Source organism: Crocodylus siamensis, chromosome 5 (assembly GCF_052110815.1).
Source record: "Crocodylus siamensis isolate JL-2025a chromosome 5, ASM5211081v1, whole genome shotgun sequence".
Classification (NCBI taxonomy): domain Eukaryota; kingdom Metazoa; phylum Chordata; order Crocodylia; family Crocodylidae; genus Crocodylus; species Crocodylus siamensis.
The window spans coordinates 12,157,707-13,309,597 of record NC_143399.1 but is presented as its reverse complement, the minus strand read 5'-3'; the positions used below and the strand labels follow the sequence as shown (position 1 = coordinate 13,309,597).

The 1,151,891-nt window shown below is 43.8% G+C and overlaps 6 protein-coding genes, 2 long non-coding RNA genes and 2 pseudogenes across 28 annotated transcripts; 8 read left to right on the top strand and 2 right to left on the bottom strand.

The window, feature by feature from the left end:
• The first annotated feature begins 6,825 nt into the window (after positions 1–6,825).
• Positions 6,826–10,180, top strand: TACSTD2 (tumor associated calcium signal transducer 2). Its single transcript, XM_090048215.1, has one exon. The coding sequence runs from the start codon at positions 6,896–6,898 to the stop codon at positions 7,817–7,819; it is 924 nt and encodes a 307-aa protein (XP_089904341.1). The 5' UTR covers positions 6,826–6,895; the 3' UTR covers positions 7,820–10,180.
• A 10,826-nt stretch (positions 10,181–21,006) lies between these two features.
• On the top strand, positions 21,007–57,012 carry OMA1 (OMA1 zinc metallopeptidase). Of its 3 annotated transcripts, none has more exons than XR_016442504.1 (10): positions 21,007–21,106; positions 21,267–21,710; positions 23,209–23,437; positions 25,495–25,668; positions 25,762–25,869; positions 28,479–28,607; positions 30,169–30,243; positions 37,872–38,021; positions 48,280–53,438; positions 54,472–57,012. XR_016442504.1 is itself a non-coding variant. In XM_090048427.1 (9 exons), the coding sequence occupies exons 2-9, from the start codon at positions 21,271–21,273 to the stop codon at positions 48,496–48,498; spliced, it is 1,524 nt and encodes a 507-aa protein (XP_089904553.1). In that variant the 5' UTR covers positions 21,007–21,106; positions 21,267–21,270; the 3' UTR covers positions 48,499–57,012. The 3 variants fall into 3 exon arrangements, 1 of the variants encoding a protein (XP_089904553.1); XR_016442505.1 differs by having other exon boundaries at positions 48,280–54,631; positions 56,731–57,012; XM_090048427.1 differs by having other exon boundaries at positions 48,280–57,012.
• Positions 57,013–164,986: 107,974 nt separating this feature from the next.
• LOC149863513 (uncharacterized) lies at positions 164,987–207,208 on the top strand. Of its 2 annotated transcripts, none has more exons than XR_016442661.1 (3): positions 164,987–165,096; positions 204,015–204,126; positions 205,977–207,208. It is a non-coding gene; the product is annotated as an uncharacterized LOC149863513 (long non-coding RNA). The 2 variants fall into 2 exon arrangements; XR_016442660.1 differs by lacking the exon at positions 164,987–165,096 and adding an exon at positions 165,288–165,366.
• An 8,345-nt stretch (positions 207,209–215,553) lies between these two features.
• DAB1 (DAB adaptor protein 1) lies at positions 215,554–990,010 on the top strand. 18 transcript variants are annotated; one of them, XM_090048698.1, is made up of 17 exons: positions 215,554–215,809; positions 568,170–568,241; positions 773,559–773,758; positions 868,631–868,770; positions 876,652–876,750; positions 920,332–920,463; positions 921,065–921,184; positions 921,790–921,828; positions 923,791–923,856; positions 929,736–929,795; positions 959,633–959,689; positions 964,354–964,416; positions 967,079–967,187; positions 972,067–972,615; positions 974,654–974,781; positions 975,778–975,849; positions 986,728–990,010. In XM_090048698.1, the coding sequence occupies exons 3-17, from the start codon at positions 773,692–773,694 to the stop codon at positions 986,770–986,772; spliced, it is 1,746 nt and encodes a 581-aa protein (XP_089904824.1). In that variant the 5' UTR covers positions 215,554–215,809; positions 568,170–568,241; positions 773,559–773,691; the 3' UTR covers positions 986,773–990,010. The 18 variants fall into 18 exon arrangements, with proteins under 18 accessions (XP_089904824.1, XP_089904826.1, XP_089904821.1 ...); XM_090048700.1 differs by lacking the exons at positions 215,554–215,809; positions 568,170–568,241 and adding exons at positions 684,242–684,621; positions 720,705–720,816 and having other exon boundaries at positions 929,736–929,789; XM_090048695.1 differs by lacking the exons at positions 215,554–215,809; positions 568,170–568,241 and adding exons at positions 684,242–684,621; positions 720,705–720,816.
• Positions 278,252–278,370, bottom strand: LOC149863512 (5S ribosomal RNA; annotated as a pseudogene).
• A 14,893-nt stretch (positions 990,011–1,004,903) lies between the features above and the next one.
• C8B (complement C8 beta chain) lies at positions 1,004,904–1,036,920 on the top strand. Its single transcript, XM_090048850.1, has 12 exons — positions 1,004,904–1,005,085; positions 1,006,733–1,006,886; positions 1,007,879–1,008,020; positions 1,008,974–1,009,115; positions 1,012,027–1,012,159; positions 1,014,187–1,014,384; positions 1,017,314–1,017,554; positions 1,024,995–1,025,123; positions 1,025,720–1,025,883; positions 1,030,821–1,030,974; positions 1,032,050–1,032,118; positions 1,036,461–1,036,920. Exons 1-12 carry the CDS (start codon positions 1,004,946–1,004,948, stop codon positions 1,036,610–1,036,612), a joined length of 1,818 nt encoding a protein of 605 aa, XP_089904976.1. The 5' UTR covers positions 1,004,904–1,004,945; the 3' UTR covers positions 1,036,613–1,036,920.
• An 8,862-nt stretch (positions 1,036,921–1,045,782) lies between these two features.
• On the top strand, positions 1,045,783–1,046,616 carry LOC149863509 (uncharacterized; annotated as a pseudogene).
• A 5,877-nt stretch (positions 1,046,617–1,052,493) lies between these two features.
• On the bottom strand, positions 1,052,494–1,092,092 carry C8A (complement C8 alpha chain). Its single transcript, XM_090048978.1, has 11 exons — positions 1,091,857–1,092,092; positions 1,088,409–1,088,505; positions 1,083,061–1,083,205; positions 1,078,683–1,078,827; positions 1,076,979–1,077,168; positions 1,072,748–1,072,948; positions 1,070,996–1,071,236; positions 1,063,774–1,063,902; positions 1,061,478–1,061,635; positions 1,056,501–1,056,723; positions 1,052,494–1,055,159 (listed from the first exon to the last, which is right to left on the bottom strand). Exons 1-11 carry the CDS (start codon positions 1,091,967–1,091,969, stop codon positions 1,055,008–1,055,010), a joined length of 1,794 nt encoding a protein of 597 aa, XP_089905104.1. The 5' UTR covers positions 1,091,970–1,092,092; the 3' UTR covers positions 1,052,494–1,055,007.
• On the top strand, positions 1,058,895–1,077,436 carry LOC149863508 (uncharacterized). Its single transcript, XR_016442580.1, has 3 exons — positions 1,058,895–1,059,208; positions 1,059,327–1,059,547; positions 1,077,274–1,077,436. It is a non-coding gene; the product is annotated as an uncharacterized LOC149863508 (long non-coding RNA).
• A 12,757-nt stretch (positions 1,092,093–1,104,849) lies between the features above and the next one.
• FYB2 (FYN binding protein 2) lies at positions 1,104,850–1,150,505 on the top strand. Its single transcript, XM_090048638.1, has 20 exons — positions 1,104,850–1,104,976; positions 1,112,322–1,113,129; positions 1,114,661–1,114,861; positions 1,116,122–1,116,155; positions 1,125,624–1,125,712; positions 1,126,483–1,126,514; positions 1,129,095–1,129,126; positions 1,130,713–1,130,791; positions 1,131,169–1,131,328; positions 1,134,324–1,134,444; positions 1,135,283–1,135,326; positions 1,137,473–1,137,542; positions 1,139,053–1,139,136; positions 1,141,029–1,141,057; positions 1,142,882–1,142,939; positions 1,143,545–1,143,637; positions 1,146,139–1,146,235; positions 1,148,312–1,148,468; positions 1,148,632–1,148,665; positions 1,149,314–1,150,505. The coding sequence occupies exons 1-20, from the start codon at positions 1,104,968–1,104,970 to the stop codon at positions 1,149,321–1,149,323; spliced, it is 2,241 nt and encodes a 746-aa protein (XP_089904764.1). The 5' UTR covers positions 1,104,850–1,104,967; the 3' UTR covers positions 1,149,324–1,150,505.
• The last annotated feature ends 1,386 nt before the right edge of the window (positions 1,150,506–1,151,891 follow it).

Genomic DNA, 1,151,891 nt, shown 5'->3' with positions numbered 1-1,151,891 from the left:
AATAATGCCTTGTGCATTTCCTACAAGATTCCTTTTAAAGCCTGCTGTTCGAAATTATTAACTCTTTTAGTGTCAATGGCTTATCTTACTGTGGTCCAAGCAAGGAAACTGCTGTTTTATGGTGTAGAGAAGGTATGAGACACTGATTTTGTTTTTAAGAAATAGTCTGTCTGGTTCTTCTGCCCTTGCAAAGAACCAGACAGACTATTGTAGAGCAAAGCTGACAATGAATTTTGTGCACCAAACCAATAATTGTACAGCATGGCAAAATTGGAGATTTAGAACCAAAATTCTTCCCTTTCCTAAAAGTCTTGAAGAGTTTGGCTTATGTGAGTCTTTGACTAAGCAAAGTATTTCTGTACTTGTGACCACTAAGAATCTTCTCCCAGGAAGGGGATTATACTGGGATTTTGGTTACCCATGGCTTGGCTTTTCTATTTTGTCTTGGGCAAACAACTGAACTTCTGTGTGCCTTCTTGTCTACAAATGAGGACACTATCTTCTCACCTAGCATAGGAATGAGAAGAAGACCATATGTGTACATATTTATAAAGCACCTTGAGATCTTTGGATGACATGCAGAGTATAATTAAAAATAACACTGTGCTGCGTACGTTTATATGGCACTTGCCAAATGCAAACACTGATCCTCAGCATATATAATTTGCTGTAGCTCCCTCAATGTTGGTGAAAAGCAATAATAGCAGCCCTTACGGATCTGTCCCAGGATGGAGATTTGACAGGAAGAGGGCTGGGCTGGGGGGGTATATTCCCAGTTCCTCGGTGTTTTGTACAATGGACAAGACAAAGCAAAGGTGAGATGTAACTTGGGAAAGGGAGGGTGAGGAGAAGGGGCTGATGATGATACATGGGAAAGAAACGCATGGAGAATAAGTGATTTCAGAGGAGGCGGGGAGTGTTCGACTGATAGATAAATAGAGGCTCTTCCAGCGATAATGCAAGAGTCAAAGGTGAGAGGTCTGGGTGGAGTACAGAGAACAGCCAGAACAATATGAGGAAATGGGAGCAGAGATGCAGGCAGGGATGAGATTATAGAGTGGAGCTGAAGCTGAAGATGTGAAGTCTGATTGTGATGCAGTGAGAGAGACGAAGCTAATGAATGGATTTGAGGAGGGCGTGTGGCATAGTTGAAGGTGACAGATGACTTAATGGACAGCATTTGAACAAACTGGAGGTGGGGAAAATGAAAGGCTGTGAGAGATGTCAGAAACTGTCCTGGCCAAAGCATAGGCGGTGGTTATAGCACTGGGGAGTACGAAATAGGGCAATGCTAAAGGAGCAGTAACACAACTTAGCAAGGGGCTGCATATGGTGTGAGAAGGATTTGAACTGACCGCAGTTTGTAGGATCAAATGAAAATAGAGAGTAGGGCCAGAAAATGTAGCACTTGCATAGTAATTTCACTTGTGGATCTCAAGGCTCTTTAGAAAGGTGAGTAAGTATAATTATTTGTCTGGGGGGCACCAAGCCCAGGAAAGGTACAGGTGCAGTGACTTGTTCATTGCCAGAAGAGGAGTCTGTACAGGCATAAACCGAGGCAGACGAGGTTCTTTGGGTAAATGTGATATCTTTTATTAGACCAACTAAATAGTTGGAAAAATTGTTCTTTGCAAGCTTTTGAGCACAAATACCTTTGTTCAGACATAGGGATAGTCTGCTGGCATTTTGTGCTCTTCATGCATGGTGGAATAGAAGCCAATATGCAAAACGCAGGTCTGTGAAAATGCAACTGCGTGGTAGCGAGGATGGGAGACAATAGGTGAGACGGGCAGGTTGGGGGAAAGCAGGGAGTGTTGACCTGGTGATGGAACGTAGGTGCTAAAATGTAGAGACGTGACCTGGGGTTATCAGGCGGCAGGCAGGTTATAATGTGCCGTAACTAATACACCAAGTGTATTTCCTTGCTAGTGAAGGAATTTTTTTTTTATTGTCCGTTTCCTAGTTTTTCAGTGGTCCAGTTCTAAATATAAATGCGGCCCAGTAAAAAGGCCGGCTCCAGATCTGAACCTGAACAAAAGGCACAAGGTGGGGTGTGGGAGGAGTAGTATTTGGATATGGAGATTTGGTTCAAACTCATTTGGTTGTAAATATTCATTACCAATCCATGCAGCCTCTTATAATTTATGTAACTTTGTCACTACTTCAAATCAGCCATGTCCTATATTAAATACAGGGAAGGCCCTGAAATACTCCAGTAGAGGCAAAGCTTGACTACTACCTGAAAGAAACTGCGAGCACCAGGCTGTTCGTAACTTGTCTGTACAGGGAGGAATGGGTTTAAAAGCATCTGTCATCTCCACAAAGAAAAATGGGGGTTGCTCTGGATCTCAAAAATGGATCTCAGAGTCCTTCAGAAGCAGCTAAATATCATTATTTTCATCCTGGAGGGGGAAAAAAACAGACCCAGAGAAGGAACAGATGTAACAAGTTCCTTAACGTCATGTGGCTTTTTCATGTTCCCTATCTATAGGGACCTGCTGAATTTGTGATTGCACAATTTTCACAGTCAATGCAAAATTTGGTGTGCTCTGTGGAAAACTGGGCTCTGCAAAAACAACCCCCCCTCCCCCACCAAAGTAGCAGACCTTGCAATTTTCGTGGGCTTGTCAGAAAAAAGAAACCCTTTACTGGCAAGTAGAGAAAAGGGAGGGGAGCCCTGCAGTCTTGGAGCAGGGCGGGGAGAGGAGCGGGGGCAGGGCGGCGGGGTGTGACTGCCCGTTGCAGGAGGTGGGGAGGCTTTAGGCAGGTGCCCCCGGTTCCCGGGGCCGGCTGTGGGAGGCAGCCAGGAGGCTGCACCAGGGTCTGCAGAGCCCTGGCCTGGCTTGTTGCGTGCATGCAACTGTCAACAGCAACGAGCCGGGCCAGGGCTCCACAGACCTCGGTGCAGCCTCCTGGGTGCCTGCCACAGCCGGTTGGAGAGGCGGTTGCAGCCTCCCCACTTGGGGATGGTCTGGAACCTCAGCTTAATTACCCTGATTAAGCCAGGGGAAGCCATTAATCCATGCTTAATAACACATAGACTAATGGCCTTTCAGGCTTAATCAGGGTAATTAAGCTGCAGTTTCAGGCCATCTGGCACAATGCAGGGAGGAGTGGGACTGCTGGGGCCCTTTGGCCAGTCAGAGGCATGCGGGGGCCCTGCCACACTCAGCCCACGAAAATGGAGACCAGCCCCAGTTTCAGTCCATAAAATTTGCTGGCTGCCTCCAAATTCACTAGTCCCCTACCGATCTGTTATGACGTGGCTGCAGGTGCTGAGCAGACTATACAGATGGGTCAATAGTTATGCCGTGAGGTTGCGGCTGTGAAGGTGCAGGAAACGTGAGAGGCAAAGATTTTCGTGGATGGTATCTTTATTGGACCAATTGCATGGTTGGAATAGACGTGGACAGGCTTTTGAATGTGAGTGTATTGAATTTGAAGGCTTGTTTCAATCTAATCCTAACCATGAAGCTGGTTCAGTGAAGGATACCACCCACAGAAATCCTTGCCTAGATCAATGGACATTTTCTGGTAGTGATGGACGGGAGGGGCCATCACCAAGGAGGACTGTACCTCCATTGCTTGAGACTGTAGGGGGGTGGTCAGGAAGGACAAGGTAGAGATGGGACTGAGACTAGCTACCTGGATCAAGGACAACAAGAAGTCCTTTTTTTAAATGCATAGCGGGTAAAAAGAAGGTACTGGGTAATATAGGGCCTCTGCAGGACACGTTAGGAAATCTGGTGGTCACACCAGACAACAAAGCTAACCTCTTTAACAATTTATTTGCCTTTATCTTTTTGAGCAGGGACCAGGTATCCCCCACACCAGGATCCCCGATGGACCCAGGGCAGGTGCTGCCAGGCCCAGGGTCAGTGAGGACCTAGTCAGGGAACTTCTGGAGGGACTGGATGTGTTCAAATCAGCAGGTCCTGATGATCTCCACCCCCGAGTGCTGAGAGAATCGGCAGAGGTCATTGCGGGACCCCTGGCATGGCTGTATGAGCATTCGTGGTGCTCTGGTGAGGTGCCAGAGGACTGGAAGAGGGCCAACGTGGTCCCCATTTTCAAAAAAGGGAGGAAGGAGGACCCAGGAAACAATAGGCCAGTCAGTCTTACCTCGGTCCTGGGTAAGCTCTTTGAGAAAATTATCCAGCAGCACATCTGCGAGGGACCAGCAGGGGGGATTATGCTTAGGGGCAATCAACACGGGTTCATTCAAGGCAGGTCCTGTCAGACCAACCTGGTTTCCTTCTACGACCAGGTCACACAATCCTTGGACACAGGTGTTGCAGTGGATGTAGCCTTCTTGGACTTTAGGAAGGCCTTCAACACTGTCTCTCACCCCATTGTCATTAAAAAAAAAATGAGGCAACTGTGGTGTCGATGCCTAAACAGTCAGCTGGGTGGCAAATTGAAGGGCCGCACCCAGAGAGTGGTGGTGGATGGGTCATTTTCGACCTGGAGGGACATGGGCAGTGGGGTCCCCCAGGGCTCGGTCCTCAGGCCCGCACTGTTCAACATCTTCATCAGTGACTTGGACGAGGGGGTGAAAACCACCTTGTTCAAATTTGCGGATGATGCTAAGATGGGGGAAGAAATGGACTCACTGGAGGAGAGGGACAGGCTGCAACTAGATCTGGACAGGTTACAGGGGTGGGCAGATGAGAACAGGATGGGTTTCAACACGGACAAGTGCAAGGTGCTGCACCTGAGAAGGAACAACTAGCACCATACCTCCAGGCTGGGGAACTCCCTTCTCGTCAGGGCAGAGGCAGAAAAGGATCTTGATGCCAAGATGAACATGGGCCGGCAGTGTGGGGATGCAGTCAGGAAGGCCAACCACACCTTGTCGTGCATCCACAGATGCATCTCGAGCAGGTCCAAGGAGGTGATCCTCCCCCTCTATGCAGCGCTGGTCAGGCCGCAGCTGGAGTACTGCGTCCAGTTCTGGGCGCCGCACTTCAGGAGGGATGTGGACAACATGGAGAGGGTCCAGGAGGCCACTCGCATGATCTGGGGGCAGCAGGGCAGGCCCTACGCGGAGAGGCGACGAGACCTGAACCTGTTCAGCCTCCACAAGAGAAGGCTGAGGGGGGATCTTGTGGCCTGTTACAAACTAGTCAGAGGGGACCAGCAGGCACTGGGGAAGTCCCTGTTCCCCCAAGCACTACGGAGAGTAATGAGGATTAATGGCCATAAGTTGACCAAGAGTAGATACAGGCTAGATATCAGGAGATACTACTTCACGGTCAGGGCGGCTAGGATCTGGAACCAACTTCCAAGGGAAGTGGTGCTGGTTCCTACCCTGGGGGTCTTCAAAAGGAGGCTGGATGAACACCTTGCTGGACTTGTTTGACCCCAGCATCTTTTCCTGCCATGGCAGGGGGTCGGACTTGATGATCTGCTCAGGTCCCTTCTGACCCGACCAACTATGATAGGATAAATATAGAAACGGTGACTCATTTTCTGGCTTGTGTAGAAACTTGTCAGCTGCTGAAATGTTGCCTTATTAGTCAAATTTCTGATTGTGAAGTATCTTAGAAACTGTCATGACAATGTCAACTATTCTGAAAAGGCACCATCGCAGGAGTGAAAGTTAGTGTATATGTTTTTAGCTTGGGCTAAAGTGTACATAAGTAAGGAAGAGGGAGATGTAGAAACAATCCATGCTAGGAGAAGGCAGGCAAGGTTCTTCGGGTGAATCTGGTATCTTTCATTAGACCAGGTGAAATAGTTGGAAAAAAAATGTTAAGCAAGCTTTTGGGTTTAAAAACTCCTTGTCAGGCTGAAGAAGTTTCTACAGTTGGTGTGAGCTCTTCCTGGATGGGGATTCACCAGATGTTTTATAAATGGTAGTGTTATCTGTCAAAGAAACAGTCAACCTATCATTGACTGGAAGTGGCAGATTGGAAGTGGAGCAGAGTGAAAGACAGCATTTCATATACAAAAGAAGAGCTCCTTGCGTAATAAGAGAGCACACAGAACAGCACGGGGATTGAAGGACAGAGGGTCTAAGACAATTTGGCTGCATTAATTTGTGCTTCCTTCAGAGGAGGAGCAGATTGTCCGATCACGGAGGAGGCCGGGACCATTTGGAGAGAGGCAAAAGCCTATGGACCCTTCGGTTCCAAGAAAAACAGCAGCATTTGCCACCTGGCGTAGCTGACCTATTTGTAGCTTTTCTGGGCTGTCTGCGCCCTTGGTAGCACAGATCCTTTTACAGAAGTACTGCCACTGATTCCGGTGTCTGTTCTTGGCCAGAAACTCCCCTCGCCAAAATGCGTGCAAGGATGGGACTTAAAATGATTAAGTGCTGCAGGATCCAAATAGTGTCCGCCAGGTGCTGAGAGGAGCTTGGCAAGGAGAGGGAGTGCTGCTCTGTACGCTCTTCGGTGGAAATGCCTCCATCACCCACCTTGCCCTGTGAAGCTCCTTCCTTATAATGTGAGGGTAAAGGGACTTCTATAAACTAAGCTGCTGCTTCCCTGCTTGTCCTGCTCTTTATCTGCTGGTTTTTGGCCCTCTAGGCACCTGCGTTAGAATGATCTCAAATAACACAGTATTTGCATGCACGCGCAAGGCTGATCCAGTGGCACTTGTGTGTACATGAGGCTTTGTGCTTTATGTTGGCCTTGGTTTTTCCTGCCTGTTGTTTCCTCATTCGGTAAGAGGGAAGGCAGGCAGTGGGGGAGTTTGCTGCCACTCCCTGACTTGTGAGTGTTTCTGTATTATGTGAGACCAGTTGTTTGCAAGCAGAACCTGTCTGGCAGGTCTGATTTGGGTTTTGAAAGAGGGAGTGGCATGCAGAAACCAGGAGACCAATGGGCTTAGTCTTCAGGTAATACTTGTCCTGTCTTCTTAGAGGCTTCTTCCACTCTGTCCTGCAACCATGGAGTCTAGGCTTGGGATTGTGCTGGTTTTGATGCTGGCAGCTGTATCATCAGCACAGGACTGTACCTGTGCAACCAATAAACGGACAACATGTGCTCTGGACCGGTCTGGGATCTGCGTCTGTAGGTTGATCGGTTCAGCTTGGGTAGCAAACTGTTCAACATTGACTTCGAAATGCCTGCTGATGAAAACAGAAATGACCCCGGCAAAGCCCAGGCGTGTCCCCTCTCATGGCTTTTTGGACAACGATGGCATTTATGATCCAGATTGTGCGGCCAGCGGTGCTTTCAAGGCCAAGCAGTGCAATGGGACTGATACCTGCTGGTGTGTGAACAGTGCTGGAGTAAGAAGAACGGATAAGGGTGAACGGACAAAGTTAAATTGCAGCGAGCTAGTTAGGACAAACCACATCTTCATCGAGCTCAAACACAAGAAAAGGTCTGATCCCTTCGTTAATTCTGAAGTAGCAAATGCTTTGAGGTACACCATTCAAAACCGATACAAACTGCATCCTAATTACATCAGAGACATTGAGTATGAGTATCCCTTTATCTCTATTAACCTAAAACAAAATGCTTCCCAGAAATTGAACAGTGATGTTGATATAGCTGATGTGGCTTATTACTTTGAAAAAGATGTCAAACGTGACTCCATATTTCATTCCAATAATTCATTCTCTCTGTCTGTCGGGGGAGAGCCTCTGGATGTTGAAGAAATGCTAATCTACTACGTTGATGAAAAGCCACCAGAGTTTTCTATGAAACAGCTGACTCCTGGTGTTATTGCAGTGGTGGTATTTGTGATATTGGCTCTTTTCATTGGGATTACTGTGCTGGTTATTACCAGGAGGAGGCGGATAGGGAAGTATAAGAAAGTTGAAATTAAGGAGATGGGTGAAATGAGAAGAGGACAGAACGTATAGTTGCTGTAAACTGAAGATGGAAATAAGACTTTGAAAAGAACTGAATGAAAACAGCAGGATTTATAGTGTGTTTGTGTGGGTGGGTCTGAGGGCATATTTTTCTAAATCCTGAAGCTTAGAAAGCCATTGTAATAAGACCCAAATGACTTTAGATACTTAAGAATGGTAATAATTATTCTCTCACATATACATTTGTCTAGGAGTTGTTTAAAACCTGTTTCAGAGAAAAGATGGGGAGGCATCTTGTTGCTAAATTTTCCAGGCATATAGTTATATTTTCAAAGGACAATAAAGTTGTTACAATTTGTAGTGTATGTATTTGGCATAGGTCATAATACCTTCATTCATATGATCAGAGCTCTTGTTAAACTTCCTTATGTACATTTTATGGCGCTCCTTTTTTGTCACACCCCATTACTGATGCTTGAGTTATGTGCTGGTTCACCTGACAAGTAAGGCTGGCTTTCTGTTTTAAAAAGATTTTTTAAGATAGGCTCTTTGATAAAGTTGCCAGAATTTTTTTTCACCAATTTTGAATTTAATAAATTCCTTTAAATAACAACAACAAAGCAAAACATTTGTAACAGTCTTCTTGGCTTACAACATTACAGCCTTTCACATATTCACCCATTTGTCTACAACCGTTTTCCAGGTGCAAAAATATTCAGGAATCCAAAGTTGTAGTCACACAGCTTCTTGCTCTGATCCCATGTGTACTATCCAACAAGGGTCTGGCCACTGATACCTACAAAGTGTCCCTTGATATTAATATAAGAGTAAGGGAGTTAACTTTGGTGTCCTGCCCAAATTCCAGTGCTGGTAATTGCTTTTTGTCTGCTTAAATTTCCCTTGCAATTTCAATAAGACAAGGTATTTTTCACTGTATTACAGCCTACAGCACTTCTACAGTGTTTGAGGACAAGTTGTGAAGAGCGCTCTATTTCATTAGAGCTGCAAGGAGTAAGCAGAATGTAATTATCCATGCTGGAATTCAGCCAAGGCACCTACACATCTACAAACTAGTTTATGATGTAGGTCATCTTCACCATGAAGGACTTTTTTTAATTAATAAAGAAAAAACGGGGGAAATTGTGGTTACTCTTAGATTTTAGAGTAGTGGCAGAACTGTTGCATATATTTGGGACTGCATGTGGGGGTCTAAAATAATACTAGGTAATTTGATAACTTGCAGAACATGGCTCTTGGAGTAGGCATTACAACAGGTCAGCTGTCCAGTTCACTTTAGCAGCCTTAATTTATTTGGTTTGGTCTGTTCAGTATTGTGCGACTCCTATGGCTAGTTGCTTACTAACCAAAGATCAAAAGTATTCTGTTTCATCTAGGAAAAAATGATGGGGGTTGCTGGGAGTCAGGAAGCCTGAATTGTATTCCCAACTTTCTCTCTGCCCCATGGTGCCAACTAAAACAAAGTCCTCAGTTTCCACATCTGAAATATGTGGGTAATGGTACTTTCCCTCCTTTAAGATGGATGACTGAAAGACATTATGTATGAGCCAAATCTAGCTGTTGTTCTCTTATCTGTAGGATCTAATTAAATTTTACTACTGATTATATTCTTCGTAGTGTATGACACTTGAAGACGAGTGTAGATTACCTATTGCATGTTACTTACCCAATATAGATTTTGCACCTTCCTTCCAGGGACGCATCAAAACGTTATGAACTTTGGAACATGCATTATATCTTTTTATAGCACCACGCACAATAGAACCAACTTTGTGTTTAGACACTGCTCAAGTACAAAGGTTAATGAGGAAGGGACCTGAACCAAATCTCCACATCTGAATTCCCCCACCCCATTGGGAAGTTCCGAGTCTGACCCCACCTCCCTCCATAAGCCAGCTTTGTGTTGCATCTTGTCCTCTATAATTGGCTGACTTAAAAATGGACAATCTGTAGCTGAACATCTCAGCTTTGGAGAATTGCAGCCCAGAATCAAAATCCATGCCTCAGGATCATCACAGACAGCTTTTGTTTCTTGTGTGGATGCAGAACTAGAGCATGCCATCTGCGTGGTATCCCTTGGAGTCTTCCCTTCCTCAACAACAGTGTTGCATGCTGGGCAGTTTCCTGACATCGCCCTACCGTGGTGTGCCTGCCCATGGGATTATCCCCAAGGCATGCTGTACTTTGACTTCTTTCTGACCCTTCCAGGTTCCCGGTGATAGTACTTTCTAATGATGTCAAGACCATGTCACTGCAAATTCTTCCAATCCCTAAATGCATTTCAAACACAGGAGCAAGAATAGCTACCAGATGGTAACCACAGCAGTCATCACTGACCTGGGAAAGTAAAGATAAAAGACTATATTGTATTACCAGATACTGAATATATATATATATATTATGACATCAGTTGTTACTATAAAATTGTCTGGGTTTTCATATGATGAATAATTCCTCACCCATCCCTGCTACACAAACAGATTTGCTAATACAGGAATAGGAAGTGCCATAGGCAGCAGCCTGGCGGTGGGTATGTGTACACGTGTGCTTAACTGTGGAGTTGACTAATGAGTTCTCCAGTAAAGCATTGCAGTCTACATGTGCATCCATGTTAGGGCGCAGTAAATTAATTAACTCTGCTGTAGAATAGTACTGTTTGGGACCAGTACTATCCTACAGTAGAGTACTTCATGCTCTCAAACACATGTATAGACTGACCAGGGGTGGTATAGACAGTACTACAATGCAGGGGCTGCCCAGCCTTGCACCATAGCGTCCTTGTACCCTAGGCAGCCCCTCTGTTGTCTGACGCCATCACCCAGAGCCTGGGGCTCACTCCCTGGGATCCCTGCCGGCCCGGCTCTGCTCAAGTCTGGCTTGAATTGCTGCGGTCCTGAGTGCAAATGAAGACACTGTCCTGGGAAGCAGCTGACTCCAGCATAAAATGCACCACACTTTATTCAGGCACATTAATAACACATGCGAACGTGCCCAGTGTAGACACAGCTAAAGAACAGGAGTTACCACCTTACTGCTTCTTTAGCAGAGGACGTGTGGCTAGCGGATGTGATTGTGGACCCTCTGGCTACACCCCAGCACGGTGTAGACACAGCCATACCTGCCTTTTGCAGAGCTCATCTTTGTTTTATACAACGGTTGTAGGGTCTTCTCGTACATCTACTCTGTTGCTCGCCATTGCATAAAGGAAATGTTGTGGTAGTGCTCCATGGGGAGAGGGGCCCATAAGCAGCTGGGCAAGCTCATAGTGGCTGAATTTAGTGATATTATTTACATGGTGCTGCAGTCTAGTGGACTCCATCTGTTGTTTCCTGGGGGATGCTGTATACCTGCCTATGAAGCTCAGCCAGAATAGACCATCGGCTACTTTAAAAGAAGCTTACTGCAGAGAGTGCATCCCATTTGAAACCCACCAGTCTGGACTGGATGTTGAGATTTTTCAGCTCTGAATTTTCCCTTGCTGGAAGTGGAGCTGCATTTCTTCAAAGGGATCTACACAAAGGCACTTTCTCAAGTTTCTTTGAGTGTTGGTTCATGCCATGCCAGTGATAAATTGTTGTTCAGTAGATTCCCTGTGTTTGCCACTCATTTTGGCTTATTCCAAAGGAAACCAAAAGAAAGGTGATGATTAAAACACATGCACTAGTTCTGCTGTATTCTGGGCCGCAGTTATACACTGTTTGCTGCAACGAGGCAGCATGGATGTTAAGGCAAAATTTCTAGGTTTCACTAATACACAGGACAGGAAACATTTGGAGATTTAGCTTGCATTTCTGCCCCACCAACAGGCTGAAGTGTAACGACTGCAAATCTACACTGGGGATTATGCTTTACCATCTTTGTAAAACAATTTGATTTTTTTCCAAGATGAAGTTAGGAAAAATGCAGGCAATTACGTTGTATCCAAGGCAAAATCTTGGCAGATAAGAGAGTCTAAGTATTTGTACTGGTCCATGGGGGTGATTTTTTATTTTTTATTTTTTTAGGAGTTAGGGCTGACAGAAGATATTGTTATAGTATCCTTCATGCTATCATAAATCATGACAAGACCACCATCTGAAACAGATGGGGTGTGGTCAGCTATTTCCTTGCAAGTCACCATGATCCAATGGTCTGTGCATGCTGCTCTGGGACAGGGAAAACACAAAGGTCATTAAGTGGGGGTGATACGGTATATGTCAGCAATTAATCACAAGAACAGGAAGATTAATTGCAGTATGGAACAGAGAGAACATCTCTGTGAATTATGTCATTCCATTTGGAATAAAGCCATGTAAAGCTACCGGAGGATCAGGACTTCAACAGACTCAACATCCTTTTCTAATGCCCCTGCTAAGTATTTATTCCTCTCCTGCTGCTCCAATCACATCATCTTTCGGGTTGTATATTGCCCCATGTTCCACATATGGCAGAACACGTATTTCACAGCAACGGATCATGAGGTGCTACTTGTTTGACCTCCTGTCCACTGCTCATGTTCTTATAGAAATCTTTCCAAGTATAATATAAACTTTTGATTATGTTTCAGGTCTTCCAGAATAAAGATCCCAGGTGAATAACGGCATGCATATGTTCATTAGCAGGGGAGGTATAAATGTAATGGGATTAATATTTTCATCAATTTGGGCCTCTTTCTGTTTCCTCTCAGCACTTGTCTATGTGATTCCCTCACTTGGTCCAGATGGTGTCTGCCTTTGCCTTCTGCATCAAGGTCAAGTTGTACTCCATTGTACCACCATTTCCACCTCCATGCACACTACATCCTGCCTCCCATTGCTTTTCATGTTCTTTATCTTAAGACTGTCAGCTGGGAGTAATTTCCAGCTTCCTGTGCACTGGCCACATTTTCTCCCTTTTCCTGCCCACTTTCTTTAAGTTACTTCCCCAAGTACTCCTTTTTTTTGACCACATCTTGCTTTGAAACTGGTATTGTATTTGTCTTTATTGCGTTTGTCAGGTTATACCTGGGTCAGATCTTTGGGTACTGCTGAAGTATGCAGTATCAGGGGTGACTGGTGCCTCCTGAGTCTAGGGGTACAAAATTTGTGGATGGGCCCGGGGGTGGGCCAAAAGCCCCATATCCACTCCTAAACTGTGCTGTGACTTAGTGCTCCCCACAGCATGTCACCGGCCCATATGGCAAAAAACCTTCCCTGTCCTGAGTGGTGCCAAGTCAAGGGCCAATCTTGGGAGGGCACATGCCCCCCCCTAGCAGTCGCCTGTGTGCAGTGTGTATGGTTGGGATTTGTATGCACAGCTTTCCTTGATGCTGCCCTCACTCTTCTGCTGTTTTGTCCTACCTTTATTCCACATAGTTTCTTATAGTGGACCAGGTTATCCAAGCAGCATTAAGTAACATAACTAACATGTTGCATTTGTTCTTTCATTGTCATCCTAGTAGAAAAATGTGAACAGCGCAGTCTCTTGTTTTGGAAGTTTTTAAAGTCTATTCAGTATGTCTGAGAATGCATGTGTGCGCACACATGGTGTGTGTTTACGTTGGAGAAGATAGGGGAAAGAAAAATGCAGCTTGCATTTAGTGTGGAAGGAGGTAATATTTATAGCAGTTTTTAGTTCCTGTGGGAGTTCCTTCCACAATCTTTCATGAGCTCCAGAATAAGCCCTTCCAGGGTTATTGATCTTGCTGTGTGTTCAGACATCCTGAAGTTTGCTCTGACTTATAGTAGGCTGCAATGACTGCAAAAAGCCAAAACAGTATTGTCCAGTAATGCTCAACTTTTTGGCTTGCAGGCCAAATGAGTAGTGTGAGGCTGGTCCATGGGCTGGATTGACCCAATGCACCAGAATTAGGCCCACATGCCAGGATTTAGACTTTGCCAGCTCTGCCTAGCTCCACATGCAGGACCCTGTGCAACTTCAGCTGGTCTCTGCATGTTGGAAGCAGGGCCCTGTTGCTTCCGCCCAGCCCACGTGCAGGGATTGAGCTCCCAGGCTTATGCTGCTTTTGCCAGGCTCTGTGCACTGGCATCAGGCCCTGTGCCGCCTCTGCCTAACCCTGTGTTCCAGGATCAGGCTTTGGGCTGTTACACCTCCTTAGTAGGGCCCCATGTACCAGAATCAGGCCCTACACTGCCCTGTGCACCAGATGTAGCATGCAAGGCCATGGCCTGGGGGACTCCCTATGGACCTGTGGGGAGCTTCATGGGGCAAATGACATAGCACTGGGGGCCGGATCTGGCTCACAGGCCAGGGACTGAGCACACTTGGTATTGCTTGGTTTGGATGGCATGGGGGCATCCTCCTGGTCTCATGTTACGTTCCAGGAGATGACTGCCCCTGGCCTATTTAATCTGACAATGTGATGCACAGCAGCCACACCACTTTGGAAGATCTTCTTACATGTGTACTAGGAAACTAGTATGCTGCTGGAGCTATATAATAATAACAATAACAACAATGATTATTATTATTGTTATTATTATTACTATTACAGTGCAATAATCATACCTAGATATGTGCCCTCAAGAATTCCCCTTAAAAAATTTAATACTTTGTATTTTATCAGGGTAGATTCCTAAGTCACTTAGATACTTAAACCACTTCTTCAGAGGAGGAACTAAATATTGGTTCTTACTTCTTTCCTCCTTAACTAGACTGATTAATATTATTAAAGCTATGGACTGTCTCATACAGGTATAATTGCCCTTTTCAAAGCATTTCCATTGATTTCCCTCAGGGTTTTATACGCATCTCATGCTGCAATTACCTAATTTTCATGCTAAAATTAATCTTGAGTCATTACAATTGCCTATTGGAGCAAGAAAACTCAGTTTCTCCAACTTTTACAATTATTTTCCAGCAGCCAAAGCAAAAATCCTGGTACAATGGTTTATGTAGTTAAAATTTTGCACACGCAGGATAGCCTGATAGTAACCACATGTCTTTTCCATGAAGGTCCTCACTGCCTCGGGGATAGCATTCGTCCAGTCTTACTCCAGCACACTTCAGTACTACAGAGACGATTTTGGAGTGACATAGGTAATAGCAAGTGAGAGATTGAATATGTTTATAGTCTCCCATACAGATTTTAGATATAAGCCATACAGAATTGGTGACATTTGCACCCATTATTTTTCAACCAGGTATTATTTGAAATAAATGTCTGTGTTTGCTAGACTAAAACAAGAAATGTCAGCATTCTTGCTGATCTACTTGCATCCAGAAGAGTAATGTAGACAGATGAAAGGTAACTGGATCAATGCTCATAAGAGACTTATTTGACTGAAAACTCCAGTGCATCAAAGGTTTGAAGTGACTCAACTCTCGCTTCTTTTAATATGCTATTCATTTTACGAGCCTTACTGTAAGGATCCTAACATGGTTGTTATTTCCATCAAGCCATTTTTAGCAACTCAGTTGCTTTGAAATTGGTTTGTGAACTACCTGAAAGGATTAGAATGTGGGAAACCATAAATGCCAGGGCCTCAGCTCATGTAAATCAGCATAGAGCCATTGAGATCTGTGCAACTCTGCCACTTGACAACAGTTAAGGATCTGGGCCTTGAAGTACCTTGGTCATTAGTCCTGAAGAGTCAGCTGTCTGAGGATGGGTGGAAATTTGCTTATAAGCAATCAATATACAATGCTGAACCTCATCTTGTTTACCATGTTTGCATGCAGCTCCTCAATGATTAGTATCATCCACAAAATACCCGTCATCTCTATGTCACTGCAGAAATTTAACTTAACAAAACAAGTGGTATATATATAAGATTTGGAGTGAAATCCTGATCCTACATTCTCCTGAACCTTGAGTATGTTGTATATTATTTATATTAGTCTGGACATAAGTAAAGACTGCTAATACATACAGCATTGTGTTTGTCTAAGTCAGTGTAGCATCAGGCACCTCTGAATCCAACAGAAGTCAGTGGAAATTTGGGATTTTTACCAGCTTCTTTGATGTACGAGCACATTATGAGATGAGGTCCAGAATCAATGGGACTGATGAACTGGATATCTGAGGTGCTTCAGTTCTGTATGTGAGTGGATATACCTTTTAGCTATTCTAAAGACTAGATGGACTTTCTGATTTCACCTGGGATTCTTTCACTAAAACAACCTGTAAATGATAGGGCACTCAAATATCACACCACGAATAGTTTAGAAACTGAAGTACCGTATTAAAACTTGTAAAACCTTTCACAAGGAAGACTGGACCTATCATTTTTGGTGGGTGGATGTTTCTGACTAGGACATCATTCTCATGCTAATTTCAGAGATTTTGATTTTACGTTTACAGTATGCAAGACTAAGATAATAATTAACAATAAATATACTGAATGCCTAATAATACGCTTTGAAGTGCAATCAGCTTTGTGGTGGAGGAAAACAGCCGGAGTAGCAGCTGGTACAAAACACTGAGCTACTGTATCAGAAGAGGATTTCTGATCAAGGACACATGGAGAAATCTTTGCTTCTATGGAAAAAGTCATAAAATCTTTAATGCCTACATGAAACCCCTGAGAATTCAACTTCTACAGTCTTGGCCAAATGAATGTAAATGGCATAAAGCTCAATTTAGTCTCTTGAAAAGGACAAGGGCTGCAATGATCTGCTGGGATTTTAAGTCTGATGCTTGTGAATAGGAGAGTTATACCGATGCTTCAGTTATGAAATTGCCCCAATGGGTTTATATTTGTTACTTTTATGATACTGAGAGAGACATCAAATGCTCTGTATAACTGCTAAGTACTTTAATGATTAGGGTAAAAATATATAAAATGTGTGATGCTAAGTGATTCACATGAAGCTGAGCATTGCACATTATAGCTGACAGCTGTTTGTGGTGGAAAAAATATAGGAAAGGGGAGAGTTTTGATGCACACATTGACACTCCCCTAGAAATGCAAAATATTATTTTTAAAGTATGTTTGCATGTTTGGTGGATTATGATTATTTTTCTTGGATTTGCTATTTTGCAGGTGGGATTGAAAAGAAAATAAATTGTACAATAAAGGGCTTTTGAAGAAAAATAATAAGAAACTGTAAGAAAAATAAACTGTTGCTGCTCTTTCTTCTTTCCTACACCAAATCTTCCTTCCACTCAAAAAAGGTAACAAAAAGGCTTAATGTGTCAAACATATCCTACAAACATTTGAGCATGAGTAACCAATGAATCCAGTGGAGCTAATCACATGTACAGAATTACTCATGTCAAAAAGCTTGTCTGCCTAGGAAAATGTTACCGGTGGAACCAGTATAATCAGCTTCTTCCAAAGTGATGCAAGCTAGTTCAACAGAACGAGGCACTCATTACAGGACAGGTGTGTCCACAGGGCAAGTTTGTACTGGTATTACTATACTGGTTTAACTTCAGACCTTATGTCAACTGGTGTAACTTCCTGTGCAGAAAAGCCTCGGTGCTTGCAGATCTCGGTCCCAGGATTAAGTTTGTCAGTGCCAATAAGACCCAGTACAAAAAGGCTTGTCCATTAAGCATCAAAGTAACAATCACTTGTATTTGCACAAAGGAGATTTTGTGAATGAAAGTGTTTTCCTCTGTCTACATGTGAGGCTCCTTTGTGTGTAGACCATAAATGGCACAAGGGTTCCAGGCTTTCTAGTATTTTAAGCTGATGACTAGGAATAAGCAGTGGTAGTCACAACTTTCACAGTTTACGAGTGAACTGCTATGAACTATTCACTGCCCTGCTCTGTCTGGATGTGATTCTGTGATTCCACTGAATAATAGGTGGATTTGGAAGAGTAGTAGAGGAAGCATATAGGTCATAAAGCCCTGCTCCAAAGGGACTCCTTCTACAACAACCTGAAGCAATAATTTGGGGATAAGTAAGGGGTTCTAGAGGCCATTTCTATATTCAAGATTTGGACATACTTCAGAATATATTTCATCCCTCTGCAAGAAATGGTAGATGTGAAGGGGCTCTGTAGGACACACGGGACTCTCCATACAGCTCAGTTGGTCAGACAAGATGAAATTCATTGCAGTGCTGAAGATCAACAGAAATGTTAGCCTCGTTTATGAACCCGAAATTAGAATGAGAAGGGACATAAGGGATGTGTATATTTTGTGCTGGTCTTGTTCAGAGAGGAATTGTACTTGCAGTGCTGAGGCCGTGATTTACACATTAACATCAATCTCCCTATCAGAAAGATGGAGACTATAACTTGCCCAACTTTCTGAAGCTCTTTGATGTCTTCAGATAAAAGGTATTGTGCATTCACATTCATTAAAATTCAAGAGCAGCCACCGTGTAAATGACTAGTTATAATGTCATTTGATCTAGCTATCTATTTGGAGAAAAACAGCACTGCATAAATATCCAATTGTTTAACTATTTGCCAGATTTTCATGTAGAGAAACATTTAGTGTTGGTATCTGATAGAGAGAACCTGTAATTATTTGAGCTATATTTGTGATTTGTCTGCTTTGAAATTTGAATGAGGAGAATGCCATTCATGGCCATTTTTAGAAGTACAGAATGTATAGTATAATTTTAGGGCCCAATCCTATATTCCTTGCATGCTCCAAATACCTTCTGACTTCAATGGAGATTTTAGGTAAGCCAAGAATGCAGAATCAGTCCCTATAGCTTGTATGCCAGACAGTTCGGTAATACAATCAGAGAGATTAATAATAGCAGATGAAGAGAGAACTACATATGAAAAGGAGAAAAAATAGATGAGATTTGAAATAAGATGGTGACTCAGTGAGGTGGCAGGAGAAAATCTGCGTGGGAAATCTCACCAGAGATTTCATACTGGTGTTTAAGGATAAAGCAGGCCTGTGCTAACTGAGGAGAGCAAAAGGAAAGTCCAGAGAAAACAGAGCTGTAACAGAAGATACACTTGCATGTGAAGCTCGAGTCTTGACCAGCTGGGCGCACTAAGCTCTTAGCTGCACGTGGTCTGGTGTTATTGTGCACAACTCCTTGGGTGGATTCAGGGATTAACATCACAGAAAGCCAAAACAAAAATTCCCCACCCTTCTGGCTGAGTTACAATTTGATCTTGCCTGCTCCTTACAGTAGAGGAGACAGGACTTGGTTATAATAAATACAGTTCTTAACTAAGATTGCCGGACGCAGACAAGACTTTAGTCCTTCTGGCTTTTTTAGCTCTGAGGTGCGCTAGGGTCTCTGTCCCATCCTGGATTCCACAGGCCCTGTTGGCTATAACCATTAACCGGCTCTGGATGGAGGTTCAACAAGGAGCATCTTGACGCTGGTACCAAGGAAGGGAGGAGGGTACCCAGGGAATCAAGAGGGGTCAGTAAGCGCGAGAAAGATAAAAATCCAGAAAGCATTTATTTTGTGTAGCAAGTAGTGAGCAGCGTGTTTACAAAGTGTCTGTAGCTGTCTTGAAGAGAGGCAGACAGACCAGGAGCTGGGCTGCTTCAGCTTCCCCAGGGAGGCACCCTTTGTTCTACTCGGCAAAGCCCTGGAGCCTCCTATCATTGCCACGCACCTTCCAGACGCGCCCACCTGACAAACATGCAACTTGCAGCACCCGTCTTTCAAGTCACTTTCCCAATTCGTTCCCAAAAGAGTTTCTGTTGTCAGTGGTATCTCCATGTCAAAACCTGCAATCTGGGTGGCAAGGAAGTGCACGCTGGGCTACAAGATGCCTACCCATTCCTCTGAAAAACATCCTCGGTGGAGCAGGCCTGATGGCAAAGGACACTTGTTGTGTGACCTGACAAATTACGCTTTTACTCTTGGGGGACGGTCTGCAATGGTGGCAGTCAAAGGAGCTGCCACCGCAGCCACCACCCGAGTTGTTTAGAAAGGCCTGGGGCAGGCCCGGGGCTCTCGTCTCTTATGGGGGGTGTCTCGTATGGGGGGGTCTCATCCCCCCCATATATCAAACCCTGGACTTGACCCTTCACTGAGGAGCGATCTCTCGGAAAGGAAGAGCAATGGGCAGCCTTGGGGGTATAGAGGTGTCTTAGCCGAGAGCAGCGATTCCCGAACTCTGGCAGATCGCACACCACCAATTTAGGAGGATACAACCTTCCGTACCACCAGCAATTTTTTGTCATATAAATTATAATGCATTTGTTCACGCATACCACTGGCGGGTCGTGTGCGTACCGCTGGTGGTACGCGTGCCTCTGACTGGGAATCGCTGCCGTAGAGGGTAGGAGGCTGAAGGACGGGGAATCCGAGGGGAAGGAGCGGCCGTGTATGGACCTGGGGGATGCAGCAGCCAGATGTGTAAAGCCCAGCCCCAAGGTGCCCATGACATCCCCAGGCCCCTGACAAGGGCTGCCACCGCACACCAGACCCCCGAGACGCTGCCCCGCCAGCCCCGAAGCAGCGAGGTCTGGCCGCCCCTGCGCTGCGCTGAGGACACGGGGCTGTGAGCAGCGTGGCCAGGTCTTACGTCTGAAATGATGGTCTTCAAGATGAAATCATTGCATTGGAAGCTCAAAATTCTTGTATTGGCTGGAAAACAAGCTATTGTTCACTGGGAAACGAGGCAAATCAGCATGCAAATAAGCACGCACAGATGCCGTCATCTTGTTTACTTTACATTAACTTTTTATTTCCTTGATATGGCTCACGACCAGCGGCCAGTGAGCGAGCGAGTGAAAGCCCTGTCAGCCAAGCGGAAACGTTTTCTCCTCTGGAGGCAAGGAGTCACTGGAAAGTGCTGCCAGCAAACCCCGAAGTCGGGTGGGACTCTGAGAGTCGTGGGCTGTTTAGCACGGAGGAGCCGCCTCCAAAATGATTGAGCTTTATTACTAATTTTTGAAAAAATAATAATTATGAACTTTTATTTCTACCCAGAACTTTTACAGTCTTTTCTCCAGTGATGAAGGGTGTTTGTGTCCAAACGCTTGCCATTAGCAATTTTTGTTTTGTTTTGTTTTTTTGCAAATCTTGTTTTTGCTGTTTTTTTGTGCAAAAATCTTGTTTTTGTTTGTTTGGGGGTTTTTTTGCAAAAGTCTTGTTTTTGTTGTTGGTGGGTTTTTTTGTTGTTGCAAAAATCGTCTCGACCAGGGAGTACTAATGGTCAGAAATAATTGTGCACGCTTGGATGAGGATGCTTGTACGCTGCAGCAGTGTCAACAAACACCGCCCCCCCAGGGGCGGGGCCAGCGCCATACGTCATAGGAGTGTCAACAGACCGCCCCCCCCAGCCTAGGGGCGGGGCCAGCACTACCCGCCTTCCCGCAGGCTAACGCTCCACGTAGTGGGCGTGGCCTCCTCGCCAGGGCGGGGCGCCGTTCTCGGCGCTGTCCCATTCAGATGGCGTCATCAGTCTGCGCTGCTGGCCTCGTGTCACCCTTCCGCGTCCCGCTGGCGCTGGACGGTGGGTGCCCCCCCCGCGCGCTCGCCACGCCCTGCCCCCACCCTGGCGCTCCGGGGCTGAGGCGCGTTGGCTCCCTGAGGGGCGCCCCAAAGGCGGGGGGCAGCTGGGGGCAAGCAGCAGCAGCTTCCGGGGGTCTCACAAACCTTCCTTCACATTTCAGAGCCATGAGCACCTGGGCCGGCCTGCGGCGTGCGGGCAGCGCCTGCCCCTTGTCTCGCCTCGTCTCCTTGGCCAAGCCCACAGGAGGATACCGCCACCTCTGTTGCCTAAAGTCCCCAGATGCAAGCCGCCTCGCGGCAGGAAGCATCCATGTCTCTAGGAACGCACCGGAGAAAAGCCAAGGAAGGTTGTGGCAGGTAGAAGTGGGCAAGAAGGTGGCCAATAGCGGTAGAGGACCCCAAGTCCTGCCCCCACCGCGCTGGCTCGGTGAGGGTGTGCTGCGTGCAGTTGTTACTCCAGGCCCTCGCACCAGTTGCCCGGGTGCAGGGGACGTTTGGGCTGCCCGTTTCATCCACACATCGTCGTCCTTGCGAGCTGCTCCAGTTCCCGCCTTGTGGATCCTCCTGAAACCAGCTCAGAAACTATTTGCTATCATTCTGGGCAGGTAAAACGCCGCCTGTCTTCAGAGAATGACTGTTCGGCTTGGTGTGGCCAGCGGCAAGTTGTGTTTGTGGCCGGCCTTTTGCGGCGCTTAGGGTTGAACGCTTGCATCAATGTAAATTTTGGTGGGCTTGTAAATTAGCTCTTATTTGTCATCTGAAAACGTGGTCTGTACCTGTATCAGACTAGCATTGAACACCAGTGGCCAAAACAATCTGGCCCTACACGCAGCATTGATCCACGGGGCTGGATCCTGTGCTGGGCTCAGTCTGTGGGGCCAGGCCCCCCATGCACAGGGTCAGTCTGTCGGGCCATAGACTGAGCACCACAGTTTTTGGCTGCTAGCAGGCACAGATCCAGGGGGTGTGCGGTGGTGTGGTTGCATCTCCCTTTCCTGCCATGAGCACTCTGGTCTTAGCTGCCAGGCATGTTTAGTGAGTTTGCTGTTCATGTGCAGTAAGCTCTCCAGCGTTACTGCACCTCTTCTCACCTTCCTGGATGCTGCTGGCTATTAGTAACTCTTCTGTGGCTTGGAGCAATAAAAATCATGCACTTGTGGTTTAAAAACCACAGGGCCTACAAACACTGGCTTTTGGTTTTTCAAGGGTGATGCACATCCGTAACTGAGAACTCAGGCTACAATGGACAGTGACATAGTTTAAAAAGTTGCACCGATGTTTAAGGAATATATATAATTTAGATGTCTGTTTTTGTAGGTTACCAGACACACTTCATGCTTGCCAAAGATGTGGTTGTAGGCAAAAGCAGAAAGCAAGAACCTGGGATTCTCTCTTCCCCATGCAAGACAAAAGAGCAGCCACTGCTGCTGACCTAATTGCCACATCAACTTCAGGCCACGTTGAGAGAAAGTGATGGTGGTTTTTTTTCTGGCCACAGCATGTGCTGCACTTACACAGCATAGCCATGCAGTTCAGACAGAGGTTGATTGTGTGGCTGGCTTTTGCAAGGAAATGGAATATCATTCTCTTTACTTTCTAGTGAATTTTTTAATATTTTTTTTGTTTATTATTTTTGGTAGGCAAAATCCTTGGCACATTTTTCTAAGGGAAGTCAGGGTGAAAAACCCAGTTCTTTCAGATATTTTAGACTAGAACACAAACAATAAGTCCTTTAGCCTCTACTTCCCATTAGAAGCACAGGGAACATAGCTAGTTGCTAAGCAGTAAATATTGAGAAGGCTGCCTGTTTTCTAAAACTTACACTAGGTCGTCATTGTAAATGTTTTAAAAATAAAATTAAAACTCTGATTTTTTTTTCTAACCAGATGAGAAAGCTAAATGCTTGCCTTAAAAAAAGAGCTTTTATCTTGTGACACTTCTGTTCTTTAAACAAAGTATATACTGTTCCATAAATCCACTGAATCTTGCATCACAGAATTTTTACCATTTTGTAAACGTTAGCATCTAAAGTTTGCCCTCATACTTGTAGGGCTGGTAAGCATTATTGTGCTCATTGACTAATGTGAAATATTTGTTTTCCAGGAGCATAAGAAAATGGTGGAAGGCCCTTCCCCCCAACAAAAAAGAACTCTTTAAAGAAAGTGTAAGAAAAAATAAATGGAAACTTCTTCTAGGTGCCTGTAGTTTAGGAACTTTATACATCATATTTTATTTTACTCACCTGGAAGAGACTCCAATCACTGGTCGTACTAGACTACTGGTGTTTGGGAAAGAACAGTTTCAGCAGTTGTCACAGCTGGAATATAATATGGTAAGTGTTGTAAGGAAACAAAGTCCTATTAGTGATGCATTCCACAGGCCCACTAGATATCCTCCTTTCTGGATGTTTGGTAATTTGGACTTGTGTATTTGTCTCTTGTAACTGGATAGGCTCCCAGCTCATGCTTCTCTTTGGCCACTCTGTATGCTTTGAGGGTACATACTGTATATCACCCCTTCACAGAAATAGTACTTTGCAGTCGTTGCACCCCAGCCCACAACCCACTCAAACTCACTGTTTTCCCGAGTTTCTGCCTGGTGAGCTGTCTTCGTGGACATAATGAAGCAAATAGTACACAGGCTGTGCAGAGGTTTCTAATGCAGTTATTCTGGTTTAGGCAGCACAAAAGCTATAACCATCAGGGGAAAAGAGCATTCATGCATTTAACTCTGTGTATCAGTTTCTTGAGCATTCTTTGGGACTTGATCAGAATCCTCTGAAGTGTCCAGATTCTGTCTTGTCCAAATGCTTAGTTATTGGGCCACTGAAGGGAGAACTCACTTTCTTTGCATGATCACTTTCTGTAGTATATACGTTGTACTGCTCAGCCTATTCTAGTGTTAGTGAGTCTTGATAATCTGCTCACCCAACTGTGTCAAGAAGATGCCACTTTGATGTCACTTAGTTCAGGGAGGGAGGTAAGAACACAGTAAAAGACAGTCTTATGAATGATACAGGGATAGAGGCAGGTCATAAAAGCAAACTGGGATGCATAGACAGATTTTCCAGACTGATGTACCATACTTGAGCTGCATCCCTTAGGAAATGTCCAGGTCTGGAAAAGGCACTGATACATAATACAATACAACTACATATTTTGCAATAATTGTCAGCCATGCTGAGTTCTTTAATTAAATAAATAAACAAATGGTGGGTTTTTTTAATGCGAAATAGCAGTATCTGTGTTAAGTGTTGAGTAACTACCCGTTTCAACTTGTGATATGAACATTCCTGAGGTACCAATAAGCCAGGCTATTTTGTACTAAATCTAATACACTGTCATTTGGTGTAAACTGAAATTCTGCTTGGCAGCAAATATTGGTATGTGGTAGGCACAGGCATAGGATTCAGTGTACAGCAGGGAGAAGAGACAGAGGATAAGAAGTAGGATTATTGAGTGGTAGCCAGGGGGACATAGCTGTTGACTGGTAGAAGACAGGAATATAGCAGTGGAACGGGGGAACACTGATTTAGACCTTAATATGTAGGAAAAACAAATTAGCCTTTTGTGCAATCTTTTAATGATGGTTCCGAATTCTGTCATCCCTTCTCCTGTTTTTGAATTAAACATTTTTATCTCAGTGCTAGACTTGTTTCTAAGAATTTTGCTTTTCATAAGACACTTTGGCTGGAAAACAAAATGTACTACAGACATGCCTTTTAATCTGAAATCTCTACTTGAAATATGAAGCATCACAATAACACACAATATGGTGTTGCTAGTTTGACTAAAATGTTTTAGGCATTATGAAGAGTAAGCTAAAAACATGAGATAAAAATGCTTCACTTCAGTTTTTCAAACGAATTTTCATAAGCACATCAGTCTTCTTGGAACACTTTTTAGAATGGAATTTATGTATTCTTGACATTTTTGCCCCAAATTGTTATCTAAAGAGCTTACAATCTTTGGGAAAAGATCATTTGAAGTAAGCAAACAATATTTGAAGGAAGGAGGAAGGATAACTCTTACAGTGTTGTGTTACTCAATTTTGATACAGGTGTAGTTTGAGATGAGTATGAATGTGCTGACTTAAAGCAGTTAATAACTTGTGAAACTGTGGATTCATTTGGATCAAAAGTATGTGAATACAATTCAATGGAGTCTGCATCTCCATTTGAAATATCCAGAAGGGTCTGCACCTCCCTTTCAAAATGTTTAGGTTTCTGCAGATGAAAACTTAAAAATCACTGGTCTGGAATAGTATTATTTACTATCTTGTTACACTTCTATTGTGCTACATGTGTATATTGTATCATTGTATCACTTAGTCTCTGTACTGCATCCTTCATCCTGTGTGAAAGAAACTCAACAAGTTATCTCTTTTCAGTGGATGGACAAGTTTGAAAATGAAATGTTACCTGAGAGAGACCCTCGCTATCAAGTTGTGAAAAAAGTAGTTCATCATCTCTCTGAAAGCAACCAGGACATCCCAGAGTTCTCAGAGTTTAAGTGGGTTATCCATGTAGTGGAGGAACCAGGCATAAATGCTTTTGTGCTTCCAGTAAGTAAAAGCAAAAGTTAGCAGTATTACTGCAGCAAAAACTTAGTGTTTGTACACAGGGCCTAATCTGCTTTTTTCCCTTTTTGCTTCTAGAATGGACAAGTGTTTGTTTTCACTGGGTTACTAAATGCAGTGTCAGATGTTCATCAGCTCTCTTTCATTTTGGGACATGAGATAGCTCACGCTGTGTTGGGACATGCGGTAAGTACTTACAAGTAAAAAGGCAAAAAGTGTCTTATTGTAGTCACTTTTGGGTGACGTGTTTTTAAAGCGGGGTTTCTTCATTAGGGTAAATCGTCATCCTTTTATGCTGCCCCAGATTGAATGAGGGCCTTGAAAAGGGATTGTCCTGCATATGCTTATTATTATAAATAGTATTTACTACCATGAGTAATCCCCTGATAGTAAGTGTTAACACTACATCTGCTAGTAGGTATTGCAGAGCAGACCTGGTGTGGTTTACATTTCATTACATTAAGGGTTGCAGGTAGTCAGTGCCTTACCTTCTTAAACTTGGTGACAACGAAGGTAAATATTTCTTAGCTTCTAAAACACGTTGCCAGGACTTTAGCAACTTTTTCAAAAGTTATAGATAGGGAACCTGAAATCTGCTGCTTTGTTTGCATGCCCAGTCAGTTACTTGCAAAAGTGAGCATGAGCCCCAGCTGTAATGTGCTCATGTTAAAACTTTTCAGCATTGCAGGTGTAGCTTTGGAAAAACAAACTAGGAAATTAAATTGGGCACTAAATGTGATCAGCTTTATACTGGTATATAAAACCAGTAGCTGACAGAAGACACAGATCTCTAAAATGGGGTAAATTTGCCTAATTCAGTGGAGACCGAACGGGTAAAGCGTGACTGATTGAGGTTATATCAGTTCAGGCCTTATCTATCCACACCTATCCAGGCAGCACCATGCTGCTTGTATATCCATATCCCTGCCATTAGCTGAAGGTAAGCAGGTTACCTCTATCTTGATTTCTAGTTGCAAGACGATGTAATAGTAACCTGCTGTGTTGGCCAGCCTGGAGTGCTGTCCATTCCTGATTCAAGTCATGTATATCAGCAGATAGGACTGGTGTAAATTATACCAGGTTGGTGTTCATCTAATCATATCCTTGTTCAGTTTTATTATTTTTAATCCAGTGGTGTTCAACCTTTTGGTCCCACGGGTCAGATGAGTGGCCTGGACCAGCATAACAAAATCAGTCCCTCAGGCATAACACTGCCACCACCTTTATGCTAGGACTAGGCTCTGGTGGGCCTGGCGCCACACCCTTTCTTTGGAAATTGGGTCTAGGTGCCCTCCTGGCCCTGCACACTGGAATTGGGCCCCAGCACCACCCCCTCATACCCTCACATGCCAGGATTGGGCCCCAGAGCCCTGGTGCTGCCATCTTCCTTCCTCTCCACATACTGGGATTGGACCTCAATGCTACCTCCTCCAGACCCTGTTCATGGGGATCAGATGCCCAGTCCTCCATTCAGGACCCAGGGCTCTTCATGGGAAATTTGGCAGTAGGGGTGCAGTGCCACTGCTCTCTTGCTGCCAGATTTCCAGAACCATGGGGAGCTCTGCAGGCTGGATATGGCCCAGAGGTGGGGGGCATTGAATACCCCTGTTCTAACTCATTTAAGGGAAAGCACTATTGGAAGTGCTTAGTTTACTTCGGTTCTGTTTATAGAATACTTGTATGACCTTGGGCAGGTTACTTCTTTTCTCTGTACTTCACCTTCCTCTAAACGTGTGGATAATAGCTCCCTTCCTTGAAGGCTGTATTTCCTCACATACAACTTACATCTTTCTGCCAAAAAAGCTGCTGCTGGACGTTGCAGTGTGCATTATGTACAAGAAATATGGTGAGAGCAGTTTCTTTCTTACAGAACAAAAGTGAAAGTAAAACTTGCACGCGACTCATGGAGCAGAACAGCAAACAGGCTTGGCTCCTCATCCTTAATCAAAAATATCTGTACTTCTAACACCAAAGCAGCTCCACAAAAATCAAAACAGACAAGCTGGGTCTGGCTGCCTGGCTGCTAATACCTCTTCCTCATAAGGGCAGTAGGTTTCTACAGTCAGCCTTATTTATATCCTTTCCCTTGACTTGGGGTCCCCTGCTGGAGTGCGGTTTACTAGCCTTTTCTCCTCTGGATCAAACATCACCTTGTCTTAGGTCTCAAACCCTTCACCTGGGAGCAGCTAATTTAATCACATTGGACATGTTTACATATGCCTGTTAACGTGCATCAGTAAGCTCTGGAGCTTAAATCCCTGGAGCATGTTGCTGCCGGGCACGTGTCTGCATGTGTGTCTGGGATTGCAGTGGAACAGCCCTGGCTGGCAGGGGGCCCTGAGGTCAGGCTATCAGCCCAAGGCTGCTGCCCCCAGCTCAGCGTGCTGCAGAGGGGCTGGCTGGGGCACAAGGTTGCTTCAGTGTGCCCCAGCCAGCCCCTCCAGCATGTACACATGTGCAGCTGCAGTATTTTATTCTACAGCAGGATAATACTGGTATTTACAAGTACTGTCCTGCTGCAGAGTAAGATAGGTTCCTCCAGCCTAACCAGAGCACATATGTAGATGCCAAGATGTTTACTGGACACCTAATTAGTCTACTGCGCAATAAATGTCTTGTGTAGATGTGCCCACTTAGGAAAAGTCTACCTCCTTTAAAAGAGCCATTTTCACCCTATGACAGGAGCATCTGGATGTCTAAGATAGACCATTCTTTTCTATCTTAAATATGGAAAAACACCAAGCAATCAGCATATGAGAGGAAATGATTGAAAACAGCACTGTTTTTGTTTTCAGGCAGAAAAGGCCAGTCTGGTACACTTCGTGGATTTTCTGTCACTCATCTTTCTCACTATGATTTGGGCCATTTGTCCTAGAGATAGCTTGGCAATTATTGGCCAGTGGATCCAGAGCAAGATGCAGGAGGTAAGACAGTATCTATGGGACTGCCGTACTAGCTAGTTACAATGTCTGGTTCAGTAACTGGTATCACAGAATGGAAGTATGCCTTTAAAGCAGGATGCATGCTTGGTTTATGCATGAATGTCTACTTCAGTCTCTCCTTCAGTGATAAAAGGTCTTCTGCCACTGCATAAGGTGGCTTACTGCAGTGATTCCAAACAGGCAGATCTTGGCTTAGGTAAAATCTACTTTAGTGTGGAATATTGAGAGAAAACCAGGGGACATAGAGGCAGATTGCAAGACTTCATATCATAGTCTTGGGATAGTTCATAGCTCTTTCATAGCTCTTTCAGTAGGCAGAAAATCTTTGAAATTCTTTAAAAACAGTGTTGTTATCTGCCATGTCTTTACTACCTTGTTCTTACTTGGCGTACAGGTGCTGTACTTACCTGCCTCTGATCCCAACCTTGTTGTCCACAGAAAAGCCCCTTACTATTCCTTTGGTGAATTATTTTGGTTACCTTCCAGAATACATTTATAGAAAAGCTAGTGACTGCAGATTTCTTTATGTACAAATTGCCAGACCTGCTTGCTTAGTGATTACTTTTCATAGTTCTTTTTCCTGACATATGAAGGAAGGAAACATTTCATATTCCAAATACTTTCCATCTGTGAGTCAGCTACAGGAAGAGCTGGCAGAAAGCGTTTCTTTAATACACGTGTAGTAGACTCCTTCTGTCTGGTTGTATTTCCCAATTGATGGCCAGCCCAGAGAGTCATACTATTATGCTGCCTCAGTAGAGCAAGCCATTTCAACAATCCATAATTTTCCTTCATCAATTCAAAAAGGATGTGGAGAAGCTTGAAAGAGTCCAGAAGAGAGCCACGCGCATGATCAGAGGTCAGGAAAACAGACCTTACGATGACAGGCTGAGAGCCATGGGGCTCTTTAGCCTGGAAAAGCGCAGGCTCAGAGGTGATCTGGTGGCCGCCTATAAGTTGATCAGGGGTGACCACCAGGATCTGGGGAACGTTTGTTTACCAGGGCGCCTCAAGGGATGACGAGGTCGAATGGTCATAAACTCCTGCAAGACCGTTTCTGGCTGGACATAAGGAAGAATTTCTTTACTGTCCGAGCCCCCAAGGTCTGGAACAGCCTGACATCGGAGGTGGTTCAAGCACCTACATTGAACACCTTCAAGAGTAAATTGGATCTTGCTGGGATCCTATGACCCCAGCTGACTTCCTGCCCTTTGGGCGGGGGGCTGGACTCAATGATCTTCCGAGGTCCCTTTAAGACCAAAGCCTGACATTGATGCAAAGGGAAAGATTAGAGAGAAAGTCTTTTACTTTGTTTGTGATCAGCTTGTTTCACTCAGCAGTGATTAGCATCTTTACTTTTAACTCCTCTTTTTAAAACTGACTGGAGTTAAATAGAGTTGCAGAATGCTCTGAGATTCACTGAAGGAAGCACTTTCGCTCTTAGTCCTTAGCAGTGTTTATGTAAGTTTTCAAGTTATGATCACTTCATAAATAGGTGAAAGCAAGGGTTCTGAACTGAGGATCTGAAATATTTCTCTCACAGTTTATGTTTGATAGACCCTACAGCAGAACGCTGGAAGCTGAAGCTGACAGAGTGGGACTTCAGCTGGCTGCAAAGGTAAGAATTATGACTGCTTCTTGTTTTTAACAGTGAAATATCAATTTTTTTTCTCTTTCTGTCTGTTTCCATTGTTATTTGAATAAGTTCTTTACAAATGATGCTTTATGCACAAGTACATTTTGGTTTTGCAGTCTTAGGATTCCTAACATTTTTGCCAGGTGGGGTTTTCTTGAAATCAAGGGGAGAATAAAACAGTCTTCTGGGAAATCCATAGCCATTTTACTAATAATATGTCATAACTGGAATTTGTAAAATTGTGCCTTGTTAACTACAAAGAACACTTTCCACAGGTTTTAGTCCTAATAAGAGGAAAAGCTACTTGTTCTTAAACAAGTGAAAGCTAACTAGTGAATTGTCATGAATAAAATACATATAAATATATTTGCATGATATATATTTTAAAACTCCTGAGTCCTTTAATTTCTGATTATTCAACTAGCTTCCAACTTTTCTAAATGGTGTCAGTAAATTTATGAATTACTTTTGATATGCAAGTTGCTTCATATGTGCAACAGATGAGTGGCACCAAATGATGTGATTCTTCCTAACGTGACTTTCACCCTTGTTTGTATGCTATTTGTAGCTGTTTATTGTGTAATTATTGCACCAGTTCATCCTTTTATCCTTGAAAGATGTCATGACCAAATATAAATAAGAATTTAGGTGTGTTGGTGCTGAATATTGGAATACCTAAAGGTCAAAGTGGAGTTTATAAACCCAATTTGGGAACTTAAGTCCCATGTACTTTAAAATGGATGAGCTTGGTGCCTGGACTTGGAAATTACAACACTCAGGTAGCTGATGGGGGACGGGGATGGGGGGCAGGGGAGGAAGGAATGCCTAAACTAGCCCATAGGAAAGGCAAAGTGAGGGGTGTGCCAGAAATCACACTTCTTTCTGACTTTTGATTTGCAAAAATGTGGGTGCTCAGCAGTCCTGGGTGCCTAACCAAGTTCTTTGGATTGCTCTCTTAGATCTAGGTGTCTAATTTCTACCTAAATTTAATTTCAGATATCCAAATACCTTTTGTTTCTAGTCTTTACTTCTTGCATTAAACAAACTAAGCAGGACCTCTTAGCTCTACCCAAGTATAGTGTTTGGCAGTTTTAGATAACTATGAGAACAGCACCACCTAGAGTTACTACTTCAGAATAAGGAAAATAAATTGGAATTATCATTGCTAGTATATATTTTGAAAACCTCTAAGGTTTAAGCACAAGTGGATAATCTAGGGTTGAAATAATTGCTTTTGATGGTTATTGTAAATCAGAAGCAAAGATCAAGGTGCCTTGTTGGTGTATTGGAAAAATGTCATGGGTAACTAACTTACCAGGGCAAAGCCCTGCTGCTTTCCAAGATCTGTTGTGACACTCCCAGATGCCAACACAAATGCTGATCCATGCTGTCTGCAGCAGCTGGAGGTATTAAAACTTTACAAATATTTTCCAAGATTAGCGTTAAGCTCAGAGGAAAAGAGATCGTCATGGTAAATGTAATGCAACTTTGTCATCAAACCTGGGTGCTTGTTTATAAGTATGTAATTATTGGAGCTCAAAACAGGAGTTGGATTAGGCACTGGTTATGTCTAGAAACAGTCTCTCGTTTGCTGTATGTACTATTTAGGGCAAGTTACTTCAATGTCTGTGTATCTGTTTCCCCGCCACTAAAAGAGGGTGGTAGGATTTTTTCCTTATTAACATTTCAAAAGGCATTTGCACTTCTATAGTGATTTTCTTCCAGAGATATCAAAGTACTGTATAAACCAGACATATGACTGTGGTCTCCATGAAATGATTTTTTTACTTAAGTAGCTTATCTTTTTACCTCAGCTCTTCCACTTGTGTTGCAACCTCTTACTCATCTGTATCAAGAATATTTTATGGTCTTAATCTCTGCGTAGTTGATTTCAGTTATTTATTTTCAAAAGAAATATACAGGAAAAAAAACTACACAACACTGCTTTCTTTCACACGAATGCAAAGTACATAGCAGAAAATATGCAGGTATATGGAGTCCGGAACAGGGGTTGGCAACCTATGGCTCATGGGCTGGATTTAGCCTGCCAAGTCATCTTTCTGCCCTGTGATACTGGCAGCGTTCTAGTAATGGGAGAAGTAGTGACAGCAGTGGCTGGGTCTGTAGCATTGGTTCGCTGCTCCAGAAAGGTTTCTGACTTCTGATTGAGAACTTACATATTCAGTCTTATATAAATGTGTGTTTTGATTTGCAATATCACATGGCCTGCTATGCTTTAATTCCTATTGATATCAAGGGATAAGGGTACTTGCTTTCCAGCTGTATAAAGGATCAATTTTTGCCCTCGGCAAGTTGCAAGTGATCATACCTTCTTAAACATGTAGCATTGTGTCTTACAGGAAAGCCATTGTGGATAATTTTTAGATGCGTGTAATATATTTTAATACTAGTTTCTGGCTTTACAGTGACTCCTGAAAATGCTCTATGTAATGTGGAAGGGTGAGGGAAGTGGGGCAGTTACATATGAGCCAGCAAAGTAGTCAAGGGTAAAAAACCCCACTGAAACAGTGTTTGCAAAATCTGTGCCATAAGCAAAACAAATGTTTGGTGTCAAGGATTTAAGAGTCCCTTTTGAAACTTGCCCATGGCTTCCACATTCCTGGGAAATTTGGTCTTTTCATACTTGTGTCAATACGACCTCTGGGCTGAACTCCCTCATACTTTGCATACTGTGCTATATATATAGATATATGCCCCCCTTCCTTCCCATATATTTTGCTTGTTATCTGCTGGATGCATTTTCTTTACTTTCCCTCCATCACTTACATAACACCAGTATAAAGGGACTGCTTGGCTTTATTCTTTACCCTTTCCTGCTCAGTATGTCTAGTCTGACTTGGTCTCCCTTGGTACCTCTGCTCATGTGACCAGGGCATCTTGTTGCTCTTATCCTTGTGCTGCCCAATGGATGGTGACAGCCCTCTGCAAACTGTTCGGTGTGTGGTGTGCTTGGCTTCCTGTAGTGATGCTTTCTGGAAGCAGAGAATGTTGTCCATGGAGAAGGGAGAAAGCAGTAAGAAGTTCAGAGTCCAGCCAGCTTTTTTAAGCAACGCTTTCAGAAGTCTCATGTACCTTGAAGAGCTTTGCCAGCTCCCTTCCATCACCAGTTTCCTGCATTGATTGCAATCCATGATCCTTTGGTTTTCCTGAGGGTTCTGAATGTAGGAAGTGAGAACCTTTTAAACTAAAATAAGTGTATACAGCAGTGTTTTCCAACCAGTGTGCCGTGGAATTTTGCCAGGACAATGAGCTACAATAGGTATGAAGATCGGGGATGCCTTAACAGGTGTGCTGCAGAAAAGTTTTATTAATGTTAAGTATGCCTTGTGTTGGAAAAGGTTGAAAAACACTGGTATCCAGCATTCCTTTGTAGTACTTCGTATTGATGCTGGGACATACCCTTAACACTGCAGATAGAATTTAACTACAAATATTTTGCTAGTTAAGATGGATAATACTTTTGACTGAGGATCATCATTGCCATAAATGATTTTCATATCTCTGAGTGATCATCGCACTGCAGGCCACTTAACACTTTTTTTAGAAACTTTTTAACATTGCATGTAAAGCCAGTATTCCCAACAGGGTTTTTTTTTAAATTTTGATTGGGTGTGGTGGAGAACCAGTGGGGTGCTTGTCACCCTGGGGCTGTTAGAAGCTCCGTGGGAGCATGCTTGCAGAGAAGCAGGGAAAAGCCTTTTCCAGGAACCATTTTAAAGGGAGAAAGTGGGTGGCAGAACACATTGGGTGTCTGCCACTTTAAGAGCTGGCAGCACGTGTTGCCCCAGCTCTGATGAGCTGCCATTTTAGATCCAGGCCAGCAGAGCTGGAGGCAGCAGGTGCTTGATGCCATGTAAAGAACATCCCCCGGAGCTACTGCTCCCACAACAACTAGGAGGTAAGGGCAAGAGCTTATGGGGATGGCTTGGAGGCTCCTGGTCCTGGGCATGACTTGAAACTGCACCCTGGTGGGGAAGGGTGACCTGGTGGGGGTCGTAGTGGCATAGGAACCCCCAGGAAATGCCAGGCCAGTTACCTCCCTGGTGAAAGGCGAGGAGGGATGCCTTAACCCCAGCCCCCACCTTTGGGTGGGCTATTTAACACCAGAGGCAGCAGAGGGCCAGGAACGCCCTGAGCCCATGTGGCACCTGAGCCTATGTGGGGTCCAAGACCCCAGAGAGTGGATAGTGGGGCCAAGCATGGCTGCGACCACCTGAGCCTGGGTGGGGTATAAGACCCTGAACAGCAAGAATGGTGAGCCAGGCATGCCCTAATGTGGCACCTGAGCCTGTGTGAAGTGCAAAACCCTGGAAAGTGGATAGTGGGGCTAGGCATGGCTGTAGCCACCTGAGCCCAGGTAGAGTACAGGACCCTGGAGAGCAAGAATGGTGAGTCAGGCATGCCGATGAGTGGCACCTTAGCCTGCAGCGGGGTGTTTGACCCCAGATCCCAGCATAGGGAACGGAGTATGTACCTCAGTGGAGGTGGGGTGCAGCGGGGCACCTGATGGGTTGCACCAGAGGAGCAGTTGGGAGGCCATGGAGAGAGGGGCAAGTCAACAGGGGCAGTAGTGTGGCCCTGAGAACACAGGGGCCTGAGATGAGGCCCTGTGAGGAAGAGACATGAAGTGGGCCTGGGGTGAGCAGGAGGCTTGAGGGTAGGTCCTGCTAACATGGGGGGCTGAGTTAAGTCCAGGTAAGCTTTCAGGTGCCTGAGGCCACAGGTGAGCTGGAGGCTGATTGGGTGGGCTGGCAAGTAAATAATGGGGCGAGTCAGAAGCCCGTGATTGCGAGCAGCTGAGTGAGTGACCTGGTGAGAGACCAAAGGCAGAGTCAGACCAGTGTTTTGTGAACCACCCAGTTGCTTGCTCGGATGAAGGCAAAGGGAGATGCCCAAGTTGTTGCACGCTTGCTGGCTGGGGAGTGTAGGGAAAGAAGCCTGAGGACCCTCCGGGTGAGGGCAGGGCGAGTGTGGCTCCGGGGAAAAGGCGAGGCAGTACGAGTGTGGCCCCGCAAGGGGCAGTATGAGAGAGACCGTGTGAGAGGCAGTGGAGCGGGAGGCTTCAGAGAGAGGAAGGTGGTATGAGTGTGGCCCATAATAAGGTAGAATGTGAGAGGCCTAACACTGGTGAGTTGGGCCCAGCCTCGGGCTGGGGCACAGAACAGCTGTTAGAAACATCTGTGAGGCTTGGGATGCAGTACAGGGGTGGTTGGAGCTGCATACATGGGCCTAAGAGAACAGGGCATTGAAAGGGCAGCCTCCTGTCTAATTAAGACGCTAATCATTTAACAACAAGGCATGACAGGTGAGAGAGGTGGGCAGCATGCCCAGAGGCAGCTGGGGGAGTAGTATTGTGGCTTGTCGGGGAGTTCCCATGTTGCCACATTGGGTGTTTTTACAATTTTAAAAATTTTGACTTTTTTTGGTCATGTTTCTTCATAGAGCAAGTCTCAGAATCCTGCTTTCATCCTTTCTGTGTTTTTTTTCTTGTTATCACAGTGCTGTGTAAAGTAGAATTGGGTAGTAAATGATTTCTTTTAGATTCTGTGAAAATATCTAAACAATATCTCACATTCTACCTTATCTCAGTGCGTAGGGCTAGGTGGGGGTGACATACAGCACCAGGACTCAATTCTAGTATATGGAATGTGATCCTGACACACAGGGGCAGTGGTGCCTGCCACTCAAAGGGCGTGTGCAGGCAGCTGGCAGGTGGCTTCACTCCCCAGTTAGGAGTCACATGGCTAACAGGAGACTGCCTGATTGGGAAAGAGGGCTGAGCTACTGACCGTAAGATCAGGCTAGAGCAGTAAAGCCAAGCAGCAGTTGCTGTAGGCAGCCGGAGGCAGAACATCGCCCAGTTGGAGCTGCTCAGGAACATCCGGAGGACAGGTGTGGCAACTATGGGAATGGCAGGAGGTTTATAGTCCTGAGCATGACCTAAAACTACACCCCGCTGGGGTTAGATGGTGTGGTGGTGCTCCTTGTGGCAGGACAGCTTCTGGGAAATGCCACACCTGTGCCTTCCTAGTGAAGGGCGAATATGGGGTGTCAGAAAGCCTTAGCCCTCTCTGCCTTGCAGGTTACCTCATGGAGGGGAAGGGCTAGGGGAGGACACCCTGAGAGAAAAGCACAACCACCCAGACCCCCTCTGGGATGTCTGTGGCAGAGGCCTAGGCCCACCATGAGGGGCCTGAGCCAGGGTTCAGTTAAGTCGACAAGCACCTGAAGCCCAAGGGATGTAATGCCCCAAAGGTCCAGGTATGTCAACAGATGTTTGAGGCCTGCACAGCCATAGGCTGAGGTAGGGGGGCCCAGGTAAGTTATCAGACACCTGAGGCCCAGAGACCTCAACAAGGGGGCACAGTAGAGTTATAGGGGCCTGATGTCAGTGAAGAGTAGGGCATGAAGACGGCCTGAAGTGCTTCACATAAGCTGTCTGGAGTAATGGCCGCCAGCAGCAGTGTAGAGTAGGGCCTAAGACAGTGTGAAGGGCTGCACAAGATGCTGTCTAGGCTGGCCATGCCCAGCAATGCTGTAGAGTAGGGTCTGAAGACGGTCTAAAGGTCTGCACAGAAGCTGACCAATATAGTTAGAATAGGGGGCCTCAGTGAAGGGCTGAGGAGTTAAAGGCCCAGGTGTGTCCAAAGAGGCTTGAGGCCTAGTTTGGACCACTCTGGCCTAACAAAGGGGCCAGGGTAGTAGTGGAAAATTTGCATGCCATCTGTGAGGCATGGGACATGGTACAAGGGGAAGTTCGGAGCTGCGTAATATGTCCTTGGCATTGGGCTTTAAAATGGGCAGCCTTCTGCTTTAAAAACAAACAACTTATTGTTTACATCAAGGCATGGCAGGAAAGTGTAGGTGGGAGGTGTGTTGGCTTGGTGCCTGGCCCTGCTAGTTACCCTTTTATGAATGAGTGTAGTTATGCTGAATATGGCAGGTCATCCAGACTCCAGAGTTGCTCCTATGCCACAGATGCTAGAATAGCAGTAGATCCTAAACTGCATGCCAAAAAATTGGATATTATATCCTGTCTTTGTTTTTCCTCCCTTCCAAAAATTCTTTTCAGTCTTTTCCAGTGCAGGTTCTGGTGGTTGGGAGTAGGGAGACTGGGTTTAATTTGTTCGTCTTGGGTTCTACGCATAGTTGTTGTTAATAAATCACATCTTTCAGCTGCTTATGGTAGTCTGAAACTAAAGAATTATTCAATTACCTTTTGATTAACCATTTGTGTGCCTAGTTAAGTATCAAGCCTTTTCTTTAATTCAGGTGTAATTTTATTGAAGTCAGCGCAGATACAGGGAGGGATATGAGGAGTATCAGGCCCAGAAGTGAATGAGTGACTTTATCTTAGCTGCAACACCCATTTCCTGTAGCTGCATCAGGGCTAAATCTGGCACTGCATACGACCTGTCATTCCTGTTGGTGCGTCTTCTTTGCATTACTTTATTAAGGTAATATACAATTTATAAAGAGTTTAACAAGTGTCTTTTGTTTGACAGAAGCCTTGAAGAAGTTTAAATTAAAAATTTAGGCTGTGGTTCTGACATGCATCACTGTTTCTCTTTCCTGTCTTACTTTTTAAGGCTTGTGTGGACGTAAGAGCAAGCAGTGTATTTTGGCAGCAGATGGAATTAGCAGAAAGCATTCAAGGGCAGCCTAAATTACCAGAATGGCTCTCCACGCACCCTTCTCATGAAAACAGAGCTGAACACTTAGACCGGCTTATTCCAGAGGTAAGCAGAGATTGCAACTTTTTTCTACAGAAGGCTGCTATAGTTTAGTGTTGATTCATGAGCTAATTTTTAGTATTGCATTTATCTTGCTCTCTATCTTAGCAAAAAACTTTCCTTTTTAAAATACCAACCTGCTCAGAGCCTCTATTAGGTGAAGAGAAATTAAACCAGTATTGGTAAATTGTAATTATTCTCTGGACTTCCTAGCTTTTGATTAAGATATAAGATTTTTAATTTGTTAATTGCATTCTTTTTAATCAATACTGGCTTGATAAAGTAACACTGATCTTCTGTGACCATTACCCCTGTTCTGCAAACCAGAATTGGCATTGGGACCCTAAATTATTTTCTCTTTGCTTCCTGGCCCACTTGCCTTAGGTTATCATGCCTTGCCTTCTTGCTTTCTCTTACTGATGTGGTACTGAACGTATCTTGAAGAGCTTTCCTTCAGAAGGATCTCAGATTCCCCAGTAGAAAGTTTCTTAATAGTCCTAGTAATTATGGGCCTCTGTAGATTTTGTAGGCTGCTTTTATCTTTTCATTTCTCTGGCTGTTCCATTGCACGAGAGAGCAAATTCTACCTGACTAATGAAAGGGAGCTAATTCACACAACTGCCTGTCCATCTGCAGCCTTGTCTTTTGTTCTTTCTTTCAAATGCCCACTTAAGAATACCAAATGAGTAACTGGGAATCTTTAATTTGCTCAGTTCCCTATTGGTAGCCGAAGCAAAAATCAAACACTATACAAGAAGTGGCTTTATACTTGAAAACAGTTCTGATTTCATTGGTGTTGGTTTGTATACCTTTCTTAAACGTGATACTTCAGCTATGGAAATGTATCATGGATGATCATATAGGTCAGACTTTCTTTTTATAAAAGAAATAAATGCTGTGGCTGTCTGTTGTGACCCTTATGTGCAGCAGCACATCTATTCTTTTTTTCGAACGCAGTAAGCTTCATTTTGAAACATCCCTCTTCATTCCAAAACATGTGGCTGCCACCTGTATTTTTTTTTAATCCTTGTCAACTACCATGTATGGCCTTTGCTGATTCCATGCTGGAATGATTGATTGGGTGGGGATTTACTGGCATGGGAAATATGAAAAATATAGAGATTCCGTATTACTTCCTGTGACAGAAAAGACTCTCAAGGATCCTCTGATTGGAGGGAGTGTAGTAAATCCTTTAAATGTTGGCGTAAGTCAAAAGAGAGATTGAAGTAGACTGAAGAATGTCTAGACTCTTTCTTTTCAAAATACCTCACTCCTAAAACCATCCACTTCAAATAGATCCTTCTGTGATTTTTTTTTTAAAGCTGTGAATGTTATGAATGTTGAAAAAAATCCATTAGCGTACCTGAAATGGAACATGGTGATTGTTTTAGAGCCATCCTTGTAGTTGGATCTAACCTACAGGTGAAGAATCAGACTTATGAGGAGAGGTTGAGGGAACTGGGCTTATTTAGACTGAGGGGGGTATTAATGGCAGCCTTCAGCTACCTGAAGGGTGTTTGCAAAGAGGATGGAGCTGGACCTTTCTCAGTGGTGGCAGATGAGACCATTGTTCCTTGTTCTGTCAGGTTGCAACAAGGGAAGTTTAGGTTGGATATTAGGAAAATCCTCTTTCGCTAGGAGGATAGTAAAGCACTGGAATGGGCTACCCAGAAAGGTTGTGGAATCCCCATCCTTGGAGGTTTTTAAGACCTGGCTAGACAAAGTCTTGGCTGGGATGATTTAATTAGGGATGGTCCTGCTTTGAACATGGGGCTGGATTAGATAACCTTCTGAGGTCCCTTCCAACCCTAATTTTCTGTGATTCTGATTTCTATTCTTCTGATTCTTGACCCCCTTTTTTTTTTGTACAGGGTTTCTAGGGTAATAGTATTGCTTTATCTGAGGTAGGATGCAGAATCTAAGAGCAAAAAGGAGTGACCTTATGCCTTAAAACAGTGTGGACATTTACCCTGTTAGCCATGCTAGATCTCTTGTACCTTACCAAGTTGAGCAACCCTTTTTTTTTCTACACTCCAGTCCTTTGCAAGAGCAGTCGTTAGGCAGGTGGAGTGGGAAAGGCCTTGCAGTCTTCTTCCCCATGATATTTGAAGAAGAGGAACAAAGGCTTTATTTTATTTTCCCTTTCAAATGTCTTTGGAGTAGGGTACAAGCTGCATTCTCCCCAAAGTGAGTTCGGTGGAGAAGTGCAACTGATACCTCCACAGGTACAGAGAGTTATGGGAAGAGACACGGGAGAGGACTGATGGGGTATGTCTGCATGGCATAATGCAGTACTGTGTACCTCTGAACAAGCTAGCTCTAGTCTTGGAAGTAGTTTATCTTTATAGCCAAGGCAGTATCCTGCTTTTCAGCTGGAGAGATTAGCCCAAATGCAACATCTTGCTAACACAGGTACAGGTTTACCTTGCTTTTTGCTGTACATGTGTTCCTGGAAAACAGTGCATAACTCAAATTTGCATAAAGGGAACCCACTTTACAATGTAACAAATAGGGATACGTTCCAAGACCTCTACTGTACTGACCCCTGAGACCCATTTCTACCACTTTTCCAAGACAATTTTTGTACTCACCAACAGGTCATACAAGCACAGGGCACTATCATAATGGGGATGGCAACTACAGAAACATATGTCACAGACAATGAGTGAGGAGCACAGATCCACACAGGAAACTATATTTTGGTGTGCATCACTCCCACAATGCACCGCACAAAGCAGCTGACTCTGGGCTTCCACCACACCGATTGCACAAGAGTAAATTTACTTCGCATATACCACATTTTTGGAATAAAAAGGGTCATCATGTAAGAGTGAATTTGCACATACTGAACCTGCATAAAGCGAGGGAAACCTGTATTCTGTTTCTAATATACATAGACTAGCTTGGTCAGGCCTAGCTTGGACATCTCTACATGGCAGCGTGTGGTGATGAGTGGTGACATGCTGCCACAGATCTGTGTTTTCTCTGTGTTGGCCAGTTATCAAGGCTGGAAGTCCTATAGCACCATTGTCACTTAACAGCAACAGCTTGTTTTAGCATCTTTATGTTATGGTTTCCTCAGGAGAGCACATTCATCAAACGTTAGGGTTCATCTGTTATACAGGGAGGGAGTAAGCAATAAAAGGTTTTTTTGAAAGTTCCCTGGAATATGTCGTTTGTTTTTTTTTTGAACAAGCACACCCAAGTAGCCATGCTTTGCAATGCAGTTTCCTCTTGGGACCTCTCTGACACAGCTCTGAATGAGTCAGCTTGAGCACCAAGCGGTATAGCTGCATTAGTGTGGTGTTCGGCCTAGGCTGATTAGTCCTGCTGTGAGGCTAATTAGGGGTGCACCGATAAAGATTTTCTTGGCTGATTAACTATAGCTGATTATTAACCAGCCATATTGGCTGATGCTGATCCTATAGCTGATTTTACAGAAATTCAGCCTGGCAGCTTGGAGCGCAGCACCCGGCCAGTAAGTTTGTGGTGGGGAAGGGGCATGGAAGGGGCCAGCTTGAGGTCCCCATGGTGAGGGAGGGAGTGGGTCAGGGACAGGTGCTGCCCAGCCAGGACAGTGAATGTGAGCCTGGGAGTGGGCCAGACCCATGGGCGGCTCGTCTGGGGGTTGTGGGGAAGGGGGGTGTGTACCACTTGGGAAGGCATGCACCCCCAGATTTGTGTACTAGGTGAGGGTGGGCTTCTTACTGTGGGCTCAGGGCCAGGGGCTATATCAGCCTCTTTTTAGTGGGGGAGGGGGGGAAGGAGATGGGCCAGGGCAGGCGGCACTGGGGGGGCTTTGGGGGCTATAGCCACCCCTCCGAGCCCAGCCCCAACCCAGCCCCTCCTTCCGAGAAGAGGCTGGTGCAGCCCCTGGCCACGAGCCCACAGAGGGCAGCCCACTCTTGCCTTGCGCACAGATCTGGGGACAAATGCCACCATGCCTCCCACAGGGGTACATACAGCAGCAGGGAGCCACCCCGGAGGAGCTGCCTGTGGATCCGTCCAACTCCCAGGGTTGCATTCACCTGCTCCACTCCCTCCCTCACCGTGGGGACCTTGATCTGCTGCTTCCCCCCACAGAGTTACTAGCAGGAGCCTGCTCCCCACGCTGCAGGGCTGCATTCTGGGCCACGTGTGTGAGCGTGGCTGCATGCATCGTGGTATAATTATCAGTGACATTATGAGCTACACTGGCCAAAAAATGCCAATTGCCGATAATTTTAATGTTCCTTTTATTGGTGCCGATCCAGTATGCCATTGATATATCAGTGCACCTGTACTAATTATCTCAGGTAGAGTACCATGCTCATGTGATAGTACTGCTTCTGGTACTGAAGTAGCTTGGGCATCTCAGTGTACTCAGTATATTTTGTGGTGTTGGTATATTCTTGAAGGAGTTTCTCTCTCTCAAGACTGGAGAATCTGTGCTGTTTGCAACTAGCTCAAATGATTTTGTGATTTTTGTGACATAATTAAATAACTGTTATTGCAAACCAGCTTCATACAGATTGACAGGAGAAGCCATTAGAAATACATTTTTCTGTTTGTTCTTGTTTTTAAATCCCTGGATAACTTCATGATAAAACTTGTCTATTTCTAATTAAATAAAAATAAGTTACTGGCAGTATGTAACCTAGACATTAATATAAATTGTTCTGGTAACTAGAATGCTCATGTGGAAAATTGGAGAATATAGACATACATCAACCTTTTTCTATTTAAAGATGTAACCATTTCAAAATACCCCTATATGATGCCATGATACAGCTATTTTAATGCAAATGTATTTTAATTTGCCTTTGAGCAAAACAAGATGAATTTATTATAGCTGTTTAATACTATGGTGAGTGGGGAGTCAAGAGCAGCAGAGAACTAGTACTGTAACCCACCTGGAGAATTGCACATCATGTGTAAAACTGATGCTGAAATATTCAGCCATCTACAAATTACAACATGTATTTTGTTTGCTATTTAGTTTGAGTTCTCCACCGAACAAAACTGAAAGGTTAATTTCTGCAATATAAGTTTGTGCCCTGTGCTTCAGTGACAGTCTTTCCTAAACACATTATACTTCTCATTTACTGTTTGGTAAAATGCTTTGCCTTACTGCACACAGCCCTTGAATATAGAGCAGTCTCCTTGAAAGATGTATAATTCTGTGCAAGTTCTCTCCTCCCTCTTTCCTCAGTCTTGTGAGTGGTTAGACTGCAAAAGTGTGAACCACTCTTTTAAATTTGTAATTTTACAGCATTCTCATTTATAGCAAACAGATCAGTTGGACATGACGGTAAACCTCAGGTACTGCACTAGAAAATAGATACAGGATCTGTGTTTATGCTGTGCAAACACTACTTATTCTCCAGAATTTCACTTTGTCTGAGACATGAAGAAAAAGCGAATATTTTACTAGGTGGTATAATTGAATTGGCCTCTGAGTTGCATGAAGGTAACAATCTTGACAGTAACATTTTCTAAAGCAGAGAAAAAAAGATAAGTACTTAGTCCTGGCACATATATATATGATGAGTGTCTACTTCAGGTCCAGAACAAATGGGTTGTTACAAAAGTGCTATTTTGGGAGAAATGAGTTTTAGAAAACATGTTAGAGAAAAGGTGATTTTTTCCCCTCTTTGAAATGTTGTATTATCTGATTGCTGGTCAAAAGCTTTCAATCTATCATGATAATGTTAGAGCAGCTCTGACATGTCTTTTACTGCAGCTTTCCTTTTAAAGGTGGCTTTAATGTTCACAGCGCTATGTAATCTAAGTGTATTGATATGTAACCTAGTTATTGAGAGAGATGACCTACATGAGAGTAGTGGACTGACTATTATATGTCTATAAGCATTCAAGCAGGACTGTCACCAAGAAGACCACGGTCCCAGACAAGCCGCATATCCCTTGCGCCCCACCAGCTTTGAGGAGTTTACAGTTTTTTCCCAGCAAATTACAAGCCTTGTTCTGCCAAGGGCAGGAACTAAGAAGTTAAAGGGCTGTAAACAATTAAAACGACTGCATTCAGGAATGAGTTGGGAGTGATTAAAAGGATTAAGCATGTTTTAAAGGATTTTTCCCCCCTCAGGGTGGGAGAGAGACATGGTTTGTGAGCAAAGGGAACAGACTATGCCAGGTGGACTATAGGGATTTTGGGATGCAGAGGTTTGAGAATCTGGAGTCTACCTTGATGCATTTGAAGAAGATAGATATATAGTAATCTAAACATCCAGGACATTTTTTATTATTTTAAGATTAGTCTTTCTTGTCATTTTCTTGTTTTGGTGTAAGGTATGTTTTTTAATAAGTGGTACCACTGACATCACTGTGGAGGAAATGGAATCGTAGAAACACTGGACTGGGAGGAACCCGAAGAAATCATCTAATTCTTCCCCCTGCACAGAGATAGGATAAGTAAGGCTAGAACAGTTCTAACAATGGCATCTTTAGCTTATTTTTTAAAAGCCTTCAATGAAGGAGATTCCCCAACATTATTGGGTAGGTCTGTGTTAGTGTTTAACTGCCTCGTAGTTAGCGAATATTTTCTGGTAACTTGCAAAAGAAGATTTAGGTTGGATATTTATCCTTTCCTTAGTAGACATGGAAGACAATTGATCAGTGTCATTTTTATAGTAGTTTCCCCCCCTTCCAAATGTAAAGACTATTATCATGTGCCCCCAAGTCTTCTCTTTTATACACAAAACCCAGGTCCTTCAGCCTGTCATCACAGGTCTGGTTTCTGACCTCTTATTTTTGTTGCTGTCTCCTGACCTCTTACCAGTTTGCAGACTGGATGTGTTAGGCAAACTTTCACCAGCCTCCACCAGAGCGGAACAGTTGCATGTTTTACATGTTGCTCTGTGTTAAGATGTCCCAGAATGATAATTGTGGTTTTTTTGCCAGAACATCACATTATTGACTCAGAATCAGTTTGCCGTCTGATGTAACCCACAAATTCTTTTCTGCAGTACTGTAGCTCAACCAGTTATTCCCACTTCTGTGTCAGTGCATTTGACTTATTTTTCCTTAGCGCTATACTTTACATCATCTTTGACTTTCTGATTGTTCATTTTTTGACCATTTCTTTAATTTATCCAGATAAAAACTCTTCCCCAATGCTAGCAATCCCCTTTCACCTAGTGTTATCCACAGATGTTGTGTCCTCTTTACTCCATCATTCAAGTCTTTAGTAAAAATATTGAATAAATCCAAGCCTCTGATGGAACCTGCTTGAAATGCTGTCCTCTTAACAGTGAACTATTGAGAAAGATCTCTTTGAGAGTACTTGCCAACCAGTTGTGATTTCATCCAGATCACATTTTCTGAGTTTGCTTATAAGAATGTGAGATGATGTCAAAAGCCTGACTAAGGTCAAGATACCATATCTATTGCTTCCCCATATCCACTAGGCCAGTTAGCTTGTCAGAAAAGAAAATTGGATTGGTTTGACATGATTTATTCTTGTCAGGTCCGTGTTGTGTTTTTATCACCGTATTATCCTCTCAGTGCTTATAAATTGATTGTTTAATAACTGTTTCTCCTACTTTTCTGGGTATCAGAGTCAAGCAGACTGGTTTTTAATTCCCTGGCTTCTCCTTTTTAAAAATAGGTACCACATTTCCCCTTCTCTAGTCCTCTGAGATTTCTCCCATCATCTTTGAGGTCTTGCAGATACTTTCTTATGGTTCAGAGATGGCTGTGGCTTTTTTCTTAAGTGTTCTGGGTGAATTTCATTGGGTTTTGCTGATTTCCAAGTGGCTCACTTAGCTAATCTGCTCCTTCCCTATACTGACCAGTGTTTTTGTCCCTTGTTAAAATTGTGTTGGGGATTTAGTCACAATTTACCTTTTTTTTCCTGAGCGCGCAAGCAAAGAAGGAGCTGAATACTTCAGTCTCCTGTGTTGTCCATTGTATTTGCTTTCCTTCCTCTTTAAGTAATGGGTCTGTACTTTCCCTGGTCTTGGAACTGTTTCTGCCAATTAGCCTTTCTGATTTTTATCCTTAAGGTCATGCTTTTCCTTTTTTATCTTCAGAGTTTTGGGGTTGGGACATGTCAAACTGCTGAGGTACTCACATTTGGTACAGAGGACTGCAATCCATGACCTGGTCTGAGAACAGTAGAATCATGCAATCCTGTCCCGAAGGCAGTGTTGGCTTGGGGTCTGGAAGTGGTGAACTTGAAATGACCAGGAAGGATCAGAGGTGGAATTACATATGGCTAAAAATTATGCTGTGACCAGGGCCTGCACGCACCCCTCTGCCACAGTGACCATCTATAACTGACTGAGAGGAGGAGGGTGAGGTGCCAAGCAGCTGCACAGACAGTTGTGCTCCAGCCAGCGCTGCTGTATGCGACTAAGGTTGAACCGATTTACAAGCCAGATTCGTAGATCTCGCATTAGTCAGCAAGTACAGTTAAGTCTATGCCTATGGCAATACGAAATACCAACTGATCTTCATTTTGAATGGCTTCTCTTTTGAAGTGCAGTGCAGTACTCTTGTCTTAATATTAGCCTCTGAAAGGTGGTAGCAATATGCCTGCAATGCCCAGGCACATTCACGTATTCCGATAAGTCTGTAACCTGGTTCTTTCTGGGGTCTTTGGCTTTAGTAATTGCTTCTCAGTCATTTATTCTGGCTAAGATCATTCTTTCCAGTCTGTGAAACATATTTTTTATGTGATACTGGTAAGCTGTATGAATTTCATTGGGAACAGCTATATGTTGTCCTCTCGTGTAAACTGATGTGGTTGGTTGTTGGAGACTTGAGTTTTCTAAGTAGCCCTGAGTTGCTGGATTTGTACCTTCAGTATCGCACTCAACTTCAGGTTGGGGGGAATGACTGCATCAGGATGCTATATCTACAGTAACTTATATTCTTTCTGGAAGGCTTTTTAAACAGGTGTGACTGGCACAAAACACCTGTGCCAAGGTGGGGACTGGGAGAAGTGCCAGGGGCACAGGTGTAGGCAAAACCACGCTGTTCTTCAGGTCAGATTCAGTGACTTCATGGGCTGGATCTGGCCTGTGGGTCATATGTTGCTGACTCCTGTTCTCTGTATAGTAAGGAAGTAGAGGTCTTCACCTCCACTTGGTGAAAACATTATCCCTGAGATACTGCATGGACTTCTAATGTTGTGAACTCCAGTATTTCAGATAGACAAGCCCAGGAAAGTAAGATAGGCATTGTGTAGCTAGAAGACTGGAGATTTAAATTGTTATATTAGTTTAAAGGGTTATATTGTCCTTTCCAAGTTATAACCTAAATTTTTATATATATTTTTCTTGCCATGAATAACACTGACTGACATTGATGCAGGCTTGCAGCAGCTTATGTTCTGCAGGGGAACAAGAGAATGCCCTTGGGTCTGTCATTACAAATGTCAGTTTAGAAATTAAATGGTTACTGAAGCAGTGGGATATGTACAGTGAAATTTGGTGAATATTTGGATTATCATCTTGCAAAACAACCAATATCAAACGGCTGTTTTTATTCATAATTTGACTTGACTTGACTTTTTTTCTAACCAAGAGAAATATATGCGTCCTGAACCCAGAACTCTGCTTGTGGTGAATCGGATTGTGTCAATGAGAAAACACTTCTCATGTCACTGGAGCTTGTCTGTTTCCAAAGGCCTGCAGCTGCCATTAAATCCTGTTTGGTTTTTTAGGTTTAGAGAACTTGCGTTCCTTTACTGAAATGAAAGGATTTTTGGTAAGGGGGAAAAATGGTTGCAGAATCTCTTTGTAGAGAAAAATATTAAACTATACTCCTCTTCCTTTTTTGAAAACTGGAGTAGTGCTCTGTTCATGGTAGTTTTTTTGAAGGATCTGAATTTTTTTTTTAAAGCAGTAAACCCTTCCCTGCAGATGCTTGGGAAACTCCTAATTCATCCCTCACTTACTTATAGTAGGGCCTGCATACCTACTGATTTAGGAAGATGGTGGAGGAGCACAAACTGTTATAGCAATGTGCAGTCCACAGTGCAGTCTTGGTCTGTTGCATAGATCAACTATAAGTGAGTGTTTCTTCCCTTCCCTTCCCTTCCCTTTCTAAAGAGCAGCACTGAATTCCTTGATGAAGCACATCTCTAAAGCCATCCTGCACTGCTGGTATGAACCACTTTTGTCTGTCATTTCTCCCTAATGCAGCACTTAATGGTTAGAGTTACAGCCGTAAGTCAGGACAGTTCTGAGAATTACCAAATTTTCTTTGCCTACAATGCTACTTGAGTTTGATTTGATTTTTTTTTTTTCTGTTTTCACAGGCTCTTAAACTGAGAGAGAGCTGCAAATGCCCCACTCTTTCTGGACCAGATCCTCGCCTCATTTTTAGACTTAACATGCAGCATCTTTTGGAAGCATCTAAAGAGCAAAAAAGCCAAAATGCTACCAAGCAAGATCTAACAAAGGTGAAAGTGGAGTTTCCTCCCACTCAGAAGCTGGAAAATATTCCAGTAGGTTTTGCAGTTAAACCCACAGATTGAAAGGAAAACTATTCATCTGAGAAACTTGTAAAATTTGCCATCCCAGCTTTTCCTGTAAGACTTTGGGATAATAAAATAGTCAGGACAGCTACAAATCAAATTTGTGCCTATGTGGTGTCAAAACTCCTATGAGGCAAATTGTCTCTGAGTCGCAAAGAAGACCTGCTGGCCAGTATTCTTTGTCTCCAGCCTTCGGGGGATCTCCTGCTCCGTGCAGTGAGAAACTTTGGCCACACAGGGAGAGCCATGTATTGAAGTAGAGAGACGTCTATTCGTCATGGGATGCTAAAAATAAATAATTTCACTGAGGAAAAACAATCTCCGTACAATCGAGTCACACAGTATAATTTTCAGCTTTGTCAGGCTCACCTTGATCAGAGGACAGATAAACCAGAAGGCTCTCTAAAGGAGAGTAAGTAATACAGTCTTCATCACTTAAGTTGCTTGTTTTAGCATGCTGTAATTTGGCTTAGATCCTCCTGGCTTCATTTAAAAAATAATATGAGAACTCACTGCCTGTTCCATATATAAAATGTTTTTTAAAATACTAAGCTGAGAAGCTGGACACAGCCACATAATTGGATGGTTTTCTGCAGGATGTCTCCTTTTTCAGTGCATTTTAGAATATGAGTTGATTCAGCATTCAAAGCAAACTTGTGCAGGCTTGTCTTTAAAAGTGAAATGAAGAAATATATGAAGGAATCTTAAAAAATCTGTGTTTAAAAACTGGGACTTGTGGGACTGGGATAGTTTTTGCAACCACACTGTGCAACCACAGTGCCTTTTTAAAACATCAAGATGCCTCTCAAGTCAGATTTGCTTCTGTATCTGCTGGTTTAGACATACCAGCACCTGACTATTCTGCAATGCATTACCACTTCATAATGCATTAGGTAGTCAATGGATACAAGAAGACTACCATGCTATAGAGCTGCAGATGCTGCACCTAATGGTAACAGGTAATTTTTTTTTTCCCCACTGTGGGGCCTTAGTTGGAGTCCATCAAGTAGAGAAGGAATTTTAAGGAGATATTTTCAAAATGGAGCTTGGAAAGATGCATGAAACTATGCCCTTTTCCCATTGTTCGGTCTGCTTGTCTGATTGAAGGGTTTAGTGTGACCACTCCATTGGCACAACTGGTTAGTGATTGCTAGTGCTAAGTTTGACCGAGGAGCTGCTTAATGAAACTTCTCTGGGAAAAATACGCTCCCAGTGCTGCCACGCCTGTATCCTGCCCTTCTGGCCGCACCAGCTGGCAAGCGGCAGCAGGGCAGAGCCCCACTCCCAGTGCTGATGTGGGTGTGGCAGTGCTGGGACGGGCTATACCATGCTGCCACCTGGAGCGAGCTGTGCCTGCATTGCACTCCCCGCCTCCCTCCCCCCCCACCCGCACTGGTTGGGCAAGCAGCAGCAAGGCAGAGCCCCCGCAGCTCCCCCACCTGGCACAAAGGCAGGCACAGCCAGAGGAGCTGCGGGAGAAGCCCCCATGGCTGCCCTGCCTGACCCCGGCCCCATCCCCCTTCCCATCCTGGCCCCACCCTCCTGGCACTTAAAAAAAAAAAAAAAAAAAAGGTCTGCACTCACCAGATCTGGCATCTGCGATTTGGTTCTCTGAAGGCTTGTGGCAGAGCCCCCTCCTCCCATGCAGCAGGGGGCAATGGGGATCGCTCCCCCTTCCCCCGCTTGGCACCCACATGGCAGCTGCCCCATGGCACGGGTGCTGCACACACTGGCCGGGGACCGTGCGCTGTCTGGGAGCTGGGGCAGCTCCAGCAGTCAGCCGGAGCCTGGCAGTGCTCAGCTCCAGCTGCTAGACAGTGTGCAGCACCCTGCCGAGCCGGGCTGTACCTGAGCCATGGGGCAGCTGCTGCAAAGGTGCCAAGCGTGGGGCGATCCCTGCTGGCTTGCGCTGCATGGGGGTGCTCTGCCATGAGTGCCCAGAGGCTCCAATCGCTGCTCTTGCAGCCGGTGAATGCTGGGCTTAAAAAAAAGAAAGAAAGAAAATGCCAGGACTAGGCTGGCACTGGGCAGGGGGTGGGGTCAGGCAGGGCAGCCATGGGAGCTTCTCCTGTGGCTCCCCCTGCCCGGGGAGAGGCAGACACAGCTGGAGGAGCTGCTCGGCTGTGCCTAGCTCTCCCTGTCCAATCCAAATTGCCAAATCTGTTTGAATCAGCACCGGATCTTCCAATGCTGATTTGGCCGAATCGATTCAGAACAGTGATCTGAATCGAATCACTGTCCTGTGAATCAGCCAGATCCGAATCCATATTGAATACTTCCCTATTCGCACAGGCCTACAAAGTATCCCCTGCCCAAGAGCCAACCTTCCTTTCCTTTAGGCAGACTTGTGCTGCTGCACAGAAAGGATACGTTGCCTATTTTCAGCTGGCTGCTGAGGGCTCACTTTCCAGTTTATGAAAATATTGCTTGCTGGTCTTATAGGAGGGGGAAAATCATACAGTGAAGAAAAGAGGAAGACATGTTAAAATATGTTGTCTAAGTATTGGAATTAAGTTTTTCTTAAACTGAAGCCTTGCACTTTAGAAGAGAATCAGCGCCATTGATATATGGCATGAAGGGGTGTTAGCACTTACAGCTGCACGTTAGATCACGAGGCAGATGGAATCGGAAGCATCTTTTATCATATTTTGGAGAACTGAGATTTTAAGATGTGCCGTATTGTTTAAATTTAAGATTTAATTTGAAGATAAGCTTTTTAGGAAAGACAGCATTCATCAGTGGCAGTGAGCCAAGAGGTTGATTTAAAAAAATAACTTGAAAATTGACTTCAGCCAACGACCCTGTGTCCTTTAAGAAACACTAGCAGAAATCGAATGTGTCTGTATTTGGGAGCTGAGGGGTTCTGTTTACAAGATTGCCTCTGCTGATGATTTCCAGGCCAGATTATATATGTTTACATTGTCCACATGTTCCTGGCAAGCTATTTTAAAATTTATATGCGAGAGACCACTGGCAAATGGCAGAAGGTCCAGCCTGACTATCCATCCATTCATTATTTTTATTCTTAGTGACAGGAGTTTTTGTAACAGCCATTCAGCAATGTGTTAAAGCATTTGGACATTGTCACCTGAAGGTAAACAGAAAAATACGCCATTTCAATTTCCCTGTGGGTTTTATAGCTTGCACTGGATAGTTAGGACCCCAGTGCATCTCCTTTCCCTACACAGCGGTGTCAGCACTTGTTTTGTTATCCAGTCCTCTTGGTTGACATTCAACATGTTTTTATGTCACTGAAGACTAGAGATAACCCAGAGAACTTTTTATAGTGTTTAAGTATTCTAAAAAACAAATTAAAGCAAATAAATGAGACAGATCTCACACTTGGACTTTGTAAGTCTGTTCTAGATGGCCTGTGTGTTACAATGCAATATTTGAGGTATCTTAAGAGTTCATCGAGAAAGATGCTCTCAATTTTCAATATGAAGTCTTTGCTTATTATGGAGCAGTGAGTCTGAATGAAAGCTCCAGACTTGTGAAACCTCTAAATTCAGGGTGTTCAAAATCCTAGCTCTTTATTTGGTACTTGGAATCATTCTCATTTTGTCACAAGCTTTTAAAAGATTTCTCCTTTCATCTCTGGATGAAGTATTAAGCTGTCCAACGCATAACACAGTCTAGTCTTGAGCCTACCTCTTGTCTAAGTGTTTCTAAATATGTGCACCACCTTTGCTTCACCCCTTCTATTTTTTGTTTAAATATTTAAAAATGCTTTCTTGTCTGTATGAAAAATGGATTAAATTAAAATGCTGTTACTTTCTGAAGGTCAAAGCTTTTAGCAAGAGCTATACTTTTTATTATATGTTAAAGAAACCAATAATCTCTCTCAACCTATATGAAATTGATTTTAAAATACCTCCACTATTAAAATATTTCAGTCATAAACTTTTTACCACCTATAAAAATCTTGCACTGCATTGGCTAGCTTAGTGTATTGCAGGGAAAGAAAGAAGCAAAAACCTGAGTGGAATGACTGAAGTACTTGAAAGATGCATATCGTTACACGATGGAGAATAGCAGGTAAAATTAAGATAGATTGGTAAAAATGTTTTTTTCCTTCCCCTGCTAGTGCTACATGCTGTGCTGCACAGCTTCTTTTAGAAAGATTAAGTCCACAGCGCGAGCAGCAGTGTATCTATTATGTGTTTACCATACTGGGAGTGTCGAGGAGTTTGACAAGCAGGGAACATGAACACAAAGCAGTCTAATAAATAAAATGGCTTGTTGGAACTTTTATTTTGTCATGTTTGGCATTGTCTTGTTTTAAAATAGTACCCTTTGGGAGATTCTGTCGTGAAATATTTGTATGCCGAAAAACCAAAGCGAAGCTCTATTCAAACTGTATTTTGTTTTTAAAACCTATGTTTTTTCAGTCATTAAATAGAAATGCACTTGTAAGCTCAGGTCTTTATTTGTTTTTTATTCTCTCTCTTCCTGCAGCTTTTAATTTCGTGGTGCTGTAAGTATAATACTTCTGGGTCACAAAGCACTAAGTGTAGCCCTGTTTTAGGACAGGTAGCAGTTACCGAGATGCTTCATGTGCTAAATTCCCTCCTGGTTGCTCTCAGATCCTGGAGTGACTTTGGTGGTTGGAGAAAAAGAGAGTGAATATAATTCTCTTGAGGTAGTTTTCTAATCAGTGTTAAAAAATAAATAACTATTGTTGGCAATCTAGTGCATAATGTATTTTACTTATATTTCATATGCGGCACAGGTGTAGCTGCTCTCTGCAAGGACTAGTAATAATGGTTTGTATTTCTAGATCAGCAGTTCCCAATCTCGGGTTGTGACCCAAATGAGGGTTGCGGAGGCCGTGTTAGCAGCGCCACACACAAACGACAAGCTGCGCCGCGTGCCAGGAGCTCCCTCACCCTGGGCTGCCGCTGCCGCTGCACTCCGCTCCCAGCAGGTCGCAGAAAAAGGTTGGGAACTACTGTTGTAGATGAAAGCATTTCTGAAATATTAATATGTGCGTTAGGTGAAGCTGACCTGTTGGATAAACCGAGGCACATTGAGAAAGTGACCTTACAAAGGCTACACGCTAAGTCAGTGGGAATCCTGGGAATAGAATCCAGAAGGTCTCACTCAGTCCATCCCATTAGTTTGCCTGATGTCTCTATTTCAAATGTCACATTTTCTTTAATGAATATTTGAAATGCCATTTACCAGTATGCCCATCTGCAGAGGTTAGAAAATGGATCTGTGTGTAGGATTCAGATGCAGATGTTATCTGCACAAGCCTTGAATATTTCATAACTGTTCTACCTCATGGGCACCCTGACTGCTCTCTAGAGGTCTCAATTTATTTGCTCTCTGCCTAAATCCACTAAAGAGGCCAATCCTTAGATCTGTTGCCACTGTGTTTGAGACTCTCTAAACCAGTTGAAATCTGGAAAATAAAAATCATGACCGCTATACCACACCTGTGTTGGCTGTATGTTACAAATTTGAAGGTACAAAAGTGATCTTCATAAGAGTAATGCAGAGTTTTGTATAGCTGGAACATACAGTTCTTTAGTATGCATACTCTGTGGCCAAGTTACAGCTGCTGTGATAAAAGTGACTTAAATTTCTCCTGTATGCAAAATCTGTATTGTTGTGCAAAACTACATTAATGCATTTTTAATAGGCAAGGTAGATAACACTGCATGATTTGGAAGAAAGTGTTAGATGGATTCTTAGCAACAGCAAATCAGTGCACGGAAGAGTTGGCATTATATGAGCTTGCATTTTCTTTTAGCATTTCAGAATCTTTCATCCTTCCTTCCTTTCTTTTTTAAAGTCAGCTCGCGGTAAAAAAAAATAGTCCCTAAAAATATCTGAAATGCATTGAATGCCTCAGTCACAATCTGACACAGGCAAGGCCACACCCCAGAAACTGTCTGCAACCAAAATCCTGTGCGGATTGTTGATAGACATGACATGAATAATTTGGCCTCCTTCCCACCATCTCAGCATGTAAAAGTGTCTTCTGTAGAAGAGTGGGGCACGTTTGTGTGGCAAGGAACCATGTGCTGCTCATGCTGGACCGCTTCTGATCCCAAAGGCAGGAGTCACTAAGCACTGCTGAGCTGTCATCTGGATGAACCCTACATTTGCCAAGAGGAAGTTCCAGGTAACTGTGACAAACCTGAGATCTGCCACAGACTTCTGTGTCCCTGAGCAAGCCATATAGACCCAAATATCTATTTTGGATGTCTCTGTTCTTGGGAACCCGGTTTGAAACGCACAGCCTGACTGGTCAAAGCCTCTTGGCATTCAGAATACCTATCAGAGTCTGAGACTGCTGAATGTGCTTAAGGTCCAGCTCTAGCTGTCAAACTAGGGACCCAGCAAGTCAGGTGCACCAAATCAGAAGCTGCTACAAAAATTAGTGATATTCTTCTATTTCCCCATCTGAAAAACAGAGATATGCCCTTCCTTTCGTAATAGTGTTACATTGTTTTAATTAAATGTTTGAAAAGCCCCTTGATACAAAGCACTGTAGCTATGCAATACATTGGGTATTTTTAAATGGAGATGTTAAATATCTGGAAGTTAGCAGTGTATAACCATGTTGATCCATGCTTTGGGAGAGTCTACCTACTAATTATGTTGTGCAGCATGGTAAACGAGGTTTCCTGCTCTTTCTCTGTTTCTAAATCATACTGGAAGGGATATCCTAAAACATGGCTAGAAGGGACATCCATAGGTCATCTAGTCCAGCCTTAGGCAGGATCATCCTGGTCCATACAGTTTTATACAATACTTAATTTTAAATTCTTCGTAAAATTACCATGAACACTGATGCAACATAAGATGCAATGCCCTAGCCTGCCACAGGTAAATCAGGGGAACCAGAGGACCACGGACAGAGCAGGGTGGGTATCGCGGCTCTGTCCCACCATCCCAGTCAGCTCCCGCATGCTGCTCCTGCATGCCACTCCCCACCTGCCCACAGACCCATCCCATCTGCCCAGCTGAGTGCATCCTCCCTGCAGGGGTCCCACTCGGTCTCTGTGGAGACCCTGCCCACCTGCTCTGTCTGGCACCTCCAGCAGTGGGTGCAGGGCAGATATGCTGGGGTGCCTGAGCAGCAGGGCTAGGTCTAGCAGTGACAGAGACACCAGCAGTGGAAAGAGATGCTGCCAGGGCTGCCGGGAAGTGGAGTTCAGACCTCTGCACCACCCCTGCCCCACCATGCACCCAGGGACCATGGGACCAGTGGCACGTGATATGGCCCAGGCTGTCCCCCACACCTGGGTCAGGCAGAACAGAGGGTCCTATTGCAGGCTGGATAAAAATTGCTTGGCGGGCTGGATCTGGCCCATGGGCTGCATTTTGCCCATCTCTGCTCCAGGAAGCGGACTCTACCCTTTGTTAGATGAAGGTAAAGGACCCCTAGTCCTTGCCAGCTAATCTGAAGGAGAATTTCTTCCTACCCCAAATATCTGGTACTTGTTTTAACCCTGAGTATATGAGAAAAAGGTTTCTTAATTCCAGTAAGAGCACAAGAGCCCCCCAGCTAGTCACCCACACCAAGCCATGGTCACATAGACTGGTTGAAGGGAGAATTCTTGCAGTGTACCTACAGTATGTGTATGCATCTCATGTGAGCAAAAACAAGACTGACAAGCTCTCAAATGCCCATCTTTGGTTGGTAGAGTGCTCTTTTCTCCCCCTATTCCCTATCTAGAATTAAATATTTACCAACTGTCTGAGTAATATTTAATGACTAGAGTGCTACAAGTTTTCAGCTCAAACTACAGTGTGTTTGAATGGTAGAGTCATGTTAATCATCTCAGTTTATTAGCCTGGTCAGTAAAAAAAAAACAACAACAAAAAAAAACAAAAAAGCATGTTAGTGATCTTTGAGAAGTTCATCTGCCCCTAATCTCTGCTGGGAAGGCACCTAGTAAATGTCATGTAGAAAATAAATATCCCCATGTAAGTAGTGAATGTATTTAAAACTTAAATTAGAATTCTGACCTGCATTATGGTTTTCTTCACCCAAGCCAGCCCTACTTGACAAGCACTTCCTTTCTGCTAAGCTGCTGTCACAGCACAAGATGGGGAGTCTCAACTACAGTTGATGGAAGAGTAAAGGGCATTCTTTGTACAGAAGTTGGGTGTTTTGCTTTCATTCACATTTTAGAAACAAGCGTTTATATCATGGAGGTGTGGTTGGGTTTGACAAGAATTTCTACTGATTGCTATGTCTGTGTTTTGCTTTAGGGAAGTGGGATGAAACCATCGTAGAGAAATAGTAAGTAATGACTAATAATGAAAGTGCCTGCTTGAAACTTTCATGGAAATTGTTTTAGTCCTGGAACTGACCTCCCTACTCTTCATATCTATGGTCTAAAGGTAGTGGTTAACAAAGTCTTTGCTTTGTTTCTTTTCTGTATTAAACAATCCTACCTTTGTGACCGACATGTATAGGGATTTTATGGAAATATATATTCTTCTTTAAAACTTGATGAGTTTAAGATATAAATAAAAGATTTTTTAAAATGATGATTTCCTTTGTGTCTTTTTTTTTTCTTCTTCTTTGCATTGTTTGGAGTTTTTCCTTGTATTTTTTTAGGTAAAATATTCCTCTACTAGTTATTCTTTTTCCATTTGGTAAGTTTACGTTTCCTCTTGCCCTTTCTACTGACAAAAATGCTGAAGTTATCCTGTTTTTATGGTGATTCATGCATCTGTATACTTAAAGGTAAGCTGCCAGTGTAATATGGGACTAAAGATTCACATATGAATTGCTTGCAATTTTCAGTTTAGAAAATAAAATGTAAATTCTGGGAGATGGGCTTGTCAAAAAATTGTAAGAAAACCCAAACCCCCAAAATAATATTTAACATTTTTCAACCAGCTGTACAAACACCCAGAGTAGCTCAGCTGAAATTATTTAACATTTATGGATTGATCATCAATATAACTTCTGCTCTTTCATGCAAAGACTGGTTCCATCTTATTTCACATTAATTGGAAGAGAAAAATATGCATAATAGAAAATGTGCCTGCAAAGCAGCAGGCTAATAAAGTTATAGTGCTGTGCATTTACATAGTGATTTCAGACCGTGCAGAGTATATGACAACTCAGGAAGGCTAAATCTCAACTTTTGTGCTTCCCAGCCTAAGACGTTAAATCAGTTCAAGACCAGCAGGTTTATGGACATCCTAACCATAATATTTTTGCTCCAAACATGTCTCGCACCTGCAGCTGAATGTAGGAGAAGTGACTGTACTGCAGTTGAGAATGTGGAACTTTCTAAACGGTTAAGTAGGATCGGGGAACTCTGATTTGGAGAGATGAAAGCCAACATTATTAATAATGACCTTTCACCTTCACACTTGCACTGTGCCTCACGTATGGAATCACGGAAAATTAGGGGGCGACCTCAGGAGGTCATCTAGTCCAACCCCCTGTTCAAAGCAGGACTGTCCCCAACTAGATCATCCCACCCGTGGCTCTGTCTAGCTGGGTTTTAAGAACCTTTGAGGATGAAGATGCCACCACCTCTCTGGGTAACCTATTTCAGTGCTTTACTACCCTCCTGTTGAGAAAGTTCTTCCTAATATCTAACCTAAACTTCTCTTGCTGCAACTTGAGACCATTGCTCCTTGTTCTGCCATCTGCCACCACTGAGAACACCGAGGTACCGGCTCTTGAGACAGCTTGACCCCACGGTCAGTGATGCAGAAAGCGTATACCATGAAACCAAGCCTAAAGGGACTGCAGGGCATATCCTGCAAATTAGGCCTGACTTGTCACAAACTAGGGAAGAGGGAGACTTCTAATGGCTTTTTCAAGAAGATCACTTCTTTTGTGCTGTACGGCTGGACCATATGTTCGTTTCCCCATTTTCCCTAACTTCCCTTGAGTTTTGAAGAGAAATCATGTAATAGGAGTGCAAGTGGCCAGATCAGGCAGATCTACCATCTGTCAGAGATCTGTTTCTTGAACTGATTTTTCTTGGATGCTGAGAGTTTTAAGAGGTGCCTTTTTAAAACACGTGGTCAAAAATGGGTAACAATACCAGTGGGAAGTGGTCGGTGTGTCTTTAAGTTGTATGTTGTTTGTTTTTCTTACATCTTTAGTTTCATTCCTCACCTGATGCTTGCCTTTTTTTCTAGCAGGTTTGTGGGTCATCACGCTTGTACAGTTGCCACTCTCCTCATGTCAAAGAGGATTTGAACCGGGTCTTCCTGAAGATAAATGTCATCCTGATTCAATGTGATGGTTTTTCAAACATATTTCAGAAGTATTTTAATCTTTGAGTAACATCATGCCTTAAAGGGCTTTTACCCTCCATTTTTTCATCTAGTCTGGACACACTCAGCAGTAAAATGCTTTGTGGCTGTTTAAAGTCTTAAATGCAATGCTTGGGAAAAGTACTGGAATGCTACCACTCGAGTCTTCTGGCCCTTAAGGAGCTATAACATTGCCCCCAGCAATACAAGATCCTCTGTGCTTTTCTGTCGATGTGCCTCGGGTCCAAGCTGGAGGGACTGCCTGGGAGAATGGACTGGTTGGTTTAGTGTCAGGCATTAGCTTCTGCTAAACTTGACAGCAGGTGAAGGGTGTACAAATGGGTGCATGTTGAATACTTGAACAGCAAAAACTGCATTGGGCTGCTACCTCATATTAAATACATTTCTGAATAGCCATGATAAGGTATTGATTTTCAACCATGTGTAGCATGCTGGCTGCATGAGTGAGCAAGTAGAAAGTGCTGTTCAGTCATTGAAAAAAGTTGTAAGTGTCATGCTAAGGAGTATCTTATGTAAAGCCTTAGCTGCTGGAATGAAATGTTTCCCTGAAAGCTCAACTTTTTTATTTCTCTCCATTGCAGAGAGAACCTGGAAGCCTTGAAAGAAGAGCACATAAAGGACTCAGAAACTGAAAGGGGGAAAAAAGTCTGGAGAACTCATTTTCAAAATTGCTAATGTTTTTTAGGTCATTTGCTTTGCATAGATAACACTGCTCTCAGTGACTGCTTCACAGACCAATCTGCTAGAGCTGTTCCTCTTAAGTGGCAAGCATAATATAAAAAGGGGGCCCAACTGCCCAAGATAAAACGTTGAATCGGGAGCTATTTCCACCACTTGGAAGAATCTTCCTTTCGCAGAACACTCCTCCTACACGTTTCCTCCAGGTTATTGAGTTGACTCTAACTCCCTTTCAGCCTGGATCCCACAATCCCTTCTCTCATCCTTTCTTGTTGTATTCTCTCTTTCCCTCCTCCCACACCAACTGTCCTTTTGCTCTCTTTCCTTTAAAGCAGCAGTCAGATATGTGATGGGTAGCCATCTCTGAGCTGACATTAATCTAGCTAGCTTGGTACCAATAAAAATGCCACACCAGTACAGATTAGCATCTGGGATGCTCACCTGTGCTTAAATCTGTACAATTGTTGTTGCAGTGCTCCTGGTTCCCATGCTAGCTAGACTAAAGCTAGCTTTGGGTATGTCTTCTTAATTTGGTGTGGATATAGGCTCCATTCCTAGCCCACCACTTCTCCCTTGCATGCAAAAAAAGAATAAGTTGGATCAGATGCTGATAGCATTGCTTTCTGTGCAGGTTGAAGGAAGGGAAAGCAGACCGGGGGTGCTGTCTGATGATGGTCCTTCATGCTTTCTTAGTCAAGAATATAAATCTGTCTGGGGAGGGGAAAAAAAAAGCCCCAGAAAACTTTAGCACTTAAGTGTGAGTCTCTGCTGTCCCCTGGTGCCCTCTGGATATATTACAAGGAGCACCTAAATCCACTTGTTCAATGCATGTGGGCTTCAGGGTCTGTGGCAAGCACAGGCCTGGCATGATATTCCAGGCACTGGCCTGATGGGTAGAGACTGATGTCCTTCTGCAGAAGGCTTAGGTTCCAGTCTTGACTCCTGGGCGGCTATATACTGCCATATATGAATCCATTAGAACTAGCGAGCTGAGCTGAAAATGAACCTGTGACCTAGAGGTGCAAAGGTTTCATAGTTCTTTATTAGTCCTCTGAGATGTTCAGTCCCTGCTAATTTCATGTTTCAGATGTAATCTTCTCCACAGGTATTATGACTTAATTAGCACTTGTCACGTGATGTTTCTTCAAACCACAGCACCCATGCACAGTATTAGTCCATTAGAGAGCAGACTCAGGAGAGACCAATTATATTACAATACTTGGAGTATACAAGTCTACAGCTCCTGATTTAAACTCCAACCTTTCTGGCTAGATGGTCTTGCCTGTCTACTCAGAGTCAGACCAATTGCTGTATTTGGGATCAGGAAGGAATTGTACCCATGGTTCAACTGGGCCAGACTGTTGGTGTTTTTTACCTTCCTCCGTAGCAGGGGGCATAGCCCCTTTCCTTGGATCGCTCAGACATTTTTAACAACCTTCACAGCAGCAGGAACTTGGCTGCTGGGGTCTCCCTGCTTTACCTGTGGCAGGTTTGTGCCTTGTGGTTGTGTCAGGGTTGCCCATGCATATGTTGGGCAATAGATTTGAACAGGATGGTCTGGATAGGGATGATTCTGCCTCTGGTGGGGGGTTGGACAAAAGGTCCTTTCCAGTCCTGCTTTTCTAGGAGTCTATGAATATATGGTACTCTTTTAAACACAGGGTGCAATTCTGAAGTCTAAGGATAAATAGGTCTCTCAGTCTCTCAAAATCCATTCCCATATCTTTTCTTTCAGATGGCTAAAGTTTATCAGATTATAAATACCAAGGCTATTAATTAGACATAAAAAAAATAAGGTCTTTTGCCTGGATAATTGTAAATACAACCTCCTTATATGCAGTATAATTACTTGTATTATTCTCTTTGATGTGATCCTTGTTGGGGGGTGATCAGGATTCCCTAAAGAAATGTGAAGGTATGACATGTTTCTAATACAAGTTAGAAATATTAAAGAGTTATGTTCCCATTTCATATCATCTCCTTCAACTCATCTTAATAGCAATAATTACGAATGACATCATATTTCAGCAGTAGATCACCAGACATGTGCCACCCTGAAACTCCTTCACCTAGGGTTTATTTGAAGTACATTTTGGTATAAAGTGGTACTGTAACAGGATCACCCTCCCCCACCCCGCCCACCACCCCAGGGGCAGCCATGATGCCTTCTGGTGGCCATACACCTCCTGCCTCATGCTGGCTCCCTGGGTACCCTTCCTTTTCTCTGTCCTGCCATGCCTTGATGTAGTTACCTGATTTGTAAAAAAAGAAGCTGCACTTAGGTCCCAGAGCAAGCCCTTGTCTGCCTTTTGTCCAACAGGTCCCTCTCTGATCCCTACTGGTCCCAATCTGGACTCTCAAGCATTAAGTGTGCCCTCCTGGCCTGTCCATGCCCCAGGGCATCTGTTGCCTTAAGGACTGTTCATGGTCTCCTTCCACCTATTCCTCACAGTTGTTATTGAGTGATTAAACACTCATGTCAGGCCTTCTTAGGCTCCTTTGCCCTTGTTGGGGCTTTTGCTTTCCTAGCTTCCACTCTTCCTAGAGCTCTGCTCCTTTGCCTAGGCCCACTTCACCAAGCCCTAGTTCTGACCTTTTGGGCCCTAGCTTCAGCCCTCTTGCACTTTAACTTTCCTGGCTTTGACCTGCCTGTGTTTTGAGCCCAACCTTGATGGGGCCCAAAATACTCTCATTTCCCACGGGCACCACTGTAGCTTGAGTCCCTGCCCCTGGAAGGGTCAAGTCCTCGTATGCTCTCTGGTACCTTACTGCATTGCCCCTCATAGCCACTCCCAGTCTGCCAGTGGGACAGTGCAATCAGTTCAACAAGATTGTAAGCCTACTGACTGTAACTAAAGCTATCCCCATGCTACATCTGAATATAAACAGCAGGTCATTAGCTGTACAACAAAATTCCTCCACACCCCCCATATTGGGTCATATGTCCCTGCAAACTATAAGCTCCCTACTTGCAGTTCCTAAGACAGCTTAAGTCACTCTCCTGCAGCTATCCTACCCAAGAGCCCTTCCTGCTGCCTGTAGGGCCAGACTGACCACTTGGTGTCAGGCACTGGTTTTATGTGCATCTTAAGCCCTGCCCCTTCCTGTTAGGTGACGCTCTAGTCACCCATAAAGGTTTCCATTTAAGGCCTTACTACCAGTCTGCTCCCTGCTATAGCTTAGCTCAGCTGCCTGTAGCCCTTTGCTTCTGGGCTGTCTAGATGCCTGCTCTAGCATAGCTTACTGCCCTGATACGATCCCCTGAGATAGAGATGATCTCTGGGGGAAATGACTGTCTGTGGGGCTCCTAGTCTGTTTTGGTAGCTAGGTCATTTGCAGATAATCTGCTCCCAAGTTGCCAGATTCCCTTGCAGCTGGCACAGCCTTCCTTTAAATAGCTGGAGCCGTCTGGCTCGGTGTTACAGGTACCCATTTCCTAGCACACAACAGGACAGAAAATGAAGACTGCCATGTCCCATTACACCTAGAAAGGAAAGCTCAGCAAGGCAAAAATGCACTAACACCTTTGGTCAAATCACTGGCACTTGTGGGTGAAAAGCACCATAGATTTTTAATGGAGTACGAGTACTCAGTAGCTGCGCTCATCTTATCAAAAAGGTTTCTAGTTAGTACATGTGGATGTTTTGATTACAAATCACTGGGTTTTTTTGTTATTTGTTTCCTCTTCAGCTTCTACTGAACAGGGCTGGACACAGGCATAGGCGAATTGGGCAGCTGCCTGGGGCCAGGACAGAAAGGGGACCCAAAAATGGTAATTTTAAAATTATTATTATCATCGTTATCTCTGGTGAAGCGGGGCCCGATACTAAAAGTTTGCCTAGGGCCACCTGGAGCCTAGATTCATAGATTGTTAGGGGCTGAAAGGGACCTTGCAGATCATCGGGTCTAGCCCCTGTCTAAGTACGGCACTGCTGCTGAAGTTGAGGTTTTCACCAGAAATATAGCATTTAAAGGCATGAATATGTTAGAAAAATTTGACCGTTTATTTTGCTTGTTTTTAACAAAAGAGTGCAAAGCCCATTTTCCATAAAGCACGCAGTGAATTCAACCACCGAGGTGAAAGGTTTCTTATCCTGCTTACCGAATGGCTTGGGTGTTCACCTAACCCTGTGATTAGGGCAGTCTTAATTCTGTCAGGTTCTCGTCACTTTGACTTTCTCTTATACAATCACGTGCAGAGAAGTCATCAGATATCAAAGAAACAGGGCAAGTAAGGCAACCTTTCAACATCCTCAAGTCAGAGTGAAGGGGAGGGCACCAGCAGCATATGGCAGCAGCCAAAGTTACTGGCAGCTGCTAAATGTAATAAGCACCTGACAAGCTTGGAAGTCTTCCAGCAGGCTCCAAAATCCTTGCATATGTTTCAGGGAAGATACCTTATCATTACAAACAAATCAGCTGTCCCTCCTTTCAGTTTCTTTATAACGGCTAGAGAGGTGAACCCAAGGGACCATGAAGGATGCAGATAGCTGTCACAGAAATGGAAACTGTCAGTGCCTTTGCTGTCTAATTTCCAGGAGAGGTATATCGGCCAGGATTTAGCAACATTTTCCCTTCTGCATTTCTTAAGACTGTGCCTGTTCCTGTAGAAGCCTGTTTCCCTTTTATTAGAAAGGCTCCTTCAGAATAAAACTAGCATTTAGATGACCTCTGCCTTAGCCCAGACACTTCCTGCCTGCCTACTCTCTATGCAAGCTAAGGCCGGAGGTAATTAAATTTCTTTCTTTTTTTCCTCCCTCTAGCAACATTGATCTATATTGGATATTCAGGCTCCAGAGAATCAAAGCTCTTTATTCCTGCCTGGAATATGTTGCCTTGGACTTCGTCCATATGTGTACAGAATAAATGACAAAGGAATGATGTAGCAGAGGTGCAGTAGCGTGATTTGTTACCCGCAAGATGGTAGTTTAGCTACCTTGGCTGATCTTGTAATTGATTCATTGCAACACCTTCTCATTTTTAGTCTGGCTGCAGTAAATTGTCCAGAGGATTTTCCTTTCCAGTGTTAAATGAATTTAAAGGAGAGACTGTCCTCAGAGTAACTTGAAATGTGCTGTGACTTCTACCTGGCTCTGTCTTGAAAGAGGCAGCAATTAACTCTTCCACATGTTGACACCAGGCATCTTTGAAAGTTGCTGGTCTTCTAGTCTGATGTTTCCCACAGAAGAAACATTCATACAGGAGCTACTTACCATGAAAAATCATCTGTGCAAGAAGTTAAGCATGCACTACCTGCATCTGTAGTAGCCCCTGGGGCACATCTAGTCCAGTTGTTATCCTCTAATAAAATGAAAATGCAGGAGGAAGGGATTTTGTTTCTTACTTCAGTACCTCCAGCATGCCAGTCCCATTGCAATATATAAGGTTTGGATTGCTGTAATTGCAATGGGTTTAGAGCAGGATTGCCCTGAGCAGGGGGGCTGGACTCGATGATCCTCCGGGGTCCCTTCCAGCCCGAATGTCTATGAAATCTAAGGAGAAAAAACCCAATTGTCAATAGGTCTCAGGGCCAAATGTCGGGAGTAGCTGGGTTGGCCGGGCTCAGCCCTGCATGATTTATTTTCATTCCTGGTTTATTGTACCTACTACTGATTAAACTTAAGGAAACAACACTGAGTATAACTAGAGACCCTTCAATCACTGAGCTGAGCTGCCAGCTGGCAGAGGGGCAGTCTGCAACTGCATGAGAACAGTTAAATGTTTTACACCTTTCTTGTACACTGAATAACTATAGAAATCGATCAGATTTAATAATTGTATAAGAAAGCCAATTGCAAGTTACTACACAGATACCCATGCAGGTGTTCCCCCTCACTACATTGACCTATGTACTAATTAGTTGTCCCCTTATTGTTAAACTTTCCTTTAAACCTCCTTATCTTCTTGGAGCGTGTTTCTCTTATCATCTTCCAGGTGCAATCTGTAAGGGCCTTGAAACTCCCAGCTCCTTATATTTTTGGCAGCCCAGCTGGGCCTGTTACTATTTTTCAGGAAGAGGGAAGGAAGGGGGGACTTGGTCAGAAGAGACTTCATTAAACTAAGGAGAAGGGGGAGGGAAGCCAGCTGGAAGCTGAAGCCTTGCTGAGCCAAAGTTTTGCTGAAGCCGTAAGAAGACAGTGCTAGGGGCACAGGGCCTCTAGTCTAACACTGAGCAGCTCCCAATATTCTCAAGGGGGCTTAGTGAATGCTTACCCTTTTGGAAAGTCTGATCACTTCATTTGTACGTTCAGAGGGGAGCCATGTATTTCTTTTGATGATGGAGCTAGCATGGGAATCTGGCAACTAGGGAGCAGATTATCTGCAAATGACCTAGCTGCCAAAAAGCAAACAGGCTAGGAGCCCCACAGACAGTCGTTTCCCCCAGGGTCATCTCTGTCTCAGGGGATTATATCAGGGCAGTAAGCTGTGCTGGAACAGGCATCTAGACCTCATAGGCCACGGGTTCTTAACCATTTTAGACTCAGAAAATGTCAGCTTTTGGCTTTCTCTTATTTTTGGCAACAAAAAACCACCAAACAAAACAGTTCTGTTGTAAAGAACTCCACGAGACCACAGCAGGTCAGACCGTTCTTGGACACGATGGATTCCTATGTGAAATCTCTGGGTTTATCTTGTGAATCGCGTGTAGGTCTTTGCACATCTAACTGTGCTAATCTTTAAAAGGATCTCGTGGTATCCCAGGGTGCCCCAGCACCTTGGCTGAGAATCAGTGTCATAGACTTTCTCTTTCAAATATACTACACAAATGCAACATTTAGCCTGTTTATGTGTTACAGGAAACGCGTTGCCTCCTGGTGGGTGTACTAATTGAGAGCTTACAAGACCTGGGTTCAACTTGCTGTTCTGTTACACTGTTCCTGTAGGGTGCTGAGAAAAGCATTTAATCTTTCTATGCCTTCATCCCCTTTCTGTAAAAGGGGGGTAACAGAACTTCTTTACATCCCAGGACCCTTGTAAAGATGAACACATGAGAGGTTTGCAAGGCTCTTAGGTCTTCTGGGGATTAAGGCTGAAGTTGATCTGTACATTTATCTTCTTCAGCCGATGCATCACTGAAGTGGGAAGAAAATGAATGCAACAGGCAGCTTTTTTCAAGGGTGCTTTTATTTCCCAGATTCGTTGTACAAGAGAAAACAGGTGGCTTGGGGAAGGAAATCCCTTCAGATGGCTCACCCTTCTTGTGCAAGATTAAATGAAATGATGTCACTCTGTTTAAGTTTCATATTGTTTGTGTTCACTGTCCAGGGGCATAGTTGTGTGGTTCTGTATCCTGGGTGGCAGCAGGGCACAGTGGGGGCAGCTAAAGATGGGCTGTCAGTGCCAGCAGCCAGGCCAGTAGCATGGGGGCTGTGCGTTCAGCACCCCTGCCCTTACCTTGATGCCTGGAGCTAATGCTCTGGTCGCACCTCCTTTGCTTCCCCCCATCTTCCCCCCATAGTTAGGCTACTGTCAGTGTCTGCTGCTTTTGTAATTTCATTTGCTGCATTTCATGAACTAAGTAAGGCAAGGGATGTCGGGAATAAGTAGATGGTTAATGTTTGGAGTGGACTGGCAGATGTCAGCTACAATAAAGGAGCACATACTCCTTAAAGCAAACCAGACCTTAGATACATAACTAGGCCTCCTTGCTGCCTTCTTCAGTGGCCTCAGCAGGTAAATCAGCCTATCCGAGCTTCAACCAGACAAGGCTCCATTGGTCTATGCGCCACCTCCAGCCGAGGAGATACAGCTCAACACAACCCTCCAGAGGCAGCAGGGGCTAATTTTCACTGTCAAAAGTGAGGCCTCTATTGTGTTCCCATTGAATTTACTGGCAAAACTCCCAGCAGTTAGATCTTTCTTTTCTTCATTCTAAAAACAGTATTCTTCTTCCTTTTGTGCTTTTCCTCTGCTTGTCACCATCAGCTGATTATGATCCCTTGCATAGAAGACATTTAGCATTAGTAAGCAGGAAGGAGGCATGAATTAAGGTTTTGGGAGAACCCCTCCCCCCCCATCCCCATCTCAAACATGAATAATTATCCACTGGGGAAGGAAAACATCCAAAAAGATATGTAAAGGACATAGACTTATTTTGACTAAGCAGGGAAGTTCCTCCATACGTTAATTATGAGGCTGCAGTGACAAGGAAGCCAACTTCCTCTCATACGCCACTTGTTATTTTCTATCTCAAATGCGGTATCTTCAGTTCCTATATTGCTGTACTCTTCTGCACCCGGATCACTGCGATCTAATCCTCCAGGCTTGTCCAACCTCAGAGTGGCTAGGGGTTGTGGGCCACACCAGTCCTGGGCTACACACTGCAAACTGCATGCCCCAAAGCTCCCTGGGACCACACTGCATGCAGCCTCCACCACTACCAGTGTGGGGATTAACCTCCCCTGCTGCCACCACTACACAGCTGAGCTCCTGTTCCTGCCACTGCTGGTGCTGCCAGTAGGCTCACTGGGCCTCTCACCTTGCTATGCAGCCCCAGAGACTCTGTCCATTGCTACAGTGGCAGGAGCAATGGGGGAGTGATGGCTGAGTGGGTGCCCATGGACCACATTTTAACCCTTTGTGGGCTTGATGTGGCCCACAGGGTGTCTGAGGCATTTCATGAGACTAAAACAGTCTACGCTCAGCTGAGGAGGTGCAGGATGATGCAGTTGAATAACAAGCTAAACTCAGATCAGAGTTTGCATTAGTCTGAGGAAAGCTTTAGGACTCTTATTATTCTCACTGGCTGTGATTGTCACAGTTTTGGCCAACACAGTGGGAATGGACTGGGGCAACTACATGTAAACGGGTGAGCTGTGCTAGAGCTGTCTACTTGGGGGTCATGAGTGAGCACAAGATGAATATGAGCCAGCAATGCAATGCTGCAGCCGGCAAAGCAAATAAAACTCTGGCTTGCATCTACCGATGCATCTCAAGCAAGACTCACAAAGTAATTCTCCCACTTTACTAGGCCTTGATGAGGCCACAGCTGGAGTACTGCATCCAATTTTGGGCCGTGGAGAAGCTTGAGAGAGTCCAGAGGAGAGCCAAGTGCATGATTAGAGGTCAAGAGAGATGGCCTTATGAGAAGAGGCTAAGGCATGGGACTTTTCAGCTTAGAGAAGCAAAAAAGGCTCAGGTGTGACTTGGTAACATCCTGTAGGTATATCAGGGGTGTGCATCAGGATCTGTAGGAATTCCTGTTCACCAGGGCACCACAAGGGAAGACAAGGTGTAGTGGCTATAAACTGCTGGAAGACCATTTTAGACTGGACATAAGGAAGAGCTTCTTTACCGTCCAAGTCTCCAGAGTCGGGAAAAGACTCCCCCCAGGAGTGGTGCAAGCATCTACTTTGGATACCTTTAAGAAATGCTTAGATGCTTAATTTGCTGGGACTATCTGCCCCCAGCTGACTTCTGCCCCTTATCCAGGAGGCTGAACCTGATGATCTCATGAGGTCCCTCTATCCTTGGGAAAACTCTGGAAAAAGTCATTAAGGATCACCTGTGTGGGGAAATAATGCTGAAAGGAAATCAGCACAAGTTCATTGCAGGTAGATCCTGCCTGACTAACCTTGTTTCTTTTTATGACCAGGTCACAAAATGCTTAGATGCAGGAGTCGAAGTAGATGTCATCTACCTAGATTTTAAGAAAGCCTTCGATATGGTATCTCATTCTGTTCTCATAAATAAACTGAGAGGCTGTGATGTAGATGATTACATGGTCAGGTGGGTGGCAAATTGGCTTAGGGGCCACACCCACAGAGGGGTAGTGGACGGGTCAATATTGATCTGGAAAGACGTGGGCAGTGCAGTCCTGCAAGGTTCGGTTCTTGGACCAGTGCTGTTCAATGTCTTCATCAGTGACTTGGACGAGGGCGTGGAGAGCACCCTGTCCAAGTCTGCAGATGATACCAAATTATGGGGCAAAGCTAGCACACCAGAGGGTAGGGAATGGATTCAGGTGGATCTGGACAGGGTGGAAAAATGAGCAGAACGAGATAGGTTGCAGTTCAGCAAAGTCAAGTGCAAAGTGCTGCACCTGGGCAAAAAGAACCACCCCCACATTTGCAGGCTAGGGGAGATGACCTTCTCAGCAGCACAGCAGCAGAAAGGGATCTTGGAGTCATAGTTGACTCCAAGATAAACATGAGTCGTCAATGTGACGAAGTGATCAACAAGGCTAACCGCACTTTATTATGCATTAGCAGATGCATGACGAACAGGTCCAGGGAGGTGATGCTTCTCCTCTACGTGGCACTTGTCAGGCCGCAGTTGCAGTACTGTATCCAGTTTTGGGTACCGCACTTCAAGAGGGATGCAGACCATCTTGAGAAGGTTCAGATGAGGCCACTCGTATGGTCAGAGGCCTGCAGGGAAGGCCCTACGAGGACAGATTAAGGGCCCTAGATCTCTTCAGCTTTTGCAAGAGAAGGCTGAGAGGTGATCTTGTGGCTGCCTATGAATTCATCAGGGGAGGGCAGTAGGGAATAGGAGATGCTCTATGTACCAGGGCACTCCCTGGAGTAACTAGGAACAATATCCACAAATTGACGGAGAGCAGATTTAGATTGGACGTCAGAAAGAACTTCACAGTAAGGGTGGCCATAATCTGGAATGGGCTCCCGAGGGAGGTGGTGCTCTCCCCTACCCTGGGGGTCTTCAAGAAGAGACTGGACAAGCACCTGGCTGGAGTCATCTGACCCCAGTGCTCTTTCCTGCCCTAGGCAAGGGGGTCTGACTCAATGATCAACTGAGGTCCTTTCCAACCCTAACATCTATGAATCTATGAGGTCCCTTCCAGTCCTAATGTCTATGAAACCTGGGGTGGTAAGGGACTTCTATTTTCTGCGGATCATACATAGAAGGAAGACATTCTATACACGTTACAATGTTGATTTTCCTGTCCAAGCTTTTTTAAGGCAATTATGCCACATTCCTCACCGTTGTACCCTTGTGCTCTACAGATTACTGGTACTTCATATTCTGTCCCCTGACTTATTTTTGGTACACCTGCTGCTTCTGCCCCTTTCTTCTACCTTCCTTCTTTCCTTTGTCATTGTTACAAGAGCGCTAGGCTACAGAAATAGATTTGACACCTCATACAAAAGCAGCTGAGACCTTTGGCAATCCTGAGCTCCTCTGGAGGCAGGTTGCATACACCATCATTTGCTTTCAGTCTTGACCATAGAGGTTTATTATTTCTGAGGAACACAGGTGTCAAGGGAGATCACTGTTATAAGGGGAGAGTTTTCATAATTTTCTCAGCTAAGTGCTGGGTAGGGACCCTGGATTTCACTGGTACTCTATGGGCAGCTAATGAAGGAATAAGAAAGCAGCAAACAGGGTTGCTCCATCCAGCAGGACCAGTTCAGCAGTATATTCACTGCCTGGCAGTATTTCCTCTGTGTTACAAAGCAGTGAATTTGAGACCTCCTGGGTTAGTTTCCCACTTGGAACAAAAATTGGTGATGAGGGTTTAAGCCTCTATATAGGTTTCTGCTGGCTGTAACTACTAGAAGGATCCCCTAACATAGCTATAGTAATACCATAGCATTGTGTTTCTACAGGTATAACTTGTTTTTATCCCTGCGGTTGGTTTTACTGAAGCCGTACAAAGCAGAATTTTTGCCAATCTGACTGTGTCCATTGTAGGAGTCCTTTGGAAGCATACTGCAGTGGTGTACCATGCTTCAAGTGTGGACATGGTTTTTAATGCAGTTGTTTGCAGCACGTACATACATTTTCTTTTCTGTAGTCAGGTTGTAATCTTGGTGAAATGTCAGGTGAGGCAAATCTGACCTGGCTCTAGAAGCAGCTTTCTTCTGCCCCTGTCTTCCTGCAGAGCTTCATTGCAAATGCAAATGCTATTCCTCTTTTCCTCTCTCAGCCCTGCATTTTTCACCTGGGGAACAATCAGTGCTGCCCCACAGACCACACTGGTAGAAAAGATAAGACTGGCTAGCTGCCCTCCTTTTGTGCAGCTGCTTTCCAGTCCAAAACCAGCGTAAAGTGCCCAGGCAAAGCGGAGTACTTGAACCATTCAATACTCCTTAATGATTCTCTAACTTCAGGTATTGCTCAACATCTTGAACGCTTCCTATGGAGGATTTAACCCTGGGTGCTTATATATCAATGACTGCTAGTATAGAAGTTATTAGCATCTTTCATCATAACAGTCTAATGAGTGGTAGTAATCCAGCCTGGAGGCTACTGGTGAAGCTGCTTATTCCAGGTTGAACTTCATGCAGTATCTCCAGAGAGTCAGGAAACCTGTCTGCAAACAGAAGAGAGAGAGTTATTTGTATGGCTAAGGATCACCACTTGTGGGGTGGGCCAGATTCTGGCAGAGAATAAGGCCAAAGTCAGACCTAAATCCAGGCAGTCCAGCCACATCTAGTTCATATTAGGTTTCAGGGACTGAAGGAATGTAGCTAGAAGGGAAACAAATCTGCCGATTTGTAGATGGAAAATGGCTCAGATAAAAAGGCAGTTGCATCCAAACCACTCTCGGTCCCAACTTCAGCCTTGCCAAGGCCCAAAGGGGAGAGGTGAAGAGCTAAAATAAGAGGAACAAAAATATTAATTCAGGAAACTTGAAATGCCATGAGATTTATCCCTGCAACACCAATATCTCTTTCTGTAGCCCTAATTCCATTTATTTTTAAATGTTGACCATTTTAACAATAGAAATGGAGGGGTGTCCCAGAGGATAAGGCACACAGGAGAGGTGTGGCCCTAGTTTTGCAGTCCCGGTGCCAAATATCTCTTGGATGAGAGCGCTGTACCCCCCACTTTGCTCATTTCATAAATGCCAAATGGCTGGGTTTGTTCCCTCTTCTCTCTTTGATTTACACTGCCTCCCAGTCAAATCAAAGCCTTTCCTTTATTTATTGCAGCAAGCAAGAGTGCGCTATGGACTTAATTCAGGATATGAACTAAAATCCTCCCCTGGAGCAGACTATAGCACTTTGTCATTCGCCAGCACTTGAAAGCACGGCTCGTCAGAGTCCCAGTAAACAAGAATAAATTTAGAGAACCCCCTTGAATTGCATATGTATTCTGAATGGATGCGTTTGAATCGGAGGGGCACGCGGTAAGATGAATCTATCCATCATACGCATTTAGTGTAAAACCTATATTTGCTTTTCTTCCTATCCACATAGATTCGATCACCATAGCTGTTTTGTCATTTACTAAATACATAGGCTTTGCTCTCCAGGACACCAGCTCATCAGTTACCAAGCGAGCAGCCTGTCATATGGGCCGTGCAGATCATTTATAACTGTCAGGCACCTAGAGATCAGAATCATCTCTGAGAGTCCGATCCTTTGATGGCTTGGAAATAGGCTAGCTAACGCAGCTCACAGGCCTGGCCAAGTACAAAGGAAAATACTCGGGCAGATAACGAGACACTGAATGCGTCTTGGTGACAGTTTAAGGGAGAGCTGAACTCTATGGGGTCCTTTAAAATGAAGCATTATACCCCTGAGGATATAGCGTTGGCCTGGGGCTCAAGGAAGGTTGTATTCCAAGCTCTGCCGCTGCTCTGTGTGACCCAAGTTCTTCACCTGTCTGCGTGCCTGATTACCTACCCTTTGTCGCTTCTAGTTAGGCTATAAACTCTTGGGGGCACAGGCCATTTCTACTTATGAGCTAAGGGATGATCAGTGTTTCTTGAAAAGAAAGTGGCATTGAGTTATTCTGTAGAATTTTATGGTGCAGGATGGGGAGGCAGTCTTGGTAAGCCTTAAACATAACTGACCAATGCTATCCAGGAAGGAGCTGAATTTTTATTGCATAACCGTGCTATTATAACAAAACAAAAGCAAGCCCTAGCTCTCAGACACCTAACAGACCAGACTCCAACCCTGATAATCTCAAGATGTCTGACTCGCTGTATCCCCCGCTATTTAGGCTAGAAGTAGACATTGCCAAAGAAAGTGGATCAACTGTGCCAGGATGTGTCCTAGCACAGCTGATCTGCCGCATTGGACAAAACATGCTTTGCCCATTGTCCCACAAGATAAACAGGTGGGACAATGGGTGACGTGTTCTGCTGGGGTTTGAGGGGCCCAGTCCCACACATCTTGGGAATTCCCATGCAGGATTTAGCCCCTCGAGCCCTGGAAACTCTGCCTGGCTCTCCTCTCTTACAGAGATGCCCCCAAGGGTAAGCAGGAGAAGGTGGCTCTGGTGTGGTCCTGGGGCTGAGACTGCCAACCAGCTGACTCCCACCAGCCCTAGGACTGTGCTGGACCATTGAACTCCCTTTGGTGCAGTGCTGTGATGGCCAGTCCTGGGACTGCACCACAGGAAGTTCAGCAATCCAGCAAAGCCCCAGGGCTGCCAGTCAGCCAATTGGTGGTCCCAGCCTCGGGGCTGTAGCAGAGTTGATGGGTGCCTGGGGAACCCGGGCAGGTGCAGCCAGGGCTTCAGGGGCCTGAACCTGTGTCCTAGGAGTTCCTGGGGCATGCAGGACTGGGTGTGCCTGCCCAGGCCATCTGGAGACCATGGGCAGCTCTGGGTAGCCTATAGTCTTGTGCCATAAATCTAACAGAGGTCTGCTGCAGTAAAGCGGCACAAATTGATACCACCTTTGTTGTGTACAAGGGGTTTGGGTATCTGTTTGCATAGCCTTTGTGCCTCCATAAAAAACAAAAATTATGGTGACATAAAGGCAATGCCTGTTTCCACCCTCAGATAGAATTCAACCTTTTTCCCTAAGAGTCTCCATCTCTCTTAATACGTGGTTACCATTTCTTTCAATTCCTGCACCCCTTTTCCCTACCCCACCTCTCCGCCCCCATGCTTACCTTATTGTATCAGGCTCTTTAAATATGGCCAGGACAAGCTGTACGCATAAAATGAATTATTTGAACCTTAAAAGGGAAGATGTGAGCTGGTATTTTTAACCCCCACTACGTTTTCCTATGTTTTCCTTTTCACTCATCTATGAGGAGACAAGCAGCCTGACAGGGAGGATGCTGCGCAGCAAATGCGCAGTTTGAGATGCTCTTTTGTGCCCTCTATCTTAAACTGCTTTAAATTGTATTTCACACTGTACGTGTTATTAGGCCTTTGATCCCTAATCTGGACTAATTGCTTTCAGGCTTTTTTAAAAGAGAATGGCTGGCATATTTAACTTCAAAATGCTGCTGCTAAGTGGGGGGCTCTTAGTGATTCCAAGCAAAATTTCCTGGGGATTTTGCAATAAGGATGGTTACCTCAGATTAAATTCTTTTTAGGAATGTGTTGATGTACACTTTGGATTAAAGACTCTCTAAGTAACTGTTGATGGCAAAATGATCTTTGACCATAAAGATTCCTTTAGAGCCACTGCTTTGATGCATGGTGCTGTCATTAAAAGTGGGACACCAATTCCTGCAGCCCCAGTGTGAATTCAATGACAGTATCTCTTCCTTCCCTGGCTAATATACATGGATCTGAAATTTTGGGATCTACTACTGGTTCTATTAGTTACTTAGGAAACCTTTAGCAAGTCGCTGAATTTGCCTATATCTCATTTTCCCGAGTATCGGAATGAGGATACACTTTGTATTATCTTGTAGGCATGATGTGAGGATTTCTTCAGCAGAGTGTGTAGAAGTCCTTGGGATCTTTGGACATAAGGTTGTTTTACTAAATGTATGGACAAGCATAGCTTTAAATGGCCTGACAATAGGTTTCTCCCCTGTTTCCAAGGGAAAGGCTACAATTCCTACTGGTGCAAAATTGTTCCTGAATTTTAGCCTAAACATTGTTTCCTCTCAATTTCATGCCATCTCTCCTAATTTAAAATCTTGACCCATCCTAAACTAGTGAATTCCCTTTCCATCCTCCAAATACTTGAAAACAATTTTCATATTTTCCTCTTCCGCTTGTTAACTTGTGATTGCAGAGCCATAGGCCATCATCTTTGAAAACTCATGGTGATCAGGAGAGGTCCTGGGTGACTGGAAAAGGGCAAACATAGTACCCTTATTTAAGAAAGGGGAAAAGAGGACTACAGACCAGTGGAGAGGACTACAGACCAGTGAGCCTCACCTCAGTCCCTGGAAAAATCATGGGGCAGGTCCTCAAGGAATCTATTTCTAAGCACTTGGAGGAGAAAAGGGTGATTAGGAATAGTTAGCATGGATTCACCAAGGGCAAGTCATGCCTGACCAACCTGACTACCTTCTGTGATGAGGCGACTGGCTCTGTGGATGCAGGGAGACCAGTGGATGTGGTGTACCTTGATTTTAGCAAAGCTTTTAATATGGTCTCCCACAGGATTCTTACGGGCAAGCTAAGGAAGTCTGGCCTGGATGAACGGACTGTAAGGTAGATAGAAAACTGGCTGGAGAATTGGGCTCAGAGAGTCGTAATCAATGGCTTGATGTCTAGTTGACAGCTGGTATCAAGTAGAGTGCTCCAGGTGTCAATCCTGGGGCCAGTTTTGTTCAATATCTTCATCAACAACCTGGAAGATGGCATAGAGGTACCCTCAGCAAGTCTGCAGATGACACCAAGCTAGGAGGAGTAGTAGATAAGTTGGAGGGTAGGGCTAGGATTCAGAGTGACCTATACAAATTGGAGGATTGAGCCAAAAGCAATCTCATGAGGTTCAACAAGGACAAGGGCAAAGTCCTGCACTTAGGACAGAACAATCCCATGCACCAGTACAGGCTGACTGCCTGGGCAGCAGCTCTGCAGAAAAGGACACAGTGAACAATAAGGTGAGTATGAGCCAGCAGTGTGATCTTGTTGCCAAGAAGACTAGTGGCATACTGGGCTGCATTGGTAGGAGTGTTGCCAGTAGGTCAAGGGAAGTGATTATTCCCCTCTATTCAGCATTGGTGAGGCCACATCTGGAGTACTGTGTTCAGTTTTGGGCACCCCACTACAGAAAGGATGTGGAAAAATTGGAGAGAGTCCAGCGAAGGGTGACAAAAATGGTGAGGGGCCTGGGGGACATGACTTATGAGGAAAGACTGAGGGAACTGGGCTTATTTAGTCTGGAGAAGAGGAGACAGAGCAGACTTAATAGCAGTCTTCAGCTACCTGAAGGGAGGTTCAAAAGAGGATGGAGCTGGACTCTTCTCAGTGGTGACAGATAACAGAGCAAGGAGCAACCATCTCAAGTTGCAGCCAGGGAAGTTTACGTTGGATATGAGGAAGAATTTTCTCACTAGAAGGGTGGTAAAACATTGGAACAGGTTCCCCAGGGAGGTGGTGAAAGCTCCATCCTACGAGGTTTTCAACACCTGGAGAGACAGAGCTTTGGCTGGGATGATCTAGTTGGGGCTGGTCCTGCTCTGAGCAAGGGGTTGGACTAAATGTGACCTCCTGAGGTCCTTTCCAACCCTAACTTTCTATGATACTATAAACTAACTCGTCTTTCCTCAACCCCGCCTCCAGCTCTTAAATCTTTTTCCCTCTTGTTTGTTTTTTTGCTTTTCATTGAGTTCCAATCAGCTTGTGAACATCTTTCTGGGACTGGGCCAGAGTATTTAGGAGTGTATGATCTTACATCATGCAGCTGTTCAGGTAGGGCTGGAGTGCCAGGCTTAACTTTCAATGACCTTGTTTTGGTCAGTTGAGTCAAACCTGATTCAATTGACTTGTGCATGTTAATGTTAGTTAATAGCTATTTGGTAAAACAATGCATCTAACTCAAGATGTATGGGACAAATTAAGCTCAATCCCCAAACAAATTCAGTGACAGACCTTGGCCTTAATGGGCTATTTAAGTCCAGAGCAAGATCCATTTACATTGTTTTATTTCCTGTTCCTGCCTAACATGCTCCCTGTGGGATTCCCCTGACATCGTTTCATTTCCATGTTGCACCAGCTTTACCATAGTCTTGCATTTAAATAGTCTCATTTCATTTTGACACCATGACATCAGCTCAACAGAGACTCATCCAGACTGCCTGGAGAAGTCAGTCAAGTGCAGATAAAGTGGTGTAGTCCTGAGCTAGCCAGTTGGATAGGCAGATTGCTGTGCAATGACAGGGGCTCAGCTTCAATGTCTCATCCTAATCTTTTTTTGTCCTGGCCTAATGCACGGCATTTCTTTACCTATGGTGCCAGGCTGGTTCACTGCTCCTTACTGACCAGAAGCAGATTCATAATTTTGCAAAGTGGGATGCTGAAGGAGCAGCAGAGGTGGCTTCACCTGCCACACTGGGGTCGGCAAACGCACCACAGGAGAAGCAGGTGGTACAGATTTTTTTTAAGTCCCCAAAGCAGGTAAGGATCCCCACCCCCTCCTTGCTGCTGAGAGGAACATCTCCCCTCTCCTCCCTTCCCTTCCCCAGTTTGCTGCTGTCTTCACTGTCTCAGGAGCTAGGGGAGCTCCAGAGCTGTTCCTGCTGGGCTGCACAGGGGTAGGGCTCCAGCTGAGACAGCGGCAGTGGTGGCAGCCAGGCAGGTTCCTCCTCCCTGTGCCTGTTCCCAGATAGTGGAAACACCTGTGGGAACCAGGCAAGGAGGGGGAGCCCCCTCACCACCACTCCTGCTACCAATGTCCTGGGCTGACTGTGCAGTCTTGCTGGAGCAGGACAGGAGCTCCCCTTTTTCCTGGGATGGCAGGGACCGTGGCAGCAGCAGGCAGGAGGGAGGGGAGGAAATGTTCCTCTGAGTATGGAGGGGAAGAAAAGGGAGGAATTATTACCTTCCTTGAGGACTTCAGAAAGTCTCTGCTGATGCTCCTGCCATGTGGTCAGAAAGGGGGGCAAGGGGGTGTGCAGTCACTCTACTGCACCTCCTCTGGATCAGCTCCAGTTCCTGGCAGAAAGTCTATAATGTTATCAGAACAGTGTTTACAGACAAGCCAAGTCTTCAATTTCCCAGTGGGGTGGGCAATGCTGGTTGGGAAGAGGACGCAGGCAGGTCATCTAATTTAGCATATCCCAAAACTGTATCCAACAGCAAGCCTCCTATGCAGCCTCCAGCTATGATTATAGCTGCTTGCTGGGAAGTCCCAAAGGAAGAAAATTGAGGGCGAATCAGTTCCAGGGGTGCTGTGGAATATGAATGACTCAAACCTGCCATTGCAGCTGCTTTGAAACCACAAACACCCAGACATTAATGAGGAGGTTCCAGCAGAGTCCTCTGACAAGCATGTGTACACACAGCTACTGCAGTGTCCTAAAGTACCTTTAATACCATGGTAACGCTAAGTATTTCCAAGCGGTAAATGTCAGCATCCTAACGGCAATCCCTGTACATCTGTCTGCTGTTTGCATTTCACAAACAATTTGTAAGTTGTTTCCAGACGCACAATAGCTTATGCTACACTTCCCTCATAGGGCTCAACCATAAGCCACTTTGGGAAAGGGAGCTGAGCATCAAATGCAATTGCTGGGTGTCCAGTAAGCCCATTCTGCATCTCCTGCTTCACTGGGTTTTCGGATGCATGAGGATTGCAGAGCTGGCCCTTCAGTTTCCAGAGTTTCTTGTTGATTTAATTGGTTATTAAATCATCCTAACCCAGTCATATAATATTTACGGTAAAATTAAGCACATGACTTTGCAAGGCAAATGAAAATATTCTTGTTTCTCATTGGAACATGCATCTACGAGGAAAACCCTCACTTTGAAGTCTGGGCATAATTTTCCCACACTGGTAAAGAATTTCCAGGGACAAACTCAATCAGGCAGTTTGACTAGAAAGGTGAAATCTTCTTGGCTGTTACCTTTTTTCTTTTAACCATTAGAAATTCAAGCTCTGCAGTGTTTCAGTGTGATTTATTTTAATTTTTTTTATCCTTTTCCTCGACAGAAGCAACGATGCTACCCAGTGCAAATGTTCAAAAGCAGCAGCATGCAGAGCTGGTTTTAGGCATTTCTAGGTAGATACAAGAACAGAGCCATTTGTTAAAGCTACCTCTGGGAACCAGTGTCTATATACATTTGTCAAAGGACACAATATTGAATCCTACATTTGCCAACCACTACTCCAAGATAAATTCAATCTAGATGCTGAACCTTCTTCATATAAATCATTGGCATATCAGTAATGAAACTCCAGACAGCTACCCCCCCAAAATTTTTAAGTAAATATGTTCAAATACTAGCGGGAAATGGTAGATTAAGTCTCATGAACTAAAGCAATGGCTTTTGTCTGTGGGCCTGCTTTTCAATCTAGTCAATAGCCTAAAGGGAAAGTAAGTGAAAAAAGACCCTGACTGAAGTGGCTTTGGAAGGTGTTTAGGAACAGATCATCACGATTGATAAAACAAAGATGCCATTCAGAATTCATGTGCGTTTTGTAAGGTCAGAGACGCGGAGACAAGTGCTGATGTAAATCACAGGCAGTGCTTTGGAGCAAACTGATGTTGAATGAGTGTGGGCAGGAGGAAGGAGGAGGGTATATGGAACTGTATTTATCGTACTAAACTATGGCTTCCCAGGGACCTGAGGTCAAATCTTCTCCCAAGTCCTTACTAACATTTACTTTGGTGGTTTTGCCATTTCCATTTATCAGGTCAGGGACAAGTGTGGCCCTGAAATCTTTGTTGGTTACCACTGACATTTCATATTGATTTTAAAGTGTTTTTGTTGCCTTGGACGGCCCTCGATATTGCTCTTCTAGACTATCTTTCAAGGTTTGCTTTTTGCTTATACTCTCTGAGGAGACTGTGCAAATGTACTGCTCTATCCTCATCTGACACAATCTGGAAACACTGAGAGCTTGAGCTTTATGTCCAATGGCGGTGGAATCCTTTTCCTCCTTATAGTCAGGAAGCCAAAGCAGTGTATTTTGCCAACCTTGCTGTTGCGGCTGGGAGTTTCCTAGGATTTTAACCCCCATGTTAGGTACAGACAGCCCTAAGTTCCTTACCTATCCAGGCCTCAGACACTGAGGGCACCTACACGCTTGCCAGGCGCCTGCTCTGATGCACACTAATTTGCACACATTGGAGCAGACTCAATTTATCCAGTCTGTTGGGGTGCATTAATTAGCACACTCAACCAGTTTCTGTGTCATGTGTATTCAGTGTCCCTGTGCTTCAAAATGTTGTCAGAGGCACTTTACCTAAAGCTTGTTTGGGGCACTTTAATTAGAGCAGCTCTCAGAGCCATTTTAATTAAACCCTCCCCCTGCCTCACTCCAACCTGGAGCATGCATAGAGACACCCTGAGGGTCTCACCCTAATTGACCTGTTAGATGCCAGGAAGAGCACATATCCTACCACTTTACTGAGAAAAAATAAAATGCGTGAGGGAAGAGAAGAGGAGGCTCAAAGGGGAGAAGGCAGCAGAGGAGATATTGGGATGATGGTGTTGGCCCATGTGGTTTTACTGTACCTGGCAGGAGGTCTCCTCCTTTCCCTGGGCATGAATAACTTGGTGTAGTTGACCCGTCCATTGCACTGTGGGCAGGCACCCCTACAAGAGTCTGCTATAGCTTCCCAATGGGAGGATCTTGGCTACGCCATTTATGGTGATTGGGGATTGCTCTCAGGCTCTACCTTTAGCTTGCTCCTATGGCCTTTTGGTTAGGGGCAAGTGAGACTAGGGGGCCCCAAGGACTCTGGGTCTGGGGCTTGCATGTAGGATGCCTGCCATGGCTTTGGGAGTATCTGAAGCCCGAGGCTGAAGAGTCTAGGAGGTAGGATATTGGACGGCGGTAGCGCCATACAGATGTGGACAATTGAGTCAATAGAATTTGGAACTGATTTACCCAATTTGGCCTGAGACATGAAATTATAAAAAAAATAAATAAATAACGGGAGAAGGCAGGGGATAAAAGAAAAGAGGATAATTCAGAATGGCACAGGAAGTGGGAATAGAAAGCTGCCAGCCATAGGAACAAAAAATAATATCAAGATGCCCCAGGAACACGAGGGATGGAGGGGAAATGGATATTTGTCTTCTATGAAGGACACCAGTTGAGAGCTGGGCCTCTCCCTCCTGAATCCAAAGACAGGAAGGACAGCTCAGTGGCTCACTTGAAACAAGCAGGTTCAGTTCTTTGCTCTGTCATGGATATCCTGCGTGGCACTGGGCAAATAGCTTACCAAACACAGTTGTGCTTCAATTTGCCATCTATGAAATGTGTACAGCAGCTCCCCTACCTCAAAGGATGTTCTGAGGCTACATGCATTAAAGGCTGGGAATTCTCCACTGGTATGATTTTCTACAACACTGAAATTTTGGAAAAATTCAGATTTTACAAAAATTTCTTAACTTTCTATTGTGAAAACAGGAGCAAAACATGTTATTTGGGGCCATTTTCACTTGATTTCAAATATTTCAGATGGTTGAAATGATCCAAGAAGTCATGAGGACGTCACAGTGTTTCATTCTGAATAAAAATGCCTAAATGAGCTGCTTCACCATACACAAATCACTGGTTTTTGGCACTTTTTGTTCGGAAACTAAATGATACCACAACTTTTCATTACAGCTTCTTCACTAAAAAGTAATGTCAGGTATGGCTAACCAGCCTGAGAAAGGAAGGGGAGGCTTCTAAGCATTGTGTAGGTGCTGTCCTGGAAGCCAAACTGATATTTAGTAGTATTTGACTTTAAGAGTAATCCAGTTGGCTTAATTTGGAATACTTGTGAAACATATTGGACACTAAACCATGGTGTGCTCAGTGTGACCTACTTTCACACCAGAACACATATGGAGCAAACTAACAGAATACCAATATATCAGTATCTATATTAATGTAAGTCATGCCTTGGAAAGTTGGACGTGACTATACGTGGGTGTAAGTTGCCCCTGTGTGTCTCATATACGCAGCTCTAGACAGTTTTACCCTGTATTTGTTTAATGCAAACAGCTATTACTGGCTTCTCCTCCATTAGTAGTGAGCCTCTAGTAATTTCCTCTGCCAGCAGATACCTCTGGGGAGCTGTTCACCTGTCTGCTCTACACACCACTATCCCTTACATAGAGGTACAAGCCAATGTAAGTTGCATGGTATATCGTGTATCTTCTGGTGGCAGACCTGTGCTGCTTACCTAGTGCATCCACAGGTGGTGGATAGTAGAACAGCTTTCAGGGAAGTTTAGCTGTGAAATAAGCAGGGGTAGCTCTGATGAATAAGCAAGTATGAACCAAGCAGTGGTAGCACTATCAGGATGTGGTGGAGACAGCAGACGGTAATGCTCTTCCCTCCTAAAAAGGGACATATATTCTCTGACAGTGCTGTGATATTGCGAGTACAGGTCACCGCTATAATAAGCCTGTTCAGTCTCTAGTCATGGGTCTACAAGTCCTCAGTGGTGAAGCAGCAGGTGGAAGAAGCTGTTAGAATCTCAATGGCAAGGTGGATGAAAGTGAAGGTGGATGAAAGCTGCAGCAGAATGAAATCTCTAATTGTCTTGGCCTCCTTGTCATTGGATCAAGGCCCCATTCTATCAACTACTAGGTAGATGCTGATATGCAGCAGCTTCTCTATGATACAAGAAATTGTGCCTAAGCATTTTCCATGAAAATGGCTTTAACAATTTTTTCAAGCCTTTGGTGACCAGCTTGTGATGACAAAAGCAGTATACTGCGAGGCTGGGATCTCCTAGTCATAAACTGGTACAAAGGTGGCAGTTCCATAAAAAGGATGTCTAGCATTTGGGTGAGGCAGAAGTGTGATTTGGCAACTGTAACTGCGAATGAGTAGCCCTCTTTGGAATGTTTTCTGCTCACCCCGCATAGCGAGGGGGCTAGAAAAGTGCCCTAAACATAGTTTGCTTAACTTTTCCCTGACTGAATAAGTATGTCCAGTGGGATCACCTTTACTGCAGTCAAGATTAATGAAGATGCACAATCAATTTTGGGACCTGGAAAATTAGGACCCTTATGTGTTGGCACTGGATTTATGACTCAGATACCTTGTTCTGGGTGGACCCAAACCCTCAGGCCAACCACAACCTCTGTGTTTGATAATAGGTAAATTTTATTGATACACAGTGATAGTAGATAAGAACAATGTAAACAATTCTATATCTACCAGTCCTAGAGCTGTCACAGAGTCAAGGTATGTCTGGCCAGTACACAAGCTTTAACCTGCGGTTCTCTCTTGAATGTCAGATACTAGCAGCCTGACGGTTGAAGGCTGAGGCCCACCGCTCCCCAGTGGGGTAGGATGGGTTGGTGGTATGCCCTCTGTTTATGCTGGCCTTGGGTTCCCCTCTTAGGGACCCTTTGCTGCTCTGAAATCCCTTCTTTTGTATTCTTTTTCTCCTCTGATGACTCTTCATCTCTGGGCACCATTGACTGGTTTCTTTGTGGTTATCATACTGTCCATGTTCCTTTTTTCCTACAAATCCTTCACATACACACATCTTAATTTGGTTGTCTACCAGGCCTCCTAATTTGGTCTGTTCACTAAAACTGGTAATCCCAAGGGCTCTGCAATTGGGCACTGTGACCTGACACCAAAGCTGCAGAATCCCTTATGGAACAGTGTGAAACATGTCTTTAATTTCCCAGCCTGTGTGTCTGCTGACTTTAAACACAGTGACCCTTGAAGGAAACTGGCACAAACAGGCTTTTAGAAATCAATTAACTCTTGCCATTGCCATGGACCATTGTTCTAATGCTGATCTACCTACAAGCTAGTTGCTAAAAGCAAACCTCTAAATACCATTTCATAGCCGTCATCATGGACAATCCTAATAGTGAATGCTCAGAGAGCCACACTGCAATTGTAGCTCAAGAACTCAGGCAGCACAACATTGACATCACTGCATTGAGCGAGATGCGGAAGGAGATGGGCAGCTCAAACAACAAGGAGGTGGCTCTGTCATCTGCAGGAAGGGTAAACAGGAAGAAGAACACTGACATATTTGGAGTTGACTTTGCCATGAAGAATGAACTCATAAACCAACTCAATGAGTTCCCTATTGGAATTGGTGAGTACCTCATGACTCTGTCACACATTAGCAGCCACTGCATATACACTGATTCTTGGCACCACTGGTGAAATCAAGGCAGAATTCTATGCTAACCTTGAACAAGTCCTTTCTGATGTTCCAGAAGGAGACACGCTTATTCTGCTCAGATTTGGAAGGGGCTCAAACCTCTGGAATAGAACCATCAGCAAGGAAAGAGTGGAAAAGGTGAACTCCAATGGCATCCTCCTTGTCAGCACAGAAGCAGAAAAGGATCTTGGAGTCACTATTGATTCCAAGATGAACATGGGCCGCCAATGTGGGGACATGGTCAGGAAGGCCAACCACACCTTGTCATGTATCCATAGATACATTACGAGCAGGTCCAAGGAGGTGATCCTCCCCCTCTATGTGACATTGGTCAGGCTGCAGTTCCTTCCCCTTGCTGAGGAGCTCTGCCTGGAATCTCAGTGGGGGCTTAGGGCATCAAGGGACACAACTGACACGATCTTCACTGCTCACCAACTGCAGGTAAAATGCTGGGAACAACGTAACCTTTATATATGGCCTTTGTTGACCTCATGAAAGCCTTCAAGTCAGTCAACGAAGAAGCAATGGGGAGGATCCTTCTGAGGTATGGATGCTCACTAAAATCCATCACCATTCCTCACCTGCTCCATGATGGCATGTGAGTGGTGGTTCTCAGTAATGGATCTATCACAGATCCCTTTCAGGTTAAAACTGGAGTTAAGCAAGGCTGTGTCATTCCTCCAACACTCTTCTTGATATTCCTTACAATGATGCTACATTTGGCCACCAACAGTTGGAGTGGAGCTTAGCTGCCACATGAATGGTAAACTGTTTAATCTCAGCTGACTCTGAGCCAAAACAAAGACTACCCTGACCTCAGTCACTGAGTTCCAGTATGCTGATGATGCTACAGTGTGTGGTCATTTGGATGGAGATCATCAGACAATTGTTGCCGTCTTCACCAAGGCATACAAGAAAATGGGACTGATGCTTAACATTCAGAAGACTAAGGTCTTAATGAGAATCCCTCAGCTCTGGTAATTCAGATTTATAGTGAGACTCTGGAGAATGCTGAGTATTTTCTGTACCTGAGAAGCCCTCTCTCGCAGAAGGCTGACAATGACAAGGCAATCCAACATCACCTCAAATGTGCAAGTGCAGCCTTAGACACATGGGGAAAAGGGTGTTCAAAGATCGCACCATTGGACTCAAAACCAAGCTCAGGATTTATCAAGCAATCATGATCCCTACCTTACTGTATGGACCTGGGATGTGGACAATGTACAAGAAACACCTCAAGTCACTGGAGAAATACCATCAATGCTACTTGTGGAAGATCCTTTGAATCCAGTGGGAAGAGAGATGCACCAACATTAGCAATCTCATGCAAGCAAACACCATGAGTATCAAGGCAACTATCATTGGTGGGCTGGCCATGTCATTTGGATGTATGACTCCAGACTCCGGAAGCAAGTTTTATTCTCCCAGCTTAGTCAAGACATATGCTTGACAGGAGGGCAGAGAAAGCACGTCAAGGATGTTCCCAAGGCCATCTTGAAAAAATGCAGCATCAACGTCAACTCACAAGAGACTATTGCCCAGGACTGCCCCAAATGGAGGAAGAGTCTGCTGTAGGGATTTCAGTACTTTGAAACCTCATGACAACAACAGGAAACAGAAAAGCGGTAGCAGCAGAAACAGTGTGTTGTGGACTGAAGCAAAAATCCAGAACCATCCACCCTGCATGGAAACACATGCCTGAGTTGCAACAGAACCTGTTGAGCCAGGATTGGCCTTGTCATCCATCTCCAGACCCACAATAAGGCAATTATGGAGGACGGTTATCCTTGACTGTGAGGAATTGCAGATGATGATGATGTGTATCTTCACCCTAAGTCTGGAAGTATCAAAACCTAGCCCTGGCTTTGGTTAAACCTCTGGATGCTCATATAAATCTTAAGAGAATCTGAATGAAGAAGTAGACATCAAAATAATCTAATCTATAATATATTCAAAACTCCTCCAGCACCCTCTAATTCCTGGGGTCCCGCCTTTCCTGTATCCCTGATAGTTTCATAGTTTCTAGGGTCGGAAGGGACCTGAGCAGATCATCGAGTCCGATCCCCTGCCATGGCAGGAAAGAGTAATGAGGTCAAATGACCCCAGCAAGGTGTTCATCTAACCTCTTCTTAAAGACCCCCAGGGTAGGAGCCAGCACCACTTCTCTTGGAAGTTGGTTCCAGACCCTAGCCACCCTGATTGTGAAGTAGCACCTCCTGATATCTAACCTAAACCTACCCTTTGCCAGCTTGTGACCATTATTCCTGGTCACTCCTGGCGGTGCTCAGGGCAACAGGGACTCCCCCAGTGCCTGCTGATCCCCCCTGACTAGTTTATGACAGGCCACAAGATCCCCCCTCAGCCTTCTCTTTTGGAGGCTGAACAGGTTCAGGTCCCGTAGCCTCTCCTCGCAGGGTCTGCCCTGCTGCCCCCGGATCATGTGAGTGGCCTCCTCTGGACCCTCTCCGTGCTGTCCACATCCCTCTTGAAGTGCGGCGCCCAGAACTGGACGCAATACTCCAGCTGCGGCCTGACCAGCGCCGCATAGAGGAGGAGGATCACCTCCCTGGACCTGCTCGAGATGCATCTGTGGATGCATGACAAGGTGCGGTTGGCCTTCCTAACTGCCTCCCCACACTGCCGGTATTTGGAGAATGAAAAAATAGCGGGAACTGTGGTTTTACCATGTGGTTTAATAGTGCTTTCAGCTGCATTTTTATATAAAAGTGCCCTGTGGTCTTCTGTGAAAAGGGCACTATTACTGATGGTGTGAATCAGGACCATGGAATATTAAGAAAGCCTATCTGTCTGCTTGCCTACCTTGAGGCTGCGTTGAATTAATGCTACGAGTCCTTGCTTTTCATCACTTACAACTGTTTATTGTGGTTGGTGATTAAAAATACTCTGCACAGAAAGATGCTGAGACATTTCACGAAGTAAATGCTGTGGCTGACACTGCAGGAACGCCTGTCCTACTATAAGCACTGGAGGAAGGCTTTCTCCACCTCGCTTGTACAAATATTTATGAATCAGAACCACTGATTCATAAAAGCACTGTTTCCTTGTGGGTTAATTTTTTTCCCCCCGGAAGCCTCTGTTGTATAAATAGAATTAATGGTAATTCTTAGACAGACTCCACTTTATTATGGGGAAGAAAGGTATCCACAAGGCTTTGGGGGTTTGGAGTGTAATATCAAAAGGGAGTAAGAGAGGAATTCTGGAGGCAGAATCATCAACAAAACTGGCATCACAAATACCTGCTGACACCCTAATGTCCAAGTTGCATATTTCATCATCTCTTCCATAAAAGAAGTGTTACTAGCAGGGTTTGCACCTTGGAAAAACCCTTCCAGAGGTAGGGTAGCTTACCTGCTCTGGGGATTCAAAAACCCTGGCAGGTGCTGCTATGGCCTGGTCTGCCTACCCTGGTTGCTGCTGCTGTAGCAGCATGGTGTGTTGCACCTGGGTGCTGCAGGTCCTGTTACCACAGTACTGACTCCCCAGGGGTTGCTATTCACATACCCCGACTAAACTGGCACCTTGGGCTAACAGCCCCCCATGTTATTGCTGATTTGTTCAAGTTTTTATGATTGCATCATGTCTTAGTAAGAGCTCATGCAAATAAGCATACAGTACACATTCTTCCTCTTCTGAAAAGTGTCTCATTTACTTTGTAAGTGCATCAGTCAGTACTCCTGGGACAAGAGATAAGAGGCAAGAAAATCTACTGTTTTGTAAAGACTGTTTCAAATAACATGCACCAAATGGAAGTGTTTTGTTAGCCACGATGTTGTTTTTGAAAAATAGGGTTAGGAGAGAACATGCTATGCTTGCCCTAGTCATCTCCAAACAGCTTGGCGTGGTGAGCAGAATTTCTGACCTTTTGTTCAATAATTTGAGGCCTCTACTAAGTGTGTAGAAGAAATACATGTACCAGTGCAAGGAGTAAGCGATCAGACTGGATAAGAGAGAAATGATTTTGTCCTTCACAAGCCCCGTGCTCTGTTCAAAACTTAGATTACAATCCCAAAAGTGTTTAATATTTTTGCCTAAAATAACCATCAGTGGAATTATCCTCAGTGAAATAGGTAACATTGTTAACACAGAGTATTCACAGACAAAATAAAATCCAAATGATGGGGTTTTTTGCTGGTCTTGTAGCAAAGCCTGTGACCTCCATATCTTCGGACACTGGCCTGTTATGTCTCATCATTAGTCTTCAGTGCTAATGTCACATTAAGATGATTGGGACAGATCATACCCATCTCTGTACTGTTTAAATCAATAAGACAGTGTGTCATTGGGTTATTTTTAAAAGGTTTTTCTTTGCAGCCATAAAGAGTAGAGTAGCTGGCTTTTTCCTCTTATTAAATAAAATTAAATTAGGTAGAAACTGAGGGTGCCAGCAAAGAAGCATTGTTACGACGTATTAGCTTGTACTTGATCACTTCCACTCTTTCCGTCAGCAGGGGAGATTGACAAACAAGCCTGAAGTACGGGGTAGCGATGCTTGTGATTTAAATATGCGTATGGGTGACATCCACTAATCAGATTTGTTAGTTCACGTTAAGGGCCAACTGTAGCTTTAGCATGTGCAGTCGACCTTGGTCATAAAGCAAGATCTAATAACCTTGTCAGGGGAGATTAAAGCCAGAATGTTCATTACCTAAAGCATAGCCCCCAGCACTTGAACCAAAAGAGTAATGCGGCTGGCTGGGAAGTGGCGAGCTGCTGTCCGTTCGGTGGCCAGCCGCTAGGGGGAAACACGACCCCACACACTTAGGTAGCATACTAAGCACACACAGCCCATTCTTACAGACTTTCTTCCTTCTTTGTGCATTAGACATTTTGTTTGTCAAAATCTTGACATTTTGAAGATTTAAATGTATTATTCAAAATATATGTAATAATCATCTCTCTTGCTGTGGTTTTTAATGTGCCTGACCCTGTCAGCAGCATTGACTCAGACGCTACTAACTTACTATATGTGTTGTGCATCTGTTTGACGTACTAAATCTAGTACAATTCTCATAATGTATAATCCTGCTCCACTGAAGTTGGTAGCAAAGCTACATTTGACTTCAGTTAAAATACCTCAGACTTAAAAGCCATGCTTCCACAAATACTTAAACCCTTGCTTGACTTTCAGCCTGTGACTAATTTAATACAGCTAAAGTTAAGTCTGTACTATTTAGGTGCTTTATCAAATCAGAACCTAAATTAGCACCTATTAAGTTAGGGCCATACTCAGCGCCAACTTTCCTTCCTCCTGGATTAATTTTCTTCTAGCCAGTTGCTCTATTTTTAAAAGGAGGATTTTTCTTCTTTCCTGACATTTGTATGTTGCTGCTCATCAATGGTTATGCTGGAAAGCAGTTTTGAAATACAATATTTTTCTCCTATTTTTGATGATAAACTATTTATTCTTTTAGTTTTAGTTTTTTCCACAATTTTATTTTCAAGGGATTCACAGTAGAGAAAGGAATAGCAAGTGGTCACTACTTGTGAATAATGACTTAGGGTTAGGATGGGTGTCAGATTATAAAGTCAAATTCAAGGGCTTTGGGGCTGTATTCTGCTCTTCTTATAATCAGTGTAAATGCAAAGGGATTATACTGGAAAGCAGGATTTTGGCCTTAGTTGTTTTAATAGCTCATTAGGGATAAACAGGCTTTTAGCTAACAATAATGCAGCATTTCTGTTAACAGCTTCATAATGATATATACCAAGTGGTGTGCTGCCTTTATAATTGGAAAATTTACTTTTTTTTTTCTTTGGGGAAAACATGGACAATGTAGTAGTTGTTCTACATAACATTTAGATACCCAGAGAATTCTTATAGCATGTAGAAACATGGATACAGCAGCTCTAAATGACAAAGCCCCTCTCAAAACTGCCCTCAAGTATAATTGAAACTATACGGTAGCTCGGTTCCCAGGGGACAGGTATGCGTGTAGACCTGTATAATTTCTCAAAAATCAGCACCAAGCAGGATTTTTTAGCAGTCTCAAAAATGTGAATAGGCACTAAAGACTGTACTGAAATGACTGGAGGTGTTAACTAGAGCTCTTTGGAAAATTTCCAATAAAACATATTTTCTTTGGGTAAATAAAGGACTTGGGCCTTCAAGGTGGACTAGACACTAGGGCTGTGCGAAGATTCAATTTGGAGGAGATTCAGCCTGATTCAGCGGCCAAATCTCTAAATCTGAATCAAATTCGGAGACCAATTAAAAAGTCCGAATCCAATGAGAAGCCTCTGAATCAATTTCACTGATAAGTGCAAGGTGTTGCACATGGGGAGGAAGAACCGGCACCACACTTACAGGTTGGGGAACTCCCCTCTTGCCAGCACGGAGACGGAAAAGGATCTTGGAGTCGTCATTGACTCCACGATGAACATGGGCCGGCAGTGTGGGGAGGCAGTCAAGAAGGCCAACCGTACCCTGTCATGCATCCACAGATGCATCTCGAGCAGGTCCAGGGAGGTGATCCTCCCCCTCTATGCGGCACTGGTCAGGCCGCAGCTGGAGTACTGCGTCCAGTTCTGGGCGCCACACTTCAAGAGGGACGTGGACGATATGGAAAGAGTCCAGAGGAGGGCCACTCGTATGATCAGGGGTCAGCAGGGCAGGCCTTATGAGGAGAGGCTACGGGACCTGAACCTGTTTAGCCTCCACAAGAGAAGGTTAAGGGGGGACCTTGTGGCCTGCTACAAACTGGTCAGGGGGGATCAGCAGGTATTGGGGGAGTCCCTGTTCCCCCGTGCGCTGCCAGGAGTGACCAGGAATAACGGTCACAAGCTGGCGGAGGGTAAGTTTAGATTAGATATTAGGAGGCGCTACTTCACAGTCAGGGTGGCTAGGGCCTGGAACCAGCTTCCAGGGGAAGTGGTGCAGGCTCCTAGCCTGGGGATTTTTAAAAGGAAGTTAGATGAGCACCTTGCCGGGGTCATCTGACCCCGGTGCTCTTTCCTGCCAAGGCAGGGGGTCGGACTAGATGATCTACCTAGGTCCCTTCCGACTCTAGCTACTATGAAACTATGAAACTATGAATTTCGAAAAGATTTGGCGCTACTTCAGAGATTTGGCCATATACTAAAGAGGCAGCAGTCCTCCAGCTGGTAAGTCTGTTGTCATGGGGGGAAGGAAGGGGTTTTGGGGGCAGACCAATGCCCCCAGAGCGAGGGAGGGATTGGGGCTGGGGCTGAGGCCGGGAGAAGCTGCCTGGCCGGGGTGGAGGGAGTGTGGGACTCGGTGGAAAGGAGGGGGCGGGGAGGCATGGGCAAGTGGCAGCAGAGCATAGTCCCCGCTTCCGGGGCCCACATCCTGGGCCCCCCATCCCTGGCTGGGGCTTGAGGTGCAGCTGCGCTGGGAGAGGGGCGCTATTCCCTGCTGCCACTTGCCCCCTTCCTCCTAGAGTGAGCTGCACTGCGCCCTCCCCTGCCCTGACTGGGCAAGCGACAGCAGGGCATAGCCCCCCTCCCAGCTCTGCCCCCCCCACCCCTTCCCTGCCCCCTTCACCCAGCAAAACAGACTTACCAGCTGGAGGCATCTGTGTCCAGCGTGGTGAGGACTGCTGCCTGTTTAGTCTATGGCTGAATCTCCAAAGCAACGCCAAATCTTTGGATCCAATTTGGCTGAATCAAATCAAGACAGTGATTCAAATCTCCAAATCAAATCACTGTCCTTCCAAATCAGCTGAATCCGAATCCAGATCTGAAGTGAATACTTGCCGCTTCACACATGCCTACACACTCCTTTCTGCCATTGCATTTTTATGTAATGAGGCCTGCATGATGCTAATGATAAAAGAGACCTTATGAAAGTTAGGATAATGTGGATAATGAATTGGTTTATATGGAGATGATGAAAAGGGTCAGCCTAAGGCTCAGGAATGACTCAACAGAGTGAGTCAATAAGGTCTGTTCTCCAAGGGTTTGTGATATAGCAGTAGTGAGAACGAAACAGAAAAACTTCCTGGCTTGGGGCCCAGATTAGTCTGACGACCCTCTGGAGCCTCGCCTCCCTACATGATCTCTCCCTTCCACTCTCCCCTTCATGTTTGCTATTCAGCTACACTTAATCCTTCTACAGAGTACGTTGTTGCAAGACAAGGGGAAGCTGAGTTAGGGTTATTCATTATTCCCTGGAGGTCTGGTAGCTCCAAGCTAGGGACAGATGTTACACATAAACTGGTTTAAGTGTTCAGAAACTGGTTTAAACCTGTAACAGAACATAATTTCAGTGCACATAAACCAGTTTTGAAGTGGCCAAAACTGGTTTGAGATAAACCTGGTTGAATGTAGTATCAGAATTAACTGATTGAGCTCAGGCTGGTTTATGCAACTTGTGGCCCAGACCCTTTCCTGGCTTAACTTAAATCAAAGTCCCCCAGCATCTTGGCATACTCTCTGGGCTGGGCTCTGTGCTCCAGCCCAGCAGGGCTGGCCCTGTCCCTCTGCTCCCCAGATGGAGCAGGGACAGGCAGAGGCATAGGCAGGGGCAGAGGCCTGGCTAGACGGTGGCACCAGAATGGGGTAGGGAAAAGGTTTATTTCTCCCCTCTCTCCCCTGTCCCACTGATGGGTACCTGCATTTCTCCTCTGGTTACTCCAGTGGCAGGCGTGTGGGCAGCCCCAGCACAAGCTTGGAGTGAACTGGCCAGGGAAAGTAGTTAATTCCCCCCCTCCTTGTCCCACTGGCATGGACCTGAGCCGGGAAGTTTCATGCTCCCCTTTGCTGCTGCAGCAGTGGCCAAATGCTAGCTGGCATGGCCCCTAAGGCAGAGGGGGCAGGGAGGTGGGTTATTTCCCACTCTATCCCTGCTGCCACCAAGAGACCATAGCTGTGGATTGCCCGCCTTGACTGCTGCTGCCGCTGGCTGCCTGTGCAGGGCCAGCAGCGAGGTAAGCCTCCTCCTGCCCCTCCACCAGATGCCGGAAGGAGGGGGAATAACTCCTCTCCCTGCCCCCCATGTAAGGAGCCCTGCTAGCCGGCATTGTACAGCCTCTGTCCTGCTGCTGGAGTGGCGAGGGGCAGGGCCCTGTCCGGGCAGCAGCAGTGTTCAGGGAGTTCAAGGCTCATCCCAGCAGGGGGGACCATGAGTGGGGGTCAGAGCTGCCATGGACTGTGGTTAGTGGCATATGTCCCATATCACCAGGGATCAGAGGGAGCCATAGCCCCCCCAGTCCTCTCTAGCACCACTGCTACCACTCATCTGTGGCAGCTTTCTCAACCCCACCCCATCCCCTCCCCTGCCCACAGCACGCCCCCACCCCCCCGTACCGGGAAGATGCTTGCACTCTGGGACACCACGACAGGGTCTGCAGTCCCCATCACGGGCACTCCCCCCCTCACTACTCCAGGGGTGGGGTGGGGCCAGAGGATGGCCAGCAGGGCACCTTAGCTGGGGTGGGGAGCAGGAAAGGGGCTGATCCCTAGAGGGGGGCTTATTTCCCCCTCCCTCTGGCATCTGGCAGAGAGGGCAGGAGGGGCTGATCCCACCACTTGCTCCATGCAGGGAGTGAGCAGCAGTGGCTGTTGGGATGAGCAGACTCTGGCTGCAGTCCCCTGGGAGCAGTGGGGGTAGAGGGGAGAATAACTCCCCTCCCTGCCCCCTCTGCCTCCTGCCATGCCACTTGGCATTTGGCCATGTGGCCCTGCTTCTGCAGCAGTGGTGGGGGAGAGCCCAGCGGACCCTGGCCTGGGTCCAGGCTGGTGGGATGGGGGGGCAGGGTGGGTTAATCCCCTTCCCTGGCCAGTTCACTCCAAGCTACTAAGGGAGCTGGCAACACCTCCCCTCCCCCCCCGCTGTCCCCCCTTCCCCCCGCACAGCTTCCCTGCAGCGGAGGGCTGCTCTGGAGTCCCCTGGCACCCGACCTGAGCCACTGCAGGCATGTGCCTGCATTTCCCAAATGTCTGTTCCCTTGCAAATTGGTTCAATCTAGGCAGGTTAGACTATTCTGCCAAGTCTGAATCAATTCAAGGCTTTGGCTTTTTGAATGTCTGTCCCTAGCTTACGTGTCCTGAAACAAGCAAGACCTTCCTTCTGCGTTAAATGCAAAAGTGAAATACAAAATTATAGGACATATGCTTTAGAGTAGTGGTGTCACAGCCCAGGTAGAGCTGTTTTTTCCTGGACATTTGCCTGGCTGCTATGTTGGGTCCCAGCCAACATAGGGAGCAATACCTGAGCCAAGGGGTGCTGCAACATGACTTCTTCTCTTATCTTCTCTGGCACATTTCCTGGGCCCAGGCTCTGTGTCTGTCAGATATTTGTATTCATGTAGCCCAAGTCCTAGCTGCCCTTTGTTCTTGAGACATGTGCTGATTCCACAGACTCCTAAAGGGCTTTAAAATGCCCCTTTCCAGAGTTCAAGGGTTGCCAGCTCTTGTGATCTAAGGATTTATGGAGCCAATCTCATGATCCTTGACATTTTGAAAGGAATCCGAATAGTGGTTTTTGATTGAAGTACTGGTACAAGAATTCACAATTTCGCTCTTTAGGGACATATCGGGCATGGCATATATCTCTTCCAGCCTCTCAGAGGATTCTAAAACAAGTTACATTTTTCTGCTGGCACAGGAAACATGCTGATCCAGGCAAAAATTATAAAACCTGCACCCATTTCTCTGCCTCAGTTTTCTTTACAACTCTGCAGCATTGGAATCTGTCTTTCTGGTATAGATCAGTTGCTTTGACCTTAGCTGGTCCATGGTGAAGTAGTCCCTGCTCATGTGAAAACACAGTTTTCTCTTTCTGCTCCAAAAACTTTCTGTAAAGTTTTTTTCTGTGCTCGGGAGTTTTCCTAGTCTCCTGCCCCCAGCAAAAACTTTCCTTATTTTAGCCAACTCATCATCCCAAGATGTGTTTCATTGAACACACAGTCACTGAGTTTTAATAACCCCACTGTTGTACCTTGTCTGAGGAGAGATGCGTAACAGCCCTTGCCAGCAAACAGCAGACTCCACCTACCCTGGGACCTTCCAACAGATTCCTAATAACTTTGCCCAGAATTTGTAAGTTGTCAGTGGACAGATTTCCAAAATCGCCGAAGTAAATAGAACACGTGGCTGACAGTTATGTCATGTAGGTCTTCTTTGTGCTGAGAGCGGATCATTTTCCTTAATCAAAGCTTCCATTTCCCCTTTCTCTTATTTCTTTTCATGAAGGATCCCTTACAATGGGATCTACATCTCAGCTGGGGATTCATAGGTTCATAGATGTTAGGGTCAGAAGTGACTTCAATAGGTCACCGAGTTTGACCCCCTGCCCTGGGCAGGAAAGAGATACTACCATTATTTCCCCCCTCTCTCCCCTGTCCCACTGATGGGTACCTGCATTTCTCCTCTGGTTATTCCAGTGGCAGAAATTTGGCAATTTCAAGTAGCAATTTCAGCGTCTTCTGGAGAAATGTTAAAGGGTATGTTTCTAAGGAGAGAAAGAAGTTTTTTCTTGTGTTTTGACTCGTTGACCAATTCAGTTACTTTGTTCTGCTGTATGAATACTTTTAAGGTGTGGGTCATGATAAGGCATGGGCAGATCTAGAATTTTGAAAATGGGGGCACACGTGGTGATGTGCATCATCACATATAAAACAACACACATTTTTCTCCAGTTAAAAATAAATTAGAAACATTACTAATATACTAGGGGCCTAGGGCTGTATTACTCAGTTTAAGATTGAAGCAAAAACAAATATAACTTCATTGGAATGAGTTTAAGACAATCAGCTGGACTGTGAAATATGAGCTTCATTACCAGGAACAGCTAATAGACTGCAGGGTTGCAGAACAGAGGATAGCTTGATTGGTGGATCATCAAGGTCATTAAAAAGGCCTTGATGGCCTTCATCTGGCTCTTCATTCCATAGATGAAACTCTTCATCTATGGAATGAAGAGTTTCGAAGGGATCATGTAGATTATAATGAGCCATGAAGTCCACTGACTCCCTCAGCACAGCTTGACTAGCAATGCTGCTGCCCCTGCCAAGCAGTTGGTTTTAAACTTTGGGCGGAGCAGGAATCAAAGGGAAGTGCAGCACCTCCCTCCTGTTTCCTTCCCTTCCCTCACCCCCACTCCCAGATCTGTCCTGGTGATCAGATGATTACACATTTAAGTAACTGGGCCATATCTTCTAGTATTGAAGCCATAGCTTCATTTAGATGCAAAATGGGTGACTGAAAAGGAGCACAACGTGTGAAAAACTACACATGGATAATTGACACATCACAGCTGAATCTGAAAAAAACTACGATGTGGGGCAGTCCATGGTAGAAAAATTCCTAGAGCTACTTGAAACATCTACTGGTGGTTTGGTGTTTAATTCAACACTTCAGAGCAAGTGTGTGTACGTGAGAGTAATTTTGCACTAGAATGCAATGTGTAGCCAAACATTAAAATTTCGAGTGTGGTAGAAAAATTAGTATTAACGTCTTAAAACCTTGAAAATAATACAGTTTACACATGTTGAGCAGGTTTTCTGTTCTTGCCTTTGTATTTTTCCGCTTCCTTTGTTGCTGTTTTATTAGGTAAGGAGGCAGATGGCTGGAAAAGAGTGGTAGTTCTGTTATCCATTTCCCAAAATCTGCTTATTAGTTTTAAGTCAAACTCTACCGCTTTCTGCTACACATATTTACAAAAGCAAAAGTAATAAATGTTGACAACACTAAACAGTCTCTGGGAAGGAATAGTTCAGGATTTGCTATGCAAACATTCTGCTTTAAAAATCACCTACAGATAATACTGCATATTAAAATAATAATCCAAATGAGAGCACTTGTTTCAATCCTAGTTGTGTTTCCTCTCTATACATAGAGGTATAATGATGGATCTCTTGCTAGTTCTGAATAAAACTATCATTTGGGGAGTAGATTTGCATAACAAAATGAATAGTGCATGGAATGCTTTTGACATTACCTCCTGCTTTCTCTTTGCATATCACAAAAGTTGTATTTAAAAAGACAGATGATTTAGGAAAACAAATCCTCTAGGCTGGCTTGTAAAAGATCTTTCCATATCACAGCTGGTCTACCTAATAAAACGCTTAGGTTCCTCCTTTTGCCTTGGATAAATGAAAACCATAAGCACTGGGAGTGACTTACGTGCCAAAATTTCCTAGTTCGCCCATTTTTCATTTTTGCTAACCAGCTCTCACTTGCTGCTCCTGGCTATGTAAAGATGCCCTCTTCAGTTATGCTCTCTGGGATGCACAGATCAAACAAAGGAGATGGAATAAGCCATCTGTTACCAGGTCCAATGAGCAATTTAATTTACTTGCGCTCACAAAGGGCAGATTGCATAGGTACATAAATTGTAGTCAGACCTGGTTAATCAGTGCTTGATTATTCAAGGCTGGCCCTCCAGCTCTTTGGAGATGGAGTAGGAGAGTACCGATTACCAATGTTTAACAAGTGGTCTAGCAGGTGGTGCTTCTTTTCATCTCATCCATGTGAAGATGTCACTCCTTCCCAGAGTGAAGCTATTCTGGGAAGGATGGTCCAGTGGTTAGGACATTATTGCAGGACTTGAGACCAAGTTTAAATCTCTGCTCTGTCACAGCCTTCCTGTGTCACCTTGGGCAGATTACTTAGGGCTACCTCCTGAAAGGTACTTTACCTGCTTCTTTCAGTGTTACAAGGCCTGTTGTCCTGTTTCCTCCCTGAGCTTCACGCCTAGGCTCCCCATGCAATGGACTGGGAGACTTTGGGCAGCTAAGAAAGGGTGGTTTTTTTTCCAGAAGCCATGCTGCTGAGTAGGGCTGTGCGAAATTTCGCCGGCTGTTTCGTTTCAGTGCTGTTTTGACTCATTTCAAGCTTGAAACAGTGAAATCGAAATGAAACCAAGGGCTTCGAAACAGCCTCAAAATGAAACAAGGACAGTCGAAATGTTTTGAAAGTTTCAAAATGTTTCGAGTTTTGAAACTGTCATGGGCAGGAACAGAGGGGAAGACCCCAAAGAGCCAGGGGAACCCCCGGGGTCAGGGATTCTCAGAAATAAACAAAAGCAAAAGAAAATAAAAACTTCTTACCAGCAGCAGGATCCGCGGCAAAGCCGGAGATGGAGGTGGGACCCGCGCAGCTCGTTAGATGTGTCTTTATACAGCTGTGGCCGGCTGATAATGCTAGCTGCAGGAGCCGGCCGGCGGGGATAAAAGGAGCCGCTGGCAAGGAAGTGGGGGAGAGACCCACAGGACTGCCAGCAGGGAAGCTTTTCCCGGAGCCCCTACAGGGGGAAAAAGTATGGGAAGCTGCCTCTCCCAGCACGGGAGGACATGGAGAAGATGCTGCCAGCAGCAGCGCAGAGAGTGAGGGATCAGAGGCTCCTCATCCAGGCTGGGGACCCGGATTAAAAGACCAAGAAGAGCAGGAGGAGCTGGAGGCCAGGGGCTACCGCTGAGGAGCCGGTGGGGCCAGCAGATACCCAGACGCCAGACCAGGTGGAACCGTTGTGGGCTCCGGAGGGCCCAAGGAGGTGCCCCAGGTGGGGACAAAGGGCATACGCAGTGTGAGGGGCTGTGGAAGATGGGCCCCAGTGGCATAGACCCACCCCAACAGGGGATGTGGGATGTGGGACGTGGGGGAAGCATATGGATAGGACCCACTGTGCGTCCAGTGAGCCCACAGGCCGGGAGAAGAGTGAAGAGGAGGACGCGGTAGCCAGCAGTCTAGCTCAGACCCAGTTTAGGGTCAAATAGGGACCTTGGGTACCTGAGGCCTGGCGGTGGTGGGTTGGCCAAAGAAGCAGGTTATAAGGGGGGCAGAGGGCCTCTCTTAGTATCTTTGTATTTCTTTATTGTTTGTATTTTATGTTTCCCACTTCTGGAGGGGTTGCTGTGCAAGGCATATGGAGCCCAAGTGTGGTTTAAACCTGTCAGGAGTTTACAGCCTCAGGGGAGGCTAGGAAGCTGTGAGGCGTGGTGGGTAGATTTAGGATTAGGCCGGTCAGGCCAATATGACCGTCTCTGCAAGCGTACGTGGAGCCCCAACTATTGGGGAACTCGCCGAAGCACATCCGGAACCTGTCAAGGCAGGGTGGAAGGGCGAGTTGGAGGGGAGGTGGAGCCTTGCAGAAGATCACCAGACAGACATCCTGTAGCTGAGAGACCCCGGTAGTTGGACATCTGCCACCGGAACAAGAGCTGAAGTAGTGGCAGGCAAGCTTGGGGGAAAGGCTACACTGGAGGGAGACACCCGCTCGGCGGAACATCAGGGACGGACAGATGAAAACCACATCTGGGCTCAAGCAGCATGTGACTGGATGTTTGAGCCCAGATGGGCACAGAAATTCAAGATGAGCTTGCCTGCAGGGAAACAGAAAGTTAGGAGAGGGAGGGGGAAGAGGGGGGAAGGAGTGCTCTTATTATGCACTGTGTAGCTAGCCAGTGACTGTGATCCTTCCCCGAAGCCCCTTCCAATCCCAGTGCTCTGGGGAAGGATTGGAAAAACAGCATAAAAGGCAGCATTGTTTGAACTGCCCTGCTTTTTGTCACCCTTGTCATGAGTTTTGCTTTTCAGCAGCCTGAAGTGCAGTTTCCCAGAACCCCCTACACCTATCTCCTTGAAATGTGGCAGGCTTTGTGGCCTCAGCAGGGGCTACCACCCCTGCAGTTTTCACCCTGTGCTGTGCCTTCACACACACATGTGACACGAGTTTTGCTTTCAAGATCTTAAGGTACAGTTTCCCAGAAACTCCTGCACCTCTCTCCTTAAAACTTGGAAGGCTCAGAAGGGGCTACCATCCCTGTAAGGTTCATCCAAATCAGGCAAAAACTGACAAAGTTATAGGCGGTTTCATGGTTCCCCATTATAGCCTATGGGCAAAATGTCAAAACAGCATTGAAACAGTGAAGCTGTTTTGACAAAACGGAGTGGAACAGCAGTTTAGAAACCAAAAGAAACTTGAAATGAAACACTGTCCTGTCAAAATGAAATGGTGCTGTTTCGCACAGCCCTACTGCCGAGCACTAAACCACTTAAGCCAGGCAGGACTAAAATGCTAAGGAGAGGGTCAGGGACCCTAAACAGCTGACCTGGCATATTTGTCTGGTAGGCTAGAAGTAGGCATATCTCCTTAACTGAGGACCCTTAGCCACAAATCCTCCACTGAAGCCAGCCTTTTAGGCGGTCCAATGCCCTAGCAGCCAAAACCATCTCTTCATGTCTCCTGCTCAAGCTTTATTCTGGCAATATCGTAGCTAATTGCAAACTTTTCCCAATACCTTTCCACACACCCTCCAGGACTGTGCCCTGGCTGTTTCCGTGCATGCGCTCTGTTGACTTTGTTGGTTAATCTCCAGATGTGGTGTCTAGTCTGAGCACGCTGAAAACCTTCTCTTGTCTAGTTTACGAATCCTGATCTGTGGCATCTGGGGCTGGAGTATGAAGTGAGGCTTTGAACAACTTGTTGGCTTTGGGGCAGTGTCAGGGCTTGGGCAGCTTTGGAGATGCACGCTGGTGGAAGCGTAGGTGTTTGGGAGACTTCTATTCAGAATTTCAGCTTTGCAGATGGAAAAACTGAAATCCACGGCATTTCTGTCAAAGAAAGTCCATTCCTGGAAAGCAGAACACATAGATCACAGGCTCTCCTTTCACCATAGGCCATAGGGGAGCTTTCTGGTTGGCTTGCGTTGTTCACATGCACGTTGATAATAAGCACCTAGTTAATGCTCAATTCTGACTGTTTTATGATTTTTATGTATAAATTCCATTTCATAACAACAATAATACTCTCCAGGCAGCTCATTTCAGGGTGATTACTGTACTTCATAGGTAGTAAAACCCACTTGGCCTTATTACACAACTCCAAGGCATGCAATGCTGACAATTGCCTATAAACATACTGCCTGGTGAGTGTTAATGCTTAATTATATTTCCTGTTTTATTTTCATGGCTTCAGGTAGCCTGGCAAATCTTTTCCTTGGGAATGTGGTTTGGAAAAACTTTCCCTTTTTCTTGGCAAGTCCTTTCTAGATTGATAGTTAACATGGCTTAGACCTTTTATAAACAGATCTATGGGAATATTTCTGTCTTCACATATTGGCTAAAGGGTTTTTATTCCACAAAAAATAACAGATTCATTGTCTGGCGGAGTGTGGGTTTCTCAGGAGGACCCTCGGTCTTACTGAAATACAGCTGTATGTGCCAGTAAGGCAAACTATTTTAATGGAGGTGTTTATATGAAGGTACTTAAATCTGCATTTAGTTTCCCAAGGTCCACATTCAGACTAGCACCTACACACAGGTTTACATACTTTCCTGAAAAGAGATGCTTTCCTGAATCACAGCCTAAGAGAACTGAATTTCAAAGTCATTTAGCAAGACTTTTACAAGAGCTACAGCTACTTATCACTTAGAAAAACAGACCAGTCCTTCAGCTACCTAGATGTTATTGTAGGGTCCCACTTTTAGCCATAGAGAATATTGTGACCATAGTGTTTTCAGTGCTCTCTAGTGACAGCTGTAGTTACAGAAATCATTAATACAGGGAATACAGTTAGGCCTCTTCCCCGGTGACCCCAAATCCTTATCCACACTCTGGGCATGTCTGTATTTGAGCTGTGTTTCCTGCAGCCGGGTAGCCATTCTGAGCTACACAACAAATTGATGTGCTGTCAGTATGTGTGTCTGTGGTGGGGAGTCATTTATTGCCCCATAAATTGGATTTTACAACCTTGCCCCTTTGCTGCCCTAATGACATCTCTAAGAGGAGGTGGACCCACTCAGCTGGATGGTGGCATGCATGTTTTGGGGTTAAATCCCAGTGGCGACTGAAGGACATCTATACGTGTATGTTAAGGCTACTCCGACATGCTGTAATTACAATGTGTCGGAGCAGACTCAATTAATTGAATCTGCTGGAGTGTAGTAATTACTGCATTGCAGCAAATGGCAGTGTCATGTGTATCAGCATCCCCATGCTGAAAAATGGTGGCAGGTGTGCTTTTAACTAAAACTCATTCAATGAGCTTTAGTTAAAGCATCCCCGTTGCCATTTTTCAGCACAGGGGTCACTGATGCACCTGACAGCCCGGGCACTTTAATTAGAGAGGCTCTCAATTAAAGCGGCTTTAATTAGAGTGGCACTTTAATTACAGCAGCCCGCCTAAGTCCTAAACAGGTCTAAACGGAAGAGTCCTAAACAGAAGAGTTTGAGCTGAGGTCATTGGGCATAGCTGAGCTGTGTTAGGATGATGGAGGACTACATTGCTCACCAGCCAAGGTAACTCTGTAGATATAACAGCTGCCTTGATTAGGAGCTTATACAGAGCTGTACATAAAGAAGATGAACAAAGTAAATAAACTGGAAGCCGCTGGGAGTATAATGCCTAATAGGCTTTAATTCAGGGTCAATACAGTTTCACTGCTGGTCAAAGCTTGAAATAACCTTCAGATGCTGTTCTGTGATCTTGGAGGAAAAAATTCCTTCCAGATCTCTGATTCTGAAGGTGGGGAGACTACACATTCCTCCTCCGCCGCCCATTCCTACTATACCCCCACAGTGGGTACGGTATTTTTTTCACTGGAAAAATCCACTTGCTGGGCCTGTTGAAACAGATGGATTTTATACAGAAAGATTTGCTGGAAAAAACTGAGAAAAAGACAGGCAGATGTGTACAGCTCAGAACCTCAGGTAGACTATTTTATTCCTTTTAGTATCCATAGCTCAGTATGTCTCCACCAGCCGTGGATGGGGAGTCCTTCTTAGTGCTTGCTCTTAGTGCCTATTAAGCTTAATGGTGAAAAGGATGCCATGCAGTTAGGAGGTATAGACCTCAAAGTTTAAAGCCTTCTGCAAAGGAGACGATTAACTTGATTTTAAAAGGCAACCTGACCCGCTTATGTTAAAGGTTGCCAGAGGGTTTGTACAATCATAATGCACAGGGGTTTTCATTTTGTATATTCATTGATTAGCTGTGAAATATGGAAATATTCCTCCTCTCTCGCAAAGCCTGGTCAGGATGATTTCTTCTATCCAGGGTACATATACTGTCACCCAGGGTATTGTGTTTCATTTGTGTGAGACCTGGAGTATAAATTTCCTGGGCCAGGAAATTGATAGCTCACCAAACATTGTGTCAGCACTCAACAAAAATCAGTAATAATATTCCTAATAATGCTAAATGAACTAGTTTTAAGATGGAGCTTGATAAAATTAAGAACAGGATTATGTCATGGTTGCCCGAGGGAGCAGAGGAGTGGGCTTAGTGACCCCAGAGGCCCTTTCCAGTCATACATCCCAAAGGAACACAGGAGTCAGAAAAACAGTCAGACAGATCAGCTGTTTTATGACTCCTCTTCCTTTGAAACGTAGACCTGGAAAGGGTCGCGTGGGTCACTGAAGCTACTCCCCAGCTATGCTAAGGTTTGCCAGGACATCTGTTCCTCCGTGGGTTAGAAACTTTCTTCTGATTTCTAGCCTAAGTATATTTGTACCATTGATTCTTGTAGAGACATTGTCCTTTAGCTTAAATTTCCCCTTTCCTTGATACAGCAACTCTATCCCCTCCCGCCCTTGGCTTTGTTGGGCTAAAGAAGCCATGCTGTCTTGTCTCTTCTCCTAAGACATACTCACCATCTATTTAATAGCCTGCACCTGCTCCCCCCAAGAAGGTAGATCCTTCTTGGGAGGAAGATCATATAAGCTTAACCTCCTATGGCCACTTTCTACTGTTGCCTTTTAATTGAAAAGTCAATACCTTACCATTTAAAACCCATTCTGCTTAATATACTGAAGTGGCGTGCTGGCAGATTGCGAATGTCACACTAATAATGAGCAAAAGATTTAGATAATTGTTAGCTTCTAATTAAGAAATTCATCTAAAATTATACATCTAGGTAAGGAACACTGGTGCAGTGGGATGACATATTCCAGGGCTTACTAAGAGCAGTGCTGGATTGAACTGGGTACTCTACAAACATGAACATGGCTCCCCCTGCACACTGGACTCTGGCTTCCTTCCATGACCCAATGCCACCTTAGGAATAGGAGTGGTAGCAGCATGAGCCCTCCTTTCCCCTGGGGAGCAGTGCTTAATCCAGCAGTTGGGATGTATCTGCTTGGGGTAGACTCGCTCCATTTATTCTTCTCATGTTACACACCCAGCTCTCTGCTCAGGTAGCGCTGGTGGAGTTCAAAGAGCAATGGGTTGATGCGGCAGATGCATCAAGCAATTTACACTCCAAAATATTGTAGTCGGCTGTCTGCAGTTTCTGACAGACACCACTATTTCAGTTTCGCTCACTGTTCTCCTTTTCAAGTTTTTCTTCAGGATCATAATAGGTTTTTGGGTGTCTTTGGGGGGTTTTTTTCTTTGAAAACTCAGATACTTAGGTAATCCCCTGACTTTCTCACCCTAGGCACAGAGCCGGCCCAGTTTTGGGGGGGCTCCATGCAACAAATAGTTTTGGAGCCCCTGCCCCAAAGAAGATGGCAGCAGTGGTGTTGGCAGCCAGACATGAAGCTGGTGGTGGTGGTGGCAAGGAGAGGGGGGTGGGAGCGGCTGGACGCAGGGGGCCGCTTAGCTGTGGGGCTCTCTGTTTCGCAGTATAGGACAGGCTGGCCCTGCTTGTAGCTCTGTAGGGCCCTGTGTCCTAACCTGGCCTGGCCTGTGAGATGATAATATATTCAGTGCACAACTCATCACCATTTCAAGTGCATTGCATCTTCAAAGAGCTCTGCTAACATTGGTTAATTAATAATCTAATGCTCTTGATGTCTCTAAGCATAAATTCTTGCCACAGGACTTATTTTGCACAAAGTACAGTTTATGATGAATAAGATCTTCTGTGAGACTGAGTTTTAGGTCTTAAATGTTCCCCAGCTGATGGGGAAGCTGACGTTATGGTTTCCTGCTACGCAGGAGATCCTTAGCTCCGAATCTTCTCAGTGTCTCTCTCATCCAAAAGACTTTGCGAATGTTTTTTCCTTGTGATGCTTTTTGCTGCCAGAAAGGATTTTTTTTTCCTAGGAAACACTTTTTCTACTAGAAGATACCCATCTGTGACCAATACTCAGAAAGGTATGATCCGCCAGAGGACTTGGGGGCTTTGCTTCTTGATAGAATCCCAACCTTGAGCTAGGCATCTAGGCTAACTCCCCAGTACAAACATAGTGTTAGACACTTAAAATTGCCTATGCTCACTGGGGAGAAACGATGACAAGAGGGATCTATACTCTACTCTCATCAGGGAACAAGTGCCTAACTTCAGATTCTGGTTAGCTGCCTTCCTCTGCGCTTGTCTGGGACAGGACACCCAGGTTCAAATCCCTGCCTTGCCAGGCCATGGGCACCCAGGTCTGGGGGTCACCCATGATCAGAAGAAGCAACCTAGATCTGAGGGGAGTGTGCAACTGTTGTATTTAAAGACTAATTGGACTGGAACAGGGCCCCATGTCTTCTGTGTGCACTACTTGGGCAGGGGTGGCTCAAGAGGGGATGCAGTGGCATGAGTGCACCCTGCTTCTGGATCATGGTGATTATTTTTAGGTTGCATGAGTAGCAGCCGGGGACTTGAAGTCCCAGAAGCAAGTAAAAACTCCTCCCCTGCTCTCGGCCCCCCTTCTTTTGCTCTCCATGTGTAGAGGCCCCTCTTTCTGTCCCTTCCTCCACCACTTCCACCTGCTGCTGTTGCTTTCTCTGGCCGACTGGTGGGCAGGTAGGAGCTCCAGAACTTCTGTTGCTCCGCTCCAGCCGAGCTGCATGAAGTGGGTCTTAGCAGGGACAGTGGCGGTGGCAACAGCAGGTGGATCCCTCCTCCCTGCCCATTCCCCACTTTTGGTGCTCCCTGGCAACCCAGGGGCAAGGGCAGGGAGAGGGAATAACTCCCTGCATGGCCCCTACCGGCAGCCTCAGCTAGAGCTGGACTGGAGTGGCTGGGACAGGGGTGGCAGCAGCTGGCAGATCTCCCCAACCCAGCCCTGAGTTCAGAGGAGTAAGTGGAGAGAGTGGGGGGCAGGGGGGCAATGGCAGAGGATAAGACATGCTGTGAGCAGAGAGGGGAAGAAAGGGGTGCTAAGAGGGTGGGGATTGGAGGTGATTCTTACTTTACTGAGGACTTAAAGTCCCTACCCGCAGCTCCTGCTGCATGATCTCAGTCCTTGTGTAGATCTACCACTAAACTGCAGTACGTGTAATATTCTGCCTTCTACAAGGGCTAAAAAGAGAGGATTTAGGAGCCTCTTTCCAGAGAATGGGGCCTCTTACAGAAATTATCTCTAAGATCAAAACCCTGGGAGATTCAGCTGTTTTTTGGTTGGGCACTGCTAGATCCATACAGCATAGTGCCCTAGCAATGAAGTTTGGCACCTGGGGCAAAGCCTGCAGTGGCAGCTTGCACTTGCCCTGCACACAGATCTGGGGGGGCACATGCCCCCATGTTTGCCTGGGAGTGCACACAGCAGTGGGACCCACCATTTCCCATCCCTGCACCCCCTAAAATGAGCCACTCATGGCTCTGTCCCCTGCTCCACCTCAGCTGGGAACCACCTGTTGGCGCCCCTTTACTTTGGTGCCGGGGCAGTTGCCCCACTCATCCCTCCCTTGCTAAAGTACTGAGACAGCAGTTGGAGATGACACAGGGTGACAAAAGGATGACTTCAGCTCAAAACCAAAGTTGATTAAAATAATTTGTTCAAGTCATACTTTTCCAGTCACAGTCCTGACTTCATCACTCAGCAGGGCTAGTCCTGATCGATGTGTAGATGAGATCTCTCATGCAATCTTAGACATTGCAGAAATCTGTCCTGCTCATTCAGCATCTCCAATCTTCTCTCCAAGTCAACCTAAAATTATGAAATCTGCCATGTCCCAGCCCAATTCTAATGTGAATTACCTTGTGCTTCCTTAAAACTTGTATTAATTGTACGCTGTGGAGATCAGACGCATCCTTACTCTGATTGTAGGCACCTTTTACATATAGCATTGAGTTAATTCTCACAAAGACCTAACTGTGAGTTAATTTAATATAACTTTGTTTTTCTAAATTTTTGTTTTACAGATGAGAGGAAACTGAGGGTTTCCCAGGCTTACACGCGAAGTCTGTGGCAAAGCCAGGGATATAGCACAGATTGGGAGATGCCAGTTCTTTTCTTTAGTAACTTTTCTCATAACAGCAGCATGCATATTGTATATCAGACAGTGGATCCATTTGCCAGATATTTATAAGAAAAACCTCGAAGTAGCAGGTAAATCTTCCTAATTTCACAGTGTTTGCAAACACTTAGGATTATCAGGAACTAAACAGAAAACCTCTAGAAAACTGGTAGGAAATAGCTTGTGTACTTGGCTTTGTAAGTGCAGAGGAAATGTCATTCTTGCAGGCGCATCCTTTTTCATCTGATTATCGCTAACACAAATTGCTGGAGGGGCATGCATAAATCTGTGCTGCATCTTTTTGAAATTGGTGCAAACAGTACTTTTTTTTACAAATGCATCTTTCTAATCCAACCCCAAACGTACTGTATTATGTTCTCTCTGACAAGCTTTGCATGCATTGGACTGCCAAATATTAAAAGGCAGATTTCGTTCTTCCTTAAATTTTGTGCAACATCTTTCATTTCACAGGAGTTGTATCAGGTACGAAAGACCAGAATTTAACCCCTTGGATTGTTTAGGATGACAAGAGGTTGTTTTTGGGGGGAGAAAAAGTTATGGTTTCTTGAAAATCTTATTTTCATTTGGTGTAGATAAAAACAAAGGACTCTGTACATCAGCAAAGAACATTTAACACTGGATCATTTCGCTCTTCTGTAGCAAGAGACAATTATAAAAGAACATAATACAGGGGAAGGGTGAAAAAATACTATGGAATTATTGAGCCGAACAACAATATCCTCTTCTGCATTTCACAGGAAGGATCGGAGAGAATTTGACATTTTAATATTTTCTAAATTACTCTGCAACATGTTTTTTGATGAATCTAATCTGGCATCTCTTCCAAATTGATATTTCATCCAAGAGTGTTTGGGCAAATATGTTATTAAGCTTGTAATTTAGGCTTAGCACGTTATATTTTTCAGTACATTAAAAGAAAAGACAGCCTAATTCCCAGAGTTGAAGGGATAGGGCTCATTATTTTCTATGCATATTATTGTTAGATTGGTTTACTAGCAAAAAACTGTTTCCAGGTTGATTTGCATCTTGAAGTCTCTTTTAAGCATGGGTTCTGCTCAACTTAATGCCACTAATTGATTGGATGGCTTGAATGGATGGGCACTATAGGTACTTTTTGAACTCTTGACAGTGAATTCTTGGCCCCACTGAAATCACTGCCAAGCTTGGCAGGGGCTGAAAACTGTAACTCTCTGGTTGTCATTTGGTTTTCTGGGTGAGGGAGCTTGCGGGTGCTGGCCCACCTCCCAGTAAGAAGCTATGCACTTCACAAGAAAAGAAATGCAGTTGACCCATTTTGGGGCACTCTTAGCAGAGAAGGTAAGGATAGATCGGATCAGTGAGGGGAAGCTACCTTCAGGTCCTACCAGTTCAGGGTGGAAGCATACTGGGGGGAAAGCAGGCAGAGCTGGTGTCACCTACGTGGCCCATGCTGTGTGTGTAAATGGAGGACTCTCTGGAGGGGTCTGTTTGGCACTGTTGGTGTGTACTGATGTCAGATGCTGGTGGGCCAGCCCCCAGATGCAGACAAGACTGCTGACCAACATCTCATCTAAACAAGCCACAATGTGCTCTGCATGGCACTCTCTCACTGACTTCCCTCTTGCAGGAACCCAGTGAGGGTTTGAAATACAGCAGCTGAAGAGGAGGAGAAGATTAAAACAAAATCTTAAAAGACTAGGTGCTCTAAAACCAGTCTACCCTGCTCCAGCTTAGAAAATGTGTCCTTGTGCAATGAACACAGAATACAAGAAAGGGATTAATGTATTCACATGCTGGATGCTGTGGACACCCATTTAATGTGTCCTTGTTGGATGAGTGACCCAGGATTGTACTAAGTGTAGACGGCAAGAGTGTGTCAGGCCCATACACTGACTGATGTTGGTATTGATCTGAATTGGAAGAGTTAGGTGCTCATTCCCATGCAGCACCTAGTCCTGCATGTGGGCAAGGTCGCCCCAAACCAGGCACACTGGCCAAGCTACGGTAGTTACTTCACTATTGGAAAGAAGGAGCAGAAGCTCTCTACCCATATGCACAGTAAGTTAACCTTTCCTCCGTCTGTTTGCGCTTTTGTCTTTGAGCCAGACACACTGTATGTCTTTTTGTCTAGCTCATATCTTTTATTTATACTGTAGCCTTAACACTGTTAATCTGTTCAATAATTTATAAGACAGCTGACCTTAACATTAGGTGAGCTATTGAACAAACATCAGGGAGTGTTAAATTCAGTTTAGGTACCGTCGTCTCGAAACCCCCTTAGAGTTCACACACTCCACTAAGCGCACAAATGAAATATAGGGGTTGGCACACCTGTGCTGCTGAAAATCCTTGTTTTCTAAGATTATCTGAATGATAAATATTTAAATCACAGACCCACGCAGAGAAGCCACTCTTTTTTTGTCCCACTGTCTCCTCTTTCAGTTCGATGGCTAGAAGGATAATCCTCACACACACAGCCCTGTTTAAGTACTCGGTTACTAAGGAAACACACTTGTCAAGCAAGAACCATGTGGGAATAATGGTGATTTATTTAGAAAAGGAAAGGTTTGTCATTTTAAGCTTACTACTACAAAATTGCTTTTTGATTACCTTCAAGCTTATTGCATTGTCTTGTCACAATAAACTATGGAAACAAGTGGAAAGGTTAATAATTGTGGGTTTTGTTCTTGTCAAGTTCCTTTGCAGAAGTTCACACAGTAGCCTTTGTGCATCTGGCTCAGTCTGGAGAAATTGCGGCCGGGTAGGAAGAGAAAACAGGATTTTTAGGGGATTCATTATTAATTATTTTGCTAGGATGTCTCTGAAGCTGGGAAGGCTCTGACAGGCAGACTTGCTGGCATGCTGCTTGATGGACCTAGTAAGATATTGCCAAAGGGAGCTGAGCTTACTGAGAAAGGTAAAGAGCCTTGGCACTTGGTAAGCTGGAGGACTCTCTTTTTCTCTTCAGACTTGAGGGACAGAGAAGGCCCTGAAGAGCGCAGGAAGTCTGAGAGAGCTTCATGTTCTCAATATTCAAACTACCGGGCTTATCAATGCTGGACCACTTGAGAGCATCCATTAGTCTTACACAGTAGTTCTGTCCAACAGTATTGTCAATCCACTGGAGTCAGTGGACAAAGTCTGCTGACTTCACTGGGCTTTGGATCACACTCGGGTCATGGGCTTTTTTGTTATTCTTCAGTCACGGGTAGAAAGTGGTCTGTTGTTTGTCCTGGCGTGTAACTCCCCAGAAGTACTTGCACATCCAGAGTCTTGAGTGGTTTAAAATACTTGAAAGCTCTGTTGTAGAGTAAACTTTCTGTCCTTAGGGGCGTAGGTCGTAGCCGTGTTGATTTAAGGACATTGGCAGACAAGGTTCTTTGGGTGAATCTGATATCTTTTATTGGACCAACTTAAATAGTTGGGAAAAAAAGGAAGTTTCAGCAGTTGGTGTGTGCTCTTCCTGGATGGAATAAAAAGTAAAGAAACCAGAGGCTGGGCTGGTCTGCATACAAGATAGCCACTATTCATCCCCCTTCTTTCCTCACCACCCCCGCCTGTTTCTCATCCACTGACGCAATCTACATTTTCCCTGACTGCCTGTCTTGTATGCCTACCAGCCCAGCCTCTGGCTTCTTTACTTTTCAGTCCATCCAGGAAGAGCACACACCAACTACTGAAACTTCCTGAGCCTGGCGGAGGGTTTTTGAACCCAAAAGCTTGCTTAAATTTTTTTCCCTAATTATTTAAGTTAGTCTAATAAAAGATACTATATTCACCCAAAGAACCTTGTCTGCTTACTGTTTTAAGCGCATTATGCTTCTCAAGGCAGGATTCTCCTTAAACCAGCAGCAGTGTTGCTGCTTCCGTGTGCCACTTGAAGAAAGCTAATTAGCCATACCAAGTGCCAGTGTCAGTTAGTTAGGCTATTTACCAGCTAATTAGCTTGGCTCTGTGGCCATTCATGTAGATTCATAGATGCTAGGGTTGGAAGGGACCTCAACAGATCATTGAGTCTGACCTGCTGCCTAGGCAAGAAAGAGTGCTGGGGTCAGATAACCCTGGCCAGATGCCTATGTGTGGCTTTTTTGTTTTTTTAATTCCTTTATGCTCAGCAGTGCCTCCCCTTCTACTCATTATCAGGCAAACAGTGGCAGCAGACAGGTTTTTCTTCCCTGCCTGGTCCCTGCAGTTGTTCCCCTTCAGCTTGGGAGCAGGCACAGGGAGGGGGAATCTGTCCACTGCCACCGCTGTCCCCAGCTGAGCCCAGCTCCCCATGCAACTTCCTCCTGTGGCTCGAGCAGGGCAGGAGGGGCTGGGAGAGCAGCAGTGGTGGGTGGGTCTCTGCATCCCGAGCCCAGAAACAAAAGTAGGGAGGGGGAAGAGGGAAATGGGAAAGGAAGTGAAATGCTGCTGAGTATGGAGGGGAAGGAAAGGGATGCTGGGGGAAACTCCTACCTGATTCAGGGACATAAAAACTTCCCTAGGTCCTGCTCCTTTGGTGTGGTTTACCTATCCTGGTGCGGGTGGAGGCCGGGAGTAGGGGATTATGGCCTTACCTGTAGCGCCACGCACAGCTCTTACACTTCTTTTAAAAAACCTGGATCCGCCTATGCATAGAGACATGGAGAAAGAGTATAAAACAAAGAGATTAAAACTGTTACTTAATCTCTGGGGGTAAAGGCTGCTGGGTCTGAGTAGAGTTGGCTCAAGTGTTGTACTTTGTGCCTTTTAAATGCCAGTTTGTTGAAACAGGAACTTTTTACAGGAAAGGGTAGGTTTCAGTGAACTTCCTATTTCAAACATTTTCAATGCTGTCAATATTTCCCACGTTGATTTTTTTTTTCTGTCGATGAAAAGTTGTATCATTTGGTTTTGCAATAACTTTTCATCCCAACCTTTTAATTTATAGTAAAGTTTAAAGGAAAAAGGTTGAAATTTAGATGCAGCGGTTCAGTTGACTCAGGCTGAGATTATTTTCTCAATTTTTTTTGGTTTGGGAAAATTTGAGATTTTCACTTTTTATCCCAATTTGTGCTGTGGAAGAATGTCAAAGGTTTCCTGGGACAGGAAAATAATTTTCCATCCAGCTCTCACTGAGCACTTCCAACTGGCTGGTGATTAGCAAGAGTTTTCTTTACCGCCTTCCAGAGAGGTCTAGAGGGTGGAAGGGAAAGGAAAACTATTCCTTGCTGTATCTATTCTTAATCTCTTCCTGAGGGGTTACTTGTTTTATGTTTCCCTGGAAAATGAATAGTTAGGAGTAAAGGACACTGCATAAACTATTCATGACAAATTAAAAACTCATCCATAGGACAATTTAGATTATAGGAACATGGGCTACACCTGCTATGCTTTGCAATGGTGTGGACATCTGAGGAATTATTTATCAGCATAAGTAATTTCCACTAAATATAAATATGTATAGAGAATAAATTAATCACAACACAAGAAGCATTTTGCATTGTAATTATGCCCAATTTAGTACTATTTGATGAATTAAAATCATGTTGGTTAGCACTTATGACTAATGAATGCATTCACCCCATTGTATTGCTGTATGCATATTGGTGCGTTGCTATTAAAGATGTATAATTGGAAGCATTGCTGCATGGCCAATGGTTTTCGTACTTTAGTTAAATCAGTGCTTAATAGCAGTAATTAAAGCGTAGAGAATTATGTAAAGGTGTTCTGGAAAGTTCTATTATCTGGCTTTTTGTGGCACTTCCCTAGCGCTATTATGGGGTTCAATTTAAAAAGGACTGTAAAAGAATAAGAATTTAGGTTAAATCTTCTATACTTGGATGCCTTAAATGCCTTGAACTTCTAGTATAACTGGGCAGTTCTGTGCCTGATGGCAAAGATGCATGGGGCAGCAGCTGCAGCCAGGCCATCAATGGTTGCAGCCCCTACTGCTGCTCTCTCTGCTGCTGCGCTATTTTTGCATCCCCAGTCTCCATCAATTGCTTCCCAGGTCTCGTGGCTTGGTTTCCTGCATCCCTGTTGGTTTTGTCACTGCCTAAAATTAAGCATCTAAACCCAGATTTAAGCATCTAAATAATGAACATGATGTGAATTCAGTGGGGGCTACAGATCTTCGCCACTGATTCTGTGCAAATAATTGATTTTTCAGTTTCATAACTGAATGGGATGATGAGGAGGTGGAGGAGGGGGAGAATTGGGTTGATAAAACATTTGATTTGACCCACAATGGCTGTGTCTACACGTGCCCTTTACTGAGTATTAGGTTAATCTAATGCTCTGTAAAGTGTGACTGTCTAAAAGTGCTCGGCAATTACTGTGCATTAGATTAATTTTAAGTGCCATTTGCAAGTACTGACAGATACAGGTACTAGCTAATGGTGCTTTTCACTAATGCACCTAAGTGCACATGTAGACACTGATTTCAGGCACAGTTCACAGCTGGTCAGCTGCACCAACAGGAGGCCAGCCTCCTGGTTGGGGCTGAGCCATGTGGCTGGCTGCTTCTCCAGCTCTTCAACAGCCTGACTGCTAAGGGCATGTGCTAGGTACTGCAGCCACTCAGACCCTGGCTCTGACCCCTGGGACTCTGGCCGGGCAGAGCCTGCCCCTTGGGTACTGTGCCCCATACCAGTGGGCACATGCAACCCAATGCCATCACACGGAGCTCAGACCTCCCCTCCCCGCCACCCCCCAAAGCCCCTGGCAGCTGCTGCCATGTTGGGTTCTCCACCAGCAGAGACCCAGGCCTGGGGGCCCAAGTAGACCCAAGAGGATATGGTGGACTTCATCTCCATCTGGGGGGATATTGAGGTCCAGTGCCAGTTCAGCTGGGAGATGATGGCCAAAGTCTATATCTATACAGCCATGGCCAGCAAATGTAGGAGCATAGACATCAGTGCTCTGGCCAGCAGTACTGCATGAAGGTCAAGGCCCTGTGTGCACAGTGTCTATGGGAGGGACCACAATAGGTGGGCCAGGGCTGTGCACTGGACTATGCTGGTTTTGCATGAGCTGGATAGCATCTTGGTCCCCTTGGTGAGGCCTGCCATGTGTTTAGCAGCACAGGCAGGCTGCTGGAGCCTCGGCCAGGGCCCAGAGAGCAGGAGGACTCAGTGGGGGAGGGCCCCTCGGGGCTCTAGTACCAGGTTCCCATGCTCGGCCTCGCCCAGCGGCTTGGGCAGCCTGGGCCACCACCTGCCCTGGCAACTCTGGCAGCAGGCCACTGATGAGGAGGAGAAAGTGGGGATGACCCCTGTACACACCAGCTCCAGGTCCTTGCTGGAGGTGGCTGCTGCCCAGGCGGCCAGGCACCACGCCTTGAGATGCCCCACGTCTCCGCAGCTGGGGTCAGACTGCAGAGAGAGAGAGAGCAAGAGACAGAGGGAGAGTGTGCTTGACTAGTGGCAGCAAAAGATCCAGGTCTGTAAGGCTGGAGGCAGCAGCACCATGAGACCAGGAGAGGGAGCTCACGTGAGCGGGGGAACGAGGACTGCACCATGGTGCCAAGAGAACGGCGTGAAGCCGGCAGCACCTTCTCTGGGGAGAGACCGCAGAGCTGTGAGTTGCCCTGTATGGACCGTGTTTATGAGTGTGCTTTGAGGACTGCTTTAAAGGGTGCCTGGGAGTAAACAGATGGTGCAAGAAAGGCACCGATCATATGTGGGAGTGAAGAGGAAGTCAAAATATATACAATGTAGTGGCTCCCCATGACTTAAAAAAGGAGCAGGGCCGAGGGGGACTGCGCTCAATGGGCACTACTACGTATCTTATTCAGATGATCTGCACTAAAGTATCCTCGTGATAAGGTCTAGTCGGCATGCTTAGCGTTGGCTTAATCAGCTTCATAGTTGGTTTCCATTATTGCGCACATGCTGCTTTTGACAGCAGCTTAACGATAGCCTACATTGTTAATGAGGTTTCTTTTGTATGTAGCTACGAGGAGGGGCCAGGGTTCCCAGGCTGACGGGGGGGAGGGGGAACCTCATCTTGTATTTAACTACATATAGTATATACGAACAGCCTTGATTACCCCCATACTTCATTTTTCAGCTGAGTACAAACACTTGAGCCAACTGAGATAAACCATTACTCTAAGACTATTCTCCCAACTTTATTTTTCTTTCATTCCTTTCAAAGAGAACTGATGGAAGCCCTATTTACAGGAGCATTCGACTGAAAGCACAAACGGTGTCGCTATGTCTAAAGGTATCATACAGAGAAACTTCATCAGGCAACATACAAACAAGTAACAAACTCAGCCTCTTCCTTACACAGTCTAGGTCTAGCCTACCAAATCCTGTGTATTCAGGTGATAAAATACCCTGATAACACATCCAACAGTGGAAGAATCCTTGACCCCTCCAAGGTGATAATTTTATGCCCTAACATGACCTGCTTTAGTCTTCTCATTCTTTCAGCTCTCATAGCTACAAATATTAAAAGATTATGAAATCACTTAGCTCCTTTTACAATCCAGCCATGGTTCTCTCCTCCACTCTCCCTTTCAAAAAGCAAGTCAGGTGCAAAAAACTCAGTAATTTGTGCTTAATAATCAGCCGTGGAAGGCAGTCTGCTACTTAGCAGCAGATGGTTGAGGTGAAAACAATGTCAACATAAGGAAAAACAATGTATATTGAATTTAAAATGCTGAAAATCACTCCAGAAAAGTCCATTTTCCATTCTGGAAGATGCTTAATATGGAGCAGTACTGGCAGGAGCCCTGCTCCTCCTTTCCCGTGTGCAGTTGAAGAGGGGAGCTGAACATCGCTCACACTCTGTGATTATCACTGCTCTGCTTCATAAATGGCTTCTTCAAACATTTCCACCACTAGTCTAGCATTATGAGGAAAGACAGCAGAGCCAACAAGGGGATGAGAAAACAGCTTGGATGCTTTGTAACAGGAGCTCCTGCCATTTTCTGGGGATACATTTGAAAACTAATGAAGTTCTTATGTCTGGGAATGATGTCTGACCATAGCAACATTGCAGCAATCAAAGCTCTTCCAAGGGCTCCAGCTCTTGCTTCCTTTTAGTCCACTTTCTTTCCCAGCATTGTGTTCTTACTCTGCTGCTACAGCCTTTCTTTTTTTCTTCTCTTTTCTTTTTTTTGCAATGTGCAAAGGGGAAAAATTCAATTTCTTCCCCAGGGGGGTGGCTAAAATGATATTGCTGGTGCTGATAAAATGATGCTGTTGCAGCAAGCCTTCCACATGGTGTTTTTCCTTTATTTCTTTTGATAATATCTTTTTAGTTTGGTTTCCTTTCTCTGCGGATTTACATCTGACTCTCGTCTGAGCTGTTGCTAGACAATGAAATCACAGCGCTTACAAGTAAAAGGAGGGATGGGGAGAAAGGCTAGGTTGGGCTCACTCCTATTCTGCAAAACACAAATAGTTTCAGAAACTTTATTGCCACCTGTCTGGAAGAAATGCAAAGGGCCTGAACCAGCTGCTGCTGCAGTCCATAAAAAGACTCCTCTTGGTTTCAAAGAGCACTGAATGACCTGCAGTCAGAAAGCACAGCTTTGGCATGTACCTTTGATGGATAGTCCTTCAACTGCTCCTTCATCCCCCAGCTACAAAGCAAACAGGCCATTCAGTACTTTGCACACTGATCATCCCTAACCAGCTAAGACAAAGTCCACTCCTTCCCTGTTCTGTTTAAGATATTGTTAAAAGTTTTTTGTGTGCATTTTATTGCTATAGGTACACTGCAACGAGCAACACAATGTTAAAAGTGCCCAAGCCTAGGCATTTTCTTCGTGCATGTGGTACTTCCCGTCAGGAAGGAGGTCTAGAAACTTAAACCTTTCCCAAAGTATATATCCGCTTCTCACCCCCGCTTTGTTCTTTCTCCTGGACACTCACCAGCAGCTATCACATCCAGTCCATGGAGTCTCCAACCTGTGTCAGTCCTCTGCCGTTCTGCAGACCCTGCCACTCATCATTGCAACTGTGGTGGACTTGACTGCAAAGTGGATCTCTGCATACATGGGATGACTAGTTCATTGGACACAGACCAGAAAAAAAAAAGTTGGAGTGAAATTTTGTTGCTGATTCTTATCTAGCAGGGACCGGACTGCAGTTGTGCCAATTGGATAATATATTTTGTAAATGGTGCAAATTTTGTGCCGTTTGAAAGCCACTGACAGAGATGATATGGGTATAACAAGATTTCACTCTTGTGATCACGGGTCACACTTTAAGGGCTTACAGCCTCTCCTTGCTACTGTGGCTGACTACCAGTCCTCCTGCCCTTGACTCTGCTGAATCAATACCACTTCTAAATCGTTCTTCCCAAGAGATGGACACAAGTTGCTGCTTCTGTTCGCTGCTGGGAACGTAAACCACCCCAGGTGAGTCATGGCAGCAGAGGAAGGGTGAAGGTCAGTTGGAATAAAATAAAAAAGGGTCACACAAGTCATTCAGGTAGTGGGTCTCAAACCCTCTGCTAGTGTGGACCACTTTGCTGTCAAAAACAATCTCACAGAGCCTGCTAATTTCATACCTTCCTCCATCAGGTATCGTGGCTGCATGAAAAAGCCAGAGCACGATGCATACAAAAGAGAGTAATGTTAGAAAATAAGTTCACCTAAATGTGAGTGCCCCTCTATTTGGAATCGATGCTGTTGATTTCTTCACCCTGTGGTATAGGACTGGTTACTCTTGAATCTCTCTTTATTGCCTGCAGCTCCCACTGCTCTAATCTCTCCAGGTTGCTTTGCAGCTTGATTAAGTCCTGCTGTGTGTGTTATACCTCTTCAACAGAGTTGTCACCTGTGCATTTGATCACAGTTGAATTCCAACCATAAGAGACACCCGACAAAGCCATGCCATGCCGGGAATAGAGATGTTTGGGTTTCTGTTGCTATAGCAACGAGGTCTTTAAAAAAAAAAAAGCCTTTGGAAACCCTGGTCAGGGCTTCACCTAGCAGGATGTGACATTGCTTGACAGATACTTCATCGGTAATGACAAAAGCAGATCTGTGAACCACAAGTGATCCCCGTAGTCCATTAGCCCTGGTTGGAGAGCCATGGCTCTAGGGGACAAGTTCCCACATCTGTATATCCTTTACATTTCCTTTTCATTGAGCATTGGATACGTTACACACTAAACAACACGGCAGCACCCAAGGATTATGATACCATATGCGAACACCCTTTCTGATCCATCTTCAGTGCCTTTTTTTTTTACACGGGCTTGGGGCCAGCCTCGTTTCAGTATTCACTGCTGTTCATTTACCTCTTAAAGATCAACATCAGCCATCAGCCATCCCTCCACCATGTGGATCATGGGGCGTGGCCAAAAAGTAAGGTGCTCATTTGGGCAGAAAGGCACCAGGCAGATTACTTTTTGCTCTCTTCTCCGGCAGGACTACAGCTATTCTTCCCTCCTGTCAGCTTGGTGCAGTGACAAGCAATTCAGTTGCCACACAGTTTTTTTCTCCTCCATAATAGCAAATTAAAGGCAATTTGAATTCAGGACCGTTTGCGTAATGCAGCGTTGTGCTTGAACTCATTAGACAGGTGCTGCATGTACCCTTGAAAAACTGATGCAACATTAGGAGTGGAAAAAGCAAACTGAGATTCTGATTCAGGAAACTCTCTGCACTCCCTCTTTTGCACATTTTGAGCGAGGGGTGGGCAATTACTTCGGCCAGAGGGCCACTTACCGAGTTTTGGCAAGCCAACGAGGGCCGCATGACAGGCAGCCAGGGGCAGATGAGTATTAATTTTCTAAAATTTTTAGGGCCCCTGCAGGCTGGATAGAATGGCCTGGTGGGCCGCATCTGGCCTGAGGGCCACATTTTGTCCACCCCTGTTTTAAGTCGATGAGAAATAAGCATGTGTTTGAAGTTTAGCTCTGTGCATTTATGAGCTGTCCCATATGGGGTCTTTAAGACTGTAGCCTTTCTGGCAGTGTCTCTGCTTACCCTTACAAGAAGTTCCCTTTTGAGGAAGAAGAGGAAATATGCAACATTGTAGAGCAGGACTCATCAGCCTATGGCCCACCGGTCGAATCCGGCCCACAAAGGCACTGACCCGTGAACATCTGAGTCAGCCCTCATCTTACTAAGGGCATGTGTTCTGCTAATGGTGTTTTGATTGCCTCTGGTCCTCCAACCAGCTGCTACAGCCCACATGGAGGGTTGCTCTTCCTCACTCCAGTCTCTGCTCAGGGTCTCTGGAGCAGCTGGAGAGGAATGATGGACTATGGCACTGGCCCGGTTGCAGCCTGTGGCCCTTGTTTGCAAAAGGCTGCTGCCCCGTGTTCTAGAGCATGCTCCAAGCTCTTCTGAGATTCAACTTGCTATCTGAAGACTGGAAATGATTTACTCAAAACTAAAAAAGATGCTTCCCTGAAGTAAGCTTCTGTAAATATTTTCTATGTAATTTAATAAAGGTAGATGGCATCTTTTCATTTTCTCTCTGGTAGCATGGCAGTAGGCCCAGCATACTGAATAATAGGTGAGGGATATGATGTCTTACACACAAATCCAATTAAATTTATATACAGGGATTCATGGCATATTATATACTCAGACATAGACCAAGCTCCAAATAATCAACACTTTGGCTTGCGGTATTATATTCTGCAACACTCAACAAGCTGTCATCTGGGAAATATGGTGTACTAAATGTTATGTGGTGATCCATTTTGTTTTCCCTCCCAAGCCAAGTTTCATTAAATGGAAAAAAGTTAGATGTCACTAAAAGAAATTCTACCAGGATTGCTCGCTCTACAAATCAGCAGTGTGACTGCTATTCAGGATATATCAGAGAATTTCAGAATAAGAAACCATTAAATTTGTGGCAGGAAACTACCATCGTATTAGATTGTCCAATAGCTCAGCTGTCTAAGCATTTAAAAATGGGGTAATCATCACCGTTGGGCTCAGTGCAAGTTCTGTTCTTTCCATGATAAAGATATCTTTGAAAACACCATTAGTTTGGATAATTCTTCTTCCATCTTACTCCTTTTGCTTACAGAAAAGCTCTTGGGGTCCAAGCTCAAATCTAGTTTAGATCAGAACTTGAACAAGGCCTTCATAGTTTCATAGTTTCATAGTAGCTAGAGTCGGAAGGGACCTAGGTAGATCATCTAGTCCGACCCCCTGCCTTAGCAGGAAAGAGCACCGGGGTCAGATGACCCCGGCAAGGTGCTCATCTAACTTCCTTTTAAAAATCCCCAGGCTAGGAGCCTGCACCACTTCCCCTGGAAGCTGGTTCCAGGCCCTAGCCGCCCTGACTGTGAAGTAGCGCCTCCTAATATCTAATCTAAACTTACCCTCCGCCAGTTTGTGACCGTTATTCCTGGTCACTCCTGGCAGCGCACGGGGGAACAGGGACTCCCCCAATACCTGCTGATCCCCCCTGACCAGTTTGTAGCAGGCCACAAGGTCCCCCCTTAACCTTCTCTTGTGGAGGCTAAACAGGTTCAGGTCCCGTAGCCTATCCTCATAAGGCCTGCCCTGCTGACCCCTGATCATACGAGTGGCCCTCCTCTGAACTCTTTCCATATTGTCCACGTCCCTCTTGAAGTGTGGCGCCCAGAACTGGACGCAGTACTCCAGCTGCGGCCTGACCAGTGCCGCATAGAGGGGGAGGATCACCTCCCTGGACCTGCTCGAGATGCATCTGTGGATGCATGACAGGGTACGATTGGCCTTCTTGACTGCCTCCCCACACTGCCGGCCCATGTTCATCGTGGAGTCAATGACGACTCCAAGATCCTTTTCCGTCTCCGTGCTGGCAAGAGGGGAGTTCCCCAACCTGTAAGTGTGGTGCCGGTTCTTCCTCCCCATGTGCAACACCTTGCACTTATCAGTGTTAAACCCCATCCTATTCTCATCCGCCCACCGTTGCAACCTGTCAAGGTCAGCTTGTAGCCTATTGCACCCTTCTAGTGCACCCACATCCCCCCACATCTTAGTGTCATCAGCAAACTTGAACAGGGTGCTTTCTACCCCCTCATCCAAGTCACTGATGAAGATGTTGAACAGTGCGGGCCCGAGGACCGAGCCCTGCGGAACCCCACTGCCCACGTCCTTCCAGGTCGAGAAGAACCCATCCACTACCACCCTCTGGGTGCGGCCCTCCAACCAGTTGGCGCCCCATTTGACCGTGTGGGCATCGACACCACAGTCTCCCAGCTTTTTGATGAGGACAGGGTGAGAGACAGTGTCGAAAGCCTTCCGGAAGTCCAAAAAGACTACATCCACAGCAACCCCTGCGTCTAATGATTTGGTGACCTGATCGTAAAAGGCCACCAGGTTGGTCTGACAAGACCTGCCACTGATAAACCCATGTTGGTTGCCCCTGAGCATGCATTCCCCCGCAAGGCCCTCCTGGATGTGTGCCAGGATAATTTTTTCAAAGAGCTTACCCGGGATTGAGGTCAGACTAACTGGCCTGTAATTTCCCGGGTCCTCTTTTTTTCCCTTTTTGAAGATAGGGACCACATTGGCCCTCTTCCAGTCCTCCGGCACCTCGCCAGAGCACCATGAGTGCTCATAGAGCCGTGCCAGGGGTCCCGCAATGACCTCAGCCAGTTCCTGTAGAACCCTAGGGTGAAGATCGTCCGGACCAGCGGACTTGAACACGTCCAGCCTCTCCAGAAGTACCCTAACTAACTCCTCGCTAACCCTTGGCCCAGGCGTGTCTCTCTCGGGGCCCGAGGGGGGCCCAGCAGGGAGGTGGCTGAACTGGTCCCTACTTAGGAAGACAGAGGCAAAGAAATCGTTAAATATGTTAGCTTTGTCATCTGGCGTGATGACTAAGTTGCCCATCGTGTCCTGCAGGGGCCCCACATTACCCGGGACCCTCTTTTTACCCCCTATGTATTTGAAGAAGGACTTCTTATTGTCCTTAATCCGGGAAGCTAGTCCTATCTCCAACTCTGCCTTGGCCCTCCTGACTGCCCCCCTGCATCCACGGGCGACTATAACATAGTCCTTCTTGGCGATGACCCCATCTCTCCATTGGGTATATGCCACCCTTTTAGCAAGGAGACATTCCCGGATGCTCTTAGTGAGCCATGGGGGTTTATGTGCCCTCCTGCTCCCTTTGACCCTTGTTGGGATTACCTCCCTTTGGGCATGGAGGATCGTCTCCTTAAGGAGCAACCACTCACCTTCGACATCTGATTCCCTTCCCCTCTGGGTCCTCAGCGCTTCCCCAACTATCCTCCTTAGCTTGTTGAAGTCAGCCCTCCTAAAGTCTAGGGCTGTTGCCTTGCTGCAGCCCTTTGCCACCTTACGCTGGATGGTGAATTCCAGCAAGCGATGATCACTGTCTCCCAGGTGGCCCATCACCCGCAGCCCCCTCACCAGGTCATCACCCGTGGCCAGCACTAGGTCCAACAAGGCGTCTCCCCTGGTGGGACTGTGCACCTCCTGGGTTAGATGGAGGTCCTGCACTCTGGCTAAGAACCGACGTGAGCGATCAGACTTGGCTGACTACTCCTCCCAGCAGATGTCTGGGAAGTTCAGGTCCCCCATGATGACCACATCCTTAGCCCTCACTGCCTCTGTAAGCTGACCTAAGAATTCCAGGTCGAGCTCTTCTCCCTGGTTGGGAGGTCTATAGTAGACTCCCACCGTTAAGTCTCTCTCCCCTGGACTGCCTTTTACTCTAACCCAGAGCACCTCAGAGTGCCCCCCCTCTACCCCCATGCTAATTAACAAGGAAGTATATTCCTCCTTGATGTAGAGTGCTACTCCTCCACCTTTCCTTCCTATCCTGTCCTTCCTGTATAGCCTATAGCCCTTGACACTCACCGCCCAGTCATGCGATGAGTCCCACCACGTTTCTGTGATCCCTTGAAATCTGTCCTTTCTTGATTTTTTTTTTTTGGAACTGTGGTGAGGGCTTGGGTTGGAAAATGAAGGAACTTGGATTTCTCAGCCCTCAATCACTTGCGGTCATTTATATTTAGGTCTTATCCCAGTCCTGAAAGATTTTAGTTTTCATGATAAATTTTGATGAGCCATACTGCTGACCGTTCTCATAGAATTACACGGTCTTCACAGGATTTGTATCACGTTGGGCAAACATTTCACAAGAAATGCTCCTGATATTTTAATTCCATTTAATCTGAACCGTAGTCCTCATTCAGAGGCACTTTCTAGTCTGTTTTTCTTTGCACAGAATGGTATCAACCTCCTTCTTACATTAACTGGGTATGTCTACTTGCGATGCTTCACTGTGCATTAGACTAATCTGTAGCGCAGTAAAGCATCACTGTCTACACATGCACAGCAATACCTGCACAGTAGATTAGACTAAATGCACCATTTTCTAGTACCTTTAAGTACAGGTACTAGAAATCAGGACATTAAACTAATGCATCAAAATGCATGTGTAGAAAGTGGTAGACATGTGTAGACCCCTCTGTGGTTCAGATTTTAATAGAATTAAAGTCTCAGGAGAAAATTGCTTCTGGTCAGCCTAGGGAGCCCAAAGCCATAGGGATGGGAAGAGCTGTACCCAGCTCGGTGGGTGACTGCCTCCCAGCCATGTGGAGATTGAGATCCGTCCTGGCAGCCAGGACAGCTCTCCCCTGCCCTGCAGAGGTCAAAGCCAGCCTCCATGCCCCCTGCCAGGGGCTGGCACTCAATGGAGCATGGAGTTTTCCCTGGCTGCTGCAGAGGGACAGAGCAGGGCAGAAACAGCCCTGGACTGAACTGTTCCCACTGGGAGAGAACTTGTATATTCAGATACATGCGGGGATGCCCAGAAAATTCAGGCGCATTAATGGCACACATAGATGCACCCGCTGAAGTGATGCCATTCTCACTGAAGAGCGCACCAGGATTTTCATTCGAATGTGTGTTTCTACTAGGGGTCTCTGAAGTCATCTCACTGCCTCTCCTCTTTCACCTTTTAAAAGTCTTTAAACAATTTGTTACAAGGCCCCAAACATGATCCGTGTCAGAAGTGCATGCAGGCAAATGGAATGATCTTATCTGTGTGCTGTATCTGCATCCAGCAATGGCTGACAGAGGTAGCATTGGATAGTTGAACCTATTTTATTAAGCAAGCACAGCTGGGTAGGATGCCAGGCTTGCTCCTTGAGCTGTTTGAAAAGTGCCAGGACCTCCAATTTCTAGCTGGAAACACCACCAGAGACTATCAGGAGGAACCTTCATTTAAAAACCTCATTTGAAGGTCAGTACCTCTTCTGGTAGAGCAGCGTTACACTGCAGTATCAGCACTGGCTATGAGCCTAGAGTCAAATGTAGGGCTGGAAACCATGACCTCCTAAACCGGAGGCAAGAGTGCAACAATGGAGCCAAGCTGAGGCTAATTAAGCCCTCATTAAAAATGAAGGCTTTTTTTTTTCCCCCCAGCTAGAAATGTGCTTTCCTGTGCAAGACTTTATCATGCATATTTCATAACAAATTTTAGCATGTGGACTTTAGTCTCCATTCTGATCTTTTGGATCACTGTACACGGCATATGTTCCATGCAGATGGGAGACAGAAAAGAGGGGAGAAAATATACATATTCATCCCTTCCAGTTTGTAAGTTATGCAGCTATGTCATGACATCCAGGAGTGGTTTAAAGGAGTGAAGTTCACTGTTTATCATACATACTGCTATAGGGGAATGCTCCAGATGGTGTTAATGGTGAAGACATGCATAAACTCTGTATGATTAACTTATTTTGTCTTCCAGTCCCTAAAAATACCCAGAGCATGAGGTTAAAGTGGTGAAGAAACCAGGGGGAGATCATATGCCCTCCTGACCTATCTTCATCGCCTCTTTTGTAAAGTGTATTTATGCACGTGCTCAAATGATACACATCACCCCTTGAGTGTTGCCACAAACACTTCACATTATACTAACAAGCAGGAAGGGAAGCCAAGAGAGGCAGTTCAACCCTAACAGTAGTGTGATTTCCAATGGTCTCTAACCAATTTATCAATCTTACTGAAGCTCTTGTCACTCGAGTGCCACAGGGAGCGGCTGTTGTCTAGTTGTTTGAGCAAACCCTGGAGCCTGGCCTCCTGGGACTGAGTCTGAGCCTTGCCACTCATTCCTTGTCTGTAGGTAGGAAGTTTGACCCCTCTCTGGTTCAGTTTCTCTCTTGGTAAATGGAAAAAAAATCCTGTAGCAACTCTTATAGACTCCTTATAGACCACAGCTATCAGTGCGATTATACAGAATAGCTATCCAGGATTACAATGTTATCAGCAGAGCACCTGCTGTAACTGTGCAGAATGTTATCATTTGAGCTACAGAAATTTTCCTTTAGATATTAGCAGTATAGTACCTACAGGTCTTGTTACATGGTAGTTTTGGGTGGCCCCTGGAGCTCTTAACCCGTGGGTTGTTCACACACGAACACTAGTTTTAAATACTCATTATGCCTCTTAAAGCTGTGCTACTCCAGGGCAGGATTTTCCTGGCTCATGGCTACACCTCACCTGTTCCCCCTCCCCCACCGGCCCAGATCTGGTCCCCTGTATCTCCCACCATCTCCAGCATGCCAGGTCCCTGCTCACTGCCCCTCTGCTCCCTTCCCCTCCACTTACTTGTAGCTTCCTGCATTGTCTGTCCTGGGGAGCAGGTAGGGGGAAGGGTTAAGCTGCCTGCCCAGCCACCGCCACTTCTGTTCTCTGGGCCTGGCTCAGAGCAGAGAAAAGCAGAAGCCAGGCAGTGGAAGCAGCAGCCAGGCAGGCAGGTTAACCCTTCCCTACCTGCTCCCCCAGGATAGGCAGTGCAGGCAGCCACAAGGAGGTGGGGAAAGTGGGGCAGGGGAAAATGCTCAGGGGTGGGGGTAGCTTTGGGGAGGAGAACCAGAGGGCAGGGGGAAGCCCAGCTTGGGGTGGGCAGGGGTGGATTTTACCTTTTGGTCCTCCAGGCCCCTGCTGGCCTGACTGCGTGAGTGACCTCTGGCGAAACTTTTCCAAAACTTCTGGTGCTCTAGAGAGGTTCCTGAAGACTAGAAGAGGGCCAATGTTGTGCCCATCTTCAAGAAAAGGAGGAGGGAGGACCTGGGTAACTATAGGCCAGTCAGCCTGACTTCTATCTCAGGGAAAATCCTGGAAAAAAATCATCAAGCAGTCTATAAGTGAGAGACTTGCAGAAGGTAGGATTTTGAATGACAGCCAGCGTAGCTTTGTCTTGGGCTGGTCTTGTCTTACCAACTTCATCTCCTTTTATGATCAGGTAATTCGCCACCTGAATAAGGGAGGGGAGGTTGATGTTGTACACCTTGACTTCCAAAAAGCCTTTGATCTAGTATCCCACGATGTTGTCGAGAGAAAATTGGAGGGCTGTGGGCTCAACTGTGACAGTTAGGTGGGTAGGGAGCTGGTTGTGGGGTAGGACCCAGAGAGGTCTCATGAACGTATCTGTGTCGTCTTGGTGAGAAGTGGCCAGTGGTGTCCCTCAGGGGTTGGTGCTTGGTCCAGTGCTTTTCAACATCTTTATCAATGATTTGGATGTGGGGATAAAGAGCTCGCTGGCCAAGTTCGTGGACAACACCAAGCTATGGGGAAGCGTGGTCATGCTGTCTTCAAGACAGGCTGCAGATACAGGCAGACCTAGGCAGGCTGGCAAGTTGGGCAAATTAGACTCAGATGAAGTTCAACGTTGAGAAATGTAAAGTGCTCCATTGTGGGACAAAAATGCCCCAACACACCTACAGGCTGGCAACGCCAAACTGACCAGCGTCATGAATGAAAGGGACCTGGGGGTAATAGTAGATCAGAGTATGAATGTGAGTTGGCAGTGTGATGCTGTAGCCAACAGGGCATCAACTGATGCATCTCCAGCAAAACTAGTGAAGTGATTCTTCCACTCTACTCAGCATTGGTGAGACCACAGCTGGAGTACTACGTCCAGTACTGGGTGCCACGCTTCAACAAGGACGTGGTAAAGCTTGAGAGAGTCCAGAGAAGAGCCACCCGTATGACCAGAGACTTGCATGGCAAGCCATAGGAGGAAAGGCTGAAGGACCTGGGACTCTTCAGCCTGAAAAAGAGAAGGCTGAGAGGGGACTTGGTAGCAGCTTACCCCTACATCGAGGCGTATATCAAGGGCTCGGGGAAGAACTGTTCACCAGGGCACCCTTGGGGAAAACCAGGAGTAATGGCCACAAACTCCTGGAAGACCATTTCAGGTTCAACATTAGGAAAATCTTCTTCAGCTTGGATGTCCAGACTGTAGAATAGGCTCCCTCCAGAGGTGATGCAATCGCCTACCCTAGAAATCTTCAAGAAGAGACTGGACAGTCACCTCGCTGGGGTCACCTGACTCCCAGTTGTCTTTTTTTGCCTGGTGCAGGGGGCTGGACCCGACAATCTCCTGAGGTCCCTTCCAGCTTCACAATCTGTGAATCCAAACTGGAGCTAGCACTAACACTGATCAACATTTGTGCCTGCAAGGTGTAAGAAGACCCTTACAATAGTTCCTACCAGCCACCTCTTCCTTTCTTTCAAGAAGACAAGAGTCCTCCCTCAGGCTTTGTTGACTGTCCAAGGGAAGAAAGGAAGATGCTTTCTGTTCCCAGCTCTGCAGGGATCCCTAATACCAAGACACACTTCACTGGGAGATCAATATAAATAAAAAGCAATTAAATGTCTTTGTTGTAAAGCAACCTCTTCACATGGCTCATGAGCCCATGCAAAGGGCACTTCCTAGTCACCAGCTTAACTGAGCGAGTAGCAACACCATCGATTCACCATCTTCACAACCTTTCCTGAACATTAATTTGGCTTCATCCCCCCCTCCACATTTTCCCTTTTGGTTGATTGATTAATCTTCAGTGTTACTCACTGAAAGCAGCTACAATTAAACAGACACTAGACAACTTACCCTCACATCTACAAACATGGAGTTCAATCAGATACCTTAGACTTTGCCTTCCATGTGCAATTAAAACAGTTTCCACATACAATAATAGTCTGTTGATTTGCTATAATATACATTTTTACCTGAGAGGGTAAAAAATACAAAGAGAAATGACATCAGTTCCAGGGCCTGAATCTTAGCAGTCTTTCGTTTATTGTAGAACCTCTTATCGTGCATCGTGCAGTCTTCCATACAACAATAACCGTATTCAATAGTAGAATCACAATACGGATTACAGATCTCTTACAGAAGTTACATCCATGAATCATGCTTTCAGTGCACACGTCAGTCTGAGCACATTTTAGCATCAGAGAGGGTATTGCCTACACAGTAGTGACTGCAGCTCATGTGGACATATCTGACCTCATTTGGGATCCGGTAGTAGTGTAGCCACAGCAGCGTGGAATCCAGTGTGGGCTGCAAACCCTCCTGAGAAGCTGGCTAAATATTTGGTCAGTTGTTGTTGTGAAGTGAAATGAGCTGTGCCAGTAGCAGTGCCTCAGATTAAAGCCAGTGTGGGCTTTTATGTATTAATTTCGTAGTTATATATGCTGCACTTCCCAGAAAGGCTCAGGGCCATATACAATTAAACAGAGACACACAGACACTTGTCCTCTGACAGATTTTGGGGGCTTCCAGGTTTTTTGCTCATTCCTTTCAAAGTTTCATAGTGCTTAGGGTTGGAAGGGACCTAAATAGATCATCAGGTCTAACCCCTTGCCCCAGGCAGGAACTAGTGCCAGGGTCATAACACCCCAGCCAAATATCTGTCCAGCCTCCTCTTGAAGATGCCCAAGGTAAGGGAGAGCACCACCTCCCTTGGGAGCCCGTTCTAGAGCCTGGCAGCCCTGGATGTAAAGTAATGCCTCCGGATGTCCACCCTGAACCTTTTCTCTAACAACTTGTGGCTGTTATTCCTAGTAACCCTGGGTAGTGCTTGGGGGAAGAGAGCCTCTGCCAATTCCCGCTGTTCCCCTCTGGTGAGTTTGTAAATGGCCACCAGGTCCCCTCTCACCTGTCTCCTGTGGAGGCTGAACAGGTTCAGGTCCCATAGCCTCTCCTCGTAGGGCCTGCCCTGCTGCCCCCTGATCATGCGAGTGGCCTCCTCTGGCCCCTCTCCGTGCTGTCCACATCCCTCTTGAAGTGCGGCGCCCAGAACTGGACGCAGTACTCCAGCTGTGGCCTGACCAGTGCCGCACAGAGGGGAAGGATCACCTTCTTGGACCTGCTCGTGATGCATCTGTAGATGCGTGACAAGGTGTGGTTAGCCTTCCTGACCGCTTCCTTGCATTGGCAGTTCGTGTTCAACAATGACTCCAAGATCCCTTTCTGCCACTGTTTTGACAGGAGGAGTGTTCCCCAACCTATAGGTGTGTTGCTGGTTTCTTCTCCCTAGTTGCAGCACCTTGCACTTGTCGGTGTTGAATTCCATCCTAGTCTTATCCGCCCACCCCTGTAACCTGTCTAGGTCTAGCTGGATTCTGTCCCTCCCCTCCAGCATGCCCACCTCATCCCACATCTTGGTGTCATCAGTGAATTTGGACAGCGTGCTTTCCACATCCACATCCAGATCACTGATAAAGATATTGAACAGTACAGGCCCCCAGCCTGAACCCTGGGGGACTCCACTGCCCACATCCCTCCCGGCTGAAAACGACCTGTCCACGTCCACTCTCTGGGTGCGACCATCTAGTTAATTTGCCACCCATCCGGCTGTGTAGGCATCAATGCCACAGTCACCTAGTTTTTTTAAGAGAATGTGGTGGGAAACCGTGTCAAAGGCCTTCTTAAAGTCCAGGAAGACAACATCCCCCTCAATGCCCTCATCCAGGGACTTTGTGACCTCATCATAAAGGGAAAACAAGTTAATCAGGTAGGATCTGCCCCCAGTGAACCCATGTTGGTTGCCCCTGAGCATTACCTCCCCTGCTGGGCCCTTGCAGATGTACTCCTTGATAATTTTCTCAAAGGTCTTCCCAAGGACCAAGGTAAGGATTGGCCTATAATTACCGGGGTCCTCCTTTCTCCTCTTCTTGTAAATGGGGACCACACTGGCCCTTTTCCAATCCTCTGGTACCTGGCCAGAGCCCCATGAGCACTCATACAGCTGTGCTAGGGGCTCCGCTATGATCCCTGCCAATTCCCTCAGCACCCTCGGGTGAAGAGTATCTGGACCTACTGATTTAAACACATCCAGCCCCTCCAAAAGTTCCCAAATTATCCCTGACCCTAGGCATCCCCTGTCCATTCCATCCATCCCCAATACATTTCTGCAGAGATGGGTTGTCCCAACGTGACTTTGGTCCTGCTTTTTATGTTGCAAGACTTTTCGTTTTCTTTTATGGAAGTATTGAATGAACACACACACACACACACACACACTAAAGTATTCAATTTAGATGAAACAAAAACACATCCCCCAAAACCCTACTCAGTCCTGCTCCTTTTCCTGTGACTAAGGAGAGCATTTCACCCCTCTCAACCCAACTGCATTCAATTCTGCCAGAAAAGAAAATGAGAAGTCTTGTAGTGTAAAAGACAGGACCAAAGTCACACTGGATCAACCCATCTCTGCAGAAATGTACTGTGGAAGGATGGAAAATCCAGAAGCCCAAATATCTATCAGAGGATGATAATAAGCACAAGGTACCAACCCCACTGTCTCTAGTGAAGAGGAGCTGCATGCAGCCACCGTCTTATGTTGTAGCATTAACTTGTAGGAGTTTCCCATCCATCTCTGTTTTCTGGCTTCCCTGCTGTTGTAGAGTTGCATTTTGTGGCTTTCCTGAGTCTGTTCACCATACTTCTGGAGCACAGGGGATGGTTTGGTTAAAAGACTTTTTTGCACTCTCTTTCCTGCAGTATCCCAGCTGAATGGGATGGCCCAGCTTCTGCAGAAAGCATATGTACGCACCAGCTCAGTGGAAGTGTGCAGTAAACCCACACCCCAGTCCATGGAAAGGAGTCCTGCCCTACACTGGCAAGCAATCAGACGTGTAACAAATATACAACGCACTTCATGGGGCATATACATCAGAGCAAAGTGGGTATAAATATTTTCCCCTGGCCTCACTAAGCAGGGTAGTAGTATTTTACATCCACTTTGCATAGGTATAAAGTGGACTCATGTAGATGTGAGGAGAGGGAAAGTAGCTTAGTTTTGTCCTTGTGAGCCCATTTTGTCTTCTGAGTATGTTTGAATCCTTCCTGTGCTTCTCCATGACATTGCAATAACATGACTCACAGTATTAAAATGCAAAATAATAAATCCATTGCAGATATTGAAACTGTGACTATTTCACTGAGGGGAGAGTTGGATTTATTTATTACAGTCTCATAGTCCAGTGAAATTGGAGGTGAAAAACATGAGTTCAGAGGAACATAAAATATTTATAGATGCAGAATAGAAGCAAATTCTCCTTATAATCAGAACCTGAGGAAATAATTTTTTTCTTGTGTAAGAACATCATCTGAAGACTCTGTGTTTTTATGAATTTCCTGCTTGGCAAGTTTTCCATCCACAAATTTCCTAGCAAGGTTGAAGTCCCAGAGCATATATTTAGCTCCAGCCGACAGGTCCCTAATTATGGCATGATTAATCACAGCAGTGATTGCACCTGTCTGTGCAAAACATGTTCATCTTAAGTTTTTGGCCTGAGCAATATCTGGAAACACATATAAGAATAGCTATGAAAAGTATGCAGACTTGTCCTCTCCCATACTGCGAGTATCTGCTTTCTGGGCTGGTTTCAAGCATTTGATTATCTACTCTGATGATTTTTGGGAGGAACCAGAAAATTGTCCCCCGAGTTAAAAGTGTTTAAAGTATGATTCTATGGAAGTTCCTTTATGTTTGTGTCATTTCTTCAATGTCTGTGAAAAGGCTGCAATCCTGAAGCCTCACAGTGAAATCCCAGCTCAGCTGAAGTTGAAGGTAGAACTCCTTTTTTACTTCATTGAGACCACGTTTTCATTCTGTAAATGTGGGTAGATCCTGGCATCTGAATGGAGCCCACTCAACCCAGTGAGCTTCCGGTAGGCTCAGGAGTCTGCCTGCATATAGGACTTGCAGGATCGAAGCCTACATTGTGTTGCCTTCTAGAGCAAATATTGGAACTTGTGTTTGTACCTGCAGGATAAAGACATACAGAATTTACAATTTTGTCTTTAAAGGGAGATGGGGCTCAAGTGTACCATATTTAGGTCCTTTTTCCAGGTCAAGCGAATGATTCCAGGGGCCATTGGAGGGGAGCATGTGACTCGGAGCCAGACCTGCTGGGAGATATAAAGGGCAACTTGGCTTCATCTGGCAGTACTCAAGGAACAGGTCAAAGGAGAATTTGGGGAGGGTAGGTCTCTGTATTGAGACTCTTAGTTCACAGGCTAGAAAAGGTTGGGAGATTCAGAAAGATTGTAGGGGGTCTAGAGAAAACTGGGGAAGAAGTCTTCAGTACCAGCTGGTAGGAGAAGGCTTTCAGTAAGAGACAGGTGCAAAAAGCCCTTAGGAGAGGGAAGGTCTGCCTAGAGCTGCCAGCAGTGAGGAACAGGAGCAGAAGCCCTGGAGCAGGGTATAACGGATGCAGATCAGGCTGTGCGAGCAGCTGACTCTTGGGTTTGGCTGAGCCATGAAACTAGAGGGTACAGGAAATTGGCTTGGATGAAACCAAGATAAATCTTGTTTATTGTCATGCTGAAATGAAAACCCAGAAACCTTCATCATCTTTAAAAAATGTCTTCTATTTGACCTGACAATGACATATTTTGTTTTCTCAGGCTCTCATCAGACAAAAAACCCAACAGGGCAATGAAATGTTAGGTTCACAAAACAGGAAGAAGTAATACTGGAGGAGGAGGGGCTGCTGATGGCACACCCTTCTTTAACCAAACGGCACTTGCTCAGGATGTGGGAGGCCTGGGATTCATTTCCTTCCCTGGCTGAAGGGTGTCTAACCCACAGCCCTTCCTGTATAAATCAATAGTCACTGGTTCCAGGAATAAGGCTGAAGTGTCCTAAGTGTCTGGCTAGAGAGTCTTTTTCTCCCTTGCTTGGTTGCTCAGAAAATGTTAAGCATTTACAAAGAACACCACCTCCAGCAGGAAAGAACAAGGGAGACCCATACCATGAAGCTTCTAGTTATAAAATGGTCAATATTATGTTAAGAAACCAATCCTCTGAAAGGAAAAATAATTGCCAAGCATCAGTTACAATGGCTTTATTTGCAGTGACCGTGGAAACGGGAAACTGTATTGGATCTCTGTTCCAGAAGTGTAGATTTATAAGCCAGAAGTGTATATACTGTCTGCATTTTTGCCTGCCTCATTGGACTAAATAATGATTTTAAAATGGGCAGGCTCCGCAGAAGAGACCTGCCCTATACATATTAGATGTGAAGTGCCTGAAGAGAGGGAGCACAAGAGAGAAACACAAAATATGAGAAAATAGATTTTGGTTTCTAAAAGTTCTGTAAATGTGACAGGCTCTTGAACATCCTCAAACCAATTTAATAAGAACATTTTTGGACTTAGTTTAGGCTGACTCACCTACCTTGTTCTACTCCAAAGAAACAAAGAAAAAAACACCCTGAGAAAAAAATTCTTTAGCAGGCACTATAGTTCAATGAGAGGGGATGTTTCATCCTTTCTTGCCTGGCTTAGGGCCAGGCTGGGCTCTATGTTTTGTCCTTAAGACCACAAACATTGCATGACAACTCAATGACACACATGTTTTAAGGGCAACTTAAAAAGCGTACAACCCACCGTGTATATACACACATAGCACCTGGAGCTGCAGCTACACAGCTACAGAATTCTTGTATCAGGTCACCTTCATTTTACAAAATTCTTCCAATTTAATGTAACCTGAGGCATTTCATTGCTTGCAAAACAACATGTTGGAATTTCAGCTCTTCAGAAAGGGATTTCTGTAGATGGCAAACGGTCCCACATAGCACAGTGTGTCTTTAAAAAAAACATATTTTTATGTGGCTACCCTTTCTTGGATGGATAAAGGCACACTGTTGTTTAGAATGGATGAATTGTGAAGGGACAATGTCCTTAGTATAGTATACGCAAAAATGTCAAGATCATCCCTGCTGGGTGACTGAAGGAATGGAGAGGATTATAATAAGATTAGGAGGAGGCACTATTGTGTTTTTAGGCAAGAACTAGAAGCTTAAACTTGTTACAGTAGAAGTCAATGTTTATAAACTGAGCAACAAGTACTGACTGAAGGGCAAAGATGGACCATAGAGGCCAGACAGGAGGAGGTTGTAGTAACTGAACAGGGTGACGGCAAATGTGAAGCCAAATGTTTGATTTACTAAGACAGGCATGGCCAGAAACTGTGGACAAAAGAGCCCATTAAATCTTGTTGTTCTGAGGGGCGAGGCCAACTCTCAGGATCTCAAAATTGTGCTGTTAGATGGGAGGGCGTGACACAATTGCACATACACACAGTCAAAAATCAATTAGGTTCATATACACACACACTCTAGGTGCATACACCCCCACCAGGCACGCGCGCACACGCGCGCGCACACACACACACTACCAACTCAGGCACATACACATCCAAAATTACCAGCCTAGGCATATGCAGACCTATCACCAATTCAAGCACCTACACGCACTATACAGACCAAAAGAAATTAGAGCAGAATAAATTTCCAATATCTGCACACCCAATGCACATACACAGATGACTAATTCGTATATCATGCACACAGTGACGTACATGTACATCAATTCACATACATACCACTCACCTACACATACACACAGGTGAGTTCTTAACTTGGGTGTTGTGGTGTGTATGTATGTGCTTGGGATACCTGGAGGAACGTTAAGGTAAGAGAGAGAGTGAAAGTGTAGGGGGTGAAAGTTGTTGGGACCAGGATTGGAACTCGTAGATGAGAGAGAGAGAGAGAGCTGGGCTGAGGAACTGAGGCTTGGGGTTACTTTAGGTTCCTGCTGGTGGAGACTGAGACAAAAGTTGCTGGTGCCAGGATTAGAACTGGCACACTGGAGGGGAGTTGGGATAGCTTAAGGTTAATTGGTGTTAATTGAAACCAGAAAGCTGGCAGAGTGAAGAATTGATGCCTGGGAGAAGTCCGGAGGCTGGAGCCGGAGCAAGGAGGCTCTGGGGAAGCCTAGAAGTACGTGGGGAGAGGAAAATTGGCAGTGGGGCTGCAGGGGGAAGCTGGAGAACACAGAGAGAGACAGAGGTGGGAAGAGAAGGCAGAGAGAGATAGGGATTGGGGAGAGGCAGGGGGAGTGGGACCGAACACAGCAGAGAGCAATGGGGCTGAGGGGCTGCAGAAGGGGAACAGAGAAGGGACAGAGAGGAGCTGAGAGGTGGCAGAAAAGAGGAGACAGAATTGAGAGATCAGGAAAATTGGGGGAGGGGGGGAGGCTGGAGCCAAGAGAGAGAGACAAAGACTGGGATTTAAGATAGGGAAGGGACTGGGGATTAGTAAAACCCAACTCGGGGTTACAAATGATGGTGGTTTTATTGAACAGGGGAGACACAATATCTTATTGATTCCTTTGTATGTGCATGCACGCGTGCGCGCACACACACACACACACACACACATACACACACAATGGCAGCAGGGGTTAAGAGGCTTGGTGCAGGGGCTGAAGTCTGGGAGGAGAGAGATAGAGTCCAAACTGGAGGAGGAAATGTGCAGGTGATATCTACCTATCCCAGGCTGAAAGTTGGTCCTCGATGGCCAGTTGGGGTCTCCTTCAGCTCGGTGTTGTCCAGAAGGGGTTACCAGCACGGCTTCTGGGGTGGATAGGTGACATGATGTGGAGCTGGTCTGGTCCATATGGAAATAGCGTTCCCAAGGAGTCAGTCTTCACTACCTCTTTTTATGGGGTAGACTACCTCTGATCTCCTATGGGGAGGGCCTGTCCAGACAATGTCAGTCCTGTTCCAGAGGGCTCCAAATGTTCTTACTGAGCATGTGCAGCTTGGCACAATGGTGGGTTGCCTCATTTTTTGTTTCTTGAATGCTGAGGGTGGTTCTAAGGGCTGGGCCATTGGTCCAGGTATTGGTTTTGATGGTGTGTTTAATCGAAGGGAGCTATTTTTAGACCTACTGCCATTGTCTCTCAAGCACCTTCATTCATCCCCATTCATTCAGGAACCAAGTTACATAGAAGGTTACACAACAGGGCCTGGGGAACAAGATGGAGGCTTAACAAACAAAATGGAAACTTGACATGACTTATGCTAACTTACATATGTAGGCCTAAAACAGTAATCACACAATATAAAAGCAGTAAAAAATCAATACAAACATAATAATTATCACTTATAAAACAGTGGATATCTATATAAAAATAGCAGGGCACTTATTTGCAATGAGGGGAGAGAAAAAATAAAACTTACTACCTAAAATAAAATGTTAAAGCTTATCCTATATCTTAGCTTACTTATAATTATCTATAGGGAATAGAGAGGGAGAGGAAAAGTCAGAAATAGTTGGGGAAGGGAATGCATCTGTCTCTATATATAAAAAGAAAGCAAGAAAAAAAACAAACAACTGGGGGTTGGGTTACATTGTCAGCCTGTATGCGGGGAGGAGGTAAGGGAGGAACCAAAGATGATGCTGAGGGCAAGGGAGGGAGAAGCAGGTGAGGTTGTCACTAATGATGGGAAACATGAGAGAGAGGAAGGGGGTAAGATGTGAAAAAGAAATAAAGAGCTCAATCTTGTCCCTGTTGCGGAGAGATTTAAGTATGTGGACAATGGTGGAGGAGCAGTTTTGTGAGCTGTTGGCATAGTGATGATAGTGGAAAGGGTGAGATATTGCTGCTGAGGAAAAGCAGGATAAGAAAGGGAGTGGGTCAAGACAAGAACCCGGGGAGATTTCCACAGCCATGAAAAGATATGCTGAAAGCCTGAGAGGTAGGGAGCAAAGAGGAAAAAGCCAAGAAGGACAAGTCAAGCCAAGGGGACAAAGCCAAGGGGAGAGTGACCACAAAATCCAAGGTGGATATTGGGCATAATAATTTACCATGAGGGCAGTGTGCGCTGCTCAAAACCAGAGCCTGGCTGGCTTCATTGTGCAAGAAGCAGGACCTTGGAGACAGTAAGGAAATCAGCAAAAAACCCACAAGTGATCGAGAGAAGCAGGGGTCAGGGTCTTAGGCTCAGAGCAAAAAGACATGTAAATAAGTGAAATGCATAGGTAATTCCATGCTAATGAAATAAACAGTAAACAGAGACGGAGCTTAAGATGGGAAGAAATAAGGGTGGAACAAAGGAGGGACAAAGGTGGGGTAAATGTTAATGAGCATAAACCAAGGTGTAAAAATATAGAAAGAACTAATGTTCATAGCGGCTCCCCAGTTTGCTGGAGCTAGCCCAAAGCTGTCTCCATTTTGAATAAAGCTGTTGACGAGTGATGCGTGCATCGATCCGTTGTCATTAGGCGTCTCCCCAGTCATTAGGCATCACACGAAGTTGGGGTCTAACAGCCCCCAGGACCCCAGGTAAGGCTGCTGGGGCCACCAGCCTCCCCTCCCCTACCCGGGGTTACCTGTCCCCAGGGACAAGTAGTGGTGGCAAGAGGTGTCTGGTTGCTGGTTGTCCCTGGGGAGCCATACGTCCACGCTCGTGTCGATACTACCACTGTGTTTTTATATGCAACTCTCTGGTGACAAAAGTCACTGCCATTGTTACTGACTCATATGGTCAACTTTTCTTTTTTGAAACTTTATTTATGAATGAACCCAACCCATAAAATAACAGATTTCACATTCAAAACACATCAAATCCCCCAAAATATACGCAAAGACAGACATTAATCTTCTCTCAACAGCGCTACCACAGCCCAAATCAATGTCTACACAAGCCTTGTGTTCCCTTCCTCTTCTCCCCCTGATCTCCAACAGTTCCTCAATGTTTCTCTGTTGATGCTACACTTCTAACAGATTTTCAAACACCCTCAGTACCCAGACCTCTCCCCTTCTAACATGCATGTCCAGCTTGTTTTACTGGATTGTGGAGAATTTGGCCCAAAAGACCTGCTTTTTTGGAGTGCTGAGCCTTATACTGAACTCCATTGAGTTCAGCTGGAATAATAGCTGTTTAGCATGTCTGAAAATCACTGCTTTCAATAGGAGTCGGGCACCGAAGCCCTTCTGAAAATCCCATTCGGTATCCACTTCTTCAGGTACCTAAATACCTTAAAAATCTGCCCCGTAGGCCATTTGGGTTACAGCCACGTCTGAGACAGATGTCATAGCTAGATAATTTGGTTTCAGCTAATAGAGAGATAACGTGTTTTCAGATAATGTGGTTTTTAGCTAACATTGTAACTAGTTGTAGCTGTTTTTATTTGACTTTTATTTTGAAGCTTCTTGTTTTAGGCTGTTATTTTAAACCTCTCTCAGCTGGTAGCTCTGATTGCTTTTCAAACCCTTCTATTTTATAACCTTTGTACTCTCATGCATAAATCTAGGGCAAGTTATCGCCTTCTGTTCACTTTCCAGTGTCTTTGAACTCTGTAGTAAGCAAAATGTAATTTGGGTCTGTTGGGGCTGGGCTACTTGGGAGACATCATTGTTTTTTTTTTTAATTGGCTTGTACATTTTTGGATGAGTCACAATCCATATAAATTGTTTCCCACCACTATATCCTGTTTAACCAAGCACAGTTAAAATAATATATATATATATATATATATTTACCTGTTTTAAGGCAGGGCTTGTTCTTGAGTGCCAGAGGAACAAGAATGAAGAAGAAATTTGGAAGGGGACAACTAACAAAGCTCTCCTGTGATCACAATTAGAGCGAGCTCCAGAAGAATTCTCCTGCAATGAAAATCTAATTGATGCACAGATTTCTTGACTGTGCCCTCGCCTCTCCCTTTCTGTGACTCTAATAAATGCACACTGAGTTCACTCCCATGTATACAGGAAAGACCCATGTGACTAGATAAGGAGACCTTTAAGAAAAGACCAATATTTGCATATCTATTATAACTATACTCAGTGTTATACTTGTTTCATTAAAATTTCTATTTGGATAATATGTAAGGTCAATAATGTCACTGTTCTGGAAAATTCATTTATTTTTAAATTAAAGCTAAATGCAGAGGGTCTGATTCTAATCAAACACCCACGTCACTCCACTGAGGCCAACACAGCGATGCTACTGCAGGTGAAATCAGAATCAGGCCCCGTGTAGTTACAGATGGCTGTGCACACGGGTCGCACAAATTCTAATTTCCTAGGTAAAACTTCGGTAACAAGTGTTGTGGGTTCCCAATTCATTTACATCCAAGGGCTGATTGCCCTTTCATTTGAGTACCTACTGATGTGGCTTAACTATTTGCAGTGGTTAAGACTGTCATTTGAAGGGATTAAAAACACTTAGGCTTACTTCACAGCACAGTGCTTCGCTGGGGTTACTAGCATTCACTCTCCAGTTGTTGCATTGACATTTGGGTCCCTGGGTTGTAATGCCAAATGTTAATATCTGCAGTTTAATTTGATCTAAGAACTGTAGCACCTGCAAAACCGGCCCGTTTCAAATCAGGATGCTTGAGCAAAGACTGTATGTTAAGTGTTGTCATCACAGCACAGCGGAGAGGCACAGGCCCATTCAGAATCAACAACCTCCATGTTTTCTATTCCATGTTTTTGGTGGCTTGTACTTGACAGTGAGCTTAGATATTGCGTCTGCCCCAGGTTCCCTAAGTCACGGCCTGCCTTTCCAGAGTTTGTGGTCATTTGCGTTGTCTCGACTGATTTATGAATGGCATTTAACAGCCCTTGAATGGCATTTGCTTGGATTCTCAGAAATCAGGAAAAGGGAAGACATGATCTAGGGCACCAGAGATGTAAGTCACCTTTGAAGTCTCCCAACAATATATTAAAAAGGGAAAAGCTATTTTCAACATGTATCAAGGGAAAATACCTATTAACATGGGTCTGTTCAGTGTTTGGTGAAATATCACTCGGTTTTCAGGATGCAGGACACTTGTGTTTGGGGTTTCTGCTCTCAGCATTAGAGAAACTGCAAATTGCTTTGTTGAATCTGAACAACCTAACTGTATACGCTGGCTTTCACCTTTCAGGTGCCTGGTTTAAATGCAGTCAAAAGGTGCCAGTTTACTATTTTATGACATTGATCCCATTTCATTTACAACACAATGGTTTATATCCAGGATTCAGAGGACAGGAATACATATATCTCCCCTACTATTGCAAATAACGTTCTAGTTGGGAATCTCAATGGGGCAGAAGCAACTGAATTGACCAAGTTGAATGAATGACCTACTTTCTTTTACTGACAGTTCTTCCATGGCTGTGATTCTCAGTCGGGGTGCCTTAAGACCCTTTTGAGGGTGTTGCAGGGCACTGCACAGTGTTGGCTCTTACAAACATGATTCCCAAGATAAACCCAGTGATTTCAAATAGAAATCCATAGTTTTGGTGTTGCTGAGTTCTTTGCAACAGAAAAAAAGTAGAGCGGGGGTTATTTTTTTCTTGTTGCAAAGAACTCGGCAACACCAAAAGTATGGATTTCTATGCATACTTTCTATGCATTTTTGGGTTTTATGGGCTTTTTTACCACTGAAAGAGTGAAAACTAAGAGCTGGCATTATCTGAGGGGTGCCTTGAGTCTATCCAAGGATGCCTTGAGTTTAAAAAGGTTGAGAACCACTGGTGGGGAAATTTAAACCGGTGTTTTAAGTGTTGCCCCCTTCCTTCAGCCATGCTGATCTTCAGTAGGGATTACTATCTTCCACATTATCTCTTAACATTATATTGTCATATAACCATCAGTGACTAACCCAATCACAACTAAATGGAAGTACTTGATACAAGTAGTTCTAAAATTCATTAAACCTCCAATCTCTAACACAAAATTTAATTTCACTGCATGTCACTTAAATGCAGTAGACTGTAATAATTAATGTCAAAGTGTTAGCTACAAGTCAGTATTTGTTCATTATTGGTATGAATCTTGCAGGGGAAGACGCATGGGGGAACACACCTGGAATGAAGTAGTTAAGTTTTAGGAACTGAATCTGTTTGCTGTAGATCTTCCTGTCTGCTAGATGGAGAGAAAAAAATCAAATGTTGTAAAAGAAACAGCCTTCTCTGAACTGCTATTAGATTCCCTTAGTGCTCTTATGAAGCTATCTATCTATGGCACTCATATGGCCCTTATTACTGTACTGTCTGAGCAACTCACAGGCTTTAATGCATTTATCTTCATGGCACCCTGAGAGGAGGGCACTGCTATTATCCCCATCTTACAAAAAGGGAAGTAGAGACATAAGGACTAAATGCCTTACCTGAGGTTGCACAAAAAAGCCTGTGATGCAATAGGGACTTGAACCCAAATCTCACAAGATCAGGGATTCAGCCACTGGACCATGCTTCCTCTCTGAGGAAAGAGCCCTTTGCCTTTAGAGCAGATTTCAGCCCACCATGCCATTTTGTCAGCAGGACAAGGTCATATAAAGACCTCCTTGCCTACTGCCAGACTAGGATTGCAACCCAGTACTCAAGAGTGCTAGGGTCAGTAACCTCCTGCTACTGCTTTGATTTATATGTCCAAGGATCCATGGACAGTCTGAAAACAGCCAAAAAACCAAAAAGAGCCGTGAAGCGTGCCCTATTGCATGTTTCTATTGGCCCTTCTGGATATGCAGAAGCAGGATGGCTTATACTTCATTATATGAAACCATGTTTGAGATGCATCTGAAAACCCTGAATTTAGGAAGTCTTCATATCCAGGGTCCGCATGTCATAGCTTGAATCCAGAATTAAGATGTTGGGGTACAAGACCAGATATTATTGATAAATCTTTAATTATTGATTAGTAGTTGAATTGCTAAGCAGTGAGAGCATCATTTATAAACATTATTTTATGGAGGAAAAGCTCTCAAAATTTGCTGCTGAACTTGAATCAGACCAAATTTATATCAACAAATAGGGAAACACTCACTTTCCCCTTAAAGATTTCATGTTAGTTGTATCAGCAAAAAATATATATATATATTTTATCAGATTTCAAGAGATTTTTTTTTTTATTAGTCTTATGGAAAAAAAATGGATTTCACATCTGTCTGTAGTAGATATATGTATTTATCATCTAGTTAGAAGTGATCAAAGTGTTTTCTGTTTAACTAGGTAAGTGCAAAGGTTTGAAAGAGGCCTGAGTTATGGTGAAATGATATAATCTTTTTAACATCAGTAAACAGCAGTTGTTAAAATGATCATTTATTTTCAATATTTCACCCACGAGTTGAGAAATTCAATCTCATCCTTGTTGTTACCAGTATTAGCTCAGGGGAATAGAAAGTCACATCTGGAGGCAGAAAATCCATGGCATTGACCTGGAGAGGTCAGATTGTGATACTGGATGGGGTGGGGGTTGGGGAATGAGGTTAAAGGCCACCTTTGAATCCTGATAGATTAAATGAACCTCATAGAGGGTCCTTTTAAATGGAATGAGGGACTTCTAACTCTCTGCAAACTACAGAGTCTCTTTAAGCATTCAGCTGGAGCTTTCTCGTTCTTCTAGGCTAGAAGACAGAGGCTTCTCTGATTAGCATGCAAATGCAACAGCGATGTAAAAAGTTCCAGATGAATTTATGACTAAGCCTTGCTGCAGGGGAAAACATGTTTGACAACATGCGTTAGAAATGGAGAAATGAATGAAATTGGGTATCAGTCTGAAACCAGCAGGATCAGAAGGTGTGTAAGAGAGGTGTGCATATACAGGACGAGGCAAAGAGACGCCTGGAAACAAAATCAGCATGCGAGGAGGAGAGCTGCAAATGTAAAGTGCCCAAGTATTTTTCCCCCTTCCTTTTTCCTTTAAAGAAATTCAAATTTGTGGTATAATAAATTCAACTCTCTGCTTAGCACTAAAGAGGCCAATGAGTAAGAATAGCAGAGTTTTTATGGTATTTCCTGAGATATTTCTTTAAACTAAACATTGCCACACAATATTTCCTGGAACCAATATTTACTTTACATTTTTTTTTTTGTTCTAATCTCTTGAGTAGCTCAGGATGTGAGGTATGTGTACAGTGGACTTTGCATATATCAATGTAAACTCATAATGTTTCTCCAAGACCGGTATTTTTTCCATTCCTGATAGAGAAACCAAGACAGAAATATTTAGGTGAAGATGTTCAAAAATCACCTTTATTTTTAAGTGCCTTCAGTTTCCCGTGTCCAACCTGCGGTGACTTTACTTTTGTTTGGTCTTCAGAAGAAGTTGGTGCTGGTTGGCACCCTTGGAAATTGAGGCCAAGATGGATGAGATTAGATACCCAGAAATCTGAGAGGCTACTTTTGTAAGCTTAAGCCTCAGCGATTTGAACTCGCCCATCTGCAGGCAGTCTGCTACCCTATCAGTAGGCCTCTCCTGAAACAGGTTTCCTCAAGCCCAGGTCCTAAAGACCACCCATGTGCAACTGCAGGGGAGACCATGGTTCACAAATAACTTAAGAACTCTACCGAAAATCTCAGAGACAACTAGATCCAGTATCTAGTTTATAGTTTAATGCCACTTTTGGAAGGAAAAGGGCTACAAGCTTAATTTCAATGATATCCTTGACGCTTCAGCGTTGCCTCCCAAACTCTACCTCTTAATATACAAGTCACAAAGCCCCACTCCAGTTCTAAATTCTGTAAGGCAGCCACCAGGGGGCAACCCGTTCATACACGCGTGAGCAAGAACAGCATTCTTGCATGGGCCATGGGACACGCATACGTCAACTGTGCATTATGTTCATGAGCTACTTGCAATGAGAGCTCAGCCCACAGTATGAAGGTTGAGCCATGTCAAGTAACTACTAGATGGGTTTCATCAAACAGCAACTTGGATTACTTTGACAAGTCATGAGATGCAGAGGATTACACATGTGTTCAAATGTAGGTGCCTAACCAGGTCTAATCTGTTAAATTCTCAGGGCTTGACCTTCAGACATCCTGGATGTCCTTGTTTCCAGTGCTTTTCACACGTGAAATGCAGCTAGTCTTATTTAGTTTCCTAATTAGGGAACTGGGGGCCTAGACTGAAGCACACTTATTTGAGAACGTGTAGCTTTCGGTTTAATGCTTAAATGGAGCTCCACTATAAGTTTCTTGAGACAGGGACTTCCTTTTTCTGAGTGTGTGCATAACATATCTCAGTGAATACTTGGCAAAGCCCATTACTGAAAGCTCCCCTTAGCTTGCAAAGAAAAGGGAAGGGATCCCACATCTCCAACCTGACCATTCCCTGGTTGGACGCAACATCTTCCTGTTGAGTCCTTCTTGGCCTCCTCTGAGCTGCTTATCAAGTGCCATTTGGTTGAGTTCATCATTTATATCAAGGTACCGTGGCATTAACATCTCCACCATGGAATAATTGTTGTTCTAGGCAAATGCCATGGCCTTGTAAATTATAGAAAGACTACTCTTCCTCACTTCTTCACCTTCCTATGTCCACAGCCAGCATTTCATTGACCTTCTGATCTCTTCATCTGTAAACACGCTGCACCAGTCAAGCTGAATGACTTTTGATTCACAAGTTCATTGTTCTGGATGCAGGACATAGATCACATCCTTGTGCTGAATGGACTCAGTTTTTGTCTTAGCTGATCCCACTCATACTGTGGATTAACTTTTTTCCTTGCCATAAAATATACATTATTGATTGCTCAAGGTCCTTGTCACAATGATAGTACATGACCTTTGAATTCAGTCAAGTGGCTAGATGAGTAAATACAATTATTTAATGTGTAATTAATTAGGGGAGAATTTTTTTGTTCTGTTAAAAACAGATGGTGTCTTTTAAAATCAGATTCAAAGTGAGCACTTGTTCTGAGAAACTCAGGTCAGCCAGGGAAGGTACGCTTGCTTTTCAAAGAGACAAATCGGAGATACACCTAAGAACACGTAGAGACTAGGTGAAAGACAAGGTAAGAGCGAAGCAGAGGCATCAGCTGTCTCCAAGGCAGTCACCCTGTGGAAAGTAGTAGATCGACACAGCAGGTAGTGAGCAGCCTGTTTCAGAGCTTGGAAGTGACTGGTGTGTAGGCAGGCATGAAAAAAAAGCTCCTGCATTACTTTTATTGTCAGTCTGCCTGTCAAACTGCCTTTTGGATAGGGAGAGCAGGTTGGTAAATAAACCAGCACTCACTTCTGCATGTGTGATCACTTCTTTGGGAGTTTTATTCTTAATGCAAGCGCTGAACTTTAAGTACACAGAGTTATGGAGTATATGTAGAAGTGTAGATGGCTGCCTCTGGGCAAAAAATAAAAGAAATGGTGTTTTACACAGCTAGCATGCTATCTCCCTCCCATATTGACTAGCAGCATTGCTAGCTAACCATGACACACCTATTGTGTTCACTTAATTTTCTGATTAGCACAAGCCCACCCATCTGAAGCTGTTAGCAGGTATGGGGTTCCTTTCACTGCTCAAGCCTAGTCCCCCCCAGCTTGTTGGCATTCAGCAGCTGGGTTGTTTGAAACAAGGTGGAGTATAACAGGTGGCATCAGAGAGCTAGTTAAATGCTGAGTGTGCCCTTTCTGGTTACTCTCAAGTTGAGAGAAAAAGCACCCAGAAATAGTACAAAATCTTTTTGCCTTTACTAATCGTTAGAGGTACTGAAAGTCTATCCTTAGTGTTCCTTCTGACCAGGATGAGGTGAGTTAAGGCAGCAATAGAGTAAGAAATGTTCATGTTGATATGGTTTCTGATGGGAACTGCTTGGGTTTATGGAGGGAAGAAGGTTTGCTAATGTTGTGTGGTCAGATGCTTAGCTGGCCTGTGTGGCATTGCTTTTAAACTGTGAGGTTGCTGAGAAGCACTTCCTCATTAGGTTGTGCGCAACTCCTGAATTACAGTGTCCAAGGGAAGGTTAGGGCAAAACCCACAAATGTTTGTATTATTGCATTGCTTTGTCTATATAGCAAATATTTTCTCTGAGATGCTATAAAACTGTTGGCAGAGTATTAATGGTTCCAAATACTAACTTGTCTTAAGTGGAGATTAAGCTATTATGACACTAGGTTTTTTGGGCTCCTGTGCTCTTAACTTGGTAGATGGCGAATGCATCCTTGCAAATACTTTGCCTCTCAAGCTGAGCTGCAAACCACAGGAAAAATGCGGTTCCTTTTTGCATTTCTTGTTTATGATGGATAAATGGCAACTGGGAGGTTTTATTTAAAAAAAAAAAAAAAAGGGTTTATCTTTTTTTCTGCTTGTCTTGGAACGGTAGAAATCACAAGCTTCTCTGTTTTGTTTTGCTGGATGAGTGTATTAGCAGGGTTATGATAGATTCAAGTCAGAGTAGGGAAGAGGTGAGGGGCACACTTCAGTCAGCTGTTCAGAAGTTGCTTTTACTTAACCTGTTTATCTACCTCTGAATTTCTATGGCATCCGTTACTATAGTTCCTGAATACATCATTACCCTCCCTAACTGAAACTCCTCACAGGAAAAAGGGAGATATTATAGAGCCGGTTTGCAGAAGCGTCCAAGCATTTTGATCTCCAGGTGTAGATGTTCAGCACCTCAAAATATGCTGCTTGTTCAAGGTCACACAGTGAGGTTGTGGCTTAGCCACCACTTTAAGTCTGCTATGTCACCTGAGTCCCAGTCCAGCACCTCCAAACACACCTTCCCTGGGAAGCCATTGCCATAGAAAGCTTTCTTTTGAAAAGATGCAGCTTCTTGCTAGAATGTTTTTACCCTAGGTCTGTAGCAGATCCACCAGTCAAGTCAGAAACAAGACCACGGATGAAGCACCTCTTCTCTCCTACATCTGGAAAAATGCTAAGAGCCTGTCTCCCTGCAATGTCTCTCTTGCATAGGATCCTGAGCAAAATATTTTTCCCCACTTTTGCATTTCAGCCACGGCAGCTGTTCTGCCAGCAGACTTTTCTGCTATTGTTTTAAGAGATGTGAACACCATTTAAAAAAAAAAAAAAAATCACCAGGTTAAAATGGACCATAAATATATTCTAGAGTTTGTATGCAGGGAATGGGCTACCCACTGTACATGGGCTCAGCTGGGAGCCTTTGTCACAGGTACTGGTTTTATATGTGGTTACTCAGCATGGTGTGGAATTTGAATTCTTCTCTTAACACAGCAGTGGACAATCTCGCTCTCATTTTTACTTCAGGCTGTTTTTCACAGGCGGAATGGCACTGCTGGAAACTAATCAACGTAATGTTTTACACTTCACAGAGGTCTATTAGTAATCATTGCTACAATCTCTAGCACCAAATAGGGACCGTGTATTCCAAAACTCCATCCTACGTTGGATTGCATTTTTTAGCCATAGGAAAACATAATTATCTCGGCCTCTCTGTGCAATGTCCATTTTGTTGTTTGTTTGTTCTTTCCCGGATGCTGTTGCTGGCAGTCGGACGTGAAAATGCCGTGGTGGGTATTAAAAAGTACCAGTGGCAGTAGTAAAATACAAGTCGCTAACTCCAATATGGCTCCTGTTATCCTAGCATCTGAGCTCTGAAAAGTCTTTTCACAGTACCCTGGTGTAGTAAGAAAGTACAAATACCCTGGGTTTTTTTCCTGCAAGGCACCGAGATGTTTTAGGCTCTGTTTTCACAGCTACAAAGGATTTTTACTCCAGAATAACTGATGCGTGCTAACTAATTTGCTGTAAAATCCTAGTGGAGAAAAGGCACTGTAATTGCACTGTGAGGTCAGTCGTGGCAGGGGGTATAATACAGAGCTTGCCTAGCTACCTACTGGAAAAAACTTGTTTCTATAGAAATTTGTAGGAGAATAACTATTATGCATTAGTACTCCTGCAGAAGCAATGAAAATACAGCCGCAGTGATTTTTTTTTTTCCTGAGCTTCTACAGGAAGTGGGAGGAAGAACTTTAAATCTAGTTGCCCTAAATCCTAAACTAGTGTGCTACTAGTCACTGGCCTATCCTTTCCACTCTTCTTTTAAAAAAAAAAAAAAAAAAAAAAAAAGAAAAAAAAAAAAAAGGGGGGGGGGTCTATTTACAGTCCTTATACTTACTAAAGGCCTATGGTAAGCACCACCCCTGCTTGGACAAAATATCAAGGGTTAAAAGTGTGTGTTTTTGTGAGACAGAGTAAGCACATTTGGGATGGGAGATGAAATTCTTTGTTGAACAGAAGAAGATATCAGGTGATGCCCTCCATCCAGGGTATGACGATGCTAAGATGTGCCAATTACCCCCCCCCCAACCCGACTTGCCCCATAGCTTTCACTCGGCTGCTTGTCCTGCATGCCATGGGTGTGTACAGATGTTCAGAGAGGTGGGCCAAGGCTGAAGTTGGTTCCTTTTTCAAAGCTAATCTTTAAACAACTAAAGGGTATTAGCAATTAATTGGATGTGCTAAAGAGTTGCAACTTCATCAGAAATATATTTATTCATAAAAATGTAAAATAATATCGTGTATCAATACATAGCCCTGAATGAGGAGCAGTGATTAGGTTGGGATTATGGGTCAAAATCCTCTTCAAGTCTCCCAGTGGCAGAGATGTGTAGTTTGGGGTGACTCTCCTCAAGAAGTTTGGGCAGGGCAGTGCCTAACCAAAACCTGGTTTTTGGTGCTAACTAATAGCCCTGCAGGCCTGTATGTTGCTATGAATAAGGAGCTAAATTTGAGATGGGATTATCAGGCAAAACCCTCTATGGGTCACCCCAAACCTGCCCCGCTGCCTCATCCCTGCTACGAGGAGACTCTCCTGAAGAAATCTTGGCAGGGTGTTGCCCAGCCTAAAGCTCAGTTTTGTGCGCCAGCCTGCCAACTCGTAGCCCCTCAGGGCTGTGTGCTATTTACATAGCACTGAATAAGGAGCAGAGTTTGGGCTGGGATTATGAAGCAAAATCCTTTACCCCAAAAAACATGTCTCCACTACCTGTGGACTCTCCCAAAAAAGACTGGGCAGGCTCCTGCCCAATCTGAAGCCTGGCATTTGCATGCCTGCCTGCCAACTCATGCCCCCACAGACCTGCATGCTAAATGCATTGTTTTTGAAAAATTAGTTGATTTTTTTTTTTTTGGGGGGGGGGGGGGCTGGGATTATGGATGGAAAAGTCTTTTTGGATCACCTGAAATGACACATCACCACCCTGGTCTGATCTGAAGTTTGGCTTTCATACACCAGCCTGCCATCTGACACCCCTCCACCCAAGCCCATGCTCTGTGCATAGCCCCAAAAAGGAGCTGAGTTTGGCCCTGGATTATCAGGCAAAATCCTTTCCCGATCACCCCAAACTGCACGAATCCACCCCCAGAGGTTTCTTGAAGAATTCAAGGCAGGGCAGCGTCTGACTCAAAGCTCAGTTTTCATGTACTAGCCCAGCTACTATGCAGTGCTGCCTGCTCCCAATAAGAAGCTAAATTTGGGTCACCCCAAAACGCACATCCCCCTGACTGGGAGAGTCTTCTGAAGAAGTCTGGAAGGCCCCTGGCTGACTCGAAGCTCCCTTCCTGTGTTCCAGCCCCAAAGCTTCTGCTGAATTTGGGCTGGGATTATGCATCATTGCCTCTTGAAGTCTGGGTTGGTCCCTGCCCGACCCAGAACTCGGTTTTTGAGTAGCAGCTACCCACTGTGTGCTAAGTATATTGCCCTGTATAAGGATCTGGGTATTTTGGATGGGATTATAAAGCAAAATCCTTTTCAGATCAGACTGCTCCAAACCATGTATCTGTGTCACCAGGAGACCCCCCCCCGCCCCCAAAGATGTCTGGGCAGATCCCTCTCAGATCTGAAGCATGGTTTTCATAAACCAGCCTACCAACTCCTGGCCCTACAGGCCTGCGTGACAAATACATTGCCACAAATAAGGAGCTGAGTTTGAACTTTGAGTCACCCCAAACCACATGTCTCCACCATCAGGGGACTCTCCTGGAGAAGTCTGGGTGGAGTTTTTGCTAAAAACCCACAGCGCAGTTTTTGTGTGCCATGCTACCAACTAACCCCTCTCCCCCCAGGCCTGTGTGCTAGCTACATAGCTCAGAATAAGGAACTGAGTTTAGGCCCAAATTTTTGGCCAAAATGCTGTTTGATTCACCCCAAAATTCATGTCTTTGCCACCAATGGACTGATGTGGAGAAATCTGGGCAGACCCCTGACTGACCCAAAGTTTGGGTTTCAAGTGCTAGGCTGCCTACTAAAACTATTCCCTAAACCTGTGTGCTAAACGTTGCCCCAAATAAAGAGCTGCGTTTGGGCTGGAATTATAAAGAAAACTCCCTTCTGGGTCACCCCAGACCACGCCATCACTTGTACTGGGGGACTTTCCTGAAGAAATCTGAGCACAGCGATGCCTGACCCAAAGTTTGGCTTTTGAATACCAGCCTGCCAACCAACAGCCCCCGAGATCTGTGTGCTAAACATTGCAGTGATCACGGAGCTGCCTTTGGGCTGGGATTATATGGCAAAATCCACCAAACACATCTCTGACATCAGAGCACTCTCCCTAAAAAGCCTGGGGAGTCCTGCCCAACCCGAAGCTCAGTTTTTGAGAGCTAACCTGACAACTGACCACCCCTTGGGCCTGTGTAACAAATACATTACCCCAAATAAGGAGCCGGGTTTCGGATGGGATCACCAGGCAGCAATCCTTTTTGGCTTGCTCCAGAACGCATGTCATCACCTCCAGCAGATCCTTGTGAAGAAGACTGGGCACAGTATTTCTTGACCCAAAGCTTGCTTTTCATGTGCCAGCCTGCCAAGTGACAGCCCCCAGACCTGTGTGCTATTTACATTGCTGCAAAGATGGAGCTGCTCTTAGGATGGGATTGTGGGGCAAAACCCATTTTGGATCCCCCCAAAACATGTCTCCACCACCGACAGTCTCCTGAAGAAGACGGGGCAGGTCCCTGCTTGACCTGAAGCTTGGTGTTTGAGTTCCAGCCTGCCGGTTGACACCCGCCTTTGCTGGTGGGCTAGGTCCTAAGCGGCAGTAAGAATATAGGGCTTTTACACCACCTTGAGCCCCCACCCAGAAACTTGGTCAAGTAAGTTTGAACAGGATATTTTAATGTAAGCAAACCTGAAGAAACCCTAGGCAAATTGTTAACTATTAACCTTTAACTATAGCTCAAAACTAATCACAGTCACTGTCACAGCGGACCACCCTAGGGAGCTACCACGCAGCCCAGTCACTTAGGAAGAGAGTCTCACCCAGGGCTGCCATTCGGGGGCTCTGCTACCTGTACCATTTTAGTAATAAGTGCTGGGTAGGGAGACCCACCTTGGAGGCCCTGTTGCTCCCCACTGCCCTTCTCCTAGGGCTCTACCACCTATGCCAGGAAAAGTAGCAAGGGCTGGATAGGGAAGCCGGCACAGATGTTGGTGTTGGGTGTTATTCTGATGCTGGGAAGCGGTGCTAGAGACCACCTCCAGGGGTCTCAGTCACTCTGCTGGGGGGCTCCATCATGCCCCCACATGGCCGGGGGTCTCCATCGCTCCACTGTGGGTCTCTGCTGCTCTTCCAGGCTGCCTCACTATGAGCAGGGAACCTCCTTGAATGGCTTGGGACATCATTGCAGTATTGACTTGGTTGTGTCACGAAACACGTTAAAAATTACAGTATGGCTTTTTGTCTTTGGTTTTTCTTATTGAACATGCAACAGTGTTCTCGGACAGAAATATAGGTCAATATGAGGATTTCTGGATGAGCACCTACCATGTCTTTTCACTATGAACGTGTGAAGTTATTTGTTTAGAATTCTTTTTGTGTATACTTCCTTATTTAATTGTTCTTTATTAGGGTGAAATAAAGCACATTTATTTAAATTGCTTTCTGACAGGAAATATTGCATTAAAAATTTCTTTTCCTTTTTTTTCCTCATGGAAACGTATGGTTTGTGTATAAACCCACACTGATTTTTTTTCCAAATGTAATTCATTACCATGTTTCCTTAGATCCAAGCTGAGTCTTTTTTTCCCCTCATTCAATCTGAGGAAAACATGTCTCCTCTTGGATCTGAGTACCAGCACTCTGTCTTCAGCTAGATCCAGAATCAGGTAGTCGTACAGGTCAGGGGTCAGGTGGAAGATGGAGCAGCAGCTTGCATGCCCCTCTGACTCCCCCACCACTGCAGCCTGCTTTCCCCCAGTACCCCCAGCCTCCCTCTCTAGTCCCTCCCCATCCTGACTTGCCTTAAATCAGGAGGCTATTTTTGAACATGCTCTAACTCCCCCCTACCCTCCCCAAATGTCTGTATGGAGCCCATGGGTGCATCCCCACAAGCAAGAATGCATATTTTCCAGGGACACTTAGCACTGCTAGTTGTCCCCAGGGCAGCAATTGCTAGCTATATGCATGCTCTGGCATGCAGCAAGTTGCTCGGATGGGGTAGGGGAGGCTGGGGCCGGCACCTGGACTGGCCCCAGCCATCTTACCTGGGGTCCGGGAGGCGTCCTAGGGCTCTAGTGGTGGCAAACTGGGCTCATGGAGCCGGGCTGCAGTGTGGCTCTGGCAGGCTAGGCTCTGGTTTCAGGCAGCTCGTGCTGTCACCATGTGTGCCCCTGCTCTCTTCTGGCACAGGGTTTTGACATCAGGAGCTCATTGCTGCAAATTAGCAGCACAGCAAATGCCTCATGTGATGCCACAAACCACATGTGCACACTCATCCGGATACACCCCATGCATCCTTGGAGCACAAGCAGGACAGGTCACATTAGTAATCACATTTACCTATCCCCAGTCAGGTGGGGGCCTGTGGCTGCAGGGTTAGCAGCATTGTCTGAGGAGGCCCATTATATATATATATACACACTACTAAATGTAAAGACCAGGGTTTGTTTCCTGCTACAAACAGCTTCTTCCACATGGAGAAAGGGATATTTAATCTGTGTTTTCGCTTGTGTTGAACTTTGAATTAAATAACATTGACAGGCAGATGGGCAACATTAAGGGGCTTCCAAGTAAGATTGCTGAAAAATAAGAGGACTTTGTTCCATTGCTATATTTTAGTGAAAAGGAAAAAGGAAGAATTCATAGGTTGGAAGGGTTTTTTTTCTTTTTTTTCCCCCTGGCGCTTCTCTCTGCAGTAATGAGCAGGAATCTCTGAAGGGGGTTTGAAGCCTAGACGCTTTGCTGACAGGGTCATTAAAGTGTCACTAACTACTGCTTTGCCAAAAAAAAAAAAACCTAAGTCAGTAATTGCCCAATATGGACACGATTCTAAAAAAAAAAAAAAAAAAAAAAAAAAAAAAAAATTACTGATGAGATTTTTTGCAAGCTGGCTTGAAGATCCATTGCATATTGTCTACTGCCATCCATGGCAGTTGTACCTCTAACCGTCCTACGCAGGTCTGCAAATCCTAGTCAGGAGTGCTTTGAGGAATGAAAACAACCCGCAGTCTCCCTCTTTTAATCTGTCTGCAGCACTTCAAAGTACTGTTCTGGTACAAGTGCAGAAGCTTTGGGAACATGGGGTAGAGAGATGGAGCGTGGGGTGGATGGGGGAAGGAAGAGGGGATGGGGATTGGGGAAAAAAGAGTGAAGGTAACTTTAGCGGGGCTAAACCTCTCCTTGCTCCATTGATCTTCTTGGCAGCTGTGTTGTGACGTGGGTCAGCAGTTTGGCCTTGGCAGCCCTCTCTGAATGGGCAGATAGATGTGTTGGTCATGGAGGACTCCTTTCTCTTATGCTGCTAAGTATCACTAAAGAAATGGGAGGACTGGTGCCTTCCCTTGAAGGAGAGCAGGTCTCGGTTTCCATCCCCTGCTTTGGGTATGAAGGGGCTGCAGGGAGCTTCCTCTCAGATGTTCCAGCCTTGACTCCAAGCAAGCCTCTAAACTTACCCGCAAGCTTTGCATTAAAAAAAAAAATTAGGAAATGTTCATATTTAATAACAGTGCATCTTGATTCTTATGAAGGCAGAAGGTTGCTGCAAAACCGAGGGTGACTGACATTTAAAAATGCCAAAGATCTTATTAATTCTTCAGTGCAAGGAATATTGCGAGAGGCCTCGCGTGTGGATTGCCCCTTGGAAGGCCAGAAGCCTAAAACAGCTGGATGCTCGCAGAACCAAGCCTTGTGCACAGTGCGGGGTAGGGACTTGTCAGTCTCTCATTTTAAAATCATGTATTTGCCACTTCCTCAAAAGACAAATGCTAATGTGCTTGTGAAGGTTAAGGGACTGGTGTCACTGGGACTTGCAGATTTGCCTCCTCCCACTGTAGTCAAGATGTGGCAATCCAGCTCTTTCCTGCCGTCTGTCCCATTACTGACACCTCTCTTGATTTGAGTAGAGCTCCTTCTGCAGGCATTAAAGGTTGTTCAGCCTCCTTGCTAGCTCAGCGCTGTGCCGTCGTTGTTCATCCGACACAGAACGTACTAAGGCATACTTCCACCAAAATGCATGGCACGTATTCCGGGATTGCAAGCTCAATGTCTGCTGAAGTCTGCAGAGTTTAAGGGCTTTCCCTTTCCTCCCCCCAAAGGATTGAAGGGCCAAGCACATTAACACATCTGTTTCCCCTTCTCACTTCCCATTTGCTTGTCTGTGATAACTGGTGCTTGATAAAAAGCCATAACACTTGTCTGAAGAGATTGGCTTCAGCTAAGTGTCTGCCAAAAAAATAAATGTAATCCTGGTTGGTTATGTGTTGAGTCAGGACTGTGTCCTCGGTGCCCTGCGCAACACTGGGTAGGCCCAGGTTCTTGTCTGCAAGAGTTTATACCCCAGGGGCTAAGGTTTGCTTTTGGATGTGAATGTCCTGCTCCTGTTGACTTTCTTGTGAGCTGCGTGGGCAGAGCGTGGTGCCAGGGCGGATGGCTAATCCAGTTCCAGATGGATGTTGTGTCCCCTGCTAATGGCATTCACGATGACACCTTTCTGCTGCTGGTGGTGCTGGCAAAGTTACCAGTTCATCTTGAGCATCTGAGCTTTGGGCTGTACTTGGTGGTTCAACCCCTGTAGATTTTTTCCACATCAGTGAGAGGTGATGGGCGCATTGCATATATTTATGGCATTATAAAACACAGTAGCAGGTTTATCATGAAGTCTTTGTTTTTATGTTGGAAAAACATAGCATATACCATCCTGTTGGAAATAAGGCTATGCACACCCACACAACGAAACTAATGTGACTAGTGGTGAATCTCCTGTGGTGGCTGTTATCTTCTTCCCCAGGTCGTGAACCACTCTCTGATTCTACCAGCACTGGATGCAAGGATATGCTGGTTTTCAAGCAGGGCATTATTGGAGCAGGGTTGGCAGTGTGAGGGGATGCTTTGATATGGTTATTATGGTTTGTGTTAACTATTGTGCTTTATTATGATTTTCAAAGAAGAAAGCAGAAGTCTTCTGCTTCTGCTGCTCACCAGAAGCCGGTTGTACTGAAAAAGGGAAAGGGTGAGATCATTACTGTGCAAGAGACTGCAGGTGGATTAATTTGGGTGATAGCAAGCCAACTGCAAAGAACCTGTTTAAAGACCCAGTGAATATATAGGCCACATATGGTGTATTGAGACCTCTGATGGCCTCCTTTATGAAGGGTTGAAGAGATTCAGGGCAGAGGGTCAGCGCAAAGCCTGTGCATCACTTGGGGTTTGCTTTGACTGCTTGTGTTCCTGGATTTTAGCTTATATTAGTCTCTGCAGGGGGATAATTTCTCTTTTGGCTTAATTTTGGCCCTCGTCCCTTAGAATGAATCCCATTTCATTTTAAACCAATGTAGGGGAATGATATCACTCTTTCTAGTAATGCCAACTGTGACAAGCTTCATTCTGTGGAAAAAAATAAAAGCAGTCTACAAAAGTAAATTCTCGATGCACGGAAAAGCATTTTGAAAACGGTCCTGAATTCACCTCTTTAAATTGTTGGTAGTGGTTTCTAGGAGTCACTCATCACCCTTTAATAATGATTTCCCATCTCTTACTGAGATCTACCGGTTCTCTCGCAGATATTAATTTATAATATTTAACAATTACAGTGTGCGCAACATGCTGTATATGAACTGAATGGTTCACTGAACTAAGCACATGCAGATGAGATTGGACCAAAAAGATATAGTGAAAAGACTGAACTCTAATAAAATAAGGGTATCACAGGTCAAGTGTTGCTTGTATGCTGACACTGCAGTAAATATATTGGTGTAAGTTAGCCAGACACAATAGACTTTTCTTCTTGGGCAGATATCAGAAAACATGCACTCAGTGAACCAGAAAACTGCAAAATTGTTTAATAAAATTAATGCTAAACTATGAATAGCAAAAATGCCAGACTTATTTTGCATCTAGTTTTTCACACCAGCAAATATCAATTTATCATTAAATTCTGTTGTCATCATAGGAGCACTTGCTGGGTTGGACTGAATATAGTTTTATATCAGTACATGTTTTGTTAATAAATGTCAAATTAGCATAAAGGAATCAGCCCATTTTAAAACCAGGCTTAAAAACACAATTACATGAAAATTATGCTTGGATATCTTTTTCAAGTGTATATCATATCTTTCACTGAGTATTTGAATTGCCACCCATAAATATACTGGTGTGATCTGGCAGGCCCTAGCTCATGCAGGTGTTCCCTTGGACTCCATTTGAGCTACTTGTGTACATGGGGATTTTTTTTTGCATAATAAGAATTACCCATGGGAATAAGCTCCATAATATTCACCAACCATTAAGTTAGAGGTCTACTTCTATGTCCAGAGAGGTCTGGACATAGAGAGACCTCTATGTTAGAGGTCTACTTCTATGTCCACAGGGGATATGAATCACTTGCAGGTTTTGGCTTGAGCTCCAGCTGTTAAGATGTATGCTTTCAGCTTTGAAGATCCCTAGACGTTGGTCCAAACAGTGGCCATCGCAAAGCACATGTGACTTTGGGATTTGAGTTGTTGCTGTCCTCATAATGCCTGGGCTTAGCTGCTTCTGTCCAAAGGGTGGGTGCAACCCTCCCAAGCAGTATGCATGACTTGTCTCCTCTAGGACCACTTCAGGGGGGAGGTGAATCAGTCACAACTCTGGTCATTTGGCTCAGGCTGTGGAGAGTCCCGTTTTCAGTTTTAGAGGATCCTTATTCATTGCTGGAGAAGATGAAACTTCAGAACTTCCAAGATTCATCTAGACTTTAAATTATAGTTATAATAGGAATTTTTCTCACAAATCAGTGCTGTTTATTGTCCTGAATCACCCCTGATGTTTTCTCTTGTCCTCTAGTTCTCCTAAAACTGTGGCATCTTGCACTCTGTGGAAGGTGGGATACCCTGCTACTTTGGCTAGTAGAACTAATTATCAGTCGGACTTTAACTAGCGTCAATCCTTGTCAATATTAGTGGTGTATCCAATGGCATATCCTAGCTGAGTCTGAGTGGGTTCCTCCTGTTAAGCATTGGCTTCTTTTTCGGTCCTTGGGGTACAGGGTGGTGGATGGATACTTTTGCATTTTATGTTGCTGAGAATTGTTAAGTACTGCGATGGCGGCCTTTTGAAAATCAGTTGCTGGTCACTTGACTTATAGTAGTAACTAGGGTCAGGAGGGAACTGATCAGATCATCTAGCCTGACTCCCTGCCACAGGCAGAAATGAATGCTGGGTTCACAGACCCCAGACAGGTGATCATCTAACCTCCTCTTGAATTTGCCCAAGGTAGGGGCAAGGACCACTTCCCTGGGAAGTTGGTTCCAGATTCTGGCCACCCTAACTGTAAAATATTGCCTCCTGATCTCTAATCTAAACCTATTCTCCATCAGCTTATTACCATTGTTCCTCATCACCCCAGGTGGTACTGGGGAGAATAGGGCTCTTCCTATTTGTTAATTATCTCCCCTGATGAGTTTGTAGGCAGCTACCAGGTCCCCCCTCAGCCTCCTCTTGCCAAGGCTGAACAGGTTCAGGTCCCTCAGTGCCCTCTCACCAAGCGGGTGGCCCTCCTCTGAACCCTCTCCAGGCTGGCCACATCCTTTTCAAAGTGTGGCGCCAGTACTGGATGCAGAACTCCAACCAGTGTTGCATAGAGGGGAAGTATCACCTCTCTGGACTGGCATGAGATGTATCTTTGGATACATGAAAAGGTATGGCTGGCCTTGCTGGCTGTGGTCTGGCATTGGCGGCTCATGTTCATCTGGGAGTCAATAATGACTCCAAGATCCCTTTCTGCCTCCGTGCTTTCAAGAGGGGAACTCCCCAGCCTGTGTGTATGCTGTGGATTCCTTCTCCCCGGGTGCAGCACCTTGCATTTGTCTACGTTGAATCCCATCCTATTCTCATCTGCCCACTTTTTAGTCTGTCGAAATCTAGTTGCAGCCTCTCTCTCCCTTCAAGTGTGTCTACCTCGCCCCACATCTTAGTGTCATCAGCAAACTTGCACAATGTGCTTTCAACCCCCTCGTCCAAGTTGCTGATGAAGATGTTGAACAGTGCGAGCCCGAGGACCAAGCTCTGGGGGACCCCACTGCTCACATCTCTCCAGGTTGAGTACAACCCATCCACCACTACTCTCTGGGTGCACTCCATCAGCCAATTTTTTACCCATCCAACTGTGTAGGCATCAATGCCACAGTCACCTAATTTATTGATGAGAATGGGGTGAGAGACGGTGTCAAAGGCCTTCTTAAAGTCTAGAAAGACTATGTCCACAGCAACACCATCATCCAAAGATTTAGTTACTAGGACATAAGGCAATCAGGTTGGTCAGGCAGGACCTGCCTTTGATGAACCCATGCTGATGCCCCTGAGTGTGATCTCCTCTGCCGGCCCCCCACAGATGTGCTTCTTGATGATTCCCTCCAAGACTTTCCTGAGCACCGAGGTGAGGCTTACAGGTCTATAGTTACTTGGGTCCTCCTTTCTCATTTTCTTAAAAATTGGGACCACATTAGCCAGTTTCCAATCCTTTGGTACGTGGCCAGATGACCACGAATGCTCATACAGCTGGGCCAAGGGCTCCGCAATGACCCCTGCCAGCTCCCTCAACACCCTTGAGTGGAGGGCAACTGGACCTGCAAATTTAAAAATGTCTAGCCCTTCCAGAAGATACCTAATTATGTCTGCACTGACCGAAGACCTGACGGAGCTATCTCTGTGATTTGTCCCTACCTCTGCTAGGAGAGATGTTCTGGTCCCTGTTCAAGAAAACGGAGGCAAAGAAACTGTTAAAAATATTGGCTTTTTCATCTGGCGTAGCCACAAGATTACCATTTGAATCTTGCAGGAGCCTTGTTGCTCCCAATGTACTTGAAAAAGGACTTTTTGTTGTTCTTAATCCTGGCCACCAGCCTGAGCTTCATCTCTGCCTTGGCCTTCCTAATAGCCCTCCTACACTCCTGGGTCGAGGAGGAGTACTCCTCCTTGGTGATAACTCCTCCCTTCCACTGGTTGTATGCCCCCCTTTTAGTCCTTAGGCATTCCTGAATGCCATTGCTGAGCCAAGGGGGTTTCTGAGCACTCTTACCCCCCCTTGCTTCTCTCAGGGACTGTTACCCTTTGGGCCTGGAGGATTGTCCCCTTAGGGTACGACCATCCCTCATGGACTCCCATCTCCTCTACCTTCTGGGCCCTCAGTGCCTCCCCCACTAGTCTCTGAAGCTCATTGAAGTTGGCCCTTCTGAGGTCAAGGGCTTTAGTCTGCCTGCGCTGGATAGTGAATTCCAGCAGGTGATGATCGCTATTGCCTAGGTGGTCAAGGACCTGCAGTCCCCTTACCAGGTCATCCCCCGTGGCCAGGACCAGGTCTGGCAAGGCATTGCCCCTAGTGGGGCTGTGTACCTCCTGGATAAGGTGAAGGTCCTGTAATACAGCCAGGAACCTACGCAAGCAGTCAGACCTGGCTGCCTGCTCCTCCCAGAAAATGTCTGGGTAGTTTAGGTCACCCATGACAATAACTTCCCTTGACCTAACCGCCTCCATAAGCTGACCGTAGAAGTCCCCATCCAGCTTTCCCCCTGGTTGGGTGGTCTGTAGTAGACACCCACTGTAAGGTCCCTTTTGCCATGCCCCCTTTGTAGTTTGACCTATAGTGTCTGCCCTGACCCTCCTCTACTCTGAAGCTAATCCTTGGTGATGTGAGGTGCTCTTTGACATAGGGCGCAACCCTCCCACCTTTCCTCTCTGTCCTGTTTCTTCTATATAGGATGTATCCCCGAATACCTGCCGCCCAGTCATGGGTGGGGTCCCACCAGGTTTCTGTGAGCCCTACTAAGTCTGGGTTCTTACTTGCAATCAGGAGGCACAGTTCCTCCTTCCTGTTCCTGATACCACGAGCATTAGTGCAGAGGCACGTGAGGCCTCCTGAGGGTGCACATGCCTCCCCCCCACTCACAGCACAGTTGTGGCCTCCTACTCCTGGGACATTGTTGCTTACCTGGACATCCCTTTCTCTTGTCACCCTGCATGCTGGTGTGAAGCATCCTCTCCACTCGGAGCAGCCCCTTCCCCCAGCGAAAATAGTTTAAAGCCCACTGAATGAGATCAGCCAACCTAGAAGAAAAAACTTGACTTGATTTGGGATATTTCACTTGGCTTTGAATCCAGGAGCATCCAGTATTAGTGCTTGTATTCTCTGCTATGGGCTCCATTATTACATGGGTGAGATCGTGGTTCTTCTGCAGACAATGGCAAAGCTCCTATATTTCACCCTATATTAATAGGATGGGAACAATGTAATTTCCCTCCCTTCCAAAGGATGGTGTGAATCTTTTTTCCAAGCAGTGTGAAATCCTTCAGTGGAGGATGCTATAGAGGTACAAAAGTGCTGTTAGACCACACTTCTTGATTTTGATTTCCATCTGTCAGTTGTAGCATCAATAACTGTAAAGGGCGTAATGTTTGAAATTAAATCCTCTTGTCAACTGCATCATGTTGCAAGTTAAGGGAAAAGTTGATTGTTGTACTCTGCTTTTACTTGGTAGGTTTGGTCTGGAGGGGTAATTGAGTCTTTGTGCTCAATTTTATTTCAAGCAAGTTGCACATCATTCTATATAAAATGAACACAGTGTGCACCTGGTACAGGCGATGCAGTGATATTTAAAACATGACTGACTATTTGAGCGAAGTGAAGTTCTCTCCTAAATATAAGCTGTAAACCCTTATTCAACATTAAATCAAATCAATGTTAATTTGGGAACTAATTAGCATTTCAAGCTTTTTTTCAGCAGTGTGGTGATTTTGTATATAATGCTATGTGATTGTACAGAAGCGCATAATTATGGAGCTGAATACATTGTCTCCTGCTGACATGTTGCAAAAGGAGATTCCTTTTAGCAAGGGATGCTCAGCATATCTGAATTAAAATACAAAACGCATGTCTGAATACCACACCCCTGACCCGTATCAGATTTAAATTGAAATTATGTCTGAGTCTGGGGGACTTATTCAATGGATGGGCTGCATATACATGATATGAATTTACTGGTTCCAGTTTCTATGTTATTTTATTGTTGAGACAGACTGCGAGAGATTTCTAGGTGAGAAAGTTGCTACAAGGAAAACCAAATAGTTTTAAGAGGTTATTTTAAGAGGTGATTTGTTGAACTGTCAACACTGGCTCATGACAGCTCTTGACATAGCACAAAGTCCCATTTTGACAGAGGGCAGCAATGGATATTTCAGCAGCCCCACTGTGCAAAACTGTAGAGTAACCTGTGAACCTGGACAGACGTATCCCAAATTCAGAAGTCTGCCTCCTGTGACATCTTCAAAGAGTCCCCAGTGGGTGCTCCCAAGTATGCCAGAGACTGAGGTGTGGAGAGTGGCTACAGATGGACAACTGGAGTGAATTGCTGGAAATATGCCAGTACAGTAGTCGTGGCTCGGTGGGACATGCTTAGGGATGTTGTAGCTAAAATGTGGCTCCGCGATATCTACCAGTGATTTGCAACCATTTTAGACTCAATGCACCTTTGAAACTTGAAATCTTTGGCATTATCTCTTGAATCATGTGTGGGTGTTCACAGACCTAACTGCACTATAAAAGCAGAAAGTTTTATGTGCTTGTTAAGTAATCTGGCTAGCTTACAACCTGTCTTTATACCATGGTGATGAATGCACCATACATATGTAGAAAAACGTGCGCATTTACTTTGAACATGTTGGATAACAACACGATCCCACCATTCATGCACAAGAAGCAACTTATTTATATAGTCTCTGTCCTTCAGAAGGGAGCCAAAGTATATACCTAATTCTGATCGTAGTATTGTGTATCTATAAATATGTAGGACCACTTTATACTGGGGGAATTTTGAAGAAAAGAGAGGTGGTGTTTTTTTCCATTCTTGGCTCACGGAAGTCTGCCAAATAAGAAACTGTTTCGTATTTATTGTTCAGGTGTTTGAAATATGATGGCATGTATCAGAGATCTGCTGGGCTTCTTCTGTTAGCTCCTCTTTTAATGGGGCTTGAATATGGTGGAGGGTTTTGCAAGGCTCGCTGGGCATGGCTCTTTCTCTTGTCTATGGCACTGTAATCACACTTTACTCATAGTGTGGTTGTGCTGAGGTGATGTAGCTATGATGTTCCAGGAAATGTGCAAGAGGCAGAGATTTCTGCAAGTGGTATCTTTTATTGGACTAATGGCGTGGCTTGGTGTGCTTGGGATGGTGGCTGGCTTCATGCATGTAAGTATGGTGATCTATGAGGGTTTTATTTTTGTATGTAGTGGTTTGTACAGTGCCTTTCCAGATGTGGATCCTGGCATCTAGGAAGCTCATGTCAGTATAGGAGCATTCCAGTTGGTCTAATAAAAGATATCGCCCACAGAAATCCTCAAATACTATTTTGCCTCTAAGCTGCTTCAGTGCAATTCTTTTCCACTCTGATAAATCATTAATGCAAATTGCTGGGTACATCCTACTCCTCCTCCTTGCTGTTTTCCGTGACTTAGTTTTAGGCTGTGAGGAAGGCACATTAGAAAATCTGATATGGCAAGACTTTTTCAGGGAATTGGGTAGGGTAGGCTAGGACCCATTTATGTGCCCAGCAGAGAGACAGGATTTGGGCCTACCTTTATTAAAGGTGAACACTGAGGGCACCTCTACACATGCTAGATGTGTGCTAATTAGCACACGTTGGAGCAGATTCAATTAATTGCTAATTAGCATGCTCCAGGAGCCTCTGCTTCATGTGTATCCAGTGTCTCCACTCTTCAAAATGGTAGCGGGGGTGCTTTAACTTGTCGAATGAGCTTCAGTTAAAGCATCCCCACTGCCATTTTGAAATGAGGGACACTAAATACATGTGACACTCAAGGTGCTTTAATTTCATAGACTTCATAGACATTAGGGCTGGAAGGGACCTCAAAAGATCATCTAGTCCAGCCCCCTGCCCCAGGGGCAGGAAGTCAGCTGGGGTCATAGGATCCCAGCAAGATAAGCATCCAATTTCCTCCTGAAGGTGTTCGATGTAGGTGCTTGAACCACCTCTGATGGCAGGCTCTTCCAGACCTTGGGGGCTTGGACAGTAAAGAAATTCTTCCTTATGTCCAGGCTGAAATGGTTTTGTAGTAGTTTATGACCCTTCAACCTCATCATCCCTTGGGGTGCTCTGGTGAACAAACGTTCCCCCAGATCCTGGTGGTCACCTCCGATAAACTTATAGGTGGCCACCAGATCACCCCTGAGCCTGCGCTTTTCCAGGCTAAAGAGTCCCATGGCTCTCAGCCTGTCGTCGTAAGATCTGTTTTCCTGACCTCTGATCATGTGCGTGCCTCTCCTCTGGACTCTCTCAAGCTTCTCCACACCCTTTTTGAATTGTGGGGCCCAAAGCTGGACGCAGTACTCCAGCTGCGGCCTCACCAAGGCCGAGTACAGCGGGAGAATGACGTCCCGGGATTAGAGCAGGTCTGGAAGCCACTCTAATTAAAGCACCCGCCCCTCCACCCTGGAGCACATGTAAAGATGCCCTGAGATTCAAGCCTCTTCAGAGAAGTGTTGTTACAGGCCTGCCGAGTTCAGCTTGCTCCGTGCTTTGACTTTTTATCCATCGCTGAAATTCAGTCAAAATGGAAGTGAACATTGCAGCCACCCTACACAACGCTACAACACAATTTTCCTTCCTTGCCACCCCCTCTGGCAAGGGACATAGCTTCACATAATAAAGTTTGTTGGTGAAACGTAGTAACATTGATGTGAGATCTTTGTATGCCCTATAGCAATAGGAACTCTCGCTCCTAAAGCCCCACAAATACCTCCCCTTTCAATATCATTAAATTGTTGATTTTGACTTGGGGATAAAGGACACTTAAGGCTGACCCCGTCCTAGCAATCTCACCCATTGTGTATCACAGTGAAGCTAATATGTAACACTTGCACTGAATTTAACACCCTAAATATGTGATACAAAATGGGATGAGAAAAGACTAAGTCTAGATTTTCAGCTTTTACCATGACACTTACATTTTTAGGTTTAAGGCACTTAAAAGGTTTAATATTTCTCCCAGTTACATTTTTATGGTTGATTGTACACTGTGCTACTTTTTGTACAAACACCATGATATGCCAGCGCTCTCAAGGCAAACAGCTGAAAGTTGAACTATTTAGAAAAAAGATAATTCAGCCAGAGAAGCATGCTAATTATATCCTTGGTTATTTTCACACACAGAAATATTTCAATCTACACTCTGTGTTTATATGCTAAAAGATGTTTTTTCTTGTCTGCGCTAGAAATGTACCTCGGGGAGCTTTATTTTTGGTTACACATTTAATGCAGAACATTATTTGCATCAGAGGAAGATCACATCTTTCCCTTGCCTGATTCATCTTTCTCCCACTAAACTTTAGGCTTTTCCTATTATTTGCAAAATTGCTTTTGTATCCAGTTGGGATCAGATTAGCAATGGTAAGATCTAAGCATATTATAGTTTATAGCGATGGGAGAATTATGCTCCGAGAATGGAGTGCGTTGTGTTAAGCATGGGGAGGGGGAAAGAGACACAGAGGACAAAAGACGTGATTTTAGAGTAGCACAGTGAGACTATTAAATCCCTATTAGCCTATGAAATTACAGCATAGCAGGACAGAAAGAGGAAGTGTAAGAGGAGGACGGGAGAACTGTATTCTTAAATTGTGTAAGTGAGGATTTCCTACCCACTTCAAAATTTAGGAAGAGGTGAGTGAGCTGCCCCTTTTGGGGCAGAAGGTAGCATTAGTTAATTAATCAGGACCCTCGGGAGTTATCTCGGGAGGAGAGGTGTGCGGTAAATGCTCATTTTCAGAAATTCATGGAGAAATTAATAGGGCGTTCCAGTTTTTCAAGGCTAGCAATGATCTGCTTAACCATTTAACTGCTGTTTCCCTGCATGCAACACAACACATTTACTATGATTTGGATTATGGTGTTTTATCACCCTCCTTTTGAAATCCCAGAACAGCAGCTCGACAGGACTGTCAACTCCAGAGATACGCGCTGCCCTACTTTTAAGCAGCAGCTGCAGCATCAGAAGGGTTAAGCTCAGTAATCAAGGGTTCATCTCCTCACTTCCTGAGATCGGTTTTATAAAGCTGAGCAGATGAATTTGGAACATTTTTAGACAGAAAATGAAAGTGGTGAAAAAGTTAAAACTTTTCTCCTTGTATGTGCTAACCAAGCTGGGCTTGAAATTCACTTGGATTCCTCGGTAGATTTGTTTTTGAGGAGCAGAAAAGTGCAGCCTTCATATGCTAGGCCAGCTTGCAACATCAAAATACACCAATGACCATTTAGTCCTGAGTTAGATATATCTTCATCTCTGATCACTGCTGAATACTGAAGAGGAAGATGGACAACGTTGCTAATGAGTATACTTTATGATAAGGGTGTGGGTTGTGGCTGTGTTGGTCTAAGGACACCGGCAGACAAAGTTCTCTGTGTGAAGCTGATCTCTTTCATTAGACCAACTGAAACAGTTGGAAAAAAAACGATTTATACCTTATAATACACAGCAGAGGTAGAATTTCTCCCTGCTTCCACCTTTTACTCTGTTTGAGCTCAGAACTGGAACGACTGATAGGATTTGTAATGTTGTTCTGGCTAGTATAACTGCAGATGAATCTTTCTAGCGTTTCTTCCCTCAAAGTTTTGCAATTGCAAGTTTCACAGGTTTTATAAACTGGGTTTTAAAATGTTGTTCTTTTTACTAATTTTAGATTTGGTTTGGTTTTAAGTATCCCCAGGAACTTGTGTGAGTGCCTGACTCCGAAACAGTCCTAGGCAGAGCTAGAAGGTCGTGGGCAGACAGGTACTGGTCTTGTAACTGATAGGGAACAGATGCCAATTTGCCAGGTACTCTTCTGGCTCCATCACATGAAGAAACACTCGAGTATCAGTCTGCTAAGTTTGCACTTTCAAGTTCTCAACAGAACGATTCACATTCCCTTTCCTGATCAGCTCACCCTGCCAAAAACCTGAGATAGCGAAGACAGTCCTAAGATCTTCAGAAGTCCCCAGCTCCAGTCTGAGGTCAGGCAGATGAGCTCTGACATTTATAGTGTTTGGTAGAGTCATACAGACTCAAACTAGACATCTTCGGTAGAAAAATCAATTTTTTTGATCGGTTATAGCTTTTTGATAAAAGTCTAAATTTCTACCAAAAAGAAAAGAGATGTAAATGAAGGGAGAACCTCAGTTTCCTCAAGTTTTTATAGGGAAGATGGAAAAATTTCCAACTAGGTCTTTAACTTAAGGCTGTCCTGAGGGGCACTGTGTATGCTTAATGTTGGCCCATACAGAAAACTTGGGGTATGCTTTTTTATTTTCTCCCTCTCAGTGTTTTTTTTTGGTGTTAAGTGCATGTGCACTGCTAACCACCTTGCTATGAGTCCCAGGCAGCATTCTTCCTCTAAAAGAGACAGAACTGCAAAATTCAAAGCTAAACCAAATGTACTGTGCTCCTATTTGAGGTTGGTACTTGCTCACTATAAGTATGATTTCTTTAGTTAAATATTTGTCTTTCTCCGGTTAGCTGCCATATTTATTGAGAGGAAGGGCGCTTATTAGTTGTTATTTGTATTGCAGTAGCACTCAGGCAATCTAGGCTCACTGAGCTGGGCTTGAAGTGAACAGAAATGGTCCTTGCTCCATTTAGTGGGGAATCTTAAATGAATTACATATACATACACATACATAATATAAATTTTTTTGGCAGGGGAGGAGGGAGGATTTGTGCAGTTCAGTTTTGTTACTGAAAAATTGTAATACGTTGAATGTGCTCTCCTCTCTTGGGCTCGTATGTTAGATAGAAATGAAAGTATCATTTGGAACAGAAATAAGATTGACATGTTCGTGAAGTCAAGAGGGTTTAAGCAGTGTAGGGGATTAAGGAAGCTAGGTTTTGATTATATGCAGAGATGACTGAAAGGTAATTTATTTGGTTTTTTTGGTGTTTTTTAATTGCTTATTGCTGTATATCAGTTCATACTGAAAAATATCTTGTGCCACTAAATGTTTTTATATGTGCATATTATTTGCCTGACAAACAGGTTACAAGAGAGCTTGATTCTCCTGCTGGTAGTTCGAGTGCAGAGTCTTTTTCCTTTTTATGTAGCTGATTATTGCATTTGTGGTGGGTTTTTTTTTTTACAGAATTTTTTAGGAAGTCAAGTTTACAGGCAGCTTTGGATAGCACATCTGCATAATACTGTCACCATAGACTCCTAGAGTCATGGTTGGAGGGGCCTCAGGAGTTATCCAGTCCAACGTGTTGGTAAGGTTGAAGGCAATTATTAGTGCAACCTTTTCTGTTCCGCTTGGCAAGCCAGTACTCAACTCACTGCAGTAGGTGTCAGATAACATTAAGCTTGCTGGGCAGCCTTGTGATAGCCAGCAAATATGGAGCAATAGGATGCAGTGCTTTGGGGTGAATTCTGAATAGCTAGAGATGCCCTGGGACTGGAATCGGGTTTGGATGGAAAAGGCAGGGAGAGTGGGTGGTACAGAGTTCAGGACCATGGGGTTAAAAGCCAGTTTAAGAGCAATGAATTTGGGCTGGCTCAGCTGTCCTGGTCCGAGGGGATAATGTGCTCAGTTCCAGCTTCTGATTTGAAGTCTACCAGAGCAAATCCAGAGTGTGGACACATGTAATCTTTGAATCAAGTGTAATGGGCTTGGAAATGTTCAAAAACAGGTAGCCTCTATTGTACCCCTGACGAAAGTACCCTCCCATCAGGGAGCACTACAAGGGGCTGCAGAGACTTGTGGCCCCTCTTCCCTTTTTCCCCTCAGGGGGAGACAGAAACCGGAGATAAAATCCTGCCGGTTCTCTCTCATATCCAGATTGAGCCACTGAGCAGCCCCGGGGCATGCTTGTGGGCCAGGTTTGCAGTTTTGAGAAACTCTCTTGCTCTGTTGCTGCAGGTCTGTAGCAGGCATTGGCCAGTCACATAGGCTCTCTGTCTTAAAAGTGTGAAATAGGGGTAAGTCTAGTTTTTTGCCATTCATTCTCTGCTTTACTATATGGATTATAGACATTTAGACAAGGTGTCGGGGCGGTCCCCTGCACGGGGACGTGGATCTTGTGTAAGGCTGCCAGGTACTACTGCAATACCTGCTGACAACGATAACCTGATTCATAACCAGTGGCTATAGTAAAACGAGTGATCAAATTTCCTGAGCCACACATGTCGCTGGGAAGATGAGCACTGGAGATGATTGCATGGGGTTTGGGAGGAGGACTGAGTCCCACTTGCGCTTTTTGGATGCGATTGAGCGTGAAACTGTGAACAGACCCTTGCCAATCCCTTGGGAGGGTGGAGACTTGTAGACCCAACAAAGATTTCTCTTCAGTGCAAAACTTAACAGCCAAATCCAGAGTAAGATTTTCTCTGAACTAACTTTGTGGTTACTATGCCCTTGGCCAAATTGCCCTGCTCCAGAGATCTTGTATGCTGTTAGACTTTTTCGGGAAATTCAAAGGACTTAACTCTGAAAAGCACAACGGTGTTCTGGGGGTCCCACAGCTGAAATAGTGAATAACACATGAGGAGCAGCAAATAATGAAGCCCTGGATTTAACTGGTCCCCTCCTTTTTAATGCATCCTGTCTGGGCTCGGAGATAAAAATACTCAGGGCTTGTCTGCAAAAGGAAAAAGTGATGGTGCCCTTTTGTTTCCTGACGTTGTATAAAGGAAGCTGAGGAAGTTCTTCCCTCCTCTTTTTTTTTACATGAGAGATTCATGTAGTCTCTGCCCTTTGCTTCTGGATGGAGAATTATTAGGGAAAATACAAAGAGAAGCCTCAGAAATTGCAAGGGGGGCAATTGTTAGGTCAGCTTAAGACTTATTTTTATTTACTCTTTTGTGACTTGAATACCTAAAAGCAGCTAGGAGAAAAGGTTTCTGCCCAGTGTTCAATACTGTCACTTCTTCATCTGAGCAGCGAGGACAGCACCATTCAAGTTCTTTGCTACTCTTAAAGTTAACCCGAGGAAAACACCAAAGGCAAAATAATATTTGTAAGATAAGTCTTTAGAATCACAGAAAATTGGAGCTGGAAGGACCCTCAGGAGGTCACATGTAGTCCAACCCCTTGCTCAAAGCAGGACCAGCCCCAACTAGATCATCCCAGCCAAGGCTTTGTCTAGCCGGGTCTTAATAAACCTCCAAGGAAGGAGCTTCCTCACCTCTATGGGGAACCTGTTCTAGTGCTTCACCACCCTCCTAGTAAGAAAATTCTTCCTAATCTCTAACCTAAACTTCCCTTGCTGCAACTTGAGCCCATTGTTCCTTGTTCTGCCATCTGCCACCACTGAGAACAGTCCAGCTCCATCCTCTTCTGAACCTCCCTTCAGGTAGTTGAAGGCTGCTATCAAATCCCCTCTCAGCTGCCTCCTCTCCAGGCTAAGTAAGACCAATTCCCTCAGTCTTTCCTCATAAGTCATGTCCCCCAGGCCCCTCACCATTTTAATTGCCCTCCACTGAACTTTCTCCAATTTGTCCACATCGTTTCTGTAGTGGGGGGCCCAAAACTGAACACAGGACTCCAGATGTGGCCTCACCAGTGCTGAATAGAGGGGAATAATCACTTTCCTTGATCCTCTGGCAACACTCCTACATCAATGCAGCCCAGTATGCAACAAGAGCACATTACTGGCTCATATTTGGCTCATTGTCTACTGTGACCCCAAGTCCTTTTCTGCAGAGCTGCTGCCCGGGCAGTCAGCCTGTACTGGTGCATGGGCTTGTTCTGTCCTAAGTGCAGGACTTTGCCCTTGTCCTTGTTGAACCTCATGAGATTGCTTTTGGCCCAATCCTCCAATTTTTGTAGGTCACTCTGAATCCTAGCTCTACCCTCCAACTTATCTACTACTCCTCCTAGCTTGGTGTCATCTGCAGACTTGCTGAGGGTACCTCTATGCCATCTTCCAGGTGGCTGATAAAGACATTGAACAAAACTGGCCCCAGGATTGACATCTGGAGTACTCCACTTGATACCAGCTGTCAACTAGACATCAAGCCATTGATTACTACTCTCTGAGCCCAGTGCTCCAGCCAGTTTTCTACCTACCTTACAGTCCATTCATCCAGGCCAGACTTTCCTAGCTTGCCTGTAAGAATCCTGTGGGAGACCATATTAAAAACTTTGCTAAAATCAAGGTACACCACATCCACTGGTCTCTCTGCATCCACAGAGCCAGTCACCTCTATTAGACCCCAACTCCATGCGGTGCCCAATGACTTGGGAGACAATAATCCAATTGCTCATGGATCGTGTTACTCGTTAGCCAGAGCAAGCAGGAAGCAAACACCAGCACAAATTGCTCGCAGTAGCTGTATTCAAAATGGAGACAGCTTTGGGTGAGCTCCCTCACAGACACCCAGCCTGTGAACATGGGGAGGGGCAATGAACAATAGTTCTTTCCACATTTATACACTTTGGTTCATGCTTAATAACATTCACTCCACCCTCACTCCTCTTTTTGTTCCACCCATTTCTTATCCTATCTCAGGCTCTGACTCTCTGTTTACTGTTTGCTTCATTAGCATGGAATTACCTATGCATTTCATTCATTTACATGCCTTTTTGCTATAAGCACCTTGACTTATAAGGACCTTGACTTCTGCTTTTCTTGGTCACTTGGCCTTCGACCAAAGCCTGGAAGCTTCTGGAGGCTTCTTCACCAATCACCATTCACCTTTTGCATATGTTTATTTTGGTTTGTTACCAGTTATGTTACCAGTGTTGTCTTGTGCATTGCAGTCTGTTTTTCTGTCCCAAATTGGACCATCTTCCACATTCCTAAAGCTTCACCTCATTCTCAGCACATAGACTCACTTGCTGCTTTTTCAGAAAAATGGTTAACACAATTAAGATGATTACTTAGCATAAGCAAATGGCTGGCTTGGCATAAGTATTCATAAGCAAAATCTGCTTGCCTAAGTGTCTTGCAATATACTTTAAATATATTATTCTGCCTTGTGGTCAGCAGCTCTGCTAGGCCACAAATTACAGCCTTGTATTCAGCTGCAAATCCAGTGCCCCCCAAGATCCAAATATAGTCACCCTAACAACCCCATCATAGAAGGTAATCAGGTTGGTCAGGCATGACTTGCCCTTGGTGACTCTATACTGACTGTTCCTAATCACCTTTTCCTCCAAGTGTTTAGAAATGGATTCCTTGAGGATCTGCTCCATGATATTTCCAGGGACTGAGGTGAGGCTGACTGGTTTGTAATTCCCTGGATCCTTCTTCTTCCTCTTCTTAAATATGGACACTGTTTGCCCTTTTCTAATCATCTGGCACCTCTCCTGATTGCCATGAGTTTTCAAAGATGATGGGCATTGGCTCTGTAATCATATAAGCCAACTCCCTTGGCACCCTTGGGTGCATCCTAGCCATCTGGCTCCATAGACTTGTACATGTTCTAAGTAGCCCCTAACTGTTCCTTCACCACTGAGGGCTGCTCACCTTGTCCCCAAACGGTGCTGTCTGGAGCTGACCTTGCCTGTGAAGACTGAGGCAAAAAGGGCATTGAGCACTTCACTGTTTTCTGTATCCTCTGTCACAAGGTTGCCTCCCCCATTCAGTGAGGGACCTATGCTTCCCTTGATCCTTCTCTTGCTACCATCATACATGCAGAAACCTGTTACCCTTCGCATCCCTTGTTAGCTTTGGCCTTCCTGACTTCATCCTTGCATGCCTGAGCAATGTGTTTATGCTCCTCCCTATTTATTTGTCCAAGTTTCCATTTATAAGCTTCCTTTTTGTGACTTAGTTTACTGAAGAGTTCCCTGCTAAGCCAAGTTGGTCTTCTGCCATACTTGCTAGTCATCCTGTGCATCGGGATGATTTGTTCCTGCACTCTCAGTCCTTCTTTATGGTGCATAAAGGTACATTTATATACATGTTTTCCTCTGCTAGTTTCCTTTGAGTTGTTGATGTGTAGATTTTCTGACTCATTTCCTTTTTTGTCTTTTCATAAGAGTATAAAAGAAGTGTCAGAGTTCTCTCATTCCTTACAAACTGCCTGTATCTCATATTTTATGGAAAAAAATCAGAATAAAGGTGTTGGGAATGCTTAAACAAAATATGAAGAAAAGTAGGTGTGATTTTTTTACTACCACACTTATTTTGTCAGACCCAAGATAACCCTTTGTTTTCTTCTTTCTTTTTCATTTCCTTTCCCCACTTCTTTATTTCATTGATATGCAATTTGGGGAAAAGTCTGGTCTTATCCCAGATATTTGCATTCAGATTTACTAACCCTTCTAATGCATTTCTTGAAGCAGTTGGGTCAGTAAAAGGAGGTTCTTTATAGATTTCATAGACATTAGGGCTGGAAGGGACCTCAGAAGATCATCGAATCCAGCCCCCCTGCCCCAGGGGCAGGAAGTCAGCTGGAGTCACAGGATCCCAGCAAGATAAACATCCAACTTTCTCTTGGATCTTTGGAGAGAAGCTGATTGTTCATGAATTTTCTGCTTTCTTGACTTCAAATCTTATGCTATAAATGACACAATACATGGTCAAATGTTTTTGTGAATCCCTGTCTCGGTTATGTAAAAGAAAAAAAAAAAGTCACCAGGTAGCATTGTTTAATACACATGTCCATCTTTCCTGCAGATTTGACACATTTTGGTACAGTAGAGAGAATTGGCTGAAGCTTTCCACATAGAGCATACTTAACAAAAGACAGTGTATTACAGCACTGGCTATTCTGTCCTTTTTTGGACCCAAGGCCCACTCCTGACCTGCAGGCCCCTGACCCTGAGGGTGCCCCTCACTCTTGACCCACAGAAGGAGGGCATGCTCCAGCTGCCACTTCTCCCTTTAGGCCACTTGCACTGCCTCCCACCCCATCTCCCCTTTGCTGATGGAAGGAGGCGAGGGCAGGCCAGCGCAGCTCTTCTCCCCCCCCGCCAGTCTATTACTTCTCCCACTGCTGGCAGCGTGGCTGGCACAGGGGTCCTGACAGTGGCAACAAGTCTCACCACCCCGCTCTGCCCTCCTGTTCCAGGTCCCGTTGGCCAGTCTGGCCAGGCTGCAGCCCCGTGCCTGCTGTGGGCACAGAAATTATGAAGGGGAAACATGCCCCCCGCCAACTTCACCTGTGGGGAGCTGCAGGAATCACCAACAAATCACCTATGCCTCCCTCCCAACTTATCTGTGGGGAACTGCTTTTCACCACTCCCTGGCTGCCACGTGTATGTGTGCATGCACATGGCACCTCCGGTGTATCGGCCTCCTTCTGTTCCCTTCAGCTCTGTGCAGGCTGGAAGGATGCCAGTCTGCAAGGGGAAATTCACAGGTTCCCATGTTTTTTTCTCCTTTAAAGGAGAAAATCTGCATTTTTCACTGAAACTGGCAGCATCTGCAGGCTCAGCCCAGGAGTGAGCTGCCCTAGCTTACCTCAGAGGTCATGATCACGCCAGATCTGTAGCCCCTGCAGATCCTCTGAAACCTGTTTATGGCCACCCTGGAGGCTGCAGACCCCTGGATGAGAAGCATTGTAATAGAGGACCTACCGTCTGCTCCGTGTTAATGATGTCCAATTGTCTTACATAGTTGGGAATATGTTGTAACAAACTTTGTTTCAGGGACACATTCATAAAATTGTGCATTAAAACCTCAGTTTCAAGCCAAAACTGCTTCTGAGGCTAATGGCACATTGGGCTAGTGTGGTGAGAGCACATTATAGCCAAGGGCACCCAAGGGCATGATGTGGCCAGCATCACGCTTGGCTGCCTTTGACTTCCCAGCCCAAATAGCCAGGTTCCTGTATAGAGCTGGGCAACTAAATTTGCTTTTTGCACGAGTCCAAATCAACGCCTGAACTCTAGAGCTGTAGCAAGATGTTCTGCCACTAAGCCCACACATTACAACCAGGTATTATCATTAGTACTAGTATTAATTAACTAGCTTTGTCAATGCAGCACAGTTTAAGAAAATAATTGCCCCAACAGTGCTAGATACTGACAGAGTAACTAGAGTTACAGTGGTGGGGGAGGGACGGAGAGGCCTCTCTATCAATGTGCACCATGTCTTGGATCCAGGTAAAGGCTTATCTTAATTTAATAATGGCCTAAAGTTTATTTGCTGGAAAGAGTACAGCTCTCCAAATGAGATTAGCTCTGGTAGGGGCCATGCCTTCTGTTTCTTTTTCCTGTATTTGCTTTTTAGCTGTGTACATGAATTTGTAGGCTTGCTTAAATTCCTTCTTCTTGCTGCCTTTTTTTTAATGCAAATGATTTTTGAATTCATCTAATCAAATTCAGCCTGTAGCCTTCATAAAAGAACCATGAGAAAGGTGTGGAACACCTGCATCGCTTGTTGTTTGCTGACGGGAACCTTGAGGTTTTCATAATGAATGTCACCGTTGTTTACTGCCACGCTTTCTGAAACCGTCCTTACAGACAGAAAAGTGGTCCAAGCTGTACGTTCTGAATTAGCAAGCTAATCCAGTGTCTTGCTAAAAATAAGGGCCAGCAATTAATGTGAACGTGACAGCTTATTTTCATTTAGGGAACGCATTCACCTTCATAAAAATGTTTGCTTTTTTTCCAGGGGAGCCCCAAATTTGGGGACCAAAGACAGCAACGTGAATTAGAAAGAGAGAGGAACAGTAACTGGCCGAAGTGATCCAAGTTGCTTTTTGTCATGAGTTCTCGAGCTGACGTTTTTCACAAGCAATCTGGGGCATTTACAAGCAGTCTGTTTTACCAGTCCTGGCTGTTCTGTGTTGATTTTTGCTCTCAGGGACAGGGTGGCACCTTTTGCACACATGAGATATGTGGAGACACCGTGCAGAAGGTGCCACTAACTGATGACCTCAAGTCATCAAGGGGAGTACTCCAGGGGTCAGTCCTGGTGCTGGTTTGGTTCAATGTTTTCATCAATGACCTGGAAGATGGAATGAAGTGCACGCTTAGCAAGTCTGCAGAGGACACCGAAGCTGGGGGAGAAGTAGATGCACTGGAGGGCTAGGATTTGGAGACCTCTCAACAAATTGGAGGATTAGACCAAAAGAAATCTCTTGGGGCACTTATACGTGTGTTCCAGGAGTGGGAGGACTGCTTTTAATTAGATTGGCTCCAAGAGCCACTTTAATTAAAGTGCCTGGAGTGTTTCCTGTATCGGCATCCCTGAAGTTCAAACGGTGGCAGAGATGCTTTATCTAAAGATCATCAAATGAACTTCAGATAAAGCACCCCCACTGCCATTCGAAGCAGGGGGACCCTGATACACGAGATGCAGGAGGCTTCTGGAGTATGGTAACTGCCATACTCTAGAAGACTCAATTAATCCAGCACATCGGAGCAGCCTCCCTGCTCGTGTATAGGCACTCATAAGGAGAAGTTTAAAGTCCTGCACTTAGGAGGGAATAATCCCATACACCAGTACAGGTTGGGGAGTGACTGGCTGGGCAGCAGATCAGCAGAAAAGGACCTGGGGTTTACAGTGGATAATAAACTGAATATGAGCTAGCAGTGTGCCCTTGTTGCCCAGAAGGTGAACGGCATACTGGGCTGCATTGGTAGGAGTGTTGCCAGCAGATCGAGGGAAGTGATTCTTCCCCTCTATTCAGCACTGGTGAGGCAACATCTGGAGTACTGTGTCCAGTTTTGGGCCTTTCGCTAAGGAAAGGATGTGGACAAATTTGAGAGAGTCCAGTGAAAGGGAATTAAAATGCTTAGGGTGCTGGTGTACACAACTTATGAGGAGAAGCTGAGGGAGCTGGGGTTATTTAGTTTGGAGAAAAGAAGACTGAAAGGGGATTTAATAGCAGCCTTCAATTACCTGAAGGGTGGCTCCAAAGTGGATGGAGCTGGACTGTTCTCAGTGGCGGCAGATGGCAGAACAAGGAGCAATGGGCTCCAGTTGCAGGAAGGGTAGTTCAGGTTAGATACTAGGAAGAACTTTCTCAAGAGGAGGGTGGTGAAGCACTGGAACAGGTTACCCAGAGGGCATGTGGAATCTCCATTTTTGGAGGCTTTTAATACCCAAATAGACAAAGCCTTGGCTGGGATGATATACTTGGGGATGGTCCTGCTTTGAATAGGGAACCTCCTGAGGTCCCTTCCAACCCTGATTTTTTTTTTTTTTTTCCTATGGTTCCATGACATCAGATTTCGTGATGTATCACCAACGCTAAAATGGCTGACAGTAGGCCAACCACATGATGTCAACCGATGGGTTTGTGTTGGCTAACACCACACAGTAGAATTAAGGTTACATTTCTGGTCAGGCTTGGCCTGATCAGACACCACATCCTTTCACAGACTGGGTTTGTGTTGGGGGGTTTTTAACATCTCACACATTTACGCACCTAGAACTGTTGTAAATGTTGGGATGGCACAATGTAAGTTTTAAGGGTGATGGAAAATGAGGCTGTTTTATCTTACGCTGTGCTGCTTTTCCTGTTGCATGGCTCGCTTTTTCCTGCTAGGTAAGTTATACTGTTTCACCTGTTCATTTAACACAGGATCAGTGTATTATATTTTTCTGCTAGGTGAGGCAGGTGATGTTGTTGCTATGATCTTTACAGGTGGGGTGATGAGCAACCCCACCTGGTGGGGTGATGTTGCCATGATGATCCAGAACAGGGGTAGGCAGCATTTTTTGGCCGGAGTGCTGAAGAAACCACAATGTCTACCTTGGAAGATGCCAGAGTGCTGGCATGCCAGAAAAAAAAAGTGTGTGGGGGGGCAGGACACAGTGCATATTAGTATATTTAATAATCATAAATGTTGCCTTTGTTGTATATTCCTTTTTTGTTGAGCATGTTGCAATGGGGCGGGAGGGGGGAGAACCAGATGCGCATGCACACGGAGACCCACGTGCCCAAACACGGAGAACCAGAACACGCTCAAAACAGACACATGCGCACACACATCCGGAACCAGACGTGTGCGCACACAGACGCACAGAACCAGATGCATGGGTGCCGGGCTCCAGGGCCACCAGACAAAGTCTGACCTAACAATGCCCTGGTCCTGTCAGAGCCCCTGTGCTTCCCTGGGGAGCCAGCCTGCCCATCAGCTCAACCACCTAACCACCCAGCACAGCTAAGCCTGCAAGGGGCAGCGCCAGCCTCATCCTGGTGCAAGCAGCCCAGGCTCCATGGTTGGCAGCAGCTACCACAGCCTGGGCCGGCTGCAGCCAGGAGGCTGCAAACGGCCACTCCGGGCTCCAGCATTAGCTCCATACCAGTAGGTGCATGCACTCCTTCGAGCAGACAGTGGGGATAGGGCCTGAGGCAACATAGCCCTCCCACTGTCCACTCGGAGGTGCACGTACAGTCACAGCCAGCATGGAGCTGATGCCAGGGCTGTGGAGCCCAGTGCAGCGATTTGCAGCCTGCCTGCTGCAGATGCCCCAGGTTGGCTACAAACATCTACACTGGGCTCCAGAGCCCAGTCATCAGCAATGTAATGGCAGCATGGAAGAGGCCCTCCCATACCATCCACTCCAAGGCATGTGCAGCTGCTGGTATAGAGCTGATGCCGGAGTCTGGAGCAGATGTTTGCAGCCTCCTGGCTGCAACTGGCCCAGGCTGAGAGTAGCTGCTGCCATCCATGGAGCTCAGTCTGCTTGTAGTAGGGCTTGCAGCTTCCTAGCTACCTGCTGGGAGCAGCCCAGGCTTTGTGGCTGGCAGTAGCTGCCTAGAGCCCAGCCTGGCAGTGGTGTGCTGAGCAAAATGGCCTTGCATGCCATGCTTGGCGCAAGTGTGGGGGTTGCTGACCAGAAGATATGCAAGATTGGACTATGCAGTTGGTGCAATAAAAGGTATCAGTCACAAGAATTCTTGCTGCTTACACTCTTCTCTTATTTATACCCATCTTGAAGTTTACCTAACTTTTCTATACCTTTCAGGCACCAAATATCAGTTTCTCCAATCTACTAAGCCTGTCTCTTAACATGCAAACCATGGGTCTCGTAAAAACAGCATTCTTGAAAGGGTGCAGTGATCTGGACTTTTGTCAAATGCTAGGAGTCAACATTGGGCTTTAGTTGTATAGTTTGATTGCAGTCTAAACTTTTCCAGTATATGGGAAAGGCTGGTTTTGTATCTAATTATTATTTATGATCAAGCATACCAAGTTATGCACAGGAATACATTTTCAAAGTTGGATGTAGTGTGCGGGGGAGGGAGGAGAATGGGTTTTATGACTCCCAGCAGTGTTAATGACCTATCTCTAGGAATCAGTTTTGCAATGGACAGTTCTTCGAAAACATGCCTGTGGGCAGTGGGAATCCAGTTTCTACTAGTCCCGATTGCCTTGCCAAAGTGAATTTGTGATTGTGGTTAACTGAGAAATAAGAAAGCAGCATGATAGACGGTCAATGGAAAATTCATGGTGGAGGTATGCAAGATAAAGAAGCAATGAGCTAAAAGGGGAATATTATGCCTGCTAATGAAAACAGGAATAATATTGTGGGAGTGTGATAGGGGATTATCGCTGAAGCATGCACTCTTCTTCACAGAGCTCTGCTTTTTTTTATATTTTAGAATATTTGGTAACATGCCTCCTGCTGGACTTACTCTTTTCCCTGGGTGTGGAACTGGCAAGCCAGGTTTTTCAGCCAGCAGTTTCTTCAGCTCCCTTTCTGTATGTCTGTACTCAACTTCTTGTTTGGAAACAGGTGCCGTGAGGCATCTGTTGCCGTTCTCCTTCCATTCAACTGCATGTCTTTTGAGGCTGGGAAAAGATACCTTGGACAGATTGCAGTTCACAGTTGGTAATGAGGAGGGGTTACTGCCATTGTGCTATTCTTGCATCTCTGGCATGTTTTGCAAAATGTGAGAGGACTATTACTGTGACACTCTGCTTCATGATTCATTGCCAAGACTGAATTATGCTTTTAAACTGGACAGTAGCCTAAAAACTTGCAGTTATTAAGATGGGAATGAGAATTGTTATTAATCAAGTTTACTAAGGTTATTGGCTAATGGCCAGAACAAAGTATAGGGCTCCATTGTGCCAGGCAGTGTGCAAATGCTGAGTGGTAGGGAAGTTCTGCCTTGATGAGTTTACAATCTGACTAGCCCAGAAAGAGACAGTATGGAAGAAGGGCTAGCACACACAGGTACTGTCAATAGTGTGAACTCCGGGGTGGTCATGAGTAAAATTTCCTTTTTCTGGTCAGTAGGAGTAACTTCCTATTTGCTAGAGAGCGTCTGAACTGGAACCAGTCCATTCCTTAATGACATGGCTGGTGATATGGCTGTCCTTTAGAAGGTGCCTAAAACTACTGGGTTTCAATTTGTTTTAAGCATGTTAATTTGATTTAAGGGAATAACGAGCATATAGACCTGTGCGATTAGTATATACTAGCATGTTGGGGGATTGTTGTAGATATTCCTTGCTGTTTCTCTCCAGTGCTTACATTGTTGCCAGTGCTGAATGTGTGAGATCTCTCTATCTAGCTATCTATCCATAGAGATGTATCTCTATCTAGCTATCTAGAGATATATTAGATAAGAGTATACAATCTTATTATATTTTATTATATTTTATATAATCTGCCTTTGTCTGGTCATGTCACATTGCAGTAACGCATTGTAAGAGGAACTACCACCTTAGTATACGCTCTTATTATTCATTGTTTCTGCTTCTCCTCCTTTTCCCTTCAAAATCTCTGACCTCAAATACTTATATGAGGTCAGACTTCACTACAGGCCTAGGCTGCTCGTACGCATATGTGAAATAGATTTTATTCGCTATTTAATGAAGTCCTTATATTGTAAATTCAAAAGAAGCATCTGTAGAGAACTAACAAAACAAGATTAGATCTTGGGGCTTACACCTTCCATACAAATGAGCCAGCGCTACGGTACTAATTATGGTCACCTTTCATATCCCTGTCTGCAACAGCAAGAGGGGGCAGGGAACCCACTGAAATCCAAGCAGGTGCAATACAGTTTCCTAAATAAAAACATTTAAAAGTTTCTGATGTGAATTTGAGGCTGAGATGCTGCCTCGCAAGTAATAAACATCCATGTAAAACAAATACTTGACCTATTTGACAGAGCCATGAATGCTTCCATTAACATAGTGTAATGCTAATGTATTTAGCGTGAACATTTAATGCTAAATGCATTAGCACTTTGTGTCAGGAACTCTGGACCCACTAGAGTCAAGGGGTTAACACAGATTAGGAACTGCAAGAGAGACTTGTCATTCATTATATAGCTTTGTGTTAAAAGTCCTAATTTTCATTATTTAACTTTACTCGGTGAGGACAGAGTATTATTTTGTATTAGTCTTTTTTATTATTATTATTTTGAACATTTGAGACCAATTATTTGACTAGTACTTTCTACCATAACACCTGCTGAGAGATTGCACTGGCATGTCACATATAAGCTAATGTAAGGCAATATAATCGGAAGGATGTGTTACATAACAACACTTGGCTAATCTATTTAAATAACTGGCTGGCAGTACAAAACCAACTCTTTAATTGGCAATTATAATTACAGGCCAGTGAACATGTGTGATTCCATCTCACTTTTGCTACCTCTCCTAAAAATGATAAATGTGTATTGCCGCCAAACCCCAAAATGAAGTAGGCAGCCACGAAGTGTGGAAATGGAGAGCTAACCAAATTGTTCAGTATAGAGTGCTACAAATCTTGAAAAGGGGAGCCATGCATACCTCGGGCTATAATCCGGCAAGAATATGGGATTACTTTTCTGCCATATGTGAAGATTCATTGACGACAATGGCACTCCAAACAGTGTGTAAAATGGAGCATGTGCATAAATCTTCGCAGGATCCAGGCCTGGAGCTGCCGTGCTGATCAGCCTGGTTATTTTTATTTTTCCTTGTTTTAAGTAACCCTCAAAGCTTTTCAAAAATATTTTAATTTAAAGAATGTATTTGGATTAATGGAGGTGTGGTGAGCAGCTCAACAGCCTTGTTACTCCACTTCTGCCCTTCAAGGAGTTTTAAATACGTTATGTTGTTGCATCAGTTCAGCAAGGGAGCGCTTAATGAATCTGCACAACGTCCCGGGAAAGGATGAGTTGGTTCTCTCCATTTCTGAGATAGGGAAGCTGGGGCATAGAGCAGTACCGTGGGTTGCTTAAGGCTTAGAGGAGAAGATGGCTGTCGGAGGTCTGAGCCTCCTTCCGGAGCGCCTGGTTTCATTCCTAGCTCTGACCATGCTTGATAGTGAAGTTCTCTCTTTGAAATATTTAAAATACTATATTTTTCTTGCAAACAACATGCCCTGGAATATATGTGCGCACCTTGTTTTTCAAAGGGAGAATAAAGAAAAAGAAGATCTTTTCTTGCAGTCGGTGAGTAGCAGCAGCTGGGGAGCTGACTGCTCATGGTTCTGCTCCCTGAGAGTTGTATGCAGTTTTGACTTTTGCTTTTGCAGTAACCAGCAGAAAATCTTAGTACCACCTTTCTTGCATGTATGCCACAATTTTCAGCAGCTGGCTTTTGGGGAAAGTGCATATTGTATGCAAGTAAATAAGGTAAGAAAATGTAAGAGGGTTACAACCATCTTTCGGGGACTTGGGGAACGAGAGAACTTGACTTGCTTTATACGGTCACAAGAACATCTCACTGTTATGCTGGCCTTGTGATTCTGAAACTGTTCCAGAGAATACACAATTATAGAGTATGTTTCCAGCCCAGGTTTCAGAGGATTACTCTGTGTTTCTAGCTGAGAGGATAATAGGGATATCTCTCTTCCATTTTAAGTCATGATGTGACTTTAAAAAAACAAAACATTTTAACACATTTTTAACATCTGCTCTTTCAAATAAGCAGCTTAATGCCTGCTTTTGAAGAATGCTGTATTCTAAATGTCCCAATATATTCCTAATACTAGACTGTGAATAACCTGCCATATCTTCAGAAGACTGTGTTATCAAATGAGATTTTCTGAAACAGCATAAAATAGAAAAAAATCCATTAAACTAGACAGCTAATCAGCTACATACTACGAGCTACACCAATAATGTTTTAACCCACAGTGTTGTATTCAAATGCCTATGGGCTGACCCATATCAGAAACAGAGCACAAGTAGGCTGCAGGCAGTGTGTGATCTTTGATCATTCTTCTAGTTAACTTAAATTGGTTTCAAGATGCTATTTTAACGAGAGGAGGGAAAAAAATCAGTAGAAAGGTATCCTTCCAGGGCTAAATCAGCAGAAAATACCCATTTTAAAAGGTGCATTGACTCTCACTTGTGTTTTAAATTAATGCTTGGGGAATAAGTGGATAAGAAATAGGAACTGTATATAGTAAAGGTGGATGTATCTTGCATGTTATCTGTTTGATAATCCAGAAGAGAGTTAATAGGTTTCCTTGTGTCATTCATGTTGCGCATTATAGTGTATATTGAGACTTGATGAATATTAGGGATCTTAAACTATTTCCAGGAGTGTGATATTTGCTTCTGGAAATGGACCTTTGGAAAGGTTTGGTGAGTAGACTTTCATGTATTCATCGCTGAAAATGAGAATAGTCACCAAGGCAATACGTTCCTGCATTCTAGTAAAGGGAGTCAATCGCTTTGAGGCTAACAAAGGTATGTGTTAAGATAGTATGTGCAAAGAGCTGGTAGGAGGGAAAGTCAGCAGACTAACTGGCAAGGAAGTAAAGGCTTTGGACAGAAAGATGGGCATGAACAGGGAAAAGCTTTAAAAAAGAATAATGAGTGGAAGAACAAAGACCAGTTGAGTTGTTGGGTGGGAGTTTGGAAGAAGGGCAGCCAAATGTGGGAAGGAGAGGAAAAGGTCCAGGAAGAGCTGATCAACCAAAAGGACATGTAGACAAGAAATAGTTAGAAACCTATTTAGGGAGGACTAGTAGGAGAGAAACGGATTCTGTATTGGCAGGAGGCAGAAATAAGTTGGCCATAGATATTACCTGCAGCAGGGGGCTGAACTAGATGACCTCATGAGGTCCAGCCCTCATTTCTTACGATCTGCCCATTGTAATTTCTGTGGCTTCTTGATCATGAACACTAACCTGGCCTGTCATCTCTAGACATGGCCTTTGTACATATTAGGGTAGGCAGGCGAGTTTTTTCAGGGGTCATTGTGCCTGCACAGCCACCCAAGTAGAGTGGGTGCCTTCCTCTGTTACTGGGCATGATACAGTGATGTGGTTAAAGAGGCCTGTGCCTGATGTGGGGAATGGATGTCACAACTGTGCACCTCAATAACCGTTGCCTGTCTGTTTTTAGTATCCATCTAGCTGTAATCCCTAATAATAGTACTGCACCCGCCACAGTGGGTTTGAGACTTAGAATCCACTTTAATCAACCTGTTTTTGTAAATAATATATTAAAATTGCATCCAATATCAGTATGGTATGGACTGTGTAGGATTGGACCCTTTATAAATATTCTTTCATATTTCAAATTTCAGTTAATGTAGACCAGGACTGTCCAACATGTGCCCCTCCCCCACCATCGCAGGCACTCACCCAGCTAGCTATGACTGCCCTTATTATTCAGGCTGCAGCAGCTACTGGGGGGATCAGGGTTCCCCTCCATCCTCTGTCCTCCGCTACATGCCCCCTGACCAGAGGGTTGGGCAGTGCAGCAGGGGAACCTGTGACTATGCAGCTAAAGGTGAGGTGGGGCACCTGCCTGCACATGCAATGCAGCATGGAGTGCTTATCTGTCTGTATGGGGTGGAGGTGCATAAGCTCCCTGGGGGCTGGGCATGAACCCTGGGGGCTCATGGCATGCTGTCTCCTATGGGGCATGTAGACCTTGGCCACTTAAAAGATGGACAGACCTGACATAGATATATCAACACAACTCATACCCAACCTTCTGGTCGCGTGGGCTGCATGAATGGCATGTGGGGTTGGTCTGTGGGCTGGTTCCTGTGTGGGGTTGGCATCTGGATTTAGCTGCGCACTAGCCTTACCCCACATGACTGGATCGATCTATGCATTGGCATGAGCTGGTGCATAGGGTCATGTTATCTGGCCTGTAGGGCTTCCCATGGGTCCATATATTTGTCAGTAGGGGAGCAGCAATGAATGCTGCCACCACTCTTTCAATGCCAGATTTCTAGACCCTTAGGGAACCCTGCAGGCTGGATGACATACCCACCGCTAATCAACACCGAATATTACAATTAGAAAATCTAGTTTCCAGCACAATAGGGAATAGTTTCCTCAGGAAAATGTTGTGTGTATTTGTGGACTGTGAATGTGTGTAATGGATGGCATTCGGTAGCACCACTACAATTATGGGTCACTTTCTTTGCCTATTATAACTACTTGTCTCTTTAAATAGGTTTATAAATGCTCGTCACATTCATATTTTTGGATGAAATCTGGCCTCAGCCCAGATGCACATTTTGAAGACGAAATTTCATCAAATATTTTCACACTCTTTAGAGTTGATGACAAAGATGAATGATTATTTTGGGCTATTTTGGATGTTCTTATTTTTCACTTTTGCAACTGAAAACTTGCTTAATTATTCAGTCATGTCAGTGTTACAGTCATCATGCATTAAAAATATATGTAGATCAAATAACTGCGCTTTCTATAAAAGCACATTCCGCTTTTATAGTTGCATCACATATCCTAAAAATTACTGCTTCTGTATTTCAGAAGTTTACTATTTATCAAATTACTAAGAAAGGCTAAACTTTCTGGGATTTCACCAATGGTTGCTTGAACTGTCTGCTTCATCAATGGGGAATATGACTATTAAGAGTGGCCTAATGATTGCGGTGTGGGGGGTTGCAGGGGTGGGGAAGGAGAGGGCTAAGTTCTCAATGTTTTGCTACTGCAGAGCTATTGACTTCAATGGAGGTACTTGCAGCTGGTAAGGTTAAACGTATGCACAAATTATTGTAGGATCTGGGCCTCAGTTGCTGTTCATGGGCGTGGACAGATGTGACAATTTTCCCGTGATCTGGCCCCAGAAATTGGTCTACAGCCATGGCCAAACAGAAGTGCATGGCTGCAAGGTGCTTTAAAGGAGCCTGATTCCACGAAAATCTGAACCCTCTTTGCACGAGGGTTCGGATGAACGTGCTCCAAAACGGAGCGTTTTCTGTAACTTGTGTTCGTGGAGCTCCCAGCCTGCTGTGATTTGCAACATGGGAAGGGGGGAAAGGGCGGAGGGAATTGGGTCTGAGGTTTTTTCAACCACCGCTGGAGGTTGAGGGAGGTGGACTGGAGCCCCATTGAAGTTGGGGGTCCAATCCACCCACCCCACCTGCCAGTGCTGGGAGGCTTTGCAATCCTCATTTGAAAGGCTGCAGAGGAACATTAGCAGCAGGGCTATTAACAACAAGAATGAAACAATGCAACTTGAAATTTTTTAGCCAGCTAAAGAAAAAGATCAAGGTGAGCGTGAGGAGTATTTTAAAAAGACGACAAACTCAGTTGTGTACCTTCTCTCTGGGAGCAGAGTGCGAGAACACAGCTGTCATCAAAGCAGCGTGGCAAGCTTGTTTCCTGACTTCAGAAGGAAACACTTTGATCACATCTGTCGCTGAAGCAGTAGAGACTCTAAAAACAGAAAAAAATGTGAAGTTTATGAAAAAAGAGCGTGGAAACTTTGTTACGCATGTCAGCTCTTTTCATTTTCCCCCCCCCCAATTTAAAAAAAATGTTAAATGAATCTAGTCCACCCTCCCCTTTGAAGGAGTGTGTTTTGTTTCCACAAATTGAGTTCTTCTGAGCCATAACTTTGCCCTAAGCACATTTCTTTGCAGAAGATTGGTATTATTTAATCAGATACAAAAATGGAATATTTAATTTGTGAATCGGGGATAGCACGTGAGAGCTGGAACTCAGACCAGAAAGCAAGTTCCTTTTCCTTCATAACATCAGGAGTCCAGAGAATATTAAAATCCCATATGAAAATAGGGAGGCCAGTGACTTATACAATAAGTTTATTAAAAAGTATAAACATTTATTATGAAATGGAAGATCATGGCATTCCTGTCTCCCATAACGGAGGAAGCCTAAATCCTTGTTAGAAAACGGCATTTCCCAGAGGAGAAGTCTGTGACGGAGAACATCTTCTGCTCTTTCATTTAAAATTTGTGATTGTTCAGTTTCCAGCAACACGGACTAACTACAGTTAGAGGGAAGTGTCGACCAGTGGCTGTGATTAAATGCACAGAAACAGGCCTAGATCATGCTGCTATTGCTGCATCCTAAATAAGATGTGGCATGTTTGATGGGGAGAACCCAAAAGTAGGGGTGGGCAGCCCATGGTTCATGGGCTGGATCCTGGTCATGGAGTGATTTTTATCCGGCCTGCAAAGCCCAGATATTGGTGGAAACTTGGCAGTAAGGGGTTTCTGCGCTGATGGGGCGATTTGCAAGTGCAGTGGTGCCTGGGAGAATAGGCGATGGACAGGTGAGACATGCTAGCCTGCCGCAGAGCAAGTGATGACATTTTGGCCGGCTGCTCCTAAGGGCTGTCAGCCACTGCCCTAAAGGATTTTAAAAACATTTTAGAAACCTGAGAGCTTTCTTCTTTTTTAACCTCAGTTAAATACATAGAAACATTGAACCAAACAGCTTTCATTGGAGTGCAACAGGTGGTTTTCTTTTTAAACCAGTCTCTTCTCTTTTGAACACATCCCCTGAAGTTGAAGATGGTCAGTTCCCATGCTCCATGTGAAATGCGTAGCATATGTCTTTCACTCTAATTATGGCACCAGAAGGATATGGCTTGTCTCTACCGCACCCATTAGCTCAAGTTATTCTATTTAGCTAGTTCAAGTGACAGGGACTATACTGTGAAACAACACAGAGTGATTTGATTAGCAGCACAGGGTGATTAGATTAGTACCTGTTGAGTTGTTGTATCTTGAGCTGCTGCTTTCCCACTATGTTACTAGGTTCAATGTCAGCAGCACTCGGGTTGCCACCCATACGCCCGGATGGCTTCACTAATTTTGATCTGGAAATATCCCTGAGCTGGAGGTAGAGATGCCTTGTGTGTGGATGGAGGCTGAGTTAAGAGCAAAACTAGGGTTGTAGCGCATTGTTACAATGCAGTAGCAACAACAAGCCTCTAATGCAGTGGTTCCCAAATAATTCCTCAGCATGACCCCATTTTCACAGCATGGCCCATCACTCCCAACCTGCAGCCCCTCAACCCCTCCCAGCAGCACCAGAGCCCTGGCTGCCACCAGCTGCTGCATCCAGAGCAGAGCACAGAGCCTGGCTCCCCCACCCAGCCCCGGTTCCCACCCTCAGGGGTGGCACAGCTGGAGCAGAGCCCAGCATGGGGAGAAGATGAAGGCTACAGGCTGCCCACTGTGGGCTCAGGGCTCCCTGTCCTGCTACCCACCCCCTAGGTGCTCCATGGCCTAGAGAGCAGGACTTGGCATAGGATGAAATGCTGCACTGCTATGGCCACCGAGCTGAGGCATCCTCTGCCTGCCCAACAACAGCAGGGGCAAAACTCTGAAAAGCTGCTGTTGCCGTGCATGCGTGTGGTGCCCCCTGCCTCCAGTAACTCTCCCCCAGCCCCACCAGCATCCCCTTGCAAGCTTGAACTGCCAGCCCATGGGGAAACCCATGTTTTCCTTCATTTTTGTCCTTTAAAGGAAAAACCTGCATTTTTTTCCCTACATTTTCCTGCAGCAAAAAGAAAACCAAGAACCCTGTTTATCGTGACCCCATCTGCTGATGTTGCAACCCCCTTTGTGATTGCAACCCACAGGTTTGGGAACCACTGCTCTAATGCGATGTGTCAGCAGCCAAGATTTGTTGCTGAGACTTATTTGGCTTGTATTTGGATTTGATCTTTGTTTCAAAGGAGGAAGTGGTGGCTGCTATCATCATCCTACCTGTCCCAGTAGGAACTGCATGCTTCTGACCACAGGGAGGTTGTGGAGGCAATGCGACGTGAACAGAGTAGCCAGGGTAAGAGAGATGAGTAGCCAATGAGAGAGCTGGTGGTGGATACTTTACAATGGGTTTTATGGTGTTTTAAGCAATGGCATGTATAAGGATTTGGGTATTTTTACTGATATGGTGGCTGTAATGAGTCTCTTGGGACTCCTTGGCCATATCTAGGCAAACTAAACCATTTCCCAGTGGTGGCCCCCCTGGCCCCTGGTTGGAGGCATGTTGGCAAGGGGAAGGCTAGGTGAGAACATAAGCTTGCATTGCTCCTGTTTATGTTGTACAACCTCTCTTCCTAGGTCTAACTACATGTTTTGGGCTCTGTCTTTCAATCTAGCATGCTGTTGAGTCTCTGAATGGGCCTGTTACGGGATGTGAAATGGGGATGAGCAAAGAAGCTGCTATTTTGTTGTGGGGCATATGGGGGAACCTCTCCTCCTCCCCTCTAACCCTGCAAACCCCATCCTTGGAGGCTTGGGTTAGTCCTTTTATTTATGTATTTTCTTTAGGTTTTTTGGTCTTAATTGGTGAGTCTTGCCAAGGCACATCCTTGTGAAGGAGCAGTATCAGAGTGAACTGTTTGCCATGCTGATAGGTGGAATGTATCCAACCAGACGTGGACTGTCTTGTAATACAGTAGCTGGCGTGACCTCGATTTTTATATATCTGTGTGGTCTTCACACCTGTAATCTGCTGCGGAAATACGGAACACCCTAAGCAGATGGATTTCCAAATTGGAAGAGAAGACTAGGAGTGCCGTGATGAAAGGGCATGTAGAAATAGAGAAGCCATTACCAAAGCTCTCAGTGCTTTTAAGGAAGTCTCCAAGCTGAGCCGAGGGGAAATGGTGTGAAATCATAGCAGTTTGCACTTGTACTTAGAAAAATGAAGTGCTTGTTTTCCTGTTGGATGGGGTATGTATATGTTTGATTTTGAACGGACGCGTCAAACATTCCCAACTCTTTCTTTCTCTTGAATATTGAACTGACTCAGGACAGCCAGAGTATTCACAGTCAAGATTTCTTTGCTCCCCTTGTGAATATGCGTTAAGCCTACAATACATGAACCCTGGGTCATGCTGTGCATTTGGCTTTAGGATTTTAATTTCCATTTGCTTTTGCTTGCTGCCAACTAGCTTTTAGTTTGACTCTGTGAGGGAGGAGGGTGGAGGTTAACAATGGCTGTGTGAGCTTGATTTTTATGGAGCTGTTTTGTTTCTTTGTTATAACGGGGGTAGTCGGCTCCCATCTCCAGACTTCTGGACTTGCGCCGGTAAATTTGTGTCTCCTTTTTTTTTTTTTTCTGTTGCTTTGTTGAGGATTTTCAAAAGTAAATGGTATGGACTCTGTGGGCTGGGCACTTTGTGAATCTGTTGTGGTTTCTTTCTAGGAGCCTTTGACCCAGATTTAAACTTTTTAAACTGCTATGGTTGCTGCTCAAATGCCCAGTGGGATGCAATAGTTAAGTTTAATGGATTTGTACTTGAATAGCTGATATCACACTGTAGTGAGCTGCTAAACACTTTTTCTGTAAGGTAGCATTATTGCTGACCTTTATGAATGTGCCGGGATTCTTCAAAGTATCAAAATAACACGAGTAGCTGCCGGTTAAAATATCAAGTGCTATCTGCCAAAAATTGTCACGGGGGTCAAAGGTTAGATATGCGATGCAAGATAAGCATTGGAGGTCTGCTGGACAGCTACTACATGCCGTTGCGATGTGCTCTTTTGAAGCCTGTTACAGGCCAGCTGTCTGCAAAATCAACAGCCTTCCATTTCGAACATTGCTGCTTCTGTTTTTGTCCACGGCTTTTACACATTTTTCTCAGGAGTCTTTATTTATAGGTTTCTGTGAGCAGCCCCAAGGTTTGGTGAATCAATTTTCTTTCCCAAGGGGCTGTGAAGTGACTCAGCCTGTTTGACCTTCTGTGATTCCAGCATTTGTATTTACGAGGGAAGGGATGCGTCTGATCCAACATTTTTGTTTCTTTATTTTATATACCCTGCTTCACTCGGTGCATTTCCCATTCAGCCCCTTTTGCAAATGCACCATCAATGTAGATTCTCCTCTGTTTCGTTCCCTCTGATTTTCAGTTTCCCCTGCTTTTTTGCCCTTGCTGATGAGGCTGCTCAATGAAGAGTTGTTGGCTTTGTGTTCACCTCTAGGCTAGATGACACTTTATCATTCCATCAGCAACTCTCAATTTCCAAGTTGCCGGGCTTAATAATAGTAGTTCTGAGACTTTGCTTTGCCAGCTTTGACTATTCCCTTGACCTCCTTATTTTGCTGGGGAGGTTGTCAGGGGTTGATGTATAATGGAAGCATGTGTTAAGAGAAGTGCTATTGTTTGAGAACCCCATGTCACTTTTAACTTAACAGTGATTACCTTTGCTATAAGCCACTGTTTGTGAATGCTGCTTAATGGAAATATAGTTTATGGCAGCAATTGTAAAATGTGCTCTCAGTTAGCATAGGGCACACATGCAAAATGTATGCCCATATTACATGATGGTAGAGTAACTTAGTCATTCAGTACCAATAAGCAAAATCACAAGAATTTTAACTGCCTGCATTCTTTCGTTATTTATTGTGTAACCTGGGTGGCAGCCCAAGAGTTGCCACCCCTGCCCAATATCGGGGTGGTGGGGTGAGTGGGGCAGGGCTTCCAGCCAGCCCCTGCTCCCCACAGAGCAGCCCGTGGTCCCAAGAAGGTTTAACACTTAACTGATTTTTTTTTTTTTTTTTTAACCTATTTACACTTTATTTACAAAACAAGAACAACAGGAAAGGTTACTTGCAAGGGAACTGAAACGGCATAACCAGAACCACAAAACAAACCTGAATGCATTAGTCAACCCTTGACTCGAGACCCACAGGTCGGGTAACTGCCAGCTTTCAGCCACTGCTGAGATGCTACTGCAAGGAGGCAAGGTGGTCACTCCCTGCAGCTCCAGCTGGCTTCCCAATAAGTGACAGACTGCAACTAGTTAAGCTCTTCTGGTCTGCAGCAATCAAATTGTACCAAACCCCAAAGAGGCTGAAGGGTGACCCTTCGTGGCAACGAAAAAGGCAAACAGCAGAGTAGGCTCCTGCAGCAATCAGCATGACCCAAGCACAAAGCTCAGGGACTCCACTGGATGACAATCAGCTGCAGAATAAGGGACAGGACTGAGTCCCTCTGAGGCAGTCAGTGGCAGAGGGTCAGCAGCACAGGCAGCTCCCAGGGGACGTTGCTTTAAACCCTTGCTTCAGATGACTGCCTGGACACCCCTTGCGGCTCATCAATCCCACTCCAAGTGCCGGCCTGCACCCCAAGCTCCCAGGGACTCTTGTCCTGGTGCTCTGCCGCTCCTCAGGATCCCAGCGCCTTGCCTGCTGCTGTCCCGCTTCCCCAGGGAAGGTGAGGGGTTTCCTCCACTCACCGGCCCCGCTTCCTGCTCCAGATAAGGATGCCGCCTGCGCTCCTGGCCTCTGTCTCTTCTCCGAGGTGGAGTGGGGGGCTGACTGCCACCCCTAGCCTCCGGGACATCCAGCACACTGCAATGGGGCCTTGGGGCACCAGCTCTCTGCCCCGAGCCCTGGCCGCAGCGCTCTCTCTGCTGCAAGGCTGGAGACACGGCCGACTGCTGCTGCCTTCTTCTCCCAGGTCCTTTGGGGCTCTTCAGAGGGGTCTCTGCTCCCTCCGCTGGGTCAGCTCACCCCAGCTCTTCTTAGGCCTCCTGCGTCGTTCCCTGGAGTCACAATCAGCATCCCCCCCATGCCAGTTCAGCTGCTGCTTTTATCCTCTCTGGCATCCCCTCCCTGGCTTGCAAACCAGCCAACCAGGGCTCAGGGTGGCAGGTCCCCAACCCCAGCCATCCTCCTTCCCTGCGAAAGTGGGGATTGAAAACCCCTTCTTTCCACTGGCTTCTCCTTCTCCACAGGGCAGGGCTCCCCTGCTCCACCCTTGGGGCTGCTCAGAGTTCACTGGCACTGTTTCTAGCCCAGGGGAAGTATCTCAAGCCAATCTGGTGAGCCCACATTGGCAGCCTGTTTCAATTACATAGTGGATTTAGTAAAAAAAATGAGGGTTAAGGAAATTCCTGCCGCACATTGTCCTTTCTCTAGCTTAGACCTTCCTGCCAATCTCTGAATGATCTCTGCACGGCCCTGCTGAACGGATCATTCTTTTTAAATGTACCTGGCTCCAGTGGCTTTGCCTTCTTGACTTATGTCGACGTGCCTTTTACCCTGCTGCCCTGCCGTCTCCTGGGTTGTGTGTTCTGCACTGATTTCAAGTCATGATCTCTGCACAACTAGCTGTTTTGAAGGAGCCATAACTTTTGATGGGCAACTGTTGTCTCTCTGGATTTCTCATATGCCTTATTTTGTTGCAGATGTCAGGAAGGTCAAGATTACTCAGTATCCGTCTGATCTTGCTGGCGTGTACTGTCATATGGCATTCCAGTCATCTTTCAGATCTTGAGACCACCTCCTGGTGGTGCCTAATAACACTCTGTATCCACTATGACTGTTCTGACTAAGCCATCACAATTTTTGCTTCCATTAATTAGGGTAATCATAGTATTTTGAAGGAAATCTGGGACAGGGAAAGGAAATTTGGGACGGCGTGTGCATTGTGCATGTGTGCGTGCGCACGTGCACACACACACACACACACACTTCTTGTGGCTCCCAAGAGCCCTGAGGGTGGGACAGTGAGAAGGTCTGCAGCCAGGCTCCATCCTCTGTCTCCAGAGGCTGGTCCTGGCTGGGTGCCCTCTGGGAACAAGGCAGCCAGCGGCGTGCAGCCATCCTGGCTTGCCCTGTGCAGGTGCCGGAAGCCCGGCCTGGACCCCCTCCCTCGGCCGCTCCCCACCCCAGGCTGGAGGACTAGTGATCACCCCAGCCCGCCCTCTGCCTCCAACTGCTGCTCAGGAGGATGGGATGGTGCCACCAATCTAGGATTTTCGCTTCAATTTTAGCCAACAGCTCGGGATACAGGGACAGTCAACGAAATCGAGGCCTGTCTCAGCCAAACCAGGATGTATGGTCACCCTACTCATAATGCATTATCCTTCTTCCTACCTACAGAATCTGGTTTAATGAAGACGTGCTATTGACTGCTGCTGCCCAGATAGTTTAGCCATTAGTCATGATTATTTTTATTGACTAGATTTTTGTATAGGTTCTGCAGTAGGTGTCACTGGTAATTGTGGTGTTTCTCTAATGGCAGTTCCTGGAGGACCCAGGGATCAGGACTCAGATGTGTTAGGTTTCATGTTTTTCTTTAAAGGCAATCAGGACTTGTAGTAGAGGTGATATATTTGATTAGACCAACAAGATTTTTGCAAAAAAAAATTCTTTAATTGCAAGCTTTCGGGCACAAACACCCTTCATCAGGCATCGGAGAAAATTGTAGTTCTGTGTAGAAATGAAAGTTCATATTTCATAGGATTTCACAGAGGAGTCAATAGATGGAAAACTCCTCTGGGCAGTCAGTTCATAGCTGATATAAAGCCTCTCACCTCCTGTGAGGACCTGTGATGATGCACATCTTTTACAATCTTTTTCCAATGCCTGATGAAGAGTGTTTATGCCCAAAAGCTTGCAATTAAATACATTTTTTTGCAAAAATCTTGTTGGTCTAATAAAAGATACCTTCCCTACTATAAGTCTGGATTGCCTTTTCCTCTAGACCAATATGGCTACAACCTGGGTACCTGACACATGTTTTTCTTTAAATGTACATCTCTGATCTAGTTGGTCTATAAAGTACAAATCTACCTTGCCTTCTGCCAAGCTAACGTGGTTAACTGAGTCTAATCTATCATTAGCTTGCTATGCTGAGCCTTATATAAGGCGTATGAATGTTTCTTCCAGTCATTAGTGTGTTCTCCATATTTTAAAGGGTTTTCAAAACCTGAGTCAGACGATTCTCACAGAACTGTATCTGAGTCTTTAAAATGAGGTCTTTAATGTCATACAAACAAGTAGTTTTGTTCTTTTTTCTCTGGTAAGTTCCATGTCACAGTTGGCTGCCATTCGGTGACAGTAAAATGATTGATTTGTCAAACTCATCCATTTCATAGAGAATATTTTTTCACCAGTCGCTTTTATTTTAATCAGAGTATGCTCTGACCTAGCTTACAGCTTGCACATGACAAACAATGAACACACCGGTCCTTTAATCCTATTATTTCTCAAACAGAAAATATAGTTGTTATGCCCAAGTCTACTTTTTATCGGGTTCCACTGTATGTACAGGACCAAACTGTATTTTCTGATTGTGCAGGGCTCTGAGGGAAGTTTGTATGTATTATGTGTGAAGCAGCACAGGCAAAATCTAGTCCATTCTGGGTGAAGTCTCTAGGGAGGGAAGAACTTTGTATGTGCAAAAATATTATTTTTCTTCAAAGTGGTGTTAAACTATTTCCACCTCCAGGGACGAAGGACCTGGGATTGCGCGTGGGACTGACCCCATCATTTACTGACCACCTTGGCGCCATTGCCATACTGACACATCATTATCTCTGAACAGTGTTGTGCCACATTCGCACCTGAATGGAGGTTGAATTGCTTCCCCCTGCCTTTGCAACACCCTGCATTGTTGCAGCTCTCTGGAGAGCTTCCAGTAGAGACTATTTATTGCTAACAGATGATTCAAAAAATTTCCCTCTCAGGATTTTTATCCCAACCTTTGCATAATTTACTTGTACCTGGGTACATTGTGCAGGCTTCCAGTTATGCAGTATATCCAAGGGAGGTTGCTGACTTTGCACCTTGTGATGGCTTTCTGATGCTGTAGGCTAATGCAGTCATCTTTCACCGGTGAAAATACATATGGGTTTAAAACTAGCTTAGGGTCACAAGTAAACTGGGCTTGGTGGTCCTGAACTAAACTCTAGTGGGTATATGTCTACAGTATAAACCAGCTACACATCTTGGCAGAGTCTATCATGATTTCTTTGTATCTGGACACGGATACAAACATGCATCCTAATGGGACTTTAGGTAAGCACAAGACAGATACCAACCCACCAACTGTTAGTGCTTCCATAGTAAAGGAGCACTTGGAGGGGCTGGATGTATTTAAGTCAACAGTCCCTGATGATCTTCATCCTAGGGGACTTAGGGAATTAGCTGGAGCCATAGCAGAACCACTGGAGTGACTGTTTGAGCACTCGCGATGCTCGGGACAAGTCCCTGAGAATTGGGAAAGGGCCAATGTGGTGCCTGTTTTCAAGAAGGGGAGGAAGGAGGAACTATAGGCTGGTTAGCCTCACCTCTATGTTTGGCAAGACCTTTGAGAAAATAGTTAAGGATCACTTCTGTGGGGGGATCAGCAGGTAAAATAATGCTAAGGGACAACCAGCATGGGTTCATAGCAGGCAGATCCTGCCTGACTGACCTGGTTTCTTTTTACGATCCGGTCACAAAATGCTTGGCTGAAGGAATAGAAGTTGATGTTATTTACTTCAATTTTAAAAAGGCCTTCGACACAGTGTTGCACCCAATTCTTATAAATAAACTAAACCGTTGCAATGTAGATTTATTACCCAGTCTGGTGGGTGGAAAATTGGCTTATGGGATGCATCCAGAGAGGGGCCGGGTTCTACCTGGAGAAATGTGGGCAGTGGAGTCCCCCAGGGCTCTGTCCTGGGAACGGTACTGTTTAATATCTTCATTAGTGACTTGGATGAGGGAGTAGAAAGCACCCTGTCCAAGTTTGCAGACAACACCAAACTATGGGGGGAGGTACACAAACTAGACAGCAGGGAACGAAGCAGGCAGATTTGGACGGGCTGGGGAAGTGGGCGAAACCGAATAGATGCAGTTTAACAAAGATAATTGCCACGCGTTGCACTTGGGGAGGAAGAATCATCGGCACTCCTACAGCCCGGGAGGTAGCACAGCTGCGGAAAGGGATCTCGGAGTTGACTACAACTCCAAAATGAACATGAGTTGCCAATGGGATGAAGTAATAAAGCTAACTGCGCTCTTCCTTGCATAAGTAGGTGCAGCAGGTCCAAGGAGGTGATCCTCCCGCTCTATGCCGCGCTGGTCAGGCCGCAGCTGGAGTACTGCGTCCAGTTCTGGGCGCCGCACTTCAAGGGGGATGTAGATAACCTGGAAAGGGTTCAGAGGGGAGCCACCCATCTGGTTAAAGGCCTGCAGGAAAAACCCTACGAGGACCAATTGAGGGACCTGAATCTCTTCAGCCTCTTCAAGAGAAGGCTGAGAGGTGATCCTGTGGCCATCTACAAACTCATCAGGGGGAACAGCAGGAAATCAGGAATATGATGTTTACCAGGGTGCCCATAGGGGTAACTAGACACAATGGCCACAGACTGAAGGAGAGCAAATTCAGATTGGACATCAGGAAAAAAATCTTTACAGCGAGGGTTGCCAAAATATGGAATATGCTTCCAAGGGAGATGGTGCTGTCCCTTTCCTTGGAGGTCTTTAACAGGAGATGGGACAGACACCTGGCTGGAGGCATCTGACCCCATCACTCATTCCTGCCCAGGGCAGGGGGTCGGACTCGATGATCTAGTAGGTCCCTTCTGACCCTCCAGTCGAGGAATCTCTGACTGGCAGGCTCTGTGCTGGAGAGGTGCAAGGTATCAGGGTACCAAGGTCAGAGCTGCGGGGAGGTGGCAGAGATGTGAGGGAGGGTTACTGGGCACAACCCAGCCTTCTTATCGGGTAAGAGACAAGAAGCAATTTCTCTGCAAGCAAATGATCTCCTAAGTGCTCTAAGTTGCTGGCCTCTCTCGTCAGCTGAAGGACTAATGTCAGGCCGGTCTTTCACCCCACTCTCCAAGGATTTGGGTACCTCAGACAAAAACTTCAGGAAGTAGCCCAAAACCAAGCAGGGCGTAGAAACCTTTCTCTTTATGCCTTTCTGCTGCAGCTTTGATCACCGAGGGGGAAGCTTGCACAAGGTGTTTGCTCATCTATGCCTGGCTCCGGCTAGAGCTCTAGAAGGACATCTCGGCCCACGTGCAAGAGCTGCCAATTTGTGTGAGAGAGAAGCAAAATATTGGAACGGTTTTTGGCCAAGGCATTTTTGAACGTGTCACAGCATATATTTACTGAACTGACGGCATCCATCGATCTCTACCACTGTGCAGTCTACTGTTGCTTTGCTGCTATTTATACACGTGTAACAGGGCACCGAGGCAGCTCCTGGTCCCTGGGCAATAATCTACCCAGACAACTGCACTGACCAGGGAATCGGGGTAGTTTTACATCTTGGAGGCATCTGACCAGGAGCCAGGCTTGGTCAGCCCTCAAAGTTTTCCTCTCTCTGAGCCTGACTCCCCTCCTCTATACAACTCCTGGAGGCCAGGCCTTCACTGCAAGCATGGGGTGCGGGGGCAACTCAGCTCAGCAACTCTTTAACCCCCTTCCTTGCCAGGGGCTAGCCAATCCACGCCATCACAACAGGGTACAGGATTGATTCAAGCTCAGGAGTTTAAGTTTCTATCTCTAAACAGTCCTCAACCTCCAGACTCTTTGGTTTGGCAGCTTACGACCAGCAATGGTAGTTTCCAAAGTCTGGGTGCGGTAGAGGTTTTTGTCTTCCGCAGATTATGTACAGTTTACATTTGTGTACTATGTGACTCCTACCCCAGACCAGCGTTCCCTCTAAGCTGCGCAGCCACGCAGGCCCGCCTGGCAGCGTGGCGTGAGCACGCCGCACAGATTAGAGGGAACGCTGCCCCAAACCCTATGATTTTAATGTGACTACATGGTAACATTGCTATAAGTGTAGCACTGTCTTCATTGGCTTCAGCTGGGGGCAGACCTGGCCCTGCCAGAAAGGTTGCCGTTTCAAACATTGTGGGTTCATTTCTGCTTTCGTGCCTATTTTTGCCATCTCCACGAGCAGAGTATTGGATCCAAAACAGTCTCTGACCCAATATCGTACACATTACTAAAGTCACAATTGAATGCCCTTTTGACCAATGACGTTCTTAGTAGAGGGACTTCCTTCTGGAACTGCTGGCATGTAATGATATATTGTTTTCATCAAGGTTGAATTAAAAGCAGGTGTAAAAATGTTAATAGCAGACTTACTAATGTATTGTTTTTAGACTTTCAAAACCTGGGATTCAGGCATAACCCAACCTTCTCACCAGTTGTTGATAAGAAGCAACTTCTCTGCAGGCAAATTATTTCATAAGTGCTCTAAGTTGCCAGCCTGTCTCCTTAGCTGAGGAAGGGCTAATATATAACTTGGTTAAATCGAACAAAAATTTCAGGAAGTAACACAAAACAAAGCTGTTCTCCAGAACAGCCACCTGGCAACCTTTCACTCTGTGCTTCTCAGCTGCAAGACGGCTGGAAGGAACGCTCCCCTTTTGTGCCCAGCCAGTGCTAAACTCTCCGAGCATTACTTGGCCCCTTTTTCTAGCCGAGTCAGTCAAGCCGAGCTGGCTGGCAAGATCCTGGACTAGATGGCCTCCTGGTCTAACCAAAGGGGCCAGTTTAATGCTGTCTTTTTAATTGAATCACTAGAACAAAAGAATGGAAACAGACAAAAACATTGGGAGCGGCATGCCCAGGCAAAGATTCATTTAGTCGCACCGTCCCCAGTGATTTTAATGACTGTAAATGCGTTCGTTTTTAATAGGAGCCCATAGTAATGTTCTAAATGTCAGTAACTCTACTGAGGGCTGTCCTAACATTTGAGAGTGCCTATGAAAAATGGTTGTGTGACTCAGAAAGAGCAGTCAATGAGACTGCGTGGGTGTATGGGAATAGGTGCTTGTGTCTGATGCCAGGAATTGGACCACAGAGGGGACTTTGCACCATTAACTGGAGCAATCTGTTCTTGCAAATGATGGAAAACCTATACAGTAAAGTGAGTTGGAAAAGTATCTTTTGAAAAATATCACTTACTCGCCTGTCAGTGATGAATCCCATAGTCTATGAGAGACGATGTGAGTATGTATGTGAGTATTTTCATTCCTTTCATTGCTAACATAGTTGGTGTATAGCTCATCTGCAAGTAGGCATTACATTTCCAAGACCTTTATAGTATGCGGCCATGTCTGAAATCATTAAAAAAGATAATAAATACATTACATTCTAAACTAATTATATGAATCATTTAAATTATTTACAAGGGCTGTTTCAAGTCTTTGTTCTATAAGATCTTTATAGACTGCACATCATTCAGTATTAATACAGCTGAGACTGAAGGGACTTTTAAATGCTGCTTTTCATCCATTTTTTCAGTGTTTTCTGAAATTAAAGAAGTACCACTAATTGACACGTTAATAGTCCTATAACTGTTGATTCTTTACCTTGTTCTAGAGTATGTTATGGGTGGAGAGCAATTCGGCAAATTTCTATAAGCAGCAGTTTTTGTAGCTGCCATAGCAACAAGTGTAAAATGTAAAACATCCTTTTTGCTAAATCATTCCAAACCAAGGCCCTGACCTATGAGTGCTTACAAGTGTGAGTAGGCTTATGCAAGCAGTGCCATTAAAGGCCTGAATATGGAGGACTGGTTCCCAGGAAAGCACCTGGTTTAATACAAAGTTTACTTTGAAAATAAGAAGAAGCAGTTTCCATAGTAATGTTCCTGTTTAAAGAATAGCGGACAACTTGTTAGATTAAACTGAAATAAAAAAATGTGTTTTAATATAATTTGCATGGGGCCTTGTTCATAAAATCACCCCTCATCCAGCTGCTTTAGACTCTCATATCGCTGGGGTGCCTGTAGGTGTGCGGGGACGCTGCTTCAAAGTGCTGTAATAATTGCAGTGGGTCGGAGCAGACTCAATCAAGTCTGCTGGAAGGCGCTAATTGGCACGCTCCCGGAGTCTGTCATGTGTATTCAGTGTCTCTGTGCTTCAAAATGGCAGTGGGGTTGATTTTAATTAAAGCTCATCAAATGATCTTTCGTTAAAGTGCCCCTACTGCCATTTTGAAGTGCTGGACACTGAATACACAAGGCACTGCAGATGCTTTAATTAGAGCAGGTCTGGGAACCAGTGTAATTAAAGCGTCCCCCTCCTAACCCCTGGAGCATGTGTAAAGAAGCCCTCTAATACTAGCCAACACATTTCTAGATGATTGTAATCCCCTTTTTGTGTTGTTTGATCTGGATGAGGAGATGCGGGCTCTTCCCTCAGCAGCACGCCTATGCATCTCATTGTCATTGCAGTGTTCGTGCAGCAGGTAAGGAAAGAGACCGAGTAGTCTCAAGACAAAAAAAAAAAAGGTTTATTGCTTGACTGTAGAGTTGTCAGCCGCCACCCTTATCTTAACACTCTTCAACTGGCTGGTGCGTTTTGAACTCCAAACCCAGATCTGAATTTTATAGCTGCCCTACTTGTTCAATAAGTAAGAGCTATTTTTCTAGAGCAATAGAGAAATGGTGTCTGAATTTCTTCCAAGAAGTTTAATTTTGGTGATAAATCGGGGGGGAGGGGGTGAAAGGTATCAGTTATTGGGAGTGCTTTCAAGTTGTATCAGAACCTGTCAGCAATGAATCCCATAGTGTACGTGACGCAATGACAAATTGCCTCCCGTACATTATGGGATACAAAGCAAACAACATGGACATCTGAATAACTGGTATGTAGAGTAGCATACATATGCATATTCCAGCTTAGACAACTTTATTGGGAAGAAACTTTGAGGATTAATGCTGAAAGCCAGAATGACTGAGCAAGGACCCTTAGGTCAGGTGGCAAAGAGCTGCAAGTTGTGTGTAGAAGACACTCCGTGCATACTTTTCAAAATGAATTGAGACTGAGCTGAATGTCATGAATGTGTGCTTTAAAAAGTGTGCAGCATTATACAGAACTTCAAAGCAAAAGTGGGGTGATTTTACAGCAAAGAACAGGAGAATGAGATTTACACATTAGACAGGGTTACAGGACTGTCGCTGCCTGATTTTTGGCAGCACAGAATGTGGTGAAAACCAGAGACAGCTGATTTTCCTTAGTGAAATAGGCACCACAGATACATGTACAGAACCACTGATGACAGATCACGGGAAAGCTTGCAATGGCGAGGGAGGGAGGAAGATGTCCCAAGTGGAAATAAATAAGGTTCTGCCAGGGTGTGTTAATGATGGTGCTGAGAGTGAAATACTACTCCAAAGCTACTGTGCTCAAGCAGGGAACATCTTATTGATGAGCGATCAGTAGCTGGTGCATCAAAAATGCAAGAGATCTAAAGGTCTCGGAGTAGGAAACTTACAGAAGATGATAAGAAAGTTAGCACGTTTGCTGCAAACAAATTGGGAAGCTCCTGAGAGAGATTTTAGTTCTCTTCAATGGAGTGTCGTTGACTGTTGTTGCGGAGCTCAGGTAGAATAAACTGACTTCACACAGTGCCAAGGCTTTACATGGTGTATCGGTATCGCACATTCAGAAACTTTCTCGAATGCAGAAGATGATCTAAGTGGTTACTTTGATCAAGACTTTTTAAATGGTGAAAGAAAACACAAAAGAGAAGGGCCAAGGGATCAGTCAAAGAGTAGAATAATTAATTAAATTAGTAAGAAGCCAAAAGAGAGAAAGAAGATAAACCTAGTGTCTTGGAGGCACAGAATTGCACTCTACCCGTGGTGCTCAAACTTCCAGCCTCATGTGCCAGACAAGGGAGGCAGAGCTGGTCCATGGGCCATCTCCTGTGGGCAGGGTTAGTTTGCAGGCTGGATCCAGCGTGGGGTTAGCACGTAGGGTCAGTCCATGGGTGTGATCCAGTGCACTAGCCTGGATCCCCACACACTGGATCCAGTTGTGGAGCAATCCTGGACTCTGGCAAGATCTGATGCATGGGGCCATGGCATCTGGCCTGCAGGGCTCCCCATGGGTAGAGAAATGTGGCAGTGTAGGACTGATGGCAGCATTAATTCCTGTGGCTCTGGCAGGTATGTCAATGAATGCTGTCAATGTTTCCCCAATGGCAAATTTCCTGACCTGTTGGGAGCCCCGCAGGATGGATGGCATGGACCTAAGGGCCTGATTTGTCCTGTAAACTAGAAGTTGAGCACCACTGTGCTGTATTAAAGGAGAGCCAGCATAATCCTCTTACCAGACTTTGACTTTCAGGTTGTTTCTCTCACCTCTGCAGGCATCAAATGTCAGGCCTCATTGGGCTTTTCAATATTCTAATAAGCATTTTTGACATTAAAGGATGAGAGATGTGCCAGAAGGCACATAAAGAATTAATACTGCAGGTCTTACTACATGCAGACACGGTGTTACTCGTTGGGTCATCTTTGGACTACAACTAATAAAGCAACTACCTCTGATGTAACTGCACGAGTCTCTCAGTTCCTGCCCACAAGATCCACATGTGATTTGCTACTGGTAGGGACATCACTTTAGATTAAAGGAAATCAATCTATTGTAGTGTCTTTGCCATATTTTGTATCATAACATGTGAGTGGTTTTGCTCTTCTTTTCACCCCTTGCCACTTCCTTCCCCCCTCCAAAAGATCAAATAGAACCTGGCTAGGAAGTTTGTCTTAGGTGTGAGAGGTATGTTTATATTTACCCGTTTTATTTTTCATGTCTACCTGGACTTTTGGCCTGGCTATGAATGGGAAGTGCCAGGTGTTCCATGAGAGGTGATGGCTTAAGGCTTCTGGCCCAAGATATTTATACAAACATCATACTCTTGGATACTTATTAGGACTGTGAGAAATTTCGATTTTGGTTTTGACACTGTTTCGACACATTTTGAGGTCAAAACAGCAAAACTGAAATGAAACAAAGGCCATCAAAATAGCCTCAAAACAAAACGAGGCTAGTCGAAACATTTTGACCGCAGCTCTGGGGATGGAAAGTCAGCATGGCTGAGCTGACTTCCCATCCCTGGTGCAAGATCTGGCAGGGGAGGTGAGAAGTCAGCCCAGCTGGGCTGCTTCCTTGCTCCCACATGATCTAGCATGGGGGATGGAGAGGCAGCCCAGCTGGGCTGCTTTCCCACCCCCGGTGCTATCCTTTACCCAGCCCCATAGTCCAGCAAAACGGTTGAAACAGGGTCAAAACAGCCTCACTATTTTGACTTGAAATTATATTCGATACAAAACACTGTTCCATCTAGACCTCAGAAGTGAAGTCAGAACAGAACAGTGCCATTTTGCATGGCCCTAATGCGTATCCAAAATGAACTGTTTGCTTCTCAACCTCAATCTTGTTTGCTATTGACACAGATTCCTGCCTGTACTAACCTTTTAGAGACCTGCTACATGGGTGTTTTTTCAGATTTCTGCAATGTGGAATGATCTTTGAAGACCAGAACAGGGAACTTCAGGTGTAGGATGTAGTGCTGACATTCAGGAAGCCTGAGCTTAAGTAGAAACTTTAGCTTCTGCAGTGCTCTAAGGCTCAAAGACCAGCTGCTGTTTTCTGCCTCTTGAGTTAGGGGACAGGGTAGCAAATAGGTAACTTGTTTGCAAGCATTTCTTCTCTTTCAACTCTCTGAGCAATTTATGTGTCATTTCTTTTCACAGATGATGCCGTAGCAGTCTTGCCAGCCAGAGTTGAGAGATAAAATAAAACGGATGAAGGAGAAAAAAAGAAAGCCTGCATTTTTTCAGGTCTGGAATAACGATATAAAAGTGGGTAAGGAACTAAAATATTGAATCACAATTCTTCAGGCATCTCTTTATTTAAATTATAGCCTTGTCAAGCCTGTGTTTGATATACTTTAATTAATGCTTTCCTTACTTTGTGTTTGATTTTGATGTGTGTGTGAGAGGTTCATAAAACCTGAAGTGATCAAAAATAGGCATTTGTCAGTGTCAGAAGCTGTGTTAAGTTCAGTCAGCTCAGCGTACACCCTAGATGAGGAAGGTGGGAAACAAGTTATTAGAGGAACGTGAATCATTTATGAAGAAATCACCTACAGTAAGTGAAGCTAATATTGTTTTCATTATGCTGCATGCCAAAGTAGTATCACCTGATCAGCTGAGTTTGGGATATTAAGTCAAACTGAATATGACATTCCCCATAATGTGCACAGTGGGGCTGTTTGAATGTAGCCTGTAGACTTGTATTCGTTTAGTAAGATTTGTTCATTCTTCCGGTGCAAAATGTTCACTTCCAGCAACCACCCGCCATCTGAAAATACTCAGTTCTTTGCAAGGCAATTAATATTTACAAAAAATTTATTAGATGAGACAATAAAGAAGAGAGGGAAGGAGACAGTGCATATAATTGCTCCGGGGGGACGTTCAACAGAGTATGCTGTCAGCAGAAAGAGTTAGGAACCAGTGGCAAAAAAATACTCCACCTGGGAGAGCTGGCAGTAATCATAATTATATAAACCTGGATCAGCTTTTACCAGTGATTTTCCTCCTCTTCTTCCCCCTCTCCCATGTTAGCTATAACTAGTTGAGTCGCATAGGACATGGGGTAGCATGTTACAGTGGCACAGTCTGATTCTGTTTGCTGTGAGGTTTTATGCATCCTTCGTGTTCATTTAATGTCTGAGTGTTAATATGAAGAATATGTGGTATATCTATAAGACTTTATATGGTAAAGTGCTTTGATGAACCATTAATTAATTAGATTGCATCCTTCATTAAATTTGTTGACCTCCTGCAGCTATTGAGGGAATCTCACTCATACTGGGCCTAATCCTCAGCTCCATTGACTTAATTGATTTATGCTCTGATTTATGCTGACTGATGATCTAGCCCACTATTTTTTTTTTTTTTTTTTTTTAACGCACAAGCCAATCAAGATGATTGATTCATCAGGAAAATTGATGTCACCATTCATTCTCTTTTACCACATTGGAATAGTTCCTAAGACTATGCTCATCTTGGTAAAATTTGCTGGTTTGTGTGGCTGAATCTCTGGTGGGGCATCCAACAACAGCAGCAACAACAAAAACCTGGGCACATTATTGATGACACTAAGTTGATACACATCACTTTAATAATTTAGGCATAATTCATAAGTTACTTGAGATTGTGCTGCATACTTGAATGAATATTGCAAACCATTAATGTGTGAATATCCATGCAAGAGCATCAGTAAAAATCCCTATCATTGCCCAGCCCTGGATTAAATTTTTCAGTCCTAGTTGTGTCATTCTGTGCCCTGGGAGAAAAGTGTTGTCCTCTCTGGGCTTCTGTGCATTTAATTTAGCTGGCCTTCCAGCTTGTCAATATTAAATTCTGCAACAAATTGAAATGAATGGCAAGCATCTGCAAGCAGAAGGATATTTTTATTGTATTGCATTTTTTTCTATTGCATTCCATCATGGGTATTATTTGTGCTAATATCTAATTCAGTAGCAATGCTGTTCTCCCACACTTGCTGGGATACGTTATAAAAAGTTCAGTTTGGCCTGGAACAAAGTAACTGGGCAGTTACTGGTTTTGTAAAATCCAGGTCCAACAGGCCACAAAATGCACCAGTCCTGATTTGAACTGTGTCTGAGTGTATTTCTTTGTGCTTGGTAGGAGTGAAGACTCTGGAGGCGAGACATGCCAGCCTACTTTTGGAAGATCAAAGTGATGTGGAGTTGTATACTAGGCCATTTCATCTAAGAATATCTTGCAGTCTTGAAATCTGTATACCTGCTATTAGCACAAGGGGCGGGGAATAGTGAGATCTATGCTCATGAAAAGAGACAGTAGCTTGCTCAATGTATACAATGAATGTTAAATAAACCATAGCGTTTACATATGTACATGGCAGGTGAAAGATGGAGCAAAATGGCAAAGTAATTTACCACAAGCACTTAAGAAAGACTCAGTATGTGATTAAATAATGAATAAAATATTATTGCAAATGATAATGTTATATTGTAAATAATTCTATGTGTTTACTCTGCTCTGGCATTGAAGTTTGCCTCCCTTAGAGATTTCTTTGACTTTTGATGCTGTTTTGCTTTGCATATACTTGATTTTCTGTTAACCACGCAGCATTTTATGAAGGTTCAGTAATTGACAATTGAAGCTGAGCGAATAATTCGCAATGAATATTTTCCTAGATGAATTTAGCCTCTTTACCTTATAGAATAGTCATGAGCAGATTGTGTTTTTCTTGCATTAATTTGGTGTTCAGATTAATTTGACGCATGATATTCCCCCCCCCACTCCAATTTTGTGACCGTGAATGGAAATCAGATGTCTGTAGATGACCAGTGTTGGCTTCCTTATGATTGATAAGGTAAGGGTCTTGTTGCACAATAATTTTGGGCAGCTCCTGGAGCTCTTAACTCCTGGATTTGTCTGCACATTAATAACTGAAACTAGTCTTAAGCACTTATTATGCAGGTTAAAATTATATCAGTACAGGGCAGGATTATCTGTGATTTGTATTACCCAGCGCATGTTACACTTGTACGCAACCACTCTAGGTTACACCCTAGTGTAAACACCCTACTTGCCCTCGCTGCTGGCCCACTGCCCCTTTTCCACATCCTCCCCACAGCACCCCAGATCCCTGCCAGGCCCCTCTGCTCCCCCTACTTGCTTCTGGCTGGCTACGCTGTCTGTCCTAGTGGAGCAAGCAGGGAAGGCGTAATTGCCGCCACCACCACTGTCTCTGGGCCAGAGCAGCAGGAGCAGGTTAAACATGTGAAAAGTCAAAATAAAAAGGTACAGGTATTCAAAGGAAATATTTTGTATTCTTCCCAAAGGGTTACATATGCTGACCATCTGGAGAACTGTGATTTAACGGGAGGATAATGCAGATTATATTATAGGTGGTACTTACAATAGAAGGTGCTAATACTTGGAGGAAAGAACTCTGCAACTACACTAAATTATTCTCCCAATATATGAAGTTTCATATGAAGTATATCCATTTTTTATGTGAATTATGTACTGAAAAACTGGTGTTTAAACTGGAAACTAGAGAATATTATTGAAGGCATTGATATGATAATATGTTACATTCAAAGGGTGCGTTTCATTGAGAAATGCACCATATTTTATATACTATATCTATCAAAAAAATATTAAATCATTTCAATCATTTGTGGTTGAATCCAATGTACGTGTGTTTAAGGAGGGTACAAAAGAATAATTTCTGGGGAAGTGACTGGCTGGGATGAATGGCGCTCAGAGACCTTCACTCAGATTGCTGCGAGGAATGAGATGGCATTATCCAAGTAACATCTCATGAAGGTCTGGGTACGGGATCCACATTTTTTGGTAGAATTTCAAATCCTACAGTATGACCACAAATGATGGCGATGAAAGAGAAACCTGTGTGACAGACCCCCTGCCATCCCTCATAGAATAAAAATTCAGTATAGTTTATAACTGTTTGTCATACTCAGAAGTTTTTCTGAGACTAGATGGTCCATCTACTAGTGTGGTTAACATACAGCACCTTTTGTAGTCGGCAGCACACCAAGGGAGTGATGTTGTCCGCATCATATCCGGACACTAGTGCTGCTTGAGCTTGAATGATTGGGAATCCATTAACAGATGGGTTGATGGGGTGGCCTTTAGCATGCCTTTAGAGTGAGGGTCAAACTCACGCCACTGGATCAATAGCTAGAAACCTTATCCATTCCCCCACCATGCCCTGCTACACATAGATAACCTTTATATGCAGCAAAATGTAATGCTGCTAAGTTCTGGTCCTGGCACTGTTGTGGGGTGAAGTACAAGTCACTTCACAGCTTCATGCCTTAGCTCCATGGGAGATGGTGATATTTTCTTTGTGAAGCTGTATGCATCTGCAGATGGGAAGTGCTAAATTATGACTGGTTTAATTAGAGTTTAAATAGACCTAATCTGTGCATATGAGGCTTGTGTTCTTTTAGGCATGTGCTTGTGATTTATTTGTGTTTTGGTCATACTTTAGTAGTCCAATCAAAGTTTAGAGCTTGTTATCTTGGGAGATAAAACAGAGATGGGTTGAAGCAGGGGTGGGCAAAATATGGCTCGTAGGCTGGATCCGGCCCACCAAACACTTTCATCTGGCCTGCGGTACCCACCAACTAATTTTACCTGCCAAGCACTTATGCCCACAAGGCTGGGAGCGAGGCGCTCACATGTATACGCCACCCCAACATACTCTATTGCGTCTTGCTCCCACCCTTGTGGGCAGAAGGACCTGGCCCAGCCAGCATGCAGCTTCTGGTCAGGGCTGCTGCTGCCAGAGACTTGCTTGGCTTCTCCAGCATCTCACCTGCTCCCAGCACCAGGTAGGGAAGTGGTAGGGGCAGACGAGCGGGTAGGGGGGTGGTGGCAGCATGGAGATCGGGCTGGTAGGATGTGGGTGTGAGGGGGGGGCGGTGTAGGGAGCCCCTGACACTCCCCTCCATTGCACACAGCTCTGGCAGGCAGTGGTGGTAGGAGCAGCAGGTGGGGTGCTCAGAGCACTCGTGCCTGGTTCAGGAGCTGGTGCCTGGCATTGCATGGCTCCAGCCAGCACGCCACATAGCAGTGAGGAGCACAGCCCCGCTGGGCTGCCTCTGTCTCCAGTGCTCCCCGTCATGCACGCCCAGCCCCTGCACTCATGCACCACTGGAGGGAAGCTCCATGTGCTGGAACTGGCTGACTTTGCTGCTCTCTGCTGCACAGGTCCTGGGACTCTACCAGAAGTGGAGGGAGCCCTGGCCCCTGCTTCCCCGTGGAGTCCAGGGACCTGTGCAGCAGGGAACGGTGAAGGCAGCCAGCTCCAGCATGTGGAACTTCCTTCAGGTGACATGCGAGTGCAAGGGCTGCGTGTGAACAGCCGGGAGTGCTAGCAATAGAGGCAGCTCGGCAGGGCTATGTTCTTTGCTGAGATGTGCAGCACAGGCTGGAGCCATGAGTGCCCCGCGCACCCCACCTCCTGCTGCAACTGCACCCCATCCACAGCCCTCCACGCATGCAGACATGCACACACGTACAATATACAAGACTAAGAATTTGTTTTTGAGTTATTATGCAATCACTCTATATACAGTATGCGAACTCTCTCTATATACTCTATATACAGTATGCAAACACAAAACACAAATCACGACATATTTTTTGTAACAGAATTAAGATATGTTATAGTAGGTGTTTGACTTTTAGTGTATGAGTTGGGGTTTTTTTTCTGGTTCTAAGATGACAACCCAGAATAATTGCCCACCCCTGGGTTGGAGGGTGCTGGAAAAGTTGAGTGGAAAAAGTAAATAAATAAATAAAGTCCTGCTCAGCTTTTGAATGGGAGATGAAGATTACCAGAGAGTTGTACACAGCAGTCACGAAAAGTTGGTGATTGTAGAGTCGCAGCAGGGAGTGCCAGAACTGAAGTACTGCAAGTCTGCACCCAGCAGAAAGAAGAAGACAAAGCAAGTGCAGCTGACACGAGCACTTTGCAGCTATGAGAAGAAGCCGTGAGATTAACCTGCCATTGATACCGGAGGACGTTCGCAGTTCCAGACCTGGTTTCCTCTGCAAAACGTCCCAGGCAAAATTCTGATTCCAAGTGTGCAGGATGGAACTTAGATCTGAGAATCTGCTTCCCTTGTGCATGAAGGTGAATTCATAGTTTCATAGTTTCTAGGGTTGGAAGGGACCTGAACAGATCGTCAAGTCCAACCCCCTGCCCTGGGCAGGAATGAGTGCTGGGATCATAATACCCCAGCCAGATATCTATCCAACCTCCTCTTGAATGTCTCTAAATGGTGGGTATCAAGGAGAGATCCGAGAGAAGGAGCATGATCTTTTTAAAAAAAAATGGCTTATTATTTTAGGGGACTTTTGTTAAAGTAACAATTTGAATGAACCTCCAAGATGACCCAAACAATAGCGAAATGAAATAAACCTTGTGCTGTGTGGCTCCTGCTTCCCTGTTGTCTAGAGCACCATGGGCTGTGGCTGCTGGGTAATATTCAGACGAATCCTCTCCTCATTTCCATTTCAAACTCCATCTACTTTGTGATGAGTATAATCAGTTCCTCACTGCGGCTGTGCACTGTAGCATCTCTGCTCCCGCTGGCTCTCCTGAGGTTTGCCCCTTTGCATGCCCAGCTGTTTGTGGCACCGTGCAGCTCCCAGCTGACTTCCTGAGGCACAGTAAGCAATGGACTCCGGCTAAGGCCGTGTGAAGGTTTCTAATGTGTGCTGCTGCTCTGGAAACATTCAAGTGCTGCATTGTAAGGGGATGCTGTCAATGGCACTTCTGTGGTTTTTTGCTTAGGATGTCTAAGTTTCCGAAGGAATTCGCGTGCTATTACTTTACCTACCAATTTCATTTGTCTTTAGAAACATTAATTAACCCATTTGTTTTGGGGCAGGTAGGTAAATACGATCATGGCTATGGTATATACAGGCTGTCTTCCCCAAGGTGCCAGGTCGTCAGACTTGCAGCTGGCATCCGAATGCAAGTGGTCAAGGGCTCGGATGCTAAAATGTGACGGTTTCAGTGCTGTAGTTTTGCTAAAAGGGGTGTCTCAAACTTGACTGCAGGGGTCCCAGACCCCCTGGGTTTCTCTCCTGTGCTATTTGCCCCAAAGGACAGATCAAGGTTTTAATTTTCATAGAGTTGATAGACATTTGGGCTGGAGGGGACCCTGGAGGATCATCAAGTCTAGCCTCCTGTCCCAAGGGGAGGAAGTCAGCAGGGATCATAGGATCCCAGCAAGATAAACATCCAAATGTGTCTTGAAGGTTGCTCTAGGATAGCTCCTACCCCAGCAAGCTTCAGCTCCTCTGCCCTTACACTGGAGGCTGCGGCTGCAGTGAGGGAATCTGCCCGCCCTAGGTGGCCGCCCTGTCGAGTTTTGGAAGAATTTTTAGGTCTCTCTTTCCATGGAGAGGGCTTGCCTGGAGTGCTGCCTATTTAGAAATCATTCCTTCTGCTTATTAGTAAGGAGCCAAACAACAAAAAGATGTATTACGTAGGCGAAAAAGGTGAACATAAGCAAAACTGATGACAAAAAAGGAGAACAAGATAAGTTCCTTACTCTCTTACCTACCGACACTAGCATCTGAGCTTAAGTGATCAGGATTCAGATGTTAGGTCTACAATGACTGTTTCAATTCCATAGTTTTACTAATAAGGGTATGTGTCATTTTGTCCCCTTTTTCTTTTTCAGATTCATCTCTTGGCTCCTACCCTCCCGTCTGTAGGAGAAAAGTAAAACAATAACATCGTCCAAATGTCACATGGTAACAAAAGAGATCGGCTTAATGAAAGGAAGAGAATTGATCTCAGACTTGCACAGTACAAGCATTTGAGTTAGTTCAAATCCTTCACCTGTCGCATGCTGGCTCAACAAGTTATGGGGTCCACTGGGACCAGACTGAAGAGAAGCTTATCACTTGACATATCAGAGCCTTGGCCATACTGTGTCAAGAGTTCAATAAAAATTGAGATGCTTTCATGAACTTTTTCAGTTGCTGCACCACAGTTTCCAGGAAAAAACAGAAAATCCCCAACCACCTCTACTATTTGACTGAAGTCAGGAGGCCTTGGAAGAGGCAAGGAGGAGATCCACAGAGCCAGTCTATAGTAAAGTCAGGTTGAAATTTAAATGTTGAGAGAGACGTGAAGAATTCAAAAGACCTAACATATCCTAAATTTTTATTTATAATATCCTGTTGCTTGCTGGAAATACAAATGTTTCCTGAGACCAACAGACCAGCATCAATTTTTTTTTTTTTTTTTTTTTTTTTTTTTTTACACCCTGATATAATAATATTTTGGAAAGAGGCATCTATCCATTTACTTCTGCGATCTCTGTGCTATATTCTGCATCTCTACTGTTTGTAAAAGTTTGCACTTACACTCCCCTGAGGTAAGAAATCATCATTACACCCACTTTACAGAAATGAAGTAAAGAGAGAGTGAGTGTAATTTCTACCCCTACCCCTAGAAGAGGGGAGAAGCGACTTGCCCAAGATCGTGTCACATGTGGGAGGAGGCTGTCCGGGCTGGGATCTAATATCTTGAGTCCCACAAGACCATGGTTTTGGTTTAATCCATCATATAATCATCTAATAATTTTCTTACCAGGAAGCTAATTTGAGTAGCCCAAGCCTTCAAAAAGCCAAAACAAATTAACAAACCCCTCACCTCCTTTTGGACCTTCAAGTTTGGGTTCATCCTGTTCCTTACCTTTCCTATGCATTATAACTTGAGCAAGGAGGAATATCTGATTCCTTCTAGGGCGGTACCTCTGTAATTGCATTCTTCAGAAAGAGGTGGTAGGACTCAGAAAAGACCCAGCCTTCATCTTGTGAGAGAACATTTATTTCCATGAAATATCTCTTACCTTCCTTCCGCCCGAACCGAAAACACCAAAAAGAAATCAGATGGCATAAACACAATGTAAGAAGGGCAATCAAGGTATATTTCAATCACATAATCAATAAGACATTCGACAGCTTTATTTGTCCTTTATCACCCAGCAGTTAAGGGTAACAAAACCTCTGAGGCATCTGTTGTCAGCTGGTGCAAGGTATGCATCAAATGAAACCTATTAAGCAGGAAGAGCTATTACTCCTGTAATAAATGTGAGACAGGAGTACTGGTGAGAGATTGCACCTTTTTTCCTGACCTCAGTCACATGTGTTGGGTCCTGGTTATAAAAGGTTAACGCTGTGTCACATGAGATGCACCAGCATCTACTGAATTCAGCAACTATTAACACTTCCAAGAAGGTTAATGTTCACTTTTCTTTTTAAGGGGTACAGCAATCGCATGTGCTTTCAGGATCCTGCTTACAAAGAAATATGTAAAGCAGTGTAACTAAGATAATCTTTATATATTACAAGCGTAACATTTCTGAATAAGCAGAAACCTCCGATCTTCACTGTCTTGGTTGTGCCACTTTTTCAAACTCATCACTTACCCATAGATTGATTTTGTTCGCTAGTGGAGACGAGTTTTACCGTGCGTTACTCTGCATAGAAAGACTGTTTGGGGTGAATGGGGAAAAAATAGAAAATAATTCTATTTACGCAGTAAATTCCCTTTTCTGGTCTTTCTCACCCAACTGTTTGACCTACCTGCAGATGGAGGTGGATAGATTCATTGCAGGTCAGAGTTACCAAATGCAGTGCTTAGTATCAGCCTGTGGACAAGGAGGCAGCTCTGTGCCATTGCCACAAATAGTAACTCAGAGGTATATTGATTGCATCCTTTGTTTCCTGGAATGGATTTGCCCAAAAGTAAGAGCAGGAAGCTCTGATTTCTCTCCTGGTAAGCCACAGAGGCAGCAGAAATCCCACATAGATGTACTGTAAATAGAAAAGAACCCATCCAGTAAAAATAGTGTAACACCATATATTTAGTGGGTCTTTGATCATAAAGAGTAAATCTGAATCTGGGATTTCTGCATCTTAAGGCATAAGCCTGTAGTACTGGAGCAGGAAGTCCCAGCTGTGTTAGCTGAGACTAGAACAATGCTCCTTGGACTCTATCCATGGTCCAGATGCTATGAAAGGGGAGCAGCACCACTCTGTGTGGGCTTGGGTTACAAAGGACTCCTCATTCTTTGCAGCCAGCTATTGGTGCAGAATGTCCTAACATAAAGACCTGAATGATGCCCATGTTGCCACCATCAGGATGAAAGGTGATGCCTATCATTTCCCCTCAGTAACATCTAAAGTATGTACAGATGATCAAAAAGCCTGAGGCTGAATCGATTCAGTCTTTGCAGGTTAATGTAAGCTGCATAGATTGAACTGATAAGCAGGTGAACAGACATTCACTTTGGACTCCAAAACTGCAGCCACATGCCTGGCTAGAAGCCAAGGGGCACTAGAGCACAACTCCCTGCTCGGTTGGAGCAGACAGCTTGGGCCAAGGGTAGCCTGCCCACCCTGTGAAGGGGTGGGGAGGGGGTTGCAGGGGAGGTGCTAGGCATTCTGGGATGCTGGGAGACTATGAGTTAACTTGAATCTGGAGGGGACCTGGGACAGAAGTTCAATAAAGTGATTTAACCTAAATCAGTTATGTCTGATACTACATCCACCCAGGTTCATCTTAAGCCAGTTTTGGCAATTTTATGTGCTCTGAACTTCTGTTGTGTCACAGGTTTGAACCCGTTTCTGATCGCTTGTACTGGATTATGTGTAATTTCTGCCCCTACCCCTGCAAGAGGGGAGAAGTGGATTAGGTTAATGGATGATGCAGGGGAAAAGAACAAAAAAGATTCTTTTAATGCTTGCTTGAAGTTAAGGAGGAGAGAAGGGAAAAAAAGACATGAGAGAAATTGTTGTTCCATTTTCCTGGCTCTTGGTGTATACAGGTATCACAGTGATGAGCCCTAGATGGACAGGGCATTGCCATTATATGCCTGAAGGCAAGACCATGTGACAGAAGTGACTCATCTTTTCTCCCTCTGTGCTGGTTAAAATTTCCTTTTGTTGTAAAATCTGCAAAATGGCCCAAAATGCAAGAATAGAAATAATAATATGTTCCTTTTATACAGCTGTGGCTGTAAAAAATGGGAGAGGAGCAAGCGGTATGAAGCAGCTCGCCATGGGGTGCCCTGGATGTGTGGTGCTATCCTTGATAGTCTCTGGACCTATTAAAGTCCAAATTCTCCATCCAGGAAAAGCACACACCAACTGCAGACGTTTCCTCAGTCTGATGAAGGGTATTGACACCCGAAAGCTTGCTAAGAAGAATTTTTCCAACTATTTGAGTTGATCTAATAAAAGATATCAGACTTGCCCAAAGAATGCTTGTCCCCCCATGTATTTGCATTCAAGTACCACTGCAGGTGGGGGGGGGGGGGGGCAGTGGTTGTGAGTGCAGAACTTGTCTCTAAGTGATGAACTGATTTCCCCCGGTTCCCTTGGGTGATCTCTGATATTTTTAGGTAACTGGTTCTAATGGAGGGTGTAAATGCACTGTCCAGGGAGCTGCATGTTTGTTTGTCGCTCCTGCTGAGACGCAAATGGTCTGCTGATGAGACGGAGACCAAGGGAATGATTTAGAACATGCACAGACATTTATAACTGAGCAGCAAAGCAAAGTACACAGTTCATACACTAGGTGGGGAAATGCTGCAGGGGACCAGTATTAGGAGGAATGTGGTAGTGATGTATAAGGTATGAACGATGTGGCCTGCAGAGTACCAGCACTGCCTCTGCTGCTGTTGCTTCTGCTGCTGCTGCTGTGATTGAGGTGCTCTCACTGAACTGAAACTGCTGAGGATTTTCTCACTAGGATACTCATTTCCAAGTCTTCTTTTTGAGGGATCTACTGCTCACTGGCAGACATACCCAGACCCCCCTGAAACCAGAACTGACAATATACCGTGGGAACAAAAGGGGGGGGACAAGCATTTTTCTGCAACAAGAGGATGAGTGGGGGGCTGGTGAGGGAGCAGCACTGGCTCAAGGTAGGAGAAGGTATTTCATTTGATTGCAGTAACGAAGGGATGGGGGCTAGGGGGAGGAGGTCTAGGAAGGATCCTGTGTCTCGTCATTGCTTAATTTCTCATGGTGTCTTTTTCCCCCATGCTTTCCCTGTCTGCATTTTATGTCTGGCCCCTGTACCGTTTTAGCATCCTCTGGCATGAGACCTGTTCTTGGGGAGATCCTGTTGGGATGGATCTGCTCATACACTGCAAAGGACCGGTTGTTATTTTTTAATTCTAAAATTGGTGGGGGAATACAGCAGAGCCTTGATCAGAAAGGTTTTGCTGGAAGCAATGTGCATAATGTAGCATCTCATTAGTGCATTTGCCAATTACACTTGTGTGCCGGATTCCTGTTAACTTGGATTTGGGGAGGGGGAATAATGTCTAGATAGTCCTGGACTTTTAACTCAAAGTTTTCGTTTTTCACTCGATCTGTCAAAACGGGAGTGATCGTCACAGAGCTGTTTGTGATCAGTGCAAGTTCTATTCAGAGAGGATGATTACAGGGAGGAAGCAAGGGTCTGAATGCCTGGCATCTCTTCCCTGCCTTTTCCAGCAGGGCTAAGGCGCAAGGAAATGTACATTTTATTACGCAAACGTGGAAATGCAGAATCTGTGTCTGCTGGAAGGACCCTCTGTGTTGTCATGTTCAAAATAATTTAACTCTTCCATAGCCGGACAGCAGGAACTTACTTAGGATTGCAATGGTTGTTCTCAGGATCGTAGTGGGAAGAATTACTGGAGATGTTGATTTCCTGATTTTGAGACGACTCTAACGTGGTTTTTTTCTGACCAACCTGTGCCTGCACGTTCCATAAGGAGCAACCAAAGCCAGCTGTCTCCGAACGGTTTAATGCTTGCACCTAAATAAATATTTTGCTGCCCTTCAGACTGCTTCTTGATGCCTCCTGAAAATTTCGATGATTAATCAATTAGGCTAGTGGCCAATTAGCCATAACCTTGTAGGAAAATAATTATGCACAGATTTATGGGATTTGACTAGTGATGTGATACAGCATACACCTAGATTTTAATAGCTCTTTCCTAATGGGTGCAGATACAGAGTGCTTTCCTTAATTTTAGAGCAAAAAATCAAAGTGAGATGACAAGGGACAATTCTTTTTTTTTTTTTTTTTTTTTTGGCAGTGAAATAATTCATATACTGTGTTGCTGTGTATGCATGTGCACAGACAATATACAGTAATTTTATAGCAAAAGGGAAGAAAATGAGCAGGAAGCTATTTTCTTGTCTGTCATGAAACATTTTCCTCCCTTTAAATATTCTCTTTTTAATGTCCCGGCTTGCTTTTGATTATCTAGTTTGGACAAATGAATTTTATTTCAGTGCCCTAGGAGTCTCATAAGAGGAGGTTACAGTGTTATGCCTTTGAGGACAGTCATTTTAACTGATCTTATTAAACAACTCCATTATTAAATGAGTACAAATTGAAGCAAATGTGTTTTTCAGTGCTCACAAGTTCTGCTTCTGAGCTAAATTTTCCTTTTATGACTAGAGAGGTTTTTGCACTGCAGTATTACAATACAGCCATATTAAAAAGGTCCTTGGAGCAAATAACCCTCCAACACTGCAGCTTCATCTTCAGTGGACTTAAGTGAATCTGGGGGGGGAATAATAACATTGGATTTAGACAATCTAGGCTGAATGTGTTTTTAATTTTATTCTTAAGCTCCTCATAGCTCTTTATGCTGGGGAAAATCTAAAAACCAGAGCTAACAAGTTAAGGAAAAATATTGTAATTCATATTAGTCTTTTTGGCAACAGGTCTTTTACCTTTTTTTTTTAAAAAAAAAAAAAAAAGAAGATCGGCAGTAAAGTTCTGTGCTTGAATATAATTCCTTAGCTAAGTGGAGTGTAGCTTCTGCTCCGCTAATGAGCAGTCACATATGATACCATCATTTTCTTCTTTGTACTGTTTACTGTCTAATGTCTTGTGTTTCTGTGATGTAATAAGGCATTTAAAAAAAAAAAAAAAGGAAACTGCAGATAAAAGATTACCAATGTGGTATTGTACTAGCAATTTCCGACCTATTAAATGTTATTCTGAGGTATCCTACATCGTGTATGGTGCTTTCACTGAGATGTAATGCTGGAATCAGTTATGATGGGCAAGTGCGTGTTTGACAGCAGTCTCTCACTAAATCCAGGGCTCACAATTTAGAGGTGCGAGGAACAGATACAGAACTAAGCTGATTGTCACTCGGTGCCAATATGTGATGCTATATAATGTTATGTTTTGGGGACGGGGAAGGCAGTTGCTTGCTTTTCTGTATTTGCAGCTCTCCTTTAATGTTTAATTAACAAATGCCTGCTTTTATTTTAATAAAAGGTATACGTTGCAGAGGGGAGGGCAGGAAGGGAGTGAGATCTGGTTGGTCTAAACAAGAAACAGAAGTCTCATCCAGCTTACTGCCTGGAGTACAGCTTTGGTCTGATCAGTCAAGCGCTTATGAAACGAGCATTGCTGCCCATCCAGCCTCTGAGTCCAGCACCTCTCATTGACTGGAGAATGGCATTGCTTAGCGGGACTCATAGGGCAATACCTCTTTGACTGAGGAAGGTTTATTGAGGAGTAGTACAAAGTGCTCTGTCATTTTGTCTATGTAACGATCACTTGTAGCAAAACTAGGTGAGAATTAAAATACTGCCTTTGTAAAATCAAGGGGGCATATATTTGTTGGGGGGGGGGAACCCTTCTATTTTTAGATGGCTGATCTGAGACTCCATTGATGCCAGTAAAGCAACATTTCTTGTAACTTGTTTGCCAGATTGCTCTTGGAGTATAGAGTAATTCTAGCATCTACATTCCCGATAAAGTAGTTAAAAAAAATTAAATGGGGAAGGGAAGAAGACTAAAAGGTGTATATCTTTGTCATATCTTCTTCAGGCTACTGATGAAATGGAACGGTTAAAGAAATAATGCAGATTTTGGAAATGCTTGTTCCTTGACCAAACTTTGTATCAGTTTATTGTGCCTGTATGTACTGCTGTTTGAAAATCACTTTTTGGTAAAGGAAGAACTGACATCTTCATGTGTTGCAACTACCTTGCACTTCACTGGTGGACCAGAATTGCCATGTACCAGATCCTTCCTTCAGCCGGAGGAGCGGATACAGGCCATCCTGATTCCACGCTGTTAAGACTGATGGCAGCCAACCAAGATGAGAGCAGCTTGATGGAGGCTTTAACTAGTGTTAGTCCAGCCAGGCCAAGAAGAAAGAACAAAAACTTGGCTTGGGCAGCCCATTACCAATACCTAAAGATTACTTTTGGGTCTTCAAGTTTCTTCACAGATCTTTTGCCTGGATTTCCTACCACTCTCCTCTGCCACTATCACCCTTTCTTTGACAGTCTTGTATTCCCACCCTCATCCCAGGCTTCGACTAATTAATTGCAGCAGTAGAGAAGTCTGTATGTACCAATGACACAGTATGGTATGACAGATATTGTGTCATCTGCTTCCTATGATTTCTCAAAAGAACATATCCTGGAGATGGCTAATGGTGACCTTTTCAGGAGAACCTCTTTATATTGAATTAATTTCTGAGGATGGGGAAAAATATATTCGAAAAGGCAAAATGGTATATGGTGAAAAATGATGGTTGCTATGTTAATTGTAGTGTTTCCATACCAGCCACATCTCAACTCTTTTTTGGGTGTTTCTTCAGGATTTTGTCCTCAGGGTTTTCTCTAGGACCCTAGGGGTGCAAATGCAGTGGACAACATACTTACTGGTCTTGCCCTCACACATGGTGCCAAAACAGACTGGAGAGAAATCGACTATCCTGAAACGTCCAAAAGACCCATTTCTAATTGTTGTCCAGATGTTTTTAAAGAGACCATAGAAGGGCTATATCCTTGAAGGCAGCCTGGCTAACAGTGGGGAAATAGCTCTTCAAACAACATCAGCTTTGTTTCAAAACAGTGGAGACAGAAATCAGCATGGCCTTGCTGGTGTTGGGGTCATTCAGCAGGCTTTTTCAGTTTCCTTGGCAGGCTAGAATTCCCCATCTTTTCCTATTTCTTCTGGTGGCTACTGCCCCTTGCTGACCACAGTCCTTTGGGCCAGAGCATTTCATTCTATTTGTCTATAAAGTGTCTTACATGTTTAGTGTCAGTCTTATAATAAAACATTAGAAAATTTATTTCTGGTTTAGAGCCATTAGTTTAATTGAAGTGAGCAAAGTTCAAGCAGATCTAGGCTCCTCATGAAAACAGCATGAAGATTTTGCAAGATGGTGCGATTCAAGGTGCGCTCTTTCCGATATCCGTATCTCGCATTTTGGGGCCTTGTCTAAGTGCGCATTATGTGTAGCATCTTTGACATCTGCTGCACCCAGACAGGAGAAGATAGATTAATGAGACATTGGCCAGGTGGCATAAATCAGTGAAGTCAATGCAGATGCATCCATATACTCCAGCTATGGATGTGGCCCATCTTTTTTTATTCATCTGAGACGAAGCAGAAATTCCAACTCTTGACCTCCAGTACTTCCCAAGAAGTCTCATTTCAATCAGTGGTTTTCTCACTGGAAAGTATAGTACTCCTCCATATGAAGTTAGGGTATCAGAATCTGACCCTCTGTGCATTTGCTTCAGGAGATAGATAGGTAGATAGATAGACATATATATGCAGGGATTGCCCATAATTGAAATTCATGCACCTTTGGAGCAGAGCACGGCAGTCATTCTGGGCTAGCAACGTTGTACAGGAGCAGTTTGGGGAAGAGAAATGAAGAAAAACTAATCCAGTGAAGTCATAGGGAGAGTTTTAGGAAGCAGAATGTAATTACCCAAGTTGAATATTGGCCAGGACATGTTAGTTAACATTTTCACTCTTGGAAAAATTGCTGTGGGGTTTTTAATGATGACGAATGGTCAGGACTCCGTTTTACATCTCATCTGAAAGCCTGAGCTAATGGTGGAGTGAATGCTTTGCTCCCCTCAGAACATGTTGCTTTGATCGATGTGCACTCCACCTTAAGGGCCCAAGACACTCCCGATATACATGACATACATCACTGAGTATCCAGGAGCTTTCTTCATCCTGCTCTGCTCGTCTAAAAGGAAATCTAAACTCTTATCTTGATTGGATGATGATTTATTTTCTTAATTTCCTTTTTTAAATGGTTATGTAAAAGGCCCCTTTCCAACTTCTAGTTGCATCATGTTGCACATGTAAAGACTCATGTTTAGCAGTAGTTGCGTGTAATACTGAATTGTTTCAGTCTCAGTTATCATTGTTGAGTATCATGCAGTGACTCGGGACACCTTTGTAATTCCCAAATAGTCTTTGCAGTTCATTGTGTCAGTGAATAAACATCATTGCATTTGTGCATTTCAGTGACTAATGTGGCCCTTTTTTGCAAAAACAGATGTTGTGGCTAAAGTCCAATTTGGACAACTACATCATTCCTACTTAAATCCCCCCTTGATTTTTAGCTGGATGAGGTATACTTCTGTTGTCTTCCCTAAACTCTGGTGTAGTGGTTCTGTGCAGTCAGAGTTTCTCATTTATACCACGGTCCATTGATGCATTTCATTGGCCAGTGAAATTATGGTCTATTTATTGTCAAGTATCTTTTGAGGCCAAAAGCCCTCTTTAAGCGGTGTTAGTAAACAAAATCGGGAGTGAATATATTTTAAATAAGGCTTTTCTTTCTCTGCAGTAACAAACCTTTTAAACCTATTTTAACTTACTCCCTTGCCTTCCACCTTGAACGTAGAAAATTCCATTTAACATAATGGTATAAATTATACATAAACTTCCTACATCTTTAATTTTCTACAAAAGCAGGCGTTCTTACCCACACGAGTTGACCTTAGAATTTACTGATGTTCACGGTAGAAAATAGGCACGCTCTTCTTGGCCTGGGTTTATTCCCAGGGAGTGAGAGAGAGGACACTAATTGTGTGATGGTATGAGGATTGTATGAAGGTTTGAGTATGCTGCACTGTTTATAATTCATTCAGAAGTACTGGTTGAAAAATTTAGCGTAACCCCACCTTTCAGTCCATTTTCTAAACCCTTTTTTGAAAATTTATGAAACAAGGATAAACAGCGAGAGAAGGAAATAGACCTGCATCCTGTTTTAATACATAACTTTTTATTAGCAATGGAATAACTGGCTTCATTTCCTTTTTATTAGAGGAAAATCGTTTCCAGGGACCAGGTGTCCCCTAGGAAACTATTGCAGCTAATTTTGAAAAGGAGAAGCTTTAATGCAAATATTCCAATTCTAATACACCTTTCTCATTTATAGGTAGGTGCTACGTATGGTGCAGCTATAGCAATTTAATAGTGGTGCAGCTATAGCAATTTAATAGTGGTGCAGCTGATAGATATAGCAATTTAACAGTGGTGCAACTGTTACAAGAAGATGCAGCATAACTGCTACTACCTGTTCACTCCTATACCTGCATAAATGAGCTAAACTGCTGTAACTTTAAACATCTTTTATTCAGATTAGAGGAAAGCAACCCATAACAGTTGAATTGGAAAAGACGAGGAACACTTCTGCATGGCAAGTCCCCTCCCTACTTTTAAGATGGTTTGAAGTTGCATCTGTCCCCTGCCGTAGAGGATTTAAAAGATGACCCTAACATTTCTCCCCAAGGATTAATATTCTTCCCCACTACACGTTTTTTTATCTTTCTGCTACTGGCTTGGTTGTAACCCAAGTGATAACATTGGTGCCACTAAATTAAAACACTGTTTCAAAGCCAACAGCATGTTTATAAAGTGAATGGTATTGCTGAATTTTTAACTGTGTCTTCATTACATTATTGAGCGCTTATGTTTTGGGGGGCTATGTGGGTTGTTTTAGATCTTGTTCTTTCTCCTTGCAGTCCTCATGACTTGAGCCTCATTAGCCCAACAGGAAAGAACGTGATGGACTACTCAAATCTGTTACAACCAACCTCCAGTTCCTTCTCCAGGAGAGGTTGGGAGTGGAGAGGGGGAAGAATATTAGTATACGTGGAAGAGACCCCTTCAATCTAAGGAGCTGGAAATGTTGGCGCTCTGAAGGACAGACTAACAGCCAAATATAACAACCTGTGATCATATGGGTGACAGAAAACTGCTTTTTCTACGCGTGTTTAAGGCCAGTTTTTTATCTGTCATTAAATAAAGTGGATGGGCTTAGAGACTTCACGTGTAACTAAAGTGCCCGTTCCATCTGTTTCTCTGTGGCTTGACCCACAGAACAACAACAACAAATGCTTCTGCTGCTTGGGAGAAGTTGATGTATATATTATATTGGCCAGGTGTGATCGGTGACATTTTCTGCCTCGTCTGGGCATTATGCTGTCATGCAGCTCAGCAGGCCAGGGATCATTTTGCATTAATAGAGTCTTTGGGAATAAAGCAAGGGAAGAGTATGGATGGAAGCTGTTGTTAAGCCGAGTAATTTATAGAGCAGCCCATCCAATATAAGAAGGATTGTGAGGGATATGGCTTCAAACATTGTTTTTCAGTATTTTTGCTATTTCAAATGTGATCTAGTTTAATAATGTTCTATCCTTTTTTTAATACTTCTGTATTCATTACGTTTTCTTCAAACTCGAGTAGTTGACTGCAAACCAAATAGAAATTAGGATGAAGGCCACATACTTCTTGTGGTGAACTGAACCTACAAACTTGTTCTTATGATGGGTTTCCAACAGGCAATTTGACTACTCTGGAGCAGTGTTTCTCAACCTTTTAAGTAATAAGTACCCCCTAACTTATTAAAATTTTCAAAAGTAACCCAACACTCAATTTTCCAGGGGATTTTATATTTACAGACTAACGTGTGCCATATGTTGGAAGGGCTGTGTATATAAGGTCGTGATATGACAGATGTGTGATCTGGTGTGGGTCGGGTTGCCACTTTTTACACCGGGGTGCACAACTCAAGTATGTACCTGAGCTAGAGGTGATGTTGGCCAAAGCTAGGAGGGCTGAAACCAGGGCCGTGCAAAACGTGACACACCAAATTATTACTGGGGAATTTAAAGTGCCATGTGATGTATGACAAAATTTTTTGCCATGGTTTTGAGAGGAGGAAGGGGCAAGAGAGAGGAAAAGAGGTTGAGAGAGAGAAAGAGGGTTGGGTTACCTGCGTACCCCTGCCTGTGTCTCTCATCCCCCCAGGGGTACCCATACCACAGGTTGAGAAACTGTGCTCTGGAGGATGAAGTGTTGATGCTTGAAACCCAATCAGATTTGTGTTAAATTCTTTATAAAAGAGTGCCTTCTCCTTTCATCTAGTCATAGACCTTAGCCTGGTTCAGCTGTCCTATGTGCCAAACTGTAGATGTATTGCTTAAGTGATATAGTTAAATTGGTGCAAACCCTTATATGGGAACTTACTACACCTGAAGAGTGTACTAATTACATGGATTAAATATGAATCTGTTCTCCATTAATATAAGCTGAACTAGAAAAGACCACGTCGGTCTTGAAAGAAGTTTGTCTGCGCTGGGCTTTGCACCACTTTAAGTGGGTTTTAACTCCTAGGTTAGAAGGGTTTATTTTTTCTGTGTAGAAAAGACAGCTGTGGCCCCGGCTGTGGGAAAGGATGGGACCAGAAGTCAGGAAACGTGCTTTTTTTCCTTTCCTGATGCAGCCTGTGTAATCCCCAGATAAACGACATGCATGTGTATTGTAATTATCAGTACAGGTGACCAGTTCAATATGTATTAGGCAGTTAGGAAGCCCGGTAAATACGTGTACTAGTCATCAAAACATCTACTTTTTCTTTATATAATAAAGAAATTAATGATAATATATATAAAACATCTTTGCACAGTATGCCTGTTGCCCAGCTTCAGGCCTGTGAGAGAGCATATATATCACTGGAGGAACAAGCCATGAGGCATATAAAACGTCAGTGTTTACTGACTGTGCAGTCTGAGAACAGAATGCATTTTATGATGATTCCCCTACCTCAGTTTTTTTTTCTTTTTCCTTTCCTTGTCAGCATTATCAGTATTTTCTTTACACTGGGCAATTGATGTGTACGCTGCAGATGTGCAGCAGATGTGATATTAGTGAACTGAAATAATATTTATGGAAAGGGTCAGAGTTCTTTACTTAAGAAGATGTTTTGGGTGGCTTTCTTTATTGATCTTATTAGGCTAATGAAGTGTTAAAAGTCAAATGAGAGCTGTAGAAAGGGTAAAGGAGAAATGTTCCAAAATGTTTACATTGGAAACACTGTCCAGACTGAGGGATTTCTAACTTTCTAGCTGGATAATCTTAGTTTCATCTAGTTGGTGGCTCATGATGATGTAGTGGACTGAAAGCTGTTACTTATTTAGAGCTCGGAGAAACTCCACTTGGAACTAACTCAGTTGGGCTTAATTTTAATTCTGGGTTGCATATTCTGAATACTAGATGCAGGACAGCTCTGATGGATGGAGACTTAGTATTGGGCAGGGAGGAAAAATCAGATAGGAATGTAAGAACTGTCACATTGAATCAGACCTGCTGTCCAGCTGATCCAATAACTAGTTTCTGGGAGTGACCAGCAGCAGATGCTTTGGAGAAAGCAAAGAAGTTGATATAGCAGCCAACCAACGTCAGATAATCAGTGTCCTCCCCACCTGGCCTCGTTCCTATCTTCCACTTTTAGAGATTATCTTCAGACAAAAGCAAGGAAGATAGTTTGCTTTAAAAAATGGCGACTCTGGGAAAACAGTTGTCAGACTTGGACAAAAAAACGGGATTTCTGTTGGCACAGTTTAATTAGTGAGGAGGGTAAAGGTAGAGAATAAATGCCAACTTACTCTGTGGCACAGAAGAACAGTAATTTCTTTTTGTTATAGTTATGGTTGCAAACAGTTTTGTTGAAACACATATTCCAACACTGACTACGCATACAAGGTTTGCCTATGAATTATAGAAGTCCTTGGGGGTATGGGAATCTTGATTTTGATCTGAGGCTCTCTGTAGTAGTGATCATTGAAGTACTGTTGCGTCCTACTGGGTGTCAATAAGATATGTGCTGCTTTTTTTTTCCATTAGGAACATGACCATGCCCACAGAGGAGACCATTTACCTAACTCCAAGACTTTTTGAAATTCTAACTAAAACTGTTCTTGATGTATTCATTTAACTGACCTCCGTATGATAAGTGCAAAATTATCTTGGGAGGAAAATTGGTTTTAGATGGAAAAGAGCTGTTGAATTATTTGAAAAACTCAAGATATGGTTTGTGTACCCTTTAGATGACACAAGCTCTGCCTCTCCTGTTTGGCTTATAGCTGTGATAGTTTGCTTGTTCGACTGAAAGAATTGTTTGTTCTTTATTGCATGTTTCTGAGTCTGTTATAGATTAGAAAATTGCACGATGACACAGCAGAGATTTATTTGAAACATATATTTATTTATGTATTTTAAAAAAGTAAAAAAAAAGTAAATGACATCTTGGAACCAAAATTATGATGAAGGCCAAGTATTCTTTGTGGTGAACTGAACCTACAGACTTGTTCTTATGTGTTTCCAACACACAATTTGATTCCTCTGGAGGATGAAATCTTGATGCCTGAAACCCAATCACATTTGTGCTACATTCTTTATAGACGAATGCCTTCTCCTTTCACCTACTCATAGGCCTTAGACTGGTTCAGCTGTCCCATGTGCTGAACTGTAGATGTATTCCTTAAGTGAGAGAGTAAAATTGGTACAAACCCTTATATGGAAACTTCTACACTTGAAGAATGTAATAATCGCAAGGATTAAATATTAACCTGTTCTCCATTAACATACGCTGAACTGAGAAAAGACCACTTTGGTCTTGAAAGAAGTTTGTCTGTGCTGGGCTTTGCACCAATTTAAATGGGTTTTAACTCAAAGGTTAGAACAGTTCATTTTTTTCTGTGTAGAAAATACAGCTGTGGCCTTAACTATGGGAAAGGATGGTTAGGGAGACGGGAAACTTCTGCTTTATTCCTTTGCTGCTCTCTCAGGATAGAGCGTAAGAGGCAGAACAAGATTCTGAATGAGGCATACTAAAGTGACTCAGTGCAACCTTGGAGGGGCCTATTTCTGGGCCTGTATCTTTCTGATCCTGTATTTAGTGATGATGTAGGGTTTTAATGCCAGTTATGTGATGATAGATGATGATATGTCCTGGGCAAAGCCCACCCACTTTCAGTCCAGCAAGTCAAAACTCATGACTCAGTCCTCAGATATACACAATTAGTATAAAAATCATGGGATGGTAAAGATAATAAAGGTGGGCTTCTTTTATTTCCTTTTCGGTTTATGACACTTTGGTGTTCTTGGGTCATGTCTTCAAGCTTTTCTTTAACATCTATGAAGGATATAAAGAAGTTTATATAATATAAACTATGTGTGCATGTATATATAGTTAATGAAAGTTGAGAGTCTCTGGTAGTCACTTGAATCCAGGAGTCGGGGCTTGAGACTACCCGATATTATGGAGGCTTGTGATAAAATCGTAAGAGCTGGCAACATTGCTTAAGCCATTGAATAGCTGTAAGTGATCAAATTCAGTTTGATCAATATCAGCTTGGAAACAGGTTTGAATAGGTTCCCTTGCCATAAAAATCACATGCACCCTGATCAATCTCCTGAGCTAATCCTTCAGTTCAATGGTATCTTGATGGCAGGGATACAGGGTAACAAGGTATTTTCTCTCCTTTATGGTTTGATGCACATAGTCAGGTCATCTGGTGTCTCGGTGTACGGGACCAGATGCAACAAGCTAGGCTAGAAGTCATTCATACTCTTAAAGCTTATCGTTCTGCCAGTTTATCCTGACTCGGAAGTCCAAGGAAAGAATTTGTTTAATTCTAGGGCTAAGTATATATTTTTATGCATCTTTATGTTTAATTGAATTTGCTCTATTACTCTAAATTGTCATATTACAACCTATCAAAATATTTCATATCCTCTTGGTAGCATGAAAGTCGCCTCTTTCAGGGATCCATGATATAACTGATATCCATCAGCTGGATGCAGTAAAACAAGAATTTAGTGGTAATGCATTTGTTACAGACCGTACCACTTTCAGAATGTGATTTCAAGTTCAAACATTGGATTTAATTTACTCATTACAACATTTAAAAAGCAGCAAAGATCAAATATTGTAATTCTGTAACTGGATTCATTTAAAATGATCTAATAAAAGAAAGAGAAATATGTACTTTCCTTTTATTTTAGTCACCATTAATCTACCTTACACTTGGCTGGAGATGTTTGGCTGACATTTTATTTTATTACATAGTATAACAAATCTGTAACCACCTAGGAGTTTTAACCACCTTTGTACTTGGCTGTCATTATGCTGTATGATGTGGCCACTAGGAACTTCACAATGACATTGATGATACCGCTCCGAGCTTTCTTTCTGAAAATCACAAGGGACGTGTATGAAGATGTCTGTTATCCATCAGTAGCACAGAGCCGATGATATGCTGATTCTCTCCAGTAGAGGGAGGGGATTGAGCACATCCATGCAAATTTTAATTCATTATAGTGTGTTTTATATATTTCCTACCTTTGAAAGAAACAGCATATCTGTTTGCATCCTACGATTCACTCCCCCCATGAAGGAAATTCTGAAGGTGTAGAATTATTAGCCTTTTTTGTGATGACATTTGTGGTGCATCTCCTCCCACTCCGTCTACAAGTCATAAATACATACGTTACATTATGTAGCATACCTAGAGCTTACGTTTCCTCCTATCCTTTTCACCTTTGCTTCCCTTGCAACTCCCTGCATGTTTGAGCTGTCTCTTAGCTCAGTAGTTGCCTTGCTAACTTTCACTTTCTGCCTCATTTACTCCCAGATGGCTGCTGAATGACGTTCTCTGAATTTGGTAGCAACAGAACTTTTCACTAGCGATTAAGGATGCTATGGGAGCTATGTGGTTGGTGACCTTTTTTGTAAAGATATCGGGGTACATGATCCTTTATACTGTGCAGGCCTAAATCTCATTACCATAAGAGGAAGATATGAACAGAAGCTAAGGAGAGAATATGCTGCTATTACAGTAAAGGTTAGCAATGTGGCTCCACAGAATCGCAGAAAATGAGGGCTGGAAGGGAGCTCAGGAAGTCATCTAGCCCAACCCCCTGCTCAAAGCAGGGCCGTCCCTGACTATATCATTCCACCCAGGCTTTGTCTAGCTGGGTCTTAAAAACCTCCAAGGTATAACTGGTACTAAAACCCTATGTGATTACTGAAAACAGGATCCTCTCTGGGTAACCTGTACCAGTGTTTTACTACCCCCTTAGTGAGAGAAGTCTTCCTCGTATCTAACCATCTGACCTCAACTTCTGCAACCCTGCTGCAATTTGAGATCATTGCTTTTTGTTCTGTTATGTGCCACCACTGAGAACAGTCCGGCTCCATCCTCTTTGTAACTACCTTTCAGGTAGTTGAAGATTGCTATTAAATCCCACTTTGGTCTTCTCTTTTCCAGGCTAAATAAACCCAGTTCTCTCAGCCTCTCCACAGAAGTCATCTTCCCCAGGCCCCTCCTCATGTTCGTTGCCCTCCACTGGACTCAAATTTGTCTCTGTTCTTTCTGTACTGGAATGAATGCCAAAACTGTATAATTGTCAATCTCCTAATTGTTCACTTTACTGAATTTAAGCCCTAAATTCATTACCTATCACATTTCTTACCATTTATAGTTTAAAGGTTTGTCAGACTGAGCTTCAGAAACCCTGATAGATAGTATGATACATTTTACAACATATCCTATAGTGTTCTGTGCACTGGCTATCTCTAATATACAAAAATTTGGGCAACATTATATAATATTATATGTTAAAAGCATCCTCCTGTGTCTCTAAACTAGAAACTAAGGGAAGGAGAGAGAAAGTTGAGAGCTGAGCTCAGTTGTTCCTCCCTTCTCCATCAGCCGTGACATTTATCACCTGACAACTGCTGGATAATGGTGGAATCTCCTCAAGAGTGCATCTACATAATACATACCTGTGTCCCATAAACTTGTATCCTGCCCTACAAGGGAAAGAAAAGTGTTGGCTAACTGGCTGATGCAAGATGAAAATACTTCCTCAACTTTTCACAGCATGCATAGACTTGGTGAATTCTTGAGGGCCGGATGAGAATTAGCGGTAGTCCATGTTGGGTCTATAATGCCAATCAGTCACGACTCCGTGCAAGAATTTATGGTGACTCTGTATTACGAGTCACACTGCATTTGTGCAGGGGGTTAGACCAGGTAATCCCTGAAGTCTTTCCTAACTCTGTGATTCTATAAGTGAGTGACACATCTGCTTCATTCTCAGGAGATCTTCCAAAAGCTCATTCAGGAGGAATTCACATATAGCTGAATTTATGCTGCATGAATATTTCTAAGGGGAAGCTAAAGAGACCCTGAGGCTGAGACCCGTCTGCTGTCCCTGTACATTAACTACACAACAGGAAGTCTCCTCTGATGTTCTACTTCTGCAGAGCCTCTTTGTAGCTGGGTAGTTCTGCTGGGGTTTATTTCTAAAGGTGTGTGAAACTTTCGTTATGAGATGAGCCAAACTTGAGTGGCTTTGTTTTGGTGCAAACCAGGGTTGCTAAGCCAAGATTTTTGTTTTGTTTTGTTTTTTTAAACTGAAGTTTGCAAGCTTTACTGGGAAACTTATTTTTTTTTTTTTACTGATGCACATTTTTTACTGTCAGTTTAAAAAAAAAAAAGTAATCTTTGGTTGGCAGCCCTGTGTGATCTTAGCAATGGTTTTACAACCTGCTACCACCACCACAGGAGTTTTCTACTCACCCCGCAGCCTGTATCATGCTGCCTGTATCCCTGCTAACTCCCCAGCCTTACTCCTGCCAGCCTTGCTGCCATCATCTGGGCAAGGATCTCTACCTGTTGCCTCTCCCCCTCCCCCACAGCCCTGTAGCTCTATTCCAGCTGCAAGGTAATAAAGAGGCTGTGGTGAGTCAGAAAGCCCTGACAGACAGTTCACTGCACAGCTCCAAGCAGCACTTCAGCTTAGACATCGGGGCTAAGTACAGACAGTCATAGAGCCCGAGGCTGATTGATTCAATCTTTTCAGTTTAGTCTAAGCTGTGTAGATTGAACTGATAAACAAGTGAACAGACATTCACTTTTGATTCTGGAAATGCAGCCACGTGCTCACTGGCCCACCCTGCATCCTGGGAGTCTGAGGGACTATGAGTTAACTTGAATCTGGAGGGGATCTGACACAAAAATTCAATAAACTGTTTTAAGCTAAATCAGTTAAGAATGGGCGTCTGTATACACAACACCATTACCATGTACACATGATGAAAGTATCATGTTGTGTGGCTTAATGGCATCATGCTGTACACATGCAAGAGTTTGAGGGGTTTTAAATGAGTTTGCTTCATTGCAAACTAAGCTACATCCCAATTTACTTTGAAATGTTGCAAATTGCAACAATGCAGCTGTCAGCTCACCCCCCTAGCCGTGGGAAAGGCACGTAGGCAGGCTCCTTAGAAAAAAATAGGATCAGGCCTCTTGCCGCTTCTGCTTTCAGCAGGCTCCCAGGAATGGGTTGGCTTGCCCCTGAGGCAGCGTGGGAAGGTGGAAGAATTGCGGCTGAGTTTGCTGGTGGCAGGAAAAGGCAGTGGGAATGGTGCACAGGAAGCTGGAAGCCTGGGCAGGTTGTTAGCTGGCCAGGTGCTGCCCCAGCTCTAGAGATGCTCGATCCAATGCTTCCCCAAGCCTGCGGGGGCTTCCAGAGCCCTGTGCACCATCCCTGCCACCTTCTCTAGCCACCAGCACACCCAGCTGCCCTCCTGCCATTTTTCTGTGCTGCCCCAGGGGAAAGCCAGCCCATCCTTGGGCAGTCCCAGGCATCCTGCTGGCTGCAGGAGCCTGAAGAAGGCAGAGCACTGAGGGGCCTGATTTTGTTTTTTTTGTTTTTTTGTTTTTTTTGGTGAAGCCTGCTTGCCTTTTGCACAGCCAGGGGGCAAGCTCTGTGGTGGTGGTCCTTCCAGTCCACCCTCTCTGGCAGTGGTACCCCTCAGATCCAGGGAGCAGGCTGATAGCAGGCTCGGTGCTGCTCCAGCTCAGAGGCAGCACCTGGCCTGATCCAACTCTTCCCCAAGCCTTCCCGTTGGGCGCTGCTCCTTCAGAAGGCTTGGGGAACACCTGGATCAGGTTTTTGCCAGGTTTTTGCCTCTGAGCTGAGGCAACACCTGGCCGACCAGTAGCCTGCTGGGGTGGCCCCAAGGAGCACCACCACCATGGAGAGAAGGCGGTGACCCCCACAGCTCAGGGGCCACTGAACCCATTGGCAGCTCGCCTTCTGGCCATGGGGAGGCTCTTGTTCTGACACAAGAACAACAAAACAGGATTCCTTGCAGTAACGTTTTGGAAAGATTGAAATGGTGGGTTTCAATTAAAAACACATTTCAATTTAGGGGGCACAGAATAAAACCCTGAGGACTAAACCGCCATCGCGTGTTCAAGTGCCCTCTGATACTACATCCATCCAGGTTTATCTTAAACTAGTTTTGGCCATTTTGAAAGTGGTTTATGTGCACTGAACTGCTGTTGTGTGACAGATTTGAACTGATTTCTGATCACTTATACCAGTTTGTGTCCCTAGCCTAGTGGCTTGGCTTTGCTCTTTCTCTCCAGTATCAGTGCTCGAATGTAGTTTAATTCAGGCTATGAGTCTTGAAACGAGGTCAGGACTTCTTATTTTTATGTAGGCAAGTTATTTTTACAGAATTTATGGATAGATGACTTGTAAAAGTTTTTTTTTTGTCTTTTTTACAGGCTGACCATAAATTTACAGACAGTTGGCAATCCTGGTACAAACTTGGCACAGAGCCTAAGCCTAGTAAAAGCTTGCCAAGTTTTTTTGCATTTTTTCTAAGTTGAGGCCTCGTTTTTGAGTGGGACTGGGTCATGTTGAGTTTTACTGAAACCAGGTGAAAATCTTTTTGTATTAATTTTTTTTTCCTCGTAAGGTTGTGGGGTTTGAACCTGACAGTCAAAATAAAGTTCAATGAAGCTAGGAGAGATGATAACGGGTAGGCAGTTTGCTGCCACTGACCACAAGTGGATCATTCGCCATGCAGCATCGTGGTTGCAATCTTTCACTGGCTCAGGAATAAGAGATCTCAGTCTGCTTCTGGACCCTGGCCTGCAACATGATTGACTTGGTATTCATCTGGTGAACCCTAATGGGAAGTAGGGCTAATACTTATAGATATTGTTTTGATCACATGCTCGCCTCTGTGCCTTCTTCAATATATTCCCCTATGAATGTTATGCTCTCAAATCCCCGTTTCTCCAGTTAAAAGCCTCTCTCAAAAACCCTGGGTAAAATCTTGGCCACACTGAAGCTAACAAGTATCTTGCTATTAACTTCAATGGGCCAGGATTTCATCTCCACATCTGTTCTGTTTATAATTAGCCAGGTTGTCTTGTATAGACAATTGTCCATAATTCGCCTATTGTTCCTTTCCCCCTCCACCTAAAGACTGCCCCTGGGAGCTCCTCCCTTTCTGGAAAGTGGCCAGCATGCTGCCGAATATAAATAGCTATGCTTGTATCTGAGAAATAAACTGTGGGGTGAGTTTAAGAAATTTTCTCTTAATTACCTTGGTAAGTGGGCAGATTTGTCCAGGAAGGTGAGGTCCGCAGTGCAATGATAAGATGCTGCCCCGTGTTTCAGGGGCATTTGATCTGGGGTTTTGATATGAGCCCATGCCTGAAGGGAAGGGGAGAAAGCCTTTATGTAGAAATTTAATTGCAGAGCTGTGTTTTGAAGTCGGATTGCTTCTTCACATGTTTATTTCTTCAGGAGAAAAGAGATGAGAGAATTAGACAGAGTGACCTTGTTCTGCTTTTGGATGAGGTTGAATCTGAGACTAGCTTGGCATGGCTCCATGGCAGGGAAACTTGCAGTGATGCTGCGGTTTTGTTGGTGCCGCTGCAGCCACAAAGTCTAAAACAAATCAAAAGGAATTGAGAGGAGCAGATTGGGCTAGTGGGAAGGTTGGGAAATAATTCAAAGCATTAGACATTGAACCATTTCAATTTTTCAAAGACCAGCGGGTGCTGTGGCACAACACTGTTCTTTTTGGGCCCCCAGCACACGTGAGACGGTTTTGGAATAAAGCCTGTGTCAGGTGTTCAGTGTTCAAATTTACTGCCTCGGGGAGAGTGCTTGCAGTTGGCAGGGCTGACTGCAGAAAAACCGAAAGCAAGTTTGTTGAACAGAAATAAATCTTTTAAAGTGTTTTGCCGCCCATTCAAGCATAATATGTATGCTGCAGGATGCAAAATGAGGGGAAATGCTAGGAGTGGGGGAGACTTTCCTGCGGAGATACAACTGAAACAAATATCTTCAGCTCCCGACTCCTAAACGTTTCTCCTTTCTCACACTGGAAACAAAACTCCCAGAACAAAAAGGTGTGCTTGGGGGCAGGGGCATCAAAACATTTTTATTCCCTTTTTTGCCCTGAAACTGCTCTTCTCTGCTTCAGTTTTTCTTTGTGCTTTGCCTGTGTGCTACTAAATGCTGGGATATGTGTGGTGAAATGGAAAGGTTAGGCTGGGATTTTCAAAGAGGCCTAAGGAAATTATGAGCCAGATGGGCACCCAACTCCCTTAGGTTCTCTAGAAAATCCTGTCTTTTAATTAACTTTTTGTGTTTAATGGGTATAATTCTCCTGTAACATCTTGTATTTACAACCTCAGAGAGCAAAGGTTGCTCACTTTATCAGGCAGAGCATAAGCAGTGATAATCCAGGTTTCTTCATGTGTACACATGGCACAAAACTAGAAGCTACCAGGAGATGCAAGGTGATACTTCTGTATTTTATACCCACTGCTGAGTCTGCCAGCAAAGCTGTTTGCACCAACAGCCGCGTAGTTATATGGACACTTACCTGATAGGACCTGGGCTGAGACAGTAGAAGAGGTATGATAGGAAATGGAGATACCATTCATTTAAAGGATGGCAGTGCTAATGTATGGTCTACTTTTCACCCATGGACACCATTCAGACTAAGTACAGGCATTTGAAAAGCTCGAGCCTGAATTGATTCAATCTTTGCAGATTTGTCTAACCTGCGTAGATTGAATTGACAAGCAACTGGATAGACATTCACTTTTGAATCCGGAGATGCAGGCACATGCCTGCAGTGGCTCAGGCTAGAAGTTGGGGGTGCTAGAGCGAACCCTCTGTTCCCTTCAGGTTGGAGGGAAGCTGAGCTGAGGGCGGGGAGGGGGGATATAGCCAGGCCCCGGCAGGCTGAGTATGACTAGGGAGGGGTTTAAACCCCCACGCAGGCCTGCAGGGACCCCAGCTGGGGTCTGCCTGGCTTCTCCCTCCTGCTTATGGCACAGCATAGTCCAGGACCCCCAGGGCCCCACTCCGAGCCAGGGATTGATTCCACTGTGCTTCCCAGTCACTGGAGCCGGGGTTGCACTTGGGCCAGCCCAGGAACAAAAGCCAGTTTGGAAAGGGGGAGGGAGGGGAGTGAAACAGCCCCAAGCCCAGGTGGGAACATGCGTAGAGAGATTGCAGCAGCAGCTTCATCCTGGACATGTGCCCCACTTAGCAGAGGAACCCAGGTTGGGGAGAGGTTTGGGGAAGGGACTTGCGTGTGTCCGTGCTAACCCAACGCAGAGCTGAGCTAAGCCAAGCATGCAGCAGAGGGAGCAGCTCTGGCCCAGTGGCCCCTTCCATGGACTGGAGAGCGGTGCCCAGGCCAGCCCTGGCCCCCGCAGTGGAGTGCATGGTTTAGGCTCGACCCCTCAGCCCCAAGCACTATTACTTACATCCCCTGGGCCACTGGGTGCACCCAGTATTTCCCTACCCGGAAGCAGTGGCGCAGCATGGCTCTGTGTACCAGGCACAAGAGGCTACCCCTATGGGTTCCCTGCCCCTGCTATCTGTCTTGCCTGGTGGCCAACCACAGTTCAATGGCATGGGCAGAACCTGCCAGTATGGCCAGGGCAGGCCCCCCAGATGGCGTGAAAGCTGTAGGGGTAATGCCGTATGCCTGGCACCTAGGACATGGGGCTATGCTGCACTGCTGCCGCTGGGTAGGGGAACACCGAGCAGGGCATGCCCAGCTGGGCGCCCGACGGCCTGAGGGACACAGGTAATAGCACTCAGGGCTGAGGGAGCAAGCCCGTGCCATGAGTACCATTGTGGGGGCCCTGGGCACTGCTCTGCAGGGGGTAGAAGTGGCCAGCAGGCAGGAGCAGCTCCCCCAGCTGCATGCTCAACTCGGTTTGGCTCTGTCCTGGGCTAGAGTGGAAACCTCCAGCCTGGGTCCCTCTGTCAAGCGAGGCTCACATCCAGGATGGAGCTGCCACTGTGCATATCCCCACCTGGCCTTGGGGCTGTTTCACTCCCCTCTGTCCCCCTGATCTGGCTTTTGTGCAGGGGGAGGATGCTGTGGGGGGGGAGGTTTCTGTGGGGTGTGTGATTGTGTGTGGGGGAGGGTGTGGTTGGTGAAGGGGGGAGATTTGTGGGTGTGGTGGGGTGTGCATGGGAGCCTCCTGTGCAGCCCCCACTGAGCTGGTCAGCACCCACTACCACCCCCGCCCCACAGTAGCCTGGAGCCCACGAGCCCTGAGGAGCTTCCCTGTCACCGCCAGCAGTGTGCAGCCCCTTCCCCATGCCATACTGCCCCACTGGAGCAGATCAGCAGGAACTTGGGCCTGGCTATGGCACATCCTGCTGCCCTCTGGGCATGCAGTAGGGCTGGGGTGGCTCTGCAGTGGGACTGACTTTCTAGTCATCCCAGGTGGCGGTGGCTCCTTCTGGCTGCTGCCCCTGCTGGCCCCAGCCCCATGGTACCACCTTGATCCTGCATGCCCGTGCCTGCTCTGGGCTTTCCTGCCTAGGCTCAGCAGTGGCAGCACAGGACAGCTGTTGCTCAGCATGGTGGGGAAGGTGGCCCTGACCCCTTGCCACTGCTGGGTAGTTCTCACTGCAGCTGCCAGGAGCCCCTGCTGTGCCAGACTGTCCTTTGTCTGCTCGGTGCTGCGACCACTGCCCCGCTGGGCAGCCTGGAGGTAGCGGTTATGGCGGTGGAGACTCAGGGCAGCCCAGTGCGGCTCGGGCTCCAGGTGGCTGCAGCGAGAAATGCCCGGTGGTGGCAGTGGGGAGGAGCCACTTCTTCCCCACACCGAGCAACAGTTTCTGTCTCCTGCTGCTGCTGCTGAACCTGGGCAGGTGATTGTAGAGAAGGCGCAGGGTGTGTGGGGTTCGGGCTGTGCAGTGCAGGTCTCCACTGATACCTCAGGGCTAGGGCCAGTGGTGGCAGCAGGCAGAAGGAGCTGCTGCCACCTGGGATGCCTAGAAGGCAATCTCACCACAGAGCTGCCCCAGCCTCACTGCATGCCCAGGAGGCAGTAGGATGTGCCATATGTGCCTGGGTCAGGTAGGACCGACCTGCCGCGAACAAGATCCAGCCTCCTGGCTGTATTTTGCCCACCCCTGGTCTAAATTCTTTACATGTTAGAAGAACCATTAGGTCCAAGTGTATTCTGAGGGTCAGGAGATCTGTATTCTGTTCTGTCCATGGCCTCTATCACTATTGTATCTGGGCCTCTCGTACACAGTAGTGGACTAATCCTTTCAACGTTCTCTGAGATAGGGATGCACTGTCTCCATGTTGCTGAGATGGACTCATATATATATTTAACTCCTTGGATAGGATGGGGAAGCACAGTAAAAGGGCCAAAGTTGAGCAGAAGTTTCCACAGGAAATTTGAGCTGGAAATTTTATCTAGGCTCTTTTGCATTAAGGCCCAGTGGTCTGACTATAGGACCTCGCCCTATTCTTGCCTCTGCCGCTGACTTAAGCTAATCTGGACAAGTCACTTTCTGCCCCCTGATTATGCTGTCTTTGTGATAAGGATAATAATGCTTAGCCCTCTTTGACTGTGTATAAAAATGTATATAACTAAGGTTATTTATTGTTCTATTTTTACAGTGTAAGTACCTCATTATAAAACTTTGCTTTTGGAGACCTATAGTTTGGTCATGTTTGTCCTTTGCCATTATTAATTATTGAAACTTAAGGTCTAAACTGAAGGGGAACATTTTTATATAAACTTTAAAGAGAAAACAAAGGTATACTGCTATAAAAGCATAAGAATGGAAAACAGAGCAGGGAAAAGGACAATATTTTTAGACTTCTCTCACCTTCTTATGATTAAGATATGACTTCCATTTGATACTGATCATGCAGAACCCTTTTTTTCCCCAATCGTCCTACTCCCAGCGAAGGCAGTGCCAGGACTTGACTCCTTGTTTCCAGGAAGCCCTCCTTTCTAATCAAGTCTCTTGTGAGACTCCTGTTGACTTCACTGACAGCACAAGTAAGTGCTAGAATTTTTCTTGCAACTTTTGGAAAATAAATCCCAGGATTGAGATATTGGCCAGTGAATGTGTTCATAGCAGAGGGTGGCTTTAATTTAAAAATAAATGTAGAGTGCAGATAGCATTTGGCCATTTTGTGTGCATATTTTTCTTCCAAGTACAATTTCAAGCCAGGGCGGATTTATCTACAGAACCCCCGTTAGTTTTAGTAGGAGCCATGTGGCTAAATCCACATGCTGTAGACTAAAAATATATCCTTGCTTTAATCTCATATGCTTGTTTTCTGGAAAATTAGATTCTGCAATGCAAAGCTCCAGAAATGTACAAATTACTGCTTGACGGGAGAGGAGGAGGCATGGCTTCCCTGCTACTTCTCATCCGCCATCGCAATGAGTCCTTCCTGCCCATCAATAACTGAGCTGAAGGCGAGAGGCGGAAACCTCATTCCCAATTTCTGCTTCCCCCCTTCCCTTATGTTCCTCGTTCTTCCAGCTGTGGAAAGTCGACTCCATTGAGACTAAGTCAGCTGCAGAAAGGAAAATAAAATCCCAAGTACAGATCTCTTCACATACATATACTTTTATTTTCAAAATTATAAATTCCACACCAGAACAAATCGGCTCGAGCTAACCTCCTACTTGGTTATGGTAACCTCCTTTCCACTACCTTCCCTTTTATAAACCCAGGTCTGATGTCTGATTGCCAGGACCCTAGTAACCCCTTGCATGCTGGAGTACTTTTACATGCGTCAGAGCTGTCCTTTTTGTTCTGCAGAGATCTGATGGATGTGCTGGATTCACTAGAACAACCCACTGCCACTGGCTCTTTTTTTCCCTTTGGTTATTAATCTTGAATGAGAAAGGAAGGTACCAAAGTGGGCAGTATCAAATAAGCTTGGAGGTCAGTCTTGCATCTTGTTCTTTGATTACCTGTACACAATGTATAGCTTTCTACTCGCAGAGGAATCTCTCAAGCATATTATAATGTAAGTGGAGACGCAATGAGCTGAAACCTCTTGTGTCCACTGGAGCTATAGCAAGTTGTTGCTGCTCAGTCAGGATACTTCCAATTGTAAGAATGCAGCCACAGATTTTACTGCCACCCCTGAGGTATTTCCAGTTGCCTGCTATGATTTGGACTTTGTTAGAAGCAAATTCAACCAGTGTAAAGTATTCCATTTATAATACCATGCTGCATAGTGCAGTTCTTGCACAGCTGTCTAAATTAATGGCTGAAACATGGAGTAAGTAGGGTACCAAACAGCTGCTTTAGCCTAGTCACCAAAGGAGTTTTTCCTAATGCTCTAGCCAGAGATAGCTCCAGCCTGTGTCAGGGATGTGAAAATAGCATTAGTATTTTAAAACAAATCCCCATGCTGCTATACAATAAACAAATGACGGTTAGGACACATTGACACAATACAGCATACAGGTTTTCTGGTAGAGCAGCTCATTTGTTTGCCTTACCCACACAACATGGGTGGTGTTTGGTTTTAATGTATTAGTATATCACTTAAAGCAGAAATTTGAGGAACGATTTTCTGCATCATAAATAATTGTTTCATTTTTGTGCCTGCTGCAGAAGGCAGCTCTGGGAATAATGTTCCAGCATAGCTGTTTGACATGTGCCTAGGAATGTGGATAGTGGACAATATGTGACATATATTTAACAAAGCATCTTGCCATTATGGATATCATAACTGTTGTGCCTTGTATAGATGATCTTTGGATGCTGATAAAAAATAATTTAAAAATCAACCAAATAAAACATTTAATAATGCTGTTCTGTTTTTTAAGTAGAATACTTTTTTATAAATGTGCAAGAATGAGCAAACTAAATTTATCTAGCATTTATATTTACCCAATTTGGACCCATAAATTATGTGTGTGTGAGTATGAGAGAGGGAGAGAGAATTTAGGAGCCTCTCAAAATAAACTGTTCTGTTAGACATGCATATAATTCATATATGTATCATTATCCATATAGGACATTGTATTTGCAATAGCTTCTTCACAGGAGATGCTTTTGGAAGGAGAAGTATGTTGTGTGAATATGGTATTTCAAGTTGTAGAATGATTCCATGAAAAAATATAGGATTAGTTGCAAATAATCTCTTCAAAGGCCCTATTATAATTCTGAACTCTCAGATGGATTGACTAGTCTTTGCTACTGCTTCATAGGTACCTAGAATGTTAAAACCATTTACATGTATTGTCACACACAATAATTTGATCTTGCCTGACAAGATGCTTCATAACATGATGGAAATTTCAGAAAGATGTTGTTTTCTCCAACCTGCTGCTCAATACATTTTTAAAAAACAAAACAAAAACCTATTTCTTTAATACCTACTTTCTCTATCTCTTTTTCTTTGTGTTGGTCCAATTGCAAAATAATGGTAAAATAAAAATATTCAGTACTAGGTTTTGTTTTTGTTTTTTACAGGTAATTAGTTGAGCAGATTTACTTGTGGGGGAACCCCCCCCCACAAAATATATACAGAAAGAATATATGCTTGAAAAGAAGTGGAACAAAGATATTTTAGATTCATAATGTTCATAGCTCTGTTTTAATAATACATTTTGCCTGTACTAGATTTCTGAGACTGCGTACAGACACTCAGGGAGTTTAGAGTGAGTTAAAAACGGCCACCTGATCTAAGGTAAGGCAGGATAGGAGGGCCTGGGGTATGGCATTGTGGGGGGGCATGGAGGGGTCGGGGGCAGATGTGGTTCATGGAGGGGGATAAGGGAACTGAGGGACAGGTGGGCTTCATGGAAAAGATCAGGGGGATGGGGACAGGCAGTGTGGGGGTGGGGCTGGGAGGGCTAGACATATCCCGGTGCCAGGGAAGAGGTAGGAAAAGCACAGCCGCAGGGCTGGGGCCAGTGGCTGGGCTTTCCCAGCCCTGGGGCCATGCTGGGAACTGTACAGAAGTTCAGGGCAGTTTGATCAGTTTAAAAATGGTCACCCTGATCTAAGTTGATTGTGGGGTAGGGTTAATTTACATTGGGTTGGCCATGTTTAGACCAGTCTAACTGTCCTGAACTTCTGTAAAGTTTGCATTTAAATTCTCCTAACTAGTGTAAGGTCTGCATCTGGGCAAATTAAGTGAGATTGGATAGCCACTTTTAACCCAATCTAACCTCCCCATAACCTTCCCGAATGTCTCTGCAGCCTAAGAGACTGGGCTGCTTGTGGCCAAACATTCTTGCATCCTTCTGAGAAGGTTACACGAAAAATTGATGGTTCATAGTTGGGTTTTTTCCCCAACTGCCAAGTGTTTTAATTAAAGGTAATCCTTCCTGATCTTGCAGGTATGAGCTCTGGTGAGCAGAGCTTATCAGTTCCTCTCTTCCTGACCCACAGGCAAAGCTAGTCTATTCTACTGCCTACCAAAATGGCCTGGCTCCCTAACTGAAGCTGCATGGGCATAACTTTTCCAGGGAGCCAGTTTACTGCCTGCTGTTGGCCAAACGGGCGTGCTTCACGTGAAGTGGGGGGCTTATCTAAGACCTAAACTACTGTAAGCATCAGACTCCTATGATAAACTTAGATTAACATGGGAATTCTGGAAGCCTCTGGTTATCATGGGTCCTGCATGCCCGACGTGCCTGAGCCACCCAAATGTAACCATTTTCTTTTGGGCCTGACACTTAGCTGAAACTGTAGAGATTTGTGCTTTCAGCTCTGGAGACATGTGATTTCATCTGGGGTGTGCCCAGCACAATAATGGGTGGCTTTGTGTGGTGGTGGGGCTGTTGCACTTTGACACAGGTGTCTCCAATCTGGCCTTTCCTCCAGCCTGAGCGTAAGGCCAGATCGAGCATAGAGGGGTGGTGTGGCTAGTGCTGCCAGACTAGATCCAGTGTGCTCATCTTGTGTGTGGGATGTAGCAGAGCTAAAGAGGGGCGACAAAGGGCACTGGCCCTAGGCACAGAGTTGAGGAGCAAGCTGTGGCTGGGGTTTGCCCAGCTCCAATCCACCTGCCCCTCCTCCAGTTTAGGCTGAGCGAACCCCAGTGGCAGCTTACACCCTCACGCCCCCTCCCTTCCTGAAGACAACCCTGGGAGCAGGGTGGCATCGTACAACAGATTACGCCTAGGGAACACAAATTCCCTAAAGCGCTCCAAAATGGAGCGCCTTCATCTGATCTCTCATTGGAGGAGGGTTAATTCGTTGCACGAGCGGCCGTTTTAGAAGTGCTTTGCTGCGGTGCACGCATGTCATGGCACAGCTGTATAGCGCTTTCAGGGGGGCCGAGCGCACGACAAAACTTCTGCCTGCACTCCTGGCACTCACCAGGCGATGATGCAGTTTCTGTTACAGCTATCGCTTCTCTTCAGTGCTACCGATCGCAAGATGGCATTAACTCGGCAGCAGACTGCATTTACAGTGAATAATGATGCTCTTCACACGTGTGTGTCTGTCTGTGAATGTGTGCACATGCACAAGCATGCGCACCTCCCTCCATGCACAGAGAGAGAAAGAAATGAAGCAGGTATGCAGAATAAACTGAATCGTAACTTAATTAAAAAGCCCCCTTTTTAAAGAGAGGATTTTTTTAGTTTCTTTTCTTCTGTTGAATGATCCTCCTTTGCGGAGAGGAAGGAGTTAGTTTTGCTGTTCAGGTCTTAGTTGTGAATGACAGCCAGTTTTCCTGCCTTTGATGAAACGGATGCTAACAGGCACAAAAAGAGGAAAGAAAGAGAGGATAGTAAAGGTGGAAGAAATGTCTTTCTTATTGATTAGAGTCAAGATTTGAAGTGTTTGGTCAGGTGTGGACAGATGCTCCAGGTACTCTGGAATCTGGCTCACTTTCCCATCTGGGACATAATCTTGGGAGGTCAAGTAAGATCCTTCCTATGCTCCAGTCATTATTACACTGAGCAGAGCTTGGTGGGCATACTTAATCTGGTCCTACTGGTGCTGTGCAGTATTATTGGTCTCAAGTGAAAAGATGAAGAGAAAAAGAGAACGGGAAGATGATGTGGTGGGGGATGGACAGAAAGCAACCTGCGAGAGAGAGGGACGCAGAATAGAGTCTCAAGTTTCTTAACTTGGGGTCTGTGCTTCTGTGGGACCTCGATTACTGTGTGCAAGTCGGGGGTTGGAACGATGTACTAACCTTTGAAGTATGTGAATGCAGGACAAAAACACTGGAGAGAAACAGAAGCCTTAATGGCCTTTCTCTGTCTTCTGGGAATCCCTTAGCCATTCAATCCTAAACAAATCCCCTTTTTCCTAAGGATCCCAATAGAGTAATGGGGCCAGGGGTAGAACAGCCTATCCTTTCATTGTGCCATTAACCCGTTAGAACTAACCTATGTTGTGCCCATTCTTGTCCGTTGGTTTCTGGTACTTCTTGCATTTCATAGACGTGATCTTGACTCGGTCTGTAGACTATACCAGTAGACTTTTGTGTTTGGACCAATTCACTTTTCTCTCTCCCCTTTGCATCTTTCCCATCAACGTTTATTGCTAGAGATGATGTTTTATTATCCTTTGCTTACCTTCCCACAGTTAAACTCCAAATTGATGCAGGCCTGCTGGGCCCCAGTTATTGCAGCATTCCTTGCGCGGGGTGTTGTACCATTATTCTTCTTTCCTAAAGTTGCTGTCATGCGGCGTTCAACATCTGGAGTTCAGCACCTAGGGATGATGCTGGATTTCCAGCTGCTCTCAGGCAAGCGCATAACAGCAGTTTCAAGGCAGGATTTTTTTTCTCCATTTACATCTGACTGATTGCTCGAGACCAAATCTCTTGGCTTTGAGCCTCAAAACTGTGATTCATAACTCTTGTTTGTTCAAGATTCAGGGTCCTCTGACTGCTATGTGCACTATACTGAGCTACGCTATAAATTAATCCCCAAACAAGAAGCTGGTACAGCATGCAATGACCTGTTCAGTGAGTACATGTCCTCATCAGGAGAGTGCTCTACCACTGCTCTCTGCACTGAGTTAAGAGCTGGTATTTCTGGGCAGCTTGTATTTTATTGGGTGAATCTGTCACTTGTCAGTTATTTTCCAATGTGAAGGTGAAAAGGGACCTGTTCTCTTGATCTTATCTTTAGTGTATTTCTAATTTATGGAAAGATGCCCATATGACGGACTAGACGCTGCTTAATGGGTCCATTTATAAATTGAAATAACAGATATTTTTATAACTATTTAACCTGCCCACAGTCCCAAGATTGTTCCAGTGAGAACAGGTTTCATACAGGATTCATGTTAGTATCTATTCAGTAGAAATGATTGCAGGATGTATAGCAGCCACGTAGAGGTTATCATTGTCAGGGATGATTGAGCAGTACCCAGACAGGATGTAACTGCAAAAGAAGTAGAGACATCACCATGACCCTCCTATCTTCATTTTTTTTTTGGTGGTAATGTGACAAGGTCCTCCTAAAGCACCCCTCATACTCATTAGTGAACCTGGTGTCTGTTTGAGACTGGCAACCTCTACATACCTTCCAAACTAATGATTTTCTAGATCCTGCCAAGTGCGCGTAGTGTTTGATGTTAACTTACTCCTTGTTGAGTTCCCCTCGTTGCTACCTTTTGTATTTCATTGTCTTGGAATCAAGTCCATAGGAGGCAGCACAGGAAGAAACAGATGTGACAGTTTCCCTGCCAGTGGGTACCACGTGGTTTCCCTAGCAACAAGATCCATCTGAAAGCTCTCAAGATGACTTCTGACCCTCCGTCAGGTGGTTCTTTCAATTCTGGGGTCCAGCTATTTGGCTGCATGGAGAGTGTGTAGCAATTGTCTGGTTCAGCATTAACTGGAGGAAGCTGAAAAGTGAAAATGCCAGCTATGTTACAAACAGCTGGAGCGGCATGTTCACATCTGTCTTAATTACTAGCCAAGTGTTTCTTGGGTCTCAGGTACGTGGTGCCTGCTGTGCTCAAAGCTGAATGCAACTGAGCTGCCGCTACCCAAGTCTCCTTTGGAGACCTTGGCCTGCTTCCAAGTCACGGGATCTATACTTTGGATTGATAAATTCTGTAAATATAGAAATCAATTCCCGGATGTCATAGATTTGAAACTGCCTTTGTCTACTACTTATAAATGATTTTTAAGTCCCTCATTGCTGATTCAGTCCTTTAAGCTGGCCTGACAATTCAGCTGCTAAAATGATGTGAAAAAAGGGAAGGAGCATTGGAAACCTAAGAGGCTGGAAAAAAACCTGTTCTTTTTCCCGTGATACTTTCATGGTCCTTTTTGGAAAGGCTAGGCTATACGGAGCAAAGTATAACACAGCACACCCGCCAAGCCAGGAGCCAAATCTCTGGTGTAGGGCTGGCAATGGCTCCATTGTCTTTTCCTGCTTGGTATTCAGACGTTACAGCTCAGAGAGAGGGTGCTGGGCATGTGGGTCAGGTAGAATAGCTATGAAACAGCAGTGCTCTCCGAACCGCCCATCTCTCAGGTACAGGCAGTTTCTCAGGTGCCCCCTTGCATGGCTATAAATATGTGTTGCACCTTTCACGCAGGGAGACTACTTCAGGCTAGGAGACAAAGAGAGTCAAGGGAGTTATACACAAAGCTTTCTACACGGGCTCTTCCGTTCCCTTTACATTTCTCAAAATTGTCATGGTCCTGAGATTTTTCCCAGGTTGGGAATTCAAACTCTCTTTCATTACTGCAAGGGAAAATGCACAATTTTCTCCTCACTTTGCAGTTTTGTCTGGGCAGGGATAATATGTTACCCTGCTATTTTTTTCCCCTTTAATTCACAAAAATTGTCACTGTAATTAAGTGTGATAAAAGCAGATTTGGATGCTTTTTTCCTGCTAAGCAATATTGCAGCTGACACTGCATAGTCACTTTCTAAACCGATCATAGCTGTAGCTAGAATTACCCATGAACCAAGACCACAGCGTGCATCGCCCAGCAGAAAACAATGGAAGACGTGAGCTTTTGCCTTTTACATCTCAAGAAGCCTTCAGCTGAGCTGTGCGAGATCCAGTTTCCGGAGACCTCCTATTTCAATGTAGCTTTCACAATCGGTAGTGGGAGTGGGGCACCAGCCCTGGGCTACAATTTAGAGGGGGCACCTGTGCCACTGAAGAAGTGGCCTGCGTTCGGGAAGCTTGCACTGCAGCAGCAGCAGCTTGCCCATGGCAGCAGTCCCTTTGCAAGGACATGAACACTTGGCACCTGCCCAGTGCATCAACGTTTCTAGTTATGCCTCTGTTCACAATATGAGCAGACAACTGAGAATCAGGACTCTTATGTAATCTTTGGAAAGTTGCCTGAGTCCCCTGCCCCACCCTCCTCACTGCCACCACATCTGGGCCCTGCTCCCTGCTACGATCGTCTCTGCAAAGAATTTAAATACCCAACCTCCCCTGAAACCAGAAGTTAGTTCCTGAAATACCTGTGGCGATTTTACCCTGAAAGTATGTCAGTAAAGTGGTGGCAGCCTGTCCTGGCCAGGATGTCCCTTGACCAGGTCCTGGCCACCCACTTCTGCATGCATATTCCAAATCTGGAAAGATGCCAGTGAAGGCATCTCTAACTCCTGTCTTCAGGCTCACTGGAGACTGAGGTTTCAAGAGTGGTCACACTGGGAGAGCCTTCTCCTTGACTTCTTTTTGGGTTTGGTGTCTGCCTCCGCTCAGGACGGGCTCAGGACCACGCTGACGAAAGCATGCTGTTGCTATAGTGTGGACATGCCTTGGGTGTCTTGTCTATTGGATCATGCCTCTTGGAATTCTTTTTCTCACGCTTCCATGAAACTAAGCATGTCTTTTTGAATCATGCTACATCTTATTAGGCTGGAGAAATTGAGAGACCAGGTCTCAAGGGCAGGATGGTCCATTGTTTTTTAGGGCACCATCCCAGGACCTGTAAGATCCAGGGTTAATCCTCTACTCTGCTTTGGGCTTTTGGTGTGACTTTGGTCAAGCCACTAAGCATCACATTTCCATATCAGAAGAGAGATTAATACATCCCAACCTCACAGCAATCCCTGCCCTGTGTAAGGATGAGGGTAACTGTGTTAAGAGACCAGGTGGGTTGCAATCACTGGGGTAAGGGGGGTGGTATATAAATTCCTAGAATAGACAGGTTACTCCAGAGCCTTTATTTCCCAAGTGGCAAAAGTACATTAAATTTCCGCCAAATCCCCAGTGCTACTCCAGTTTTTTTTTCCTGCCCCAGTAACTGGTTTTGAAATCTCGGAAAAGCAGCTGAGTTGAAATCGGTACCATAGGCTGCCTGCCTCGTATTAGATTGTGTTGATAAGCCCATTTTACATGCCACGCACTTGTGGTATCTACTTCCTCTGTTTAATTAAGAATTCTGCTTAAAAAAAGAAAGAGATATGTATCGGAGTGAGCCTTGAGTAGCGGGAAATTAGAAATGATTGAGATTAAAGATTCTGTCACCATTTCATTTCTGTCTTCCCCATTCTGTTTCCCTCCTTTTTCAAGCTGACAATAGAGCAAACCTCTTTGCAAGGTGTAGTTCACACTGTCCAGAAACTGGGCTGATATGAAGTTAAATGAATTTAAAGTGGCATATATTGAGTCTGGTCCCTGCCTTGCACGCTAACATTCTCTGACTTGAAATAAAATGTATTTTTAATTTTGCAAAGCTTGAGAAACAATGGGGAATTCCTTGTGTGTGTGTGTGTGTGCGCGCGCGCGCATGCATGTGGGCTTTTTTTTTCTTTCTAAATTAACCAGCTTATTTAGAAAGGAGATGCAGCTTTTTGTTTGGGAGATTAAAAAGTTATTAAAGTGGTACCCAGTGGAGCTGCAGATATAGTTAAAGCTCTGTCAGTGTTTCCATTATTGGACTGAGGATTGGAATGCAAATTGTCAGCTTTATGGCTAATCAGATGCTTTTCTAGGGTGAAAAAAAATGGGACATTTTGATCGGGCCGTGGGGCCCTGTTTGTCATTGCAACATGACATTGCAAATCAAGAGAATGGGAGTATCTCTGGCCTTTTCCTTGGGAGAGCTAGCTTCCGAGTCATGATTAGTGGGTGATGCTGCTGAGAGGAAGACAAGGTCTTGCCACCTCCTGCTTGCTAGCTATTTGCTGGCGCTGAGAGATGCCAGAAGAGGAATATAAACCTCTTTTGAATTTGGGGTATACATAATCTTAGAAACTAGGGGCACTTGTAGACGTGACAAAAATAGGCTGTTTTTACGGTTTAATTGCATCACACTGTACACGTGTGGGCGGGGGAGGGGGTATAAATAAGTTTTCTACATTGCAAAGTAAACCACATCTGCATATGGGTGGGTACTGCCCCGGCTCAGGGAACAGATGGATTGGCCCGGGTGCTGCCTGGGAGCTGGGGCAGCACCCACCCACGTGGGTGGCCTTGGGGGTCACTGCTGCCATAGAGGGAAGGTCCAGGGCCCACTAGCAGCTTGCTGGAGGAGAGGCAGGCAGGCTCCATGGGGGGAAAAAAAAGATCAGGCTCCTTGCTTCTTCCCATCCCCCCCTTAACGGAGCCTGCCTGCACGAGCTGCTGCTGGGCCATGCAGCCCCTGAGCTGCAGGGGGGCCTGGTCCTTCCCTCCACGGTGGTGGTGACCCCTAGGGCTGCCTGGGCAGGGTGCTAGGTGTGTGGGTGCTACCTGGGCTCGCAGGCAATACCCGCTGGATCCAACCCTTCCCTGAGCCTGTGCGCTGGAAGCCCACTGGGCGCTGCTCCCTGCGTGGGCTTCTAGCAAGTGAGCTCAGGGAAGAGTTGGATCCAGCGCCTCGCTGTAACAGTGATGGAAGCCCCTAAATTGAAATGCTGGGTTTTTAATCCTTGTAATTGAAAACCCACCATTTCAATTTAGGGGAGTAAACCACTGTCGCGTGTACAAGCGGCCGAGAGCATCAACCTGCCAATGAGACCATTTTTGTGCCTATGAATTTAAAAAGGGTGGTTTTGCATTGTGATTTTATTGTATTTTCATGTTTGCACGAAGTTTTACTGTTGTGCAAGTGACTTTGTAAAGACAGCATGGTGCTCATTAATGTCGCTTTTAAAATAACAGCGTATTTACCACTCCAGCTTATTTTATGTGACACGGTTATGGTTTTTCTTCATACTTATGAAAAAAATCAGGTGTCACCTCTTGAGACAAATCGGCACATGGGATTTCCTAACTCAGATACAGACTTCTCTACTATGCCAAGTAATATCCAGAGCTACATATTCAAACAAGACAGATCCTTTAATCTGAATTTAAATGGAATGGGATAGTAGGAAAAGGAAGTGGCAGTAATATTACCTGGTATGGTGTGAAAAAGAAATAGCATAGTAAAAGTAGTGCAACATAGCTAAGAAGAGCTTTGTTCTCTAAACAGTTGTTTAACTATGCATGTATTTTTTTTCTGCCTGTTATTACTGCTGTACGGTCTCATTGAAACAAATGGAGTGTTTGCACTTGAGGATTCATTTACTCTTGTAAACTGAAAGCCTCCATGCAGTAAAACGGTATAGAAGTGCACGTGGCTAAATCTCACCTTGCTCTGCACGGGAGAAGCATTTGAGAGCATGTTCTCCTTCCCTAGCACACCATCATAAGGGCACGGGGAACTTGCAGACGTTCACACTTGTGTCCCTCATCCCCAAGAACATAGGCTGAACACATCTGGGGATTAAATGCAAGTGGCTGCTACTCCTTTCTGGAGCAGCCATAAAAGACACTTCCCTCTGCCTGAGATTGCAATAGGCATTATTTAAAATGGAGCCAAGTCCATGGTTTTGAGGGACATTTTTCAAATTTAGATTTGGCACAATTTGGAAACTATGTGAAATTTGTCCAGAATTTCCTGTGAGCTGGGAATCTGAAGTCCTATGAGCTCGGAGCCCCTCCTTGCTGCAGAGCTGGCAGCCTGAACTCTGACAGACCCGAGCTGGGCTCAGGATGAACAACCTTGGTTATATCCAGGGCTTGGGCTTCACGGCCAATTGCCTGAAAGCCCTGGGATCTCTGGTCTGTGGACTCCCCACAGCCATGAAACGTGGCAGCTCATCTCCCCAGCAGCATACTGGTGACACTTGACTGGCTTCCATCCAAAGATACTGAACCTGATATATTTCCACAAACCTTTTTAGGTTTATCCATTTTCTGATGAAACGGTGAATTGTCTGAAGAGTCTGAGCAGTTTTAACTAAAACATTACCATATACCAATGAAGACTGAAGAATTGTATGCGAAGTGTTGCATTCTTCCTTATGCTTGCAGCAGGAGACTACCGCAGTATTTAAAATATGTCTATACTGCTGCCTAAGTCCACTCCCAAGCCAGCTCCGTAGAACAAGCCTATTAAACATCCATGTTCAAAACGCCTTTGCTTGCTTTCTCCATAGCCTCTGTTTTCTCTCCTTGTTGCCCAAAATTAGAATCAACCCCAGTAAGTAACAAAGGGGTACGACGGGCACTGGCTCTGGGCACTGACCCTGGGAAGGGTGCAAAAACAGCAGCAGTTGCTGCCCAGGGTACTCAAGCGCTCAGTTATGCCTCTGTCAAGAATAGGAAGAAAGAATGAAGATGAGCGTGATTCCTACCTAGAGAGACTCAGTTTGCATTCCCTGTGCCTGTTCTTGTCCTACTCTCTTTCACAATTCTCATGTGATATGGACATGGACAGAAGGCGCATGATGGGGCTCAGCCTGGTTGAAGGGTATGCCTTTAACTTATCCTCAGATAGACATGTCTTAAGTTACTAATGCAAATCCTGATATTTTAATATCAGCTTCCCTACTATTTCTCTCTTCTCTGATTCCTGTATGTAGAGAAGGAGGGAGAAAACTCTTCAGTGACCCAGCACTGTTTCCCAGAGTGTCTTCAAATAGAAAGGCTGGATTTACCCTGGAGTAGGAGCAGCAGTATGACAATTGTTAGTAATGATGTGAAATCCAAGAAATGATAAACCCACGTAAAGTTGATGCACCCTCAGGTGCTCTGGGTACATTAACTCAGAAGATCGTAGTGTAGTCTAGCAATACCCAATTTAGCTTTCAATGAGTCCAGCTCTGCCATAGTTTCATAGTTGGTAGGGTCAGAAGGGACCCGAGCAGATCATCAAGTCCAACCCCCTGCCATGCTGGGGTCAAACGACCCTGGTTAGGTGATTGTCTAGTGTCCTTCTGAAGACCCCCAGGGTAGGAGCGAGCACCACTTTCCTTGGAAGTTGGTTTCAGATCCTAAGCACCCTGACAGTGAAGTAGCGCCTCTGGATGTCCAGCCTAAACCTACTGTCAGTCAACTTGTGGCTGTTGTTCCTTGTTATCTCTGGTAGTGCTCGGGGGAACAGAGCCTCTCCCGTTCCCTGCTGATCCCGCTAGTGAGTTTATAGATGGGCACCAGATCCTCCCTCAGCCTTCTCTTCTGGAGGTTGAACAGGTTCAGGTCCCGTAGCCTCTCCTCGTAGGGCCTGCCCTGCTGCCCCCGACCATGCGAGTGGCCTCCTCTGGACCCTCTCCATGTTGTCCACATCCCTCCTGAAATGCGGCGCCCAGAACTGGACGCAGTACTCCAGCTGTGGTCTGACCAGTGCCGCATAGAGGGGGGGGATCACCTCTTTCACCCTGCTCGTGATGCATCTGTGGATGCACAACAAGATGCGGTTGGCCTTCCTGACCGCTTCTTCGCATTGGCAGCCCATGTTCATTTTGGAATCAATAATGACTCCAAGATCCTTTTCTGCCTCTGCACTGACAAGAAGGTGTAGGCATGCTATACCCAGCCTATAGGTATGCTGCTGGTTCTTCCTCCCTAGGTGCCGTATCCTGCACTTGTCAGTATTGAATCCCATCCTGTTCTCATCCGCCCACCCCTGTAACCTTTCCAGATCTAGTTGTAGCCTGTCCCTCTCTTCTAGCATGCCTACCTCTCCCCACATCTTAGTGTCATCCACAAATTTGAACAGGTGCTTTTCACCCCCTCGCCCAAGTCACTGATGAAGATGTTGAACAGTGCGGGCCTGAGGACCGAGCCCTGGGGGACCCCACTGCCCACATCCCTCCAGGTTGAAAATGACCCATCCACCACCACGCTCTGGGTGCGGCCCTCCAGCCAATTTACGACCCATCTGACTGTGCAGGCATCAATGCCACAGTCGCCTAATTTCTTAATGAGAATGGGGTGAGGGACCGTGTCACAGGCCTTCCTAAAGTCCAGAAAGACTACGTCCACTGCAACACCTGTCAGCATGGAGCTCTCTATAATTTACCTTGCTGAACAGGATGCGTTAGCCTGTATGGAACCTCAGGCTGCATGGCTAGACTGCTTCAATATCCCAGCCAGCTTGGGTATTTCTACACTTACGCTGCAGCCTGCAGCATGGGCACAAACTAAGGGCCAAACCCAATTCTATCTCTAGATGGGTAAGTGGTACTCGGTGGCTGACGTGAGTTGCTGCATTTTAGGGCACTTATGTGGACTTCAGATTCTACTTCCCCCGAGCAGGTGTGTAACTCATAGAAAAATGGAGGAAGCGCCAGAGGCCCTGCCCTGCCGTTTAGCCCAGCACCTGCTTCCTGCCAGAGGAAACAAGGAGTGTGCACTTGTCCCTGCTTAGCCTGTAGTCTGTTGGTTAAAGCAGTTTGCTGGAAGGGGCAAGCGAGCTGTAAAGCCTGGGTCTCCCAGTTTCTGAAAAACTGCCCTAACCATTATTCTATTGGGCTAAAAAGTAGAAGAAACTTCTGCTGCTTCTTCTCCCTCCAAACTTTAAAAAAAAAGACTCGTGACTACTCATCATTTTGGAGGATTGCACCAAGCTACTCACCTTCCTGGGTGGAATAGGATGGCAGGAAAGTAGATGTAGCCTGCTTGGTGCTTAGAGGGGCAAGGTGAATTTTGGACGGGGAAGGAGGAGCTAAAATCTGTATAATGCCTTTTTCATGGTTAAAGTTAGCCACATAAATGTTAACTACCCACCTGAAGAGGAGTACAACTTGGGCCCCAGTGTCAAGTATACAGCAACCAACACTGTTGCATTTGTAGTTTAAAAGGTACTGTATTGCAATGCAGTTGTGTTTGGGGACCACCTGATTTGATTAATTTGCAAGCGTTGGGAGAGACGGACTGATGAGTAAACAAAGAAAAATGCATCACAATTTAAATAGATACTTTTCAGCTGCTCGCTGAAGCAAACAGATGCACAGTATTAATTAACATGTACCTTAGGGCATGTTATACACTTAAATAAAGGAAGGAAAAGATGAAAACATCATGTTACCGTGAATGAGAAGAAGGAGCTACGTAGTGACCGCCCAAGGATAATCATACGGGACCTTTTGCTTTTAAGGGTTAAAGAAACACAAACCGACAGCTATCAACATCCAAAGCATTGGAAGTTTTCATTTAAAAAATTTAAATAAGGCACTCTTTTTTTCCCTCTTGATTTACTGAATTTTAATGGACTTGTGGTAAAATTTTTAAGGGGCATCTTCCCCTTAAAAATCAGTGTTTGCTGACAGTCACATCTGAGACGTTAATTTTTACTACATGTTATGTGAGAGTATCTTTTAATTTAACTATGTTGTTTTCAGTAAAATGGGTTATAAAACAGTGGGGGATGGAAGGCACCTCGATAGCTCCTATAGCCTGTCCCCCTGCTCTGAGAGAGGTTCATACACGCACAGATCTAGACAGCTCTTTGTCTACTCCGCTGCCCTCGGGCTGGAGATCCCCAGTAAGCTTGTTCCTGTGCTTATCTATCCTTCTGGTTGGCAAGTTTTTCTGTGATGTCTAAACTAAATCTTCCTCGCTGCAAATAAATCAGTGTACCGCTTGTCTTCCCCGGAGTGAACGTTTGAGAGCAACAATTGATCACCGTGCCCTTTTACTTTGTTGAAAACTGTTATCCCACCCCACCACCTTCTCTTTCTCTTTTTAGCTAACAACCCCAATTCTTCAGTCTTTCGTCGGAGGCTAGGTTTCCTAGATCTTAACGCTCCTTTTGATCTCCTGTCTTTCAAATTTGTCTCTCTCTTTCTTAAAGTGTAGCACCCATGACTGGACACATTCATCCAACTGATGGCTTGCCAAGTGCTGAGAAGAGTGGGAAAACTCCCTCCCTTGTGGAACATCTGGCACTTCACTACAGGCCAGAATGATGATTGCCATTTTCAGAAGAGCATCCTTTTGTTGATTTGTATTCAGTTTTATAGTCCACTGTAATTCCCAGGTCCTTTTCTGAAGTGCTGCGCTCTAACCAGTGATTCCTCATTTTGTATCTGTGCATATGATTTTTTCCTTCCTGAGCATAATACTTTGCACTTACCTTTATTGAATTCCATTTTTATTGATTTTTCTTCTTTTTTTTGTGGACCTTCTCTCCAGTTTCTTAAGACGATTTGAATTCTAATCTTGTCTATCGAAGGGTCTGCAACCCCTCTCAGCGTGGGGTCTCTGCAGTTTGTTAAAGCGTACTCTCTCTTCCATAATCCAATAATAATGAAGGCATTTCTGATATTGCTGCACGGCAGCTGCTGGTTGGGAACACTTTGTATGTCTTTTGAGAAACAGTGACGTTAGAAATAGGTCATGGCTTCAGATTCTGAGCTATTGACTTCAACACTGAGCTGGTGGTGAACATCTCTCCCAAAGAGGTAAAGGTTAGAAGGCAAGTCTTGTTAGTCCCAATTTCCACTTCTTTTGTGATTTTTTTAAGCCCCTTATCATTGGGTTTCATGTTTATTTGATTGCTTGAATACTACTAATCCACATTTCAGAAGAATCTTAAGAAACTCTTCACACACCATAAAAAGGGAGCCAAGGCTTGATATTGTTATAATATTTTTTGTTGTCCATCTCCATTTCTCTGTTGTCTGTATAGTGATGCTCACGTTGGCACTTATTCACACTACATTGGGTCTAGAGAAATTCCCAGTAATAAATTCTCCAGTAAGAATAGGAAAATGAAAATGCTGCTAAAGGGCAGCTCGCTCTCCTGTCGAACAAAGTTATCGTATCCTTCTCTGAATAGCTGCCTTAAGAATACGCTGGCCATCTTTACAATGAAAATGCGATGCAATGCGACTTAGTGTGGTTTTGAAGGGCCATCAGACTCTTCATTTTTACAATACTATTGGCACTTACAGCTTTGAAATGCAAAGTAGCACTAATGCATCCATGCTGAAATATTATGACATGGAGAGTTTAATTTCTGAGCAAGGTTTCACCAGATAATCATTGCTTTAGATTTCAGGGGAGAACATGGAGAATATGGGGTTTTTTGTCAAATTCTTTCAGAAGAATTATTTGAAAACTAACTAAAAACATATGGCTCCCAAAATATAGCTGAGCTTCCATACGGACTTGTTTTATTTGAGAGGAAACTATTATGGAAAAAAATTAAACCCATTTTTATAGTGAAATACATTTGTTTCCATCTTGTAAGAGCAGGATAATGATTCTTTCCTCACAGGGGTGTTGTGAAGATTAATGTTTATGCGCCACTTTGAACATGTGCAGCAGGTGCTAAGTACTGTAAAGTATTACTGTTGGTTATTATTATATCTTGTGGAAAGAAAACTCTGCGCGAGTGCTTTATTTTAGGACTGACTTTACAGCCTTTACCCTCCTGACTGATGGATCAGTGCTCTTTCCAATGCTGTGGCTTGCTTCCTCGTTCCTCTTCCTCCTCCTCCTCCACCTTATTTTGCTGTGTCAGGATTGATTTTTTTTTTTTATTCTGAATCTATATCTCTCTTTCTAACCCTGACTTCTTTTGCTTTTAGAACTGCTCCTGTGCTGATTCTGCTTTCCGATTTCACCTTTCTCTACCATCATGCCTCTTATCTTATGTATCAGCACCCCTTCTCATTCTTCTTTCCTTTTCCCTCAGTGCCCCATTTTTCTTTCTTCTGAGTATTGCCTAGACTCTGAGCTATATTCCTCTTCTTTATCACTTACCTTGTTATACCAGCTCTGCCAGCCTATTTCCTCTCTTAAAGGTATTCTCACCCTTCGCACCCCATTACTCATTGAGCGACATTTCTCAACCATGGCACACCCCAAAGAGCAGCCTCTTTCTCCTTCTCCCACACTTCATCTAACATTGCTCAGCTTGCTTGCTCCATCTGATTACCTGGCTTGAGGGCGCAAATGAAATATCAGTCTAGTTCTTTCTTCCCTCTGGCCTTAAAGGGACATTAGGAAATGGAATTTGAACACCAGAAAAAGACACTTTTGCTAGCAAATGTTCAGGCTGCAATTTCCAAATGGGTTTTGGAAATTCATAAGTGCTCTGGTACTCACGCTAATGGAAATAACTCTTTCTTTAAAATATGTCCTAATCAGCTTCAGAGTAGTCTAAAGGGCTGGACATGAAAATAGTTTCTGTAAGTGAACTGATAACATGAATGTTGGTCTCCTTTGTTCCCACATCTTGAATCAATTTGCTATTTATCATATATTAGGACATTTGCTAGTAGTTGCGCTTTTTTTCTATAAGGCATGACACCAGGCATGATAACCGTGATAATGAAGCATTAACAATATATGTGCTTTACATCTTTGTTCTGCAGTTAATGTTTCATTTTTTATTTCTTTTTGACTGTAGTTTTTTTCATGAGGAGACAGTAAGTTGTAATTAGGCTTCTTAGAGCTGTTGGTGGTTAAAGAAGTTATGGCTATATAGACACCGGCCAGTAGGCGTATCTGACCGACTGACCAGGAAAATAAGACAAGTGGTACAGTGCAATGGGATCTGTGCTACAAATCAGTGCCATAATGACAGGCACAACCCGTCTCACAGATGGACAGCATGCATTGTCTTTGTCTTGGACACAGGAAAAGGTACTGTTAGGAAGGAGAAACAATTCAGCAGCATTTGGGGCCTGTGGTTTAATTTTTCTTAATGTGAATTTTGCTAATGGAAAGTGACGCATTGCACTGGATTGAACGAGGAGCTAGCTGGCCAATGAAGTTTTCACACTCACCTCTGCCAAATCCACTTCATTCCTGGCCTGCCAAACACCCATGTCGTGCCACTAACTGGTCTTTTCCAGAGTTGGGGCTAGGAGTTGTGATCTACTGTGTCAATTCGTGTGGTGGTGATTTGACAGCCAATCATGAGGGGAAAGAGGGCTTGATCCTTGACTTGGACTCGAGTAGTTCCATTGAATTGGCTTCTGATGCACGTAGAGGTAATCATGTGCTTAAGTGCTTTGCTGGGTGAAGGCCAAAATACCCAGCACCTTGCTGAATCAATCCAGAAGGTGAAGCAAATAAGTTTGTGGTTTTGAGCTAAACTAAACTTGAACTGTGTAGTCACTAGGGACAAAATGCCAAAGCATCAGCTTACTGCATCACTGAGCTCCCACTCCCAATCTGAACCTCTTCCTCACTACTATCAAGTGTTCAGTGACATTTCACATTGAGATAAAGATCGTCACGTGTTTGTTTTTAAAGAAAATGAAGAGTTCAAAATGAAAAGAAGCTTTTTTGTGGGGGTGGGGAAGGAGGGAAAGGGGGATGGTATTATGTATAGCAAAAGAAAATCTTGTCACAATGGCTATGGCAAAAGAATGAAGTCCTTAGGAGAACTTGAAGTGGTACATACTCCATCTTAGAGTAAAGCAACAATCAACAATTTGCATTTATTACAAAATTATGCTATAATGTCCTGTTAAGTGTCAGCCTTAATAAACCGTGGTCAACGCTGTGTCAATGTGTGCATGTGTGTCTGTATGTATAAAAGCACTACGTATTTATATTGCATTTAATCTATCCATGCAACTCGCTCTACTAATGGTGGGGCAGAATAAATAAATAAGTTGGATAAGTTGAATTGATTTTGACTATACAGAAAACCTGCATTGGCGGGCTAATGTTAGAGACCCCCTTTTTCAGTTTTATGAAGAGCTTCCAATAGTTTATAGCACTTGACCAAGTAGGATCACAGAGAAGAACAGTAATAAAGCTATTTTAATGAGTGAGATTGATTTTTTTCATTGGAAAATTCCATGGAAATACCTTTATGGAAATCTGAACTATTTTCCATTTTTGAATTTTGGGTTGCAACTGAATCTTGTTACTGAAATTCTGCTCTTCAGTTTTTAGTGAAAATGCAGTTTCTCCTTGATCAAAAAGCGTTTTATTATGGGAAAAAGTTCAGATGAAAATTTTCCCTGGCAAAACTAATGCCCTTAATATTTTTCTGGGGGATGATGATAAGGTCAATTGTGCCAATTCTTTACATGTTCTGTTCAGACAAGGGTGTGGACTATAGTGGCCTTTTTCATAGGGATCTTTTTTTAAACTTGGAATTGAGCTGTGATTCTCTTCATGTATGCACATCACTGAACATGTTTTAGTTGGTGCTAATTTTGGAAGCTGACTTAGTTTGGGTGTGAATCAGTAATTTTGAGGTTAATGGTGGCAGGATATGGAGCCTACTGTTTGAGGCTTCAAATCCTTCCACACGTTCAGCTTAGTCCCAGATTTTGATCACTCTAGCACTCCTGTTTTGGGCATTTCTTGTACAAATACTACTGGCCAGTGCTGTACCAATGAATTTTGGTGCCCAGGGCAAAGCCTGCGGCCACAGCCCACCCTCGCCCCCTGGACAGATCCAGGAGCGCACGCCCCCATGCTTGCCTGGGAGTGCACGCAGTATCAGGAGCCACTGTTTCCCCCATCCCTTTCTTCCTTCCTTTCTACAAATGAGCTGCTCACCGCCCTGTCTCGTGCCTTACGTTGGCTGGGCACCACCTGTTGGCATCCGTCACCCCGCTTGCCCTGCACTTGCTACGGCACTGCTACTGGCCATGCCCAAGTGTGTGTTGGTTTCAAGAAATGAGCAAGGATTCAGTAGAGGTTCGTTTAAAAATGTGAGCTGAAAAGAAGTTGAACCCAGGGTCCAAAGTGCTAGTGTTTTTCATTTTCCGACATGTCTCAGCTTCCAAAGTCAGATAATTATGGAACAAGAAGTGAATAACATGCCCGGCTCATTTTCACATTTTCTTTTTGTTCATCTCCCTACATATTGAGGAGGTGATCATTCGGCTTCTGACATGCAATCTCTCCCAAAAAATCTGAATTTAGTTGGCATAGAGCAAGTGCATGTGGTTTTAGTAAGCAGCTTGCATATAACAACAAAGGACAACTTTGACTTGTTTTTAAATGTCAGTGCACAAAGTAACTCCATTGAGAGAAAGTATGCCATTTGTAACATCATCTCAACCGTCAGTTCACCTCAACACCTATTGTATATATCTACTGGCTTCCTTGGACATGATGTCTAACCATTCAGAATGAGCATCTAATCGTATTAAAGGGTCGCACCTTGTGATAGACTAGAATAAAAATCTATTGAAGGAGCATTTTGATAATCAACTAATGGAGCTTTCATATAGAATCACAATACTGACCCAGCAACTTCGGCACTAGCCCTCAGGGCCAGCTGATAATCACAGTGTGGTGGGAAGAAGGATGGTGTGTGGGAATTGGAAGAAGACAGGCGTTGCATGTCAGAGCGCAGGGCACCAGCTTGTGGTGATGTATGTCACTGGTTTCACTAGTGTCCGTGACTGTGCAATGGGACTTCTGGATGGCATAAGTAGCATCCTGATTCCTCATGCAGGGGACATACTTTTGTGATTATTGCAGTTCTGGCCTTTTGCTATTTCAGTCCTTCTGCTTAGCTCCTGTTGTGTGAGAGACTGAGTCATTATCATTATAGAGCGATGATAATGACCAATGATTGGACTGGTGATAACTGCATGGCATTTTCATCAACTGCAAAATCCTGTAGCTTATTTATTTGCTCTACTGTAGTGCCTATACATCTTAGTTATCACTGGGTGCATCCACACATGCAATTAATGAGACTGAATAAACTTCAGTGCAATTTGAACTGGAGTAAACTAATCTTGATGTCGCCATATACACGTGCACTTAAGTGCAGTAATTTACTTTGCTGTCAGATACTACCTGTGTCAGATGGGACTACCCAGCAACGTTGTAAATTGGTCTATACCGGCTCAATTATTGCACATATGTAAAGACTGATGATTTACTTCACAGTAAATTAGTCTACTGTGCAGTAAAGCATGCCCACTGTGAACACCATTTATACTGTGCATTGTACAAACCCAGAAAGCAGATTGGGTCCCTGCCCCAGAGAGCTTACAATACCAATGGAGGCAACAACAAATGAATATAGATAGATGGCTAGCACCAGGGCATAGGGGGACTGTATTTGTTAGCCTGATAGCAGTAGTCATAGCACACCAGCAATATAATGTTTGTTCATATTTTGAGTAGGTGTGATGACAAAGGAGACTTTTTAAGAAGGGGTTTGAGGGAGGATAATGAAGTAGCCTGGTGGATATATCTGGGGAGATCCTCTTAAAAGCTTGGGAAAAAGCATGAAGATACTTGATAACAGATTTAGCATGTGGATAGTAGAGGCTAGCACTCTGCTGATTAGTAGTGGCTAATCAGATACTGAATGAGAAATGCCAGGTATGGTGAAGGGCTATGAAAGTGCAGGTGAGCGAAGCAGGTAGAGAAGAGGGAGCCATGGGAGGAAGGCAGGAGTGCTCATGATTGCTCAGGATGAGATATAACATGTGGTCCTGCAACTTCTCTCTGATTTAGATTTCCTGATCACTCGTCTTAGATTTTACCAATTAACACATGAACCAGAAGGAAGTCTTGGCATCTTTCTCCTAGAAGGGCTGAGTATCTTTGTAGTTTTCTGAAAGCAGCAGTTGCTCTTCTGGCAAGTGCAATGGACTGCTGACCACTTGCATGTCTTTTTTTTGTCTACTGTTGGTTACCTTGGTGGACTCCACTGGTTTGATACTGTTTGCTCTGCCGTTTCTGAAGCCCTAAGGGTCTGGCTATAGAGTCTCCTCGTTAAGCTTGCTACTGCCTCCAAGAAGCATGGCCCTACCCTCTTGTGCTGGCTCTGCCTGCAAATTACAGGGTATAGATGGCTTGGAGGTGGGATGTATGCCCAGCTGTGCATGCTGTACTCTCAACTGTCTATACTGCCAACTTCACGGGCTTCCTTGCATGCAGAGTGGGCAGGAGTACGTGTAACTGTACTTGTCACTGGGAGTCCTAGGATTGACAGGGCAGCGCTATAGATGTTGCCTCACTTTTTGGCCTTGGTTGCATGATGTGTAGGCACAAGTAGGTGGGGACTTGTGCCTGGGGGAATCCTAGCAGGGAGATGATGTGGATAAACCTTAATTCACCATCTACTTGTTGATTCTGTGTCGACAGAGGATGTGGACACACTGACAGACCTGCAGTGTATTGTGGTTCTGTTATTTTCCCATGAAATGCTTCCTCATCCTCTGTTAACAACTGTTTTATCTCAGCGACTCTTGTCTATCGGCTGGTTGTGCATCACCTTCCGTTGTTGCCAGCCACTCCAGATGGAAGCTGAATTGCATGCCCGTAGTGCCACCAATCGCATCTAGATGCAGGAGTGAGTGCCAGCTGGCTCTTAGGGTATCAGTTTGTGTGCCTTCAAGTTGCCATCGGTGTGGAGGATAACTTTGCATGTTGATTTTGATCAGGAAAATAATCTGAGCATCTGTGGGAAGCCATCTGCCGATTCCTGATTTCTTCATGCCTTGTGGGCTGGAGGGGCTTCGCCCAACATTTTCTGACACTTTTCTACCATAACAACTGTGACTACGCCTGTTTGCTTTGCATTTGCATTCAGGGTTGGCTGCTATGGTGTTGATAAATAGCTAAGTCTCTGTGTGCATAACAGGGAGGATGTCCAGTTGTCTTTCCAATGGTGTGTATTTGCATTTGCTTTTTCAGTATCCACTGGCAGATGTGGGATCCCCCGTAGTATACCACTTTGCTGCTGTAATGACCTGCAATCTGGCATGGACTCTTCCTCAGTAGTTTCCTACTGTTCCCAGGGAGTGGCCATGAGCTTCGCTGAGACTTCTGGAGTATGTGAAGCCTCTTAATTTTCCAAAAACTTGTGTTCCCATTCTTGCATGGCTAGAAAACTGCTAGATTATCTGATACCACATTTTCCCTGGTTTATGGCATTGTTGCAAAGCAAGTACTGGCTGCTGCCTTGCTTGAAAATACATTGCGGCACATCTTTTTTTTTTCCTCCTGGTCCATGCTGTGCTACTTTCTGGGAAGCAAGCCAGGACTTATCCTTAATTTTTCAATATGCAACAATCAGTTGGAAAATGTGAAATCAATTAATCCTGGCCAAGCCTAAAATGCCAGTAGTTTCTAGCTTGTGCAGCTTTAATGCCAATGTCTAATTGAACACTGAACAAAACCAGAATTTGGAAAATATGAAAGCACTAGGTTATTACATTTTTTTTTCTTCTCGGTAGAAATGAGTAACTGCATTTCCAGTCATGAAGCTTGCCATGTTATTTGCTGACACATGGTAAATACTGATTTCAATTTCTCCTTAGCTCACTTTACAAAATGGAATTGGAAATAATGAAATATTTTTCATTTGCTGCGGCACAAAAACGTCCTGAAACTTCTAAATAGGGGTTCAGATTTCTCAAATGTAATGCTCAGTGCTTCCCTCTCTAAGCAATTTTTTATTCATCTGCATTGTTAAGACACTCTGCATTTGAACAGGTGAAGAAGGTATTATTCATATCACTATTGTTTCCAGGTTATTGGGAAAAGCAGATGTAGCTAGAATCACCTGCCTCTGTTAGTTAACAATGGGGATTAAAAGAAATATATGTCGGAACAATGCTTATAAATCACAAATATACTTGGAAGAGTCTTGAGTGAATGATACTGATGCATCCTTAAATCTGTGGCCATCAAGTCATGCAGTGCCTTTGATACCATTAATGAGCAAATAATGTTTTGACGTACTTTTCTTAGTAAAATCTGACACTTCTTATTGTCTTCCAGCTAACAAAATACCACTGTCATTTGCAATAACATGCTGTTTAAAAATCTGCCTGGGTTGTGTGGATCTCGGCTCTTTCAAGTTAAGAAAGGACAAGCATGTCTTGCCGGTGCTTTCATTTTCTTTGCTTTAGTGGTTGCAGGTCCCATTAGCTAAGCCCCTAGCCATGCTTGGAAGGCTCAATGACTGTCATTTGGGTCAATAAGGCTTGAACTGAGCCTCCTGATCTAAGCCGTGATGCATTTTGCTCCAGCTTAGCATAATGATGAATAGCTAGAAGAACCATCCCCCCACCCTTTGTGCCCCTTCCCTTCCCAATGTGACTGCTGCTTTTCCCTTTTAAGGGAGAGCACCCTCTTTTCCCATTGCACCAAAGACAGGCGCAGTTTGAGAGATCCAAGTTTCACGATTTGTCTTGTCAGGCTGCAAGATAGAGGTTTTCTTTTATACTGTCCAGTCAAGACTGAATGTGTCATTTTTCAGAGCGGTGCACGTGGGTGGTTATGCACAGAGACCCCCAACTCTTTTTGATGGGATCTGTGTGTTTGCCTCCCACGGAGCAATTTGAAAATGCACCATTGAACTTCAAGGTTTCCCTCATGTTTCCTCTTCTAACCTACTGCCAGTCTTTTGTCAAAGAGGACTTGAATGTGACTCCAGCTGTTAGAGACCCTTCTTGATAACTAACCAGAAGGAGCTTTCCACGGTTGATGAAAATGAAATGGCTCTGCGCTCCACCCTCATTACTTCTCAGGGATTTATCGTGCTGCCTTTGGGTTGGGCTGTCGCTGCCATTCGGCAGCTGTCTCCAATCCACTGCAGATTCTTAGACTCTCTGCAATTTTATCCCCTGCAGGAATACTTGCTTCAGTCAGCTCTGCCAGGCCAGGGAGCAAGGAGGCTGGATGAACACCTTGCTGGGGCGTTTGACCCCAGTACTCTTTCCTGCCATGGCAGGGGGTCGGACTCGATGATCTGCTCAGGTCCCTTCCGACCCTAGAAACTATGAAACTATGAAAGGACTGACGGGAGTAAAAGTGACCACAGTGCACATACGTTTCTGGAGGGAGTTGAGGGGAAATGAACGCTTGCTTAGCAAGGAGGGACTAATCTGCTTTAATCGGAAAGAGAAGGATAGTTTCATAGACTTCATAGACATTAGGGCTAGAAGGGACCTCGGGAGATGATCGAGTCCAGCCCCCTGCCCAAAGGGCAGGAAGTCAGCTGGGGTCATAGGATCCCAGCAAGATAAGCATCCAATTTACTCTTGAAGGTGTTCAATGTAGGTGCTTGAACCACCTCCGCTGGCAGACTGTTCCAGACCTTGGGGGCTCGGACAGTAAAGAAATTCTTCCTTACGTCCAGCCTGAAACGGTTTTGCAGGAGTTTGTGACCGTTCAACCTCGTCATCCCTTGGGGCGCTCTGGTGAACAGATGTTCCCCCAGATCCTGGTGGTCACCCCTGATAAACTTATAGGTGGCCATCAGATCACCCCTGAGCCTGCGCTTTTCCAGGCTAAAGAGTCCCGTGGCTCTCAGCCTGTCATCGTAAGATCTGTTTTCCTGACCTCTGATCATGCGCATGGCTCTCCTCTGGACTCTCTCAAGCTTCTCCACATCCTTTTTGAATTGTGGAGCCCAAAACTGGATGCAGTACTCCAGCTGCGGCCTCACCAAGGCCGAGTACAAGGGGAGAATGACGTCCCGGGATTTGCTCGAGAAGCATCTATGGATGCACGCCAGCATTTTGGTCACTTTACTAGCCGCAGCATCGCATTGGAGGCTCATGTTCATCTTGTGGTCAATGATGACCCCCAAGTCTCTTTCTTCTGTAGTGCTAACCAACGTAGCACTGCCGAGCCTATAAGGGTGCTGCAGGTTTTTCCTCCCAAGTTGGAGAACCTTGCATTTTTCGGTGTTAAACACCATCAGGTTCTCATCTGCCCATTTGCTGAGCTTGTCCAGGTCAGCCTGGATCACCCGCCTATCTTCTGGCATGGATGCTTTGCCCCAAAGTTTGGTGTCATCGGCGAACTTGGCCAGTCCACTCCTAACTCCAATGTCCACATCATTAATGAAGATGTTAAACAGTATGGGTCCCAGGACAGAGCCTTGAGGGACCCCACTGGTCACAGGGCACCACGATGAGTGACTGCCATCAATCACAACCCTCTGGGTCCAACCACGGAGCCAATTTCCCAGCCAGCGGATCGTGGTGGAGCCAAGGCCACAACTGAGCAGTTTGGCCAAGAGGTGATCGTGGGATACCAGATCAAAGGCTTTTTTGAAGTCAAGATATATGACATCAATCTCTTCTCCCTTGTCCAGGTGATGGGTCACCTGGTCATAGAAGGAAATGAGATTGGTCAAACAAGACCTACCCGCAACAAACCCATGCTGGCTATCCCTTAGGATGTTAGCCTGGGCCAGTCCCTCAAGGATGGCCTCCTTAACAAACTTTTCTAAGATCTTCCCCAGGATAGAAGTCAGGCTAATGGGCCTGTAGTTAGCCGGATCCACTCTCCTCCCTTTCTTGAAGATCGGCACCGCATTGGCCTTCTTCCAGTCTTCGGGCACTACACCAGAGCGCCAGGAGTTTTCAAAGACCCGTGCCAGGGGCTGGGCTATGACGCTCGCCAGCTCCTTGAGTACCCTGGGGTGCAGGTTGTCAGGGCCAGCTGACTTGAAGGTATCCAGCTTCTCAAGGTGTTCCTTCACGAGGTCAGCATTGATGGAGGGTAGGGGATCCCCCTCACCCAGATTTCCCTGTCCCACAGCAGGCATGGGCATCCCATGTGACTGATGAAAGACTGACTCAAAGTACCTATTTAATAGGTTGGCTTTTTCCTGGGCGTCAGTTGTCAGTTGCCCCATCTGGTTTAGCAGGGCTCCAACATTGCCCTTGCTTTTCCTCTGGCTCCCCTCATATCTGAAAAAGGACTTTTTGTTGTCCTTGATGCCTGAAGCTAGTTGGAGTTCAGTTGCAGCCTTGGCTTTCCTGGTTTGCTCCCTGCAGGACCGGACCAGCGCGGAGTAATCCTCCTTGGAGGTGAATCCCGTCCTCCATGCTTTGTAGGCTTTCCTTTTTAGCCACAGTAGGTCCGCTAGGTCTCTGGAGAGCCAGGGGGGCTGCCGTGCCTTCTTGCTGCCTTTCCTCCGTGTTGGAATAGATTTAGCTTGTGCACTGAGGATCGCTTCCTTGAGAAGCAACCACTCTTCTTGAACTCCCAACTCCCTGGGGTCATGGTCCCTGAGGGCCTGACCGACTAGCCTCTTGAGCTTGTCAAAGTCGGCTTTTCTGAAGTCAAGGACTTCTGTGTTGCTGACTGACTTGCCAGCTTTACGGCAGATGGTGAAGGTGATCAGCTCGTCGTCGCTGTCACCCAACTTCCCATCAATCACTAGGTCGCCGATTAGGTCGTCCCCCATAGCCAGTACCAGGTCAAGCAGCGCTTTGCCTCTCGTTGGCCCATAGACCTCTTGGGTCAGGTAGAGGTCATCCACGCATGAGAGAAAGCTTTGCGTGCGCTCAGATTTAGCTGAGTGATCTTCCCACGAGATGTCCGGGTAATTGAAGTCACCCATGACAACCAAGGTCCTGGAGCAAGCAGCCTCAGTCTGTTCCTGGGCGAACTCCTGGTCAAGCTCGGGACTTTGAGTGGGAGGTCTGTAGTTAATCACGTTCGTCAGAAGTCAGGCAGAAAGCAAGGGCAGGTGACACCAAGAGTCTGGAGTTCAGAGACATGAGCTTTTGTAGGTGACGCGAAGTAGGTTGTCACCTATGAAAGCTTATATTTTTCTGACCCAAGTAGATGCTGCTTTACCCTGCCTTCTACTTCAATCAGGAAGAAAAACCTATCATGCTCTCATTTGGCCAGCATTAAAGGTGGTAGACGCTCCATTTCACTGCCTTGGTGAGGCAGATTCTGAATCCTATAGTTGTAGGTTTGGGGAATTTGGCACGCAGCATCCCATAAACCATCTCTGAGCTCCGATGACATCATTAGCCCCAGTTCCTGCAAATGCTTAGCACCTGGGTTTGGAGTCATCACCGGTAATGTTTGTTGCAATTTGCTTTTGAAACTGCAGGGGGAATACTTTAAATATCAGGGGACACCCTGGAGCATTTTGTTAGAGGTAATCAAATTAATATTAATAGCATTAATTACTTGGACAAATATATGTTAAAGAACATTTAACTTCTGTAAAGGTATTTGTGTACTTGAATGGCACTGCAAAGCCTAGCAAAGCCTCATGACCCTCACTGTGAAGGGAGGTAGTGCTAGTCCTGTTTTACAGATGAGGTATCTGAGACAGAACGGTGCATCTGCGCCAGTGTTTCCCAAATGGTACATACCTGGGGCACACTTTTTTTCCCTGGATTCACTCTTCTGCCTGAAAAGAGGAATGGCAGTGGTGTGAACGCAGCTTGTAGATGTCCAGTCCTGGTACTGCTGCTGCTTCTCCCAGCCTCCCCTCTTCCCAGATGCAGCATGTTGCAGCTTCGAGCTGCTGGGGTGCTGTGCCCTGACCAAACATCTGTAAACCACCCAAGCGCTCCCCTGCCTGCACCCCAAGGACTCCCAGCCTTTGGGGATCACTGACCTATGCTGTGTTCTGGAGAGGCTGCTCCTGTTTGCACACTCCATCCCTGGTGATGTGCCCGTGAAACTGCTTTGTAGGTGTCCCCATGGTCACTCTTCAGGCATGCTTCAGAGAAGTCCTAGGGGGACACTTGGGCTAGGGACAGACACTACATATAAACTGGTTTAAACTTGCAGGAGAACAGATGTTCAGTGCACATAAACCAGTTTGAAAATGGCTGAAACCAGTTTGAGATAAACCTGATTAAATGTAGTGTTAGACTTAACTGATTTGGCTCAAACTGGTTTATGAAATGTCTGTCCCAGACCCTACAGAGCATCTTCATGAGCACATTTCCAGGGGTGGAATGGGAGACTAGAGCATGCCCAGGAGAGTCCTTGCCAGGGTACCCTGGCATACAGTGGAGAGGAACCCAGAAAGGCAAAGTAACCTGTCTAGTGCCACACAGCAAGTCAGGGTTGGGTTTTAAAAATTTGGCACTTCTTAGTTGAAGACCCGGCCTGCCCCCCTCTCTCCCAGCATGTACACTAGCAAGATTTTTCTTAGGATATTTTGTATGGAGATGACTTGCAGTCTTGGTATTGCTTTTCCTGCTTCAGTAACTAGCTGTTTTCTGACTGTTGCATATATTAGATCTGATGCCAAAAAGGACCATTATAGGTTTTATTGCAGCACATTGAAGAAGAGAAATACATTAACCTGTGTTATTCTTTGCCATTAAGAACAACAGCCAAAATCAAGTGGTTCAAAGGAAGTGGAGAGAAAGAGAAAAAGGAAGGAACTTTGCATTATAGCGAGAGCGTACCGTGCATGCTGGCAATTGCCATTTTCTTTGCGCTGTACTCAGCATGGATTCCTATAGCACAATGTAAACAAAATTATAATCTTATCAAGCAGCCTTGCTCCTACAGTGATGACAGCCACTTAGATTGCCAGAAGCAGGGCCGGAAAAGCAAAGACCATATTAAAGCAGATGACAATCTTTTTTTTTACTTGTGCGGGCTGAAAGAAAATTATAATAAAGATTTCATTCTGTATTATTGAGACAGGGCAATAAAATAAGTCTCCAGCAGACCTAGAAGCCATTTCTCAAATATATCGCTAGCCCATGGTGGCAGGTTAGGATTGGGATGATGTGATGAGAACATTGTGGGCCTAATTCTTCAGAGGCTTGCACCATTTTGACATCACGGCATTGTGTCTGTTGCAAAGAGGAGAGTTGGGAGATATTTTCAATAGTTTTGTTTAAATATATAAAAAAAATTGTTTTTATATTGTTTAGATTATATATAAAACAATTTCTATTGTATATAATAGAAATATAATAATATAATTTATATGTAATATAAATACACATATATACATGTATGTACATATATAAGCACATATATACAATAAAAGTTCTGTTAACTGGCATCTTATAAGTTGGCATGCTCAATTAACTGGCATATTTTGTTATCTGGCATCCCCCATTCCTGGGGGATGCTGGATAACAGAGCTTTTACTGTATATACATATGTATGTATGTATGTATATGTGTAATATGTATGCATGCATGTATGCATGTGTGTGTGTATAACTGGTCCCAAACTTCTTTTGAAGAATTAGGATTTGGGGGTTCAGATTCTCTGCACTGATCCAATCTGTATTCAAGGGCAGATTTTACATTTTCCTATTTTAAAAATCTCATGGGAATACCAGGCTTCTAGCCCAGGAGGCCTCTCTGACATGCATGCAGTTCCCAAAATGTAAAATACATTAATAAAATGCTTTAAAAACAGGATAGCACTGGGTGTTGTACATCACCTTTCCAATTCATAGATAGTTCAAAACCTTCAAGACACCAGGTGAAATCCTGACCCCAGTGATGTCAATGAAATTATTAATATTGATTTCAGCAGAGCTAGTGTTTCATATACTCTACTTAAAACTGGGTTTGCAACTATAATATCCTTTTTTGTTCCTTTGCAGGATCACATTAGACATTTGTTGCATGTTTTTCCTTATAAATAGTAAAAACAATGATGCATTGTTATTAATGAAATGTGCCACACATGATTCTTTCAGGTTATTTTAAATGTATTGGGACAGAGAGAAAGAATCAAAACTGTTTGGCAGAATATAATAGTTGTGAAAAACTCTTGTCTTCAACATGCAGCATTTCCATCCTTTGACACTTTCTGTAAAAATAGCACAAACATATATAATATCTGTAGCATGGTGAAATCATGATGCTTTTGAATTCAGTGTAGATTGCACAAGTTCCTTATGTCTCTTAACAGACATCTGCATATTCAGTACATTAAACGTCAAGATCTTGCCTTGTATACATATGCATCTCCCATTTTCTTTAGCAGGAGGGCATTATGCATGGATATGAGGACAGAATTGAGACCCCACACTAAAGCTGCCGTTTCTTGAGGAGCCTTGCACATGTTTGTACTGTCAACCAAGTGTCAGTAAAATGCTGAGAGGCATTATGACGGCTGTTTCTTGCTTGTGGTTTTATTTGTGGTGGTGTGTTTGGCTGTTCGTCTGAGGGTGGAAACTGAATAAGGACAGGTGGGTTGTGACTTCAAAAGCTGGCTATGAGATTTGAGTCTCATATTCACCAGTAGCTTTAAAGGGAACCGAATGCCTAAACTCCATGGTCCACTGAGGACTCCACAGTCTAACTGTAGGGCTGCGTAAAGCTTTGGTCCCTGATTTGTTCTGGTGGAGATTTGGCCAGATTTGGCGGCTGAATCGCCGAAGCCGAATCGAATCAATGGACCCTTTAATCTCTCTGAATTGAATTGGAACCCTCTGAATCAATTCAGAGAGATTTGGAAAGGGTTGGCAATTCGGACATAGACACAGCTTTAAATGTTTTTTTCTACATACCTCTAGGTACCCGGCCACTCATGAATGATGCAATGCTGGGGTACATGGAGCATCCCACAGGAGCACGGGGGCCTCCCCAGTACACTTGGCAGCAGACCCAGAAGTGGAGCAGAAGCACCTTTGGTCCACTTCTTGGTCCATTGGGGAGCACATGGGGGACGCCCCCCATGCCCCGGTGGCTCAGCAACTGGTGCCTCCTGGGTCTGCAAGGGCACCTGGGGTCCCCCTGTGCCAGGGGATGTGGGAGGGGGCCCCCTGCGTGCTCCCTGGCAGGCCCAGAACTGGACTGGAAGTACTTTTGGTCCACTTCCAGGTCCACCGCTGAGCATGTGGAGGGCCCCCCGCACTCCTGTGGGATGCTCCATGTGCCCCAGCATCACAGTGATCATAAGCCATGCTGGTACCTCGATGTGTAGAAAAAACATTTAAAGCTGTGTCTGTGTCCGAATAGCCGATTCTCCAAATCAGTATCGAGTCTTCAGATTCGGATTCGGCCGAATCGAATCAGGGACAGTGATCTGAATCAATGAATTGAATCACTGTCCCTGATTCAGGCCGAATCCGAGTCTGAATCAAATAGGGCCCGCTTCGCATGCCCCTATCCAACTGTGCTGTGGTAGATTTCTCTGTACAGGATGGCTGCAATCCTGATCCTCAAATCTCCTTTCTGAGCTCAGCGTGGCAAAGGCTGTCACATGTGGAGCATGTCTATGTGGTGATTTATTACAACTGAGTTACATTTTAAGTGATGCTATGACCCTTTTCTGTGGAAATAATGTGGTATTGTATTTACGTAATGGATCCTCTATTTCTAGACCAGACACTTGGGAAGGCATCTGACATAGATGGCGGGGTGGCGAATGGTGGGAGGGATGAGCGGCTAGATGGCGAGTGGGGCGGGGGTGAGGCGGAGGGGACCTTTCAAAGTACCCCCAGGGGCATGCATACCCCTGGTTGATAACCCTTGCTCTAGCAAGAAAAAATATTTCAGGACATCTAACTGACATAAAAAAGTGGTGAATGGATGGGAGAAGAATGATGGGAATAAATACAGGCGGACAATTGGTTATATTATAAATTTTTTGGAATTAAACACCCCCCAAATGTTACATAAAAGTAGGAGGAATGGTCTGAAACAGGTTTCAGGGAGGTAAAAGTTCCTTGTCATAGGACTCAGTGCATAAAGGAGAAGAAACTTTGCTGATCTTAAGACTTCTTTCCAAAAACTAGATGCTATTCATTTGCCAGAGAATGATTTCCTTGCCGCAGAGCAGTACTTACAGTGGTGCCTAGTCCCTTTATCAGGGAATTTGAAAGTGAACAAGTATTTTTTTTTTTTAAAGAGTCAAGGCATTAACAGCTGATATATGGAGCAGCACTTACTCATTTAACGAGTTTCTGTTAATCTACAGGACTTGATTAGTTTCCGAGATACTACATTTTTCAATTTTTCTGGTTCACTTTAGTTTTCTACCAGAGGGTGAATTCATTGCCTTTGAGGGAAAGAATCGTTCCAGTAGACAGCGGTCCCGTGGGGGTATTGCTGCTTTTTTTTTCTCTACCAATTTCACTGTTGTAACCCACCACCAAGTTGTAGCTTTGAAATATTGAATCACAAAAAGAATATTTTGTGGGAGGAAAAAGAAAAAAAAGAAGATTCCCAGCTACAATTTGGGGAATGCTAATTTTTGGCCTCTTCTTTTTCTTGCTTCTGGTTTTTGGTGAGAGAGAGTGGGTATGTGTGGATTTGCTGTGTGTCTCAATCCTAAAGAGCACGGGGAACATGCTAAAGAAAATAAATCTGCAAATTAATCTTGTGTTTTGCCACTTGCAAAAATCCCTTTTCCACCCGTAGCATGAGGAACCTTCCCTTCTAGCGTAGTTAGCCTGTCCCTGTGGTGCCAGAAAAATCCACAACGGATGGCTGATTTAGCACCTCCATAAGGAAAATCGTTTTGCTTCCTATTATTGCTGTATATTGGTTGACGTTAATCCCATAATTGAAGCTTCCGGTTTTAGGATTAACCTGATACATATCAGTAAAAGCCTGCTAAAAAAGAGTAGATTTTTTTTTTTTTGTGGTAAACAGAGATTTAGACTGACGATTTATATTCCCCACCAGCTCGCATCGACACCTTTCAGTATGTCCTGCCTCTCCTGATCTCTGTAAGCTCCCTAACCCAAGCTGTGTCCTACGGCGGTTTTGAGCTACTCCAGTCTGTTCCATACGGTGGAACTGTGTTAGTTTAAACAGCCATGGTTTAAGAAGCAAAGAGAAAGTAGGCCCTGAAATTTATAATCAAATAAATGCCACCAACCAGAAATTGAATTTGTGCCGTATGGTAAATCCATTTTAGGAACCTTCTGTCGAGGAGGACCAAATCTTTTACCTTCTGAAAAATATGCAGTGTTGTATAAAGGCAGTATTGTATAAAGGTCCTGTGACTTGAGCTTGTTCTGATGATGCCAATGCACCAGAAAAGCAGTAGGTAAATGATTGATTCAGGTGCAGATTCAATTTGCTAATAAGACCAGCTGGTACTAGGAGGTTCAGTAACACCACCTGCCCAGCATCTGGGCAGCCGCTGCTTTTATAATTGAGTCAAACCTAAATGGGGTGGGGACATTTTGTTTCATGTCTTTGAACTCTGTGTTGAGTAAAAACGTGGGAAGGGGAACTGCTTAGCGTTGAAAGTCCCTTTTATGCTGGTTCTGCCTCAGTATAGACACTTTCAGTCTGTAATTCAGCATGTATTAAATATTGTTTCTGGCCACGGTAAGTCTTGTTTCACCCCAGCATCAGCTTTTTTCTGGATAGTTTCTCCAGCGCTCTCCTTGTTCAGATGTAGCAGCCTTTTCTGATTCTTCAAAATATTTTTAGGGCTTCAGAATCAAACTAATGTCTTAGTCTTATAAAGTCTTAATAGAAACCAAATATTAGGTGCTTTAGAACAGCTGGAAGTCTGCTTGTTTCATGCTTTACAGGGCATTATGTTGAGGGAGTAAAGGAAGATGGGAGCTTTTAAGAAACTTAAATTAGTGAATCCCTGTAGAAGTTATTCCTTTTCTTTTTTTTCCTTTTTTTTTTTTCTAGGAAAGCAGCTTTTCATAAGGTTCTTGATACTTTTACATTTCTAATCAAAACATTAGTGTTATTTTGGGGCTTTATCTTTTCATGCCTTTATGCAATTTTTAGACCTTTATCCTTTGAGGAATGCCATCTATTTAAAAATTACACTTCTCGGTTGTTTTTTTTCTTAGGCATAACTGACAACAGTAGGTTAAAGTTATTGTATTTGAAAAAGTTACAGGGCGGAAAATCTGTGTTTTTTAGTTTATTAAGTGCATTGGACATCGTTTTTGGTACAGTCTTTTTCACAGTTTGCAAGGTAGTCAATCATTGTCTCCTGTTGTCTATGTGATTTCACACATCAACGGGAGGTAGAAAAAACAGCTTTAAAATTAAGTGAATATGATTGTAAAATGAGAAAAAATTAAAATATCATGGGTTCTTGACAGCTGGTGTACTATCTGAAACTATTCTAAACTGTCTTTTTGGTAACAGATTAGTTTCCATTAGATGGAAACAATATGCTATGCACTTCGATTTTTATCCTGTGACACTTTTCTTCTTTTAGCCTGCCTTCTAATTTTGGGGTCAAACATGTACTGAATTGATACCCTTGCTTTGATCCTCATTTCCGCTTCCTGCTTCCAGGTGCCTCTGGGATTTGCAGACCACAGTTGCAGCCTGCAGTAAGTTTGAGTAGGGGAAGGGGTGTTTAATTCCCGCCGCTGGCCCCAGACCCCAGCTGTGGTTTGCCTGAGGGGGACACTCCCCCCCCATCACCGCCGGCAGACTGGGCTGCACCCCCAGGCAGGATTTCTCCCCCACCCCCTTGTCAGCCAGCCCTCACTGCTCCAGCCAAAGAGCAGGGGGCAGGGGCAGCCCTGCTCTCTGGAGCAGATAGCCCAGCCCAGGGATGGAAGGCATGCTGGGATACTGGGGGACAGTGATTTAACTCAAACCAGGAACCAGGAAGGGGTCTGGGACTTTCATACACTCAGGACTTTCATACGCTTGAGGCCCTGAGAGGCAATGATTTCACAGGAAGGGGAGTTCATGATGAGCAGTTGCTGCTTAAGGAAGCGATCCTAGAAGCACAAGGGGAGTCTATCCCATCCCATAGGAAAGGTGGTAAAATAGCTGAACAATCCCCTTGGCTCAACAGGGAACTCATGGACCTTCTACATCTAAAAAGAGAGGCTTATAAAGTATGGAAAACAGGAAACACGACTAAGGAGGAGTATTCTGCACTGGTCCACACTTGCAGGGAGTGAACTAGGAAAGCCAAGGCTACAACTGAACTCCAACTGGCTACACAAATCAAGGACAATAAAAAGTCCTTCTTCAGATATCTGGGGAGTCAGAAGACAAACAAGGGCAACACTGGACCCCTACTAAACCAGTTGGGGCAGCAGACTACTAACACCCAGGAAAAAGCCAGTCTGCTTAATGATTACTTTGCATTGGCTTTTCACTAGCCCAAAGGGACCACCCTGCCTAACATGATATGGGATGACCAGGGTGAGGATGAATATATGCCCATCATTGGCATGGATCTTGTGAGGGAGCATCTAGAGAGGCTGGACCCCCACAAATCAGCTGGTCCACATACAGTGCACCCAAGAGTGTGAAAGGAACTGGCAGACATCATAGTGCAGCCACTGGCAAAGATATTTGAGACCTCGTGGCAAAATACCTGAAGATTGGGAGAGGGCCAAGGTGGTACCTATCTTCAAAAAAGGGAGAAAAGAAGACCTGGGAAACTATAGGCCAATCAGTTTGACCTCATTCCCTGGGAAGCTCTTGGAAAAATTTATCAAAGAACTCATTCTTGACAGGCTAACAGAAGACAATATCATAAGGGCTAGCCAGCATAGATTTGTTGTGGGTAGGTCTTGCCTGACCAATCTCATTTCCCTCTATGACCAAGTGATGCATCACCTAGACAAAAGGGAAGAGGTTGATTAAAATATATTTGGATTTTAAAAATGCCCTTGAACTGGTGTCCCATGATGTCCTCGTGGTGAAATTGGGCAACTGTGGGCTCGACTAACCTACAGTCTGATGGCTGGGGAACTGGCTCCGAGGTCGGACCCAGGAAGCGGTAGTTGACGGAACTGAATCAACATGGCTCCGTTCTCCGACCTGCACCCTTTAATGTCTTCATAAACAATCTGGACTCTGGTATCAAAAGTGGAATGGTTAAGTTCACTGACAACAACAAACTTTGGGGAAAAGTATCCACACTTGAGGATAAGTCGGTGATCTAGGCTGACCCCAATAGGGTTGCAAGGTGGGCGGATGAAAACTGATGGAATTCAATATGGAGAAATACAAGGTGTAACCTGTACCACACTTCTAGGCTCAGCAATGCTCGCTAGCACCGTGACTGAAAGAGATTTGAGGGTCATGATTGAGCACAAGATGAACATAGGTCACCAATACAATACTGCAGCTGTCAATGTGAATAAAACTCTGTGCATTTTGAGCAAGACCCAGGATGTCTTCCTCCTGCTGTACACGGCCTTGGTGAGGCCGTAGCTGGAGTAGTGCATCCAATTCTGGGCTCCACAATTCAGGAAGGACATGGAGAAGCTTGACTGTGTCCAAAGGAGAGCCACGCACATGATCAGAGGGCAAGAGAACAGGCCTTATGAAAAGAGGCTGTGAGCGATGGGACTCTTCAGCCTAGAGAAGCGCAGGCTATGGGGTGACTTGGTGGCAGCCTATAAGTACATAGGGGTGTGCATCAGGATCTGGGGGAACGCCTGTTCACCAGAGCGCCCCAAGGGATGACAAGGTCCAATGGTCACAAATTCCTCCAAGACTGTTTTAGGCTGGACATAAGGAAAAACTTCTTTACTCGCCAAGCTCCCAAGGCCTGGAATAGACTGCTTCCAGAGGTGGTGCAAGCACCTACTCTGGATACTTTCAAAAAACACTTGGATGCCTATCTTGTTGGGATCATTTGACCCCTGCTGACTTCCTGCCCCTTGGGCAGGGGGCTGGACCTGATGATTTCCCAAGGTCCCTTCCAGCCCCAATATCTATGAAATCTATGAGAAGTTTCATAAACTGGTTTGACCCAAATCAGTTCAGTCTGATACAGCATTCAACCAGGTTTATTTTCAACCAGTTTCAGCCATTTTGAACCTGGTTTATGTGCACTGAGCTTCTGTTCTGTTACAGGTTTAACCCAGTTTCTGATCACTTAAACCGGTTTATGTGTAACTTCTGTCCCTAACCTAGAAATCTCTCTATTTCTTCTTACTGTGAAGGAAACATTGATGGGGGAATACTGTAGTAGTTACAGCTGCGTCAGACTGCTGCACTGGAGCACAGAGGCATTGTGTAACCTGTTGTCAGTCTCTTGGTCGGAGGTAGATTAAATTCCAGGTAATTTAAATCCCAGGTAAATTTCTGGAGCAAATTACTTGATCACTTGAGCTTTGCGCATTTCAGGCAAAAAAGTTAAGTCAATGTGGAATGAAGAACCGTAATGATAAAAGCAAGCTGACAAATGGCTCCTAAAATGAATTTTTGAACTGCTGGAATAAGAATATACAAAATGTATGTCAGAGAAGATGGTCAGTTGCAAAAATTTGCTCTCAGTTATCAAAACTGGGAGCGATTGCCAAGGAGCTGAGTTATAGCTTTAAAAAACAGATAGAATTGTAATAGCCATTCCCTCTGCACTCTGCCCAGCTCTTCTTACTCCTTTCTATGGCTTCAAAACCCTAACAAAATGGGATCTTGACATCAGAGGCGATGCCCTGGAGGTAAAAATTATATTACTACCCCAGTATAAAACAATTATTGACGGTTTTGGAATGGAGGCCTGCTGCTTTGCCAAATCATCTTTGAAAGCGGTCATGGCAGCAGGAGCTCCCACAATAGAACGGAATGGCCTGTTTTTACTCTTCTGCCAGCATCCGAGCTTCAATAAATCGCTCGTCAACGATCTGTCCTTGTCCTGTATTGTGAGCACCAGGCATGTTACAGAATCTAAAACTGCCAATAGGATTGTTTTTGTTCTCATTGTTGATGCCCAGAAATGAAACAAGACAGCAGGAGAAGATAACACTGCTTGATCCTTCGCTCTCCTAATTACACAGGACGTCATCAAGAGCTAAAGAGCAGGTGCTCTGGGTAATTCTCATCTCATGCTTCATATTTAAAACAAATGTCTCGTATAGTTTCTTCCTCAAGGAGGAGGGCGAGAGAGCCAGGAGCCCCCATTGGTTTATTCTGCTTCCCAGGAACAAATGAGAATAAAGGTTTGTGAAAGAAAATAATCTGTCTTCTAGACCAGCAGTTCTCAAGCTTTTTTTGTACCAGGACCCATTTGTAAACATCAGTGGCCAGTCCCGACCCAGTGTCCCCCACTCCTGAACGGCAGCTCCCCACCTCCAGTGTGTGGGTCAGGGGGTGGGTGTGTGTGGGGCACGGCGGGGACGCAGGCAGCCCCTCGCAGGCTGGAACCCTGCCAGCCTGCAAGGGAAAAGCCACATTTTTCTCCTTTAAAAGAGAATCTATTTTTAAAGTTTGTGCGTAACCCTTTCATATAGTCTTGAGACCCACTTTTGGGTTATAGTTTCATAGTTTCTAGGGTCAAAAGGGACCTGAGTAGATCATCTAGTCTGACCCCCAAAGGGGTGCGTGGCCTACGGTACCCGGGATTCCCAGGCAGTCTCCCATCCAGGTACTAGCTGGGCCCGGGACTGTTTAGCTTCCGAGATCGGACGGGATCAGGTGCAATTAGTCCAGTCTGGCTGTAGGCGGAGTCTGGTCTGGCTGTAGGCCAGACAAGTCAAGACCCCCAGGATGAGAAATGCTGTTCTAGCTTTCTATGCTGCATATTATATGCCTTTCAAGAGTCAGCACCTGTGTTCTTGGCTCTTCATGGAAGATAACCAACACTTTGGAATTAGGGTGGAATTAATTAGGCAGAATGACTTCTTGACTTGAAGTGCCCGTTTCTCTCCTTTTGTCTGACCTTTGCTTAGATAGAAAACATTTTTTGCAGTTGGTCAGATAAATGCAGAAGCCAAGTTTTTTAAGACCAAGAATAATGTGTTGCTTCTGTGTTAATGAAGAGCTTTTCAGATGGGGTTAAATAGCAGGGATCAGGTGAAAGGCAATAAGGCCTATGGAAGGGAAGCATTTCCAGTGAAGGGGTGTCCCAAAGGACTGGGATTTCTTGTCCAATGGACTGGGAATATTTGAACAACTCACTACATCAACTTCTCCGAGCATCAGCCTCCTTCTAGCATCAGCATGTGAGCTGACTATAGGGAACTTGTCTGTTATTAAAGCATTGTAGGGTTTCTTATGTATTTCAGACATAATATATCATAGCCAGCATTATATTTTATTAGGATTTAATTCATAGCATCATATTTTGATATATAGTTGATATACTTGCCAGGGAGGGTTGGTTACATTCTCCAAAAATGGGATCCCAATGTTTTGATATGCTTAGCAAAGAAGTTTAACATATTAAATTCCCGTATGTCATAGACCTATACTTAACACATTATTTTCTTACAATCTGCTGACTTTAAAATGGGAATGTGTCTCCTGTGCATAAAAATGATTTTAATCTCTCTGCTGGATCTTTGCTTCCCTGCCATTATCTGAACGGTCCTGCATCGAGCCACTCTTTCTGGCTGGGCCAGAAGATGACAAGTCCCATTTCATGACAACATTGAAAGATTTAAAATTTGCTTTTCACCCTGCTTTGAAATGGAAACCAAACTGAATATTTTTTGTAAAAAAAAAAAAAAAAAAAAGGAATTATTATTTCTGGTTTAGAGCGAGTGTTCACCTTTGAGAGTGGCTCAGCTCCCCAGGTGAATGCTTCCATCACCAGGCTACGGAGCATGACTGAATTTTCTTGTCTAGCCAAGTTGAGGTAGGAAGAGGAGAGGGAAATTGTTTTATAAAGAAAAAAATCCTGAAGGGTTTCAGTCTTTTTTGGTTTCATGGCTGCTTTGTGCTACTGAAACGCTACAGGAGTCATGAGGTCCCAGATTTTAAAGCCAGAAGGGACGATTATTATCACCTAAGCTAACCTCCTGTACAATGAAGCCTAGAGAATTTCTCCTGGTAATTCCTTCACTGAACCCAAAACTTTTCATTGAACCAGAGCAAATCTTTTAGAAAGGCTCTGCTCCCTATTTAAAACCTCTAGTGAGGGAGAACCCATTCAACCCCACTTTTGAGAGGCTGTTTTTTCCTCCAGGTAAGACATTATTTTAAAAAGTTGCTTTGCAGTCCTCAAAGAATTAAACGGAGATTAATTCCAAAATACACAGAGCCGTGTGGTGTGAGAACTGTTGGTAGACCATAGTAACTTACTGTACGATTAGCAAAATGTTGAGTATCCTGGTCTTCCCAAGGTCTTTTTAATTTCTCTGTCCTCCGTATACCCTGCTTTCTTCATGTCCTTTTAAAGCATCTGATGAAGTGAGCTTCAGGTCACAAAAGTTTGTGCTTTCTGTTTATCTGCTTTGGTTAGTCTATAAGGTGCAAATCTACCCTGCCTTCTGCTTTCCAAGGGAATCGCGTGACTTATTACCAGGGGGAGGGGACTTGCCTGATGTGCCAAGGTCTTACCCTTTGAGGTCAGGGGTGTTCATGGAGCAAGCAAATCCCTATCAGCATGTGAACTTAGGGGAGAGGATACCTGCCAGGGGGAGCTTCAGTGCATCTCTGAGGGTGTTGTCAATGTGATGGGATTTTTTTAAAACTAAAAATGACCCCCTAGATACTACCCACCCCCCCAACTCTGTCACCTGCTCTTCTCCTCTCTACCATTACCCCCTAATTGTATAGAGACAGCTAAGTCTATCATGCTTCACAGTGCTGCCGCTCCTTTTTCTCGACACCTTCATTGTTTGGACACCTCCATGTCTCGGAAAGGTAATGGGTCCCCTTGCATTCATGGCCCCCTTGCAAGCTTTTCTGTCTCTGCCATCTGTGTGGGCCCCTGAAGCCTGGATATAAAGACAGAATGAAGTGTCGTGGTCATTAATGATGCTCCCATCATGGTCATTAATGACCCTCTGCAGCAGGGTCATGGTCATTAATGATGCTCTGATTGCTCCTGCAGGCATAATGAGAAGGGTTACAACACCTGAGTCTCTTGGCGGCGGTTTATGCAGAAAGACTTCCCTGCTCATCCTCAGCACTATCTCTAAGATCTCTTTCCATGAAGCAGAGTCAATGATCTGGCCATTCACATTGTATGAGACAGCATGAATTAATTCAGGCCAGATCAAAATTGGACTTGGCACTTTTTTTGGAGAGCTGTTCCAAAATGATATCCTTGCCTGAAAACTCATGAAAGCAGCCTTTTTTTTGGTAAGCTTTTTACCGCATTTGAACCAGGACTGAACTGTAGCCCCGCTGTCTGCATCTGGATTTAGCCCAGAACCAAAATCAAAGGATCGTGTTCCTATTCTGGGATTGAAAACTGAACTTTAAAATCATTGCTGGAGATTTGGCTTTATGCCGTTCTTTATTATCAATAAAGGAACAAGGGAAAGCTGTGGTATATATGAACTAGATGCAGAAATGATTTTAAACAGCATGTGTATTCCAATGACTTGTGTGAATATTTAGTGGTTCTTTAATGATGTTAGCCCATGCTGTTTCCATAGCAGCACAAACAGGTTTTTTCTCCCACTTATTAAAATAAGATAATTTAGTACGACATTTTCAACTAAACTCTGCCATAAATGCTCCCTTCCCAAACAGGATGTTATAATTATAATAATATGTAATTTACATAGTTACAGAAAAGGGGAAAATCTTTTAAGAAGAAAATTGAGAGTGAGAGAGACTGTGGGAGAGAGTAGCTGATTTGTAATAATTTTAAATGCTTTGGCAAATAATGTTGTTTTGGGATATAAAATGATGGGAAAATGATATGTGGTAATTTGTGCTCTTGTTCTAAATAAATGCATACTGACCCCTAAACACACATTCAGGGCTGATTGAAAAACAACCTTTTTTTAATCCACTGGGAAATGCTGATGGTTCAAATGTTCATTTGATCCCAAATTGGGACCAGGAGTTGAAACTTTCTATAAAATGGAAATGAAACATTGATTCAGAAGCCTCAAAATATTTCATATTTTAGGCTGACCGTGATCTCTGAATCCAGCTTGTCTCTTCATGGTGTTTCATGGGAAGTATGGCCACTAAACTCTAATCCTAGTTACAGTGAAGGACTCATGGCGGAGCAGTACCGGAAAATCAGGGACCCACAGCTGCTATTCCCACGAGGCACTGCAGTGGTTCTCACAGACCCAGGTTAATAATTATGTGGCTACAAAATGTTTTGTGTTAGTTGCATTTTGATTTTTCCAGTGGAAAAATGCTCCCAGAATTGATCTCTGCCTCCAGAAAATGTCACTGAAATCCCATGTGTAATGGGAAATGGTCAAATGTTGTGCTTGTCCCTGCAGTACTCTTCTATAGTTTTTAACTGATCACAGTGTCTCTTTTACAAAGGGACTTGGTTGCTTTGATGCATAGAATAAATTATGTCAGGTGGGTCTATTGAATTCCCTGAGGATCTCCATATGGCCCTCTTCCAGTAATGAGACATGTCTAAGGTAACTCAAAGCATCACATTTTTATGGGAAAATATCAGACCTCAGCTTTGTGCAGTGGATTTAATGTTTGGATGTCCTGAGCATAGAGAATTGGTAATGGAGAGTAAATGTAGCATAACTTGCGAATAGTTCAGAAGCAGTGTCCAGTTTTATCAGATCTATTTATTCAGAATTGCTGGCTAAAAAGTTACTGCTAGTAATTCTTGATCTCGTGATTGCTCCTGTGCAGGCTGTGGCAAATGACTGATACCCTAACTTTAAGTTTATGCAGTGTTGTATAAAGCGATCACAAAAAGGGGCACGAGCACACTCGGAGTGAGTGCCTGTGGTTGGGCAGTGTAAATCCAGGAAAGGCAGAAGCTGTTACGTGGAGCAGAAGGAAAATTTTGGCAGAGCTTGCCAGGAACAGACATGGCCAATGACTGAGGTCAAACAGCTGCTATTTGTCAGAGTAATGTAGAGCCTTGACTCATGAACACACACTAATGCACTACGGAGGAGAGAGTGCCTTTTACTATGTCCAGCTGGTCAGGTGAATTGTGTCTTCTCTTTCCAGTTAGTGCCCTGTTAACATCCACATTTTCATCTCTCCGCTGAGCTAGTTATCTTCAACACCCTCTGACTTGGGATGAAGGATGACACCATTCAGCAGTTACAGTTCAAGTAACGTGCTGCAGCCAGGCTCTGGAGCTAATCGTCCTGGTGCTCTGCGCTCCCCCCGGATTCCCCAGTCATTCTGCAACCAAGCTCAGAGTCCAGGTTTTAATTTGCAAATGTAGTTAGGAACTGGCTATCCGATATTGCCTAAGAGACTGATGTTTCCAGCTCTTGGACTCAAGATCTCTTGTGAAGGAGCCTGCCTTGCAAGGATAATAGATTGAATCCTAAGTACCACTTCTTTCTAGATTCTTTTCTGAGAATTTGTCAGGGTCGGTGTGTAATGGAAACTGATGAAGGAAGAAGAGAGTAGGGAGAAAGATGTGGAAGAAAGATGATAACAAAGAAGAAAACAACACAAAGAAAGACACCACAGATCAAATAAGAATCCCTGCATGGTACAAATTTGGTTTTGGTGGCACTTGAATAGAGTGCAGAAAGGCACGTCAGAAGTGCCTAAAACATACGAGACTGAAAAGACAGTTTACAAAATGTTACCACCTCTGTTAAGTGCGGTGTGAAGGGCACAAGCCAACTTGTTGGTGGTGCGTTGTGGTACTTTTCCAGCTTGGGAAAGACGAGGGGTAGTGCAGTCGAACAGACGAAGAAAGAAGGGCTGGGCCTAAAACGAGACAGCTGCGTGAATTCGCAAACAAAACTTGGAACAGCATGTTGAGAGTTAAAGCTACACGGTGTACCTCTTTCTCTTGCACATTTTACATTTCAGATAGGCTAAGGTCCTACTGATTTTTTGGCTGCATTTCAAGGAAATCTTTAGATAAAGATGAACTGTTCTTGAACCACATCTCCAAAGGATCTGGCACAAACATACTTTCTTGCAATGTGAAATGTGTGTTCTTGTTCCAACATTTATGTTTAAGCAGACATCTATACCAAAGCAGGGGGAAAATACTACCCTTTTGCTCTTTTTTTTTTGATCATTTGAAGTTTCCCTTATGCCTACCTCTGTGGTTCCCAAACTCTGACAGACTGCACACCACCATTGTGAAACGATACAGCCTTTTCAGTAGCACTAGCAAATTTTTTCCATTCAACCTTCAGTACCACCAGCAATTTTTTTGCCATATAAAGAAATTATAATTAATCCGTTAGCGGATTCCACTGACAGGTTGTCTGCGTACCACTGGTGGCATCTGTACTACACATTGGGAACCGCTGGTCTGTCTCATGCTTTCATGGGGCACTAGCCTACTGTAATGCAGGATCTTGTCTGCTAGCCGCATCACTTTTTTTTAATGTAATAGTGACAATGGGTATGTATACACCACAATCCCTGAGAGATGCTGTGCCCACCTGCTCCTGCTGACACAAACCCGGCCCCGAGCTGTGACAATGAGGCAGCTGCAGAGATGCTGTCTACAGTTTCTTTCATGATATTCATCTTCAGCATGCTGCAAATTGGTTATGGGAGCACAGGAAGACACATAGACCAGGAGCTCCAGTCCTTGGTGCCTGAGAATGATACCAAGCTGGAGGAAAAATTAGTCCTCGATGTATTTCTTTCCCAATTCATTGCCATTTTTAAGGATCCCAACATCAGTGTGGAATGGCAGTTGCTTTGCAGGCCTCATTAGAGGGAGCTGAGGGAACATTAATAGCGGACTATATTCAGTGCAAGGTTTCCCACCTACTATAAGAGACCAACCAGTTCCCATGTGTGCTGATGAAAGCTGCTTCTTTTGTCACTGAATAGTTGTTCACTCAGTGTTAAGATAATTGCTGCTCATAGACTACTTTCAAATGCATGGCCTGCTAAGCCCTCCAAATGCTGCTGTGCAGTCATGTTCTTTAGATATTTGGAGATCTGAATGCTGTATGCAGTTACCATGCCTGTCCTGATTTTTTTTTTCAGGAATTAAATCGAATGAGCAAGGTAGTCTGGATAATTGCCCTCCTGCATGAAATTTCCCCCCTTCTCTTTGCTGTACAGTATTGAAGATTGGGATAAAGAGTAAAAAAATGTAGCTGGTGGGTAGTGCATGATATAAATAGATATGGAGTTTAAAACTGTTTAAAATCACACCGATGCTGAATTTTGCCTGAAATCTAGAAGCATGTCACTAAATCAGTTGACATCAGAGGGAAATGTAAATGCCTGTGATTTTTAACTTTGCCAAGTTAGTAGGTGTGCTGCTCTGTTACATTCTTTAAGGGCATTTTTATATACATTACTTGTCAAGTTGTCAGTCCCTGTAACAGATTAGCCCTTCAGAAAAGGTATGCACTGAGTTTCCCATAGACTTTTCCCATTGCATTGAGTGATGATTCTGCATTAATAAAAAAATTGTGCTCAATTTTATTTTGCATCACTTTTGAAGCACAGATATATTTTTCCTTATATACATACATACTATAATTCATATTCAAAATTCTAGTTGGATCTGAAATGACCTGTAGCAGCTATGACACAGTCAGCAGAAAGGATCAGCTATATTAAGCTATGTATTTATTCTTCTAGGATAACGTCCTTAGCTCAGTACGATTTTATGAATGTACATAGTATTTGCATTGTGTAAAGGGCTTGGCACATTTCTGGGCATGCTTGTTAAAATGCTAGGATTCTGGGTACTAGTAAATGCACACATCTTTCTGTTTTGTCTCTTAAGACAACACAGTTGAAATGAATCAGCGTAGCTGTATATCCTAGCTTTCCTTTCACTGATAACATTTTAATTCATGGAGATGAGAATATATTTTGGTATACAGCTAACTAGAGCCTATCCTTGTTGCGATTATATTGTTAAAGTGTATTTCAATCACGGCTCTGTCAGATAGGACACTCAAGATATCTATCTGAGGACAGCTGAGTCTTTCACTTGTGGAATTTCATTATGCAGTTGCTACAGTGTCAGGCAGCCAGTCTTGTAAAACTCTTGTTTTTTGTTGACAGTTGGGGTTATACATCACAAAAAAGTGCTTCTGAATCTCTTTTACAGATCCCTAAAGGGATTTAGGTATTTATTTATGCCTGAAAGGGAAAGCAGAAAACTTGCAATGAGTGGATAATATCTATCTGGTTATTTTTTTCAATTTAGGTTTGCATCGATAAATCCTATCTTATAAAAAACGAGAAGGAAAAAAAAATCACCGTTTATAACTAGTAATAAGGGACTCGGTACTAACAGTAATACAGTGCAGAAAAAGGTCAATCACATCAAAACCAATGATTTCCTTAATTTTTCTCTGGGCATGCGAAGAGCAAGCTAGGTTGTAGCACAATAGTGAAAAGAAGTCTTTCACTGGCTTTGTGAAGCAGGGCAGAAAGCTTGCAACAACCAATAAAAGTGATAAATATCTTACTTTCCTTCACCTGCATTTTGCATGGACACCTAACGATGGATGTGGCCAGGAGAACTTAGACGTCAGCACGTTCCAGGATAAACTGAATTAGTGAGCTACTCTGTTATGAAACAACACGGTAACACACATCTTGGGGTATGTTCCAGTGTTGTTCTAATATATTAAAAATTTGAGAGGGAATTTTAAAGCCTCTCCCCCCCCCCCCCCAAAAAAAAAAAAAAAAAAAGAAGAACGATGTCATCTTTAGGATAATTCAGCTTGACAGCTCCAGAAGGAAACGTCTCAGTAGGAAGAGTCTCTGACCTGCTCATCAGAAACCTACCGCCTGGTAAACAGCAATTGACACGGGACCTTCCTCGTCATGCCTTATGTCCTATGGCCATCCTTTATTGCGTTTTTGAATGGCAGAATCTCTTGCAAACCCAGTCACAGTTAAATAAAGAGTCACCTCGGTGCTTCATGGAGAGCTTTGGAAAAAGGTTTTGCTTCACGATAATTCTGCTCACTTGGCTCTTTCTCCGGCAAGCCTTCCTGCAGTGTAGACGGGGGTTAGACCTGCTCATCTCCACAAGGAGAGAGGCCCCCCCTGTGTCTTTAGCTCTTTCTCCACTTTGTACCAACCCTGACTGTTGAAAAGATGGGCTTAAAAATCACAAGTAGTTCAATGAATTATGGGTCCCTGTTTGCCTTCAGTTATTTAGGCCATTAAGGGGCTCGTAGTTTCAAGCCTTCCTTCCCAGCATATCAAGTAGAACCTTTTATTTTAAATCAAAGCCGAAATTTGCATGTAGTCACATGACTCTCAGACTTGGGGCTTCAAGTCAAGCATCAAATATTGTGGGTCTGGAGATTAAAACAAAAGACTGCCTTGCTGCTTGCTGATCTGTCGCCACGCTAATCACTGGCCAAGATCGCCGCCTGCACCGCAGACTTGTTTTCAGGCTGTCTCTGATTTTCCTCCTACTCTTCCCCCTTCTTTGATCAGATCTCACTTCTAAATTGAATGCCATTCAGAGTGGTTGTGCAACTTTTAAGGTCGGATCAAGTGAGGGATTATTGTTGAAAGTTTGTCCGCTTTCACTTTTACTAGCTTTCACCAGAAAGTGGTGTCTGCTTGTTTATTATTAAATATTCATGTTAGTCATGCCTAAAGTCCTGCGATGAGGCTCAGGAGCCTACTGTGTAATGTGCTGTATACAGAGTAAGCCACAGTCCCGTCACGGCTCAGCCCTCAAAAACTTCCAAAGTAAATAGAGAAGAAGGACAAAGGGCGTGCAAAAGCAGGCAGAGTGATGGGGGTAATGGTTGGCAAATGCCATCATACTTTGATATTGAGGTTGTATTTCTTTGATTTGTATTGGGTTTTGTTGTTTTCATATGTATGATGGGGTAGACAGGATGAGGGTGAAGTGTAGCAGAAGAGAAGAGTTTATAGGAGCTGAAGAGTAAGACAGGGAAGAGGGACACTGAGAAGGCAAGAGGGGTAGGAGAATGGAGATTGAGGGCACCAATTAACAGAAGTGCAGCAGAGTTGGATGACACCTTATTTCACAGCATTTGACCTTGGATCAGCTCCCCTGTTTTCTGCCAAATGTAAAGGAGTGCTGCTTTGTCCCTGAGAGCTGCCCCTTTTTCTAGTCTTCGGGGCTTGCCTGAATAACGGATGTGCTGTCTGCCCCAGTTGGACACATGGTTCCCCTGATACGTAGGGGGTGAATAATTTAACTAGAACTATTGAGAAAAAATATTTGTTAATTATTTACAATATTTGCATTTAAATTTCCTGTGAGCCAGACAGCCTTGGGGAAAAGCTGGTCTGTGGGCACTGTGGGCAACTCCTAGAACTCCATTAAACTCATAAATCTCCATCAGCATCTCAGCAGAAAGTAGCTCAGCCATACTTAAGACCAAACCCTGGCTTTCGATAAGAGCACAGAGCTCTGTTTCCTTCAATGAACGCTACCTTGGCTAATGTTGTGTTCACGGTGCTAAAGCTGAGGGGTTACGTTCCAAAGTTGTCTTCACTTCTGGGGCAGTCTCGGCACAAGCAGTGCAGTGTTACAGAGTTGTTTGAATTTCCAGGCACCGACTCCAAACTGAACAGAAAAAGAATAAATCAAGTTGCATGTTTGAGCCTGGTTGCTGATTTTTGGCAGTGAAAAGGGCTAACGTTTGTTTTGGGTGTTTTGTTTTTGGTGGGGCACTTGCTAAAATAAAGGTCAGTGTTTGCCTCGGCAAAAAGTGCCTTTCAACAGAGTGGAAAATTCATACAGGCTGGAGATGGAACAGACGAGCGACTCATCCTTTGCTCCAGGGTCAAGATGTGTTCTTTTCTTTCTGCTGGTTTTACAAACAGGGGAGTGTTTACTACACATCACTACCATGCTGCCCGGCTGCTGTGCTGCTTCGTCATCACTGCTCATGTTATCTATGCTAGTTAGATTAAAGCTAGCTTAGAGAGGCCTAGCTACACTAGTTGCACCATCAAATTGATGGTGCATCTTCTGTGGCCTAGGGACAGAAGTTGCACCTAAACCAGTTTAAGTGATCAGAAACTGATTTAAACCTGTAACAGAGCAGAAACTCAGTTTTAAATGGCTGAAACTGGTTTTAGATAAACCTGGTTGCATGTAGTAGCAGATTTTAACTGATTTGGATTAAATCGGTTTATGAAACTTCTGTCCCAGACCCCTTCCTGGTTCAAATTAAATCACAGTTCCCCAGCATCCCAGCATGCTTTGCAGCCCTGGACTGGTCTGTGTTGTCTCCTCCAGAGCAGTGAGGGCTAGCTGACAAAGGGTGGGTGGTGGGGGGACAAGCCTGGCTGGGGGTGCATCCCAATATGTGTGTGGGGGAGACTGCCCCCCACAAGCAAATCCTGACTGGGGTCTGGGGCTAGGGAGTGGGGTTAAACTCCCCTTCCCCCATGCAGACTTACTGCTGGCTGCAACTGTGGACTGCAAATCCCAGAGGCACCTGGAAGCAGGAAGAGGAAGTGATGAGCAACGCTGCAGAGTTCTACTGCTGTGAGTCTGGACTGCAAATCCCAGAGACCTTGGGGGGCAGCAGGAAGACAGCCAGAGAGACACAGCCCATTATGGCTTTGTGCCAGACAGCCATGCTCTGGTGCCCCCCACAGCTTCTGGCTCGAGCCACTGCAGGCATGTGGCTGCGTTTCCTGAATCACAAGCGAATGTCTGTTCACTTCTGTTTCAATTTAATCTTTGCAGTTTAGGCTAACCTGCAAAGACTGAATTAATTCAGCCTTTGGCTTTTGACTGCCTATATTTAGCACTAGTTGATGTGAAAGGTGCCAGGGTAGCAGCTGAGGACAATCACAAAGTGCAAGTCTTCAGCTTGCCACATGTATACCTTATTCAGTGTGTCTGTTGTGCAGCCAGCACTAAAGGGGGAGTGAGGTGGAAGCACAGTGAAGAGTCACATGGAGTTAAAACTTTTCTTTTGGCAAAGCAGCCTCTCTAGCAGCTTCTCGTAGCCAAATCTATGGCTCCTCCCAGCAACTCGAGTGATATTTCCTGAGTGTTACATAGTGCCAAATGTTTTGGTAGCTTTAGCCTTGTCATGGCCTCTTCTGGACTGATCTAGGCAGAAGGGAATCAGTTCAGTTGCAGGCTGAGAATAAGAGTTATAAAGGGAGGCTGAGGTTGGAACTTCTGTTGTGGAAGAAAATGCAGGGATGTCTTTAACAGCCATTACATATGCAGGGAGATATGGATCGAGAGTTCCCTTGTTTATTTTTCTGGTTGTGGAATGATTAAGCTTCATGGATGCACTGACGTGAAGGGAGACAATTGCATCACTTTGAAATCCCTGCAGACCTGTACCATTACTTTGAGAATATGCCTAAGTAGAGATTTTAGCAGGGTAGTTTAGAGTGTGGTTATGCTAAGAAAAGTGACTCTAAATATTACATCTTAGTGTCTCATATTTATGCTCTCTCCATCAATAACTTCCACATCAAATGGAATCTGTTTTATGAGTCAGAACAAGATTTCCCTTACTGCCAGCTTTGCAACTGCAACCTGGTATCCGAGAAATCAAGCTGTGTGCTTTCTGCTCCATCTATCATTGCCAGCCATCACCAACAGGAAAGATTCAGAATGGGAACTTAACTGGCAATTAGGCTGAAGACACATAAGACAGGATAGAATACATCTTGCTCTGGCTGCAGGTACATTGACTCAGTGATGCTGACGGTAGGAAAAAATTATGTGTGTCAGTAAGTTAAGCAGATGTCTCTGTAACTTGGACACATGGGGCTTGATTGTATTCTTTCTTGGACAGAAGTATATAACTTGAAAAATATTGCTTGCCGTAAGGGTTGCAGGACTTGCTTTGTTATATAGCTTTTTAGCATCTAGCCCACAAACTTTTGTCCCAACTCTGGCTGCAATGGGAGACCTTCCTATGGTGGCAGCCAAGAGCCTGGGCAAGACCCATGGCATTGGAGCTCAAGCAATGAGCTTTCAAGCACCCAGGCTCTGTGCTGATGCCCCAGAAGCACTGTGGGAACAAGCCTGGCCCTGCAGCTTGTTCCTGCAGAGGTAGCCAAGTATCCATGATGCCAGCTTCCTATGGTGCTGCTGGGGTCCAGTGCTGCGGCTCTGATCTGGGCACGTGGCTACTGCTGTGGGAAGAAGCTGCAATGCTTCTGGGGCTCCAGCATTACTGCTTTTGCTGGATTGACTGCCAAGCACCTGGGGGAAAGCATCAGCACTGGAGCCCCAGTAGCACTGCAGGAAGAAGCGCTGCAGGGTTGCTTGTTCTCACAACTGTAACCAAGTACCTGGGATGCCAGGCCTTTTCCCACCAGGTCCCAGACCAGCCAGAGCAGGCACTGTGCATGTTGGATTTGTCATTGTTGGGGAAGAAGAGGCTCTGTGAGCCCAATCCATGCTGCATCATTCATCCATCATTCATCCATCTGGCCCATGGGGGTCAATAATGAAAAGATCATTGATGCAGCAGCTTGCATCTTTGTTTAACACTGAGCTATCAAATGAGTCTCTCTGGCTCAAACTATACTCAATGCCACCTTTGATGAATCTTCCGTAGAGACACTGAGTTGGCCAACTCGCTGCTAGCACTCAAAGTGTAGGTAGAAGTTTCAAAGGTTTCATAGACATTAGGGCTGGAAGAGACCTCACAAGATCATTGGGTCCAGCTCCCTGCCCAAGGGACAGGAAGTCAGCTGGGGTCAGAGGATCCCAGCAAGATAGGTATCCAAGTGTTTTTTAAAAGTGTCCAGAGTAGGTGCTTGCACCACTTCTGTGGGGAGTTTATTCCAGGCTCTGGGGATTTGGACAGTAAATCCCAGAGACCAAAAACGGTTCAGCCAAAATGGTCTTCCCAGAGTTTGTGACCGTTAGACCTTGTCTTCTCTTGTGGCACGCTGGTGAACAGATGTTCTGCCAGTTCCTGATGCATGCCCCAATATACTTATAGGAAGTTACCAAGTCCCCCCCTGAGTTTTTGGTTTTCCAGGCTGAAGAGCCCCATGGCTCTCAGTCTCTCCTCGTAAGGCCTGTTTTCTTGTCCTCTAATCATGTGTGTGGCTCTCCTCTGGACTCTCAAGCTTTTCCACATCCCTTCCAAAGTGCAGAGCCCAGAACTGGATGCAGTATTCCAGCTGTGGCCTCACCAAGGCTAAGGAAAGTGAGAGGATGGCTTCCTGGGTCTTGCTTGAGATGCATTAGTAGATGCAAGCCAGGGTTTTGTTGCTTTTCCAGCTGCAGCATTGCATTGGTGGCTAATGTTCATGTTGAGGTCAATCATGACCCCCAAGCCTCTTTCAGTCAAGGTGCTAGTGAATGTAGCACTGCCGAGCCTGTGTGTATGACATGGATTTTTTTGCCCCGAGGTGGAGCAGCTTGCATTTCTCCAAGTTGAATCCCGTCAGGTTGTGATCCACCCATCTTGTAAGCCACCTAGGTTGGCCTGAATCACTAGGCTATCCTCTAGTGTGACCACACTTCCCCATAATTTGGTGTCATCAGCGCATTTAGCCAGTCTATTTCTGATACCTGACTACAGATAGCTTATAAATATATTAATGAGTACTGGTCCAAATACAGAGCCCTAAGGGGCACCGCTGGTCACCATGCACCATGCTGACTTGGTTCCATTGACTATTACTCTGTGGGTCCAACCACAGAGCCAGTTCCCCAGCCATCAAGAGCGTAAGGTTGCAGTTCCCCAGTTTAACCATGAGGACTACATGGGAGACTAAGTCAAAAGCTTATTTGAAGTCCAAATAAATTATATTGACCGCTTCTCCTTTGTCCAGGTGATGCGTCACCTGGTCATAGAAGGACATCAGGTGGGTCAGTGAAGCCATGTTGACTATCTTTCAGAATGTGGCATTGTGTTAGCCTGTTGTTAGTGGTTTCTTTGATGATTTTTTCCCTATAACGTACCTGGGATTGAGGTCAGACTGATTAGCCTGTAGTTCCCTGGATCTTCCTTCCTCCCTTTCTTGAAGATAGGCATCACCTCTTCCAAACTTCAGGAACCTCTCAAATATCCTCGCGATTGGCCATGCTATGATGTCAGCCAGTTCCTTCAGCACTCTTGGGTGTGTTTCATCCAGGTCAGCTGATTTATGGGGGTTCAGCCCCTTAAGGTATTCCCCCACGAGATCTTCACCAGTGTGGGCATGTGTTTGTTCATACCCTGGCAATCCTGCATCTTGTTTAGCAGGGTGATTCCCTTGGGATGGTGGAAGACCAACGCAAAGTAATTGTTAAGGAAGTTGGGGAAGCACAGGGAGACCTGGCTGAAAGGTGCCCAGAAATTCTAGGCATGCAGCTGTTTTTTTAAGTAGTAAATGAAAGCCAACGTAAAGAGTGAACATTCATCAAATCAACAGATTCCCACTTTGTGCAGATTTATGGGTGCAATCAAACCCGCAGAGTGCAGAGCTCTGCAATAATTATACAACATTATTTTTCTCATCATAAGTCATACTGTGAATGGTATTTTGGCCAGTACAGAATAATGGAAAAACACCAAGTACATGCTACCCCTCTAGAATAAAAAAATTGCTCATCCAGAGTTAATGTGGTAATATCTTCTTAACACTGAATACATTTTCAATACTCATCACTGATATATTTTTTAATAATGCCATTGCCAAGTAGGTTTCAGTAATGCTGCATATAATTTGGGAATCCAATTATTGACAAAACTGGAAATAAACTACCATTTAAGAAATCAACAGTGGTTAATACAATTCCTCAGAAGGAGTCCTCATTTCACAGCAGGTAAAATATAATAAGCATGAAGGTAGTCTTAAAGAATGAGGATTAAGCACAACAAAGAAGAAAAAAAAATAGCTCATCCAGAAAGTGGAGGGTTATTTTGTGCATAAGGCTCTGCTGCCCTGGCTCAGATATAGATGGTAATCCCTTTGCTAATATATGGTAGCTCTATTTAGTTGTCTGTTTCTTGAGCCTTTCTTTTACCATCTCCTTTCTTTTTTAAATCTCTCTCCTTTGGCAGACTTTTTCGAATATTTATGAAAATCTTTTCTGCCGTCGTGGCTGAGCCTTCTTGAGTTCTGTTTATCTTTCCTCTAGTAGCAAAGTCTATTTAGTGAGTTTATTAATTACCATGATAGGTTCATTGAAGTGAGCACCTCATTTACGCGAACCTCCTGGGGATTCTAGCAAATATACACATACTCATTAGACAGAATGTTTTCCACTCATATATCAGCATTTTGATAACAAACACTTTATGATGTCGTGGTGGAGGGTGCAAATTAAAAGCCAGAATTGAGCTGAGGCCAGGATTTTCTGTGGGAGTCAATATGACAATATGACTGTTATGGGTCATCAAACATCCATGAAAATAATTCACCATATTGCATCTTTGTCCCATTTAAAGAAATCCTCCTCCTCTCTTTGCAGAATTCACACTGCTTGTTAATATCATGTATCTCATTTGTCTGGTGCAAGTCAAAATGTATGGCATGCAGTACAGAATATGGCTCTCCATTTCTTCACTCAGCGGTAAGGGAATGATAATAGTAGCTGAATTGGCTTAACACTGATTGCTCTGCATTTAACCCAATATATTGCAGAAGATTCAAAATTCAAACAAAACTAATTAATAGTATGGTCTAAGGCTAGTTTTAAAGTTTTAATTAACTTGGTATGTAGTGTTTGTCTAGTCTATTATATATTTAAACAAAGTTGGATGTAGTGGGGAAAAATTTTGCAGAAGAAAAGACTAATTCTGATCCAAGGATGAATAATGAGTTACAGCCAAGAATTTCAAAGCACCTAGCAAGCATTAGATTGAAAAGCCTCTGCATACCTCTGTTATGTCCATTTTAGAGATCATCTGCGATGCAGATAGTTAAGTGGTTTGCTCTACAATACACCACAAATTCTCAGGAGTGCCAGGAGTAGAATCTGGAGGTTAGACTTTTCTTTTGCTATTGGCAAGTATGCTATTGGCAATAGTATGTAATACTATTAGAAAATTGCTGAACAGTGTCGTTAGTCCTTACCTTCAAAGAGAACAATCTCAGAAGAGGTAGGGATTTTTTTGGGCAGAGATAGGGTTCCATTGGTCAAGTTATCAGGGTCATTGGTATTGGTATTGTTAACAGACAAGGTAGCATCATGAATTAATTCCTCACTCAACCGTTAGTAGATAGAAAACAAGAAAATCTCCTAAAACAGTTCAGTAATTGGAGACTGTCAAAATATATCCTCTCTTATTTTAAATGGAGACAGGAAACCCGCACTGACTAACTAACTTTGAAGGCACTTAAACCTACATTTATTTATTCTGAAATATGCTTCCTGCTTAGTTAGTCTGTCTAATTTATTTGGGCCCATACTTCCCATTTGGTCTCTAACTTGAGTATGATTCCAGCGACTACATATCATTCCAGTTCATATTTTTCTGTACATGCATATAGGAAGAAACCCATCCCTTTCCTTGAAGAACTTCCAGTCTGAGGCGTTCTTTCTTGCAACACTTGCACAAATTGAAGATTTTCTGCACAGGAATAGTCACTTGAGGGAAACATCATTGCATTGACAGAAAATACATAGGGAGGGATGGAAGGGGAAGCAGTATAACATGCAGGCGATGGATCTCAATGGCTGTTTGGCTCAGGTTACCATTATGATCCCAGAACTAGATCCGTAAGATAGTAAGACTTCTAATTCCCATTGAAATCTGATTTTTTTTTAATCTGGTCCTAAGGCCTGATTTTATTCTACTTTCTGCGGGGATAAGTGGATTTAGGTACCTATGTGATTCGATTCCACTGTGCTTGCGTCCCTGAAAAACAATTAGTGCAAAAAGTATATGTGTATGTGTATGTGTTGAGGCAGGGGGTACTCCTCTTCTATGGTGTGTTTTTTGTGACTCATCCTGAAGGGTAAGGTGATGGTGTATTACATAGATACATTGATATATTTTCAGGATATGAAGAGAGGGGAATAGCATTATCCTTTGGTACTTTGAGTCCATTTAGATGCCTAATACAGTATAACCTCATAAATCCAGCATCCTTGGGACCTAGCACCTGCCGGCAACTTGAAAATTCTGGAGTTTTGAAACATGAGGAAAGTGCATAGCCTGGCGCTGCCCAGCCGTTCGTCCACCACCCTGCGTCGGTACTTGGCTGCTGCTACTCCCCTCTACCCCTCCCTACTCCGCGACCAGCCACCGGGGGTACGCTGGTCAAGAAAGGTTGAAAACCCCTAATGTAGTGTGTTTTACAGAAGTGCTGGATTTTCAAGAATTCTGGAATTTTGAAAATCGAATTTATGAGGCTGTACCGTATGTACATGTAGTCCGTATGTGGACTAGAATCTGGCCACTGTTGACTAGGGGTGCTGACTGGCATGTAGCAGTTGCCTCGTGTGTTTTTAATGGCTGTATATACTTTCCTTAATCCCTCCTGCTAGCCATTGTTAGTCCCTGTGAGCACTGACTAGTTAATGCTCATAAATCCTGCAAAACTAATCGTTGGTTTAATCCTAGCATTTTACCTGTGTTAGATATCACCATTTGTTCATCATTTTAGGTTGCCTGTTCTTTTTTTGTTCTAGGCTCCAATGTAATAAGGTGCTTTAGCATGCATCTAGGAGACCTTGTGATGGCAAAGCAAGCCTTCTCCAATTTTACCTGGCTGAAAACTAGGACAGAATTGCATGCTACTCTGCATAAGCTTCCCATTTGTCTGAAAACAGAGCTAATGTAATCAGGATAGCATAACAATGCACCGTTTTATGTAAATATATGTATGCATGTATGTATATATGTAAATCCCAGTCTAACTATTCCTTTTATTTGTGCAGGGTAATTTCAATTTCATAAAAGGTTTATTGCTATGAAATGAGAATTCTGCTCTCATTCATCTCTACAATTAAGATTCTTGTTGTGCCAGCAATGGGGGGTTTTTTCTTTTAACTGTTTTTTAGGATGGTGGCCAGGATTTAAATAATTTGTACTTTATTTTTAATGTGGTCAAGTAGTTGTGGAGGGAACTGTTCTGTATCATTTTATTTTCTGTGTTTTTCTTCTTTTACGCCCTTTTCTCATCTATTTTTAACTTGAAAGTAAGACTGTATTTTTAAAGACGAATTTTTATATTGGGAAAGAGTGCAAATTTACAAGATCTAAACATATGTGCATTTATATTTCGCACATTTTTTATAAAGTAGAGGATCATAGATCATCCTTCAACCCTCTCGTGCTGTCCTAATGCTCAATTTGTTGGATCATAACAAATTTAATTCTAAATCGATCACAGGTTGTGACTTCATTGTAAGATGAACCAAGAGAAAAATGGCCTGTGGGCGCATCTATATGTGAAATTAATGTGCTGCAGTAAACTCTGGCACATCACGCTGGTGTTCCTTGCTCCTGGGCATCTCATTTACACCTGCATCCAGGACCACAGCACACTGAGCCAGGTTGGAACAGCCCTGGCTGGCAGGAGGTCTCGGACGGGGTGGGGGGTCAACCTGCCAGCCTGGGGCTGCTTCGACCTGGCACAACGTCCTGTGGAGGGGCTGGCTGGGACACAAGGGTGCTGCAGTGATGGGTGAGCCAGCAAGCAGCCCCCACACTGAAGCACCCGCGTGCCCCAGCCAGCCCATGTCAGCATCTACATGTGCACTGTTGCACACTAAAGAATGCCATCATAGGATAGTACTTGTGTCTACAAGTACTAAGCTATGGTGGAGTTGATTAGTTTACTGCGGCCTAATAGGGCTGAATGCATAGACGGTCAGGCTTTACTGCAGAACTAACTAGGCAACTCCACAGTAAACGTTTTGTGTAGATGTGACCTGTGAAAGCAAAAGGCCCCTATTGATCATCATGGCTAAGACAACACTGCAAAATACAGTGTCTGCATAATCAAACCTTAGAAGAGGAGATGATAGACCCAGTGGATAGAGGACTGTACAGGGGTTAAGAGACCTGGGTTCTGTTTGCAGTTCAATCACTAACCACCTTTGTGACCTTGGACAACAGTTTTCCATCCTGTCTCTGGGGGCATGCAAAAGTTACACTTAGATTGACCCAACCCTAGTTAAGTTGATCTAAGTGCCAATCTGTACAGATGTTTGGGGAGCTTAGATTGGGCAAAATCTCAGTAAGTGGACTAGGTTAGATCAGGAATGGGTTAGCCCTAAATACTAAATGTGTGTACACGTTAGGAGTGCAACCCTGGGGCTGCGAAAGCCCAGACTTTCACCCTAGCTCTGGGCTACACTTTTCCGATCGCCCCCCCAACCAACCTATTTTTAGTCCCACGATCCCTCCCCCACCACACCACTCCCCCACAGACCTGATGATCCTCCCTGAAGACCTGCAAGCCCGCACCATGGACCCACTAGTTTCCTGCATCCTGCCCACCCTTCTCCTCCATCCCATCTTCCATAGATCGTGTTCCCAGTGTGGCTCCCATCTTCGGCAAGTGTATATGCATGCCAAGCCCAATTTATGCTTATGTGGCTTAAAGTAAGTTGCCTGATTGTAGACTGGGTACGGCAAATATGCATATACCCTCTGTCACAGCTTCCTGATCTGTGAAATCGGGACTGTATTACTTTACTTCTTTATAAAGTATTTTGAGAGCTAGTGTTGAAATTGTTAGATATAAGATGGGTGATATTATTAGTATTATTGTTACAATTGCTGATCCACTCGCATCCTTTATATTATGACTAGATCTGAGTTATGGCATCTTGGTGGGTTGTCATAGAATTTATGCACAAATTGAGGAATATTACCTGAGAGATGATCCCTGATTTAGTTTGCTTGCAATTTTCTTTCAAAGTCAGGCATTAAGTATATCAAAGCAGGGTTTTCTGAAAAAGCTTATATGACTGACTGCAATTCCATCACACAGATGCATTTTACTGGGGCCATTCTTATTCTATGCCAGTATGTATGAGTTCAGAAGTCTTTTCAAATTTTTCCATAGCTATGTCTCCCCTAAAAGTCTGTACTTGCATATTTTGTGTGTGCAACTGCCATTGACTTGGGTACTCTCTTGGGTTTCAGAGTAGCGGACCAGACAGTTGGCATACTGTGGCAGCTATGTTGTAGCACGAAGCCACCCTAGATCTGGCTTACACAGCATAATTAAGACTGTCCTATGGAGTAGCGTACCCTGGGATATATTGAGCTACTGTTGTGGCTCTCTACATCATCTGTTCCTAGCTGCTGAGCAAAATGGTCTGTCTGGGGAATAAAGGAAAATGGGTGGGGCTCCCTACACTCTGTCATAACTTTTCTAAGGGCACAGGAAACTGTTGTTCAGAGAAGCTTCTGGACCATTCAACAGGTAGTGACCAATGGTTTGAGGGTAGTTGGCAGCTGGTATCAAGTGGAGTGCCCCAGGGATCAGTCCTAGGGCTGGTTTTGTTCAATATTTTGATTAATGATCTGGAAGATGGGACGGAGTGCACCCTCAGCAAGTCTGTGGATGACACCAAGCTGTGTGCAGTAGTAGATACACTGGAGAGTAGGGCTAGGACTCAGAGTGACCTAGACAAATTGGAGGATTGGGCCAAAAGAAATTGCATGAGGTTCAATAAGGACAAGTGAAAAAAGTCCTGCATGTAGGACAGAAGAATCCCATGCAACACTAAAGGCTTGGAACCAACTGGCTAAGCACCAGCTCTTCAGCAAAGGACCTGGGAGTTACAGTGGTCAATAAGCTGGATACGAGTCAGCAGTGTGCCCTTGTTGCTGAGAAGGCTAATGGCATACTGGGCTGCATTAGTAGGAGCGTTACCAGCAGATGGAGAAAAGTAATTATTCCCCTCTATTCAGCACTGGTGAGGCCATATCTGGAGTACTGTGTCCAGTTTTGGGGCCCCCACTACAGAAGGGATGTGGGCAAGTTGGAAAGAGTCCAGCAGATGAAAATGAAAATGGTGAGGGGGCTGGCACACATAACTTCTGTGTGAAGACAGGCTGAGGGAACTCTGCTTATTTAGTTTGCAGAAGAGAAGACTGAGGGGGGATTTAGTAGCAGCATTTGATTATGTGAAGGTGGATCCAAACAGGATGGAGCTGGATTGTTCTCAGTGGGGGCAGATGACAGAACAAGAAGCAGTGGTCTTAAGTTGCCACGAAGGAAGTTTAGGTTGGGTATTAGGAAAAAAACCTTCTCAGGAGAGTGGTGAAGCACTGGAACAGGTTACCTGGGCTCTCCATTCTAGGAAGTTCTTAAGGTCCAGTTTGACAAAGCCCTGGCTGGGATGATCTAGATTTCATAGATTTCATAGACATCAGGGCTGGAAGAGACCTCGGGAGATCATCGAGTCCAGCCCCCTGCCCAAAGGGCAGGAAGTCAGCTGGGGTCATAGGATCCCAGCAAGATAAGCATCCAATTTGCTCTTGAAGGTGTTCAATGTAGGTGCTTGAACCACCTCCAATGGCAGACTGTTCCAGACCTTGGGGGTTCGGACAGTAAAGAAATTCTTCTTTATGTCCAGCCTGAAACGGTCTTGCAGGAGTTTGTGACCGTTCGACCTCGTCATCCCTTGGGGCACTCTGGTGAACAGACGTTCCCCCAGATCCTGGTGGTCACCCCTGATAAACTTATAGGTGGCCATCAGATCACCCCTGAGCCTGCGCTTTTCCAGGCTAAAGAGTCCTATGGCTGTCAGCCTGTCATCGTAAGATCTGTTTTCCTGACCTCTGATCATGCGCGTGGCTCTCCTCTGGACTCTCAGAAGCTTCTCCACATCCTTTTTGAATTGTGGAGCCCAAAACTGGACGCAGTACTCCAGCTGCGGCCTCACCAAGGCCGAGTACAAGGGGAGAATGACGTCCCGGGATTTGCTCGAGAAGCATCTATGGATGCACGCCAGCATTTTGGTCGCTTTACTAGCCGCAGCATCGCATTGCAGGCTCATGTTCATCTTGTGGTCAATGATGACCCCCAAGTCTCTTTCTTCTGTAGTGCTATCCAACGTAGCACTGCCGAGCCTATAAGGGTGCTGCAGGTTTTTCCTCCCAAGGTGGAGAACCTTGCATTTATCGGTGTTAAGCACCATGAGGTTCTCGTCTGCCCATTTGCTGAGCTTGTCCAGGTCAGCCTGGATCACCCGCCTATCTTCTGGCGTGGATGCTTTGCCCCAAAGTTTGGTGTCATCGGCGAACTTAGCCAGTCCATTCCTGACTCCAATGTCCACATCGTTAATGAAGATGTTGAACAGGATGGGACCCCACTGGTTACAGGGCACCATGATGAGTGACTGCCATCAATCACAACCCTCTGGGTCTGACCACAAAGCCAATTTCCCAGCCAGCGGATCGTGGTGGAGCCAAGGCCACAACTGGCCAGTTTGGCCAAGAGGTGATCATGGAATACCAGATCAAAAGCTTTTTTGAAGTCAAGATATATGACATCAATCTCTTCTCCCTTGTCCAGGTGATAGGTCACCTGGTCATAGAAGGAAATGAGATTGGTCAAACAAGACCTACCCGCAACAAACCCGTGCTGGCTGTCCCTTAGGATGTTAGCCTGGGCCAGTCCCTCAAGGATGGCCTCCTTAATAAACTTTTCTAAGATCTTCCCCAGGATAGAAGTCAGGCTAATGGGCCTATAGTTAGCCGGATCCACTCTCCTCCCTTTCTTGAAGATCGGCACCACGTTGGCCTTCTTCCAGTCTTCGGGCACTACACCAGAGCACCAGGAGTTTTCAAAGACCCATGCCAGGGGCTGGGCTATGACGCTCGCCAGCTCCTTGAGTACCCTGGGGTGCAGGTTGTCAGGACCAGCTGACTTGAAGGTATCCAGCTTCTCAAGGTGTTCCTTCACGAGGTCAGCATTTATGGAGGGTAGGGGATCCCCATCACCTGGATCTCCCTGTCCCACAGCAGGCATGGGCGTCCCATGGGACTGATGAAAGACTGACGCAAAGTACCTATTTAATAGGTTGGCTTTTTCCTGGACGTCAGTTGTCAGTTGCCCCGTCTGGTTTAGCAGGGGTCCAACGTTGGAGATGGGCATGCTTTGAGCAGGGAGTTGGATTCAATGACCCTTCCAGCCCTAATTTTTTGTGATTCTGTACTCTACTTGGGAGCTGGCTGACACTAAAACCTTTTTTTATTATTCCTTGGCTCAGTTTCTGCCTCCCTGCCTCCTGGACTTCAACAGGACTTAGGGATGAACAAAGAGTGACGGGTTTGGAGCCTCAGATTTTTCTTTTTATGTCAACTCTGGACAAAATGGGAAGATTTTAGTTGCAAGAAGACTAGGCTGATTTTAATGAAGTAAAATCTAAAAACTTAAAAATTCAGTGGTCACGATAAGGCTTTAATTGGGTGTTTTGAACCAGAAGTGTGATTTTTGGAATCATGGACTAACTAGCGCACATCCACGGTACCCTGATTTCCAACAGCTGTCTAATGAGAGCCTTCTGTAAGATTCTTTATTAAGACTAGGCCATAATGAGTTTGATGATACTCCCTCAACCTTGAAAACTACCCCCTTCTCATGTTTTATTTAAAATTGTTCCTAATATTTCTGTAAGCATAACTGGCTTTAGAAAACAACATTTCTTTCTACTGAAAACGAATTTCTTCATTTAAAAAATGTCTCTTATCTTTGGAGTTTTTTGGCCCTATTTTCAAACAAGAAGGCTTAAAAACATAATCATTTGCTTCATATTGGCTGATAAAACTATCTTTCATATATTTATTTTTTAGTATCTTTGGTCAGTTATTTATCAATAGAATATAATCTATATTTTAACAGTGTTTTCCAAAATGACTGACACATACTTGCCAATCATTTTCTTTTGTTTGATTGGTGATTATGAAGTAATATAGCTTGCTTGATTATTATGAAATAAAAAATGGTTGGGACCAGAGATGTTGATCTTATCAGATGTGGTTTTATTTCAGAGATGCTTCTTGGAAACTTTTACAATGAGCTTTGGGTCTTGTAAAATAGTTCTACTCCAAGATTTTTCAGATAAAAGCAGAGTTAGTGGGATGTTCATTGTACAGAGAGAAATATCTGGTTTTCTGAAAGCTAATTGGATCCTGAGACCATTTTTGCTGGCCCAACTGGTGTGTAATGGGGTGGGCTGCTCTTTTAAAGGCCAAGTGTTCGGGTGCTGGACTGAGCACTTCAACGATCAGACCTACCACGTTGGGGCAGGGAGCACTGGTTGCTGTAAACCAGCTGGGGGAGAAGCTGTTGGGGAGAAATTGCTGCAAGACTTTCTATAGCTATCTAAGAGGTATGAAGGGAAGACCATACTGCTTTTTTCCCCTCCTGACCAAAACCTTGTTGTGTTACCAAGTTTTGTGTTTCATGGTTTTAGATGTTTCCTAGGGTGGAAAGGAAGTCCGCCACCTGTAACCAGTAACTGGCCAAGAAAGTGCCACGTGGGTCCTGCATCCCTAAAATTAGCTTGCTCAGGCTAACTACTCTGCCAGTTTTAAACTTTAGGGGTGCCTTGCAGTTTTCTTTCCTTTCCTGTCTGCAGTTATCTCCTCTAAAAATTAAATCCCCATTTCCTCCAAAAGTCTTTTTTATTTCTAGCTTGAATTTTGAGTGCTGTTAGCCTTTTTTTGTGTGCGTTTGTTTTTAAACTCCAAGGTGGCCCACCTTTCTTTGGAAATGGGATCCATTTCTCCTGAAGTAAAGACCAGCAATGATTTCTCAGCTGAAAACATGGCAGGTCTTGCTCAATGGTACAGAAGAAGTGGTTGCCATTTGACTGAACTACTACAGACCAACCAAAGGGTAGAGCCTCAAAGGACTCTCATCTTCTTAAAGCAATCAGGACTCGTGCTAGAGGTGATTTCTTTTATAAAACCAACTAGATTTTTGCACAAAAAAAAATGTAACTGCAAGCTTTCAAGCACAAACATCCTTCATCAGGCATCGCAGCAAAGATTGTAAGAGTTCTGCTGGGTAGAAATGAAAAACCATATTTCACAGGAGGGTTGAAGGTGTGGTGAAATCTCCTGTTTGAAATGCAGTTCCACCTATGTACTCCTCTGTGAAACATGAAACACCATAACCAGAAGGAAATTTGAACACATCCTGCTGACCACCTAACAACTTAGAGGTAAACTTTTCTCTGAGCCCCATCTGCATATAAAATGAACTTTTCCGAACGGGAGATTTTACCACACCTTCAACCCTCCTATGAAATACGAACTTTCATGTCTACCCAGGAGAACTCGTACAATCTTTTCTCTGATGCCTGATGAAGGGTGTTTGTGCCTGAAAGCTTGCAGTTTGAAGTGATCTATTTTGCAAAAAACTAGTTGGTCTAATAAAAGATAGCACCTCTACCGCAAGTCCTGGTTGCTTTTTCCTCTTGACCAGTACGGCTACAACCCGGATACTGGATTCTTGTCTTCCCACACATCCCTGTCCATCCCTCTCTTCCCTTTTCCACCCCTTCAACCACAAACACCTGGAAGAGTCAAGATGCAGATTTAAAAAACATGTATGCATCGATGTAAGGCAACATGAGCATTAAAATGTCTCCTTTCATTCATCTGAAGCCTTTTCCCTTTTGGGAGCAAGCTCTTAGTTTATTTTTTCCCCCAGCATCAGGTAGATAGAGGGATGAATGCTGAAGAGGAGGTTAGGTTTGTCAGAAGCAGCGTGTGTCATGTCATACTGGGGCATATTCAGCAAATATGCTGGAAAAGCAAGTGAACAAATGGCACAAGCACGTGTTACAGCTGCCCCGGTCAGCATCATGCTTACGTAGGAGCCTTTTGCAAAGCGTCTTCAGCGATTTCCTTCTTGGTAGAAAAGTGCATGCTTCTTTACAGCAGGATGCTTTCCCTGCTGATGCCCCATCATTTTGGCTTTGGCACTCCCTAGGAGGGTCATACATGGAGTTTCAACAGTTGTAATGAAAAGCAAGCAAGAGAAGGAGAAATGCTCAGGCAATATTAGTCTTGCCTCTGCTAGCCAGTGGCGTTACAAAGCAGATTAATGAGGAAATGCCCATCAGCAGTATAGCAGTTCAGGTTTTTTTTTTTCTTTTACACTTACACTTCCAACACCTGCTGAGCCATTTACACTTGCTGCTCCAGCGCTGTTAGCTGAGAGAATGAGCAAGAGAGAAAGGGTAAGGAGAAAAGAAGAGGGAAGATAAGCACATGGTAAGGTTGGGGGGTTGCCTTCTCTACTTACAGGCAGGAAAGCAAAGCCTGACTGCACAGATTAAAGGAGGGAAGATGGCTTAAAGAAAAAAAAAATAGTGCCTGAGCCGTTACACTGTCAGGGAGGAGAGGAGAAAATTAAATGGGCAAAGGTGGGTTAGTTTTGATAACTGCTAAGGCTGACTTCAGTGTCTGTTCCCGAACCACCTGTGGAAACAAATTTATTAATAACTGGTAGGTGTTGTGGCCCATTTCCTGTGGGCTAAACTGGACTTGATGAAAGATGATCAGAAAGAATACAATTACTGCCAAGTCTCTGCTGTTTGTTTTTTTTTTGTCCAGATATTCCTAGCAAACATGTGAATCTGCTTATTTCATGCATAGTTACAGCCCTGCAACAAAGGTGCCATCCTGTACTACCTATCCATTTGGTCTTTATTTCTATATCTTTTTACTTACTGCCTAGTAATTTAATTCCCTAAGAAGGTGCCTACCTTAATTTGGGTACTTCAGTGTTATGCAAGAGGCAAGGATTTTCATGGGTGATGTCTTTTTTTGGACTAGCTCTATAGTTGGGATAGACTTAGATAAGTTTTCAAATGCAACGTAATCTTCTTCAGGTCACCTAAGTCCTGCAGTTGGTCCTATAGAAGATATCAGCCACAAAAATCCTTGTTTTGCATATTTCCTGAACCATCATGGTTACAACATCACTCCACTGTGTTACATCACTTTGTCCGTTTTCCAACGGCAACATTTCTTGCATTTAAGAAAGACCTGCTGAACTCATTGGCCAGTGGGTAGGCATGTGCCCATATAAACAAATTCTTCTAACTTACCAACTCTTGCATTTTCCAGTGCAGAATCAGGCGCACAGTTTGTTTCATTAGCCAATTGCAGGCAGTTATAAGAAATAATAAACCTGTGTCAACCCAAAACCCAGTGTTAAATGCTAATCACTGCTGTTTCTGTCCCAGCATTCAAGAGGCTTGAGGGCTGTTTTCTTGCTAATGTAGCCCCCCTCCCACCTGAAACCTGCTTGGTTTCCTTCAGTTGCACTTGTATCGCAGACTGTAATTCTCATTCATTTTGCTCTTCCTTGCAAATCAGTCACAGTCATACTAGACAACCAAGGTGTGATTTTCTTTCTCCCTCTCTTTCATACTGCATCTGATTCTTCTGCTCCAGTGGATGATGCAAATATTGATATTGATGTAAATGGGAGTTACTTACACCCTGGATAGGAAAAATGCATGTTCTCCACTCGGGGGGGAAAAAAAATGGAGACTAGTAAACTCAGAATTAACTTTACTGAATTGCTACTTAATGATGTCTTGGCTTGCCATTTATTAGTCATTTCCTGAAGAAGGGGATATATATTCAGAATGCAGTGATGCTCACAACTTCCCCAGTTTCTCTGTTGAAATGGTAGTAATAAAATATTTAAATGTCACGCACAGCAACTAAGATGACAATCCACTGGTGGGTACTGCAGTGAGTTGAACTGGTGAACTCTTGTTAAAATTAATTGATTTTTTTTCTTTAATGTTATTGGAAGTTGACATGTTTTAGTATTCAGGAAACTGTGGCAATGACAGCATTAACTAGCTCTGTGCGGGTCCTTTCACAGCATCTGATGACGTGAACTTGGACTCACAAAAGCTTATGCTATGCCTCTGTCTAATTTAGTTAGTCTATAAGGTGCAGATCTACCCTGCCTTTGGCATTAACTAGAGGCTGATTGCCTGTAGACGGGCATAACATAAGCTACCTGATCTGGCAACTCTGCTGAGATAACTCGGTCCTGGTCTGCAGTAGTCTGACAGAGAAGGTGCAAAACCTCTGAAAAAAGGAGTCACTCATGCATTTTACTTCAATATTTGATGAAGATAGAGCCACTAATAATACACCCAATAGTTCTATGTGGAATAATGTTTCTCTCACGGACTGGGCCTATCTACAGAACTTGCCTGTGCGAAACTGTAACATGAGGTTTGGGGCACATCATACTGGAATATGCTAAACCTGTGTTGTGATTTGTGAAGCTGTGCACAAAAATACCCACTGAGGACTAAATGAAAACTACTGTCCTATCTGTGTTTCAGCTCAGGAAAACAATTGTACCAGGAACAAACTAAGTTACTGTGACATCGAGCCATTTGCATTACAGAAGTGTTGGCAAGTGAAGGTGTTCGTTGCTTAGGACCAGTTTTTGAAGCTTTCCAAATGTTTAGGAACCTACTTGGATTTTCAAAAGCATTCAGAACTGGTAAGGTACCCAACTTCCAGTGAAATCCATTTTAAGCTCTTAATTTACCTGGATTCTTTTAAAAATGCCAAGAGGTACCTAAATGCCTTTGCGAATGTGGCCCTCCCTGTTTTGTTGGTATACTTACAAAAACCCAGTGTTCTCACTTGGCTCCTGAAATAACACAGATTTTTACTTCATTTATTTTTTTTTATGTCTGCCTTAGGGTTTTATGTTGCTATGCGTCACCATGGTCTCTGACATCAATTACATTAATTTAGTTTAATATTACTATTATTATTATTTATGTGTAGGAACCCTAATCATGGATCAGTATCCGTTTGTTATGCTGTGCAAACGCAGAACAAATGCTACCTACCATATTTATTCAAATACAAGACAAGGCTTTCCCCCCCAGTTAGCAAGGGGGCAAACCCCCTCGTCTTGAAATCGCATACAAAAAAAAATCTCACTAAACACACTATTATTACACTGCTGCCAAAAGCAGGGTGTGCGTAGCAGTGGAAACCAGATATGAAGTTGATTGAATGCAGCCAACACGGCATGACTATAAAACACATGGCCCACATTGGGCAAACATACCGATGGGAACCTAAAGCATTTTTTTTGTGTGTGGCCCTTAAATAAAACAAAAACCGAGCAGTTGCTCCCCAACAAGGGAACGAGCACCAGTCCTGGAGGTACTGCAATACCAGGGTTGCTCCTGGAGAGGCCTGAGCAAGCACTAATACCCCTCCACCCCCGCCCCATGCTAGAAATGCTGATGGGAACCTTTTTTTTAACCCCTTTTAAAAAGAAAACCAAAAACGGGAGGGTGTTTCTTCCACAGGGAACTGGCACTGGGCTTGGAAATACTGCAATGCCGGGCTGGCACCAGGAGGGCCAGAGCCACTTTTCTTGGTGCCAAAAAGGCTTCATCTTAGCCAAAAATCTGAGGTTTTTATTTTATATATTTCATTATCCAGGTCAAATTAGCCAAATCAGTTCCAAATCATATTCATTGAACAGAACTCAGTTGTTCCAAAAACCATATTGATTAAGAAGGTAGGACTCGATTATTCTAAACGGCATGTACAGTGCTACAGCTGGCGAGCATCCTCCTAGACCTATCACCCTGGGACTTCAGATACTCCCAGATCCATTAGCAGGCATCCTATGTGTAGACCCGAGCCCAGAAGTTGGGGTTTGGATGCCCCCAGATACTACAGGCAAACATCCTCCATCCCAGATTCCTTAGTCCAGGACTGCAGATACTCCCTACACTTAATCTTAGCCCACTTTTTTTTTTTGTAAAAACATTATATATATATATATATAATCTCACCAATCTTTCTTCACACACCTTCACCAATATTCGAAAACCCACACACCCATTACACTAAAATGCACCCTCGGACCCATGCTTCCGCACACCCACCCGCAGGACTTTCCCTAAGCCGATTACACTATCCTTTAGTTCTGACTCTGATTGTGGGGTTTAAATATCAGTTTATTCACTGTTGCTGTTGGATCCACTGCTGCTGTCATTGCTGCTGCTGTCACCATCTCTGTCTCCAGGTCTGGGCGCCTCGTCGTCCTATTCACGTCACTATCCATTCTGCCTCGGGGGGGGTCTTTTAAGAGCCTTTGCCAAGTGTTCCTGTTCCAAGTGGAGTTGGCTGCATCCTCATCTTCCTCTGCTACCGATTTCCAGTAGCAGGTCTGGAGTTCGCTTAGAGCCATTTTAATGGTCTACCGCCTTGAGGTTTGTGTGCCTGTATATCAGGAGGTACCTGGATTTCTACAAGGTGCTCCTGATGCAGGACATGAGCTGATCAAAGTGGACCGATGGGCTCCCCTGGTGTTAAGTTAGGTGCCTGTACAGTGCTGCTTCTCTGGTCAGCTTCCTGATCCCTGTCACCACTTTGCAGAGCTGCTCTACCTATCTGCCTTGGCAGATAGCCCTTGGACAGTTTGGGCTACTTGGCTGCTCTCTCTGCGCCTCCATGCCCTCACTGGAAGGGCTAGGTAGGCTACCAGCCAGTTCAGGTCTTTGTGGTCTTCCCACACAATTTGGCAACCATTGTCCAGAAGCAGATCCATGGGTGACAGTATGTCCCTGGATCTCACTGCCTCCTCTATCTTTCTGTGGTTAGCCATTGTTGCAAGGCCCACGTTCTGCAGGCCGTCCCCACTGTGTAACTCATTTAGGATCTTGTAGAACTACAGTGGGTCCATGAGCCATGGTCTTCCTTTGGCTGGTGAGAACACGACCCACAGTCTCAGGAGGTGTCCTGCAAAATATCTTATGAGACAGGTTCGTTTCAGACTCTGTGTCCATTTCCAGCTTACAGATCTGGCTCGTACCTTAACCCATGTGCTGATAGAAACCAAAACAAGGACAGGTCAATGCAGTCCATCCTAATTAGACATATCATAGTGGCAATTAAATACAGTCCCCCTCGGCACCAGGTCTTTTAAAATCCTGGTGATCCACAGCATTATACAGGTACTGATTAAATGTGCTGTAATTATGGCATATTAATGCATGTGTAGATGTCCCCAGTTTGTACTACATAGAAGTAGGTGCTAAAGTGCTGCTCAAAAGTGTGTTTGTGGGATACCTGTGCTAAAACATGCAGGAGTTTAAAAAAAAAGAAAAAGGTAACATACATCAATTCTGTATGAACTAAGTGTATGGGTAGTATATGCAAATTATTACAGCCATGTTTAATTTCAAGATTATTGCTTCCAATTTTGCTCTTTATTTCTTTGTGCTCAGGGTGAGCAGTTGCTCTGATAGTAAGTAGAGGGGGAAAAGGGGTCCGAGGGGAAAAGTTGGAGGGATGCAGAGAGCAAAAGGGTTACCTACACACTACACTTCCCCCCTCCCAATTTACTTTCCCTGCTGTAGCAGTGGGAGGGGGACAAATTGAAAAAAAAAACCCCTCTAATAATTAGATTCTATACCTGGAAAATTCTAACAAATTTATACATTAATCATATATAGAATCTAATTATTGGGGGGTCATCTTATAATCAAGGTCTTCTATTTAAGTAAATACGGTAATTTTTTCTGCTAAAAATCAAGGCTGGGATGAAGGCTTTTGGCCACATTGAAAATTCCATTACAAGAGATGAAAAGTCTGGCAGTTACCACTCCCTGTATAAAACAAGATTGGACCTACTTGTCTCATTCTTTTAAAGACAATGTGAAATAACAGTATAAAAGAGAGAAAATAACTCCCAGAAAAACAAGGACATAGACAAAAGTATATGCCATGTTTCATTCATTACATAGATGGGTACCAATGGTGCTTGTGAGGATTTCTCTAATATTGTAGCCCTGACAGTTTTTTGTATGCTTGTAGCTATTCAGTGCCATGTGAGGCATGGTTCATAAGTCATTAATATAATTATTAAACCTGGGCCACTGAGTAAGCCCCAGCTCCCAGCCAGTGTGCGGTGCCCTGCTGAGCTGTGCTGCACCCGTGCAGCTACCACACGGGTACCAGGTGGTGGGGGGGAGGCAATCCCTGCTGCCCCCACTGCCCTGCGCTGCATGTGGGGGCTTTGTCACAAGTGCCCAGAGGCCACAATTGCCACTTCTGTTGCCAGTGAGTGCGGGGCTTTTTTTTTTTTTTTAAGTGCTGGGATTAGGCTGGGGCCAGGTGGGTGATGAGGCTGGGCAGGGCAGCAAAGAGGGCTCCTCCTGCAGCTCTCCCCACCCAGGGAGAGGCAGGCGTAGCCAGAGGAACCTCGGAAGAACCTGCAGCTGCCCACCTGTGCCTGCTTCTCCTTGGCTGATCCGAATCTCTCTGAATCAGTGCTGAATCTTTCAAAGTCAATTTGGCCTTATTAATTCAGGACAGTGATCCAAATAGAATCACTGCCCTTTGAATTGGCTGAATCCAAATCCAAATTGAATACTTTCTTATTCGCGCAGTATCTGAGCACCAAAAGGATCTAAACTGAAGATCAACCATGAAGTCTTCATTTTGGCAGAATTTCTAAAGTTTTTTGTCTCCTTGAGAAAGGACAGTGGGATCAGGCTGTCATATTAGAGCAACAATTTCTCAAACCTCTCAGCTGAATTGAGGGAGGATTTTCATTCACTCTTGTGGTGTGAAGGATCCAGAGCTGCCAAAACCCCACAAATCTTGTATAAAAAAAATTATGTGATCTTTGAAAAATAATGAATATGGTGATTGTTGGGGGGTTCCTTTTTGTTTCTGAGCCTTTAAGACCTGTGGTTTCAAGAAAATTTCTGAATGTGGCAAGATACCGTTTTTTTTTTTTATTGCATATGGCATACACCTTTCCCCCCAAAATCAGCCCAAAATTGGAGTGTGTTTGTTAAATGAAGAAGTTGATTTTCTTCCTGGGGCTGGTTTGATTCCTGGCCTACAGTGCAATAGCTGTGGCATTACTGCTCAGGTTGCTGACAGAGCCAGACTTAAGGGTTCATTGTTCTGCACTCTACAGGTATTAATGACCTTTTAATCGAGCTAATCATTCTTAGGACAGTTTTGCTGTTTGTTAGCTGCTCCTGGTCTCTCCTTTTCAGGCTCCTCAGCCTTCTTAGCTGTTTAGCATAGATGCCTTCACTCTTTTAAAAATCATAGATCCACCCATGGAGACCAGTATTCAGCAGCCGCAAGGGACGGGAGGGTGAGTCAGTTGAAGATCAGGCTTCATCCCTGCATCCATGCATCTGTAACTAGAAAAATGTTTTTTCCTGCATGCTGCCTTTCAAAACCCAAGTGTGCATTATAGTTGGGGGCATTTAATATGCAAGAATATGGTACGTTAAAACTCATGAGATTTGGGGATAAGAAATATCTCTTCACCTTTTAGATCGGAAGCCCTGGCTTTTTTGCTTTTTTTTTTTGGTCACGTGTTCATTTAGAAGGAGGGTTTATGAACCCTGTAAGGAAAGTAAATCCATGGAACTAAATCTAGAGAATTATTTATGTGTATAAAATATCTGGTGGACCTAGGAGCCTAGATGAAGTGGGTTATCATTAAAATGGACCATCAGTTTTTACCTTTGTATCCAATTTCCTGAACTCTCCCAGGGTTGTTGTGTAGAAATTCTTTGTCTCCTTACAGTGTGTGGACATAGGCATATAGCATCCAATAATACAGTTCTGTTGTTACATTTCTGGGATATTTTTCAGCCTTGTTTACCAGGGACCATGACATTTTCTCCTGTTATCCTTACTTTAAAATATAAACCTTTAATAGTAAAGACAGATTACTAGAGACGTTTGAGGTAATTTAGAGCACAAAATTTACAGTGGAGCTTGAAAGCATTTTTCTGAGCTGGCTTTTTTAAAATGATATGATTTCCGTCTTTACCAAAGTGAAGTTTTGGCTCTTTCTAGCTCAAGCTATAAATAAAGATAAAAGGACTGCCATAAAAAAACTGCATTGAATTATTTATTTCTTAGGGAAATTGGTTTAAATGAAAAAACCCTTTTGACCTGTGTGGGAATTTGCCGAGCATACTTTTAATTCACAAACCACCGTTTCTTTGAGGCACAGGTAGTTTAAGTGACTGGCTGCACACCCTGAAGCCAGTGGAAGTTGGGCTTCAATCAGGCCAATATATTCAAAAGTAATTTGTGATCTTGGTTGCGTCCGTTTTTGGGGGGTGTAACTCAAGGTACCTTAAAAGAGTATGATTTTTCAAGAAGTGGGGAGCATCTAGTTTTTAAAAATGAAACCGCTTTAAGGTGCTGTAAATTGATTAACTTGAACATCGAAGCACAGAAAAGGCACAAATGTCTTTGAAACCCTTGGCTCAAGTGTCCTGATCCAAGAATGTGGTGAACTAATATGACGGCCAGGGACAAAAGCCAAGGACCGAATCCCAGTCCCCTGTTCTGACCCCTCCCTCCCCTCCACGCGCCCTTTAGCTTCTGCAGAGTTAAGAAAATCAAGATATGGAGGAAGAAGATAAACTATTACCATTAGATTTCTTATGAGACCCATATATCCCAGTTTAGTCGATGGTGTTGGAAAGTCAATTGTACATCTGTTTATTTTCCAGAATTAAAATTTAGCAGCCTTAGTTGATTTGCCGTGTATTTGAGTACACAGCAAGGCTTGAGCAGGGCCTTGTACAAAATGACCTGTTGGTGAGAAATCATTATCTTGGCTTTCCCAATGGCAGTACTTACATATTTTATCAGGGCTGGTGTTGTTCCAGTATCAAGCTTCATGCAAGATATGTCAATTATGAAATGAAAACAGTATTTTCAGATGGTATTTGGATAACAAACTCTGCTTGATCCTATTGATAATTCTTTTAGAGCAATCCATTAATAGCATCTCAACAATAACCCCCAAACATTTTTCTTCAGATCACTAAACAGAAGATACTCGTTTTGCCTTGACAGGAGTGCTGGCAATTCATTACCCAGGATATAGATTCTTTCCTCTCTATTCCTTGTGTCATGCCGAGGCAATCCAATTGGCAGCAATACAGTCCGGTTTAACACCTGCATTGGTGAAGGCCTTTGTCTCCTATTTATAATAGAGAAAAGAGGATTTGAGCTTTTATAAAATAAATACAAATGACAGGACAAAGAGACACTGTAAACAGATGAACTGTGCAGCACGCTCTTCCCTATTACATAAAACTTAAGCAATTTTCACTAACAGCTTCAGAGGCTTCCTTCCAGATCTCGTTTCATTTCCTTTATGTATTTGTCATCCTTGCTAAGTGAATTGGAGCATTTGCAAAGAGCTTGGTACCAAAACTGCTGAGCCCCAAATGGCAACAAACTGATTTTGGAGAAAAATCAAAGGCTTTGGAGAGAGGTCTGTCTCCCTTTCCTGTATCCCGTTGTCCAGGTCGTATTACAGGAGGCCCAGTTACTTTCGGCCTGCCATAAAGTTCTTTGCTCTTGCACAAAATATTTCTCATGGTTATTTCTGCTTTCCTATGGAAAAATAGTATTGTTCAATACTGTTAGAAGTCACTGCGTTTCTCTCCAGCTGTTGTTAATTTTCATGTTAATTTAGGGAATGGCTTATTGGGCTTTTTTTTGTTAAACCAGTGTCACGGATTATGTGCCTAAAACAGGGCTTAGTACATATAGTTAAAAAAAAGGATACATCACCAATGATACTTGTCTAAGTTTGGGTACAGGTTCAGTATTGGTAATGCAATATATTAAAGTCACAAGTCAAACCTCGAAAAGACAAATCATGAATTTTGCGTTAAAATCATAAACTGTTCTAGAATAAACATGTTGTGTTTTTACTTTCCTTCTGCGTTTTGAAGCACGAGAGGGAAACGGGCTGGCAAAACACATGTCCAAATGACCTCAAAAACCCACGCAAAATGTTTATTTCCTCCTGGCTTCAAGGAGGTGACTTCCACCCCCCTCACCAACCCACCAGGATGGAGAAGAGGCTGTTCCCACCATCCTCATCTCTTACCCAACGACTGTTGTGTTCACATGTTCCCTCTCCCCTGCTCCCGTTGTCCTCTGTCTGCAACTCCTAAATCAACTTCTATTCCCTGCCGTTCTCCATGTGCAGTTTTCCCACGATCTCTGCTACTACTCACAATGTCTCAGTGTCCTCACAGCAGTCTTGCTGGCTCTTTGAACAGCCATCTTGCCTAGGGGTATGGCTCATTGAGAACAATAGTAGGGGATAGCCCCGTTTGCGGGTATCCTCATTTCCCCATGTTTGCAGGCTAACTTGCTAACCCCAGAATCGATGACAGCAGTATTAGGTACATTTGAATAGTAGAAAATTCAAAAGCTTGGCTGCTTCTCATCCTGTTTTTGTGAGACGCTTGAAAAGAAAACAATTCTGTAATAAAACTGGGATTTGTCTACGCTGAATGACTTGGCAATAATCTTACAGTTAAAGCAATAAATTTCCAATGTAGGAAGTGTGGATTCAGTTTCCAGGTCTACAGACTTTGGGCACATTATCCAATCTCTCATAGTATATTTATAGTGCCTAATTAAAAGGCTAGGCAGTGCTATAGTGAGGCATGCTGTTATTGCCCTGCTGTGTGCTCAAGCTAGAAATATAAGAGCCGCTGCAGATGTTGAGCTGATCAGTGTGTGCATGTTGCTGCACTAAAGAAGATTACCTTACCACTGGTTTGGGCAATAGCACACATGGAGGAAGTGTGATATGTCTCAGTATCACTGGTATGGTACTGTACCTGAGCAGTATAGACATATTCTCTATATCTCAATTTTGTACTCTAAATATGTCCAGATAGTATAGTGATGCCATATGACATCTTGAGAGACAGAGACAGTTCAAGTGAAAAATAACAATTTCTACTCCACATGGCTTTGTGAGGATAAATTCATTACTGTAGAGAAGAAGCTGAGCTGCTGAATGAGACTCCAGGTAGTTGAGGTGAACATCATTAAAAATTTCCATGTTAGGAAAATGCAGATGTTTCAATGTAAGTTTCAATTCAAAATTAGGGTGAAAAGTTAAATTTAAGTTCTTTCACAGAATGGACATTAAACATGTTAAACTTCAAATAGTTTCATTCTGATATTTTTGATTGATACTATCTGCACATATCTTGTGGTTGTGTCAAGGATGACTGTGTAGTTTTGCTAACAGATTTGCATAGGGTGGTTTGGATAGGGGCAATTCTGCCTCAGGTGGGAGTTGGATTGGATGGCCTCTTGAAGTCCCTTCCAGCTCTACATTTCTATGATTCTATGAGATTTCATAGATATCATAGACATCAGGGGCTGGAAGGGACCTTGGGAGATCATCGAGTCCAGCCCCCTGCCCAAAGGCAGCAAGCCAGCTAGGGTCAAAGGCTCCCAACAAGATAAGCGTCCAAATGCTTGTTAAAGGAGTCCAGAGTAAGTGCTTGCACCACCTCTGGAGGCAGTCTATTCCAGGCCTTGGGAGCTCGGACAGTAAAGAAGTTTTTCCTTATGTCCAGTCTAAAACAGTCTTGGAGGAGTTTGTGACCATTGCACCTTGTCATCCCTTGGGGCGCTCTGGTGAACCGGCGTTCCCCCAGATCCTGATGCACACCCCTGTGTACTTATAGGTAGCCACCAGGTCAGCCCTGAGCCTGCACTTTTCCAGTCTGAAGAGTCCCATGGCTCTCAGCCTCTCACCATAAGGCCTATTCTCCTGCCCTCTGATCATGTGCGTGGCTCTCCTCTGGACTCTCTCAAGCCTCTCCAAATCCTTCTTGAATTGCAGAGCCCAGAATTGGACGCAGTACTCCAGCTGCGGCCACACCAAGGCCGAGTACAGTGGGAGGATGACGTCCTGAGATTTACTTGAGAGGCATCTATCGATGCGAACCAGAGTTCGTTTTGCTTTATCAGCTGCGACATCGCATTGGTGGCTCATGTTCATCTTGTGGTCAGTCATGACCCCCAAATCTCTTACGTATATGGTGGTAGCAAGTGTAGCACTGCCGATCCTATAAGTGTGCTGAGGGCTTTTTTCCCCCAAGGTGGAGTACCTTACGTTTGTTGGTATTGAATGTCATCAGGTTTGTATCTGCCCACTTTTTCAGCCTATCCAAGTCAGCCTGGATCACCAGCCTATCCTCAGGTGTGGACGCTCTACCCCCAAATTTGGTGTCATTGGCAAACTTGGCCAGCCCACTGCTGACACCAGTATCATTGATAAAGATGTGAAAGAGAACAGGTCCAAGGATGGAGCCTTGGGGAACACCACTGGTTATGGAGCACTATGATGGTCAGATATTTTGACATCCTAATTAAAAACATTCTGATATTTGCCATTTTTGACCACAATGGATTTTATATTCTCAAACTCCTCCACAAACCAGTTTTCATTCTCTGCACAGGTCTGGTTTTAAGTCAGTTCAAACAAAATATTATAAATTGAGTTGAAATGACTCAAACACAATTTTTGTTTAGATTTTCCCAGTGAAATATTGACAACTTCTGGCAAAATCCAAATTTTCCCAGAGGAATTTCTATCAGCTCTCCTGCATAAATGTTTAGATGTATTTAATTTTTGCCCAATTTGAAGAGCTTCTAGCATGAACACTATTTGCTTTGCTTTTCAGAGCTGTGTGAAAACCTGAGAATGGGACAAGGGAAAAAAGAGAAGTAAAATGATCAAACCTAGATAAAATACAATACTGTATCAGGATTCAACAACCAGTTTCACATAGTATTATCTTTGTTGTGATCTCCTATAGATAATGCCTTTCTTTTTCTACACGATCAAGGAGAATTTGAAAAATATGCTGTTAAATACAAGTTTGTCCTACAGTCTACCACCATCTGTTATGCCTTTATAGTAACATCGTCATCAGCCTACAGATACTTGTATGGGTAGATATGTATATCATGGTTAAATACCCCTGTTTTGTAGTTCTTGTTGATAGACATCATTCCCAGCAGCATTCATAATCCACATTTCCAGGGGCCGTTGTGTGGCGCAGATCTGACTCACAAATATTTGTATAGCTCATGAATTCCTTCAACAGCTTGTTTGCTCTGAGTTCACCTGGGATGGAATGATTGTCCTAAGTAAAATAATAAGTCAGCTCATAAATTATATGTAAGGTGCTGGGAAGAGCTCCTTTTGATCTTGTTACAGGACCTTGTAGCCGGTCCGTTGTGCTTTTGTTGGATCCTTGCGGCTGTTCCACATTCTATTGCAATGCACAGAAAATTCAGCTTTGTTTTTTTTGTTTTTTTGTTTTCCTGCCAGTTTAGACTTTCTTTAAACACTTTCTTTGTTTATGCATGAGTAGCAGTCGGAGTTTAGAGGGAAACAGCTTCTGGTTCTGGGATGCATTTGTATGTTGTTCTTTTAAATTTCACTGACCTCTGGGTCAGGTCTTTACCTTTTGAGCCTAGGGACAGAAGTTACACACAAACAGGTTTAAATGATGGGAAATGGTTTAAATTTGTAACAGAACAGAAGCTCAGTGCACATAAGCTGGTTTCAAAATGGCCAAACCTCATTCAAGATAAACCTGGCTGGTTGGTAGTATCCAATTGAACTGATTTAGGTTAAACTGATTTATGGAACTTCTGTCCCAGATCCCCTCCCAACTTAAATTACTTCACAGTCCCTCCAGCATCCCAGGATGCTTTGCAGCCCTGGGCTGTGCTGTCTGGTTCAGCAGAGCAGGGTTGGCCCTGCCGCCAGCTGTCGCAGTAAAACCTCTGCGCCCTAACCTACTTCCTGTCTGTGCCTGTCAGCCGGGTGGCACAGGGAGCACGGACCCCCAGTCCTCCCTAGTCCAAGTCTGCACAGGAGGATGGGAGGGAAAGCCCCACAGTAGGGGCTTGTCATCCCCCCTGCAGCCTGGTGAGCTGGGTTGGGATTGCCCCAGCCCTATCCCCTCCCTATGCCTGCCTCTGAGAGGTGGGGAACAGGACAGAGGTAAAGAACTGCCCCAGCCCTGCACTACCTCCCTTCCCCTCCCCCCCCAAGCTAGGGTCTGTATAGTGCAGGGGGTGGGGTCTTTCTGCCGGGGGGAGTGGTGTCAAGCGTTCCTCCCCTGCCTCTGAGAGGTGGGTGGCTAGGGAGGGGACATTGCTTGGGCAATCACAGTCCAGCTCACTGGCCTGTGAGGGGATGAAAACCCCTCACCATAGGGGCATCCCCCGACTCCCGACCCATGCTGTGCAGACCGTGGCTGGGGGGGCTGGTGCCAGGCTGGGCTGGGGTGGTCAGCTGGTAAGAGATTGTCTGTTGATCTCCCCTCCCTAAGGCTGACATCAGTGGGTTGGGGCATGTGTTCGGCAGCCAATTTGCACGGGCTGCTGCTGCGCTCGGTTCAGCAGTCTTAGTTGTTGTGAGGGGTGGTGCATGTGAGCACCCCCCCCCGACTTGTGGCCTGGGCCAGTGCAGGCTTCTGCCTGCCTTGGCTACACAAACTCTGAACATCAGTTCTGTTTCCTATCAGTTCAGTCTACACAGCTTAGAAAAGCCTGTAAAGATTGAATTGATTCAGCCTCAGGCTCTTTGCCCCTCTATACTTAGCCTGAGTGAGAAGTGAAACAGTGCCACAGGGCTGGTGGCAACCAATCAATCCTGTTTAATGTGCACAACCTGGAGATGGACGAAGAAGCCACAAATGCTGACCTGTTTAGAAAGCCAACGCTGAAGAGCCTGCCTAAGGTGCACTTTATAAGAATCGCATCTTCATAGTTCCAGTGGTTCTCAGTGTTACCATGTAGATTTTTCCACTTATTTGGGAGTTGAGTCCCCAAGGCAGGAAACATTTTCTTCCAATTCCTGTTTCCTACAGCTGTCCTATGTACTGATGTACAGCACACGTTTATGCCTGAGCTAGTCATGTCTAGGAAACGTGTATGGTAGTCATTTAGACATTTTGCAAGCACAATGGTTGACCTGACATGCGGATTGATCCCCATGGAATATATCATTCCTTTTGTTATTACTGTTCCAAAAATGTCTGTGTTAAGTATTACAAACTCAGGGCTTTTTTCCAAACATTGGGCACTTTGCAAACTGTCATTAGCTGGTAATGGCCACAGTTACTGGACACCGTCTTGCTATTGCAGCCTGTTTTCTTCTCTCTTGCTGACTTTCCTAACTATGTCTATAAAATTTTCTAATACTGTTCCCTTTTCCCCTGGCAATTCCTTTTTACTGGTCTTGTGACAATTTGTAATAAGAGTTTGTTTTTCTTTGTGGGTTTTTCTTTTATTGTGTTGCTGTTTAGTAGCCAACAAACCACTTTTGGTTTTGTTACTCACCTGGTAGTAATTTAGAATTGGAGGCAACCCAAAACCCCAGGTCCCAATGCTCCTAAACACTGTTGGGTCTGAATCTGGTTCAGAACTTTGCAGTTGATTCCCTTCCCCGTAATGGCTGGATTAGGAAAGCACAGGACTGATCTTTGGAAAATTTTCAGATCCCTATCCAAAGTCCTTAAGTGTTACATCTCAAATCATAGCAGCAGCTGGTTTTTAATCAGTAGCAAGCACATGTATTTTGGCAACATAGCTTTAATGTTACTCCAGAATAACTAAGGCAAGTTCCTGTGCAATACTAGTACCTCCAAATACAGCACTGAGCTCTTTTTGGTGATATAGATTGCTGGCCTAATTTTAATCTCATTTGGGTGTTTAAACAAGAGGAGCTACTAAAGTCAATGGTTCCTTTGTCTAAACCTAGGATTGAGAGATGAGAATCAAAGCCAGAATGCCCACCTTAGTAGAGGCATTGTCTCCTGTAGTTGAGTCATTGCCACAGTATATTAAAACAGCATGTGGCTTCATGAATGACAGATTAGCTGTGTATATTGCATGTTTATTTGCACCTGGATATGAAAGGGAAGGCCTTTTAGACCAGGGGACCTATTTGTCCAGAGGACTTAAACAGCCATACATTCATGTCATTTTGAGAGTAACTAGTGCCCTATCTTTTTCAGTCCATGATTAATTGCACAGAGCAATAGGTGACAAGCAGCCATTTTTCATACCTAACACAATTCTGGATGGCAAGTTGCATGGCACTCAGTTTCCCGCGAGTTCCTAACAAAGCAACAATGAAAACCAGGCCTTCTTGCTGGCAGGTTTCCTGAACCTACTTGCCTCATGCAGCTAATCTCCATCACCTTCCCACCGTGGGACCAGATGTCCCAATGCCTACTGTAATATTACAATGAGAAAAAAATTAGGTGAGAAGCTATGAACACTAATCTACCCTTTTGTCTAACAGTTGGACAGCTTCTGGCCACAATATCACAAAATTGACAGTTTTACCCCAACTTGCTGTTTTGAACATTCCCTTTGGCAGTAGAAAAACCTCACAAGCATTCAAGCTCTGCTTTGCCTGTTGGGCTCTGGAGGGAATTAAAATAATTTTAAAAAAGGAATCTTTTGTGTTTTATCTGCTCATCTACGGTGGGCCATTTTCCCACAGCCTATTTTTCCTCATGTTTTGCATTGCTGGCTGCACTTGGGTACTGCCCCGCTTTGCTCTGTGGCGGTTTCTAGTGAGGTGGAAGGTAGTCATTTTCTTGCAACTCAGTGCAAGGCTTTGCTATGTCCCTCATTAATGTTAATGGACTAGTAGTTGGGAATTCAGTCTCTGTACATTGAACTGATTATTTATCTCAGGCTGTTACACCTGCAGCAGTTTAGACCCTGCAGACACAAAGCGCATGTGTATCTAACATGTATCTCCCACAAGGTAGCCACAAAGCGTGCGTTTCCTAGGTACTCCATGCATTATTTATGTAACTGAAAATGCATTCTCTTAAAAAATTATTGTGGATTATGCATTCCTTGGCTAACACAGTAGGAAACATAAGGGAATGTTGTAATGAGAATCACTGACTCTTGGAAGGTCTGATATAGCTAGATACCTTCACAGGCTTGATGAGCCTGGTGCATTGACTCATACCCTACACAACCTGTTGCATTTCACTGGCTTCAGTGAAACTCTGGTTTAACTGTGTTAAACTTCTTTGCTGGGATCTGTTATACAACGAAAGATAATAAACAGAAAACAAGCTTCCAAGAGTACTTGTACAGCATCTCATCAGTCAGAGAAAAAATTATTCCGTTAGCACAAAGTATGGGAAATTTTTGCAAATTAGGTGCAAATAATTTGAATACTGGAGACGCATGCATCTTTTGCACCACGGAATAAGTAATTCAGTATACAGTTAGTAGGGATGTGTGAAGCAGGCCCTATTAGATTTGGATTTGGATTCGGCCAGAATCAGGGACAATGATATGATTCGTTGATTCGGAGCACTGTTCCTGATTTGATTCGGCCAAATCCGAATCTGAAGATTCGATGCTGATTCAGAGAATCAGCAGTTTAGCCATAGATACAGCTTTAAATGTTTTTTCTACATAACTCAAAGTACCAGTGCGACTCATGAACACTGCGATGGTGGGGCAGACGAAGCGTCCCACAGGAGTGCAGAGGGGCCCTCCACGTGCTCAGCAGTGAACCCGGAAGTGTCCACCGGGGAGCATGCTGGGGAATCCCCCGTGCCACCCCGGCTTCATGAACAGCTGTGGGGGGGACCCTGGGTGCCCTCTAGACCCAGGAGGCACTAGTCCCAAGTCGGGAGGGCACGGGGGGGCCTCCAGTGTGTGTCCCAGTAGACACAGAAGTGGACCAGGTCAGCTGCTGAGTGCACTGGGGAGCCCCCCGCGCTTCTGTCGGACGCTCCATGCACCCCAGCATCGCATGAGCCCCTGCTACCTAGAGGCATGTAGAAAAACATTTAAAGTGGTCTCTATGTCCGAATCATCAAATCTTTCTGAATTGATTTGGAGGGTTCTGATTCGATCTGGAGAGATTCAAGGGTCCTCTAATTCAATTCGGATTTGGAGATTCGGCTACTGAATCTCCGCCGACTTCCTGCTGAATCAAATCGGGGACCGAATCTTCAATAGTCCATCTATGCTTGATGTTTTGCTCCTATACATATTCATTTAAATGCATTCATTAATTGTATGTGAGTTTTTTTCCCCCTTCAGATGTAAATCTGCTCATAATTTTATATCGGGGAATGGGGTATCAAACATATACCCAATGGGCTGGATCTGACCGGTGGAACCGTTTCAATCAGCCCACAAATCTCCCAGAAAGGCTGGGAATTCAGGGGTGGGATAGGCAGTTTTGGGCCTGCTGCTGAACTCCCAGCTATGGAGCCCCACTGGAAATGTTTGTCAGCGGTGATGGAGTGAACAATGGCTGCATTAACCCCTGCCTCTGCCATTTGCCCTGCCACTGCTTGGTCTGGATCTGCCTCTGGCCTGCAAAGCTGCTTGGAGTCCAGATCCAGCCCAGGGGGGAAGATGAATTTGACACCCCTGGATATCACATTAAATGTGAAGCGAGGTCTTCTGAACTTTTATGTGTTTGGGTTTCAGTGTACATATTTAGCGCTGTGCTGCAGAGTGCCCCACTGAGGCATGCTGTATCAGCTATCTCCTGAAATGCAAGTCAGGCAACCGCCCTAGCGCAGCACTGAGGTGAGCCATTGGTGAGGTGAAGGCATGCCCTCTGGTATGACCTCAAATGTTTTTACAATATTTACTCTTTGCTCCCCCTCATTTGTACACTTCAGAAAGGCAAATAAAGGAAAATATCATATTTGATAAAATGTTGCCTACCCAAGCAGTCTGGTTCCTGTTATTACATACAACCACATGCATGGGTGATCAACAATGTCACATTCAACTTGCTCAACCAGGTGGAGTTAGGTGAATTAAGATGCCTTTTGAGATTCTCTGTGCTGAGCAAATATGAATGTCTTGAATCAACTGTCTTCTTGATTAGTCTGGAAATGTTAAGAGTCAAGGAAAGAGAGCTGTTGGAATGTGGAATAGCTTACCGTATGACAAAGAGAGAGCATAAATGAGTTTAAGGCAAAGGCAGATTTATAGTTGTAACTTAGAGCCTGATCCAAAGCCTGTTGAAGTCAGTGGAGGATGTCTACTGACTTCCTTGAGCATTAGATCAAGTCCACAGTTGGATATAGTTGCTGAATAGCAAGATGCATCCCCTGCAAAGGAGGAGAATGAGTTAGATGGACCACCGATTCTCACCAGCCAGCAATTCCATATAGATTTATAAGTACTTTCATACACAATAGCACCTTTAAGGATATATAAATATACCACATGTAGTCTGTACTTACCAGATGTATGTACATGGAACGTGTAGTAGAGAGCACATCATACGTACATGTGTATACTCAATATTTGACTTTTTTACAAGCAAGTAAGAGGGCTGTGACAATGCTTTGGAGACATTAAAAAAAGAACTCCCTTTATAAGGCTTCCTTGAAGGACTTGCAGAGCCTGTAGTACCCTAAAAGATGGCAGTGTTTTGTTCTTGTAGGAAGGCTGGGCCAAGAAGAGTGGGGAGAGAAGAGGAAGGAAAATGTGTTGGTGAATATTTTTTCTAATATATTTGGCAGGGATAATCCCAGAATTAAATTAATGTATTATACTAATACATATAATACAGAGCTAAGTGAATTAGCTGGCTAACAACGGTTCCTGTGTTGCTGGTGATGAGGGTAACAACATCGATGTTTCTGCATGGAGAAGGCCTAAGCTTGTGTGCCCTGCTTTGCAGCCAGCTGTCTGACACAGGTAGGACTACGGCTGACAGTTTTGCAGAGGTTACTTCTGTGTATGGGTGTTGTGTTCACACCAGTGCTCTGCCATATGCTGCCCACATTTTTCACAACTGTTCATTTGTCTTTTCAGTGAATTGGCTTTTTAACTGTTTGCATCCTCTTGGGATTTAGTTTTCTTAAACATTCCAAATCACGAGTGTACCAAATCTTCAGAAACACAGATATTGGAAAACATTACGAAGTAAATTTCAAATTGGTAATGGGAAGTATTTTCCCTTGTACAGTAAAATCCCTGTTTTCTGGCAATCAACTAACCAGCATACTCTATTAACCGGCACCATGCTGCTGCCGCTGTGCCACCACCACCCACCACCCTGCACTGCTGCTGTGGGTAAGCCATGTGCAACCATCCACCACCCTGCACTGCTGTCGCTGTGTGCAAACCCCCCTGCCTCCCGCTCTGGTATTTTTAGATAACCGGTATTTTTAAATTACTGGCACCCGGCATTCAGCCCTTATGTACTTATATGTGGCAACCTATAAGTACATCAGGGGTGTGCATCAGGATCTGGGGGAACGCCTGTTCACCAGAGCGCCCCAAGGGATGACAAGGTCTAATTGTCACAAACTCCTGCAAGACTGTTTTAGACTGAACATAAGGAAAAACTTCTTTACTGTCTGAGCCCCCAAGGCCTGGACTAGATTCCCCCAGAGGTGGTGCAAGCACCGACTCTGGACACTTTTAAGAAACATTTGAACGCTTATCTTGCTGGGATCCTTTGACCCTAGCCAACTTCCTGCCCTTTGGGCAGGGGGCTGGACCCACTGACTTTACAAGGTCTCTTCCAGCCCTAATGTCTGTGAAATCTGTTCCCCACTCATGCTAGATAACAGAGATTTGACTGTAGTTTGTGACAGGGTGCTTGGTGCTCCTGTCATTTTAAGAGGAAAGGCGAATGGAGAAGAAGCCTGCAGGTGTGCCAGGGGCAACTGGAGATTTACCTGACCAGAAGGGAGCTGGGCCTGAGCCATCTAAGCCCAAAGCCTGAGCTGCTCAGGCAGTCTGGCCCTGAGCATCCCAAGGAGAGGAACTCCTGGCAGCAGGGCTGCAACAGGGCTCCTGAGATACCCCAGCACAGGGGTTAAGATGCTCTGAGCCTGGGAAGAGCACAGGCCTTGGAAGGGATAGGTCTGGGAACAGGGGTGGGTGAGCTCGTAGCTTGGAGTGGGGCAGCGGAGAGGAAGGTCAGGGTGCCCGAAGTCCAGCAAGGGAATAGAGGGCCTGGGGCCCAGAGGTCTGGAGCGCAGAGAGGATCTGGGGCCAGAGGGCCTGAGCCCAGAAAGAAAGCAGTGTGGCAGCAGGGCCAGAGAGCGCCGAGGTCTGGAGCCCAGGAGGGGCAAGCATCAGCAGGGCCAGGGAGTCCAAAGGTCTCACTGGCCTAGGGCCAGGCTCTAGGCAGACTGAAGGTCAGGGATCACCGCCGGGACTGCTGGGTTCAGGGAGCCCGGACATCTCAACGGGCCTAGGGGTGGGCCAGGGTCTGGAGAGACTGAAGGTCAGGGACCACAGCCAGAGACCGAGGGGGCCAAGGAGCCCATTGCCCAAAGGGGCAAGGACTGGGGCTGGGAGCCTGAAGCCTAGGAGGGGCATGTGACATCAGGACAGAGTAATACCTGCAAGGCATGGGAGTAGATACTGGGGAGAGAGAGCCCAGGTTTAGGATCGCTTTAGGACCCTTAGGCAGCCTCTCTCCCAATAAAACAATAGCATCAGAGGCGCGGAGGGTGAGTAAGGCAAGCCAAGACAGAAACTGTATGGCCACCAAGAGCATCGTGGCTGCCCGTGGAACAAACCTCTACATATTCAAACTCGTCTTTTCCAGCCAGAGAAGAGAAATTTACTATGTGACATCTATCCAAATCAATCAGCTCAGGAACCTAATCCAGCCAGGTGCTGGCAAATGTGCCACGGACCAGGAAATGTTCACATGTTCAAATAATGTTCCATATCTCTTGCATGCAAGAAAATCACAAGCCATTCACAGACGATTTGTAAAGAGAGACAAAGCAGCAATTTTTCATATATTCCTTACCTACCACTCAGCTGTACAGGCTACATCTGCAGAGCAGTCTCCAGGGTAGCATCCCGTTTTGTTCTTTGCAAGGTCTGAACTGCGACATGCACCTTTTTGTCAGTTCTTGTCTCCTCTGAGAGTGGAGTGGTGTGTTGTGCCATGCTTTTTTTTGGAGAGCAGTTGCATAGTCAGAGATTTTAGGCCCCTGAGACCTGCTAGCGCTTGGCTACCCTTCGCAGCTCACCTGACTCTTTGTGCTCAGAGTCTAATGGTACAGTTGGTTTCAGGACATCTGCTCCTTCTGTGAGAAGGCGGCAGCAGGTAGCACCAGGAGACCTGCTAATGAGTCGAAGTATGTTCAGGAAATCTGCCAGTCTGAGAGTCCTCCTTCTCTTTTGACTTGTCAGAAATTTATAGGGTACAGATTATTTTTAGTGGAGAGACTCTTTCCACTCAGCACAATGGCGTGTTAATTATGGAAAGCAGTTGCCTGACTACCATTCACTCTGCTGCGCAGAGTACGACTTGAGATGCCTATTTTTACCCTGAAAAGATGTGCAAAACTTATTTTAAGCTACTGTCTCTCATGCCCATAGTTTATCTTATCATTGCATTGCCACGAGAATGCCTCATTGGAATTATTTATTCTATATAACAGAGAATTTTTGCAGGTTGTAGAAAATATACACCATTTTATGGCCATTTTTCACCCTCATTAGGCACATCCTCTCTCTACTGCATCAAATTTTCCAATAATATAAAGGAGTTTGTGTCAAAATGTCCATTAAGCAAACAATAGGTTTTATAAGTAGCTACAAATGCCAATGGCTAGAAGCTACACATCTCTGTGATGTGCTTAGCATTTTGTAATATACAGCAGGACAATTGATGGTATTTCAGAAATAAGGCCAACATTTATGGCTTATCTGCCAAGATACATTAAAAATATGCAAATCCATAAAAAAGGAGAATTCAGGAAGTTAATAAATCAAGCCCCATGGATAAATTGTCATGGTAGGATTGGATCTGAATATGTAGAGTAAAGAGTGTATCCAACTCAGGGCTTTTGTATTGCATATTATAAGCTTGGGCATTTTGGCATGATCTTTTTCTAGGTGAAAATTTAAATTCAATAAAAGTATTGCAAATATGAATCCTTTTTTAAAGGAGAAGGGATGGGAGGGGAAGAGAATGGAATTTGCCCGATAGTTTAAGAGGTATAGGAGTTAATCTCCTGTACATTCTTTGATCATTTTACCCCGTATGTGCTTTTAAGTAAAAAAAAAAAAAAATCTCTAAAAAATTGCCAAGCTAATGTCCAAACAACCAACAAAAAATCAAATCAAATCAAAACAAAAAATATCCGAGTAGGTTTTTCCTCCAAAATGGAGGTAATCGAGAATCTTATTAAAGACTCCTTAGAGTCTTAGAGTTCCTTAGAGACTTTGCTGTTGTTCTTGGTTTTATGGGGACAGTACTCGCATATAATACTGATAGGTAGCACTATAATATTCTAAAACACATTTAGTATTTAAATAGTTTTGTAATATGTGGAGGAAATACTTTTTAAAATGTTAGTTCTAAAAGCACATCTTCATGTTGAGTCGATTAGCTTACTTTTCTGAATTGGTGGAGATGGAATATATTGCAAGTATTTTATTCTCTATGAATAGGCACAAAGAAAGGCTGGCTATCAGTGGTAACCACTGTCAATATTAAAAGTCTGTCCTTGATTTTAAAAAAAAAGTATAGGAAAACCTCTTTGTCACATATTTCAGAATTCACAGAGTTTTCTCTCTCCTCAGCAACAATTTAAAAGCAGATGGATGTGGTCAGCCCTTATATTACTGAGGCTTCATAACTTGCTAAATATGCTGTAGACTGTGTGTAGTAGAATAATAATAGCACTTCCTGTTTCTGTGGATCTTTGAACATTTTACATATATTTACAAATTTAGTTTTTTAATATCTCTGCAAGATGGGGTTTATTCTCCCTTCTCTTCCTTTTTCCCCCCCCAGACAGTAAATTGAGCTTTTCAGAATATTTTCTAACACGGGCCTTTTGAGGTGGTGTAGTCCAAGTCCCTGCTCAAGATTATCTCTGTCTAAACCATCCCAGACAAATAATATCTGATCTGCACTTAAAAACTTGCAACGATAGAGATTTTACCTGTCTGCATAATCTGCTTCAGTGCTTAGCCAACTGCATAAATAGCAATTGCTTTTTACTATCTAGTCTAAATATCCTTAGGTGCATCTGCACGTGCAATTAATGTGAAACAATGAAACCTGGAGCTTATTGCTATGGAGTTTATTGCTCCCAGGCATGCTGCTTTGTGCATCAAGCCCTGCTGCACGTGCCCCTCGGGCCTCCGGCCCTTCTGTCCCCCACCAGCTGACCTGCTGGGCTTGGGGGGTTGGTGCACACACACTCAGCCCCCACAGCCCAGGATCGACTTCAAGAGACTCCAGAAGCCATCAGTTGATCCCGAATGACCCGTTGGTGACCGCTGCTGTAGAAAACGTTGTGCATCTTGTTGCCTCATCACTTTCATGCTGGGTAGCTGTTTGTTCAATGCAAACTAGCTTGCCTGCCAGCTAGTGCCCTGGAGCTATAATACTGGGGGCTACTGGGGGCAGTACAGATGTGCAAAGTGGGCCGTATTTGGTTCGGATTCAGATTCAGCCCCATTTGGGGGACAATGATTTGATTTGCTGATTCATAGTTTCATAGTTGGTAGGGTCGGAAGGGACCTGAGCAGATTATCAAGTCCAACCCCCTGCCATGGGCAGGAAAGAGTACTGGGGTCAAACAACCCCAGCAAGGTGATTGTCTAGCCTTGTCTTAAAGACCCCCAGGGCAGGAGCCAGCACCACTTCGCTTGGAAATTGGTTCCAGATCCTAGCCGCCCTGACCGTGAAGTAGCGCTTCCTGATGTCTAGTCTGAATCTACCCTCTGCCAACTTGTGACCGTTATTTCTAGTCACTCCTGGTAGTGCTCGGGGGAACAGGGACTTCCCCAATGCCTGACTGGTTTGTAACAGGCCACTAGATCCCCCCTCAGCCTTCTCTTGAACAGGTTCAGGTCCCGTAGCCTCTCCTCGCAGGGTCTGCCCTGCTGCCCCCTGATCATGCGAGTGGCCTCCTCTGGCCCCTCTCCATGCTGTCCACATCCCTCCTGAAGTGCGGCGCCCAGAACTGGACGCAGGACTCCAACTGTGGCCTGACCAGTGCCGCATAGAGGGGGAGGATCACCTCCTTGGACCTGCTCGAGATGCATCTGTGGATGCACGACAAGGTGCGGTTGGCCTTCCTGACTGTATCCCCACACTGCTAGCCCATGTGCATCATGGCATCAGTGATGACTCCAAGATCCTTTTCTGCCTCTGCACTGATGAGAAGGGAGTTCCCCAGCCTGTAGGTATGGTGCTGGTTCTTCCTTCCCAGGTACAGCACCTTGCACTTGTCAGTGTGAAAACCCATCCTATTCTCATCCATCCACCCCTGTAACCTGTCTAGGTCCAATTGCAGCCTGTTCCTCCTATCTAGCGTGCCCACATCCCCCCACATCTTGGTATCATCAGCAAATTTGAACAGGGTGCTTTTTACCCCCTTGTCCAAGTCATTGATGAAGATGTTGAACAGTGCAGGCCCAAGGACTGAGCCCTGGCGGAACCCACTGTCCACATCCCTCCAGGTCAAAAATGACCCATTCATCACCACTCTGGGTGCGGCCCTCCAGCCAGTTAGCAACCCATTTGACTGTGTAGGTGTTGACACCACAGTCCTCCAGTTTTTTAATGAGAACGGGGTGAGGGACAGTGTTGAAGGCCTTCCTAAAGTCCAGAAAGACTACGTCCACTGCTACCCCTGCATCTAAGGATTTGGTGACTTGGTCATAGAAGGCCACCAGGTTGGTCTGACAGGACCTGCTTCTAATGAACCCCTGTTGGTTGCCCCTAAGCATAATCTCCCTCGCTGGCCCCTTGTGGACATGTCACAGGATAATACTCTCAAAAAGCTTACCGAGGACCAAGGTAAGACTAACTGGCCTATAGCTTCCTGGGTCCTCCTTCCTTCCTTTTTTGACGATGAGAACCACGTTGGCCCTCTTCCAGTCCTCTGACACCACACCAGAGCACCACGAGTGCTCGTAAAGCTGTGCCAAGGTCCTGCAATGACCTCTGCCAATTCCCTCAGCACTCTGGGGTGGAGATCATCCGGACCAGCTGATTTAAATACGTCCAGTCCCTCCAGAAGTTCCCTGACTAGAACCTCACTGAACCTTGGCCTAAGTGCACCCTCCTGACTGATCGCTGTCCTGATTCAGTTAGGCCGAATCCAAATCTGAAGATTCGATTCTGAATCAGCGATTTGGCCATAGACACAGCTTCATGTTTTTTCTACATACCGCAAGGTACCAGGTGGGGCTTGTGAATGCTGAAATGGTGGGGCAGATGAAGCATCCCACAGGAGTGCAGGGGGCCCCCCTGCATGCTCAGCGATGAACCCAGAAGTGGACTGTAACTACTTCCAGTTTGCTTCTGGGTCTGCCACTGAGTGCACAAGGGACCCCTCACATATCCCCTCAGGTAGGCAATAGGCCACAGGAGGACCCCGGGTGTCCACCCTGACCCAGGAGGCACCAGTCTCCAAGCTGGGAGGTGTCAGGGTTTCCCCTCATGCTCCACAGCAGACCCGAAAGTGGACACCCCCGCGCTCCCCTGGGACACTTCATCCTCCCCGCCATCTCAGCATTCACAAGCTGTGCACGGTACCTTGAGGTACGTAGAAAAAACATATAAAGCTGTGTCTATGGCCAAATCATCAAATCTCTCCAAATCAATTGGGATGCTTCCAGTTCGATTCAGAGACATTAACGGGTCTCCTGATTCGATTTGGAGTCAGAGATTTGACCGCCAAATTGGGCCAAATCTCCTCTGAATTGAATCAGTGACCAAAGCTTTGCACAGCCCTAGTGGGCAGCCACTATAACCGTACACTCCCTACTACTGAGTTAATTTATTATGGGGTATATTACTCCACAGTAATTCATCGCACCCTTACTGGGAGCTTCCTGAGATGCACCTTGAGTGAGTGCTGTGTAGGCTATTCTAAATATCAGTGACAGAGCTATATCTAGAAAGCGCTCGGCTAATGGCTGAGCTGAGAAAGGATGGCTTCTTGAGTTTTCACTCATTTTAACATAGCACTGTCATGACAGGGAGGAAGACCCTCACTGACTTTTTTCTTCTGATATTCTTCTTCAGGAACTGTTGGCCTTTTCAGAAGCAGAGAAAAAATGAAATATGCTGAGATATATTATCTGGAGAATGCCAAATGCTTGATTGTTGTTTGCATCTGCTGACTGCCCATTTTGAGGTGGAGATGGGTAATCCCCCCAATGCAGAAAGGAACTTGACAGTCAGAAAAATCTTGTTGTGTGGGAATATGCTTCTGTAGATCACATGGCTTGTAAAGCAAAGAAAATAGTAAGATATTCTTTCTGTAGACAGCTATCCATGGAAGATTGAAAGAGCTGGTAGGAAATAGAAGGTCACACAAACTCAGTAAGGACAGAAAAATATTACAAACAGATCAAGACGGGTTAGTAATGCCAGCAGCAAGATATTACTGAATGAAATCACCTTGACACACAATGGCAGGATAAAATTCCTGGAGAAACATCACCTGAAAATTCAAGGGGAGGTAATGTCTGTAAAGTATCAGGGAGAACTTGAAGTGAAGAGAACTAGGAATGATAGTGAACAACATAGAGGAGGTAACCATCAATTCCATGTAGGTATTTTTAACACAGATTATCAGGATATCCAGACCTTTTCTGCTACATAGAATAGAGAGTTCTGTCCTAAGCAATTCAACAACAGAAAGAATTTAACAAACTGGAAGAAATAAAAAAACGAGGAAAAAATGATGAATGGTGGTAAACGATTGCTTATAAGTGAGTATTGAAGGTAATATTGATATATTTCACCCTTGTTAAAGGACAGCAGGCAAGAGAGGAATGTCACAACAATAGAAATGTTCAAAAGGTATTTGAAATATATAGTGTGCTTTTTATAAAAGCCTTTTAACTAGCAACAGGGACTTTGGACTGCATCCTACAAAGCTGGGTCCTACAATTGGTCTGACACTGTTGACGATGGCATTATGGATGGGAACTGTAGATGCATAGAGATGCATGGGGGTGCTATGCTGGTAGTATTCTGTCCCACAGAGATTGTTCAGAAGACCGAAATTATAAACCACTCACTAGAATCTAAAAAAAATCATCTTTGTGACCTTTTTTGTTCACTTTAAATAGCCATAAAGTCCCGTGACATTTCATAAATCTAGGCCCAACATTTCTGCTCATATTCTCTTTTTAGCTAGCATCACTTTTGAAATAGTAACTCCTGCCAAGTTCATTTAACAGCCATTCCCCTTGCGATATTTCTTCTGTTCTCTCCTACATCCTTGGCGAGAAAACACTTTCCCCTTTTTCCCACAATGCTCTTCTCAGTCAGGAAAAGGCAGGGTGAAATCCAGATTCCACTGAAGAAGGTGGGAGGTTTGCCATTAACTTCCTGGAGCCTGAATTCCACCCGTTGCATCTGCGTTTGGAAAGACAGACAAATTAGGCTTTAGCAGAGTAGATTGTGTTAAGTGTTGTACACGCACATAGATGCAGGCACAATAATAATTTCAGTGCCATTGAAGATGCATATACAAAATTACTAGGTGAAAATGAACAAAATGATGATAAAACTGATATTATTTTCAAGTTCTTATGCTTAAGAAACGGTTTTACAGATGATTGAGAGAAGTAAGAATTAGAAGTTGGACTGTTGAAAACCCCTTTTTGACATTTTCTCTTTAATTAGAAAGAATGAGACTAACCAAGAGGTATATTGACATTGATTTTTATAATAAGCTTTTAAAGCAAGCGTACCTGGTGTCACCCTACTGTTTTATAACATAGTGATAACCATTTATTCTGTTGTATAACAGTTCAGTAGTAGCCACATTTTATCATTTTTCTGTGTAATAACGAAGAGATGAAATCAATATCTATTATACGACATACCTTCAAGGTTAAAAAGTACTAAATCTTGATGCTAACATCTTTCCATATGTGCATTAACTTAAGAGCAATATAAATTCAATACAAATATAGTTGGTACCTAAATGATCAGAACGGAATCCTAAATATAATAAAGAATTTAGCCATTCTGAAATCAGTATGCAGAATAGTGACAGTGACAAGTGTATATTAATAGATGATTAAAATTTGCCGGAAACCTAACTGTGAAAAACTTTAAAACTGGTTCATGAACCAATTATGTTTGGAGTATAAGGTGCAACAGTCTTGCAGCTCTGGGTACAGCTTTCAATCCAATAGAAACTAATCTGGCCTGAAGGCCCCCTGCCAATTAGATGGCGTTATAAGGTCAAAATAAAAGTTTAGAGTCATTGTCCTTGCCTCTGTCACTCATAGTCATTTAACAAAAATTACAGAGTAGAGTTGTTTTAATAATGAAAAGCATCAAAACTGGGAAAGTGAAAATGGAAGTGTCAGAGCCATCACAAGACTCATCTGTAACTAGGTTATGGCTGAATTATTTGAATGCCTGAGTAGGAAGCAGTATAACAATGTTGCAGCCTATTACTGTATGCATTGCCAGTGCTTCAAGACAACTAGGAACATAAAAAACCCCCAACCCATCACTCCTTATTATGATTATATCCCAATGTAACATGATTGCCATGATATTAAATGAAAAAAGAGGTCTCTTTCTGCCTCGCTTTTATTAAAGAAATTAAGCTTTTAGATTTCTGATGTAATACTACATGGCAGACGTAAAGCCAAGTGATGGTTGGTGCTGATGTAACACACAACATGAGTGTGCTTAATATGTATTTCACACAGTACTAAAATGATAATGATTTCTCTTCGTTACTGCTGTTTCACTGTACAGCAGTTAATTGTGTGTCGAGGTACTTATGAATATGCAATTATTCCTTCCTGACTGCGAACTGCCTGCCTATGAGAAACTGTTGCATCGAGTTAACTAAGCAGTAGCTGGAAACTCACCATGTTTAGCATACATTTTTAACATACAAAATACAGCTAGTGTTGCTAACGCTGGTGAAATTGCTTGTGTTTACTCGACAAAATTCTGCCCTTGGGTTATACTCATGGGAGCCAAGGGTTTTGCAACACTAGGAAAGAATTTGTGTTCGGCTCTTCATAGTGAATGTCAACATTGCATTTTCCTTCCCAGGAAGCATCGGCCTAAATATTTTGGATGGTCTGTATGCATGCACTTTGGGTAGAAAAAACATAGTCTAGTATGTATTGTATTCAGGGTATCATTTTATCCTTAACTTTTATTGCTGGAGATTAACAAGTAAACAGGGACCAGATACCACTGGCTGTTGGCACAGAGAGGGCTCTCAGCACGAATCCTGAAATGCTATCAAACCTTCCTTTGCATTTAGCTTCGTAATGGGTCACAACAGCTTAGGGTTCCACCTGGAACCTGCAAATGTTGCCCTCTCTTACTTAAGTTAAATAAATCTGTTAAATAGATTTATTTGTATATTCTGCCGATACCACTTAAGTATGGTCCATCCTTCACTTGAAGAATTCCCCGGATACATTGAGTGTTTGTGAAAATGTTTTGGAACAACAATAGACCTTCCAAGAAGCCTGGCTTGAGTTTTGTGAATATAAACTTGCTGATGTTAAAAAAACAAAACAAAACAAAAATGTTTAAAAATTGTTTAGAGAACATTTGAAAAAAAAATCTTTTCCTTGGCTATGCTGTTATCTTGAGGGATCTCCAGACCAGGCCATCAGAAAGCTTTGTAGATCTCTGGGACTCTGGGTAAGGTGGCAAATTTCTTTTGTCAGGAAGTTTTGAATAGACTCCTTTATTAGTTATTGGTTGAAGGCTGACAGCCACTGTTTGGCAACATAAAATCTAAATTACAAAAATGATTTATTCCTGTTGTTTGGATGCTGTTGCAGATATTGCAGTTTTGCGTAGCCCTACTCTAACCCAAGCGTGAGCTTGACAAAATTCAAGTAAAAATAGCACAGGGTGCAAGCGCTAGTGTAATTTAAAACAAATGGTTCAATTTAAAAAAAATGACTTGATGAGGAAATAAGTATTTATCTCCTAGATGAGTCTTGTGTGCCAAGCGTCAATCTGGAGAGACCTTGTAGAGGCAAATTACAAGGCCCCGGAAGTAGAGGAGTATAAGGAAGTGCTCATGCAGCCTTAGCAGTGTTGCAGATGGTACAATGGAAAAAAGGTCTCATTGCAGTGATCTAAAGCCACTGTGCTTTGTTTATGGCAAACATTGTTTTTATGCCCTACAGATAAATCCCATTATAAAGCTTTGATCAAGGCAAATACGCTCACTTGAGGCTTTGGGCACATGTAAATTGCTTTGTTATATGTACGTATTTGCATATATTTGCAAGGAGACTGTCGTCATGTAACGGTGCCTCTTGTTTTTGGTGGCATGTTGAAATTAAAATAATTCTAATAATTTTCTGCTAATGAGGAAGAAAATCCATACCACAAATAAAATTCAGTTATTAAGGAAGCTGTGCATTGGGTCTACTTTGGAAGCTGAACACCTGAATATTTTCATTTGCTCTTAGTATAATTAATGAAACAGTTGCTGGATAGGACTGGCTTCACTGTTCAGAAACTCTGACATTGTTATGCATACAGTATGTAAAATGCATAGCTTGCCAAATTATTGGATGCCTGTCTTTTGTTGCATTTGTCCAATTTTGTTTTCTTATATATCTCTACGCTTAGTTTCATGAATTAAATTGGATTAACTTCCCCTCTCTCCCAATTAATGCTGTTAACAATAATAATAAGCATAATGTGTGAACATCTGGCATTTAGCAGACAGTAGGCTTTTTGGAAATACCAGATATGAATCTATCAAAATCTGTCTCTATAGTGATTTCTTTTCCAGTGTTTCATATATTTGATAGCAAATTCTTTTCTTTCCTTTCTTGTTTCCCTTCGTTTTCAAGGATTATTAATTCTTTAGATGCCTGGGTTAGACAATTAAATACCCCTTTGTAATTAGCGTGGTGCCTGTGGGTTTAAGACCTCTAGCTCATTAGGCAGTCTGCTGTCCTTCAAAGGTGTTTGAGGAAAATACGTTCATACCCATGAAAGATCTCTATGGCAAATTAAGGTCACTGCTGTCACTTTGACTAGCTGGCAGCGTAAAGGTTTTTTATTAGTTACCACAAGAGTAGCTAATTTCAGAAACAGCTTTTTGCATCCACGTTTTATGCAACCTATTGTTTAAAACTTTCTATGTACTTTAAAAACCAAATATGTTACCTTTGAGGACTATTTGTACATGCTGTCACTGTAGTGAAGAGTGACATTTTACTAGGTTATCCTCATTCTTGTTCGGGTCTAATTGTTGTTCAAGCATCTTCTCTATGAGTGAAAGCAGGGCTAACATTCACAATCCTTCTAACACGTTCCCTGAAAACTTCAGTGGGCAGCATTTGACCAGCTCCCTCAACTGCGTCACGCAGCAAGAGCAAGTAGTATGTCAAGCTCCCAATGATTCTATCTTCCCTCAAAAGAGAGAGCTAGTTGTTCAGCTCTAGGTGAATAACATGTACCCTGGCATGACACCCTTATCTAGCTAATAATCATTTCCAGACACTTGTTCATCCCTCATCTGTCTATTTAGGAGTTCGTTGTGCCTCAGTATGTTTCTTCAATGGAGGGAGATTGTTTTTATTGCTGAGGCGTTGGCTGGCAATGTGCGTACCAGTTCAGTTCCTTCAGCCGTGCCACAGGCTTCCTTTTGTCATTTAGAGCAAATTACTAAATCTCTGTGGCTAACTACAGACAGTCAAAAGACCCAAGGCTGAATCGATTCAGTGTTTGCAGGTTAGTCCAAACTGCACAGATTAAATTGAAACAGAAGTGAACAGACATTTACCTTTGATTCAGGAAATGCAGCCGCATGCCTGCACTGGTTCAGGCCAGAAGTCGGAGGGCACTAGAGTACAACTCTCTGGCTGTGTTTTCACTTCCTCTTCCTGCTGCTCCCAAGGTCTCTGGAATTTGCAGTCCAGAATTACAGCAGCAGGACTCTGCAGGGTTGCTCATCACTTCCTCTTCCTGCTTCCAGGTGCCCCTGGGATTTGTAGCCCACAGTTGCAGCCCATGAAAAATTTGAGCAGGGGAAGGGGTGTTTAATGCCCCCCTTTCTGGCCCCAGACCCCAGCCAGGGTCTGCCTGGGGTGAGGGGAGGGGAGTTGCAGTTCCCCCCTCTAGACTGGGCTGCATCCCTAGCCGGGTTTGACCCCCCCCCCAAGCTCCCTGACCCCCTTGTCAGCCAGCCTTCACAGCTGCAGCTAGGGGGCAATCCCTGCTTTCTGGAGCAGACACCACAGCCCAGCCCAGTCCAGGGCTGCAAAGCATGAACCAGAAAGGTGCTTGGGACAGAAATTTTATAAACTGGTTTGATCCAAATCAGTTGAGTCTGATAGTACATTCAGCCAGGTTTATCTTAAACCAGTTTCAGCCATTTGGTGTGCCCTGAGCTTCTGTTCTGTTACAGGTTTAAACCAGTTTCTGATCGCTTAAACCAGTTTATCCAACTTCTGTCCAGTGGTGATGCATCGGGGGGCACGTGCACCCCTGAGAACGTCGGTTCACCCCCTGTTCAGCTGCTCTTGGCACTTAGGTGATGGGCAGGCAGGAGCACCAGTGCCCTCCCCCCGACACAAGCGCTGGCCGATCGCTACAGCCACTCTCAGAAGCGGCTGCAGCCATCAGCCACTGAGATAAACCATCACATCACAGGATTGGCTGTGGGGGTCCCCCCCCCCCAGTTGGCGAGGCTAGTCACAGGTCACATGGCCCCCTGACTAAGGTGACACCAGTAGCCCGTGCTGCTGTCCCTAGCCTGTATACTTTTCTGTAAAATGGAAATAATACTTCACTTCCTCACCAGAGGTTGAGTCACGTGTCGGTATTGCAGTGGGTGAGTGTCCTGGAAAAGTTTGTTTTATATTGTGCCAATGAATTCTAACATGGAAATCCTCAAATTTAATACAACTAAATCTGCTTATGTGTGAAAGAGGCAATCTAGTGTCAGTTTTAGGAATATCTTACATTCATGGCACAATTAGTCTGCAGTGACTAATTGTTATACACATATCCAAGCTAGCTTTGAACTAGCTAGTTTAAGTCCTGTTAGCACAGCAGCCTCAGTAGTATGAAGTTCAGTCTAGGCTAAACACTACCTGAATATTTTGCTGCCTGCACTGAGCTCTGGGCTATTGTTCACAGCACTCGAGCTAGCGCTTTTTAAAAAAAAAAAAAAGCTTAGGTATGTCTGCATGTGCTACTGTAATTTCAGAGATGTATCCTTAGTTGAAGGCCTAGTTTCTCTCTTAGTTACAGCATAGGTTGCTAGGAAATAGCAAAAGTAATGCAAACGGGTTGCCCTAATAGTGGAAGAACTACAGGTAGAAAGTAAGATTTGAAAATTGACTTAATCAGCAGCGAAGTGGGCAAGGGCAGCAGGCATGTTAGGTATGTCAAAATGATCAATCCCTCCTGCCCCTCTTTCATAAATCTGTCCATTGAGCATAGTGGGAAGAATTAAGATGTTAAATTAGATGGAAAGCAAATCCAGGACATCTAAAGCAAAGCCAAGTTCAGACATGTTTTAAAAAGGTATAGAAGGGCAATTAATTTACATGCAAGGCAGATGCCAGCTCCTGAGAAGTAGAATACTTCAGGAGAATATCTACTCTCCAAGAAGTGATCTTCAAGAGATTTTCTTCCCCATGAAGTGATAACAGGCAATACCCAACTGCTATTCTGTTGGCTAGGCACTAATTTTAAAAGTTTCAAGTTACAAAACCTTACCATCATGTGGTGTGGAAGAAGGGTGTCAACATGGATCTGCCAAGTGGAGCATGCTACAGGGCAGATTGCTGAGCAGACAAGACAACGAGCTTGAAAACCCAAGTAGACTGATAAGTGCACCATCTCCCCCAGGAAAATCAGAGCAGCAAAGAGCATATATAACTATAATCAACTGGTTTATCAAGGGGGAGGGTGGGGCAGGAAATGTCTGAACTATTTTGCTGCATTAGTATGTAATTTCATGAGATGAAGACCTGTACTGAAACTCCAGGTCAAATATTTATAACATTGCGTCCAGCTGAATGTTGAACTCCCTTTAGAGAAGTAAAATGGCAAAACTCCCATTGACTTAAATGGATCCTGGGTTCCACTCATTCTGTTACAATGGGTAAGGGTTAGCAAAACACTATGGAGCTATTAAAAAGAATAGAGTTCCCTGCCAGCCTCCAAGGACCCCCTGCCAGCCAGGACTGCTCTGACCACAGCTCAACATGCTGGGGTCCTGGGTGGATGTTCAAATGGTGCACCCAGGAGCAATAAACTCTGGAGCAAGAAGTTCTGGAAGTCATAGCGCTGTGGTAATTGCATGTTTAGATGCGCCCCTTGATGATTTTCCTCTAGGGCTTACCTTGCCAGTAATTTTCCACTTTGCCAGCTGAATGAATGCCTATGGGCAGAATGTTCCTGGCAGTTGAAAGGTTAATGGTTGAAAAATGTAGACATTTATGTAATTTTATGCAGTGAAGCTCAGTGGTCTTCATTGCTAGCTCTTTTATACAAAACAAATCCAACAAAACATGAGTGCATGCTGCTCGTGAACAGCTAAGCAGGAAGGCAGGAGAGTACAGTAAAGAGGTCTAATTTGCTCCATTTCCAGAATTCCAAATATCTGAAGATATCAAACAACTTTCACTTATAATGAAGTGAGTCTAAAGAATCCTTATCAGATTAAACATCACTAGGTTACAAATAAATAACTGTGTCAGGGGCCAAGTCAGCAGACTAACCAAATTGCCCCAAGCTGGTCCTACTTACCTGTGTTGGCCTGGTTGTCCGTAGCTTAACTCCCCACACCTGGCCCTGGTTGCCTGCTGAGTGTTGTTGACCCCTCTAAAGAAATTAAAAGCTTGTTAACATTTGAGAGAACTGAAAATGAATTTATTTAAGTCCTAACGTCTCCAAAAGCCTCTAATGGGTAGCAAGCCTGTTAGGAAAAAGGACTTTCCATTGAGGCTTCAAATTCAGTTTTAAAAGAATGCTTATCTTAGTTTATCTGCAGATGGGCTGTTCAGCAGGAATTGTATTTCAAGGCTGAAGGGCAAAGATTATGAGATGAATCCAAAATGTTACACTCTATTGCCTGGCTCATTATTAAAAAATTAACTAAATAAGGTACAAAAAAATGTAAAGGAGTTTGTTACTTTAATTAATGTTCATATGCTTTTTTAAATTCCATACCTGAGCTATATTTTGTCTAAAACTAGCCTGGTCTAGCATCTAGACAACTTTTCGCCAATTTTTTTTTCCATTTCACTTTTCTTGAATTTTCAAAGATGGCTCACCCAGCATTACTAAAGCAGGCCTTGTGATGTCCTGATCATTTCTTGTGCCTCTTCTTTTCTTACCCAAACAAGTGAATGTAAGCAAATGCTATACTGTATTACCATTAAGCATCTGAGGGCCTACTACTATGGTCTACAGTGTGGCTGCCTGCTTTTAAGAAGCAGCCCTTACAGTGCCCAGCGGGCTACTCAACAAGACAGATGCCTCCTTTTTAGCCCTGGGCTTTTCACTCCCTGTTTCTGGTTTCCTGAGTCCTGCTTTCCAGCTGCACTCTGGTTCCTTCTCACTTGTTACTGTTTTAGACTCGAATCTGGACCCTTTTGCTTCCAGACTGACTTGCTGGGTCCTTGACCCCTTGTGCTTTTGGACATCTGTCATTTGGCAGTCAGCTCCTGGCTTGTGGCTTAGCTAGGTGATTGCCTAAGTCCTGGTCTTGTACAGCTAAAGAGACTAGTCTGGATCCCTCCCCACACTGTTACTAACCCCACCTCACCCCATGGTTCTAACCAGGGCGACCATCTATGTCCCAGTTCCTTATAGACCTTGGCCTTCGAAATCCCGGCTCTAGTCTGGACCCTTGGTGCTTTCCTGACTTTGCCTGTTCCTGTTCCTCTGGAATCCTTTTGGATCAAGCCCCAAACACCTGCATCTCAGTTGTGCCCTGATTATTGAAACACAGGAAGATGAAGTTACTATTCAAGTTTGGGCAAAAAGTCTTAAGGCAAAGCTGGGAGTATACTTCAGGTGTCCTGATGTCCAATTTCAGGGTCTAACCACAAGATATTTTTCCTTTTTTTTTGTTTTTTAAGCTCATCATTTTATAAACCAGGGGCTGTCTTCATCTTTGCACACTGTATTGTCAGCACTAAACAGATAAATAATAATCTTCTGACAGATTGATAGTTGCACAGCACAAAAAAATTATTTTAGGAAAAATTGTGCCGCAGAAAAATACAGGTTCCATGTCGGCATGCCAATTATGGGATAACTACCTTTGAAGAGGAAAGAAAAGCCCATTGTTCTAGGAGATTTTCAGAAAATTATACACTGAAAGAGGGCAACTTCCATTCCAGATGGGCAACTCTCATTATTTTAAAGAACACAGAAAGGATCCTATCATTGTCTAAATTGCAAAAGGAATTGGTTTCTCCCATCTCTCTTTACCCACCTGAGCTGCTATAGGTTTTTCTGAAGTTATTGATGGTATTTGAGTTCTTTAAATATAAAAGTAGATTTCAATTTGGAGAAGCCATTTCAGCGTAATTTATTATTTATATAGCATTGCTATTATTGTGCATTGTACATTACAGACATTCAGAACAATAAGGCCCTTGGGCCTGATGGAGCTTTCTATCTAAACTGGCCAGAAAACGGGTAACAGCTGGTGGTGGGGAGAGGGACTGAAGGATGAAAAGACAACAACCAACAATAGAGTGAGGATTTAAGTACTGAGAAAGGGACTGCACCCATTCAAGCAAATGAAAGATGAGGTGGGACATTTTTGTGGAGAAAAATCTATCATAAATATCTTGTAAAAAATAAGCTTTTAATGAAGAATTGTCAACAATAGGGACTATTTCCATTGTTTTGTACAATTTGTCTGACATTCTTTGTCAATAACTATTAGCAGGCTTGACAGCATTATTAAAAAGTCAGTTTTCCAATAAGAAAATGGGCATTTTTGGTCAAAATCTTCATGAGAAATAGGAAAAGATCTATTTTAAACACACAACAACTAAAACTACTTTGAAGTATTAAAAAATGCAATTATTTTTCTATTTATGACTGACTGCAACAGGGATTTTGGCTTGTCTACAATGGTAAGATTTCTAAAAGTAATTCAGACTTGCGTCTCTTTATATGCAGTTTGTATCAGTTTGACAATATTGGTTAAGGATATGATATTTCCCATTGAAAGGCAATTAGATTTGAGTTCTTAAGTCACTTAGATGCTTTTAGAGATGTTAGTAATGCTGGGTGCTGCATGCAAGCTATCTTGACAAGCTAGTTGAACAAAGTGATTCTCGAGGGGGTGTCTAGAAGAAGATAACAAGGCCACTTGGGATGACACGAGAAAATGAAAATTGTCTCGGGCACAGAGAAATGGTGTGAAAAGAGGCATGAAAATGAAGGTGCACGGAGGATAGGACTCAAAGGAATGAGAGAAGTGGGAGGACCCAGGAGGCAGCAAGAGTTGGCAGTCAGGCAGGGGTAGCTGTCACAGACTAAAGGCCTTGCAATGACCCCTGCAAAGAAACACATTACAGAGATGTACCCTTTGTTTCTGACTGTGCTATGAGTTATACATGAAACCATTTTCAAATATGAAGTTTTAATGAGTTGGTTATTCGCCTTTGCCACTTCCAGAGGCTGTTCTATAGCTTTCATTAGAAGTTGTGCTGTCAGTGCTAAGAGGTGTTGGACATCTCCAGCTACTATAGTAGGTTTTTTTAATGGAAAAAGTCTGCAATGCAAATAGAAATGGACTTTACAACAACCAAGGGGGAAGCTGGTAGCTGAAAATTGAATCAAAATGTACTGAATCAAAGTTACTTGTGGACATTAGCTTGAAAAACTGGCAGGAATATTTCACACTGGCACTAATCAAGCTGCATGTTCCACAGCGTCTATCTCTGGCTGCTATTTCTTTCAAAATTAAGACATGTTTGCCATGTGCAGAGTGAGTGGGATGAGGAAAAAGACAATATGGATATGCCACCAATATCTCGTTCATATAAATCAGTGAAAATGGCATGTTATGATCCTATGATTGTATTAAAATTGCCTCTCTTAAATGAAGGTTTTTCTCTTTTATGTGAATAGCGTTTACCCACCTGTTTTACACTTGCATTTAAAAAATAAAATTATGGGCTTTAAACTGTATCATGTCTGATGAAAGATTTTAAGGCTATGTAGCATTTCATGGTCAAAATGGAAACAAGTGAAGAAAGCATGGCAATATATAGAAGAAACCAAACAACAACTGCGCACCAGAATGAAAACACACCGAAAATCCATCAGAGACAAAAAAATATCCAATTACCTGCGGGTGCCCACTTCTCACAAGACAAGCACCCCGTCTCCGATTTCTCAGTTCTAATCCTCAAAGGGAATTTACAAAACACCTTTTGTAGACAAGCCTACGAACTTCACTTCACAAATCTACTGGATATGGATACAAAAATAAATCATGGACTTACTAGAGACATTAGATTTATGACGCATTACAACCTGCCTGACATCTGATACCCCAGGTAACTTGCCCCCAGCTGACCACTTGCATTCCTTCCCACTTTTCCCCCTCCCCCTCCTCTCTGTATCCATTGTATTCCTAACTTCCACTCAGTTGCATTTTCACAGACATGCTTGTTCTAAATTAGCTTCTTGGAGAACACACACAACACCAGCTGCAGCACTAGGCACATTGAAAAGTGCCAGGTGCTGCGACACTTGCAGTTGTATGACATGCTTTTGAGCTAAAACACATGGTGCTTTAGTTCAAAAGTGCACCGCTGCCATTTTCTGCATGCTGGCGCGCTTTTTTGCACTTATACAACTGCACGTGGTGCAGCGCAGTTTGCATCAGCTCATGTGACTAATCGGGTCTGCTCCAAAGTGGCAGCACTCCGGCGTGTTGTGGGACAAAAAAGTATGTGTATAAATGCCCCGTATGCCTGACGAAGGATGTTTGTGCCTGAAAACTTAGAAAGAGCTGTTTTCCAATTATTTAGTTGGTCTAATAAAATTTATCGCATCTACCCAAAAAACATTGCTTACCTTTATGTGTCCAAATATTTAGTTGCTAAAGAATTCCAGGACTGTAAGAATTAATGTCTTTATACTTTGGGAGTCATTCTTTGGTACCTTCTAGTAGGATCTCTTGTGTTGCTCAATTACCAAGACTTAGCACCAAATGTCTTTTAGCTCACTAGCACTGGAGTTGTATTGTAGCCATGATGGTCTAGGAAAAATATGACAGGCAAGAATTTCGTAGGGTGATATCTTTTCTTAGGCCAGGTGTAGAATTGGGAGGGACATAGCCAAGCTTTCTGCAGACCTGAGTTTTGCACAGGCCTTTGTTCCATCTGCTGTTTAGCTCCGCTGTGTCTGTCTGTTTTTTTTTTCTCAGAGACCTGAAGAAGGGTACATGGCGCCTGAAACCTTGTCTGTCCTTTTGTTCCAAAAAAAGATATCACCCATGAACATCTTGGCCTCTCTTAGATTATTGGAGATTTACGAAATCAGGTAGTCATGACTATTGTCACTATATGGGGAGGCTGAGGCACAGAAAGGTTAAGTGACTTGCTTAAGATTGTGCTGAGTTCTTAGCAGAATAGTGAGTAGATTCATAACTCAGGTGTGCAACTGTTTTCAGTGGTCTGAGAGGTTGTGCTATCATTTGGTAGAAATTCACTTTTCTGCATTTTTGGTAGGCTGATGCAGGTCGAGAACATATTATTTGGGAGAGACATCTTAGGAGATGGAAGTGTTAAAAATGGTGTGTGGACCGAGTAACGTGCGGATGTTACTTGAATGTCAAATTAAAATGCTCTGATCCGTTTTGTAAAACCATGCTGCTGATATATATTTATTTATTTATTTATTTTTATATATATTTATTTATAAAAATAATATTTTCATTAAAAAACACTTAAAAGTCAATTTTGACACTGGTTGCATGTGCATCTCACCCGCTTACTTTTGTGGGAGTTGTACACGTGCCCCCAAGGACAGGATTTAGCTCTAATTCTAAGGCTGGAGTTCCTGTATTGAAGCTGACTTGGTAGAACTGTTTGATACTGGCTGGTGAACATTGTGCAGTGGGTAGAAATTGTAGCATTCTGTACTAGTGCCATGGACTAGAGTCTCGCTTCCCCCAAGTCTCAGTTATGTAACTTCATTGACTTCTGCCACATGTAAGTGAAGGGGGAATTTGTTCCTAAGTGGTGGGGTTGCTAGAATAACAAAGAACACTTGCACTCTATCAACGAACATATAAGAGAATTGAGCTACTCAGAATCCATCTATTTAACTGCAGTGGTGATTTTCAATAGAGATGGGATTGTTGTGTCCATCTAGACAGGAGGAGAGAAGAGAGAAATAATGGCTTTACTTCTAAACAAATTACTTATACATTCTGCTGCCTCTGAGAAATACAGTTATCGTACCAAGTCTTGGAACTGGCTCCAAGATTCCTTGCAGGAGTTGAAAGGCCTACCTTTCTTAATGCACTTCCAGCTGCAAGGCTGAAAAGGATCTAGAGCTCATTGTTTGCTCAGGTTTTTTTTTCCAGGCCACAATAAAATAGCACATCAATGTTCTCTGGGCCCTAGGAAGTTTTGATTAAATTGATTAGAATTTGTTCGGAGTTAAGACACTTGCAGGGCAGAGCTTTGTGAATAAACTGGAGTTTGCCAAATATATACTTAGCTTTTACTCTAGTGAAAATGCTACATGGATTTAATAGCTTGCAATTTACAGGAATACTTTATCCAGAATTAGAGACCTATTTGGAATAGGATTTTCTCAATGGATCTTTTCTTTTAAAAAGCATTTCACGTAGGACATAAATCTGAGACTCTAGCCAACTGTGCCCATTAATGCTTTCATGGCACTTTTGGCTAAAAATGGGTTGTTGGACCTCATACCCTGGCTAATACTTGAGTTTGCACTGGCCATGTTCCAGTTTGAGTAATTATGTTCTGCATGCCTAAATTCTCCCAGCAATTTCAATTAGATGTGGTATTGTTCTTCACCACTAGTACTTATTAACCAGTTGTGTGGTGTTGCGCTGCTATTAAACAGCTACTGCACTTCCCCCTGTGGGTAGGTGGAAGATCTTGGCTTCACAATTAGTAAAGCATTTTCTTTCGAATGAAGAACTACATAAATATAAGTGTTATCATTCTTTCTCTAGGAAATATTAATGGCAAGGTGGTAGGTTTTTATTGAATGGGGTGAAGAACAAAGATCCCAGAGTTGAACTGGATGCTTAAAAATATTAAACAAAATCCAGGCCACCTTTCTTCATGGAACTTGTATAATGCACGCATTTCACATCTAAGTCATGGTGTCAATAGCCTTGTCAGTATTGTATGTGGGACCGAGAACAAATGCTCTCCCTGTGTCTAAAGGGGAAATTGTACCCACATCTGGATGGAGTCCAAAATATGATCAGAGTTTAGATGAAATGTATGAGATGCTATGTTTGTGCTTAGTGCACCAGGAAGCAGCCATCCTTATTCAGGCTGATCACGTGTTCACGTTTGAGATTTACCACATCCTTGATCTTTTGAGATGGGGTAGGAGCTGATTCCATGTGAGTGTACTCTGAACTTAAGTCTGCATTGCAGAAGATAAGACCTGCTGCAGAACACACAATGCTTTCCACCCACTGTTCAGTTGGCCCCAAGACATCACACTTAAATTAGGTTAAAAAGGCTCAGCTTTGACTAAGACACATAAGAAATGTTACAGGAGGCACCAGTGGTCCGCTGGGTCACTGAACAAGGGCAAACCATACAGTACATGTTCCCAAGCTGGGACTTATCCCTTGGGAATCGTGAGTAGGTGCAAGTTACCTTCAAGTGCTATCTCATATCAGCCGTGTTGGCATGTTGCCTTGTAGGCCTACAACCCCTATCAGTTCCTGATAGTGATGAATGTTATTATGGAAAAAACTGTTTCCAAAACAGATGCCATTCACTCTACCTCAAACAACTTCAGTAAGTCAAGGGACAATCAAGAGGCACATATGAATACGTTAAAATGCCACAGAAATGCTCTTAGTACACAACAGCCGAACACAAAAAAAGTGGAAAGAGTTGACTCTCTGGTCAGATGAAATGAAGGCAGCCTTCAGAGTCTGTTTAGAGTAGTCAGGTTCATTCATGGACATAAATCTGGGGAAAGATCTCAGTGCAGCCACTTCACTGCTCTTTTTTTGAAGAACAGGGTATTTTTCTTTAAACAATTAAGACTCCAGCACAAGTCCTTATTGAGAACATGAGAACTGCCATTTACTGGGCCAGACCATAGGTGCCTCTTGCTCAGGATCCCATGTCAAACAGTGGCAGAGCGAATGCTGAAAGAGAGAGTGAACAGGGTGTGACCAGGGTTTTCCCTCTGTTCCTCTCCCACATGCAGCCTCCAGCATATAAGCTAAGTACAAAAATTATGCATAAGCCAGTATAAGTGATAAGAAACCAGTCCAAACCTATAACAGAACAGAAGTTCAGCGCACGCAGACTGGTTTAAAAATGGAGGAACCTGGTTTAAGATAGCAGGTTGGATGCAGTATCCTATTTAATCAGTTTAGGCTAGACTGGTATATCGAACTTCTGTTCAAGATCCCCTCCCAACTTGAGTTAGGTCGCAGTTCCCAGGCATCCCAGGTGGCATTGCAGCCCCAGCTTAACCGTTCCTTGCAGGGTAGGCGGGCCTAGTCTCAGCCTGCACTCTTTACTGTGGCCAAGCCGGGCCGGCCCTCCCCTAAGCTGTCACAGCATTAAAGCAACAAAGTCTCTGCTTCCCAGCCTTGCACCCTTCCTGTACTTGTCATCTGGGTTGGGCAGTGGTGGGGGAAGGGAGGTGGGGAATGGAGACTTGTGCCCTGCCCCTGCCTTCAGTTAGGGTTTGCACAGCTGGGGAGTCCGATGTAGTGCAGGCTTTGCCCCTGCTGCCCCCGCCTGGTTGGTCTTGCCAGCTGGGGTGGGGTCCACAGCCCTGCCCCCCTGTGAGTCGCAATGGTGAAGACTTGTCATTTGATGAAGGCTTAATGCAAAATTTGATCTTTTCTAATGTAAAACACAGCAGTCAAACTTCAGTTTTTAAATGTGATCTACACAGAGCTCAGGCTCTGTTATGCCATTTGGTAAGCAGTGTGCAAAATACTGCTTATAAATGAAGTGTTTGCAACTTAGAAGTCTGTGCAGCCATCAGACAAAGCAAGGATTAATAAAAACTGTAAGACGCAGGGCAAGGTATGTGCCTTCGGTTGTAACAAAGAGAGTTGAGCATGCTTGTCATTTTACAGGATCAGGCCCATAATTAAAGGTGTAATAAAGAGGATATTTTGGGCTGTAGAGAAAGTACAATTTTATTTTACATTCTCAGAATCAGAAAATGAGTTCTTTCTATTTATAACTGTATTTATTTGCCTGTGTCGTACCATCTGTTGGATTTCCAAGTTTAACATACTTAGATTAACTACAAGTTGGCCTTTGAAACAAAATAAGTTTTCAACTCTGGCATGAAAATATATGAAGAAAGCTGAAATCACCATTCTCTCCTGGCATCAAATTCCACAGTTTTCAAATATGAATTGTTAGACTATTGGCTTTAAAAAAATGTACCTTGAAAAGTAAATTGAGACAATAATGGTGCACATAAATTAATTTCTATATGCTGCAGCTATGAATTGTCAGAGGAACAAGAAGTTAAAGCAAGATGCCATCAGTAGGACAAATCTTAAGTTACTTTTTTCATAATTTGCATAAGAATGAAAGACAATTATACCCCTTAGACTTTTTTTTGAAAGCCCATATGATTCACCTTCAAAATATTGTATAATGCATATAGAGCAGGGGCCAGTAATTATTTCAGTTCGTGGGCTGCTTAACAAGGTTTGGTGAGCTGTTGAGGGCCACAAAGTAGTCCTGCCCCTTGACAGGTGCCCTGCCCCCGGCCACTGTCTTGGGACCAGAAGTTACACCCCTGACCTTTGCCACTGAAAGTCCCTTCCCTTGCTCCCCAGAAATACTCCTTTTGGGGGTTGAGGGGTTGCCATCTTAGAACCAGAAAACAAAACAAATCATACACTAAAAGTCAAACACCTACTATAACATATTTTAATTTATTACAAAAAATATCCTCATTACGATTTGTGTTTATGTATTGTATATAGATGTAATTACATAATAACTCAAGAATTCATTCTTAGACTTTTACATTGTGTGGGGGGTGTGGTTGGGGTGTATGTGTATGGTGGGGGTATGTGGGAGAGGTGTGGGGGGCATGGGGGTGTGAGTGTGGTGAGGTATGGCAGGTTGTGAGGGTGTGGCTGTGCATGTGGGGCATAGGGTATGTTGTGGGAGTTGTGTGGTGTTTGTGGTGTGTAGGAGCATGGCTCTGGAACACACTGGTCTCTGGGACACATTGTCCTCTCTTGTCCAATCAATGCAGTCAATGCTGGGGGGATGGGGTGTGTGTATCTGTGCATGTGGCATTTGTGGGGTGTGAGGAAGGGAGGAAGGGGTGTGGGGACCCCCCCATGCTCCCCCCATGGTGCAGAAGCAGGCAGGGGCACTGGTTCCTGGCTCTGGCCAGCATTGCATGTTGCAGTGAGGAGTTTAGTTGCTACTGGGTAGTCTCTATTGCCAATGCTCCCCTCACTCATAGGGCCCAGGAGGGAAACCCCAGGTGCTGAAGCCAGCTGCTTTCCCCACTGCAGCCAACTCCTGTGCTTGAGGCTTCCCTCCCAGGCCCCATGAGTGCAGGGAGTCCTGGTGATACAAACAGCCCAGGACGGACAGTGCTCCTCACAATGCTGGCTGGAGCCAGGCACCAGCACCCAGCAGTATGCACCTCCAACCTCCAGCTGCTGCTGCTGCCACCCCTGCTGCCTACCAGAGATGCACAGCATGGTGGTGGGGAGAGGTCGACACATCCCTACCCTCCTTTACTTTATGCCCAGACAAGCTCCCCCCCCCAGCAGGTGCTGGGTCCATGCTCTGTGCTCCTGCCCAGCTGTAGCCCTGCCTCTTCCCTCTGCTTCCCTACCTGCTTCCCAGAGGGAGCTGGACACCAGGGAATCCTGCAGCAGCAGCCCTGTCCGGTGCTAGAGGGGCCAGGCCCTTCCACCCACAAAGGTGGGAGCAAAACATAATAGGACATGCTGGGGGCACGTGTAGGCACCTCACTCCCACCCTTGTGGGCGGAAAGGCTGGGAGGGGCACAATTCATTGGTGGGTGCCATGGACCAGATGAAAGTGCCTGGTGGGCCAGATATGGTCCGTGGGCTGTATTTTGCCTGTCCCTGAGCCAGATCCTGCTAATTCTTATACTTGGAGTCCTCAAATTCCATTAGTTTAAAAACACAGGTGTGCGCTATTTATGTACATGGGTTGTCTGGATTGTCTTGTTAGCACGTACTACATTATTACAATATTTATAAGTAATGACAATGTTACGTGTCATTATGTTTAATATAAATATCCTGAGAGTCTGAGATTTTTTAATAGTATTTTTACATACTTGGCTTTCATAACTGTAATGTCAAGTTTTACTCTAAGTTTTGAAGCTCTAAAAAAGATCTAGCTTTTTTTTTTCTTTTACATGCTAACAGTATCTTCTAAATGTCAACTTTTATGAAAGAAATTATTTCTCATAAACAGGGCCTTAAACAACTTAAGCATGCTGAATCCTGTATGGCCCAGGCTTAGTGTTCTATTTAATTGGGACTTCTTTACCTTGGTTTCCTACCTCTTCCTGAAACTATCATCAAAGATACTGAGAAGGGGGAAAGCCTTATCCTAGACTCACTACTACCAAGTAGTGTCCTTTACCTTATTGTCTACAGTATAGGAAAAACTCCAATTGTTTCATTATGTGGACTCCATCTCTCCCCCTTACTCTCACTGCCAGGCATGAAAAACATATAATGCAGCTAGCAATGGTTTTAGCTGGGAAACACATCACCACCTCACCTTTTCTAGTGCAAGAACTATATGGGAAATGCCAATTACAGTTAGATTTATTCCTCTACATGTGTTGGGCACTTATGGCTGTAAAACTTCTTAAGATACAATACATTTTATGTCAAATTTAAATAGATACAGAGTTATGTAAAGAATTGATTAAATAGGTCATGGTATACATGTATGAACAAGACAATGTAGGTAATTTATTTCAGATTTATCTTATCACAATTTTTAGGCAGTATTTGAACACTGATGCAGATCCAGGGGGAGCTGGGCAGGGTCAGTTTGCCCCAAGTGGTACAACTTGTCCCATACCAAAGTGCATGTTCAGGCACGTGCACTGAGACAAAAATCTCCGCCACAAATTTGTGCTGCTCTTATCCGAGCTGCTGCAAGCACACGTGTGGATGCCCCCATGGTTTCTATCCTGTCATGTCTCAGCTCATGGGCAGCCCTCCTCCCCATTTAACTGGAGGAGGAACAAGAAAATATTTATGATATCGAGATAGAGGTTTAGTGCTACAAAGACATACTCTTCAGGATTCAAACGATACTAATGTTTTCCTCCAAGAATGAACTGTGTATCTACCACAAGATACTGAAAGATAAACCCAATAAAACACATCGGTTTTACAGATATAAAACGTGAATTCTCCTGGCCCACATAAACGGTTTTCTCTCTGGCACATAAGTGCTTGTTATGGTTCCAGTGACTTGTTCATAAATAAGAATGGATGAAGCTGGTCAGGTTATTCAATGGCTAAATTTTAGCCACTGTAGCTAATTTCTCCAATTATTACAAGTTTGCTTTACATGATCAGATTTTTTTAAACACAAACTCAAGTGTTTGGGCTGCTTACCAGGAGCTTTTTAAACAGAGATCCTCTTCACAGGTCCAGATATGTACACATGCAATTATTTTCAAGAACAGGCACTACCTAATCATGAAGAGAGGTGACAGAGATGAACAGAGGAAACTTAAATTCAAACTTTTCAACTCTGAGTTGCTGGGTGGCAATAGAGTTCAAATGATAGAACCCGGTATAGGAGAAGGAGGGCGCGTGTCTTGTGTTCACAAAATAGTTTGAGAAAGCAATGTAATTGCTTCTCCTGCAAGATAACTGAGCAAAGAGAGCTATTTAAAATTCCCAGTTGGTTCTTTCTGCACTGTGTAGGCCATATGCACCTCCACCCCCAACCACCCCATCCTACCCCAGCACGCATACTATAGTAGCGCAGAAATCAAGCTCTCCAAACTCACGCTCCCTGCTCTCACAAGGTTTGCCCCAGGCACCAGCTCTGCTTGTTATGCCACTGTCTGTTGTATGGACAGGACCTGAGCAATATTTAATAGGGTTAAAACCTTGGGAATTATTCCACAAGTTGCTGTGGGAGGGGACCTCTGAGCAGTAAAGTCTCTGTAGATTAATTGGAAGGGGGGAAGAAAGAAATACTATACTGAAGACCAATGTTCCTATTGAGGCATAGACAATTTAAAGGCACTGGGGGGGAGGTGAGGAAGAAAAAGGGTCCTTAAGTGACTTCAATTACATCTAGATTTATACAGATCTGTTATGTAAAACTAACTCTTTTTTATCATGCTACCACCAGTTCTGTTATGTTCAAGAAACTTAAAGATCTACTGCTGTTGCACAGACAGAATGATCCAATTTTATCCCTGTTAAATTTGAATGAAGTCAATACAGTTTCACCCAAGTGTTTGGCTCTGTGTTTTGATACAGCATTGGAAGAGGGAAGAGAGGCATTTTGTACCAAAGCCTGACAGGAGAAGTGGGATAAGGGAATAGATAGTGAAGGCTTTTTTCAGAGTTAACGCAAAGCCAGTTAGATAAAACCAGTAGAGGCAGGGAGCAATATGTTAGCTTGTCTTAAGGCAAGCTGGAACTAAAATACAGAGAATATTTAAAGGTAAGGCAAAGTAACTGGATATGGAATCCAAAAGAAATCAGAAGTACTGTAAGCTTTCACAAGAGACTAAGTGAAGTACGCTCAAGAATGACTTAGGTAAGATGGCACAAGGAATACCAAACAGCATCCACGGCAGGGCCACAGCCAAGAGGATTCCAGTTGCTATGGTAAAGTCCCACTGAAGATAAAAAGGAAATTCAAACTCAGTTGGTTAGAGCTGACTGTCACCACTTTCCTGCACAGCACGTCACGTGGGTAAGCAGAACTGCCACTTGTCCAAGTGCCCAGAGCCAGGAGAAAGGACAGGTTGCTACTTCTAGACAGGGATTCCTTGCCTAAGCGTAATACTGAAAAAGTCCTTTGTTGGAGTATTTAGGGCTGGAATCACAATGAGACCTGCAAACTAGGGGTGTGTGAAATGGGCGATATTTGATTCGGATTTAGATTTGGCCCGAACTGGGGACAGTGATTCAGTTGGTTGATTCGGATCACTGGCCCTGATTCAATTCAGCTGAATCCGAATCTGAAGTTTCGATGCTGACTCGGACACAGACACAGCTTTAAATGTTTTTTCTACGTACTTCGAGGTACCAGGCACGGCTCATGAGCACTGTGATCCTGGGGCGGATGGAGCATCCCAGAGCAGCAGGGGGGACCCCCCCGTGTGCTCAGCAGCTAACTTGGAAGTGGACCAGAAGTATTTCCAGTCCACTTATGGGTCTGCCAGGGGGTGTCCCACCCCCTGACCCCCGTGACCTCCTGGCTCAGCGATTGGCTGTGGTGGGACCCCGGGTGCCCCTTCAGACCCAGGAGGCACTAGTCGCTGAGCTGAGGGGGCACGGAGTGGGCCTCCGCGTGCTCCCTGGCAGACTCAGAAGTGGACCAGAAGTGCTTCTGGTCTACTTCCAGGTCTGCTGCCGAGCATACTGGGGAGCCCCCCACGCTCCTGTGGGATGGTCTATCCACCCCACCATTGCAGCATTCATGAGCTGCCTGGTACCTTGAGGTACATAGAAAAAACATTTAAAGCTGTGTCTGCATCCAAATCACTGAATCTCTCTGGTTCTGATTCGATTCAGAGAGATTAAAGGGTCTCCCGATTCGATTCAGATTGGGCTGAATCTCCACTGAATCAAATCAGGGACCAAAGCTTCGCACAGCCCTGTTGCAAACCTCATGCCACTTTAGAAAACCACCAAGAATGTTAAAACCCCTCTCTTATGGCTTTAGGCAGCTGCATTTCTACCAATGGGCACATTCATAGGCATCTAAGTCCCAGCACCACTGAGGTTCTCATCATTTAGCTTATGCCTGAATCCTGGTGTGGTTTTTAAAATAAAGGAAACATTCACCAGTGACCCCAGTGAAGTAAGGACAGGGTACCTGGTGATTTATCAATCACCAGTCTCCCAAGAGTGCCACTACAATGGACTGAGTAGGGGCAAGCATTGCCACATTTAACACGTCAACTTCAATCAGTCATATGTACACAAAGGCTAAGTTACTGAAGGTGCTTTCCCATTTGATCTGAAGTCTTAATTGATTTAAATAATTTCCCGTAAGTGTTTTAACAGCAATCACAACAGAGCAATTGCCATGAGAAGCCAGCATTTGTTAGTTGCCACAGTAGCTTCCAATTAAGCCACGAGGGCATGCTTTAAAAAACAGCCCCATGTAATTTAGTGACAGGGTATTAACTTAGCGTAACTTAGTGATGGGGTATGAATGAAAACTTACTTTTGTCTGCAGAGCAAATATAGACAGTCCTAAAGTCACAAATGTTGTTGCACCAATGGCCCACATCACTGCATCTGCATCGAATAGGCTAAAACTCAAAATATCAGTGAACTACAATTAAGGTAGTACTATCAATTCAAATACTAGTCAAAGACTTGCGCTGAAGTTGATCCAAGCATTAGACCTTTGAGGACTGTCTATAAATGAAGCAGAAATAATAAGTTGCAAGTAGCAAAAATGTTTGGCAGACATCACCAGCCCTGGGATGAGAATGAGTTCCTCCAACCAGGGGATGAGGAAGTTCACAACTTTGCTGAAAGTTTATGTAGATCTGCAAAGCAAAATGGTCACAATGGCATCAGATGACACGTGCTTCCAATTAAAACAGGGCTCTTTGGTGTCTGCAGATGAGACGGGCACATCCAGTTCAGATGGCCTCAGGGCTGTAAAATACAGAAAGGCAGAACTGCATTTGAAGTGTCACTGCTCTGTCTGTGTCTGTCGCTCTACCTCTGTCTGCAGTTTGTCTGGACGCAAAGCAACTTCTAAGAAAATACGGCAAAATTAATTGTGCTTTTACAATGCTTGCGCATGGCCCCACTTTCAGATAAACACGGGGCGTACAACACCACCTCTCTCCGACATTGTGGCTTGTCTATTTAGAGTAGAAGCTCTTCAAGGCCGGGACTGACTATGGAGACCATCATACCTAGTGTAAGGGGCCCCTAATCACCTACTGCAATAGAAATAACACGCGTTAGTACAAATGGAGCAGCCATAGACAATAAGAGAGCTGCATTCATTCTAGCAAAGGACTTACAAATATTGCCAATAAAATGAAATTCAGTGGAAATTTTCTGTGGGCATTATCACAGCAGCTAAGGACAACTGCCAAAATAAAGATCGCTGGACTAAAAGGTGGAAAGAACTTGTGTCAAACAGTTTAAATGTGACATTTAAACTTACATTCACAATGGGACATTTATGTAGTGCACGTCAGTGTAAGACAGAGATGATATATAAAGAACAATCTCTCTTAACAGCCAAATGCCATGTACTCACAACAGAGGGCAGGAAAACCAGGAATCCATCAACACCCATTCTTTAAGTCTCCTCCTAATCCAAGACAAAAGGGAAACAGAGTTTGAGACAACGTCCTGGGTGACTAGATTTTCTAGGCCTGTCATTAATAAAGCTGTCTCCCTGACCTTGTTTCACAATTTGGATTGGGGGGCATTTACAAATGAAAAGAAACCTGAAAATGAGATGTGATACAAAAGGGAAACTTTGCTTTTCATTGTACCTAAAAATAGTTGAGAAGCCTGCTGCAGCCTCAGCTTTAAACCAGAGGCCTCCCGCACCACCAGCAGGAATCCCTCCCGCTTGAAGTAGGAGATTAATTCCCTCTCTCCCGTTCACCCCTCCAGAGCTGTAGGCATGGACCAGAAACACACAACTTAGGGCTGGCAGTACTACCAACCAGGCTGGTAAACTCCTGCCATTGTCAGACATCAGTTGCTTTATTCAAAAACAGACAAACAAAAAAACCCCCTTTGCTAAATTAGTGTTCAAGCTATGCAGGTGTTGACCTCGGGACTTTTTACTTCAGCCAAAACATTTCAGGGTCTCTGGCTACCAGTTCTTTGAAAGGTTCAGGCATCCTCATGCTGTAGGGCAGGGATTTGAAATTTGGCACGAGGTGGCCTTCGCTTCAAGGATCGGCCTTCTGCCGTCCTCATGGAATTACTTGCCCAAATTTGCACGGTGTAACACTGAAAAAATACGCCATTCAGGTATGTTCAATAAAGACATGCTAGGACTTAGGGGGCTGTGATTCTCTGCTGGGGTGCTACAAGATGCCTCACAGGCACCATGCCTGCCACTGCCACAGCCCGGGAGAAATCCCTGAAATGTAGGGCTGCGGCACACATGCGCTCCTCCTGTAGTAGACTTTGCTCATAAGGAGAGCTCTCGTGTGCTCTCGCTCTTCCCAGCTCCCCCTCAAGAAGAGCGTGCACACATGCAGCAGGCACATGGGACAGTTGTACCTGGCAACAGTACCTGGTATAGAAACACTAAGGCAAATTGAGCACAACAGTTGTTCACAACTGGAATAGCTGCCACATTAAAAAAAAAGTGATGGAGGGTGCCCTGACTCTGAAAAGGTTGGGAACCACCGACTTAAGTAACTCTCCATGCTCACTGAGCATCCCTTATCCCGTCACATTTCCTACATATGACAGGAATTTGCACATTCTCTCCGGCCTGGAGAGTTGGGCTTTCCCTGCCATAGCTGTTCTCGGCTGGGTAGCGCTGGACAGTGGAGCTAGGACTGTCTCTTGTGTTTTAATGATGCTTCCCAGCTGCTCAGTGGAGGAGACGACTGTGTAATTTGAACTCACGTGTAACAAAAGAACCGCATGGACGGTAAGAGAGAGGAGAAGATTTGCAAAAGAAGTCCGGAAAGACTGAGACTAGAGGCAAGAAGGGAAGGAATGAGAAATGTTGCTTGGGAAAAGCTGGGTAAGGAATTTGTAAGGAGGGCAGAAGACGGATCAGTGCAGAGAAAAGAATCAAATTGGTGAAAAGTAGTCTGAAAAGGGAGACTAACTGGACAAGGAGAAGGGCTCTTGGCAGAATTTATTAGCCAATTCTAACGTATCCGTGATTGCTTTGAACTGAATCACAGTTGTGACTGTTGATACATTAATGAGTACATTCCCCGCCCCCCCCAACATGCACACAAAAGCACTGCAAAACACTTACCAGTAAATAAAAAACGTGCAGATTATAACAGCAGTTACAGCCAACTGAACAGTCAAGATGAGATGCACTTTCCTGACAAAAGCTACAAAATAATGCAGATACTGTTTCAATGTAGATGGCTTCAGTAAATTTGTGCTTAACCTCATCCTATTTTAAACTAGCATGGATGAAATAATTTAGAAGATATCTATAGCATTAAAACATACACATACACACAGCTTACTAATGGAGTGATACATGAGAGGGAGGGAGAAATGCGAATGAACTAGAGATGGCATTTACTAGCCCGCAAGAAGAATGTATTGATGCATACTTCGAGCGACAGGTAGTCCCTTGGAAGCCAAAAGTCTGATTTTTTTGGTGTGAAGTTTTTCGTATTTTTCAACAAGGCGTTAGGTGTTGTGGTGTCAGATGCGCCACTTTTGCCAGCAGGCAGTTGCTGAAGAAGGTATAGATATGGTTGTGTCAGCCCCATTTTTCAGTTGGCAGAGCAACACCAGCTCCCACGGAAAGCTGCTGGGCAATGGTGAAAAACCTACAGAAGCTGCAGGTAAGCATAGCCATGTCTACTACCAATTGCCATAGCCTTTTAACAGCAATGCCTTCTCATACTGCAAGGAGGAGCCAACCTTAGGCATGGGTACCACAAGTGGCAGAGATGGTCTCTGTGTGGCATGCAGCAGAATAGGGAGGGGACAGACTGCTGCAGCAGACAGGCCAGGAAGGAGAAGGTAGAAGAGGAAATCAGGCAGGAAACACAAGGTCACACTGGCCAAAAATGCCATAGGGCCTTCCACAGTTGGCCGGCACAGCTGTAGAGTAGAGCTACATGGATCTGTATGGTTCGACTGAGCTGTGAGCGTGCTCTGGCAGTTTTCTTGTAGCGGCTTGTGGCTGTCAGCAGAACCTCTGGTGGTAGATGCAGCCTAATATAGGCAAGGCCTTAAAAGAAATAAGACCTGGCTCCAAAGTTGAATCTGGGTGCTATGTTCATGGGATGTCCTCAGTCATGAGGAAGGGCTGGAACCCGAATCAGTTCATGCTGTGTGTAAATGCAACTAAATGCAAATATTAAATGTCAGCAAGCATGAAATAGCTATCCGAATTCCACCATCTACTAGGAAATACTACCGTGTTTCCCCGAAAATAAGACACTGTCTTATATTTATTTTTCCTCAAGAAGACACACTATGGCTTATTTTCAGGGGATGTCTTATTTTTATTAAGTATAGTACAACAATCTACATTTATTCAAATACAATTAAGTCGTCTTCTTCTGGAACGTAGGTAGGTAGGTGCCGCCTGTGGCAAGGGAGCGCGGGCGGGGCCGGGGCCGGGGGCGGGGCCTCGGCCGGGCGGTCCAGCTCCACGGACAGGCGCCGCACGTGCTCCCACAGCATGGCTGCGCGGGGGCGGGGGCGGGGGCGGCCGCGGTCAAAGTCGGGACGCGGACCTCGCACCGGGCCGGCTGTCACGATGGGGCAAATGAGAAGGGCTGCCCGTCTTATTTACCGCTTCGCGCCGGTACGCTTTGCCACGCCTATCACTATGTCTTATTTTCAGGGTATGGCTTATATTGCGCAAATACGTAGAAATCCTGCTACGACTTATTTTATGGGTATGTCTTATTTTCGGGGAAACACGGTAAGTCCTCTGGGAACAAAACACATCTTTATATCTAAAGCAAGCTATGTAAATGGCAAGTGGGGAACTGCACCACAGATCACTTGGAATATACCCCTGAGAAGATGCTTGGATTTTCTAGAGGGCTGCAAAGCTCAGAAGCATCCAAGATCACAACTCATAATGGGATTATGCGTAATATTTTGCAGCATTATTTGTTGTATATTAAGAGTTTAGTGGTGCTAAAAAAAATCCATGATGGCTTTGCCAAAATAGCTCTCGCAATCAATTCACACTGATAATGTTAACTTTACCTCAAGCCCATACGTACCAATAGTCTATACCATGAACCCCTTAACTGGGCTCCAGGATAGTCCAGCTTGCCTCTGGAAACTTTGCTGAATTTCTGAACTGGAGGTTGATCCTACAGTCACTCACTTCCTAGTCCATTTCTAGCTGCAGTGTGTTTGCCTCTTGAAGTCTGCACGTCTCTTCCTAACTGCTGACCCTTCTACAGCTTTCTCTCCCCCCTGTTCAGGAAATGGAGACAAGTAGCCTGCAAATCTGTTCCTAGAAGGGCTCCCCAAGAGTATTTGGGATACATGTTAATGGCATGCTCAAAAATTACAATGTGGACAAGATAGACATAGGCAACTCGTGGTTTGAGCTGGTTGAGGGCAACCCTTAAAGCTGACCCTCGTTATTATATAGACAGAATACAGGGACCTGGTTTGGGGTTTGCTGAGTCTTTCAGCATATAGACAGCACTGGGATTTGAAATAGTAAATGGCTCCAAAATCAAGATTTTAAAACATCATATACTCTATCAATCAAGTGGCCATCTTGTGCTACGGAGCCTGAACACCCACAACTCCCAATGCTGTCTAAACTTATCAGAAAACCCCCAAAGTGTATTATTTAATGAAACAGATGCTCTGCAGTACTTTGGACACATACAGTGGTTTCCAATAGAGAAAGCCATAACTCACAAAAAGTAATTTATTGTGAAAATGAGAGGGAACCCTGGTCAACTTTTAATTTATGTTATCTTGCACCAGCAAGTATGCTGCACTGTTTACTGAGGACTTGTGAGATTCCACTATGGTACCAGCTGCATAGAAGATACTTTAGCAAGATCATGGGCTAGTTTTTAGAGCTGCCTATGTTTAATGTCTCCAATAAGAACAGTTACATCAAGCGTGTCTTAAAAAGTAAGTACCCTTTGGATCAGTTCCCTCCTGTGCATAGTTGCTTCTCAGAATGGAGCCCAGGTCAGGAATTCACCCTCTTTTTACCTTGGCGGATAGCCCTGTTGGAGAATTGGCTGGACTCTTCCATAGGACTCTGATATGCAGGGGGCTTGTCATGGACTGCAGCCAGACAAGCATTTGTCATTCCTTCTCCAGTTGCTTGATGCTGGGATGCAGAACACAGCACATCAAGATTCTCCACATTCAAAAACATAAAGCGGAGGGGCTGCCGGTAGACTCTAGACCCAATGTTGGACTTGTGGAACCCCTTGCCCTGATACTGGCTCTTATTGTATGGGAGCTCTCCTCCAGCTCCAGGATAATTTGCCGATTTGTTTCTCTCCATCTTCAGATAACACTTTTTTTTCTGTCAGACTAACTGAAACAAGGTAAGTTAGTAGCATTGTATCTACAGACGGGATATTTTAACCTGAATCAGTGACACCCGCTCTTCCCCAAAATACACACACATACCATTCTTCCATTAACTTAAGAGGACCATGCATCAAAACACATCACCTTTGAAAATAAAGGAATTATGTATGTTTTCCATTAATAGAAAAAATACATGTTCCTAGCCATATGGGCAATTAGACAGCTATTAACATTGTCAAATTAAGCCTATTATTAACTTTCTGTTATTTCTTCTCCAGAGTAGAGACCACTGAGGCTTTCTTTTTATGAGAGGACAAGCAAGACTGAGCTACTGTCAGATGTAAGATACTGTATACCAAACTATTGATCATTTTTTGTCACACATCACTTCTTTGTCAGAGTTAAGAAGTTATTGACTTGGCAGGAAGTAAAGCTAGATAAAGAAGAAGAGCTTCTGTCCCCTTTGGCTAGGGACAGACATTACACATAAACCAGTTTAAGTGATCAGAAACTGGCTTACACCTGTAACAGAACAGAAGTTCAGTGCACCTAAACCAGTTTCAAAATGGCTGAAACTGATTTAAGATAAACTTGGTTGAACGTAGTATCACACTGAACTGATTTGCGTCAAATCAATTTATGCAATGTCTGTCCCAGACCTTTTCCTGGTTCAAGTGAAACCAGAGTCCTCCAGCATCCCAGATGCTTTGCGGCTGGGCTGGGCTGTGCTCTCTGCTCCAGAGAACAGGCTGGCCCCGCCTCTCTCTTCCCTAGCCAGAGCTCTGGAGGAGACTGAAGGCACAGCAGGGTCTGCCTAGCTTCTCTCGCTGCTGCTCGCTGTCACCTCCCACAGCACAAACCCTAGCTCCATGGACCCTAGACATGTGGTATGCTAGATAATGCTGAGAAGTGTCTCGCAGGCAGGACAGTGTCCTCGTAGGACTTTTTGGAGCTAATGAACAGGGCAGCTGGTAATGTCCCTCCATTCCTTCCTGTTTAAGAAGAGCTTGAACTAATCAGCGAGACTTTGTTTTGCTGATGGGCTGATAACACAGTGGTTTGCTGATGATTTGAAGGCCTGTCAGGTTTGCAGACAGAGAGGGAGATTGAAAAGCTCCGTATCATCAACAGGTGCATACACTGCACATCTGTCTTTTGTCTCAGAGTGCTAGCCTGGGGCTGGGGTATGGCAGCACTCCCGCCCCTTGAGCAGCAAGCAGGGGATGGTGAAGTCTCAGATCCTGGGAGAGTACTGTAATTGCCAAACTACTGGATCAAATCGGGAGGATACCCTGCAGCACAGCCTCCTTTGTTCTGTGCAGAGTTGTATTTGGCAGGTGTATTCCGAGAACACCACCAAGATCAGTACCTGAAACTGAGACAGGCAAAAGAAACTGTTGATCTTGTTGATGTACAGGTGTAAGACAGGTGCCAACCCACTCAGCACTATCCAGACTAAGGTGCTTTTGAGCATGCCCAGGAATGGAAAATTTAGCACCATAATAAGTACCTCTTAATTTACAGGTGCCATTGGTATGCCTATGGGCCTCTGGGAAAAAATAGGTTGATTGTCCTTGTTTGGCTCTTGGCACAAAGTCTACATCACAAAAATGAACATCACCTTTTACATTATATTATCAACCCACTTCCTCCCGCTCTGTAGATGGTCTAAACAGGAAAGACAGTGACTGAATATGCATGAGAGAAAACCAGCCTGCCAGATTAGGAATGAGACGTACTGAAGTGTAGCAGTTTCTACTGCCTGTAGATCTCTTCTATAAATGAATAGTATTTCACCCCCCCAGAACAGAATCAGAGGCTGATACTGCAACCTGTACAAAATTCACGTGATATGTTTTTATCACAACATCATACCAGTGTGAGATTCACAGTCCATTGTTCCCTTGTGGAAATGGTAGTTAATGTTTCACTACATTAATGTACAGTACAAGTACATGAGCTGTCCCTCTGGAGTTGTACTTTGATCTGTCAGCTAAAATTCTTCCTACTTAGCAATAAAGCTGCTTTATCTTTTAACATAACAAAATTACAGTTCAATAACATTAATCAAAATTAATTTAAGCTGTAAAATGTAAATAAGAATACTTTTTGGGATATACTTCTTACTAAAACTCACAAGGAGTAATTACAACAGAATTTTTTCCAGAAACAAGAAGCAGATCTGGTTAAGCTTCTATACGTCTTTAAGACAGAGAAATGCTGCCTATGTGACCGGAGAGGAAATGGCTTTGCGGCAGGGTTTGGAGACACTGCAAGATGAAGAGGTTAGACGTGAATGGAGAAGACGCAGAGAAAATTATGACGATGATGGTTAAGAAATTACCAAAAATACATGAGCATTAAACCCCCTGCTACAGTAGCTTGATTTCTTATAAGCGCTATTTCACCTTGTGATGTTCACAGAATCAAAGTCTTAACGGGCTATATTAATTACCTAAGAAATGGTTGCCCTTCCCCACTCGTTTCTATGATGACAGGATGATGCAGAGAAAAGCAACAAGCATAAAAATCATAGACTCATAGGGTATGGAGGGTCACCCATTACAGCCTCCTGCTGAAACAGAGATGCTACACCTAAATCATCCATGTCCAGTGCTTATTCAACCTCTTCTTGAGAACTTCTATAAAGGAGATTTCATAACTTTCCTGCCTGGGCAGCACTTCCAGCATCTCACTGTCCTAACAGTAAGGAAATTCTTCTTGCTATCTAATTAAATCTACTTCGCTGCGATTTGAAGCTATTGCTTTGAGTTCTGTCCTGTGCAGCAGGGGCTAGCAGTTGTTCTCCCTCTTCCTTATGGCAGCCTTTCAGATAGTTGAAGACTTTTATCATGTCCCCTCTTTTCTTCAAGCTAAGCAAGTCTAGTTCTTTCAACCTTCCCTTGTGCTATGACTTGCCTTTCAAGCCCTTTATCAAGATACAGGTGTTTCATTTTGCCAGGTTAAGAGGGCCTTTAATGACAGGAGACGATTTCTAGCTTCCTCACGACTGAAAATGGTGGCAGCCATGGATGATGATTCATGGCAGGTCAGCACAGCAGGGTGATATCAACCATGCAAATCCTAAAGTTTTCAGTTTTTGGTGCAGGTGAAGCCAAGAGCAGGGACCCTTGCATTTCTTCTGAATAGCAATACGTGTTTCCTAAAAGTACATGGGAGAATGGGTACAGATGCCTATGAAATACAGAGATATTAACAGGATGCTGAGGAGTTGCAGATGAGTTGTTGAAAGGTTATACGTTAAGCCAAAGTGGCAAAATGAGGAGCATTGACTAGACTAGCATCTGAATGGCGTCCGTCATTGAGCTCCATTCCGGATTAAACCATGGGTATGACCCCTCTCCCATCTTACTTCTGTGTTTCTGACTTGGAAATGGGTTTCCTCTGCTGCAGTATGGTCACTAGATGATGCTTACCTGATCTTCCCATCTTAATACGTGTGATTACTTGCAAGTAACCACTTGTCACAGCAACAGGACTTTCTAACTTCCTGAAGTACAAGGGAATGAATAATTCTGGCAGTGGTCCAGGGTGACCACAGGCCCCACTAACATAAAGATTAGACTCTGTTTCCCAAATATCTCTTCTTCTAAAATCCCTCTGCCTGGCCTCAGCTGGCAGACTTGGACTTCAGGTTGGTCACCTTAGTAGATGCTGCTGCCAACCTGTGTAGATTGTGTTGCTTACTGCGTTTCATCAATCCTGGGTCTGAACTCTGGGTCTGGTTTTTCATATGAAATTAAGCAGAAATGTTGCAGGGTCTGATGAGGCCCAGTAGTTCTCTCACAGGGCGGCGTGTATTATTTGTGTTTCATTCAGGTCACACCTGTCTATCTTCCAGCTTTCTGTCCCAGTTCGCTTGCTGGGTTACCTGGCCTTCCTGTTGAGGAAGATGGGCAAAGAAAGTTGCTGAGACTCCATTCCCTGCCAATAAGTTCACTCCATTCCCACTTCAGAGAGAGAATCCAATGTCAGGTCATCGGAAGAAGTAGGGCTTGAGCAGCCAGTTGGGGAAAGCTTAAGTCTCAGCTACTGATGAGAGTCATTAGAAACTGCTCCTCATACCTTGGCCCTCCCTGCCTCCTGCTTGGAGAAAGGATGTGGAAATTACTGCTCCTGGGCTTAGGAGGAGAGAAGCTCATAGATTCATAGATGCTTGGGTCGGAAGGGACCTCAACAGATCATCGAGTCCGACCCCTGCCTAGGCAGGAAGGAGTGCTGGGGTCAGATGACCCCAGTCAGATGCCTCTCCAGCCTTCACTTCAAGACCCCCAGGGTAGGGGAGAGCACCACCTCCCTTGGGAGCCCATTCCAAATTTTGGCCACCCTTACTGTGAAGAAGTTTTTCCTGGTATCCAGTCTAAATCTTCTCTCTGTCAACTTGTGACCATTGTTCCTTGTTACCCCAAGAGGCGCCTTGGTGAACAGAGCATCTCCGATCCCTTGCTGTGTCCCCTAATGCATTTGTAGGAGGCCACAAGATCACCTCTCGGCCTTCTCTTGCGGATGCTGAAGCGGTCCAGGTCCCCCAGTCTGTCCTCATAGGGTTTGTCCTGCAAGCCCCTAACCAAATGAGTGGCCTCCTCTGAACCCTCTCGAGTCTATCAACATCCTTCTTGAAGTGCAGCAACCAAAACTGGACACAGTACTCCAGCTGCGGTCTGACCAATGCCGCATAGAGGGGAAGTATCACCTCCTTGGATCTATCTGTCGTGCATCTGCTGATGCATGATAAAGTGAGGTTAGTTTTGCTGATGATTTCATTACACTGACGACTCCTGTTCATCTTGGAGTCCACTATAACTCCTAGATCCCTCTGGTTATGGGAACCTGATGGGCCAGGAGAAAATAGGAGGGCTTACAGGGAGCAGGAGCAAAATCAAAGAGCTATTGTATGTTTGCCACTGACTGGATTTGGAGGGAATTTCGTGGTGGGGATAAAACTTTGCAGTCACCTATAAATTTCATGCAGAATCTTTCTTGAACTTTTGGTGATACTTGTAAGTGGGTCTGGCCCTGGGTTACATTCACTCTCTCAGTTCCTTCATGCTAACAGAGTACTCTGTCATCTTTCCCTCTTTCACCCGTGACTGTCAGTGCCTTTATTGTTCACGTGCAATATCTGTAGCCATGGCATTGTTACTGCACCGTCATTTAGTACTTGCATACCAAAGTACTAAATAACTGTGCAGTGACTGGCATTAATGTGCAGTAGCATCCCTGCGCGGCTTCCTGGTGACGCAGACTGCGCGGTAGCTTATTAGTACTGTGCAGTCGCATCGCGGTTCATGCTACGCAATGTTACTGCGAAGCAGTAATGAGCTTGTGCACAGTAAGCATCTCGTGCAGACGCAACCTGTGTTTCTCTCCAGCTGTTTGCTTGATGCTCTTTCAGTTCCTGCCAACCGCATCCTGAAAGAACAGGCTCCCTGGGCACACGTATATTCTGACTCCCTCCAGCTTGGGTCCTTCTCCATCTGAGAGTTCAGGCGAAGGGACACTTTAGGTAGCCAACTTTTGAAAATGTTACCTTTCCCTTCCTTCTGCCTCAGTTTTTGCCTCTGCACATTGGATATAGCATTATGTCTCTCACAGATATGCAGGAGGCTTTGAGCTCTTTAGGTAAAAGTTGCCAAGTTTTCATATTTATCTTTAAAAGTGTGCGTTATTTCTGGAGAAGACTGTGAAAAATAAGTCAACACAAGCGTTCTGCCGTATTTGAAATTACAGCACAGATCAAAAGGATTTCTGCTGTATAAATTACATATTTTCAAGCTAAATCTTTATAACAAATTCTGCCATAGAGGGGAAAACAACTAGATTAAGGACTCTGTGTTGTATCCCAGATCAATGGGAGCCTGGACTTAATACACTAAGACTCAGTATTAATTTAAAGCGCTGCCAGCTTTATTGAATAGACTCAAACAGACTGAAATCAGTAACGCACTCCCAAATATCCTGTCCCAGCATGCTCGGGGTGTCATGCTCAGGGGTCTTCTTCCAAAGTTCAGGTTACAAGGATGAAGAGGGTCTCTTCAGGACATTTTCTGTTGCTGTCATTCAAAGTCTATTGATTTCTCGGTTCTTAGGATGGTGGACCAGCGACTCTAAATCTCGCAGTCACTGCCCAAATGATCCTTGGTCACTAGCAGCTACTGTGCTGCAATTGCTAGGAAACTGGGTTAATTCAGGTTTTTGCCTGAAGTGACTCCTGGGTTCTCTTCCAAACTGCACTATTAACTTACTGGACAATCATTTAACGTTTTTCTGCCTCCTTTTCTTCTCCGTAAAATGGGGATACAAATACTTTTCTGCCTCGCTGGGAACTGGGAAGTGCAAACCAGAAAAGTTCTTCAGTGCTGTGCAGGAGAAGTATATTCACATAGAAGAGATGCTTTTTACAGCAGCCTTCTTGGTGTGCTGCCCCAAACTGCTGTCACCAAGTCTCACCACATATTGTGAAGTTATAGCCCCATGCTCCCCGCTATCACAGTCCCCCACACAAGAGTAAGCCGTTCCTAGGGACTATCATAAGAATCCTCCTAGGATAATGATCTAGGAGCACAGACAATTGCATTGGCAGCACAGTAACCCCGTATAGTTTTTACTGACATTTAAGCTTGTGCTTATCCATGTTACCTCATCTTGCCCTCGGCATCAAGAAGGCGGTCCTGCCACAGGAAACAGCCACAGAGGCAAAAGCAAGAACTACTTGAACATCACAAGTTCATAAGCCAATGGTAAGCTTCTTGCAGATTCAGCAAGAAGGGAGAAGCAAAATGTCCAGGGCAGAGAGACGATGTGGCCAAAGGAACTTGGCACTGACGGGGCATCAGGAGCCAAGAATTTTATTCCTGGCTTTTGTCACTGATTTTCTGAGTTCGTGGACAAGTTCTGTGTCTCCGTTTCCCCACGAGTAAAAAGGAATACGGTTTCTCACCCTTGTAAAGAGCTTTGAGATCTATTGATTGTAAGTGCTAATGATTACTATAATAATTTACTGTTTCATTCCAATTGCTCGAGGTAATAGATAACCTTGTAAGAATTCAAGACTGTCAATAGTTTTTGCTCATAAAAACCATGAATTTTTCGTTGGTGCCAATTATGACCAACTGTTTAAAAAAAGGATTGTTTCCTGTTCTTTTGGCCTTCTGTGGCAGCTGCAGTCTACCGCCTTGATCGCTGCCTGAGACAGGGGTTTTAGGCCTGTGAGAAGCAGCTAGTATTCATTTTGGATTTGGATTCGGACAATTTGGGGGACAGCGATTCAATTCAGTGATTCGAATCACTGTCCCAATTCTATCCTGCTGGATCTGATTTGGAGATTCAGCTGCTGCCAAATCTCCGAATCAGCCAAGCCAGACCCATCGCCCACCTGCTCTCCCAACCCCGCAATGGCTGCCCTGCTTGCCCCAGCTCCTGGCACTTGTTAAAAAAAAAAAAGCCCCAGTTCACCGGGTGCTGCCAAGTGGGGTGTGGGGGAGGGGGCGATCCCCACTGCCCCACGCTGCATGGGGGGCTCTGGACGAGCCCCCTGACCCCTCTTCTCGCTCCCCAGCCCTGCCATGGGTGCCCTGCTGGGACCAGCTCTGGTCCTTGAAGAAAAAAAATTTGGAAAAAACCCCAGACTCACCGGTCCTGCTGGCGGGGGGTGATCCCTGCTGCCCCCCACTGGCCCATGCCATGGGGGGGCTCTGCATGCCATATAGGGTTGAGGGGGCTGGCAGGGTCCCCTCTCCCAGCCCTGCTCCTGTAACTAATTTGCTCAAATGTTTTGTACGTCCTAGTCATTGGCTCGGCACTGCAAATAGATATTGGTTTGCATTTCTCAATATTTAGTTTTATTTCCCATGTTTCACTCCCCTCGGACAGAGGATCTGAATTGCCTTTGAAGTTTCCTAGCTACTCTTTTCTTGTATTGACTAACCCTCCTATGGTTCACAGCTGGTTCCTCTTAGTCACTGCACATAAGAAGATGAAGAAGGCATACTGCCACCCTATTGAATGTTTCTACTCCCCCTCCCCCTCGGCCACAGCCCAGACCCTCACAGTTTCTCTTGTAAAGATTCTTTCTTTTCGGTTTATCTGTTAATCAATCAGTTTCCGTTAGTTTGCCCCTGACAGAGATTGCTAAAATAGGCTTGCTGCCAGCACTCTTTATGATTAGCAGTGCTGTACATAGCGCTCTGAAACAGCTCTGAACACTGAAAGGCCCATCACTTAGGGTTAGGTGGGTATTTTTTCCCTTCACTTGACAACTCCAGTGAGAGAGATGCCATGTCCTGTCTTCATCACTAGGCTGTGATGCTAATTGTGGGATCGTGGAATCAGCTACCCTTTGAATAATGCTTTGGTAGAGAGAGGATGTATTTGGTAGCCGTGTTGGTCTGAGACAAAAAGAAACGTAAAACTCTAGAACTCTTGGTTCAGAGATGATACCTTTTATTAGACCAACTAAGAAATAGTGAAAAAATTACCTTTTCCTGCAAGTTTTCAGGCTCACACACCCTTCCTCGGGCTCAGGGAAAATTAAAGATGGTAAAAAGTCCCCATAGAAGTATAGAAGGGGTACTGGAAGAGGAGGGACTGCCACAGGACATGTAGACAATTCATTTTATTTTAATGCTCATTGCCCTGTGAAATCTTTACCTTCCAAATGATTGTTTGGGCTGCATTGATTTTTGGCTCTACTTTGTATTTAAAAAAAGACAAGAAAGGTATTTGTTGTTTTAAAGGTGCCAACTGCTAAGATCAGGATTAGGGGGGGCAATGGGCAAGCTGTAGCTGCACCCCAAAAGGGTCACTACCAGTCTGGGGGAGAGGGCACCCATTCATTCTTTGGTTACTTTGCTGAGAATGCCCACGAGGTTACTAGTCATCTGGTTGCTCTGTTTGGCCAACATTAGGAACTGGAAAGCGATTCCCCGGATTCATTTCATGCAGAGCATCATGCAGCTAGCAGCTAGAAACAGACTCACTTCTTGCCACACCTGGATTTGCACTGAGACTTAAATGTCAAAGGTTCCTTCTTGCCAGTCGCCTAAACCCAGTGGTGCTTCCCATTATTTAGTGACTTTGCCTTTTTAATACTGTGATTATACAGTGCCTAGACTTCCATAATGCCTGTTTCTGTGGTAGCTAGACATTTTAATTACAGAGATTAAAACACAAAACAAGGACAATACAGAGTAGTTATAATGATAATTACCAAATTTGAATATTTGTAGAAAACTGGCCACTTCAGCCCCTGAGGTTAATATAGAAATGCTCAAAACCTCATTTCATCTTGAATCCTGCATTCAAGTGGTTGATTAGGTTACAAGCGAATGTGAGTGTCATAGTCCCACAAGAGCTACCATCACCTTACTAAAGCTCTAGTGTTGTCCAAATGATTGATGTGTCAATTTTGCTGAGCTAACAAATGCAATATTATTTTAGGTCTCTAAAAGGGACATTTTTTTCAAATTTTCAAACAAAATGATTATCTTAAGGTAGAGCAATTTGTAGTTCGCAAAATGAAATGTCATTTGGAAGTGAAAAATAAAAAAAAAACAAAGAAACAAAACATTTGGCTTTCAGATTTTTTTCTTCACCTGAAACCCTTAGATAAGGGCCAACGTGGTTCCCATCTTCAAAAAAGGCAGGAAGGAGGACCCGTGAAACTATAGGCCAGTTAGTCTTACCTTGATCCTAGGCAAGCTGTTCGAGAAAATTATGCTGGCACACATCCAGGAGGGGCCAGCACGGGACTGCATGCTTAGGGGCAACCAACATGGGTTCATCAGTGGCAGGTCCTGTCAGACCAACCTGGTGGCCTTTTACGATCAGATCACCAGATCATTAGATGCAGGGGTAGCAGTGGATATAGTTTTCCTGGACTTCCGGAAGGCTTTTGACACTGTCTCTCATCCCGTTCTCATTAAGAAACTGGGGGGCTGTGGTGTAGACACCCACACAGTCAAATGGGTCGCCAACTGGCTGGAGGGCCGCACCCAGAGGGTGGTAGTGGATGGGTCCTTCTCAACCTGGAAGGACGTGGGGTCCCCCGGGCTCGGTCCTCAGGCCTGCACTGTTCAACATCTTCATCAGTGACTTGGATGAGGGGGTAAAAAGCACCTGTTCAAATTTGCTGATGACACTAAGATGTGGGGGGATGTGGGCACGCTAGAAGGAAGCAACAGGCTACAATCAGACCTAGACAGGTTACAAGGGTGGACGAACGAGAATAGGATGGGTTTCAACACAGACAAGTGCAAGGTGATGCACCTTGGGAGGAACAACCGGCACCATACCTACAGGTTGGGGAACTCCCCTCTTGTCAGCACGGAGGCGGAAAGGGATCTGGGAGTCATCATTGACTCCAAGATGAACATGGGCCGGCAGTGTGGGGAGGCAGTCAGGAAGGCCAACCGCACCTTGGCATGCATCCACAGATGCATCTCGAGCAGGTCCAGGGAGGTGATCCTCCTCCTCTATGCGGCACTGGTCAGGCCGCATCTGAGTACTGCGTCCAATTCTGGGCGCCGCACTTCAAGAGGGATGTCGACAGCATGGAGAGGGTCCAGAGGAGGCCACTCGTATGATCAGGGGGCAGCAGGGCAGACCCTATGAGGAGAGGCTACGGGACCTGAACCTGTTCAGCCTCTACAAGAGAAGGCTGAGGGGGGATCTTGTGGCCTGTTATAAACTAGTCAGGGGGGATCAGCAGGCATTGGGGAAGTCCCTGTTCCCCCGAGCATGACTAGGAGTGACCAGGAATAATGGTCACAAGCTGGCAGAGGGACGGTTTAGGTTAGATATCAGGAGACGCTACTTCACAGTCGGGGTGGCTAGGGTCTGGAACCAGCTTCCAAGAGAAGTGGTGCAGGCTCCTACCCTGGGGATCTTTAAGAGGAGGTTAGATGAACATCTTGGTGGGGTCATTTGATCCTAGTATTCTTTCCTGCCATGGCAGGGGGTCGGACTAGATGATCTGCTCAGGTCCCTTCCGACCCTAGAAACTATGAAACTATAAATCTAGGATGAATGCATGAATTGTATTGCTGTTTGGCAAACAAAATGCATGAAAAATGTCACCTAGTTCCAAGTGCATCATAAGATTTCATTTTTAATAACAAAGGGCTAGAACTAAAACCACAGATCCAGCCCGAAAAGCTTTCACAACTCTGCATGTCAGCCGCTACTCCCTACCTCTTGCTGCCTTTCCATATGTGATTCATGTTGAAAAATATCATGGAACTGTTTTTTGGTCTCTGCCCAGGGCTCACCCAGTCCCATGCTCAGGCTTGGGCACGCTCTTGAGAGCAGGTCTGGACATAGCCAGTGCTGCTGTGAGAGTAGTGCTGCCTTTGGTGGAGCAAAAGTTGGGTTCAGAAGATGGGGAGAGGGGGCAGGCTCCACAGCACTGCTCCCTTGCAGTGTCTGGTGCAGTGTAGGCATGCCCTTAGGCATAGACTGCCAACACTGCTTGACACATGAGACTTGTCAGCTGTACTGTGGCAGAGAAATACTCCTGATGGTGGTTAGCCTCTTCTTGAAATGCTACCTTTTTCTCCTCTGGCTAGGAGAATAAGCCTCCCATCTAGCACAGAAAACTTGACATATATACCAAACCAAAGCAATGCATTAAGAGGGGATACTTCCCCATTTATTTCCATAGACAGCCGCAGTGCTGCGTTCCTAGCATGAGGCTGTGTTAGGGTACGAAAAGCACTACTCTGTAGTAGGCCTGGGAGAAGCAGCTAGTATTTGCTTCGGATTCGGATTCACTCAATTCGGAGGACAGTGATTTGAATCAGTGATCAGATTCAGAGATTCGGCTGCTGCTCAATCAGCTGAATCTTTGAATCACACAGGCCCCATCCCCCGCTCGCTCTCAAAGGCTGCCCCACCCACCCCAGCTCTTTGGGGAAAAAAGTCCCCACTCAGTGGCTCCTCCCCAGCAGGGGCGGTGATCCCTGCTGCCCCCCACTGAAACGCACTTCATGGGGTGCTCCTACACAAGCTCCCCGAGGCCGCTGCAGGAGCTGTTGAGTCTGGGGGGGGGCGTTGTTTTTTTAAAGGGCACAATGGGTCAGGTGGGGCAGCCATGGGGGGGCTGGGAGAGCAGGGACTGCCCGCAGGGATGGCCTGAATTGCAGTCTGAATAGATCTGGAGAGCTTTGAATCAATTCAAACCTTTTAATTGGTCCCCTGATTTGATTCCGATTTGGAGATTTGACCACTGAATCGAGCCGAATCTGTTCTGAATTGAATCACCACCCAAAGCTTTGCACAGCCCTACTCTGAAGCCTTCTCTTTTTCCCTATCCTCACATGAGGTGCACTAGGGGCTTGTCTCATGGTACACTTAGCCCATCTTTTAGTTAGATCTTAGTAAGCATTACTGTGCCTGGGCTGGAGTCGGCTACTCAAGGACCCCTTTTTCCCAGGTACTGACCCAGCACCAGGTGCTGTAGCTCACACGTCCACACATGAGGATATAGTGCTCCCGCAGTAGGAGCCCACACCATCTCTGCTGTGTGCCCAGCACTGCCTGCCCCTGGCATACCAGAGTGACCTGGGGTTCAGCTCTTAATGGTAAGCAGAGAGAAGCCAAGCCTGAGGGAGGGCGCCACTTGTTCTGTACCTGCATACCTGGTACTGGATCCAAGAGGGAGCTGGGTCTCTTCCACTAGCAGTCTCAAACTAACTCCAATACAATGCCAAGGCTGGGACTGACAACTCATTACTGATCCCAGCCCCTGCACCAAACTGGAGTCTTGAACTTCTGTTACCTCTGTGGATCAATCTGACGATAGCTCAGCATATGTTACTTAATATGATCTGGAGATACTCTTCCTATGGAAAGTCCTAACTTTGCACTTAGCACGTTTTACTGTTTGAAAGCACAGACGCTCACATTTTAAGTGTAGGTGACATGTCCTAAACGTAATGTGTGACGGGGCCCTAGTATTTTCCACCAACTGCTCTCCTGATTCCATAGAAAACTCAAATGAACCAAAGTGTATTCCCCAGACATAAGAATGCTCCATGTACAAAGACAAGAAGAAGGAAGAAACTGTCAGAGGCTAAGGGGAAAAAGACATGTTTTCAGATGAAGTTTGATTAGAAATGGCATCCTTAAGCCTGACAGATAAAAGGGGAGCAGCCCACACAATGAACTGAGAAGGAGGCTCTTACAACACCAGTAAAGGTGAAGTTAAACATTACATTTTACATCATTCTAAAGGCACCTAAAACATAAGCATCTGCTTGTTAAAGCTCATTAACTTGCTAAGTGCCCTCTGAGCATAAGTGTCTGCTTGTTATAGCTCGTTAACTTGCTAAGTGCCCTCTGAGCATCTGAAAGCTGTGCCACTTCAGGCAAGGGTTAACTCTGTGTTGTGCTACCTAGCTTGCGTTAGGGTAACTTCAGTCTGCTCCACAGAAATAAAAAAAAATAAATTTCCAGTCCTTCAGCATCCCAGGATGCATTGCTTCCAGGCCCCCAGTCCTCCCCCCAGCGAGAGCAGAGATTGAGTGCAGATGCCCTGGCTTCTTGCCACCCCTCTAGTGGCAAATCAGAGCCATGCAAGCAAGAAACAGTATTAACTCTTAACGTGACTCATCACAGCATGGTCTAACTTGCACACTGCTTAACGTTCTACATACAGATTTAGTGGGGTCTAAGCCTAACATGTAACTGGACCCCAACAGAACTGGGAAGCAACAGAAAGATAAAGCAGGTAGGCAATGACAGGGAGAAGGCAGTGACAGAGAGAGAGAGAGAGAGAGAAAACACTTAAGAGTTTTCAAAGGTGATTAAACCATTTAACCACTCAGCTCTCATCGGTTTCCTGCGATGGGTAGGATGTCAGCTTTTCAAACTGCAACCAAAGTCCAGGAGGGAATGAGCTTTTTCAGGAATCGGGGAAAGTAGATTTGAACTGGACCCTAAAAAGAATGGGAAACCCAATGGCAGTTGTTTGGAGCATGAGATAATGCTGGGCTTCTTAGTGTGTGGCAGGAATACAGGAGAGAGGGGACCTGGAGAGGACTTTTAAAGTAGATGCAACAATCAAATCAAGATAAGGCAAAGGTGCTGAAGAGAAGTCCAGCAGAAATGCAAACAAAGCAATTGCATTTAGGGCTTTGCAGGTGACTGGCATAACAGTGATTTTTCTTTGGTTTTATGGTTTCTTATGGCAGCTTGTCCTTACTGAATCCAGTTATCTGCTGGGATCCCAGAGTTCCTGACTCTTTTGTGCTTATGAAGTACACTGTATTTTCCATTTGATAAGTACTGTATGTATTACCTGACAGTAAAACACAATGTGGATAATCCACAAGAAAGAAATTCTCTTAAGAAGATCAGGTAATCTAAAGAATTATCTTCAGTATCTCACATCACTAAACACAAAGTGAGCATTTAACCAATCAATGCACCGTAATAGAAATCATGATAAACCTGTTTGATCCCATTAAGATCCTTGGGAGTGCTACCATAGGTTTAATTGATGTCAGGTTTCTACCCATATTGTTAAAACAACACACAAAGACATATGAATTAGGATAACAAATCTAACAATTACATATGCGTTAGTGTCTCAAAAATATGAGGACTTGTAACTGTTTTGTATATAATGGGTAGCTATCTTATTCTACATCGTGTACTATATCTAATAGATAACGTTGTTAAAAATCAGTTATACCTATTTGTCACACGGCATTAGGCAGCTAAATTTTAAAGCATTACCAGTTGATTTTTTTTTACTAAGAACCTTGTTAATATTGGAAGCTTTAAAAATAGGCTATAGGAAAGCAACAGTCATTTATTTAAAATGTTTTCTGTATTTTCTTGCTTGGTGGCTTAGGTATGAGACGCCAACCTGTTGATAAGTCTTCTCGCTGTCTAAAATGGAAACCTCACCCTGCAATGTATTTCTTATTCTTCCCTAAAAAAAAAAAATAGGAAAGAAATCTGAGGCACCCATTTAGCAAGGATACATCCTTGGCCCGTATTCCTCTTAGGTCACATGATACATAAAATTAAGTAAATCTGAACTTTAATGGTCTCTAAGACATTTGGCTTTGAGAAACTGCAGTCTGGACTGACATTTACTAGTATGATTTGAATCCAGAAAATCAATGCTACTGCTATTAGAATGGAGTACACACATTCTCTATGCTCAGGGAGAAACTAAGCCAACCTTTTAGCCCAGATGTACATCCTGATTTTAGTGGGCATTGGCCATTGAACAGACATGACGTGCATCTATTTCATTCAGCGCTCCTCCGGCCTTTAACAGTGGCAAGTCCTAATTTCACAGAAAGTGTGTCATTTCTTCAGTGTTTTGGGGGTTTGAATCTAGGACAAGAGTATCAGCAGAATGCAGCAGGTACAAATGTACAGACTGTATATCTTATCAGATATTCAAGAAGGCAGTAAGAAATGTCACGGGGAGCTTTCCACGAAATATTTAATTAACAGCAACAGCTACAGAAATGAAAAACAACATCCAGGCAATTACAGTGTTCAATAAAGCAGCTCTCTGAGGATGGAGTAGTAACGGATTAGTGACTGACTGGCATTTAAATATGTTATCAACCAGTTAGGGAGACCAGGGTAAATTTGCTCCCCTGGGGACCAAGCTAGTGGAAGTATTATAGCTATATTATTGTTTTTCAGGGCCATAAATTGAATTATATGGTAAGTTGGTGGAAGCAGCCAGTTCCATGATCTGTTTTTTCACTGGACAGGCAGAAGAGATATGCCAGGCTGTATACTTCTGATTTGTGGTTTTTTAAATCTGTGGCTATATAAATTCTAGCACTGGGTTTTAAAAATAGGAAGTACTGGAAACTGTATAATTTATAAAGGTGGAAAATATGCTAATTTTTAGACATTTAAACAGAACGCAGTAAAGAATTCATGCTATCTTTACCTTAAGGGCCAAATGTATGTTGAGAAGGCATAATTAGAATCTAGCACTGTGATACTTTCGTATCTATGATCTGACAAAAATGTAGACAGAATTTCACTGACTGGTGATTTTTGCTATTATAGATTTTACATAAAAAAACTAGAATAAATAACTGTGCTTTCAGCATGATGAACGAGATAAAATGATGTGAACTGCAGCCAGTTACCCAGTAATTCAGCACAAAATGGGATGCATTGTTTCTTTGCATGTCTGCACGCACATACACATTGATAAAACTGAGCGTATACACTCAGTTGTATTTTGAAACATGCCTGCTTTAATTTTGTATTTGCTCAACAATCAGCAGCTTCTTGAGAGAGCCCCGCAGCTCTGTGGGGTTGGGGACATGCGGACTGTGCGGTAAAGGTTGATGGTGTTGGCTTTACAGTGTGTACTGATTGAGTTAGTAGGTAAATCGATATAATCCAATCTCCCAAACAGCAAATAACTGTTACGAAGAATACAACTGATCAGAATGTGACACGCCAAGATGAGTCATCAGCAAAGTAACATTTCCTTAATACTTTTCAATATTCTTCTGAATTGAAGCTGGTGAGTTTCTGCGGCAATTCTCTTATTAGTGGGTAATAGACTCTTTGGCTTCATAAGAATTGAAAAGCAGCAGAGGAATCCGTGATATTTTTATGTTTGTACTGCGGATGGTTGAAGCTCTTTTCCACCATTATTCTTCTTTTCTACAATGGGCACCAGTGGCAAGAGGAGCCCGTGCAACAAGAACAAGGAAGCTGGAAGTGCACCAGAGATGATGGCCTTCTTTCTGGGTTTGACACTGCGGGAGGCCTGGCAGCCAGTGGCAGCTTCTGGAGAGGGATCAGAATGGCAGGTTCCTTCTCCACCTCTGGCAGCAAAGTTTAGAGGATGTTTCAATTCCAAGGCAGATCATCTGCAAAGATTGAAACTTTCTCATCCAATGCATTTGACCATGCCAGAGTGCTTGGTCCTGGCCCTGTGTGACTCTATAGCTGTTGCCCCTTTTCACTTGAGTTGTTTTATGTCTGGTAAAGGTTAATGGGATTAGGTAACAACGGCATGGCTTGTTTAAGCCTTGTGCTGGGTCATGTTTCCCCATAAGGAGGTTTTCTTGCCCCATTTCTTCAGCAGGAATTGGGGGGTGTTGTGTCCAGGCCTGTCCCTGGCGGGGTGCGAATTGGGGCGACTGCCCTGGGCCTTGCGCTTTGGGGGGGCTCCGTGGAGCCAATCCAGCTTTGCATTGTCCCCCCACCACCCTGCCACATCCAGGCCTCACAGGCTTATTTGCCCCGGGTCTCGCACCCTGCTATGGTCATCTCTGGTTGTGTCCAGTGATTTGTTCCTTCCAGGCAGCCTAAAGCTACTGCCTTTGTTTCTCTTCCCTCCCTTCTCCTCTCCCTCAAGAATGGGAAGTTTGGTTCTTGTCCTGGATGAGGCCCTCCCAGATTTCCCCAAGAGATCTCACCAGAGCCATGGAAGCTTCTGATTAAAAAGGTGGATGAACTTCTTAAAATACCACCCATAGTAGAACAAGGCATCGAATCCTGCTAAGCCAGGGACCTGGAGCTGCATGCAGCATTGTTAGAATATATTTATATTTAGTTTAATGCCTATCCAAGCTCTAGCACATTCTGTTCTTCAGTGAACCGCAACCTACGGAATGATGTTCCATAATAGTCCGACTTCCTAGCACACCAGTTTTGCATATTATGTCCATACAGCCCAGCAAGAAGTACAGGCCATGTAATGTATTTGGTTTGGGAGTTTTTTTTCATCCTAATGCAGTGCTGAGTTTCATACCTGAAAGTCTTGGACAGTCAAAAGAGGAGACTTGACCTTGTTGGGAAGGAGGAACCAAACCGGGCAGGTTCATTGATAGTGGCATTGCCTGATAAAGAAAAGAAGGGCTGCCCATTTGTCCTGCTCTGGTTGAACCAAAGTACAAAGATCTATTTTCTTGTCTGTACAGCACACGGTCTAATGAAGAAATCTTTCCCTCTTCTCCTTGTGGATGGTGGCAAATGGACTATATGTCCTATTTTCTGTGTAATAAAAATGGGACAGTCTACCCTAGAACGTTGCTGCTAGAATGAAATTCTGGGTGAAATTATGGACAGTCTCAAGAAAATGTAGTTTGCATCTCCGTTCCCATTGCACTAACTGCTGAGACATTTTGAAAGCTCCCATGTACCCTATGGCAAAATCTGTTAATTCCACATCAGAGCAAGGCAGGGGAGCAATAGTAAAGGTGAAGAACCTGTAGGAAAGCTGCTTGTCTGCTGCTCAGTGGGCAGATTATTTTTTTAGGTGCATGTATCTGCTCTGATATCTTGGGAAAAGACCTCAAGGTAAATTTGTCAAAGCAAGACTGCTTCTCACTCTGAAAATTATAAACATGCTCCCTGCAAAGTAGAATATTCAGCATCAAATTGCTCCAAGCTTATATGTTTGTTCCTTGTTACCCTCTAATGCAGAGAATGGGGAAGGCGGGATAAGAAAAAAAGACAAGACTTTCCAAATATCAGACCAGGACGTTAATTAAAGTTTTGGAAGTGGTTTGAAGATGAAAAACACTATATAGCTCCTAAATGTTATTAATAGGGTAGTAACCTTACCATTAATTACAAACAATACTAATGCTACACAACATCCTTTATAATGAAATGCTTTGCAAATGTGGGTCACTGACTTGTTCTATCAATGGGGAATCTGAGGAGTAAAGAGGTTTGGAAACTTGTTCAAGCACGTCTTAAAGCATGGGGTTTTTTTGGCATCTAGGACGTGATTCTAACGAAGGTAGTGCCTCTCTAAGAAGTGGGCATCTTCAGGGTTTGCCTGAGTAACATGGGAACTTCCACGTGCCAGAAACTATGCCCAGTGAACGCGGTGGAGATTCAACCATTTGGTTTCTGTTTCATCGTGCTTGGAACCTCAAGATATTCAACAGCAGTAGTAAGCAACCATGGATCCTCTGGACCCTGGTGTGTGCAAGGGAGGCCTAGTCAGGACTTATCGTCCCTTCCTTAGACCATTAGGGTGGAATCCAAAGGCTAGACTGAGTCCAGATGTTCAGGGCCTCAATGGCTGTAGCTTCTGCTACAGAGCAGCAGATAAGAACTGCTACTGGCTGCCTAATGCCTCAGCAAGAGTGCATTTTTGTCAGGGTGATGTCCCTTAGCCTTTCTCCAGCCAAGGAGTACCCACAAGGCAGTGGGGGCTAGCATTTTGAGACACCTTGTACTTGCCGTAGTCCTGGAGGTTGCAACATGGTGGTATTTTATAGGAGCTACCCTGCCACGAGCATCCCCATGACGTTGCCTCCAGTCAGATGCAGTTCGTGGTCTTACCCAGGAAAAGAAGTAGCATAAACTGAATACAGCAAACCAGGCGAACAGTAAGTCCAGCTACTTCCAAGAGCCATCCCTAAAATCCCGGCTCAGTGTTCATAAAAGCATACCTAAAATTGATGGTATTACATCTTCTTGATGCCTCTTTCTTTCTGCCATGGAGCAATATGTCACCAACATCTCACATTCAGGTTTAGTAACTCAGGATCTGCAAGTTATTCCCAGAGTTCTCAAAAAACTAAGCCTGCAGAATAAAGCAATTCAATCAGCAGTGAGCGAGCAGTGACTGAATTTCAATCAGTGATGGTAATCATACCCCAAGAAGCTCTCAGCATTAGAGAATGGGAATTCACAAGTAAAATAAAAAGAACCAGCTTATGTTGTAAAAAGAGCATCTCATGTATTCTTTATTTCTCTCTTTCTTTCTGTGGCTAATAGCCATATACTGGCACATTACTTTGGCTCTGGTTCTCATCAATCCCCTTCTAAATGAGGATTTTTAGTTCTCAAACTAATCTTTTCCTGTGAATCAGGGTTCATTTGTATGTAGTTATTGTCATCAACAGCATAATCTTCCATCTTAATGTTTGTGAGTCTATTTTGTGCTTCCTTAGGGTACCAGCGAAGCACTTTTCTACTAACCCAGGAGTAGTTACTTTTTCACATCTTACCCAAGACTGTTCTGTGTTGTGATCATCTGCTAATAGTGGATATTAGCTGATTCACAGCAGTCTTCCAAGCAAGAGATGAGTGCTTTTATTTTCAGTGGACTGATAAAGGGCTTGTCATTTTATATTGGAAATAATCGTGCTGTGTCATTTTGTTGTTGTTGCTGTTTTAGTATTAAGATTTTTAACTTCATAATCTTAAAGCCAGACCTTGTTTCATCTTCAGAACCGTGTGTAGCATATGCAATTGGTTTACGGACAATTGGTCCGTCTTCCTCTGGTAGACCTCTCATTGAAGTCAATCTGCTGGCACAACTGGGATCACAGTTGTCAAAGGTACGCGACCTTTTAAGCAGTGGTTTCTTGTGCTCCCAGCCAAATAAATAGCAGCTGGGCAATCAGAATTATTAACGCCCAGTTCAGCAAAATGTTGACAGAATACAAAGTGTAAAACACCTTGCATCAAAACTCCAGACCCAATTAAATGGGCTAATTCACCTACTGCTTAGTTGGCTGGAAGCCATATGAGTAATTATGCTGCTGACATCTTCCAAAATTATATTCTTAATTGTTACATTTATTTGCATCACAATGAAATAGCTACATTTCTGTTCGGCAGAGCTCAGCCCCTCTTGTAGCAACTGGGGTGAAGCAAGAACCCGTTTTACATTTCACGAGATTTGCCTTCACAAAAATGTCGGTTGGTGAGTCCTTCTCACAAAACAAGGCCTCCATGGAAGAGGAGGAGAAAAATGTAAAGTTGGAGGTTTTTTTAACATAGGTAATCACTGATCAAGCATTGCCAAGAGAGTGGTTGCTAGCACTGTGGTTGCAACTGACTGCAAATAACTTGATTCTTTTGTGTTTCTGTCATTCACTAAAATTTATACAAATTTACCAGGGCTGAATTGGTTGTGTTGCAAAGTGCACTATCATATAACACTCTAGAGATACAGCATACCTATTTGTTATCATAAATTTATGTTCTTTTTATTTAAAGGGAAAAAAGCCGCTTTTTTAATACAAATAATGTCATTCCAAGGAAAATGTATGCGGAACCACATTACAGAACCTTTAAAAACGCAGTTTGGTCTTGCTGAGTATATCTACTCTCTAATTGCTTTGAATTTACTTTATTGCAAGGCTGGGGATTGCTTTGAAGTGCTTATGAGAGAATAAGCAGGCTTCTGCACGGGGAATTTAGAAAAAAAAAAGGCTTTTATGAAATCCTATTCTGAAGTTCCGGTTGTAGAAGATCCACAGTTACTAAAAATGTAACACCAGTGCATTTACGTCCTCCCCCTCTGATGATCTGCTCTTCATTAGCAGTTCTTATGCTGAAATGAAAAATGCTGCTTAAGCTCTTTTTTCCGTTGTATCATTCTGTTGCATGAGCCCCAATACTGTTTGATTTCTTGTCATCCTTAGAATTTTTTTGTATGTGTGTGTGTGCATGTTCCCACTCTTCCCCCTCCCTCCTCACAGCACCATCTCTGCCCCCTGAAATCCTACCCAGCATGATAGGTTCCTCGGCTGCAAGGTATTTAGACTGAAACAGCCTTTGAAGTATGCAAACAAGTCACAAAGTCTGCCAAACTGATGGAAGGATTTACCCATGAACACACAACATGGACATAACCAGGTTAATGGCACTTTTAAAAAATAGTAATAGAGAACAACACAAAATAAGAATCAGACAGGTTTGGGCACAAGTCCCAGTTTATCCTCCTGCATTGGGTAGATATTAATAAAAGCCTCTAGGCTTGATCAAATTCTGTGCGGTCAAAATAGGGAGAGTTTAAGTTTTCCAAACATTTTCAAGTGGGGGCTTCTCATGGATTCTCTGCACCTTATTCAGAGGAGACTTGGGGCTTCCTGAAAAGTCTTGTCCAGTCTCCCTCCTTTAAGGCCTCCTTCAGCCTTAGTGAGGCTTCTAGAGGAGCAGCCCTGTAGCTTTGGGACCCCAGCTTTTCTCAGAGGGGACTGTCAAAATTCCAGTGCCTCAAATAGCACAACAGACAGTTCTGCTTCAAACCAAAGAGTCCTTATTGTATCACTGCAGTTTCTCACCAGTAGACCAGCCTCCAAGCACTCTAACATCAGCTCAGCTGTTCTCTTGTGTTTCCCCTGTCTCCCCTGGTATACCTACTTTTTCTCTTTTACTCCAGCTTTACACATGCGTTTAGCATGTAGCAATAAACTCTGGCCCTGTTCGGACTGGAGTTTATTTCTCCCAGGTGTCCCGGGGAGCTAGGACGGGACTTACTGGCGATGGCTGAGAAACCCGTGTGGCACTTCTGCCGCTTGTTGATACCGACGCGGCCGGAAGATGACGTCATCGCGAGCAAGCAGCCAGTGGGGATAAAAGTGGCTGCGGGAGAAAGGCAGGCGGAGGCGGAGGAACCGGGACCGGGTCCCTCAGCAAGAGGGTCAGAAAGCCCCAGAGCGGGACAGGCAGCAGATTCCCCAATAGGAGGGGCAGAGAGCTCCAGAGCAGAGCAGACGGCAGCTTCCCCAGTGAGAGGGGCAGAGAGCCCCAGAGAGGAGCCACAACCCACTCAGCTGGAGGAGAGAATAGCAGCAACCACCAGCTGCAGAGCGTCGAGTAAGCAGAAGCAGGCAAGGAGGCCGGAGACGGACCACGAGGACAGAGAAGCCAGCGAGGTGGGATTTCCAGATTATGGACCCGAAGCCTGCGAGACTCACAGGTCGAGTGCTTGGGCGGTGGTGCAGGGACACAACCCTGCCAGAGGGGGCCAGGACCCGGAAGAGCCCTGAGAGGGCGCCGTTGGGCAGAGGTCGCCACCAGCTGGCTGTGGTCAGAAACCTATAGGGGTACTGGAGAGATTGAGCGACAGATATTGCCCAAGGGGACCCAGGGAGATCCAAATAGGAGGCCCCAGCTGGTAAGTGGCTGTGGGGCCAAGCTTTAAGTTGTTTGCAAGTTTTGTTTCCCAGTTAAAAGGGGTACCCCAGCAGGAATAGCTGAGGGGGCACATTTGGGGAGATAGAGTCAAAGATATTTTAGGGGAGCCCTACCTGTGCTGGGACCCAGTGTCGGGTCAAACAGGATAAGGGGAAGTAGAGGACGAGGCAGGCCGGCACACGAGTAATCATATAAGGGCAGGTCAGGCCAAGGGGAGTTGCTGGCCCATCAGCAGGAGGTCGGCCCTACAAAAGAGGGGAGAGCACTAGAGGTAGCGTGAGGCCGGGGTACAGGGGTGGTGGAGCCCCGCAACGTGACCGCCGAGGGATCCCAGGCTGCGGAGCACCCACGAACCGTCCTTAACTGAACCTAACAGCAAATCGTGGCGGGTGAGAACTAAGGTGGGGACTGGACGTTAAGGGACCTACTCCAAACCCGTAGCGATCCGGTGTGATTGGCGGTGTTTCCCCTACCCAAAGGCGAACCACCTATGGGGAGGGCCCCAGTCCGGCGGTCACACCAGGCATAGCATTTACATGTGCACTCAGGACTACAGCATGTTGAGCCAGGGTGTGCCCTAGCCAGCCCTGGTCACTGTCTACACATGCTTTTTGGCATATGTAACTGCTCTGCTGCAAGATAGTACTTGGCCTGGACAGTACTATCCTACAGCAGAGTTAATTAATTTACTGCACCTTAATACCTGTGCATGTGTACATGGACAACTGGTGCCTCCTGAGTTTGGGGGGGCATCAGTGGGGCATGACCAGGGCAGGGAGTAGTCAGCTGGAGACCTGGCGGGGGGGGGGGGGGCAGCGGCTGGTCGCCGAGCTCACTAGCAGCATGGAGGCAGCAGAAATGCTGGCACTTCTTCATGCAGCACAGTGGCAGTGGGAGTGCACCGGCAGAGCCAATTTTAGGGGGGGTACAAGTGCTCTCTGTGCCCCCTTACCAGTTTAAGCACTCACTGTCACAGGGGGCACCAGAGTTCTCGGGGGGGCATGTGCCCCGCTGTCCTCTCCCCGTCGCCTATCCATGTGTAGGTGGTAGGGGTGTGTGAAACGGGCCATATTTGATTCAGATGCAGCCCAAATCAGGGACAGTGATTCGATTCGTTGACTCGGATCACTGTCCCCGATTTGATTTGGCTAAATCCAAATCTGAAGATTCAGTGCTGATTCAGAGAGTCAGCGATTCAGCCATAGATGCAACTTTAAATGTTTTTTTTTATATACCTCAAGGTACCAGGGGCAGCCCATGAACACTGTGATGCCGGGGTAGATGGAGCATCCCACAGGAGTGCAGGAGCGGAGCCCCCTGCATGCTTGGCAGCCGGTGAACCAGGAAGTGGACTGGAATTATTTCTGGTCTACTTCCACGTCTGTCACCAAGCATGCAGTCCTCCTGCTGGACTCCCCCAGCTTGGTGATCTGCCATGGGGGGCAGCCCCGGGTGCCCTTCTAGAGCAGGAGGCACCTGTCACTGAGCTGGAGGGGTAGAGGTGGGGGCCCATGTGCTCCCCGATGCACCCAGAAGTGCACTAAAAGTACTTCCAGTTCACTTCTGGGTCTGCTGCTGAGAACACTGGGGAGTCCCCCATGCTCCTGTGGGACCAGGATCCACCCCAGCATCTCAGCGTTCATGAGCGGCCTGGTACCTAGAGGTATGTAGAAAAAACATTTAAAGCAGCATCTATGTCTGAATCAAATCAGGGACTGAAGCTTTGCACAACCCGAGTAGACAGAGATGCTTTACTGTGGAGCCAATTAATCAGGTTCACAGAAAAGCAGGTGTAGGTGCAGCCAGTATTACCAGGAACCAGACAGCAGTCTCTGAGGACTGGTGTTAGGCCTGCACTGTTCCTTCCCTTTAGTTTAAAAGGGCATCTGGATGTCCAACTATGAAACTACCTGTATCATAAGGTGTTCACTAGGGCTGTGTGAAATTTTGCCGAGTGTTTCATTTTGAAGCTGTTTCAATACATTTCGAGCTTGAAACAGTGAAATCGAAATTAAATAAAACCCAAAAAGTATCGAAACAGCTTTGAAATGAAATGAGGTCACTCAAAACATTTCAGAAGTTTCAAAAGGTTTTGCATTTCAAAGCAGCCCAGTGGTGGGAGGCGAGGGAGAGCCAGGGCTGTGCTCTGAGCAGCTCTGCAGCTCCATGTAGTTCAGCCCAACAGGGAGTGCAGCCCGGCTCTCTCCACCTCCTGCTTCTGGGCTGAGCTCAGCCCAGTGGTGGGAGGTGGACAGAGCTGGAGCTGCACTCCACTTCCCGCTTCTGGTATAAGCTCCAGGGAGCCGCACTGGGTGTGGGCTGTGTCCAGCATTGGTCCCAGGTTGCAGCAGCAGCCTCCTGTCATCTGGTGCAGATCTGGGGACCTGCACCCCCAGGAGAGATGTGGGGCTGTGCTGGACTCCTCACAGAGGTGTGGGCCCCGGATCTGCATCTGGATGACAGGAGGCTGCTGCTGCTGCTGCCTAGGACCAGTGGCAGCATCTGTCTTCCTTGGTGCTGGGTGCAGGCTGCACCCAGCGCTGGTCCCAAGTGGCAGCAGTAGCCTCCTGTCATCCGGATGCAGATCCAGGGACCCACACCCCTGGGAGGAGTCCGGCACAGCCCTGCAGCCCTCCTGGGGGTTTGAGCCCCTGGTTCTGCATGCTGGATGACAGGAGGGTGCCACTGCTAGGAAATTTTGCTTTCAAGACTTTGAGGTGCAGTTTCTGAGAAACCTCTACAGCTAGCTCCTTGAAACTTGGTAGGCTTCATGCCCATCAGAGGGGGCTACCATCCCTGCAGTTTGCATACAGATCAGGCAAGAAATGATAATGTTTTAGACATTTTCATGATTCCCCATTATAGCCTACAGGCAAACACCCAAATGAGTCAAATGAGTGAAACAAAACGGGACAGTGCTTGTTTCGATGAAACAAAATGGGACAGTGCTTCAAAATTAAATGAAATGGTGAAACAAAACACTGCCCTTTCAAAACAGTGAAACAAACATTGAAACAAAATGATGGTGTTTTGCACAACTCTGGTGTTCGCAATGAGACCTCTAAAGTCTTCCCTGTATAATGTCTAGGCCAGAATCAATCTATTGTGCGTGTTTTTGATCACAGGGCTTAGTTATTAAAAAGTATAAATTAAAGACAGTTTGGGCCCAGTTGCAATTTTATCTGCAACTTCAGGGTGAGAAAAAGGGAGCAGAATGCAGAGCAATATTTCTTCATTAGGTCTACCTCTAATGAACACCATGAGTCCCAGAAATTGCCGTTGTATACAACCGTCTATGTCATTTGTGGACTGTTCATTCAACACCCTGTGAGAACTCCTATTCTGTGCATGCAGCATGAGAACTAGTTGGCTTTCTGGCACAGAGCTAATAAAGCTACTCCAAATTAAATATTAATAATATTGAATGCATGTCTTTTTCAGGTTTTTATACTATGCCCAATGCAGTAGTAAGAGAATGCCTTGTAGAACATGAATTCCACTAATTGTGTCATTTTTGCAGACATAGATTTAGTTGCTTTGCGGTGAAGCAGATGTACTTGACCCAACGCCCCAACTACAAGTTCTTATGCCTTCAAATGCAATGGTTTTGTGCATACAAGCAGATAGAGAGTGGGTACTGTGGATAGGGTGTGAACTGGGAGAAAGATGATCTCAGCTCTAATCCAGGCTTCGGCACTTACCTACTGCATGACTAAATTACTTTGCATCTCTCTACTTTTATTTTCCCTCACATGTTTCATTGGCTTTATCTATTTAGGGTGTGTCCATACTTCAGTCAAGCTCACAACTGCAACGTATATAGGCAGAGCCCAGCTGGCTTCAGTCTAGTTAGTTGGGTACTGACAGCAGTGAAGTCACAGCAGCAGTGTTGCCAGCTGTCATGATTTTTGGTGTTGTTCTTAAAGTTTATTTGTTCTGGAATGTGAAAAACTTAGGTCTTTCTTTTATATATATTTATACACTGTGAAAAACATAGGACTTTCTATTTAGATATGTGTGCATGTGCGTGTATGTATACATGCATATATATGTATGTATATTTATTTATATATATAAAGAAAGAGCTACGTTTTTCACATTCCAGAAATGTAGACTTTAAGGACAATGACAAAAATCATGAGAGTTAGAAATACTCTAGTAGTGTAACCGTTGTCACAGACGATACAAATCCATTCATGACCCGAGTGCCCAGCGGATGGTTAGTCCATGCTGCCATACTCCAGTGTTGTTAGTATGTGAACAAATTAGATTAACTGTGTCTACATGTACAACAATCACATATCCTGAATGCAGATTAGACATACTCTAAAGCTGTATGCTTTTCATGGCAAGTGTACGTGACACCTAGGAGTGCGTACTTGCATATTAACTTTTTGACAGTTAAGCTGACAACTTTTTAAAGTCAAATTAACTGCCTGAGCATACACACTTACATGGAGCAGAAGTGACTTAAATGAAATGCAAGGTAATATACCCCCTGAGGTGTATGTTCTTGAGTCGCATTAGTTAAATTGGTCACAAGATGGCTGCTACCATGTCAAGGATCTGTATGTTTGTATGCTCTGATGTGGCTTAAGTCAAATTAGATCAATCACCTTAGTTAAGTCACATTATTTTATTGACTTAATACGTGTGTACACCCCCATAGCACTCTAGGTTTGACTTTTCACTTGGTTGCTAGATGTTACTGCAATAGAAAAAATACCAGTTGGCTTCATATTTATTTTCTTTTTATATGAAAATACTGTTTTAAGGCTGGTTGGATAAAAGCTTCCTCACTATGTGCAGGTAAAGCCCCATCTACACGTGCAGGAACAAGCCCCCTCGACACATGCAGGTAAAGGCACACTGGGATCTGATGTATGATTCTCACAATCATGCCTGGCAGGAAGTGTGATTCACACCACTGAGTGCATGGCTGAAGGTGTGATTGTAGGATTGTGCATTAGATCCCATCGCACTTTACTGGGGCCCCCTACACCAGCAAGAAGCAAGTCCTAAGCACCCCCAGGGTGAGGGGATTGTAATTTCCATGCTCTGAGGATGTGTGACACCCCTAGGGCCAGAGGATTGCCACAGGGGCCTTCACCCCAGGGACAGGTGAAACGCCTGGGGCCAGAGGATTACTCACTGGAGGGTGATCTCCCTGCCCCAGGGGTGCAGGAAACCTCCAGGGCTGTAGGATCATTACAGGGGTCCCTTCCTCTGCTGGGGCTGAGACTCCTTAGCAGCTGCAGCACTCACAGCCCAGCTGGGCAAGGTGCTCCCTTACAACTGGGAGTCCCATCAGCTGACACGACCCTAAGCCACCGGGGATATCCTGCTACATGTGCAAATTAAAGCTCAATGGCGACCAGCTATGAAGTTAGTACACATTTTTGAGGTCTAACTTTATGGCTCCCTGGAGCTTTTTACTGTGTGATAAATATTTTGCACATGTAGTTGGTCTCAAGATAATTGCACAATTAATCAGTTAATTGCACAATACCTGTAATGTGTAGTGGGGACCAAAGTGTATCATATTAAGAGCTAAAATATGGCATGACAAGCACAAAAAGAAAATTGCTAAGCTCAGTTACAATTCCAGTGTCAGGCATAAGTAGAACAAAGAATCTGATCTCCAAAGGAGAGACATTTTTTCCAGTACAATAAATCAAATGTAAAGCTAACAGGAAAGTCGTAAAAGGGTGAAGTTTGTTCATATGGCCACGGCAAGGTTTGCATGGTTTGCTGCATACCCCTCATACCCAATCTTTTCATGGGGCTAACTTTCAGATGTGCTATCTGACATGCTTCAAATGCCTTTGAAGCACTACAAGCAGCAAGGGTGCGGACATTCATGGGACGTCTCTGAAGTGCTTCATTTTGCACTTTTAACAGCGTGCAGCAGGGAGTGGCTTGGTTTTCCATAGTACTCTGTTCCGCACTCCAGGGGGGGATAGGAAGGAGAGTGGGGCAGATATCCCGTGAGTGTTCACCTGTGTGCTTGGCTGTTCCCAGGAACCCCTGGAGAGTAGAGGTCGGCTTCCTACCACTGAATGCCTTCAGGCCCATTTGGAAGTGCTCTGTGCTCTGCGGAGGAGGTGGTGAGGAGCTCCATGTCTGCATGACACTGAAACATTTCAAATTGGAGCAGGATGTTTGTTCCTACCCTCCCTTTTTATCAGGACTTCTCTAGTACCAAGAAGAAATTCTTTTGCCCCCCCCTATTTTCTGCCCATTCATCTGTCATTTTGAACTCCACATGAGTCGAGCAGCTACTCTTACCTATAAACATCCCTGACTTAACACACACTGGTTCAAAGAACTGAGTTTTACTCACTTTTTTTGCAGTGGCTACAGACCTAACAATTAATATCCTTTAAATATAAATTTTTAAAGATGATGGGTTAAATGCCTACACTGTAGCTTGCTTGGGAAATGTGCTTCTCAACATTACAGACTTAGCATAAATCATATAAAAGCTTTTTCAATGGGCTACTCTCCCTCTCATGTGGATCACAGAAGGCAGGGTTGAGCAAGAGAGGAGCAGGGTGTAAGCATCTTTTGCGCACTTGTGTGTTTGGCTGGCTTTACCAATCTGCAAACTGCCCCAGAGAAACTAATGTAGACTTTAGCACCAGATCTTCCTTTCTCCTCCAACTGAAAATGTTAGGGTTTTATGTCTCTCCATATTACCAGCAAGATATCTTGCTGCAGTGAAAAACATGGAGTGGAGAATTCCAGTATCATGTAACCTGATAGGAAATTTAAATGTGTATTCAGAAATCATCCTTACAGGCCCTTTACCCAGAATACTGTCTGACGCTGTTCACAACATCTGTGTCGGATCAGCTCTGGAGTCGAGGAGAGACGTGACACTTGGAATCTGTTTGTAAGGCATCTCTGGGTTCGTTTCCTGTTGATTGGTCATTTTGAAGGCTCTGACAATAGCTTTTTATTGTTTTACAATCCGTGACTCAGACAGCAGTGGCAAAAAGTATTAGATTCAACTGAAATGTTTAGGATGATACATTTCTACCCTCTCTACTTTCAGATCTCTCCCAATACTCACCTCCTTTTCAAAGTCTGCAGATGGTATATTGAGAGAGTGCTCTTCCCCAAATGATTGCAGCAAGAAGAAATCAGAACTTTCCTTTGGTTCCCTCAGCGAAGCCTGTGTATTTTTATTGCAATCCCCTTTGCCTATGACAGTGACTTCTGTGTCTTGTACAGCACTTTAAATAATTTATAAGGTCCCACCCCAGATCTGGGCCAGGTTTGAAGAGACTTTATGTTATCAATTAATGATAGGATTTGCATTTAGGCGGTGACTTTCCTCCAGGAAAATTCTTCCATACCATGCAAAGTGTATTATGCAGATAAAAACACGACACCCCCTACTGAAATGCAGCCGTTGCTGAATTAGACGTAGCAACTCTTTAATAGTTCTCATCTATACTAGGGCAGGAACTGAGGCAACATAGGAAAACGTATTAGCCATAGCCACATAAAACCGTAGCGAGCCGACTTTAAGAAGATAAAAAGTGATTACCTAAATTGGAACGTAAGTGGCACAGCAGGTCTTCAGCACTCTTGTGAAAAGAGCCATGGGTTCTTAAATGATCTATATGGGTAGGATTTCTGTTTTACTTCTCATCTAAAAGATTTACTAACAGCCACATGGTTCCTTTCTGGGAAATGAATTGGTGGTTTAATTCCAATGCCTAGTAGACAGGTATTGAGATAACAAATGAACTGTCATCCTTATTTGGCAATCTCAGCACAGATGGAGGGGTTGACTTGACATTGTGGTTCACTCTAGGACACGGTCGCAGGTTAACCACAACCAGCAGAGAGAGCATTAAGTACAACAGTCCTTGTCTCCCCCGTTTAACGTCACGTTCTACCGTGCTGTAATTTCCCGGTGTAGACTAGGACTCTGTATTTCCGGCTTCTCAGGAGAGGGGAGCCCAATGTTCAGCTTTCTCCCAAGTTCATGGTGCTGGATCTTTATTCGTGGCTTTCATGTGTTTCAAGTCCTTCACTCAGAGGGAGACGACTCTGGAGGAATGAAAAAGGTCCTGCCACATGCATCCTGCACATTAGCTGTGACGTACGCAAGAGTGTCTGGTCGGCACCTTTACTGTTTGTTTTCTGAAAGATCAGGCCTATACAGAAAGGAGAAGGAAAACTCCAAATTCAAATCCCTACTGCCGTCTGAGCAAAATCATTGAATTAAAGGCTAAGCCCATTGCTCAGAACTGTGGCTGGTGTCAGGAGGGGCATGGAGCCAGAAGAAATATTGCTCCGAATCTAAACGGATCTCTGATAAATGAAGTGATCTGCATGGCTAACCCTACAGTAGAGTGGGACTAAAAGCCAAAATGAGAGCTTTCTAAACCAGAAACACAAAGATCCAGGACTGGTGTCAAGACCAGAGGCAGTAAGGCATACATTTCTATGTGAGATAAAGAGGCACAAATCCTTACTACTTCTTTGAAAAACTGGAGCTGTTCTGCATTTACATGGGCATGACTTGGATCAGAATAGGTGTTTTTGGTTCCTTGCTTTATGATGGTGATGAATGCTATATGCTTATTGCTTTTTCAAATATTTATATGATAGTAGCTTTGATAGGCACTGATCAGATTCAGGGACACATTGTGCCGGGCACAGTACACACAGATAGGAAGGGATGGTTCAGGGAGACAATATGACATCCTCCAGCTGCACCAGGCTCAGGAAAAAAATGCAGTTTTGAAAGTTGGCGAGATAAATTATGATATTTTGTTGTTATTTTTGATCAGCATTTATAAATAGGTTGGCTCCAAAAGCACACAGAAAGAACTCTGAAACTCTGAAAATTAATATGTTACTGAGGGACTTGCTTGAACAAACACAATAAAAATGTGCTCCATGTCACTGCAAGCCGAAAAAGCAGATGGCAGTGGGAAGCTGAGCAGCATACAGCAGTTTGAAATTTTAAATTAAATCAATTTGAAGCTTTGTTTGTGCCTTAGGCAAGCTTTCCCCTCAAATGAAGGAGACTGGCTATCTGAACTCTTTGCACATGGGCTCTGTTTTTTGAAAAGGCTGCGAAAGGATTCTATATCCTTTAAGACTTGTACCACCATTTGATTATGAGTTAAAAGTAGAGTGGGAATTTTTAAATTCAGGTTACCCTAAACCCACGACACAGTTCCAGAAATACAAATTAATGTACTGAGGTGGCTATGAAAGGAGGGTCTCTGCTGTTGGATGGTTTGCAGTGACTCTTCAGATTGTGTCCTGAATTCTCTGTGCTTTGCAAGGGTTTGGAGATGTCCGAGTATGCAGCATGATACCGTAAGTCACCTTCTGTCCTGATGTAAGCCCATGTAGCCCACATGCAATAGCATAGGCTGGGAAACTGGGCAGAATTTTGTCCTGTGAATTTGCACTCTTATGAATAAGTCCTTATGGTCCTGATCCTGAAGTCCTTCATCCTCACTTAGGCAACTCTGGCACTGATTTTAATGAGAGCTTTACAGCCATGGTATTTTGCTGTGCCAAACCTGTTGCCTTGTTTCACCAAATTTCAAGCCTCTGCTATGTCCTAGTACTTTGGTTAATTGTAACAGTTCCCAAGCCAACTTCCGTTTTGTCAATAAATCCCTCTTTGTGTTCTCTGGGTTGTGATTCTCATCCATTGATTGCTGCATTAGCTCAGTGGTGAAAGGTTGCTTTATCTCTCCCTTTTAGTTTTTTCCACTCTCCTTTCCCTTTTGGAAATAATCGCTTCAAAGTGCAGCTCTACTCATCTGTTGCCTTGAGCTCTGGAAACTTGCTGCTGATTGCTCTTGTAATTCCTGCCCGGATCAGCAGTACTAGCATCAAACCCTGGTCCTTGAGAATGTGTTAGTGCCTTGGGATGCTGTGCTGTCAGAGCCCCTCGCCGAGAGACTGTGTAGCAGGTTTTGAGCAGAGTGTAACATGTATCAGACTTGGGGACCTTTGGTTCAGAAAAGCCACAAGTCAAGGGATACTGAGGAAAAATGCTTAATGTGCTTTTATTTTTCAGAATATATTTTTTAAGAGTTTCGATAGTGTGATATACATCAGTGAGACTTAAGCATCTGCTTCAAGGTAGCCACATGCTTATGAACTAGGGGTGTGCGAAGCGGGCCCTATTCGATTCAGATTTGACCCGAGTCAGGGACAGCGATTTGATTTGTTGATTCGGTTCACTGTCTCTGATTCAGTTCGGCCGAATCTGAAGATTTGATGCTGATTTGAAGAATCAGCAATTCGGACATAGACACAGCTGTAAAAGTTTTTTCTACATACCTCGAGGTACCAGCGTGGCTTGTGCATGCTGCAATGCTGGGGCAGATGGAGCATCGCACAGGAGTGCGTTGTGGGGATGGGGCACCATGTGGTTGGTGGCGAACCCAGAACTGGACTGGAAGTACTTCTAGTCCACTTTTGGGTCCACTGGGGAGTGTGCAGGGCTCCCCCCCTCCCCCCCGCACTCTCCTGGCTCGGTGATTGGCTGCAGGGGGACCCCAGGTGCCCCCCCCAGGAAGGCACCAGTCACTGAGTGGGGGGGGGCAAGGAGGGCCCCCCAGCACTCTCTCCAGTGGACCCAGAAGTGGACCAGAAGTGCTTCTGGTCCACTTCTGGGTCTGCTGCCATGTGCTCTAGGGAGCCCCCCGTGCTTCTGTGGGACGCTCCATGAGCCCCAGCATTGCAGCACTCATGAGTCACCTGCTACCTAGAGGTATGTAGAAAAAATATTTAAAGCTGTGTCTAACCACCAAATTTTCTAAATCTCTCTGAATCAATTCAGAGGGTTCTGATTCGATTCAGAGAGATTAAAGGGTCCTCCCATTCAATTCAGCTTCAGAGATTCGGCCACCAAATCGGGCTGAATCTCTGCCAAATCGAATCGGGAACCGAAGCTTTGCACAGCCCTATTATGAACTTCCTTCCAAAGGGAGAGATTTTGCTCATTCGTGGAATGTTTATCCAAGATTAGAGCCTCCTCTGGATTGCTGCGGGGGCAAAAATGTGCAATTTGGGGCCACATTCATATTAAACTCCACTGCTCCATTGTGTTTTCCTTCTGGACTGTGAGGATGCATACAGCAGTTCACCACACTAGTCTACATTCATGTGGCTTATTTTAAGCTCTGTGAACATAGACTGGGACCAGCATGTACAGCTGTTTTTCAGTGCTGGGAGCTGCATGGGGAACCCAGTATAAGTAATGCTGGGTAGGGGAAGGTGCAGGCAGGATCAGGGGAAGCTAGAAGGTCCGCAGTGGGGTTGGGGCAGACTGGTGGCTTTGAAAGGGGGGATGCCCATCCAGGGGTGGTGAGCAGCACCATACCTAGATTCCTGGTGGCCCTGGGCAAACTTTTAGTACTGGTCCCCCCTTCGCCAGAGAAGATGATAATAATAATTGGACAACAGAGGAAAAATGATCATTTTCAGGCCTCTCTTCTGTCCATCTGCCCAGTTCACCCATGCCTGTGTCCAGGTCTGGTGGTGAGGTTGGGGGCTAAATAATAGCCAGGTCAGGGTCGGGAGGGGATAGGAAGAGCACAGCGCTGGGGCTGTGGGGAGCAGCTAGGCTTTCCTAGCTCTGAGGCTGTGCTCCAAATGTGTACAGGCATTCGGCAGAACAGATTTAGCCATTCCCAGTCTGAGTTCATTCACCACCTTATATCATGCCTGCCATTTTTTGCTGACTTAGCCCCTCTCGCTGATTTAACACCTGCACAGATGGGCATTTAGATTGGCCTAACCCTAATTAGGTTGAACTAAATGGTAATGGCAACATGTATCCTGAGGCAGAGAAGGGGTGCAAAGTGAAGGAGGCTGAGATAAAGGGTGAGTAGATGTGAAGGGCACTGGGTATCCAGCTCAGCAGATCCTAATTAGGAAGTGAGGCTGATGGACCCTCTGGGTGAGGAATGTGCTTATTGTAACTCTTTTAGCACTTTCCTCTCCTGCTAGACTGCATATATAGATGCTTGGCAGAGATGGAAGAGATGTCCAAATAGCATGGGCGGAGGTGGGGGTGGAATATCTGGAGCAGTTGGGCCCCATGGCTCTTTCTGTGGCCTTGCATCGAGTACATGAATGGGCCTGAGTGACTTGCCTTGTGGTAGGGCCATTGCATGAAGAATTCCTGAATCACAAATGGACTCGACAGCCTTAAAGGCTTCAATTTTTAATGAAGAATGTTGCTTTTGGGCAATCTGAAGCTGAAGCCTGTTTGTGACCTTTCCGTCTGCTTGAAGCATGTGTTCCCTGGCAGTCAGACATAGCTGACCTCTTCAGTAGTGTCTTTGGCGGTGCATTGATCTGTACAGAAGTGTTTGCTGCAGATGATAGGTCACTGTTGTTATTAATGTTCCTCTAATGTCCAACCATTCACTCTGTTCTCTGGTGTCCAGGGCCTTTCATATTCTGAACCTTTCAAGAGCACAATATAAAAAGCACTGGAAGCATTTCTGAGCGGCACTGGCATATGCACTACATATTTCTCTGACTAGTGATCATTATTCATATTATGCTGGTGCCCAGGGCCCCCCTGTAGTGATGTACTTGGCAGAGAAAGGGAGCTGAAAAAAGAAGAGAAACTGCAATGGAAAGGGACAGCAGACTTGATCACACATTTTTTCATCACAGGGTATAAATCTCAGGGTAGGTACTTGCTGTCAGGTGACAAAGGACTTTGAAGGCTGTTTCTTACACTGAGACCACTGTGGTTTATTGCTTATATTCACAATAGAGATCTGGGCCCAGGTTTAGTTCTGGAGTGCTTCATGAATGGATCCTCATAATCCAAACAGAAACTAGTCTTTCCTTTTACAGTGAAATTTCAGTGGCTGAGTTTGGCTGTTTGTGCTCAAGCAATTTTTTTTATAGGAGCTACTACCGGAATGGCTCAATTAAAAATGGATAGAAAAAAATTGTTCCTTGGTTAGTATCATTTTCATCTCTTGAAAGCAGCTTCACAGTCTGAAGTAGATGCGTGTAACAGAGTCAATACAGCAGCCCTGTTTTCGGGACAATCAGGAAGTCCAAAAGCGCGCAGACTGAGCTCTCTGTGTCCTGCGGTCCTGATGGATGAATGGCGATGCCACCGTTTTACTAATTTCTTCAGCAGTTCTCTGCGTTTAGCCCATTTTGGCATATTTCTGTATCTGCAGCTCCAGATGTTTTGTTTGTTTTTCATCATTCTGATTCGGGACACTTTTTGAATAGGGAGCTAGGCGGGGGAAGACGGAGGGTGGAGGGGGATGCCAGTAGTAGAGCTTAGCCCAACTGAGCACATTTTAGGGCATCTGGGTTTGCTGGTTTTGTCTGATTCCTGGAAAACACAGGCAAAATGGAGGTGCAGATTTGAACATCTGGGAAAAAAAATGTCGATGGGCATTTGAAACTGGCACTTTTCGTGCTAGTCCCTGTCCAGCCTGTATGGTGTTGATTTTTTTTCCCATCCATTGGCCTACTAGAAGCACATTTTACCCTGGTTTTCCCTGCAAAGAATAATTTTCTATGTAAACTCTGCGTTTTGTTTTCTGCTCTAACCCCTCTTCGAAACTTCTAGTATAGAGGCTCCTATCGGCAGATACTTCCCAGTACAGCACTGTTAGGGTCTCCTTTGAATGTGTATAGACGCCATCAATGGTATGGACTAAAATCAGAGCTAGAATAGGTGGCAGAGGCTCAGCTGCTGTTAATTGTCCATGAATTTCAGTACAGCTATAATCATTTTCACCAGCTGACAATTTGGGACCCCTGACCAACAGATTTCAGCTCTGGCTCTCACTTCTTCAAAGGAAAAGGGAGTCCCAGTCTCGGGTTTGGATTTGGATCCGTCTCAGATAGAAGAATCATAAAATTAGCTCTGTCATTCAGTTGGATATTGCAGTGCCTCTGTTAGTGGGCATCTCAGTGATGAATTAGCCTAATGTAGCCTCAGAAGCAGTCCCTTGTGCAATACTCTAATGCGCTCTGCATGTCAGAACTGAAATATATGGAGTAGCTTTATTATTTAAATTTTAATACACACTTGCAGCAGGATGCCTCACATCTTTAAATAAATAAAAAAGATGCCTGTAACATCTCAACATGAATAAAAATAATGGGGAATTAATAAGTCTTAAGCTGAAATGCGCCTTTTGTGTCTTGACAAGTACACATGCTGCTTTGGTCAGGTATGTGCCAAAACCCCTCTACATAGCCATGTAATATTTATCATGTTTCTCTTACAACAGCTCCCCTGCCCTGTCTACCAAAACTGGTAGCTATTTCTTCTTTCTTTTGTATGTCAGGGATATGTGATTTTGCTGTCAGCATGGTTTGTGTAATGAAAGGCAAATGGTGTCCAATGTGTCTTGAAGAAAACGTGCAAACAACAGCAAAATTATATGTTGTTAGAAAAGAAGATATGTGACTTGTTTTCTGTCAATACTGCTCTTAATGACCGAGTACAAGGAAACTGTGCCTAACATTCGTCGCATGTATACAGTGATGAGCATGCGTTGCAATGTGTGTAATGAGAACTATAGCTGTACATGTATACCGGGAAGATATGGGTAACATTTCTTAGTGTTAAGGGTGTGTGCTGACTCTGTGAAATCGGGGCCAGATGCTGTAAATGATGTATGAAATGAAAAATCCCAGTACAGCTACTGCACAGAGAGAGCACAGACAGCTCTGAAATTACAGCTCTGCCATTTGCTGTAATTTTAAGTTCAGACACAGACAGATAAGCCCTAAACCACAAGCCTCAACAAGAAAAAAATCAAAGCAAAGCCAGAGCACACAACAATATATCTCTTAAGTATTCGGAGTGGGGCATTTTCTCCTTTATTTCTTTCTTACCCGACCCTTTCAGGAGTATGATGATGGTTTAAGGCAAATAACAGTTTAAGAGCAGAGCCTTCTTACATAGTTAGGAACGGTTTCCAAACAGACATTGATTTGGCAGAGTCATGACTTTCAGTAGGTCCAAGATTTCAGCCGAGGCACCTGTATACTTCTTTACTCCCAAACTCACAAAACGTGAACTCTCAGAGCTTGAATGCCTATTTGCATTCACGTTGGTTGGATGAACATTGGTCAGGGATGATTTAGGAGCAGCATTCCTGCTTGCGCAGGGAGTTGGACCAGACGACCCTCGAGGCCTCCTCCAACCCTAATTCAACGCACAAGTGTCCGTGAGACATGCTTTTTCCATTAAGGTTTCTCCGCATAGGAATTCACTTGTGGAGTATGACTGTTTGTCAAAAGTTTATAGAAACAGGGGGAATAAATACTTTCAAAGTGAATTACTGATGTTTTTTGAATGAATGACCCGAAATCTTGTTGGTAGGTTTGCCCTGATCTGGTTGGTAGGCTCTGAGAACCAGCTTTTACAGGTATTTCTTGTAAATGTGCCTTTTCCCACCATTTCCCCCAGTTTGTTTGGCAAGCACAGCTGCTCTCTTTCCTACTCTCACTATTAAAACCCAGAGGATCTCCTCAGGAATCATTTTTAATAAAGTTTATGACTTGTTTGCCCAGCACATAGCCCCGTGTATACCCCCGGATATAAGCTGACATGGCTAATTTTTGCTTTAATACCAAAAATGCTCTGTTATTGTCTGCATATTTTCAGGCTCCTTATGTGATGGATTTTAATTCTTTTGGGCAGGAAAGGATAGAAACTATTTCCCTGATGATTCTTCCCTTCCCTCCTACTTCCTGACAACCTCACAGTCCGCCTGAGTTTTTTACAAACACCTTCCCTGGGGAGTGCCTCCGCACCCGGTTTAGATGGGTGGTCCAACCTAGGTAGATCCAATTTAGGAACTTTTCCTAACTCACTTTAATTAGCTGTAATAAATATAAAAACAACGACAACCCCCCCCCCCAAACCATTTCTTATATCCTGGAGACTAATATAATCTGTACCAAATGGTTTTAAATAGGCCCAAACCTGGCAGCCTTTAAAGAATTCAGTAGGAAACTATGGGATGTGGTCCTCAAATCTGTGCATTAAAGTTGTTCCTAATAATGGTACTGAAATCCTTTATATGGAAGTCAGTTTTCATTTTCAGGCGCAAACGTTCAATCTGCTAAAGACATACGGCCTGACTACTCTCACTGCTGGCCTTACATGCTTGCAACTCCAGTGGTTTCAATGGCTGTAGTCCTGATTTATACCAGTGTCAGGGAAACTTGATCCAGGTCAAAATGTGGAAATTGGAAGGAGGGACTGTAAGTCTTTAACTGGAACCAAAGATTTAAACAGGATACAGCAACAATGAGCAGACACTGCCGTTCCTGTGGGTGAGGAAGCGATCTTATTTAGCTGTCCACGTTAATACACTGCTTAGTAAAGTCTGCAGAATGCTAAATGTAACATTACATAGGTTGGAAAAATAAGAAATGATTATTTTCTCAAGTGTAGTTTAAGGAGTTTTTTTTCTGTAGCTGCAAGACAATAGGGAGGTGGGATAACTGGGGTGTGTTTTCAGCTGAAATGTGGCGGGTATTAGTCTCACAGCTCTCACTGATGCTAATAGGAGTTGCACACCTAACTGTGCATAGCCTTTAATTTGTAAGCGACAAGGGAATTTGAATCTAGAATATACAGCACGATTGTCTCATGCAGCAAAGACTTGTTGCTACGCAATCCTTGCTGGAGAGGCTGGGCTTTTCGGCATGCAAGAAACATATTGCATATATTTTTAAAGCCATTTTTGCTCTTCAAACTTTTCTGGTCAAGAATGGCAATACCCAAAAAACTGTGGAGCCTTAAACACAGGCGACATTTTCCAGTGTATCAATGTTTTCTATGCATATAGACAGGTGCAACGTAGAAATGTAAAAAAACCCAAACCTAAAACAAAACCCCCCAAGCAACAACTGCAAAAACATAATTCAGAATCTCTTTGTGTTCATTTTTGAGTAATTAAAATGTCTGTCCCAAGCCTTTTTGCTTCCCAGTGCAACAGTTATGACCATATATTTTCCATTGTAGATTGCTCAGAAACCTTAATCTATGATATTTAAAGAAAAGGCTTTAAAAGTTAAATGAAAATAATCTATAGGAAAAGGCCATGTTAATTGTGCCTTCTTCCCCTACAGTTTTTAGCTCTTTTTTTCCTTTAGGCATTCCTTGCATGAAAATATCCATTCACCACCTGTTCCTTCTTTCATTGCCGTACCTTGGTTCTCATTTTAAGACACCAGTGAATATTTGTACTTCAGCTTCACAGACTTTGAGGTTTTCTTGGGCTGTTAAAGGTAAAAGTTTTAGGATATACCAAAGAGAAACAGAGATGCTTTTTAAAGGGAACAAGGTGTTACTAGGATTAAACTATGATGCAGGTGTCTCTCTGAATAACTAGGACACTGAGAGTTTGTTCAACATGCTCAAATCCTTCACGGGGGAAGTTTCTTTTTTTTAAAAAAGCTATTGCTTTATCTCTAATAAAATACCATAGAACAGAACAGTCCATTCATGAAATTATATCATAAGGGAATTTTTTTTTTCCTCCAGCGATCAATCACTTTTGATAGGAAAAGGAACATTATACTTTGGGCCACCCACATCCCCAGCTGGGGAATCCAGTGGAGCTGTGCCAGGTCACACCAGTTGAAGACTTGACTCTTTTTCTCATTTACATCTCTCACGTTAATGGTAAATAAGAGGACAAATGGACGGTGTGTCCAATGTTCTGGTTTCATTTCTGGGCTCTTGCCAGTGACTTTGGACACAACCTTTAACTCCTCTGGGTTTTAGTTGCCGTTATGCCAGGTAGAAGGAATAATAGTCACAGAGCCAGATCTTTAGAGAAGGTGACTTGGTTCTACTTCCTTCCAGTCAGTGGAGCTGCACCAATTTGTACCAGCAAACAATATAGCCCCCAGATCCTGCTTCACAGGAGAGATGGGGAGTTATTGTTTAAAATGACACTTGAGATGCTTGAGGGGAAGGTAGTGCAGTACACCCATTCTTGTTACAAGCAGAACATTTATTTTAGATGACCCGTATGACTTCATATACTTCTGCTGAGATACTAGACTCCTTGTGGTATCGCTATGCAATGTACCAAATCCTGTATAGAGCATGTATTATCAGTGGTGGCCTTAGGGTCATTGGGGCCCTGGGCAAACGAGTCATTTGGGGCCTCCTAGAGGCATCATTTTGATGGCCTTTAAGTAAGTTGGACATTGGTTGCAAAATGTTGGGGGCCCCTAATGTGTGGGGGGGCCCAGACGGTTGCCCAGTTTGCCCTCCCCAAAGGCCACCACCAGTAGGATAAAGCAGAGCAGAAGCCATTCAGGTGCAGGTAGTGGTTTTGACACTGTGGCTAGGTGCAGATGTTACACTTATACTGGTATAGGTGATTGAAAACTGGTTTGTACCTGTAGTGGTACAGGAGGTCAGTGCATGTAGACTAGTTTAAAAATGGTGGAACCTGGTCTCAGATAGACCTGAATCAACACGCACTCGCACTTAATCGATTTAGGTTAGATCAGTGCATTGAACTTCTTATGAGTTCCCCTATCAATCCACGTTAGGTTGCTACCTGCTGGCATTCCAGGAGCCTTTAGCACTTGGCCCGCACTCAGCTGCTCCAGCTAAGCATCCAACGGGTCCCCCTCCCAGGCTCTCACAGAGCCAAGCCAGCACTGACCCTCCCCAGTCCTGCTTCTTCCCTGTGGCCAGCTGTCATTCACAGTCCAGCAGCGGGGCGGGGGGTTGGGGAAGAGGAATAGGGGCTTCTGCTGCATGGACCCAGTCCTGGCTCTCCCAGACCTGAGCCAGTGCAGACTGTCCCCAGTACTGCCGGCGGGGGACACTTTTGCTGCACGGACCTGGCATCTAATCAGGGGTGTCTCGGCCCCACTCAGCTGTGCTCAGCAACTTCTGGCAGCCTGGGGAGCCCGAAGGGCCTGCTGGCAGGCATGCAGGAGCATCCCCAACCTGTCGGCCTCAGCCAGTGCAAGCAGCCTGTCCCCGCCCAATCTCCACCAAAGGGTGAATGTGTGTTCTGTTTGCTCCGAAATTAACCTATGCCACTTACAGAAACCCACATAGGTTTGATTGATTCTACCTCAGGCTTTTTGAATATCTGTACCTAGCTTGTAAGGATACAGCTTGGAATGCTTTTTGCTAGGAGAGCAATATTACTGTCTGGGTGCTTCACTCTGGTGTATTCCCTTGATTACGAATAGATCTAAAAACCAGACCACTGGTTATTCAAATCTGGACTCCAGTTTGACATAGGTCACATCATTTAATCCAGTTATTGAGCCCAATGTCTTGGGTTTCACTTACAAGCATTAAGTAGAAAGGCACACAGTCTTCATTTGAAGATCTTGAGAGAAGATTCTGCCACTTGCATTGGTCGTGTTTCAGTGGTTTTTTTACCCTTACTGCTTTAAATATGTGCCTTATTTCTCATTTGAATTTGTCCACCTGTAACTTTCAGCCGTCGGTTCTTGTTGTTAGATCTTGACCCTGCCCAGTGCAGAGCATGCACCCCTCCCTAGGCAGCTCTCCGGAGGTGCTCAGCACCTGGTAGAATCAGGGCTTCAGGGATCTATAGGCACTCACATGTCATCCATTGTATCTATAAAGGGTGGCCAGGACGTTGATGCTTGAGGCAATATGAGAGTACAGGAACGGGAAGATCATCTGTGACAAAATGGAGGAGGGAGACCTTTTTAAAAAGGCATGTTGAATTTTCAGTCTAAAAGAAACTTAATGTTTCTGGCAGATGAAAAATCCTACCCTGTGCCCCATTATTTATATCCTGTTTTTCTTATAGCTATTTACATTATTTTCCCTTTGGAAATAGAGTAGCAGATTGAAAACTCGAGCAATATCTATAACCATTAAAATAGATGTTCAGCCTATAACAATGAACTCATGCCAGTATCTAGTAAATTATGCACAAACACACCAATTCTTCTAAGACTGTCGACAAGTGTAATAAATATTTCCTCTTATCAGCCAGGGGGTTTGTTGTGCAGATTATTTTTTCATTTTCTGTGCTGGGGGACATGATGGCTCTCCCCACCAAGGTAGTTTAGATAAACAAGGAACATGGAGAGGAAGCTGCTTAATTTATTTATTTTGCTCACTATTTTTCTTGAAGAGATACCGAAAAAGTTGTCAAAGTGAAATATGCCATATACAAAGCCATTTTTCCTTAGGAACTAGGTGATTGTCCCATCCAAGGCCTATCGGGGAGTTTGAGTGTTCCAGCAGGAAAAGAAAAAAGCCGTACTCGAACAGAGAAGGATGCACAAATAGACTGTGGCTCAACTGCCCACTTCCTCCTCCATTTTGTCTTGCACTCTCCTTTTCCTCCAGCCCACCACCACTGTTCCTTCTGTCAGCTGCTAGTAGCCGTCTTCGTCTCCTAATGACATAGGCATAGGAATTGCCATATTAAATCTGACCTGAAGCCCATTGATTCCTGAATCTTAGCTCTGACAACATAAGTATTTTCCCAAGGAAGGTGGAAGAATGCTGCAAGACATTGATACAGAACAATTCGTCTTCTCCTTCCCCCCAAGGTCCCAATAGTTAGCTTCAGTACTAAGCTCCAGATTTAACATCCCTTCCTGATTGGTTTTTGGTTTTGTTTTTAATTGAGATTGACTAAGGAAAATGCCTGTTGTTTCTGCTGATATTCAGCTGTTCTCGCATACTCTTGAGACTGGCGATTTTGCGTCTTTTTGGTTTGAGGTACCAGAGCCCAGAAGGCAAGATATATAGCTTATCAGTGCATCAAAGGATACTGTTAATTGCCTAAAAAAAACATTTTTTATAGCTATTTATGCCACTTGCTAATAACCGTTCTTGGTCTGGGTCACAGCATCTCAAAGGTAAAGTCAAGCAGAAGACCCTGGATTGCAAAGAACTGAACTCTTGACGTCTATGTTTTGTTCTGTGTCTTGTCTCTCTGGAGTAATTAGGGAAATCTGTTGACATTGGCCAGTCTGTCAAAATAGAGGGTTACATGTTAATATAAAATGTGTGCTAAGTGGCAAACTCAGGCTGCCTAGAATAATATAGAAAATCTTACCAGAATGATACTCAAGACATTGCAATAGAGCAGTGGTTCCCAGACTACGGGTCATGACCCCAAATGGGGTTGTGGGGAGTTCTGGGTTGGGAGTGAGGGGCCATGCTGAGGAAGTGGGGTCATTCTGAGGAAAAGTATGGGAGGCACTGCAATTGAGGTTATATAGTATTTATTCTATTATTGTTGCTGTTATTTTTCAGTCTGGTACTTGTTCCAATACATTAAGTATTTCCCTTTGTGTTTTGCCACTTCAGTTTCGAAGACACTTGGTCTCTAGAGTATAATTACCCGTTCATTAGCATTTGTTCTTTCCTATATATGGAACTACTCCTGCCTTGTTTTTTTCTGCTTTCCCTTGATACGTTCAATGCAACATTTAATTCTCTAAATTCTTGTGATGTCTGACCCTTGCAATGCACCACAAGTGCCATGCAAGTAAAGATGCAGATGCATTTTGTTCAGAAAGAGCTGAAAAAGGCATTATTTGCTTTGGCAGTTGTTTCGTACTTTACTCCCAAAAATGTTTAAGGATTTCAAACCTAAAATATAACAGATCTTGGTAGAGACAAGGATATAAAATTTCAAACTTTATTTTTATCCTGATACTGAAAGCAAATACATTTTCAGTCTGAAGATCAGAAAAATCTTGGGTGACTCCTTCTGCAGACAGCTTATTTTTTCAGATTTGTTGTATTGTATACAATTTAAAATGCAATTATATTTTAATGCAATTGTATTCTAACGCACAAGGCGTATCAAGAGTTTCTCTTCTATCATTTAGAATGTATTTGGAGAAGAATGATGAAAAACACAGAATGGTAGATTTTCAAAGGCAGAAATTAGATGTTGATACCCAACCCCTACTGACTTTCATTTTCAATTAGGTATCAGGCCTTCCTTCAGAATAACAGCACATACCTAAACTAGCAGTTGGCGATGTTTTTGGGTGGTGGGCCAGTATGACTTAGCTTGGGTGTGAGGCAGGCTAGCACTAGGATCCGGCTGTTGTCACCACTGTCACGTCTCTTTGTTGCCTGCAGGAGTCACTTCCCTGTTGCTGCTGAGTGTTGTCAAGGGCCCTATTGCTGAGTGCCACCCAGGCCACCATGGGCCAGGTCTGGCTTGAGGGCCATAGGTTGCTAAAACTTGAATTAAAGAGGTACACCCCCAGCAAAATGTCAGGTGTGTCCCTAATATCCTACAAACTCCATGATGCCAGCTGCTCTTCCAAATACTGCCTATTTCCCCTATATAGCCTTCCAGCCTTGGAAGGGTTATGGTGTTTCGCTGATCACTTCTATTTCCAACTTGGTAATTAGTTGTTATGGTTTATAAAAAAAAATCTGCAGTTTGATTTAAGATTATGAGTGTAATTGTAATGCCTTAGATGGGTGCATGTTTACTGGAAGTGGAAGGGCTTGCTACACAGGGGAGACCATGGACAAATATGCAGTAGTAATGCAGCTTTTTGAAGCATTATAAAAATGTAGTGCTGCAAGGTATAGACAGATGTGCAGAGCCTCCTGGTAGGAGCACTACAAGTCACTGGGAAGGCATTCAGGGGTGTGCTCTCCAGCCAGATGATAGAGGGTTTCTCAGCCTTTTGACTGTGTTCCTCCCACCCCTTCAACTGGGTGATGTAGGGAGCAGAGCTGCATCCCATCTCCACCTCTCCCCACTCCTGTACTGAAGCAGAAGCACGTTCAATGACAGCCACTAGACAAGGGGAGAACAGATCTCAGAGACCAGAGAGCTGCATTTCTGCTCATACCCCTTGCCCTTGCAGGGGGTGGTGGGTGTTGGCAGTCGATTTATGACCCAGATACCTTGTTCCAGGTGGACCCAAACCCTCAGATTGGCCACATCCTTTGCCTTCAATAATAGGAGAATTGTATTGGTACACAGTAATAGCAGATAAGAATAATGCAAACAATTCTATATCCTCTGATTTCACTGGTACTGGCTACTGGGGATGACCTAATCAATGACCTAGTGATTGATGGGAAGCTGGATGACAGCAACCATGAGCTGATCATCTTCACCATTCACCATAAAGCTGGAAAGTCAGTCAGCAACACTGAAGTCCTTGACTTCAGGAAAGCCAACTTTGACAAACTCAGGAGGCTTGTCAGTGCAGCCATAAGGGACCATGACTCCAGGGGGAGGGGAGTCCAGGAAGTGTGGTTGCTTCTCAAGGGAGTGATCCTCAATGCACAAGCTAAGTCTGTTCCATCTCAGAGGACAGGCAGCAAGAGGGCACAGCAGACCTCCTGAGGCTAAAAAGAAAGGCCTACAAAGCATGGAGGATGAGATTCACCTCCGAGGAGGAATATTCTGCACTGGTCCAGTCCTGCAGGGAACAAACCAGGAAAGCCAAGGTTACAACTGAACTCCAACTAGCTTCAGGCATCAAGGACAATAAAAAGCCCTTTTTCAGATATGTGGGGAGCCGGAGGAAAAGCAAGGGCAACATTGGACCCCTGCTGAACCAGATGGGGCAACTGATAACTGACGCCCAGGAAAAGCCAACTTATTAAATGGGTATTTTGCATCGGTCTTTCATCAGTCCCATGGGATGCCCATGCCCGCTATGGGACACGGAGGTCCGGGTGAGAGAGATTCCCTGCCCTCCATTAATGCTGACCTTGAAAACGAACACCTTGAGAGGCTGGATTCCTTCAAGTCAGCCGGCCCTGGCAATCTGCACCCCAGGGTACTCAAGGAGCTGGGGAGCGTCATAGCCCAGCCCCTGGCACGGATCTTTGAAAACTCCTGGCGCTCCAGTGTAGCGCCCAAAGACTGGAAGAAGGCCAATGTGGTGCCGATCTTCAAGAAAGAGAGGAAAGTGGATCCGGCTAACTATAGGCCCATTAGCCTGACTTCTATCCTGGGAGGGTCTTGGAAAAGTTTATTAAAGAGGCCATCCTTAATGGACTGGCCAATGCCAAAATCCTGAGGGATAGCCAGCATGAGTTTGTTATGGGTAGGTCTTGCTTGACCAATCTCATTTCCTTTTATGACCAAGTGACCTATCACCTGGACAAGGGAGAAGAGATTGATGTCATATATCTTGATTTCAAAAAAGCCTTTAATCTGTTATCCCATGATCACCTCTTGGCGAAACTGGCCATTTGGGGTCTTGGGTCCACCACGATCCGCTGGCTGGAAAATTGTCTCCATGGTCAGACCCAGAGGGTAGTAATTGATGGAAGTCAATCATCATGGTGCCCTGCGACCCATGGGGTCCCCCAAGGCTCTATCCTTAGACCCATATTGTTCAACAGCTTCATTAATGATGTGGACATTGGAGTCAGAAGCAGACTGGCCAAGTTCGCTGATGACACCAAACTCTGGGGCAAAGCATCCACACCCAAAGACAGGAGGGCGATCCAGGCAGACCTGGACAGGCTCAGCAAATGGGCAGACGAGAACCTGATGGTGTTAACACTGAAATATGCAAGGTCCTCCACCTTGGGAGGAAAAACCTGCAGCACCCTTATAGGCTCGGCAGTGCTACGTTGGCTAACACTACGGAAGAAAGAGACTTGGAGCGTCATCATTGACCACAAAATGAACATGAGCCTGCAGTGCGATGCTGCGGCTAGTAAAGTGACCAAACGCTGGCTTGGATCCATACATACTTCTCGAGCAAATCCCGGGATGTCATTCTCCCCTTGTACTTGGCCGTGGTGAGGCCGCAGCTGGAGTACTGCATCCAGTTTTGGGCCCCACAATTCAAAAAGGATGTGGAGAAGCTTGAGAGAGTCCAGAGGAGAGCCACACACATGATCAGAGGTCAGGAAAGCAGACTTTACGACAACAGGATGAGAGCCATGAGGCTCTTTAGCTTGGAAAAGCGCAGGCTCAGGGGTGATCTGATGGCCACCTATAAGTTTATCAGGGGTGACCACCAGGATCTGGGGGAACGTTTGTTCACCAGAGCGCCCCAAGGAATGATGAGGTCGAATGGTCATAAACTATTGCAAGACTGTTTCAGGCTGGACATAAGGAAGAATTTCTTTACTGTCCGAGCCCTCAAGGTCTGGAACAGCCTGCCATCGGAAGTGTTTCAAGCACCCACATTGAACACCTTTAAAGAGCAAATTGGATGCTTATCTTGCTGGGATCCTATGACCCCAGCTGACTTCCTGCCCTTTGGGCAGGGGGCTGGACTCGATGATCTCCCGAGGTCCCTTCCAGCCCTGATGTCTATGAAATCTATGAAATCTATGAAACTTAGCAAATGCTTTTTGAGATATGAATTGAATAGAAAGAAGAGCTAATCATCAGTCCTATATCACTAAACTGAACTCCCTAATTTGATCATTAGAGTTATACTTTTAGATCATCATTTTCTAAAGCTTTACTTGATAAAAAGTTTTCTCAATATGAGTGGGCTTCAACCCCTCTGGCAGTGCAAGTTGAGCTATTTCAGACTGTGACATCCAGAGCGTTTCTTTTAAACAGACAACCTGGTATGGAAATTATATATATTCCCAGCAGGTGTTCAACTTAGTGGATGTGCTGCCTGTGGAGTACATTACAGTTGAATGCATACACTGAATATGAATAAACACTGAAGAATACTGTGAATAAGATCTAATGATAGATGACAGCTTACACAGGACACGATACCCACCTCTCCTATGGGACTGAACATGGGACTTCCAATACTAGAAACTCTCACATTAAGTAAAGGAATCCTCTCTATGTTGTTACTAAGATCTTCTGGCAGATCATGTGAGCTACCCAGGAGAGACAGGATCACACACGCTCAATGCTGTTTTGTAGGCAATACTGAGTTCTAGTTAACTGGCTTTATGATAATGAAGGCCTTTTCTGCATTATCATCTGAGTACAGATATCAGCCTAAAGTTATTTTATATTAGGGTAATTATCCTCATACATGTAAGAAAATAAACTATACTGGTATGAGTCAGCTTTATATCAATCTAAGAGCATCGTAGGAACTCTTGCCAGGATTACTACTTTGGAAAAATTGCATCACTGACCAATAAAATTTTCAGTTGTAGACTAGACCTGAGCCACTTTATGTTTTTACAAATGAAAGCTGTGGCAGGGCACTGGGTAATAGTGCTTCGATCCCTGATTCAATTCTGAATCAAATCAGAGGACCCTTTAATCTCCGAATCCATTTGAAACCCTCTCGATTCAGAAAGATTTGGCGATTCAGACATAGACACAGCTTTAAAAGTTTTTTTCTATCCCTAAGTAGCAGGCGGCTCATGAATGCTGCAATGCTGGGGCTCATGGAGTGTCCCACAGAGGTATGGGGGGGGAGTCCCCAACACGCTTGGCAGCAGACCCAAAAATAGGACCCGCTTCGCACACCCCTACTGGGTAACTATATCTTTCCTGCAGAATTATTGCATCAAATTAACAAATTGTATTAACTGATAATTTCTCTTTTAATTCCATAACTGTTCTTTTTCATTCCAAAATGGACATTCATCTTTAACACCTATCTTGTCACATTAGTGAAGATAAAACAATGACAGTAGGCACCACTGCTAATGCAGTGTGAGTCTGTCAATTGACAGATGCTACTGCATTAAGATTTTATCGTTATATTAATGATAGTATGGTGAGCTTGCCATCATGAGGGCATAGTTTACCTTCCTACTTCTACATGCAAAGTCTATCATTAAGTTCCATGAATAATGCAAATCAGACCCCCCAAAAAGTCTGTTAGATTATTTTATCCATTGCCCTGCCAGTACAGGATTTTTTCTACTGCTGTCATTTTTCTGTGGACAAAATGTCTGTGTTAACATTCCTGCTGGAAACTACATACTGAATCTGGTCCAAATGACATTAAAACTAACGGCAAGACTTCCTCTGATTTCACTGATATGTGGATCAGGCCCATAGGATCTAACTTTGGCCAAATCTTGGTTGCATGCCTTCTCTCATGCCGGGTTTTAGTTTATAAATCCACAGGAGTCATGCAGAATCTTTCCAGCCTTGTAAATCAGCTGTAAAGCATCTGTGTGAATGTTGGTTCATGGTAGATTTTAAAAACTGCAAAACCAGCCTTTTTAATGAAGACAAAATTGCTACCTTCACATTTCATATGGTCATTGTATTGCTCTTTTACATGCAGAGAGTGGTTTTCAGGACTTGTTACTGAAACAAAATGGGTTCTTACTTTATCCTTACAGTTATGTTTAACATCTATTATTTTTCTGGTTAGCTATCAAACTGAGAGAGACAAAGATGGAACAAAAACTGAAACATAGACTATCTAGTCTGTTAGTTCTGTCTTCAGTAGTACTCAGTGTCTAAAAAGTCTGGGGACTGTGTTGGAATTTCGGCGATATGAAATAGCTTGCCCAGTGGCATATGTCCCATCGCTTGCTAACTTGATTGTGGTCTAAATGGACTGTGGTTTTCAAACTAGGGTACACACAGAGCTTCTGATCAGTTAGTTTATGATGAGTAATGCCATGGCTGCATGTTGACATTGGTGAATATGCAGAGATGTGTAGGGGGTCCACACAGCAATATTTTTCAGGTAGAGGGGTACCTGGCCAAAAAGGTTTGAAAGTCACTAGTCTAGAGCATTAGGATTAATAACTCTTATATACTTGTGTCATGTCCAATGTAATTGTGTGTATTGTTGTTACGTGTCAAGTCTCTGTCTTTGAATCCTACTAAACTTTTGAATGCAATATTACAGTCCATTTCTGTCACCAGGGTAGTGCAAAGAAGTCATAATGATGCCGAGTTGGGCAACTAGTTTCCCTTAGTGTATGGGAATCTCTGGAAGGTGGGTGCCAAGTGCAGTTGGTTCCATCCTGCTTTCCTCCTGGCCTAGTTCTGCTATGGGTGGGATACAATGCCCAGTTCAGGATACAATGCCCAGCTCATATCATTGTCCCCAGGGGTCCATAGCTGGTGGTACAAATAACCCTAAGTCTCCTCTAACTTGTGCTGGGGCACCAATGAACCCCAGCAGCCCCAGTAACTGACTTGGGAAAGAGAACCACAAAGGTGGTGTACAGCCATTTTGCCTGCCCTCTTTACCAATCCTTGCATCGATCAGCACTCAGACAGACATGGGCCTTAATGTCCAAGGCTTTTCCTCCTGATAACTGAACTTGCATAATAATTTTTTTAGCTTAACCTGAAAATGCATAAAATGTGTTTATTGCTGTTTGTATGGGGTTTTTTGCATCATCTACACTTTAGCACTTCACTGTTCACCACACCTGGTTTTTTTATTAGCCAGGTATGTGTGAATCTGCGAGTGCCCTTTTCCAACGATTTCTAGAAAGCTTTAGAAGAAGTATTACCTTCTGAAGAAAAGATTTGAGAGGAGAAATCTTGTAGGTAGCATAATTCTACTGATGTTTCACATTCCTAGATTACATGACACTGTGCACTTGCTAGCTCAGGACAGTGTGTAATGGCAGAGAAAGCTGCAACTGTCTGATAACTTAATGAATGTAAGAATGAATAAGAATATTTTACACCAGAGAAAATGTTAGACTGCTAGCGACAACACTGGGCTGTCCAACCTTCACATGAAAAGTAACCTATGAATAATAAAGTATGCAAAGAGCAGCTGCAGATATCTGTGGTCTGGAGCCTTGAATAACTTATATTTGCCAATCGCTCTACTATTTGTACCAGGATTATGTACTTTCTTGGTTAACAATGTTTTGTAAAGTGGTGAATGTTGAGAAAGTCAGCTAACCCTGAGCTAAACTAAAATTCCTGACACTGGGGATGGTGTATGGTTTCTTTTGTTAGCCATTCATTTATTTAGGATTGAGCTCATTTTCAAGATTTCTCCAAGTCTTACTGGCATAGTAGCCTGACTACAAATAATCCAAGTTCAAGAAAGCGTCCAGTGTGCTTTTCATTTTTTTCCACGTAGTAGACAGACCTGTTTCTGGCTTCATTGTCCCTGGTGACATTTTTGCCTGTACAGTCCAGGCTGTGGGGAGGGGTGTGTAGTTCTGCAGGTACCCTAGCATCATGGTAAGGCCAAAGCTGAGTGCCTATGATAAATCCCATCCACAATGGAGTTCACACATAAGGGCATTGTATGCAGACAAGAAGCTAGCATTTTTAGCTCAGCACTCACAGTGGGGACAAATTGAGTATTGAGCTCAAATTTCATAAGAGCTCAATATATTGGGTGTCCAGTGAGGGCCACAGGGGTCTTTTGAAAGGTTTATTTATGTGCCCAACTGTTTTTTTTTTGAGCCCCCGTATGAGGGATTTGGATAGTTTGTTAAGATAACATGGTGCTATGGGGCTCACAGTCAAATTAGTTTGAAATTTACTATTTTTTGTAAAAAGCTGCTCTCCTCTCTTTGTAATGTGCTGACAATGTATGATAACTTCTTATTGTCACCAATGCTTTAAAATGTGAGGCTACTTAAAACCAAGGGCTACCTGTTATGCTTCTTTCCAAGCAATTTTTAAGGCCATAGTCATTAGGGCTGTGGAAAGCTTCGGTCCCTGATTCGAGTCGGTGGAGATTTGGCCCAATTCGGTGGCCGAATCTTTGAATCCAAATTGTATCAGAGGACCCTTTCAACTCTCCAAATTGAATCAGAACCCTCCAAATTGATTTGGAGAGATTTGGAAAGATTTGGAGATTTGGACATAGACACAGCTTTAAATGTTTTTTCTACATACCTCTAGGTAGTAGGCGGCTCATGAAGGCTGCAATGCTGGGGCGCGTGGAGCATCCCACAGAGGCATGGGAGGCTCCCCAGCATGCTCATCAGCAGTCATGGAAATGGACCAGAAACACTTCAAGTCCACTTCTGGGTCCACCAGGGAGCCTGTGGGGGCTCCCCCATGCTCCCCCCCTCCCCCCGGCTCAGTGACTAGTATCTCCTGGGTCTGGGGGGTGCACCCATGGTCCCCTGTAGCTGATCGCTGAGCTGGGGGGGTAAACTTTAACTTTAGTTCCATAGTAAAGGAAAACCATTGCAAAATCACGGCAGTCTGGTTAGTGTGTCAAGGGGGAAAAAAAGAAGTTATTAGAATATCTAAATGTTCTATTTTTATATCATCAGAATAAGATCATATCTTTTTATTTTTATCATATTAAATACACATACAATTTTAAATAAATTCCCAATCAATCTGAAGCACATTGATAGATCCAAATGAATTTTCTTTAAGATTTTCATTTGTGGAAAATATCAGTAATTTTTTATTTTTGTTTCCTATCAGAATGAAGACAGATTTCAAAATCTCAATATCCTTCATAAAACAGAGAGTGCATCCTTGCACAGTTCCAGCTGTGAGCTACGAGAAATTGGAGGCTTATAAATTGAATGGGTATCTTGTTAGTCAAGCGGGGATCAAGCCAAAATTGAATTCTAATCGAATGGAAAACCTTTTGAGCAGAAGTAAGAGCAATGTATGTACAAAGGAAATTATATCTGAATTGTTAAGGCGATCTGTATCCGAGAAACATCAGAACACCTTTACTTCACAGGGCAGTTGAGGCTGAATTTATTTTAGTGGTGTTCCCTGTGTCTAAGTAATTATAAAAACAAGTAGTCAGAAATGGAAATGTCCTACTACCATCCTTAAGTGTGCTCTTCTCCAACGCCTTGTCTCCAGCCATTGCTTTACCCATATCTTGTATAAGGGGTCTTCCACTAAGCAGGGCTTGCCAAGTTTCCCCATTGTACATCTAGTCTTTCTGGACCTCTTTCTCTTGCACAATGGCAGCATAAATGTGGAAGGTCTTGCATTGGTCCTCTGTGATGGAATGAACAACAACACCAACCATTTCTTCCTAAATCAAAGCAAGCAATGTCTGAGTTCACAATACCTGTGAATCTGGCTTCTTGCTCTTTTACATATTTTGTTCATGCCTTTTTTGGCTGACCCGGTTTATTCCCACGCTCCCATTAGCCTCTCCATTGTTCACTTTAACCAGCTGCATGCACTAAATAATAGAAACATTTTAATGTTTTGCTGCTTGAGTGATCCCTAACAACGGTTTGGAAGGATATTGTTGCAATGGATTCTAAGAGAAGGATGGTGGTTGACAATCCTCCTTTTCCTTGCAGCCATTTTCAGAGCTGGCACTGTGCTCCAGCTCCAGAGAGGTAGTGCTGGGGAGAGAAGAACACGTGCTATTTTCAGAACAGTGTTAGAACAAACAGGAGGACTTTTTGTGTGTTTACACTTTATGCAAATTAGGATGTTCCTATAGCAGCACCAGATTCCTTTGTTGCTGTTTGAGGAGATTTCAGAATGCGTTTTTGTATGCTGCTAAATTTAAACTTCAATATTTTACTGTGGCACAGAATGTGTTCTCTCTCTCTGTGCTCCAAAGGACCTTCCTTTACAATACTATCTATCGGCTGCAGCAAACCCAACTAGTGGAAGTGGAGCAGCAAATTCCTTCTGTGTTCCCCCATGAACTTAGTGAGGTTATCCCTCTTCCTTGGATCTTTGAGCATACTTTGACAAAACTTGCAGTGGCGGTGCATTGGCCACTGTTGTCCTCCTGCTTTACCTGTGGCAGATTAGGGTAGTGGCTGCGTGACAGGGTTGCCTGTGTAGTTTTAGTAATAGGTTAACCAAGGATTTGCGTGGGATAGTTTGGTCATGCAGGGTTTGGAGTAGATGACCTCCAGAGGCCCCTTTCAGCCCTACTTTTCTACGATTCGATGTTTCAAGGCCACACCTGGATTCCACTATCAGTGGGTGCATATATACATACTAAGTTGACTTAAAATAAGGTGACTTAAGAGATGATTTAACTAAGTCAACTTAAGTCAAGCCACATTGGAGCATATACACATATAGCTATCTTCTGAGCTAAGTCACTTTAACTAATACGACCTAATATTATCTTGAGCTGCATTTAAGTCAACTCTGATCCATATATGTGTGCATGCTGTGACAATTAATTGTGCATGCTGTGACAATTAAAAAGTTAAGTCAATTTAACTGTCAGAAAATTTGTAGGTGTGTATGCCCCACTATGTGTACAAGAAGAATTTATCTGGTTGTCATCAAGAAGGACCAGGCTTTTTGCACAAAATCCCTTTAGGAGTAGCACTGGAAGGTGTGGGGAAAGTATGTTGCACAAAATCCCTTTAGGAGTAGCACTGGAAGGTGTGGGGAAAGTATGTAGAAAGGGAGCACTAAGTGTGATCTTACTGTTTCCCAAGCATGTAGAGAGATTAGGACCACTGGAGCTTGAATAGCCCTGGGCTAGTTCTTTGCTCTGACTTAGATATGCAGAAAAGCTCACGAAATTCCATGGTCAGGCATCAAATAAGCTGAAGTCTTTCAAAGAGCACTTGGTCATATAAAAAGGGTCTTTTAAGAATAGTTTCTCTGCAGTCACGTGACACCCAGGGTGCATCATGTGGCATGTAATCTGGTGAAGGACTGCAAGCCACAAAGCAGAATGGAGGTATGAAGCACCTGAATTACCACGCCCATGAAGTGGTATGGACAAAAGAAGTCTTATATGTGAGATTTTGATTCACTTCAACAAACTGAGCTGTTTTAGTTGGGTCAAACCAACTCAGCACTGAATTTTTTATTTTGATTATCCTGACAGAAAATTAGAAAATTCCAGCTGCATTTTTGGGGGGGGAGATCATTTTGATAGAAAATTCTTGACCCAGTTCTATTAGAAACCATTGGCAATATCTAGCTCTGAACTTCATGATGTGAAGTTCTGAAAGGCAGCTAGTGGCAAAACAAATTGGTCAAAAAATGGTGTTACTAATCTTGTAGCCCCAGTTTCTATTTCTGCCCCTCTGCCCTCACTGGGTGCCTGGTCTAAAGGACAGAGGCTTCTGTTGAGGAAGAATGCCTTTTCCCAAACTACTCAAAGAGGAATTTATTATTTTTGTTACATGGAGAGCCCTTGGAACATGTCATGGCTGGCAAATATGTCTCTACTGGAACCTGTCTTTCTACAGATATATACAACAATTGCACCTTTCCAGAATCCTCAGATTTTCCAAAAAGACAGTCTCTGCTATATATCAAATTGGTCCATGCATTTTTAATGCAGTGCTATTGACTGGGTCCTGGAGATACAAAGATATAACAAATTGCTGTCCTATAAAGGAAAAGGCCATTTGGCCCAGCACATCTGCTCCCTCTTGATTTATTTCAACAACATTATTCTATTTTGTCACTCTGTCCCCTCCCCCTTAAAAAAAAATTCCTTGTCTCTTAATATCATCTTGCTATTTGCATCTGTAGCCTGTTTGTCATCCTCTCGGAGGTGCTCATTCCTTTGATAGATATAAAAATAATGGTCCAAAGTTGAAGTGCTAGCACTTGTAATCCTGATAGCATCCTTCATCTTCTGGGCTCCCAAAACCTCTGAGTTGTGCAGTTGGTACCAAATATGTAGTAGAGAATCTTAATATTCTGAATAAAGGATATGAGTCATATCTATGAATGACAGTTGGGAAAATAAAGCTGTTTGCTTTTCAGACTGTTGACCTAGGCTTTTCAAATTGCCCCCATTAGACATAGGGCATGTATGAAAATCCTCATTTAAAAATTAAGACAATAACACATCAAAATACTATACATGTTTCAAGCCCAGGTTGACCTCCAGATCCTCAGACCGGGTAATGAACTGCAGCCTGAGAATTTTGTGTTAAAACCATAAATTGGGGGATTACTATCTGAAGTAATTCTGGTAATATTTGTTCAAAAGCCAAAGAGTAGGTGGAGACTGAATATTGCAAGATCATACATAAGAATATGGAATTGCCTTACTACTATGAGTCAGTGTTTTGTCTAACACAACAGTGTCCTAGGTCTGACACTTTAGAGGAAGGTTTAAAAGGCGTCTCCTGAGGCTTTGCCCATTTAGGCAGACAGGTATGAAGAAGCCACCTATAACTGAACATGCTTTTGAGGCATGAAGTTTATCTTGTGATCTTAGCTACCAACATTGAAGTTGAATCAATTTTATTCAGTAAAAAAAAGCGTTCTTCCTGGGCAAGTTTTGAGGTGCATTTGCTAGCTTTTACCATTTTTTGTGTGCAATGCATAGCTCATTCTGACATAGAAATAAGAGAGACTGCTAACTCCAATGTAAGATATGGCAGCAGGAAATGAACATATTTAGAGTAATCAGAGCAGCTTCTGAAGGAGTTTATCTGCTGAAACTTTGATTATCATTTTGAAATTTGTATTAATTCTATTATCAGTCCACAATATTATATATGTTACAGTTTTCAGGGTTGCTCTTATAGACTGCAGGGGATGCTAGAAATCACACAAACATTTGGAACATCAGTTGTTCCCTTGTAATGTTGAATTAGAAATAACCAGGAAATCGGTTATCTCTGCTGAGTGCATTGCAGTCATTTGTAAGCTGTCAGTCCAGCTTAGATTGCTCATGGACATGAGAAGCTACAGCTGAAACAGCCCTGCAGAAACCTAGGGAGCAGGTTCAGAAGCAGCTTGATTTATTTTATGTTGACTTCAGGAGACCTCTGTGCTCCAACCTAGCCAAAGTCTGGATTCTTTTTCTTTCCTTGCCTTTAAACATGCTGCACTTTCTTTTTCTTAAAGCATCTGTCCAATGATACTTGTCTTGTTGACTTCCTGTGGTAGGGAAAAAAGTATGAGATGCACAAAACCCAGGATGGGTATTTGTGCATGACCAATTAGATGTGCAAGTGGCTACATTTATGTACAGATGCCCAGGATCCCTAGGGCTAGGGACAGACATTACACATAATGCAGTATAAGTGATCAGAAACAGGTTTAAACCTGTAACAGAACAGATATTCAGTGCACATACACCACTTTGAAGCCAGCTGAAACCAGTTTGAGATAAACCTGGTTGAATGTAGTATCAGACTTAACTGATTTGGGTCAAACTGGTTTATGGAATATCTATCCCAGACCCCTTCCTGGTTTAAATTAAATCAGAGTCCTCCAGAATCCCAGATGCTTTGCAACCCTGGGTAGGGCTCTGCTCTCTGCTCCATCCCAGCAGGGCTGGCCGCTCCCCTCTGCTCTCTGGCTGCAGCTCTGGCAGAGACTGCAGGTACAGCAGTGTCTGCCTGGGCTTCCTCCTGCTTTTCTTCTCCCCAACACCACTCCCTGCTCAACCAGGGATTCCCCCATCCCCTCTGCCTTACACAGACACCTTTCAACATTAGGTAGCAGACCACAGGCTGGCTATGGTCCATGCTGTGGGAAATCGGACTAAGGCAGACAGGACAGGGGTTTTTGGAGCTAATCAACAGGTAGCTGGTAATTTTCCTTCATTCCTGCTTTGGAAAAAGTTGTTTAAGAAGAGTGTGAACTAATGAGAGAAACTGCTGTTTTGTTTGAAGGGCTGATAAATGCTAACAACTCCCTGTGTAACTCCCTGCTGTGCAACTCAAAGCTCCATTATAAACAGCTCAGAGGGGAACCCCTTCCTAATCAGAGCATTCTGGCCATGCCCCCCTCAGCTCAGCACTATGGAAGGAAAGGGAGGGCCACTCTAGTGCCCCCCAGCTTCTACCCTGAACCACTGCAGGCATGTGCCTGTATTTCCTCAGTCCAGAGTGGATGTCTGTATTGTTACAAACTGGTTCAGCCTAGCCAGGTTAAACTAACCTGCAAAGATTGAATCAATTCAGGCACAGGCTTTCTGAATGTTTGTCCCTGGCCCATATGTGTATGTGCAACTTTAGTTGTTTTCAGCCTCCTGAAATGTTGGGTACATGGAGCCATGTACTTTACAAACATAGCAGTAGACTGTTCCTACTTCAAAGAGCTTCTATTCAGGGTAGGCAAGGCAGAAAGAGGGAGAGGGGAAGGGGAAAGAGATGTGCAGGGACAGGGGAGTGGAGGTGACTTGTCCAAGGTGTCACAGCACGTGAGCAGTAGAGCCAGGAATAGAATCCAACTCTCTCAAGTCCATGGACTGTGTTCTCTCATCATGTGCCTAACTTACAAAATCCATATAATGCATATGTGAGGTCCACACACAAGTACATGTGTGTGCATAATTATATTCTGCCACATTGTGCTGCTGAGAGGAGTCTGCAAGCCTCGTGTTCCATTTGCAACTAGAAACAATTACAACTAGTAGTACCGTAAGCAGTGGTTTATAAAGTCAGACCTTGCTACACTATAAGCTGTTTTTTTCGTTTTAACTCAGCCAACAGTACGGTTATGACTGCACAAATTATTTGTGCTTTTTAGTCTAGCAGAGATTGTTTATGCTTGCCTTCAGGAGCAAATGTCAACACTGTGGATTTGGAAAATAGGCTCTCCACACCAGGAGCATGATGCCAACTTGACTATTGGTATTTGAATTTCAAACACTGTCTTTCGAAGCAAGTAGCTCAGCAGGCAAGAGCATTGGTTTAAGGATTTGAATGGACTAACCTAAAATTCTCTTTAGAGACAGTGTATCATTATGCTGTTGCAGTTTACAGCCATTTAATATCACACAGCTGAATGGCTTGTAAAGAAATAGAAATTTAAATCTTTCTGCATGTGGGTGCTTTCTTTCTAATGCAGTACCTGAACAGAATTCACTGTAGGCTTTCCTTTGTCTCACGTGACGTATTAGCCACTCTGAGTTAAATGACGGATACATAATTTGTGGACATATCCTTAAGCAAATATATTGTATCTGTCTGCAGCCAAAAGAAAGATGGAGTTTTGCAGAATCTTGTGACCACGAACTTCAGGGGATAACATTCTTTAAAATATTTATTTTAATAAGTTAAAGTGGAAAAAATTGAAAGCCATCATTCATGCTTTGATCTCCTGAAGTATGAAATCTCAGGAGTTTGCTAGTGCCTAAATTCTCAGTCCTTTAACTGTGGCAAGAAGCAAGATTTAGGAAAATTGTGAGATCAAATAAAATAAGGTCAGATGTGGTGCAGTAGCTGTGCAGTCCATTGGCATGCAGGATATCTGGGTTCAAGCTTTGAGTGCAAGATTTCACCATCAAGGGGAAGGTGTTTTCAGTCCCCAAGGGGACCATGTGTCAAGAGAGTCTACTGTTTAGTGTCCTAGTCTAGGACGTGGCAGTCCTAGCTTCAAGTTCCTACTTGCCAATAGGCTCCTAGTTAGGTCCAGGTCCTAGTTAGGTGTTCAGTACTCAGTGCTTTTTATGATCTAGGCCTTAGCTGCTTTGTGACTCAGTTCATCACCTGCACAATCAGTATAATAGCCTTCCCTGACTCACAGAGGTGGTGTGGCACTCCCGGTGTGCCTAGAAGGCATTCTGAGAATGTCCCTACCTTGCTGGCTTGGAGGAATTTTTTGTAGATAATATTGACTAGTAAAGGTTGATAAATGGACTGCAAAGGACTTCCACCTTGCGTCACAGGATAGATTTAAAGATCCACCTTCCGCTGGAACATTGGTTAAACCCCTACCGGGCTTTATTGGTATTCTCTGTACTAATGTCCAGGGAAGAAATCACTTGAAGGTGCCCTCCCTGTGGATCTGATTCACTGATGATAACCTTAATATTTGAACGCATGAAGTTGCTTCAGCTTGATGTACAAGATCCCTAGCTTGACCTTTGAGTGCTCCTGACCTCTGATATCTTAGTGCTAAGCTTGCTATTTGCAGTCTGCTTTAGTGCTTATTAAAAAATGGTGCACCTTTTAGAGTGCCAGAGTACCTGGCTAGGTGAGCAGTGTTGGGCTGGTGGCAGATACACAGCTGAATGACAGCACTCCGCAGTGGAGTATTTGCAGAGTGTGCAGTATTTGCAATAATTCTTTTCAAGTCCTCTTTAGCCGTCGTTTTCAACCTGTGGTCTGCAGGCCCCTGAGGGTCCACAGACTATGTCTCAAGGGTCAATGAAAGACAATTATGATCAATCAAAGTATGTGAATGCTCGTAATTATGAGTCAAAGGGGTCTGCACTTCCATTAAAAATTTTTAGGGGCCTGCAAATTTATAAAAGGTTGAATATCACTGTTCATTAGCACCCAGAACTAAATAATGCCAAGAGTAGAGTTTGTGATGTGGAACTGAGTGATTTATTTAATAGATTTCATAGACATTAGGGCTGGAAGGGACCTCGGAAGATCATCAAGTCCAGCCCCCTGCCCCAGGGGCAGGAAGTCAGCTGGGGTCATAGGATCTCAGCAAGATAAGCATCCAATTTACTCTTGAAGGTGTTCAATGTAGGTGCTTGACCCACCTCCGCTGGCAGACTGTTCCAGACCTTGGGGGCTCGGACAGTAAAGAAATTCTTCCTTATGTCCAGCCTGAAACGGTCTTGCAGGAGTTTGTGACCGTTCGACCTCGTCATCCCTTGGGGCGCTCTGGTGAACAAACGTTCCCCCATATCATGTATCATAATGTACTATCTTGGCTGATCCCACTTGTGCTGGTGGATGTTCACCCACCATGGGCTGCAAGGCTGGGCTGCAGTGGCCCTAAGTCCTGCTGACTCCCACTGGGAAGCCAGCATTTTATTTTTAATAAGGTTTTTTTTTTTTTTTTTTTTTTGATTTTGCAGATTTTACAGACAATGCCTGATTTCATAGTTCCTTCAAAATCCACAACATCGTGAATTAAGTAGGTCCCTATAGATGCCCCATATGTGACTTAACTTCACATCACACAGGAAGTTGACAGCAGGGAACTGAATTTAGGCTTCCAGAAGGGGTCTCCAGCAGACCTTCTTCCCCTTGGCTTGACATATGCCCACTTTACAGACAAAGAAAGAGGCACATAGAAGAGACGTGACTGCCCCAAGCTCGCATGCAGTCTTTGTAGAGCTCTTCTGAGTCCTAGTCTGATGTAGTAGCCCCAATGCCATCCTGCTTCAAAGTCTGTGGAACACAGAGTATTAACATTTCCATTTTTCCTTATGGTTATAACTGTTGTCCACTGGGTACAGAGATAACTGGATATCTTTTGTTTTGAGTAAGTAATTGATGTTTGGAACGTAATCTTCTGTTTGTAGAGCGTTGCACTGAGAATGCTCTCCGAGTACTTGAAATGTTTAGTTTACAACCCAAACTTTAAAAACCCATATGTTGGCTTGGAGGTGCTGTAATCAGCCATCAATATATGGTGACTCCTTCCAGACTCCAAGGAGAATTCCAGATCCTTCTGGTCTTGCAAAAAATTACCTGAAGGCCACAGTCAGAGGAATGATTGCAGCTAATGTGTGCCATTTAATCTCATATGCTTAGGAAGTCTTGTTAACCAGGCAGGCTATCAAGAACCAGTTTTAATTAGCATTTGTTTTTTTTAGATAATGTGCACAGTTTATTTTGGCAAGAGTTCATTAAATGTGAAAACCCCATAATTAAGATGCTAAACCTGCAATATTTTGTTTGCTGCAGTATTTTTTTGCTAAATGGCATAAATTCTGCGGTATTTATTGCTCCAGAGATAATTGCAATAGGAAACGGAAATTTCTTTCTCTGTGTTTTATTTCTGCTGTTGTTAACCTGTTGCCTTCAGCATACTGATAGCCTTTGAGTGTATCTGAGTAATCACAAAATCAAAGATGAAGTAGTGGAAATAACGCATACAATTATGAACCTCCATGTTCTACCTAGGTGTGCCACAGTCCCTCACCCTCCTATCAGTATGAAAAATATATTTTGTTTCTGTTGTGCTCATCACTTGGAAATATTAAGCCCATCCCAGAATCATTTAAAACAATGAGTGGTTCCATATAAACCTGATATTTCTCTTCTATTGTGCTGTAAGACCAGCCAATTATTTTTGAGGACATTGCAGTTTAGTTTAAGTTACTTCTGAGGTGCCGTAGTTAACAGTGTTGTTCATTTTAGTGTGCTAAGTATCTGCCATCTACTGTGAGCAGAACCAGCAGAAAGGGCTGTCACAGCAGGACTTGGAAGTAGATGGTGGGTCAGAAGAATCCCTGAACATCATTTCCTTTTTCCCTGCTGTGCCCACTAGACTTTAACTAACAGCAACTGCAAAATTAACTGGCTGAGGGTGTGTGTGCGCGTTCTAAATTATTCTATTAAGGGCTCTAAATGTTGGGATTGGAAGACCCAGAGTCAGGATGCTAAAGTGAGCCATAAAACAGCATGGGAGCTCATCCTCTGGCCCTTTAAACTTCTACCAGGGCTCCCATAAGAGCCTGGATTGTAAGGCACTGTAAAACTAAATGCATAAAGCAGTCCCTGTTTTCTTTTGTTTTTATCATGTGGGTAGTTAGGAAGGAAGATTTAAAAAAAAAAAGTTCAACGCGTTTGCTAGTGAAGATTAAAATTCTGCAAAACTCTTGACACCAGTGGCGGCCGAGGAAGGAACGTGGAGATGCTGGGACACCGTAGACTTTATTTTTTTGTGGGTCCTATAAACATCCTTTGGTGTTTATAGGAACTGAAGAATGGGATGACTTGCTCAATTCCAGCTCAGTGAGACACTGCATAATGCACATGGCCCATCTCTAAATAGGGCATTACCGGATTACTTCAGTTAGTCAAAGTTAGTCAAAGTTTAGTGCATCAAGCCTCCTCTCCTTGTTCACATGCGGCTATATCACCCTCTCTCTATGCCTGAAGAAGGGTGTTTGTGTCCAAAAGCTTGTAAAAAACAAGTTTTCCAACTATTTAGTTGGTTTAATAAAAGATACCACATTTACCCAAAGAACCTTGTCTGCCTGTGGCTATATCGGGTATTGCTTCCACAAACTGGGGAGAGTATTTTTCCTAAATGTGGAATATTTGCTGGAACTGATGGAGTAGCTGCTCACTTACCCTTATATATTTTGGGAGATTACTTTATTCCACACTCTTGTATGAAAATAGTTCTAATGCTTGTATTCACTGCACTAGCTGAGGCTAGATTGTGACAGAGCTGCTGGCTTTGGGGCCACCATGTAGCTCCGTTGCTTTAGGGAGATCAGGTTGCACCAGTCTTGAGGCATGCAGAGGGAACAGTCATGATTGCTCTCCCAAGAATAGGTATTCTGATTGTCCCTGATGCTTGTGACGGGACCAGTGGGAAGCTTCCTTTCCACCCCCTTCCACTGGGCTTCAAGCACATGGAGCTTCCTGGTGTCACCCTCCAAATCATCACAGCTACAGCACGTATTCCAATCTGCCGGCAATTGCGGGTTGTTGCATATTGCACCCAGGCAATCTGGCCTTTTCCAAGACCGAGATCTCGTATTTAGCAGTGAGCAAAGTGAACAAGGAAGAGAATCTTGTTTAGTTCAATATTAACTGCTAGATTAAAGTTGAGAGAACTTTGCCCACTGCAGACAGGCTCAAGGGCCTATGTGTAGAAAACAAATTGGATGAGCATCCGGGTGGGAAGCTGACTCCTATCTACCATTCAGTGCAGTAGAACTCTTCATGAGTAGATAGGAGAGCAAACTCTCTGATAAGAAAGGGCCTTTACTAAGCTGAGCAGTTGGCTGGAGAAACAGTAAATTGATTCTAGTGTTACTTCTCTGATGGTGTACATGCTAATTAGCATCTGCAATTGCTGGAGGGGAGGCCAGTGCCTATCAGGACTCCATGGGGGTATAACTTGCCCTTCCTAAGCAATAAATCTATATTCGTTAAACTGTGCATGTCTGAGTGTTTGTGGAGTCAAAAAATGTGTCTGCAAATTCATGTGACATTAATAAGGCTCCATTAATGCATCATCATAAGGCCAGCTGCCCCTGCTCAAGCAGGCATCATTATAAATATTCAAAAAATGTAGAGAAACTAGGACGGTGTCCTTTGAGCAGCGAGGGGAGGAAGTAGAGAAAGGACCTCGCTGATGTGTACAAAACCCTGAAGGAAATGGAACTGATGCTACAAGACTACTTGAACTCGTACCAAATATTTGAACAAGGGGCCACGGACTTGCGCTTGAAAAGGTCACCAAAATAATGTAGGCATTGTTTCTTTACTAGCAGAGAGAAATAACTAAAATTGCAGTTGGCCAGAGAGTAGTAGCAATTTTTAAATGAACAACATGTATTATCCCCAGAAAATAGTATAATCTATTTGTATCTTCCTTTTTTCCTTAAGTATATTTTAGTGTTTAAACCAGATGGTGGAAATAGCCAAGCTTTCATCTTAAAGTCCCTTCTTCACTGCTTTTTTTTCACTGTACACTAGAGATGGTCCAAGACAATAAACTCCTGTATTCTAAATAGAGCAGCTGCTAACAAGGTATTGGGGCTGAGAAAAAAAGAAGTTTTTGTATGCACTACCTAGGGAAACTGCCCAAAAGAATCATCTACTGCGGTCATCCATGGTCAACATAATGGTTCTTATCATAGCATCCTAGCATCTTCATGCCCTTATATTTATATATTCATTTGTTTCCACTGTAGAATCAATTAACTTGTCTGCAAAGCACCATAGGCTTTTCCAGCATTGCATAAATAATAAATATTAAATATGCTATATACTCCATCCCATTTATCTGTCTAAATAGGGGAGGAGTAGGGAGACAAAGGCTCAATGAAATGACAAGGTGGAACCCTGAAGCAAGTGATAGCAGAGGAGCCACTTACAAGATAATGGGTTAATAACTATGACAGAATGTGCCATATCTGTATCAAGTTCAGTGCCTTTGTAGATATAGCTGGGAAAATTGTACAAGATGCGGTTTGCTCAATCATGAGAAAAGAAGGGAATGAAAATGAGAGATAAAAGCAGCATGAATTCAGCATAGGAAGGAATGGGCTCAAACATGTAACAGTATGAAGAGTGTTAGATTGCAGGAAAAGCCACATTTTAGAGAATTTAGCCATGAAGGGGCCAGGATAAAAAAAGAAATGAGGAACAGTCCCTCTTAAGGCGGGATTGTTCAGACACCTGGCATTAAGAGAATATATTAATAATACACAAACTAATGTAACAAGAATATAGAGTCAGGTCAGGCTGCAAGGGAAAAAAGGGGTGGGGGTGGCAGAAAATTAACATAAGTGAAAAGGGGAAAGAAATTTTTAGAAATCCAGACTATCAGTTGTATAGGATGTGACTAATGTTGAGACAAATGACTTGTGTACTAAAATCCTTTTAAAACATTTCTATAGCAAGGTAAGGGATTGAACCAGTCAGTCCGTGGCAACATTCACATTGACATCACTGAGGCCAGAATTTCATCCCGGAGGACTGAACAATTAGAATGTATTATTAATAGTACTTTTTAGAGGTGCACTGATATATAGGTCCATATTGTACTGGCACCAATAAAAGGAAAATTGACATTATCAGCCAGGGATGCACTTGAGGCAGATGGTGGTGATGCTGGGGGGAGGGGGGGGCTATGAGGTAGGCTACAGCCACCCCATGATTTGCCATATCCCCCCCTCCCAGTGCAGGTGCCACCCATTCCTCCCCTGCTCGCCCCAAGCACAGCCAGAGCCCAGCCTCCCCTACCAGGAAGAGGCAGATGCAGCCCCTGGCTCCAGCTTACAGCTGGCAGCCTGCTCTTGCCCCAAGCACAAATCCAGGGGCATATGCCCCCATGCCTCCCCCAGGGGTGTGCCCAGTGGTGAGCACTGCCCTGCCCTGCCCACACATATGAACCGCCCACAGCTCCGTCCCACACCCCAACCCACCCTAGCTGGGCAGCACCTGCCCCTGCCCCTGCCCTAGCTCCAAACTGCCGGCCTGCATATTGGCAATTGGATTGGTATCAACTGATATGGCTGGTTAAGAATCATCCATCAGTATCAGCACCCCTAGTAGTTTTGCCATCTTCAGATCCCAAAAGTATGCTAGGCAGACCAGGTACAAAAAACTGTTAATTTTTTATTAAAGAGCAGGTAGGGGCAAGGTTGAACCTTTGCAAATCAATCAGTCTGGGTAATGTAATGTAATAGGGGTAATGTGCCTGGGCAATAGGGCACAAGAAGTAAAATCTACAACTCCGTGGTGAGTCACCAACACAAGAGGTAAAGGCCTCATCTATACTTGGATTTTCAGGTGTGATGTTAGAGTAGGGGTCAGCAACATTTTTGGACAGTGTCAAAAAACCCCTCAACCTTGACTTGTAAGATGTTGGCGTGCCAGGGGTGGATGGCACGGCCTCGTGATGGCCTGATCCTTGTTGTGGCAGTGCAGCCCCAGCCCCTTCCCTGCTTTCTGCTCTGAGGGGACATCCATTCACCGCTAGCAGTTAGCCCAGCCGGGCTCCACGGATCCCGGTGCAGCTGCTTGCGGCCTCCCTGTTGCCTGCTGCAAGCAGCCTGGGCTCCAGTGCCAGAGCCTAGAGCCTGTGCTGGCTGTGGCATGCCAAGCAAAGTGGCTTCACATGCCACACACTGCCACGTGTGCTGGGGGTTGTCGACCTCTGTGTTACATTGACTTAACTTGCACAATCTAATTAATGTAATCTAAAACTGTAGCTAAGAAAGAGCAACTGTACTTTTCATGTCTCAGCTGATCACAGTAAAACCTTAGGAAGGATGAAGCATGTTAAACTACGTCTATATTGGCATTAAGTAGGGTTCATAACTAAGTTAAGTGAGATTGATTGAGCTAACTTGATTGAAAAAGAGGCCCTTTCTTCCGTGTCTGGACAAAGATAGGGAATTTTGCCTTTAGGGACTTAGTTTACATAGATATTGTCTCTCATACACAAAAAAGGAGAAAACCACTAAAGAGTGGAGACTACAGAAAAATAAATTTACTGTCAGTCAAATCAAATCAAATGGAGTAAAGTAAAATAAAGGCTAAGCAGAGTGATTCTAGTAGTTGTTTTGAAAAAGAACCTCTATCTGAATAAAATAACGGAGATTAAATCACTGAAGATACGGAACTAATGAAACCACGTGCTACAATCAGCATAGGTTTAAAGACTAACTCTTGCTAAGAAAATGTGTTGCTTTTTAAACTAATATGTTTTGGCAGAAGATAACAAAATTATTGGCATGCATTTAGATTTTAGGAAAGCACTTTATATTGTCTTTCATGAAATCTACTTGATAAATTAGTTTAGCGAGGCTTGTGATGTGAGATCTGCCCAAAAGGCTACAAACAAAAGCAGAATGATAGATAGCAAGGGACTGCATTCAGGCAAGATATCTAATGGGGCTTACAAGGAGGGATATTAGGTCCAGTCTTATTTAACCTCTTCATTAATGAGCTGGGAAAAGAAGTAAGCTGGAAGCTAATGACATGTTCAGACTGAGAAGATTTGCAGATAGGCAAGTTCAGAGAAAGCAAGGAGCATGGGCAAAAATAACACAACGAGACTGCGCTTGAAAGCATGCAAGCTGATGCGCCTTAGGAAAATTAATGAGAAATACCCATTCAAGGCTGAAATAATAGACCTACGTGTGTAAATTGTTTGCAGTGATGTATACCAGTGAGAAAAATAAATACAAATTGGGCCCGTATAGGAGTAACATATACTGGGAGGAGGATCTTGAGAACTCCATCACTTCGGGACATTTAATTGATAGACCAAAGAACATCTTATATTAGATACTGGGAAATATCCTCCTAAATTGCAGGTGGACGGACAAGACGACATGACTGGTCTCTAAGGTCTGTGTTTCTCTGAAGCAGCTAGACAAATAGTTTGGCCTGGATTTGTTATGCCATAAAGCTCAACAAAAATGTAAACCAGAAGATGAATCATCCAGATCACTGATTAATGACAAAAGGAATGAAAGGAGGAGGAAGAAAAGCCAAGCTTCGCACATGCAAGTTGCCAGTTCTCCTGACTGACTTTTTCACAGAGGGCTTTTTCATTTGTGATCTGTGCTGTCTGTTGTGCTTCTGAACTGACAAGCATTGTAATGTGACATCTGAAGGATTTGGGAAGCTGCAGAACAACATGGGGGGGAAAATGCACTGAACTTGGGATGAAAAATAGAGACTGAAACAGCATAACAATATTTTGGGGCATTTCATTAGGGATGAATTTGAAGGACTGTAGGATTTTCTGCAAAACAGGTGCATCATTAAATTAGACTTATTTTAGAGAAGGCTTGAATGATATCTACATTTTTGGTGTGAGAGAGGAATTAAGGATAAAATGAAATAATAGTTCAGAGCGATTGTTGGTTCAGGCTGAACATCAAAGAACTCAAAGAAATTATTTTTAGTTGCAGATGGTTGGAGAGAGAATCAAGATCCTCTTTTTCTCTGCTGAGGAGCCTCATGTGCTAATGAACATGCTGGTTTCATAGATCCAAGAGACAACAGCTAGTGCTTCGTCCACTTTGTACTTCCACAACCCCTTTCATCAGAGGATTGCAAAGTGTTTATTCAGATAGGACTAGTCTGCAGAGTAACAGAAAGAGCTTCTGCTTCAGGTACACTCCTATTAATATGAACAAACTAAAATATTACCATAGACTGATGAACCACAGGTATTCATGAGCACAAGTTTAACCACTTTTTACCCCAGATTTTCCCAGAAAGGAAATAACTTTTATTTTGGGAATATCCGTCTAATTTACAGCTGCTCATACTATTCCTTAAGAAAAATGATCTGAATAAATAATATAATCTCTTTTTCATTTGGCGAGTTTTTAGGGACTGGTTTTTGTTTTTGCAAATATGCCAATGATTTGCATGTATTTGGCACATGGTCTAGGCAAGTGCAATTCAACCTATAAGGAGTCTGTGAACTGTTCATTTTTTGTTACTAATAAGGTGGGATTGATTGCTTAAGGTATATGATATTGCTTTCATTCTCTGGAGAACTTAGAATTATTGATGTAGTATTTAAATTGGGGTAGTTCCCACAGTGTTATACCCAAAGGAGAGGAAGACACAGTCCCTGCCTTAAAGAATGTAAATCCTAAAAGAAGAGTAACTAATTGCTTTTTAGAAATAGTGAATATAGGACAGGGACGATTGGTCTTTGCGCATGAAACTTGTATATTGATATAGGAATTTGAATAAAGAAAGCAGATTTCTCAAACTTCTATGTGGCTTTGAACCTGCATGGGCTACAAACACATGCTACCCTAACAAATAAAGGTTAGTGGACACTGTTTTCGCAGGATAAGATTAGTTTAATATATTTTCTGTACCTACCACTACCTTCCTTTCTTGTGTTGAGCACCAGTGCCCATGGGGTATGTTCTCTCCATCCCGTTGTTACAGATCTGCATCCTTGCATCCTGCGTCCTGCTGCTCACCTGGGCTGAGGACTTGGGTTCTTAGAAATGGTGACTCTGTTTTCTAATAAAATACTACAGACATGTATATACCATATATTTAGGTAGGATTTTATACATACCGTGTAGATTTAGGTGGGATTTTAAACTGGCTGAAATATTCCATTCCTTTGCACTAAATCTACCTTCACAATTTTCTTATTTTTATCCTTTTATCATAATTCGGGAACAATCATTTTCAAAGTAGAAAAGACAGAACAGGAAGAATAACATTTCTGAGTGTTTTGTAGCGGGATGAAAATGTTACGTCTTGTGAGAATATACAATGTTTTCTTTGGTTTCATAGCTGCTATGGGAAAATGTAATAAACATTTGTAAAACATGTGCTATTTTCCAGTATGTGACGACTACATATCTGTTAGGCATGTGAATATAGCGAGGTGCCTTTCCTCTGTCTTATATTTGATGTTAACTTCTTGTATTCAGGTACCATCTGTATATAGACACCAGTTTGCTTCTTCAGTTTATATGAATGCCAACCTTTCATTGGTTCATGTAGAATCACCGCAGTACTAACCCCTACACAGTGCACCATAATTTTGTTCATATATAGATTGTGCAGTAAACCTGGTGTAACTAAGTAATCCATCAGGGACCTCTGTTGTATGTGCTGAATGTTGCAGTTCATTTACTCGAGCAATTGATACTAAAAGCAAAATACTTTTCTTTCAACAAATATTTGATAGAGCAATCTTTTAAATAGAGTACTGCATTTTGCAAATGTGTATTACTAAACAGAAAGCAGGTTTATTAGCAAATGTACATGCGCAATAAGGACATTGAAAGCGAAACAGAATTTTAAAAAGCAGATTGTAAATTCTTTTGCTGCAATTTAAAAAGTAGCATCTAATAGATGGGAAATGGGAAGCAACTTCCCTTTCCAACGTAGTTGTCAACCGTGCACATCCTCTGAAGCATCTGGGGTCTTGACCCGTGTCCAAGACGGTCTGCTGAACTGGATGGACTGCTGGTCTGATGTGATTTGGCAATTCCTATGTCTTAGTTTCTAAAAGTATCAATACATACTAGCTTATCTACTTAATAAAGGTCATGAAGTGTTGATATTTTGAATCTCATTGTCTATTCCATTTGCCTTTCAGCTGAGTACCTACTGAATGCCCTCGTCTGTTCAAACCAGTGTCAAACTGACAAGCCTGAGTTGTCCTGCTGCTGAATTATGCAGACATCTACATTTTGATTTGCTTATCCGTGATAGGAAATCATAGGTGCTCTGGCCAAGGGAGTCTTGATGCTTTTGCAATTGGATACACTTTATATTGCTAAACTGAAGACTGTGTGAAATCAATTGGGAGGAAAAAAAATCAATGCGAGGGGTTTTTTTTCAGGATGAAAAGGCAAGATAGCCACACAATTAAGCACTGGAACACATTTTCCACACTCTTCCTGTCATGTTCTCCTGATTCTGTGCCTTGGCTGTTCATCAGAAATAATTAAACTCTCTCCCATGGGCAACAATTACTTGCTTAAAATATTATGAGTAAAAGGAATGCATTTATAATTACCTACCCTTTTTGAAGGTGAAAATAGAAATTACCCTTTGATAAAATAGAAGAGGGAGTTCCTGACTATACCAGAACATTGCACCATATGACATTATGAATTATATTTCATGTCAAAAACGTGATGATAACACCTAACATTCTCAGCCAGCCCTCTGGTTTATATTGACTTTGAAGAACCACTTGGAAGGTTTCAATTTGAGAGTGGTTACCAAGGTTGAACTCCAGCTCATTCAATAAGAGATGTGTATTTAGTCAAATCTGCATATGGCATGACATTTTTAAGTAGTCAGAATTATGTAGAGAGCAAGCACAATTTGTATGTATCAAATAAGCCTCTTTGTCAGAAATCCTACTCCTTCCCTTTTTATGCTAAGAGTTTTCTTTGTTCCTTTTGACCATTGCTCACTAGGGAATTTGAGCCTGGAAGTGTTTTATGTTTCAGAAGAGTATTTTTTCCCCCAGATTTGCTTACTGATCCATCCTTGGTAAGACCTTATAGTGAATGTGATAGGAAGGTTATGAAAAATAAAATATTCATCAGGAAATCAGCCTCAAAAATGGGTACTGGTTAAAATTCTAATTTCTTCAACCTTGACATAATTTTGCCTTTCATTTAATAACGCCATATACACATTTGTGAGCCGATTTACTTCGTAAACTTGCACGTATTCCAATTATTCATGCTGCTTGGTCTTGCCTGCCTTATAGCATCAAATAACCTGACAGCGGTAAAAATGACAAGCTTAGGATTGCAACAGATTGACTGAATTTAAGTCTTTTACTCAGAAAAGGTCTAAGAATTGCAATTAATTACTTTCAAAACAATGACTTATTTACCTTATGGTGTGTCTCTGAATTTGAGCTTGATTTTCATCTTACGTTGGTATATTAAGACTGCACAGTATCCAGTATTTTGAAAAAAATTGCATGGGGCAATTCTACAACACCCCCCCCCCAACAAACCCAGGGCTGATGGGGGTATATGAGCTGTGAGTTACTATGATGGTAGTGAGAAAGAGTACCTGGAAGGGGTTTGGGAAAGGTAAGAATGTGTGGGCTGAGTTAAATAGAAACAGGTATAGAGATCAAAGGGTTGCCAGGAAAGGAGTGTGAAAGCCTGCTGAAGTTAATGCAAGGCTTCCTATTGACTTCAACAGACCAAGGAGTAGGTCTTTCACCTTTTACCCAGGGAGAAAGCGTCAAGGGGAAGGTTTGGTGCAGCATGGCTAAGCTAGATTGCCCTCGACCATTTTTTTTCACCTCCGGGAAGAGAATTAGAGCCTCGTTTTTTTGCCTACCTTCCACTTAAACAGCTAATGGGGCCTGAGATTGGACCAGACTAGCTGTTAATACTCCTGAAGAGGGGAGCCCTTTAAAACGCAATATGTAGGTATTTAAACATTGTAATCAAGTTACCTGTCAGATATCATTTTGAACAGATTGAGATTTTAAGGCTTTAAGGCTAAATGCAGACATTGAGGGAGGTTAGACTGTGTTACAAATGGCCACCCAATCTATCCTAGTTTGCCCCAGTGCGGACCTTACACTTAGACTTGGTTTGGGTGATCAGAAAACAGTTTAAACCCATAACAGTACAGAAGTTCAGAGCACATAGATCAGTCTAAAAATGGCAGAATCTGGTCTAAGATTGAGCTGGATTTATGTATGCTCAAATTTAATTGATCTAGGTTAGACTGGTGCGTTGAACTTCTGTACAGCTACCTGTGCAGCCCCAGGGCTGGGAAAGTCCAACCACTGGCCCCAGTGCTAGGGCTATGCTTTTCCTACCTGGCACTCAGATGTTTTTAGCACCCTGGACCCTGGCCTCCCACTACGGACCCGCCAGCCACCACCCTGAACCCCAGATCCTGCAAACCACTCCAGATGCTACTGGTTTTATCGGTGTTCACCACTGCTGGAAACCCTGTGGAGGGGCAGGAGTGATGTGGGTGTAGGTTCACCAGCAGGAGGCTAAAAATAGCCCCTGGTCCTCTGCGAACTCCCCCCTCCCGACCCCACATGCTTCCCTATTCCCATCAAACCCTCCCAGACCCCAGCAACCCCTTGTGGATCATGTCTATCATTCAATCCCTCCTGCAGATCACAACTGCCCCACATCCCCCCATGGATCACACCTGCCCCCCATCCACCCAGTCACTTCCACAGATCCTGCTTGCCCCCCTGCTCCTCCTGTGGATCCCCAGGTCCTGCCAGCCTGCTCTCCCCCTTCTCCCAACCCCTCCCCCATTAGTCCTCACCATCCCACCTTACCTTAAATTAGGTGGCCATTTTTAATGCTATTTAACCTCCCTCTAACTCCCTTGAATGTCTGTACTTAGCCAAAAACTAAGGCATTTTCTCTACTCTTCAAATAATTTTGCAGCTCTCCCCACTCTCCACCTTTCAACCTCTCCATCTTTCAATATTTTTTTTAATGTTGGACCCTAGTACTATATGAAACACTCCTGTGTTGAGGTCACAGATAACATGAGAGATGCAACTACCTCCCAGTTCCAGCTCACTTACTCCACTTTTGAGTATTCAAGAATTGCATTATCCATTTTGGTTATAGCATTGTTCTGAGAGCTTATGCTATTTGTCCAGTATAAGGCCTAAATCCTTTTCAGAGTCACTCCTTTCCAGTGTCGGCCACCTATTTTATAGGTGTAGCCTGGGTTCCTCGTAGCTAAAAGTATAACTTTGCATTTAGCTGTTTTGGGACGTATTTTGTTGAATGGGCTCAGCTCATTGAGGATTCCAGGTCTGTTTCTATGACTGTGCTGTCATCTTCATCTCTGCTTTCTTCCGTCGTCTTCATTGTTTAGCACTCTGCCACTGTCATGTTTTTCATAAGCCATACGGCTGCTGTGATGAAAATTGTGCTTTTCAAGATAAATTTAGAGTGCCGTTCCATTCTGAAGCGTTGTTCTCAAACTAGTGTTGGGGAATTGTACACATAATGATTCTTAGTCATTCCAGAACAAATGTGCTCAGTTAACAACTGCCAGACTTGCAAACTTATACTGCACTCTGAAAGTCAAACTGAGTTCTTTTGAGTCCGTAGTGCTGGTCCAATTGAATGGTATTTCAGGTTAGAAAATGTACAGGTCTCAGAGTAGCTATCACATGATACTAGCATATGTGATTATATTGCACCCATAGTATTGGAGTGCAGGTTGATTCTTAGCGAACAATTCAATCAAGCATTTGCATGATAGGATGGAAAATCCTTTTATAGCCTGGAGGGCTTTACAGTGCTAACAGGAATAGAAATTAATGTATCCTTATTTTTCTTAGCAACATAAATGAATGCCATAATTCAGCATACACACAGGAACATGTACTGGAGATGGCAATGCTCTAATCACTGCTGAATATAGGCACATTCCAGGTTAGGTTCCACCTTTAGGCACAGCCAGAGCAGAATGCTATATCAATCGCATCAGCTAGGTGATGTTGTACCTTAAAGGCTGCAAACAGAAGCACATTTATCCTGGGAAAAGTGTGAGTGTACAGACCTCTATATCCATTGCTCCAGCATAAATCCTAAGAAAGTTTCTGGGTTAAAATGTAATAACAATTTATCCTGGGGTATTGCAAAGTATGTCTTTACAGTTTCCCCACACTTGCATCATTGAATCAATGGCAGAAAAGCACGTCAGTTACTCACTAAACCCTGATTATACGGGCAATATGTGTACAAGCTAAGGCCTGAATATTTTTGTTTTGGGAAAAAACATAGGCATAATTTATCTAGGAACAAGTGCAGTGTCTGCTCCTAGCTAAAGAAACTGTTATGAACCACAATTTCCTGGTTCCTTTCACTGTGTTGTGGGTTGAGAAGTGTGTAGTAATATTGTCTAGAGTACCTCAATAGTAAATTATAACAACCCCCTCTCCAAACACACACACACACCCTCTCTACACAGGTGCACCCCCCCACATGTGTGCACACACACATGCATATCCCTCTCTCACGCACATGTGCACACACACATGCATACATACACACTCCTCTATGCACACAAATACATAAATATACCCCTCTCTAAGGATGTAAAAACACACACACCCTCTATTAGTGCGTGCACATATACACCCGCATACGCACCCCTGTATGCATATGTGCACGGACACACACTCTTCCTCTCTACACACGCACACACCACCTCCGGTCTACACATGTACATACACACACTGCCCCAGGGATATAAAGCTGGGTTTGACTCCAGCATGAAGAAGCAGCCATAAATAATCTAGCATCATACGTCTGCAAGATGTACTTTTCAAATTCTGCAGTTCAGTACTTTGTCCAATAACTTCGGCTTCAAGTGATATAACTGCAGTGGTTATACTCATTTTATTCAGGAAAAAAAAATGATGCTGAAAACTTTTGGGTACTTCAGCTTGCTCATCAATGGCTGCAGCCAAGAGAAGCTTGTCAGGTTGGTAGTGTGTGCCGTAATCATAAAAGTCAAGGATAAGCTGCATCACAAAACTACCAGCAATTCAGCATGTCTTCAAAGACTCTACACTGCTTACACACTAAATAAAAGAACCTCAGACTTCTTGGCACGGCACATTTCCCTGCGTGGAGCTTTGTGGCTAGACAAGAGGTTCCTGAATTAGCTTGAGTGTCTACACCAGATAGATGTTGTGTGGGGCAGCATTGTCAAGTGACACCTGCCACTAGAACTCATTCATTGTTCATTAGTTAACATATTTATGGAAATCAATACTATAGTTGAACTAGAGGCAACATCTCTGTCAGAATCCTTATTTCCAGTTACTGATAACATTTGAAATTCTATTTTGAAAGCATATCAGGCATTTTTGTATATTAAGGTTCTTATAACTGCCATAGGATGAGATTTTCAAAGGGGGTTGTTTTCATTGCCCCTCTGAAATTTTGTACATGCATACAAACGCAGTGTTTGTTAAATGGCAGTGTGCATATCATATCGTATGCTTGGAAAAACCTGCAAATGGGTTACATAGACCAGTTGTTTATCCCCAGTTAGAGAGTGCATTCAGACTAGATTCTTAAAGTATGGAAAAGGACATTATAGGAATTATATGCATACGTGGATTTAGGAGAGTACGAGAGGTGCAAAATGCATGGGCTTGAAGAAAAAGATAGAACACGCTTTCGAGTCCGCATGTGCAGAAAGGCTAGACAGCTCCTTTGTAGTCTCCATCTGCCTCCTATGTAGGATTTTGGTGGCCAATGGTTCCTTGTAGGTGTGGTCCCATTGACAGTAATTATCGGTGCCTAGCTGCTTACTTGTGGAGGTTGGACCGTGACTATTTTACCACTCACATAGCTATCCTTTGCCTCTGGGTGTGGAGAGGAAAACAGCTACCATTAAATGCAGAAGCTTTAAGGGCATGGTCTCCTTTTGGTCTGTGCATTTAATTCTGGGTAGGAAAACTCTGTGTATCTACTGAATGGAGAATGGACCCTGTAAGGTGGAGAGGCAGAGGAGATGGACAGATAAGAAGTTGGGGTATGCCTAGTTCGGCATTTCATATTCACTCGTGGTGGGTGCTGGGATGTTTGGTGCCCATGCCAATAAAAGGAGCACAGCGAGAGACACGAGATGGACACAGGAGTGTTCTTTGTTCGGTTCCAAGTCTCAGCTAATGCAGAATATCATCACTTCTGAGAGGCCCCACCTACCATACATCAGAATTCGCTGGAGCTTTGTCTATTCCATGCATGTCAGTCAGGCTTCTTAAGGGGCTATTATTAGAGAGGTTACCTGCAGGCAGCCAAGGAATAAGAAAATAATTATATTTTTTTATTGCATGCGGTTTCACCGTGGCTCCATTTGATTTCATTCAAATCTCCCAATTGAATAACTGAAGGGATATCAAAGGGCAGTTTTTGAAATATATGCACGCAATTGTAAAGCCATCTTTCTTAGTTGGAAATCATTATTATCCTTTAGACGGGAGATTTATTTTCTTTCTTGACCGTGTTGTCTTTCACAACAGGAGACAGTGATTGCCAAGTCTGCATAAAATCTTGCTCACAGTCAGTAGAGACAGCATTCTTTTAAGTGCCGCTGCTAGCAAAAGAAAAATCTTGCTGGTTCATGAAGACTTACTTGAAAGTGTAATAGTAAAACTACGGCTTGGGGTAAAATGTCTCTTTTGATAAATCTGCCCCCAAAAAGGCCCAAACTAATGACTTCCCAGATGGAAAGCATGCTGGGAAATACAATGGTTTGTTTGCTACTAGTTTGTGTATCAATCTGATGAAAAAACATAAATAGTTTTCTTTGCAGACAGGGCCTTGGGAATGGAAATTGGGAAATAATTTACTAGTTGTGGTGTATGTGTGAATGTGCATTTATGGCTGATGGCACATGTTAAATCAGCCTTGGAATCAGTCACCCGCCATAAACTTTCCCCATCCTAATACACAAAGAAATGTGTGCATATCCCAGCAGAAAGGAGATTTTGAATTAGCTTTAACCATGCAGCGTCTCAGTTTCGCTCATGATAATGGCAAAGGGGATGAATATACAGACAATGTATAATATGCTGCTTGATGCACAATAAGTGATTGAAATGTAGCGCAAGTGAAGTATTTCATTTTCTTGCCCTTTTATATGTAACAAAAACATGCGGAGAGCAAAGAGTGTCACCTGCTCATTTTTTCCGAGGGAGCATTGCTTGGGCATCAGCTTTGCTATATCCACTTGTAAAATATAGGTTCTTTCATTACCCAGGTTTTTTCATTATAATCTCAACCGAGTGTCTTTCTCTCTTAAGTTCATTGCTTTTGAACTGCCTTAAGTTACAACTGAATAGTATGATAAAGACAATGTATTAACCAATCAACCATGATTTTACTAATCTATCCATATTATTATTTATATAGCATTTTTTGCAAGCATCAAGGCTGGTTTACACCCAATGGGGCAGACACTTCCTTAATCACATAAGAAATCCCTATTTAAGCGAGCCGTCTCATTGAATTCAGTGAGACGGCTCACAAGAGTAAAATTTGTGATGCCAAGCCATTGGAAAGCATACATTTGGGAAATGTTGCATTGCAACAGGAGCGCAGCCACCTTTTGGGTGAAAAACAGCAACTGCTTTTTGCAGCCGGAAAAGGTTCAATCTGCTTCTCAAACCAAAGTGTGAACGATCCCATTTCACTAGCTCAGGTTGTAAAGTGCCTGCAGCCTCCACTCAATTCCATAATGCATTGATTCCTCAAAATCAATTGAGTGTTTATGAATTAGTCATTTGGTTGCCCACTACATCTGTGCAAATTACATACTTCCTCCTCAGTGGTGATATTTAATGCTTGGTCTGCAAAGCAAATGTCTATGATTGGTTGATAGTAAGCCCAGGGCATTTAGAATTGGCTTAGATAGAAAAGAGGAGGTTATTTTCTGTGGGGGTAAGGAATTTCTTTGGTCATATGTGGGCATCACCAGGAATGCATGTGAGAAATGGACTTAAGTGCATTTTAATAATAATATTGTGAGAAGATGTTCAAAATCATAGATCATTGTTGTCAGTTTCTTAATAAAAGGTGTGTTAGCATTAACAATGTTTTGAGCGTGGTGCTGGAAAAAGCATGGATACAGAAAATCTCCAGAGAGTTAGGGTGGGGATCTCAAAACCACCTAAATGACCCCAGGGTACAAGTCCTATTGATTTTTCAATTTGACTCTTGCTCCCAAGGGCAAGTCTATGCCATGTCTAGCTGCCATGTCTTAACTATCAAGTGGTTAGTCTGACTGTTGAGGGGATAAGCCCTGTTCATTCACTCCATGTGTATCAACTTCAGAAATGAAGTATTGAGGACTTTGTGGGTGCAGACAGAAGTGACAATTTTTGTCCAATCTGGCCCCAGAAAGCACTCTACAGCCATGACTTAACATGGCTGCAGAGTGCTTTAAAAGGGCCTGATCCCATAACAGGCCTCCATCAGAAGTTGGACTGCTTTAATTCATTTGTGTCTGCATATGCCAGGAGGAGGGGGCAGGGAGAGGAGAGGGAGCTTGTTCTGGGGGTTGTCCAGCCAGTGCAGGAGCATGGGTAACGTGGATTGAAACCTCCCAGTCTACCCACTCACCCACTCCAGCACAGGAAGGGTAAACCCTAGAATGGACCTTCCTCCTCTGGCTTCTCTCCCTCCCAGCCTGAGATATCACTGGGGGCCAACACAGGGGAGGAGGCTGCAGAGACACAGCCTCTCTCCCTGGATCAACTCCAAATTGGAGTTCAATCCTCCACCCTCCCAACCCAAAAGCTAATGTCTCTCGGATCAGGAGAAATGATCTAACTCGTGGCACTTTCTGTGAAGCGCCACAAGTTAGATCAGGGAGCTGCACTTCTGTCTGAACCCTGTGGGTGCATCCCTGGTACTACACTTAAGATGTGGATGTATCTTGGGGCTCCCACCAGTGCATCCTCTATGCCTCTGTTTGAGAATTGATGTGCACAGCATGGGAGTGAGAGCAAGCAAGTAGGGATTGTTTTCTTGATGGTGCAACTAAGCCCACTGTCCTAGTGGTGTAGGCATGCCTGGAGTCACTTTAGCACTTTTGAAAATACCTTCTAGCCTGAAAGGGAAAGGTTCAGAAAAAAAAAAAAACAGATTTGCTGGGAAACATGTGTTGTGCATTAGTCATTGGCTGAAACCCCATTATCAAAAGTGTTGTAAATAGAAGAAAAAGGTAGTTGTTGCTCCAAAGAATTTTTACAGTTCAAGGCGAAGAGAGTGGAGGGTGATACCTTAGTATTGACACTGTTGTCGCAGTAAGCTTATAGTGTTAGCTTGTTATTGATGAAGAGAAATAGTTAGCCACATTAGTCTGAAGTCAGGCAGAAGGTGGGATGGATTTGCACCTAAGTGACCCTTCCCCTCTTCTGCCCTCTGCACCTGCATGGTAATGGAAAGTATAAAAGCAGCATCCTATCACCAGTATGCTGGAATGGTGGGATCTCCCATACTGGTTCAGATTTTTCAGCTCTGAGAAATGGTATAATCTAGTTGATGTGGAATGGGACCATGGGCTAGGAACCCTGAATTCAATCCCATCTACCCATTGTCTGACTGTAGATGTCAGTCTGCTACATTCCCCCCAGCTGTAAAACAGGATGATGATGACTCCTGTGTGCTCAGAGGATTCCTTAGTTAATACGTGAATAGCACTTTGAAGTCATAAATTGCTATACAAGCACTAAATATTATTCATGAAGGCCAGAATCCTGCTGTGGCCAATCCCTGGTGTTCTGGAAAAAGACACATCTCCAGCCACAATTCATCTAACCATATACAGGACAGCCTGGGGAAAGTCTTCCTGGCTCCTGTCGCTTTGTGCCCTGCAGCATGAAATGTAATTACCAGTACTTTATTCCACTCTCATCTCCCATGGGTGCTTTGTCTCCTATCCCCTGCCCTTGGCAGATATTGTTGATCAAAAAAAATCCAGCATTTTTATAAAATCCAGTCCCATCTTATGACTTGATGGCCTCCTGTGATAAGAGATTCTTTAGGCTGGCTGTATGATGTGTAAAGAAGAACTTACTTCTATTTGTTCCATATTTACCAGCTATTATCAACCAACTCCCTTGCACTTGTGTTATGCGGCATTGTGAAAAGGGAGGGATTGGTCAATTTTCACTAAACTACCCTGCACTGAGTACACGATATTTAATTTTCCTGTTTTATCAGAGAGAGAAAGATCTTTCTTTCGTTATGTATCTAATCAATTCCTAAGCTTTCCAGGACTATTCACGTTACTGAACTTTACTGGATTGCAAAGAAGAAGGTAAAAAAGCCTAGAGTAGTTCCTGAAATAAGACTTTAAAGAAGAAGAAAGAAATCTAGGGCTGCTCATTTGGATATGTTGCTTCGTGCCTAAATAAATTAGAATCAAAATTGTCCAGTTAAGGAAGTGCAGGCTTCCACTGTCTTTGCTGCATAAGATCTTCAGGCTATGTTTATGGAGTTTGAAAATAATGTTTCTGGTAATAAATGGCAGAAATATTCTGTTTTCTGCATCAGCAGATATGAGGATTAAAGGATTTGACCATATTAAACAATTTTGCACAGCTTTGGCTCCCAGGGCTTGCAGTCTGCATTATCAGAGTTCATCTTGTGGCTTTTCCAGACCTGATTTAAGAAGGGAATATGTTCCTGCTTTGCAAGTTGTCATTTGCTAATTTAGGTCATCTCTGACAGAATTAAAAAAAGATGAAGTGGTTGTTCGTCCTTGTTTGAAACCTGGATGCCTTCCTGAGATTTCTGCTCTAATCAGCCATTGGAAGTGCTGCAGAGAATAGGATGATATTGTCTCCCCATGCCCCTCACCCCCTGCTTCACTTGTGTCAGACCATAGCAGCTGTGGGAAAACTTGAGCGTGGTAATAGTTGATCGCTGTCTTTGAAAGCAAGAGTCTGTAAGCCTTTGTCTTAACAACCGAGCTGGTCATTCAAAGTATAACACATGCCCTACAGCCTCCCTGAGTTGCACCCTTCAGTCTCTCTCTGTCTTTTCTCTCTCTTTATTCTGGTACTTTTCCCAGACATGCTTCTTTGCAGACATCCCATCTCACACATTTGCCAGCTTGCTGCATCAGGACAGTATTTCCATGAGGGTGTAGGGGGTTTTTTCACACTCAGATTTTCCTCAGATTTTGTCATTATGTCAACTATCCAGTATAAAGGAACAGCACAAAGGCTGTCAGAAACCAGAATAAAGTTTGGTCCAAATAAAGGCCTTGTTAGACCTTACGCTATAAGCCGAACAAATGTTAATCGGCTTAGTGTTGTTCAGCTTAGTGGAGCAGTCGCGTGGTAAGGCAAAGAACCTGCTCCAACTGCCTTACACCTGCACAGCTGTGGCTTGCTATGAGAGGCTTGGTGAGAAGGGGCAGGACCAGGAGCAGGCCCCATTCGCTCCTCAAGGGATCGCTGTAAATGCATTTGCCCACCACCGTGTTGGTCATAGCAAGACCTAAGAGACCCGGGAAATCAGCTTCCATAGCGCTCGCTGGTCTTGCTGCAACTCACTGAGTGGCTCCATACTGAGAGTGGGGTTGCTGGGATTAAGCCCTGGCAGCCCTGCTCTCAGCTCAGAGCTGCTGCAGCTCTGCCATACCATGATGCTTCCCTGGGGCTCTCGGGTCTTGTTGAGCTGCAGCAGCTCCATGCTGAGAGCACGGTAATGTCAGGGCTTAAGTTTGGCCCACTGTCACTACAGATCCACTGTGTGAGTGTCAGTGAGACCAGAAAGAACTGGGGAAGCAGTTTCCTTGAGGCTCTCTGCTCTTACTGAACCTGACTCAGCAGCTGTGCACTGAGAGCAGGGCTTTCAGGCCTTAAGTTCAGGGGCCCCAATCTCAGTTCAGAGTTGCTGTGTCCATTTCCACAAGACCACAGAGCCCCAGGGCTTTCCGCTTTCTGGAGCCCACACCCCACTGGTCTGGCCAGGCACCACTCAAGGGGCCCAATCCTTTTTCTCTAGAGTTTAGGGGGTGCCCGTTCCCCATACCCCCGCCAGTGGGAGCCAAGCCAGCCCAGGCAGTTGCGAAAGGCATTGTAATGGCCGGGTGGTCTGGGGCTGCAGCACTCGCTCTGCCTGCCATCTCTTGGGGGGTGGGGGAGAGAGAGGGAAAGAAACCATGCCCAGCCCTGCTGTGACCCAACAGCCCCACTTACCCCGAGTCAGGAGGGGGTGCTGCATTCTGGGATACTGGAGTACTTCAACTTGGGCAGAACAGCTGTCGGAAGGGGCCACATGGTAATGGAACATGAACAAAATTAGGCAGATTGGAGATAATCCTGCCCTGGAGTGGCATAACTTTAAGATGAATAATGAGTGATTTAAACCACTTAAAAGATCTTAACTTGCAACCAGTCCAGGGGTTAAGAACTCCAGAAACCGCCTAAACTCACCGTGTAACAAGCCCTTAGCTTTTAACCTGGGGATGGTATCACGGTGCGAGATGCCTGTGAGCTGTTGCATCTTCCAGTAGAATTAAAGTTTTTTTGCCTTATGAACTGTTTCTGAGTATGTCCGTTCTACCAAGAAGAAAAAAAGACATAACTTGCCTCAGCCATGCCTAGTAAATTATTTTTACTTAAAATAGCAGTTAAAAACAAGACTGTTTGGATTTTAACTTTGATTAGCAGCTCAAACTAGAACCTACATGGTAGCCCAGAGTTGACTTTGAGCTTAAAACCCAGGGGCATTTATACACATACTTTTTCACATTGCGATGTGCCGGACATCCGGTGCATCGGAGCAGACTCGGCTAATGAGTCTGCCCCGCAAGCGAGCTGGTGGGCACTCATGCAGTTGTATAAGCAGTGAAATGTGCATCAGCGTAGAGAAGATGGTGGCAGTGCACTTTTGAACTGAAACACCTTTGATGTGTTTTAGTTCAAAAGCAGACTGCTGCCATTTTCTGTGCACTGATGTGCATTTCAGCACTTATACTATCGTATGCGTTGCAGCTCTGGGCGCTTTGCAAAGCGTCCGGCACTGCAGCTCTTGCATGTGTAAAAAAAATACCCCAAGTGACCGTGTCTTCCCTGCTATTTCAACCTGAGTTAAAAACACATTTATTCTTGCATCATGAATTAGTTGCTACTTTAACACCCTTTATAGAAATAATTGGGTCTTATTCACCTTTTTTTGCCAGGCTGCTTCTACCATCCACAAGCCAACTTCTAACTCACTGCCGTTTTGTCCCACTGCTTCCAAATTATGGATGTATAGGGCTAAATCTTGCCTTCACTGGGAAAACAGACTGCTAACTCCTATTGAGTCAATGTTCACTCAACCCAACCTGTTGCTTTGTCTGACCTAGATATTTTTCTTTCCTCAAATTTAACACATCCATGGAAAGGATGGCTAAATTTGCCAAAATCGGGCAAGTCATAAGTTCTTGTTTCTTGTTCCAAAGCAGGACAAACAGACTTTGGAATGGCGCTGGCTCCTTTTTCAGTTTCCAGCAAAGTATCCAGTGTGTTGCAGTATTAATATTCTCCCTCAGGGCTGGGTATCACAAGGCATATTTTATAAAGCTTCTTTACCTTTATCAAAGAAAACTCTTAGAACTTTCAAAGCCCTGAATGCAGATATCTGTGCACATGGCCTCTTGCTGTATGCAAGGGATTAATCAAGGCTGTCTCACATCTGGCTATAAAACCTTTAATATTTTTAAGAGGTTTGAGGCTAGTCTATTTATCACATGCATCAAGGAGAACAAACCATTTTAACTACTGCAAAATAAGGCAGAGATGAGCTCAAAATGTCAGCTACCCACAAAAAACTATATTAGACCAAGATGCCATTCTTTGGATCATTAATTAATTATCCTATCACTTACAGTTGTGTACAGTTACGGTTGACTTCAATGGGAGTTTCACAGGAAGACTAGAGGAAAGATCAGTAGCTTCCCCCAGAACAAGACAATAAAACAGAGGCCTGCATGCTTAGCTTACTTGAACTCCACCATAGAAAGGCAAATTTCTGAGGGAATCCCAATTTTTCCTGCGATAGGGTGGCACAAATGAAATTTCCCATGCAGCTGCGGATATGCCTGTTGATATGCAATATTGTGTGATTTCATTTATGCTGTCTTTTGCATAATGCTAAAATGCATGTTATAATTAACTTTGCATTTTTACTTTTAAATACTGTACTTATATTGAAAATCTCCTCTTTTATAAGTGGACACAAAATTGCCCCTACACTGAAAAGCCTCAGTACTATTCTAACGGGTACAAACATAAGAAATGGAAAAACCTACCCAGCATCCTGCAGATGTTCATCACCAAAAGGGTTTGACTCGTACTGAGATCTAATCCAAAATTCAGGAGTCTGCAAAACTGGATTGGAAATGCCATAAGAAGAGAGACTTTCTTACTTTAATTCTGTTTTTATCTTTAGCTGGATGTTGGCACAAATGAGAAATAATGAGGAAAAAAATTGAATTTACAATTTGAAAATGCTGCTGAAGTTGAGGGAAGTTTGGATCAGTTTGTTCATCCTAATTAAAAGCACTTTGCATAATTAGTGTGAAGTAAGGTACAGTATGCTGGACAGAACACTGGACACTAGTATACTTAGGCTTTGTCAGGGACAGTTAAACTGGAAATCAATCTAGCATAATGATACTGGTATCCTTCCCATCCTCCCAGTGTGAATACTCTTACTGCAGTTAATACAGGAATGGTTTAGCTTAGGTTGCTTGGAAAAAGACACAGACTAAAAATTATAATAATAGTAAAATGGCTAAATGCTAAACAGAGATGAGACTGTACTGTGTAACTGGTACAATTTTCCCATTAGATAAATCCTTCATTTGTTTATACTACGTTCTCCCCAACAACTGAATGTACTGAAATTGCTCTGTCCTGAAGGAAGAAATATTGAAATTTATGCTGAGTTATAAAGTAGTCAATCCTGCTAAATGCTCCTGAGATATTCTGAAGTATCCTTTCTTTCCCAGTGGCTTTAGCTGCAGAATAAGGACTTTGAAAAGTAAAGACCTGTAAAACTATTCAAGGTTGAGAGACTTTTTATTTCTCAGTTCTTTCCTGCTTTTTTCTTATAATCAAAGCACTGTGATGGCTACATTTTCAAAAGGTGCCCAAGTAATGATGGTAATTACATGATTAATAAGGCATGCAATGGCAGTTGCTTTTAAATTTTCAACAGGTGGTGCTTAATAGCAAAGAAACTATTGTGCACCCACATCAAAACCCAGAAGTGATCAGGTGGATTTGAGGGTGTGTAAGCCCATTTAAGTATGCATTTGCAGAGTCAGTACAATTAGTTGCCTAATTGTGTGCCCAAACTTGGTCGATGCACTTAGTGTGCATGTATACATGTATAATTAATCATGATGTGTTGAAAAGCACTCTCTCTGCAGATGCTTCCCAGTTCCTAGAAGTCAAATTACTGAGGGACAGCATAGAGTTTTATATAAACACAGAATTCCCTTCCCTTGGAGTGTGACCAAGTTAGAACAAATAAGCAGAGATATTTAAACCTGTCAGGGGAAAATAAGAATATTCTGAGACAGAACAAAAAAAGAAATGCAAGGAAAAGAAATGCTCCCCTCACAATATGACACTTCAGAATCATATAAATAATGGACCTAATACATAGCAATAATCTCATACCCTAGCCCGGGGTGGCCAACCTGTGGCACAAGTGACATGAGGCGCACGAGAGGCCTTGGGGTGGGGAGAGGACAGCACGACAGCAGGTAGAGCAGGAAGCAGAAAACAGAGCCAAAGATTGGGCAGGGATCACAGTGTAGGAAACAGAAACCACAGCAGCAGATCGGGTAGAAGAAGAGAATCAGTGTAGCACTTAGTGCGGGAGGGCACTGGGCTATTTTGTGGTACGCCTGCAAAAAAGATTAGCCCCTACTGCTCTAGCCAGGTCCAGTCTACTAGCAATGATAGGACAGATGTTTTTCTCCATCTACATAGGGATAGAGGAGAAAAAGTAGGAGGATACTCCAAGAAGAAGGAAAAGAAGGTCTGGTCAGGATACCCATGTGTCCTTCCAACCTTTTGATGATGTCTTTGGCCAACTGTAGCCTTTGTAGGTTGTGTAAATTAAAGCAGGCAATCCCTGGTTGGAGTCAGTAGAAAAAAAACAAGCCTAGGGAAGAAGGTGAGGTGCATGGCTGTTATTGTTTTATGAGCAACTAATAAAGCTAAGTTCCTGAAAGGGTGACAGTCACTTTGCTTGAAGGTGATTCAGAGTTAGTGTCTAACAATTTGCCTTACTGGAAAGCCTTCTGTAAAGGCTTCATGTTAAACTGATGACGTGTTTGTTTCCTGAAACTCTTGAAGATGTTGTTTCTCCTTCCCCTGAGACAATTGTACGGTTGAATTGTCCTGTTTCAGTGGGATCTCCCCATTTTCCACATGGAGCTTGAATATCTCCTAGACTGGTCAGAATCATCGAGTGGTAATTGTATGACAACATTTGATGTCCTGTGTCCTTTTGCTGAAATGGGCATCCCTCATCGTTTTCTGGGGCTCAAGCCTTGGTGGGGGCTGGACCAATCAAAAGATGGAGTAAAACTCAGTAAAATCCTTCAGCTTTCCTAATAGTTTTTGCCCTATTATCTGTTTCATTTCTATTTTTATCCCCTTTTTTTTTTCATCTTTCTACTTGCTATTTTCAAGCTTTGCTTTTCTGCTTTGCTTTTCTTGATGGGCTCGACACTGCTTTCCCTGATCTTCTGTTCATCTTTGTTTTCATTGACACACACAGATTCTGTATTCATTCTGGCATTCAGCTCTCTCTTCATTTCCTTTCTTTCTTTACACAATCTTCTCTCATCATTTCAGATATGACTTCCAAGCAGCCTGGTTTTTTTCCTAGCCCTGCCTATTAGTACAGCAAAAATAACATACTGTATGAAGTGGGTTCAGTGAGGGAAAAATAGACTTATGTATGACATAATTGTTCCTCAGTTCTGTACATGGTGGTTAAAATGTGGATTGGCTTCACGGCTTGAAAATGCACATAATAATAAAACAACCACTTTGATCAGTTGTATAAACACTTTTCTACCCTATAGATTAAAATCAAATAATATATTGCATATGGTATCACCATCATTAGGTTTGCTACTTTTAACTACATTTGGACTAACGTTTCTTTCTATGTCATTTCTTTATTAATATTGATAAGATATGCCTAGCTAAAGAAGAACTTAGAACGCATCAAAAATTAATTGAGATTCCTGTCAATCATCTAGACCCTAGTCTTACGAGGTATGAGGTGGAAATGGATCTACGTAAAGCCCCAATAAATTCATTGTGGCTTCACAGATGCTAGGGATTCATAGATTTGTAGATGCTAGGGTTGGAAGGGACCTCAACAGATCATTGAGTCTGACCCCCTGCCATTTTTTCAAAGACTTTTCCATGGATACAGGGGGGACTAACTGGCCTATAATTACTTTCTTCCTCCTCTTCTTGAAAATAGGGACTACTTTGGCCCTTTTCCAGTCCTCCGGGACAACCCAGGCACCACGAGCACTCAAACAGCCATGCCACTAGTTCTGCTTTGACACCAGCCAATTCCTTCAGTACCCTCAGATGCAGCTCATCCAGGCCTGCTGACTTAAACACGTCCAGTCCATCCAAGTGACTCTGCACCAAGTTAGTGTCAACAGTTGGTAGGCTGGTGCTCCTCCAATGCCCATATAAAAACCCATTAGGAGACCTGTCTTGATCCTTGTTCAGGAACACTGAAGCAAAGAAGTCATTGAAGAGCTCAGCCTTGTCCCCCCTGTCTGTCACTACTTGCTCCTCCTTGTTCAGTAGGGGTCCTATGCTGCCCTGCATCTTCCTTTTACTCTCTACATACCTAAAAAAGGACTTTTTGTTGTCTGTAATTTCTGTTGCCAGCCTCAGCTCTGTAGTTGCTTTGGCCTTTCTAACTGCCTCTCTGCAAGTGTGGGCCAAGTAGGTATACTCCTCCTTGGTAGCTTCCCCTTGCTTCCACTGCCTATATGCCTCTTTTTTTGCCTTTAAGATTCCCTGGATTTCTCTGTTTAGCCAAGGATTTTTTTTGCCCCTTTTCCCCCTTTCCCTCACAACGGGATCATCTCCCTCTGCACCCAAAGGATCACTCCTTTAGGAACAACCACCCTTCCTGGACACCCATCTTACCAATACTCCTATTCCTGCAGTGTGTTATTGACTCATCTCCTGAGCACACTGAAGTTAGCCTTCCTAAAGTCAAGCACTTCCACCCTACTAGTTGTCTTTCCCACACTATGCCACATGGTGAATTCGATTGATTGATGGTCACTGTCCCCAGTGTGACCACGTATCTGCAGCTCCACCTACCAGGTCATCCCCATAGCCAACATCAAGTCCGGTAAGGCATTCTCCCTAGTGGGACTGTATACCTCCCGTGTTAGGTGAAGGTCCTGTATGCAGGTTAAGACCCTGTGACCGGTTGGATTTGGCTGACTCGTCCTCGCAGCAGTCAGCCAAATCCAACCATTGTTCCCTCCTATGTTCATGTGGGAACATAGTAAGATTTCATATTTACTCATGACAAGAATCCAAATCAGTTGAAACTTTTCATTAATAAAAAATCAATTAATTCCTCTGCAACACAAGAGCTGTACCTATTGCTTATTCTTTGTCTTATTTTCTGCCTGTATTTGTGCACTCATGGCATTGGGATCGTCGGCAGATTTTAGTAATGCTAAGGCAGTATGTTGTCTAGTTAGAGAAAGAAATTAAAGTAATGCCAAACAGATCAGTAATAATGCTTAGAGCTGCTTAGTGCTTTATATCTTCAAAGCACTTTACAGACATTAACTAATTAATCCTTACAGCAGCTCTATTATGTAGATAAGTGTTGTTGTCTTCATTATACAGATGGAGAAAGTGAGGCAGCAAGGTTAAGTCACTTATTCAAGGCCACAGAAGAATCTACATCAGAGCAAGGATTAGAGTTCAGGAATTCTTGGCCAAATATGTGGGAAGCTAAGATTTCACTTACCGTGGTGTTTGTCTCCAGAGAAAATGCTGATGCCGAATAAATACCATCTCATTTTTTCCTCTTTTCATCTTCTGATAGGTCTTTTTTTTTAAAAAAATGAACGGCAAACTTGTTCAAAATGCATATGTGCAGTAACTTATGGGGGAATATAAAGGTCAAGTCTTGTACGTTGGAAAATAGTACTTTTTTTGAATTTCTCAGTCTGATGAGTCATTCATTGCTATGACACATCATGTCTGGTTATGTTAGTCATGTCATGTTCGATTCAGTGAGATAGAATGATCCTGCCTATTCCATGCTAGTTGATTTCATGAGAAAAACTTAAATTGAGAATGACACTAAAGTGCAAAAGAGTAATCTTAGAATGCAGTTAGTTTGCTTCAGATCTTATTTCTGTACATTGAAATGACATGAATGTTTTTCTTTGTAACCTTCAGTCTACCACCAGCTGTGTTCTCTATGATTTTGCACTCCACAAAAGTGACTTTTTTTTTATTGAATTAAGTGAAGAATTTGTCACTGCTGAAACTCCCTGTTAGTAGTTTATTGCAAATTACACGATTATTTCACAATGCAGGTCAAGTGAGCCAGATGAAATACATTGCACTAATTCTGAATTTTAGGGCAATCAATGTTCAGAAATGTTTGCTAGATTAAAATATGATTTATTAAGGTGAGCCATTTTGCTAAGCGTTTCTGAGACTGTAAATATCACAATATCCAGCTTCTACTTTAACATGAAAAAACCACGTTTTGCCATTAGTACTTCAGTTACTATGTTGTTATTCCTCTAAGACTGAATTCATGGAGTGCATATTCTGTTCAGTTTTAGTCTTTGTAGGTTCTTCTCTTACTCTCATCACTATAGTATCTGAGTGTGATGTAACAGTGCATTAAGTGCTATAAGTATTATCAGCCATGTGTGATTTTTCTCTTCTTCTTTCACCAGGAGGATATTGTGTGTGCAGTGTAGGGCTTTATTTTTGTCTTAAATGTACGCGGTGCTACAAGTGGGGTAAAAGGCAGGCTGAAAAATTGTAGTGGGGTAGAAGGCAGGTTGAAGGCAAGTTGAAGAATTGTATTTGGAGTAGAAGGTGGTGATGTTTGTGATGGCGTTTAGTTCCTGTGGGAGTTTGTTCCACAATTTCAGACCAACCCCTGGGAAAACTGTCTCCTTTCACAGATGAGCACTGCTATCATAATGAGGACTACAGGGATAATGATGGTGATAAGTAGTGGTAGTAACCCTTGTCCTCATGCCAGAGCTTCAGGTGATATTTTAGATAGGCCCAGGTAGACGAGCACCTTCAAGATCAAGAGCCTTGAACTTGGCTTCACATTCTACACGAAGCCGGTCTAGAGAGGGGACAGCAGACTTGAAGTGCTTACTCTAGTTTGTGTAATTCAGGAGATTTGCTACAATGTTTTGTATTTGGGTATGAACACAGAAATGTGTTTACTTCAGAGTCATTTATCCTTGATTTTATTCTGCAGTAAATTTATTCTGTGTTAAGTAAAGGATGCCTGATGAGCTCTTCCGCATGAGCTGCAGCTATTGCAACACATGGCCATTAGGGGGTGGGGAGCCAGTCTGCATTGAGTTAATGTCAATCTCAGGGTGAAAGCTGACACTTGTGGTAGACACATGACTGCTCACTGGGCTAACTTTCCCTGAGGTTAATTTACTTCTGACTTCCTCGTATAGCATAGTACTTCCTCTTGAATAAGTGCTGTGCATCATGTGTCTGCTTTCCTTTGCTTCCTGAATAAAACAAAAAGAGTATAAAGTCACTGAAAACAATACATGTGTCTGCACCCACATTAGGTTGAGACTGGTGATTTCATATCCAATTCTATTATACTGCTGTAGTTCTAATGAGAAGTAGTGGAGCAAATGCATATAGTGAAGGATGACATGAACACAATTCTTCTTAAAGATAGGTGTTAAGGCAATGCATCACAGGTTGATGTTTTCTAATGGCAGGCCAAAATGACCCAGCTGTAGTCCAAGACAGGCCAGCAGTAGGACCTGGCTTCTTTCCACTGCCCAGCCATTGCATGGCTTGGGTGAAGTTCCCTGCCACCTGTCTGCCTGGTCATCCAGCCACCCAGCAGTAGCACAGTATGGTGGGGACAAGGCCTCCCATCACCAGAGTCCCCTGAACACCAATGAAGCCCCCACTCTACAGGCTGGATCCAGTGGCTCCAGAGGCCAGATTTGGCCTGTGGGATATATAATTAAGTAATGATATGGCCCCCGCATTACGTAATTAAAAAGTAGTTATCTTCTTAACTAGAAATGGAGAAAACAGCTTTCCTACCCCAAGTGAAGACAGACAGCAGAAGTCTTGATGACGTTCAGAAAACAAAATTGCATAGTATGTGGCTTGGATTCAAACATTTCATTTTGATCATTAAAAAACCCCCTCTATAATTATCTTAAATGGCTAAACAAAACTTGATTTTGAACTAGAAAACCAGACATTTTTGTTTTAAAAAATGTTTAAATGGCTCATTTGTCTACTTTTAATATTTTTCCCCCCAAAAAAAAATATTTGAACCAGTACATTAATTGAAACCAGTCCTTTTTCCGACAGGGAAAAACTTTAAAAAACCTGAAAACGAGATATGTTCCAACAACAAATCAAAGTTGTTAAAAAATTCTCAGGCTTAAAAATAATCTTAATTTTTTTCCAAGTGTTTTTAAAATTCTGTTCATTTATTGGTCCTGATTATTTGGGTTCAGTATACCCCTAATTTGTCTTAAGAGGAAAACAAATGATGACCAATGGCTTTTTTTTTTCTAGGTATAAAATCTTGGCAGGCTTCCTACTGGAGGACGGTGAAATAGTCTAAAGTGAAATGAACACATTCAGTTATAAGGCCTACTTCTAAGTATCTGACTCAATACGAATCTTGAAGAAAAAGACTACATTTCCAAAGAGCAGATCTCTTCTTTAACCAATGGTCCAGGGACACACCAAATAGTCAGGGGAAAAAAGCCCTGAACATCCTCCTTGATTTTTTTCAGCGAAGTTAGTAGAGCTCTTCCAGCCCTAAATTTCTGTGGATCTGTGAACTCGGGGGGAGAGCTCCTGTGTGCTGCAGTCACTGTGCTGCTGTTCGTGGTACCTTGACAATGTAGCCTCCTGGCACTATGGATATCAAGGCCGGTAAAAGTTCAGTCACCTGGTCATTGTGCAGTTGCATCACAAGCGTGGCCCTTGAAAATATACCTACAGAAGAAGAATTATTATTAGACTGAAGACCCCAAAGCACATGAATGGGATAGCATATGTGCCTTTGAAAACAAAAGCATAGATGCTCAGCAGCTATAGTCTGAGAAAGCAGAGTCAGATTAATCCAAATGTCCTCATACATACCGTCTATTTGGGTTAAGTACAGACAGTCAGAAAGCCTGACACTGAATCAGTTCAAGCTAGGCAGTGTCCTCTAAGCTGCATAGGTTGAACTGATAACCAACTAAACTGACATTCAGTTTTTAATTGGGAAAGGCAGAGGGAGGTCTTCATTGACCCAGGCCAGTAGGCGAGGGCTGCTAAAACACACCTCCCAGGCTGGCCATTGCCAGCCCAGCCAAGTGTCCCCAAATTCCTGCTATCCACCATGGGAAGTGCAGGAGCCCCCTGTCTGGGTGCTGGCCCACCCCGGGGGAGCCTCCCCTTAGGAAGTTTCCCCCAGTCTGGGTTCCCTAGTCCAGGAGCCCTGGGGGGCTGGGGAAATTCCCCTCCCCTCCTTTTCCAGCTACTGACTGCTTCAGCTGCTGCCACAGGAGAGAGGGAGAAGGAGTCCTCCCAGCCAGGTGCCTGCCCCTGCAGCCCAGCATGGGGGCACTGGCGAGCCCCTGCCTTGGGGGGCTCCCTCAACCTCCAGCCCAGGTACCCCAGCCCTGGGCAGCCCCAGAAAATTGGAAATGCTTTGTTTCCAAACAGCTGTTTTGTTACATTCGTTTACCACTTGCCTTATAATCTTCTGAGTCTGGGTCATCCATCTACCACCTTGGCAAATTATACTTAGGCCTTTGGCCTTGATTCTCACTTAAGCCAAGCTTTTCCATACTGCAAGTACCTGGGTTCAGAGATTTTTTTTTTTTACTGCAGGTACAGCTACTATCTAAATTCTTACCTATAAAGTCCAGGAATCTCTAGGATACACTGTATGTCTGTATCTCAGTTTCTGCAGTTGAAAAAATCGTGTCAAATCAGTCTAAACCTCTCCAACTAATTCTTCCTTTGCAGAGAAATGTGACCTCAGAGAATTCTGACAGCCATGATTTTTTTTTAAAGTTTAGAACTACAGCAGGTCAACATCGTGCTTTACAGAGCAACTCTTTCTCTTTGGATTCTCTCTGAAGGGTAAAATGCTGAAGAAGTAGAGCCCTGCAGACATCTCTACAGAACTTCGAAGGTGCTTATAAGCTCTCTGGTCTTCCCGAGCCTATAAATTTTGCTTGTGTCCAAGTGCAGAATTTGTAACTTTCTGAACCAGATCATGGATCTTACAACAGTGACCTCATTTGTGATGCCTGTAATTTACTTACAAGACATCATGAAACCTACAAATGGGACTATGTGCCGTCTATGTTCACTGCATTGTATCTTGGTAACTATAGCGAATCCACCTTGCCGGCAGATAAATATTAATTTATAAGAAACAGAAATATAATCGTATGTAGTGAAAGTAGCTAGGCTGTTAAAGTAGAAAAACCTTCTCCAAAATGACCCACCGTTGATAACAGAAGGTCTCCCCCACCCCTCCATCCCCACCCCATTCTCCCTTTTTTAATATAAGTACTAGGAGAAAAATACTTGGTTTTGTAGAGAAAAAACAGTGGAGAGGCACTTCAATTCTGGTTTTATCAAGTAGCAAAGAATTACTTTACAAAGAATGCAACTTGCCCTTTTCCTTTGCCATCTGAACTGTGAGTTTCTGTCATGTGTGTATATGTGGTGAACAGAAGAAAGTATGTGTGTGTCCTTTTGGTGTATTTTTTGGAGGATGCAGGAAGTCCAGTTACTTAGTTGATACATAAATAGTTTTCTTTAGAAGTCCACTTACTGAAACATAGCCTCTATAAGCTTTTTTAAAATTATTGTCAACAAGTGGGTCCAAGATGTAAATTTTCCCCCTAGACTATGGCTTTGAAGACCTCAAAGTTTTGGCATGTTTGGGTCAAGTGTGTTGGTCTGACCCATAATAAAAGATGGGGCAATCATTTATAAAAATCTAAGTCAGATTTAGGTGAGATTTTTTTCCTTAATTAACTCTGCTGATTTCAGTAAAATTGTGCCAGCAGAGAATCAGGGCCTTGGATTTTGCTGTGAGCCTCTTAAGTGAAAATGAAAGTAAAGGATGAAAGTCTCCCCGCCCTGCCTGCTGTTTCTATTAGATGTTGTTGCATGTATGCTGTTATTCCATCCGCTTCTTGAGGGCAAAGATAGATGTAGATTCCAGATGCAGTGGGCACTTCTTCTCTTGGCATATGGATTTTTTTTTTTGATGTCCAGCAAAATGGTAATTTTAGCATTGTTACCATACTGAATGTTACAGATTGCATTTACAATTCCCCGTTCAGCATTTGTAAGGACTCCTGCAAAGCTTCTGGACACTTGATTCCAATTATTTTTCAGGACTATTAATCATGTTCTAGAACATTAATGCATCCATTCAAGCTAATTGAAAGAGTTGGGCTTCATTAAAAAGGAATATTGGCAGAGTCTATAGCTCATATAATAAGTCAGTCCTATGGAATCTGAGTTTGATGCAAAAACAAGCAACAAAAATAGCTGCTACCACTTTGATCTTGCTTTGCTTGGACAATCTGTAGTTTTATAGCAAATAACAAGGGTTGTCTTCAATAGTTTCATTTTTCCCCTCATTTAAAGCATAAGTTTTATGAACATAAAGTTACATAATACCAGTATCTGTAGGGCATGTTCCTAACAGTTTCAAGTTATTTGCTTTCAATTTGTACAATTTGTGTGTGCATCTTCAACATGCCTAGATAGTTGCACTGACTGCATTAATGAGACATAACATCCACATAACAGTGGGACTAGGTCCCCATCTCCCACGGAAAACTAATGAATGGCTGATGTTTAACTCTCTTATGTCTCTTGGAAAATTATAACCTGGAGCTACACATCTCGCACCCATCTCCACCTCTATTTCACATTGCTCTAATCCATACTGGCATATCACATCTCTGATAAGACACAGAATGCATCTTTCAATTTGCTAATCTTATTGTGTTCCTCTATCCCACTTAGGATAGGTCCATTGTCTTACTCTTTGTTTCTTGTTCTTTTGTTCTTATTGTTCATTAGACAGCCCCACCGCATTTCAGCAGCACCTGAGCTGAGGTCAGATCTCTTCTTTGTGACCATTGCCCATGTCTCAGTTTCTTAGAAATTTGGGGTTAGGTAGAGTTCTTAGGACATATTCCCACCTGCAGGGTTGTGGGCTTGCAGTGGCAAAAAAAAAGTAGAGGCACAAATGTGTGCCGCTACTTTTTGCTGCTATGCACACCCCTGCACATGCGCTTGGGTGCAGGGCAAAATGTTCTGCTTTGGAGAATCTGCCATTTCCCTGCTACTCCCCCAGTCCTGGAATGCAGGAGGAGCTGGGGTGGAACTAGAGGAGGGGAGATGCTTTGGCCACTCTGGCTAGTAAGCATCTCTCAGGAGGACTTTACCTCTGTGTCTGCCAGTTCACGCTCTTGTGCAATGTCCTGTGCTCTTTTTTTTCACAGTGTATTTTTTTGCTACCAGTATTTCTTGGTAGCAAATTTTGCCCCCAGACTGCAAATTTGCATCGCAGGACACATTTTAATGTGCCAGGCATGTGGTTTGTGGCATCACAAAATGCATGTGCCTGCACATTTGGATCCACCCTTGCAGCATGAGTGGAACCCTTTTTTGACACCCTCCACCCAAGATTCATAGATGCTAGGGTCGGAAGGGACCTCAACAGATTGAGTCCGACCCCCTGCCTAGGCAGGAAAGAGTGCTGGGGTAGGGCGACCCCAGCCAGATGCCTATCCAGCCTTCTCTTGAAGACCCCCAGGGTAGGGGAGAGCACCACTTCCCTTGGGAGCCCATTCCAAATTTTGGCCACCCGTACCATGAAGAAGTTTTTCCTGATATCTAACCTAAATCTGCTCTCTGCCAGCTTGTGACCATTGTTCCTTATTACCCCAAGAGGCGCCCTGGTGAACAGAGCATCTCCGATCCCTTGTTGCATCCCCCTAATGAATTTGTAGGCGGCCACAAGATCACCTCTTAGCCTTCTCTTGCTGAGGCTGAAGCGGTCCAGGTCCCCATCTCTCCTCATGGGGCTTGTCCTGTAAGCCCCTAACCGTATGAGTGGCCTTCCCTGGACCCTCTCGAGTTTATCAACATCCTTCTTGAAGTACGGCACCCAAAACTGGATGCAGTACTCCAACTGCGGTCCAAGCAATGCTGCATGGAGGGGAAGTATCACCTCTTTGGATCTATTTGTCATGCATCTGCTGCTGCATAATAAAGTGCAGTTAGCTTTGCTGATGATTTTGTCACACTGACGACTCCTGTTCATCTTGGAGTCCACTATGACTCCGAGATCCCTTTCCACTTCTGTGCTGCTGAGAAGGTCACTTCCCAGCCAGTAGGTGTGCTGGGTATTTTTGTGCCCTAGGTGTACAGGATGTACACCATGGAGCATGAGGGTGTTCTGTTCGTGTTTGGGAGCGTGGCGGAAACGTCTCCTCTCACTCCCTGCATTCTCCTGTCAAGACCTTGAGCAGATCCTGAAAAAAGCCAATGCCTGCAATGTTATAAAGCACCACAGGGTCCAAACAAAACAAGCCCTCTCTGCAAACTGTGTCCCATATATAAAAGGAATGTCTTCATCTTAGTTTATTGAAGCCAGCATAATTTTATTTGAATTTTTCCCATTTATGCTCGTTTCTGTTTGTCTTTCAATCTGATTACATAGTTCAATGAGTTTCATGTCCTGGTTCTCATATACTAACATGATGCTGTAGTGTGTTTGGGTTTCCAGCCCTGCAGGGGAATGTCACATTCAGAATCAACTATGGTTTCATTGCATTTCATTTAATGAAAACACCTCTCTATGCTATATTTTCTTATCTGTTCTTTTCCCTTTTAATGCTCCCTTACAAAACTTACATTTTCATGCCTTTAACCAAATGACTTGGTGCCGTTCCTTTCATGTCACGAAATGACTTGGTGCCGTTCTTTTAAAAAAAAAAGCCCCATGCTTTGTTAAAGTTACTCCAAAATTCCAGTGTCAGCGTCTGTCTGAATAACCTGCCATACAAATGTGGGTGGCCATAAAATATACTCGTTTCAAAGCAGCTTTGACTTGCACACTCAACATTTTCAAAGTGTTGCATTCATAAATCAGTATACCCTTTTTTGTCTATTCAGGATAGACTTTTTTCCCCCCACATTCTCTCTTCCATCCTGTGGACTGGCATATGCACCTGCCTTCCCATCTGTAGTAGGGCTGTGTAGCATGTAGTTCACGTTGAGGGCTTTCATGCAATGTACAAAGCATTGTCCATTGCATGATTTTCCTAAAATTAATTCACACACAACTAAAAGCTGCCCCAAAAGACCCCATTGTTAATCATTTGTGTAAGCAGTTGCTTTGTCTTTCTGTAGCCACCAGTCAGTGCTTTAGAAATGACGGAGATATTGAAGAGGGTGACTGTGTGTTTTCATGTGCTGCAGGATATACTACATTAAATTGTGCACACTTGACTTCCCATAAGCAAAATTATTGGGTTACAGCTCATCTCTCCCTTCCTGAGAGATTGATACAAGTGACCAACTTCCATGAAGAGGACACACATGAGTTCTTGTTTTAAATTCCACATTTACTTCAGAGAAATCAGACTTGGTTTCAGGAGCTGATAACCTGCATTCTTCCCTTTCCAAAATGTCGTATAAGGAATGGGTAGGTTATATGTTGTATTTCTTAGCAAATGCATCTTACGTGTTAGGGGTGAGCAATAAGACAGTTTCTGCACAAGCATTGCTATTGCCAGGTCCATTTAAATCTCACTACATTAACTAACTCATTATGGGCTTGGAGTTCAGTTTTCCCCTATTACATATGTGATATCTCCATTTGAAAGTAGTGGTTAATAGATCTCAGATTCTTCTAGATTAACCTTTTGAGTATAATAGTGTTCAAGAAGTGAAAGGGATTTTCTCTCTTTCAAAGCTCTTGGTTTCCCAAAGGCAATCTCATGAAATGTTATCCATATTTTTGCTGGTGTGAACCAGAGGTAATAACTAAGTGGGATTATTATGTTTTGGACCGGTACACAAACAAGTGAAATCCAAATCTAACCAGGTATTTAAGGTGGAGACTTTAGGTTAATGTGTCAGGCCTACACCTGATGATCAAGTCAAAGAATGTGCTTTGGCAACTGTCCTCTCACACTCTACTCCACCCAGCACGTGAAGAGGGCAGTCTAGCAATGGTTTCTAAAGATCCCAAACAGGGTGATAAGAAGACTTGGTGGCCTTTCTCTGCCTGCTACAGAGTATTTTTCTAACTATGCTACAGAACAGAACTGGGCAAATTGGTGGCTCCGGTTAGCAGCCGGACTCCATTTCCCAGCAGCCCCTGCCCACGTTGCTGCAGCCAGTTTCCGTGGAGACCACAGTAGTGGCAGTGCCGTGACAGTCCAGAGCTAGGATTTCCATGGAGACCGGTGCACAAGGGCAGGGAGCTGCTCCAAGGCAGGGGCTGGGATCTTGCAGTGGTGACAGCATGGTCCAGAGCCAGGGCGGTGCCACAATCTGCTGCCTGCATCCCTCTGCCTGGGGCATGTGGGCAGCCAATCACCGCTCTGCCCTGGCTCTGGACCAGGCTATCACTGCGAGGTCCCAGCCCTGGAGTAGCTCCCTGGCCCAGCTGTACCACCTGCCAGTGCTGCCGGGGCCAGTCTCCATGGAAACCCTGGCCCTGTGCTTCAAGGCCCTGCCACTTTTGGCGTCTCCCTGGAAATGGGCCGCAGTGACGGTGGCAGAGGCTGCTGGGAAGTGGCGTCCACTACAGGCTCAATCTGGCCCGTGGGCCAGATTTTGCCCACCCCTATTACAGAAAGTGTGAACCTGAACAAAAGGGCTTGCATTTAGGTTTGAAGTCAGCAAAATCACTTTTGGGCACTATGGATCCATAGCTGTTTACTGTTTAATTACTACATTGATAAGTGCAATAGAAGAGCCTGAAGACAAAAGAAAGTATTATGAGATTTCAGGAAAAAACGTGGGTATAACACATTGTCACCAGGCTGGGCTGGGTCTGTATCCATATCAGGGATTAGCCCCTCTGTGGACATTGGGTCCTTTTAAAAGACCCCACATATTAGGGTTCAGTTTGTATCTAAAGTTTTGAATCTGAGCCTTGCTCTCCACATTTAAAAGAGCTGGGAGATAAATGGTGAGCTTTGGGAGCTGTTTGGTATTTGATTCCAAGCCACAAATTTAATTCTCTTCAACATGGAGACGGGGAAATATATCATTAAGTGTAAAAATGATGAAGTAGATGATTTTTTAATAAGTGAAATTTATTTTAGCAGTAAGTATGGATTGTGTATAATGCATAGTTAAACCTTTACAGTTTGGAATTCCCTCAGCAGCTGACAAGGTGCATAATTAAAAAGAGAGTTGGTTAGTCAGTAGAGCTAACTGTTGCCCCATGTACTTGTGCAAGGATAATTGTGTTAAGGGAGGTTGCTCTAATCTTGATTGATTAGAACAGCATAACTAAATGCACAATTTACCAGAACACTTCAGAGGAAGCTTATGGACGAATCAGAAGGATGAAGGTAGAGAAGGAAAAGAGCATGAACAGCCATTATAGACAGTGGATTGCAGAAAAGCAGACTTCAAACTCGGGGGACTGGTGGGCAGGTTCCCCTTGGAGGTAAGGAGTCCAGGCTTTATTTTAAGGAGGCCACTTTAAGAGTATAGGAGCAAGCTATCCTGGAGCAGAAGAATGGGTAGTGCAAGAGGAGATCATCCTGGCTAAACAGCAATCTTTTCAATAAGCTGAAACCCAAAAAAGGATTCTTACAAAAAGTGTAAAATTGGTTATATTACTAGGGAAGAATCTGAGAGAGCAAGCAGAAATTAGGAAGGCTGCGATAGGATTTGAGATGCACCTGTCAAGGGCCATAAAAGAGTCTACAAGTATGACAAGAGTATGAGGAAGACCAAAGGAGCCATAGATTCCTTACAGACTACAGAAGGCAATCTAATTACAGATGATGCAGAGGAAGCTAAAGTATTTACTGTCCTTTTTACCTCCATCTTCACCAGTAGGGGCAGCTACCAGACGATGAGCACAAAGATAGGGAAGGAGTCAAACAGCCTAGAGTAGTGGCAGAACAGTTAGGGATTACTTAGAGAAGCTAGATGCTTTGAAGGCCAGATGAAATGCACCCTAGGGTACTGCAGGAATTGGCTGAGGCAATTTCATATCCTCTTTGAGAAGTTGTGGAGGGTAGTGCAGTACCAGAGGACTGGAAAAAGGCAAATGTGGTGCCCCTCTTTAAAAAAGGGAGGAAGGAAGAGCTGGGGAACTGCAGACCAATTGTCTGACCTTGTTACTGGGAAGGGTTACGGAGCAGGGCCTCAAGGAATCTATTGGGAAGAACCTTAGAGGAAGGAATAGGCACCATAGATTCACCAAGGATCAAGTCATGCCTGACCAACCTGATTTCCTTCTGTGATGAAGTGATAGTCTCTGTGGATGGGGGAAGAGCTGTGGATGTGATATACCTGGAATTTAGCAAGGCTTTTGACATGGTCTCCCATGGCATTCTCATTATACAGCTAAGGAAATACAAACTAGACAAAAGTACCATAAGGCGGATACATAACTGGTTCACTCACTGTCCTCAATGAGTAGTCATCAGTCGCTCAATGCCCAGTTGGAAGGATGTATCCAGTGGAATTCTCTAGGGGTTTGTCCTGGGCCCAGTTTTTTTTAATATCTTCATTAATAATTTGGAAAATTAGATGTAGTGCACAATTAGCAAATCTGCATATGACACCAAGTTGGGTGGAATTGCAGACACCCTGCAACATAGGGCTAGGAATGACCTAGATAGACTGTTAGGGGGTGTTTGTGGGCGGGGGGGGGTTGCAGATTGCTCCACTCCTATACTGATTAGTGTCTGGAGCACAGCAGGGAAAACGATGCAGAAGGCCAAATGCATACACCACCTGGATGACTTTTGAGCAATTTTGCATCTCAGGGCAACAGAAGTTTCAGCCTATTCTTCCCTTGGCCAAGCAGCGCAGTGAACATTTCTGTCACTCAGCTTTAGCTCTGTAGGGAGCTTGCAGCAATCTTTAATAAGGAATAGAATGGTAAAGTGGCTTACCTGACGATTTTCAAGAGGATTATAGATTTAGGTAAAATAATCTGGTAGACTGGCTTGGTAGGAAAACTCCATTGAAAACCATTGGAGCAGAACAAATATATAACTTAGTAGTCATTGTTCTGCCCTTCTTTTAACACTTGCTGCTGTGGGTTTAGTTCTTTAAGTTTGGGGGATGAGGAGGTTATGTGGCTGTGACTGGAGTACTGAAAGGCACATAAACTAAAATAAGCATCCTTTCTGTGCTCAACAAGGCTGCAGTGGATTCAACATTAAAAAGTCTGTTTCTTTTTTTTTCTTCAAACTGGACTGTGTCCAGAAGAACCTGCTAGCTACACATGACCCCCAGAGCACGGTGTTTGCCATTTTTCAAGTTCAGCGGGTGGAATATGCTGCAGCTCCAACAAGTCTTTTGATCTTTCTTCTGAAATAAACCTTAACCTTAGATTGATGTAGAAGCATTTGAGGTTTTGGCGGGTTTTTTGCTAGTTGCAGGGCAGCAGAATCCGCATGGTCTTCCCCCAGCTCCAACCTTAGACAATGCTGTTAGGCTTCTGCTGTTTGAAATACAAATGATAGAAGTAAGCGTGCATGTAGGAGGCTGGAAGATCTAATTGTACCTTGACTGAAGTATTCTTGATGGATGACTTCCACTGCACAAGGTGAGATGACATCTCTTATTTATGGAGAGAAGAACCTAGGCACTTGACGGATTTGACAAGAGCAGTGGCAAACAAAATAACACTAAAACAGAATGATAATGTATTTTCTAATGGCCTCTTTCACAGCTGTATACACTGATTTAATCTTTCCAAAGCACTCCATTGTTTATGAGGCCTGTGGGTATAATTTTATGCCTGACTGAAGAGGTTGCTAATAGCTGCCATATTTGTGTTTAAGGACCTGCAAAGGATTAAAACTAAGTATTTTAGAGCAATGAGCCATAATAAACTAATAATATATTGAGGATAATAAATGACTTTTTATCTAATAATTGACTGCAAAACTAGTGAACTTTAAATGACAAAAATACTAATTATAAATGCAGTTACTAATTATATATTCATTAGAGAATGCAAATTAAAAATGTGGTTATAAAGACTCTAAATGTCCCAAATGCAACAAGTTACAGCGGCAGTGGTACCACACTAGCTATAGTGTCCTACAAAAAATGGCATAGCAAAGTGGAAGTATAATCTTAAAAATGCGAAGTCCACTGAGGGCTGTTATAGCAATGCCTGAAGCTCACGCTGCATGGACAAGGCATAAGCTGCCATTCATTTTTATTGGGAGTGCAGCGTCCTTTCTTTGCACGTTTGGAGTTAAATGTTGGGTGCTTTAAATGCCTGGGTACTTTTTGTAGTTATTGTAAACTTTGACGGTCTGCATTTTTCTGTTTACTTTTGATGTAACTATGCCCTGTGACTGACTGCACTCATCTTTCCTTGCTTCTCCAAATTCAGAAGCATTTATTTAGTTTCTGCCCCGGAAAGTTTTGGGTCTTAAAGGCACTTCATTGTTTTTCTTTGATTTTCATTAGCCCGTTTAGTAGAGCAGATGTGGGTATGGGCGACCCTCAGATGTTATGGAGATAAGGCCCCATGATAGATAAAAGCTCTGCTGGAGCAAGCTTGGGGAGGTGGACTGCAGTTTGCCGGAGCCTGGTACAGCTATACCCCCACTACATTTCTTCCTTACACTGAGTTGTAGAATAGCATAGCTGTTAATGAGATCCTCTGCATAGGAAGACACTATATGAAATCAATGTATAGACTTGCAGTTTCACAATATGAAAATAAGCCTGTGTGATCAAAGCAAGAAGAGTTTCACACGGTTATAATGAGATGGTAGAGGCACAGGGGCTAACGTTATATCACAGGCTGTCGCAGCAAAGAACCTGTGGACAGTTGTGCTGTGGAAGGGTGTCTCTGCTTCTAAACCTGAGATGAGCAAGTTATGAGCTGCCTGCAGCTTTGCTCATCTAACGAGTACTGCAGATGAGTCCGTTGGCAGAATAAACTCCTACCAAAACTGCATGTGCACAACACCTCTGAAAATCAACATAGTTTCCCATCCCATCAGCATTCATTTTTTGTCTGTGCGATGGTTGGAAGCTGCAAGCATTTCAATAGCAGCCTTGTCTCTAGAGTGTGTGGGGAAGTAAACCGTGCATAGATCTGTTTGAGACCGCTACATTTCTCCTATGGCCAGAAATACAGATCCATCAAAAATGGATGGTGAGAAGAAGTTGATACCATCTGATTGCAATTCAGGGTCCTGAGTGAAACGAGTTTGTTGATTCTAACCCAGTTTCAAGCAGACGGGCATGCACATGACACATGGGTGCATACACCCACACAGCGCTCTAATTAATGCTAGCTGGCATGCTGGTAGGCCTTCTCACCACAGCAACCACTGAATTGTTCTTCAGTAATTTTTCATATGTTGATTTGTCCTCTCCAAGTCTGGGTTGAGAAACTGGCATTGCATTCCCGGGGCACAGGCTTCCCTTGTTGCGTCTCTTCTTGGACATATATAGATTATTAGTTTCCAGGTTCTGGACTTTTTTATCTACAAAAGTGGGTTTAAAACTCAGATCACCATCTGTTGGCCACACCGTTGAAAAGGATTGCCACCCATTTCCCTTAATATTTTGTTAAATGTATTTAACACTTTAGATCTGCTGTATCATAGTGCATTAGGCAGAGGTGTTTAACCCCTGGCCCATGGGCCACATCTGGCCCAAGGAACTGTGAGAACCAGCCTTCAGGGCCCCCCAAGGGTCTGGAAATTTGGCAGGGAGGAGAAGTGACAATTAATGCTGCCACTCCTTCCCAACTGCCAAATGTCCAAGCCCTATGGCATACAGGGACTAGGGGCAGAGGTGGTAGGGTCAGATCAACCGTATGGAGCCAGGACCTGAGGCAGTGGGCCCAATCCTCATGCATGGGGCTGGGGTGGTGGAGCTTGATCTGACATGTGGTAGGCTGGAGCTGGGGCAGTGGGGCTTAATCCAGCACGCATGGGGCTGGGGCTGTGGACCCAATTTGGCACATGCGGGACTGGGGCAGTGGGCCCAATCCAGTGTGGGGCTAGGTCTGGGGCTATGGCCATGAGATGGCATACAGGGCCAGGGCCCAATCCCATCTTCACTGGATGGAGCCCAGGGACTAGATCCAACCCACAAACCCGGCCCTTACCATTCATCTGGCCCACAGGGCCTAAGGGTTGGGCACCACTGCATTACATCATAAATCATCTGGCTCTAGTTTGGATTGTCCATGATGCTAAATAGCACCGTGTTGGACCTGGGTGAAGCTGTCCATGTACAAACGCTTCTAGATGGTTATGACGATCAATATTTATAATGAGATGTTATTACTGGAGGTTAGCACCATGTTCCTAAGTGGGATTAAATCATATCCAAGAGGAATTTGAGCAAAATTAGCTTCCGTCCCCTCTCTTCCCCCTTTGTGTTAGCAAGCTGTGCTGGCTGATTGTGCCTGAATTCCATGCCAGATTCTCTGTGGGATTTATGCAGTTGGTACCGTTGAGAGAATAAGTATTTGACAGGTTGAAAAATGCGAAGGCACACCTGGAGTTGAGGAGTCTCAGCAAGTAAAATGCTGTCTTCTGGTTCTCAGAGCAGCAATTTACATGCCTGTGTTTCAGAATACTTTCCAACACTTTTTTTCTTTTTGATATAAAAATTATTAAATTGCTTTTAGAAACAGACAGGACTCCAGTCTTATCATATTTGCCTGTGTACCCTAAGGTACACATAGTGAGCTTGTGTAGAAACAACAATTTAATAGCCTCAGGGAGAATCAATTTATACACACAATTCATGCCCTCCAGAAAAAACATTTGTAGGTGCAATAACAGCCCAAGTATTGTGGTAGGTTGCTGAAGCAGTGCAGATGGTTAACTTGTCAGCTGGTTTGAAGCTCTGCCCCAATCAACCGGGCGCTTGGAGGCCAGCCCATAATGTAACATGCATGCGGGAGGGGATTTAAGAGCTACCAAGCAACTTTCTTTCACAGGAACTGTGAGTGCTTGGCACCTTTTAAAACCAAGCCATTTATTTCTGTGCCCAACTATGCGTTTCAGTACTTAACCTTGGAGTTGCAAGTCAGAAATTGTTAACTCCAGATTCTTCAGTGGGACAAGCATCTGGACATAGGGGATGGATTGAAGCATCCTTTTTTTTCAGAAAGGGTTGTTACCGATATTGAAAAAAATTATATCACTTGGCTTCCTAGGGGTCTGATATTGATTTTTTTTCCATCTGTGTGGCAGTTCTCCAGCTGCCAGGCAAAACCAGAATGTAAAAACACCACTCTTTTACCTGTTGGAGCAATCAACAATTGGAAACAAGTTATGTACTTGTTGGGGGGGGGGGGGGCGCACGCGGGCATTGAATATATGTACCTTAAAATGAAGTTTCTTGTTTTTATCTTTTAAATAAATACTCTAGAAATATGTATGCATGCACTTAGCTGTCCAGCACTGATGCAACTTTATTGTATGAGCTTCTATAGCTGGTGTTATGCAGATCAGACTATCATGTCTTAATGGCCCTATCGTGTTTGAAATTAATGAATCTACTAGTGCCTTTTGCTGTTCTTCGCTCAGGTACTAATTCCCACCTAAATAATGAAGGGGGAAAATCCCTATTATACTTATTGTACATCTTTTTTCATGGTTTCTTCACTGTTCTTCAGTTCTGACAATAAGGATAAATTAGTTTGATTTACGTTCAGGGACAATTTCTTTTTTTGGCTATCTTGGATTAGTACACTGCTGCTGGGTTGGCAACAGCTCAAAGTATTTTTTTTTTTTTTGTTTGGACTTCTTTGGTTTTAAATTTACTAAGATTTTTCTATATAGATGATGAGGTAATGGTTGTGTATTACCAAAACAAAAAGGTGGCCCAACTAGTTAAATTTGTTCTGAAAAGTGTCTTCTTCAGAAGCACCATTATATCCAACTGGAAGTATAGAAGCAATTTTGTTTGCTTCTTGACAGTGACCAAGACAATACTATTTTATTGCTATTAAAGCTGGATGACTAATTAAGCAAAATCTTTTTTGAATTAATTGTGTCTGTATTCACAACAAGTTCCTGGAATATCTATAGGATCAGCAAGTTGTAGGCAAACAATGGAAAAGGTTTTGCTGTGTCTATATTAGAAACCTGACTCAGAGGACATCAGAGCCCAAAAACAAATGCATGTGACCTGTTTGGTTAATTGTTACTAACCAACACAGCTTGACTGCAATGAACTACTTGAAAAGAATTCACAATCTAATAATTGGTTTGAAAAATTAGATGGTGAATAACAATGAATAATTAGTACATTGGAGAAAATTCTAACCTGCCCGCAGACAATTTACAAGCAATAGAAGAGGTTAAAATCATTGCAGAAATATTTTCATGCCTTGTTATGCACTCAGACCTACTAAACACCTAGGGAAAATAGGGCTGGATTGCTCAAAGACCTTCAAGAGATAAGGACGTCATGAATCACCTCTGACTACCTCCTGCAGCACATATCGCCCATATTTATTGCACCGAAGGCCCTAGGGGTTAGAGTAGGCCATAAACTGAGGTGATTAGGCATGATCCTGTCTTAAGCAAGGGTGGGACAAATGAACTCATTCCAGCCATACTTTCCTGTGATCTCTCTACTACCATGCCAGACCACTGAACTAACATCACCTCAGTATATTTGAGCAGGTTTCTTGGAAATAGTGACCTACCCCCCCTTGTAAGACATGACAGGATCATCACAAAGTAGCTTAAATGTATCACGTTTTGGTAGCTGTATGTTAGCCCATGGTTTCCCATAAGTCACAAACGGATTTCAGGCTGTTATGATCACCTTTCGTTTCTTCATGATTAGCTCTGCGGGAGACCAAGCTTTCTTGGGAACTGGTCTATTACTGGAATTAATTCCCCCAGTCTAAGACCCATCTCAAACCTAACCACTTCCACCTTGAAGTGCAAAATGCACTTCTGCAATTTGACTTCTCCCCTATATAAGCACAAAACAGCCAGCAGCGGCAGCAATCTCTCAATATATAGGGGAGTCATTAGTGGGTCTGGATATAGTTGAGGAACCCAATCTGAGATCTGCACAGTTGACATGGCAAATAGTTGTGGGAGGGAGTGGGTCCTGGTAATGTCAGGTCACAGTTCCCTTCGTCTCTCTCATCTATCCTCCACTAAACTGGGTGCACCTACAGGGGATGCTTTACTGAGCGGTAGAGCTAATTACTGTGCAGTAAACATCCACATCTTCACCTGCAAATGCTTATTGCGCAGTAATTGGCTCTAATCATGAGTAAATTTGCTACCTGCAGATGCAAGTAGCACACATGTAGATGTCTGCAAAAGTGCTCCTGGGCACCAGGGGGTGGGAGATCGCACCCTGACCCCTGGAGCTGCTGGCTGCAAGCAAGGACTCTGCCACTGAAGCCCGGGTGTGGACAATGTCCCCCTGGCCCAGCAGCAGGGAGCTCCCAGCCCCCACTCTGCAATTGTGGGGCTGGAGCTGGGAGATCCTTATCTCCTTGTACCAGCTCCACAGTCACAGGACCGGCACTGGTAGATCCTTATTTCCAAACCCGAGCCCCGTGACCATGGAGCTGGCCCTGGGAGAGAAGGATTTCCTAGTGCTGGCCCTGTGATTGTGGAGCAGGGACTGGGAGCTCCTTGCTGCCAGGACAGGGGGGCATTGTCTCTGCCTGGGCTCCCGTGGCAGAGCCTGCCCTGGCAGCAAGCAGCTCTCAGGGGCAGGGAGCTATGTCCCAGCCCCTGCCAGAAGACAGCTGTCTCCTAGAGCTCTCCCTAGGTAATGTAGGGGCCTGTTGCAGGGCCACAGGAAGTGGAAGCAAATTTGCTCCTGAGCTGGAGACACGTACCTGGGAGAGTTTACTCTTTCTCCCACCTTTACAGTGGTGACTATCAGTGAGCTGGGAGTATTCAGGAGCCGGTTTTCCAGCATCCTGATGACGTGTCCTTGCCAACTGAGCTAGTGCCATGCAAACATAGTTTCAAATGCTGGTAGCATTTACTTGAGTCAAAACGTTGGCGTTTTTTTTTCTGTCCTCTTAACCGATATAGAGGATTTTCCAAAGACCTTGCCAATGGTAACATTCCAGAGGTTTGGGGTATTTCCAATATGTCATCCAAGTTTCAAACCCATACAGAAGAGTAGAAATGACAACAGCCTGTTAGAAAAGGAGTTTGATTTGTGTTCTGATGTCATGAGCATCCAAGACATGATTTTGGAGACATCCAAAGGCAGCACTGGCAGAGTTTATCTGTTGCTAAATATCACCAATCTATATTTACTTTTTGAGAAAGGTGGTTACCCAGGTAGGGAAAATGCTCAACATTCTCCAAAGATTGTGTGGAGACACAACTGCTTGGGTTGAGGTGGGCTGGTAAAACATCTTGGGTTTTGTATATTTGACAGTAAATCCAAATGTTTTATACACTTCAGAGAAGCAATTGAGAGTCATCTTTAGCTCTTCGATTGAGTGGGTGCACATGACACAGTTCTGAACAGAGTGAGGTTTAGTAATGGAGGTGTTGGTTATCTTGGATATGGAATATAGCCGGTTGATGTTAAAGGGATTCCTGTCCATGCTGGCTGGATGTTGACTCCTGATGGAAGGCTGTCAGCAATGAGATAGCTACTGAATGGGCCATTGAGACTCGGGCAGAATTTCCTCAAAGAGGAAGATGAGTCTATTGAGGATCATGTGGGTTAGAGTCTACCCAGTTACGGACCGGTGTGCTATACCAAGATACTTGTTGCAATCTGTTTTATATCGTTTCTGAAATATGGTAACAATTTCAGTGTCTCTCAGGTCACTGGAAATCTGTTTGTTCCAGATTTTCAGAATAATGGTGTATAGTTGGTGAAAGCATTTCTTTCTACCTTGCTTATATATTTCAACTGGTGTTCCAACAGGACCATGTGCTATATTGTTTTTCATCTGCTTAAAGGCTTGATAAATGGATGGATCTGTAAGGCAGTTTTAATATGGTGTTGTGGAATGGCTTTGGCATTGTTTTCCACATTACGATCTTAGTTCAGGGGCTCTTGAATAGGCTCCTTCCATGTGTGCATTGATAGTGGAGCTGTCTTTAAAGAGTGTTATTCTATTTTTGGATCTCAGAGGGATGGTTGCTTGTGTACGTGGCCCATAGGGCATCTATACATGTGCCCCAGGGAGGAGGGGGCATTTTAATTAGAGAGGCTCAGAACTGCTCTAATTAAAGTGACCAGAGTGTCTCATGTATCAGCATCCCTGTGCCTCAAAATGGTGGCAGGGGCCCTTTATCTAAAGCTTAGTCAACAAAGAATGGGGATGGTGATACATGAGACACGGAGGTGGGCTGGAGCACAGTAATTACCACAGTCCAGCAGGCTCAATTAACTTAGTCTGGTGCAACGCACTTTCATTACAGTGCACCGGAGCAGCCTCTGTGCTTGTATATAGGCACCCATGAATATCACTGGTTGCACTGAAGGAACTATCTATGTGGCAGCTGTTGGCAAACTTCTGAATCTCTTTTTCTTTGCCCCACCACTTGTTCTTTCACTTTCAAATCCTCCTCTGGGTCTCGGCTTTAATACTTCTGTTTGGAGTTGTCTTTCCACCAAGCTTTGAAAGCTCACTGAACCAGTCTTGTTACTTTTTTGTGTAGGAGCTTGGGAATTCTTCATGCGTTTCATGGATGACTTGGGCTTCTCACAGTGATCAATGGAGTCAAGATCATCAGGGATGTTGGAGACTGTCTCACTGAGGCACTTCTGGAGATTACCTCTTTTAGCAGGATCTTTCAAGCACTTAATATTGAAACTCTTGCTTGATAGCTTCTTCTGTTTATGTTGTTTTGGGGTGATGCAAATGGACATGATGGACCATAGCAGATGATGATCCATTCAGCAGTCATCTGCTCTTGCCATAGCTCTGACGATATGGACATTGCAGCAGTCCCAGGAATGCACTATGATATAATCCATCAGGTGCCAGTGTTTTGAATGGGAGTGCATAGAATAATAGAAAATTAGGGATTGAAAGGACCTCAGGAGGTCATCTAGTTCACACCCTCTGCCCAAAGCAGGCCCATCCCAAACTATATCATCTCAGCCAAGGCTCTGCCCAGCTGGTTCTTAAAAGCCTCCAAGGATGGAGATCCTACAGCCACTCTGGATGACTTGTTCCAGTGCTTCACTACCCTCCTAGTGAGAAAGTTCTTAATATCTAACCTAAACTTCCCTTACCACAACTTGAGACCATTGCTCCTTGTTCTGACATATCCCACCACTGAGAACAGTCCAGCTCCATCCTCTTTGTAATCCCCCTTCGGGTAGTTGAAAGCTGCTATTAAATCCCCTCTCAGTCTCCTTTTCTCCTGACTAAATAAGCCCAGTTCCCTCAGCCTTCCCTCATAAGCCATGTGTCTCGGGCCCCAAACCATTTTTGTTGCCTTCTGCTGGACTCTGACCAATTTGTCCACATCCTTTCTGTAGTGGGGCCCCAAAACTGGGCACAGTACTCCAGATGTGGCCTCACCAGCGCTGAATGGAGAGGAATAATCATTTCCCTTGATCTGCTGGCAATGCTTCTACCAATGCAGCCCAGTATGCCATTAGCCTTGTTCACAACAAGGGCACACTGTTAGCTCATATTCAGCTTATTGTCCACTGTAACACCCAGGTTCTTTTCTGCAGAGCTGCTGCTTAGCCAGTCAAGCCCCCAGCCTGAAGCAGTGCATGGGATTGTTCTGCCTTAAATTCTGGACTTTGCACTTTTCCTTACTGAACCTCATGAACTGGCATCCATGATGGCTGCCAGTTGCTTTGGTATAAAAGTGAGTTTATGATGAGATTATGTTCCAGGTGCTCAGGAGAAGGATTATGCTCAGGAGAAGAATTCCTTTGACTTGACTTCCCCTACCCTTTCCTTTCCAAGTGTTTCGTTTCATAGTCAAACTTCCGTACCCATGCTAGCATTAAAATTGGATTTATCTTATCTTATTTAGGGACAAATGAAAGGACTTGGTAATGTTTAGAATAGATTTCTTCTTTTATTTTGTCATCTGCATCGTGAATTGGAGGATATGCACTGAAGGCTGTTGCATGCTGCCATTTTGGCCATTTGGAGAAAAGTGCCATTGAAGCCAACTGCATGCTTGGGTATCTGAATAATAATCTTAGTCTTAGTATCAAAACCAATGCTGGGGATATGGGTTTTTTTCCTCTCTTTTTTTCCACAAAAAAAGGTGTAGCCAACACTAAGCTCTGTGAGCTGCCCCTCTTCTGCATGTCAGGCCTCACTAAGCGGAGCAATATTGAAAGTTCATTTGCTCCTGTTGGTCACTGCTAGGGTTGTCCATCAGGGTGCAGGCACTCCAAGTAGCAAACTTCATTACTGGATTTGGCCTGGAGGCAGAATGGTTCCACTGGATAGGGTTTTCCAGTTAGGTACAATGAGACAGACTGTGTTTAGTGTGCCTTATCTAGGTAGGGTGAGCAGAGTGGATCCTAAATAGGCCTGCTCGGTCATGACAGCAGTTGCCTAATTGTATGCTTGTCTCAGTACAATACTCCCACCATGTAATCTCTCCCTCCATGTAGGTATGACTAGGGACTTCCAGTAATCACTAATACCTACCCAACTGTCACCACTTGCCTTTTGTTGTAGGACTAGCTATTGAAAGCAGTTGCCTTCAAGTATGTTCTTTTGATGTGGGGATGGTGTTGTGCATCAGTTGTGCATCCCACAATACTTTGTGGGAAGGAAAGCTTAATCCAATGGCAAGGAAAGCCTAGGCAGTGAGCGGTTTCTGTTTCATTGCAGTCTTCTTCTGTTGTTATAGCCATTGTGACATATTTTTTCTTCATCTGCCTGCCCCACTGTTGAGGACTTTAAAGTCTGGACTACTGTTAGTCTGGAAACCTTGTTCTCAGCCTTGCGTTCATGGCTGACCCAACCGGGAGTACCAAAATCTAGATGGCAATGCTGCAAAAGTCCACATGCAGAGCAGCACATGCATATAAAATCCCCTGCACTATACACAGTTCTTTCCCTGGGGACAGGAATGATAGCCATGTACTCAGCACTCTACCAGAAGCTACTTGGAGGCTTCAGTGAAGAGAACAGAATAAATGGTATAGAATAATGGTAGCACAGTAGGGAGTATTCTGGGATCTTTTCTTTATTGTAATGTTGCTGGTATAGAAAGGATGAGAATTAGTATGTTAACCATTTCTTCAGGACGTATTTCAGACTATTAAATGGAAGCAGTGAGTCACCTCCTCTGTATATAGCTCCTTAAGGCATTTAAGGTCTACAGGGTCAGAAACTACAGGTTCTGAGTAATAGTGACAACTCTTTTCCCTTACCAGTTTGGGATCTAGGCACTGTCCTGTCATCATGCAATATGAAACAATTGCAGTTCAACTACTTTGACATCTGCAGAACAAAGAGGTACTTAAAGACGGAAACCCCACCCTCTTTGTAAGGGGCAAAACACAGCAGGGTTGCTGTTTCCTTTCCTAACCCAAGCCTGCGCGTGCGCTCGCTCTCTCGCTCTCTTTCTCTCACATATAACCTCCATATTCATGACAAATCTTAGCCATGCCCCTTTACTCTCATAAATCAGTCTGGAGTGGAGAAGATCTTCAGAAACCTTTGTTTTCATCAGGGACACGGCCCTGCCTTTTGGGTTGGGAGACTACTATTATTTCAGATCCCTGGTTTCCCATAAAGGAGCTTAATGATTTCTTATAGCTATCTTAAATGAAAGGTAGATGTTATTGTCTGGTTTCAGCAAGGATGTAATCCAAGCTATAATAATGTCCCAGAGGTTTAGTTTACAAGTCAAAAAAGAAGAGAAAAACATTGTTTTTATTAACTTTAATCCCTGGAAGCTGAAGGTAGGATCTGAAAGTCAAGGCAGATTCTTTCTGGCCTCTGCATGATTTCAAATATAATAAAGGTTGCATAGGCCAAACTTTACTCACAGTTGCACCTGTGAAGTGTTATGCTGTCAGTGAGGGGACACAGGTGTGACCAAGGACATAATTTAAAGACCAAGGGATTTCCCAGGTGGGCCTATCCTTGAACCTTAGTAACAACCCCCTTGAAGATGCATGAGCCAGAAGGGAATCCAGCTGACTGGGAAATATTTGGGCACTATAGAGCTGCCAGAAAATGTGTCTTTCTGTGACTAAATGAAGTGACTTTGAATACTAAGTAGGTTTAGATCTACTATATAAGAAGGCAGGGTTTTGGGGTTTTTTTTTTTGTTTTGTTTTGTTTTTACAGATGCTTTTTGCAAATAAAAATCACACTCTGAAAACCTTATCTCTGGGAAACAAAAAAACAAAGCTAAGTGCATAGTTCTGCTAATCTAAGTAAATTGCAGAAATATTTACAGTGCAATAGGACAGCATAAATCACCTACGGACAGCAAGAGTCTTTGTGGTTATTCTGCCAATGTACGTGACAGCCAGCAGTATTATTTCCATCACTGAAATACTGGCTAATTATTTTCGTCCCTGAGACTCTGGAGTCGTGACTTTGTTCTTTTGTGGGCTGTGCTAAACTGAGGAACGCAGGCTCCATGCACACACAGCCAGCTGCAATCTGTGTGTTAATGTTTAGATTAGAAACTAACGGCCAGGAATCTCAGGGCCTTCTTACACTGCCATTTTGGGCAAACTCTGGAGCTCTTAACCCTCAGATAGTCTGCACATTAACACCTGAAACTAATTTTAAGCACTTGCTGTGCAGTTCAAAGTCATGCCAGTCCAGGGCAGGAGTATCTCTGGTCCATGGTACGCAGTTTAAATTGCACTGAAGTGTGGCCACTCTAGGCTACATCTTAGTGTAAACACCCCACTCACCCATCCTCCCTCACTGGCCCCAATCAGGCCCACTACCCCTCCCCAGAGCCCACCCTCCCCAGCACCCCAGACCCCCCTTACTCATGGCTGCTCGTACTCTTTCCCAGGGAGCAAGCAGGTGGTGGTTAACCTGCCAGCCCTCTATAGCTGCTGCTGTCTGGGCTGGGCTCCGGAGACAGCAGTGGCCAGGCAGATCGGCTAACCCTTCCCTGCCTGTTCCCCTGGGACAAACAGTGCAGGCAGCCACAAGTAAGCGGGGGATAGGGGAAAGTCTAAATTGGAGGGTGGGGGATTCTTACTTTTCAGTCCTCCAGGTCCCTGCTGGCCTTAACATGATTGCTCCAAACTCAAGATAGCACTAATACCAATTGACATTTGTGCAGCTCACAGTGTAAGATGTAACAAGGCCTTCAGGTTCATGTCTTAAAAAGTGAACAGTTTTCTTTTTTTGTAGGTAGATAAATTGAGGGTTTTCTAGCTTTCTATGTGCAGGTCTCTGTGGATAAGCTGTTTTTGAAAACCAGACTGTCACCCATGCTTTGTGTAATTTAAAGGTCCCATTGCATCTTTCCCTGGGAGAATGAGTTAATATGACCGTCTTTACCCCAAATGTTTCCACCCTGCCACAGATTTATACTTACATAGTAACTTGTGTATGTCAGTTTGTCTTACAACTTGGATCAATCGCTACTCTTACTTTTCCAATACTGTTTCCTTTCCAGTATTTATTTAAAGGAATTGGCTTTAGCAGCCAGTCATCTCTCCCAAAGGAACATTTTTAATGATCCACTAAGGCACAGGTAAAGACTGTAAGACAGCTTTGTACTGCAATAAATAAATGAATAAATAAATAAAAAAGATTTGATGATAATTTTTTTAATGAAAACCTCAGTCACGTCCAACATGAGCCTTAGTTTTAGATGGCAATGGGATACAAAGAGCCAGGAAGTGCAATGCAGTGAGAATGTCAAGAAGGAATCATCAATGATCATAAACTGGCAAGGTGGCATCTGTATTTATAAGTAAAACAAGCTTTGGGCATTGAAAATCTACATTTTTAAAGACCAACTCACTTACCAGCAACTCAAATGTTATTTCCATCTTAACATATGGATGTGAAAGCTGGAAATCCATCAAAGGTACAGACAGACGTCTAAATGCCATCAAAAACAAATGCTTTAGAATACACTGTGTGTTACATAGAATGAGTTTATTCCAAAAGCTGAGATTCATCAGGGAGATTGATAACCCTTTATTCTGACGTTATCCCAAGAAAAGAAGATGAGGAATATGTGGGACACGTGTTCAGAATGAAGCCACGGTATCTCCCATCCACAGCAGATGTGCCACTAGGCAGCTGAGAGGTAGGCACCAAAAGGAGGGCCCCTCTGCTGAACACAGTTCTGAGAAGGACATTTATGAGTACTACTAATATATAGACAGCATGCAAAGAATGGCCCAGCACAGACACGGATGACAAATTTTCTTGGTGCCTGAAGCAATGTCCAGTTGGGTGGGAAGGATTTGGATTCCAATTCTTTCACTTTGTATTGAATCATATACACCCTGTGCTAATCCCAAACTGGACAGGAAAAAATAAAAGAAGGGCTGGGCACTGCCACACCATCTGTAAAAGCTGCCAGGATAATTTATGCTGTATTAAAATTTTCTCCCCGGAGCAATGCTTTAATAAGATTCCTGCTCAGAAGTCAAACTCTGCCTAGTAATTCACTCTAAACCTTCGTAATGCATTTATTAGCATGGAAGCTGCAGAAGCAGAGTGACCAAACTGGAGGCACATACTTGAAATTAGCAAAAATTTAATGTCATTTCAAGTTATAAATGAAAGAAAATGAGGGCTGTAACATGGACTGAGCGACAACTTTTGCATTAGCAGGAGGCTAAATGAGTATTGTTTGAAATAACGTTTTATTAGGTTTCCTTAAAGTGCATATTCAATAAGATAGATTATGTTTTATCTCAGATAACGTTATTGAAATGAGGAATGTTCCATTATAAAGGAACTTCTTGAGAGACAAGGATATACTTCATCACATTACAGCTATAGTGGTATATTAAATGCTGCTTATGTGTTTTATTGAAATTCAGACCTCTTGCTTTGCGCTCCTTTTTCTTAACACTACAAAAGCTTATGATTCACAACCTTTTACATAATAGATATATTAATGAGTTCCTGCATATGTTATTGCTTTGTATTAGTCTAAAAGCCATTAATCCATTTTCCTTGATTGTCAGTTATGGCAAAGATATAATAATCTTTCTCTGAATGTAATTGCTGGCAAGTGAGTGAAAGACTTAACCAAACTCATTTCCCCAGCTACCTGTTGCGCCCATTAAACTTCGTTCCTTTTTTTTGTTTGTTTCCTTTCTTTTTCAAAATGTAGACCCAGAGACCCAGCATATTTTTTCCTCTAAATATAGGCCCTGAGACGCTAGCCTGTGTTCTTATTGAAGTAGATGAGACTTCTGCAAGTGCATCTGAGGCCCTAATTACATTGCTAAAAATAGAAATCTACTAATATAAATACATGACTCATTGAAATGATTCTTGCTCTTTTAGGCTATGGATAGATGATATGGTTTCTTCTTATTCCTTAACCTCTTATTGGCTGATTGGTCCAGGGGATGAGCTGTCAGGATGCTCGGAGGTGAGGTTCTGTGCTCCACTTCCTAATGGTGCAGAATGGACCCCAGGAGCTGGGCTGCTGAGGACTTTCAGCCACTTTGCATCATTTTTGGCTTATCTTGGAGCTGGAGAGGCCCCTACTGTAATTGTCACAGCACCGGGGGCTTGTCCACACTACAGTGGCCTCTCTCCGCTGCCCTGTGGTCTGCAGTGCAGCCTGGGATCTCCCTTATGCCTCCTGCTTAAACTTTGCCCATGCCATGCCCCTCAGCCTGTCTTCTGCACCAGGTCTGGCAAGGGGGGACCTTCTGAGGACAGTTTGTCTGATTGTCTTCCATAGTGGCTGTCTAGGGAAGCCTACCTGGCAAGTGACTGGGCTTTTAGAGCCCCTTTATGCTGCTTTGGTTTTTTGTCTTCTGTGAAGAGAAGGGGTATCTCACCTTGATCTCTTTTCACTTCTGCTACTAATTTAACTTGCCTAAGGGTACATAGCACTTAACTACCCTGGGCCAGTTTCTGCCACTCTTCTCCACATTGAGTAGTTCAAGTGTGATGTTTCCTTCTGTAATTTTGCAGGAAAATGTATTTCTAAAATAAGAATAATAGGTACAAGAGCTGGTTTACTATTGATAATGAATCCTACACATCACAAGTTAAACCCCTTACCTGGTAGATAATTTCTGAACAGACTTGGATTCTTTTCAAATCCATGTGCAGAGGATCATCACCTAATGCAGAGTTTGCGAACACCTTTCAAACAATAGCTTGTACATAAACTGTTCCTTTTTGGCCAAATGTCATTGGTCATGTAGGACCTGATCCAGAGCCTGTGAAAATCAGTGGAAAAAGTCCCATTGACTGGTGTGATTTGAATCAGGCTGGTAATGTATACGGTAATCTCTTTTGCTTCCTTATGGCTTCAATGTAACATTTTTATATAGGAGAATAAAGAATATAGTGAACTAAAACAAAGCTCAGTCGTTCACTCTTTATGTCAGAGAGAGTAACCCGCCCACCACAATGCAGACAGCAAGCTTGTGGCTCATTCACCATATAAGTCCCAAATGACTGTTTTTAATTAGGGTTTAGCTGGTGCCCAGGCTTTGGGTTGGCTCCATTCAGAGAGATTCCCGGGTTGAATTTTAGCTGTAGCTTTCAACCTTTGTGAGTTCAAATGGAAATGTTCCTGGACAGCAACACACACACATCAGAGCAGAACTAGTTCTCATTTTGTATTGCAGACTATTAGTTCGTATGACTGTAAGTGGTATGAAACTTTTTAATTTTTTAGTTAAGCAACAAGTTGTTTCCATAGCAACTTCATTGTTGTGTAACATTTGTATCCACATCCTCATCCCAAAATAAAACCCAGTAGGTTTTGGAACTCATTTAAAAATGATTAAGTTAATGCATTTTTAAAGATAGGTACACTATGCCTTCATGTCCACTTTCCTGAAAGAAACAAACCATGAAACACTGTTCGAGGAGAACGGCAGATGATTCTCTTGCCTCTTCTGCTAGCTGTTCCTGCTATTCACATCTCTGGTTGTCTCCAAAAATAAATCAAAAAGCTGGACCCTTTGCCTGTTCCCCATTCTCTGTGGGCAAAACTCTGTGGTACATCAACACTGCCCCCAATTAAATGGTATTTGTAAAATCTGGAGCATGCTCTCTTACTGTAAGTGAAGTCAACAGCATAGCTTAATAATTCAAGATCTGTTGTCTCTGTGACCTGCCAAGATAAGACTGATGCAATAGTTTCCTCTTCTGCTCTATTCAGTGTCACTTCCGTAGTCTCCAGCCCTGCTGAAAGTCCTGCAGTTTGGAAAACTGCCCTAGTGACCTGAAAAATCTCCCCAAAGACTGAGGTTAGGCAGGCAGGCTTATTCTGAATGCCCCTGTAGTCTCTATTAACCCCTTGCTGCTGTTTCTGCTACTTCAGCTGCATTTTCTGATTGTGCTGTACCTCTTACAGCATCAACCTGTTCTGCTCTGACTGATAATGAAGCGCTTTCTCTCAATACACTATTTCTGTTTTGTCCCTGGTTTGTAAACCATTGCTGGGGAAAGGGATTAATTACAGTGACACAGGGCTAGGATCCAATGGAGATTGGTGGCACAATGCCTCAAAGACTCCCCCACCCCTACAAGTGATTTTGTATGCGTGAACATTTATGTGTAAGATACCAATTAACAAAGAAGCACAGCCTCGTTGCTACACAGCATACGACTAGTAACGCTGAGCCTGTGTTACTTGAGATACTTGATATTTAAAAAGAAAGAAGATGTAAATTCCCTGCCTATATCAGAGACAGTGATGGGAATAGCTCATCATATGGATTCTCGAGGGTCTTTCCATCTGTCATTTATTATGTGGACCAGGATCACCTCCTGTTCTGCTATGGGGTGACTTGGCACGATCCCCTACCCACATGGCTGTAGAGAGCTGGCCTGTAGCAGCTCCTGCACAGTTTCGAGCTGACAAACCTAGAGGTGGCCCATGGGTCTGTCTGATGTGCATGGGTAGACTCACTCTTCCCTTGGGTCACCAGAATCAGAGGTACAACCCCTTGGTGTGAGATATATAGCAAGGGGTGGGAAGCATCACCTTCAGTTGTCCTTCAGCACTGGTGGGTAACAGAACTGGATTGCCATTGGATTGCCTAATGAAAACACAGGTGGAGCTACATTGCCCCCTCCCCCCCCCCCCCCCCCATGTTGTTCAATGTTCATTGAGCTCTTTTTGACCATTTGGAAACTGCCCTCTCCAAATTCAGATAAGGGAAGACACTGTGTAGTAAGACAGTGATAGGGCCATAAAACAATTGTTAAGTGATGTGCTGCTCTCTTCCACCCCATCCCTGTTTCCAAGTGAGCACCTGGGCTACCACTGCCAGAACAAAACTCTTACCGAAGGAGAGTCCCCATCCACTTTCATGGGGGAGCACAGCTTTCACAGGTGATTAGGCCTTGCATGCATCCAAACTGTGTGACACCACCGTCCTCCTGCTACCCCCAGGTCCAGGTCTGTGAATTCTGTGTTACTACATGCTCAGCTGGCTGGCATTTAGCAATAGAAATTTGCATTCTTCTAAACCTTTTTGCCAAAAACTGAGAGTGCCTATGCTCACTTCTATATCGATGGGTAGCTAATAATTATTTACTAATGAGGATCAACAGATGTTTAACCTTCTCTTTTCCTGGCCAGATTTTAACATAATTAAAAGGCTCTTCACTGAAAAGCAAGTTTGGTTTATCTGTGCTTGACCCAGCAAACCACATCCTTTTAATTTCATGCATCAGTGGGATGATACGTCATGCTTTTTACAGTGCGACAGCTTGCTACATTGCATAACCCAACATGCTGATGCAACTGGGCATGCAAAATTAACCTGATAGTCAAACTCAAGAAATTCATAACAACATACAGCTTTCTCTGCAGTTTGCATTGTTCAAAAAACATTGCTCTTGTTGTCCCTTAAAATCCAATTATAATTCAGCTTTTGGAAAGTTATCTTTGTGTTTTGGATAATTTGGGTCTGGAGTTGGACTCTGAGGCCACAGTGTTATATCTGGGGCAGTTTGGAGCTGCACTGTCTCATGAAGGGCTGGTGCTTGCCTCATTGCACTAAGGAAGAGATAATTGACTACATCTGTTCATCCATGGTGCTGCTCTCTTCCTGCTATCTAGGACTTAAGAGTCCCTGGCTCCACCTACCTCCTTTAATACAATTTGAGGGAGGAACTGAGGGGGAATCTGAGTAGCTCCCCACTTTCTTGCACTTCACCATTAGGGCTAGGTACAGACATTACTCATAAACCAGTTTAAGTGATCAGAAACTGGTTTAAACCTGTAACAAAACAGATGGTCAGTGCACATAAACCAGTTTGAAAATGGCTGAAACTGGTTTGTGACAAACCTGCTTGAATGTAGTATCAGACTTAACTGATTTGGGTCAAACCAGTTTATGCAATGTCTGTCCCAGGCCCCTTCCTGGTTTAAGTTAAACCAGAGTCCCCCAGCATCTCAGCATGCTTTGCAACACTGGGCAGGGCTGTCTGCTGGAGCTCCGGCAGAGACTACAGGCAGAGCAGCGTCTACCTGGCTTTCCCTTGCTCCAGCCCCTTACTCCCCCACCACTCTCTGCTCAAGCAGAGATTCCCCCCTCCCCCCTCCCAGAGCATGGACTGTGTAGCCAGCATGTAGTATGCTAGCTAATGCTGAGAGGTATCTATGTAAGGCAAACAGGACAGTGTCTGATTAGGGCTTTTTGGAGCTAATCAGTAGGTAGCTGGTAATGTCACTTCTTTCCTTAGAAAAAGCTGTTTAAGAAGAGTTTGAACTAATGAGAGAGGCTTTTGTTTTTTAAATGGACTGATAAATGCTCTGTTATCAACTCCCTGTGTAACTCCCTGCTGTGTAACTAACTGCTAGCTCCTTCACTGGCCAGGAGCAGCAAGTTTGGTGCGCCGGAGGAACCCCTTCCTAATCATAGTGTCCTGCTGAGGCATGGTCATGCACCCCTCAGCTCAGCACTCTGGAAGGAAAGGGAGGGCTGCTGTAGTGCTCCCCAGCTTCTAGCCTGAGCCACTGCAGGCATGTGTTGACATTTCTTCAGTCCAAAAGGGATGTCTCCTTTGTTATAAACTGGTTTGGCCTAGCCAGGTTAGGCTAACCTGCAAAGATTGAATCAATTCAGGCTCAGGCTTTTTGAATGTCTGTCCCTAGCCTACAGGGCCTGATGGTCTTTTACATAGATTGTACCTACAAATCATGGAGGCTTCTTCCTGCTGCTTCTACTGTATCATGTTAGCCCCATGTTAAGGCAATTTCCATCCTGAGCAGCATGTGCTGGGTTTTTACTGATGGTGTTTTGTGTTACCTAGTGAGGCGGGAATGTTTATGTGATGCTCAATGTTAATCTCATTTCTTTCCTACCCCTAGTTCAGGGAATAAGAAGATCATTCAGAGAACTCAGTGCTCTTTTGGTTAACACCATTGCTGTTCAAAACTAAAGTGATGTAGCAGTGCATATTTGTGCGTTGGATTGTACTCTGAACACAGTATGAATACGAGGTGCCAGGAGTAAAAGACTGAACAGGGGAGTAAATCTCCTTTTTGCCAAAAGTTGTTGTGAACCATAGGCGAGGGTGCATGTTCTACCCTTTGCATCTGGCAACACTTTCACAGTATCTGACATCTGTCAGTTGCTTCTTGTACATTCCAGGGCAAGACGCAATACAAATTCCACGTGGGGAGTTTTCATGAAGTTGCTGTAAAGAAAAGGCCTGACCACTCCCTTTTTCTGACCATACTTTGCAGTGTGGAACATGGGAAAGATTGTATGTGTAACCCAGCCTGCCTAATCTATTGTTGTGTTCATTACATACTACCTGAGAAACTCAGGAAAGAGATCCACCAATGTTAGTCCCAGCACTGGTCCCAGTCATAGAAAACTAATGGTGAAAAATCTCAAGCGATCATAAAATGTGACACTTAGTGTCCCAGAGATCTGGTTAAGAATCAGACTTTATACTGGGTTTATTAAAATGTTGGAGGTGGAGTTTTAGTAACAGCAGTTGTAATACATTTTGTTTAGTTTTGATATTGAAGCAGGAAGCATGCATTGATGGACATTGGATGGTTGAATCAGAGATTTGAAATTTGGAAGGTAACTCTCGGGCTGTCATTGATTATCTGTTTGCATAGCACCAAAGATGACTTTGTTATGTCCTTTAACTACTGGTGCAACATAAATGTTTAATAACGGCGAAAAAATGAAGTACCTTCAACCAAATGCTAACATTGTTCCTCCTCAATCTCTACATCCAGCAGCTTGGATCCTGTAAATTAAAAAGTATTGCTATCTCCCCAGTGGTTTTGAGAGGGCCCTGTCAGTGTGCAGTCTTTAGACATTGTTCTTGCATCAGTTGGCTTGCTTTTTCTCAAAGTGTACAGTGCCCTCTGGCACAATATACATATCCACTGCATCACTAAATGCTGAAACTTCACGTCTTAATTCTCTGTGAGCGGTTTTCTCTTGAGGCTATGGTGTGTCTGTGGAGAGGAAGCCTGATAGTAGCATTGAGGAGGTTACACATTTAGGCTGATAAATTTTGATGGTGCCTTTAAAAATATCTTTGCTTGTGTCTTTTTATTTTTGTTTTTGCTCCCACAATCAAATATGAAGTGCATCCACTTGAGGTTCAGCAAGGAAAAGCCTATCTATTTGAAGCCAAGGGAAATACTTAACTGAAGGATAACTAGGATACAGACACTTGGATAATTTACCCCACTTGTATTTTCTTTTCTTCTTTTTTTTTTTTTTTCCTTTTTCTAATCTGGAATGTACATATGGCATCCAGCAATATTATCATCACTTTGCACTTTCCTTAGGATGTAACTTAATATTCTATAATCCTCTTTTCTAAAGAATGGGGGCTAAACTAAGATGGAATTATATTTTTAATATTTTAATGTAATTCCTTGTGAAACAAAAGGGGAATGTGTTCGGTAGCTGGCTAGAGGTATGGGAAATGGGAGCTAGGCAAGCTGTGTAACTTCGTGACCAGTTTCTATGGCAACAAAAATGTCAGCTATCCTTTTGGCTGATTCTATTCATCTGTAGTAGACGCAGTGATACTGACACATTCCGAATTTATTTAAACAAGGAGGTGAAACGATAACCCCACTGTAGCTTAAAAACGAGGGGAAAGTTAAGACGCTAACATAATGCTATCTGACGCCTATAGTTTCATAGTTTCTAGGGTCGGAAGGGACCTGAGCACATCATCGAGTCCGACCCCCTGCCAGGGGCAGGAAAGAGTACTGGGGTCAAACGACCCCAGCAAGGTGTTCATCTATAGGACAGCAGACAAATAAGACATTTCCAATCCAGCCTTCCTAAATGTTATCAGAAAAGTGATTAAGCTATGTGCCGGAAGGACTTCTCCTGAACTGTCCTTAAGTACTTTCTGACAAAATTCCACAGGACCGTCCAGGAATCGAAATGCAAAGGTCTTTTTACCCCTCGCTTGTTTGATAGACATAAGAAAAAATCCTTCTTGCTGTTAATGCCTTTGAGCTGTTCACCATATAGCATTCAATCCACAGTGCTATCTGAATTAAAGGCATGATGGAAATTTTAGTATCGCTTTTTTTTTTTTTCCCCCATTTGGACCAACTTATTTCTCGTTTTTGTTTGTGAACAAAGTTAAAGCATGGCACCTGAAGGATGTCAGGTGAGTAGTTGTTAAAGTCCAGGGCTTAACTGGCCTGGCTTCACTGGACATGGCAGGTGCAAGCGTACAAGCCAGATTCTAAATTCCATGTATGTGGGTCAGGTATTTTCCTAGGGATACTGAAAAATGATTATGCAGTGCTATTTCCCCGGTGGGGCTATATCCTTTATTCTCTGATTATTTAAATAGCCAAATATTTTCCTACTTGTCAATGTTCCATGACAATACAAACTGTACACTGCTGTTGGAGCACAAAATAAATATGGATGCAGATACTTGTCATTATGATAAAACAACATCTTTTCATCTTTATCGTGGAATTACAGGCTCCTCGGGAAGATGACAGCTCTTGTTCTGGGAAATGAATTTGCAGTAGTAGAAAGATATCTCTCAACTTAGTCTTGAGTTGTTCCTGTTTGCCAGAGGCATGTAGGAAAATTAGTTTCTTTCTCAATTCCTTTGCTAGTTTTATTTAAATTCATTGTACAAAAATCAAGTAAAATAAAAAATGTTTGATGTGTAACTGAAAAACACAAAAGCTAGACTGTGCAGAGCTGAAACTATTACAATGTCATTAACTCATTTCTGTCTTGGTACTTTAAAAAAAATGAAAGTGTGAGTGTGTTGTGATTTGGTCATTATCTGCAAACATGTTTTGGCATTTCTGACAGAATTGGGTTGGCCAGTTTTCATCATTTTTGTTGTTTTCTATTAAGTTAATCAATTTCCAATAGGAAAATGTCCATTCAATGACAGCTATTTGGAAGGCACTTTGCCTCAAACAAAAGAGGCATGAAACTTTTTTGAGTCTGAAAAAAGAAAAGTTCCATTGTGAGCAAGCATGGAGGCAGGCTCAATTGCATGCATGCTTTTGACACTGGTATACTATACTGTTTGACATTGGACATGTAATTGCATCTGTGCCAGAATATCTCTGTCTGTAAAATGGGAAGAACTGTATTTGTATGCCATAGCAAAATGTTTTGAGGCCTGACTATATGATACTTGGAGAACAGTAAGTGGGAATGTATGTTGAAGGCCAGTTAGAGGGAGAGGGTGAGAACAGAAATTTGGAGCTTGATGTTTCCATCCTTGTGCACAATCTGTTAGACCAGGAGTTGGCAACCTATGGCTCATGGGATTGATCCAGGTAAGCTGGACCAGCTTGCCAGGTGATTGAATCTCACCTGAAAACCCGGGACATCAGCAGCCCTGTGGTAGGTCAAGGGAAGTAGTAGTGGCCAGATTGGAAGTGACGGTCTGACTTCAGACCTAGTTTCATTAGAGCAGGCTGCCACTCCTAAAGGGTTGCCAAAATGTGCTGTAGACCAAGAAGCCTAAAGAGGGAAGGTAGGAAGGGTATGACAATCTACCCTGCTTTTTCTCCTAAAAAAAAAAAAAAAATACAAAACAGTATAAAGTTGTGCAGTGTTTTTTGTGTGGTGTGTAACAAAGCTTGTTTTATTTCTTTTATGTAAAACATCAGTTTCCATAGCTTTCTATCTTTAATAGTGCATCCGGCTGTGAAAGGGCCGTAACCACCAGTCATGCCTCCTCCTCAGTTTGTATAAAACCTTCTTCGTTTCCAGAGTTAGCAAAATGTGCAACAAATGACTTTACAAAACAAATTACATTTTTTAAAGCTTTTTTTCCAATCTCTAGCCATAACCTTTCAAACAAGTCACTACTAAGTGAATAAGATCTGCTTGTAGCAATATCATCTACTGGACAACAAAGATATTTTGGTACTGGGGATAGTGCATGAGGCCCTATTAAAGTGACCTCTGCTAATTCCTAAACCTATAGAATAAGCAACATCTGATTAGACATGAGGCTGTATCCCCTCTTTAGTATGTGCTGATATTCTCCCTTCCATCACTGGGTAGACAGATTTTTTTTCCAGTCTTTCTTATGTGATAGTAGAGAGAAATAAGAAAATTCAAAATAACATTGTTGCCGTCCTTTAAAAGAGGTGTCAAACATTTATTTTACAAATATTTAGTTTAAAACTATTGTCCCTACTGGGGTTGAATAGATGCCAATCGATATATGTGACTTCAGGACGAAATATGTTAAGTCTAATGTTTTGAAAGTTTGAGATAGCTAGAAAATTTTGCACAAAGATTGTTTATGTTGGTAAATGTTTATACATCAGCAAAACTAAGATCAAGAAAAGTTTTTTTTCCTTCATGTCTAGGATGGGGTTTCTAGTCTAAATGAGGAAGAGGGAAGACCCTCCCCAGACTAGCCAGGGCACTCACTTGGGATATGGGGAGAGCCAGCTTTAAGTCCCCGTTCTGCCTGATGGTTTTCATTCTCACCCAGCTATTAGCTAGTTTGGGGTGGAGTTTTCTCATTCCTTCCAGTTGAAGCTGCTCTCCTTTGTATAAAATAAGTAAATAGTAACTTAATTTTGCTGTTACCACCTGCCAGGGAGGTTCAGCTAATCACCAAGCTATTGGCTATTCTGTGTCAAAGTATCTCTCTCAGACATGCACCTGTTTAGCAACAGTTTCAGAACAAGGTTTCATCTTTGTGTAGGAACACATTTTTGAAATCTTTAAGGTTTTTGCAGAAAAAGAAACTTCAGAGAAAATGCAACATGCCCAGTGCCCAGGAAGGTGCTGCACACACGGGCAGTGGCGACTTCTGGTTGCAGCCACCGCCGATACAGTTGTGAAGCTGCAGCAGCCTCCAGTTTTTCCACCTCCCCCCAAAGGTGGTGCCTGGGGCAACTGCCCTGTTTACCCCACACAACTTGTCACCCTAGGACAGGGGTGGGCAGTTATTTTGGGTGGAGGGCCACTTACTGAGCTTTGGCAATCCATTGAGGGTCACATGACAGGCAGCTAGGGACAGATTAATTTTTATTTTCTAAATTTTTTAGGGGCCCCATGGGCTGGATAGAATAGCCTGGCAGGCTGCATCTGGCCTGCAGACTGCATTTTGCCCACCCCTGCCCTAGAAAAACCACTTCCTGCTTAGATCTAAATACAATTTAAAAAGACATTTTTTTTCCCCCAAGATTTTCTAAAACTATCAGCTGTGTGGGACTGAAATATTTTTTTTTTCCCCTCAATCAGAACCCGGCATCCAATGTGCAGCCAACATTAGTAATGATAAGTGATCTTGGTCACCTTGAGACCGAGACAGGGATGATTCTGACAGGAGTGTAGTTTCTCTTTCTGCAAGGGAGACGTTGAATGTGGAAGCTTACAAAAAGAAGGCTGACCTTTTGATAAATCATGGACATTAACTTTTAAGTACAGTACTGTATTTTAATTTCATTGAGCATCTAACCCAAGGGCAGTCTCTGCCTTGGTGTACTTTGAAGTCAAGTTCCCTTTTGGTTCCATCATGATCAAAATGCCTCTTTGAATGATAGAAATTAAAAACGAGAAATACTTCTGTAGCTCACCTACCCCAGGAGACAAGGTTAGCTATTTTCTTTATTGCTTTAATTTTTTTCCATGATTGATTTACAAAAAGGTATTTTTAAATATGAATTCCAGTTTTTTTGTTTTAACTTTCTTACATTCAACAGGCCATATTTGGCTCTGGTATAAATGAGTTGTTCCACTTATGTCAATGGAGCACTGTTTCCCAACCTCGGGGCGTGACCCATTGGGGTCGCAGTGGGTCCTCGGTAGCATTGCAAAGAGCCCACGCATGCACACACATGCATGGCCTGGGAATGGCAGGTGGGTGGCGGGAGCGGGGGGAGGCCGCCATGCACAAAGCGGGCAATGGCAGCTCCTCCACCCCCACCCCTGGGCCACCACCGCTGCTGCACTCCACTCCCATCAGCCCCCGCGGTGCCGAGTTGGGAGGTCCTGTTGGTGGCCAATTTAGGGTCAGAGCAAAAAAAGGTTGGGAACCACTGCAATGGAGTCATGTGTTGACCCAGAGCTAAGCAAGGACTGTGTTGATGTCCATTGTACTAGGATCTTGTTCTTTACCTTTCCTCTTCTATTGTCTAAAGAAACCCTTCATATTTCTAGGGACTGATATTTTTTTATATCCAGGTGTTTTAAAAGTGCAGTAGAAGTTAGCCGTAGCTTGTCAGATCTATAGCCAATGGGCTGATATTGCTAGAAGGACAATTCAACTAGCCTGCCAAGCTCACAGAAAATCATCTGCTTCTTTTTGGCAGGCTCAATCTACAAGCCCAAGGCAACACCTCCTGTCAGTCAGCGGGAGAAAGTTTCGGCACTCTGGGTGTGTGTCAAACAGGGAGGGCCTCTGGGCAGAAGGCTGTAAGCATCAAAGGGTACAGCCGAGAGATATCTGCATCTCAGCTCATTAGGGAACATCCCCCACCCCCCCAGAATTAAGTAGTGTTTTGAGTATTACAAATGCATGTCAGTCAGTAGTAGGGATCCCTTACTCCAAACAGATTAATCAAAATGGAGGATCCTCGTAAGTTCTGGTAAGGGTGGGTTTTGTTTGGTTTTTTTGGATATAATCAGAACCACGCAATTGTGTGCCAGAGGTCATCTACTGCTATTGACTAATGGGGATTCTCCTTTTGCTCATCTGGATGAGGCCTGTTTCTCCTTAGAACGCCATGCCAGGAATGGGGAGCTGTTGGGAGTAGCACAGCAACAGCCAGTAAGCCCTGTGCGGTTGCACGTTTTCTCGGGTATAGTTACATGCATTGCAGGCGTGTACTGTTTGTCCTGGGGTTCCTTCCTGGCAAAGCAAAGTCAGACTCTCTCACTGTATCAGCATCGTATCACTGAAAGGAAACTGATGATTCACTGGTGCCCTGGGGGGAAAAAAAGGTAGCCTATTAAGTGATTGTGAAAGCCTTGCTCAGTTACTTTGTACTGAGCTGGCCCTTGACAATGTCAGCAAATTACATTGGTGGTTTGGATTACAAAAGCTGTCCTATGCCCTGTGCTATGGATAAAAGACCAAAGGACCTGATTCATCTTGGCCTGTGTCAGAAGGGGAAAAGAGATTCACCTTGATTGATACATGAACTGAAGCCTGACCTTCATGCAATATTTAAGCAAGGAAATAGTAAAGCATTCTGCCAGGGGTGGAATGTCACCTTTAATTAGATTTTTGGATCCTGGATGTGTAATGTGGACCCACTTTAAAAGTGTATTTATCTTGCTAACTCAGCCTGGGCCAAATCCTCACCTGTTGTAAATTGATGGAGCATCATTATAGTAAACAGAGCTAACCTCGGCTGAAGTTTCAGCCCGCACTATGCAGCGTTAGAGCCGAGTCTTGTTAAGAGACTAAAATGTACAAAATGACAGAAACCTATGGTACATGGCAAAAGCAGCAATTGGCTAACATTGTTAACCTTAAAAAATGTTAACATTGACAGCAGCTTTTCAGATTCAGTACAAGATGGTAAGTAATGAGATATTGGAATAATGTCTGCTTGAAACACCCATAGCCATATGGAAACGTGGGAGTGTAGGGTAAAACAGAGATAATTCACAAATGCTTTCTTTGAAGCATGGATGAAAAGGCAAGTTTTGTGCTGGAGTTTTGTCACACGTTATATCGGGTATTATAAACAATGTTGTTTTTATTCGTTTTTGTGTTTAAGGAACTTCTAAATTTCAAGTGCTCAGTCAAGTGAAATCCGTAATAGGTCCCCATCCCCGCCCCCCCCGCCCGGCCCTTCACGATTTTCTTTTCATATGCATGCAAACCAAGAGAACAAAATTCTATGGTCATTATTCGAGCAATACTGCCATATGTATAGGTACATAAAGTACATGTCATTGGGCACATCTACACGAGACATTTTACCACGCTGTTGACTATAAGACTGTGCAGTAAAATGTCATTGTCTACACATGCAGATGCTTACTGCACAGTCAATTAGTCAACTGCATGGTTAATTTGCTACCTACAAATGCAGGTGGTAAATTAATCGGCTGTAGTTACTGAGCAGTAGCCCACATGTAGAAGGCTGACCGGGGCAAATTTGCAGAGCTGGGGCTGGGAGCTACCTGGTGTTCAGGCAGGGGGCATTGTCCCAGCCTGGAGCCCACTCTGGCAGCAGGCAGCCATGCCCCGCTCTAATCAGGGAACTGGGGCTAGGAGTTCCCTGTGCAAGGAGAGTTGTCTGCCCAACCCAGAGCTGGCTGGGACCTGTCCCAAAACAGGATAGGTCCCAGCCAGTCCTGGGCTGCACCAGGAAGCCCCCCTGGGCACAGGACTTGTCCCCACGTGCATGGGGTGGGAGAACTCTGCAGCAGCAGCTCTTCCACCCCAGGCACATCAGGACCCCTCCTGACATGTATGGGACCAGAAGACAGCTGTGCTCCCTGCCAGGCCCTGGGCTAGTACCTGGGGGAGCTTGGAGCTCCCCCTGGCTGCAGCAGCGGGGCAGAGCAGGGTGAGAGCAAATCTGCTCCCAAGACGGAACTCGTGCAAATGTGCTCCCCGATAGGCTTACTGTGCAGTAAAATTACTGCACAGTAAGCCTATTTTGAAATAATAGCACATGTAGACGTGCCCAGTATGTACAGTTTTCAGTATGACTCAGTGGGGTATGTTGGTGGAATAGTGAAAATTTTACTCAGGATGTTCTTCAAACACCCACAGCTGCCTTGGCAAATAGTTATAAAGGTTTCAAGACAGCATCCTAGCAGTAAACGTGAGCGCCTAGAGAGTCTAATTTTCAAATGGCTAAGTGCTCAACTTCCCTTACAGATAGATCTGCAGAAAGTGAAGCCATTCTAAAAACTGAGCCACAAATGTTAGTACCGTATGTGTTTTTGAAAAGATTGACCTGTGAACAAAGCCTCTCTACAGATAAAAACCCATGAAGGGGAAAATATATAGTTGCTAACCTGTTTCTGTACAGTTGTATCCTGAGTTCAGCTAGTGTGATTATTATATTTTCAGCCATCTCTGATTTTGTTGCTCTTCTCCCTACCTAGTTTGTTCATGTACCTCAGCTGTGAAATCTTGAATTAAAATCTCAGTCTGTTCCTTTGTCTGATTTTTGGATTTCAGAGACTTGCACACAGGGAACCCTCTAGTGCACTGATGGTGGGGTAGTGTCTTTACAACAGATTGGCAAGGAGCCACACAGATTGGGATACTATTAATAAAGAAAATGTTTTGCTTAAACAAAGAAGCCCTTTTCCTGACCACATGCCTTGCATATTTAAAATAAGTCCATGGTTTAACTAATTAGGGCCATGATCCTGCCTAGCAAGATGAAGGTGAAGGGAGGAATTTATTGCATCTGTATGCTCTAGGAACTCCCTAAGGGAAGATGTTATTGATTGTCGGACAACTAAGGAATAGTCGGTGCTTTTTAAAAAATTGACTCCGTGAATCAGGGAGCAAAGGTATCGTCTAAGTTCTCCACTGCTTCTCCACATTTTTAACTACTGAGGGGTCACAGGCCTAAATGCAAAAATAAATTGCCAGAATTTAATTTGATAACATATATTATAGTTCTCTTGCATTGTAGAAATGCAAAAAACAGATTTTTCAAAGCTTTCATTACATTGTCTGGGTTTTTTTTATGGATGGCTAGTTTTATTGTAATTGAATTGGGTGCTACATTAACATGATCTTGAGCAAAAGCCTGGTCAGTGTTGATGACAAATGACAGAGATGCAGTTCAGAATCTACATTCATGCAGGTAGAAATTGCATCTTGCACAAATACATCATTTCAGATTTGGGATACAGGAAAAATGGACTAGTTGTATTAGTGCTACTATTAGGAAAATGTGTTTCTATATCTGCTTTTGAATGCATGTAAAATAGACATGGCTTATATGTTTATTCTAAAATATACAAAAACTATGCATGTAAAACCCCATGTATATTGTGTATATACACCTGAATCTATATAATATAAATATATAATATTAAAACAATTTTTAAAATTTTAGTAAAGTTCTTCAGTTGACATTAGAATAGAGCAGCCTTTTCTGTGATCTTTTTTAGCAGTCATACCATTAACACTCAGTTCAATACCTAAGTACTCATTTGAGCATACAGTTATTTACACTGGTGACGATGAAGCTGAAACCACGTCTTTGATGACCGTGATATCAGAACCCAAACCAAGCTTCTTGTTTAACAGGCTGTCGTCATCCCTGCCCTATTGTATGGGTATGAAACTTGTATGACATGCTGGAAACACCCAAAAGCTCTGTTACATCATCACGTAAAAACATTTTAGGTTGAAAAGCAAAAAATGATTTTGTAGAGTTTTGTATGCTTTGAACTTCTAGGACAGGACTTTAGGAAAATGTGCTCACACCTGTGGTGGGATAGGTGTCCATAATTACTGTGGTTATGCACATAATCAGTGTAAATCATTAGCAGTCCCCTGATAAGAGGTTGACAAACTTCCAGTTAGTGGGGAAGGCATTGGTGAGTCTGTAGATGAGTTAGGAGGCCGATCCGAGATCCACATCTTCAGCTGCTGATGTGGCAAATAGTTGAAGGATGACAGAGTAGATCCTGGTGAAATCTCTCTCACCTATCAGCCTCTAGAATGGGGCGAGTTTGCTCAAAATGATCACTGCCTCACCATGCATCACAGAGCTACCAGGGGCAATTCAGTGATCGAGTCTCGCAGGTATTATTGCATTTCGTTAGATTGGCTTTCAAAGTGTCAGACTGGCTTTTGCTCATCTGTAGAGTGTGACCATAGGTGAACTGGGAGGATAGGACCTGTTTCAGGAGCCAGTTATCAGATATCCTTATGATGTATCCTGTCTAATGGAGCTGGTGCTGTACAAATATGGCTTCAGTGCTGGTGGTATTTGCTTGAGCCAGAAAATATTGGCATTCATTCTTCTACCTCTCCAGTTGACGTGGAAGATTATCTGAAGAAATCGCTAGTGATAACGTAAAAAAGCTTTTAAGTGTTTCCAAAATGTCATACAAGTTTCATACCCCTACAACAGGGCAGGGATGACAACAGCCTGTTGAACAAGGAGTTTGGTTTGGGTTCTGATATCACGATCATCAAAGACGCGGTTTCAGCTTCATCGTCACCAGCGTAAATAACTATGTGCTCAAAGGAGTGCTTAGGTATTGAAATGAGTGTTAGCTGTGTGACTGCTAAAAATGATCACAGAAAAGGCTGCTCTATTCTAACATCAACTGGAGAGCTTTACTAAAATTAAAAAAAATAGTTTTACCTAATGGCAATTTATTTCTCTTTCACTGTGGCACTTCCACTTGGACCCTTTTTCTTATTCCATTTCATATTTAGCTTCTTCATACTGCTTTAAAGGCACAGTACAAATATCCTCGCCGTTATTTCTGCATGCAGTTCCTACGGTTGTCAGTTTACATACGGTATTTGCAAATGCTAAGTAGTTGTGGGAATGCTGTCATGCTTTTCTTTCAAAAATCAGACTGTATTGGACATCAGACACTGCTGCACTTGAAGTCAGTGAAAGCTATATATGAGCTAACAAATCTGTTTGGAGTATCTTGCTTAGCATACTTTAAAAAAATATTTCAGTTGAAGAAATCTCTTTAGTGTAGATGGGCAGTTTTCAGCATAAAAGTAATCTAAATGCCATAGTTAAAATATTCATTGGCTCACTTGTAGTCTTGCATTTCTAAATGGATCACTTTATATTGCTTAGTCTGGACTATGATGGAGTGCTGATTAAAAGTAGATATCAATCCACATGCTTTTATTAGCTGTTTCTGTCTGAAATGCAAACTTGTTTTCTATGCATCACATGTAAAACAAGTGTTGAATCCTATTCATGATCTTTCCTCTCTGTGACTTTCAGACTACACTTTCTCATTTCCTTACCTGTAAGCTTTGTGTTTTTTCATAAGTTCAATATCTTCCCATCTCTAAAGGAATTTTTTGATTCCTTCTTGGTCTACTGAACTGCATCAGCAGTTTGGGACTTCTGTTCCTATAGGACTGAGCTCCTTCATTGCTTATAGAAAAATGAAAAAAAAAAAGCAAACCCAGCTGTTTTAAATATTTTTCAGTTTCTCTATGATTTTTGCATCACCCTAAATCTTAATGTATATGACCAGCTCTTCCACTGGGGAAAATGACTTCAACTAACTTCAATTCCCTTGATTTCAGGGGAGGTGTAGCCATTTATACCAGTGGGAATCTGGAAGCTTATTTCTAAATTTTAGTTTAAGGTTATGTTTATGGCCACTAAACCCATGACCAGTAGGAATATAATAGGGAACCATTGGTGCTTTGCAGAGCAGTGTTCGTGGCCCTATGGGTTTTGCACACATTCACCTTTTCATTCTTCTTGTCTTGCACTATTTTGTCCTTAGATCAGCCACTCTCCACATCTGACTGATGAACATATAATTGTTTGTGCTGGGCTTCGTGTGGCCTACAGTCAGCTAGAAATGTGAATGCAAATGCGTGTTGCTTTCTCAGTGATAATTTGTGCCTACTTTTGGGGACTCGCTGCAGTTGGCCTTAAACCCTGTTGGTAGGCTTGGAGATAATTACCTGTACATTGAAAAATGGAAGGTTCAAACTGCTAAAAGCACTCTTAGTGGCTTGGTTATGAGGCACAATACAATTTTTGTATGCATGAGTAGTATATAATGGTTATAGAAACACTTTCCCTAATCAATCATAATTCACTGCCTGAATGGGATAGAAATTCTCCTCCAAGAACCCCCGTATTTTCCCTAGTCTTTCTGTCCTGGTGCATTTAAATCCTTAGATGAATTTCAAGTGGTAACAGAATGCGTTTCTTTTCCCTTTGTCCTGTTTTCCATTTCTGATGCATTGTGCCATGCCTAGTAGGAAATTTGTGTATGCCACAAATGCCCAGCCACCCAGCTGCTTTTGGAGTTCACCTGTTAAACATGCAAATCTAAGATGTGCTTTTCAATTGATAATTTTGTCACAAACCAATCCCCCTTTGAAATGTCCCCGACTTTAGATGCTGAGGAGGACCTAGGCTTTGTTACACAGGCCCGGCTCTGGTTGCAAATCAAATGGAAGTACATGGAAGTGGGTTTAAAGCTAATTCTGGCACAGAATCTTTCTGTTGCTCAAAGGGTTGAATGTACTCCTGCTCTCTTGGCAGCTGCAAAGCCCAGATGCCGACATGAACAATGATTTTTGTTTTCTGGTGGCTGGGTCGTTCACTTGATTTTTATATGGTCTTTTGGATGACTCTCCTAATAGTGCTTCTGGTAGCTGTGGAGCTTCCTCTGAAGCTTGTCCAAGGTCAGGCCTCTGTTAGCTTCTTCTGTCCAACTGTGTTTGCTCATTTTTTGATCCTATTAAGCATTCGATTCCTATTAAACATTTCCAGATAAGCCTGTAATATAGGGAAAGATTCAAGGGGTTTCAAGTGGTTTAAAAGGTTGCTTCTTGGGTGGAAATAGAAAAGCATATTTGGCCTTTGTGGTGTATAATGTAACCAGGAGCACTGGGTTTATGTGGGAGGAGGGCAGGCAGGCAGGGGGTGCCATGTGCATGTATGCTATACACATTACTGGGGGGGGGAGGGGGGGTTGTGCCCCTCGCTGCTGCTGGGTGGGCAGGAGGCGCCTCACCATGGCGGAGTGGGAGCCCAAGCTTCCCCACCCCTTTCTGCCCTGCCCACTGGGTCTTGTCTGCTGGGACAAGGAGGCCCCATGGGGAGGGCAGCAGAGCGGGGAGCCCGAGCCTGCAGCGGGAAGCCCATTGGGGTGGGGGAAACAGCTGGCTGTGGATCAGGAATGAGGGCCACTGGCAGGGCTGGTGGGGGTGGGGGGTTGTGGCTGGGGTATGAGGGGCACCGGCAGGGCTAGGGGGCTGTGGCTTGTGAATGAGGGGCAATGGCATGGGCAGGGCACCAGTATATCAGGGCTGCTCAGCATCACAAAGCAGTGGCAGGGGAGAGCTGCAAGCTGGACTTGTGTCCTGGTGAGCGGAGGGGGTAAAGGGAGCTCTGATTTTGCATGATAAAAGCCCCCAAATCAAATGCCAAAATGTATAGGTATTTAGAATTAATTGTATTATAGTGATCGAGGCACTATTAGGCTTCGAAACTGCTTTAATATTGTAAATAACTCAATAAAACATTGTGTTCAGGTGATAAGTGTGTGTGGGGGGGCTGCATTTTAATCACAGAAAAACACAAATTTTAGAGTGGTTAATCAGGGAATTTGCGGTTTGGTATAAATCGGGACCCCTGCTTATGTGTAAGCACTGGCTGTGGATGGGTTGTGTAGTCACTACATATGAAATGTTTCAAATTGTTTGCTCTGTCCCTTTTCCCCTATGCATCAAAGAGGGCTAAAATAGAGCTTCAAACTGAAACCCTACACATTTGCTTTGTAGAAAGATGCAGTGCTGCTCTAGATATCACACAGAGCGATTAAACCGAGAGAAGTACCATGGCTGTCCCTCACTCAAATACAAAGAAATGACCGGAGATCCCATTTTCTTCCTAAGAAACAGATACGGAGCCATGGGCCAACTCCCCCGTCAAATACATACCTTGCCGGAAAGCCAATAGCAACACTACAGGTTTATAATCTGTTATAATCAAAGACCCAAGGAAGAATATCTTGCTTTCAAAAGCTCGCATACCTTTATACCAACTACATAGTTGGTCCAATAAAACATTAGCACCCGAGACATCCTTGTCTGTCTTAAAAATAGCTGTTATAGAAGTGCTCCATTTCAATGTTAGGGCCAACTTCTGCCATCATTTACACAAGAACCCATGCAGGAACTTCTTCCGGGGTAAGAGCAATGAAAGTGAAGGGACAATTCGGCTCTGAATTATGAAGTGCTTCAAAAACGTGCAGTAGACTGACAGTCATATTTTATCATCATCCGACAGCCACATTCCTCTGCTTGATGCTTGAATTCCTATAGTAAGGTAGGATTGAAAATAAAATCTATCATAACCACACAGGCCCCTGAAAAGAAATCCAGTCTTGCGATACAGGTTTAAAGTGATCACGCTAAAAGAGATTGTAAACCAGCGATGAAATACAGTTTATGGGAAGCCTTATAAAAACAGCTATTCATTTATTAGAGATCACCCCTTCTTGAGGAAAAAAAACAGCATCCAGCTACCAAGAGACACTTAGCTTAATCAACAGTATTTATTTAAGCTAGTCAGTATGAATACAGACCTGTAAAATACGCTGATTTATTCTGCTAGTTACTGCTGGATTATCTATTAAGATAATTATCCACTGTACTTATATTATTGAAAAGGGTTTAATTTTTCCTCTATATATTTTGGGAGGTAAAATCTTAAGAGAATTATGAAGTCCTATAGAATTTAATGTGAGCGTCTGATTTAGAATGATAATTAATTTAATTTGTTGAGTCTGTATTATGCCTCTAGGACTAGATCTTCAAACGGATTTAGGCATGGCAACATTCAGCATCATCTTGCCTCATTTTCAGGACCTATAATAGGAATCCACAAGCCCTATAATCCATGAAATAGCCACCTAGGTTTCCCGAACAGTGGCTGGGCGAAAAGCCAGAGCTGAGGAACAGGTTTCACAAGTGCTAAAACACTGAATGGGGGGATGGTTAACTAGAGAAGAGGAAATGCTGAAGAGAAGGTGGCGTCTGAAATCTTAACTCTCTTTGGATTCTAGGCACCTCCCTGCAAATCTTGTGTTTATGTACAATTGGGATTCATAGTCCCAAGCCATCTTGTGCATGCAGGCACCTAACCAAGTTCTCCCTCTTGCTACAGATGACTGACTTGCTTTCTTTTGAAAAAAGCAAAAAGCCTTTATTAAGATTTTATATAATATCCTAGTGGTGAGAGCACTTGCCCCAGGCATAGAGTTTCAATGACCTCCATGGCCTGTGGGGATTCAATAAATTCCCCCCATCCTGGGAGGAAGACGACCTCCAGGCTACAGGCAAGACTCTGGTGGGGCACTCTCCAGTCTTCCTATTGAACCTGTGCCATTTTTCAGAAAGGAACATAAGATTCATGGGGCTGGAGACAGACAGCACAAGAGGGAGAATCGCTCAGTGAAAGCGCAAGTGCCTTCTGCACGGAGACATAGGTGGAAGATGGATGTCAAGATGCTTAGACCTGCCAGGATGGCAGGAGTACTGGGTATACACAGAAGCAGCACTCCTAGCAAATTTTATTGGCAAGGACTTGGATTTCTTCGACAATGTCTGGCATGATTCCTGTGAATTATACTCTTGGATTTAGATGCCTAAATTCCATCAAAGTCATACTCCGTACATCTAATCCCTTTGGTTACTGGGGCTGTAGTGCTTTCAGGAGAGGCAGATTTTTGCACTGACTTTAGAAGATAAAGCTTGTAATTTTGCATGTTTCCCTTTTGTAGGGCAGAAAGGGGTGGGGAAGCTTGGGCTCACGGCAGTGGCTCCCACTCCACCATGGAGAGGTGCCTCCTGCCCACCTGGCAGCAGCGAGGGGCACAACTTATAGTTTCCTAGTCGGTCAGGTCAGAAGGACCTGAGCAGATCATCAAGTCTGACCCCCTGCCATGGCAGGAGAGAGTACTGGGTCAAATGACCCCGGCAAGGTGTTTATCTATCCTTCTTTTAAACACCCCCGGGGCAGGAGCCAGCACCACTTCCCTTGGAAGTTGGTTCCAGACCCTAGCCGCCCTGACCGTGAAGTCGCGCCTCCTGATGTCTAGCCTGAATCTGCCCTCTGCCAGCTTGTGACCGTTATTCCTGGTCACTCCTGGCGGTGCTCGGGGGAACAGGGACTCCCCCAGTGCCTGCTGATCCCCCCTGACTAGTTTATAACAGGCCACTAGATCCCCCTCGGCCTTCTCTTGTGGAGGCTGAACAGGTTCAGGTCTCGTAGCCTCTCCTCGTAGGGCCTGCCCTGCTGCCCCCTCATCATGCGGGTGGCCTCCTCTGGACCCTCTCCATGCTGACCACACCCCTCCTGCAGTGCGGCGCCCAGAACTGGACGCAGTCCTCCAGCTGCGGCCTGACCAGTGCCGCACAGAGGGGGAGGATCACCTCCTTGGACCTGCTCGAGATGCATCTGTGGATGCATGACAGGGTACGGTTGGCCTTCCTGACTGCACCCCCACACTGCCGGCCCATGTTCATTGTGGCATCAGTGACGACTCCTAGGTCCTTTTCTGCCTCGGCACTGACAAGTACTCCACACCACCGCCCCCGTAATGTGTACAGCGTATGTATATTGTACATGGCACCCCTGCCTGCCTGCCCTCCTCCCACTCCCCCCAGCCCCTTGCAGCTCTGTCAGCCTGCAAGAAGAAACCCACCATTTCTCACATTTTTTCATCTTTAAAGGAGGATATCCAGGTGTTTTCCCTTAAAGAGAGAAAAAAATCCAAGTTTTTCTCCATAAAATGAGGAAATCCGGGTTTTGCCCCATTTTTCCATGCTGAATGGAAAACCCAGATCCCTGCACATGACCTATCAGAACAGGGATGAATTTCACATAGTAGGATCAAAACCCCCCATTCCAGCAGCTCAAATGCACATGGGACATTTAGAGAGACATCACTGCAAGTATCCTAATAAGGTGTTGTGATGAAGAGAAGAAGTAATGGTGCTCTCAGGGAATTACGTTTTCAGAGTATGGGGCACACAATACATACTCCTGCGTAGAGACGCAATGATGGAGATCAGTCATTGTCATTTCTACCATTAATCTTGCATCTAGTCAGCAAACCGATGAGAGGAACTGACCCTCACTTAGAGGGAGTAAATGCTCTTAATGAAGGGTTTCTTTCCAATAAAATATCTGGAAAACTCTACACTGACTGGATTTGATATAAAAAAATCCCTCATCATATGCTTTACATAAACTATGTAAAATTTGCCAGAAGAACCCCTGCCCCTAAGCGCACACACTTTCTGTTAATATATTTGTGCGTGTGTAAACATAGAAAAATATAAAAGAAGAAGGGCCCCTGATCTGGGTTAACGTGGTGTAAATGCTTCCACTAAAGATCTTCCAGACTGAAGTTGTTCATAACACAGATCGGAGGTTTGCTCTTATTTCTTATGTCGAAATAGAAATAGTAAAGCGATTAAAGCAGCTCTCCCCTTTAGTAGCTTGCCATGTTTTACATGCTTATTCAAACCAAAGTAATTCGAGCTAGTGATGAAAGAGTTAATCCTCCTGATGGACATGTGGAAATCAGGAACCATTTTAAATCTCAGTACCACATGCTGCCTTAGGGATCACACTGTGCTAAAACCCAAGATAAAAAGGCCTGACAAAGATTATTGACGGTTTACCTTTTAATGAGCAGCTAGGATTGATTTTAGTTTCCTCTGGGGCTGCTTGCTTTGCCCTGTTTCCACCCATGATGTCATGATTAACAAAAAAAAAACCCCCAAAAAACCCAGGAAAAAAATTAAGGCTTCATATTTGAATAATTGCAAAGAAATGAAAACTAGCCAAGGCATTAAAAACAAACCTGTGCCAGAGGCTGTTGACCTTAATAGGAAGAGTCAACCCACTTATGTCAATGGCTTGACATGTCTCGTTTTGAAGGAAAGGGGGCTTCTCGTAAAAGGAGAGCAGAATGCTGCATTTTTATGATATTTTTAAAAACCCCAAAAACATTTTATCCACCTGGAGAGAAACGTCACAGGAAGCTCAAAGGAGGGGAAAACACTTTTAAAGATACTTTCCTGTGCCCCTGTTCCCATATCTCAGCAGCTCCTTGTTCATTATTGTCTTTTGTGGGAGAGGAGGGTGAAAACAGAAGATAGTCTTTGTTCCAAAAGTGCTTTCCAAGGTCTCTGTTGAAACACGGAGTAATTTCTGTTCCCACCCCCAATCCCGAAAAAGGGAACAACAAGCGAGCAGTTGCTGGCTACATTCCCCTCATTTTGCTTAAATCCTGATGCTCAAATCTACTACCTAGCAGAGAGCTCGGGAGCTCTAATACAACCTATTGTATTCAGCCAGAAGGCAGGATAGAGATGCACCTTGCAGACTAACTGAATCAGAGATGCACAAGCTTTCGTCAGCGAAGAGTCATTTAATGGGATCATAGCACCTGACAATGTAAGATCTTGCTTATGCATCTCTGATTCAGTTAGTCTATCAGTTAGTCCTCCCTTCTGCCTAACTTAAGACTAACACAGCTACCTGCCTCTGCTGTTGTGTCCGGGTTCTGTCACATAGAGCTGTTCAGAAAACGGAAATCCATTTCTGCAAGAGATCAAGTTTTTGGAAATGTTTCTATTCCAAATCAGACTGAAACATCAGTGGTTTGTGTTTGTTTGTTTTTTCTCCCTAAAGGAAGGGCTTTCATATGGGCGGAACCAAATGACTTTCATACGGGCAACACCAGAAAATTCATACGGGCAGAGCCAAAATAGATCAGAGCCTGCCAGGATGGCAGTCGCATAGCCTGTTTCAAACTGGCTTTGCAGAACTGAAATTTTCCCATGGAAATTCTTGATTCTATGGAATGAGCACACACTGCCAGAGGGAAAACAGAAACATCCTAAATGCTATTACTGCTGTGGTACCAGGCTGCCCCGTCCAGCAGGGTCAACTTGGGCACCTTATCAGTTACTGAGTAGACTACTTGCTGGAACCAGCCAGGAGGTCAGTCCTGGTTACTGGATCAGGATCCCATTATACTTGGAATGGTACAAACCTAAAGAAAAATCGCCCGGTGTGGACTACTGTCACCAGATTAAAGTGCTAAACAAAAATCACGCGACTGAGGATCCAGCCCTAGACAGGCTTGCTGGCAGTGCCTGGAGCCAGCTGCTGGAACTTCTGCAAGGTCTTGCACAAGTTGGAGCTGTGTGACGTGACCGTCAAGAGTATTTAGCCTGTTACGGAAAGTGTGACTGGTGATGAAATTCAGGGTGGAGAGACAGGAGGAGGGAGGCACTACAGAGGACAACATTACCAGGAAGATGAGATCGGTTTAGGGCAGGTCTAGAGTGGAGATGGGTACTAGAGCTAGCAGAGGAGTCCTGGAGTGGGAATGAAATGAGAGAGACTTCCAGGACTGGGGGAAGAAAGAGGAAGAGGAGTGGAACTATTTTTATGCCATAATAGAATTTTTAGCCATGAGAGGGAAGGGGCTTAAAGAGTGAATAATTACTTTTTTTAATGAGTGGGAGAGGAGAACCTGATCAAGATGGTACTGAACACTGCAAAGTGTCTAACCGACTGGGGACAACAAGGTTATAACTACAGTGTAACATACCCCAGATGCTGTTTGATGGTAATCTTGCTCTGTAGCAAGGCACAGACACAGCCAACAGTCTCTCAAGACGGTTGCCCTCAGTAAACACTATTACAGAGCCCAGCCCCTAGGATCTGTAATAACTAGTTTGCATTACATGAAGGGCTGACGAAACTGGACAGGGAAGACACTTGACAGGAATATCGGGGCGTAACTGGCCTAAGCATGGACAGGTCCAGGGTTTGTAAAGGGGGCTTCAGGATCAGTGACCAGTGCTTCAGGAGTAGCTGCACCCTGCTCTCAGCTACCCCTTCCCCAACCGGGATGGGCAGACTATGCCATGGGAGCAGCAGCCAGGGACCTCCGCAGCTCTTGGCTTCTCCTCTGTGCACAGCAGCACCTCCTCACCCCTTCTCCCTTGCCTGCTGTTACTGTGGATAGCAGCTATGGCAAGTGAGTTCCCCCTCTCTACGTCTGCTCCCAGGCTGGGTGGGAACACCTGGGGGGATTTGGCAGGAAGGAGGAACCCACTTGCTACCCCACTCTGCTGCTGTCCCAGGCTGAGGCAGCTCCCTATTGCAGCCCAGCCCAGCCGGAGGGGGTTGGAGTGGCTCTGGGGCTCTCCCCACCCTCAGGGCAGCCAGAGACATCAGGGATGATGGCAGCAACAGGTGAGGGGAGTGGGGGAATAGGGGAAGAGAGGAGGGGGTGCTTTTGAGCACAGAGGGGAAGGGAAGGGGGGAGTCTTACCTGATTCAGGGTTTAAAAAAAGGCTCTGGCTGAGCTCCCATGACATGGTTTGTGCTTCCTCTGGATCCTTCCCTTGCCCTAAGTTTCTAAGGATTAGTTTTATCTTGGAGTGGAACAACTTGCACAAGTGCATGGTGTATCCGCTCCATTTTTATTGTTAAGTAAAGGCAGCTTCCATTATTATGTGTGTACACGTGTGTGTTTATGGGGGAGATATGAAATTGCACCAGATAGGACACATTTAAACAAAAAAACAAATGGACAAAAAATCACTGGTGGCAGATCTCCTTAGACTCTCTTCCTTGGATTTCCTTCCACCACCACTTCTTCCCCTCCCCTCCCACCCTTGCAATAACCTTGCGGTTCTCTGACTCTGGTTTGCTCCGACTCTGAATGACTTGGAGTTCAGAGAGAGCTTATCGCCCAGCAGGACTGTGCTCTTGCTTTTTATGGGATGGTCAGAAGATGTTGCCTAGGTCTCCTTGACCTGCCACCCCAGCCCTGATCTTCTAAGAACCCAAGTTCCCTTGACTCACGGTAGAGAAGCTCTTGAGAGCATGTGACCCCCAGCAGCCAATCACCTTGCCCCGCTGATCCCAGCCCCAAGCAGCCAAGCTACAAATGCCCAGGAAAAGCAGAGGCAGAGCAAAAACCCACTTAATGTTCTTGCAAGACTTTAGTCCCCCAAACTCCACGTCTCCTGGTTAAATCATCGGGGTCTTCTTTGAGGCCCTTTTACAGAGAGAACTTGCAGGTTTATGGCTCTGTTTTAAAAGTGCAGTGAACAAACTGCACATCAAGACACAGACAATAAGAGTCAGTGCAACACAGCACTTAAAATGCAGGGGACCACTGGCCAGGGGAGAAATTCATTTATTTAATGGACGAGTAAAATACCCCTTTTTTTTATATCAATCACTGTTGAAAAGTGGATATTCTGCTGGATACTGTTAAATTTTCTGGGTGAAATGAACATGTCTGGATTGCAGACAGTTCCAGTGCATTAACTGATGATTTGTTCATGCAGATCCAGTCATTCTGCTAAAGGACAACTACGTTTAAAATTAAAATGTCTCATTCTTAGCTACTGTTTAAATCCTCTCTCTGACGTTCTTTTGGAAGAAGGAATGTGTTGAATAATTACAGGCTGTTCTCAGCACTTTTGACTTGAGTGCAGAATTCAGTTCCTTAAAAAAGGTTCATTCCTATCAAATTGGTCGATGCAAGGGGGAGTTGTTCTGCTGCAATTTTAAATCACCACTTTACAAAAATTGATCGGGGCTAAGGTATGTCATTGAGACTCCATAGTTGTTAGCTTCATGTTGTGATTAACTTAACTGACTGTGGAATTTTGCACATACCCCTTATAATAGTAGTTAAGACACCCAAGTGTTGAGAAATATGGACTCTAAAAGAAAGATATTAGAATAGTAGTTATCTGGAGCATATATGCATACATATTTGGATAATATGTATTTTAATATTGAATTTCAGGCATAAATAAACCAGGTGACAATGTTATAGGCTTTCCAGCCTTGGCCACTGATTGTCTTCACATGAGCCCTTTGGAAAAGCCACTCTTATTTCGGAGAGTGAAAGTCACAGCCCTGGGAAGAGATTGCCTTCGGTAGTATTTAGTGCTTTCCTGTTAGTAAATTTAGTCGCTGGTACGTAATTGTAGTTCATATTTAGAGACGAGATAGGCCAGTTAACTTACATGCCCAAGGTCACACAGGCAAGGGCAAAGTTGGGAGGAAGCACCTTAACAAAAAGAACCATTATCTTTTCTCTACCTGTGTTGTGACCCACATGGCAGCACTAATAGCAGCTGAAGATGTGTGCTTTCACTCCTCATAGGCTGCATTTCCTGAAAAGAATAAAACGGTAATAATGACTTGATCACAAATGCTGAATGTGCTAGATGTCGATGGGCCTAGTGGCTGGCACAGGCTAATGGAAGTCAACCTCTGCTTATAATAAAAACTAATACAAATCTAACTCCATTTGTTGGTTCTCAGGAATTCAGTTTTGCTTTCAGTATCTACAAGGATGTTGGTATTTCCTGGTATTAAAATAATTTTAAGCAGGGCTGTCCAACTGCCAGCCCCCGATGGGTTCAGTTGTGGCCCACAGGGCTTATTGGTACAGCTGTGTAAGTGTGGCAATGCCAACACTGCTTGTCCCACAGTCTGCCCCGCCACTGAATGTGGGATCTTTAGTTGCCACTAGCAACTCCAATTGGCAGCAGGTGAAAAAGGCAGGGGTGAGCAGCAGCAATACCCACCCCGGGCTCCAGAGCCGTGTCAGCAATGTTGCACTGACAAGCCACCACCCTACTGCTGAAGGTGGGTTGTCCAGCTTGCAAGAAGCCCTGCTGGCCAGCCCTGGTTTAAAGGATGCTGCTTTTCTCCTCACCATGATACCTATAGTACACTGCCAATTGACAGTGGCTTGCAAGTCAAATACCTGGCACAGAGGGGCTCAAATGTGATTAGCAGGGTTCTGGGTTTTCCATTTGCTGTGGAAAAATGAGATAAAATGCCGATTTTCTCCTTTAAAAGAAAAAAAAAAAAAGAGAAATTGTGGATTTCCCCTTGCAGGCTGGAACTGCCAGCCTGCAAGGAGCTGGCAGGACAGGGAGAAGGGCGATCACCAAGGGAATGCTATAAGCACTGTATCTAGACTCCTGGTGGCCCCAGGTGAACTTTTAATATTGGGCCCCCTTTGCCAGACATAATGATAATAATAATAAAAAAATTGCCATTTTTGGGCCCCCTTTCTGTCCGGGCCCTGGGCGACTGTCTGGTTTGCCCATGCCTGTGTCCGGCCCTGGGTGCCATGTGTATGTGCACGCATACACATTCACATGGCTGCCAGGCAGCCTGGAGAGCAGCTCCTGCAGGTAAGTCTGGTGGTGGTGGTGGTGGTAGTGGAGGTGGGTGGGTGGGAAATTGCAGCCCCCATAGGAAGGGAGGGAGGGAGGGAATTGGGCAGGGCTGGGGCTGCTGCCCAGCTGTACCAGGGCATGGAGCTTAGGGCCCAGGTGGGGAGTGGGCAGGGCTGCAGGCAGCTCATCTAGGGGGGCAGAGTGGGGTTGGGGGACATGGGGAGAATGTGTCCTTCAGATTTGTGCATGGGGAAGGGGTGGGCTGCCAAATCAAATGCCAACATTTATAGGTATTTAGAATGAATTTTATTATCATGAGTGTGAGACTGGTAGGCTTCCAGGCCGCTTTAAAATTGTAGTTATATCAATAAAATATTGTGTTCAGCTGATACATATACATACATACATATATATATATAGAGAGAGAGAGAGAGAGAGAGAGAGAGTGATGTTTCACTTTAATAACTGAAAAATGCAGATTTGGGGATTTTTAATCAGAGAATTTGTGATTTTTAAACAGAGAATATCAGGATCCCTGGTGATTGGGGACTCTGTGCACTACCACAATTAGAGGGGGTAGTTGTAGCTTACTTGTAGCTGATGGAAACCTCAAGAGGAACTCATTAGAAACTTTTTTTGTGCAGTGGGCATTTGGACAGTATTTGAATTTTTGGCTGTTTACCCAAGTTTCTTTAGGTTTGCCCATCACTGGCCCCATATTTGATGGCTCTGGTACACTCCTGTTCCTTACAACTAAATTCAGAACGATGAGGGGCCGTAGTACCTACCTTGATATAACAAAGGAAAAAGAAAATAAGAGCCTCCATATTGGAACTGCCTAGTCGGATACTCCATGTCTAATATGGGCTGAAGTCAGGTGCTTCCAAATAAAGAATAAACCTCTTTAAATTGTACAATACCACATAGGAAATTTCATTCTGACCCCAGTTGGTGATCCATTTAATTTATGCTTTCAAGCATGAGGAATGGTAGCCCTTATTCTAGGTAGTAACCTTCTGAGAGGCAGAACGGCACAGACAACAGGACATTTTCCCCCAGAGGGAACTTGAGTCTGTCTTTCAAAACCTTACATAAAGCTGAAGCAGGATTTTCTTCCCAATCTGCAAATCATGCCATTCTGTAATAGTTCCAGACAGTCTTGAAAGTGAGTCCAAGGCAAAAAAAATGTAGCTTAGCTAAATGCAATGCGAAAGACGTATTGTATTAATCAATTCCCGTCATATTGTCTTATTATCAGATAAGAGCTTGTTTTCACTGCCTATGAAGGAACTTCTAATATGATATTATTTTCATATGTTGCTAGCTAAATTGAGTGTTGATGCGATATGATGACAGTATGAAATGACAGAAAATTGCTAATTTCACATAAAGCTACTAATGTAAAATGATGAAATTCATCTAAACGTTTGGTGCACAGTACTTTCCCTTCAGAGTTTTACATTCTCTGTATGTTTTCTGGAGAAGAATAAGGATGGGGTTTAAAGTGGAACAAAGGAGGGGGGGAAAAAACCACCGGTGTAGAGAGATGGCTGCAGTTGCTCCCGCATTGCGTGAACCAGCTGCACTGTACCGTTCCCGGATTCTTCCTCGCCGGTGAACCGTGACCAAGGCTCGTGGTGCCAAATCCTGCCTTGGCACCTCCTCGTTCTGTTTCTGCCTTGTTCTGGTTCCTTGCATTTCCCTGCTGAAACTCGAGCCCTGACCCTGTGTAGGTGAACCCATGACTTTTCACTTCTATATGACGGGAATAGGCAAGTATAATAATCCCTTCACCGCATGCTTGACTTCTGCGGGCTCTCCATAGGTGAAGGGGTCTGCCCGCATGGAATTCATTGTAGGTCTGGGGGCATTGACTGTAAGAAGTGGGCCGTGATTGTCCATTTAATAAATGTTTGTACAATGCTTCGCACCGTGCAGCTCCAGCCCCCGATTCAGTTCTTTGTTTGGCTCACTTCATCTGTTGTTAAACATTCGCATGACAGGGTGACAAGCTCTAAGACCTTGTGCGGGACTGAGTCACCCCGGGCTCCGCTGGGAGTTGTACAGACAGATTAAGGGCAGCGTCTGACCTTTTGTTTTCAGTCGCGCATAGACACAATTGGATGAAGAGGTGGGGGGTGGCGAAAGAATACCGACTGTAATTTAGTCAACTGGCATTTAGATCCATGGCAATGAGTGTTGGAGAAATACCTTATACATGACCCAAAAAAGGGAAATAAGAGTGTGCTAATTTAGCAGAAGAAAGAGCTGTAGAAAATTTCTGAGGAATAGGTGCAATAGAGTAAGATGGGTGAGCCCAGTATGTGATGGACCAGGAAACTAAAAGCAGCTGGCAATAAAATGCTCGAAGCTGGAGTTGTCATGTGTCTCACCTAGCTGGAAGTATGTGAGCCATTAAAATATAGTCTATTGAGATGGCCATACAGAGTAATCCAAGTACGGGGGGATCGTGTGCAAAGAACATAACATCTGTTGCTAGAGATGATTATGAATCAAAATGAGGGTATAAATGTGGAAAGAAAACCAAATCTGGAGAAATGAAGGGAAGATTGCAGAAAGGATGGATAGACTAAACATCATTTTTCATAGCTTGAGTGCAAAGTCTCAGGGCCTCCAAGATTTGGCCTTACCACCTAAGGCTTTCATAGAGCAAAATTATTAGGCATAGTGATGTAATTTAAGCATGTGCTTAGGTATTTTTCTCCCTAGGGATTGTGACTGATTAATTAGTGCATAACTACCTATCATAAAAAAAAAATCCTTTGCCTCAGTGATTGTTGCCAAGGAGATGGAAGATAAATGCCGTTAAGAAACTGATGTAAATTTTGTGAGGGTTGATGGAAAAAAGAAATCAAAAGCATCATGCCTGTAAAGGACACTGTGAAATCAGAATGTTTAAACTATAACCTAACTCCAGACTATCCATCCTGAACAACCAAAGGAATAGAATTCATATAAGAAAATGAGGATTCAGGAAAACCGTAACATGAAATTATTTCAGAACGGGGAAGGTATCAACGGGTTTAAAAGACGATAATGGAGTATAACTTCTGCTCTTAAGAAATAACTGCAGAAAGTGTTAGCTTGTAAATTTGACTTCACAGCAGGAGAGAGATCAAAGCACTAGGAAGGGTCTCAACAGGAGAATGTCTAAAAACTTATTTTAAAGGAGGACAATTAACATTAATTTGCAATTGGGTCACAATTAATTAATTCACAATTAATCCTATTCATTAGCTTGAGTCAATACCTAGTAACTGGGACATAAATATTACAGCTTTGGTAAAGCCTTTTCAGATAAAGTCCTGCTGTAAATGCAATCTATATCTGTTAGCTGTGTGCAGTCGGTGAGCTGTTTTAGAGAACAGGACTTCATTTGAAAGATTTGACATGATTTTTGAGCGATGAGTGTGGAAACAGAAAGAAATGTATGTGCTTAATATATTAATATCTTGGGAAAGAATATTTGCAGTATGGCAAGAAAACAAATTGATGGTCCACAACCAGGAAACAAGGAGTTAGAGCAGAGGAGGTAAACAACATACAATACTTATGAATACATTACTTAGATTAAGAGCACAGCAAGATAAGCAGGCTCTACAATTCATGGCGAAGGAAGATAAGCTATGGACAGACAAAGCAAGGAAAAATAAGAGATCCAGGAAAATAACCTCCACAATTGTATAGTTCTAAGGCAGAGAAAAACAAATGAGAAAAGTGGTCGGTTGGCGCCTTCATCACAAATGTTATCATTAATGCATTAAAGCCAACAATACATTAAAGCACATGTAGGAGGATGAAATATAAATCAGATTAAATTATCCTAGCTCCATACAAAGGATCAGGGGGCTGCATTTGCAATATTGTTTATAGCTGTTTCATTTATCTAGTATAGAATTAGAGAACACATAGCAGGAGGCAGCTTGCAGCGATGGTGTTTTAACTTTTTGGTTTGTTTCTATTCGCTATTTTACATGTATGTGTTATATTGCTAGAAATTATATTGACCACGTTCATTAAAATGCATCAGTTTGTTGTGATGCCTCCTAGTTATACACATACACACATGTGCGTGCGCAGACACAAACATGCACACGTGCACGCACGCACAGAGCAAAGGTACTCCAGACCTTGGGCATATGGCTTCCTTATGCAGGAGACTGAAATTCTCCCAGTTTGTTTCCTGTGGCTGTTTATCCTCTTAGACCCTATTACATATTGTTACTTTTGTGCAAGTAATAGGAAGACTGTTTATAAAGAGCAATGTAGATAAATCAATAGCACTTGCAAAACTGACAAAACAGGATGTGCTGCAGTTTATTGCCTACTATGCTACCATATACCTTAATGCAATTCAGTGTGACACAAATAAAATCTCTGGCTCCAAGTGTGAGCATGCTAATTTGTTTTGTCAGCAGCTGAATAATATTTGCTGTATATCTTCCCTGGCTTGGGACAGCCTGTAGACAGCTGCATATGAGAACGCTGGTGCTCTGATGCTGTGATGGAGCCCCAGGGCGGGGGGAAGTGGGTTGTGGAGGAAGGATTATGAGATGGCAGAACTCCTCCTGGATTCCTGGGTGTGCATCAGAGGTAGGAAGGAAATGCCTCACATACAGGCCTCTGTGGTCTGCAGCTCATTCCACCTCTTCCCCCTCCCTATGTCCGACACCCTTTGCTGACCAGTGACTTATGTCCCATCATCCTACTCGTCCTGTGAGGTTTTCTCCACCCCTTGGGGAGAGTGGGGAAAGGGCTGTTCCTTGTCTCTACTGAACGAAGGGACCGACACTACCTGCCCTGGCATGTAGACTGCAAAATAGTCCCCAAAGAAAGATTAGGATTTGCTCCTTGAATTGAGACACCAGCTCAACAGCACACGTAAGCAGTCACTGGATTTGAAGCACCTGAGTATCGTTATTGATTTTGGTGGACTGTAAATGAGGGTACAGTCATCTTTCCTAATTCTTTTGCACCTCCGGTACACCTGGTCTTAAGTAGCTAAGATCCCATGTTAGCATGTTCTCTGAGCCTCCCTCTGCTAAGGATGTAATGACAGCCATAGGCAGATCCAGGGTTTTGTGAAAGGAGAGCAGGTGCTGCATGCCCGCTCCCAGCTCCTCTCCACACCCCCAGGCAAGCAGGTCACATCATGAAAGCAGCAGCAATATCAGTTAAGTATCTCATTTCCTGTCCCACCATCCCCACTTCCCTTGGCATCCCTGTCTTCCTCCTCCATCCTCAAGAGCATGTCCCTTCCCCTCTCATTTGCTCCCATCCCCCAAGTACTACTATTGCTGTCCCAGGCTGATGAGAGGGTGAAGAGCATTTCAAAGCTGCTCCTGCCCTCTTCCAGCTGGGCTCAGCAGGGGACAGCAGTAGCAGCTGAGTGGGATCCTCCTCTCTACCCAGTCCCCTAGGTGTTCTCTGGTGAGCCTGGTTGCACCTCTGGAGCCCTCTCCCCACAAACCTCCCAAACCAAAACTCTCCCACTTCATTACACAGTAGGGAGGGGCTCTAGAGCCACCGCAGGGGCTCAGCAGAGGATGGCAGCAAGCCAGGCCACATTACCTGACTGATAGGAAACAACAAGGGACTGGGCAGAAAGAAGGGCTGTGCCTGCCACTGCTGCTGTTCTGGCTGGAGCAGGTAGGAGTGACTCTGGAGCTCTCCTCCTCCTTAGTTAGGGACAGCAGAGTCAGTGGCAGGGACAGTAGTAGGGGGAAGCAGCGGGTACCCTTCCAGCTGAGGATGGAGGGGGAGGGTGCTTAGAGTGAGGGGACACTCCTGATTTTTACCTAATTTGTGGACTGAAAAAAAAAATCCCACTGCTGTTCCTGACATGATCCAAAAGGGGATGCAACTGTGCCACTGCAGCCCCTCTGGATCCACCCCTGATGACAACTAGCTGTTCTGAGTATGTGCCACCTGCAACGTTGAAAGGGTTGGAATGGCAAATGCTCTGCAACCTTCAGTAATCACGGTTGCTGTTGCTATAATATTGAGGAAGCGCTGCCTTGTATTCACTAAGAAACCCAAGATTATTCCAAGCTTTACAGTTTGGACCTGATCCAGACTCAAACTTCTCCAATGTTTACAGGGTTTGGCTCCAAGCTTTTTTTTTTACTTAAGCTCATTTCTAGTCCAAATGGGGTTAAGGAGTGTTAAAATGATCTCTACTGGCCTTGTCCTCACAAGAATAATCTGTGCAAGAATGGTAAAAAATGTATCAAACTATGTATTTAGAATAGTTCAATATTCTCAAAAGATATACCATTTAATTTGAAGCTAATTCCACCTTCATTGCACCATGGATGCACTGAGGTGCTCCATGGTGTTTAATTTGGGTTCTTTTGAATGCCAGATGTAGAGAATTAGTGTAATTATAGTGTGTAACTCAGCTTTTAAAGGCTGTTTCCTTTTTGGTGAGTCTAAAGAATATATAAATTGTTCTAAACGTTTTAGTGACTGTTGATGTCCTGGAAGATTATCCAGCTGGAAGTAAACGGAAAATTTTTGTCTCTCTTTATCCTAAGATAACATATCCATTTCTGTGTAGCAATCTTAAAAAAAATAAGGAAGAAAAAAAGAAAGAAACTGTTTGTAAAGAATCTAACCATATATTTGGTGAAATGAATTAATAGTAAGTCATTTCAGTCTACCACCCTATAGACAGGCATTTTCATGACAAAATCACCATTTTGACAGCTTTCTGATTATTTCTTTATTATTACTATAGCACCTAGGGGTCTTAGTCATAGACCATGGGTCCCTTGTGCTATGTGCTGTGCAGACCCAGCATATAATAATTTTCAGACGGACACTGTTTAATAACTTGTATCATTTAACATTTGAGTGCACTTAGCAAATTTGCAGATGACGCCAAGCTGGGTGGCATTGCAGATATTCCAGAGGGCAGGGCTAGGATCCAGAATGACTTGGATAGACTGGAGAAATGGTCTGCAACCAGTCAGATGCAATTCAGCAAGGACAAGTGTAAAATCCCGCATGTGGGATGGAATAGTTGCATGCATAAATACAGAATGGGGAATGACTAGCACTGCAGAGAAGGACGTGGGAGGCTACAGCAGCCCATAAACTGAGCCAACAGTGTGCTCTAGTTGCAGAAAAGCCACCAGCATCCTGGGTTGTGTTAACAGGAGTGTCACTTGGAAATCAAGGGAAGTGATTCTTTTGCTCTGTTCAGCACTGGTGAGGCCTCACCTGGAGTACTGTGTCCAGTTTGGGGCCCTACATTTCAAGAAGGACATGGACAAATTGGAGAGTCCAGTGCAGAGCAACAAAAATGATTAGAGGCCTTGAAGGCAAGACTTATGAGGAAAGGCTGAAAAAACTAGGGCTTAATCTGGAAAAGAGAAGACTGAGGGGGATAGGATAATAGTATTTAAATACCTGCAGTGGGATTATAGAGAAGATGGCAATGGGCTTCTCTCTGTGGCCATCGGGGACAGGACAGCAATGGCCTCAAGCTGCAGCAGGGGGGATTTAGGTTGGAGATTAGGAGGAACGTTGACTGTGAGGGTGGTAAAGCATTGGAATTGGTTATCGTTTTGTTTTGTGTTGATACGCCGTCTGGCATGATGGGGTCCTGATCCACGATGCGAGCTCCTAGGTGCCAGGTAATATAAATAGTACATAATAAATAAAGGACAGTCCCTGTCCCAAAAGTCTGATTGTTCAAGAATAAGACAGGGCAGTAGATGGATACAACAAGCACTGCTGTGGGACAGAATCGGGGTGAGGGCTCAAAGTAACTGGCCTCCTAGGCTTGGCTCCTCAAGAGGTTAAGAAAAGGAGTTGCGCAGAGTTATGGTGCATTCACGAGATCAGAGTTCAGGCAGCTGGAGACTTCTGTGTCCTGGGCTGGCAATGATGTAGCACACCTGGCATGGGCTTTCCTAAGTGTACTGAAGTTGTTTTTTTCCAAAAATGTGAATATTCAACTATAATAAAATCTAAATAATTCAGCTAAAACTCTATTTTGCATTCATAGAGACCGGTGATATTGCTAGATTTGAACATGGAACAAACAAACAAGACTGGGTTTTCTTTTCAGATAATTGACTCAGATCCCACTATCACATCTCGTCCCCGCCTTTCCTATCAATCGCATTAGATTTACACTGAACGTGCTTTGAGATACCTGTCACAAGGAGAGGGTGACATTCAGAGCCGATACGTACCGCAGCACTAACTCTCTAAATTTCGTTCACGTTTGACCAGCTCTCTCCATGGGAATTAAGGAGACTACATGTACCACAAACCTAGAGTAAACTTCCTGCAAGAATGGGATATGAATTTATGCTCACATTTAACCAGTTCAGTGCTTTACCTAGTCATACAGCACGCTGTCAGGACTGGTGCAATATGTCACTTCTGATCCACCCTGTTGAAACAGAGGCTTCAGTGGGAATCAGATTTGAAAGGCTTAATATGTCGGCTTTGACTGGCTACACTTACATTAAGCTGGATGTAATTTTTTTCCCCATGTGAACACCCTGTACTAGAACTGAGGAAAAGGTTTTGCTTGTCATTCAGAAATGTTTTGGCAAAATACTGACTATATATTTCCATAAGACAAGCTGATGTGTGAATTTTTCCACAAAAGGCCAGATGGGCAAGTCTTCCTTATCCCGCTCAATATTCTGGATACATATCCTCCAAAGCATTCAAGTGGAGTGAAGTCTGGAAAACAGCACTGTGCTGAGCTATAGGCTGCCTTCAGTCCATTCTCAGCACCCATTGACGCATACAGGACTTCTACTTGGGGTGCGGGAGAGTGTGTAGCACCTACCTTTCGATGCTCTGTGAAAATCCTGTTGATCTGAAGAAACGGTTGCGCTGCAGTTTGTTCCAATGTCAACTGTGCGGTCATAAACGCATCCAGTTTTTTATGGTGAGTGGAAGGGAAGCCGTGTGATGGCTTTTGTGGAGGGAGGGACATTGCAGCAGTTCTAGGAAGAAGTCTAACCAGATTGAGAGATGACTTGTTGGTTTTCAGATTTGACTGTTTATGGTAAAGTGTGCAACAACTGAATATGTTGTTTGAGTGGATAAATGAGCTGGGATAGTGTAAAGTGTTGGTGTTTCTATTTATAGAGCTCCAGTCGTCCTTGGATCTAGCCGGGGGGGGGGCTGTTGCATTTCACAGACCTCATTTTCACTTCCTGCAAGAATCTGAGGTCCCTGTAAAGCGATACTGTAATGAGTCTATAGTCTGCGTCTGTATGTCCTTAAGGCAGTTTACACATATGCTGCCTCCTCATTAGCATATGAAACTCTGCCAAAGAGAGTGAGTGTGTCCCTGGGATCCTGCAGTCTTGCACAGCAACCGGCTTCTCCGTCTTTTCCTAGCGTATGCATATCCTTGTGCAAACCCAGAGCAGAGGCAGATTTTGTATGTGCCAAACTAAAGGACTCCTATTAAAGGCCATTGGGTCAATGGGAGGAGGGTCTGGCACTCGATGAGAAAGAGGAGCTGAGATCTCACTAGTGACTGTAATTAATGCAGGGTGTACCTTGTGCATTGAATGTTTTCAGACTTTCCTAGTAGTGTCTCAATCCCACTCGATTTGCATTTGCAGGGAGATGAAGCTAGTGCATGCTACCCTTTAAATTACCTTCATTTTCCTTGTTAAACTAAGCACATTTCTCACTGTTTTAGTGTAAATAGACACGCTGTGAGAAAGGGGTCTCTGATCTGAGCTTCCTCTATATTGGCGAGATCTCTGGGTGCACAGCACAGGCACATTTTCCTGAAGACATTTTTTTTTAAAGAAAAACTAAATATGCTAAGTTGCCTTCCTTTCCTTATTATGGCTGCTTTCCCAGAGGGGAAGAAGTGTTTGCACAAATCAGACTGGTTTAGAGAGGTCTGCTGGGGCAGGATACAGTAAAGGACTTAAGAATTTAAAAGTAGGGACTGCAAGACCTAACTTTCAGGCATCTGGTCTCCAGAGTGGAAACCAGGGTCCAGAGCTAAGTTAAGCTCTGGACATGGGAAGAGTCTGGTGCTTTGGAGTGGTGACCCAAAAACCCCACAAGCTGAACAGTGAGCTGCCCAGTATTACTTAATAGAGCATAGTTATCTGAGTCCAAGCTTCAAGTAGGTGACTTCATGCACTGGAATCCAGAGCCTCTGCTTGATTTGGAGCACCTCCTCTGAAGGTGGGCGCCGGCACTTATTGCTCGAAAGGATGGAATAAGGCTCACCCTTTGCTTTTAAAATGTGCCTAGAGGAGGAGGCAGACTCCACCGGAAGGCTGATGGGCAGGAGCAAAGTTTTTTCCTTGTCTGGAGAGTCATATCTCCGATTCATATCTTCCACCGGCCTGAAGCACCAAATTACAGGCTGTGCCAGGTGTGGACGCTCTTTATCCCACCTGCTGAAGCAGTGCTGCTGTTCAGCAAATAGTACAAGAGGCAAGGAAGAAAGAACAAGCAGGGGCTTGGCTCTGTAGCCTAGTGGATAGGGTACTAAGCTGGGAAGGGGGAGTCCTATTCTGGGGCCTGCCCCCCCGCAAATACGGACGGAGCCCAGATGTCCTAGCTACACCCCTGCTCACTAGCCTCTAGTGGCAAGTCAGAGCTGTGAAATGGCATTAACCCTGAACACGTGATTGCTCACAGCACGTTCCCACTTTAACACGGCTTAACCTTCCACCGATTTAGTATGGCCTAAGTGTAAAGTGTAACTTCACCCTTACACAAGTACGGTTCTTAATACGAGTTTGCTCACAAGGCAAAATCTCAAAGCACAGAAGGCAAGGCATGCATTCTGCAGGAGTTAAGAGCTTGAGTCCAGGATGCCTTGAGTTTACTTTGACCTTCTAACTCCTGTGTAACCAACCGAATGGCTTGCCTCCAATAGGACTTTACCTCGAGTTAGCTAACTCCAATCCAGAACTCATCCTTTATTCCCAAGGAACGATAGCAAGGCCTTAGTGGGACCTTCTGGTTTGGGGCCTGAGAAGCAGCAGGGAGGAGGAGAGAGTTCAGTCACTTGTCTCTCCGTCCTTCTGTGCTGCTGCTGTTTAACGTGGTTTCTCTTCCACTTGGAGGTTTTCTCAGAAATGGTGTGTTTTTGTTTTGGATCCATTCTTTAGGAAAGACTAAATGATAAATTGGATGTAGGAATAGGAATGTCTTCTACTCCACTGTAGTGCTTTGTTCATCGTGTGATGTGTTATTGTTACAGAATATTACTGGAAGTGCCTATTGATTTCACACCATTGCATGCTACACCTGACTGAGGAAGATGCTGGGTTACCCTCTGCACTTAGCAGCATCAGCGGAGATTGAGGGGGCTGGGTAGACTCTGGGAATCATTCAGCACCTGGTGGGAGTTGGACCCAGAATTCTTGCAGTGATCTGTTTGATACTAGTTTAGATCTCCGTTCATAAATAATAATTCAGATATCAAAATGTGAAAAAAATGTGTTGAGCAATTTGCAAATCATCTAGTTCCTTTGTTCCCCGGGGGTGGGGGGGAGGTTGTTGAGCAATGTAAACGTGGGTGCAAACAGATGTTGCCCTTGTGTTGCTGTAAAAAAATTTGATGGTGGCACAAATTGTGAGCAAAGAGATGCCCTGGCCCCTTGTTGTGCTTCGAGCACCCAAAAATATTGCCGCAACCAAAGATAGTCCCAGTCAGGGATGCCTTAAATGGCATCTGCATCTGCATCTGCATCTGCATCTGCTTGCTTATTGCATGTCCCAGGAATTTCCTTGCAGGGGTTCCCACGGTGCTCGTATCAGCCTGTCCTGCCCTAACTTGAGATGCACAACTGCAAACAGAGGAACCTGCATGGGGGTTCCCCCACTTGCAGATGCTCTTTTCCCCCACAAGCCCAGGGCCCATGCATGGCAGCCTGGGTCTTAAATCCATAGTTTTCAAGCCCCAGGAGTGGCAGGGACCTGTCCCCGAGTGCCATCTGTAGTGAAGCAGATCAGCTGTGCCAGGACACATCCAGGCAGATGACATCTGTTTCTATCCTAAGAAACAGGGTCAGACAGAAGGCCCAATCCTGTGTCTGCCTATCACAGCAGTATCTGAGACATGGGAAATAACAGACCCTCGGGTTGCCTCCCTTATTCTTCTGTCCAGGATAGAGAGACCAGGATTTGGGAAATAAGGAGACTACAGGAGAAAAAAAAGAGATAGCCAAGAGTATTGGAGCATGCAAACTGGGAACAATTTTAATTTACAACTGCCAAAAGTCTCTGTGGGGAGGGGAAGTTTCGCTGTGCAGCACAGAGGCAGCCTTTAGCTGAAATACAGCCATCAGAAGCATCTGCAACATTTCATATAAAACACCCGGCACCCAACTTGTATTAATTATTTGTCATCTAAGTTGCATGTAACAGACTTATTTGGCAATCAAAAAGTTGCCTGATGTGGTGTGGAGAGTGAATCCAGGTAGAGTGTCTCAGCTGCTGCTGGGGCTGTGCTTTAAGCAGCTCTCAAACCGTGCAAGTCCCGTTGGTTGCAAGGCTACTGGTAGAGTCGAGTTGAGGTTCTCTGAGTATCTGTCTTCATAAGGATGGGAGCAGCTGAGCAGAGGCTGACTGCAGGCCCTACGTGACAATTCAAGGAGCATGGACGAGGTGTGAAAAGGTGAGAGCAGGCTGTTCTTGCCTGTATGAGCACGAATGCTTAGCTCAGCTTGCATAGTGTTTTTAAGATTGAAATCAATGGGATTTTAGCTAATGGCTAGTCCTATTTGCACAATTGAAAGGCTTCCTGTTTTACCTGTAGGCACTTTAAATGGCTTATATCAAGGGTAGGCAACCTTTTCTGGCTCCAGGCAAAAAAGATCCACCCTGGGTGAGTGGCAGGGGGAGCAGGCAGACGCTGGCATCGCCGCCACTCGTCTCCTCCACAGTACCGGGAAAGCATCTGCAGCCAACACTGTTCTCCAAGGGGGAATGCCCACAAAAGTTGTCCCTTGCTGCCAGATGCTACCGAAGTCCCACATCCACGAACCAGATCCAAAGTTTCCACAAACTGGATGTGGCCCGTGGACGGAAGATAGCCAACCCCTGGCATGTATTATATTTGACCAACTTTGGTGGAAAGGAGGTCTCAGAGTTAACAAGAAACAAAGAAAGTCTGGAAATCGATGATAGACAAATGCAGTCTAGAAATAAGCAATGAGGGTTTTTTGTAGTGAGGGTAATTACTGGCTGGAACAGTTGAGGAAGGATTTTCTATCACTGACTATTTTAAAATCTGGAATGGGTGCTTTTCTAAAAAAAAAAAAAAAAATGCGCTGCAGTTCAAATAGAAATGCACTCAGCAAAGTCCTACAGTCTGTGTTGTACAAATGGGCAGAGTAGGTCAATGTGATGGTTCCTTCTGGCCATTTCATTTAAACCGGTTCAGATACTTGCAAACACCACATAGCAGGACAAGGCAATTAGGACTCGCAGCAGAGATGATATCTTTTATTAGATCAACAAGATTTTTGCAAAAAAATTCTTTAATTGCAAGCTTTCAGGCACAAACACCCTTCATCAGGCATTGGAGAAAAGATTGTAGAAATTCTCTTGTGTAGAAATGAAGTTCATATTCGTAGGATTTCACAGAGGAGTCAGTAGATGGAAACCTCCCCTGGGCAGTCAGTTCATAGCTGGTGTGGAGCCTCTCACCTCCTGTGAGGATCTGGGATGATGCAAATTACTTTGAAGCAAAGGCAGGAGCAGGATTTCGGGTTTCAGATGGTCACAGTTGCTTCCTGCTTGGGAAAATATAAAGATTTCATGTTTAAAAATAAGCAAAAATTTGATATCTACCACGAGTCAGGTATCCAGGTTGTAGCTGTATTGGTCTAGAGGAAAAAGCAATCAGGACTTGTAGCTGAGATGATATCTTTTACTAAACCAACCAGATTTGTGCATACTTGCAAGCTTTCAGGCACAAACACCCTTCATCAGGACAAACATTTGCCACCCTGGAGTCTCTGTTGCAATGAATTGAGTCAGTCTGGAGATAATGTGCTTCATTACGAGCGAGACTTATTCATGCTCCTAGACAGAAGTTACTTTGAGGCTTCTCATCAGCTTCCCCAGCAGTCCCTGTTCTGCTTCCCACGTGTCACTTCACACAGACGTGTGTCACCATCCACACATTGACTGGGATTACATTCCATTATGCTGTCATTTTGCCTGCTTTTTATTACTTATTTCCACGGAAAGTATACTGCAACATATTAAATGAAAAAAGCTCAGTGCTTTAATAATGTGAAAGTTTTAGTAAGAGCCAGGGAGACTCTACGAGTTTGAGACGACAGATTATAAAGGGTGCCAACTGGCAAAGTTCAGGTTAACTTACCCAGGGTGGACTCCTGAGCCTCATTATTTTTCACTTTGCCACCTCATTCATTTTAGGCTGGAACTCCCCGCTCTGAAGACGGCTTGCACAACATACCCCTTCCATCCCTCTCAAACCTTCAAAATACCGTAGGCATTTGTGTAAATATTTGCAGGAACATGGCCTGATTTAATATATCAACATCTACTGAACAAAGAAAGGGGGCCATTCCATGATTCACAGCTCCTGAAATAACACTAATTAGTGTCTGAGGAATAGCGAGTGCGTGGGAAGGAGACATCCACCAGCTTGTTCATTTGGGAGCAGTCTGAGGAACAGATTTTCCACACTGGACATGTGCAAGATTTGAAGAAAAAAAAAAAAAAAAGAAGGAAGTACAGTTCATTAACCAACCCAGCGTTAACTAAGAGTAGAGTGACTAGGAAAGCTAATCGCTTCCATTAATCCTTGCTCTGCTTCCCCATCAGGTGTCTCTCAAAAAGGGCTCTTCTTGACCCAACGCGTCCTGTCGGGTAGATCAGCCATAGATGCAGTGCGCGGAGATGGAGGGATGTGACAAAGCTACATCATTTTGCAGAGTGGGGCTTAGAGGCTCTGCACAGAAGCCCCCAGGATGCCAGCCTATTAAAGAGATAATATAAAAAGATTTGAAAACTTGCATTGATTAATTAAATGCAAACATCATGCTATATCCCAAGGTCCTCTCAGTTAAATCTTCTGAAATCAGTTCAATCGTTACCCGAGTAAGGCCTGTCAGGCCTTTTTTCTTTTTTTTTAAATAAAAACCCTGAAGGTGACCTGCAAACAGGTAGAAATGGGCTTGTATCTTTTCTTTTGCTTCTGTACTTTGGAAATCAGTCTCTCTCTCCCCCTTGCAAGTTGGTTTTAACTGTAGGGATGTATGGAGCATGAAACCTTGTCTTCAATTTTGTCTGAGGAGTTATTTGGTGACTGAGGGGTGGAGCTGGGATGTCAGAAGAAGCAGAGAAGAAAAAAGCTTTCTGGCTTCATTCAAATAGTACATTGGAAAGAAACAAAAGCGGTGCACACCTTTTTTTCCCCCCCCCCTTTCATTTCTGCCGCTAACCTGTATTAAAGCATATAGAACATGTAGAAACCACCAAGAAATTCATAACTGACCTCTCACTTTTATCACCATTCAGACAGGTAAATGCCTGGCTGTCAACTGGAATAGCCCTCTATTAGCCTTCAGTCTTTCTCCAGCGTGAAGGTGTGGCACCAGTGAAAAGAAGTCGTGTAATTCTGGGCCAATTAATAGAACAAACCATTAGAACCGTGAACTTTGTGCTGGCAATCAGGAATCAGGGCTGTCCCTACATGCTGTTTTGCCTGAAAGGCACATTTCTACCCTCCTCACTAAAAGGAATTTAAATTTGGAAAGTCGAACATTAAGAGCGGTTTGCATTTTGTTTGGGCCTATTAAGAAATCAGGCGGTAGCAACAGTATATGTCTGCCTTGGTGTACTGTAAAGATACTTCAGATTTTTTTTTATTTTTTATTTCTCAATTGACTTCTGGTCTCAAACATGTGACCTGTATTTTGTGCCCTCGGAAACAGCACAACATGGTGTGAAATATGTGACAGCATGACATAAGCCAAATAATATATATGCACTGGACTTCATAAATTACCTACACTTCAATTACCGCTCTGGAGAATAGCTGATGTTTGGTCCTTTGTTGCAAGAATTGAACCTTATGAATTGCAGATTTATTTTTCTTGTATCAGAACAACAAGAAGAAAAGAGGTTTTTATGGCCAGTGCCATATATACAATTTTACAGCAGATGTTTTGTAATCTGTAACTGTTTAAACATTCTGCGAGATTACATTGTATGTTGCTAGTGAATGTACAGTATTATAGCTTTTCTAGCCATTGTGCTAGATTACAAAGCTAGGTTCATGCGTGTGTCCATTTTTTTCTCACTAAGTTTATCCCTGCAGATTTCCCTTTTTAAGTTACATTTGTCCTTGACAGTATGAATATAATAAAAGCAGCGGAAAGGACCATACAGACTACTATGGAGATTCTTTGTTCCTTTCTTCATGGGGAAGCATAAAAATCTTGCATAGTTTCACAAAACGCCGCTATCTAGTCCTAATTGCCATAAGTAAAACACAGGTGATCTACATGTTAATCAGATTTCTACATTTAATGAGGAAAAAAAGCAGCTATTATATGAGAAATGTTAAGAAGCAGGGGCTGTTCATGTTCCAATCAGGTGATTGTGCATTTGAATAGTATTTCCATTTAAATAGCTTTATCGCCCCACTGATTCCTAAACACTGAGTCAAAACAAAAACTAACAGCTAAATTGATATTATTACTAAGAGGGAATGAAAAGCAGGCAATAAATTCATATCTGCTGGGGGCCATCAGTGCATAGGCTGTGTAGGTGTAAGAGTCTGCAACTTCATGGAGCCGTTAGACTTGCAGATGTGCATTGCAGGGACGTAACTCCATCCAAGGGAGTTCAAGTTACGTTCCCACTAAAACCCTTATTTTAATACCGATTCTCATGAAAATGCTTCGTCATGCAGTGGGCACACTTCCAAATTTCTATCATTCAAACACGCACGCAAATCCTTAGGGGTCCTGCAGGACATATACCATCTTCAGAAATCATGCTCACTTCCGTATTTTCTGTTAAAGCATTTATTGGAACATCAGTTTGATTCTGTTGCTTTGGCCACCCTGGAATCACCATATCTGCTAATGCGCTTGAAAGGATTATATTATAGTCTTATCTTATGAATGCAACAGCTGTAAGCCCAGATAAATTGCATTCCTCATGGGAAGGTGAAGTGGGAGTCACTTCAACTGCATCCCAATGGAGTTGCATTGGCCATAATATTAAACAACCCTTGGCTGACCTCTGGCTACAGTTGATTCAACAGAATATCCTCCTTGGGCTGTGCTGGATTGCCTCTGTTTAAAACAGGTGAGAGAGACGTGTGTCATGTTGAGAACAAAACCAAGCCACGGGCTCTGACACGTATGCCGAGGGCCAGGGCCAAAATGGGGGAATGAAGGTGGTGGGAGTGGTGTTTGCACGAAGAAATATGAGAGAACACATTTCGTTTTAAACTGGATTGATCCTCTAACGCTTGAAACTCTTGGACTAGGTTGAATTCAGATGCAATTAACCTTAGAAAGGAGTAGAAACTCTGGTTCCTTTAAATCAGGGGTGGGCAATTATTTTGGGCGGAGAGCCGCTTACTGAGTTTTGGCAAGCCATCGAGGGCCACGTGACAGGCAGCCAGGGGAAAATCAATACTAATTTTCTAAATTTTTTAGGGGCCCTGCGGGCTGGATAGAGTGGCCTGGCGGGCCGCATCTGGCCTACGGGACGTATTTTGCCCACCCCTGCTTTAACTTATGCTTCACAAATGCGTAGATCTGTTTAACGCCATACAGGGTTGTTCTGATCCTCTAGCCTGACCTCCTGCATAACACCAGCCACAATGTCACCTGGTACTTCCTTCCCAAGCTCAGTATTTTATGACTGCACTAAAAGAGGGTGTCAAAGGTACAGTGTGCAGAGCCCTGCTGTTTGGCCCCCAGTGATGCCCTTGGGTCTGAGCTGATCCACACACTGTTGGACTAATCCTGTGTGCTGGGCCAAGGATGTGCTACCTTGTACCATGTACAACAGTGTCCTGGGTCAGGCTGATGGGCGGGGGGGTGGGGGGAAGCCACATGTGCTGGATCAAGCAGGGCGGGGTGGAGAGCAGCAGGCGAGTCCATGGGCCCAATTCAGCTTGTGGACCAGCCCGACGATACTCATTGTGCACATCTACATGTTCATTAATGTGCCGTAATTACAATGCATTAAGTTAGTACATGTAATAGCAGGTACTAACTTAATGCACCGTAATCAGCACTACTGCACATTAGCTCAGATGAATGCTTTTTGTGTGCTGCTTAATGCCACTTGGACTAATCTACTGTGCATTAGCATGGTTTTTGCCAATCCTGCTAACGCATGATAGAATTAGTCCAACAGGCATTAAGTGTCTCATGTAGACGCGCCCGCTGGATTTGATACCCCTGTCCTAGAGCATCTCTTTTAGAAAGACACCCAGCCTTGATGTCAAAGTAAGCATAAGGGAAGACTCCATTACACTCCCTTCAACTTAACTGCTCTTCTTGTAAAGACAGAAATGCTATTCTTCCCTAAAGACTGATCAGATGTTATATTTGAGTTCAGAAATGGAAGCTCAGAGAAGACTTCATGTAAGTACAACAAAAATCTCAAAAAGACGTGTGATCACGGGCTCCGATGTACAAATGAACTGATGTTTTTCCTTGTTTCATGTTGCAATATTTTATATAACACACTGTCTAGTGACTGCTCTTTACATGTGTTTACCATCTCTCTCCCTTTTATTTCTCTGTATCTTCATATTTTTTCTGGTAATGGTCTAACAGGAGACACCTAGCTTCTTTGGGGCACACAGTTTTGCTCTTCTAGATTCCTTTTCTTCATCATCATTCTTTCCTAGATGTGTTTCATAGATTTCATAGATTTCATAGACATCAGGGCTGGAAGGGACCTCGGGAGATCATCGAGTCCAGCCCCCTGCCCAAAGGGCAGGAAGTCAGCTGGGGTCATAGGATCCCAGCAAGATAAGCATCCAATTTACTCTTGAAGGTGTTCAATGTAGGTGCTTGAACCACCTCCGCTGGCAGACTGTTCCAGACCTTGGGGGCTCGGACAGTAAAGAAATTCTTCCTTATGTCCAGCCTGAAACGGTCTTGCAGGAGTTTGTGACCGTTCGACCTCGTCATCCCTTGGGGCGCTTTGGTGAACAAACGTTCCCCCAGATCCTGGTGGTCACCCCGATAAACTTATAGGTGGCCATCAGATCACCCCTGAGCCTGCGCTTTTCCAGGCTAAAGAGTCCCATGGCTGTCAGCCTGTCATCGTAAGATCTGTTTTCCTGACCTCTGATCATGCGCGTGGCTCTCCTCTGGACTCTCTCAAGCTTCTCCACATCCTTTTTGAATTGTGGAGCCCAAAACTGGACGCAGTACTCCAGCTGCGACCTCACCAAGGCCGAGTACAAGGGGAGAATGACGTCCCGGGATTTGCTCGAGAAGCATCTCTGGATGCACAGCAGCATTTTGGTCGCTTTACTAGCCACAGCATCACATTGGAGGCTCATGTTCATCTTGTGGTCAATGATGACCCCCAAGTCTTTTTCTTCTGTAGTGCTAACCAACATAGCACTGCCGAGCCTATAAGGGTGCTGCAGGTTTTTCCTCCCAAGGTGGAGAACCTTGCATTTTTCGGTGTTAAACACCATGAGGTTCTCGTCTGCCCATTTGCTGGGCTTGTCCAGGTCAGCCTGGATCACCCGCCTGTCCTCTGGCGTGGATGCTTTGCCCCAAAGTTTGGTGTCATCGGCGAACTTGGCCAGTCCACTCCTGACTCCAATGTCCACATCGTTAATGAAGATGTTGAACAGTATGGGTCCCAGGACAGAGCCTTGAGGGACCCCACTGGTCACAGGGCACCACGATGAGTGACTGCCATCAATCACAACCCTCTGGGTCCAACCACGAAGCCAATTTCCCAGCCAGCGGATCGTGGTGGAGCCAAGGCCACAACTGGCCAGTTTGGCCAAGAGGTGATCATGGGATGCCAGATCAAAAGCTTTTCTGAAGTCAAGATATATGACATCAATCTCTTCTCCCTTGTCCAGGTGATAGGTCACCTGGTCATAGAAGGAACTGAGATTGGTCAAACAAGACCTACCCGCAACAAACCTGTGCTGGCTGTCCCTTAGGATGTTAGCCTGGGCCAGTCCCTCAAGGATGTCCTCCTTAACAAACTTTTCTAAGATCTTCCCCAGGATAGAAGTCAGGCTAACGGGGCTGTAGTTAGCCGGATCCACTCTCCTCCCTTTCTTGAAGATCGGCACCACATCGGCCTTCTTCCAGTCTTCGGGCACTACACCAGAGCGCCAGGAGTTTTCAAAGATCCGTGCCAGGGGCTGGGCTATGACGCTCGCCAGCTCCTTGGGTGCAGGTTGTCAGGGCCGGCTGACTTGAAGGTATCCAGCTTCTCAAGGTGTTCCTTCACGAGGTCGGCATTGATGGAGGGTAGGGGATTCCCCTCACCCAGATTTCCCTGTCCCATAGCAGGCATGGGCATCCCGTGTGACTGATGAAAGACTGACACAAAGTACCTATTTAATAGGTTGGCTTTTTCCTGGGCGTCAGTTGCCAGTTGCCCCATCTGGTTTAGCAGGGGTCCAACGTTGTCCTTGCTTTTCCTCCGGCTCCCCACATATCTGAAAAAGGACTTTTTGTTGTCCTTGATGCCTGAAGCTAGTTGGAGTTCAGTTGCAGCCTTGGCTTTCCTGGTTTGGTCCCTGCAGGACCGGACCAGTGCGGAGTAATCCTCCTTGGAGGTGAATCCCGTCCTCCATCCTTTGTAGGCTTTCCTTTTTAGCCACAGTAGGTCCACGAGGTCTCTGGAGAGCCAGGAGGGCTGCTGTGCCTTCTTGCTGCCTTTCTTCCGTGTTGAAATAGATTTAGCTTGTGCATTGAGGATCGCTTCCTTGAGAAGCAACCACTCTTCTTGAACTCCCATCTCCCTGGGGTCATGGTCCCTGAGGGCCTGACCGACTAGCCTCTTGAGCTTGTCAAAGTTGGCTTTTCTGAAGTCAAGGACTTCTGTGTTGCTGACTGACTTGCCAGCTTTACGGCAGATGGTGAAGGTGATCAGCTCGTGGTCGCTGTCACCCAACTTCCCGTCAATCACTAGGTCGCCGATTAGGTCGTCCCCCATAGCCAGTACCAGGTCAAGCAGCGCTTTGCCTCTCGTTGGCCCATAGACTTCTTGAGTCAGGTAGAGGTCATCCACGCATGAGAGAAAGCTTTGTGCCCGCTCAGATTTAGCTGAGTGATCTTCCCACGAGATGTCCGGGTAATTGAAGTCACCCATGAAAACCAAGGTCCTGGAGCAAGCGGCCTCAGTCAGTTCCCGGGCGAACTCCTGGTCAAGCTCAGGACTTTGAGTGGGAGGTCTGTAGTAGACTCCCACCATTGTGTCCCCTGTGCCGAATTCCCCACGAATTTTTACCCAGAGGGTCTCTAGCTGTCCATGCCGGTCGCCAACATCAGCTTGCAGGGACATGTAGCTTTCCTTCACATAGAGAGCTACACCCCCGCCCCTTTTGTCAACACGATCCCTCCTGTACAGGGTATAGCCCTCTATACCCGTGGTCCAGTCATGGGTGGATCCCACCAGGTCTCCGTTATCCCAATGACATCATATTTCTTTGCACTGAGCAGGAGGACGAGCTCATCCTGCTTGTTGCTCTGGCTCCTGGCATTAGTGTACAGGCAGGCAAGTGTGCCCTTGGGGGCTCTTGCCTTGCCCACAGATTGTGCCAAGGCTGGGGCAGGGGTGGGCTCCCTTAAGTGCCCCTTTAAGTGCCTTGGCCCACTGGCTTTGCAAGGGCCGTTCTAGGGGTTGAAATCCCCTGTGCATGCATATGAACATACATACAAAGACGCGTGTGCAGAATTAATAGCGGTGGTTGGAAAATAGAGATGCCCTGTTAGAATTTTTTTTTTTCCATCAGAAAACTAATTTTTTTGTTTGTTTTTGCCTGAAAATATTTGGTTTTTTTCAAGTTTTCTAGAGAAAAATTAAATGTTATCGGACAAACGCAGGCTTTCTGTGTAAACCAAAGCATGCAAAACAGGGATTTCCATTTGAAAAGGTTTTGTTTACAAATTTTAAATCAACTCTGATCGTTAACAGATGGACCTAGAAAATGACACTTTCAATTTTTTTATTCATTGCTGTTGCTTTTACCAGAGCAGCAACTGTGGGTGTCAAAGGAGACTCAGGCCATAGGCTGTGTGTATACAGAGAGATGATTTTGCCCTAAAGTGACAACAGTCTAAGGCTCTGATGTTGCAATATGCAATTGTAGTTGGATGCTTGTACATACCTGGGGCATCTGTGAACTCTGCCTCTGTATTGTAAACTGTAGCTTCAGGATTTCCAAATAGACGACAAAGGGGGTATTGGGGCATGTGTAGAGCATGAGGGCACAAGGTACAAAGGAATGGTTAATATTACCCCTGTTTTACAGATAGGGAACTGATGCTCAGAGAGATTAAATGACTAACCCAAAGTCATATGCAGGTCTGGGGAAACAGTTGGGAGCTCAATCCAGATGTCTTGAATCACAAATGAGTGCCTTTAACCACAACTTGATCCTTCCTCACTACTTGTATGCTGGGAATTTATGTGTTCCCTGGGAGGCATGCGTTCTTTCTGAACGGAGATCCATTCCTGGCAATATGTATAATAACATAAAAGCAGAATATAATTAGAAACTGATTCAAATATAAGAGGAAGTATATGTGGAGAAGATCTATGCCATGATATCTTTGCCACTGCACATTTGAATTTCACACTGGCTTCACACAGAAATATATTGTCTGTTAACACTGCAACTTAACATCTAGAAATCAATTCTTATATACAATCTCTTTTGAAATGTTAAATGGGAAATATTTTTTCTGACATCTATAGAAGCAACAGTTTCCATGATTAAAATTGGAATTTTTTTCCCCAGAAATTAAATCAATAGTGAAGTCTAGATGATATCTGATTGTGGGTCTGAAATCTTGGATGGATGCTTTGTTATTCTCCTATTATGAACGGCTGCAGCTATCTGAGAAATCAATAGTGTGACCATAGTAGTGAAGAAGAATAAAGTGAGTAGTCAAAAAAAATTTCATAGCAGGAGAATTGCAAAGATCCTTTGTACTAAGTAATCCTCTTCCATCAAGTAAAAGGTAACAGATTTGCAGTATGTCTGTATAAAATGCACGGTCCTGATTTTGTTGGGAGATCATGTAGCCCCAGATCAGTTTGTCTGTAGATGCACTATCTGAAAGTGCCCCTTAAGCTTCAGGCTCACAAGAAATTCCTGAAACCCAGTCAATATTCTTAATGTGCACCTCATTTAGTGTTGAATGACCAGTTTTGCGTGATTTAACTGGAGATGGGCTGGCCACGAATCCTGGATCTGGAATTTCTGGTACAAATTGTTCTCTTCTAGTCTAGTTCTTATACACTGCTCATTGCTATGTGACTGCCTTCCCGTAGTGAATTAAGCAATACAACTAACATCTATCATGTGTTGTTTATTCTGTCATCTTCTCCCTGGGAACATAAGTGTGTGCAATGGAGTGTTTTATTGTGATACTGGGGGTTTTGTTTGTTTGTGGCTGTGTATTCCTGTTAGAAAAACAAGGTCAAAAAAATGTGCCTTGCACTTGGAGCAGAAGGTGGGGAGGTTAATAATGAGCCTTCGTGCTTGGATCAGACACCGAGAAAGTTTCATCTCCCACGTAGACAAGCTTTGCCCATGGGGGGAGAGTATCAGTGCACTAGTGATGGAGGAGTAAAATTGTCAACTATGATCTTCACCCTGACACTGTAGATGAACTGTCAGATATCCTGGGCTGAGGCTGTGGACTATCTTGAAGACAAGGGCTGGGATCTCGCTCTTGATTTGCAATTCTGTTGAAAGCCAATGTAGAGAGAGGGGGCCATTGATACCCTACTGGTAGCCTCTGATGGTGAGGCCTCAAGCAGAACATTTAGCCATTTTCTACCTCTGTTTGAGGCATGGCAGAAGAGCTGTTAAGGTATCTTGCTACAACTCTGTACTTGCGAGTTCAAGCCCTGCTTTGGACTTTTACCAAGGTCTGCATCCGGCTGTAAATGAATACCAGTTCATTCAGGCTGGAGATTCAAAGATGGTAGGATGTGATATTGGCTACATCAATCTTTTGGGGGTCTACTGGCTGCAGAAGCCAGTATATTTTCATGAAAGTAATCCAATGCGCCGTTGCACTTGGGAGGACCTTTGCAATATGCGATTGTGGTTGGATGCTTGTACATAACTGGATATTTCTCTAGCACAGTTAAAAAGGTGACAAAACCACAAACAGCCGAATCGTTGTCCCTGAATCCTCATCTACCAAGATGGGCTAGAGAAAGACCTGCTGGCGATGGAAGGTATTACTCTGTTGGATCTTAGCATCGGCAAGAACTTGGAAAGTACAGTACTCCTAACCTATCGATTGAATCATTTACCTTTCACCAAAGGGAACAGCAAGGTGGCTGTGAACTGTTTAAAATGCACAATAGGATCTGTACTTTCTGTGAGCCGCTTTACATAACATGCTGGATTTAGTAACATCAAAAAGGGTTGGCGGCACAGCCCAAGTGTTACTACCGTTTTCTACCTCTGTTTGAGGCATGGCAGAGGAGCTGTTAAGGTATCTCACTACAACTCTGTACATGTGAGTTCAAGCCCAGCTCTGTACACTTACCAAGGTCTGCACCTGGCTGTAAATGGGGACCAGTTCATTCAGGCTGGAGGCTCAGAGGTGGTAGGATGTGATATTGGCTACATCAATCTTTTGGGGGTCTACTGGCTGCAGAAGCCAGTATATTTTCACCAAACTAATCCAATACGCCATTGCACTTGGGAGGACCTTTGACACGATACCTCTGCTTCCCCATCTGTAAATGGAATAATAATCTTTGCTTGCCTTTCGCTGTATATAGACCATACTACACGTCCAAGCACCTCAGTCTATTGATTATAGAGTCATAGGAAAGTAGGGCTAGAAGAAAACTGCTCAAGGCAAAACTATCCCTGATTAAACCTTCCCTAGGGAAAATATCCTCATAAAACCAGTAAGGCTTCTTTTAATTTAATTTAATTTTATTTTATTTTTTGTTAATACTTTTTGCAAATCTGTTGTGAAAAGACTGAGTGGAGGAGGGATGGAAATCAGCCTGTGGTTTATTGAACTTCAATGTGATTTAGTGATTCAAATGAACTCCTTTTTAATCAAGAAATTCCTAGCCACCTCAGGGCTTAAAGAGTTGTCAAACTACATGGGAAAGTTGGGGCCTGGAATAACAAAGGCTAGGGCTTCCTAACTCTCTGAACTGTCACCTTAAAAAAAAAAAATGAAAAAGATAAAAAGGAAGAAAAAAGCTAAACAGGTCGTCGATTCTTAAGAAGTCTCCAGAAGAACTCTTGGAACATATGCCTTTGAGTTTAAATTAGCCTTTTGGAAAATCACTGATGCTATTTTGCATGTTTTTAAACAATAAAATTCACCGAGGCAAAACAGAGGTTGCGACTTAAGGGAAAAGGTACATAGAAGTCTGAAGGACAGACAAAAAACTGTGGCATTCAGGGAGGAAAATGAGTAGGAATGTTCTTGCCATATAAAAAAGAAAAATATTGGAAGTTGCAGCTTGTGCATGCGGGGATGGGGAAAGGGAATGGTTATATTGTTCTTTGCACAATGACTTGAAGATGATGAACACTATAATAATGCTGCTAAGTATTACTGTTGAACCCAAACTGAACTTTAATCCCTACACAAAACACCAATCCAACCCAAATGGTGGGGTCAGTAGAAATTAAATCAACACTGAACTCCAGATAATATCTGACTGTGGGCTTCTGTCTGGATGGATGGTTGCTTTGTTGTTCTCTCATTATGACTGATTGCAGTTACTAAAGAAATCAATAGAACGGCCATGGGTAGCAACTGGAATAGCATTAAACGGGGGACTTCACAACAAAGGAGCTTTTCTGGAGATTTACAAAACACGATCCCAATCTTGCAAGGTACTGAATGGCTCTCGTGAAATGCCGAGTACCTGCAGCATGGATTAACGTCATTAGGCCACTCAGTCTCTTTCAGGTTCAAGCAGGCAACGTATTTCTTCATGGTTACTAATGCCACGCCCACCACTGCAATATCATATACTTCATATTGGCATTTATAACCCCAGTTGTATTGTATATGCAGTAGGAGTAAGGAAGCCACAAGTCACATTTGAAAGAAGTCACTCAGTTGTGTCTGAATCTACGCTACTGTTGATGAACGGGAGTTCATTGAATAATACCTTTCAGCACCACAGGAAAAAGAACAAATTATATATGTATTTTTACAGAGAAAATAAGCGAGAAGACTGTGTTTTACTTGCATTGCTATAATCTTCTGGGAGCAATAATTGAACTTACACATTAAAACTTACCAGGTTTTCCGGAAAGTGTTTAAGATACAAAATTAGGCCTTGCTACATTCACCTACAAATCTAAAAGAAGGATTATTTGTTCACAGCATCCTCAATTTTATATAATCAGAGCGTTCATCATTCTTATCTCAAGTTTAGGATTTTATATGGTGTTATTGTCCTATAAAATTAATAAGTAAAATCCACTTTATTAGATGGGGATGCCTTATCAGGTATTCATTTATGGATAGCGTGTACATTAGTAGATTTTTTTTTTTATCAGACTTACTTTCCTAATTTGTGGACTTCTTTCCAGCAGCATGATTTTACATGCATAGTTCATATACAAGCTAAATTGAGAATTTTTGTACCAAGAAATGCATTTTTTTGCAAAATCCAAACCAAGATTTCTGTTCATCATTAAGGCTTACATTGACCCTAACATGCCAAGCCAAAAAAAAACCAAACCAAAACCCACAACCCTGCAAAAAACCTTCTCCTGTCATATACTTCCTGGCTCATTCTGGCTGCAAAAACCCTCCAACCCTACTAAACCCTGCTTTTTCCAGTGTAGAAACAGCCTGAAAGCACTGGAGGAGACATAGGGGCTTCGGAAAAGGGAGAGGTGAGAAGTAACTAGTTGATTGCTTCCCCTACTTTGTTATATCCAAGTATTTCAGTTCTCCTTCTCATATTGTAATGGCAATTATCTGCAAAACATTCATACTGTGTGGGACTATTATTGTAATGCCTATTAGTGTTAATATGTCTGGAGAGCAACATGCCCACAAGCACTTGATCATGTCCAACATCAAGTCCAATAGCTGGCAGGGGAGTATACAGAAGCAGAGGCAGAAAAGCCTAATATGTGATTGATTTTCGTTTGGAAAGATTCCTTTAATACTCTCAGAATACGTTACCGAATCTATCAGTAACTTGTTTGATACACAATATATTATGCTGCCTGCCTAAGATGAGTAGAAGCTCCATTTATTTCAAATGTTTTTCTACCCTTTTTCCTATTGTTTATTATTTATTCTGCTTTAATATATTCCCAAGATTAAGTGGGTAAACAACATCACAACCACTTATTGCTACACAGTCCACTAAGCATAATGACGCCAGTTTTAAATGCCTGGATGGTGCTGATTAGGGCTGTTATGCTAATACACATTTGTTTGTTTTACCTTTACCACTTTCCTTGCATACTTCACAAATTAGGGTGTTATCCTTTTTTTCCCCTTACTGTTTTTATCATCAAATGAAGGTAATTTACCATCTTTTTCCATTTGAATTGTAAAGCTAATTGAACTTAATGGCTTTAGAAAAATCAATAATTTCCTACTGTTATTGATATAATGGAGCACACGTAAGAGATTATCCAATAAAGACGCACACCATTTAAATGAAGACTTCAACTGCACAATGAGCTATTTAAATTCTGTACATAGACAGTTAAATGGAGTTTCCTGTATGTGAAAAATAACAAAATATTGCTGAGGTTATGACGCATGCTTTGCACCCCATAGTTAAGGTAACTGCTCTATGTTTACCTCATCCCATTCTGCTTAGAAAATACATGCAGGATTCATTCCCTCATTTCACTGGAAGTCAAATCTTCCAAGGAATGCAGACTCCATCCCTTAGTGTGAGACTGTGTAAAAGTGAGCATCCTTTTACAATCTCAGTAGGTTAACGACTTTGTCCCTTTTCATCTCTTCGACCCACCTTCACCTCTCTTGCCAGTGCTCTCCTATTTTTTCCCGTTCCCTATCCCTTGTTTTTAAATGACCTGCTTTCTATTTAGGGCCCTTGCTATCTGCAAGTGGTCCTGGGTATGACCATAAACTGCGCTCAACTGGGGGACCTGGTGGCAATGTGGTGGGGCTACTCATGGCAGGGTACTACCATGTTGCAACCTCCAGAGTAAGACGGGTATAGGGTGCCTCAAAACTCTAGCCCCCACATGTTGGTACTCCTCGGTTGGAGAAAGGGTAACAGACATCACCCTGGCAAGAAACGTGCCCTTGCTAAGGTGCTAGGCAGTCAGCAGCAGTTTTTACCCATTGCCGTCTGGCAGAAGTTACAACCATCAAGGCACTGAATGTCTGGACTCGGTCTGGCCTTTAAATTCTGTCTCGGTGGTCTAAAGAGGGGATGGTAGGTCTTGGGCAGCCTCCACTATTCCATACCCTTGCCTAGGGGTGCACGTCAAAGGTGTTGGTGTGATGGTCACCAGACTCTATACGAGTAGATTCATCTAATGCATATACCATGATCCAAAGGCTCGACGGTTGCCTACTGTATCTGCAAGTCCATTCATAGCATCTACAGAAGTAGGCTGTAGCCTATACGTCTCTGAATGAGAAGTAAGGTGCCAACCTGCCCTGCCTTGTGCTGTTGTTTTTATAGGTCAGTAGCTGCCTTTGAATGATGCATTTAGGTTTTGCACTTTAACGTATGCTAATGAGGGGGGAAGGGGCAGATTCAACCTTGTCCTTGTCACATTTTGAATTGGAAGACTTTAGATTTCCACAGCAGTGAGATGTCCTTCTGAAACTGAGCAGAAACATATGTACAGTTATATCCTGCTGTCAAAACAGCTCCAAGGGTTTGTCTGCACAGAAAAATGAAAGTGTGAGTAGAGCAGGCAGACGTACCCACACTAGCATGACACTAAAAACAGGAGTCGAGATGCAACAGTGCAGGGTAGTACTTAGTCAGGATCTTCTCCACTGGATGTGTACAGCCTGAAATGACATCTGTGCTGCCAGATGCCACTTCACTATACCATTACCTGTGCTATAGAGGTTGGTCTAGGCATACGTGTACCTGTGCATGCTAAAGCTGTCCCTTTGTGTTTCCTTCAGTCATATAGTATGAGAAAGTAACATCCAAAAGTAGAAAGGAAGAGACTGGCATTGGTATTGATGCATATCTTTGAATGCATAACTTGGCTCTGGGTTTTGTGGGGGAGGGCACAAAGCATAGCTTAGATCAGGGGTGTCATATTCATCTGGTCTTGCGAGCCAGATGAGGGCTGCTGGACAGGCCTGTGGGCCAGATCAAGACCACCGTGTGCAGCACCCAGTGAGCTCCAAGGCTCACTGCACAAGTGGCAAGAAGGCCAGCATGGGCCTGTGCTCCCAGCAGCATGTGAGCTGGGCCCAGTGCTGCAAGCGCCCAGCGGTCAGTTTGGGATGCTGCATGCAGCTCCCACAGCAGATGCCCTATGCTGCATGTGGCGGTCAGGGCCTCTGCTTAAGCATGCCCGCTTGGGCCAAGCATTTGACCCATCACACTTGTCCCTAGTCCCTGGCTAACGTGATTGCCCTAGTTTTCTGTGGAGCTGAATAACTAGATTGTTTGGCTACTGAAAGCGCCACTCACCCCTTTTATGCACACCTGCAGACTCAGGCTGTAGTCAGCCTCAGGCCATTCCAGCAAGCCTTATGTTCACTGCTCCTTCTGATTTTCCTGGCCCCTGACTCGGCTTTGGATCTTCTTGTCTCTGGGCTTGGATCTCCCTGGAACTAGGCACCAGCTCTCTGACCTCTGATTTTGGATCTCAGCTCACATCTCACATTATGCCTCTTGGTCCTCCTGGAACTTGTTCCCCATGTTCTCAATCCTTCAGACCTAGATCGTGGCGTGATGTTCTTGTAATCCGCACTCCCACCTTGCTGACCTCCTAGTGGCCTACCCGCAGGCCCGGCTGCCTACCTGTGAGCCAACCCCTCACAGCAGCCCTGGGTCCAGCCTGTGGGCAGCGTGCAGTCCATGCTGACCCCATGTGCTGTGTGATCAGTAAGCCCCGGGGTTCACACTTGGTGCACCTAGTGCATGGCATTGGACTGGCCATGTGAGCTGTTGATCCAAATCCAGACTGGCCTTGGAGCCAGAGCACTGGGCCAGTCTGGTGGGGCACCATGTGTTGTATGCACCCCAAACTGACCCCTGGGTAGAGTGCACGGTGCTGGGTCCAGCCCATGCCCTGTATGCAATGTGTGGGGCTGGGGCCAGTGGATGGGATCAGTCCAGTGATGCATGGGCTGGATTTCACGACTCCTTGGGGCAGATCTGAGATGATGAAGAATACTGGACAGCACGCAGTAGTGTTCCCAGTGGTAACCTCTCAGGTGCAAGGCCGGTGTGTCTTACTCAAGTTAACCTGATCACCCGATTCAGGGTCTGGAAGGACTTCCTGCCCAAGTCAAACTGGAATGGACTATAGAGGGGGCTGCCTTCCTCAGTAGTGTGGGCCACGGTCCTAGAATTACCTGGGCATATTTTGCCTAACAAATCCCATGCCAGATAGGGGCCCAAGACATTATGTGCTTGGTCGCTCCTGCTCCCTTCTTATGGCTGATTATACTTTTTGAGGCCTTTGGTTTTCTGTAGTAAACATGCTAAATTTGTTACAGATATTTAGGGGCAATTTGTGTCTTTCAGCGTGTGAGAGTCTGCTGGATCCTTTCGTACATCGTGGCTATTACAAAATTGCTGCAGTTACATGGGGACTGGATTTCAAGATACTAGATTTTCTCTTTCAGCTCCGTCTTCCAAGAAAAACAAACCTATGTAATATCACCCTAGTCGTTCAGCCATGCATTAGTGTGCAGAAGGGGTCAAAAATACAAAATGGATAATTCTCAACTTTTGTGACCACTTAATTGGCCTTTAGTATTGCACTTGGGGTTGTCAGGGTTTCTTGTCAGTTAACCTACTTTAGTTTTTATGGTCAGCTTTATTAAAACAAAACCAAAAAAAGTCCTAAAAATCCCATATTGCAATGTATTTAAAGGCACAAAATACACCACAACAGCCATGTATCTCTGCTAGTGCAGCTGCTGTGTATTGGCACAAAGTCTGGCAGCTGAAAATGCTTTTCAAATAGTGTTGGGGAGGGAAAAACAAATTACTGTGCTTTTAGGGATGAAAATGATTGATATTTTCTGCCTATATTTCAAGCTACCTTCAGCTAATGCTGTAATCCATATGAATTTGAAGGCCATCTGATGGTCCTCAAATTTCATTAAAATAAAACACCATGTCTAAGCCTTCAAATCTTAATCAAGAATATCAAATCCCAAAATGGCATAAGAGGCATTAAAGTTTGCAATGTAGGGATCAAAGTAGTAAAAAGGGAATGACAGATATAAAATTAATGGCATTTAAATTACTGTTTCATTAGAAAATAATTCTGCTGCAATATTTTACTGAATTTGGGATGCCCAGAGATCAATAACAATTCCCTTTATTTCAGATGCTTGTGATGTTTACTGAGCGATATTTGGAAAGGATTTGATAATGAACTTCTCTGTACAATAACAGCTGAATAAAGTGCAGCTTTTGATTGTACTCTGAAGCTGCACTAGTTGGTACTTGAATCTTGTAAATGGATTCACCTGACGGATTTTAAGATTTTAGAAGATGGATGCCATGTTTGTTGGATAAAAAGGGACAGATGAGTCATAGACCCATTGCTACTGTTCGATATCGGGTAGTGAGAAACGCAACTAGTTGGAAAATGTGCTTTGATCTTCCCATGGAAAATTTCAGCTTTTCAGCAAAGCATCAAACCCCGAACTACTTAGATGAAATCCAACATATTTTGATTCAAAGGAGGCACGGTGATCATCCACAAGAATTATTGTTGGTGTCCCTGGAGTTCTTCTTGTTCTACGTGTGTGGTCTCCATTTTCATATTGCACCTCCATAATTTTCCTGAATCTCATAAAAGGCGAGATGAGACAATTGCATTGTGCGAGTTGATCGCTCCACTTATATTGGGGAACAGAAAACATGAGGCCATCAAATTACAAGTCCTATGAGGCGCAACGGGAAGGCATTTGAATGGAAAAACTTCTTCATGGGACCAAACTATTTCAGTTTGCGGCATTTTGGGACAAACTTGGTATTTTTCTGAGGAAGGAACACACTTGCCGAAGGAAACGTCTTTCAGGCAAAACCACAGTTTTCTGACAACAAAGAATCTCAAACGAACATTTTCAATCAGCCTTCGTGAGCAGTTTCCTGCTCTATAAATCCTTTAGTTTCATAGATACATGCGACAGACACGATAAGTAGAAAAAGGCACCCTCTGTTCTAACATACCAGGTGCCTGACCTTGAATACACTGGGAGTTTTCTCTCAAATCACTCTCAAGGTCCTTATCTCCCATTGATCTTCTTAACCATTTCAGGCTGACATTCACTGGAGGAAATGCACTGGTAGGAAAAATAATAAACAGCTATAAGAATAAAACACTTTTTTTAACACTAGAAAAATTGTAGTTATCATCTTGCCAGCAGCTGGATGGTGTGAAACAGGAGCAATATTAGAATTTCTTGGTAGTGTATTTACTTCGTAACAACATCCCGGGTTTCATTCTTTTCTGAGATTGAATTACAGTGGGCTAAATGCAGAGAAATATTTCTTACCACGGCATACTGATCTCCCAGACTTTTGCACTGACCTGATAACAGGGCAGCAGGAGAGTAAAGTATTGATTTTTTTTTTTTTAAGCTAGCAACCAGCAATAGAAGACATTGAATATTTCTGCAACTGAGACCTACTTTTCTCTCATTAAAATGGCCGGGAAATCTAAGAGGAGAGAGGCGAGCATCATTGTGATAGTGAAAGGTTCGTGGAGAGAGGCTTATCATCCTGCAAGCCCATTTACCTGATAAACTGATGCATTATGCTTCAAAAGCCACAGCTCTTCCATCCTGGCTCTGTAGGCACTTCTTACTGCGGATGAATAATGTATTACCTTATTTGTGGGGAAGACGTCGGCCAGACCTTTTGTTATAATCTGCACTTCCAAAAATTCTTCGTTATAGAAATAACCAGTATCTGACTGAGCCAACGTGGACTGAAAAGCTATCTGGGTGGGGAGAGACTCCCCCTTCCCCCCCACATTTCATCCTCTTATTATGTGTCTTTAAACTACCAAGGTGAAGAAAGCTGAAGAGTCACAAAGTCCCACAGTCTGCGTTTCCTAAGTGTGCAGAGGCAAGGCCCTCGAGCTAACGTGACAAAACCTGCGTGCTTATTATCTTTGCCAGCTGCAGAGGTACAAGATTTAGCACTATGTTTGTTGGCTCCAACCAGCTCCGCTATAAATCTAAGGGAACATTAAATAAGTTTTATATCTGCATTTTTATTTCCAGCACAACGTGCTGAAGTGCATTCTTTCGCTCCGCAGCTTTTGTGCCACGTTCCCCTTTTTTGCTACAGAACGTGAATCCATTCAGGTTTGCCGTGGAGCCTATCTCCTGCACAGCTCATTGGGTGTGTAGGCTGCCCTCCTCCTGCCTGTCATCTAGGCCTTGGTGTTAAAATGTGCATATTCATCTTGATTTTAAAGCATTTTACAGATGCTGCATGCAAATGTACTGAGTGATTTAAATTGGTTTTCTCTGTTTGTAAATGTAGTGTTCTGTGACTGCTCAGGGGCAGTTCTAACATATGCTCCCTGATATCTGACATTTTTCAAAGTTTCCAGCAAGAATATGTATGTAACTTGCTGGTGTGTGAGTTTTATACTCTTCCCCCTCCCCTTGCTGAGACCCAATGTAATGTGAAACTAAAGCAAAACGGTTACAATCTCGAGGTAGCAGAAGGCTCGTTTTGTGCAATTTAAAGAGGAAAAGCACTTGGTTTGCCTTTCATTTCCGTTGGAGTAAAGTCTCTGAGGCTGAAGGCGGAACGGGAAACGGAGTTGCCTGTGTTCCCTCATTTAATTGTCGGGGCAGAATCCCAGTCTGGGATCAGAGACCGGATCAACTGCAAGAGGAGAGCCTGGCTGCAACAAGCGTTCATCCCTCCTCCCGGCCTTTTGCAGAGGAGCGGTGCATTATGCCACCTTGTTCCAAAGCACTAGGGCACGGAGCCAAATTGAGCAGGAAATGGAGACAGGTGCTTGGGTCAGCGGGGGGCCAGTAGCTTGTGTGGGGTGCGTTAGATCCAGGATGATGTGGGGAAGAGGAGCTTGAATATGTGAGAAGGCAAAGTGCACAGAGGCAGGACCTGGCCAGTTATGGTTCCTGGGTACGGAGTTAGGGATCGGTGGTGGACTGAACTGGTCTGTGCTGGGGAAGCTCTAAAATAAGGACTGATGAAAGTGGCTGTCTCTGTGAAGCCTTTAAAGAGGGCTCCTTCAGACCCTTCAAACTTTTTGGGGTCTCTACAAAATGAAGGTGCAGAGTGGAGGGTATTTGGCTTTTCCCATGCTTCTGGGCTTGGCTGGTTGCCATATGGGGCTGGGAAGAAATTTTGACTCTCTTGTTACTGGAGGTGTTCACAGGGGGTGGTTTTGCCTTCCTCAGAAGCATTGGGTGTTGGTTGGAGAAGGGGCATGGGCCTCTTCCTTGGAGCTCATTAAAAAAAGTGTCTCCCATCCTTGCAGTAGCAGGGCATTGACAGTGTCCTTATCCCCATGCTGCAGGGTAGCACGTTTTTGGACTTTGTATCTGGTAGTTTGAGAGAGAATTGTTCATACAATTGTAAGATTAGCCCCATGTTTGTATAGGATGGTTTAGATAAGGTTGTCCTTTCGTTGGACAGGCGGCTGTACAAGATGACCTCCTGAGGTCCCGTCCAGCCCTACTTTTCTATCAGCCTATGATCTCCATCAGCCCCTTCATTGTTTCCCTTCTTCCTGCAGGGCCTCCCATCTGGGAAATATCAAGGTTAGCCTGTCACCCAGTTTTCCACGTGCTCTCACTTCTTCCCTTGGCCCATTTGCACACGTTCCTCCCGTTGCCATGTTAAATGTGTTGTGAAAATTATACGTTTGAATTTAGCCATTGGTTTGTCTAGGTTTGAACATGTGTACTTCATTAGTGGTATGTGATTTTGAATTGCACACTCTACCATCGCTGGGAAATAGCACCATTTTTATGTGGCAGTCTAGAATAGCAAATCTCTGACTACCCAGGCTCTTACATAAACTACGCTTTTGATTGGCGTCATAAGTCACAGTGTCCCAGGGAAAGGAGGGAAATCATTCAGATAGTCCCTCAAATGGTTCACAATCTAAATAGGGATATGATACAACAGGGGGGATACAGAACGCAAAGTGGGGAGGGGGACGGGGGACAGACAAATGACAGTAACAGGAGCACGCTGTTGTTCCTAAACCAAAAATAAACCAAATAACAGGCAAGAAATACTAATGCATCCAAAAATACAAGGCCTTATCCCTTGAGCTTAACGTAGAACGTCTGCTAGGAGCACAGGACTTTGGACATGTCTTTGAGCAATTTTGCTCCCTCCAGCAAAGAGCAGTAATACACTTGCAATTAGTTTATTACAATAATTAAAATTCATGTCATCTTCTATTTTTTTTTTAAAAGAAACTCAGAGGACGATACATTGTCATCACCTGCAGAGATACTGGCTGCTTAGAGCACACTTAAAGATGCAGCTGTGGGTAATATAGATGCTCCTTTTAATTCCCATGTCTTAGTTTTAAAATTAAATGTCCCCGCTGGTTGCTGGGTAATATTCCGATACTGCTAGCCATATGAACTCTTTAAATATATGTTAATGAACCTGACTTGTTCCCATCCCTTCTGTGTAATCCTGGAAGGAAGAAAAGTCAGTCTTAGTCTTACTGCCTAATAGCCTCTGTATGTTGCAGTTAGCACAAAAATACGGGAAGTGCTGGAGATCAAGAGTTAAATGCATGAATTAAACAGAGTCCCTCCAACCACACTCCATTAGAAGAGAAGCTGTCTCTAGAGAGACACAGCAAGATTCCTCTCTATATACATTATGAGAGTAACCCAGTGATCCTCCAGGCATTTTGAAACATTCTTGACACCCTAGCAATGTGGACAGAATATAATTTATCAATATTACTACTACATCAGTGCCTTTTTTGTCCAGGATGTTGCTAGATTACAAATGTGCTAACATAATAAGATTTGAAGGAATGCAGTTTCTTTTTCTGTCATGTGCAGAGTCCCTTAGCAATATTCTTATAGCCTATTACTCCTCTGGTTCCTAGACAAAAAGCCTGCTGAAATCCATAAAGGTTTAGGGATATTAATTGCATTTATTACAGTAATCTGTCCTCTGTAATGGTTTCTACTTGTATCATCTATTTTGAACACCTGTACACAGTTTCTCTGGTTTGCAAGCAGCTGCTTCTTGTGCATGTGATTTGTTCAGCAAATGGAGAGGGGGAAGACTCCAGCAAAGCTTGGTAGTGGATTAATGAAATAGAATTACAGTGGTGGACCCGATGCAATGACACAAAGCTATATAGTTTCCTATCCTATAGTGGAACCTGATTTACCGCTTTATCGCTAACAGCTGTGGAAAAAGCCAAGTCACCATAAAGAGACTGCTTTCACTCCAAAACTTGATTCTTTTTATGATGATGAAGAGGAGGAGGATTGATTAGAGTTCTATGCACAGTCGTTGCGTATGAAGTAAGGGACCGACAGACTATGACTGGTGCAGCCATGTCCCTTTAAGTCTATTCAAAATGCTGCTGTAAGAATCACATTTGTCTTGTTTCAGTCAAGTTTCGTATCGGCCTGCTCTCCAACATTAAAAACAGATTTCTGATTCTTACCTTCCAGGCTATTCAGCATTCTCTCCATCTTATGTGACTCCACCCTCGGACCCCTACATCTTTGTCTACCTTCAAATTCCTTCTTAAGGCCTTGCATGATGCCCAGGTTTAACTGCTGAGTGATGGCTAGGTAGGCAGCTGGTTGGCAATTCGTTAGTATTTCTGGCCCATTATCTGGTTTAGGAATAACAGTGTGCTCCTGTTACTGCTGTTCCCCATTTTGTGTTCTGTATCCCCCTGGCTGTATCATATCCCTATTTAGATTGTGAACCTCTTGAGGGACCATCTTCCATCACAGCGAGGGTGGCCATCGTAGAGGACATTCCAGTTTTCTGCTATTCTGTCCTCTATTGATATGAAACCTGATGCCTGTATGCCCTGTATCTTTCTCATCAAGAGAAAAATAGAGGACATACAGGCATCCGGTTTTGTATCAATAGAGGACAGAGGACAACCCGACTGTCCTCTGTGATGGCCACAGCACCCAGCAAAAGGAAGCCCCAATCCTAGGGAGGGCCTTTAAATGCTACTGTAATGCATACAACAAACCTGAGCACAGCATTATAGGAACGACTGCTGTAGGTGCTTCCTCATGGAGCTTAGCCTGTTGTATTCATCTCAGTCCTTCTTTGTGACACCGCAGGTTTTCAAGCTTTTAGCTTCTCCTGGGCCAAAAAAGACCTGGTTGTTCTGAAGTCTACAGAAGGGTTTATTTGGATGTGGAAAATGGCCCTTAGGGAAGGAAGCAAAGCCACCAAAGACATGGTGTGCAATGATTTGTGCTTTGACTGTGAACATAAAAACAAATTTCTTTCCTTCCTCTGCAAACTGTGGCAGGCTTTTGATTTATTTGGACAACATCATGTTAGCATCTCTCAACAGATATTATATGACCTTTCAAGAAAGGGTCTACAGTCAACTGGCTCTTCACTAGGGTTTGTTATCAATATGAAAAAAGCCACTGCTGGCTCTTTTTGAGGGAATAACTTTGTAAAAACTGGAAAAAAAAAAAAAGTATAACATCAAGGCATACACAGTTAGAAATCTTTTTCCTGAAGAGGAGCAGGGAGTGTGATTTACTTCTGTCACAGTGCTTTGGGCAGGCGTGTTTATAGCTGCATTCTTTCGAATCCCCAGAAGCTACCTTCTCCGCGGTTCTTGAGCCATTCCTTTGTTCAGCGAATCTTTCAGGAGGCTCTTCATTTGGTTGCGTGTATTAACTTTCTTAGAGAGGAGATCCCTTAATCTGGAGCAAGAACACTTTTTCATGTTCCTTCCTTGTCTTCCTTCAAGCAGCTCAGCATAGTAAAAGCTGGGAACAGCATCTAAAAGCAGAAGTAAGGGCAAGAAATGCCACTGGTTTCAAGATGAAGCTTGATATGTTTTTCAGCAGGATGATATGATGTAATTGCTCGTGATAGGAGGAGGCTGGGACTTCGTGACCTAGAAAGTTTCTAATAGGGCTGTGCAAAGCTTCGGCCCATGAATCAATTTGGTGGAGATTCAGCCCAGTTCGGTAGCCGAATCTCTGAATCCAAATCGACTCCTTAATCCAGGGGTGTCCAACCTTTTTTGAACATGGGGCTGGATCATGAACTTTTTTTCACCCAGTGGACCAGCGAGCCATATTCAAAGACCTCACAGGAAGTGGTATCACATCACCCCACAAAACGAAAGTACAGTGTTTACTTTTGTTTCCCGTTGCAGCACCTCAGGCCTCAGAAAACAGCTTGGAGGGCTGCATGGCGTGCCGCAGGCTGCATGTTGGACAAGCCTGCTTTAATCTTTCTGAATTGAATAGGAACCCTCCAAATCGATTTGGAGAGACTCAGGGAGATTTGGGGATGCAGATTTAGAGACAGCTTTTAATTTTTTTTCTATATACCTGTAGGTAGCAGCTGGCTTGTGAATGCTGCAATGCTGGGGCGCATGGAGTGTCGCACAGAACCATGGGGGGCGGTGCTTAGCAGTGCTCAGCAGCAGCAGACCCAGAAGTGGACCAGAGCCACTTCTGGTCCACTTCCAGGTCTGTCAGGGAGCCTGCGGGGGACCCTCTGCACCCTCCCAGCTCCAGGTCTGGGGGGCCACCCAGGGTCCCCCTGTGGCCAATCGCCAAGCCAAGGAGATGCAAGGGGGCGGGGAGGGGGCAGTGTGCTCCCTGGCAGAGGATCAGAAGTACTTCTGGTCTACTTCTGGGATCACCACCGAGCACATGGAGGGCCCCCTGAACTCCTGTGGGACACTCCATTCACCCCAGCATCATGAGCCGTGCCTGCTACCTCAAGGTATGTAGAAAAAACTTCCAAAGCTGTGTCTATGTCCAAATTGCTGATTCTCCGAATCAGCATCAAATCTTCAGATTCGGATTTGGCCGAATCGAATCAGGGACAGTGATCCAAATCAATAAATTGAATTGTTGTCCCTGATTCAGGCTGAATCCAAATCTGAATCAACTAGGGCCCACTTCGCACACCCCTAGTTCCTAACCAGCTCTGTGTTCCTAGAAGGAAGCCTCCTTGGACATATGACACCTCCTAAACATTTTGGTAGCTGGCATAATAAAGACTGTAACATAATTGTGGTTACATTCTTTTTCTTTTCCCCCCCCTTTTTAACTGGTTTCCAGGGGAAAAAAAATGATTAAACTCATTTTCAGAAAAGAATATTCTTCCTCAAATGCTGGATCTCATCAGTATTCCCCCAGTTTGAAGAACTATACAAAAATCTTTAGAAATGATATAGGAATAAAAAAGCAAGCTTTTGGGTAAGCAGCCTCATATTTGCTAACCTTCAGCCAGAATTTTGCAGAGCTCTGGCATATTTTAATCGGACATTGAGTCTAGATGCAGCAGGAGGGTACGTAGTATTTATTCTCGTTTTGCTTCTTTGGTGGCAATATCCAAGTTTTAAAGAAAGCAGTTGTGGAAGGATCTCAGCCATCCTCCCCTACCTTTCCAGACTACAAGGACATCCTGTTGCTAGTTTTCCTTTGAAAGTCTGATGGATACAAAGGAAAGGACACTTCCTCTTAACAGATTACTTTGATCACACACCTCTTTCTTGAAGCTTTATGAGATCCTACTAGGTTGGTAGAAAACATAACCATCTAGTACCTAAAACATAGGGATAAATCAGAAAGATTTTTCTCTCCATGGACTTCTAAGGTGCTCATCTTGTTAACCAGAAATCTTTTATCGTGATGTGTAGATGCCATGCACAGTCCACATAAGAAAAACAAGAAGTATATAGGTATGTTGTCTCTTCCACTAATTTCAAGCCATCTTGTGCGCTCATTGTATAAAAGTGAAAGAAGAGGTGAAGTACTGTTCAGATTTTACTCCCTCCTTCTAACCTTTCTTTTTCCAAGAGTAATAATCTTGTTTTGTGTAATATAATCTTTTTTTGTGATACTCATCCAAATAAGTCTTGTCCATTATGAAGTTGCAGCGATGAAGATCTGGGATGAAATCTTGGCCTCACTGAAATTAGGAACAAAACTTCCATTATTCTTACAATTTCACACCAATCTGTAAAACCCATGTTCTGTAAAATCAAGCCCTATAGACCAAACCTGGGAAAGAAAGAGATAGGATAAAAGCAGAATTGGATCTAAACATTGGATCTAAACATTGCTTAGACAGATAATACTGCACTTAACATACCAGGATAAAATGTACAGTAGTTAACTCTGATGTATTATACAGTACTTTTGTAGCGACTAAAAGAATTAAGCTTTGGGATTTGCCTTCCAAGCAGAGAGCACGTTTAATGAAAAAATCCTTCTAGATTTGCATCATGTTAATTGAGAGACTTTGTTTCTTCCTCTAGTCACAGTAGCAGATATTATGCATCATACAGCCTCCTTTTTTCCTTCTGCTTTATAAAAGCCACTAGCTTTCAACCCTCACCATCAAAAATAGCATCCAGAAGTCCTAAACCTCAGCTCCCTATCATACTTCCTATTTTACAGTCATTGCATAATACCTATTGCCAGAAAAAAGAACATTTACATAACATTATATAGAATAATATTCTATATTCTATTATGTAGAACGGATTCTAAGAATATGTTAGAGGTCACGGTGTCTTGTCATTAATTTATATTGAAACAGCAGCTATAAGCTCTAGTTCAGATCAAGGCCCTCTCTACTATATCTACACTCAGTAACAGTTCCATCCCCGAAGAGTTTACAGTCTAATAGATAAGACAGGCAAAGTTTGGGGAAGAAAAGGTAATATTATTCACTTACATGCCAGGAATGAAACCTTGGTGAGTTTTAATCCAAGATCACACAGGAAATGTGTGGCAGAATCAGGAACTGAATTCAAATTTTCTTGGTTGCAGTTCTGGGTCTTAATCACAAAACCATTCTTCTTTCCTGTGATTGTATATTATTTAATCGGCTGAAAAAAAATGCAAATTGATTTAATTAAAAAAGATAGTAAATTTCTAATTTTGACATAGATTCATTCAATGGGTATAGAAATTTTGAATAATGGATAATAGACATCTGTAATTTCTTTTCTTAACAGATGTATTTCCATTTACACAGCTGTGGAAAAATATATTTATATATTTCTCGATGTATAATTTTTAGCCTGGAAGCAGACTTCCTATTAGCATTAAACTGCCAACAGGTGTCATTTTCTGGTTCATAGAAATAATCTTCTTTTTGGCAAGAAGTCAGGGTTTGGGGTATTTTTTTGTTTTGTAGACATCTTTGCTTCCTTTAAAATGTCTTTTTAAATTATTTTGTACTTGACAAAACAAATCCTCCAAAGGCTTCATTATTCTGACACTGGTATTATCTGATTAAATTTTCTTGGTTGCAGTTCTGGGACTTAATCACAAGATTTAAATATTTCAATCATAAAGTCCTTGGAAGAATTTTGGCTTTTTCTGCTGCAGAGTTAACAGGCTTCTGTCCATGTGTGTTTACAAGCTTTTAAGGGGATGTTATAAGAAATTCAGATACTTTAAAATGCAGAATTCATTAGAAAGGTTGCCATTCATGTTTCTTTTAGCTTTTGTTCATAATACATTAGTTTACCTGCTTCTAAAGAAAGAGAATCAAATGCAGCTGCTCTGAGTCTTTCATCCAGCAGCACATTTGAGCATGTACTTAACTTTGAGCGTGTGAATAAATGCTGTTGAGTCCAGTAAGGCAGCTCACACATTTAAGGTTATGCATGTAATTACATGCCCGGCTGAAACAATGGCTGAATAACTTGCATCCTGGGAAGGCTCTTTGCTACAGAAAAATTGGCAATTGCAGATTTTTCTGCTGCCTGAAATGCTCTTTCATTTAGCTTTCTTACATTAGATAGTGTCATAGGATTAGGGCCCCTTGGATGGCAAGTGCTGCATCGATCAGTGTGCGCTTTTCGGAGTACGTTCTTATCAGTCAGCCAGCCAAGGACAACCATGCAAACAGCGCTGTATTGTGTTAACCTTTGTTATTTATTAATACTATGTCCCAGGCTCATCTCTGGCAATGTGAAGCCGGTTGGGTTTGCATTATTTGGCCAATTTCCTTCCTCGCATCTTTCCAAAAACTTGATTCCGCTTGAGTAATCCCAGAGCATATGTGTGCAGTCACAGGACAGATGAGAGCGTGGCTAATGTGATCCAAAATACCACAGCATCAATCTGTTGAATGCTAGTGCTTGTTTAGTTCTCCTTTGCATTGCTATGTTGTTAAGAGGATGCAGGCTCCAGTGCTGCTGGCGCTTACGGCACTCGCTCTGGCCACAGGACCACCACTGACAAATTAAACTGCACCCACATAGTCTCTATCAGGGGCTGGCAGTTAGGCAGAATAGATGGCTTGGAAGCTGCCTTGAGTGTACCCCAGGTCTGCCGTCTAAGGAGACAGAGCTGAGGGGAGGATGAGATGAGGGACCTGGGTCCTGAGAGCTCAGGAGCGGAGGGGGATGCTTAGATCTGCTCCAAGCTGCTTGGAGCTATTTCTGTGGAGTCTGCTGTGCCTAATTGCTGGTCTCTGGGCTGCCTGAGTAGGTGTGAGTGGGCAGGGTTTATTTTGTTGGCAGCAGTTCTCCTGCCAAGAGGGAAGCTGGGTAGACATGCCCTTTAGGTATCTGTGTACATCACAAGACAGCACCAACTGTGCCTCTCAGCAGTTTACTGGCACACACCCAGCACCTCCCTAGCATGGCTGCACGACTGATTTGGGAGCGCGCCGGTGGAGTGGGCACAGCATGGCTCAGAAAAATGGCCATGTTATTCAGCGCAGGTTGCTGTGCCGGCACACCTTGAAGCACACGCTTATCTTCTAACGATTGGAGCAGTCTCCTTAAAGACTAAGTGCATGTTTTAAACATTGCCAAGGTTGGAGTTGCCAAGAATGAGCATATCCTGAGAGCATGCGTGCATATGTATGTGCGGAGTCACCAAGCGTGAACACTTCCTGCAAGTATGGGTGTGTGTGTTGTGTTTCTGTGTGTGAAATTTCACCTTTTCTACAGTTGCCCTTCTGAATATTGTCTTTCAGTTCACTAAAAAAGCCCCTAAAAATCATAACAAGAGGTGGAATGTGATTTGCTAATCAGGGCACTAACAAGGATGTTCAAACCTTTCTTTATATTATAATGATATATCATATGTCTCATTCCTCTCCCTCCTTCCCTCCCGCTTTCAAAAACATAAAAGATTTTATCCCTTTTAAGCATGCAGTCCTTGAACTTATATTGCCAAGTCTGAGTTGCTGTGTAGCTAAGAACTGCTTGTTAAGATTGTTCCGCTTATTCTGGGCTCACATTAGGTTCCATGAACTTTAATGAACAGTAAGTAATAAATTTGTTGAAGAAATTGGGTTAGCGTGTGATTAACATTCAGAGTGATGCAGATGAGTGTACCAATGATGGGAACATGTGCTCACATCATGATGAAATGCAGATTAGGGGCCCTGGAGCAAGCCCAAGGATGTGGGCCAGCACAGTTTCATCTCTGTCATCTTTAATCTGATCTAAAGTGGAGTGTGCTACTGGTTTGCAAGAGGCATCTCAAACCCAGGAAAGGGCTAAATGCAACTTTTTTGTTTTCTCTTAGAGACCATATAACATGTTCTTTAAAGTCAAAGCTCCACGACATAAAAGGACAAGACATTGATTACATCTAACACGGTATTTGTAGAAGTGGGAAAATAAAAAACTCCCCCCAAACTGGTGTGGTAGGCTCTTCTTGATTCAGAGCATTTTTACATGTGCTCCAGGAGGCGCGGGGGGGAGGGGATCTTTAATTATCAAGCTGCACTAATTACAAGCACCCAAGGGTCACGTGTATCAGTATCCTCCATGCTGAAAAATCGTGGCAGGGCGCTTTGAACTAAAGCTCATTGAATGGACTTTAGTTCAAATCGCCCCTCTACCATTTTTCAGCGTGGGGGATGCTGATGCATGTGATGCTAGAGTCTGCTGGAGCATGTTTTTTTTTCCGTGCTCCAGCAGACATGATTAATCAAGTCTGCTCCAATGTGCTGGATTCCCAGTGTGTCCGAGCCGGCTCCCTACATGCCTATAGGAGCCCTTTGATTTGGGGTTTATAATATGCTGCTACAAGGGATAGTCCTCTTAGTCCATTGAAATCCAGCTGAACCTTGTTGCATTCTTATAGAACACAGAAAAAAAGCCAGACCTACACTTTTAAATGAAGTGCAAAATAATGTTAGAAAGGGAAAGTGTAAATCAATTTTAAGTGATAATCTATGAAGCTGGACAGAAAATGATGAGAAATGAAACAACCGGTCAAAGGAAATTGACCTTGAAAATGGTGTTTATCTTCAGGACACAGTTGCAAGGCCTCTTGGCTTACTCAGATTTTTGCCAGGGGGAGTAGCTTGAGGTACGAATTTAAATCGGAGCTCCCTGGCGTGGACTCTGGGTGGTTCTGCTGGGGGTTTCATTTATGGTGTTTTGATGCTGAAGTCAATAACATTGTTTGAATGAATCAGCCAAAGCAGGATTGCCCCATTTTATAAGCTGTAATATTTTGCACAATCTTTAAAACAGCATACATGTGCTTAGAAGTGGTCATTGTGACTCAGCATACATTAATTTTAAAAAATGCCTCTGCATGTTAGCGGAACTGATTTGATGACTTTTGCCCGATTTTGAATATGTGGCAAATAAATATCATTAAAATAGATTGAAAAAATAAACAGATTACAAGTTGTAGAATCCACATAAGATATTTTGAATTATGGTGTCCTACATACACCAGAAAAAAATGTTTGCCATCTGTGTTACTTACCAAACTATACCCAGAGACCGGGAAAGATTAGGGCAGTAGAGATTAAAATTAAATTTAACGGAGTTTTCTAGCCAAGAAAAAACATATGCACAGAATCATATGACTTCTAAATTTCTCAGCCTTTTTCAGTGAGTAATCAAAAGACCACTTTACTTAGCAGAATCTTTTCTTGGTATAAATTAGAGACTCCTTAATCTAATCCGAAGGCTTGTCATAATTACAATACTATGACAATGTCATTAAGTGAACCAGATGTACAGCCACTTCATATTAGTGGATCAAAGTCCTTCACAAAAAAGGGATATTACAGTAATAACTTTTGTCAGGGAACCAAAAACTCCTTGAGCTCATTTCTGACACTCAGTTCTTACGTGGTTCACTTGTTTCTGTCTGAACAGTGTGGCTAATAGGGGTGTGCGAAGTGGGCCCTATTCGATTTGGATTCGGCCCAAATCAGGGACAGTGATTCGTTTTGTTGATTGGCATCACTGTCCCTGATTTGATTTGGCTGAATCCAAAGATGTGATACTGATTCAGAGAATCAGCGATTCGGACACAGACACAGCTTTAAAAGTTTTTACTACATACCTCGAGGCACGGCTCGTGAACACTGTCATGCTGGGTCACATGGAGTGTCCCACACGAATGCAGAAGGGCCTCCACATGCTCGGTGGCAAACCCAGAGTGGACTGGGAGTACTTCCGGTCCACTTCCAGGTCTGCCGGGGAGTGTGCTGGGGTGCCCTCCCAGCTCGGCGATCAGCTGCAGGGGACTCCAGGTGCACCAGTCACTGAGCCGGGAGGGGTGGGGTATGTGGGAGACCCTGCACACTCCCCAGCAGACCCAGAAGTGAACTGGAAGAGCTTCTGGTACTTTGGGGTCTGCTGCTGAGCGCACTGGGGAGCCCCCCGCGCTCCTGTGGGATGCTCCATCTGCCCCAGCATCGCAGCATTCACGAACTGCCTGCTACCTAGAGGTATGTAGAAAAAATATTTAAAGCTATATCTATGTCCAAATCTCTAAATTTTTCTGAATCGATTCGGAACGTTTAAAGGGTTCTCTGGTTCGATTTGGATTCGGCAATTCAGCCCCCAAATAGGGCCAGATCTCTGCCGAATCGAATCAGGGACCAAAGCTTTGCACAGCCCTAGTGGCTAATGGTAGCCATCTACCTTTCCAGAGCTTCTTTAGACTTTCTGAAGAATGGCAAAATAATGACAAATGATTATATGCTGTATTTTTATCTGTACAAAAATGCTATAGCTTTGCTTTACTGGAGAACATTAAATTTTCCCAGACCATCTTGCAGTTCGTCTACTTGTCCTGTTAGGATTATCTCTGGCACGCTCAGGGCACATCTGCATGAGACACTGACTGCTTAGTAGCCAAATAATACTGCACAGTAGCACGTCACAGCATGGACAGTGCTAATACTCTACTGCGTAGTACTAGTAGGTTACAGCACAGTAGAGTTGCTTAAAAGATGTCCACCAGCACTACTGCACAGTAACTTCAGTTACCGTGCATTTATTTAGTACTTGCTAATACAAGTAGTAAGTAAATGCACAGTAATGACTGTACAGTAGAGTCTCATGCAGATGCACCCTCAGTTGTGTAACATAATCACTATCTTCTTTTCAAATGCAATTTCTGTTTCCGCCTGCAATCAGATAGCTAGAATAGAGGTGAAGTCTTGTGGGGCTGCGCTGGTATAAATAGCACCAATTTGGATTCTGTTGTGGCTGAACCGGTTTGGTGGCGAGCTGTAATGTGTTTTGAACTGCATCTGAGCTTCTAATAAGCCTCAGGAATTGCTCATGTTAATCATGAACAGAAGTAGGCCAGGAAATATCTGAAAGCAGCCGTTGCTTATGTTCATTCAGTTATATGGATGACTTCCGCCTCAACGTCTGTGTACATAAAAGCTTATTTTTCAATACGGGAGTACATTGGATTTGGAATTGTTCTAAAACATTTCCTTTTCCATCACCTGGGAGCAGTTCCTGATCCACTCAGTCCTACAAGTATCTAACCAGATCTGGATAGTGAATCCAGCATAGAGTGAATGGAGACAAAAGGAATGATTTATAAGTAGGGACATGCCAGCATTCACCAATTAAGCTACATGAGGAAAAGGAGGAGGGGCAGCTAGTTACAGGCAGTAAGGCTTACAGAAAGTCTCGGCGGAAAGCTCATATTGATCAAGTGCTGGTGACATTCAAATTGGTTGTGTTATTATAGCTCTTGTGCTCTGATATAAAACTAACAGATAATAAATCTAAACAATATGTTCAGGCTGTGCAAAAATTAGGGAATTTCAGAGCAAGCCTTCCCCTACCCTGATCTTTAAAATTCAGCAAGCTTTTTTTCGTCCTGGGTCTTGAGATGTTAATGACTTTGACTAATTGTCAACACCACCAATTACTATGACTGATACCTTATCATTTCCCACAATGAGCAATGCTAATTAAAATTGATTGTGCTGCTGCTCTGGCACAGCAGCAAGTTTCCTTTTTATTTTTTGTTTAAACATGAGCTTATTGTGCCGATTTGGTGAATTAAATAAGGAAAGCTCATTATTCTGATGTTTATTTTCTAACGGGGGTTTTGAGCCGCATTGGAAGCCAGTTACAAATGTCAAAGAAACAGAAGAGCTTAAATAGAATTCATTTTTGGAGTATCACAACACATGCCTAATAATAATATTTAGCAATTTTATACCATAGTGCTTTAGATGTTTCAAACTCCTGTAGTGCTCTGTGAGAGAGGCAAACATTTTTATTTCTATTTTCTAGACATTGAAATGAAGAGCAAGACTCTTTGATTCTCAACTTGTATTAATGTACTCAGTCAATCACATTACAGCGGCACACACCAGATATAACGGCGGTTAGAGTCAGAATGGTTAAGTCAGTGGCAAGAAGTACTATAAGCTCAAAGCTTATTCAAACCACGTACCTTATCCTAACCTGTGAAGACAGTATTTTTTCCAATATGGAATCAACAATCGCTTACTATAGCTTGAAAATCAAGGGTTACTTTCTATTATGTCTCGGCCCAGCCCTTTTGTAAACGGATGGTGTTAGGCTGGTTGAGATTGTTGTCCCAACTGTTCAAACTGTTCACAAGAGATCATTTGGTTTTCAGCAAAAGTTGGGTTTTTTTTAAGTATTTGTCAAAAACCCGAACATGCAAAATCCAACATATTTCAGTTAAACACAAATGCTTTGAAACATATATATCAGCGCCTTGTGGGAGCTATAGTTCAGTTGCCTCATGCCCTAATTATTCTCTCTAAAGTAGATATCTCCAGCTGCACTTCATCTGCTATCACATACTACTTCTCTTCATCATAGGGGAGGCTGTTATGCAATGTAGGAGATGCAGTTGCCCACACATCACCCGTCTGATAGAGCACATGAAGCACTTGAATTACAACTCCGCTGCAATGCTTAAATAGTATTTCCAAACAGAAAACATTCCAAATTTGGGATTTTGATACAAAAGTAGAAATTGTCCTTTGAAAACGTTGATGAAAATCGGCTTCTCTGATCGGCTCTAGTGGTGTCTCTCTTGAGCAGCTGACTTCAGCTAATCACAGGATAACTTGGGCTTCTCCTCCTGAAGACTGAAGTGATCTAAACCGATTGATTTGTTCCATGGTCAATAAGCAAAGAGTTAAATGCTATTGACAGGTAAGACACAGAGATGTCTGAGATACTCCTGTACTTCCCGGTACTTAGCATAGGAAAGAAGGGCATTATCTCAAATATTGTGGTACAGTAGCTGTTAGCAAATGCTGACTTTTTAATGACAAACTTGTACTAGGGTTAAGAATAATGCATGCATAATTTCCTCCTTGACACAGTAATTATCCCACAATGGTGCTGGGCACAGAGCTTGCCTGCTTGGTGTCTTACACCAGAAAAAATTTTTGAGCTGAAAAATAATGTTGCAGCTCCAAATAGATGTTAGAAAGTTAAACTATGACATTATAATTGTTCCTACTATCAGTCAGGGCAGTATTTTCCCAGGCTAAAAGCAGAAACCAGTATAAAAAATATTTATTTCATGTAAATATGTATATAAAATAAACATAAGCAGCAATTAAATTAACCACCGTTCAGTCTCACAAAATATTCCCTCACTATTTACAGCACGTTTAACCATGTGGACTTCCTCTGGGGACAGGGTTTTCTTCTGTTGTTGGTGCTGGCAAGGAGTCACTTCATAAATTAGTGGACTACTAGTGGTATAAGACAGTTACGATCAGAATTTGGCTCATTTTGAATGCCTCCTAAAATTTGCTGGAGTCTTTTATTCTACCATGTTTGATCAGTGTGTGAGCATCACAGTGCTGTGTGGAAAATAATGGGAACTAGTTATTTCATCATATAATGAAGAGACTCTCATTCTGGCCTCATGATTCTTGGTTCTCATCCTGCTGGCCTGTCCTTTGATCTCAGGTTTCACTTCACCTTTTTTTTCCTCCTCCCCATCCTTGGTCTGCTTTACCTAATTAAAGTGTAAGGTTTTCAAATGTGAATGGTCAGGGACTATCTGGTACAATAGTCACTGCTACAATATCGATACTGGTCCTAATAATAATTCTATTTTTTCTATTCAAGAGACTCCTGATTTTCATCTCCTTGAACCTGAGATGAAAATCCAGCATCCATTGCAGGCAAGATATGCCTAAACAATTTTGACACTTAGCATATCACAGTGTAAATGATAAAAGACCCCAGACTATGTTCATATAATTAATTCATAACTAACTTTTCTGTTCTTTCTTGGAAGTATTCATATAAGAGAGTGATGACAAGTCTTTCCTGCCCACGTGCAGAGGGGGGGCTGGACCCAGTGATCTGTCTGGTCCCTTCCAGCCCCTAACCATGAAACTAAGAAACTTTCTGCCCTGTTTCAAACTGGTGGACACGCAGGCATGATTCTTCTCTGACTTTTCTGTAACTACTAAGCAGAGTATTTGCCCTTTTACAAAAGGACCTCATAGCATTGTACAAACATGAACGTTTTGTGAGGTCATATGGCTAAGCTGTGCCAATTCAAGTGGTAGAAGCCAGATCAGCTGTCTTCATGTGAGAGACCCTGGTTTGTTCTCAGACAGCCTACACAGGAAATGTTTAGGCATTTTCCCAGTGCCAGTATCATGGTTGCTGCACTGGTGTTAATAATATAGGGAATCCCAGCCCACATCCAGCTGTTGCCATATCAACACCATGTGGTATTACCCTTCTCAATGAAGGTCTAGTTGACGTGTTTAAACTGAGCAAAGCCCATCTTCTCCAGGGATTCTGTGCATGTTCACACTGGTAGAAATCAGCCAATATTACCAATGGCGAGAGATTTTTTTTTTTTTAAAGACATTTTCCAAATATGGACAGGACCTTGGAGGCAGAAATTGGCAACGGAAATGATTCAGACCAGGACCTTAGAGAAAGGTAAACCAATATTAATGCACAGAAGAACTCTGGGGAGAAATCTGTGCTTTGCTGTTGGTATTTGGTGAATTGTCCTCTCCACTGAGTCCCCACATTCACCAAAGCGGCCCTGTTCTAATCAAAAATGGTTTCTATCCATTAGTAAAATGCAAAGTAGTAAAAGGATTGGGCCTAAGTGAAGTTGTTCTAAGCAACTCAAGTTCAGAATTGGTGATATTTTCATCTTGATGATGTCATAAAATAAGCAACTATTTACTGGTTCCAAAATTTGACTGCAAAGAAATAGCAAAATCATGTTGTCAGCCATTCTCCCATTGTAGGAGAGCCCTGAAACACAGTGCTTTAGTGTCTTCATGTTGTTTCAGATGTACCACCACATACCTTCTTGAGGACATTCTTTGAGCCTCAAGCATTTAATGTTGATACTTTTGCAATATCAGTTTAAGGCTTTTTTATAGGAAGCACAGAGCATTTTGGTGTTTAAAGGAGAAGAGAATGCCCAACAGCATTAATGTTTTATAAAACAAACAAAACATTTTAAATAGCTGTACTAAGTCAACGAATTAAAATGCCGGTGTAAATAAAGAGAACCTGTGCTGTTTATGGCCTGCTTAAGCCTCTCCTCTATGCACTCAGTGTGTGTGTGCGCACGCGCGCATGCACACACACATTACAGGTGGTTTAGGAGTTGGGTCTCTAGCAATTCCAAGTCCTGCCATGCCCTGATATACTCCCAATGTTACTAGAGAGAACTGGTTTGGGATAACGGTTTCTCTGCCCGTTCCATTCAAAAAATGTTGCAGACCGTTTAGCTGTAGAGAAATCTCATGCAATTTTTAGAGCCTCATCCTGGGAGTGGACTACATCCACATGAGAATGCTTTCTGCATACAGAAGGGAGTTGCTTTGACATATTTTGTAGGGTGGCAGGTCACTTTTCATATTCATGTTTTGGGTCAGCGTATTTCTGTAATGCGTGGCCCCGTCACTGATTTACTTGTAACTGTCAGTAACTACAAGATCACGGAGACCTGTTGTAGAGCTCCGTGCATCCCCAAACCCAGGGTGGACTCCCTGTTGGGTGAGATCACTGGCCCTCTTTGTGGCAGACCTCAAGGCCATTTTTGCATACTTAAACAAAATGGCAACACAGAAAATACCGTGCCTGGTGAGAACAGTTGGTTTTATGAAAACCCCTCAACAATGAAAGACATATTTTGCTATTATGAATTATCCTATTATATTTTTCTGGAAGAAAATGAGATTGCCATTTTTTTTGGTGCCAAACAGCTGCCATGGTACAGAATGAGATGTCTGGCCAGCTGTGAGGTTCATGAACATTAATTTGCCCCTCCAGAGTGCTGCATAGCTAATTAGCGCCATCCCTCCAGTTATAGGAAGCACTTAAAAAGATTCACGAGGACAGACCTGAAACAATTGCTGGTGTCCAGTGTCACGTAAACAGTGTATTCTGTGTGTGCCAAGTAGCGGGATGTGACTTGTTTTTAATTATTGCTTTGTACACAAATTACCAATGGTAAAAAGGAAAAAATGAAGACTAATTGTTATGCTTGAAGTCTAACAATGAAATTAAAACAACAGTTTTAGCTGGTCTCTAACCCATACTCTGCCTGCTCTAATTGTGTATTGATATTACCTTCCAAGTTTTTCATTGGCAGTTTGTTGCATTTCCTGTCTCTGAATGCAGCAAGCTTCCTGCTATCCAGCGAATGAGAGGTTAGCTGTAGCTCACTTCCTGCTGCTCATTTTCTTCTCTTCCCTCCCCACCTCCTTCATCCCTTTCATGAGATTGCAAGGGAGCTAAAAATGCTTGCTTGGGAGTTATAAAAGGGAGAAGGCTTGGTAGCGGTACCAAAAGAAAAAAAAGAAAAATCATGCAGAGACTTATGAATGAGGAAACCTTTCATCTGTCCCCAGTAAATCAACTCAAGTGATAAGAAAAAAAAAAAGGCCTGCACCTGGAAGGAATTATGTGACATGGTTGCCTGTAATAGTAGAGAACTGAACTAAGTAACCCTGAAGGCTCCTTTTGGTCCTATCTTCCTAATATATTACAGATCTTTGAAAATGTCATAAGAAATGGGGTAGAAGAGACCTGATTTACCTAATATAGTTAGAATTTCAAATGATCTTTGACGAGGGTCCTCATGAGAGGCTGCTAAGAAAAATAAGTACTTGGGTGAATGGCAAAGTATGATCACAGATCAAAACAGATCAAAAGGCAGGACACAGATAGGAACAAACGGCAATTTTTTATCATGGCTAAAGGTTGAGACCAGGGTTCTGGGTTAGTTCCAATGTCATTTAATATCTTTTTGACTTGAAATGAAAGGTGAGCGGTGAGGTGACTGACTTGGCAGATAACACCAAGTTATTTAGGTTGGTCTAGTTCAGGGAGGACTGTGAAGAACTGCAGAGAGGCTTAAGCCAAGTGAATGTGCAGCACAGATAAAGTTCAGTTTTGATACATGAAAAGAAGGTCTGCAAAGACCTGCAAGACCTCTGTTAAGAATTTGATAAACTATGAAAAAATGACTCTCTCAGTGTTAAGGTAACATTCGGTAATGACCCTTTTGGATCTGCTGATGTTACAAGATATGACCCATTAGCTAGGTAATAGAAGTTACACATTCTGTTTACTGATGACCCTAAGGGTTAATTCCTGCAGCCCTTATTTACTCAGGAAGCCAATGGGAATTTATCACATGGAGCACTTTCAGCGGGCCTTATATTACTGTAGGCATATTCATCAATCATAATATGTGTGTCCTTCAAGACTTTCTGCTGTCCTCCTTGTTAGGGTTGTGTGTTTCCAGAATGACTGTACAGGAATTTGGATTAAGATTGAAAATTCAACAGCGCAGAAGGGAAATGACTGTAAGTTGCGTCTCTATGTGTGTATTCATCACTTTTAAAATAAAAATGCTATTTTGAAGTACCAGACTACCTTGCATTTAAGGAGCTCAAAATGCTTCAAAAAGCAATTAAGCCTTGCTCTTGTGTGAGCTACATATCACTGTCCCTGATTTACACCTGGGTAAAGTGAGGCCTCAAGTGATGTAATCACTTGCCCAAGGTCACATGCAGCAAATCATTGACTGGGCTGGGAAACAAGGGCACATCTTCTGATTTGCTTTAACCACACTGCTTCTAAATATCTGATTTTTTTTCATTTTTAAGCAAAAAAAAAATTAAACCAGAATAAAGAAATATAATTAATCTTTTGGTTTTCCGGCCTGACTTTTGCACTTGAATGTTTTTTTCCTGGAAAATTGATTTAAAACACCTTCCAACTTCTGAATTGATTGCAGGCTGCCTTCCAGCTTTCTCCTCTATCTATTTAAACCAGATAGAAGCCACTTGGTGTCTCTTTTTAAGCGGGAGGTAAACCCTTGAATGCCCATAATGGGTGAGGGAAACCTTTTAAGGAATTAAAATGTTACATTGTTATGATTTCTGGAATAAAAGCTGAAAAAGAACTACAACATTTAGCTCTGGAATTCCACTTTATGTTTCTCTAATGCGGGCTAAGCTGCCTTACAGCAATCTTTTAAATGTAATGATTAAGACTATAATAGGAAATTCTATACAAAGCAACATTTTTTTTGCAGCCTAAATAATATGTAGGGCAAGGTTTTAAATGAGGCTAGAGTAATGAGAGCTGTACAATAATTTTGATGATAAATTTCCCTAGAGGATAAAGAGGAAGAACAGAAGCAGGCTGTATTTAATCATGCAAGTTAAAGCAATGCAGACCAATAAATATTTGTAGAGACAGTATATTTTATCTGACCTTTTTGTTATATTGTTCCCTTTATTTGCCTAGAACTGTCAGCTGAAAATTTGGGATGGTAGGAGATATTGGCAGACAAATTGGGGAAGAAGTCAAGTATTTCTTTGATGAAATCCTGTTTTTTATAAGGAATATACACAACATCTTGTTTTCCTAGTTGAAGAAGGTATCAAATAAGAGGCAGGATCTTGTCCCAATCCCCAGGCCTTTTTCAGGTAGCCTTCAGCTCAAAAGCTTTTTGTGTGTTATTTGTTCCTCCTAGGCTTACACTTGGTGCTTTTTCAGGCCAGGTGTCTTGCTTCCTTGCTGCTTTAGACTCACTGAAAATTAGGGCTTGATGGGATCTCAGGAGGTCATCTAGGCTAACCCCCTGCCAAAGACAGGATCAACCCTGCTTAAACCACTGTATCCAAGTGTTTGCCTAACCTGTTCTTCAAAACTTCCAACAAGAGAGACTCTACAACCTCCTGACGTTATCTGTTGCAACCTTTTGTTTAGTTCTTCCTAATACCCAAGATAAATCTCTCTGGTTGCAATCAAAGTTTATTATTACTTCTTTTGTGACCTGTGGCCACAAGGAATAGCTTATCGCCATCCCCTTCATAACAACTCTTCATATATTCAGACCGTTTTCAAACCCATCCTTGGCTTTCTCTTCTCCAAATTAAATAATCCGATTTCTTCCAACCTTTCCTTGTAAATCATGTTTGCTAGACCTCTGATCATTTCTGTTACTGTCTGCTGGACTCTTTCCAATTTGTCGACATCTTTCTTGAAGTGCGGTGTCCAAAACTGGACACAGTACTCCGGCGGAGGCCTTGGCAGTTCTGAATAGAGGGGAAGAATCGTTTCTCAGGATTTTCAGGGGAAAGATTTTTCTCAGCATCTGTGATCTTTTCTACTTCTTGTCCGCATGATTTTGCTGAACAATAGCTGGCAGCTCTCTGCCCCGTCCCCTCCCGCCTTGCCTATACTTCCTTTTTATGTGCTTTTGTTTTGAAGAATATTAAGTGCCTGTGTTTAGGGTGGAGGATGCACTTATTTGAACTGTTTTTTATTATGATTATGTTAAATATTGGGCAGTGGTTACCAAAGCACTTGGGGAGGAAGAGCCAGCACCATACCTACAGGCTGGGGAACTCCCTTCTCGTCAGTGCAGAGGCAGAAAAGGATCCTGGAGTCATCACTGATACCAAGATGAACATGGGGACGTGGTCAGGATGGCCAACCGCACCTTGTCCTGCATCCACAGATGCATCTCGAGCAGGTCCAAGGAGGTGATCCTCCCCCTCTATGCGGCGCTGGTCATGCCGCAGCTGGAGTACTGCGTCCAGTTCTGTGTGTCGCACTTCAGGAGGGATGTGGACAACATGGAGAGGGTCCAGACGAGGCCACTCACATGATCAGGGAGCAGCAGGGCAGGCCCTAAGAGGAGAGGCGACGGGACCTGAACCTGTTCGGCCTCCACAAGAGAAGGCTGAGAGGGGATCTGGTGGCCATCTAAAAACTTGCCAAGGGGACCAGCAGGCTATGGGAGAGTTCCTGTTCCCCTGAGCACTACCGGGAGTAACAAGGAATAACGGCCATAAGTTGACTGAGAGTAGGTTCAGGATGGACATCAGGAGGTGCTACTTCACTGTCAGGGCAGTTAGGAGCTGGAACCAACTTCCAAGGGAAGTGGTGCTTGCTCCTACCCTGGGGGTCTTGAAAAAGAGGCTATGTAATCACCTAGCCGGGGTCATTTGACCCCAGCATCCTTTCCTGCCCATGGCAGGGGGTCGGACTTGATGATCTACTTGGGTCCCTTCCAATCCTACCAACTATGAAAGCCATCCTCTCCAGTATCAATCCGCTTTAGCTCAACATACAGCCCACATGCAGTCCACGGAGACCTAATTTCAAACACCTTTGTTGTGTTGATCAATGTTTGGGATGTATATCAATTTCCAATTTAACTGTGTTAAATTTTAGCTGTGAAAATGCTCTCGGTACCAGTTTTCACCTTGCCTGATAGTCATTGTACATCAAACCTTATTGTAATAAACCAGGATCTCATCTGGTGAGATGATTAGTTCTAGTGACTTCAGGTCTATAATGTTCTAAGATTTACTTTTCTTATGCAAGCATTATTCTAGCATGAAGTATCTATGTTTAAGGCAATGACCTGAGAAATACCTTTATTCTAGCCTGACAGAGTTCCCTTAGTGTTCCTTAATTTATACATCCCATCTTAAAAATGAAATAATAAACTAATTAATAGTGCAATTGATTGCATTTTTGTTGTTTTCTCGTAATAATTCATGCCAAACGAGCTTGATGTCAGCAGATCCGATTACTGTATAGCTGACCTTTATTTAAGCAATAAGACACACATGACAAGCAGTGCATTCCTGTGTGATTATGCCTCCAGTGGTGTTAGGAGGCACAAGGTCAAAAGGCTCAGTGACTTTAACTACCTGAGAAGTGGAGTGTAATCCCCTGGAAATGGGCTGTCTGGAGTGTCTTATTGCTATTTCAGAAAGGGAATTATTTCTTTTGAAAGATAGCTGCATGCATTACTTTCTGTAATTGGCATGGGTATGACATCACTGACTGCCAATCAGAAAGTCTCTTCATCCAGGGGTCTTAATGCTCTTAATTTCAAATGCAGGTTAGGTGAGCAAAGGGGCTTTGTTAGTATGACATGTCATCCTCCTTGTTTATTCAACCACATATGCTTGCTCAAGCAAGGAAAGTAAGGCTCACACTTAGGCATGCCCACGCCTACAGGATTTTGAACTGCATTCTACTCTGGTTTTTGCACCATCAGCAGAAATATTATCTACATTGTGTTCATATGCTGTGAGTAGAGATATGTATGCCTAAAAGAACCAGGTTGGCTTTTAGAAGATCTCAGGTTGCGTTTGCAAAACTGGCAGTGGATTGGGGGCGATGGAAGGGGCTGGAGGGAGGTTAATGTTCAGGTTGAATACACCTATATCCCTGACCTGTATGTCCCTGTAGAGCTGAGGATGGAAGTCTTATCTGCCTTTAGTTCTCCGTGCAGCCACTAACTCTGCTTGTCAAAAGGAAAATCATAGCATGACGCCACTTCTCTGATCATGGTGCTTTTCAAGCAGTCTATGCTGGGATGCAGCATGGGCACCAAGGCCCAGCTGTTATGGTGCAATGCATTGCTGCCAGTTCATTAGGGTTGATCATAAGTAAGAATTTGTTCCTGACTAAAAGTGGCATAAGCATTATTTTAAGCTAAGCAATGCAAGAAGTTGGAAAGAAAAGGGAGGTGCAGGGCCAGGCAGACACTTGAGTATTCAGGTACTGTAGCAGCGATTTCCAAATCGATGTTTAGCCATCAAACTCTTTCAACCTAGCACAGACTTTGCCTTTTTATTGACAAACATAACTCTAGTATAATAAAACCCTCCTAATTTACAGTTATTGTTGATACATAGATGGAACTGAAGCTTTAGCAGCCTGAGGGTGTCAGACCAGGATGGGGGAAAAGTATGATATTTAGCACTGTAGCGTTAAGCTCACCATGGTACTGGTTGCCCTAATGAAATCTCAGTGTTGCCACTGCTGTAGGTTAACATTATGACTAATTTTCAAAGACGCTCAAGCCAGCTGGGCAAGCCGTCCAAAATTCAATACAATTCCTAGCCTACAGCAGTATTTGCAGGGTTTCCCACACTTAAGTCTGGTCCAGCCAGAGCTTTGTATGACAGTGGTGATTAGGGGGGTGATTTATACCAGTGTAGCCATATGGGAACAACTGTAAGTCTAGATATTGTGCGGTAAAAAGACACCTTATCCTTTCTCTTACTAAAATGAGATACGTGGATATATGCGCGTTTCGACTGCTATACGCAAGTCCTTATTTAGTGGCTTGTACCACTTTAATTACATTATGGCTAGTTACACACATTCAAAAAACCAGAGGCAGAAGTTATGTAAGTTATGTGGTTTTTGTAAGCAGTGTAGTTTAAATCAGTAGTGAGCAGAACATGGATTTGGCCTTTTGGGCAGGGCGGTCTGTGTGCGCCGAACCAGTCTGTGCGCCGAACTTCCGTTCTGTTACAGGTGTAGACCACTTTCCAATCGCTCTTATACTGGTAAAAGTGTAATGTCTGTACCTGGCCTGTGGATGTAAATAAGACAGTACAGCCTTTCTGTGTGTGGACAAGGCTTGAGTAGGCCAGACATCTTTTTAGCTTGGTGAGAGATGCTGTATGGATTGGACAACACTGATTGAAGAAGCTGGCTTGTTGAATTGGTTTAGTGTTTTACAGGAGGGGTGGCGGGAAGGTCCCAGCCGCTCAAAAGTGTTTCCCCTTTCTCCTGTAAAGCTTAGCCTGGGAAGGCTGCAGAAGGAGACCCTACTGTAGTTTCCCCCAGCCTTGGGGGACAAAGGAGCAGGGGTGGGTGTAGGGGTTAGAACGGGTTCAGAGGTGGAACTGATACAGGATCTGGGGAGAAAGGATTGATTTTGGGATGGAAAGCAGTGTTAATCACCAAGCAGGGTGCGAAGCAGCTGTGGGGATGCTGATAGACACCCCATGTCTTTCCAGTGATCCAGTGAGAGCTCAGAGGAGTTCTCGGCAGCGCCTTATGTTTATCTTGCAGGCCCTCTAGCCAGCAATTTTGCCATTGAAGAAAAGGAGCTGTCACTGGTCCCATATAGAACAGCATGGGCGTGGGTTTTCAGTGGGCTGAACTGATGTCAGGAGTCCTTCCCAGGTTGCTAAATGTGAGGGATGTTAAATTGGCAGAGGGTGGGGAGGCAGGTGACACTGTTCTTGGCATTAACTAGAAGCCTAAAGAATACTATAGAAGTTGGGCAGCTGAGAGGCTATCAGGGAAGGATAAGGGTAAATACTGCACTGTAAAAAGGGCAAATATTTATATAGTCTTAAATAAAGTATAGTTATTTATACACAGTATTTCTTACTAATATTTCAGTAATATTTCAAATGTCATGCATGGAAATATCACAGACAGATGCATTGTAACATAATGATTCATCTCTAGAACTCAATTAACCTGGTGCAACCTTCTGTGTGAAAGTGGGTCCTAAATCTTGATTTTTAGTGTGTGTGTGTGTGTGTGTGTGTGTCTTGAAGGTGAACATAACTCTGGACTAGCAAATGCAGTTTCTAATTAGTGTTCTTATTTTTGCTTTAAACAGTGAGCAAGATATGGTGGCCATGAGTAGGATCTAATGTTCATGGTTGGAAGACATTTTTCATGCAGGACCGAGGTAATTCTCTTTCTTTTTTTAACTATGCAAACCTGCTGCTGTTAATAATGGACACTTTGGGGTGTTTATTGACGATAATCATGACTTGGGATTTTAGGAGATTTCAAGGGCTCTACGTCTGGTTTTCTGTTTCAATTTGCATTCACTGACAAATGAATGTACGTGTGATTGCCCTCTGTAATGCACATGATACATTTCTTAACACCCTTTGGAAATGCTGCCGCTGTAAAGAATTAAATCAAAGTATCTATCTTCTTCATCCTATTAAGTTTTCCTGCGGATCTTTTATTCCATCCTGTGCTACTTTTTACTAGGTGCATCTGACATTGGTGACCTAAATAACATACATTACTTCATTGCCTCTAAGATAGTAAAGTAAATACATTCTCTAAAGAGCATAAGCAAACCTTGTTTAAGGGGAAAATAAATTAGGCAACAGGAGAAATGAATGATCCTCCATAATGCATACCCTATAATAAAATAATTGGTATTTTATGAAGGAGATGACTCTAGCAATTTTCAGTTCCCTGCTAGGTATGCTAGAATATGTTATTCAAAAAGGCACAATCAAAACCACCTCTTTCTATTGACAAATGAGAATTATTCACTTTGGTATCTCTTCCTTATTTCTAGAATAGAGCTGGGGGATTTATATGCAAGCTGCCTATCTTCCAACACCATGTTAATTAAAAGCCTTGGTTATTATAATGAAAGTCTTGTAGCTTTCCTGTCATATCTAGCCCCTTGAAATGGAATAGGAATCTTTCTCTCCACTGGGCAATGCTCCTCACTTCTCCCATTATGCAAGCAGAGAACAAGTACCTGCGATTTAATAGCCTTGCAGCTATTAAATAGATTTGCAGCTCATGCTGGAGTGGGGTTGAAAAAATGGGAGGCAATGAAGTTTGTTGCTGTGCCCTTGGGGAATGGGAGAATGCCCAGGGGATACACATGCTATCACACAGCACTTCACACCTGTCCTACCGATATCAGTGATTGAAATGTCAAGAAACAAGGTACAGTGCAGTGGGAGGTAGGGCTGGCTCCTCAGGTCCTGGAGGGGAAGGGACTTACTTGTGGGCCTGGCAGAGCTGCTCCATATTCTGGCTTCATCTGTGCTGCTGAGGTACAGAGTAGCGCAGGGGTGAACTATCCAGTGGCAGCACCATTTGAGAGAGCCACATGCTCTCATGCAGTCTTTGGAAAGCTGTAGCCTGCTCCCCATGGCATCCCAGTTGAGTGACCTGCCACCGAGGATGAGCAGGCCTCTACCCTGCCTCCTCCATTTGCCCAGGTTTGAGGATGTACCTACCTGCCCCTTGACAATTCACCCTGGGTTTCTCCATACCATCACCTTATTGAGAAAAGCCCTTGCAAAGATGTGCGGCGAGGCTTCTTCTTACATGTGGGCACCCATGCAAAGCTCTTTATAGCACTTGGGATGCCTTTTGATGTCTCAGCTACATAACTGCAGTTACTGATGCTGGTAGGTGGAAGTTTTTGGAGTCCAGGCACTCCCGTGCTGGATCAGTTAATGTAGTGGCAGGTGAGTGCCTTTGAGCACTGCAGAGGTTAGGGCTCCTAGAGTGGGGAGCTGGGGGTGGCAGGCTGCATACAGGTGTCTTACCTATGCTGAGGACACAAAAACAGTCCCTCGCTGCTGCTGCTGCTCACATAGCTGCCGCCGCCGGGTGCCCCCTCCCTCGGTGTTGCTTTTATGGTGAGAGAGTCCATGCACCCAGATGCTTCTGCAAGAGCAATGCCGTGCAGCTGCTTTTGCTGCTTGGGCATGGACTTCCTGGGGGCACAGGGCGGATTCTGGTACTAAGTTGATGGCGAAGCCTGGGATCCCACTCACCCACTTGAAATTACACTGTTGTGTACTGTGCAAACGAGCGATTGTGTAATTTTCTGTGCTGTTCCCTCTGCTTTGCTCCCGGTGGTAATGAAGGCAGCTTGTGTTATGAGCACAGTGATACAAAGAACAGTCTCTCTCACGTATCAGAAACACTTCTTATATGGTCTTTAATACATCTTCCATGGTAGGTGCACTCCTTTGAGGTGAGTTATGGATCCATATTGTCTTCAGACCAAAGTAACTTGTATGCCATCCTTCCTTGTCGTGTGTTACTCTAGATATGTTTTGTAAATATATACATAACTATATGCTGAAGTTTTCTCCTGGCTTGCAGGTAAATCTGGGTCTTAACTTGGGCTTTAACCTGAGCACCTGCGTCTTTTTCATAGCAACTCATTTATTGCCCTTGGTGCTTTGATACTTTTAAGGGCTATACTAACTAATGAGGAAGAGAAAGAGAGCAAATGTATATTGTACCTACCTGCTGACACTTTCGGTTCATTCCTATTCCACTTGTTAGGTACCTAAGAATGATCCTGATCTATACTGCTCATGTCTCTGAATGGAAAGGTGGAAGCATCATCTAACTGCTCCCTGCTTTTGTGTAAAATTAGGTGCATTCATGTTTTTTCAGAGCATGGAGGAATAGAATTACATTAGGCATCTAAGTGCACTTAGGCCTCTAATAGCTGGAATAAGGCCTTTGGCACCCTTGCATGTCCTGAGACACTGAGTCAAGAAGGCAACTCATACCCAAGAAGTGGATGTGAAAGTTGATACCTCCATCTCATTTTTGGTTGCACATACCATATAAGTCACACGAGCATGCAAAAAAACCCTGTTTATAGAGAAGGGCCCAAATTGTTCCAAGTAGCGAGTCTGTAGAGCTGCAGGTGAATAAAAAGGGTGATTACAGTTGCGGTGGGAGATTATATGGTATGTGCAACCAAAAATGAGGTGGAGGTATCAACTTTCACATCCACTCAGCTGTAGTAGTCCAACTATGAGAGAACTTGAGTGCCAAGAGGCAAGAACCACAGGATTTTCAGCTTTGTTTGAAGCCCTCTTTATTTTCTATTCTGAGCGCGTACATAAAACACATTAGTTAAGAAAGCTTTCAAATTATTAACATATCTCGTACTTGTCTTTGAGCCAAATGAATAGCATTTGGCAAGCCATCTAAGGGTATTACACAAAGTGCTTCTTGACTTGAGGCTTAATAGAGAATGCAGGATTGAATTTGCTACTGGTGCCTGCTAGTGATCAAACAGTTCAGGGGCCAGCCGTGTTTTCCTATTATAGAAGCCTGTTCTGACTGTTTGATGGTGAAGCCAGTTGAAATTTTATCCAGATTGAATTGGTTGTTAAAGCAATATGATTTCCTTTTGTAATTCCTGTTTGATCAAACATTCTTGGAAACCTTTCAGTGCCACTGTACTAGGAGGAATGTGGCTGCTTCAGCAGGTAAGGCCTTCATTTGGCAACATTTAGCAACCAAAATGTTCATTTAGTCCATGGCATCAACTTAATTTGGAAGGCTGTTTTCAAATTAGTGGGATACTCACATTGGACTTATTGAGCATCATTAGCAACTACCAGTTGGGCATCTGCTGGGTAGATAAAGGAAGGCACGCATGCAGAGTAGGACCCATAGGGTGCAAGGTCAGTGAGAGTTACCCTCAAACACCTTGATGGCCCCCCAAGCAGGTGGTCCGGCAGTGAGTTTTACTGATTACACCTGAGGTATGAAAGAGCTAAATCAAGGGCTCGATTGTTCACGTTCAAAATGCCACTGAAGCTCTTCTCTGTCCTAGTGGAGACCCAGGGACATTGCAGGAGGGTTGGGCATTCTTTGTACCGGCCATTCTTGCAGCAAGAGCTGAGGGGCTCCGTTTTCTTTGATGCCACTGTTCATGTTAGGTGCTCATTGTTCTGGTAAGAGGCTCCAGTATTGTGCCTTGAAATTACTGCCTTGGAAGGTATGAATGTGGATGATTAGAAGAGGAGGATTAAAGCACTGGGCAGACACCTGAGGGACCTTGCCTTGGTTCTGCTAGTGGCCTGCACTGTGGCCTTGGACAGATAACCTCACCTCTCTGCACTTCATCTTCTAAATCTGTAAAGCGGAGATGATGAACCTTCCCTTGTCTGAAAAGGGCTCTGAGGGAAAAGCACTATGCAGTTCGTGAAAGAAGTAAAGCAGTAGCAGGTTGAGTTCTCTCTGGCTCAGCTGAGTCATTCCTGAGGGTCTCAAAAGGTACAAGCATCGGTGACATGCTCGCCGTGCCACTAACAAACTACTGCCTGCCATTGAAAAGGCTGCTTTGGTGGCTAGAACGCCTGGCAGTGGTAGTGTGGAGCATCTTGTGTCTTGCACAAGCTTCTTCCTTCTCTTCTCTTACATCCCTTTGTGCAATTTATTACGGTCAACATTTTTATTTATACATTTTAAATGCTGTGATTTATCTGACTTGGTTATGGATTTATGCAGGTTTTATTGGGCAAGTTACAATGGTTTGCATTAGCAGGGTGTTTCTGCATATTTCTTCTGGCAAGCCTATAATTTCTATCTATTATCTATCTATCTAGGCTGTGTGAAGCTTTGGTAGCTGATTTGATTCGAAGGAGATTCAGTACAATTTGGGGACTGAATTTCCAAATCAAATCGGGAGACCAGTTAAAAGCTCTGAATCGATTTGGAAAAGATTCAGCCACTTTGGAGATTTGGCCATAGACTAAACAGGCAGCTAACAGCTGCCTCCAGCTGGTAAGTCTGTTGGGGTTGGGGGATGGGGGAGGGAAGCAGTATGGAGGAGGGAGAAATTGGGTCTGGGGCTGCGACAAGCTGACCAGCTGGGATTGGTCACGGCTAGCTCCAGGCATAAGGGGGCAAGTGGCAGCAGGCGTAGCCCCTACTCCCAGCACTGCTACACCTGCATCCTGTGCCCCCTATGCCAGCTAGCAAGCAGCAATGGGGCACAGTCCCTGCTGCCAGCATTGACATGGGTGCGGCAGCACTGAGAGCAGGGGCTATGCCCTGCTGCTGCCTGGAGCAAGCTCAGCCTGCATTGTGCCTCCCCAAGTGGCAGCAGTGCAGAGCCCCCATGCCTCCCCCCACTGGGGCAAGGCAGACACAGCCGGGGGAGCTGTACGAGAAGGCCCCATGGCTGCCCTGCCTGGCCCCATCCCCTGCTCCACCCAGCCTCCCAGCACTTAAAAAAAAAAAAAAATGAGCCTCCCCACCCCTGTGCCCCATTTTGGTGGCCCCAGCTTCCAGACAGTGTGCAGTGCGCTGCCAAACCATGCTGCACCCTCACCATGGGGCAGCTGCCGCATGGGTGCCAGGCAGGGGGTGCTGATCCCTGCTGCTTCCCCACTGTCCTGCGCTGCACAAGGGGGCTCTGCCACAAGTGCCCAGAGGCCCCAGTCACTGCTGCCAGAGCTGGTGAGTGTGGGGCTTTTTTTTTTTAATTATTTTTAAAGTGCCAGGACTAGGCTGAGGCTGGGTGAGGGATGGGGCCAGGCAAGGCAGCCATGGGGGCTTCTCTCATGCCTCCCCCTGCCTGAAGAGAGGCAGACACAGCTGGAGGAGCCAGAGGAGAACCTGTAGCTGCCTGGCTGTGCCTGACTCTCCCCAGTTGATCCAAATCACTGAATCAGTGCCAAATCTTCCAAAGCCAATTTGGCACCAAATGAATTGAATCACCGTCCTTCAAATTGGCCAAATACTTCCCTATTCTCACAGGCCATCTATCTGTCTGTCTGTCTGTCTAATCTCCCACTGCACTTGGCCTTTCCCAGGTATCTGTCAAAAGTTCAGAGCCCATAGAAGGATGTGCGAGTTAGGAGGAGGGAAGCTAGAAGCGGGGTGACAACTAGAGGAGAACAGACAAGCAGAGAGAGCTTGTAGGATGAGGACTGCCTTTGCACATGCTATAGGAGAACTGGAAAGAAAGAGAATCATAGCTGCACGAGTGGCCTAGAGGACACAAGTAACTTAGTAGATCATAGGAAACAGTGTGTGGAGAGTTTTAGTGCTGCTTTACCACATTTATTTTCACTAGCAAAATCTTGCTGACTTGAAAGCAAGTTTGTGTACTCAGTGTAAAATCCTTTGAGCCTAGAAGCAGCAAAATTGTAGGCAAATCAAAAAAAGAAAAACTACCCAAATTTGTTGCTTAGAAATCACACCTCATGTGCACATCATAGAGGCATGCAGGTTCCTAAAAGTCTCTAAGGGGCAGAAGGGTAGGCTCTGCCTCATGGAGCCTGCCAGGTTCCAGCCATGTCAACTAAAACAGTAAGAAACCTCTTGGTGTCCGCTGTGTCTGAGCGCTATGTTTCAAATTCCCAATATCATGGGCTAGGGACAGACATTACATGTAAACCAGTTTAAGTGACCAGAAACTGGTTTAAACCTGTCACAGAACAGACATTCAATTCACATAAACCAGTTTGAAAATGGCCAAAACTGATCTGAGATAAACCTGATTGCATGTAGTATCAGACTTAACTGATTTGGCTCAAACCGGTTTATGCACTGTCAGTCCCAAACCATGGCACCCATTCAGACTGTAGGGACGGCATTCAGATCCTTCTTCTGCAGAAGCACAGCCCCCTAAGATCTGGGGCAAAAAACGATTTCCTGCAGCATAGAGCCCAACACAGTTTAGATTACAGTCAGAAGAGGCACACTGTGTGTACACAATTTCCTGTTCAATTTACGTGTCTTCTAAGATCTTTTTGGGTAGAAAGGAACTGGCATTTGTTAATGTCTTTGTAGATGGGGACGAATTGTATCCAAAGTCAGGTTACACCTTGGGGAGCAAAAAAATAAAATAAATTTCAAAAATGCAAAGCAGTGTAAAACTGGAATGGACCTCGTGGACTGAATGCCATCTCCAACTGCTGGAAATTGGATCGTTTCACCGAGTGTCTTATTCAGAAATTCCCTTCCCCCGCCTTCCTGGGTTGGTATAGGGAACTAGATGTGGTAGATTATTGTACAAAGTCACCCTGGAGTTATAAATGATGGGAGCTGCTGTAGAGAGCCTCCAGAAGTTATTGATATAGATGTCATGAAGAGAGATAGGTATCTTTCCCACTCTTATACTCTAGGTTATTGTTAAATAAAGGATACCAAACTTAGCCTGGGGGATTTTGCATAACAACAGTCTCCTGTGGGGTTCTTCCTATAAAAACTCTGCCACCAGCCTCAGTATCAATTATTACATATCACTAAGGCTCTGGGTTAAACCAAGAAGAAAGGGAGCTAATAGAAAAAGACACAATGGTCAGAGGGCAATCACAATCGCTGATTATTTCATGTGCCCTAAGGGCTTTAATACTGACGTGGAATAAGATGATGTAAGCAAGCACTGAACAGTGTCCAACAAGGAGTGCACGCCTCTGAATTTTGTATGATGCTGCATGCTTATAGCTCAGACCATTTGTGTTGTTGTGAAGTTTCCTGGAAGTAATAGAGTCTTTCACCTGAGAACTTGGGCACTTTTTTTTCCTTTGAAGGTAATGCTGGTAGTTGTCTCACAAATTAGTTTCAAAGTCTACTGTTTCGAGCTGTGAGGCTCCAGTGTTCACCCCACTTAACTTCTTCAAACAATACAGTGAAACCTGCTTTCAATCTTGTTTTCAAATTTTTTATCAAGTCGTGGAATATAATTGAATTCCTTGCTAAAGGGAAGCACGCTTGGAATAAAACTAGATGGGCTGATTCACAGAGGAGCATGGCACTGATATGAGTGTCACAGAATTGCTTCCCCTCCCTCCAGCTTCTTTTAAATGCACCAAAACTTAGCGACTTCTTTAACCCCTTCTTCTACTGCTCAAGCAACTTTGCTTGTAGACGTGGAAATAGGTGACAGGTGGGATCTCCCCAGTGGTCAGATTATCACTACATACAGTACTACATACTGTGTTGCAGATGAATTTTTTAGGGTCTGATTCTGCCACTCCATGGAGTAAGTTCCTTAAATCCACAAGTGGCTCCCTTGTGGTGTGTCTGAATCCAAAAGCCTCCAGGGGCTTGTCCTCAGGTTGTGAAGCAGATACACTACCCCTTCCTCAGGGCTTTGCCTGAAGTGGAAATCAAACCCAAAGCTGGGATCTTCTCTGGGGAGTTCATCCTGACATCAGAAATATCCCTGGAAAAGTTATGGTCATTTTTAGTCAAACCTAGGATTCCAGACATGAATGATTTAAAGACAACAGGTAGGTACAGAGACTTACTGAAGTTTATTTCCTACTGTTTTTCAGTTCCGTAGGTACTCTGGTGCTTTGCAGAACAAAAAGGGTGGTCCCTGTCCTGAAGAATAGTTTAATTTGGACAATAATACAATAAGAATAACATGCCTTTATCCCGTAGACTAGGATCTGCAGTACTGGAGACCAAACATCCGTGTCATCTGGTATCCTGCCCTGGGAATGCCAGCAGCCGATGCATCAGAGATGTCAACAGCAAGCTCTATAGCAGACACTTATGAAATAACCTTCACCTTCCACTGGAAGAATGTGTTAGTAACTCAGTTTACAGCCTGAGTCATAGAAATTTGGATCACTTTAAAAAGCGCTCCCAGGTATAACCAAGAGGGTTCCTATGGACCACCATAAATGCCAATTCATTACTGACGTGTACTAAGCTCTTGGTCTGAATAGAAGAAATGGAAGCAAGCCCCACAGATCAGTGTTGGCTTTAAAAAAAAACCCCTCTGTTTTCCACTTTAAATTTCTTGCCTGCCAATCTCATTGACTGAGCCTTGTTCTTGTACAGAGAGAGGATAAATTGGAGAGCTCTCACTTTATCATCTTTAAATGTTTCATTCTCCTGAATATTTCTATTCTGTCCCTTCTCATTCATCCCTTCTCTACAAAACAATCTTCCCTTGTAGGATAGTTGCTTTTCACCATCTTTATAGATGCATGTTGACAAGAGTAGTACCAAGTGTTCCAAATGGGAGTAGAGATATATATGTATATGTATATATATATGTATATGTGTATGTCTATGTGGGGGGGTGGTTTGTGTGTGTGTGTGTGTGTGTATATGGTATCAGTATACATTAGTATACAGATATATATATATATATATATATATGGTATCAGTGTACATTAGTATACAGATATACATATATATATATATATATATATGGTATCAGTGTACATTACTATACAGATATATAATATATTTTATGTAATCTTTTTTTTTTGTCTTTCTGGCTCATCTTCTGAATGGAACTTTATTTCTTATTGAGATACTGCCTGTAGAAGCAAAATAGCAAGGTTATTACTACCTAACTGTTTTGCAGCCAGAAAGTGGGACATGCAGAGTGAATAGCTGTGGCCATGGGAGAGCTCTTTGTTTGTGTGACATCTGTGTTAACATTTCTCATGCTGCCAGAGACCCACTTCCTCCCTAGATAGCTTTGGTTTTAGATTTTGTGTGTGTGTGAATTGGCTATAAAGAGACCCCAGTGCTTCTGTTTCCCAGCCTAGAAAGCATATCTTGCAGAGGGTCTCAAACTGTGGCCTGTGGGCCATCAGTTATGCATTGGGCTCTTGGTGCTCGTCTTCAGAATAGAGAATCAAAAAAGGTTGGGGGTAGGGAGAAGAATGACTGAACAGCTGGATTGAGAAGATACCTTTCTCTCAGAAACAGATCTAAAGATTCAACAAATTATAAAACCATGGTTCTATATAAATTTCCAGTTATCTTCCGATGGCTGATGGGAAAGGCAGTGGTTTCTTATGAGGATTAAGGACATAGATGCTGGAGGTCCAACTGTTCATATTGCAAATTGAGTAAGAAACTTCACTAAGATTGGGAGGACTGGGAAAAGGATGCACAGCTTTAAACTAGGCAGTGGATAGTTTCTGAGAGCACATGCACAGAATCACTTAATTCAAAATGACAGTGGCTTCTTTGAGACAAAAACAAAAAGATGTATTTTAAAGGTAAGTCCCCAAAATCAGCACCTAGATTTTAGACAGCAGAGGTTAGAGGTAATTCCACTTAGGATGTGGGTCATGCATAGTATTTGCTAAAAACCACAAAGGTTTTAGAAAACAGTTAGAGTACCTTAGGATAGGTCTTTTCTACTAAATTATATAAATCTGTTTCTTATCTTTGAAAGGCAACTGGGAAAATATAACTGTGTTTCATTCATTTTGCCTCCTCCCAAGTTGGTGGCACATTATAAATATGATATTATGAGAATATAATTGTCCCTCTTCATTGCTCGTGTGCTCATCATTGTGCAACACTAGTCGCACTTTTCATTAAAGTGAAGCAAGGCACGAATTTCAAGGGACTGTAGAGCTGAGACTCCGGGACTTAGAAAGATTGCTTAAAGGCATTTTGGTAACAACATTGAAAATACTAGGGAATCATGGCAGTAATATATCTTTGTTAAATAGATGGCAGCTGTGACCAATCAAGACTTTTCTTGGTTTTCCAACCGAGGGCACATCTACATGTCGCCGTACAGTGCCATGCTTTAGTACTTTTCTTTTGGAAGTATTAAAGCACAGTGCAGTACAGGTGGTTACTGCACCATGACCACGGCGCACGGTTAGATTTGGTGCTACAGTGATGTAGGTGCTGATCACGTGTAGACCCACGTGATCTCTGTCTCTGTAGCACACTGTACAGTGATGTAGTGTGTCACTATGTCCCCGTAGGATGATGTATAGATGCGACTATAGAGAAAGAAGAAACTTCTACTGGAGCCAGTCTCTAGCCGTCGTATGGTATGGCAGTAGTTTAACAAATACTCAATGGCTTCTTCCAAAATTCAGTTTCTTACTGCTCTTATTGAAGTCAATGTGAGTATTACCTCCTAAGTTTTGAAAGTCCCATCTAATAGAAAATGTTGAATATGGAGTACTGGCAGGAAAACCCTGCAAGAATCTATACAAAAGTGTTACCTTTGGAACGGTAGGAAATTGTGAGTACCCAAATAACAGTTGTTTGTTGCCTCAATTAAATCAACAGGGAATATGGTTGAAAAAACAGTCCATGTATCTGGATCAGCTTGTGCTGGCCTGTGGCTTGAAAATGTTACTGGCCACTATTTTATGGAGTTTAAACAGACATCGTTCCGCTTAAGGCTAAGAGGCAAAAAGCTTAGTCCCAAAAGCTATTTATTTTTTTAAAGCTAATGGATAGTGCAGCTGGATTGCCAACGGCATGTAGCCTTTACTGTAGGTGACCACGCCAAGGCAAAAAGACGTTTGGTGCTCTTGGTTGGGAATTATGTTTTCACTGCCCATACGTCATGCCCATATGGTCGTTCACAGAAATGTTGACAGCACATGCCATCTTGCACACCTGGCGGCACAAAGGCAACGTCTGTTTCCAGCCCTAGAGCATATACCTCAAAAGAATAGATGATCTGCTGCGGAAAGGAAGACAAAAAGAGATAGAGGCAGTTCTGGCAAGATGGATTTCAGCACATAGGAAGGAAACCAAAAATTAAGAATTTGCTTAAAGCAGAAGGTTTCATACATATTATATATCTGATAATTTACCAGATTGTGGCATATATGTAATTGTATTTTCTTTGTACAATATATGGTATTGTAGTTCCTGAAGGCACTTGTCTTTTGAAGAGGTCTTTAGATGCTGGATTGGGGCTTATTCTCACTCCAGTTACTCAGGTCTGGGTACTTAGAAACCAAATTTTTAACCCACTGCTTTTAGAATTGACACAACACTCGGTTGATAAAGAGCAGAAAGGCTTGCTTTAATCACTACTAACAATTTACAAAAACTAAATGACAAAACAAGACTTTTTTCCCAATATAAAATGAGCTATTAGTCCTTGTATTATCTTAGCTGCACAGAGAACTTTACCCAAAGCAGGCAGGAAGCAGTTCTTGTCCAGCCTCCCAGTATGGATCCTTCACTTGCGGCTGGGTGGCGCAGGATGGCTTCTCGATCTTCCCTGAACTGCGCACACCTTGCTGCCAGGTCTGTCTTGCTATTTATACTGCTTTAGTTAATTATAGCTTCAAAGCATTCATTCTTGATAGCTGGTTAATCAAAGTTCAAACAAAGCAGGCAAGGACAAGATGAGCATACAACAGTTGCATCCTGTTTGTGCATTTGTGAAGTTTGCAAGCGGATCTAGGAATCAAGTGGGATGGGTATTGATCACAGAATATTATTTTTCATATTTTAACAATGGAGCCTAATGAATAGCTGCATCAAATGGCTTATGGAGACAGTGAAGATCAGAGACCATTGGATACAACAGGTGTGAGTTTGAAGAGAATACACACTGGCTCATAATAAGCATTTAAAAATCAACTGCTTATTTTGAGAAATGTGAGAAATATGCCTTAATTAATAAATGCAAATGTGAGGCAGTGAGGATCAGGCAAAAGGTGTGAGGTAGATGCGGTCATGTAGACTGCCTTAGCATAAAACTTTAGATAGATATTGGAAGTTTGCTTTGGAAAATTGGTCTTAATCAAAGGGGAAATGTGTGAACCAGGATATATTTGCAGGCAAGTTTCCAAGGCACCTTGGCTTTTCTTGTCTCTTACAGGCTTGCTTTGAACTGGATATTTGACTTCTTTTGTTTTCTTTAATGACACTTAGCTGCTCAGGCCATTTGGCTAGCTGACTTGCTTGCTGAGTCTTGTTAAATTTATGTAATGAGTGTGTTAGGTCTCTGCCAATACTTTTAACCACCATGTAACCTTTTTTAGGCTCAGGTGTGGTAGAAGGTTGAGGGCTATTATTATGACTGTTACTATCTTATGACATGGGTCTGGTATTGGGTACCGCAAGGCTCCACTGTCTCTTATGCCTAATGGGTTGCAAGGCATTAGCAGAGTTTGATTTTAATTTGTCGCAGGCTTCTTACCACAACCCAGCCTTGCCCCAGCCACTGTCTTGTGTTATTTTTGCAAGAGGCACTGTCCAAGCTTTTACGGCTTTCATAGTCAGCAGTCTGCACAGAGGGTAGAAAGGAGCTAAAAGGAGCTGATTTCATAGATCCAAACAAGGGATGACTTCTGCATCCCAGTCCCACAAACAATTTCATAGGGGCAGATTCTGCCCTCACTGAAATAAACAGGGCGTTGTACAGAGCACTCGCTGAATCTTAGAGAGAGGTGCTGATAAATGCAGAATTAGGGCCTGTGCTATTGCTTAGCTTAGCGTTCAGGTTATGCTGCTCCATTCATTAACTGGACCCACACTGAAGAGAATTAAATGTGGATGGAAAAGGAAGAACTAGTTATGAGTGAAAAATGTTGGTAAAAGAAGTATCTAAACAGTAGTTCTCAACCTTTTTAGACAGGTGGCACCCCAAGATACACTCAAGGCACCCCTTAAAAAAGTCCAGCTCTTAGTCAGTTTGCAGTAGCGGCCTGGTTAAGAATCACTGCTCTAATCTTTGATTTGGATCACCAGCAGAGAGATTGGTCACTTTGGCCACTTTAATCCTCTCTGATAAATAATTCAGCCTGCTCCCCAGTGTAACTCATCCTAATTTCACTGAAACCAGTGGGATTATACCCTTTTGTACCACCAGTTGGATACATCCATTGACTTTATTTTTAAGTACCTGAACACTTGGTTTTCTATGAGTGGAGAACTGGAGATGGATAACTAGTGGTGTCATACAGAGCTTGTGGTTGATACATCACCTATGGATTTTTGCATCTATTTAAAGCAATTCAAAGTTGCATTTTGCACATTTTAAGCTAGAGTCAGTATTTTACAAGCACTTCTGCTTAGAGAGTTGTCATCTGTAACATCATTTGTTTAGTTTTATAAAGTGTGCTGTCTCGAACTCAGCGTGCATGTACAAGGTTAAATGAAACATAACAGCAAGGCTGCTTGTGCTTTTGCAGAGGATGTTGTTGTTTAATGCTTGTATAGCACATACTTGTGCGTAGTTATTTCCTTTGTCACTGGTTTGCATTTGAGTCTATTTTCTAAGATGATAGGAACTACGCTGGGACTTCAGCGTGAAACAAAGAATGGATGGAGCAAGTGCGAGAGGGAATGAAGGAGGTCAGAGAGGAGTGGGCTGTGTTACTCGAGATGCGTTGCACTTCATCATCAGGTGGGTCATCAGCGGGGGATCCGAAGCTGGACCTCTGAACTAGCTTTGTTAGCCAAGATTATGGCAAACCTATCATCCTCCCAGCCTCAACTAGAGAGGGCACTGAATGAGCATAGGCTACATACTATATGTGATGACCATAGACCCAGGCAGGTAGGAGTGTTTTGTTTTCTGCGGCATTGCAGAGGAACCACTGAGAGGTAGCCATCCTCCCGTGGGCGTCAGGAGGGAGAAATGTGAATTCAGAGGATTCTTTAGGCCTAACCCACTGTATCCTCAAGACAGCCAAGCACCTGTCATCTTGGCCAGCTGGTGTTGGCCCTATTCCATTTGTCGGAGGCTGAATTGACTAATGCTCTTCCGCACTCAGAACTGTGGTCTTATGAGGAGTCCTTATTTCACCTGCGTATATATCCTTCGATATGTTTTATGGATTCACAGAAGTTTAGGGCTGGAAGGGACCTCGCGAGTTCATTGGTCCAGCCCCCCTGCCCTGGGCAGAAAATACTCTGGGGTCAAATAACCCCAGCAAAGTGTGCATCCAGTCTCCTTTTGAAGATCTCCAGGGTAGGTGCCTGCACCACCGCCACTGGGAGTCTATTCCAGAGTCTGGTCACATGAACCGTGAAGTTTTTCCTTATGTCCAGTCTGAAACCTAGGAGTTCATGACCATTGCTCCTGGTTTTCCCCTGGTGCACTTTGGTGAATCATTGTTCACCTAGCCCCTGATGCTCTCCCCTGACATATTTGTAAGACGCCACCAAATCCCCCCAAAGTCTTCTCTTTTCTAGGCTGAACGGTCCCATATCTGTCAGCTTTTCTTCATATGGTTTGCTCTTCAGGCCTCTAATCATCCAACTGGCTGTTCTCTGGACTCTCTCAAGCTTCTCCACTTTTACTTCTTTCTTGCCTCTCATGTTGGTCAATAGATAATGACTCCTTTGAAATATGGAAGGGTCTCATTTGTAACTCCAGGCGACACAAGATACGTTTTTGTGACTGGTCATTCTCTCTCTCCTCTCTTGCAGCATGAAGTAAGTTTTCCCCCTTGGCTCAGTTGCTCATGTACATCCTCTTGCTGACTTAGTCCTTAATTTAAAGCCATTTTAGCAGGATATATCAGTACATATGGACACTTCCAGATCAGTTATAATAGCAGCAGTGTAGCTTAGGTAAAACACCATTGTGATAAGAAATAAGTTCCTGCCTTTTATCTCTTCCTATCATCCTGTTAATTAAATTGAAGCTCTTTAGATATATTGACTTTTTTTCAGCTTTTCATTGTGAAACCAGCGTAGGAGGAATTAAGGGAGTAATGATTGTGGCCAAACAGATGGCAAAGTTTCACAGACTCTAATTCCTGCTGGGTAAGTTTTGTCCTAAGGATTTACAAAGCAGCCAGTGGTCAAGCAACACCTGCTTATAAATATTTTATGTTTCACATGGTTTTCAAGGCTAGGTAAATGGAGTGGTGGGCTCCGAAATCGAATAATGAGAATATGTCAGAAACAGTGTCCTCATATCTAAACAACAGAAAGCAAAAGCATCTGAGATTATGTTGTACGTTAGTTAAAAAGAGGTACTTTCAGAACAAAGCTGCTACTGCCGAAGAAAACTCTCCCTCTAAGCATCTTTGTGAGTAAAGAGCAGGGCTGTGTGAAATGGCACCGATCCGTTTCGACTTGCGTTTTGAGGTTTCGACGGAGCAGCGTTTCGTTTTGAATTTCGTTTCGATTCAAAACTGCTGTTCCATTTCATTTTGTCGAAACGGTGGCACTGTTTTGACGCTGTTTTGACATTTCACCAATAGGCTATAATGGGGAAGCTCGAAACAGCCTCTCTTATCCGGCAGGCAGATCAAGGGCCCACAACCCCGGGAGGGTTGCAGGCCCTCCCGGGGTTGTGGGCCCCTGATCTGCCTGCCGGATGAGGGAGAGAAGCCAGGTGCTGCCTCCTGGGACTGTGGAGCTGGAGAAGGGAACTGAGCTCGATCTCTCAGTTCCCCTCCCCAGCCCTACGAACGCACCGGGGAAGGCAGCTTAGCGCAGCTACAGTTGTAGCGCTCGGGAGGGAAACTCGGCTCAGCTGAGCTGTGTTGCCTTCCCTGGCTTCATAGAGCTGGGGAGGGGAACTGAGTGATTGGGCTCAGTTCCCTTCCCCAGCCCAACCAATCCTAGCACTGGGGAGGGGAACTGAGCGATCAGGCTCAGTTCCCTTCTCCTGTGCTGCAGCCCAGCTGCCGGAGGCAGGGAGAGCCAGGGCTGTGCTCCCTGCCCAGCCGAGTCACATGAGGCTGCGGAGCTGCTGGGAATTCAGCCCTGGTTCTCCCGTGTCTCCCACCACCTGGCTGCTTCAAAACTCAAAATGTTTGGAAACTTCCAAAACATTTCAACTAGCCTCATTTTGTTTCGAGGCTGTTTTCGAATTCCTCCATTTCAATTTTGCTGTTTCGAGCTCAAAATGAGTTGAAACAGTGCCGAAATGAAACAGCCGGCAAAATTTCACACAGCCCTAGTAAAGAGTTACAGATTTTATTCCCCTTTGCATGCTAAGCCAGTCCCCTGGAATGAGCTAACTTATTACACGCTTCCACGTGGCCTTTGTTGCACGAGAAGCAGTCCAGGATATAACCAAAGCAACAGGCAATATGCATATGCAATATGGCATATCAATATGCCATATGCAATATGGCATATCAGCAACAAGTAAGTCAGGTTGGTCCTGTGCTTTCTGTACTAGCTTCCAGTATGCATATCAGGTTTTGTCCAAGTCTTGATCTTCAGCGTGCTCAGTGGACTCAGCATGAAAAGTCTGTGAAGCTCATAAGATAAAACCTGTGGTCAGCAGTGTCTCTCTTCAGACAATGAAACGTCCATGCAGAGGGTGACAAGGTTCCTTGCGTGAATCTGATATCTTTTATTAAACCAACTTAAATAGCTGGAAAACCAGGATTTTCTCAGGAGCCGGTCTGAGATTGTGAAATAAAAGCACCACAGGAATTAAAGCTATCACAGGTCTCACTTAAAGGCCTTGTCACATGTTAATTTGCAGCAGTTGCAAATCATTGGAATTCAGTGACCTATTGAAGTTAGCATAGGTTAGGTGGTAACCTTTGCCTGAAAGGGAACATTTCAATGCTGGGAGGGCACTTAACATGTACTAAACTGCTTAAACATGCATCTGTTCACATTTTAACTGCTCTTACTAAGTGCTAAGTTGAACGTGTGGTACCACCTGTTTCAAGAGCGAAGTGAGCCCCTTGGATCTGTCTTCACTAACACAAATATATAGTAGCATGTGCATTTAAAAAAAAGCAAAACCAAGAAAATATCCTACCTAAACAAAATGCTTCATTTCACACACAGTTGCCCCACCTGAGGAGAGAAGCAGAGGATGATTTGACTTTGAATAGGAAGGATGTTAGTCCTGCTACTTCGTGTACTGTCAGAAGGTGTTCAGATACTGTGATGACGTGGGCTGTACAAAAATCTACAATGCATAGAGTGTGATAGAAACAGAAGCTGGAAAGAGCCACTGGCTCAATGTAAGTCTTGCCCAGTTGCAGCAACTAATTAGTACAGGTAGAAAATGGGATTGTTTTTATCAAAATCTCCAATTTCAGTCATGCCTGCAGATGCTGCTGAGAATTGTGACTCCATTGTGCAAGGTGCTGTACAAATAATCAAAGACAGTTCCTGCTCGCAAGAGTTTACAGTCTAAATCAGTGGTTCTCCACCTTCCAGCCCCCCAGGCTGGCTGCGCGGTGTGGGGGCCACGCGCAGGCTGGAACCAACATGGGGCCGGTGTGCATTGTTGGCCCCCATGCACCCCGATGCCCCTGTTGCAGACCTGACTGTGATCTGGTATGCAGGGGAACATCATCCTGCTCACATGGGTTCAGAAATTTGGCAGTCAGAGAACAGCAATCCATGTTGCCACTGCTGTCCTGGTGCCAAATTGTGGACCTGTGGAAAGACCCACAGGCCGGATGACATGGCTCAGTGGGCTGGATCTGCCCCGCAGGCTGGAGGTTGAGCACCATGGCTCTAAACAGACAAGACAGTGTGGGAGAAAAGCAGGGTGATTATTATCTCTATAATACAGATGAGGAAGTGAGGACACAGAGACTGTCTTGTCCTAGGTCACACAGGGAGACTGGGGGCAGAGCCAGGGATTGAGCCTGCTCTATTGTTTCATCCTCAATGGCAGCTTATTCAAAATATATTAAAGAAATCCTAAAATAATTGCCTGCCTAGAGAGGCTGGTGTGAATGATGGGAAGCAGAGTATTTGAATTACAGTTAAGACTGTTATGAAATATTGCCTTTCTCCTCCAATGTCAGTATTGTCGTATTTATTCATACTGTGATGGAGAGCTCAATTGAGAAGAAAAAGAAAGCAGAGTGATATAGGGAACTCACTGATCATGAGCGTCCAAGCCAGGCAGTGCTGTGTTTGAGGTTCAGCTGCTGACTGACAGTGTAGTTGTTGGCCATTAATTTACCCACCCTGTATTTGCTTTCCTGCTTCCTTAAAATCAGTGTAATATCACATACCTGTCTTGTGCACAGCTGTGCATTACGGTTTAATTAGATATTGTTTGTACTTCGCTGTTGAAATAAAAGCCATTATGATTACTTGTTTTCTTTTTTCCCCACGAAAAAAATGCGGAGCACGGGACTTGCTTCACATAGTGGAAAGCCTGCTGTGCTGTGCTATTGCTAAAAGGCCCTTGCCTCTGGAGTCAGTCTTCCCAGCTTAATAGCAGAATCCCAGCCTGGCCACATACAATCCACCCAGGCTTTCAGGTCGTAAGCAGTGATTGTGCCTTGCTGTCATTAAATCTGTATGATAGATACCATCTTGGGTATCATCAAGAAGGCTGCTAAGGTGATGAATAGGGTCACAGAGTTCTCTTTAACCTACAGTTTCATTTAGAACATAACTTGTGGTATTGATAATAATTTGCATTCATTACCCAGCATGCATTTCCAGATCACTGCTATTTCATAGTCCTGGAATCTGAAAGGAAAAAATGCATTTTAAAGGTAGGAGCTTTGGAGTAACCAGTGGAGGATGACGAATAAAGTCTTCCTGGTCTTTTCCCACTGCTGTAATTTTAGTCTGACTGCTCCATTTCCTATCAGTTTGAGCTGTTTAGTCTCCTGTGTCATCAGACTTCGCTGCCAAGGCACCTCTTTTGAATAGACTTTACTAACCGGCAGTTGACTGAGAAAAAGAGCCAAAAATTTCAGAAGTGCTGAGCTGAAGTCAATGCTAGCTGGAGGTGCCGGGTCCTTTTGAAAATCAGAGCACCTCTGTAAGCTTAATGAAGGTGTGTTGTAATGCAATATTAAGTGCTTCTGTTGCCATCAGCCATACCAAAGGAACTTAAATATTCATAGTTGAAAGCACTAACATATTAACACATTGTGGTCTTTGTGTTCGAGTGAAACAGCTTCCAGTGTATTACGTTTCAGTCACTTCATCGTCAAACAGAAGTCCAAATGCTGTTTAAGTGAACATTGGTCAAATCAAGATGCAAATGAGATCTTAACAAATATATGAGAGGGGGGAAAATTAAGACTTACACATGGAAACCTTTCATATTACAGAATTTTATGGCTTAGGATCTCCTAATGTGTTAGGATCAGTGGTAAATTTTATATTGCAGCATATTTAAAAGTTTTCGTATCTTGGCATTTTAAATACTTTCAACGAAGCAAATAGATTTACAACTTATTGCATTAGCAATGCAGTCCTCTTGGGTTAGATTCATTTTCTCTAGTATTTCCCTTTGCTAACATACTCATTCAGCCTAGCAAATGTATATGTGTAATTAAAAGATAAATATATTTCTCCTCAAATATATTCACATTTTAAACCTACCATGTTGCACAAATGATGCCTATAAAATAAGGATAAGGTAAAGCTGTAGGTGTATATATTAAAGTTTGTTAAAGTTGGTCCTTAGACTCAAAATAGTAATTTTTTTTATATTTGAAAACTGGAATCACATTTTAAAAGCACTGAGATGGTGAGAGTTTAACAAGGTTCACATGCAGGTGAATAACCATGCGAGTAATCCTCACTGAATTCCTTGTGCTACTCATATTTGGAGGTGCTTTGCTAAATGGAGGCTATATTGAAGAACTGAAACCAACATAAGGCCTTTGACTCTCCTCTGCCCCCCCAGGTTAATGATGCCAATTTACATGAAGTTTGTACTTTATAAATATACCATGTAACAGACAAGAATATCACCGAGATTGCAAATGAAAAGGAGTATTGTTAAGGCCAGTGTGGTACCACCATGACAGAAGTAAAAATGTGATACTTCCCAGCTTTGGGGGCATCACCTCAAGAGATCCAGAAAAGGACAGCAATGTACCAACCCGAGAGTCAGGCATCAATTCAATATAATTCATTCTGAAACTTGATATTTTTCTTGACTTTTGTGAGAATTTCGGATCAAAGGAAATAATCTGTGCTGTCCTTTTGTCAAGTGTTCCTTAATTTGGAGTCTGTTTTAGCATTGATTCCAACCAACAATAACGTATAGAAAATTATAACTCTGGGAATTAACTTTTTCAAAGTAAAGTTGAACTGACTGATTAAAATGGCAGAAGGGAGTTGTTTTAGCATATGGAACGTTGTCATTTTTTTCCTTGCTCTCTTCCATAATAATTAGAGAGAGGCTCAAGGCACAACATTTGGATCTGGATCCAGATTTACAGCATTAAAGAGTTGTCCATTCTGGGATTTGGGTTTATCCCAGAAGAAAGGAAGCTCTTCAGTAACATATGCCGTTTAAAAATTTAAAAGCCAAGTTCAGACGTTGAACTCTCCAAACTCTGGAAATGTTTGAATACAGGGATTGGCGTTTTGCCTTATTAAGAGTATGCAAAACACAGAGTTGACTGTTCTTCAGGGTTCCTAGTTTCATAGCTGGTCAGGTCGGAAGGGACCTGAGCAGATCATCAAGTCCGACCCCTGCCATGGGCAAGAAAGAAAGAAAGAAAGCAAGCTGGGGTCAAATGACCCCAGCCAGGTGATTATCCAGCCTCCTTTTGAAGACCCCCAGGGTAGGAGCGAGCACCACTTCCCTTGGAAGTTGGTTCCTGATCCTAGCCGCCCTGACACTGAGGCAGTGCCTCCTGATGTCTAGCCTGAATCTACTCTCGGTCAACTTATGGCCGTTATTCCTTGTTACTCCCAGTAGTGCTCAGGGGAACAGAAACTCTCCCATAGCCTGCTGGTCCCCTTGGCAAGTTTTTAGATGGTCATCAGATCCCCTTTCAGCCTTCTCTTGTGGAAGCCTCTCCTCATAGGGCCTGCCCTGCTGCCCCCTGACCATGCGAGTGGCCTCCTCTGGACCCTCTCAATGTTGTCCACGTCCCTCCTGAAGTGCGGCGCCCAGAACTGGACGCAGTACTCCAGCTGCAGCCTGACCAGTGCCGCACAGAGGGGGAGGATCACCTCCTTGGGCCTGCTTGAAATACACCTGTGGATGCATGACAAGGTGCGGTTGTCCGCGTCCCCACACTGCCGGCCGATGTTCATCGTGGCATCAATGATGACTCCAAGATCCTTTCCTGCCTCTGCCCTGACGAGAAGGGAGTTCCCCAGCCTGTAGGTATGGTGCTGGTTCTTCCTCCCCAGGTGCAGCACCTTGCACTTGTCAGTGTTGAAACCCATCCTGTTCTCATCCACCCACCCCTGTAACCTGTCTAGATCCAGTTGCAGCCTGTCCCCATCCTCCAGCGTGCCCACTTCTCCCCACAACTTAGTGTCATCTGCGAATTTGAACAGGGTGCTTTTCACCCCCTTGTCCAAGTCACTGATGAAGATGTTGAACAGTGCGGGCCTGAGGACCGAGCCTGGGGGGACCCCACTGCCCACATCCCTCCGGGGCGAATAAGACCCATCCACCACCACTCTCTGTGTGCGGCCCTCCAGCCAGTTGGCGACCCAGCTGACTGTGTAGGTATCGACGCCACAGTCGCCTAATTTCTTAATGAGAATGGGGTGAGAGACAGTGTTGAAGGCCTTCCTAAAGGCCAGAAAGACTACGTCCACCACGACACCTGTGTCTAAGGATTTTGTGACCTGGTCGTAGAAGGCCACCAGGTTGGTCTGACAGGACCTGCCTCGAATGAACCCATGTTGGTTGACCCTAAGCATGATCCCCCATGCTGGTCCCTTGCAGATGTGCTCCTGCATAATTTTCTCAAAGACCTTTCCCTGGACCGAGGTAAGACTAACGGATCTGTAGTTTCCTGGGTCCTCCTTCCTCCCTTTTTTGAAAATGGGCCCTTTTCCCATCCTTCAGCACCTTGCCAGAGCACCACAAGTGCTCATAAAACCATGCCGGGGTCCCACAATGATCGCTGATAATTCCCTCAGCACTCTGGGGTGGAGATAGTCAGGACACGTCTAGTCCCATCAGAAGTTCCCTGACTAGGTCCTCACTGACCCTGGGCTGGCTGCACCTCCCCTGGGTCCTTTGGGGATCCCAGTGGGGGGTGGGGGGGTGCCCTGGTCCCCTTATTAAAAAGATGGAGGCAAAGAAATTATTAAAGGGATTAGCTTTGTCATCTGGTGTGACCACTAGATTTCCTGTCATATCTTGCAGAGGCCCTAGGTTACCCGGTACCTTCTTTTTACCCTCTATGTATTTAAAAAAGGACTTCTTGTTATTTTTGATCGAGGATACTAGTCCCAGTTCTATCTCTGCCTTAGCCTTCCTAATAGCCCCCCTACAGTCTTTAGCAATGGAGGTATAATCCTCCTTGGTGATGGCCCCTCCCTTGCATTGGATGTATGCTTCCTTTTTGATGTTCCTGGATGCTTTTGGTGAGCCATGGGATTTTTTCAGCGCTCTGCCCCCTTTGATCCACATTGGGATTGTCACCCTTCGGGCTTGGAGGATCATCTCCTTAAGGAATGACCACTCCCAACTCCCCTCTCCTCTGGGACCTCAGTGTTTCCCCGGCTAGTCTCCTTACCTCCTTGAAATCCGCTTTCCTGAAGTCCAGGGCGGTTGATGTATAAGTCACACTTTTTGTACTTAGACTCCCTTGTCTGGTGCCTCTCACCTCCCTCAAAACATATATGCATGCTGAAAGTGTTGTTAAAAAGTAAAAGTGTGTTATTACTTACTGAAGTAGGTGATAATGAATAAAACGCAGCAAGGAGTAACAGTGCTAACATAACTGTGCACAGTTTAACCTAACAATGTATAATACAGCTATCCAGTTTATATTACACTTCTATTTATCAAGAAAGTAAAAAGAGCATCGATTCTGCTTCCTGTAAATATCCTGATGCGGTTTCTTCACTTAACGATCTCTCCTCCTGTGTAGACACTTCTTCTCTTCATCTTTCCTCTCTGAGCTAAAGCTGACAACCAAGTTTCATTATGATGAGGAGAGCAAAGAATATGTAATATTGTTTGAGCTCATTTGATGACGTGCCAGTGCAGGTTTAAAGACCAATTACCACATTTCAGATGACAAATCTGAGGAAAAAAAAGAAGATGATCATTTAATAAATTTATTATGAAGGCAAATGACTCCTACATAAATCAAACTGCCTCATTAGGGATGAAACTCAGTCAGCTAAATACAGAGGTGACAAAGGTTAACATCACAGTCACGACACCAACACTTGTGTCATTTCTTATGAGATCTCGCGAGGAGTCATTATTATGATAATATGTGGTATTTTGGGCCTAACAACTCATGTCAGAAATGACATTTGTTCATGTCACCTCTAGGTATGTCAAAAGTGGCCTAAGTGTTAGAAGAGGGGGATTATTCAATCCATATATTTGACAGTAGAAGTTTAAATTTAAATTTTGCTCTTTTTTCTCTCTATTAGGTCATGCTATCCACATATTTCCAGTTGCTTCCATGAATGCATAAGCATATTCAGGAAACTCAAAAGGCTGGTACCCTATTCTGCTGTTTTTTAAATCATATATATGCAAGAGAGCATTACTGATTATATATCAGTAATTCCCTTTCCACCTTCTCCTATATCTGAACTGCTTTTCAGTGCTATCCTTCTGTTTTTGTCTGGTATTATTCCAAAACCAGTCCTACGTGCCTTCATGCCGAAGTGGGACATCGCTATTTAGGGATCTGGTCTCCTGTTTTACAAGTTATTTTGCTCTCGTTGTATGTAAATCAAATGGATAATCAAGAAATATGAATGAGTGATTCAGCAAGGAGTTCTGCTCGGCCAGGAGTCCTGTAGCATCCGTGAAGCATTGTGTTGACTTTCTGGGTCTGTTTATTAGGGCTATCTGAAGCGTCAGTCCCCGATTCAATTCAGTGGAGATTCAGCCCGATTTGGTGGTTGAATCTCGAAATTCAAATGGAATCCGAGAACCCTTTAATCTCTCCAAATTAAATTGGAACCCTCCAAATCGATTCGGAAAGATTCAAAGATTTGGACGTAAAGACAGATTTAAATGTTTTTTCTACATCCCTCCAAGTAGCAGGCGGCTCGTGAAAGCTATGATGCTGGGGTTCATGGAGTGTACTACTGAAGCATGGGGGGGCCCCCAGCGCACTCAGCAGCAGACCCAGAAGTGGACCAGAAGCACTTCTGGGTCCGCCGGGAAGCGTGCTGGGGGCCTCCCGTGTCTCCCCAGCTCAGTGACTGGTGCCTCCTGGTCTGGGGGGGCACCTGGGGTCCCCCTGTGGCTGATCGCTGAGCTGTACTTCCAGCTCACTTCCAGGTTCACCACCAAACATGTGGAAGGCCCACCCCCACTCCTGTGGGATGCTCCATCCGCCCCAGCATTTTAGCAATCGCAAGCCATGCCTACTACCTTAAAGTATGTAGAAAACACTTTTAAAGCTGTGTCTATGGCCGAATCACTGATTCTCTGAATCAGCATTGAATCTTCAGATTTGGATTTGGCCGACTCGAATCAGGGACAGTGATCCAAATCAACAAATTGAATCACTGTCCCTGATTCGGGCCAAATCCGAATCCAGTAGGGCCCGCTTTGCACACCCCTACTGTTTATTGAGCACCTTGCAAGATCGTGGCCTGAAGTTAAGTCACTGGGGCAAGTGGCACATCTCAACTTGAAGAAAATCCCACTTACATGCTTGTAGCTTTCCCAAAAGTAATTCCATTGAGGTTGATGGATTGCTCACTTGAGTGACAAGTTTATGAAATGTTTTCAAGTGATGTGTCTAGAGTCCTATACTTGATGTTTTAGTAGTAAGGAACACAATACACCCCTCATTGTCTTCGGCTCTTTTCTTAAGTGTTGTTTCCAAAAAGCCCATACTTCTTCCATGCATTTTTTTTCACTCAAAAAACCCTCTGCTTTGAAAAAGGCAAGCACCCACAGCCTGTCAGTGGCCAGACTTGCACGTGTTTGTTGCAATCTTTACTGGAAGTAGGTGCAAGATGCCCGCCACCTTGATTTCCAGCAGTGCTTAATATATGTTGGGATGGTAGCAAATATATTTGTGTGCACAGGGACCAGATGCTTTGGGAATCTCTGCAGCAAAAGACAGATTTCTTGGAAGGTCTAAAGATGGCAGAGAGCAACTGATAAGGTAAATGTCTGCAGCTTTCTAGTGCTTGCTGTTAGTAGAGGGCCTGGATACAGCTATGCCCTGGTGTTCTTGTGCCCATCCATAGGATGGGGATGACAGTCCTCTAACTCTAGGGAGGCTGTACGGCGATAATCTATGAATGATCGTGCATTGCTGAAACGTTTCACTGAAGATGACCCTGGATGTGCATAGATGTTGATTGTGATAAAAAAATGGACATTAAAACTTAAAAAGAACCTGGTGAGAGGGGGCAGAATTTGGGGCCAGTTACAACCCTGCTTAGAGCGAAGGACAAAACATTTAGTCTGGCTGCGGGAATATTGAAGAAGACATGAGATTTAAAATCTTCTGACATGTATGTGCCTTTCCTTTGTACCCAGAGCACTGCTGTGCCTTATAACAATCTGTTCACATCTACAAACCTCTTCTGTCTTGATTTAGTTATACCTATAGCGAAAACAATCCCGTCACAGTACAGAAGCACAAACAACAGCCCACCATATGTTGTTTCTAATGATTTAGAGGAGAGGGTGGGTCTGTTGCTCTCCCAGCATATTTCTAGGGCTGGGTGCCTGTGGCACTACAGCTGTTGTGCTTTTATTCTACTCAGTATTTTCCTCTCTGCTGCTGAAGTCTGCTGCCAGGAAGCTCAGGTTGCTGTTGCTGTAACACAGTTTTGGAAATATAGTGCTTCTGTGTGGATGAAATTACTGTCACCTGTTGTACTCTGAATTATGGCAATCTTGTATAGGTATCAGTGTCAAGTGACACTGAACACCGCTACTCAAGAGCTTCAGGCTCCTTTGGCTCTTGTATTAAGCTATTTTGCTTTCACTCACACAGCAGAATCAATGCCATGCTGTTTGCTGTGAGTTGGGAAAGAGTCGCAGAGTATTGATGATTTTGATCATCACAGCATGGTAGCCCAGAAAGGTACCTAAAATCAGCAGAAATGGCCAAACCATGTCATCAGACCATTAAATAATAGTTTTATAGATTTTTTTTTAACAAATTCAGAATATCGCTCGGTCCTTTAATGGCTTCTTCTTCCATGCAGTAAAATGAAAGCCCACGATGCACAAGAGACACGTGCTGTATCTGCAGGGACAGTACAAATTGCTCTGTATTCCAGATTCCCCTCAAGTCAACATGTTATGTATAGTATGCATTGTTTTATTCAAAACATTGATGTGCCGACCACCTGAGTCTGGATTCCAGTTTGTACATTTTGGGTGAAAAATTCATGGCTACATAGAAAGCCAGCATAAGGTCAGCATTATCACTGAATTCCCTCTTAAGACCTATTTGGAGGAATTAAGCCATGTTTAAGTGGTGCATAGGCTTTGTGTAGGCCTCAGCACAAGGGTGAATTTAATCCATTAATAATTAGAAAGGAAATGCATTGGGTGTAATCCTGGCTTCATCGAAATCAATGGCAAGCTCTCATTAATTTCAGTAGGAGCAAGGTTCACCCGTTATGAGTTACTGAATGTATGCACGCATAAAATAAAATTAAAAAAAAAAAAGAATTGGGATAATTAAGCAGTAAATATACATTGGTCTTTTGACAAGTGGAGTTTAATTTTTTTATAATACTTTTTGACATAGCAGTAAATATCCAGGGTACAGAATATAACAGTAATAAAGTCACAGGAATACAAGACCTCACTGTGAATCATAGGTAGCACATGTTTGCTAAGAATTGTGGGCGGACTGATTCATTTTATGTGGAATTGTCACAGTTTGTATATTAGAACAGTGCAAAGTAGTAAGGCTCTGTTGAATATTAAACATAAAACCTGTTGTGTTAAAATCATGTTGAAGGCTTGTATTAAACTGACACAAAACCAAAAAGTACCCTTGCATTCTGGAAAACCACTGACACCACATAGAAAATAGTCTGTTTAGAGAAGAGTCTGTTTATATATATGTTATCTACTGTATTTTTCTTTGGAAGAAAATAAGCTCTTGGGTGTTTGGGAGTTCATTTTCTCCTGCTGCTTCTTTTCATTGAAGTCATCATAATCCCCTGTTTGTGACATCACAGTTACATGCTATAGAGATAATTATGATTTCACAAACTGCAGATTATGACCTTCAAACATGGAAGACACAGCAAGGAAGAAGTGATTTCTCAGTCATCATCTCAACCATCATATTTCGGTGAAAATGGCCTTACAGTTTACAAAAATAAAAGCAAGAAAAGGCAGGAGAGAAGCATTCAAATATATTATCGGCTGGGTCATTTGCAAGCAGAGGAGTGTTCCTGTTCTACCATTTGCTATCTATGGATCTTTAATTTGTCTCACATAGCTTTAATGAATATGAGATTTTTTTTTTTACATTCCATATGTACTGCACTATTTGGAGAAAGCATACTGACATGATAAGAAACGGTTGCTCTTCACCAGCCCTATCATATCTTAGCACCTCACAATGTTTAACACTCCTGAGAGGGAGGGAAATGATATATATGCCCATTTCACAGATGGGAAACTAGATCACAGAGGATCTATCCGCACGGTGCAATGCTTGGTTAGCCATGTAAGCTTTCACCGGTGATGATTTATAAAAGGCCACAATTCTACCACTGATTGTGCCTAGCAGAGCTTCAGTGTCATCGGGAGTGAGGGAATGAGCATGAATGTAACACTGTAGCCCAGTGGTCACCAACCAGTAGATCTTGATCCACTGGTAGATCTTGGAGCCTCTTGTGGTAGATGTCAGAGCTTCTTGGATCCGACCTGAGGTTGGGTTGGGGCGGCTGAGTGCCTGCATGGATGCACACATCAGCCCCAGCCCAGTGGTTCAGTCCATGGGGAAGGAAGGGGCAGGGGCTAGATCGAGGCCCCCATGGTGAGGGACAGTGCTGCAGAGGCAGGAGCAGGGGTAAGTTGAGTGGGGCCCTGGCCAGGTGGGACTTGCCTGCTGTGGAGGCGTGCCCCCAAATAATTTTTTCTACCTCTGCCTCGATCTGCAAGAGACTTACCTGCTGGACAGGGGGGAGGTGGCAGCTGTGCATGGTAGATCTTGGCTTGCTTTGAAATGCCAAAGGTGATTTCCTGCTTTAAAAGGTTGGAGACCACTGCTGTAGCCTAGTGATTAAAGCACTCACTGGAAAGTGTGTGTGCACATGGGGGCAAGGTCCTGGGTTCTGGTCCCTGCTCCAAGGGGTTTTGCTGTTTTACATGAAACAGTCATTAGCTAAAACATAGAAACACTTTTCCGTCGCATAGACAGCCCTTTAATAGAGCAGGTGTCTTGTGGGATACCTTGTACTCCTTTTTTTTTTTTGCAATCCTAGATGCCCTGTGCCAACTTTCACTTACCTGAACTTTGTTTGAAATGGTGAGGTTTACAAAATTGCAGGTGAAAGGATTTGCAAGGAAGCGATATTCTTTGGCCTTAAAAGCAGCTGAATCAGCTCTTTGCAATTTGGCAGTTCAGGCAAGAATGAAGAAAGAAAGAAAACAGCCAAAATGATGCTCCCGGATTGTTTTTCGACTTGGGCGTAAAGCTTCACAGAAGTAATATCAAGTGCCTGAAAGACTTTTTACTGGAGTAGGTTCTAATAAAATTATTGTGTTTGGTACTAAACTTTTGGGGGCAGGAGCTTTCTTTGTTGTGTGTCTCTGTGGTGCAGAGCATAATGGAGCCCTGACCTTGGATTGAGTTGTTTAGAGCTTGCTGCAGTGTAAGCAATTAATTATAGGTAACCCCAGTAATTAATTATTCTAGAAGAATATTAATACTTACAGGTATATGAGCAAAGGGTAAAGTGGTGTTTTCTTCCATGCAAGTCAGGTGATCTAATACACTTCAACTCTGCACAGGCCTTTCTATCAGACTGCAGGAGGAGGTCTGTGTTAGTATGTCAACTATTGTAGATTCTAGTTAGTGTTTTAACTCTGCGCTGCTAATGTTTACTTTGCTGGCTCAGGGTAGAAATTCCCATGTTTGGCATGCTCAGAAATCATTGTCCTTTTTTTGCATTTGAGACATGACTTCTTAACAACGTGATCTGTTATTGACTAATCAAACATGACCAGAACTCGAGTTAAATCAATTCCAGTTTTTATGAACTCAAAATGGAAAAACATAGACACAACTAACTGGAGAGTATAATACAGGGTGTTCTAACACCGCTAGTGTTAACATTGAGCAAAGGTTACAGTCAATGAAGATCTACATTTGGCAAAAATGGCACGGTAGGAGCATTGCTATTTTACATGATAGACAAGGGAATCGCCCCACTGTTTGTTATTATGTGCGTGGTTTTTCCTTTGAATTGTGGCAGAAGCAGCTGGTAGAGAAAACCTTTCATAATGAAGAGACTCTTGAGAGTTCCTGCAGTTGATGACTGGCAAGTAAATACCTTTGGGTTCATACCTCAGCAGTGCATGTCTATGGCTTTGCAGGCAGATGTTCTTTAGTGGAGGAAACATAAGGTCTGAGTCCTATTCCACCTACCAGGAATCAATGTAGCACTTCAGGGAAGAAAGGGACTCACCGACCTTTCACATGAACAGCTTCTCAGAATTCAAGCAGGATGGACCAGGATTGCACTTAGACATGTAGGCTAGAGACAGTTACACATAAACTGGTTTAAGTGATCAGAAACTGGTTTAAACCTGTAACAGAAGAGAATCTCAGTGCACATTAACCAGTTTCAAAATGGCTGAAACTGGTTTAAGACAAACCTGCTTGAATGTAGTATCAGACTTAACTTATTTGGATCAAATTGGTTTATGAAACGTCTGTCCCAGACTCCTTTCTGGTTCAAGTGAATTCACAGTCCCTCAGGATCCCAGCATGCTTTCCACCTCTGGGCTGGGCCGAGCTGTGCTGTCTGCTCCAGCAGAGAAGGGTTTTGGGGGGCAGGAAGGGACTGACCCCTGGCAAACCCAAGCTGGGGCCAGGGCGGGGGGTTAAATGACCCTTCCCCCAACTATAGAGCTCCTCTGCCTGCCCTGTTAAAAAAAACCTTACTGCTGGCTGTGACAGCAGACTATAAATCCCAGAGGTACTTAGAAGCAGGAAGAGGAAGTAATGAGCAATCCGGCAGAGTCCTGCTGTTGTGAGTCTGGACTTCAAATCCCAGAGACATCAGGGGCAGCAGAATGAGGAAGTGCTGGTTACGTGTCAGAGAACCATACTCTAGTACACACCCCCGCCCCCCCAGCTTCTGGCCTGAGCCACTGCAGGCATGTGGCTGCATTTCCTGAATCAAAAGTGAATGTGTGTCCAATTGTTTCTCAGTTTAATCTCTGCAGATTAGTCTAACCTGCAAAGACTTAATTGATTCAGCCTTGGGCATTTTGACTGCCTGCCCTTAGCCCTTAGGACCACTTGATGCCTATGAGGCAGAGTTATGTCTAGCCTCAAATGTCTGCTTAATCCTCAAATGCTTAGATACTATAGGAGTGACTGATTCCTAAGAAGCCCAGGAATCAGGTAGGCGTCTTTGTATACAAAGAGAGTAAGGGGCTTTTGACATTGGGAATAGGACCTGAGTCAGTTCTGTTTTAGAAAAGGTCAGATAATCCCTTTACTCCTTTCATATATAGCCCCTGGAAGTGATATTGCCTTCCTGGCTAGACACAAACATTACCAATAAATCAGTTTAAGTGATCAGAAACTGATTTAAACTTGTAACAGAACAGAAGTTCAGGGCACATAAACCAGTTTGAAAATGGCTGAAACTGGTTTCATAGACATTATAGACATTAGGGCTGGAAGGGACCTTGGAAGATCATCGAGTCCAGCCCCAAACCTGGTTGAATGTAGCATTAGACTTAAATGATTTGGGTCAAACCAGTTTATGCAATGTCCATCCCAGACTTCTTCCTGGTTTAAGTTGAACCAGACTCCTCCAGCATCCCAACATGCTCTCCAGACTGGGCGAGAGTCTCTGTTCCACAGCAGGGCTAGACCTTCCCCTCTGCTCCCACAGCAGGGAGCTCCTGCAGAGACTGAAGGCGTTTGCCTGGCTTTTTCCTGATCCCCCCTCTCCCTTCACCACTCCCTGCTAAGCAGGGATCCCCGCTCCCCTTAGCCTTACACAGACACCTCTCAGTATTAGCTAGCAGCCACATGCTGGCTATGTCTTGTGCTGTGGAAGATGGGACAAAGGACAGTGGCTTAGTGCTCTTTGGAGCTAATCAACAGGTCAGCTGGTAATGTCCTTCCTTCCTTGGAACAAGCTGTTTAAGAAGAGCTTGAACGAATAAGAGATCCTTTTGTTTTTTGATGTGGTGATAAATGCTGGTAAACCCCTGCTGGCTCAGCTCGGAGGTCAAAGTGCCCTGCCAGGGCCTGGCCACAACCCCTTCAATTCAGCACTATGGAAGGAAAGAGAGGGCTGCTCTAGCAATGCCTGGCTTCTAGCCTGAGCCACTGCAGGCACATGCCTGCATTTTTTTCAGTCCATAGAGGTTGCAAACTGATTCAGCCTAGGCAGGTTAGACTAACCTGCAAAGATTGAATCAATTTAGGCACAGGCTTCTTGAATAGCTGTCCCTAGCCCCAGTGTCTCTGTTTTCCTTCCTCCAAAATGGAGATAATAGCATTTCCCCCATTTTGGAGGTAGCCTTGAGCTGTATAGACAAAGAAAGCTAAAGTAGTAAGAGTCTGAAGTGCTCAAACATGAGGCCCATATGAAAATGAAGACAATTTAGCACTTGTTTCTAGTACTAAATTCATCCAGTTTCAGTCAGACTTACAAGGCTAATCACAATTTGCCAATGCAGCATGAATTTTAAATATTTAACATTTGCAACTGCTTGTGAACAAGGTGAAGACTAATAACTATTTGCAGAAACTATTTAGTGAGTAATTTCCCATTATAAATACTTTTGGGAATGTTGTAAGCTGTTTTCAGACCATGCAAAAACAAAAGGAATGGAGAAATGATTGAGTAAATTATTTGTTTCAAATTATTTGCCTAGCATTAGCCTCTGCAGTGTTAAACCACAAGAGGCAAACTGTAGTATATTCAAAATGTTTACACAATACCAGCTGAGAACAATACAGTAGACAGTACCAAGTCACGTGTACTTGGATAATTGCTGCAATATGATGGTCTACACAAGAAATATGTCTGAAAATATGCATTCAAAATTGTAATCTGAATATTTTGCTATTTGGGGAAAACTGAAATGTAGTATTCAAATACTGGCAGGCAAGTTTCTTTGGGTAGATGTGATATATTTTATTACACCAACTAAATAGTTGAAAAAATGTTCTTTGCAAGCTTTTGAGCACAAACACCCTTCTTCAGGCTTAGGGAGAGTCTGTTGGTGCTTATGTGCTCGCCTGGGTAGAATAGAAGCCAATATGCAAAAAGCAGGCCTGTGAAAATGCAAATGTGTGGCAGTGAGGATCTGAGGGAATGGGAGAGAATAAATATGAGACAGGTATGAGGGGAGGAGGAACGTAGAACTGGTGACAGAATGTAACTGGTAAAATCCAGGACGGTTACCTGGGGTTATCAGATGTCAGGCAGGTTATAACATGCCATAAATCCAATGTCTATGTTTAGTCCATGATTTTTTTTTTTGTATCCAGTAGATTTATGAAGTGAAGTTTGTAGGCTCATCTACAAAAGGTGTTTCATAAATTCCCTGTGAGAATTAGAACTGAGAGATTGGAGAGACAGTGGTTGTCTTGTGAGAAGTGGGCACCCGCGAGTGATTAGGCGTTCCTGTCTTTGATAGATTTTCGGTGTGCGTTCCTTCTGGTACGCAGCTGTTATTTGATATCTCCTACATCAGGGGTTCCCAATGGTTTTATGCCCGGCAAACTGTGGCCCAGAGCAAGTGGCCGCAGCCTGGCAAACCACTGCCCAGCAGTCACAGCCATCCAGGTGGAAGACAGTTAAAAATACCCCCACCCCCCAGGTGGGGAGGTGGGTCAAACCCCATGCTACCATGGGCCCTGCTGCCTGGCTCTGGGGGGCCGCAGTTTGCCTGTCTGTGACCACTTCTGGTCCAGCAGCAGACCAGCGGCTGACCCACCATGGCCTGACACTGGGCAGCAGCCCAGGGATTGAGATCCCTTGTCCCACATATTTTCCATCAGGGCATTTGGTGCACTGGATGAGATATATTACATTTCTGGAGGTGCAGGTGTAAGATCCAGGAATGGTGATGGCTCTGTTTTGTTCAGATACTTACCTTTCTGAATGTGTCTGTTGTTTTACCGTTACTTCTGCCCATACAAATAAAGATAGAGGCTATAAATTCTTCATGCAAACTCCTTTAAGATGTTTTTAATTGAACAAATGCATATAATTCCCTTTAACTACGTAAAGCTTTCAGACTCACCAAGGACTACATAAATGTACTCCTTGAACTTTCACTTTTGTTTGACTTGGATCACTGAAGATGAACTTCAAAGATGGCAGAATAATTGAAGATAGACTAATGCACGTAAGAGTTCAGTTCGCATTTTCCCCCATTGAAGCTTACCTTTTAACAACTACATTTTCCAACTGACAGCTTATTAATACTAATTACATTACATATATGCAACATAACTAATGCACTGGTACTTTCAATTATCTTCCCTTGGCTGCATTCCTTCTTCCCTCCCCCTTTCTACGCAATGCCGCTACTACCCTGGGCCATCGCTCAGACTCGGTAGAATACCACCGTCCATGAGGAGAAGCCTTTCAGTTCATGCATATCACATGTTAACAAGCTCCTCTCTCGAATGGCTTGTTTTAACAAGCATGGCTTAATTCATACTACATTGTCATCCATCTATAAGGAACTCAGTGAGCAGTGCTGTTTGGAAGGCTTCCTCATAAGGCTCACTGGGATGGCACAGCCTTGTATGTTGGGGTTAACTTCATTTCATGCTGCTCGTTGGATTTTTTGGACTAACGCCTCAACTTCCAGGTCTTGTTCCTGGCTCTGTCCTATGTGGAGCTAACACATGAAGTTTCAGTAGATTTACTGTGAAGCAAAATGAACGTAGACAGAAATCTTTTGAGTTGTCCCAGTTTTGTTTTTGTCGAGTGTTTTCATATCTAATGAGATGTCAATTACTTATGCAAATTAGAGCAGAAGAGACATTTAAAGGTTATTTACAGTGCCTCAAAACATTGTGAAATCATTCCAGCCTTTACAACTGTCTCCACTTGTGTGGCATTCACATATATAACTTTCTGCATTATATTGCTACAATAGTTTATGTAGGAAAACAAACACATTTTGATTTTATGTATGGCTTGCTGATTAGTAAAATATCTTTACCCAGACAGTTGATATGACAATCAGGAAGGTTTTGATTAAGCTCTTCTGATATGTAAATGCTTTTGAACAAATAGGAATATGCAAAACAAGCGCTGCAAAAATGGGCAGTAACACCCCACGGTGATTAGAATTTAAAGGAAAAGCCTGAGATGGATGTTGGTGTGAATGCCATGCATTTCAACGAATTGCACAGATAAACTTCAGAGAAGCTAGTCTTTGTACAAAGTTGGGAAGAGAAATGTTTATTATTCACCAAGGGCTTGTCTGTATTGTCAATGGACCACACTTGGGAGCATGCATCCCCCACTTACGTACGTAAGGCAAAGGCAGGTAATTATTTTGGGCAGGGGGCCGCTAACTGAGTTTTGGCAAGTCATTGAGGGCCACGTGACAGGCATCGAGGGGCAGATATATATTAATTTTCTAAATTTTGTAGGGGCCCTGCGGGTCGGATAGAAAGGCCTGGCAGGCCGCAGCTGGCCTGTGGGCCGCATTTTACCCACCCCTGGTGTAAGGTCACACCTCAATACAGCACTGGGCACTCTCCAGTTGGCATTCCTGAGGGCTTGAGTTTATTGATGTGTATTCAGCACCGTACTAAGGTGGCTACCTGATCTTTGAGGATGTGGCCTGCATGGAGTGCTACACTGTGCCCTCAGGTATGGACCATTAAAGCTGTAGATGCCTCCTAAGGGTTTACATAGGACAGCTATAAAATAATTAAAACGTGAAAGTCGTTTTTGTTAATTCACAACCAATAGATTGAACGGTGTGAGGTCATACACAGAATTAAGGCAGCAAATTTAGGGAGGTAAGCAACGAACCAGAAAAGATTGTAATGCTATAATGAGCGTGCAAGACTGTTTGTGTGGCTTATATCTATAGTTGTCTTGTAGGGGTTTTGGGGAGGTTGTTTTCTGTGGGGGGGAGGGGTTGGATGTTTTTTGGTTTTGTTTTTAAATACCAAAGGTTTTTAGCAAGGAATGTCTTATTTTAAAGATTTTTTTTTAATACGGGATGTATTATAGGGACCAGATTTGCACAGATACAATATTTTTAATGTAAAAAGATTTCTAAGTGCTTTCTGAGCATTGGGTTCTAACCTGCATGGCCAATAAGTCATATTATACCCATTTTAGTAATAGGGAAATAAGGGTAGCAAAAGTCATGTAACCAGTTCAACTTCCCAGAGCAAAACAGTGGCTGAGCAAGTTACAAAACCTAGAAGTCCTGTTTCCCTAGTTCACCCTCTTGTTCCTCCTACCCTTAGTTGCAAAGCGTTATCTAGTTAGTAGGTACAGATGTAATTCTTGCCATGCCTACACAGAAAAAAATACTGTTTGGCTCTCCTGGTAAAATACCTTGTGTCAACACCTGAAGCAGCTCTAGGTTTTTTTTCCTTTCCCTGCACACCTAGGACCATTTGGCATGGATTTTCTGATGCAGACTGCACTGTTTCAGGAACATAGGTTGGAAAGGGGCCTACTGGACCATCGAATCTAGTCCCTTGAATTCACAGGCAATCATTAAGGAATGCCAAGAATCTCCACTTCGAACTCACATCCACATTTACAAACTGAGGTGTTTTAGAGTGGCTCAGAGCACAAACCAGCAGAGATTGTGTGGACACGCAGAGCCGTTTGGCATTTAAACATCTTGTTGCCTGTTCAATAAGACACATTTCACGTCTGTAGTGCAGACACATGCTTCTTGTTTTTTAAATGTTCATTCATTTCCATGCACTAGAGCAGGGAATGGAAAAAGAAATATCGGGAATGCCAGAGGCAGGTATCAGCCCGTTATGGTGAACCTCAACACTAGGGAGACTCAAACCAGGTATCCTGGGTGGTCAGTACAGATGTCATTTATGAAGTGTGACAGACAAGTGAATGAAATGCCCTCGTGCAAGAGGTAAGAGGGAAATGATATTTTCAGAGAAAGAGACTTCCGCAAGGGAATGGGAGGTTGCTGAAATCAGTGCCAACATTTCTGCAAAACCAAGGCAAACTCCTCAGACATGGAATGAAATAGAAATGGCTCTGAACCCACCGCTCTACAACTCATATGTGACAGTACTGGTAGCAGTAATAATTGGCAACTTGTGAGAAGAACAAAAAAGTTTATTTTGATTTTTTTTTTTTTTTTTGGAAACAGTAAGGAGCAGGATAGAAATGCCCCATTCTGCTCCACTCAAGTAAATGGCCTGACTCCCACTGATTTGTACTGGAGTCACTGGACCTGCATATTGATATATCATATTACTGTGTCACTAGTTACTTATTATATTTGCCACCCATTTTACTTTGCAAAAGCATAAGAGCTGACATCTTAGTGCACTTTGGAAACATTTATGAATCAAGGTCCCTGCTCCTTCCACAACTTGCATGTTTTAAGCCCTTAGAGTAAGGACCTTAATTTCACTGAGCGTAGTATAGGAACTTGCAGTATGGAAGGTTAAGTAAACTCTCATTTATTGTACAACCAGGAACAGGACTCAGCTCCACAAAGATACTTGGGCGACTCTCTCCCATGGAATCCATGGAAAGCTGGGCGCTGTGTAATACGTGTGGATTACACAAAAAACATATCAAGCACAGTCAGTCAGCTGAAGGGTCCTTGACTACATAAATGAATTTTGTATGCTCCAGAAGGGGACATCAAAACTGCAGCAATGGCATCTGCATCCAACAGTCCGGTCACCATAGCATATAATCAGAAGTGCCTTCAATAAACACGCATGGAACTGAGATTAATTACCACGTCCCCATTTAACTTTTCCCCCAAGAATCATCGCAGTTTGGGCCTGTTTGAACTATTTGAACTAATATATTTTTAATAGACGACACCAAGATTTGTTTGAGGTCCCTTTGAAGTCTTCGGGAAAAAAACTCCTATTGATTGTGACAAGTACTGGATCAGTTCTTCATTGCAGAGGAAGCTTAGAAATAAAGCTTTGCACAGCCTGTAATTCATTCTTTCTTCCAAGATCCACGATATTTCAAAGCGTGATGGCTGATGATTTATCACCGGGTTCACAGCAGACGCAGACCATCATGGCAACAGCCTTAACATTTGCACCTGCAGTAAATGCATAAAACTGTAAACTGCATTCGGGTTACCAAAGCACCCTGCAGATTCCAAAGGGATTTGCTCCAGAGGTGCTGCTTATAAATTGAGGTTTTGGTTTGGATTTGTTTGGCACTAGGATTATTTTTGTTTTCGATGCCCAGATAATCGTATGAATTGCTTTGCAACATCGTGCAATATCTCCCTTGTAAAATGACTAATTTTACAGGGAAAAGGACTTGCTTCGTTCTTATGCTTGACCTCAACTTGGAGAACTGCAAGGGCTCCTATTCTGTTTGATTTCTTACAAATGCAGATTGGGCCAGATCCAAAGGCTACTGGAATGGAAAACTTCCACTGACTACAGTGAGGTTTGGATTGGGTCTTTTGCCATTTAAATGTGCATTTCTCTCCCCCCCACACCCCCCCACCCTCCCTGCAGCCATTTTCTAATGCTTCATCCTTTAGTAAATCAGAAGGTGAAATTCCTGCCTGGGTGAAGAAGCTTACAAAAGGATTGTGTGCCTTTGAAGCCCTCCTTTAGCTCTAGTTTGAGGCCTTGTGTCACTCAGCAGAGAGGTGACTTCCACCGCAATTTCCAAATTTGTAGCTTCACAACAATTTCTGCGGCAATTGACTATTGTTATAAACCTGGGATGGCTCATTAAGGAGAAAAGGGCTGTTAGGTAGAAAAAGAAGCCTCTAATTAAAATTACTGCTCTCTTCAATGGCAGTAGATAGAACAAAAGAAAGTGCTGACCAAGCAATTTTCTCTTTGCATAAATATTATTCCTTTCCCAGTTTGTTCCATCATGAAAGTCTCCCTTTCAAGCACTGAAATGGGGCTGTCTGGAAACAATTCTTTTAGATCCTTTGAAAAATTCTGGTAATGCTATCGTTACACACAAAGAGCAGAGAGCTGTCCTCCGGTATATACTCAGAGCTCCCAGTGACTTCAATGAAAGTAATGTATGTGCAAGCAAAGGCTGAATTTGACCCAGGGACATTAAACAGCAAAAGTACAGTTCAGTGGCAAACTGAAAAGCCAGGAATTGCAGGGACACAACTGCTGCTTTTCTCCTCACCTCACATTGCTGCATTTAGCTTTTGCAGCACAGCTGTGAGAGCAAGTCCTACCATGACTGCTGCAGAAAGTCGCGTGTCGATGCCTTTGCTTTGTCCGTTGTTATTCTTTGAGGTTGTGATTTTCAAAGTTGCCCAGTAGATTTGCATGGCTGCTTTCCATATAAATATTAAGCAAATTGGTCCTGCAAAAAGGTCCCTTAGGTAGCTTTCAAAGGTCCCAGCCTCACTGTATAATGTATATCAATTGGTGTGACATCTTTGCAGACTTATATTTGGTCTCTTACTTGGGTGCCCTCCCTAGAAAACAGCTCTTGTCCATACACAAAACTCTCTCATCCTATTCTGAGTCCTGATAGTTCTCTGATTCTTTCCCAAAAATCGTCACCCTATGGGCCCAGAAATACAGGCAGTTTCTCCCACAATTAACTAGGAAACAGTCTTAAAGCAGCTGAGCTTACATCAGCACAAAGAATCATAGGATATGTCCCTAGTAGTCCTAATAACACACATGCATGAATACAGGGTCAGTGAGGGCACAGTAATTTGGGTATGGATTTGCTCACAGCCAGGCTAAGCTGACCCTGGTGCCCAGAGGCAGGTGCCAATCAGTTTAGTTAACTGTGCGGTGAAAAAATATCCTGGGTGTGCAGTACTTCTAACGCTTTAAATACAATTAGCCCATTGTTTAAACTTCATTGGTTTTTCCATTAATCATGAAAAAGTCAACTGGTAACGATGTAGATGCCATAAGACTGCCATCGATTTCTATTAATCAATAACTAACTAAACTATTATTTCACTATTAAGACATTGTTCTCTTGCACACAGAGAATAAAATCTTGTAGATCATCGGTAATATCTGCTCTGGCTCCCATTAAGCTCAGTGGAAAATCTGTCATGGTCTTTATTAGGGAACTTATTCAGGCCTTAATAAAATCCCACTCTGGTAACGTTAAAGGTGCTGAGAGATGGAAACTGTCCCAAGCCCGTTTATGTTCGTCTCAATTTCCATTGACTTGGGTGTCTGGCTCTTTTGAAAATACCATCCCTATAGCATTTGCATGAAAGGGAGCTGTGGGCCATGCAGCAGTATTGAAAGGAAGGTGGTAAATTAAGAAAAGCTATGCTGGCAGCAAGAAAAGAAAATAATTATGACCTGGGGGTATTTTACACGGGGGTGCGCCTGTTTGTAGCAAGTCTGTGCATGTATATCCGCAGACACAGTCACTCACTCTAATGGCTCAAAACAGTATGTGCCAACCAGATAATTTAATAACTGCAAGACCTGTAATGGTTGGGCTTTAATAATCAATAAATAATTAGCTGCATTGCTTACTTTTTTGTTATTTTTTTAATAAACACCACTCTTCTTGATGGATTTGCTGTCCCACAATTAGGAACTCATTAATAAACTCACTTGCAACTTGGTATTGGGCACTTCAAAGGTTGAGCTTGTGTTGCTTTTAAAGGAAATGAGAACCTGGAAATCTAGGTGATCTTCCCAGGTGAGCCACACATTTCCTGTGGGACTTTGGACCAGTGTTGTGGCTCCACTGCTGGGGTGCTGAGCTGAGGTTAATTCCTTCTCCCCATGTATAGAAACCTGTGACTCTTTGTCTGGTAAACTCACAAGTGCTTCTGAACTGTCTTTTACCTTGGAATGGATGACACTGTATCTCTCCTTTTTCTTTTGTCAGGCCAGTCGAATCCTGATTCTTTTTCTTCCCTCTATTGTTGAGTTTGGCTGGTTAAGCAGGGAGAAAGGGTTCCTTTTTCTTCTGCCGGAAAGTGGTTCCCCAGGAAATGGAGTTGTTCCTTTGTTCCCTTCTATTTTGTCTTGTTCACCTGGAGAAGAAAATAATCCTAACAAGGATTAAAGAGAAAAAAGAAAATAACCCAGCTCCTGGTCTGTTGACAGCAATAGTAGACACCCTCTGTGAATCTGTGTACAGTAGAGGAAACCCATATTCATAGAAAGGCCCTTTCAGTACAGATTGTCACTGGTGCGTATGAGTGTGCTTATACTTAATGTATTCAAAGTTGCATTCCCTATAGCAGGCAGTAACTCTGGAAATCCACCTCTTATACCCTCTGTATTAAGTGAGATGATAAGGCAAGCAGGGCTTCTCTTTTGAGCAATGTACTTAAGAAAATTATAATGGAGTCCCAGCAGCTGAGAGAGCTGGTTATTACTGGAGAGCATTAATCTGTGATTTCAGTAAGAAGCCCGCTGCTAAATCATGAGTGATGTTATCCAGCTGCTTCCAGTGGTTTGGCGGTGTATCTTTATACTGAAGCACTGTGAAAGGGATAAGGAGATGTATGAATTACTGGTCCAGTTCATTAGCAGTTTATTGGCATGACAAGCTATGCGAGTCTTACTAGAAGGTACATAAAGAAAGGGTATCTTTAGGTCTCAGTTTGAGGAAGTCTCAAGGTTTCCAGGCTGGAGTTACACAGTATATTTGGGGACATATTGTATAGCCAATCTCCAGTTGTCATGACTCGTGTTTTCTCAGTAGCAGGATACCACCATGTCTTCTCTCTTTCTTTTCTTTTAAATGCACGTACATATTTTTTTTATCCGAACTAACAGGATATTCCATAGGAATGTAGGAGAGAACTGGACCACAGTGGTTGTGGACTTGTTTTTAAATAAGCGCCTTTGAAGAATCAGGCAGCTAAATTCATTCTCCGCACTCTTTTCTTATGTGGGGAACCCTTTGAGATGCAATGTTGATATGAGAAACACTGGCTTGGCTTAATTTAATTTGCCAACTGATTATTTGAAAGCAGGTGTCAGAAACAATGGCTTTTCTTGCCACACCAGTTCTTTCAAATGCTGTGTGTTACACAGATAGAACGTGATGCGTGAGCTTGATGGTTTCGAACCTCCCTTGATTCCTACCTCAGACAATAATCGGCTTATGTGTTAGACAAGCATCGATGCAGAGTAAAAATGAAGGTGCATCGCCAATTCCAGAATCTTTCGGAAGCCGGTGTGAAGTTCTTGTGAGCCGACTACTGTTGCTTGACAGAGGATGGTAACTTGTAAAAGGGCTGGCAGCAAAGGGTTTAGCATATGTTAAAATGAAATATTTGTTCTTAATTTACTGATGTTTGGCTAAGTGGCACTCTGCTAGCAACTTTAACAACTATGGTAAAGCTAGAAGATACAACTTCAGGAGAAAGAAGAGTAATAGAGAGCATATGTATCTAGAATAGCTGATGTATTTTTTTTCCGACCCAGAAAGGAAGTATGACTTAATATGATTTTTATGAAATGCAGAACCGTAACACCAGTAATAGCAGGTGTGTGGTTATAAACAGTTGCAGACTCCATAGTCATTAGTATACTTCTAACCATGGAGCCTGAGCACCGAAAGCACCATATGTATTAAGAGCAAGTCCCGTAACTGTGAATAAGTATTTAAAAGGCATTACAATTACTAAGTGGAGGTGTAATTGTACATACTAGCCCAGCTGTACAATAATATCCTTGGTTAAAATAAGTTGTTTTTAATAAGAAGGACCATTATTTATTGACCAATATCTAGATCAGTGGTTTTCAACTTTTAGACTGAAGGCATTCCTCCTTAAATCTGAAGTACCCTAATTAGGCAAGAGAGAGCATGCCAGCTCTTAGTTTTCACTCATTTTTTTATTACTGAAAATGAGCAGTTCTTCTTCTGCAAAGAGCTCAGACCATAACAGGTCAGAATGTTTTTAATGCTCTGGCTTCCTGTTTAGAATTTATCTTGGGTTTATCTGGGTTTATCTTGTGAATTATATTTCCACACCTAACAGTGCTAACATTGTATGGCACCCCAACAGGCATGTACTGCTTTAACCATGGGGCGATAGCTGGGCAAAATGAAAAGAAACACCACTCCCATCTATTCTAGAAGTAATAAATATCTAGGGCTAGGGACAGAGATTCAAAAAGCCTGAACCTGAATTGATTCAATCTTTGCAGGTTAGTCTAACTTGTCTAGGTTAAACCGGTTTGCAAGAGTACAGACATTCCTTCTGGATTGAAGAAATGAAGGGTCAGGCTAGAAGACAGGGGGTGCTAGAGCAGCCCTCCCTTCCCCTCTACAATGCTGAATGGGGGTGGGGGGGAGGTGTGGCCAGTCCCCAGCAGAAGACTCTGATTAGGGAGGGGTTTAAACACCCACCCTGCCTGCACCATTTCAGTCCTTTCCCCGCTCACTGCTCAAAGGGGCGGGAGTGTTGCCAGACAGCCCCCAGCTAGCACTCTGAGGCAAAGGGCGGGGGTGTGCAGTGCATGCATTTGTTGATGATATGCACCTTTTCAATCTCTGTCTCGCTGCTTCTTCATACTGTCTGCAAAGCTGACAGGCAAGGGGGCCAGCAGGGAGCTGATAACACAGCATTTATCAGCCCATCAACAAAACAAAAGCCTCTCTTATTAGTTCAAGCTCTTCTTAAACAGCTTTTTCCAAAGAAGAAATGGAGGGACACATCTGACTTGCCCATTAGCTCCAAAAAGCCCTAAGTGGACACTGTCCTGTCTGCCTGTCCCACTGAAATTGGTGACATGTACACACAGTCACCTCTCAGCATTAGCTAGCATACCACATGCCTAGGGTCCATGGGGCTGCTGTTCATGCAGTGGGAGATGGGAGGAAGGGAGGGGGGAATCCCTGCTTGAGCAATGAGGAAGGGGGGCCAGGAGAAGCCAGGCAGACTCTCCTGTACCTGGAGTCTCCATCACAGCTCTGGCTAGGGAGGAGAGAGCCGGGGGCAGCCTGTTCTCTGGAGCAGACAGCACAACCCAGGGCTGAAAAGCATCTGATATGCTGGGGTACTCTGGTTTAACTTAAACGAGGAAGGGGTCTGAGACAGACATTGCATAAACCGGTTTGACCCAAATCAGTTAAGTCTGATATCACATTCAACCAGGTTTATCTCAAATTGGTTTCGGCCATTTTTAAACTGGTTTGTGTGCACTGACCTTCTGTTCGGTTACAGGTTTAAACCAGCTTCTAATCACTTAAACCAGTTTATGTGGAATGTCTGTCCCTAGTAGTCAAGGTGCTTACCTGGAAAGTGGGAAAATCAGTTTCAAGTCTCTGCTCTATCTTGTTTGAACTACAAACTTTCTGTCTCCCTGCATCCTAGTTGCATTATTATGTATGGTTTGAAAAAAGAAGACCTGCATGAAGAGACCAAAGAAATATCAGTAAAAGCTAGCCTTTTAAAGGTACTTAGGCACCTAGAGAGAGAAATCCAGTAGACAGTTCAAAACTACCTGGCTACCTTTAGAAACTAGAACTTTTAGGAACTGACTACCTTTAAAAATCTGGACCTAAAAATTGTGGGTTTGTAGTTAAGGGTTGAATCAGCAGTAAAATATAAACACTTGTTAAAGTACTGAGATGTATGGATAGATAGCCTGATTTAACATCACATTTTCTTTCTAGGGCAGTAAGTGCAAGAGAAGTTTATCCCCTGGTGTCCTGCAGATACAGAACAACCTTACCATAACTCATTGTAGGTACCTATACAATACCTTTCATCAGCACCAATTCTATCTGGTTGTTACTAAGAAGCTATGCCTGTGCATAAATATGAAAATTATTTGGTTACATTATTTTATTATTATGTGACACAATAGTTGGCAACACTAAGATCTAGGTGTTCACTATTAAGCCATCCCCTTTGATTAGTTTTTATTTGAAATATTTACAGCTAATTTCTCTCTCTGTTATGTGGTTGCTACTCCTAGGCTACATACAGACATTTGGGAGGGTAGGGGGAGGTTAGATTGAGTTTAAAATGGCCACCTGATCTAAGGTAACTCAGGATGAGGGGCAGTAGTGAGAGAGGGGCTTGGGAGGATGGGGTGCATGCAGGCTCCAGGGGGGAGTGTGAGAAGGGTCCAGAGGGTAAGCAGGGTGACAGACAGGATCCACAGGGTGCATCGGGGGGAATGGGGGCAGGGCTAGCAGGGTCTATAAGGAGGATTGGTAGGGGGCAGACAGGGTCCATGATGGGGTTGGTAAGGCCCCCCCCAGCCCCAGGCAAATAACCCTGCCTGTGAATCTCTCCGATTTCATCAACCCCTACCTCCATCCCAATTTACTTTCTAAGCTTCTGGCACCGGTGAACACCAGTGGCACCAGGATCAGCTGGTGGGATGGCGGAGGTTTGCTAGGCTCAGGGATGAATGGGCCTGCTGGTCCAAGGGGTGTTGGGGGGGACTGCGTTGTTCATCTAGGGATGGAGGGTGGGGCTGGGGGTGCTAAAAGTATCACTTCTGTAAAGTTTGAACTTAGATACACCTAACTATGGATTTAAGTGTAAGGTCCACACCTAGCTGAACTAAGCTAGATCGGGTGACCATTTTTAACACAATCTAACCTCCCCCTAACTTCTCCCAACATTTATATGTACCCCAATGGCCAACAAGGTAGACATGCATATACTCCAGGAATAACTATGTGCTCTTGGTATGAGCTTTTCAAACCACTCAGGGTATGATGTTGAATTATAACACGAGTACTTAAGGAGTTATGTGTGCAGGCTATCATTATGTGGGCTGTCCTAGGCCACCTTTAGCTTAAATAAAACAGAGAATTATAGAAGAAGTAATTAGACAGCAGAAGAGTAGCCTGCTAGAAAAACGTTGGTGGAATAATTGTGTGGGTCTTTCAACATGGTCTGCCATTTGTGGGGTGGGGGGGGAGTTTAGATTTAAAAATTCTTTAATTTCAACAAGGTGACTTTTGATGATGTTCACTAATTCAAGAAACTGATTTATGCATGTTTAATCTTCACTAATGATGACTCCAGGGCAAGAAATGAAAATAACTTCAGTTCATAATGTGTGTATATATTATTAACACCTTTTCCTGATTAAGACAATTCTTCTCCTGGTAGACTGATATACAAGCAATTTGTAGAAGATCAAAAGGACTTGACGGTCCAGTCTGAACCTTTCTACAGTAGAAAAACTGTACTACCACTCTCAGTACTACCAAAACTGAGAGTGGAGTAATATTCTCACAGGAAAAACTGGCAGCAAGTCAAGTGTCACACAAGTTTTGTCCAAGAATATTTGCAAATACAAAAAGCAGTTGTATCAATCTACCGTTATTGTTGCTGGATAAATATATATATATATATATATGTAAAAAGACAAGGCATTTGAGAGTTTGAAATCATGAATCTGTCAAACTTATTTCAGATAAAAATAAGTTTGGCCTACTCCTCTGCTACTTTTTGTCTCATTTATTCAGTCAAGGAGCTGGAGTTTCTTCTCAGCTGTGCATGATTCAAGCATTTATGCAAACTTCTGCAACCTTGAGAGTCACTGTGGATTACTTACAAATATTTGAATACATTAGTGTAGCTCTTTAAATGCATTCCCTTTATTTAAATCCAAAATAAATAGCAGGCAGCTGTGAATGACAGGTCTATAATTCCATCAAGGAGCTTGTCTTCAGAAACCATGAAAATAAAGCTCTCGGTCTCTTGCATAATCATGGGAGCCCAGAATTGGAATTATAAACCCATCGTTTTAATTTTATCTGTTTTAAATGTTGCATACACTTGGTATCTGTATGCCATTACAAACTGGCATTCCCTCCTCGACCAGACTGTCTTCCTCCTAGCTCACTGCAGCAGGTCCCCATTAAGAGTTTCTTCTATTACCTCTCCCTTTCCTCTCCACATGCTTCCTAACTGCTACAGAGTGATCTTTCCTTTCCTTCCTCCAGACATCTCAGACAGTCTCAAACTAAGGGCCATGAGCCTGTGCATCCTATGTCCTCTCACTGAGCTTTCATCTCCACTACCCTTCTTTGCTGCTTTGACGGCTCCGTTTGCCAGCTGCCTAGCTGGGAATCACAGTGACTGACTGAATCTCATAAATCATGGAGCTGATGTCATATCAGTGAAATGAGAGACAGAGAAGTTGCATAAACCTTTTAAGCGTCAAATTTCATTTTGGGACTGTCTCTTCCCTTAGCTACGTATCCCAACTCCACCAGTTCCCAAACAAAAACAGTGCTGAGTTCATAGATACTCATGTACATATTATCTCTGCAATACATCGCTAGAAAATATGCATTGATGGTATAATTTTAAAAAAAGGCATCATTCTAAATTAATAATGACGACCATCTCCCTAACCCATCCACTTAGCTTAAGTGCTTGCCAGCTAGGGTTTGTTGACATTTCTGTAAACTTATTTGAATGCCTTACAGGATGATTTGATGTGGCCACAGGAGCATTAGATCTGGGCTTTTCATGGTGTTTCAGGCTTCAGGTGGTGGAAACGACATGAGAAAACCAAACTCCGTTTTGTTTCCAACTCTCACCTGCTCCTTGAAGGTAAAGAAACTCATGAAAAAAATAAATACTTTCAAACCCAAAGATGTTCAGGTTAACCAAGAGACTAAGAAAGATGGGTTCCTGCAGACCCCAAATATAAAGGCCCAGCAGTTTCCATGGAAAGTCTATTATCTGTTTCATTGCACAAGCCAATATCTTTTCTCCAAAAGATGTATTAGACTGTTTAGCCATTCAAGTGATCCGTCTGGCTGAGCATTCTTAGATGCTCTTTAACTTGATTTATAAGGCTCTGAAAGTGTGTCCTTGATAGTTCCTATGACTATATAGGGACTATGCTAGCTTTTGCTTGATAGCAGTAGTACCTTATGACCTTCATTTATGAGAAGGCACAGTGCTAGATGGTTGTGCGTACCAATCTAAACTGCACCATTTAAATACTGTGTGGCCATGCTGTGTGGAATTTAGGGACTGCTGTAGTGATCAGCGCTTAGCAAGAGATGCTTCAGAGAAAGACAGAAAAAACCCCCAGAAGGCAGATGTGTATTAAGCTGTATCCCCTCCCCCATGAGAATCTCCTTCTAAATCCTTCTTCTAGGATTTAGAAGGAATCCTAAAGCCCTAGGGGATGAGATTTTCAAGTTTACTTCCACGGGAGAATGTTCATTATAGATAGAAAAGCGAACACTATTGAACTGCTGGAGAGGAGGGCTGGACTTGTTTTAAAGACACTGACTTGGAGTTTTGGAGATCTGGGTTCATTGACTTCAACAGGATCACTCTCAAGCTCGGTGTGATTAAATACCTTCCTGAACTGGTGTTAGGCCATAAGCTTTCAGGTGAGAGAGACTGTTTTGTGGTGAGGGTACATGGCACTTTGCAAAATAGGATCCCTGTCTTGTCTGAGTTTTGTGTGTTTGCTAGAATTCAAGGATGCATAATAGTAATAAAAATGGTAACGATAGGAGCTTTTCTCAAAGTGTTGGAAGTGGGAAGGATTATATTCAGTGGACGTTTCAGGAGGGCAGACTGGGGAGTGCATGCTCAGTCCGCAGTCACAGCACCATCAAATAACCTAAGGTCCAAGGACAGAATATCTGAAGCAGAGATGGGATTAGACCCAGCTTCTCCAAACAGTGGTCTGTGAGGAAGACTGAAACACAGAAAATGTTGGAAGGAGGCCCTTTTTTCAAATGTCATCCGATGTCATGCATTTCCACAAAAAGCCAGAAGATATCTACTGTGTAACTTGGGTAAATTAAATCCAGGATGCAATACTGTAATTGTCGGTAGTAAAAACTCCCATCTAAAACCTATGTATTTTCTTTTTGGGCTACAGCCCAGTTTTGTAGTACAAGTCATCAACAGGGAAATCATTAAACTAAACTCAGTCGTGTTTCTCACGTGCTGCTTTTTGCAGTTGAAAACCTCAGTATGGAAATGATTAAAAAAATAGCCTAGATTAGCCCAGAAATCTGTGTGCGCATCTGGGATGTGTTATATATTTAATTTAATCCCATTGGATTGTCTACAAAAACACCATGAACGAACTGTCTGCAAGCATGATTCACCCTACAGCATAGCAGTAGTCATGTGAATGTCTGCATGTATTTAATATCAGCAGAGTAATATCTTATTGGCAGTTGCAGTAATTTGATTTTCAAATTTTATCTCCCTTGAATATCTGTACCATGAAATCTTTCTTCATGTCACAGTTCCTGCATGGGTTCATCTCTAGAAGTTGTGGAAAGAAGGACAACGCCCCTCCTTATGAAGGTCCAATATCTTTTGTACCGCTAAATCCACAATCTCGCTATTCGCATTTACCTATGCCAAATTTATAGGCACAGTACCACCGTGCAAACTGGAGTAATAGACCAGAGTATTGACATTTAATGATCTAAGACCTGCTGTCTTGGAGAAGATAAAATCTAGCAATATTGGGTATGAGCAAAAATTTTCAAGGATCATTTTCTGCATAATCTTTTATGCTCTGTATTTAACTCTCTAAGCTTTCTTACTGGTTTAAAGTCAAACTTTTCTTTTTCAATATTCCAGAAGAAATATCACTGTAATATTTATTTCAAAAAAGATTTGTAAGCACGTTTCCTGAATGACTAGCAGCTCTACAATCCCTCTTGGTGCCTGAATCAGGCAAGACTACATTGTGCTTCTAAACCACAGAAGTCTTGAAAAACAGTTTTGAAAAGCTTGTTGTAACATTTTTCATTTTAGCTTTGAAAGCCAGCTTTTGTTTTTGTGTTGCATCTATAGTTTACAGACACCCAGTGGTGGGGGGGGGGTTTCTGTTTGCCTGTGTCGACTACACTTCACCAACTGATTTAAGTTCAAGGCTTTTGTCAAAATCCATCCATCTCCAGTTCCTTTATACTCTGTTGGTTTAGGTCCCAAATGTACAATGGTTTCCTGAGCAGGTGTCTCTGCACCTTCATGGAAAATAACTACATCAAATCAAACCAGATTCAAAATACTCATTTTTTATGAGTGTGAATGGCTTGCTGTCACCATTATCTACCATATAATTAAAATTCGAGTTATGGTGCTTAGCTATGATGGCTCACATAAGTAATATGGTACTGTTTTCAGTTCCTGACTTGATCAATAGAACCTTTGAACTGTTAAAGAACATAGGTACATAGAATAAAAAAAGACTTTTTCTTTCACAACCACTTAGAACTTGCCTAACATAGCATTTCCAGGAGGAGACTTTTAATTTGGGGCAAATATATACATACATACATATGTGTGTGTGTGTGTGTGCGTGTACATGTATATGTATGTATGTATACGTATATATACATACACACGTATATATGTGTATATATATGTATGCATGTGTGTATATACGTGTGTGTGTGTATATATACACACACATACATATATATATACACACGCACATATATGTGTGTGTGCGTGTATATGTATATATCGGCATTTTCTGACAAATAATTAGAAATTATCTTAATCTGTCTGGATTTTTACTTTCAGGCAGCCCTAGATTAGCCCCTGTGTTTGCATTTTCTGAGCATCTCTGCTCAGACCTGACAAGAGGTCAGCTGTGGGGCTCTGCTCACTTAGTTTCGGTTGCAGGAAAAAAATACTCTTGCAGGTTTACCCAAGTCTGCTATCAAGGGACTTTCCAAAAACCTTCATAATTGGAACTGTATTATTTGTGCATGTCAGTGTTTTTTTTATCATAATTATATTCCTCTTTATTGTCTTTTGCACTAGCTGTCATGCTTTATGCATCACAATAATTTGGTGCTCTTTTATATTCTTTTGCTAGGAAATATATTAAGTAATATTGAACAAAGTCACTTCAGTACCTCCATCAGTTATAACATTGAATGATGAAATGATTCATCTCTGTAAAGTCTATATAAAAGGTTTCACAGACACAAATAATAGCAAAAAGTTTTTCATACCTGACAACAAACATATCAACTGTCAGCTCTTCATGTCTGCTATATACACAATGATTATAAATCATTTGTCATTATTTTAGTCTATAGCTGCATAACCGAATGCTATTGTCCTAATAAAAACGAGTCTAGTTATTCATCTTGGATTACAGTTTAAATCCCAGCTTTGAGGCCAATTCTATCACTAAAATCCTACCAATTTAAGATCCTGTTATTTTAAAGCTTAAATATGTTGTTTTTAAAAAAGATTGAGTTTAATAAGTTGCCAAATAGTTAATCATTGGAAAGGTTATACTAAAATGTTTCCTAATTTAATAAAGAAAACACATGGAGGAGGCATTCTTTCATAAGTCTGCATTACAAATAAAAGGCAATCCTTGAAGTGGCTATGTCCTAGAAAGTAAAAAAACATAGAAAATTAATTATTTGAACATTTAAAGGAAGCACTTTTGGAGGAACAGATTCCCCAGCATAATTGTGGAGGTCCTCAGTAAAATTCATATTTTTAAGGATCTGATGCAAAGTCTATTGAAATCAATAAAAGTCTTTCCATTTTCTTCAGTGGATTTGGAAGAGGCTGCAGGACTCTACTTTTCTATGAATGTGTTTGGATGAAGGGAAAGGACCAAATGAAATGGAGACAGGATGAATGTGGAAAGAATTTGTATGTACAGTTAGCATCAAAAGGAATACCTTATAATCCTGCTTGGAAATGTCTCTATTGAAGAGTTTTCCATTGGAAAATTAATTTTTGTCAGAACTGAAATGTGGTGATTTTGACAAAACTCACTACCAGAAATTCCCAAAGCATCATTTTGCGTTTGCTGATAATGTCAGAAATGTTTTGTTTTGATAAAGTAAGGTAAAATATTCAGTTTGGATTGAATTTAATATTCAAATCCTTTTGTTGCTTATCTTATATTAATATACCAATTGTACATGTTTAAGAACATTTCCATTTAGTATATTTGATATTTTATGTTTCACCATTATCAAAATGAAACAGTTCAACATGATCCAAAGAAAAAAAGATTCAGTGGTTCTGAACAGAATTATTTTAGATTTTTGTGCTGCTAGAAACATTTAGGTTTAAATTTTCTAGAGGTTGACAACAGAGCTTGACATGCTAGAACTTCTCAGGGAGTGGAAGCTGCATTTTCTGACCATCTGTAATACCTTGTAAAAGGAACAAGAACATAGTTTTGCTCTTAGGAGTATTGTTTTAGGTATGCCAAGAACTAGGTAATATGACTTGGGGGACAGGTTGTAATAGAGCGCCATAAGAGTGTGTGAAAGTTTAATATTAACTAAAGTAACTTGGAAAATTTAACTTTTGCGTAATTCAGTATGGAGGCTGCTTACTTTAAGAATATGCCCTGTATCAAACACATTACTTGGGATTTTAGAGACTTGATTTACAATATCAGGGCAATTGTACGATTAAAATGTCCACAGCACTTCAGAACAGTGATTCTCAGCTAGGGTCCCATGAGATCCTTGTAAGGATGATGGGAGGGGGGCGGGGTGTGTCTGGGGGTGCAGTATTAACGCTGTTAGTTGTGCAAACACCTACACGTGATTCACAAGAGAAACCCGAAAGTTTCAGATAAGAATCCATAGTGTGAAAAGGATTTGATCTCTTGTGATCTTTTTGACAAGTTTTGTACAGCAGCAGAATTGCTCTCTTTTCCCCCCACCCCATAAGCAAGAAGCAAGTGAAGGCTAAGAGCTGGCATTCTCCAGTGGGTGCCTTGAGTCGAAAAAGGTTGAGAACCACTGCTTTAGAAACATTGTGTTCCCATGGAAATCAGTGATGAGATGCCCAGTAACTTCACCGCAAGCCCAGTTAGGCCATTGCTTGAATAGTTTTGAAAATCCTCTTCAGGTGAACAAGGTATGACTAGAAGAGACATGTTGCTGAATTTAATCAGTACATCTATTCACGTACAAAACGTTCCATTTTTTAAAATTAGAATGGGAATTTTTAAATTGATGTATCTGGTTCAAAGAAGATTATTGTTCACCTTCCAGTCTCTTTCAAAGAATATTGGCTACAAGACACAATTGATGTAAATGCACCTTCCCATAATCTGGAAGGTTGGCAGGCAGTCCAATTTTAGTAACTGGGATGGGATAGAAAATATAAGATGTATTATTGGGATCTTTAGCAAACACGATTATGCATTGGACACTATAGAAAGCACACAAGGTGCTGATGATATGTGTGGAATTTGATTACGTCAGTGTAGCAGTTTAAGGATTAGAAAGGGTTGTACAAGGATTACAAAGGGTACGTACAAGGATTACATTTAAATCAACCTAACCAAGATCAGGTCAATCTAAATATCCAGGTGTGCAAGTGTTCACAGGTCTTAAGTTGCTTTAAAAACCTGATCTAATGTTAGGTCACTTTAGAGGTGAACTAACTTTAGGCTGACCTGGGTTAAGATGATCTAAAATGGGTAAACCCAGTCTTCTCATCTTATGCATGCATTCATAATACAGCCTTGGGGCTGAGAATATTCAGTCATTCAATCCAGATCTGGGGCTGTACTATTCCTAGTCCTCCTCTCCCCCAACTGGGTGGTTTTAGCCCCCTGAATACCCTTCCTTGACTGGACCCCCCCTGCCACCTGCCAACCTCCCATGGACCCACCAACGCCCTCACAATCCTGCCATCAGTTCCCACCTCCAAGTTACTTACCTTGCACTTCCCACCCCCCTCCCATCAGCAGGAAATACCTGCATGTGCTGCTTATGGTTTAGATTTAGGCGGCTTAAAGTAGCCGCCTAATCTAACCCAGGACCCACAAACACCTGTTCACACCCGTAGATTTGTTTAGAGCTGTGTGGGGTTTTTTCAGGTTAGTGAGCTGATTGTGAGAGCTGATTCGTTGGTGAGACTGAAGCTGCCTGTCTTCCCATATGCAATTTTGTCAATCTTAGCTTCTATCTCCATGCCTACGTTTAAGAAAGGACATATATATTATTAAATGTGTTCATATCTTATTTATGCTCTGTAATAGTATCTAGCTTGCTAGATAATTATATCATGCCCATAAGCATATTATCTGTATGCCTATGAAGTATGTATCATCTAAGTATATGCCCACTGTATAAGCTTTGCAAAATTAATGTATGTGCTAGAATAGATAAAGTAACTCATTTTATTCCTTAACTACATACCAGGCAGTATCTTACTGGATTCCATATTTCCAAGCATTCTTCCCAAACTAGGTCTTCTTAATTTTTGCTATTCTAATCATGTGTCAGAGTGTAGCCATCAGGCCTAAAAATCATCATTACTTAATGTTTGATTGTGACAGCTCCTGAAATGGCCTCTACTCTGAGTTTATAAAATATACATTTCATGTATGTATCCTAAGGTAACAACTCTGTGTTTATATTCACCATTTCCTTTCTCGGCAACTTTGGAAACACAGTAATGGGTTGAACAGCTGTTCCAGAGGTAAAGAGTGTGTGTGCGGGGGAAGGATTAAATGAGTGTTCAAAAAACAAGTCTTGGGTCGTGGGAGATTTTTATAAGAGAAGTGGTGCCATGCCCTGCCTTTCTGCAGTATGGGGCACTGTTAAATAGCAAGGGGAATGAATAGTGCAGAAGCATCAACTCCTGTGCGTATTATTGCCACATAAAGTACAGGTCCATGTTTGGACTGGCAGGTAGCTTGCTGTCGCAGTTACAGGCCAGCTGTGCCTGTGTCCTTTTTAGGGTCTCTTTTCTGAGTGCACCCGCAGGCATCTGTCCTCATGCCATTACTCATTTTGGGGTGAAATGCCGCAGTTTTAAAGCAGGCCGTGGGCAAGAGTGCCACTGCGTGGGGTATGTCGCTTGTTCTCATCCTGCAGGTGTGACCGAGTTCAACTACTTGGCACTTCTTCCCTCTGGGAGTCTGTGACCCCAGTGTTTTAAAGCAGTTTTCTTAAAATATAAACAGCGTTTATTTTAGTAGTAGGAACAGAGTCTTAAAAGGGAAGGAAGGTGCAAACAACAAGCAGTCCGCGTGCACCTATTTTCCCAAAGGCATGCCATCTCTCGATGGTAATCTGCACTGGCAGGTAGTTTCTTTAAACACTCCCAGCAGGATCTTGTGTCTCTGCCCAGTCGCTCCAAACCAATACTACTTGGCTCCTAAAAGACAGTCTCATTAAAAACTGCCCGAGTTCTTTTGTTCTTTGTTGGGCTCGGCTTTTGGCCGGTATGTTGCAAGCCATTTTTGAAAGTTAAGGGTTAAAATCACCAAAGGAAATAGCTTTAGTGTTGTCTCCTGGCAGCCTTAAGTATTTTTGAAGTGACTGATTTCAACCAGACAAGGTAAATCTGATAGCTTTTGTTAGACCAACTCAAATTGTTGGAAAAATTCTTGTTTGCAAGCTTTCAGGTATAAATACCCTTCGTCAGGGTAATTTGCGCCATACTTCTCGTTCCTGATTTTTTCTTTTGTTACTCGGTTACCTCCTATCAAACTGAGCAATGACTTCATACAGTAAAAACACACCACTAACCAGGTCATCGTACGGTGTTCATCAGTGATTACATAGCAGCTCCAAATTCACCACGCGAATCTCAGTGTTATGTTTCATATTGCTGCTCATGATTAGTACTTCTCTCCCACATTGCGAACTGTGCACGAGGCAAGATGTCCCATTTGTTCTTACCCTGTTTGTGTGAAGATGTGAGAAGCTTAGCCTGCAGGAAGATGGAGGAAGTAGAACTGGCATGAAAGTCAGTAGAAAATTGCCACTTTCACTGTTCATATCTATAATTAGTAATTTTACACAGCCTACATTCACCCCAGAAGACATTTTACACATTTAAAAACGTTGGTGCTATACTGACTTAGAATTACATATCCTATGAGCAAAAGGAACCAAACTCTCATCCTGAATGCTCCCATCTCAACAGTATCTTGCCATAAAATCTAAAACCGCACCATGGGTTTCTTGTAAATCACGGACAATGCTTTAGTATGCATAATGTAGCACTACATTGTCATACGTTACCATAAATAGCTCATACAAGGAGTCCATATTTCCGCAGAGATTTGCCTGTCAACTCTTAACAGTGGTAGCCTTTCACAATGGGAAAATAGAATACCAGTCCCATCAACCTTTGACAGACTAATAGGGGTTATTTGACTTTCAATTTTTCATTACCGGGTTTGGCAGCCACAATTGTCATGTTCAAAAATACAAGCTTATGCGCAGTCAAAGAATAATAATCAAAAAAGCTCCCACTATCTTTCAGTGGGGACAGTAGTGGCGCGGATGTTGTGGTATGTAGTGACTGATAATACGGTACATGAAGGCAATCTGTAATGTGCCAGAACAAGAGGTTCACAGATTCTAGTATTTTTTTCTTAAACAAATGAAGTAGTAGGGAACGAGTCTGCATCAGTACAGGAATGCAGGCCTTGACAGAGATTGATAGGAGGAAGTTATCCAAGCAATTGAGTGATAGAAACCCATTCAAGATTGTAGCACGGGACTGAGTCATGCTGCAGCGTGCTCAGCCTCGTATCTTCTCAGTGTGTCACCTACATTCACATCATCGCAACATGTTATATAGAAATTGCTTCTTCGAGAGCAATTATACTGTCACAAGGCTGCTGTCCTAGAGCTTGTGAAGGGTGAATGACTGAGAAAGCACTTGGCAAGAATTCTGCTGGGTGATAGCTTTTATTGGACCAGCTGCATAGTTGGGAGAGACATAGACAAGCTTTCAGATCTCACAGTACCCCTCCTCAGGTCTCTGGGAGAGAAGCAGACACAGCAGAGCATCTGTGTGAGCAGTTGGCCCAATAAAAGGTGCCGCCCACATAAATCCTCGCCTCCTGCGTATTTCCTGGACCAGCATGGCAACAGCATCACTTCAGTGCCACTGAGAAAATCTAGGTTTCCACCCAAAATAAAAAAAAAGGATAGGAGAATCTAAACCCTCCTCAGTGGGGTAGTCTTTACTCTAAAAAAGATGTCTTTTTGCATTGGGATAGCTAGGTTGGTGATAATCTTACGGAGATTTAAGCACGTGGCTGGGGTCACTTGACCCCAGTGCTCTTTCCTGCCCAGGGCAGGGGGTCGGACTCGATGATCTAATAGGTCCCTTCCAGCCCTAGAAATCTGTGAAAACTATGAGACAAGGTACAAGTAGTTTTTAACTTAGGACAGCCTGTTGAGGTCAACACTACATGGGGTTTTAGCTTGATTAGTGGCAGTGAAGTAAAAGCTACAGTGCTTTGTCTCCCCTAGATTTCTACATGAAAACCCTGGGGAAATCAGCTTTTGAATTACATTTCTGTCCAAACCTAGCATTGGGGGTGGGTTTAATGGGCTTCCAGGACCTGCAGAGCATCTGGAGGAGTGTTTGCCACAATGTAGGAAAATTGATCCTGAACTGGGATATCTTTCAAGGCTCAACCATCCAGCAGGAAGGCATTAAATATGAGTAAAGCAATAGTCACTCTTATCTCTGCTTCCCGGGACTGGAATGTCAAAATTAAATTTGAACCTGACAAAACCCCAATTTGGACACTATTTCACCGTGCATATGACTGCCTCCTATTAGTTGCCTGATTGTCTGTTGTTTGGGATATTTTTTCTCTGTATTATGCAAGCGGCAGTTATTAAGGGCAGTGTCTCAAGTTTTTCAAAAAGTAATTTAGGTGCAAAAGTCCTGTTAACTTCCAGTACGGCATAGAGCTCTGAAGTGCATGGATTTAGGTGTCTAAGTGACATAAAAGGTTTTGGAAATTTTGCAGGCAGCCATTGATCCTCTGGATCATGGTGTGCATGTAGGAGGTCTAGTCAGGTGCCTGATGAATCTGCTTGTATAGAGTCCTGTGGCCATCACACCAAGTCTATCGACACGTGTGCTTATGCAAGAGTATGGAGGAGTGGAGGCTGCACAAGATCTACCATTGCCCCCTGTAGACCATTGAGGAAAGACCGAGTCCAGACAATCAGGGCCTCGATGGCTGTAGCTTCTGCCAAAGAGCAATAGATAAGAACTGCTGCTGCTTGCCTAACACCTCAGCAGGGCATGTTTCTATCAGGGTGATGCCCCTTAGTCTTCCCCCAGCCAAGAAATGTCCACAGTTGGGGCTAAGGTATTAAGGTGCCCTATATTCACCTTACTCTGGAGGGTGCAACATTGTACTATGAGATAGGAGCTACCCTGCCATGAGCAGTCCCACTATGCTGCCACCAGACCCTCCAGTTTATGGTCACACCAATTAAAGTGCAATTATTCACATATCATCACAGTTTAAAAGATGAGGTAGCATCTGAATTCCTCTGATTTACACCTCTTGTAACAAAACAGCTAACTCCTATGACGTGGGAGACAAAGGGCTGGGGGTGAAGGCGGAGGAGGAGGAGGGAAGTGAAACCAAGTCCACATGCAGTTTTACATAGTTAGCGTACAACGTTGATGTTGGTGGACTGAAACGTGCAGAGTGTCCTCACGGGCTAGTAGTAACGGCAGTTGCTGGCACAGTGCATAGAGGCAACATTTGCTTGGGTGTCTTGGAACAAATTTTGGACTCATTAGTTGTCCAGTTAGAGGAAATACTTGGAAAATAAAATCTGTGAATCTTACAATCTTTGGGCAGAATGCCCTGCAGCCTGGGACACAAATTCAAAAGCCTTCTGTAAAGTATGAGTCCAGCCAACTACAGGAACTATATATGGGGAAGAACTGAGCTCGATTGAACCCCATAAACTCCGAGCAGTGTGGTTATGGACCAGGGAAAGAAACAATTGTTCGAAAAAACAATACACAGCTTGTTTAGTGCTCGCTAGCTCTGCACCATTGTATTCTTCCGTGCTTTGTCCTAATGTGTTCACTGGCATTTCAACTGGCCGATGAGCATTCACTGCCAAGCTGGAAAATAAATACGCAGCTGATCATGTCTCTTTAAATCAAAAAATATAGACAATAAGGGGGCAGCAGGGCAGGCTGTACAAGGAGAGGCTACGGGACCTGAACCTGTTTAGCCTCCACAAGAGAAGGCTGAGGGGGGATCTAATGGCCTGTTACAAACTAGTAAGAGGGGACCAGCAGGCACTGGGGGAGTCCCTGTTCCCCCGAGCACTACCAGGAGTGACTAGAAATAATGATCACAAGCTGGCAGAGGATAAATTCAGATTAGACATCGGAGGTGCTACTTCACTGTCAGGGCGGCTAAAATCTGGAACCAACTTCCAAGAGAAGTGGTGCTGGCTCCTACCCTGGGGGTCTTTAAGAGGAGGTTAGATGAACACCTTGCTGGGGTCGTTTGACCCCAGTACTCTTTCCTGCCATGGCAGCGGGGTTGGACTAGACGATCTACTCAGGTCCCTTCCGACCCTAGAAACTATGAAACTATGACGCTAGTTTTGTAACTGAGTCCTTACGTTGGTCCTTGCACATAGACCCACAACTTCAGTGGGGCTCTGAGTAAAGGCAGTACTCCACCCACGTGGATCTTGTTGCAGCATCAGAACCAAAGTGTTTAGATTAGGAAACTAATCTTTCTTACTTTCTCATCCTAATTTCAAACAAATTGAGGGCCGTGAGCTCCTATGGTGTAGGGACAACCTAAAGAGACTCCGCAGTACTAGAGCATACCTGCGAGCCCCCTTGGCCTGGCAGCAGCAGCCAGCTGGCTTTGTCCCAGACCCAAAGTGAATGGTTCGTTTTGCTCCCCTCCATGGCACAGCAGCACCGGAGATGAACTGAACTCATGGGGCACGTCCAGGTGAGCTTGGCCATACAGTGCGTGGCGCTGCAAACACATCTGTAGTACCACATACTGCACAGTCAGGAGCTCTCCATGCTGCAAGGGCTCACTGCCTATGCATGCACTGCAATGGCTGTTTTATCTGTGGGCATCTTTTGACCCCTGAATCCAGGGGTCAAAAAAACTGACACCCAAAAAAACCCCATTGCAGTACACACACGGGCAGCGCATGCCACTGAAGAGCAGAGACGAGCCGCCCAGAGCTGTGCTGCCACTGCCAGCCAGGCTCCACCTGGCAGGATCACTGCTACTGCAGCCCCAGGAGACCCCCGGGACCCAGGTAAGGCACAGCGCTGGCCCCAGCCTTCCCTACCGCCCCGGCGTAGCTTGCTGCAAGCCAAAGCACGAGTGGCACAGGTGTTCCCCAGGGACAAAGTGCGCCACTGCTACCAGTCGTCAGGGAACCAGATGTCCATGCTCATCTGGATGTGGCCACAAAGTCTATCCATTTTCTGTAGTGGTTATTTAAAAAAAAAAAAAAAAGGTGGGAAGAAGAAGGGAGAGAGAGATTTCATTTTTACACCTTGTAAAAGGTACAACTGGCATTTAATTATGTGTTATAAACCAACGAAGTCTCCATACTTCCAAGAAGCTCAGATCCAGATTAGTCTCAGAATTTTCTTTCACAGCACACAGCCGCTTATTATGTTACTGAAACTTCTGAGATATCCCTGCTGTGCCATCAGCATTTTATCTAGCAAGAAATGCTTCACGGTCTCTATAGGGGGTTGATCAGGAAGCCGGAGTTGCGTTGTAAGATTCTGTTGCTAGATAAACCAGCCAGACTCACGCAAAGGAAAGGTACAGTAATAGGATAAAACTTTGCTGTGACAAGACTGCTCGTTCCCATGTAATCACATGTTGCTTGAAGAGTTAAAGCAACACCCACTAAGGTTTTATCTCTAGGTAAGCCTCCAGAATACATCAGGCAAAGCCAAATTCATTTTCAGGATTTGAAATATTCCTTCTGAGACATGACGTTGGATTTTATTGCTGGTGCCCCTCTCCACTCCAATCATTTAGTAAAAAGGATGCTGCTTTCACAAAGACAACACTTCCTAAGGTCCTCTCCACTGGGACCCTGACCAGCTGTGTACCTTTATCTCTATATACATTACTTTCCCTAATAACAGGAATGGAATCGAACAGTACGATGTTTCTAAAGCCCATTTTTCTTCCATATCACTTTAGATTGCTGTTGGTAGATGAACATCATTTCCAATAAATAGGTACACACATGAATAAGGTTTTTAAGTTTCTAAGCACAGCTACGTTTCTCTAAAACTCAAATTGTATTTAAAACCAAATCTAAATATAAAAAGCCCCAGCTTAGTATTTCCCATTTGATGATGTCTGTCTACCTTCAGTGATTTGTTTTTATACTCACAATTTATGTGCAGCGTGTTAGTGCCTGGTGCCAACTATAGAGCGCTGACATGACTAATACTGCTTTAATGCAACGTGGCTGTGGGTGTGGACTCCATCATCTCTGTTAATCATTAATATTACACAGCTTTCATACCTTTTCCATTACAATATGTTCCAGAATGTAACAAATTATTCAGTCTTATCATAGAGAAATGTGTATGGAGAGATGCACGGGGCTGAGTGGAATAAGATGGTTTTGGGTTATTGGTTGGGGAGGGGTTTTGTTACATATTATCTCATTGCAAGATTTAATCTGTTTTTATAAATTATTTTTCTTTTATAGTGAGCCATCCTGAACCTTTTAAATCTAATTAAAAATAATATGATTTTAACCTTTTTAAAATGCAGTTATAATATCTTCCTCTCAGATGTCACGTGCCCGCAGGTTCCATGGTCTGTCTGTATGCTCTGTGTGTGTGTGTATGTGTGTGTGTGTGTAATTTCTTTTATTTTAAATTTCCCAGATAGTCTCTATTGACTTAAACTAAACAGCTTCATTTTATTAAATAAAATGCAAAGCCTAGGAAAGGCAGATACATTTGCTAAGATCAAAAGCATTGCTCTTTCCAGCTCTTAAAAGACCATGCCGAGCACATCACCCACAACTCTCGTTATACTTAATGGGAGTTGTATGTGTACTACAGGGGAACAAATTGACCTCTCTTATGCTCTGCTGCTCCTGGGTGGGTATGTGTCCTTCACAGAGAACACCAGTCTCCCAGAACTACAAGACTTGGAGTACGTTTTAAAACATTTTCTCTTTAAAGCCATTTAAACATATGGAGCCTTCCACATTTTAACTCTCCTTAGCAGCAGTGCTATTGAGTTTTCATGAATTGCCCCCTTTTTGAGCATGGCAGGTTGTGTCATAGTTGAGAAACATGACAATGATGCACAATTGCCTTCATTAGATGGATGCCAGGGAGTCAAAGACTTAATGATGTGCTCTGGTGCGTAATCATCATCACTAATGGGTACTTGTTGGAGTACATTATTGAGCTAAGATATATTATGTTCTGTACTCTCCTGTTGTAAGTCATATTTTCAACATTACACAAATTGTTGACCAGCTGGAAGAGCTTTCAGTTAAAGCCTCTTGTATCAAATCTTCAGGAGTCTCATTTATTTCAAAAGACATTTTGAAGTCTTCCATCCAGTGTGTATAAGAATCACTTTGTGTAGCCTTGGCATCCATGAGTTGAATGTGGAAATTATTTTCTGTTGGCCAAACCTATCCTGGGTAACTAACAGCAATAAAATGAACACTTGGCACTGCAGTGACATGCCTGCATGAGACTTGAATAAGTTTTGTCAGTAGGCCAAGCAGGCAGAAGCAGCAGAATAGGATCAGGAGTGACTTTTTCAGGAAGGGGCTTGTTGGTTATGTCATGACATCATTAAGGAGAGGGTGAATGGATTTGGAAAAGGAGAAGTTGGAAGTGGAATGGTGCCTGTAGCCTGTTGGAAGCAAATAAATAAGTGGAAACCTGTTTTGCAGGAAATGGAAGAAGGGCCTATTCTGGGCAGGCTCTTCCTTGCTATACATTGAGGGCATTGTGCACGCATTCATGTGACCTGATCTACAACCATGCAGCTTAAAGCCATGGGATCATAGATTGAGTCTCCACCAGTGCCAGGAGATGCACTGAGAACGTGATTTAAGTAAATGGTGGGGGGTGGGGGGGAGGGAGGGACAGCTAGCATGTCTGGAGACAGGGGTTGGCAGGATTGGGTGGTGCTGGTGGGTGGCGGGCTATTGGTCTTGGAGTGTGGAGATCAGAGGGCTAAAAATAGCTCGATCAGGATGGCAGGGGTAGGAAAAGCACAGTCCAGGGGCTGGGGCAAATGGCTGGGTTTTCCCAGGCCCGAGCATATACGCATGTTCGGTTAGACTGGGCATGGATTGACCTGATCAACATAATACACCTACTTAAGTGAGCTGAGTTAGGTTGAGCTAAATATAACATCTGCATATACCCTCAGTCCTACACTGCTATCAAGTTCTGAGTCTCTGATGGGGCCAGGGATGTCACCTAATGAAGAAGCTACTTTTTGAACTCTGGAAATTGTGATCATCTCTCAGAAAACAGTCAAGGCCATTTCCTGCTTGCTTATAAGCAGCCATTCATCATGGACAAGAAGGTGCACAGAGAAGCAGAGATATTTTGAAATTATGCCTTTGTTATGTAAAGAGTTAAAGCTGAGACAGGTTTCAGTCACACAAGGCTTTATTTCCACCATGGTAATACTCATTAGATTAAGTCTCCTCTGTATTCTTTGCAGTTATATCCCTTTTTCTGGCAAACAGAACCATCATCTTTCCAACAGTTCCTCTGTACCAGAGATTTTCATGGATACAGTGGGGTATCTAAAACCCTCTCTACATCAACTCATGGAACTTGCCAATGGAAATCTCTGTATGCATGAAATCTGAGGGCCTTAACATTTCATCTAGAATTTCTACCAATAGTTGCATTTATGTTCTGCCTGGTAGGAAGAAATGTAACACAGTCCAGTGGCTGCCTATTAGGGGTGTCCGAAATGGGCTGTATTCAATTTGCATTCTGATTTGGCCTGAATCAGGGACAGTGATTCGATTCGTGGATTCAGATCCCTGTCCGTCATTTGATTCAGCCGAATCCAAATCTGAAGATTCAATGCTGATTTGAGGAATCAGTGATTTGGACACAGACACAACTTCAAATGTTTTTTATTCGTACCTTGAGCTACCAGGCATGGCTCATGATCTTTGCGATGCTGGGGTGGATGGAGCATTTCACAGAAGCATGGGGCCCCCCTCCCCACGTGCTCAGCAGCAAACTTGGAAGTGGACCAGAAGTACTTCCAGTTCATTTCTGGGTCCACCGGGGAGTGTGCGGGGAGCCACCCCATGCCCCCCCAAGCTCGGCGATTGGCCACAGGGGAACCCCGAGTGCTCCCCCAGACCCAGAAGGCACCAGTCACCCAGCTGAGGGGATCCAGGGGGGGCCCTCAGCATGCTCCCCGGCAGACCCAGAAGTTGACTGGAAGTGCTCCTGGTCAACTTCCAGGTCTGCTGATGAGCACGCTGGAGCGCCCCCCCGTGCTTCTGTGGGACGCTCCGTGGGCCCCAGCATCGCAGCACTCATAAGCTGCCTGGTACCTTGAGGTATGTAGAAAAAACATTTAAAGCTGTGTCTCTGTCCGAATCTCCGAATCTCTTCGAATCAATTCGGAGGGTTCCAATTCAATTCGGAGAGATTAAAGGGTGTCCTGATTTGATTTGGATTTGGAGGTTCGGCCACCAAATCAGGCTGAATCTCCATCGAGACAAATCAGAGACAGAAGCTTTGCACAGCCCTGCTGCCTATGCACATGCTTAGTGGCAGTCTAATTAGACCACTCCAACATCACCGCAGCATCATGTTAAGCCCTTGCATGTTTTAAACTGGCTGCATAGCGCTTTACCTAAACCTTGTTGAATGAGGTTTAGATAAAGCACCTTTCAGCCATTTTTAAATGTGACACTGCAACATATTAATTTAAGTGGCTCTCTGGAAACTGCTCCAATTAACCCCCCCACCTCCCGGTCCCACCTGCAAGCACATGTATAGGATGCCATTGAGATCTGCCGACTCCAAACTGGTATTACTGTTGCAAAGATTCTTGGTATGGCAGTGACAGCTTTACATGGTAAATTATAATGGAAAGGAAAGCAGATAGAATGCCTAATGATGTGAAAGAAACAGTCAAGGGAGACCTGAGACTTAAGTGTGCAAATCCATCTACAGATCCATAGAGTAAAAAGCCAAAAAGGACCATTATGACCATCTGTTCTGAACTACAGTGAAAGTCAGGCCGTCAGACTTTCTGGACTTAATTCTTGTTTTAAATGGAACTCACCTTTCTGAGAAACGTCCCGTGTGAGTTAAAGGTTTCCAGTAATGGAGAATACAACCATATGATAGCTCTTTGCATTAATATAGGGAACAACACTTTTCTGGCTCTTGATTGACTACAAAAATTCATTAGATCAAAATCAAGAATTAATTGGGGACGGCTAATTTTCCAATTTGACTGTTTTATTAAGATATCACATCACATGTTTGGGTGCTCAAAGCACTATGTTGTTATACCAATGACTAATATATGCTTTATTTCAATATCTGCAGTCAAAGATTAGACATTCCTTTAAGATAGCCACACAAGTACGCAAAGGCTCTGGTCTTCATGTAAACCAGGATTAGGGTAAAGAGCCTGGTGACATTAGGGGAAAATAAGTTGAGCTATAAGGAAGATGAGTTTTAACAAATGTGTTCTTTACGGGTATCTCACTTCATATTTGTTTTCAGCAGGCCTAATGTTGCTTGTTAGAAATGGGCCCTGAGCATTGTGTGAATTCTCTGAGATCCTTTCTCTTTAAATTCTTTCAATGTCATATGAGAAGTCCTGTGGTCAGGGGGCTAGTACAGCATTAGCAAATGAGATGTTCAGTTTCTTGCTCTGCCACAGATTTCCTAAATGACATTGGGTAAATCACTTAACATTTGTGTCTCAGGGCCTGTTTATATTGTGGAGTGCCTGCTGGTATAGTTATGCCACACAGGCCCATGGTAGAAACACAGCACGTGCTGGCAAAAGGAGCTTTTCTCTGGACATGGAAACACCACGTCTCTGAATAAGCTTAGCTGACAAGCATATATTTCTGTTGGCATAACTGTATTCATACCAGGGGTTTGCCAGCATAGACATCTTGCTTAGTATGGTATGATTTTTTTACACTTGTAGCCAACATAGTTATGCCAATAGGATCCTGTAAGCCTCAGTTTCCTATCTGTACAATTAGGATATTGGTATTTCCCTCTCTCACATGGATGTTGTGAGGATAAATACATTCCAAATTGTAAGGGACTCTCATACAGAGGTAATGAATGCATATAATGCCATACATAGATAGAATAAATCCTCATGGATTAGTGCTAGAGATTAAACTATACATTGTATAGCTTCTAGAATATTCAGCCACAAGAGGCTGTAATTAAAATCCAATACATTTTTCAGGCTATATTCTACCGTATAAGTGCAGAGGGAACTCTGATATGGAACATTTTTATACAGTAAGTAATATAGCTTCAATTATTGGCTAAATCCTTTTTCAGCTTTCCATGTAGTTACTCGTTATGCTTTCTCTCCTATGTTCCCATTTGTTTAATTAAATTACATTTGGTCTTTTCAGAGTCCTTTCTGTCCCTGCTTGTTGTGGACATTTATTAATAGTGTCACTTGGTTGATAGTCTGTTAATTTTAATCTCATTTGAATTTGATTATCTTTATCTATTTACACTTCAAAGACCTTTCCATGAATTCAGAAGAAGCTGCTTTTTCTTCTTACTGTTATGCAAGGTGTGTTGTCATGTATACTGTGTGTAGGTGCTTTAATGCCACTAATTAATAAAGAAGCACTGCAATGGTAAAAGGAGAGTATTACAATACAGCCAATTTATATGCATGGTGCTATGGCTTTCCTGCACTTAGGGACCAATCTTGAACAATTCCCATTAAGCCGAGTTAGAGAATTACCTGAATAAGGGCTGTGAAATCACTGGCAGATATCTTTGTTATCTGCTCTTTGGCACCTGTGTCTGGTGAAATGATTAATTTCTCAGGTCACACAAGGGTTTCTGAAATGCTGTGGTGCAGCCAGTGCTTACAGAAGCTCACCCATTCTTAGACATGTTAACTTTGTGCTGGCAAGTCTCATGAGTATTATATTTGATATTTTTATTAAAGCCCCTGCTACTGCAATATGGTGAGTATATATACAGATGTTCAGTTTCTACCAGGAAAAATTGTTGTTCTCCTGGTAGAAATTACAGGTGTGCTGATGTGCGTGCTATTTCTCCCAGAACAAAAATGGCTGATCGCCTGACTACAGTGAGGTAGAAATGACTCCCGGGAGAGTTTCTTCTGGGAGACTAGACACCTTCACACTTTCTCACCGCTTCTGTATCTTCCTGAGACCAGGGTTAGCCCATTCTGGAGAAGGTGCCGGGGGCAGGTGCTCCTGCCCCTCCTGTAGACCAGAAGGGGAATGGAGGAGCTGCTCCTCACCTCATTCTCCTTCAGAAGTTCCCAGGGTAAGAAGTATGCATAGACTCTTTGCCCTGCCACTCCAGCTCCCCTGGGAATGGGAGGACTGGAGCATCCCAGGCTTTCCCCGGACTGGGATCACCTTGGCCTTGGGAAGATGCCTGGAGCAGGGCAGAGAGGGTGGTTGCAGACTAAATATCTATATTTCTCCCTTTCCCAGAATTGTTCTACAGTGGAAGTTTTCCATGACTAGAACTGAATATTTTTATGCAGCCTGGTAAATGATAACGTCTCAGCTTTCCATTGGTTTGCAGCCGTGGAGAAAAGTTTGAACAAAAATGTGGAATTAAAAACTCAGAACCAGAAGACCATTAAAAATATACCACAGCATGTTAAGGTTTTAAAATCTCGTGATTTTTAAGCCAGTGTTATAATTTTAAAGGCCTGACTTGGAGTCCTTCAGTTATGCTGTCATTAACTCTCATTTTTATTAAAGGGGTAATGTCAATGTGAAAATCAGCTTCATAATAATAATAAAAAGCCCCCCCAAAAGTGTTTCAGATCTAGTGCATGCCTCTGCATTCAATTGGCAGCTGCTGTGCTTTAATAATGGCATTTTACTACATACATTTTAAACTTGTTTTTTCTCTCCCGACTACAAAACATGCACCTAAACGTGGACAATGAGATGACAGATTATTTGCGGGACACAGTGAAACTATGAGCACGCTGTTTTCAAAAGCATAAAAGAAAACACATTGTGATGTGAGAGAGAAATGTTAGTCTCCTTTATTGTCAGGAATCACAGGAGTTATTTTTAACAAGGTAGGAAAAAAGGTTCAGGTGTAAATGTGGCTTGTAAATTGACAGTTTTCCTCTAGGTGATGTGCAATAACATAATTTGACACCTTTTCATTAAAATGCTCTAATAGAATGTAAATTGCTCAGAACGTTTCAAGTTGCTTCCAATGCATCTGTAATGCATGTGGGCTAAGTTAGGTGAATTGGAAAAAAATAAAGAAAAAATAAGACACACAAAGGAGCAGATTAACAAAAGGCCTAAAACACTGCAGATTTTAGGCACTTAAATCCAAGGATTTGACATAAACTGTTCTGGGAGCAGTGGAAACCAGGTTTCCAGCAGTGGAAACCTTCCATCTCCTCAAGGTAGGTGCCCTAGTCATTAGGTTAAAGATTCGTGCTCTGTGAGACAAACTTCCCAGTGGCACAAAGAGATTGTTACTGGGGGTAATAATTTAATGCAGGGGTGGGAAAAATGCAGGCCGGATGTGGCCTGCCAGGCCATTCTGTCTGGCCTGCGGGCCCCTAAAAAATTTAGAAAATTAACATTTATCTCCCTGGCTGCCTGTCATGTGGCCCTCAATGGATTGCCAAAACTCAATAAGTGGCTCTCTGCCCCAAAATAACTGCTTGCCCCTGATCTAATGGGAACCCAGAAGCTCATCTATCCTTAATGCCAGTACCTGGATGCAGCCAGATAATTGAGGCAGCAGACCAGCAAATGCTTCTGGTCAGGTTTTGAAAAACGGCTGCAAGGTCCAGAGGATCAGCGTGGTGCACCACTGCTCTGCAAGGAGAATAAGGAACTTGGGAGATGCCTCCAAGAATGACTGGCAAGTCAAGTCCTCGGTAGGCAGAAGATGTTCACATTCAGTTCTGTTTGTCTGATGTTTTGCCGGTGATAACTACTGTTAGAGGACTCCAGGGAAAGGCTGTGGTTTTCACAACAACTTTGGCACTTAACTCCCAGAGATCAAGTTCAGGGCCGTGAGTCCCAAGTGGAGGAAGATATCTCCCTCCAGCCCTAAAGAGAGGCAGGATTGAAGCTACATTAGGTGTTTCCAAACTCTGTGTTTCTTATTGACTCCTGTTGGCCGTTTTGGATCCCCATCTGAAGTATCTAAGTCTTCCTATCCGCTCCTCAGAGACCTTAGGCACCTATTTGCGGATTCTGTCGTAGGTCTCCTTGGGGATCTAGCCCTAAAATCTCTTGTTTTAACTAATTAAAATAAATGTTTCTGTGTATTACAATAGCAAACATCTTGCGAAGCATACAGAGGACATTTCTCTTTATACATAACTGTTCAATTCTGATCATGTATAATTAATGAAGATTGTGCTAATTATATTTCATGTTTATTTTATAATGAAGGCATTGGGCAAGTATCATACACAAGAACCTTTCCTCACTTAATTTAATGTGGGTTAAATTGTCCGGCCCAGCCTGTTTTCCAGTTTAACTTGCACTGTGCATGAGCAAAATGCCAAACAAATTTTCCTGTATCTCATTTTTACTGCCTGGGTCTGGTGATAGGAGGGCATGATAGAAGTTTCCAGATGTCTCTGAGGCTATAATCGCTCATGTTCTGTTCATTCAACTTTGCTTGTAGTGTTTGCTAAACACAGGACAAAGTTCTTGAATTATTCCATTTTATATTTAGCTCTGTTCCCACACACGCTTAATGTATAATCGGTTAGACAACATGGTGCCCATTTGGATTATCTCTAACATCTGACAGTGCTGAAGATAATGCCAAATTCTTCTTCTAATTTGAATCTGAAATTAATTCATTCATCCATACTGTGGCATGAAGCATGTTCTTCTGGCTAGTTTCCGTGTATGTAGTGTAAAATACATATGGACATTGGTTTTCAATATACCAAGGGATTTTTCAGGAGCTCTCAAAGGGATCTTGCTTATAGCAAAGTGATGTTTGCATATATCAATATATCCCTGTGAACCTATGTGGCCATTCATTTTTCTTTGGGGCTACTAACCTAAACTTTAGATATATGGCTTTCAGAGGATGGGAACCCAGGGCTTGAAATATTGTACATGGACTTTTCTTGTGTGACAAGTTTAGGAAAGGACAAAAATAACCCCAAAGGGTTGTCATCTTAAATAATATAAATGACTTCCAGAGCAATGAAGAATTGATATCCTTGTAAGATCTGGATACAGTTCTGAGGATGTTAATTGAGCATCACAAAAAGTGACTCGTTAGTCCTTGGACTATAGCATGTTGTTAAATCGCTTATCTTTTCTATAGCTAATGATCCATAATGCTAACAAGGGGAACAGGATACTGCTGTTATTTTTCCAGGAAGTTCTCAGCATGGACAGGTGGCCTTTCATAGTACTTGATGAGAAGAATAGTTTGTCTAAGGTCAGCGCTGGCAGAAAGTTTATCTCAAGGGAACTGACAGTGGGACAGACATTTTCCATTATTGCCTTCCTAGTGTTCAGTTTGATTTGTACTCTTGCCCAATTCATGCTGGAAGCGCTAATCATGCCCTGATTTAATTTGTTTTGGGGGGGGGGGCTTGTAGTTGCACAGTCATTTGGAAAGAGCAGTTCTGTTTTGTTGATATACCCTGAGTCAGACTCAGGCGTAATGTTCTGCTGAAGATGGAGGCACCTAAAATCTACTTTTTTTCCTGCAGTGCTATTGGAATATGATCCAGGTCTCCTGACTAAACCTATGTAAATAATGAGTTGTTTGGTTCATTGGCCAAACTGAAAAACTGATTTGCAGGTGGAGTAGAGGGGATTTCAGGTCTAATCAAACCTGAACATATGTTAATAGTATCCATTTACAAAATAAAAGAGAGTTGAAGTTATTATTGTGCCCAAACCTGAAGCATTTTGTTCGCTAAAAAAAAATAAAAACAATCATTGGATTTTGTGTCCCCGCCCCACCCCCTTAAAGTTGGGTATTTTTTTAGGTGAAAGGGTCCTTTAAAAACAATAATCCAAAAGTGTCATTTTGCAAATATCAAAATAAATTTAAAAATTGCTTTAATGCTTGTGAAATCTCCTGTATTTTGGGGGTGAAGCTATTTGCCAAATTCAACTCAATTCACAAACAGTTTAGGTGCTTCAGAAACTGTGTTTCAGGAAATTTAGTCACTGAAGAAAATGTTGCCCTGCTCTTTTCCAAGCTCTGTTGCACTGGAGGTCATGCTGTCTTTCCAGCTTCCAACCAGGGTGACCTCTCTAAGACCATATTCATTATCAACCAGTGATCTTTCCCTTTTACTCTGTGATGCTTGCTCAGCTATGGCTCTGTTCAATTCTGCATTCAGTTTTGAGCATCTGAGTTCTTACCAACATTTGTTTTATTTTTAGCGTCTTTCAGTTGCATTATTATTAAGGTAGGGCAAGATGTCCAAATGTGCTAGAAACCACAGTGGTGCAGGCCATCTAAGTATCTAGATAGATGAGTCATCAATTAACTTTCCTCATCTTTCATTGCTGGGAAGATTTCAATGTTATTTTAATTATATGGACACATTCAAGACACATTTTGGATGTTTATCTTGCTGGGATCCTATGATCCCTGGTGACTTCCTGCCCCTGGGCAGGGGGCTGGACTTGATGATCCTCCAGGGTCCCTTCCAGCCTGAATGTCTATGAAATCTATGAAATATACATTTTTTTCAGCAAACTTTCACTGTAAGAATTTGCTTTATGCCAGGTTTTAAACTGGGGTACAACGTGCCTCAATTTTGATAATGGTGGTGGTGCTTCTGATTGGTCAACATGCCGTGAATAACAGCCCTGCAAATTGTTGACAGCAGTGCCAGCATTGTTCTCAGAAACGGCCATGCGGAGATGTGCCAGGTGAAGCAGGTACAAACAGCAGTGTTTTGCAGGTAAAGTGGTACATGGCCAAAAAAGTTTGAAAACCATTGCTGTACACTGTTGCATTGGATATTGGTGATCACGCTCAGCAAGGTTTTCTTCCGTTTTGAGAGATCCGTCAAGTAACAGGTAGGTAAAATGGAGAAAAGCTTTGCAACCAGTGAGGAGCAAAAAACCTTTTAAAACAGAAAATGGTAACAGACCTCAGTTTCCCTGTGGCACGTTGCATCCTCGAGCAGCCTGCTGAAACCCATTAGGCTTTCTGGTCACCTCCATGGCTCTCGCCTACCGTGCCGTTTGCTGCTGTTAGAAATTTGGGAGGTAGCCCTTGGACCACCGGAGTGACCCTTTTGGTACGTCACTTTGCCCTGCTCATCATTGGGCTCCACTGGCTGACCCACTCTGCCCCACACTTGGCGTCAGTCCAGAGGGGCCTTCAAAACTGCTTTCCCCACACAGAGGGCTGGTGGCCCTCAGTCCGGTAGTGCAAACTGCATCCCCCTTTGAGCATCTGCAGTGGCCTCCCATCTCCCCCTAGAGCCACCCTATGCTTTATGGCAAACAGAAACAAAAATCATCCACAAAATAAATGAACACCCGCTGGTGGGACACTCAGGTTTTGCAGAGCTCCTTCCCTGAGCCCAGCAGAGCCTCAGCCTAGGAGCTCTGTTTAAATCCCCTCCCTGTCACCAGGCTCCTCTTCCCTAATGGGGCACAGGAATTCCTCCTAATTAGCAGGCTGACTGCTCTGGAGCTTGTTTCTCTGCAGCTTACCTCTCCCAAAGCAGATTTACGGCTCTTCAGTCTGCCTGGCTGCAGCCATCAGCTTGAACTCCCTAATGGGTTTGGGGAGCCCCCATTATACAAGCACTGTGCAGATATCCAACCTTCATGCAGCCTTTACTATAAGACATTGATAGATCTTCAAAAGGGGTGTGTGGGGTTTGGAATCAGAAAATTTCTTGGCCCCATCGTTGAATGATAACATCATCAACAAGGGAAGCCAGCTAACGGGTGGGATTAGACGAGGTTGGCTGTTTTGATACACTAATCCTCATAGATTTATTGGTCTATTCAAGCTAACCATTGCTTGCACTGCACTTCTCAAAAAATGAGTTTCCAAATTCAACCTGTTTAATAGGTTAGACCCACGTATGCCATATGAATTTTTCAGGCAGCATTTCAGACAAAAAGATTTGGATCTTGTAAGTCGTTTTCTCATGAACTAGGAATGACGTGAACTATTATTTTCTATACAAAAAGGGAAAATAATCAAATATTTAGGTCTTTTGATGTGATTAACAAGAACGGGGAGGTAAAAAAGAACACATCAGACTATTCCTTTTGATTTGCTTCAGAAATAAGTGAAGCTCAGCTATTTATTCTTCTTCCTTTTCTTTAAAGCCTGAAAATCAAAACTAGTCCTGTTCTCTGCGAATGTGCTCTGGTTTTTCTTTGTTTGAATTTTTTCTTTGTCAGCTTAAAGTGTCCATACAGAGCATTCTGTCTCTCTCTCTCCTTTATAGAAGAAAAAAATTGCATCAAAACTGCTTAAATGCTAACTTTTTTCCTCCACGATGAAACAAAATGTATGTCAGTGGATGCAGACGATAGAAGAAAACAAACAGAATGGGTTAGGAGCAAGATTTCCATTTTACAACTTCTGAGGTTTGTTTTGAAAAGTGTCTTTAAAAATGCTACAGAAACACTTGCTTATGTACTTAAGAGAAGATTGCATTTCTGCTGTCTATGGGAACCACTTTCAAAGGAAGAACTGAATAACAATTTCATCCCTAGATCTAAAAGCATAAACACATAAGTATATCATCATATCAGTAACCCTATTTTACAGATAGCAAAACTAAGTTACAGAGATGGGCCTAAGATAACTTAAGAGCCCACTGACAACACTGTTATCTTTTGGGCCCCAGTCCAGCACTCAGTGTGTTAGACCATATTGCCTTATCCAGTAAACTCACATAAACTCTTCATATTTATGTGTTTAAATATACATAGGTCAGCAACCTATGGCCCCTGAGCTATATCCAGCCCATGAAGAGGTTGGATCCAGATCAGAAAAGTCCAACTGAGCCTGGGGGCAGCACCAAGGACTAAGTATTGCTCAGCTGTGCCAAGCCACCCATCCTTTCTGCAGCACCTTCCTAAACAGCCCTCCCTCTAGTCTGTCTGTAGCTTAGCTTGCTTCAGCGTGGTGGTCTAATGTCTTCAGCAAGAAAAGCACTCAGTGCAACTTGAGTTCTCAGGAGGGGGCAGGAAGAGAAGCAGATATTTGGAGACAGTGGCAATTTTTTTCAAAAGTTCACATAACTTCACATACCATATTTTCTTCACTATAATATGCCCCAGAATATAATGCAAACTTTATTTTTGAGAAGTAGAACGAAGAAAAAAAAATCTTTCCTTCCCATAAGTAGCTGGGTGGGTCTATATGAGGTGTTTACTGCAAAGCTGCCTAATACACTCTGCAGTAAACATCTTGGTGTGTACATGTGCAACCCTATTAGGACAGTAAACTAATAAACTCCACCACAGGTTAGTACTTGTAAATACAAGTACTGTTCTGCAGTGGAGTTTTTTAGTGCTCAGCAGTGCACGTGTAGATGCTGGCAGGGCTGGCTGGGGCACGAGGGTGCTTCAGTATGTGGGTTGCCTGCTGGCTAGCCCCGCACTGGTGCACTTTCGTGCCCCAGCCAGCCCCTCCTTAGCACCTTGATCTGGGTCAGAGCCACCCCGGCTAGCAGGCTGACTCCCTGGGTTCCCTGCCAGCCAGGGCTGCTCTGACCCAGTTCAATGTGCTGCAGTCCTGGGAACACATTCAAACACAGCACCCAAGAGCAAGAAACTTCAGTACGATATGGCCCGGAGTTTATTGCTTCAAATTACAGGCCATCCTCGCACTTACGGTGGGTTACATTCCTGGGAAAGGCGCTGTAAGGCAAAACAATGCAAGTCAAATCTGATTTTCCCATAGAAAAAATGTTATAATAGGGGGTTATGTTCCTGACCAAGGGCCTGATGCCCAACTTTTTGTAGAAATGACCATAAACTCCATATTTAAATCAACTATTTAATTTTATTTAATCAGCAGGTGAAGAAATACCTTCACCAGGGTCATGAAACAGGCTTCTTTGGGGAGACTTAGGGCCACTTACGGTGATTCGCACTTGCGGTGCTCTGCCATTTACAACCATGTTATTACCTACAGTGCTGGATCCTCGCACTTACGGCACTTACGGCATGACGACATGATGTTTGCACGCTGGCTGAGTTGCTGTCATGCCGTAAGTGCGAGGATCCAGTGCTCTAATTAATAACACGGTGGAGCGCTGCAAGTGCAAATCGCTGTAAGTCGAAACGATGCAAGTCGACGACTGCCTGTAATTGCACATGTAGATGCACCCACGTAGTAGCACAAGTTAGGGGGCTTAGCCTGCTCACTGTTCTGCTCCCTGTGGATTGAGAAGATTTGTTTTTAGTTTCACCCAGCAAGTGGCAGAACCATCTCATGCCATATTCCCTACATATAATGTGCACTCAAATTTGCAGTGGCTGTTTTTGCAGAGGGAAAAGGCACATGAGGTGTGTGAGGAAAGACAGTATTTTGTTGAACATGGAAAAAAGATAGAAGAAACATTACAGAAAGATCAAGTGACATTTTGACATTATGGAAACATTATATGAAGAGTAGGGAAAGAACTGGAATGCCATATCCTAAGGAAAACCTTTTCTCAAGTTTGAATTAACCCTTGTACTTCTCTTACTTCATTTCCTATCATTTTCCTTCATGCTTCCTTTTGTGTTGGGACCAGACATGCAAGAGTAACATCAGAAAACCTTGCCTTGTGGACTTTTGGTCAGGGAGGAAATAAAGGTGCTGAAAGATTCGCAAGAGTCTCTGCAATTTTTCATGACTGATTTCTTATGCAAAGAAAATGGTCTTGCTTGGATGTCTCAAAATCTGGGAAATAAAATCTCTGAAATCTTCCTCCATAACACCACCCCTATAGTAGGAGTGTGAATGAACACTTTGCAGTGTGTCCAGGAGCTTGTGAGAGTTGGGCTCCATCAAACCAAAGGAAGAAGCAAATACTTTAGCTAAAGAGGCCCCACAGATCACAGAGAGATCTTCCCCCCGGCCTTACCTAAGATTTAATATTTGGTGACTGTGTACATGAATATACCGGCTAAGGGGCATGTGGGAGAAAGTCTCTAAAAGACCCGTGTCCCAAGCTTGTAGGGTCTTATTCATCAGTATCAGCATCTGCAATTGCACACAAACCGCGACCGGGTGCATGCAAAGGAGAAAAACCTTGGAAATAATGTCGTGTACATTTTGGCCACTGATTTTGTTTTTGGATAGACCGACCTTCATGCTGAGAGATGACAGAAGATTGGCGGATTTGACTTTGTTGCAACCTGAAAAAACAAAGCACTGAGGTACAAGCCATTGCCTCTGAAATACATTTCACATAAAAGCTAATAAAGACTTTGAAATGGATTCATTCTGTGATGTTTCACTCATAATCCACGTGCTTATTTTTCCTTAAGAGGGGTAAAAAAAACCACACCCCTGTTTTGGAGAACTAGTAACATTTAAGAATGAGTGACTGAATCGGTTCTTCCTTGCGGTAGGTTATCATGATTGTATCTTTACAGGCTTGATTTATATTGGAGGGAGAGAAGATTTTAACACTGAATTTCTTTCACTGGGAATTATTCCAGTTTTCAGTATATTCATTGTTTAGTCTGTGTGTAAGGATAACATTCAATATAGGGAGAGAGCTAGGTTCTACCCCGCACTACATTTACGAAACCCTCCCGAGTACTTCAGGAAATTCAGGATGGACTTTATCCCAGTGTATTTGGATATGAACAATTGATTAGCCTGCAATACTTACAGCCCTTTATCTTTGATAAGAGCTTAACCTCATTTAAAACAGGAATGGCAGTCTGATTATCTGCTCCCAGAAGGAAGAAAAATCCACTAGCAGGAAAAACTTACTTTTAAAATTGTAGCATAGTCCATTATTGGGGCCTAAAATTAAAATCATATTGTGCCAGGTACTGTACAAGCATATAATAAGAAACAGATCTGCCCTAAAGAACTAGCAATCTAAACAGACAAAGAATAAGGAAAAAAAATTATGCACTTCTGCATTGTATTTGTGAGGACCTGAGGCACAAAAAGACTAAGTAACTTGCCCAAGGCCAAGCACAAGTAGCGGAGCCAGGAATTTTGCACTGACATCCTGACTAGCCTGCAAGAGCTCCAGAGCTGGCAGACATTTGGAAAAGCATTCATCCTAATGAAGACCAAAGAAGAGAACTCTCAAAATTAGTTATTTTTATTTCAGCAAAAAATGGATGCAATTGCTATTAGGTTACTTAAAATGAAATGGATGCCTTCAGACTCTTCCCCCTCGCCCAGCTCCTGAAGGGCTCATGTGTTACTCCCGGGGGACGGTGGAGTTTCCCACAACAGAGCCAAGAACCTAGAAGTCCTGAGCCAAGCAGCCCTGTGAAGTATTGTTGTCTCAGCACAAAGGCAATCAGCATGGAGGGGCTACCCTGAAGCCAAAGACCCTGCAACGCAGTTAGCAAAAAAACCATCTAGGACAGGGGTGGGCAAAATGCAGCCCATGGGCTGGATGTAGCCCGCCAGGCCATTTGATCCAGCCTGTGGGGCACCGAAAAAATTTAGAAAATTAATATTTAGCTGCCCCTGGCTGCCTGTCATGTGGCCCTCGATGGCTTGCCGAAACTCAGTAAGCGGCCTGCCCCTGATCGAGGAGAACTGAAACATTTAAGTTTTAAGGAATACAGCACCGTTCTGTGAACAAGATCATCTTAAGGGGCCTCTTGGTCTCCGTCACTTGCCGTTGCCTACTGACTAATATTTTCATGATGGAAGATCTGTGAGTTGAAGACGGGGACAAGATTTTGCCTTCCAACCATGCAAAACATGACAGGTCATTTTGGTCCTGTCCCTGACTTTCTGACCTTGGAGCATCTCAACAACAAACTCCCTCTGGGCTTCTTCTGGCTCCCTTTCTGTTAGCCGCGCTTATCTCAAATCAGCCCAAAGGCAGGGGAGATACGCATCTTTACAGATGAACTTTTATTTATTGCAGCATGTTTCACTCCAGAACTGCGCTACCTTTTGAATCCTTGCCTACACCTGCTTCCATGCCTCCGACTTGACTTCTGGTGAAAGGGTAGAAGCCGAAAAGTTGGTGTTTAATACTATAATGAGTCTTCCAGGATTCCAGCAAAATTTGCGCTGCTTACATGTACCCTGTATTGCTCAGAGGATAATAAGACCAAAACAGTAATCCATTCCGACACTGATAGATCTCCAGTGCAGTTCGAGATCACATATCCTACCTGTGAGAATAGATTCGGACTATTTAATGAAGTTTCCTTTCACTGCTCGTCCTCTTTTGGCACATTGGTCTCCATCCCTTTGCAGAATTCAAGGGTGACATTTGGGCTCCATTCAAGTGACTGACAAAGGAGACAGGATTTCACCCGAAGCGTGCGGCAGGCATGTCTCAAGTGACACAATATACAGGATGAACTGTCCTCAGACATGAACTATTCGGGATTTGGAGCACAGCCAAAAAAAAGGAAACAAGGTTGTTATTGGTGTGATTTTAATCATGATACACAATTAGTAAACTTAATTATATTGAGAAAGAAAATCAGAGTGAATGGCAGTAATGAATTTTCCTAGTAAATCTCTTGTGCTTCGAAATAAAGCTAGCTGACCTATAAATAGAATAAAATTAGAAGATGTGTTTGCCCACATGGGTTAGCTCTGTTTACCTCGCTAAGCGTTTTGCAAGTGCGGCGTCTTAAATATTTTTACCCCCAGGGCAATAATCCTAAGGACATGGTAGCCTTTCAGATGGCATTCTCTGTCCATCGCTGGAATGGGAGGTGTGTTTTTTGGCTTTGTTTTTGCTTTTCTTGGTTTTTTTTTCTTTAATGAACTTGATGGTATTAAAATGTAATGGGATTATAGAGCCAAGGATTTTTAAAATATCCCCTGTGGCTAAAATAAATATTTGGGCTTAACTAGTAACGTTTGCTGTGTTTTGGGGGGTTTTGTTATTGTGAAAGGCCCCAATAATTTCTGAGAAACCTGAATGGAGCGCCATCAAGTTTTTAGTTAAATATAAATGAATCTCTAGAAGCTCTCTTTGAGCCATCTAAAATGGCTCAAGGGGTCTAAAATGGCTAGGAGGGGGTGTGAAGTCCTGTTGCTAAAATCTACAGTACTATTCAAATCATTAAAGCTTTTGATAACTCTCTAATAAAGGAGCTTATAAAAACAAAGAAGCGTTTGGTAAAAGCAAAGAACCCTTCCAGAACTGTTCTATGTGGCACATCCCATTTAATTGCAAAATATGCTTTAGGGAAACGGGAGGGATTTTGGGAGCCCAGGAGGTCAAAGTTCAACGTGTGAGCTATTAAGTCGCACAGAGCAGCAGCCTGCTAAATGCTGCCCTTGTGTACAATGGTCTAAACCTAAAGTGACCGCAAGGAAGCCAGTGATGTTAATTCATGTTTACATGCGTGCAGAGGGAGGCAGAATTTTTCCTCTTTCATTAATAAACTGGTGCAACATAATAAACCGGTGCAGTGATGCAGCGCTGCCCTTTGATCATCGTTGCCAAAATGCATTGCAAGTGGGTTGTTGATCAGTCCCGTGGGTTGTGCTATGTTAAAGCTGAAAACAGGCATGTTTGCTCTATTCATGTGAATGGAGGCAGTGACTCTTCAAAAGTTTATACCTGTGCAGAACGTCCATGCAGCTGCTCACATGAGCAAAGCTGGGAATATTTCTAAGTGCCTGCAAGGTACTGCCACCAGGACTGCATCTTGTTCTGGGCACTGTACAGCAATGTCCACAAGGCTGAGTATGTAGAAGAGAGACTCTGTTGTCCCACTTGGTCCCACTTAGTAGGGCTGTGTGTAGACGAAAGAAGAGGCATGCGTGCACGACACTTTAAAGCCAGCTAAATGCTTTTGCACTGCTTTAAAGGTGTCAGTGTTTGCACGTGTCAGCAGCGTATTGCACATTAATTCCGGCTACCATAGGAAATTCAGCAGCGTAATGCACCTTAAATGTGTAGCATTTAAGCACATAATGTGCAGCATTATGTGCAACTCCTTTGAGGATTTTTAGTTTGTCCCCCTACAGCCATGCAGCGAAGCAGCAGGCTCCACGCAGCTCCATGGCTCTGCAGGACACCCTGCAGGCAGCCTGGCAGCAGCCCGGGAAGGCAGGCTCCACCCAAGAAAAGTGGAAAGCCTGATCTTTTATTTTCCACCCCACCTGGAGCCTGCTTGCTTGCCTGACCTGTGCAGGGGCCTGGTGCTTCCCTCTGTGGCTGCAGTGCCCCCCAGGACCGCCCAATTTGGGTGCCTGCAGGCACTGCTTCAGAGGGAAGCACCAACCCACCCCACCCCCCCACAGTCCAGAGACCGCTCCACCAGCAGCTCGCCCTCCCCTCCCCGCCAGAGAGGGGTGTGTGCATGACACGGGGGTTTAATCAGCCCTAAATTGAAGCAGTGGGTTTTTTTTAAACCCACCGCTTCAGTTTAGGGCCCCCGTTTCATTTACATACACCCTAGTAGAATAGCCACTAAAGAGACGTGCTGTTCTCTTCAGGATGGGGTCTGCAGGGAAAGCTGTGGCTTGGTCATTTGTGAAACTGGAGAGAAGGCAGGATATGCATGTTTTTATTTCACTGAAATTAGCCTTCCTTTTGAGCACCACCAGAACTAATCACCAGCTCTACAATTCAGGTTTCAAAACACTCCCTGCCTCAATGTCTGGGCATGTTGGGATCTGAGTTTTGCTTCACACTATAGGGCTGAGGTCCACAACGGATCTAGATTCTGCGCTCTGAGAAGGGATTGTCGGGGGGCTTCTGTACAAATCCATTTCTAAGAAAAACTTCCTCATTTGGGATCTGAACACGATACAAGCACAAAAGATGCAGAGTTCTGCTTCTGCCATAGGTCCTATCGAGAAATAAGACTGGATGATGTTAGAAGGAAGACAAAATGGGGAAAACGAAGAGAATCTCTTTGCAGCTATTTTGAAAAAATAATTCATCTTATTAAAAAAATTGCTAATTATATTAATTAACACTGGCTGTGTAACAGAGGAGGAAGAGCATTTTTCCTGGCGTGGTAGAAACATACTATGACTGTGTTATCACATGAATGTGTTAAACCGGTTCGTGATTGCTGAGAGAGGAACTTTTTTCTTCTCAACTGAAACACCATATTTTTTACTATTTTAAATAACTAATGCAGTGAGTTCAAATGCAGTTCTTTCCTTGCAGGAAGGGAAATGGAGCTGGCTGATGAGCTACTTTATTAACCAGTCTTATGTTTTAACGTTTTAGTTTTACACTTTCATTAATATTGTAGCTTCACAGAAATCTGAGATAATATTAGAATTATTCCATGCAAGTCACTAATAGCAGAGGAGATGTAAAAATTCATTACCATCATTGCTTTTTAGAGCAAGGTTAAGTCAGCCTAGTTATTCTTGATTTGTGCATAAAACTATGTAAACCAAAATAGCTCAAAGCCTTTCATCTGCACTTACTTCTGTTCTGCAGCCAGCAGGATTCTCGTTGTGACGGCGGTGGGTCTGATTCTGCTCAGAAATAACCCAGCGTCCGTGGAAAATAACGCCATCAGAATATTGTGCCAAGAGGTGGTTTATTGCACAGCCGTTATATTTATCCTTACAAGGAATATGTATGTTTCTAAGTGTTCAAATAGAAATCATTTTGCTTCTGGTTGAGTTTATTTATTTATTAAAACCCGAAACCCCATGGATAATGAAATGAAGACCTGTTTTCTCTTCTTTTCCCTTAACAAGTTCCTGTTTCTATTGAAATTGGTGGGCTGAGTGAGATTCAGAGAAGGAAGCACTCATAGACTTCTGTTTCTTAGACAGTCCCTGTTTAAGGAAGCTCACACCTTCAGAAAACCTAAATTAATGCTGAAATTATAAAATAAGCACAGCTAATATGTACATAAGCTGTCACAATGCCATTGACTTTAGTGGACTAATGGCAGCTGTGGACTTCTACATCGTACTATGCTAAAAACCCACACACCTGGGATACCCTCTAGTCAAACCATTGCTTGGTATAGTGCTGGGAACAATACTTGCCAAATGCTGTTGTATTTAAAATGTATTTATTGCAGTTCAGCTGCCATAGTGGTGTACAGCTACATGCTATAATTCCAAAGAACAGTTCTTCTTAGCGGGGAAACCCACAAATGCTTTCACAGCATTGTACAGGATGAATTTCTAGCTTGCCCAGAAGCATCAGCTATCATCTACTGTAAGCGACATAATGCCAGGATTGATGAACCAGTAGCTGTGTCTAGTTTGGCAAGTTCTTTGAGATCTCATGAAGTCAGAAGTCGTAGAGCTTAATTCCATTCCTACAAGAAAAAGCTTTGGGCAAGACGCAGATGCTGGGGTGGAGACATTTATCTACAGGGAACAAGGGCCAAGGAATGTGGCACTGGCTTGACATGAACCCCACGAGTTGTGCATATCAAGAGGCAATGGCCTCTTTTCAGTCCAGTTGTCTGCTCTAATCCCATGGGCAAATTATAGAAGTATTAAAATATAGAGAACCACTGCAGTGAACTCTCCAGAGAGACATCTGCATTTTGACACATCATTTGCTCAGAAGAGAAAACAAAGGTCCAAGTAGGTGGGAAAAGGGAAGAAGAACCCAGAGAACTGGCTTTGAATTTTGAAAGTTGCAGACAAACTAAATAGGTTTCTTTAAAGAAAAGCATTGCTTCCCTCCCTTGGGAAGAGACTCCCCCTCTCCCCAACCTATGTTTATGGTACACAGAGAGCAGTGTGACAGGAAATATAACATAGGGCTCCTATAATGCGTTATATCAATAGAGCTTTAGGCACTTCAAAATCTTTAAATGTATTTATCTTCCAAATGCTGCTAAGGGGTAGGGCAAAAAGGAACTGAGGCATAGAGAGGTTAAAGGTATGTGTATCTGGCATGCCACAGTGCCTTGCCAGACACTCCCTGTCCTGCGTTTGGCACCAGAAGCAGCGCGGCCACATTTACCTTCAGCATAAGGCCATAGCACAGGGGTGGGCAATTATTTTGGGTGGCGGGCCACTTAGTTTTGGCAAGCCATCGAGACCGCATGACAGGCAGCCAGGGGCAGATGAATATTAATTTTCTACATTTTTTAAAGGCCCCGTGGGCCAGGTAGAATGGCCTGTCAGGCTGCATCCAGCCCATGGGCTGCATTTTGTCCACCCCTGCCATAGCAGAAGTGCTCACAGCACAGCCATGTCTGAGTCCAGCAAATCTGTGAAATCTGCTAAATACCTTGTCACAAAGACATGAGAAAGGAAAGGACCATGGCAATGCTGCTTCTGGTTCTGGACCAAGTGCTCAGAAAACCAGCCTGGGGGGATCTCTGCATGGACTGCCTTGCTTGTAGAAAGCCTCTAGCAAGTTAGGGAACTGAACCTAACTTCCCTTACCCTAGGGCCCAAACTGTTGAACCAATTTTCTAAATCTGATTGATTAAACAAGTATGGGTTTGGGATTTGTTGGATGCCCCCTCCTTCCATAGAAACTCACGACGAAAATCAGTGGTATTTTATTTCAGAAGAGAAAATTATAATCTCTCCCAGAAAAACTAAGGGTCATATACTAGCATTGACAAGGTGTGCTCCTTGCCTTCTGCATCACAGCCAAATACCACAGGAATGCCCAAAAGGCAGCAAGGGCCATGCCTACTCTGTTGTATAACCAGGGATTGCCTGTTAGCTCCCTCTACTGCCTTTGACAACTCTGTGAGAGGCCTGAGCAAACAGTAAGGATTTTGTTATTTCGGCATTTCCACTCACTAGCTGCTAGTTCGGGGTGGGCAAGATGTGGCCTGTGGGCCAGATACAGCCCGCCAGGCCATTCTAACCAGCCCACAGGGCCCCTAAAAAATTTAGAAAATCAATATATATCTGCCCCCGGCTGCCTGTCATGCGGCCCTCAATGGCTTGCCAAAACTCAGTAAGTGGCCCTCTGCCCAAAATAATCACCCGCCCCTGTACTGGGTGGTATTTGTAATGCCTTTCACTTGTTGTATGAGCCAGGTTGCTCATTGGTGACACTGGTCCATGTTGTTTGCTTTGTGAATGTGTGTCCTTTGTCTTCGGTGCTTTTCTGAGATTCTCCTGTCCTCTATAATTCCTCCTGGATCCTCATGTGAATCAGGACAGGTCCCTGAATCATATGCTGTCTTGGGCAGTCTAGAGGTAGGGAGTTGTGCAAGCAGACCTAGGAATCTCTGCACTGCACCACACTCCCTTCCAGGGTCTGGAAATATGACCCAAGATCCCTTATTCTGCTGTAAGCAAATAGGATGAACCTGCAGGTGAAGTATCCCCCTCCCACTAATGTTAGTAAGTTGTAGAGGATGACAACCTACTATCACAGCTGACCTACTCTTAGTTCACGTGTGAAGTGTCTGTGCAATGAATTTAAAGGTATCAGCTGTGCTGATGAAGAAAGAAGGTGTCAGTATGACGCTACATGGTAGGACCTCTTTCTGGTTTTCAGTTCGCCTTTTTTAAATCCCTGGGAAATTGTACAAACAGGACTAGATGGAAAGGATGCTCTGTATATCGCAGTGTCGAGGGCTCAAACGTGTTCCCGTTAATTTGCTCCCCTTGTTATATTGCAGTCTTTAATGCTATGATTGCACGTGGTTTTTCCACAGGAGCCTTGCCTCCTTCAGTGTGCAGGATGGAACTGCTAGGGGGATGAATCAGGATGATGAAGTGAAAAGGGCTGTTGTCTATAGGATCCCTGATTACTTTGTAGCAGAAATTGGAAAGAAAGTGCATAGGGAATGGGGCAGCAAATTACAGGAGTGAAGACGGCCTCAGATTTATTGCGACCCTGGAGAATTGGGTGCTACCCCTATCTTTGCCATGGTTTTCCTGTGTGATCCTGGGTAAGTAATTTGCAATTACTTGCAAGTAATCTGAAGCAGACGTTTCAGGGGTGGTCATTAAGTGTGTCTTCCTGTAACTGAGGTCAGTGGAACTGTGCTAAGTACTTGAAACATGAAGTGCTAGGTATCTCAGCTTGCACACCTAAAAACTAGGGGATAGTTATGGCCTCGAGTTCTCTCTGTGCCAGGCTCCCCTTTACAAAATGGAATAACATACCTCATCCCAGGGATGTTGTAAAGATAGATTAATGCTCTAATGATAGCACCAGAGAAAAACCGTTAAAGAAGTTAATAATTCGCTCCTCTGGGGAGACGGTTTGAATATTGTGCAGTAAATAAAGCTTGGACCATGCATTGGATAAGAAGAAAAAACAGAATATTAAATTGGTGCTCATCTAGCAAGCAACCCCCCTTCCATGCACTGAATAAGGCAGTAGTTCTTTGGGGGAGAAAAACCAATCATGTGACTAAAGATTTTACTAAAATCCTTATGCAGAAAGGTAGCTGAATTTAGATTGCACAGGGAACATGAATTCTGGGATTTCCTAAGTTTTGTGCGGTTGACTTAGCAATATTAATAACGTTCATTTTATCAAGGGGTAGGCTGCGTATTGGTTTGTGTATGATAGCAGTTCCAGGTAGAGCTGATCACTGTACATCCCTCCTCTCTGCAGGTACCTGTGTGCACACTGCTAGAGTCTAGGTCTTAATGTGATTGGTTTATTTCCCCGTGTTTGTTTTCTCTTCCCTGTTGCTATGCTAAAGAACCACCCCAACAACAGAGGAAGCCGACTAACAAATTGCATCTTTCAGAGCATGAGACTGACTTTGCACAAGCACGGCAATTTTTTTGCCTTGAGGTGAGTTAGACGTTTTTGTCTTTCCTTGAGGATCTCAGGGCTTAATTTACAGAATTCTGACCTGGTTCAGGTAATCCCTGCCACCCCACCGCATGAACACTTAATCGGGGTAAACTGTGTCCATGTACCTCTGTTGCACCAATCAATGCACCTTTTGAGAACAGCAGAAAACAAAGATCGGCGGTACAACCATGTTTGTATTTCCAGTTGCTGAATTCCTGAATAATATCAGCAATGGGGTTTGTTATGCGGAGCATTGATTCAATTTGCATTTAGCAACCTTGGTTTTATAGTAATGCACCTTTTGTTTTAGAAATCCTAGTTTTGCTTGGAGAAGTTAAAACATTAATTCAGAAGCATCCTTCTTTTTTTCAAGAAACGGAGGACTTGCAGGCCATAGCACTCCCCTTCAAACAGTGCACAGCTGCACCTTATTTGACAATAGAAATCCCATAGTGCTTATGAAATAACATGCCCACATGCTCGTCATTCCCATCAGTACGTCCTTGGCTTATTTTTTAAAGCTTTTATATCATTTCTTTAAAAAAACAAAAACAATGCTACCCCTCCTGTCTCACTCTGTTCATTATCATTATTCAGATCAAATATAGATGCCTTTCTTATCCTGCTAAGTTCAAGCATACCTTGTGGGAATGAGTTCCATGCCCTAATTATGCATAAGGCGAAAAAGAAATACTTTCTGTTGGTTTTAAATTTGTCTCCTTTTAGTTTTGCAGAATATGCCTTTTTCTCATATTATGAAGGAGGGTAAATAGCAGCAGCTGGGCTGGTCTGTTTTATACCCCTTATTATCCTTAAATGTCCTCTTTTATTACTTTCATCTATAAATTAAACAGCCTCAGAAATATTATTTCAGCCTCTCATGAAGTGACTTCCTCATGTGAGTATCCAGTTGGTTGCTCGTGTCTGGACTTCAAATGATTTGCATCCTAACACTATTCCTTCCAGTCTTTTAAGTCATCAGTAGTTCTTCAGGTCTATAAATATTTGCTAATGCAAAACCCGTAGTACTTTAATTTTCCTCTGCCAGCGCCCTGAAGGTTTACTTGTGCAAAGTGGTCTCATTGGCGTCAAACTTGTTGCATGAATGCAGCTGCAGGATCAGTCCTGCAAGCTGCTAAACTGGGGTAACTTATTTTTAGCATATTCCCGGCCTGTCTTATCAGTAAAGCACTTTGAGGTAATGCCTTATTTGATGATTGTTCATTTTGAAAGATGTCATTTTAAGAATTTCTAGAAGTTTCAAATCTGCCCTGTGGGAGATCTGTTCTATGCCAAAATGTCATTTCAGATTCTAAACTACATACTCCCTTGTACTTTCTCTTTATAAATGTTTCACAGCACCTGCATTTTTTATCATTGCACTTTCGTCTGAACTATGAATTCCTTGTAGCTAACCTACAATGCCTGTGTGTAGGGAAGTAAGTAATATATTTGGTTAAAAAAAATAACTTTTTCCTTTGTCAAAACCACCCAATTATTTTCTCCCTTGTGCATAGATATTTGAATTAATAGTTTAATGAATGGAAGCTTTACTGTGTCATTCATGGATTGATAGGTGAAAATTAAAACGAATGTGTTCTGAAAGTGAACGCTGTGTCTGTTTTCTAATAGTTTAAAATTGATAGAATTAGGTTGTGTTTCTTCAACTGCAGATAAAACTCCTGAGACTTCCTGCAAGTTGTTCAGGCTTCAAGTAAGTGTGAAGCCAAGCTGTCACTTTGCAGGCAGGACTCCCCCTTTGTGCATAACACTGGTATGAAAAAAAGAAACCTATGCAAAGGTTTGCATTGTTATCCTGTATAGAATGGACACCAATGGCAAACCTTGGTGTGTGCCATTTGCAAGTGTTACCTTTATCACAATAAAGTGAATTCAAAGGCAAGTGCATATGTCAACTGTTTCTGTAAGGAAAACTAAATGCTGTCCAGACCTTTGGCTCTCCAAATATAAATGTATTGTTACTATTGTTAATAATCATCATAATTATAATAATAATTATTATTATTCTCTTTAATTATGATACATGTAGCAGTAATCATTACAATGATAGTAATAATAATAGCAAGGATGTAGGGAAGGAGAAGAATAGTTTGGGTTGTCTTCAGTAGCAACAAACCAGGATCTCCTCTCTGTTCTGCACATGGAGCAGAGTATGGCATAACTGGGAAGTAGATGCAGGCTATCTGGGAAATGCTTCCAAGCAAATAGAAGATCCTCTCCGTAAACAAAATTATACTGGAGCTTTATGAGACTTCTTGGGAGGTTTACGTAGGGAATGCAAAAGATGTGATGGAGGCAGGGAGCAGCCAAATGACATGTGGCCACGTTGTTCTGCTGCCATCTCTAAGGGTAGTGTTACAGAAGACCTTTAAACCATTCTAAAGGTATTTAAAATGGGAGTGCCCATGCATTAAAAGGTGTTAAATTGTGCTAAGCATTGTGCATAGTGTCTTGAAGTTATGCCACTTCAAGCAAGGGTTATCTTTGAGCTCAGATTATGTTCTTGTTAGTCTGCTCCATGGAGATAAAGCAACCGATTTGAAGTCATCCAGCATCCCCAAGTGCACACTTCCCAGCCTCTCTCCTCCTGACAATCTTTCACCGTCCCGAGCGCAACTGGCCTCAATCCCCACCCGCCCCCAGTGGTTATGACCCCAGCCCATATGACAGTGCTCAGCCAGCTCCAAGGATCCCTGAGCTACTGGGCTGGGGGCCAGGCATGTAGACCTCCCCTCAGAGGGATAAGCCTTTGCCTCACATCTGGGCAGGAGAATTTTGGGGGGTAGGGAGCTGTGGCTTACCTCCCCAGCCTCCTGCATACCTGTGGGGGAGAGGTAAAGGGCTGCCTGGCACTGAGCGTGGTGAGAGCATGGAGCCCAGGAAATCATCCTTCCCTGGGGTCCGTGGTGCCATCATGGTTAACCCTGTGCTGGGAAGGGAGCCACCGGGCAGCGGGAGCACGAAGCCCAGGGATCTCCGCTTCTCCAGGCTCCTTGCTCTCGCTGCACTTAACCCCCCAGGGCTCTGCTGCCAGGGGAGGGATAGACTCCCCGCTCCTGACCATGTCCCTGCTTGCTCGGCCCTGTAGTGGCAAACCACGTTTGTGCAGGTCAGAGACAGCATCAAACCATAAGCTGTGATTGCTCTGAAACTGTTGTAACCTTCACACCAGCTAATTTCCCACAGGTTTCGACTGTTTTAAAGGTAAACTGTAACAGCGCCCTTAAGGAATTCTTTCCTATTGCAGCACGACTTCCTGCCCAGGACACCTGTTAGAGGCTGGCTGGAAACCAGGGACTCCGTTTTGTGAAAGATGCCAAGAATTTGAAGTTTGGTTTTGCTCTGCTTTGCTGTGAAACCCATACCTTTTGAAATGCTATGCAGAGGGGGAGGTAGACAGCACGCACCATGGAGCGGCCAGGTACCCAGAGGACACCAAATTCTGAACAGGCGTTTGAACCTCTCTTGCCTACCACTCAGAACAGGTGTCTCTACAGATTTAAATAGCTCCCAAAGAGGAACATGTATATTGGTTTGTGAAGACTTTAAAACAGGCACCCACCGCCTCATTTAGGCTCGGGAAAAGCATGTCCTTTCCCAAAACACCGCTAGTACGTCTGTTGATTAAACGGGGAAGCATTGGAGAACACTCTTTTCCTGGCGTGGAGTATATCATAGTATCGTAGTACTTAGGGTTGGGAGGGACCTAAACAGATCATCAGGTCTGACCCCCTGCCCTGGGCAGGAACGGGTGCCAGGATCATGTCACCCCAACCAAATATCTGTCCAGCCTCCTCTTGAAGACCCCCAAGAGAGCACCACTGATTATTTTCCAATAGCGTTAGAAAAAATCTTGGTGTTGAACAGTATCCAAGTGACTTAGATGGGGGAAGCAAAAACCACAGAGAGATTCCACATCTGCCTTGACTCACCGACTGATAAAGATGTGTGACGCTTTCTACCTCACCTTCCCCCTTGATTTTCATCAGCCCCTAAGCCATGTGTTGATAAAGCTGTGTCCAGATCACATTCTGTGCTCCAAGCTGTGTTTTGATAAGCAGGCGTGCCAGTGGACTTCCAGACAGTGGGGAGGGTTAAGGAGTAATTGGCATAGATTGCCTTTTTCCAGATCTGTAAAGAATGGAGCACAATGGAAAGGAGGGAAGATACCCAGTTCTCCTCCCAGAGGATTTAAAGGGTCAAGGGCCAAAGGAAAAAAAAGGTTGATGTCATTTAGCTTCCAGTGCTCCTCACTCCATTCTTTATCTGGAGAACCTGCCAAGTACTTTAATCAGGGAAAGATTTAGTAGCAAAGGCTGGTTGCCTTTCAGCCTTTTATAAAGCAGGGGAACCTGCAGCAAACCCCTTTTATACTTAAATAGGCTTTTAACTCAGGCAAAGAAATGTAAAAATATGTTTGTCAATAGCTTTGAATGGGCTCCCGGGCAATAGTGAATCAGACATAGAACGTATGCTACACTGAAAATATAAAATACTATTTCAGCAATGTGGGAGCCTTTTTAAGTAAGCCTGTAGTACGAAGAGGCTCACTGAAGACTAATGATCCTTTCTAAATTCTCTTGATATCATCCTCAAACAAATCCAGATATGTTGTAATAGAAGGTGAAGACTTAAAGTGCTTGTTAGAGGTGGTAGACAGCTTTTCATCAATTTTTAATGAAAAATGGCTTTTTGAGCAACACAAAAGTTTTTTTTAAAAAAAACCACGTGTATCACTTTCATTTTAAAAATGCAATTGAACATGATAAATTTAATTTGCATTCACTTTGAAATGAAAAGTCTATTTTATATGACAATAAAAAAATCAGTTGTCTTTTAACAGGAAATGTGGCACAGGGAGAGAGGATGGAAACAAAAATGGTCACCTTAAGTTTCTGCGTTAGCTTGGAACAAATAGAAGAACAAACTTAAAGGGAATTAGAATCTATGCATCAATGAAAGAGAAATTAGGTTTTCTTCCTTCGTGGGATGTGTAGAATAATTGCCAGTTTTGACCAGCTGTAGTTCTAGTGCTGATCAGGCTTGTTTGCTGCTTGCACTTCTACTTGGAAGAGTTTTTGTTAAGTTTTTGTTATTTGTATTAGGGCAAAATTAGGAGAAGTTGTCTATGGTGCTGCGCATTGTAGAAAGAGAAAATATAATTCCTGTTCCAAAGAGTTTATGGTGTGCCTAAGGACTTGTCCAAGGTGTATAACAGGACAGGTCATGAAGACATGACCAAGAGTTTGTATAACACAAGAGTTGGAGGAAATGGGTAATAGTAACCGGAGACCACGGGTAATAATGGGAGACCAACAACATACTAACTTGAATACATCACAACATCCCAAAGGTTTGCAGCTGTTGCAAATGAACGTGTGACAAACGGCATGGATTAGCTCAAGGGCTGGCAAATTATTTTGCGTGGAGGGCTGCTTACTGACTCTTGGCAAGTCATTGAGGGCCGCGTGGGGCAGATAAATATTCATTTTTCTAAATTTTTTAGCAGCCCCGCAGACCAGATAGAAAGCCTGGCAGGCCTCATGCTACAGGCTGCATTTTGCCCACCCCTAGATTAGCCTCTTGTGCAGTGAAGTTAAAATGTCAAAAGGCAATCAGGATTCGTAGTAGAGATGATATCTTTTATTAGACCAACAAGATTTTTGCAAAAAAAATCTGTAACTGCAAGCTTTCAGGCACAAACACCCTTCATCAGGCATTGGAGAAAAGATTGTAAAAGTTCTCCTGGGTAGAAATGAAAGTTTATATTTCATAGGATTTCACAGAGGAGTCAATAGATGGAAGACTCCTCTGGGCACTCAGTTCATAGCTGCTATGGAGTCTCTCACCTCCTGTGAGGACCTGGGATGATGATCTGTGGTGGTTAAAATGTCAATGCGTGATTTTCTGCAGTTCTTTTGCCCTTATGTCTCAAGTCTGCTTTACATTTGCAAATGGTAACATACTGAATCCTGTTGGCTGAACAGAACAGGAATGCAATTTGGAATAAAACAGAGCATCACAAGTAGGTATGAACATGTTTCTTTTCAAAAGGCATAAGTGAAGTGGTGGAGCACGTGGACTCTGCACAAACTATCATTAGTGGGTAGTTACCTACATTTGCTCACACAAGTTTCTCTGAGATGTTGTACTCTCTGAGATACTATACTTGTGTGTCTGCCCCCGGTGACAGCTTTCCACTTGCTCTTCCCTTGGCCTCTTTCACAATATCGTCACATCAGCTGTGCTCAGTTTCTGAATCTCTTACCTTCTCTACCCTGTCTACCTCATTTTCCCTTCTGTTCTCTTTCCATTAGCTTATCCAGTCCCAAATACCCCTTGCTCCTCAAACATGGAACGAACATAATGTTTTCTGATGTTACACTGTTCACTCAGTGTGTTGTAGCCCATCGGCTGTCTGCCTTGTCTCTGTAGATTATGAGCTCCTTGGTTCTGGGGCTATTTATTACTTTGTTTGTTCAGTGCCGAGAAAAAAGGGCACAGTCTTGACATGTCCTTTGGCACTACAATAACAAATTTAATTACTAAAATTAACAATGCTGTGGATACATGGTAACTGCAATCACTTTTTCATTAAGAGGCTATCACTTGACTATTTTAGCAAGTACCATTCAGGCATCTAGAAAAAAAAAATGCAAGTTATAGATGGACGGCACTGTGTTGTTCCAGGGTGCCCGCATCTACATGAGATGCTGACTGCGCAGTAGCAGTGCGTGATGTGATGCTGGTGTGCAGTAGTCACGAGCTAATGTGCAGCCGCATCACAAAGCCGTTCCTCGGTGTGACCGCGTAATAACTCGGTGCGAGTGCGCAATAAATAAGTACGACATGACTTTGCAGGAATGGCTGCACAGTTAGCGTCTCATGAAGACATGGCCACCAGTATGTACTGTGCTGTGCCAGTTGTAAGTTGTGCTTATTTTCCCCTCAAACAGAAGCACAAAAATCACCACCCAACACCTGACAGTTGGGCTGATTTTGAGTTGACCCTCACAGAAGCATTTAACAAGCCAGCGTAGAATATCATCGGCGACACGTAGCGGGTGCACGTGCACCTCCTGAGGAAGCGCCGGCCATGAAATCGGAAGTGCACTTCTGGTTTCGCCGCTGGCACAGTGATTGGCCACTGGGGGACGCCCCACAAATTCGGGAGGCACCGGTCGCCCATGTAGAATATTGTCAATTTGAGGAAAAAGCTGCTTCTCCTTCATCTGAACCTGAAAACGTGGAGTCTGCATTTATGTAGTGTTGACTGGAAACAATACAGAAAATATTTTGAGAGTGAGAGAGCTGCTACGAGGCTGTAAAGTTTCTTATTTCTGCAACAATTTCAAATATTTTGAAGAGTGCTCCAATTTGCTTCTTTATGAATGGCAACTGCTTGTGTTTCAGGGAGTCGTAAACGGTAATGTGTCTTGAAAAGACCTAAAGGTTCAATGCCACAGAAAGGTGCCCCCCAATTCCAATTCTCCTTGCAATTGAAGCAAGCACTCCTACTGTTAATTAACATGTTATTTATTTCTTTATTTATTCACGCATTAGGTTTACATGCTGCCGTCCCCAAGGAGGATCAGAGTAGCTTATAATACCACAAGATATGAAACAATAGCAAATGTTCCCTAATGACTTATTTCAAAAATGTTCTCTGAAGGAGAAAATGTGTGCGACAAGCTTAACTAGAGTAAATCATGTAAAAAAAGTACATCTCATAGGGCTATCTCACCAGCACAGAGTTATTTCTATTTTTACTGCATAAATGGTGGTAGAGTAGTCATAAAAATAGATTGGTCAAAGTGGACTGATTTTTCTCAGCTGTTGATGACCTCATGAAGACATTTTCCTGTACTCCAAGTTCTGTTTATGGTACATTATCCTGGTAGTTTTTACAATGCACTGTTCTCTGTACATCATATATTTTGTTTTATGGGATAAATCGGATAACAATTTAGGTGTGAGGGGCAGCTGACTATATTTATTCATAGCCAGTTAGGCTGCTGGTTGTCAGTGGACATCTTTCATGTGCAAGGCAATTTCAGGTGGATGAGACTTCAGCACGTATCTCACAGAAGTTGCGCGGTGGTGCACATTCATACTTATTCACACCCAGAGTTTACTTATTGCATCGCTACCTATGTAAGGGCTGAGCAGCTGGATAGTAAATAAAAATCCCTAAGGTTGCTCGATTCCAGTGATCTTTGGACCTTGGGAAGTTTTCTTCCATAAAAAGGACTGTCTTTCACATGTCTTTTCAAATCTGTAGACTGCTTAGGCTTTGTATAAAAAAAAAAAAGTCTTTGCTTCAACAATATAAAGGAATATAAAAATAATGCTGATTTCACATTTGATGAGCCACAAACTGTGACAAATTACAGGTGTTGTTAACGATAAACTGCAGGTTAGAGAAACTGATAAATTCGGTTTCTCTAATGGCTTCAGAAGTAAGATTATTCATGAAAACGAAAAATATAAATCTCACATTTATTTCCATTTTGGTTCTTCCACATCCAATCAGATTATCCATGTAGCTGAAAAATATGCTGCTCTCTTACGACACAAGAACAAAGTTGAAGGATAACTATCTGTTTTTTAATCTTTTTCTAACTTGCCTCTGAGACAAATGCCTAATTTAGTATCTCGTATAGAGAGAATGATGATTCTTCTGTGAATGTAATATTAATTTGAAAAATATTATACTAGTAATAATTCCAGTGTTAAAGAAGTTTCATCTTATGGCTGATAACGTGCAACTGCTATCCCTTTTTTATTTTATATTCTTTAACTAAAGTGCTCACAGTAGTTCTATATCTTGCATTCTATTTCTATAAGATACAGGTTGAGTGGCTTGACAAATTGCAGTGAGAACTTTGTATGCCTTCTAGTAATAGCAGAAATAAACTTTTCATCTCTTCTCTAAAAGCATATTGGTTAATAATAATAAAGAATTACGCATGCTGTTAGAGGATCCCAAAGTACTTACTTCATCAACATCTGTAGATTAAACCTCATGCCAAGCCAGTGGTCTACCTAGGCACTGTTACTCTTATTTGTTAGGGGGAAATATAGGGCGCCTATACACATGCAGCGAGGTTGCTCCAATGGTAATTACCGCGCATTGGAGCAGACTGGATTAATCTGCTGGAGCACAGTAATTACTGAAAAACGGCGGTGTGGGCTCCACTTACAGAGAATGTGTATAAATACCCATGAAGACCAATTTTTTCAAAGGTGCTTGGGTGTCTACTTCTCATTGATTCCCCCAAAGTCATAAAACAGGCCAGTAACAGAGCTAAGAGTAGCACCCCGATCTCTCATCTCTAGGCTTAATTCATTATTCCTCTGAGGTCCTTTCGTGCCATGTGGGCTAAAGCAGTTGAGGCAGGGTTACAACTTGAGCTGTGCTAGCACGAGGGACATGCTGACGTGATTGAGAAAGGTCCAAAATGACATAAACATCAAAATAAGGCCTCTGAGTCCTGGTTTTAACACAACTCTCCTTTTCTGTAGTAATGCATTGTTGTTTGTCATATAGATGTGCTGTTTTTGTAATCTTTCAAATATGGTACATACACTGTCTTATGTCCAGGGATCCTGGTTTTCCCTGATCAAAAAAAATCACAAATTCTCTGATAAAACCCCACAAATCCATGATTAAAATGAAAGGCCCCTCCTTCCCCCCATGGCCCTCCCAGCCCTGCTGGTGCCCCTCCTTGCCCTCTCTCCCCCACAGCTCCCTGGCCCTGCTGGTGCCCCGTGCCCCCCGCCCACAGTCCCCTGCCACTCCCAGCCCTGCTGAAGAGAGCTCCCAGCTGCCAGGGCTATAGGACCAGGGCTATGGGTCCACAGCCCCCTGCCCAGTGGCTCCTGCGGTGGAGCAGAGCCTGGCTCAGATGGAGGTTGGGGGGTGGGGGGCAGCTCTTCACCCCCGTGTGCACTCCTCCATCCCTCAAATCTGTGCACGTGGTGGAGGTGGGCATGGGTTGTCCGCTGTGGGCTTGGGTTCCCACCCTGCTGCCCTTCCCTGGGGCCGGCACAGCCCAACAGGCGTGACCCAGCGTTGCAGGGCACAGCAGGGCCATGCAGGGATCACATTGCCACTGTGAGCTCTGTGGACCCCGGCGATGCATCCCTGCCGGCATGGCAGCAGTGAGGGGCACAACCCTGCACTGCCACCCCTGCTTCTGCCACACATGCGGGGGATGCATTGCCATGGCAGCACGGAGCTTGCAGCAGCAAGAAAATCCCTGCACAGCCCCACTGTGCCCTGCAACACCGGGTCGCACCCACTGGGCTGTGGAGGCCCTGGGGGGAAGGCAGCAGGGTGGATGCCCGAGCCTGCAGCTGGCAACCCCCCCCCCCCAATCCTGCGCACAGATCTGGGGGGCACAAACCCCAGGAGTGCATGCAGTGGTGGGGAGTCAAGCCTCCCCCCTCCAGAGGCACCACTTGCAGCCCTGTCCCACTCCCCATGGGGGCCCTGTGGCTGTGCATTGCAGCCCCAGGCCCCAAGTCCCAAGCCCCACATGCTCCCCAGCCCTGCCCAACTCCCTCCCTCCCTTCCTACAGGGGCCTCAATTCCTCGCCCCCCCTTACCTGTGGGAGCTGCTCTCCAGGCTGTCTGCACATGGCTGACCGCCCTCCTCCCACTCCCCCCATCCTCTTGCAGGCTGAAACTGCCGGCCTACAGAGTGCTCTTTGCAAACCTGCAAAATCTGTGGGTTTCTCTGGTAAAATGAGACATCCACATTTTCCTCCGGTAAAGGGTAAAATCCATGGTTTTCTCTGTTTCCTGTGGGGAACAGAAAATCCAGATCCCTGCTTATGACCAGTAGTGTACCGGATGGGCATCGAACAAACACTCAGGATTGTTGGTTTTCCACGTTGTAACGCCAGGGCTCAATTATGCTCTAGAATTATAGTGATCAACAAAGTGCAGATTTTATTCCAACTGACCTTTGCTTTTCATTGACATTTGTAAAAAGTGACTAAATAAAATATGACTCATAGATGGTAAAGGCAAAGACCTCGTCGCTGTTTTTTCTAGTTTTAAAAAACCCCCCAGTTTCTGTTAAACTGCTGCACAGACCCCCCGCCAAAGTTAAGATATTATCTCTTACTACCTCACGTCCCAATGCAATTAAAGGCATTGACCAATTGCTTATTTTATGTGCTGATTTGCACAAATCTGTTTTAAATAATGAGAAGCCCAGCTGGAACAGATCATTACCAAATGCCTTTCAAAACCACCTTTTGCAGAAAAACGTTCGTTCTATTTTAACCAAGAACAAATTGTTTCAAATCATGCCGGAGTCTCTCAGATGTATTGAACACAAATTCAGCAACTGTTTAGAAAGGACAATTAATTTATGTGCTTATCTCGTGCCAGATGTGCATGCTGACAGGTTGTGGTACAACAGATCCCAGTATCTCAGTGCAGCTCCCCAATGAATGCCAGTTTTTTTGGGTGGAGGGGACATTTGCTTGCTGCAGAAAGCAACCTTGGCAGTCAAACCTGCTCAACAACCTATTTATTAGTATCTCTGCTCCTCCCCTGCTGTTATATTAATATAATGAATTGTTCACAGGTGCTTCAAATGAGGTTTAGATGATCACTGGGAGCTTTGCTACCAAAACAAGCCAAATTGAGAGGAGCAGATGTAGTAGCAAGGGTCCCCTAGCAGGAGTACAAAGCATGACTTAATGAAGGTCATCATGCACATTTGGCCCTGGTGACCTTAGGAGCCAGGCTCTTCCTATTTCATGACAGAGAGATGATTGCTTCCCATCAGCTTTGTGTCAGTTTTTAATTTTTTTAAGCCCTTGTACTCTAAGCCACGTCTTGACTGCACTTAATCCTCCTCCCTTTCATCTATGATCAGATCATTCCCACCAGATCATAGTTAAGCTGCACTAGAAATCACATTTGAGCTTTAATCCTATTGTGGATTGTGATTTAACCCCCCCCCCACACACACACACACACAAAGAGTATATGACCATCAGTACAGGCAAAATATGTATGAATGAACACCCTCCACTTCGAATGCAATCTCAAAATAAACAAGTTTGATGTTGTTTCACACAGTACACATGGCTGCCCCTAGCTGCTAGTATTAGTACTCTGAATTCCTGGGTTCTGGGTTTGTTTGTTTTTTAAAGTTTTCCTCTTCTGGTATTGGGTAAGAAACCTAGACAAGAGGGGAAATAGGCAATGGGTATGATCTTACAAATGTGCCTAACTTTATGCATCCTGATTCAAGTCTACAAAGTCCCACTAAGGGATTACTTGGAAGTTTGTATAAAAGTCGGGGCAGGCTGGCAGTCTGTATATTCTGGGCAGGGACTCAGGCAAACTTGGTTGTATTCCCAATGCTCCTGGAGATTTCTCTTGTGATCTTTGGCAAGTTAATCCCTCTCTGTCTCGATTCCTTGTTGGTGTAGTGAGGATAATAACGTGCCTTTTCTCTAATCTCTTTGTCTGTCTTGTGCATTTATTTTGAATGTTGACTGAATACAGCACTTTATTCCCATCGTTATGTTTTCTCTCTTTGGCGAGGCCAAGCGTAAGACCCGCTAGGGCCATGCAAAGCTTCGACTTAACATTCGATTCGACAAATATTCGACACATTTAACCTTGAAAAGTGAAAGTCGAGTTGAAGAGCAGCTGGTCGAATGGTTAAATATTAACAGCGTGAGTTGAATATTAACAGCGCGGGTCGAACATTCGACTTGCCTGTACTGGATTCCCTGTGGGGGGGAAAAAAGGGAAAGTAGGGGGAGAGAGGGAAGGAGTACTTTCATGACTGACGTGTGGCTGGCCAGTGACCTGTCAGCATTCGCTGAGGTCCCGTCCAATCCCAGTGCCCTGGGGGAGGGCCAGAGAAAATGCATAAAAGGCAGCAGTTTTTCTGCCTCAGGGTCAGTTTCTGAGCTGCTGGTGTCCTCCAGCACCTCTGCATCAGACCACGACGGCTGGAAGCCCTGATCTTCAACAGATTCCCTGCTTGCCACACTAGCAACAGGGATTTCTGAGAAATTGGTGCTTTTATTTTATAACTACTTTTCATATTAGTTTATGCTTATATTAGATAGGGTTAGTAGTAGCCTAGGATCTATTCTGTATATAGGAATTTAGTTTATATGTATATATTTTGTATACATCATTCATTCTTTCCACCACACCAACGCTTCTCAATATATTATCTGCATACACAAACACATTTATGTAACATCCAGAAATCTAACCCATGGCGCTCAGCACACTTAAAGTTTCCAGTTTACATATGAAGGAACACATTATGAAGCAGGGTGGAAAGGCACAGGAATGGCCCACGCTTGCTCCACAGCCCCCGTCCCCCCACAACAGAGGCAGGGCACCCTGGAACATGGCGGGCAAAAGGGACCAGTTGCAAATGCGAGCAAGGTCACCCAGATCATTGGGGAGATGCTTGCTTTGGATGGCCAGCTGTGAAGGGGTCAAGGACCCGGGGGGCCAGGACAAGGTGGAAGGCGGCGGAGCCCGGCCCAGCTTCCGGGTCCAGACCCGGAAGTGGCCCCTGAGGTTTTCCCCTTCCAGGAACCCGGACAGATCCAGGTCGGGACCAGCCCGGAGCTATAAAAGGAGCACCCCAGCTCCAGACAGGAAGAGGGAGAGGCTCCGACTGCAGCCAACACCGGCGGCAGCGGAGCCGGCGGCAGCGGAGCCGCTAGCCACGGAGTCGGAGGCAGCGGAGCTGGAGGCAGCGGAGCCGGCGACAGCAGGGCCAACAGCCGCAGAGCCAGAGACGGCGGAGCCGGAGGGACATGGTAAAGGAGGTGCCGGCGGAGAGACCCTCCTTGGGCGGCTGCAAGCTGTCTGGCCGCGCGGCAGGACCCTCTGGGGTGGAGGTAAGCCCCAACGCACACAGGCGGTGCGAGCGGCAGGCGGTAGGGGAATGAAGACCCAAACACCGCAGAAGGCAGCGGCAACCGTCCCAAGCCGGGTACCGTAAGTACTCTAATAGGGGCCCACAGCGGGGGAAGACACTCCACTGCGGGGCCTGTGGATGGACTCAGGGACCAGAGATCCCAGCCCGGCCGGGGCTGAAGGCAATTGCGGAGTGAGGTAAAACTCCGCCCCAGGGATATTGGGCGCAGAAGTTGTGTTGGCATTGTGTTTCTTTTGTTCCTTTTGCCCCTTTTGAACATCACAGGGACTAACGCCCTGTAGGGTGGCACGGCCCAAGAGGCGGCTACCCCGGAGGACGGGGTGAGGGTGTAGGGGTGGAGGAGCCCTCAGGACCCCTGGACTCTAGAGCCGAGGGACTGTGTCCGGACTGCCCGCTCTCCAGACGGGTGAACCCCATATTCCATCAAGTCGTGGCAGGCGAGATCGGCAGAGGCGTGGTACGGACGGCAGATCCTTCTCTTCTCCAGGGGCCATCCTGGTGAGGCGGGCGACCGACCCAAGGTAGCCCCCCCACACCAGCCCTTCACCTTTGTTGCGCGGCCAGGGTTCAGGCGGCTCCTGGCACTGCTGGCTCCATCCTACCAGGTGCCCACATGCAGGAGGACGGTGGTGCCCTCCCTATACGAAGCATGCAGGGAGCACTTGAGGGAGGAGCTGCACAAGGCAGTTCCACAGGTGACCGCACACTTCACCTCAGATATCTGAAGCAGCCAGGGTGGAGATCATGCGTACCTCTCCCTCACAGGGCAGTGATGTGGCCAGTCAGGCTATTGGTGGGCTCTCCTTCATGCCAAGGTGATGGATGAGTCCCACACAGCAGCAGAGATAAGGGGGGCCATGAACCGCATGGTGTAGGGGTGGCTGGGCATTGGGCAGGCTGAACTCACCCGCGGCTTCATGGTCACCGACAACGGGGCCAATATGGTCAAGGCAAGTCCATGATGGCAACTTTGTTGGTATTCTCTGTGTGGCACACAATTTACATCTGATTGTGAGGGATGCCTTGGAGGGGGACTGGGCTGCCGGTGATGGCGCCAGCAACACCAGCAGGCTTGTTTCCAGATGTGGGAAGGTGGCAGGCTACTTCCACCGGAGCATCAAGGGGGGCAAGATGCTGCGGGACAAAAAAGCAGAGCTAAATGTCCCGCAATGCAGAATCATCCAGGACGTGGAGACTCAGTGGGACTCCACATACCTGATGCTAGACAGGCTGGTGGACCAACAGAAGGCCATCCATGAGCTGGCCTTGCTTGGGGAGATTGGGATCAGCAGCCCCCTTAACAGACCTGAGTGGGATGCCATCTTTCAGATCTTGCTGGTCTTCAAGCCCTTCCTTGAGGCCACTGAGACCCTCACTGCTGCTGATGCCTTCCTCAGCAGGTGGTCCCCACAGTGAAGGAGCTCCACAGCCAAATGGAGAGCTTCCTGGGGGCCGATGTTCCTGGCTGGGGCAGGCCGCTGTCACCAGATGTGCAGGCACTGGTGAGGTGGCTGAAGGAGGGCCTTAGAAAAAGGTTTGAACCCTTGGGGTCCAACACAGTGCATATGTTGGCCTCCATCTGTGGCCCAAGGGTGAAGGGCACCGTATGTGGCAGTAAGACACTGAGTCACTGGAGGGAGGTACTTATTAAGAAACTAACGGAGGAGGAGTGGCAGAGATGGGGAGAAGTGGGACGGGAGATCCACTGCCTGAACCCAGCCCCCCATCCCCGAGCCAGTCTTCCCTTCTACCACAGGCGCTGCCAAGATGGGCTACGGCCATGGCAAACATTAGGGGATCCAGACCCACCAGACCCCAGGATCAGGCAGGCAGCCCTCATGCTGCGGTGTCTACCTATCTTGCCGAGCCTGTGGAGCCCCTGGACTGCAACCCCTTGGCCTACTGTGGACCCTTGGGCAACCCGCAGCCTGAAGTGGCCGGATCTGGCCACCGTTGCCAGGGAATACCTGTCCTGTCCACCAACCACTGTGCCAAGTGAGAGGGTGTTCAGCATGACAGCCCGCCACACCTGCTTGGGTCCTGGTTTGGGGGAGCAGCTGGTGCTCCTCAAGGTGAACCTCCCGCTGCTGGGGGTCCCCAAGCACCTGGTGCAGACGGAGCGAACGCCGCCCTCCTCACTCTATCTGGAGCACGAGTTTTGTCTGTCAGCAGCCTAAGGCGCAGTTTCCCCAAACCCCTGCACCTATCACTGTGAAAGTTGGCAGGCTTGGTGGGCTCCTCAGGAGCTACCATTCCTGCAAGTTTGAGCTCCCTGTGGCTTTGCACATAGAAGTTACAGGCGGTTTGCTCTCAAGAATTTGGGGTGCAGTTTCTCTGCACCCCCATAACCTATCTTGTTGAAACTTGGGCTCCTCAGGAGCTACCATTCCTGCAAGTTTCATCAGGATCAGACAAGCAATGCCAAAGTTATAGCTTGCTTTGACCTTCCCCATTATAGCCTATGGGGAAGTCGAAGCAGCTCCAATATTCGACTGAGCTTCGACCTTGACTCAAAGTGGATGGCAAATCGAAGTGGGACCCAGTTTAATATTCGACGTGGCTGTCGAATCAAATATTACCTGCTCTGCACAGCCCTAAGACCCACAGCCATTAAACTGCAAAGCTTGAGAGTCGGTGTAGTGGTCAGGTATTCGTTTAATTGTTTGTTCATCTTCCAAGGGCTCGGCACCCCCCCGGCTCCTATTCCTGGCTAGCACAGTGCTAGCTTCCAAAAAGAAATGTAGCCAGCGAGCCCTGCCCCATGTTTCCCTTCACTGCCAAGCATAGGAAAGAATAAAAGTGGGGACAAAAAGCCTTTGTGACTCTGGATGTGGCAGGGAGAGATTTTTGCAGCATGAGGCCTCGTGAAAGGACATTGATAGGACCTTCCGTCTCGAGAGGGCCTTTGCAAGGAGCTGCCCAGTGTTACTCTGGATTTCTCCGTGCAAATGGTTTGTGATTGAGTCCTTGGCAAGTGCTGTCCTTACCAACAAACATTTCTAAGTTTGTCTTGTCCAGTGTTAAGTCACAGGCAGGGCAGTAGGCAGAGGAACCATGAAAGTTGTTATGAGCAGACAAAAGATGCTCTTAGAAGGTGAGATTACAGGAGGAGTGAGTAACTGAGTAGCCTCCATGCAGACACATTCAGTGGCTTTTAGCCACAGCTCTCATTTGGGAAAGATGCAACTATATGTGTGAAACTTTCCAGGCTGTGAGGAATCCCAGTGACTTTGAAGGGGAGTCCATTAAATTAACCAGGCGTATTAGATTTTGCGGTAGTGGAGTCTTAACTTCCCAAATCCATAGCTGAGCTATATGGATAATTGATGTTGCTCAGTTGCAGACACTTTTGTTCATCAGGCAGTAATTGTTCAGTTCACTGCTATTGATCATGTCTAATGCATTAATATTTTAAATCAAGCTTGGCTACGTTCCTATTTCCCAGGAAGGGAAATATTGTTTGCGATATATTTGAACTCTAAAAATGAAGATGCGTTTGCATGAGCAAACTCCCCTGTTCTTCTAAAGAACCAGTTGCCCCTCCTCTCCCCCCCATTTTTCAGAACTCAAAAACTACTTGATGGATTTTGTTGAAACTTACTTTTATGCTGTGGCTTTAGCATAAAGGGAATTATACTGAAGCAGCTTGGGGTGTCTAAAGAAAGAGAAGGATTTATAATGAAACGGGTGGCTCAGCCTTGCCAGTTGTTTGGATTTCTGTTCATTCAAAGTTAATAACCCTGGCTCCCGGTAACCTCTTCTTTGGACATTGACATTGCTGCTATTATCCATTTTCAATAGACTTTTAGTGTCCTGATTCTAATCTCAGATGCACAACACGCATAGCAGTAAATCTTTTGAAAGATGCAATAGTATGTGCTGCACAGCTAAGATTAGGATCTGGCCCTTAAATTGGCCAAGATGATAAGCTGTCGTGTTTGCTTCTTTGTTTGCTTGCAATCTCTATCCCAATTTGGAAAAAGACCGATTTGGCTTTCAAAACAGAATCGCTGTTAAACCTACGAGAGGAGATGAGGTGAACAAAGACTTCCAGAACTGGCTGGTAGCGTATCATTTACAGTGGGCATATTGCTTTCTCAAATGGGACTTTCTGAGACCTGTTAAATAATCAGTTTAAAAGCTTAATTGTTCAAATGTATAGAAAACCAGAAAGTTCCTGAAGTCCTGGATAGGGGACTCTATATCTGGATTTAATTCCTGGTTCTGTCTAGGCTTGTGGGAGTAGGGAAGTCACTTCCGATGTCTAAATGATTTAGAAACCTCTGTTCCATTTGGATGTGGGTATTTAGGAGCCTAAGTTGGAAAGCTACGCACTTTTTTAATGTACGTAATGAGGAAATAAAATTAATTACAAGCATTTGAGGATTTTTGCCTTATACTAATACTTATACTTTGTCTTATACTAATACTGTGATGCCTTTGGACTTGCACTAATGCTTTTGATATCTTCACTACACATCTCAATAATACCAGGAGTAATGACCTCCCAAATGGTTGCACCTTTAAGTGTTAGCGTAAAACAAAAATAATAATTTAATTGTAGGAACTTTTATGGTAGTTGGAGTTTTGTATAATGATTACATGCATTAGTCATAGCGAGAGGGCATTTTACAGACTAAATTTACGACCTTTTCTGAGAGAATTGCGAGTGTTAGGAAGGAACAAACAATGACTAAAGCCAATTGATATTTCTGAAGTACGTAAGCTTTAGCAAACCTTTGCTGAGCCAGTGGCAAGCTGCTTGTGTGCCTGGGCTCCCAGGGTCCGTTAGTCTTGGACAGCTGCACTATGGCAAGAGCTGGTTCTTTGGGGACTGGATCTCAGCTGAAGAGCTTGAAGCCTGGGAGCTGGAGGTCTAACTGGGCTGCAGATCGCAGCTCTGTAACAGGGAGCCTGGAAGTCCTGCGAGGTCTTGTTCAAGTTGTTGCAGAGCCAGGCTTGCACCATCCTTGCTTGGGCTTCCAGGAGAAGCCAGCACTAAGGTTGTCCTTCCTATACAGACTTTGAGGCCAGGGATCAGGCTCCCCAGGCTGCTCATCTCTTCTGTCTTGGGAAATCAGCTGCCCTGGAAATCTGGCATCACTGGAGGCTCTGGGAGCCTTGGAGTTTCTCAGTGAATTGGATGTGATTGATGTCAGGTTCACACTCACCTACTACCAACTAGTAACGGTGAAATGTCAGTTTATGGTGCCACTGCACGCACCCCCGCATCACAGCATTCACGAGCCCCTGCTACCTAGAGGTAAGCAGAAAAAACATGGAAAGCTGTCTCTCGATCCAAATTGCCAAATCTGTCTGAATCTATTCAGAGGGTTCCAATTCGATTTGGAGAGATTAAAGGGTCCTCCGATTCGATTTGGATTCGGCCACTGAACTGGGCCAAACCAAATCAGGGACCGAAGCTTCGCGCAGATCTACTATGTAGTAGTGGGCCATAATAAAAGTGAAAACATTAAGAGAGTGTCAATCAACAGTTTTTCAGGTCTAATGGAAAATATTTTGTTGGAAACACCATCTACATTCATGCTTCTGAAATTCCTCCCCCCCACATTATCTTTTTTTTTAAGTATTTCCCTTTTCTGTGAAATTTCAAAATCTCAACATTTAGTCTTAAATTAATATTGTGATGCCTTCCAGTATATACCTCAGTACCCCAGGAATAATGAGTTATAAATAGATGACACCTTCAAATGCTATTATAAAATAAAAATATTACTACTAATAATAATAATTTAAATGTGGGAACTTTATGATAGTTAGGAGTTTTATATTATTATTACATTTATCAATACTATATTAGGTGGGTATTATATACAGAGTGGCCAGTGTTTTGCGAACTGGAAATGTGGCGATTCAGCCACCTCTAAAGATGGAAATATAAAACAAAGAGGAATCAGAGGTGAAAAGTGCGAGGGGAAAAGATCTAATTTTATGGTGGTGGAGCATGTTAGCATACTTTTCTTAAAAGACTACGGTTTCTGCCTTTGAAAAAGTGATTTTTGCGGCAGGAAGTAATAACAACAATTTGGATTTACTTGGTGCTTTTACTCTGCAGGATCCTAAATCTCCTGTTAAACTGTACCCTGAGCACTGAGGACACCCATTCTCCTTATAACGCAGCCTCCATTTTGTGCCAGCTATTCACCACGGCAGGCTTAATGTGGGGATGTCAAGAATAACTTGTTTAGTAAAAACCATAGCGTGAAGTTTAGGTTGACAGTAGAATTTACCCAGCCTGGAAATAGGCTGACATTCAGGTTAAATGCCCTTGTTTTAATGAAATGTCCTATGAATCTTTTCTTATGCCTGTCAGAAGTAACAGGAACTATTTTAAATCACATTTGAGAGCTGGCACCTTCCACTAGTGCTCTTAACCATGTTAGGGACATTTGTTCAGTACTAGTTTGAAGTTAAATTACCTCCTATTGAAATACTAATGCCACTTACTTCAGCACTTAGTTTTCCTTGGAGGTCTTCCATCCAGCGACTGACCAGAGCCAGCCAGGTTTGCGTTATGAGATCTGACAAGAGCAGCGCCCAAGGTAGGCTGGTTACTTAAACATTTATTTGTGTCAATGACATGTTTAAACTTTCTGCTTGGTCTAAATATTTAAAGGGAAATACAAAGGGGAAAAATTAAATATGACATAAGAGGAAACTAAAACAGTGTAGCACTACTTTAGACAATTACTATCTGTGTTTTGAATGGTTGCTATTTTGGGAGAAGTGGGGCAAAGACAAATCATCCTACACATGCTGTTTGTCACTTTATTTATGTGAACATGCCTTTATACTTAATCTTTTACAAAACCGCAGAACATCACATCAGCCAAGATCTTTTAGAAGTTCAAGGATTTGAACTTCTAAACAGTTAGTTGTAAAGTGAAAAGCAGATGATTTTGAAATACAGATGAGGAGAAATACCTATATATTCAGAAAGAAGAACATATTTTAAATGGACCACAAATGCAAAGAAATTTGAACAAGTTTAATGCATACAAGCTGATGATTTCTTAATAACGATGCAGCAAGCTTTACCGTCCCCACCCCTCTTCCAAGAAGTACAAAGTGAAGAAAGTAGGGTAGTACAATAGTATATCGTGAGTAAGGAGTAAAACCTGCATCAGTGAATAAAGACAAATGCTGCAAAGCTTAGTTAAACAGGTAACTGCATCAGTTTGCTAAATGTCAGCAGGGCCAAGCTCTGGCAAGACCTAACTAATGTGTAACACACTGGCTTTGACATGAAAATTGTGTGAAGTAATGCTGAGTTATTATTCAATGACTCTTTGATCTTTCAAAAAGCCTTTTAACAATCACTTTATGTGCATGCAGTCATGCAGATATTTGTATAGGTAAATGGATATTCCTGAATATATTGTAGGTATGATTTAGAGGCCTATTGAAAATGTGGTCCCCTATGTTTATTCTCTAAGTGTCTATTATGTTTCTATTGTGCCTTTATCCATCAGATTCATGCACAGAACATTTTCTCAGTATGGATCCTCAGGATCGTCTGTGACACAGGAAGGTTCATCTACCTCTAAAAAATTCCTTCCTGCCCTTCTCTTTGTATGCTGGCGGTGATGCTCTATGCTTTCAAGTTTGTGTTGAGGATAATTTTAAAAACCAGATGAGTCAGGAGGAAAAATGGGCAGCTTGGAGGAGATCTTGGGCTGGAAAGAAACATAAACACATTACACCTCTAAGCTTGCAGACCTTAACCAAAAAGATAACACAGCTTTCATCTGTATTAACTTTCTGGTGGAGGGTTTTAGTGGATCCCTCCAAGCAGAGGTTCTGGGGATCAGAGTAGCATGGGAGAGCCCCTGGTAGCATGGATACAGTAAATCTGTATTCTGCAGATCAAAACAACATTGTCTTAAAATTATTTGCAGTTAATTGGCAGTGTATGGAAATGCACGTTGCCAAAGTTTGCATTTTTGAAGAAGCTAGATTTAATGAACTACAAACTCTTTGATGTTCCACTGGTGGCCAGTCTGGTTTGTAATCACACTGCTTTTGCACGTACCTCTTGGGCACGGTGGACTTTCACTCCCTGCCAGATAGCCGAAGACTGATTTGACACTAGTATAGAGATGTTTGCATTTGAAGAACAAGTTCTGATTCTGTGTGTGTGTGCATATGCGTGTGTTAATTCCTTAAGACAAGGATATCAAACTCATCCAGGCCTGCATGCAGCATGAGCCCTGGACCAGTCTGTATGCTGCTTGCAATGCATGTGCTGGCTCTGGTCCAGCAGACTAAGTGCCATGGGTGCCACATTCAGTGTGTATCCCAAAATGCAGGATGGATGATAAGGCTCTGCAGGCCTGACTTAGCCCGGGTGCTGTATCTTTGACACCCTGTCTTAAGATGCTTAATGCAGGCTAACAGAAAGCACTGTAAGGCAATGATAAGGCCTATCTATTTTCAGCTCCACAATGAGGTAAAACAGGATGTCAGTAGTAGCATGTATTAACAGTAACACTTAATGGCACCTTCTACCGTAAGGTGTCTCAGGACAGAAGCAGATGTTGCCAAACCAAAATGGATCAGCTGCGGTGGCACATGTCCATTTTACTGAGTGAAGCACAGGTCTCTCCTTGTCCCGTAAGAGGCCTCCTGCCTGATATGGGGAACGGGTAATGTTCCTTGCCTGGGGATTCCCTGGATTCCCACATCAAGTCCTGCACTGACCCATATCTCACGCGGGAGGCATGGGTCAGTATGGACTACCCATCTCCTACACCTACCTCCACTGAGACCCATGCTTACCTGTGCCTCTGTATGAGGCATGGGTCAGGTTGGGTTCAGGTGGGAGCCCTGGGGTTTCTTGAGTCCCAGTGTGGGGGTGCAGATTCCCAGGATCCCGTGCCTCCCCATTGGGACCCAGGTTGACTTTCGCTGCTTTGGAGACGTGCCCCTGGAGATCCTGACATATTCCCCAGGTATCTCTGTAAGCAAGGGAAGCCAGGCAGCTTCTCCAGGGGTTTGGGGGCCATGAGCCTACCTGGGATCAGTCCAGACTGGTCCCATAGATTGAGGAGGGGGCCCTCAGTCCTCCAGAGCACTTGCTTGGGGTGGCAGGCGAGTGCAGGCAGCTCTGGGCTGTCCACACTCTAATGCCACAGAGCAAATAGATATCAGCTGCAATAAAGGTGACACAATTTATTAATGATGTGGTGCGACAAAGGGTTGGGGTGGGGAGCAGCTATTTGTTCAGTGTTTGTGCCACCATAAAAAATATGACATTTATTGCTGCCTTTGATGACTTCCCGAAGATTAATCGAATAAGCCCCGTCCTTCTCGTCTGATACAGATGGGAACACAAAAGCATAGAGTGATTTGCCCAGGGTCACACAGCTAGTCCAGTGGCAAAGCTAGGACTTGAAGTGAGCCTCCAATGCCTTACTGCAGGGTCTAGCCACCAAGATTATCTGAGGTGAACCAAGGAGCAGAGAACAGCCGTGACTAAGCAAGACGACAGGCCATAGATGCTATGGAAGAGATATGGATGGTATCACCTCTGGAAGCTAATGAAGATGCAGATGGTCATGAGGTTTTGAAAGGAATGGACTCAATTTTTCAGTTACTTACTCAATTGCTATCTACATTTCCTTTTTCAGTAGGAATCTAGTGGGTTCCAACACATGCCTGCAAGCTTTTTTGATAATCCATCTGTTTTTCACCAGATGGCATTGTTTGCTCAAGGCTTACGGTGACCTTTTCTTGATGTGTCATTGCTAGAAGACTAGAGGCTCACCCTTTTTTTATGGAGGAGCGCTATTTTCTTTTCTAGCTAGACTTTTACATTTAGATGGGCAAAGGTGGTGTGCTGGTCCAGCAAAGTACCACTCTTTCATCAACAGCAGACTGTGAACCTGTGCCATATGGGGCTTTGAGAGGATATTTTTGCATAATAACAGAAGGACAACGGGAACTTTTTGGTGAGGTACGAAGGTGCTGAACCGGAGAATGTGATTCCTTGTCCTGGCTGCAGTATCACATTATTATTATTATTATTATTATTATTATTAATACTCCTGCTAAATGGCTAAGGAAGGAATGGGGTGACTGAAGATAGATCGCCGTGGTAAGCGGTAATAGGTATGACAAGAAATGGTGAGTGGGCTGCCATACTGATAATGCAGCAGATTGCATTTTTACTCAGTGCCTAATTAACTTATAGGAACGTATTAATTTTAACCTGCCATGTGTGGCGCTGCTCGTATAGAGTTTCTCCAGAATCATCAAGATAATCCAGGTGTGGGCTAGCATATCAATAAAAGTGGTGATTTTGTTTCTTTAAGGAAGCTGATGCCCGAGAACTGTTAGTCTATGGAAGTCAGAGCATTGTTCTGTATATTGGTAATACATTAATGATAGAGATAATGGCTAATTCTGTATTCAAATATTTGAATATTAGATCTGATATGGCAGTTGAATCAAGAAAAATGCAATAAATGCCACTTTTTCGTTTTCTGAATCCCCACTAAATTCGTTGAAAATGACACACAGAAATCCTTCTCAAATATTTTTCAAATGTCTCCCTAATATTTCTTTATCATCATCACAGCTCCAGTTGTACCAACTGTTTGAATGACAGTAAGAGAGAGTCTCCTCCCCAAAGCATGTCCAGTTGCTTTTAGTACTAGTGGATATTATGTGTTTGCACTGCAAGTACCCCTATAAGTTTTATGAAATAAATATTTACTATTGACACAGGCTAAAATTACAGTAGGTCCTTATAATTTTTGTCATTTGGATAGTGTCTTATTTCATGGGTGTGCAGCTAGACAGAAACTCAGTTGGAATCTCAAATTAACAAAGGGAAATCCCTATCTCTGTAAGTTAGCCGCTGGATGATAAAACAAAGCATATAACCACATACCTGTTGCTGAGAGCTGCCTTTCCTCTCGTTCAGAGAAATGGTCTTTATTTGTTTCCACTCTGAAGTGAACCTAGCTCCTTTCTTAGACTCTGCCTAACTAAGCTTAGCTGCAGTTGATTAATTTATGGATGAGAAAGAAGCTGACTGATTCCTTAAGGCCCTGACCTCAAGGAAACAAAAAACCTGGTGTAGAACTCCTGCTGTGATTTAACTCTCAATTCCTCTTTCCTTTTCTACTTAAATGAGTAAATAGGTACCTCTTAGCAACAGATTCCTTAAACAGACCTCAGACCCTATCCTCAAGTCATAGCTGAGTTGAAACCCACTGGAAGGCAAAATCCATTATATTATTTATTAGTGGAAAATGAATATGAGTCACAATGAAATTATGCAAACAGCTGACAGCATGCTAGGAGGGGTTAGCAGAATGGTAACTACTCTTCTCTGCTGTTCGAGCCCCGTGTCCAATTTTGGCCACCGCATTTACAAATTCAAAAATGATGAGGACAAATCAGAGAGGGTCTGGTGGACAGCAACAAAATGATTTGAGGTCCAGAAATAATGTCATATGAGGGGAAGTTGGATGTATTGGGATTATTTAATCTGGAGAAAAAGACAGAGAGGAGACTTGATATAAGCCTTCAAATACAAAGCGGGTATGAGAGAGGATGGTGATGAATTGTTTTCTATGTCTGCTGAGGCCAGGCCAGGAAATAATGACTTCAAGTTGGAAGGAAGGACCCTGAGATTATGTAGCAGGAAGAAATTTCTGACCATGAGGCTGGTTAAGGGCTGGAACAGATTTCATAGGCAGTGAAATCTCTGTCCTGGAAGTGTTTAAGTACAGAGTCGAGTTCCTATAAGTGTTATAGACAAAAAAATATCCCAAGGAAATAAGAAATAAAATAGCTAATTTAGTGGCCTACCCAGTCAAGAAATGGCTGCTTTGCCCCATGGAAAAAGAACTGAAATTCTGAAATATTTTATTTTGGAAACATCCAAAATGCTCCTGTTGCCCGGGACATGGTTAACTAAAATACATTTGTTGGAATCCCCAGGGTCCCTCTGCCCACCGCCTGGGCTGCCCATCTTCCCAGTCTCCCTTCCTGCCTAGCAGGCTCCCTGTCTGACTGCTTCATGGGCTGCCTTGTTCTCTGGCCTGCTTGCTTTCCTCCCACAACTCTACCCAAAGTCTTGGTGGCTGCCAGTCTGCCCAGTCCCCCTTGTTTCCTGTTGTTATGTCACAAAGCAGCAGAGGCAAAAGACATTTTAAAAGGTTTAGCTAAGAGTTCAACCATAGACCTTTGCAAAGCTGGGAAGAACCTCAGATTTTTAATTAGAGTTGATTTACAACAGGAAAACTAACTGGGTTTGTAGGTTGTTTCCCTGATGCTGACACTTTCTCCTTATACTTTCTTTCTGAGTTCTCCTTATACTTTCTTTCTGAGGAAAGCTTTCTGCCTGGGGATGGGGAGGGGTTCTGCTTATTTTTTGCATTCAAAAACGCAAGTGTAGGCTTTCTTTGGAGGCTTGCTAGCTAAAATGGCAATATCTGTGCTGTAAGAAATGTCAACATTTGTTTCCATAATGAATCCAGATGAGAAGTTGAAGTATCAGCTGTTTTCAGATAAGGGGATGTTTTGAAAAGCTGAGATTTGGAAGTGTCAAAGCAAAATGCTTTGTTTCTGTCATGCTGCCTTGCGTATATCCTTGGGTATGCAAGTCTGACCCGTCTGTTAAGAACGAGGGACTAAAGCACTCGAACGACACATATCACAAGGCATGTCAGTCACTCAAGTAGACCTAGATTAAAGTTGATCAAACCTGAATGAAACAGGTCAGTTCAGTTTGACAAACCCAATTGTTCTGTTCTGAGTTCATTCAACCTTAAGCAAAGTAGATATGGCCAGAAATCAACTTTTTTGGGCAAAGTCCATTTTCTTGTGGAAAATCTGAGTTTTTGAAACAACACATTGTTCATTAACAATTCCTCAACCTACCCCTAGGAGGCTTCACCTTAATTAGAGAGCTGGTGAAATGAGGGCACTAGCAGAGCCAGGAGATTGAATGCTGAGCATTTCGGAGGGGGAAGGATTTGTAGTCAGACTTCTTAGTGCTTTCTGGTTTTGCTAACTTCTTAAACCTCAGTGACTAATACTTGTTTCAAATTCAACATCATCTGCTCAGATAAAGTATTAGGGCTTCAGCTTGCCCTGGACCTGATGTTCCTGGTATTTCAGAGGTTTAAAAGTAAAGTAAAACAAAATTTAGGACTTGAGGAGGAGGACAGGGACTCCCCGGGTCTTTCTGTGTATCGTACAGAAATGAAAAAGGGTAATAAATATTATTCTAAAACTCTTTGCTGATCATCTTTAAGGAGACAAGGGCCTTTCCTTATCTGTAAAATAAGTATTAAGTTAAATAGCTTATCTGTTAAATAGTTGCTAAGTGTCTCTGGTTTCTTCTTCAGTCCTTTGATATCTATAGCAGTCCTTCCTGGAGAAGGAAAAGACCACTGTGGTGAGTTATTTATTACCCTTTATTTAAGCCTGGCAGAACACCGGAGAGGGAATATTCATTCCTGAATTGATCATTAAGTGCCACAAGAGAAAAAGGGACTCTGACCATAGGCTTTCAGCACATCTAAAGATAAGGTATCTTCATAGTATGCAATGAAAACAGGAATTTCCAGATAGGGCATTTCTTAATAAATAATAACCAGCTTGGCAAGGGTTCCTCAGTTTGTTCAGCTGGACACGCAGTGCTACAAAACGACTTGTCTTTTGTTCTGTAATGCTCAGATAATATATAGCTTGTTGTGGGTTTATCACTTAATCTCTGATTTTGTTAGGGGGAAGTCTCTGATGATATAACGTGTGATCAGAATAGAGAAAGGAATTGGAGAAAATAAAGAAAACGTTGAATTTTCTTAAGCCTCCTAGATAAGATTAACAAGTCCTTCCAGACTCCCTCAGACTGCATTTTTTTTTTTCACTTTTTGTATCTCACTTCTTTTCCACATCTTCTACTTGGAGGAAAAAAAAATCTGGGAGCATTTTTAAGCATGCTCATTTGTGAACCTGTGATGCAAAGCTATGAACTAAAAAAAAATATTTTACATTAAAACAGAACAGATTGCTTATGGTAACTCTTGCATAATGAAGGGATACAATGAAGAATTGCAGTTCAAATTACTTTTCAGGTCTGTTCTATTTTCTTAGTTTTTAAAGTAGAAAATTGCATAGTATAATTACAGAAAGTTCATTTGCATTCATATTACAATCTGTTGAGCAAGTACATTCTTTTATATTTAAAAAAAGTGTGACTTGCATCAATAAATTTCTGCAATGAGAATAAAATTAACTACTCCTACCACTGTTCTTCGGAGTGATATCATTTCACATTTTTCCTTTTGCACTGGAAACCTTCTGAGAGGCTGGCTATGTGGCAGATGCAGTATCTTATTGTCTTAGGGTGATTTTGGTGCAGGGCATCTGGTTCACTATTGCATTACCGGATCTGAGTGCTCACTTCTAGAAACCCACAGATATCTTATAGTAACTCTTAACACAAGTCAATCCAGAGGATGCAGCACATCGTTCTATACAGCTACTAGACATGTCATGTTCAGTGACTTTTTGGGCTCTTCATACATTTCATATGCAAGTGAAATTTTCACAGAAAGGAAAATTTGCTCTTCCAAGATGAGTGCGGGTTGGAAGTAGTTATAAGGTAAAATGCACAGGCTCCATTGATCATTCAGAGCTTAATTTCTCCTCTGACTGGAATTGAGGAAAGGAGCTTCATAAAGAAGTGATATTGTGAAAATACAAGCCTGGGGAGAGAGGTTTTTACAACTGTGATATGACTTTTGAAATGAAATTCAATTACCAACTATGTTTTAAGGGTAGTTAAATTAGAACAGTTGAATGTTTAATGTGTAACGGACTAGAGGTGTCAGTGATGGGTGCTACCGTGGACTTTTGCTTATGCTCATATCCGGTAAGTGCATCATCGATCCAATTGAACAACACAGTGTGGTCCTAATGCGTTGCTTATTGCTTGTATTGAAAAAAAAAATCTGCTACCTACGTATGGGGTAAGTGCACAAACAAAGCGCAGAGCATCTTTCAGCCCCAGTGATTGCTTTGTAATTGAATAGGACTCTGGTTAATTGAATACTAACAATAACTGTCTACTTCGTAACTAATTGTGGTATTAGAGGGGTGTGTGTACTAGCTCTGATGGGCCAGGACTTATGCTAGAAGCAGGGGTTTTTGGGGGGTGATATCTTTTATTGGATCAACTGCATGGTTGGGAAGAAGGTCCTGAAGAGCCACTGCCTTGGAAAGTGTCTAACTAATTGTACTCCAACTGCTGGAAAGGGGAAGCAGGCACTGGAGACGTATTAGAAACCTTATAATAGGTTCATCCTTTCTCCTTGCTTTTTTCAGGGTGTCTAAGAGCAGCCCCAAACTATTAGAAGCTGAGAAAACGAGGAGAACTAATGAGTTGAGGGGCTGCTTACTCTGCAGCACTGCCAGCATTTGCTGAGTACACAGGGCTGTCATAGGATCGCAGAAATGAGTGTTGGAAGGGACATTGCAGGAGGTCTGGGCCACAAGAGCTGAAACAAAGGTCCAGCAGTTTTGGGGCTGCTAATACTACATGCGGAGTCAGCTCTGGAGCTGTTCCCATTAAGTTGAGGTGAGCGCATGGCCCTTTCCTGGTCCCCAGACTGTGCTCTATGTAATAATCGTTCAAGAAACTTAAAACAGGGGGTACAAACATTGCAAAGCGCCTCTGCCCCACTGGAGTTTTTACCATCTTTAACTTGTCCTGAGCCTGACGAAGGGCATGTGAGCCCAAAAGCTTGCAGGAAGAAAAAAAAGATTGCAATTTCTCAGTTGGTCTAATAAAAGGTATCATCTTTGGACCAAGGGATTTTTGCATGCCCTCTGTCCTCCTTTGTGTCTCAACCTACTCCTAGGAGGTTGCACACTGATTAGAGAGCTAGTGAAACAAGGGTACAAGCTGTGCCGTGCGAGTGAATACTGAGCATTTGGGCGGGGGGGGAAGGATTTTTTTTAGTCAAACTTTTCAGTGCTTTCTGGTTTTGCAAACTTAATGAAACAGCAGTGACTAACAAATGCTTGTTTAAAATTCAACATCATCTGCTCATACAGATAAAGTATTAGGGCTTCAGCATGCACTGGACCTGATGTTCCTGGTATTTCACAAGTTGAAAAGAAAAATAAAACAGGAAGTTTAGAAACGGAGGGAGAGGACAGGGCCTTTCTACGCATCAGGCAGAATGAATGACTCTCCAGGTCTTTCTATGCATCCTGTGGAGCGACTCTCCAGGTCTCTGCGCAATGTCAAACAGAAGCGAAAAAGGGTGACAAATACTATTGCAAGGCCCTTTCCTTGTCTGTAAAACAGGTCGAAGCCACGCCGCTTCGTGCCCGCGGGGCCGGGGTTTGTGCCGGGCAGGCTGGGCGACCCTGGGCCCGCCCGGGGAGGCGGGTCGCCGCACGCCGCCGGAGCCGGTTTCGCGCTGCTCGGATCCACGGGAGGCGCGGAGCCAAGCAAGGGCGGGGTGGGCCCTCTCCTCTCCCCCTGCCCCGAGCTGCTGTCGGGGGGAGGATCCCCGCTGCCGGCACATCCACCCGCACGGCGCTCCGCTCCCGCCTGGAAGTCTTGCGGGGCTGCTCGGCGGCGGCGGCGGCGGCGGCATGGGGCGCGAAGGCGGCGCGGGCAGCGGCGGGTCCCCGCCCGGCTCGTGGCCCGGCCCCGCGGGGGCGGCCGGCGCAGGATGCTCGGCCCGGCGTCGCCTGGGCGGCCAGCGGCCCTGAGCGCCCGAGACGCGGGGCCATGAGCGACACCCTCCGGCGGCGCCCGGTAAGCAGCGGGGCGGGCGCGGCGGGGACCCGACGGAGCGCGGGGGAGGTGAGGTGGAGGAGACGACCCTGCCTCTTCCGCGGTGCTCGGCGCTGCGCAGGTTGGAGGCGTGCGAAGTGAGACCGCCGCAAGGGCGAAGTCCTGACCCCCGCGGGTTGGGCCCAGGCGGGGACAAGCGACTCCTCGGCTGCGAGAAGAGCCGGGCCCGGGCAGGTGGAGCTCGCCCGCGGCTGTGGGAGAAGCAGGCCGCAGGCGCTGAGCCGCCTGTCACGAATGGAGTTCAGGCGACCCGGATTTCTGAGGCGAGGTGTTCAGAGCTGCCCCGCGACCGCAACATGCCCGGGTCAGGGGGCAGCTCATAGCACGAGTGGCTTGCGACGATCTGTAGAGTAGGGGGGACAGATTGCGGATTGCCGTGTCGGCTTTGGGGCATCTTTGGGCTGTGTTTATGTAGTTTCAAGCACCAGGGAGCCTTCACCGAGGACCGGGGATTTAGGGCGCGTCTACACGTGCACTAGAATGCACGTTAGCCTATTTTAATGCTCGTTAAAGCATCACGGAAAAGCCATGCTCTTTATTAAGATAGGCTAATGCGTATTTTTCCAGATTTCACGCGCGTTACCTAAAGTGCATTGACCGAACGTGTACGCAGGCCCTAAGTGCCGTGACAGTCTGAACAGTGGTGAAGCACACATTTTTGGAGGGTTTATTTCTGAGTATTTTTGGAGGGTCCCGGTTCATCGTTTAGTCCTTACTTCATCGAAAGCTTGTATTCGGTTCCTGCCATTAGCGGAGCTTGAGGTCCTTCACCGACCTGGTTTCGAAAGCTAAATCCTTGTTTCAAAGTGGAACTTTTTTGCAGTTTGCCTAAATTCTTAATACACATCCAAAAGATTTAATCATGTTTATTTTTTTTTCAGCCACTCAGACTAAAAATTACTTATCGTTGATGAAGCTCATCTTGCAAGCTGTTTCACAGTATGTTTCCAATGCAAGATAGCATTGTGTGAAAGTGCGTACGATTGTATTGCTTCCCCCCCCAGTAATGCCCATTTCAATCTGTTTCTTGCTCCTTTCCTCACTTAAACAAAAATCACAGAGGAGGAAATTATCGCTAAAAATTTGGATTGATATTTGGATTCATATCTGTCATGTACAATTTTTTTCAGTTGCCCTCAAGATATTCTTTTGGTGAGTGCTCTGAATGCAGTTGGTATTTCAAAAAGGAAATTAAATCACTGAGCTAAAAGGCACATTTTTAGACTTGTGAAGTCAAACTGCAGGTGAAATTAGCATCTAATTTACACAGTCATCATTAATTTCTCTAATTACAGGCATTACATTCTTTCCTTTAAATATACTTTTTTCAATTATTCTTTTCTCCCATTACATATTTATAATATATTAATCACTGCAGGACACGAATTCAGAACTTATTGTCCTTATTGCTATAGAAAAGGTGCCATCTGTGGACTATCTTTAGTGCTCTTCAGTGCCATTTGAACAGTATCTCAGCATATTGATGGAGGACAGCCACCCTCATGTTTCCTTGTAGGATCGCCTTCAGGGCTTTAGAGACTGCACACATCAGTGGTTTCATCTTATGGGGATTGAAATTGATTTTCTTTTTTTATCTCAGCTTGTGAAAGATCCAGTGTGTGCCCCTTGACCTGTGGCCCCAGAAGATGAAGTGACACCAATAGTGAAGGATGTTGACTTGAAGTAGCAGGGTGTCAAAAGCAGTAGCATCAAAATGAACAAATTGTGCCAAGGCAGTCAGTTTGGTCGGTTCTATACAATAGGTGGGTGCAGTGACAACAGGATGAGAGAGAGAAGCATCAGGCCAGCAGTTTTGGGATAGGGCACCCCTTATTGTTCATAATGGTACATCCATGGTGACCTATTACTAGTTTTGGATATAATTCCAATTATGCCCAAAATGGACATCCTTTTTTTATAACATGCCTATTGCTGCTTGCCATTTTCCTGCTGATGCTGTTTATGCTACTGCAAGATCCAGTCCTGATGTCTTCCCTCAAACCAAACGCATGACAACTTCAAAAATGGATCTCATCTCTACAGGGAGGTCTGTCTTTCCCTTTCATTCCTAGGTACTAGGTGAATAATGCTGATTTTTTTTCTTTGACTTTCAAGTTTTGCAAGATATTATTCTGTTTGTCAGGAAGGCCTCTTAGCTTTTCATCAAAATGTATTCGCTAAGTACAGTCAATCTGCTATTCTAATATAAGAGTCTCTTGAAGATGAAGGTACAGCAACAACAGTTATATATAGATTTTAGTAAAATCTAGATGATTGTGATAACACTGATGATTGGCGGACTGGATGGTTTGAGGGACTGGTGATGAGGGCCAAAATTTAAAAAGTAGATTTTAAATTAAACCTTTAATGATTAGATTAGCATTTAAATTATTATTAAATTATTATTAATGATGCATGCCAATTAATTTAAATTAAAATAATTAACGCTTAAATAAATGGTCAAATTAAGCTCCTAAGTCAATATTTAGTTGCTTGAGTAAGAGACCTGATTTTTTTGGTGTTTCTCACCCAGTCAATTCTACTGAAGTTAACAGGGGCTGCTTGGTATATGCTACATTTGAAAGTCAATCACATTTTTAAGGATAGAAAGTGTTTTAGTTTTTGATCATGCTTTCATATTCTGCACAGGTCTGTAGTGGTAGAGACCCATAATTGTCCCAAGCATCTGTCCACCAGACCCACTTACATGATCACATTTTCTTAATAGCTGAGTACCTTGCAATCTTTAACGTGCTTATCCTCACAGCACCTTTTTGGGGTAGGAAAGTTCTATTATACCACTTTTTCACAGACTGAGACAAAAAGAGACTAACAGCTACATTTGAAAAGGGACTTAGATACCACAACACCAAATGTTGCAAAGCCTAACTTTGAGCTGTCTGGTTCTGGGGAGCGGACTCCATAATAACCCCGCGTTGAGCACCCAGGCTCTGTATACAGGCCCTTTGTGTATCCAAGGATGTGTTCAGAAGCAGTTCTTTAAATGCCTTGGGGATCTTTAAGGTAAAAAATGGGAGGCAGCTATGGAGGTTAGGTGCATTCGGGGTTACAAGAAAGTAGAGGTTATCAGGCTGCAGTTTTGCACCTATGTACATAAAGCCTTTTTTGGAGTTGGCCCTTAATAACTTGCTTAAGGTCACTGCAAAGAGGCTCTTAGGCTGAGACCCAGCTGCAAGTAGTCGGCAGTTAAGCCCCTGCCTGGCTGGAAGGCTGGCAGCAGCTGCCGCTGATGAACAAATTAGGCTGGAGCCACAAAGAGGCTTAAAGGGTTCAGGAGCAGAGTGTAAAGGGGAGAGGGAGGGCTGTGGTGCTGATGGAGAAGCACAGAGCCTGGGTTGCTTTTTTGGGGGCTGAGACAAGACTGCAGGGTTTGGTTTATTGGTCTGTTTATTGGTTGATTTGGCATACTTATTTGTTTGATTGTTTATGTCATTTCTGTCGGGAAAGATTTGCTGCATGGAAAATCACAGGCATTTGTACACATAGTTACGCGGCAGCGCTAGGCGCTTTTAAAAGCTCCCAGCACTGCAGGATGTGCATTTGTATAAGCGGCAAAATGCGCATCAGTGCTGAGGAAATGGCGGTGGCGCACTTTGAACTAAAACGCATCAAAGGTGTTTTAGTTGAAAAGGGCACCGCTGACACTTTCTTCACACTGATGCATGTTTTGTCGTTTTATACAAATGTATGCGACGCAGCACCAGGCGCATTGGCTTGTGGGCGGGGCAGACTTGATTAATCAAGTCTTCTCTGATGTGCTGGATTTCTGGTGCGTTGAAGCAGACAGATGTACATGTAGAAATGCCATCTGGCTAGAAACCCAGAACTTGGAGCTGACTGGCCTTGTGAAGGAAGCTGGGCGAGTGAGCCACTTATAGTCATCAGGGAAGTTTGCGTAGATCAGGAATCTAAGTTACCATTTTCATCAATGGACCATAATGCACTACTTTGTGTGAAAGACTGGTCGTCCCAAATACTATGCATGAGAGTGCTTACATGAGCAGCAAGTTCAGTAGCCTGTGAAATGGGGTGGGTAGTCTGAAATCTGTTTCTAGCTGCAAATATTTACGTTGTTGCAGAAAATGCTGTAATTCAGGAATTGTCATCTGGGGGTATAAGCCCCCCCCCGGGTACTTTGGAGAGGCCTAGGGGGGTATGCATGGTGTGTGGGGATGGAGCGCCACCACCCCACACCATCGCCTGCCAGGAGCAGGGCCGGGAGGGTGAGGGGAGCAGCACCCCTTTGTAGGCCTCGCAGGCATTGCCTGGTCAGCTGGACGCAGGGGGTAGGGCAGAAGCTCGTATGTAGCGGCCGCTACTGCCACCCACCACTGCATGCTGCCTCCGCTTCACATCCAGCCATGCGCTGCCCCCACCCCCATTCTGTGTCCGGCTGCTGGGGGTACCCTTATTAAAGAACATTAAAAATCCGTGCTGTAATTGGTACGGTAGGTAGCAGAAACCTCCAAAAAATGAGTTTGGAGCCTGTGCTGACACTTCATTTCAGTCTTTCAGTACAGTACAGATGTTAAACATATGCCCTGAAGGCCAGATCTGGCCTGTAGAGATACTGCATCTGGCTGGCTAGGGTACCAGGGAGTCTCTGTAAGTTGGGGTGCATGGCTCGGGGAAGGGGGCTTTGGGGGGAGAAATCACTTGCCACAAAATATGGGGCCCTTGGACTTCAGTAGGCATAACAGTTGGTGGCAGGAGGGTGAGTGAGGGCTGATGCAGCCCCATTCCTCTCTAGCTGCTTTGCTTGTCACTAATGTGCTGGCCCTACTGTCCCCACACTGCTGTAGTCCATGCAGACCCTGGAGCTGGAGCTATTGCTGCTGTGTGTTCCTTGTTGGAGCTGCTGCCCTGCCCTGAAACATCTTGGTGGCAGCAGCTCAAGCTTGGGCATGGGGCATATGATGAGAGCCGGAGTTGCTGCTGCATGTACTGTACAGAAGCTGGAGCTGCAGCCACAGTTGAAGCCACTCTGTGCCCTCAGCTACATCTGGCCTGCAAGGAATCCCATGGTCTGGATCTGGCCCAGGGCCAGAGATGAGTGTGACCCCTTGCGACCCTCTACAGTATAGGGTTGAGACATGAATACTGTAGGATATAGTGAAGAAGTCTGTCAGCAAACTGAGCTCTTCATTATTCTAGACCCTTTTCCTACCAACACTAAAGTCACCAAAAATTGTTTTTAAAAAGCATGGGTTGTGGGCAGGGGGGATGTAGGGTGTTCTCATTCAGTCTGGCCTGTGTGTGTGTGTGTGTGTGTGTGTGTGTACAAGCAATTGTGTGCATATTTTTTTGCACATTACCATTTGCAAATCAATGCGTGCAATTACATGGGTATTAGAGGCTAGATATTCAGATTTTGGTAATATAATCCGCATGTTTTGCAATATTGCCACATTCTTTGTATAGTAGTGCTCCCTTTCATCAGTAATAACATACTGTGTTGTGCCTATTTCACTGCTTTCCAGTGAAAAGTGTTTTTCTTAAAAGACTCAATAATTAAAATGATTTAAAAGTATCACTTCCATTTTTTAAATTGACACACAGAAACCCTTACGACTCTGTACTTTGCTTATACTACTAGATTTTGCCCCATCTAGCTGAAATAAAATTACATTTCATGGCCCTGGCTTAAGAATTTCATCCATAAATCAATTTTCCAATTCTGCTTAAAAGAAGTAGAGTTGTTATTGCCCTATCCTTGGTAAAATAAGAACAGCCCAGCCTTGTGGGTAACAGAATAGCTGTTTCATTATTATGTGCGATGTCATCTGTGTATCTGATCTCTCATACTCAACCATCATAAATAAAATTTTTAGGTGTTAAAGGCCTAAGCAGTGTTCATACACTTTAATTGTGTCAAATAGGAACTACCTGTACTTCTGTTTAGGATGTTTTTGTTTGTTTTTCATGTGTGATTAGCAAACGGTATGAGAATCCTCTTAAAAGTATGTGGATAAATAACTACTACACAGTGTTTTAGTTGCCATGGTTTAGAGCCATCTTCCAAAATCCTGTGTTAAGATCTGTTCTCCCTAACCCTAGGTGCGATCACTAGGTGCTCAAAGGTTCATGCTAGCAGACCCCAGTGCAAGATTGGTTTCAAAACAGGCTGCTTTGAAGGACTACGTTATAGCTTCCCTGGATCGGAGTGGTATAAAGCTGCCCTAAAAGTAGAGGAGTGTATAAATCCTGGCTCACTTGCTATCTCCCTCCCTGCTCCTGTATTCCCTAGCTTGAGGGGCATGACAGGAGGTGGGGGGAGGAAATTACTTCAGCCCTTTTCATGGACCAGATGATTCCGCGGTAAACGCCTGACAGGTGGTGGAGGACGGGGAGCAGAGTTCTTCCCACTTCCTGCCCCATTCCAGGTTTTGGGGCAGCACCTGCATTCCCTATCAACCTACTGTAGTTGAAAGTAGTGGAAAAGGGAGATGTTGCTCATCTTCCAGGGGTCAGTCATATCAAAGTAAAATATAGGCAACCCCCACTTAATGCTGTTTCGCTTGGTGCCATTTCACTATAATGCCTGATTCCACTTAGCGCTCAGCAAGTTTCTCATTATAATGCTCCGGCATGTGCCGGAGAGCAGGCAAGGGGATGAGGAGAAGTGGCAGCAGCAGGCAGGCAAGTGGGGAAATGGTGACAGCAGGTGGGGAAGCGAGTGGCCGTGAGTGGGCAGGTGAGTGTGAGTGCGGGACCCAGGCCGGTGCCCCAGGACCAGGGCCTGTGTGGGCCCAAGGCGGGGTGGCCAGAGCACAGGGCCCTGTGGAGCCAGGCTGGACTGAGCCATCAGGGAGAAGGGGGAGGCACGTCACTGAAGTGACCATGACTGCGGACGTGACCACCACCACTTCCCGTGGCACGGCATAGAGGTGACCAACAGCACTGCCCTGGTAACGAATTCTATTTATTTACATTCATTCCTATGGGAAAATAGGTTTCCCTTAGGAATTAATGTGTTCTGCTTAATGCTTGTTTTTTTTCAGAACCAATTAAGAGCGCTAAGCAGGGGTTGCCTGTAGTGTTATACCTGAGACTACAAACATACCCAGATATTGGTTGATTTGCATGATTATGCATCTGTAAATATGTGCAGATATCTGATCTGCTGCCTTTTTTCTGTAGAAGAGTATTCTCTGCTACCCTGGTTTCAGCTCTTTAGGTATTGTCAAGTAGCTTCAGCAAACAGATTTTCAGCAAATACTGATTACTCTTGTGGCTAGTGGAACAGCAGTTTCCAGAGAGCCTTGCAATTCCCCAAGCCCAAGGGCAAATGAATAAAAATTTAGGGGACCACTTACTTCTTGACATGGCACTCTCCAAAGAGGAGTCTGACCTAATTTACATTGCATTGAATTAAGTAATCCCATCATGCATGTGTGCTCGCTATTTTTGCTTTTAGTGAGCCTATGGCTTTCCTTGCAAAACTTGAGATCTGGATGTTGTCAGGAAGTGCCCCCGTAGGTTCAAAATGAGCTTTATTTTAATGAGCAGACGGGAAAATTCTGTGGAAAAATACGTTTGGAGGATATTTGTGAGAAAAGAAACAATAAAGAAATAACTAACGTCAAACCTCCTGGAGTGGGTTGCATTTGAATGTGGGGGATATTTTTTTTTTGACAGGAATCAAAGTCCTAAAGTATTATGGTATACTTCTTAGGTATAAAGAGGAGGCATATAGAGCCTCAAAAATATACTTCCTAGCATAAAACAAATCAAATCTGTCATAGGCAAACTGTGGAATTGAGACATTTTTCTGCAGTTCTGGCTTGGGGATGTGAGACCAGTCAGTGCAGGCAGTGGAGGTCCCGAGAGCAGTGCTGAAATCCTTGGTAGTTTATATGTTCTGTGCCCAGTGTTGCACCTTGATGGGTGTTCATGACTTAACATTTAATTAACTCTTTGTGGTTCATGTGCCCGTTAAAGCAAGGAACTCATTTGCAAAGGAAGTTCTTAAACACATACATTTTGCCTTAAAAAAGTATCCAGGAGATGTACAAAAAAATCACAATTCCCTCGTTTCAGCCACCGCCCCCTCCTTCTTCTGTGAGCTTTGTTCAGTGCTCATTAGGATGGCCAGACCCATCCTGTTCCCACTTCTGTCGTGGCAGAGCTTTCTCCTTTGCTAGGACATACATCTCTCCAAGGCAGCCTGTAACATCTCTTTTTCTTCTTTCCAATGGGGATTTTTCCATTCTCCAATCCACCCCCAGGCTGCTGGACATAGAGAATTATTAAAGTGGATAAGAGACATTAGCAAGTCAGTAGTCTTTGGCAGCTATCAGGGGACTCTTCCTGTGTTGGATCTCCATGAAAAGAGAAATATGCCCCTTTTTTCAGCCTTGTTATGCCGATTCCAATTCAGATTAACTCTCAGCATAGGACACACAGTCGGCATTAGCGGTTCTACCCCACAGTGCAGATTTATGCTAATAAACAGTGATCAAAAACTGGAGTCATAAATTGGCACAAGCATAATCTGTAGCACAATTGTTTCCATTTCCAGAGTATTTGTTAGATTAATAATATGCTTAGAGGAAAAATACGCAATCTGTAAACAGTTATTTATAGAAAATCAAAAACAATACAAGCAAGATGTAGAAATAAATCTTAAGGATAACAGTACTCTTAGATGACAGGAATGCATTAATCTGATATGACAGTGGTGCTGAACCTTTTAGCTGTGTGGGGCCAGTCTGTTGGCTAGATCCCTTGCAGGGCAGTGCTTGGATGGGGCCCCCATCACGACAGCCCCATTCATCTGATCTAACGTGCAATGCCACACTATCTCATCTGCCAGGCTCCCACAGTTCCAGAAGTTTTTCAGCAGGGGAGCAGCAGTTAATGTTGCCACTGCACCCTTGCCACCAAATTATTGAACCCAGCACCCTTGCAATACAACTTTATCTTAACTCAAGAATTTTGTATGCGTGTCAAATTGCCACGGATTTCTCAAAGTTAACAATCAAGAACATTTTTTTTTTATTGCTCAAATCTGTCTATGGTTTATCATATTGGGTAGGAATTTCTCTGTCCTAATGCTTGCAGTAGCACTTACTGCTGTTGACTAAAGACAGCCTGTGCGCTGGCTCCTTAGTGTGCAGTGTAAATAAAGTTTATCAGCCTTGTAAACCAGTGCTATCTTAATTAAACCTATTATGTACAGCTACCAAGTGAATTCAGATGTGTGTTTTTAAACTTAAACACGACACTATCAGAAGTTGTAGCTTCATATTTACAGTTTTGAGATGAAGAGCCTTTAAATATGTATACCTGATTCAGAAGACAAAATTTGAAGTACTGTGGAATTCAGTGAATGTCCTAAATACTACTTGTTCGCCTTTCTTGCCTTGTATATTGTTGTCTTGTTATGTTAAAGGATAAACAAGTTAGCTACTTTAAGAGAACAGAAAGCTCTCTGGCTACTTTTGAAAGCAAAGAATTAGTTATCTCTTTAATATTCCTAGTAGAGACTAAAAAAAAAAATCTGTTCTGTTTTTCAAGGCCATACAAGAAAAAAAAATGCCTGAAATTGTGGGCTTAAAACCCAAGCAGCCTGTTCTCGTGGTCAATTCATAATTACTCTTGGCTTTTTAAGGGATAACTTTATCCTGGAGTGGAGTGATTTTACACTGGTGTAGGACTGTGAGTTGTGTTTCTGCGCCGCAGATCGGTGTAAAGACCGATCACGCCAGGTAAATGGGTAGGGCAACGGAGGCCAACTTTTTTGGCAGGTGTGCTACAGATTAGCCCCACACCTTCCCCAAGTGCCCTTCCAATCCTCTTCCCCCGCTCAACTGGCTGGCCTGCTTTTTGCTCCCTGTGCTACCTATTCCCTCTGTCTGCACTGTGCCACGTGCATGGGCTTCGGGTGTAGTGTGCCCATATCCTCAGTCACCTGAATTGCAGCCCGCACTGAATGTGATGGGATCCTGTTATGTCTGTGCATCTAAAGGTTTAGTTAGGCCTGGTCATACAGAGAGGTTGTAAGTCTAATTCTAAATCTAAGTGTAGACTTCATCTTCATTGGGACTGTTTATGTGCTTAAGAGGCATAGCTGGATCAGGCCAGAAAGCTCATTATGTTGTAGTTCAGCTTTCACTCAAAATGCGTTCTGGTAATTCCACACATTTACAGTACCAGGCAGTCTGTGCTTAGTGTTGAGTTTTTTGGGGGTTTTTTTGGTAGATTAATGTAGGGTACGTTACTTGAACTCTGGTATCATTATATTTATGCGTTCATTTTAATCCTCCTAAAATCTTAGCAAAACCAAAAAAAATCAGCACTATATTCCAGAAAATGGCTAAAAGACTGTGATTGGCAACTTCATTTTTACTCTCCTAACTATAGTATGTAGCTCTTATCAATTAAAGAATCGAAAAAATACTAGTGTAAGGAAAACATTATTTTATGGCTATTGTGATATTGGAAGGCTATGTGCTTCCTCCTAATCTTTGTTCAGTCCCCAGGTTCGTTATGAATGGGTAACTAGTGTGCTGATAGTTTGTACCTGAGGGCATTACTGCAACAGGGAAGTTGGGAAAGTATGTCATTAAGTCAAGTACAAAGGTAATTATGGAAAAGACAAACTGCTTTAAAATTTAATGTGATCCAGCTGATCCTCATAAGATCATGCTGCTATTTAGCTCATCAACAGTCAATGCAGCAAATATTTTATTAATATTTCAATTTTCTAATTCACTTCTTTATGGAATAAAATATGCAGTTGAGCTATTTCCTTTCTTATTGCCTTTTATAATGATTTTTCTTCAAACTCTCAGTTATAAAGTATATCAGCAAATTGATATTGCATTACTGCAAGATGAGATTGACCTAAGAACGGTGTTTGTTTCGTGTCTAGCTTTGTATCTACTATATTTTGAAAATAAGGAGCTTTTCTGAAGCGATGTTTTTCCCTGTTTTTGTCATTGCAGAGATGATGTGGATGAGTTCCTTCCTGAGATGGTTTTGCTCCCTATCTGTTAGTAGGTATTAAATTGGTCATTGTTGCATAGTAATAATAGCAATGTCACAAAGAAGTCCCTAGTCTTTATTTCGATACCTATTAGGGAGTTAATTGTATATGGACCCCTCCCTTTTTAATTAAAATATAATTAGTAGCAAACAAATCAACAGAAAATGCTTCTTCGCATACCTGGTTGTTAGCCAGTAGGAACTGAAAGCTGTCAGTGAAGTCAGTGAGGGCCAGTCAAGCAAAGACTATTGCTAGAAGACGGGAAATAGTCTATTTCCTTCTCATTCTAGGTTTGGTCAACTCTATGGGGGGTTTTTGGCCTTCTAACAAAGCATCAAGTATTGACTAGATCTGGAGGCAGAACAACTAACTTCATAAGCCATTTGACTGACCTTGCCTGGCAAATCCCAATTGGATTCTGTCATAGAGAGATCTTCTCGCAAGGCCTGGGTGAGATTCACAACCAATATAACTTGGTGCAGCACTGAAATCAATTTAAACTCTATTTAGAGTTGCATCAGATGCAGACCTGCTCTACATTTATAAGAAGTGTAATTAATTCTGGTACAAGTGAGAATTGCCACCCTATATCCCACATTGCCGAGCATGGCTTGCTGGATTTAGTGCAGGACAGGCTTAGAGAAGATAGAGGTCCTCTTTGTACATAGTCCATGGAACAACACTAATAACTACTCCACTGTCACCACTGTAGTCTTAGGGCTTTTGTGTACTCAGTAGTTGTGTGGGAATGGCAGGTGACCTGTGTAGCTGGGATTCACTTGCCCACCTCCTATCCCTGTGTCAACTTTTCCTGTGATCCACTAAAGCACAGTTTCTCAACCTGTGAGATGCATACCCCCGGGGGGTACGTGAGACATGGGCAGGGGGTACGTGGGTACCCCAACACTCTCTTTCTCTTGCCCTCTTTTCCTTTCTCTCCCGCTCTCTTTTCCTTTCAAATCTATGGCAAAAAATTTGGTGCGCCGTGCGTTGTATGGTGCTTTAAATTCCCAGTAATAATTTGGTGTGTCACACTTTGTGTGGCACTAGGTTTAGCCCTCCTACCTTTGGCCAACATCACCTCTAGCCCAGGCACACACTTGAGATGTGCGCTCCTGGTGTAAAAGGTGGCAACCCTACCCACACCAGATCAGACATCTGTCATATCACAGCGTTATATACCGAGCCTTTCTTCCAACAGATGGCACACATTAGACTGTAAGTATAAAATCCCCTGGAAAATTGGGTGTTGGGGTACTTCTTAAAATTTTCAGAAGTTAGAGGATACTTGCTATTTAAAAGGTTGAGAAACACAGTACTAAAGCACTTAGATGTGATCCGTCCTTATGACTTCAATATAAACGAATTGCATGTTTAAAGCTAGCTGTATGCTCAGGGAACTTGCTGTATCAGAGTCTTAGGGTGTGTCTATACGTCGCCTTACAATGACATTGTTACTCCACCGTGCAGTAACCTCCCGTGCTGCGCCATGCACGCAGCACACAGTTAGTTGAAGCTGCTACTTCACCATAGTGGTGCTCTCAAACAGGGGAGCATGCTGCTACAGTGAAGTCGCTGCTGGTCACATGTAGACTCACGTGATTGCTGCGTTGCCAAAGTATGTTGTACGACAATGTAGGTGATGTGTAAACGCACCTTTAGTCTTCTAAACTCCTTTGTGGCCAGCTTTTTCTTCAGAGAGCTGTTGGATAGCTACAAAAGATGCAGTTCTTATGTACAGTCCTACTAAAACTTGCTTTTTTGTTCTATTATGGCTAGGTCCAGAGCAGTCAGAGGAAATTGTTCATATACATACTGGGGCGACTGGTCATATTAATCAATAGTTTTGGTTAGTACAGTACGGCAGAAGAGGGATATAATTGAGTAAATGGGTGTGTCAGATCAGACGAGCTGGCTGTTTCTTTATGGTCTAGATGTGATAGTCTGAACAGTGGATTTCTCATTTCTACTGTAGGCGGAAAAGTATTAGAAGAGTACTTCTTGATGTTCATAATGCTGAACTTCTCTTGTAGGCTGAATAATATATATGCACATACGTATTCATGCACATACTAGAATTCCTTTACACGTTCAGATAATTTTTTCTCACTTTTGCTGGATTATGCTACACTCTCCTGCTGCTCTACTCTGATTCTTTTAAGTTGCATATTTTTATGTTGAATGAAACTGGATTTTTTGATTTGTAAATGTGAATAGACAGTGTCAGTCTTTTTCTAATGATATCTTGATGTTTCCCAGGATAACTTGGAAAACTGGTTTGTTAGGCTGGAGAAATGGGTTTCAGGAAATCAATAGGAATTGTGCTGCTCTCTGGGAAATTAGGTTTGGGTTGCATTGACGGCAGTGTCTGATACCTGAATAAATCTCATTCACAATTACAGGGTACGATACATGAATTTGCGTAATACATCTGGATCAGCAAAGGCAATGCTTGCTTCTCCTACACTGCATTGCAGTGCCATTTAATGTCTTGGATAGAGGAATAAATACAACATGGTCCTCATGGGATCATATGTAAACTGTAGGATTTAAGGAACCGATTTTCCATTGACTGATACTGCATTGTTAAATATGCTTTAACATAAGGTATGATATATGCAAGATAATGAAGAGATCTCAATTATATTTTCAGTAAGAGTTTTCCCCAAAGGTTTGAGGCAAAACTGTTATGCCTAAATGTATGCCTAAATTTCTTCTTTATGGCTCAAGAGTCTCAGGAGACAGACGGTGTTCGTTTACTGTTTCTTTCTCATTTTACTGCTATGTCAAGAAAACTCTTTGTGGCCATTGTAAGGAAATATTTGTTTAAAACATGCTTGTTAAACTTAATGCATTTAAGTGTTTAAAAGGCTTATGTTGTGTCTCCTGGGCAACTCTTTAAAGATTTACCAGCTTACTTTACAAGTAAATCATAAGTGTTTTGAATTGCTGGAAAACACATGGTATAATTAGGCTTTATTCAATTTATAAGAGTTTCTGCGGGAGTCAAACATGTAAGTGTGATTTCAACAGGTGTGCTAGTGAAGTTACTGGGAGATGCCACAGTAATATAGCCTTTATAGCTTAAGGCATGTCGGAGTTGCACTCTGTTTTAGACAGTATACTCCAAATATTATCTGACTCCTGGAATTTGCTTAAACTCTATCAATAACACTGAATCTCAGTATATAAACTTTTTTTCTGAGCATAGTTAGTCATTGGGTGTTTTATTCCTGACTTCTCGGTCACTAGCACTGTCCTCCAGTGAGAAACTGTAGACCAGAGTTAACTGGCCTGATGTGACAACAGATGAGTTAGCAGAAATAACACTTTATTTCTACGCAGGTGTGTGGAGCGTCTACTTTCAGAATGAGCTAGGCAATGGAACCTCACACGCCTATGAGTCTTTCTATAGGGTTACCATATTTCCAGTTCCAAAAAAGTGGACACCTGTTCATAGATTTCATAGACATCAGGGCTGGAAGGGACCTCGGGAGATCATGGAGTCCAGCCCCCTGCCCAAAGGGCAGGAAGTCAGCTGGGGTCATAGGATCCCAGCAAGATAAGCATCCAATTTACTCTTGAAGGTGTTCAATGTAGGTGCTTGACCCACCTCCGCTGGCAGACTGTTCCAGACCTTGGGGGCTCGGACAGTAAAGAAATTCTTCCCTATGTCCAGCCTGAAACGGTCTTGCAGGAGTTTGTGACCGTTTGACCTCTTCATTCCTTGGGGCGCTCTGGTGAACAAACGTTCCCCCAGATCCTGGTGGTCACCCCTAATAAACTTATAGGTGGCCATCAGATCACCCCTGAGCCTGCGCTTTTCCAGGCTAAAGAGTCCCATGGCTCTCAGTCTGTCATCGTAAGATCTGTTTTCCTGCCCTCTGATCATGTGCGTGGCTCTCCTCTGGACTCTCTCAAGCTTCTCCACATCCTTTTTGAATTGTGGACCCAAAACTGGATGCAGTACTCCAGCTGCGGCCTCACCAAGGCTGAGTACAAGGGGAGAATGACGTCCCGGGATTTGCTCGAGAAGCATCTATGGATGCAAGCCAGGGTTTTGGTCGCTTTATTAGCCGTAGCATCGCAGTGCAGGCTCATGTTCATCTTGTGGTCAATGATGACCCCCAAGTGTCTTTCTTCTGTAGTACTATCCAGCGTAGCACTGCTGAGCCTATAAGGATGCTGCAGGTTTTTCCTCCCAAGGTGGAGAACCTCGCATTTTTCGGTGTTAAATACCATCAGGTTCTCGTCTGCCCATTTGCTGAGCTTGTCCAGGTCAGCCTGGATCACCCGCCTATCTTCTGGCGTGGATGCTTTGCCCCAAAGTTTGGTGTCATCGGCGAACTTGGCCAGTCCACTCCTGACTCCAATGTACACATCGTTAATGAAGATGTTAAACAGTATGGGTCCAAGGACAGAGCCTTGAGGGACCCCACTGTTCACAGGGCACCACAATGAGTGACTGCCATGAGTGTTTGGGGGACACCTTGCTCCCAACTCACAGCCCTCTGGCCCTGCCAGTGCCCCTTACTCCCAAGCTGCAGTTCCTCATGCCCCACTCTACCTGGGTTATACTGGTGCCTCTCACTCCCACCCTGTAGTCTCAAGTCATATGGGCGATGGCAAGGTGTGTATGGCCCTGATGTAGGCTGGAGAGAAGAGGAGAGGATGCTTGTGGCACCCGGGTTGGGGCTCCAGTGCAGTGCCAGGTGGCCTGGCCATGCTTCACCCCTCCCCTGGGCAGTGTTTCCTGGGGCCATCCAGCCCATGCGAGCACAGGCACAAACCGAGCCACAGAGCTCCCTGCTGCCCCCAAAGCCTCCCCCTGCTTCCCTCACTGGAGGGGCAGGTGCTTCCCCTGCCTTGCTGCAGCCCTGGTGCCCAGGCAGCTTCCCCCCAATGCCATCCTTGCCTCCAATTGCTCTCCTGCCAGGGGAGCAGAGCAAAATCCCAGACATTGGTTCCTATTTCAAAAAAACACCTGCATGGAGATTGGGGGGCTCAAAAAGGGAAAACCCGGGCATACCGTAACCCTATTTTCTATTTAGTTACAGTTGCAGGATAGGAGCATCCAAATTTTGCCTATCAGCCTGTCAAGAACTTGATTTGGCTATACCAGGCAAAATAGCTTGCAGTGCAGCATTTTTAATATGGAGGGTATAGTTTACAGAGATGAAAGATTAAAACCTGCAGTGTTTTATCATGATCTGACAGGTCTCTATGTGAGTTAGAATAGAAGATTGCTTCTGGGACTAGTCCTTTCTGAACTGTACATTTATGTTTAAGATAATCATGGTCTTAAGTCATGGTCTCTTTAGGTTAAAGCATGGACCTAGGGGGCTAGAACTCTTAGTTCTGAGCTCTGTTAGTGAGTCACTGCGGACATGTCTATATACGTCAGTAGGGTGACCTGCAGAGGATGAGGCTGGGGACAACCCTGCCCACAAGCACACTACAGAGCCAGAAGTTCACTAGTGTGGCTGTTCTGGGTTCATCCTTAGCGCTTGCTTTCAAGGCCTTGGTCTCTATTAGGGTGTCCCGACTTACAGGCTGGAAGAATGTTAGTGGACTCTGGGCAGGGTAAAAGAGGGACAGGTTTAGCCCCATCAGTCCTGGCCATGGCAGCAGTATAAAAACTCAAGTACAGTTTTTCATTGGTGCCCAATTTGAATCACTTTGGACAACTTGTTTTCTAGCCCGTTGTTTTTACCAGTATGCTTTGCTACCACCCAAAATCTACCATCACTTTAAACAAGTAAACCAGAACAGTGGACTGATTGAGAATACCTTGACCCCTTCATGTTTAGGAGGTAACTAGTGAAGGGTAAAGCAGAAAGCGTTTAGAGGCTACTGTGCATTTATTTCAATGCTTTGTCTAAAATCTCCATCACTGATGGTGAACGGCTTCATTAAAAGTTACCTAAATAAAACATTCAAGCCTTAAGGCTAGGACAGCTATGGGGCAATTGTAATAAATGCAGTCAGGAAGATTAAAAAAAAAAAAAAAAAGGGTCAAGAGCACATTATGACTATTTCCTGTTAGCTGTATCACTGGGGATTTTTAATGTTAAATTATACTGGAACAGGACCTGCACTTTGGGATGCTGTAGTTCCCTGAAGACAGATTGGATTGTACCTTGAAGTCCCAGCTTTTCTGCTGGTTTGAATTGGCACAGCTACATCGGCTTCAGCTGTACTGATTTATCTCAGCTGAGGATCTGGCCTGAAATAATCAAGAGGTGCTGGAAAACTAAAAATCAGATGCTAGTTGTTTTAGATGGGGCATCGAAAAATATGCCACAGATCTTAAAAGAAGTGGTTACTTGTGAAAAGACTGGTTTCCCCCTTTCCATGCTTCCATTTCCTTATCGCTAGAATGGGATAATGATATGCTGCTTTGCAAAATGATTTGAGATCTGTGGATGGAAGCAGGGGTGACTGGTGCCTCCGGAGTCTGGGTGGGGGGCACAATTGGTGGGTGGGCCAAAAGCCCCATATCCACTCCTCCTGTGCTGCAGCTTAGTGTCCCCCCACCCCCAACATGCCGCCAGCCCACATGGCAAAAAAGCTGCCCCATCCTGAGCGGTGCTGAGTCAGGGACCAATCTCAGGGGGAACACGTGCCCCGCCTACCAGTTGCCTGTGGATGGAAGAGTTAGGAATGACCTACCTCCTGTATTAAGTCAGCATCCACATGAAAGTAATGCAAGTCTTGTGTTTCACCAGGGACCTTTTTGGAGTTCACTTGATTTCAGATTAAGAGTCTGGGGCACGTTTACACATGCTTTGAGGGGGGAAGGGGAGTGCTTTAATTAGAGTGTCTCTTGGGAGCTGCTTTAATTAAAGCACCTGCAGCATCTCATACTTCAAAATGGTGATGGGGGTGCTTTAATCAAAGCTCGTCTGATGAGTTTTATTTAAAGTGCCCCAGCTGCTGTTTTGATGCATGGGGACGCTGAGTACATATAATGCTGAGGCTGCTGGAGTGTGCTAATTAGCACGCTTCAGTGTACTCAGTTAACTGGGTCTGCTCCTACGTGTTTTAATTAGAATGCATTGGAGGCAGCATCGGGCATGTGTATAGGTGCCCCTGGTTTCTTGCAGTAAAGGCTTGCAGAGAAAGCACAGCCTCAGTGTAGCCCAGACATAATGTGATGCACACTGAAGTGGTATTCATATCACTCATCCCTTTTCTTTCCTCCCATGTTCCAGAAATTAAGTTTAGTGTAAATTTTAAAGAGCTGGCTAGTGAAATCATCATGTCCAAAGGTTTTTACAAAAATAACCATCTGATTGTTCTTTTGAGCCACAGTAATTAATGCTCCATCCATTAGAACAAAGCAGCACTATGGCGTATTTAATTGGCCAGAGGAAGGCATTTGGTACTGGTTCTGTTTGGACACTAGAAATGCTTGTATCTGACCTCAAAGGTTGATCATTTCATTCCAGAAACCAGTGACAAAACAGGCCTATGCACTTCCATGCATATATTTCATCAACAGTTCAAGGTTTGCTTTATGAGATGACGTTTTTAATACACTACTGCCTTTGTGTCTTTGTCTTTTAGCTCCTTGGGTCTTTACTGGATTCATGATAATTCTTGGAGTCACTTTCCCTAAGTAGACAGGCGGCTGTGGATGAATTGGAACAGATGGTTCAATGGGATGAATTGTGTACCAAGATGTACTTTTGGCTTGTAAATATGAAAGAACAAAGAAGGTGGAGGAAATGTTCAACCACTGCAAGATGTATATTAGTATCAGCGAGCACATTCTTAGCCCTTTACAATTAATAATAGTGTTTTCAGCTGCTGATTTGAGCAGGAAAAAAGTACCCAAGTTAAAGGGATATGTACAAAAATAGCATAACATTTTGGTATGGGGTATCGTGTGAACAAGCAGAGAAAATTAATAACAAAATACTTGATAAGGATGATATGCACATAGGAGTGAAGTTCTTGCCCTTACCTTCCCTTTCTTCATGCTTTTGATTGATTTTAATTTCCTTTCCCTCTTGCTATTAACTTATTTTTCTTCCTTATAAAACAAAAATATCAGTAAAATATTAGTCTGCTTTATATGTTGTTGTAATACAAATATGATAAAGAGACAAATTGCAGGAAGCTGGAAATCCTTGCAATCTGGACTGACATCTATTCAGAAAATATTTGACTTTCCATTTTATTTTTGTCTTGTTATTTATAATTTGCTTTATAATATTATAATTTATATTAGAATTGTATTTATAAAAAAAAGAAAAGTTGAAGTGTTTCATATAATTTATTGGTGAAAGACAACAGCTAGTGATGATTCTTGACGCTGGATATCTGGCTTACTACGGTATGACATCTCTTACCCTTAAAATTAATCACGCGTAACATGCAAATCTGTTTATTGTTCTCAAGCATTTCGGTGAGTCTTATGGTTGCGGAGGAAACGTTCAAACTAGGTCGCAAATATAACTGCTACAATCTGAGTATTTGGCTCAGTTGCTAGAGAGCCTGTTGGTAGCTTGAAGGTATGAATTGCGCTGTTCATTTGAATAGAAGCTAACTCAAATGCTGATGATAACTCTTTGAATATCTCTGTCGATAACCATGTCACTGTTCCCAAATTTTGTAACAAAACAGGGAAGGGTGGTATTTTTTGGAAGTGTGTATCAGCATTTTCAAAAAGTAAGAAAAGGATCCCTGTAGAGTGCAATCCAGTAGAGGAGTAAAGGGTTTGGAAGGTCTTTACGTGAAGATGATTTGGCTGTTAGCAACACGCACAACTTGATTACAAAAGGGCTCGTGGTCGTTTGGTTTTATCTCATTTTCCTGTGATGTCCTTGGGGATTTTACCTTTCTGAATTTAGAGAATAATGTTTTGTAATGTCCAGGGAAAGTGGGGGTTTTTTATGCTTTGGCTTTCTTACTAATAGCTGTTGTTCTACTGCTGCTGTTTTAAATATTTGAAGTGAAGTTTCAAATAAGTGCTCTTATTTATATTTAAGGGCAGCTTCCTTATTTAAAAAGTGTTTGGGATAAATGCATTAGCTATGGACCAGGTGGTGCCAGGTGGATTCACATCTGGAGAGGGCTGTTTTGCCTGTGGATCTTCACCTGTCTGTGTAGAAGAGGATGTCTGTTCTCGGGCCTAAAGAGGCTATGGTTTTGTGAGCGTGAAAGACAGGAGAAGCAGTCTTGAGGTCTGTTTTATGGTTTCGTAACAATACACAACATTTACCAAGAGAGATCCTGGTTTTGACATCCACAAACAGATTTTTAAAGGAAAGAAAATTACCCATTAAACGTAAATGGAGCCTATTTCATTTCTCTATTTCTCACCATTTTTATCTATCAAGATGCTACTCTGCAATATGTTACAGCCTGTTTCAAAAGTGTAATGCAAAAGTCTAGAAAAAGCAGTCAACAATATAGAAAATTGAAGAGTAGATTATAGCAGTAGAGGTGTGCCATGCCGTTAACATAATATTTTGCTTCAGCGAAAACTCTCAAACAGGAGCTACTAATGGTTGATTATATTCCCATCCATTCTACTTTCTTTGGCTACAAAATGGAATTTATGTAAGTAATAACTCAGATCCACAGCAGTCTGCTAATCAACTAAATGAGATGCATATATTTTTAAATCTTAGGAAGGGTACTGGTGCTCAGTGTTGACTTAACTCTGCTCCCGTGGATGTTTTTTGAACTGCTTTTCAAGTCACTCATTTCTTGGAGGCGGGGTACTGTATTTCCAGTGTTGAAATATGTAGATAACATTGGGTCTTGTGATATTTCAGCTACATAAACGATTCTGCGAGGCTTCAATATAATCTGTGCAGAGCTAACTATGACCATTGCACAATTTAAATCCCAGGGGAACTACTAGAGTCCACTCTTACCCTTAGTCCTAGCTACCATGAAGAATTTTTACATGAGTTGTTTGTACAGCTTTTCAGTGTAGGGAAGTAAGGCAATGAACTCACACTACAGCTTTCCTTCTTATTCTGGGCGCTTGTACATGTGTAGGGGGGGTTAGCCCTTATGGTTGCACTCTCTGCTCCCTACATGAAATGGTGGGATTTTAAGTCAAACCCACCACTTCAGTTTAGGGGTGTCTGTCACTGTTAGGGTGAGGGACCGATACTTTTTTTGGTTTTGTTTTTTGGCGGAGCCTGTTTGTGGCTGGGGGTTGAGCTGCCGGCGGGCCACGCAGTCCCTAAGCTTCAGGGGGCCCCAGGTCCTTCCCTCTGTAGTGGTGGCACCCCCTGGGACCACCTGGGTGGGCTGCTAGTGAGCCCGACCCAACTCTTTCCTGACCCTAAGCTGAGTCAGCACCCGGCCTGCTAGCAGCCCACACAGGCAGCCTGGGAGGCGCTGGCATCACGGAGGGAACGACCGGGTCCCACCCCCACTGGCTCAGGGGCTCTCAGCCTACCGGCAGCTCACCCCTTGGCTGCGGGAGAGGCAGGCAGGCTCTGCCAGGGGAAAAAAAAAGGATCAGGTGCCTGCAGAGCCTGTCTGCCTCTCCTGTGGCTAGGTGGTGACCTGATTAATAGCCGCAATGCATCGTTGCAAACTGAACTACATCCTGATGTAGGTTAGTTTGCAACAATGCCAACTCATTTAAAACTCCCCAAACTCCTGCACGTGTATAGCATGATGCCATCAAGCTACACAATGACATTTTTGTCATGTGTACATGGTAACGGCATCACATGTACAAGCTCCCATGATGTTATTTTCCATTACCTTTTTATACATAGAGGATTGTTCACACTTCCAGCTTCAAAACTTTGGGTGTTAAATAACTCCTGTAATCTTGCTCTGGTTCCTCCTTTCAACCATTAGGTAATTTGTATATATTCATGTTGTTGCTGCAGACTAATACTGTTCTCAGCATGAAAAAATATATTTATCTTTGGCAAGTAATCAAGTAGAACCACCAGGCTGCTTTCATGTTGCAGTTTCATGCTTCAGAACAACATAGACTTTCTCAAGCTCCTGTTCAATGCTTTATACTTCAAAAGGGTGTCAATGCAACCAAAGGCCTTTCTGCCCCATAAATGGGAGCATTCTGTAGCCTTAGGGATGCAGCTTTTTTCAGCGTGCCACTTTGAGCTGTGAAAAAACTTGCTCTCTTCCGGGCAGTCTTCACCCCCTGAGTTCCAGAGCCAGGCTCCTCCTTGACACAATTTCAGCCTTCATGGGCTGCGAGTTGGTCTGTCCTGAAACAGAATATGCAGGTCTTGATCAAAGCATTTTGTGGTTGTACGGAAAGTAACAACAGCATGAAAAAATGCGCATCTCACTTAGTCCTTTTTTCTGTGGGCTTTTCTTCATGTGAAGTTTTTTCCACTCACGCTCCAAACAGTTGTAACCAAAATGTGTATACTTCATCCTGGGCTGACCCTGGTAGAAAAAAACTGTATACATCTGTGTTACTAAGTGCTGTATGATCAACCATACTTACAAGAGGGAAGGGAGAAAACAGGCAATCCTTAATAATATTGGTTTCTAATTCTAAGAGTTTGACCTTTTTTAGAGATTTAACATAAACCTAATTTCCTAGGTTTACAATACATTTTTGGCATTTTTGGAGATTTTTAGCTGTTAAAATCAAAGAAGCCCCACTGCGTACGTGCAAAATCTGTCTTTGTGTTTTCCCTCCCTACCTTATAATTGTGCCCATATTTGGGTTGATTTTTACCAGAGGCATAGTGAGCTCCTTCAGCACTTGGGACTAAGCGGGAGGGGAGGGAAGGGGAGTCTTACCTGCCTTAGCTTTCTATACTCAGGCATCAGCTGCTACTGCTGTGACTGCTGCTGTAGCCCTGCGGGCTTAGGCTGATGCAGCTAAGGGATTAGGCAGTAGCATGGGCTCCCTGGGGGCTGCTCCTGGTTCCCTGTTCACTTCCCTCACCCTGGGTGCAGGACTGTGCCTCCCATGGCAAAGCTTCCTGGTTGGGTGGTCATTCCACCTCCCATCAACCCCAGGTATGCTACTGGACATGGGGTTGTGCCTGACCCACTTCTCTGCCTGGGCTGCACTTGCCATGATCAACTTCTGGGGGCAGGTCTCCTCCAGTCATCCTCTTTACATCAGTGCCAGGGGCTGGTGCCCTACTACCTCCTGCTCCACACCCCCTAGTTTGGCTACTGATTTGCACAGGAAGGCCAACCACGTCTTCCCTTCCAAATGTCCAGTTCCTGCTCTAAAGTCTGGGAGAAATAGAGCAGTTCAAAGAAACGGTCCCAAGAATTTTTCATGAACTAAACAGCATATTTTTCTTTTGCCTCGTTTTCATGGCTGAACTTCCCCACTCCTAATTAAAAATTATCCTAAGGCAGGAATTCAGACCAAAATTTCAGCCTACTTAGTTAATGTTTGTTAAAGTTTTGAGCAAATGAAGACAGGATCCTTTCAAGGGAACCGTGGGCAACCTTAACAGTAGGTAGCATTACTAACTCCAGGGAAGTATCTCTATGCAAATTACTGACTGGTATATTGAAATTTGTTCTAAAACTTATCAATGTATGGCCTGACCCTAGGATCAAGGATTTGAGGGATTATTTGACAATTTTAAAAGTAATTTTACTAGCTGTTTTAAGCTATTTCTTCTCTCTAACTACTTAGAGCTCCTTTTGATTTAAGTGGAGACCTGAACCTGACAGCATCTGGGGCTGATGGTCTGTTTGGAAACTATGAAGCAGACACTGCATATTTCCTCTATAGAGAACTGAGCACAGAGTGGCCTGGATCTCCAAGGTGGCTGTTTCTTGCTTCTGTGAGGGCAGGCAAGAGCTTTGTGTGCATTTTATGGAGACGGATACTGACCTGGGAAATTCTGTTTTTAAACTCCTGTGCCCATTTGGATTCTGAAGCACTCAGAGTGCTTAGAAGTGCATGTCTTCAGTACCCCCCAGATCTCCCAGACACATTTAAAAATGCTGTCCAAAATCTTACTGTTTCAGTTGGTTAATTTCTGTTGACTTCAATTTCTGTTCCATTCCACAGCTTTTGTGGGCACTATGTTAACTTTCTATTTTCAGAGAAATTAGCAAAAAAGGAAAGAAAAAAAAAATCCAGTCATTTAAAGACTCAGCCCAGCAATGAAGCAATTCAAATTTGGTCTTAGATCAGTGGGTATATTTTCCTCATCGAACTTAATTTCATACAAGTTTTATTGAGTATCTAAGTATTGAGAACAAAACAGTCCTACATACGAAGTGCTAGAGCTCACCATATACAGCCACCCATCATTCTGTATAACTTCCTTGTTTCTTTAGGTGGTATATAACTTCACCATTTTATTGTCACATCTTCCATTGCTGTCATTATCCTTGCATAACTGGAGATAAGCTCCACAGGGCACAAAAGTGCAGGTAGACGTGTGTTTTTTGAGTTCTGTGTCCCCAAAGTGGCAAGTAGTGGTTTATTAGACTTTTTGTCTGCTCAGGAATTATGGGGGGAGGGGAGTGGGCTGGCAAGGTTGTAGGTATAATAGCTCAGGGAAAGAAGTACATAGACTTGGGCAGGGGTCAGCAACCCCCAGCACACATGCCAGAGCATGGCATACAAGGCCACTTTGCTTGACATGCCACAGCCAGCTACCCAAAGCCCAGGCTGGCTGTCACAGGCAGCCAGGAGGCTGCAAACAGCTTCACCGGGCTATGGAGCCATGGTAGCAGCGGCTACACATTTGCCTTGGGATGCACAGCCGGGAAGGGGCCCAGAGCAGTGCAGTCCTGGCTTGTCCTCTGCTGTCTTCCTGGAGGCATGTTTGCAGCCACTGCTGCTGAGCTCTGGAGCCTGGTCCAATTGTTTGCAGCCTCCCAGCTGCCTGATGCAGCTACCCAGAGCCTGGGCCAGCTGCGGCAGGCAGTCAGGCTATAAACAACTGCACTGGGCTCCAGAGCTCTGGCTGGTCTCCATGGTGGTGGGTGCATGCACACCTTAGGGTAGTTGATGTGGGACAGGCTGGGATTGTGCTGTCCCCAGGCCCCTTCTCAGCTGTGCTTCCCAAGATGCACATGTAGCTGTTACCACCACAGAGCCCAGCACAGCTGTTTGCAGCTTCCTGGCTGCCTGCTACAGCTGGCTCCAGCTCTGGGCAGCAGTAGCATGGAAACAGCAGGCTGTAAACTGCTCCACTGGGGTCCAGAGCCCTGTCACCGGCTTCATGGCAGCAGTGGGTATACACACACTTTGAGGCACATGACAGGGAAGGGGGTCTGAGGCAGCACAACTCTGGCTCCTCCCTTGCTGTCCTCCTGGGCTAGGGACGGACATTGCACATAAACCAGTTTAAGTGATCAGGAACTGGTTTAAAGCTATAAGAGAACAGATGTTCAGTGCACATAAACCAGTTTGAAAATGGCTGAAACTGGGTTGAGATAAACCTGGTTGAATGTAGTATCAGACTTAACTAATTTGGGTCAAACTGGTTTACGCAATGTCTGTCACAGACCCCTTCCTGGTTTAAGTTAAATCAGAGTCCTCCAGCACCTCAGATGCTTTGCAGCCCTGGGCAGGGCTCTGCTCTGTGCTCCAGTTCTGCAGGGCTGACTGCTCCATGGCTGCAGCTCCAGCAGAGACTGCAGATACAGTGGGTTCTGCCCCCAGCTCCACCCTCACTCCCTGCTCAAGCAGGGATTCCTCCTTCCCCTCTGCCTTACACAGACATCTGTCAGCATTAGCTAACAGACCACATGCTGGATAGGGTACATGCTGTGGGAGATGGGACAAAGGGAGAAAGGACAGTGCTTTTTGGAGCTAATCAGCAGGTAGCTGGTAATGTCCCTCTGTTCCTTCCTTTGAAAAAGTTGTTTAAGAAGAGCTTGAAATAATAAGACAGGCTGTTTGTTTTGTTGATGGGCTGACAAATGCTAACAACTCTCTGTAGTTTCATAGTTTCTAGGGTTGGAAGGGATCTGAGTAGATCATCTAGTCTGACCCCCTGCTATGGCAGGACAGAGTACTGGGGTCAAACGACCCCAGCAAGGTGTTCATCTAACCTCCTCTTAAACACCCCCAGTGTAGGGGCCAACACCACTTCTCTTGGAAGTTGGTTCCAGACCCTAGCCGCCCTGACCGTGAAGTAGCGCCTCCTGATATCTAGCCTAAATCTACCCTCTACCAGCTTGTGGTCACTCCTGGCAGTGCTTGGGGGAACAGGGACTTCCCCAGTCCCTGCTGATCCCCCCTGACTAGTTTGTAACAGGCCCCGTAGCCTCTCCTCATAGGGCCTGCCCTGCTGTCCCCTGATCATATGAGTGGACCCTCTGGACCCTTTCCATGTTGTCCACATCCCTCTTGAAGTGCGGTGCCCAGAACTGGATGCAGTACTCCAACTATGGCTTGACCAATGTCTCATAAAGGGGGAGGATTACCTCCTTGGATCTGCTTGAGATGCATCTGTGAGATGTGACTCCCTGCTGTGTAACTCAATGGTCTGTTACCAACAGCGGGGAGATGGGGAGGGAGCCCCTCCCTAATCAGAGTGTTCTGCTGGGGCCTGGCCACACCCCCCCTCAGCTCAGCACCATGGAAGGGAATGGAGGGCTGCTGTATTGCCCCTTCTCTCCCCCCCACCAACTTCCAGCCTGAGCCACTGCAGGCATGTGCCTGCATTTCCTTAGTCCAGAGGGGATGTGTGGCAGGGCACTGTTGGTGCCTGCCACTTTAAAGGCTGAGCTAAGCAGCCAGCAGGCGTTTGATTGTGGCGGCCATTTTAGATCGCTGGCCACCTATATAAACAGAGCAATTTGTTGCTGGCAGGCCAGGCAAAAACATCACCTGGGTGCAAGTCTCTATGCAATATCCTGGAGGTAAGGGCAGGAGTTTAAGGGAATGATTTGGAGGCTCATGGTCCTGGGCATGACCTAAAACTGCACCCTGCCAGGAGTGGGTAACCTGGTGGGGCTCCCAGTGGCACAGGAGCCCCCAGAAAATGCCAGGCAAGTTACCATGCCAGTGAAAGGTGGGTTGGGGCACCTTAATAACCCCAGCTCTCACAACCGGGTTGGTTACCCCATAATAGGGCAAAGATGGTGGACCCAGGTTAGAGAGTGGGCTAGAGGCTCAGAAACCTGACTTAAAACACTCTCAACTGGTCAGTGCTGGGGCCAGGACCAGAAAGGTCAAAAGGGCCAGGGGCCCACTGTGGGGGATACCCAGAGCTGAGGGTCTGAGGTTTCCAACTGGCCTTGGATGTAAGGCCAGGGCCAGTGTGGCCAGAGGTCCTGGGGGGGGCACACCTGAGAGGGGGAAGAGTTCAGGGAGCTAGGCAGCCCAGAATGAGGGCAGAGTAGGCCGCCTGATTGGAGGGATCCAATTGGGGTCTGGATTGGAGGATTCTGGGGCCCAGTGTGGGGCTGGTGATGTTAAGAACTGTGGATGCCATCTGCGAGGCTTGGCCTGCAGTATAGGGGAGGAATGGAGCTGCAGATAGCGCCCCCTGGCATCGGGGCAAGAATGGGCAGCCTCCTGCCTAATTAGCACCGTAATTATATATCATTCTGTTGGCTCAGAACCAGGTGGGTGGGCCAATGACAGATGGGTCCTGAGAAAACTCCCTGTTACAGGATATCTGTATAGTTACAAACCAGTTTAGTCTAGGCAGTTTAGACTAACCTGCAAAAACTGAATCAATTCAGGCTCAGGCTTTTTGAATGTCTGTCCCTAGCCATGGAACTGCACATGCACTATCCCCCAGCAACAAGGATCTACTTGTGGCTCCCCTGCTGTCTGCCTCTAGCATGCCAAGTCAAGGCGTGGGTCAAGATTGGGTATTTTTGGCAATTTGGCATTTGGTAGGCAAGAGCCATTACAAGGAGAATGAGTTTCTCACTGAGAACTCTGAAGGCCTTATGCAGAAATTGCTGATGTCAGTGGAAAGACACCCCCATGTACATCACAGGCATGTCAGGGATCTAAGTATGTATGGTTAAATCTTACCTCCATTGAAGTAAATGGGGGTTGGAATTTCATTCATAAAGTGAAATGGTCCCTGTGATAGGGAGAGGGTTTCAGGTGTGATGGAGAAGATGTTAAAACTAATCCAGTTTGACGGGTGACAGCTTTTACAATTAAGAGCTTGATAGTTTCTTACCTTGAGAAGGTCAGATGAAGAAGGAATGGTGGGCTTTGCTTTCAACACATATGGTTTCAGGGCTTAGGCAATAACAAGAGGAGATAAAGCTGGAATGTCAGACTTCATTTGCTCACTTTCATTGTTTTTGCCACATTTTAATGTTACATTTATCATATGGTAATTTAAACAGGATATACAAAAGGATTTCATAGCAAGTGGTGTATTATTAATGGGAACATAATGGCTACAGTTTTCACCATGTAGTATCAATATTGGGTGTCGCCTGTAATTTTTAGGATTAAATAGCATATAAAAGGGATCCCTTCCCTTTTTGTTGTAATGTGCCACCCAGTATATGAAGCCTCTGTAACTTCTAGGTGTTTATTTAACTATGAACTAGTTCGTTCAAGACAGGCAGGGATGCTGGGGAGAAGGCGTGAGTAAATAAAAATAGTCCATCTGCCATCATCCAAACTCATGGGCTGTGGACAGAATTTACACACAGACTGGTTTAAGTGATCAGAAACTGGTTTAAACCTGTAACACAAACGAATCTCAGTTCACATAAGCCTCCTTCAAAATGACCAAAACCAGTTTAAGATAGACCTGGTTGTATGTAGTATCATACTTAACTGATTTAGGTATTATCAGTTTATGGAACTTTTGTCCCAGATCCCTGCCTGGTTCAAGTTAATTCGCAGTCCCTCAGCATCCCAAGATGCTCTGCAGCCCTGGGCTATGCTGCCTGCTCCAGTGGAGCAGCGACTGCCTCGCTCTTTGCTTCTTGCCTGTGACTGTCAGCCCATAGGGATTGAGGGGGCGGAGAACAGATCCCCAGCCGACTAGCCAGGGTCTACACAGCACGTGGAAAGTCCCTGTGGTAAGGACTTTGCAGACTCTCGCAGCCCTCTCCCCTCCCCACTCCCCCCTGATTTACTTGAGTGGCTGCCACAGAAGGGAGGGAGCAGGAGTCCTCCCAGCCAGGGGCCTGCCCATGCAGCCCAGCATGCCGGGGCATCAGGGAGCCTCTGCCTTATGGGGCTTCCCCCCCACCCCAGCCCAGGGTCCCCCAGCCTGGGGCAGCCCGAGGGAGCTGGGGGCGTTCTTCCCCTCCCAAACCTTGCCTTAACCCCGTGCCTTAACCTCAGGCAGTTTCCAGGAGCAAAGGGAAATTATCTTGCTCCTCCACAGCTGTTTTTGCCTTAGCAAAACACTCATGCAGGGGAGCAGAGGAGTTTACTTCTGCCCCCTGGGCTATCCCTGAGACTCCAGCAGCTAAGGCAAGGAGGTGGGGTTGTGGGGGGGGGGGAGGGGGAGGGGGACAGTGAAGCTCCTCTCCCCAGCTCTGCCCCCACACAAGCAGCTGTCAGCAGGTGATAGCAGTGGCTACTGTTGGGGGCAGCCGGGGGAGAGGAACTGCACTGGCTGGGTGCCTGACTGGGCTTGGCGTTCCCCGGACTGCCTGCTGGGGGGCCTGTGGCAGTGCCCTCAACCTGCTGGCCTTGCCCAGTGCAGGTTCTCTGCGTGCTGCCCCCCACCAAAGGAAAACTCTGTTTGGTCCTGACCTAACCTTTGGAGCTTAAAGTGCGAAACTTTGCTCACTCCTGCCTCAGGCTTTGTGAAAGTCTGTACTTAGCCTGAGTTACAAAGAAGGCTTGTAGTTCCTGGGTTTAAACATATGAGCCTTTTAATATACTCAGGTTTTTCCTTATCTGCTGTGGACCATTGTAGAATTTGCTTCCCTGGAGGAATGTGAAGTTGAGCTGGAAGAAAGCCTGCCTGATCTTTAATCATCTCTCATGCATTCAGATGCTTTTCTCAGAATTGTCTCATCACTGTAACATTTGCACTTTTACTTTTCCCCCCACCACCAGAGAAAGGAGACAAGTTTTATAGGGAGCCAATGATTATATACGTGAAATATCCTGGCCTTGTTGCTGGTTTCAGCTCACCCACTTAGACTGATTTATTTTGTTTGTTCCAGGGAATAAGACTGAAAAATGCATTTCTCCCATTCTAGTTAATAGATTCAGGAAGTAATTTGCAGAAGGGGAAACAATGGATGTTATATAATAAAAGTACTGCCTAGGTAATTCATGAGGAAGATAAACTTGTATTGTTAAGATTTTCACATTTTACTCTTATTTGTAGACTGTAAATTGCTCTCCCGTGCTTTGCACCATTAAGTACTAATGTTATTGCATTAGTAAAAAAGCACCAGCACCTTCACTGCCTTTGCAAAAATATACACAAAGGCAAATAACCTATCTTACTGAGTTACGGAGTCTTATTTGTTCGTAACTGCTCGCTTAGCTTATCACTGGGTGTTATATGTCATTAAAATTTAATCACCGCTCTGCATCACTGAGGTCATGAAGGCTGGTCTGAGGAAGAGAAGGGAAAGAGTGAAATGACTGACAGTTAAGTATTTCAATCAGTCAACACACTGATTTATTTCTTTAAGGAGGAACATAAGAGGAAATGAGGCTGGCTGGGTTTTTTTTTTTTTAAGTATAATGCACAGAACAGTCGTCTTGGCTGTAAAAGTCAGGTGTGCAAGTCAAAATAGGTCTTGAGAAGGATAAAATACTAGAAAATGCCTTGCTTCATAATTATTCTGAAACTTATATGATTGTTATTGTGTTTGGTCAAAGCTATAAAAAGAGCTTGGGAATCATTTTTTGTCATAGGGTTTCATGGCAGAACAAATTATACAAAAAATTCAAATGAAGGGTATAGCAGATTTTTTTATTAGCTGTCTGCATTATACTTCTAACACAGAAGGCCTTAGTCAGAAGCAGGACTGTAATGTGTTGCTTTATAATAATGTTTACCTGGAAAACTGACAGCCTGTTATGGGCCATGGTCTTATCCATGCACTTAAATAGGTCAGGAAGCCTGGCTATTTTCAGAGATAGGTATATTTAAAACACTAGCTGTACGATTTTTGGTAGTGCAAATGAAAGAGAAACTGTTGGCAAAATTCTGTATGGTGACTTGGTAAGTATGCCTCAAGTTATTTTTTTTTCTGTTAGTATTTACTGCCTGAAAAGCCAATATCAGTAGATTTCATAAGGCACAAAAATACCACATTTCCCCTAATTTTCTGAAGTGCTCCACGGTATTAACAATCGTGTCTCGTTTTTAATGGTCTTGGTGTTCAGTTAGTCAAGAGAGTCTTTCTCAGAGCAATTTTGCTGTTTACTACCTGCCCCTGGTCTTCCTCTTCCTATTTTATAGCATTGGAGACTCTGCAGCTCTTTTCAAAAGCATAGATCTGGGGTGGGTAATTACTTTGGGCAGAGGGCTGCTTACTGAGTTTTGGCAAGCCATTGAGGGCTGCATGACAGGCAGCCCTGGGGAGATAAAAAATTTTGCAAATTAATATTTAGGAGCCCCGTGGGCTGGATAGACTGGCCTGGCAGGCCGCATCTGGCCCACAGGCTGCATCTTGCCCACCCCTGGCATAGTTCCACCCATGGAGACAAGTCTTCAGGAGCTGCTTGGATTTGTTCTTTAGTTAAGCAGGAAAAGGAGGGTGATTCAGGTGAACACTAGGCTCTGCCCCTGCTGTCTGCAGCCATAAATCTGGGGAAAATAGTTCTTTCAAAAACAAGGCGGGTATTGTAATCAGGTGATACGTGAGAAAATGTGGTATTTATGTTGCTGGCTCTTTGAGTGGTGAGGGCTTGCTTTTTTCTTAGATATACAAGAAACAGTGATAGTTTAGGGTTCAACTGGTGATTATAAGGCTGGAGAGGTGGAAAGAAGAGAGGAAAGATGCAAGGCAGATAGTGGAAGGACTGGAGAGAAGGGCATAGGAAGCTCATTTCTGAGAGCTGTTTTTCCCTGCCTCCTCCTCAAAAACTCCTCAGCATCTAGAGATGTTTTCAAACATCTTACTGTATTGTATAATTAGGCCCAGGGCAGTGAGTTGACTTTGCTGCTGCGCCAGCAGAAAGGCTAACATCAGGCCTTGGGGGAATAGAAATTCATTCAGAATTTCTGCTGGATTTTTGTTACTTGTCCACATTTATTTGGCCCTGTTTAAATAGCCGAATACAGTATTCTGTAATATACACTAGAAGTTATTTCCCTAGCTATTTTAAATATAATCTAGCAAATGCTATTGCTATCCGTGGAGACCTTCAGGAAAGTCTTGCAAAAGTCCTCTGGATCCAGCAGACTTGGTGTGGACTGGCTCACATTACACAACGTTGATCAGTTCTGACTCTGAATGAAGCCAATTTATGTCAGACTCCCTGGCTCTAGGAGATTACTGACTATCTACTATGGGCTAGTTTTATTTCCTTCTGTAGCTGGAAAGGAGTCTTTAGTATTTTACATGCATTCATACCTGCATATTTCCACAAATGACTACATGAATGTGCAGCTGATGAGTTGGTGAAAACGTTTGTAGCTCCTGGCAAATACTGAGAGATGTATTTGCCCTAGGGAAAGATCAGAATAAATCTGTGGAAGATTGTGTAAGGATTACGAAAAAGAGGATTGCCAACCTAGAGTGCACTTTCTCAACAGGGGTCACTTTGCAATAAACAGAGAGAGTCTGTTTTTAGGCCATTTTGCATCTTTTCCTAGCATCTCTGGGATGGAGATCAGACTTGAGATTCATAGGATGTAAACAAATTGTAATGATTATTCTTAATGTCTGGAACATGTTTGCAAGGCTTTGGCTGCAGATGAGTGTACAGCATAAATATAATTATTTGAATTATCAGAGCGCATAAGAACCCAAGTCACCGTGTAAGACAAAATGAAAAGATTGTCCGTGCCCCAGAGAACTTGCAGTCAAAATGAAAGAGGCAAGAGAAAGATCTGGATGAGTAGGTAGGGATGTACAGAGGATCGCTGAGACAGTAGTGAGCAGCATGATACACAGTGGCTTCTGCACATGACTGGGCCTGACTGTTGCCAGGCCTTTAAGCATTTTGTTTCATGGCAAAAAGAGAGTTTTGGGAGGAGATTCAAGTGACTTTGCAGATGTTTAAAGGGAGCTTCTCCCAGGTACAAGAGGCAGCATGAGAGACTAACAGGAGTACTGTTTTGGAGGATTTAAGGAGTGGGTGATGGAAGCTGGCATTGGCAGCCAGTTGGAAGTGGGAGTGATTCATACATAATGAGAGACGAGGGGGATGAAATTAAATTAGGAAGAGCCTTGAAATGATTTGATATGATGAAGTGGAGGGACTCAAAGGAAAGACTGACCTGGTCAAAGTGACAGGCCTGTAGGATGATCTTGGCGGCAGCAGCATGCCAAGTGGAAATGAGGGGAGCCAGATTGCATTTGACAATGCCAGAGGAAAAAAAAAATCAGTAATCCAAGTGCAAGATGAGATGCGTTAGTTGTATGGATGCATGGCAAAGACCGTACTTTAAAGATGTCATGACAGAAAGAACCAGCAAGACTTAAACATAGCCTTCAGGTGAGGGCCTAGAGAGAGGCCTGAGCTGAACTCGATGCCCAGGTCACAAACCTGAACGACGGGCAGGGTGGTGGTTTTATCAACCCTAGTGACTGAAGAAGTGTCAAAGAGCTGTTTTAGCTATGCAGAAGGCAGGCCAGGGTGGCACCTGAGAGACTAACTCATGTAGAGAGGCATGAGGGCTAGATGTGCCCACCCCCAGCATCTGCAAAGGAGGCTGTTGTCCACAAAAGCTCATACTCCTATGAGCCAATTAGCCTCTGCTGCAGCTTCTGCACAACTTCAGACTATGCAGTTAATCACCTCTGCTTAGCCATGTGCAGATGTCAGCTGGATGCCCAAATGCAATGTCAGCAAGAAAGTCTGGGATTTTAGGTGATGTAAAGCAGTGCTTTTATTCAGTGCTCAGCTAACACAACTTTTGGGATTGTGATTTCCACATATCTAAGGTCTCAGTTCCAGGAAGCAGCATCTTGGTACTGGCATGGTGCCCACCCACTTTGACTTTAGCAGTGACAAGGAGCTGCCCACATAAAGCTTATTGCAGGAATAATTTTCAGCATCTGTTTGGGGTTTTTTCTGCCATAATGGGAAAAATTGAAACATTCTAGATTTAACAAGATAACTGTTAACAATAACCATTAAAGGTGATTAGAAAGCTAGCCATTAAAGCCTTTTATGTTCTAATAATTTTGAAGTTTCTATTAATCTCCCTATAAAAACCCTTACTTCCATAAGTTATTGTATCTCAGGTAATTTAAACAGCAAGACATCAAGCTAAAATTATAGGGATGTCCTAGTAACAATTTAAAGAGTATTTGGCGACTAAAAATCGGAATAAATGTTACAGAAAACTATTCTTGTGGCTGGAAAACAAAAGGCAAGCCTACCCAAGTGGCTGTGTTTCCTCTTGGTTCATATGCTTAATGCTTGTTGGTCTTAAGGGAGTTCTTGTACTCAAGGAGGAAAATACTTTTGCGCATTTTAACTTGTGCCGTTTCTTTGATTTGTGACTGCTGTTACAATAGTTTGTGCCAAATGTTAAGAAAGCAAATATTGCCTCCATCTAAGGGTTAAACAGATTTCAATTGCCTGCTTAAATATGTTGCTTTATTTTAGTAATTTTTCTAACTTGAAAAAAATGCCTAGTGTTTATGTTTCAGAGAGAGGCTGGGAACTAAAACTTACTCCTTATACAGACATATGGATACTGCATCTCTAATGTTCGTTACTTGTGCTTTAACATGAAAATTGCAAGTTGCAAATAATGCTTCACTTCTAGATATTAGTCTGTGGCTGCTCTTTGGGAGCTATTCCCTACGTGTCAGTATTTTTACATTTGGATTTTGCACTCGCATTAGTTTCCCTGTGGGCCCATGACACTCCATTCAAAGTCATCAGAACTGTGTATCTTAATGCAGGACTGGGATTTTCTGTGATGGTATCGGACCACCTCCTATATGAATGCATTCCTAATCGTAACACTAGTGTGTAGCAGGGCGCTATTATTCCATTTTTACAGGTGGACAAAGTGAGGTAAGAAAGATTAAGTAATTTGCCTAAGGTCACAGAGGGAATCTTTGGCAGAGTTGGAAATTGAACCCAAATCCCCTGAGTCCCAGGTTTTTTATTTTCTGTAACTGGAACATAGTTTTTGTTAATACTGAGTATCCTGTTTCCAAGCTGGATACTGCATATTGGTTACTAGGAATATGCACATGTGCACGCATGCATTCCATATACCAGTCCTCCTTATATGTTGCAAACTGTGACTATGCTACGGCTGTCTCAGGTATTGAATGCAGTTCTCTGTAGTTAGGCTCGAAGTCTGCTGTCTTTGGGAAGAAGTTTGCCTTTGCACACTGGTTTGTAAAATCTAAACTAGTAAGATTTCTTTTCGATTCTCTTCTCCATGGTATCTCCTAATGACAAGGAAGTCAAAGCTTCTGCGGGTACTTTGCACATAGGTGTCTAGAAGTGTGCCTGAAGGAGAGGGTGGGGGAGATGTGGGTGGTGGTTTTTTTTTTTTCCTGCGGGGAAGCTCGACATTGAGACTCTTATTTCAATTTTGTATATACAAATAGAAAAATAATAGTTACGTTGCCATGGATTTTTTTCTTCTTTTTTTACTCCTTTCTCCCTAAAGATTCAGGCGCATGTGTTTTTAACGATGAGGCCGCAAGATCTGATCTTTTTTTTTTTTTTTTGTATGCCCTAGAACTTGCTATGCTAATAGTAGGTAGAAGTGAGGAAGGAACATGCCTATAAAAAACAGTCTTCCCTTGGTAGCATGATGAATTGCGGAAGCCCTGATTGAAAATTCTAATCACAGCCTTGCAGTCCTTCAGATCACAACCCTTGACAGTTGATTCACTCCTTTTCATGCCTGCTGCTTCTCACTGCTTATGGTGCCTCTTATGCATGAGTCTATCATTAGCACACAAAGCATGATGGATTGGTTGGGGTACCTCTATCCTTAGAACCTGGGAAATGCTTCTTTTTCAGAACCAGAGAGCCTGTGTGACATCGTCATGAATGAGAGAAGAAAGTAATACAGTATTGGATGTGCCTGTTTGCTGCCACTTGTTTAGAGAGAAAATGATGCATTATGGGGAATGTAAGTATATGGCCTGTTTTTCCCTCACTAGCAACCGATGCAGAAAATCATTGATCACAATCAGTGCATAAACTAAGGCTGGTAAATGTATTAAAGATGCAATGTCCTTTGAAAATCAGAACAGTAAACAATTCTCTCAAAGGTGTGTTTAAAAAAAAAAAAAAAAATCAACCAGTGTGCGAAGCCTTTTGACTTTCAGCATGATTTAAAGACCAAAAAGGGGCAGAGCTAATTGATTTTGATCTCGGATATAGATTCTCATCACTCTCCTATACTATTTCCTAAGACGGGAAGCTGCAGACATTAAACTTGTAAATGATTTTATTTGTCTGCACGGCTTCTAGTTGGCATTTAATGTTTCAGTGAACAAAACAGTTAAGTTTTGGCTCCAGTGAAAGATTGATAGGAACAATTTTCAAATGTGGAATCAAAACAAAGTGAAAATATGTCATGTTCAAATAAAATGCAGAGCTCTGATGCATCATGTGGTCTTGTAATAAATGATTTTGCACGACAGAGTTGACAGAGATTTGCAGGAACATATTTTTAAATTTATGGTGATTAATTTTAAACTGAACTACAATAAGAAAAATGTATTATAGATACTTGCAAAAAAAGAGAAAAGGAGGAAGCAGCTCTCTGACAGAGAAAGTAAACAGGTAATGATTAGGTTGCTTTCACGTTATTTTGCTATGCTTTCCACAGTCTGTACTGTGAACAGGGTTTGAATTATGGGGGAGGGGGGTAGCTCACTTCCCATGAGACAAGAGCCCCCTGTAAGATATGAAAATCATAACCGGGGGGGGGAGGGTTCTGATCAGATTGCTCCTTCACTTAGGTGAACTTGTTAATCAATGAAATCAAAGATCAGGATTATCTTGATCCCCCCCCACCATCTTCCAAGAGTCAGTGTAATTCGAATCTTGACTGTGAGTAAATTGATCTTCCTAAAGAAAAAAAAGGGGGAGGTAGTTGCAACTAGCAATAAGAACAAACCTGTGCAAGTGTGACATCTAGTACGAGTTCCATTTCTTGGATTTGGTCACTTGCTTTTTATTGGTTGTCTGGGAAGTGGTGAGGTTCTCCCCGACCAGCGCTGGGAGTAATGCAAAGTGAAGTTGAAGACCTCTTCTCAAGACTGATAGTACTTATGCCAGTGAAAAAAAAGTGCTATTATTAAGAAAAGTGGGACTGAATGTCAGGGAGAGAAAACACTCATTTCTGAAGCTCAGGATGCATATTTTCTTTATCACATGAAGCCTTGAGTTTCATTTCGTATTGGTCTGTTTCAGTAGAGAATGACCAGAAATGCTGCCTCAGATGTAATCTATAAGACAAAAACTGATTTATTCAGATACTTGACGTTGGATAGTGTTTTGGTAAAACCGTGACTCTCTGCTATTAATATTTAGCAGCAGCAGGTCAGGCATGGGTACTAAATGAGTAACAGTTATTATTGTTATTTTTAACGCTGTTGTTCATTGCTTAACTTTTTCCCATTTTGCTGCGTTTCACAAATGCATTGATAATAGACGCATACAGAGTAGTTTTACATAACCATTAGGGCTATACAGTTTACCAGCCACTAGATAACCCTAATTGGATATGTAGTGGCTGGCAACTGTCACTCATTTTCATGAATAAAGGAACTATACAGTGGGACAGTTCTTTAGATCCATTGTAAATTGGCATCATTTCACATAAATCAGCAGATGATCTAGCCCCTAATCAGTTGTATTTAAGTTCTTTTATACCTTACTTTTGCAGGTTGGCAAGTCCATTAAAATGAGTGAAATTTCCGTGGTGAGTTCTAGTTGGTTATGTTTTCAAAAGCATTCAGTTTAACTTTATTAAAGTTTTTTCTTGAGTTATGAACCACTCGGTGAAAGCCATTTTAATGAAGTGGACATGTTGTTTTTCTTACAAATGTAAAGAGACAACAAGCAGAAATCATAGCTGGTTAGTTTTATATCTTCTTTATGGCTCCTATAATACTGGACAGTTTTGGTCTTTGTAAGGGGCATGGGTATGAAATATAAATCCTATACCTCGGGATAGGAATAACACATGCTTCCACCCCCTCCCCACCTCCACAGATAGTTTGATTGACATTTCTTTGGTGTTCTGCATGAAAATGGCTATTCCAAAATACTTTCAACAAAAACTTTTTTCTGTCAGACAGTGCCATTTTGTCAAATTTCAAATCTTCATTGCAGAAAGCTAGCCTCAATACATTTTTTGTTCTGAAGGTTCCTAGGTCTTAGAATAGAGAGAGGGAGTGAGAGTACAAGATGCCAGAATAGACCTTTTCTTCAGCTATGAACCACCAGGTGAAGGCCATTTGAGGGCAGTTGGGGTTAAGACACCTGCAGGCATTGACGGATCACGCATCAAGGCTTTTCTGTGTCTGTTTCTCCCTGCTCTGAATCGAGGAAAACAGGAACATAAATCCAGATTACTTATGCCAACGCATGTCCTACTTATCAGGCTGCGGGCTGCTCTGGGCTGGCACATGCTTTTCTTCTTCAGAATTTCAAAGGGTCTCACTTTTCTTCACATGCAGAAGGAAAACAAATGTCAAAACTTAAATACTTTTCATGTAAAAAAGAAACGAGATTTTTCTCACTTGTACTGACACTCACGTGACGATAACATACTGGTCCCTCAGACTGTTCAAATGCAACTTCCAACCCTATCAGTGAAGATTCAAAAAAAAATTTTACTAGTGTGGTGGGGAGTGAGCCCCCTTAAAACATAGTTGTAGATGTTGTTGTAGATGCATAATTTTAAAGCAGCATGCTGTCTCCAGGTTTTAATTTGTGCTCACACACCAGGTAGTTCCAACCAAAGGAAGAGAGAACGACAGCAATCGGTATTCAAAAGTAATGGCAATCATCCCATTATTGTATTTATTGAAGATCCTCTTTGTGGGTTTGTCTAAGTATCATTCTTTATTATTTGTATTATGATGGTGTCTATGTATACTTCCCACAAATTGCTGTCCTGTTATGGTTATCGCCAGGGATCCTGGTATTCTCTGTTTAAAAATCACAGATTCTGTGATTAACCCCCCCTCCCCCCATCCACATTTTTCTGTGATTAAAATGAAACTCTGCTTTCTATATAGGTATCAGTTGAACACAATGTTTTATTGATAGATTTACAGTTTTAAAGCAATTTGGAAACCTACTGGTACCTCAATAACTATAATGAAATAAATGCTAAGTACCTATAAATTTTGGCGTTTTTGATTTTTTTTTTTTGTTTTTTGTTTCTTTTATCATGGAAAATCAGAGTTCCCCTTGCCCCCTTCACTCACCAGGATCCAGCTGCGATCCCCTCCACCCCCCCCACAGAGTTTTATGGGCGCTGAGCAGCCCTCGTTAAGTCGGTGCCCTGCCCATGGCATTGCCCCTCACTTGCAAATCACAGTCCCCAACCCTACTGGTGCCCCTCGCTTGCCACTCATATCTCCCTGCCCCCCTTACCCTGCTGTCAGGGCTATGGGACCAGGGACCTGGGTCCACAGGCCCCTGCCTCCTGTAGCAGTGCCCAAACCCCAGCTGCTGCCCGTGGGAGGCAGAGGTTGCGGCAGTGGAGCAGAGAATGGAGCTTGGCTTTCCTTTCCCCATGGGCAGCACAGCTGGAGCAGAGTCTGTGGGGGGGTGAATGTGAGCTTCCCACTGTGGGCCTCGGTTTCCTTGCCCTGCTTCCCTCCCCCTGGGGCTTCTGTGGCCCATCAGGCAAGATCTGGCATGGCAGGGCTGGCCGGGACCAGGTGGGGAAACTCGTTGCCACTACTAGGAGCCCCTTGTCACCATGGCAGGGACACCCACCAACCCAACAGCAGGGGTGTGCAGCTTTACGCTGCCACCCCTTCTGCTGCTGGGCAGACAGGGGGTGCTTTGCCATGGGGGCACAAGGGTCACAGTGGCAGCACCGAGCTTCCGTGCCCCACTTTGTCCTGCCACACTGGGTCCCACCCACTGGGCTGTGGAGGCCCCAGGGAGAGGGCACTAGGGTGGGGAGCCTCTAGGTTGCAGCGGGCAGCTCACCCCCCACACCCATGCACATATCTGGGGGGGCATATGCTCCCTATGTCTCTCTATGAGTGCATGCAGCAGCAGTCTGGACCAGCCTGTCTCTCTGTCCCCCAGGTGAGTTGCCCTGTGCATTCCAGCCCTGGGGTCCAAGCCCCCCACACTGCCCCAGCTGGGCAGCAGCCCCAGTCCCCCCCCTCAATATGGGGGTCTCAGTTCTCCACCCCCTCCCCATCCCCATCAGACTTGCATATGGGGAACTGCTCTTCAGGCTGCCTGACAGCCATGTGTATGTGTACATGTGCACATGCACGTGTAGACCCCTGCCTAATGGCCCTCTTTGGCACTCTGTCAGCCTACAGGGGAGAACCCACCCTTTCCTGCATTTTTCTCCTTTAAAGGAGAAAATCCTGGTTTTTCCTCATTAAAACGAGAAAATCCAGATTGTACTGCATTTTCCCGTGACAAGTGGAAAGCCCGGATTCCTCGTTACCACTTTCCAAATGCATGAAAAGATAACCCCCACGCTGAAGAGTTTGTAGTCCAATTATGAAGGGAGAAACCAAGTGGATGCAACATGCAGAGGGGAGAATAAGAAAACAATGAAGTTACAAATAATCCAATGTATGGTTTTGCAGAGTATGTGAATAAGTATATCACTATGTACTGTATACACCTGCTTAGTTTTCCTTTTCTGCTTTCTGTTGGCTTTTAACTGCAAAACAAGTTGTATGGTCCTCTTTACCTCCAGCATCCCAACCATCTTATCCTCTGTGAATAGTATTTCCCAGAGAATAATCGGTGGTGCGTTGAATCTACGTGGCTTCAATGACTAATTTGAAGCTACATTACTGGACAGGGAATCCCAGATAATAGTTGGGGATGTCACATTTTTTTTAAAAAAAGAGCAGTATCATGTAAATGGGGATAATTTACTTGTCTCTTCTTTCTAGTTCTGTGATTTAAGTTAAGCTGTTGAGATTTGGGTGTTTCAGCACATTATTGATTATTCTTCAGATAATGTTATCCACCACTAGCAAAATGGTCAATGCTCTTCTGAGTGAATATTGGTCTTTTTAATAGCATTGGACAGGTGACACACACATCTTGGTAGATAAATGTTAAAGCATATATATTTTTGTGAGCTACAAGGAAACACATACATCAGTAACAACCTAGGAATTTCCTTACATAGACCTATACTAAAAATAGTTATTTTAATAATCATATGGCAATATAGTTGCATAGTAATGGGGACTTATTGAATCATGTGAATTAAAGACAGATAAATTAGTTTCTAGTATTCAGAGCCTAAGGGCCATTGCTTATATTTGCTGTGCGTTTTATCTCTAATGAGAAAGGGTGGGCCCATTGGTGAATACTTATTCAGAGCATACACTGCATGAAAGACATAGTAGCTTTTTATGAGAAGTGACTTATTATAGCAAGCGCATGAATAATGTTATGTATAGATCAGAATCAATTATTTCCTCAAAATTAAAATCATCAGGTAAGGATGCAACAATGGAGTGCAGTATAACAGATGATGCATCAGTGCTGGAAAATGTCATACCATACAATACATAATATACTGAACTCAAATGTATTGTGTCAACATCTGAAGTTTATAAGTAGAGATTTTCAGAGCCTTGCAGGTCATGCATCTTGCATTAATTAATTTCAGTGGAAGATGTGTATCTAAAATCTCTGCACTGCCTTGAAAATCTTAACAATAGTGCTCCAAAATAAGTAGGTGTCAAAGAGTACTCAAACTGTATGCCACTGAATGAATGGGTGTCATCTAGGTTACAGCATATCTTTAAAATGCATATTGAAATTCAGAAGCCCCTCCATAAATAATGACCCACAGGGATTTGTCTATAAGGGTAACAGGGCAGGTCATTTTTCCATGCCCTTCAATACTTTGTCCTCTCTTCTGAAATTGCCAATTATAGCGTTAATTTTGTGAGGTGGACACTGGTGCATTAGGAGGTGGAATTAGACCACTGACTCATTTCAGGCATTGAACAGCTGTCAGCTGGTAACAACTTCCAGTCATTACTGACCTCAGGGAATGAAAATGGTGACCTATAGGTGAATGGCTCTTATTCTCATTACCAATCCACTGACCGTTCAGCCTGATATAATTTGCATTTTATAAAATGTTCAGATGTTTATTAGGGTATTTCTAGGTTGGGGGGGAAATGTGGGTAATTGTCATTTTAAAATAGTTGAGTTTGCTGCATTTGCAAGTTGAATTCTATCCAATTACATAAATATATACTCACATACATGCGTTGGAGTCTGTAAATTTAAGAGTTGCTTAGGGGTTCAAATGTCTGTTGGCAATTGACGTAAACTTCACAGAAAAGGTTAACTCTTTCTTTGAGTAGTTAACAAATCTACTGCAAAATGCGTACCATTTAGATAAGATTCGTGTTCAACTAGTCTGTGTCCATTTTAACAGCTAAGCTGAAAGGTCCTTCTGAGAGAATGGTGAGAAAAATCTACATTTTGTATTTATCACTGAAGTGACAGGGCTAAAAATGGGTGGACTGAAATGGCTTCAAAGTAACTTTTCTATCTGAAAACGTTGTATTTTCTATGGATAGACGTGGTAGCCGTGTTGGTCAGAGACCAAAAAAATCTAGAACCCTTGGTTCCAAAATGCTACTTTCTATTAGACCTTTTATTCTCAGTCTAATAAAAGGTATCATTTTGGAACCATGAGCAGATTTTTGCATTTCTTTGTGTTTTCTAGGGTATATAACTAAGATAACAAGAACTGAGAATTTTAGAAAAAGGTATGTTTTCTTGGTTCAACATTTTCCAGGATTTTGTACATAATCAACTTCAACTTCATTGTTCACATGTGCTAGACAGGTCTGGTCATGCCATGAGCTCAGGGTGGGCAGAGCTGTATTTAAGTCAATAAAGCTTCATTTGTGTGCACCTGGAGGAGCTTTATGGGATTAGTGCCTTTGTTGGTTTTGCCTGGCAGACAAGATGTGTAAGCTTCTATAAGCATAGGCAAGTGGTAGGGGAGCATGGGAAGGCACGTGCCCTCACCGGTAGGGCTGTCCCCAACGGCGGCTTCTGCGGGTGCTCACCAGCCTCATCCCAGCCGCTGGTGGTTTCTGCGGGTGCCCCCCCAGACTTAAGAGGCACCAGTCGCCCATGTCTGTAAGGAATCGGACAGAGAAACAAAACTTCTTGAAAGAATTTAAAGGCATATCATTTAGAGGGTGGTGTTCAGACATCAACATTATGTTGCAAAAAAGTGTAATTCTAACTCGTATAGATGTACCCAAGGCAGTTTTGAACTAGCCAGCATGGGTTTTGTTAGTGGCCTAGCTGTGGCAGAATAGGCTTCAGTGTGGGCTGACCATAATCCAGTAAATATGTGGCAGTTGCACACTAAATTAGCTAATTGAAAGCTAGGTTAGGTATGTCTACAAAACTGCAGCCATACCTTTCAGTTGCAGAGGACAGAGATACTTTGCAAGAAATAGGATGCTTTTATATATCAACTTGGCAGTGCCCTTACTTTTACTAAAACAGTGATAGGTAGTAACTGGCATATACTTTGTTCAGTGTTTTAGCTCTAGTGCTCTTTAAAGGTTTTATTCTCCATTTATCTTCTCATAAGGAGACACTATACACTTGAACATAGTCCTATTGACTTCACTGGAGCTTTGCACAATGCAGGGTCTTCCTGAACAGAAGCACCTGCTAAGTTGAGCCCAAGCTTGGAAAACACATGAAGTTGAATATACTAATGAAGTTTTACACTGAAAACTGTATGTAGCTATTTGTTTTGAAATTTCAAAATGCATAAAATGCATATGGCATATACAGTATCCAAATGTGAGACTCTTACCTGATGGGATTATTTGTAAATGTGTTTTAGAAGTGAATTTGCATGAATTACATAAAGCAAGCGCATGATTTCCCTGCGCAGAAAGAGGATATGTGTTAAACCTAAGTTAGTACCTGAATCTAGCATTAAAACTCTCTCTATATAAAGTGCCTATGTCACTAGACTAGACTGAGATCTGCAAACTCAGAATATAAATCTGAATTTTGTAGGCAGACTCTTCTTTCTGTGATGTTCCAGCTCTGTCTGCTTCAAGCCTAAGATGAGTGAGATCTGGTTCTGATAGATGCTTCAAAAATCAGCATCTCTATAAATACATAACCAATTTTTTTACTATAAATATTAATTATATATCAAGAAAGCTTGTTCCCATTTGTGATGTGCATTGCTTCTTTCAAGGAATAATTCTGATTAAAGAGAGCTTTCATATTTTGGGCCTGGTTGAAAGCCTTTTGATGTCAGTGGAAAGACTTTAATTGAAATCTGTTGATTTAAAATCTGCTCTACCCGGACCACATTGTAGGATCTGGCTTAGCATTTGTTTGATATTCCATTCTGCATCTAGACAGAATGGGTCAAATTCTCAGTAGAGTATTTTATCTAGATTTGGCAATTGTAAACACCACTTTGTGCCTCTAAGCTTTTATACACCCACTTTTATGTTTTCTCTACATAGTTCTTGAAAGCTCAATACTTGTGTATATCAATGGGGTATAGGCACCTCTTAAATTCTATACGTCCATATGCCAAAGGATTTTTGCATGGCAGAAATGTTACTGTGAAATTTTGCAGGCCCGGAAACAATTTTTTGGAAATTTTATTCAGCCATTGAATTCTAAATTTCAGAACTTTTCCACTATAGCTTAGAACTTTTCCACTATAGCTTAAAGATGAGAAGACAGTTTTGAAGTAGCCTGTATCCTATCTTTCTTTTTTATCCTGTATCTTGTTTTCGTCTGCCCGCTTATGAGAATGTATGTTGAGATTTAAGCTAATACAGATACATATTTTTAGGAAAAATGTAGAAAACCTTCCTGGGAGTATCTTTTGTAGAGCACTTTACAGCCCAAAGCCAGACTTTATAATCCCCTTAAACGTGATTTGTAGTAAAACTGCTTACAAACCTCTAATTATGCTGCCAAGGGAAACGGTATTAAAATATTACCTTTAATCAACATAAATGCTAAATCGTGTGATTTGTCTTAAATGGTCTAAATGTAACTTCCATTTGAACACGTAGTAACAATGTAGAAAGCCTGTACAAACATACAGTAGGCTAATGAATATTAGGCATTTGATTTTTCTAGAGCTCCGATCTGTTTGAGCATTTCCTGTGTTGTGAATCTTTCCTAATAGTGAAAGCAGATGAGCTTGGCATTTGGGATACCTTGTTGTTCTGTGTTGTTGCAGGCAGAGGGATCCTGTGTCATTTAACATTTGCTTCCGGGGAATCAAACTGTGAAAGCTAATTTAAAAACTTTCACACTTGGCTTGAATGAGGACTGTCAGTGCTTGGAGAATGTTAAATTGTACACAATTAGCTCAAAGATTGCTGGCTTAGATGTACCTGTTGGCCTTGATGTGCCAAAGCTTAATGGTTTCTCTGATAAATTCTCTTGTGACCTTTGTATTACTTTAGGAGCATGAAACCGCTACTAAAATCTCCCCTGAATTTAAAACAGAATTAACTTACAATATGAGAGGGCACTGTGAGTAGGCCGCGAACCCTGTGTGCAGCTGAGATGTGAAGGGCACTGCATTTTATTTTGTTAGTGGAAAGGGGAGATAAATATGTAACAAAGCCATTACAATGATTTTTGTCTTTAAAAAAGTAGTTGCTTTAAAATACTGTAATTGCATTGAAACAGCATTAGATTATGATGTATGTCATGTGACGTAGATAGGTTTTTAAAGTATAGGCAGCTTTCAAAAGATCAGTGAGATACTCGATCCTATTCAGTGAAATACTGAATATTTTCTGCAGTGTAATAAAGGGCAAGATTTACAAAGGCATTAGGCATCTGAAGATGCAGATAACCTTGAAAAAAGCTGTGTGCCTGTTTCCTACTGAAGTAATTGAGGGGCAACTCCTGTCTCACCTTTACGTTCCTAAGTAGCACTCACATGCCTGCATAAGCGCAATCGTGTACCAGTGCTTATCCTGGAGTTCGGTCTTGCGGCAGTGGCATTTAACTGCAGGCAGCCACCATTGGCATAGGGTAGAAATGCCCCAGGCACTTCTGTTTTCCTGAGGCACGTTGGCGCGGAACTGGCAAGGGCTGCATCAGAACGAGCACAGCGGTCTGCATGACGTGATGCTGCAGTCAGCTCTCAGTCCAGCTCTCCCCAAAACAGAGGTGGGAAGGGGAGTTTCCCCTGCAGGCAATGGGAGTGCAGCACCCCTGGCAGGCTCTTGTGACACTGCTGTTGAGACCTATTGCACTACAGTATTGGGCTCTAGAAGGTGGGAAGTTCTTCCTCTTCCTTTGTTTTCATAAATTCATAGATGCAGGGTTGGAAGGGACCCAAGTAGGTCTTCAAGTCCAACCCCCTGCCCTGGGCAGGAGAGAGTACTGGGCTCACATGACCCCAGCTAGGTAACGGTCAAGCCTCCTCTTAAAGACCCCCAAGGTAGGAGCCAGGGGGCAGGTATATGCACACTTCAGCAGTCCGTTCCCACCATGGGTGGACCTAAAATCTAAAAGTACCCTTAAATAAGGACATAACTGCCACATAGGCATGTGAAAATGAAATCAGATTTGTCTCTGGGTGTCTGACTAGCTTGGGTTTTTTTCAGCATCTCACAAGCTACCTGCCAGCATCTTCAGGGACTCTAGATGACTTCCAAAAATGGGTTCCCATTATCTGTTGAGGGAAGGGGAAGCTAATGGCACTCAGCATGTGTAGTAATGAGTATGATAGATCTGATTTTTTTTAGGAAATCAAAGCATAACTGCTAACATAATTTCTGTGGCAGTTCCTGTGCATGGCACCTCTGAAAATCATGTCTGTGCTTTTAATGGTTTTTCTTCAAACTAATGCACATACAATATTTGTACGTAATTATTACCAGAAAAAAAAAATCCTGTCGATTTGTGAAAATTAATGGCTTGGTACGCATGAGCTTGTTGTTCATATTTTATTAACGATATGCTAATGATAAATGTAATTAATAGGAAGAAAGATGATAAATACAGGAAAAAAGAATCATTCCATTTCTTTGCTTTTTGTCTTGCAGTATAAATGGTAGTTGCATATCCCATAAAAATACAAAAGGACCTCAAAACACTTTTCAGGAGAAAATTACTACACATAGCCACAGTTCTGTTCTGTTTGGTGTCATCTTTCTGTAGCAGCCCATTCTCCCCCCCGTCCTCATGTCTTGCAGTTGCTGCCGCTCATCTGTCGATCTCTCTATCCTGCTCATCTCAAATATGAGTGCACTTTCCATATAAAATCAGTTAGAAGCAACATAGTCACTAAAAGCTGTTACGGTGTTTGTCAGGTATCCAGGTTATAGCCATATTGGTCTAGAGGAAAAGGCAATCAGGACTCGTAGTGGAGATGATATCTTTTATTAAACCAAGATCTTTGCAAAATGTTTTCTTTAACGATGGTGTTAGTGGCTTTTCTCTCTTTCTGCGCTGTTAAAGCTATGTAAAAAGTTTGGTTGTTTCAATGGTTTATTACTTTTTGTATTTTTGTGTATGATTTTCTGCTGAGGGGTCAGGCAGGTGGAAAACAGTGTCATTTCTGTTGACATCGTTCTTATTGCAGGGTGGGGGGCTGGACAGAAAATTTGGGGTGGGGGGGAGAGTGCATTATACATCTTCTGGCCAAACATCCTTTTTCATTTTTTTAACAATACCCACTTAAGGCACCGTGCTGCTGCGGGTGGGAGCAGGGCAGGCTCAGCTGCGTGGGGCAAGCAGTGGCAGTGCGGGGTGGGGAGGTACGGGGCTTGGATGGGGCAGCGCTGGGAGTGTGTGTGTGTGGGGGGGCTAAGGTTAATTTAGGGGTGGCTGTGCCCCCCCCATTTCCCTTCCCCCCACAGTGCTGCTCCTGTTGCAGAAGGATTTCTAACAAAAGAATAGTTACCTAGTTTTTCTCTTTCTCTGGTTATGCCTTTCTAACCCCCCCCACTCTTTGTTGTGTTTTCCATTTCCCCTCATTTTTCTTTTCTCTCCAGTACTCTTGTCCTTGTTCTCCCTACTGTGTTCCCTCAACTCAAATCATTCTTCCCTTTCTCTTCTCAGCCCGGGTTTTTCTCCAGAATAATGCTCGCATGGCTTTGTTGGTTAGGGGCAGCTGCTAACCAGCTTAGTCAGGTCAGCAGAAGACCCTACTGTGGGCAGTTAGTTTGGAAAACTTGCAGTTTTATCAAAATTCCTTGGGGATTTTTTTCCCCCTCATGAGAAGTGGTTTCCCCATGTTGGTATAATGTGCAGCTATGCTGCTATATATGTGTCTGGACAAGCCCTTTGCTTGTGCAGTGTTATTAGCATCCCAATACTGCTAGAGCACATGTAGCACAGACATAGGTTTTTCACTTATTCTCCCCACCTCTTTTCCTAATACTCTGGCGTTTTATCTCATTCTTTCTCTCTGCCGTATTTTTCATTGTGACCCATCCCTATTGTCCTTATTGCCATCCTTCTGGTATCTGTTTTCTCTCCTCTCCCTTCTCATGTCTTTGCGGTTGTCTTCTACTGTTGAGCCTTCTTCCATTCTTCCATCATGTCTGGAATGGCTTCTCATTTCATTTTGGGGACTCTGGTCTCCCCCGCTCTTTTATTTTTTGAGGATGGGAGTCTTTGTCACTTGTCATAGAGTTTAAAATGCGGTGTAGCAGCTAGTAGAACAAACTATAGGGGCTAGCAGCAGGGGAGAGAGAGAGCCAGGGTCCAGTGGCAGTTCTGCAGCTGTCAGAACATATCAGATCTCTTCTCAGTCTAGAAACCACCACACTCCATTTTGCAGAATAGGTTGTTTTTGCCACGAATAACTGAACGTGTTTGAGTTTTTTTCAGAAGAAAAATGGTGACGCACACCTTCACCCACCAGATCCGTTAAATGACCCTCTTTAAATTCCCAGCAATTGAGGGCAGACCATCTAATAACTTTTTGCAAAGCTGAAACTGTATGTGGAGGCTAGGTACTTGAGTTTATATCCAAGCTATGGAAGAGGCCTCTTCAGTCATCATCAGGGAGCTGCTAGTGTCAAGAAGCCTGCAAAGCCTACAAGTTCTCTAAGCACAGTGATAATTTTTAAAAAGGTTTTTTATTTATTTTTTTTTTGCAATTTCTCAGTTGGTTTAAGAAAAGGTATTATCTCTGAACCACAAGTTCTAGATTTTTGCACAAGTACACTGGGGCTTTTCATGAAACCTGTTGAGCCCAGGTGCTCCATGGGATGGTGACAATCACAATCTTTGTTTAAAGTAAAAATGAACTGGTTTTGCATTTCGTTTGAACAGCTATTCCCTATGTTCTGCCTTTTTTCTACTAGTGTTCAGTGAAGCATGGAGAAACTTTTGTAGGTTTACTGTTCCTGAGGTCTTTAGAAGCACTGTATGTGAAAAGACGGGAGATGCATCTTCTGTAGCAAAAAAACCCAAGGTTTCATTGTTGCTCTTTATGGAAACTACTTCCCCATACATGACAAGTCTGACTGCTCAAAAAATAACTAGGATATTGAAGGAGAAATTTTCCTTCCCTCTTCTTAGTTATGCTTGATTCTTATATGGAGATCAGTAGTATTCTGGAGAACTGGTTCAATCAGGACTCGTAGTGGAGATGATATCTTTTATTAAACCAAGATCTTTGCAAAATGTTTTCTTTAACGATGGTGTTAGTGGCTTTTCTCTCTTTCTGCGCTGTTAAAGCTATGTAAAAAGTTTGGTTGTTTCAATGGTTTATTACTTTTTGTATTTTTGTGTATGATTTTCTGCTGAGGGGTCAGGCAGGTGGAAAACAGTGTCAAGGACATTTTAAATGGATTAGGTTAGAAAGATAGCATCCTGTATTCATTTTCTATTTTGATGGTTTCACTAACATTTGCAACAGCATGGTGATATACACAGTTTAGTTGCTTCACTTGTAAGTTAATATCAGGTTCCTCTGTTGTAACAGTTTATTTTTTCCATGAGAATTATTTTTGGCCAAAAAAAAAAAAAAATTTAGAAAGTGTATAACTTTACAGGTGCTGAAGAAAATTGTGGCCTTGTTGTACCTCCTTCATATTGCATGGGAGTATGGAAGCAGAATCTAGATGCATCTAGATTCGTATCTGGGGTCATTGCTGGAGTTTTTGTTTTCATAGAAACCTTCAGTAACCTATCTACAGGTTCACACTATGATGAGGGCTCAGCAGGGTGTGAAGAGAATAGAGCTAGGAACAGTTCAGGTCTCCATGGGTGGTCTAATGGATTTTTTAGTGGAAAATGCATTCAGAAAATCAATTCCTGTTCTGCAATTGGTGGTTCCACCTGGCAATAGTAGAATTAAGATACAGGGAAAAGATATACATCTAATAGTTTCGTGGCTCCTGAGGAAAGAAAACAGCAGCCAGTTTGACAAGAAGAGTTGAACACAAGGGATGAATCTCTGTGAGGGTATCTCTGTATTTGTAGAGGAAAGCCCCTTGGACTTGAGCTCAGCCAAGATGTCACCCAGAAACTACAGGTTTCTTAAAGAACCTATTGCTCTGTCAGATTTCCATGCTGTTCAACTGTCATGAGGTCTGAGACCTTACACTTAGGAATTTTGCTGCAGGAACTTTTGAATATCCACACTGGAACAAAGGAGCATATTGCTGTATTGGGTCAGATTTGAGATGCACTGATTCATTGGTGTAGCCCTGTACAATCATCCTTGCCAGATAATTCAGAGAAAGGTGGTTGTGCAGAGGACCGTAGCATCAGTTGTCCAAGTTAGCCTGCTATAAAAAAAATTGCTGATGAAAGTAAGAAAAAGTTTAAGACAAATAGAATGGCATGGATTGGATGGTTGAAGTTAAAACAACTGTGGTGATGATGGATATTAGAAGCTCCTGGTAAAGTTGTAGGTTAATATAACAATTGACCCAAATTATCTAGAAATATAAGGAAATGTGTGGAACTATACTCACCAGTGGCTAATGTTGCTGATTATTGGCAAGCAGGATAGGATTGCCCCCCCGCTTCTTGGTTACTTGCTCTGGGACTGGAGGAGGGACGAATACTTGAAGTGCCATCATGGCTGCTGTGCCACTGTCGGTCCTTCATTGCCCTCATTATAAAAGACTAGGACAGAGAAAAAGATCCAATGACTTTGCCACCTCTCTTATTTCATAGATCTTATTGCTGAAAGGGACCTTGGGAGATCGAGTCCAGCCCCCTGTCTGAAAGCAGGAAGTCAGCAGGGGTCATAGGATCCCAGCAAGATAAGCATCCAATTTACTCTTGAAGGTGTTCAATGTAGGTGCTTGAACCACCTCTGGTGGCAGGCCATTTCAGACCTTGGGGGCTCGGACAGTAAAGAAATTCTTCCGTATGTCCAGCCTGAAACAGTCTTGCAGTAGTTTATAACCTTTTGGTCTCGCCATCCCTTTTGGTCTCGCACTCTAGTGAACAAACACTCCCCCAGATCCTGGTGGTCACCCCTGATAAACTTATCAGATCACCCCTGAGCTTGTGCTTTTTCAGGCTAAAGAACCCCATAGTTCTCAGCCTGTCGTCGTAAGGTCTGTTTTCCTGCCTTCTGATCATGCGCGTGGCTCTCCTCTGGACTCTCTCAAGCTTCTCCACGTCCTTTATGAATTGTGGGGCCCAAAACTGGACGCAGTACTCCAGCTGCGGCCTCACGAAGTTTGACTACAACGGGAGAATGATGTCCTGGGATTTGCTTGAGAAGCATCTATGGATGCAAGCCAGAGTTTTGCTTGCTTTACTAGCCACAGCATCGCATTGGAGGCTCATGTTCATCTTGTGGTCAATGATGACCCCCCAAGTCTCTTTCTTCTGTAGTGCTAGCCACGTAGCACTGCCGAGCCTATAAGGATGCTGCAGGTTTTTCTTCCCAAGGTGGAGAACCTTGCATTTTTCGGTGTTAAATACCATCAGGTTCTCATCTGCCTTTTTGCTGAGCCTGTCCAGGTCAGCCTAGATCACCCTTCTGTCTTCTGGTGTGATGCTTTTCCCCAAAGTTTTGTGTCATCCGCGAACTTGGCCAGTCTGCTTCTGACTGCAGTGTCCGCATCAGTAATGAAGGTGTTGAACAATAATGGTCCAAGGACAGCGCCTTGGGGGACCCCACTGGTCACAGGGCACCATGACGATTGACATCCGTCAATTACAACCCTCTGGGTCCGACCACGGAGCCAGTTTCCCAGCCAGCGGATCGTGGTGGACCCAAGGCCACAATTGGCCAGTTTGGCCAAGAGGTGATCATGGGATACCAGATCGAAGGCTTTTTTGAAGTCAAGATATATGACAACATATATCCCTTGTCCAGGTGATAGGTTGACCAATCTCATTTCCTTCTGCGACTGGGTAAGAAAGACCTACCCACAACAAACCTGTGCTGGCTATCCCTCAGGATGTTGGTGTCGACCAGTCTATTAAGGATGGCTTCCTCAATAACCTTCCCCAGGATAGAGGTCAGGCTGATGGGCCTATAGTTTGCCGGATCCGCTTCTTGAAGATCGGCACCACATTGGCCGTCTTCCAGTCTTTAGGCACTTCACCAGAGCGCCAGGAGCTCTCAAAGATCCGTGCCAGGGGCTGGGCTATGACGCTCGCCAGCTCCTTGAGTACCCTGGGGTGTAGATTGTCAGGGCCGGCTGACTTGAAGGTATCCAGCCTCTCAAGGTGTTCCTTCACGAGGTCAGCATTGATGGAGGGCAGGGGTCTCTCTTATCCAGACCTCCCTGTCCCGCAGTGGACATGGGCGTCCCATGGGACTGATGAAAGACTGACACAAAGTACCCATTTAATAGGTTGTTAGCTTCAGCCAAGTCCCAGACAAAACCTGGAATGTGAAACATTGCTATCCCTCTTATATCATTTTCTTTGATTTAGTTAATCTCTTTCCTGTCTCATTACTTTGACTTTTTTTTTTGGCTGTCTAAAACTATTTTGGATCAGCCCTCCACAGCAGTTCAGCTTTTTCAATGGTACTGTAAGGTTGTGATCAAAGAGGCAGGTAAATGTAGCAATCTATTAAGTACAGGTAAAAGTTTTGCTAGGCCCTGAACAAGTTAGTCCATATTATATAAGTGCTGCCCTGTCCTGCATTATGTCACTGTTGGGCCAAAGTAGTTAGACACTGGCTTATACCCTGAAGCATGAGGCATGTTATCAAGGTCCAGATGTTTGGTTATCATTAGTTATGCTAACAGTGGGTATTATTCATGTTTATAGAAATAGTGTCTGAGCCCTCTTGCAGTCTTGCTGACTCTTGGCCTCTGTCAGTCTGTGGCAGTCTCTCACACATTCATCCTGTATTCTCTAGAAGAGTATTTCCATGTGTTAGTTGAAATTTGTCAGCTTTTACATTTAACTGAATATCATGATTTTCCTGCGCTAGGGAAAACTGACATTCTCTGTCTACCTCCCCTGTGCTAATTATTTTAGATAAGTTTATCAAGTCTCCTCTTATTTTGTTTCCTTTGAAAGTCTTTTTAGATTGTTATAATACAAGAGTTTCTTAATCATATTTGTTTTTCTCGTGGCCCTTCTCTTAGTCTCTTCCTATTTGCATTAGTCTATTGAGCGGACCTGTGGAAAGTTACTTCTGTATAAATGCAGTATGGGTGAATGCTTAGTAAACCCTATTTATGGGGGTATTGTATTTCAGTTTTTTTCTTGAATGCATGCAGTGTAGATGTATGGTGTCAGCACACACCAGCAATTAGCATTAAATACTGTTTGCCATTCTAGAGCAGTAGTTCTCAACCTTTTTGGGTCCAAGGCACCCCTCCAAATTTTTTAAAAATGTTGTGGCACACTCTTCAAAAAACAAAATATATTATGCATATTACAATTTTCACTTTATTGTTCTGTTAAGTAATATGTTATCAATTAATTATGGCATTATAATGATATTATATTCACCCTACTGCTACTGCTGCCACAGCCAGGTGGAACTGCGCTGCATGTCTCCTGCAAAGTTAGATCAAGAGACAGGTGTAGCAGGATTGTCATTGCCCTTCCTCTTCTGGCTTTGCACAACGTGTCCCATAAACAGAGGCACGTGGGGCAGATGGAACTGTCCCATGTGCCTCTGTTTTCAGAAAGCATGTCACAGCCAAACTGAGAAGCAGCTTCAGGAGAAAGGCATGCCTACATAGATATATGCCTTGGTTAGTCTGTAGGGTGCAAATTAATCCTGCATTATATTATGCAGGCAGGCATGCTGTTTTTGCTGCAGCTCTTCCTGGTAAGAAACATTCATTTAGTTATGTTATTTAAAATTTGAAAAGAACTTTTGTGTAAATTTGATGTTTTAGGGGTGGTCACCAAGGATCCAGGTTTTCCATTTCCCATGGGAAAAAAGAAAAAAACCCACAGCTTTTCCTTTTTAACTGAGAAAAATGCAGAGCTTTCATTTTAATAGAGAAATGCATGGATTTTCCATGCACGTGTATGGACTCACATAGGCACATGATTGCCAGGCAATCTAGAGAGCAGCTCCCACAGGTAGGTCTGGTGGGGTGGGGGAGGTTGAGGCTCCCATAAGGAGGGAGGGAGTTGGACAGGGCTGGGGCTGGAACTGCTGCCCAGCTGGGGTGGTGTATGGGGTTTGGGGCCCAGGGTAACAATGCACAGCCACAGGGCCCTGGCAGGGAGCAGGATGGGGCCACAGGTGGCTCATCTGGGGATGAGAGGGTGCGACTGTCTTGCCACTGCTGTGTGCACTCCCGGGGGAGCATGTGCCCCTCCCATCTGTGTGTGGGGCTGGGGTGGGCTGCCCAATGCAGGCTCAGGTTCCTTGCCCTGCTGCCCTCCCCACAGGGCCTCCACAGCCCAGCAGGCAGGACTTGGCTCAGCAGGACAGAGGAGGGCCAGATGGGGAAGCTCAGTACCACTACATTAAGCCCTATGCTGCCCTGATGAGGCAACCCCTGCCTGTCTGACAACAGCAGGGGCTGTGGTGCAGAGTTGTGTGGCTGGCTGCTGCCAGGCAGGCAAGGGACACCTCACCGTGGCAGTGAGGAGCTACCAATGGTGGTCGTGATCTTCCCCACCCAGCCCCATTCTGCTATGCCATGCTGGGTCCCACCTGCTGGGGTGTGGAGGCCCTGGGGGGAGGGCAGCAGGGCAGGGAGCCCTGAGCCTGCAGTGGGCAGCCTGCACCTGCCTCCCCCACGGGCTGCACTCCAGCCATGCTGCCAGGGGGAAGCTGAGCTCAGCACTCCACACTGCTGGAGCAGCAGCTGCCTCTCATGGGTGGCATCTGAGGCTCAGGAACTGCTGCCAGGAGCAGGGGACTGCAGATGAAGGTCTCTGACCACATAGTCCTGGTAGATGGGGTGGGAGGCTGTGGGTGGGGACTGAGAGACACCAGCAGGGTTTAGGAGGCTGTGGGTGCGGAAGTGAGGGGCTTGGATCTGCATCCTGATGAGTGAAGCGGGCAGGGAGACCTCTGATTTTCCATGATAAAAATTTCAAAATCAAATACCAATATTTATAGGTACTTGGAATTTATTTTATTTTAGTGATTAAAGCACTGGTAGACTTCCAAATTGCTTTAAAATTGTAAACATATCCATAAAATATTGTGTTCAATTGTGTGTGTTTGCATGTATGTCTGTGTATTTATGTATTTATTTATTTAGTGGTGTTTCATTTTTCATTGTGGTTTTTTGCAGTTTTTAATCAGAGAATTTGTGATTTCTAAACCAGGATCTCCAGTGGTCACTGATGTTAGGGGCTGCTTACAAGCATGTAACCCCCACCCCCCAGCACTTCACTTGCAGCTTAGTGTGCCCCCATCCTGAGAGTAGCATATGCCTAAAAGAAGCATTGCATTAGTTTGACTTGGCTTGCCCAATGTCTGTATAGATTGTGTGCTTCTGCAGGGCTTTTTTGGTGCTTTTATCTAATAGCTGTTTGAATCAGCTTAGATAAAAGTTCCAATAAACTTTGCTGAAGCACCCAACCTATATAGATGCTGAGGAGCTAGGCTGAAATAATGTGCTTCCTCTTCCGGTAGAGTGCTATTTTATTTACTTTTTTTATCACATCTGTCAGAGCCCTTTTTATAGCTGCTTGTCCCATGACAATTGTGAGCATGTTCTTCTTCTAGGGCACACAATAAGATGTTATAGCTTCGTCTTCCCTCTTTTTGATGTCAATTTTGCCTGCCACGATTTTGATGGGAGTAATTAAAGGGGGACACCACACGAGAAGAGTGCTCACTTAGTTTTAATAAAGAGCATCAGCAATGCCCACTTGCAAGAAGTGTAACTCAGCTAGCCGCCAGCTGTCGGTCCCTCAGCTGGCTCTCTCTGCAGGTTCCCGATTCACTTCTCAGTCCTTCAATGAATAGTCATTGGGTGGGCGTTTGCAAGCCCATCCCATTTATCAACTCATAGCAACGAAGTCCTTGTCAGAGACTCAGATGGAGCTGCAATCATCTGGCTGAATCAGCAATCCATTTTCCAACAGGCCGGATACCCTGACACTCGCTGCATCAACAAGAAATTCTTGGCGAATCTCTCTTTCATCGCCTGCACCTCCATGCAGGCTGCTTGCTGTCTCTGGCATCTAAAGCCTCGTCTCCTCTTCCCCTTCTGGGGAAATGTTGACTGCACCAATAGTCCTTTATACCATGTTTCCAACCGGCTGTTGTCAATCTCTGGTTGTCCGCTGCCAGCCAGGAAGACTTAATTGGCCTTTTGTTATCTCAGTCTGATTGAACACCTCCTGGAAGTAAGTAATGGATACTTCACCAAAGTCCATAGTGGGTATATGGCATCCTAGGTGTGCAAACAGTCAATATGTTGTCCAGTTCCACGGGTCGAAAAGTAAGTTCTCAATAAAAATGGGTGCTTTGCCTGGACATTCCCATAACAGGGGCAGTGTCTCCCTGTTACAATAATATCTACTGGCATGTGTATATTGGGTGTTGCTACTGTCATAGATAATTGTGTTTTGTATTTAGGAATCTCTCCTACCATCAATGAAATTCATTTTGGAACAAGGCAAGAGTAATAGAGCATAACACCTTGATACAGAGACCAAAGAGGAGAAATGAATGTCCATTTGAACTGACAACGCAGGGGAAATTTAGGTGTAAAATGTCACTTGTTTGCAACATTAGGGTATCCCCCCTACTCTTGGGAAAACTGCATATGATGATTATGACTTCTGCTTTGGGGAAGAGGGAAAGGGGATTATCTCATTCAAATAAGCACTACCTTCCAAAACAATTTTCTGTATAATACAGAAATATTTTTCTTAGCCAGCCAGAGGGAAGTATGTTACTTTCTGAAACCTACTACCTTTTCTTTGGAGAGTGGCCTTATCCCCCTGTGGACTAGGACCAAGACTTCAGCTTGAGAGAGTTGATGAGGTGAATGTGCAGCATGTACTTTAGGGCTTCAAGTAGGTGAAGATTGAGTTTATTAGCAGAAAAGAGGATGGATAATTTATAGACAAGTATGCTTTCATACAGCTGCTCTCAGCATACCTTTCATTTTTGTGTAAATAATATGAGAATGGTGTACAGAAAGAAAAAAATATTTCAGCTAGGGAATTGAGCTCTAAATACTATTATTGTTTGCAGTATTTAAAGGGTAAATACTGTGAATTGTGTCTGTATATAAACACACTTTTTCATTATAATAATGTAAAAGGGCTTGCCAAACAAATTCCATTATACACATACAGCTGTTCATGTGTATTTAGTAATCTGAACAACAATGATTAACTATAATGCTATTTTTATGGAAAAAAAAATAGACAATGATAAATTATGTTGTGAAGAATGTATTTGGAAGTGTACTGAGTGAACAGGCTAGATGTTTTTTCCTGAAATTTCTCTTGCAATAATGGCATGCATAACTTGAAAGGTTAGTTTCTCCTTTTCCTGAAATCTATTATTAAAGAATATTTTCATTTCTAGAATAAAGTTAGCACCTAAGTGAATATAGTTAGCATTCCGTTGCAACAGAACCAGCCATGTAAGCAGTACCTTGGATAAGGTGAAATCACAGATGTTGCTTTCCTTTATTTGCTATGATTTTTTTTTTAAGATGGTATGAATTAATAATGAAATCTAATTCCTACCTTCTTGCTTTGGCTGAGTGTCTGAACAGCTGGAAGATTTAAGCAGTCATGATACTTATAGGATATATAGCACTACATGAACTTTCTTGATCTTTTAACCTAAATATTCTTTAATGAAGTAAAATGAAGACGGCCAGTTGGTTCATATTAAGGGAGAGAAGGTGAAATTGCTGCATAGGTAAAAATTGGGAAACCACTCAGTGAGCTGCTTACCAGAAGTATTCTTGCAATATTCTGAACTGTCATACTGTTTTATTCTTGATTAAGATAACAAGGGGATTACTTTACTACTCTTGGACAAGACATACTTCTATTTGTGTTCACTTATAATCTCATCACACTGATTACTCTTGAAATTTATCTGGACCCTAATACGAAGGTTGAAGTTCAGCTTACAATAAAATAATTTGAAGGCTTTATTAGCAATAAAATGTTGTTTAACACTGGAACCAACTTGTTAGGCTTCCTAAATAACTGATAGAACTTTTTCCTAAAATCATACTCAGTTCTTTAAAGATTTTTATTTACTTCATTAGTGGCTGCATGTTAATTGTATTTAGATAGGGCTGTAGAACTTCTGAGTGTTGGGGGGCCTTATGCCTCCTGAGATTTATGCCGTGCTGAGTGGGTAACTCCCTGTTACACCACATCATGCCATGAAGCCCCCACCCCCATGCCAGTCCAAGCAATGGGTTCTCCTGATCCCGCCAGCATAAGCTTTCTTAGCTCTGTGGGCTGTTCTGCTCTGCCCTCATGTAAGGGATCAGGGAGAAGAAGCTGGAGTGGGGAGGGTGAACTGCGTGAAACTGCAGGGAGAAGGACAGCCATTCAAAAAGCCTGAGCTGAAACTGATTCAATCTTTGCAGGTTAGTCTAACCTGCCTAGGCTGAATCAGTTTGTACTGCACAGACATCTCCTCTGGACTGAAAGAAATGCGGGCACATGGCTCAGGCTAGGAGCCGGGGTGGGGGTGCTAAAGCAGCTGAGGAGTGGTGTGGCTAGGCCCCAGCAGGATGTTTTGATTAGGGAGGGAATCCCCTCCCCTCACTGGTTAGCAAGGGTACCAGTAGGGGTTTACACAGCGTTTATCAGCCCAGCATCAAAACAAAAGGGTCTCTCATTTGTTCGAGCTCTTCTCGTACACCTTTTTCCAAGGAAGGAACAGAGGGATGTTACCAGCTATCTGCTGATTATCTCCAAAGAGCCCTAAGCCACAGTCCTGTCTGCCTTCTGTCCCGTCTCCCACGACACAGGCTGTAGCCAGCATGTAGTATGCTAGCTAATGCTGGCAGATGTCTGTATAAGTTGCCAGACAGGCAGGCAGATGCCCTGTGCCTGCAGTCTCTGCCGGAGCTCCAGCCAGGGAGCAGAGGGGAGGGGCCAGCCCTGGTGAGCTGAAACAGAGAGCAGAGTCCTGCCCAGCAAAGTATCGGGGACTCTGATTTAACCTAAAACACGAAGGGGTCTGGGACAGACATTGCATAAACTAGTTTCAACTGAGTCAATTAAGTCAACTAATACATTCTGCCAGGTTTATCTCAAACCGGTTTTAGCCATTTTCAAACTGGTTTATGTGCACCGAACATCTGTTCTGTTACGGGTTTAAGCCGGGTTCTGATCACTTAAACCAGTTTATGTGTAATGCCTGTCCCTAGCCCAGGAGAGCAGCAGCAGCAGCAGCAAGACAGCGTTAGGTTGCATGGTGCTCAGGGTCCACAGGTTAACCCCTCAGGCCACATGTAGCCCATGTGGACATGCCCACTTTAGGGTATTGCATAACAAGGCTTTTCTCCAAGACTTCCTGTCCTGGATAAAATCATTGTCCTCCTGTCCTTTTATCACCCACTCTACTGTAGGTTTAATCTCTCCAGTTTCCCGTCTCACCTTGGTCCCTTGTCTTGTGTCTCCTTGTCTAGTTCTACTTCTGCTTTTTGATCCTCTCTCATTTCTACTCTTCTCCCTTGATTGCTCCCCTACCTGGTGGCTCTTATTCTCAAACTCCCCAGATTGTTCCTGTAATCTCCTTTTACTTTCATAACCTCCTAGATCATTTTACTGGTCTGTCTTCCTTTTTCCTCAGTCTCCTCCTCCTGTCAGTCCCAGTCTTTGCCAAAGTCCTTATCCAATCTGTTATTATTGGAAATTGAACCAGAGATGTTCTGTCTTCCCTGCTTCCCCCACCTGCTCCTTCCTTCACCTCCTTCCTTCCTGAGCAGTTCTAGTTTTCTTCGCACCCATCCCTAATTCCTAGTTTTTATCACACTATTCTCATTAAGAGTTTCTCTTACCTGTCTTTTCCTCACCAGTCCTTGCCCAAACTATTCCTCTCCGTATCCTTCAGTAGGTACGTGTCCAGGTTAAAACATACTCACTGAAGATGAAATAACCCGAGTCTTTTTTGGAGTCGATAATCACCAATAAGTCTCTTCTGAGCATGTGCAAATTGATTTTTTTTAAAGATGGCCAAGTTTGCACTGATATTGACAAAAAGGGGGATCACTTTGCCCAATTCAAATCCCTTCTGCAAAGTTGGAGGAGTTGGGCGATAGTTTCCCAAAGAACAGATCGCTAGCATTTTATTAACATGGGCCAAACAATATAATTGTCTTTTACTTCATTCTCAGAAGAAGCTGACACACTGAGAGATCACGACTTGTCTCAACTTACGGTAACTTGTTCATGTAGCCATTCTCTGATACTGTGCACACCTAGCCTTTGTGTGTAAATACTGTTGAACGGGGAGCATTAAATGTTTATTCAGAATGTCCCAATTTACTGCTACAGGATTTTGAAATATAGCCAGAACTGTTGATTTATTTTAAAGGATATATATTATTTTATAGAGATTATTATATATAATTTATTTTGAAGAGAGCTACTTTTATATATATGTCTAGATGAGTTGATTAACATAAACTTATTAATTTCAACCTTTTAGAATGCTATCAATTATTTAGAATTTTTTATTGATTTTTTTTTTCTCAGTGCTACGTGCCATGTACCATTATTAGATTTTCCTTTATAAAGAAGATTTAGTGATCAGGAACTTGCCTTCCTTTAATGTTTTGACAATTGTGTCTCTGAAGATGAAATCTAATACAGGTATCTTTTAAAAAGAGAAATATTGTAGATCATCCTCGAATTAAAGAATGTAATGCATATTAGCTTTCTTACATCTAAACATAATGAGGAACTGTACTGCTGATGATACCATGGAAAGGTTTCAAAAGAGGAGGATAATCAAGTTGAGGATAATTAGAGTTACTATTAAATATGCAAAAAGCAAAAGGCATATCAGAGTGAGACCATAACAGCAGAAGACTAATGTGAAAAAGATTTGTAAGTAATGAAATCATATCTCCTTGACTTTGTAAGTATAAAATAATAAGCAATATGGAATAATGGAGATTCAAACCCTAATAGTTTCTGTTACAAATTAACTATTTGCTCTGAAATACTGACCTGACAGGTGAACAGAAATTCAGATCTAAGATGCTGAGTTTCAGTATTTAAAGATTTAAAAAAAAAAATTATGTCCTCTACAAATTTAGTGGCTTGATAGCCATAATGACATTTCAAAACACAGCAAACAGTCCCACAGTTGGACATTCAGATAATCCTGCTTGCTTCACTGTGAGGTCAAAAGTGGCTCTGAATTTGTCCTAAAGTTATGGATAAAAACCAGAAGCTTGGCTGAAAATGTGTGCTAGGATATTGAAATGTGGGTTCCTAAACTTAGCTAGCTAAATACATGGGATGATTTGTCATACCTCTGTCTTCCTCGCTCGTCCTGTCTTCCTCTGAAGAATTGCTCTCAGCTTCATGTGAAAAAATGGTTGTTCAGCATTTCTGAAAACCTGGGTACTTATTCAGATGTGTTTTGTTTTGTAAAGAAATTATACATTGAAGAAACGGTGAATTCAGAAGTGCCTGAGCCACTGACTCGCTTGCAAAGTCCTATTGAAAAAATGTCAGGACTGCCTAGAAGAAACCAGAAGCATCCCTGTTTATGGTGTGAATATACCAACTGAAATAATTAAAGAAACATGGTCCAGATGCCTAGGTTTTAATGCCACATTTGAATATTATGACCAGGGTTGCTGTTGACTTTTCAAATCCCAACCTCGTCGCAATTTCTTTTCTAATATAAGGAAGATCAGTCATAAGCTGCAATATGTATTTTATAAGGAATTAACAATGTGCAAAAATATTGTCACCCAAAACTTACCCAGACAATGGAGATGAAAGAGCTCAGCCTTTTGTCAACCATTTTACGGTGCTGGCTGCAGATTCTCTCCACCAAAAGTCTTGTTCAGTTCAAGAAATGCATGAATGAATTTACTAGAGGCAGATCTAGAGCAGGTGCAGTGGCACGGTCACATCCTGCTTCGACTGTGCTGCATGTGAGTTCTTAGCAGAGGGTCTGGCCTGAACCCCTGGTTTCATATGGTTTTGGATTTCAGGAGGTAAGCTCCCCCTGTTGCTCATCGCCTCCTTTCCCCTTGCTGCTGAATTCGGAAGGGTGAAAGGTTGGGGGAACAGAGGGAAAGAGGGAAAGGTTGAGCAGGACCAGCATTCACCCCCTGGGCACAGAAGCAGGGGCTCCAGCCAGATCCTGCCCCAATCAGCTGGTGAGCTCGGAGCTGACATGGAGGTGTGGCAGGAGCCTGTGCCAAAGTTGGGGAGAGGAGGGCCTCACCCACCTTTCCCCTTTCCTGGATCTGCTACTGAGACTTTCTGACTGTTCAGTTTAGTCTTCTGACTAGGTGTATAGGATAGCAGATTAGGTCTGCTGATGAGATTTGGGGTACATATATCACAGGCCAAGGGAGAGAGAGAGTCCATCCATACCTGCAAGGTGCTGGCAGTATGAGCAACTCAAAAGCAGAAAGATTTCTTGTAGTTGGAAGAAATTCAGGAACGAATGCAAGTGAATGAGATAGTTGTGGGACTGACTATAACAGTACTTGGACTAGGAATACAAGCATTTGAAGGATCTGAACAGAAAGGGAGAGAAGAATTATTTGACATCTTCCAAAGGGCATTTAAGCAGGGATAATAAGATGAGATTCAGGGAAGCTAATTAAAGTTGAATTTGAGGAGAGGGGAAGTCTTACCAATGATGTCTGTTTGAATGTGTAATCATTTCTGCAGGGAAGTGTAGCTTGAGTCATTTAAAACTGCACTGGATATCAACAATTAAAAATATGTTAAGAACATACTGGCATTGGCAGGGACATGGATAAGATAAGTCTTCACCATCTTAATCATCTCTGATTTCTATAACTTTGTCATTATTTCTACTAATTAATTTAAGTGGGTAACACAAACATTGCGGAACATCCAAAACAAATATTACTGATGCCTGCAATTTGTTTAGTAAGATTTACAAAAGGAGCCTAGAATCACTCACCAGACACAGTTTTATTGAATATTTCTCTATCTGGTGTATTTGGAAGCCATATACAGCCAAACATTGTAGGTTGTGATCCTGTCAGATTTCATGAGCTAAGTAAGGTCAGGCCTGATTAATACTGTACATAGCTAGTAAGCTTCTAAGGAAGTTGTAGGAAATGTGTTGGTAATTCAGGAGTTGGCATTGTTCCTGATGAGCTAGCTAGAGGGCACTCTACTGCCAAGGGTGCTTTATTGCAAATGAGAAATAAAACTAAGGTCTTGACCACTAGAAGCCATTACAGTTCCCATGGCACATTTCACAAGAGTAGTGGTCCTTAACCCAGTTGTCCTGGCCAACTTCCAAATGGGGTAATTAAATTCTGCATTCCTAAATTTCCTCTCGATTTAATTGGCTTGGGCATTCTTCCCCTTCTGGCTTTAAACTGTGCTGTTAAACAGCTTGGTTTCCTCCTGTTGGGTCTGCATTTCAGACTGGGTGCTGTGTTACTTGCGTATGATCTAACACTGTGGTTCTAAGCCAGGATGTTGCGACATCCTGGGGTGCCATGAGATCCCGCTAAATGTGTGGCAGGGTGACACATTAGCACTGTCAGGTATGGGAACACCTACACAAGCTTTGCAAGATTAAGCCTAGAGATTTCAAATAGGAATCCATACCTGCTGTGGTATCCAGTAGTCAAGAAATAAGTGAAACCTAAGAACTGGGATTTTTCTGAGGGATGCTTTGAGTCTAGAAAGGTTAAGAACCATTGGTTTATGCGGTGTGTACAGACTAGTACATGTCCTAGATGCCACAGAAAATCCTTTTTTAGCATGCAAGGTAATAGTTTTTATTAACCAATGCAGCTTTTCCTACAATCATAGAGAAGTAGGGATGGAAGGGACATCCAGAGGGCATCTAGTCCAGCGCCCTGCCTAATGTAGGATCATCCCTATCCAAACAGTCCTATGCAATCCATAATTTAAATGCTACATAAGACTATTGTCAACCCTTAACCAACACAGACCCAGCATCCTACCCTGCCACCAGTAAAGCAGGAAAACCATGGCAGCCAATGTCCTACTTCTGTGAAATGTTGTCAATATATGCCCAAGAGCCCCTGGGTAGAGGGCCACACACCCCACTACAAAGGAAGGCAAAAACCGACACAGTCTATACCAACTTGACCATGGGAGTAAAGTTCCTTCCTGACCCCCAGATATGGCAGTCGGTATGACCCTGAGCAGAGGGGCAAGACCCTCTAGCCAGAAACCTCTGGCTTTCATCGTAGCAGGAGCATTGGCACACCCCAGTCAAAGTCCCCAGCCTTAGCTGCAGCCCACGTCCAGTACCCCTATGGGGGGTTGGGGGCACCCTGACACGTAGTAGAAAGGGGGGTTAGAGACAATCAGTAAAGCCCAGAAGCATGGGAAATACCCATAGTAGAACATACACATAACTGTGCCTAGCTCATCCCCAACCAGTGGCTGTCCAACCTCTTCTTGAACACCTCAGGTAATGGACAGTCCACAACTTCCCTAGGCAGTTTGCTCCAGTGCCTCACTATTCTAATGGCGATGGAAATTTTTCCAGATATCCAGTTGAAAGTTACTTTGCTGAAACTTCAAGCCATTGATCCACATCCTCCTCTCTGCAGCAAGAGAGAAAAAGCACTTGTCCTCTTTTTTATGACAGCCCTTCACATATTTGAAGACTGCTATCGTGTTCTCTCTAGTGCCTTTTCTGCAAACTTCCTCCTTCAGTCTGTCCTCATATGACATGTCTTTCAAGCCCTTGATCATCCTAATTGCTTACCTGTGATCCCTCTTTAATTTTTCTGTGTCCTTTTTAAAATGTGGAATCCAGAACTTCACACAATACTCCAGATGAGGCCTACCCAGCGTTGAGTAGAGAAGCACTATCATCCTCTGCATCTTGCACCTAATGCTTCTATTGAGGCATCCCAAAACTTCATTTGCCTTTTGTGCAGCTGCATCACACCGCAGACTCCTGCTGAGTCAGTGGTCTACCAAGATTCCCGAGCCCTTTTCCATCCAGCCAGGTGTCCACTCATTTTATATTTGTGTTTTCGATTATTAGTCCCGAGATGTAGCACCTTGCATTTGTCCACATTGAACTTAATCCTTTTAGCTGTAGCCCAACTCTCCAGTCTATTGAGCTCCTTCTGAATTGCACTCGCATCCTCCAATGTGTTTACAATCCCTCCCAGTTTCATGTAGTCTGTGAACTTGCTCTAGAAGATTTCTATGCAGGCATCCAAATGATTAATAAGCATGCTCAGCACTGGGCCCAGGACAGACCCCTGTGGGACTCCATTCAAAACCATTCTGCCATGGACCCATTAATAATTACCCTTTGCATGTGGCTATTGAGCCAGTTGTCTGTCCAATTCATAGTACTTTTGTCTAGCCCACATTTTCCCAATTTATGAGTAGGCCATGCCGGACCTTGTCAAAAGCCTTGCTGAAGTCTAGGTATACTATATCCACTGTATTCACTTCATCCACCACAGTAGTTACTTTGTCAAAGAAGATCAAGTTTGTTTGACATGATTTGTTTTCATGAATCCATGATTTAATTGATTGTCTCTCTTACTTGGAAGTGTGACAGCTCTCTCAGCTTGGAAACCCACATTGAGTCTGCTGTCAAGAACAGCTGTTATCATCTCTACCACGTCCAGAAAATCCTCCCATTTCTGTCAGGCAGAGCCCTCCCAATAGTTATACTTGTCATTCTCATTCGAAGTCAGGAGTCACTGAAATTAGTGATGCTATTGTGAACTTAAAGTTAAGTGCATGCTTAAGCACGTCACTGGGTCAGAGCAGAATGTGCAGCACCTTGTAAAGAGTAACTGAATCTATTGTTATTACATCTGGTCTTTCAAATATATGCTGGCTGCTACTGTACCAATACATCCTATTCAGACTATCTATTTGTGAAGACTGGAATAATCTTGTGACTTCTCAATATAATGCCATTCCCTAACAACATCTGTGAATTCATAATTTTGAGCTTTTATATTTTTGAGAACACAATGGAGTCTTCAGTGACATTTAATCCATAAATCAAAAACCAGTAGGATTCAAGGCAGCAATGGCTAGTACACACCTTAAATCTGAGTTTAGTTCATACAAGGTACAATTACATATGTGCGTTAATGTGCTTTTCCTAATATGTATTAAATTTAGTATTTTCAGTGTGAGGTACTAAACAAATGCACATTAGGCTGCCTTAACGCACGGTAATGAATGTGCATGGCTTTTAAGTGAAGCTTAATGTGCAGTAGCCTATTTTACTGCTTTTTTGTGTGATGCTTTAATGAGCAGTAAAATAGGCTGCACATGTAAATGCTCCCACAGAGAAGTTAATAGGTAGAAAATACAAACTCTTTTTTTATGGAAGTAATTGAAAATAGTTTACTTAACAGTTCATTTGACCCTAACAATAACAAAATTGAGAACATATGAGCATCACTGGCCTGTAAATGCAAAATGTTTTACTGTGCGTAAAAATGGAATGTATGAATCCATTCACGTTAACTAAGTCTGAATGTAATGTCTGGTTGGATTTCGTTGCATTTTTCTGAATGGTTGAGTTCTAGCTGCGTGTCTTGTTGGGTGTGGACTTGTTTAGTCCTGTCAGTCTTATCTGTGTTGTCCTCACAGTGCTAACCTCAAAGAAAATCAAAAATAGCTAGTAGCCTTAGCATGCTTTTGAGGCTAGATGAGAGAACTGTATAATATAACCATAAGAGTTCTGGAGTAGTCTGGCCATTGTCTTGGTAAAGATGCTTGCAAGAAGAAATATGTGGGAAGAGAAGATATCCAGGCACATCCTTCCAGGAAATTCCTATAAAATGTAATAGAAATTGATACCTCTCCCGCACATTTTTTTTGGATCCTCTTCCAGAATTTCATGGACTTCATAGATTTTATAGACGTTGGGGTTGGAAGGAACCTCAAAAGGTCATCAAGTCCAGCCCCCTGCCCCAGGGGCAGGAAATCAGCTGGGGTCAAAGGATCCCAGCAAGATGGGTGTCCAAATGTTTCTTAAAAGAGTCCAGAGTAGGTGCTTGCACCACCTCTGGGAGGCAGTATATTCCAGGCCTTGGGGGCACAGACAGTAAAAAAGTTTTTCCTTATGTTTAGCCTAAAATGGTCTTGGAGGAGTTTGTGACTGTATGACCTTGTCATCCCTTTGGGCACTCTGGTGAACAAGCATTCCCCCAGATCCTGATCCACACCCCTTATATGCTTACAGGCAGCCACTAAGTCACCCCTGAGCCTGAGCTTCTCCAGGCTGAAGAGTCCCATGGCTCACAGCCACTCTCCATAAGGCCTGTTCTCTTGCCCCCTGGTCATGCGCATAATACTACACAAGTTAATGTATAGTAAAAGCTCTGTTATCTGGCATCCCCTGGGAATGGGGGATGCCAGATAACAAAATATGCCGGTTAATTGAGCGGCCCTGGCCACTGCTTCTCCCACTGTGTCTGGGGTGTCCCTCTGCCCCTCCCACCGCATTGCCGCCTTCCCACCACATCACCACCTGTCCCGCAGGACAGGGAGGCAGGCCCTGCACAGCCCCGCACAGCCTGTTATGCCCCCGGGCCATGGGGGCTCAGCAGCACAGGCTGCTTTGGCCCTGGCCGTGAGGGCTCGGAGAAACTGGAAGTGCCACAGTTTCGCTTTATCTTACAAGCCAGCGTGCGGGTTAGTAGAGTGTGCCGGCTTGTAAGATGCCGGATAGCACAGCTTTTACTGTAGTATTACATCCCGGCTAAACAATTCCCTGTGATTTGTTAAAAATATTAAAAGGATCCTATTCCCTGTTAAATTCTATAAATTTTTACAATAATTTCCATAGCATTCTGTTTTTTTTTCTGTATGTTAAATCATCCAGGACTTTCACAGGCTATATACAGTGGACTTCATTGTACTGGGGTACAAGCTGGAATCAGTGTGGAGAGGGCCTCCATTTTCTCTTTCCTCTACCCTGCCCAAGGATTATCCATTTCCAATGCTGCTGCAGCTTGGGCAAGGCACCTCAGAGAGCACCTGCCAGCATGCAAAGGGTGTTGCAGTGACCTTATTCCCCTGTTAGGGCGGCTAGGAGCTGGAACCAACTTCCATGGGAAGTGGTGCTGGCTCCTACCCTGGGGATCTTTAAGAAGAGGCTTGATGCCTACCTGGCTGGAGTTATTTGAGCCCAGGCGAGGGGTCAGACTTGAAGATCGACATGGTCCCTTCCGACCCTACTTCTATGATAATATGATGCAGGCTTGGAGGATCTGCGTTTCATTGGAGAGACGAGGAGCAGGTGTAAATTGCCTTTACTCCTTTGGCTTAGTGGAGGTATGGCAATTTATATCAGCTGTGGATGTGTCCCACTGTTTTCTGGGACAACCAACCCACTGTGATCATGTGCCTGTTCCATCTTCTGCTGTGGCCGAGGATACAATTTAACACTGTATCTACCAACTAAGACCAGCTCGTGTTAAAGGAAAGTACAGAACTACATGCTTGCCTTCAAAACAGGACACAAACCGTGTTTTTGTAGGGAACGGAGCATGCTTGTTTTGTGATGATGCATCAGGCCATGAATTCAGAGATGTGGCTGGCTTCAAGGTAGGCATGTAGATTTACACCAGTAACTTTTACCACATCTCTACGGGCAGCCTTTAAGGTCAACTGTTTTTGAAATGGATAAAAGTGTGCTAATTCCTTGAAGGTAAATCAAAAGGATTATGACATCTAGGAAGATGAGGCTGCCAGACCGCTCATGAGCAATATAGCTATGACTGACCTAAAGGCAGCTCTGCAGCTTCCAATAAAATTGCCTGAGGAATCTGCCAAGAAGCCAGATGCTGCTGCTGGAAAAATACCTTCTGTAGCTTGGCATTTGTCCTGTAATTGCTTCCAAGAGAAAATAAACTGTAGCGTGACAGTAGAAGGTGAATGGTTCCTCATTGCAGGCTACTTGGGTGATTTTAAAATGTTTAGAAAATGAGACTGTATGTTTGTGACAGATCTATACAAACTGATGGCATGTCTCACTGCGTAACAGTTTTTCACTACAGTAATCCTGGACATCTCTTTATTAAGGTTTTAGCCCGGTTGAATCTTGGTTTTATTATTCCGTTTGATATGTCCATAGACTGGTCATTTAGGCTTCAATACTCCAAATATAGGTTTGCAACTACGTGAGGATTTCGGTGGGATTCTGCCTGGCTGTAAAGAACAGCATCTTTTTGCTGAAAAAGTGCAAATCCTTGTACTTTTTATGTAGGGATGGCATGTTGGGGGAAAAAAAATAAAATGATTTTGTTTTCAATCTGAACTTGTTCACAGGATTAAAATTTGGATTTTTTTTTTTGTGTCGCGCAAATTGGAAGAGGGATGTCTGTCTTTGGAAAGCACCTGGGAAATTTTCAGCACCGCTGAACATAAATATTAACTATAATCTAAAATTGCCTAGAATATGAGATTTTAATGAGTGTGTTTTCCACTTGTACCACAATTATGATTTTCATTGATGTCAATAAGTGGCACTCATAGGATGAGTGTATAGTGCGCTGATAAATACTGGTAATTTATTAACATCACCTGTCTCTTCACAGATTCCCTGAAAGTGGACAGCAGCTTTCTCAAAATGCTTCATGTTTGAAGCTGACTCTCTTTTTTTTTCCCCCCCAGGAACTGATTCTTGGTGTGGAATGGAAAACCATTCTTGAGTTACCTTGATGTGAATAGTTGAATTTTGTTCCCTGTTCCCCAGTTCTGTAAAATACTTGGCTTGTTTCTATTCCTGATTGGCTCTTTGAGCAGCCATTGTGAAATATCTGTTGTTTGGAAAGCTTAAACATTAAAGTGAAACTTTCACAAAAATTTGCAGACATTGACCTCAGTTACTAGGACATGCAGATTATAAATAACATACAAAATAAGTAATATATGCATACTGATTTCTGGTATGCAGAATGTGCACACATATACTCAAAATAAATTCCATTTATAAATTAAAAAAAAAATTCTGTGTTTCCTTCCTTGTGAATTTTAATATGGAATTGTGTAACAAACAAGTGCTGGTTGTTGGGTTTACCGTAATAAATCATCAGTCTGTTTACAGGGAAATGAAGTCCTCTTATTAGTTTTCCTGACACTTGACTGACAGGGAACAAGGGTCCTCTCTTGAAAAGTACCAGTCAATAAAGATCCTGACATAATATTTTATGGTTGATAATGAGAAAAATTTGCCTTCCTTCCTGGGTGCATATTTAGAAAATGTAAGGGCACAGTTTATAAGCCAAAGGCCTTTTGGGGCAAAATTGAAACAGGGCTTTAAAAAACAATGTTAAACTTTTCTGTGCAAAGGGTCAGTACAACTGTACCACTTCAAATCCCATGTCACCCTTGTAAACACTGCACAGGTTACACTTTGCATAGGTATTGTGCTGTATTTCACCCATAGTGAATGCCTAAGTACAGACATTCAGAAAGCCTGAAGCAGAAGCCAAGGCATCCAAAGTTAGGCTGGGAGGGAACAGAACAGATGTTGGACCTTGTTGAGGGTGGGGTGGATGGTGCAGGATGCCTGCAGTGCAGGAGTGTCCCCAACCTGCTGGCCTCTTGCACACCTTCCGGCAGAGCTGCTTCTATTTTCCCCTCTTCCAGAGGCCCCTCCCATGCACCCTCTCCACCTGCCCCCCCAGGCTGTGCTGGCTGTAGTCTGGGGTGGCTGTCAGCAGGGTTGGGGGGGAGCAGGACAGGGGTTAAACCCAAGAAACCAGCAACACTAAGACATCAATGACCTGAGACAGTCGTCCCCCACCCCCCGTGGCCATATCTGCCACATGTTGTGGAGGGCAGGGCATTGGGGGTGTCTGAGCCTGGCTGCAGTCACACCCAGGCCCCCAAGATATGCCAGGCAGGGCCCAGCACTGGGCAGCTTCTGGGCTGGCAAAGGCACCAGGACAGGGGCAGGTGTGGCTAGGAAGTGCAGCGAGCTGTGAGCATGCAGGGTTGGGGATGTCACGAACACACATCTCCAGGGGCAGGGCAGATCAGTGGGCCCTAGTCCAAGATGCTGAGCCCCTCATTGCAGACAGTGGTCTGCTGCTGCCCACCTTCTTGTGCTGTCCAGGCAGCCATCTCTGCCCTGCCTTTCCCACCTGGCTAGAGGAGGATTGCCCCGCCATCTCCAACTTTACCCACTTCAATGGGCAGGGCAGAGCCAGCTGCCTGGGTGGTGCTGCAAGGTGGCCAACAGCAGAGCACAGTCCACGTGGAGCAGCTTGGCATCCTTGGAGCTGGGTCCCATTGCTTTGCCCCTGCCCGTCCCCCAACCCTGGGGGTGTGCATTAGTGACAGTCTGGCTCCACAAGCCTACAGTCTGCTATGCTGCCGAACCATACCTACCCCTGTCCCCAGTGCCTCGGCCAGCCTAGGAGCTGCCCAGCACTGGGCCCTGCCTGGCATGTCTCAGGGCACGTGTGTGGCTGCAGCTGGGCTCGGATACCCTCAGTGCCCCAACCTCAGCAGCACAGGATGGATCTGCCTGCTGAGCCAAGGCAGGCTGGTGGGGGGGAGAGGGCAGTCCCAGGACACTGGTGTCTTGGGTGTAGCTCCTGTCCCATCTTTTGCCTCCCTTCACCCCCCCCCCAAACCCCAGAGATGGCACAGCTGGGGTGGGGGGGGCATGCAGTGGGGGCTCCCCCACCCCCCACCCTACTGTTGTGACAGCTGCGGGCAGGAGCAGCTGAGCACCAGCCTTGGCTCCCCAGCTGCCCTGCGAAGAAGGGTTGGCGGGGGAGCCACACAAGTTCCTTGGGGGCCTGCAACCTAAGTTGAATCTGGAGGGGATCTGGGCCAGAAGCTAGCCAATGGGAGACATGTTTCTTGTTCAGTCTCACTAGCAGCACTAAGCAAGTGATCTTGAAATACAGGAAGGTAGCTACATTCAGATATTAATTCAGAAGTTAGAAAATTAATAGGTTCTCTTTTGTTTCAGCTTACTGTGCTGCTTTAAAATATGGGATGGCTGCCCGGAACCTGTGACATGAAGCTTTGAATTCCTAAACCCTCTAAAGCACTTAGAAAGCAGTGGTTCTCATTTTCAGAGCATTTATGTAACTATAAAGCATAGTCTCCCTGACATTACTTTTACGTTTTCCCTGGAGAGTTTCCTGCTTACATACTTCTCACTTTTCTGCAGCACAGTGATTATACCATTGCACTTTAGTAATCATTTAACAGCTCAAATTACAGAATACTCTGATCCTGGCTGTGTACTTTGTCCTTTGTCCTTTGTCCTTTTTTTGTTTGTCCTTTTTTGCCAACATGGTGTCGAGAAGTTCTCCAATGAATATATCTTCTTTAGTCTTGCAAAAATAAATTCCAGAGAGACAGCTTTGGTAATGTACAAATTCATGTTCTTGCTTTACTTTTGAGTTATGGCACTGGATGTGAGAGAGAGGGAGAGGTTTGATTTCACTTCCATCAGTCTTTTACTGGCATATTTTCACTGACACTAATGCAGTTACACCAACATAAAATTGGAGTAACTCTAACTGCATTAAAATCAATGGAATTACACCAATATAAGACAAATGTTACTCCATTGATTTTATGATGGTATGACTCTATTGATTGTAGTGGAGTTAAGCTAGTTTAATACTTTTGTAAGTGAGATCACAGTCAGCTGCTACGTCTGTGTAACGTATGTACGGCTGGTGTAGTTTTGTTTGAATGTTTCTTGTTTTTCTGGAAACAAAAATACAAATTTTTTTTGAGTTCTCCCAGATATATTAAGGAGTTGAAGTAATATAACTGACATGAAAATGCATTCAGATCATTCAGTTCCACCGTGAATGTAGTAAAATTCTGCCCAAATCTGTGGGATTCCCTAGGTTGTTTGGCAACCTGTCTTTTTATGCCCTCTCCACTCTAATAGGGAGGATGTTGAGTTTTTTCTTTTTCTTTTCAGCATGTGTGTGGTTCCTCACTTTTCCTTGTTCATAATAGCATTTTAGAAATTTGGAAGCAGTGTTGCAAGCTGTGGCTGCTGCATGTTAAGTCTTGGTGATGGAACAATAGATTTTAAAAGGAATATATGCTGTATCTATCTATACTCCATCCTCACTCATGGCTGGAGGAGCAAGTCTGTCCCAAAAGGTTTACCTTATGGATTTGGAGCAGCATTCTTAGCTCCAGGGACAGAGACTCAAGGCCAGGAGGAGTGGGAAACAGATGCAACCTATAAACCTGTGAATTTCTTCCTTTCCATGCCCCTTTCCCCTCCCCAGGGTTGCTTTTACCTTTGGTCTTGCTCATTCAAAACCCACAACCATGGGAAAGCTGCTTCTTCGTGAGTGCTGTGCACTTTCATAATTCACAGAATCGAGTCAATCATGCTTGTAATAGCATTTATCCTCATACAGATTTCCAGCCTAATGTGTGCCATGGTTAGGGGCTCCATGCTGATTCCACTGTCCTCCAGCCATGCCCGGCCCTCTGGCTTCATGATATTTTGTGTATTGAATGAAGCTGTGCTTCTCATGCTAGTGAACTGCTGCATTGGCAAGTAAATGACCCTGGATTAGCAAACAATAAGATTGAAAGAAGGATTGGATATTTATGTGAATGACAAGGATAGCACGATCATTTTAATAAATTATAGTAAACTATTGGGAGGAAATATTAAGCATCAGAGTTAAGGTGTTTAGCTGATGTCTAACTGCTAGAAACAGGGATGAGAAGTAATTGGGGGTGGGGGGGCAGATCATCCCATATCTGCCACTCATAGTTTTTTACACCCTCCTCTGAAGCTTTTGGTACTGGTCTAGATCTTTTCCAGTATAGGCCTAATCCTAGAAGTCTTCATTTTTTAAAATGGAGATTATGTTAAGATTTATTTTGTAAATTCACCTAGAAAAAAGGAAACACACAGTATGAAATGGGGAAAACAAAATACTTTTAAGTCCGCTGTTGAGTTAAATGCTTAAATCTCAAGTATGTAGAAAATCAGAATGTCTTTACTGCAGGAAATGCTAAAATTTCAAAATTTGGTTCTGTCCTGAATTAAGATAAAAAGTAAAAAATCTCACTTTTTTTTAAATGGAATATTATGAGAGTATTTTCATTCAATCCTTTCAAGTGTTAGTTTCAACAGGAGTAAGGTTAAAGTTTTCTACTTTATTATTTGAGAATATTATAATGGAATATGTTATTATATAATAAAATATATTTCCCACCAGAAATTGTGATAAAATTTAATGCTTTCTTATGAAAAGTTTCAGTTTAGTCAAGCAGGCATGTTCCATAGGGGAAAAAAATTGGCCAAGTGTTTAAATTTGATATTTCCACTGTATTGCTGGTGAGGAAATGTGTAATACTGCATTTCAGAGAGTGGATATTCTAGGAGGATATTTTTATAACTATTTTGCTGTCATTGGGATTCTAATAAATATCTTACTTTTGAGATGCTTTATAGGTCAGATCTGGCCAGAGTTTGGTCAGATATTTTGTTGGTGCTAAATTAGATTTCATAGATTTCATAGACATTTGGATTGGAAGGGACCCCAGAGGTTCATTGAGTCCAGCCCCCTGCCCCAGAGGCAGAAAGTCAGCAGGGATCATAGGATCCCAGCAAGATAAGCTCCAAATGTGTCTTGAAGGTGTTCAAAGTGGGTGCTTGAACCGCCTCCGGTGGCAGTCTATTCCAAACCTTGGGGGCTCGGACAGTGAAGAAGTTCTTTCTTATGTCCAGCCTGAACTGATCACAGTGGAGTTTGTGACCGTTTGATCTTGTCAGCCCTTGGGGTGTTCTGGTGAACAGTCATTCCCCCAGATCCTGATGAGCACCCCTGATAAACTGTAGGTTGCCACCAGATCACCCCTGAGCCTGCGCTTTTCCAGGCTGAATCATCCCATGGCTCTCAGCCTGTCATAGTAAGGTCTATTTTCCTGACCTCTGATCATGCACGTGGTTCTCCTCTGTACCCTCTCAAGCTTCTCTACATCCTTTTTGAATTGCAGAGCCCAAAACTGAACACAGTAGTCCAGCTGCGGCCTCACCGATTACCGAGTACACCGGGAGAATGACGTCCCGGCATTTACTTGAGAAGCATCTATGGATGCAAGCCAGTGTTTTGCTCGCTTTACTAGCTGCAGCATCACATTGCAGGCTCATGTTCATCTTGTGGTCAACCATGACCCCCAAATCCCTTTCATCTGTAGTGCTAACCAGCGTAGCACTACCGAGTCTATATGCATGGTGCAGGTTTTTCCAACCAAGGTGGAGAACCTTGCATTTTTCGGTGTTGAACACCATCAGGTTCTCATCCGCCCATTGGCTGAGCCTATCCAGATCCACCTGGATCACACTCCTGTCCTCAGGTGTGGATGCTTTACCCTGGAGTTTGGTGTCATTGGCGAACTTGGCCAGTCCGCTTCTGATACCAATGTCCACATCATTGATGAAGATGTTAAACAGTATAGGCCCTAGGACAGATCCTTGTGGGACCCCACTGGTCATAGCACACCAAGACGATTGGCTCCTATTGACCCCCACCCTCTGGGTCCTACCACAAAGCGGGTTCCCCAGCCAGCGGATCGTGGTGACGTCAAGGCCACAGTTAGCCAGTTTAACCAAGAGGTGAAGATGGGATACCAGATCAAAGGCTTTTTTAAAGTCGAGGTATATGATGTCGATCTCTTCCCCCTTGTCCAGGTGATCGGTCACCTGGTCATAAAAGGAAATGAGATTGGTTAAGCAAGACCTACCAGCAACAAACCCATGCTGGGTATCCCTCAGGATATTGCCTTCAGCTAGTCTGTTAAGGATGACCTCCTCGATAATCTTTTGCTAGACTTTCCCCAGGATAGAGGTCAGGCTGATGGGCCTGTAGTTTGTCGGCTCTACTTTCCTCCCTTTCTTGAAGATAGGCATGACATTAGCAGATCTGCATAGCTTTAAATGGTGCTATACCTATTTCTGGAAGCTGAGGGTATGGATTGCATGCCTACAACTCTGATTTGGTGTTAGTCTTAATTGACATTGTAAATTACATTGATTTCTTAAACTGTGTCACTGGACTTGATTTTATGCATCTTCTTTTAGCTGTTTTTATAAATAAATAATTCTGCACGTTCCCAGGGGACTCCAGAGGTGACTTTGAAATGAATTCGTATTCATGAACTCATAGAACTAATATATATCAGGTTTAGTTAAATGCATAGAATCCTAAACTAGTCGGGGGGAAAGGGGTAGAGACGTGGAACAGTTCAACCCAGTACTCCATCTTCTGCAGATTGGCCATTTAATGTATCTTAGTCTTTGCTTCACATTAGCATTAGAGCATTTTCCCATGAAGATGCACAGAAGCCTCCTTTCTTTGTCTCCTTTTGTCTTCTCCATTCTTTTCTTCCTCCCTGTCTGAGTTTCAGACTCCATCCTTTCCATATTTCCTTCTGTTCTGGCACTCCTTCCATAAAGAACTGATTGAAGTTAATGGAAAGATTGCACTGGAATTTGGATTAGGCCTTACGTTTCTATTTTGATTTGTACAGTGCATCTTCTCTGCTCTGATATATACCTACCCAAGCAAGCCCTGTGCAAAACTGGAGGACCAACTGGAGACATGGACTGCGGGGTTCAAAGTAATGTCTTCTAGTCAACAGCTGCCAAGGGATTTGACAGACCTGGAACAGAGATCTGTTGCAGGTGTTCACATGCGATGCAAAGGGGACAAGAAGAGGAATGAGGATGTGGCCTTTGGCTCTAATGCTCCCTAAGCTTACCTGTGTTTCTTTGAAAGTACTGTAACTTATAGCATAAACTTTGTGCCCATCTAGCTGCATTTGTTTCCCAGCTTTTATTTCACTGTGTGTCCTTTTCTCGTTACCCTTCTCTAATCATATTTGGTTTTCATGCGAGACTACTAGAATTGATTGTATAGATATCACCATACAAGAAACCATGCTTGGCACTTTGGAGGGAAGGAAACCGATTTAACACCTAGAGAGAAGCAAAATGAGGAGGTGAGGGTAGTAGCATGAAAACGTGTTCAAAGCAGGGTGAGGTCTGAGAGTTTCATCCATAAAGAAGATGAGAGGAAACTGCCATACCCAAGGTTGAGTCTCGGGAGAACTGAAAGACCTGTGGGATGTCTACCTTAGTTGTAAAACCTGTATAAAAGTTTCCGTAGAAACTTCTTACTTTTGAAAATGAGAATCACTGAAGGAAATTAATAGAGTCATAGGTTTTTAAAGCCAGAGCAGATTATTGTGTGCAACACACTGCATGATAGAGGCCAGAGAAATTCAACTGTTGTCTCCCACATTGACCTCAATAACTTGTGGTTGCAAGGAAAAATAATTTTGATAAAACATGTTGTGTTTTTTTTTCCTTCATGAATACAGCCAAAACAAGGATGAAACATTTAATAAATGTTATGGTAAAAAAAAAAATAGCAACTTTTAAAACTCTGCTCTATATTTAAAATTTTACTTCATAAAGGCTGTTGTAAGAACAATACAAGATACAAGGTTAGTACTTCTCCTGGAATTAAAAGCTAATTGATTCCAAAATACACTGGGATTGTATTCCTGCTGCCTGCATTTAATAAGGGAATAGTAATTGTCAGTATCTCGTTAAAATGAATTCTCTTCAGGAAAAGCTGAAACATGTATATAACGTTATAATAACTGAGACTGTAGTGAGGCACTAACAGGAGGCTGTTAAAGTGGGTAGGTGCAAGACAATGGGATTTTTATGAAAAAAAGGGTAAGAAAATTGTGTTCTCTTAGGGAGAAAAACATGGTAGAGCCATTCAGAGAAAATAGTAGCTCATTGACGAAATGCATGCTACCGTATGTCCCAGAGCTAGAAGACTCTAGTATTTATTGACAGTGACCTAGATTGGAGGAGACAATAAAAGCTGTTGCTGTGAAGAACAGATTGACTGGCAAGCTCTTCTGGACAATAAAGTATTGAAATATGGGCTGTATATGAAAGTTTATTAACACTGCTTGCACAAAGACCTACAGTTTGGGAAAGGAAGCGTTATAGTCACAAATGGATTGTGAACTATAGCTTGTAATTTATGGATATTTACATGTAGCTTTTACATCGACTTCTATTGCTTTACATGGACATCTATCAAATAAGGAGGATATAGCCTGATTATATTTTTTAGTAAATCAAAATGTGAACCTGTCCAAAAATAGATGTGCATGTTTAGTTAAAACATTGCTGACTGGGGTGGCCATTGGGAATATAGATCTTTTTGTCCATGAGTGTCCTGAGCGGGATGTCAGTCGTATATTGTTACTAGGGTTTATTGCACTGCAATTGATCCTGAAATTGTAAATAACAAGGAGATAGGAAATTCTTAGTGCTTTGTTTTCTAATGCACGTTCTCAAGGAATTCAGCATTTCTAGCTGCTAACCAGGTAATTTTCCTTAAAGTTTGTTTTGAGTGATGCGGTCGTAGGTTATTTTTTTTTCTTTTGTTAAATAATTTGTATTGATACTTCTTGCAGAACACATATTCAGTTAAACCTTACACAAAATATAAACCTGAATGCGGAGTTGCTCCATCAGTCCTTGAATGACTGAAGAGGGTCATTTAAGTAACTGCTTACAGAGCTGTAAAGACTGATGTTCCCCTTTGGTGATTTATTACTGAATAATCATCAGTTGGGCTGTGTGCAGTGGGAGGATCTACATCTAGGGGAGACATCTGCTATTTACGGAACTATTCTTTCTCTCTTGACCTTTGGGGATTTTAAGCATAAATTCATGCCATCTCCATCATTAACGTAAGATGGTTTATTGACAGGCCAGTGAACATTGGTCAGTGGGATGGCCAAGTAACACCACCGCGAGAGCAATTATGCTGCTACAGGGCCTGGGGGAGATGAGGAGGCTGCAGGATGGTACATGGTCTAAGTTTTACTGGCCTCAGATTTCTTAAGCTCTAAAGAGATCTCCATGTTGTTGATGTCGAGCACTTGAAATCTGAGGAGGCAGTTGTCTTGAATTTGATAATATGTGAAAACTTTGCCTGGGATTCACTGAAAGAAAAATTACAAAGGTGTTCCAATGCCAGTTTATTTTAATCCTGAAACTACTCTTTATAATCTTGTGTTTGCTTAAAGTGGATTCATAGATTTGTTCATTAAAAGGCCAGGAGGGCCTTTGTGATCATGAATTCTGAACTCCTGCATATAACACATATCTCTTAGAAAAAAAAATCCATCCAATATTCATTTAAAATTCAGCAAAGGTAGAGGAGCCTCTTGAAATAATCCCAGTGCTTAATTATACTCGCTGTTAAAGATTTGCGCCGTATTTCTACTCTTCATTTGTCTAGCTTCAACTTCAAGTAGTTGGAACTTGTTACACCTTTGTCTGCTATTCGGAATTGCCTGTTATGAACCTGTTGTTCCCTGTGTAGGTGCTTGTAGACCGGGGTGGGCAAAATGACCAAAACAGCTGGCGCTGGACTCCATTTCCCAGCAGCTCCTGCCTGCCTGGCTGGGGCTGGTCTCCATGGTGACCCCAGCTGTAGCTGCACTGTGAAAGCTCAAGGTTGGGGTTGCCATGGAGATCAGCCCCAGCTGTGCTGGCAAGCTGGCGTGGGGCAGAGCAGAGCAAGGGGCTGCTTTAAAGCCACTGGGATCTTGCAATGGGGGCAGCTGGCTCCAGAGCCAGGGGATAGCCCTGATCCAGGCAGGAATGCACAGACAGGGGATCGCAGCTCTGCCCCTGCTCCATACCAGGCTACCACCGCTGCAAGGAGCTGGGGCAGAGCCATGATCCCCTTTCTGTGCAACCCTTGCCTGGAGCATGCATGCTACAGATCATGGCTATCCCCTGGCTCTGAAGCAAGCTTTCTGCATTGCAAGATCCCAGGCGCTCTGTCATGCGCCCTGCCAGCACAGCTGGGGCTGGTCTCGATGGCAACTGGATCTGGCCCGCGGGCTGGACTTTTCCATCTCTGTTGTAGACTGCAGTCAGATGAACTGTTAACCTTCTCTGGGAAATGCTAAACAGATTGAGCTCTGTGAATCCTTAAGTACAACACATTTTCCATACCTATAATCATTTTATAGTTCTTCTCTGTTTCCCCTCCAACTTATCACTTCCTTTCCAAACTGTAGGAACCAGAACTGGATGGATTAATCCAGGAGTTGTTTCAGTGGAGCCTAACACAGAGGTAATGTCTCCTCCCTCTAGCTGCAAGAGACTTTCCGTGACTAAATCTCCTAGGATAGTATTATCTTTATAGACACACTAATAGCATATAGGGTTCATGATATGGATAATCAGTACCTGACTTTTCAGAATCACTCATCCCAGGATAGTGCCCCAGCCTGTAAAACTGCCTTACATTTTTTGTTTTTAACTGTATAACTTCACATTTTGGCTGTTTAAACTACATACTGTTTGCTTGTACCCAGCTAGCGGACAACCAGTTTGTAGACCAGTTGGTCATCAGAGATCTGTCCATTCGTTATTTTCCGTGTTCCCGATATTTGTATCACCTGCAACGTTTACCGGTGATAATTTTGTTTTCCTCTATGTTGGGCATGTTCAACCTCCACCCCAAAGGCAAATGTGGCCCTTGGACCATGGCATCTGGCCTGCAGGGCTTTGCAGGGGTTGGGAAATTTGGCATTGGGGGATTGATGGCAATTAATATGGCCATCTTTCCCCACTGCCAAATTCCCAAACCCCAAGCCCTACACGGTGGGTTGAGGCTGGGCCATGCTTCCTCCCGCCCCCCACCATGGGTCTGAGCTGGGCTGGGCCATGCTTTCTCTCTCTCTGCAGCTGGTTCCAGGCCAGGCCACACCCCCTCCCCCCCTATGGCTGCATGAGGACTAGGCCACACTCCCTCCCCACTGCAGGGTTGGGTTGGTACTGTCTCAGCTCCCTTTCCCTCTCCATGGGGCTGGATTGTGGCCAGTCCTGTCCTTCCCCCTCCCCCCATTTTGCTTGGGCAGATGGGGGTCCCACCATGACTGCTCTGGGTTCCAGAACAGGACCACCAGCTGGCCCATTGGCCAAAAAGCTTGAGCACCACTGCTCTAAGTCACTGATAAAAAAGATAAATGAAATAAGGCAAACTGATCCTTGTGGATCCTTACTGAACAGCTGCTTCATGAGTTCCCATTTAAAATTAAATGTTTGAGACTGTCAAAGTCAGGTTTTTACCAGGCTGTAGCAAAAAGATGCATAAAACCATTTTGTTTTTAATTTTTGAGGATTAGACATACTGATTTGTGTTCTGTAGTTGGTGTACTTTCATTAAGAGTAGGTGAAAAATAAGTATACTCAGTTCGCTGTAAGGCATCTCCCAGCTTCTTGGTAAATCAAAACAAATAGGCCAAGCACGGGATTATTATTATTATTATTATTCTATTATGGCAGTGCCTCAAGGCTTCGTGTGAGATCAGTGTCCCACTTGACTCAGCAGTGTAAAAACAAAAAACTGAATGTGTCATTGAATCTTACTGTGGTATGGATGGTGATGACTTACAAGTATCTCCATTTGCCTTTTGGGATTTGCCCTTTATGTGTGTGGGAGTGGGGAAATGTATAATCCATGGGCATGATTCTTCACTGCCTTGCATTTTGTGTTGTCTTTAGTTTGTGCAAAGTGGCTATAAAATGATGCTAATGCATAATAAATGCCAGGTTGCAGTCACTTGACAGGAGTTAATGAACATGCGTGATTCAAAGAAGACTGTTTTATATATACATCATTTCTTAATCCAGTTAAATTTAGGATTGATAAAAAGAACTAGATTAACCACAACAAAGACTGACATCTGCTAGTCCAGAGAACAGGTTTAGGGCAGACAGAGGTATTGTGAGTTCATCAGATAACTGTCTCTTGGGCTACCACATGCTCTATGCCAGCATTTCCCAGCCAGTGTGTTGTTGGACATGTCCAGGTGTGCTGCGGAAACTTTGGGCAGGCATGGCTCCTGGCAGGGCATGGCTACAGCCAGTGCTGCCACAGCCTTCTCGTGCCGTCACCACACCGCAGTCAGCCCCGCAACAATACCCCCATCCCGTTCTACGTTTGGCCGCACCTCCCTGTCTTTTCCGTGTCCAGCCACACACCCCTCCCCGCCCTCCGTCTTCCCTGCTCCACTTCTGGCTGCTTGCCACACCCCCCCCCCCCAAGCCTCCCAACCTGCATTCAGCCAATGTGCCACGGGATGAAAAAACCTTGGGAAATGCTGCTCTACACATTGCCAGTTACTTTGTGTGTCAGCTCTGGTCTGAGCCCCAGGTTGGTGTTGGGGTCAGAGCTGGAACTGCAGCTGTAGGAGCTCCTCTGCTACTGCACAATCTTTTCCCTCTGCTGCTGTGGGCTAGGGCTGTTTCTGCCCCTGCTGCCTGGCAGCACGTGGGGTGGCTTGTGGCAGGAGAGGAAGCACATTGTAGGTGGCTTGGGGCTGAGGCTGCTGCCCAGCTGGAATGGTGCATGGGGCTTGGGGCCCAGGGCTGGAATATGCGGCTGTAGGGCCCCAGTAGGGAGCAGGATGGAGTCATGGGTGGCTTGTCCAGGAGATGGTGGGGGGTGTGTGTCTGACTTCCCAATCCTGCAGCTATTCCTAGGGGGAGGGCACATGCGCTCCAGATCTGTGCTTGGGGCAGGGGTGGGTGTAGGCTGCCTGCTGTGGGCTCAGGCTCCCTGCCCTGCTGCCTTTTCTCTGGTGCCTTTGCATATCAGAAAGTGGGACCTGGCACAGCAGGGCAGAGTGGAGCTGGGCAGGGAAGCTCCTTGACCTTGTAAGCCCCACACCACCCTGGCAAAGCACCCCTTGCCCTCCCAGCAACAGCAGGGGCGGTGGCATAGAGTTGTGCCCCTCTCTGCTTCCAGGTGGGTTGGGGGCTCCTCACTATGGTGGTGCAGAGCTCCCAGCAGCAGCAGTGAGCTTCCCTGCCCAGCTGGGTCCTGTCTGCTGGGCTGCAGAAGCCACAGGGGAAAGGCAAGGTGGGAGCTTGTACCTAGTACCCCCCCACAATGGGCCCTTCTCGGGCCATGCTGCTCGTGGGAGAAAGGGAGCTTGGCTCCGTGCTCTGTTCTGCCACAGCAGCCGCCACCTCCCATGGGTGGCAGCCAGGGCTTGGGTGCTACTATGGGATGCAGGGGGTTGCAGACCCGGGTCCCTGGCCCCATAGCCCTGGTAGCTGGAGGCCTCTTCCGGCAGGGCTGGGAGGGTTGGGGGCATTGTGGGTGGGGTACTGGCAGGGCTGGGGGGACTTTGAGTGGTGAGTGAGGGGCACCAGCAGGTCTGGGAGCTCGTAGCTTAGGAGTGAGGGGCCTGGACTTGCATCCTGGTGAGTGAAGGGGGAGCTCTGATTTTCAATGATAAAAAACCCAAATTCAAATACCAAAAATGTATAGGTACTTAGAATTGATTTTATTTCAGTGATTGAGGCACTGGTAGTCTTCCAAATTGCTTTAAAATTGTAAATATATCTATAAAACCTTGTGTTCAATTGACATCTATATGTATAGTAGTGTTCCATTTTAATTGCAAACGTTTGGGTTTTTTTAGCAGAGACTTTGTGGTTTTTTTAAAATCATAGAATTTGTGATTTGTTTTAAAATTGGAGAATTTGCAATTTTTAAATGGAGAAAACCAGGTTCCCTGCTGAGCAGTACTGAGCTGTTGGGTCACGATAGCTTGAAATGCTGTTGACTGCTGGGGCCCAGCCCAGTGAACTATATGGGGAATCATGAGCCTTTTAGCTTTAGACTGTCATGCATAGTTTGTACATATATAAATAGGTACAAAAGTACTGCCTAAAACAGTGATGTACCTGTAGGTCTCTGGTCACCAGGGGCCAATGATTGCGTTTGCACTCCCACCCATACTTAGTCACGTCATATGTTAAAAACTCTGAAGGGCCCGGCTGGTGCCCCCCCACAGACTGGCACCTGAGGGCCATGCCCCCCCAACCCTGCCATCAGTCCGCTACTGGCATAAAAGCATATTTATGGAGTACCTGTAATAAAACTTTTTGCAGTTTCAAAAAAAGGTAAAATGCATCAATTCTGGCTGACCTAAGTCTATGGGTACTCCATGCAAATTAGTATAGGTATGTTAATTTTAAGGTCAAATTTTCCCTTTTTTCAAATTTTCCCCTTATTTTCAGCTGCTTAGGGAGAGCAGGGTCTGATAGTAAGGGAGAAGGGAAAGGAGCTGAATTAGTGGGGGCTGATGGCAAGGAGGGCTACCGGAGCCCCTTTATTTTCCTTTTTATTCTGCTTTTCTAGGAGAGGAATGAGGAACTTTAACTCAGTATTCTGAACAGCCATATATGTATTTATCTGTTGAATGTTATATAATTATTGTATGGATTTGACACACTCATTACATTAAGAAAAGCCCGATATACTTCAGGAGTGTTAAATCACTTCAAATTGTATACGGCAGTGTAACATTACTGAAATATTTAAAAATATTGAAAGAGTCTAGATTTAAAAATGTAAGCAATTTCATGCCTTTCCTGTGAAAAGTGATTGTCTTCAGGTTTTGGAGGGGTTTAATCACCCAAATTAGGGGAAGGGAGTTTATTACATGATTTTGGATCCCTTAGCACAGCATACTCCAAGCTCTGTTGGTCAGAGCAGTGGTTTTCAACCTTTGTGGATCAGAGTACCCCCGGCGGCTGGACGTGGAGTGGCAGGATGGGTGCGTGGCTGGAGGCGTAGTGGGGGGGAAGGCAGAGGGGGAGGAGGGTGGCATGTGGTTGAATGTGGAGCAGCGGCAGCTGCCATATGCAGACTTCCCCCGCCCCCCACATCTGGCCAGGCGGGTAGCGCCTGTATGGCAGCACGGGATGGTGTGTGGCAATGCCCCATCCCCTCCCACCGGCACGAACCCCTTGGGGCCTTCTCAAGTTCCCCTGGGAGTATGCATACTCCCGGTTGACAACCATTGGGTTAGATAAATCTTTCTGCTCTGTGAATCACTGATAAAGAAATGTCTTTCAGGAGCTAGAGGGAGGAGCAAATGGGTACATGGACTACTTTCACTGACCAAGTAATAACAGCTAGCCCTCCTGTATAGTGAGTGACAGCATGGGAAAGAAGACAACTAGTAAGCAGAGTAGAGTAATATAACCGTTTCTTTGTGAGTTTGTCTAGACTGCACAGCATTAATAAGCAGGACACATAAACCTAGGCAAAGCTCCTCATTAACGCTGCTCTGCTGCTTGCAGTATGTCAGCTAGCTATCAAGGAGGTAGCTCTGGTATCTCTATGCAAGACTGTGTTGTGCAGTATAGATGTGCTTTCTGAAGCACAAGCTGGCCATAATTTAGCCAAGAAATAGGTGATATTATTGCTGTCTGGCTGCAGTTTTATATCCCAACCAAAAATTGTTTGTACTAAGGACCTGTAGCAGCACGAGGCATACCTGCTTAGGATTGCAGTGAGGAGCTACTTAGTGGAGAAAGCCTGGCATAGGAAACAATCAGATCCTCCGCTGGAGATCTGTGAAGTGAAGAGCCATTATTCCACGTGGTTCTTTGCGATCTGCATGCTTCGCTAGCGAAGATGCTGGTCCCTTCTTTGCTCATCTCTGGTCTCTGCCACAGACTTCCTGTGCACCCTTGGGTAAGACGCATCTCTCTCTGTCTCACTCTCTGTGTCTCTCTCCTCCTTCACCTCCTCCCCCTTAGTTTTTTATATTTAACATAGCAAAATAGCACTTCCTTTGCTGCCTGTTGTGTCTTGAGATCTTCAGGGCAGGAAACATGACTCTTGTCATAATTGAATTCCAATCCTGGATAGGGTCTGTAGGCATGATTGAATTCAAATTATGAGTGGCATGAAAACTAATTTAGTTACACTGATATTTTATCCTTGGAATAGGTATCTATATGTTGTAGTCCTTGTAAAGTTTCACTCATATCTACCTTTTTAAAAAGCTAACAGTTCTGTTACCTGTAGACAAAGCATTTGTTTTTATTTGATATCCTTGTGTTTAATCATACTGAGACTAAACACTTGTGATGGGCAAAAGCTGCAAAGTGTGCTTCTAAGTCTCAAGGCAAACATTCCCAGAGTTTGGGGACTCTCTAAGGCAGGGTTTTGACTGGGCCTCATCATTAAAAAATTAATGTAACCAGTGAATTATCAATTCCATCTGAAAACCAGATTATGGGAGCTTTATTCCAGTTGAGTTGCATGTTACTGTATATGTTGTTCCATTAAAGAAAATTGGATCACTGATGCAGCAAAATACTACTTGCCCTCAGTAAGGATGGTATAATATTTTTTTCACCTCCTTTTGGATAAATTGAAGCTTGTTTAAAAATATTACTCAGGCATATAGCGTCTTAAATGTATTCCGAAACATACTTCGTTAGAAGTACCGTTGTTGTACAGGTATAGTTAGTATTATATTTTGATCACCTCTGCAACTTGCTTGAATTCCATCAACTTGAGGTCTGTCAGCCAAGGTGGGGAGGGAGTGGGGGCCCCCTCCCCACAGGCCCAGCCCTGGCCCCTCCAGACCCAAGCAAGCACAGCTGTGGGGGAGGGGCACGGGGGGGGGGGTCCGGTCCTGCACGGTAGGGGGCCTCCTGTCCTAGCCCCAGCACTGTGTAGCTGGGCTGATGGGGGGTAGGTAGGAGCCAGGACTGAGGGCCACATGTGGCTGCCAGCCAAAATGGGGAGTGGGGGAGAGTGGAGATCCCTACTCCAAGCCAGACCCAAGTAAGCCCACCGGGAGAGGCACAGTGGGCTTCCTCTGCTCCCCCCCACTGCTGCCCGGCTTCTCTGACAGCTCTGCGTGGTTCTCAGCCCTGGCCCCTGCCTGCCCCTGTCAGCCAAGCTAGTTGAGGGGGGTGGAGACCCTGGCCCCGGCACAGCTGTGGGGCTTCCCCCCAGTGCGACTGACAGCCGGCTGCTGGCAGGGGGGTGAGGCTGGAGGAGAGCCCATGATGGAAGGTGTGCAGAAAGGCCCCCTGCCTGCTGGCCTCAGCCAGTTGGGGGGGGTGCGCATGTGTGTGTGTCCCCCTGAAGAGTGAACATGTGCTCTGTTTGCTCCTGCTCCAATCTACACAGCTTGGAGAAATCCACATAGGTTTGATTGATTTTTTTTGCCTTGGGCTTTTCTGCACCTGGCCTTACTTAATGAGGTAGCGTCGTTAGTGCATCTCTTACCCCAGGAGGTGTTACAGACTGTTGTAACAGGGTCAGAGCCATCCTGTCTTCCTTTACTGCTAGGTGACAGCAGGTCCTTTTGTACAATGGAAGTCCAGCGGGAAGAAGCTTGAGAGTGGCAGAGCTACTGAGATAAGCAAATGGGAATGACTAGAGCAAGAAGCGGGGATCTAAGCTCATCAGCACACCAACTGGCCAGGCACACATGGTGAATTAGGGGCTATGGAAAATGGGCTGACTCTTTCCTCAGAGCAATAGGAAACGGATAAGAAATGCTGAACTTGAGTCATGACTCATTGTGGTTTATTCCTCGGGCAGTATGCGCCAGTCCTAGCTGGGGACACAGTGTAAGTTCACCGCATGTTCCTTCACTTGAATTCTCTCTTCCCACGCAGGTAGTGCTGTCCCATTGCAATCTCCCATGGAAACTCCTGGGCTTAGCTAGCAAGTGTTTGCAGAGTATCATGAACAGAAAATTGCTTTGAGTGATAAGAACTATAATATTCTTTAAAAGATACGCTGGTAGCACCTCATGATAGAGGACTCTCATTTACACAAAACAGTGAAGTAAGATGCCGTTCAATATGAGTGTATCAGCATCTGGCCCGTTAGTTCTGTTTTTCTGTATATGATCAGGACAGTACAGATGCCACTCAGCGATTAAAGCTCACAGTTTCAAATCTGTTTATAATCTCAGTTAAATAATACAAAGTTTATTTTCCAGTGATGAAATTTAAATTGACACCAAAATGATTAGTTTTCACGTATTTGACTTTTCTGTATACTCTCCTGGCAACATTATCCTTCTAGAAATAAAGAAAGCTTTTTAGGTTTCTTTGGTGATGAAACACAATACCATTCCCCCCCACCCCTTTTTTAACTCAAAAAATTACTATTATTTTTTGTTTGTTTGTTTGTTTCTTGACAGCGCTCGAAAGGATTGAATGAGATGAACCATCTGGGTTATAGTATCTAAAGGGCTAAGTTATTCTTTTGGAGAGACATTCTAAATGAGCCTGACCGAGATACTGGATCTGTGTGAAGAGGACTAAGGATATAGGATGTCAACTGAGACAGAACTTCAAGTGGCTGTTAAAACCAGCACAAAGAAAGACTCAAAAAAGAAAGGTAACTTGCTTTGATTTAATCTTTGCATACTTTATTCTTTGATTTATCATGAGATAAACTATTAGCTACCTCTGATGCTTGACCTCTAATGCTCACCTCGAAACTCAGCTGGAGTTCTGTCTGCTTGGAGAACATGGGGTCTAGTTCTTTGAACATTTAAATGTATGAGACCCACCAAACCATTAGAATGTGGTATCATTCTGTTTCGATTGTATATGCAAGCCACGTTGGTTTGGCTATGCAAAATAAATCATATGCATATTTGCCTTTGAAAATTTGGCCTAAGTGCTTTTAGCCACACTTTTCTTCATTCTTCTGGATATTTTCTGTTGCCAAAACATGTGCTTCATTTAAATTTCATCATGAGATGAACAAGAAGCTAAGTGCACTTATTAATGTCTTGGAGACCTAAACAGCATAGCTCTTCATAAGATGCAACAGGATTATTTGAAATCCTGTGATTAAAGTGAAGTTGTTTGTTTTCTGTATTGCTGAGTAGGTATGGGACATGTTCCTCCCAGCGCTGTTCACTGTATAATAAAAAGAAATGTAACTGTAGGGAAGGAGAAAACAATGGCATTCTATTATATCATTTATTATCTAATTAAATATTATATAATAAGTTGTGTATAATTATATAATTAAATTAATTTATAATTTAATATTCAAGGCCAGATTGTGGAGCTGGTCCTCACAGTAGTGAATAAATGACGTATGTGAGTAGTAGTGTTGGAAGTGGCACTACTTATGTGAGTGCCTGTTATCAGGCACTCACTTGGAATAAAGAGCTCTTCAATGAAAGATGAACTTGGTTGAGTGATAACTGGTGTGGTACTCTATGCAGCTTGTTGCATTCTACAGGGAAGAAAATTTAGCATGAGTTTCACTTTCTTTATGCTCAGAGCCTGATTTGAAATTCTCAAAAAGAAAAAAACCAGAAAAAAAAATGGTAGTATTCCTCATTTTTATCAGGGCAGCAGTGTTTATACTTTATCCCGTGCTTTTCTTAAACATGTTTTAGTTTCTGTAAGCTTCCCTGTTGCAGGGCATTGGAAATATATATTTCATGTGGTGTTATGTATTCCCCAGACACAGAGATTCACCTTTTTGATGATACGTCTATACTTTTTCCTTATGGTTGGCCCTCTTCTTATGGCTGACTAGCTCCATTAAGTGGTTTTTATAGGTAGAGTTCATAAAATGGACCTGCTGTCAAAAACTGAGCCAGTGATTCAAGGTTTTTATACTAATTGCAATTCATTTTCTGCCAAGTCTCAGTTTAGGCTTCTGAAAAGTCTTTGTAAGCATTACGCACCATTAACTATGTTTATAAAGCCAAAAGAAAGGTTAGAAACTTTTATGACAATTTTTGGGAGGTTTCTTCTAAACTTACGAACAAAAACAATTAATTTAACACAAACAACCTGTTATTTGAAATATATATATTCAGACTGTGAAGTAACAGAGAAGGCATCAGACTAAAGAGGTCAGTCTCTTACCAAGGCAAATTGGCAGAGCTGATCAAATTATTCATTACAAATAATATTCCTCCAAATCTTCCAAATAAAACAGATTTGCTGTTTGCATTTAATTCATAACTGCTAATCCCTGTGTTGTTTGCTAAAATTCACCAAATGGAGTGGACAAGCAAATTAAACATATCTGTTGTTTCTAAACTGTGACTTCTTTTTTGTGTGATTAGTAATGTAAATCACTTGGAATTGAATTTTAGATGAGAAGCAATACATTTTACAATTCATTTAACTTTCAAGATTTACAAACATTTTCACAAAGTCATGGTGACTGAATACTCCTGGACCCTGAATAACCCGATCCCTACAAATGAATATGAACAGATTTTACCCCTCTTACTGTTCTGTGCTCTAGCAGGAGTCAAAAGTTTTTCACTGTCACAGAGAAGGGCCTGAATAAATGGAGTGAAAAGTGTACAACAGCAGAACACCCCAGAATTCATTATTTTCTAAATTGGATGTGTAAGTCTCACTGCTTCAGATAATATCCAACCAGCTGCAAGGACTACAGTAAAATGAATTTTTTTGGACAGCCCGTGTATAAAATTCAGGCAGTGTACTGGCTATTCAAAATTCTGGTGGTGAAAGTAAGAAGAAACTTGATTTGTTCATTTGTTTTCCGTTGGCTTGTGTCACACTGTGTATAACTCAACAAATAAGTCCTAAGTCAGCAGAATGTGACACGATGGACATTTGGAAAAATGTGTATTTTTTCCAGGTACATTAACGACTATCGATGTGTGGGGGGGGGAAGGGCAGGGAGTAGGAAGTGCACAACCTGAAGTTACATTTGTAAACATTGGAACTAGGTACAGATGTTTAAAAAGCCTGAGGTGGAATCGATGAAACTTGCTGTTTTCTGGAAGCAGCATAGGCTAGGTCAGGAGCAAACAGAACACATGCTTGCCCTTTAGTGGGCGGGGGGCATAAAGGCTGCCTGTGTTGGCGGAGGCTAGCAGGTTGGGGGTAGTCTTGCACACCTCCCAGCATGCCTCGTGAGCTCCCTGGGCTGCCTGAGGTTGCTGAGCCACCCCTGATTGGCTGTTGAGCACAGGTGAGCACACCTACTCCCACTCCCGGCATCTGTCAACAGCAGGCAGGCAGCGGAGGCACCTGTGCCCATTTCCTGCAGCTGGGTCTGCTCCCTGGTGCTGTGCCTGCTCACAGGGGCATGGGAGTCCCTGGGTGGGCTCCTGTATCCCCACCCAAGAATCCCCAGGCCCCCCATGAGTTGATGCACACTCAGGGAGCTTAACCAAGCTGCAAGACATGGTGTAGCACCCCATCCCGCACCATCATCAGCCACCGTGTGACTCCATCCTATGAGAGCCCAAGGGTGAGGCAGGCTGGGCTCTCAGCCGGAGAAGCTGAGCCCAAGCCAAGGCCAGCATGCTTTCCAGTGAGGCGGGACAGTGGGAGCGGGGACACAAAGGCTCCTGGGATGCCAGCAGACAGTGACCTAACATGATTCATTAGGGGATCTGGTATAGAAGTTCAGTGCACTCAACTAACCTAATTCCAATAAGTTTGAGTGGACATCGATCTCGGACTATCTTAGACCAGGTTCTACCATTTTTAGATCAGATTATGTGCCCCAAGTTTCTGTACAGTTACGAGTTTGGTTTGATTTCCAATCACTTACTCCAGATTATGTGTAATGACTTGGTAATGACTGTACCAAGCCCTGAGTTTGGTTATCCAATCAAATGACTATTCCCATGAAATAAGCATTTGCTTTACATGAATCTCATTGCTAACACATCTCTAGTGAGTCAGTGTTTATTTGTGTTACAACAAAGACCATGCAAGCACTTCTATTCCAAAGCAGGTAACACTCTTTCACAGTATAATCTGAAACTTTGCTATATAAATGAGAAGCCATGATAGTGCACTAACAAACTATTCAGTGTCAAGACAACCTTCCAATAAATTAATTGTACATTTAAAATCCACAAGTGAAAGGAAATAAACATGAGTTTGGAATTCAGGCATGCAGCAGGATTTTCTTCTTTGTGCTACCACAGTTTTTCTATCAGGTCCTGGCCAAACCAGTGAATTAAACCGTGACTCAGTTTATTAATCTTCATAAGAAACTAATATTTCTTGGCCTCAAAGAGTATGGTGCAGCTTAATTGATTAACATTAGTTTAAAAAAAATGAAAGTGTCTGATGCAAGGTGGTATTTGAAATGTAAGGTGAATTAAAAGAAGGAAAAAAAACACAGTTACTCAGTTTACATTGATAATCCATTTGTGTAATTGCATTGCTGTTTTTCCCAAATGAAATATAATGGCACGTAACTTCAAAAACAAAACACGAATTCAAATAGCAGTTTTGTATATATAAATATCATCTACATTTCTGAGAAGTAAAAGCAAAAGTAAGCTCTCATCAAAAAAGCAGTAAGTAAGCTCTCATGTTTTTGTGGTAGGCAAGGTCTGTTCAAACTAGTCATACTATATATAATAAGTAAGTATGTATATGTTAATGCATATTATAAGAAAGTGTGTATGTATGTATGTATGTATGCACACACATATACATATATATTGCTATTTGAATTTTTGTTTTGTGTGTATAATATGAACAGTTTGAGCAGACCTTGCCTACCACAAATATGTGAGACCCCCCTTGCTTCTTTTTGGACTTCTCAGAAATGCAGATGTTATACAATATTTCCTGTTGACATCCAACAGGGAAAATATTTAAGTGAAAATAAGTGTGGATTAAACTACAAAATTTATTGTGAAGATAGGTAATACTGTAATTGCTGTAAGGAAAAAAGGGAGACAGGTTCGTTTTTTACTTGACTTGCATACAGAAAAAAAAACCCTGCGTAGAGCTGGTACTACTAACAGTCCTGATACATCAGTGTAAGAATTTTTGAAATATTATAGTCATCTATAGAATTGGCTGAAATTTTTCAAGAGGAAAAAAATGCCATTGAAACTTGAGTTTCATCAAAAATGAACATTTTCATGGGAAATTGTTATTATCAATGACAATAAGGGGCACACAAAAATGGAAGTATAATTTATTGTTATGGGTTAGCAAAGTAATTTCTCATGAGCTTTCTCACTTGAAAAAAATCTTGCTGAGCATATTAGAGGATGCACCACCTGCCCATTCCATCCATGTACATTAAGTCATGTAAAGTAACTACTAATGATAGTACTGTACTTAAAGATTTTAAATAACTAGGACCTTTTAAATTGAGGAACTGTCAGTTGCTGTGGGCAGAAATGACTTTTGATGATTTTTCTGGACAAAATGTGAAGCATCAATTTTAGGCTCATACTTGTAGAAAAGTGTATTAGAGATACCCTGGAGAGCTAGTTTGAAGCCCTTTTGCTACTTCAGCTTCAGAATTTGTTATTGACTGTGGTTTGAGCCATAACTTTGAATTTGGTGGTTGTTATGGTTAGTAGTAGTAGCAGCAGCACCAGGCACATTTTAATAATGTCAGGGGCTCCAACCACTCACGTCCATAAATACAGAAAGATAAGTCCTTACCTAAAGAGTTAATAATACAAATAGACTAGACAGTCAAAGGGTGAAGGAGAAAGAAAGAGGAAAAGTCATAAGCTCAAAGTGGTGACCCCTGGCGAAAACAGGAGTAGTGACTTAATTGCATTTCTTTCAGTCCGGGGTGATCTCCATAAGACCATGCTGCCGACACTGTCATTTGCTGTCAAAAGCAACAAAAAACCTTACTTATTTAAATGGATAGTTTGGCTGGAAACATAAACCAGGCTGAATACTTGATTTAATCCAGTAGCTCACATAGGTATTTGTGGGAAAGTGGCCGCCTTTTTTATTATCATTTTTGTTCTGTTCTTCACAGCTATGAACACCTCCGGGGCTCTACAGCAAGAAGTCTTCAGATTACTTAATGACTGTAAAGTGGTCCTGAGAATTGTTCAGATCTGCTAACCCCCCTGGGTCTCCTTCCTCTGTTTCTCCCACATGCTTTTATATAACTCTTCTACTTGCATTTAGGTAAAAAACAGAGGATCATTTTTCTGCTCTAGGTTGGCTCTTAGGGTTTGTTTATCAAATTCTAAAATGATAAAGGTAAAACTTCTATTCTGGGACTGGCCGGCCAAGAGGAAAAGGAAAAATGCAGTGTTTGGCATACATCGTCTGGTCTTCTCCTTGTATGCAGGCCATGACAGAGGCAGTGGGTTAAAGAAAGGCTCATGGAAGGCCATGCAAACACTCCCATCACTTTTGTGGACTGTTGATCAAAGTAAATATATTTAAACTCTTACAGAAAAAAAAATAAATTAACCTTCTGAAGCAATCTTGTTTTTTTGATTGGCTATTAAGAAATAGGAGAGAGTGACTTGGAAAGCTTAGATGGGGCTTTTGTAGCTCAGCTGGAGAGAGATACAAGCAAGTATCTTATGCCATGGACAGGCATTACATTTCTAGTGAGACATACATCCTTGTAGCACTGCAGAAAGAGAGTTCAAGTAATTTCTAGTGAGAAAAACCTGGTAATTCTGCCATGAAATATTAGTTGTTTCATAAAGCAACTTTGCTGGAAAGAGAAGTTTTCTAGTGCCATTTCTAACTCCTGCACATTTTCCATTTGTGCAATATGACCCCCAGTACCCTACAGCCCCCTACTCTCTTCTGCCTACCCTCTTCTGAGGAAGGGAGGAGAGTGGCTGGCTCCCTAATGGCCTGTCCAGCAGTGAGTTGTCAGGGTGCCCAGCACTGCTACCTTCTACCTGGTCTTTAGCTCTTTTCCCATTATCTCTAAAATTGATTTGGAAAATAATTTCTATTCAACACTGAGAAATTATTGTTAACCTCAGGACAAGAAATTCAATATAATATCCTTTGAGAGAGATTCCCACGCTACGTTTATATTGGAAATGTGTGTTCAGAAGCAATGTGGAAGTTCTTCATGGCAGGAAAGCAGATAATGAACCCTTGACTATAAAAAGCAGAATATAGATGGTGTCAGGTCAAATTTGAGTATGTTGATGTAGAAAACAATGTACTGCAATTATTCATAATATTAGATCGCTAAAAATATACAGTACCTTTTTCATCTTCTGTTGAATAAACATTGCTAGTATTTATCCACGAAATACTATAAACCCCTAGGACTTGATGAGGTTGTACAGATTCCCAGCCACCAGCATGGGTCAGACGTTTGAATGGACTTCTTTTAGGAAGAGGCTATGCAAACTGTGAAGAGCAAAGCACTTCTCAATCAGACTGGTCTGTGGTTCTCTGCTGCATAAACTGTCATGATACTAAGCAAGTAGGAATCTTCTTTTTCAATTTGAGCTCAGTGATCTTCCTCCCTTGACCTCCCTCCATCACATGAGCTGACAGTGTACCATCTGTTATTAGAAAAGATTATACTTCTGCCATCCCTTGCCTCCAGCTCTAATCTCAATGCCATTCTTGGTTGATACCTTCTAGCTGCATTGTTGATGATCCCTGTGTTATAACTACCTGGAGAGAACATGCTGGAATTTAAAAAAGGATCCTAAAGAGACTTTACATGGCTGATTAAAAGCAAATTGCCTGAAATTCCCAGTTAGGGGATTTTGAAAGCACCATCTGAGGGACTTTTTACATATGGTGTTGGTCATTTCCCTACTAATTGGGCACCCTTCAATGAGAGTATGGGATATTATTAATGATTGATATTGTACTGTTTAGAAGCCAGCTGTTCTTGTCATTGCAGATTTTGATTGACTTATCTAAGAAGTGGATAAGTCTCAAGTGCTACTAGCCTTGAGTTAGAGATTAAGAAGATTTTATGAGCCATACTTGCTAAAAGTGCAAAGCACTGGTGGCCTTGTAATACAAGGAGAAATGTTGTTGTATAAATATTTATGGATTATGAATCAAATATGAAATATTTACTTCAGCCCCTTGAAAGTACAGATGACTTAATAACACTAGATTGCATGGGTGAGGCATCCATGTTGATAATTGATGTGGAAAACTCCTTGTGGAAATTAACTTTTTCTAGGCAATGTAAATGAAAGGCTTAATTAAGAGCGGAGGCAAATCACCAAATTTGGATACAAGTTCTGAATTTGGAGCTAGATATCCAAGGCTTTGGATAGTGTAGGAGTTTTGTTTGGGCTTAAGTTTTATTTGTTATTTAAGACTTTTGAAACAATTTCTATTTGTCCATCTCCCATGACTCATCACGGTTCTTGAGTCTAGGGCAGGGGTGGGCTAGGGCCAGTTATTTTGACTGGAGGGCCACTTAACGACTTTTGACAAGCTGTTGAGGGCTGCAAGGGTAGCCCCAACCCTTGACAGGTGCCCCAAACCTGGCCACCATCTTGGGACTGGAGGGCCTGCCCCATAATCCCTGACCTTTGCCACCAGAAGTCCCTCCCTTTGCCTTGGAAGTACTCTGTTTGGGAAGGGGATTTGCCATCTTGAAAGTGGGAAAAAAAACAAGTTATGTACTAAAAATCAAACATCCACCATAACATATTTTATTTTTATTTAAGACAATGTTTTTGTCCTGATTTGTGTGTGTTTGCATTGTGTATATAGAGGTGATTGCATAATAGCTCAAAATGAAGTCTTACTAATATTTTGCGGGGCATATGGAGGGTATGGGTGGGTGGGTATGCATTTGTGAATGTGTGTGTGGATGTGGGGGGGTATGGGGTGCGTGTGGGGGGTATAAGTATGTATGTGGATGGGTATGGGGTGTGTGGAGTGGGAGGGTGCTGGAAGAGTCTGGGGGTGTGGGGTGTGCATGGGGTGTGCAGGTGTGTGTGTGGTGGGGTATGTGCATGTAGCAGTGAGTGGGTCTCCTTCCCCCAGAGGCATGTGGGTGCGTTTGGGGGGGGGAAGGGTGCAGTTGTGGGGCTTGTGGGTGAGGGCTTGTAGGCACGGTGGTGTGTGCATGGGAGCCCCCCATGTGCACTCCCCTGAGCTGGCCAGAATCTGCCTCTGCCCCCAACTTGCAAAAGCCCAGAGCCCATGAGCCCTGCAGCACCTCCCTGTCACTGCCAACAGTGTGCAGCCCTAGCCCACCCCATGCCTGGTCCAGAACCCACACCACAGACCCAACCCCAGCCTGCACCGCACCGCACTGCACCGCCCACCCATGTTGTGTCCTGCTGCCCCCTGGGCACACTGCAGGGTGGGGTGGCCCTGCAGCTGGACTGCCTTCCTAGGTCCACCAGGCAGCGGCAGCTTCTTCCATCTGCTGCTGGCAATGGCCCCAGTCCCGTGGTACTGGGGGGGACCCATATCACAGCGTGACCCAGCCTGCCTTGTGCCTGCTCTGGAGTTGCCTGTTCACACTAAACAGCAGCCACGGCAGTGATGGTCAGGCAGAAACTGTTGCTTAGCATGGGGGGAAAAAGCATCACTCCTCCCTTGTCACTGCCAGGCATTCACTGCTACAGCCACCTGGAGCCCTTGCCCAGGCTGCCCTGGGGCTCTTCCGTGCTGCTACTGCTGCCCTGCAAGGCAGCCTGGAGGAGGCAGTCATGGCTCTGGAGCTGCAGGGCAGCCCAGGTATGGGCTCCAGGAAGCTGCAGCAGGAAGTGCCCAGCAGTGGTGTGGTGAAGGGGCTGCTTTTCCCCCACTCTAAGCAATAATTTCTGCCTGGCTGGCGCTGTTACTGCCACTGTGCAGGTGAGTCCAGAGCAGGCATGGGGTGGGGCTAGGTCAGGGCTGTGGTTTGGGTCTGCAGCGGCAACAGGTGGAAGAAGCTGCTGCCATCTCGTTTGCCTAGAAAGGCAGTCCAGCCGCGAAGGCCCAGCCCCACTGTGTACCCAGGGGGCAGCAAGACGCGCTATGGCTGGACAGTGCCAGGGCCAGATGGGACTGAAGGGCCCACCACAGGCCAGACAAAGCTCCTCTGCAGGCTGGATCTGTCCCGCAGGCCTTATTTTGCTATGATTTGGGGGGGAAATATTTTAATCACATTTTCCTGTAGGTGCCTAGCTCCAACAGTTGGATCCTAAACTCATTATACAAGGGTTGGAGACTGGGATTCCAGTTCCTAAGCATCCCACAAAGGGTGGGATGGTCATGGGGAAGGAATGCCTAAACTAGTTGTAGCCCAGGTAACTCGGGTATATACTCTCCTTCTCGAATTGAAGGAGATTGTTAGCTGACAGATGTGCTGTGGGGGAACTGCAGACGGCTCAGTTTCCCTCTGTCCTTCTGGAACCAGGTCAGGACAGTCAGGGGACTTAACTATATACATATTTATTTACATTAACTTATCACAAGGAAAAGAAACATTGTTATAAACATATGTACTATGTGTGTGTGTGTATGCATATTTATTTATTTATATTTATAGGATAGTTAAACAAATAACATAAACAATGCCTTCTGGGTAAATGCCATAAAACTGTATACCAGTGCTCCAGATACAGGTAAGTATCTGATCTGAAACAGATAAACCCCAAAATGAACATAGACAGTGAACAGATAAACTATAGATAAGTATGGGTGAACAATAAATAACCCACAAATAAATACAGATAAACAACCAGTGAAATAATAGCAAGAGGGGGTCCCAGTAGACCCCTAGGACTCTACTCATCTACTAATTTACAACATGAGAGTTCACAAAATATAAGGCACAACATCCCACCACTTATGGTGCAAGAACCCCAAAGATAAACTCAAACCTGAGGGGAAAGCCCATTTCCCTTGGGCTTTTCCCAAGCCCTACAAAGAAGTTGGTAACTTTAGGGGGCCATCTCAGTGGGATCTCCCCTTTCAGGAGCCCATAACTAACCGGGGGGGGCAGGGGGGGCTCCCCCTCCCCTGTGGGAATCCTCTTTTCCCTGCAACTCACGTCTCCCAGCAATTAGGAGGCAGCAAGAAGTCCTTGTCCTCTGCGCCAGGCTGCTCTCTCGCCTGCAGTGGGCTTCAGGGGGGTTGCTGTCCCCTGGAACAGGGCTCCTCTACGCAGGGCTTTTGGAGCCTCTGGCTCAGCCCTGTCGGCTGGCTCAGTAGCCTAATCACTGTCTGGCTCTCTGGACTCAACCTTTTGCTCTGGGTTGGAGGCCTGGGCTGCCTTGTGCAACACCAGGCTCGGTCCGCTCCTGGGCCCTCCCTGCAGCACCTCCTGCACCGAGCTCCCAGCCTGGTTCTGGGGGTTGAGGACCTGAGCTGCCCAAGTGGTCCAAAGGTCCTACTCCATGCACCATCCTGTGCACCGTGTCTCTGGCCGCACGCCAGAGGTTGCAGACCCAAGCTGCCTCAGGCACCTCCCTGGGTCTAGATGTTGTGTGCCACGCTGCACACTGAGAGCCTAGCTGCTGGAGCCATCCACTGTTTCCTGCTGATGGAAATCTTGAGAGGTGCTTCTGGGCTACTGCTTCACTCTGCTGAGCAGCTCTCTTCAGTTCTTCTAAGCTCCGCTCTTCTCTCTTCTGGATATGCTCACCCCATGCTGGGCATGCAGCTCCTTTTATACTCTCAAGGGCTCTTCCCCTGAAGTCTTACGGTCCTGTGTGTTGCAGTCTTCAATCAGGTCTGGGGAGGAGGAGGGGGGACTCCTCTCCCCCTCCCCTCAGGAAAGGGGCAAGACTGAACTCCTCTTGCTGCCTCTTGATTGGTGGATGAGCTCCACCAATCAAAACAGCAAGATTTCAAGCCTGGGACTCAACCCAAGTTCCGAAAAGCAAGCCTGCTACATAGCCCATAAGAAAAACTGAATAGACAGGTATATCCCCCATACCACCTCTCCCTGGAGTTTAGGTGCTTCCCTGCAGCCCTGACTTAGGTTCCTACGTGATGTCAGAGCTTATGCTCCTGAACCGTTTCCTGAATTTAGGCACCTAATTTGTCCCTTTTGGGGATGGAAACAGGCTCACTCCTTTCCTTTATGGCAAAGTTGGTTGTAGTGGCAGTGCAACACATCTTTTATGGTACAGTCAGTGTATTTATAGAGGGCATGCTTCTGCTGATGCACGTGAGACAGGCTCAGAACATGCCTTTCAAGGGACTTGGACATATTAGCCGCTAGGCTCCTTCTCACTCTGGGGCTGTTTTGTATAGGCCCATAAAAAGAACAGAGCAGTACATCCAGGGTTAGATGACTGCTGAGCAGGTGCTGTTTTGAGTCAGTTTTGGATGGAGGTGTCTAAAATCTGGCTAGGTCCTAGCCTTTAGATTCCTAATTGCCTCAATAACTTTGGAATATGGAATGGACGCACCTAAATCAGCAAGATGAGCAAATCTGAGACGGAAGACACAGAGACATACAATACGCATTCATTCTCAATGCTGCTTTTACAGATTAGAAGGCCAATTTAAAGTAACATCTGTTTTTTATGACTGGAACATGTTAACAGCCGTTAACTGAATTTTATTAAATTTATTTGCACTCTTGTAAAAGTACAAAACAACCAGAGTCAATAGTAATGGAGGAATGTGAGTAGCATAGCAATGGTCTGTGTTAAGATCAGTCTAATTTTCATGTTACAGATGATGGGTGCTGTAAACAAAGAAAAAACAGGTGAATGTGTTCAAATTATAATCTGGTAATAAAGCAATTAAAGTGTCATCATAATGGGGAGATATTCCAAGTTTTCACAGTGTGTTTTAGTTTGATTTATCTCTTTAGCTAGGAGGTGATTGAAATGCATGTTGTAATCCAGTGAAATAAATTTTGATTTTATCTGATGAGAAAGCAAAGAGGCTCACAGTCTGCTGCTTATTTTGTTTATGGGGAGCGGACTTATTTATACTTCCCCACAGTAGCTACATGCATTTTTTCAATAATTTATAGATCAAGTACAGCAAAATTAATTGATATACTAATTGAGTTCAGACACTTAGCTTTAACAAACCTCCTGTGTGAAATAGTTACTGACAGCAGTAATTGGCGATCTTTTGAATGCGGATATAAGTTATGAATTCATTCTCAAGTTGAAATAGGGTGGGAAAATCATTAATCCTGCCATTGTATAGATATAATTAACAAGTGTTAGCTACCCAATGACTGCTGTCATAAATTCCAGGGTGGGTAGGTTCTATTTTAAATGTCATGTCCAAAGAAAATGGGTTGTGTAGTTGGCTGACTGAAGAATTCCAGCTGGGAAACTGGAATTTTCTCCCTTGTTGGAATTTAAAAATACATTTACCATTGTATTGACCTGAGAGCCTCCTTTGTATAAGATCTGAAGAGGTTTGTAGTTTTGTTACTGCTCAGCTAAAGGAACTGAGAGCCTGGTCAGTGTACTGTTAACTTTCTTAAATCTTTATTATGTTATTATATTTCCGTTTTATAACAGTTGTCAAAGTATTTCACCAGAAGCTGCTAATTGGAGCCATACTAGAATGGATATCCCACACAAGGATTTATGCTCATAACACACATGCAGAAGAGATGAAGATATATGATACCACCTTTTAAGACTTTCTTATGCATTAGGACAGGGGTTTTCAACCTTTTTTGGTTGGTGTACAGTTGAGAAGAGGAGAGTCCCCCAGAGGCTGGTTGATGAGCAAATGGGGTCCCCACAAAATTGGAAGTGCCAGCAGTGTGTGGCACTAGAGAAAATAAAAGTGCTGGCAGCATAAACAGTGTAAAGTGCTGGCATACCTGCCACCCGCTTCTCTGCATCACTCTCTGCATACCCCGAGGCCTTCCCAAGTACCCCCAGGGGTGCACGTACCTGTGGGTGACAACCTCTGCATTAGGAAACTGCATTGGGTTGACAATTAGTATCAGCTCTAGACACAGGCATTGCAATGCCATCCAAAAGCACTAGTTGAACTGTTCATGGAAAATATAAAAAGAAAAAACATGGCAAGTGGGTAGGATTACTATCTAGGATTACTATGAAAATTAAATTTTCAGACAACTTTGTGATTGATCCAAAGTGATTTGAAGTCAGTGCAGATTCAGAAAGGACTTTGAAACTTCTGCACAGAGGATTCTAGAAACAGATAATCCTTCCCAGAGAACGCAGGGTTATCAGTCAGTGAATGTAACTGAGCAGGAATGGTGTTATTCATCCAGATTAGTAGTTTGAAATGCCTCCAGGGGAGTGGATTAGCAGAGAGATCCTTACGTGGCTCAGATGGAAATATTCCACGGAGACAAGTATGGTGATGATACTAATACTTTTATGCCACCTTTCATCCAAAGATTTCAACTTGTTAAAAAATAGTTCTTTGAGCTAGTTGCAATCGATGTACTTAACGTTCTGGTGCTTTGAAATATACTGGTTGTTTCCAATTATGTAATGGGGAATTCTGAAACGCATGGTAAGATCTTTCTTATGATGATACCGGCTGCTCTTATGCTTTAAAGACCACTGTGGAGAGAATTTGACCCATTTTGCTGGTAGGAAACATGAGGCAGTTAGCTGAAGGAATCAATATAGACCCTAGCAGCAGCTGAGGCACTGAATAAACAAGTATCATTACAGTTGTGTATATTTTTTGTGCATACCATCAGAAATGCCTCAAAGATTGCAAGTATAGAGATCAGCTAATGGCCAATATTTATAACTTTTGGAAATCAGTGAGCTTTCTTGTACATTCACTCTGTCAGTGAAACAAACTCACTTCAAAGATAGTTGTAATGATGTATCCAAAGGCAGAACTGTTTCTTTGTTGGCTTACCCAAGCCTACACAGAAAATTAATGGTAGAGCCAGGTAGTTGAAGGATCTTAATTTCCATTCTTGTGTGCTAACCAATATATAATCCTGCTTCAGCAGTTGTTTATTATTTTATCCATTAATCCACATGTGGAGAAAAAAAAGAATATAAACCAAAGTAAAACTGAGGAACCATTTTGATTTCGGGTGGTATATCAAAGAAGCCAGAAAAATTGGTTTCTATTTAAATAGCTTATGAAATAAGTTACAAAATCTTAGCTAAAGGCTCACACAGCATTCATAACCGTTAAAATTGTAGTCCTCTGAATGCAACAGTAACTTATTCTTAAGGAGTACTAGTTGTCATATTTTATACCCTTTTGATGCATACTGGAGTGAATTTGTTAGTCCTTCGTGCGTTTCATATGACATGCTCCTATCCTAGGAGTTCAAAGAACTATAGAGTGAACCTGGCTCGATAACAAGCTTAGCCTCACAATGATAAATGCGTCAGGCTCTGAGATTCATTTTATTCCTTAGGAATAGAGAAAAAGATGTGGTAGTGATTCTTATAGATTATATGCTTTGGGTAAATAATCAATATTCCCATTATAGGCCAGTCGCAGTGAATATAATACTGTATGCACCAGAACAGGTTTGTATAACATGTTTGAGTTGTCTGAAGGCCGAGTGGGTGAGAGCATGTGTTTAAACTGCTATGTATATTAGCATTTATAAAATTTTTCTGAAGCAATTGCTTATTTTGCCTTTTTTTGGGGGGTTACTGTTTTTATAGGCAACGAGTAGTATAAAAAGATTAGAAAAAAGTGTCTCTACTTTGCTAGTTTGTTGTCTTTGCACATCTGTCAGTACTGCCTGTTTAGCTATGTTCATTGTTTCACCCTGAATAATCAGATGGTTTCTTTCCCTTGTTTGTATAGATCTTTCACACAAGAGCAGAAAATTAATATCTGTCAGGGTGTGCAAAGTGGGCCTATTTGATTCAGATTTGGCCTGAATCAGGGACAGTGATTCGATTCGTTGATTTGGATCACTGTCCCTGATTCGATTTCGCCAAATCCAAATCTGAAGATTTGACGCTGATTCAGAGAATCAGTGATTCGGACATAGACACAGCTTTAAAAGTTTTTTCTACATACCTTGGGGTAGCAGGCGTGGCTCACAAACGCTGTGATGCTGGGGTGAATGGAGCATCCCACTGGAGTGCAGGGGGCCCTCCGCATGCTCGGTGGTGAACCCAGAAATGGACTGGAAGTACTTCTGGTCTGCTTCCAGGTCACTCTATGCACCCCGGCAATGCCTCATTCATGAGCTGTTTGCTGCCTAGAGGTATGTAGAAAAAAACATTTAAAGCTGTGTCTATGTCTCAATCTCCAAATTTCCTTGAATCTCTCTGAATTGATTTGGAGGGTTCTGATTTGAATTAGGCCAGATCTAAACCAAATTGAATCATGGACTGAAGGGTCACACAACCCTAATATATATGTCTGTGGGTGTGAGTGTGGGTACGTACATATAAGCACATGCATACGCGCGCGCACACACACACACACACACACTCACTCATTCACTCTCTCTCTCTCTGTTTCTGTCTGTCTGTCTCTCTCTCTCTGCAACCAGGAAAAAGAAGCTGTATAATGCAAAAAGTCGGTATCAATGTCAGAGAAAAGAGTAAGCATGAAACAACTTTTGACTCATTAAAATAGCTTAGTGTCCCTTTAAATATGTGCCTTAAATCATGCAGACAGATTGGTTGGAATTGGTTATTTTAAATTTAAAGTAGAGCTAACAATTCTGAACAGATATGTAAATATGAAAACATTAGCAAGCTTTCCTTTGGGTTAAGAACTGTTATATGACCTGGGAGGATTTTCTTTACGAAACTAGAGGCTGGTGCCAGTGCAGAGGAGAAGCATGTAATAAGTGACTAACTGTTAGATCTCAATAAGAAATGATGACTAGTCGTCCAGGAGAGGCATTTGTCATAGAGATCCACAGCAATATATTTTTTATTTTATGTCCAGAAAGAAAATATCAAATTGCTGATTAAGTGTGAAGATGACACAAGAATTGGCATAAGTAAATAATTATAAAGACCTGACACTTATACAAACAATCCACATTGCAGGGTAAGATGGACTCGTTAGAACAGCGAGTGGTTTAATACGAGGTAATTTATCTACGAACAAGTGATATCAATTCTGTATGTGGAAGTCACTTGGTAAAATTCTGTGGCCTCGTATACAGCCTGTAAGGCAAGTGTATCCGAACTGGCTTCATGATCTGTAAAATGTTTCTCCCCATGGATTAATATTCCATAGATATAGCCCCTGTGACTACAATGGGTCTATAGCCAAGTAAGGTGCTAATTAACATAAATAAGAGTATCAGAGTCTGATTCTAAAAATTGAGTTTAGTTTCAGAATCTCTTTTCTTGGTATTGAATAGTTTCCATGTCTAGAAGGAGGCTTTGTGGTGGAAGCTAATAAAATCCTCTTGTTAATTCTCGATCAGGCTGATGGAAAGAAAACCAGGAGAGGGAGTTTAATTCTGGAAACAGGATGGGAAACTATTACAGGGCTCAAAAGTATGCACATTTTAACAACAACAGGGCAGCCCAAAAACATCTTCAGTGCCTGTCTTCACATGCAACTAGTACGAGGAACAAGCAGGAGGAACTGGAGCTCATAATCTGTAGAGAAAATGCAGATTTAATTGGCATTACAGATGCATGAGACTTAAGAGGATAACAACCATGACTGGAATATCATCATTGAGGAGTATAGCTCAATCCAGAAGAATCCAGAACCAAAAGAAATTTGAGAAGGGCAAATGCAAAGTCCTGTACGTGGGACAGAGTAATGGTATGCACAAATACAGACTAGGGAATGGCTGGCTAGGCTGCAGTACTGCAGAGGACCTGGGGGTTGCAGTGGACCATAAACTGAATGTGAGCCAATGGTGTACTCTTGTTACAAAAAAAGCCAACAGTATACTGGGTTACATTAACAAGAGCATCATCTAGTGTCATACAAATCAGGGGAAGTGATTCTTCTGCTGTACTCAGAACTGGTAAGTCCTCACCTAAAGTATTGTCAAGTTTTGGGCCCCACACTTTAAAAAAAAAAAAATGGAAAGAGTGCAGTGGAGAGCAACAAAAATGATAAGAGGCCTGGAAAGCATGACTGATAAGAAAAGGCTGAAAGATGTTGAGTTATTCAGTCTGGAGAAGGCAAAATTGAGGAGGGATTTGATAACAGTTTTCAACTTCCTGGTGCAAGTGTTGGAGAGGCCAACTAGGTGCCATGCTCTCCAGTATCGCTGCTCACAAACAGGGAAAAATTGATGGGGAACGTAGAAGTAAATGGCAGCTTGGGAAGCAGTGACTGTATGATTAAGTTCAGGATCCTGAGGAAGGAAGGAGAGTAGCAGAATAAGTATCCTGGACTTGAGAAAAGAAGACTTTAATTAACTCAAGGAACTGATGGACAAGATCCCCTGGAGGCTGGTTTGAGGGTGAAAGGTGTCCAAGAAAGTGCATTGTACTTTAAAAAAACATTACTAAGAGTGCAGGAACAAACCTTGCCACTGTGCAGGAAGTCCAGCAACTATGGCAGAAGACCAGCTTAGCTTATCAGGAAACTCTTTTTTCAATGAACTAAAACAAAAAAGAAGCTTACAAGAATTGGAAACTTAGTTCCCATTAGGCCTCGGGAGTAGCATACTGCCTGGTTTGGGGCAGTGTTTTGCAAGGGACATGGAGAAAGTGGAGATGATCCAGAAGCAAGCAGTGAAGCGGGTGAAGGGGCCGGAAAGCAATTCATACCACGAAAGGTTATAAGAACACTAGGTACGTTTAGTTTGGAAAGAAGGAGATTAAAGGGAGACATGATAGCAGTGTACAAGTATTTGTATGGCAGGTGTAAGTGTTGCACAAAGGCGGTTCGTTTCTTTGGAGGCGTGCAAAGTATCACAGACGCACACTCAGCCACTGGCATAAAAGGTTGTATTTGTTTGCAAACAAAGGTCAGAGCAGAGTCAGGTACTCAAATTACTGTGACCCCGCATTGGTATTTGCAAGTGGAATTTATTTATTTTTTCCTGAGCACGTGCGCAGACACCGGAACTCTTACAGCTACTTCCGTTTTATACGAGCATAAATGTAGTTACATCACTACATACATCGCATGTATAGTATAATTAGCTACTTAAGTATGCAGGGCGGAGAGGTAAATATGCATCAGCTAATTAAGCATGCTCAAAGACCACAACAGTTCACCAAAAGTTTACACTTTAAGGCTACAGTCAATTGAATTCCAGCTTCTGTATCAGCATGAGAAAGGCTAAGGCAGGACCGAGGGAAAAACTGCCATCAGCATAAGAAAGGCTGAGAAAGGGTAAGGCGGGACCGGGGGAGGAAGGAGCCTTGGGCAGTATTTCTTTCTTATCAGGTGCAAGATGCAAGCTGCGCATTTCTAACAATATTTTATTTTTAACAAAAGGACAATAGGCAAACATTGTTCTCCCTTTTCACAGACAGCAGGACACGTGGAAATGGGTTTAAATTGCAACAACACAAATTACAATTGAATCTCAGGAAAAAAACTTACTAATTTTAGGAACATGAAGCCAACAAAGCAAGCTGCCTAAAGAAGTTGTGAAATCTTTCTTTGGCAGTTTTCAAGAAGAAACAGGATAAGTATTTATTTAATATGGGCTAGGAACATCTGTGCAAAGTGTCAGACGAGACCCTCAAGGTCCCTTGCAATCCTAGGATTTTTGTTCTTCTGTGTTTTGAAGAAATGGCCTGAAACTGTAGCATGTCTTCAGTACAAGAGTTTTCTCTTGACTGAGGCTCCATCTCTGCTACTTTTATACATACCAAAACAAATTATTTTTCCCCTTCTTTGTGTTCTTTGATTACTGCAGATCTAGATGATGACTAATTAAATGTACAATCAAGTGCGTCTTCAGTCCCTGATCTAAAATTACAACCTCATTTATGTATCTGTTTCTTTGTGAACATTTTCACTTAATGAAAACTCTTCACTTAATCTCTCCAGAGAAACAATGACATCTTTAGACATTTATTAGGCAAATTGTTTTGTCTTCACAAATGGCTGTTATGTGTCACATAGTTAGTGCTTTGTTACGGGCGTTTCTCAGAGAAGATTCATTTTGTAACCTCTGTAAGGGGGCTTTCTTTCTCCTTGCTGAACGTGCACGGCTTTTGTTAATGAAAGCTGCACTGGTTCATCAGAACAGGAGGGAGCTCATGCTTATATATTTGTTGCTTGAAAGAGCTGTTTTTTTTGAGATGCCAAGTTAACTGTCATTACCCTGGCAAGAACCACATACCTTTTCCTGCCATTTCTTTGGGATGGCATTACTTATTACAGCGCAACAACAACAAAAAGACAAACAGCAGAAATAGGGAGAAATATCATTAAGCTGCTGGGTTGTGAAACAATCCTTCCCTGCTCCCTCTAGATCAAGGTTAAAATGAAGGCATGAACAGTGTGTGTTCTTTCTGCACGCCACACTTGTTTTGTGTTGCTTGCATGAGGGAAGAAAATTCACTGTTGCACAACCCACAAAAGGCTGGCATGTGCAGAAGCCAAAACATTAATTTGATGAGTATTTCATAGGATTCATCTGACAGCACTGTTAACATTATCCAAAGTGGTCCTGACAGCATCAGCATTTAAGTTTTGCCGACCGATTTTCCTTGTTTTAAACAGCAAAACGTTAAATCAGATTCCCTCCTATAATACACTAGTCAGGGTTGCTACTGAAAAGATCTGAAAGAAATCAGGTTTTTTTCCCTGATACAATGCAGGTCTATGCGGAACATGGCTTTGATGATAACCTTAGTGGGGCGCTGACTTCTTTTGTCGCTTGCAAATCTATTCGACTATCGGGTTTATCATATTAGCCTGCAGAAAAGAGTGATTCTATGAATCATGCAGAAGCCTAACTGAGCTCACAATTACATAGGACCACATTGTTCCCCTCTGATGCAGAGTGCAGAGGAGGACCAAAGGAAAGCAAAAGACCCAGGGCAAGCACAAGGGGGAAGTGTAACCTAATTGGTATACTTATCTCAGCAAACCCCAGCTACGTTTAGTGACAGTTTGGAGGGTACCTGATCAGAAGGGAAGAAATCGAAAAGCACCTTCTTGAAAATTGCACACTCCCCTCCATATACAGCGTATCTCTTCAGCTTAACGCCATATCTTTCCTTTTTCCTACGCTTCAGAAGAAACATGGTGGGGAAATTCTGTGCCTTTATGAAGCTTCAGTGAGCCTTTCTGCTTAAGCAAAGGTAGGATGGCTCAAGCTTGGAGTGGCAGCCCATCTGTGGGATACTCCCACAACCGTGGAGTTTGCAGGGCTGTTGTGAAGTTATAGGAATATGCCTGGGGCCTATCTTGGAATAGATGCCTGCAGGAGATGACTCTTACAACAGCTTGTCGCTAAGCGGTGGGCGGGGCCAGACCACAGTTTTGGGGGCCCCCCAGATCCATCAGCAGAGATGACCGTAGCAGGGTGCAGGGCTCAGGGCAAATCAGCCTGTGCGGGGCCCCCTTTCCCATCCCACGCCACGCTTATGTCGGTAAATGAATGTCCCGGCACACGGGATGCGGGGGGAGAGTTGGCGGATGGAATTTCTGACCGGAACAGTTAACCATCCAACCCGCCCGGTGGGCAGGCAGGTGGGCTACACCGCAAATGCTGCAGCCACCCCCAAACGTGGGAGGGACCGCAGCCTCTCTGCCCGGCTCTGCAAGGCCCCTCCGCTGTGGGGCCCCCTGTGGCCGCAGGTTCTGCAGGCCAGGGCGGGCTGGCCCTGGTGTTGGGGGAGCAAGTAATAGCCTCTTTCTCTTGATTGCAGAACTACTCTGGGATAAGTTGCAGGCACAATACATGTATGCTGATGTAATTTATACCCCTATAGTTTTATCCCTGAGTTTTCCTGGGGTGATTCTGCATCAGGTTCAAGTAAATTATGCTGGGGTAGGGATATATGTTGTGTGCCCGGTGCTTTATTTTCAGAAGTTGATTACCCTGGTGTAAACACACTGTGTATGCATCTCCTTAGTTTCATCCTGCCCCCTGGCCTCCCTCCCTGGAAGGGGAAGGCGTTACGCGTTGGGTTATAAATGTGTTAGTCAGGAGAGCATCCAGCTGAACCATACTCCCCAGGAGAGAGTAATTACAGAAGTAAAGTCAAAGAATAAGAGGCAAAATAGGGTTTGGGATAAAACATTGTGATTAACAGGCAAGAAACAGAAGAGGCATTGAAGATAATTTTTCTGCTTCAGAAGGGATTACACACCAAGAGCCTGATAATATAAAGTCCCCAGTAAGGTGAATGGGACTTGAAAGTGCACAGCATGTGGAAGGAGGTGCTTGCACATTGCAGGGATGAAGTCTGAATATCTAAAGAGTCAGCATTATCATATCCATATATTTCTGTTCATGTGTCCAGATCCTGGGCCCATGGGTACTTGGGCCCTAGGGTACTTGTCTGACACAATGTAGGCAAGTCTCAGGACTTCACAACGTAGGTAAGTCTCATGGTGGCCAAGGCTTTTTTGTGGCTGGTGTGTCCCCTGAACCAGCTGCACAAAGCGTCAAGCAGTAGAGGAGCCTACATCCTTTTGATAGTAGAAACCTAGGCTGCAGAGCAAAGCTGTCCTAAAGCACCTGAAGCTCTGGCCTTGAGTTTACAAATAGTATTTCAAAGTAGTCCCTTCTGTAAATGGCAGGAGGGAAAGCACTCTCTGGAGTCCTTTTGTTTTTAATGGCTAGCAGCGGTTTAACCACAAGCAAATGTTGAGCAGCTGATGTGTGATCTCTAATTACACCTCGGCTTCCTTTAGCTTAGTCTGAGAAGAGATCATACAGTGAAAAGAATGATTCAGGGAGCAAGAAGTAATTAAACGTAATAAGTCTTTTGAGGTTAGCTATTCATTTCATTTTTAAATGTAAAACTCCCTTCAAAGTAACAAAGGGATAATACTCTGCGATCACAATAGCATGGACTGTCAGTGTGGGCAACAACACCAGTAATATTTGACTGATGTCACAGACTTAATGCTCTATTTTTGCATTATCCACAAGCATCAGACATTCACATAGTGAGTCATAAATTGAAGTAAAATGTCCCCCCCATTAAATAAATATTTCAGAGAGACGAGCTGTATATTTTGATCTGGGTGTGGTTAAAGCCGGCCACTGAATAAGTGATCAGTTTTACATCCGCTGGGGGAAATACAAAGAGATCAGTTTAGTTGCAAAGATTTAGGCTGGATAATGGTAAAAAAATTATCACAGGTTGAAGAAAAACTGACCCAGCCTTTCAGATAGGCTGAGGGGCTTTCTCTACTGGAAAGCTTTCAAGAATAGGTAAGAAATGAGGCAGGGGTAGAATAAGTATGTTGAGCCTACTTCAGTGCAGCGGGTTGGAGTAGATGATTTTCTGCGATTAAAGAGATGTGTATGTATTTTAAGTGTATTTTAGAAGTGTTTATGAATGTCATGAATACCATTTTCAATAAATTCAATGGGTTTAAGTGTCTCTTCAACATGTAATGGGTTACCGACTACTTTAAGTAGAATTGGATGTTGAAGAGGGGTGTCTATAATGTACTGAGCATGTCAGAAAGATTAAATTCTAAAGAAGCACTGAAGCTCAGAAATGAAAACTACATCCAGAGTATCTTTATCTCTGTCTTGCCTACTTTCTTTCCCTTTGTTATACATTTAGCTAAGGAATGTGCAGTATTTTATCCAAAAAGTATGTTAAAGGACTGTTCAGGTCACAAAATTTAGTAGGAAAAAGTTAAGGCAGCCAGAATTAAAGTTGCTTATGCAGACTTAATCCAGACCCCTTTCAGATGTGCTTTATGATTCAGTCTTTATTGTATGATCACTTGCTATTTTTACCACATGACCCCTGCTTTATTCTATGCACAGGAGGGATGGTACTCAATGAATGGTTAGCTCTTTTGGTGCTTCTTTTTATCTTCTTCTTTTTATGCATATCCCCATTCATTATTTACCATTGCCTACTGACCAAAGCAAGTCTTACATACTGAATTATTGATCCTAATGGGATTTTCTCTGTTGCTCCGATCATAGTATCTCAGTTTTCTACAAACAATAACGAACTTATTTTTACAGTATCCTTTTGTTCATATACAATTAATAAGTTTCATTGTACTTTTTAGAGGAGTTATGAATGAGGTGAAAAATGGCAACTTGTTTTATCATCGTATATATAGATTGCTGTAGGGACAAACATAAGTAAAGTAAAGGCTAGGGATTTAATGAATATCTGGTCCAGGGTAGCTAGCTATCTGCCTAGTTTTACCTTGTGCTACTTATAAGCAAAACTTGGGCAACTTCCTCCTCAGTGCAATGGGTCTAGCGTGGCCCAGTTTAGCTTTCACTTACAATGGGGTAAAAGCAGCCTGATGGCTAGTTATGAGGAGCAGCTGATGCATGATATGTCTGTGCTCCCCTTTTAACTCACTGTACTTTGGTCATTTGTCAATGCTGTAGGTTTAGTAAAAAACCAAATCACAAGGGCATCATCAATATGATGTTTCTGGGAGAAACAGACAATGTTGATAACCAAATCTGGCATTGCTGATTTAGTAGAAAGGATCAGGGGAGATCAAGTTGGAGAAAAGTGCTATTGGGTGTTGATAGTAGATTGTCCTTCAAAATACATTTTTGTAGCAAAAAATGCTGATTTGTCAACACAACGTGGTAAAGAAGGGGAGATGGTGCAAGACTTCAGACATTCAGCATGGAAGGGTCATAGCCGTAGGCAAGAGAGAGACTCTTTGCAACATATTTCGACTAAATAAGGGAGGGCAGAATGTAAGAGACAAATAGCTGGGGAGGAGGAGATCAGCATAGACAAGGGAGGAATAGATTAAGTGATGGGCAGGTAATTAAGCATATGTATAGACCTGAGAGGGAAAGATTATCTTTCAGTAGTGTCAGGATGAAATAATTTTGGAGTAGAGAGCTGATCTATACGTGTAAACTTTGGTGTCAGAGGGAAGATCGGATTTATCTTAATTTTCAGATTCAAATGCGCCTCACATGGCCAGTGCAGGAAGTCCCATTGATTTAATTATGACTATTGGTTTGAGTTAGGCAATCAGGACTTGACCCTTCCAGCAAACTGCTGTCATGTTAATTTTTCTTTCATTGTTGATTCAGGGCCATGAATTTTAGGCTTAATGATCAAATGCATTTATTTGATCCGCCAGCCAGGATTCCATATGAATCTCATGAGAAAAATGAAACTGGGTTGCACTAAAAAACTTTTAGACAGTCAGGTAATTTCCGGATTAATTCACTTCAAATAATCTCACAATTGTTTTCAGGAGCATGGTCATTTCAGAAATAAGGATAAAGCAAATCCCATCTATTGGAAAACCCATAAAATTCTGTACATAATTACTAAATTATTCCTCATATTCTATTCTGTCCATAAACTGTCGACATGCTAAAGAGATTATGATTACAAAGGAGATTTTGCATTTGCTGATGCAGCCAATCAGCCTAGACTATCCTTAAAATGATTGAATGTGACCAAAGATATATAAATATGGTTTCTGGTTTACATTTTTGAAAGAAGACAGCTTGTTTTTAAACATACCTTGATGTAAGCACTGGAGAGGGGAATATGGCCTGTAGCATCAGTGAACAAAAATATAGAGAGTTCAGTAAGAACTTTACAAAGAGCGGTTTCCTGTTGTCTGGTAATGCAAGATAGACAGGGTAAGGATAACTCTTTTAACAAGCAGTCAGACTTGATAGCTCCTTATTTCTACAAACTAGTTTTATGGAGGGATTGTACAGTGCTGCGAAGTTGACACAAGCATAACATTTTCAAGAAAATTTAGGAGCTGATTTTGTACTCTGTGCTCAAGCCAAACTTCTGGGGCAGTAGAACGACACTGGCTTCATTTAATTAAGGAAATGTTACCACATTTGCTGATTACAAAAGCCATTTGTGTTTCACAAGCTCTCAGCTCCGTATTTTCTTTGATGCAGTATTGAAATGTTGAACACTGAATTGCTGATATCTCTACCAACACCACTGTTTTAAACCGAGGTCAGTATTGCCCCTTTTTTCCCCCCACTAGTCTCATTTCAAGTTGCCAGATGGTATTATGCTAGACATTTGTAATTGCAGATTAAGAAACGGACATTCATTTACCATAGCTAGGTTCAGATTAGGGTTGCAGTTGGTTGTGAATCAAATAGTAGTTGGGTTATGAGCTGTGCAGATGAAGCCCAAAACAGATTGGAGGGCGCTGCTCCTAAAAAAGACCCCCACCCTTCTACTAGATGTACTGTCCATGAGAGAAAATAAAGATTCAAATGATTTCTGATGACCTCACCAGTCTGCGAGGCTTTGGCTGTACCTCTGTCGTTCTGTATCTGGCCATTTTCATCTGATGATGGCTTTTGTAAACTGATCCAGGAAATCTTTTGTCCTATGGGTTTTTGGGGCTTGTGGAGCATCCAGAGGGGTTAGTGAGTTTAATTCCTGGCTGGCCTAGTCTCTTTTTCCCACATGTAGGCTGCTGTAAAGTTCCTAGATGTCTTTTTCCTTGGCAAGCCTCTCATTAGGAATATTTGAAAACACAGAAGTAAAAGGATTTATGGATATACTCTTTAGCCTGATATAAGTGAGATTTTTCCCATTAGTGAAATCCTTCTTTAAATATATAAGGCACACTGTGGCCATTGCTTTTTCTAATCTTCTAAGCTGCTCAGAAGCTGAGGTATTGTGTTAGGGAATTATCCTTCAGAGATACAGAAAAGGAAAAATGCCGGGGGCAGATTATTTGCCATGTTGCTTTCAGAAATAAGGAGAAATTCAATGTTCAGCATTTCATGTGAATTTGCTGACCAGCAACTGGATTTGGCAGTCTGTTTGGGTCAAGAATCCACCTTCTCTCCCGGCTTTAGAAGTCGCTGTACTGGCAGCTTCCAGGTGATGCTGTCACATCATTATAACATCTTTTCCAAATTACCTGGTAACCTCTGTCGGCCAGATTTCATCACTCCCGCTAGGATATTAATTGTAGCAAAACACAGGCTGACTTTTTCAAAGCAGTTGAAATTTGGAAGAGATGGGAGTTTTTAAGGTCAGTAATGAAATTTCCATTTTAAATAACTTAGTTCAAAGGGGAAAAAGAATTCCCCTTTAGGTTCTAAAAGCTGAAATCTCAAAACAGAGGCACAAGCTATAAGCACCTTTCAAATGATGTCTCTTTAGGTTTGTTTAAAAATGTGGTTAAGCTTCTTACTCGCTGCTTTAAAATATTCAGTTATTGGCCTGCATTAAATTCTGAACCCTTTAAATACCTCCATTGTAACAAAGTTATTCCGGATTGACTACCTGAAAGATTTAGAAGTGATGGTCTGCCTGAAGAAGCCAATATGAAAGATAGAAATGGGTATTTTTTCCTTAAGTGTTCCAGAAATCTTAGTATTTCAAAAGTTTTTATGAACAGTTTTTGATGGATATTGGTATATATGTAGTGTCATGCGTTCTCGATTGTCAGAAGTGCTCATGCCAGCCAACCACACTTTGGAGCCCTTTTTGAACACATGTGAATATATTTAAGATAAAATGGCCAAGGCAACATATTCAGGGATGTTATATTATTATTATTCAACAGCATTTAAACTGGGGATTATCATACCTTGGGTATATCAAGCCTTGAGATGTTGAAATTCATGGCCAGTTAGTGTTTATTCATTCAAAATTTCATATACTAAAGAAAAAACTTTAAATAAAGTTAAGGTGTGTCTTCCAAAACATAATGGAAAAATTAAATTGACTTACTTTCCCAGTTTGGTGGGAAATCACCATCTCTTCAAAAATTCCAGTGTACAAATGTGGAATTCTTCAAACAGAACTGGAATTGTCTAAAGTCTCATGTGATTCTTTGAATGTGCTTAGTAAGTGTGTGTTAAAATGTGCCTAAGGAATTTTTGCTCATTTAGCTGGTGACAGTAAAGGAGAGCTCAGTGACATACCTTGCCTTAAGTCCTACAAAAGCTATAATCACAGTATTAGGACTTTGAGAATGCTTTAGTCACTGCTCGCTCTTTGAGGCATATAGAGAACAGTAGTTCGTCCTATTATTAAATACAGATGTTTAAAAGTCCTATGGTGAAAATGCTCTAAGTTAAAGCATATTTGAACCAATATATGCAATATATGGGGGGAGGGCTTTGCTGGATACCAGCAGGTAGGGGGAGCTCTCGTGGGCCTCCCCGGGCTACCAGAGATACCCAAGGACAGCCAAATAGGCAAACAATCTCTGATTGACTACCTAGCATAGGGAACCAGTTGCCTGCCCCTACTCTCCCCCCCCCCAAGCTGCTCTGTCAGTGACAGGGTCAGAAAACCTCGGAGAAGCAGGGCTGGAAGGGGCCTCTGGGCCAGGCTGGGGGTGCTCAGGTGCTAGAATCCAGCTGGGGAGCCCATCTGCTGACTGCCAGAGAGGGCAGGCTGGGCACCAGCATCTCCCTGGAGCTGCAGTGGGTTTTAGTGGTGCCTGTCCCACCTGGATTTGCAGCAGATGGGGGAAGGGGAGTAGGGGTGCAGGGCAGGATCACTGGAGACAGACTGAACGCAAACACGGATATCCCACCTCCAGGCACTGCATCCTGCTGAATGTTAATGGCCACGGTGGCAGGTCCATGCCCTGCCCCACCATGCCATGGCCCTATTTGGGGCCAGGCTGCAGACCCATGTGTGCACACACATGCATGCAAGCCCCGCACACCACTGAATGACAGTGGCAGCAGCAACTCCACTTTTCACCCTCTGTGCCTTGACCCTGCTTGGGGTCAGGGTGGAGACACACACATGCATGCAAGTACACCCCAAGCCCTACTCCTCCAGAGAACTGGCCAGAGCAGCAGCATGGGACTGCGCTGTTTTTTGCTGTGCCGGGAACTCTGGGAGGGGTGGGGTGTGGAAAAGAAGTCCCCTGCTGTGAGGGGGACTGGCCCATCCCTGCCACCAAGATCTGAGCCAGGAAGCTGGGAGGATTCCTTTGCCACCACCCCCGGCGAGAGGTCTTAATGCAGCAAAGGGTGGTGCTGTGCTGCAACTCCTGGTTGCAGCTGGGGGAAAGAGGCCCTGCTGACCAGGCTTTGGTGCACCATGGGGTGGGGTTGCTGCAGGAATAGAAATCGCCCATCCCTCTACTTCCTCGCCCCCCCCCCCCCCCCCGGCAGGCTGCAGATCCCAGCTGGCTGGAGAGAGCCCCCAGTGCTGGGATCAGAGGCTGTCACTGACTTGGGTCACTAACAGCCAGCAAGGTGGGGCCAGCTCAGCACTCAAGGAGACCAGATAAGCTCTGCTTGAGGCAAACACACTGCCCTTGCAAGGGACCCTGGGATGCTGATGAATGCAATCTAGCTTAATGCCTGATGGGATGTGCCACAGATATTTTAAAAATTGCTCTAGTCTGATGCCACATCCATTGAAGATTGTTTTAGAGCATGATCTGCAATTTTAAAGCACTCTGAGCCATGAACATCTTGATACTTTCTAAAGATGTGAGAAGATTTGTGTCTCTGGGGCCCCCTCTACACATTACAAGTATTGTGCAATTAACTGGTTAATTGGTCAACTACCTTGAGACCAGCTACACATGCAAAGTACCTATCACACCATAAAAAAACTCCATCTGTAAAGTTAGACTTTAAAAATGTGCACTAACGTTTGTATCTGATTGTCATGGAACTTTAATTTGCATGTGTTAGAGTCTCTCCTGTGGTTAGGAGTCCCATCAGCTGACAGGACACCCAGCTGTGGGGGTGCACCATGCCCAGTCGGGGCTGGGAGTCCTGCAGCTGAGGGGACTCTCAGCCTCAGCAGGTTCCAGCTCTGAGTCCCAGCAGCACCCCACTGCTACTGAGACCCAGAGTACCATAGCTGCAGACACTAGGTCCGCGCAGCTTGCCTCCTGGTGCTGGGATCCAGCTGGGCATGGGAGATGTAGCTGCTGTGTGGAGCCCCTAGGGCTGGGAGCCCCTTAACTGGGGGGGCTTCCAGCTGCTGGAAGTTACTTCTTGCCGGTAGAGGGGTGAACCTGGGATTGGGCTCCCCCTGCACTGGCAGTAGGGCATGATGGGATCTAATGTGCAATCCCACAATTGCACCTCCTGCCACACCTGTGCAGGGAGTGCAGTTATGTGGATCATGCGTTGGATCCCATCATGCCTTTACCTGCAATGGTTACTCTGTGTAGGTTCTGAGTGCAGTTGCTCAAAAGCTGTGTTATCCGGCACTTCACCATCCAGAATACTCCACTAACTGGCATCTGTCAATATAAATCTTCCTTCCAAGGGACACAGCAAAGCGAAACCGGAAGTCCCACTTCCGATTTCAGTGCCGCAAGCTGAGTCCTTCTCAGCTTTTGGAAAGAAAAAGGTAGAACTTGTCCCTTTCTCCCAATGTTCCAAGTGTTTGGATCGTTCAAACTGAATCTTTTTTAATTTGCTGGGGTAGGTGCTTAGGTATTGAAGGCCAGCTGACTTCCCTGCCTGCCTCCCTGTCCCCTGGCACATGGCAGGTTTGATTAACCGGCATATTTGATTAACTGACATCCCTCGTTCCCCATGGATGCTGGATAACAGAGTTTTTACTGTAATTAATACATAACTTGAAAATGTACCATGAGTTGGTGTATAGATGTGGGCACTGGTAAAAACATGAGCCTGTTAGACAGCCGTGGTGAGGAAAGTCCTTCAAGCAGCATAAGTCAGTCAAGCAATATGTCTGTACACTGCCTGCAGGATACTTAACCTGGGAGAAAATGACTTCTTTTAGGAGTCGGGGGCTAAGCAGGAGCCCTGTACCTGGAAAGCCATTGGAGACAGAGACCCATTGCAGGTTTGAGAGGTCATCTCATTTCAGCCTGTTTTACCACTAGTCTGGTTTGTCCCTTCTTTCATTCTGTTTTGGTTCAGACCCTGTCTCCTCATTGGAGTCACCTTTTACTTTATTTCCAGACCGCCTTTCTCCCATCAAGAAACAACAGCTGTTGTAAACTACTGAAGTCATTGTTACTTCCTTGCCCAGATTTTGGTACCAGGCACAGCAGCCACTTTAGTGGCTCTGCAGGTGGAAACAGATGTTGCTTTTGTGCCACTGTATTTTTTTTATTTTTTATGGTGGCACAAAGGCCAAGCAAACAGATGTCCGTGACCCTTGTTGTGTCAAATAGTGGCCACAATGAAGGCAGTATCAATTTGTGCTGCTGTTTAGCAGTAGATATGTCTGCTTATTTTATGGTGCGAGTGTGGGCAGCCTGGAGCTGCCTGCTTTTCCCAGTTGCCATGGGCATGTTCCCTGGGGGCTTGAGGGGCCTGATCCTGCCTGCCCTAGGGATTCCCAGGCAGGATCATGCCCATCAAGGCCAGTGAATGTCTGCCCAGCTTTCCCTGCTTATAGAGATGTGCCCCTGGGATCTCTGGGGCATCTCAGTAAATGGGGAAAGTTGGGGTTGCATCTCTTCAACCTCTGGGGCTCACTTCAGCAAGCAGGAAAGGGTGTAGTAGTTACTGAGACACTGCCTTGGAGATCCCTGGGACATGTCTTGTTAAGTGAGGAAGCCCTGTGCCCTGGACCCCATGGCATTGAGTGGGACAATGGGTGATGTGTGTTTCACCTAATGTAGTGGATCAGCTGTGCAAGGACACGCATCCCAGTACAGCTGAACCGCTTGATTTGGCAATGTCTGTTTTTACCCGAGGAGGACTACCGCCTCTTCCTTCAAGTTAGCCAGATGCATCATTTGCAGGCTGCCAGGTATACAAGATGGAGGAGACATGGCAGTATTGACACTATAGCAGTGTGTGGCAGACGGGTGATGTTTCTAGGAACTCAGTTATTGCCTGTTGAGTACACTGGGCTCTTCTGGAAGAGCTTGAGAAACGATCATAACAAGACCAATTCTGCTACCCTCATTTGTTTACTGTATTGTGTGTGATAGAGAAGCAGTTAGGCGTATTTGTCTGAAGTCAACAGGATGGTAGGACGGGGTGCTTGTAGACATATAGGAAGCCTGCTCCGATGCGCGTCAGAGCAGTCTTGATTAATTGGGTGTGCTGGAGTATGCTAATTAGCATGTTCCAATAGCCTCAGCATCTTGTGTATTCAGTGTCTCCTGCACTTCAAAATGGCAGCGGGGGAGCTTTAACTAAAGCCTGTTTGCCGAGCTTTAGTTAAGGTGCTCCCAGTGCAATTTTGAAACATGGGATGGTGAATACACGAGACACGGTCAGAGCTTTAATTAAAGTGGCTCCTGAGATCTGCTCTAATTAAAGTCCCTCCCCCCCCCCCCCCCAGCACATGTAAAGATACCCTTAGGGATTAACTGGTTCAGAGAGACACAATGTTTTGTAGGCAACAACCTACTTCATCAGATGCTATGTGCTTCCATCAGATGTTTACTGGATATAACTTGCAAGGGCTCCATGCTTGTCCAACTAAACGAGCTCTTTGTTAAGGAAACTGCTTACATAGATGCTGCAGTTGTGGCTAGCATTGCAACATCTAGCCCACTCCATGAAGACTGACTACCCGGAGTTTTCTACACTCTTCCTTTCTGCAGCCAGTACTTCACCCTTCAGATCCCATGCAGGCTGTGACGTTAGTCACATGGGATGGAGATTTCACAAGTCCCTTTGCAAGCTAAGGGCTGACTTTCAGAGTGGAAGTCTCTCTCCATGTGTGCAAGGCCTTATGCTTGTGAGAACCAAATCTATACCTCCTTCACTAGAATGGAGGATTGTCCTAATTGGTGGGGATCACAGTTTCCAGAAATGCCAAATCCAGATATGAGCCAGGCCTACCAATGCTGTGAGATGTGGCATAAAAATCATGACATTTTCTAAAATAACAAATGTGTTGGGGAAACAGGGAAAGCTTTTGGCTTTCTTTTTATTTGTTTATTTTAATTTTAGGGGGAAAACATCTGCTTCCTAAATGTGAATGAATGAGAATTAAAATGTAACTTTAACTACAAGTGCAAAAATGTGTCCTTTCTACTGCTGATCACAAAAGACTCCTCCTACCTTCTCCTAACCCCTCAGTGGGAAGCTGCCATTCTGTTCTTCATCTCTGGTCTCTCTTCTACATCCTTACATTATTGTATCCTGTAAATCCCTCCCATCTCATCCTGTAAGTCCCCGCTCTTCTGCCTTGCATATCATGTTGCCTCTAGCTACAGTTTCAGTCTCACTGAAAAGTGATAGCCATCTTGACTCCTGACAGCTTTCTACTTCCAAATCAATTGTAAAGAAACAATGGATAGCTTTGCTGCCTTCAACCCAGTTGATGGTATAAAGAAGGGTAGCAGTCCATAATGATTAAAAGTAAACTCAGGAACTGGAAGCAAGGGCGGAGCAAAAATTTACCTATGCAATGTTTTTCCATTGCAAAGTACAATTTTGTCTCAGTGGAAACATTCTCCAGAAACATGTTGTTTTTGTGACATTTTAAAAAACAAAATTAGAAAAAAAAATTTGATGAAGTCGAAACATTTCAACTTTACTATAACAAAATGTTTTGATTTTTTTGTTTCAAAATCACTTTTCATTATGAAATGTATTTAGTTGTATATTATACATTATATCATGTTAAAATGTTGAAATAAGAAAGAATGTTTTGATATGATCCAAACAAAATGTTTTGATTGGCCTGAAGCTATATTTCTTTCAATTATGAATTTTTAATGTTCTTCCCAATTTGGAAAAAAAATGGCAGATTTTCCTAAAGAACTGAAATTCTGTTTTGAATAGCTGTGTTGACAACCATTCATCTGAAAAAAAAAGCTTAGAAATGGGGGGGGGGACCCCCTCTCCTGTCCCAAGGAAAAGAAAAAATATTACAAACCTTATTACTTTTAAGCAGAAATCTAAATAGGGAGAACTATTGACCACATAGCAAAACCTGCAAACTTTTAAAATATTGCCAAAACCCACAAATGGCTATATATACTAACAAAGTATATAAATAAATAAAAAATAGTGAAACCAGCAAGATGTGGATTTCTAAAAACGTAAGAAAGAGCAGGAAGAAGGTTGTTAAGGTGCTGTATGGGACTCAGGAGATCTGAATTCAAGTTTCCTGTTCTGCCCCAAATGTTCTTTGTGACATTTAGGCTAGGGACAGAAGTTGCACATTAACCAGTTTAAGTTATCAGAAACTGGTTTAAACCTGTAACAGAACAGAAGCTTGGTGCACATAAACTACTTTCAAAATGACTGAAACAGGTTTAAGACAAACCTGGTTGAATGTAGTATCAGACTTAACTGATTTGGGTCAAACCAGTTTATGAAATTTCTGTCCCATACTCCTTCCTGGTTCAAATGAAATCACAGTCCCCCAGCATCCCAGCATGCTTTGCCGCCCTGGGCTGGGTTATGCTGTGTGCTCCAGAGCAAGGATGACCCCACCCCTCTGCTTCCTAGCTGGAGTAGTGAGGGCTGGCTGACAGTGGGGTGGAGCAAGGGTTGTCTCTTATTTTTATAGGTTTTGCCTCAGTACTGGCTGGCCATTGCCATATTACAAATAATACAGTAATCATATTTATTTAAAAAAAATAGAAAATATCAGAATGGTTTAGTGCTTAGTAAGAGCACGTAAATCAGCCTTGTACTAATGAGTTGTCCTTAATTAGAGATTCAGTACAGTTATGTAAATATACTTTGATTAAGGGTTCTTCTCTAAGAGGAAACAGCAGTTGTCAGACTGTTGCAGATCTGCAGAGCCATATGAAAAACCATGGTTATTCTAAAGGTGAAGACAAATTTTATTTTGTTTATAGAGATAAAAGCCGCCGTCCGTGGCAAGGAAACGACTGAATATCTATATTCTAGAATACCTTATTCAACACTATTTAGTGGATTGGAGATGCAGGGATAATGTATAGAGAAGCCAGGGTCAGATTGACCTAAGGCAAGTTAAAGCAGGCTATGGAAGTGATACGCTTTGACTCCCGATAAGAGTCAGGCAATCATATCAATCCTTTTTACAGTCTCTTTGAGACCAGTGATGCCCTGTATGAATTACTAGAAGGCGAGTACCATAATAATAATGGAGAGCAGCTTGAACTTTGTACTTAGTCGCTTGAACATATGCACTGAAAAACAATTGTAGTTTCCTCAGGGAATAAGAGTTACTTACCAATATAATAGTACAGGTCGTTTGGAAAGGGGCATATTGACATATTGTTCAGACAGTTATTTTTGACAGATGCCATTTGTTTTGCCAGCTAAGTGGAAAATATAACCTGCAAATTGCAAATATTTAGTGAGATGGGGACATGGATGCATCCTAAGTAAAATCTGTATATCCACTTTTGACCTCTTCCTATGAAGTTGGTGTTAGTAGGAAGATTTCTTTCATTAGCTAGGTGAATCAAAATGATTCTATCACTTCAAATTGACTTCCATTCAAATATATTAATCAAAGGCGGGGGGAGGTTTGCTGCATATCTAGGTCCCATCTGCAGTGCAGAAAAGAGTGTGTATTTTGCGGGCCCATAGCTGATCTATCTTTGTTGGGATCATATGTATACAAAATGGATACCAATTAAGTACTTAAATTAAATGAGGAATTTAAGAAGATGGAACAGATATTGAGTTCAGGTAAACTCTCTTATTTACATGAAATCTGAATTTTCTGATAACCTTTTTGACCTACAATGGAACTAAGAATTTAGAAACTTTTCAGCTAGACTTTGGGAGTAAAATTGTTGGGCCAAATCTGTTAAAAAGTAAATTTGAAATTTCTGCCAAAGTTAGTTCGGAAGCTTTTTTCCTCAGTGGGCGCATCTACGTGTGCCCCTATGACATCATTGTTACTACACCATCATTTAATACTTCCTTTTGGAAGTAACAGCCTGTACTATGCTGTGTGTATGGCACAAGGTTAATATTTTAGCTGCTACATGGCTGTAGCAATGTGCTATACTGAGGGAGTATGCCACTATGGTGACATAGCTGCAGTGTCACGGTTTTGGCCCACAGATGCTATGTCACCGTAGTGCATTGCTACAGCGATCATCTACAGACGGGCCCACGAGTTACTAAACCATGAGAAGGAGCTATTATTAATGAAGTTTCACATTAGATACCAATACCAGTGATGATGATAAAGAAAATTTTATTTTTAGGAGAATGCATGCTTGAGAAGGACTGTTATTGTTTTATTGTATATTTTTATTTTCTAGAGTGTCACTTCATTTAAATATTTTCTTTCCTATATCTGCCTTTCAGTATTATTATCCAGGACTGGCAACTCCATTCTAACAGTTACAGGAAATTTGAAGGATAGTTGGCAAAATACCTGAAGTTCATAAGGGATGTCAATTTAATGTTGAATATTGCTCTGGACAGAGTCATGTTAATGCAGATGTGCTGGGCTTCTTAAACATTTTTAATCTGCTATAGTTTTTGTTCCAAATAAATGCCACTGAACTGTCAAATTTGTTTTTTATAATTCCAGTGGAAAGAATAGATAACCACAGAGAATAAAAAATGATGATTGCTCATAACTCACTGTGTTAAAATATAAACATTTTTGACAGGTGGGAAATTAAAATGCAGAATTTACTCACAAGATAGGATATGTATATAAAAAAAGTGACCAGGACCTCCATGTCTTTGTTCCTGTGGTTAGTGAAGTAATGTATATTTGTGTATAATGATTGCACATTTTCTTGCTTGATGTTATAAAAGCAGCTCATTCAATTATTCAGTTTCCCTTTTGGAAAATTCCTATATAAAGAGATGAAAAGCTATATCAGACCCTGTTTAATGCTGTTACAAGAAAGGCATTTTCTCTTCATGCATGTTTAACCTCTAGTTAGTCAGTTTAGCAGAGAGCTTGGTGCTCCTGCTTCTTTAAGGGAACGCAGGCTGCAGGAGGGGCAGGCTGCAGGTAAGGCAGAGGCCAGTCAAGGGAGCCACATGACCCGTAGTGGGCTGGGCATGCAGGCCCTGAGCTGGGCTGGCAGTCTGACGTAGATGCCATGGAGAGAAGAGCTCTTGAGTAGAAGGGCTGCAGCAAGACTCTCGACTAACGGGGAGGAGCTGGGGTGGGCAAGTCCGATGGTTTAGGAATTGAGACCATAGAGGTGGTGGAGTCTCAGTTGGCCCAGGAGCAGTGATGGGAGCAGACAGGGTCAAGGACTCTCAGCCCACGAGAGGTGAGGACCAAAGTCAGGCACCTGTAGCCTGCGTGGGGTGAGAATAAGTAGGGCCAGGGAGCCTGTAACCCATGAGGGGTAGAGGTTGTTGGAGGTATGGTTAAAGGCACAGAGGCCTGAGCCTAGGAGGGGCAGAGAATGCAGGCCTAAGCCCAAAAAGAGGAGATTATTTGAGGTACAGGGACCCCAGGAGGGGCCAGGATGGTTAAAGGCACTGGGGCTGAAGGCCCCAGCAGTGGCAAAGACTGTCCAGGTTTAGGGGCCCGCATTGATTGGAGTTGACACTGGGGCTAAAGGCTCATGGATGAGGGTTTGACTGGATTGGACAATGGGACTTAATGCCCACTGATTGGTAGCATCTGCGGGGCTTAGGTGAATACATGAGGAAAAAAAGGAAAGTTTGAATGCAAACAGCTTCTTGGCCTTTTGGCTAAGATCAGGTGAGACAAGGGGCATCTGAACTCCAAGGCTCCTGGGCCTGGGGCTTGGATGTAGAATGTCTGTCCAGCTTTGAGGAATATCTGAAGCCCCAGACTGATAAGTCTGGGAGGGAGGATACTTGCGGGTGGTAGAGCCACGTGGACGTGATGATTGAATTCTGCTCAGCTGAATTTTGGAACTTGACTATTAGGCTTTGCCCAAATGAATTTGGAACGGATTTGGCCTTGATAAAGATTAAAAACAACCATAAAACAAAACAAGGTTCCCATCAGTATGTTTGCCCCATATGTGCCATGTGTTTTATAGTCATGTTCAGTGTTGGATGAATTTAATCAACCTCATAGATGATTTCAATTACTGAGCACATGCTGTTTTTGGCAGCAGTTAAATGATAGGCAATGTCTGTAATGTGGTTTCCTTGTATGAGACTGTAAGATAAGGAGTTTTTCCTCCATAGTGAGTGGGGGGGGAGACCTCATCTTATATTTGAGTAACTCCAGTATCCATTAGGTCTCGTGCTGCTGAAATTTGGTTTACAATATCCTCATAAGGGTAAAAAAGGAAACAAAAGCGACAAGTGTATTCTTTTTCTTTCTTCCTTTTACCTCTAATTTGTTTCTTTGTTCATTTAAGGTTACTTCAACAGGGTCAATCCAGTTGCAGCTCTGGAAACCTTGCTAATCTACTCTGCCTCATTTGTATGTATTATTCAATACAAGAGAAATAGCATTTTTTTAATTAGGAAAGGGTTTTAGTAAAATTGCAGAAAAATGCCCAGGGACACGTACAACACTGGAGGTGCTTTTTACACTGTTTAAAAAAAATGTTTACTGAAAAATGAGTGTTTGTATTCCTTTTAAAATGTAGTTGATGGACTGGGCATAGCAGGTAATTACGGATTTATCTGCTCTGCTGTGGATTGGATATTTACAGAATTTGAACTGTAATACTGAATTCTGACCCAAATTATATCAAGAGTGAAATTAGGATGAACTTCAAAAAGTTTTAACTTTATTGCAAATGTAACAATTTTTGTAGAAGGTGCATTTAAAAAAACAAACACGAATAATCACCTCAGTTTTAATTTCCAAAGTGCAGTTTTTCATTATTCATTCTTTCTGTCTCTTACCCCCCCCTCACACCCCCACACCCACCCACCCACTAAAAGCTCCATTAACCAGCACCTTACAAGCCGGCGTGTTCTATTAACCAGCATGCCGGCTTGTAAGGTAAAGTGAAACCAGAAATCCTCAGTGTGGCACTTCCAGTTTTGCTGAGCCCGCATGGGCCAGGGCATAGCAGGCTGCGCTGGGCCTTCCTTCCTGTCCCTCAGGGCCTGTGGGGCCCGCAGGAGGAGTGGCAATGGCCTGGACATGGTGGGGGAAGTGGCAGCCCGAACAGGTAAAAATGCCTGCTCAGGCCTCTCAGTTAACCAGGATATTTTGTTATGCAGTACCCACCATTCCCATGGGTGCCGGATAACAAAGCTTTTACTGTGTGTGTGTGTGTGTGTGTGTGTGTGTGTGTGTGTGTGTGTGTGTGTAAAATATACACATGCGTATGCATATATTTTTGTTTTGTTCTTATAGATGTAGATGTTTGTTAGGGTCGGAAGAGACCTCAGCAGGTCAAGTCCGACCCCTGTGCTGGGCAGGAAAGAGTGCTGGGATCAGACGACCCCAGCTAGATGCTTGTCCAGTCTCTTCTTGAAGACTCCCAAGGTAGGAAGAGTACCACCTCCCTCGGAAGCCCATTCCAGATTCTGGCAACCCTTACTGTGAAGAAGTTCTTTCTAATGTCCAACCTAAATCTGCTCTCTGTCAATTTGCGGCCATCATTTCTAGTTACTCCAAGGGATGCCCTAGTAAATAGAGCATCTTGTATTCCCTGCTGCCCTCCCATGATGAATTCATAGGCAGTCACAAGATCACCTCTCAGCCTTCTTTTGCAAAGGCTGAAGAGATCAAGGTCCCTTAGTCTCTCCTCATAGGGCCTTGCCTGCAGGCCTCTGACCATACGAGTGGCCTCCTCTGAATCGTCTTGAAGTGCGGTGCCCAAAACCAGATGCAGTACTCCAACTGTGGCCTGACCAGTGCCGCATAGAGGGGAAGCAACACCTCGCTGGACCTGTTTGTCATGCATCTGCTGATGCATGATAAAGTGTGGTTAGCTCTGTTGATTACTTCATCACATTGATGATTCATGTTCATCTTGGAGTCAACTATGACTCCAAGATCCCTTTCTGCCACTGTGCTGCTGAGATGGTCATCCTCCAGCCTGTAAGTGTAGGGGTGGTTCTTTTTGCCCAGGTGCAGCACTTTGCACTTGTCTTTGTTGAACTGCATCCTGTTTCATTCTACCCATTTTTCCAACCTGTTTAGACCCACCTGGATCCATTCCCTACCCTCTGCTGTGTTAACTTTGCCCTATAATTTGGTATCATCTGTGAACTTGAACAGGGTGCTCTCCACGTCCTCATCCAAGTCACAGATGAAGACATTGAACAGCACCAGGCCAATTTGCCACCCACCTCACCATGTAATCAATTACGTCACAGCCTGTCATTTTATTTACGAGAACAGAATGAGATACAGCATCAAAGGCCTTCTTAAAGTCTAGTCTAAAGATGACATCTACCTTGACTTCTGCATCTCCTGCATCTATACACACATTGTGTATGTCAGCAAATTTAGGATATATCATATATTTAGTTTTTAGGTAACGTCTTACAATTTCATATTTATGACTTGTGTTCCCTGAAGGAAAACTTGTCATGCTGAATTTGAAATTAGGCATACTAGCTGGTCTGTAACTTCCAGTGTGTCCCTAAACTATTTACAAATATGGTTATAACATATCAAACATTTTTAATGTTACAATTTTGCTTAGCCTTCAGTGATCATTTTGAAAATATCTGCTTAAAGTAACTTATTGTCAATTTCTACTTACATCTCCAAGGTTTAGTGATACTGAATATGGTCTGAATATAGCTACGAACTGTAATTGAGCCTATATCACACATACCCTTTCCCTAAAATTAGCCCTCCAAAATTGGTGTACATTAAGTCTTTGCAGAATTTTGACAGGTGTTTCATTCTGAAGCTGTTTTAATGCATTTTGAGCTCAAAATAACAACATTGAAATGAAACAAAAGGCTTCAAAACAGCTTTGAAATGAAATGAGGGCACTGGCCAGTGGCTCTCCTCCACCTCCTACCACCAGGCTCAGCTCTTTGGGGCTGTGGAGCCTCCCACTGCCAGGCTGCGCGTGCCAGGACTACACCCCGAGCGGCTCTGCCACTGGCTGTCCCACCCCCTTCCACTGCTGGGCTGAGCTCCAGGGAGCTGGCAGAGCCACTTGGAGCACAACCCTGGCTCTGAGCACAGCCGTGGCAAGCACAGCCCAGTGGCTGGAGGCTCCACAGCCACCTGGAGTTGACCCTGGCAGCAGGAGGTGGGGGAAAGTCACTGGTTAGGGTTGCGCTTGACGCCAGGGCTGAGCTCTGAGTGCCTCCACCACTGGCTCTCCACCACCTCCTGCCACCAGGCATAGCTCCTTGGGGCTTTGGAGCCTCCAGCTGCCAGGCTGTGCTCACCAGGGCTGTGCTCCGAGTGGCTCCACCACCCCCAGGGAGCTCAGCCTGGAGGGGGAGAGCCAGTGGTGGAGCCACTTGGAGAGCATCCCTGGCCGGTGGCTCTCCCCTGCCTCTGACTGCCAGCCTCAGGTCCATAGGCTCAGATCTGTGTGCAGGATGGTTGGAAGTTGTTGCTGCCAAGAAATAATGCAAGTTTTGCTTTTTGCAGTTTGAGGTGCAGTTTCCCAGAAACCCCTGCACCTGTCAATTGAAACTCGGCAGGCTTCATTCCTTCAGAAGGGGCTACCATCCCTCCAATTTCAATCCAATTCAGGCAAGAAATACAAAGCTATAGGCATTGTCATGATTCCCCATTATAGCCTATGGTCAAAACACATGAAAACAAAGAACCAGTTTCAACTAAATGAAAGAGAACAATGCTTCAAAATGAAAAGAAACACTGTCCCTTCAAAATGGCAAAACAGAAGTCGAAACAAAATGGTGTTGTTTTTCACAGCCCTAGTATGCATGTCTTAAATGGGGAAGCTGGTTTTTCTTTGTTAGAAAAGACGCATGGAAGAACAGAAGGAGGGTGACACTGCTGAAAGACGGCTTTGTGTTTTCCCTCTGACAGGGTGAGAGGGCTAGCCCCCTCAGTTCAACCAGGGCTATAGTGCTAACACTCTCACTGCCACAGCTGCTCCAGTCAGGATCCCCTTTCCATCAGAATTTAGCCATGATTAGAAAAATCTTTTTTTCTTCATTCTGCTTTCCCAAATCAAGGCACATCTTATTTGATGGCATATGCAAGTAAATATGGTATTCGTCAGAAGTTGTTCATCAGTTGTAAAGGCCCATGTGGGAAAGGAGCACTTTGCTGAGAAGTAGGTTCAAACCCTCTCTAGATAAGGGGGTCTCCTACTCTATGGGCAGATGCTCAAAACACTAGATGCTTGAATTAAAAGGTCGAAGGATTCTTTTCTTCTGGCTTTCATGACTTGCCCCTAGTTACATACCTTCTGTGGGGAGGTACAATATCAAATCAGTACAAATGCAATTTCAGGCCACATAAATAGCTGTGGTAGCTATAAAAGTGCTGCCTACCCATTTAAAGGGTGGAGATGCATTCAGACCCAAGTGTTCCTCTACCTTTTAATAACTAAGAGCTATGGCAGTCCCTAAAGGTTAAATGACCTTTAGGTCATTGACCTGATTAAATGACCTGATTGTTTTGTTGTTTTTCATTATTTCTTATTTTTTCCCTAGTTTAATTTATTTGGCAACATTTTGTCTCCTCCTAGTTTCTGACCCTGTATACTTGTAATATTTCTCAAATGGTTTTCATTGCTTTTTCAGGAAGTTAGGAGTAAACAGCCATAGCAATGGCTCAGAATAGAAAATGGTGATGTATAAACAATTCCACAATAGTGCAGTAGTTAGTGAGGCTTAGCACATATGTTATGAAAAAGAGCCAATGCTTTATAATTTGAAAGTCTTGGAAGGGGCTTTTTGTAATCACACACACACAAAAAATCTGATCCTTGAGTTTCTGACTTAAATATACCAGACCAAATACATCAATATATTTGTTTCAGGCACTTCAGTATGTTGTTTTCCCAAAGAAAGCTGAACTACAGTGAATCGTTTACAGCAGCTACTTTGGTTTCCTCTGTCCTAACATTTTCTTAAAAGGACCGTTTACTGTTGTGATTTTCTCCGCCAGCTCAGACAAACTGCTTTACCAAGGATGAGAGTGAAGTGAACAGGCTGCATCTCTAGCTCCACTCTCCTTTAACCTTGGGTCTAATCAATTATTTCCTACTCACCCTCAGTTTCCTCAGGCTTCTACAAGTCCTTTGTGTCTCTGAGTGTCCCTTCAGCCTTTTTCCTGCCCTTTTTTGCCTACTTCTAACCTAATGACTTTAGTGATGGAGGACCACATCCAAGTTACCTTTACTCAGAAGTTTTTGGATAAATGATTATGGCTTCATTGTTTTATTTAGCCCTGGACATCTGTATTTGAGGTTTTGACTTCAGGTTCAACCATCATACCTCTCTGCTGATGACTGTCAAATCTGCCTCAATCCTGTTCAAACTTACAATTCTGTCTGCCTGTCCATTATCTGTTCCTGCATTTCCAATTATCTTTCAAAATCAGTTTGACTAAAAGAGACATTATCCTCCAAATGCTTCTAGATATGCAATATTCAAAAGGTAAGATAGGAATATGAGTGAACTCACAGCTATTTAAATCATACTTTTTCTATTTCTTCTCCTTTTATTTAGTGTCTTCTGCCATGTAGTCACAGACTTACTTTTCACACACTATCTCCTTCCAAAACTCTGTTCACCCTGTCATGCTGGAGCTAAAATGCTTCCGATTTTATGTACTGTATTTACTCGAATACATGATGGAATCTTCCTCCCGCTTTCCCCCCCCCCGACATTGGCATGAGGGAAAAAAATCCCTCATCTTATAACTGAAAGCAAGGAAAACTCATTGCCTATTATTAAAATGCCACCAGAAGCAGCATGTGGTCAGCTGTGGAAACCAACTATGAAGACGATTGAATGCAGCAAACATTGAACATGACTCTAAAACACTTGGCCCATATGAGGCAAACGTACTGATGGGAACCTTATTTATTTATTTTTTTTGGCACTTAAAAATGGGAAGGTGTTCCCTCCTCAGGGAACTGGCACCAGGCTTGGAGGTACTACAGTACCATGGGCAGAGCCAGCCCTGACACCATTCCCTTGGTGCTAAAAATGCTTGATCTTACCCTTAGCCCATCTGAATAAGACATATGGTAGTGCCCATTAAGTGCACTCCTCCTCACTGTCATCTGTTTTCCAAGTTATGGTGAGCCACAATATTTCATACATTTTGGCTTCCTCTTCACTCCCAGAACTGAGCTATGCTTTTGCTTCCTATTTCAAATTATTCCTGTTTCTTCAACAACCTTAAATTCCCGGCAAATATCATGAAACAGAGCCCCAAGCAGTTCACCCAGAATTCCCCTGTTGTCCCCTCTCTCAGCCTGACTCATATGATAGGTGTGGCCCTGCCCTCCAGGAGATGAAGCTGGACCAGGTTGCATATACACTTTTGCATATAATTTTTTGGAGTATCCCAGGACTTGTGAGAAGAACACTCAGTTCCATTCATGACTGGGGGCTAGTTAGCCCATGGATCCTTTGTAGGGGTGCCTTAGAGTACACACATATACTGAGCAGTGCTGATCTGTGGGGTCACCATGGCTTGAAATGTTGCTGACTATGGTGGGGGCCAGCCCAGTGAACTATATGGTAAGTCTTGAGCCTTTGGCCTTGGGCTAATATCATGCAGGGTGCTAGAGACCAACTAGAGATTCAGCGCAGAGCTGGAGAGCAGCAGGACCAAGAACACAGCCAGAGACCAGCAAGGGAATCAACACTAGATCTCACTGCTCTTTGGCTTCAGGCTGATTCCTGTGCTGTTTCCTGGCTCTGCACTGGATCCTGTACTGCTCCTTGGCTCCCTGCTGTGGCAGGGCATGACGAGGTACCTAGTACACAGCTGCCTGGGAACATAGCACACGGTGGTCGGGGGAGCAGGTTAGGTGGGACAGACAAGGGGGAAAGGCGTGGGAGACAAGGTACAGGGGGAGCAAGTGGCACTGGGGCAAGAGTTCAGGTTCAGGCTGCCTGCCCCACCTGCCACTTGCCTCCCCACTGCTTACCCCACTTGCTGCTGTTTTCTTTGCCATATAGCATTGGGAAGGGGAAAGGGAGAATGATTTTAAGACAACTCTTCAATAATTAGACTCTTTACATGGAAAATTATAAGAAATTTATAATTTTCCATGTATGGAATCTAATTTGGGGGGGAGGGGGCTCATCTTAAATTCAAAGTTGTCTTGGTAAATAAGTTAACGTCCAGGCCTATTGACTAACCATTCTTATTTTGTCTTATTTTTCTTACTACTTTATCTTTGTGTTTTTTTCCTTGCTCTCAGATTAATTAGCCTAAAGCTCAGTTCCTTGACATAATACCTTCTTTTCAGATTATTCATTCATACCCTTCAAACACCTATAGCATTATTAATCCATAATGTAAAACAACTGTTTTATGTTCTGGTATAAGTTCTGGTGGGTCATCCCCGATGCACAGTTTCTCTTGTTTTGAATTTCTATTTAGTTTGTCAGCTTCTTTGAGGAAAAGGCTATTTCTGTGTCTCCATTTACATTCTGTCCATGCTATTTCCACTATCAGTTATTAACAAATGGTAAATGTTACCCTGTGTTTGTTATTAAAATATTAACATGTATTGGCTACAGGGACCCACGACTTTATCAGGGAATTTAAAATACCTATATAAAAAAAAAAAATCAATGATTTGTCCCATTGAACTCATACTGGCAATAATTTTTGGACTTCTCATTAATGTCCAAAAAATTATGATTTAAAATAGTGGGAAGTTTGCTCATAGTAATATATTACCTTTTGAATATTTTGAATCTAGAAGCTGAGCTGAGAGACGAAGTGAACATTTAAAAATATATATAAAACAGGACATTTCTTAATTACTACCTATAGTTTTCTAATGCACCAACAGTTGAGAATTAGTGTATGAAGCCATCTAATGTATATTAATTCCTGAGTACTTTCTGAGTGAATACGTAGATTTATTTTACTTGGTGTCAAAAAATGTGAGATTTAACTGGAAAATATCTTTTGCTTGTTCCCTTTGTTTCAGTGTTTGTGCAATCAGATGTAAGCCCGGGAAATCATAAGTTATAGGAAGTACAGTAAAAATGACGAAGAGTTGTGCTATGTATCCAGATCATTCCCATGTGCAATAAACTTAATCTGGACAAAGGGCAGTGATGTTGAAGAAAAGGCTGTGTGATAAGGTGACAGAATAGGAAAATGAGGGGCAGGTATTCACATATGTGTATGTTGGAATAAGAGAGAACAAACGTAAAATCCATAAAACCATGGGTCTGTGTAACGATAAAGGATCTTAGCTACCCCAAATAATTTTGGAATGCAAGCAGAGAAGGATTGATGTCTATTGATGATACAACTGAGAACTGTAAAGTGTGATATTGGTGATCATCTCCATTTAAGCTGTACAAGGCTTTATTTGAAATCTTACTTTACATTATAAACTTATTCTTCCAATAAGAATAAGGTAATGTAAAGAAAAGTAAAAACTGGCAACAATAATGAGACAAAAATATGTATACCCAGTCTGGCTGATCCACGTAAGTGCATGCACAGTCTGACTGATTTGCCAAGTTACCTGGCCACTGATATTCCTTGGTGGGTCGCATGGAGCTCATATGCTCTGCATTGTAGTCCCTTGCTGTCTTCCATAGTGTTTTATAAATTAAAAGCTATAGATTCACAATGCATTGTCCAGGAACTATTTATGCATAGCTATTGCAAACAGTCACCATTTGTTTCTTTTAAAGCTACATTTTAAATGTGTAAATGCACCCATGAGCAATGGGCACATGTAACCAATGCAAATATAATAAAGCTGTGATCTACCACAGGCATGCTACTGCCTCTGGCAAAGTGCTAACATTGCACAGCAGTGCAATATAGTGTTGTTCCTCATTTTAACGATAGATTTGAGATCCTTGTGTCTGGTAGCTATTTGACAAGTTTGAATCTTAGAAATACAAAGATAGCAAAATTGTAAATAGAATAGCTGGATTTAGGTTTTCCTGTTTTTCAGTGACCAACAGAGCATGATATTTATAAAGAAAAAAATAATTGAGTTTTAATGAGGTTTTCCAGATAAGAATGGCTCTGGGTAGTTTCTGTTGATTGTAAGTTAGTATGTTGAATATTTTTTAATTCAAATCACTGATAGGTAGATATAATTTATCAAGGATGCAGAAGCAGAATTCTAGGAAAATTCTTTACCATTTTCTTAAATGATGCCAATGAAAGCTCTTGCTTTTGAAGTGTTTTGTACTCAATGGAGACGTTGCTTTCTTGTTTATATACCTTTTCCTATTACTTAGAGCTCCCTTTAAAGTTGAAGTTGCAGCTGTTTCTGTGGAGAGATTCATCACCAGCGGGTCTAACCAAAATATGAATGTTTTCATTGACTTTCTGATCTACCAACTTGAGTTAAAAGCTGCATTTTACTTCACTGTCACTCAATTTCACTTTTGTGAAAAATTTAAAGATGTATAAGCCCCTTAGGTGACAGTTCCAGCATGATGCTGTCACTCTGAGCTATGTCATATTGAATTCTGTCACTGAACAGAGACAAAAATGAAATGCACTGAGGTGTAAAATTCCACTACTTGTTCTTCTTTTATCGATATTGCATTAGAGTATTAATAGCAATTGATATTGTTTTATTCTATAAACACGTTTTTACTAAGACTTTACTAGGGATTAACTGGTGTTGCACAGCATAGTTGAAATACTGAATAGCGTTTACACCTTTAACGTTGTTGATAGCTTCCTTTGAATTGAAACTGCTTTAGGATGATTTCTTTAATGTATTAGCTAAACTGCTTTAGGATGATTTTTTTAATGTATTATGCTATAATTATACCTACTGAGTCATATTTACATAGGTTTTTGTGTACTATGTGCACCCAACTGTAATTCTTCATATGCGTTTTCTAATCATTCCCTGTAATAAATACATTTTTGAAATGGACGCTACTTAATTCACCAACATTATGGAGGGATGCCTTGAGTCTAAAAGGGTTGAGAACTGTTGGACTGGATGATAAAGTGATTCTTTTCATCATTTAATACTTTTCATAACCAATAGTGGCTTCTGCCTATGTGTAATTTGTATGGTAGATTAGGTGTTAAGACATTTCATTTGGCTGAACTGCCATTGAAAGTCAGAGTTTGAGAATGGATTAAGATTAGGTGAAACTGCAGAAAGTTAGCTGTCAGATATAGTCAGACTTCTGTTGGGAGGTACAATTTATACCACGCTGTGGCCCTCTTAGTTGATCTATGGAGTTAAATTGAAGCTGGCTTCCAAGGCAGCTGTTCATCTTTCTTTATGACTAAGGAAAAGGTGCGATTGACATCAAATGACAACTAGAAAGTAGAGGGTAAAGCCTCAGACTGGGTAGATCATTGATGATGCTGACATCCTTTAGAAAATATTAAGCAATAAAGCCACCAGGTATTCACCGCTGTGATTCTGCAAGATGACTGATTACCACAGCAATGTGAAAAAGTATGTGGTCCAAAATAACGAGTGAATTGGATAAAGACCACACTGTAATGCTGTTTCCTGTGACAGCAACTACATTTTAACTAACTCAGAAAGGTGAGTTAAACTTCAGACAGGACAGAGGTGTGTGTGTTTAGAAGTAAAAAAAAACTTGAGGAGCTTGGTGCTGCAAGTTGCCAATGAGTTAAATATGCATTTTGTGGTACTTAAAGAAAGTTATGGAATATAGCATTCAGCCTAAATTATGCTTTGTAATTCAGACACATGTCCATTTTCTAACACATAAGCTAGGGACAGAAGTTACACATATACCAGTTTAAGTGATCAGAAACTGGTTTAACCCTGCAACAGAAGAGAAGCTCAGTGCATATAAATCAGTTTCAAAATGGCTGAAACTGGTTTAAGAGACACCTGGTTGAATGTAGTATCAGACTTAACTGATTTGGGTCAAACCAGTTAATGAAACTTCTGTCCCAGACCCCTTCCTGGTTCAAGTTAAATTACAGTCCCCCAGCATGCTTTGCAGCCCTGGGCTGGGCTATCCCCTCCAGATAGCAGGGCTGGCCCTGCCCCTATGCTCCCTAGCTGGTGCAGTGAGGGCTGGCTGACAAGGAGGTGGGGTGGGGAAGCCTGGCTAAGGATGTAACCAAGTCTGCAGGGGTGGAGGGGAGGGAGGAAGCCTGCTCACCCAGGCAAAGCCAGGTTAGGGTCTGGGGCCAGGGAGGGAGGTTACACACCCCTTTGCCTGCTCAAACTTGGTGCTGGCTGCAACTGTGGACTACAAATCCCAGAGGCACCTGAAAGCAGGAAGAGGAAGTGATGAGAAGTCTTGCAGAGTCCAACCGCTAGGATTTTGGACTGCTAATCCCAGAGATCTCAGGGGCAGCAAGAAGAGAAAGCAATCACACAGCCCATGCTAGCTATATGCCAGAGAGCTGTGCTGTAGTGTCTCCTGGCTTCTGGCCTGAGCCACTGCAGGCATGTGGCTGCATTTCCTGAATCAAAGGTAAATGTCTGCTCACATCTGTTTCAATTTAATCTGTACTGTGTAGGCAAACCTGAGAAGACTGAATTGATTCAGCCTCGGGCTTTTTGGCTGTCTGTACCAGCCATAGATAGCACTTATTTATCCACCTGCAGTAAGAACAGGGGATATGATACTGTGGTGCATACACAGAAGTTATTCTTATTAATGGTTAAATATTTTCCTAGGATTGCTGTAGAGCAGACAGGTCCAAACAGTGGAAAGCATTCTCTGCCCAATGAAGGTTTTGTATACCTGGGAAGCGGCAGTTTTGGAGAAGCTATGTGAATGATGATCTTACTGTTTAGCATTGCAAATGTACAAAGCAAATAGTAACATGAGAAAATGGTCTACTTCTTCTAGCCACCTTCCAGACTTCACTGTAACTCAGCTCTTAATCACATTTTCCATACAGCTTCAATTCTACCTCCCAGCATGCTTTCTGTACCCAAACTAAGGTGCAGGCCAGTCCAGAAGCCTATCTTTATTTCTCCTTGTCTCTGTCCTTATTGCCAATCCTTTTACATTATTGCCACCTTCCTCCTCTTCCCCAGCATCAGATCCACATCTGTAGATTTGGGTCTATAGCTACAAAGATGCTTCCCTGTCTTTGGTCAAATGGTCCTGAACTTGTGAAAGTCATGTATGGGTATAGAAGAATGCATCACCCTACATTAGGAGACCATCAGTTTCTCATCAGAGGATCATTTATCCCTTTACTTAACACAAGATTTTGAAATAGCTACCTGCTTTGACTGCCTCCGTCTGTTGCTCAGTTTTTGAATAAACTACAGTTGAGTGTAGAACAAGACAAAAGGGTAGAAAGAAGTGAGAGATGAGTGAGATGAAATGAAACAAAAGCATCAGACAAAAACCCTTGCCAGGTAGGCAGGCAAAATAATAAGGGTAAAGAAATATGCTATTGATGGTGGTAGGTGATGAACAATAATGGCTGTATATTTCTTCTGTGCAAGAACATAGTGAAAGTCTTAGGTTAAAACACTACCCATAATGCCATTATTTAAAGATACGGTAGGGAACCTTCCTATGCATAGGACAAAATATATAACAATATATTTCCCCTAGGGAACCTTTTTATACATAAGGAAAAAAATGTATAACTCTATATTTTTCTGTGGAAACCTTCCCTAGACATGGAGCAAAATAAGTATCTATATATTTACTAATAAATTTATAGCACAACTACGTGATGAATTATAGCTATTGTAAAATTTAAAAGTCCAAATGTAACTCCTTTGTTAGGGAATTAAAACATGTGATCCAGTCCTTAGTGAAGAGGAGGCATACTACTTTTTCCCATTTTTTATTTTTATTTTTTTTCCTATGAGCAACTAAGCAGATTGTCAGTAGTTTTGAGATTTTAAACGAAAAGATGGGTCCTTTCCCCTGTGGCTGTGGAAAACAATCAAACTGTGTTCCCATCATATCACAGAAAATGATATGTTAGGGTGTCTCAAGAGCAGGACAGAATATAATACTGTGAGGATATTATAGTGCAATTGTGTAAATCAAAGGTCCTCACCTATATCACTCTGGTCAGTGCCAGCGACTTTGTCATGGAAGTATATCAGGAATTGAATGGCTACAAATAGGAGCAAGTACAATGATTATAGGTAAAGAAAGGCTTTCATAGGAAGAGATTTGGGGAAAAGGAAAATAAACTGGACACATGTACTTACCATTTACATAAGAGAAAACTCAACCCCTGTCCCTTAAAGACCAATACAATTACAGCTGACAAGAAATGCTCTTTTATATAGCAGATGGTTAATTTTTGGATCTAATTGCCGGATGATCTAACTGAAGCTAATCTCTGAGTAGGGTTCAAGAAAGCTTTGGAATTTTTTGGCCATATTTTTCAGTGTTGAATACTAATTTTTAAGCACCTGAATAAATAGCCTGATTTTTCAGATACTGAGCACAGTTGAGTCCATGAGAATGTATCTTATAATTATGCTGGATAAATCAAAAGAAAAAAGGCTTTTTGGTAGTAAGCAAATAAGAAAAAGATGGGACCACTGTGAATAAATACTTCTACTTGATTTGCTTCCCTTGGATGTTAAATGCTGCGTTCTCCAAATCAGTCCCACTGATAAAAGGGATGCCTCTGCCTTTTTCTGACTGCACAGAAACAGACACAAGTATAGTCAGCAAGGATTAAAATTAAAAGATAAAGTTCGTAACTAGAAATCAAAACACGTTAACATAAGGATAAGAAGAGTAACAGAAACCCCTCTCTTCCAGCTGGGGGTTTGAAGCAATCTGTGACCTTCGGTTGAGGAGCCCTACCTACCATAGGCTGTCTCCCAGAGCAGATTCCTTTTTCATTCTCCCCACAAGCATTTATTCAATTTTAATTTCATGCCTTATTCACTTGGTATAAGTTATACCCTCATCCTGTTGCACACCTGTTCTAAAGGTGTGTGATAGCTATTTATCATGGGGTCTGTAGTTGTAAAATAAGTTATAAGATGTCCTATTATTTGCAAAACTGAGTGGTATATGTCAGTACCATATAATGCCTATTCCTCCATAAAAACGTGGGATTTTATTTTAAATATCCTTTCTCATTCTCTTCCACCACCATCCTGGATACACTGCCTAACTAGAGTGCAGCTAGCAACTACCTGGCAAATTAAGGCTGTGCGAAGCTTCTGGTGGTGATTCGATTCAGAGGACATTCGGCCCGATTCGGTGGCCGACTCTCTGAATCTGAACTGAATCAGGGAACCGATTAGAAGATCTGAATCCATTCCAAGCTCTGTATCTTTGGAAAAGATTCCTAGACTTTAATTATTTGGACAGTCCCCGGTACCTGCAGCAGGGAGCTGCAGCTGGACTAGGAGCTGGTATGTAGGGGCGAGGGAGGGGACCATGGGGGGACCCCTGCCAGGCTCCATCCCCTCCCTGCCCCCTCCCGCTCCTTCAGCCCCCCGCCCATGGCTGCCCTGCCCGTTCTAGCTCCAGGTGCTTTAAAAAAAAGTCCCACTCAGTGGGTGCTGCTGGGTGGGGGGAATCCCCCCCCACTTCCCCACGCTGCATGGGGGGCTCTGTAAGAGCCCCGCTGACCTCCCCACTCCCCCAACAGCTCCCCCCATGGAAGCCCTGCTCGGCCCAGCTCTGGCCCTTTAAGAAAATAAAAACCCAGAATTCACTGCTCCTGCAGTAGCCTCGGGGCTTTGGGGGGCTCATGCAGAGCCCCCCACATCATGTGGGGCAGCGGGGAGCAGCAGGGATCACCCCCCCACCAGCAGGAATGGTGAGCGTGTGGTTTTTCTGTTTTGTTTTGTTTTTCTTTTTAAAGAGCCAGAGCTGTGGTGGGCAGGGCAGCTGTGGGGGGGAGGGTTAGGGGAGTGGGGGAGGTCATAAGTGCATGCAGAGCCCCCAATGAAGCATGGGGCGGTGAGGGGCAGCGGGGATCGCTCCTGCCCAGCTGCACCCAGAGAGTCAGCGCTTTGTTTTCCACAATGCTGGGAGGTGAGGTGGGTGGGGCAGCCATTGCAGGGCCAGTAGAGCGGGATGGGGATGGGCCTGGCTGATTCAGGGGTTTGGCAGAAGCTGAATTTCTGAATCAGATTTGGCTGAATCAATTTGGGACAATGATTAAAATCACCAAATTGAATCACTGTGCTCCCAATCAGCTGAATCCGAAATGAATACTAGCTGCTTTGCACAGGCCTACTGAGCACTGTGCTTGGCTCGTAACTGTGAACACGTATTATAAGCAGAACTCTGGTGAGTGTTATGAAAGAGTATAAAAAGGATTTTAAAAATCTGGTGGTATCTTAGACTTCCTATGAAATCAAGGGAAGTTGAGAGTTATAACTTTGGGTAGTTACTTCATTAATTATTGGACACATCAGCTAATCAGCATATAGGATCATTACTAGTTCATTAGCCTATGAATCATACATGCCAGTAGAGATGCATCAAATAAGTAATCTAATGTTTTTAGATTATCTGGTGTTGGGTAAAGCTCTTTCCCTTGGAGTTTTACAGTTCATATTGTTTCCATAATTAACTGTAGATTGTAAAGTATTTGAATGTAACATATAATTAGGCAAAGTACAGATGTTAAAAAAAAGCCTGAAGCAGATTCAAGCTAACTTGCATGTTGAGGTGCACCAGTACATCAGTCCATATTGTATTAGCAGTGATCAAAGGAAAATTGACATTGTTGGCAATCTGCTTTTTTTGGTTGATGTGGCTGATAATGTTGCCAATAAATGCCATGGGCATTATCAATTGCAGCATGCATGCAGCCAGCCCAGAACCAGCAAAGTCCAACTGGTAAGTCTGTTGGGGGAGAAGGGGTGGGGAAAGGGAAGGGGCATGGGCAGGGAGATCAAGGACTCTGTGGTGAGGGAGGGAGTGGGACTAGGGCTGGGCATATATTGCCCAGCCAGGGTGGGGTGGGGTGGGTTGCAGGATAGAGGTGTGAGCAGCTTGTCAAGGGGGTGCAGAGAGGGGGAAGTGGCTCCCACCACTGTGTGCAATCCGGGGGGGGGGTGCATGGGGGGCATGTGCCCTTGATCTGTGCACAGGGCAAGGGGGCAGCACTAGACTCTTCCTGGGCATCCCCCCCCCCATGTCTCCCCTGCAGTTGCATGAAGTGGTGGGAACTGCTCCCCATGCCCTCTGGATGGGTCACTCGCAGCTCTGTGCTCTGCCCTGCACTGGATGCATAGTGTCTGCCCTGCCCCTGCCCTAGCCCCACTCCCTCCCTCACCACAAGGGCCTCAATTTGCATCCCTCATACTCCTTCCCTCCCCCCTCCCCCCAACAGACTTACTAGCTGGACACTGCCCTCCAAGCTGCAGGGCTGCATATCAGCAATTGGATTGTTATTGACCGATATGTTTCGTTAATCAGCCATTGGTATCAGCCCAAAAAACCTTTATCAGTGATTCATACTTATATGGGTTTCTCTAAGGGTGCAGAGAGAAGTGCAGCTCCCACATCTAACTCATGGCAATTCATAGAAATTGCCATGAGTTAGGTAGATCTTTCTAGCTGAACAGACATTGGATGTTGTATGGGGAGGGTGGAGGATTGGCTTCAATAAGCTCGAAGGTAGGGGCTCCAGTTCACTCATTCCCCTGACTCCAACAGGACTAAGAGAACCCTAGAAGGGACCTCCTTCGTCTGCCTTCTCCCCCTCCCATCTAGAATCAGCAGGTCATCCAGGCTGGTGTTGCAGCCAGAGCAGGCAGAAACGAATGAAGTTGCTCTGCTTAGGAGCATCTTCATTTGAACTCTGATATAATGTGGATTTCCCTGATTGGCTGAACCTTCACTGAGAGTTCAACCATACAGTGAGGGATAATTTGTTGTATGATCAGAGGGCTCTCCAGCTATGCTTTTCTGTTTGGGCATGGCCTTGAAGTGCCTTCAAGGGGCCAGTCACATAACAAGTATCATTTCTGCCTGTGCCCTCAATGAACTAGATTAGTTCAGGAGTGACCAGAATACAAGTTCGCCCTTTCAGTGTGTGTGTGTGTTGGGGGGGGGGGAAATGTTGCCTGCAGTGCCCAAAGGCAGCATGTTGGGGGTGCTTTTGCATGCCTCCCAGTGTGCCAGAGACCTCTGAGGGCAGCCAAATGCAAAAGAGCAGGATGTGCCTGATTGGATGCCAGGCACATGCCCCCAAACCTCTTCCAGGACAGCCCCAGAGTAGGTCACCATGGCACACCCATCTCCAATCTCCAACCCCCCCCCCCCCGGCTGCTGTGGCTGGGTTGTCTGGCATGCCATGGTGTCCCATTCTGGGTTCTCCTTGAAGGGGGTTGGGGGCATATGCCTGGAAGTCAATCAGGGGTGGCCTGGCCACTCTGTAAAAGGAAGGATTGGGCCCATCAGAGCTCCAGCAAGCAACAGGCACATGGTAGTCCTGTGCTGATCAGCAGAAAAAGAGGCGTTCTGCAGAAGGGCCCTCAGAGCTCAATTGAACTGTAGGCAGTGCAGTGGCAGCAGGAGCCTGGTGTGATTGCAGGAATTGTGCCAGGCAAAGCTCTGAGGGTCCTGATCCTTTCATCTACAGAGCAGCTGGGCCACCCCGTTAGATTGCCAGGCACATGCCCACAACCCCCTTTCAAGAGAGCCCCAGAACAAGTCACTATTACATGCACCTCCTGCTGCCACTGGCTGGGTTATCTAGTGTGCTATAGTGACCTGCTCTGGGACTCTCTTGGAAAGGGTGTGGGGTGACCTGGCCACTCCACAGAAGGAAGACTCGGGCCCCTTGGAGCTCCAGTGAGCAGCAGGCATCTGGCACGATTGCAGGAATTGCACCAGGTGCCTGCTGCCTTTGCCTGCACTTCACTGGAGCTCTGAGGGGCCCAGTCCTTCCTTCTGTGGAATGCTCCTCCCCTCTCCTCCCCCACCCCCTCGCCTAGGGACATTGGGTAAAGACAGAAAAATACTGAGTTACAGATGCTCCATCCCCCACATCCCTGCGGTTGATAGCTCGCTACAGGCAGGAGGTGGAGCTGGGTTTAGAAGCTTTGCTGGCTGCTCTGTGACAGCCCAGCAGTAGGGCCCACTGTGTGCAGCTAACCCCACCTGGAGCAGTTAAACCCAGTGGAGTTCCAGTGGGACTCCCTGTTGCGGGGGCTAGTGGTGACCCACAAAGGAGCCTGGGATGCTGGTGGACAGTGACCTAATATGAATTGACAGGGGATCTACTACAGAAGTTTGATGGACTGGTCTAACCTAAACCAATTAAGTCTGATACTTCATGGATTTATCTTAGACCGGGTTCTCATTTTTAAACTAAATGTAAACTTGCCATTCATCCTAAAGATGTGTCTATTCTCGAGATGAGCAAATCCATCCTGGTATAAATCAGTTCCATTGCTTTAAGTCCAAAAAAATATCAAAAGGATAACATTCCTAGGAATAGCGGGGGTGGTACATTTACCTTTGAATTTTTATAATTTTAATTAGGCTGAAGAGGTGGTAGCTGGACTCAGATTTAGACTTTGGTTTGGAGTTCAGTTTCAAAGGAGGTGTTCAGGATCCATGGAGATAAAATCTCACAAGCTATATTGGGAAGGTTTTGGCTTATATGGGGGATGGGGGAAAATCAAGAGTGGGGGAGTTGTTTGTTAGTTTGTGTTTACAGTCTTGATCCTCATCCACAGCTGTAGTGCTGAGTTTGGAGCTGGAATCCTATTTTCATTCCTGGAAAAGTGTGAGTGTATTTATGTTTAGATGGTCCCACACGGCTTGAGTGATTAAAATTCAGATGCACAAAAGCGTTAGGATCCAGTATACCTTTCAAATGAAGAACAATGTCCTTCCCAAACCTGGGACATGAACCTTTTTCACAGGAGCTCAGAACTATGTAGGAGCCATTGAGTGCAGTCCCCTGCTATTGCAGACCACCACATCCCATAATTTCTTTCATAAACAGATGTTTTATTTTAAATAGGGTACTGTACATTTGGGTTTTCCTGGACATGTCTTCTTTTTGGGTCCTTCCATCTTGGTCTGGGTAGTTTTTTAAAATATCTACAAAGGTCCAGGATTTTGCTCTGCTCAGCATCTGAGTTATCCCCCGCACTTCCTGGCTTGCCCTTGCAAGAAGCTGGTAGGGGAGTGGGGGGAGGGCGATTGGAGGCAGGGAGCATCATAGACATTTGCATGTGCACATGCATGTGGCTGGCATGCAGCCGGGGGCGGGGGTAGAAACCCCGGCAGTTGCCTGCAGGTAAGTCTGTGGTGGGTCGGGGTTGGAGAGCCAGAGCTTGGGGACTGTCTGAGAAGGCTCTCTGTGTGTGTGTGGCAGGGTGTGTGGAAGGGATGGTTGTGTAAGGGGGGTGGTGCCTGCCGATGCAGGGGAAGCTGTCCAGCTCGTGCAGGTTGCAGGAGAGTGAGGGAGGTACCTGCCCCTCCAGCGGGGGAAGGAGGCAGGGAGTTGTGTGGCCAGGCCAGTGGCACCGGGGCAGTGCCCTTGCTTGCAGGTGTGAGGCAGCCAGGAGACGCTGCAGGGCTGGGGAGAGCAGGGGGCAGTGGATCAGGAGTGGGGGGCACCGGCCGGGCTGTGGGGGCTGGGGCCTGGGAGTGAGGGGCACCAGGGAGGATGGGACAGTGGGCTGGGAGCGTGGGGCACAAGCAGTGCCAGGGGGGTGTGGGTCAGGAGTGAGGGGCAGGGCCTGGGCATGGGCATATCACTGTCATAGAACACCCCCCTATCCCCTGACAGCTTTTTAAAGCTGGAAATACTATTTTAAAGGCACACTCAAGGTTTTTGCCCCTAATACCTTTGATGCAAAACTGTTCAGAAACACTCTTCTCTGATGGTTAAAAAATTTCTGATTGACAGTTTTAACTTTATTCACGGCACTTCATACCTGCTTGTTCTTCTGCCCGTGTTGTCCTTTAGCCCTTTGCCCTCCTTGGTGTTCACTTTCCCCCTTCCAAAGCATTTATCGGCAGCAGTCATATCCCCTTTCAGACTTCATTTAAATTTAACTATACAAGTTCTTGTAATCTTCTCTTGCGTATTAGGCTCGCCACTCCTCCCATTTACTTAGAGGCCCTTCTCTCCATCTGTTTTGATTTAAGGTTATCTTTCTTGAGCACAAATGACTTGAATTGTGTGCAGTAGTCCAGATGAGGTCTCACCAGGGCATTGTACAATGTACTGTCCTCTCTACTAAAAATACTGGACAGTCTCATGCCCTCATAGTAGATATGGAGAACAAAATGAGAGACCATAGGCTACAAGTCACAGAAGTTATATGCCTTCAAGTAGTGTGTAGCTTCACCAGCCTAAAACAAATAATTTTTTTCAGGATGGTCACATCCTTTGCAGATGGCAGATATTTTAGTTTTTATCTGATGAATACTGAATGGGAGGCCTGTAACTCCTCATGTTGAGCTAACTTCAGTGACAGGTGAGGGAGTTAACATGTTGTAGGGCCAGGAACAACAGCTGAAAAACATCTGCATGTCTTTGTTCATTTTATTTCTAATTTGGACTGTGCATGGTGGCAGACGATCTAACTGAGACAGAAGAGAATAGCTTGAATTTAAGGCATTATTCTGCTTTAACTTAATTTTTTGGTTCCCTCCCAGGACAGATGAAAAGGAAGGAGCAGAGTTCTTTCATATGTAGCAAAAGCAAATGTAGCAAAGGTCTGACCAGCACTGCTTATCTATTGCTTTAGATTTCCAAAGAAACCTCAGACCATTTTTCATTTAAATGAGCAAATGGAAGAAGCCCATCTTTAGAATTTTAAACGTTATACACAAATCAACCTTAATTATGTAACGAGGGATTTTTTTCCCCCTTTAATTCAGTTTAAAGGGGGAAAAAGAAAAAACATTAGGTTAAACGTGAGCTAAGAAAGAACATAGTGCCAACCCCTGCCCAGCCCTGAGTCTCCATCCATCCTCTGGAAGAAGATCTTGCCTCTGTTACTTCACCCATTTTCCTATTCTTTCACCAACCCAGATAAACTACCTGAATGTAGCTGATACTTGGATGCTCAAGGCTGGCAGGGTTATTTCAGTTTTAGGACAAGATCCTCAGCTGGGATAAACTGGAGGTCAGTGGAGACCCGCTGAGAATCTTGCCCATCGTGTGCGAGGCAGGCAGCATACTAATTCTCTGCTGCCCTAAAGGCATTGCATGCTGTGAGGAAAAGACTGCTGCCTGCCTGTAGATAGGCAACATGGGAAACAATTTGAAGAGGATTTAAATTAAACTCAATCAGGCACGGCTGCCTTGAGTTGAGTTGGAGGGCCGGATTCTGCACTCATATGCACACATAACTTCCATTCCCTTCAATAGGATTTGTGAGGATGTTACTAAGTGAAGGATATTTTTTCTTTCTTTCTCCTAGCCTCATTTGCTTGTCTTTCTTTAATATCAGCCTTTCACTTTCCTCTTTAGAGAATTTCTCGCGGAGTTTGAAATTCACTAAACATGAGTTTGTCTATCTCAAGCAAGCCTCGCATCATATTTGAATGTAATTATATCTCTGACTCTCCTCTTCACACTTATCTAGGAGGACATAATCTTATTATTTGCTATCTATAGAATATTAGCAATGACACATTTTCTAGTATGGGTTGACAATTGAAGTTTTTTCATGTGAGGGGAAAAAGGATGGATTGCTTTGAGTAAAATATGCTTGACTTTTTTCACTAAGGTTATGACAGGTTCAGTGAGTAAAAAAAACCCAACCCCTGCTGTCAGAGTTAATTCCAGGAACCTTCTCTATGTATTGGGCTTGAGATATTAAAAGATCAATAAGGAATTAAAGAGACCAAAGAAAGTCCCAAGCTGTTCTTCCATACCCGAAATAACAGGGAGGCAATCTTCTTCCCATCTAGACTCTTCCCATCTAGAACAATTAGTGTCAGTGTGGTTGATGATAATTGTTTCTATAAATTAGTCTTAATTAATTATTTATGCAATAAGGTACTTAAGGATCTGAATTCAACAATTCGGTGGTTTTGCTTTTCTTTTTTTTTATTCTTTCCCCTCCTCTTACTGGCTATTCTCCCATACGTCTCCTTTATGAGATGGTTATTTTCTTTTGCTTACTATTAATGGTAAATATTCAGCCTTTTAGAATGTAATAAAACAGACCCGGATAAGACGCAAAGTGCCTGGAAAATAACAGGAACCCCTTCTATAGATAGATAGATAGATAAAGATGCCTTTCCTTAATCATGCTGTAATTACTGATTATTAATTCCCTTCTGGTGTAGTACAGCTTTCTATACCTAAAACTGCCGTGCCAACAATAATGTGCACTTGTTGTCATCTTAAAAATGGGTGACAAAATGTCCTCCTCTCAGGTTTAATTTTTCCTATGAGCCAGATGTTGGAGCATCTTTCTTATCATCTTAAGTATTTAGCACTGAACTGTCACTGTTGAATTAAAGCATGCAATAGGAAAAGTGTCTACTAGTTCATCCAAAAGCTTCTGGATAACCAGTTTTTTATCCTCGTACTTATTATTGTCTCTCCTGTGGACAGAGAAAGGAGTCAAAACTGAGAGATCTCATATCTCATTTGATATAACGCAAGGTGTTTTAAGGAAGCATCTGAAATAATATACAGGAAGTAACTACTCTCACTGTGCTTTTACATTAGCTGCCATTGTTCTGTTTGGATGTTTTTCACCTTGTTCAGCTTCCCCATCCTACTTCACTATGCTTTGCTACTTACATTTAGGGTATATGCCAGTGTTTTAACACAGGGAGGGTCAAAGACCCCTAGTGCTGCCCCTGAGTCTCAGAGTAGGCCCACAGTCCAAGACCTCTGCTGCATGCAGCACCCTCCCCAGCTGATCCGGGACCCACATTGCACGCCCCTGCCCTTCCAGGCCCCTGTGCTACATACTGCGCTTGTTCCAGCTGGTCCAGGATCTGTGTCACACATGGTCCCTGCTCTAGGACACCACACAAAGCACCCATTTTGGCCCATCTAGGATCCACTCTACATGCAGTGCCCATCCCAGCCACTCTGCGACCTGGATTGCACACAGTGTTTGTCCTGGTGCAGGCACTGTGTGCAGATCCTGGAGTGGCAGGGCTGGGTGCTACGTGTGGTCCAGATCCCAGACCAGCCAGAACAGGCACTGAATGAAGTGTGGATGCCATGGGTCTGGTATACCTGGGGGGAGGAGTTAGGGGGAGGGGTTTGTGAGCTTGATTTGGCCTGAGTACCAGTCCTGCAGGCCCGGATGAATGTAACACCCCTGTTTTAGGACATAATTGACATAGGTTGGCAAATGCTGCCTAATATAAAGTGCTTGTCCTCATTTTCTTATGATTTATGAATCGCCTGGAATAGAATTGCCCTTGGGCACCTAAATCCATTTAGACACCCAATGGGTGCAATGGAATCTGGCTCCAAATGTCTGCAGTAGGGGGAGATATATATATATACATGTTCTACTTGTCTACAGCAGTTTTTTCTTACTCATTTTAATCTGAATTATACTTTACATTCTCTTAATTATTTTGGAAAGCATTTCCTATCAATTGGATCCCGTTCTGTAACTTTTATAAATATTGGTTTCTTTTACAAAATTCTTTTTCTGTTTTACTTCTTCCTGTTTTTGGTTTGTTCATTGTATCAGAAGATTGTTTGTTGTCATGCAACCACTTGGTTCAAAAACAGTTCTGACAGTCTTAATCGAGTTAATTAACACCTGATCTCCCCAGTAACAATGAATTTACCAGTAATATTGAACCAAGACTCCAAGACTTTTGGAATCTGCCCTTTGTTTGAGTTTTGGAGATAATATTATGGTATATCAAAGTGCATACATTTGTCATTGATCTTAAGTTAGACATGTTTAAAAGCAGGTTTCATAGATTTCATAGACCTTAGTGCTAGAAGGGACCTTGGAAAATCATTGAATCCAGCCCCCTGCCCCAAAGGCAGGAAGTCAGCTGGGGTCAAAGGATCCCTGCAAGATAGGCATCCAAATGTTTCTTAAAAGAGTCCAGAGTAGGTGCTTGCACGACCTCTGGGGGGAATTTATTTCAGGCCTTGGGGGCTTGGACAGTAAACAAGTTTTTCCTTATGTCCAGCCTAAAATGGTCATGGAGGAGTTTGTGACCGTTGGACCTTGTCATCCCTTGGGATGCTCTGGTGAACAGGCATTCCCCCAGATCCTGATGTACACCCCAGTGTACTTATAGGCAGCCAGTAAGTCACCCCTGAGCCTGAGCTTCTTCAGGCTGAGAGTCCCATGGCTCTCGGCCTCTCACCATAAGACCTGTTCTCTTGCTCTCTGATCATGAGCATGGCTGTCCACTGGACTCTCTCAAACATTTCCACATCCTTTTTAAATTGTGGAGCCCAGAGTTGGATGCAGTACTCCTCACCAAAGCCAAGTACAGCGAGAGGATGACATCCTGAGATTTGATTGAGAAGCATCTATGGTTCTCAATCTGTGGTTCTCAATGGTTAAAGACGTTAAAGAGTACAGGTCCGAGGACAGAGCCTTGTGGGACACCACTGGTCACAGAGCACCACGATGATTCGCTTCCATGGGTGACCACTCTCTGGGTCTGATCTCGGAGCCAATTTCCCAGCCATCGGACTATGATGTACCCAAGGCCACAATTGGCCAATTTTTCCATGAAGAGATCATGGGACACCAGGTCAAAGGCTTTTTTAAAGTCCAGATATATGGTGTCAATCTCTTCTCCCTTGTCCAGGCAATATATCACCTGGTCATAGAAGAAGATGAGATTGGTCAGGCAAGACCTACCCACAACAAACCCGTGCTGGCTGTTCCTCAGGAAGTTGCCTTCAGCCAGTTTGTCAAGAATGGTCTCTTTGATAATTTTTTCCAAGATCTTCCCGGGGATAGAGGTCAGGCTGATAGGCCCATAGTTCCCCAGATCTACTTTCCTCCCTTTCTTGAAGATAGGCACCACATTGGCTTTCTTCCAATCTTCAGGCACTTCACCTGAGTACCATGACTTCTCAAAGATCTTTGCCAGGGGCTGAGCTATGATGCTTGCCAGCTCCTTGAGTATCCTGGGATGTAAACTGTCCAGACCAGGTGACTTGAAGGTATCCAGCCTCTCAAGGTATTCCTTTACATGGTCTAGAGTGATGTAGGGTATAAATTCACCCTCACCCTGGCCATCTCGCATCATGTTAAGCAGGGAGGTCCCTTTGGGCTGGTGAAAAACCAACGCAAAATACCTATTAAGCAGGTTGGCTTTTTTCTGGGTGCAGGTTGTCAGTTGTCCCATTTGGTTTAGCAGGAGTCCAGTGTTACCCTTGCTTTTCTTCTGACTCCCCACATATCTAAAAAAGGACTTTTTATTCTCCTTGATACGTGTAGCCAGTTGGAGTTTGGTTGCAGGTTCGCTCCCTACAGGTATGGACCAGAGCAGAATAATCCTTTGTCATGATTCCAGTCTTTCATCCTTTATAGGTTGCTTTTTTTTAGATGCAGGAGGTCCCCAAGTTCCCTGCGGAGCCAAGGGGGTTGCTGTACCCTTTGGCTACCTTTTCTCCGAAACGGGATAGGCATCGCTGGTGCTTTCATTATTGCTCCTTTGAGGAGCAACCACTTGTCCTGAACTCCCCTCCTTGTCAAGTCACGGTCCCTTAAGACCTTGACAACAAGCCTCCTGAGCTTGTCGAAGTCAGCTTTCTTGATGTCAAGGACTTTTGCATTGCTTACTGACCTGCCAGCTTTACGGTGTATAGTGAAGGTGATCAGCTTGTGGTCACTGTCTCCTAGCTTCCCTTCAATCATTAGGTTGCTGACTAAATCATCACCCTTTGCCAGTACAAGGTCGAGCAGCGCTTTGCCTCTTGTTGGTGTGTAGACTTCTAGAGTCACATAGAGCTTGCCCACGCATGTGAGGAAGGTTTGTGACCATTTGGATTTGTCTGAGTGCTCTTTCCACAAGATATCCAGGAGTCTCCCGTGACAACCATGCACCGAGAGCATGCAGCCTCAGCCAGTTCCTTGTCAAGGTCTTGATCCTGATTAGGAGGTCTGTAGTAGACTCCTACCATTGTGTCCCCTGTGCCACGTTCTCCATGTATTTTAACCCAGAGGGTCTCCAGTCATCCTCCCTGGGTGCCAATGTCAGCTTGCCGGGATGTGTAGCTATCTGTGACATACAGCGCTACACCCCCACCCCTTTTCTTCCGCATGATCTCTCCTGTACAGGCTATAGCTGTCTATGGCTGTGGCCCAGCCATAGGTGGAGTCCCACCAAGTCTCCGTTATCCTTTTGAGATCGTAATCATTCTTGCTTAGCAGGAGGACCACTTCCTCCCGTTTATTCCCCAAGCTCCTGGCATTGGTGTACAGGCATGCAAGCCTCTCGTTGGAAGCCCTAGGCTTCGCTGCACTCCCAGGTTCTAGACTCTTAGGGGAATTAAGTTGGTTCCAGTTGTTTAAAGAATTTTTTTTAAATGCCTAATATTTCTAAGACTAAGAATTGTTCTGCTATAAATAAGATGACAGTTATTTCCTTACTGATTTACTTAAAAAACCAGAACTTTCATTTTTGGATTGTATTTTCTTTTATTAAGTAATGTGCAATTTCACATTCTTGGTCTTAATGGAAGTGGTTGGCTATCTAAAGCAGGGAAAATAAAATTACCCCAAATCAGTCTTCAGTTATCTAGCTTAGGTTTTACCCTGACATTGTTATCATTAAAACAGTTGCATAATACTAGCAAGCCATTTTTATTTAATCCTGTGCTTACACAGTTTTTTTATATGCAGTTTTCTTCTAAGAAACAGATGCCTTATAAACCAGCTTACTGGGGTTCAGAGGTCTGATGTTTTAGCAATAGTAGGGATGAACAAAACGTTGCTTATCATTGCCCTCTCAGTTGCAGCATGCCAAGTAAATTTGGTAGAATAAATTGCTGCTGCAGGATGTAACAACTTAAGGTACACTTCACCAGGAGTCTTGTGCTGTTACAAAAGATGTAACCCAAACACCTCTTCTTGGCTGAGTGAAGCAGGAAGCAAGCCAGAATCTCTTCAGTGATGATTGCCCCTACGTGTGAGAGTTTGCTTCATCTGTATTTATAACTAGCTTGTGCACACACCTGCATGACCTGGGGAATTAAACTTCATTGATTACAGCTGTGAACTTATTACAGCCAATCACAGACAAAATTTGGTGCAATCCTTATTCTGCACCCGCACAGCTGTTTCCATTAGGATGTTTTACAGTGATGCGACTGTAGCAGTGTGTCTATCCTAGTCCAAATGTCCCTAATCTCAGCAAGATGTTATTGTTCAATACAACCCAACTGATGTCCACTAGGTTGCTGGGGATATAAACCAGAGTCATGTTTCTCAAAAGCAAGAAATACCTCCGTTTGTTTAGTCAGGTTCTCCTCATCCTGTGTTTGGAAGCATTTCACACCTTTTTATTGCATGTACAGTACAAGCACCATTTCCCTTGTTTCTCAGCATAAAATGCAGTGGCAAGCCAGCAGTCCAAAGGTCTATCTACGACAGGCTTGTAGATAGAAAAGATTGTCTGACTGTTGGAATGTAGACTTTTATCAAAATATATTGAACAAGGTACAGGTAAATGTTTCTTTCTTTTAATCAAGGTTGATTAAATTGCTATCAGAAAGTTGTCTCTGCTCCCTCAGGCACATCACAACCTTGTTATCATCTCAAATGCTTCCAGCCTTCCTAGAGAGGCTTTTATGAGCTCTTCCTAATCCCCAAATAATTACTCTAGACAAAGAGCTATTTGTAGAGAACATCTTGTCTGAGGAAAAGGGATTCACAAGAAATCGCAAGCCCTGATAAATTCTCTAGTGCGCTGTGACACTACTTTCCCTGGATGTCCTTGATCTTAAATCACATTTGGGTCACGCCGCTAAACAGCAGCCGCAGGGACAGGTGTCTCTGTCAACAGTGATACCTCATTGTCAGGGCACTTGGGGTTGAAATTCAGCTCTCGACACTTAGGCATCGTGTTTGAGAGAGAGCAATAACTTTTTGAACAGCCTGGTAAAAGGGAAGGGAAACGGTTTCTCTGAAGTGCTTCGTTTTGCCCTTGGACAAGCTACGATACGTATTTGCAAAGCCGTGCTGCCACTCCATGCAGTGACATGCAGAGTAACGTCTCTTAAATGGAGCCTAAATTTAAGCACTTAGGGCTAAAGCCAAAAAAAAAGACGTGTAGGTATTGCAATACCAAACTTTTAAGGTGTCATCATGGAGAGGAATCCATAGCCTGGGGTTTGGTGCCTAAGATCCCTGAACTTTCCCTGGGGCGAGTGAGGCACCTAAGAACGAGATCCAGAACAGCCGGTCGCACACTGAGCACGGAGCTAACAGTAGCTAATTGAAATGCTGATGGCAGGGATATGTCTTAAATCCAGCCCCTAGTCGTGACCTGCTTAAAATTCATAGTTCTGAGCCTTGTGTCACAAACAGACCACATCTCGGTCCTGCTTTTAAAACAGGACACCAGAGAAAGAGGGGGAGATGCTGGTGATGCCCTCTTTTATGAATTAGCAGAGTGATGAGAGCACTCATCCTCATCCTGCCAACAAAAGATTGAGGGAAAAGGATCACTGTGTCATTGCAAGCGGTGTGCATTGTTACGCTAGCACAGCTATGTCAGAAGCATGGTTTTCAGTTTCTGAGCTGGTTATTCCTATGAAAACAACAGCACTTCATGTAGCCTTTATGACAGAAAAGACGTGGGAAGTTTAATTATTTCTCTAAGTAATTTGTTTACTGGTAGCAGAGCAGCCGCTGGAAACTTGGAGGTTACTGACACCTTTTTCTCGTTATAAGGAAAAAAATGTCTTAATGAATGCAAAGAAAGAAATTCATCATAACTAACTTGTTCTACAACACATACTCCCAAGGGTGGGAGGGTTTGATGATCCTTTCCCCCCCACTTTCAAATAAGAAAGCTTAAATTACTTAGGGGACTACTTAGCTGGCACTGATGCAATTAGATTAATGTAGAAGAAATTTTGATTTATTTCCAAAGATGGTATGTGTTTCTAGGTCACTAATTCTATTTTAGAAAAACTTTTGAATCTTTTGTTCTAAAGGAACCCAAGTTTGCATTTCAGTGTATGGCTCACCATTTGAATTGCACTTCCGTATTCCTCCTATTTTTTCTTGACTTTCTTACAAGTGACTAAAAGTATCCTATGATGTCAGATAGGTTGGTAAATGAATAGTGAAATTCCCCTGTGCTATAGATAGCCAGAACAAGTTTGTCTGAATTCTTTATGAGCTGCACAGGGGCAGGAATGCAAGAGGATTAGCTCTATAGAGAAAAGTAATACACCCCCCAAGTGCCGTAGTAAGTTCATCTACATCTACACTGTAAGTCAGGAGTGGGCAAAATGCAGCCCGTGGACCAGATGCGGCCCACCAGGCCATAGTGTACGGCCTGCAGGACCCCTAAAAATTTAGAAAATAAATATTAAACTCCCCCGGCTGCCTGTCATGCGGCCCTTGATGGCTTGCCAAAACTCAGTAAGCGGCCCTCCGCCCAGCATAATTGCCCATGCCTGCTGGAAGTCAATGTGGAAAGCTGTGAGAAGACTAGGCCAGCAGAGCAGTTGCAAGATTAGCATTTATGTAAATCTGGTAACTCCAATCATCTCCCTGACATGGAAAGACTACAGCAGAGACTGAATTAGCAGTTGACTTGCTCACTGGCCACTGGTGAGGGTAGATTTTACTTCATCAGCTCTTTACTGCCCAGGATAGAAGTTACTCACACCTGCTCTACCCTTAAAAGCCTGGTTCAAAGGGATTTTCTTGCAGTGCCTGAGATAATACTGTATTTTCTCACATATAACACACACCATTTCCCCAAAAAACAGCCTCCCCAAATTGGAATGCTTGTATCAAGTGAGGAAGCTGATTTTCTGCCTATGATAGAAACAGCCTGCTTTGATTTCTACTCCAAGTGAAGCAGCTGTTGCATTAATATTCAGGCAGCACAGGAAGCCAATGGACTTAATGGTTCATTGTTCTTCATTCTACGGGTGTTAATGATTGTGTCTCTTTTTTAATGAGCTTGACTGATGGCATATCAAAACAACCTTTCTTAGGACACTTACTGTCTGCTGGCTGCTCCAGGTCTTTCCTCCTCTTTCACACTCCTAGAAAGACTTTAGTTTTTGTCAAAATCATAGATCCACCCATGGAGATGAGCTTTCAGGAGCATGTAGGGTTTGAGCTTCCTTTAAGCAGGAAGGGGAGAGGGAGTCAACTGAGCTTTAGGCTCTGCTCCTGCTCTACACAGCCCAAACTTTGGAAAAATCTTTTTATTCTTTTTTCTGCCTTTTACAAGAGAGAGTGTATATTATAGTCAGGGCATGGTGTCTGCAAGAAAATTAAGTACTGTCCCTACTACAGAGGTTATCTGAGGCACTTGAAATAACAATGTAGTGGATGCAAATGTCTGGGAGCTGGAAGCAAAATTCATCTTTTCACTGGTGTGACATTGTCTAAGCTTGTCAGCTGCCAAGCCATGCCAGATACCTGACATTATGCCTGAAGTGGATGGATTTTTAAAATACATTTTATGTAAGCACCTCTGGATTTGGCCCGATGTGTGTGACTTGTGAAATATGCAATAAGACAGCAATGTTGTCAAATGAAGCTGTATACAGTATGCATCCCTGTGCTCTGCTATTTGTTGGTAACGGATTAGTTGACATACCCTACAGTAGAACTGTTAAAACCATGGCTCTCGAATAGAGTGCTAGGGTTTAAAAGGACCTTAATAATTCTCTACTCCAGTGCCTTGCACAGATACAGGACACATTGCTGCTTAAACATCCTAGCCAGCTATCTATATAGCCTCTTCTTGAAAACCCGCCATGAAGAAGATCCTACAACCACAGCCTCTCTAGTCTGCCTATTCTATTGTCCTCCAGCTCTTACCGTTACGGCATTTTTCTTTAGATTTGATCTAATAGTGTTTTGCTGATGTTCAAACACAGCCATTTAAATATATAAAGAAGCGCTATCATTATCCCTTTTATCTAGTCTCTGCAGCCTTTCCTTATATGGTTTGGGTTCCCTTTATCTTTTTCTTTACTCACCTGTGGATCCTCTGCAGTTTCTCTACATGGCACACAGTATATCTACTGAGGTCAATCCAGCACCAAACAGAGTGCTGCTACTTTGCACTTGATACTTCTGTTAATAAAACACAAAACTGTGTTTGCTGCTGATGCTTTTTTGTGTTGATGTGTGCTGCAATAGGAACATACTGTCAAATCATGCTGAGTTTGAGTGATCCACCATGACCCCAGATCTTTTCAGATTAGGACAGCCTGTACTTGCGCATTTGGTTTTCCTTCTTATGTGTAGCACTTTAAGGACTATGACCTCATTACAACAAGCTTCATTCATAACAATCCCTGCCTTTAACACTACCAACAGTAAGAACTGGGTTTTTTTCTTTATTACAGTGCAACAAACTGACTAACCGTGTTATAGTTTTATGAATTGTTTCTCACAGGCCCGTGGACACCCTTTTTAATAGCTTGTTATAATCTTGTACTGTATTTATTTTTTAATTTTATTTTGTTCCCTCCAGTTAATTGAGATCTCTTCGAATACTAATCCTGTCCTCCAGAGTGTTTGCAACCCATCTCAGCTTTGTCACCTGTACATTTGATCAGTACCCACCCCATCTCGGCATCCAAGTCGTTAGCATAAATGTTATACAACAATGAACACAGAACAAACCCCTGTGAATCCTCACTTGAGACCTCCTGCCAATGTGACATTGATCCATTTATAGTTACCCTTAACTTGGAGTTATTTAACCCATTGTGATCTGCTTCATGGTAATTCTGTCTAGCTCACATTTCTATAGCTACCGCACACGGATGTTATATGCAACTGCCAAAAGTCTTACTAAGATCCAGGTGCATTTTGTCCATCACATTCCCCTTATTTCCCTTAATCAGTTTTCCTGTCATAGACAGGGATCTATTGAATTCATGATTTTGTGGAAACTGTGAAATCTAAAATCTGCAATTCTCTGCAAAATCAATTTAAGAAAAAAACTTAAAAATAAAATGCTGGCTCCCCAGTGGGAACCGGTAGTCCTCACTGCCTTGCAACCCACCTGGAAGGTCTTGTACCTCTGTGTAATAGCATATAAACATGTAACAAGATGTATATGTCAAAGAGGCATGCCAAAGTATTTTTACTGGAAGCCAGGGGAGTTTTCCATACGAATAAGGCAATTAAAGTGTGGCGTCCTTTTTATAATCTCTAAGGCCAGGGACAGACATTACACACAAACTCATTTAAGTCATGAGACACTGGTTTAAACCTGTAACAGAACAGACATTCAGTGCACATACACCAGTTTGAAAATGGCTGAAACCAGTTTGACATAAACCTGGTTGAATGTAGTATCAGACTTAACTGATTTGGCTCAAACCAGTTTATGTATTGTCTGTCCTAGGCCCTTGGATGATTTGAGTTAAATCAGAGACCCCCAGCATCCCAGCAGGCTCTCTGGGTAGGGCTCTCTGCTGCAGCCCAGCCAGGCTGGCTCTGCCCCTCTGCTCTGCAACTCGAGCAGGGGCTGGCAGGGGCAGGGGTCTGGCCAGAGAGGGCTTTAATTCCACCCCCCACCCCATGTGCCATCAGCAGGGACCTGAGCTGTGCACACTCCCCCCTCACTGCTGCAGCAGGGGGGCACCATGGCCCCTGAGGAAAAGTTAGTTTCTCCTCTACCCCACTGGCAGCTGGGTAGCTCCCTGCCTGGAATAGGCCCCTGGCTGTCCCCTTCACTGGAGGCCAAAGGAATAACCCCGTCCCTGATAACCCCCAGGGGCCCTGCCTCACCGTGTCCCCTCCCTGCCACTGCAGCGGGAGGAGGCAGGGCCCTTGCTGGGGGTGGCAGCCCTGTCGCACTGCGGGGGTGAGAGAGCCGGGAGCTGTGCTGCAGGCTTGGGCTGCTCGTGGCAGCACTGGGGTGTGGAGCGGACCAGAGCTCTGCAGGCCCCCACAGCACTGCCGCGCTCCACAACAGCTCGGCTGGCCCCGTGGCACAGCCCCCGTAGGGAAGGGGCTTGCACTTCAGGAAGCCATGATGGGCTTCTGCCTCTTGGGCACTCACCACTCACTGCTTCAGCTGCCGGGCAAGGGTGGGGGCAGCCCCTGCCACTTGTTCTGTGCTGGGGCAAACCCCTGAGGGGGCTTATTCAGCCCCTATTATCCCCTTCCCCAGCCTGGCCTGACAGCTGAATAAGCCCCTTCCTGCTGGCAGAGGGCTTGCTCCAAGCCTGGCTGCTGCTGCCCTGTGCTCAGAGCCAGTGACTGAATAAGCCCCCCTTTGCTGGCAGGGAGCTGGCTCTGAGAATGGGGCAGCAGCGGCCAGGCCAGCAGACCTGGCTGTGGTGCAAGTAGCCCCTCTGTGTTTGGAGCAAGCTGCCTCCTGGCAGGAAGGGGCTTATTCAGCTGCTGGCCGGCTGGGCTACAACTGAAGCTTGGGGGAGAATAATGGGGGCCGAGTAAGCCCTCTGAGTGGCTTGCCCCACCACCGAACGAACGGCAGGGGCTGGCGCCACCCCTGCCCAGCAGCTGGAGAGGCAAGTGGTGAGTGCCCAATAGGCAGGGGCCCATCACGGCTTCCTGGTGGGACCTGCACTGTGGGGCTGGCAGAGCGGCTGTGGAGCATGACGGTGCTGCAGGGGTTTGCAGGGCTCTGGCCCCAGACCCCGGTGCTGCCATGCACAGCCTGAGCCTGCAGTGCAGCCCCTCACTGGGAAGGGGCTCTCTCTCACCCATAGTATGACAGTGGCTGCCACCCCCTCTACCACCTCTCCCCTCCTGCCATAGCGGTGGGGAGGGGGCATGGCCAGGCAGGGCCCCTGGTGGGGGGTTAGGAACAGAGTTATTTATTCAGCCTTCAGTGGAGGGGATGGCTGAGGGGCTATTCTGGGCAGGGAGCCACCTGACTGCCAGTAGAGGGGAAACTAACTCTGCTCCCTGGCCCGTTTTGCCCCAGGGGCCACAATGCCCCCCTGCTGCAGCAGTGAGTGGGGAGTGTGGGCAGGCGTGGCACGGGTCCCTGCCAGTGACATAGGGAGGGGGAATTAAAGCCTTCTCTGGCCAGTTCAGCCTGGATCATCCATACCACCCCAGCACAGCTGCCCTGCAGGCGAGGGCCAGCTCTAGCACCCCCTGCGCCTGGCCTGAGCACCTGCAGGCATGGGCCCGCATTGTCTCAGTCCAGAGAGCACGTTTGCCCAGTTATGAACTGGTTCAGCCTAGGCAGGTTAGACTAAGCTGCAAGGGTTGAATCCGTTCAGGCTTTTTGAATGTCTGTCGCTAGCCTAACGCATCTCTTCAGGAGTTGATATTCTGGATGTTTCAATGAATTCTAACTGCTCGACTGTAAAGACCTCTTTGGCTTCTTGTTATCTTCTGAGCGTGAGATGTTCTATCTCACAATTTTAAAGAAAAGTTGCTTGAAAGACCAGGTTGGGACCACTGCATTCTGCTTCTTTCAGATATTGTACTTGGCTAATATTCGTCTAAAATTGCTTCTACTAGTTGCTAGGATATGTTTCTAAAAATGGAAACTTGTTTACACGGCCTGATCAGGAAACATCTATTTCTTGCCAAGATTTAATCTCTTTAAAGCATTGCTAGTGTTCCTAAATGGTCTAGAAACTATCTGATAACCTTTTTTTTTCTGAATTTCAGCCAAAAATATGTTGTTAATGTAACATGTTTACAGCTTGTTTGGCCCTCTATTGTTGATTCCTGTAAGCAGCAAGTGCTATGCTTTGTCAGTCTATTATTTCATTATCTGATAGCAATGCCCCTCCCATCATGACCAAAGCACTGAACAAATAGATAGGAAGGCATGACCAGTGTCTTGAGGAGCTTACCATCGTAATACAGGGAGGGTGAAAAGATGCATCCTTATACAAAGCATCCTTTAAAAATGAATAGGGATTGTTTTCAGGGTTCTTGCTTGTTTCGGGCCACCTGCAGGGTCAGGAAGATATCAGAGCATCATTTTTCTTTGATTTCAGACCAAAGAAGCAAGTATTATACTGATTCATATGGCAGGATCCACAGCATGTGGGCGGTCACAAAGCCAAATCACTAATGATCATACTGTTACCATGATAGTTTGCATGTTGGTTTCCCAGCAAAAAAAAAAAAAGCCACAATATAGGCTTTTCATTTGGAGTATTTGTTTAAAAAAGCACAGCCTCCCCCCTCATATTTTTGATTTGGTAAATAGAACTACCCCCGAACCATTTATCCAAAATATTACAAAAGCTATGCATTTTGCATGAACAGTATGTAAAGGTTTTAGGAAAAAAACTGATATTGCTTTCAGTAATGGCTGCATGTGATTAGAATTGAGGCTGTATATATAGACTAGCTAGGCATAAATGCCAGAGTTTGCATATTGTTTTATGAGAACTCTTGTAAACTTTTATTTCACAGACTCCTATGCTGAGGATGAAACCTGCCCTCTGTTTCCATCTCTGCCGCTCTGTTCCCTTGTACCATATTAAAGTTGTTCGTGTTTTTAAATGGATTCCTTTTCTGTAAATTGCAAATAATTTAGCTCTAAAATCCATACTTAAAATACAGTAGGACTATTCTTTTAGCATCTAGGTTTGTGGTCTGATGTATTTGTACCAGCTAAACTATTGACACTGTTAATATCAAATAAATTTTGTTTTTGCAATAATGTGCAGTGGGTAGCTGCAGGACAAGATTGGCATTTAAATTTTTAAAGAATGATATTTAAGTGGTGTTTCTAACATTGCTCTTGTTAGCAGCTGTTGTAAATGTTCTTTTAAACCAGTTGAGTCGGCAGTTAAATAATTACTATGGACATAATCAACCATCAGATTATATTGGATGCCTGCAGACTCCAGTGTAAAGGTCTAAGGAAGACTATTAAAGATGAGACAAAACATGCCATTTAAATCCTAGTATAAGCGGTAGCCAGACAAAAAGATACAGATTGCGGTTTGATTATCCCGGCAAAGGAATATTTAGAAAATTCATAGTACAGCATTAGTAACTGTAAAAAAAGAATAAAAGAGATCATTATTTTATTTTTTTATTTAAAAAAATAATTGACAAAACATAGTTCTGTGCATATATGCCTCGTAGAGCGTGTGGTGGTAAAATAGCTATAATGCACTCAGTTTACTTGTATGGATCCTATAGGTTTCAGAGCACTTAAACCCTCAGGGCCAACTTGCAATATACTATGGATATTATAGATATGCCAAAAGCTCCTAAAAGAGGAGTGACAGACTTCACTGTGTTCAGGAGGCTGATTCTTCAATGAACATTCGGATACATGGTCTTAGTGTCCAAAGGGTGCCTGAAGGTTTTTCAATTTAGGGGGGTAAATTGGATCTTTCTAAGGGACATCCAAAATTTAAATCCTACGGTAACTCTAATCTCTAGGGCAAATTACAGCAAATTAGGAGCACCTTCACTTCCATTCTTCTTTACCTACCCTCTAGTGACCATAGAAACAAAGAGTACAGTAGCCCCTTGCCCCATGGCCATTCCATTACATCAGGGCCTGGAAGGAGGATCTGCACAGAACTGCTATGCTAATTCTTTAACCCCTGTGTTGAGTAAATATCTAGCTTATGTGAGTGACACTCGCAGGAGTTGCAGCCCATCTTGCAGTATCTTTATGCTGCTAGAATGTCATAAAACAGCATTAGCGTCATTAAGAATCAGGCCCATGATTGTTATTAATAGGAATTTATATAACTATTTCTCTGCTGCAACCATGTTAGAAGAGTAAATCTAGATCTGGGCAGCATCCTCTTTAGAGAAGCGAGCCAAGATTTTTTTTCTGCAAGTCCTAGAATTTGCAGGCTGTTTTTCTGGGATACTGTTCATCAAAAATGCAGTCCTTTATGCCTGAAGAAGGATACTTGTGCCTGAAAGCTTGCAAAAGCCTTTGTTCTAACAGGGGCGGGCAGTTATTTTGGGTAGAGGGCCGCTTGCAGAGTTTTGGCAAGCCATCGAGGGCTACATGACAGGCAGCCGGGGCAGATAAATAGTAATATTCTAAATTTTGGAGGGGCCTCGCCGGATAAAATGGCCTGGTGGGTCGCATTCGGCCCGCGGACCACATTTTGCCCACCCCTGTTCTAACTACTCATTTGGTCTAATAAAAGATATCACATCTACCCGAAGAGCCTTGCCTCCTATGTTCTTAGGCCAACATGGCTACAACCAAAAATCCTTTACGCAGGCATCAGCAGTTAACCATAAGCAGGTCAACCCACAGAGTCTGAACACTGCAGAATGGTGCAGTGGAAAGGATCAGTTTTATGAGCCTGGAAATGTTTATTGCTTTTGAAGTAATTCTGAGAACCTTGAAGGGATTTGGTCTTGGTTTTTGTATTTCTACAATTGGTTACTCGTAGATGGACAAGATGGGCTAAAGGCCTTTTCCAGCTCCCTGCTAATGTAGGACTGTTTCTTACAGGACATTTTCTGCCCAGATAATTAGTCTTTTCAGAGAGACTGTAAATTTACTGGAAATGATTATTTTGGAATGTTTAATGATTACTTGCCCTTCCCCCTCTTGTGTTCATGATAGTCTTCTCACTTCTAAGGGGAAAATAAAACAATTCTGCCTTTACAGAACACATGGGTATAGAGGAAAAATGATTAATTTTCCCGCAGTCAACGACACCACCGAGTGTGGAATCTGGATAGCCTACTCATTGACAACCATAATTTAGACATATTTTTTTCACATAAATATGATTTATTTGAAGTGTGTTGAATTAGGAAACTCATGAATAAATACTTTGACATAATCAGAATGATATGGCTAGAAACTGACCTACTTTGCATGAAAGATGTCTAAGAATCCCCTAGCTAATAGCATGCTAACCTAGCATAGCACTGCACGATCTTACGGCTCACTAATCTGCATGCAAACATTAAATTATTAGACCGTTCTCTCACAAAAAAAATTAGATGTGGTCCATCAATGACTAGATAAACAGAATCTATTGGACAGACTGGTGAATGCGGTGCCTTTGTGTAGTTGGAGATTTTCGGAGAAAAAGCTGTGGCACAGTCTAGTTATTGTCTGCAGCATTTTCTCCTACAATAGTACTAAAGGCAGCAATGGCATGAGAAGCTTGGTAGCCAAAGTAACAACATAACTGCTATCCCCTATAAATTAATTACCCAATTTTTGTCATCTTTAAAAGTTCATCACAGTTGCATGAGAAATAGTAATAAAACCTTCTTTCCCTTAATGTTGAAAGTCTGTATCAATATCTTTTCTCACCTTGAGGCTGTTCTGTAATTCTGTCACCTGTGTTGATGTCAGCAGCCTGGTTTTATATATATGCGCTTATACTAATGTGACAAACGTTACACAACCAGATTGACAAAGGGACACTTTTTGTTGCATGAGAGTTCATAAGCAAACTTTAGAATTGACTTATATCATTTGTGAGATATGGAGAAGATTAAGTCGTTTGTGATCCTAACTCAGCGTGTGGTTTTCAGGCTTCATAAATTTTCATCGTCTAATTCTACCGTAAGAAATATTAATCATTTTGTTCTTGAAATACCAAAATTGTTCCATTTAAGGAGGAAAAAAGTTAGTTTTGTTTTAGCTCAGTTTCAGTGAAAAAGTCCCAACTTGATTCATTTATGGCAAGGACAATAATGCTGCATTCAAGTTGATTAACCTCTTTATTCACTTGCCAGTCAGTTTATTCACTGTTGAAAGAGCCTTTGACATGAAGCAAAGTTACTTCCCACACTCTTTCCCATCCCTTCAAAGGAATTTAGTTTTATTGATATATAATGTGTGTTTGTATAAACAGCAGCTAAAGTTGTGTATGTGATCTTGAAAAAATAGCATCTCTTGTTCCTGAGTGGATATGCCACCTGTTTCAGCTGACTCCTGCAGTTGAAAGCCTCCCTAAACCCAGTCCTAACAGCCACATCAGGCTTTTTCTTAGCCATTTCACCCCTTCCTAGTCTCTAACACAGGGGACAGTCATATGCCAAGCTGTACTTGAGGGCTGTAGGTAGGCGATGAAAGTGGCCCAGACTTCAAATGGAGAACTGTCCTGGAGTGTTTCCAGCTCAGCTGGCATTAAGATGTAAGACCTCCCGCTTGTCTGCTTTGAACTGCTTTGCTCCTTCACAAGTCACTGGTATTTGTCCTATGTTTGGTGTTTTGACCAAAGTTAATATTGAACCTTCTTTGAAGCTACAGTTATTTACATTAGTTGAGAAACTGCTTCCTATATTTTTGTATGTGCAATGTACATTCATATGTATTTTGACTACCTCTAAGTTGGTGTTTGTACACTAGAAAAGTATTTTAATTATAGTTACAATAGTTAATATACTTATCTAGTATGCGGGCAAGGTTCCAATGCCTCAGCCTCAAGGAATATTTCCACAACCAAAATGAATCTGCTGCCAACAACACTTTCTCCTTTGACAACATCGAGGAAAAGATCAACCCCAAAAAATCAGATTGAACTTCTCACAACAGGCAAAATTCTAACTTTGACCGCTATATTGACTGCTTCAGGCAAAGAATGAACAATAAAATAATCAACAACACATGATGATATCTTTTATTAGACCAACTAAAACAGTAAGAGAAATTCTTTTTTGCAAGCTTTTGGGTACAAACACCTTCTTCAGGCTGAGGAAGTCTACAGTTGTTCTGTGCTCTTCCTGGATGGAATAGAATAGAAACCAGAGGCCAGTATGGAAGACCATCACTCATGTAAGACAGACATTTATTTACTCAATACAGGGACTGAAGAATTAGCATAGCAGCTCTATGCAGTCCCTCCTTCCAAGTCCTGGCGTAACAGAATGGCCATGATGCAAGGGGCTACTGTACTTTGGTGCTCTTTGCTTCTCTGGTCAGTAGGGGGTAGGTAAAGGAGAATGGAAGTGAAGGTGCCCCAAATTTGGTGTAATTTACCCTAGAGATTAGGGTTACCATAGGATTTAAATCTTGGTTGTCCCTTAGAAAGACCCAATTTACCCCTGTAAGCTGAAAAACCTTGAGGCATCCTTTGGACACTAAGACAGAAAGACCATGTATCCGAATGTTCATTAAAGAATCAGCCTCCTGAACACAGTGAAGTCTGTCACTCCTCTTTTAGGAGATGTTGACATATTTCGAACATCCATGGATATTATATGTTGGCCTTGAAGGTTTAAGTTCTCTGAAACCTGTAGGACCCATACAAGAGAACTGAGTGCATTGTAGCTATTTTTCCACCACACACTCGAGAATGCCAATCAGTAAAAATCCAAATTGAGGTGCGGGGGGGGAGCAGGCAGGGGTACAGACGGTTTAATGTTGGTTGTTTTGTGGTTGGGAAAGTTGTCCCTGGAGTATTTGGTTCCATTTCTTTTTTTTATGTTGGATGTAGAAAATTGTTGGTAGTCTTTTTGTACACATTGTATAATGTTTGGGAAGATGTCTAGATTTTTCTCTATTAAGTTGTTGTAGCATGTGGTGATTTCCTTCTTGAGCTGAACTCTTTTGAAGTAGGTTAGGTGAAGAAGATGATTTCTAAGTTTCTCTGAAATTCTCCTGCATAGTTGTGAAGCATATTTAGAGTTGTGTGTAGCAGTCAGAGGACTGTAAATGTTTAGTCCTCTGGGAATGATGTTGTGTTTCTTGCATAGGCTTAGAAATTGTTTGTCACTGTTGAGTTTGGCTTCTTTCTTTTTCATGTTGTGAAGTTTCCATATGTAAAACCTGCCAACATATCCATACCACCGACAATAACTACATTCCACAACAGAACCATCAACATTCCTGGATCTTACAGTTGCACCTCCAGAAATGTAATATATCTCATCCAGTGCACTAAATACCCTGATGGAAAATATGTAAGAGAAACCAAACAACAGCTGTGTATCAGAATGAACGCACACCAAATATCTATCAAAGACAAGAATACCCAATTACCTGTGCAGGCACATTTCTCACAAGAAAACCACTCCCTCTCCAATCGCTCACTGTAATCCTCAAAAGGAATTTACAAAACACCTTTTGCAGATGAGCCTATGAACTCCACTCCATCAACCTACTGGATACAAAACATCATGGACTCTACTATTTACCAGCTATATCTTATCATCAGGTCTAAATACTCCCTCCCCCCCCCCACACACGCACCTGTTTCTCACCCATTGAATGCCTCAATTTGGATTTTTACTGACTGGCATTCTCACGTACTGGCTCTGGCTTCTATTTATTCCATCCAGGAAGGGCACAGAACAACTGCAGACTTCCTCAGCCTGCAGAAGTGTGTTTGTACCCAAAAGCTTGCGAAGATGAATTTTTCCAAGTATTTTACGTGGTCTAATAAAAGATACCAGGTTTACCTAAAGAGCCTTGTCTGCCTATGTCCTTAGACCAATACTTCTACAACCTGTAGCCCCATCTAGTATGCAAACACCAGTCCAAACTTTAGTGTGTATAGTAAGATTGACGTAGAAAAACTGTGTACCTAATTTTAGTGTGCAGCCTAGTAATGTTGTGCTTGTTCATAACTGTCAACTGTCACAGTATTAATATTTCCCATGGGAAGCAGTATCTGTCACCAGTACACTGTCCCACTCTAATAACTCAGTACCTAACAGGACATATCAGAATTGCAACAGTTCTAAAATAGGTTTCATAATATCGGGATGATGGCCCATACATACATGGCGTTCCTTAAAGAGTAGCCACTACCGTTGTGATTCATCTTGATCCCTACAGTACCTTTGCTATGTTTTCACATGTAGAACAGAAAAAAGGATTACTTGATCCTGCCTTTATCACCTTTCAGTTGCTCAGCTGAAATTTAATGCTGCTTCTAGAGAGAAATGTGCACTGGAAGAATTTGACCCCGTGCATGTCTTCCTTCTTTTAGAAGGTCACATCCCCTTTTTTATCACTGCAGTATGTACATCACTCCATGCTCATGACAACAGCAGTGTGTGACTTGTACCTCCAAAACCTGCTCTCAGTTTCATCCATACAAGCCAAGTGACTCCCTTGAGATTGCATAATATAGTTAAGGGTAATATTTGTCCCTTTTTTTATAATACATGCTAGGCGCACGATGGGATGATATGGCTAATGGTGTCCCAAGAGGCACACTTTTCAGCCTCTGGAAAACAGGAGGGTTAATGATGGGTAGGTCACGATGCTATGAAAAATCTCTTTCCTCCTTGTCTGCTTCCCTGATGTCCCACCTTAGGGATTGTGAATGGGTTTTGTTCGGAGATCCTGCCATAACTTTCTTAAAAGAAGTCATGCTTTGGAAGTAGGTTGAAGATGTTAGTTTTTGACTTGGGTAGACTGGATTGTGTGAAAACCTCTGTACCGAAGAGAATTTTCACTACGTGTCTAGGTTGTTATAAGTATCCCTTTTCAGGGCTTCTCCTTTTACTTGCAGGGAGTTCAGGGCTGAGAAGCTCATTGGCCAACTGTCTTGACCAGCCGTATCTTCTTGAGTTCAATGAATGCCTCTTAGATACTGGACTGATTTCACATTGTCAGAGCTAGGTTTTCAAGCCTCTAACAGAATAGCCTAGTAACATTTGTAAATATGTCTTTTATTCTCTTCACCATGGGTTATTTCAAGGCCCTTCCTGTTTTGAGGACACTTTAGGTTGCAGGTAGTTGGGCCCTTGGAGTAATTTCCCGTTTAAGCTCATTCATCTAACCTTTCTCTCAAAAATGCCTTCAGATTTGTTTTTTTCCAGTGGTTTTTCTTCAGTAATTTTTTTCTTCTCATCCGGTTTCCTTGAGATGATCTTTCTGTTCATTTGTTCCTTTTATTAATGTTAAAAGAACATTGTATTGTTTGGCATCATGTTGTTAAGTGCATTGTGCAGCACCTCAAGAATTTGGTTAGTTTGTGGGTTACTGGATATGGCTCTTGAAATACAAGACTTGCTCTGATGCTCCGACTCTCTAAGGTGCAACGTGCAAGAGGTGCACAGACCCCGCTTTCTAGCCTCTGGAATTTTTTCCGATGAGGGGTGTTTCTCTTCTTATTAATGTTTTGCCAAAGGGTGATTGCCGGTAGTAATCTTTTCATTTCTGCCTCCTGCTGCCACTTTGACAATAGGAATGGCAGCAGGAGGCAAAAATGAAAGGAAGACATTGAAAGAAGCACTTTGCCACTGTTGTAATTTTGAAGTTGACAGTATTTTTTTTTTTTAACGCAAAGTCTCAGGAAAAAAGCTGCTTTCCTCGTTGCCTCCTATTGCTTCTCCAACAGGGAGAGACATTCTGTGATGTTGGAGAGGCAGTGGGAAGCCAAAGCGAAAATAATTTTCTTCCTGAAACATCAGATTGCAAAATGCGAACAATTTTAAAAGGAAAATACAGCTGGCTACCGTCAGGCAAGCACTGGTAAGGATTTCACTTTCCCAGGCAGAAAATAATTTTAAAATATATATTTTCTCACTGTATTAAGAGATGATAGGATAATTGCTGTGTATCTATTAACCTTACTTTTAAATGTACTTTCCAGTTGTTCTCTGTTTTTGCCAAGTAGATTATTTTTGCTTGGAGTATTTATTACAGCCTTCAGGGGTCATGTACTGCTTAACAAGGTTAACAGGGAAGCTTCTGAAACCATGAATTTTAACATCCTCATGCTTGAAAAAAAGTATTTTACTGCAGATAAAGATAAAGGAAATGAAAGCTGTTTTTTTTTTGTTTGGTTGGTTTTTTTGGGTTTTTTTGGTTACCAAAAATTCCACAGCAAAAAATTACATAGCTGCTGTTTCACCTTAACAAGCATATTCACAGTATTAAATAAAATCCTGATTTACCACTAACCCCACAGGGTGGAGATAGACCAGAAGATCTGCAGTTTTCCCTCTAGACCAGGGGCGAGTAATTATTTTGGTCAGAGGGCCACTTACTGAGTTTCGGCAAACCATCAAGGGTCCTATGACAGGCAGCCGGGGCAGATTAATATTAATTTTCTAAATTTTTAGGAGCCCCACGGGCTGGATAGAATGGCCTGGTTGGCTGCATCCGGCCCCCGGGTCGCATTTTGCCCACCCCTGCGTTAGACCAATCCCTATTCCTTCTATGTCACCTTCCAACTCCTCTTCAACTTGCTCCTAACTCCGGGTGTATCCAAGTGTTACGTTTAGCTCAACCTAACCAAGGCTGGGTTGATCTGAATGCCTAGTTGTGCAGGTGTTCACAGGGCTTATGTCCCTCAAAAATGGTGCACCGGATCTAAGTTAGTCCACATCAGGAGGTGAACCACCTTTAGACTGAGAAAGGGTTAACCCCACCTCCAAAGGGGTAGCTTGGTCTTGGAAATGCCTGCACACATTCGCAGCACAGATCCTAGGTTGGGAAAGCTTAGCTGCTCACCCCAGTCCCAGGGCTGTGCCTGTACTGTCCCTACCACCCTAACCCTGACCTGAGCTATCCCTTGGGCCAGACTGGGCAACCCTCCCTCCCTGCAGACCCACCAGCTCCCTGAAGGTCCACTAATTGCCCCCACCCGCACCCCCTTCCCCCTTGTCCCTTCCCCTTCCCCTGATTTACCCCAGCCTGCCCACACTGCTTCTGGCAGCAGTGAATTGCTACCAGGTTAGGCTTAAAAGGCTTAAAGCAAGCCACCTAAACCTAAACTGGGTGCGGCAAATGCTTGTGCGTAACCAGAGTGAACCACCATGCCCAAAGAGGAGCAGTATTGCCCCAAAGTGATCCTGTTTAAAAAAGTGACCGAAAAAAGAGCAGTTATGAAATGGGCTTATTTCCATCTGCCATGATAGACCCTTGTTCAGGGGTGCGCTCTCTGCGGTAAAGTTTGTGTGGGGAGAGCGCCGCGCTTAGTTCCACCTCTGCAGTCACCACCCTTGCCCAGCACTCTCTGTTTGGGAATTTAATTAGCAATCTTGTTCTCAGTGTGCAAACAGGACTAGGATCCAGGTGATTTTCATATAATCGATTGGCCATTGCTAAGGCTAAGGGGTGTAAAAACATAACTGTGTTGAAAAAGTAAGCAGTTTCTTTTTGAGGGAGTAAAACTTGTGTAAGATCATATTTGATTTTGACTATTCATTTACCTTCTGCCAATACAACTGCAAACGCAAGCTATTACTGAATAATATAACTTGCTATTTCGACTTGACTTTTCCAGCTGCGGGACGTTACAATAAATCCACATCCAGCTAATTCTTTGTTGTGGGGGGCAAAACCAAACTATACTCAAACGGGTGGCTCAGCTATTGTATTTTGCAGAAGCTGAACTCATCTGCACTATGGTGTAGGTAACACAGTGAAATAGTGCCAGCCTAGTTACACTGCAGGCCCAAAAATGTGCCTGGACCAGCAACCCTGGTTCTCTGAAAGAAAATGGTGTCCTAGGCCGTGCTAGATACAGTGCAACTCCCGAAGTGGCCATCAATCACGGCCATTAGAGTCCACGGGCAGTGATATTATGGCAAGCATTAGTAGCAGACAAGCACAGAAGCAGGCAAAGGTGGAGAAGCAGTATGCTGCCTTTGACACTGATATATAGCACCTCTTCCTCAGACCATAGATTCTCTGAAAGAATCACACCCGTGTCCTTTTTTTCAGATGCTGCCCTGGTTTGCTGAGGTTAGCTACTCTAATCAGAACTGGAAGTATACCAAATGACTTGCATGTCCTAAAACAAACGGCAACTCTTCACAGTCACTCATTCCCAGTGAATCCATAAAATCCAGTGTTTCACAGGACACACAAAACAAATGTGCAAAGACTGCAACAAGCTCAGCAATGAATCACAAAAAGAGGGGGGAGAGAGGATGGGGGAGACTAAGTTGGTTAACTGGGTGGTTTCAGGGAATAGGCAGCAGCTATTGAATCTGTTGAGTCTCCTGTCAGTCTCAGTTCACGTCTGACCCTTGCAGAGCAGGGAAGAAAAATGAAAGGCACGCTGCTTTTTTCCCCCGTATCCAATTTGTTCCGCAGTCCTGTTTGGTGTGATTGTCTGAAAGAGGGTAAATTATTGGGTTGCTGTGTCCTGATGTTACAGTAGTTGGTCTGTTTGTCTTTCCTCTGGTAGTTTTAATGTCTGAGATGAGCTGTTTGGAAAGGAAGGATTTTTTTTCCTCTTTGACCATGTGTGAAAAATTTGTCAACACCTGTCAGAACAGAAACCTTTCTTAACTTCTTCTTTCTACTCCCCTGGGGAGTTAGCACATCCCACAGGGGGGCATGAGAATTTGGCATTTATGTGAAGTGAAGTGCTTTATTCCCTTTTCTCCCTTTACACATATGAAATAACCAAACTGTCTGATAGCCAGAAATCATTAACAGAATACATGTATATACTTTGAAGTGCAGATTTTGCATTGGTGTGTCACAGTGTGAGTTTGGGGAGCTGTGTGCGTGTGTTCTGCATTAGTTACCATCCTTTTCATTAAAATCTAGTTTAATAAAATTAGGCGCCTGAATTCATTGATAGGCATATAAGTAAAAAGGTCCTGATTTTTCAGAGGGACTGAGTGATCACAGCTGCCACGAAATAATAAGTGGGAATTAAGCGGTGTTTCAAATTGGACTACTCCTGAAAATACCAACATACTCATTTAGATGGCTGGTTGCTGGTGACCAACTTTCAAAATTTTAGGCTAGACCCTCAGCATCTCTAAATTCACACTCAGGGCTGCTGAGAAGAGTTAGGCAATAAAGTAAGTTTATCCATGTTTCCACTTCCCCAGTGGCTGGGAGCTGAGTGCTCCCAGGCATAATTTCAAGCATCTTTGCAACAGCTAAACAAAGAACCTGCAACCCAACCCTGCCTTGTCCTGCTATAGCACACCCTTCTCCACTTCCAGTACTGTGCCTTACATGAAGGGTTGGGAATAGATATATGGTCAGCTTTATGGAACCCAAAGTTCCTCTTTGTTTCAGAGAAGCTTTGGTTGTCGCTGTAAGACTGCTTTGTATTGCTTACACAACCTGAAGCAACCAGAGCTGAGAATGTATCCTAGGGTTTTACCGTACCTCTTCCAAGTGCTATGTACAAATTAACACTAATTTAGGATGACTGCAAAATCAATTACAGGACTATAGACATGGAAAATATTACTATACAGTCTAATTCATCCTTCAAGCAGTGCTGGTTTACTCCCTATTTATTCAGTAGTGCTCTTTTCAATTTCCTATAAAGTCTGTAGATATTAGTGATATATTAGAAATCACATCCCGTATTCAAGTGCCGGCAGGAAGGTAAGAAAGGAACTGATTTGCATCCTTACTTACTTTTTCTTATATAAGGATTATTTTTAAATAATATGTTCTTGTTTTGAAATGCTTGGAGAAAACAAAAATTATCACTGGGCATGTCTACACAAGGCAGTTTACTGCACAATAGTCTAATCTACCGTGCAATGAAGTGTCACCATCTACATGTGTGGCATTTACCGTGCAGTAAATTAGTCTACTGTGCAGTTAGTTAATTACATTAACTTCACAGTAGTTACTGCATGGTAGCACTTGCATAGAAACTGATCAATTCGCAAGAAACTGACCAAGAGCTCCTGGCAGGCACAGCAGCACTGGGCCATAGGGGAAAGGGGAGTTCTCTGTCCCCAGTCCCCAGGTCAGCAGCACTGGGCCATAGGGGAAAGGGGAGTTCTCTGTCCCCAGTCCTGATGCTAGAGCTGGGAGCTGATCAGCACCAGAATGGGGTCACTTTCTGCCCACCCTGTTCTGGTGCTGGGTGGCTCTCAGCTCCCCGTAGGGGCTGAGCAGCCTCAGGACTAAGGAGGCTTAGGGTAGTGAAAGACTCTCATGCTCTCTGCTTCCCCGCTCAGCCAGGGGCTCACTGGCAGCTTGTGGGGCAGGTGCCAGTGAGCCCCCTGCTGGGTAGGGATTCCCTGACCAGCACAGGGCTGGGCTCGAACCTGTCCCATTCCTGGGGTAGCTACTGGCAAGACCTCTGCTGAGCAGGGAAGCCTTGCTGGGCATGGCATTTGTTGTTGGCAGCTGTGTGTCCCAACGTGCATGGGGCTGGGAGAGCTCTGTTGACTCCCAGCCCTGTGTACATCAGGATAACTCCAGTAAAGCTCTCCTGGCCCCGTGTGTATCAAGACTGTCCCCCATACCTCCTGCTAGCCCCTGGGCTAGCACTCCAGTGGACCGTAGAGCTCCTTCTGGCTGCTGCAGGGGGGGGCAGGGCTAGGGCAGGAGCAGCCCTGTACCAGGATGCTCCTGTTGGGAGCAGGTTTGTTCCCAGGTGAGTACATGTGTAGATGTGCTCCTAGGGAAGACTTACTATGCAGTAAGCCTATATCACATTGATAGCATGTGTAAACGTGCCCACTGTGTTCAGTTCTATTCTGGGTATTGAAGAGGAAGATCCTCTGACACCCTGTCTTGTTTAGAAGGTATATTTTTATTAGCAGTCACTGTCAGTGAAGTTACATCAATTTTAAAGTTAACTTTTGACCAGGTTAGTGCTTTATAATTCCCAGGTGCTTGTTGTCTAAACTTGGCACAGCAAACTGAGTTCTTGCTTGAATCCTGGGGAGCTTCTTTGGTTTCTTGGAAAGTCACTGAGGAATTTGCTATGGTAACTTGTTTCTGCACCATGAAGCCTGCCTGTGCCCTGCCTCCCCTGGCAAAATGGCTTTCCAAGATTTATGAAGACTCACATGGTAAAGAAGCTAGAAGGAAGTTTAATTACATCCAGCTTCTGGTCATTTTTATATCTGAGGATGTGACCACAGTCTCTCATCTCAAGAGTCTATCTAAGAAAATAAAATTGATCAGTGAGCCTTATGGCTAAAACTAAAGTGAATGATTTGTCATCTTCCCCTGCACTTATTGCCCATGGAATGTATGTGTTCAGTCAATGTCACCTCTGATAAACTTGCACTAAACTCTCTATCGCTGAGATTTACCTGAAAGTTTAATCAAACCTGATTTTACACTGCAGCCTTCTCAGTAAATAATTAGGTTGTCCTCCTGCCATAGGCACAAGTACTTTGTACCATTAAGAAATAATTTAATCAGTTACTAGCCCATGCAGCCTTTCAGCTTTGGAGACACAAATGCAATGAAGTGTACATCTCATTCTGTGGTAGTACCTATGTAAAGTACAAAATGTTAATTTCAGAAAGAAAATATGTGAACTGTTCAATAGATTTAACTTTGAAACTCATACATCTGGTAACCAGCTTACAGAGTCACCAATCACTGCTAAGGCGACAGACTGCAAATGAATGGGGAAACTACTTTACTTATCTTTATAATATAACCTTGGTTCCAATAATTGGGATGTCTACATACTTTTGAATGCAGTTTTTTCATTCATGTGCTAGTAACGCAAAATGCCTTAAAATCTCTAGATCACAAACTACAGTGAATAAGCATTTAAAAATGTATTGTTTTGTTACCTAACTTTGTGCATACAATACTGAGAAGGCCTGATATCTATATTTAACTTACTAAATTCTTTCTTTGCTGGAGCTGTTAAAAATGCTATTGTATTAAGAAAGAGAAAAGCTATTCTTTCTTCATCTCAATATCCTTGGTGGATATTGCTATTGTAGAAATACCACCCTAACTTTTAGTAATACTACTCCCAGAGAAGTCGGTCTAGGTGCAAAAATTAGGAAACCAGACATTCTTTACTAGCTGCATCCCAGTTCTATAGGAGGGAAAGGAGGGAAAACTACAAAATATAACAGACATTAGTAATTTATGTAGTTTGTGTTTTTTGCATACATATCCTTCATCAGCCTATCTTTCCATACCAAGAAGCAACTTGGAAGTAATTCAGACTCTGGTGCCTGAGATGTTTCAATAACCTGATGATGCTGATCGTTTTGAGTTTTGCTTTTTCTAGCTCTGACCCTGGATGCTTGCAAAGTCATCAGGGAAAAGTTCTCTCCTTCAGTTTTATCTAGGCTGATACTATAGCCATTATGACTTCTGACAGTAATGAAAACCCCTGCCCAGAGTTTTACTGGAAGAGGAAATGCATCAGTTTGACCTGACTGATGCAATGTCTGTAGAGTGTGCGCTTCAGCAGGGCTTTTGGTGCTTTTGTATAATAGTAGATGCAATTAGCTATTAGATAAAAGCACCAAAAAGCCCTGCTGAAACATGTGATCTATACAGATATTGGGCAGGCCAGGTCAAACTGATTCAGTGCCTTTTCTGGGCATGTGCTGTGTTCATCATGGAGGTGCACCAAGCCGAAAGTAAAGCACTGTTTCTGTTTTTCTTTCCACATGTGTAAGCAACCTATGTGTATAAAGAAAATAAAAGGCACAGAACATATAAGTAATAGGGCTGTGCGAAGCCTTGGTCCCTGATTTGATTCAACCCAATTTGGTGGCTGAATCTTTGAATCTGAATCAAATCAAAGGACCCTTTAATTTCTCCAAATTGAATCAGAACCCTCCAAGTTGATTCAGAGAGATTTGGAAAGATTTCACGATTCAGACATGGACACAGCTTTAAATGTTTTTTCTATATACCTCTAGGTAGCAGGTGGCTCATGAATGTTGGGATGCTGGGGCGCATGAAGCGTCCCACAGAAGTGCGGGGGGCCTCCCAGTGCCCTTGGCACCAGACCTGAAAGTAGACCAGAAGCGTTTTCAGTCCACTTCTGGGTTTGTCACCAAGCACGTGGAGGCCCTCCCTGCACTCTGGTGGGAAGCTCCATGCGGCCCAGCATCACAGCATTTACAAGACATGCTAATATCTCGAGGTATATAGAAAAAACATTTAAAGCTGTGTCTGTCTGAATTGCTGATTCTGTGAATCAGCATCAAATCTTCAGATTCAGACTCGGCCGAATTGAATCAGGGACAGTGTTCCAAATCGATGAACCGAATCACTGTCCCCAATTCAGGCCATATCCAAATCCGAATCGAACAGGGCCCACTTTAAACACCCCTAATAAGTGACACAAATATTTTACTTTATATTTATGATTATATATAAGAATAGGCCAAATATTCAGCAAGTTTAAACTGCTGTAATATCTCCTTTAATATAATTGTATTAATGTACACCAATTGAAATCCAATGTGATGCACGTCTGTGTACATGTACACTTGTTTGGGTGTACTTGTATACGCATCTCTAAGTAGAATGACATTAACACACGCTGAATGCAAAGCATTTTGTATTTATCAATTAGCTCTCTCTAGTGTTCAGCATATACTGTTTTTAGAGGTCATTCTGCCATGCTGTTTTATATTCTCTACTGCCTTGCTGCTCTAAAAATACTAATTGTCTCCATGAAAATGTAGACTGTTTACAATGGTGATTGCCATAGGTTTAGATCCCTGTGGGATCTAAAGGAGATTTGATTTGAGGTTTATAATTTGAAAGTATAATGGATCCAACTTAGTTTATGTGTGTAAAGGACAGTGGTGGGTTATTCTTCAGAGAACTGGCTGCTGGCATGTTATTGATTTTATTGATAATATCATTATATTTTTACAGCCTTAAACACAGGAAATTCACCTTATGCCCTAAGACATGCAGAAATGTAAATAAAGAATATAGCCATATGCCAGGTTATTGGTTTAGATTATTGGATGCTGTTAATGATGTGTAGTCCATGATACTAACATAAAGAAAAAACTACAGTGAAACTGCTTACTACTCGAATGGTTTATTAAATTTCTTTTCCTGTTTATAAAATGTACTCATCTACAAAGTCCCTTGGTGAATGAATGGGGTTTAATATTATTGTTACTATATTAATACAAGCGTATTCATTTTGTTAGACCAGGAATCCAAGCTCAGACACCGTGTATAACCTTCTTACCCAAGTCTGAGATTGAGTCCAGTAAAACACAGAGTTACGACAAAAATTAAGAGGCTGGAAGATAAATCTTGGATGACCTCTGATATTCAGAGTGTAGAATGGAGTTGAATAGTCTGAAATGTGTGCACGAGCTAAAATCTCTCACCGTTGGCTATAATCAGACTTAGGGAGGTCCTGGTCAGTGTTTGAATGGAAATGTAGGTTAAATGGCAGCTGTTCCACTATCCTGATTGCAAACCCCACTGTGCCCCAGTAATGCTGGCAAACTCCTAAAGGAAATTAAAACCGACACTTGCTTGTTTGGAATCCTGAAGGCATCTCACCCTCCTGTCCTCATGTTAATATGTTTCCATTTGGATTGTCTGCAATAACTTAGTTTCCCCTTGGGTTGGAGATTACGAGACGCTTTTATATTAGTCACATCGCGGATCTGAGTCAGGACTTGGGTTCTGTTCTGAGCCACTTGTGTCATGCCATTCCTAGTCATGGAGAAACCATGGCTCTATCTGAAACATGTATGACTTAAAGGGGAGCCAGAGACCTCATAGTTAAGGGTGCATTTAAGTTTTAAAGGGCCATGAAGAATTTCCAAGATACATATGCTGCAAGTGATATGTTTCTTTCCTAACATTAATAAAGGCCATGTGCAGAAGTTCAGTTTCCACTGAGAGAATTGGTGCTCTGCTGGTAGAAGCCATAATGGTATAGATGTTCCAGCTTTTTCTTCCAGGGCAAAAAATAGCTAGTCTGAGAAGAAAAATAAACCTGACTATCATAAGAGTGCCGTCACTTCTGGGAGAGTTTCTCCCAGGAGAATGAACATCTGCACACTTTCCCCTGGCTGTACTCTTCCTGGAATGAAGTGAAGCTGCAGGGAAAGACTCCCATCTCTGCTAGAGACCAGGGTAACCCCAGTCTGGAGAAGGCATGAGAGGCAGCTGTTCCTACCCCACCTGTAGACTGGGAGGGGATGGGAGGAGCAGTCACCAGGTGCTCCTGGCCTGCTTCTCACAGAGTTTCCAGCGTGAAAAGCGGGCAGGAGGCTTTGTCTCACTGCTCCCTTGACTCATCTCCGGGGCACGGGAAATCAAGCAGATGGAGTAGCACTGTAGGTTCCCTGCCTGTCTCTCACTTTGGAGTCCCTGGAGTGAAAAGCTGGCAGGGGGGTTGCCCTGCTGCTCCCTCCACGCTGCTCGCTGAGACTAAGAGCAGAGCAAAGGAGCAGCTGCTCGCTGCTCCCGATCTGTTCCCCAGTCTGTGGGCTTTGTGTCACAGTTCCCTTCACTTGCTTGACCAGTCCAGGCAGCAACCACTGCTCCCAGCTCTTCCTCAAGCCCGTCTTGGGAAGGAGTGGAGAGCAGGAGAGAGGGGGCAGCTGCAGGTTAAATGCCTGTATAGTTCCTCTCCTGGAAAAGTTTCTGCGAGTTCCACTGGTGGAAATGAAGATCTGTTTGTAACCAAAGACACCTTGATAATGAAAAGTGGCTGCATTTTTATAATCAAATGTGTTTTAGAGCTATTTCTTTTTTCCTTTGGCATTTGCCCCAGAATAGGGCAGGACAGTCCATTACAGCGTTGTTCATAGTTAAATCCACTCTAGGGCTAGGTACAGACATTCAAAAGGCCCAAGGTGGAATTGATCTGAGTTGCACGGTTTTCTGTAAGCAGCATAGTTTAGATCGGTAGCAAACGGTACGCACATTTGCCCTTTGGTGGGAGGGCAAATCTTAGACTGACTTCTGCCATTTTTCAACCAGTCTATGTGAGCCGAACTTCTGTTCTGTTATCTGTATAGACTGGTTTCCAAACAGTTATACTGGTAAAAGTGTAATGTCTGTGCCTGACTTTAGGGTCTCAGCATAACTGAGTTGGGTTTCATACATCATTAATATGCATCTACTTACAAACTGCTGTTTCCAGTGGGATTTCAGAGAAAGCTATTAAGAGATATCAGTCTTCAATTTATAAAAGTGTGTTCTTGCATTTGGAGGCCAATTGACAGCCTGTCTTGAGAACCCAGAACTTGCTGAGACCTGCACCAGGCTGAGCTTGAAAGCCCTCGGCACCTATTCACAGCGCAGCTCAGTGAAGGTTTGAAGTCTGACTTGGCTAAGCACCCTCCAGTGCCTTAAGGTATTTGTGGTGTTGGTTTTAGCAGGAGAAAGGCAGAATCATACGCTGACATCTCACTACATGCGAGGTTATGGAAAGAAATGTTCATCAAACTGAACAAAAAGACTGACAGAAGCCTAGGATACGGGATGCATCTCATTTTACAGAACAGTCTTTGAGACGAAATAGAGGGTCAGGTAGAAAGGAAGGTGTATTGAGGAAGTTAGAAGAAGAATAAGCACAAAGAAATATGCATGGGGAGCTGAAGAAGAGCTAGAGAAAGAGAGTGGAAATGGAGGAGGGGAGTAAGGCTGGATCCATTTGTTACACAGAATTAAAAACAGCAATAATTACATGTTGGCTTCTAGCAGCTGCAAAAACACTTGGGGTTAGTTTGCCTGTTTTTTTAGTTTAATGCTATTGCTAAGCCTCTTACCAACTTAAAAGAGAATTTCAGCCTTGTAATTCAGGTATATCATATTTCTTCAGTTTCTGATACATACAGGTTACTGATTAAAAATTAGCATTAGAATCATAGGAAATTAGGGTTGGAAAGGACCTCAGGATGTCATGTAGTCCAACCCCCTGCTCAAAGCAGGACCATCCCCAACTAAACCATCCCAGCCAAGGCTTTGTCTACCCTGGTCTTAAAAACCCCTAACAATGGAAATTCCACAGCCGCTCCACCTTTCTAGTGAGAAAGGTTTCCCTAATATCTAACCTAAACTTCCTTGGCTGCAACTAGAGACCATTGGTCCTTGTTCTGTCACCTGCCACCACTGAGAACAGTCCAGCTCCATCCTCTTTGCAACCCCCCTGCAGGGAGTTGAAGGCTGCTACTAAATCCTCCCTCAGCCTTCTCTTCCCCAGACTAAATAAGCCCAGTTCCCTCGGCCTCTCATAAATCATGTGCCGCAACCCCCTAACCATTTTCATTGCCCTCCGCTGGACTCTATCTAGTTTCTCCACATCCTTTCTGTAGTGGGTGCCCCAAAACGGGACACAGGACTCCAGATGTGGTTTCACCAGTGCTGAATAGAAAGAAATAATCACTTCCCTTGATCTGCTGGCAACGCTCCTACACCAATGCAGCCAATATGCTGTTAGCCTTCTTGGCAACAAGGGCACTCTGCTGGCTCATATTCAGCTTATTATCCACTGTAACTCCCAGGTCCTTTTCTGCAGAGCTGCTGCTCAGCCAGTTGGTCCCCGGCCTGTACCGATGCATTAGAAACTTCTCTTTTAATGGTAGCATGTTCAATGAGCATATGGTCTGTCTTACTGCACAAGGGCCGAAGAGACATATCGTAGATGATCACACCTTAAAACTAAATCCCCATTTATGCTATAAAATCAGTCATGGTTTGGCGCTTGATTATGATATTCCAGTAGTGGTAAAACAAGAACTACCTTGCCTTTAGTTACTGCATGTATAGGCACAAATGTAACTGATAGGGGTCATATTGTGTTATAATTGTTTCCCATAGTATACATGACTTTGTTATTTAGCTTGGATCTACATTTGCTTTCTCTAGTGCTTCTGAGGATATTGTCTAAGATTTTTACTCATGAATTTGTAGTCTCTGGTCATCGGCCTTTTCTGCCACAGCTTAGAATGGCTGTATCATGCTCTGCTAGCTGACCGACCATCACTAGTCATCAATCCAACAGCAACTTCTTCTGCTTAATACGTTTCTTAATAAATGCTTAATTTATATAATTGACATGGGAGTTCTATGTAAGCATACGGAGCCATAAATTGTATCTGAATGCAGCTATTAATGCTGTGAATTAGGTTACATTCAGAAAAGCAGATCACAGGCTAGAATGGATATAAATGTGAAGCTATCTGAATGGGTGCAAATTAGTGATCACAAAGCAGAAAGAAAAAGTATTCTAAAATGTTTCTGAACCCAGAGTGATGGAAATACTCATATTAGCTAACGCTGCCTTTTGCTACAACAACAGTGTAAGGTTGAAAACTTGGTAGGAATGCTTTTTGATTGGGATTGTATTTACTGCAAAATACAAAATACAGTATGTCGACTAGACATACTGTTTACACACGTGAAATACTTATAGGACAAGCCTGCTGATATGGTTGTGCATTGTTGTGTATCCAGATGTTCTTCAGGGCTTAGCGTGGCAAATGTTCTTTCGATGCTTTTAACTGTCAATACTAACATCTGCCTCGGCACTTCTTTAAGGCATAGTTTTAACATTACTTACAGTTTCTGACACTTCATCTATGTGCCATTAGTATTTTCTAATAAAATATCATTAAAAAACATGAAGATTTAGCTCTCTGTTTAATCCCTTTTGGGAATATGGAGAAGAAGCCTAATTGATGGAGGAAGTCAGATGACAAGTTGTTGAATTATGGTACAGTCACTTGTTGGGACCCTTTACATTTTAGGGGGTTTATACTTCGTGCAGAAAAAATTGGTTGGGGTTCATACTTTTCATAAAAGGGAATTATTTTTGTACGCTTAACCAAATTTAAAGATGCGAGCTTACATTTTTTAACTCCTGCAGTTTAAATATAGCTTTAATGTTTTAACAGAAATTTTGCAGTGTTAATTTGTAATGTAAACTATGATGCTTGCGAATGCTGTGGCTGAAGGAGAATTCAAATGAGAGATTTTGTTTGCAAGTGTTCCTTATTTCATGCATTCATGTTTTTCCCAATGAAACTATTGCAAGGACTTAATCACATATATTTATGCAGAGGGGAGAAATACTAATTGCTTTGATATGTGCATAAACATTAGTTCAGTTAGCAGACATTCATTAATACCACAACCGATTACTCTGTCTGTTGGACAAGTCCCTATCAAAAAAAAGGTTCTGAACTTTTGTGTATTAGAAGCCAGTTGCACAAAACCAATATTACGTTTTCTCTTGCTACTGCAGAAGGCATTTTTAAACCCCTGCCCCCAAAGCAACTTTTAAAAAGCAGTTAAAACGGCATAGTTTTCAAAAGTATGTGTCTATGTTAGATTATTTATTTAAATTGTAGGTTGGTTGGAGCAAGGACTATTAGCATGACTAGCAAAGTGGCCCTCTCTGCACCCAACTATCTCACTCAAAAGCAATTCCTTTTTAATAAGAATTTCACTGCTTCCTTCTCTGGCCACTCTGAATGACTCTTAAGTGATTTTCTGTTAGCGTTTATACTGTTACTATGTATCAAGAAACGGAAAGAATACTCCCAGAAAGCAGGATTTACCATGAGTTTGGAACAGGAAAAGTGTATGAGCTGACAATATGTTCCTTTTCCACTAAGTCAAACAGTTATAATAAAATGCAGACTTGACAGTATATTACTGGTAGACAAGCTGGTCTACAGACAAGCAGCATACTATTATTCTTAGTGTTGGTTTCAAGATGCAAAATTCTCATGCGAATAGGGATTAAAACACCCCACACAGTTCAGAAGTATTCAGATCCTTGGGGTTTGATTCAAGTTCATCTCTTATTTCTGTAAACCTAATTGGCTTGCAAATATAATGCAGAAGATTTCCTCCACTAACAATCCCACTGCGTATTCTTTTGAGGAAAATGGGGCCAAAGGGTATTATTGGACTAGTAAATTTCTCCTAATTTATTCAAATACTCACATACTCAGGTACTGAGGTCAGAGCATAAATCTAACCTTTGTCCTAACCATGAACATGTATTTATTTTTCCTTGACAACCATGCCAATTTCAAATGTTCACTTATGTCTTTTTAGGTCAGGATCGCAGTGAAGCCACTTTAATAAAGAGGTTTAAAGGTGACGGTGTCCGATACAAAGCAAAACTGATTGGGATAGATGAGGTTTCTGCAGCACGAGGAGACAAGTTATGTCAAGATTCCATGATGAAACTCAAGGTGCAGTGTAACTTTTAATATTTAATATTGCAGAATCAGAGAGAGCATTTTGATTTGAGTTTTACTCCTCCTTTCACGACACTGGGACGTCAGATTCAATTCTGCGCTATCCCTGAAAATTTCAGGGGTGTGTGTGTGTGTGTGTGTGTGTGTGTGTAAATTCCCAACTCCTTATGTCAGCATAACTCCAGTGATTTCAATAGTTAATCTTGATGAACAACACCACTGTGTACAGCAGGACTTTGTTTAGAAAGCCAACATTGAATACCATGACATTGAATAATTTTGTTATTTGAAAATGCTTGGAGACAAAAAAAGATCTGATGCATGAATGTGAGAGTAATATTTAGTCACATTATTTTTGCTTACTAGATGTGACTTGTAAACTCGGATCTTTCCTTTCTAGAAGGTGTAAGTCTTGTCCCTAGCAACTGGATATGCTAAAGATATAAAGTGAATGAGTTTACTTTGAAATTCCAGACAGCAAACTCATAAGATGGTTTGGTAGCAATAAATCTCTCTAATAGATATAATTTATAAATATAGCAGTTCAGCGTCTCATATTCTTTATTTAGAGTCCAAGAGAATACAGGTTTGAAGAATTCAGTTTGCAGGAGACTTAATACAGTTTGGCTTTGGTGCAAATTTAAGGTTCAGATTCAAAATGACAGCTTAATGGTTGCTTGATGGCATGTGTAAAATGAGTTAGTTTTATGCCTCCCCAAAACCATCATTGTGGTTGGCAACAGTTGGCACCCATATACACACTCTGGGTTTTAACTTCTGCTGAGTTCCCAGCTGGTCTTTGCCAAGTGCTAGAGCGACCAGTACCTTGTGCTGATAATAGACCTAGGAAGGAACAAGGTCTTGCATAGCAAAATGAAGAACTGGGTTATTGAACAGTGATGATTTGGGGGTGCTGTGAGAGAATGGCATGATAAATAGGAGAAGAGTCTCAAACGTTTGGGGATGGGGAGGATGAAGTAGCAACAGGAGGAGACCTGAAGTGGACTGGAAGCTGTCAAGGTCAGGAGGGGTACTTATGAGGAGCATAGAAGTTAGGTTTTTAAGGAAGTTGCTAGGGTGCATATCTCTCTGAGTCATTTCTCACACTCATTGAGCAGCAAGAAGAGGAAATTAGTGGACCCATAAGTGCAATTCTTTTTCCACCTTGGGCACGGTGAGAGGGTTTATGGTGAGTGTTAAGCAGGAGCGATGGGGACGAAGTATTGGGAAAGCTGGAAATTTTTTTTGGTGGGAAGTTAAGTGTTGTTCAGTAATTGAGCATTTGGCTGTTGAAGATCTAATATGGTTCCAACAATGAACGCCCTCAGAGATTTTGAATCCAACAAAGATCTTCTATTTAGCTTCTTTATTTCAGTCTTCTTCCCAAAACCCTACTGAACATAACTATTCAATAATATCGGTTGTAACCAAACAATAATATGGATTCTTTTTCTCCAACCATTTTCAAGTAACAAAATTATTCAACTTTATGATATTCAATGTTGGCTTTCTAAACAAAGTCCTGCTGTACACAATGGTGTTGTTAATCAACATTAACTACTGAAATCACTAGAGTTATGCTGAAATAAAACTGGAGTTGGGAATCTACACACCAGATGAAAAAGCTAACCTCTTTAACAATTTCTTTGCCTCCATCTTTATGAGCAGGAACTGGCCCCAGGGGAGGCACTGCCAGGCCCAGGGTCAGTGAGGACCTAGTCGGGGAACTTCTGGTGGGACTGGATGCATTCAAATCAGCAGGTCCTGACGATCTCCACTCCAGAGTGCTGAGGGAATTAGCTGAGGTCGTTGCGGGACCCCTGGCACACTCATGGTGCTCTGGTGAGGTGCTGGAGGACTGGAAAAGGGCCAGTGTGGTCCCCATTTTCAAAAAAGGGAGGAAGGAGGACCCAGGAAACTACAAGCCCATTAGTCTTACCTCAGCTTTGGGGAAGCTCTTTGAGAAAGTTATCCAGAAGCACATCTGTGAGGGACCAACAGGGGGGATTATGCTTAGGGGCAACCAACATGGGTTCATTTGAGGCAGGTCCTGTCAGACCAACCTGGTGGCCTTCTACAACCAGGTCACAAAATCCTTAGACACCGGTGTCACGGTGGACGTAGTCTTTCTGGCCTTTAGGAAGGCCTTCAACACTGTCTCTCACCCCATTTTCGTTAAAAAATTAGGCGACTGTGGTGTCAATGCCTACACAGTCAGCTGGGTCACAAATTGGCTGGAGGGCCACACCCAGAGAGCGGTGGTGGATGGGTCTTTTTCAACCCATCAGTGGGGTCCCCCAGGGTTCGGTCCTCAGGCCCGCACTGTTCAACATCTTCATCAGTGACTTGGATGAGGGAGCGAAAAGCACCTTGTTCAAATTCACAGATGACACTAAGATGTGGGGAGAAGTGGGCACGCTGGAGGAGAGGGACAGGCTGCAACTAAATCTAAACAGGTCAGAGGGGTGGGTAGATGAGAATAGGATGGGTTACAATACTGACAAGTGCAAGGTGCTGCACCTAGGGAGGAAGAACCAGCACCATACCTACAGGCTGGGGAACTCCCTTCTCATCAGTGCAGAGGCAGAAAAGGATCTTGGTGTCATTATAGACTGCAAGGTGAACATGGGCTGCCAATGTGGGGATGCGGTCAGGAAGACTAACCGCACCTTGTCATGCATCCACAGATGCATCACAAGCAGATCCAAGGAGATGATCCTCCCCCTCTATGCAACATTGGTCAGGCCGCAGCTGGAGTACCGCGTCCAGTTCTGGGCGCCGCTCTTCAGAAGGGATGGGACAACATGGAGAGGGTCCAGAGAAAGGCCACCTGCATGATCGGGGGGCAGTGGGGCAGGCCCTGTGAGGGGAGGCTACGGGACCTGAACCAGTTCAGCCTCCACAAGAGAAGGCTGAGAGGAGATCTGGTGGCTCTCTGCAAACTGGCCAAGGGGGACGAGCAGGCTATGGGAGAGTCCCCGTTTCCCCGAGCACTACTGGGAGTAACAAGAAATAACAGCCATAAGTAGATTCAGACTAGACATCAGGAGGTGCTACTTCACAATCAGGACAGCTAGGATCTGGAACCAACTTCCAAGGGAAGTGGTGCTCACTTCTACCTGGGGGTCTTCAAAAAGAAGCTAGATAATCACCTAGCTGGGGTTGTTTGGCCCCAGCACTCTTTCCTGCCCATGGCAGGAGGTCGGACATGATGATCTGCTGAGGTGCCTTCCAAACCTACCAACTATGAAACTATGATTTGTTGGGTGGCACATTTTTGGTTTTCATAGACAAAAACCCCAAGAAATAGTGCACACTATTTGCTAGGTTTGAAAGCACTTAATCTAGACTCAGGCTCCACCCTGAAAGGCTTTATAGATGAGGCAGACAGCATGCGGACCAGGGAAAAGAGATTGTTGGTGATGTAAAGCAGCACAGATGAACAGTGGTGTGCAATACACCTCTCGTGGTTCAGCAATTTATTTTTTTTTCCTTATGAATAATTTAAAAGAAAGGTATGAACATTTTGTAATGTGAAGGAATTAATCCATTTTAAAAGGAGGGTCCTTAATTTCTCAAAACAGCATCTGCCACAAAATTCTAATCTTACTCATCTGTCTGTGGTCCCTTTTCCATTCATTCCTTGGTTCCATCTGCCAACGAGCGATCTGGGAGACATATCGAGGTTATGAAGCTCGGCTGGCCTTTTTCTCTCTCTCTCATAGGAGTACCATTTCCATATCTGCATGATGCTTGATGCCTGTTAGCATAATGGAGAGACTTGCCTAAATAACGTTGTGAGATGACTAGAGCTATCAAGAACAGGTGGCCTCACAAATTCATATACTTGTCTTTGGAGCTAGTACTATGAGCTTTTACCATTTTCTGTGAGGAAATAACTCCTCTTCATTTTAATATTCATGTCCTTCTGTTGAAATGTTACCTTCCACATTTTGGTCAAGTTCCATTAGAGGCAGCTTGTTCTTATGATCTGTGGGGAACTTGGGAACTCGCAACTCCTGAATGTTAACACTGGTTCTGGCATTAATTTGCTGCATGGCATTGGATAAGTCACTGAAACTTTCCATGTCCCACTTTCCTATATGTAAAACGGGAATACAAATACTTACTGGTGTGACTATTATCAATTGGTTAATGTTTGCAAAGCATTTCGAAGCAGCAAACAGTGACCAGATCTCAAAAAAATCATTAAAGAGCACATTAGGTAGAAGTTAGGTGCCTGAGCGATCCACAAGAACCCTGCCAATATAAGAGTCTGTAAGTACCTTGCATCCTGCTATTGCACATGTCCACAACGTCTGCCGTCTTGGCTGAGCAGCACATCTTGGCACCTATCTCTGCCAGAATCTATTTGGGGTTCACAAAGCAGGCACACCAATACTGAAGTCTTCTGAAGGGCCCAATCTGCTAAACATGCTTTGGGTGTCAGAGAAAATACTTGCACTAAGTGGGGAAAAAAGATTGCTTATCCTGTATAGATAGTCTGTATACAACAGAGGTTGCCAACTGGGGGTACTTGGGATGGCCCCAGAGGGTACGCATGGTGGTGCAGGGATGCAGCAGCAGCACGGAGTGGTGAATGGTGCTGGCAGCCGTGTGTGAGCTTCCCCCCCCCCCGCTGCTGCCATTCACCACTCAGCACCACTGCCACATGCTGCTCTCCTGCCTCCCGCTGTTGCCATTCACCACTCTGCCCTGCTGCTTCCTCGTGCCGCCGTGCGCTGCCGACTGCGTCCAGCCTGCTGTCCCCCCCCAGTCTGGAAGGGGGTACGCTCCAGAAGGGGTACCTACCAGAAAGGCTACACTCCTTTAGAAAGGGTGAAAACCACTGATCTAGTAGTTTGAAGACTTGCCCAGGAAGTGGGAAGCTGGGTTTATAGACCCTCTTCTATCACCTCCCATATGACTATCCTGTTCCACCAGGATCAAAATTACATTTAGACTGTGGACATACTTCACCCCTTCTAATGGAGCTGTGCTACTGTGCAGCAAAAAATGCAAGATTCATGATATCAGTGGGTGAGCAAGCAAGAGAAAGCATGTGTAGTGTTGAGGGCATTCTCCCAGGGTAAGAGTGGTAGAGTCCTGGCTTCCTTTAATGACACTAAATTAGTCTGAATCGTAGGAAGTTAGTATTTCAAGAGACCGCAGGAGGTCATCTAGTCCAACCCCTTGCTCAAAGCAGGACCATCCCTAACTAGATCATCCCAGTCAAGGCTTTGTCTAGCTGGGTCTTAAAAACCTCCAAGGTTGGAGCTTTCCCACCTCTCTGGGGAACCTGTTCTAGTGCTTCACCACCATCCTAGTAAGACAATTCTTCCTAATGTTTAACCTAAACCTCCCTTGCTGCAACTTGAGCCCACTGCTCCTTGTTCTGTCATCTGCCGCCACTGAGAATAGTCCAGCTCCATCCTCCTTTGAACCTCCCTTCTGGTAGCTGAAGGCTGCTATTAAGTCCCCCCTCAGTCTTCTCTTCTGTAAACTAAATAAGGCCAGTTCCCTCAGTCTTTCCTCATAAGTCGTGTGCCCCAGCCCCCTCACCACTTTTGTTGCCCTCCGCTGGACTCTCTTCAATTCGTCCACCTCCCTTTTGTAGTGGGGGGCCAAAACTGAGCACAGGACTCCACATGTGGCTACACCAGTGCTGAATAGAGGGGAATAATCACTTCCCTTGATCTGCTGGCAACACACCTCCCAATGCAGCCCAGGATGCCGTTAGCCTTCTTGGCAACAAGGGCACACTGTTGGCTTATGTTCAGCTTATTGTCCACTGTGACCCCCGGGTCCTTTTCTGCAGAGCTACAGCCCTTCCAGTCAGCCCCCAGCCTGTACTGGTGCATGGGCTTGTCCTGTCCTAAGTGCAGGACTTTGCCCTTGTCTTTGTTGAAGCTCGAGAGATTCCTTTTGGCCCAATCCTCCAATTGTCTAAGTCACGCTGAATCCTAGCCCTACCCTCCAGTTGTCTGCTACTATTCCCCTGGTGACAGCTTGGTGTCATTTGAAGACTTGGTGAGGGTGCCTCTATGCCATCTACCAGGTTGTTGATGAAGACATCAAACAAAACTGGCCCCAGGATCAACATCTGGAGTACTCCACTTGATACTAGCTGTCAACTAGACATCAAGCCATTAATTATTACTCTCTGAGCCTGAGGTTTTAGACAGTTTTCTGTCAACCTTACAGTCCAGACTTCCTTAGCTTGCCTGCGAGAATGTTGTGGAAGACTGTATCAAAAGCTGCTAAAATCAAGGTACAGCACATCCACCAGTCTCCCCACATCCACAGAGCCAGTCACCTCATCGTAGAAGGCATCAGGTTAGTTCAGCATGACTTGCCCCTGGTGAATCCATGCTGACTGTTCCTAATCACCTTGTTCCCCTCCATGTGCTTAGAAACGGATTTCTTGAGGATCTGCTCCATGATTTTTCCAGGGACTGAGGTGAGGCTCACTGATCTGTAATTCCCTGGATCCTCCTTCATCCCTTTCTTAAATATGGGCACAATGTTTGCCCTTTTCCAATCATCCAGGACCTCTCCTGATCATCATGAGTTTTCAAAGTTGATGGCCAATGGCTCTGCAATCGTATCAGCCAACTCCTTCAGCACCCTTTGGTGCATGGTATCTGACCCCAAGAACTTGTACACATCCAGCTTTTCTAAGTAGGCCCTAACCTGTTCTTTCACCACTGGGGGCTGCTCACCTCCTCCCCAAACTGTGCTGCCCAGTGCAGTAGTCTGGGACCTGACCTTACCTGTGAAGACTGAGGCAAAAAAGGCATTGAGCACTTCAGCTTTTTCTGTCACAAGGTTACCTCCCCCAGTCAGTAAAGGACCCACACTTCTTGTTACCCTTCACATCCCTTGCTCACCGCAACTCCAATTGCACTTTGGCCTTCCTAACTTCATCCCTGCATGCCCAAGCAGTGTTCTTATATTCTTCCCTAGTTAATTGTCCAAGTTTCCACTTCTTATATGCTTCCCTTTTGTGATTTAGTTTACTGAAGAGTTTGCTGCTCAGCCAAGCTGGTCTTCTGCCATATTTGCTAGTCTTCCTGAGCACTGGGATGGTTTGTTCCTGCACTCTCAGTTAGGCTCCTTTGAAGTACAGCTGACTCTCCTGGACTCCTGTCCCCCGCAGTCTGGCCATCCCCCCTCGGTCTCCTCTCCCCCTCAGTCTGGTAGCACTTGTAAGTGTCAGAAGTACAACTTTAAGGAGAAATTGCTATGTGGGTCCCTGGTCATTTCTCACTGGCAGTAGTGTGCATAATACACAGGCAGCAAATGCACCCTCTGTGTGGCAGACTCCAGTTATAGGGTAAGCTTATGAAAGCAATCATCTCTTTTTTTTCAGTCAGCACATTTGCAAGGGAGATTTTCAGAAATGAATGCTGGGTTTGCTCGTTCAAGATTGTTCTACTTCATAAAGGGGAGCACTAGGGGGGAGGTTTAGGTTTTTTCCCTTTTGTTTTTAAAAAAAAAAATAAACAGGAAAAAAAAACTTGAGGGAAATGCTTGCTAGAAATCATGGGTTACCATTATTAGCTCAAATAATAACAAGTTGTAGGGAGCATTAACCAACTCAGAGAATGGTGTAGGGCTTTGTACTGAACTGGGTATGCACACTACTGCCGCTGGGAAATGACCAGAGAGTTCAGTTGACCTGGGCTGAGGAGCATGAGAAAAATTAGTAAAAAAGAGTGGCAGTATCCCTGGATCAGGCTTCACATTGTGCCTTCACAGAGTAATGAAGAGTCTGTGTTCAGCTTTGCTACCAAAGCCCATTTCATGGTATACTTACCAGAAAGCAAAACTAAAAAAATGATGAAACCAACACAACAATTTTTGTCTCTACAGGGAATTGTTGCTGCCGCTCGTTCAAAAGGAGAACATAAACAGAAAATCTTTCTAACCGTCTCCTTCGGAGGAATCAAAATCTTTGATGAAAAGACAGGAGTAAGTAAAGTAATCATGTGATGAAACAAAATTGAGTCTCTTGATGGATGTTTCCTTAAATGCTTTTCCTAGTTGGGCAGTAATATCAGACTAACATGGGAATATATAAAGCATCTGACAAACTTGATAAAGCATTACCATATATCAAAGCAAGCAGTTAGTTGACTCAGTTGCAGTGACATTACACTATAGTTTCTTACAGAGCCTGTTCTGGAATACCCCCGTGAATCTGCTTACATGAGCAATGTTACTCATGAGCACAGATGTTCGCAGGATTTCATCCATAGTTTGTTACACTGGAGGGATGCGTTCTTTTAGTTTAAGCTCATGTTGATACATTGTGAGGAGGGGAAGAGGAACTTTATATAACTTAATGCGTTTTAGAGAGAATCAATAATTAGCTGTTTGCAGTTCAAATTTAACCTACTTTGGAATTGCTAAAATATAATGGAAACAAGAGCTATCAATTTGCTTGAGGAAAATAACTCTGGTTGTTCTGGTGCAGATAGAAGATGTCTTCCATTATCCTCATTGTTTGATACTAATTGATATTTTTGTATAACACAATTTCCTAGTTGTACAGAGTGGTGGTTGAGTGTTTTACGGGGAAGATGAGAAAGCATAAGGCACCTCTTAAAAAAATGTTCCGATATAAAGTGAAATATTAACCCTTGTCAGTGAGTTGGGAATCATTGGATACATCTACACATGCGCTTAACTGCACAGTAGAGTAATTTGCTGTAGGTAGTGTCACAGTCTATATGTGCGATGGTATTAGGCCGCAGTGACCTAATTAACTCGGCCGTATGATAATACTTTTGGGTCAGTACTTTGTTACAGTGGAGAAAATAGCTGTGCCTAGATGCACATGCAGATGCTAACCTGGGAATAAATTAGGCCTAGGCAGCAGGGGGCCAGGCCCCTGCCTGCCGTCTAGCCACACAACTCCGCTCTTTGGGCACTTTTGTGCCTCAGCCAGCCCCTGCACTGCCTGAGGCCCGGCGCTGACCCCCCAAGCCTGCTGCTAGCCCAGGGCTGCTCCGCCCTGGCTCAAACTACTGTGGTCCTGGGCACACATGTAGACATTACACCCAGGAGATGTTAACTCTGGTGCAAACTATACCAGAGTTTATCATGCCACACTAACTGAATGTATAGATACACTCATTATGTAAAAAATATCCTATCAAACAAAATCATTTAAAAGTAAGAATATGGATAACTTTGAAAGTATTAAGGAGCTATTTTAATAGCAAATGATGTGTTCTGGATCCCTCTGGTAATCACAGAGGGATAAAACCAGGGCTGTTGCCTAGCTTGGAATAGCAGGTTGAGGCCTGGGGAGTTTCCAGTAGGGAAAAGCAAAAATGAATCTTCATCCCAACAGATGCTAGCCATGGAGCCTCTCATGGAGTCTTCTCCAGCCAAGTTGTTGGAGTAAGCTCTGCAGTGCATATAATGGTAAAAGCATTGATAGAAGCATGAAAAGATATTTGGAAGTGTTGGTTCCCTAATCTACCCTGTCCCCAACAATACTTGCTCCATACATGCTGCCATGCATCATCTCTGCACCAAGCTGTTACCTCTTTCCTGTTGAGGATACAAGCCTGCACAACCCTGCCAAATCTTCCATAGGTGAGAGTCTCCATAACTGTGGAATCTAGAATGGGATTTGCCTGAGGATGTCTTGGCTTTTTTCCTAAAAGGTTTTCTAAGATCCATAACTCCAGGTGGTCAAAATCACACTAACCTTCTTGTGTGATATTCTTAGTTACTACAGTGAGATGTACTAATTGAAATTTTTTTCAAGTTTGCAATAGCCATAAACAGTTTTTGTGACATTTTTCTGCTAGCAGTAATTTGTATTGTATATTAGGAATGGGAGTGTATAATTAAAAGATATTTAAAAGTTTGGGGTAGTCTGATTGGTTTTCAAAAGCTAAAGATTAAAGGCTGTTCCATCAGCATCTAGTACAGTAAGTCACAGGTGATATCCTTGTCTTGTGCTATTTCTGCCTCAGCAGCATCATATTTGATGATTTTATTTTTTATTTTTTTACCTAGGCAAAATACAACACTACCCAGATATAATACATAAAATACTGGCAAACTGATTTTGATCCTAATTAAGAAGATCTTTATTGCAGTTTAAGCTCTGTCTTGAATTCTAAAAGGCTTTTGATTTTAATCTTTTTAAAGTTTAACTATTTAATGTGATTCCAGAAATAAAGCCATGCTGATGATAGATGAAATTATCTTTACTACTTAATTTATGTGATCAGATAATCAATGTAATTGCGCTTGCTAGTATATAACATAAATAGTTTGTAATAAAAAAGCCATTCGTATGCACATAAAAGCAACATGCACACTGTGTACACAGGAAGAAGCCACGTTTAAAGAGCACTATTAAGGTTGCAGAGTTCAGCACTCAGCAGGCAGGAAATGCCCAAGTTAAGACCGCTTGTAAAACTTTGATTCAGCCTTTTTGTGCATAGGCATAATGCACTTTTTAATTAGTCGATCACATACTATGATTCTTGTAGAACTTTTGCCTCATTCCCTGAACAGAATATACAGTGATCATTTATTGAGCGATGTTATACAGCATTATAAAGCACTGTATGGCCACATCCAGGTGAGTGTGGTGCCACAGACCTGTCTGCAGCACCACACATGCAAGTGTTCCTCATGCTACTACTTTGTAGTGCAGGGTGTTTTCTTGACCCTGGGAGATCCTGGGGTAAAAAAGCCACGCCAAAAAAAACCCATGGGGTGGTGCACGTAGTGGCAGCGCATGCTGCCCAAAACTGGGGCCTGGCTGGCTGGAGCCATGCTCTAGCTGCCAGCCAGGCTCCATGCTGCAGGAGCACCATGGCTGCAGCTCCCTGAGGCCCCCAGGACCTCAGGTAAGGAAGGTGGGGACAGCACAGTTGCTAGCCCCAGCCTACCCTCCCCCAGGGTAATCTGCTGCATGCCAGAGTGTGCATGGCACAGGCATTTCCCAGGCACAAGTAGCAGTGGCACAAGTTGTGCTGCTCCTACTACCTGTTCCTGGAAAAACACATGTTCCCACTTACGGGGACACGGTCTATATGTTCAAACACATCATTCCATTTGTAGCTTAGCACTTCTAGAAATGAGATCCTAGAGCCTCAAGTTGGATATCCAGAGTATGAAGAATACAGAATTGGTTATCTCTTAAGGAAAGTTTGATTTAATTCCCTTACCCAGCGTTGCATAGAACAGTGGGGCACAGCAGGGATAGAACCTAATTCTCCTGGGCTTAATTTCCTTGCTTTACACTGTTGCTGCCTTACTCCTCCAGCAGTATGTTGCCTTATTCACTATGGTCCTCTAAGCAAACAGTGAAATTGAACTCGAAACGAAACAGTGCTGTTTTGCACAACCCTACTGTCATCACTACCCTCTCTTCTTTCCTTAATCTCACTGGTTCCTAGTCCCCCAGCTCAGTGACTGGTGCCACCAGTGACTGGTTCCCCCATGGCTGATCACTGAGTCCGGGGGGCCCCCTTGAATGCTTCCTGGTGGACCTGGAAGTAGACTGAAAGTACTTCCGGACCACTTCTGGGTTCTATGCCAATCTCACTCAACTCCTTATACCAGTTTCTCCCTTGTCTCTTCAGACCCAGGCACTGCCCCTTCTTCAGAGGATCCTTGTTCCAGTCTACTCCCACTAGCACACTTGCACCCTGGTAGGGCACTTACCCTCTTTTTATTCCGATCAAGTGACCCCCTGCTCCGCACCCTACAGAAGCTGTCATTGGGGTCACAGGAGAGGCAGGTGCTCTATTCTCAGGTCAGTGGTCAGCCCCAACTCAAGGAACACAGAGTTGTACTTACCGAGAATATATATACATACCATACTCCCAGGCTGGAGTATGTTCAGTGTTTGTATAATCTTCTAAAAGAATTTAACTGCTGAAATGAAAGATGTTTCTAATGAACATATGCAAGCTGTTATTTTTTTCAAAGGCTTTTAACACGATCCGTTTTGGGTAGGTTTTCATGGGGAAGTTATCGGAGACATTCTTGACATAAAGGGCAGTTGCTTGCTAAATTTGAAATCCCTGCTTCAAAGCATGAGGATGCTACTGCTTTTCAAGCAAATGTCAGCAGAATATTTTAACATGGGAAAAACAACATATTTGTTCCCAAGCCTCTTTCTTGAAAACAGCTGAACCATATTGGCTGAAATTAAAAAAAAAAAAAAAAAAGCCTGAGGTAAAGACTCCACATGGAAAATTTCTGTCTGAAGGGCTGGAATTTGGTAATGTTATAAGCAACTGAAAAGAGGGTTTTATAATGGAAGGCAGGACTGTTCAACTTGGGTGTGTGTGACTGGGGGTACAATATGTGGGCTGCACTGGTGGCACAGAACCTCTGGCCCACCTCTGGGTGGGTTATGCCAGCAGCATACAGCGCCCCTGCCACGTGGGCTCTGTTGGTGGCACATGCCCCCCCGCCCCCCACCAGCTGTACAGGCAGGGCACAGATTCTTGGGCCTTCCCCTGCCATGTGGCAGCAGAGGAGTCAGTCAGCATGACTGCCAGGTAGGGCTTTGCGAAGCTTCGGTCCCTGATTCAGTTGGGCAGAGATTCGGCCCAATTTGGTGGCTGAATCTCCAAATCTGAATCAAATCAAAGGACCCTTTAATCTCTCCAAATCAAATTGGAACCCTCCAAATTGATTCGGAGAGATTTGGAAAGATTTGAAGATTTGGACATAGACACAGCTTTAAATGTTTTTTCTTTATACCTCTAGGTAGCAGGTGGCTCGTGAATGCTGCAGTGCTGGGGCACATGAAGTGTCCCACAGAAGCGGGGGCGCTCCCCAACATGTTCGGCAGCAGACCTGGGAGCGGACCAGAAGCACTTGCGGATCCACTGGAGAGCATGCTGGGGGGCTTCACTGCACTCCCCCCGGCTCAGTGACTGGTGCCTCCTAGGTCTGGGGGGGGGCACCTGGGGCCCCGCCACAGCTGATTGCTGAGCCAGGGGGGCACAAGAGGGCCCCCCTGAATGCTCCCTGGTGGACCCAGAAGTAGACCAGAAGTACTTTCAATCCACTTCTGGGTTCTCCACCAATCACGTGGAGGGCCCCCCCACACTCCTGTGGGACGCTCCATGCATCTCAGCATCACAGCATTCATGAGCCGCACCTACCTCGAGGTTTGTAGAAAAAACTTTTAAAGCTGTGTCTATGTCCGAATCGCTGGTTCTCCAAATTGGCATCAAATCTTCAGATTCTGCTTCCGCCAAATTGAATCCAGGACAGTGATCCAAATCAACGAATCGCATCACTGTCCCTGATTCAGGCCAAATCCAAATCCGAATCAAGCCACAAACATTTGCCAAAAGGAGTCATTTTTCCTGAGTTTGTTTTTTCACATCCATCTCCCCCAGCTCTTCCCCTGTAAAAAAATGGGCCTCCCTATTTATTTGCCTGGTCTCTTGGTTCGTTTCTCATTGTTTCACAAGTTTTACTTCTCCAAAATGTCCATCCTTAGTTTTTAATTATCAGCTCGTGTTGTTATTGCACTCACTGAACAGCAGATCTAATCTCTTGTAAGAGAGACAAAATATTCGCCCAAAAAAAGGGGGAAAAAAAGAGGAGGCTTCTGCATGTTTAGGATCTTGTTGGCTAATATTGGATTTTAATTTATCATAATAAAAAATCAATTTGTAGCTCAAAACCAGCAATTTTTTTTTAAATTGGCACTGTCATAGTTGAGTCCATACAGATGATTTAGAGGAACTGCTCCGTAATTCATTACAGATGAAGGTCTGTATTTGGGTTACTATTAGAAATATTGCATGTAATTTTTTTCCTCTGCTTTATTGCTGACTTTATTATGGTCCTGACCTAATATTCATCAAAGAATATTGATTTTAATAACACTACTATTCCAGCAATGTGGAATTCTGCCCTCTAAATAATCTTATCCCTTGGGGGGGGGTGAGCGAAGGCAGTGTCATGTGTGACACGTTCCCCTCACCATCAAAAAAATAAGAGAAAAATTTGCAATTAGATTGTGCAGTAAATGTGAGATAATTTAATGCACCTGTAGCTTGGTGGAAAAAATTCTATAAATAACACTAATAATAATTCTCTGCTATCCCTTACTGGACTATCCTAAATGGACCTTCTCCTATCATTTTTCAGTTACTTGTTGCTGGGTAGCATGTGCTGCTTCAGAAGGCCCTATCCTCTGTTGGTACGTGCATAGGCTTTTAGCTCCTGGAGGAACATGTAAAGTGAGTGGAACGCTGAAATATTCCCTAGGCCTCTGTAAGAGAAAATCCTGCAATAAAATAACAGTGCAGCCCAACTAATAAATTCAATTCAATTAATTTTTAGGGACAGGTTCTGTTTGGCTCCTACCCCACTACCCAGCATGACAAAGGGCATGTTCCTGGCAGGCAGGTCCTTCTATTGTTGGGATGCCCATCATCTGCAGCATAACACAGGCCTGCATTTAGCTTGTTGACTTAAATGCCCCCAAGTGAACTACTGTCCTGAGAGCCTTACAACTTTCTGTGATTCTTGTGCCACACACCACTGGCCATTTCTCTCTGTCCTCTGCTGCCCGAACTGGAGCTGGAGAGAAGGGGCAGCATGGGAGTGGGGATGGTTGATGGAAGGGTGAGGTGGTCCCCTAGCTTTATTCCAGCACCCCTTATCTTGGACCGCTCCTGGGGCTTGTGCAATGCTTGCCCATGCATCTTTACATTATGGCTGAAAGGTAATAAAAACCCTGTGCCCCTTTCAGATTCTTCCTGTTCTGCAGGGTCAAGACCACTGAATGGTAAGGACCTGGAAAACAAGCAAACAAAAAAAAAGCAACTCACCTTACACTTGGATACTAGAAGTTAAAAGAGCTTGCACCCTTTGTAACGTATTTACAACTATTATTCTTAGTCATCCAGATCAGGTGTTATTGGATATGCATAATTAATTGGGCCTCCATAAACTGACCAGGATCTTATTCCATTGTTTATTCCAATAGTAATGCTTGCTTATTGAAGGTTACTTTCCAAGAATTTGTGCTTGTTTTTGTAATACTTTTATCAAAATCATTTACAAGCTTTCGTCCTCTTTTTTATTCAGTGAGATATGATGTGCTCTTTTTACACTGCAGGTTTCCCATTTATGTCACTGGACTATCCATACATATAGGGACCGAACTGTACTAAGATTGACCATATGATTTTTGAGGTGTGAATTATACATTTAAGTCCTACTTTGTTCTCTTTGCCCTGCTTTGTGCTTTCCATGCAAATTGCTTGAAATGGCTGCAGCATATATTTCTGAATCTAACAGCTGCTCTCATGGAAAAAAAAAAAAATATATATATATATATATATATATTTGGATTCTGTCATCCTTCAAAACTTGTGATAGGCTAAATATCCATACTGAATTTGTTTGTGAGCAACCTCTGAATGAGCTCATTGTTGCCCAAGATGGGATGTTTTAAGCTATTTAATCAGTTTTTCTTATTCTGTCATTGAAAACATGAATTTCACAAGTATTATTTATTCCATAATCTTGCAGGAATAATTAGCCCCCCTGAGTCTCTTTGCATGTTCATCTCTGAGATCCAGATGTGAACTCTAGCACTTGGGGACAGCTTGTGGATATGTACCATTTCCTGGAATACTTTGGGAATATAAACTCATGAGCAGGTTATGATAATACATGCATATAGCAGTTTCATTTCTGACAGAGCATTTTTATCTTTTATAAATGAAATCCTTAGCTTTTTTGTTTAGGCCAGCCATCTGAACATAAGGAAGAAGGAAGAAAGCCGCTTTGCCTAGAATGTGAATGATATACTCTATTTATTCTCAGTTCCCTTATTTATCCCTTTATCAAATTTCTTTCACCCCGATGAAGAATAATCACAAAAGCTTACTGCCTCCCATACCCAACCGTGCCACCTGTTTTACAGGAAAGGGACTGTTCTGTGCAAGGGTGATGCAAGCAGGTCCTCTCTGATTACTCTCTCCTGTTACGTTTTGCATAGAGAAATCCATGTTTTCGTGGCTGACGGTAGCACCGAGAATGCTTCATTTGCATCTTAATTGCAATACACCGATAAACGTGGACATACATGTCTGCCTCCCTCTCTGCCTTTGAATGTGCTTGAATACATATGCCCTTCTGTTTGGGGGGCACACTACACTCACTAACTTCTTGACTCCTCATTTCAGTTGAGTTTATATTCTGGCCCTGGATGGCCAATTCTGTCTCTTATGTCCTTATGCTGCACTTTTCATCATGGCATCAGAGCTCTGCTGGCTAGAAATTGTGCTTCCTGTACAAGTGTATATAAAGTGTATGTGCTGTGGCTGCTGCAAAGCATTCCAGAGCACAGTTTGAGGCAAGTTTTATGCTGACAACCCCAATATTTACTTGCCGTTTCCTGCAGATTTGAATGATAGCATAATTATGCTGGTAATCTGCCAAAGGATAGCTAAAATTGGCTGAGACAAAATTCCAGCAAGATTAAAGTTCTCATTATTGGCGCAAGATACTTCTTTTCTAATGTCCCCAAGGTGCCTCTTGCCTTTACTGGAAATGTGTTGGACCTGGCATTCTTGACCAGAAAATTAGTTATCATTATGGATCTTTGTTTGTTCTTTGAAACTCAGATGTTTGCAGCAACGGGCCATTTGCCTATCAATTCTTATGTCCCTCGCTGCTGAACTGAACGCTTCAGAACAGCCATCACATAGCTAAAAATATAAATTAAAAAGAAATCCCCTTCTCTGTCTTGCATAACTCTACCTTTCACAGTCAGCAGGAAGAACAGTTTGATTAATCTGCACAGTTTTTCTTTGCACACGCACATGCCCGAGAGTTGCTTATGATCACTGTCTGAAGCTCCTCTCATTTATTCCATCTTAATCCTCTCTAGCCTGGCTTCTGCCCCTTGCAGTCCCCTGAAGCTGTTCTTGCCAGTCTCCAGTGATCTCTTCTTCACCACATCACAGAACCAGTGCTCCATTGTCATTGAACTATCACTGCTTCAGCAGAGACCATCCCAGCCCTTCTTGAATCTTACTGACTTTTCCTCGTTCTCTGATTTCTCCCTGGTGAACACTGCCCCTCCAGCTTTCAGAGGAGGTTTCTCGGAGACCCGCTCTTTGTCCCTTTCTGTATTTTATCACAGGGTTAGCTTGTCCACAACTACAAACTGAACTGCCATCTCTGCTCCAGACCTGTCCCTTTCTGTCAAAACTAAAATATCCTTTTGTCTCTGATATTTTCTTGGGATGACTGGCTGTCAGCTGGAGTGCAGCATAACTAAACCAGGACTCTCCATCCTCTCCCCTAAAGCTTTCCTACTGCTTCCTGTCCTGATGACTGCAGACATCACCACCACTTTGCTTATCACTGAGGTCTGTAATGTGGGGGTCATTTTCAGTGCTGGCTTCTCTAGATCATCATGTGCTTAAATTTTGCAGATTCTTTTTCTATAAGATTGCTGAGATGCAACCTTTCTCATCCATTCACTGAGCTAACACTTTTGTCCAGGCTCAAATCATATTGTGCCTCAACTACTGCAACATCCATGTCTCGTCCGTTTTTCTGTTCAGTACTTTTGAGCTTTCTCTTGGTGGCTGACATTTTTCATTTTTCCTTTCTGTTCATTGATTATAATATCTAGATACAAACATTTATACTTAGATATGGAATAAATGTAGCTCCTTAATGTTTGTGGAATGCATGCCCTAAAAACTCTTTACTGTTATGTACTTTTTACTCATGGTCCTTTCTGTACTTACACTAACACACAGTACAAATAATATTTGAACTTTTACACTGCTACCTCTTTAAAGAGAAATGACCCTACTACCCATATTAATGATCATAACTCATTTCTAGTTGGCCTTCCAACTTGTACTTTGAAGTTTAGATGAATCAAAATGCTACAAAAGGGTTTAGTATAGGTAAAAAGACAATATACAGTTCATTACAGAAATGTGAAGTTCTGTGATATGGACCCAAATTTAAATATTCATATATTATTTTCAGACCCTTCAAAGTCTGAATATATTTGTCCCTAGGGTTTTGATTCAGGCCATAATTATGTTTTCCCTTAGAATTCAAATACACATCTAGACTGGATTTCAAAAGCCCCTCCCACCCAGTTTGGAAATATTCTGATTTGGAATTGTGGACTAGGCCATTCTGTAATTACTAGCCAATTGGCCATCAAGAATGACAGGGGGGGCGAGGAGGGAGGGGCAGGGACAGAGGTCTGTTCCCCCTGCGTTTCAGGTCAGGGTCCGTTCCCCTTCCCTCCCTTTAGGTCCAGGTCCATTCCCTCACTCCCCCTCTTTAGGTCTGGGCCCGTTGCCCCTGCTTCTCATCTGGTTGGGCGAAGGGGACGTCATTCTCCCCTTGTACTTGGCCTTGGTGAGGCCGCAGCTGGAGTACTGCGTCCAGTTTTGGGCTCCACAATTCAAAAAGGATGTGGAGAAGCTTGAGAGAGTCCAGAGGAGAGCCACACGCATGATCAGAGGTCAGGAAAACAGATCTTACAATGACAGGCTGAGAGCCATGGGACTCTTTAGCCTGGAAAAGCGCAGGCTCAGGGGTGATCTGATGGCCACCTATAAGTTTATCAGGGGTGACCACCAGGATCTGGGGGAACATCTGTTCACCAGAGCGCCCCATGGGATGATGAGGTCGAACGGTCACAAAATCCTGCAAGACCGCTTCAGGCTGGACATAAGGAAGAATTTCTTTACTGTCCGAGTCCCCAAGGTCTGGAACAGTCTGCCAGCGGAGGTGGTTCAAGCACCTACATTGAACACCTTCAAGAGTAGATTGGATGCTTATCTTGCTGGGATCCTATGACCCCAGCTGACTTCCTGCCCTTTGGGCAGGGGGCTGGACTCGATGATCTCTCGAGGTCCCTTCCAGCCCTGAATGTCTATGAAAAGGGGCAAACAGGCCCAACTCCCTTCCTCCCCCTCACTCTGTCATAGCCACCTGCAGGGAGCAGGAGTTGGGGCTGGCCTCATTTCCTCTCCCCCACTCCATCCCCTGCGTTTCTGCTGTCATGGTGGTGCTCCGCTGCACTGTCTCCTGTCCAAATCCTCTTGGAGCACTCTGTTTGACCAACCTGGTGGCCTTCTATGACCAGGTCACCAAATCCTTAGATGCAGGGGTAGCAGTGGACATAGTCTTCCTGGACTTTCGCAAGGGCTTTGACACTGTCTCCCCCCCGGTTCTCATTAAGAAACTGGAGGACTGTGGTGTCAACACCCACACAGTCAATTGGGTCGCCAACTGGCTGGAGGGCCGCACCCAGAGAACGGTGGTGGATGGGTCATTTTCGACTTGGAGGGATGTGGGCAGTGGGGTCCCCCAGGGCTCGGTCCTCGGGCCCACACTGTTCAACATCTTCATCAGTGACTTGGATGGGGGGGTAAAAAGCACCTTTTTCAAATTTGCTGATGACACTAAGATGTGGAGGGATGTGGGCACGCTAGAAGGGAGGAATAGGCTGCAATTGGACCTAGACAGGTGACAGGGCTGGGTGGATGAGAATAGGATGGGATTCAACACCGACAAGTGCAAAGTGATGCACCTGGGGAGGAACAACCGGCACCATACCTACAGGTTGGGGAACTCCCTTCTTGTCAGTACAGAGGCAGAAAAGGATCTTGGAGTCATCATTGAATCCAAGATGAACATGGGCCGGCAGTGTGGGGATGCAGTCAGGTAGGCCAACCGTACCTTGTCATGCATCCACAGATGCATCTCAAGCAGGTCAAAGGAGGTGATCGCCCCCCGCTATGTGGCACTAGTCAGGCCACAGCTGGAGTACTGCGTCCAGTTCTGGGTACCGCACTTCAAGAGGGATGTGGACAACATGGAGAGCGTCCAGAGGACACCACTTGCATGATCAGGGGGCAGCGGGGCAGGCCCTGCAAGGAGAGGCTATGGGACCTGAACCTGTTCAGCCTCCACAAGAGAAGTGGCCTGTTACAAACTAGTCAGGGGGACCAGCAGGCATTGGGGGAGTCCCTGTTCCCCCTGAGCACTGCCAGGAGTGACCAGGAATAATGGTCACAAGCTGGCTGAGGGTAGATTCAGGCTAAACATCAGGAGGCGCTACTTCACTGTCAGGGTGGCTAGGATCTGGAACCAACTTCCAAGAGAAGTGGTGCTGGCTTTACCCTGGGGATCTTTAAGAGGAGGCTAGATGAACATCTTTCTGGGGTCGTTTGACCCCAGTACTCTTTCCTGCCATGGCAGGGGGTCAGACTTGATGATCTGCTCAGGTCTACCAGGATGAACTACCAGGCCCAGCAACAGCCAGCAAGCCCAGACCAATGGTCAAAAGGGAGAAACAGGTAAGTGATGGGGGACGGGGCATTGCTGAGACTAGGGGGTCAGTGGGCACAACCGTTGGAGGCCTCAAATGCCTCTAGACGAATGCTCGAAGTATGGGGAAGAAGCAGGAGGAACTCGCCCTCCTCCTAGCCGTCACCAGCCCTGACATAGTAGGGATCACATAAACGTGGTGGGACTCATCGCATGACTGGGCGGTGAGTGTCAAGGGCTATAGGCTATACAGGAGGGACAGGATAGGAAGGAAAGGTGGAGGAGTAGCACTCTACATCAAGGAGGAATATACTTCCTCGTTAATTAGCAAGGGGGCAGAGGGGGGGCACTCTGAGGTGCTCTGGGTTAGAGTAAAAGGCAGTCCAGGGGAGAGAGACTTCACGGTGGGAGTCTACTATAGACCTCCCAACCAGGGAGAAGAGCTCGACCAGGAATTCTTAGGTCAGCTCACAGAGGCAGTGAGGGCTAAGGATGTGGTCATCATGGGGGACCTGAACTTCCCAGACATCTGCTGGGAGGAGCAGTCAGCCAAGTCTGATCGCTCATGTCGGTTCTTAGCCAGAGTGCAGGACCTCCATCTAACCCAGGAGGTGCACAGTCCCACCAGGGGAGACGCCATGTTGGACCTGGTGCTGGCCACGGGTGATGACCTGGTGAGGGGGCTGCGGGTGATGGGCCACCTGGGAGACAGTGATCATCGCTTGCTGGAATTCACCATCCAGCGTAAGGTGGCAAAGGGCTGCAGCAAGGCAACAGCCCTAGACTTTAGGAGGGCTGACTTCAAAAAGCTAAGGAGGATCGTTGGGGAAGCGCTGAGGACCCAGAGGGGAAGGGAATCAGATGTCGAAGGTGAGTGGTTGCTCCTTAAGGAGACGATCCTCCATGCCCAAAGGGAGGTAATCCCAACAAGGGTCAAAGGGAGCAGGAGGGCACATAAACACCCATGGCTCACTAGGAGCATCCCGCAATAAGGGAGGCATACACCCAATGGAGAGATGGGGTCATCACCAAGAAGGACTATGTTACAGTCGCCCGAGGATGTAGGGGGGCAGTCAGGAGGGCCAAGGCAGAGATGGAGATAGGACTAGCTTCCCGGATTAAGGACAATAAGAAGTCCTTCTTCAAATACATAGGGGGTAAAAAGAGGGTCCCGGGTAATGTGGGGCCCCTGCAGGACACGATGGGCAACTTAGTCATCACGCCAGATGATAAAGCTAACATATTTAACGATTTCTTTGCCTCTGTCTTCCTAAGTAGGGACCAGTTCAGCCACCTCCCTGCTGGGCCCCCCTCGGGCCCCGGGAGAGACACGCCTGGGCCAGGGGTTAGCGAGGAGTTAGTTAGGGTACTTCTGGAGAGGCTGGACGTGTTCAAGTCCGCTGGTCCGGATGATCTTCACCCTAGGGTTCTACAGGAACTGGCCGAGGTCATTGCGGGACCCCTGCCGCGGCTCTATGAGCACTCGTGGTGCTCTGGCGAGGTGCCGGAGGACTGGAAAAGGGCCAATGTGGTCCCTATCTTCAAAAAGGGAAAAAAAGAGGACCCGGGAAATTATAGGCCAGTTAGTCTTACCTCAATCCCGAGTAAGCTCTTTGAAAAAATTATCCTGGCACACATCCAGGAGGGCCTTGCGGGGGAATGCATGCTCAGGGGCAACCAACACGGGTTCATCAGTGGCAGGTCTTGTCAGACCAACCTGGTGGCCTTTTACGATCAGGTCACCAAATCATTAGACGCAGGGGTTGCTGTGGATGTAGTCTTTCTGGACTTCCGGAAGACTTTCGACACTGTCTCTCACCCTGTCCTCATCAAAAAGCTGGGAGACTGTGGTGTTGATGCCCACACGGTCAAATGGGTCGCCAACTGGTTGGAGGGCCGCACCCAGAGGGTGGTGGTGGATGGGTTCTTCTCGACCTGGAAGGACGTGGGCAGTGGGGTTCCGCAGGGCTCGGTCCTCGGGCCCGCACTGTTCAGCATCTTCATCAGTGACTTGGATGAGGGGGTAGAAAGCACCCTGTTCAAGTTTGCTGATGACACTAAGATGTGGGGGGATGTGGGTGCACTAGAAGGGTGCAATAGGCTACAAGCTGACCTTGACAGGTTGCAACGGTGGGCGGATGAGAATAGGATGGGGTTTAACACTGATAAGTGCAAGGTGTTGCACATGGGGAGGAAGAACCGGCACCACACTTACAGGTTGGGGAACTCCCCTCTTGCCAGCACGGAGACGGAAAAGGATCTTGGAGTCGTCATTGACTCCACGATGAAGATGGGCCGGCAGTGTGGGGAGGCAGTCAAGAAGGCCAACCGTACCCTGTCATGCATCCCCAGATGCATCTCGAGCAGGTCCAGGGAGGTGATCCTCCCCCTCTATGCGGCACTGGTCAGGCCGCAGCTGGAGTACTGCGTCCAGTTCTGGGCGCCACACTTCAAGAGGGACGTGGACAATATGGAAAGAGTTCAGAGGAGGGCCACTCGTATGATCAGGGGTCAGCAGGGCAGGCCTTATGAGGAGAGGCTACGGGACCTGAACCTGTTTAGCCTCCACAAGAGAAGGTTAAGGGGGGACCTTGTGGGCTGCTACAAACTGGTCAGGGGGGATCAGCAGGTATTGGGGGAGTCCCTGTTCCCCCGTGCGCTGCCAGGAGTGACCAGGAATAACGGTCACAAGCTGGCGGAGGGTAAGTTTAGATTAGATATTAGGAGGCGCTACTTCACAGTCAGGGCGGCTAGGGCCTGGAACCGGCTTCCAGGGGGAGTGGTGCAGGCTCCTAGCCTGGGGATTTTTAAAAGGAAGTTAGATGAGCACCTTGCCGGGGTCATCTGACCCCGGTGCTCTTTCCTGCCAAGGCAGGGGGTCGGACTAGATGATCTACCTAGGTCCCTTCCGACTCTAGCTACTATGAAACCCTAGAAACTATGAAACTATGTTTGGTTGTTTCAGTCAGCCAGTCAGAGTGAATAAAGCATTACAGACAGACTAAGATTTTTTTGTATATAGAATTATATATATATAGAATTGTAGGCTATTTCTCCTTTAGCTGTAGCAGCAAGTCCTGTATTATATTATGTTTAATATTTGTTTCTTGAGATATTTTCAAAATTCAGGCTTTTGTTCTATATTACAATGATTTTGTAAATATTGCAATTTGGAATAAAAATACAGCAAGTTGCTCATGGTGACTTTGAACTTTGGGCGGCAGCAGCTTTTAAATAACTATTCCTAAAACAAAATAAATAGGTTTGGAGCCTTAAAAACTACATTATACAATTATTTACAGGACTAATTGGAAAGAGCATGAAACAGGAGTAATTTGCCTCTGATATTTTAAAACATTGTAAATTCAGGAGTATTTCATTCAGTTGTCAAAGCCCCAGGTGCATGGACCTCTGTACCATATATACAGCATATGATGACTGTAGCAGGACACTGTTTGTTCCTGTCACTTTAAGGGCCCAGCCAATCAGCCAACAGATGCTTGATTGTGGCGGCCATTTTAGATCCCTGGCTGCCTATATAAACAGAACAGTTCACTGCTGGCAGGCAGGCAGTAACATCACCTGGCTGCAAGACTGCTTGGAACAACCTGGAGGTAAGGCCAGGAGCTGTAGGGGATGGTTTGAAGGCTCCTCGTCCTGAGCATGACCTAAAACTACACCATGCCAGGAGCGGGTGGCCTGGTGGGGCTCTCAGTGGCATGGGAGTCCCCAGGAAATGCCCGGCCAGTTACCACCCCAGCGAAAGGTGAGTAGGGGCACCTTGACTGACTGGCCTGAGACCTTTGGCTTACAGAAGCCAAAGGTCCCCATGATTGGGGGCCACAGCTAATGGGCAAAGGGGACGGTTGAGCCAGCTGCCTGAGATGCCATCTGCAAGGCTTGGGCCATGGTATAGGGGTAGAATGGAGCCACAGATAACCCCCCCCAATATTGGGGTGTAAAATGGGCAGCCCCCTGCTTTAATTGACAAACTTAATTAATTAACAACAAGGCATGGCAGGCAAGAAGGTGGGCGGTTGGCCTAGAACACGTGGGCGGGGCATTGGTAGGTCTGCCCCGAGAAGGCCCACCTGTTACAATGACCTAAGAAAAATTGTTTTTTCATTATGGGAAAGATGTGAGTGTGTGTGTATGAAGCGTTTAAGGTTAAAAATGGCAAAAGTGAAAGGGAACACATTTGAATCTACATAAAGGTTTATGTAGGTATGAATTGCATTTCAAACACTTTGCTTGCTTTGCCATAGGCATTACCAAACAGAAATTATAACTTCACAGCATGCGCTGATCTGATACCCCTGCAACACTTGCAGAATGTTTTGAGTTACCAAAATTGAAATGACCCAAGAGAACTTGTCAGTTTCACTGTAATTTTCAATGGAGAACAAGGGGGGGGGTTTCTTTGTTTGATTTTTAAAATGTAGTATAATTTTGGTTGCTTTTGTTTAGAATTTCATATTTATGTTAAAGTATAATTTTCTATATTTTGCCCATACCATTTAATACTGAATATGTACCACTATACTTAATATTCTATTATATTATTAATGGAATATACCACTATATTTAATATTCTATTATATTATTAAGTAAACATTAGACGAAACAAAATAATATTATCAAAATAATTTGGTCAATATTTCTACATAGAAATAGTGTGAGGAATATTAATTTCATGTGAAATTTAGAATTTTCAGATTTTTATTTTGAATTAGAATGTGATTGTGTGTGTGTGAGTGAGTGTGTGTGTGTGTGTGTGTGTGTGTGTGTGTGTTTGTTAGAATGCTCCATAGAACAGAAATGGTATTTCCAGCCACCTCTTGATATGCATCTTAGCACTTCTGAAACCCTACCTACTGTCCAAAATTGGAAATAACTGAAACCTTCCCTTTCTCAAGTTTCCTCTTGTTCTGCAACCAGTGGGATCCTTTTATACAGACATGAGAAGAAACTCTTTCTAGCAATCCCTAAGAGCATACAAATGAAATTAAAGATATGAGCAGCTGATACTGCATTTGTGCCTTAAGAAAAAATTCCCAAAGCAACAAATAGGTTGCGTACACACATTCAAATAATCAGGGAGGATTCTCCCAGGTTTGTTCTCCTGCTAGAAAAACTTACCTGGAACCACGTATACAGACATTCAAATTCTGAGAACCTGAAAAATTGAGAGCTTGTACAGCTGGAAAAGGGGCAGAAGGGGGAGTGAGGGAACTATGCACAAGTCTTAGTATGTTCTGCAGGCTCCCTTCGTCTGCTTGGAAACAGATAACAGCAGTTCATTGGCTCACCCAGACTGCCCATGGCCAGCCTGTTTCCCTGAAGCACAGTGTGAGGATTGGAAAGCCAAGTGTTGTGCTCCCCATTGCAGCAGCAGAGTCCAACAAGGGGCACATCATCTCCCAGGGTGGGAGGGTGATGGTGGGGCAAATGTGGGAGTACTGCGTTCTCTTCTGGGAGAATCCATGGCATGCACAGATGAACTTGCCTGGGAGTGATTTAACCTCAGTTGTTCGCAGGTTATTTTTCTCCTAGAGCAGCAATTTTTACTTTGAGATAAAAAGCCTGAATATTTGTACACATGTGGTTGTAGAAACTCTCCCAGGATAAACTGAATATCTGCACAAGACCTATGTTTTAAAGCAATATTGGCCACTCTTCTGGCAGGTGTGCCACAAATTAGTCCTACACCTTCCCTGAGTGCCACTCAGTACTTCTCCTCTGCCCAATCTTGTGCTCTGCTTTCTGCTCCCTTCTCAGCCTGCTGCTTGTTCTGCCCTGTGCTCCCTGTCTGATCTGCTGCTCTGCTTTCTGCTTCCTGCCCTATGTGCCCCTGTGATATCTGTTCCCTCCCTGATCTGCCACATGTCACACACAGGTCTAGGTCTGTGGATAAAAGCCAAAAGTCAGTGTGAGGAAGATGTCTTGTTATAACTGGAAATTACTTATATTTTCATGGTTGTCAAATGAAGAAATTACTGATGGATATCTTGGTACAAGTGCAGAGCAAGTGATTTGAAAGAAATGTGTGTGTATGTGTGTGTGTGTATAAAGAAATGTTGTAATATATGAACTAATATAAAATACCCTCAGGGCACAAACTTTGCTGGAGAAGAAATATTAGTAGTTAACAGGTAGTAGCATGAATCGGGTGATATATGATATCCTGAATAGACTTCACTTTGACAGCTCAGCATTGACAATCAGATTCTGGTTTGCTATAAACTGGCATTGCTCTTTTGAACTCAGGGGAGCTGCAGCAGTATAAACCAGATGAAGACATTGACCTATATGGAGTATACCAGACTGAATGCTGATGCATTGGCCCTCAAAATTGTTTCATTAAGTGCAAGTATTGGGCTGTGTCTTTCCCTCTATACTTACACCATAGTGAGCACCTGATGTTATGAATACAGAGCTAGTGTTGCTTATTATTTATAGGTAGAGCATTACTGTGTCAGCACTAGAGCAAGCAGTCAGACTTTAATAAATAGGTCGCTTAAAACACAATTTGGGGACCAATTTACTAAATGCTCAAAGTAAAATCTTGTATTTCAAGTGAATTTTTTCTTGTTTAACCAGCTCCTCAGCTGGCAGAAATAAGCACACGTCCATTGACAGCAGTAGAGCTACACTGATTTATGGCACCTAAGGATATGATCTTCTGAATCCAATTTGCGAACTCCAAAAATACGTAGTTGTTTTTTTCCGGACTACAACTAACATCCTCTTTCTACCCAGGTTAACATATTATACACAGTGAAAGTTTTCACGCCAGTTGCCACCACAAGCAGAATTGTAATGGCTGAATTTCAAACTACTTGGAAAAGGACTGAGCTGTAGAAGTGCAAACCTATATTACAGCAAGCCATCTGAAAACCGGTCATTTTTCTGGTAGAAAAAACTTTGCAGGTGCCATAACAAAGACTTCTGTCCTTCTTTGAAATCCTCAGTTACTTTCTCTTCTAGATATCTGTGAAGCATTATGCCTCAGGTTGCCAATGATTTTGCTTCTGTTCAGTGCTTTTTATATGGTAGGCTGTTCTGCAATATTCTGTTTGCCCTGGTAAGAGCAAGGCTACCAGCAAGACTTCTGAATTTATTCACTAATTCTTAGTCTGTTTAACTTCTCCTGTTGCTGACGTCAAATGCAGGGGAGGTGGAAAATCCCAGATATTGGTGTAATGGGTTAGGAAAAAAAATGAGAGGTTATAGTTTTAAAATTTTGTTCTTCTGCAATCCCTTGCAGTTGAGGATGATTTTCTTCCATTCATGTCTTATCTGTGGGGCTGGAGATGGCTGACAAGGGTGATCTAGGATCAACAGACTATTGCGACTCAAGTGCACGTTTCCATGCGGGGTGGGTGGATCTGGATTCTTGATTTGGTCTGTGACCTGCTGTTTCTGCTGCTCCCACTTTTCCATCTCCTGTTGTCATCATACGTTTTCAAAGTACTGAGATCCTTGCAGCAGACTCTTTCTCCATTTCGGGCAGTCCTGAGCTGATGTCGATGTTGCCTTTTTTCAAGTTGGCCTTGAGGACATCCTTGAAGCTTTTTCTCTGCCCTCTTTGTGAGCATACTGTGACTTAGCTGGGAGAATAAAACTTGCTCTGGGAGCTGAAGTCAGATATCCAGATGTTGTGGCTGGCCTAGAGAAGTTGATGTTGGATGATCATGGCCTTGATGCTTGCGGTATTTGCTTGCAAGAGGACACTAATGATGTCTGTCTTCCCACTGGATTCAAAGGATCTTCTGCAGGCAGCATGGATGGTACTTCTCAATTACTTGAGGTTTCTCATCTGTGTTGTCCATGCCTCAGCTTCAAACAGTAAGGTGGGAATCACAGCCGCCTGCTAAACAATGAGCTTGGTTTTTGCTCTGATGTCTCAGTCTTTGAGCACCCATTTATTGGTTGATAGGTATGGATCTCTAGCAGCAGCAGAATCGGTACATGATGTTCTGCCCCTGGATCTAAAATGTATCTGAAATTCCCTGGGATGTCAACAAGTTTGTCAGAAATTGGCTAAGAGGTAACAGGAAATGTCTTTCAAAGGTGAATTAATTCATTCTATTATTTAAACAATTTCCCTAAGGAGGGAAGAGAAGAGGAAGAACAGAGGCTATCACTAACTGTTTGTGGTTGTATACAGCTGCCATACATGCAGTCTGTTTTTTCTTCTTCAGCTTGTTAAGGAATAACTCTGTGATACTAATAAATATATTCTTAATGTAAATGCAATTCTTGGCAAATGTTGTCTCATATACAGTAACCACTATAATCCTACCCTTTCCAACTATTTATAGAACTATAGGACTCAAATGGCACCCTCACCATTGGGTCCAGCCCTTTGTGTCCACAGATTTTACCATACACTTGTAATCTACATTTCAGCGTACCACATTTCCTAAAGTTGAGTTTTGTCTCACCCCCTCGCTTATCCTCATTGGTACCTGATGAGGCACTGCTAAATTGTGGAGTAAGGTGCTACTTGCCATGACACACCAATATCCCGCTCTGTGAAGTCCTTGGATCTTAACAATCTCTTTGCAGGACTGATGTCTAGTGAACTCAAGGCCCCTATATTATTTATTCATCCTTATTTGGTGGTCAACACATCCCAATACTGCATCTATCATCGTCTTCTCATTAAAGTCAGTGGCAGCCTTCCTGTTTTCTTTAACAAGAGCCATATCAAAAGACGAGGGTCAACCAAAACATTATCTCTATGTACCCCTAAACTTTTGGGAAAGAAACAGCAGGCTTTGAAACCTGAATTTTGTGAGTGGCTCTGGCTTCAGACCTGAATATCTCTGGTATTCAGACACTGGTATAAAATCCACATTTTGATTCTTGGACCTCTGTTTCTAGAAATATCGGGCTAGAAAACAACAGATTCAACAGTTTCATTGTGTCCTTTAATTATCCCAAATCTCTCCATTCCATCCTATGAATGATGCTGTAGGAGACCAAAGATTCTGCATACAATGGGAGATCGAAACCCGAACACGAGTGAGGCCTGTTGTTGAAGTGGTCCAAGATCAAATTAATGAGACAGATCATTTAGTTTTGATTAAAAGGATGAGAAATTGAAAACAAGCTGTGCCCACAAGTTGTAAAGGGCAGTGGTGTTGGGCAGGGGGTGGGAGAGTAAAGCAAGAGGTATTAAGAAAAAAACAAAACAGAAGAAAGCCTTCATGCATCAAAGCTATAAAAGGCTCTATTGTTTGCATTTAAGTAAAAGGTTAGGCCAGCACAGTGTGACAGAGACTCTGAAAGGCAGACCCTGTGTGACACCCACTGCTTATAAAATAGAAAAGCTAGAGGAAGCGGGGGGAAGCAACACAGATGAGCCATGTCTTGTTTTGGGCCAAGTCTGTGTACTGAAGGCTTAATTGGAGTTTGCTTTCTGAGATTTAGATTAGAGGAAGAAGAGTGAAACTGAGCATTAAACCTGATTTACATGAAAATGAGAAGGAAGGGGGAAAAAATAACTGTAGGCATAAAATTGTACGAATGAAGTCTTAGATCTCTGTCTTATGAATGTGCCATAGCAGAACTTATAACATTGGCTGTGTTGCTTTAATTGAAATATAGAATTGTAATAACGCAATGTGACAAGCACCTACTGAGCGAGACTCTAGAAACTCCCACCTCTGGATAATGCAGCAAATAACTTAAAAAAACAAGGCGCCGTTGAAAGTTCTTTGTTCTTTCTCAGAGCCTCTTTGAGGTTTGCTTTTAAAAATGTATTTTATTTTTAGCTCTAGGGCTCAAGTAAAACACACATGTGTGATGTATTGCCACAGATGCATTATCCACCAGTTAAGGTGTTGTGATCACAGTACAAAATGTAACGGTGAGAAATTCTGGGGTATGAATTCGATTATCTGAGTTCATTATATACTTCCAAGCATACCTCAAAGGAACTTACCCTCATTTTCCTGTAGAAGAATGGATTACAAATTGGAGTAAAGAATTTGTGGTTATGCCATACGAACAAAGTATCAGAATATATTTTTGTGTATGCTGCAGGTTGCTATGCCAGATAAAGTATGCATAACTGATTCCTCTGGGAGTCAGTGATCATATGCTAACCTTCAGGTGTCCTGACCTCTTCTGTTAGTTTTGGACCTGCTGAATGTTGGAAACAGGACCATTATACTGTCCATTTATGGTATTATTTAGCATCTTGCAGTGTGACTGGAAGGTGTTTCTTAGCTTGGTTAAAAACCATAAAGTTGCAGAAAATGTTTCTATTTGGGTCACTTTTCTGTCGCTCTCGGCTTTCTACTGAGTACCAGAAGGATGGCTTCAGATTATGTATTTGGGCATACAAGGTGTTGTAGTGTACCATTCACCATGCATCATGTGGCCAACTGCTAACCAGTTGTGTACAGTATGAAAGAGATCATTCAAAAGTCTCTGCTGTGAAAACAGTTTAAGTGTTAGCAATAAAAAGCTTGTTGTGTATCTCGTTTGCATCTGCCAACAGAAGGCTAAACCACGGAGACTGAAAACAAATCTAACAGGTTGTGTATATTCCACCCTGTAGAGGGCAGTACACCGGTTGCAAAAACTAATTTCCAATGCTAATATTTTGAGAAGTATGTTTTTCCCCCCATTTCTGTTTAATCTAGTCTCTTTCCAGCTTTGGAAGAGCTAAAATCTGTTTTCTTCTGAATATCTGCGCTCTTTGGGTTTCGCCTTAATAGGTTCATAACATAATACAGTGTTTCGTACATAGCAGGGAGAGGGTTTTCATGAGCAAATAGAAAGCCTTTCTAGCTGCTTTTTCTTCCTATTCCTGTTTCCACTGAATTGGGGCAAGCCCCGAAGCTACAGCAGCACCTTTTTCTTTTCCTCTGATTTCGTTTTTCTGTAGATTCCTGCAGATTACTTCATAACATTGTGGAACTGGGCCAGATGGTTAAAGAGAGTTGCTGCCTGATGACCTTCTCTTGCACTCTGAATTTTAATATTATTAATCTGAGCATGCGTGTACATGTCCCTTGTAAGCCCTAAAGATTAAAGTTTGTGCACCAGATCAAGACGGCCTCAAACCCACCTTACCCTGTCGAGCTCTTCAAACCACAAGCTCATGGAGAAGAAGTGTAACACTGCAGAAAGACACAACACAAACAGACACTGCTCTTACTGTGGCAGAAAATATATTCATGCAGAACAGAGCACAAGCATACGAACAACTTTGCCTTCTGTCGCAAGACAAAGTCCCCAAAATGTTTGCACCACAACATCTACTCGCAGTTTGTCCTCTGCCATAGACAATGCATAAGGGGAGACGGGGGTGGGGGCGGGCATGTTCCACCCCTGCTGCCACTGCCACTGCCACTGCCAGACCCTGTGGGAGCTCACAAGCTCTGGCCCTGCAGCCAACGGTGGCACCTACGGGTGTGCCCCCAGACTCGGGAGGCACCAATCGCCCATGTTAATGTGCTGGATGTCTATAAAGTTGTCCTGTGCTATTTCTGTGGGACTAGCAAACCAGTCAGTCCTCTAGGCTTCCCACAATGCAGTGCTTCAACCCCAGTCCTCACCCCTCATGAACTCTGTCTAGCCTTGAACTCAGAACTATACTGACCAGAGTTGTCAGGCCCCAGATTGCTGCCCCCAACCTAGTAATTGTCATGCTCTGCACCTTGCCAACCATTTACTGCCTGCCTAAGACCAGCATGAGAGACTATGTCCTCTGAACACTGCCATCCACTGGGAATACCCAGGCCACATCCAGGACCTCTGTTTCCCCACACATCTGTCTGGGAACCTTCAGAATCCTTCGGACCTCTCTATACATACCAATCCACCCTTCTTCCTCCATGACCCCCTGCACAAGTGCAGCATCAGCTAGACCAAGGAAGAGGTAGCTAATATCAGTGCCATGAGATTGAGAACAGTGGGGACTCTGGTCAAGTCACCAAAACAAGACAGTCTGTCAGTACATTACCAAGGAAATGGCAGCCTGGGATCATGACCATGACTAGATCCAGTAGTAGTTGAAGTGCAAGGTACTGTGGAAGTAGTCTGAGGAAGTAATTTGAGAAGACACAGGACAGCAACTATAGTCAATGGTCTGCAACTCCTTGAAACATTATGAAGAAACAGCCCTTCTGGGTGATGAATTCCTAGCCACAGTGCACTGGGAAAAGGATGACAATGTGTATACTAAGGCTGTGCGAAGCTTCGGTAGCTGATTCGATTTGGAGGATATTCGGACCAATTCGAGGACTGAATCTCCGAATCCAAATCAAATCTGGAAACCAAGTAAAAGCTCCAAATTGATTTGAAGCATCTGAATTGATTTGGAAAAGCTTTGGAAAAAATTTGGCTGATTCAGCCAAAGCCTAACAAGCAGCTGATAGCTGCCTCCAGCTGGTAAGTCTGTTGGGGTTGGGAGAGGGAGGAGGAAAGGGGAATGGGGGAGGGAGGGATTGGGGCTGGGGCAAGCTGCATAGCCAGGGTGGGGGGGGTGCGTTATTTGGGGAGAGGAGCAGGGCGGGGGTGCAATATGTGGGTGCAGCAGTGCTAGGAGCAGGGGCTCTGCTATGCTGCCGCTTGGCAAGCTGGGGTGGAGGGGGTGGGGTGTGAGTGTGGCTTGCTCCAGGTGGAAGGGGCAAGTGGCAGCATAGCAGAGCACCTGCTCCTAGTGCTGCCGCACCCAGGTGCGGGGCCTATGCCCTGCTGCCTGGAGCGAGCCTGTGTCACACACCCCCGCGCCAGCTGGGTAAGCGGCAGCAGGGCATAGACCCCATGGCTTCCCCTGCCAGGGCAGAGGCAGGCACAGCTGTTGGAGCTGCAGGAGAAGCTCCCATGGCTGCTCTGCTTGGCCCCTTCCCCATCCCGTCCCAGCCTCCCAGCACAAAAACGCCCCATGCTCACCAGCTCTGGCAGTGGCGACTGGGGCCCCTGAGGCCTCATAGTAGAGCCCCCGCACACAGCATGGGCGCAGTGTGACTCAGCAGGGTGCCTCGCACTGTCTGGGAGCTCGGGCAGCTCTAGCTGTCAGCGAGAGCCTGGTACTGCTCAGCCCCAGCAGCCCCAGCTTCCAAACAGCACCTGGCGCCCTGCCAAGCCATGCTCCACCCACACCATGGGGCAGCTGCCACACGGGTACCAGCCAGGAGGGCGATCCGCACTGTCCTGCACTGCATAGCAGGGTTCTGCCTCGACCCCTCAGAGGTCCCAATTGCCGCTGGGACTAGGCAGGGGATGGGGCTGAGCAGGGCAGCCATGGGGGCTTCTCTTGCAGCTCCCCCTGCCTGGGGAGAAGCAAGCCCAACTGGAGAAGCCATGGGAGAACCTGCAGCCACCTGGCTGTGCCTGCCTCTCCCTGACCAATCCTAATTACTGAATCAGAGCCAAATCTTCTGAAGCTGATTTGGCCAAATCATTTCAGGACATTTATCTGAATCAAATCACTGTCCTCCAACTTGGCCGAATCCTAATCAAATACTTCCCCATCCACACAGGCCTAGTATATGCCATTGACAGCCCCAGTGCAGTTAGAGAACCTGAGTCTGGAAAACCTGTCCACAACCTCCCATGGGTCAGCAAGGCATATAATGTGCAAGGCCATCATCCACTGGATCACGAGGTGCACCTTCCACATTGCTTCTCCAGCCATTGACTTGCCCATGCCAAAATGGTTTACCATGAACCAGAGGCTGCCTGTGGTCACAAGCTTCCACATAGCAATAGCATTGTGCTTCTCCACACATAAGGACACCCTCACCATGATTGATAGCCACTGTATGTATGGGGCAAACTTGGAGCATATCTCCATGAAATGACCCTAGACATGTGGCACATAAACTTTCATAGCTCATCATCCCAGGTGACCACGATGATCTACTCCCACCAGTTCCTGCTAGTCTCCCTGGCCCAGAAGCACCATTCAACAGTTTGGAGCTGCTCCAATATCTGCCCAGCCACCACATGATGACTGGCAGCCTAAAGATCTTCAAGGTGGCAGCTGTTATCTGAATAATTGACAGATCTGAATGTAGACCCCCATTCATTGGCAGCAGCATGCACATGAGGTTCTTCCTCACAAGTATTGCTCCATCCTTCTTAGTGCCACTAAAAGTAGCCTTGGCATCCATTAGGACCCCCCTGACTTTGTCTGTTCTGCTCAATATCCCTGATGACTTTATGAGGTTGGACCTCAAGGTCTACAAAGCAATGACCACTTATGGATCCATAGCATCCAATGGTGGTGAAAGTTCCAGGTCACGGTGAGTGGCAGCAGACAACACAAGTGCAGCAGAAATTTAGGCAGGTAGCTAGAGTCTGGGGTACATGGTAAATCATGTCAAAATCCGTGCTACACAGATTTCACCACCTACCCACCCACAGCTTTGGCAACCAGTGGGCTCTTTACCCAGCCCTAGTAGAGTCATAGGAATCTACAAACACTTGACTGGTGCCAGGTATGAACAGCGGTGGTGCATTCAGCCACTGTAACCCTACTTTGAAGGGCAGTGTGTGGATATGCCAATGCCACAACGTCTCCATGGTGAGACAAGTTGTGGCACAACCAGTCCCCCAACAAATATGGCATCTGTTTTATAGCTTTAAGGAATCTAAGTGTAACACTTAGGGAGTCTATAGGCAGTTAAAAAAAAGCTACCAGAAATTGTATAAGTTGTATTGCTTTCTGAGACAAAGAACGTTTATTGGTTTAAAAGTAGGGCGATGGCGGGGAGGGATTAAGTAGAAGCTTCTTGAAAGGCTATCACAGTCCAGGAGGATAACCGTGGGGTAAATGCCATGGTACGATGATATTGTGTGAACATATCAATCTTTTAGTAGATCCCATGTTTTCCCATGGGTTTAACATGTATTCACTGGCGCTAGGACAGTCAACCTGTGCCATCCATGCCACAATTGGCAAGGGCAACTTATGTGTGTGGCAGATGGAAATCAGGGAGGGGACAGGGAGCATGGTGGCAGATAGGGTAGGGAGTGTAAAACAGAACAGAAAGTCAGGCAGTGGAAGGGGATTGCAGTGGCACTCAAGGAGGACACAGGGCTTATTTTGTGGCACTCCTGAACTAGAGAGCTGTAGAGTATATCAGAGGAAAACACAAACTGAGGTTGAAAAGGGAGAGCTAGGCTCAGGTGAGAGCCAGAGATTGCACAAGCAGGAATTTGTGCACAGGTGAGTAGGGAGGCATTGTTGACACTTTTGTGGCTATGTTGGTCAATTGATCAAAAGAGAAGGGGGGAGAGTGCAGTCACAGGACCTCTGGCACCCAACATAGTACAGTAACAATAATTGGACAGCCTGGAGCACGATTTTGCCTGGCTCTGCAGTGGGGAGATGATCTGATGTGTAATACCTCTCCTCTTTCGCTGTAGAACGTAGAAAACTTCTACCAAGTGAACATAGTGTTTATGGCATCCAGGACTCTGCAGAGCATTCTCGTTTAAGAAAGGCGATATATGATATCAGTATAGACCACATAAGTTACAGAGGGGCTTGGACTCTTGAATAGAGCAGCTCCAGATTTTGGGAACATTCAGAATGCCAATTCAGATTGCATCAGCTGAACCAAACCTCCAGCTGCATCTGCTTTCTAGCTCAGACTCAGGAGAGTTTTATAGCCTTTGGTGTTCCTTTATGTTGAACTTGGTGGAGGAGGTGGCCTCCCAGCCCTCAAAGACACATAAGGGAGTAAAAATGCTTCCATGGCCCTCCCGTTAGTTTTAATTACTCTATGTCACATGATGGTTTTTCTTGTCAGTTCTCATCTTTTTCATAACCAGGCCTTTTCTATTTTATGTGACCTGATGAAAACAACTGGCCTTGTCTGATACAGGAACAATAATAAAATAGTACAGTGAACTATTGCAGTGGTCTCCAAACTTTTTTGATCGCGCACCCCTATCAGTAAAAATTTTTTGAGCACGCACCCCCGATATATGTATATTTATATTCGTGCACCCCATCAGTAAAAAATTTTGAGCACACCCCCCCAATATATGTATATTTATATGAATAGAAATAGAAGTTCTAATATTTTCTTCCCGCACCCCAACGGATCGTCTTGCACACCCTCTTGCGCGCACCCCACTTTGGAGACCACTGGACTGTTGTCCAGCATTGTGGCCCCTTGAGTAGCACATTTGCATTTCAAGACTCTGCCAAGGTTTTCTTTCAAGATAAACTACCACGCTTTTCTTTCAGACTACATTTCCAAGTACACCTTTTAAATATAGTTTGGGATTAATACTCATTGAACAAGGATTTCACGGTATGTAATTGGCAACGTATGCATTCCAGTTTTGTTTTGTTCTTTTCATGTACGTTCATATTTCTAATAAATGTATCTTTTACATGAACAACCTGGCATTGTTTTTTATAAGGCAGTGCACAATAACTAAAGTCGTATCTGGTCTTTGTCAGACATTATTACAAATTATGAGGGCCCAAGAGAAGTATATTATCATAGTAGCATTCTTTTTCACAAATTAGGTTCCTGGAATTTTCAGTTAGCTCAATATTGTAGACCTATTCATCACAATTAGACTGCTATGCTTGCAGAGTTAGGTCCTGTTAACTTAATTGACTAACAGTGTATTCAATGGGCCTTGAATAGATCCCAATACAGTAGCATTCAGAGGCCTGAATCAAGTTCTGAGTGCTGTTGTGCATAAGCACTGCACAAGTACAAAGAAAGACAATAGCATCTGCCCCAAAAGAGCCTGCTTCATTTTCTTTGAGGGTGAAGGCACACTACTTCCCTGTAGAGCAATGCATGTTGTTAGGATTCATTCATTAATGTTTATAGAACACATTATGAGGCTTGATTGGAAGCTACCCTGAATGTATTTATTGAGCTCAGTCCAATGAAACAATTAAGGCATGGTTGCCTGTAAACATATGCTTAGTCTCACTGACTTTTGACCCTATTCCTGATTCTACCACAGTCTTCCTGTGTGAGCTTGAGCAAGTCATAATAATTTTGGGGGCTTCAATCCTTGTCTTGGGGGGAAAAAAACTCTTCTGAATCTACGAAAATGCTTAAACTTAAGCATACGCTAAATTCTTTACTGAATTGGGGCGAGAACGCCCAACACTTCGCATGATTAAGTCCAGCATAACTACTGAGAGTTTTTGTTTTAATTCTTGTGACTCTTAACTGTTGATTCTTCCAGTGCCAAACACTGCTCTCTGCTGATTTGCAGAATATAGAATATATTTGATTTACATACAACTTGAAAGCATTTGATAGTATATATTTGAATTCGTAAATGATATCCACTGAAGTTCTGTTAAAGGGGATTTGAAAAAGCCTCAAGGCTTTGTTAGTAAAATCAGTCCTCCTAGTAAGGGCACAGGGATTAGACAGATTTATTTTCTTTTCATTATGAAGGCATGTTTTAAAGACCAGCTACCTGAAAAAAAAGCTCATTCACATTTGGGGAACCTTCCAAAGGTTATAACTTCCTTCCCCTTCTCCCCTCCAGCCCTCTGCTTGTTTTCCACAAGGGAGAAATTCCATAACCCTATTGTCCGTGAGGACTGAATGAGTGGCTTTGAGTCAAGCAGATTCAATGATGGGCCATTCATTTTCAGCCATACAGCACTTTGCCAAATGTTCAGCAGAATAGACAGTCTTTCCATGAAAAGATTTAATCATGTTCACGCTCAGAAGTTCTGCTTCCAAACCCATTCTCCACTGCAAACTGCAATCAAACTGCAAACTGGCATCTTGTTCTTTATTCATTTTTTCTTTCTCTGTGCTACCACATTCAATTTGTCCTCTTTTATTTGCTTGTGAATTATGCAATCTTTGATGTCTGAGCAAGGGTGTGAAATATGGCATAATATACTGACATGTTCATGATCAGGAGAGACATTTCCAGTTAGGCTTGTTTTTTTGAAATGTGTGAAATATTTCTTTCTGAAGGTCGAACTGAAAAGATACCATATCACCAATTGTTTTAATAGCAATTTAAGATGTTGATCGTTTGTTAACCTGAAACCACACTCCTCCTCCTTTCCCATCAAACTAAGTCTAATTTTCCACATGCTGGTATTAGACATTTATGTACCAGATATTTAGATACCTAAATTAGATATGTATGTATTTTATATGTCTAGATGGATACTTAGTCACTTTATCTGAGCTCATTCCAGATGCACTAAGCCAGGGGTCAGACAGGGAGCTTTGGTGGGAGGCACCTTCTGCAGGTGCTTTTCCCACTCTGCCCTGGGGAGGAGTGCCAGCTGCAGGTGCTTTCCCCATACGGCCAGGGAGACAAGTGGCAGCTAGGTCCTACCATCCTCCCAACTTTAATCTGGGGTGAGTCAGGCTCAGAAAAATTTGCCTGCCTCTGCACCAAGCAATGTGGCAAACATCTGTCACAAAGGCTAGGGACAGACGTTACACATCAAGTAGCATAAGTGATCAGAAACCGATGCAAATCTGTAACACAACTAAAGTTCAGTGCATGTAAGCCGCTTTCAAAATGGCCCAAACTAGCTTAAGGTAAACCTGGATGGATGTAGGATCAGACTTAACTGATTTTGGTTACATTTGTTTATTGAACTTCTGTCCCAGATCAACTCCAGATTCAAGTTAACTCATAGTCCCCCAGCGTCTCATAATGCTTTGCACCTCCCCAGCAAGCCCTCCTTGGCTCAAACTGTCTGCTTCACCTGAGTAGGGAGGTGTGCCTTAGCACTTCCCCCTCCCCCCCCACCAACTTTTGGCCTGGGCCACTACAAGGAGGTGTCTGTATTTCCAGAACCAGAAGTGAATGTCTGTTCACTTGTTCATTGATTCAGTCTACGCAGCTTAGACTAACCTACAAAGGTTGAATTGATTCAGTCTTCAGCTTTTTGACTGTACGTAGCCATGATGTTTGTTCTCATCCTCTCCCCAGGCTGATTCATGTACTCTGTGGAGTGTCTTGGTTTGAGAGAGGCATTTTGTTTCTTCTTGCTATATGTATTTTTAAATGTGCTTGTCATCATGTATTTATGTTAGAAAAGGTGAGTTTGAGAGTCTTCCGTTTGTAAGGAACTTGGAGATGGTTCTGATGAACCTGAGTTCATGAGTGCACTTAATTTTTCAGTCTCAAACCTGACTTCAGAGAAATTATGTTCCCCACACAGACAAACTTTGCCTATATTGCACTGAATCCCAGACAAGTAAAGCTGTCAACCGTGACCTTCACCCCAGAGTTTTAGGAGCGTTTGAGATATCCTGCGCTTATCTCAAGGAGTGCTTTAAGGATAAAGACAGACATTGGATTTGATTTTGGCAAGGCAGCAACACAGAGAGCAGAGGAGAGGTTTGATGCAATAGTAACTTTTTTTTTCCTTCCCATTTTCGCATATCCCAATTAAGTTTTGAATTTATAGCATGCATGTTTGGCTTCTGGAGATATTACAAGTATATATACACAATATGCAAGCATCATAGCACGTGCTTGGTAACTGTGCATAGCACATTATTGTAATGTGCCATAGTTATATTAGAAGTGATTAAAGCACAGGACTAGCCTACAGGAGCACTGGGTTCTAATTCTGGCTCCATCTTTTGCAACATTAGGCAAAGCATGTAATGTTTCCATACATCTGTAACCAAAAGGATCAATCTACAGAGATGATTCACTAGTGTTTGTAATGGCTGTGGAGAGCATCAGATAGAAATGAGAATATATCTGTACAGCATGAGGCAGCACCACATTAAAACATTTCACACTGTCTCTGTACTGGCTCCCAAATCAGGAGCAGACTCTGCTAGTACTCAGAGAGACAGAGCTTATTGGCCCCTGCACATGCAACACGAACATGGCAACTCTTGTTTCCAATTCAGGGAGCTGTCGTACAGAGAGTTAGTGTGGCGTGACTCAGCCAGGTGCTGCTTTGGACTGGATAAACATGTCCAGAAACTAGCACCGCAGGTACCTGGGGCTACACTGTTAATCATACACACAGTTATTTGGTGTGCATGGTTGTTGCATGCAAATGTGTGTGCACGTATTTCTACTAAACTACAGCATATAATATCCTTAAAGAACCTGCTATATGAATGTATGTGGCAGAATTATTACACTTGTATAAATATTCAGGAGTTAGGCATTCAGTTTATGAATAAAAGATTGACATTTGTCTATAGGTATTAATGCAGGGTTCACTCTCTTTCTACTATTTTTTCTTCTTGAGTATTATAATTAGTGCTCTTTCCAGTAGGATTAAAACTGGCTAATTTGATCTGTTCCCTCACTTCCATTTTGTTTAGCTGCATCATTTCTATACAGTTGTACCCTGGTGATCTGTAGCATGCTGCTTTAGTCTCCCAAATTAAAAGCATAATTTGTGTTTTTGTGAGTTCATAGAAGTGCCTCCCTGATCATTATTAGCTGAGGTTTTAATCAAAGTTTATATTGTATGTTGTCTATAACTGTTTGTGTAAGAGGATCAAATTGTTTGGATCTATGGGCAAAAAAAAAGTGATGTGTTAATCTATTTGTCTGTACCCTCTCATGCACGTGCTATTGTGCACATCCTAGGAAAAAGAACAAAAATGATAACAGAGTGGAGATTACTTTATAATTTGCTTATTATTTTCTGTTAAGCTGTGCCAGACCCAGGGAGAAAGGAGAAGAGACTGCAGTGATGGCATGACACTTTGCAGCAACCTGCCACCAATTCAGCAATCAAGAGCAATGACGAATTTGTCTGGAGCAATATTCTAAATACACTAGAAATCATTATCCTGGCTACATTGTTGCCTCCTTTGGCAAAAACTTGCTACTACTTATTTTACACTCAGTATGACAAGGAAGTATTCTTAAATTGAACTGAGTGCTCTGATAGACCATCAAAGAGAGGGAGGAATGCCAAGGGCTGATCCACTGGAGAAGGCATAAGAGCAGTTGGCTTTCCCAGTCAATGAACTCTGGCACTACCCCTGCTCATGTTTGCTGTGTGCTGTGTCCAGTAGTAATTTTCAGGGAGTTTAACACTGTTATAACTATAGCTCTGAAATGCACCAATCTGTCTCCTCTTTTACTACTTCCCATTAAATAGAAAATTTCTACAGTGGGTAGGGAAGTACTTGGTGCACTTTTCCCATCTGCTCACTCACCATGTATCTCCATAGGCAAATTCTTTGCCACCCCATCTGCCACCCCAAATGCTAAGTTATACAGGGGGAAAATAATACTGAGAAAGTTCAAGTTGCAAAACTAAGTTGCCTTATTTTTTTCTGTTTTCATATTTGATGAGGGTGATGTATTGTTTTTTCTGAACTATGGAAATACAGACCTCTCTAAAGTGGAAGGTAGCTGTAAGGTGAATTGGTACTGCTGGGCCTCTGTAATAAGTTAATGAAGGACAGCAGGTGAAACCTTGATGAGATCTTTAATGACCCTAGACACAACACTGGTTTTGCATGGTTTTGAAGCTCTCATACCTAGCACGACACTAGCCAAGTTTCAGTGTTTCTCTTGTCTTCATTTCAGCAGCAGAGATATCACAAGCCATTGTTTCCACTTAGCATGTTGCAATGCATTCTGGGAAAATGTGCTGTTACCTTTTTAGCTGGTCAACTTAATCCCTAAAAATAATTTTACACCATCAGTCAAAATCCTAAGGTCCTTATTCAGCACATTTCAAAATATTTAAGATCTGATTTTCTGACATGGGTACCCACAGCTGGAGTCAAAATTATGTCAGCTTCAGCTCCTCAACCGCTCTGAAACTATGACCCCCTAATGTAATATTTTTAATATTGTGTGAGTTGTGTTTAGCACATAGAAAACAGGAACCTGTAATAAAGCGAAGTTGTACGGAGGACCATTCAATACATTCCCAGTGCCTGGGGCTAGGTACAGATATTCAGAAAGCCCAAGGTGGAATCAAAGTTATGCAGGTTTCTATAAGCAGCATAGTTTAGCTCGGTAGTGAACAGAACACACGTTTGCCTTTTGGTTTGGGGGCGCAAATCTTAGACTGGGCTCTGCCATTTTTAAACCAGTCTGTGTGCACCAAACTACTGCTCCGTTACAGGTATAAACCAGTTTGCAATCACCTATACTGGTAAAAGCGTACTGTCTGTACCTGGCCTAGGTGAACTTCACCCAACACCTAAAAGGGCATCTTGCTAAACGTTAAAATGATTTGTTTAAATGCAATAGGTTGTACACTTGACAGAGAATAGAAATGCAAAGCAGTGGATGGGCCAGGTCTGTCACTCATCACACAATGCTCAAAGCAGGGGGGTGGCGATAGTGGCACATAATTCTGGTCACCTGATACCACTGATCTGAAGCAAGCTTACAGGGTAAATCAATTAACGTGAAAGGCTCTATATGTTAAATCCTTGTGGAGCTTGTCCATATAAATGTGAGTATTTTATATGTGCTTCCTTCTCTTGACGGGGCAGTATTTATAAGCTGATTTGCTGCTTTCACTGCAGGAAAATTTTTGTTGTGGGTCTTAATACTGTGCCCCAGGCCTCAATAAATAGACTGCCTCATTAAAAGGGGAGTAGCGATAATAAGGCCATGACTTTGTCACACCACCCAACCCTCATATTTGACATGATTGCTGGCCCCTTCAAGTGCTTAATTGATTAGCGTAATTGATTCAGTGGGACTTGAGGCTACTGCAAGGAAATAAAAGGGGCAAGATGAGGATACGGGGTGAACAAATTTATAACAGGCTCCAAGGAGCCTGAGGGAAATTAGAAATGCTCGAGAGCTCTGCGGTAGCTGGATCAATTCAGCATGATGTAGAGCGGGTAACCTGGGAGAGGAAAACGGGCTGGGGGTAGAATGTAGAAAAGGAGATAAAGTCATGGATAGGTGGAGACACTGGCCAAACGTCCTGCAGAGGAGGGGTTTAGGGTCTGTGAACATTGCAATTACCGAAATGGGGCAGGCCCTCTGCTACATCACAGATTGAGGGGCGGATTATGTCCCCCCCTAACCCTCCTCCTTGGAGCCCTTGTCAGAGACCTCTACGTTCTTGGTCTTTGCATGTGATTTAGAATTAGGCCTGCAACCTATGGCTGAGGGCAGTGATTAATTACTCTGACTTTTCAGAAAAATCCATCCAAAATGGAAGTAAAACATGGGGCTGTACTGATAAAGTCCTGTTTCTCATAGCCTTGTGAGTTTGGAGGTACTGTGAACAGTTGTTGCAGTGAGTAGTGTATATACCCCTCTTGGTTATCCTGGGAGAGGATGTTTGTCCACGTTCTTATCGCCTTCTTAATTCCTGTGTATTTTCCACTGTGGATAGAGTCATATGAGACTTGAACAATAATATGAAGACTATGTATAGTGGCTTTTTTTTAAACAACTAAGGCTTAAATGGTAAAGCAAATTACTTTCTAATCTATGCAGTATTTAATTGACTGTATTGAACCATAATACAAATTAAGCCTTCTCTGTAATTTATTCTGTCATACTGCAGCTCTCCAAACAATTTGATACTTCATTTATAAATTGGTAAATGGCTCATAGAAGCACTCAGCAAAGATATTGTAAAAATGTCAAACAGCATATGAAGGAATCTATGAGGATGCATAATAAAATGGGGGTGTTTTGAGCATCTCTTGAGTGGGTTATGAAATACTTGTTTCACATGCCTCTGATCTCCTGGAAGCAGGATTAAGTCATGGTAAAAGCCTTGGAGATTTCAAAAAAAAAAAAAGAGGGGATTAGAGTGTGAGTGTTAGTACTTGAGTCCTGAACAGCAGCTCCAGCAAAGCTATGGGGATCGTCTTTTGCTTGCTGCCTTTACGGGGCTGTTGAACAGCCTATCAGAGCAGTCGCTTAATGTAAGCAGCATTAAGAAACTGATTTAGATAACAAGAGTGTATGAGAGGCAAATGTAATAATTGCATACAAAGCCCATGTACTCATAAATTGTCCTCACTCTCTGTTGTGTAGTTGGGAGAGAAAGAAAAAACATTGGGCCATATTTGTCATCTTTTCATACCTGAAGAGATAATTTCCAAAGTGTGTTAAATGCATCCATATCGGAGCCACACTTCACCAGTGTAAATAGCTATGCAAGGTGTTAGACAGACTGAGCCCACAAGGCAAAGTGCAAGAGCACAGCAGAGATTTTTTAAGAGTGTCACAATTCCGGTTTCTCACAGTAATTACCGGTTACAGCGGAGTTAACTCCCAACTTAAAACAGTGCAAATGCACATGAAAGAGGAACTCAAACACCTCTTCATTAAGGCAAAACTTTAGATTAATTTATCTGCAAATAATTGTTCAAAGAAGCCTCAAGCAGTATCTCCACCCAGCTCTCTGCAGTTTCAAAAGGTAGTATGCATTTGCATTCCAATATAACCGTATGTGTCACATTGCATTTTATGTATATGTTCCAGCTCAGCATCTCTCAAACCTCTTGATGGCAATCTTACTAAACACTCCATAGAGTTAAATATGTAAAACAATAATACTGCAGACACCTTTACTTATTTCGTGCATACTGCAATACAGTTAGCAAGGCAATACTGGGCATCATCAGCCATTAAAAATGTCATGATTTTAGAACAGTTAATGAGGGCTTCCAAATAAATTAGAATGTCTCCATCTGCTGTCTTGCATTGTAGGTGATATTTTTCCATGGCAGAATAATCTTCCAAACTAATCCCACCAGGAAAGAGTCTGATCATAGTTTAATTTCGGTACAAAATGCTGCCTAGAAATCAATAAAGCAATGTCAAAGAACTATGATTTAACAGGACCCAGTGATAACGTTGCTTATGATATGCAGAATAGAGAGAGAGGGAGAGGAAGATTTCAGTTCACTATTATAGGCAACATGCAACTTCAAGTGAGGAAAAAAGAAACAACTAACACATGAGCATCCCTTTATTGTATAATAATATCCTACCATCAATTTTAAATCATTAATACATTGGGGAAGTTGAAGCTCTTGTGAACAATAGTCATCTGAATTCCCAGGCTTGATTAATCTGATGTCAGTGGCAGTATTCTCATTAGCTTCAGTGTGAGCTATCTCGATCCCAGGAAGTTGCATGCCACTTATTAACAAACAAAAGTGACAAAAGTCACCAGTTTTTGTCCTATGTGCAGTCACCTACTACATGGTCCCTTTCTTTTTTAATTTCAGTCACCATTCCTTCACAAATCTCATCATTGTGACCCATCCCAAGTGCACTTTCCTCCTCTGTCTCCCCTCCCCCAATCTACACACAAATGCGACAATACCCTCATCAGTGTTTGGATTTGAAAATAGCTGGAAACTGCAACTACAATTGATTGTTGAGAAATAACTTAGTTGCTGCACTGATAATCAATATGTGCTTTTCTTAAATGTATCAGGAATCTGATTTTCTAACAGTGCTCTTCATCTATGCTAAGGAATACTGTCCTCTTTGACTGTAAAGAATAAGAAGATCTGTATGGCTAGGGACAAAAGTTGCACATGAACCAGTTTAAGTGATCAGAAACTGGTTTAAAGCTGTAACAGAACAGAAGCTCAGTGCACATAAACCAGTTTCAAAATGGCCAAAATTAGTTTAAGATAAACTTGGTTGAATGTAGTGTCAGATTTAACTGATTTGGGTCAAACTGGTTTATTTAACTTCTGTTCCAGACCGTTTACTGGTTCAAGTTAAATCACAGTCCCCCAGCATCCCAGGATGCTGGGCTGGGCTGGGCTGGGCTGGGCTGCCTACTGGAGCGGAGCAGGGTTGGCCCTGCCCCTCTGCTTTCTGTCTGAAGCAGTGAGGGCTGGCAGACAAAGGGATGGGTGCGCTGGGGACGCGGCCCGGTCTGCCTGGTGGGGGTGAAGCAGCCCCTACCAGACTTTTCCCCACTGGAGTGCAGCAGCTGGGGGCATGGGACAGGCAGAGGGGGATTAAACTCCTCTGCCTCCCAACTCCCACTAGCAGGCACCCCAGCTGGGGTCTTCCCAGCTTTTTACCCCTGCTCATGGCTCAGCATGACCCAGGACTGCCAGAGTCCCATTTCCAGCCAAGGGGTGATCCTGCTGCACCTTTTGAGCCACAGGGGTTGGGGTTTTGCTTGGGGCTGGATCAGGGGGGAGGATAATGGCTCCAAGCCCGGGTGGGGGCATGCACAAAGGGATTGCAGCAGCAGCGGCTGCATCCTGGACATGAGCCCCACCAAGAAGAGGGACCTAGGCTTGTGGGGTGGGGCACAGGGAAGGGGCTTGAGTGTGTCTGTGCTAGCCCATGCAGAGCTGAGCCAAGCGTGCAGCTGAGGGAGCAGCTTCTGCCTGGCAGCCCCTTCTGCATACTGGAGAGTGGCACCCGGGCTGGCCCCATCCCCTGCAACAGTGCCCTTAGTTCCGAGTGCTATTGCCTGCATCCACCAGGCCACTGGGTGCCAAGCTGGGTGTGTACTGCTAACGCTTCCCTTACCTGGCAGTGGTGGCACAGGATGGTCCCATGTACCGGGCTACAGGTACAGGGTACTGTCCCTATGGCTTCCCCACTACTGCTGCCATCAGGGAGGCCCGCCCTGGCCATACCAGTAGGTGCCACCTGTGCCGCTGAACTGCGGTCAGCCACTGGGTGGGCAGACAGTGGCGGTGGGGAAGCTGTAGGGGTAGCGCCCTGCACCTGTGCAGTAGCGCTGGCTTATGCCTTTTTAGTGATACTAATGCACAGTAGACTTATTCTACTGCACATTAGCAGGGATATTGCTGTAAAGCACTAATGCATCTCATGTAGGCTCACCTACTGAGGTTGAAGTCCCTAGTCTTAATAAGACAGAGCATGGGTTTGAACATAATCACACACATTCTAGGAAGAGTACCCAACCCACTAAGCTGTTGGCTATTCTTAGGTAGGCCCTTCTCAATTTTGACCAGCAATTCCTTTTTGAAGTTGAGGAGCTGATGAAAATGCTGTTGAAATTGTTACGTTCCTGGAAGAAGTTCCCATTTCAGTGACTTGACTTCTTCCTGAAAACAAATTTTACTCTACTTCCTGGTCTGCTCTAACACAAACTAATTTCCTACCCTGATGGATGATGTCCTGAGAATAACTGATGTAAACCAGGGTATTGAACAACTGCCCGATGGAACAGCATTTCATTTAGAATTTCATTTTGATTTGAAATCACTGTTCCATTTCATTTAATTGAAACAGTGATGCTGTTTCGACACTGTTTTGGCATTTTGCCCATACACTATAATGGGGAAGATCGAAACAGCCTCTCTCATCGATCGATGGGAAGCTGGGTGACAGTGACCATGAGCTGATCGCCTTCACCATCCGCTGTAAAACTGGCAAGTCAGTCAGCAACACAGAAGTCCTTGACTTCAGGAAAGCCGACTTAGATAAGCTCAGGAGGCTTGTCAGTGAGGCCCTAAGGGACCACGATCCCAGGGGGAGGGAAGTTCAAGAAGAGTGGTTGCTCCTCAAGGGAGCGATCCTCAGTGCACAAGCTAATTCAATTCCATCTCAGAGGAAAGGCAGCAAGAGGGCACAGCAGCCCCCCTGGCTCTCCAGGGATCTAGCAGACCTCCTGAGGCTAAAAAGAAAGGCCTACAAAGGATGGGATTCACCTCCAAGGAGGATTATTCTGCACTTCTCTGGTCCTGCAGGGAGCAAACCAGGAAAGCCAAGGCTGCAACTGAACTCCAACTAGCTTTGAGCATCAAGAACAATAAAAAGTCCATTTTCAGATATGTGGGGAGCCGGAGGAAAAACAAGGGCAACATTGGACCCCTGCTGAACTAGATGGGATAGCTGAGAACCGATGCCCAGGAAAAAGCAAACCTATTAAATGGGTACTTTGCATCGGTCTTTCATCAGTCCCACAGGATGCCCATGCCCACCACGGGACAGGATAGTCTGGGTGAGGGAGATGCCCTGCCCTCCATTAATGCTGACCTCGTGAAGGAACACCTTGAGAAACTGCATACCTTCAAGTCAGCCAGACCCAGGGTACTCAAGGAGCTGGCGAGCATCATAGCTCAACCCCTAGTACAGATCTTTGAAAACTCCTGGCGCTCTGGAAAAGTGCCTGAAGACTGGAAGAAGGCCAATGTGGTGCCAATCTTCAAGAAAGGGAGGAGAGTGGATCTGGCTAACTTTAGGCCAATCAGTCTGACATCTATCCCAGGAAGATCTTAGAAAAGTTTATTAAAGAGGCCATCCTTAATAGACTGGCCAACACCAACATCCTGAGGGGATAGCCAGCACAGGTTTGTTGCAGGTAGGTCTTGCTTGACCAATCTCATTTCCTTCTACGACCAGGTGACGTATCACGTGGACGAGGGAGAAGAGATTGATGTCATATATCTTGACTTCAAAAAACGCTTCAATCTGGTATCCCATGTTCACCTCTTGGCGAAACTGTCCAGTTGTGGCCTTGGGTCCACTACGATCCGCTGGCTGGGAAATTGGCTTCGTGGTCCGACCCAGAGGGTAGTAATTGATGGCAGTCACTCATCATGGTGTCCCCCAAGGCTCTGTCCTTGGACCCATATTGTTCAACATCTTCATTAATGATGTGGACATTGGAGTCAGGAGTGGACTGGCCAAGTTTGCCGATGACACCAAACTTTGGGGCAAAGCATCCACGCCAGAAGACAGGCGGGTGATCCAGGCTGACCTGGACAGACTCAGCAAATGGGCAGACGAGAACCTGATGGTGTTTAACACCGAAAATGCAAGGTTCTCCATCTTGGGAAGAAAAACCTGCAGCACCCTTATAGGCTCGGCAGTGCTACGCTGGCTAACACTATGGAAGAAAGAGACTTGGGGGTCATCATTGACCACAAGATAAACATGAGTCTGCAATGCAATGCTGTGGCTACTAAAGCGACCAAAACGCTGGCTTGCATCCATAGATGCTTCTCAAGCAAATCCTGGGACGTCATTCTCCCCTTGTACTTGGCCTCGGTGAGGCTGCAACTGTAGCACTGTGTCCAGTTTTGGGCTCCACAATTCAAAAAGGATGTGGAGAAGCTTGAGAGAGTCCATAGAAGAGCCACGCGCATGATCAGAGGTCAGGAAAACAGATCTTACGACGACAGGCTGAGAGCCATGGGACTCTTTAGCCTGGAAAAGCGCAGGCTCAGGGGTGATTCTGGTGGTCACCTACAAGTTTATCAGGGGTGACCACCAGGATCTGGGGGAACGTTTGTACACCAGAGCGCCCCAAGGATGACAAGGTCGAACGGTCACAAACTCCTGCAAGACCGTTTCAGGCTGGACATAAGGAAGAATTTCTTTACTGTCCGAGCCCCCAAGGTCTGGAACAGTCTGCCAGCGGAGGTGGTTCAAGCACCTACATTGAACACCTTCAAGAGTAAATTGGATGCTTATCTTGCTGGGATCCTATGACCCCAGCTGACTTCCTGCCCTTCAAGCGGGGGGCTGGACTCGATCTTCCGAGGTCCCTTCCAGCCCTAATGTCTGTGAAATCTATGAAATCATCTAGCAGGCAGATGGGGGCCCGCAACCCTGAGAGGGCTGTGGGGGCTGTGCCAGTCCTCTGGGGGCTGCAGGCCCCTGATCTGCCTGCGAGATGAGGGAGGGAAGCCAGGTGCTGCCGCCTGGAACCGGGAAGCTGGGGAGGGGGACCGAGCCCGATCGCTCAGTTCCCCTCCCCAGTGCTATGATCAGGCTATGGAAAGGAACTCAGCCCACGTGGGCTGAGCTCCCTTCCCCAGCAGGATCGGGCTGGGGAAAGGAACTCACGATTATAGTGCTGGGGAGGGGAACTGAGTTCAGCTGGGTTGAGTTGCCTTCCCCAGCCCAATTGTAGGGCTGGGGGGAGGGGAACTGAGTGATTGGGCTCAGTTGCCTTCCCCAGCCTGATTGCAGCCTAGACATTCCCCTGTGCTGTGATTGGCTTCCAGGAGCCCGGCTGCGGGAGGTGGGGACAGCCAGGGCTGAGCTGAGCTTCTGGCTGAGCCACGTGGAGCTGCAGAGCCACTGAGAGCATAGCCCTGGTTCTCCCATTTCTCCCACCACCTGGCTGCTGGCTGCTTCAAAACTTGAAACAGTTTGAAACTTAAGAAATATTTCGACTAGGCTCGTTATGTTTCAAGGCTGTTTCAAAGCCCTTTGTTTCAATTTGATTGCACTGTTTCGAGCTCAAAATGAGTCAAAGCATTGTTGAACCGAAACAGCCAGCAAAATTTCACACAGCCCTACTGATCAGTTGTTGCAAACTTTGGCCCTTCCTGATTTATACTTAAGGAGTCAATATTAGTACAGCTGCTGGTCACTTTAAATAGTTGAGCGAAAATGACCTATACATTTGTACTTTTAGCTTGATACACAGAACATTTTATGGTTGAAAGATTTGTGTGATTTTTGGGACAAGGAGACAATTGCTTGTACCTTTACTTAACTTCTGTAACTGGGTTTTAAAGTCTTTTTTTATTTAAGAAGGATGTTAAACAAGATATGGGTATTAAATCTGTATTAGAATCAACATAAGTATTAAAAATGTTCACAATTCTTGAATTTCAAAATTACCCACACATTTTCCTAATAAAAGGGACTATTTTCAACTAAAAAGAATTCATTTTCAAACCAAAAATGTATTTTGAGTGAAATTAAGCTTTTAAAAAAAACCAAAAAGAGGGATTCATAAATATAATGTGAATAGGTAGCATTTCAGCAGGAAAATGTCCATATTCATGAGCTTTTGGGGGAGAAATATTTTTTTAAGTTTTGCTATTACTCTAAGTAAAATTCCCCAGATACTATTTGTAGTCTGAGCCTGTTCCGATTGGGTAGGTAAAAGGTTTGCCAATACTGGCACGAGTTTCATTCTTCATGAATCCACCAGTCGGCTGCAGGCCATAACTGATATAGTTGATAGAGACATACTACTTTTCATTTTCTAAATCTTAAGAATTTAGTACTTAGAGTGCTTTTATACAAAGTAACTAGATGATAATTCAATAAAGATAATGTAATATGTTTTATCATAAGGTATTGGAAGAAACATTTATTCAAAACATTAAAGCAAATCTTATTTTGGTTACAGAATTTAAAAATACCAGGCCTAAAGAGAGCACTTTCCAAACACAATTACTCATTTTGACACCAGGTGTTTTCAATTCAATAGGTATATCAAATGATAGGTAAAATGTACGTCTCGATGAGAATAAAATTATAGCTTAAATGGAATGTTTTGATAGATGTATCTTATTGTGCTTTTTTTAATAGCTACTCCAGCACCATCATGCAGTTCATGAAATTTCATATATTGCAAAGGATATCACAGACCACCGAGCATTTGGATATGTGTGTGGAAAAGAGGGAAATCATAGATTTGTGGCAATAAAAACAGCACAGGCAGTAAGTATCAGATCCTTGTACTTTTCTATAGTTTAACTCGATTTGAAAGTTACGTCTATAATCTTGCTGTTGAAAAGGACATTGTGCAATATATTATGCTAACAGAAGTGTCTGCATAGATGTTCTTACATGGCAGATTACCAGATTACTGGGAAGAAGGGAATGTACTATACCCTTCTCAATTTTTCTTGATGTATTCTTTCTAATTAGTAATTATTTTCTTTTCTAATTAAACTCAATACATAGACTGAATACAAATAAGTTTAGTTATGTTCATAGACTCATTTAAACAGAAAATGATAGAAACCAAATAGCTACTTTGCATAAAGTCTACCCTAATTTCATTGTATTAGAAACCACTAATAAATATAAGCAATTTCTTTTATACTCATAATCATAATTATCATTAATCTGCAAATATAATTAGTTTTATAGAAATGAACCTTAGCCTGGATGCAATTTGCTAAACTAATATAAACAAGGTAGAAATTAATTCAGTGTGAAGTTCCTTCCCTTTAAAGATAAATATAACTGCTGTATCAACAGCACAGGAGAAAAGGCCACTTTCCTTTATTAAAACTTTACTTTTTTGCTTCAATAGGCTGAACCTGTAATTCTGGACTTGCGAGATCTGTTTCAGCTCATTTATGAATTGAAACAAAGGGAAGAAATGGAAAAAAAGGCACAAAAGGACAAGCAGTGTGAACAAGCAGTGTACCAGGTACCTAGAGGAGTTGAACTGTGGCCAAGAAAAAGTGTGGGTCTGAGGGATGTGTTTCTCCAAAACACCTCTGAGAGATGGTTAGCATTTTCAACACCTGTTATCTTCAATGGGTGTTGAACAGTACTCAGCACTCTTCTGAATCATTCTCAGCAGGGACAAATATGAAGTTAGCAGCTCTGTCTCAGAAGTAGGATTGAAACACTGGTGAAAACCATATAACTGCGTACGACAAAAAACCTCAGCAAACTGAAATGATCCACTCATTTCCCATGAAAAGTATTCCTTTAAATTCAGTATGCAAATTTTAGTGAAAATCAATGTGTGGTAGGTCAGTTTTAAGAGCGACTACTAATTTTAGTGCAGATTGAATTTCTTTCTAAATGCATCTGTTTAAATTAAATCAAACATGCTGCAGCTTTGATTAAAAGTTATCCTGTACAGTAATGCCAACACTATCTATAAACTAAAAAAGAAAAAATCAATTTTTCCTGTATAATGAACAGATTTTTTTTTTTGCTGTCCTTTAACTTCTGAATGTAATTCTCATATCTGTGCTGTTTATGCTCTTTGCTTTTACTGCCTGTCCTCTTACTTTGTTGTAGACAATTTTGGAAGAAGATGTAGAAGATCCTGTATACCAGGTAATTTCTGAAGCTGCACAGACTCAGAGTTTCAGAAATGATTGCAAATATGTTCTTTTATTTTCAAACACAGCCAAACCTTGTAACTAGGTGTTGCAAAAGTTTATTGAGATATCAATTTAAAAGGAGCTATAAAACCTTCAACATAAAGCGAAATATTTACTAGAGAAAAGCTCTAAGTAATAATGCTAATATTATGACAGAGGAAGGAAAGCTTAAGTGCTTGTTCAAAATGTAATACTTGTGTTAAAAAAAACTGTATCGAATTGACTACAATAACCTAGGCCATGAGCAGACATTCATTTGTACAGATACAAATTCTGGGAAAGGGAGCGGTACAAATGTCCAGTGTGCAGCTGCCCCCCTGCCCTGCCTTCTTAGTTGACCCCAGGCTAGAGAAGGCAAAGGGGGCAGTGCCTGGTCTATTCCCCCTGGTCTTCAGTGGGGGAAATGGAGCAGTGGAAATAACTTTTTGCACCAGCCCCAAACCAGGGTCTTGGGAACTGGGGGCCCTGGGAGCAGGGCAGAGGGAGCACTGGCTTGGGGAAGGGGCTGGGAGTTGTGCCTTCCTGTTCCCTTCCCCTCCTGGAGGGAAAGGGAGCAGCATGGCAAAGCCCCTGCCCAGAGCAGCTGCTCCTCCACTCTGCTCCCAGTCTAAAGGAGTAGAGCGGAGGGTGCACCAGTACAACCCCCCTGCCCGCTTCTCACTTTGGGGACACACGGGTAAAAAGCAGGCCAGAGTCTCGCAGCACTGCTCCCTCTACTTGGCTTTTGGTACTGGGGAATCGAGGGGATGGAGCAGTGGGGCAAAGACCCCACCAGCTCCACATACCTGAGACTGGTGTAGGAAAACATGGAGCTGTGCCCACTACACAAGTGAGAGCCTCCCTGATCCCAGTTCCCTGCGTCTCCCTTCCCTCCAGTCCAGAGCCAAGCAGAGGATCTAACAGAGTCCTGCCAGCTTCTCACACCAGGACCTCTGCAATGAGAAGCAGGCAGGGAGTAGTTGGCAGGTCTGCAGAGGAGTGGGAACAACTACCCCCATGTCTTCTCCAGACCAGGGTGACCTAAGTCTCAGGCATGGGAGCCTTTCCCCTGGCTCCACTCCTTCTGGACCCCAGGAGGAGTTAAGCCAGGGGAAAACGTACAGCTGTTCAGTCTTCTTGGAGAAACTCTTGGGAGCAATTTAACCATAGTTAGTCCCAGATTATTTTTCTCTTGCTGAACAAAAAAGATTCTAATAGCATGACCTGATTCTACAATTGCAGCTAATTGCAGTTTCCAAGAATAACTCGAGATTTTGTCGGTCTCCATTTTGGCACGTTGACTTGAAACTCTTTCCAACAGCCAGACGCACAAAGAATGTGTTCAAGTCTTTGTGAAAATCTGCCCCCCTTTAGGGGACTTGCCTGAGGCACTCCAGTTGCACCATCACAAGTCACTATTCACTTTTGGAGAACTTGGCCAAGAATGATATTTTGAAAAACTTAAACTAAAGAAGTTAAGTGAAGTGGCAGACTGCTACTGTGAAACTGGTTAGTTAAACACCAACGTGTTCTCCGAATTTGGGCAGCTGTTTTATTCGCAGCTAAAACACGTGTGGAAAACTAATGATTATGCAGCCAGAGGCGTCTTGCCCAATGAAGTTTCTGGCAAAATTCTCAGTGATTTTGAGTAGGATCCAGATTGGGCGTCAGGCTGTATCCCTAGTGCAAATGCCACAGGAAGTTCATCTAATGTTCATTAAAGGAGTATCAGGTCTGCTTTATTGCTCTTTCATTAAAAATAAAACAACATAACACCGTGGTTTCCAGCAAACCAGATATCCTTGTGCCAAACTATACTTTGAGCTTGTTTCTTTAATGCCCTGCCTGCTTTTTTTTTTTTTTTTAAATCTGGAATTCCAAATTGCCTTTTTTTCCTTTCTGTTTCATCTTTCCTCTTTGGCTGCTGATGTAATAGTACATTGTGTTTGAGGCTGGACATGAGCCAATCCGTGAGCCTGAAACAGAAGAAAACATTTACCAGGTATAAAATTGCTACCTATTTGTTTCCATCGCATCCCATGCAAACATTTAGCCAAGCACATTTCATATGCTGGAATTCACTTTTATTAGTTTTCATTCATCACACAAATGTCTGAAATTTCATCCTCAGTCAAGCTAAATAAATAATTTCCCCAGTCTCAGCATGACTACTCTATTCATTCATTTCTCTTTTCAGCCTTCTCAAGATGTATCAACTTTATCAATTATGTAGGGCCCTAAACATTGTGTATTCCATACCACACATTAAACAGTCGCTTCCTGTTTTTTTTCTTTTTTTCTGAAGCTTCTTTAATTGCTCTTTGAAAAAGTGGGATAGTAAATGCTGTGAAACTCCAGCTATATCAGGTCAAGTGCTTCGGATGGTATCTAGGCCAGAAGACAAAGGAGTAAAATGGGGAAGAGAAGGAAAAACAAGTAAGAGGCTGGGAATTAGTGTCCTGTAAATCCTCTAATTTGATCATTAAGCTCATTAGTTCCTGGTTTATCTAAACTCCTTGATCTTTGTTGATTTTCAAATGATAATTAAAACATGGTAAGTAGGCAGCTAGTCCAAGGCCTGCTAAGCCACTGAAGATACTCATATTTTCCTGCATACATAGGGTGCTCGTAGACATGTAGGGAGGCTGCTCCGCTGCTCTATAATCACAGCTCATGTTAATGTTAATTAGCATGCTTCCAGCAGCCTTTGTGTCTTGTGTATTAGTGTCCGTGCACTTCAAAATGGTGGTCGGGGCGCTTTAACTAATGCTCATTCAATGAGCGTTAGTTAAAGCACCCCCGCCACCATTTTGAAGTTCAGGGATGCCACACTTTGAGATACTGTGGGACCTTTAATTAGAGCAGGTCTTGGAGCTACTTTAATTCAAGTGCCCCCCCTCCCAAGCCCTGGAACATGTGGAAAAATGCCCATAGTGTTTTCTGGTTGGAGATGAGCTGGCACATGCTGCTGAAAGCATAGTTCCACTTTAGGAAAGCAACTGCATAAAAAACATTGCTTAATTGACATGATTGTGCTCACATTCATGAACAACTGGTGCCTCCTGAGACTGGCAGGGCACTATAGTGGAAAGCGGGGACCGTTCGCAGCTGGTGGCAGTGTCAGCAGTGGGGGGGGCAGGGTTGGCAAGCGGAGACCACCCACAAATGCCGCCAGCCATGGCGGGCAGCAGGCAAGGGCGGGCAGCAGGTGGCAAGCAGTGATTGTCCGCAGAAGCCAGTGGCAGCTTTGGCAGTGGCCAGTCCCAGAGGGACTTGTGCTCCCCCGTGCCCCACCTGTACATTGCCTATGCTCACATGCTAACTCCACTGTCAAATAAATGTAGTCAAAAGGCTTTTTAACATGTGGTCATCAAAGCAGGAGAACCTATAGGTCACTAAGAGGTTGAGGGTAGCTGACAAGGCTCTGAGGTCAAGAAGAATGAGGAAGAAGAAGCCTCAGAGGTACCACGAGCAGTTTCCATTCCAGAGGGGATAGAAACAAGACCATACTCAACATTTGGAGAAATTGGCCTAGAGAATGTGAGTGAAAAAAGATAGCAGTTACAAGAGGATAATGATATGGAAAAAGAGGATGGTAAACAGGTGATAATCACTTGGCTTATCTAAAAGAGCTGCCGCCACCTCTGTAAGTCACCAGTGAGTTGCTCATACCTTCATTCAGCAGCATCAGGGCATAGTTAAGCGCTACCTTCCACAGGGCATGCAAGGAAGTACTGATTTTTTTTTTTTTTTACTTCTGATAAATGTATTCAATAACCTCAATAGATGAAATGTTCCCTTATACTTCACTATTTACTGTAGGTGCTACCTTGAATACAGCAAATTCTGAGATTACCTAACTATGAATCTTATTTAGTTATCTGTTGCAGCTGACAATGATTGAAGTATCACTACAATAGATTTGCCCATGGCCACTGGCACTCTAATATCATTGCGCTTTATGATTTCCCTTGTTGCTATAAATCTTGATTTCCCACATCTTAGAGCTTACGCTTGGATTACTGGAGAACGCTGTTTCTCCTACATGGTCTTGGCTAACTCAGAACGCACCAGTCTACCATTATTAATAACATTAGCCATTTCCTTTCTTCTTTCCCAACTGTTTTCTAGCTCCAAATATTTATTATTCCTGCACATTCGTACACAAACTCCTCGGTAACTTCCATTTCAAGACTCTGAAATGGCACACCCTTATTATCCCTGAATACCTATATAAATACCACGTAGACCACAGTGATGTTTTAACCTGGTGATGTCTTAACTTTGGGTCATTTCTGTTCTATCTGGCCCCCCAGTAAGAAGTTTCTTGTATCTTACACAGTCTTTTATGATGTTCATAGCCACACCTTTACTTTTGTTTTCTTTGGTAAGCCGGTGTACCAAGACCTTACCCCCAGGAGTAAGCAGGTTCCTGCCTAGCAATTGATTAAAGATGGGACATGACTATCAAACATGACTATTGCAGTTCTGTTGTTTAATATCATTGTGCATGAGCCTTCCCCTATTCTATTCATTTTCTTTCTCCGATATATTATTTCAAAGTTTCTCTGGCTGCTTGTTCTGTCTACTCTGTTTCATCTCTCATGCTATTTCTAATGTACTAGTCGCTGTGAAATAAGACCAACAAGCATGTGCCAATCCTCCTACTCTGTAGTGGACTTCTCCTAACATGCTCTTATGACATCTGTTTTTGTGTTGGTGTGGTTTCTAATGGGCTATTTTTTTTTATTATGTATTTTTTTTCTTTTTATTTAGCACCGCTGGTGTTTATTGTACTTTGGAGCTAAAGAAGAGGGCACAGTCCCTGTTCTAAGGAGTTTAGATTCCTTATTAAGATATACACTGAAATATGGGGGTAGATGATAGGAGAGGGCAAAGGGAAGGCAACAGAAATGAAGTGAAAAGGGAAAAGTAGTACTTGGAAAATATTCCCAGCAGGAGCTCAGACAGTGTTGTATTACGATACAAGACAAACGTGATAATGTTTGTCTTGAATTATATCAAAGATAGAACTGAATAATAGTACCAGGATAGAGAAGAGTAATGGAAAATGTGCAAAGAAAAAAGACTTGGAACAGGAAGAGAGGGGAAATGTAAAGAGGACACTGTTACAGACTTTACAGACGATATTAATAAAGGTCCAGAAGCATGAGTTAAACTAGTTGAAATATTTCACGTGACAAGAATTTCTGATAAAAAAAAAAAGTCCCCCCCCCCGCACTTCTATTTTTTAGACAAATGGAAACTTTGTTAAAGTTGTGAATGTCTGTACTTTTATATTTTTGTTAAGATTGCCATGATATTTTCATTAAAATTGTGTTCATAGTATCAGAAAGCTGCGGTAGAAGCTAGCTCTGCGCTCTTCAGAGCCTTGAGCTAGGAGTACGTGGAATCTGAACTTCAATGTCAACCGTGACACAACCATCATTACTGTAAGCAGCAGGATCAGGAGGAGAACTTGAATAAGGGAGGCCAAAAAGGAAGAGTTGGTTTTATTTATGGCAAAGGATACTTGAGGTATAGATCTGGGTGTTGAGGAAGAAAGGACAAATAGTAGAAATGTTCTAGAGCACGGGTACAAGAGTAGGATAATGATGCAGTACATAAACACCACTGTTTCTTTTAAAATATATGATGAGCAGGAGCCTGCTGAGCAGGTGTGCAATGCCATTTGTGATTCCTGGAAGAGTTTAAGTGGATAATTTTCTCCCTCAAAAGCAGTGAAGATCGAATTCTCTCCCCCCCACTCCTCCACCACCTCTTTTTTTTTCAGTGAGCAGTGTATGATTAGAACACCGAGTTGAGTGCGGTACACCTCAGGCCTCAATAATTGATATATGCATCCTTTACTTAATCAAATAGCCTTGTTATGGAAGTCAGTAAAATAAGAAGTAATGCTAGGCAGCATTGGTTTTCATTAAAGAGAAATGCCTTAATGAAGATGGTCTAACATTAGTTTCTCTGGTACTATTTGTACTTCTTTCAAGGAAGAAAAAAATTAAAAGCAACTAATTAAATAAGGATTCTTGGCTTCTGATCTTACACTGTGACTTACCAGTGTGCCCAGATGGAAGCGTTGTCAGTTCAGTCGACAAAGAATTGCACTACCATTACCAGTTTTACACTTTGAATATGCTGGATTATTGTTGTGGGTTATGAGAAGAGGGCACTTTGAGAGAACTGTGAAAAATGCTTATCCTTGGTCATTCTTAAGATATGATTGGGGAGGAGACCTTAAAGGGCCTCTAGGAAAATTTAGGAGCACAAATCTTAAAGCTGTGTCAGGTGATGACTGGGATGACTGTGTAGTTTTGCTAATAGTTAGACAATGGATTTGTATAATGTAGTTTGGGTAGGAATGATTCTGCCTCAGGCAAGGGGTTGGGCAAAATGACCTCTGGAGGTTTCTTCCAGCCCGGCTTCTTTCCTACTCTCTCTGAGGTCTCATTCACTCTCAAATGAACTTGTGCTCCTAAATCCCTGGGTATTTTTGGAATTTTTTCCTCATGTGTATCCTTAGTTAAGTAAGATGAGTGGTGTACCTTGAAAAATGAAACTATTATACTAAAATGTTGGCATTCTAAAAATAAGAATGGTTGAAATTGCCATCCTCTTAGACTATTCAGAATTGGAGACTATGCTGCAGCTCATTAGATAGGCTGGACATAAGGAAAAATGTATTTGCAGTCCAAGCTCCCAAGACCTGGAAGAGACCCCCGCCAGAAGTGGTACAGGCACCTACTCTGGACTCATTCAGGAAATGCTTGGATGCTTACATTACTGGGATCCTATGACCCAGCTGACTTCCTGCCCCTGGGGCAGGGGGCTGGACTTGATGATCTTTGAAGTCCCTTCCAGCCCTGATGTCCATGAAATCTATTAAATCTATAAGATAGGAATCCTCCCATGAATTTATCAGAAAACTGTGGGATTAATCCACTGTAATTTCAGTAGTTTAGAGTCTCCCATATCTCCTGTATGCAAGACTTCTCATTAATTTGTGAGAATTAATGTATCTAGTAGATTAATTAAATTGATTAATTTCTAAACTCTAACCCCTTACACTGTTATCCCAGTTTATTGAAAAGGTAGTACTAGTACTGGTAAATCTACAGCAAGCACTGTTTCACTGTTAAGCATTAGGTTATGTTTTTCCTGGAACAACCATTTTTACCCTGGGAGAAAAGCCCGAACATCTGTATACTCGTGGCTCCTCCTGGGAGAACAGTGACTCTCCAAGGGGAAACTGAGTGTTTGTATGAGACCTGAGAGGACAACAGCTGCTTAATTATGGCTGTAAGTGCTAGGTCAAACCGTGTATAGAAGCGGAAGGGCAGCCTGCCCCTTACTATGAGCTATTACTTTTGTTGACTAACCTTATTAAATGATGTGAAAGAAGGAGACAGTGCTGGTGCAGGTCAAATTTTCTTCTCCCACAATGATAGTTGTATTTCTGAAGTCAGCAATAGAGGAAGAGAGGCCCACTGCCCAAGTATGGCCCTTGCATTGCACCTGCCACCCCTTCAGAAAAAAAGAAAAACACATCTGTTATGTAGGAGTGGGATCCAGATGTCCATTGACTTTATGAAATTTTATACCAGACCACGTTATCTCTATCATAGGCAACATGAAAACCTCATTTCTGAACAACAGTGAAATTAGGGTTGTGAAAATTGAGATTCAGTGTTTTTCTCCTTGGGGTCATCTCCATTTAATATCATCCCCTGAATTAAATGGGATCTTCCTTGAGTTCATTCATGAAAGTGATGAAGTCGTGTTCTGAAGTTAAACTATGGCTATAAATTTGAAGTTTTCCAACCTCCTACTTGAAAGATGACTGTTTTTGATTTACCATTACAGGTTCCTACCAGCCAAAAAAAGGAAGGTGTTTATGATGTGCCAAAAAGTCAACCTGTAAGTGTAAGTATTTTCCCTGATTATATGCAGCTGAGATGATATCTGCTTTGGTGTAGATCATTTTTGTATCATATGGGGTATTCCTTATAATATCACAGTGTTCACTGACCAGTTCAAATCCACCAGGATGCCTTGTTGAGCCTTTTGTTATGGGGTCCTTAATATGTACTAATTTGCTGAAGACCGCCTCATTCAAACATCTAAATTCCCTCTACCATTTTCATCCGTGTTCACCCTTTTCCTCCTAACCAAAACTCACGACTTGTAATGAGACATACTTATATAGCTACTGTGCATTGGTCCATGCTAAGTGGGTGGGGACTGCATTTCCTTCTTCCATATTTATAATTCAAACTGTACAGTGTATGAAAGTTTTCACGAAACGAAGGACAGCAGTGGATGCAGATACTGACAAGAGTGGAATTTAAGCACAAATTAGCATTAGGAAGAGGCATGATGAGCATCCACAGAACTCTTTCCCTCTGTCCCCTGTGGTGACACTGCAGATGCAACATCTGCAGCCCTTTCAGAATCTTCCTTGGCAAATACAATATGCTGATGTGCAAAGAATGCACGAGCAGCTTCAAATTAGACAGAGATAAAACATCAGGAATTTGCATAAAAATTACAGTTCTTTAAATTGAAAAGCCATAGAAAATTCCACTTAAAATTTAGGACAGAAAAGCAATTATTTTTCCAATAAAACTAACCTCTGCAGCAACTTAACATCATAACCACTATATAATTGTAGTGTAGAGATATGTGTAATTATCACTGGTATGGAAAACTGTATGCAACTCCAAAAAAGGAAATAGTCAAGGCCCTTGCTCAACAGATACCCCAAACAAGAGAATAATTGCTGTATATATAGCACCTTTCTTTCATGGTTTTTACCAGCAAAATCCTTTACTTCTATTTGCACACTGCAGTAAGTGCTTTGACTCATTTGCTCCTTGGTCTACCGGTTAGTTGAGCAGTTGCACTCATGGTTATAAAATGCTACCAAATCAAAATGATAGTCTTTCAACATTATCTTTCCCTAAGTGACTACAGTGCAAGGTACTGGAGAATTGGCACACTTTTCCCTAAATTAATGTGGCAGAGGCTGGGGGCACATAATTAAGAGGCACTGGAAGACAGAGGCTTTAATAAGATTTTGTTTGTGCTGAAGTGAGGCTTGCATTGGTTTGATTCGCATTTATATTTGGACATTAAAAGTCTGCAAAATAGTTTACTCTTGCAGGCTTGGTGGGAAAAGTGTTTTGAATAGGAGTTTGCAAGAGTATAGAAAAACGAAGGAAAACCAGTCATGTTTATTGTGTAAGAATAGGAGAATCTACATATTCGAGAAGAAGTGGATGTGTGGTAGCATAGACATAACTGAGCTAGCTCAGATACAGGAAGTACCATAGCACTGCTGAGAAGCTTCCTAATACAGTAGTGATATTTTCAGAACCCCAGACTGCATTGGCATGTACAACAATCAAAAATAAAGCTCACCTTAAACATTTTATAATAGTTCACTATGGGGAGTGAGAGATCAGCTTGTTGTGAAGCAAATTATGGTAAGACAGTTCATGCTGCATAATTAATTAAGGTGGTTGTGGGCAAGAAATAGCTATAAATTTTTTGCAGTGCAGTGCTGGAATGTCCTCTGTGAACGTTTCTAATTGGAACAATGCTGATACACTCTTTTGGCCTATTGATGGCATTTCAGATTTTATGGTGAGATTCTGCTTTGGGTGCCAGTTATGTGAAAGACTGTACAATATACTTGCTAGTATGTTTGCACACACCTGTGCATTTAGACGGCTCTGGTAAAGAGCATGATTTTATTAACATGCTGGTCTCTAGCTTCAGCTTGTAGAATTGATACACAGTAAAAGTTCTGTTATCCGGCATCTTTACAAGCTGGCATGCTCCACAAACCGGCATGCCGGCTTGTAAGATAAAGTGAAACTGGAAGTGCCCACTGTGACACTTCGGGTTTCTCTGAGCCCCCATGGCTCGGGGCAAAGCAGCCTGCGCTGCCTAGCCCCCCGCAGCCCAGGGGCATAACAGGCTGCGTGGCGCTGTGCGGGATCCACCTCTCTGTCAGTAGCAATGTTGCGGGAGGGGCAGGGGGATGCCCCAGACGCAGCATGAGACGCGGCAGCCAGGGTCGTTCAATTAACCGGCATATTTTGTTATCCGGCATCCCCTGTTCCCAGGGGATGCCAGATAACAGAGCTTTTACTGTACCTCTGTTCTCATCTCTATGAAGTTAGTTATAAACTTTGTTTCACTAAAATTAGAAATGATTAGATCCCCACAGCCACAGTGCTACTGCATACTTTATCTTAAAGTGGAAAAGAAGGAAAAAAGAGGCATTAACTGAGTATAAGCATCTGTGATCGTGTCTCACCTTTCTATTGGTATATAAAATGGAAAACTGAAGCAGTTGTTAAATTTATGTAATATTCAACTTCCCATCTGGTTTTATTACTCATCCTTCTGCATGCGAGACTTTGTCATTGAGACACGTGGTATCATTTTTTTCAATTTATTGCTGCCCCTATTATATAAACCTCTAAAATTCAATTTGTGCCTAAATTACTGAGCAGCCTATACCTGATTTAGACATACAAGGACACTTTCTTTATTAGTAGACCTTGCTTCGATTAATTTCTTAAAGGCTGAAAGAGAGGAATAGTTCTGGCTTCTCATAGGTTTTTGGCGTTGTGGATTCCCTCTTCTGACTTTCTACACACCACTCCATAAAAATGCACTAGATTTTGCTGCCTCTAATTGGGTTGGCTAGATAGTCTAGACAACAATTCATTTCCAAATTCCAGTAGTTTTTTTCTATTGTGGTTATTTAACTAAAAAGCAGTGATTGTTAGAACATGTGCTTGAAAGGCACATCTCCCTTGGTTTGTTCAGTTTTGCTTCAGACAGTTCTGCATGACCTTATACAAGTCACGTAAGCTAAAGTTTTCAAAAGTGAGATAGGTGCATGACTCATGTTTTTTAAATTCATGTAGACACTTAGTGAACCTAAATCTCATTAATATGTAATTTGGATTGCTATACATTTGTCATCCTGGCTGAACAAGGATTATGATGACAACCTGATGGTGGTTTCATAAAGCTTAATTAATTATTGTTGTTTAGACTTTGAGACAACCATAATAAAACAATATACTATCATAATACTTCAGTAGCATCTGTGGCGGGCCAGTATGGGGTGTTCCTGTGCTGAGCCACCTACCTCACTGCACCTGACCACCTACTAAGCTCCAAGTACCCCCAGGTGCGACTCACATCTAGCCAACCCCCTTGCCTGAGCACACACGCCAGCCTAGGGGTATTGCCGCCACCACCAGGGGATCTAGTCTGTCTATGGCCCCGTGTCCCCTGAGGTACACAGGCCTTGTAGACCTTGAGGATACTTAACCCACTGTGAAAAATTGGGGTGCTTCCTTTAGCCTAAAGCACAAAAAGTAGCTTCCCTTAGTCAGAGCAAGGGGGCACCAAGTCATAGCCCAGTCCCTCTCCCAGCCAGTGCACCATGCTATGTATAGTGAAGAACTTTATTGGTTAAAGAGGGAAGGCTTGGGGAATGGTACAGGTTAAAGAAGAATCAAACAACAACCTTAGAGCAAACAGGGTGGCTAAGTAGCCATTGAGCATGCATCTATATCACAGTATATATTGAGGTAGGTTTCGGTAAGTACCTCACAGGTATCATCCAGAGGCTGACTGAGCTTTCCTCTGGAGGCAGGAAGTTCAGGGTGTGTCACTGAGTTTCCACAGAGATACCCGTCTCTCTGCCTGGTGAATTACTCGCATGTGCCCCCTCCCCCCTTGAAAAAATGCCTCCCCCCCTCCAGGAAGAAGGAAGCTTTTAAATAAACTTTTCTGACCACACCTGCCAGGTCCAATCAGGGCAGGTGTTGTTTAAGGCTAACCAGCCAATTTAAAAAGCATCACTGGTCAACTCAGAGAGCGACAGCTCTCTAGTCCCTGCCCCTCTGCCATGAGGTCAGTGCTTAAAATAATGAAGAGAGGTTGAGCCACCTGGTCCAAATCACACTGGTAGAGCTGGTTGCTTAACAACTGGAGTGATAGACTGGTAAGAAGACAATGACAAAGAAAAAAACTGGTAAAAGAGACATGGGTGAGGCTGGGATGGAAATTCTTTGCAACATCTTCTGTCAGAAGATAACTGTATTTTATAAGATCAAACCTCATGGCATCTACATGATCTGGGTGTCATTAGCCCCAATTAAAAATGGTGAAAATGAAACACTATGAGAAGTGCTGATGTTCTTAAACTCACAGAAGTAGTGTCATTAGGGCCAGGTATAGCCATTACACATAAACTAGCATACGTGACTGAAAACCAGATGACACCCATAACAGAATAGAAATTTGGGAAACATAGACTGGTATAAAAATGGTGGAATCCAGTCCAGGATAGACCTGGAGTGATGAGGTATCGGACTTAATCGATTTAGGTTAGACCAGTCCAACGAACTTCTGTACCAGATCCCCTATCAGTTTATGTTGGGTCACTGTCCTCCAGTATCCTAGGTGCCTTTGTGGCAGACCACCCTCCCCACCAGCCCCCCTACACAAGGAGATATGCTAGGATTTGCCAGGTGCTTGGCTGCTCGAGGCAGTCACAGGTCTAAGCCAGCACAGATATAGACAGGTGGCTAGAGAGCAGGGAAGGGAGGCTTGCACCAGGTGGTGTAGACGAGGTTGCTTCATAGAAGGATTGGGCCCCCTGGAGCTCGGCACCAGCAGCAGCGACCAGGATGGGCCCAGCAGCTCAGTAGGCTTGTGCCAGGCAGTGCAGACAGGGGTGCTCTGTAGAAGGAAGGATCAGGCCCCTCCTCTGCCACTGGTGCTGAGCTCTGAGGGGTCTAGTCTTTCCCTCTAGTGAGTGCCCCCATCCATGCTGCATGACGCAAGCCTCATGGGCTGCTGGGTACATTTTGTCAGCTGCTGCTGGTGCCAAGCTCCAGCAAGATGTGCCCGGCAGCCTGACAGGCTTGTGCTGGGCATTGGGGACAGGGCACTCTGTAGAAGGAAGGATCATGTCCCTCTAGCTCAGCACCAGCGGCAGCCAAGAAGCACAATCCTTCATCCTACGAGTGCCTGGGCCACCACTGATTGGCTGCTAGGCACACCCCCCCCCCCCGCCCAACACCTTGCTGTCACTGGACCCACTTCGAGCCATAGGCTTCCAGGAGAGCCCTGGAGCGCGTCACGATTGCACACCCAGCTGGAAGCTGGGGACACGGAGTGTACCACGGTGATTCACGTGTGGCTTTCCTGGAAACCTAGGGTTGGACCTGGAGGAGTGTCTGCAGTGACATCCGGGGGGTGAGAGCATGTGCCTAACAACCAATCAGGAGTGGCTCCCGCTCAGCTGCACTTAGCAGTCTCAGCATGCTGGGAGGCATGCAGGAGTGCCCCAAACCTGGTCGGGGCGGGCATGCCCGCCCCCCTTGCACCCCACCAAAGGGGAACATGTGTTCTGTTAGCTCCCAATCCAACCCATGCAGCTTGGAGAAACCCACATAGGTTTGATCGATTCCACCTCAGGCTGTTCGAATGTCTCTACCTCAAGTAAGAGAACGCAAACCTCTTGGTACCCAGTTCTGTGCTGCATGGCCGGTAAGCACGTCACCTTGTCTGACACTGCGGGCATTTAGACACATACTTTTTTGTCCTGCAATGCACTGTAGATCCACTACTCCACAGCTCGGCAGACAAGCTGATGCAAACTGTGTTGCAACCTGTGCAGTTGTATAAGCGGCGAAATGCGCGTCAGTGCGCAGAAAATGGCGGCAGTGTGTTTTTCAACTAAAGCACTTTCTATCCGTTTCAGTTCAAAAATGCACTGCCGCTGCTTTCTCAGCGCTGACGTGGATTTCACTGCTTATACAACTGCAAGTGTCGCAGCACCAGGTGCGTCTCAAAGTGCCTGGTGCTGTGACACTTGCGTGTATAAAAGTGCCCTGTGAGACCAAAATTGGTTTAGGAACGCAGCGCATTATGATCCGTTGTCCCGTACTCTCCCCGATAAATCCCCTGTGAGCTATACCTTTCATGACTGCCAGCTTCCTCCTTTTCAAGTCCCACCAACCATCTTGCTCTTCTTCCCTGATATTCTTTCCTAGACAAAACTTCACACCATGCATCCATTTGAAGTGGACATAGAGCAAAACAAACAAATCAGGCTTTCCCCAAATGGTTTAAGTGGCATGCACTGCCCTTAGAAGTTGTATTTCAGCAGCTGAAATTAACCATTCCAGGAGTAGGGGCTGTTTAATGAGCTCTTTTTTGTCAGTATTTTCTGCAGTCTCCCTATTATACATACACATCAGGTTCTACCTGTCATGGTGTTTTTAGTAACAAGAGTTGAACTGTAAATACCCTTCACTAAGATTGTCAGTCAAGTCACAATAAACCCTACTCTTCTCATCAAGATGTCTAAACTATCTGCTTACAATTTTATGAAGGCTTTCAAACAACTCATCTTAGTGCTATATTAAGATTCAAAGCCCGATTCCTGGTGCCGCACACCGTGAGCGTTCATTTGCCTCGTAGCAGGTAGTTGGAAAATGTGACCAAATCGAAATGGAAAGGGCAGGTCTTCAACCGGTGTAGGGAAGAGAGTTCCGTTTAGACAAGCAGACGATTGATTTATGTGCTTTTACCCTTGCTTTGCATAGGTATCCGTGGCAATCTGAGGCAAAAGGCAGTGAAAAATCTCAAGGACTTTCATTCTGCTTTGCTGTGCAGTATCTTTTCCAGGATTAAGTCAGCACAGGGACCCCTGTAGTGACAGTCTTCCTAGAGCCATTTTTAGTAGCGCAAACACAGATAATCCCTTTGGTGTCAGGGGACATGCAGCTGGGGAAGATAACCCCAGAAGTAGGAATTGCTGCCTGGAGAAGAGGCATGCTTATAGTGGCCGGCAATAAATGTGTCCAGCTCTGGAGAGAATTCATATTCGGACTCAGGCCTGAAGAAGTCATTTACACTTACCTGGAGCAACCAGAGTGTATTAGGGGTGGGTATGTAGCAATAACTAGTAGGTTAATGACAACCAATTTTAACTTTGAAGGGTTTAGTTGTATTTTGCTAAAATAACACACCAGGGGCGCTTGTCCACGTAATCGGCATTTACCCGGTGATCATATGGGAGGTTCCACAAGTTGCATGTAAGCCTTTTGTGTTTGCAGAGCCCTGCATTTTTATCTGTATTTACAGAGAAGTGCTTCCATGGTCACATGCCTGACTCAGTATATACATGGATGTGGGACCTGTTTATGTAGTACATAAAAATGTACTTTATAGGTGTCATTAGTTTTAGCTACATTTGGATAAGGGATAGTTTGTCATTCAGGTATTCCTTTTTTTGTGGTGTAAGTTTCAGTAATGTTTTGGTTGAAACTAATTTTGTAAAAAAAGAAGAAAAAAGAAATGAGCCCGTACTATAATTACTAATGCTTCCATGGATTAGAAATGTTGCTAATGTTAACTCTATCAGGATTGGTGTTCTTTGGTGCGGTGTAGACAGGCATGCTGATCACTCACTCCTGTTGTGAATGTGCCATTGTTAGGCCAAATAGAAACAGTGGTTTATAATGGATATATTTAACAGTGTTTCAAAGGTAAAGTCTCAGCACTGAAGGTGAAATGTAGCTGTCACATGTCTTTAGTCATAAGGCTTGCGGTGTAACAAGAGGCCGTTTTATAACAGCCTCTCCACACTAGAGTGATTTGTTTCTAGTCCATGTATGAGTACCATCTCCTTTGCGACCTGTGTCATCAGCCTAGTGTCATAGTATTCATGTTTTCATGCACTGTTGCTAAGTGACCTCTTTCGATGCATATCTCACTATACACTGCTTGTATTTGATGGCTTACACTGCACTGTCATGTCTTATTCTGTTTAAATGTGTTTTTCCCGTATTTTGGATTCAAAAGTAGACAGATGACATTCTAGAAAGAATCTGCATTCAATCTAGTGTCACACTCTGCAGCTGATTGAAATGATGGGGAGGAAAACGTCCTTGTGTGGAAGGTTATTTTGTCATGCCAGCAGTGATCCCATTTATTTTGTTCAACTTTTGTGTTCAGTGTGCCAAATGACTATTGCAAATCTATTCATGCTGAACATTATCCAAGATTTAAATTCTTCCACATTGTGGGAATTTCACAAAAGACTCATCAAGATTTAAGAAGTGTTTTCCTGTCCCTCTTATTGAGGCTCAGGGGCTTTTTTCCCCACTGTTGTGCTCTTTGCATGGTCATTTGCATACCTGTGCAAAATGAGGTGGTCATGCCTTTAAAATCACTTTGCCGTGGCATAAATGACTATAGAATGTGTAGAGCAATAGATACTTAGGGTTGGCCAATACACAAAAGGATTTAAGGGACTAAGTTTTACCTGGTAAAGTTCCGTAGGCACCTAGGCTAGGGACAGAAATTACACATAAACCAGTAAAAGTGATTGGAAACCAGTTCAAATCTGTAACATAACAGAAGTTCAGTTCACATAAACTGTTTCAAAGTAGTTGAAACCAATTTAAGATAAACCTGGGTGGACGTAGTATCAGACTTCACTGATTTAAGTTAAATCCATTTATTGAACATCTGTCCCAGACCCCTCCAGATTCAAGTCAACTTTCAGGCCCCCAGCATCTCGGGATGCTTTGCAGGACCCTCACAGCCTCCCCTTGTAGGGTGGGCGGGCTAGCTTTGGCCCAAGCTGTCTGCACCAGCCAAGCAGAGAGGAATGGTCTAGCACCCCCCAGCTTCTGGCCTGGGCCACTGCAGGCACATGGCTGCATTACCGGAATCAAAAGTCAATGCCTGTTCACTTTCTTATCGTTTCAGTCTATGAAGTTTAGACTAACCTGCAAAGATCAAATCCATTCAGCCTCAGGATTTTTGATTGTCTGTACTTAGCCCTAATGTTCAGCCTCAGCCCATGCCCAGAACTGCCTCAGTCTCATCAGAAAGGAACTACTCATAAGCCCCATTATGATCCATGAATTGAGGGATCTGACCAAATCAGTGGCCTCTCTAAGGCACATCTAGAGAGTCAGGCTCTACACAAAAAACGCAGTGGCAACTGTCACTTCAGTTCAGAAAACTGGATAGAGGAAGTAATGCCCTACTAGACAAGAGTGGTTGGAGAACCCATCAGGATTTAGGCTGAGAGGCTTCAAGCTATAACCAACAGGGTAAGCACTGTTCTTTGATAGAGCAGTCTCAGCCCTCCCGTTGAAGTTGCTGTAGCCTCAGTTACCTGGGCAAGGCTCCAGACTCTGCACCGAGGGCTGTTTACATGGGGGTTTGTTTGGAATTTTTTAGGGGGGTTGTTTTCTTTGGTTTTGTTTTTTGCATTTAATAGTCTTTGGATAAAATGTATAATCTATCCGGGAGAGATGTCCTCTCTCCCTGGGGAGTGCTCTCACTCACTGTGTTACGGGTCATGTTTACTGTGTCATGCCCAACAAATCTTTATATTGTTGCCACACAAAATGGGACTGTTTCAAGACCCTGGTTTGGTTGCTGAGCTGGGAAGTGGAGGCTGTATATTTTAACCCCCTGAAGGAGAAGAGGGAATTGAATCTACTTCTCCCACATCCTGGTGCTAATGGTCCAACTCTTGAGGCTCCTAGAGGCATGCAGGGAGCTGGATGGAAATCCAGCACGTTGAAGCAGACTCAATAAATCTAGTCTGCTGGAGCACAGAAATAAACAAGTCCCAGCAGCCCCCCACATCACGTGTATCAGTGTCACGTGATGTGGGAGCGGCAGCTGCTTTGAACTAAAGCTCATTCAGTGAGCTTCAATTCAAAGCGCCCTGTTGCCATTTTTCAGCATGGGATGCTGATACACATGGCGCTTGGGTACTTTTAATAAGCGTGGCTCGCTAATTAAAGCACACTCCCCTTCCCTGCACTTCCTCTAGAACATGTAAAAATGCCCGTATGTAAAGGGGCTCTCATACAAAGGTTGTGCTACCTCTACCTCTAGTTGTCCAATTCAAAAAAAAAAAAAAAGAGGAGTGATTTTGGTTAACTCTTTCTTCAAGCAGCTTAGACACAGTAGCATAACTAAGGAGAAACAACCAGGACAGCAGCCCCAGGCCCTGCCTTTGCCGGGTGGCAGGGCGGGGCACAAAAGCAACCATTGCCACAGTGGTGGCTGATGGTGCTGCTGCAGTTGGCATGCCATGAGCTGGCACTGCCCTGGGCACATGGAGCTTTCCTGCCATGCCTGTACTTAGACACCTAGCTCCAAGAGAGGTATTGGCCTGTGAATACCAACCCTGAGGCAGGTACCTGGAGCCAGATGCCTATGCACTGTATACGGGCAGGGCTGAAGATAACACCCCTGTTCAGAAAAGCCTTTCCTACTGCCTTATTGTGCAGCTCCCTGGGGATCACAGTCTGAGATGTCTGACTGTTTAGGGAGTGTAGGCTCATAGCCAAGGACTATGGATTACATTCCAGGGGGCCAGGCACCTAAAACTTTGGTATTTAGTGCTTAGCATCACATCTCACAAGTCCCTTTAATATCTACCATGTTTTGGCATAATTCCTATTGATACAAGTTAGAATGTGATTGTACAGAGACACAGGACTAAAGTTGCTCTTATTAACTATGCAGATACTATAGGAAAATCCTAAACAGTTTAATAGGGAAGAAGCCAATCAGGTTCAGAAGAATTACCCCCAGAAGTGTGTTGACTATCATGACAAAAGAATATGGCACCATTTTCTATTGCATTTTGAACCATTGCTTGGCATTGTGTAACAAAGTCATAATTCTGTGCTTGACATATGGGATTGTTCTAAAAAGTTCACTGTAAAAGAGTTTCCATTTTCAGCTACACTATTTCAGCTGTAAATAAAGAGCAGCCTATGAGTCTTATGCAGACCATAGAGTTCTTCCCAAGAAAACAGAGGAATTAATTAGCTCATAATGTAAGTGCTCTGCAGATGAAAAATATCATGAAAGTGATAAATACTGTGTTTTTACATTTCTATTAGCTATGACTGCCCTCATCAGAAATAGAGGCACGGCTGGCATAGGTCCCAGTATCCAGGGCTCCATCTTGATTCAAGGGAATTTAAATAAGACTCTCTGTCATTGAGACATTTGCGATCATTTTTGTAATTTATGGCTGTCTTTATTACATAAACCTCTAAAATTCAATTTGGGCCTAAATTGCCTTCCTTCTAAAACTCATTTTATGCCAGATTACCCAGTTTACCTCTAACTGATTTAGACACACAAGGACACTTTCTTTCACAATAAACCTTGTCTCCATTTATTTCCTAAAGACTAAAACAAGGAGAAAACTTCCAGAGCTTCTTAAAAACCCTTTGGGGAGTTCTCTTTTCCTTTCAGTGTGCAGCAATACAACAGTTTTCACTTGAAATAGAAGCAGACTGGACAGACAGTCGAAGCAACTTGTTTCCAAACCCACATCATTTGCTGCCCCAATCATATTTACCATGGAGGATTTATGGGTTCTGTATCTTCCACTTCCGTATTACAGAAATGACAAAATACTGCCTATTTCATTTTATTTGGCTCTCAAACTTCCAAAAAGCAGACATTGGTGACATTGTTCAGCAAACTTTGGGTTCTCTTGGCACAGTGTTACCAACGTGTATAACAGATCTACACAGTTTGGGTGTGTTTGGTAAACTGATAAAGATCTGGTTGCTTTATGCTTCCCTCCCCACAAAAAGAGCTTTCCTTCAGCCTTTATCCTGCCTGTCTATCTCCCCAGGATCATTATGGATGTCCAGAGGGATTCAGTGAAACATAGAAGCAATGGGAGTTGTGTCACATTAAGTATGAATGAGATTCCTTAAAGGCATAGGAAGATAGGACGTAGACCACATGAGAATCTCAGTTTGCACCATTTCCTAATATCCATAAGCCTTTTGCTAGTAAATTAGCAAGCACATAGGGGCAAGCTGCTGGGAAATGACCCAGGCCCTATTATTCATAATAAAGTTAGTTTGCTTTTGCTTTAATTTCATGTTCTGTCTTGCTAAGATAACGATGAGAACTGATGCAGTCTGTTTTGAGTCACCCAGTGAAAGAAGCAAACAAAGAGCAGGATGTAATGATGAAGGCAACATCAACTCTTATCTTGCATAAAATATTAATGACACATGTTTTTCATGACTTGAAAAATCTTTTTCTCTTGGCTAAATGGTAGTTTACAGTTGCTAGCTTATTCCCAACTGGAGTCAACATACTCAATGACTTCCCTGAAAACTGGAATCCTGTGCATTTATCTGTAATAGACTCCAATGTTGTTATCCCATCGCATCCCATTAGAGAAACCATATTCACAAAGGATCAGAATCAGTACACACTATGGTTAGATGCACCTCTACAGAGGTCACTTAGGCCAGGTGCTGGCATTAAGCTTTTACTGGTATAAATGATTGGAAACCAGTCTATACCCACAAAAGTGGTCTAACAAAACTGAAGTTCAGCACACGTAGACTGGTTAAAAAATGGTAGGACCCAGACTAAGATTTGCCTCCCTGCCCCACCAAAGGGTGAACATGTGTTTTGTTTGCTACCAATCTACACCGCTGTTTCCAGAAAACCACAAAAGCTAGATTGATTCTGCCTCAAGCTTTTTGAATGTCTGTACTTAGCCTTATGCCCTGTCCTCTATGCCAGAGCAAAAGTCGACAGGGGAGCTTTACTATCTTGTTTATCAAGGCACTTACAGCACCTAGATACATCAGGGAGGGCCCCCATCCCAAAGTGGATTTCTGAAGGCAAATAGTTTGCTTATGGTAGTAAGTCTGGTCCCAAGAGTGCTCAGCCAGGAGGCGGAGTTCTTTTTGGTGTTTTCCTTCAAACTCTATTGCATTTGGTGCTTTTGAAGAATAGCAGGGTTAAAATAAGTTTGCTTTTAAATGCACATCTACCAAATAGAAAACCAATTTATTAGCTTAATTCAAGATAAAAAGATTTGGCAGCCTACGAAATAAAACACAAGATTTCTGTCCCTATTTTCTCTTAAAAAGAAAAGGATTATAAGTTGCAGCAGACTCTTTAAACAGAAAAGCTATAAAATGACAACATTTATAAAATGTTATGCATCTTCCTCATTTAAATATAAGGCACATTCAGAAACTAAAAATCTCTGCTCCACTGGAGAGCTCAAACTGCTTATGCTGCCCTCGCTGTAGAGAGCTGCCCCTCTGCAGAGAGGGGGAGCACAGGCATGAGGCAGCAGCATAGGGGGCTATGGAGGAGGGTGCTGTGAAGGGGAAGGACAGTTCAGATCTGCTGTTTGCCAACCGATCCTCCAGACCAGACTTTCCCAAGTTGGATTCAAACTCTTTGTGGGCTGGATCTGGCCCATGGGCCATAGGTTGCCAATCCCTAGTCTGAGTTCATAGCTTATCTCATATGGATGCTTTTCAAAGGCGTTCTGTTTAGTTTCCCGTAAGAGTTATAAATCAGGTAATTTGCCTATATCTTTGTGTGTAGCAGGGTCAGAGCTTTCTGGTAAATATTCTACACAGTAGCTGTTACAATGTTTGAATAGTTCTTGGGGAAACCATCACTAATTTTGTCTTTCTGTGGCATATAGAATTCCATTTGTAGCCCAAGCAACTGGGAGTCTTTGATTCAAAACTTTGATTCAGATGACTATAAAACTGGATTAAATCTAATCTGAGCATTTGTCTGTTTTCTTTCCATATGAAGTAACAAAAGAAAAGTACAGGTGGTGTAAAAGAAGTTTATGTAGATGAGGTATAAGAGAAAACATTGCTAAATAATGGAAAAGGGGAACATTTCAAAGCCAGCTTGACTCTGAAAGTGGAATGGAAAAAACTGTAAGGATTGTGTCACTTGTGTGTTAGAAAGGTTTTTCAAATCAATTGTGGCATGGATCAGAAATATTGTCTGTGGCCAAATCTTGACTTCCAACATGGAACATATTCAAGTAAAAATATTGTAAATCCATGGGGCCATTAACAAATTATAGCTGTAGATCTAAGTCACGTTTCCCACATTTGGAAGTGTACAGAGATCTAATTTTGGTCCATCCATAGTCTTATACCTAAATACCATGAAAAGGACTCTTGCATAAATGGAAATGGTACCACAACTTGAGGTGCAGTCCCATGAACAAGCTGCTATATTTTATAGCATTGTCTTCAAAGTCCCCCTCCCTGCATTTGTTGTGTCCACATGAGTTCGGACGTTTGATTCCCCTGGGACAACTAGGCAGTGGCGCACCTGGTGCTATTGCTAGTTGTCCCTGGGGAATGCCTGTGCCATGTGCCCTCTGGCACACAGCAGATTACCCCGGCTGGGGTAGGGGAGGCTGGGACTAGCCTACCTGGGGTCACGGGGGCCTCCCAGGGCAGCAGCAGCAATTCTGCCATGTGGAGCCTGGCCAGCAGTCAGAGCATGGCCAGGCTCTGGTTTTGAGCAGCACATGCTGCCCCTGAGTGCACTGCTTCACTTTTTTTTCTGCTGTTTTTTTTACCTCTGGATATCCAGAAGCCAATCTGCACCCCCATCCCTGCACACTGCTCCTTTGAAACATGGAGAACAGCTAAACATGCAGTATGTGGTGTTGCAGAAGCATCTGCTGCGCCACGACCCACACGGCCACACTTGTGTGGATGCGGCCATTTTGTTGACCTCTCCCAAAGCAGTAATCCCATTGGCACAAATGGGATTATGCACGTGAATATGAAAGACTAGTCCCTTAGTGTGTCCATGAGTTCACCCCCTTAGTGTGTCCATGAATTCCCCATCTCCAATAATTGTTCTCAAAACCTAGCAGTGGCCAGCATCTCACTCTATAGTAATCTCTCTTTTGAGTGTGTGTCCAGTCTATTGTGTGATAAAGTGTGAGGTAGGTAAAGCATCATTATAACTGATAATCTCAGTCTCTTTACTCGGTGTTCAGACGTGTTTCATTGAACAATATTAGTTATTGATGTCAAAGAAAAAACTGTAAGAAATTTTTTCCTTGCAAGGTCAAGACACTTTTCCTGATCGTTTTTCCAGCCTTATACAGCCATTATTATAACTGGTATACAGTTGTCAGTAAAGAGCATGTCAATAAAGAGAAACATTTCTACTGATCTTTCTTCTAAAAGATCAAATAAATCAATTTCTGCGTTACATATGTATCCTAGAAGAAGTGTAAAAGCAAACAAAACTGATATTTCATCTTAGAGGATGTAAGGTAAAGCTGTGAAGACATAGATTTGCTAGTTTTTAAGAACCACAGATTTCATTTTCCGAGACTGTACCACAATAAAGCATATGTTGTCGCTGGTATTGCCTAAAGGCCCCGTTCAGGAGTCAACAGCACTAGGCACATAGAAGGTTACAGCCCCATCCCATAGAGTTTATGATCTTATTTGGAGCCTACAGTCCATAAAGCCAGTACCTGCTACGCTAGAGTAGCCTGGTTGACTACTTTGGAATAAATGCAATGCATTTGTTATAAAGATGAGAAATATTACTTTGACATGGTGGGTTTTGACATTTTAATACGCTCATGCTCTTTGCTAGAAGTAAAGATTTGAATTCATAAGTGTTAGCACCCTCGCTTTCATTCTCTGCCAGAACTAGTTCCTTCCATAACACACACAGAGATTTTTGCAGTTATATATTCATGTGTGTCCCTGTCAATTTGCTGTACAGTAAGCACACACTTGGGTAATGCTAACCGGTGCTAATGAACCCAATGAAATATCAGTTTCTGCATAAATCTACGTATATGGACATCTTCTAGTTTTGATCACTCTTGGTTCTATAATTGTGCTTCTCTGGGTAAGTCACCAGGTTGCCAGCCCTCTCTCTTTCTGTGGTTCAGTCCTATAATTTTCTATTAATTCTTACTAGAGAGCAAAATGTGTTGCTACAGTGATTCAGTCCTGCCTAACATCAGATGTAGCTGAGCACTCATTGTCTTGTGACCTAACTTACTTATCCGGGAGTAATGCTGAACAAACGATTTACTATTACCACACGCTTCAAGTTTTAAAATGAATTTGCTTTGGCTGCGTCCGTGCCTGCTTTGTGCTCACATTCTATAAACCTTTTGAGCGGAATGCAATTTAGCCGTGCAAAAGGTCAGAGAAATTGAATATTAAGATCACCATTCAAATACAGTCCTTCCTGGAATGGCATAATTGAAGGTCAGAGTCCTTAAAACCTCTTATCAGAGCTTGGCAGAGCTTCCTTCATTCTTTGGAATTAGGACCACACAACTAACACTGCGGCGAAATGGTCAGTCTCCTATCCTAGTCTGCCACGTTTCACATCCCATTGGCCACAGCCCTCCATTTCCTAGGGTAGTGCTTCTAGGGACTTTGGACTTAAGCATTCAGCATGGACATGCAATTTATACACCTTCAAGTATGCTCCAACTGCATTTTCTTTGATCAATTTTTCCTTCTGTGCATTGCTAACAGTGCACATACAGCAGGAAGCAGACGGGCAGACTAAGGCTGCAGAAATTGATCTGGTGATGTGGAAAAAAATGTGGAAAGAAGGGTTGATCTTGGATTTATTCTGCATTACACTTGTGCAAAGCTACTTGGTTTTGTCCTTTGACATGGAATATTGCAAGTTCAGGATTGGGATTAGCTACCATTGATACATAGGGTCTCATTCCACTTTTCCCTTTTTCTCAGGGACTTCTCTAGAGTTCTTCTGGAGTTTGCAATTTGACATTGACATAAAAAGCATGGTCGGGTGATTGGTGTTTAAAAAAACCCCAAAAATAGTTCATACAGTGTAAACGTTTCCGCTTAACACAGTTCACCAACCATAGCCCATTATCAACTTCGCAGCTATACATGGCTAATGAATAGAGTAGTGACTATGCTTCAGCTAATATTAAGGGTGAATTCATAAACATTTACCCAGTTTCTCTGCTATGGAAACTGGATGTCTCATTGCACTGAAATAAACTCAAGAACAGAGGAACTTTTAGCTAGAATGCTACCTCTTTTCCCCTCATTCATTGTTATCTTATAGTGTTGCATGTTTTGAGGTTTAAACCAGATTGTTCTCATCTTTTTGCAAAGGTCTGTACAATTTGTGGCCAGAAAGAGAGACATTTTAATGTATATATTTGTGATTGGGTTAGAAATAGCATGGAAATGGTTACTGTCGTAGAGTGGCACTAAATGACAATGGGAGTATGAGGTAGCGGAAACACTGAGCCTCATCTTTGGATCCAGCCAACTTCCGATTGATACGAAACCGGAGGAAGGAGGTCCAAAGTGATCCTAAAATTTCCAGGGTATACCATGCTTCAACCCTGTCCTTTTTCCCAGAATACCCATTGCAAGGGGAGTCCAGAAAAGGGTAGTATAGGTGGGCACTCTCCTACACTACAGAAATATCTTGCTGGCTGGCCGTCACAGTGCTATCATGCTACTCTCCCTGTCTGAAAACAAGCCTAATTCCTTAATACTGGCTAGAATTACCAAAGCATGCCAGCCTCAGATCAGTATAAGCAGTTATGCTCCTCTAGATCTTTGACCACAGACATTAGTTAGTCAGACAGCTGATTATGTGCACGTCTGGTGCAACAGGTATCTATCTGTTTTCCACATGAGACTCCTTTTACACTTAAACTTCTCTCACCTATAATATCTGGGTGGCACTTGGTTTGAAAACAGTTTATTTGTTCTCTGCTTCAGGGAGACTGTATATAAATCTTCCCAGTTTTCTTTTAAAAGTGTGACGAGTTTTCGTATATAGGAGCTATTATTTCCTTCCAGGAAACAACCCTTCATAGATTTCATAGACATTGGGGCTGGAAGGGACCTCGGAAGATCATCGAATCCAGCCTTCTTCCCCAAGGGCAGGAAGTCAGCTAGGGTCAAAGGACCCCAGCAAGATAAGCATCCAAATGTTTCTTAAAAGAGTAGGTGCATATTTCTGCCCGGTGCAGGGAGGTGGCACACAGCCCCAGCGCTGCGCAGCACCTCCCTCCACCTGGCTCAGCACCCAGTGGCTCCCAGTCCTGTGGAATTGAACCCAGTGGAGGGAAGTGGAGCACAGCACCAGTGCCACGCACCACCTCCCTCTACCGGGCTCACCTCCCAGCGGCAGCAGTAGCCTTCTGCCCGTACTCTGCCAGACTCCTCCCGGGGTGTGGGCAAAACTCAAAACAGCATTGAAACAGAGAAACCGTTTCACAAAACAGAACAGTGCTTTAGCAACTAAACTAAACTCCAAACGAAACACTGTTCCACTGAAATGTTGAAACAGAAGTCAAAGCAAAACGGTGCTCAGCCCTACTTTGTGACTGTCTATACTTATCCAGTAGGTTAAATTGACTGAGTAAAGTGCTGTAGCAAGAGTAGTAATTAGCTAGTAAGCAAGAAAATTAACTTTTTATTTCTTCTTTCTTGCATTTTATTGGGCTCTTGAGAATAATGCCATAAGGACTCCAAAGAGCAAGATATCAATCAGCTAATACAAGCAAAATACCTCTAGAACAGGGTTTTGATAAGAGGATGTATACTTGACACAACTACTTGTTTGCAAGAAGTGGATGTTGAGGCTGAAGGCATCTGTCTTCTGATAAGGAGCAGAGCCTGCGGTAATAATTTAAAGTGGCTCTTACATGGCACAGAAGGTACTTGTCAGGGTTTCAGCTACCCTTATTTAGAGTTCTGGAGACCAAAGTGAGTCCTGCTAGGAAGTCATTAGGCTACGAAAGAAGAGTAAAACAATGTCTATAATCTACACATTCAAGAACACAGTTGTAAGAAAAAGCAATTATGTCCTTAAGTCTTCTCATCCAGCATCAAAGCCTGCCAAGGAAAAGCTTCTGTGATGTACTTTGCTCCTGACTCTGTCTTTAAGATCACACACAGTGCCAGATCCTGTACTCAGTTAAAACAGACTAACTGTCATCACCGTAGTGTTTTTACTAGTCTATCTGCAGGTGTAATAAAACATAACCGGGCGTATTCTGTTAGTGCAGAATGCATCAGCTGATGCCCTTAATGGAGCAGATAGCTAAGAGCACTTAAGGCTTAGTACTAATTTACACCTCAGCTGGTGTAAATTAACCTAGCTCCCCTGGCTCCTATGGACTGCTTAAGTGAGATAACATGCGGAGCACCTGCACCTGATTCTATATCATTTACACGTTTGGTGCAAGGCCATTGTATCATCTTTAGGGCAAGTATCATCTTGAAAGCCCAGAATGGTCTGTCAAATGGTTACCTGACCGTTCAAATCTTGTCTTAAACCCTTCCTACTATGAGGCTCCTATTTCTGGTTTCAGAAATTAAATGTAATGGTCACTTGGGGAATTCCTTCTCTGGAAATTTCTCATTAGAATAGTATACCTGAGCCCAAGTTTGCCATGATTTAAATTATAAAGTACCATGTACTCAGTTAGCTTTGGGTAGACTCGCAGTCTCACTATTTCTTTCTACTAATTTACTGAGAAGTGACATAAGTAATAGTTAAAAACATGTTTATAAGGAAGTGCCCTGGTGTTAAAGAAGTGGTAGGTCTAAGGTATAATTGACACTGTAGGTATATTATTGAAGAAACGTTTAAGAGAAATGATTCATCCCCACTTGTTTTCTTTGAATAAAATATTTCGTTGGATTATCAAAATATATATATATTTGTTTGTTTAGGCTTCTTTTAATCTATTTGATTCAAAGCTGAGTTAATTCTGAATTCCGTGTATGCCTTAGCTGTTTAATTTTGAAGAAAATGCCATTCAAAACAATCAGCCTGGATGTTGCCTCCGACAGATTCCACTCAATCAAGAATCTAAGTGTCTACTTATACAAAATGTACTCAATACCTTAACTTTCTTCTGCTTTGTTTTATTATTTATTTTTAGAAAGTGCCTTTAAGCTATTTAGGTCTTTCGCCACAGACCTAGCCCAAACCAATTGCTCTAACAGTTGGGAAAACAAATTTCTTTTTTTTTTTTTTCTTTTTTTTACACGTATAAAATGCCTAGCAAAATGGAGGACCGGTTTTTATTGGGACATAAAATAGGGACCAAAATCACAATCTCATATTTAACTCTGGCCCTAGAGCTGAATATACTCTGTATTTATGCCTGCCTATTTCCTCAAACTCCTTCTCCTGAATAGTCCTATACTTGAGACTGACTTACGAATGCAGAGAATATTTAAAAACTCCAAGCAGGTTAAGCCTGACGAGATATGGCAGAAGAAAAAATGCACAGGATTAACCCGTGATCAGTATATAGTTTTCCTTTTACCTTGAACAAAATTAAAAACGTACGAATATGACACATATCCGTCATCCATACCTCACTAGAATTATAGGCTGTTGAAATTAGTTTCTATTTTGAATATATTATCAGAACAATCTACTGTTCTCTAACAGTGAACTGTCAGAAAAGTTTGCAAGCCCAGCATATGCCATTTAAATGGGTGAACCACATTAGTCAGGCCTTTAAAAGTTTACAGAGACCTCTTGCCACCATAATTTATATTTAACATATACTAATAGATCCTGAGATTCATGTTTCAGGAAAAAAATGAGTATATCCATTTTCTTTATGCACCGCATTAGCATATAGTGTTCAATTTACTATACAATGGCAATGAAATAAAACAGGCTTTAAACTAAAATACTTCTTTCCACTTGTTAGAGAAATCCCCCTTCATTTTTTTCAGTTAGGTAAGTGGAGATGCACTTGGCAGGGGGGAAGGCTGTTAGTCACACCTGGCATGCCATAGCTCATAAATAGAAGTTTTGGTATATAATTGTGCAGACTTCAGGACTTCAACTAGGCACAGAGAAGGGTGTGTCTGAGTAGGGCAAGGTTTCTTGACCCTGGTTCCACTTGTCCAGTTCCTTGGACTAACCTCAGCCCTGATTCCATTTAGAATCACAGGGCATGAGATGCTTTACTGTGCAGCAGACCAATCTGCACAGGAGGTCTCGTGTAGGTGCTGACCGGGAGCAGATTTGCTTCTGGTCAGCCATGCCAGCAGGGGGCCTGGTCCCAGTGCTGCTCAGCTCCAGGCTCCCCCCAGGAGCTGGGAGCTGATCAGTGCAGGGACTGGGTACCTCTGCCCACCCCCTGTCTCGGCACTGCAGAGCTCCTGGCTCCTATCAGGAGTGGGGAGTTAAGAGGCTCTGGGACTGCTCAGGCAGGGACTGGTTTGGAACTATCCTATCTGTGGGGCAGCTGGCAGCAAGCCCCAGGCTGGGCAGGGGATCCCCACCCAGCCCAGGGCTTGCTACCAACTGCCCCGCTAGCTGATTGGGGAGAGGGATCTGGGAAAGTGTCCCCACCCCTACAGCTGTTTCCCAGTCCCTTGCCCCAGTCATCAGATTGGGGGAGGTGACAATTTCCCAGCCGCCTGCCCCAATCAGTGTATTGTGGCAGGATCCTGGCAAACAGCTGCAGGGGAAGAGATACTTCCCCAGCTCCGGAGCATGGGGCTGAGAAATAGCTGCCCCCTTCCCCTAGAGCCCAGGTCTGACCCTGGTGTTCCCTGCCAGTGTGGGGCTGGCACCTAGGGAAGCCTAGAGGGAACTTATCCCTGAACTGCTCCTATTGGGAGAAGAATTGCTCCTGACTGGTGCATGTGTAAACATTTTCTCACAGAAAGCTTACTGAGTAGTATTTTACTATATAGTAAGCTTTCTGTGCATTAATTGCATGCGTAGATGCACCCACAGTGAGGTAAATGAATCCACTAAAGTACCGGTGCAAGAAAAGCAATCATTTCCCTTCCTTTTACACTATAAATGGGGTGCAGAGATGCAGGTGCCAAGAGCAGTTTGGGTGTACTGGGCAGAATACTCTCATCACAGGGGAAAATTAGATTATGGCAGGGTTGGCCACCTTGTGGCATGCATACCACAAGTGGCATGGGCAGCTTTTTCATGTAGCATGCAGCAAATCAGGGAGGGGACAGGCAGCAGAGTGGCAGACAGTGCAGGAATCTGAAAGCAGATTAGCAGATTGGGTAGAGGAAAGTGTGGCACTTGGGGAGGATGCAAGGCTAACTTGTGGCACACCTGCTAAAAAGGTTGGCTCCCACTGGATTATGGCATATTCATTTCCCCAGGTTGACAAAAACAGGCATCGGTATTGCTGATTCTTGTGCGTTTATCATGATGTCCCACTTTTGTAAAATCACAGGTACAAGAGTCAAGCAATTATGTTAGAATCTCACTTTTCACTTTTTAAAAAAGGAAGTTTCTAGTAGAGCAAAAAATTTAAAACTTGAAGTGAATGTAATCTAAAAAGTCAAAAGCCAGGAGATCTCAAAGATCCTCAAGTTAGTTATTTTTAAGTAACAAGATTTTAAAGCTAATTTTAGGATTTTATATAAAGGTGGTTGGCAGTTGTCAATTTATGACTGTGCTTGAGAATCAAATCCATTATATCTACCTGTGAGGTTGAATGGTGCATTAGTATGATCTTTTCCACACCCTGATATTCATGTGTGCATATGCACATATAGAAAATAATCAAATATTTGCATATTTCTGCCAATTACATGATGGCATAACATGGGATGATCTACATAATTCCCTGATGGTTTCATCACTAATGAGCAATGGAATTGCCCCAAAATTCATGGAATATCATCTGTATAACAAAAATTATATTCTCTCAGCACAATATTATGCATTGTGCATACCTGAGTACATGCAAACACATAGACTAGATATAAAATTATAAACTTCAGCTGCTTAATAGGCATTAAAGAGCTCTTTAACAGCTGTAATACTATGAGCTAGCTGTGCCTGAAGCAAATCAAAATGTAGAAGGTCAATACTATGTACAGTTGTCAATTTAATACCTCAGCAGCCACCAGAAAAAAAATCTACATCAGTTGAATCATGTAAAAGAAAAAGTCACTGCACATAATAGAACTTTACCATATGATCAATGAGCCAAGCCCATGATTCATTGATGTTCCCTTTGCCCCACTCTGGTATAACAGAAGTCCTGGAATACTGGCTGAGATAACGTGGTAGGCATCAAACTGCCATTTAATAACTATACACACACATATACACACACACCATAGTTATCCTGGTTATGCAGACAGACTATGTAACTATATTGAATTAGTATAATGACCGTTAGGTGCCTATACTTCAATAGGGGAGGGGGAACTCTTCATCCTGGAAAAGCGCAGGCTCAGGGGTGACCTGGTGATAGCCTATAACTACATTAGGGGTGTGCATCAGGATCTGGGGGAACACCTGTTCACTAGAGTGCCCCAAAGGGTGACAAGGTCCAGCAGTCACAAACTCCTCCAAACCATTTTAGGCTGGACATAAGGAAAAACTGCTTTGCTGTCTGAGTCCCCAAGGCCTGGAATAGAATCTCTCCAGAGGTGGACTCTTTTAAGAAACATTTGGATGCTTATCTTAAAAGCGTGTCACCTCCCTCCACTGGGCTCACCACCCAGCAGCTTGCTGCCTGGTGGAGGGAAGTGGAACACAGCCCCGGTGCTGGGCTCTGCCTCCCTCCACCAGGTTTAGTTCCCAGTGCTTGTAGCCCCGTGGAACTCAGCCTGGTGGTGGGAGGAAGAGTGCAGCACCGGGTCTGCCCACCTCCTGCCACCGGGCTGGGGTCCATGGGGCTGGTGGAGCCGATCAAAGCACAGCCCGACATTGGGAGGCTGGCAGAGCCGGCACTGCACTCCCATTGGGTCCGCCAGCCCCACAGAGTGCACTCTGGTGGCGAAAGGCAGGGAGAGCCAGGGCTGTGCTCCCTGCCAGGCTGAGCCACATGGGGCTGCAGAGCCGCTTGGAGCACAGCCCTGGCTCTCCCCTGCCTCCCACCACCTGGCTGCTGCTTCAAAACTCGAAACATTTTGAAACTTTCATAATGTTTTGTTTCAAAGCTGTTTCAAACCCCTTCATTTCTTTTCAATTTTGTTGTTTCAAGCTCGAAACGAGTCAAAATAGTGTCGGAATGAAACAGGCGGTGAAATTTCACACAGCCCTATCAAAAAGTCTAAGGCTGAATTGATGCAGTCTTTGCACATTAGTCTAAACTGAGGAGATTAAACTAAAACAGAAGTGAACAAGTATTTACCTGTGATTCAGGAAATGCAGCCACATGCCTGCACTCATTCAGGCCAGAAGCTGAGGAGAGCTAGAGCACGGCTCTCTGGCATATAGCCAGCATAGGCTGTGTGTTTGCTTCCTCTTCCTCCTGCCCCTGAGGTCTCTGGAATTTGCAGTCCCAAAATCACAGCAACAGGACTCTGCAGGGTTGCTCATCACTTCCTTTTCCTGATTCCAGGTACCTCTGGGATTTCTAGTCTACATTCACAGCCAAGAGTAAGTTTAAGCAGGGAAAGAGGTGTTTTGTTTAACCCACCTCCCTGGCCCCAGACTGCATCTGGGCTTTGCCTGGGAGGTCAGCCACACCCCCCCAACTGGGCTGCATCCCCAGCTGGACTTTTTCCCTCCCCCTTCCATCAGCCAACCCTCACTGATCCAGCTGGGGAGCAGAGGGCCAGGGCCAGCCCAGCTCTGTGGAGCAGACAGCACGGCCCAGTTCAGGGCTGCAAAGCATGCTCAGGGACTGTGATTTAACTTGAACCAGGAAGAGGTCTGGGACAGAAGTTTCATAAACTGGTTTGACCCAAATCAGTTAATTCTGATACTACATTCAACCAGGTTTCTCTTAAACCAGTTTCAGCCATTTTGAAACTGGTTTATGTGCACTGAGGTTTTTGTTCTGTTACAGGTTTCAACTAGCTTCCGATCGCTTAAACTGGTTTATATGCAACTTCTGTCCCTAGCCACTAACTACACTGTGCATTAGAGAACATGGTGAGTTGCCATGCATTTTCTGTCCTTTTTGAGTAGCGTTTTACGCATGGCTCTCTCAAGTTTTGGTGCCATGATTCCCAAGGCAACTTCTTTTACAAGAAAACCATGGAAATAGTAATCCAGGTTCTCTTCTGTTATAAAGCAATTTAGTCCTGTTGATTTCTGTGTAGCCTCTGCTGATTAGTAAACCCTCAGGCAAACTACAGATAGTTAAGAAGCCGAGGCTGAATCAATTCAATCTTTGCAGGTTTGTCTAAGCGGCATGGATTGAACTGATAAGCAAGTGAACAGACATTCACTTTTGTTTCTGGAAATTCAGCCACATGCTTGCAGTGGCCCAGGACAGGAGCTGGGGGGGTGCTAGGGCACCCCCTCCCAGATCAGCTGAAGCAGACAGCTTGGGCCAAGGTTATACTGCCCACTGTGTGAGGGGGGATTTGCAGGGAAGGTATAAAGCATCCTGGGATGCTCAGAGACTGTGAGTTAACTTGAATCTGGAGGGGACCTGGGACAGAAGTTCAATAAACTGATTTAACTTAAATCAATAAAGTCTAATACTACATCCATCCAGATTTATCTTAAACTGCATTCAAAATAACTGGAACCAGTTTATGTGCACTGAACTTCTGTTGTGTTACAGATTTGAACTGGTTTCCAATCACTTATACTGATTTATGTTTAACTTCTGTCCATAGCCTCAGTCTCCAACCTAGCGTTCTCATATAGTACCAAATTGTGCAAAATGCCTTTCAGGGCCTTGCCTCAGTATTTTTATCTGTAAACCCAAGGGCATTTGTACACATGCTTGCACCACAACTCTGGGCGCTTTTAGAAGTGCCTGGTGCTGCGGCACATGCATTTGTATAAATGGCAAAATGCACATCAGCACTGAGGAAATGGTGGTTGTGCACTTTTGAACTAAAGCACATCAAAGGTGTTTTAGTTCAAAATCGCACCAGCACCATTTTCTCAGTGCTAACATGCATTTTGCTGCTTATACAAGTGCACGTAATACAGTGCAGTCCGCATCAGCTTGCACACGGAGCAGACTTGATTGATCGAATCTGATCTAATATGTTGGGTCTCTGATGCATCACGGCACAAAAAGGTATGTGTATAAATGCTCTAAGTGTTTTAAACATTTAAAAAAATGATGCTTTTCCAAGCTTTGCTGGAATCAATGAACAACATGCAGAAATCTTACTGAGAGAGAATGTTGCACATAAAGCTATAGCTTACATAATTCCACAGTCACAATCTCTATACTTTTCTTTAACATTTTCTACCTTGTGCATAATACCCTCTTCTACTCATTCCCTCCCGCCTACCTCCCCGCCCCCACTCCACAGTGGAAAATGCCATGAGAAGTTTTATTACTGGCTGGAGTGGTTAAAAAGGATGTATGCTGCTCTTGGAAGCCAAATTTAAATATTTCATGTTTAAAAGATTTACAGCATATGCCTACAGGAGAAAATACAGTTTTCATTATAACCACCAAGGCATAAGGATTAATACTCTTTCCCCAGAACCCACCCCCAACTCTCTCCCCTCCCGGCAACTGGTTACAACTGTCTTATATGTTCCTGGATGAGTAAGCCATGTGCATGTGTTGGGGTCATCCAGAATGAGATGTATTTTCCAGTAATTAAAGTCAGTTTTTACACCACCGTGTGGGGAAATCCACAGAGACAACAATTCTACAGAAAGATCAAGGAACCAAGTAGCTTTCCAGCCTTCTGGTTATATCATGCACTAGGGAGAGGGGAAGAGGATTGTTTACTTTAATTGAGACGGGTAAACCCTTTGTATTGAAATGTCTAACCACAGAAAGTCTCCGAGGGCCCTGGTCTGCCCTCAGTAACACTGCTGTAGCCCCAGTGAAGTTCCTACTGAAGACGGTTCCATGCTATAATAGACACTAATATTTCACCCTAAGGAAGTGTCTCCTCAACAGTAAGTGATGCAGAACATGAACTGATCGAGAATGCAGTCCAACTGCTACATGATAATTGGGCACTTGGGGACACGAAGTGACATGTTGTGCAAATGTTTTCTGGGAGGTCCCACTGTAGCAAAGTCAGTTTGTTAATAATGGTCTGTTGAATGCTGCACATGTTCCTTCTGTGTGTATGGTATGGTTATTCTTTCTAATGATTTCAGAGTGCAGTCAGTGTGCAATATGACCAATGGTAAAATCTGATTCAAAAAGACAAAGCTGCACGACTGATGGAGGATTGGTAGAAATGGCCAAGTGATGTGATATTCAGAAAATAAATAAATAAATTCCATAAACTAATGGTCAAATCTTGAAGACCTTATTAAGAACTTATATCTTTCATTTTTTACCTGAAGAATGTTAGAGACTGGAAGGCTATGTTGCATAGTGTGACCATATGTCCTGGTTTGGCTGGCTTCCTGAGGCCGGCCCCAGCCAGTTGGTCAAAAGTCCCCAGCTGGAGTCTGGCAGAGGGGTGGAGCAGCATGGGGTGCCAAGCAGAAATGTTATTGTCAGAGAGGCACAATGAGAGATGAGAACTAGGTTTTAGGCTATTTTAAAACTTTCTCTTGTCCTTCAGGAGAGCAGTGAATTGTTGGCTGGTAAGTTTGTGAGGTCAGAAATTATTCAGCCAGTCATCAGAAATTTAATTTAGTTCATTTACTGAGTTAGTTCTCTTTGTGCTGTGAAAGTCATCTAGCTTGTTTCCTTTCATACTTCTATAACCCCATGTACCCGTCTGGTCTCGAACATCCAGTTACGCGCCGTGTGGCTCCGGATGTTTAGGGTTGTCTGCTTATCCGTCCCTGTGGTCCTGCCGCGTAGATGTCCCTCCCCTAGGTAGTCTCTCTCCCAATCTCTCCTGCCATGACTTTGTATCTTATTCCAGTGGTGGGGGTTTGACTACTGGGGGTTCTCGCACGTATGGGACCGCCGGATGCTGATCTTCTGCAAGGCTAAACCTCGCCCTTACACCCTGCCTTAACAAGTTCCTGATGACCTTCAGCCAGATCCCTGACCGTTGGCGCCCCATGTCCTCTTGCAGAGACGGGCTATGGGTCAGCCGGACCAAACCCTCACACTACCCACCGGGTCTCGCACCCGTCTATCTTCCCTTGAGACTGCCCACCCCCTTTAGGTTTAGCCAACACTAAGGCTCTCTCTACTGTACCTTGCAACCCCTCCAAAAGTGGGAAACCAAAAAATAAACCAAAGGAAAAATACCAACAACAGAGAAATACACGTGCTGCTTAGGAGAGGCCCTCTGCCCCCTTATCACCTGCTCCTGCAGCCTGCTCTACACCAGGCCCCCCGAACTGGGTTCGTATTGGACTGCAGGCTGCTATGTTTTCCCCTCCAGTTTTTGCCCAGCCTGTGCGTTCACCGGACCCTTGGTGGTCCCTCTCGCTACGTCTTCCCCCAAGTCTCCCGCCGGGTGGCTCTGTACTGCTGGGGCCCATCTTCTGCAGCCCTTCACACTGCTTATGCCCTTCGTGCCCCACCTGGGACACCTCCTTGAGCCCTCCCGAGTCAACAACGGTCCCACCTGGTCTAGTGTCTTGATCTCTGTGGGCATCTCCGGCTCTTTGGGGGTAACTCCCACTGTCCCACTCCTCCTGTTCCTCTCGGTCTTCCAGTCTGAGTCCCCGGTCTGGGCAGGGTGCCTCTGCTTCTTCACTCCCTGTGCTGCCGCCAGCAGCATCCTCCCCATGGCAGACTTCACGGTATCCTCCTATGCTGCGAGAGGCAGTTCTCCCTCCTATTACACCTTGTGGGGGCTCCGGGAGCGACCTCCCGGCTGGCAAGCTTCTGGTTCTCTCCCCCACTTCCACACCAGCGCCTCTTTTTATTTCCCCCGTCCAACTCCTGCCACTCCTCTTATCAGCTGGCTGCAGCTTTATAAAGGCGCAACTAATGAACCACTCAGGTCCCACCACCATTTCCGGCTTCACCGCAGCTCCTTCCTTGGCGCGTTCCTGACCCCAGGATTCCTTCCTAGCTCCTCGGGGTCTGTCCCTCGGTTCCTCCCCACGACACCCCACTGTAAATACCAATCTGAAATACCGTCCTCAGATAACATTTTAATAATGTTGTCAGATATTATTTTTATACCTGGTAATTGTTTTTTTAGTATACTCTATTGTGTGTGTGTGTGTGTGTGTGTGTGTGTGTGTGTGTGTGTGTGTGTGTGTGTGTGCGCGCGCGCGCACGACACACATACTATGTATATGCCTGGAGATATAAATATGATTTGGTTTCTTTTTTTTTTTTTTTACTAGTTATAAAAAACTTTCAAAAGCGTATTTGCAATCTTAAGTATGCATTTATTGATGTTTAAATAGACATTTCAAAAGTCATAGCTTTGCTTACTCAAATAGAAATTGCATGTGCAAGAAATATTTGGGTTTTTTAGCCCTCTCTTATACAAAAGTCATGTTATTTATACAAGTCATGTTATTTTGGGTGTGGAGTGTGCCAAATACTTCCTCTAGTGAGGCCACTGAAGATTCCCATTAACATCTCTAGAAGCAGGACTTGTCCTGACAGTACCTGGCTGGACTCATTTGAGTCCAGTCTGTTCTCCCGCCCAGGCCGGGGGTCGGACTTGAAGCTCTACAAGGTCCCTTCCGACCCTACTTCTGTGATTCTATGAATTAATTTTTATTGTAGAACTTATACATATCTCAAAAAATAGCTATTTTTAGCATCAGTCCTGACATAGCTTACTAGAACTGGCACATGAGCAGTATACATTTATATCATACAATAGTGGCATTCAGATCATCAGCATTTGTAATATGCTTTGCAGTTACTGAACTGAGCACAACAGCTTGCTACAAGACTGGAAGGGCTTTCATTTCAATATTGAAGTCAGTCATTATAGAGGTTATCATTTTCATGCTCAGAAATTCATGTCATTTTCATAAATCATTCATTTCATTTCATAAATCATGCCTTGCAGCAGCAGAATGGGAACTTATTGCTGGACATTGATGAAAATCTTGTTTCGGTGACTCAGGTAAGGTTGTGACACTAAAGATGCTATAAGGAAATGTAGCTAAAATTGCCACTAGGAGTAACACAATTTGAAAATTTTCAGTTCAGAATTAACTGTAGCAGGATGTAGTTAATGCCAAATATGAATAATTTAATGTAAAAGATGGAAAAATTCAACTATGTAGACAAGCTAAAAATAGTATTAAATTATGGAAACAAAGGGTAGGGATTGCTGACCAAAACCTGATGTTATAAATGGATGAAACTCTTCTTACTTAAAAGGAGCTGTATTCATTCACACTGGCAGAGAAACAGGTTAAGACCAGAATGCAGGATCTCACAGCCAAATCCTGGGGTTTGGATGGCCTTTAAATGCAGATCCTAAGATCACTACTCAAATCTTTCTTAATAAATAGTATATGAAATTATTTTCCTACTTATTTTTTAGCTCCTTAGGCCTTGGTGTATGCAAGATTGCTATTGCATGAAAATTAGTTCTCCTCTGAATACATTACTCTTCTGCTGGGGCATTATAAATAGGAATTTATAAAATAATCAATAAAAACAAAAGTTAAGGCCATTCCATCTTGCTCTGTCCAGCTGTTTTTATGGCCTCCATCACTGTAGTACCAGCGTCCTTGTCAGGAGGCAGATGGTATGATCCCAGTGCATGAGTGGATGCAGGATCATAGCGGAAGGGCTGTGGTCACACTACCCTTGGCTATGTGTGCATACACAGTGAAGAGTTTCTTATGAATGTGCCACTCAGCTGAAGGGGGTATGACCACAACCCCTCGCTGTGGTCTTGAATGTCAGTGAGATCTCTGGCATGTCACCGCATCTCCTGCTGGGAGCTCCAGATTTGCCATGGGCTTCAGAGCTCATCAGCTAGTCAGTGTGGCGGTCTGTAACAAGGGGTCTGCTCGGGGCCGATCTCTCTGTGGCCTGCCCACCTGTTCATGGGTTAACCGCCCGCGTTCTCGCCCGCCATGCCTTGTTGTTAATATTTAATTAGTAGATGTTAATAAGCGGGAAGCTGCCCATTTTTGGCCCCAATGCCAGGGGGCGCTATCTGCGGATCCTTTCCTCTTCTACACCGCAGCCCAAGCCTCGCAGATGGCATCTAGTTGTTCTCATCATCACTGGCCCCCCCACACTGGATCCCCAAATCCTCCTGATTGAACCCCAACCTAGAGTCTTCTCATCAGGCAACCTCATCCACCTTCATATTGGGCAGCATAGCTCCCTGACCTTCCGGGTGTGGTTCCCCCGTGGGGACCTTCATCTCTCTAGCCCTGGCCCAACACCAGGCCAGTCGAAACCCCAGGCCCTCAGCTCTTGGGCACTCCTCGCATTGGGCCCCCGGCCCTTTGACCTTTCTGGTCCTGGCCCCAGCAGGGACTTGTCAGGGGAAATTCAGGCAGGTGTTGAGTCTGTGTCCCTTTCCTCTCTCTCCAAGGGTCCACTCTCTGGGCCCTCCGAAAACAAGGGGTAACCCACCCGGTTGTGGGGGTTAGGGGTTAAGGCACCCCAACCGCCTTTCACCGGGATGGTAACTGGCCTGGCATTTCCTGGGGCTCCCGTACCACTGGGAGCCCCACCAAGCCACCCACTCCCGGCAGGGTGCAGTTTTAGGTCATGCCCAGGACCAGGAGCCTCCTTACCAACCCCTACAGCTCCTCTCTTACCTCCAGATGATACCAGCAGCCCTCTGGCCAGGCAGTGTTGTTGCCTGGCCTCCAGCAGCAGAACTGCCCTGATTTTATGGGCATCCCTGAATCTAAAATGGCTGCCCTAATCAGGCACCTGCCGGCTGCTGCCTTCTGGCCCTTAAAGTGTCAGGCGCCAACAATGTCCTGCCACAGGGTCTATCCAGAGAACCTGCCTTTAAGCATCTCCAGACCCTGCTGCTGTTTGCTCTTCTCCTCCCTCCTTTCCCACTCCTCTCCCTCCCCTGTACCTCTGACCACCACCAAATTCATCAACAAGAGAAACATAGAGACAAGAAGTGGTGAGACCTCCAGAACTGCATGCAAGCAGGGGCTATGTGTCAGTGCTGGCCACTTCTCCCCTCCTTCCCTACTGCTGTGGGAACAAAGGAGAGGAAGAGTGAGCAACAGCAGCACTGCAGAGCTTCTTAAACACAAACCCTGCTCTGACCAGCTGATGAGCTCACAGTGCTCACATACATGCAGAGCTCAAAGCAAGAGCTGCCCTGGCATGCTGATAAACTCTGAGCTTGCAGTGCGTGCCATGCGGAGTCAAAAGGAGAGCATGTGACCACATCACAATCTCCCTCTGGACCTGCCTCTGCCCCAGTCTTGAATTTTCATGAATTTCCGCATCCTATAGCACTTTGAATCATCAGGGGGCTGATCCCATGGGCCAGTAAGCACCCAATGAAGTGGATCAGCTGTGCTGGAACTTATTTTGGTAATGTCTGTTTATAGCCTACATAAAATTTGGCTGTTGTCACAAAACACCTCCAGGAGCCGCAGGTAACAGTCAGCATGAAGTATTATTATTTAGACTTTTCTAGACGTTTGTAAGAATAAATGGCCGTGGCATTTGCACACAGAACACACTGACTTACTCAGTCCTTTGTCAAAGTTGCTTCTAACAGACTGTCATATTTAATGCACTAAAGAATAAATGGAAACAAGTTAAAAAATGAAGGGTTCTAATCTTTGTCCCATACAGATGGGCAAATCCCATTCACATTCGTATAATAAGGCCTCGCGAGACATTCAGGTAAAGGCATGATAGGATGTAATGTGTGATCTCCTGCCATGCCACATGTGCATAGCAGGAGGTACGATTGTGGGATCCAGCATCAAATCCAATCACGTCTTATTGCCGGTGCAGAAGGAGCCTGGAATTATGATTCTGAGCCCCCTGCACTGGCAAGTGGCAACCTCCCGCATCTGGGAGCCTGCAGCAGACAAGGCTTACGGCCAGGGGACAGCCCCACAGATTGCCATGGCTGCGAACCCACAACTGATGGGACTCTCTCGGCTGCAGCGAAACCCCATGCGTTGGCAATGTGCCACAGATTGCTAGGGACCTACTTAAATCACAGTTTCACAATTTTTTGGGAAACCGCAAAAAACAATGATTTCCACAAGCTCTGTGAAGAATGGGGTTGGCTGCGATGTCCCACAGAATCAACCCTCCCCACTCCAACAGAAAAGAAGCTTATTTAAATACAAAGTTTTAATGTTATCCTTAGATTTATAATAATATGCTAATTTATATGATATTTCCACAGAATTTTGTATTTAATTATGCAGTTTTTGCCTCTCAGCCAGTCACCAGCGAGGGATGGAGCCACTAGGGCCTCCCCTACCAATCAGTGGTGAGGGGTGGAATTGCCACAAAATGCCTGTGAAATCAACTGTGAGCTGCAAGCAGGTCACGAAATGCCATCTTGCCACAATTTTAGTAGGTCCCTACACTTTGCTGTGGTTGTCACCGCCATCAGCTGCAGGACTCGCAGCCACAGCAGCACATGGTGTACCCCTGCGGCTGGGCGCCCTGTCAGCTGGTGGGGCTCACAGCCATAGGAAGCCCCTGGCGGCACAGTCAATTAATGGGATAATAAGAATGAACCACAAAGTTTTCACATTTTTTGTGGAATAAATAACTTTGTGGCTTATTCCTTGCTTTGTCCTTCCGTTAATTGACTGTATGGCTGGGTCACAGCTTAAGACATGATTAACTGGTTAGTTATGTCTCAAGTATGACATGTAGATGGGGCCTAGGAGTCAGACAAGAGAGCTGCTCTGGGCTGTGGATTTTCAACAGGTCTATTAGGCCGATGTGTCTAGAGAAACCCATTAAATTTTTTTTATTGTGATGCTTTAGTGTATGAGGAAAGGAGAATGATAAGATTGGTATGTTGGTTCGTAAGGGAAAATGGTTAAAACCAGAATCCCAGTCTAATTAATTGTTCAAGAATTATCAGAATATAATTATGTTCCACAAAAAGTAAATAAAAATTCTTGCTTTTTTAAATAAATGTTTTCATAGTTGTTGTGTTTTGGGGGGTTTTTTGCAATAAAATATGAAACAGCATATATTTTGTGCATCAAAAAGCAAACAAATTGAACCATCTCTATAAATTGTTATTTTTATTATTCTACTGACCGATTTATCACATCAGGTTGATAATGATACAGTAATTCATACCGCATGGTTACAGGACTAATATGCCTTTATGGAATACATCAGGTATTGTTCAGTATTGTACAAATCCCTTAAAAAATAAACGCATAGTGTATGCTGCTACGATAGTACTCCAGAAACAGATAAAGTGGCTCTTTCAGAGAAAATTGCGTAATGCCAAATAAACTATGATTTTTTAGCAGATTAAAGCAGAAGAAATCATTACAGTTTGTTAGATCACTATGAACCATGCTCACAATATTTTAGCTTCTGCTTAGCAAGGGGCAGCAGGTTAGGTTACAATCTGAAAAAGCAAGACTTCTTCTGAATTCCTTGGACAAAAAACTGTCTCTGGCACCCTCCCCAGTCTAAATTTCTCTTTGTGGGAGAAGACAACAGAGGGAAAACATCTTTATTTTGAACGTATAAATTCTCTATGTTTATTAATTGTTTTCACTGTACTGCATGCACCATCTTTGCTTTTGCTCAAGACTAAATAGCAACATATTCTTCTTTTTGCAGGCTGTTACCCAACTAGAGCTTTTTGGGGACATGTCCACTCCTCCTGATGTAACCTCTCCCCCAGTAAGTACCCAGGGGGAAAAGTCCAACTCTTTTTACAGTTCCAGTCATCCTTTTACCTTGCTTAAAAATGTCTGGATCCAAAGATGTCCGAGAGAGGAGGGACAGGGGGCAGGGTTTCAAAATGTTTTTCAAGTCATAGTAAAGTACAAGTAAACTGTGAATCAAATAAAGTAGAAGGGGTGAGAGAGATTCCTTTTTTGTCCATTACTGCTCCTCTGTGATGTTACTGGTCTTTTTAATGTAAAAAGGTGGCCTAGTATGGCAGCGCTGTAGGTGGCTGTAATCTTGCATTTCCTTCCTATGTGCTTGTTGTCCTCTCTAAAACACAGCATCCCAATCCTGCAGTTGCAATAAGAGGAAGAATCTCAGAGCCAATTACAGCCTTGTGTGAAATCACTTTTCAGTTGCTTTAAAGATGACATCCACGCGCTACAGTTAGAGCGAGAAGAAGAATCTAAAAACAAAGGAGGAAAGTGCAGATGATATTTTAAACAGAAGACGAGTTTGGGATAAGTTTTCTGCCTTTTAGTTAAAGAGAGTGTTTTTCCAAGTCACTTTAAAGTTTCTTAACAGATTGTGAGCTTGGGGGGTATTAACAGGCGTCTTTTCCAGATGGGGAAGCCACAACACTGAAAGGATAGCACCTTTTGCAGAGCTTTTTGCTGCTGCTAGAAATAAAGTTTGGCTCTCCCGTCTCCTAATCCATAGCTTTAACAACTAGATCAGGCTTCTGCTAACATTTCTATCAACGTGCTGCTTGTGTTACTTGTGTTTTCATACAGAGCTGTATCTCTCCCTTCTGCAAGTCCTCACCCCCTATGGAGCTGTCTTGCAGGACTCAGTTTCAATGGGGCTGGGTTTCTCCAGCCACCAAATCAGTCAACTGTGTGCACACACATACACACACACACACACACGCACAAAATTGTGATATGCCTGACCCGATTGGGTTGATCAGCATGGACAGGCTGACACCCTCAAATGCCAGGAATCAGTTCATTAAGGTAACAACAAAATGCAGTCAAACACAAGCACACAGGTGAACAGAATACCTCTGAATCAGGCCGGGTGTCCAGCTGACACCCTCGTGGGCCAGCATTCAGTTCATTAGGGCACATCTGAGCCAGACTGGGTCAATCAGCCTGTGCAAGCTGATCCCCTTACGCGTCTCAAACTCAGCACGTCCCAGTCTTTTGCCTTAACTGTTCTAGTGGTGATAGCCTCTTGATGAGCAGACTCTGCAGTATTCTTGAGCTTTACAGGGATCTTTGGCTTAGGTAAAAGAAGCGTTGCTGCAGAGCAAGTGAGGAAGGGGAAATAGAGAAGGAAATATACACCCGGTTACCCCCAGTTTGACTATAAAAGTTATTTACTGCTAAATATATGAAATTTGTGATGGTACTAGTAGTAATAGACATGTAAGGAAAAACAAAGACAATTACAATATTGCCCTGGTTTTATTGAGTGTTTGGGGAAACCTAGCTCAAGCTTAATTAATAAAATACAAATTCAGAAAACTATGCCTAGAGAGAAAAAGAGAGAGAGAGAGAGAGAGAGAGCTGGGATCTCACCGTTGCAAGGCACTCGGGTGTTTCGTTGACAGGCAATGTTCCCAGCACAATTGTTGAAGGTTAAACCGGCGACCAAAAGAGATGATCTGTTTCTTCCAGCTTCTCAAGAACAACAGCAGACGGTGTCAGAGAGATTTCTCCCTCTTGAAGCACAGTTTGCCTCTTTACAGCTTTCTTATACCTTTAGTCCAGCCTCTTCAAAGCATTCTTTAAATTGTGTACATAAAGAGGGTCCAAAGCCATCATTGACATGGAAAATCCTGCTATAGAAACAGTTTCAATTTAAATGAATTACCTTTTTCAGTGACAAGGTTTGGAACATCTCATCTGTTTTGGAACAGCTCAAGAAACTGGTTAACAACCAGGAAAAACATAAAGTTTTAAGAAGTAACCAGACACCTAGGAGCCAGCTTGAAATTATTATGATTATAGAAGATATACTGGAAAGGATACCACATTGTTTCTTCTCAGATGGCCTGGCTATGCTTGCACTGTGAAGTCAGCATCAGTGTTTTGTATTTTACCTGTTGTGAATGAGCCTCAGCTTAGCATGACTTTCAGATCTTACTGTAATCATTTAACAGATTTAAGGGGATTGGTTACTTGGATTGTTCATAAACTTTGTGGGGAGGACTTCCACTAGTGATCCCGGGAAAAGTGTGACAGCATTTGTGGTCAGGGCTCCAGTGGGCTGAATGTTGTGATGAACTCTCAACCATTGTTCAAATGTTGCCTGTACCCTCTCTGACTCAGTCTCTACACCCAGTAACCAAGTTTTAGTCAATCAAATTTAAATAGGCCTCTCATACTGGGACCGGGAATGTAGAGCCCGAGATGAGCCCGAGATGCCTATTAAACTTTTCTTCTGCTTAGTTCTGGTTAGATGAAATGTGTGTTGGGGGGCGCGGGGGGGGGAATAAAAAAAAAGTCCTTTTTCAGTCCAGCAAGCTGTGTGCCAGGGCTCCTTCAGGAACACAGAGCTGACAGGTAACAAAGGGATGTGGCACTGCAGTTCATGCCAGCTCCTGGCAAGCAGCTGAAACAGCAGCTGATTGATCACCAGTGTATTTTATTCCTGTCTCATTTTATAGACTCCTGCAACTCCAGGTGATGCCTTTATCCCATCTTCATCCCAATCACTTCCTGGTAGTACAGACATGTTTGGTTCTGTACCGTTCAGCACTGCTGCCGTACCCTCAGGTAAGACAACTGTAGAATTATTTCAAGAGAGATTTTTGCAGTCATTTATTTTGCAGGGAAGGAGAAAAAAGGAGTGCTTTGAATCATGCAGCAGCAACTTTCAAAATGCTCAAACCTTTCACTGTTTTGTACTGCAGCATCTGTCTCTAAGTGGAACATGGTGAATAGCCTTTCACTCTGCCAGTGGTCGTGTTTAAGTTGACACTGGAAAGTAACATGCTTCATACTTGCCCTTGCATGTCAGGTGTTTATAAACAAAAAAAATTGCTATACTTTGTAAAACCATCCGGTGTCCCTCAACAAGAAATATTGTGGGAGCAGGGCTAGGCTTTATGGTTATTATCATTGCCCTGACAAGGTTGTGCAATGCCTTCCATCACAAAAAAAGAAAATCCATAACCACATATTTAAGTACATGTGTAGCTGTGTTGTGTTTCCTTTCATTGCTCTTGGCTAAATGATTTCAAGATCAGTTGCATATGGTTTTTACCTGGGTGTCGTACCCCTTTAGAGTTTGCACTACCATAAATCTAGAAATAAACAAAAACATACAGGGTAAGAGTAGATTTCTTTTATGCCATGACAACAGAAAAAAGAGAAGCGAAATGCTACACTATAAAATATTAACAGTAAATTAACATTGTTAATGTAGCACTTGGGTCTCGTATTAATATATCATATTTTGTATTCATAAAGCATAAGTGCGTTGGTTTCTTCTTTAATGGAGATTTTCAAGGCAGAGGTTTAGAAATCTTTTCTTACATACAAAGTTGAAAGCCGCTTTCAATTAAACTTTTCTCTTACAATTGTCAATGACATCGGGTCTGATCCTAGAATCCTTATTCAGTCAAAACCTTCATTAGTTTGAAAAGAAAGTTGGATCTGAAAACAAGTCAAATCAAAACTTAAATAATTTATTTACTCCTGTTTTTTAATCTTCAACTCTTTAACTGGGTTTTCATTACAAAGTTTTCCCTAAAGCAGAATTTGGCATACAAAGCACAGCATTACAGACCTTTACTTTTCCAGGTTGTAATCAGTTTTAAATCAATTCCATGGTTCCTTAACCACTTTAGGGTGCTTCTGTAATTGGTAGTAGAAGGCAGGGGAGATTTGTACCTTATAGGCTAACAAAAAAGGTAGATATGTAATCACAAGATTTCGTGAGCTTCGGAAGTGCTGTAATAAGACATGCATCGAGCAGTATTTTTTTTTCATCTGATGAAGTGAACCTGGGCTCATGAAAGCTTGCCCTGCCCCCGAACACACACATCATATTTATTTGAAAATGTCAACCCTGATAAATTAGAGTCTATATATAAACAATTTATAAATTTGTTTAATTTTCCAGGTATCAAATGTAATTATTGGAGGGTTCTCTTAAAATTATTGGAGGGTTTCTCTTAAATTTCCCACAACAGGGAAAGCAGTGGCTGGGGTGGGGGGCAGGTCAAGTGGCTCCCTTGCCCTCGACCCCCCACTTCTTCCCCTTACAGCCTTCCTATCCCCTCCCTGCCATCAGCACCCCCACCAACTCCCCACAACCTCTACCTCTCCTCTCCCATGCCCCACAGTTTCTGCACCTTACCACCACTCCCCAGTCTTTGACCCTTCCCCCCGACCATCTTAGTGTCACATGCTGGTGGGTTTTTTTCCCTCCCAAAGCAGAGCGTGTGGAAGCACTAGCCCTGCTGGCCATGCAGTAGTGTCAGTGCTGCTGTTTGGCTGGGCAGGAGCCATGCAGCAGTGGCAATGCTGGTTGTTCAAGCAAAGGACAGAGTTCCCATGTGCTTGGTGCCCAGGAGAGAACTCAGCCTGAGACAGAGCTGAGCTGTGCTTGACAGTAATGGGAGGAAGCAAGGGGAGCGGGGGCAGAAGCTGCAAGAGGACAACTGGAGGTGGAGGTAGGAGGCTGCTATGGGTCTGACTTGGGCTCAAGTCCAGAGTCAGAGCCGCAGCAGGCACCTACCCCCGCCAGCTTTGTACACAAATCTAAAACAAAGGGCTTTTCCCCCCATGCTGATACGTTTGGGGTGGGGGTGAGCCTGATCTTGGATTCAGGTAAATATGGTATTTATTTGGGTATTCTACAAGGCACAAATCTACCCTGCCTTCTACTTGACTTCAGACTAACATGGCTAACTATGTCTTTGCACAAAATTGTAGAGGTCAAGCCTGCTTTTCCAGGTCCATTTGACTATGTTATAACACGTACATGTGCATGGGCAATGCACAAGGGGTACAAGGGGCATGTGTCCCCCCAGATTCCTGTGCTGATGGTGAGGTGCAGAGTTGCAGCTCGATTGGAGCTGGGGCCCAGCAGTAGCAGGGATGGTGGTGGCACAATTTCTGCAGTAATGGCAGGGTGCGGGGCTGCAGCCCGGCTGGTGCCAACACCCATCAGCAGCAGGGCAGTGGCAACGGCATGGAGTTGTGGCTCCCACTGTCAACTCTTACGTGTCAGCTGTATTTTCATAGATTTCATAGACATTAGGGCTGGAAGGGACCTTGGAAGATCATTGAGTCCAGCCCCCCACCCAAAGGGCAGGAAGTCAGCTGGGGTCATAGGATTCCAGCAAGATAAGCTTCCAATTTGCTATTGAAGGTGTTCAGTGTAGGTGCTTGAACCACCTCCAATGGCAGGCTGTTCCAGACCTTGGGGGCTCGGACAGTAAAGAAATTCTTCCTTATGTCCAGCCTGAAACCGCCTTGTAGTAGTTTATGACCATTCAACCTCGTCATCCCTTGGGGCGCTCTGGTGAACAAACGTTCCCCCAGATCCTGGTGGTCACCTCTGATAAACTTATAGGTGGCCATCAGATCACCCCTGAGCCTGCGCTTTTCCAGGCCAAAGAGCCCCATGGCTCTCAGTCTGTTGTAAGATCTGTTTTCCTGCCCTCTGATCATGTGCGTGGCTCTTCTCTGGACTCTCTCAAGCTTCTCCACATCCTTTTTGAATTGTGGAGCCCAAAACTGGATGCAGTACTCCAGCTGCGGCCTCACCAAGGCTGAGTACAAGGGGAAAATGACATCCCCGGATTTGCTTGAGAAGCATCTATGAATGCAAGCCAGCTTTTTGGTCGCTTTACTAGCTGCAGCATCGCATTGCAGGCTCATGTTCATCTTGTGGTCAAGACCCCCAAGTCTTTTTCTTCCATAGTGCTAGCCAGCATAGTACTGCCAAGCCTATAAGGATGCTGCAGGTTTTTCCTCCCAAGGTGGAGAACCTTGCATTTTTTGGTGTTAAACACCATCAGGTTCTCGTCTGCCCATTTGTTGAGCCTGTCCAGGTCAGCCTGGATCACCTGCCTATATTCTGGTGTGGATGCTTTGCCCCAAAGTTTAGTGTCATCAGCGAACTTGGCCAGTCCGCTTCTGACTCCAATGTCCACATCATTAATGAAGATGTTGAACAATATGGGTCCAAGGACCCCTCTGGTCACAGGACACCATGATGAGTGACTTCCATCTATTACTACCCTCTGGGTCCGACCACGGAGCCAATTTCCCAGGCAGTGGATCGTGGTGGAGCCAAGGCCACAATTGACCAGTTTTGCCAAGAGGTGATCGAAGGCTTTTTTCAAGTCAAGATATATGACAACAATCTCTTCTCCTTTGTCCAGGTGATAGAAGGAAATGAGATTGGTCAAGCAAGACCTACCTGCAAGAAACCTGTGCTGGCTATCCCTTAGGATGCATATATGTATATGCATGCATGTGTACCTTAGCCCTGTTACTTGTATCTTTCTGTCTTTGGATTATTGCATGTGATGTATTTAAGATAAAATCTGTAGATATCTCGGAAACAGCTCATTGAAATTTAGCCTACCCTTTACTAAGTATCACTTCTCACAAGCAGCTCGTAACCCATAGTCTCTATAGTCTGTGCCAGCTCAGTTTCTTTATACAGTTAAAGATAGTGATTGTGCTCTGGAAAGTCATTAATGGTCTGCATCCATCGTAAAGACTTTCTCACTGTGAGGACTGTCCGGTACAGTAACAATTGTAGTTGAAAAAGGTCCTTCAGCTGTGAGTCCTCTGGTGTATATGGGAAGGGAGCTGTCAGTATGGTGGATTCACAGAAGTTTAGGGCTGGAAGGGACCTCACAAGAGCATCAGATCCAGCCCCCCTGCTGTGGGCAGGAAAGGCTGCTGGGGTCAAATAACCGCAGCAAGGCATGTGTCCAGTCTCCTTTTGGAGATCTCCAGGATAGGTGGCTGCACCACCCCTGCTGGGAGTCTACTCCAGAGTTTGGTCTTGCTGTCTTGACTGACAGAAGGGACTTGGCAAGGCAACTGTAGGGCTGAAAGCATGACCAGGTGCTGCACGAGCTAATGAGCCTTAGCTGCTGATGTAACAAACTCTTATCTTGTATTGGCCAGGCACAGCGAGGGGCCTGTAACACACCCTTTCCACTTGACTTACCCGGAGGGCATTTTTCCTGAGGGACTTTCTGTTTGGAATTCACAGAACTCAGATTTCTTGATTTCCATCTCTCCACCCCCGCCATGTCACACACAGACTAATTTTTCACTCTAGTTTCTGGGAACGGGATAGGCTGAGGCATTCATGATTTGGAGGAGTGGAGAAAGAATTCCTTTCATTTTGATGGGTTGCAGCAGTAATTATTATTATAAATGTCTATCCAATTATGCTCTTTTAATTAAACTATTTGTTCACATGCCAACACCATAGGATCAACACATTAAAGAATGCACAAAATAATCAGTGACGAATGCAAAATAAATCAGTAAAAGGCATGTGACTCCTTTTATACTTTTGTGTATTTCTGACTAATTCTGGTTAGTCTAAGTGTGTTCATTCACTGACTATTCATATTTAAATGCTAATGCTATCCTATCTTTGTTCTCTTTTAAGGTTATGTTGCAATGGGAGCTGTCCTGCCATCCTTCTGGGGACAGCAACCACTCGTTCAACAACAGTTGACCCTAGGTGCTCAGCCTCCAGTTGCTCAGGTGATGCAGGGAGGACAGCCAATAGCCTGGGGCCAACCTGGTATTTTTTCTCCTACCCAGCAACCATGGCCAACCGTAGCTGGTCAGTTCCAGCCAACTGCCTTCATGCCAACACAAACTGTTATGCCTTTACAAGCAGCCATGTTTCAAGGTACCATTGCTCCCATTGCTACTGTTCCACCCACAAGCGATTCCACCAGATCAAGTCCACAGACAGACAGGCCCAGACAGAAAATGGGAAAAGAAATGTTTAAAGATTTCCAGATGGCTCAGCCTCCTCCAGTGCCATCAAGAAAACCAGATCAGCCTTCCCTCACTTGTACCTCAGAGGCCTTCTCAAGTTATTTTAACAAAGTTGGGATGGCACAGGAAGCAGATGATTGTGATGACTTTGACATCTCTCAGTTAAATTTGACTCCTGTGACTTCTACAACACCGTCCACAAACTCACGTAAGTACCTAAGTGCTCTCAACCATAATACTCCTCAATGTGACTGTCTCCTTTACGATGTTTTCCTTTCCCCTGATGAACTAAATTGGATCACATACATCAAGTTCGTATTTTTCTGCACCCAAATCCTCTCAACTATAATGCTTCTCAATTGTAACTGTCTCCTTAGAGCATTTTCTTTTCCTCTGACCTGCTAAATTGGATCACAGATGTAGACTTAGTGTCTTCATGCATGATCAAGCTTTTTAAACACGTCCTGGAATTAAGAGTGATCTAGATTGCAGATGAACTGAAATGTAATTTATACGAAATTATACGAAGGAGGTAATATGTCTGTTCTTTAAAATAAGCCTACGCTAAGTACATTTGAGACTATTTGAAAAATGCTAAAACCATAGATAAGAAAAATATTTACTCAGCAGTGGTGAGGGAGCTAAATATATCCCAATCAGGCCACCTTTAAGGAGGACCTACAGGATAATAAGACATTCCTATGGCCCCAGTAGTGGGGAGTGCATGTTTTGGTGCACAAATGTGCTTATTCTGTATCGGGGTAGGCAGCATTTTTTGGCCAGAGTGCCAAAAACCCCACAATGCTTACCTTGGAAGGTGCCAGAGTGCAAACAAAATGAGGGCAAGTCATACATGGCAGGATGCCCGGCTTGTGCCCCTTGCCCCGCACCCAAAGCCCCTGCCCCCCAGCCCTGCTGCCCCTTTCCCCGCACCCAAAGCCCCTGCCCCCCAGCCCTGCTGCCCTTTGCCCTGCACCCAAAGCCCCCGCCCCCCAGCCTGGGCTCTGTGGCTGTCAGCAGCTACCCAGAACCTGGGTCAGATGAAAACATCTGCTGCCTCTCTACCCTGGCCCCAGCTGCCTCCCAGGCCTGGCCCTAGGCTCCGTGGAGGCAGTGCTCCCTGCTGTGCTGTCCTTGCCGCATCTGCAGAGCAGCGTTGGAACCTAGTCTGGCAGGGCACAGCAGTGTGCACAAAGAGCTGCCTGCCACCGGCTCCCCGCTGCCCTGCCACATTTCCCCTGTGTGCATGGGAGTAGCGTGGGGAACAGCTCAGGGTTGTGTCCCTCGCTGCTGCCCCTGCCTGCAGGAGAAGTGTGGCAGGGCACCTGGGAGCAGGCAGCTTTTGAACCTTGATCAAGCTCCCACAAAAATCAGTCGTCTTTCTATTGTATGAGCTGGATTGAACCTTTTGAGATTAACGTCTTGTAAATGTGATTCCCAAAGACTTTACAGGTGGAGTTTCCCTAAGCACTCAGCCCTGTGGCCCTATTTAAGTCAATGATAAAACAATTGACATTTGTAGGTGCAGTGTTAAACCAAGGCTGAGCACCATTGAAAATCCCATCTATAGGAAATTATTAACTTATACAGTGTGAGATGTTAAATAAAGAACAGAACAGAAACTTGTAACTTCTGTTCAAATCAAAGCTGAAAATCTAAAAATATTTCTAATGAAGTAGAGGCAGAAAATAAATGCAATTGGTGATGTTTGAGTGCTAATAGATTTATAAGGAATATGTAAAAGATGATGGCCTATCCAACAGCGTTGTTTTCTGGATTTATGTAAAGCTGCATCAAGAAGATATTTTGGTAGGGTTTGGAATATCAAAATATCATATCAGAATTTCATCATCAGTTTAATCATAAACCCCCTCAAGATCCATCTCAACTAAAATCAAATATCCTACCTGTGAAGAGTGTTTCAAAAAAGGCTATAGGAAAATTGTATTAAAATTAAATTTGTTTCAAATCACAACATTCAAATACTGGCTGGTGGAATCATCTTAATTCAGAGTGGCTGGATGGAATAAAAATATGGAGTTGGTGGGCTTTTTTATTATGATTTTTTGGACTGCAGGCTATTTGATTTTGGGTGCTTAATTTTACAGAATACAGCTTCTCAGAAAATAGCATTTTGGGGCAATGTAAACACGGATATTAGGTATGAGCAGGTTCTGAGCTGCCTGACTCTCTGAATAAATGTAATCATTATATTTTCTGTTGTTATTGCTATCGCCTTTGTTTAGCTCCAACCCCTGCTCCCAGACAGAGTTCTCCATCCAAATCATCAGCATCTCATACCAGTGACCCTACTGCAGATGACCTCTTTGAAGAGGGGTTTGAAAGCCCAAGCAAAAGTGAAGAGCAGGATGCTGTGAGTAGCGATATGGCTTTTAATATGAACTTGACTTTTTCTAACTAGGAAGCAGAAAGGAATTACTGAAAGCGACTTGGTAATGACAAACAATAACTCTTTTGGTTGATTTTTAAAGGGATGCTGCAGAGAATATTAATGACTAAGTAAATGGTTTTAGCATCTGAAAGGATTAGCATGGAATTTAAATAGATATGCATTAAAATTGGACCATGTGATAAATGTGGGAGTGGGGGGTTAATTTAGCAACCCACACAATTCCATAGACCAATTTGGACTCGTGTTGATGTGTAAGGGAGTCCAAGTCATGAACATGCTGAGGAAGCAAAAAGAAGCATAAGAGTATGTATGCTGAATAGGGGGTGGCTGATTTTGATTTGCAGATTCTGATATCTCAGCTGCTTTTCTTACTGGGCTCCTCAGCACTCTGGCCACTCAGCTTACCATTTTTTCTCCTTTAGACTCCATTACACTTAAAAGACTCAGTGGGCCCGAGCTAGAGGTATTAGCCAACTGGGCACTGTAAGACACCAGTTGGCCTGGTTAAGCAAATGTGAGTCTAAGTGAATCAACAGAAGTCTCGAGGGAGCCTAAATACTCTGATTTACATGCTGAGGGTATAGAAAAAAAGGTGTAAAATACACAAGCTTGGAATATCTGTGACTCACATAGATCTGCTTATAAATTTATTCCAAGGTCTGCTTTCAGGACCTGATTTCTTTTATTCATTATAGTCTGATCCAGTATCCATCAAAGTCAGTAACAGCTTTTCTATCGTCTACAGTGGGCCTTAGATTAATCTCTTTATACCTGAAATACATGCTTGAAATCAATGGGAAATTTAAGGGTGTATCAGTTGTAGGATCTCATACTGTGTGTTTAATACCTACAGTAGCTGCACATGGTTGGATGTGCCCATATAATGAAAATAACCTCTTACTGCCTTTTCACTTTTATTGTTGAGAAAAACAAAGGTGTTATGTTCTTGTATTCTAGCCTGATGGATCTCAGGCCTCATCCAACAGTGATCCATTTGGTGAGCCCAGTGGTGATACTATAAATCCACAGGTCGGTAGCTAGATAGCGCAGGTTTGGGTAGGTATCTGTCCTTTTTTTCTTCTCACTGTCTTGAGGTGTTCGCTCATTCCTCCACCAGTGCCTACCATCACATCCATGGATGCATGGTTTATTTTTCCTTTTCATCTTTTCCTACCCTTCACCCACAATTTATTCTTTACTCCCAGTGCTTTGCATGGCTTTTGCCATCTGTTAAGTGTTGCAAAGTGTACAGTTTTTGTGTGTTGCAGATGCCTGCATGCTTTAAACAATGCACTTGTAGATTTGTTTCTCAATAATATTAAAATTGTTAAAGGAAAAAAATAAGGAAAACTCAGATAATTGATAAAACATGATTGAATGCATCAGGCAAAAACTTATATTTAACAAAAATGACTCTGGCATTTGCCTTGGTGCAACATATACTAAGGGGAGGAGACCATCTTACCCAGTGGAAGGAATTTAAATAAACAAATGAATAAAGACACATGAATACCTTTCCCCACCTCCTGAATCAATATGATAGGTCAGTTGGAGAAATGCCTTTCTCAATATCTGTATATAAAAGAATTGCAGTATTGAATTTGAAATGTGGGGTTTTTTATCTCTAGCATCTAATTAAAGGCACAAGAAAATGATAGTGATTATATATTGACATAGACATACTAATTCTTTTTTTAAAGTTACTGTTGCACATAAAACACTTAAATCTAGTCATATGGAAAGATAATATTTTCAACTTCTATGCAACAAAATACTGCATGTATTAATGTGCACTAAGGTGCTTAGATATTTTCCCTCTGTTATATATAAGTTTTGTCAAAGACTTTGTGAAGCTACAGTGAAAATGAATGTTGAGCGTTGTCATTCTGTCCAAATATATTTTACCGTCACAATTTAAAGAATATATTTCATTAGCTGTTCTCTATTGTACTTGTATTTTTGTATTAATTAGATGCATAACTTAATATGGCTTGTTTCTCATCACTGACCTGTTGGGGCAAATTTATAACAAAGGTAGAATAATTTTATTTTGTCTAGGTACTGCACTGTATTATACAGATTTGTATCTGTTTTAAGCTTAAAAATTTTAATCTCTACTCAAAATTGATAGTTTCATTAGAGAACAGTTTATTTAATGTATTAAAATATGATAAAAGATATTCAGGTAATTTAGCTTCGTTTCATCTTGGGGAAGCATTTCCTAATTCAGCGTAAAAAAGAGAATGACCCTAATATTCAGCTGCATCGTAAGCTGTGGGAGAAGGAAGTAAAGGTACCTTAATCTTTACTTTTTGTCAAATAAGCTACCTTTTTGCCTTTCCCATCCTGGAAAGAAAGGTATTGAGGTGAAATCAGCCATAGCTCAAGTTAGAGCAGTCACGAGGCTAATTTACACCAGCTAGAACTGCTCTCTTTGGAAATGATGGATGTTATGGGGGTTAGCAGCCCACATAGTAATTCATTTCTACTTTCTCTTGCTCCTTTCTGTCTCCAGCCACACTGACATTGGAGAACAGAGGTCTTGAGAGAGGCTGGCACAAATCCATCTGTTTTGCCTTATGCCCCTGCAGAATTCCTGTTATTTGGAGGGAGAGAGTGTGGCCATTAATCCAAATTACAAACTCACTTTAAAGCTATGCATGGATGTTTGTTTCTTATTATCTGTTTATTATATAAGTATCATGCTCACGCGATAGTTCTCACCTGAATAAACCCCCCAAGTGAATCATAATGACACCATCTGCTTTGAATTGTTGACCACCACAAAAATGGCTTGTGTCATCTGGAAGCCAGTATTTCACATAGCTTTTCCCTATCAAGACTGGCTTGTTGCTTATAACAACAGTGAAAGTTGAATAATTACATACCACACTTAGATTGCAAAGTGCACATATCAAGACACCCGTGCTCATTTAACACTGTGCAAAATGCTGTGGACAGGGGCTTCTAAGAGCTACCACAATACAAATATTAAATAATAACACATGGTCAGGACATCTATATTGCCTCTTACATTTGAACATGCAGCTGACAACACTCATGTCACTCTGAGCAACATAAAGCATTGTTACTGTTTTTATTAAGTATACTGACTGGTAGTATCTAAGAGCCCAGCCATGGGCCAGGGCCCTGCTATAGTCATCACTACATAAACATGGAACAGAAAGACAGCTCCTGCCTGAGAGGGCTTATTTTCAAAATTTCATTGCATCTCAGCACAGAGCTACAGCGTGCAGGAAATTCGCCTTCTGTAATGAGCCCCCAACTCTAAAGCATTATATAATAAAGAAAAGCAGGGGAAGTCCTTATCCCAGTCTCCACATAGAATTGTAAATGGGAGACATAAAATAGCATGCCTATTAGGCCCAGCATTTTTTGCTTAATTTTAATTTGTTCTTCTAGAATAGCACTGCCTTCTTCATGGGAGCTATTTTTGTATGTAAAAGGCAAATGGCATTCGGCTGGCCATTTCAGACCATAGCTGTTCAGAGCAAGAATTGCACGTTATCCAAGTGGGATGAATGAACTTCCCCAAATCTTGATAATACTACAGGAGACTTCCAGAGTGATTCAGTTCCTGATACCTTCATAATCTACTGTTCACATGCACTATCTCTGCTTCCTCTATCTCAGGGTATTTAGTATGCTTACCTACCTGCTATTTCATAATCTGATCTGAGTTTCTATGTTAGTAGTTCAGTTTCTTGGGTCCTTCATTTAAAATAACTTGGCACCTATCGATTGCTATCTCCACATCTATATTTTTCCTCTCATCCTCTTGCAGTCTTAAGAAGTTTGAAAGCTTCAGTTTATCACAACAGCAGCCATTATCACAACTACCCTTTTTAGTAATGACTGTTGAGTGCCTAGTCAGTAAATCTGACATTTATTGATAGGTTAAATCTTTGAACCACTATGATTTGAGACCAAAATAGATCATTCACAGCTAAAGGAAGTTTGGCTCTTTTGCAGAGCTATTTCGGGTAGAATTACATTCGGTCATTTTCTCTCTTGAGAGAAAGCCAAATGTGCGTAATTATTGCAAAGAAAGAATAATGAATAACAATACCTTCATTAGGTGGGTTTTGATTTTTTGCTTAGGTGGCATAATATTATTGCTTTCTCTAGCATGTGTGAGAGGGTGAAAGAGGAGAAAAAACAAAGATATATGTATTTACCTAAGATTTAGGGAAAAAATTACATTTTTTACTGTCTAGGTTAAGCTTTATTTATTCTAAGTAAAGACTAGAAAAGTCTTTTTTTAGTCATTTTCCTCGGTACATGTGGTTCCTATTACTATAGATGACAAGGAAGAGACTAAACCTGAGATGTGCCAGGTCTCTGCAACTTTCATTGAGATGCCCTCAGTACATCTCAAATTCAGTTCAACCTTAGTAGATACATAATAATATATTAATATATTAATAATATATTAACATAGGGTCGCAAAACCATGAAAAGAAACAATAGATTGTTATGGAGGTAAAAGGCAGTGGACAGAAGATCAGAAACCTTTAATTATTTTTACATCAGTGGCTGAACAGTATTGGCTGACCTTATGTCCTGATTACGTAATCATTAGGGCTGTGCGACACTTTGGTCCGTGATTTGATTCAGCAGAGATTCTGCCCAATTCAGTGGCCGAATCGCTGAATCCAAATTGAATTGGAGGACCCTTTAATCTCTCCGAATTGAATTAGGACCTCCAAATCAATTTACAGAGATTCGGAAAGATTCGGCGAGTCGGACATAGACATAGCTTTAAATGTTTTTTCTACATACTTCTAGGTAGCAGGCGTGGCTCATGAATGTTGCAATGCTGGGGTGCAAGGAGCATCCCACAGGAGTGTGAGGGGGTCCCCAGTACACTTAGCAGCAGACCTGGAAGTGGATCAGAAGCACTTCCAGTCCACTTCTGGGTCCACCTGGGAGCACCCTAGGGGGCCCTCGTGCACCATCCCCCCTGCCTCGGTGACAGGTGCTTCCCGGGTCTTGGGGGAGCACCCAAGGTCCCCCCGCGGCTGATTGCCAAGCTGAGAAGGTGCCAGGGGGCTCCCAGTGCGCTCCCTGGTGGACCCAGAAGTGGACCAGAAGTACTTCTGGTCCACTTCCAGGTTCAATGCCGAGCATGTGGAGGGCTCCCCTGCACTCCTGTGGGACGCTCCATCCACCCCACCATTGCAGCATTCACAAGCAGCGCCTGGTGCCTCGAGGTACGTAGAAAAAACATTTAAAGCTGTTTCTATGTCTGAATCACTGATTCTCTGAATCAGCATCAAAAATTCAGATTCGGCCAAATTGAATCAGGGACAATGATCCAAATCAATGCATCAAATCACTGTCCCTGATTTGGGCCAAATCTGAATCGAATAAGGCCTGCTTTGCATATCCCTAATAAGCATTAAATATAGTCATCAAAGTCACCTGTATCTTGCCTCTATTCCTAATATCACAAGAATATCATATCACAAAAAATAAAATTCTGTAATGCAATCCTTTACAGACTACAGATTAATTCCTATAGAAAAATAAAGACTGTGAGTAAAGTTTGGCAGAGTCAGAGACCCAGCAGTTTATCTCTGAGCCTAGACCAGCCATGCAGTTGGCCATCACTTTAGTCAGAGGTATTTTTATGCACCCCTCACCCCACACCAGATAGCAACCAAGTCTGCAACCCCTTTTGCCTCTCCTCAGTTATACTACTGGAAGGAGTGCTAGGTATCCTTTGGGCTCACATATTTCAACAAAAGGCATTTAAAACAACAGAGGAAGTGTGAATCCACTGGGCACGTCTACACATGCAATTAATTCAAAGCAGTAAACCCTAGTGCATATTATGCCTGAGTCTATTGCTCCTAGGCCCAGCATTTGAATGTGCTCCTGGGACTGCAGCACATTGAACCAGGTTGCAGCCCCGGCTGGCACATGTTTACTGTGGAGCTAATTAGGCAGTTCCTCAGTAAACGTCTTGTGTGGATACACCCACGGATCTGTTGCCAAGTCCTTATGTTAAATAGCAGTCGATCTATGGTTGATTCTGAGTAGACCTTCAGAACATTTAAGGCTAGAGCAGATCGTGATACTCTTGGAGCAGTTGTTCCTAAACCGCCTCTGAAGTGAGTGTGGACTATTGTGAAGTAACAAGTCAAAGTCATCACACTTCTAACTGGCACATGGATCACGAGTCAAACAACTGGCTGTCCATCTGCTGTGCTCCATCTCTGGATGACAAGAAAACACCGTTCATTCTTGTTGACAGTGGTTCATAATGTTCTCTCTACTTCTTCGAATATCAGAGGTTAGCAGAGAAGCAGCAGACACTGAACTCTGCCAGGATCTTACCTGCTGAGCACAATGAACCAAAAAGAATGCATTGCCATTACTTTGGCAATCTGAAACCTGCCCTGGCCTTCCATCCATTTTAAGATGCTGCTATTGTATGATGAATCCCCAGAGTAGAACAGATTCACAATATCCCTGAAACCCTTTTTTCAGGATTGGTCATTTCAACTTCATTTACCTAGCTCACTCAGAGACGATTAGAGCCTAGAAGCAGTAGACCTATCCATACAGTTGCTTCTCACCTCTAAAACACCCACTGCAAGGAATTCATAAAGGAGCTGCCTTTCTGTCTTCAGGCCCAGTAATAGGACTTCTCTCTTCCCCTCGATATTCCCAAAAGATTGGAGCAGGAAAAAAATAAACACTTAACAGTACAATAATAGGTAGCAACTTCCTATTACTCCGGGACTTGAAAAGACAGTGGATGGTATTTCCTTCTTAATTTTACAGTCTTGAGTAAACCATGAAGATAAAGTGACAGACATTTGTTTTTTAAACAGCAAGGTGAAATTTTTGCATGCTGGGAAATGTTTTCAGTCTAGTATATTCTCTCTAATGCTCACACTATTGAATATTAAGTCATATGCAATAACTTGCTGGTTAGTGCATTTGCAGAGCCAAGAGGCACAAAACATAATATCATTTATCTTGCACAGTAACTCAAGCATCAGTGGAAGAATAAGATAGGGCTCCTATAACTAGCATAGTGTACACTTGCTGACTGCTTGCCAAAACTTTTGAGTCAGCGTAGGTTGCTGTATGAAAGATGCATTACACTCCAATGGTGCTCTTTTCCCACTTTCCCTTACCATCCCTCTTTTAATGCAGCTTCTCAGTGCAAGGTTTTCCTTCTGGCTGGATGACCAATCCAGACCAGGCTGACTGGAATGACAGTCTCATTTCATGAAGCTTATCTGCTAAGGCTGGGCTGATATGTTGAGAATTTACATTATAGGTCAAAGAAACCCAAGCCAACAGTAACTTTAAAATATATTTGGGGGGGGAGGCGGTTTGTACAGCATTCTATGTAGCAGCATATCTTAAAGGGTCTGCAGAAAGGTACCAACAATTAAAACAATGCTGGGGCTGCTTTCTAATTGGGATCCCATGGAAAACAGAATGCCCGGGGGGTTGTGCATGCTCTCATATCAGAAGCCCAACCTGATAGTGACAGTTTAGATTTACATCCTACTGGGTGCGTTTACATGAGATGCTAACTGCACAGTAGCCTAATAATAATGCACCATAGCTTGTCACACCACGGACAGTGATAATATACTTCTGCACAGTACTACCATGCTACTGCACAGTAGCATCACTAAAAAGGTGTTTTCTGGCACTACGGGACAGTAACTCTGATTACTGTGCATTTATTTAGTATTTATTCTAGTGACAGACAAGGTTCTTTGGATAGATGTAATATCTTTTATTATTAGACCAACTAAAAAGTTGGAAAAAAGTTCTTTGCATGCTTTTGGGCACAAAGACCCTTCATTGGGCATAGGGAGATTCTGCTGGTGTTATGTGTTCTCCAAGGTAGAAAAGGAGCAGATTTACAACTACCATGTCTGCAAAAAGGCAAATGAGCAGAAGTTAGAAAGACAATGGGTAGAGATAGGAGGGGAGGGAAGGGAAGGGCCTTCAAGTGATTGCTTGCATTGCTTCACACATTTCCCTCCCTTCTCCCCTTCCCTCCCCTCCTAGCTCTACCCATGGTCTTCCTCTCTTCTACATCTCCTAGGTAGAAAGTTCTGCCTAGGAGAACATTTACAGTCTTTTCTCGTATGCCTGAAGGAGAGTGCTTGTGCCCAAAAGCTTGCAAGTAAAGCCTTTTTTTTTCAGAAATCTAGTTGGTCTAATAAAAGATATCTGCTTAAACTCTGTTTTTCTCTTTCTTTCCTTTTCAGGATCTTTCTGTCCCTTCTCTTCTAACCTTTGATACTCTCCTAAGTATTTCTGTAATTCATTGTTGCTAGTTTCACTGATGGACAATGATCAGCATCCACTCTTTAAAGTCAGTTTGGTCCCTGACACAACCAGTACATTTTTGGGGAAATGTCTTATATAACATTTAAGGTTTATTCTCCTGCTTTGGCATTTGGGAGGAAAACATAAAACTGTGCCCATTAATGGTATGGGATAGCTAAAATAAAATGAATAAATTAACTCTGAGAATGGGACCATTACTACATTGCCCATATTCAGTATATATTCAAGACAAATATTTGTGTGGAAATAAGTTAGATTTGTTTAAAGTTTGTGCCTGGCATTGCCCATATTCAGTATATATTCAAGACAAATATTTGTGTGGAAATAAGTTAGATTTGTTTAAAGTTTATGCCTGGCAATGTCTAATATTCACACACACACACACACACAAACACACACACACACACCCATGACATGTATGTCCAGCTCATCTTGTGATTCCAAGGTCAGTGAAGCCTTGGGATATCTGTCAATTAAGTGTATCTGCATAACATAAAGCTATTTGAGACTTTGTATAATAAGCATACTTGACATTTTCAAAGATTTTTCTCTTGCAGCATTTAAGAACTGGTATTTTTTGTTCTAAAGGATTTTTTCTTTTTTTTCCCCTCCTCCCTTTCTTTCTTCTGAGCTTGCTGTTGCATTCACCCCAGGCCCAGCAAATCCTGAAATGCCAGATGAGGACCCTGTTGCATGTGTCAGATTTCCCCTTTAATTAGTACTGATTTTCTCTGGACTAGCTATGATACTTCATTCTGCCAGGTTTGTGCCTGCAGTACATGAAAACTGGCAGTGGCAGGACAGTTTTCAAAATAGAGCATGCAAACTATAGTTGTTTACTTCCCAATCATCTTTTATGATCAGGGCTGTCCCGGGGAGGATGGGGGGAATCGGGGTGACTGCCCCAGGCCCCATGCTTTGGGGGGCCCTGCGGACAGTGACGTACAGGCCCCGCCACGGCCTCCGCATGCCACTGGCTCCATGCTCTGGCCGCTCGCCACCCTCTGGCCCCACACAGGCTGATATGCCCTGGGCCGCGGAGGCCCCGTAGGGATGGCTCTGCTTAGAAAAATCTTCAGTTTTTCAAGGTCACAAATGATTTGCTTCTAGCTGTAGATCATTTCAACTATGTCATTCAAAGAAGATTTATCTTGCTTTCTACTAGCGGGTATAGAGTAACCTGGCTTGGCGGTTGTAGGAGAAGTATAGCTGAGACCTCTTAAACTTCTAGATATACAGCTTTTTTTAAGAGCTATAATGAGGCCAGAAAAAAAGAAAGACTCCTTCTAAGATGCATGAGAACAGTAAGACAGGATTTTGAGTTTGCACTAGTGATACGAAATCCCTGCCTGTTGGGCAGAGACCAACCCTGTATTGAAACTGGAACAAGTGGAGACATAGAAACAAGTGGGAAACGTGAATTGGCCATCAAGTATGAGTGCAGACAGAAGTGCAGCTCCTGAGTCTAACTCATAGCGATTCACAGAAATTGCTGTGAGTTAGACCAATCACTCCTATCCAGCAGACATTCGCTGATGGATCAGGAGGGTGGATGAAACTGTGTCTTTCCCTGGCTCTGCCCCCCTCCTCCCCTCCCCGATCCGTTGCTATCTCTGGCTGGGAGGAGGAGGCAAGGGAGGGAGGTCTTCTGGATTTTTCTCAGCCCCGCTGGAGTGGGGGAGAGGCAGATTGGAGTCCCCTGCTGAGGTTTGGGGCTCCAATCCCCCCCCCACTCCACCAAGGCTGAGAGAACCCCAAAAGGGACCCCCCTCCCCTGCTTCCTCCGCCCTCCCATCCAGAGATAGCAGCTGCAGCTGACTGTGCTGCAGCTGGAGCAGACAGAAAATCAGTTTTGAACCTTCATACAATGAGGGTTAATTTTGTCGTGTGATTGGAGGGCTCTGCAGCCCTTCTCTTCTGTTGCAGCATGGCTTTAGAGCAATTTCAAGGGGCCGATCATGCAACAAATGTAATTTCTGTCTGTGTCTTGTGTCTACCAGCTGTTGCTGCTCTGTAAAAGAGGAAGCATAGGCTAGATACAGACATTCAAAAAGCCTGAGGCAGAATCTATCCAAGCTATGCAGTTTTCTGTAAGCATTGTAGTTTAGACCGGTAGCAAACAGAACACACATTCACCCTTTGGTCAGGGAGGCAAATCTTAGACTGGATTCTGCCATTTTTAAACCAGTCTGTATGTGCTGAACTTCTAGTCTGTTGTTGTTCTGTTCTATTCTAGACCAGTTTCTGCTATCTTATACCAGTAAAAGCATTGTGCCTGTATGTGGCCTCAGAGCCTGCTGACAGCCTGAGGCTAGTAGTGGACCCATGGAAAAGCTTTTCTGGCACAGATTCACTTTAGGATAAAAGATTTTTTTTCTCTTAACTCCAGAGCAATGCATTAACTCAAAGGCGAATTGCTTTGCAAAGGTGAGCTTTGCAGTGGAGCCAGCGCGTGAGTTGTTGATCGTTCATGCCACAAGCTGCATGCATGAACGTTCAAGAAAATAGCCCAGTTTTGGTTTATATTCAGAAAGGCTACAGTGGCAACTTTAATGAGTAGAAACCCACAAAGAACTCACTATCCCATCCGAGGTGTTTTCCTCACTGGCTAGTCGGGGAGTAGATTTGTCAAATCCTCGAAGTTCTCTAGTTCAGGTCGGCACCGCTGACCTTATTGCAATGCAAATTTGATTCTAACTTCATTACATTCACCATCCTACTGGTATTTATCAAACTGGAAAGTTAATGTAGCATGGTATTAATTAGCCTTTCTGCCTGTCTTGTTCTTTTTTAGGTGTCATTTTCAGTTTAATGAATTACTTTCTGGAAATGAAGTAGGGTGAATTCTAGGAGGGAGAGAACACTTGCTTCATCCACGAAAACATGCGCTGTCAGATATGAAAGATCACTCTAAAAACATGGCAGGCTTTTTTATTTCCAAGCAATTCAAAATAAAATAGCCAGTAGCAAATCATCATGCCTTCCTTCCAATAGTTGTGATTATATTTCTATTAATGACTGTATAGACATAATGCTAATCCCTTCCATTAAATGTCATGCAGAGAACTCCAACCACAATTTCATTCATTTTACTTGCAGTAGCTATTAATCTGTTAGCAAATAGGTGTTCTTCATAAACAGTATATAATAATACTCAGCTTTGTTCTGTGACATACTATTTGGCCCAGCTCCTCTGCCTGACCAGACTGGAACTACAATGATTTGTACTGGGTAGGGCTCTGACCCATAAACTTGAAATAATCTAATCATCTAATTATCTTTTCAGTTCTTCACACACACACATGCTCGGCAGTACTTCCTGAGGGCCGGTATACAAGACATGCTGTAAAATTTATTCAAGTATAATGATGTTAAATTTCTCTGACATAAGTCAATTTTTCTTTAAAATGCCATGTTCTTTCCAAACTGCATGAAAGCAAACATTTCCTCTGAAGTTCCCTTTGGATTTGAAGTCTAGATATATTGCTGTTCACAAGCAGATGTTCTAAAAATGTTTTGAGGCATCTATGCTGATTTTATTTTTATTGTTCTCAGGAAGATGAACCTCTCTACGCCCAGATCAACAGACCTAAGAAATAGCATTGTTACAGGCTTGTGGTGCTTCAAGACTCAAATGAAAATCTACAACCTGACAGGCCTTTGGCACTCATGCTTTTTTCCCCAATTGATCTTGTCTGACAAAAGATAAACGATTGCCCGACTGGATCCGTTCTACAAACTTACCTGACGGTTTTTGGCAACCAATGGCAAATTTCTATGGCAGCACAAAAATAAAAACGAGCCCTGCTTAGCATACAGAGTCCAGCCCTCTCGCCGTGAGTTATGAGTACACAGAATCGGAAATCTTACTCCTTGTTCTTCTTTTAAACTTTTATCTTCTGTGTGCCACACTTGAATACTAAGCATTTGAAATTCATCACGTATTAGGCATTCTTTTTCCTTTACGCAAAAAAAGCAGAAACAGTATGTAGCAGTGGCATCATCATTCAACAGCCTTTCAGGCACAAGTCGGCACTTTTTATGACATGGTGACATGTTTCTCATCATCATTTACACCAGGCGGATCCTGACACATTTTCCCCTTTAGGTATATTTAAAAAAAAAAAATACTGGCTGTGTCATTTCTTTTTTTTTGTATTTCTATTCTGTTTGTTTTGTATGAGTGACAGAGTCTAACAGCAAAATGCCTCCTGTGGAAATGGGTCCAAACTTGAAACCGCAGAATAAAACTGCATTGATGGTTCATCCTGACCGAAAAATGTTGCCAAATGGACCTTTATATTAGTGCATCATGAGGAAGAAATGCTACTTTTCTGTTCGAATACTCATGCTGTGGGTAGAGAAAGGACATCAGATCTCATTGATGAAAGAGATGAAAACTACATTATTTCCTAGGAAACTCTTTAAAAAAAAAAAAGTACACTAAAAGGAATATTTTTTATTTCTTCAATCTCTTGCTGCTGTAATGCTATGCAGACAAGCATTTTCTTCTCTGTGTGCCATTTTTGAAGAAAAATCATTTGCCAAATAATTCTGGTATGATTCTGGTTTATGGATTTGGATAAAACAGACTTTTAAATGGGACACCAGTGGCATGAATTTTGGAATAACAAACTGATTCTGTGATCAAACTGTTCATCTTTATCACTTTTTTGTACATCAGAAAATTCAAATGGGATTTTTATTTTATAACTTGAAAAAAAAAATCTTACTGTTAAACTCTTTAAATGTTTAAGGGGAAATGGCTTTAAGGAGTTTGGATGAAAATTGCCAGTTTTTTTTGTAAATATAAATGTTCTGGAAGTTCTTTTAATAATGCCATTACACAGTAGAGAAGGTAGCAAATTGCAGTGCTTGGGAGGTGTGGCAAACCCAAATGGTGGTTTTTGCATCACATATGTTTTCTCACATGCTTATGACAACGGGCTGAGGCTCAAGTGCATTTGCCAACAGCAGTTAGCTTGTCAGCGACTAGTTAAATTGATGGGAACACATGATTTTTATGATCTAGCTTTTTCCACACAAATGTATTCCACATCTTTTTCTTTTAAAAAAAAATCACATTTCATGGACATTTCTTTATGATTCTGACATCTCTTCATGGAAATCATCAGACTGTTTACACACAGATCAGAAGAATTAAAAACTTCCTTTTTTTACATTTATGAGGCAGAAGTGCAGTGTTTGGGTTCATATGTTTAGCACATGATTTTCAGGAAAAAGAAACTATATTTTTGCCCTACAGAGAGTTGTTATACAGGTCAAATGTGTTTTCCTGATGTTCCTATGCAGTTACAATGTATTGAATTTAGTGGTTTAACACTAAAAAAAGTTTAAACAAATCAAATGATTAATCTGTTTTTAGGGTTATTGTGCTGATTTTGTTTTTAAACTGTAACATTAGGCTTTCCATTTCTGTCATTGATTAAAATAGGCCTGGAGTTGTAAACTTTTTACTTTCATTCATCTATATAAAAACTAGAAAAGGGTTTAGAAATCAGTTTATTTGCTGTAAACAAGGAAAGCTGAAAGACGAGCAGGGGTAGTCATTGTACAACCAAATCTCATAACATGATTCCAGTCTCTTATGTTGAATTAGATGCGTTAGCGAATGTATGCGAATGACAGATTATCTGTGGCTAGACCTAATGAACATACAGAGAAAACATGTTTTATCCCCATCCACCATATTCTTTGTTCCATGCAAACAGCTGGTAGCAAAGTCATTTTCACGTCAGAAGAAAGGGGCAAGCAGTTATCTAACTTTAGGAGTTAAATTAAAACATGCAGGTTGTATGTTTGGGGATTAAAATAAGGAAAAAAATATTCCCGAAGGGCATTTTTTTTTTTTACTATTTTTGCTTTCAATAAGTGGTGCTACTTTCTTCCTCAGTAAGGCTCTTTTAGGTTTTCTCTTGCAAAATGGGCCCATCGAGATAATCATTTTGATTCTTCATAAACATTTGAAGTATTGTATAGTCAGTGCATTTTCAGTTATGCAGTAAAACGTTCAAAGAGAAAGAAAAGCAAAGTCATGGCTCAGTAAATCCATTGTCATTCCATTTATAGAGCTCAGACTGACCTACCTTTGGGTGGAAGAAGTCCATGCAAAAAGTAGGTAAATGTTGAATAGAGTTGGGATTTTTGGATGTTTCATGAGAGATGATACTCCACATTGCCATTGACCGTTTTCTTCATTTTAATCAGCGTTAGGGAAAAAAAAAAGAAATCCAGAGCTACCATACCATAGCCCTAGCCTGTCCTTGTCATTGTTGAGATGCTGATTTGCAGAGGAATGTGGGGGTACGCACTGTATCAGTATTGTAGATAAATACATGATCCAGCTTGTGCAATTGTTTAAGTCCCTCATCCTTCACTAGCACTAAATTTGTCACTTTAAATTTTTAAACCAGGGAATCCCACCCACCATCCTGTTATCATCCCCTGTAGTTTCCTGATCTTTACATGTCATGAAAAATATTTTGATAGATTGTAGTCATCCAAGTGTCTGATGAAACTTAACTTCTAATAATGTACTGGGCACCTTCTTTGCAAAAATGTTTACTCTGTGGTTTTCATTCATTTTTATTTCTGCATTCTGACACATATTTTTTTAATAAAGATGAGAAAGATAAAATGACTGTTGCAGTACATTTCTAGACCTACTTTAACTTTACCTCAGATGATGATCATTATTTGTTAACATATATGGACACATTATTTTTAACTTTATGTATAATGCATTCAACAAAAGAACAACAAATTTTTAGAATTTTCCATTAATTTCTGTAACACACCATGTAATACTGTTACAAATAAAAATGTTAAAAAAAAAAAAAGCAGTATCATTTGAGTGACTTTTTCCACAGATGCTGCCTCAAGTTCTGCTGCTTCCAGGAAGGAACAGAAATTTCTCTTTAGTACAGTTTGTCATGACCAAGAGTTGTGAAGGTAACTAAAGCTATTTTTGGGGTTCCTTAATTCTTGCGTGCACAACTTGAGACACTTTACACAAAACACACAGTGCCAAGTGTCTCAAAATAAGGCTCTTTTCGGGGGTGTTTAAATATAAGCAATAACTATAAATAAATATTTTTTAGGAAATGGTTCTTATTTCAGCATTGCTCAGATATACCATCCTGTGAAAAAGACTGTGGTATGTGACACAATCTTATATTGGAGTTAACCTGTGACTAGAGAAGCTGTGGATCATTTTCTTGCTGAAATGTCCCTCCTCAAATAAATTGCTTTGGGCCAGATCTTAATCTGCCTGTAAGATGTCTAGGTCTTTGCCATGGATAACCCCAAAAGTACGCCTCATTTCAGAAGACAAATTCTAATCCGCCAGGGGAGATGAAAAACTTCCCTGTTTTCTCAATGAGCAAACTAATGCATCCCTAGAAGCCAGTTCCTAATGCATCCCATGGAGATACGTAGGATCCCTGTTGTATTCTAAGAAAGGGCAACCTTTGTCAAACCTAATCTATCCATAAGGTAGAGAGTGCTCTCCTTTTCCTTCACTGAAAATGTCATGCCATGTTGAAATCCAGCTCTCTCCAAGAAGGGGTATCTACATGGACAGAAGAAGGGGGTTACCCATTCCTCTTTTAGTTCAGTTACTTAATGGTCTGGGCATGGGCCAAGAAGTGAGACCTCGGCTGCTAGGTCATGTTCATCGGAAGATGTTTGACTTTGTCTTCCCAGCCAAGTGTCCTGATTATCTAACCATAGGGTAGACAGGGTGAGAATATCCTTGTTGAAACTCATCCAGTGGACAGGCAGGCATGTGAGGGTTGTGGACCCCAATGGAGAACGAACAAACAGGAGTATGGATCTGTAAGCCCAGAGATGAAGAAGCCTTCGGTTCTGGCCCTCATGCTGTTTAGCTATTGTATCCAATGACTATTTGATGCAGAATGCAAAAACAACATTGGGGGCTGGAATTGGGATTGGGAGTGGATGCCACAATTCACTGATTTCTCCTCACTGCTCTAGAGACTAAAACTCCCTCATGGATACTATTCTTCTGGACTCCTGACTCTTCAACACTTGACTACCCAATGGCACAAGATCAGCAACAGGATATGGATATTTTAAGCCCTCATTTGCCCCATGGCATGGTGGATAGGGTGTTTGGCTGAGAAGTGGAGACTTGGATCCAGTCTGGCTGAGGAAAGCCTAAATCATTGCTTGTATATTTTCTAGGTGTATGCCCTAATCATTAGACTAATGAGCTAAAAAGTAGCTAGACTCTTCCTGCTCTTCCCCTTTCCCAACTAGTTTTTTATCAATTGAGGGATACATGCACCATTCATACAACATTTATAGACTTCCCCAGATGGATTAGGATTGCAACAGTGTGAGCGCAGAATTAGGTGACATTTTATTTCAATCATGCAGTTGGTCCAAGAAAAGATATGACTCCAAAAAATCCTTGCCTTTTGCATAACTCCTGGACCATCTCAGCTACAACATCACTCCAACGCTACCATGGCACAATAAACCACTTCTGAGCATATGGGATAGGCCAGAATAATGACGTATGAAATCTGGGTATCCTAGTGAATGGATGGATAGTTCAGAATGCATTAGGATCATATTTAATGACTAGGTGCCTAAGAGTAAGTTCCATTTAAATATCTTGGATTGAGAACTAGCCCATTGCATTCATAAACTTGACAACTCTTATGGCAAAAAATCTAGTAAGAACTGGAAAAGATAGACTTGATTGGCCAAACTTTTGAAGCACAAGTACTCAAATATGGGCATACAGACCTATTGTTTGGAAAAAAATATTTTAGCATACGTACAACCAGAGCAGCTATATAGCCTTTTTGTTATTTCAGTGGAACTTTTGACAAGCTCCAAGTTATGCATAGTTTCAAGCATTTTGCTGGATGGCAGGACCCTCATTAGATTGGCTGAACATTTAGCCAACTCTAAACACAAAAGGCAGCAGAAGGCCATGTAGATTCCATATGGGATGACCTGTTTGTTCTGTTGAGTAGTGCCAAATAGAGAAGAAGCAAAACTCAGTGAGGAAAAATATATATTTTGGCACTATTTTCTCTTCCCTAAAGAAAAAAAAGTTTAATCTTCCTGTATGTCATGCTGATGCATGCAATTATTTATATGAGTGTATATTGTCAGCTGAGAGTTTTTAATCCTTTCAAAGATAAAGTTCATTTTCTTATAGTATGTGCATGTTAACGCTATTATAATTGCAGGACAGTAAAAGCTCTGTTATCCAGCATCCATGGGGAATGGGGGAGCCGGATAACCAAATATTCTGGTTATCTGAGAGGCGTCTTTGCCTGTTCAGACTGCCACTCCTTCTGCCACATCCAGTGCACCAGGGCTATCAGTGTGCTGGGGGACAGGGAGGGAGGCCCCATGCAGGCTGCTTTGCCCCGGGCAATGGCAAACGATGAAGAAGTGGGACTCATCGAAACTGGAAGTTCCAGTTTCACTTTTGCCACGTCGATCAGCAGGTGGTTCCACGTCGATTGGCATGCCGGTTAATAGAGCGTTCCAGATGGTAAAGTGCCAAATAACACAGATTTTACTGTGTTTGAATGTTCATTAAATATTAGTCAGCTTTCCATGGAGAGCTTGGAGTGTTGTTTGTATTTCATTTTAATAAAAGCTTGGCAAAAGTAGTGAAATTAAAGTTCTGATCAGATAAATTATAATAGTAAAAAAGAAATGTATTGGCTTAACTTGATCTTTATCTTACATTAAAGACTTGAATTCTAGGCTAACTTATATCCACATTTAATTGCATGATTTTGCACATATGCGAATGTGAGCAAAATTGGCTCAGGCATTGCTTTATAGTGCTTAAGGTTAGAGTGAACTGACTTTACCTCTTAATCTGACCTGCAGAACCCAGGTTTGTGGTCCGTCCTCATATGAGAATCCTAGTATTTCACAGATCAAATAACCCAGTGTGCTTTTTTTTTTTTTTTTTGCTTAGCTTGTAAGAGTTTTGGGACAGTATTTATATTATGGGTGTCTGCACAAGTTGTGATTGCATAGCAGTGGAGGTATCATGTTATAACTTTTGACTGTGTTTGATTGTCCTCTGGGCTTGTACCAGAGGCTGATCCCAGTTAACCCAGCAGTTAAAGGCTCACTGGTCTTATAGGCAGAAGAGTGCAAGGCAGCCAGAAGGCCAGAAGGCCATATCACTCCATGGCATACTGTTGGCTGTAAAGCCTGTCAAATCTTAACCACACAAGCCTATTGAGCTTGTGGTAGTAGTGAGGAGAGCTTTGGGGGGTGGGTACCTTTGGTCTGATTAGACTCTTTATGCACTAAGACAATAAAGATAATATTTATAAAATATTATTCTTACTAATGATACGTTGTTGTTGTTATATTACCAGGAATTATTTTGCAAATAAATCTTGAGAAACCCAGACTCTCCAAAAGTCTATATGTAGAAGAAGGTTTTCATTTAGAAAGTACAAAAAGTTCCAAAGAAAAAATATAATCCAAACCAGAAATGTGGAAAAACATATTCAGGGGTTGCCCCAGGTGGGAAGAAGCGTAGCATAGTGTAGCATAGCATACTGGGTACTGTATAAAGATGAGCAGAAACCTTGCATGCATAATTAGGAGATTTCTAAAAGGAATTGGTTGGCATTCGGGAAGTCAAAACAGAGTCCACAAGAGTGGAGAAATCTTTTCAGAGATGAATGTGCCTAATAACATCCTACTGACATATTTCTGTACCGGTTATAAACGCTTAGTGGAGGAAGAAGAAATTGGAGTTGTAGTACAGTACGTCATAGATTTCATAGACATTTTGGCTGGAAGGGACCCTGGAGGATCATCGAGTCCAGTCCCCTGCCCCAGGGGCAGGAAGATAGCAGGGATCATAGGTTCCCAGCAAGATAAGCATCCAAATGTGTCTTGAAGGTGTTCAAAGTGGGTGCTTGAACCGCCTCCGGCAGCAGTCTATTCCAAAACTTGGGGGCTCGGACAGTGAAGAAATTCTTTCTTATGTCCAGCCTGAATCGGTCACAGCAGAATTTGTGAGCATTCGATCTTGTCATTCCTTGGGGCGCTCTAGTGACCAGACATTCCCCCAGATCCTGATAAGCAGCCCTGATAAATTATAGGTGGCCCTGCTGAGCCTGTGCTTTTCCAGGCTGAAAAGTCCCATGGCTCTCAGCCTCTCTTCATAAGGTCTGTTTTCCTGACCTCTGATCATGCACATGGCTCTCCTCTGCACCAAGCTTCTCCACATCCTTTTTGAATTGTGGAACCCAAAACTGGACGCAGTACTCCAGCTGCGGCCTCACCAAGGCTGAGTATAGTGGTAGAATGATGTCCCGGGATTTACTTGAGAAGCATCTATGGATGCAAGCCAGCGTTTTGGTCGCTTTACTAGCCGCAGCATCACACTGAAGGCTCATGTTCATCTTGTGGTCTATCATGACCCCCAGTCCCTTTCATCTGTAGTACTGCAGGTTTTTCCTCTCAAGGGGGAGCACCTTGCATTTTTCAGTGTTGAACACCATCAGGTTCTCGTCCGCCAATTTCCTGAGCCTGTTGAGATCTTCCTGGATCACCCTCCTGTCCTCAGGTGTGGATGCTTTACCCCAGAGTTTGGTGTTGTCGGCAAACTTGGCCAGTCCACTTCTGACACCAGTGTCCACATCACTTATGAAGATGTTAAATAGTATAGGCCCTAGAACAGAGCCTTGAGGGACCACACCTGTCACAGTGCACCAAGATGATTGGCTCCTGTCAAACACCACCCTCTGGGTCCTACCGCAGAGCCAGTTCCCCAGCCAGCAGACTGTGGTGAGGTCAAGGCCGCAGTTAGCCAGTTTAGCCAAGGGGTGATCATGGGATACCAGATCGAAGGCTTTTTTAAAGTTAAGATGCACAACATCATCTCTTCCCCCTTGTCCAGGTGATAGGTCACCTGGTCATAAAAGGAAATGAGATTATTCAGGCAAGACCTACCTGCAACAAACCCATGCTGGGGATCCCTCAGGATATTGCCTTCAGCTAGTCTGTTAAGGATGGCCTCTTTGATAATCTTTTCCAAGACCTTCCCCAGGATAGAGGCCAGACTGATGGCCCTGTAGTTTGCCAGATCTACTTTCCTCCCTTTCTTGAAGATAGGCACCACATTGGCCTTCTCCCAATCATCAGGCACTTCACCAAGAGCGCCAAGAGCTCTCAAAGATCATTGCCAGGGTCTGAGCTATGATGCTCGCCAGCTCCCTGAGTACCCTTGGGTGGAACCCATTAGGGCCAGCTGACTTGAAGGTATCCAGCCTGTCAAGGTGTTCATTCACGAGGTCAGCTTCAATGGAGGGCATGTAATCTCCCTCACCTGGGCCTCTCTGACCCATAGTGGATAAGGCCGTCCCATGGGACTGGTGAAAAAATGACGCAAAGTTTGTGTACTTTGAGTTCACGTACTTTGCAGCCGCTGGAATGCAGTTATAACAGTTTTGTTTAGAAGTCAAAGGGAATTTTTCCAAGACTGAAAAGCTACATAACTACCAATGTAAAGCCTTGAAGCTGATTCTTTTAAGAAATGAAGTGCTATTGGATTATGGGATGCAAAGGTCCCTCATAAGTTGCATCTATTGTGCAGTTAATTGGCTAATTACAAAATAAATTTAGACATGCTACACATGCAAAGTAATTATCACACAATAAAAATGGCCATCAAGCTATGAAAATGGCCAGAAAGCCATAAATTTATTACATGAAAAATGTAGAACATTTTTAAAGCTGGTTTCTGTCAAGCTTTAATTTGAATGTGTAGTTTGTCACAATAAGAATGCCACAAATATTAATGTTTTCCAGTGTTTTAGCTTCTTTAAATCTAATGCTTTTGTAAAGCAGAAGGGCCTGATTCTTTATATAGCCAGCTTATATAGCCTCTCCAGTGGCCGGCGGGGGGGGCGGGGAGGGCAAGCTGCTGACAGGCCCTGAGCTGTGGGGGGCCCTGGTGCTTCCCTTTTGGCAGTGGTACTCCCTAAAACCAGCTGGGCAGGGTGCCAGTGGGTGGGTGCTGCTGCTGCAGAGGGAAGCACCAGGGTCCCCTGTCGCTCAGGAGCTGCATGACCTGCTGGCAGCTCACTCCCTGACCACAGAAAATACAAGCAGGCTCCAGGACAAAAAAAAATCAGGCTCCTCACCACTTCTTTTCCGTTAAGTTATTCAATCAAAAGATAACTAAAAATCTTGTATTTAAAGAAATACTGTTGCAATAAAAAATGAATTGCAAGTGTTCTGCGAGTTTGAGCTAGTCAGTAATTTAGTAAGTACTACTTACAGATGTGATCTCATACAATGCTGAGGGTCTCACTAACAGAAGGCCTGCGGAATAAATCACTGAATATGTAAAACTCTCTGAGTTTTGATAGATTTCTCTTTCCTTGTCAGTGAATTCTAAACCAGCAATTGATAGTGTTGACTGGGAATTTTTGGTTTTGATTTTATTACTGTATAATAGTTGTGTTAGAGTCATATAATGAGTTTATTTACTTTAACCAACACCCTTTGGGTTATATAAAGATGTAAAAACTATATCAAAAGTTAGTGTTATGAGCTGTTGTAGTATAACTGTTAGGTTTACATCCTCCAGTAATGATACAGGCATAGCAAAACCATTGCTGTGCAATGGTGTTTCATGCAGGGCTAGAGTTTCAGCAGTAGCTAACCTGTATCGCTATAGGAAGATGCAGACTTAACAGTTAGGTCCTAACAGCTGATGCATGCTCATATAGGGTAAGCAACCCTTTCTTAGTGCTTTTAAAAGTTACCTGTGTCTGTACCCCAGGCTAGAGGCTTTTACAAATAAACTAATTTTTTCTGTTTGTTTCTAGGCTGCAATTAGAATTTCTAGTGCTCCAATTTGTTGCTTGGCTAGTGTCCTTTATAAAGTCATTGAGTTTCACATTCAGTATTTTTCCAGCAAATGACTCCTAGTAGGGCTGTGCAAAATTGCGCCTACTATTGTGTTTTGACACTGTTTCAACCAATTTCCAGGTCAAAACAGCAAAATCAGAATGAAACAAAGGACATGAAAATAGCCTTGAAACAAAACGAGGCTGGTCAAAATGCTTCGACTATAGGCTGGAGATGGGAAGTCAGTCCAGCTGAGCTGACTTCCCATCCCCACCCCAAGATGCAGTAAGGGGCAGCAAAGCAGCCCAGCTGGACTGCTACCTGGTCCCCCACGCTAGATCAGCTGAGCTGACTCCCCATTCCCAGTGAAACATTGAAACAGCATCAAAACAGCCTTTCTGTTTCAACAGAGCTGAAAGGAACAGCTGTTTTGACTTGAAATGAAATTCGATGCACAACACTGTTCTGTCGAACCGTTGAAACTCAAGGCAAAACGGAATGGTGCCGTTTCGCACAGCCCTAACGCTTAGATGTTGGAAGAGAGTCATCACAAAGGAGCTGGTGAGGATGCCTTTTCTCAAGTAGCCATGGAAGAGATTTCATTCCATGTTATGTGCTTGCTTCTTTAATCAACATGAAACAATCTAAAATCAAAGGAACAGAATAAAAGCCTGTAAGCCAACCACCAAGTGCACCCTTTAGGAGAAATCTCCAGGAAGAATATTTGAGCTAGATCAGTCATGATACTATGTTTTGTGAAAGTTTGCATTAAATTTATTGGCATCATTGCCCAAATTTGCAGGGCACAATACACATTGACTCTGCTTCCATTCCTGGATCAGTGTGGGTGGGTCTGCCCTTAAGTAAGCCTCCCTGAATTCAATGGGGCTCCACCATTCACAGAAGAGCTGAGACTATGATTTGGTGTTGCTTCTGACACTACAATAACAGATTTCCTTATTGCAGGGCAGTAAACTCTTTCACAGTAGACCTTATTCAAGCAGGAGTTACATAATTACATGTTGGTAGAATCAGGCCCTGCCTAAAGGATTACGGAAGAGGAGCTTCATAAATAACTTCAGATAAATACAAGGATTGATCTAGAAGTGGGGGAAAGGGTATTTTTACTTCTTGCCATTGTTGTCTGAAGGTGTGCAGAAACTAAATTATACATCTCAGCACAGAGCTACATGACAGTGAGAAATATATATGGGGAGATAGCCCGATACCATTCCCGTGATTGCCAATATCATTACCTATCTCTTTCTGAAATTATCCTACTGGTGGTAGAAAATATCACATCTATTAGGGAAACAACTGTCCAGCTATTAATTTTTAGAGCTGTAAATAGTCTTATCTCAATGGAAATGTTTGTCTTGTGCTTCATCTATCATGCCTAAAATGTTTTATCAGGATCTGAAAATTCTCAAAAAGAATAATAGACTCAAATACACTATGTTTAAGTGGTTTTTTGCAAAGGAAAAATTGAAGAGGGGGTAAAGGTCTTTAAAGATCTGATATTTTCTATCTTTTCAATCCCATTTCATGGCCTCTTGAGTATTATCCATATATGTCAATGTCCCCTTAATAGAAAGGAAAGCAAATCACACCATGTTTTTAGGAAAGTAAATCACACTGTATTTTTAAAAAGCGGTATGGGGTTGAGGAGAAAGGAAATCAATGTTCATTCAGATTCAGAGACATCCCTAAAAATAAACAACTGAGGCCAGGTAAAAATCTCTGAGGATGATGAGAAAAGACCCGTATCCTAGTACTCAGAAGCTGAAAGGCTAGGGAGCACCAGGGTTTCTTGTTGCCTTAGCATTTTAGATGTTCTCGTATCTGATGATATAACCAACTTCCACCCTTTTTTTTTTTTCTTGGACAATAAATGGTCACTTGATTGGAATCAGAAATGGCCTTAGTGTGAGAGGCCCATTCCATAGACAATTACATGCAAAATTACTGCTTTTAGTTTAAGTCTTGCCGTTTTTGGCATTCTTGTTAAAATCCCAACTTTTGGAGTCATGAGATTATATGAAAAACTCAGTGTACTTTTGAAAAAGGTAAGTCATTTTAAAATAAGATCTTTTGTATGTATGCATCTTTGTGTATGTAAAACTATTACTTTAAAATCTTTTACTTTAAAACACTTCTGGTCTCACAAAGGGGAGGAAATACTGACTAATGGACAGGTCCTTCCCATTTCCTTCATTACCAGAGAGAAGTTAGCAATTTTTCCACAGCCTCCATAAATGATCTGTTCCAGTAGTTGGCCATCCTAAAAGCTAGACAGGTTTTCCTAATAGCCAACCTATATGCTTCTTGTTGCAATTTAAGTCCATTATTTCTTGTCATTTCCTTTTTGGATACAGAGAACAACTAATCATCATCCTCTTTATATATAGTGTTTGAAAGCTGTAATCAAGTTCCCTCTCAGCCTAGTCTTTTCTAAACTAAATAACCTCATTCTTCCAAATTTTCATTGTATGTTGTGTTGTTGGGACCTTCAAATCAGACTTTTTTTTTTGCTATCCTTTGAATTATTTCCAATTTATCCATATCTGCCTTGAAATGCAGTTCTCCAAAAGGATGCGGTATTCCTGCTGAGTGTTAATGTGTGCCAAAAGAAAGGAAGAATCACTTCCCATCACTTCCATGTTAATACATGCCAGGTTGCTTTTAGTTTTTTGTGCAGCAATACTACACTACTGATTCAGATTCAACTTGTGTTCCACTATAACCCCCAGGTCCTTTTTAGCAGTACTTCTGGCTTGGCAGTTGTTCCTAATTCTGTATATGAGCATTTGATTGTTCTTTGCTAAATATAGTATGCTGCACTAATCCTTATTGAACTTTGTGCAATTTCTTTCAGACCATTTTTTCCATGTTATCAAGTTCCACTTGAATCCTAACACTATCCTCCATAGTGTCTGCTACCTAGTCCAGTTTGGTGTCATCTGCAAATTTACACAGCGTACGCTCAGCTCTATCTTCTGAGGCATTAGTGGACATATTGAATAGTACCAGACAGGACACACCCCTGGGGAACCCTATTCAATGCATCATCCTACTTAGACATTCATTAAGCTATTGATAATTACTCTTTGAGCATGATTATCCAACCTGTTATGTGCTCATCTTGGAGTAGTTTCATTTGGCTGTATTTCCTTCACTTACTTATAAGAATGTCACAGGGATGGTTTCACAGGCCTTGCTAAAGTCAAGACATATTACACCTACTGTTCCCCCACCCCTATGCACAAAACACATCACATTGTCATAGAAGGAAATTGGATTGGTTAAGCATGATTTGCTCTTCAGAAATCGGTTAGCTGTTCCTAAACACCTTGTCAAAGCTTCAGTTTCACCACCAAAGAATTACTTTGGTAACAGCAAAAATGGTGGTGGCATGGAATTTGTTACATCAGATATCTTAAGCTAACCCTTTAATTCCTTATGTACAATATACATCATAACAGTAGATATACTTTGTTGTAAGTAATAAAGGCTGATACTCCGGCGTGAAAGATACTCTAGAGCAGGGGTGGCCAACCTATGGTATGCGTGCCACAAGTGGCACAGGCAGCTTCTGTGTGGCATGCAGCAGATTGGGGAGAGGGCAGGGAGCACAGCTCCAGATAGGACAGGATGCAGAAAGCAGAGCAGCAGATCAGACGGGGAAGAAGTTCAGAGTGGCACACAGAGGGAATGGGGCTTAATTTGTGGTATGCCTGCCACAAAGTTGACCCCCACTGCTTTATAAGACATTGGCCAGTGTTGGAAATAATCTGTTTCAAACCCATTTAGTCTTCATAGATTTGAAATTCAATTTAATGACTCCATCTTCCACTCATTAAATTCAATAGGAGAGCTCTCCCTTTGCCAGGAAATATTGTGTTTGCTTTCTGCTTCTGTAGAAGAAAACACATGGTGAAATATAGAGTACTGAGTGGAAATGTGGAAAAAAAGAAAGAAACTAGGAAAAAGGGGGAGGGGAGAGAAAATTTCTAATGCTGTGCACTGATGTCAGTTGGCACCAGCCTAGTCTTTGGATGGAAAAACCTTTTATCCTCAATAATAATTACCTAGCTGGGGTCATATGAGCCCAGTATTCTCTCCTGCCCAGGGCAGGGGGTCAGACTTGAAGATCTACATAGGTCCCTTCCAATCCTACATGTATGAATCTATGAATCAATATGTATCGCAACTCTTTCTTTACTTAAGCAAATATCATGCCAATAAATAGGACTATCTTTGGATAAATGTATAGACTAACAATACAGAGGCCAGAGCTGTTAACTCATACTATAGGTGTGTGAGCCACAGACTGAAAGTATAGTTTACACAGGTCATGAAACCTCCAGCTATGAGCTTAAGGACATTATCAAATTAATTAGGCAGTTAGCAAGTTTCCAGTTTTAGGTCCCATGAAATCCTCATCCAGCATTTTATGACTTTATTAGAGTTAAATCCTTAGAAATCTAAAAGCAGGAATAGCCAGACTGGCTAATCCTCTAAATCAGTGGTGCTCAACTTCTGGCCTGCAGGCCAGATCCAGCCTGTGGAGCTTTGTCATCCAGCCCACAGGATGCCTCATGAGTCCAGACTTTTCCCCTCCCCTGCTGCCAAATTTCCAGACCCGTGGGAAGTCCCCGGGGCTGGATAATGTGGCCCTGCGCACTAGATCAAGCCAGGGTGCAGCTAGACCAATGTGTGGCATGGCTCTGCAGCTGGATCCAGGTGTGCAGGGCCAGGTTGGTACACGGGATCATACCCAGAAACTGACCTCACGCACTGACTCTATGCACAGTCCAGCCCATGGACCAATCCTGTGCCATTCCTGTGCCACTTGTCCATGGGGCTAGAAGGTTGGGCACCACCACCAATGTGCTAAATGGTTTCAGACAGGGTAAAACTTCAGAAATGGGACACCCAAGAGAAGGAGAATGGGTAGAAGGTGATATTCTCAGCAATACGTAGTTACTGTAGCCTGACTACAAGGAAGGGAGAGATGCTATTCTAGATCTGTTGCTCAACTTTCAATCTTGGGCCCATCTCTAATGGAAAGCAGTTACGACTTACAATAAATGCCTAGTTTTGTCTTTAAAAATGGTTTGGAAAAGATAGCATTGCCTGGTGCCTGAATTTCAACCTCTGTTGTGATCAAGGCCTCTTGTTGATCCAGCAATAGCCATGGTCAACACACAGGTCAGAAATCTGAGTGCTTTGAGGGGCTGCATGGCACAGATGAAGGCCTGAGTTCAGAACTCTGCACTTGACTGTTTCTTGTAAGATATGCAGCATGTCCTTGGTATCGTCTTGGCACCGCAGCCCTGCATAGTGTCATTCTCCACAAGGTCCCACGAGACCTTTCCTGTAAATGGTGTTTACTTGTGTGCAAATGATTAACAGCTAAATAAACTGTATCAAAGGTTGAGCTGTATCCAGTAGGTATATTTTAGTTTTATATTGCAACACAGTCATTTGAAACAGGTTTTTTTAAAAAAAAGCCTTACCAAACCATCATTTTCTTCATCATTTATCCTTTATAGTCAGAGATGAAAGAGCAGTTAATTAGTAACTATGTGCTTAGTAACATCAGGTGAAAAGCTCACTGGCAACTAAAGCCCCCGGCCGCTATTTTGAAGTGCAGGGACACTGATACATGAGATGCAGGAGATAACTACCATGCTCCAGCAGACTTGATTAATCAAATCTGCTCCAACGTGCTGTAATTACAGCGTGTCAGAGCAGCCTCCATACTCGTGTACAGGCACCCAAATAGCTTAATTGAAGAGATGCAGAAATGTTAATATTTCAGATGCTTATGGATACCTGTTTAATTGTACAAAGAGGAAGTGTTCCCTCACTCTGTTAAACTGAAGTTGTCTTTTAACCATGATCTGTATTGCTAGCATTAATGCACATGATTTTTGTATGGCCCCTTTCATTCCTGTAATAGCTAATGTGCCGTGTTTCGTCGTTGCTGCTGCTCTTAGTTAAGTAGTCCTGAGACATAATCCTATAGACTGCAAGTGAATGACTCTCTTCCAAAGACCTTATAGTGTCGATAGACGAGATGACATAAATTGGAAGAAGGATGGCTATTCCTCCCATTTTAAAGAAGGGAAACCGAACCTCGGAGGGTCCAGATTTTCCAAAGTTCTGAGTTAAATTTAGCCATTAATTTGGCTGCCTGAGTTGGAGCTTTCGAGTTGTTTTTACGATGTGACTCACCTCAAGTTTCACACGTCTTTGGTCATGTCGGGAACTAAACCCAAACCAGCTTCTTCACCTCAGGGGCATACTTCCTTCTATACAGGGGGATATAGTTGACACCAGAACCAAAGTAACCATGAAGGCTGCTGCTACAGCCATTTTGCACATATCTGCAGCCTTTGGACTTGATTCTGCAAAGCGCTGATTGCCCTTTATTCAGGATGAATTCACCCTTTGAATCCAATGAGATACGGACGTGTTTGGGACTACTTTGTGGAACTCAGTCCCTGACAGGATTTTCCTTAGGCCCTGTCTATATTACAAACTCCATTCTTCACAATACTGTCCCCTAACATGGTTTTTGATCACTGCCTCCCAGAATGGAAGGGTAACTAGCACTGCTGAGAATCAGTGCCAGGTAGCCCATTCTCAGTGCTTACTGGGGATTAATGTAATGTTGGGGGAAATGCATGTCACGTTCGACAACATTGGGTCTGGGCATGTTGAGTTTACAATTTAGATATGGCCTTCAGTGACACTGTTTGAGGAAGAGCGAATATTAACCATGATAAGGAAGTGCCCCCACCTCCCTGTAATCTTTCCAAGGAATGCCAGGGCATGTTTAAATTTCAGCTGGAAACCTTTCAACCAGCAAACACAAACAACAGGGCAGCTGCCACTTGCATGAACTCAAGACATTACGTATAACTGCCGTCTGCGTCTTCTGACCCAAAGGTGAAAGACAGTGCTATCAAATGCGGTGTGAATAAAACTATTTGTTTCCCAGACAGCTCAGAGTTTTCATAGGGAAAAACAGAAGTGGGAGGGCATGGAAGGGGTAAAATGAAACCCACTGTGTATAACATACACTTTCACCAGGTCACTACTAACCTAGCCACTGTAAGACCTTAGACGTCATAAGAAGAAGGAAAATCCAGTGCATCATGCTCAAGATGATTCATAGTTTATTTGTCATGGAGCAAAACTAAGTCATGCTTGCATCAGATTCAGTAATTTCTGGCTGAACTGAAAGATCTCGTTTCGAAAAGCACAATCATGGGGTCTGATACGGCAGTTCTTACCGAAATAGCATCCTAGACCCACATCGAATGCAGTGCCAAACACTCGTAACTTCTAGCAAAGGACTGAGCACTCCTCAGAAACTAGACTATCGTCCATAGAACAAAGAGTTTCACTGCAGGATCTGGTGCAGGTTATAGGTGCCGTGTGGCCTTTAGAACAATAAATACAAGAGGTTAAAAAACAAGTGCGGTCTTCCCAACAATAAGGCACTGGATTTTTAGCATATTTCCCACTTTCGATTGAACTGCTTTTGGAACAGAGATATAAATATTTTACTTTATTGGTGAAATATTCATTTTTTTCTGCCGTGTCTTCAAAGTACCACCGTGAATGTAGGGGAAATGTAAATTGCTTCTGAGCTGGTCTTCACGTTCTCCAACTCCCCCAGCTTAGATTTTGGAGCTTTCAGCAGAAAGCTCCGTGCTAACGGTTATAAAGTTTGTCTTGTGAAGTTGTCAGGAGGTGGGTCAGCTTTTGTTTGCCAGATAGGAAAAGCTCCCTCCTGATTTACCCTTTGCTACTTGAACCACTTTCAAATCCCATAACAGATTGAACTAGAGTTTATGCTGTTTAGGATTGCTGAGAGCATTTGCTGGTGGTACCTTAGAATCACAAGTACATCACGTACAAGACATCTTTTCTACCTAATGAAGCTGTTTCTGGTTGGTTTGGTATTGGGATTTCTAAAGGTACATTGCTTAAGGTAAGTGAATTTTCTTAAATAAATATCTGTGCAACAACATAAAAGGTAATGGACTATAATGATGATCAGCTGCTTTTGCTTTGTACGGTGAATAAGGGTTGTCATCTTGAGCTATTTCTGTTATGAGCCACGTAACAGAAGATGCGGGTTTAAAAATTATTGTAGTGCAAAGTGACTGGTTTTAAAATTTAAAAAAAATGGTCTTGTCTGATAAACTTATATGCCAAAATATCATAGCCGTGTTGTAATGAAGGGAAAATGCTTGCACTGCAAAGTGTTGTTTGCACTGTATGGTCCTGGGTTTCTTTGGGGTTGTACAGGACACTAATCGAAGCTAATGCTCGATACCTCTGCTTCTGCTTACTGACTGGCATTTTCAGGCCATGGGCTCAGCAAAACTTTTATGTATCTAGTGACTGGGATCTTAAATTTGACAACTGTGTTAATAACTTTGGGGGTTTATTGCCCATATACAAACATCCTTCACAGTGGGATCAATAATTTCTAAATGCACAGTATTAATAAGACCAATCTGCTAAGCAAGGGACTCTGCTCACAATGTTTGTATCGATTCATAGTTTCATAGTTCTTAGGGGCTGGAAGGGACCTTATAGATCATCAGGTCCAGCCCCGCTGCACTTGGGCAGGAAAGACCGCTGGGATCAGATGACCCCAGCAAGATGGATGTCGAGACGCTTTTGAAGGTCACCAGAGTGGATGGCTGTACCACCTGCCCCCAAAATCCAGCCTCCACTTTGCTGGAGGTACCGAGGGCATCAATAGGGATAATCTGTTTATTACTGGCAGGGCGAGAGGAGGAAGCATCTAACATCACTCCCTGAAAATCCATCTGACCTATAGGAAACAGGACTGGTAGGCTCTGCAAAATGAAAAAGTAGATGAACATAATGGAGTCTGGAAGGGCAAACAGGCAAGATGGGGTGTGGACTACAACACAAGGGCTCTTCAGGTTCCCAACATGAAATTGGAGGACTTTGCATTAAGTGCAGGAAGGCTTATTACTAGGATAGTTGAATACTAGACACGGCACAGTGACAGACATAGTTTCATCCATGCTAGAATACTAAGTCATGAGTCAGTGTCACATGACGTGGGGCCAGGAAATGACTATCAGTAACCTTGTTTCTGAGATCAGTATCAGCTACATTCATTGGCTTCTTTTTCCTCCTGTGGACTGTAGTTGGTGCTGCCTACATAAAGAATTATATGCGGGTATGGAAACCAGAAACAGATAAAGGAAAGTTTACAGAAACCAGCAGCCTGCATTTTACTACTAGAAACCACCTATCTCCATACCCAGTGCTCAAGGTTGCCTTGTACAGCCACACTGAAGCTAGATGAAAGCTAGCTTGGCTAGTATGTCTACACATACTTTAATCAGACTTCCTGTTTGCAGTGTTAGAAATATTACTGGCCTGCTTCAGCTCCTAGGAGTCGCACCTGTGTAAAGTGAGTGGGAGACAGATCACTATTCAGACCTATATTTTGCATGAAAGACATAGTGGAGCACAACACAGGATTTTTTTTTCACATGGACACGCACAGGCATTGACCTACAGCCCCTGTTCTGAACTCCTGGCTCTGTGATACTACACACTGAAGTTATCATTCATTGTTCACATACAGCAATGAAAGGGAACCCCTTCAGCCAAATAATGCCAACGTGAGCCTAGCCAAAGGCAGATGGGCTCGATCAGTAAGCAGCCCTCCACAGCCCATTGACTGTGTACTGTCCAGCTGGTCATCATGGAGCACCTGTGACCCCTGTCAAAAGAAAAGGGTGAGTTTCTGCAGCCCAGGTATTAAACATGAGATGCAAAAAAATAGAAGGTGAGATTTCCTTCAGTGGCATTGTCTGGGCAAATTCATACTGCTAGAGTCCTCCTCATTGTCCATGGCCATGCCCAGCTTCCACAGAGCAAATCTGCAGAGGAATAAAAGGTGGCATGAGATTGCTTGGAGTCCAAGGCCAAGACACCATGGAAATGTCATCATGAGAGACTCAGGAGCACAGAAGACTTCCATGTAAGGTTGTTTCGCTTGGGGAGCATAGGATCAGATCCTGAATGCCCTACTTGTTTTATAGGATGTGTAGTTAGTGGACACAGGCCTTTGGAGAGCAGCTGAGTTTCTGCAGGTCTCCTGCAAGGCCATAAGCAGTCTCAACAACGCATTTCAGTGGCTTGCAACACCACACAGGCCCCAAGACTCTTTTTCATTGCTTGGTCCTGTCTATATTATGCTTAGGGGGTCTCTTCAAGCTGAGGAAATGACCTTATGAATCCAATGACAAACAGAGTGGAGAAAAGAATTCATAGTGATGCTGAAGGCCACATAAATACATAGCTAGAAGATAACAACTGAGGCCACTAAGGAGCTGTTAATTGGAAGAGTGAACAAGGAATGTATTTATTTATTAGATTTATATGCTGCCCTACCAAAAAGAGGCTCATTAATCAAATCCTTTCTTATTTTTCACCTACCTATTGTGAAGTTAGTCCTATTTTAACGCAATCTGTCCCAATGACATTCTTAACAACACAGTCACCGTCGTGCCCGGCGAGCCTTGTTTATCCCCATCAAAATGATCTCAAATGATATTTTTAAGTGAGCTACGCTATAAGCAAATTGAATCTCTGCACATTCATTATCTTATTGGCATTATTCCTAGAACAAATCTGCCCCAGTACAAGAACTGTGTATTGTTACATAGGAACCATAACAATTCATGAATTTTACACACTCGAGAAAATAGTCTCTATTTCATTACAGTACAGATTTGCCCGCATGGAACAGCCTTCTCAGTTCAGTGGAGATGCCTGTGATTACTCTGACAAAGAAGCAGAAGACTGTCTGACAAACAGTCCTTGCAGAAATAGAGTTCGATGTGAAGGCTTTGTTTGTGCGGTTACAGGTAAGTACGTACTGAATTTGGGGACAGCCCCGCTTCCGCTGCAATCAACAGCGTTGCAAGAACTTCTTGCTTCCATAGGACCTGGGCTGAGTAAAAATACCGTATGTCAGAATATAGCCACGAGTCTATCAGCACTTGCATTATGTCTGCAAATGACTGATTTTAATTCTAGTGCTGTAGCTGAGTTTTCAGCCGGCCAGTCTTGAGCCTGCTTTACATTTTGGGTGGTTTCTTTCTAAGCAGGAAGCTAAAAATAAAAAAGACGGCAACCAGAACAGCAGCAGCAAAACATGCATCTATGATGCTGGCACATTCCTGAGATCACAGTGTTGTTCTCTCTCTGCCTTGACTTTTTTAGAGATCTCTGTAGAGCAATTTTGATGAAAGATCACTGGCTAGATAGATATAAATAGTCTTTATTTCTATTATTCAGCTCATTAAAAACTTGTTTTAAAGGATCCTATTGGCATATTTCTCCCTCACCATAAGTAATTCCCTCCAATGAAAATGTCCTAAACTTGTTTTAAAAGAACCTCAAGTGATTTGTTCCTGTGTTTGATCACAAATAATAAACCTTTTTTCTTATGCATATGTATTAGGACCAGACAACATTCTTTCAGCAAAGGTTTTCTCAAAAGTAAAGTAGGCTATTGTTTAATCAAAACTATTACCAGGTTGTTTCTGCCTTCAGTTAAAGTTCTGATTTTCTATTGGATTTTTTTTCCTTGTTTGACTAAACAACTCACAGCTGTAGTAGTTTTCCAGCATTTTTTTATTTTTTATATAGCTAAAGGGTAAAAGTTTTCCAGGGGGAAGAATATTGCCTAACCAGCTTTATTCAATATATTTTAATCTTCTATTGAGATTGTAAGCTTTCTGGGAACTGTCAATGCATAGTGATTAATAAAACAATAATGGATTTTTTAAATAAGTCATATTCACTGGCTTCCTAGGAAGATGCATTACACGGAGGCTGCTTTGCAATGGGGATGATGATTGTGGGGATCAGTCAGATGAAAAAAACTGTAGGAAAGTGTATAGAAAATGCAACCAGAAGATGGAGGAATATTGGGCAATAGAGAACCTGGCAAAAGGGTAAGTCTGTATTCTTTGCATAAAACAAACACAGGAGGCTTAATTTAAATGGCTTCTTGAGGATGACCCAAATATTATGGAGACCCAAGCGGCTTTTAATCAGAATGTAATGAATAGGGCTGTGCGAAGCTTAAGTCGCTGATTCAATTCAGTGGAGATGTGGCTCGATTTGGCAGTCGAATCTCTGAATCCAAATTAAATCAGAAGACCCTTTCATGTCTCCGAATCGACTCGGAACCCTCTGAATCAGTTCGGAGAGATTCAGAGAGATGCGATGATTCGGACATAGACATGGCTTTAAATGTTTTTTCTACATACCTCAAGGTACCAGCCGACTCGTGAACACTGTGATGCTGGGGCAGATGGAGCATCCCACAGGCGCGCAAGGAGGTCCCCAGCACACTCGGTGGAGAGTGCACAGGGGACCCACCCCCTCACTACTTGGCATGGCAACTGGTGCCTCCTGAGTCTGGGGGCACCTAGCGTCCCTCCATGGCCAATTGCCGAGCCAGGGGGAGTGTGCTTGACAACGTCGGTATTTCCAGTCCACTCCTGGGTCTGCCGCCAAGCATAAGCCCCACCCCCCCGCACTCCTGTGGGATGCTCTATCTGCCCCAGCATCGCAGCATTCATGAGACGCAGCCAGTAGCTTGAGGTATGTAGAAAAAACATTTAAAGCTGTGTCTATGGCCAAATTGCTGATTCTCTGAATCAGCATCGAATCTTCAGACTTGGATTCGGCCAAATCGAATCAAGACAGTGATCCAAATCAACTAGTGGATTCACTGTCCCCTGAATCGGACCGAATCCAAATTAACAGTGGCCCACTTTGCACACCCCTAGTAATGAATAACAGTCAACAAGGTGTTGGTGTGCAACCTATGCACTGAATGAATGACACATTTGTACTTCATAAAGAGTTAGCCTGCTAGTAGGCGTAGCCAGGGTACTGATACATGGGCCGCCATGTTTACATATTTTCTATTGAAATGGGACAATTTTGCCCAAATTGCATTGGGAGGGATCAAAGAACAAAACCTTCTCATCAAGCTCCAGGTGATTGTTATTTGAACCATGGGACACCTGAGACAGCACGTGGGTGGGGAAGGTTTATAGTTTGATCTCCTCCCTCAGTTTTACTTGTGTGTAAATGAAATTAGACCTTGGCCTGAAAACTATTCAGTTTGTATGAAACAGTTCGCCTGGCCTTTCTGAGATGGGGAAGAGTTCTGTTCAAAACCATGGCTCTAAAACCACGCCGGTGAGGAGTTGCTTTTTGAACAGAGAGTATCACAGTTGCAGAAGAGAATATTCCAAACGAAAACCCCGTGTCCAGATGTCCTGAAATGCTGGCTTGCTTGAACGCTGCACCAGGGCAAAGATCCATTTGTTTTGCAGGTGGCTCGTGTTTGTTTCAGGTGGCTTGTACTTGTAATGGGCTGCACCAAAACCCCTTAGGATGAAATTTCGTCCCTTTTGATGACCATGCGACGTTTGCCATTAACATCAGTGGGGCAAGATTTCTTCCCCCATCTAAGCCACCCTAAGCTTTGGGGTATTTAACATCCAGATCCTGATCTGAATCAGTGCTTTAGCTCCCATTGGACCGGAGCCTGGTAACTGCCTGCCAGGCTCTACCATGGAAAAATAGTCACCTAATCCCATTGCATACCAAAGGTATACTTGCTTTTTACTGCAAAATCGCATTCAAGGGAAAACGATCATTTCTAGCTGTCTGAAGACAGAACTGCTGAGAAGAACAGTACATTTAAACTTTCATCAAAATTTTTAAGATTGTCAAACAATTATAGAAGTATGCTTCTCATCTCTATAAAACCTCAATTGCTCAATAATGTGAATGCTTTTCACTGTTCTAAAATTGCAGCTAATTTAACAGCTTTAAGAAACATTATTATGTGAGGTGGGGGTTTTTTTTATGAGAAGCAAGTATGACAAAGACCTGGAGCACTATGTGACAGGTATGGGTCCTCAGAAAGTGACTACTTTTGGTGGGGGTAGGGGAGGGGGGGCATATTCCACCAGTGACACCCACTGCCATTTGAATGTGAGTGCATTCAAATTAGAGCTTTGTCCTGTAACTATGCGACACGGGGCATTCACCCTTAGGTGATAGTAATGGATAATTATTCTTTCTGACCTCAGGTTACCACATACCACACAAAAAAAATTTGCTTTGATTAAAAAAAAAGTTGCCATACTAAACATTCACTGTGGACAGAAAGACTTAAGGTCTAATCCATGACCTACTGTAAAGTCAATAGAAAGTTTTCCATTGGCTTCAATGAACGTTTGATTCACGTCTTAATAGGTCCCAATACCCTGAAAGGTTAAGCCTTGCTCAGGGTTTATAATTTAAAACAAGGGTAAAATGCGATTAATAAAAGAAAGAAAAAAGAAATGTGGGTTAAAACTGAATTTGGTTATTCAAAAAAAGAATGAATAATCTGAATACACTATGATTCCCGCTGTCATCTAGGAAAGTATGGAGTGATTGTGAAGGGGTTTGCCTGGGTGCATACTTTGTTGATCCTTGTCTCTACTGTCATTTGTCAGAGAGCTATTCCAAACCCTGACTTTTCATCACAATTTTAATTTTACTAACATTTTTGGCAATAGTGAGTTACAAATTTTGCCAGCACTGGTGAGACAACACCAACCCAGATGATTAGATGCACTTCTTTTCCTGTAGTTAATATTATCTACAGACTTGCAACAATACATGAGTGAATGGTTGAAGAAAGGAAAGTTTTGATGGTAGAATCCCCAAATGAACTAGGGCAAAAGAAAGATAAAGAAAATGACATGTCTTACCTTTCTTGGTCACAGCCTGTATTGCACTGCTAACTAAACTAGAAACCTTATGTGTTTCACTTGTGTGCATCCAATATAGGGTAAACGGTATTACAAACAACCTGGAAGGATTGGTTCTTGATCATCGATATTATGCTGGTGCGTGTTCTCCCCATTACGTTATGGACACCAGATTTAGAAAACCATACAATGTAGAAAGCTACTCCCCAGAGGTAAGTCTCAGGTTAATTAGTGCAAACAAAGGAGATTTTCACTAATTTCAGTGCCTAATATAAACACAGCCTCCCTAGTTTAGGACTACATTTTGACCTACTTTTAAAAAGTTTTCATTTCATAGAGAATATTTTCCAGTTTTCAAATAACTGTGGTATTACCTATGAGAAATCTTTCTATATTTCTGTTCTGCTGCAGTCAGCAGAGAGAACATATGTTAATTATTAAATCCTAGGGGACATTTTCAAAGGCACAAAGGGCTATCCTGCTCTCAGTGACTTTAGTGAGAATGCCTAACTCTCTTTTATGCCTTTGAAAATCTCTTCCCCATCCCTAGAGGAGTGTTGATATAAGTGATGATGTTGTTAAAAAAAGGGGGGGGGGAGAGCAAAACTATATTGCCTGGCACTCTATAACAAAAGCGAATAAGAAAAGAATGGCCAAAACCAGTTCTTATGTTGCAGCCTCTATAAACAGTGTGGTACATAAAACAGAATTAAAAAATGCTGGAGGTTACCTTTTATAATTACAATCTTTTATCATTACAGTATCTTATAATTAGAAAACTCTGGAAAAATCCAACATAGTCTTCAGATATAAGGTTTTTTAAGAGTGCAAAGGGCTGTCATTGAAGCAGGGACCATAAGTGTTTATTGTTCTCTAATACTCACAAGTATGTATTGTCTTATTATTGCCTAGATAATGGGTAAAAATAAAAAAGTACATTTTTGTAAATGCACTTATCCCGTTAGATTTAGTAGTTTCCTTGATCAGCTAAAAGCGAGTGAACTTTATTTTGCAGAGACTGTGCAGCGATGCACTAAACAGGAACATTCAAGCCCCAGCGATCATCCAGCCCATGGGTCCCGAAATACGGTGGTGGGGAAGTGGTGGCATTGCTTCCCTGCTACGAATTTTTCAGACCCATGGAGAGCCCCAGGCCCTGCACACTGGACTGGGTGCTCAATCCCAGCACATGGGGCTGAGTAGGGGTGGGGCTGGGCCTCAGAGCTCAATCCCAGTATGCAGGGGTGGGAAGGGGCAGTGCCAGGCCCCAGGTCCTGATTCTGGCATTCAAGGCTCGATGCAGTCCATGAACCAGCCTTGTGCCACGCTTCTGTATAAAGGAGTAATAGTAATAGTATTGTTCAGAATATAAAGAACATGATTCTTAGAGAGAAAACTGTGAGAGAAAGGAGATGCTTCCTTGTTGATGGGAAGGATGGGTCTTCCGGGTTAAGGCATATGAGTGGAAAGGGCAAAATCTGGGATCAACTTCTGGTTTTTCCTCAGACTTCCAAAAAGAGCTTGGGCAGGTTTGCTACAGGCTTGATCTTTTTTTTTGTCTTGAAATCAGCAGCGAAACTCAAGCTGATTTTAATGATGCATCCCTTGTCCTGATGAACCCCTTGGAAAAGAAGGAACAATAGTGACTACCTCCACTGGATATTATGCAGCTAATTTAAAAAAATATATTTGTATAGTGCCCTGAGATCTGTCTAGGGAAAGGAGGCTGCCAATGTGCAAATTATTCTTTAATAACACCAGGCGCTTGCACCCAACTCATCTCCACACTTGTTACCTCACCTTTAATGGGCATCAAAGCTGTATCTCATCATCCATTGACTTTAATGATGTGCATAGGCTAGTGTGATTTGATATGTGTTGTTCATTAAGAAAGCTTTTTCCTTTTACAATTTTAAACTTGTTTAGACTTCACCGACGTCTAAGATTTCATACGGTTGGCATATGATTGGCATACATGAGTAATTGCAATCCAGAGGAGATGGTAGCTTGGTTCTGTGTTCTGTTAACCTCTACTGTGAATCAAGCGCTATTGAAGTAATAGCAATAGTAGTAATAATAATGTTTAGCAATTATATAAGTCTTTTCATCTTCAAGGTGCGATCATTAATTCACAAGTATATTTGTTGCAAATGTAACAGTGCTCCCTGCTTCTATTTCAGCTGTGCAGTCACCATGTGGAAAATAAAATATGCTTTTTCTTGCTTTGTTTTCTGTTTAGACCAAAGGAAAATATGAATTTACAATGACTGAATATGAATCCTACTCGAGTTTTGATCACAATATCCTGCAGGCAAAAGCTTCACAGAGTAGCTTTAGCTTTGGTATAAAAATACCAAAATTGTTTGAACTTGGATACAATTCTAATGACAACAGGTTCAAGAAGTTTATTCGGAGAGTGAAAAGATTTTCTAGCACAGTAAGCAATGTTCTACTTAATTTTCTGTTCAGATTAATAGTTAACATCGAATATATGTAGTTTAATCTGCGCGTGCATGTGTTCCTGTCTGTCAGCTCAGCAATTATGATGAAGTCTTTCCAATTATTCATTTCCTATGGTCTGTGTGCCAAGTGTTCAACCACAGGTCTTTGGTTTATGCCTATGACACCTGGGATTACTGGGTCGTCTCCCATCAAAATGCAAGTCAGGCCCACAACTGCTTAGCTTCTAAGATTGGACAAGAATAGGTGCACTGAAGACCAATTCAAATAAACATGTAGGTACAGGAACAGACCCTTAGGTATCAGAAAATGGTGTAGGTCTATGGAAATCTGTAGAACTACACCAGTTTTTAAAGCTAAGGATTGGTAAAACAGATCCTTGTTGTAAATAAAAAGTGAAAGTGGCAGGCTGATACCAGTGTTGTGGAGGGGAGGATGTAGAAATTATATTTTTGATTTCAAAGAGCAATCATGTATCGAAGTAGGCTAAGAACCAATAATGCACAACAGTCCCACACATGAACTACCAGATGTTGCGCCCAGTGACATTGGTATCCCAACCATTGAAATGATTACTCATGTGGCTTGTGCTGCTGTACTAAATTTAGTTAAGGCATTGGGTGAATGGGAATTAAATGACCAGTGAGGCTATTCCAGTCTTAAATCCTAACCTATTGGACATACGAGCAATACCGGTATTTAAGCAAGGCTGTGAAAGCAACACTTAAGCAAGCCCTAAGAGGCAGCATACCTATTCTTCCTTGAGTCTTCCAGTGCATACAGTGAAACCATCTGGCCAGGCATCCATCACTGCACTGGGGTTTGAATAGTGGCTGTTTCTTTTCCTGCATATCACTCTCCCCAACTTTAAGGGTCTTTTTCCCGAGGTTTTTATATACTTCTGTTTTATAGTTCTCTTCTGTATGTATGCCATACCAATCTTCTTTCATAGCTGTCATCTTCCTGTTAGGACTGTTAAACCACATCCTCTTTTAACTTTTTGCTGGTGTGAGTTATAAAAAAGCTCATCCTAAACTGTGACTCACTTGCTTTGCTTTTATTAGTGGCGTTAGTTACGTCAAGGCACAAAATGATATTGCTTATGCTAAGCGTTTTGCTAAGGTGGCTTTAGTAACCGTAAGTTAGCAGGTAGCCTAGCCAAGCAATTTGTGCATCGTGGCACCCACCCCAACCCAGGAGCACATCAGCAGAAACATGCCGAGCACAATAGTGAACAGCAGTGTAAATGTAATCACAGATGGGAATCTTTCGGGGGAGCAAGTAGCTCTGACCTTCAAATTTGAACACCTCAAAGGAAACCACTCAGGAGAGAATGTCATTTAGACACTGAGCCCTGAAACTTTGAAGTGTCATGCATCCTACCAGCTGAAGTCCACTGAATAGCTCTGAGTTCCCACAAAAAAGTTGTTCCATTCCTTCAGCAGAGTCGTAGAGTTTGTAAGCATGATGGTCCAGGGAAAGTATGAGAACCATAAGTGCTGAGTATGTGGGGCCCAAGGGCCCTGGCCCCCCTCGGGAAAAGGCCAGGGTGACCACCCTTCCCTAATTGAAGACGTGTAAACCCAGGTTGCTATGGACCTCTGCAAGGGGCTGCAGGGAGTGCGATGCAGGGGGTGCCACCTGCATTTGTGTGCACACACATGCATGTGGCCAGGAATACAGCCCCAGGCAGCAGTGGAGAGCAGCTCCCCCAGCTGATTGTAGGTAAGTCTGGGGGGGTAGGGCAGATCAAGGCTCCCATGGTGAGGAAGGAGTGTGGCAAGGGGTAGGCCAGGGGGTGCTGCCCAGCCAGGGTGGTGCATGGGTCCTGGGACCAGGGCAAGGAGTGGGACAGAGCCATGGGCAGCTTGTCTGGAGCGGGGGGTATTGCTACTGCCCGCACTGCCTGCACTCCCAAGGACTGGGTTTGGGGAGCCCCAAATTTATGCATGGGTTAGGGGCAGATGCAGCAGGGTCGGGGGGAGCCCCAAGCCCATAGCAGACAGCCTGCATCTGCTTAGCTTGGCCATGCTGCCGGGGGGACATGATCCTAGGCCCCTGCCCCAGCAAAAATAAAAGTCGCCACCTATGATTAGAGCAAGCTTTGTTTTGTGATATCTTTTGTTGGATCAACTACATGAGATTTTTAAGGCTTCAGGATGCTGGTACTTATGAATAGACTGTCTGGAGAACAGTCTGTGCAGTGAAGGACTACTGTCCTTGAAATCACAACAGGATGTCATCATGCACATTAAAAGCCATGCCATTGTTAGGTGGGTTAAGCAAGACAGGAGCTGTCACTTCAGAAAATGATCATGCAAACAAAGAAACCAAGCTATTCTACTGTAGGGCTGTGATGACAGTAATATAAAATGAAAACTGCTAGCCAGCCTTCAGTGGTTTAATTATAGAATTGCACAAGCCATTTCATTTTGATAGATGTGATATGTCTACTGAACTCATCATTCAAGAGAACAAGGCAGGCAGTACAATACTCTTGTATTCTTTTTCTTTAGAGATTGAGCCACTGCTGTGGCCTGGTATACACTTCAAGCTGGCAGGAGGCACTTTAATTTATAGCTTTTAGGCCAATTATATGGCATTCATTTTGGGGGAACACACAACATCATTTGATTTCCACTTTTCATCCTTCCCTGTTGTAAACCAGCCTAGTTCTTGCCAGCTGTTTAACTGCACGGCTGATAAATGTTCCTCTTCTCAGGAACACACCTGATAAACCTCCCCGATATAATTTTTAGTTTTGTCAAATTCTTATTTTCCAACAAAAACCAGTTTCAATGAAAGGTCCTGACCTGTTTACTCTTTGTTACCAAACAACAACAGCGTGTTGTAGGTTGGAGGCCTCATTTCATTTGGATGCTCTTGTGTCTCTGCATTTCATGTAGTCCAGCAAATTTGTTCATGCCCGATCTGAGCTGGATGTAGCTCAATACAAGCTGAAGTCTCGGGATGTGATGCTGCATTATGAGTTCATGCAGAGACTCCATCAGTTACCTTTGGAGTACAGCTATGGGGAATACAGAGAACTCTACAGGGACTACGGGACACACTACATCACGGAAGCTACTCTTGGAGGCACCTATGAATATACTTTAGTTATAAATGGCGATGAGCTCCAAAAGGCAGGTATGTGTAGCCACTATTTACATGGCATTTGGGGAAAGGGCTATTTAAGGGATTTGCTTCCTCCGCTTCAACAAACATTAAGGACTCAAAAATAGAGGGGGAACACCAATCACTGCCTCCCTACCGTATGAACCCACAGAAGCTTCCAAATGAGAAGTCAGTGGAGATTCAGATGTAATGGTAGAGACGAGGTAAACCTAAGAATGAGAGGAGGTGAGACAGGGGAAAACTGTTGATGCCTATAGGATTGTCTCCATGAAAATCTACAGGAAATAGGTGTGTAAGGAAATGCTCTTCCCTTCTGTGCTCAATCAAAAGCCTGTACACAAGTGCAGAGGCGGCTCCACCGTGCTACAATTACAATTAGTCGAGTCTGCTGAGCGTGGTAATCACTATGCTCCAGCGGCCTTCTGCGTTTTGTGTATCAACATCCAGGAGCATCAAAATGTTGGCATCATTTAGGGGACAGTTTTCCAGCCTTTTCTTCAGTATGATCCCATTTATGACTCCATTTCCTCACTCCCAACCCATAGCTCCCCACCCTCAGCCCTCCCACACCCCCAGCCCTACTGATACCCCTCACTTGTGACCCACAGCCTACTTCCACCCCCAGACCTGCCCCCAGCTGCCAAGTGTATGGGACCAGGGCCTGCAGCCCCCTGCCCCCCAGCAGTACCTGAGCCCCAGCCTCTTCCCATGACCGGTGGCAGCTGCTGCATCCAGAGCAGAGTGCAAAGCCTGGCTCCCCCACTGCCCCCTCCGCCTGTGGGTGGCACAGCCAGAGTGGAGCCCATGGGCAGAAGAGGATGCAGGCTGCCCACTGTAGGCTCAGAGCTCCCTGCCCTGCTTCTCTTCCTCTGGGGGGTCCACGGCCTAGCAGGTGGGATCCAGCACAGGAGGGCAGGAAGGCTAAGTACCACTGGCAGGAGCCCCACGCTGGCCGAGCTGCTATGGTGAGGCACCCCCTGCCTGCCTGGCAGGAGCAGCGGTGATGACATGGAGTTGTACTTCCCGCTGCTGCCAGGCAGGCAGGGAGTGCCTCACCGTGGTGGCCTTGCCAGCATTGGGCTCCCAGGAGCAGCAGAGCCTCTGCACCCTGCTCTGCTGCAGAGGCCCCTGCTCTGCTGCAGCAGGGTGGAGAGTCCTGAGCCCACAACAGGCGGCCCACATCCACCTCCACCTCACACACAAATCTGGGGGGCACATGCCCCCCCATGCCTTCCTCTCTGGGAATGCACACAGCAGTGGGGAGCCAGTCATCCCTCCCACCCCACACTGGCCACCAGACACCCCACCCATGGCTCCATCCTGTTTCCCCAGCCAAGCCCCACATTCTGGACCCATGCGCCATGGTGCCCAGCTGGGCAGGGTGCCCAGCTGGGCAGAGTCCTCAGCCCTGCCCCACTCCCTTCTTCTCTTCCTCACCATGGGGGCCTCAATCTGCCCTTCCTCCCCCCCACATAGACTTACCTGGAGGGAGCTACTCTCCATACTGCCGCGTGCCTAATCACTTTCCTCTCACTTCCCCTGGCACCAAGCAAGCTCTGGCAGGCTAGAACTCTGCCAGCCTGCAAAAGGAACCCAGCACTTCCTGCCTTTTCTCTCTTTTAAAGGAGAAAATCTGTGGTTGTCTTTGCAAGCCCATTTTTTATCATTGCGACCCCAAGGTTGGGAACCACTGACGTAGGAGTGGGGGGTGGGAAACAGGCCCTGTAGTTAATATTTTCACATACACGTTTTCAAAGCTGACTAGACACTAAAATGAATGAGAGCTGTGCAGGCACGTTTTAGGCAAGCCTTGAAAATCCCAGTCTCCGTTCTTTTCCTGGCGCTTTCAAATGACAGTTTTGAAACTCTTTTAGCTTCCAAAGCTTTTCCGGAGTGCAGGAGTAAAGAAAACAGTCAATAATTTACTGGATGACTCTTTTGTCTGACACCGCTCTTGCTGTTTGACTTGGACTTCTTTTACAAGGACTGATGTTTGTTGTGTAGGACAAAGAGAGCTGTGTGACAGCGATCAATAGCCGTGCTCGCTTATGTTTTCCCTGGCAGGGGAGGAGGAGGAACTGCCTATTTGCAAAAGTATTCAGTGGACTGTTCTGCAAGACACTCAGTCTGTTTACTCGTCTGCTTAGTAACTCGGTAGATTCTGCTATATGGTATCAGGCCCCAAAGGCACCGAATTTCGATCTGGATTTCAGTTGTTCAAAATTTTAGGGAGGTCCAAGAGCTGGGGTGTTGGGTTGGACCCAGTGTTAGTTATATTTCTTTATAGAGGCACATATCTGATCAAAACTAAATCAGGACTTGGCAGCATTAGGATCTGTACATCTACATCATGAGAGATGCTTATTGAATCTAAATAGACGAGGCTTATCAGGAGAAAGAACAGGCAACAGCAGCCCAGAATGAAATGACTTGCTTGAAAGCAAAAGGTAAGACAGTGGCATGGCCAGGAATAGACCGTGCAGTAAATAGGTCTCCAGACAGCCAGACTACCATTAGATCATGCTGCTTTTCTCCATAAAAGTGCATGCATGATGAAATAATATAGTAGTGATATAAACCTTGCCAGTTTAGGACATTTAAAATGAGGGGTAACATATCATGCATGACTGTGCCTGTTTAAAAAGGCACATAGATAGACATGAACAAAGGTAAGCATGAAGCTTAGTTTTCAATATCTGATTATTATTATTAATTTGTTAGTGGCTAGAACTCCGATTATGGACTACAACCCTACAAAAAGATGGCCTCGCCTCAAAGAGCTTACAATCTAAGAAACTTACTTCTTAGCCATTCCATTATAATGGATTCATTTGCAGTAGACACCTGTTAACCAAGCTTTGGTGATAGCATGATGACCTTCCCAGCCACCTCTGCACTGATTTGTCGTGAGGTTGTTTTGGTTTCTGAAAAGTCCTTATTTTCACAAAATGTCTTGCAAGCTACATGATATTTGCTTGTGCCTTATGGAGAAATGAAAACTAAACTTCACTTGCCAAAATAAATAGAGTCTTTACAAATTTATAGTCAGTCCCTGTTAAAAGGACCTTACAATCAAATTTCCCCTGGTGAGTTGTAAAACCTCCTTTACTGGAGGTTTTCAAAAGAAGGTTGGTTAAAAATTTGATGTGTTCCTGTTTTTGAGCAGGGACTTGGACCAGATGCCTTCTAATGTTATGATTCTGTGATTCAAATTTTAGACAATGGAGGCAGTGTGTACACGAAACAAGAGGTGTGTGTGCATGACACTTTAAAGCAGGCTAAATGCTTTTGCGCTGCTTAAATGGCATCAGAATTTGCATGCCTCGGTGGCGCATTATGCATTAATTCCAGCCGCTGTAGGAAATTCAATGGCATAATGTGCCTTAAATGACTTGGGGTGCACCAAACTAAAATTCCTTTGAAGAGTTTTAGTTTCCTGCCCCTACGGCTGCAGAGCGAAGCAGTGGGCTCCATGAAGCTCCATGACTCTGCAGGAAGCCCATGCAGGCAGCCTGGCAGCAGCCCAGGAAGGCAGACTTTGCCCAAGAAAAGCGGGAAGCCTGATCTTTTTTTCCCCACCCTGAAGCCTGCCTGCTTGCCTGAGCTGCATGGGGGCCTGGTGCTTCCCTCCATGGCTGCAGTGCCCCCTGGGACCGTCCAAGCCGGGTGCCTCCGGGCGGATGCTGCCTGGGGGGCCGGGCCGCAGCTGCCATGGAGGGAAGCACCAGCCGCCCCAGCCCTGCAGCCCATGGACTGCTCTTCCTGCAGGCAGCTCGCCCTCTCCTCCCCCACTGGAGAGGCAGATAGGTCAGTGGGATGTGTGCATGACACAGGGGTTTAATCAGCCCTAAATTGAAGTGGTGTTTTTTAAAACCCACTATTTCAATTTAGGGTCCCTGTTTCATCTACACGTGCCCAATAGTGTCAAATTCATCTGGGTCCAGAGGCTAGATGAGTGGTGTAGGAGCTATGTGTGACAAGGGCACCAGGGGCTGGTTTGTGCAGCTCCATGAACCACAGGCAACCTGTGGGCCATTTATTTGACACCCTCGACTATGATATATTAGGAGAGTGGGGGAGGGTAGACATGTAAATGGCACGAACAGAACCATTAAGATGGTACATCTTTTCTTAGCAAAATGCAGATCTTGGAAGTTAAAAAGTTGGTTTTAATTTATGAAGGAGACAACTGGGGGAAAGATAGTCACTTGCAGACCATTTACTACCCTACGCAGACCATCTACCTCCCCACCATCATTGGACAGTTTACCATGTATGTCATGAGAGGGGTGGGTCTCAAGTAGGGATCTGAGAGAGCATCATGGTTGTGGCTCTGCAAATAAGTCTTGTGAAGGTATTCAGTGCATACAGCAGTTCTTGGAAGAACTGAATAACTGCAGGCTGTCATTGCTGGTGAAGTGAAGGGGAGTGCATATTACTTCGGGTGGGGGTTTCTTAAGATGCCCGTTAGGCTAAGTACCTAATCACATATCTAACTCCAGTGAAACTATAGATGTGTTAAAATAAAGCTAGAATAGTGTGCTGCTGAACTGGGTCCTTAACTGCTAATTCATTCAGGATCAATTCAGCAAATAAACTCAATGGGACACAGCTTGTACTGTCCTAATTAATCTCATTGAAGCCATTCTGTATGATAAACATTGTATTCACCAGCTAGTGCAGGGTAGGACCCATTGGCTCAGCCTTCCACTTGAGGGCAGAAGCACCTAATTTCAAATAAAAATATTTTGAAGAATTGAGGCTTAGTCACTCGTGCAAATTCCAACAATTTGTGTCAGATCTTACAGGCATTAGTGAAGATTAGTAAATTCAACTGTAGAGAATTTTCCTGTTTGTTTATGATCAGAGTAATTAAATAGAAACCATGGATAATCCACCCCAAAGAAGGAGCGGCTGTGGCCCATTAAGTGTCTGTTTACATAGCAGATTTTGAAAATGTTTTTAAAAGGCACAGATTTTGTGAAAGTGAAGTGACAGTCTCCTCTAGAGCTGGGATAACGACTATCATGATACTTACCACTTCTGTAGAAACTTTCAGTGATAATTTCCAAACGCTCCATAAACAATTAATTGCTTCTCATCACACCTCCATGCATTTAGCATAGCTGAGTATTACCAGCTCCATTTTATAGATTCGGAATCTGAGAAGCAGGGAGGGGCCTCACCCATAGTCAGCCAGTAATTGTAATACATGCAACAATAGTTAGTACTTATAATGATGATGAATTTTTTTAATCTTTTTCCTTCCCAAATATCCAGGTGCTTAATATTAATGGGAATGCATCACTACTTCTGTTTTATAGATAAGGTACTGAGACACACAGGTTAAATTTTTAAGAGTGTGCACTAGATTTGATTGCTTCATGAGTTGGGTTTCCTACATTGCACAGTGAATTAATGTCAGCCCTGGATTGAAAACCTAGATCTTTTCATTTCTAGCCCCTTGTTTCCCATAATAATATGCTTCTACTCCATGCACAGGTTGTCTTTACATGTGCTCTGCCAGCTGGGGGGGAGGTGCTTTAATGACAGTATCTCTGAGAGCCACTCTAATTAAAGCGCCCCCAACCTCTCATGTATTCAGCTTCCTGCGCTTGCTTCAAAATGGTGACGGGAACACTTCAACTAAAGCTTGTTCACCATTTTGAAGTGCAGGTACCCTGAATACACAACACGCATAGGCTGCTGGAGAGCACTGATTAGCACACTCCGGCCAACTCGATTAATTGAGTCCGGGGTAATGCAGAGGGGGTGTACACAGGTGCACATGTACATGTTCATGTTCAACATCTTCATCAGTGACTTGGATGAGGGGGTAGAAAGCACCCTGTTCAAGTTTGCTGATGACACTAAGATGTGGGGGGATGTGGGTGCACTAGAAGGGTGCAATAGGCTACAAGCTGACCTTGACAGGTTGCAACGGTGGGCGGATGAGAATAGGATGGGGTTTAACACTGATAAGTGCAAGGTGTTGCACATGGGGAGGAAGAACCGGCACCACACTTACAGGTTGGGGAACTCCCCTCTTGCCAGCACGGAGACGGAAAAGGATCTTGGAGTCGTCATTGACTCCACGATGAACATGGGCCGGCAGTGTGGGGAGGCAGTCAAGAAGGCCAACCGTACCCTGTCATGCATCCCCAGATGCATCTCGAGCAGGTCCAGGGAGGTGAGCCTCCCCCTCTATGCGGCACTGGTCAGGCCGCAGCTGGAGTACTGCGTCCAGTTCTGGGCGCCACACTTCAAGAGGGACGTGGACGATATGGAAAGAGTTCAGAGGAGGCCACTCGTATGATCAGGGGTCAGCAGGGCAGGCCTTATGAGGAGAGGCTACGGGACCTGAACCTGTTTAGCCTCCACAAGAGAAGGCTAAGGGGGGACCTTGTGGCCTGCTACAAACTGGTCAGGGGGGATCAGCAGGTATTGGGGGAGTCCCTGTTCCCCCGTGCGCTGCCAGGAGTGACCAGGAATAACGGTCACAAGCTGGCGGAGGGTAAGTTTAGATTAGATATTAGGAGGCGCTACTTCACAGTCAGGGCGGCTAGGGCCTGGAACTGGCTTCCAGGGGGAGTGGTGCAGGCTCCTAGCCTGGGGATTTTTAAAAGGAAGTTAGATGAGCACCTTGCCGGGGTCATCTGACCCCGGTGCTCTTTCCTGCCAAGGCAGGGGGTCGGACTAGATGATCTACCTAGGTCCCTTCCGACTCTAGCTACTATGAAACTATGAAACTATGGCAGTGCAACCCTTACGGTGGCATCTGTGGGCGGTCTGCGATCACTGCTGGCCACCTCAGATGCCGCCGGTGGCATCTGTGGGTAGTTGCCGACCCCTAGTCGGTGCTTGCCCCCCGCCCCCTGCTGCCAACAGCACCAGCGGCGTCTGCGGGAGCTCCCACTTAACGTCACTGCCACCATGCTCCCGCCACTACCATGCCCCCCTCTCGCCCAGCCACCGAGGGCATGCCTCGTTCATGATTGAGTCTGCTCCAGCATGTCGGAGCAATGTCTCCGCACAACTACACGCACCTGCAGAGCTCATTTTATGTATTTAATTTTAGTAGCACCTAGAAGTCTTTTTTTAGCATTCTGGGTATTGTGGGAGCACCTAACATGAAAGTATCCCTGGCCTTGTAAAGCAAAGCATAAATTCTCATTTTGACATAACCCCCAAAACAAAATGATGTATGATCTGCTTACTCTGTTGATTTAGGGGGTAGCAAATGACTTAACACCTGAGAAGGGCCTCTTCCCTTTCTAAGGGCAGGATCTTCAGTGTAGTCAACTCCATTGATGATGTCAAGAGTTAAGGGGTCCGGCACTTCTTATGAGTATCATCAAGCCCTAAATGTCTCGTCTTGAGTGGAGAAGTCATTAACAAAAACTTTAAGTGGAATGTTATTTCAGTAAAGGTGTGATGTTTTGTTCATTTAAGGTTACTCGTTAAGTGACGTCCAGTCCTGTGCACAAAAAGGATTTAACGTCGGTGTTAATATCGCAGTAGCTTATCTGAACTTAGGTCTGTCAGTTGGTGGCTGTGGTCAAATGTTGACAGAAATTGGAGGTAAGCAACAAATAGCCTTGTGATTTTGTTTTTCCTGTTTAATGTTAAGGCAGTTCTCGCTCAATTTTAGGAGTAAACTGTATTTACGTTTGTGAAATGACCTTTATGTGTTTATGGAGCTTGATTCCACACCATTTGGGTAAATGTAACTTATACTGTTTGCTTTAATGAAAGCAGGAAAAAGCCCATTACTCAAAGAAAAGCAGCTGAAGCTTCCCAGGGCTTTTCAAGGTAGCCCCACACACAGAGGGAAGCTGATTTATTATTCTAGTGAGCTCCTGGCAATAAAATCTATGGAAGACTCTGTTGTTGGTTTTCCATTCATAATTATGTCAAAGGAGACCTATGGGGTAAATCCTGCAGTGCTCATTCCCACTGGAGTCACCCCAATCTCTCTTTAATGAAAGAGGGTATTGTGCTTATATGGGTATAGAAGCATTTTTTGTTATTAATAATGTGCTCAAGATTACTTTTCCTCTTCCCTCTAAGTGAGACACATAATTTGCAGCGTCTAGTTGGTTATAGGTTTATTTTATTTTATTTGCGATGCATGAAGAAATCTCAAAATACAGCTTGTCACTTTACACTGTTTGTAGACAGTAGCACAAAAACGCAATTTGTGCAAGACTTCATAACTCTTGTTCGTGGAGGAGGAAGTGAGCATATCGCAGCTTTGGCCGACAAGGAATTACCAACTGCTAAACTAATGCAGGAGTGGGGAGATGCAGTGCAGTACAACCCGGAAATTATAAAGCTGAAGGTACCATAAAAAATACTCCATACAATTCTGAGGGACTTTGGACGGATGCAGGTAAGGTGGGGTGTGAATAATCAGGGAAATTTTTGGTGTCTCTAACTTGGAATCTGGGATAATTGAAGTTTGAAGAAAGTAATTTGTGCTGTATTAGAAATACACCTACTGGCATCTAATATTAGAGTGTAATTAAATGTGCTTCTTTCTTCTGAATCTCTCTTGCCTTCTGCATTTGCCAGGTCCTTAATAGAAACTATTCTGTTGTTTTTGGGAGAACAAGCGGTCTTGGTGAAGGTTCAATTTATTCAAACTTCATAAATTTGAAAAAACAACTGGGATCTGGGAAAAGAAGATTGTACTGGGTTTTCAGCTTCTGATTGGCTGCTGTCAAGGCTTGTAAATTCCAAGGAGGAGAAAGTGAAAGATTAGAGGGAATAAATATGATCATTGGGTGTCATCAATTTGAAAATCAAATTTAGTTCACTTAAAGTTTGCTTAAACATTACCAAGGGAAAGGAAGACTCTTATTAAAAGTGGGTTTGAACTATCGCTAATCAAAAGCTTGTGGTGAAGTGTAGTTTTGCTGGAAAATTTGGATTTTGGCAAAATTATTTTGCTGAGAGAAAGAAAGAGAGAATTAAAGAAAAGTCTAAGTACACACATGCCATGAAGTTTCATGAAAAGCAGAAATGTGGATTTGGAATGCCACTGGGGGGTGGTCCTCAGGCAAGCTATATTTCAGCCTCTGTTCTCTGGATTACCCCAGGCAGACTGTATCTCCCAAATGCATTGTGGGTAAAGACTCACAGAATGTGCTACAGTATCTGATGAAGAGGGAGGACCATGTGCATGATCCTGGAAAGTGTGGCCCATAATTGTCTCAGATTGGAGAATGAGACTATGAAGCATTTGAGCAATAAGTCCCCATGGTACCCTGGTGGCATTTCCAGACTGAAGTCCTAAGGTTTTAGCTGATTTTTTCCACTGAAAAGTTGAACCTTTCTATGATACAGGTTGGTCTAACGAAATAGGCAGACAAGGTTCTTTTGGTAAATCCAATATCTTTTATTAGACCAACTCAAATAGTTGGAAAAACTATTTTTTGCAAGCTTTCGGGTACAAATACCCTTCATCAGGCTGAGTGATCTAGCGATCTAGTGATCTAAAAAAAGACATCAGATTTACCCAAAGAACCTTGTCAACCTTTCTGTCAAGACCTTTGAATTTTTTTCACTAAAATTGTTCGTAGAAAGGCAAAAAGAAACCGAACTTCTGAATACCTGTAGTAGGAACACAAATACCATCATGCAAGCTCATTGGAACATTGGGGTATTCAAGACCTGTATTCAGACCCAATTATTTGTTTTGGGCTAATACTTAACTTTTATTCTGAGGTACATTTCCTCTGTAAATGCCTTCATTAAAGGACTAAAACACAGCCCATTGAGGATGATGGAAAGGTTCTTCTTGACTAGGTACAGACATTTGGAGACATTAGAGGGAGGTTTGATTGCATTAAAAATGGCATTTGATCAACTTAGTTCCCCCAGGTGTGGACCTTACACTAGTTAGGTGGATCTAGGTGTGAACTGTACAGAAGTTCAGAGCAGTTTAAAAATGACCAGCCCAATCAAAGGTAACCCTGCCTTTGAGTCACACTCATTTTAGATTGTCTTGGTTATATTTAGACCACTCTAACTTTCCTGAATTTCTGTACAGTTCCCAGCACAGGTCCAGGGCTGGAAAAACGCAGCCATTGGCCCCAGTCCTGGGGCTGCACTTTTCCTACCTCCTCCCTGGCACTGGACTATTTTTAACTCCCCTTTTTCCTAACCGTGCAGACGCAGGACGAGATCCTTCCAGCTATGTTCTTACTGGCTACCGTGTCAGTTGCAGCAGCAAGTGGTCTGTGTACCAGCTCCTACTCTGAGTCGCACCTGATTCTGTGCTCTACCAAATTATAACCACTGTGTTCAGATTGTGCCCTCAATTCAGTTATACCTTTGCATCTCATTGTCTTCAAATGTTCCGGATAAAGACCGCAGTATCAGCCTGGTAACCTACAGGCTAGGATTGCAGCCCATCTACATTTGAATGCCAATGGCTACACTTTGACTAGCTACAGACATTCAAAAAGCCAGAGCTGGAATCGATCTGAATGATATGGTTTTCTGTAAGCAGCATATTTTAGATGGATAGTGAACAGAGAAACACATTTGCCGTTTGCTAGGGGTGTGGGGATTCAAATCTTAGACCGGGTTCTGCCATTTTTAAACCAGTCTGTGTGTGCCGAACTTGGGTGCAGACAGAAGTGCAGCTCCCAGCTGTAACTCAGAACAATTGCTACAAAGCGTTCTGAGTTATAGCATTACCCCAAGCCAAACAGAAGTTCACTGTTGGCTCCAGGGCGCAGGACAATCTAGCTGCTGTCTACAAACCTGCAGCCAGTTTCCCATAGCAATAGTCATGACTCTCTGCCAGTGCTTGCTGTTTTCAGGATGGGAGGGAGAAAGGCAACAGAGGGAGCTCATTCTTGGGGCTCCCCAGCCAGTGCTTCCCGGTTTCTAGCCAGCTGGTTTCCTTACTTTGAAATTTCAGTGATGTTTTGAAGTCGGAGGGTAAGAAACTAAAAAAAATAATACAGTTGCTGCCCTATTCTTTTGGCCACCTCTATACATAAATTCATTCACAACGTAGGGCTGTTGAGGGGTCCATTTCATTTGCAAGTGGCTAGCAATGGCTAAAATGTTCCCCTCTTGGAAAACTTGTCTATAGTTTCATAGTTTCTAGGGTCGGAAGGGACCTGAGCAGATCATCTAGTCTGACCCCCCGCCATGGCAGGAAAGAGTACTGGGGTCAAACAACCCCAGCAAGATGTTCATCTAACCTCCTCTTAAACACCCCCAGGGTAGGAGCCAGCACCACTTCTCTTGGAAGCTGGTTCCAGACCCTAGCCGCCCTGACTGTGAAGTCGCGCCTCCTGATATCTAGCCTGAATCTCCCCTCTGCCAGCTTGTGACCGTTATTCCTGGTCACTTCTGACGGTGCTCGGGGGAACAGTGACTCCCCCAATGCCTGCTGGTCCCTCTGACTAGTTTATAACAGGCCACAAGATCCCCCCTCAGCCTTCTCTTTTGGAGGCTGAACAGGTTTAGGTCCCATAGCCTCTCCGCGTAGGGCCTGCCCTGTTGTCCCCTGATCATACGAGTGGCCTCCTCTGGACCCTCTCCATGCTGTCGACATCCCTCTTGAAGTGCGGCGCCCAGAATTGGACGCAGTACTCAGATGTGGCCTGACCAGTGCCGCATAGAGGGGGAGGATCACCTCCTTGGACCTGCTCGAGATGCATCTGTGGATGCAGGACAAGGTGCGGTTGGCCTTCCTGACTGCCTCCCCACACTGCCGGCCCATGTTCATCTTGGAGTCAATGATGACCCCCAGATCCCTTTCCGCCTCCGTGCTGACAAGAGGGGAGTTCCCCAGCCTGTAGGTATGGTGCCGGTTGTTCCTCCCGAGGTGCATCACCTTGCACTTGTCTGTGTTGAAACCCATCCTATTCTCGTCCGCCCACCCTTGTAACCTGTCTAGGTCTGATTGTAGCCTGTTGCATCCTTCCAGTGTGCCCACGTCCCCCCACATCTTAGTGTCATTAGCAGATTTGAACAGGGGGCTATTTACCCCCTCGTCCAAATCACTGATGAAGATGTTGAACAGTGCGGGCCTGAGGACCGAGCCCTGCGGGACCCCACTGCTCACATCCCTCCAGGTTGAGAAGGACCCATCCACTACCACCCTCTGGGTTCGGCCCTCCAGCCAGTTGGCGACCCATCTGACTGTGTGGGTGTCTACACCACAGCCCCCCAGTTTCTTAATGAGAACGGGGTGAGAGACAGTGTCAAAAGCCTTCCGGAAGTCCAGGAAGACTATATCCACTGCTACCCCTGCACCTAATGATCTGGTGATCTGATCGTAAAAGGCCACCAGGTTGGTCTGACAGGACCTGCCACTGATGAACCCGTGTTGGTTGCCCCTAAGCATGCAGTCCCCTGCTGGCCCCTCCTGGATGTGTGCCAGCATAATTTTCTCGAACAGCTTGCCTAGGATTGAGGTAAGACTAACCAGCCTATAGTTTCCCGGGTCCTCCTTCCTGCCTTTTTTGAAGATGGGGACCACGTTGACCCTCTTCCAGTCCTCTGGTACCTCACCAGAGCACCACGAGTGCTCGTAAAGCCGTGCCAGGGGACTTGCAATGACCTCGGCCAGTTCCTTTAGAACTCTAGGGTGGAGATCATCTGGGCCGGCTGACTTGAATACGTCCAACCCCTCCAGAAGCTCCCTAACTAAATCCTCGCTAACCCGTGGCCCAGGTGTGCCTCCCCCGGGGCCCGAGGGGGGCCCAGCAGGGAGGTGGCTGTTCTGGTCCCTACTTAGGAAGATGGAGACAAAGAAATCGTTACACATGTTAGCTTTGCCGTCTGGTGTGACGACCAAGTTTCCCATCGTGTCCTGCAAGGGCCCCACATTACCCGGGACCTTCTTTTTACCCCCTGCGTATTTAAAAAAAGACTTCTTATTGTCCTTAATCTGGGAATCCAGTCCCAGTTCCATCTCTGCCTTGGCCTTCCTAACTGCCCCCCTACATCCCCGAGCAACTACAGAATAGTCCTCCCTGGTGATGACCCCTTCTTTCCATTGGGTGTAAGCCTCCTTTTTAGCAAGGAGACATTCCCGGATGCTTTTGGTGAGCCATGGAGGCTTGTGTGCTCTCCTGCTCCCTTTGATCCTCATTGGGATTACCTTCCTTTGGGCTTGGAGGATCGTCTCCTTAAGGAGATAGCTCTCCAAACACAGACTCTCATTTAATTCAGAAGCTATGTTCCTACAGTGGGTGCTGAAAACAGAAGGACCTCCAAAACGTATCCGGATGTTGCTTTTTCCCTTAGACAGAGCCACTCTACCAACTGGTAACTGCAACGGAGTTTGCAAATGCACAGAGGCTAAAAGAAAATATGAAGCGTGCTCTTGATGATTTTCTGCTGGAGAGCAGTTCCTGCCACTGTGCTCCATGCCACGGCAATGGCATCCCCTTTCTGAAAGGTAGGAGACACTTGCATCTAACCTCTCTTTCCTAATATAACTGAACAGAGGTATATATAGAAAGATTAACTGGCTGGTAATCTGTTCATTAGTTTCACATTTGATTCCTGTTTCACATTATACAGAAAATGAATTTAAAAAGAATTGCTTCATTCATAAATCACCATTGTTTAACAGTAGCAGCAGGAACAGCAAAGATAAAGGACTTCACCAATTTAGCAAAAACGATCATCTTTATCTGTTACGTTTAAGAAACTGTTCCCATCTCAATTATACATTAAAAGGAAAGTTGATGTTTTAAAGTCTCCTTCTTTGCTTTCAAGATAACTGCCATCATCAGAGGGAAGTGACCGACTGTCTTAACATTAATTAGTGTTTCTAAGATGAGAAACACCAAAAAAGTGCCAACCACTATTACCATCATGATTGTGATCATCAACAACAGCTCAGTTTTGTATACTTCTTCCCTCCCCCCGCCGCCTATTTAATAGAAGCTGCTCTCATTTTGAAGCACACATTGATTTAAAAAGGAAGGGGAAAATAAGTAAATTGAATGAATAAAAAAACACTTTTTCTCCCCTAAATGGAGGTATGTGATGCGTGGGTTTTTCTAATAAAAGCAATGTTGTGATTTTTTTCAAATACCTAATTCAAATGTGCATCTGCAGAGATCCTGATGAGACTTGAGTTATCATCTAAATATATCTAATGCAGAAACTATTGATTCAGGTACCAGCTAGCTTGATTATAGCACTTAACTGATTCCTCTGATGATTACCCTTGTTTAAATAACTTATTAGGAGTGAAGCCCTGTTTGCATTCTATTTAGGGCCATTTTTCATGAAAGATGTTTTAAAATGATCCTAGTAATCAGTACCTAGAGGCCTGGATCTGAGATTGGAGCCCCATTTCATTAGGCACTGAGGATACAGGTAATAGGAAGACTTACATGAAGAAATAGTCTCTTCCCCTTTTTATAGGCATAAAAAGAAACTGGAATCTATAGAAAAATGTACAGTATAGTAACACATGCTAGTGAAGAACAGAAATCCAACTTGTACTGTTCTCCTTTCAGGAACTCACTGTGAATGTATCTGTCCCCTGGGATACCGCGGCACTGCCTGTGAAATCACAAAAAGGAAAGGTAAGAGGCATGAAAAAGACGTGTAACCCTGGGCACGACACTACACGTGCCCTCACCTGAATAGAGGGATCCTGGGGTACCTGGTCCCTGCCCAGCCCTGCTGGGAAGCTGCTGCAGTGCCCCCGAGCAGAGAGCCTCCCCTTACAATCAAGCACCCTCGCAGACAATTCTCAAAATATTTACAAGATTTAATTATTTACAACATAACAAGTAACCATTAAATAAACACACTGATATACCAACTAATAAACCCTCAAGAACTTATATATACAGGCTCTCACTCGCACACGGTGTACTGGGGATCCCGTGAACACTGCCCCTGGCGGGGTGTCTCAGGGAGCGGCACGTGGTCTGTGGATGCTCCCTGGTGCTGGTGTCCATCTCTGTGCTCCTGGGGTCTCCAGGCATCAGGCAGTGGCTCCTCCTCTGCAGTCCCTGCAAGACAGCCTTCCCCTGCTTTTGACCCCCTTCCCCGGCTCAGCAGGGAGCAGTGTCTGAGCTGCAGGCTGTAGCAACTCTCCTGTCCCGCACAGCCTCACAGCCCAGCAAACACAGCCCCTCCCTGGGCTTTTCCGGCCCTTGGAGCCCCTCACCCATCAGGGAAAACAGGGCAGTCCCCTGCCCCCCGGCTCTGCTGTGCTCACCCAGCCGGTCACCAGGCTGCAGGCAGGTCTTTCCTGGCTTGGAGTCTGCACACAATCAGCCCCTCTCTGATCCTGCCTCCCCTGGGGAGAGGAACTGGATACTGTATCTCTCCCCTGGCAGCATTTTCTGCCGCTCCACAGGGCTCTCCTAGGGGCTCGCCGAGGGACCACTGTGTTGGGACTCTGTCTCCGGTCTCCAGCCTGTCCCTCAGCCCCACTTTCTCTCTCTCTTGTTCCCCCCTGCAGGAAAACTGCTCCCCATTTTTATCCAAGCCTCTCAGCCAATCCCAGCCCAGAGCCCTTCCCGGGCTTTTGCTAACAGCTCTCTTTCAAAACTTTGCTGGGGTTACGTCAGCCCTCCCACTTCCAACAGGGCTACCTCCAAAAGAGCGTCACTTGTCCGCAGAGCCGACAGCGTCCCCACTGGGACAACCTCTGTCTCTCTGCCGGGCAGCCCTTCCCAGTTGTTCAGGTGGGTCCATTTTTAAAATGCAGCTACAGATGTCTGAAGAAATGTGGACCGTAGAAATCGGCAGTGATGGGACCCTGTGTTTAAACTTATTTAGTCTTCTTCACAAAGCATGAAGAACAGGTGCCTTGTGATTAAAGCGCAGGACTAGAGATCAGAATTCCTGGCGCTTGATCCTGAATCGCTAAAGCGGTAGAAGTTTTGCCACTGAGTAAAGGAAGCCAATCAAGAGCCTCAATCCCTTTTCTGTTCTGCCACGGATGTGCCATCTAGCCTTGGATCAAACCTTTCTGCACCTTGGTTTGGCTCTCTGTGAAAGGGATATGGCTTTAGTATTCCATTGACATCATCATCTCGACTTACTTGTACGCGCACGTAGGTACACATGTGCACACGCATCTACACACTTATTTACCATCCACACTCTTTTGACCGCCTTGTGCAAGTCCACCACTGTGGCCCTTTTCATCTTTTTGAAGTCCCTTCAATTTGACAAGATGCATCTGTTCTTGCGGTGTCCAGAACTGAAGGCAAGTTATAGAGATTTCCCAACAAAGCCCGTTACTTCTACGATCTGAGGTGGGGTGATTTTCTGTGATCATAGGGAGGTGATTTTGTGTCTGCAGCTGCAGCTCCAACCTGCGTAGACTTTTCTTGCAGTCGCATCCTATTATAAACTCATGCTTTATTTGCACAATCTCCTTTTCATATCTCTGCCTCCCAAATTTCTCTCTTCGATGGAGTTAATATGTCACAGACTGCCTCCCCAGGTATAGCACAGCACGGTTTAATCTTTTTCCAGTTAAATCCTGTGTTTTTATTTTCCACCTGTGGTGCTACCGTCTCTAGGACTCTTTGTATTATTTCTCTAGTGTGATGAGTGTTCTGAACTCCTCCCAGTTCAGTATTACCTGTGAATTTAATTATTTTGTTGTTTATTTCTCCAAGATCGTTAATTTAGCTGTTGAATAAGGCTGCTTACACACAAATCCCTTGCCAAGCTGCACAAAATGCCTCCCCATAATTTGATATGTTGCCATTTATCACAGCCCTTTGTTTATGGTCTTTTATCCATTTTTCACTCAGTATAACTGTGCTCCTATCCACGCCAGTTTGTCAGCTAAGATGTCCTGGAGCACAGGTTTAACTTCATAGGTGAATCTAAGTCCACAGAGTCTTAAATTGTCACTTCTGCTCTGTTCTGGTTTGTTTATTGTATATGGTAGAGCAAGAAAGACTCCCTTAGACTCACATCTATTTACTGGAATATAACTTATGTCCCCTCAGTCCCTTATGCATCACTTCTTATTGGCTCACTGCATCTAAGGAGGTTTTATATATCTCACACTGAGAAGAGGTGAAAATTAAAGCAGGCCACTTGATATTTAAACATAAGTGCGCTATCCTCATCTTGGGCTCCTCAAACGTGAGTGACACTATTTTAGGCATCCATTACGCAGATTCATTTAGTCTCAACCAGAGAGGGAAACTGACTGTAAGCAAAAGTGAAAGTAATTGATATCTAGTACGTAGCTGTCCCACAATCATCAGCACCAACTTTCTTTCTTTGCTGGTGGGTGTTTGCAGGCAAGCGTCTCCTCCTCACTTCAAAGTAAAGTGCTCTGGGATAACTGTGCTGTGTGTCTTCAGCTTTGGTTCAGTGAGATGCAGCTTGAACAAACATTATAATGACTGGAATGACCATCTCAAAAGTTTTAATGATGTAAGACAGAGTTGGGCAAAGTCTGGCCCGTGGGCCATATTAGGCCCAGGGTAGACTCCATTTCCCAGAGGCCCCTGCGGGGACGAGTCCTTCTCAATGCCACCACTGGACTCAGCCCTGCTGCCTGGGCACCCTGGCCCATCCACCCTGCACCCAAAGTGGGGGACGGGACCCACACGGGTAGGGTGTGCAGTAGGGGTATGCAAAGCAGACCGTATTCAATTCAGGTTCGGCCTAAATCGGGGACAGTGATTCAAGTCATTGATTCAGATTACTGTCCCTGATTCCATTTGGCTGAATCTGAAAGTGTGATGCTGATTCGGAGAATCAGTGATTCAGACATAGAGGCAGCTTTAAATTTTTTTTGACATACCATGAGGTACCAGGCACAGCTTGTGAATGCTGCAATGCTGGGCTGGATGGAGCGTCCCACAGGAGTGCAGGGGGCTCCCTGCATGCTCAGTGGCGAACCTGGAAGTGCACTAGAAGTACTTCTGGTCCACTTCTGGGTCTGCTGGGGAGCATGCAGTCCCCCCCCCGCCGCACCCTCCTGGATTGTCAATCAGTCAGACCTAGGAGGCACAAGTTGCCGGGGCACGGGGGCCGGGGGTGGCCTGCATGGTCCCCAGTGGACCTGGAAGTGGACCAGAAGTGTTCGGGTCCACTTCCAGGTCTGCTGCTGAGCACGCCGGGGGGCCCCCCAGCCCACTCCTATGGGACGCTCCATGCACCCCAGCATCACAGCACTCACGAGCCACCTGCTACCTAGAGGTATGTAGAAAAATGTTTAAAGCTGTGCCTATGTCTGAATTGCTGAATCTTTCCAAACTGATTTGGAGAGTTCCGATCCAATTTGGAGAAATTAAAAGGTCTCCTGATTCAATTCAGATTTGGAGATTTGGCCACCGAATTGGGCTGAATCTCCGCCAAATCGAATCAGGGACCAAAGCTTTGCACAGCCATAGTGTGCAGCTAGGCAGCTGGGATGGGGCTGCAGCTGGCCGTGAGACAGGCGGGTGGGGCCAGAGAGATCCTGGGATCTTGGGGCAATGACAGTGCAGGGCTGGGGCGGCGCCATGATCCATTGCCCATATGCTCCTGTGATGAAAGCATTTTCCATGGGCGGAGGCACGCAGGGATCACACCCCCAGAGCAGCTCCCTGTCCAGCCACGTGCCCTGTCCGTGTGGCTCCCAGCCGGTCTCCGGGCCCCAGAAGCACGAGGCTAGGGCCGGGCAGAGCCCCAGTTCAGCAGCCCCACACTGTCACGGCCCCACACTCCCAGGGTCTCCACAACGGGGAGCCACAGAGGCAGGAGCTGCTGGGAAATGGAGTCTGGCTGCTGGCTGGATCTGTCATTTTGCCTACCCCTGATCTAGGATGTGTTTGAATATTTGAGGGAGAGGCCTTTGTCTATATTTAAATATGATTTGTGTAAGCAGACGGTACCTTCTTTGAAAAGAAAGTTCTGTTGTGATACCTGTTTCTGTGTTAATGTTTTCTCCAGATGCTGCTGTTAACGGAAACTGGGGCTGTTGGTCCAACTGGTCTGCATGCTCTGCAGGGCAAAAAACAAGAAGACGACAGTGCAACAACCCTGCCCCAGAAAATGGTGGCACGCCATGCTCAGGGCCAGATGCTGAAACTGTTAATTGCTAAAAAAAATTACTAAGTTCAGGCACTAAAAAGACCACCTTGCAAAATTTGTGGGACGATATTAACTGACTTGATCAGCTTCCTCTTTATTACACTTTAAGGGCCTTATTCAATGCACAATGAAGTCAGTGGATGGCCCAGTAGGCTCTGGAACAATAGGAATGGCAGAGGAACCAGAACTAGTATACTTAATGTGTGAGCTCTGGTCTGACATGCTACGCAATTGTCCTTTAGAATTCGACATCCCTAATATTCAGAATTGCTGCATTCTTCTGTTCCAGTGGGTTAATTAAATGAAGCTTTATCTGGTGTGTTATTTGTATGTTTTTTTAAGTCTTAGCATAACATCTTTAAAGGGTTCCTCCAGATAGGAAAGAGTATTTTATCTTGCATGTACAGGAAAGCAGCATGATGTGATTGTTGGGAAGGCAGCTGTGTCATGTTGAACAAAATACAGCAAATTGAAACTTAAATCTCAATCAGAGCAGTAGCATCTAATGTGATATTGGAGGCAGATGTGCCAGGCTAGCCCAGGTTCCCAATTTATTTCATTTAACATAAATTATCTATCCTATTAGAAAATTGTCTTGAAGGAGAGAAAATTGAATTGTGAAGTACTCTTGAATACCCTGGTGACACCAAAGCTTTGCTAAACCATGTAATAATTGCATTCCTATTCATGGGATGAGCTTTCCCCCATGGACTTTTTATAGAAAAAATAAGTTTAGAAGGCAGCTAGAGTGCAATATAAAATGAAATACAGTAAATGAAAATGGTGGATGTCAAAATATTTGGCAAATATACATCACGTGTGGGTATCAAAAGAACTACTGCGTCTAGGGACCAAATCAAAAGTACAACGTCTGAAAAACAAGGTCTTAGGGAATAATGTCATAGCATCTGGGAACTCATGAGCAGGATCCCCTGGGGGGCCAGTCTGATTAGGAAGGGAATCCTGGTTGTGTTTTAATGAAACCTGACTGAGAACATAGGAGCAAACCATCCTGATGCACAGGAAGACTAGCAAGTATGGCAAAAGACCAACTTGGGCTCATAGGGAACTCTTCAGTGAGCTAAAACACAAAAAAGAAGTTTACAAGAAGTGAAAGCTAGACCAAATGACTAGGGAGGAGTATAAAAGTATTGCTTAGGCATTCGAGGATGAAATCAGTAAGGCTGGACTTGATGATCTTCTGAGGTCCCTTCCAGCTCTAATGTCTATGAAAAGGCCAGAGTGCAATTGGACTTGCAATTAGAAAGGGACAGGTAGGGTAACAAGAAGAGTTTCTACAAGCAACAAGAGGAAGATTAGGAAAAGTGGGGGTCCCTTACTGAATGGGGGAGGCAAGCTAATAACAGATGATGCAGAAAAGGCTGAAGTACTCAATGCCTTTTTTACCTTAGTCTTCAAAGGCAAGGTCAGCTCACAGGCTACTGCACTTGGCAGGACAGTTTGAGAACAAGGCGAGCAACCAACAGTGTCAAAATAATAGGTTAGGGGCTCCACTGGATCCCAGGACCTCTCCCGATCACCACAGGGTTCAAAGATAATAGCCAGTAGTTCTGAAATCACATCAGCTGACTCCCTTAGCACCCTTGGGTGCATCATGTTCAGCCCCATAGACTTGTACACATAAAGTGTTGCATCCATGGATTCACTGCATGAAAACACAAAGGCACTCAAAGATGTTTATAGAGCGTCTTTGTCCTTCAGATGGTACTGTGACTTCTTTTTAGTTCACCCCTTCAATTTGCTTTCGAATTGCTTGCACTTTTTTTTCTTGTGTGGCTTTTTCCTTTTTTATTTTCTTGTTTCCTTGCTCCCTGCTTCCACAGGTGCATGGCAAGGCACAGGCATGGGGTGGGTGGGGGGCCTTGGGCCGGGAGGCAGTGCTGGACTGTCATGCTCTCTGGGGGTACCAACCAGGGGCCCAGCTTAATTTGTTTGAAAACCTAGTGCGTGTAAACACAGATGTGATGCTCCAAAATAAACACGTTTAAATTTTATAAACCTATTTAATTTAATGAGGATTAATACCCATGGTGAGGATAGGTGCCCTATGATGAGATAACTGGCTTTGTGGATGTGGAGAGAACACTTGTGATATACCTTGACTTTAGCAGCAAGGCTTTTGTTATGGACTTCCACAACATTCTTGCAAGTGAGCTAAGGATGTAAAGGTTGGATGAACAGACTGTAAGGTAGATGGAAAACTGGCTCAGTGTCTAGATGGCAGCTGGTTTCAAGTGGAGTGCCCCAAGGTTGGTCTTGGGCTGGTGTTGTTCAATATCTTCATCAATGGTCTGGAAGATGGGATGTAGTACACCCTCAGCAAGTTTGTGGATGACACCACGCTATGGGGAGTACAAGACATGCTGGAGGGTAGGGCTAGGATTCAGAGGGACCTTGACAATTTGAAGGATTGAACCACAAGGAATCTCATGAGGTCCGGTAAGAACAAGTGCAAAGTCCTGCACTTAGGATGGAAGAATCTGATGCACCAGTACAGGCTAGGGACTGACCAGCTAAGCAGCAGCTCTGCAGAAAAGGACCTGGGGGTTACAGTGGACAATAAGCTGAATATTAGCCAACAGTATGCCCTTGTTGCCAAGAAGGCTAACGGCATACTGGGCTGCATTAGTAGGAGCGTTACCAGCAGACGGAGGAAATAGATTCTTTCCCTCTATTCAGCACTGGTGAGGCCACATCTGGATTACTGTGTCCAGTTTTGGGCCCCTCGCTACAGACAGGATGTGGACAAGTTGAAAAGAGTCCAGTGGAGGGCAATGAAAATGGTGAGGGGGTTGGGGCATGACTTATATGGAGAGGCTGAACAAGAGAAGACTGAGAGGGGATTTAACAACAGCCTTCAGCTACCTGAAGAGTAAAGAGGATGGAACTAAACTATTCTCAGTGGTAGCAGGTGACAGAATAAGAAGCAATGGTGTCAGGTTGCAGCAAGGGAAGCTTAGGTTGGATATTAGGAAAATGTTTCTCACTAAGAGGGTAGTAAAACATGAACAGACTACCCAGAGAGGTATAACAGGAGTGGTCAATGATTTGGGCTCAAGAGCCACCTAGGGAGTTTTGGTGAGATTTTCCAGGTTGGGTCAGTGCAACATCTCACCAAAACTCCCTATGTGGCCTGGGAGTGGCATCCAGGAGTGAGACGAGTGTGTGGGGCCAGGTCTTGGATCATGGGACAGTGACAGCATGGGGCTAAGGCAAAGCTGCAATCTGTTGCCTGCACGCTGTTGTGACAGGCACCAGTTCTGCGGGAAGGAAAGTGTGGGGAGCAGATACTAGCTCAGCCCCGCCCCCTCCCCAGCCCTGTGCTGTCACTGCCCTGCAAACCTGGGGTCTCCATGGAAACCAGCCAGGACCCATGCAAGCAGGGTGCATGGCTGGGTGGACCGAATGGGGCTGCTGGTGGGCAGGGATCTTCATTCAGGGCTGGGACTGGGATCTTGGGGTGGTGGCAGCATGGGGGCAAGACCTGGGGCAGAGCCACAATCCATTCCCTGCACACCCTTGCCTGCAAAACCTGCACCTGTCACAGGGCTATGCAGGCAGTAGATCACAGCTCTGCCCTGCCACTGCCCCATGATCCCGTCCCATGATCCCAGCCTTGCCTGCCTGTCTCACTCTTGGACATTGCTCCCTGCCTGCCCATGGCCCCATCCTATCCACCCAGCCATGTGCCCTACCTGCACAGGACCTGCAGGTAGGGCACATGGTGGTGGGTGTGGGGCAGGTGGGTGGGCCGGGATGACTGGCCAGCAGGGCTGGGTCCGGCAACAGCTGCCAGATGGAGCCACCACCACCAGAACTGTCAGGAAACAAGTCCAACCACCGCAACACCCCAGCCCTGCCTTGTTCCTGGGGCAGCAGGACCCGCTGCATGCAACCACAGCCCAGGCTGCCCCTCAGGCCTGGGCCGGGTGGGACCAAGGAACGCACCACAGGCCAGACAAAATCCTTGCCAAGCTGGGTCCAGCCTGCAGGCTGTATTTTACCCATTGCTGTTGTAGAATTTCCATCCTTGGAGGTTTTTAAGACCTGGCTAGATCAGGGGTTGTCAACCGGGGGTATGCATACCCCTATGGGTATTTTGAAAGGTCTTTAGGGGTATGCACAGGTAGGTGGGCAGGGATTGAGCATGCCTGGGGCATGGTGGTGGCGTCTCCCCGGTGCATTCGCCTCTTACCCAGAGGAGACGGGGGGATACACCAGGCACCACCACCCTACCCATGGCAGATTGTGGCACCTCTCCACCCCCCACCCAAGCTTGCTTTCCTGGTTGGCCACCACCCTCAGTCAATAGCCAGTGGTGGATGGCAGTGATGGCCGCAGTGTGTGAGCTCTCCCCCCATTCGGCCCCCGCCCCCGTGCTGCTGCAACATGCCCTGGGAGGGCATGGGGTGTGTGAGCCCCTGGATCTGCTCATGGGGTGGCATGGGGCAGGCTGGGGCTGTGGCCAGGGCCGTGCTGGGCTGTTCCCAGTGCAGGGCCTGGACCGTGCTGTGCTCAAGGCAGACAGCAGTGATACTGGGAGGGGGAGTTGGAGGGGTACGGTGAATTCTGGAGTGACTGCAGCCCCTCCTGTAGCCCTTTCTCAGTGCTGCTGCCACCTGCCCCAAGCACAGCCCGGCTCAACCCCTGGCAGAAAGAGCCCAGCACTTCCCCAGCCCCAGCCCGCCCTGTGCGCAGATCAGGGGGCACGCCCCCCACATGCCCTCCCAGGGTACGCACAGCTCAATCCCAGGCTCTGCTCAGGTGTGCTGTGCCTGACCTTGCCCCTGCCCCACTTCCTCCCTCACTGCGGGTACCTATAGGAGCAGGGCTATGGGGGGGGGGGGGCTGCAGCCACTTCAGAATTTGCCATAGTCCCCCTAACCCACCTCCCAGTGCTGTCACTACCTGCCCTGAGCACAGTCCAGCCCAACCCCTGCCAGAAAGAGCCCAGTGCCACCCTGAGCATAGGCCACAGCTTGCCCTGAGCCACACAGATGGGGGGGCACCCCCCCAAGCCCTTCCAGGGATGTATGTTGTAGCAATAGTTGTGCCGCCCCAACTGGGCAGCTCCTGCCCCAGCCCCATTCCCTCTCCCCACCATTGGGGCAGCCCAGCCCGCCCCACCCAGCATGCATTTCCAGGGGCAAATGCCCCCCATTCCCTCCCAAGGTGCATGCAGCAGCAGGAGCCTCCACTCCCTCCCTGCACCCCCCACCCCCGGACAAGTCACTCGCAGCTCCATCCCACACCCCACCCTGCTCTAGCTGTGCAGCACCTGCCCCAGCCCCAGTCCCTCCCGCACCATGGGGGCCTCAGTCTGCCCCCCATCTCTTAAAAGCAAGAAGAAAATATAAGGGGGTAAAGGAGCTGAAACTTTGAGTTAGAAAGTTTGAAAAGACCTATTTAAAAAGGTTGAAAACCCCTGGGTTAGATAAAACCTTGACTGGGATGGTCTATTTGGGGATGGTCCTGATTTGAGCAAGGGGTTGGACCAGATGACCTCCTGAGATCCTTTCCAACCCTATTTTTTTATGATTCTGTGATCTGCTAGTCAGCACCCTGCTCTGCACTCCCCCAAAAATCCCAGTGTCCTGGGGCAGCAGACACTAGGGATATAAAGAAATAAATTTACATAGTTGTGAGAGTGCAATTCACTTCCCAAATGCCTCGCGTTTCAATAGGGCTCCTGCTAATCCAGTCAGGTCCAATATTTGAAATACAAAGTGGCTTTGCTCTCAAACAAGCTAAAGCAATATGCATTCTCTTCATGCATTTCTAATGTGCCTATTATTAATAGACTTTTTAAGTCTCATATCAAATTCCATCTGAAATAACCCAAACCTTGTTCTGGAATTAGCCAGTAACCTGAGCAGGATTGTTCTGGTTTGGCTCTGAAACTTCTTAAGTGGTAACTTTTGCAAAGATATTTGTCAATGAGGGGAAGTTCAACATATGAAATGTAGCCATGTTAGTGTTCCAACTATAGTGACTATGCAAATGTGCATTTGTTTTCCCAAAATATTACAACTTATGCAACATTTGCAGGTCAAATATTCCTTCTGAGGTTTTGCTGCTCCTGAAGATAATGCATTCATATCATCGGTTGCTCTCCTACTCGATGTTCTCTTTCTGCAATCCCATTAAAAAGAACCCAGGCTCACCGACATTTCAAACAATGGAAGGCGCAGTTGGTTTTAAGCCGCATGCCGCCTACACACTTATGGACAAAGCCTTTGTGACAGCTTTGAGAAAGGAAAAGCGTGTTGCATATGTAAAAGCAGAAAGCTCTGTTCTCCTAATGGGATGTGCAATTGAGCTGCCAACACAAAACGCTTCTGTTTTACACTGTAACTGTTATTGCTTCTGTGTGCTGGGATTTTGCCAGGAGGTTCAAGACAGGTCAAAGGAGGCCCAGCCTAAGCTAAATGTATTTTTTACCAGTACATTTCATAGATTTCATAGACATTAGGGCTGGAAGGGACCGCGGAAGATCACTGAGTCCAGCACCCTGCCCCAGGGGGAGGAAGTCAGCTGGGGTCATAAGATCCAAGAAAGAAAAACATCTAGGTTTCTCTTGAAGGCGTTCAAAGTTGGTGCTTGAACCACCTCTAGCAGCAGGCCATTCCAGACCTTGGGGGCTCAGACAGTAAAGAAATTCTTCTTTACGTCCAGCCTGAAATGGTCTTGCAGGAGTTTATAACTGTTTGACCTTGTTATCCCTTGGGGTGCTCTGGTGAACAAACATTCCCCCAGGTCCTGGTGAACACCCCTTATAAACTTATAGGTGGCCATCAGGTTGCCCCTGAGTCTGCACTTTTCCATGCTGAAAAGTCCCATGGCTCTCAGCCTCTCGTTGTAAGGTCTGTTTTCCTGACCTCTGATTATGCGAGTGGCTCTCCATAGTCCTACTCAGCGTAGCACTGCCGAGCCTATAGAAATGCTGCAAGTTTTTCCTCCCAAAATGGAGAACCTTGCATTTTTCAGTGTTAAACACCATCAGGTTCTCATCTGCCCACTTCATGAGCCTGTCCAGGTCAGCCTGGATTACCCCGCTGTCCTCAGGTGTGGATGCTTTACGCCAAAGTTTGGTGTCATTGGTGAACTTGGTCAGTCCACTTCTGACTCTAATATCCACATCATTAATGAAGAGGTTGAACAAAATAGGTCTAAGAACAGAGCCTTGAGGGACTCCACTGGTCACAGGGCACCTTGATGATTGACTTCTGTCAACTACCACCCTCTGGGTCCGACCCTGGAGCCAATTCCCCAGCCAGTGGATCATGGTGGACCCGAGGCCACAGTTGGCCAATTTTCCCAAAAGGTGATCATGGAATACCTGATTGAAGGCTTTTTTAAAGTCGAGCGGTGTAGGTGGTAGCCATGTTGGCCTAAGGACATAGGCAGGAAAGGTTCTTTGTGTGACTCTGATATCTTTTATTAGACCAACTTAAATAGCTGGAAAACAATTATTAAGCAAGGTTTTGGGTTCAAAAACCCTTCGTCAGGCTGAGGAAGTTTCGGTAGTTGGTGTGTGATCTTCCTGGATGGAATGAAAAGTAAAGAAACCAGAGGCTGGGCATACAAGACAGGCAGTCAGTGAAAATGTAGATTGAGGAGTCAATGAGTGAAAGACAGGCGGGGGGAGGGAAGAGAGCAAAGGGGAATGAATAGTGAAGAGATACTTAGGGAGTCAGATGTCAGGCAGGTTGTAATGTGTCATAAATCCAATGTCTATATTTAGTCCATGATTTATATTTAGTCTATATTTAGTGCATGTCTATATTTGGTTCCCCAGCCACGAAACAGCCATCAAAGGAACAACACCAACAGCTTACAACCTTCCAACACTTGATAAAACTGAAAGCAGCAACCAACCCACAAATATTATCAATCTCTCCACACACACGCTTACCAAAACTGAAAAATCTGTCCTTTCTAAAGGCCTAAATTTCTGTCCAGAAAAATACCCTAATAAAATACTTCAAAGTGGAGAACTAGAAGAATTCTTCCAACGCCTCTGCCTCAAGGAATATTTCTATGACCAAACTGAACCCACTCCCAACAACAACTCATCCTCTGACAACATTCAGGAAAAGATCAATGCCAAAACCCCTCAAAAAATCAGATTGGACACCTAACAGTGGGCGAAACCCTAACCTCAACTCCTACATTGACTCCAGGGAAAGAATGAACAATGAGATAATCAGCAACACACACCACCATAATAACCTCTCTCTACCAGAGAAAAAGGCCATAGAATCTCTAAGATCTAACCACCAAATAGTAATAAAACCAGCAGATAAAGGAGGAGCCATAGTCATCCTAAATCGTGAAGACTACATAACGGAAGCCAACAGACATCGCTCTGACACCACCTACTACAAAGAACTACAAGAAGATCCTACTCCCCTTTGCACCGAGAAACTCAACAATACCATCAAATCATTTCCAGCAAGACTACAAGAAAAACTGCAGACCTTGACCCCCGCCACTACCTAACCCAGGGACTTTTTACATGCTCCCTAAAATCCACAAACAAGGGAACTCTGGCAGACCAATCATATCCAACCATGGGACCCTAACTGAGGAAATACCAGGTTTCTTTGAATCAATCCTAAAATCGCTTGTCACCCACAGAGCAAGTTTTGTATAAGACACTACAGACTTTTTATGGAAACTTAAAAACATAAACCACCTTCCCCGCAACACCCTCCTAGCCACCTTGGATGTTACCAGCCTCTATACCAGCATCCCGCACCAGGACAGCATCCAAGCCGTCTTACATATCTACAGGAACAAGATTACAACTCCAAATACAGACCCAAAGATATTACTGACCTTATACACTTTATCCTCACACACAACAATTTCACTTTTAATAATCAGCACTTCCTCAAGATGATGGGAACAGCTGTGGGTACCAAAATGGCCCCATAGTATGCCAACCTTTTTATAAGCCACCTGGAAGAAGATTTCCTCAAGAACTGCACCATCAAACCCTTGTTATACTTAAGAAATATCGATGACATCTTCATCATTTGGACTGAAAACGTGCAATCTCTGATTGAGGTCCATCAGAAATTCAACAGTCACCATCCCTCCATCCAACTTTAGAACTCTAGAATACTCCAGCACCAACATCTCCTTTTTAGACACGATGATGAGTATCCAGAATGATGAAATACAGACCATGTTATACAAGAAACCCACAGACCAACATACATATCTGCACAGAACCAGCGATCACCCTAAACACACCAAAAAAGCTGTGATATACAGCCAAGCCCCCAGATACCACCGAATTTGCACTGAGGAGAACACCCAGGATTACCACCTCACCAATCTTAAAACGGCTTTCACCCAACAAGCACACTCCTCCAGAGAGAGAAATCGCACATTTGAAAGAGCCACCCGCATACCACACGAAGAACTGCTGCAGTACAGAAGAAAAACCCCCACAAATGGCACACCGCTGGTTATGACATATCACCCCTCCCTCAAACCTATATGGAAAATCCTCAAACAAGGGCAACCCATACTAGAAAGACACCCTACGCTTAAAAAGATCTTCCCAGAGCCACCCATCCTAGCCTTCAAACAAGCACTGAACCTCACTAGCCTCATCTCCAGAAGCAAATTTCCTCAAGTCGAGAACACACCAAACTGGTCCAGCCCATGCCATGGTAAGAAATGCAAAACCTGCCAACACATCTCCACCACCCCCACAATTACTACGCCCCACAACAGAGCCATCAGCATTCCCAGATCTTACAGCTGCACCTCCAGAAATGTGATACATCTCATCCAATGCACCAAATGCCCTGATGGAAAATATGTAGGAGAGACCAAACAACAACTGCGCACCAGAATGAATGCGTACCAGACATCTATCAAAGACAGGAATACCCAATTACCAGTGGAGGCACATTTCTCACAAGAAAACCACTCTCTCTCCAATCTCTGAGTTCTGATCTTCAAAGGAAACTTATAAAACACTTCCCAGAGATGAGCCCATGAACTCCACTTCATCAACCTCCTGGACACTAAAAATCATGGACTAAATATAGACATTGGCTTTATGACACATTATAACCTGCCTGACATCTGACTCCTTAGTTATCTCTCCGCTATTCATCCCCCTTCTCTCTCTTCCCGCCCACCCCGTCTCTCACCCATTGACTCCTCAATCTACATTTTCACTGACTGCCTGTCTTGTATGCAGCCCAGCCCAGCCTCTGGCTTCTTTACTTTTCATTCCATCCAGGAAGAGCACACACCAACTGCTGAAACTTCCTTAGCCTGACCAAGGGCTTTTGAACCCGAATGCTTGCTTACTAATTGTTTTCCAACTATTTAAGTTGGTCTAATAAAAGATATCAGATTCACGCAAAGAACCTTATCTTTTTAAAGTCGAGATATCTCTTCCCCCTTGTCCAGGTGATAAGTGACCTGGTCATAAAAGAAAATAAGATTGCTCAACCATGACCTACCTGCAACAAACCCATGCTGGCTGTCCTTCAGGGCGTTGCCATCAGCCAGTCGTTAAGGATGGCCTCCTTAATGATTTTTTCTGAGACGTTCCCCAGGATAGAGGTCAGGCTGATGGGCCTGTAGTTTGCGGGTTCCACTTCCCTCCCTTTCTTGAAGATAGGCACCACATTGGCTTTCTTCCAATCATTGAGCACTTCACCAGAGCATCAGGCGCTCTCAGATATCCATACCAGGGGTTGAGCTATAATGCTACCCAGGTCCTTGAGTACTCTGGGGTGTAAATTGTCAGGGCCAGCTGACTTGAAGGTGTCCAGCCTCTCAAGCTGGTCCTTCACAAGGTCAGCATTGATGGAGGGCAAGAAACCACCCTCGCTTAGACATCCTTGTCCCGTAATGGACAGGGGCATCCCATGGGACTTGTGAAAGACTGACACAAAGTACCCGTTTAGCAAGTTGGCTTTTTTCTGGGCATCAGTCATCAGTTCTCTCTTTTGGTTTAGCAGGGGTCCAATGTTGCCCTTGCTTTTCCTCCGGCTCCCCACGTATCTAAAAAAGGACTTTTTATTGTCCTTGATACTTGTGGCCAGTTGGAGTTCCATCACAGCCTTGGCTTTCCTGGTTTGCTCCCTGCAGGTCCGGACCAGTGCAGAGTATTCCTCCTCGGAGGTGGAACCCATCCTCCATCCTTTGTAGATCTGTCTTTTTAGATGCAAGAGGACCAACAGTTCCCTGGAGAGCCAAGGGGAATGCTATGCCCTCTGAGATGGAATAACCTTAGCTTGTGCATCTAGGATTGCTCCCTTGGGGAGCAACCACTCTTCCTGGACTCCCCTCCCTGAGCCTCCTGAGCTTGTCAAAGTCAGCCCTCCTGAAGTCAAGGATTTCTGTACTGCTGACTGACTTGACAGCTTTTCGGCAGATGGTGAAGGTGATCAGCTCGTGGTTGCTGTCACCCAGCTTCCATTTGATCATTAGGTCGCTGATTAGGTTGTCCTTGGTTGCCAGTACCAGGTCAAGCAGCACTTTGCCTCTTGTTGGCCCATAGACTTCTTGAGTCAGATAGAGCCCAACCATGCATGTGAGGAAGCTTTGCGACCACTCAGATTTGGCTGAGCACTCTTCCCATGAGATGTCCAGGTAGTTGAAGTCCCCCATGACAATCGTGGACTGGGAGCATGCAGCCTCAGCCAATTCCCTGGTGATCTCCTGGTCAAGGTCTTGACCCTGGGTAGGGTGTCTGTAGTAGGCTCCCACCATTGTATCTCCTGTGCCATGTTCCCCATGGATTTTTAACCCAGAGGGTCTTTAGTCATCCACCTTGGGTGCCAATTTCAGCTTATAGGGATGTGTAGTTCTCCTTGACATAGGGAGCTACAACTCCACCTCTTTTGTCCACTTGATCGCTCCTGTACAGGGTATAGCTAGCTGTACCTGTGATCCAGTCATGGGTGGAGTCCCACCAGGTCTCCGTTATCCCTATGGTATCATAATTATTTGTGTTGAGCAGGAGGACAAGTTCCTCCTGTTTATTCCCCAAGCTCCTGGCATTGGTGTACAGGCATGCAAGTGTCCCCTTGGGGGCCCTTGCCTTGCCTGCATCTTGCTCTAGGGCTGAGGCAGGGGTAGGCTCCCTTAAATGCCTTGGCCTGCTGGCTTTGCAAGGGTTGCTTAGCAGGCCAGCAGTGGTGGTAGTCCCCCCGTCCCCCGGTGGGGCTTAGTTTAAAGCCCAGTGGAGCAGATCAGCCAGCCTGGCTGAGAAGAGTCTCCTCCCCAGTGGAGAGAGGTGGAGGCCATCTCTTCCCAGCAGCTCGCTGCCTCTCTTGCCAAAGAGCAGGCTGTGGTCATGGAAGCCGAAGCCTTCCCGATGACACTAGTGCTGGAGCCTTCGGTTCTCTACCTGTATCCTCCTCTCCCCCCTCAGCCCGTAGCCCGAACTGGAAGGATCGAGGAAAACACCACCTGCACTCCCAGCCCCTTAAGCCCCGCTCCCAAATCCCTGTCGTGCCTCATGACCCGGCTGGGAGGGTTCCGAGCTGTGTCATCGGTGCCCACGTGGATGAGAAGCATGGGGTAGGGGTCAGTGGGCTGAAGGAGTTTAGGGATCTTCTCTGCAATTTAAAAAGATACAAGCATGACTGCAATAGCCTAATTAGAAGTGGGCAAGCAGGGCACCACTCCCAGATGCCAACTTTGGAGGGGTGTCAAAATTGCCCCCACTCCCATGAAGTCTGTATCTCAGCAGCAAGAGTAGCTCTTGTACTGGCAGCCAGGTGCCCAGGCACCCTGCTCATGCTGTAAGAGCCATGGCTGGGGCAGACAGACCATGTTGTGGCAATAGCAGCAGCAGCCAGGGGCTGCTTTTTAGTCTGTGGCATAGGTCAGACCTCCTAACCTGGCTCCCCCTGGCACTCTCCCCACCTGTGTTGCCCTCCTCCCCGCACTCCCTGCCTCTGCCTGCTGCAGGGTTTACCCAGGGCACAACCTTGCTTGTTCCACCTCTGGCAGTTAGAAATGGGACTCAAATTGACCAGCATGGCTGGTTTGTCAGTACCCATGCAAGCTTACTATCCTGCACCTGAATTATCCATTCCTCTGAACAGGCAGAGGTGTTAATAGACAAGGACCCCTGCTCTGAAGCGTGGGAAGAAGGCAGAGCAGGAGATCACAGCACATCCATCAGCAACACTTGAAGTCACCAATATACTGACCTGCCCTTTAATAATCCCCTCAACACAAGGCAGAGTTTTGAGTGAAATAGGCCTTGTGTTTGCATTTTTGCTTTTATTTGGGGGTTGGGAGGGTTTGGAGGGAAAGAAGGAAAAAGGGATATTTTTATTTAAGCATAATTCATGTTGGAGGTTCATTTGTGAACCTGTGAGCCTTGAAAACCTTTAAGGACAGAACTTTATCTTGTCCTTGTGATTTTGAGCTTGACTTAACTAACTGATGATTTATTATGATCTGGGGTAATAAAAGTACTAATGCTGAAGCTTTTATTGCTTCATTTTGCTACATATTAAATTTTGCTATAGTCTTTTACTGGTATTTCTAATGCCTGTGGAAATTTGGATTAATATCTCATATATGCAAACATGAGAGCACTGTAGTGAGAAATCCAAATGTATACAGTGTGTGCTCGTGGCCCATATCTATTCTACTCCTCTAGTCCTTTTCCTTAATTTTTACATTTTTGTGGTTTAGGTGTCTTGCATCCCAGGTATCCATGATATCAAACCAGAGTAATTGAGAACCAGCTCGTTACTCTTGACTACATCTAATCTGTCCTGAGAAATGGGCTCAAGAGCATAATAATCCAATATATCAAGTGCTTATTTCCCACAACAGCCTTCCCAGCAACCCACGTAGATATTTCCTTTATTAAAACCAGAGGGTCAGATTTTCATGGATTTCTCAGCCCAGCTCCACACTGGCAGGCACAATCTTGGCACGTGCAAAAACTGGGGCTTTAGTCACCTGAAAGGCAGCCATGCCCCCTGACTTATCAGCTAATTTCCATCAGAAAGTGCCCCTTTAAATCTACGTGCAAAAATAGAGGCTGCTGCTCTCAGTGTAGAGGACACTTCTGCCTCCTCCCTCTTTGAGGCCACCAAACAAACGTGGCTTCTACTAGATCCCGTCAGTGCTGAACCTAACCAAAGGGGTTAGTAAAATTTTTACTCCTAGCTTCTCATAACACCTTGTGGAATGAACATATCAGCCTGCTCTCCAACCTGCATCCCCTTGCTACCGCTTTCATAGCATGGAAGTCTGCATCGCCTTCGTTTGTTAGAGAGCTGCATAGATACCTGCGCATGTATCCTGCCTGCCTGGCATGTATTATAGGCATGGCCTGCTGGTCTGAGGATGAGATTTGGAATCCCTGGGTGCATCTACATCAGGTTTTTGCTGCAAAGTAGACTAACTAGCTCCACAGTATACATTGCACATCTACATGTGCACCCCCATTAGGCTGGAGTAAACTAATTAATTCTGCAGCAGGATAGTACTTGTTTTTTTCTCTGCAGCAATGCATGTATAGACGCTGATGGGGCTGCCTGGAGCACGAGGGTGCTTCAGTATGGGGGCTGCCTGCTGGCTAGCCCTGTGCTGGAGCAGCCTTGTGCTGCAGCCAGCCCTGCGCTGGCAGGAAGACCTCGGGGGCCTGCTGCTGGCCAGGGCTGCTCCATCCCAGTTCAATGTGCAGCAGTCCTAGGCACACATTCAATTGGTGCATCCAGGAGCAATAAACTTGCCTAAGTAGGGACCTTGCTGCACCTCCCAGCCACACAGGAAGTGGACATGTTTATCCAGCTAGCCTGAGTTTATTGCTTTGCATTAATTGCACATGTATCTACATGTGCAGTTAATGTAGAACTCAGTGCCCCCTGAGTTTTAATCCCACCCCTGTAGCCTTATATGAGTAATGTCTCTGGGCTTCAGCTCCAGCCTGGCAGGAGCTGAAACAGGCCAACCTGGCTGGGTTGACTGGCCAAATGGGCTCAGGCTAGCTGGATAAAACTTGTCCACCTCCTGCATGGCTGGGAAGTGCAACAAGGTCCTTACTTAGGCTGTTTCTGAACTCCAAGTCTTTGCCTCTAACCATGAGGACATCCGGTCTTTTGCTAGGTGCCCAGCAGAATTGCCGTAACGCTGGCCAAATTATACTGCCGACATTGTGTAGTACAGTTGCATTTTAACCTTGTCCCATTTGGAAAACTCCAGTGCAAATAAAAAGATTTCTCTTCATCTTCCTCATTTGTGATGTAGATTGCAGGGCCCAACTGTTCAGCAAATTCTACAACATGCAGCAAAACCTCTCAGCTCCCCTGCTGAGGATTTAGAGTGTAATTTCTTTTATAGGGCCAGCTTATTTGCTTATGCACATCATTAATGCATTGTACACAAGAAGGAAGGCAGCAATTTTAGAGCAGTTAGTGTTGGGGATTCTGGATTGCTGTAAAACCCCAGCCTCAAAGGGGCTTAGTCAGGTAGTCAGCGTGGCATTGACCTCCAGGTAGAAAACAGATCTCTGTTTCAAGCTCTGCCATTATCTGCTGTTCTGTTACCCAGTTATCTTGAGTCTGCACCTTGCAACCTAAGGTGTATTGTCATCAATCATTTGCTATTTTCTGTTGTGTACTGGTTCCTCTCTGCCCTTCCTTTGTTAATAAACCAGTTTGCCTATATCCATAAAAACACTGGATTGTTATACAGTTTATCCAGAGCACCATACATCCATCATGTACTTATAAGAGAGATAAACAAGGTCTCCCAGGAAATATCCCAGAAGAAATATATAGGATAAATAGCTACATCAACTGTATGTCAGCGTGCATGCGGGCAAAATTCATCCATTAGAAGCAGACTAGAGCTGCACTGGTTTAATGTACAGCCAAAGCTTTTATTTTAGGCAAGCAACTGACTTTTTAAAATCTCATTTGATGCACCTCATGGGCTGAGCACTTCAGCGCGAGCCATATTAGTTTCTTGGACTATCACTGGAAATGTGTAATTGCTCGTAATCTTCTATAGACCTTACGGGCAGGTTCTCTCTTCTCCACGCTTCAGCTTCGTTGCTCCGACTTCTGAGTTTTAGCACTGAGCGTATCTGAGCCCCAGATGAAAGGGGGAGAACTGGAGTACGGGGAGAGGGGTATTTTTCTCTTGGACTTTTGAACAAAGCCTCGGTGTTTGTATTTTGCTGTCATTTGTTGCGAGGCGAATGACAAACACTTTCTCCAGTGTGTTGCCTTGTCTTGATCACCAGACTGAAATATTGCAGCATTCAGAGCGGATAAAGGAAAACTCAGGTTGAATTCCCAGTTCCTGTTTCAGGAGTTTGCCCTCCTTTAAGGGGTTTGCCCTTGTTTATTCCTGTTGCCTAGATACCCACTTGGTGGGTTTTATCGCACTTTCCATTCCTTTGATCACTTGTCATTGTTCCTGTTTTGTATTTCCCAACCCTGTGATTTGTTCTTCTTCAATGTGGTTAGAAAGACGGGGCAAATGGTCTCTTTTTTCTTTAATGTATCAAGTCCCTTCGGTTCATTCTTCCCCTCGTCCAAATGGTCCACACTTGCCGCCTTCTATCTAAAATCTGTTTCATACTAGTTCCCCTTCCATCATTTTATTCAGCCATAAAAGGCCAGGGTAAAGAGAACAGCAAAGCACTAAATGAATCAGTGGTGGAAGTGCATTGCACTATATTTTCCCACCAAATTTGCCATTTTCCTGTTAGTTATCATACTGTAGGGAAGGCTATTCAAATAAAAAGCCTGAGTATGACAGCCCTGTTCATGGGCTGATCCCTGCCATCAGGCAGTTTTCAATGGGGCTCTTCAGGGGTTGCATGTCCTGCCACAGCAGGGTCAAGTGCTCTTTGTGTTTGGGTACAACAATGACAAAAAGTTGCCAAATCCTGAATTATCAACCATTTGCCAGCATTGTGGAGTTATTTATCATTTCCATAGAAGACTACCATCTGGATGTTCCTTCCTAGAAAAGAAATTGCTTCTAGCTTTTGCTGGTGGAAGCTATTTGGGGAAGTGGGGGATCAAGGAGAAAGTGAAATGAATATTTGTCTTTCTGCCAAACTTACCAAAAAAATGATGTGGACAGATTTTTGGCTATCCTAAGTCAGCCAAGTCATTGGAGCTATGCTGATTTACACCCTTTAAGCATGTGGGCCTAACTCAATAGTGGCACGTTGTTGGAAGAAAAATGAGCGTGTTTTAAGAAAACAGCAATAACAAAACAATTTCTTTCCCTAGATGATGACCCCATTTCTCTCCCTCCTTCTCATTCAAAGATGTAAAGAAGTATCCCGGGCTGTACTTCTTATTTTGTATAAGACCAGACTTGCTCTCATGGCCTTTTTCTTCTTTCTTTTACCGAAGAGCACAAGAAAACTCGGTGCCATTCACTTTCCCCCCCACCCTGGGTTTTTGCAGCAGTTCATTACGAATGCAGAGCTGTGGGCTCTCGCTGCAGTCTTTGGACGCAGTTCAATACTGTACGTATTCTTGTGCTAAGATTTACGTCTTACGTTCAAAAAAGAGGTCTTAAATCAACAAGCCTGTTAACATCTTCTCCAACTCTGGGCGCCTTGGAGATAAAATGCCACTGTTCTAATAGTGGATTCATCACTAATCTTAAAGAGAAATGGTCTCATTTGTGCAGGAAGGTCCTCTGAAGAACAGTTTCATTTGCCTCCATGTTTTAAAATTTCTCATCAGTTTTTACTAATAGTTCATCAGATAACTTTAGCATCCTTGGTCCTATTGAAATCACCGTTTGCCTTCCCTGGAAACAGGAACTGGCCCACTATGCTGTGCTTGAAGTTCTGACATTGGCAGTCTACTAGATCCTCGTTGTCTGTTTTACAGTGATAGAAGTGAGATAATGAATGTGCCAAAACAATACATGTACATGTGCAAAAACCACAAGCATTTAATTTGTTTTCCAGAGGCAAATACAAAAAACCTTTGGTTAGCGCAGCTTACTATGCAAACAGTTATGCATAAAGAAGTATGCTTTATGACTTGTCATAACCTCATTGCTATTCAGTAAACCCATGGGTCCTGATTCTCCTACTGTGTCATCCCAAGTTGAGGGTAAAATGAATGTTATCGCATTAAAATGGCCCGTGCGTATTTTGGTGCATACTGAATTTAGACTGTGAAGCTTATTGAACAATGATTGGGTTTTATTGGGTGTGAATCTGCATCTTTGTAAATGCAGTAGTTCAAAACTGTTTATCACTGGTGTAATTCCACCGAGCAGAGTTATGCCAAGGGTATTAATAGCCCAATTCAGATCTCCTATACAAAACACTATCAACCATCTACTTGCATTAAGCAGTTTCATTACTTATTCCAGTCCTAGCCAGCTATTAGCATGCCTTTGTCTCCAAATTCCTTCCAGCACACCATATCCCACCGTTTTGTGGAGCTGGGTTATTACATTGCCTTGTACGTGTCTTTGTTCCAGACTGGCAGGGAGTCCAGGGTGACCAGCAGCTCCATCTACCATTTGTCTTGCTGCCTGTAAAAATGATTTTTTTAAAAATGCATTAGATTATAACAATTTTATTATTCATTTCAATAGAAAGCTAAGTTTTAGTACAGTGGCAAGCTGCACTTAAAAGCTGGAGCAGTCAGCTGCAGTTTCTGAAGAGGAGTCAGACCTTGCCATGATAAACTAATGGTTCTGCTCTAACCCTAACATTGGCACTGACAATCTCCACAACCTTGATACTTACCTGACATGTAGGATTGTTGTGCAGATCAATGTTTCTGGGGCATTTTGAAGATCACTTTTATTAAGAAGCATTTTGCTATTCAAATTGGTAGCTGTTGCTTTTTGCTACCCTTCTGATCATTTGAAAGACTACAATTTGGCCTTTCTTTCCTAAGTCATCAGTGATACATGCCAGCAACTTGCTGACAAGAAGGTAAAAGAATACACTTCTGTCTCATGCCAGGCAGGTCACATTAGTGAAGATGCGTTACGAAAGTCTGCTTCATTTCTATGTTGGAGGGTCATTCCAGGACTTTTCAATTACAATATGTTTTGACATGTTGGTAGCAGGGTTGCTACCCCATGACTTTTTTTTACTGACAATCTGACTTTTTTTCTAACAAACTTTTTTACTGATTTTATTTAATCTAATGTAACTATAACCCTTCTACCGGGCTCTGGATAAGCTCTGGGTTATCAGGGCTTTGGTTGACAATGTGTTTGACTACAGCAGTGATTTTACACCAGGCTACCCCACCCGGGGGGTCTCCTACTCACCTCCACATCCCCATGCCTCCTGACCAAATCCTGCACCATGTTTGCACACTATCAATGTTAATATTAAACAGCGCCATTAAGAGGACCTTGTGGCACTGCAGAATACCATGGCAACCTGGTTAAGAATGCTGAACTTTATATATCTATATATAGATATATCTATATAGATATAGATCTCTATAGATGTATCTATAGATCTATATATAGGTACACACACCACCCTGAATGGTGCCCAAGGCCTAGTAAAACACCCGTGAATGTTGCTCAGCAAGCAGGGCAAGATTTTTGGCTTTCAGAACTATTCCCTTCTGCTGTACTTCAATTGTCTCTGTCGATTTGCAATGCTGACAAGTCTCCAGCTATTAAAACCTCCCTTGTTTAGCTAGGCATATTTATAGTAATTACTTAAGCTCTTAATTTTACTCCTTTGTAAAGCCCAGAAGACTGCTTGGCATGAAAGGTGATATAGAAGTGAAGGTTTGATTGATGGATAGATTCAAATAGCTGCTGATTAGCATTGCAGAGGGAGAAGCACTTCATTGTTTCTGTCTTCTCCCCACACCCAACCACACATGTACGACATCCTACCTATGCGTCTAGTCTGTTCACATGCAGGGCCATCATAACCTGCTGGACAATGACAAAAACAGGTATTTCCTATCAGCACAGGTTCACCGTTGTTCTGACATGGACCACAGCGGCACTCATTGAACTCCAGTAAGTAATCATCCAACGCCCGTTTCAGGTTTTGCCTTTTTGTTTCAATATTACCCAGATTGCTTCTATGTAGGATTTCATGTATTGGCTGTAGCTGCATAGGAAAGAAGAGAATATGGCGGGGAGGGTGACTTTATAATTGTTTCAGTGGATCTGCGATAATTACTTTATTTCATGAGCACATCCAAGCTAGCTAAGTGCTAGAATCATAGTACTGTGGTACCTATGGAAGAAAACCTGAACTTAAAGAACTTATTTTCCTAGATAGATACATATGTTTATGTGAACATAGTAACACAGTTGGTCCCAACCCCTTCTAATTGCTGAGAGAGTTTGAAGGCCCATCATTAAAGGCATCCTGCAAAACTGATCCCACATTCAGATCCACAACTCCAAAAGTTATTGGTCTCATGATTTGATGATGCAACCATTGTACAAGCATTCTGCATGATCTCTGATTCCTCAGACCAAAGCCCTTTGATAGGATCCTGTGAGATTTCAGTGTTGTCAAATCTAAATTTCTGTCTACTTTGCATTTTGATTAGAGCACTATTAATCCTGTGCCAATACATATACAGGTATATATATGAATGTGCAATATTTTACATCTCTGTGCAGTGTGGTACAGTTGAAAGGCATTGTGCTATGGCAGTCTCAGGTTGCTATATCAATCTGCTTCAGTGCTGACCATTAAAAATGCAGACATCAGCTATTGAGGTAAGCTTTTTGCTTGCTTGCTTGCTGGTTCATGTATCTGGCATTGTAGCTGACATTAAAGAGGCAGACTGAGCTATGATTTGCTGAGTTTTTTACCATAAGCACCGAGACCGCCATATATTTTCAGGCCATCAAATGACGATATTTGATTACTACGGCCTGTGGCCACTCTGAAATGAAAGCCTACCTACAAAAGGCTCCTAGTTCAGGACGGTTGTTTAATTAATCCTATAACCCCAGCCTGAACTACCTGAACACTCTTGTTGTTCTCTTTAACAAAAGCAGGGAATGTAGAAAGCATGGGTTTGGCAATGGCTAATTTCTTTCAGCCATATGGATGTTCAAATAGAGCTTGCACAGTTGCAGAGAGTGGCTTATCGTATAGGGTGACCATATGAGACAATGTGAGATCTGGGTCACTGTCCGCCACCCCATCAGGTCAATGGTGCTGCTGCAGGCAGAGGCAGGGGTGGAGCAGCATGGTGCAGCTCTGGTGTTACTAGTCAGGCAGCTAAGGGAATCAATGCCTCATTAACGACCCATTGTTCTTTACTTCACAGGTGTTTATAATCATCTCCTGTTTTTAATTGTCATTCTATTAATCAAGCAAACCTATTTTAGTGCCATTTTGCTTGTCTGCTAGGACTTTTTATTTCACAGCTTGTGCTGTTCCACCTCCCTGCCCTGCACCCCATGCCCAGAACACTTGTTTTAATTTTCACCGGGTGGCCAGGAACCAGCCTCCGAAATCCAGGACTGTCCCAGCCCAACTGGGACCTACGGTCACCCTATTTATAGATGCATACAAAATGGCACGTAGTTACATACGCATATCAGTATACAGATATATGTACACATCCCTATGTACGTGTCTCATCTAAGAAAATCTTTTGCGGGAAAACTGGGATTTACTCTTATTACAAGAGAGGAAGAGAATGTGTTTCCTGAGGGCTTCTGAAGCAGTCGATGGCTCTAAAAACAGTGCTTAGACAAATTTGCACAAGGGCCTTTAACAAACTGGAACGAGCTACAGATAGGAGATGGTCAAATGGACGCGGGTGCTTATCAGCAGCCTGAACCCCCTCCAGCGCCATGAGCAGCTGCAGAGCCCTTAGAGCAGCCAGCTGAAAGGTCATTGAGTGGGTTACTGGAAAATTACAGTAAATTTGGTCCAGAAATTACTGGGAACTTGTGCTGCAAGGTGGATAACCGGCGGCAGACTGCTCAGGAGCTACTGAAAGTGCTTCTATTTTAACAGATCCTTTTGTCAATACAGCATGGGCCAGAATGTCCTACAATTTCCCATTTGCTCTGCTAATAAGGTAGATAATTCCTGTTTCCTCATTTTCTCCTATCTTCTTCCCCACTTCTGTCCCTCCTGCTGTCAAAGTCAGAGGCAGACGTGCTCTTAAATTAGCATGAGGGGAATGGACCTGGACTAGCATGACTGCAGGCCTATAAAATTACCTAGCTCCTCCTCACTTCCTCTCACAGCTGTAGTCCCTGAATAGCCTGGCAATTATAACCTCTCCTGGAAGATTTTTGTTCCTTTCACTGCACGGAGAGAAACGCCCAATCTGCTCCCCACTGTCACGCTCTTGCAAGAAAATTCCTTTAAAAGGCAGTGGTTTGCTGATGGATGGCAAGGGCGCAAAGTGGAAGCTGCTGGGTCTGATAGCACTGAATTATTTTTTTCCCCTGCTTTCCCCTTCTGCCTCCTCCCTCTCCAAGCCCCATTTCTGAAACCACTTGGGACGTTTCAGCAGCTTGTTTCGTGTTGTTGGGCACAGAAGATTCGGGGCACTTCGGGTTTTCTCCCCCAGACTTTCACAGTTACATACAATCAAAATCCTACCAAGGAAGTAAGCGCAGAGGGCTTATTGGTGTCAATAAAGCTGCGTTAACTGGTGCTCGCTGAATATCTAGCCAGAACAGGAAATCCAGCTAAATTAATTGACTTTTCTTTGACTTCTTTTCCAGGGCACGTAAACCGGAGGCCCAGTCTGAGAACACGAGCAGATTCAGCCTCACCTGAACGCTGTGTTTGTAGAACATGGCCCATAGCATCCTATTTTTAACAGCATTTTAGTGCCAAGACAAAATAATAGAAACCACAGATGAGACGGGCAGCAGCAGTCTCAGGTTGCTATATCAATCTGCTTCAGTGCTGACCATTAGAAATGCAGACATCAGCTACTGAGGTAAGCTTTTTGCTTGCTTGCTTGCTTGCTTGTTCATGTATCTGGCATTGTAGCTGACATTAAAGAGGCAGACTGAGCTACGATTTGCTGAGTTTTTTACCATAAGCACCGAGACCGCCGTATATTTTCAGGCCATCAAATGACGATATTTGATTACTACGGCCTATGGCCACTCTGAAATGAAAGCCTACCTACAAAAGGCTCCTAGTTCAGGACGGTTGTTTAATTAATCCTATAACCCGAGCCTGAAACCTTGAACTACCTGAACACTCTTGTTGTTCTCTTTAACAAAAGCAGGGAATGTAGAAAGCATGGGTTCGGCAATGGCTAATTTCTTTCAGCCATTTGAAATAAAATAAACTTTTAGAACAGCTTTTCTACCAGCCTAACATGAAGTTGTCCCTGGATTTTTATTAAAAAACCTTCTTTGTCGGTGAGCAATATAAACTTTGCACCAAAGTCAGAACAATCTGCAGGCAACCTTTTTGTGCACAGCCCCCTGACATTGGCACTCTTCCTCATGAAGAGTTTTGTATTACAACCAAGAGCAATTTTACAGATTTTGCCCAAAGCAGCAATAGCCTGGAGACATCTCCCTTGAGAACGATGGCTCCCTAGCTGTACAAAAAAATCTCTGCAGAATTGATTGGCCAGAAGCTGAAATAAAAGCCTATCCATCTGAGTCTTTTTTAAAAAACATGGGGTATTTGACATTTCTTCTTTCTAGGTGGCTTTATGTTTTACACAGTGGTAAAAGCAGGGGAGTCAAAAAGCGGGGAGTGAAGCCAAAAAATGTCAAAGCACCTCATTATACCCTAGCAGTGCAATATAGTCTGTAAAACCATCTCTGTACCCTAACTAGAGAATACCATTCTCCACCTCCTCTCTGCTACGTTTCCTTTAGAAGAGTAGACCCTATTTCATGGCATTGAAGGGCAAAAATTCATTATAGGGTGCAAACAGACATCATATTTGTCCCAGAATAAAGCCTCTTGTCCCAGGATTCTGCAGACGTACAAGTCCGCTGTCCTGCTTCAAGTCACTCTGAAGTAAGTGGGATAAAACGCGCTTCCACTTATTCCCAGGACCCGGCTGTGTGCCTCTGTAAGACGATTGCACTTTTTTCCCAGGACAAGTCGGGCAAGCAGGGTGCTCTTCTCTGATGGGGAAGCAGCAGGGCAGCTTGGAAGGACTACCTGTGTAAATGACTGCGCCGTGCCTTTTTTTGCACGGGTCAAACTCTGGGACAGTCAGGCCCCTGTCAAATGTTTACAGCCTCAAAGGGCAGTGTGCCAAAGCTCAGGTTTTCTTTCTTCTTTTCTTTGGGTCAGAGCATGACAGGTAAGTAACACAAAGCTGGGATGCAGAAAAGCATGCACTGCAGCAGCATCCACTCTAGTATCTATATGAGGTACTTGCAATTATGAGCATGTAAGCTGTCTCGGTCCACAAGCAATAAACCTCATAATGGGTTAAAGGCAGATAGCAAGGTATCACTACTAGTCCGTGAGTTTTGTAGTGACCGTGTGGGAGCTATGCACTGAGCCTCCAGGGCTGGGAGAGGATCCCGTTCCCTTCTAGCCCCTCGGTGGTTTCCTGTTGACTTGGGAAGATGCACAATTCAGAGTAACAGTGATTGATATGATCACTGAAAAGGGTTCTTCAAGAAACTGCTTACTTCTGCCCAGAGACGCATCAAAAATTAACCTCTGTGTTAATCTAGCATGAAGCTTCTTGTCTGTCTCACCTTTTGATGTTGTCACAAAGAAATGCACTCCCCATTGTGAAATGTAAGCGGCTACCAAATCAGTAGCCCATTACATTTAATTTTGCTCTGTGATGGGATCACAATAAAAATATGAAATGATCTGGTCTGCTACACTTTCATTCCTTTTAGCTGTGGAGTTTCTTCAACTGCAAGAAGTCTTACCTCAAAATCAATAACCACGGGATTATATTTTAATGACCTTCCCCAGTGACGATACATATTGGTGTTCTGGCTGCTTAAAAGGCTTTCGGCTGAACTGGTATCTCCACCTTTAATCCGAGGAATAATATCTTCCACAACAGCATTTTTTGTTTGATGATCTGGAAAGTTAAATTATACTTACACATCAGTTAGTGCTGCCACAAATTCACTAGGGTAGTAAAAAGTACTTAATCAACAGGACTCTGTCCCCTCCTACCCAGAGGAGCCCAGATCTCAACAATTAACCAGTGCAAGCTTTTCCATTGACTTCAGTGAAATGAGGTAAGCGAAGCTAAGCAGCCTTTCCCATTACCACAGGCTGGTTTCTAATGAGTTAAGCAGTACATAAGCATGGTAATATAAGAGTTTAGGACCTTACATGAACTCCTCATTTCTAATTCTTCTATCTGGCTTAGATTTATATAAGACACAGTCACTGTCGTATATCACCGTCATGCTCCCCAGCATATATGCAATAATAAGAGCTATGTTAATAGTAATGTAATTTTGTCATGTCATCTGTACAAGTCAAAGGGTTTTACAAATTTAGGTGTCAGTTTTCCCCAGCATCCACTCCTTGTATTACAGATGTGGAAACTGAGGTTCAGATAAAAAAGCAATTAGTGCAAGGTCATGCAGTTAGTTACTGGCAGTTATCATATCGGAAGGAAATCCAGACCTCTAGAGTCTAAAGAAAGATCATGGAGATAAAAAAAAATATGCCTTCAAAGGGACTGTGGAATAAAATAGAAAGGAAGAGACAAACTTTCTAATCTAAATGTTAGAGTTCATTGAGAAAGTTACACTGGGACGGTTTTGGAGAGCAAATGCCACTCCCATAAAGTTGAAAGTTCTTATAGGGAAATTTCAATTTTTCCAACATTTTCACACAAAATGTTTCATTTGGGTGATTTTGATCTGAGTTAAAACTGTTCATTTTGTTGAACTGACCCAATATATCGTTATGAGTCAGTTCAATATTAATCTGCAGGGGCATGTGTAGATGAAACGGAGGGCCTACTTCAAAGCGGTGGGTTTTAAAAAACCCCTGTGTTGTACGCACACCCCGCTGACGTACCTGCCTCTCTGGTGGGGAGGGGAGGGCGAGCTGCCGGCAGGCGGAGTGGTCCCTGGCTGCGGGGGGCTGGTGCTTCCCTCCGCGGCAGCGGTGCCCCCCACCCAGATGGCACCCACCCGCAGCACCCAGCTCGGGCAGTCCCAGGGGGCACCACAGCCTTGGAGGGAAGCACCAGGCCCCCGTGTAGCTCAGGCCGGCAGGCAGGCTCCAGGGGAAAAAAAAGATCAGTTTCTCTGCTTTTCTCAGGCAGAGCTGCTTTCCCGGGTTGTTGCCAGGCTGCCTGCAGGGCTTCCTGCAGAGCCGTGGAGCTGTATGGAGCCCAGTGCTTCGCTCTGCAGCTGTAGGGGCAGCAAACTAAAACTCCTCAAAGGTGTTTTAATTTGCTGTGCCCCAATTCATTTAAGGCACATTACACTACCAAATTTTCTACAGCGGCTGGAATTAATGTGCAATGCGCCACCAAGGTGTGCAAACACCATTAAAGCGGGCTAAATGCTTCTGCACCAACACCATTAAAGTGGTGCAGAAGCATTTAGCTCACTTTAAAGTGTCGTGCCTCTCATTAACTTTTTTTTCTGATTTGGCATAAAAGCTAATATCGAAATATTGGAATTACTTCTGGAATGAGAATTGTTATTAGCACTTTGCTTTAACCAAAATAAATACCTTGATCCAGATACTTAGCTGGGGTAGACCAAAAGAGCATCTCTAAAATCAGTGGATTTATACTGATTTGCATCAATTAAGGATCTTAATACCAAATGCAGCAAACCTATTTGATAGCTCTTGAGGCTGTGCTTAACTCCGGTTAGCTGTTGAGCTTGACTTAACTTTGAGGTAGAGTTTAAAAGGAAATTCTCTTGAGAAAAACTGAATTTAAATTACATGGGGGAAATGTTATAAATATGAACTAATTTTACAAATACCACAACACATTATTTATGTTGAGAGGTTCATAAAGCTCCTTGATTTTCATCCATTCCTATTTTAAACTACCATGTAACCTCAAAAGCTAAGCAGTCAGCAATCAGTTAACTGCAAGAGCAATACTGAGCCAAATAAGCAGCATCAATGGCTGAATTTCTAAAAATGCAGTTTTACCACTAACACCAGGAGTGAAACCAGCTTGAGATTTATTAGCAGGAAACATATATTCTGATTAATTTGAAAACTTCATACCAGTTTGAAGAGCTCCTTTTTGTTGACATTCAGTGTGTGAAAGTGTTGCTTTTCCGATTATATCAGCCTTACTGATGGAGAAGCCTAGTGATAGCCCAAAACAGGAACTTACTTGTTCGGCTTCAATACCTGAAAAAAACAAAAATATAATGAACTACAGTATTATTCAGAACGATGCTGTTTTTCTCAATACTATTTGGTAGAGACATGTCATCCAGAAAAAAAAATTATATGCATCTATATACACACACACACACACACACACACACACATTTGTGGAAGCCAAATAAGTATTGATGTCTAAGAGTTTCTGGAAGCTGTTTTGCACAAGCCTTCTCCATTCTTGTGTGGTGCCAGTGGTTTGCTTGGGTGTCTCAAGCATAGCTCCTAAGTGATGCAAAGGGCAAAAAAGTGTTCTCTCTATATGTATTAGAAGAAAGCAAAAGTGTCAGCTTTAAAAAATGCAAGTGTTTATGTCAGGTTTTGTTCCACTTGTTTAAAACTCTATTTTCATACAGGCACCATCGTTATATGGAATACGTCTGAATTGACCCACTGAAGTCAATGCATTTAGAGGCCAATTTTCAGTAGCTAAGGAGCTGACACACCTATATGATATCCCTGGTAGTAATTTTTAAGCTAAAATCCTGTACTGGCAGCAGAAAGTGATCCAAATAAAGAGATGCAGAGATCCTGACAAACTGAAATCCACGTTCGCCTTTTTATTTGGTCTAACCAAGTAGGCCTGCCTGGACAGACAGATGAGATGCTCGCAGATATAATTTGCTATATTTCCTTTAACTAGCTGTGGATATGACCCTATTTCTTTTTCTTTTCTTTCCTTTCCTTTTTTTTTCTGGCCAATGGTTAATAGCTAAAACATGAGGATGCTGAAAAAAACGTCATAGTAAAATAGTTTGCCTGCAATAGTTTTAATGGATTAATGTGGACAGGTTATTGAATGAGGCAAAAATGAATGGCTTGCAGATCATCTTCAGTAACAACTTGTCAAGCATCTGTTTGTTGCAGAAGGAATCAAAACTTGTGGAAAAGCTGGTGATATCTTTTATTAGACCACCTAGATATTTGCAAACAAATTATTTTATTTATTTGCAGGCTTTCAGGCACACTCGCCCTTCATCAGGCATAGGAGAGAGCAGAGACTGTAAAAGTTCTCCTAGGTACAAACAAATGTTGTTGTGCTATCTTAACAGTGACTTCTAGATGTAGGCTAACATACTTTCATTATGAGGAAGTTTTGGCACATTACAAACTGGCCGCGCCGACACGAGCAGCAGACGGCGCAGTCGTTACTGCACAGTCACCTAGTGCTTGCATAAGCAAGTACTAAACGACTGCACAGTGAACCAGCGTTAGGGCGCAGTACTGTCCCCAGACAGTTTTTTTCAGATATTACCGTGCAGTAACGACAAGCTCATTACTACTGCACTGCAGCAGTGCATCATGGTCAGTGCATGCCAACACTACTGCACAGCAGTGCCTCATGTAGACATGTCCACTGAGGATCAACTTGTATAGAAATTAATGGCAATCTGACGTCAGTGGAGGCATGAGGATGAGACTCATGGTACAGTCCCAACTTTTAGACAGCCATTTTTTTCGTAGATCTCAAAGTATTTTACAAATATTGCTGAAAAGACCAAAGTCCCCCAGTACGTCATCCGATATCAAAGACAGTAATAGACCCAAGCCTTTTTGATTGTCAAGACAGTGTGCCGCTCCCTAGATGACACTGCTTCCTGTTTGCTACAGTCTTGTGGGACCCACTTTTGCTCCCATTAAAGGTTACAGCAACACTCCTTTAAGCCAGACTTTGTTCTTCTATCACATATCAATTGGGAATAATTCCACTGAAGTCAGTGGAGAGCAACTAAGACCAAGATCTGGTTCACTGACTTCACTGGTGCTGGAGCAGATGCTGAACACGTGAGGTACGAAGTTTCCCAAATAAAGCAATCTGTATCTTGAATTCCCATTCATTTCAGAAGGTACTCAATACCTCATTGCCCATGGCCTTTTGTGCCAAGAGAGGGTCTCATCACATTGTAAACCTGGACCCGTGAGAAAGATTAAACACGCAGCATTCAATTACTTGAACTAAAATATTCAACAGCTGTAAATTGAAGTGGGTAAAATTCATTCACCCAAAGCAGCACGAATGATTGCTTAGCTCAGTGTTGGAGTGCCATAAAATTAAAGTTGAGAAACACCCTGATTAATTGATTCACCATGGCTCCCATTGAGTAATTATGTTCAGCCAGGGTCTGTCAATACAATTTGCTATTGGTTGGAGCAAAACTGTAGATCCAGTGTTGATAAATGTAAAGTGGTTATCACTGCAAAGGGGTGGTCATACAAAATATTGGCACTTTGGGGGAGGGGAAACCATTATTGGTTATCATCTGATATAATTTCAGATAGTTAAACGTGTTCTAGTCATTAGATTTATTGCTGTATTTTGAATTAATCATAATGTATAAAGGCTTTTTCCACATTATTCTCTGTGGAATGTTTCTCCCTTAAATGCTGTTATAACCGTTAACAAATTACACAGTTTTTTTTCTGCTAAGTAATAAAACAATAGTAATTTATTTTAAAAAGGAGGAAGGAACAACATGAATGGCATAATTAATAAGGGACATCGCCTGAGGTCCCCCATTCACTTGCACTGAGGGCCAGAGCCAAGAAAAGGACCTTCGGTTCTTAAAACTGGGAGCTATGCACAGTTTAGGTGCATACATTGCAAAATGCAACCCTGTAGCTCCTTGCCTAGCTTGCACCACGAGTGGATCTAGGATTGTGTAAAGAGGGAGCTGTTGGTGATACAAAGGTCACTGTACATGTGCTACACAGTTCAAGGGTGGCACCTCACCCAGATCCACCCTTTATGGGCACCTAATTCGGGAGGGATCTGCCTTCATTTTTGAATGTAAAATGTCTCAGATATCTAAACATCTACTTCTGCACATCCAGGCGTGCCTCAATCTTGACTGTCAAGCAGCTCCATCTTAGTTCATGCTTAAGCCCCGCTGAGATCCGGAAACTTAAGCTTCTTTTCACCAAGCTCATGGAGCTCCAGCCAGCCAGAAAATACCTACTACATACTGCCTGCATCAAAATGCACTGGCAGCCAGCTACCACTTTTCTTCAGACAATGTTACAGGGTGTTATGTACTATTTTACAATAAGACAGTGATAAAATACCCAGCCAGGATGTGAGAGACCTGTTTTCAGTTCCCTTGAACTTTTACCTCCCAGAACATCCCCATCACCAAGCGATCCGCTCCTTCTTGGGGGCCGTTCGACACCTGTACCATTGACTTTGTTCCAGCTTGCAGAAATGGCTTAAGGATTTATTGGGCCAGAGAGAGAGCATGAGCAAGAAAGTGCCCAAGAAAGGACATGACTCCAAAGCTTAATGGTGAGAGAGCTCACTTGGTGGGGAGGCCAGCCCTCCTTCCAAGGTGTTTCAGTATTTTACCTAAAAATGTTAATGGATAAAATACTGATGTGGTATTTGGAACAGATAGGTTGAAGATATGACTCTCCAGAAGCATTAGGAGAAATTAAATGTAGGTCTTGTGCTGGGTGAATGCTATAACCACTGAGGTATTGAATAAAAAAAGGACCCCTCCTCCAGTTGTGTTTTGCTAGAATACAGCTGCTGGCCTCTGAGAGGACATACTGAATCAAAACCCCTCCTGCGCCCTAGGGTGAGAGACATGGGCCCAGCAGGGTTTGAGTGTAAGGCAGGCATCAAGTGAATCAATCCCATCAAGCCTTATGCCCTTTTGAGCAGATCTAGGAGCATATTCTAAGCACCAGGGGAAACTGGATGCCTACGCAGCACAGGCACTTCCAGGTTCGGGAAGCAACTGAATGGGGGCTCTGAGGATCTAAGTTTTGGAGTTGAAAAGCAAAATCTTACCTAAATCCCACATTAGGTGGCTGCATGCTTTGGTGGATCTGGATCTAAGGGCCAACCCAGTTTTCCAGGACACCGAGTGATCAGTTTAACTCAACTCTTTCCAGGTGGTGATACAGCAGTGTCCTCACCTATATGCTTAGCATACCATATAGTGCTGTGTAACTTGGTAAATGTTGCCTTTTTAATAGTCTCCAGTATAGATGGAAATTGTACAAATCTCCTACATTAGAGTGAAAATTACATCCCTTCAGGGGCACATTTTTGCCTTTTGCAGCACTTCAACATCCCTCATTCCTAAAATCAAGTGCGATGTAGCTGTAAATTTTCTCTTCGCAGATATACGGAAAGCACAAGATAAAGTAAAATAATAGCCCCTGTCCTCCTGACATTGATTCATTCTTCCTCTTAGCTTGGCAGTCTGCTGCTTAAAGTCCTGCTCGCCAAGATCTTGCTCGCCTTTTTATCACTCACCCCTCAAGTCAAATAAAAAGGGGTGAGGACGCAGAGCGCGTTCAAGAATAAGGGCATCTGCTTTCAGAGCACTGCGCCAGTGACTTCAGCTGGGAATGATCTCTTTTCTCTGTGGTGGGCACTACATATTGAATTCATGGAGTTATATGGAACCAGCCTATTCCAGCCCAGATCTCAAACTGGTGTAAATTACTATAGTTCTGCTATGTTAATTTATACCAGAGACAGACACCAGTTCAGCACCCGATTCCTCTTAGGTATTACTATTGCTATTGTCACCTAGCCTAGTCTCCTAGTAAGCCTCCACCCTTTCCCACCCCCCCAGACTGGAGTAACCAGGGCTGACTCTTTGCACGCCTGCGTGTATCACCGGCTGTGGCAGGGCCGTGGTCTCTATGCGGATGGCTTTGCAGAAGCTAAGAATCTGGCTAGCGCGCCAATGTACCACGTTGTTACTCTTCTACGCATTGTGCATTTGATTAGCAACGACTTTATGCGTCGACTTTCCAGAGACCGACATGCATGCAATCCAAACGGCTGTGGATGATATGTTACACAAACAAGATTTACAGGCAGCCTTCTGCAGTCCTGCACACCTTCAGTTTTTGAAAGCTAGAACAAGTGCAGCTCTGTCATTGCCTCAGATTAAAAGCCAGCCAGTGTAAAATGGCAGGTATAATGCCAAGTACAATGCATTATTTACATATTCAGAACAAACAAATGCCTTTGAGCTCATCTGGATCTGTCTGCGTGATGCTTTCTTACTCCCCATCTCTGCTAGCAGGTGTAATTGGAGCGACAATTGTTGCCAGCAGTGTGAAGGGAATTTCTTGGAGTCTCACCCCCTGATGCACCTGCATCTGTGTCGCTCAACCCTTTTCGAGAAGAGCTTGTTTATTAGACTGCATCCCATTAAGGGCTCCATCATACAGCGACCTTCACTAGCAAATAGATGAAGTGTGAGTGAGGTATCCTTCTTTCTTTGTCTGCATTTGTTTTGTTCCTGAGCAGTCAGTTATTAAGTTTTCAGGCTTCAAAATATGGACTTAAATCTCTTTTGGCATTCTCAGCCAGTCTCTCCTCTGAAAAATGGATATTTTTCCCCTGCCTGGTGGTCATCTCTCTTCCCATTGTGTTAAGTTAGGGAAAGGGGAAAAGAACAGTTTCAGATCTGGGAAATCACCAGTGCCAAAGATGGCATAAGATACTTGCTTGTTGCCCAATTCCTTGGTGGAAGAGGTGAAACCCCAGAAGACTGACACAGCAAAGGAAGGAAGTGAAGGAAATGCAGGTTCTTCCCTAAGCTACTTATTGCCACAGCGGTCTGATGTGAAAAAACAGGCCAGGAAGCCCTGTTGGTGACCATCCTATTTTCACAGAAGATATTACCTGCTTGTTTAACTAGATGTTTTCCAGAGAGACCTGCCTGTCCTCCTCCTGGCATTGTGTTAAAGCTGCAAAATGTGGATACAGATTGTATCTGGACTTAGAAACTACTGACCCCCAAAGCAGTGACGTAAAAAGGGGTTGGTGAGTGGGGCGCAAGTATTGCTAGGGCAGTAGAAGGACACTGGAGTGGTGCTTGAGGAGGGCACCTTCGCCACCCCTGAACTCATTTAGCCTAACTTTAACTGAGAACTTCACCAACTCTATGTGGGTCACATCCTTTCCAATTTAGGGTAGCATGCCCGAGTCCCCTGAACGGTCCTGCTGAGGGAGAGGGGCATTCCCCTGAGACCAGGGATGGATTCATTTCTGCTTAATTGATTCTGTGGCAGTGATGCTAATAGCAGGATTTCTACATTCCTTCAGTTCAGTGAGTGATCTGGAGCAAAAGTGGCCCCTGTCTGGTTCATTTGACATCTCGCAGCAGGATAGAGGCTAAATAAACTAACCGTCTTAACTTTGCTCATATACCACAGGGTGACCCATAGGGGAGTTGGGACAACTGATGTCTATCGGAGCAGGTCCGTTTCTGTACCAAAAATGCATGAGATGATGATACAACCCATGACATTGAACCTGCCATGAAATGTAGCATGCCATGAAATGTAACTGAAGCCACAAATGATAAAGCAGCCATAATTATTCAGAGTGTCTAGGTTTAGCCATTATGACCTAAGTCCTGACCAGGCTCATCAAGGCCACGAGGTCTATCTTCACCTCAGCTGTTCTTCAGCAGGGAGGGCAAAGTATAGAGGGTCAGTGTAGGTAACGTGAATGCTTTGGAACGACGCCTATCTATATATTTGTGCAAAATGGAACATCCTCAACAGAAGAGATGGAGAGGCATCCACCCTTGGATGAACTATAATTCAGGACTTAGCACACTCTCCTGGACAAAGAGAAGATGTACGGGTTAAAATCCTCCCAGGTTGTTGACCAGAGACACCCCACAGGTTTCCCTGCCCCCTGAGCCAAAGGTGATGCCTACACTAAAAAAAGAACAAAGTTTTATTTTGGAAAGAACCAGGAAGGTCTTGTTTAATTTCCATCCACACTTTTGTGGACTCTTTACTTGAGTGACCAGACCAGAATGCCAGGTATGGATCCATAGCTCTATCTAGCATATGGAGCCTGGGTCAATACTGGGCGATGCCATCAGGTAGAAGACTATATACATTTCTGGCCAAAACACCTGGGAGGTACACACCACTGTAGCAATGATAGTATTAGTGCTCCATGCCTGGGACACAGATGATGAAAGAACCCTATAGGAATTTTTAATTATCTATAATCTTAACCATAATGGGATAGTAGAGTAGAAAGCAATTCATACAGAATTTGTAGTGTTTTTCTAACCTGTGCTCCGCATTTTGTCTTTGTTAACAACCAAGATATATTCAAAGATGCCTCCCATAGTCCCAGACGTCATGAAATGGGTACCGTAGTCATTAATAAATTTGGCATACATTCCATAATTGTATCTGTCTGGAAGCTCCATTAGGGACTGAAGCATGTCTTCATCCAGAACTATGTTATCTCTTCTCATTTTGAAACGTGCAGTCTGTACCTTGGTTACACCTCTAATGAATCCTAGATTCTGCAGATAAAAAAATATATGTAGCAGAAGTTACCCATAAACTAAGTATTAAAGGATAAAGAATGCACAAGTCCACTTTGCAGAAGATCAGGGAAAAAAGCATCAGCTGGCTTTTGTTTGTCTGAGAGACCTATAAAGATAATTACCTGAGCCTGAGTTTTAACTCCTGTGTATCAGGAGCATCTCCACTGAAATCAGTGGAGATGTTTTAGTCTAAAACTGCGGCAAGTCATGCTGCCAATATGCACAGTTTTCTCTCAGCCCTAGTAATACATGAAAGCAAATAAGAATCTGCCCCTTCTAGTTGCATAGAAATCTTGAAAGTGGGACCAAGCTGTACCTTAAAGGTACAAAAGCCTAAATAAGGTGCCAGCATCTTCTATTCTTTTCCAGGAATTTATGTTTTTTGTTCACTTTTGCATTTCTCTTGGGCTAGATGAGACAATGAAAGAGAATTAGCATGTTGCATTGTAGTTTTCTGCAACGCGTTGAAACGGGAAGAGCAAGTATGTCAGTGGCTCGTTCTGTACAGGTCTATGCAGTGTGTGTATCTATAACTACCAAACTTCTGGTTGGCAAAATGTCCCGTCTCCCTTTCTTTCCTCAGCTCAGCATTAACTGGATATGGCATCACCGTGGGAACTTCCCAGGATATAAGATTAGTACCAGCGGATGATGCTGGTCCCTTAAGTCCACATAACTGGGGAGCTTTCTCTTGCAAGTTCTTTCATTGTACTAAGTCTCAGGATCAGGAGCAAGGAAAAAGGCCCTTTTAGTGATTCTTTTAATAACTGAGAATTTCACTGCTGGAAACAGAGAGATACTAAATACTTTAATGGGGCCAGTTTGTAGCAGGTTTGAAGGCACTTCAACAAAGATAGTGTCAAAATAATTCTCCTGTAGTTTCCATGAGAGAAATAGAAGGCAAGGCATGGTATAAATGTGAAATAGTACTATTACCATTAATATTATTACATCTGAAAGGGGTCACCACATAATTGTCAATGACATAAGCCTTCTAAAAATAAACCCTTTTTCTTAGTACTATTTGTACTATGATTTGTACTATGGTATTTTCAACCAATGACACAATTGTGACTCATCTTACCAACATATTGCAGCTCGTATTAATTTGAAAAAGATATATTTGCCATTGGAGCTCATTCCCTCAGGACAACTGCTTGATGAACATCTTGATTTTTCCCCTCCCTCTTCACCACTTTCAGTATTTCTTTATTTATATGCCTAATGTAGTCATGAAACAGGACGGGGTGAGATGACATGTGTTCTCATACTCCATAATTCAATTTTATTCCCATTCCCTGTTTGCTTAAATGTAATAAGAACAACAAACAGGCTTACTAACGATCTCGCATTTGCAATTACATGAACAAATTAAGGTACAATTACTATTGTTTTTTAAAAAATGCAGTTACGGGAATAAACTAACATAAGTTACACCAAGATCATATAAGACATTATTGACAATGTGTGCCTCTTGTTTTTGTTACCTTCTCATTATACTGTGTGAAATTCTTCAGAGATCCCTTTCCCTTTGATAAACTGAAACCAAGTTCAAATTTGACAGGTGATTCTTTGGGAGCTATTCCAAAAGTCAGGCCAAAATTGCTGGATTTTTCACGTTTTAATGCGTCAAGCAAGTCTTTTGAATCTTCATAAATCTCGAAAGAGAATCCAGTATCAGCATGAGCCTGAAATGAAAGGAAGAGGCATTAATTTTTTACATATTAGCTTCGTTCTTAAATCCACTCTCTCATTTAAGGACCTGATCCCACTCCTGTTGAAGCCAGTGGCAACATCAACAGCACTGTCCCTGACTACACATAATGCAGGACAAAGAATTGAGAAAAATGCCTTTTCTTTGGAAACTTAATCACAGCTAAGCTTTGGGAGAAAAGTATTTAAAATTAAGCATTTTGCCTAATCTGTCTCCAGTCGGGGGGGGGAGGGGAGGAATTGTTTTTCTTTTTTCTTAATTTTATATGCACTAAGCATCCCTGAGACTCTCACAGTTCCTCTCTGTGATTAGACTGCATGTAGAAGGCAGGGTAAATTTGTACCTTATAGACTAACTAAATCAGAGATGTGTAGCATAAGCTTCCGTAAGCAGAGGACTTACGTCCTCATCAGACTGCATGTGCCGTCCCAATCAGAGCAGACAGTTCTGGCTTACGACACGTACTGAATTCAGATGAGGTCCAAGAGGTGGGATAAAGATTGGGGGCTGGGCTAGATGACCCTTGGGGGCCCTTCCAACCCTATGTCATTGGGACTAAACACTATAATATATGTCAGTGAAGGAACAGGGTGTGGAACAGGAAAGACAAATGGACAGAGATGGGTGTTGGAGAAAACTAGGACTGGTTGGACAGAGACTGGGACAAGATATGTGGGCAAGAACACGGTAGAGCGAGGAGGTGAATGAGACAAACTGGATGAGGCGCTGAGAGTGCAGAAAAGAGTAGGACTGAAGAAGACACCAGCTTGGGACAGAGCAAAGAGAGAAAGGACGTAGCTTTGGAGGAACAGGCAGAAGATGCTCTACTTCCTGAGCATGTTCTCCACCAGGCTCGAACCCTGTTTCTCGCCATCCCTCAACAAATACCTGTGACACTTCTTGGCAAAATGTGTGCTTCATCCACAGCTGGATGGGGGAATAAATGTAGTACTAAGATTTCAAAAGCGTTCCACATCAGGATGAAACCAAAGCATTTTAAATTTCTTAATGGGGGGGACACCCATGGGGAAGAGACAAAAAGAGAAACCCCAAGTATAGTCTGCAGGGATCCACAAGACCATGTTAAGGTAGTACTAGAATAAGGCCGTGATAAGTAGGCCACGTTTGGCTGATGACATGCACTGGGCCCCAGGCATAAAAGGTCCCTGCAGGTAGCACAGCCAATGGCTTTGTAGTGTTAAAGCCTGATGAAGTGCAAAGTAGTGGTTTGTGAGAAATCCTGAACCAGCGGTTGATCAGGCCCAAAATGTAGCACAGTTCTTGGAGACCCAAATTCGGTCCAAGCTCTGCCAGAGTCTCACTTCCCCATGACTAGCACTATGGATGAAAAGGACTTGGGGGTCATGATTGACCACAAGATGAACATGAGCCTTCAATGCAATGCTGCGGCTACTAAAGTGAGCAAAACACCTGCTTGCATCCAGAGATGCTTCTCAAGCAAATCCCAGGACGTCATTCTCCCCTTGTACTCAGCCTTGGTGAGGCCACAGCTGGAGTACTGCATCCAGTTTTGGGCTCCGCAATTCAAAAAGGATGTGGAGAAGCTTGAGAGAGTCCAGAGGAGAGCCACGCGCATGATCAGAGGTCAGGAAAACAGACCTTACGACAACAGGCTGAGAGCCATGGGGCTCTTTGGCCTGGAAAAGCGCAGGCTCAGGGGTGATCTGATGGCCACCTATAAGTTTATCAGGGGTGACCACCAGGATCTGGGGGAACGTCTGTTCACCAGAGCGCCCCAAGGGATGACAAGGTCGAACGGTCATAAACTATGGTGAGACCGTTTCAGGCTGGACATAAGGAAGAACTTCTCTACTGTCTGAGCCCCCAGAGTCTGGAATAGCTTGCCATTGGAGGTGGTACAAGCACCCACACTGATGCCTTCAAGAGAAATTTGGATGCTTATCTTGCTGGAATCCTATGACCCCCAGCTAACTTCCCGCCCCTGGGGCAGTAGGCTGGACTCGATGATTTTCTGAGGTCCCTTCCAGCCCTGATGTCTATGAAATCTATGGAAGATTAGCAAACGCTGTAATTAAAGTGCATATGCGTTATGGTATAGTCTTTAATTGTACGATCCTGTACTGTTATTTTTCCAAAAGATACCCCCCATCCACATTCAGTATACAGGACAAATCTGCTCTGTAGATGGATCAAGGTTGTTTGGTAAAGGACACAGAAAACTGTTGTCTGTGGGGCTCCTGCCTTATTGGTTGCTGAAATCGGAAGGTGTGTAATGCATGAAGCTGGGGTTTGCAGGAAGAGAAGGGAGGAACTCTTGGGGTAAAAACAAAAATTGCCCTTGCCTCCATAAAGATTTATATGGCAGCACAAAGCAACAGCAAATAGATGTACATACCTCTTGTTGCACTACAATGACTGCAACAAAAGGTAGTAATAAATCGTGCTGCTTTATTACAGCGGGCATCTATTTGCTTTATGGTGGGAAAGCATGGGCAGCCAGAGTGCCCGCAATCTCCCACTGGCCTAAGCAGGCGCTCCTGAGGCTCGAGAAGCCTGGTTGTGTGCATCCTGGGATTCCTGCGCAGGATCAGGGCCCCCAAGCCCCAGGAGCACCTGCCCAGTTTTCTTTGCTTCCAGAGATGTGGCCCCAGCAATCTTTGGAAGCGGGGAAACGTGTTGCCCATTCTCCCACAAATCAAGAGGAGGGACAAGAGGCAGATCAGCTGCTCCAGGATGTGATCCACTGCATTCGATGCCATCTATTTCTAGCCTTGATCAAGGCAGCTGAATGCTGCCCTGGAGGACCGGCTTCCAGTTGTGACAGCCACAGAGCTCTTATGTGATGCGAGACAAATGACGCAATTCAGACTTTCCCTGGGCGGTCGCTCAGTACGCGTGCCTGCCTTATTTTCTGGGTGCCCAACTAGGTACGCCGGGGGCTGATTTGCAGAAATGCTGAGCACTCGCCGCCAAAAAGGCCATGACTAGGAGCTCTGCATCGATAACACCAAGGGATACATCGTAACAGTGAAATGAAAGGGCTGAAAAAACAGGGCGGAGGTAACTCAGACTGGGCACCCAAAATCAGCCGAAATATTTAACACGAATCTCTCTCCAGTTCAGATCTGCCTTTGTGAAAAGAGGCTAATACCTTTGCTTTGCCTCACAGGGATGAAAATAAATTAATTGATGTTTTGTAAAGCGCCACAGAAAAGCCTGGGAGGAAATTAATAACTCTGTCTTCAGAGCTGTATTTGAATAGTGTGCAGGAGATAAGGACTGGGTCACAGATTGAACAAGGTAGAATTTTATAGCTCCAGCATTAACCAGACAACTAACAAGATGTACGGGGGGTGGAGGAAGGAAGCAATTAACAAGATGAAGGGGGAAGAATGGAGGGGCACTTTGGTTCTCGGTGACACTTTTCATCCACACCGTAGCTCTCAAAGTGCCGCACAATAGTGCGCAAGTAGGACCATCCCCGTTCCACTCCCAGAGGCACTGAAACTCTTTTCAGTATCCCACCACTGCAGATCTAGGAAAAGAATTCATATCTTTTAGCTCCCAGTTTAATGCCTTGTCCGCTAGACCAGATTAAGTAATGGGATTGCTTGGGTGCAATTCTGGAGCTTGCGAGCTCCTTGATGCATGTATGTGTTTGCAAAACAACGCTATGCTTACAGATTGCTTCCAAATTGCTTACAGATCATTAGAAATAAAACCATTGGAAAAGCTGGGTTGTAAAGAAGGATTTATAAAAGAGACCAGAACTGAGTGTCTTACAAGTGGTGCAGGATACCATTCCAGTAATTTCCTGTGTCAAAAATGCATATTTTCAATGACAGCCGAAGAGCATAGGAAGTTGCTCATCCATAAAAGTTGCGTTTCAGCAATATCTTTCTATCTCTGGAAGAAACTTGCATACATTTTCCTGAGGAAATCCGTTTAGCATCAAAGCATGAAAGCAAGCTTTGGTTTTAGCACAGAAAATATTGCCAAATATGAACATATTAAATACTCACTAGAAATTGATAAAAGTGGAAATTGTAGGGTTTTCGAAAATATTTCTCATCATCCCCGTAATACAGGCGTTCACAGGCTGAGTCGTATTTCAGTTCTCGCCAGTCTCCATTGTAAACATACTCGCACTGGCCTCCATAAAAATTAGGATCATATATATATTGTCTTTCATCTTGTGTAAGAATGTCGTATCTTTAATGCAAAGACAGTATGCAGAAATTAGTTGTTGCTTCTCTTTTTTTGCTAAACAATTATCATTATGGTTTTTTTCACCCCTGCTTTGGCTTTCCGCATCAGGTCTTGGACCACCAGTGGCAACAACTCAAGATCTCCATTTTCAAAAGTGGGAGAGACAGATGCTACCCCTCTCTATGTTGTTGCTGTGTCCTGCAGGAACCAGCTTCGAATAATGCTATCTCCAAGTAAAAAACAAGACAGACTGATAATAGCACCAGTTATTTCACAGGTAATGTCCTAGCATCTTAAGTTAGATATGGAAAAGACTAACTAAATCATCCTGTCCATCTCTGTCAGCATAAGATGATGTTCTGATGATTTTCATTTTAGGAACGTGGGCGCCAAGAAATCTAGCTCTGCGTATTTGCCAGCAACCGATTACCCACAAATTGCACAAGAACATTTTACTCCACCCCCTCTCACACCCCAGGGTCACAAAGTGCCCTATGATCAAATCCTAAAATGTGCCGTATGTGAAGAGTGGGTGAGCCAAAAGGAGGAGCCAGAGCCTTGCTACTGCAATGGCAGGAAACCAGTTACGTTAACATTTGCTAGTGTTTTATCCAGCACAGATCTAAAAGTCCTAATCAGCGGGGAGCCCATCATGTCCCTCAGGAGACTTTTACAGCATAGCACGTCTCACTGTCACTAGAGCATTTCCTTGATATCTTTCCTGATCTCATTTCTTTCGTCTTAGTTATTTTCCCATTTACCTCTTCCTCCATGGGGAGTTGCAGCCCTCTGTATCTTTGCAGGCTGTTTTCACTTTGCCAAGCTAAACACAGTTGTCTTATTTAATCTCTCCTCACAAGTCATTCCCTCTGGCTCGCTGGTCATTTCTACTGCTCTTCTCTGAATTCCCTTTAGTTTCTCGATGTCCTTTGGTAACTTGACGGCCCCAAAATGAAAGCACTGTTCCAAGCAGAGCAGCCAGCGGACTCGTGGGGACCTAAGGCTAAGGCATATTGGATGACCCATGATTGCCCTTGTTACTCACTCCTAAAACCAGCTGATTCCAAGTAGATATCAGTGCAACTCCTCTGAATGGAAATCCTCTCTAAGGGGAAGAGCTAAATGCCATTACTGTTGTGCTCTAAGACAAACAAATCAGAAGAAAATGTAATAGTTGATGTTTAATTAAAATTAAGACAGGTTAAGTTATTGATAGACTTGCTCACGTCCTATTCCTGGGTCCTATTTAACTACTTGGGAGTTTTTCCTTTTGACTTCACAAGACATTGGATCGGGCTAATATAGAGGCTATATAATGGTTATACATTTCACTGGCGTCTCAATTTAGATGGTAAAGTCTGTGGGACAATCTGTCCTCCTCTGTTTGTACAGCATTATTTATATTGTCAGAGCTCAGCAAATTAGAAAAAAAAATTATGGTATTATGGTATTTGAGCAGCACACACAAAAAAATCCTGGTTTGTTTGAAAGAATAGAAATATAAATGAATTACTCACCCTTGCGCTGCTCTTTCAGCTCCAGGAATTGGGTGCATATTTTCACAGAGGATTTCAGTATTGGCATCCTCACAGTTGTTCTCATCAGACCCATCCCTACAGTCTGTCTCTCCATTGCACACAAGGTGGCGTTTAATACAGCGACCTGAAATGCATAGGTGCATATTAATATTTCTTATCTTTAGAATCTGTGTGTAGTCTAACTGGACGGTTTTTAAAGTTTCTGTTTCCTTAAACAAACTATTAAAGCTGAATCAATCTGATTTCCTTCTTCCTTCCTCAAAGAAGTGTCCCAGTGATGGGAGTTCGGGGTGACTGAGGACCCTATGGGTAGTCCCAGGATCAGTGTCCAGGGACCAAGAGGCCCTTTCAGAGCCTAAAGTTTCCCCATGGGAGAAGATGAAGGTTGTACAAAAGAGATGCAATTTGCCTTCGTCTAACACCAGCAACACTGGCTACAGAAGCCGCATCCTGCAAACTGCTGACTCAGGTCATTTCCTCCATAACATAGTTTCATAGTTGTTAGGGGCTGGAAGGGACCTTACAGATCATCGGATCCAGACTTCACATGGTAAGTTGTCGTCTACGCGTGGAAAAAAATCACATAAGCCACAATCACGATAAATCTCCATCTGGCACAAAAGCCCAAGTGGGTGGAGGGTGCGCTCATTTACCTTTTCTGGCTCCAAAATCAGTGGACCTGGCCCACTTCCTTGTCTTAGCAAGGTGACAAGGTGCCCTTGATACTTTCATCTCAGAAAGCTGGACAGCGACCACCGTTTAAAATCACTGTAGCCAAAGGTTGCCACAGAATAGAGTTTATAATCCCACCATTGTTTCCTGTATGGAGGAAAGCGTGGTATCTGAGTAACATCAGCAGAAATGGTGCCCGCTACGTGATTTTCCACTTGTACAACAATGTCTCTAGGAATCGCATCGTTCCCTTGTGAGGTGCTTCAGTAATTTGCCTTTAAAACCATTGTCAAGGAAAAACGTCTTCCCCCTCAGCCTCAGACCTGTCTGGTTTTAGCAGAGTTGATGTGATCCTGCAGTGGGGAAGAGACGGGAGGCCGGGCAGGGAGCACGTGTGCCTCGTTCTTCAGAAGCCCCTGCAACCCCACCAAGCAGGAGGTTTGAAGTCCAGCAGGGGAATGGGAACAGAGCTCTTGCCCCTCTCCACTGCAGAGGTGTGTGAAAAAAGCCTGTAGCTGGCTCACCTTTCAGAGCTCGGGTCGAGTCCCAGGCTTGAGATCCTGCTGTTTTGATTGGTGGAGCCATCCACCAACCAGGAGCAGCAGGAGAAATAAAGTCACGCCCCTTTCCTGAGGGGAGGGGGAGAAGAGTTCCCCCGGACCTGATTGAAGACTGCAAACCGTCAGGTCCGGCAGACTTCAGGGTTGGAGCCCTGGAGCGTATAAAAGGAGCTGAGCCCAGCATGAGGGGAGATGCAGGAGGGGCTCAACAAGAGCGGAGCCAAGAAAAGCAGGGGAGCTCTCGCCCAGCGGACAATAGGCCCAAGGCTCCTGAAGCTGCCACTGGAGGAGCAGCCTTGGGAGCGGTGCGAGACCGCTCGGGCACAGGGACGGCGCGCAGGGACCTGGCCCTGGGGGCGGTATGAGACTGCTCGGGCGCATCACGGTGCACAGTTCGGTGCATGGAGCCCAGACTTTGGGAGCTGCAAGTGGGGGCTTGGGCCTGCAACCCTGGCAGGGCCTTGGGGGCTGCAGTGAGGCAGCTCAGGCCTCACCTCCCAACAATCAGCCAGGTCCCAAGTGCGCAGGGCGGTGCATAGGCCCGAGCCTTGGGAGCCAGGGAGCAACAGAGGCTGCTTGGGTTAGCCACCTGGCATGAGGACGGCTGGCCAGAGCCTGAAGGGCCCGGCCTGTGCTAAGAGAGCCCTCAGTGCTGAGACAGAGCATGGGGAAATAGTAGTGCAGCAGCGTGAGGACCAGCACCCATGAGCCAGCAGCAGCGGTGCAGCATAGATTTCATAGACATTAGGCCTGGAAGGGACCTCGGAAAATCATCAAGTCCAGCCTCCTGGCCGAAGGAAAGGGGGGCTGAGCCTTCAGTGCCCAGAGCAGGCCCCGGGCTGGAGAGGAGCCCAGCAGTGCAGGAGAGGCCTGGAGAGGTGCTCCAACAGCGGAGACCCCATTGAGGTATGCCTTGACCACCATCACCTGAGGGAGCAGGAGTCATTGGGCCCTTGGGTCCCACAGGGGAAAGGCATTTGGGGTAGGCAAACCCAGAGAAGGGGCTGGGTGAGCAGCTCCCCACCTAGTCAAGATCCTAAGGTGAGGGGCCCCTGGTGCTTTCTGGACCCTCCCCCGCTCAAAGGACCCCACTGGAAGGAGGACTATCTCTTGCCATGGGTCAGGGACTATATTAAGGAAAATGATATTATTATGATTGTTCATGTTTGCACTTTATATTTTGCAGTTGAAAGGTCGTATTATTATGTTGTAAATAGTGTTATTTAGGGGTTGACCTTGGTTATTGGTTAATGTTTACTGTAAATACATGTATATGATATTTAGTTTTATGTTTATGTATATTATAACTCAATAAATTGTATATAGTTAAGAACTTTGGGCTTGGGCTAACTCTATAGAAGAAAGAGGGACCTGCTCAAAATGCTGGCATCCCTCTCACAGCACCCACTACTGCCTACCCATCCCATCCTACTGAGAATAGAGCACACCCTTGGGTGTACCTGGGTTACAAAGCCACAAGAGGTAGTTCAGTATTGAGGCTGAAGTGATTTTTGATGTGCTTTCATGGGCTGGGTGAAAGGGACAATGCCTCTCTCACTCTACCTTTGAATCTCCTTACTGTTACTTAGGCCCAGAGCCAGGACAGGAGTTTCGTCCTTAATGTACAGAGACAGCCAGAGTTGGAACCATTGCAAACCTTTCCATTGCCGCGTGCAGCGGAGCACAGCTGAAAAGCCTGCATCGGGCACCCGCTATGTTCCAAAAAATGGATCTGGTGCGTGGGAATCTTGTCAAGTTTGCTTTGCCAAGGCTCCAGTATGAGTCCATTATCCAAGAACATGTTCTTGAAAAGGACTAATCGCTTCTCCAGTTGGCTAAATGGAATTAACTTTGTCAGATTAATGTACAGCTATGTCCGTTCAAATTGCAGAAAGTGTTTCGGGAGTTGGCTACAATAAACATATTTTAGAAATGGACATCTGCAGGAAGCACCGTGTGAGACTGTGTGCATCACTGACAGCTAGCAGAAAAACCTAAAACACAAAGGGCCAAATCCTCAGTAAGTGTAAACCAACATTGTTCCAGTAACCAGAGGTGTGATGCTGATTTTCACCACCCCGAGGACTAACTATGGTACATTTTGTAATTTTTATAAAAGAACATCTAATTTTTAAGAACAAAAGGGTAAAGTATGTTGATAAAAATATGTGGATACAAATTAATTTTGCTGGGAACTTTATTGTGGGCATTCAACATAGGCAGGGTTAGTCAAGAACATTTCTGTCAAAACTGTTTTCCGACAGTAAAAGGTTTTTCGAACTAGACTTTTTTTCTCAAGCATTGCCTGTTTTCACAGTTACTTTCAGGTTTTCATCAGAAGCTCAACAACAAATACCCTAAATGACTGAAATACAAGAAGTTGTGAAGCAACCAAAAAACCAGCATCCAGGTAAGGTTATCTATCTCCCATTATGCTTTTCCTTCCCGTTATTCAAGGGGAAGAAAGTGGTTCACCATGGGAAATGTAGTATACTCAGAGATAGTGAACTATAGATAGGAATAGAAACAAAGGTATCCAAATGACAACTCCCATGAAGTGCTCTTTTGAATTGAAACTTCAGTTTCCTGTATGCTCTTGAATAATGTACATTTTACATATGAAGCCATTCTTTTTTGGCCCTTAAACTATGGCATACATGGAGCCCCTAGAAAAAGAAGACTGTGTAAAACAGATGCTTCTTTTTTCTTACACCAGGACAGCCAACATTGTTGGCCAAATAATAGTCTGGATCAGTGCCTGCGCAACTCTGACAGACTGCGCGCCACCAATTTAAAACAATACAACCTTCAGTACCACCAGCAAATTTTTCAGTTCAACCTTATGTACCGCCAGCAAATTTTTGTCATATAAAGTAATTATAATAAATATGTTAACATGTACCACCGACAGGTTGTCTGCGTGACACTGGTGGTACGCATATCACAGATTGGGAACTGTGGGTCTAAGATTCCCCTAGCAATGGAAATCACCCCAAAGCTTCATTGAAACCACTAGAAAACATGTTGGACCACCTGAGGACCTGGTCCATGGCTCTCAGAATTCAGCCTCTCTCCCATGGGAGCTGACTTAATTTTTCCACACCTTTTGATAGACTTCCACTCACCTGTCTCTTCGCACTGGAAGTCTTTTCCACAGTTTCCTCCTGCTTCACATGTTTTGGTGGTTCGGCATGCTTGTTCATCCCAGAAATGTCCAGCACATCTGTTCCCTTTAAACTTAGCAGGCTGTAGCAAAGTTCTGTACCTGTACTAAATCACATTATAAAGAAAAGAAAGAAATTAGCCAATAAATACAGTTATACCCAGAAAAGATATGGCTTTTATTAACTGGATGAAGTGATAAAAAATCTCCTATAATTTACCCTATTTTTAAAGGGTTTTAGTTATTGGGCATAAAAATATAGCGCACACTAAAACTTTATCAGTAGGGTTACTGCTGCCATCTATAAAAGTTAGTTGAATTGCTTGGCAAGGCTAAAAAAAAAATCAAGCAAGATTCAATACGGCCAATCTCCTTCCCTCTCAGGCATGTTTGTCCATTGAGTTTAGCAGTTACTCCTGGTTTAAGCTTGAAATGAATAATTCCTATTATTTTGAATGGAGAGGCTGTATTAAGGCATGTAACTAGATTGTACATTATGTACAGCTGTAGCTCTTTGGGACTATGGAGTCTTCAGTTCTTGAGTTTTGTTACTTACATATTTTAACTAACCTTTTGTTTCTAAGAAAAAGCTAAGCAGGTGCAGGATTCTGTGAAGGAAATGTATTTGCAAAACCTATGACACAAACAGTGAGCTTCTACCTGAGTGGCAATCAGATAGTTATGAAACACTGAATAGATGCCTATGGAATGCTTTGGTCTTTTATTCATCCCTTTTTTCTAAAAATCCCAGGCAGGAAAAATTCGTTAGGTTGAATGCAGTGGTGATTTCCACAGGAACTGTCTAAATCTACAATGCCACCATCTAATAATTAGTTTGATTGGGCCATAAAGAGTCTTTTTCTGGTTTGGCCCTGCAAAAATCAAAAAGCCCAGAAGAGATCTGGATCAAAATATTGACTGTGCTAGGTTTCCGTTTTAGCTCATCTTCATACAGTTAGGTAAAAATTAGTCTACTTTGGGTTTTTGCAAAAGCGTATCATTGGAGTTAGGTTTAATAAAACCAAAATTAGGTGTGATCTCAACCAAACCATTGACATTTAGGGAATTTGGAATAAAAAACTTCAAGTTGGGCGACTCTTTAATTTTGGAGATTCCTCTTAGGATTTATCAGGCTTGAATAAATGGAACAAGGATACAGAAATAAGAAGTTTGTGCTAAGTTAAATTTTACTTTGCATCATACCATTCAGAATCACTGCCTGTATCAGGATGTCGCAGGACACTCCCGTGCCCTGCTCCTAGTGAGTTACGGGCTTAAGGGGGGAGGTGTGTCGCAGGACACTGAAGTGCCCTGCTCCTAAAGAGTTACAGGTGCCGGTTGCTGGGGCAACCGCAGTTCGGTCAGCTGACCGGAAGGGGGCAGGGCCGGGCCTACATAAACAAGCCCAGGCTGATGCCAAGCAGGTAGTTTCCCACTAACATCCAAGGGAGAAGGAGCTCTGCTGGAATATGCAGCCTAGAGCAGCTTGATGGACGGAATAGCGTTGGCTCAAGGATACTGGGAGGAGAAAGCCCTGGTAGGGATTTTGAGTGATGTTTAGCCAGAGGGCGAGAGCTTGCGTTTTAGCCAGAAGGCTTAGTTTTGAGTTGTAGCCGATTGGCTTATGATATTGCTCTGTTGTTACACCGGAGGACTGGGTGAGGCTGTAGGGGTTGGAGGAGGTCTCAGAGGGGCTCCACAGCAGTGTGCCAGAGAGGGCACAGTATTGAGGGGGCATTGACCCCAGCCCTGCGAAGGGGCACAGTGGATTGGGAGCCAGGTAAGGCTGTGGCCACCTGAGCCCCACAGGAATTGTAGAACTGAGGAGGGGATTTAGGGGCCAGGCACGGCTACGGCCACCTGAGCCCCAATTGTGAGAAGCCCCAGAGTGGGCACAGGCAAGAAGCCCCACAGGGTGCTTGTGTTAAGGCCCCTGGAATTGCGAGGCTAGGCCCCAGTGCAGGCCTGAGCACAGGGAAAGGCCCCAGTGTGGGCCATGAGAGTGGGACAAGCCCAGGGAGTGCCCATGAGGGTGCGTGCAATTGAGATGAGCCCAGGGAACCCGTGAGGGTGCAGGGTACCCTGTGCGGAGTACAGAGAAAGGCCCCGGTGCGGGCGCAAGACCTGAGAAGGGGGTCTGGGGGGGGGGGGCCAGGCATGGCTACAGCCACCTGAGCCTCGATTGTGAGAAGCCCCAGTGCGGGCAGGGATCGTGAGGCTAGGCCCCAGTGTGGGCGTGGGTGCAGAGAAGGGCCCTGGTGTGGGCCACGAGTGTAAGACAAGTCCGGAGGGCATCTGCGAGGGCGCGGGCAACAGTAATTGACTAGACAACGTCGGGTACATCTGAGAGGCTTGGGGCGTGGTATCGGGGTGGTAGGAGCCATGCATAGCCCCTAAGGCTTTAGTGCACGGAGTCATATCAGACGGCGCACAGACTTGGATACATCAGGGGTACTGTGTCCAAGAGGGTGAAAAGGCAGCCTCCCATAACATTAATAACATCAAAGACGTGGTGGGCGAGAACGAGGGTGCATTGACACCAACTTGGCACAGTAGGAGGCGCTAGGAGAGATCATGGCTGCTCCTAGGATGCCGTCCGTGAAACAGGAGTGGAAAATAGTCCAGTAATGCTAGTTGACTTTTCTCTGTTCTGGATTTTTTTTGTCTAGTTCTGTGCTTTCCAAGTGGTATTAAATGTATATATATTGCGTAATGGATGCAGTGCAAGCTGTGAGGCTATCAGGTAGAAACAGAAGCAAAAATCCTACCAGAGAGGCACACAAAATGTACTGGCAGATTATGATGACTCTTGAACTGAAATGGAAGGTGTTACAGGATGCACCTAGAGGCTGGCTGTGATGGCCCCTCGTGGCTGCCTTAGTCCTGCTCTGCTCTCATTGCAGCTCCTCAGCCTGCTGCCTCACCTGCTATGGTTTGATGTTAGAGATAATGAAGGGAGGCTGCCCTCAGAGCTTTAGGTGCTCTCTCTCCATACTGAGTTCTTTTTCCAGGCTGACCTTGGCCCACCTAATTTGGGCTCCGATCCTACCACCCAGTATCTCAGCCTTGGGGCTCAAATCCTGATGGTCCTAATCACTTCAAGGGCTAAATGTGTGGCCTCCAGCCCCCCCTACAGCCACGTCCATGCCTCGCAGATGTGATTTTGCTTTTGTAGGGTTTTCACATCTCTAGGCCCCTGGGATCCCTGGCCCATGCAAAGCTACTCACAATCTTTCTCAGCCCTCCTAGCACCCCTGACCCAGGACAAAGATACTCTCTCTATATGCTACCCCCCCCCCCCCCGGCTCTTTAATTTGTTTCATGCTTCTGAATCCCTGACTCTGCAGGGGTTGCTATTCCCAGTTTCTAAATTGGGTGCCCTTCAGGCACCCCGATGGCCTCCTATTCACCCCATTCAGACACACATGGTTACTCTGTGCCAGCTCAGAGTACACACAGTGTTACCCTGTGCCAGCTCCAGCACCCTATTAAATCCCCTCTGGGGTTTCCCAGGGTTTCAGTCACTGCTACCCTGGGACTGCTACTTCTTGCAGCTTCCCCAGGTACTGGTGCTGCCCAGAGTCCCCTCTGTTGCATCCAGGCCAGCAGGAGTTTTATCTGCAGTGGGATCAGGGCCAGACTCCCTCCTCTGGTTTAGGACCCAGGCTTTAAGTAAGTTGTGGTTCAGCCCTCAGCTTGCTCTCAGATGTTGCAGTTCAGGCCTGATCTGCCATCACTGCCTTCTCCCCTAATGCTCTTTTAGCCCTTTGTGGGTTTCCCTGGCTGAATATTGCTTCTCAGCTGGCCCCCAGCCCAGCTGCTTAATTAATTGCAGCCCTGCAATGCTGACTTCCTATCTCTCAAGTAGCCGGGCTTGGGAGCCCCTGCTACAGAAGGCTCTATCTATTTTATGTATTGTAGGTAGAGAAACAGAATTGGGACTATAAAGTGAGTATAACATATAAGCTATGGCCAAGGCTTATGCTATGAAGGTTATGACGGAGGGGGGGGTGTGTGTGTGTGTGTGTGTGTGTGTGTGTGTGTGTGTGTGTGTGTGTGTGTGTGTGTGTGTGTGTGTGTATATGAAACTTTACAGAAAATAGCAAAAACAGAGCTGTCGAAGAAAGGACTTTCTATTAAAATATTTGCATTAGGAGTCAGAGGAACTAGATCTGGACAGGTTACAAGGGCAGGCAGATGAGAACAGGATGGGTTTCAATACTGACAAGTGCAGGGTACTGCACCTGGGGAGGAAGAACCAGCACCATACCTACAGGCTGGGGAACTCCCTTTTCATCCATGCAGAGGCAGAAAAGGATCTTGCAGTCTGATGCCAAGATGAACATGGGCCGGCAGTGTGGGGACACAGTCAGGAAGGCCAACCGCACCTTGGCATGCATCCACAGATGCATCTCGAGCAGATCCAAGGAGGTGATCCTCCCCCTCTATGCGGCACTGGTCAGGCCGCAGCTGGAGTACTGCGTCCAGTTCTGGGTGCCGCATTTCAGGAGGGATGTGGCCAGCATTGAGAGGGTCCAGAGGAGGGCTGCGTGCATAATTAGGGAGCAGCAGGGCAGGCCCTACGAGGAGAGGCGACGGGACCTGAACCTGTTCAGCTTCCACAAGAGAAGGCTGAGGAGGAATCTGGTGGCCATCTACAAACTGGCCAAGGGGAACCATCAGTCTGTGGGAGAGTCCCTGTTCCCTCGAGCACTACTGGGGGTAATAAGGAACAACGGCCATAAATTGACTGAGAGTAGATTCAGGCTAGATATCAGGAAGCACTACTTCACAGTCAGGTTGGCTAGGATCTGGAACCAACTTCCAAGGGAAGTGGTGCTCACTCCTACCCTGGGGGTCTTCAGAAGGAGGCTGGATAATCACCTAGCCGGAGTCATTTGACCCCAGCATCCTCTCCTGTCCATGGCACGAGTCAGATTTGATGATCTACTTGGGTCCCTTCCGACCCTACCAATTATGAAACTATGAAATGTAAGAAAAGCCCAGATAGAGAAGGAGGAACATCTTGGCCACATGTTCCAGCCCCATTCTTCTCTCACTTGAACTAGTTTTATATTTTGTAAGTTAAATTGGCTCCAGTGAAATTACTTTTAATTGATGTCAGTGTATGTGAGGGGGGAGAGGACTCAGGCCCCATGTTTCTGGTACAGGAGAGTGTTTATCATATTTGGACAAGTTTAGTGGATGCTTCAAAAATGATGAATATGTATAATATATATAATTAATGTGTGTAGATCCTCGTCACAGGCACATCTGAAGATAAATGAATACATTACAGTGGAGTCTTACTTTTTTTTCTTGGCAAGGGAAGCAATCAGTCCATTCTGACCACTGGCTCAGCTGACAATCAACAGGAGCTGGAGTATTAGCACTTCTTCTGGTTTTTCTAAAGAGAGTAAGTGAGACCAGTCTATGTTTGGAAGTGGAGCCAAGCAACAAAAAAATTATGATATTCATTTTCATGAACAAATTTTGGAGGAAACTAGGAACTAGAGATAGTTGGATTAGATGTTGTTCAGCTGTGGCGAATAGGTATAGCTGTCCTGAGATTATTGATGCTATGCTAGTTCACATCTAGTAAACACTGATTAGAGAAGGAAGCAAAGCCAGCACTTGAGTGTCTTCGCCTCTTTTTTCCTGCTCTGCTGGCAACCCCATCCCTCCCTAGTAATACTGTTGTAAAAACCAGAAATATTTCGGTAAATAAATAACCATAACCATTTAGAAGTGGGTGGGTAAAAAAGAAAATGTTGTATGTGTGTGGGCTGCAAAAGGAGAAGAAAACTTAATATGGCTTTCAAGGTGACAAGTTGCATTAGGAAGCAACGTTTTGATCGCTAGCTCTCTTTTGAAGACTACTTATAAAAGAAAATAAATAATGAAAGTGAAGGGACAGTTTGAAGTGAAGCCTACATATAAAATAGGAGGCAAAAGATAATGTTGGGAGCAGCATTGCAAAAAGGTGCAGTTACAAGATTAAGGAAGAGGAAGGCAAAATAACCTCTGCTGAAGGGAGGAAAGGCAGCAGGAATACAAAGCTCTTTCTTCCCAGCATTTCATCACAAAGTTGTCAAGAAAATGTGTTTGCAAGTACATGGACTTGGCATTATATTGCATTAAAATATAGTATAATTCAACTTTTATGGAATCCTGAAAATAACACTGCAGTATATATAGGTAAAATGGAATGATGTCACTGTACTTCTAAATGTTACACGGCTAAATACTATTGTCTTTTATACTTGCAAAAACTCTTTGCCGCTGGTGAACATGCATGATTTTAATTCTACTTAATTGGTATGTTACATGGGGCAACAGAGAGCATAATTTCACCATAAACAAAGGCAAAAAGGCATTGCAAGTCTATATAGATTAAAATTTAAGTTGCTGCTTGACATCGGCCCAGCAAAGCATAACTGAGCTTCGGAGTCACCAATTAAAATCAGTAGAAATAATCAGTCAAATTGTAAGTGTGCAAAATATGCCTAAATTCAGTAGAAAGTGTCCTTTGTATAAAAGAGGAGGCAGAACGTTGCATAGGAGACATTTTTTACTTAGATAAAATTTCAGTTGGCTTTGGATCAGATCAAATCATTTAGGATGAGACTCAAGTAAGCAGCAGCAGTACACAGCACCAAGAAGATACTTATTAGGAGTGTGCAAAGTGGGCCCTATTCGATTTGCATTTGGCCCGAATCGGGGACAGCGGTCGATTGATTCTGATCACTGTCCCTGATTCAGTTTGGCTGAGTCCGAATCTGATGATTCACACTGATCCAGAGAATCAGCGATTCAGACACAGACACAGCTTTAAAAGTTTTTTCTACATACCTTGAGGTACCAGCATGGCTCATGAATGCTGTGAGGATGGGGTAAATAGAGCGTCCCACAGGATTTCAGGGGGGGCCTCTGCGTGCTGGGCAGTGAACCCACTCTCCTGTGCCCCCCCCCTGCCCTTGCCGATCAGCCGTGGGGGGACCCTGGCTGCCCAGCTAGACCGAGGAGGCCTCGGTCGATAGCCAGGGGACGCGCTGTGCGGACGCAAAAGTGGACCAGACTTGTGGGTCTGCTGCTGAACACACTGGGGAGCCCCCTGTGGGACACTCTGTGCACCCCAATGTTGCAGGGTGCAGAGTCCCTGCTACCTCGAGGTCTGTAGAAAAAACATTTAAAGCTGTGTCTATGTCCGAATTGCTGAATCTTTCCGAATCTCTCCAGATTGATTCCATTTGGAGAGATTAAAGGGTCCTCTGATTTGATTCAGATCTGGAGATTCAGCCACCGAATCAGGCCAAATCTCCGCCGAATCGAATCAGGGACCAAAGCTTCGCACAGCCCTAATACTTATCTCATCATAGAGCAGTCGTTATGAGCTGCATGCCACCTGCCCCTGAGTCCGACCATTTTCATTTGCGCAACATGGCGCCTTGTGTTGTGGACCCAGCAGTACTGCCCTGAAATAACAAGGTTTGCCATAGCTCGGAAAACATGTCGGGGGGTTATTTCTAATTGACAGCATTATTATTATTATTATGCTGGTGATTAACTAATGAGCTGTCTGTTTTACTGAAAAGACTCCAGTCCAAAGAGAAATATTGATAATTAGAGGAGGCATAGGGTGCATTAGGGATTCAGCAGAAACTGTACAAGAGAGAATACTAAATGAAAGATGCAAAAAGCTGAGCGAGGAAGCCTGTAGATAGACATCAGTGTGCTAGATAAAAACACCCTGGATCTGCCAGAAAACAAGAGAAGCCTTCAGACAACCATAAAGCTCTGGAACACACACACACATACTTTTGACAGTAGGATTGGGTGGCTGTCTTCTTCGGCACTTCATAAAGTATTTAATTGGCTCACCTTCGCCTGGATTTAAATTTACCTCTTCATTATTCCGTCTTGTTTGATAAGTTCATCAAACATCAAAAATCTCGTCTTTGTTCATTTTCAAAAGGGATTACCAGAGTAAGCCTCCATAATTAAGTGTATCTCTACTGCATTTTTTTTCTTTCTGCTTCCTCCCTGCCTCCATGTTCCAATTATCACTGATACCTTTTTTTGATCCTACTAAATCATATTTGCCTTCAGAACAAGTTTGCAATTAACAGCTGCAGAAATACCCAATATCTTCCTATCATAAAACTGTGGCTGAAAAGAAAAGCCACGTATTTATTCCTTTTTTTTAAAGCTAAAATGACATTCAAAAAGTGAGAAAGACAAACAGGTAGATTGATATTCAATGCCTGTTTAATTCAATATTAGAATGTAATATTATCACCGAGAAAATGGTGTGCGTTTACATTGTATTGTAAGCCAGACTGTGCACAGATATGTGTTGTTTCTGCATAATATTATTGACTATAAACAGTAGATGTTCACAATGACTGTAGTGCTAAACAGTAAAATTAAAGGGTAATATATTTAATAATAACACTTGATAGATGAGAAATACACCCAAAGAACGCAAAACCAATATAGTAATGTTAATAAGATCATTTTCTTAAAAAAAAAAAAGGACTTCCTTTAAAAAGAAAGCATATACAGGGTTCTCAAATAACAAGGAATGACAATTACTAGCATATCCTTTGGACAACTATCAATATATTTTTCTGGTAACTCCTTACAGAAGACATAATATCTATATTCTTCAGGCTGGAACTGAAGTGATAGGTTTGCCTGGTATGCAGTAATGTCTATATGTAAAGCTGTCTCTTAAGTTACATGGCCGTGGACTTACCTCTGGGAAGACAATCCTGTTAACTCACTGTGCACTGTAACTGTATCCTGAAACGATATTACATTGACTAGCAAGCAAATCAGAAGAGAAACCTTACTCAGGCTGCACCACATTTCTTCTAGGAATGTAAATGTTCAATATAAAAATAGATGAAAAGAAAAGTCTTTTTTTGCTTGGAGACCCTGTGGTACCAGGGTCGAGAGGAAGTATATCGAAATCTCTGGACTCCAAAGCACAGCTGAATATTGTAAATCATTGACAAAAGCATAAATCTGACCACAGAGCTGTAGGATACATCCTGAAGGCCATCGCCCTTTTGGAAACAGATTCCCGGCTATTGAGTAAAGCAATATATTTAATCATGTTTCTGTTTACCTGGTAAAGTCCAATAAGTCTTATCATTGCAATGTTCACTGGACCAACCTCAAACACACTTCCTAATTTTGAGAGAGAGGAGACTAATTGTATTTAATGTAGAGACTTTAATGTAATTTTTGAGCATCTGATATTTTATTGGGGAAAAGTTTTGCTATATGGCAAATCAGATTATGTGGTAGAATCCTGTTAGGAAGGATGGAAGTGCCATGCCCAATATAGAATACTAAAGGAGATGGCAAATCATTTTTTTCACATTGCCTGCTCCAATAAAATAGTTTCCAATGTCCAAAGCTGTTGGTTGAGTTATTGCTCAGCTTATAACGGCTGTCATGTTTGCCTGCACAGTCACTGAATCACCAGAATCTAAATCTTTATTTTCTAAAGTGATTTGGGACGAGAAAGATGCAACTCAAATCTAAAAGCCTGTCCTCTTCTACATGCTGTGTGAACCCATCTGTCAATCTGTCTCCAGTCCAAAGCTGTGCCGACCTTTAGCATAAATGGCTGCTTTGCACAGTCAAATACCTTCTCAGCATCTCGTGAGATTATAAAAGCAGTATGTCTTCCCCTCCACCCCCCGATAGCCTCAGAAACATACTATAATGAAAGTTATTTGTGGAATGTCTGCTAGATAAAAGGCTGGACTGGTTTGTGCAATCAGGCACATCAACAATTTCTAACTGATTGGTTAGGTCGCTTTGGGGGTGGGTATGAAAGAGAAAGATTTAAGCCATAAAGTAATGCACACCATGCTAGAGATGGGATTAAAGAACCTCTCTCAAAGGTGTTATGTACTGAAAGTGGGATATATAAAAATTATGGCTCCATTTATAATATTATGAATTGAACTTGTCTGAAATGTGTGTTGGATCCTTGCCTCTGGACCTGAATTAATTCTCTCAACTGCTTTGCGTGAAAAGCTGGAAATGGTTTAGACAGGATAAGTTGTACAGTCACCTTCAGGAAAGTATCCCTACAACTTTGGCTAGGGAAATCACTGAGAGGTGGGTAAATGGAAATACTGGTAAAGTAGGACTCTCCACAGGAATTAAGCCGTGGATTTGAACTTGTGTCCAGCAAACTCCCTAGTAAAGTCTCAGTTGACTGCAGAGGGCATTCTGCAGACCCTCGTGCAGACACTACATTAACCTTTTTACACCAAATCTGTTTCTTCTGCTGAGGTACGTCCAAGCGTATCATAAAAAGATGTATAACTCTTCATTTAAAAATCTTGCATAGCGAAAATCAGAGGCTGATTAATTCATTGTAAACACATTTGGTCACATGTATAAGTGGCTGTTCTCAGTTCCAGCTGAATGGATTTAGATGGCTCTTGTGTGAATTGCATCTCCACTTCCTTAATGTTTTGTTCAAACTGCATGAGGGAATCATTCTTTTTTTTTTTCTTGCTGATAAGAATACAGTATTTTGTTCCACTTCAGAAAGTCTCCAACTAAATCATAAATTCTATAGTGTCTTATTCACAACAACTAGAATGAATGTCTGCATGCAGAAACCATAGATCTTCTAAATAGCACCTGAATGCTGTCTTTGGTGATGTGGCTTTATTAAACAATAAGTCTACAAAACCAAGGCTTAGGGGGAAATTATATTTCACAAGCAAATATGAAATTGCTCCCCAGCAATTTAGCCTTTCAACTTCACTGTGTCTAGGCTTACACTTTCCATGTACTCAAATGTTTTTGGCTGCAAAAAATAGGATGCAACTGTGATGGTTCAGAAATTATGCAAGAGGCAAGGATTTCTTAGGGTGATCCCTTTTATTGGCCCAACTGTGTAGTTGGGATCAAGCTGGACAAGCTTTCAGTGCAAGACATTCTTCCTCAGGTCTGATCACAAGGAGCCAGACAGAGCACAGGAAAAAACAGCAGTGGGAAGGGGCAAGAAAAAATTCTCAGGGGTAGCAGAGACACAATTAGCAGAAGAAAAGAAGCTGATTACTGGGTGATCAAGGCCTATCAAAAGGGAGGAGGGCTATTCACACCTTTCATGCGTGGAAAGAACTCAAGGGTCAGGTAAAATGTGCCATAAAACCGATAACTATGTTTAGTCCTTGGTGCTTAGTGTCCAGCTAGTTTATGAATTATTGGTGTTAGGTAGATTTCCCTTGAGAACAAAAATAATGAGGTTGTGGTTGTGAAATGGAGTGGTTGTTCTGAGAAATGTGTGTGTGTGTATCTCTGTCCTTTTATATATATATTTTTTCCAGTGAGAGTTCACTCTGGTGCACTGTTGCTGTTTAGTTCCCTAAACATGTCTTTCCCAAAATGTGATATACCTGATCCAGTGCACCAAGTGTCCTCACAGCAACTACATGGGTGAAGGTCATCATCTGTGAACTGGGGAGGCGGGATGCAAAGTGTTACTTGCACATACTGCAACATGAGAGCTTAGTGTTAGCAAAGAGTCCAAAAGTACTAAAGGTCAGACTGGATTGGGCAATTCTGGAAACATACTTTCAATCAAAGCAGACCCCTGCCTAGCTATGAAATCTGGCCACCAGGATCACCTCCATTTTGGGTGGATTCAGCTTCAGTTAGCTGTTGTTCGCTTACAAGCCATTCTTGTCCAAGGGTTTAGTGGTAATTATAGTTTTTTGTGGTGAAAAGTCAGTAGAACTATGCCATCTGCATATTCAGAGAATCACAGAATCAGAGAAAAGTGGATCTAGGGAAGACCTCAGGAGGTCATCTGGTCCAACCTGCTGCTCAAGGAAGGATCACTTGTATGTAAAGCAGGAGGACAAGAGCCACTGCAAGGGCCGAATGTGGTTGTTAAAATACGTTCAACAGATCCAAGAAAGATTTCTGGCATTTGAGTCCATACCTGACCAAGTATCTGCATGAAGATACAGAAAAGGACCAAAAAGAATAGGTCCTCATGGGATTCCAGAAGTCATAAGGTCTAGCAATAGATGTCCTATATCCCATTGATTTCAATGGATTTTGGATCAGGCATATAGCACATGATTTAGGAAGGCTCATATTTAAGCAAGATTGCTCACAGTGGGAGTCTATACATGTTTAAAGGTAAGAAGATGCTGAAGTCTTCTGTACAATCATGGTTATATTCTGACAACAAGCACCTTTAAAGTACCCCAGATAGATATTGGATAGACATAAAATGTAAAGCTGAAGAACACGTTCTGTTCTCTTTTCTCCTTGTCCTGCCTGAGCAGACCATCTCCTCAAATAGCTAGAAAAATAACCATGTGATAACTCTTATTGCCCCAACAATAATTTTTAATCTTGTCCAACAAAAAGCATCTTATCTGCTTTGCACATGAGGATCAATAAAGCTGCAAACATTTTCTTAAAATAACTAGATAACTTCAGTCATTCTACTACCTGATGTAGACATATATGGCTAGCTCTCCCTCTACTGGAAAAACATCAATATAACTCCTCTGTATGGAAATAACCAGAAGCTCTGTTTAGTAGAAATTATGTGAGCCGGTGATCTGTGTTTTGGCCTCTTATAAGGAAAGTGAGACAGGAATTCCCATATCTGAAAATGACCTCTAGCATAAGGGTTGCAGTGCTTAAGTCCACTTTAGCTCTAAAGTATTACCATAAACCTTAAGTGAAGGACACAACCCGAGATGGCTACCTTCTGCCGAGTGTCTGTATCAGCTCATTAGACTCTCTTGGCATATAGCTAATGTTGAGCTGTGCTTTGAAAACAGCCCTGTCAAGAGTCAGGATCCTAAAACTACCCCAAGACTTTGGAGCATTTGTATGTGTAGTTGTAGTCTGGGCCGCACCCTAGACCAGTGCAATGTTCTTGGAAACCAAACTGGCATAACCACAATACACAGCTTTTTGGAAATTCATGAATTCTGTCTGGTTGACTAGCCTTTTGGCAGCCCTCACATGGCCATCATTTCTGGTGTTGCATTGCCATAGTATGCAAAGAAATCCATTTAATGTTCTCGAATCCTATATGGTCACTCCAGCCAAAATTCTGTCACTTAAACACACATTTAAGCATATAAAAACATGGCCTGGTTTTCAGAGATGCAGCAGTTGTTCCTAGAGGACTCATCAAGGGCTTTATGCAGATCTGATTACTGAAAATTACTTTTCAATCTGTCCCCAATATAATCATGACAATAAGTTAAAGTTTCCTGCAATGATATCACAAGCAAATAAAAGGTTTGAAATATCTTCAACTTGTTGGGTGGCTCCTATTCATTCTACAAAAAACACCTGTCCTTTCTCTGAGGTCCCAGGCAGATGTTAAGATGAGTTTAACCAGATAATCATGTCTTAAATAGTAACCTGGCCACACATTCAGGCAAATAGTGGGGGAGTAAAATGGAAAGCAAACCACAACATTATTCCACAAAACATGTGTATTAATTTTGTGGCTGATTTCCATTGTACCTTAAATGGAACATGTGTTAGGGTTAGGACTACATTGAGATCTCCAACCTGCCCCTGGGTAGTCCTCCAGGTGGGCAATCAGCTTATTGTTGGCTTGCTCTGAGGCTGCACTAGGGCTTGAACTGGGCTTAGTGTGGTCCATGCAGGCTGACAATGACCTGATCATTGTCTAGCTCCAGGAACTGCTCCAGGTCCAGTTGGAGCCCTGGTGCAGCCTCTATCTACCCAACAATCAGCTAATCACACACAGGCTCCAGGGATTGTTCTAGGGCTTGAATTGAGGCCAGTTGGAGTCCCAGTGCGGTCCCAATCCGGCCAACAGTCATCTGATCATCAGCTGCCTAGAGACCTCTCTGGGGGTGTTTGAAGCCTCTGTGAGGCCCTGATGCAGCTGATGGTCAACTCATAATCAATGAACTCTGGGGATCACACCAGACCTTGAACTGGTGGTATCCTGAAGCCAGTCAACTATGGGTTAATTGTTGGGCACCTGGTTTTCAATTTTCCAGTGCAGCAGAGCCCAGAATCATGACCCCAGGCTTCCTCTGCACTAGCAAGTAGGGTGCAATTGGGATCCAATCTCAAAATCACATGTCCTGCCATGCATGTGTGGCATGTTAGGAGGTTCAGTTGTTGGAATCGGGGGATCCCATTATGCCCTAAGTGAATGTCTGTCAACTGCCCGAGAGACTGAAAGAACCAGATGAAAGAATATTCCCAGGGTTTTGTTTGCTTGCTCTGGTCTACTTAATAACACCCAATGAAAGAACAGAATCAACACCATGTGGCTAAGGTGACTGGCCATAGAGTAGCCAATGGAACTAACCAATGGAAAATTCGTTTGAGGAATATAGATTGTGTGTTGCTCAAAAAGTGAAATAGGCAGACAAGGTTCTTTGGGTAAATCCAATATCTTTTATTAGACCAACTCAAATAGTTGGAATCAAATGAGTAGGTCTAATAAAAGATATTGGATTTACCCAAAGAACCTTGTCTGCCTATATCCTTAGAGCAACACGGCCACAACCTACATCCCTGCAACGTCAACAAGTGATACACACGGGTACGAAACATTAACTGAAACACTGCAAAAATAATAAGAACATCCTAAAATTCAAGATCTCTTTATGAAACATGGTGACACTTTCAGGGTCAGTGGTTCACTGTGGATAGCTGGTACATCATTAGTAATGATCAATTGGTTTTCATTCTGAAGATAGTAATATGGGCAGTAATAATATTTTGTTCATTATGTGTACTATGGTCCAGTGGCCTTGGACCCATTTGAGCAGGCTGTGTAAAAATGTAGAATGAAAAGATGATGGCTATCCCAACGAGTTTACATTTCAGTATTTACACTGGGCAGACTGGTCATTATGTGTTGTATTGTTAGTTCTCTAATCATGTTAATTTGTTATTTGCATGGGATTGAACAGAGACATGTATAAAGAGAGGAGGAACAGGGCAGAAAAAGAAGGACCAGAAAAAAATCTTACCTCCACCATCTTGGGTTTATTATGGGAAGGATTTAAAGGCCCATGAAAGGAAGTAAGGCAGTAAGAAGTACCATCACTGAAGTCTACTTTTCCTGAATGATCCTTTCCAAGAAAACGGTAAACTCTTCCACATGCATGAGAAAGTTATGACTGTAACTAGGAAGCTAGACTGAATCTCCATGATCCTCTTGTTCTCTTAGTGCCACTGCCCTCCAGCTGGTTTTGTTCAATGTGTAGACGTGCCCATAAACTTTTTTTCTGACTCCGTCTCCCCCTTCATGGTTCTTTCATCATCTTGTGGACTACCCATTCCTCTGGTTTATCTTTACATCCAATGCCCTGGACCTCCCGTTGTACTTTTCACTGTCACTGGGCTTGGGCTGTCACATGAGTGATCCTAGTTGTCTTCTTGTCATGGCCTCTACCCATGCATTCGAGGTCTGTGGAACACCAGCTGTAGAGAAGAGAGATCTAAACCTGGCAAAAATGTCCCTATTGATAAGCATATGTATTCACACACATGAATTCCTTGAGTGTTAGCAAAAAAACCCCATACAACAGACATAAATGTTCCTTCCTTTGTTCATCAGGTCTTTGCCTATGCAATCTGAGGTGTGTCTTCTTATGAATAATCTGCATCTGATAAACCAAGAAATTGCATTGCTTCATGTAACCACACCTTGCTTTGACTGTATCGATCAAACTGTAGTCCCCACTGGAAACTGCTCATTAGCACAATGAGATAACAAATTCCTCTGTTGCATCAGTGGCTCTATTCTGCTTCATAGATCTCAGCACCAAGAACAGCATAACACTCGACACGGGCCTAATGTTTCAGACAAGATGCAGCTAGGATGCACATTTGGCCACTGGCTCAAATGAACATATACAATTATATACGTATTTTTACTAAGACTCGGTTTCAATATTCCAGCACAAACGCGTCACACCACCTTCTGTAGAGCCTAGCAAATGCAGCAGGATTTAATAGGGTGGAATTGTGCCATATATCGCCTAGCAACTTCCGAACCTCCAGCAGCATTTACAGCCAGCCAATAAATGCCAGAAAGTCTGCAGCAGTAGCCCCAGCCAGCACATACTCAGCATATTCCTGCCATTAAAGTCAGGCTGTCCCAAATTGATAGAGACAGCACTTTCCTTCCAGGTGCTGCAGAGTTTTCTGAAAGGCCAGAATAAATGAAATGGGTGTAGTAAAGGGAAGGGGGGAAAAAAATCATCCAGGAACAGATCGGTGGTGATGCAACAAACAAATTAAAGGGCAGAGGCTGGCAGTCTCAAGTTGATGATTGTTACAAGAGTCGTATCTAAAAAGTAATGACTTTGCATAGATAGTATATATAAAGAGTACCATCTAGTGGCAGATAGGCACAGGGTCTGTATAAATATTGTTCGCTCTGTCAGCCTGCTTCCTAGCTGAGTGGCTGTTAACTGCTGCTATATATAGGACGTCTTAACCCCATGCTGCGCTCCCGTACACTTTGAGTCTGTGGGTTTGAGACAGCACCGTGTGCTATTACTGCAAAAGAGAACATCCTATCTGATCAGTTAAGTGGCAAAAGAGAGGCTAGTAAATTGACTTATTGCTGAGCTAACTAACCATTTTTTTTCTGGGAAAGCTGTTGTGAAAACAAACCCAATGGTTCAGGGTCAGGATAGATCCCTCTGGCCTGTTCTTTCAGAAAGGGCCAGTGACAACAGAAATGTGGTTTGTTCCTAGTCCTGGTTTGTAAACAGATCACTAAAAAAAGAAGAGATGCCTTATTCTGAAAGATAATTGGAGGGGATATTTATTTTTGCTAAACTCTGATACTTCATGATGAGGAAGATTCTCCTTTCCTCTTGGGAAACATCTGTTTTCATCAATCTAAGGTCTCTTTTGTGCTCAAAGTAACACAGCCTGATTTATAAAGAATAGCAGTGCATACAGCCGTATATACCTCTTCCATCTTCCCACAGATAAAGAAGAGAGGATTGATGTCAAATAGGAGGCCTAACAGAGCCCTTGGAAGGGAACAGGGAATGTATTTATGGACTAGAACTAGAGCCTGAGAGTCGAGGCACCTGGTTCAGTGATAACCTGAGCTTTAATTCACCCACAGGTAAATGGGTATGGCAAAACACTAGCATCTCTATAGTCCTTTACAGTCACGCATCAGATAATGAGTCCTTTCTATATCAATATGGCAAAAGTGGACATTTAGCACAGCCAAGTCCTGCTACATTCTGAGTGTTGCACATGATAACTAGGAGTTTCACCTGAGGGTGGAGCAAGAGTCGGCTGTAGGACCTGACCTTGCAGGGCCAAAATGCTAGCCCCACATCAGACAGAATGACCAGGAACCTGGTTACCTAGTGTTCAATGGCAGCAGTGGGTGCAAAGGTGTAATGACATGTTAAGCTACACTTAGACCATATTATGGGCACTTAAAATGCAAGTGTCCTCACATCAAAGTTCATTATTTCGTGCTTTCGTATGGTCTAAGGGGAAAGTTACGTGTTACAGTAAGACCATAATAAATCTGAGTAATGTTGCGCATTGTGAAAGCTAGAATGTGCTGTGAGCAGTTGTATGGTAAGGGTTAATTCTGTGTTTTGTAGTTTGGACTTGCCACTAGAGCGCTGGTGAGCAGGGTTGCAGCTAGGAGCTATCACATCTGGACTCTATCCCTGCTGGGAGTGGTGCATCCTAGGAGTCTGGAAGACTGCAAATTGCTTTGTTTTATCTCCGTGGAGTAAAATGAAGTTACCCTAACATGACCCAGGTAGCACAATCCAGAGCTAACCCGTGTCTAAAGTGGTGTAACTTTGAGATGTTCAGAGGGCACTTAGTATAAGTTAACAAGCTTCAAAATGTGGGTGCTCGTGCTTTAAGTGCACTTACTATGCTCCAAGTGTACTGTGTAACTTCACCTGAACACACAGGGTTACATACTGAGTTGATAGTCTCGTTTGGCGATTAGATTGACCCTTCTTTCTAATGCAAATATAGTTGTTGACTGATTTTCAGAGGGGATCAGGATAAGATATTAGCTATACTTTGGGTATGTCTGCACATCCCCTTTAATGTGCATTTGCCTATGTTAATGCACGTTAAAGCATCATAAAAACCCATGCTCTTTTGCTAATGCGCATTAAAACAGGCTAATGTGCATTCTTCTAGTACCTCACAATGGAGGTACTACATTTAATGTGCATTGCCTAAAGTACATTAATGAATGTGTACATATGCCCATTAAGTATAATACAGATGAGTAAAGCAAAGATTTTTTTTTTCTGTAAGGAGGGTCTGTGGGTGGGATTATCAGCCATGCTTGTTTTTGGTTTAACTCTTGTGCCTGCTGCAAAGGTGTTTATATCTGATTCCAGTGGCAGCAGAGCTTGACTAATACCTCTTGCCCTATACACCTAGGACTTTCTATATGTGTAGGTCCAAATGCTGTTGGTCCTCCTTGTAGGAAAATCTGACAATACTCTCTTGGCTAAGGAGAACCACTGTTGCTAGGCACAGGGGCAATTTGGAGTCTCTTCTCATTTAAAACAAATCATTTGCTGTTTTTATAGAGTGGAAAGCCTTCTATGACGCCCAGGCTACATGTCCTGTCCTGTCCTGTTCAAAAAACTTCTGAACCACATCCTTCTGGATCCTTATGTCATGGAGCATGTCACATAAAGAACGAGGCAAACTTCCAATCCATTTTGAAAATTATCCCTGCATAAACTAACTGCAGTACTGCAATCTAAACACTGACTGTCCTGGCTTGGTCATCTGCCCACCGATTGAGCAGACGAGTTACCTTCTTTACTCGGTTCTCATTTACACATTGCCCCGCTGATTTTAAACTCGGAAGAGAAAAAGCAAGATGTTCCATAGGCAGAGAGAGAAAACACGCAGGGAGACACCCGTGGCATAATAATCTCCTGCTCACCCCTCTCAGGGTCCTCAGTCAGGAACAGAAGGGTTTCCAGATGGGACTTTGCTGATCATGAAGATGGTTTTATGCTTTCAAGTTCTCCAGGTGCAGAAGCCTTGGGGTCCAGTTATCCTGCTATTTTATTCCCAATTATAGCTAAAGGTGAAGACTCCAGCTGGTCAAATCATTTCTGTCAGGCTTATTTACTGATGGAAAATAGGGGCTTTGACTAAACAAAAGGCTTTGCCAGAAGTGCCTGCCTTTTTGCAGCAAACAGTGATTTTGCATTTAAAAGAAGTAACACTTGCAAGCCAAAATACTTCAACTTTTGAATGAGTATTTTTATATTCAAGTTTCCTCCATAAATTGAAACGGTCCTTTGAAAATTGAGATACGTGATGATGATTATTAAAACTTTCTATGAAAAAAATGTGAACTCTAGTGAAAATTTCACTTTCCAAGAATTTGGAAATGTGTGCGAGTGTTGCTAAGCCCTTCCTTTTCCATCCCCATTTAGGCTACATGTATCATAAAAATGGTGGAATGGGAGATGGAAGAAAAAGAAATCAGGTGGATTCTGAAATTTTGGGAAAACTGAGAAGAAAGTGGAAGTCATTAGGAGGGCAAAGAAGGACAGGGAAAGAAGTCCTCTTATCTTGCTGTTCCTTGTAATGTAACAGGGAATTGGACAAAGGACTTTATAGTGATTGGATGGGGGAGAATTCAATATCCAAACTATCAGGGGCATAGCAACTTTGGATTTCAGGAGCGGTCCTGCACACAGTCAAATAGTGAAGCTTTGCAAGGGGTCTTCCCTTCAGAGAATCAGAGAAAGGAAGGAAAAAATTCTGAGCATCTTAGAGAGGAGGAAAGCCACTGATACAGGCCATCATGATGACGGACCAGAAACCAAAAGTCCTGGGGTCTGTTCCTAGCTCTGCCTTTGATGGCTTCTGTTACCTTCAACAGGTCACTCAGCCTCTCTGCATCCTTGTTTTTTGAGTCTTAGAAGAGTTGCAGAGCTCAGTTAAATGCATCTTGCAAAAGTTAATTAGATCTTTCAATGGAGGGTGCTAGAGAAGTGCAAATTATTACTATAATTTTCTCCATCAAGGACCACATCTGATGACCCAGTAGCGTGCTGAAGTTCTGGGTAAAGGTACAGCAAAGAAAAGAATAAAGCTGTAAACTCAATCTCACCCCCATCTTCATCTCAAGTCACAGCTTGCATTAAGTCTTTGGGAGAGTGGGGGATAACAGGTGTACAGACCAGCCTTTGCAGGAACTGCTCTTGTCCGGTGGTGAAGTAGCATAGGGATGACATTCCTATACACATACAAGTGTCCTGGCAGATGCCTTTGCCTTCCCATTTCCCAGACACGTCTTTCACCCAGGTCTGACATGAGACTTTTTCTGTAAGGAAATGCTATCAAAAATACTCCTGGCTGGCTCTCAGAGGGGTGGAGGGGCCATGTAAGTGTAATAGGTATGGGGCCACGTAGCTGGCAAAAATGATGGGACTTGTTATTTCAAGTGTGAGAAACTGCAGTGCTTCCCATTAACCTCACTTGGAGTTGCAGCTATTTTACTTGTCTGAAAACCACACTTCATATTTCCACATGCCAAAAGTGCACATAGCAGGCGTGAGCACATGGCTCGTGCGATGAGGGTGGAGGGACCCAAGGCATCTTATGGGAGAATCTGATGGAGAAGACTATGCCTCAGAAAATAGCTGCAGGTTTATTTCAGGATATGAGGGTTTCTGACAAAGTGCTCGACAAATTTACTGGCCAGTGTCCAAGTGCAGAACAAAAATGCAATAAGAAATGATTGTGCTCTCCTTCAGAGTCAGTGTTATTTCTGCACCTGCTGCCTGTTTTGTGGTGATATTATTCAAGACCTTCAGCAGCCCTAGCAAATGCACTACCAGTATTTAGATTGTTAGCTCCACAGGACAGGCACCTCCTCTCCCATAAACAGAGCAGATTGCATTGTTAGCATTAATCAAATAGAAAAAAAGCAGCCAGAAGGTGGGAAAGAGCGGCAGACTGCAGCAAGACAGCCAGTGCTGGAAAATGAATTGGCCTCGCATTTTAAACATTTGCTGAGACTGGGAGGTTTAGTTTGTCCTGCCAGTCACCCAGCCCCACAGCTCACGTCCCCCAGGCCATTCCTCCACCCCAAAGGCAGTGCATTCCTCCTGCTTCTCACTCACAGCTTTCTCCCCCAACATAGACCCATCTTCCATACGCTTATTTTATTCTTGAGCCTCCCCGAGGCCCCCTTTTCTTTTGCACCCCCTCCCCAATCCTAGTCCTCCCCCCACTTACAGGCTTCACAAAGTGTAATCCTTCCACTGCCCCTCCTGAGACCAGGCACCTCTCTGCTATGCTTCCCACCCACCATTAACCCTTTACACAGGCTTTCTCAGTTCCCCAGGTGAGGAAGGGGGATAGCCTCTGTCTCTGCAAGCACTGGAGTGGTCTGGGTCTCTAGACGGCTTCAAAATCTGAGGCTGCACCAGGTTCTGCAGTGCCATGTCAACCCTTACGATCTGTGCTTGCCAGGGCTTCTGTGCCCGGGGGGTAGCACCCAACTTTGTTCTCAGAGGGGCTGGGCAGGGAGGAGCAAGGCGTGCGTAAGAGGACTGCTTCCAGGTGAGGATGTTCTGCACTTCACTGGCCCCGGGGCCTGGCTAGGGAGGGGCCAGGCTGGAGTGAGGCAGCCCTTGTGCTCAGGTGTGCTTCCCCGCACGCTCCGCCTTCCTCTCCCCCAGGGCGAGTGCTGAAAGCTGCAGGGGAGAGGGACTGTTTCTCTGTATGCTCTGGCTGCAGACAGTGTCAGTAAAATATGCTGCAAGGCTGAACCCTTGAGATTGGCATCTGCTGGCAGGGAAGACATGGAAGTGGTAATTATTGTAATACTGGTGCTGCCTTTTGCCTTTGCGGGGCTCCTGACAGCGATTATTCCCTTCGCCCTGTGTGAAGTGTTTGACTTGTAGGGTCCATGTTATTACCTCTGCAGAGAGGTAACGGGTGTGGAGGGGATTTTAACTTGGAAGATGATCCTGGGTGCCACATCCGCTTTCTGCTGGGGTAGTGGGGGTGCCTCTTTCTGCTCCTGTGGGCATGGGGTTACAGTTCAGCAACCTGGCCAGCTCTGTGGGGTTTTTCTTTGCTAACCTGGCTAGCTCTGATAGGGGTCTGCTGAGCTGCTCCTTTCAATTGACTCAAAAGCATAGGTGGATATATGTGGGAAAGCCAGGCAGTTAATTAGCAGATGATATCTCCTGGGCTGCTCCACTGTCAATAAGAAGCTTCAGGGTGCACGTGGCAAGCTTCCAGCGGGTTGTGTTGCGTGCAGCGGGTATGGTCAGAGTGCAGCCGTGATTAAACATTTAACAACAGGAGCTTCCTTGTTAAGTCTAGATAAAGCATGGATCAAACCAATAACTTGAGCAGAGTGGAAGCCTAATCCTTTTTCTCATGTATTGTGTCCTAAGGCTACTTGCTTTTGGCCCATTGCGGGGGTGTGTGTGTGTGTGTGTGTGGTTTGTTTTTGTTGTTGTTGGGTTTTTTTTTTGTGAGTGTAACATAGCTCATTTGAATTGGGATCAGGTTTTGTGCGTTAGCAGCCCTCCAAGCCTGGCTGTCTTCTTCGTTTTGCAGAGACCCTTATCTTAGTTTTAAATTCCTCTTTGTTTCACTTTTAAGGAAGGCGCTGGTGGACTATGAGTGTATTTGCAGAGGGCAGGACAGGGGGAGCTTTTCACTCATTCCTGACTCAAACACTGGTAGATTCCTCCCGAGGGAATGCCACACATCTCTTGTTCATTTTTTTTTTTTTTTCTTCCCTGTGGTTTTGTATAGTTGCTTGCAAAGTGCATTAAGGCCATGCTTGGGCAAGCAACTCTGTGAATCATAGTTGTTGCAAGATTCTAGCAGTCCCTTTTATATATAACTTATTAAGTGAATTCTCTTCCATTGCTTCACTGGCCGCATGTATAGCTAGCTGCTGCTTACCCTGGTTTTGAAACCTTTTGTGAGATCTAAGGGGGTTGGATTTTTAACCGTATAGTGTTATAGGCCCTGATGGCTGTTGTTTCTGAAGAATGTACTGAGAGGCTCTAGTAGTACTTAAGTCTGTACCCTGCTGGACGCTGAGGATAGCCTGATGGCCCATTTGCATGCGACTGACCTTTCACATACAGGCTAAAGGTGTCAGTAATGACCCTTGACTTCACTCTGATCTGTCTGAGGCTTGGTGTGCTCTTGGTCCTGAAATGAGCTGTGTCCCCCTCCTCGGCTGACAGCAAGGATGTCTGAATCCTGCCAAGCTTCACTATTTCTAGTTCCCCTCCTTGCTCCCAGTGTTCCTGGGGAGCTCGGGGGCAGCTGCCCTGCTGCTCCTTCTTTTAAGGTTGCTCCTGTAACCAGTCTCCCCTCTTGCATCTTCTGGAGTCAGACTTTTGGATGCACCGATACTCCTTATACTTCTCCATGGAGCGCGCGGTTGATGGGGAAATGCAGCCGCTGTGTATGGCGGGTAGTCCCATCTCTTGTGCCTGGACCTGAAGCCTCCTAGCTACTCACATGCTTGATTCCCAGGGAGCCCTAAGGCTGCCACGCTGATCTTCACAGCACACACTTTGTAGGATTGTTGAAACCACCACGTGTTCCTTTCCTCCCATGCTGCCTGCATTGTTTGCTACCTTGGGTACGTGCCATAAGTTATTTCCAACTCTTTCGTATTTTCTTCATGAGGGTGAGCCAGAGGTGAATTTTGTGCTGAGCCTTGCTGTCTCATTCTCCCTAGATCTAAGCATGTCTGACATAAAAAGCCCCTTGCTCCAAGGAGCACTGGGCCTGCTCAGGCATGCTTATATTCACTTATAACCAGGAACAGAGCTCATCTCTTTTTGAATGTATTCTCATGAATAACCTGGCCAGATTTGATCCCTCTTCTAGCCCCAGCATGTACATTTTTTAGCTCTGTTTTCTGTGTATACAGAATTATAGAAAGGTCCAGCTCCTTGACTCTTACTAGGGTTAGTGACATGGGTGTGCTCCTTTTCTAAATGAAGGGAAGAAAATGGCCTGTGGCTGTAGCAAGGAGAGGGATGTCAGAAGACTTTAATAGCCATTTACACTTCCAAGAGTCCTCCTTGTTCCTAGATGCCTTGCCTGCAACGTGTGAAAGCCACCTTTCAGCAAAGGACACAGACACTTGGAGAAGTAACAGTGCAACTAGACAACCTTTCAATTAATTAAACAAAGTGCTTATAGCTGCCATTTCAAAGGAAGGGGAATAACAACCTGAGGAAAGAGGGAGACTTGTATTTGGATCCATTTTAATTAAAAGAGGCTGGTGGGAGAGAGGAGGAAAGAAGCACCATACAGAGCTATTAACTCTTGCCATCCCGCCTGCCATCAGATGGATGACGTGCGTAGGCTTGTTAAGGAGGAAAGTCTTGCTTAACATACTGAAAGCATTTAAAGAAGCAAATGCTTTTCTTCTCCATAGCTGCATACCTCAAATGGTATCGGTAAGAAACTGGGTATTACAGGAAACACCTGAAATGCAGCAAGGAGCCGTAAACAGTTCCTTTAGCTACTACGTGCTACGTTAGGCAGTGGCTGAATGCCCATGCAGCAGAAACAATGGCACTGGAGTTGGCCCGATCTTCTGTTTGGTGTAGCCGGCGTGATCTGGGATGGTTTGGAGGGAGGAGGCCGAGTTAGTTTTCTTTACCTTTCTGAACAACCTCCTTTCCCTATATTAGAGTAGACCATATTAAGACTGTCTAGCCTGGCTGCTTATACTGCATCGTGCGACCGACCTCTCATATGAAATATTATTGGAGCAATTCAAACTTCTCCTTCAGGGGTTGGTTCTTTACATCGTACACTGCTGTGTGAAAGTAATAAAGTTAGTGAAAGGGGTTATTCAAGAGAAATTGTCAGCGTTTAATAAATTGTGCAATTAAATGCAATAAACCTTCAGTGCGCTATTCATCTGCTCTGCCTTAGTGCTAAGGGCCTTAGCGTATTTTTTTTTTTTTTTTACAAATAACAAAGTTCTGTCCTAGATAATTTTTTCCAATTTCCTCATTAGGCAGCCTCTCATGAAGTCTCGCTGTTAGCTGTGCTGAACAAAACCACTAAACTAGCGCACCTAATGTAATCATGGCATTTATAAAAAGTTTTATAGAGCAGTTCAAGGACTTGTGTAGCTCACAAATTTTATTTCAGGCTTGTTCTAGTTCCGTTCAGGATTCAAAGCACAGCATTGCTGATAAGTACGGTGGTCTCCTTTATTTTTCAGCATGGACAGCAAGACGCCGGGGAAGAAATGAGGCAATTCTTAAAAACAAAAAAAAATTCACTAAACTTTGCCCACTTGAAGTCCGGTTTTACTGATTAGCTTTTAATAAAAACACTAACAATGTGAGTCAGGCCAATGAAGGAAAACTAATTGGTTTCACTTGCTACATGTGTTCTTCTTCTTGAAGAATGACAGATGATCTTATCTATCAAGATAACATACTTTTTCTTTTAATGGAGTGTATATATACGTCTAGCTATTGTTTTGGTCTCTCTGCTGAACGAGTAACAGGGGTGTGAGTCTGATGTTCAAGGAATGTGTGGCAGGGTATGGATAGATGGACATATAAATCACTTGTTTCTGCATCTTTAAGCACCTTTGATTTATAGCCCTTCAGTAGGATACAGATATACAACTGCTTCTCATTGTGTCACTGGGGTGTGGGTTAGGTGATGCCTGTAGGTAGAGAGAACTGTTTCTCACATGCTGAGAACAACGCAAAGCTGCCCCTCCTGCTAGGTTATAAAGAAAAGTACTTCTCTATGCCCTGCTCTTGGAGATTACAAAAATGTCCATCTTGGAACAAGTGCAAATTCACTCATGCTCTCTTACCTCTTGGGGCAGATCCTTCATTGGCATACACTATCATAGCTGCATGGACTTCAGCTGAGCTATGAAAATCCACATGACCTGAGGACATTCCTTCACTGTTTCCCTAAACCCCATTCAGCCGCCTTGACACAAACAAATATCCTTACAGCGATATCTAGATGAAACTTCCCTTGACCTGAAGAAACTTCTGGTTCGTGTAGTGCCCTATGCACTATTCCTCCCTTGTAAGCCACTAGTCTGTTAGTGGCTCATTTAGGGGGTTTGCTAACTTGCCGTTCTTACAACTTCTCCACTTTCTTCTTGATCAGCAGTGACTTGTACCCTTGCCTAGCTCCTCATCTCATTACTGTCCTATGATAATCTCCCATATCACCTTCGTTAACAAGTTAAGAAAATGGAGACTAGACAAAAGCAGGTGGACATGTAACTGGTTGCATCATTGTATTCAATGAGTAGCCCTAAATGGTTCAGTGTCTAGTCAGGGGAAGAGATACCAAGTGAGGTCTACCCTGGGCCTGGTATTGTACAACATCTTTGTTAATGATTTGGATGATGGGACTGAGTGCATGCTTAGCAAATTTGCAGGTGACACCAAGTTGGATGGAATTGCAGACACTCTGGAGGGCAGGACTAGGATCCAGAATGACCTGGTTTGATTATGGACCATTGCTCCAGTCTATGAGATTCAACAAAGACAACTGCAAAGTCCTGCACTAGGGATAGAATAATGATATGCACAAATACAGACTGGGGAATGGCTGGCTCAGTTGCAGCATTGCAGAGGAGGACCCAGGGGTTACGATGGTTCACAAGCAGAATATGAGCCAACAGTGTGCTCTTGTTTTAGCAAAACAAAGGGGGGGGGGAAGCCAACAGCAGACTGGGTTGTATTAACAGGAGTGTCACCTGCAAATCAAGACAAGTGATTCTTTTAGCACAAGTAAGGCCTTACTTGGAGTACTATGTTCCAGTTTTGAGTCCCATGTTTCAAGAAGGACATGGACAGTTGGAAAAGAATCCAGCACAGGATAACAAAAATGTTCAGGGGCCTGGGGCACAAGACTTATGAGAAATGGCTGAAAGAATTGGAGTCATTTAGCCTGAAGAAGACTGAGGGTAGATTTGGTAACAGTTGTCAGATACCAGATGGGCAGTTACAGAGAGGGTGGAGGTGGGCTTTTTCTCTGTGGTTGTAGGGGACAGGACTAGGAGCAATGGGCTCAAGCTGCAGCAGGGGAAATTTAGGTTGGAGATTAGGAAGAGTGGGTGTGGCTGGGGGGGGGAGGGTTCTATTTTGAACTGCCAAGCAGAAGGGTTTGTTCAAGGTTGGGTGTATGTTGCTAAAGAGCAGTCCTTGAGACGCAAGGAGCAGTGGTCTTCAGTTGTAGCAATGGAAGTTTAGGTTAGACACTAGGAAAAATTGGAAGCATAATAAAGCATTGCAACAGGTTACCTAGAGAGGTGGTAAATACCTCCAAGAATGGAGATTCCAAGACCCAGCTAGGCAAAACCTTGGCTGGGATGGTATAGTTAGGGATGGTCCTGCTTTGAGCAGGGGATTGGACTAGATCAGTGGTTCTCAACCTTGTTTGTACCAGGACCCATTTATAAACATCAGTGGCCAGTCCCAGCACCCCAGTATGTAGGGCTGCGAGTAGGTGTGAGGGGTTGGGCAGGACGGGGTATGTGCCTCCCCAGATTTGTATGGACATGGGCCTGCAGCCTGGCCAGACCAGCACAGGAAAGACCTTCCTCCATTGTCAAGCAGGTGGGTCCCAAGGCAGGAGGGTGGAGTGGGGCAGTGAGATTAGTTGCTGCTGTTGCTGTGATCCCCATGCCTGCTGAACTGCCAGCAGCCTGAGAGGTAATGGACAGGATGGGGTCCACACTGCCTTCATTTCCTCTCACCACCAGCCAACTGCTTGCGCACTGACCTACGCTACCACCATGGCCCAGCTTCTGGCAACTCGTCTTGGTGCTCCACACTGGGACCTACTCACTGGGCCAAGGAAGCGGCTCCTGCCCATGCTGGTCTGGCCAGACTGCAGCCCCTTTTCTGCATAAATCTGGGGGGGCACATGCCCCCCACTCTGTGTTATCTATGCCCCCCTTGCCCCATAGATTTACTTGCTGGGAGCTGCAGGACCTGCTCTCCATCCTGCCTGGCTGCCACGTGCATGTGTGCACATGCACATGCATATGGCATCCCTTGCATCCCCCCAGCCCCTTGCAGGCTGGAGTGCTGCCAGCCTGAAAGAGGAAACCTATGTTTTGCCACAGTCTTCTGTGACTGTTCTTGATCCTTTCAAATATCCTTGTGACACATTTTTGGGTTTTTACCCACGGGTTGAGAAACACTAAACTAGATGACCTCCTAAGGTTCCTTCCAGCCCTACTTTTCTAAGATTCCATGAATTTGTGCTGGTTTTTTGTTTTTGTTTTTTACTATGAGTGTGATCAGTCTTTGAGACAGGCTACCTAGAGAAGTTGTGGAATTTCCATCACTAGAAATTTTCAAAAGCAAATTAGACAGACACTTGGCTGGGATAGTTTTAATCGAGGATGATTCTGCTTTTAGCAGGGGGCTGGACTAGATGACCATGTGAGGTCCCTTCCAGCCCTACTTTCCTATGATCCTAAATACCTCTTCCTTCCACTGTCTTTAATGGAGTACTTGCATGGTCAGTAGCTTGTGGGACTGTGGAATGAGTGTTACCAATGACTTTCTAACATCTGCTTATTCAGGGTTTTTTTTAACCCTTTGGAGGTTGTGCTTAAGTGGGTGAGGGGCTCATACTGAAGTTGTCCATTTCAAATAAAATTTAAATGCAGGACACTATTTTTTTTTTTTTTTTTTATGCTATAGCATTTGCATATTTCTAGCAAGCCATGCAATGCTTGTTCACTTGCTGTAGGGTTATAATCTTTTTCTTTTCTAAAAAAAGCATGCAAAGACATGAGTCGTTAGAAAGGATTTGATGATAGACCTTTCATTGTGGTTTTGAGGAAAGGGTAGAAAATAATGGTCTTAAGTAGCAGCATGAGAGGTTGGATATTAGGAAGTCCTTCCTAATTACAAAACAGTTGGATACTGGAACAGACTATCTCAAGTGTGGAATATCCATGATTGGATGTTTTTGCAAGGTTAGCAAACACTGGATGAGATGGTTTCAACAGGTATGATCTGGCATGGGACAAGGGTTGGATTAGATGACTTCCTGAGGTCCTTTCCAGCCCTACTTCTTTATGAGTCTATTTCCCTACAAACAAACTGTGAACCCATTGGATACTAATAGTCTTTGCTTCCCCTTCTTCAGGAAGGCGTTAATAACTTCAAAGCGCTTCGAGCCAAATTTCAAAACAACTCCAATTTTTCAAAGGCTCTGCTACAACCAGGCAAGAGGCCTCCCACAGATTTTTTACACCCACCTTGCAGTGATGGTAAGCATGTATCCAGCCCCAAAATCCCAAGCAAGGAAGAGAAATTGGCATGCAAACAAAAGGAGGAGCAGCTTTGTTGCACTGTACACAACTCGGAGCTAACACAGTCCAAGCCTTTGGCACTGCCTCGAGCCAAGTTCAGCAATTTGCATCTGAGTAGGAAGGATGAAGATCCAAAGGATGAAGTCCTACAGGTAGCTGTTGGTGGCAATGCCCTTCCTAAAAAAGTTCCACGGAAATCCTGTCCAAACTCCTGTGTTTACCAACAGGGAACTGTTGATGCAAATTTGGAGGATGTGTCAATAAAAAGTTCCTTCCAGCATGCTCGGCAAATCTGGGAAAGTGCTGCGTCTCAGAATGATGGGAAGTGTGCGATGGTCCCCCCACGACACCGTGCAAATGGGACATGCTCTAGTGCACAGCCAGGGGCTACAAATAGTGCCACTGCAGCAGAGAGTAGCAAAATGAGTACTGCGGGCAATGGACACCAGGATTTTTCTACCCAAAAGAACGCTGCTTCACATAGTGGAGTTTCTGCACTTTCCCATGCACCATCACCACCACTCCCAGCCAGAAGACACAAAGGCGCTGAGCCAGCCTCTTCCAAAACCACTAGTGTCACTGGATTTTGCCAGCAATTTTATAACCAGCAAGATCCAAGTGAGACCCTTCTTGCCTCTGAAGGTAGGCACATCCTAACATATAGAAGATCCCAGCAATGGCTTTCTCTCTCCCCAGGGTGTTTTGAGGATTGATCGTCTGCACTCTAGTTCAGATCCACAAAAAAGCCAGAGATTGGGGTTAGTTTGGCCATGCAAATAGGGACTGTAGAACAGAAGAGGAAGCGTCCTGAGCAGCCTCTTTCCTGGTAATGTTTTGAAGTTGCCAATTTAATATCCAGTTGCCCTCTGCTGAGATTTAGGGATGCTCAAAAGTGATAATCAGGGCATAGAGCGAAAACGAGAAGTTGGCAAATTTATGTTCTCTCCAACTGAAGTGGTGGGAAGTTGGGTCAAATCCTGGGAACAGACTGAGGGAGAAAGTGTGATTTTTTTTTTTTTTTTTTAATTAATTTATTGGAATCAATTTGTCCATTGCTGCTTACCTCCCAGTAGTGCACAAATTTGATTATTATGCCTTGTTGATGTTTCACATGCCCAGCAAAAGTGAAGAGTCCAGTGAGAATATCCTGATCCTGTATAGTCCCTGTACAACTTGGAGAAAGTTCAGGTCCAAAGCAAATGTGTGTTCGCTTCAGGCGAATCTATGCATCCAGTAACCCGGCACTCATTGCACCAGAGTTTATTGCTTCTGGGCACACCGTTGGAACATGCACCTGGGATTGCAGCACACTGAGCCAGGTTGGAGCAGCCCTGGCTGGCAGAGGGATTAGGGGGTCAGCCTGCCAGCCCAGGGCTGCTCTGACCTGGCTCGCTGTGCTGTGGAGGGGCTGGCAAGGGCACAAAGGTGCTCTAGCATGGGGCCTCCTGATGGGTAGCCGCTGCACTGAAGCACCTCCGTGCCCCAGCCAGCATTTACACGTGTGCTGCTGCAGTGTAAAAAAAAAAAAAAAACTTTTGCAGCAGGATAGGACTTCTATTTACAAGTACTACCCTGCTGGAGAGTTTTAGTTTACTCCAGCCTAATGGCCCCGCACTTGTAATCGCCAAGATGTAATTAGTCTACTCCGCAGTAAAGATTTCATGTAGACGCTCCCTCCTTCAAGTGTTTGTCCTTGCTACATGGAACCCTACAGATACTAGGTAGCAAGTTAATTTGGGCAACTTTAGATTCAGTGACAGAATATTGAAAAGATTAAATCTTTGTTTACCCTGGAAAGCTCCCTTATGACCTTTCCTGAATGCATATTTGAGAGAGCAACGCAGCTACGTTTTTAGCAGATTAAAAATGTATTGGTTCAAAAAATTTAGCCCAGGATTTGATAATAAATCAAGAAAATGTGGCTGTCAAGATTGCTGGGGTCCAAACTTAACTAATTTTAGAAAAACCTGATGAAACAAGAGACAGTGAAGGGTGCTTTATTTAATGACCTGTCAGTCTTGTAGTGTGTTAAAATAGCCTCTGTATAAAAGGAATTTTAACTGGGAAGGAGATTGTGACCCTGATTGTTGGAAATGCATTTCTGGCTAATATAAACCTGCTTTGGATTTTTGCTTGAAATGAGAGTAACTAAATTTGCTTGCGGTTCTTTCAGAAACGGCATCGGAACATTTCCACCGTCACTCCGCCCCCGAAAAACAGCTTGATGTCACCGATAACAAGTTTCCCAAAATTAAGCCCCTTCCTTCTGTTGAATCTCTTGGTCCCCCTCCAGAGAAACCACAGAGACCCCCAAAAGTCAATCTCTGTAGCTCCCAGTATTCAGCATCACAGCTTGGAAGAAGCAGCAAAACTGGTAGGAGAATCCTTTTAAATTCTGGTAGAACGGGTTGAAAACTTCTGGAGTGCAATCCTTGAACATGCAGATAATGCGGCTTTATTGGAATGTAGCTACTTGATGTGCGGGTTGTTTTTTATTACTATTAATGCAAAAGTATCAATATTAAATCATAAGTTTTGTTTCTTCTTTTTTTTTTTTTTTAAATATGTTTTTGGGGGGGGGCTTTAAAACAGAGATGAAATTCCTTTAAAAAAACACAACCAAAAATCCCCAAACTTTTCACTTGAACATTGGATTTATTTATTTTTTTTGTTGGTTTCTTCCCCTACCCCCATCAGATTTGGAACACACACAGTCTGAAATATTTGGCATACCTTCAGATCAAACTCCGTTTTCCTACTAACCATTGTTGCCTAGATCAGTTGGTGCCATTGTTTTGCGGCTGACTGTAGCTGCTGACAAGTTCAGACTAGTTCCTTATAATAACTGAACTCGAGCACTCTCTCAGTATGAAATACATTTATGCACTTAAGGTTGTGGACGTATGCAATAAGATCAATAGAAAATGATGTGTTGATCTCCACTGATCTTAAAACAATTGCAGGATTACACCTCAAAAAGCAAAGTTTCAATTTCTCATTGTAAACAACTCGCTGACATTACACAGGAATATTTTTTTGGTTTGCTGATTAAGCTGCAAAACCATTATAATTTTATAGACAGTCTTAACTATTCCCAGTATTTTTGCTTGGCTCTTATCGTGTTCGACAGTCACATTTCTTAGAAAGGATTGGCAAAATGTCGGTTTCAATATGATGAGATCTATGGGCCTTTATTCTTAATGTTGGTTAACAGGATATTTATGAGACCCAAAGCTCTTGTGTATTCTGGGTTCTGACTGCCAAGTGCTTTTAATGTGACATAAGAGGTGGTGGAGAAAATGTTTGTGGATGTTTCCCTCAATAATAATAATAATACTAAACTCTAATACTGTTCGAATATTAATCTCCTGCATCACCTAGTGGTGTTGCTTGAAATTATGGCACAAAGGAAGGTGTGTACAGATAAAACTGGTCCCTGAAATTTGCATCTAAATATCCTGCCTTTTTTTAACTAGCCTTCTTTCTACGGTACTCGGTTCCAGTGAGCAGTGGGCCACTTATCCTATTTATCCCACTAAACCGTTTGACTCGAGTCCAACATTGACTATGGTAAGAGTGAAATTGTGTTTTCCAGCACAGAAATACCAAGCACGCACTTGTGTTTTGTTTGCAGCTGCTGTAGAAGAAGAATACATGACTCCTGAAAAGTAAGTATGTGAAATGGATCCAATGAGCCTGATTTTATGGGTTACAGTAAAGTAGTCGCATACCAAATAAGAAATAGATACCAAAAAAGCTCTAATCCCCTTTAAATGGTCCAAAGATGGAGTATACATGCAAGCAATATATTGCTGCTTTACAACAGGGTGCACTGACAGTGCCTTTGTCTCCCTTGTGTGCTTGTTCTGGGTATTGTGGCTTATTGCTGTGTGTGTGTGCTCTGAAACGGTGATTTTTTTTTTTTTTTAATTTTAGTTTTTTGGGGGGGGTTTGGATGGGGAAGAATTATTTTTATAACCTACAAATGCAAAGGACTAGGCTCAATCTAAGAGGTCCCTTCCAGGGCTGGCCCACATTTTCTTTGGGCCCTCTGCAAGCCATAGCTTTGGGGCCCCCTGACGCAAAGAAGGCATCAGCAGCTGGGGGAGGTGGCAAGTGCAGAGGCCGATTTTAGGGTGTACTGGGGCCCTGGGCAAGCACAAAATTGGAGGCTCCTTCCCCCCCCATGAGAGCTGGGTTGGCAGGGGAGGCTGAGGGGGACCCTGCTGGGCTGGGGGGGACATATGCCCACCACCTCTCCTTGTTCCCCACCCCCAGTACCGCCAAATGTACACATACACATGGCAGATGAGGTTCTTTGGATAAATCTGATATCTTTTGTTAGACGAAAATAATAGTTGGAAACATTTTTCTAGCAAGCTTTCAGGTTTAAAAACTCTTGATCAGGCTGAGGAAGCATCTGCAGTTGGTGTGTGCTGTTCCTGGATGGAATGAATATTAAAGAAGCCAGAGGCTCGGCTGCATGCAAGCCAGGCAGTGAAAATGTAAATTGAGGAGTCGGTGGGTTTTGTGGAATTGATCCTTAAACCACTAGTTACCAAAAGAGCGGGTTTTGTCCAAGACACTACAGACTTTCTACGAAAACTTTAAAAATGTATAGACCACCTTCCCAGCAACATCCTCCTAGCCACCATGGATGTTATCAGCTTATATACCAACATCCCACTGCCTTGCATCCAAGCCTTCCTTACATACCTACAAGAGCAAGATGGCAACTGAGTACAGACCCAAAGATATTACTGAAATGATATGTTTCATCCTTACATGCAACAATTTTGCTTTTAATAACCAACACTTCCTCCAAACCATGGGCACAGCTATGGGCACCAAAATGGCCCCATACAGTATGCCAACCTTTCTCAAAAGACCACATCATCAAACCATTACTATACTTAAGATATATCGACATCGTCATCATTTGGACTGAAAACCTGCAATCTCTGATTGAGTTCCATCAGAAATTCAGTCATCCTCATCCCTCCATCTGACTATCTCTTAAGTATTCCAGCACTAACATCTCCTTTGTAGACACAATGATCAGCATCCAGAATTAGTGAAATACAGACCACGTTATACAAGAAACCCACAGACCAACATGCATATCTGCACAGCACCAGCAATCGCCCTAAACATACCAAGAAACCGGCGATACACAGCCAAGCCCTCGGATCCCACTGAATTTGCACTGAGGAGAACACGCGGGATTGCTGCCTCACAAATCTTAAAAAGGCTTTCGTGCAGCAAGGACACTCCTCCAGAGAGAGACAGATGCACATTTGAAAGAGCCACCCAGATGTCACGTGAAGAATTGCTGCAGTGCAGAAGGAAAACCCCCATTAATCGCACACCGCTGGTTATGACATCACCCCTCCCTCGCACCTATATGGAAAATCCTCAAACAATTGCAACCCGTACTAGAAAGAGACCCAATTCTTAAAGAGATGTTTTCAGATTCACCCATCCTAGCCTTTTAAACAAGCACTGAATCTCACCAACCTCATCACCAGAAGCAAACTTCCTATGGCCCAAAACGCACCGAATGGATGCAGGCCATGCCATGAAAAGAAATGCAAAGCCTGCCAACACATCTTCGCCACCCCCACAATTCCTACACCCCATAACAGAGCCATCACTGTTCCTGGATCTTGCATCTGCACTTCCAGAAATGTTTTACATATCACATCCAGTGCACCAAATGCCCTGATGGAAAATACGTAGGAGAGACCCAACAACAACTGCGCACCAGAATGAACACGCACTGAACATCTATTTAAAGACCAGAATATCCAATTACCTGTGAAGGCACATCTCTCACAAGAAAACCACTCTCGCTCCAATATCTCAGTATTAATCCTCAAAGGGAATTCACAAAACACTTTTCACAGACAATCCTATGAACTACACTTCATCAACCTCCTGGATACAGAAAATCATGGACAAACATAGAAGAACTATAAAAATCTAGAACGCTTGGTTCCAAAATTTATACCTTTTTTTTTTTGAGACCAGCTGGGAAATGGCAAGAAAATTCTCCTTTTCTGCAAGCTTTTGGGCTCAAAGGCCTTTCATTGGGCTCTGAGAAAAGTATAGATGGTAAGAAGTCCCTCTAGGTAGGAAATAAGCTTCATTTTTGCACAAAGGGAGCTGGAGATGAAAAGTAGGGCTGTGAGAAACACTATCATTTAGTTTTGATGTCTGTTTCACCGTTTTGGAGGTACAGGGTTTCCTTTTGTCATTTTGTCTCATTTTGAAGTGTTGTCCCATTTTTGGTTTGTCAAAACTGTTTTGATGTTTTGTCCGTAGGCTTAGTTAGGGAATTGTGAAAATGCCTAAAATATTATCATTTCTTGCCTGATTTTGGCTGAAAATTGTAGGGATGGTATCCCCTTCTGAGGGCATGAAGCCTGACAAGTTTCAAGGAAATGGGTGCAGAGGTTTCTGGGGAAAATGCACCTCAAACTATTCAAAGCAAAACTCCTGACACTTGCTGAGAGTGGTAGCCTCCTTTCATCTGGGTGTGAGCCCCTGGATGAGCTCCAGATAAGAGGAGGCTTCCTCTCCCACCTGGGCCCAGCGCTAGGCATGGGCTGCACCCAGCACCGGAGAAGATTGCTGTCCCAGGCAGCAGTGGCAGCCTGAATCTCCTCTCATCCGGTGCACAGATCTGGGAGCTTGCATTCCCGGGAGGAGTCCGGCACAGCCCTGCAGCCCTCCCGCTGGTGTGGGCCCCCAGATCTGCACACTGGATGAGAGGAGGCTGCCGCCACTGCCACTGAAGCCAAGTAAGCCTGGCTTGGAAACTCAAAACATTTCAAAACTTTAGAAACGTTTCAAGTACCCCTGTTTCATTTTGAAGTTATTTTGAAGCCTTTTGTTTCATTTGTATTTGACTGTTTTGAGCTTGAAACACACTGAAGCGGTTTCGAAATGAAACGTGGTAAAATTTTGTGCAGCCCTAATGGAAAGCTGCCCCTCTGGGTCCAGCTTTTTCTTGTGATCTCCCAGCTGGTCTAATAAAAGGTATTGTTTTGGAACGGAGAGTTCTACATTTTTGTATTTCTTCTAGCCTCAGACCAACATGGCTACCAAGCACATCCCTGAAATGCGGAAGGTGCTGAATTTTATCTAATTTTTTGGATTTTAAACTATTTCGGGAAAACAAGGAAGATGTTTTGTTTGACCCTGCCTTCCATCTGACGCCTCCAGGGGAGGAATTTTACCTAATCTACATACCAAAGAGCAACTCAGCACAACTCTCAAAGACACAGCTACTGAGTACATCTCTGGACTAAATGTAGACATTGGATTTATGACACACTAACCTGCCTGACAGCTGACTCTCGAAGTACCTCTCCACTTTTCCCTGCTACGTTTATTCCCCCTACTCGCAGCCTGCCTCTCACCCACTGGCTTCTCAGTTCACATCTTCGCTGACTGCCCTTCCTAGTGGAGCCCAGCCTCTGCCTCTTTACTATTCATTCCATCCAGGAAGAGCACGCACCTACTGCAGGTGCTTTCCCAGCCTGACCAATGGCCTTCAAGCCCAAAAACTTGCTAAGAAAAATGTTTCTAAGTCTTTAGTTGGTGTAATGAAACGTTATACAGACCATCCCACCCCCACCCCATGCACAGACAGCCCGCTGCCCTTCCTCCTCCCCTTACACTCGCGTGCAGGGAGCTGCTGCCCAGCCATCCTGAGCAGCCCTGCAGGTGCAGAGGGCCAGGCTGGGCTGGGCTTGTCCCGGAGGGGAGCAGGTAAAGCAGGGCTCTCCCAACCTGGCTCAGCACCACCTGGCCCACGGGCATGGCGGGGCACTTCAGACGAGACTCGAGCCCTGCCTGTTGGAGGAGGGCACTTCCAGCTGCCGGGGAAGCAAATGTGAAAGCCGCAGTTTTAAACCTGGCGCTGAAAACGAGCGAGGAGTTTAAAACTGCAGCTTTCACTTCCCTGCTGGGGAGGATGCTGGCTGCGTGGGGCCCCTTGCGGCCGCAATTTTTGCATGCGTGGATGGGCCAGCCCTGGTCCCTTCTACTCCTATATTCCTATATACGTTCCATAACTTAAGTTCCTGTATTTAAAGTGCCTAGAAATAATCCCTCTAAAGCAAGAGCTTGCTGGAATGTGCAAGTCGGTCACTAAATGACTTTTTTTTTTTTTTTTCTCTCTAATTGGAGAAGCTATGCTACTTAAGCCTAAGCTGCCTTGTATGGCTGAAGGGAGCTAGGTCTCTTTGCCTATTTGAATTCAGCCCGGAGGGCCTCTAAGCAGGTGTTTCTCATTGCCAATGGGAGCTGAGTTAATGAATCTAGTTTGGTTCATGGCAGACGTGCACAACCCAAACGGGCCGGTCTTGCAGCAGCCACACAGAGCTCCATGTGGGGATAATTTCACCTTGCTTCTTGACATGGTAAATTACATTATGCACTGTGGTACTGGATCCTGCTATAGCTGTGGTCTATTTCCTAGCACAAGAGCTAGGTTTTTTGTTAAGGGTTTTTTTTTGTCTTAAAGCTATCTCCTGGGTACGCTACGCTACAGTCTGTAGACATGCCTCTTTTGAATGGTTTGATATTCATCTACCCTTTCCCTAGGCAAGGTACAAGTGAAAAAGCAGACATCCAGATCTTGTTCAGTTTCCCAGAAGCTTAAACCTAAAAATAAGCAGAAGGAAGTTGCAAAATGCCAATCTGTAGACTGTCATGAGGTGGTGATGAGAGAGATTTGAACCTGGGAGACTTGGTTTCATAGTGCGGGAATTAACCTTGACAAAAAGCAAGCTGTAAACGTTGCCTCTGGGCCAGGAGCCCTCCCTCGTCTCTCTCCTTTTTTTCTGGGCTTGATAAACAGTACTGAAAGGCTGGACGTTAGCTGGTTCTTGCTGGTGTACCTTCATTTCGCCTGCAGCAAATGCTCCGCTACACACTTCCTGATCTGTTTCAAAGCAGGTTATTCACCGTTCACCACCCACATGCTGTGCGCGTTGCTCCTTGATTCCTGCCTTCTTCAGCCTGACGTGTTGGAAGTGAAATGTTTTGAGAAGTGTTGCTGAAACAAAGGCGTAGCATGAGGCACCGGTGCTGGGGGCCTTGTTTTGCAGTGTCAACCGAAGAGGGTTTTGGTCTCGCTTGTTTATGGAGCAAGCACAGATTTGGGCTGCACCTGCCCGCCTCCCACCTACCACTTTTTCTCTCCTCTTGTACCTTTGTTTATGCTTTACAGCAGGATTTGTTAGTAGTCTAAACTAGGTAGGCAGGTGATGTGGTATAACAAGCTCAACTTTCGACTGGGATCTGGGCGCACGCAGCTCCAATTCAATAAATAACGAGATGACTTTTTCAAGGGGTGGGAGGAGAAACAAAAGGATTAAAGGTCTGGTGTAGCCTTAATTAATGGCCCTTATTTAGCCGTTGGTGTGGGTGCGCTGGAGATGACCTTTCAGCGATGTGACCTTCAGCTCTTTTATGATGCATGCATTCAAAGTATATTCTGACTTCCATGTTTCGGCACTAAAGCAGCAATGCCACTAACTAAATTGGGGCAGACAAGGTCTTGATTCCTCCCAGACAAAAAAAGAGAGAGACTGGGATGTGGAGCATGGCAGGAAGAGACAAGACTGCAAAAGTTAGGACATGTCCAAATTGTTAGGACATGAATTCTGATTACTTCTGCACCTACATGCTGATACGGTTGTTTTGTTACATGATTATATACTGTCTGTCATCCCCATCCTCCTCACAGGATGCTTGTCTCACTTGGCACAGTTTGTATTTTTTGTAATTATTCAAGGATCTTATGCAAATGTACTGTAGCTGACAAGCCAATCGGCAATTAAAGTGCACGATAAACAATGATGAAACTAAATCAACTAATAACAAACAATCCGTTGTGATTATTCTGCTTCTGGACTGGGAGCTTGGAACTGTTCAAAAGGTGTTCAATTCTTGTGTGAACAGAACAGACCCACATCCATCCTAATACTTACTTTGCTTTGCATGGAAACCTTTGTATAAACAAGAACTCCATCGAAATAAATATGCATGGATGGATAGGTGGGAAGGAGATGGCGAAAGTAAAAAGATTTGCACAAGTTAAGGTAACTTCCCGTTTGTGCTGGTAACAGACATCATTGTAGTTTTCCGTCCTTTTTACAGTAAATGCTCAGTGCGTTCCAAACCAGTTTATAAATTAACTCGGGCTCTGCGGAGAAGCCAAGCTGGAAGAGACTGCTTCTTCACTTGCCCCACTGTACTCTGGTAACATGGCTGTTGTGTATTCAAATGAGGGTGGCCCAATTGCTCATCTTTGCTGTAACGTGCTATCTTGAAGTAATTTTTAATGGTGTTTTTTTTAGTGAAGAGTGGTAGTTTTTACAGTGGGTCATTTGTTAAACATGTTAACAGCACTATTAATTGCATGATTTGTGTAACATTGGGTGAGGTTAATCCCAACTTAAAAGGCCACTGAGTTGGACTTTGTGCAGCTAGAAAGGAGGGTACTGAAAGGAGGGTAGAAATGTGCTGTCACCCCAGCCTGTAATCTGTAGATACAAGGCAGGCACACAGGCCCTGCACAGGGTTGAATCCAGCCCAGCTGGAATAAGGTCTTTGGCCCCTTTTATGTTGCTGCTGATCTGTGTGATGAGGGATCCCTTAGCCGTCCTCTGTTGCTTGTCCCTGGCTAACCTGGATGCAGGGGATGCAAAGAGCTTTTGCACAAGGATTTAAAGGATTGGAGATTCCCTCTACATTGATGCTTTCTCTTTTCATGGCTTCGCCACAGTTCAGAGCATATCTATTGAGAGATAAGGGACTACAGAAGGGCTAATACCATCATGTCTAGAGTCCTCATACAATGGGGTGCCGCATCAAGTTTTTTTCCCTTGCCTCTGAAATCTAGCTGCACTTCTGATCACGATAACTTAGAGGTGAAGGATGTCACTAGTTGCAAGCCATCTGAACCCTTTCTTAATGCATCCCTTGGGTATTGAGTTTCTTGTCATTTAATTCTTCTGGGGCAGAATCGCACTATATGGTCACTCTCTTGGGGTCTCATTAATGTTTTTTGCACCCAAATGCAACTACGTAACTGCAGTTCTGGGCACTTGTGCATAGTTTGCAATTTGGCATTGTCCAGACTAGCCCATGGATCATGCTTAGTAGAGCTGTGCCCTGTCTGGGAAATTGCTCAGGGGAAGCAGGATTGCCTGCCTCTAACTATTGGGCAAGAATCAAAGCATTACCCAGCCCCCTCTCCATCCACTTGAAGCTGGCCCAATGGGCAGGCAAGAGAGGAGATGCAGAAGGAAGAAAAAAAGCCAGATGATGTGTGGATCCCTTGGAAGGAACAAGGCTCTGAGACCCCTGACCCCACTGGGCCCTTGATCCCACTGATGCAGAAACTTTCCCAGTACTGCTTATCCATGTTATCCAGTGAGCATTAAATGCAAGCTGTGCTGGGCCACCTGTCCACTCAATAGAGAAGTGTACATGACCGTCTGCACTGTGCGCTTCAAAGGTACCGAATGCAAAACCTTGCTAGATAATTTCATATGCTCCCAAGTGGAAAAAGTACAATTTCTTAAATGGCCCCATGCAGAGAGAATCAGCTGAGACTAGCTGGAATCTCACTTTGACATATTTTGTGTTTCCCAAACACTAAATATCTATTGTTCAGTGCTTATAGTCAAGTTCAGGTGAGTTGCTGAAGCCTCCAACACCGGCTGTGCCGCACCCTTGAACCTTCAATTTGTAGGAACCCAAACAAAGTATTCATGCTTTAAGGAGGCGTGCAAGCGAAAACAGAGATCTGCGCTAAAGACTCGTCCCATCAATGCACAAGGGATTTCCCTGAACTCGCAGAAAGGCCCAGTGTGCCTTGACAATGGGCAGGTGGCATGAAGTGTCAGTGATTTATTTGCTCCTGTGACTTGTGGTCAGGAAGGGAGATGTGGTTCCTGTGTGCCAGGTGTAAGGCTGAATGTCTCTAGTGCAGTGTTTCTCAACCTCGCTAGACTCGAGACACCCCCTTGGAAAATGCCAGCTCTTAGCTTTCTTTCATTTTTTGTGAGTGTGTGTGTGGAAACATAAGAGAAACTCTTCTGTTGCACAGAACTCGGAAAGGCCGTGGCAGGTCAAAGTGTTTTTGACCCTGTATTCCTATTTGAAATTTCTGGGTTTCTCTTGCCAAGATGTTTGCACATGTAACAGTGCCAATATCTTGGCACCTTTAAAAGGATCCTGTGGTGCCCTGAGGGACCACTACATCCTGGTTGAGAAACACTGTCCTAATGGCTTCTGCCATCTAATTGGTGCTGGTCAGAAATTTTCCCAAAACTATTTTTGAAAGAAAATAAGTTGCTTGGAGTTCTGGTTTTTTCCTCTCTGAAATTTTCAGGGATTTTTTTTTTTCTCCACACTGGGGAAAGGAGTACAAATATTTTGACTTGCTCCTATAGTGGTTTATAAAAGTTGTAACCCAGCCAGCAAACTCCTAGGGCAACAGAGAGAGTGAAACTACACCTTTCCTAATGCACCAGAGAGGCATTCCCACTGTGCATGGCTTTCTCTTCCTAAAAGGGGAGACCGTAGTGAATCGTAGGAAACCTTTACGAATCAGTGAGCCTGGCCTTCTAGACACAGAGGCAAACTCAAAATAAGTGAGCTACAGATTCCATGAGGCAAGATAGCAGCATTGCCAAATTAAAGCCTTTCTCGTTTTGTCCAGGGTTTTTTCATGTTTGAATAAAAACATAAATAAACATAAACCCAGATCCTCCTGTTGAATGAAAACCGTATTTTGCCAAGCTCTGCGTTTGGGCTCCCGCTGTGCTTAAGTTCAAACTGACCCCAGAAGCGGGAAGAGGAGATGTGGGGTGGGTGGATGGCTACTTCATTAAAGACTAATGCTCTGTGGTAGGATTGACCAGGGCTCTGGCTCAGGGGTTAATGAGGGTTTAGGACAAATGCTGAGACCTCTTGATGACGGTAAAAGTTCTCGGTTACAGTTCATGTCAAGCAGGCTATCAGTGGCTGCTTCAGGGGCATCTATTTCAAGATTAAATATTTTGTGGGACCTTTGAAAACTATCCTTTTCCTCCCACCGATCATTTCCTTAGTACTGCCTTTGAGGAATCGCATGATTATGAAGACACCATATCCTACCTGAAGCCATGTGGAACTGAAGCGAGCTCATGTGCCATTCAAGGTATTGCTAATTGCAAGTTTCTTAAGCCAAGTCATATGCATAGTATATGGGATGTACTTTTTAAAACAGAACCATTACTTAACTGTTAGATGCTTAGTCTCATGTTGGAACTGCTCTTTGTCACCTGCTTGCCATATTTGTGGCTAGCTGCTCTGCCATGACCAGCAAAATGCCGGCTTGAGGGCAAATCTGAAAGCGGTGGAGTTGGCGGATTATGGTGGGGTGAAGTGCACTGGGAAAAATTTGCATTAATCCTACCCCTGTGGTAATGCCCAGGTGAAAAGAGAAGAGATGATGTTAACTTGGTCCTCAACCTCTTCTGTGGCGTTTCCTTTCCCATACATGCATCTTTCCCCTGTGCCTGGCACAGTAGCCAGCCAGAATCCCTCCTTGACAACTCTTTCAGTTCTGGTTCCTATTCAGCAAGCTTTCCCTTATGTGCATATTCAACCCCCCCCCCCCACTCACTTTCTGCTGATTCGATCCTCATTGTATCTGAACATAATACTACCTATTTGCTCAGGGCTGTGAGTGGGACAACTTGAGGCCTGAGAGCCCTCGGGGTGGTAGGTGTTGATATTGTAGGCCGAAAAGCACCTGGAGCAACTGGCCTTTTGAAGAGTCTGTCCCTAGGTAGCCTAGGTCCTAAATTAAATAGACCCATTACATTTAGTCACAGCTAGTTTTGCAGCCTTTAGTTCAAGGCCTTTAAGACAGTATATATTCTGAATGTGCCAAAAGCAGTAATTGTTAACAATTCTTTATTCTAGCACCTTCAACAGAAGCCAAAGAAAATGACAAGGTAGGTCTACTGAAACCCAAAATAACAGATAAACCTTCCAAGATTTCATGTTTAACTTGTCTTTAATGCTTTGGAAATGCCATATTACTCTAATACAAGATGAATTTTCCCACCTTCCTACCCCAATTGGCACGAGGGGGAAAAGCACCTCATCACATACAAGTAAACCTTGTTAAATACTTTGTCTATCATTAAACTACTGCCAAAAGTAGCATGTGCTCAGCAATGGACCCCAACTGTGAGATTGATTGCAAGTAACCCTGAGCATGACTATAAAACATTTGGTTCACAATGGGCAAAATGCTGATGGGAACCTACTACAAGGTTCGGTTAGTGTAGCCCATCTGAATAGGACATCTAGCAGTGCACGTTAAGCACAGTCCCCCTCACCACTGGCTTTTTAAAGTCATGGTGAGTCACTACATTGCAAACATTTTGACAACTTCTTCTCTCCTACAGCTGAGCTGTGGCTTTCTTTCTTTTCCATTGCCAATGATTTGTGTTTCTTCACCAGCCTCCAATGCCTGGCAAACATCACCAAACAGGGCCCCAACCAGTTCATCCAGAATCCCTCTGTTGCCCCCTCTCTCAGCCTGTCCCATATGATTACTGTCTCCCTGCCATTTATGAAGTGAAGCCAGGCCAGGTTGCCCTTTTGTCTCATTTGCACAAACTTTTTTGGAGCATCCCAGGACTTGTGACAAGAGCACCCAGTTCCAGTTGTAAGTGGGGAGCTAATTAGCACATGGATCCTTATGAAGTAACTGTGCTAAAACTTGCAGCAGTTTACAAAAAAGGTAGCATGCATCAATTCTAGATGAGCTAAGTCTATGGGTACTATATGCAAACTGCAGCAGCAATGTTTAATTTCAAGGTCACTTTTTTCAAATTTGCTCTTGACTTCCATGTGCTCAGGGAGAGAAAGGTCTGACAGTAAGGAGAGAGGGAAGGGGCTGCTGGGAGAAGGTGTGTGTGGAGGGGGCGGAAGCAGAGGGCAAAGGGTCTCCCTGAGCCCCAAGATTTATTTTCCCTACTACAGCAGTGAGAGGAGAACACATTCAAGGCAAACCTCTGATAATTAGATTCTACACCTGGAAAATTATAGCCAACTTAATTTTTTTCCAGTAATAGAATCTAATTTTGGGGGGGTTGTCATATAATAAGGATTGTCTTCTATTTTGAGTAAATATGATGTGTATTGACTGAGTCCTTCATGGATGAGAGATTCTGCTGTATGTTTGAAATGTAAATGCTCTGGAGGCTTAGGTAAAGATTTCAAAAAAGGAATACAGGAATTGGGTCCCTGAGTTCCATGGGAGATGGATATATAATTCTCTTCATTGCCTTTTTGAGAATCCCAGCTTTGATATTCTGATCATACATGGAAATTCTGATACGTTCTAAATTTGGCTGCATAACAAATAAATCTTCAGTGTATATGAGGGTGTGCTGTGGGGGTTTTGTTAATCCTTTGAAGGAGGTGCCAGAAAAAGTGGTCTGAACATCTGTCAAAGATAGGCTGATGCTTGCAGTTCTCTAGCAAAACTCTAAGTTTCTTTGCAAGGTAACATACCTAACCAGAGGTTCATGCATGTGTGGAGGAAAACAAGTCAACTGGTGCCAAATGATAAAGATTGTTGATTGACTTCTGGTTTGGGTAAGGATTAAGGGAAATCAGGTGCAGGTGGGGTATGGTGGGGAGGAAATTTGGATTGTGATATGTTAGAGAATCCAAGAAGCAAATCGCTTTCACATTGGAAACCATTTTTATTCTTTTTTTTTTTTTAAATCTTAATGGCTGTCTATATACATGCTTGAAGTTGGGTGTTTTAATAAGAGCAGTTCCCAGGAGCTGCTCTAATAAAAACAACTTACTGTTGTGTGTATTAAGCACCTGCGCAGTTGAAAATGGCTGGGGGACAGTTTATCTAAACCTCATCAAATGAGGTTCAGATAAAGTGCCCCAGTGGCAATTTTTAAATGTGCATGGGCTTATACACGTGACAGGGAGGCCACACTGGAGCGTTCCAACTGAATGCAAACCAGCACGTGTGTAGACAACCGATGAGTCTTAGTTCTGAATTAAAACAGCTGAATTGCAAATCATCAGATTGTTAAGGATATGTGATCAATTTACAAGTAGGTTTATCTATAGACAGTACTAAAAGAGTATTGGCCGTGTGTGTGTGTGTGTGTGTGGAAAAGCTAAGTTTATTTAGAAGCAGCCATGAAACAAAATGTAATGTTTAGAAGTTTGAGCCCCAGTCTTGGTGTAGCCCTTCACCTGCTTAGTTTTACTTCCATGAGTTGTTCAGTTGACTTTTAGCCTTTTATTGCATTTTTGCAAGACATTATTGAACTGCTTAGACAGTTATACTCTTCCATCCATTCCCTTTCTCCCCCAAGTCCTTTACTTTAGGAAAAACATAAATGTGTTGCTTTTAAAAAACCTAAAATTCTGATCTAAACCCAGATTCATGTCATACACATAGAAATAAATTTTAAAATTCTAGACGCATTGTTTGCCACATGACTTGTCAAAAGAGGTAAAATGACCAATGCTTTTCTTCTTTTCACTAGAAGCCAAAAAGCTTCCTGTTTACCAGATCCAGGTAATTTTATTTTGTTTGAATTGCATTTAGCTTCTGCTCGCTTAAAGGAAATGTCCTTTCTAGCTCTGTAATGGACCGGGGTAACTAAACTAAAAAGTAGTGATAGACCCTTCTATTTGAGGGTGAGTGAGTAAAATTTCCCAAACCTGAGACTAGAACTGTATGGGAGATGATAAAACAGTCTGATGGCTTTTGAAACTTTTGATGGTTTCAGCACTCATTTTCATTCTGCTTTGGAATGAAAGGGAACTTTCCAGTGTGTGGTGGTCAGTTTTGCTATTACCATAGTTTTTTTTCTCATATAACACACCCCGAATATAACATGCACACGGTTTTAAGAAGGCACCAAGCAGTGCACTCCCCACATCCATGGTGGGTGGGGATAGAGTCCTGCATCTGGCCCCACCCCTGCTTCTTGCCCAATCTGGGAAGGGGGCAAAAGGGCCTGCTCTCCCCACCTTTGCCCCCACCACGTCGGGGCCAGGGCCAGGCCCATTCCCCCCCCCCCTTAGGGCTGTTGTTGGGGTGCGGTGGCGGAGCACCCTCACCGTGCTCCCCCTCCCTGCCAGCTTTTGTTGGGGCCCAGCAGCTCCGCGTCCGGTTGGGGGAAGGGAAGGAAGAGACCTGCTCCTCCCCCTCCCCCCGCTCCATCCCTTGTGTCCCCGCCATCATGGCAGCACTTTGCCACACCGACTCCTGTCCAAATGCTCCTGGCGGTCTCTGGTTGTTTCAGTCAGCCAATCGGAATTCAAATAAAGCGTTACGGACAGGCAGACTAAGGCTTTTATTATATTAGAATTTGAAATGCTGCAATAGATTTAATTTCTGAAGCTTGGTAACACGTTTGACGTAATGAAGCTTGCTGGGACGTGATAAATGTCTAATTGGAGTGCTAGTGGGCATCTTTACATGTGCTCCGGTGTTGGTGCTTTAGAGTGGCTCGCATGATCTGCTCTAAAATCATGCAGCATCTCATGTATTCAGTGTCCCGTGCTTCAAAATGATAGCCCATTCAATGAGCTTTAGTTAAAGTGCCCCCACTGCCATTTCGAAGCACAGGGATGCTGAATGCATGCGACTCCAAGGCTGCTGGAGCATGCTAATTGGCAACTAATCGAGTCCGCTCCAATGCGTGCTGATCAGCACACATTGGAGCAAGAATCCATCGTGTGTAGGCATCTATGTCTGATCACCCAAAAAATCACTGACTTGACAACACTCCCATTTAATCCCCTCATCAGGCCTTCTTTTCCTATAGTTCAAATTTAACTTGTAAGAAAACTGCCCAGCCCTGTAATTAGAAATTTTGAAACCACCTATAAACTATTGTCACTTGTCCAGATTAAACCCAGGTGTGATCATTGACCTTGCATCTAGGTTATGTGTAGTCCAGGCATTTCAGCAAGCTGTCTTTCAGAGATCGTTTCAGGTAGCAGCTATTCTGGCACGGTGGAAAATAATGCCTACACAATGCCGCATCACACCTCTAGCCACCGGAATTCAGATGCTACATATAGGTACGGGCTTGCAAAGGGTGATTGTGTTATGGTGTTTAAGTTAGGCTTGTGATGGTATCTTTATTTCAGTGTTGAAAGAGCCATAGAGGAAAAGACAAGTGGGGATTTTGAAAGGGAGAGACTGCAGCAAGTGAAGAAAATATTCAAGGTATTGATACATAATGGAAATATTTATTTATGTTGTAGTTGGAGGTATAATGTTAAGGGTGACCGCAGGAAGGGGAATAGAGCATGCCATAGTTCTTTTTGTTTTGTAAGGCATGGTGAAGCTACACATTGGATTGAAAGCAATTTCTTATCCTCCCAAAGGAGGAAAATGTCTAGAATGGTAAATGCTCCTGGTCCCCCCTTCCCTTCCTCCATGAGCGCTGGTAAATGTTGAGTTGTATAACTGATCCGCTTGTATTGTCATGTTTGCTTATCTGCCAAAATGTTCTTCGCATGGAGTATTTAATCATTTGGGAAAAAAACCTTCCAAACTAGGAATTTGTTGGGATACTAACCTGTCTCCACCTCTGTCTTTAGATGAGTGGCAATCACGATATACTTCATAAAGTGCAAACAAATGAAGATGGAAGAAATGGAAGCAACATATTGCAAAGGAGGCTGCAAGATGCGCCCAGTCTTCCCCAGACTGCAAAATGTCCCACTGAGACAAGCCTGTCAAAGGACAATGTAGACTATTGTATGTACTTTGTTGCCTTCATGCCATAAGTTGTTTCACGTCACTGGCCTTGTTCATGTGAGAGTGTTGTTTCTGGCAGGGCCGTCCCTAGCGGGGGGCTAATTGGGGCGACTTCTCCAGGCCCTGAGCTTTGGGGGGCCTCACGGAGCCAGGTGGAGTGGCTACATCCAGCCACTTGCATCCCCCGACTCCTCCCGCCCACACTATTTTTTGGATCCGGGGCACATGGGACCAGGGCGAGGGTGTGGCCTCGCACGGGCCCCGCACCCTGCTTGGGTCAGTTCTATGTTTTGGTTTAAACTGGGGAGTTGGTTTTTATATCAATTTAATGAAATTGTTGCATGGGTGCTCAGAGTTTTATTCTGATGAGCCAAAATAAGCTCGTAAACTCAGATTTCTAAATCGGCTAGCAATCTTTAAAAATTAATTTAGATGCCTTTGTTTTCTCAGCAGGCTGCACTAATTGAGTTGAAATACATCTCCAGTTCTAAATGCTCTCAGATTTGGACTTGAGTGATTAGCTGTATTAAAGACGGTACACTAATTCCTGTAGAGATGAATGAGGAAATGGCATAGCAGAACAGCACTGTGGGAAACTAAGTTGTCTCGGTGACTAAAGCTAGGAAAGACTTATTGCACTGCGGACCTTGGACTTCTACTGATAAAGAATAGATAGTTGTGAACTATTTTTAACAGTTATCTTATGGACAGGAACTCTTAACAAACTTTTTAGTGTACTAGTGGAGGTGTATCTTCTGTTTCTAAGCCTTATTCTAAATCCTAGCCCTAGCCTCCAGCGTATCTACTATTCTGCCCCCCCCCCACAGCTTGATGTTATCCACACACTTGCTGAGGGTGCACTCGGTCCCATCTTCCAGGTCATTGAGGGAAATGTTCAACAAAACCACTGGGCACTCCTCTTGATACCAGCTGCCAACTAAATACTGAGCCATTGATTGCTACCCTGGCACTCTAGCTAGTTTTTGAGCCTGGCAATCCAGCTACTTTTTCTATCTACCTTACAGTCCACTCATCCATCCCATACTTCCTTAGCTTGCTTGCAAGAATTTTGTGGGAGACTGTATCAAAAGCCTTGCTGAAGTCAAGGTATATCACATCCCCTGCTCTCCCCGCATCCACAGAGCCAGCCGCCTCATCATAGAAGGCAATCAGGTTGGTCAGGCACGACTTGCTTGTGAATCCATGCTGACTGTCCCTAATTACTTTCTCCTCCAAGTGCTTAGAAATGGATTCCTTGAGGATCTGCTCCATGATTTTTCCAGGGACTGAAGTGAAACGAACTGGTCTGCGGTTCCCTGGATCCTCCTCCTTCCCTTTCTGAAAGATGGACCCTATATTTGCCCTTTTCTGGCATCCAGGACCTCTCCATAATCTCCATGAGTTTTCAAAGATGATGGCCAGTGGCCCTGTGATCACACTGGCCAACTCCCTCAGCACACTTTGGGTGCATCACACCCAGCCTCATGGGTTTGTACACATCCAGCTTCTCTAAATGATGTGTAACCTGTTCTCTTGCCACTGTTGGCTTCTCACCTCATCCCCAAACTGTGCTGCCAGGTGCATTAGCTGACCTTGCCTGTGAAGACTGGAGGGCGGTGGGGAGGCATTGAATCTTGTGCATCATCTCTCACTAGGGAGTAAGGGACACAAACTTTCCCGTATCTTCCTCTTGTTGCTGGCATACTCGTAGAAACCTTTCTTGTTACCCTTCACATCACTTGCTAGTTGCTACTCCAGTTGCACTTTGGCTTTCCTGATTTCATCCCTGCATGCCCAAGCTCCTGCTGAAAGCTATTCATTATGACATAATAGGATTTGTAAAGACAAGGGGGGAAGCTTTAATACTTGTAAGTTGTATGGATAGGATTTTTCACTTGCAGTTAAGACCAATTTTACTTCATCCTCAAGTAATGACTTCAGTTTGTTCCTTGGGAAAACAATGTTTTTACAGACCACTTCACTTAATTGGGCTGCTACTGAAGGTCACTATTTTGTGATTGAGCTGTTGATTTGATTTGAACTCTTGAATGGTTAGATGCAATACTGGCTTGAGTTTTTGTTGTTGTTGTTTTTTTTTTTTCAAAAGCATTCAGGGTTGACCTGTCACTGATGTCTTTGAGCAGATGAGCTTCTAAAAGCTTGGAGCAGATTGTATGGAAAATCTGACTGTGTGCCTGTAGAGGGGTGGGGAGGGAGGGGGCGGGAAGGATGAGCTGGAGGAAAGAGGCGACGCGGGCAGGGAATAAGAAGAATAAATTAGTCAATCTGTTCTGAACTAGTCCGCAGTGCTCAGAACAGGAATTGTGGTTGTTGTTACAGTACACGTTTCTGGTGAGGCACCTGAAAATTGCTAGTTGCTTTTGGCTCTCTGGTTAATGTTTCTTCATTAGTCTCATCCTCTTTCTTCTCCCTCCCACACTTCAGATGTGATAATGGCCCGATACAGCTAGAGGGCTGTCCCTATTTAACTAGTGTTTTGTCCTAATTGAAATGTAATTCAACATATTTAGCTTTCCTGTCTTTCAATACAATAGAGACATCTGCTGGCATCACAAATGCGATTTGTTTCCCCATAGTAATTTGCAGGTACATTGCTGGTACTTATGTGATGCATCAATCCTTTCTCCTCAAACCTTACCCACCCCACTGGGAATACTGAAAGGTCAATCACTTGGTTTTTATTTCAGTTAATGCCCATGAGCAGATTTCTTGGTTCTTGTCTTTAGGTTGTGCTATAGCCAAGGGCTTGGGGCTAATTGGTAAATCCAAAATAAAAGGTCTTCAAAGCTCTCCGCGCTCCCTTGGAGCAGTCAAACACTCTTTTGAACTCCTGTATCTATGGGAGTTTTGTCCGGCTGCTTCTTCTGATGACTTATTTGTTGTGACACCAACGTGAATTATGCTAGGTGATTATCCTTGACCTGGCAGTAGCAAGCAGAAGAGCTTCTAAAACATGATGCTGTTTTGTTTCCAGCTGCCTATGTGTGTGTGGGTGCCTTGAATGCAGATGAAGAAATGGTGGCCTTGAGCCAAAGACTGAAACCCATGCAGTCGTTGGATGTTTATGATGATGTAGAAGGACTGGAGAGGGGAATGTGAGTATGACCCACACTTCAAAAGGTAGTCATAGTGTGAGCAAGCATTTGCCACACCTGGTCCAGGTGTGGGCAGCTCACTTTAATACACCTATGCCTAGACCAGGAGCAGGCATGGGCAGGAGTTCACTGTGGCCAGGAACAGCCATTTGCTGCTCCCCAGGAGCCACACAGAGCCTGCTGTAAATAATTTGGGGTGGAGAAAGGTAGGTTGGATTGGTGACAAAAGGGTCCAGGTTTTGGAGGGCCCAGGGGGTGTGGGTCTGTGGGGTGGGGTGGTTACCCAGTCGAGGGGAGGGGGGAAAAATAACTCACGGTTGTGGAAGGGTGGAAAAAGTGCAGCCCTAGGGTTTTCCCAGCTCTATGGCTGTGCTGCAAACCATTTATAGGGATTCATGAGTAAAGGCTAACCCTTTCTGAGATCAAGTTAACTCAGTTTTGAGCTAAGTCGTGAGTGACTGGTGCCTCCTAAATCTGGGGGGGGGGCACCCACAGAAGCTGCCGATTTTTGGTGGTAGCCCTGTTGGGGGGCACCCGCCCTGCAGACAGTATTGGTGTTGGCCGTCACGTGGGTGGGGGGGCACATGCACCCCCTACCAGTCGCCTATGATCTATGTGAACTAACTTAGATCAGGTATCCAGGTTGTAGCCATATTGGTTGCAAGGCAAAAGGAATCTAACTTTGATCAGGCGCACCATTTTGGGGGGGTCATTTTAAGCCCTCTGCATACCTGTATGATTGGGCATTTTGATTGACCTAAACTTGGTTTTGAAATGTCTTTTTAAAACTGTAATATAGTCAATTATCCACATTAATGCTTTCCACCTTGTTTCTTAGTGGCCAAGGCTCTGGTGCTTGTAACTCCTTCACTTCTGACAGTTGTAAGTATGGCTGAATTGGGAAGTTTGAACTTGGCCATCTTCCATTACATGATGTGGAGGCTTTCTTTGACTGTCTGCTGAAGCTGTCCCCAGGAGAGAGTCATAGTTTCATAGGTTCTAGGGTCGGAAGGGACCTGAGTAGGTCATTTAGTCCAACCCCCTGCCATGGCAGGAAAGAGTACTGGGGTCAAACGACCCCAGCAAGATGTTCATTCAGCCTCCTCTTAAACACCCCCAGGGTAGGAGCCAGCACCACTTCTCTTGGAAGTTGGTTCCAGTCCCTAGCTGCCCTGACCGTGAAGTCGCGCCTCCTGATATCTAGCCTAAACCTACCCTCCGCCAGCTTGTGACCATTATTCCTGGACACTCCTGGCGGTGCTCGGGGGAACAGGGACTCCCCCAATGCCTGCTGGTCCCCCCTGACTAGTTTATAACAGGCCACAAGATCCCCCCTCGGCCTTCTCTTGTGGAGGCTGAACAGGTTCAGGGCCCGTCGCCTCTCCTCGTAGGGCCTGCCCTGCTGCCCCCTGACCATGCGAGTGGCCTCCTCTGGCCCCTCTCCATGTTGTCTACATCCCTCCTGAAGTGCGGCGCCCAGAACTGGACGCAGTACTCCAGCTGCGGCCTGACCAGTGCCGCATAGAGGGGGAGGATCACCTCCTTGGACCTGCTCGAGATGCATCTGTGGATGCATGACAAGGTGCGGTTGGCCTTCCTGACCGCGTCCCCACACTGCCGGCCCACGTTCATCTTGGCATCAGTGATGACTCCCAGATCCTTTTCTGCCTCTGCCCTGATGAGAAGGGAGTCCCCAGCCTGTAGGTACGGAGCCGGTTGTTCCTCCCCAGGTGCAGCACTTTGCACTGGTCAGTGTGAGTCTGTGCACAAAGGTCCTGTTTTGCACTTAAACCCAGCAGTAAGACTTGGCCAGATTCGTAGTTAACCTTAAAAAAAATGGGCTGGGCATCAGGATCTCTACCAAAAGCATGGGAAAGACTCTTTTCATTGGCCCTTAAGCTTTGCTGTCCAGCTTGTCTGGAGTGGGCTTAAATACTTTCAGCATCTTGTGGAGGTATTCTGTCTTTGACCCCTAAACACTCCCACTGTGCAGTACAAATGGTTTCTGGGCTAACACTAAATGGATGCCAGCAGAGCTGAAGCTGGGTCAGGACAGGGTGCAGTATGGGCTGTAAAGCACCCTGCATACTTGGACCTTAGCAGCACTGCTGTTGCTACCTGATTCAAAGCTAGCTTGAGAGAGCTGTGTGTGCTGGAATTGCTGCTTCCAGTGGCAGTGTTGATATAGCCAACATAGCTTCCAAAAAGCCTACTTTTAATCCCGTCCTTCTCTAATGTACTCTCCCTACCTTTCCTCAAACATCATCCGTTCCATTTCCTGTTGAAACCTCCACATGAAGAAATCTGGGAACAGAATTTTCCACCAGCGAACTGAAGTAAAGCTTTAACACACTAAGCCTTTTGTGTACTCGTGAATCTTGCCCTTTTGTTAGATGTCTGCATCCAGTCTGAGTAGTGGTAATTATAGTTGCTAAGACCACTCTGACTCCCTATTGCAAACTATAATTAAAACTAGTTGTCCTGTGATGACACCTGTACTAATATAGATTTGTAATGTATGATGGTCTGTAGGATGCCAATCCCATTTTGTCCAATATTATCCAAGTAGAATTAGGAAAGAATTTTTGTGTTTTAGTGCATCTTTTCTCTCTTGGATCGAGCGAGGTTTTACTGTGTAACAATGCAGTTTATTTCCTGGATGGTTTAATACTTAACTATGCTACAATTTTCATTTCTTATCTATGCTAGCTTCTAGCAAATGGAATAATACACAATGTCGTCTTTTCAAATTGCTGGGTGGGAAACGTGCATGATATTTTAACAATGAACAAATATGTGGTGCATTCTCAGATTTGCCTGGTAATCAATACTACTCTAATTTTGGCAAGAGGCTACCTTGACTTTGCTACTGAAATTTCAAAGTACAGCCAAGAAGTTTTTGTAAATTTGCAGTTTTCCTTTGTAACAGTAAGCAGTTCTTTGGAGCAGAATTTTGTTCTCTATAGTAAGTCTCTGAATTTGTTGCCATTGCATTTGGTTTAATACATTTGGCTGTTGTGTTTCCAAGTTTCAGAAGACAACTATGAAGAAACATATGAAGATGTTCAGAATGGGGATGATATGCCAACCAAACTGGAGTGAGTTTTCATTTAATTGCCTTTATTTCATAGCAGCTGAATGTACTTCTCTTGCTGTGGCTACTGGCTGGAAGTGGATTTTTTTTTTTCCAACTGTAGAACAGCTATTGATTTTCACCCCCCACACCCCCCCGCACCATGTTGCTTTTTAAATGCCAGCTAACACTTCCAAAATTAAATGCCCGACCTACGGAGGCCTTGCTGTTTGAACTACAGTGCCTTGCCTTGTTCAGAATATGTACTTTGCATTTAAGGTCATTCTCCAGACATAATGCCATGCTAGGTTACTAGTTAACTTGCTCTACTTGACTGAACATGTTCAATAGTTTTTTGGAGAAATGACTTGCATGTGAAGTTCGTGTATAGTGACAGAGGCGAAACAATCTCAGCAAAAGATGCCCAAAGGGTGCCATCTGTATACAATGTTTAATTATACAACTTAGACCAAATGAATGACAAATGTAAGCTACCACTGACAAGTTTTAACCCCCACAGTGAACTTGGGACCTGCTCATTAGAAATGTTCTCCAGTCATAATTGCATGCAGTGGAGAAATCAGACGAACTTTGTAAAATCAAGGTGCGGCACTTGACATTTCCATATAATGCTCTTGATCTGAGCTTTCCAGTTTGCAGATTTGGTTGGCTGCTAAAAAGGCTGACCAGGAAGTTCCCAGTAGTTGTGTTGTCAGCGACTGGCTTGAGGATTTCCCTCTTGCCTTGTTGCCATGCATCCTTTCAGCATAGCTGACACAGCCACTGGATGTGGCAGACCAGGGGAGGGCCTGAGCCTCAAGTCTTCTTAATGATTGATCCGATGCCTTTGTTTCTGGGACACGGTGGTGTTTAGTCTTGTGCCTGTGCACCTGCTCCCTTCCTTTCCAGCTGGGGAGTCTGTAACAAATTTCACCTAGGGTTTAAACCTAACTTCCCTTCTACGTTTGGGGGCGGGGGTCCATCAAGGCCGTAAGCTTTGCAACACCCTTCTGTGACCAAGCATGAACTGAAGCATGGGCTCCGGAGGGTCTTGTTCAAGGTCACGCAGGACAGATTTATGACGGAGCTTGGAACAGAAACAAGATCGGACAGCCTTAACTGCAACACTGTCCTTGTCCTTTTTGTCATGTGCATCAGGTATGGGGCCAGGGAAGGTACAGTTTAATTTTTTTTTACTGTTTGGAGTTCCACTAAAATTCTTTCTTTATACATTCAGGGGGAAGGGGAATTGCCAAAACTCCCCCCTGGCCCACCCTGTCAGAGGTGGTGTGAACAGAAGCTGAATTATTATATAATAATCATTTGAATATAAATTTTAAGAGTCTGTCATGCCGCTGAATGACGCATCTACCTGCATGCTGGAGTTATTAAGTACATGCTTAATGGACTAAATGCTGTGTAGGGGCTGTGCTTTCTCCCTGAAGAAAGGACCGTCTCCAGACCTGTTGCTGGATAGCCCCTGGCAGGCATTTGGCACAAAGCCTGGTATCTACATTGGTTTTCTTCTTCTCTAGTTCGGACAGAATAGACAAACTGAAGAAATTTTTCAAGAAAGAGAAATTTAAACTGAAGAATGCCAAGATGAAGGAAAACTTACGGTAAGAAAGTAGCATCCAAAAAAAACCTCCCACCAAGTTCGCTCTTTTTTAGATGCAGGAGGGATGACGTTCCAGAGATAACTGGACTGGGAAAATCGCTTTATGAAGTGCATAGTGATTTCCCCTCTTCCTCCCTCAACACCTGGTCCATATATATATCGCCACAGTGGAGCAGGCCAGGGGTTGGTCTAGTGCTGTATTGTTGTCTTCAGTGGTGGCCAACACCAAGCCCTTGTAAGAAGGCGTAGGAAGGAAACAACATGAACTGGTTAACTGAAAGAATCTAACTTTTTTTTTCCTAACACCCTGCATTAGCGACTGGCAGATGCGTTGAAGCATTGGGATTCTCATCGCTTTCAAACTCTTGAGTGGTTCGGTTGTGTGTTGGTGCGTCTCCATGTGAACTACTTTGCTTACTGGACGAAGGAAGAGAAACTAAAGTGATTTTTGTATTTCCTTGTCTCTGCCCCCACAGTCAGTAGGCCAAGACCTTTTTTAAAGTTCAACTTTATTAAATGAGGGGAAAAACAATCTTCATCTATTAATTGTAACTACATCATGCTTAAATGAGTGAGGTATACCTTCTGTGGGGGCTGGGATCAACAGGGATCCTGGTTTTCTCTGATTTAAAAAAAAAAAAATCCCAATTTTCAGGTTAAAAAAAGTAACCCAAAATCTCTCTATTTTTTTCTGGGATCAAAATGAAACATGCCCCCCCCCCCCCCCCCCCCCCACACACACACACACACATGCACACAGTGGTGTTTCATTTTGATCCTGGAACAATATGGATTTTGGGTTACTGTAACCCAAAAATTGGGGATTTTTTTTTTTTTATTGTGGAAAACCAGGATTCTTGGTGATCAATAAATCCATTCTGCTGCTCTAGTCTGAATTTGAAAATATTAGAGACCTTAGAATAATTTACTCATGACATGTTCAAAGCCAGTCTAGCATGTCTCATTCCTCTGGAACAGTTAGAGAAAGGAATCTCATTCTTCCCATACCACCTGCTGGATTTGAATCTGGTTTTATAAATGGTGTAAATCCAGAGTAACTTCATTGGCATTATATCGGATTGTGGTCAGAATAAGGCTGCACAAGTCCATTCTTCCCTTTATGCACGCTCATTGCCACACTGAGAGAGCCCAAATCACTAGAGGGGAAGGGACTACACTCTTTATGCCTTATCCAAAGTCCAATTGCGTGAATGGAGAGATTCCCCATATACTTTGTTGGGCTTTAAATCAATAAGTCAGCCACCTCCAATTTTACCAAGGCAGATTTGATCTAGTGCACTCTTTTTCATTTTTTCTACAAACTTCCTGTCTTTTTTTTGTTTTTTCTTTCAAGACTTCATCAGCAGTGTAAAAGACGTCACGCACATTTTTATTGTGGATGGCTATACTAGTTGGACATCTGGGACTGGCAGCCCAGGCCTGTAGGTTATGACCAGGGGAAGTTATATGCCACTCTAAGTAGCAACTTGAGTGCTCTCCCAGGAGCGAGAGAGAAAACTAACTTCTTACATCCAGTCTGCCATAAGAAAGAATGCAATCAGCCCTTGGTGTAGCAAGTTAATAGCATACAAAGAAGGTTGCTCTTTTGGCTTGATGATGAAGATGCTGGCTTAATTTCCAGTAGTTTCTCCTATACAGTGTGATGGAAATTCCTTTGTGACCTGACTTTCACTTTGGAAATGCATGCTCTTTGGCTGTGGCATAAAGCCTCCTAACATCTCTGTCTACCTCTAGTTCACGTGCTCCTGTTTCGGGTGGAAGTGACTGGCTGTCAAGATGGTTGTTTTAACAGTATTGATGTGCAATTAATTTACCTTCCCCCTGCCCCTGAAATGCTGTTTTTACTCTTTTTTGTGTTCTTTCTATTCCCAGCATGTTTTCCAGTTCAGTACCAAATTTAGGTAAGTTATTCATGTTTATCTAAGTGAAATACTTTCTGTCCCAGAGGGATTACTTTAGAGTGTGTTTGTAAATGGTGTAAATGTATTGCATGGTGGGAGAAAAGAGTAAAATGCTATCTTTTTTAAAAATAGCTGTTATGTGACTATGATAAAAATTGGGCATTTATAGACATGCTCTTGGAGTGGTGTAGGCTGCTCTAACTAAAGCTCGTCGAACAAGCTTTTAGTTAAAGCACCCCCACTGCCATTTCTCAGCATGGGGATGCTGATACACATGACACTGGAGTCTGCTGGAGTACAGCAATTGCCACACTCCAGCAGACTCGATTAATCGAGTCTGCTCTGGCGTGCTATAATTACAGCATGTTGGAGCAGCTTCCCTGCATGTGTATAGGCACCCATTAAAACTGATACAATTGTAATGCTTTTGCAATTTTGCTGTGGCATGTAGAGGCTATGCGTTGGTGCTAGAGAGAGGTGAACTTGCAGGTACGTAGCCAAAGATTACATTTTGGTGTCATGTCCTCCCCCCCCCCTTGCAGCTGTAGCAGCTTTTCTGAATAACTGGCTGCAAGAATTTTGTAGAAGCACTTTGATCTTTTGTGAAAGTCACTTTAGATGGTAGAGGAAAGAGGCAAATTTGGACCTGTGGATTCAAGCGAGTTGCTACCACTTTAGACGAGCCTGAATCAAGCCCAAGTATTTCATCTTTCTGTCAGAGTGAATGTACCAGTACAGCCACAGATGAAGAACCGCCAGGGCAGGATTGTTCCAGCTTTTTCCTGGTGTAAAAGAGGGCAAACTCCATGGAAAGGATGGTCCTGTGCTTGGAATATAATCCTGGGAGTTGGGATATCTGGATTCTGTTCTCAGGGCTATGGTGTACTGAAAGTATCTACCTTTAATATACAGGCAGTCCTTGGACTTAACAACACAATTGGTTCCTTAAAACCACATCTTAAGACAAAATGTTGCAACTCGGAACCAATTTTCTCATACGAAACAATGTTATAAATGGGAGATTGGTTCCTGAACCAAGGCCCAATACCCTAGTTTCACTAAAAATACCGCAGAATTTTGTACTTGATCAAATTTATAGATGAGTAATATAGCTCCATTAATGTATTTATATTGTAAATAACAATCGTATTGATTTGGAAGGACTTCTTTGAGGAGACTTTGATGGATGTTTTGAAGGGCTCTTAGTTGGACGTTTTGAAGGGTTCTTGGCTGGAGTCTCCTCGGGAGTCCTGGCTGCAGGTTCTTCTGGAGTCGTCTGCTTTCTTAAAGAAAGTGTCCACGGAAGTTTGGACAGATGTTCTCCAGGGAGATGGGCGACACAGCAAACTTGCTCGCTGGCATGGCGTCACGTTGGTTCAAGCATTGTAAAGTCAAAACTGACGTCATAAAGTTGAAACGGATGTCAATTTTTAGATGTTGCAAGTGCAAAACGTTGTAACTTGAGGTCTGCCTGTATTCGAAAGTTATGTCTTTCTACCCAGGACAGCTCACTTACCCACAGGCTCAAAACAAATGCTAAAAAACCCAAGCGCACACTGAAGGTGCCTGATATTTTCCCTGCAGTCCATTGCATCTGCTCTTGAAGAATAATGCTCTCTTCCCGCTGTCGAGAATCTTCATTCCTATGATGTTCAGCCTCCTGGGGCTGGCTGCATTTAGCAGACTACTTTCAGTCCCAGTTTCTTTTTACAATGAACAAATGGCTAAAAGTGCTGCAGAAGGCAGGGTAGGGGTGCACTTAGACTGTATGTGCTCAGCTGAATATTTTCTAATGCTCTGTCATGCGGGCTGTTTTGATAACAGATATCATGTCCCAGGAGGCCACAGCATATGATGACAGTCTGACGCAGAAGGACACAAAGTAAGCAACCGGTTTTTACAGAGTCTGAGCCCTTCCACACCCCTCCTTTCAAAACACAGCTTCTCCAGACAACAGGTGTTTGTGCTGAAAGCAGCACTCCTCCACCGATTTTTGACTTGCCACGTTAGCTTTTTGATTGTTATCTCACTGCACCTTTATAAGCAAAGTTAAGGTCTGCTTGGTATTTATAGGAGCCCCCACGCGAAAGTTCATAATGCTCCCTGAAAGAGTGCGATTTGCCGGAGGGCGTCCAATCCTGCCTGAGCATTGTATCTGTGCTCCAGCCTGGTGCTGTCTTTTGGATAAAACACAAAGAATGAGAACTGGAAGTGAGTCTTCACAAGTGGAGGACATTTAACCTACAAACCTCATGGTCAATTAAAATTTTCCAGTAGGAAGATTTTTACCTGCACTCTTAATTAAATAATGCGTTCTCTGTTCCCTGGTCTCAAGCTACTGAGTGGTACTGATGTGTGCTCATATAGGACTCTTAAGTTCTGTTAAATGCTTGCTTGTCAGTGGTGTGAAATGAGATCCTTTATCTTCCATAACTTTTGTGCAGCCATTCTGTTTGAAAAGGCCTTTTTTCCCCCTTCAATCCCTAGAGAGAAGGATGAAAAATTTAAAACTTGGAAGCTAAAATTTCTGATGCCAAAAGAAGAAAAGGATCGAAGGAGAAACGGTGAAGATGCAGAAAGGTGATGACAGATCTCTATTTCTATAATGTATTCTTAATGTAACTTCTAATTTAGTGTAGAGCATTAATCTTCCTTGTCCAACATGATTTTTAGATCATCTTTTAAGAGGGATGATGATTATTAGGCTTTGATTTTTGGAAGGGGGATGGGCGGTGCATGGGGGAATGGGGGCAGTTAGCTTTGTTTTTTTTTTTCCTTGCATAATTTCAATGAAGTTACAGAACAAAAGTTTAAGAAAACTGGAAATGGTGGGGGGGGAGGGGAGAGGGCTGCTCTTTTTAATACCTCCCCCCCGCATGTTTAACAGATGCAAGCAGATACTTTTGGGTGTATGTAGCTAGCTGGTACTCTAAACAGACCAATCCTATGCATTTCAATGAGCAGGTAATAAAGAGTTTGAGATCATAGTGATGGCCTTTATAGGGAGAAGCCTTACCTCTGCTGTACAAGCCATGGGTGTGTGCACACACCATATGCCAAACAAGGCCTAATAAGTGGTAGGGAAAGGTGGAAGGAATATCTCTCAGAATTATTTCTTGGCTTCTGCCCTGTGGCATTTTTCATCTCAACTGAGAATGTTGCATGTAAACAGTTGTCCGTGGGTACCGCAGGACAGGAACATTTTTGTGGTGGAAACTCTCCAAGGGATACTCCTCAAAAGTCCTAATTTCATTTTAACATTGCATGCACATTTGTTGTAGCAGATTGCAATCGATATTCTGGGACTTTCAAGCAAACCAGAACTATTGCTAGTTTTTCTTGGGTGACTGGCAGCTGTTTTTATTTCATTTTTTCACCAAAATGTGTGGTGGGGGGAGGGTTGGTGTAAAAGAAATGGGTCTAGTTATGAAATACCATGAGTGTTCATCTGTTCCCTGGAGATAATATAAGAACTCTGAAGGCTGAAAGTAACAATGAATTATCATGTTAATATGATGTAAAAACTGCTTGGCTTTGGAGAGCTCCCTAATATCTATTTTTATTCCCTATTTTTTAACTGAATGGAAACAAGCTGAAGGTACATTACTCGGCATCCGTGGGCTTTTGTCTCCTAGGATTACATGATTTGATTTCACTTCTTTGCTCACAAAATGAGGGCCCTTGTACCTTTTTGTATCCAGAAAAAAACCTCTGACACGCCTGTGGGTGAAATCTTGGCTGGGTAAAATTCTGGCCTCATTGCACTCAATGTAGGAACTCGTGAATTTAATTCTGAGCTCTGTTTTCTTTACAACTATTCTTGGGCTTGAAGGAGGGTGGCTACTGACCCATTCCTAGAATACAGGACATCCCTTGGTGGGGGGGGGAAACCACTGTCCCCCTCAGCCAATCAGTGGTGAAGGGCAGGGCTGCCATCTCCTTGGCCAATCAGCAGTGAGGAATGGGGCTACCGGACCCCTTGACCAATCAGCAGTAAGGGGGTGGGGCCATTACAGACCACCCTCCCTTCCTGGCTAGCTTGGAACCCTGTTTCTCCTGGCTGCACATTGCCCTACCTCGAGGCAGAGCCAATAGAATCGCGGGGACAGAAGACGGACATGCATTTCCACCAATGAACTGAAAAAACAGAACTTGTAGTCCGTTCCTCATTTAGACATGGAGAGGGGACAGAAGGTTTAAAAACGGGACCGGTGGCCACCCTAGCTTGATGTGCAGTGACTGCAACTCATTGAGATTCATCTGAGCCAGCTGGTTACTGCTGGTCGTGTGCCTGTGACGGCAGGAGCATGCAGCTTAGCGTGAGCTGGAGAATCCACTGAAAAAGCTAAACTAATGCTCGGATGGCCGGATCACATGGAGCACTAGGCTATATTGCAGATAGAGGCCCAGCAATACATCGCCTGCCTAATTTAAAGCATGCTGTGGTAAGTGCAGACATAACCAATGCAGAGATGGACTGGAATTGCAAAGATAAAACTTGGTGACTGGAATACAGGAACAGAAGATTCTAGAAGCAGTGCTCTTGTGGTGGAGGAAATACTCTTGCCACAAGCTTTCTGTTTGATCTGTTAATGATTAGGCCTTTAGCTGGTGTAAACTAGCCCCAGGCAAGTCGAATCTAATTGCAGAGACCCCACTTCAAGTTTTATGCCCTCTTACCTTTTTCTTACATATTGTTCCCTAAAGTACTAAGCGAGTCTTTCCTTCTGAGTGCTGCACCCCACATTTTCTTTAAACATATACATGAATGAGGGTGATGGAGGTAAGTATTAAGACCTGTTGCTACAAAAGAACTTGAACAAAAACATCTACTTTCACACTGAGTACTACTGTTGTTTATACTTGGCCCTGTGTCTCTCGTTGAGCTAGGTTGCGTGTGTGTTGCCTTTAATCCGTGCTATATGTTACTGATAATTTGCTTTGTTTTTCGCAAGGGTTCATTCCAGGTTAAACTGGAATTATTCAACCCCTCCGTGTTTTGTGCTGCATTTCATACCATCTTCACTCCCTGACAGATTACTTGAAAGAAACTACTAAGTATGTCTCATTTCTTGATCCAGCTCATCCTCCAGGGCAATCTTCAAAGCCAAGAAAGGCAATGCAGAAAAGAAGAAGAAAATGGCAAAAGAAGAAAGGGTCTTCAGAGAGACATTCATGGTAATGTCATTTCCATTCTTTTTAAAGGGAAAAGTTTTAGCACTGTTGAAGGACAAACGTGACTATATGCAGGACTTAAACGACGAGCTGCCACAAGTGATCAGCCTTCCTCTGGAGTGCATGAGGTTTAACTTGCCTGTAGTATCCCTACTCTCCTGATCTGTAATTCACGGCCATTTTTGGTTCCTGACCCTCAAGAGACCACACAAGAACTCATCATGTCACACAGTACTTTATAGCTGGGGTGGTGGGATGGAAAAGAGCTGCCTTAAAAGGGTAAAGAAGATATCAGCTGCTACTTCTTCCTTGATTCATCTTTGGTGTCTCAGCACAGGCTGTTTTTAAATCAGAAGGTCCCCTGTGATGACCCACCCCAGGGCTGCGGCCCAGTAAGTCGAGATTCACTGAACTCCTAGACCTTTTGTTATAGCTTCTTGAACCTCATTGTCACTTATAGGCTTTACTAGGACTACTGAGACTTTGCTATAATAAGTGGCACCGACGCATTTATGTTGTGGCTTATTGTAGTGCTACTATAGAGTAATATTATTGCTTACATTATACCATAGTCTTGGAAGAACTAGTTCTTGGTAATGAGTTAATGTTTTTATTCACTAACATTGTAATAGAGAGCATGGCATGGAGTTAGGCTTTTGCAGTAGAGATTCTTTGGGGGTGGGATATGGAGCTGCTGGGGCCTATAGCAACAAGGAATGTGGAAATGGAAAAAGATGCTGGTGATTCCCCTTACAGTTGTCAAAGAAAGAGTAGATCTCTCCATCTCTTAAAAATGTCTCTGTTCCTGGTGTGGAGAGGCTGGAATCAAGTTGCCATCAGTTATTGCAAGTAGGCCTGCAACCTGGACTAGATTCTTGGGCACATCAATATTATCTCCTGAGACTGTGGAGGTACCATCACGAAATAAGCCCTGCTTGCTCTGTGTGTGGCCCTGCAAATCTGTGGAGTAGAGGGCTCAGAGCAGCCCTGAGTATGAGCCCATAGCCTGTGCTTTCAGATGCTGCTTATTTGTAGGCGGCGCGCTTACTTTTGCCTAGGAAGTGATGCAAACCTACCTTTACCACGACAGTTTCCAGTGCTAACTTCCTTTGAGCTCTTGTGTACGTTGGGTTGCTGTGTCCTGTATGGTAGGCAGTTTAATGCTGTTTTCATGGAGGAAATGTTAGAATAAGTCCATGCACACATGCAGAAGAAAAGGATCACAGCATCATTGGGTCATCTAGTCCAGTGGTGGCCAATGTTTTGGCAGCATGCTACAGGGAAAGCCCCAACCCTCCTGGAGCATTGTTCTCCTCAGAAGTGAACCTGATTGTCCCCTGGTGGCTCCAGGCCCAGAGAAGAATAGGCAACTGGGGGGGAGGGGGCACATGCCCCCCTGACAGCCATCCCTGCTGCTGCCAGTGTCTGCGGGTGCTTGCCAGCCCCATCCCCACTACTGCAGGCATCTGCAGTATCTTTGGGTGCCCCCCTCCGGACTCGGGAAGCACCAGTTGCCCATGCAGAGAAAGGTTAACATGGCTCTTGTTGGTGATGGCTGACACCATCTCTTACAGCAAGGTCTTTGAGCGCCTGATCTCCATTCTAGCATCTACCTGTTCTGAGCATCCAGGGCACACGTGTCACACAGCCACTGCCCGTACTGCTTGTGGCATGTGTATCGTGGGTTGGACACCCCGATCTAGCCCATGGAAACTGCTCCTTTTTAAAGCATGTTATACTAGTTCTCTTTCCTTCTAGATAAGATTTCCAGCAATTCTCCATGGAATACTGTACTGTGATTCTAATAGATCTTGCTGTCCTAAATGTTTACTTGTGGAAAAATAAGAAGACTTCTTAATTGTAGTTGAATTTATGAGCCTATGCCCTTTTGTAGAGCCCTTGCAATTGCTTTCCTCTTGGGGTTTTCGGACTTGAAACAATTGTAATACTTCTTCCTGATCCACTCTTTTCCCCTTGCTAAATTATTCCATCTATGATATTACTAGACAAACTGTTGCACTAAAAAAAAGCTAAAGCTCTGAATGTTCAACAATTTGTTTTGTGTATGGTTTATTTTAGTACAATAAGGAGATTGCAGTCGTCAACACAGCTTTTGCACACTGTTCTGTCTCAAGCAAAGGCAAGCAAGATTTATCAATCACAGCTGGAGAACAGCTGGACATTATTGATGTCACAGAAGGGAATCAAATGCTGTGTCGCAATGCTGAAGGAAAATGTAAGAAATTTTCAGAAATTCTGACAGTTGCATGGCACTTGGTTTTCTTAGGCAAGTATGTCTAGAGAACGACTGCCAGCATGTAGTGTTATGATCAGTGCACTCAAGGAAATGTGCATAATTGCAGTTTAACTGCATATGAATCTTTTTTTTTTTTTCCCAGATGGATATGTCCTAGTAGAACACTTGAATTTCAGGTAAATTTTGGAGTTTTTCCTCTATCAAACTCTGCATATAGTACAGTAGTCTGATTTTACAAGTCTATCTCCCATCACCCTACAAAAAAACAAAAACCAAACCACCCCCTGCCTCCCTCCTCTCCCCCCAAGCCCCCTAAAAAACAAAACCCCACATAAAAATCTGAGTTGACTTGTATGCAGGGTCAGCCTATCATTGGGCCCCACATTAATCAAGCTAAGTAACCCTTGCAAACATGAAATCTATTATAATGTTATCCAAACCAGGAGGGGGGGGAAGTTGTTTTTCTTTTTTCTAAAATGTATATTTGACTTGTCATTACAATAATACAATAAAACTTAAGGGTGGGGGACAAATATTTGTTTTTTTGTGTAGAAACTTAAAATTGTGCTAAGGTTGTGCTAATGCAGCTCCAAAATACACTGTCCAGTATATGCAACTGAACTGTATTGATATAGCTCCACTGACTAGCTCAACCAAGCCATGCCAGTTCATGCCATTTGAGAATATGGTCTGTTTGTTATATGGTCAGTTCTAATGGTGATAGTGTTAACAGCATCTGTTGCATATACTCGTATAACTAAACAGAAAATTCCAAGTGTTTTGGAAAGGTACCTGTTGCAATAAAACTGTTTCTATTGCACCAGACAATATTAGTCATCTGATGAAGGCCAGATGAGAACCAGGTTCAAGCTTCCTCCATGATGGTGCACAGCGTGAGTCCTTATATGGCAACAGATGAGAGATGAATGGGACTATGAAGCTTGTTTAGCTTTTCACTGAAGTTGAGAAGCCCCTTTTAAATGTGTAATAGTGCATGGCAGGCAACTATCACATCTTGATTGAATTCTCACAGACTACTTTTTTTCCAGTGTTTGCTGATTTTTGTAGACACTGAGGAGGATGTATGAGGCCTACCAGCAGTCAAATGCTCAGTTTTTTTGTTTTTTGTTTAAATATATGAGAGAGAGAGAGTATCATATGATCATGTGTAGTTTGGCATTTGTACGGACAAGTCTTGGGTGAAGACGTATATACACACATATGTGTATGTGTGTCTATATATGTCTTCACCCAAGACTTGTCCGTACAAATGCCAAGCTACATATCATACTATACATAGCTATAGCTATCTCTCTCTATCTTCAACAGAGATAGATATCTATCTTGGCGTTTGTATGGACAATTCTTGTGTGAGTTCACCATGCATAATAACTGTGTCACTTGATATCTGTCTTGTTGCTATTATTTCTTAGGTATTGCAAACAGACTTTAAAGTGTTTAAAAATTTCTGTAAGTAATAGATTATGCTAAAAGTAGTAAATAAAACACTAATACCAGTATAATAAAAGGAATGTTGTAAGTCGCTTGCAATCTTTTTTTCTTTTTTTAAATCTCCTCCTAGAACTAGAGAGAAATGGATGAACTTGGTCCTCTGATCAACGGTACTGAGATTGAGGGACCTAATCTGTGATACTATATAAACTTTTCTAGAGTTCCTAGAGGAAGAGTCCATTCATTGATAAATGAGAACTTAAGTCGTTCTAAAAAATGCCATGGTTTTTAATTTGCAATGGTTAAATGTTTCCAAGTTTTAAGTAAACATGGCGTGCACACAAAGCTGTTGGCCACATGGTAATTTTGAAAGTTGGCATGGAGCAACTTCAAGAAATCAGAGCAAATATTTAGCATTTACTTAGAACCCTTAAAGGCATTTTTATTTATCTTTACATGTGGTTACTATTAAGTGTGCTGGACTGCATCCATACTTACAAGAGCTTAAGCATGCGCAATGTTGCAAGCCTGCCAGCACAAATATTTAGACTTCTGAAATGTAGATGGAGTACTCGTGGAGTTTAAGTGTTTATCTGATTCCAGATTGGAATTTGTATTATGTCCTTCATCGGCAGGCTTCCCTGTGTAACTATATTTAGATAAGTTGCTAAGGCAACTTATCTATGGCTTGCTTTCTTATAAAATTTCTGATCTGGATTTCAGCAATGCAAATGTAGCTGTTTTTTTTTTTCTTTCTTTCTTTCAAGTGTAACATTACCTTTTACATTTCTTTGCACTGACTTCAGTGTTATGAACTGCTTTGTTCATCATGTTGCCTGCTTTTGTCTTCTAATGACATTGAACTTGAATTTGTAAAGCAAGGCCTAAGAAAGTATAGGAAGGGTTTGTAGGTGAAATTTCATATTGGGTCAGACTGTCAACTGCCATAGTTCAGGTGAGTGATGAGGCTATCACAATTTACAACGGGTAAAAATCTGGTGCCCAGTTGTTGTGGGGTTTTTTGTTTTGTTTTGTTTTGTTTTGTTTACAGGAGTTGTATAATCATAACCCTAGTCCTTAATTTTTTTTAATGCAGTTATTGCAATGGAATTATGCACAAAAATTAGTACTGTGGGATTAGGTCCTAAATCGCCACATGAAAACTTTAGCTGTTAGAGACGAATCAAAATTAAAGCACGCTGTCCTCATAAGGAATAGTTCCATTTGGGATTGGGTGTAATGGAAATGCCCATTCATCTGGGTAGAAGAGAGAGTTTTTGTAACCTGATGAAACTCAAATAAAGAGCTCTAAGGCATCTGTTTGAGGACGGATTGCAGCATATTGCTCTGAAAATCATCTTGCGTTTCGCCCCCTCTGGGAAAGGCTCATTATATTAAGTTTATGCACACCCTCTAGGGAACTGCAATCAAGGTGAGATCAAAATATTGCACATAAGGAAACTAGAGGTGGCACCCTGGGTAGTGGTGCTTGATTGTACATCCTGAAACATCCTCATTAGTTGTTTTTAATTTTTTTTTTTTTTTTTTTAATCTCTGCCCTTTGTATTCTTAAAACCAATCCCTTGATGATAACCACCATTTAGTGGCCTTGAGACGGCCTTAATTTGTTTGGTGAAGTTGTCAAGCCTTGGGGCACTTGTCCACGTTACACCTCGTTTCCGCATTACACTCTTCCGGTGTCCACGTGACAAAAATCACCATTAAGCTGGCTAAATCGTGTCTGTGTATCCACATTAGCAGCTGATTTTGTTTTAGGTGTCTTTTGTTTTTTTCCCCATGGTAATTTAAAATACCTCCATCATTTTATTTTTAGCTCCTGTATTTCTTCCGTGAGGGTTTTTCTTTATCATTTAAAATTTTCACGGAGGAACTGACTTGCGCGCAAAAATTGGATTTTCCCTGCTTTGCAACCATTTCACCACCAGGTGC

Bases quoted from the DNA above. Each gene is read 5' to 3' on its own strand.
- C8A (XM_090048978.1), bottom strand. From the start codon at position 1,091,969: ATGTGGTGCAGCCTGAGTAAGGTTTCTCTTCTGATTTGCTTGCTAGTC. The intron at 1,077,169-1,078,682 runs GTGAGTAATTCA...TTTGCATTAAAG, and splicing joins GCTGAAAGAGCAGCGCAAGG to ATACGACATTCTTACACAAG. The intron at 1,072,949-1,076,978 runs GTGAGTATTTAA...CTTTCATTTCAG, and splicing joins TCCACTTTTATCAATTTCTA to GCTCATGCTGATACTGGATT.
- OMA1 (XM_090048427.1), top strand. From the start codon at position 21,271: ATGAGCACCTGGGCCGGCCTGCGGCGTGCGGGCAGCGCCTGCCCCTTG. The intron at 23,438-25,494 runs GTAAGTGTTGTA...ATCTCTTTTCAG, and splicing joins CACAGCTGGAATATAATATG to TGGATGGACAAGTTTGAAAA. The intron at 38,022-48,279 runs GTAAGCAGAGAT...CTGTTTTCACAG, and splicing joins TAGACCGGCTTATTCCAGAG to GCTCTTAAACTGAGAGAGAG.
- FYB2 (XM_090048638.1), top strand. The intron at 1,125,713-1,126,482 runs GTATTGCTAATT...TCTTTATTCTAG, and splicing joins GAGCTCATGTGCCATTCAAG to CACCTTCAACAGAAGCCAAA. The intron at 1,130,792-1,131,168 runs GTATTGATACAT...CTCTGTCTTTAG, and splicing joins AAGTGAAGAAAATATTCAAG to ATGAGTGGCAATCACGATAT.
- C8B (XM_090048850.1), top strand. From the start codon at position 1,004,946: ATGCTGTTTAGGATTGCTGAGAGCATTTGCTGGTGGTACCTTAGAATC. The intron at 1,012,160-1,014,186 runs GTAAGTCTCAGG...TTTTCTGTTTAG, and splicing joins TAGAAAGCTACTCCCCAGAG to ACCAAAGGAAAATATGAATT. The intron at 1,025,884-1,030,820 runs GTACCATAAAAA...TTTTTCCCTTAG, and splicing joins CGGAAATTATAAAGCTGAAG to ACAGAGCCACTCTACCAACT.
- TACSTD2 (XM_090048215.1), top strand. From the start codon at position 6,896: ATGGAGTCTAGGCTTGGGATTGTGCTGGTTTTGATGCTGGCAGCTGTA.
- DAB1 (XM_090048698.1), top strand. From the start codon at position 773,692: ATGTCAACTGAGACAGAACTTCAAGTGGCTGTTAAAACCAGCACAAAG. The intron at 920,464-921,064 runs GTAAGTATCAGA...TTGCTTCAATAG, and splicing joins CAATAAAAACAGCACAGGCA to GCTGAACCTGTAATTCTGGA. The intron at 975,850-986,727 runs GTCGGTAGCTAG...TATTGTTCTCAG, and splicing joins GTGATACTATAAATCCACAG to GAAGATGAACCTCTCTACGC.